The sequence below is a fragment of the Triturus cristatus genome, chromosome 6 (assembly GCF_964204655.1).
Source record: "Triturus cristatus chromosome 6, aTriCri1.1, whole genome shotgun sequence".
Classification (NCBI taxonomy): Eukaryota; Metazoa; Chordata; class Amphibia; order Caudata; family Salamandridae; genus Triturus; species Triturus cristatus.
Window position 1 is genome coordinate 914346636 of NC_140589.1, and position 1153433 is coordinate 915500068.

The 1153433-nt window shown below is 44.4% G+C and overlaps 1 protein-coding gene across 1 annotated transcript; it reads right to left on the minus strand.

Annotated features, from left to right (window-relative positions):
- Window positions 1-143403: 143403 nt before the first annotated feature.
- On the minus strand, window positions 143404-910995 carry GRM1 (glutamate metabotropic receptor 1). Its single transcript, XM_085609740.1, has 7 exons — window positions 910982-910995; window positions 910205-910440; window positions 601574-601820; window positions 483998-484166; window positions 378851-378977; window positions 328957-329887; window positions 143404-146028 (listed from the first exon to the last, which is right to left on the minus strand). The coding sequence occupies exons 1-7, from the start codon at window positions 910993-910995 to the stop codon at window positions 145200-145202; spliced, it is 2553 nt and encodes an 850-aa protein (XP_085465866.1). The 3' UTR covers window positions 143404-145199.
- Window positions 910996-1153433: the final 242438 nt, after the last annotated feature.

Here is a 1153433-nt window from a genome sequence, read left to right on the forward strand (position 1 = left end):
TGTTAAGGATATGAGGGTTCAAGATAGATTGGAAAGTGACCATAATCCATTATGTGCGGTCTTGGACCCGATACGGTTTAAGGCTCCGCATGAACTACGGGATACATATTCCACCGCCGACGTTGTTCCATCGAATGACTTGAGGCGACTTAAATGGACTAAGATAACCGAGCTACCCGAAGTATTAGCTAGCATCGAAAAGGATATGGATCATGCCATAAATGAGCTCCAGACCAGTGTAGTAAATCTGACGGCCTTAGAGCAACCCACTTGCATACACAAAATATTTTTGGGCCAGTTACGTATGTATTTTATCAAAAAGTGTAGAACTAAAAAGGGAGCTATTCCTAAAATACAGAAATGGTACAACAAAGAATGTAAAAAGGCATGTGCAGCCCTAGGGGAGGCTATTAAAGAAGGTGTCACCACAGTGGTACGAGCAGCAAGGGCAACCTATTGAGGGGCCCAAGCAAAGGCGAAGAAAGAATGGGACAATAAAAGGTGGGAGGAACTTAGGGAGGCATGTGTTAGGAAAAACTCCAAACAGTTCTGGAATGTACACTAATGGGACAGAGGTGGGCAGGCTTGCCAGCCCCAAAACCATGTCTCACAGTCGGAGTGGGTAAACCATTTAAAGCCACAATACGCTGCAAATGTGTATGAAATAGAGGGCGGCATTGCTAAACATTTTTTCCAGGAAGCAATCCTTAGCAAGGCAGATGTCGAGGTGGCACTTAAATCCATTTTCGCTGAAAAGGCACCCGGCCCAGATGGAATACCGGGGGATGTATTCCTCTATGATAAAGAGAGATGGTGTATGTACATTCGCCTATTGAAAAATGCCATAGCCCAGGGTGCGCCGGTCCCAGACTCCTGGAAAGGAGCAGAAATTATACCAGTTTTCAAGAAAGGGAACAAATTGTGCCCAGGGAATTACAGGCTATCAGCCTAATAGATTATTTGCAAAAGGTAATGGGTAGGCTGGTGCTTAACAAAGTTCAAGACTGGATCGATGAATTTAGCATTTTATCACTATGCTAGCACTATTGACCAAGTGTTCAGGTTTATTTTGCTTTTTTGGAAAATGGTAACCCTGGGTAAGGGCAGTTTGTACGCCGTCTTTGTTGATCTTAGGTCAGCATTTGACCTTGTACCACGAGCTAAACTTTGGAGGATATTACAAGAAATGGGGTTACCACCTGTCCTATTGACACTTATTATTAGGATGCATGAGGACAACAAGGCTAAGATCCGATGGGGAAAACAGGGTGAAGTCACGGAATCTTATTCTTTTCCTGTGGAGAAGGGAGTACGACAAGGATGTGTGATGGCGACACTATTTTCCTTATACATCAATGAAATAGTGGATTGCATGAGGTCAACCCCCACGGATGCCCCGTCACTAGCAGGTGAAAAAGTCCCCATACTAATGTTCGTAGATGACACATTGATCATTTCCAAGATGCCGAGTGGGCTCCAGAGAGCTTTAACAACCTTTGAGGAGTTCTGCTCGAGGTGTGGATTGGAGGTCAATGTGTCAAAAACAGAACTGATGGCCTTTAATCCCCATAGGGCCTTCAAGGGGGGAATTAAAATCAACAACCTCAAGTCAAGTCAAGGAGTTCACAAACCTCGGGGTAAATATCCAGGAGGGGCTAAATTGGACACACCAGGTCGATATAGCATCCCTAAAACACCGACAACTGGCTGGGGTGCTGCACAAGGAATATAACACCTCATTCTCTAAGACAATCAGCCCGGCAATCGAGATCTATAACATGAAAGTCATTAGCTCTGCCTTATACGGCGCTGAGCTTTGGGCCCATGAGAACTTAGCTAAGCTCACACTTTCAGAAAATAAGTTCTTCAGAAATATTACCAACTTGCCACAGAGCACCTCAATGTGCCCGTTATTGAACGATCTTGGGAGAAAGACAATCGCAGACACTGCTAAACTACGTCTCCTTTTGTACTGGCATAGACTCTGGTCAACCCCAGAGCTTACAGAGTAAGCGGCTGGTTTTCTAGACATAATAAGGGTAGCTACATCGCACCAAATGAAATAGTTGAGGGAGCTTAGAGCTATCCTATCGAATATCGGTAGTAATTCACTGGGGGTGGATCCTAAAAATACTATCTTTCCCCCAAAAAAGATTTTGAAAGCCAAATATTGGGAATCGGTCCAGATTAATACTTTGAGAAGTTGTGAGTCCTCTTCTTTAACAGGGCAATTCCTGGACTGTAAACCTATCCCTAAACTGGAACAATATTGGGATTTTATTACAAAGCCCCATGAGCGAAAATTATATTTCCAGTTTAGCGTGGGTACATTGCCACTAAGAGTCTTTACTAGTAAATGGTCCAAACCCAGCAACAACTTGTGTCCGGTATGCCAGCATAGCAAAGAATCACTGGCCCACCTATTGTTTGAATGTATTGGATACAATGCCCCACGCCGTGTCTGGTTGTCACCAATTTACAAGCTCTTGGGAACAAGAAGGTCAAGTGAAGCTGAAAGAATCCTAAGAACCGACACAGCAGAGGTGATTGTCATGGCAATGGTTAAATACCTGGGGTGGGCGTGGGCAACAAGAGCACGTTTCCTCAATTAAGCATTAGATTAAATGAGATTATGTTATGCTGTAATATATTATTGTGGAAACATTTGCACGTTTCTATAATCACTTTGCTTTGAAATCTGTAGCTCGTATTATGGAACAACTACAAAGTTTTATCATAACAATTTTTATTGTATTTTTATACTTGTATATAGCGTTTTTATGGTATTTGTATTTATCCATCCATACGGACGTGTATCATATTTGATAAGGTGTTTTATGAATTGTTTTAGATGTCTCATGAACTGTTTTAGATGTACTTTTGTGCTCTTTTATGACTTGTAAAGTAAAAAGTGTTTTCCTTTTTGGGTAAAATATTTATTAACTCATTTACACGTTCTATTCAATCAAACTCCCAAAATCAGGTTTCACAACTTACTCCCTATACTGGAACACTTAAATACAAAAAGCGTCAATTTATATCAAGGCAAACTGTTTATTTGCATCACAAGATTTCTTTTATCAGAATATAATCAATATAAAATATAAAATATGCATTTCATTTTTTATAAAAAACGACGAAACTTAAAAACAATTGAGTGATTGATACTAAACAAAAAAGGAGATTTAAAAGACAATGTATTTTGTCATAACACAGTTAATTCAGAAACCTCGTGGGCAACATTGACTAAGGATTCACTTCCTTATTTGACAAAGGTTTGTGTGCCCCTTCCGAATTTAACATTTATATTGCGTCGACGCGTTTCGGAGGCTATTCGCTGTTTGTGGCCTCCTTCTTCAGGACTATAAGTAATCGTATCTCCTTGTCCAGGAATGGTTGCCTAATGCACAAATAAGAAATAATTTTTTTCACTAATGGTATACATCATGTGTTTTCTTTAAAAAAACATATTACATCATGCCCTGCCTTATTGTACAACTCTTTAGGTGCATTGTTGACATCATTATTTTAGAGAAACCAATACAATGATTAGGTCCTCAATATCTATCTGTCGTTTATCAAATATTACAAGTATGCACCACAAAGGTAATACATTTCAAACTATCTAGGCCTTTTTTTTATAAAAAAACGTAATTTGTATTAAAAGTGTTTCCATCCATTCACTCCACAAGAAGTTTGCACTCACACTTTAACTTAGCACCAGTGGGGAATCGCCTTACTAGTTATCTCTGGAAAATACCTAAGAGACTCACCTGTGCGGAACCGCACTAGGCTTGCTTATTTGTTTTGCTGAAATCTTGCGGGAGTTTTTTTTCAATTTATCTCACTTTCCCAGGCTGTCAAAAGAATAATAAAATGTTTTTTGTTTTTGTCTGATAAATAAATCATTTGTTTGATTATCAGGGGGAGATAACGCTCCCTGATAAGAAGTCCAATGACTAATTTCCCTATTATATTGCCTCCTTAGTTCATGTTTTAGTAGGAGTCTGGAAAGTACCTTTTTAGGTTGTTCGTGGGGATAGACATGAAACGTCCTATCTTAAACTCGCCAAAGCAACTCGTGTTGTTCGGTTGGTTCCTACAGAAAATGGAACTACATTTAATTGGACTAAATTTCTCTTGGGCAGTGCATTGTCAATATTCAAAAAGTTTACCATTTATTTTTCACAGCTACCCTACATTTCTACAGTTTATTTACTTTAAGGCTCACCTTTGAGTAAAAGAGTTGTTGGCTTTGAGGGATTCTTTTACTGCTCCGGGTAAGAATTGCTCGTAGCTGTATTCCCAAAGAGATAAGGAGAAATATATCTATAATGTCTTGCTTATTTAAATTGTTTATTACACCACTAATCTTCAACCTAATATGAATTAAATCCTAGAGCTGTTTGAATAGCGCTCCTACAGTGTCTTCACTTTGGCCAGCGCTTGATGGTATTAGAATTATAACCCATCAAGCCGTTATAGATTTGGGTCAAGAAGTGCGTGTTAATTATATCGTTAACTTGTTCAAAAACAGCCCTGAAGCATATTTCCCTTTTACGAATCGGGATGCTGCCCGTATCGTTTGTTTACGAATCAATCTGTCATGCCCATTTTTATACACTTATATTAGTGAATTGGTAAAGCTACCAGCAGACTATCAATTACGCCATTTTCTGCGCGTTAAGTTTAATTATCTCATCGTATCGCTCGCCTATCGGTTTTAAACATACCTAATTTAGTCCAACGGCCAGCGTCCCCGGGCAGCTACTTCCGCGTCTGTGCGATCGCGGGCAACATCAATGACGGACTGCCAGACTAGGTCTACCTTTTATCTTGCGTCGGAAGTCGACGTCATTGTTACGGGGCCTGGGCAGATGATCGGGTCGACTTTTTTTCAACACAAAGCTTTATGCATAACCATATCAGTAATGGGATGCCTAACTACGTTTGTTTTTATTCGTATATTGGCAGTAGGTATCTTTTTAACAAGACCTGAACAATTATCAGTTTTATTTGCTTTTCTCAAACAACTTTAAGTGGTGACCACCGTTTATTTCCTATGTTCCCAGACATGACACCGTTGTGTTTATGCGCAACGCAACCTCTAGTTATGGGAATGTTTTTATACAACAATGTTCGTTTTGAAAAATAGTTTTGATTCGGTAAGTTTTGTGAACGAATATTTCATTCTGTAAACAACACCACATCCTTCATTTTATTTGGTTATACAGTGGTGATGCATCATTTTGCCCTTTCTACTTACAGCTAGACGACTTACGAGTGTATGGATAATGCAAATAAGGTTCTATCAATTCATCGCGACAGTGCCAAGTTCTAAAGGCATGATCCATTTTTTTAGATGACATTCATCGAAGTCAGTTGGCTGAAGTTGCTGTGTAATATACTTCTAATTCAAAGTGCCTCTTACATCAAACACTATGTATTCCATCTTGGCAAGTGCCTCGACCAGTTCATTACGTAACTATTTTTATCCAGTCTTCTTTGGTATTAAGACCTTTATTGACCGTGTCAAGAGTGGAAATATACCACTGTTCTCAATTTTTTCGTTTGGTTTCAATATTACCGCCTCGTTTTGAGCAGCTAATTTTTTCTATAATATACCATGAGAAGTCCGTATATTTATGTTTGTATTTTGTAAAATGGTCAACCATGGGAGCATTGATTTTACTTGTCTTTAATGCAGATCTATGTTCTAGCATACGTATTCTTAGTTCCCTACCTGTCTCCCCCACGTATGCTAACCCGCAGGGGCATAGGAGTAAGTAAACTAAATTACTGCTCCTGCAGTTGTTGAGTGTTTTAGCGGTCATGGTATAGTTGTTGTGAGTGAGAGTTTTAGTTACAATACAGTTGTCGCATATTGAGCAACTACTGCACTTGTAATTTCCCACTGCTTTGTTCCCTGTGAGCGTGGTCTGATTGTTCTCATTGGCTTCTCTGTATGTGTGGACCAAGTTATGTCGGATGTTCTCATTGCATCGGAAGGCAAAAATTGGTTTAGGAATTTTATCTAATTTACCGTCATTCAAAATATGCCAATTGGAATAGATCACATTTTTTAATCTATTGCTGATGTTTGAAAACTGACTTACAAACACCAATTTGGAGTCAGCTACTGATTGGATTTCGGTGACTTTTGGATCTGGGTGTATCATACTTTCCCGATTATAAAATCGTGCTCTTTTACAGGAATTTTTGATTAACTTTTTGGGGTATCCTCTATGTTTTTAATTTCTCGGTTAAGTTCTCTGCATGTTTAAGATAGTCAGCAATATTGGAACAGTTTCTCCTCAAACGGAGAAATTGTCCAAAAGGAATGTTGTCACGCTGCGATCGCGGGTGGTAACTATTGTAATGTAGGAGTGTGTTTTTGTCTGTGGATTTGACATAATATATGTTTTTTTAAAGAAAACACATGATGTATACCATTAGTGAAAAAAATTGTTTCTTATTTGTGCATTAGGCAACCATTCCTGGACAAGGAGATACGATTACTTATAGTCCTGAAGAAGGAGGCCACAAACAGCGAATAGCCTCCGAAACGCGTCGACACAATATATTTGTGTTAAATTCGGAAGGGGCACACAAACCTTTGTCAAATAAGGAAGTGAATCCTTAGTCAATGTTGCCCACGAGGTTTCTGAATTAACTGTGTTATGACAAAATACATTGTCTTTTAAATCTCCTTTTTTGTTTAGTATCAATCACTCAATTGTTTTTAAGTTTCGTCGTTTTTTATAAAAATGAAATGCATATTTTATATTTTATATTGATTATATTCTGATAAAAGAAATCTTGTGATGCAAATAAACAGTTTGCCTTGATATAAATTGACGCTTTTTGTATTTAAGTGTTCCAGTATAGGGAGTAAGTTGTGAAACCTGATTTTGGGAGTTTGATTGAATAGAACGTGTAAATGAGTTAATAAATATTTTACCCAAAATGGAAAACACTTTTTACTTTACAGTCTTTTGGCGCTCTATTTCCTTTTTGTGAACATTGAGCCCCTCTTTCACCTTGTTTAAAACCTCTTTTATGACTTAACACGTCGAAGAAAACGTTTTGGAATGGAATGGAAACAGTTTAAGAAAATAAGACCCCTCTGCTGGTTGCCAGCCAAAGGGCTGAGAGAGAGTGTAATCAAAGTTTTTTTTATATTTCTGTGCCTGGAAGCTGCCCCAAAGGCTGATGAAAATCTCTTCTTGATTTCCCCCAAGGATATAGGTATTCAGGTTCTGTCAGCAAAGCCTGTTTAGCCTAATGAAATCCTCTTCTCTACATAGAGAGTACAGAAGGTGCTTCAGTAGGCAAAGCTTTGGTCTGACTTAAAGAAAACCAGTAGACCAGTTACAAATGGACATTTATCTAGCAAGCTCTTTGAAATTATTCCAATGACTGGGGAGTACAAAAGGTTACAATGGTTGAAACTCACACTTTGCTGTGGATCTGATCAGAGGCTCTGCTGAACCCCCCCTGCAATATGAACCTTTTGATTGCCAAGTAGATGCCAAAAAAGAGATTACAGACTTTTGGAATCAAGCAATTAAAGTTGAAAACAAGTTTCAAAAACTGATACTTAAAAAAGCTTGGTGCCAAGCATGTCTTAAAAGGAGCAAACAGCTTAATTTCATCTCAACAGCAGGACATCTCAGCATAGTTTCTTGAACTTTTTGAGCCATTCTACTGTACAGTGTCCAATCTTTGCCCCACTGAAGACTTTCAACCTTCAGAATTGTGTATAAGTTCCAAGATATTACAATTGATTTGTATAAGCAACCAATATTAGATGGCTATGGTTCTTCAGGAATCGGCCACCAAAGTTCCTAGGTTACTGAATGATAGACCAACACCTAGGCATCCTTGAAAAATGTGCAAGTTTCTTATTGTTTGTAATGGACCTATTTGTGCTTATTATACCTCTTGATCCCTTCTTCTGAAAATCTTTATCTTTGTGACATTTGATACATTTTAGCTTTTTATCCACGTGGTTTGGCAATGTTATGATTTGCATTTGATAACTGTATTGTTATTTTGTGTTATGCACATTATGTTAACTTAGTTTATAAAGCGAATAGCTACCTTAAGGCTTCCCAGCGCTGCGGGAGTAATGACATGTACCTTGAATGTCTCAAACTATACCAGACTGGATTGGCTGGGATACAGCCACGTTTTTAGCAGCTTTCTAAATTTATTCTCCTTGGATTCAGTCCTCAGATACATTGGCATTAAATTCCATAATTTGGGAGGATAGAGAAGAAAAGGACCTTCCACCCCATCTGACCCTTTGAATACGTGGGACCTTAAAAAAAACAGCATTAGAGGATTTCAGAGTTCTACTGGGAGTGTAGGGAACTAAGAAACCCTTAATCATGGGGGGACTCTGTGGTTAATTGGCCTATGCCCCATGTATACCTTAAACTCTATTCTTTGCTCCACCAGGAGCCTGTACAATGAGGCCAGATAGCTGAGGGTACTTATGCAGCTTAAGAATGGTTCCTGCCGCTGTATTTTGGACCACTTGAAGTTTATTGACAACTGCTTTAGGTGACCCTAAATAAAAAGAATTCCCATAGTCCAGATGGGAAAGATTGAGAACCTGTACTACAATTCTCCTTGAATATGCAGGTAGTAAGTCTAGGATTTCGCGTGAAGTTTTCAGCACAGCAAACCATGATCTATTCACTTTTTTGCTTGGGCTTCCATGGATAGTGAACTGTCCATCCAAATACCCAGACTTTGTATTGGAAAGGAAGGGTAGAGTGTGGTACACAGACAGTTGGGCTAATCTAGCATTGTCTGTGGGGTTTGATTGTTTCCCACCAGCATCAATTCAGTTTTGTCTCTATTTTAGTGAGCAATTTGCCATCCAGTAGGCCACTTTCGAGGCACAGGGCCAGCTGATGCTGGGATAGTTAAATAGTAATGTTCTATTTCATCATAATAAAATGTTTAAATGTACTGAGTCAGCAACATATGAAAACAAGAACAATAATGTAACACTTTTGTTGTTTAGAAAAATGTCCTGAAGAAGGTGAACGATCATTCATCTACCGAAACGCAGCGTCGACTTGTCTGTTTTCTTGCATGGATGTATTTTAATATGAATTTTTCTGTATTTTTTTATTGATGTATTTTACATGGCTTTTTTATATGAATGTTTTTATATGAAATGTGTTTAAATCACTGCTGATTCTTGATTAAATTGTATTTGTTTTTTACACAAAAATAGCTTAAATTGTTCTGACTCATTTATATTGTTGTGCATTGTACTAGTGTGATCTACTATTCCCGTCAATAACCTATGTTGGATAGAAAGTTTGCTACTGTATTTGTTGAATAGAGGCCCTTTGTGTTTTCAACTGATATCGACCCTGTCCCAGATTGGATTTTAGGGTATCTCCTCTCTTTTTTTACTTTAGGTACAGCTTGTTAGCTGGGGAGTTCTCTTTAAAAATATCCATTTACCAAATAACAATATAATGGAAGGATTGAAGACTTACGGTTTCTCAGAGGACCAATTTAATAAGATTATCAACGGTACCGCCAATAATATATCCACGGTAACTCTGGGTAATGGTGATGAAGAAAAATGGAAAACTTTATGGAATCTCAAAAAGAAAGTCATTAGAAGAGAACTACATGCTGACTTCCTTATTGAGTTTTGCAAGAAGGGCATTATACCCAAGGGCCTACAGGTTAATAATGAACTTGGGATACTTATCAGAAAGCATACATTTATAGAAAATTGGACTTTTATAGCCAACAGATGCAGCCGTGATTGGATGCCGCTGATCATAGAAACCGCCCATGCAGTTTTAATTATTGAAAGGGGCGAGATAGATGAGATGGAGGCAAGACTAAAATATAACACTGCCCTGGATGAAGCTAAGAAAAAGCTAGAGGAAATCCAGGAAGACATTTCTGGATATAAGGAGTATTTAGTGAACAAAAAATCCAACAAATTGAGAAAAGATGTTTCCAAATACAACCTTGAATTTGTTTACCCATATCTTCAAAACGATTTTTATGACAGGCCTAGAGAAGATTATCAAATTAGAAAACCATGGCAACAACCAACTAGAAACTTCCCCAAAAAGAACGTACGATTTTTTGATACATCATATACCAGCTCAGATTCTGAGGGTGAAATCCAACAGGAAAATCGGATTATTAAAGATAGGGAACCAACCCCAAGTACCAGCAGAGACACGTTCTCTTTTTTAGAACAATGCCAAAAGAATTATGGACAGGCAAGGGGAAGAGGAAGGGGGCGAGAGAATTTCAATCCACAAAATCAATTCCAACATCGCCCCTACACAAGAAGTCAGAAGAAGTGGGATTAACAAATAAGGCCTCTATTATCAATCTGTCTGACAGAATTTTATCTCAGGATGAAGTTGCAGTCCAAGAAAAGGGACTAGGATATGCAATTGTTAGTCCGATAGATGGATATAGTCTCGAGAGAGACTTACAAAGCTTTTTTAGAAAAATTAGACTAAATGCCTTCTTTGAAGACAAGGAAAGAGTAACAGTAGATAACAAATCAGGTCTTAAACCGAAATCAACATGTACGCCCCAATTAATCTAGTCAATAAAGACATAGAAGTCTTTGAACGTGCGGTAGAGAAAAGCATTGACGATCTATTGAACAAGAAAATCTTGGCCAAAAACAATCTCAATGCCCGTGAACGTTTAGCTTTCACATCCTTAGAACAATGCCATAACCTCACAATAAAACCGGCTGATAAAGGGGGTAGCATTGTCGTGATGGAGACTGACGATTACAACGGAAGAATACATATGCTCCTTGATGTAAAAGAACACTACCATAGATCAAACAGAGATGAATGGAATGCTCTCATCCAGAATATTAAAAATTTACTTAGTTTTGCCAAAGAAGATGGTATTATTTGTAATGACGAATTACATTTTTTATACAATACAAATCCAACCATTCACGCAATATATGGCCTTCCTAAAGTACATAAGAATATTGTAGACCTTCCCATGAGACCGATTGTTTCTAGCATTAATTCTTTATCTGAGCTCCTTAGCAAATATGCAGACGTCTTCTTACAACCACTAGTAGCACAACAAAAGGCGTACATAAAAGACACCACAGGTATGATTTAAAAGATTGAAAATTTGAATTACAATCCTGATATACAGTACCTCGTGACACTAGACATAGAGGCACTGTATACGAATATCCCCCAGGACAACAGGATACGCATGATGGAGAACCTTCTTGGGAGTGAAGTAGAAGATCTGTCTCCACACACAACATTCATCGTGGAGTGTGTATCCATAGTATTAAAAACAATATATTTTTGTCCGGGAAGGAGTTCTACAGGCAGATCAAAGGTACCAGCATGGGTGCCACCTGTGCTCCCTGTCTGGCATGTCTTTAAGTGGCCCAGTTCGAAGAGAAGCACGTCTTCAATGTATCGCCACATTTTTTAGAGAATATTTCTCATTGGTCCCGATACATTGACAACGTGTTTTTTATTTGGACAGGAGCTGAGGACACCTTAACAGCTTTTATACAATAGCGATGTTAATTTTAAATTTACATCTAATGTCAATAAAGAGACTTGTGAATTTTTAGACATAAAAATTAAACACGTAGATGGAGTTTTGAACGTTGAATTATTCACTAAGCCCACGGATCGGAACACTATGCTCCATTATAACTGCAATCACCCAAACTGTCAGAAGGACAATATACCCTTAGGACAGTTTTTACGCCTTAGACGGAATTGTACAAACATAAAAGACTATGACACACATGCCAAGATGTTAACTGATCGGTTTATAAATAGAGGTTGTCAAAAATGGCTAGTCAGACACGCGTATAAAAGAGCCAAATATGTTAATAAGGATGCCTTTTTTGAAGACAAATCAAAATCAGCACCAAAAGACAATCTACCTTTGATATTTGTTACAAACTATAGCAACATCAGTAACAAAATTAAAAATATTGTGAACAGAAACTGGTATTTGACTACAAACAAAAAGAGTGAGAATATGCCTAAATCAATGTTCTCGTTTAGACGCAATCGTACCATCAGGAATTGCTTGGTACATACCTATAGAGACTTGGAACCCAAAAAACAACTGCAGATAGTTAATGCCCCCTTACCAACAGGCACCTTTTCATGCAATGGGTGCGTTAACTGCGACAATATCATTAAAGAAACGACAATTGTACACAATGGTGTTACCCATAAATTCAACAATTTTATGAACTGCCGGACAAACAATCTGATATACTTTATCATGTGCCATTGTTTTTTAGGCTATGTGGGGGAAACCTCTAGAGAGATCAGAGTTAGAATTAATGAACTTAAGTCAGCGATACGCACAAGTAAAAAAACCTCCCCTTTGGTTGAACATTGGCTTGTAAAAAAGCACAAAATAGAGGATCTACAGTGGTGTGGATTGGAAATTATTCATATGAGTATAAGGGGAGGTGTCTTAACATCTAAAAGGAAGAAATGGGAAGAATTCTATATGTCCCGCTTTAACACTTTCAGAAAAGGCCTCAACAGTAAGGAGGACTGGGAAAGGCTGATTCATTAGTTATAATATTCACCGTGAGTGCTATTTCTCTCACATACTCATGATAATTGGCATCAACATTTCAACAATACGCCTAGGTGCTTTGCTACTCTAAGTAGGCTGTCTCCTACGTCTTTATGGCAATATTCATGGGGAAAATAACAGTGCAGTTATGAAAGACTGATGTTTTAAGTTTTGTGAACATGTACTGACCGATTAGGGAAGAACAGTACCTGAGTATTATTACCACATGGCACATTCAACCTAATTAAGAGGTTCACCTATGAAGTATGTGATAGCACACTAGAGTCAGTTGATCTCGAATAATCAAAATCCTGGTTATTCGACTTCGTTTGAAGAAAAAATATATTTGATCATTATTATTTTAGTCTATTCATATAACTTAATAAATAGAGCACATTTCCTTTTAGTATAAATTCAGAATGAAGGAGATAATTGTTTTTTAGAATAATGAGCAAAACCTAGTACCAATACATGGTAAAGTATCCATATATTACCACTCTAAGATGGCCACTTTGTATCTGGCCAATGTTGATACCCACATGTAAGTAAATCACGCTAAGTTTTGTACAAAAATATCAGGAATAGAGGATGATTTATAGCAATAATAATAATAACTTTGCAAAAATAACTTCATAAGCCTCTATTAATATTATAATTTTTCCGCTTCTTCGATTTAGAAGAACCGCGTGTTACGTGACTCTCAACCTCCGGCCGCGATTGGTATAAAACAACGGATCCGGGAACACACTTCCATGTATTCTGACCCGGAAGTTGTTCATCTGCATGCAAGGAGGCCGTCACTTTTTTAAGAGGTAAGCGGGAGGTGATTTTAGGTTCGAGTAACTTTAAAGATAGCGAGATAAAATTCTTTTTTTGGAATAGATATACCCTGACATGAGTTTTCCAACGCATGTTGCCGGTCCAGATGACCAGCGGACATTACCATGCGAGCGCTTTTAAGGCTATTGATAATCACCTAGTACTAAAGATAGGAGATGGATAAAACATCTTGCTAGATTTAGCCTGTGGAGCAATGGGTGTGAATAGTAAAATGCACAACAAGAAAGTTAATCTTGAGCATATACTTAAATTGAAATAACCTTACATTGACACATGTTTTACCTCGCATCGAGTAATATTAAAGAGGTTTGAGTACTGATAGTTTTAATACTCACTTTGATCTACTCAAGAACGATATTAAATGATTGATCATAGAATTTATATGCACATTGTAATTTTAATGATGTTGACATATGTTGACAACATTATTAAAAATTCGGGTAATTTGCTCAAACCATTAGACTAAGATTTGAAGAAACAACAGAACAATATAAATAAACCATAGTAAACTTGACAAAATTAGGGAATAATATCACGTTTCTCTCTTTATCAGGTTTTTTTAATTCTCCGCATTCAAGCTCATCACAACAATTGGGCAAGGTGCTTATATCTCTAGATGCACGTCAATAACGGCAACTCCAAAAGGTAATAAAGACTAGTATTCTATGATAAATAGCCATTTATGAGATTACGCAGTGGAGCAAGGTTAGCTTTTTGTTCTTTTTTTCCATTTCCACTGCTCAATAAATGGAACAAGGATTGTGATAGGCCTCTATATTGGCAAACACCATAATTGAAACTGAGGTTGACCCATTAACAGTGTTGACCCATTAACAGTGACCGTCAGATACTTAGACCTCATAGATATTTCTTCTTGGTAAACCTACCAACCAGTTCTACCCAATTTATATCAAATACACGGTCCTATAGGAACTACTAAGAATGATGTTTTAATTCCCTATACAGATTTTACTTAGTACATAACGGTGGCACGAATGAACAACCTACTAATTGATACCTAAATTAAAGGTATGTGCTAACTGGATGAGAATTCACTTTAATTCATTTTTAAATCTAATTACATGTTGTTTTTGGAACTACCGTTGAATATCTCTTATTTGAGGTGTTTCTCTTGACCTCAAGGTCTTGACGAGCGGGACATTGATTAATCCCTGAATTTGAAAGCGATTAGCTTCCTTGGAAAGACTAGTAAAGTGAAATACTAGCTGCACTTAAAAATTTGTTTTAGGTATGTATACTCAGTATTAAAATAAAAACTATTTTTTGACACTGAAAAGAAATATAGAAATGACTAGTGGTGAGAGGGGATGCTTAAATAGTAATGTTCTATTTCATTATAATAAAATGTTTAAATGTACTGAGTCAGCAACATATGAAAACAAGCACAATAATGTAACACTTTTGTTGTGTAGAAAAATGTCCTGAAGAAGGTGAACGATCATTCATCCACCGAAACGCAGCGTCGACTTTTCGGTTTTCTTGCATGGATGTATTTTAATATGAATTTGTCTGTATTTTTGTATTGATGTATTTTACATGGCTTTTTTATATGAATGTTTTTATATGAAATGTGTTTAAATCACTGCTGACTCTTGATTAAATTGTATTTGTTTTTTACCTTAAGTTGTTCTGACTCATTAATATTGTTGTGCATTGTACTAGTGTGATCTACTATTCCCCGCAATAACCTGTGTTGGATAGAAAGTTTACTACTGTATTTGTTGAATAGGGACCCTTTGTGTTTTCAACTGATGCTGGGATACCCCCATGCTCTAAGAGAATTTCACTAAGGAAGCCTTGCTCCTTGAGCTAAGTTACAGAGTGTGAACCATGAATTCCTCTAAGAAACCAGTTTACATATTATGTAAATCTACTGTTGGGGCATTTTAGGCTTCAAGACTTTGGACTTGGCCTTCTTCGCCATAGCTTCAAAACTGGATTTCCTTCAATCATTTCCGTCATTATATTTTCGAAATAAAGTTAGCCTAATTTGCCTTCATTGCTGCATCACTGGCTCTCCTATGAAGACAACAATACTTTGAATGAAAATAGATCACTCTCAAGGTGGGTAATATTGAAACATATAAAACTTTGAGTGGTAAATGCACTTAAAGGACTGGGAGAGGAGTTTATCACAAGCACTTTATTGGACGAGCATGGTTACTTGTCTCTGATGATTCACACTCATTTATTAAAGACTCTAAGAAGTAACTTGGATTCAGTACAATGAGAAAGAAGTCAAGAAGATGGTGCGAGAGAGGGTGTGGAAGAAGCACTTGGGGATGAAATGTAGGGAAGAGGAAGCAATAGAGACGGAAACGGAAGAAGGGATTCTTAATAGATGTCAGGTCATTACTTGTCACACATGTAACATTTAATACTGCCAACTCATGTTTAGGGGCAATTTTCTGGCATCAAGAAGGGGCATATTTATTAAGAAAACAAGCAGCGCAGCACAGTGCAGCGCAGCAAGCCATCTTGTTGCTCGGTGTGACAGGGAAAGGGCAGGAATGCATCGTACTTAGCAATATATGGCGCATTCTTGTCATTTCTCAGTGCTGGTGCACAATGGGCTGCCTACCGCCAACACAGGCACCTTGCAGCATGGTGCAAAGTGGCCTGCATTGTCATCAGGATTGTTTTTATGCAGGAAGGTAAACCTTCCAGCACAAAAACAATCCCCTGAGGCATTTTGCTCATTGTATGTGTGCTGTAGAACATTACACATAGAAGGAGGAAACAATTAGGAGAGATAAACTTATTTCTCCTGGTTACGCCTTTCCTGGGGGGTGTAGCATTTTGATGCATTTCCAGGCTTACCATTGTTGGTAAATCTGGTAATGCGGAAAAATCCATAGTTAGATGCGTGGGGAAACTAACGCTCCACTCATGGAATGCCTCCTGGGGGCAGAGTGTTGCAACGCAGCGATTAGCACTGTATTGCGTTACTCTGGATTTATCATGCCATGCAGGGCCGTGCAAGGTGACCTTACATGGCTTGATAAATCTGACTTAAGTTTTGCATCACCCTTGCACTCCCTTCTAAGAACGACACGAAACCTTCACAAATATAGCCCCTAATTTCCGAAATTCAGCAAGATAGAAGCATGGGCATTTCAATGCACCTTTCTAGAACTGCATCCTGGCCAATTAATCAATGCAGCCCAAATCCTTATATGTCTCGTCTGTGGACAATGCACCTCTAACAGGTGTGCCACCAGAATATTGATATAGCAATCTCGATGACACTAAATATCGTGGACCCAATATAAAAGGACAACATTTTAAAAGGTAATTAACTTTAAATTTGTATACTTACTTCAACATATATGTACCTTGATGATCTATATGTCTTCAACATGCATAGATGTTGAATTAAAAATAGTAATTCTGTAATTCCTCTACAGCACTAACCTTTTGATATTTTGTCCCCGATATTCTATCCGTGATATTAGTGTATCACAATATTCCTAGCCTCGATATTCCGTAGTACAATCCTCTAGCACTAAGAGAATACATTTTGCTCGACAGTTTAACACCAGTAGGGTTGTACACCAGAAAAGTGATGGCACAGGTTCTTGCACCACAGCTCTTTTCTGCTGCAGCACATGAGTGAGTGATGGTTCTCAATGCGTCCTTTCTACCTTATTGTGGATCACTTGGCAAAGAAAACTCTAATAAGTGTTGACTTTTCAAATCTCTACTGCAGATGACCTTCTCCTTGAATCATTAATCAGTTTCCTGATGAGTATTAATCTCACAATTGTGAAATATGGCCTTTCGGATTTCAAAAGGACTGCAAATGAAAAAGGAGGCTTAAAGGCACATTTTAATTAAAATGAACTTTTTTTCTGCCTGCATATGAACTTAAATGGTGGCAACTGAGAAAATCAGAAGTCGGTATACTGCACTTCAATGAGTTAAGCTTTTTTTTTTTTAATGCGTGAGAAGTTGGTATGTAGTGCGATAATCAGGCACGAAGCACACAGAAAGGACCATTACCAGCTCAAATCACATAGCTTAATATTCTGAAGGAATTATTCCCTAATACATGAATGAATTATTGTGTGCATTAGCTGTGGTATGATTAAGTGCACTTCTATAGCACAGGCCTGCAAACCTAATCACCTCTCGCACAGTGCTTTAATTTGTAAAATATTAAGTGCAGGTGCTCACATTTTTTTAGGAGGCCACACCCACTTCCCCTGGCTCCACCTAATCAATCCACTGGCTCAACCTACTTCTCAATGTGCTCCGTCCACACCCACATCTGGCACTGCTGAAAGCCAGATGGAATACCTGATCTGAATTTCAGCCAGCGAGCCTTCCCCAAGTAATGTTTTGATAGGAGCCCCACTTCCTCGAGAAAAGAGAGTTTTGAAATAAAGTTAAATCAAAAAGTGCATTTGGAGCACAATTTTGGCGTACATTTTCTAATAGTAATGCACTGAAAGGGAATACATGAAATATTCCAGTACTCTATGTGGCGATTTGGGGAGATGAGAATACTGGGTTATATCCTGGTCCCTGTATCATAGCAGTCAGCCTGAACTTGTGCACTTTCCCTGTTCTTGCACAACTAGATGACCACGGGTGGCGTGTTAGGCCTACCTTAAATCTTTCAAATTGCTCATCTCCCGTTATAATAATGTGAGTTTTGTCCTTTTGGTGTCAAATAGTTTATTACATGTTATTCTTTTTCTAAATTTGTGTGGAATATTTCTTGTGTTATGTTTTCAAATATTAATATTTGTGTGCTGCATAAATACTTTACATATTGCCTGTAATTTAAGCCTGCATGCTTTTGTGCCGAAGTATCAGAGGGTTAAGCACAATTAAATTAGTACGTTTTAAGGTTAACCCTGACAGGGATTGTGACTGTTGTTTCTGAAGGGCTCACAGCCTCCCCCCTCAATCAACAACCCAATTTCGCACCACAGTCATTTGATTTTCATTTTGTGCATACACTGCACCACGATATGGGTGTGACTGTGGTCAGTCTCACCAGGGAAAGTCAAACACCCTCTTTTAGAAAGCAGAGAAAACGTAAGAGCGAGGAGAATGGGCAGGATAGAAAGAAAGTACTGCTGAGAAGAGAGGGGCAAATGAAAGGGAGGGGATAAAAGAAAGCATTACTGAGAACAAAGCAGGCAGGGAGAGTGAGAAAGCAGGTGTCGCTGAGGAGAGTGGGGGCAAAAGTAGGAAAAGGGATGAGAGCAAAAGGTTTGTAGGCAAGAGGTTTGGGAGAAAGAGGGAGAGCAATGCCTGCTGAGCAAAGAATGTCCAGGCAGGAAGGGAATGGAGAGAGTGAGGTCAAGCTCTGCTGGGATGAGACGGAGTAGTGTGTGAAAGGCTGAGAAAGCAGGCATTGCTTGGGAGAAACTGGAAATCAGTGAAGGCCTGACTCTCACACTGGGGCATGCATTGCACCTTCCCTGCCCTTCCCCTTCTCATCCTGAGCTATCGAAAGAGGGAGTCACCAAAGTATTGAATATTAAACAGGTTTTTCCTTGTTTGATTGTCTGTTCTGTGTCAAAATGTGTCATTGGTCACACCTGAAATGTACATCATGACAACTTTTATTTGTGCTCCCAGCCATTTGAGAAAATAGTTTCCATTGGATTATAGCATCGTCTCTCTAATCAGCTACCCTGCCCTTCCTCGTCCACATGTTTCCTGCTGCCCTTTGTCTTCCTCGGTTCCTGCGGTCTCTTGCTCTGCATGCAGAGTACACAGAAGTGTTTGTGGAAGTGACTGTTTGTCTGTATAGGCGGACAGATTAGCACACAAATGCGAGTGTTACCCTTAGACACCATTTAACATCATCACACCAATTGCCTTTTAAGCAATCATCAGTCGGCGGGGCGCCTGCAGATCAAACCGTTGCAGGACAGCCAGTGAATGTTAAAGTTCACAAAGGGAAGCCCACTCACACCTTGTAGCTCGAGGTAAAGTGGGCTTTTTGTGTGCTGAATATGTTACACACCTCCTCTAGGCAAAAGGTTGTATTTCCATGCATATACATAGTGTAGGAACCTAGGTATCAAATAGCAGTGAGATGTGAATGCACTGCTTATCAGCAAACAGTGTTGAAGTCGTGTTTTTGCACCACACTTTTTATTTGCTTGCTTTTTGACATATAAGGACATCGTAGCAAAGCCTCTGATGCAGGCGCACAACACTCATTGGGCTCACCGGGCTTCAGCCCCCCCCCCCCTCATGTGTGTCAGCCCGGCTGAGACAGCCTTGCGGGCTGACGTCCGTCTAATTGCAGCCGGACCCGAGTACTTCACAGGTCTTTAAAAGACCATTTACTCGTTAATGAGGCTTTTGTTGTGTTTTCACCCCTTCTTACAGCCACTCTGCCTATGGCTGGAGGACTTAGCCCCCCCCCCGAAATCTTTTTCAGCCCCCCCCCCCCCGAGATTTGGCTCTAGTTGCCCGCCTGCTCTGATGCACAACAAAATGATTTGAATATAAACCGAATCATTCGTTTTTGCATTAAAGAGGCCTCTTGGCACAAAACTAGCACGTTATTTTCTGGAAAGGATAAACGAAATGCAAGAAAATAAAATGGAAGGGAAAGGCATGTATGGAACTTTTTTTTAATGATTATTTTGCTTGACACTGTTCTATTTTCTTCTGCATTTCATCTAATGTTTTGTATGTGCAAACATAAATTAAATATTGCTATTGGGGAAGTGAGCAGCGAGGGCACGCACGGAGAGAGGAGACAGGCAGTGAAAAAACTGGAATCTCTCAACCATACTAGAATAATCTTCAGATGACACTCACCTTAAACTAAACACATGCCCCTTTCTCGCTATGACCTTTCAGAACTCCCAACGCCCAGGAAGGAACAAACTGTTTGATAGTTTAAACCCAGTGGTCGAAGTGGGGGAAAAAAGTAGTTGAACTGTGGCCAAAAAACCAGAGGGCGGGATTAACCTGAGGATTGGATCAGTGGGCGGAGTCAGAGGTGTGGCCAGGATTGGCAAAACATCCCAATCTTTAGTATTTGGGATGGCATTTCACTGACCAGTTACAGTTTATTATGTTATGTAATTCAACCAATGGATACACATGATTATTTAACGATTAATATGAGTTATTGACATTAAAATAAATTCACAAAGTGGGATATGTTTCTAATCACAGAATGTCCCAAATATGCTTAAAAGTGGAAGCACAAGCCATTTGTTTCCGAGCCATGGATTTTCTGTCGTCAGCAATATACACAGAGACAATCAATTTTACGTCTGTAAATCACTGTATGGGAAATGTTACATAAGACAAAGGACTACAAGGTGTAGGAGTCACATGACAACCATATTAGTAGGCAGTATAGTTTAATAGTGATTGATCTGGAGAAACACAAACTCAGAATTTAAAACTTAATACCATGTTTGGGGGTTCACTTTAATAATCATTATTGATTTCTATCCAAATGAACACTTTTTGCAACATTAGGATAATCAAAGACTTAGGGAAAAAACCCATGAAGCTCTAGTTTATACCTTGCAGTTTGTATGCAGCTCTAAGATGAAAGTTAATAGCTCACTGTTCTTTGTTAGGATGTTAACTTATAAACTGCAAGTAGCAAAAGGGTCTCACTGACAAAAGCAAGGCACAATAACCCTATCTTTCCATGATTCACACCTTCCACTAGACAAAACTCCGAACTCACTCTAGGAAGACGTTTATTCACCGGAGTTATCATGACATTTTTATTATTGCCGAAAAATTGCTGTAGGCCAGGAAGGAGGCAGCATGTGATTTAAACCCATAATATACAACACCCCCACTCAAAGTCAGCACCCGTTGCGGTCACACCGGTCGCACTGCCCTAGAGCCAGCTATTCTCAGGGGTCCTGTGACCTCAGTGACAGAGTCACTGTTGCTCTAGGGTCTGCTACTTCATAGGCCTGCCTGCAAGACTGGAGGTGAACTTCAGCATATATTGTGGTGGGAAAGCCTTCAAGGTGAACCCACACTTGCCACTGCTAGGGTCCACCTGCTGGTGTTAAGACACCAGGGCGTTTCCGGATTTGCGGGGCCTTCTAAGGTCTAGCATGGGAATGTGCTCCCTCAGGAGAATGGTCTGGGGGACTGTTCATAAAGGCTGAACCTGGTTCCCCAGTTCTAAATTCGGCACCTCTCTCCCCAGTGCTACATCAGCTCCCTCACTGAACACCATACTGCCCCACTGAGAGAAATTCACACTGCATTCAACTACAATCCAATTTGACCTGCTATAAACAACTGGATGCGACTCAATTCAAATTACGCACTAGGCAAGAGCAATATGCTGCCTAAAGGAAAAAGTAACAACATCCTGGAAAAAGCAAATACTCATAGGGAATGAAAGATTAAATAAAGCATGTGAAATGTAAGCAGAAACAACATGTTGAACTTAACGCTTTTATACTCACTATTCAGAAATCAGTGAGTGCTTCTGCCTGAAAACTACAGGGCCCAGAAAGGACCATTTCAATGTCCACTGCTTATATGCTTACAAAACGTAAGCAGTATGGTTTAAAAAGACCACATTTGTGAACATAAAGCCACCCTACACATTTTGTTTTCCAATCCACCCATCAACCAGGTATTGCAGTACCTCCAGGTTTGGCGCACTTCCCCACCAGGGAAAAACAGTGCGTCACTGGCAAACTCAGTAAAGTGACGCTAATGTTTTTGGGGTTGAAATAAAACCGATCTGGCCACTTTAAGAACACTCCATCTTGTTTCATTTATTGATTTTTCATATTTTGAACCTTTTATTTCCGTAGCTGCACTTTGAAATAGAAAAATGTCAAAACGGCATTTCCAGCAAAAGTGGTTTTCTTTCTTGCATCCATTTCACAGGGGAACAAATGAACGACAGGAAGAAAGAGAGGGTGAGCACCATTTCTTGAGTCACGGTTTTCGGTAAGTGAGGAGGAGCTAGACAGAGAGAGGGAATAAGAATAAGAAAGAGAGGGGGGGAAGGCAGCTGCCAATGGTAGAGCAGAAGCGGACACCTTCCTTGTCTTGTCTGGGCAGGCAGCAAGAGACGGAGACCTTTTCCTTCTCTGCTCCCCGCTTGTCCCCGAACAGCCACAAATGCCGAGCCTTCACTGCAGGCCTTGAATGTTTCTTATGTCCAGGGACGCATGTTCAAAATAAAAAAGTAGGGGAACAGAATCTATTGAATTAAAGAAGTAGGGGCACGCCGTGCCCTGCCGTTCCCGCCCACTTCGACCACTGTTTAAACCCTTATCTCTGCACACCGTGGTTTCACAGTGACGGCAGCTCATGTACGCTACGCACTTTTATTTCTCTCAACGAAGTCCTGAACTTTCTCTGCCCGCCTCCCCCACGCCAGCTCAGCCATCAGCCCACCCTCAATCACCTATATCCAATGGAGTTTGGAAATGAGGACGTGCCTTGGGGAAGGGCAGACGTGCACAGCTGACATCACTAACGTGATGCAGTCATTGTGCCTGGACCCGGGTGGTTCAGCCCATGCAGACATACACAGAAAGGCATCTGGACCGAAGAACAAGAACAGCAGGTAAATTTAATTTTAATATTTAGTGGACACAACGCCCAGAGAGGGAAAATTCAATAGACCCGGCCCTGCAAAATAAGTTCCGGTGCTGAGCACCGGCAAGCACCGGCACAAATTAAGCACTGCTCTCGCAGTTTGTTAGATTTGAGGAGTGCTACTTGTGCTATTCTTATTAAAAAAGGACGAAAATAACTTTTGTTGAGGTTGCGATGTGAGAAGCGGAATGTCTGCCTTTGCAATTGGTTAAACTTCCAGCGTGATGCTTCAAGAAGCAAGTTTAGCTTTTGAACAAGCTCACTTCTATGTTTTTTTTAAGTTCAAAAGGAAACTTTATTGGTAAAAGATAAAGGTGTCAATACATAATTCACAGTTTTTAGGTTGAATCAATACAATGTAATATATTACAATAGAAAAGAACAGATGAATTGGATTAACAATTACAAGCATGGAAAGCAGAGCAAAATAAATGGAGCAACGTAAAAAAAAAAATGTAATAGCAAATAAGCTAGGAACGCATAAGGGAATCAGGGGGGTTTAAGAACTTCTTTCTGGGATGGTTTCAGATGGGAATGACGTCTGGCACATTCATCTAAATACAATGTAACAGGGGACCATAATTCCAGAAGTTTCGGTGCCAAACTTAAAGGATAAACAAAAGAGGTATCTAATCTTTGATTATGGCAAACAGCGTACCACCATGCTTTGTAAGAAATTTTTGTGGAATCTTTCCAGTCAACCGTAATTTGCTGGAAAGCCACCACAAGCAATAAATCAATAATTTTGACATTAAGTGTAACTTTCTCCCAGCAAAATGAAAGACTACCTAAGAAAACATGGATAATGGAGAAAGAAATGTCAGTTCCAAAAATTACATTAATTTGGGACCATACCTGCTTCCAAAAATTGTACACAGCTGGGCAAAGGAATAACATATGTAATAAATCTGCATTTGGGGAAGAACATGTCCAACAAGTATCTGGTGTATTCGTAAATCTTTTGCCTAAGACACTCGGTGTGAATAACAGTCTGTTATAAACAAAGAATAACGTTTGTACTATGTTAGCTGCTCTAGAGGATTTGCGTATCTTAACCCATATATTGTTCCATAAAGATACTGGCCAGGATTGTACTAAATCCTTTTCCCAAGCCTCCTCTGTTTGGATTTCTGCCTAGGGCTATCTGTATTTCGTAAGTAACTGTATATAATGGAGGCTTTAGGGATGGTTTGCAACAAAGTGTGAAGATGTGAGGAGGGTCCGGATGAAATGGAAGCAGTAGGAGTGGCAGGTATCTGGGTATAAATGTCCATCACTGCTTTCTTAAGTAAATTATATTTATGAATGAATGTGGGTGGTAAATTAAATGATTGACTAAGTGAAGGAAAGGACAAGAAATCTGAGTTAGAAAATAACTGATGAATCCATATTAAACCCTTCTGTCGCCAACTTTTCCAATAAAATGGCTTATTATGGATAGTCAGAGTTTTGTTATGCCAAATTGTTGAATTAAGGAAGGAATGGATGGTAATAGGTGTGGAAATAAGTGTAGTTTCCAAGAGTTTGGAGGTCAGCTTAATTATGGGAGTGGATACAACCTGTGGCTTGCGTGAGAAAGAAAGGTATTCAGAAAAATAGAAGGGGGATAAGAAAAGACGCTCGATTTTAGTCCTTAGAGGACAATCATCTGTGGGACTAAGTAGCCAAAGTGAAGCCTGACGTAAAAAAAATGCTTTGTGATATGTATGGAAATCAGGAAAGTTGACCCCCCTTCTGCTTTAGGTCGTGTCAATTTAAGAAGTGATATTCGGGATTTCTTTTATTCCATAAGAAGGAAGAAAGGGTTGAGTTAATTTTCTTAAAGAATTTAATGTGGATATATACCGGGATATTAGAGATGGTATAAAATATTATGGGTGACAGCATCATTTTTATAGTGTCTAGGCGGCCCCACCATGATAGGTAGAGAGGATGCCATTTAGTAGTTAGATCCAAAAGTTTTTGTGTGCATTTATTCATACATAAAGCTACTGTATCAGAAATTGAAGAAGTGACATGTAGACCTAAGTATTTAATGTGATTAGGGCTCCAAATAAAGTTAGAAGCACTAAAATCCGATTTAAACGTGAACTTATTTAAGGGTAAGATTTCACACTTATCTTCGTTCAATTTGTATCCAGAGATAAGAGAATAAGCGTGTACCTCCGCCAAAAAGGCAGGAATCGAGTTGTTTGGTTTTGATATGAAAAGCAGAATGTCATCGGCGTAAGCCGCAAGTTTAACATGGGAATTGGGAGTTATAAAGCCATGTAAATTTGGGTTCTGGCGTAGTTTAGAAAGGAATGGTTCCAATGCCAGGTTAAAATGGAAAGGGGAAAGAGGGCAACCCTGGCGTACGCCTCTCTGTAAATCGAAAAATGTGGAGACCAAGCCATTGGTGCAGACCGCCGCCCGAGGATTGGAATAGAGAAGATAAATCAGGGATATAAATTTAGGGCCAAAGCCAAACCAATGAAGCGTGTGGAACAGATAAGTCCACTCAACTCTATCAAACACCTTTTCGGCATCTATGCTATCGCCGCTAGGGAGTAATTTAGATGAGGGGACTTAGATAGAACATTAAAAAGGAGCCTTGTATTATCGGTAATGAATCTACCCTTAACGAATCCAGATTGTTCTTTTCCTAACAAATCAGGTAAGTAGGAGTCTAAACGAATGGCCAACGCTTTAGCGAAAATTTTATAGTCAATATTGACCAAGGATATGGGCCTATAGTTCTTACAATATTTAGAATCTCTACCTGGTTTAGGGATGAGACATATATGTGCTTCAGAGAAGGAGCCAGAGGAGCTACCCAATGTGGTGAAAGAAGTAAGTAGGGAGTGTAGTATAGGCAGTAGAAGTTTAGAGAAATGTTGGTAAAATTCTACAGTAAAACCATCTGGTCCCGGGGCTTTGTCTTTTTTAAGATGCTGCAAAGCTGTTAATAAATCTTGATCAGTTAAATCAAGCTCTAAGGAGGAAAGAGCAGGTATACTATGTGGGGGTTTCTGTATGGTGGAAAAAAAATTAGAAAGGGAAGTAGTAGAAGGTTGTGATTCAGAGGTATATAATGATTTGTAAAAAAGGGAAAACTCATTCAAAATCTCAGCATCCTTGAATTTTAAAACTGATTGACCATCATAAATAGATTCGATATTTAACTTATTGTGTTTAACTTTTAAATAGTTGGCTAGTATTTTCCCAGCTTTATTCTTACCCCCATAATATTTCGCACTGGATTTTAACAAATATAATGAGGCATTTTCCGTTGACTTTTTATTGAATTGTAATTTGGCATTTATGAGGGCTGTAAGACAATCTTTCGAAGTTGAAGTGTAATAAGTATGTTCCAAATGCTTAATGTCCTGAAGGAGATCTTTAGTGAACTTACGGGAGATTCTCCGTTTCAAGGCAACAAAGCCTATTATGAAATCCCTTGCCGAGGCCTTGAATGCATCCCATATCGTGGCATGTGGCATAGAAGGGGTTTGATTTAATTCAAAGAACTCATTAGAAAATGTAATAAAGGAGGCGGTAAATTTCGGATCCAAATGGAGGGCATTATTAAAACGCCATCTTCTAGGACCAGTGACCGGAGGAAGGATGTCTAGGCAAATTGAAACTGGGGCGTGATCTGACAATAAAATAGGGCCAATTTCAGCATTTGTAAGAGTTTGCGAGATATTGTGTGAGACAAATATATAATCAATTCTTGACTGAGTGTGGTGGGAAGAGGAATAAAAAGTATACTCTCTGGTAGTCTGATTGCAAAGACGCCAGGCATCCAGAAGTTTATGTTGAGAGATAGCCTGCACAAAGGACTTGTGTGATTTGTTAGGTACAAAGGAGATATTTGAGTTCCTGTCAAGAAACAGATCAACAATTTGATTGCAATCACCAGCTAAAATAAAATTGTCTTGTATACATTGCGTAATTTGTTTAGCTAAAGTGGGCCAAAAAGAGGGTGCACCACCTGTAGGGGCATAAACATTTAAAAGAGAGACAGGAACCCCCTTCAAGGATAATTTGATGTTCACCCATCTGCCATCCGTATCAGACTCTTGGGATATAAGTGAAAACGGGAGGGATTTACGACATAATATTATTACTCCATTTCGTGTCCCGTCCCCTGGGGAAAAGAAAGTCTCCCCTAACCATCCTCTTTTTAACTTTAATGACTCTGGGGCCGTAAGATGAGTTTCCTGTAAAAAAACCAATATCAGCATCTAATTTGGTCAATTGAGTCAAAACTCTCTGCCTCTTGATGGGAGAGTGTAAGCCCTTAACGTTCCATGAAATCAACTTTAATGATATTAGTAATATAGAAAGTGAACTAAAGTTGTCGAATGCAAATCCAACTCATGAAAATGACTATGAAAAGTATGAGAAAAGGATAAGAAATTGAGAAGAATAGATGCAGTATTGGAGTGAAATAAGGTAAAGATGTCAAGAAATCTGAAAAGAGAACAAGAGAAAAAGATATAAAAAAGAGAGAGGAAAAGACCAAGTAGATAAGCAATAAGAGAATATAAAGTTAAGAAAAATAACAATTGTGATAACCGTAATATCAACAAGCGTGAAAAAATAAAAAGGAGAGGAGAAACCAAAGACACCATCAGAAGCAAAAATGCGAATCGATATAGGAAAACAAAAAACAAAAAACAATGCAACCAACAAATCAACAATAAGACAAAAAGGTAACATACCTATGAAAGAAAGACTCAAAAACACACGAGAGGGGGTGATGAAACCACTTGGAGAGGACCACAAGTCCGGGAGCAGCCAAGCGGAGGATCACGGAGACACCACTATAAGGGAATATAAAATCTGTGAAGGCAACAAGTAAAAGAGTTAAAGTCAAATAAGAAAAGAGAAGATTTAAACAAACAATGAATCAAATATTTAACAAAAACAGCATCAGGGAGGGTGAACAAATTTAGGTGGAAAACAGAACTCTGTAGAAGCAACAAGTATGACGAAAGAAAAATCTATATAGAATCTAGTCTCAAAGATCAGGATATCAGAAGAGAAACAACAAAGACTGATGAACCTGTGAAAATAAAATTGTTATCATGTGATAGAGGAGGTCGAGGGTCCAGAGAATTCCATATCAGTCGTTCTGCAAGAATTAATGAAGCTGTGTAGCCTTGTCGGATCTTCATACGTCGTAGTTCTATTATTATACGTAACCTTAAAAAGACAAGGATGGAAAAGGCCGTAACGAGCTCCCATTGAACGCAAATCAGCTCTCATGCCAAGGAAGGCTTTGCGTCTACTTGCAGTAGCTTTAGCATAGTCCTGCGCAAAGAATAGAGATGAACCTGACCATGTAAGTCTTGGGGAAACTTTAACCGCAGAAAGAACCTTCAGCACATCAGTGTACTCCAAAAAATATAGAATGACTCATCTTGGTCTTTGTGAAGAAGAGACATGAGATGGAGGACGTCCCAACCTGTGAGCTCTTTGGATGTTGAGGACAGTTCCATCAGGCAGATGAAGAAGCTTGGGAAGAAAAGATTTGAAAAAGGTGATTGGGTCCGATCCTTCAAGACCTTCTCCTAGGCCATAAATGCGTAGGTTGTTCCGTCTATTACGGTTTTCAAGATCGTCAACCTGCTTCTGAAGCGTGCACACCTGGGAATTAAGTTGAGAGACTGTGGTGCAAGATTCTTTTAAGGAAGCAACAGTGTTCTCAGCCGCGGAGACCCTCAAGTCCATTTGAGACCAATTATCTGTGAAAGTTTTCAACTTATTGTTAGTTTCTTCCATGAAGGGTCGGAGGGCTCTTATCTCCTCAAGTAAAAGCTCCATAGAAACAGGTGATGCTGATTTAGGCGGTGAGGGAGGGTCTTTTTTAAGGCGTTTAGAGATAGATTTCCCAGGGGCGCCGGAGGGAGGATACATAATTGTCTCAAGACTCTGAACTGTAGATGGTAAAGAGTCTACAAACTTTGCGAATTCTGTAAAAAAAATTGAGTTTTTTACGAAGACATGCTGCTTGGAAGAGGGAGGACGGGTCACTCTTATTCTGCCCATAAAAGAAAATAAATAAATAAATAAATAAATTTCCTCCGAAGAACTTCCAAGAGATGTAGAAGGGTGCTTCCTGAAGAAAGGTGATGAAATTCGCAAGATGGCCGTTCAAACACAAGAATCACGAAATCCTCAACAACAGTATCAGCAACACTAAATTTTCCTGAAGTGCCCCAAATTCCAAACGGTGCCACAGTTCTATGTAACAACCAATGCAGGGAGCTATTGGCACAGGGAGCCAAGTCAAAGTCCGCCCTATAAGCAATAGGATGATGTAGTTACTGATAGACCTGAGTGAGCCACTCAAAATGGCTGCCAAACCTCAGCACCTCAGAGCATGTAGAAAATACAGAAGATCATTATGCAGCATTAAACTCAGCTCCATAAGGAGAAAGTAAGCATAGGACAAGAATGAAATAGTCCTGGGAGCAGTAGGAGACATTGAATGAAATAAACAGGTGCAATTTGAGGTAAAACGCAATCGCGGTAACATTTTCAAAATGGCGGCCGCGAGAAACGCGACCGATGAAAGACAAAGTTATTCAAGATAAAAGTACTTGCTGCAGTTTTTGAAATGCGTCGAAGATAACATCTTTGTCCGCCGATCTTCAGGAATGCAGGTCCGTCATTATGTCACCGCGAATGGGGTCAGAAGAGTGGCGGCTCCGGAATCCACCGGAGAGCTTCACTCGCGGACCGCCGACTCCTTTGGGCGTCAAGCCACGCCCCCAGCTCACTTCTATGGTAACAAAGATAAAGCAGTGACCTTGAGTAGTGATAGCAAATTGTTGCTTTTTTTCCATGTTCGTGACTCCTATTGGTGTCTTGGCTTGTCACAAAAATGTAGTCCAGCCTGCAGCATTACACTTATGGTTAGGAACAAAGTTTCCATAGGAAAATAATGTTTGTTTTGCCAATAACTTTGGCACCACTAGACAAATCTTCACAAAATCTACAGAAAACATTCCCTTTTTGATTCAGCAGTTATGTTTACAGTGTCGGGGTAATCCATCAAGCGGGGGCCAAGAAAAACAGGGGTTCCCAAAGTGTGTTTTCCCCATGTTAAGTCTATCGAGATTTTTCATATTTTCATACAATTACAGCCCAAACTGCTGAATGGAATTACACCAAATTTGGCAGAAAGCTAGATGTTGGTCGTGAAAGCGTGCTTTGTGTAATTTGGTGTAAATCTGTTCAGTAGGTTCAGAGATATTTAAGTTAAAAAAAATATAGCTATCTGATAGCTCAAAAACATACTGAAATGCTACTGGAATTTGATTGGCTGGCTAAACTTCAACCAGGAAGTGTTGGCAGCCATCTTGGGACCAATATACATGATGGCACCCCATTTTAGTGAATGCCAGGTTTTGAGGTCATAAAAAGGAGAACATATACACAGTGATAACAGATTTTAGTTACAAAATATATAATTTTATGATGGTACCATATTAATTTAAAGAATAATTGTGTGTTCTAAGGTGAATTCACAGTTTGAAAATGCCTTCTGCTTGGATTTCATGAATCAAGTTTGAGAGAAAACTGTTTTCTTGTGATTTTCCCATAGATGTTCCGGAAGGTTCTCTAGAAGCTAAAATGCAGAGCATATTTTCTGTAAATTTACAATATCTTTCTTAGCCATATGAAAATGAAGTCTGACATTCTCCATAAATCATGTACTTCCAACAGGAGCAGCCTTTTAGTTGATTCCCTTGTGTTGTACTGCAGCCACACAGAGTGTTCTAAATAACAACCAGAGCACTAACAGTGTTACTTATGACAAAACTATGGCACACTAGAAGTCATATTGATAGAATCAAGCTGGTGGAACGTAAAACATTTAATTTAATAAGGAACAACATGAGGAGGTTCAGTTTGTCATAAAAATGATGGTTAGTGATGTAGAAAGAAACATTAGGACACCTTTTAAGGGAGATCTCACATATCTTCCTCTTCTATTTCATTAAAACATTCTAATATTGAGACTGAAAAATGCACTTTCAACAAAAGCAGTAGATTGCCAGTTAACTCTCTGGTGATCACCGGCTTTACTATACTGTTCTAATTAGCAACTAGAGTGCTAACATTCTGAAGTTATGCCAAAAGTGTGGCACATCTGAATGTCATCTTGATAGCATGGAACACAACACCGCCTGAAAGGGAGAAGGGTGAGCCAAATCAGAGCTGAAGGGACATTTCACACACAATGCAGAACACACACATAGGAAGCAGAGCACCCAAACATCCAACACAATGTGGTACAAACACCAACTTGTGCACAACCAAACACAGGACACAAGTACACCCGCCTGTGGCCGGTAAACGGCCATACGCATCTGGCAAAGCGCTAACCAGGGACATGATAATGCACAAGTACAAACACACAGTCCTGATGGGGTAGCAATGCACGGATGGCAGGGAGCCAGAGAGTCCATGACACACTTCGGCATACAAATCAAGGCACAACACAGTTGGAGACAAGTAAAAGTGCGGAAACTTTATCAACAAGTGTGAGTCAGTACTGCCAAGAGAAGTGCCATGATATGCAGACCAATGCAGCAGCATGTCTGAATGAGGAACGTAGGAAAGCACCGATGTCTCCCTCGGGGGAGTCCCTCACCAACAGGCGCCTGGAACATGAGTGCTGGTCAATGCAGCCATGTCCACTATCGTCTCGGGACTTGTTACCATATCCACAACATGCAACCATGTGTCGTGACAAGTGCAATGGCTCACATCCAGTTGTGGCTGCAGGTACCTTGTCACTCATCCATGAACGTGAGTGCAGCTGCGTAGGCCAACATCCCCGATGAGCGATCGTTGTCCACCACATCTGAGATGTCGTCGGCGTAATCCATCAACTGACCAGGACAAATGTACTGACTCAAACCAGTGGACCCAATGTGCACCAAAGCCCAATCGGGTAGTGGCTCAATGTGCTCACTGCACATGACGACTTCTGCAATTTCCCAGGTCCAGTTTCCAGCCTGCATGCCGAACATCCATACATGCCATAACCGGTCATCCTGGTGACACTCCTGGTTGTGGTCGACCCGGGGGTGCACACACACGTTGAAATCCAGGTCAGCTACGTTGGATAGGCAGACATCCATGGACTATGCACGAGCGACAATGCAACACAGGCTGCACGCAGGTGATGTGTGCAAGGCGGAAGCCCACCCGGTAACTGATCCGCAGCACTGCCAATGGCAGTGCCCCCAGTGCAGGCAGCAGACTTGCACGGTACAGCTCCACATGACTGGGGTAGACCATGTGTCCGGGATGGTCTGCCATTGCGTCAGTGGCTCCGCTTGAAGCGGCACTGGCTTGCCCTGAGACAGTCCTGTGGATGAAATGGCACAGCTCGGTGCAATGAGCAGTGTCTGTGTGCAACGGGTGCAGGCCTTTGGTGGGGTGGGAGTACGTGTGAATATCACACACGCCAACTACAACCAAAGACCACTGCATGTGGGATGCGTACACATTGGTCTCACGCAGGGCAGTGCGTAGTGTGGGAGTCGCAAGCAAAAGCTATTGTACCTGTCAGGGGGTGCTGGGCACATGCAAGTCCCTGCTTGGAGCTGCAGATGTGCTACCGCCTAATAGTACAGACAAAGGACCTTTCATCCCTACAGTAACTTCACCAGCTGCATGCATACAGGAGACGTACAGAGGCTGGTCGTGGGTGTGGTGGGACGTCTGCGACCCTGGGAATCATGAATGAAATGCCCAGCACGATGCACATGAGTGGACTCACTGTGTGTCACATTGCCACACAGCTGCTCTGTCCTGCCATGAGCACTCACACTTGTGTGCGCTGCACGGTTGCATCACATGCACTCCTATGGGACACCATTCTAATGCCTGTCCACGCATGTCCAGCGCCATGCCAACAACACCGCGACGCTGGCCTTCGAAGGTGTGCGCCCACTTGGGTATAGGCCAATGGTCCGGACAGGACGGAAACAGGTGTCCAGCCCATGGCTGGCTGGGATTGTGCTTCAAATGAGGCCAGTCAACAGACTCATGCATCTGCAAGACCGATACACATCACACCTGGCATGCATGTGCCAAGACCCCGAGCGTCCTAGCACTCCTACATGTCCCCGTACCTGCGGGCCTGCCCTCCTGGTACATGCCACATTGCAACATTGTGTACTGTGGCCCTGGTGGCGACAACACCCCAATGCAGAGACACACTTACCGCACTTCCTGCACCGGGCCAGGTCCAGACCACGCCCTGCCCCTCCTGCTGAACCAGCACATGCAGCCTGTGCATTCAGGGGGGCAGGTGTAGGCCTACATGTCCAGGGTCACTGCCAACGCTGAGGTGACATGGCAACGTCTGTAGAAGACAGCACACTGTGATGTTGCAGGGCCTGTGCACATCAAGCTGACACAATGAACACACGGACACACTTGCTCAGATGGAGTGAATGGCTACGGGCATGTGCGCACGGCCACATTTATTATCAGGAACACTTACCGAGTGACACCTGTGTTGAATGTGTGTGGGGTGTGTGCACACCAGCCGGCAAGTGCTGCCTAGTGCTGTCAGAAATGGACAACAGTGTTCTTCGTAAAAATGGATCTAATCTTCCACACACAAAGACCAGACAATTGAACCGCCACGCTCAGAACTCAGCTACCCATCACCAAAACTACGACCACCCCGCACAGCTGCAAACTGACGACCACACTTACTAGATACGGTGCGGCAACACCTCTGTGTCCATCTACACGAACCGCACAGTCTGATCCAATCAAATAACGAGAATCTAGAGGCCTTCGACTCTCTCTTCCCCTCGCTGAAAATCGCTCCCTTGCACACGCCCCTACCCTCCTCGCCCTGCTCCGTACCTCTGGCCAGCCTTCCGTACCAGGAGAAACGATCAACCACTCCCTCGCCATTTACCAGAATAATCACCTTTCCTACACGAATCACCACCCGCGCCCTCGCTTCCACGAATCAAGAGCTACAATCTCCCACCGTGTCCCACCCGCCTCCCCCGATCACCCCAACCTTCAAGCTAGGAACGACCCTCATCCGCAATTACAGACCCCCACTCATGCTGTGAACAACAGGACGGCAAAAGCGCATCATGACCAACGGCTCCCCCTGCCTACAGTCCCAAACACGGTCAGCTCCTCCACCAACAGGCCCCACAACACAGACATGCCCACCCTCTCCCGAGATGCCCCTGCCCAAGCCGCCCTTACCCTATCCTCGGTAAACATGGAGCAGCGGTTAGCCCTTCTAGAAAGCCAGCTAGAACTGATAACCCTATGCCTGAGCAAAACTTACCCAACCTCGACTTGGCCCGAAAGACTAGGCTTACTCCGCAACGGTCTCCCACTCTGACTAGCTCCACCCATCTAAGACCGGACAACTCACCATGCCCGAGTGAGCTCTCAACCACCCCTGTGACCCTGACACAAAGACCCAGAGAAGCCGATACAGAGTATCGAACTCAGAGACCCAGTGAGCCCCCATCCACCCCTGCGACCTTGACACAAAGACCCAGAGAAACTGATACAGAGTATCGAAATCAGAGACCCAGAGGAACCAAAGCAGCCATGTCCTCTAAGGAGGCGACTGAGCTATCTCTAACCTACGACACTCCCCTCACAGCCTCCTCTAAAGCCAAGATACAAGTGACACCGGTTTCGGAAGGGACCACCGCACCATGAATTCAAAAAGACCCCCGGCCCTCCTCACTCCCATTCCCAGAGCCTCCCCCGTAAAGAAACACACCAAAGAGGAGTCCACTACCAACTGCATGCTCATAAACTGTAGATCAGCCTCTAAACATGCAACAGAACTAGCGGAAACCATCCTCACCCATGACATAGACATTGCGTTCATAACCGAGACTTGGCTAAATGAGTTCTCCGCACCAAGCCTAGATATGTTGGTACCCCAGGCTTCACTATCATCAACAAGGACAGAAAAGCCCAAAGAGGTGGCGGCATAGCAATCATACAGAAGAACTCCATTGCCATTATAGAAATGGACATCTTCAATTACAGCACCATTAACTGTCTCACCACCAACATCAAAACAAAGGACAACAGAGCAATTCTCTACCATCTCCTATACCACCCCCCAGGCAACACTTCCGCATTCGGGGAACACCTGCCTGATCTGATTGACCACTGCTCACTCGGTGACTCAAATACCTTAATTCTCGGTGATCTCAACCTACGTTGGAATGAGGCAAACAATGCACTAATTCTGACCCTTAACAATCTTCTTCAGGAAAAAAAAAATCTGACCCAATTCTGCTCCAAAGAAACACACAATAAGGGAGCAGCCTTAGATGCCATTGTCGCTCAAAACGACACAGTTATGATCCACCACGTCCTCCCCGTGGACTGGTCCGACCACCACAACATCCTATTCCATATCAACCAAAAGGCTCTTCTCCAGCCCCCCCCACAAAAAGACCCCCCCAAATGGTCCAAAAATCTAACACAGATTCCCCTAATGGACCTAGAGGAAAGGATACGCTCCACTGGTCACCTCTCCGCAACGGAACTGACCTCACATTACATCTCAACTATGACGTCCATTCTGGATCAAATAGCCCCCTTGAAACTAAAAAAAACAGGAGCACTCCATCAAGATCATGATTTAACACTGACATCAACTCCAAAAGGAGACAACTAAGAGCCACAGAGAGACTATGGAGAAGCAACCCTTCCAACATTCGCCGCAAGCAACTCAAAGCAGCTCGCTGGAAGTATAAAAAACATATCCAGAACAAAAAAAACTAATTTTTCTTCACTGCGCTGGACAACACAAAAAACAGGCCCAGGGAGCTCTTTAACATCATTAGACAACAAACCTCCAAGCCTGCTACTTCCTCAGTGCAAGCCTCCAAAGAGCTCTGTGACAACTTCGCAAACTTCTTTGAGGACAAGTTCAACAAGATCGAGCTCTCACTGGACATCAACATCAATCCCCTCAGCAAGATCTTCTCGCCTGGGACCAAGTACTCCACATCCAAGCCCCCTTCAAAATCCTGGAAATCTTTCATCCCTATACAGGAAGATGAGATAGTCAACCTGATCTCTACATCCAAGCCTGCCTCACACGCTCTAGATCCTCTTCCGCCACAACTGACCAAAAAGCTTAAACCCTCCCTTGCCCCACTCTGGTGCAAGATCATAAACAGTTCCCTGAGATCCGGAGTCGTCCCTGACTGCCTCAAAGTCGGGCAAGTCATGCCATTGCTAAAAAATACAGGCCTAGACAAAAAAGATCTGAATAATTACAGACCAGTCTCGAACTTACCTCTTTTATCCAAAACCCTAGAAAGATGCGTGCTCCTGCAACTAACTCAACACCTGGATAGCATCGACCTTCTCGTTGCCCACCAATCGGGCTTTAGAAAGGGCTGCAGCACGGAAACCGCAATCCTCAATGTCATTGACGACATGCACAAATCACTGGATGCGGACAAATGCTGCCTTCTCATTCTCCTAGATCTATTGGCAGCTTTTGACATGGTAGATCACAACCTCCTCATTAAGGTGCTTCAAGAAAGGGCTGGTCTAGATGAGCAGGTCTTTCAGTGGTTCTCCTCCTTCCTTCACAATTGCACCCAAAGAATATAAATCAAAAACTTTACGTCTGACCAACACCTTGTCAGCAGGGGAGTCCCCCAAGGGTCAGTGCTCTCCGCACAAGTTTTCAACATTTACATGGGACCACTCACAACCCTACTCAGAAGAGCCAACATCCCCTTCCACCTGTATGCTGACGACACACAGATCTATCTGGAAACCACCTCCATTGATGACATTCAGAGACTCAACGACACGCTCAGAGAAGTCCAACACTGGCTGTCAAGTAACCACCTAAAACTTAATCAAGACAAGACTGAAATACTCATCTCAAACAAAGAAGAGAATCCACAAATTACGGAATAGTTATCTGCGATCGATACTCTAAACGGAAACATCACCCTGGCGGACTCTGTAAAATCATTAGGCATCACTTTGGACCCGAAACTCAATATGACCAACCACATTAAGAACTCCGCCAAGAGCGTCTTCCTCAACCTGAAGCTACTGAACAAAATAAAGCCTTTCATCCCATCTAAAGACCTTAACCAAGCTACCCAATCACTGGTGTTATCTAGATTAGACTATGGGTTCGCAGCCCTCTCAGGCACATCATAGGCGCTCCTTGCCCCCCTTAAAACAACGCTAAACGCAGCAGCTAGAATGGTCACAGGAGTGAAAAAATATGACCATATCTCACCCTCACTCAGAGAACTAAAATGGCTCCCATTTAAACTGTGTGCCAGTTTCAGAAAAGGCCTGCCTCACCCACAAAGCCCTTCACACAGGCAAACCTGAATACCTGGCCTCCAAACTCAAAAAAGCCGGTCAGACCAGGACCCTCCGGAGCTCAAACACTCTACTACTCATCCCGCTGAAAGCACGCAAACAAAATAATGCAGCCCGGTCCTTCATGGGCAACGCACCCAAAATCTGGAACGCTATCTCCCCCACATCAGAACTATCCCCTCCTTCGCAAAATTCAAAGGGCAGATCAAAAATCTTTTCCTAGATCGGTCCCTAGCGAAGGGACATGAGACGCAGAAACGCCGATGACATTACTCCCTGGATGGGTGTGTGACCCTAGACTATGACACCCGGCGAAGGCACTACTAGTCTTCATTGACCCTGGTTACTTAACCCGCTGAAACTCACCGTCCATGCCTGATACTGTCACTTGTATTGATACTTTCACTGTATTTATTGTTCTTGTATGTTTGGTCTTTTGTAATTTGACTGTTGTAAAGAGCTCTGATACCCCCGGGTCTGGCCAGCGCTATATAAAACTTCGTAATAAATAAATAAATAAACATCGTAAAGGACACAACCATACAACCATAAAGGCCCCATGATTTGTGCTGTACAGAGTTAGTGGCCCGGATGCACATCGTCCTGCACGGGCCTGCCGCCATGGGCCGTTGACTTGCGGTGCACTGGGGCAGGGTCACGGGTGCAGAGCAGGTTCACGGGATGACAAGGGGCCTTGTCGCGGAGTGTCTCAATGGACAGTGGAAGGTGTACCCCCAGGGCAGGATGCAGAGGGCAGGCCCATGCTGATACAGTCACTACGGTGGAGATGAATGGAACAGACACATGTCGGACACCAAGTCCGGTCCAGCCAGAAGAAGATGCAGAAAACCACCAGGCCATGGACTCTGACACCACCAGGGTCCAACCAGATTGTGCCCATGACTCATTGGGCACAGAGTTAGTGGCACCAGTGCAGTTAGGGGATGCCGCCTGGTATAATGTGTGTCCAATGGTGTGGATTCCTCCACATCTTACCCAAAACACAGTTCCAAATGTGTGACCTAATTGACCGCAGGGTAGGCCTGAGGCAGCGGTCAGCACGGGCCATTCACTGAGTGTCGCCGGCAAAGGTTGGATGGCCCCACCAGCCTGCGTAGTTCAGGTTCAGTGGCACCACGGGATGCGGACTTGTGATGAACAGGGTTGATGGCACCAGGTCAGTTGTTGATAGTGTTCGGTCACCTCCGTGACTGTGACCCGGCTTTTGTCCAGACTGAGCTGCATCTTCCTTTTACTCCTCTCCGTGCGACCACTGGTGTGGACTCTGCCATTCGTGATTTGTGACTAGGTGCTGAATGTGGGACCTACTGGTCCACAGGGTAGTCCTGGTCCCTCATCCACATGTCGCCAGCTGGCGTTGAACAGGGTTAGTGGCACCACGTGTCGCTGGCTGGTGTTGAACAGGGTTAGTGGCACCACATGTCGCCGGCAGGCGTTGAACAGGGTTAGTGGCACCACGTGTCGCCGGCTGGCGTTGAGCAGGGTTAGTGGCACCGTGTGCCGCTGGCCGGCGTTGAACAGGGTTAATGGCACCACGTGTTGCAAGATGCTCATATGGAACTATGTCTCACCGATCGGGAGGGTCTTGTGCTGTGGCTGCTGCCCCAGCTTTGGGGTCACTGCCATTCAGGACTCAGGACACAGTTTCACATATGAGACCTACTGGGTTGAAGAGGACGCTGGTGTAGTATGTGAATGTGAAGGAGTAATGTGGGCCAGCGTCAGGGGGTCAGCGATGGTCTGCGGAGGCTGCAGAGGTCACAGAGCTGGTGCTTGGAGCTTGCACCGGCACGTGGTGGACCTTCCTTGACAAGTGCCAGTGTTGGCAGGTGATCAGTGTGACCTGGCTGCGCAGGGGCGGGCCTGGTGGGTTTGGGGTCCAGCGGGCCATAGTACAGCAGGCGCACAGGATCACAGGCAACTCCACTCACGAGGACGGCATCGACCTCGTGGCGTGGTGAGAGGTGCCGTCCTGGCAGAGACGTTGGGCTTTCCGGAAGTGGACCATGTCCAGGGCCACATGATTTTTTATTCACACCCCTACGCTGGCCTAGTGTATGCCGGGCCATCCCACTCCACCCACACTTACGGGGGGGACATAACAGGCAACATTTCCGCAAACTCCCCCACTTGCCGGGGTGACATGGTTGCGTCCACTGTCCACTGTTCACTACACTCCATTCACCAGAGGTGTATGTCGCCATGGATATGGGTGTGTTCTGCATACTGCGGTCTGTCCAGCACATCTCTGCCACTCTTGGGATTGTGTGCTTTACCAGTCATGGTTCTCCTGCCTCCTTCACACATGCCTCATTACCACCTCTCCCCACATTGGGCTAGTATGTGGCTCATGTTCACGGCTTACTATTGTGAGTTGTTCTGTCATGTCTGTTGGATGGGCATGTTGTTTGGCATGTTGGTTTTGATTTTGTGACGTGTGCATTGCCAGAGTTGTGAGTTGCATGGTTGTGGAGTTGAGGTGAGTGGGGTGTTCATGTGGAACTTGCCAAGGGGCTGTGCATTTCCCTTGGTGCCATCCTGGGGACGCTGGTTGCTGATGGACTGTCGGAGGATGGAGGAATCTTGCACAGTGGCTGGGTATTTGGAGGCAAGATTGGTGGAGGTTCCACGGTGTTCGGTTGTTGCCTGCACATTGATGTGAGCCGTGTGCTTTCTGTTGCGGTGATTATGTGCTGTGTCGGCAGGGGGCACAGGTATGACATGTGTGGTGTGGATTGCCCCGACACGTGCGTGCATCCAGCTATTGTGTATGGTCCTTGCTTGGTGTCCAGCGGATCCTGAGCATTGTGTTGGACGTATAGTGACTGGGGTGACAGGCTGATGTTGTTGTCCAGGTCAGGTATGAGGGACTTGGATGTGGCTGGCTGTGTGACTCATCCGACTGTGGCGGGTGTTGGTTGGGGGGTACCAGGGGCCAACAGGTGCAGCACAGCCAGCAGCTTTGTGTGGGGTCAGATGTTGGTTGTCCACTGTGTTGGTGCTGTCAGCCTGTTGGGTGTTGTTGGTCAGATGCGTAGGATGGTTGTCCTTTTGAGCCTGTACTGGGCAATGACATTGTCAGGTGTTGGGTCTGTGTGGCTGGTGCGTTTCCTGGGGGTCCGCTGTCTCTGTCTGCACTGCCTTTGTGGTGGTCCGGGGGGTTCCGGGTGGGTGTTGGGGTCCTGGGGTGGTGGCGGTGGGTGTTGTGGCTCTCTTGGGTGTCCGGCCTGCATGACCGGTGGCTCCATGGCTTCTGTTGCCCTTCCGATGTGGCTGTGGGCTGGTCTCCCTTTTGTGGTGCAGGCTGTGGTCCGACTTTGCACCAGGTCAGAGCAGGTGTTATTTTCCTGCTGCTAACGCACCTTATCGCCTGTTTTGTGTTCTTATCGCAGTTCTGGCTGGTCGTTGTGAATGTTGTGGAGTGGTGTTGTCACACTTTGGGCATGGGAACGCCTACTCTGCATCTCATTAGCGATAGTTGCGGGGGGTTCTTCTGTGGCAATGTTTTTTGCGGCTGCTATCACGGGTAAACTGGTCTTGTAGGCTCTTAACACCAGCTTGTGAATGGGGCGGTCGATTTATCGCAACTTTGGCTGCGATAAAGTGCCGTTAACTCGGCGATGGCTCCTTGTGCATATCCCCCTTATTTTTTAGTTTTATTCTTACATACCATTTTGACCAATTCAGGTGGGAGACTCCTGATTTTTTAAGCCAAAAAAGTCTTTATTTTGCCAGTCTCCTTCCTGAAATTGCCCCTGCTTTAATGAAAGTCAATAGATGAACTACATTCTCCCGATTATTTTGTAAAAATCTCCTAAATTCCTTTTCTAAAATGTTGGCATGTATGGTTTTATTTTTGTAGTATTAAAACTGACTTGATCCAGAAGTATAGGAGTGCATTACATGAGCATACTTACTCGAGGACACATTCATTTTGATTTTAGGCATGGGGAGATTGAGTGATTTGTCCAGAATCACTGGACGTTGAGTTGACGCCGAAACTCAAACCTGGTTCCACAGTGGCCAAATCTGCAGCTCTGGCCGTAACACCACATCCTCTCCCTTAAGTGCAACAAATAATCAAGTGATCAACTATATAAAAAAAACATAAAGATTGCAAATTAATTAAAAGTATTTTGTTGCTAAATGAGAACTCAGAAAATATGTCCTCATTTTAGTTATTTACAGCACTAGCTATAATTTCTCTAGGAATAAGACCTTCTCATGGAGGAGGGTGTACAGGCATTAAGTTGATCACACTGGGTAGACGGAAGGGGCAGTGGCAGCACAACGGACCATGGGGGGTAGGGATAAGAGGGCTAAGGGCAGCAAACCAACCATGAAGTGCAGGCAAAAGAGGCTGTGTCAACATGAAAGACCATTGAGGGCAGAAGGAAGAGAAAGTGGCAGTACAACCATACATACCAACATACTCGATTCAAGCAGGAGACGGATGTTTTTAAGCCCAAAAAGGCTTTATTTCATCTGTCCCCTGCCTAACAGCTCCTCTTTTTCAATGTGAGTCAATGGGAAAAATCAATTCCCCTTGTTTTCTTTTTCAAAATATCTCTCTTACCAAGTAAAAAATGTTGGCAAATAAGGTACATTGGATCATGGAGGGCAGGAGGATGGGGTAGGGACTTGGACTCGGATACGATCGGACAGGAGGAAGATGGGCATGGGCACCAAACTGACCTTACCGAGCAGGCAGCAGGGGTTGTAGCAGCACAATACACCACACAGGGAAAGTGGGATGGCAGTGCAGTACAACAGACCATGGAAATCAATAGTGAGGGGACAAGGCCATGCACATTGACAACACAGAGCAGAGGGGAAAGAGGCAAGGGCAGCAAGCTGACCATACCGGACAGGCATGTGAAACAGTTGCAGCATAACGTACAATGAAGGGCAGGAGGGAGGGGCCAGGGGCATTACAAAGGACCAGATAAGGAAGGAGGGAGGTGATAGGGGTCTTCACATGGAAAACAGAGGCTGGGGTCAGGGCAGGAGCAGCAAGCTGACCATGGAGGGCAGGAGGGATGGGCACTGGAAGCACAGCACTCCGTGGAGGGCAACAGTGAGACTATAATGGCATTCACACAGACTTTGGAGGAGAGGTGGTAGGAGGGTGAGGGGCAGCAGACTGACTACACAGGGCAGGTGCGAGGATATGTGGCAGCACAGAAGACCATGTATGGCAAGCAGGAGAGTTAGTGGCAGCACAAAAGCCATGGCGGGCAAGAGGGTGGGGACAGGGGTATGCATAAAGGACCATGGAGGACAGAATGGAGGGGTAGGGACTGGACATACACAGAGTAAGGCAGGGGAAGGGGCTTTACAACAGACCATGAACGGCAGGCTGGAGGAGCAGTTGCAGCAAAACAAAGCATGGTGGGCAGAAGGCAGTGGCAGCAAAATAGACCATGGGGAACAGGAGAGAGTGGAAGGGCATGGAACTTGGACAGGCAGGGGAGAGGTGGCAGGGAAAGGCTGCAACCATCTGATCATGTTAGACAGGTGGAAGGGGCAGCCCAAAAGAGCACTCAAAGTAGATAGGAGTGCGGCAGGTCCATGGAACATGGTGGGCAGAAAGGAGGGAGCAGGGGCATGCACATAGACATCGGAGGGCAAGCGGAAGGACTGTAGGGGCAGCAAGTTAAGCAAAGAGGTTAAGCAGGAGGGCAATGATGATGCATAAAATTGGGCAACAGAGGGCAGGAGGAGTGAGCAGGGACATCAAGCTTAATGGAGGGCAGTGGAAGCACATCAGACCATGCAGGACAGGAGCGAGGGGGCTCATGCATGGACTCTGAATACAGAGGGTAGAGAGGAAGTAGATGGGGCAGCAAGCTAACTGATTAGGGCAGGCAGGAAGGGAATTAGTAGCACAATAGCCACAAATTGCTGTAATTAGGGTGCAGGGTCATGGACGTGGACAATGGATGGCAAGGAGGAGGGGGGGCAGGAGTAGCAAGCTTGGGTAGGGGCAGCACAATACCAGGACAGGCCCTGTGTTTAACCCCCCACTGTGCATTGTGATGGGCACCTTACTTAACGTTAAAAAAAGCTGGAGAAATTCACTGAAAAAACTGAGGTTAAAGGGTCATTATACTTAGAAAATAGAATATAAAAAACCTTAGAAATTCATTGACAAAAACAAAGGTTATGGGAACATTATAGTTAGCTCAGACTTCACTCGTACAGAACCAGTGAAATTCATTAGTTATAGTTATCTTAGCTAACTATAATTTGTGCTCTCACAATGCACTTTTTATGGCCTCACATATTAGATCACTCATGACATGGTCTGACACTACTCATGACATCACTGATGACATCTCAAATGGCATCACTGATAATATCATCCAGTGATTGTTAGTGTTTTCATAAAGATTTGAGTTTTAAACAAATATACTAAGGTACCACAAAAGGACCACATACGCCTAGATATCCAAATTTGGTTTCCTAATATATCTCGAAAAGTACAGAACGGATTTACACCAAATAAGAAAAAGTGTGATCTTCAGAACAGAATCTACCTTTCTCCCAGATTTTGTGTAATTCTGTCCAGCGGTTCAGGTTGCAGGAGTGTCTAAAGACTCTAGATAAATAACTTGGAAAACACACTTTTTTTTACCTCTGCCCCCACTGCCCCTGAAACGTTCCATGCACAGCTAGAATCTTCGGCACACTTTTGGGGAAAATTTGTCAACCGGCGCAAAAGATATAGGCAAGTCAAAAAGCACAAAAAATTCCCTTGTCATCAGTGACCCATTCCCACCCTAACCACTAAAAATTCCCTTGCCAACCTTGCCACCCAAAGACTTATACCCACCCTAAACCCTAACAATTACTGTGCCATCTAAAAACCCATATCCACGCTAAACCTTAAAAATTCCTTTGCCACCCTTAAAAATTCCTTTGCCACCCTAACCCGAAACAAATCTCTTACACCCAAAACCTATACCCACCGTACCTTAACAAAATCCCTTCCACCCAAAAACCCATACCCACCCTAAACCCTAAAAAATACCTTACCACCCTAAAACCCTTAACAAAAAAACCCAAAACATTCCCTTGCACCCAAAAACCCATACCCAACCTAAACCCTACAAAATCCCACTCCCACCCTATAATCTAAAACATTCCCTTGTCAACCATTAAACACTTAGCCCCCAAAAAATCCCTCAACCTTAAAACCCTAAAAATCCTTTGCCATCCAAAAACCCACACCCACCATAAACCCTAAAAAGTACCATACCACCCAAAAACCCATATCCACCCTAAATCCCAAATAAATCTCTTACCACCCAAAATCCCATACCCACCCAAAACCCGAAAAGAATCTCTTGCCACCCTAAAACACATACTCACCCTAAACCCTAAAAAATCCCTTGCCATCCAACAACCCATACAAACGCTGAACCCTAAAAATATCAAACTTACCCTAAAACCTAAAAATCCCCTGCCACCCAAATCTTATACCCACACTAAACCCTAAAGATGCCCTTGTCACCTAAAAACCCATACCCACCTTAAACCCTAAAAAAAACTAATATCTATCTATCTATCTATCTATCTATCTATCTATCTATCTATCTATCTATCTATCTATCTATCTATCTATCTATCTATCTATCTATCTATCTATCTATCTATCTATCTATCTATCTATCTATCTATCTATCTATCTATCTATCTATATATTCAATGAAAAAAAACATAGGTTTCAGAGACGTTATAGTTAGAAATTAGCATTTAAAAAACCATAGAAATTCACAGAAAAAAAACATAGGTTTCAGGGGTGTTATAGTTAGCTGCCCATTTCACTCATACAAAACCATAGAAATTCCTCCGTTATAGTTAGTTCTGCTAACTCACGCGCCCGCAATGCACTGCTGATGATGTCACATATTGCATCATTCATGACATGGTCAGTGACATCACTGATGACTTCACTGATGACATCTCAATTGACATCACTGATGACATCACTGATGACATCATCCACTGAATGTGGTTTAGTTTGAAATTTAAATATGTATTATATATATACCAATCTGTATTGAAGATTGAGTGGATATATAACTGTCTGGATGGAGGATTTAGTAGCTGTCTGACTGTCTTTGTAAGTGAGTAATTAAAAGTGTCTCACGTAATACATGGATTAGTAACTAAACTATGTGAATGTGTGCAGCACTGTCTCTGTTGTTGTATAACATGCTGCATCAGTTGGTCACTAACTACATGAGTGTGTATATTAGTTATTGATTAGTTGGGTGAGAATTTGTATGGGACACTGAGTTTGTGTGCGGTTGGATGGGGTGTGTGTAACTCTATGCATAGATGTGTGAATGGTTGATTGACTAGGTGTATGGGTTTAAGAGTGCTTGTGGAAACAGTTGTTTGGGTGACTGAGTGTACTTATTTGTGTGTTGGTGAGCGAATATATGTTTTAGTTGTACATCTTCAACAAAGTAAAAAACATAAAAGGCATTGTATGTGAGAGTTGGTGTATATAAATAAGTATGTGTAAGAGTCAGTGATTGTGAGAGTAACTATATGAATGAGTGTATAATTGTAATGGTGCTTTTTTAACATATTAACGATGAGTTACTATGTGTTTGAATAAATGAGGTGTTGTTGGATGATTGTGTAAGTGAGTAAATTTAAGTGCGATATATTTTTTCCATGAGTGAGTAGGATGAATGCATAACCGACTAAGATGACTGCTGATGTGTCAATGTCCATATATATGTATAAGTGCATTTGATAGTGTTCTATTAATTAATGACTGCATGTATAGATGATTCTGTTGTTGAATGGGTAGTTGTGTGTGTAGACTTAGGAATCAGTGAGTGGGTATGTAGTAACTGGTATTGGTGTGTCAATGGTTTCAAATATGGTACTCTGTATTTTACATTGAGTGATGAAAGGTTATACTAGTTTATGATGAGGTGTATCAGATTGTCAAGTGGATGAAGTCATCAGTGATGTCATTTGAGATGTCATCAGTGATGTCATCAGTGATGTCACTGACCATGTCATGAATGATGCAATATGTGACATCATCAGCAGTGCATTGCGGGCGCGTGAGTTATAGTTAGCAGAACTAACTATAACGGATGAATTTCTATGGTTTTGTATGAGTGAAATGGGCAGCAAACTATAACACCCCTGAAACCTATGTTTTTTTCTGTGAATTTCTAAGGTTTTTTAAATGCTAATTTCTAACTATAACGTCTCTGAAACCTATGTTTTTTTTCAGTGAATTTCAAAGGTTTTTTAAATGGTAACTTTTAACTGTTTATTTATAAATATTTTATTCATTAAATAACATTATATATTTTTCTGAAAATTGCAAACAAACATTTTTATTGAATTAAAACTGAAATATTGATTCATTTTCCTGTTTTCATTTTTTATTTTAATATATATTATTTTCTTTAAAAAAAAATTCACATTTTTTTCAGAGTCGCGCACTCAAAATGTACACATCACGGTGCACATGGGTGCGCGCATTCTAGGCGCCTTTAGAAAAGTCATGAAGGATCCGCATATGGTGTGCAACGGCTGCATGTTTTTCAGTTACATCATATGCATTTACTATCACGTGATATGCGCGATTGGTATGCGACCAGTCTGCGACTCCTGCTCCCACGCATTTGCGACACATGCGCATTACGGTATGAGATGTTTGCGGGGTTGCGGGTCCCGCGTGACATCATATACGTGCTGGGGCGTGCTGGGTGCGCAACTCCCGCAAAAAAAATGATGTTCCAAAACGATACGTATGTGTCTTTAATATACATATTAAGGCAAGAGATTATGTAAGATATTCATCAAAATAATATATTTGTACTTATAATAAACTTATATTATTTTTAAATATATTTTCGCGAAGTCAGGTGCGTGCATCGTGAGTGCAGAAAACCAAGTCAGCAGAGCTGCTGTAGATTCAGAGAAACCAGGTCAGCAGAGCTGCTTTAGAGGGAGAGAACCAGGTCAGCAGAGCTGCTTTAGAGCCAGAGAACCAGGCCAGCAGAGCTGCTTTAAAGCCAGAAACCAGGTTAGCAGAGCTGCTTTAGAGCCAGAGAACCAGGTCAGCAGAGCTACTCTAGAGCCAGAGAACCAAATCAGCAGAGCTGCTTTAGAGCCATAGAACCAGGTCAGCAGAGCTGCTTTAGAGCCAGAGAACCAGGTCAGTAGAGCTGCTCTAGAGCCTAAGAACCAGGTCAACAGAGCTGCTCTAGAGCCAGAAAACCAGGTCTGCAGAGCTGCTGCAGAGCCAGAGAAACCAGGTCAGTAGAGCTGCTTTAGAAGGAGATAACCAGGTCAGCAGAGCTGCTCTAGAGCCAGAGAACCATGTCAGCAGAACTGCTTCAGAGCCATAGAACTGGGTCAGCGGAGCTGCTTTAGAGCCAGAGAACCAGGTCAGCAGAGCTGTTGTAGAGCCAGAGAACTAGATCAGCAGAGCTGCTCTGTAGCATAAGAACTAGGTCAGCAGAGCTGCTCTAGAGCCAGAGAACCAGGTCAGCAGACCTGCTGTAGAGCCAGATAAACCAGGTCAGCATAGCTGCTTTACAGAGAGAGAACCAGGTCAGCAGAGCTGCTTTAGAGCCAGAGAACCAGGTCAGCAGAGCTGCTCTAGCTGACACTGACTGACTGACTGACACTGACTAATTGACATTGACTGACACAGATTGACTGACACTGACTGACTGACACTGACTGACTGACTGACACTGACTGACACTGTTTGACACTGATTGACTGACACTGACTGACTGACACTGATTGACTGACACTGACTGACTGACACTGACTGACTGACTGACACTGACTGACTGACACTGACTGACACTGACTGACTACTCTCTACTACTCTACTACTGACTCTCTACTACTCTCTACTACTCTCTTTCTACTACTCACTCTCTACTACTCACTCTCTACTACTTTACTACTCTCTACTACTCACTCTCTACTACTCACTCTCAACTACTCACTCTCTACTACTCTACTACTCACTCTCTACTACTCACTCACTACTACTCTCTACTACTCACTCTCTACTACTCACTCTCTACTACTCACGCTCTACTACTCTCTACTACTCACTGTCTAATACTACTCTCTCTACTACTTACTCTCTACTACTCTCTACTATTCACTCTCAACTACTCACTCTCTACTACTCACTCTACTACTTTCTACTACTCTCTACCACGCACTCTCTACTACTCACTCGCTACTACTCTCTACTACTCACTCTCTACTACACTCTCTACTACTCTCTCTCTCTCTACTACTCTCTACTACTACTCTCTACTATTCACTCTCTACTTCTCACTCTCTACTACTCTCTACCACTCACTCTACTACTCTCTGCTGCTCTCTACCACTCACTCTCTACTACTCTACTACTCTCTCTCTACTACTCACTCTCTACTACTCTCTCTCTACTACTCTCTACTACTCACTCTCTACTACTCACTCTACTACTCTCTACTACTCACTCTCTACTACTCTCTCTCTACTACTCACTCTCTGCTATTCACTCTCTACTACTCACTCTCTACTACTCGCTCTCTACTACTCACCCTCCACTACTCACTCTCCAGTACTCACTCTCTACTACTCTCTACTACTCACTCTCTACTACTCACTCTTACTACTCTCTACTACTCACTCTCTACTACTCACTCTCTACTACTCACTCTGTACTACTCACTCTCTACTACTCACTCTCTACTACTCTCTACTGCTCACTCTCCACTACTCATTCTCTACTACTCGCTCTCAACTACTCTCTACTACTCACTCTACTACTCACTCTCTACTACTCTACTACTCCCTACTTCTCACTCTCTACTACTCTCTCTCTACTACTCACTCTCTACTACTCTCTACTACTCACTTTCTACTACACACTCTCTACTACTTGCTCTCTGCTACTCGCTCTCTACTACTCTCTAGTACTCACTCTACTACTCACTCTCTACTACTCTCTACTACTCACTCTCTACTACTCCACTTCTCTCTACTACTCACTCTCTACTACTCACTCTCTACTACTCTACTACTCTCTACTACTCTCTCTCTACTACTCACTCTCTACTACTCACTCTCTACTACTCACTCTCTACTACTCTCTCTCTACTACTCTCTACTACTCACTCTCTACTACTCTCTACTACTCACTCTCTACTACTCTCTACTACTCACTCTCTACTACTCTCTCTCTACTACTCACTCTGCTACTCACTCTCTACTACTCTCTACTACTCTCTCTCTGCTACTCACTCTCTACTACTCTCTACTACTCACTCTCTACTACTCACTCTCTTCTACTCTCTACTACTCTCTACTACTCACTCTCTACTACTCTCTACTACTCACTCTCTAAAACTCACTCTCTACTACTCACTCTCTACTACTCACTCTACTACTCTCTACTATTCACTCTCTGATACTTTCTCTACTACTCACTCTCTATTCTTTATTACTCGCTCTCTACTCTCTACCTCTCTACCTCTCTCTACCTCTCTCTCTACTACTCTCTACCTCTCTACCTCTACCTCTCTACCTCTACACCTCTACCTATACACCTCTACCTCTCTACCTCTCTGTACATGCACACATATGCACACATATATATATATGCATATATATGCATCTGCATTTATATTTATGTATGTGTATATATATATATATACATATATAAACAAATAAATATAATCTGCATATCTATATAAATATAAATGCATGCAAACATATACATATACATATATGCATACATATGCATGGTATGTACATGAAAGTTTGAAAAACTCTAATACAAGCAAAGCTAAAAAGCCACCTAATTACAAACAGAATTGCTTTAACTTAAACGAGAGCGAGACCTATTGCATTTTCAATGCTTGTTTACTTTGATTCCATCAAGAAGGCATTCAGATGTGTCACACATTTTCCATAAATTCTGAATGGTAGCACTCTAGTTGCTCATTAGTTCACTGTAGTAAAGCTACTGCTCACCAGGGAAGTCTGCTGCTGGTATTCAAAGTGCATGTTTCAGTCTGCATGTCAGAATTTTTTAATGAAATGGAAGAGGATTTGAGAAGTCAAAATGTGCCCTAATCTTTCTTTCTGCAGCACTAATCATAATTTCTATGGCAAAATGAACCCCTTCATTTTGTTCCTTTGCAAATTAAATGTTTTAAGCGTTACCATTTTATTCCAATCAAGATGGCATCAGGTGTGCCATACTTTTGTCATAAGTAATTCTGTTAGCGCTCTAGTTGTTCTTTAAAACACTCTGGGAAATTCTGTCATTGGGCTATACTTGGGCTACATCTCGGTGATATTTGTGCTACATTTGGGTTCTTTTGTCTCTGGTGGCCATCTTGGGAGACTTATTTGTTTTGAAGTTTCCTAATTTCCTCATTTACAACAGTCTCCTCAGAAGGAAATACTTTCAGGTTTTTTACTTTCATTCCATCAAGAAGGCATTCAGATGTGTCACACATTTGCCATAAATTCGGAATGTTAGCACTCTAGTTGCTTATTAGATCACTGTAGTAAAGCTACTGCTCACCAGGGAAGTCTGCTGTTGGTATTGAAAGTGCATGTTTCAGTCTGCATATCAGAATGTTTTAATGAAATAGAAGAGGATTTGAGAAGTCACTCAAAATTTGCCCTAATTTTTTTTTTTCCGCACTAATCATAATTTCTATGGCAAAATGAACCTTCTCATTGTGTTCCTTTTAAATTAAACTACTCACTCTCTACTACTCACTCGCTACTACTTTCTACTACTCACTCTCTACTACTCTCTCTCTACTACTCTCTACTACTCACTCTCTACTACTCTCTACTACTTACTCTACTGCTCTCTACTACTCTCTACCACTCACTTTCTACTACTCTACTACTCACTCTCTACTACTCTCTACTACTCCCTCTCTACTACTCACTCTACTACTCTCTACTACTCACTCTCTACTACTCACTCTCTACTACTCTACTACTCTCTACTACTCTCTACTACTCACTCTCTACTACTCACTCTCAACTACTCACTCTGTACTACTCTCTACTACTCCCTCTCTACTACTCACTCTACTACTCTCTACTACTCACTCTCTACTACTCTACTACTCTCTACTACTCACTCTCTACTACTCACTCTCAACTACTCACTGTCTACTACTCTCTCTACTACTCACTCTCTACTACTCACTCCACTACTCTCTACTACTCTACCACTCACTCTCTACTACTCTACTACTCACTCTCTACTACTCTCTACTACTCTCTCTCTACTACTCACTCTCTACTACTCACTCTACTACTCTCTACTACTCTCTCCCTACTATTCACTCTCTACTACTCACTCTCTACTACTCTACTACTCACTCTCCACTACTCACTCTCTACTACTCTACTACTCCCTACTACTCTCTCTACTACTCACTCTCTACTACTCTCTACTACTCTCTCTCTACTACACACTCCCTACTACTTGCTCTCTACTACTCACTCTACTACTCACTCTCTACTACTCCCTACTACTCACTCTACTACTCACTCTCTACTACTCTCTACTACTCACTCTCTACTACTCCACTACTCTCTACTAATCACTCTCTACTACTCACTCTCTACTACTCTCTACTACTCACTCTCTATTAATCTCTACTACTCACTTTCTACTACTCTCTACTACTCACTCTCTACTACTCACTCTCTACTACTCTACTACTCTCTACTACTCTCTACTACTCACTCTCTAGTACTCACTCTCAACTACTCACTCTCTACTGCTCTCTCTACTACTCACTCTCTACTACTCTCTACTACTCACTCTACTACTATCTACTACTCTCTACCACTCACTCTCTACTACTCTACTACTCACTCTCTACTACTCTCTCTCTACTACTCACTCTCTACTACTCACTCTACTATTCTCTACTACTCTCTCTACTAATCACTCTCTACTACTCACTCTCTACTACTCTACTACTCTCTACTACTCTCTACTACTCACTCTCTACTACTCACTCTCTACTACTCTACTACTCTCTACTACTCTCTACTACTCACTCTCTACTACTCACTCTCTACTACTCTACTACTCTCTACTACTCTCTACTACTTACTCTCTACTACTCACTCTCTACTACTAACTCTACTACTCTCTACTACTCCCTACTACTCACTCTACTACTCACTCTCTACTACTCTCTACTACTCACTCTCTACTACTCCACTACTCTCTACTAATCACTCTCTACTACTCACTCTCTACTACTCTCTACTACTCACTCTCTATTAATCTCTACTACTCACTTTCTACTACTCTCTACTACTCACTCTCTACTACTCACTCTCTACTACTCTACTACTCTCTACTACTCTCACTACTCACTCTCTAGTACTCACTCTCAACTACTCACTCTCTACTGCTCTCTCTACTACTCACTCTCTACTACTCTCTACTACTCACTCTACTACTATCTACTACTCTCTACCACTCACTCTCTACTACTCTACTACTCACTCTCTACTACTCTCTCTCTACTACTCACTCTCTACTACTCACTCTACTACTCTCTACTACTCTCTCTACTACTCACTCTCTACTACTCACTCTCTACTACTCTACTACTCTCTACTACTCTCTACTACTCACTCTCTACTACTCACTCTCTACTACTCACTCTACTACTCTCTACTACTCTCTCTCTACTATTCACTCTCTACTACTCACTCTCTACTACTCACTCTCCACTACTCACTCTCTACTACTCTACTACTCCCGACTACTATCTCTACTACTCACTCTCTACTACTCTCTACTACTCTCTCTCTACTACACACTCTCTACTACGTGCTCTCTACTACTCACTCTACTACTCACTCTCTACTACTCCCTACTACTCACTCTACTACTCACTCTCTACTACTCTCTACTACTCACTCTCTACTACTCTCTACTAATCACTCTCTACTACTCACTCTCTACTACTCTCTACTACTCACTCTCTATTAATCTCTACTACTCACTTTCTACTACTCTCTACTACTCACTCTCTACTACTCACTCTCTACTACTCTACTACTCTCTACTACTCTCTACTACTCACTCTCTAGTACTCACTCTCAACTACTCACTCTCTACTGCTCTCTCTACTACTCACTCTCTACTACTCTCTACTACTCACTCTACTACTATCTACTACTCTCTACCACTCACTCTCTACTACTCTACTACTCACTCTCTACTACTCTCTCTCTACTACTCACTCTCTACTACTCACTCTACTACTCTCTACTACTCTCTCTACTAATCACTCTCTACTACTCACTCTCTACTACTCTACTACTCTCTACTACTCTCTACTACTCACTCTCTACTACTCACTCTCAACTACTCACTCTCTACTACTCTACTACTCACTCTCTACTACTCTCTACTACTCTCTCTACTACTCACTCTCTACTACTCACTCTACTACTCTCTACTACTCTCTCTCTACTACTCACTCTCTACTACTCACTCTCGACTACTCTACTACTCACTCTCCACTACTCACTCTCTACTACTCCCTACTACTCTCTCTACTACTCACTCTCTACTACTCTCTACTACTCTCTCTCTACTACACACTCTCTACTACTTGCTCTCTACTACTCACTCTACTACTCACTCTCTACTACTCCCTACTACTCACTATACTACTCACTCTCTACTACTCTCTACTACTCACTCTCTACTACTCCACTACTCTCTACTAATCACTCTCTACTACTCACTCTCTACTACTCTCTACTACTCACTCTCTATTAATCTCTACTACTCACTTTCTACTACTCTCTACTACTCACTCTCTACTACTCACTCTCTACTACTCTACTACTCTCTACTACTCACTCTCTAGTACTCACTCTCAACTACTCACTCTCTACTGCTCTCTCTACTTCTCACTCTCTACTACTCACTCTCTACTACTCTACTACTCACTCTCCACTACTCACTCTCTACTACTCCCTACTACTCTCTCTACTACTCACTCTCTACTACTCTCTACTACTCTCTCTCTACTACACACTCTCTACTACTTGCTCTCTACTACTCACTCTACTACTCACTCTCTACTACTCCGTACTACTCACTCTACTACTCACTCTCTACTACTCTCTACTACTCACTCTCTACTACTCCACTACTCTCTACTAATCACTCTCTACTACTCACTCTCTACTACTCTCTACTACTCACTCTCTATTAATCTCTACTACTCACTTTCTACTACTCTCTACTACTCACTCTCTACTACTCACTCTCTACTACTCTACTACTCTCTACTACTCACTCTCTAGTACTCACTCTCAACTACTCACTCTCTACTGCTCTCTCTACTACTCACTCTCTACTACTCTCTACTACTCACTCTAATACTATCTACTACTCTCTACCACTCACTCTCTACTACTCTACTACTCACTCTCTACTACTCTCTCTCTACTACTCACTCTCTACTACTCACTCTACTACTCTCTACTACTCTCTCTACTAATCACTCTCTACTACTCACTCTCTACTACTCTCTACTACTCTCTACTACTCACTCTCTACTACTCACTCTCAACGACTCACTCTCTACTGCTCTCTTTACTACTCACTCTCTACTACTCTCTACTACTCACTCTCTACTACTCTCCCTCTGCTACTCACTCTCTGCTACTCACTCCACTACTCTCTACTACTCTCTCTACTACTCACTCTCTACTACTCACTCTCTACTACTCTACTACTCACTCTCCACTACTCACTCTCTACTACTCGCTCTCTACTACTCTCTACTACTCACTCTCTACTACTCTACTACTCTCTACTACTCTCTCTGCTACTCACTCTCTACTACTCTCTACTACTCACTCTCTACTACTCTACTACTCTCTACTACTCTCTCTACTACTCACTCTCTACTACTCACTCTCTACTACTCTCTACTACTCTCTCTCTACTACACACTCTCTACTACTTGCTCTCTACTACTCACTCTACTACTCACTCTACTACTCACTCTCTACTACTCCCTACTACTCACTCTACTACTCACTCTCTACTAATCTCTACTACTCACTCTCTACGACTCCACTACTCTCTACTAATCACTCTCTACTACTCACTCTGTACTGCTCTCTACTACTACTCACTCTCTACTACTCACTCTCTACTACTCTCTCTCTACTAATCCCTCTCTACTACTCTCTACTACTCACTCTCTAATACTCTCTCTCTACTACTCTCTACTCTCTACTACTCACTCTCTACTACTCTCTCTCTACTACTCTCTCTCTACTACTCACTCTACTACTCATTCTCTAATACTCATTCTCTACTACTCTCTCTCTGATACTCAGTCTCCACTACTCACTCTCTACTACTCTCTACTACTCACTCTCTAATACTCACTCTCTACTACTCACTCTCTACTACTCTCTACTACTCACTCTTTACTACTCTCTACTACTCTCTACTTCTCACTCTCTACTACTCTCTACTACTCACTCTCTACTACTCACTCTACTACTCTCTCCTACTCACTTTCTCTACTCTCTACTACTCACTCTCTACTACTCTCTCTCTACTACTCTCTACTACTCACTCTACTACTCATTCTCTAATACTCATTCTCTACTACTCTCTCTCTGCTACTCAGTCTCCACTACTCACTCTCTACTACTCACTCTCTAATACTCACTCTCTACTACTCTCTACTACTCACTCTCTACTACTCTTTACTACTCACTCTTTACTACTCTCTACTACTCTCTACTTCTCACTCTCTACTACTCTCTACTACTCACTCTCTACAACTCACTCTACTACTCTCTACCTACTCACTCTCTGCTACTCTCTCTACTACTCTCTACTACTCTCTCTCTACTTTCTACTCTCTATTACTCATCCTCTACTCTCTACCTCTCTACTACTCTCTACCTCTCTCTCTACTACTCTCTACCTCTCTACCTCTACGTCTCTACCTCTACACCTCTACCTCTCTACCTCTCTCTACCTCTCTCTAAACGCACACATATGCACATATATGCATATGCATTTATATATATGTATGTGTATATATATATACATACATATATAAACATATATATATTCTGCATATCTATATAAATACAAATATAAATGCATGCATACATATACCTATGTACATGTTATGTACATGAAATTTTGAAAAACACTAATAAAAGCAAAGCTAAAAAGCCACCTAATTACAAACAGAATTGCTTTAACTTAAACGAGGGCGAGACCTATTGCATTTTCAATGCTTGTTTACCTTGGTTCCATCAAGAAGGCATTCAGATGTGACACATTTGCCATAAATTTTGAATGGTAGCACTCTAGTTCCTCATTAGATCAGTGTAATAAAGCTACTGCTCACCAGGGAAGTCTGCTGCTGGTATTCAAAGTGCATGTTTCAGTCTGCATGTCAGAACGTTTTAATGAAATAGAAGAGGATTTGAGAAGTCAAAATGTGCCCTAAGTTTTCTTTCTGCAGCACTAATCATAATTTCTATGGCAAAATGAACCCCCTCATTTTGTTACTTTGCAAATTAAATGTTTTAAGTGTTACCACTTTATTCCAATCAAGATGGCTTCAGGTGTGCCATACTTTTGTCACAAGTAAGACTGTTAGCGCTCTAGTTGTTCTTTAAAACACTCTGGGATTTCTGTCATTGGGCTATACTTGGGCTACATCTCGGTGATATTTGTGCTACATTTGGGCTCTTTTGTCTCTGGTGGCCATCTTGGGAGACTTGTTATGAAGTTTCCTAATTTCCTCATTTACTACAGTCTCCTCAGTAGGCATACTGTCAGTTTTTTACTTTGATTCAATGAAGAAGGCATTCAGATGTGTCACACATTTGCCATAAATTCAGAATGTTAGCACTCTAGTTGCTCATTAGATCACTGTAGTAAAGCTACTGCTCACCAGGAAAGTCTGCTGCTGGTATTGAAAGTGCATGTTTCAGTCTGCATGTCAGAATTCTTTAATGAAATAGAAGAGGATTTGAGAAGTCACTCAAAATGTGCCCTAATTTTTCTTTCTGCAGCACTAATCATACATTCTATGGCAAAATGAACCCCCTCATGTTGTTCCTTTTTAAATTATATGTTTTAAGACTTACCACTTTATTCCAATCAAGATGGCTTCAGGTGTGCCATACGTTTATCATAAGTAGGAGTGCTGGCGCTCTAGTTGTTCTTTGGAACACTCTGGGAAGCTGCAGTAGAACACAAAGGAATCAACTGACAGTCTCTGCCCTTGTTGGATGTACATGTTTTACTGAGAATGTCAGACTTCATTCTCACATTACTAAGAAAGATAATGTGAATTTACAGAAAATATGCTCTCAGTTTAGCTTATAGATCACCTTCCAAACCTCTGTGGGAAAAGCATGTGAAAATAGTTTTCTCTCAAACATGATTCATGATATCCCAGCAGAAGACTTTTTCACATGGTAAAATCACCTTAGACCATACCACAATTCCTAAAATGAGTATGGTACCATCAACAAATGATTTATAATGTAACTAAAGTCTTAAAACCTTCTATTAACTGCAATGCTTTTTAATGAGGTGCTATCATGTATATTGGTCCCAAGATGGCTGCCAACACTTCTTGGTTGAAGTGCTGACAGCCAATCAGATCTCACGATGAGATGTGTGCTTAGGCTCCGCCCAGATATATATGTGATTTTACTTTTGATTTTCTCAGGAACTACTGAATGGATTTACACCATTTAAGCAAAAGGCACGACTCTGAACCAAGGTCTACCTTTCTACCAAGGTCTACCTTTCTGCCAAATTTGGTGTAATTCCGTTCAGCAGTTCAGGCTGTAGCTGCGTCAACAGGTCCTATGGGAAATTGCATGGGGAAAACGCGTTTTGGGACCCCCCTTTTTTCTCAGCCCCCGCGTGACAAATCACCACGAAACTTTCAGGATAGGAGCGGACCGAAGCTGGCCAAAGGTTTGGAAAATTTCGCGAAGATTCGTCAACCGGCGCAGACTTATTGGGAATAGAATGTTGCGACCGCCAGTAGGTAATATATATATGTATATATATATTCACTGAAAAAACCATAGGTTTCACACACGTTATAGTTAGGAATTAGCATTTAAAAAACCTTGCAAATTCACTTAAACAACCATAGGTTTCACACATGTTATAGTTAGGTGGATATTTCACTCGTAAAAAACCAATGAAATTCCCCCGTTATAGTTAGTTCAGATAACTATAACTCGCGCTAATTCCTAACTATAATGTGTGTGAAACCTATGGTTTTTTAAGTGAATTTGTACGGTTTTTTAAATGCTAAGTTATGTATTTATTAATTTTTTTTTTCTTCAGGTTTTTTACCGTGCACGCACCGTGCGCGCGCTGTGGTCGCTCGGTACGCTTTGCGCACCGAGCACCCACGATGCGCTGTGCGTGCCGTGCGCGCACGATGCGCGCACCCCGCAATTTTTTGAAAAAAATAAAAATGTTTTTTTCACCCTTGGGGGTCCTTCTGTTACCCCCTGACAAAGGCTAGGGGGTCAGGAACTGTCCACCCTGCCCCCTTTTCACTTTTTCACTGAAAAAACGATAGGTTTCAGGGGCGTTATAGTTAGCTGGACATTTCCCTCGTACAAAACCCTAGAAATTCCCCTGTTATAGTTAGTTCAGCTAACTATAACTCACGCCCCCGCAATGCACTGAATTTCTAAGGTTTTTTAAATGCCAATTCCTAACTATAACGCCCCTGAAACCTTTGTTTTTTTCAGTGAATTTCAAAGGTATTTTAAATGCCAATTCCTAACTATAACGTGCATGAAACCTATGGTTTTTTCAGTGAATTTCAAAGGTTTTTTAAATGCTAATTCCTATCTATAACTTATCTCTAAAGATATCATGTTTAATGATTTTGATTGGATTTCTATATTTTTCAAGTTCAGTGTGTCAATTTCATGAATTATGTTCTAACTATTGAAAGACCCCACCCAATTCAATCATTCTTCTTTGACCTTCTTTGGAGGAGCATCTCTTTGCAGAGAAGATTTTTTTAGACTAAGTTTACACTTAGCTCTAACTTTTTTCTACCAAAAATGGCTTCAGGGCAGCAGGCATCACCTGCATCTCCTCATACATCTGAGGATGAATTTTTGGAGGAGACACCACACACACCACGTTTTTCTTCAGTGGTGTGGAAATGTTTTACTTTTCCCGAGGGGCAAACAAAGACCAATGCCACCTTGGTCACGTGCAAGATTTGCAAAAGAGTGCTGTCGCGAGGGGATCCTAACAAGAAATACTCGTGCGGCATGGCGAGTATGATGAAGCACCTAAGGACCCTTCATCCGAACAATCTTGCACGAGAAGAGTGCAAACGAATGCGCCTTCCACCTCATCGCAGCCGAGCTCTTTAAGAGTGCATCCATCAGCCAAAAACTTGGATATCCGTACTCAATTTCAATATTTAAAAGTGCTCTGCTCTGCACTAAGTGCAATGCGACTTTGTGTCGATCGATCTGATCTGCCGCCGGCAAGAAAGTCACATTTGCTAGGTTTTTCTTTTTTTTTTTTTTGTTTCCCTGAAGTTTATTGTTCGGTTCCTCCTGTTTTGTTTTGTTTTTTGCAGAAAAACCAAACAAAATTAAAAATTGTTCAGAAAACCCCCAAAAAAAATATTAAAGAAGAAAGAAGAAAAAAAAAGTTCTGGTAAGAACTAACTTTCCTGGTTTAAAAAAAGAGCTAAATTTCTTTGTTAGTGTGTGAAAGTTTAGATGAATGTATGTGCAGTACGTAATTGAGTGAATGAATGCATTAGTAGCGTATGGTGAATGTATAAGTGCGGAGCTATGAGTAAGTGCTGCAGCATCACACAGTAACCTCTTTAAGTACAGTGTGCTGTAGTATTACCGAAGCACAGGGATGCAACATATGTACATAAATATGTTGCAAATCTATGCTTCTCTCTGCACGACTGCTTAAACTGCAGCCATGTGGTGACACAGGGACCCTTGCGCCATAGTGCAAGGATATCTGTGTCATGAGCTGTTTGTTTTTGTGCAGGAAGACACACCTTCCTGCACAAAAACAATCAGTAAAGGCATTTTTCTCCTTCAATGTATGCTGAGCATTGTAGCATGCATTGAAGATATAAAACTGTGGAGAAATGAAAACAATTCTCCTTGTTGTGCTTTCCTACACCAATTTTAGAATGGTGCAGCATTCACACACATATCGAGATTTATGATTTCTGACAAATCTAGACATGTGTCTTGTTCTATGAGTATTCAGTGCAATCATGCACAACAACACTTATAGAACACCCTTTCAACGCAAACTGGTGTGCATAATGAGGTTGTATTTACATGGAGTATAAAAAGTGCACAGAGCGCCTTTTCCTCTCTTTGTAAATATGAAAGAGTGTCTTGCACAATAACTATGTTACAAAAAGTGACATATTTCCAGTTTAAAAATTCCTTGCGAATGATAGAAGGTAAGCACAGAGTTTTGTCTGCAAAGATGTTCAAATAAGAATGATTGAAATAATTGCGTTACTTCAATAGCTACAATAGGAAATATTATGAACCCCTCAAATCTCTTTTTTTGCAGGTCACATGATATCTGATTATGGTCAGATTTCAAAACTACATAGGTATAAACAGACTTGTAGCTTCTTGCAGACCTCCTCATTCTGCATATTGACACTTAGTTAAACTTACCTTCACAGTAATAGCAATAAAAAATGGTATACATTTTTTTCAGATTTTCATTGCAATCTAAATTCATATAAATTTCTTATTTTTAAATTTGGATCTGTGAAAGAAAAGGATTTTTTTTTTATAACATGTAATAATACATTTTTTACAACACAGCATAATTTCCACAAAGTAATTTGTCTACCTTTTTTGCTGTTTTCAGAATATATTGAATTTCACTAAAAATAGTGATTTCAATCGTACTCATCACTTAACAGCGGGCAAAAAAAAACAATCAGAAAGATTGTTAAAAAAAACCAACATGATATTCTCAGCAAAATACCGCAAGATACAAATCACAGATATATAAAATGCTTACATCTAACAACATTTTATAAGTTTAGCTTACAAAACTGTAAATGTTGACGCTTTAAAATATTCACCGAATCTAAGGATGAATTTTTGGAGGACGCACCATGCCCACAACGTTTTTCTTCAGTGGTGTGGACATTTTTTACTTTTCCAGAGGAGCAAACAAAGATCAATGCCACCTTGGTCACGTGCAAGATTTGCAAAAGAGTTCTGTTGCAAGAGGATCCTAACAAGAAATACTCGTACGGCACGGCAACACCTAAGGACCCTTCATCCAAACAATCTTGCACGAGAAGAGTGCAAACGGATGAGAAACACTCCTGTTCTGTATCTGTAAAAAAGAATAAAAAATAAATGTATATTAATAACTTTCAAATTTATACTATTCCATTACTGTACAAACACATTTTATATAAAAACTGACTAAGAAACTATAGCCCTGGACCACAAGTGTGACGGTGGTTAAAACACTACATGCATAGTGCATACTACTTTGAAGCAGTTCATGCCCTAAAGCCTACCTCACTAAAAGACTACATGCTAACTGACTGAATGATTACAGTACTATAAGGAGACACACTGGGTGAGTGACAGGGTGTTTGCTAGAAGTGTATGAACACTGACTGGGGAATTGAAGGTGTGAAAGACAACTGTGTAGGTGGTTAGAGGCCTGCATGCATAGTGAATAGGCATTTGAAGCAGTCTATGTGCTAAGGCCTGGCTCACTGCATGAGTACTTGGGAACTGACGGAATGATTAGAGTACAGCAAAGAGAGTGCCTCGGTGGATGTATAAGTGGTTGGCTTTTGACACATGGATTAGTACTTGGTACTGAATGGGTCACTAGAGGAGTGCAAAGGGAGTGACAGGATGTTTGCTGGACTGTATGGATACTGACTAGGGAATTGAAGATGTGAAAGACATGTGTATAGTATGTTAGAAGACTGCATGCATACTGTATAGACATTTGAAGCAGTCTATGTGGTAATGTATGGTTCACAACATGAGTACTTGGAAACTGACTAAATCATCAGACTACTGCTAGGACAGTGCCTGGGTAAAACTTTAAAATGTTCAGTTCTGGCACATTGAAGAGAATAGTACATGGTACTGCACTTTAGTGTCAAACCCTGACTCATTTTATCAATGCATAAGCAAAGAATAGCTTCTAAAGCTACTAAAACTTGACAACATGACGGATTTTCAAACAGTTATCTGTCAGCAAATACACGATGTTACCAAATGCTTCTATCACAATCCTTACCCAAATGTACACAGACTCACAGTGTGATTTTAGACAAGCAACACTATCCTAGGAGTTTACCAAAACACATTCACTAGTCTAGAAGAGATAAGGGTACTGCACACAATCTACATATTTAAGTACAGCACATTAGTGTCAAAGCATGACTCATTTTATTAATGCATAAGCAAATACTGGCTTCTAAAGCTACTAAAACTTGACAACATGACCGGTTTTAAAACAGTTATCTGTCAGCAAATATCGATGTTACCAAATGCTTCTATTACAATCCTTACCCAAATGCACACAGACTCACAGTGTGATTTTAGACAAGCAACACTATCCTATAAGTTTACCAAAACTCATTCACTAGTCTAGAAGAGGTAAGGGTACTGCACACAATCTACATATTTAAGTACATCACATTAGTGTCAAAGCATGACTCATTTAATCAACGCATAAGCAAAGACTGGCTTCTAATGCTACTAAAACTTGACAAAATGACAGGTTTTAAAAGAGTTATCTGCCACAAAATACACGATGTTACCAAATGCTTCTCTTACAGTGGTTCCCAAATGCACACAGACTCACAGTGTGATTCTAGATAAGCAACACTATGCCTAGCAGCTTACCAAAACTCATTCACTACTGTTCAAGGGGTAAGGAGACTACACACAATCTACATATTAAAGTACAGCACGTTAGTGTCAAAGCATGAATCATTTTATCAATGCATAAGCAAAGACTGTCTTCTAATGCTACTAAAACTTGACAACATGGCAGGTTTTAAAAGAGTTATCTGTCACCAAATACACAATGTTACCAAATGCTTCTCTCACAGTGGTTCCCAAATGCACACAGACTCACAGTGTGATTCTAGACAACAACTACTATACCTAGGAGTTTACCAAAAATCATTAACTACTGTGGAAGTGGTAAGGGAATTGCACACAATCTACATATTTCAGGACAGCACGTTTTGTGTCAAAGCCTAACTCATTTAATCAAAGCATAAGCAAAAACTGCCTTCTAATGCTACTAAAACTTGACAACATGACAGGTTTTAAAAAGTTATCTGTCAGCAAATACACGATGTTACCAAATGCTTCTCTCTCAGTGGTTCCCAAATGCACACATAATCACTGTGTGATTCTAGACAAACAACACTATCCCTTGCACTATACCAAAACACATTTCTTCTTCTAGAAGAAGTACTACATTTTAGTATAGAAACATAACTCATTTCACAAATTCATGAACCATAAATGGTTTCTAATTCTACCAAAATATAAAAACAGCACAGTTATCTGTCTGCAAACACATGAAAAACACAAATGCTTATCACAGAATGGTTTCTACATGCACACACACTGTCAATAAGATTGTAGAGAAAAAAAGTACTCCCTACACTTTAGCAGGAGAAATACATTAGTCTGATTAAAATCATGCATCCCCTCACAATTAAATAACTCACCTTTCAAGTTGTTTTGTAGATTAAGAAGTATATCAGTCACACACCAGATATCAGTCACACACCAGATTTTCTTTTACAGAATCTCTCCACTGTGCACCTCTCAGCAAAAACAAAGAATGGAAACGTTTCCCTTTCATTTTCCACACATATACATATAAACATCAAATCACAATCCTTCACACATAAATTCAAAAGCAAACACACATTTCTATTGGTTAAACATTTCAACACTTTCCAAATGAAATACATTTCAACCCTTCCCCCAATCTGCCTTCTGCCTGTTACCACAGAAACAGGTCATGGAACACTGCACTGCACTGCACACAGGTCACAAGTTCAGCACACAATGTTGCTAAACAAGACTGCAAGTGTGCTTGACTTTTCAACATATCAGCTTATCATCTATAATGTTCCTTACACTCAGTTTTTGTTAACCAATAAGAATCATGCCTTTAAAAAACAGAAATATACACCCTACCTTTCAGTGTAGAAAGTTGTCATACAACCAATGATTTCTTGTCTTTTTTCAATTTTTTTTTCCTTGGATCCGCGCACCCAACGCGGGAGGATCCGTGCACCAAACGCGGTAGGATGCGCGCACCATGCACGCATTTCACTGTTTTTTTTTTTTAAAAAGGGAGTCCCAGGGGCTCTCCTTCTGGGACCCCCTAAGCACCTCTACAGGGTCAGAGTATTTCCACTCTGCCCCCTTTATATGTTTTACACACTTATTCCCCTTGCTTCTTCAGCCTCGCTTCTACGCCGCCAACAGTTCCTGGTTTCGAATGTAGACAGACACTCAACAGCCAATTAGCATTCAGCGCGCGATCGGGAGGGTGCGTGCTCGGTTCGAGGAGGGTGCGCTTACAGTGCGGATAGGGTGCGCAGATCCTCCCCGGCCATAGATATATATGTACTTTTAACTCTAATTTTCTCAGGAACTACTGAACAGATTCACACCATTTATGCAAAAGGCACGAGTCTGAACTGAGGACTACCTCTTTGTCAAATTTGGTGTCATTCCGTTCAGCGGTTCGGGCTGTAGCTGCGACAACAGATCCTATGTATTAAACTAAACTATGGGAAATTGCATGGGGAAAACGTGTTTTGGGACCCCCCTTTTTTCTCGGCCCCCGCTTGACGAATCACCACGAAACTTTCAGGGTAAGAGCGGAGTGGAACTGGCCAAAACTTTGGAAAATTTCGCGAGGATTCATCAACCGGCGCCAGACTTATTGGGAATAGAATGTTGCAGATTTCCTATGGAAATAGGTCCTAACTATAACTATCTACTGGCGACCGCCAGTAGATAATATATATATAGATACGTGGTGACGCAATTAGAAAGGGAGATAAGAGAGGTACTGCCTCTCTTGGACAATTTCGGACGTCTTTACCTTGACAGTGTGTTATAAAAGAAGGTGGAAGGTGCACTCATTATCAAGTGAGTCAATTCAACCAGATCTTGTTCCAAAAAAATGTTCCTTTATTAGGTTCAATCTTAAAACTGGCAGACAACCAACGCATTTCGTCCCCTGCGGGACTTCGTCAGGGCTCCGAAATAACAACCAAGAGGTTCAAGATGATGGTGTGGTCATGAAAGAAATTGTAAATCAATCTTCTCAAAGGCACAATCAGCCAGAATCATATATGTATCCAAAATCATGAAGGTAATCAAAGTACAGAATCCTATAATAATGTGATGTAGCGAAAAGATCCAAATGAGGAATTGGTGTTTGGAAAATCTAAAACGGAAGGTCGTATTGTCGAACGGCTTGATAACCTTGACAGTGTGCTTTAATATTTTCACCAACACGCACGTGAGCACTTTATTTTGAATTGGACAGGATGCACTTAAAAGAATAGTAACTTGAATATGGTGCTAATGGACGCTATGCAGCAGAATATAATAAGATCGCACCATATGCATAAAATATGACAACAACATTGGTGCATCCTGGGACTAGTAGTAACATGGCACCATACCACAAGAGTAACGGATGCGAGCAACTCCCTGTGGCAAACTCCACTCACCTGTGATCAAGGCTATATTAGCTGAAACCTGTAAGGAAAGGTGTTTGCTGCATTTCCACTGTGAAAATAAATGCATGGGTTTTGTTTCCGAAATCAGGCTCTGCATTTCTTTTGTTGGATTAATTAACAGGATCTCCATGCCTGTTTGCAGTAGCTGCCCTGCAAGGTTGGTGGCCCCCTTTGCTTGGAGTTTTACTGTCATTGAGAAACACTGATGGGGGCATGACCTGCTCGCAGCGTTCCAGACGAAATAAGGATTTCCGTGGAATTTCTGGTGATGCAACGAGAAAGGGAGATAAGAGCGGTACTGCCTCTCTTGGACAATTTCGGACGTCTTTACCTTGACAGTGTGCTTTAATATTTTCACCAACACGCACGTGAGAACTTTATTGTGAATTGGACAGGATGCACTTAAAAGAATAGTAACTTGAATATGGTGCTAATGGACGCTATGCAGCAGAATATAAGATCGCACCATATGCATGAATTTGAAATATGATTATAACATTGGTGCATCCTGGGACTAGTAGTAACATGGCACCATACCACGTGAGTAATGGATGTGAGCACCTCCCTGTGGCAAACTCCACTCATCTGTGATCAAGTCTATATTAGCTGAAACGCGTAAGGAAAGGTGTTTGCTGCATTTCCACTGTGAAAATTAATGCATGGGTTTAGTTTCCGAAAGCAGGCTCTGCATTTCTTTTGTTGGATACATATATATATATTGCACTTTATTATATGTATAGTTGATTTTATCCTGTGGTATATCATTATCGTTTGGAGAATGTCTTACAGTATGAATATTCTTCCAGCTTGATTGAATTCCAATATTTACTGCACCTGCACTTTATTGGATATTATCATATATTTTTTTCTTTCATTATGTTGTTAATGGATGAGATCTTTTTTTGATACAATCAGGTATATATTTTATTAAAACATAATATTGCGCATATATATTGATTTTTTATGCCCTTCATGTTTAGATTTTGGTTATAACCACATTAGGATCTATCATCACAACATTACTGTGCCTATCACTAATATTGTGCAAGCAAGAGCATTACTGACATGACATAAGATGAGAGGGTTTTTGTTTAAACTTCATCATCTAATTTAAACAACCATGTCTTTTTTTTTATTTGGAAACTTTCATTTTGAGTATATCGCTATGGCCTCTCAACAACTATTTATATTTTAAACTTTCTTTAATGTGGCTCCCTTCCACCCCGCTCATAGGTTTTTGGAAATTTACTGTTTTTTAGACCTATGTATGTAAGTCATGATGGCCAATTGATTTTTTGGAATTGTGTTCAGTGTATAAACCAGGGTTCACTGATATGAATTTTTACCACTATGGTATTATTCTTTCAGTCATCTAGTTTGACATTCGGAATGACACAACTCTGAAAGTTATAGTATTTCTTCTATTTTTTCACCCTGCTTATATTTGCAGTTGGCTGTTTTTGTCTGCCGCAATTCCATTGGTCCATGTGGGAGGAAGTTAACCAGTTTGCACTATATTTTACTTGATTGGTTCCTAGCGTGTCATGTGATCAAGGCCGTGGCAACACGGCCGAAACGCGTCATGCCGATCTACTTGGAATAAAATTGCACAAAATCTACTTCCAGCGTGCTGTGGTCTGTACCCTTGTTCCGCCTACCTGTTGGACTGTGGGAACCTGCTTTCTTCAGATATATATATATATATATATATATATATATTACCTACTGGCGGTCGCCAGTAGGTAGTTATAGTTAGGACCACGTTTCCATAGGAAATCCGCAACATTCTCTTTTGAATAACTTTGGCGCCGGTCGACGAATCCTCGCGAATTTTTCAAAATAGGTGGGGCGCTACGCTCCACTCCTACCCTGAAAGTCTCGGGGGGATTCGTCAAGCGGGGGCTGAGATAAAAGGGGGGTCCCAAAACGCGTTTTTCCCATGCATTTTTCCATAGGACCTTTAGACAGGGCTACAGCCCGAACGGCTGAACAGAATTTAATGAAATGTGGCAGAGAGGTAGTCCCCAGGTCAAGGAAGTGCCTTTTGTAGGTTTGGTGTAAATCTGTTCAGTAGATTCTGAGAAAATAGCCTTTAAATCAATATATATATCTGAGCCAGCTTACGGTGCGCTTACGGTACGCTTACCGTACGCGTACGGTGGCGTGCGCGAGCGCGATTCTGATTGGCTCTTAGATCTTAGTAAACATTCGAATCTGTCGTAACCAGGAGTCGGCGGCCGCCATTTTCTCTCTCGCTTCCTGAGTTGGGCAGCAAAAACGAACCCCAAAAATGTGTAAAGAGGCAGTTTCATGAGATCCTAACCACCCAGCATTGATACAGGGGTCCCCAAACAACCCCCAAGCCCCAAAAAAAAAATATTTTTTTTTCGGAAATTTAAAAAAAAAAAAAATATATCCACATCCTCTCAACCCCGTGTGCAAATGGTGCCCGCAGGGCACCATTTGTGCATGGCTTATTTCAGCTAAGAAGTTAACAAAGAATACATTTCACAAAGATGCGCAAAATATGTCCCCCATGTGCGCACGGTGCGCGAAGCGCATCGTGCGTACATGGCCCATCCCGCTTAACGTGGGCACGCGGTGCGCGCAGCGCACCGCGTGACCACTGTGCATGCACGGCACTAACTGCGTAAAGTGGGCGCACGGTGCGCGAAGCGCACCGCGTGCTCACTGTGCGCGCACGGTGCGCGAAGCGCACCGTGCGCGCACAGAACGAACTGCGTTAACTGGGCGCGCACGCCATGAATGGCGTAAAGTAACTTAGCATTTAAAAAACCTTGCAAATTCACTGAAAAAACCATAGGTTTCACACATGTTATAGTTAGCTGGACATTTTACTGATAAAAAAACAATGAAATTCCCCCGTTATAGTTACTGCAGGCAACTATAACTCACGCGACCGCAATCTTCTGCTGATGACATATGTGTCTTTATGAAAAAAAAATATTTGTAATATATGTAAAGCTAAAATTTAATGGAAGAAGACATGGGCAAATAAGTGTCTAAATACATTATTAGCATCAGCAGAGGATTGCGGTCGCGTGAGTTATAGTTGCCTGCAGTAACTATAACGGGGGAATTTCATTGTTTTTTTATCAGTAAAATGTCCAGCTAACTATAACATGTGTGAAACCTATGGTTTTTTCAGTGAATATATATATATATATATATCGCCAGTAGGTAGTTATAGTTACAACCTAGTTTCCATAGGAAAAGCATTTTTTAATTTGCTAATAAGTTTGGCGTAGTTTAACAAATCTTTATGAAAATTTCCAAACAGTTGCACTTTTTAGGTCAGCTCCTACCTTGAAAGTTTCAGGGTGATTCGTCAAGGGGGAGCTGAGAAAAAAGGGGGGTCCCAAAACGCGTTTTCCCTATGTTAATTTCCATAGGAAATTTTGCGACGAGCTACAGCCCGAACTGCTGAACGGAATTTCCCCAAATTTGGCAGAAAGGTAGAGCTTGGTTCAGAAAGCGACCTTTTATTAAATGGTGTAAATTTGTTCAGTAGTTGCTGAGAAATTCAACAAATAAGAGTGAATAAATCCATTTCCCATAGGAAACTTTGTGCTAGGCTACAGCTGAAACTACTGAACGGAATTACCCCAAATTTGGCACAAAGGTAGTGCGTGAGTCAGAAAGTGATCTTTTTTTTTTAATTGTGTAAATCCATTCAGTAGTTGCTGAGAGACAAGAAAAATAAAAGTTTTGATATCTGGGCGGAGTCTAAGTCCCGTGCACGAGCTTCACTGTGATTGGCTGCCAACACTTCAAACCAGGAAGTGTTGGCAGCTATCTTGTGGCTTGGTAGAAGCGAGGCGCTAGAAAACAGAGAAACAAAGGTAGAAAACAAGAGAAGGGGGCAGACTAGAAACACCCTGACCCCCTAGGCCTGGTCACGGGGTCCCAGAAGGACCTCCAGGGCCCCCAGTTTTATTTAAATCGGCGTAATTCGTGCTGGGGTCACGGGTTTCCGTGTTTTATTTTAATGAGACCCTGGGGTGGGCTAGGTCCTGGGGGCATTTCTTAAAAAATAATAGCAAGGGCTCGCTGGGGCTGCGGGTGCCTGCTGGGGTCTCCGTAGTCTTGGGGCTTCACTCATGTTGGGAGGGGGGTTGCGCGGCCCCCTCCTGGAGCTCTCCATCTGCTTATAACTTTGGCATCGTTTGACGATTCTTTACAACATTTTCCAAAAAGTTTTTCTTTTTTCATCAGCTCCTATCTTGAACATTTAGGGGGGATTGGTGAAGGGGGGCAGGGAAAAAAGTGGGGGTGAAAAAGTGTTTTCTCAATGGATTTTCCATAGGAAACTTTAGACAAGGCTACAGGTCAAACTGCTGAACGAAATTACGCCAAATTTGGCAGGGAGAAAGGTTTTGGTCCAGAAAGCGTGGTTTTGTTGAAATGGTGTTAATCCGTTCAGTAGTTTTTGAGATATTAAAGGGAATATATATATATATATCTGGTCGGTGCCTTACTCTCGAGCACGAGCTTGCCTCTGATTGGCTGCTAACTCTTGAAAGCAGGAAGTGTCCTCTGATTGGCTGGTAACGCTAGAAGCCAGGAAGTGTTAGCAGCCATCTTGTGCCTCGCATCTAGTGAAAATATAAAGGAAAAGTTCCGGGGGCAATTTAATATAGCACAGCTCTGTGTAATGATGATTTTGACGCAGTGAAGGTTTAACATTTATTAACAAGGAGAAACAGGTGAGCGCCAGGCAGCACAACTTCCACTCCAGGACACTAGTAGGAAGATAACCCTTTCACGCTTCATGTGCCCAACATCACCACTTTGGAGGTATGCCTTTAGAATCCAGTCCGTCGGCTCGCAGCTGTCTACCTTTGCGAGCTAGTATGCTGCTGTGCCTGCACCTCTGCGAGCTACTACGCTGCTGTTCCTTTGGAAGCGGACGGCTCTTAGTTCTGCCTCTGTGAGTTGAGCGGACGGGTCGCAGTTGTCCCTCTGCGAGCCTGGGTACAAACTGTTCATAAGTCTTACTATATGGGCATTGAAAAGCCATTTTGTGATTCAGTCCGTCAGCTGGCATGTGTCTGAGGCATTTCTGAAAACATGCCGGAGCTCTGTTTGTGAGAGATACCCCTTTCACGCTGCTTCTCCACACATCAGCAGGTAACACACCCTCTTCCCACATCCCTAGCATACCGTCAACAACCTTCTTGGGCCCGCAAGTCTCCCTCTGCGAACCACTGGTGGGCTAGCAGCTCTACCGGTGCGACTTCTCAGGCCCGCACTTTTACGAGCCAAGACGAAGGTTTGCAGGTCTCTGAGAAGAGATGCAATGGAGGCAAAGATGATGCGGGTCAGACACCCAACAGTACTCCGACATCCCCCAGCAGCAGCTGCTTGTCCGCCATCCCCGCTCACCCCCCACAAACATATGTGACAGGAACGTTTTTAAATGTGGAGCCTTAGAAATCGGCTGGTGTTGCAGTTTTAATAAAAAAGATGCTTGTGAGGTTGGACAAATATGAATCTTAGTCATGTATGGATTTACATATAAAACATTTTATTAAAACAAAATAACAACAAAAAAAACTATGCGTGTAAAATATTTTATTAAAAGAAAACAACAACAAATAAAACTATGTACAGCCATGGCGTGTCATCCCTCGACAATTTGTGAATCACAGCGTGCAGGACAAAAAGAAAAATAAGATGGTGCGTTATGCGTCCAGCAAAGGAGAGAGAAAGAGAGGGAGAGTGAGATACAAGGAAGATAGAAAGAGAGAAACAATGTGAGAGAGAGGAAGAGAGGGAGCGAAAGAGAGAGAAGAAGACAGAAAGAAAGAGTAAGACAGAGAAGAAGACAGAGAAAGAGAGAAAGAGTGAGAGAGAGAGAGAGAAAGAGAGAGAGAGAAATAGTGAGAGAGAGGAAGAGAGAGAGACAAAGAGTGAGAGAGAGGAAGAGAGAAATATTAAGAAAGAAAGAAAGAAATAGTGAGATACAAGGAAGAGAGAAAGAAACAGTGTGAGAGAGGGAAAGAGACAAACAGTGTGAGAGAGAGGAAGAGAGAGAGGAAATGAGAGAAATAAAGAATGAGAGAGAGAGGAACAGACAGAGAAAGAGAAAAAGTGTGAGATAGAGAGAAAGGAAGAGATGGAGAGGGAGTGTTAAAAGTGGAGAAAATCTTTGCAGCTCACCTTTGTGTCACCGGTGTGTTACCAACCACGTGCTGGGACATACTGCACCCTCAAGTTTAGTTATCTGAAAGATAGTATAGAATTAGTAATTGCAGACTATATACAAGTGCACAGGCGTAATTCTCTGTTTTGGCTCTGCGCACCCAGGCTGCTGCATCCCATCCACTTTCACTGCCCAGAGGTGTCTAACAGCCGCTGCGCACCCAGGGCCATATTATCAAAAACGGCAATAACATTATTGCCGCTTTAGCGGCAGGAAACTGCCGCAAAAGTGGCGATAAGGGGCTTGATATTATGCCCTTGTAAATTCCCATAGAAGCCCAGGTTTGATGTTGTTCACACCAGAACCTGGGCTTCTATGGGAATTCTCAAGGGCATATTATCAAGCCACTTATCGCCAATTTAGCGGCAGTTTCCTGCCGCTAAAGTGCTGATTAATGTTATCGCCGTTCTTGATATTATGGTCCCCAGTCTGCTATAGCCCATACACTTGCACTGCCCAGATGTGTATAACAGTTGCTGCGTACCCAGACTGCTGCACCCCATGCACTCCCACTATCCGGAGCTGCCGCTGCGCTTCCAGGCTGTTGCACCCCATCTACTCCTACTGGCTGGAGATGAGTGCCCGCTGCCGCGCAAACACGCCTCTCTGCTCACCTTCCGCCACCGGTCAGTACACGCGGTCAACTGAGCTCACAATTCAGAATGGGTTTTGATTGCCAGGATGGCCACGCATCATCGCAGGTTCTATACGTGTTCAGCTTTGGTGGTGTTGGGGGGGACGTCAATTTGTGAATCAGAGTCTGTTAGATAAAAAGCAAGATAAGATTGTGCATCATGCGTCCATCAAAGGAGAGAGGAAGAGCGAGAGAGAGTGAGTGAGAGAGTAACACTGGAGAAAATCCCCGCAGCTCACCTTTAAGTCACCAGTGTGTCTCCAACCACGTGCCGGAACATAGTGCACCCTCAAACTCCCACATCTGAAAGATAGTACAGAATTAGTAATTGTCGGAAAGACCAGTATGCAGGAAATAAAAGACAGAGACGGTAATTCTCATGATGTGGTTTAATCCTCAGAACAGGTTTTGTAAGCAGCAAGTATAAAGCAAGAATGACTGTACCCCCGTTAACTTCTACCTCTCAACCTTCTCACAGTCAAAACATAACATTCCCAAAGCGACGTGAGGCAGCCAGGAGCTGTGAGAGGAATGTCACGCTCGTGTCTGCATGTTTCGATACTCCCAACACACCTTACCTCTTTAAAAAAAAAACAGAGAAAGGAAAGTTTGTCAAAATTTGATGGTAAATTTAAGGGTACAAAGTATAAAAAAAGAAATACTCAACTAATTTGCTACAGATGTGGGAGCGACGGACATTTGGCCGACTGTAAAAACTGTCCTGCTATTGGAAAACTTGTTCAAAATTCAATGAGAAAGGGTAATGGCAGAGTATATATGACTGCGTTCGCCTAAATCGCTGTGCAGCCTTTCTGCATCTAGGCTGCTGCACTACATGCACTCCCGCCGCCCAGAGGTATCTGCCCGCCGCTGTGCACCCAGGCCTCACTGCTGACCTTTTCACGGTCACGGCACCATCCACATCATGTAGCTCCGTTCTGGAAGGTAATAGGTCTCACATTGGGTACTGAGTCTTGATATGGCCATGGCAGAGGACATACTAGTGCACCTATCATCATCGCAGGTTGCACACCCGCTCAGTGGTTGCAGTGCTACTAACTCAGTGAGAAGAGAGGCCATGTATTCTAAACTCTAAAATGGCATAGTGCGTGTGCGCCCGGTCTTTTATATTAGCAGGGTCATGTGTCCTGTGACACCTGTGCTGGATGGGTGTGGTGTGGGTGTATACCAGCCGTGAGGGAGTGGCTGGGTGTCCGTGTTGGAGTGCTACCGTCACTCGGGTTGCAAAAGCCAAAGTGTCACTCTGTGAGCCAAGTCCAACAATATGGCCAACATGGAAGGTATGGGAAATTACTGACCCTATATTCATCCATAGTTCCACACAAGATAGATGGTGGACATGAGACATCTGTGTGGATATGAATGTTTATTGCACATTCAGTAGAGTGTTGCAGCTGTAGCAATACAGGGCCATGTAAAGTTGAAGTTTCAGTTTTTGACACATGGAGGGCAGCCAATTAGAGACAAGCTTGTTGTCGGAGTTAGGCTGCGCCAACATATGTACTTATACAATCACTGCGATGATCCTCACGCACTTATAAATTCACTATACACTCTGCTTGCAGTATTCTAATGATGCAGTCTCTACGTACGTACTTGTACAATGACCTAGACAAAGACACATAACTAAAGTTTTCCCCCACTGTCAAAGGTACGATGGTTGCCTACGCTGTTCAGAGCATTATGTAATGTGGTAGGGCCTAGGGGCAGCATGTTGCATACATAATGAACACACGGAAACAGATAGATAGTGGAACTGGGTACGGGCAGGTGCGCTCGACTCCTTTTTATTACCAGGGTCACATGTCCAATGACGTCTGTGGTGGATGCGTGTGGGGTGATTGTAAGCCAACCCTCCGGGAATGGTTGGTGCTGGCAACAAGTACAACAGTAATCATTGGATCAGATACAGAGATTCAATCATAAAAGGTCAATAAGGGACGGGTACCAGAAATGAAATCATACAGAAAAGATTCTATTGTAAAGGGTTCATGACTTGTGATACACTGAGGTAGGACAGCCCCATGGCCACTGCCCCAGCCAAAAACCCATTTCACACCCTCTTTTTTATTTTTTTTAAGCAGTGTGCTTTGCTATTAAAAATGTTATGAAACACTCCATTTTGCTTTTACTATAAACATTTGCATTTCACGAGTAAATCTTTAATTTGTGGTGTGGTGTGGGTGTATACCAGCCGTGAGGGAGTGGCTGGGTGTCCGTGTTGGAGTGCTACCGTCACTCGGGTTGCAAAAGCCAAAGTGTCACTCTGTGAGCCAAGTCCAACAATATGGCCAACATGGAAGGTATGGGGAATTACTTACCCTATATTCATCCATAGTTCCACACAAGATAGATGGTGGACATGAGACATCTGTGTGGATATGAATGTTTATTGCACATTCAGTGGAGTGTTGCAGCTGTAGGGCCATGGAAAGTTGAAGTTTCAGTTTTTGACACATGGAGGGGAGCCAATTAGAAACAAGCTTGTCAGCACTTCCTCCTGACAAAATCGAAGGACATAGAGTACAGTTCCCTCTGCAATTAATAAATCAAAACTGAATTTGAAATATGAGCTCTGCTATCCGCAGTGTAGACTGCCATTTAGTGTTCATTTGGACTTGCAAGATGAATTTGGTCATTGTAGTAAAGCTATAACTGAAGTTCTTGAAGCAAGGATACTAAAAGGATATTGTGCAGGTTTCAGGGACGCTGTAGTTAGTTGCCTACTGGACTCTTGCGATGATGCGTGGTCCGGGCGAGCCGGACTGGTAGCAATGTCTTTTGTCTAACAAATTCTGCCTCAATAAGGCCATGTGACGATGACTTATGGTGCACTGAGTTAGTAGTACCTTTGGCGCTCAGCGTGTACGTACCCTGCGATGATGTGTGGTCCGGGGGGGGCCGCACTCGGAGCAATGTCTTTTGTCTATTGAATTCTGCCTCAGTAAGGCCACCTGGTGATGACTTGTGGTGCACTGAGTTAGTGGTACCTTTGGCGCTCAGCGTGTGCGCACCCTGCGATGATGCGTGGTCCGAGAGGGCCACACTGGGAGCAATGTATCTTGCGTACCGGACTGTGTTATCTGCAATTGCCACTCCATCTGAATTGTGAACTACCAAATCACTCCTCTCTTGTTCTCTTCACCTTGAGCAGCATCTTCATCTCCTACACCCTGGCAGCCCAGCTGCCTCATATACTGTCTAGTCAGGCTTCTCCTCACCAATGACAATCTCCTACTCAAGTCTGGTGGCGGCTTCTCCCTTGCCCTGATAGTCTCCTCCTGCCTTTAGCAGCTCTCCCTTCTACCTCCCTTAGAGCCTCTTCCTTCCCACCCAGGGCATCTTCCCTTACCAGCTGTGAGCAGATTGCTGTTCTTTTCAAGTTCTGGAAGAGAAAAAGGATTCCTCTGCAGGAGCAGTCATGAACGTGGGCAACGAGTATGTCCTGCTGGAACTGGTTTTGCACAAGGATCCTCAGCAACCTTGCTGAACCTTTGCCTGTGTTCCTGGCTGCCAGCATTTAATGCTGCCTTTTCCATGGTGGCCCAGATATGATTTCTGCTGACCGGAAGAGCACCCAGCCAACTGGGGTAGAAAGAACCACCCCATGGCCACTGCCCCAGCCAAAAACCCATTTCACACCCTCTTTTTTATTTTTTTTAAGCAGTGTGCTTTGCTATTAAAAATGTTATGAAACACTCCATTTTGCTTTTACTATAACCATTTGCATTTCACGAGTAAATCTTTAATTTGTGTTAACACCTACAAACGTTCCATTGTGTGGGTATTCAGAACCTTTTCTCTCACCCATTCATAAGCTGGAAATGGACAGAAATGTTCATGAGGGAAGGCAGAAGTAAATCACATTCTTTGCTGCTCCGGGGAATCGAACATCTCCAAAATTAGAAGGGGTGGGAAGCAATTCCTACAGATTAGGAGGCGCTATTAGGGAATCGCAAATAGGAAATGCCCTTGCATTCCCGCCTATCAGGGAAATAGGAAATGGTTTGCATTTCATAAATTGCGATTTGCTAATAGGAAATTCCAATTTAAGAAATGCAAAGCCAAGGGCCAAGGGTGCCTCTGGGCTTAAGGCACCCCTGGAGGCACCCCAAATTTCCTAGTGCACAGGTAACTGTGCTCTTTATGTCACAATAAAAAAATGCATTTTTAATGCATTTTTTATTTTTGCACATGGTTACCATCGACTTGAAGTCAATGGTAATTGCATTTCCTAAATGCCCAATTCATATTAAGGAAATGCTTTGTACATATGCGTTAGGAATCGCAGCTAGGAAATCCCTACTTACAATCCCTAAATCGTGGTCGTAATATGCGATTTCTACCATGTAGAAATCCCAAAATTTGATAGTTTTTGGCCCTTTGTACATCTGAAAAGGCCATTTAGCATTTCTTAACGGGACTAAATAGCGATTCGGCCAGTTAGTAAATGCTGGGGAATTCCAGAAGGGATACGATCTGACAATGGCACAACACAATATTTATGCATATCATGATTCATGACAAAGTTTAGGATAAAACATAAATTGTCCTCTGTGTACTAACCCCAAATGAATGGTATGGTTGAGCGCCTGAATGGGCTCTTAAAAAGTAAGATCAGTAAGCTACGTGCTACACTGGACAAGAAATGGTTGTATTGCCTACCAATAGCACTCTATTCCCTTAGGAACAATCTCTGACCATCACTTGACACCACATCAAATAGTGATCGAGAGATCCATTAATACTCAAGCCCCTGCCACTAGAAGTAGTGTGCAGTGAGACAGTTTGGCAGAGATTCTGCATGATGAGATACATAGGTATTTGTGTGAACTAAAGACATGTGCAAGATTCATCTCTAAACAGGTAACAAAGAAGAAGGAAAAGTATGCCACCACTGAGGTTGACTTCCCAGGTGTGCACATAAGAGATACAGTATTTGTAAAGAACTTTGTACGAAATTGGAGGGCAAGAGCATTCGATGGCCTCTACCTGGAGACCATGGTGACTCCCACAGTCCTCAAGGTGGATGTCAGGAAACCCCGGTTCCACCGCACACATGTTTGTCTAAAACCAGCACCTCGCCAAACATCATAGATAATCTAAATGAAACAAGAGGGGGGAAGAAGATTGTCATCATCAAAATACCCCCCACCACCACCACTGTAGGACTATTTTTTGAAAAAATTTAGCAAAAGATATGTGTTTTTGTTTATATGCTTCTTTTTTGTCTATTGAGTCTATCTGTGCTGCTCTTGTATAGCGAAGCACCCTCTGGTCCTAATATTTCCCATGTACAAAGAAAATACTCTAATAATAATGTGACCGGTAACGCCCATACTCAGCTGTCAGATAATATGTGGTACCAGCATATGTCAGAAATAAGCTCTGAAAACAGTAATGAATCCTGTTGTGTGTTCCCTAATTCCTCATTCCACTGGATCTGAAAGGTTGCTCTTAACGAAAAAAGTACCCCCAAATACAGCCCAATGTTTATTACATCCCTACGTGTGTAGGATTAAGGCCCAAATGCAGTTGCCACATGTTAGAGTAGTGCGTTTCTTAGTTAACGCCACAAAATATGACTCATTAGCAGAAGTGTTATACATTCTCAAAGATAGGCAGGACATCTGGGATGAAATATCACTTTTGAGAAAGACAGGCCATCTTACCATTGTAGATTGAACCCAGATGGTCCTAAAGTTAGGATTTCTAGGAGTAACACGCTTGCCCACCGACTTTTTGGGAAGTCTACCTGCATGATTAAAGGTTAAATCTGTGCATCAAAATGAAATCTTGTTAATGTGGTCTTGGGAGTTTGGATGCAGTTGTTTTCCATTGTAACACAACAAGATGGAACCTGTGAGGCACCCAGGAGTGATTTATCAAGTTGGTGTGGCTCTACCATGTTACATGTTGAAAGCGCTCAATCTGATTTAGCACTGTAGAAATAAATCTATAAATGACTGTTTATTAGTGTATTTAATCATTATAACATTTGTATCCGGATATTTTTTTGCAATACCATCTAAAATGAATGAACACTACATTTATCTAATCCATTGAACACAAATTAGATTCGACAAAAAGTGCAATTCAAGAAATCAGTACACCATTATAATAACACACCAAAGCAAGATGTAAAAATGGTTAACTTTAGTGTCTTGAGGAACTCCTTAAACATCCTCCTTGCCATGTCTTCTTTTCGATATCTATGTGTGCCCCATGACACAGTGCTTTAACAGTTCCAAGTGAACTTTGAAATGTTCATTGAAATGGTCTGCTTAGAAAATCATCCTGCGATTACAACCAAGAATAGTGATGGAGGTGTGGCCTGACGCCAATGTAGTCGGACGCGTGAGCCTGCAGCTTCAGTGCCTGTCTCTCTGGAGGACTCCCTTCTCCTATCATAAACTGGCAACCGATGACAGAACTTGGACGAGGGGGCCAGATGCCTCAGGAAAAGTGCTGCAAGCAATTTATAACTGTGTGGAATGGCCCACACACTACCATACCACTTTGGCGGCGGCCCGTGAAGCCAGACAATATGGTGGCCACCGCAAAGCGAGAGCACCTGGATAAGCATGTGACTACCCGGCAAGGAGAGCTAGTGCCATGATCGGCAACTTCCCCACCCCCGGTCTGAGCATGCAAGAATGAATAAATACACAAGACAACTTTGTTCTGGGAAAATATTGCTGCAGGTTTATTCCATACAAAAGTATGCAATATGTAGGTTATCTTATGGGCAAGCCGAGGGCGGGCAGCTGTACCAACCTATGCTGCCCCTGCCTGCCTGGTGAGCCAGCACTGTGGGACACCCAGTCAGTGCTACCTTTGATGATCCTCTTCCATATCACGTGACACGTTGGTCTCTTCTACTCACGCCCTTTTCAGGGCGGAGCGTAGCATGGCAGACCCCCGGTTGGTCAGGCCCCCAACCACCTGAAGGACTAACGGGACTCCGTCGTGGTTTTTGAGGAACCTGCCCTGAGGCTCCTGGTCTTTGGCTCTGGCACCCCTACTGTGCCGCGCAGAGGTACCCTTACTGTACCCGTCTGCCGCAGAGGTTCCCTTACTGTACCCGTCTGCTTCCAGATCGCCCTATAACTCCGGCTGCAACACAAAAGAAAACATTAAAACATTCTGAGTACCCTGTCCACCAGCCAGGTCGCCAGGCACAAGGTGGGGTGGGAGACGGCGTGGCTGGTGAACAGAGGCCACCAGGAGGGGCAGGGGAGGATTATATGCCCTCCCCCCACCTGGCGCACCAGATCTGACACCACTGTGGCGACTAGGCTAGTGGATTCCAGCAGGAGCCCCCAACCACTAGAGCGGGTGAGTGGTGCCCAAAATGGTACTAAAGGGCCGCCCTTCTGTATTGGTCCCCTACGGGGGCCGCGGACAGCCGCATAGTGCCATTATCGGCAACTTCCCCCACCCCCGGTCTGAGCATGCAAGAATGAATAAATACACAAGACAACTTTGACCTGGGAAAATATTGCTGCAGGTTTATTCCATACAAAAGTATGCAATATGTGGATTATCATACGGGCGATCCATGGGTGGGCAGCTGTACCAACCTATGCTGCCCCCGCCCGCCTGGTGAGCCAGCACTGTGGGATACCTTTGATAATCCTCTTCCGTATCACGTGACACGTTGGTTTCTTCTACTCATGCCCTTTTCAGGGCAGAGTGTAGCAGGGCAAACCCCCGGTTGGTCAGGCCCCCAACCGCCCGAAGGACTAATGGGGCGGCTTCACGGTTTTCCTGGAACCTGCCCTGAGGCTCCTGGTCTTTGGCTCTGGTACCCCTACTGTGCCGCACAGAGGTACCCTTACTGTACCTGTCTGCCACAGAGGTACCCTTACTGTACCCGTCTGCTTCCAGATCGTCCTGTAACTCCGCCACAGCTCTGGAGATGGCTCCCGTTGTCACCAGAGCCCCCCTGCCCACAAGCTATAATGTCACTTGCAACCTGCAATTTCCACTGCCTCCTGCAAGTCCAGCAGGAACAGGTCCATCCCCACCGGAGATAAGTGGACCCCATCCTTCTCAAAGTATCCCTCGACTCTGGACTGAATCAGCTCGTGCCTGATGAAACCCAGACCCCGCTGGTCTGTGAACTTACGCATGGAACCATTGACTCTATTACGAGAATGTTCCACCGCCTCGCTAGACCTGGCTCCGTGCCAGTTTCTACCATGAGATGGTTTCAGACCACCAGAGTTCGCATTGACCCATACGTTTGCTGATTTCCCCCAAGTCAGACTTCATGGTTTGTAATAGTGCCCTCCTCCCCATGGGAATCAGGTCGTTGCCCCCCAGGTGGATCACCAGGATGCTGGGGAGGACGACCCTTAGAGCCAGTCGTTGCTCTAGTCTGTTGGTGATGCTGCTCCATCTCATTCCAGGGAAGCCCATCCAGACAAACTGCGTTTGTTTAAACCTCCGCATCCAATTCCTGCGTGCAGCCCACCGAGCCATCCTGGCAACAAATGAATGGCCTATCACCCACACTCGGGAACCTGGTGAATAAACGGATGCCATCTTTTACAAACTTGTTTAATGTCTATTGAATCACACTTTATCAAGATCACTACAAACCACGGCACTCAATATTATATTTACATGCTGAGCCTTCATGGGCGAATGTAACGCTCAAAACAACGCGATTGCCAGCGCCCAACCCTCTTTAGGCCCTTCGGCTTCATGCCTGCCTTAAATGCTGCTGTAGCCACCCCAGTTCTAAATGAGTGGCTGGAATACTTTTTGTCGGGTGGGCAAGGCCTGTGCGAGCTAGGCAGGCACCCATGATCCGATCTATCTCGAATTTTGTCAGGGGACCCAAGTCTGCATGTATCAGGAAGGACCCCTGTGGCGCAGGGCGCACGGACATATAATCCCTAACTCTTGCCACTGGGCAGTACCTCGGGTCTCCTAGCGGTTCCAGAACTACATCCGCCCCTTGCCCAGCCTGATCTGTTTTGGACCTCCTGATACGTATCACTAGCTTGTCTGTTACTTTGACGTCCTGGTTGCTTAAGGCGACACCAGATGCGTCTGTTTTTGACCTGGCTACCAATTTACCCATCCTAAATGCCTCAAAGAATGCCAGGCAGAAGGCTGCTGAGAATAGTTTGGCCTCAAATTGTGAGTGGGTGACATGGTGTACTACATTTAGCATCCCCTGAAGGGTGGGAAAGTCAATGGGGCCCGTAGAGTCCGGGGTCCTAACCTCATCTCTGGCACATCCCTTGAGGGCTGCTCTGATCAAGAAGGACTTGGTTGGGTCCTGCCCTTCCTTCAGCTTGGTGTCATGGCTCACCACTGCCAGGTGGCCACAGACCCACGAGTGGCTCTACCCTTGATCTTTGGCCCATAAAACAAACGCTTGCACCTGCTGGTCCAAGGCAAGCAAGCCTGTGATCAGAGTCTCTGTGATGCTTAGAAATGTGTCAAGATGGGCCTTGTACTTCTTCCTGGTCCCCGGTGCCAATGAAAATTCCCCCAACGATCTCAACCGCTGCTCCACTGCAGGATGTGCCATAGGTGTGCTGGGAAGGGTGTCATCTCCGCTCTCGCGCGCGGCCAAGCCTCCCGGAAACGGAGCCACTGAAAATGAGAGAGCGCGTCAGCTGCCACATTGTTTACCCCCTCGATGTGCCTGGCCCTAAACTCGATGTTGCAGCGCAAGCCGGCCCTGGCCAATTCTCTTAACAAGCACAGCACCAGGGGGCACCTTGCTGTCTGGCCATTGATTGCCTGCACCACCGCATGTTGTCAGACCAGAAAATTACCTTCCTGTCCGCCAACGCTTTGGGCCACAAATGCAGGGCAATCACAATGGGGAACAGCTCGAGTACCGTTATGTTCAAGGTTATCTTACACTGACGCCATGCATTAGGCCACTTCTGGGCACACAATTCCTCCCCCATTATGGCACCAAAACCCTCTCTCCCTGAAGTGTCTGTGAAGAGGCACAGTTCCGGGCTACCTGCCCATGGGGCTCTCTATATGACTGTCCCATTGAAGTCCAGTAGGAACTCAAACCACATTTGCAGGTCCTCCTTCAGACCACTGCCTAACCTCACCAGGTGATGTTTTTTATGTACCTTGGCCGTAGCCGTAGCTAGCCTTCTGGAAAATACTCTCCCAGCTGGGATGACTCTTGCTGCGAAATTCAGTTTTCCCAGGAGGCTCTGGACCGCGCCCAGGGTGGCCTTGTCCTTGCCCAGTAACGCCAGATATCCCGCCTCAGATCCTCAAACTTCTCGGCAGGAAGCCTGGACTCACCCTTGATGGTGTCCAGTTCGATGCCCAAGAACGTGAGAACCTGGGCTGGACCCTTAGTCTTACCCGGTGCCAGGGGGACCACCAGATGCCCCGACAAACCTTGGAAGCACTGCAACCCCTCACTACACTCCTGGGTTCCCAAGCCCCCGATGAACAGGAAGTCATCCAGGTAGTAGGTCACTCCCTCGATGCCGTAAGCCCAGTAGAGCGCCCACTGGAGGAAAGAGCTGAAGGCCTCAAAGTACACCGAGGACACAGCGCAGCCCATGGGCATGCAACGATCAAAGAACACTTCGCCCAGCCATTTCAACCCCAGGAGGTGCTGCCTGTCCTGATGAACCGGGAGCTGACGGAAGGCCGAATCAATGTCAGCCTTGGCCAGCCAGGCCCCCTTTCCTGCTCTCCTGACCATGTCCACTGCCATGTCTAGGGAGCCGTAGGAGACCGAACATGACCCCTCTTCTAGCCAGTGATTTGTGGAAATATGGATTTTTATGGTCGGTTATGTCCCCTATCTTGGACCCCAACGGTTTCATGTATAAATCACAAGTACATGTATGTTCCCTCCAGTTCCAGTTATGAAGACGCAAACACATGTGCGTCCACCGTCAACATGTCCTCTTTCAGATCCGCCATGAATGGGCCGGATATTCTATTCCTAAGTATGAAAGGCCACCGGCTTTATATGGTTCACTTATCCCATTTTACAGTCCAGGCGAGTAGGCCCTCATTCTGCCATTAAGCCTTTTCCTGCCTTCTGCCTCTGAAAGCTCCAGTCTGAGCTCGCATCTGTATCCATGAACTTTGTCCTACTCCCTGCGCGGCTAACGGTGCCCGACTCGGCCTGTCGGCCTATCTGCCTGCCAAAAACTGTATTTCACCTTCAAGATTATCTGCTCTGCTCCGCTCCTCATCCGATGCATTCCTGTCTGGTAGTTTAGGTAAACATTCCTCCAGCTACCGTGCAAAGGGCCAGGCCTCGCTGCCCTCATGCAAGTAATTCATAGCCCTGTTACCATGGAATATTCCTACCCCCTCGCATCTAGTGTAGACACTTAGACGCTTGTACACGCACTAACAGTCAGTATAGTCAGTATAGAATAAGATTCTATCCTAAGAGACCTCTCTTTTTGGATAACACTGTTCTTTAAACATAGGATATTAGATATGATTTGGGATTAGGTTGACATAACCCCAGACTTCTGTCTCCACATATAGAGCTAAATGTCAAGTCCCATTCTCCCTCTAGTTGCACGTCAATCACACGTCATGCGGCTGCACGCGCATCTCTGCCAAGTATTTTTGCTGACATTACGAAATTCTTTCATGGAACCACCCATTTATGACATCATATCTAATGACGTTCTTTAGTTACGCCAAGTTACACCCATTTTAGTTACGCATGTATGCTTTTATCTCTGTTTTCAACTGTTACGCCTCCTGCATCTGTTTCACTGTAATGCCTTTTCTATAAAAATGATTACTTGTCAATAATGTGTTGTTCCTTCCTTCCTGAACTCTCGTGGTGATGGAATAGAAGGCCCATAATTCGAATTATGTTCCTTTGTATAGGAATAAAGCCCGTTCCGAACCTCTAATACCACGGATTCTGCCTCTTATTTTACTGAGCTATTATTATAGATTTTCCGCATCAAATTAAGTCCCGGTAATTAAATTATTTACCACATAAATGGCGCCCGAATAGGGACACTTTCTCATCTCACGCGCCGGAGGTGCGTTGCAGGCCCGGTCCCCTGCCACAGCTGGACGGACAACAACGCGTACCCACAGGATTTCCTGTATCTCCCTCCTGCCGAGCGGGGGTAACTGAGGCTGCGATCAACACCCAGACGAGGCGGTGAGAAGTGCGAAGTATCCCGACCAGAGCCTAGCTGAGAGAGCAAGATCCGAGGTATACAGAGGCCCACCAGGTTCCGAAGTTCCGAAGTTTCGAGTCGAGTCCAGTCCGGTCCGAGTCCGAGTCCAGTTCAGTTCAGTTCCGAGGCCTTCCGTTCCGAGCTACCCGGTGAGTACCATTATCGGGGAGGCGTTCTGACGTGCACATAGGTTGTGCCGGTCAAGACGGGTTTGGGTACACAAATCCGGTCTGCACTGTTTCAGCAGTGTATCTGTACTGTTCAGCAGTATATCAAGTATGTCTAGTATATAATTCAGAATTACCTAGTTAGTGTCGAGTATTATGCTTAGTGACTAGATCCCTAAATGGCCGTGATTGTTGTTCATTAAATATTAAATGTTAAATGTTTTAAATACGTTCTGCATATTGTGGTGTGAATGACTGTTCATTATTGTGTTTTGTTGTATTAAACGTGTTCAAAATTAGGTATCAGATCAGTTCTCAATATGCCGCTCTTTTCGAAATTAAGACAGATCAAAACTAGAAAAGGGGTACTCGAAGAAGCTGTTCCCATTCCTCCTAGGGACACTCCAGGGTACTTCATGTATCATAAACATGGCCTAGACGCCATATTATTTCTTGATTTATGGGTAGACTACACCAAGGAATTACCAGAAAGTCAGAGGTGGCCCGCAACTGGGACCTGGGATGCAGATTGCATCATGAAAGTGGAGGAAGAATTATGGAAAAAGAAAGCTAGACAATCACAGAAAGATGCCATTGAATTATGGCGTAAAGAATCGTATAGACGTACAGAAAAAGCACGTAGACAGGAAGAGAAGAGTAAGGAGAATTCAGATAAAGTCCGAGAGAATTTATTAATTGAAGAAGGTACCCGAGCAAAAGCAGAACAAGTAGACAGACAAAGAAATGCCCTTAGGAATGGTATGTATCCTCTTCTGGCCGAAGGGTTACCTAAGGCTACTCTGGAGATACCAAAAGACTTGCCACCTCCGTTGTTTCCGATAAAATCACATCCCAAAGGGCATCCCAGAACCGCAGAAGACGTTTTCCTTTCCTCTTATTTAGACGACGCAGCTCCCGAGTATGCTAATACTGCACCACATAGACCGCCTGCCGAGGGGGTTCAACGCCAAGACCTTCCGTCTGTACCTCCGCAACAACAAACTCCGACACAAGTTCCGGCCAGCACATCTGTTTCTATAGCTGTACCCACACCTATGGTTGCTATATCACGTTCAACGAATCCTTTCACACCCAGCACCCCAGGCGGTGCTACAGGAGGTACAACAAACATTTTTTCCACGCCACCCAGAGTAAATAAACTTTCCTTTCAAGAATTAGCCCACCAACGTACGCCCAAACTAGTAACTCCCGACACGCTTAAGGAACTTCTAATAGATTGTAGATATGATCCTGTGCCCGGCAAAAAGGATGAAATGCTACTGGCCTCATTACGTATCCGACGAGCTGCAATATATTTAGGGAGGCTACCAGGAATGACTGCACATTTAGAAAATATATATCATTTTGTCCAGTCAGGGCGAGATTCTGAAAGTATTAATAGAGCCATGGAGTACCAGAAAGTGGAGATACAGGGAGAACTGTTACGTTTCCTCATAAATTGTGTGGTCAGAAATCAAGACCGACCAGGGGTAAATCCGGAAGAAATGCAAATTCTTACCACATGGAGTCGGAATATATCAGAAGGGAGACATGATAAACGATTAAGTATAATAGCTATGTGCCGAAAAATCCGCAAAGAAGTAGAACGAATACACGAAGAAAGATTAGCAGTAGACCAGCCTGAACAAACCGAAGAGGAGGAAGAATTAGAACTGCCCACAGGACAGTTAGAAACAATGGCCTATGTAGGTAGAGGAAGATCTTGCAATAATACTAGATGTTTTACTGATCCGATACGTCCGATACGTCCAGATAATAACAGAAATTTCCAAACACCTATAATAAATATAAGGTCCCCCGAACATTCGTTCCAAGCCGCTGACAAATTACTCCGAGAACGAAGGTATTATCATATACTCGATTCTATGGACGAACAAGAATTAGCCAGGTCAGCCGTTCACTGGGTTGACAGTCCCGGAAAATATAGTGATGATACACTAGCACACACGTTTTTGAACCTCAACCCAGATGAACAGCGTTTAGCTGGTATCTACATGATTCAACAACTCCTTACATTATATAAAAGCCAACACTCCGATCCTGGTCCCTTACCTGATATATTGACTGAATTACTCACAAATAAATGGAGAGGTTCAGGTACTGAGTTAATTAGAGAAATACTAGAATCCAGAAAGCAGTATATTCTTTTTGTATGCCCCGAACATGTCTCACTGCCCATCAAGGAAAGAACGACGTATTATATGGATAGACAGAATCCCTTACGCGAAGTACACCCGATAAAAGGTGATGACAACCAGTTTAAACGTGTGTTTGTATACACACCCATATCTAAAATGGAATTATTAGAAATGAAGAAAGTGGTACCCAGTCATGACAAAGACCCAGCGGGTTTCCACCGTGAAATTAAAGACATGTTGCTCATGGGAGAGTATACCTATCCCGACATTATGAAAATATTAAAGGTATTAATGCCTGCGGGCATTTATGAAAAACTCAAAGAAAAGGATTGGGAGGTGGGAGACCAAAAGATAGATTGGACAGCATTAGAAAACGAAGAAACAGCTTGAGGTCCAGGTCTAGGGCTTGGGGAGAAGACCAAAATACTACCAGGTTTACTAGTACAGGTACTGCCACGTTTATTAACTACGAAAAAGGAAGACTGGGGTGCAATCTCAGCCTGTAAACAAAAGCAAGATGAAGACACTAGTGACTTTTATGCCCGATTCGAAAAATGTTTTGGTATAAATAGTGGAATAAAAGCAAGTAGCGAATCTTATCCACATCTGTTTGTGACAAAATTAGTTGAAAATGCCCTGCCCCAAGTTAAGAATAGAGTATTGAAATTCGAGAGTACCTGGCAAGGTAACACTCCGTCACAAATGTTACAAATGCTACAGTACCATCACAATAGAATTAGAGAGGAACAAGAACATGAACAAAGACGCATGAAAGACACGAAAATGAAAATGCTAGTCTCCCAGACAGTTCCAGCTGACGGTCATAAAAAGGGTATGACACAGTCCAGTGTTTCAGCAGTTTCTGTAAAAGGGACATGCAACTATTGTAAACAGCCAGGTCATTATGTACACGATTGTCCAGTTTTAAAACATAATATCGCCATAGGTAATACAAAAGAAAGACCACGACCACTTAGACAGGATCAGAACCAACAAGGAGCTCCGCAGCATGCACAGGCCATGCCAGCTCCGCAACAGTCTATGCCAGCTCCACCACCGCAGCCTATTGCTGCTACACCAACAACGACACGACAGATGTACCAGACTGCACAGTATGACTACCCTGATTATCAACGATACTCATGAAACAGCCTAGAGAGGGAGGTTGGCTTACCCCTTATTGAGGTCCCTGTAGATCAAGAAGGACCTTATGTACATAGTGAACTATTAGGCCAGGATAGAAAATTTTTACTTGATACAGGGGCAAGCCGAACAACGATAAAACGTAGTGAAGTTCCAGGGGCACCCCTCTCAGGCTCACAGAATATTTCCCTTGGTTTTTCAGGAAAACCTATTATTAACGAAGTATCACAGCCTCTTCCCCTTACGATTGGTCCTTTGACACGAACTACAGATTTATTGCTTACTAAATCATGTCCAGAAAACCTGTTAGGTATAAAAACATTGAAAGCTCTAGGAGCTATAATATGTTGTTCTCCGGAAGGAGTAAGATTGTTTTTACGTGATTTCAAAGGGCACTATGTGTCCCGAGACATGGATCACCGACTGCAGACTTTACCCACACATTTATGGGCACAAGGCCCTACAGATGTTGGTTGCATGAACATTACACCATATCGAGTCACACTAAAGACAGGAGTGGTACTACCACGAATGCGACAATACAAGTTACCCCCAGATGCTGTAGTGGCTTTACTGCAAATCATTGACGAGCTTATTACCCAAGGAGTGGTTGTGGAAACCGACTCCAATGTATGTAATTCCCCGATAATTCCAATTCTTAAACGAACTGATCCAAAAGCCCCGCCAGTATATCGATTGGTTATTGATCTGCGCGAATTAAATAAATGTATTGTACCACAATACCCCGTAGTTCCAGACATTTCTTCATTACTGACAGCCATTGATTCCGAAGCAACATTCTTTACTGTAATTGATCTCAAGAATACCTTTTTCAGCGTCCCAATAGATCCGGAAAGCCAATACTTGTTCGGATTTAGTTTAAATGGACGAAGCTTTAAATTCACACGCGCACCTCAAGGATTCACAGAAAGCCCCAGCATCTATAGCCAAGCACTGAAACGAGAACTTGACAGCATCCACATGCCAGTCAACACTGCCCTGCTTCAATATGTCGATGATCTGCTGATCACCGCTAGAAGCGAACCTGAATGTGAAAAAGCCTCACTGACGGTTTTACATTTTTTGGCCGAAAAGGGGCACAAGGTGTCCCCTTCTAAGCTGCAATTCTGTGTCCAGCGAGTTGTTTACCTTGGTCACTCGCTGTCCAAGGAGGGAAGGCAGCTTACACCCGACCGCATACAGTTAATTGATAACATGTCAGTACCCAAGACACAAAAGGAGGTGCGGGCTTTTATAGGCCTCACTTCATATTGTAGGCAGTGGATCCCTCAGTATGCATTTCTAGCAAAACCACTTATTCAGTTGACAACACAGGAGGCGGCCACATCGACTGTCCTCCCTTGGACTCAAGAACATACACACGCCTTTGAAAGTTTAAAGAAAGCTTTATGTCAAGCACCTGTCCTAGCAACACCATGTTACAGTAAACAGTTTACACTCTTTGTTACAGAACGCGAAGGTACTGCTTTGTCAGTACTCACACAGGAACAAGCAGGATCACACAAACCATGTGCTTATTTTTCTAGTACACTAGATCCCGTAGCTCAGGCTCTGCCTGCGTGCCTGAAGTCAGTGGCAGCGACAGCTTTAGCAATCAGACAAAGCGATGCCATAGTGTTAGGACATCCATTAACAGTACAAGTACCACACGCAGTAGAGGTTCTCTTGAACCGCACGCAAACACAACACTTGACTATAGCGAGACTCACCGGTTATGAACTGACATTGTTTCAGCCACACATAGAAATCAGACGTTGTAGTACATTGAATCCTGCCACACTTTTGCCAGTAAACGGAACAGACCCACTAGCACATGATTGTATTGAAGTTATTACTATCACGACGAAACCCAGACAAGACTTGACAGACGTCCCATTGACAGATCCAGACCTGACGTTGTATGTAGATGGTTCATGTATGAGAACAAGTACAGGAGAGCTAGTGGCCGCGTATGCAGTCACAACAGACACTGAAGTCATTGAAACAAATCGTATTAATACCTTGTCAGCTCAAGCAGCAGAGCTCATCGCTCTGACACAAGCCTGTATTCAAGCCACAAATAAGAAAGTCAACATATACACGGATTCACGTTATGCATTCGGAGTTGTACATGACTTCGGCGTGCTGTGGCGAGAGAGAGGTTATTTAACTTCTCACGGTGCCCACATTCAGCACGGATCCCTCATTCATGCCTTATTAGATGCAATACATCTACCCACTGCAATATCAATTATGAAATGTAAAGCTCATACGACAGTTACTGATATCATTTCCCAAGGCAATGATCTAGCTGACAGAACAGCTAAACAGACTGCTCAAACTCACACATCTGACATGACAAAGACAATAGTTCTGACACCAACACATTGCATGACGGTTAAGGATCCCGCTCTTGACGTAATTGACATACAGACACATGCTACACCAGAAGAAATAAAGAAATGGACTGAATTAGGAGGGATCCAAACCGATCAGGGATGGATGACGAAGGAAAAATCTATATGGTTTCTTCCCGACTCAATGGTCCAAGTTATCATTAATACAATACATAGTCCAGCGCATCTAGGAGAAAAGGCTATGCTAGACAGCATTCAACACATTTGGTTCAACAAACATTTACGAGCAGCAGCTAAACAAAAAGTTTGTACCTGTATGATCTGTTGTCAGTTTAACCCAGGTAAAAGCATTCCCGTAGAACAGGGTGGATTTCAGCCTCCTGATCACCCTTTTGAAGTCCTCCAGATGGATTATATCCAGATGGAACGATGTCGAGGATTCAAATATGTTCTTGTAGTTGTTTGTGCTCTTTCCCGTTGGACAGAAGCATACCCGGTTTCAGATTACACTGCCCCGACTACTGCCAAACAGTTAGTTCGAGAATTCTTCCCACGGTACGGTTTACCACGTGTTGTCTACTCAGATAACGGCCAGCCGTTCTCATCCGAACTAATGAAACACGTTTCACTTTTGTTAGGTTATCAATGGAGATTTCACTGTGTCCGACACCCCGAGGCAGCAGGTCTCGTGGAACGACATAATCAAACTCTGAAAATTAGATTGTCCAAAATATGTAAACAGAAAGGTGTCGATTGGGTAGTAGCCTTACCAGTCGCACTCTTTTACATGAGAATGGTAGCACATTCTCGAACAGGGCTATCCCCGTATGAGGTGATCTTCGGTAGACCACCAAATATGTGGGGGACGCCTATACCTCGTAAAATAACTGACGTTGACTGTAATATGCTGACAGATTACCTGGCTTCCTTGATGTCTGCACTACAATCTTGTCGTTCACAGGTAGCTGCAGCCTTTCCCGACAACACCGAGGTGAAACCCCATGACGTAGTTCCCGGGGACTTGGTGTTAGTGCGGAATTTTGACCGGAAGACTCAGCTGGATCCGAGGTGGAAATCGCCTCAACTTGTTCTGCTCACCACGAGGACAGCCGTGAAGATCGAAGGTCGCAAAGGCTGGATACATTCGAGTCATATCAAGAAATTTCATGGACTACCATCCGATATAGAGACTAAACCCTGTGTTTCTTCAAAAACAGACTCAAAGCTCCCTTTGGTTGAGCAAACGAACTCAGAACTATACAGACTAAAATTGAGGTCCAGTCAGTCAGACAATTTGATTGTTTAAGTCCTCTCCAAGGTGAATCGGTTGAATTTGTCTCTGACATGTATCCTCTGGACCGGAATAGAGAAAGAAATAATGAAATGAAGTTGAAAAAACATGCGTACTGTAAATCACTGCGTAGTCATTGCACAGTGACGTTATTAATTTTATTTTTCTTATGTCTTTTAATAATCGCTGCAAGTATATTGTTGCACATATATTATCCTATTTCTAAACATGTTTACAATGTTACTGCTGAACATTCTTTTAGTGAATTACCCCCGCATGAGTTGTCCTATAGATTTGCGCTGCGCAACAACACTTTTATTAGTATGTTACATCATTCCCATCAGACTAGCAATGCTACAAATTGTTGGATATGTGGCCGACTCCCTCCCTATCAGAACTATAAGGGAGTTTTGCCCCTCTTTCCATATCCGTTCACACACAATGGCTCCTGTGGAGCATGGTTTAGTTTAATTAATTCCTTAGATTCAAACTCAGCAGTTTATCAAGACAACTGGGTATGGGGAAACCTGAACTTAGTTTTGCTTAAAGTCTGCTACGCTAACAAGGAGGGACTTCCCAAAAGAACAGGAACTGATCTAGAAAATGAAGTATATGGATTAGGTAATTTTACACTTAACCTCATGATCCTGAACGTTGAATCTGAAGCTACACCAATCTTGTCCGCCATGTCCGTATTCCCAGTTAAAGGGGAACTATGCATAAGAAAGAATGGCTCCATACACATGGGCCATAGTAAATGCACCACTGTGATAAAATTCAGTGATCAAGGCAAGTCTACATTTAGAGCTTCTCGTCATTCCTACTTTATATGTGGCCAGACCGCATATATACGCCTACCTTTAGATTGGGATGGTACCTGTTACATAGCATTCCTTCTACCACCTGTTTTCCTAGCTCCTCCTGATTATCATAGAAATACTCATTTAGTACACAATAGACAGCAGAGAGATCTCCCAATAGTCGATTACACTGAAACAGCATGGGAGAAATACACAGATTTCAATAAAGGCTTCTTTCCTTATATAGGTACAGTCACTAATAGTAAGTTGATACGTAGATTAACCAGAACCCTTGAAGCAGTAGTGAACGAAACTATTTCCGCCTTAGGCAATTTAACAGAAGAGCAGTCTGCTATGCGGATTGTTGTGCTTCAAAATCGTCTTGTCCTTGACGTCATCCTGGCCGATAGGGGCGGAGCCTGTAGGGTCATCGGATCAAGTTGTTGCATTTTCATACCAGAAAATTCGCCGTCAGTATATAAAGCCATAACCCGCCTTCATAAGATTGTAAGCCAGATACACCAGAATCCAGGCACCTGGACTTGGTCCGGTTGGTTCTGGGGCGTGTTGTCAGCCTGGGGATGGAGAATACTATCCTTCCTAGGTATTGGCTTTCTCATACTATTCAGTTGCTGCTTATGTCTACAATGTGGGCCAGCGATTTGTGGTCTATGTGCCACCTCGTGTATCCCACATCCAAGTTTTCGTTCAAAATCCCGGAAGAAGAAAGAAGAACAAATGATGTTATATGAACAGATCGATGGATTGATGAAGATTGATATCTCCTAAGGGCAAGTAGGGGACAAGGAGGGAATGTGGAAATATGGATTTTTATGGTCGGTTATGTCCCCTATCTTGGACCCCAACGGTTTCATGTATAAATCACAAGTACATGTATGTTCCCTCCAGTTCCAGTTATGAAGACGCAAACACATGTGCGTCCACCGTCAACATGTCCTCTTTCAGATCCGCCATGAATGGGCCGGATATTCTATTCCTAAGTATGAAAGGCCACCGGCTTTATATGGTTCACTTATCCCATTTTACAGTCCAGGCGAGTAGGCCCTGATTCTGCCATTAAGCCTTTTCCTGCCTTCTGCCTCTGAAAGCTCCAGTCTGAGCTCGCATCTGTATCCATGAACTTTGTCCTACTCCCTGCGCGGCTAACGGTGCCCGACTCGGCCTGTCGGCCTATCTGCCTGCCAAAAACTGTATTTCACCTTCAAGATTATCTGCTCTGCTCCGCTCCTCATCCGATGCATTCCTGTCTGGTAGTTTAGGTAAACATTCCTCCAGCTACCGTGCAAAGGGCCAGGCCTCGCTGCCCTCATGCAAGTAATTCATAGCCCTGTTACCATGGAATATTCCTACCCCCTCGCATCTAGTGTAGACACTTAGACGCTTGTACACGCACTAACAGTCAGTATAGTCAGTATAGAATAAGATTCTATCCTAAGAGACCTCTCTTTTTGGATAACACTGTTCTTTAAACATAGGATATTAGATATGATTTGGGATTAGGTTGACATAACCCCAGACTTCTGTCTCCACATATAGAGCTAAATGTCAAGTCCCATTCTCCCTCTAGTTGCACGTCAATCACACGTCATGCGGCTGCACGCGCATCTCTGCCAAGTATTTTTGCTGACATTACGAAATTCTTTCATGGAACCACCCATTTATGACATCATATCTAATGACGTTCTTTAGTTACGCCTAGTTACACCCATTTTAGTTACGCATGTATGCTTTTATCTCTGTTTTCAACTGTTACGCCTCCTGCATCTGTTTCACTGTAATGCCTTTTCTATAAAAATGATTACTTGTCAATAATGTGTTGTTCCTTCCTTCCTGAACTCTCGTGGTGATGGAATAGAAGGCCCATAATTCGAATTATGTTCCTTTGTATAGGAATAAAGCCCGTTCCGAACCTCTAATACCACGGATTCTGCCTCTTATTTTACTGAGCTATTATTATAGATTTTCCGCATCAAATTAAGTCCCGGTAATTAAATTATTTACCACAGATTCACCGAGTCGCCCTTAGGGTAGGATAGGTGGTGGATCAATCGGTAGGCCTCAGGCTGCTTCATGGGGATCACATCCAGTGGGGAGATAAGTAAGTGCTCCGGGGGGGGTGATTGAAGGGACCCGCTACATTGCCCAGAGCCACCTCCTTCCGGACATTCTCCCTTACTACTCCTAGCAATTCCCTGGCTGACTTGAGATTTTCTGCATCCCTGCAACCCAGGGTGTCCTGGTATAGAATCCTAAACCCTTCGATGAAGCCGTGAGCTAAGAGCAATCTGTCTTTGAGGTTGGGATAAGACCTGAGCAGGGGGAGGAGGTTCCATAAGATGATGGGGGAGGGCCCCTTGACATTTGAGGTTTGCAGAATGGTGCTTGCCGGCATTGGGGGATGAGCGGGGGGAGGGGATGGGTGGGAATTGGCAGGTGGTTCTGTCTCCTTTATATCACTAGCTATCTTGTCTGCCAGTGGGAGGCAGAGGACTCTGTCACCTGACAGTGCATGACAAGGCCGGGTGCGTGGCCCCACACTTGTTGCAGCTGTGGGCAAACTTGCAGACCTTGCCCCAGGAGCAAGACCCAGCATTATACAGTCTGCAGGTGCCAGAGTTGAATTTCCTCCTCCCTTGCTTCTGTCCCCTTCCCTGGCTCCCTCGAAAATGCTGTCTGAATGAGCGTTTTCCAGTCTGCTTAGTCCCTTTCTGATTGTCCCACTCTTTCTGATTCTTGCCTGCCCCCTCCTTGTGCTCAGCGGTGAATTTACCCATGAATTGAACCCAGAGCTGGATCTCTTTTTGATCCCACCCTAACTCCGGGCATATGACCATTCTCTTACGGAAGTCCTGATCATAGTTGAACCACCCGACCCCTCCTGACACTTTAGCCTCCTGCTGTATGGTATGGGAATATTGCATTAATGCCTGCCCCTGCTCTGGATACTTCTCCATAATTACTGCCGACAGGATGGTGAATGCCTCCACCCAGTTCTCAATCATTTTCTCAGGCCAGCGTTGGTATCTCACCTTCTTATCCTCCTCTTTTCCCCCCATTTTCCTAGTATCTGCTCCTGCTGCCCAGTACATAAGTAAGGTCAGGATATCAATGAATTCCAGCCTCCATATCCCCTCTTTGGCCACCTGGGGCACTTGCCAAGACAGTGAGCAATGCCCCGACGCCAAGGGTGCCACAGTAATGGGTAGCAGGGGCGCCTTCACCGTTGCTGCTTTTGAGGAATCGGTAGGTGAGGAGATGGTGCTGGGCTGTAGTGGGGTGGTCGTCACCGCCCCCAGGCTGCTGGTCGGCGGGGAACTCAGCGCGGCCGCTTGATTAGCATTTGCCGGTGGTGTCGCCAGATGGCTGTCCCCCTGACCTGTGGCAGAAATAACTGGTGCTGCGGTGTTGGTGACCAACGCTGTGTCGGACCCTGGCTCTACACCTGTAATGGCCCCAGATCCCACCACCCTGGCAGCTGTAGTCGCACAACTTGCCTGACCCCCCCCAAACCTGCAATACTGTGGGTGCCCCTGGTGCCGCGGGCACTGCAGCCAGCAACGGAGATGTTGATGCCATGGCGTCTAACCGCCTCTGAAATTTCCCCATCAAAACCAGCATATTGTCCATCACCTTACCCATTTTCTCAAAGTTCTCGGCACATGCTGCGATAGTGTTCAGTACGGCTGCCGGTACCCCTGTGGGTTCTGGTTCTCGCGGATCATTACCCTGATTTTTGCTGGGGGCGGGTCCATAGGAAAGTCCTTTTGTTGGTGGGCCAGCGCACACGCTTGGATCTGGTTGATCCCTAGTTCACGAGCCCCGCCTGTGTCACCGGTGGGATGTCAGCCACCACCCCGGAATCCTGATGCCCTCGGGTGTCGAGGAATCCTTGTGCCCATTCCGGTCCTTTAGCCTTGGCCATGAAGTTCTCCCATAGTGCCTCCTGCGACGTGCTGGGCTGGGACTCATCTACACAGCTGATTTAAGAAAACAATGTGGCGGGAGTTCCCTGGCTGTCCATGTCTCCGGGTTGTCGAGCCAACTGCCTAGGCATGCCCTGGGGGGAGAGAAAATCGTAAGTACTTGCCCCACCCTTCCCTGAGGGTGCAGCCACACTGCTGGGCCACAGGGAGCCCCGTTTACCCAATATCCGGCGCATGTCCAACCCACTCGTGCCCCGATACTTACTTCACTTCTTGATTCCTGACAACCTAAACCCTTGAACAGTCACAGGAAGAAACGGATCGGAGCGGTGGGTGGTCGGCGCACTTGTGAGGGCGAAGCATCCACGGCAACGGAACCGCGGGTGATATGGTTGCTGCAATTCAAATTGTAGAATAAGACACTTCACCACAAAACAATTCCCTCCTTTAAGGTTCATATTGCCCGGCCGGCCCCCCACCGAAAAGTTTTCGGCCATGCTTAGTACGGGTACCTCCCCTGCCTACTGCCCTTCGTCTCCCTGCGCCCAGTGCTGTGTGCGCAATTGACGCGCAGGGTCACCCTCCTGCTACAATAATCACCTCACCAATGCCTGCTTATCCCTTTGAAACTAACCTCCTTATTGGTCCCGCGCGACCGGCTTCTAGGGATAGATCCCGGATAGTCCTTTGCCTGACCATTCCCAACTAGCGGCGGCACACTGTAATGCAAAGCATAAACATTAGCAGGACAAGAGGAATGGCACAGCGGGGCATCTGTCATGCACTGGTACTTGCACTCCCAGGGTTTCGCTTAGGGAGATGCAGGCACTGAGGTATAACCACACTACGTCTGAGACCTGTGGTGGGGAAATTCTGGTGGCATAATTTTTTCAATTAATACTTTAGCAACATGAAACAAACATTAGACAGTATACGGTTCAGCCTACTCAAGTATCTATCCCCCTGGAATCCCTGGCCCTATTTCCCGTATGCCAGTGGGGCAAAATAATCACAATTTATGTTTCGCTGTGCTTGAGTATGGATCCGGAATGAATTCCCATATCTTTTTCCCAGACACCATAGTTCCAATAAAACACAGCATAGACACCCGGTTATGATAAGCCACATATCCGCCCACCTACCTAGTGTACTCTCATGTTAACCCAATAAGTGGACCCTTTTGATTTAATGCGGCAAAACGCTTAGTTTCCTTAGTGTCATTGCATGTAAATGGGCAGTGAAAGTCCCTCCAAGCTAAACGGGTAAATTTAAAACTGGGCAGTGCCAGCGTCTCACAGGGACCGGGAGCCTGCACTAATCGTATTGGATCAGTAACAGAACTTTCCAGCCTTGTGCCAGTAGCAACCAGCAGTTCTCACCATGACTTGCTAATTATTTGAATGAGATTGCATACTATTCTTAGCCAGACTTTTATGTCTTTCACTGTACATCCCTGATGTGCCTCCTCTGAGAAAGAGTGCACCTGCACTCCTGTTTCTCATCTCAATGCGCACGCCCCTCTGATGCGTTTCATTGTGGGAGGGTCAGGTGACTGAGGTAAGAAATGTGCACCTGTGTTTGAACCAGCATGGCAGCAGCAATCAAGGGGTCAAGGAACTCACTGCTGAACTCCGATCGGAGCAGCCACTTGTCCCCCACAAGCTCGGTGCAATTCTGACTGCATGTCACGTGGGGAGGGTGGGGGTCAAAAGGCCTGAAAAATTGCTGCAAAACACTCGTCGCATACCTGCAATGCATGCACACCATTTGCAGGGATATACAAAGGACTTAGCTCGATGCGAAAATAGGTGGCGGGGCAGGCATGTAAAGACTACCTTGCCCCCACTTGCCTTATAAAGGCCTGTAACACGAACTGCAGAGCCCGTGCCTCTGCCTGAAATAGAGCATTTAACCATCCTGCGTATCGTATTGCTGGCCACAGTGATGTTTAAACCTTTCATATGACCGGCTTAAAGGAAACCTGTCTCAGAGTGCAACGCACCACAAGGACAGCGTGCCCCAGCAGGAGAACCATTTAAAATCACCCCGGGAGGCCCGAGATCACCATGCTGCCAAGGAAACCCGGTATACTGATGGGAGAGGGGGGACCGGGACGCGGTCTGTCCCCTGTGGCGGCCTGGAGGCGTGGCCCCAAACATGTTCTGCAGGTTACTTTGTACCCGGGGGCGCTGCTGGCCTTGGAAGTTGCACCACATCCCCCCCGGCCAGACTGCATCCCGGCAGTAGCCAGGTGATCGTCGCCAGACCCACTGGCCGCCACCGCAGTAAACACCGGAGCCCGCACGGGCCCAGAGCCATTCCGTGCAGGCGCCGACTGCAACTTCGAGCTCTGGAGGGGGGAGGAGCCCCGGAGGGGACCCGTGCCAGCTGACACCGAATGACTGGGCCCCCGCGCCACTGGGAGCTCTGGAACACACACGCAGGAGCCGCAACTGCTGACCCTCCTGCCGTCCTGCAAGCGGGCCAGTGATAGCAGAGGGAGGGTGCCTCGCGGTGCTCTCTGCACCTCCACACCTCAGAGGCGGTCCGGCGCAGGCCGAGGCCCTCCACTGCCACATGGGCAGAGGCCTCCTGAGACTCTCCCCAGGGGCCATGACTCGCCTTCCTTGCTGGAGGAGGGGTGAGCGACACTCAAGCCCCCCCACCGATGACGGGCAAAGTGACGCAGGAAGTTTGCTCCACCGCTTTCTCCCTCCTCCCTTAAGCCCAGTCAAATCCCAAGCCCCTGTGGGGCCAGGTCCTCGCCAGCGCAGCCTGGTCATGCTCTCTGAGAGCTCTCCCCCCCCACCAAGGCAGACCACAGCCATGGCCAGGCAGTCCAGACCTAGATACTACCCCATAGTGGGGAGATCGGGCCGTGGGGGAAGGCGTAGTGCACTCACCGCGGTAATCCTGCACAGCAGCTCTCGGAGTACGACCCGAAGACCAGACGGCGTGGCTGGTGAGACGGTGTGGCTGGTGAACGGAGACCACCAGGAGGGGCGGGGGAGGCTTAAATGCCCCCCCACCTGGTGCACCGGATCTGATGCCACTGTGGCGACTAGGCGAGTGGACTCCAGCAGGAGCCCCCAACCACTAGAGCGGGTGAGTGGTGCCCAAAATGGCACTAAAGGGCCGTCCTTCTGTATTGGCCCCCTGTGGGGGCCACAGACAGCCGCAATAATGGCATTCTGGCCTTGGTTGGATCACCACCAAACCAGCTAACCACTACAGCGAACTGGCGGGGGATGAGAGGGGCCCCAGGACCCATACAGGAGGGACAGCCAGCTCGGCTGCAACTGCCTGGGACCCATAGCCAGAGCCGGAGACAGGAGACACTCGTTAGAGGAGCACCCCGTGGACTTATGGCACCCTGGACCCACATGGGGATATCATAACTGGGACCCTTGGAGCCGCGGCACAGAGGAGTGCTGTGTTGGCACAGACCTGGAGGACACAGCAGCACAGACGGGGAGCGAGGGACACTCATGCCTGCAGGAGTGGATGCTGCTCCTGCCTTGGCTGGCTTTCCACATGCTGGGCTCCGGCTGCAGGATAATGGGTAGCTGTACCCCTGGGGTCATGGCTAAGAAAGAGGTGTGGAGCTGCTATGGGGCAGTGACATGCCCAGGAGTAAGACAGCCCTGTTGGAGTGGACATTCCACTGGTCGCACCTGGGAGGCCCAGAGGTGTTTGAGGGGAGGCCAGCCACAAAGGGGCCACAATTGGCCCGATGGTTCACCAAGAGTAGTGGCAGCTGGGATTCTCCCAATTGTGGAAATGGTACCAACAAAAGCCCTGAAGAAGGGGCCAGCACAAGACCCAACCCGCCCGCCCCCAGCTAAAAAGATGAATTACATAGCCTGGGCACTGCAGAGACTGAGTAGGGACTGAAAGTTCACACGGCAGCAATTGTGGCAGTGATAAGGGACACCAAAGCTGCACTGGAAACTAAGATCGATGCAATTGCACTTGACCTGGGGCTCCTGTGAAGGACCATAGGCAACAAGCAGAGAGGGTGGGTGAGACTGAAGCTTCACTATCCAGGATGGCAGACAATAACAACCTGATTCGTGTCATGCAGACAACCATCAGTCAGCTGATGGACAGAGTGGAGGATGCAGATGGACAGTCCAGGTGTAACAACGTACAGCTGGTAGGAGCCCCCGATAGTATGCAGGAGCCCTGTATTGAGCTGTTCTTGATGGACTGGCTGCTGTTAACTGCCTTGGTGGGCAAAGCCTCCAAAATGTTCACTGGGTAGAGGGCATATAGTTTGCCTGGCAGGCCACTGGTGCCCGGAACGCCCCCTAGGCCAATAGTGGACTCAGAACTAAACATCTGGGACCAAGACTACATACTCCAGGTGGTGCACACCCACGGTCCCTAGGGACAGGATGGCGGAATGGTGAGCATATACCCTGACTATACCATGGTGGTCCAGCGCCAAACAGAAGCCTATATAGTAGTCAAGTGCCACCTGTGGAAACTGAATCTAAAGCATGCACTGTTTTTCCCTGTGACGTTGCAGTTCAATTATAAAGGAGGGACCCACTTCTTTGGGTGTGTAGCAGAGGCATGTGACTGGCTAGAGGCGAAGGGCCACTCTCTCCTGGATGCATGAGAGAGGGACCGAACTTCAGATTGGTAGACCTGGAGACCGAGATGCAAGCCACGTGGGTGGCCATGGGCAGACCCGAGGACAGGCCAGGCAAAGTATGAAAGGGCTAAGGTTGTGGTTGACATCCAACAACAAAGATCTCTACCTGGGGTCAGCAAAGTGGGGAGCACTGGAGGCAGACTTGAAGGAACCGGTGGGCAACTCCGACACATCGCAGGATGACCAGGAGGAGCTGGCACTACCAGTAGTCACCCTGATGACAGCAGACACATTTGATTGAGGGATTATAAAATAACAGTGGACACTCCCCATTACATGCTGTTCAGATAGATACCATGGACGACTGTGTAGGTGGTGATTAACTATATCTCCCCCCCACTACTACTGCAGTATCTACATGTGAGAACTGTTTTATTGTTCAAAATGATTTACCAGCTTTATTTGATGGAGCCACAGATGCCTCATGCATCGGGGAGACAGGTGGTTTTAGATTCATGGCACAAGGTTGTTGGAAAGCGGGCAGTTTGAAGGCATACTGAGGGACATTGCAGGCACAGACATAGCATTACCACATAACTACCATGGCAGAACACGTAGCCTGTGGTGCAACTCCTTGGATGACTCAAGATACTCTCCTGGAAAGTCAAAGGCCAGTCCAACAAGTTGAAGATAGGGGAAATGTGGAAATATTTGTCCAGATATGACCCCGATATTATTGTGCTATAGAAAACCCATCTTGGGAGCAACAACTGCAGGGTCCTCCGCCATGGGAAATACAAACTACTGGTGCATGTGGGGTTCTCAATTGGATCCAGGAGGGTGGGGATTTTGCTCCATAGGTCCCTCCCGCTGCTTGCCACCTGTTCTTGGGTAGACAGTCTAGGGTGTTAGGCAGCGGTGAGTGGGGAATGGAATGGAGTAACCCTATTACTTGCATCATGGCATTTCCCACGCGGTCTCCAGACCAAGGTGCTGGGGAAATTAAGGGTCTGGATCGCGAAGACCTTGGAGGCATTGTTACTCTTTGGGGGAGATCTCAACCTTATGTCACACATGGACACGGATAGAGTGACGGATTCGGAGGATAGGCCCAGGGCATACTTGGGCCTGGCCTCATTCTTTGACTCCATGGGGATGGCGGGTTTGTAGCAGGAAAAAATACTCATATGCATCCAATAATATGCGCTCACAGTCTTGGTTAGACTATTTCAATTGAGTAAATTTGTAGACACTACCCTTAAGCTGCAAGGTATAGCAGACACTCACCTGCGGTCCAACATATACTAAGAACTGCACCAGGGATGAGGGGCAAATAGAAGTTTGAGCCATGGGAGCTGACTGATTGAAACTCTAGGAAAATGTTGTTGGAGACAACAGAGCTCGATTTTAAGAAGAATGTAGGCACCGTGGACGCAGAGGTAGAACTCTGGAAGGCATATAAAATGGTCATACAAGGTCAACTGATTACACATATGAGCGGGAAAAGGAGAAAAAGAGATAGTTGTCGGGATTACAAGCAATCTTACTTGTTTGTTGCTTGTGAGATGATTTTGCAGAGACGTTATGGACCAACTTCCCAGTACCCCTACTAATAACCTTGTAGAAAAAACACTAAGGCTATGCAGTTGGGATTTAGGGAGGAGGGCCGGATCCTGGACGCTAGATGTTCCTAGTTGTCGACCTGCGAGAAAATAAGGGAATGTATAACTACCTATAGACCTAAATTAAACTAAAGTACACCATTACCTTTTAACTAGTATTATTGACTGTGCTCAATGTAATTTCCTACCTGCGATCTAGAAGTTTTTAGCGTCCTTGTAGTCATCGTGAAGAGCAGATTGGAGGGTAGTAGTGATGGTTGGCGTAGTATTCGGTTAGAAGACCGTTGAAGGGAGTGTTACTTTAGATGATTGTCAACTGGTACCTAAATTTATGGATAAATAAATAAGTTACTGATTTTCTAATGTCAGTATTTCTATTCCTCAACTAGAATTTTCCCTTACTAGCACAGGCATCAAAAATGCCATTTGCGATTCCTTATTAGCGAAAAATAAGGATTCGCTAATAAGGAATCGCAAAAGCCTATGCATGTAGAAATCGCTTACAAAATAGCGATTTCTAAATATTTCTTAATTGCGAGTTGCAAATTGCGAGTCGCAATTAAGGAATACCTCCCCATTCATTGAATGGGAGGAAGTTCTCAATTTGCGATTCTCAATTAGAGAATCACAAATTGAGAATGCAATTTCAAGGGTGCAAGGGTGTCAAAACGACACCCTGTTGCACCCCTGAAATCGATCTGTGTACAAATGTTGTGCACACACATGTTTTGCAAATTACCATGAAGTTCAACTTCATGGTAATTTGCGCCCCCTATCAGCGAAATCGCGAATTATTTTACTTTAATGCATTGCATTTAAGGAATTTCAATTTGCGATTCCTTAAATGCAATCGCAATTTGAGAACTCGCAAGCAATTTGAGTACTCGCAATTAATTGCGAATTCTCAAATTGCAAGTGCCTTGACCCTTCATGCATTGGAAATGCTCTTTTTGCGGGCGCAAACGGACGATTTTTGCGAATCGCACCGTTTGCGCTCGCAAAAATGGTTGATGCATGTGCCCCTTAGTGTTTAATTATTTCTTACTTCTTTAGAATTCCAAGCATAACATTCTTCACGACCTGTATGTAAAGAAAAGGGGAATAACAATGCCTAACACACAGCAAGTCAATTACTATATGAATTCACTATTCATTACTCAAAGTTCGGTTTTTCATCTGACTTATTAATTGTCTTTTATCTTTGCAGAAAAAAAGGAGTTCCAAAAATTGTTCCAAGAAACAACATCAAGGTAAGTGTAAAGTCTGTCGCTTCCTGCTTTCTTTCGTAGGGCGCCTGACAAAGAAAACTTTCACTTAGCTTTTCTTTCTTTCCTTCTTAGCTTCAAGAATGCTGCAACTGCAACCCGACAAGCGGTGAAGAAATTGGAGCGTCTTTTGAAGTCTGGAGTCTATCCTACGAGAAGCTGGTAAGCAGACAGCTGTACGCTCCAAAAGGCAGTAGGGAAAGCGTCTTCTGGAAGATGGGTGTGGCAATAAATAGCCTTGCCACACCCAAGGAGTTTTACGTTAGAGCAGTTTCACGTAACGCGCTTAGAGAAGCTTGTCTTTACTTGAATGCGCGATGCGCGTTGCACAATGCACGAAGCTCTTCAGATTTGGTCTCTGTGTGCAGAGTGAAAACGAAGCATTCTTTCATGAGTGCTAGCGTAGTGCTTGGAAATAAACAATGATTAAATAATACTCATCTTTACAAAAGTAAGTTTACACCAACAAAACACATTATATTGAAGCTCTTTTTAAAATGACACAAAGCTCTGTGGCATTAAACATACAATTCCCAAACTTGAACTTTTTAGACCAATCAAATACATACAAACACAATCCAATTAAGGTGTGCTGGAAGCACGGGACAGGGGTGGGTTTCAATCAGGGAATATCACATTTCTTGTATAAGCGTTATGAACCACGTCTCTTTGTCCTATTTATACAGAGAGAGGGATTTAAGAATGTTGGCATAGGGATTTAAAGAATGTTAGCACAGTACATCATGACAATAGTGAGTGCAAGGGGTTGGAATCAAAAGTGGCCGTTTTAGAGGGGGATTACATGGGCTTTCCCTCCCCAAGTCCAAGTCTGGCCTACAGGTAGGAGGGGACCAGGAAAGAATTGAAAAGCGTTCTCCTTCAGGAGGCGAGAGCCCATTTCAGAGCAAAACTAGGCAAACTTTATGAGGTTTGTGACAAGACAACATGAATAACCAAAAAGCATAAGGGGCAAAGATGGCTTCACGCCATTCGGACTGGGAGAGGGGAACTTGGAGAAATCCCAAATGGTATCTGTTAGATTTGGGGGTCTCTAGTTGGCACAGGTAGGCACTTGTGACAAATAGTGACCCTTGCCTCTAGTCAGGGTAAGGGGGTACACTCCTAAAATAACCCCTGCTCACCCCCTTGGTAGCTTGGTACGAGCAGACAGGCTTATCTCAGAGGCAGTGTGTAAAGCATTTGTGAACACATACAGTAATCCAGTGACAACACTACAGATGGACACCATACAGTTGTATATTAAAAATAAGTATTCTTTATATAGACTTATCATAAGACCACAAACGACACAAATCCACAATACTGTTACTTTAAAATGGTAGAATTGGTTTAGTTCTTTTTAGATCTTAAAATGCGACACTTTGAGTCAATGTACCTTTGGATGCGACACGCAGGGCAACGCAAGTGTTGCAACGATGGTGATGCGTTGATTCCTCTCGAAACGATGCGTCAGCTGCAGCGGCGACACCCTTGTTCCGTGATGCAACGACAGCGGCTTTGGTTGCGTCACTCTTCTCCGATGATGCGAGATGCTTCCGCTCGATGCGACAGCTGCAGCGGCGACACTCTTGTTCAGTGATGCAACTGCGGCTTTGATGGCGGCTCACTTCTCCGTGGATGCAAGGCGCTTCTGCGGCGCAATGCGAGAGCTACAGCGGCGACACCCTTGTTCCATGATGCAACGGCAGCGGCTTCGATGGCGACACTCTTCTTCTTCGTTGCGAGATGCTCCTCGTGATGCGGTGCAATGCGACAGCTACAGCGGCGACATCCTTGATGTGACGGCAGCGGCTGCGACGGCGATATGCTTCTTCGTGGAGAGACGCTTCCAGCTCCTTGCAACACGCAGTCCCTCAGAAGGCCCAAACAACTGCAGGCACTTCCAAAGAACTCTTGGGGAGCTGGGGGTTGAAGTCTGTTGTCCCTGAGACTTCAGCAGGAGGCATGCTCTTCTCTCAAGCCCTTGGAGATCCTTCACAAGTTGAATGAAAATGCACACAAAGTTCTTTCTCCTTTCCTTGGCAGTCAGGAAACCACTGCAGGCCAATCCCCCAAGCAGCACTTCAGCTTAGGGATAGTCTCTCCTCAGTTTCTTCTGGTTCCTCTCCTCAGCAAAGGTTTCTTCTTGTTGACCAAAGTGATCTAATTCTCTGGGTTTTGGGACCCCTCTTTTATACTAAGTTTCTCTTTGTTCTCTGAAGACAGAGAGGCCTTTGCCTAGTCCAAACCAGTTCTGGTCAGTCCCGGAGCACTTTGTTTACATGACTCCTTCTTTCCTTTCAGAGAGCAGGGCAGAGACATCCGACGCACCACAGGAGGTGGACAAGACAGAGGTCCTCATCCTCGGCCTCAACCCTTCAGCCTGGGACGACTCCTGGTGGCCGACAGCACTGGGAGCAGCCCCGACACCCACCGACCACGCATGCAACCTGGGAATCATCCTCGACTTAACGCTCTCAATGACCAAGCAGGTCAATGCCGTCTCCTCCTCCTGCTTCAACCGCATGCTCCGCAAGATCTACAGATGGTTCCCGACAGATACAAGAAAGACAGTCACCCAGGCCCTCGTCAGTAGCAGACTCAACTACGGAAACGCCCTCTATGCGGGAGCCCCGACCAAGCTCATCAAACGACGACTTCAACGCATCCAAAATGCCTCGGCACGACTGATCCTCGACGTACCACGTCATGGCCACATCACCCCCCACCTGAGGGAACTGCGCTGGCTCCCCGTCAGCAAGAGGATATCCTTCAAGCTCCTCACCCATGCACACAAGACACTCCACAAGACTGGCCCAGCCTACCTCAACAGACGGCTCTCCTTCTACATCCCCAACCGCCAGCTATGCTCCGCTGACCTCTCACTCGCCACCATCCTGCGCTTCCGAAGAACAACCACTTGCGGGAGATCCTTCCTCCACCTCGCCACCAAGACATGGAACACCCTCCCACAGAGCCTACGACAGACCCAAGACCTGCTGACCTTCAGGAGGATGCTCAAGATCTGCCTGTTCGATCAGTAGCGCCCCCCCCGCGCCTTGAGACCCACGCGGGTATGTAGTGCGCTTTACAAATGACTGATTGATTGATTGCTTGAGCCAGCATTGTGGAGGGAAGGCACAGCCCTATTCAGGTCCCAGGTGCAACTCCTCCTTCCCATCTAGATGCATATCTCTCTATTCACCACTGGGCTGACTCACCCTGTCTCCTGGAATCCCCAGGCCCCTGTCACTCAAACTGCAGACAAGGAATACACAGCCTAGCAGAGGCAGGTTTGGATGGTTAGACAAGAAAATACCTACGTTCTAAAAGTGGTATTTTCAAACACAGAATATTAAAACCAACTTCACTAAAAGATGTATTTTATCATTCTGAGTTCAGACATACTAAATTCGAATTTCTACCATGTTCCCTGAGTCAGTTAGGATTATAGGATGTAATAATCAAACTGCCCATTCTGGCCTATGGAGAACAGATAGCCTTGCAATAGTGAAAAACGAAAATGGCTGTAATTCACTATTAGAACATGCCACACACACCAGGGCATGTTCTACCTTATACTTACAATGCACCCTGCCCTTGGGCCTACCATAGGGGTGTCTGATATGAAGAAAAGGGAAGGTTTAGGGACTGGCAAGTGGGTGCACTTGCCCAGTCAGCATGACAGTACCAGACTGCACGCAGGCTCTGCAATGGCAGGCCTTAGACACACTTTTACAGGCTGCTTCTGTGGGTGGCACAATCAGTGCTGCAAGCCCACCAGCAGCATTTGGATTATCAGCCCTGGGCACTCCTGGTGCACTGTACTAGGGTCTGACTGGTAAACCAAACTAGCCAATCATGGAATCACTAATCCATACATCAATTTACAATAGGGAGCACTTGCACTGTGGCACTGGACAGCAGTGGCACAGTGCCCAAAGCATCTAACACCAGCAAAAACACATGAGGCAACAGCAAAAAATGGGAGGGAGACCCACGCCAAGGTGCCAAGTCTAACAGTATCACGCCAGCGTTGCTAAGCACCTGAAGGATCTCCACAGGAAGAAACTTAGGGGCGTATTCACAAGCCCCTGTTGCCACAGGAACGTCACTTTTTCCGATGTTCCTGTGGCGATAGGGGCTTCACCTTATTCACAAGGTGGCATTAAGCCACTTAATGTGGCTTAACGCTGCCTTGTGAATAAAGCCCTCTTTCATGCTATACTTAGCGTGAAAGGGGTGGGCAATGGGTGTTGTGGTGGGCTTTCCACCGGAACACCCATTGATTTTGATGCTGCCTCATATTTACAAGGGTGGCTTAAATATGGGGTAGTGCCAAAATTAAGACCAGGGAAAAACTGGTCTTAACATGGGAAAACAAAGAGAAATTCTTTTTTTTCCCCTTGTTTTCACTGCTTCGGTATGAACTGTATTCTGCAGCACACATAGAAAGAGCAGAACACGATTAATGACTGTTTATGTGCAGGAAGTTATCCCTTCCTGCACCTAAACAATCATTAAAAAAAAATAAGAATTGCAACTTCTATATGTGCTCCATTCTGCAGCACACATAGAAGTTACATATCGCCTTTACTGAATGTTGATGTGCAGGAAGGGATACCTTACTGCACATAAACAATCTTTCCTTGCAACGCAGGCACCCTTGCACAAAGGGATTGTTTTGTGCTAGGCAGCTACATTTAGCACCAGTGCTAAGGGAAAGGCAGGGGTGCGCCGTATTCTTGTGAATACAGCACATCCCTGTGTTTGGAAAAGGTTGGAGTGCGGCATTAGCCTTCTTGGCTTAACATGCCGGTCTGACGGTTTCCTAGTAAAACTGCCCCTTAGTCTTGAGGAGGTAGAGCTGGAGCGATTCATAGCTGACATTCCGGCATGCCGGCTTCGACCAGAGATGAGCTGGGCTCTGGAAGAGGAGATCACAAAGATGGAAAAGCAGAGGCACTGATGTAGATGAAAGAGGGTAGATCTCATGGCCTGAACGGCCTGCCCCCCGAATTTTTGAAGTACGTCAAGTCGAGCGTGGTGGGCCCGCTCTGTCCACTATTTTCAAGGGCATAAAGGGACGGTCAGCTCCCTCGAGATCTGAAGCTGGTGACAATGGTAATGATCCACATGAAGGGGAAGTTAATCTCATTATTAAATGTGGAAACTAAGGTCTTAGCAAAAGTACTTGGCAATCGCTTACTGCAAGTATTAGACACTCTTGTGGCCTTGATCAATTGGGCTTTATGCCATATAGAGCAACAAGGCACAACCTATGCAGACTGGCTGGATGCCTAACGTGGAGCAAGCAGATAGACGAGTCAGCAATCTTTTTGACACTCGATGCCGAAAAGGCATTCGATTCCTTAGAGAGGCCCTAGCTGATGGTTAAACTGGGCAGGATGGGGTTTGGCCCAACATTTTGGTTGTGGATGAACTTGCCATATGCAGAACAAGTAGCCAGGGTCAGGATGAATGGAACATGTTTGGGCGAGTTCAACCTGACTAAGGGTACCCAGCAGGATTGCCCTTATTCGCCCATATTTTTTGCTCTGGGAATTGAACCCACTGCACCATGAGTACAAAAAGATGCATTGTTGAGGGACATACAGTGGGACCAGGGGTGGAAAGATGTTGCTTTACGGGGACGATGTCCTCCTTCACTTAGCGGACTAGCGGACCCTGACCAATCTATCCTAAGAGCGATGGAGATCCTGGCGATATTCGGATCCTATTCTGGGCTTTGCATTAACTAGCACAAATCTGTTTTGGTCCCATTGTCTAACTATGCTCTAGGGAGGGCGTGGGAGTACCCACTCAAATGGAGCCAGGGTTCTCCATGTAATTAGGCATCTTTGTAACCAAAAAACGCAATACATTTTGTTGTGTTATAATTCTTTATTGAAAACAAATCCAAGTTGCAGTTGTACAATACGGAAGAGTACATATTACAGTAGGTAGCAAGGGGGAGGGGGAAATGGGGAGGTGGATAGGAGGCAAATCGCACAGTTCATATAGTGCAGACAACTATAAATTGTACATCTTCCATTGTCTGATGTTGGTGGTACGGCAACCCCATTTGGGAAGAGGACATGGAAAAACCATCAGCAAGGGTGGAGAGGGTGGCCTAGAAAGTGGAGTGGGGTTAGTAAAGAAGTAATGAGAAACGGTGGGAGCAAAGAGCAAGAGGTGTCCCATGCTGCCAGCCTATTGTGCCCCATGGGGCACAAGGGGGGTGAAGAGCACGTCAACAAGCATAGAAGAGGGCAGGAGGTGGCAGAGGCCCATGGTATGGGATGGGATCAGTGCGTGTCTGAGGAAAGAGCAGGGATGCGAAAGAGAGGAAAACAGAGGCAGAAAGGAAGAAAGACCAGGGAGAGGAAAGCATGCGTGTAGAGAGAAGAAGGAGAAGCATGAGAGAGAGATAAGGGTGGGAGCTAGAACACAAGAAGAGGGGAGTGGGGACTGTGATAAAGGAGGGAGGGGGGAGGTAAGAATGCGGAGAGGGGGGTGACAGGGTCAGAATGTAGGGCCAAGGACTCCCAGTAGCCTGCCGAGAAGGATCTTCGACAGAGATACTGACACTGCCGCTCGAGGTTTTAAGGATGCATTGATGATTTCTCAAAGGAAAGGAGCCCACGGTTGCCTGAACACCTCTGAGTGATCTTGCAGGTTGTAGATTACTCATTCATGCATCGCTTTCTGTATCATCGCCACTGTCCTGTCTTGTTGTGATGGAGGCATGGGAGACCACCACTGGCGGAGGATGCATACTTTGGCAGTTGCCAGCGCTGTGTGTAGAAGGCGTCACTGGCACGGGAGAGCTCTGCTGATTTCCCTATGGAGGAGGATCAAAGAGGGAGTTGCTGTGTCATGAATGGCCCTAGGGTATTTCCAACAAGTGTCCAAAAGGGTTAGATTGAAGGGCATTCACAGAGGATAAGGGTAAAATCGCAGTGGGTGGCTGGGCATCTCCAACAAAAGGAAACCGGACTAGAATACTAGAGACCTACTGGGTAGACGCAGGATATTATAGAAGTCTCCCACTGAGCAGCCCTCTACAAAATGGTCTACCTCATGAAATTTCTTTTTGTGTTGCAAAACACTCCCTTTCAGATCCCAAAGGGATTTTTCTGCTCAGTAGATGGAGACACGAGGGGGCTACTGTGGGCTGGGAGAGACACCAAGGATAGCCATGACCTCTCCAATCTGGAAGCCTTTTGAGAGCGGAATTGCCCTCCCAAACCTATGGCTGTACTATTGGGCAACACAACTGCAAGTGATAAATGACTGGGCCTTCTTAATTCAACAAAAGCCCTTTTTACTGGCAGATAGGCGAGCGATGGACCCAGAGAGTTATGTCAGATGCCCCTATGGGTGGAAGGGGCTTATGCCATTGCTATCTCCGACAACAACAGTAATTAATACATGGCACCAGGAGACCTGCAAAATGGGATGAATGGAGAAACTGACGTTGGAAGCCCCCCTTTGGGAGTTAGACATCCTGAGGCTGATTCACAGAACTAATCTGAGATAAAATCCTAAACGTACTTCTTTAGGTATTCACAGAAGGCATTTAGTAGTAGTAAAGTTAGGACTCCTAACTTTACTACTACTAAACTGAGACAAAATCCTAACTTTATGACTTTCAGTATTCACAAAAGGCATTTAGTAGTAGTAAAGTTAGCAATGCCTTCTTTGAATTCAATAAGTAGTAAGTTTAGGATATTATCTCAGATTAGTTCTGTGAATAGGCCCCCCTGAGAGGTTTAGAGGTGATAGAGGGTCATAAAAAAGTGGACCTGCTGGGCAACTCCAAGGTGGGAGACGTGTGAAGGGATGACGGAATAATACCATTCACTGAGCTGCAGGAGCAATGTGAACTAACAGGGAGGGGAGTAAGTGTCTTGGATACCAACAACTAACACACCTGCTGCTGAGACAGGCGGATCTCTTGCTCAAGATGTCAGATGAGTCACCATTGGAATACAGGGTGAGGGTGCTGGTATACCTATTAACTCATCTCACTTTGTCCCAAATATATTCTATACTTCTGCATAATGGCCTCCCCTGCTGGATAGTGATGTAGATAAAAGATGTAGATAGATCACAAGATACTTCTAGTTAAGTTACAGGATAGGTTTATTAAGACACAGCAGAACACTACACCTCGCCAGCTGACCAGACCAGGCCGGCTTTAGGAAGGGTACTTCAACCCTCGACCAGATATTTCGTCTTCAGGTTATATTCTGGAAGACTGTGAGAGTAGAGGGTGGCAGCCTCTACCTCATTTTTGTTGATCTAAGGTCAGCATTTGATCTGGTTCCGAGAGAAAAGCTCTGGGCCGTTCTGCAAATGCTCAACATTCCCCCCTATCTCTTGGATGTTTTGAAGAACTTACACAAGGCCAATTTCGCCCAGGTTAGATGTGGGAAGTATGGCGAACTCTCCGACCGCTTCCCTGTTAGCCGAGGAGTTCGACAAGGATGCGTGTTAGCTCCTACGTTGTTTTGCCTATACATCAATGGACTCATAAAACACCTTTTAGCCCTCAAAGATATTGATGTTCCTAGGCTTGCTTCGGGCAAGGTTCCTGCCCTAATGTTCGCTGACGACACCCTGCTGTTGTCACGCACTCCCATGGGAATCCAGCGAATTTTAGATGGCTTTGTTGACTTCTGTGGTGACAGGGGCCTTGAGATCAACCTAGCCAAAACGAAATTTATGATTCTCAACCCTCCTAAAAGTACTCGCCCCAGCCCAGTTCTGAATGGTATCCCCCTTGAAAGGGTGAAAACGTTCACTTACTTGGGGATTACACTCCAAGAAGATCTTGGCTGGGGAGGCCAGGTGGTCAATTCTACACTTAAGTTGACCCAAACCACAGGAGGTATGGCTAGATTGTTTAGTGGCACGGTTTTTAAACCAGCGGCTCCAGTGGTAGAAATCTTTAAAACTCAAGCCCGACCTGCCTCTACCTATGGAGCAGAACTATGGGGCCATTCCAAAATAGATAGTCTAACGAGGGTCGAAAACTCCTTTATCAGGAAACTACTAAGTTTACCCCCTAGCACCCCGCTGGTCCCAATTAGACTAGATCTGGGACTGCTTCCTATTGAAGAAGTGGTGGCGGCCCGGCCTGTCCACTATTGGAAGAGACTATGGTCTAATCCAGACCTGGAAATTTTTAGAGATGAATTTCTGGATCTCTGGCCTACACTTAAACACATGAAGATTCCTTGGTTAACCCACGTTAGGGAAACTTGTTTCAAGATTGGTCGCCAGGAACTCTGGGATACCGCAGAAGGTTCCTGCCTATCTGTTTCTAAAACCAATCTTGCTGAAGAACTAAGATACTTTCATCTAACACGCCTGCACATGGATCCTAATATAGGCAGGCTGACTGAACAGTTTCTTCAGATTAAACCGAACTATGGGAGGGAGTTATTTTTGGATCTGATTTTCCCTCCTGTAGCCAGGAAATTATATGTTCAATTTAGAATGGGTACCCTACCACTCAGGTCCTTTACTTCTAGATGGGACATTAACGATAGTATTTCATGCCCTGCATGTGGCTACAAACTGGAGGATGAAATTCATATGTTCTTTGTTTGTCCAGCGTACCTTACCCATAGGAAACGTTGGGTAAAATCGATTTGTAGGAACCTTGGTTTTAGAGACTGTGTTAATGCCCTGCGAGTCTTAAAATACGACACCCATCCCCCAATTGTGTTCGCAGTTTCACGTTTTCTTAATGCTGTATGGTTTCAGCGCAGGAAATTTTCCACCAACTCTTAATAATGTGAAAATTTTAATCTGACTATTTTACTCTGTCCTGGCGGTTAAAATGTGATCTGCTTTTGCTTTTGACATATAAATTGTTGTATTGTATTCTTGCTTTTATGGCCCTTGTGGCCGAAATAAAGTTTTTGACTGACTGACCAGACCATTAGCTGACAAGTGTGGAACATTCAAGTACAAAGTAGAATGCACACAGGTATTCTGGGAGGCTTAAGAGGTGAGAACATAGAGAAAGGTCTAATGACCAAAGGTGGCCATGTTGCGAGGAGCATAAGTTTACTACACATCTTCCTCCTTTACATGGAAAATAAAATAAACACACAAAACATAAAACGAATGAGATGGAGGTACGGCATCTACCCAAAACCTACATATTTGGCGCCTTGCCAAGAGAATGGCGTAAAAAAGGAAGAATCTTGCCTGCCCCAGTATGTTTTCGTCTATGCCAAAGATAACCAATGACAGAGTAATGCGCACAGAACAGTTAAGTATAGAGTCCAGTGTGTCCTTTATTTTCTCCCAGAAAGTACAGATAGAAGGGCAATCCTTAAACATATGTGTATCCGAAGCATTCAAGAGGTTACACTTGTTACATCTCCTTTCTGGCTGGAATTTTGATAGTCTTAAAGGAGAGAGATAAGCGCGGTGAACGGTGAATAGATGGTTGCGCCTTAACCACGCAGGTTTGACTAATCTGTGTAGGATGGTAAGTGAAGTAAGCCATATTTGCTCACACTGTCGCCCCATCTCCTCTCCCCATAGTTGGTCAGGGAGGCTAAAATCCCCATCCACCTCCTCCAGAATGCTCCAATACCAAAAAGCCACCTCTTTGCCGCCCGCCTGCCTAACGACAAGCTGCTGTTCCAAATTACTAAATTTACCCAGCAGGACAGCTTTCCTAGCTAGAGCCCGAGCCCAACTCTCAAGCTGCATATATTTAAATCTTGATAGCCCAGGGCCGACCTTATCACTTAGTGCATCCCATGTCAGCAGTGCGTCATTTACCAACAACTCTCCCCACCTTGCAATACCGGCATGTATCAGGGGGGACGCCAACCCATCCCTCAGACACATTGGTAAACCCGGGGAGTCCCACACCGGGGCATAGTTTGAAAAGTAAGACAGCCCTATTTTCTTTTTGATCTGAGCCCAGATACTGGCCATAGATTGAAGAGACTTTAATTTAACCTTCTTAAAAAACTTTTGATCTCCAAACTTAAACATAAATCCCTGACAGGGTAGATCCGCCCCAGCCAGCATGGCTTTAAACATTAGACCTATCGAGGAATTAGAAGGCACTTTCAATAGCATACGGGAGTAAGATAGTTGGAAAGCCCAAGCATAGTACTGTAAATCAGGGAGTGCCAACCCACCCTTTTCCCTCCTCCTTCGTAATTTTTTCCACGCCAATCTAGTGGCTTTGTACTTCCAGATGAAGGAGTTTATTTCCCGCTGAAATTTGTCTATTTGTTTAGGGTCGAAGGCCAGGGGGATAGTGTTACATAAAAAAGTAAACTTGGGGAGGATAGCCATTTTAACTAAATTAGTTCTACCAAGAATAGTAAGTGGAAGAAAGGACCACGCTTTTAGTTTTTTTTGACAATCTTTAAAGACCCGATCCAAATTAATTTGTGCAATATTCCCCACGTCTTGAGTAATTTGGATACCAAGATATCTCATTGAGGGTGTCACCTTAAGATGTGTATTGTTTATATTCCACACCATAATTTCGGTTTTGCTGGCGTTAATCTCATATCCAGAGAGCCGCCCAAATTCTTCTGCACACTTAATTACTGTTGGAAAGGCTAAGCCCGGGTCTACTGTAAAAATGAGAATGTCGTCCGCGTAAAGAGCTACCCGCCTTTCCCACCCCTCATATTTAAAAGAGGGGTTATTAACTTCCTCCCGTAGAACTTGAGCGAAAGGCTCAATATACAAATTGAAGAGAAGGGGAGAAAGAGGGCAGCCCTGTCTTGTCCCCCTTGTAATATTTACAGGTTCCGATAGGGTGTTATTAATCAAGAGTCTGGCAGATGGAGCCTTGTACAGAAGAGAGATCACTTGACAGAAATTCTAATCACTTGACTTGACTTGGAGATTGGCTTTCATCCTTGTACAGTACATCTAAGCTGGACCTGGCTAGACGTGTCAACAAAAAAAATGTGGCCTTTTGGGACCTTCTGTTAAACTGGTCATAGGAACGCGGGGTTTTTTTTTTTTTTTTTCTTCCCCGGGTCCTATGATTAAGCCTTGGTTACTCTTTGGATCTTGAACGCCGGTCTCATGGTTTAACGATTCGCCCCTCCAGGCTGAACAGATCCTTGGATCGAGTAATTAAGCTATCTAGCTTCCCTCACCATGGAGTTATCTTCCGCTACTCTGTGAATTGTGTCCTGGTATGCGAGTCGACTTGAGATCCTGAGTTGTTCTCCCAGCTCGCGACACACTAGGTGGCTGGTGATTCCTACAAGAGGGTTAATGGCAAATGAGGACTAAAAAAAAAAAAAAAAAAAAACATAAAACGAATGCATAAAGCATGGGAGACAACAATAATTAATGCCAAAACAAGTAGGAGGTTAGTGACCTCATGGACTTCCAGATAGTGAAGGCAGAGAAGCATTTCGTTTCGGGTCAAGGGTGAAGAAAGGAACAGGATTATTATGACCACCTACTCCCCTTCATTTGACAAAACAGGAAGAGACAGTCTACTCTGCAATCCGTCGTTGACCAGCAAAAACAGGAAGAGACAGTGTATTTTCTGCAAACAGTCCTTGTCCAATGTGGCTTCCCGCTCATAGTTGAAGATGCACAGTTCAACTGGTGCCTCCATGCTAAAAAAGTTCTGGAAGGATGTCACCAAAGAGAAAGTTGGAGCCAGTTCTCTCACTGTCCAAGTTGAAGTTCTGGACCAGGTGTCTCGGTTCTGGTTCTCTTTCTCAAGTAATGGACCTCTTTCTGTGGTTCGGGCCTCTATGTTTCTTTTATTTTTCTGTGGATTATCTGTCTCAGTACTGTGGGCTATAAAGCCCGGTTCTAGTCGCAGAACATTTGTCCCGGTTCTGGGAACCTCCATGTCACGATTTTCTGTCGTGGTACTGGAATCTTTGTCCTGTTTCTTCTAGGAACCTCCCTGTCATGATTCTTTGTCGTGGTTCTAGGATCGTTGTCCTGGTTCTTCTAGGAACCACTCTGTCATGAATCTCTGTTGTGTTTTGGAACTTTTGTCCTGGTTCTGGGAACCGCACTGTCACAAATCTCTGTCGTGTTTTGGAACTTTTGTCCTGGTTCTGGGAACCGCTCTGTCACGAATCTCTGTAGTGTTTTGGAACTTTTGTCCTGGTTCTGGGAACCGCTCTGTCATGAATCTCTGTCGTGTTTTGGAACGTTTGTCCTGGTTCTGGGAACCGCTCTGCCACAAATCACTATTGTGTTTTGGAACTTTAGTCCTTGTTCTGGGGACCGCTCGTCACAAATCTATGTCGTGGTTTGGAACTTTTGTCCTGGTTCTGGGAACCGCTCTGTTATGAATCTCTGTCGTGGTTTGGAACTTTTATCCTGGTTCTGGGAACCACTCTCACAAATCTGTCGTGTTTTGGAATTTTTGTCCTGGTTCTGGGAACCGCTCTGTCCGGAATCACTGTCGTGTTTTGGAACGTTCGTCCTGGTTCTGGGAACCGCTCTGTCACAAATCTCTCTCGTGTTTTGGAACTTTTGTCCTGGTTCTGGGAACCGCTCTGTCACGAATCACTGTCGTGTTTTTAAACTTTTGTCCTGGTTCTGGGAACCACTCTGTCACGAATCTGTGTTGTGTTTAGGAACTCTTGTCCTCTTCTGGTTGTGGGGCCTTTGTCCCCTTCTGATTCTGGCGCCTTTGTCCCCTTCCGGTCCTGGGACCTCCTTTGTCCTCTCCCGGTACTGGTTCTGAGACCTTTGTCCCCTTCTGATTCTGGGGCCTTTGTCTCCTTCCGGTCCTGGGACCTCCTTTGTCCTCTCCCGGTACTGGTTCTGAGACCTTTGTCCCCTTCTGGTTCTGGGACCTTTGTCCCCTTCTGGTTCTCGGACCTTTGTCACCTTCTGGTTCTGTTCACAACCGGTTCTTTGACCTTGGGACGATCTTCGTCTCATCCTGGTTCTGGATCATCTGCCTTAATCTTGGATTCTTTACCACGGTACTGTAATTTCCTTGTTCTGAGCTCACTGTCCCTGAGAGTAATTATACCCTGTTGTTGAAAATGACGCGCTAATATCGGCAATGGGCTTTGCTGCTGGAAGTGGTTTCAAGTATTTCTCTTACTTCACTCGTACTATCTTAGTTTTGTTCTGGCTTTCAAATGCAGATCAATAGTATGACCTTCCATGAAACGGAACCACAGATAAAATACTTTAAAAATCCACAAGATGGCACTCTTGTCAGATATTTCACACTGTCACTTGTATTGTTGTGCCCCTCATTATCATTCACAATGTGAAACTGGTGGTCCTTTCATTGAACATGTGCATTGTAACGTTCGTGATCTGGTGCCAAACTCAAAGCATGAACATTATGTGACATCCATACGCACAAAGTTACTGGCTACTGTTTGGACACACTCCTAAAACTGCTAACATTTTGCTTTGAGGATATTGAATCGGTCGCAAGTGGGGCGTACACATATTCCAGTACGGCATTGACATACTTAACTCTTGTAGTGCTTGGGTGCTTCTGAACGACAATTGAAACAAACAACAGTTTACTTACTGCTCTTTCACTGTCCACACAGCACAGACGCGCTGCTTCTGCTCACCGCAAGTCTCACAAGAAGCTTTCAGGAATGTGGAAATTGACAGTGAAATTAACGGTTGTCATAAGTGACGTTGTTTTCTGAACACGGCAGTTTTATTTACTGAGACGATTGACAGACGGTGGCTCCAGGTGTCGGATGTGCTGCATCAGCGTGTGAAGTGCGATGAGCCGTGTCTTCATGCCGTTAAGCAGGCAGTGTAGCTTTGTGTTCCCGTAACTAACGTTGCCATGGGAACGAAAGCGCACTCGGAAAAGGATGCTGCAAAATGGATTCCTGATGTGGCGTCGGACGCTTTACGTTGCGCGACGTTGCGCAATGACGCACGTTGTGGTTGTCAACACAGAGCTCCCTAGCAACGCACGATGCAGGAATGGCGCATGCGGGGAAGAGTGCGCACAGCTTGAAATTGACTTACAGTTATGGCGAGTGACGTGAGAGGTGCCTCCGATGAATTTCTCCTGATTTCTTCAATTTTGCCCCATCGGAATTTGGACAACAGGATGACAGCAGCTGGGCATAGGAGCGTGAGTTATTGGTTACTTTCTTCTTCTAATTTTCCCGTTTATGGCAACAATGAATTTATGACCGGTGCCAGCAATTGGTTTCTTGGCGTTTCTTTCATTTATCTTGTTCTGACTGCAGCTGGAGAATACTTGCGGCAGTTTTCTTCGAATTTCCAGTTTCTTTTCACCTTGCTTCTTGCTGCAGTTGGGTGACACGCAGTCTTGGGTTCTTGGTGCAAGGTGTTGCTCAGGGCTGTGCTGTTCTTCTTGGTCTGGTCAGCCAAATCGTCGCCAAATGATGTAGATAAAAGATGTAGATAGATCAAAAGATACTTCTAGTTAAGTTACAGGATAGGTTTATTAAGACACAGCAGAGCACTACACCTAGCCAGCTGACAAGACCATTAACTGACAAGTGTGGAACATTCAAGTACAACGTAGAATGCACACAGGTATTCTGGGAGGCTTAAGAGGTGAGAACATAGAGAAAGGTCTAATGATCAAAGGTGGCCATGTTGCGAGGAGCATATGTTTACTACAGATAGCCTCAGACAAATGGGAAAGAGACCAGAAAAGACTGGAAGATGATGGTTTTGGTGCAGCATGCCTGCTACCCATGGGAGGGGGCCATACAGGCAGGGTTTCAACTAATCTAGCTAAAACTACTCCACAGGGCGTATATCACAAGGACCCACTTGTATATTATGGGAAGTCTCATAATGATCTCTGTCTGAGGGGCTTCCAGCACTAAGGAACCCTGATCCACACTATCTGGGATTGCCGCAAGATCCAGAGTTTTTGTGGAAATGTGGGACGCCAGATTTCAGAGATCATGGATTTTAATCTAGAACTCACTCCACAATTGGTGACCCTGGGCATCTGGGGGGAAAACCACTGTACCAATGCACACGCTTGTTCTATAATGTTGCTTCAATGGTTGCCAGTCGAAATGTGATCAGACACTGTTCGCGAGATAGAATCCCGTCTTTATGTGCCTGGCAAACGAACCTGGACTGTTGCACAAGGGCTGAAAGACTGGTGTACCAGGAACAAGGATGCCCATGGAGGTTTGTGGAAGTATGGAACTCCTGGAGAGCCACAGAAGACACAGACCCCTGAGCGGGGTAAAGAGGCCGGGGAGTGCACGACAGGAGATAAGGGAGGTCACCCTGGGGGAGGCATGAAGTTTACAAATGCATAACAAAGGCTGGAAGGCCTGTGAGTTGCCCAATATGTGAAGGTTATGAACATCAGTACAGTGATATTGATGTACTTGAGTGGCCATGCCTCGAACCGGTAACCCCAGCAGACCCTGTGGTGCGGGTGGCCCCCAAGCTCCAGTGGGCCCCTCCAGCCCTGTGATCGGCCGGCAGGCCCCGGCCTTAAAACTCCTGACCTTGGTCCGGAGAGTGGGGGTCCCCCTTGTAGTGACCTGGGTTAGAGGGCACTAGGACCCTGCACCCGAATGTTGGGAGGGGACAGCAACCGGAAACCACTTCAGGTCAGTGAGTGGGGAGGGCATTCTGGGGAATGAGGGCACAGGGACAGACGTGCATGTGGGCACAGCAATGAGGAAGAAGAATAAAGCAAATAACCATTTACCTGTTTCCGCGTGCTTCCTAGCTGGCGACACGACAACTGGCGACGAAGAGGCGGGATACGAAGTCACCACCAGAAGCACGTGTCTCCCTACAACATCCAAATGGAGGCAGGAGCCCACCCTCGTCCACCAACTGCCAAGAAGTGAAAACGCGAAGTCGGGAATCCACACCGGCCGCGAAAAAAACAAAACAGGCGCCTACCCTGGTCCGTCAGCCCCCAAAAGAAAGAAAACGTGAAATTGGGAGCTCACCCTGGTCGCAAGAAAAGCAGAGCAAGGAGCCCACCCTGGTCCGCGTGCAATAGCCTGCAGCGACATCAGGAGCCCACCCCGGCCGCATCAAGCAACGTACGTTGAGGAGAAAGAAGAGGGGCACCAGACCGTGACATAAGCCGACCGCTGACTGTAAAGATAGCCCACAGCCTCCCGCGTGTAGATGTCAAGCTGAAATCTTGTGAGAGCTCGGCGGCCATCTTCAAGTCAGGCGAGAGAACCAATGAGAGGCGAGAGAAGGCCAGCTGGCCATTTTGAAGTCAGGCAAAAACTGAAACCCATAGAAAAGAAGGAAAAGGGTGGAAACAAAAGGAAATTAAAACAAATAAAGGTAAAACAAAGGAAGTAAAGTGAAAAAAGGGAAATTACAGCAAATTAAAGGTGAAATAAAGAACTAAAAGACAGCAAAGGAACACGCTGCACACAAAGAAGAGAAAGGCACCACAACAAAATGACAAGAGACGCAAGTGACAAGAATAGCGCAAATGCAATCTTCTGCAGACCACTACCGTTCAGCTTACCAGAACCACAAACAGGCATTAGGTGGGAGAGATGGATAAGACAATTTAAATGATACTTGCACCACATGCAAGGCATACACAGATGACCAAAACATAGATTTGTTCCTAAATTTCGTAGGTGATGAAGTTGAGGACCTGTTAATAACATTTCCCCGAGATCAAACAGCAACATACAAGGGACTGATAAAGCCTCTCACAGACAAATTTGACACGTAAAGAAATGTAGATTTCGAGAGGTACACATTCAATACCACATGTCAACTAGCAGAGGAGTCCCTTTACGATTTTGCAAACAGACTGGGGAAACTAGCAACATATTGCGAAATCAACAAGTTTGACAATGAACAAGCTATACGACTGTGCATCATTGAAGGCTGTCAGTCAGTGGAGTTCCGCGCACGAATTCTGAAGGAGCTGTCCTCGCTAGAGAAAATACTGACCATGGCCCGAGCGGAGGCCAGAGCAACAACACATGTAGGACAGATGGAAGTGGGAAAGGCAAGAAGAGTGGAACAATCGAACCGTGTAACTGGAAACACCAAGAAGAGAGACAATACACCGCCACCAAGAAAGAAGCAAGAAAGTAACATGCTATCGATGTGGACTTGAGTTTCCACATGCCAACGCGTGCCCGGCAATGGGCCACAAATGCAGGAAATGCAACAGAGAATACCATTTTGAAAGCGCCTGCATGAGTGGACAATTCAAAAGTGAGTGAGGAAAACCAGCAAGACCACGGACAGTGACAAGTAGATACGCAAGACACATGGAAACAGAAAATCGCAGTCCCTCAGCTGAATTGGATGGAGCAAACACGCCAGAGGCTGCGGAACGACTGTATCTGATGTCAGATGCCCCAACGGAAGACCGCACACCATAACACATTCATCTCGTAGAAAAACACTGGATAAAGAAAACAGCCGCAGTGAACATTGAGGTAGGAAGTCACAGCACAAGTTTCGTATTAGACAGTGGAGCCGCATGCAACATCATGTGCATGTCAGAATAAGAGAAGATGAGGATGAAAACGCCACTATCACTGTCCACCTGGGGCTCGAGAAAACCAGTAGTGAAGTTCACAGAGACGCTAACTTACAAAGAAAGGTCAATCAATGAGGAAATACATGTAGTACGAGGAGACATTCCAGAACCCTGTCTGCTAAGCAACATAACCGCACAGGTGATGGGTCTCCTAGCAATGACCTACAACATGTCAGAAAGACAAAACATTCTGAAAGAGCATCCGGCCATACTACAAGGACTGGGCAAACTAAAGGAAAAACAAATAACACTGCATATCAATGTTATCATAGAGCCAGTCGAAGGACCGACCCTCTGGGTATCTCCAATAGTAGCAGTACCAAAGAAGAACACCTCAAAGATTCGCATATGCATTGACATGAGAGTAACAAACACGGCAATTGAGAGGGAAAGGCACCCTGGACCTCGCTGATCAATGACATGATCAGCTGTCTCACTTGGCATGCAGATTTTCAAAGCAACCTGTGCAAAGGATGCCATCAACTGGATTTTGACCCGCAATCATGGTACAACACTACCTTCTCCACTCACATAGGTCATTTTCACTACAAACGACTCAGCTTTGGAATATCATCAGCAGCAGAGATATTTCAAGACATCATAAGACAAGTAATAAGGCCGGTGAAGAATGTTTGAATTACAGTGATAACATCCTGGTGCTCGGCCGTTCAGATGAGGAGCACGACAAGGCCCTACGTGAAGTCTGCAACCAGTTGGAACAAGTAGGCCTAACTCTAAATGAAGACAAGTGCGACCTGGGGAGAAAGGAACTAGTATTTTTTGGACACATATTTTCAAAAAAAGGAATGAGGCCAGACCCCAACAAAGTTCAGACACTGGAAAAGCAAGATCTCCAACAGAAGTAGCAGAAGTGAGGTCATTTCTTGGATTAGCAAGCTACTACGCTCGCTACATAAAATACTTTGCCACAGTGAGCACACCTATTTGGGATCTAACAAAGCAGGGTCAGACATTTCTCTGGACACAGGACACAGGACTGTATTAGGGCATTTGAGGCCATTAGACCTGCAGTGATGGCTGTAGATCATCTTGCTTATTTCGACGCATCGCTATGCACTGAGCTGGCTGTGTACGCCAGAACGGTAGGTTTAGGAGCAATCCTAGCACAACACATGCCTGGAAGGGATTCGCACAAGCAAATTGTTGCATATGTGAGCAAGAGTTTGTCTGACAATGAAAGGGCATACTCTCAGCCAGAGAAGGAAAGCCTAGCAGTGGTATGGGTGTGTGAACACTACCACATGTTCATCTACGGAAAACTATTTACCATTGTAATAGACCATCAGGCCCTAGTAACAATATACGGAAACCTGAACACAAAGATACCGCCACACATTGAAAGATAGGGATTAAGACTGATGGATTATAATTTCAAGATTGTGCACAAGCCAGGAAAGGAACACAACCCAGCTGACTACATGCCACAACATCCCCTACCGCAGGCCCAGAGAACACATCAATGGCAGAAGAATACCTCAATTTTGTGTTAAGGCAGAACACTCCTGCACCAATAACAATCGCAGAGCTAGAACAAGAGACAGCGAGGGATGCCACAATGCAAGCAGTCAAAATGACAACATGACAGCAAAGATGGAGACACATAAACAGCAACAGCACCATGGGAGAAGGAGTTAACAGGGAAGAAATGCTGGCAGTCAAAAACATATACGAGGAACTCTCAGAGACAGAAAAAGGGATTATACTACAAGGATCAGTGATAGTAATGCCAAATGCATTACGTCGGCAGACTGTAAACCTGGCACATGAGTCCCACAGAGGCATGATAGCCACAAAAAAGATGCTACGGGAAAAACTATGGTTCCCAGGCCTGGATTGACTGCTGGAGAAAAACTATCGTAAATTGTCACCTCTGCCAAATAACAGGACGACCAGCAAAGCAAGAACAGCTACAGATGTCGGAGCTTCCAGGGGCAGTGTGGACAACATTGGCAGTAGACTTCTATGGGCCATTGGCAATTACTTGGTAGTGGTCATTGATGAGTACTCCAGATTTCCCATAGTACAACACGTCTCGTCAACATCAACAACCGCAATGTTGCCGATACTTGATGACATATTTGGACCCTGGGGTTCCCCACAAACAGTAAAGACAGACAACGGTCCTTCTTTCTCAGGAGAGAAGAGAAGTTTAGCAAGTTCATGGACTACCTAGGCATTCACCACCAGAAAATAACACCTCTGTGGCCACAAGCAAACTGCATGGTGGAGAGGTTCATGGGGAACATAAAGAAAGCAGTCCAAAGAGCAAAGCTAGCTCGGATCTCCATAGGACGAGCACTCTGTCAAATACTAAGAGACTACAGAAACACCCCCACAGCTCCACGGGACGATGTCCAGCAGAACTCGTGCTGGGAAGGACAAGCAGGACGAGATTGCTCCAACTAGAAGCAAAAGCGCCACAAGATCACAACAGCATTGCAGCAAGAGACCAGTAAGTGAAAAACAAGATGAAAGTCTATGCGGATGCCAGGAGACATGCCACTTCATCGCACCTTAAAAAAGGGACTTAGTGTTGGTGCATCAGCGGCAATCAAGAAAATCAGACAGGCATTTTCAGATGAACCACTGACAATAACAAACGTCAAGGGGCCAATGATAACAGCTGCATCGGGCCCCTACCGGATCACCAGAAATAGTTCTCACTTCAAGGGACTGAAGACACTGGAAGAAGACGGAGGAGACACAGCAGCAAAGAACAACAAAACACATGGAAGAGAGGAAATTATGGACAGCAAGGGAAGAAGGACACACAATGGTGAGAGACAAGAAGAGGTATCACAGAAGGAAATGGAAGGAGCATGTCCAAGAAGAGTGAGCAAAATGCCAAAAAGACTGATTGAGGAACTGTAATGATGAGGATCAGGAACTATCTCTCTATCTCTCTCTCTCTGTCTCTCGAGTCTCCCCCTGTGTGCGAGTCGTACGGCTGCGGGTGTCGGGGGTCCGACGCGGACCCCCGAAGTCTGACTCCGGGAGCTTTTGCAAGCCGGACACTCCGGCTCGCACAGGCTGTCCGATGCGTGCATCATACTGGCTCGGTCGTGAATCGCATCCATTGCACGCCACGGTTAGCTTACGACCGAGACGTACGGAGCGGTTTGGACCCGGAAACGACTCGGTCGGTGAATTTCATGTCAAGTCAAGTCAAGAAAACTTTATTTCGGAGAATCTCCATAAAAGGTACATAAAATGAATATAAAAGCATTAAAAACCATACATTAAGTAGTTAAAATTAGTAGTAAAAGGAAAGGAAAAATGCCACATTAATGCAGCCGCACTGCTAGATATCTGCTAATTACATACAATCATGTGCCATTTAACACAATGCAAGATGAATCATGTTGACATTTTCAAATACCGTTTTCGCTTGTGCCATAAAGCCCCCAGAAATTTGGCCACAGCAAACACAATGTGAACGGCCATTTCACTCTTGAGAATTCTAAAGGCTTCGTGGCACCTGGTGAAACCCAGATTCCTACAAACGGGAATGATCCATTTTCTACGCGCCTCAGTATAGCCAGGGCAAAAAAATATAATATGCAGCTCAGTTTCATCGCTTACTCTGCATGCCGGGCAAATACTTGGTGTCGACACAGACCAAAGACTAGTAAGTGCACGAATTGGCAAGGACCCGTGCCTCCATTGCAAATAGAGCTTCCTAATTATTACAGGGTAAACATTGTCAAGGATTGGTTCAAAGCTATAGGTATTCTTCATGTAAAGGAATTGTTGCGTTAAAGACCCTAGTGATTTTGAAGGTCGAAGTGCGGGAGCCTTGGAATTATAATACAATTTGGTTAAAACTTTTTTAGGAAGCCTGGAACAGGCATCCTGAGGGTCGTTCCAAAGTGCATCTAGACCTAGGCCCACCAGACTGTTCCTTACAAATTTAAGCCAGGCAATGTTCCCCGAATTTGGAAAGCTAAGGACTTCCTGCAAGCCCTGTCTATAATGAATCAATTCGGGCACCGCCCACAGTCTACGCCAATAGATCACAGGGCGAAGTGCCAATTCTTCTTCCAGGGGTCTAATGCCTAGGTCGAGTCTTAGAGGCACTAAGGGTGTACTAGGAGGAAGCGCTACTAGACACCTAAGGAACCTATTCTCCTCTTTTGTCAGACTATCCAAGACTTTATGACCCCATAATTCACTACCATATGTGACAGCTCCTCTGGCTTGGACCCTGTAAATATGGAGGGGTGGGCCTATGGGTTTGAGGGTCGACTTATTCTTCCCTACCATCCTTAGTATCCCACCCACATGTTGCACTAGTTTTATCCTTACTTTCTCCTGGTGCGGACCCCACCCCAGCTCCTCATTAAGGGTAACACCAAGATATTCAAAGGTGTTCACTCGTTCAAGAATGTTATTCCCTATGCGTGGGATGCGGTGAAACCTAGGTGGCGGATTGAAGGCCATGAATTTTGTCTTTAGGGTGTTTATCTCTAATCCATGCTCTCTACAAAAGTCCCCGAAACCATCCAAGACACGCTGGATTCCCATCGGCGACTTGGAGAGAAGGAGGGTATCGTCCGCAAACATGATTGCCGGAACCCTCCTTCCCGCCAGCTTTGGGACATCCGCATTGGGGACCCTGTTGAGGTGATCAATAACACCGTTGACAAAGAGGCAGAACAGGGTTGGTGCGAGTACGCACCCCTGTCTTACCCCTCTGTCAACAGGGAACTTATTTGATAGAGCACCTTGCCTACCACACCTCACACGAGCATAGGTGTTGGTGTGGAGGCGGATGATCATTGTCAAAAGATCAGCTGGCACCCCAGCATTCGCCAGCACTTCCCAGAGCTTACCGCGTGGAACCAGGTCAAAGGCTGCCCTTAAGTCCACAAATACAGTATAGAGACTGCCACCCTCCAGCTGTATTGTTTTCCAGTGTAAAAGGGACAGCCTAAAGACCTGGTCTATAGTGGAGGTCTTCTGCCGAAACCCTGCCTGAAGGGGACTCAAGATGTCCCTCTCTTCGATCCAGTCCAAGAGACGATCCAACAGAAGCCTCGCGAAGAGCTTCTGAGGGACGTCTATCAGACTGATCGGTCTGTAATTAGCAGGGAGCAAAGGTGAGCCCCTTTTAAAAATAGGCACAATCTCCGCCCCGAGCCAAGTTGGAGGGACCGCCATCCCATGGGTGATGGCATTGAACAATACCAAGAGATAGGGTGCCCAAATTCCAACCTCATGCTTTAAGAGATCACCTGGGAGCTTGTCAAGACCTGGCGCTTTTCCTGTGGAAAGGCGAGTGATTGCCATTTCCAGTTCCTCCAAGTTGAAATCTTCCATCTCAGGAGGATTGTCAGTGGTTAGGGCAACTAAGGTCCCGGCCTGGATTCCTATTTGGTCCAGCCCAGCCCTACTGTAGAGCAATGAAAAGTGTTCCTCCCATACTTCAGGCGCAATATTTCCCTCTATAGCCATAACAGGCTCGGCTGAGCCATGTTTGACTATTTGCCAGAATTTCCTTGTGTCTCTGGTTTTAAGTACAGTTGACATTTCTGCCCAGTTCTCCCAGTCCCAGTCGATTTTGGCATTTTCAAGGAGGAGCTTGTAAGCGACCCTCTTTTCCCTAATTACCGGGGGGGCCTCCTTGTTTTTAAATGCCCGAAGAAGGTCTTTCTTAGCTTCCCTGCAACTGGCATTGAACCATGAGGCTCTTTCTCTCCTCATTTTCCTGTCCCGGACCACAGGGTTCAATACCTCAGCGAGGTTATCTATCGCAAATGGTCTGGTGAATGTCCCCAAGGAAGAGGCACCCTTCTGGCGAGGGCAGTTGAGGGAGAAGTCTTTCCACTTTTTCGAGGGCTGAGGCCACTAGCTCATAGATGGTCCTTATGCAATTCGGTTTCTCTAGTAGTTTGTCCCACCTTATTCTTCGCCTGTTGCTGGATAAGGTAAGACTTGGGGCAGATACTCTGTTTCCTGGAACAGCAGCGTTAAAAAATCCATCAGCGACTAGTGAAAGGATTAGGGCATTGTGGTCGCTGTCTAACCTGGGGGCTATTTTAAAATCTAGGACCAGTTTCCAGTCCTGGAGTTTGATCATTATATAATCTATCCGGGACTCCTGGCCTAGTCTATTAAAAGTTGGTTGCGGCGGTATGTCCCCTTGGAACCTGCCATTGCAGGCTCTAAGTGAGTTTGCCAGGGTCATTGTTAGGACTTGGAGTAGAAGTGGTGATGATGACCTAACTGGCGGGCCCGCAATGCTTGGGATATCCCAGAGATCATCCTCCTCACTACTAAGCCCATCTAGGTGGATCGGGAGTGGTTCAAACTGGATGTTAAAGTCACCTCCAACCAGGAGTGTTTCTGAGCCAGAGAGGGAATCAAGGAATATCACTAAGTCCTCCATTGTCCCTGAGGTGGCCGCAACTCCGACCGGTCTGGAATATGTATTTACCAAGGTCAGGCCCATCCCAGTGGGCCAACGTAAGACCACACACAGGATGTCAGATGAGTTTGTTTCTACCATCTCGGCCATACAGCCTAGATGGGAAGCAATCCATATTGATAAACCGCCAGATGGGCGTCCCTTCCCTCCCCATCTGGCTGAGACGTTAAAAGTTGCAAACCCAGGGTAACAATGGTTTTCTCTGGCCCACGTCTCTTGGAACATGCATATATCATATTCCTTAATAAAAGTTTCCCATTCACTACTATCCAGCTTGTTGGGCAACCCAGCAACGTTCCACGATAGGATTTCCAATGACCTCCGAGCCCTATCTGTGGTCATAGCAATCTCATCCGGGGTGCTTTGTACTGGCCCCGAGAGGGGACAAACCCCTGTATCATGGCATTCCTTGGTTGATAAAAGCTGTATCGGATTAATCTGTCTTAGCAAACAACCACCCTGCGCCTTTTTCCTCTCCGCCCTAGCATGTAGCTCGTATCGTACTGGCTCGCTCGTACAGCTGTACGAGTCGGGCAGAAAACACACGTACGCCTCGTAGTTTTTCTGGCTGGATCGCGTTCGGTGCCCTTCTGACCCGGATCGGAATCGCCCCCTTTATGTCTACACCAGGCAATTACTGTAACAGGGCAATATTACCACTCCATAGGGGATTTATTGGCCTGGTGTGATCTTACATTCTATGGACCACTGACTCAGTGGTGTTGTCTTCAAATTAGAACACTCAGGGGCATATGTACAAACCCCTATCGCCAACACAACATCACCTATAGTGACGTTGTTGTGGCGATGGTGCCTCCGCCATATGTACAAGAAAGCGTTAAGCGACTTAACGTGGCTTAACACTGTCTTGTACATAAGGCCGCCTTACACGCTATGGTTAGCGTGAAAAGGGTAGGCAGTGGGTGTTGCGGTGGGTGTTTCACCGCAACACCCATTCATTTTGACGATGTCCCTTTTTACAAGGGTGGCATACATAGGAGGCAGCGGCAAAATTAAGACTAGGTAAAAACTGGTCTTAAGATGTCGAAATGCAAAGAAATGCATTATTTCTCCTCGTTTTTGCTTTATCCATGGAAAAAGCAAAATGCCATTGTTTGTTTATGTGCAGAAAGGTGTCCCTTCCAGGACAGAAACAAACTTTTTTTTTAAATTCAATTTTGTCACTTCCATGTGTGCTGGATGAAGTAGCACACATGAAAGTGACAGAATGGCATTTTAGGATTGTTTATGTGCAGGAAGGGACACCTTCCTACATAAATAATCCTCCCCTGCAAGCTTACACTCTTGCACTCTGGTGCAAGGGTGCCTGCGTTGGCACTAAGTTGCTAAACTTAGTGCCATCGCAGAGGGAAACGCATGGCCGCATCACATTCTTGTAAATATGGTACTGCCTTGCTTTTCAGAAGTGGAGGAGAGAGGCGTTAAGCCGGAAAGGCTAACGCATCTCTCCTCCACTTCCTTGTACATATCTCCCTCAATTTCTAAGTTTGCTAATTTCATTAGTAGACATTAAAGGAGGAGTTTGTGCTATAATATATAGAGATCTTTGAAGCATTTGGTTGTTATGCATATCTAACTTACCCCACCTAAAAGTCCCTTTTGTCGAGTTTATGTTTTCAAGAAGCTAAACCAGACACTTTCACTCAAAAGACAACTAAATCTGAAACGTAGTATTGTTTATCAATTGCAAGTTCGTATTTTGGAAGAAGCTCTTTGAGTGTCGGAGCAGTTCATAGTATGCCTGAAAAAGTGCAATACATTAACTATCTCGCTCAATCTGACCTTTGATTTTCTAATTCATCTCATATTAAATAATTGTATTGTTTGAAACTACTTTTCCTTTGCTAATGGACGTCAAATTAACAACTTAACTCTCATCTTGTGTGTCAATCAAAGAATCCTAGGACAAAGAGAATAAATGTCATTCTACAGTCCATTAAAGAGTTATAAGCTACAAATAGAAAAGCATAAGCACGTTTGTTGTATATTCTAAAAATAACATCTTCTTATGTGTTCATATGAGCAATAGTATTCATTAACTGTAGGTCTTGATGTTCAAATAATATCAAAATTATGCACTGAATCTAGGGGTATACAAAGTTTTTATTACAGAAGCAGTGTTCCATAGATCCCTATTATTGACCGATCCACACTTCACCGCTTTTGCACATATTTCTATGTTTACGCCGTGGTGTAATTTTTCCCTGCAAGCAGGCGCTGAAAATTGGATCTGAATTTTATTTCAAGTCAATGTTTTAAAAACTGTTTTCCCATATATTGAATTGGATGGATATTGGGGTCGTTTTTTCTTGCATCAACTTTACTGAGGTGAGAAAGTATAGATTTTTACTTAAAAACCATATGCAGAAAAAATTGTAAAATATACACAGCAGTTCTATTGTTTGCATGAAATACAGAAACCTCATATAAAAACGATGTATACCCCTGATTGATACCAGTATTCTAGAATAAAAAATATTATTTGTGCACAGCATCTTCCCATCCTGTTTACCAATTTCCTTTAATTTATCTGAAAATGTTTGATATTTTCGGTTGTGTATCAGGATATGCTGCCCAGGGCCCGCAGAGAAAATAAACGGAGAATTCCTGGATGAAAAATTAAACCTCGGGGGCATGAGTATGCAGAGTGTGCGTATTTTCTTATTTACACAAGACTACGTTCAGTTTCATCTTAAGTCAAGGAAGAATAGTATCGCCTTACCACACAAACGATGTAAAAGTATATGAACTCTTATGGGGGGGGGGTCAGATCTCCTCTTCATCCATGGCGATACTTATTCCCACGCAACCTTTCTAGACTTCACTTATGTATCTTTGCTGCACATATAGAATCAATCACGATACAACTGGTTTTGATTACTCTTCGTTTTTATTAATCGACATTTTGACTCTTACAGTCAGCCTTCATAAGTGCCAATAGAGACTACAACTCAAAACACATGTTTCTTAAGTTTAATCGTTATACTTAAGATTCTCCAAGGATCTCAAATGACAATGTGTCTGTTGACAAAGTGATGCTACCTAGACACCTTCCAGTTACTTTAGTTCTTCAGGAATTGAGTCATACTGATGTTGGAAAGTTCGGTCCATCAGTGATACTTCAAGTACTCTCCAATTTTACGCAGATTGTTATTTAAGCTTAAAGACAGCTTTCAATCACCAGGAAGTCCTTCACCATTATGTCACTCAATAGTTATGTCCTCTTTGATGATGACGACACGTTTGCCTCTTTGACAAGATACCCCAGAGAACATTCTCAAAGCTTAACATTTTACAAATAATTCTCCCACAGATTTTAGTGAAGTAACTGTCAATAAGAATCATATGCTTAGTTCTAGTGTCATAAAAGCTGCAGTCTGAAATTGGCAGTCTAGCCAGAACAGTTCCTCACAGAGCTCCTTATTCTCTGTAGATATCTAAGGGCCTGATTACGAGTCTGAAGGTCCACAGACCACCAGACTCGCGGTGACGGTGGTCTGTCCGCCAGATTACGGCTTTGAGTTGTTCCGGCGATGGACTGCTGGCTGCGCCAGGGAGCCGCCATTCACTGGCGGCGGCACAGCAGAAGGGCAATGTAATATGTTGTGCAGGACTGGCGCAGTCCCGCCCAGCATATTACGAATTCCTCCACCTCCAGCCTTTTCATGCCAGTGAGCCTACCACAGAAAGGCTTGCGGTGGGGGAACAGAGGGAGTCCTACAGGGCCCTCATTCCCTCACTGCCATGGGGATGCATTCAGGGAGGCACAACATGCGCCACCCTATCTGCTTGCACTCCCAGTTCCATCACAGCATGGACTTTACAGTCCATGCCATGCCAAAGCATTTTTGTCGTTCCCATTGCCGTTCCCGTTTTTAAGGGCATTGCCATGGGAAAGGCAAAAGAACCATCTGCCTGCGCAACTTGTAATCAGGCAGGCGGGCGGTCCTTGCTCGGCTTTGGTGGTGCTGTGCTGGCGGAAAGCTGGTGAAGCACCGCCAAACCCATAATAAGACCCTAAGTCTGAGCTCTGCTACGAAAGCTATTTCAAGATTATTACCCTTTTTCAGCCATTACGGAATTTGGAAGAATAGATGAACATGTAGATGAATCCTTGTGAGATTGGTACGTGACCAACCATGAATTAATTTCTGAAATACTTTTTTTTAAAAACATTATTGTAATATATGTTTAAATTGACTTCCTAGATATTGTGTATTTAATAAAATATTAATAAACCATACTAATAAACTGAAGGTTGGGCGGATTGAGTTCTTTTAACTATACATATTTCAAGAAATGTGTAAAATAGAGTGTTTTTGTGTTAATTGGTTGAAAGCAAATGTCCTGATTTTGACTTTGGTGGATGGAATACTTCTTCACATATTTGTAGGATGTATTATCTGCTGTATTATAAGTGCACTATATCCTATGACACTCACAATATGGTGGTCAGGGTATTTGTCATGTTTGTGATGGAGCATAACATATGCCAAACTCTAATTAAGGCCCTAATATTTAATTCAATTGTTGTTGTCTGAAGCAATGTGATCCTAGATATAAGACAAGTAGGAGAAGGGAATTTATGTGGGAAATGTGGTGACTTTTCTTCTTTCTTTTTTTAATCTGGTACCCTGTCTCCCAGCATTTACAACGAAGCACAATGTTGCCTCACTCAATACCCCAAAGTATATGCACGGAGACTCATGAAGAAGGATAGATAGTGAATGATTAAGCCACAAGATGTTTAATGTCTGTCATTGCGTGTTTTTTTTGGTTTTGTGATTTCTTTTTTGTCCTTTTGTCCCCAGATGTACTATTGCAAAAGGAGACTCTCAATCAAAACAGCAATAAGGACATTCACCTGACTCCCAGTCTGCAGAAGAACCCTTTTTATGCATACAAGTCTTGTGAGATCAACTTCTTAGGTATATTATCAAAGGACAATCATAATTACCTATCTATTCCTAGCACGGTCGCCACCTCACTCTATATCATATGGATGGAGTAGTTTCTTACCTGTAACTCCAGTTCTGTAGTAGGGTATCTCTGTTATAGTCATAATCTATGAATAGTCCCGCCCATGTGCGGGGACCCCGGAGCAATTAAAATATCTCTTAAGCTGTCCTGCATTTGCAAACCTGCAAAGACACTTAAGAGACAGACAAAATAATACAGCCTAATAACAATATGGCTGCACTGGCCAGCACTTCATCTGAAGTGAACACAAAAGCCAAAATAAAGTTTAAATGTCATTTTTATTCACATCTGACATGTTCCTTTATTGTATCACACTCCCTTCACCAAAATCCCTTTAAACAATAGAGAGGAAGGCGTGGACAGACAAGCCCTATAGGCTGTCATTATGTGTCTGCTAAAAGGATACCGTGCCTTTAAGGAACTCTCCAGAGACCCCCGGTATCCCAGGATGCACAGCCAAAGCAAGTTACTTTCAGTTCTTTTTGAAGGTGTATAACAACAGGCCTGATACTGTCAGGTTACTCCACCGGGGAGGAGGGAGGGTCGCTTATGACTATAACAGAGATACCACTACTACAGAACTGGAGTTACAGGTAAGAAACTACTCCTTCTGTAGTAGGGGATCTCTGTGTATAGTCATAATCTATGAATAGAATGGCAAGCCCATCCCAACCAACAAACAGCGGTGGAGTAAAAACCGAACACCAACAAATTACTGTGCAAACAAATTCCTCAGCGAAGCCTGTCCAACCTGCGCATCTGCCCTAGCATCAGAGTCCAGGCAGTAATGCTTTGTAAACGTATGGACCGACTTCCAGGTGGCAGCCTTACAAATGTCAGCAATTGGAACATTCCTAAGCAAAGCTGTAGTCGCTGCTTTGCCCCTAGTCGAATGCGCTGTAGGCTTACCCCCTAACGTCTTATTAGCTTTCTGATAACAGAGCTGAATACAAGACACAATCCATCTGGAGATGGACTGTTTCGAGGTAGCTAGACCAGTTCTTACTGAACCATAATTTACAAACAGTTGATCCGACCTGCGGATGTCTTTTGTCTTATCTAGATAGAATTTCAACACTCTACGCACATCTAGCGAATGCAGAGACCTCTCCGCCGGAGAGGAGGGATGCTGAAAAAATGTAGGCAAAGTTATCATTTGATTTACATGGAAATCAGATATCACTTTAGGCAAAAACTTAGGATGAGTACGCATTACCACTTTAGAAGCATGGAATACAGTATACGGCTCTTGACAACACAGAGCCTGAATCTCACTTACTCTCCTGGCCGAAGTAATGGCCACAAGGAAGGCGGCCTTCCAGGACAAATGCTGCAGAGAAGCCTTATGAATAGGCTCAAAAGGCTCCCTCATTAATCTGGACAACACCACGTTCAATTCCCATGGTGGAGAAGGTCGTCTAACAGGGGGAAACACCTTACGCAAACCCTCCAGAAAATCACAGGGATTAGAAAAAATGAGGTTTGGGAAGGGCCCTTTCTATACGCAGTCAAAGCTGCGAGATGAACTTTAATAGACTGAAAATTAAGCCCAGATTGAGCTAACTGCAGCAGATAAGGCAAAATAACATCTTCTTTACAGGATGTAGGGTCAATGTCCTTTGCCGTGCACCATAAGCAGAATCTCTTCCACTTATAGGCGTAAGAAGTCCTCGTAGACGGTCTCTTCGCCTCTTTCAAGATCTCTATACAGTCCTGAGGTAGGTTCAAGTGACCATACTGCACTAGCTCAGGAGCCATGCTGCCAAACTCAAGGACGAGAGATTGGGGTGAACCATCTGTCCTCCGAATTTCGTGAGAAGGTCCGGCCGACACGGCAGGCGCCGGTGTGGCAGAACAGACTGGTGAAGAAGGTCGGTGAACCACCATTGCCTCGGCCACTCCGGAGCAATCAGGATCATCCTGGCTCTGGATTGCGACAGCTTGATCAGCACCGCCGGAATCAGGGGAATGGGTGGAAAGGCGTAGAGAAAGCTGTTGGACCAGCTGATCCATAGGGCATTCCCCAGTGTCCCTGGTTGGTAATACCTGGACGCGAAGTCGCGGCATTTGCTGTTTTCTGCCGTAGCGAATAGATCAATATCCGGAGTGCCCCACTCTGCGAAGACGTCTCTTAGCACGTCGTCGTTTAGCACCCACTCGTGATTTTCTTGAACGAGCCTGCTGAGCGCATCGGCTTGGGCATTCTGCACTCCCGGCAGATGGGTTGCCGTGATCGTTAGGTTCCTGGCCACCAGCCAAGTCCAGATCGTCTGTGCCTCCCGAGACAGCGTGCGTGAACGGGAGCCCCCCTGCTTGTTGAGGTAATACATGGTAGTAGTATTGTCCGTCTGAACTAGCAGGGAGTTCGTCTTGAAGGAAGGATGGAACACCTTCAGGGCCAAGTGTACTGCTCTGAGTTCCAAAAAGTTGATGTGGTAAGTCATCTCCGTCGGTGACCATATCCCCTGAATCTGAGGAGGGCCCGAATGCGCTCCCCAGCCCTGGAGAGACGCATCGGTCACTATGGTCTGGACCGGAATATCCTTGTGAAAGGGAGTCCCCTTGCAGACATTCTCTGAGGAGCACCACCATTTCAGAGACTGTAGAGCGTGTTGGGACAGATGAATCTTGTCCTCCCAAACGCCCCCGCCTCTGGTCCCATCGATCCTCCAGACATTCCTGCAGAGGCCTCATATGCAGACGTGCATTGGGGGTGAGAAAGATGCAGGAAGCCATCGACCCCAGTAAAGAGGACACCGTCCTCACTGTAGGAGAGTGGGCTGAGAGGAGGTGCAGAGCCTTCCAACGGATAGATAAGCGTCTCTACTCCGAAGGACACACGCTTGCGTTCAAAGTATTGACTGAGGCCCCCAAGTACTGGAGACACTGCACAGGGATCGGCACTGACTTCGACATGTTGATGTGCAGTCCCAGGCGATGAAGCAAGGCAGCTGTCCTGTTGAAATGACACTGGGCTTCCTGGTACATGGAAGCTTTGATCAGCCAATCGTCCAGGTATGGATACACAAACACTTTGTTCCGCCGCAAGTGTGCTGCCACCACTGCCATGCACTTGGAGAACGTCCTTGGTGCAGACTTCAGACCAAACGGGAGTACTGTATACTGGTAATGGTTGTTGCCTACCAGAAACCTCAGGAACTTGCAATGCTTTTGTGCGATCGTACATGAAAGTAAGCGTCCTGCAGATCTATGGCGCACAGCCAGTCTCCTCGATGCAACTGAGGGTAAATCTGATGCAGGGACAACATACGGAACTTTTCTCTGCGGATCCACTTGTTTGCTTGACGCAGATCTAAAATAGGCCTGAACTCGTTCTTGTCCTTTTTTCTGACGAGAAAGAACCTTGAGTAAAGACCTTTTCCTTGTTGCCTCAAAGGAACAGTTTCTATCGCCTTCTCCCTTAACAGAATATCCGCCTCCCACTGGAGCTCTCGCACCATGAAGGGAGAGCGCACTGGTGGAATCTGTGGAGGCGGGCTGTTGAAACGAAGACTGTACCCATTGCAAACAATATTCAGCACCCACTTGTCCTGAGTTATTGTTCTCCACTCTGCCAGGTAGTATTGAATACTTCCCCCCACCGGAGCGGGTAACGAATGAGGGGGAAGTGACTTTTCAGGGCTTCGACCCGGCCGTGCCTTTGTTCCCCGACGAGGATTGATGCTGGCCTCTGCCCCTCTGGCGCTTTTGAAAGGACTGCCTCGGGAACTGTTGTTGTTGCTGGTGTGGTTGTTGTTGACCAGACTGACGCCCTTGGCCGCGTTGTTTAGAATAACGCCTGCCATAGGAACGGAATGATCTCTTCTGTTCCTTGGGTTTTTCCAACCCCACGGCCTTCAGGGTTTCCGCTTCGGCCTTCATGCGGGCCATTTTGTCATCCGCATGAGACCCGAACAACGTCGTGCCAGAGAAAGGCCAGTTAGCAATCTTTTGCTGCGCTTCAGGCTTTAGAGAGGTAAGTCTCAGCCAGGAATGTCTCCTCATGTGTACTCCATGACAGTACCCATGGGCCGCCAGCAATGACACATCCCCCGCTGCACTGATGATCTGGTTGGAGACCATCATGCCCTCATTCAACACCTCCTGCAAGTCTTCCGGTTTATCCCTAGGCAGGGAGTCAGCAAACTGTTGCAGGGAGTCCCATAACGATCGGTCATAGCGACCCAGCAGAGCGGAGGCGCTAGCAGCCTTCATAGTCGAGGCCGACGTAGAGCACATCCTCCTCCCCAAGGAGTCCATCTTGCGACTCTCCTTATCCGGAGGAGCTGTGGAAGAGGGCGATGTGGCATGTTGCTTCCTAGCCGCAACCACAATGACAGAGTCCGGGGGAGGGTCCACCCTGAGGAACGCCGGGTCCGAATCAGGGGCCCTGTATTTCTTTTGCAACCTTGAGGGGGCAGACTTCACCACGGCCGGTGTCAAGAAGACCTCCATGGCTGGTTCCTCCAGACCTGGAACCAAAGGGAGCAGGGGGCGTGATAGATGCGCCTTGTGTAAAGTCTCGAATATCACAGAGGTAGGGGGAACTGGTACAGTCACTGAGATTCCCAATTTTGCCACCCCTCTCATCAGAACATCTTGGAAAGTGGCAATATCATCCACTGGCGAGATTCTAGTAGGCGGTGTTTCCGATAACGTGGGGGAAAGCCGGCCAGTGCCAGAAGAGTCCGAATACCTCGTGCCTCTGGATCGAGATCTATACCTCCGTCGTCCATGCCTTGCGTGAGTGGACGATCTGTGTCTGCTCCGTGACCTCCGGCACGATCTGGAGCGTGATCTCAGTCTCTTAGGAGCCACTGGTCGCCGAGGAGAAGGCGGGAGCTGTGGCACCGGAGGCGGTGGTGGCGTAGGTCGCTTAGGAGGCGCCACTGGGAGCCGGGGGTCAGGTGGAGGAGGAGGAGGAGGCGTGTGAGGCTTAGGTTGCGGTCGCGGTAGAGGCAGTGGCAGGGGGTCCATTGGAGACTCTCTCCCATCACTCCTTGCGGGAGAACCCGGACTAGCCCTGTCCGGACTTCCGTCCACCCTTCTCTTCTTTGCGGGTCTACTCCGTGAAGAGGCCGAAGTGAACGAGGGGGAGCGTCCCGCTCTCCTAGATCCACGACTGGAGATCGTAATAACTGAAGAAGTGTTACCAGGTGATCTCGTCCTCGACGTCGAGCCGTGCGTGGACCTCGTACGGCTTCTCCTCGCCGTTGAACCCAAACTGCGTCCCCTCGACGTCGAACGGCGTCTTCTCGACGTCGAGTGCCTTCGTCTCGACGGCGAGCCTCTCGACGTCGACCTCCTTCGGTTCGACGGCGATCTCCGTCGCCTCGACGGCGATCTCCTTCGCCTCGACGGCGATCTCCCTCGACTCGACGTCCGTCGCCGGTGGCTTCGCGTCGATGCCGTCGACGTCGATCCATGAGTCAACGGCGAAGGAGGCGAGCGGGCTCGCCTCGACGGCGAGCGGCGCTGGCTGCGGGGCTCAGTACGACGTCGATGGTGTGTCGACGTCGACTGTGAAGCCTTCGATGGCGACCTAGTCCGAGGTCTCGCCGGCCCCTCTCTCGACGGTGAACGGCGAGGACGCCGAGATCCAGAGCCCTGGATCGACGGCGAACACACCGGTGCTGTACCTTTCCCCGTCGACGTCGTAGTCCTCGACGTCGAACGGGATCTTCCGGCCGGTAGGCGTCGTTTCTGCTCCTTTTTCTGCCCGGAGGTCCCTCCAGTGGCTGAAGCATGGGCAGAGGATGGGGAAGGAGATCCTCCATGCCCAGAAGTCCCACCTGTTCTCTGCTTCTCCTGTCCCTGAAGGCGAATCTTCTCTCTGTCCCTCAGGGACATGTGAAGATGATAAGCAGAGAATACAGACATCATGTGGGTCCGTCTTGACCATCTTCCTCCCACACTCAGGGCATTTATCAAATAAAGCCATGCTAAGAGTGGGTCAAACTGCACCAAATTGCAGGATGCAGCAGAGAAAGGCTCTAGACGTCGAATGACAAACTTTTTTTATCAAAAAAAACAATTCTTATCCAAAATATCCACCCAAAAGGGTAGAGCTCAATGCTCCAGGGTCCTGCTAGCAGGAGCCGGAAAAAAGAACTGAAAGTAACTTGCTTTGGCTGTGCATCCTGGGATACCGGGGGTCTCTGGAAAGTTCCTTAAAGGCACGGTATCCTTTTAGCAGACACATAATGACAGCCTATAGGGCTTGTCTGTCCACCCCTTCCTCTCTATTGTTTAAAGGGATTTTGGTGAAGGGAGAGTGATACAATAAAGGAACATGTCAGATGTGAATAAAAATGACATTTAAACTTTATTTTGGCTTTTGTGTTCACTTCAGATGAAGTGCTGGCCAGTGCAGCCATATTGTTATTAGGCTGTATTATTTTGTCTGTCTCTTAAGTGTCTTTGCAGGTTTGCAAATGCAGGACAGCTTAAAAGATATTTTGATTGCTCCGGGGTCCCCGCACATGGGCGGGACTATTCATAGATTATGACTATACACAGAGATCCCCTACTACAGAAATAGTATTGTGGTGTTCAGTTCCCAATTTTAGTTGTTTGAATACGCACTGTATTGATAACTGTACAGTGATACTCGTTTGTTCATTTTATTACATTTCAGTATCAAAAGATCTTCTTATGTGATGAATTTATAATTGGAAAAACTAAGAAGATTTTTTTTCTCTATAACATGTGGTAATATGTGGCCATTTATTGGTTAACTTCTAATTAGTTACGTTCTACATTGAGTAATTATCAATGGAAAGAATGGAATAATTACAGTTCAGGCTTTGCAATGCACGTAATACGATAAGCTCCTGACTCCACTCATTAGGAGGTTTCTAAATAGATATAAAGTATTATATTATTTTCCGATGGCCTACTGTATATAGCATGGGAAGACAAGGCTTGCACGCCTCGCACTTTGTGGTGCATTAGTATTAGAGTACAATGCTGACAGGAGATGAGAAAAAATAAAATGCCATGGAGTGATTTTATCTGAAACACATATGGAGCTCTGAACTATGAAGGGTTGTGGCTGATGCTACTGCCTGGGACTGCTACTGCCTGGGACTGATCATCTTTTATATTTTAAAGGCTTCAAGGGTTTACTATAGTTGTGGAATCAAATGTTCACCCCAAGGTCTGGTTACACCACAAACGCCAACTAAAACTAAGATCTGAAATGTGAATTCAGGTATGCTCCTGAGACTTGTTGAATTCACTTATAATAGGATGATGAAGCATGGAGGGGAGTTCTCATTATTTACATAGTCAGTGACCTGCAAATGAATTTGGATTTTAGTAGGGGTGACAATGTCTTTCTTCTTTCCTGTCCTGGATTCCTTGTGTTCTGGTTCAGGGAGGATCTGGCCAGGCAGTTCGGGCTTGACTGTTCCCAATGGAGCAGGGTCAAGACTGATTTGCATACGGCTGGATCCAAACTGAGGTGGCGTGGTGTGCAAAAATAACAATGTACTGGGATGCGGCCCTGAGTATTTACCAATGTGGGAGAATATTTCAAGCATTCCATCCATCACTTTATTTGTTTACTTTTTTCTTCTTTTCCAAGTGGATAAATGGAGTACCGTTACATAGTGTTAAGAGTGACACTTGATATTTCCAAAGCTTAAAAAGTGCAGACTTTGCTGAGGATATGTGGTAGTCATTATTTTTCTCGAAAGTGTATGAAATACAACTTGATTGCTTCATTTTAAGCTTTCCTCCCTTGGGTAGGTGCAGAGTAAAATTCCTCCAATGGATGCTGAGCCAGTGTCTCGGAGGCTGTAATATTGTTAATAAATTGGTTGAAAAACTGAGAAATAGAGAAGTGACCAACTGATGTGGAATGCAACATATAAATATACTGACATTACATGCATATTTTCCTTTACAAAAATCAAGAAACATATTTACAAAAAAAACTATCCTCCCTTTCTCGCTGCAAAACAGTTTCGACTCTACTGTTTTGCTGGGTTTCATGTAGACATGCTTGTGGATGCTGTGTTCAAATCGAAAATATCCTCAAACTAGCCCCTCTCTCAGAGCACCCGACAAGCAATGATGTTGAGTGTTCTTATGCAATGCAGATACAGATGAAGAGATTAACTATTTCATAAAGGGTTGGATGAACCTATAAAGACTGGGGCACTGCATTTACATTTTTCACTAAGCACTGGCGAGTGCCTGAGGATGGACATTATATTGAATTTTCCAAAGCAACTAGATATGCTTTACTTCATCTTCTTCTAAAAGTCAGTCCTCTGAAGAGTCATTGTTTATTACTCACACTCATTGCAAACAATTAACATAACATTAACTCTAAAACACTTGACATACCGTCCTTATATTTCGATACCATAAAATATCTGTAATTTCCAAGCTTCATTTCAGACAGGAAACCTAAGGTCATACATTAAGCAGCATATGCAATTGTACACTGTACAAACTCCTCGAAGGTCGAGATGTCATTCAAACTGTTATAAAAATTACACAGCAACAAAATAATTACCAAATATTCATATATAATAACCATCTGCGTCATCCTCCAGTGGCAGTTGTGATTTGACATTGTGCTTCACTCTTGGCATGGGCCTACTTTAAAAAATATTTTTGATTGTGCAGTTTCCAAGTGTTCACATGCTTTCAACACACACACACACACACACACTTGCCTACATACAAAGACCTGGACATGTATCGTCAAAAATAACAATTTTATCATCTACATGCAGACTCAAGAATGAAAAAATACACTACATTAATATGTAAGAGCCATACTTTCAGACAGAACACGTAAACCCACAAACTATTATTGTATAAACTCTACACACGCACACACACTGTTCATGATACAAAACACAACAGCAAATAAAGCACACACACACACACACACCCACAGTCAAGTACAAAGGACCCCCCTCTCATTATCACTAATCAAGTTCTTCCTACAGACTCACACACACAAACACACACACACACTCCCACACCCACACCCATGGGCACATACACATACAAACTTAAACAGCCTGCCTCGTATTCTCACAGATCAAGTTCTTCCAGAGGAGCACACACACGCACATGCATAGAAGCACAAATTTGTGCTCACACAATCACACAACTATACACATATGTGCACCCCTAAACTCACAGATTTGCACACACACATACATGAAACACACAAACGTGTGGCCACACACATCGAAAACGTACACAGATACATATGTGCACTCATGCACACATCCACTAATATATGTGTACACGCACCCGCCTCACTAGAATAAGCCTTAAAGAATGGCTTATGAGAAACAAAGAGCATACATTAATTCTTTAGCACAAGTGTTTTTTTACATTAGCACTGACATTGATAACAGTGCAGTGTTGGTTCGTGGCAGGTATATTCAGGTAAATACTGTACAAGTAAAATCATTAAACTTGACCAAGAAATTAGAATACAAAATATGAATCCATAAAAATGCTTCAGCTGTAGAGTTCCTTTTTGTATTAAATGTAGATTTCCTTAACATGAAAAGATTGTACACATTACAAGACACTATGTGCTAATATCTCAATTTGCCGCTAGTATACGCTGCACAGGTAAATGCACTGCACTTTTACAGTTATGTGGCAAGATGTTGCAGTCTACGGTGATGTTGCAGCGGTTTAGAGGCATGGCTCCTGGATGCCTGTACAGAAAAGCAGCTTTAAGCCCTATATGTTTAATGCAACCTTAAACAGATCTTTATTTCCACCTAATTCTTTGCAGTCTATTTAGGCCCCCTTGTGTCCTACTAAACTTTGACCATGGGCAACACAGTACTTTCACAGGAGAGTTCAGTTGCGCTGGCGCCATATTTCTTGCCAATTGGCACGTGACCCTTTTTACCTCAGCATAACCTCACCTCTGGTGGACAGTGAGGGGCCACTCTTTCTGTGTGCACGTCTACTTACACACAGACCCACACAAATAAATTAGGACACTGTGTTCTTAACGTAGTCCGGCCAAACCACAACCCACTCGCATGAGCAAAGTTCCCATGAGGAATCTCTTCCGCAACGTCTCACACTCTATAGTTTCAATAGTTCTACGCTTTAATTCATTTTCAATTCATCTGTGTTCATTGTATGGGTTGGTGTTTCTTCTCTCTTTAGTTACGTTATACAAAAGTCACATAGCAATTCGTTAAATGTCTTTGTGCTTTGTTCTGTTGGCTCATCGACGTGGAACACAACTTTTGAAAAACACATGACACCAATTTGAGTCCTCAAACATCCACGTGCAGGGCGGGGCTTGCGGAACAACCCTTCACTCTCTTTCTTTTCTCGTGCACCATCCTGCCTTGCATATGACTTTGCAACTTCTGCTCACAAGTGCCTGCTCTCGAGCCCTTGTTTCTGAGGTGCTTCCTGGAAACCCCTCCATCTTAAAGGGTAGATGAATTGTGTGTGTAGTCTCTCAGGAAGGCTGATGCATAGGTGGTGTTTGGTGGAGTGCACGGCACTGACTCAGATGCAGGGGAGCTGGGCCCTGAGCTGCCTGAAGCCACAGAATCTCGGAAAGGAGATGGAGGGGTGAGGGCGGGAGAATCTTCCAGAGCCAGCTTACTCTGGGCCAACGCCTCCTCCGGACTTCCTGCACAGTCGGGGTACATATACCCTTGAATGAGATTTAAGTTTTCGCTTTCCAGTTCGTCATCGGTGGTGGCTAGTTCTTCACTGAAATTTGCCATTTGAAGGGGGAGCATTTGTTGGTTTATCCCGGTGGTCTGGTATGTGGGCCGCACACCGTTGCCAGGATTCGGCGTGCTGATGACTGAGTTAAAGTCAGGAATGCCTGTTGTAAATTTGTTGACAACACAATGCAGCTGATCCATGATAGACCTTTGGGGTGGAATATTTTTTGCTGCCTGCTCTGAGAAAATCGGGTTTTCTTCAGAAGCCCGGGAAGGCGGTGGTGTTGTGGTCACACGCCTGTGCACCACCATTGAAGGACTGCATGTCTGATGGAGGCGCACTCGCTCAATAGTCTCCTCCTCTTCTACCACGTTGTACAACGTCTTAGTGCCGACATCAGAGAAAGTCAGGCCCTTTGCCTGGCCCTGGTAGTTTTTCGTCAAGGGCTTGATCACAGCTGTCTGATTGGATCCTGTGTCCTTGCTCTTTACATGAACAGACAGTCTGTGCCACATGTGCTGTCCCTTCTGTACTGGCTTTCCACCTGGTTCAGACCATGACACAGACTTTCCATTGGAACTATGAATAAAAAAAAAATGGAATTACTTGAATATTAAAATGAATACTATTTACATCCAAAAGTGTAATTCTTTCTACCCAACCTCCTGTCTTCCACCCCAAATCTCGAAATTTAGGATGCTTTCTCCATTGTGGTGCAATGCAATACTTGAGGTCTGAGAGTCAATATACAGGAAAATAAGCATCATTACCACTCTAGGATAATATTTATTTCCTTAAGAATGTACACTTGTTATGCATCAATTATTATCCACACATTCATGCATTATTTGAGAGTCATGCACTTATTGGTATGCATGGGAAATTATTTATATCATAATACCTGACAGCTCACCATAGCATTACTACATCTTGAATACCTGCTGGCAGTGTCTGATCTAGCAGTGACTGCTGACAGCAGGGAACTCATAGTGACTATTGACAATAGATTGGTAGTGGACACTATTGACAATAAGGAGCTCATAGAAAATAGTGACAAGTGGAAACTTGCAGAGATTATTGACAAGATGGAGTTCTCCAAAACTATTGATGATGGAGAGCTCTTAGAGAATATTGACACTGGGCGAATAATGTAATCTATTTACAATAGGAAGCTAATACTAACTATTGAGAAGGGAGAGCTGGTAAGACTATAGACAAATGGCAGTTAATGGAGACTATTGACTAAGAGGACCTAGTGAATGCTATTGACAGTAGGGAGCTCCTATAGATTATTGACAATGGGGAGCTCATAGAGACTATTGGCAATTTGGGGCTAGCAGAGACTGTTGACAATGGGGAGCTCAAAAAATCTGTTAGCAATGGGGAGCCAGTGGAGGCTATTGGCAGTAAGAAGCTGGTGTAGGCAATTGACAAAGGTAAACTAGAGGTAATTATTGAAAATGGGGAGCTGGTAGAGACAATTGACAGTCAAGGGCTCGTGCAGACTATTGACAACAGGGAGTCATCGGATTACGGGGAGCTTGTAAAGATTGTTCACAAACGGGGACTAATGGAAACTATTCAAGATAGCTCTTTATTGCATGATTTAAAAAAAACATTGTAATGTAATACATAATAAACATCAATGCAACAGCACATAAAATCAAATCATCATCACCAAAAAATGAAAAGATCATGAAACCAAATAAAACCCTGTTGAGATTAAGAAGACCTGTTAAAATCAAGGAGAAAAAGGCACTAAACAAGGAGAGTGACCATTAGGCAGAGACCATTTAAAAATAGAATAAAAGTGCAGAAACCTTTTTTTAATAAAAACAAAACGCTTTAAGATGCAGCGGGTAAGGTTATGAGATCTGTTGGAGCAAAAAACAAGTAGGTGATGCTTGTAGTGTGGTCTGAGGCAAGTTCTAGGCCTTGCCACATCATCATACTGGCCTCAAGTCCGAACGGCTCGTTGAGTATATGTGATGGCACCTTGGAAACTATTAAGAATGGGGAGCTTACAGAGACTGTTGACAATGGGGAACTCATAGAGACATCGACAAGGGAGACTTTGCCAAGATTACTGACAGTATGGAGCCATGTAAAAGTACTGACAAAAGTAGGCTAGGGGAAACTATTGACAATCGCCGACTCGTACAAGCTATTGGTGACAATGCACAGCCATGACTACTATTGAGAATTGGTAGTCCACAAAGACTATTGACAGTGAGGTGCTCATAGAGATTATTGAAAATTGGGGCACTTTAGAGACTTTTCTCAATGAAGAGCTCCTAAAGACTATTGAAAATGGGGAGCCAGTGAATACTACTATTATTTTATTGTAGTCAGATTAATATTGGCATTTATTATAAAATAGACATTACACAGTACAATCTCAATCATTCCAAAATCCATAAACCCCTTCCCTCCCCCCATCTTGTAAAGCCCAGTCCCTATAACATCATGTATCTATATGATAAAATCATAGTCTATACATGATATAAATATATATATCCATGGAAGCCACCATACCACCAAATTCCAGTACACATCCATCTGCCTACCTATTTGTATGTCTTTCCATTCATCTATGGAAAGACATCCAAGTTGCACATTCTTAAATACACCTTGGCGTATAAGTTTTGTTGATTCTCTACCCGTTTCTGTTCCAGAACTAGTGGACCAGTGCAGTGTAGGGTTTGCCCCATCTATTCACATTCACCTTATATTTGAATGCCTCCCCTACGGCAGTATGTCAGATGTTAGTGCGCGTGCGGGCACTATGTGCGCATGAACGGAAATACAGGATGTGCCAGAATGCATACATCCTTCGCGTTTACCCATGAATGAATAAGAATAAAGCTCCCAATTATATACATCAATAAAGGGTCAATTTACTGACATGCCAGGGCGATTTTAACGCCTTTATGTTTCATGAGAAAAGGCCTCTTACTAAATCAGAAAGGGCTAAATTCAAATAGGTCTTGCTGTGATTTACTCATGGCTTACTCCTGGATTGCAGGAATAAGTCAAGAGTAGGTCCAGTACTCCTAAAGTTCACAAATAAGTACAATAAGAGTAAGTCACACATATTCATACACCACTCTTTTGTGAAACAGGCCCCTACCTTGGTATTGTTTGCTCAGACAGTCCCGTTCAACCCAAAAACCAGTAAAACATGTTGCATCCTAAGTTAAAAGCCTTTCGCTTAATTTTTACAAATTCAAACAGGTTATGGGACACTGATTAATTCATTGTTTGGATATATCATCAGTCAGACGTAGCAATGGCTTGATTTTAGACTGTTCATGAACTTCTGGTAAAGTAGATTCCAGGACAGTGGATAGAGGTGGCCCCTTCACACAGCTGAACAAAGGAGTCGAACACTGCACAAAACTAAATGAGGTGCCTAATTTAAAATATATTGGGGTTGGGCACTGGCTTATTGATTCACTTAGGGCACCAGCAGCAGGCAGTCAGTCGCGGGTTGCCACTTTTGAGTGAGTGTCCAGCCAGCTCTGTCTACTCCACAATATCCACTCTTTTGGATGACTGTAGGAGAGATTACAGAAGAAGCAATTGTAAAACTCTACTGTAAAAACTGTATTCCCTTTGCATGAATGTATGTTCACTGGCTTGTGCACTTTAGGCCAGGAAACTTGGCAAGCTTTAAGATCTGTTGAGACATTTTGAGCAACCGAGGAGCTAGTTTTGGTTCCTCCAAACTGTATTTCAACAATTTCAGTGTTCCTAACAGGAATCAGAGGTATCTATGTGTCTAATGAACTCTCAAATGCATGCCGATAAGCCACAAAGCAACACCTGCCTGAAGAACAACCTAGAGGCTCACTACAACATCATCAAGTCCATAGACTCAAACATCACTGAAAGCTTCCCTTGCCTAAATATTGATTCAATGGAAAATCCGACCTTATGCTACTGCAACTCAGCCATTTCGTTATTCAAACAGACCAGAGCTTGCTTCCTTTACCAATCAAAAATCAAGAAACCTGGAGATAACCTTACACTCTAACCTCCCTCTCCACTCAAAATCAAGGCCGGGTGAAGGTGATCAACATCCGGCTCTCTTTACTCCACAAAATAGGCTATCTACTGCAAGGCTTTCTCTTAATCGATCACAGAAGACAAGATGTCTGGTTTTGGAACGGATAGACAACTGCAATGTGATTTGAAAAGCCTTTTCAAAGATCCTGGGAAACAGACTACAAAACCACGGCGTGAAGATTTTCCTAAACTTACAGAGACGTAACCTTGCTAAAGTGGCAGTGAAAAGGCTCTGCTGACTTCTAGTGGACGCTAGGATTATATTTAAGACACTGTGAACATGGTGGCCACAAGATGCAGAAGTCCCCCCGAACACCATTACTACGGCCCGCAACCTTGGGATTAGGTTTGACGAGGCCCTGTCATTTAGGCAACAAGCAGGTGCTGTGGCAGGGTCCTGCTTTAGCATAATCAAAGGCCTCAGAAGATTCTTCGACCTTCTCCCACTGACAGCCAGAAAGACGGTGGCGGTGGCCCTTATTACATCTCGCCTGGACTACTGCAACAGTCTATATGCAGGCTCCAGTAAAGCAGTACTGCATAGACTGCAGATGGTCCAGAATGCCACCGCCCGCCTCGTGCTGAGATGGCCCAGGAAGTCGTCTGCATCAGCAGCACTCAAGATCCTGCACTGGTTGCCCATCCACAAAAGGGTACTATTCAAAATCTTAGTAATCACCTTTAGGTCCTACTACCAGCTGGGTCCCACCTACCTGTCAAAAAGGGTTGGAAGATATGTGCCTTCTCGCTCACTCAGATCTTCCAACCTGAACCTGCTGGTGACTCCCAAATTTAGACTAGCCACGAAAGGAGGAAAATCCCTTGGAGTACTGGGTGCTAGGGCCTGGAATAAACTACCACTCCAACTACGCCAGATCCCGTCAGAGAACCTTTTCCGAAAGGCTCTAAAGACATGGATTTTTAAACTCACAGACACAGCCAGTTTAGCCCTAGTCTAAACCCGATCCTCAGAGACACCAGATACTGTCTTACCGGTGCCTCACTAGCTCCCTGGCCAAACACCTCCTAGACATGAGTGGTCAGCGCCAAGATGCTCCTTGGAGTGTAAGTCGCGCTTTACAAAAATAAAATTACATTACATTACATTACAACGATCGGGCCTACTGAGATGAAATGAAGGAACAGCATAGTTACAAAAACTGGCCCCATATTAAATCTTCACTCAGTACTTAGGGTCAACAGCATCAAAACTGAGACCGCTTTACCCCTTCAACCATCGGAGGCAAGGAGAGCAATCTGAGATGTGATGGGTCCAAAACTGTAGAGCGCCTTGACCCTATACTTAGAGCGGAGCCTAAGTCCTTCTGATTTAGAAAAGCTCTGAAAATATGACCTTTCTAGATAGACTTTGCCTAAATCTACAGAGGACCGCTCTTCAGGAAGGCCCTCACGACTTGGCTCTTCGGCTGAACCACAGCGCCTCGACGGACCTGCAGCTCTTCCAACCCTTACCCACCCCTCCCAGTGCCTGGAGACCCTTACAGGTGAGTAGCTGCGCGCTACAAGACACTGACTGATTGTGAGATTTTTTAATCAATCAATCAATCACTCAAATGCCACCATACCTGGCAGTACTCATACGACCGAGCATATTGTAATATTTGTTCTCAATTATTATATGTTCCAATGCTCTGAAATTATGGGTGGTGACCAGGGGCGCTTTATAAAACACCAACATAAATCAGTGAACAAGCTAAAGAATACGCAGATAAATAAATATATAAATACAAGTGTCATAGTGGCTGTTGGGCTACTAGGGGGCAGTCAGCAATGCCTTTGTTGTCCTTATGAACTTGGAAATGTAATTGTGCTGTTTGGCCTTGCTTTTCTTCCTCCTCCAAATGCCTCTGAGACAGTGAACGAGAACAGAAAGTAAGAGCAGGGCCTTTTGACCGATCCATACCACTTTGTATTCCTGCTTTTTACTTTACTCCCTGCGGGTGTGGAGTTTCAAACAAAGCCCTTTACAGGTCACAAAGCAGATCACTTTGACTGTTCACAAACCGGAAATGTATTCAAAGCATGGACTACCGGTGCTTGTGACTTCAGGATGCAGTAGGGCAAGTCTGACCGTGAAGAGTAGCGCACAGGAAAGGGAATATATCTAAACTGTTTTTTGATTTATGACTTAATCTTGATTTGCTTTTATTTTCCTTGGTCCTGCCTTTGGAGGGAAGTCACAAAAAGAGCTGAAATCTAACCATAAACTCGTGTAGGAGACACTTGGGAGGCTCTTGGGGGTCGATGAATGTACTTCACTTCCAACGAATGTTACACAAATTTGAAAACTGTATTATTGCATGCACGATTAACTATGAAAAGTATGTATTCAACTTGAGCGTGTTTATTAAAAAAGATTTTTTTTTAAAACCAAAAAGAGCTGAAATCTGTTGTATCCTTAGTGGCATATTTACAATAACTGGCGCATCCCTGCATATCAGCAGGGATGCGCCAGTTATTGTGCGCCACAGCTCCGCCACCATGGATGCGCCGGAATTACAATGCGGCGCACCATGGGGCAAAAACGGCACAGATGTGTGATGCATCTGTGCCGTAAAAGTGGCGCATTGCTGGAGTTGCGTCGCAAGCGTGACGCAGCTCCAGCAATGCTCTGGGGGGCCCTATCTTGTTAATGCTGCGTCAATCCTTACATCTGCTTCAGGCAGGCGCAGGGTTTTGACTCAGCATGGGTCTAAAAGTGACTGAGTGCAATCTTGTAGATTTCACTCAGCCACTTTTAGGAGGCGTTCCTGCGCCGGAACGCCCCCCCCCCTGCGCAGGAACGCCTACATGTGGCGCAGGGCTTTGCAACGTGACGCATCTCCCAGATGTGTCACGTTGTAAGTACCCCGCACCATGTCGCAGGATTAGCGCCGCCGCTGCGTCACAAAAGTGACGCTACGGCGGCATAAATGAGGCGCAAGGGGCTTGTAAATCTGCCCCTACGTTTGTAGGTCAGTGTTTCAAAGAACTGAAACAAGTCGAAAATGTGTTTTCAAATCTGATAACGCGGGCAGGATAAAATAAAAAGGAAGAGGACAGGTATACAGTGACGGCTAAAACCCATGATGGCCCCAGGGTACTAGTATCACACACTGTTAGGATTCTGAAAATGACAACTTGGGGCTGTGTTATAAAAGTCCCCTGGAATGCAATAAGCATGTGCCTTTTTCATCCCAAGGCACTCTGGTATCACAAAAGGGAAAGCAGACGCTTGCACGGCCCGTTATGTCATATGGATCTCGCTGGCGTCATCTCAGTGCGACATGCTCTCATTTGCATGGGGCGTGGCCCAGCGAAATTGACGGGATCCTTCTCACCCACCCATATTAGACACATGGACATAAAGCAAAGAGGTCCAGAGGTGCCATGATTGTGCGCCACATAGAGATCTGTAGTGTCGCGGTCTAGTTGACGCGCACTACGTCAGGGGTAGGAATGCGCGTAGCGGCCATATTGGACACTACTGCGCATGCGCGTTAGTCAGCGCGGCGAGAGAGAAGCGAACGGAGCTTGTAGCCCGGCGCTCTCTCTGTGAAGTGGATTACAAGTTGAATAAAAGCATTTTACAACGTTACAACTAGTCTCCTGCATATCCTTGGATAGTACCAGCCCCATACTGAGAGAGGTAACATTACAGTGGCGACGAGGCTCGGACAGAGCGGACCCGGTGATCCTCAGTGAAGGAGGTGCCCCCCAACCAGCACATAGAAGGTAGTCCTACGCAGGGGGACGACACAACACGTGGAGAGCAGATCCAGGAGGTCGAGGACAGACTCCAACGCACCGAGAGAGCGCAGCAGCGGCGGACGGACGCCAGAGGAAGGCACGAGAGCAGTAAGTGTGCCGTCCACGTGGTAGAAGACAGTCAGGGGCGTACCGGGTGTGGCAGCAGAGACCCTGGCGGAATCTGGTGGAGACGGCGCAGGCAGCTCCAACGAGATCCCAGCGACCCGAAGAAGAGGGGAAAGGACAGAAGCGCCAGGTAGCCCGAGGAAACAAGCGGACGTCAAGATGAGTGCGCAGGCATCAGCATTAACGACGCCGGTTCCGTTCCTCCCACGGCCAGGAGAACCCCAAATGAAATGGGAAGACTGGAGGGAGTACTTCAAAAATTACCTAGAAGCGCTGGAAGATGAGAACGAGGAGGCGTTCTCCAGCGCCAGAAGGAAGAGGATACTCTTGCACAACCTGGGACCAGAAGGCATACGGGTATTCCAAAACCTAACACCGGTCGCCAGGCAGGCAGCGGACACCGACGTGTTCAAACACGCCCTGGAAGATTTGGACAACCACTATCGTCCTGCAGTATGTACCTCCATCGACCGCTACAACTTCCAGCAGAGGAAGCAAGAAGCGGGGGAAACAATAGACGATTATGTGGCGGCACTGAGGAAACTTGCGATAACATGCAAATACGGGGTTTTACAAGACGAATTCATCAAAGACCAAATCGTGATGCATACGACAAGCAAATCAGTGCAAGATAAATTGTGGGCGAGTGGAGACGCGACGCTGAAAGACGTGATCGCCATTGTGAAGAGGGCAGAGCTGACCAAGCGCTGCGCAGAAGCAGCAAAGAGAGATCAAGCCCCAAGACTCACGATAAACAAGGTAGACAACGCGGACCAGTATGGAAGAGGAAAACCGGCGCCTGGAGACTACAGAGGATCATACAAGGCGAAAGGAAAACCGGGACAGCCGTGGAAGCCAGACAAGGGAGAAACGGCGAGATGCTACAGATGCGGGAGCCCGAGCCACGTGGCACATGACAAACGGTGCCCCGCCTTCAGAGCCAAATGTGCATTTTGCGCCCTGGTCGGCCACTACGAGAAGGTGTGCAGAAGGAAAGGGAAACAACACGCGGTGAAATTCGTGGCGCAGGACATAGGTGAAGAAGAAGACGGCCAGGAGGAAGACGACGAAGGCCTGTGCGTGGAAGACCAGGTACTGGGCATCGAGGGAAAAAGAGCGCGCAAGCCCCAGTGCGACATGCTCATCGGAGGAGCAGGAATCACCATAGTGGCAGATTCGGGGTCCCCTTACACGATTGTCCAAAGATCGGTATGGAACGAGAGGTTCGAACCCACACTGGGCTCACGCCTGGATCCACCCGACATACGACCAGTCACCTACACAGGGGAACCCATCCCGATGGTAGGATTCAGGAGACTGCCGTTCCAGTTCAAAGAACGCAGCGCCCACTGTAAACTATATGTCGCGGAGAAGGGACCATCAGTCCTTGGGTGGATGGACCAAGGAGAGTTGGGAATACAGCTGAACCCAGGAGGGGACATCCAAGTGCTGGTGACTTTGGACGGAGAAGAGTTGACAGCAGCGAAATGGCGGAGCGGACACCCGAAAGTGTTCGGCGGCAAGATTGGTAAACTTGAGAAGTTTACCCACAAGATCGTCCTCAAGGAGAACGCCTGCCCGGTGGCGCATAGAGTAAGGAACATACCGATCGCAGTGAGAGAGGCAGTACAACAGGAACTACACCGACTGGAAGACGGGGGAATCATCGAACCGATCGACAGCGCGGAGTGGTTGGCGCCACTGGTGGTGGCCATGAAACCGTCAGGCAAGGTGCACTTATGTGTGGATCTCCGTGAATTAAACAAATGCATCGTGGTAGAGAAATTCCCCTTACCGCGCATAGAGGAAATGTTGGCCCGCACGAAAGGCGTGAAATGGTTCTCCACCATCGACCTGCAATCGGCATACCACCAGGTGGTGCTGCATCCCGCGAGCAAGAAACGGACGTCATTTATAACGCCGTTTGGATGCTATCAATTCTGTCGCATGCCCTTCGGACTAGCGTCCGCAGCAGCAGTGTTCCAAAAGCTGATGGCCCGCCTATTCAAGGGTATAGAGGGAGTGCAATACTTCCAGGATGATATCCTAGTAATGGGGAAGGAGCTAGAAGACCACGACGAGAAGTTGGAAGTGGTGTTAAAGATCTTGGAGGAACGCGGACTGACGGCGGAGTGGGAGAAGTGTCATTTCGGAATGACATCAGTCACATACCTGGGGCATGAGATAGGAGAACACGGGATAACACCGAAGAAAGGGAACGTGAAGGCCATCTGTGACGCGCCCCCGCCCACATCCAAGGAAGAAGTAAGGTCCTTTCTGGGAATGGCGGAATACTACAGCAAGTTTGTCCACCATTTCGCCACGAAAACACACAACATGAGACAACTCACGAGGGACAAGACGGTGTTTGCATGGACGGAAGAGGAGCAAGAAGAATTTGACACAGTTAAACGCGAAATCAGCCAGGCGATCCCGCTGCATGGGTACGACCCCCGGGGAAGATCCATATTGATGACGGACGCAAGCGAAAAAGGGCTAGGAGCGGTACTCATGCAAGAAAGGCCAGAAGGTGGGACGGAGACGATCAGCTTCGCGTCCAGAACATTGACGTCTCCTGAACAAAAGTTCAGCGTAATCGAAAAAGAGATGCTAGCCGTGGTCTGGGCCATGGGAAAGTACCGCCAGTTCCTGTGGGGCACACGTTTTCAAGTGAAGACAGACCACAAACCCCTAGTGAAAGTTTTGACGTCCTGTGGCCATGCTAACGCCACACCCCGGATTGCAAAAATGACGCTGAAACTCCTGGAGTACAGGTACGACGTGAGTACAGGTACGACGTGGAGTACATTCCGGGCTCGAGGAACAAGATAGCGGATTACCTCAGCAGGGCGTCAGCAATGGAAAGTGCCACCAGCGGCACAGAGGAAGAAGACGAGATGGTAGCCCTGATGGACGATCCGGAAAAGACCATCAGTAAACAGGAGTGGGCAGACGCGTATGCAGCAGACGGAGATCTGGGCGACATCAAGGAGTACATTATACAAGGGTGGCCGGAGAGGAGACAACAGAAGCCCAAGATCCGGCAGTTCTATGAGGTTCGAGAGGAGCTGTCGGTGGGGAACGACGGAGTGTTCGTGTACAGAGGGAACAGAGTGGTACCACCGGAGAATATAATACCGGACCTGCTATCCATATTACACGAAGGACACCTGGGAATTGTGAAGACGAAGGCCAGGACCAAACAAACGTATTGGTGGCCAGGGATGGACATGCAAGTAGAAAGGCACGTGAGAGACTGCGCGCAGTGCCAAGGAGCGGACAAAATACTAAAGCCAATGAGGCCGGCACTAGGGAAATTCGCGATTCCCAGCAACCCATGGGAAGAGGTGGCAGTGGACATCTTAGGACCCATACTGGACGATCAGGGGATACCGAAATACCTATGCGTATTGGTGGACAAGTACTCAAAGTGGCCAGAGGTACACGCCCAAGAGGTCATGGACACAGACACAATATTGCGCTTCCTCAAGGAGGTGTTCCTCAGGGAAGGCATCCCCAGAACGATAATCCGTGACAATGGTCCCCAATTCACCTCGGACAAATGGTCCAAATTTGCAGAAAGGAACGGCATAATACTCAGGCACACGTCGATTTATCATCCGGCCAGTAACGGACAAGTAGAGAGGTTTAATAGGGTACTCATGGGCTCCATACAGGCCGCCATCACGAGGGGCAAAGACTGGGAAAAGGAAGTACAAAGCACCATCTGGGCATACCGCATCACCCCCACCGGTACGGGGTACAGCCCCTTCCAAATCCTACGAGGAAGGCAACCATTCACCAGAGACAATGTTGCTTGGCAAGAGAAGACAATCACCAGCAAGTGGTCTCCAGCGGTCGTACAACACAATCTGGAACAGGCACAACGCATTTACACGGAACACTACAACCGCAACAGAAAGGTGAAGGAGGCAAGGTTGGAAAAAGGGGAGTGGGTCAGAGTGAAGCTGGCAACCCTAAAGCGAAAGGGAGAAAGCAAGTACTCCCCACCCCTAAGAGTGGAAGAAGTGTACGACCGAGCAGCGTTGCTCAGTGACGGAAACGTGTGGTCCCATGACCGCATGGCTAAGTGCAACAAAATCTTACAATGGCCCCGGGAGGACGCGGAAGGGGCGACACCATCAGAAGGCACGACAAGGGGAGCAGGAGCTCCTAAGGGAGAATGCGGAGAGAACAGGAGAGAAGAACAAGACAGAGAGAGACATACAGGATGGATGGGCCCCAGAGGAAAGAGCCCGGGAAGACGATGAGGATGGAGCGAGAGAGGGCCAGGGCACTCCGGAAGGTAGAAGAGGGAGCCCGGTCGCAGAAGGAGGTCAAGAAGGACATACCACCCCGGTAAGACACACCCGGGTTGGGCGAGCAGTGGTGAGACCAGCCAAGTTCAGAAACTATGAAATGAACTGACCACCTGGGTAGGCATATTGTGTTGTGTGGTATAAAAGGGGGAGATATGTAGTGTCGCGGTCTAGTTGACGCGCACTACGTCAGGGGTAGGAATGCGCGTAGCGGCCATATTGGACGCTACTGCGCATGTGCGTTAGTCAGCGCGGCGCGAGAGAAGCGAACGGAGCTTGTAGCCCGGCGCTCTCTCGGTGAAGTGGATTACAAGTTGAATAAAAGCATTTTACAACGTTACAACTAGTCTCCTGCATATCCTTGGGTAGTACCAGCCCCATACTGAGAGAGGTAACATTACAAGATCTGCAATCAGTTTGACTCCTGAGGGTGCTCCTTGTGAGGGGGAGACGGGTCCCAGTTTCTCTCCAGTAAGGTTAATCAATACCAAGCAGGACTCCACATTCCAACTCTAGGGACACACGTAAGCGTGCTGAAGATGCATTTAATTAAAAGGTCATTAGGTTGAAGCACCTGCTGCAGAGATTAGAGTGAATCCTGCAGATCCCATATACAATGGGAATGTCATATTACTTCATATTAGGAAGGTGCTTCGATTTCTGTTAAAAATCGTTACAACTTCAGTTGGTTGAAGCAAATATTAGCAGTCCAAGAACACTATAATCACATCGAACTTGATATATGATGTTTTTCTAATATCCAGAGATGACGATTGTTTGCTTAAATTAATCCAAATTTCCTTTTATTGCAGAACACACCATAAATCGAGCAGAAATAGGAATTTTGTGAAAAAAGCCATGATTTTACTACCCTGCGACTAACTATAAGTAGATTATTTTGAGCTCCAGTAAATGGAAAAAAAGCGAAATTATAGGTAAAACGAGTTTATATGATAATTTATAATTATCATTTACTTACAATGTACTATGGCCCGATTCACAGAACTAATTTAAGACAAAATCCTAAACTTACTACCATTTTCGTATTCACAGAAGGTACTTACTCATTTTGGTATTCACATTAGACACTTACTCACTTCGGTATTCACAGAAGTTAGGAGTCCTAACTTTAGGACTCCTAAATGCCTTCGTGAATACCGAAAGTTTTAAAATTAGGATTAGGATTAGGTGGTGCATCACACAATCCTAAACATGGAAATCAGCGTCTACGGGATTCAGATTAAAATCTTGTCCTGGGTTGCAGAGGACAAGAGTAGTGCTCCCAGTGTATACATGCAGTTAACATTTTTATTTTGCAGGTGGGATTGGTAGTCCATTTCATGGTATTATGAAATTATGACAAGTAACAAAAAGCAAATTTAAAAAAAAAACCTTAACTGGATGAAATACCAGCACACTGACCTGGAAATAACATATTGGATAGCATAGTTGAAGGCTCATAATAGCTAAGCATTTATGTGCGTAGTTTAAATCTAGGAACCAGCACCATGCACACCCCTCTCTCTGTGGGGGGGGGGATAGAGGGCAGGATGGACAAACCCTTTAGCACAGGGATTTGGGCGGGAAGGATAATTTTCCTACAGAAGGTTTTGCCTTAAGTAGCTTGCACTTTAATATTACTTACAAAAGATCAAGATGGGTAATAAAACAGGCTGCACCATGCGAACGTTTGTCCCTGTAGGCAGATACCGTAAGTCCCAGAATGCAAAGTGGTACTGGCTAAACAGGCATGACTGGCTTACATGAAATGAGGCTGTTCAGATTTCTTACACTAGACCCAATAATTACATTTTGCCTAGCACCCACAGGACAGTCAGATTATACTGCCCACATCGCCCCAGTCCTCACCCAGCCAAGGTCACAACACCACCAGCACAGGTAGCCACCCAGACCAGACTCACAGACCCGCTTCTGTCCCCGACCAACATTGCAATGACCTGACCTCCAAGTAGGACCCCCATGCACAGACATAAAAGTAGTCAACACTCAAATAATCCAAGACTCCATCTACCAACTCAGACAACCAAGTTTACCACTGTCAGTGCCAGTGTAAAATGGCTCCTTTATCACCAGGTCACTTTAGGCCAGATTTATAATGGGATTGTGTTGCCCTTGCATCACACAGGTTATTACAAGGGCAAAGCAATCCCTGAGTCAGATTTACAAAGCAACGCAATGCCACCGTGCGTGGCCCTCGTTGCTTAGTAAATCTGGAGTGAGGCAAGGCAGCGCAATTCACTGCTTTGTATTACTCTGTCTCAGGGAAGCGTTCCATGCATGAAGTGTGGGGGTTCCCACGCATCCACCCATGGATTTTGGCGAATTTTCAGATTTACCATGAGTGGTACACCTGAGAATGTGTCACAATGCTACGTCTCCCCAGGGAACGTGTAGCAAGGAGAAATATGTTTATTTCTTCTCGTTTTTTGCCTCTTTGTACGTGTGCTGCATTTTGCATTCTGAAAGAGAAAAGCGCCTCAGAGGATTGTTGGAATGTGTCGTATAATATTAAATATGACGCAGTCCTGCTCTCCCAAGGTGTCTTGCTGCGCTGCGTGAATATTTGACAAATGTGGTCCCTTGTTTTTAGTTTTTAAATCGCTCAGTGCATCCTAAGGGCCATATCAGAAGATCAGCATGTGTCCCCTATTGAATTTGGAATAACGTGGAAATCTTCGCTACTGCACATCCAATGATGACCTATACCAATTGGAGAACAAACAGAATATGCACAGTATTACCGGATAGCTGACAGTATTACAGCTCCATCTTCCGGTAATACCAGAGATGGGAGGGCCCCTTTATGACAAAAAATATATGTAATATGCACGTACAAGAACTATACTATTGATGTCATCCATGTGCAGTGGGCGATCCTTATGTCAAAAACTACTTCTAGCATGTCAGGGACAGCATTTTCTTATGGCAACATTTTCTTCCAGTTTGCCAGTACCAGCATATTTTTTCACAGGTGCCTGTTATGTCACAAATTACCCCCAGTATGCCACACTGGCCTTTTTCAATGGGAGTCCCACATTCCTCATATTTCCTCTAATATGAAAGTGCCAGTATTAGTTCACTGACATGCAAACCTAAAATCCCTTTTTTTCATGCTCACACACATTCGCTCAGTCACACTCATGCACATTCATTCTTATTCACTCTTTTTTCTCACTGCCTCATTCACAATCGCTTACACTTACATTCACTCTTAATTCTGACCATTCTCACTCATTCACTCTCACACATGCTTTCATGTTGATTCTCAATTTCCTATTCTCACTCACTGATCTTAGTTACTCACTCGTTCTCACTTGCACTTACACTCATTCTTACTCTCACTCACTTGCAATCACTTTCTCTCGCTCCCTCATTTCACTTACTCGGATTAGAGATGCAAAGCTGGGCGTTAAGGGAAAGGGCGCTGAGGCATGGATTCACGCGATAGCGTGATCTTGCTAATAGTGCGAAACAATTATGGTCGAAAACGGCCGCTAAAGCGGCGATAGTTGTCTTGATGATATGCCCCCATTCCTTTATCTCCTCACAAAACAAATCCACCAAAACCCACCCACAGGGTTCCTTCTCATCTAAGCCACTTATCAACATTTAACTTGATCGCCATTTGCTCTTGTCACCTCTGACTAACATTCACAGTATTTATCACCATTTGCTCTTGTCACCACTAACTAACATTCACTCTATTCTTCGGTGTAGAGAAGGGGTGCTTGGTAGGACACAAATCAGAGGTTTCACATGGGTGAGATAACTTGGAGGATGGCAACTCATGGTAGTGTTCACCTTGAAGCCCTATGATGGCGGAGATGCAGTATCCGCCAATCATGGAGTAGATCAGCACAAGTGTGCAGTTCTATGTAATAAGTTCATAAATGTGGTTATTGGTCAAGAGGTTGTGCGAGCTATTCTCATGCAACAGCCTCAATCCTTGTCAGGGTGAATCACAAGAGTCACTAAATTAGGCTGTGCTTAACCCTCTGGTAGCTTGGCACAAAAGCAGTCAGGCCTAACTTGGAGGAAATGTATAAAGTATTGATGCAGCACACAGACAGTAATAGAGTGAAAACACATTACAAGAAAATTCACACACTAATTTAGAAAAATGTAGTAAATGTATTAAATCATTTGAAACCAAAAGAACAAAGAATCCAATCGGTGGAAAAGGAGTTATGCAATTTTAAGGATTTAGAAAAAAGTAGCACCAAAAGGCACAAAGTGCCAACCGTGGTTTTCTGGCTGCCCCAGAGTGGGACAGATTCACAAGTTCAGGATGACAGCAGTGGAGTGCAGGCCAGTTACAGGGACCCGGTTAGTCTTGCTGAGAATGTTACCTTATGTCCTTAATGCAGGGCATGGCATCGCGCTGAATCTGTTCCAATGAGGAGCTTCTAAATTGTGCTCCGTTGTGCTGTGTCGGGTTCAAATGAGGAGCTGGGAGGTGCTGGAATGTGAGGTCCTACGTTGTGCTGCTTTGGTTCTGATGAGAAGCTGTGAAGTTATGTCCTGTGTTGCACTGCTTCAAGTTGCTTTGTGCTGCGTCGGTTTCAAGGAAACCCACACTTGGGCCTGGAGGAGTACACTCTGATGCCAGCCAAGGGTCCAGGTTCTAAGGGGCACCTCTTGGGGGATCACAACTCACTCCTGGTCCCATAGGTCTGAACTCACAATGGCCTTGTGTGAAGTCCTTTGTGACTGTGCTAAGGCAGCCACTTTGACATGCAAGCAGTGCAATAGGTGACAAGTCCAGCCCCCCACAATCTTGCATGGATGGCCAGCCTGCCACCATTCAGTCTTTCTATTGTGTGGCTGTCTGGAAAGGATACATGATGGCCAACTGCCACCCACAGCTAGTCATGTGACCCAGGAGCAGGCTAGGATAATTGTTATGGACTAGAACATGTCAATATTCTAAAAGTGACATTTTCGGGATTGTGGCCAGGTCAATCAGGTTGCTAAATGGCAGCAGAACGCTCATTAACGTGTGTTGTTGCGGCACTGGTTGCAGAGGTTGGCCTTGTGCGTGTGCAGCATTTGCGTAATCCACCGTGGTTTTCTCCCTATGAACGTGGATTGACCCTCAGACAGGTTAGTGCACAGGTGGTATCCTTGTCTCCATTTGCTTTGGAGTTTGTCTGTACTGTGCCTGCAGTATTTTCCTGTCCCCAATATGCTGTAACTATGGTGATCCCTCCTCAACTCTATTTTCCTTCATTTATTTTTCTTTTCCTCTTTTATTGCAGTTTGCTGAACAGTCAAAATGGCCCGGGGGGAATTAGGGCCGGTATCGGGCTCCCTCCCCTCATGATACTGCCTACCTTAAGCCAAGTGCTGGTGCAGGGCCCGCCAGTACCTGGATGTTGCTGGATGGTGGGGCCCCGGGCCGGACTGGGAACTGAAAGCAGCCCTGGCAAATTTTGCAAGACCAGCCCCCGTGTGGTGCGTACTGAGTGAGCGCATAGAGCGAGCCCAACCACTACTAGGAGGGTTTGGGGGGGGGTTTCCCCCCAAGAAAATTTTGGAAAAAGACAGACCAAAATGGTGAATTTTACAGTACATTTTTCATTACATATTGAATTGTATCAACTTTCGAAGCACAGTAAATAGTAGATGATGACCTTAAAGAGCACCAGGTTACCCACCTGGTCATATGTACCCATAGACATTCTTTCAGAGAGCACCAAAAATAGACACAAGTAGTAAATCAGAGAGAACAAAGTGAAAGTGAGACCTGCTCCCACATGGTGTGTAGAGAGCAAGCGCAGTGAGCAACCACTACTAGGGGGAGTTTGGGGGGTTCTCCCCCAAGAACATTTTGGAGACAGAAAGGCCAAAACAAAGCATTTTTCATTACATATTAGACTGTATTAACTTTTAAAGCATAGTAAATGATTACCTTATGGAGTCCACGATTTGCACTCCACCACACGATGTGCACACACCTACAGTAGATGACATGTACACACTTATAGTGCGCAAGCTGCATGCACATACCTATATTGGACGAAATGTACATATCTACAGTGCACGACGTGAACACACCTACAGTTCATGACATGCACATACCTACAGTGCACAACATGCACACACCTATAGTGCAAAGTGTAAACCATACACACTCATAGTGCACAACATGCAGACACCAACCATACATGACATGCAATCACCTACCATACATAACTTGCACATACCTACAGTGCACGACATTCACATACCTACAATGCATGACATGCACACACCTATTGTGCACAACATGCACACACCTACCATACATGACATACACACACCTACAGTGCACAACATGCACACACCTATACTGCACGACAGGCAGACACCTATATTGCACAACATGCATACACATACCGCACATGAGATGCACCCACATACAGTGCACAACATGCACACACACCTATACTACACAACAGGCAGACACCTATATACATGCATTCACCACTTGAGTGTGACGTCCAGATATCATTGCATGACCTCTAAAGCACGGCACGCAGACACTTGCGGAGGCTCATCCGTGCACACTGTTGTGTTGGTGTGCAGCTGACACACTGGCGCTCACAGCCCAGGCCTGTTTAGCGGAGCTGAGGAGCACATATAGTTGGGCCGCGGGCGCGGCCCGCAGAATAAGTACTGTGAGACACAGACACGGTGTATTAAGTGATCAGTATCACTATCATGGTCTCCCTGACCCGGCCTGCTAAGCCGTCACTTTTAGTGCTTACGTAAGTACCACGTGACGTTATATATGGGAAGACACCAAATAAATATTAACACCCCTCCCTGAAATGGGTCAGGGCCACAGTAGCGAGTACCAGTTATATAAGTAGGGCCCGGCCGCCCACACCATGCAGTTGCGCTGCGTGCACCAAATCAAAAATTGTAATCATGATGATTGTCACGGTCCCTGACAGTGACAATCATCATGATAAAAATGTTTGATTTATTGCCTGCAGCCAGCCACGGCCCGCAACGGTGCGCAACTCAAGCCACCTGACCTCGCTCTGTCCTGCTCACAATCAAATCCACTGCGCAGACTAGAACCGGGCCGGGGCCTATACCTTTTGCTTTTTTTAATGAATCCCAGTCCGGTCGCGACGCCCGCCCACCCAGTGCCCATTGCTAATGATGATTGATGCCAAGTCGGCAGACAAACTCACCTGCTGCGGGCGTCAGTCTGCAGACAGCTGAGGGGGGATAGAAATAATTAAATGATGGCTGCAATGGTGCCTCTCTGTCTCAGTCGTCTCTAGCATGCCTCACCAGGCAGTCACGCGCACTTTGAATTGCTTGAGCCCCAACGCGCATGCGGCATTACCCACCAGCCCCACCCTAAGGGTGAACTGAATAGTGGCGTGTAGAGGCGGCAGCCGCAGAGACATCTGCGTGCTGCGAACCGGCACCTCCTCCTGATTATTAAATTCACCTGGCTTCACCGGGTCACGGACCACTGCAGTTGTGCTTTTTCCCCGCAACGCGGAGCGGATTGGAGAGAAACATCCATGTTACAGAGGGGCACACGGTAACGCAGGAGGTGCAGCGGCACATGTCCTCTGCAGCCCAGTACTAATTGCTGGTTTTACTACCCAGATTTTGGTGTGGGAAGAAAGAGGAGGCCATTTATATACGGAGCCAGTTACACAAGTAATGTAGGGCAGATGGAACATGGGTAGCGATGTTTAGCATCCCTCACAAACAGAAGCGCAGCAGATACAGAGGTACCTGAGCCCACTGAACCCAACGTATGCTGTTTTTTACAGCCTAGTGGTCGGCGGGTGGTTGGGTAGCATTTATATTTTTCTTGCTTACACAAGGGCCCTAACTGCCTCGCTATAATAGTCATCTTTAGTACTATTTAGATGGGGTATGCCAGTAAATCTGATTTTACCAGGCATTGGAAATTAAACCCCAACATAACTAGGTACGAGTAAACTAAACCAGGAACTATGCGCCATAGAGTTAAGAAAACATTTAGCTCAAAAGTAGTGGAAAAACAGCTCCGCAAAATCAAACAAGCAGATAAAACGCACGCATACCCTCACAACGTTAAAGAAAAAATATTATCTGCAGCACTGAGAAGCAAAGCTAGTTATTTTACCTCCAAACAAATGAACTCACAAGCCCACATCCACCTCCTTTTAAATGAATTACCAGTCCCACCTGATCACCATCCGTTCCACAGAACGAACCCCAACTCATCCCAGGTGAGGCCTGTTAGAAAAGGTAGACGGACCGGGAGGGTCGGCCGGGGTCAGGAGGAGAGGTCTCCGGGGAGAGCCGTCTCCAGCGATCGTACAGACAAGTAACTTCCCCCCCACAGACAAATACCACACACGGATAAGGTTCAGTGATCTTTATAGGCACTTATTTAAGGTACGGTAAAATGGTACAAGGAGGTCTAGACTCAGGGGTCCCCTCGATTAGAGTCTCGTAAGGTAGGGACGGGGGTAGCGGGACAGTCTATTTACCAATCAGGTAATTCGGATGAGATGGTGATGAGCTCACAATCCTCGAGCTTGGTGGTTAGGTGGTATGGGCCGCGGCAGCGCCAGCAGGTCCCGGTGCGGATGGTCGATACAACGGGCCGCGGCCGCGCCAGCAGGTCCCAGGAAGATGAAGGTTGCAGAGGGCCGCGGCAGCGCCGGCAGGTCCCGGTGAGGGTGGTCGGTACAACGGGCCGCGGCAGCGCCAGCAGGTCCCAGGAAGATGAAGGTTGCAGAGGGCCGCGGCAGCGCCAGCAGGTCCCGGTGAGGGTGGTCGGTACAACGGGCCGCGGCAGCGCCAGCAGGTCCCAGGAAGATGAAGGTTGCAGAAGGCCGCGGCAGCGCCAGCAGGCAGGACGATGGTTCACAAGAGCGGGCTACGGCAGCGCCAGTAGACCGTCAGGGTTGAGTTCACTCGGTGTCTCTCGACTCCAGGATACAACTGCCTTCCTGCTCCGGAGCTGCCTCAGTTATAGGGCTGGTGCCCTTTGATGTCCGGACCCTCGCACTTGGAGGTCGGAGGGTCCGGGATGAAGGTGTCCAGACACCCAGCAGGGGGTGGAGCCAGTGCCTGGGGGAGCTGGGAGCGATCGGCACCTGGCGGGGGAGAGCCCTTGACACTTCGGTCTCCCATTGACCTGCCAAGTGGTCCGCTCACCTCCTGGGTGGATAGTGGTGCCGGGATGTCGGGGCCGGCCAGGCCCGGGGTTAGGGTCGAGGGGAGGCCAGGCGGCCGCGTGGTACAGGGTCCAAGATGGCGGCTTGACCCGGCCGGGAAAGCCGGTGGGGCTGAACCCCGTGATGAGTAGGGGTCCGAGGGCAGAGGGTCCGTCGGGGGACAGGGTACAGGTGCTGGTCGCGGGGTTATGCCAGGTGGCCCGGAGTCCTGGCCTTGTCGAGCGGGGAGGGCGCGAGCCGTCTGTGAGGCCTGTCCAACATGCGTCCCCCCCAGCTGAAGGCGGGGAGAGTCACCCATCCCCTTGGGGACTCTCTTCGTCGAGGCGGAAAAAGCGGGACAGGCCATCCGCGTTGGCGTGGTCTCGGCCCGGTCGGTGCTCCACAGTGAAGTCCATTCCCTGCAGGGAAATGGACCAGCGCAAGAGTTTTGGGTTCTCCCCCCGCATCTGCATCAGCCATTGCAGGGGTCGATGGTCGGTCTGTACCCGGAAGTGGGTACCGAAGAGATAGGGCCGGAGCTTTTTGAGGGCCCACACCACTGCGAAGGCTTCCCTCTCGATGGTGCTCCAACGCTGTTCTCGGGCCAGGAGACGTCGACTGATGAAGGCCACCGGCTGGTCCTGACCTTCGGGGTTCAACTGAGAGAGGACGGCTCCGATGCCGTGGTCGGAGGCGTCGGTCTGCACCACAAACTCCCGACTGTAATCGGGGGCCTGGAGCACCGGGGCGGTGCACAGGGCGGCCTTCAACTCCTCGAAGGCCGCTTGACAGTCAGGAGTCCAATTGACCCGCTTTGGCTGGTTCTTGGATGTGAGACCCGTGAGGGGCCCCACGATGCTGCCGTATTCCTTCACGAACCGCCGGTAGTAGCCGGTGAGCCCCAAGAAGGCTCGGACCTCGGTCTGGGTGACGGGGGGCTGCCAGGACTGGATGGCAGCAATCTTAAGTTGTAGGGGGGCCACCAGCCCGCTCCCCACTTGGTGTCCAAGGTAGGTCACAGACCCTTGGCCAATCTGGCACTTGCCGGCCTTAATGGTGAGGCCGGCCCGCTGGAGGGCTTGTAGGACCTCTTGGAGGTGACGGAGGTGGTCGGACCAGTGGCGGCTGTACACAGCGATATCGTCCAGGTAGGCAGCGCTGAATTCTTCAAGCCCCGCCAAGACCTGGTTCACAAGGCGTTGGAACGTGGCGGGGGCATTCTTCATGCCAAAGGGCATGACCTTAAATTGATAGTGGTCATCGGGGGTGGAGAAGGCCGACCGTTCCTGAGCCCTGGGTGTGAGGCCGATTTGCCAGTAGCCCGCCGTTAGGTCGAAGATACTAAGGTAGCGGGCGGCCCCCAGCCGGTCGATCAGCTCGTCTGCTCGGGGGATGGGATGAGCGTCGGTCCGGGTGACAGCGTTCAAGCCCCGGTAGTCGACGCAGAATCTCAGTTCAGGTGCGGTGCCGGGGGCAGCGGCTTTGGGGACTAGTACGACCGGACTGGACCAGGGACTGTCCGAGGGCTCGATGACCCCGATCGTGAGCATCTTGGCCACTTCCTCCTGTATGCAGGCCCGTACCCGATCTGGTACGCGGTAGGCCCGGTGCCGGACAGGGGGACTGTCCCCGGTGTCTACGTCGTGCAAACACCAGGGGGTGACCCCGGGGGTGAGGGAGAACAGGGCAGCGAACTGCAGCAGGAGGTCCCGGCAGTCCTGTCGTTGCTCCGTAGTGAGGGCGTCAGAGAGCCGGACCCCATCCACGGACCCGTCCGTCTCTTGAGTCTGCAGGAGATCCGGGAGGGGCTCGGAGTCTTCTTCTGTGCCACTGTCCGTAGCCATCAAGAGGCTTAGTTCGGAGCGCACAAAGTGCGGTTTGAGCCGGTTGGTGTGGAGGACCCGAAGGGGGTTCCGGGAGGTCCCCAGGTCGATGAGATAAGTGACGGGGCTTTTGCGCTCGACCACTTTGAAGGGCCCCGTCCACTTATCTTGCAGGGCACACGGTTCGGTGGGGGACATTACCCATACTTGCTGCCCCGGCTCGAATTCCACGGAGGAGGCATTGTGGTCATACCACCTCTTCATGTCCTCCTGGCTGGCCTCGAGGTTCGCCTTGGCAATCTCCCTGAAGCGCCGGGTCTGGTTTCGTAAGGCCAGGAGGTATTTGAAGACGTCTGGAGGGGTCGTTAGGGGGGCCAATTCCCAGCCCTCCTTCACCAGGCTGAGGGGCCCTCGCACAGGGTGTCCGTATAGGAGTTCAAAGGGGCTAAAGCCGAGGGACTTCTGGGGTACTTCTCGGTAGGCGAAGAGGAGGCACGGGAGCAGTACATCCCACTGGCGACGGAGAGGCTCTTCCAATCCCCCAATCATCCCTTTGAGAGTGCGGTTGAACCGCTCCACTAGTCCGTTTCCTTGGGGGTGATAGGGGGTCGTGAATCTGTATGTGACCCCGCATTGTTGCCAGAGGGACTTCATGTACTTCGATATGAAGTTCGTACCTCGGTCGCTGACGACTTCTCGGGGGAAGCCTACCCGGGAGAAGATCCCCATCAGGGCCCGGCCAACCACTGGAGCGGTCACGGTCCGTAGGGGCACCGCCTCGGGATAGCGGGTGGCATGGTCCACTAGTACCAAGATGAACCTGTGTCCTTGTGCCGTGCGAGGGTCCAGCGGCCCCACAATGTCTATCCCCACCCTCTCGAACGGGGTGGTGACCACCGGGAAGGGTTGTAGAGGAGCCTTAAGCTTCCGGCCACTCTTCCCGCTTGCTTGGCATGTGGGGCACGATCGGCAGTGGTTCAGGACGTCATTCCTCATTTTTGGCCAGAAAAAGTGGGTCACCAGTCGACTGTACGTTTTATCTTGGCCCAGGTGCCCAGCCAGGGGGACATCGTGGGCTAGGTTGAGTAGAAAGTCTCGGAAGCGGAGCGGTACCACCAGAACTCGACTGGCCCCCAGCTCGGCGATTCTTTGCTCGCTGTAGAGCAGGTCGTTATCCCAGTAGACCCAGTGGGTTCCGGTGGTGTCCCCGGCGGCTTGGGTGCTGGCTTGTTGGCGAAGTCCCTCGAGGGAGGGACAGGTCTTTTGCTCCTGGCGGAACTGTTCTTGGGTGGGCCCCCCTTCTTGCCGCCACTGAGCCAGATCCGGAAGGTCCTGGGGTTGCGCGTTTTCTTCGGGGGCCGGGTCTGGGAGGTCGGCCTCGCCGTTGTCCTCTACGGGGGCAACCGGGGGCGGAGGTGCCGGCCATTCGGTTTCTTCGGATCGGGGGGCGGCCCGGCCGGCCATGGATCGGGTGGTTATGCAGGCCCAGTCCGGGAGGCCCAGCATCCCCAAGTGCTCTCTTCTCTCGACGGTGGCCCACGGGGAACTCTCGAGGTCATTCCCCAGGAGGCAGTCCACGGGGGCATCGTCCCGGACCGTCACTTTCAGTAGGCCGGAGACCCCTCCCCATTCAAACGGGACGCAGGCCATCTTGCACATGCTTTCAGAGTTATCTGCCGAGCGGACGGGGCAGAGAATGTTCGGCAAGATCTGCTCGGGCTTCACCAGGTGACAGCGGACGGCCGTCACGCTGGCGCCGGTGTCGCGCAAGGCCTCAGCTCTCTGTCCATTAATGGTCACCCACTGACCGTATTTCCTGGTGTTGGCGGGTAGGGGAGCCCGCGGAACCATGTCTCTTCCCCCTAAGCATGCCAGGACCATGGCGGCCGGTTCCCACCCTTGCTGGTCTGGCTCACACTCCTCGGGACCCTCCAACGACTGCTCCTCCCCCAGGGCAGCGGCAGCTACCTGGCGGGGCTTGGGTGTTTGGTTCAGCGGGCAGTTCGGATCGTTGGCGTAGTGGCCTAGTCGCTGGCATCTGTGGCACGTGACGGTGGCTCGGTACCCAGGCCGCAACGGGGGGTTGCCCCGGCCGGCCGGCGGCGGGGTGCTGGCCACGGTTGTTGCTGGTAAGGCGTCTCTCCCCCGCCCTTGGCCTCCTCCTCCTCCCCGAGGACGGTGCTGGCCTTGGTTGCTTCTGTTCTGGTCGTGTGGCCCTTTCCGGCCCACTCGGGTGCTCTCCCACCGGTCAGCTTCGGCGGCGAGCTGCCGGGGGTCAGTCAGCTTACTGTCGAGTAGGTGCTGCCGGAGCTCGACGAAGCAGTTGTTTGACAGGTGTTCCCATACCATGAGGTTGAAGAGCTGTTCGTAGGTGGTGACCTGACTTCCCTTGATCCAACCCTCGAAGGCCCGGCTGAAATAGTTCACGTATTCCACCCAAGTGGTACCTGGGATCCGGGTGCAATCCCTGAACCTCTGGCGGTACATCTCGGGCGTGAGGCCGTAGCGGGTGAGGAGGGCAGCCTTCATGTGGTCGTAGGACGACATTTGGTGATCGGGGAGCTGCAGCAGGGCATCGCGACCCTCGTTGATAAATCTCCCCCAAAGTCCGGCTCCCCAATCACTCCGGTCGATCCGGTGGGAGGTCATTGCGATCTCATAGGCCTTAAACCATTGTTGTATGTCGTCTTCTCGGACATACTCGCGGACCACATCCTTGGGGATGTGAACTTTTTTCTCAGTTGGTCCCGGGGTGTGTGGTCTTTCAGGCACCCCCAAGTCCTTATGCTGTTTGCGCAGTTCTATCTCCGCCAATTGGCGCTCGTGCTCGAGCGTTATCTTTTTCTCTTCCAGCTCTCTCTGTCTCTGTTTTTCTTCTCGCTCCTCTCGAATCCGCATATGCTCGAGGTTGAGTTTCTGTTCAGCTAACTTGAGCTCCCCATCCATTTTGAGTCGTGCCATCTCTAATTCGTGCAGTCTGACTCTGTCTCTTTCTCGTATCTCCTCCGGTGAGAGGCCCGTTCCCCGCTCCTCGGGAGTCGTGGCGTTCCCCTCTGGTGTAACGCTGTTTTGGTCTGGTGTGACGCTGCTTTGGTCGGAGGGTCTTGCGACCCCCGTTTCTGTCCACGACTCAAGGGCGTGCTTTAGGTCATCCTTGGTACTCAGGCCAGTGGTAGCAATGCCAAGTTCTATGCAAAATTTTCTCAGTTCGCGGTGGTTGTACTCCTCTAGTTTCTCCATTTGGAACTTCTCGGTGGGGCTGCTATCTTTGGTCGACATCGTGCTTTGTCGTGGGGTGAGCTACTCTCTGTACGATTACGCGTTGATTCGGATCCCGCCGCTGGCCACCAATGTTAGAAAAGGTAGACGGACCGGGAGGGTCGGCCGGGGTCAGGAGGAGAGGTCTCCGGGGAGAGCCGTCTCCAGCGATCGTACAGACAAGTAACTTCCCCCCCACAGACAAATACCACACACGGATAAGGTTCAGTGATCTTTATAGGCACTTATTTAAGGTACGGTAAAATGGTACAAGGAGGTCTAGACTCAGGGGTCCCCTCGATTAGAGTCTCGTAAGGTAGGGACGGGGGTAGCGGGACAGTCTATTTACCAATCAGGTAATTCGGATGAGATGGTGATGAGCTCACAATCCTCGAGCTTGGTGGTTAGGTGGTATGGGCCGCGGCAGCGCCAGCAGGTCCCGGTGCGGATGGTCGATACAACGGGCCGCGGCCGCGCCAGCAGGTCCCAGGAAGATGAAGGTTGCAGAGGGCCGCGGCAGCGCCGGCAGGTCCCGGTGAGGGTGGTCGGTACAACGGGCCGCGGCAGCGCCAGCAGGTCCCAGGAAGATGAAGGTTGCAGAGGGCCGCGGCAGCGCCAGCAGGTCCCGGTGAGGGTGGTCGGTACAACGGGCCGCGGCAGCGCCAGCAGGTCCCAGGAAGATGAAGGTTGCAGAAGGCCGCGGCAGCGCCAGCAGGCAGGACGATGGTTCACAAGAGCGGGCTACGGCAGCGCCAGTAGACCGTCAGGGTTGAGTTCACTCGGTGTCTCTCGACTCCAGGATACAACTGCCTTCCTGCTCCGGAGCTGCCTCAGTTATAGGGCTGGTGCCCTTTGATGTCCGGACCCTCGCACTTGGAGGTCGGAGGGTCCGGGATGAAGGTGTCCAGACACCCAGCAGGGGGTGGAGCCAGTGCCTGGGGGAGCTGGGAGCGATCGGCACCTGGCGGGGGAGAGCCCTTGACACTTCGGTCTCCCATTGACCTGCCAAGTGGTCCGCTCACCTCCTGGGTGGATAGTGGTGCCGGGATGTCGGGGCCGGCCAGGCCCGGGGTTAGGGTCGAGGGGAGGCCAGGCGGCCGCGTGGTACAGGGTCCAAGATGGCGGCTTGACCCGGCCGGGAAAGCCGGTGGGGCTGGACCCCGTGATGAGTAGGGGTCCGAGGGCAGAGGGTCCGTCGGGGGACAGGGTACAGGTGCTGGTCGCGGGGTTATGCCAGGTGGCCCGGAGTCCTGGCCTTGTCGAGCGGGGAGGGCGCGAGCCGTCTGTGAGGCCTGTCCAACAAGGCCTATTCATTGTTCCCTAATGGAGACAGATGGCTAACATCGAGCTTTAAAGAGTGTCATATCCACGGCATCCAGGCGCTGCATGTAAAGTATTGGGCGGAGCAGGTGGTCACAGCTGGGGCAGCCTAGACTAGGCGATAGCGTGGCTGAGTGGTTATCCTTTCAACGTGTTGGTGTTTCTGTTTGACTTGGTGGACTGCATCGAATACTTTCTAGGTGGCCAGAGCTGAGAAACAGCCAGTCTCGGCCGGAGAACGCATTCCATTTCCACTTTGTCCCAAGTACGAGGGGGCAGATTTATGAGCCCCTTGCGCCACTTTTGCGTCACTTTTAAAATGGGAAAAGTGACGCAAAAGTGGCGCAAGGGGCTCCATAAATCTGCCCCGTGGTGTTTACCGTACCGAGAGTTCTTAAAACGTAATGATGCATTTTGAGAGTTGTAGTTTCGGGTCACTTCGGTTGAGCCAATTGTGCTCGTGCTTTATTTCACAGCTGTTTTGCAAATGACACAGCAGGATTCATGGTGGATATTACCGCTGCCAGCGCAGCGCGCACCTCTGTACATTGTTCCTCAATCATGACAGTACAACATTACAACCTTTATTACTTACTTGAGCCAATACTGCAGTGTCTGGTGTGGACTGTGTGGGTGGACTCGAGGCCTGCTAAGGACTTTGCTGCTTCTCGAGGAGAACATGCAAACTACTACCTACTTTGCTGCGGTGTCGGAGGGGGCATAGATCATTGGCCCGTGATCTGCGCACCCTCCCCAAGTTCGCCCTATACGTGCGCTGTCATTGGCGGGGGGCATTCTAGTCCTCAATGGTGTGCGTGCACTGCCTACATGGATGTGCCGATAGTGTATGCAGCATGCACCGCACACGCACTACTAAATTCAAACAACAGTGCATTGTTGTTTGAAATTAGTAGTGTGTGTGCGCGATCTGACCTTTGTGCGGCGAGTGAAAAGAAGCTTTTCCCCACACGGAGGCCAGAGTGCAGAGAAATAGACTGTCGCAGACGGTGGCCTTTCTGATCTTGTAACTGGGGGCTGTTTTGGTATAAAGCCGGCCCCCTGTGACAAAACCGGCCCCCCACCCTTCCAGCCTACCTGGGGATTGCCCGGTGCCGGCATCACCAGTTCGGCCCTGGTGGGCCTGGTGCAGACAGCCAGCGATTGCGCACCACAGCTGGCCTGACGAGCTGGTGATGAGCATAGGCTGCGATGCACAGTGCTTCTTGCCCACGTAGAGCCATGAGGTGGGGAGGCTGGGTCATATAGACTGATGCTACCGTGATCAGCTGCACCGCATGGATCACACCCTCGTCACCAATTGTGCCAGGGGACCGGATCCATCTGAGATGTGACCGTGCCTGGATAAAGGAGAGTCAATAATTACACACTTCCAGTGCTCGTAGTGTGGGTGGAAGACCCCGTGCGATCTGTGACCCTTTTATTTGTATGCCCCGGCCATGCCTGGCCAGAGGGTGATGTGTGTTTGCATCCAGGGCGCAGGCCCCCAAATAGTGGCTGGGTGGTTCACTACACAAAGCAGCGTTAGGATTTTACTAGGGCCATAAGTGCAATTTCAGCTATAAAGGCTGCTGGTGGCAGTGCTTTAAATGGGCAGCTACTGTTCTTACAGAGTACCTATAAGTCTTTAATTTATAAGGGAGAGGACCTGCACTACTGGAGAGTAGCAATAAAGCCATTTTAAAGACAACTTAAGTGACAGATGACTGGGGAAACAACATTATCCTGATGTTCTCCAAGGATACCGAGTGGCTGATCTCAAGAAGAATGACACACAGCATTTGCTTGCATGGGCGTAGTACTCGATGGCGAAACGGGTGCAGTAGCACTGGAGCCCAAAAGCTTTATGGAACAACTGCTCCCCACTTGAGATTTATTTTAGTGCCAACAGAACAGACGGGGAAGAGGGAGAAGCTTTCCAGCTTGCACCAGGGTCCTTCTTACGCAACAATCTCCCCGAGTACTTAACAACACTGATGAAATGCTGGAAAATTGATGATGCTTCCACTTTAAAGTGCGCTGCTTCTTACACTTCATCTGGGCGAACTCATACTATAGGCTTTGGTTTAGGCAGACTAGGAACTCTGGGCATATTTACAAGGACTTAACGCCACTGTTAAGTCCTTTGACTTATTTACAAGGTGGCGTTAAGCCACTTAACGTGGCTTAAAGTCACCTTGTAAATAATGCCCCAATTCAACAACACTTGGCATGAAAGGGGCATGCAATGGGTGCTGCAGTGGGTGTTCCGCCGCAACACCCATTGATTTTTGATGCTGCCCCATATTTCCAAGATATGGGGCAGTGCAAAAAAGAAGACCAGGTAACCCTGGTCTTTAAAGGCGATACAAGGAGAAACAGCAAATCGCCTGTTTAGGTTGTTTATGAGCAGCAGGTGTCCTTACCTGCACATAAACACGCCCCCTGCAGCGCAGGCACCCTTGCAACATTGTGCAAGGGTGTCCACGCTGGTGCTAAGTCACTTCTTTAGGGCCAGCGCTAGGGGAAATGCATGGGTGCGACGCATTGTTGTAAATACGGCGCATCCCAGCATTTTAAAGCTGACAGAGCTCTGCATTGCTAATTTTGATGAAACACCGTGCTCCGACAGTTTCTAGTACATATGGCCCATTATCTTTTCTTTAACAAATTCTCCTCTCAGTGCTTCATCTATCTTAAGCATAGACTGGATCAGTTTTCTTGTGCTTTGACAGTCTGTGTCTTCTCTGTCATTTGGCATCATGTAGGGCAATGAGACCCATGTTTAGGTCTTAGCTACAGTGAGTTTTACCTGTCATTTTAGAAAGCTATTGTTTCTGACACATTACAAGTACTTAGAGTGCAGTTGGGTCAGCCTCTAACTCATGCTTGAATTTCTTTGTCTATTGCACTTCTCTACATCAAATTAGATGACTGTCCTCCTTATTCTTGTGTTTGTCCCACCAGGTGCGTTGCAGTCTCACAGTGTCCTGATAGAATGAGTTATATCCTTTCACTGCCGACTTCCGGGGACTTTTGAGCCTGAACTTGGAATGGAAATCATCACACTTTTAAGGCACATTGTGAGTGCCTGACCCCAAAATGGCTGATATCTTGTGAGTTGATCAATTTAAGCTGTAATGTCACAAGATTTCGTTCATCTCAATTTGAGGCTATCAAGTATACTGCATCTCTTCTGGAGTCATCTGGAACATCAACCTGATTTCTTCAAACTATTTTCTGTGCCTTCTGCAGACACACAATTGTCCTACTCTGATCACACTCCTTGGGAGCTCCAAGTTGTACAGCTGCCACCACACCCCACTATCAATCAATCAATCAATCAGAGAATTTTGAAGCACGCTACTCACCTGTGAGGGTCTCAAGGCGTTGGGGGGGGCAGCTCCGGTCGGTCGAAGAGCCAGGTCTTGAGGGTCTTCCTGAAGATGTCCAGAGTGGGGGCGCGCCTGATATCGATCCGAAGCTTGTTCCAGGTTATCGCCGCAATGTAGGAGAAAGTTCTACCACCCGCTTTGGCTCTGTGGATGCGTGGAGTTTCGGCGAGGGTGCGGTCGGTGGATCTGTAGTTCTTTTTGGGTGCGTGGAAAGTGATTCTGTCATTGAGATATTGGAGTCCGGTGATATGGAGGGTTTGTAGGCGTGGGTGAGTATCTTGAAAGTTACTCTCCTTTTGACGGGGAGCTAGTGGAGGTTTTGCAGGTGTAGGGTGATGTGTTTGTGCCGAGGGATGCCATGGACGAGTCTGGCTGTGGTGTTCTGTATGGTCTGGAATTTGAGGAGCAGAGACTTGTTGATCCCGGCGTAGAAGGCGTTTCTGTAGTCCAGCCTCTTGGTTATGATTCTTCCTTGATTCGGGGGAACAATTTGAAGGTCTTCTGAAGGATGCGGAGGGTGTTAAAACAGGTGGAGGCGATGGCGTTGAGCTGTCGAGTCATGGAGAGGGAGGAGTCGAGTAGGATGCTGAGGTTCCAGACATGGTCCGTGGGGGTGGCAGGGCTGCCGAGGGCAGTAAGCCATCAGGTGTTGTCCCATGCCAATTGGGAGGGTCAAAGGATGAGGGCCTCTGTCTTCTCCGAGTTGAGCTTTAGGCAGTTGCTGCTCATCCAGGCTGCAATGTCCTTCATTCCTTCCTGGAAGTTAAGTCTGGTGTTGGTGGGGTCCTCAGTGAGGGAGAGGATGAGCTGGGTGTAGTCGGCATAGAATACCATGCTGAGTCTGTGCTGTCTGATGATGGCAGCGAGGGGGGCCATGTAGATGTTGAGGAGCGTAGGGCTGAGCGATGATCCTTAGGTTACTCCGTAGTTGATTTCTGTGGTTTTGGAGCGGAAGCTTGGAAGTCTGAATCTTTGGGTTCTGCCGGTGAGGAAGGAGCGGAGCCAGTCGAGAGCGGTTCCCTGTACACCAGCGTTGTGGAGTCTGGCAGTGTGTGTGCGGTGGGAGACGGTGTTGAATGCTGCAGAGAGGTTGAGTTGGATCAGGGCCGCTGTGTGGCCTTGGTCGAGGAGTGTGTGGATGTCGTCTGTGGTGGCGAGTAGCACGGTCTCGGTGCTGTGGTTGCTGCGGAATCCAGATTGGGAGGGGTCGAAAATGACGTTCTCTTTGATGAATTTTGTTAGTTGGATGTTGACGATCTTCTCAGTGACTTTTGCTGTGAAGGGGAGGAGCGAGATGGGTCATAGTTCTTGAAGTCCGTGGATCTTCTGAGGGCTTCTCGAGTAGGTGCTTGGCTTCTGTGCATTTCCAGTCATCGGGGAAGGTTGCAGATTAGAAGGTGGCGTTGACGGTGCGTCATAGTTCAGGTGCAATGGTGGCGGTGGCTCTGTGGAAGATGTGTGGGGGATAGGGGTCCGTGGGGGCTCCTGAGTGAATGCTTCTCATGGTTGATGCGGTGTCTTCGGTAGTGACTTGGGTCCAGGAGGAGATGGTGGGCTGGCTGACGTTTCTGTAGGCGGGAGTAGTTTCAGCATTGTGTGTCTGTTAGTTGAAGTTGTCATAGAGGAACTTGATTATTAGATGGAAGTAGGAGCCAAGCTTGTTGCCGATGTCCTGGGAGGTGCAGATGTCTGTGGTTTCACAGGTAGGTTTGGTGAATTCCTGGATGATGCTGAAGAGTTCCTTGGAGTTTCTAGAGTTGGTGAGGATCCTGTTCTGGATGGAAGTCCTTTTGGTGGATCTGATGAGTATTCTGTCATGGCGTTCTTGTATGTGGTGCGGTCCTCGGGGGATTTGCTATTTCTCCAATTCTTCTCTAGCGTCTGCAGGTGCGTCTGGATTCTTGGAGGTCAGCGGTGAACCTGAGGGCCTCCCTGGGGTGCTGTCTGTCGGGGTTGGGGAGGGATGCAAGCTCATATGCGCCGTTGGCAATCCATCTCTGAAGTTCTTTGGCTGCGAGGTTGGCGTCGTTTGAGGTGGGGGGAATCGCGGTTGAGGGTGGAGTTGAGGCGTTCCTCGGTGATCTTGCTCCAGTTTCTTCCTGGCGGATGGGGTGGAGGGTTTGTCCACGTTGAAGTGTACGCAGTGTTGGTCCATCCAAGGGGGTTGCATGGTGTGACTGAAATGGATGTTCTTAACTCCTGCATAGATTGGGTTGAGGGTGTGTCCTGCCTTGTGGGTGGGGGTGTTGACGAGTTGTTTCAGTCCGAGGTTGGCAAGGTTGTCCAGGAGGGTGGTGGAGTTGGGGTAGATGAGGTTGTCGAGGTGGAAGTTGAGGTCTCAGAGCAATATATAGTCCAAGGAGGCGATGGCATGGGGTGCAATGAGGTCTGGGATGGTGGTGGTGAATGTGGTGCGGGGTCCGGAAGGTCCGTAGGTGAGGGTGCCTCGTAAGCTCGCTCTGGGGCTGGTTTGAATCTGGAAATAGAGGTGTTCGGTGTTAGACGGGCTGTCACTCGTGCTGGAGGTAGTGAGTCGGATGGAGCTTTTGTGTGCGATGGCAAGTCTTCATCCCGGGTGGTTGGTGCGGTCCTTCCTCTGGATATTGTATTCTGTCGGGGATGGTGGTGATGTCAGGGGCGGAAGTGGAGCTGGTCCAGGTTTCTGTGAAGAATGCGACAGCTGGTGTGAGGGTGGCGATGATGTCCCATATCTCCTCACCGTGTCTGTGTAGTGAGTGCACATTGAGGAGGATGCACCTCAGTGCTTTGGGGGGCTGGTGTCAGGCGTGCGGGTGGTGACCATACGGGTGTGGAGCGTGGTGAAGGTTTGGCAGCGGGGACAGCAGGAGAACTGGCCATGGATGAAGTTTGGCGTGGACATCTGGCAGTTGTTCCTTCCGGGGTTGAGTGCGAGGAGGTCAGCTGAGTTGTCACGATGAGAGCCAGGGTCCCTGTTGCTGGTCGGGTCGCAGACGGGCTTGCATTTGTCGTGCCTTCGGCGCACCATTGGTGCGGCCACCATTAAACACGGAAGGGGGAGGGAAGCACAGCTGGTAGGTGGGAGCAGGAACCAGCAGGGGGGATGGGCCGCGGGGGCAACAGCGGTGGGAGAGTAACGGGCAGAAAATCATACAAACAATAACAAATAAGAAATACAGAGGCACAATAACAACAACACAGACAAATAAAAAGACAGAAAATGGGCACAATAACAAATAGACAGAAAATGGGCATAATAACAAATAGACAGAAAACGGACACAACACAATACAGACAACAGTGGGACCAGCAGAAGAGCAAGGCTCTCCCACTGGACCACAAGGGATGAGGCGCAGGCAGGAGTCTGTGGGTGGAGGAGGGCCTCGAACACCTACCTGCACAGGGCAGCGGCACTACAGTAGAGCTGCTGGGGGAGAGAGCAGGTCTCTGACCAGGAGGTCATTACCCACTCCAAAAGCCATAACCTCTTCATGGCCAGTGCCTGCTCCTTTCCCTCGTTTGGCAAGCCTTTCCTTCAGCACTGTGTGGTCTATACAGCCACCTTTAACCCCCAATGGGGATTGCATGCTGAGTCCCACCTGTCCTGTGTAATCACTATTCAAGTTCAGTTGTATTAATTTAGTTTTAGCAGATGCCTGTTTTGTACTTGGGCAAACCAAACTCAGAAGTTAACTTTTTACCTTTACTGTCTCACCGGCCAATGACAAAGGACGACAGTCGCATAGCACCTCAACGGATAAAGAACTTGAGTATTTTTTGAAAACAGGATAAAAGTCTGGGTTTTCTGTGAATCCATTAATTGAGCAAGTTTCTTGTCTTTTCAAATGTAGCAATTTAGCCCCAGCTGTTGTCTTACTTGCAGTGATGTTGGAACAATTTTGAGAGGAGGGTCTGCGCAGACATCAATGTTACATCACTTAAGTCACAGGGATTGTTAAAAATCTGAGCGTCGCACAAAAAAAACAGTTATAGCAAATGAGTCACATCCATTCAGCAGAACAATGGTAAGGGCGTGGTATGTAGCCAGTGGTGCATTTTGGAGCAAACTGTCACAAATATTTTACTGAAGTATGGTGTGGTAGCACACAGTAATTTATAGACAGCACATTGTCCATCAAAATGGCCAAAAAAATCTCACTAACATGCAGTTTTACTGATAAAACCATGTAGTGTATAAACAATAATGTGTGGAGTTCGTTTTTCAGCCAGCATTTACCATTTGCACAACACAAAGGGGGTCATTACGATGGTGGTCGGACTTTTGGTTAACCGCCATCTTTGCGGTAGTAGGACCAGCCACCTACGAGGTGGCCTACTCACCAACTACATTACGATGCGACCGCCACTGTGGCGGTCGCAGGCCCTATTTTTTGCATTGCGGCAGGGATGCTGTCAGCAGCTCCCGCCGCAATGCAAAAAAAGAGGCACTTGCATATCTCTGCACTACGTGGCAGGCACCATGCGGTGCCTGCCACTTGATGCAGGGATATGTAGGGGGCACAAAAGGTGCCCCCCAGTACCCTTGCCCCAGCCCCAAGGATTGTGGGATCCGTTTCCGCCATCCGTTTTGTGACAGCTGCAGAACGACCGTCGGAAAGGGATATTATAATACCTACGGCGGTGTCTTGCTGGCACTGCTGCAAGGCTGGCCTTCCAGGGAGGTCCAACAGGCGGTCCGAGAAAGACTGCCTGTCGGGACCGCGGCGATCGGTCTTTCTGACCGCCAACTGTCTGCCCGCCATAGTTATCTGGCAGGCGTAAAACCTCAATCCGATGGCGGAGGGCTCACCGCCTACAGGCTGTCAGTGGCGGGCCCTTCGCCATCGTAATGAGTCCCAAAGTGTATTGATTTGTTTTGATCGTATTATAATAATTTATTTCCACCGCACTTCAGATTTGCAAAAAATATGCTTTATTTGTCCTTTCCTACGTGCTGATATATTTTTAAATATTTCTAAAGTTAGATTATACAGCTATTTAAATGTTGTGCTTTCGAAAAAAATGACATCCTACATCCTTTTTTTACACACTGCCCGAGCAAGATTGTCAGGTAGTTTACATAACAGAATCCTCCACCTTTGCAGCCTGAGAAAGAAAAGTAAACACCAATCTCCATGTTACAAGAATGAGCAGCAATCTGCAGAGGCTGTATCCTGACATTTGAACTCTTGTCTTTGAGCGCACAGCAAATGTGACAAAATAAAAATAAAATGTAAAAGTATCTTTACTGCTCGTGCATCTTCTGAACTCCAGCATGTTTATTCTGGGGGAGCTGAAGCACCACCTGCACCCCTAACTCAGGCACCTTAGCTTAATTGATGGGATTAGCTCTCGCCAAGCAATTCATTACTTCAGATCTTCCATTGTCCTCAGCTGTGTCTTGAAAGCCATGGTACTGCTAACCTTCCAGGAATAGGCCTGACTTTGATTGCTTATTTATTGGACATTTCAAGTACTTCTTCAATTCATACCCCATCCAGTGCCCTCTGTTGTCATTAGGGCACCCATACAGTGATCTCATCTGTTCTTTTAGGGTTAATCTCTGGAACCTATCCATTCATCAAGAGGCATCTCTGTCCAGCTGCTTAGCCACATTATTATTTCAGGGACTTCCTGTTTTCCTCAGTCATCTTTTTTATTCCAAGGTTCATCAAATCTCTTCATTACCATGTTTTTCCCAAACTTCACTGCCCTCGCTCTGCTTCTTGGTCCACTATGGGGTCTGTCATCGCCATTTGTGGGTGAAAAGTGCAAAAATATTACCTGCAGTGTAATTTTTTCTTTATATGTGAGTGAACTCTGGAACAATATCTTTCTGTACGTGGCTAAATAATTGAGTGCATTCATATTTACATGTATTCATGTGTATGTGAATAAATGGGTGTTTCTAATGTATATGTAGTCTTTGGCTATGCCTATGTGTGCATGCATATGTATGCATACACTATTTCATCACTTGTAACATTTGTTCTGCATTCACCATAAAAACATCAAATCTATTGGCTTTGCCAGTGCTTGTTTTTTCATTTGGCTTTTAGCACTCCATAGGACTGCAAGTGTTTATTTGCTGTTTTTACTTCTGCCCCCCATGTGCTCTCTCTTAACGCCTTTTCTGGCTCCCTTATCCATACCATCACATTCCCTGTTTTCAAATATATATTGTTTATGTATTTGTTTTTCAGAAGGCCAGTGCTACCAGTCCACTCTAGCCTCACTTTGTTTGTGACGGCACACACTAGTTTTGAATAATATTCTAATATTTCGAATCAGATGCAACTGCTTCAAAAGTCTTTCAGACAATTGGGTTTCTAGATGTCACTAGCGACCTAGATCGAAATGATTACCAATATATCACAAAGCTGCAGTGCCTCAAGTCATTACTAGATGGAATGACTGTCGGAAACCAACATCATAATCCCAATGGCAAAAATGACGGCATTAAGGGATTATAGCACCTTTCCGATAGGCTTTTTGAGCCCGTGGGAACTGTATCGGATTCCTGCACAGGTTTAAACTTCGACCACCTTCATAATCCTAATACGGCGGTAGGACTTTAAAACCTATCATGTTGGGTGTGAAGGCTTTCCACCTGACATCGAAATGAGGGCCTTAGTTGTCCAGAATTGATTGTAGTGATTGTAGGACGTTTCCGTTTAAAAATGGAATCATGCTGTTTCTAAAATAGGATGTAAGGAACAGTTGAAAACTTCAAACATCCCTGAATATCTGCTTCCAAATAAGAAAGCAGACACCAGAAGCCCATTTCTGCTGATAACCTCAATGGTATTAAGGGGGGCTATATCAAATAGTAAAACTGACAGAGATATCCCCATTAATTTTGAGAGGCTGTGAACTGGTCCCTGCACACAGTCAAGCTGAAATATAGATTACAAGATCTCCCTCAATTGTTTGCTCCATGATGCATTAAGGATGACCATCACTAATACCAAACTAGGTAACTACGTTACTCTATAATGTTCTCTTATGTATTATGAAGAGGAACAGCTTGGGTGGAATTTGAGGGCTGAAGAGGTCTTAGTGGTTCCTAAAACTGCAAAGCACACTCATCTGCACCAGCCGTGAGCCTACTTATAAATTATTCAAATCAAATTAAACTGAGCTATTGATGTCTCGATAGAGAATCTTATAATGTTTTATAAAAAAAAAAAGCTTGTGTGTAGACGAGTTGCTATTATAATTACCACTGACACAAATTCCTTTTAAGATTTACAGAATGTAAAACTTTGAGGATTGCAGGTTGCGGGCATATTTAAATAATCTCACTTGTTTGCAATATTTAACTCGGCCCATGCAACCAAACATGATATCTTACAACATACAAAATCTTTTGAGAGCCACTGACGAAAACCAGAGCAAAGAAGAATGTTAACGTTTTATGCATGAGCATTCCCAAGATCAGATTTCTTGTACATTTTGGTGTCTTGTAGTCAATATAAAGGAGATGAAAGATTGTGTGCTGGATCACACTTATGTTGTAGGCTGTCTGTAATGACCATAGCAAATGAAATTCCTTTCGCCCATCCAAGGTACTCAGAGTATAATTCTTGAATGACTTTAAAAAAAGTATATATTGACAGCACAAATACAAAGTACTTTGAGGGGGAGTATTTTGATGTCATTACATAAAAAGGCATTATATATGATCTCAGGATTTATCAATTGATTGGACTTCTCAAAGCCGATGGGAAGGAATTCCCTAATGCTATTTTGAAAACCCTTCAATACTGAAATGAGGAATGTAAAATGTTGCTGTTGAGCTATCATCCATTACAAAATAATGGGGTAGCCCAATAAACGTCACCAGACCTGGGTACAATGCGAGAATGAGAATTGGTCCGTGACTGCTTTAAGAATTTTTTCATTTTTCAAGGTGACGACTACATCTAAACGAAGGGAGTAGCTATGGGAGCAAGTTTTGCTCCCAACTTAGCCATCATCTTTATGGATGTCTAGAAACACTCATTTATATTCAATCAAAACAACCCATTTAGAGACAACATCAAAATGTGGCGAAGATATATAGATGATGTTGTAATGGTCTGGCGAGGGACAGAGAACCATTTGAAGTCCTTCCACACTTGGTTGAATACCAAATCCAATGACATACAGTTCTCCTTAGAGTACAACACAGATGAAATACACTTCTTAGACATTGCCATCAAAGCTGAGGAGGGTAGGCTCCACACCACCTTATATAGGAAGACCAGTGAACACAACACTCTGTTAAAGTACTCGAGTCATCACCCGCGCAGCCTCTGGGACAATTTGCCCTATGGGCAATTCCTGAGGGTCAGGCACAACTGTACCAAAAAAGAGGATTACTTCATGGAGTTCACTGACCTGCTAGGCCGGTTAACTGAACAAGGCTATCCTGTCAGGCTCCTCAAAAAGGCATGCAAAAGAGCTTGGTTTAGCCATAGGGAGTATCTTTTGGAACCTAAAAATAGAAATTCCCCTTCACCTGAACGATTAACTTGTGTTACGACCTATTGCACCAAGAGCAATGATATCCGAAAAACCGTGAATAAACATTGGCACTTGGTTGCCGACGATTTGGGTATACCAGACCCCTCCATGCATGTCTTCAGAAAAGGAAAAAGCGTTAGAAACTTTTTGGTGAAATCCTTACTCCCATCCAAACCCAACAATGTTCAATTGCCACTTTGGGATATCACTCCGATTAAGGGTAATTTTATATGTGGTGGCTGCAAGGCCTGCCAAATGACCAAGGAGATCAAGTACTTCAAACACAATGACTACACCCACACCATGAGGGATCATACCAATTGTAACTCTTCAGGGGTCATATATGCCATCACATGCCCCTGTGAGTTTTTATATATTGGTCAAACAACACAGAAAGTGAAAAGTCGGGTTTTACAACAATGTAGCAGAATACATTGTGGGATACAAGGTGCCCCACTGGTGGAACACTTCACAACATTTGGGAACTTGGCTGAGAGCCTAAGATGGTGGGTTATCGAAAAAGTCCACAGGAACCCAAGAGTTGGCAATTTCTCACACACCCTTAATTATCGTGAGTGTAAATGGATTCATACATTTGATACCGTACTGAGGGGATTGAACGAATACAAGGAGATAGCTAGACTGGCAGCCACTCTTAATATTGGCTAATCTCATCCGCCTGGACCATGGTCACACGACCCACACATCCAGCTACTGCAAACATATTCTTTAGGATGTAAATAGTCAGGCTGACTCAGAATCCATCATCGACCTGTCTAGATTGGAAATAGGCAGGATGTATCGCACTACTTATCCCCTTGCGACTGGGTATCTGATCCGATCAGGCACCTACTATTCACTGCAGCAATTCCTTGTATTTACACGCATGTATGCAATGTGTACACACACACGTAGTCGTTCAGAAACCTTGTGTTAGTAATATGTAATCCAGCCATGTGACTATTAACACAACCGCAATCTTTATCACACTGTATATAACTGCACAGTAATTTCTCACTTTAAATAGGCAATATGACCTGATCAGGCACCTACTATTCATTTCAGCAATTACTAGTGTTTATACGCTTGTACGCAACTTGTATAAACACACGTAGTTGTTTAGAAACCTTGTGTTATTAATATGTAATCTAGCCATGTGATCATTGACACAACCGCAATCGTTATCACACTGTATATATTTGCACAGTAATTTATCATTGTAAACAGGCAATAGGTTATTCAGTCGTATCTTTAGCACACTGTATATAATCTGCACAGTCCTTTCTTATTGTAAATAAGCATTTTCTAATGTACATATATGCATATGCAGCTCAAATGTTATTCCCATATTTATTGACGTAATCTCAATAGATGTTCTATATGTGTATTTTTGATGAACTCTTATCTATCTATGGTATTACTGTACAAATGAGTTGTGGTCGGGTACTGTTTAATTATGCCTTTTCCCTACACTGTACATACATGCACTAAGTATGGACATATTGTAGCATATAGAGATATGCACTTCATTTCCACCTCGATCGGCCGCCATGTATTGCCACTGACTCATGCAGTCGGGTCAATGCAAACATAGACAGCTGCTAGTCATTCACCGGGCGTGGTTGCTCGGGACTCTCTAGATGCCTGACTGACGCTTGAGCGCCGTGCGTGCAACGTGCACGCTTCCCTGGCTGAAACCGTCCGTCTGCTTAAAACAAGATGCCGTCTGCCAGTTCGTCCTTGCACTTGAATTCGGCAGGATGACTTCCTCGAGGCGTGCAGCACCCGTTCTTTTCGTTCCAAGGTAACAACTGGTGACACGGTCTTATACTTTCCTTGGAACCTTTGGGCAATTTAAGGGGTTATTAATATACATTTCCCTGTGTATTTATTTAGGGATTACTCACCTGATTTATTCTGATGTTCAACCACCATGGAATTATGTAATTACGGTTTTTAATACCGTTGAGTACTTCACAAGTGTGGTCTTCTTAAGTTGAATTCACCTCAATCCAGGGGGTGAGTGTTTATCCATGCATACTACGTACCTTTAACATCATTGTTACCCTTAACACACATTAATTTTTGGTTCGGTTTTCTACAGAAAACACCAACCTGGCAATTACCTTTCATTCTTCATTGACATGCCTGCAATGCCTGTGCGGCACCAGAGTTAGGTCAGTACAATGACGTTAATCTTCCAACCTCCCTTGTTCTGAGTTTTTTAGCGCCTAATTAATACATGATTGATCTTCCACTCCTAGGTTGCCCCCTCTCGTCCTGAAGAAGACTCGCAGTGGAGGTTTAAGTCACCCTCTATGCACTAGCCGAGTTGAAACGTCGACGCTCCCCACCCACACAGGGCCTGTACGGCATTCCTCCCTATCTTCTGACGTTGCATTGATGCATTTACAAAGAAACTGTATAACATGGTGTAAATAATTTCTTTAGGAAAGGCCATTCTGTACTGGTCTCTTTACCAGTCCATTGCCACAATTATTGAAAAATGTGTGCATTCTAAAACTAGTGACTTTCACCTATCCCTATTCATCACGAGCACACCCATCCCTCACTCCCCCTCTTGAGCAACCTTATGCATCTTTCTAAATGTCAAACAATTTTGATCAAATTCAAGTATATGGAATAAATATACTATAATTTAAATTACTTTTGGCGCTTTTTCTTTTTGTTTAACATGGACTGTATGTTTTGAATAAATTCCTAATTTTGTTATCATGATATGTAGTTGCATTTCTAAATGGTACTGATTACTAAGGTTTGCTGACATTGTGACACACGCAGGATATATCGCAATTTGTTTCTCTCTAAAGCAGTTGAGCTATCATCAGCAGTCTGTGCCCAACCACCTTGACTGGAAAATTTAACAAGGCTCTGTTTGGATCTGGATATATATGCAATTGGTAAAAGACAGACCAGTTTATGCCTCAATTATTGACTTTTGATCCCTTTCGATAAAGTGGATTGAACAACAATGTGGCTTGAACTGGTTGCTTTGAACATCTAAGGAAGCCTTTTGAGGTTGTTAATTGCGTTACATACCAGGACTTTGTGCCTGATCTTTATAAGGTAAGAAATAAAACTTTCTAATAGAATTGATACCCCAAGTGGATTAAAGCGGGTTTTTCTAGGCTCCCCTTTTTTTCCATGTATAGCTTTGACCTTCTGACACCATTTTACAAATCTCAGAATTTTCCTCTGGTGTTAAGTGCACTTTTATTGAGGACATTACTTTATGCTCATAGCGTTGTAATTTTTTATCACACTCCTATATCTTTCAAATGGAGATTACAGCCTTTGTCTACTTTTTTGGTAAGTATTTTTTATTATGGAAAAATAAAGCAAACCGCATGATTATTGTTCTTTCAAAACATAAAAAATGACAAAGGTTTATCGAGAAAATTTAGAGTGATTCCTTCTAACAGAAAGAAATGATACTTATTTTGGGGTGGTTTTCTCTCAAACCATGGATTACCAACCACATATAACACATATAATGGGGAACATTTTCCCCAAGCAGGCAGCTGAAGATCTTTGTTCAAGCCATAGCAAATTTACATCTTGTATCTTAACTGCAAGTCTACTGCCCTAAAATCCCTCTGACACTTTAATTGGGATTGAATATATTGTTGTTGACAAGTATAAAAAGACGCTTATTGGCTCAAGCTATGAGACTGCAACAAGGTGGATGAGCACCTGTGATCAAACCAACAGGTGCCTCTTCTGAATAAAGGAGGGGGCTGCTACCTCTTTAAGAGAACAGGTGAATTTAGAAAACTCTAACTTTCTGAGGTTTAGTTTTACTGTTGGTACAAGTGTAGGATTTGCTCTATGCAGAATGAATGATGATGTTAGTGAATCTGAGGAGAGATCAAACTTATCCTATGTTAAAACTTTTATTGGGCAGAACAAAGGGCTTAATTGTGAGTTTGGCGGGCGGCAAGCCATCCATCATGATTGGTGACAACATTACTTTCACCAGTCTGGCTGGTCTACCACCCACCATATTTAGAAATCTCCATGAGCACTGCAGAGCTCCTGCTCTTTTGAGATGTAGGGGTCATGCCGGTGAAGCCAGCGGGACACCATTGTCAGAAAAATGACAGTCTGACTGGCTATATCAGGCAAACGGAACAGAAGCAGAACTGAGGGGCGTGGTGCAGAGGCAAGAAGCAGGAAGCACCCAGACACGCTGAGGGTCCTCTGACCACCACGTTTTCAAGATACCATTTTACCATGGCCTGGAGGGGGGGGGGCAGGCGACAGCACTCAACGGGGGTCTGCATTAATCTCCTGCCTGTCTGCCTGCGATTTTTGGCAGCAAGTGCAGAAGCTGTAGTCGGCTCTTGCTGAGAGAGAGCCAGGGCAAACAGCGCAGGCGACCAGGCCAGGTCAGGGTGCAGCTTGTGGCTTATCTGGTGTGCCCCACTCCCCACCAAGCGCCAATCACCTCTCCCCCTTGGTGCACAGAGAGAGGAGACGCAAGGAGAGCAAGGAGAGGGGAGTAAGAAGGCAGAGGTTGGTGCAGGCTGAAGGTTATCGGTAGCAGTTAGGGGGCTGGATCCCCCTGTAACTCAGTCTACTGCAACTGATAAGACCCGCATCTCCCTGCTCCCTCTCACCTAGCGAAATAGCCTTCCCCGTGCTCCCCATTGCATTTCGTTGTTCAGGCCTGTCAGGCTCAATGCACGCCACACTTCAAGCGCAGACATTGGCCCCTGCGCATCGACCATAGCCCATTGGAGAGATTTTCAGCTACTCTCAGTTACCCCAAGCTACCCTTAGCTCCACCTGGTCCTTTTAAGAGAGGCCAACGTCAACCAACGCCTGCCGTCAGCAGGGGACGCTTCGGGCGCACAGACAACATAGAGACTGGCGAGGCAGGCAAGGTACTACAGAAGGACTGCAACTGCTGCCTCGCACTCTGACGGGTGGGGGGTCCCAGCTCCATCTGACTTGCGCTTTTTCAAGTTTTTAGCCAGCTTTAGACTCTTTTTACAAACCAGCTTCTTTACTGGCTTCCTTACCATATTCAATCACAAGTGGGAAATAAAGAATACAAATAAAGAATACAATTGTGGTCCCACTAGCGGCCTCCTCAGCGTTAGCACCAATATTAACCATTTAAGGGTGCCCTTCAAAACAAAACGCATCTAAAAGAAAACATGAAGAAGAGGTAGGAGGCTACAAGGTTCACCCAGGTAGCCCTTATCATATGCCATCAATTGCATCTAGTCCCAATTTTGGGCGCCAGCGCGCACAGAGGCCTAGAAGGCGCATAGCAAAAAGTTCAAACAGATCTCAAACCCCATTTCTATCAGGGTGGAAACTGTCTCAGATTTTCCATCTGCGCCGTGCGAAAGCTTTGTTGTATAGAAAATTGATCAGCCTCCATAAGTACAGCCTGTTAAGTGCAAACGCGACAAAATCGTCTACAATGCTAATGCATTCTGTGCTACTACATCTAGCAGATTTAATGTCAAGCGAAGCCTATATGGCCAGGCCCCCACAAACAACGCAAATGTACCAAGCAAAAATGGTAACTGGTCTTGCAGGTCACCAGGAGAGCTGGGGGCCCAAAGGCAATTTCCACACTTGGCGCACGCTCTAACCAGACTATTAGGAAACCCGCAATTGGTAAGAACACAACAATTGACGATTTTGTTAGTAAAATAATTCTTTCAACACCTCAGTGCAATGCAAAACCTCTATATAGCATAGGGGCAACAGTCACTGCAACATATAAACAGAAAGAATAAAATATACCTTCCAAATTCTCCTACGAAAGTGATATTTCGACATCAAAATCAAAGGAACAAAATGCAGCAATCTCTATAACAGACATTTCTTTGGCAGACCCATTATACAGCATCTTTTTCGGAATTTAATCCCACAGAAGGCTATATTTCATCTGTTAGCCCTGAAGTATCACAGGCTAAAGTTCTACAGCCCCAAGAGCCACAAGCCCTCCTTAGAGGTCTGAAGCTGCCATACCTACTCACCGCGCAAAATCATAATGAAATATCACAGGAAACAAACACCTACAAACCAGGGGAGGGTGTACATGAGGCCTTAGCCATTTCAACAGAGCCAAAATGCTCTGAGCAGAACAAAAGAACTTGTCAAGAACTTAAGCACGTGGCCCCAGCTACGGAGGTTCACAAGCAGATCACACCCACTGCCTTCGAGCTGCAACAATGTGAAATTCAGCAATCCCAGCCACATGAGCATAGTCTAATATGGAATAATAGCAGCCACAACAGATCAGTCCCGTCAATGTCTCAGTCACCTAAGAAGCTACATGATCTACTGCCAACAATCAACACATCTCTGGTTGCCACTATAAATGCACTCACCTGGCAGTTAGAGAAACTCGAATTACAACTAGAGCTGATTCAAGATATAGTCACGTCTATAGCCAAGATGGAAGCTAAATTTGCACGTATGTAGCAAAATGACCAACTCACGAACATAACTGGAAAAAGTCAATTCGTATGCAATTGCCAAAATATAGCGGATAAACTGTGCATCCTAACATCAATGATCTCAGACTGGAAACAGGCACTTCACCACCATAATCCAAACAAAAGGTGGGGACCTAGGAGCTGATTATGGTCCAGTGTTCACGCTCCTCATGCCTCATGATAAAGTGACCCTTCGGGGGACCCGTTGGGAATTGCAGCACCGGCCCAACGAGGAGCACCTGCCCGATGATGAAGCATGCCATCCTCCGGGGTGTGTGAGGGCAACAAGTAAAAGGACATGTTCTTCCCAATTCACTAGCGGGTTCACGCACAATACCTGGGGTCTTGCCTTTCCCTGTATCTTTCTTTCATTTGATAGGCCTGGGTGACTATTTGCACCCGACCATAGGAACAGTGTTCTTTTGTTGTAATTACTTCACCACCATACCCAACAGGGCTCAATGACACTTGCTCCTCTATTAGCCCCAGCAAAGCTTCCAATGACACAACACGTAGAACCGGCATCCAGCACCGGAGTACTTCAAGAAGATCAACTCTCAGAGAACGCAGCCATCACCACCACTACAACAGGGCCATCTGGAATATACCTGTGCAATGTCAATAACGGCTGTGGACCAAAGTGAACCAAGAGGAAGCTCATTGGTCAAGGGCTATCTCCAAAAAGTAAAAAAAAACTGCTAAAAAAAGGCAAAAATAAAGCAGATAAAGAACAAATGTATAATGAGCAGTTGATTAAACAAGACACCAAAATTAGTGAGGCCAATAAAGCGTATCCGCTTTTTAAAATTAGAGGCACAGGAATGAACACAGCAGACCTCAAAGAAACAACGCCTGATATCCAGCCCCTTAGACTTTCCCCAGTTGAGCACCGGGCTGGTTCCCCAGAACTTTAGTAATAGCCTCATCTTCACAGTTCGCTTCTTCCCCACCCACGCAACAAGTCATCACCGGACCTACTAACTCTAGAAAGTGCTTATACCAATAAACAGACAGTAACTCTTGTGCGGGGACAACCCTGGAACTAGTAACCCCTGTGAATGCAGCAGGGAGTTCAAACTTAATCAGAGTTAACCAGGTCAGCATAAGCCAACAATGTCAGGCTTACATTCTCAGCCCTTGACAAAATGAAGCAGTAATGGATGCCTACAAATGCACCAACACTCACCATAATGGCACAAGTAGTGATTCAAGCTCCTCCAAACTGATTCTAACGTTGCAATACAGCTCAGAGGGTAACCACGATAGTCTTAACTGTGCTAATTTATTACGCCTTTTTAAGGTCATTCCAAACTTGACCAACACAAGCACAGAGGACTTTCTGAGCGTCAAATTAAAATCACCGCCAGAGAGTACCAATTGCAGAGAGTTCACAATAATTACACTGAAGTCAACTGCACTTGTGGAATTAATTATGAGCGACAAAACCATCTTCAAAGACTGGGGTAAAGGTGCTGTCAATACCCACAAGACCAAAATACCCGCTCACCCTAAAGTTCCAAAAAGAGTCTCAAAGCTCTTGGAAACCTACTTATAGTTTTCTAAGGGGGGTCAGGCACCCACAGCCCACCCTCACACAGTGTACCATGAACATATCACACCAGCTCACAAGTACAGGGTGTCTTTTTAGAAAAATCACCATGGCGTGGTGGACAAGAATAAAACAAGACTGGAGCTGGATAGCCCCATCTCTGGCCTGCAACGGACAGCATCATTCCTAGCATTAGTAAACATTCAAATAAATTTCAATACAGAATTAAAGATTCTTTCATGGAATGTAGCAGGACTATCAAGAATACTAAAACTGCCCCTGGTAAGACCCCTGATTACATCCTATGACGTTTTCTGCTTTCAAGAAACATGGTCATTAGGCCCAATAACCATACCTGGCTTCTATGAAATCCACCATTCCGCAAACAAAAGTAATGTATTTGGAAGGCCTTCTGGTGTATTGTATGTATGTATATTCCCTTCTATGCAAACACAGCAATGCCGAGGTGTGGAGCTACATTAAAAGTAAAGCCTTGTATGATAGCCAATGCTCCAACGTAATCGACGAGGCACAGCGAATACAGCATATTAAAAAACTGTACGTAGCCAATACATCTAGCCTCCCGCCAAATTTTGACCTTGGCATAGACCCTGTGGCATCCAATAATAGACGGAATGTTCTGCAAAACTTATCTCTAATACCTGCCAGCCCAACTTTTTAAAAATGACATAGAAGTATGAAGAACAATATTGTCTCCACTATATCATTGCTGCTTTCTGTCCTGGCATACACCAGAAAGTTGGAAAGGCTCAATACTCCATCCAATTTTCAAGAAGGGTGACAAACTGGTCCCAGGCAACTACCACTTAATCGTGCTGTTCGACATTGAAGCCAAGGGCTACGCTTCACTTCTGCTGAAAGACCTAGAGGCGCTGGCGGAAGAAAATAACCTGATCCCGTTCTGTCAAACTGGCTTCATGGCTAATGCTTCAAAAACGGACAATATTTTGGCCATATCTTTTTTTCTAAACAACAAACTCCAAATTGTAAACCTCAGTCTTTATATGCATGTTTTATTCACTACTCTGCCGCCTTTTATTATGTGTACCGGAAAATTCTTTGGCAGAAATGACAGGACTGAGGCCTTCCAAATCATCTTCTACATGCTATAATGTCTCTATATACATCTACCTGGGTCAAGATTAAGCTGTCTGTCACACAGACGACAAAGAAGATAATGACAAACAGCAGATTAAAGCAGGGGTGTCTCCTGGCCCCCCCTCTTATGCAACTTGTACAACGCGGATATGTTTTTAGCCTTAAAACATGCAAACCTGATTTCTCCCAAAATTGGGCCTTCAAAGATAACATTATTACAGTATGCAGATGATATTGTGCTATTGGACCACTCGTAAATTGGGATCCAAAAAGCCCTGCATGCTCTCCATAAATATAACGAAGTAAATATATTGACAGTTAATGAGTCAAAAACAAAAATGGTTGTCTTCGGAAGAAGCAATAAGAAAAATGAATTGCTACTTGGAGCCTGGGTCCTCTGACCATTTAAAGGTCAAACGTCTATAATTATCTGGGTGTGTGGCTGTCATCAAATGGTGGACCCAAAACCCATCTGGGTCTCCTGAAAATGAAGTAAGCACTTTTGGGACTTTTGGGACCTTATAAGTATTTTGTTATGCAACTGTTGCATGGCTAAACACTTATAAGGTCCCAAAGGCGAGACCTATTGGCTATGCCAATGCTTGTCTTCTTTCTTCCTGGATGCTGTCAGCAGGACAGCACCTCGTGGATCCTTAGGCAACCCTCTCCTGCAAATCCCGATGCTGCTCTCATGCTACAGATGAGTAGCATGAGAGCAGCGCCAGGATGGGCTGGATCAGTCTGCCTCGATGCTCCAGCAGGCACAGGAGGTGGAGAGGTTTACACTGCGCATGTCAGGCTGTCTGCCCCAAGACAGCCAGACAAATTGACTTGCGCAGTGTAAACTGGTAGAATAAGCACCACTCCCCTGCTGCCAGGCAGCAGTAATGCCCCACCCCCAAACACTGCTCGGGCTGGGAGAATCAAGAAATAAAACGCGAATTCAGTTTTATTTTTCACTTTCCCTGCACTGGCAGCAAAAGGGCGACACTCCTCGACCCTAACGGGAGGGCTGCCGCTGGTGCACGCATTGGCATGCCATCCACTATAGTGTATCCAGACACCGTCAACAGAAGTATTCCTAATCTTTTCCTAGGCAACACCTCTCTTCCCTGCATTGTCCACGTCCATGCATGGTGCCAGTGCCAGTAGTCACGCCCACACTTCTGCAGTTCACACTCTTCTGACCACCATACAGGGCAGCGCAGCAGGTGATCGCACACTAGGGCTAAATCTTAATAGCAGTCTTGCCCTGGTGGCAGAGCGGAATAGATGATTTTAGTAAATTATATAATAGTGACCTGCCTCAACTGTGGAAGCAAGGCAGAGAAACTCTGGTAATTCTGGGAATCCCAGCCAACAAAACGATATTTTGTGTGACACTATCGCTGGTAAATTGGTCAATCCTGGGGGCCTCTTTTCACTCTTTGGCCTGGAGGGAGTGAAAGAGTTTACACTATCTGTCTTGCACAGTGTTTGCTGCAATCACATTATAATTTAGGTAAGCCTGGCGAGAAATGAAAACTGAAAATCAGGAAGAAAAAATGTATGAGGCGTTGATGTGTTCATTGGCGATGTAGTAATACTGATCTGTAGTGCCAGCAAGACATGAATGGAAATGATAAGCTGAACCCCTAACTATGGGGCATATTATCAAGGACGGCGTTCAAATTATCGCTGCTTTAGTGGCAGAAAACTGCTGCTAAAGCAGCGATAATGGGCTTGATAATATGCTGCAAAGAATTCCCATAGAAGCCCATGTTGACACCAGAACATGGGCTTCTATGGGAATTCTCAAGGGCTAAAGCGGCGATAATTTTAACTCAGTTTCTTGATAATATGCCCCTCCATTTTGTCAAACAGCCCTGAGGAAGTTACATTAAGGACCACATGTATCAAAACCTTTTGCGTTTGCAAACAGGCCGATTCACATGTTACAAACCCTATTTTGCGATTCGGTAAACTGTTACCGAATCGCAAAATGGGTTTGCGATTTGGTATTTGGAAGGGGTGTGTTTAGGGCGTCCCTTCCAAATACAAAATTGCGACGGTACGTATGAATTCTTTGTGACCGTGAATGTGGTCGCAAAACATTTGCAATTTGCCACCAACTTCAAGTTGATGGTAACCCATTCGCAAACAGCAAGGCGTCCCCAAGGGACCCCTTTTCTTTTGTGAATGTAGGCAAAAACATTTTATAATGGCAGGCAGTGGTCCACTGCCTGCTCTTATAAAATGAAAGGAAAACTTTTAGTTTTTAATTTTGTGAAGCATTTCGTTTTCCATTAAGGAAAACGGGCTGCTTTACAAAAAAAAAAAAGATTGCTTGATTCAAAAGCAATCACGGACATGGTGGTCTGCTGACCCCAACAGGCCATCATCCCGTTGTTTTAGGGATTCCCAGGGGGTCTAATATTAATGAGGTAGGTCAATTTGCAATCCCCCAGGAATCGCTAAATGAAACTCTTGGAGTTTCATACATTTGTAATAGCGAATCCCTGAAAATCGCAATTAGATAATCGCTATTACAAATGTTGATACAAGTGGCCCTAAATCTCTAAAGTACAAGAAATTGTCTTACAACGTCTGTCCACATTTCTTGCACTTCACTGCTTTATAATGGAACTTCTTGAAGGCAGTTTGACCAGATGATTTTATTTGTAATACACTTGGCTCCATATTATAAATTGGGTGCACTGTCCTGGTCTGATCCACGGTGCACCTTTAACTGGGGGCACCGGACACTGACTGAGTCAGTACACTCTATCACAAATGAATGTGCTGCTGCAAACTCACATGTGCCTTTGCAGCAGCGCATCAGTGAAAGGAGGAATGGCTGTCTGAAGCAGCTGGTCAGCTTTTTACAGTACAGGTAGGAACGTGGCCTGCTTTTGATGGAACGAAAGACTATTTTTTTCCGGGCTAGTGTAGTGACTGACTACACTCACCTGCAGGGTGATGCATGGGACTCGGCTGCCCTCCATTAAAGGGGCATTCTTGGGATTGCGCTGACTGTGAACCTGACCGCTTCTTTGCTTCTGCACTTGCATCTGTAATATGGCTTGGGAACAGAACCATGCCTTACTGCAAATGAAGGAATACATATTTGTATTGAAACGGTATTCTATGTGTGCCAACAAAATCTGCATTACAAAAGGGGCAGTGTATTGTGAGACAACACCGAGCTGCATGAGGTGAGCTGAAATTCCTGACTCAACATTCCCACCAGCTGAGCGGTTCAGGCTTCTACTTGTAAGATTAATCCAAAATATTCCTACAGCTACACCAGACACAGATGATAGATGTAAAGGGCAATCTAGTTTTTTCATTAGCCCTGGGCTTTGCTCAACTCTAAATGTGGCTTACGAGCAGTGATTTTGGCAGGCCAGGAGCAAAATCAATTCAAGATGATGCTCCCATAACATCAAACTACAAATTAGGCCCTAAGTCATTAACATATGAAAACAGCTTATTGTGATATTATGAAATGTGGTAAATTGTTTTATTTATTTATTTACTTAGTTTACTCCGTTCCGCCGTATGTCGGAGTTCACTACCCCCCTACCCTGCCCCTCCCCTGCCCCACCCCACTGCCCCGCAGCACTCCCTCTGCGAGCCGACACAGAAAAATAGAGTAATGGAGAAATCATCCTAATATACAAATGATAATTCCAATAATGAAGAATGGTGTAATGTGGCCTAGTATCCACTAGTGCAAACCAGGCCTGGCATTCAAGATTTCTCAGTGCAAAGTGATGGAGCAAATCTGAATATACACTTCTGGTAAATTAGTGAGGGTACAATCTGAACATGCATTAAGTGTTTCTGGATGTTGAAGATGAAAGTAATGGTAATTCTTGATCTATTGTGGGCAGTCTTAGCATCTTGATACCCACTTCTGCCTTATGTTTGGACTGGCATAATGGCGTTATGTTCTTTTTACCTACTGTAGGCATTCCTAGAACAAGGTGCCTACACTAGATGTAATGCTTACTTTGATCAAATGTGGGTAATTCTCTATATTTACTATAGGTATTCTTGGAACAGGAGTGCTCAGCTTTGGTGCAATGCTTGATTTGGCATGTTGGTCGTTTTTGCAATGTTTATAACCCTACTACTAACACGGCTGTCAGCAACTTCAGCCTGTAAAATTAGCGTAAACTGTCTGCATCGATCCATATGCTCACTCTACAATTCATTCATGCACTCAAAAATATATCCAGCCATCCATCAGTGTACTCAATTTGACATCTATTCATCCAACTTTAAACTCTCCTTATACTTCTTCATGCACTATAATATTAACCCTGATTCTTTTAATGATGGTTCAGAGTTGTCATTGACTAATTCACTGGATAATTTTATGGTTGGTCACACTTGTGATATCCCTATAGTTTGGGTAGAAGATTTGAATATCTGACTTTGTAAGTCTCTCCTGATTGGACAGTAACAGTGAGGCTCAGCAAGTAGTCCCTACAGTGAGTGCCCCATTTAGAGACTTAACAAAACGAAATGTCCCTTTCTGGTGATCTCTGAATGCAATCGCAGTTTCAGAGAAAAAAAACATGTGACTGATAATGCATCAGAAATGGCCTATTTTGACCCCAAGTTACATACTGAGATCACAACAGATGTGAGCCCGGTGGAGCTGGGGGCAGTTCTTGCTCAACCCAATGTCCATCCAAATGCTTAGAGACACATTGTGGCCTATTCCAGCAGAAGGCTGTCTGAAACAGAATGCGCCTATTCACAGCTGGAAACGGAGAGCCTGGCTGTGGTGTGGGCCTGCGAACATTTTCATGTGTTTCTGTGTGGAAAACATTTCACCATCATCACAGCCCGCACTACCTTTGGAAACCCAAAAGCTATGATGCAACCTTGCATCAAGAGGTGGGGGTTGGGATTGCAAGAGTATGACTATGTGATTGGATACAAGGCAAGGAAAGATCAAAACCCCACAGATTACTTTTCACAAGTGCTGTTTCATCACCACAGTTCAACATCCAAGGAGGCTGAAGAGTAACTCAACCTCATTGTGAGGTCTAGCATGCCAGCTGCTCTCTCTGCTGAACAGATTATTTCTGCAACCAATGCAGATAAAGATATGCTCATCCTCAAAGACCTCATTTTAACACACTCTTGGAACAAAAGTATTCGACCATTGGCTGATGATGTTGAATGCGAAAAACTCCAAAATGTACAGGGGGATCGATATGTCACCCAAGAAGGTATAATATTGAGAGGCTTGAGAATCGTCATACCTGCGAGCTTGAGAGAGCAAGTCATTGAGCTGGTTCATGAAGGACATTGTGGCATTGTAGCCACCCAGAGGGCCCTAAGAGACTGAGTGGGGTTCCCTCGTCTAGATGAACGAGTTGAGAAAGAGCTGAAAGCTGCCACCTTTGTAATTGTTCTGCCAATGTGATGAAGCATACATTGACAATGCCTGAACCTGCCTGCACAGTGTTGGGAGACAGTGGCAGCTGTTTTTTTTGGGCCTCTAGGAAATGGATATTGTCTCATGGTAGTTATTGATGAATATTTGTGTTTTCCTTTGGTAGAACACTTATCATCAACAACCCATGACAAAGTAATCAAGCAGCTTGATAATATCTTTGCAGCGTGAGGCATCCCCGCTATTCTCAAATCTGGCAATGGCGCACCTAAAATAGCAGAGAATTCAACGAGATTCTTGTTTGCCTCAATGTCACGCATCCAAAGAGTACACCTCTTTGGCCTCAAGCCAATGGTGTTTTTTAACGATTCATGGGCACCCTAAAGAGGGTAATTCAATGAGCATCGATGGAAGGAATCGATCTACACCATGCTCTGTCAAACCCGTTGTGCCAATCGATCAACTTCTCATCGCACAACTGGTGAGGGTCCTGCCACATTGCTATTCAAGAGAGCCATCAGATCCAAACTACCTCAATGGAGACCGATGGATGAAGGCTGATAAGGTTCCTAGCAGAGACACTTCTCGAAAGTGCAAAATTAAAACATGTGCCAATCAACATCAAGGCACCGGGGAAACAGTCTTCGACAAAGGGACTGGGTACTGGTCAAACAGAAAAGGAATCAGAAAATGGACACTCCGTTTGCTACCGAACCTTTGAGGGTTCCAACGTGCAAAATACACATGGTGACATTGCATCGTCCTGGAAAGTCATTTACATGGGACTCGTCACACTTTATACACCTACCTCAATGTTTGTTAGCTCCTGAGATCACAAGTGAGGCAACCCCGCCTGAATAAGCAAGGTACACATAAACTACCTCATACCACCCAATCTGCCTGACGAATGTGAGCCCTGAAAGATTCATTGAGGAACTATGATGCTCATGCTGCCTGCACTTTTTATTTAACAAAAGGGGAGATAGAATGTTGTGATATTATGCGCACTAGGCGGACTTTAAACAGGAATTACATAATCTGGGAAGTGTTAATGTGTGATTATAAAATTTATGATGCAATACATGCAGTATATGGTTGTATGCTGAGGAATAAAGATATCAGTTTCGAAGCTCCGTGTGGGGCATGTCAATTGCATACTCCCGGGCTGGGGAAGACACTACAAAAAGAATTGCTGAAAATGCATGCCTTAGAGGGCTTTTGGAGGACCCTCTGAGCATTCGACATTCATATGTTATGTTGAATTAGGATTAGATTGTATCCCGGATTGGATTGATTTGATCCCTTGTTGCTCTTTATTTCGATATGGACCAAATCTGAAACCACTTCAATCATTTGGTCCTAACTGACTGTCTGAAATTAGATAAAGTTTCCAAGATACAATGGCTTAGCTACATTAAAATTCAGTGGAATAGATTAGACTTTCTCTGAATGGAGCAGTAAACCTGAAAGCATGCCTAGATCTAGTAAGGCCTTTTTTATAGCTCACTTTCTTGGCATTTGCTATGGAGGAAGGGAGAGCACTGAATCACTCAAACATACGGTAAGGATTTATTTCCCTACTATGATAACCTTAGCAGTGGATCCTTATTTAACCTAGATCACCAATTTACAGGATAGCTTTTTCCTTACTCAATTTAGACTAAATACTGCACATCTGCTGGTTGTCCATCCAGAGCCTGGCTCTCACAAGGGCATGCTTTCATATTGTGCTTATGATTCCAGCTCGCCACAGTCAGCCTTTCACTTTATGTTTTTCCATGATTTTTATAGTACATCAACAAAGAGGTTTTAAAAACCCTTCTTGTGTTTAACCAAGATCACTTGGTGCGGACCTGCACCATATAATCTGTAAATGCTATCATCTGGGAATATCTGCTGGGGTGTAGCAAATTATATACAGAAATATGTTAAAATTCCGAGCACACTATAAGGGGGGGGAGCGAGAGTTGATAAGGCATAGTTCAATCAACTGTTAATGAGTTATGTTTTAATCTGATTTACTTTTTGCATTATGCATTCTTAATTATGTTTTTATGAACATGGCTATCTTATTTTAATTATTTTTCAATGCTTTTAGATCTCTTAATAATTATACAATGTATTTTACTGATTTTATTTTGTAACTTTTATGGCTATTTCAACCAAATAAAGTATCTTGATGATGATGATGAAGATGATGAGCGATAGTGCAACTAGGGTAATGAGCATTAGTGAGCAATGGAGACATTCTCAACCCAGTGCTGCTGGAAGCTAGGTAGACAAGATTTTGAAGACTGCTTTGGAGAAATGCTGTCTTTGAGAGAATTGTTCCTGCTTTCCTTTACATCTTTCACAGAAAGCTCTGCAATGAGTGACAGGGAGGCTGGTGTCTTATTGACATCACAAAGACAAAAGGGTTACTAGACTTTTCTATTAGTGCCAAATCTTGTGATTTAATGTTATACAAGCCTGGGAAGGCTTGAAATGAGCATCTTAGGCTGTGTCCATGAAATAAGAGGGGGGAAACATTTTCCCACTTAATTCAGTTGCCAACAGTTAGAGAACATATGCTGAACGTTTTGAACGTCCGGAAACTTGATTCTATCATCTCTTTTCAAACATGTACATTTGCTGCACATAACTGAAACTGTGTTTTAAAATGACACAATTTTATTGAATTATTCACATTTAAATTGGGGGAAGTTCATTTGTTTTAGTGCTCTAAAACAAATGTACTGCTGCCCACTCATGGCTTTTTAATGGCCTTTTTGAACTGCTTATCAATATTCGCAGTGTTCATAATTGCTTGTGATTACTGTATAATCTATGTAGTGGGTACTAAACTGGCGCTGAACGTAAGGGTCTTATGACTCATACATGCAACGAAGACATCAGATAGTTACACCACTGCCTTCCATTTTAATGAATGCCATTTTTATACGATCAAAGGGTGTTCAGGGAAACGACAGATACATTGAATTGTTTCCTTTACTAAGAAACCTATATTTTATGTGCCACATAATTTAGCCAACTCTGGTGTATAATTTGGTTCTCCATTGCCACGAAATGCTACTATTCAAAGTTATAAGCCATGACCTGTCTGTTCCCAATAAAGGTTGCCAGCCCCCTCTACGGGGGCCAGGGACGTCTTTAGGGCAGTGCACAGTGGTGTAAAGTAGTGCAGAGGGTTAATCAGCCTGCTGCAAACAACAGATCTGTAAATTATGTGGATAGCTGAGTGGATTAGTAAAGCCAGCCCTTACCAGTGCTTTAAAACAGATAACCTGTATGTGAGATAGAGGCTATAGAGAGATGGGGGTTCTTTTGACGGGTGTCAGTCAGTCAAAAAACTTTATTCGATATGTAAAATATCATAAAAGTATAAAACATATAAAAACAGAGATTAAGATATATAAAAGCAAGAGAAGGTTGTTACAATATCTATAGCAGCATAATTCATAGGCCCAAAGGCGAGAGGTAATCAGCAATCAATACAGTGTAGAAAGGACAAGTATAGCAACAAGGCCCGTTCAAATAGTGCTAGGGCTGGTCTCAGACAGGGAACATTTGAGCTTGGCACAAAGGCTACCAGATCTTAAGTAGCCTCTGTCTAATCCTCCAAGCCCCCCCAAAAACTTAGCAGTCCCACAGATAACACTAGGGACTGTTGTCTCGTAGGTAAGGATGCGCAGGGCCACCCTGGCTGACCTACAGCCCAGATTTAAACAGATCGGTTTCAGCCATCTAGATCGTACCTGGTTGTATGCCTGACAAGCAAACAGAAAGTGGGCAATTGATTCCATGGGAGAGGCACAGCCCGGACAGCCCTTTGCAGCACCCTGCTTGCCACTCCACCCTGTCTGAAACTCGTGTAGAGGTAGAGTACCGTGTCTAAGCTTAAGGTATAATGACCTATCGCTTGGAGACTCAATCATATCGAAAAAGGCCTCTAGTCTGGGTAAGGGTTTGATATCTAAAAATTTCTCACTAAGAATACCTTTCTGGGACCTCAGGGTAGCAGCGTTGATCCAGGCCCAGTAGATTTTTTTTACAATGGGTTTGGAAGTGGGGCTCTGGCTCTCCCAAAACTCACTCAAACCTAACGCCACCACCAGTTTATATAAATTAGATACCCAGGGAATCTTGGGGCGGGCACCGAGTAGGAGGATGTCATTCAGGTCAGATGCATACTGGCACAAGTCCGGGGACCTTCTTAGCCTAACCCAATATAACAAAGGGCGTAGTCTGGCCAGATTGACAGATACTCCTGAGGCGGAAGCCGGGAGCACGAACCTTGTGTAAATTGATTTTAAAAATATTTGAGTGTCACCTTATTTCTTGTACTTTTAACTCACTCACCTTCTGCTCCTTGAACTGCTGCTTGCAGACCTCACTCGCCCAGACCACCCGTGCAGCGGATTTAGCGTTGCCACGGCTGTTGGTACCGGGACACTCTTGGCGCCATTTCCGGCGCTTGCCGCGGACACGCCCCCTTTCCGAGGCCACGCCCTCTTTCCAGCCCTTAAAAGGCGCTGAATAACGAGCGCCAGGCAGATTGACAGATACTCCTGAGGCGGAAGCCGGGAGCACAAACCTTGTGTAAATTGATTTTAAAAATATTTGAGTGTCACCTTATTTCTTGTACTTTTAACCCACTTACCTTCTGCTCCTTGAACTGCTGCTTGCAGACCTCACTCGCCCAGACCACCCGTGCAGCAGATTTAGCGTTGCCACGGCTGTTGGTACCGGGACACTCTTGGCGCCATTTCCGGTGCTTGCCGCGGACACTCCCCCTTTGAGGCCACGCCCTCTTTCCAGCCCTTAAAAGGCGCTGAATAACGAGCGCCAGGCAGATTGACAGATACTCCTGAGGCGGAAGCCGGGAGCACGAACCTTGTGTAAATTGATTTTAAAAATATTTGAGTGTCACCTTCTTTCTTGTACTTTTAACTCACTCACCTTCTGCTCCTTGAACTGCTGCTTGCAGACCTCACTCGCCCAGACCACCCGTGCAGCGGATTTAGCGTTGCCACGGCTGTTGGTACCGGAACACTCTTGGCGCCATTTCCGGCGCTTGCCGCGGACATGCCCCCTTTGAGGCCACGCCCTCTTTCCAGCCCTTAAAAGGCGCTGAATAACGAGCGCCAGGCAGATTGACAGATACTCCTGAGGCGGAAGCCGGGAGCACGAACCTTGTGTAAATTGATTTTAAAAATATTTGAGTGTCACCTTATTTCTTGTACTTTTAACTCACTCACCTTCTGCTCCTTGAACTGCTGCTTGCAGACCTCACTCGCCCAGACCACCCGTGCAGCGGATTTAGCGTTGCCACGGCTGTTGGTACCGGGACACTCTTGGCGCCATTTCCGGCGCTTGCCACGGACACGCCCCCTTTTTGAGGCCACGCCCTCTTTCCAGCCCTTAAAAGGCGCTGAATAACGAGTGCCAGGCAGATTGATAGATACTCCTGAGGCGGAAGCCGGGAGCACGAACCTTGTGTAAATTGATTTTTAAAATATTTGAGTGTCACCTTATTTCTTGTACTTTTAACTCAATCACCTTCTGCTCCTTGAACTGCTGCTTGCAGACCTCACTCGCCCAGACCACCCGTGCAGCGGATTTAGCGTTGCCACGGCTGTTGGTACCGGGACACTCTTGGCGCCATTTCCGGCGCTTGCCGCGGACACGACCCCTTTGAGGCCACGCCCTCTTTCCAGCCCTTAAAAGGTGCTGAATAACGAGCGCCAGGCAGATTGACAGATACTCCTGAGGCGGAAGCCGGGAGCACGAACCTTGTGTAAATTGATTTTAAAAATATTTGAGTGTCACCTTATTTCTTGTACTTTTAACTCACTCACCTTCTGCTCCTTGAACTGCTGCTTGCAGACCTCACTCGCCCAGACCACCCGTGCAGCGGATTTAGCGTTGCCACGGCTGTTGGTACCGGGACACTCTTGGCGCCATTTCCGGCGCTTGCCACGGACACGCCCCCTTTTCGAGGCCACGCCCCCCCCACCCCCGCTTACAGATCTATAAAGCATGTGTAGATTTCGGACGCGCAGCGGACGAGCACAGCGGGCGCGTCGATTGTGCGCCGAAGGCGCGCCTAAGGCAAGCTCGTCTGCGCCCGTCCGCGGCCGACCGGGACTCGGGACATGTCACTCTGCTCAAATGATCACCTACTCTTCCTCACAACTCCACAGTCTTCATGGCCCCTGGCCTCTCTCCGCTTCCACTTGCTCTCTCATATCCTCGCATGACCTGTCCCCCTCTCCTTCATCTTCCAACCCTTTCGCTCCCCCCACTCCTTCTCACCCTCTCAGAGAAGACGCCAGCCCAGTCTCACTTAGGACCCTTATTGCCTATTATCTCAATACCCGGTCAGCTGTGGCCAACTCACACAAACTGTCGGTACTGCTAGACCTCCACGCACCTGATCTCCTCTTCCTAACAGAGACTTGGTTCAGTGAGGACTCTCTCCCTACCTTACTGGCCACCCTTCCCGCTCCATATTATGCTCTTCGAGCAGACCGTTCCAATGGTAGGAATGGGGGCGGCGTAGCGGTCATCGCCCGGACCGACCTTCCCTTCCAAGGTCTACCTCTGCCAGATATTGCTACAACAGAGTACCTTGCCATTCGCACTACTTCTACCACTCCCCCTCTCACTTGTGTTCTCACTTACCGCCCCCCTCAATCACCCTTATCTTTTCTACCTGACTTTCAGGAGGTACTTTCCACACTGACGGTCAATAACTCTTCCATCCTAGTACTGGGAGATTTTAACTTTTGGCCTTCAGACCCAGCGGAATGTCCGTCCTCCAGAGAATTTTCAGATACACTCCAAACCCTCAATTTCGTATCACATGTTCACTCTCCTACTCACGTCAAAGGACACATCCTAGATCAGATTTGGTCCTTGAACTGTCCGGTAGACTCTCTGTCCATCTTGCCATGCACCTGGTCCGACCATCACCTGATCTCGTTTACCCTTCCCCTCAATCCCACTATCAGGCCCCCGCTTCCAAAGAATGTTTGGGTCCGCTCATGGAGTCGAGTGGACCCGGAGAATCTATCTACACAATTAGCCTCCTCCTACCCTACCTTACAAGGCCTTTCCACTCATTCCCAGGCCGTTGCCATTGAACACTGGCTCTCCTCTAGCTGTGATTCCATCGCCCCGCTGAAGCGGGTGACCTCTAAACGGGAGAAAGACGCCAACTTGTGGTTTAACGAGAATCTTAAAACCACCAAACTTGCAGTACGCCGTGCCGAGCGTGCCTGGAGGAGGAACTATTCTTCCTCACTCAGAGCTGAGTTTACCACTCTTCTAGCTCAATATACGAAGGCCATCTTGGTTGCAAAAACGGCTTATTTCTCATCTAAGATTCTTGCAGCTGAGAATCAACCGAGGGAAATCTTCTCGATTGTCCACAATCTGGCATTTTCCGACAGGACATCTCTCAAGCCTTCCCCATCCCAGGACCTCTGTCAATCTTTAAATAATTTCTTTATCGAAAAGATTGCTACTATTAAAGCCAACATCCCCTCGCCCCCCCGACTTTTGTTGACCCTCAGCGTCCTCCACCTAATGGCAAACTTGACTCCTTTCTTCCCCTGACTAAAGATTCCTTGACTTCAATAATTCTTCTTGTCAAATCTGGATCCCCATTGGACATTTGCCCTGCGCATATCCTTCGCCACATTTATACAACCTGTCCAGACCCCCCCCCTTCACTTCCTTAACAGTTCCCTTTCCCAGGGGGTTGTTGCCACTCCACTGAAAGCCGCTGTCATTGTCCCCATTCTAAAAAAACCTGGCGCAGACCCTTCAATCCCCGCCAACTACCGCCCTATCTCCTTCCTACCATTTCTGGCTAAGGTGCTCGAACGACATGTCACCAGGTCCCTGAGCACCTTTGTCGAGGAGTATGGGATTCTGGCTCCCCGCCAGGCTGGCTTCCGCCCCGCACACTCTACGGAGTCCGTAGTTCTCTCGGTCCTAGAAAACCTCAGGGAAGGAATGGATACCAACCAGGCCCAGGCCTTGGTTCTACTCGATCTCTCAGCCGCCTTTGACACAGTTGACCATACCATCTTACTCTCCCGTGTCAGGGCGGCGGGGATCGGGGGTACCGCTCTGGTATGGCTATCCTCCTTCCTGAGGGACCGCACCCAGGCTGTTCGCCTGGGTGTCTTTTCTGCGGACTTCCGGAAAGTTCAGTGCGGGGTTCCCCAAGGTTCCTCCCTTTCACCCCTCCTGTTTAACCTTTATATTGCCCCTCTTATTTTCTCACTACAGCAAATGGATGTCAGCATATACAATTATGCGGACGACCTTCAACTTGTTTTCAATCTGTCTTCTTCCCCTGCTTCCATCTCTAACTTCCAGTCTATCATGACTTTCATCCAGGACTGGATGAACTACAACCACCTGAAACTTAACCCAGATAAGACCGAGCTGGTGTTGACAGGTGGTAGCACCAATCCCTGGTCCTCACTTTTCTGGCCCCCCTCACTAGGCTCATCCCCGGTCCCCTCTACCTCAGTTAAAACTCTAGGTATCAAACTTAACTCTCAGCTCACTCTTCACTCCCAGGTTAGTTCTGTGGTGTCCTCCTCCTTCCTGTCACTACGCACCATCCGCAGGGTATCCCGCTTTTTTACCTTCGATGCCCTGAAAATGATCATCTTGGCGATGGTCATCTCCCGCCTGGATTATGGCAACGCCCTATATGCGGGTATTCCTGCATATAGTCTACGGCGTTTGCAGCTGATCCAGAACCAGGCGGCACGGCTGATATTCAATATTCCGAAATTCCACCACGTAACTCCCCTCCTCAAATCCCTACACTAGCTTCCTATCCGTGAACGCGTCCAGTTTAAGCTTGCCTCTATCACCTTTCAAGCACGACTGGGCGCAGCTCCGGCCTTTATTACATCTGAGATTGTTCCCTATGTTCCTACCAGGGTACTGCGCTCCTCCACGCAATCCCTGCTGTCAGCCCCCCGTTTTCGGAGAAAGAAATGGGGAGGATCAAAGTTCGCAACCCATGCCCCACTTCTGTGGAATTCCCTTCCTTTTGAGCTCAGATCTCTAACTCTGTACCCTCAATTTCGAAAGAAACTCAAGGCCCATTTTTTTGCCAAATGTTTTAACTAGACCACTTATTTTCTCTCCTTTCTATTCTGCTTTCCTTCTCCTACTATGAGAATCTGTCTGTTGCAGCACCATGAAACCGCCGGTGAAAGTGCGCTATACAAATACTTTAAACTCAAACTCAAACTCTGGCCACGTCGCTTATACGGTGTCTGCCTAGGTCACTACGAAGGGGGGCTAGAGGAGTGGAACAGGGGAGTGAAACAATATCTCTAAAAAATTTATTTTCTCATTTAATCAGATCTGTAAGGTTATCGAATCCCCATAGTTCCACCCCATAAAGAGATGCAGATAAAGCCTTCCCCTGATAAACCTCTGTGGCTGCAGCGATAGGACGACTATAGGACAACCTCTGGTGTCTCGCTATAGCTCCGGCTGTGCGTTTGTGGCACAGGAGCATTTTAGAGAGATGTGGGGCCCAGTTCAACTTGTTATTGACCCTCACCCCGAGATAATCAAAAGCTGTAACCAGCTCCAAGTTGGAGTTGTCCACCCTGATGTTGTTCTTAAAATTCTTGGAAGGGGATATGGCCATTAATTTGGTCTTGGAGGTGTCAATTACTAGGCCCCTAGTGTTGCAGAAGTCGGTGACGCGGGTCAGGAGTTTTTGAAGACCCATAGGGCTTTTCGAGATCAGCAGCGTGTCATCCGCAAACAGCAGGGAGGGTGTTTTTTCTCCGTTCAGGGTAGGCGCGTCGACCCCATCGACCCTCAAATGGTCTGCCACCCCATTGATAAAGCGGGAAAATAGGGTCGGCACCAGAACACAACCCTGACGGACCCCTCTCCCTACTGCTATTCTCTCGGTCGTCTGTCCCTGAAGGCCCCACCTGACTCTAGCAAAATTATCTTCATGGAGCCGAATGAGGAGATCCAGAATTAGAGAGGGAATACCAAGATCAGCCAAGACCTGCCACAGCTTTGAACGAGGGACCAGGTCAAAAGCTGTCTTGAGGTCGATGAACGCCAGGTTAAGGCTGTCCTTTTTCGATGGTCACGGATTTCCAATATAAAGTGCAGAGTCGGAAAACCTGGTCGATGGTTCCCACTCCTTGCCTGAAGCCTGCCTGAAAGTGGGACAAGATACCAGTCCCTAATCCTGGTTAGGAGGACCCTGCCAACCACTTTTTGGATCACAATCGATTAGGCTGATGGGCCTGTAGTTGGCAGGGTCCTCTCGGTCTCCTTTTTTATAGATGGTCACCACGTCTGCCCCCTTCCAAGAGTCTGGTACGGGGTGACCAGTTGCAATGTTGCTCAGGGTCAATAGGATGAGCTCAGCCCAGGTTTCTCTATCGTGAAGAAGGAGATCTTCAGGTAGGCCATCGGGTCCAGCTGCCTTGCCAGGGGTGATCATCTTTAGAGCCGAATGGATCTCACTAAGGCTAAATTGGGCCCCCCCCTTGGGGGGCAATAGGCTCCCGAATTGGGCCATCGGTCTGCAAGGGAGCATCTTCCCCCGATGAATATAAACCGGAGAAGTGTTCAAACCACTGGTGCCCGGTTATGTGGTTCAGGATTGGATCAGCCCTGCCCCTTGCGCTAATATTAATGAGGTCCCAAAACAGGGTCTGATCTTTGCGTTGTACTGCGGATTTCAAATCCTGCCAATGGTCCTCTTCCCAGAGTCTCTTAGCTGGCTGATGCCTTAATTTTAGAGCCCCAACAAGTTCCTGCCTGCTTGCCCTGCAGTCAGCTGAAAACCACAGGTTACCCGGGTTTGGTCGGGGTTGCTTACGAACCCCGATGGAATTAATTACGAAAAAGTTCCCCACCTTTTTGATGGTCTCCAGGTAGATCTTTTTAAAGCTGCTCGGTGATGTAATGCTGGGAGGGTGAGCTAGGGCAGCCTCCAGCAGACGCCTGCTTTCAACCACGATGTCTTTTATCCTGGCCAGATCTAACTCTTGCTTAGCAACTTTAGACCACTTAAGTCGTCTGTTGCAGTTGGATGGGGCAACCTCTTTGGACCAATAGGACTGAACTCCATCGGGCGCAATAGATGTGGTGATCAATTCACGTCTGAGTTGCATGGCTAATAGGTTGTGGTCGCTCTCATGCCTTGGCAAAACTTCCATGTCAATGAGATCCGGCCACAGCTCCATATCCAGCAAGATGTAGTCTAGGCACGAAGGGACCCTAGTTCTAATAAATGTGGGTGCTCCTTTGATGTCGGAGCAAGATCTACCATTTGTCGCCCTTAGATTGAACTCCAGAGTTATGGCGGTGATTTGGACAGCCCTTTTTGACCATTTTTTGAGTGGCGGTAGGCCAAGCGTGGGGATTCCTAGCTTTTGATCGACCAGCTCTGTGCCTAGGATGTCATCATCGTCAAGGGGTTCGAAAGTGCAGTTGAAGTCACCAGCAACTACGATTCCCGAGGTAGAAGTAAGGGCAGAAAGCAGGGACTCGAGATGGGACAAAGTAGGACTCTCTTGCGCTCCTGATGATCCTCTAGCATATAGGTTAAAAATTTCTAGGCCATGGTGGAATTCGGACCTGCCGACTGATAGGTGGAGGATATCGTGGGATAGGCTGATATTATGCTTGGCTGACCAGTTCAACTCTATATTCACCCAGATAAGTAGGCCCCCCGATGGGCGCCCTCTGGGAGAGCTGATTGCCGGAACAAAATAGGTAGCAAACCCAGATCTATGAATGGGTTCCAAACAACAAGTTTCCTGGAGAAGGATGACATCAAATGTATTAATAAAATCGTTCCACACAGGATCGGTGAGATTCCTTTTTAGGCCAGCAATGTTCCAGGATAAAAACTGGATAACTCTTGTTGAACATGAGGTAGTTGGAGAGACTAACGCTCCAGCCCTGCATGTTGTAGGTCTCATAGTATGGCCTCCCCCCGACTCTTCGCTTGAAATTACATGGACGACTGGGTTAGCCACGATGGGGTCCCGAGGAGGGGCATAAGGTGGTCGAGTACCTTCTGATGGGGGGCTTTCTAGGAAAGGTAGAAAAGCGCGTGCATGGGGCCTGGGTAGTCAGTCCACTTGTCTTAGGCCTGAATCTACCCGGTCACTAAACTGAGGCCAGACCGAACAACTGCGAATTTGGATAGAGGAGTAAGCGGGTGGTGTAGACATGTATTGCAGCAAGATTAAGTTTTCAGCTAGAACTTGATCACTAACCTCAATTTCTACACAGTCCACGGGTGAATCCACTCTAGATAGCCGCCGAACCCTCAAGATGTCATCTCGGATGATTGATCTGCAGCCTCTAGTGTGCCTCAACCAGTGGATGACTTTATTGTGCAGAGACTCGCTGCTTTCAAACCCTCCAAGATTGCTCACTTTCGGGACATGTGTCATATAGACCAGGGGTTTTGCAGGAAATTGATGGTACCCTGGGCCCGTAGCCACCAAGAGTGGTGGTGGCCTTAACCCACCCCTATTGGCTAAAGGAGCTGCGTTGCTGTCTGTCCTAGCCTTGGGAAAGGCGTTGGGCGCCCTATGCGGCATCGAATTGCGTGTAACATCAGCAAAGGACCTTGTGGTGGGGGGTGGCTTATTGTTGCACATGCCTAGGGCCCTATTTTGTGGTGGAACTAAGGAAGGGATAGTCAGGGGGCAGGAATGAGCATGGGGGGCTGGGTCGCTTGTTTTTAAAGTTGGTAGGGGCCCGGAAAGTGGGGCTTGTTCGGGTATTGGCGGATAAGAGCCACGATCTAAAGTAAGGCTGGTCACCTTGTTATTAAGAGCTGTGACCAGCTCTTCCAGCCTTAAGATCCTGGCCTGCAAAGCTACCAGGGTTTCGACTGGGTACCTGGCTGAAGTTGGAATAGGGGGAAGAACCCTATCAGGTGGAGGGCTGGGTTCATCTTTGTGCGAATCAAGGACAGAGAACCTGTTGGAGCAAAGGACTGGATTGAGAAGGGGCACAGGAGTAGATGGATCAGAAACGATGGCCTGATGGATTGGGGCAGTCTGTGCTACTGGGGCTGGGGCCTCGTCAGGAATTCTTGGCAGGGTGAGTGGTGGATCAAGCACATGTGAGCAATGCTGTGGACTTGAAAACATCGCAGGGATCACCTTTTTAACACATTTGGGGGCGATCTTTGACGCCTTGCGCCCCCCTTGAGGGAGACTCCCGCTTCCTAACGACACTTCACAATCATTGACTATTTCCTCAATTCTGGACAGGACACAGTTCATGGCAGAATGAGTGGTATTCTTAGCCTTTTTCTCCCGCTTGCTACTGGCCACCAACCCTCCCTCTGTGCTCTTCCTCTTGCCCATCCTTGGGTGCCCAGTCGATTGACCTCAAAAAGGCACTGTGACCAGATAAAACAAAGCGGTCGGTTTCAATGCAAGAGTACAGGGTAAGGGGTAATGACACAAACAAAGTCTGTGGAACACCGGTCAGTCTCATAAGAGGTAGGGGAAATCACAGTACCTTGTGACGTGGCGCACTTCTCAGGGGGGTGGCCCTGCCCGGCCACTTCCGGCCCCTAACGGCCACAAACGGCCCGCCCTTTGCCCGGGCTTAGCCTGGCGTATGCCCGCGTGTGTCCCGCGTTGCGGGAGGCGCGAGGCGCAGATGTAGGTTCGCGGGTCAAGGGGGCGGGGCCTCCGCTGTTCTCACAGCCCCTCCGGCTCCTGGTGCAAGTGCCTCACTGTTTGCATGTATTCTTCCCCCTGGACGAAGCGTCTCCCGCGAAGCGGGAGGCGCGAGGTGCAGATGTAGGTTCGCGGGTCAAGGGGGCGGGGTCTCCGCTGTTCTCACAGCCCCTCCGGCTCCTGGTGCAAGTGCCTCACTGTTTGCAAGTATTCTTCCCCCTGGACGAAGCGTCTCCCGGGAGGCAGGAGGCGTGAGGCGCAGATGTAGGTTCGCGGGTCAAGGGGGCGGGGCCTCCGCTGTTCTCACAGCCCCTCCGGCTCCTGGTGCAAGTGCCTCACTGTTTGCAAGTATTCTTCCCCCTGGACGAACCGTCTCCCTCGAAGCGGGAGGCGGGAGGCGCGAGGCGCAGATGTAGGTTCGTGGGTCAAGGGGGCGGGGCCTCCACTGTTCTCACAGCCCCTCCGGCTCCTGGTGCAAGTGCCTCACTGTTTGCAAGTAGGTTCGCGGGTCAAGGGGGCGGGGCCTCCGCTGTTCTCACAGCCCCTCCGGCTCCTGGTGCAAGTGCCTCACTGTTTGCAAGTAGATTCGCAGGTCAAGGGGGCGGGGCCTCCGCTGTTCTCACAGGCCCTCCGGCTCCTGGTGCAAGTGCCTCACTGTTTGCAAGTATTCTTCCCCCTGGACGAAGCGTCTCCCGCGAAGCGGGAGGCGCGAGGCGCAGATGTAGGTTCGCGGGTCAAGGGGGCGGGGCCTCCGCTGTTCTCACAGCCCCTCTGGCTCCTGGTGCAAGTGCCTCACTGTTTGCAAGTATTCTTCCCCCTGGACGAAGCGTCTCCCGCGAAGCGGGAGGCGCGAGGCGCAGATGTAGGTTCGCGGGTCAAGGGGGCGGGGCCTCCGCTGTTCTCACAGCGCCTCTGGCTCCTGGTGCAAGTGCCTCACTGTTTGCAAGTATTCTTACCCCTGGACGAAGCGTCTTGTCGGGTGATAGTGAGGGAATCCGAGTAGGAGGTCATATGGGGCGGCATCAAAAAAGATTGTTGCAGCAGGTGCCACCAGCACTAAAGGTGCCCTGATGGGGGCAGTATGACTGTAAGATCAGATTTCGTGTACGTGCATACTACTGCATTCACTGTGCTCATTTCCCTTACCAATGTTGCATGGAATACATTAGGTAAGACCATGCACAGTCCCAACAAACACTCCGCAGAGCTGCACATGAGCTTGAGGAGAGTTGATGCCAAATCTGCATACAATCAAACTGACTCATACTGATGATCAGAAAGGCTATCAGGCATTAGACCTGGTGGTATGATATGAAGGGATCAAAAGTGATGAAAAGTGATGAAACAATCAAAAACATGAAAATGCCTGGACTAAAATTACACCTAAGGGAATTAGTTGGTTGCATTCAAAAGTGGAGAGATATTCAAAAGAATGATTCTGGGGGGCCAGAAGAGGAGTAGAAAAACGGGCACAGAGGTCAAAGTTTACCCATTAAGAGAGGTGCATGGGAGTGGATATGTGCACGTACCTTACAATACAAATCTAATTCCAAAATTGAGAAAAAATCCTGACTTATGGTACACTTAAGTTGGGTGGTTTGTGAAACTTTCAAAGGTGCTTTGGGAGGATTTGAATACTTTCTTTGATATTGTCATACCTAGTTATTTGTGGACAGAGTGCAAGGTGTCAGTGCAGTGGCTGATAATGAACAATTGCCCCTTCTCCCATTGTCATGGATAAGTATAACCAGGCGATTGCCTTTATGACAACTAAAGTTCTACAGAAAGAGTTTGATAGAAAGTATTAATAACTAACTAACAACCTAAAGAGTCTGTCCATGCTTTTTACGAATGGCTGATGCAGGACTTCCAATAGAATAGTGGTGTCCAGAATCCAAAGAGAGGAAATTTCAATAATTTTGCGTCCTAGTTGGTTTTTCTTGGTTTGAGCCCGGAGATTATTTTGCAGAATGTGATTTGTTGGCAGGCAAAGCCTTTTGGGTGTGGTACGCAAAGTTTTGTAGTGGTGATTTATAAGTGAGACAGGTTAAGGAGAACTTCATGTTGGCTCAAACAAAGTTAGCACAGAAAGGATTTCAGAATGGCCTGTATATGGCAAATTCAAATTTAGGAATGCAGAGGTTTGGCTATTAAGGTGGTGGTCAGATGATGCAGAATGGGAAAGGTGTTCCACAAGGTTAAGTCTGCTGATCCGAATTCAGGAATGGACATAGCTATGTTGAAAAATATTACTCTATGTCGTTTTGTAATAAAGGGGGCCACTGTAAGCACAAATATAGGCTAAATCTCAATTGAATGCAAAATGATGGCCAGATGTCAAACATGAGTGCAACATCAATGCAGAATACGCAAATGTAAAGTCCCCGAAATAATAATGTGCCCCAAGCTCTACTGATGCAGCAAAATATAACTAATACGAGGTTTAATGCAAATCCAAATTCCAGAGTTTAGCAGAACCCTTTTTCGAGCCCTGGCAGTTGCCAATAGTTTCTGGTCTTTATCAATTTCAGAGATCCAGGTTCTGTACACCGGATGGTGTTGAGCTCCAGACACATGATGAAGATGCAGACTTTAAACTGAGAACAATAATCAACCGCAGGATGTCTCCCAGTTTTGACAATGGAGGACTTACTCCCTGGCCTAAAGAACTCCACGAAAGAGGAAAAGTCTGGAATTTGTTTGGCAAAGACATTTGCTTGATCATTGATGTTGAGCCAGTGAGAATAACAATCAAGCAAAATGGAGAGTATCAAGAACAGCCCAGTACAATCTCTAACCAGAGACAGTGGAGTGGATGGAATTACCCCTGTGATTTAATCCATACTAGAGCAGGGCATCTTAAACTTATATGGCAACTCTATTGCTCATACTTGAAGAGGATGTGCAGATTATGTACCATTACCATCCATTGCCATGTTGCCGTGGTCTGATATACTTTATATTTAAATGAGATGGGTGGGTAGGAATGGATATGCCAGCCCCACTGGGTTTTAGACTTAGAAATGTTGGTCTTACCGTATTAATGGACTGTGCTCCCCTTTTTCTAAAATAGATCTCACACAATTTCTCTTTGCTTCTCACATGAATTCGACCGTATTGCCTCGATTAACTTTGTTTTCTTACTCTGCACAAAATGAATCTCACGCAGTGTCGCAGGATTCAAGTATACATGTGTTAGGATGATCTCAAAAATTATTTGTATTATGCAGTATTCTTCGGGGATAGTGACATGGTCTTGCCGCCCAGATGAATTGTTATTTATCGGTGTGTTGGGACTCCTTTATCGTTACATTAAAAAACCTAAAGGCACAGTGGGCTTGAAGCTTATACTCTAATCTCATTTGGAGTTTGAATCTAACGAATAGGGCATATTCTGCCATGTTTTATTATATTCTCTCCTTGTTAAATAATTAAGAACTCACTACATGAATCACTTTACCCTTCATGAATTGAAGGTTTTGCTCTATAATGAAAATGCGCAGCACTGGGCCGCTTGAGATTTGAGACAACTTCAAGAACTCTATTTCAGGATGGTTGGAACTTCGTTTAAGTGTTGTATGCTATATTAACACTGGCATAGCATTATTGTTTCCCAAAATGGGCGTTTTCTGTCTTTGCTCTTATAATATAATACCACCACCATATTAACTTTTTTCTTTGACACTTTTCAATAAATGTTTGTAGGTGCTGCCTTTCTCTACTTTCAGGGATAATGAGGAAATGTATTTGACCCTAAATACATAGGGCCTCGTTGAAAGCAGCGATGCAACACTCCTCAGTGCGCCCTCCTTGCGACACAAATGATGCATCATATTTGTTGTATGACGCATCATGTCGTAAGGAATGACAGATACATCAGTATTACTGACGTATCTGTCGGCACAAAAGTGGCGCCTTGCTGGAGTTGTGTCGGAAGCGTGACGCAACTCCAGCAATGTTCCTTTCACATGGGGCAAGCCCCATGTGAAAGAGCCTGCGTCACCTTTACTCCTGCCATGAGAAAGGCGTGAGGTTATAACACATTGGCGTCCTAGAAGTGGCGCAGCGAAATCTCATAGATTTCACTGCGCCACTCCTACGACCCTTTCTTGCGGGGGAACACCTACCCTGCATACATTATACCTTACGCAGGTATAATGTTGCGCTGGGGTTTCCAAAGGGATGCATCTGCCTAGATGTGTCACTTCGTAAATATGGCGCATTATTTACACCGCCCCTGCATCACTAACTGTGACGCAACAGTGGCGCAAAAGTGATGCAAGCCTTCATAAATAAGGCCCATAGGGTTATATTGAACAAATGATCAATGTCCATACCAGGAATCTACACATTTTTTAATATGATATATTACGGCTCGCCTTTGGTTACAATACCCTGAAAGACAAATTTATGGCATGTTTTTATCCTTCCCTTTTTTATGCATGCTGGACTGACTGTTCTTCTCATTTTCACTCTGGATATAGGTAGTACTTTTCCCACATGTTTCTTCTGTCACAGGGTGACTACATGTTTTTATTCACCATTTTCTGCATTGACTTTAATTGTCTTTTAAAGTGCCACTTGATAGATGCTGATTAGTATGATCGAGTGATGAGGAATTTTGCGTACCTAGAGCCCGATAACCCAAACACTTTGGGATGAAGTACATCCTCTATGCACTTTAAAGTATTTAAAGTTTTCGACTAAAACAAATATTGTCTAATTCGCTCAACCAACATACACATTATGGTTGAAGCAGCGAGCATTGATGAATTTTCCCTATTTTGGAGTAGTTTAACTATATGTGGCGCTCTTATACTCTCTTCTCTTACTCTCTAATTCTCTTATTCTCTGATTTCCTGTGTTCCTGTGTCTCTTTACATACCTTGAGGAGCCTTTTTAAAAATGTATTTTTATATGTCATTTTTATTTGTTACAAGTGTATATACTGTATTGTCTGGTTTTATATTACATGTCCAAGAAGATTATCTTGGACATCATATACAAAGAATGGACTCACTTTATGTGGAATTTTGACTGGGCGGTGCAATTCGTACTTATCTGTTAAACATTTTAAGGGAGATGCTAGGGAGTCCTTGCAATTTACCTATACTGGATTTGCAGAAGCCAAACCAAAGCTGGACAACTGTACAAGACCTTAGAAAGAAAAATATTAATGTTGTCACAAGTTGTCCCGTTGAACTGAATCCTGCAACAAAATGTTTCCAAATACATTGTGATGCTGAATGGTTAACGGTCCTTTACTTGTGTCAAGCATTCTTTTCTATTGCTCTGTGTTAGAACCGGCGGTCTCTAGTTGGCAGAGGTATACACTTCTGACAAATAGGGACCCACCTTCTCTAGTCAGGGCAAGGGGATTACACACTCAGATAACCCCTGCTCACCCCCTTGGTAGCTTGGCAGAGCAGACAGGCTTATCTCAGAGGCAGTGTGTTAAGCATTTATGACCACATACAGTAATAAAGTGAATACACTACAAATGGACACAACACAGGAGTTATTATAAAAATAGTATTTTTATATAAGGCTTAGCACAAGACCAAATAACGACAAAAATATACCACAATCTTAATAAATACTCTTTGGAAGGAAAAATAATAGTTCAGGTAAAGTTTCTTCTTAGGAAATAGTTCTTTAGCAACAAAAGTAAGTATTCTTCTGAAAGCACAGTTCTTGGCAACAATGTGACCCCACAGGAGTCACACGACGTCGAGTTTACGATGTTCCCAAGGTTCGGCGTCGACCGCAAGGAGTGCTACGTCGAGCCTGGAGTTGCAACAGACCCCACAAACACAGTACCTTTGGAATGAAGAAAACGATGATCCACGGCGTCGAGGGGTCGGCGTCGAGGGGTCGGCGTCGATCGTGCCTCGGATTTGGGCGATCCGCAGCGGCGTCGAGAGGTGTCGGGCGGAGCAGCGCTCACGGCGTCGAGAAGGGCGTCGCGTCGATGCGATCAACAGCGGCGTCGAGACGGGGTCGCTTGTAGCTGGAGCCGAACTCACTACTCACTGGCGTCGATACCGGCGTCGAGACGGGGTCACTTGGAGCTGGAGCCGAACTCACTACTCACTGGCGTCGCTACTAGCGTCGATCGGGCCCGGCGGCCGGCGTCGAAGGCTCGTAACACTGGAGCCGTACTCACGATGTCGAGCTGGATTCGGCGGCGTCCGGCGGCGTCCGGCGACGTCGAGACTGCAGATTTCCCCTGTGTACTGGAAACAACACGTTCCAGCAACTAGCAATCCAGCAGAGGGTGAAGTTCTTTGGCCCTGTGACTTCAACAGGAGGCTGGCACTCTTCCAGCCCTTGGAGATTTTCTTGCAAGCTTGAGAGTACACACCAAGTTCCTCTCTCCTTGTCCCTTGGCAGAAATAAAGAAGCAGCTTCAGGTTCCCCCCAGCAAACAGCACACTGGCAGAAGGGGGAGGCAAGTCCTTGGATCAGCAGGCTTCTTGTCCTTGGTAGAGGTTTCCTTGTCAGAAGTGATCTAAGTTCTTTGGTTCAGGGGTCCTTCATTTATACCCCTTTTCTGCTTTGTTCCCTTTGTCCAAGCAGGGAAATTCCCCCCATCCTAGGTTAGTTTTGGGTGTTGCCAGGCCAAAGCACCTGGCCTATTCACTGAGTAGGGCAGGGTCATCAGCCGCCCAGCAGGAGGTGGAGCCAGCATTGTCACTGGCAGGGGCAGGGCTATCAGTCGCCCGGCAGGAGGTGGAGCCAGCATTGTGTCAGGCAGGGCAGGCTATCAGGGACTACTCTTCCCCCACTCTAAGTGTAGATGCCTCATTCACCCCACACTGACTCATTCAGACCTCTGGAGCCACCCAGCCCCTGACACACACACACCAAACCAGCAGAGACCGGTGGATAGTTGGACAAGTAAATGGCCACTTTCTAAAAGGGCTATTTTCAAACACAGAATTTAAAAACCATCCATCCTAAAGGGTGTGTTATTAAATTCTGAGTTCAGGGATACTAAACTCGACCTGCTACCATGCTCCCTGAGTCATATAGATTATAATGGAGTTAATAATCAGTCTGTCCATTCTGGCCTATGGGAGCAGGTAGCCCTTCAATAGTGAAAAACGAAAATGGCTGTAATTCACTATTAGATCATGCCACACACATCAGGGCATGACCTACCTTTTACCAACAATGCACCCAGCCCTAGGGCCTACCATAGAGGTGTCTGAAATGTGGCAAAGTGAAGGTTTTAGAGACTGGCAAGTAGGTTTCCTTGCCAAGTCGACATGGCAGTCAGGGACTGCACGCAGGCTCTGCGATGGCAGGCCTGGGACACATTTTATAAGCTGCTTCTGTGGGTGGCACAACCAGTGCTGCGAGCCCACCAGCAGCAGTTAACTTACATGCCCTTGGCACACGCGGTGCACTAGACTAGGGTCTGAACAGTAAGTCAACCAAGCCAATCATGGTAACACCAATCAATGTATCAATTTAACGGATGTATGACGTTACAACGCATGCTTTTACACCGCATGCCGTTACAACGCATTTTTTACACAGCAAGATCTGTTACAACGCCAGCCTTTACAACGCATGCTTTTACAACGACGTACACTAGATGGAGTGCTGACATTAGAAATGTATCATTTACTATTCTAACTCCAGTCCACGTTGCAGTAGGGAAGGTGTTTGGATAGTAAAACTACACTATTTCTAATGTTAGCACGCCATCTAGTGCATTTCGTTGTAATGGCATGCGTTGTAATGGCATGCGTTGTAACAGATTTCGCGTTGTAATAGTTTCGTTGTAATGGTAGTGCGGTGTAAAAGTTGCGTTGTAAAGGTTGTTCACCCAATTTAACATAGGGAGCACTTGCACTGTGGCACTGATCAGCAGTGGCACAGTGCCCAAAGCAATATTCCAGCAAAAACATCGTAAACAGAGGAGGCCAACAGAAAAAAATGGAGGAGAGACTCCTGCCAATGATGCCAGGTCTAACACTCTGCATGAGGGCGGTCAGCACTGTTTAGCATTACAATTCCAAAATAAAGTTCTGGCATGTTACCGAGTCCCACAGTGATATGCAGAGTGCTCCTCGATCTTTAATCAGATACTAAAGAAGAATCTGGAGACCTTGAAGCTCCCATGCAATTTGGTCTTGGCCTTGTACATTGATGAGCTATTGGTGGTGTTGACAACAAAATATGCAGGCATACAAGCCACCTTTGCCCTGTTGAATCATTTGACAAAGAAAGGATAAAAAGTGCCTCCAACCCTACTGCAGTATGCCAGATAGAAGTTCTGTTTCTGGGAAACCATATTTAGAAGAGAGCAAGGTAAGTTACCCAAGAGAGAATCTCTACAATTTTGAAAATAAACCCTTACACGACTCAAGATACTGGATGTTTCTGGGAATGGTGGACTAGTGCCTGTAGTACATTCTACTGAGGCTCACAAACAAAGATGTGCCTGATTTGCTGCCTTGGGACAATAAATGCATCAGTGCCTTCCTCAAGCTGACCAAAACTATCTGTAGTGCCCCTGCTCTGGGAATGCCTGATTATCAAAAGGATTTCTCTTTGTATTACTGTGAATGGAACAGGTGCGCCCTGTCTGTGGCGTACTTCTCTGACATGCTTGACCTGGTAGCCAGAGTGTTGCCAGGTTGCTCAAAGGCGGTGGCTGCAGTTGATGTCAGCACTCAGCAATTATAAGCGCTGTTATGATTCCCCATTCTGTTGAGATCTTACTCATCCACACACAAATACAACACATGACACATAGCAGCCAAACACGTTATGAGCAGTTGATCCTTGCTACTGATAACATTACTCTCAGTAGATGTACCTTTCTCCATCCTGCCACACTGTTGCCTTAGAAGATGATGGGGTTGACTATGACTGCCTGGGCATTACAGAGTAGTGTACCAAGACAAGACCCGACATTCCAGACATCCCTCGGGAGGAGCCTTATTGTGTGTTGTTTGTGGACATATCTTGTTTAAGAGATGGATGAGGAAGGATTTGAGCTGCTTATGCCAGGGCCGTACTGGGAATCCAAAGTAGCCCTGGTAATTTTATCAGACCAGCCCCTTTGGAAGCACTGCCTGGCCCTGGGAGGCTGGAAATGCTTGCTTGCTGCTTTTGTGACTGGGACTGATATTTCAGCACTGCAGCAAAACCGACCCCCAATAACAAAGCCACCCCCACCACTGCAAAATCAGCCTCCACCCTCTCAGCTTCACAGGGAAATGCCTGATGCCCGCTATGGCCAGCCCGCCCTGGCTTATGCTGTGTGCACCCTAGAAGGTGTAGTGGAAGTCTTCTATTTGTGCAATGTAACATCTGCACAGGTAACTGAACAGATCATTCTTACTAGAGCTTGCTGTGTCTCTAACAATTTGAGAGTCACCATCTACACTGATAGCCAATATGGGTTTTTTGTCATCCATGACTTGGGGTAGTTATGGTCCCAAAGGGCTTTCATGACTTCCTCTGGCTCCTCTATCTGTAATAGACATTATATTATACATGTGTTGGAAGCATTCCAGTTGCCTCCTGAAACAGCCATGGTGAAAGGTGTCGCACACAGAGTGGATGGGATTTTGTGACTGCTGGCAACTGCTATTTGGATGAGATGGCAAGATACTGTGCTCCTCAGTCTTGTACAAGGAATGGAAATAATTCAGATGAATCAGAAAATGTTGTCACTACAAGCCTTATGTTGACTGTTGCATATGTGTGGGAAGAGATAATGGTTTGGAGGAGCGATTCCCAGAAAATTAACAGGAGAGGTGAGTCAGAGCAGGATGTCTAAAGAATCAGGATGAGATTTGGGTTTCAACAGATGGGAGACCTGTTCTAACGGATGCTATGTTGTCCCCAAAGGCTAGACCCACACGGGGTGTTTTGCAATGGTGCATTTATTCAAAATTACTGGTTAACCCCCCCACCTCTGTTATTGCGGAGAATCTGTGCCACCAATGTGTTATCTGCCAGCAGTCAAATGTGGGCAGAAGGATGGTTGTCAATATAACCCGTATGGGAAGATCAGGTGGTGTCTTCAGTTGTGTGTGAAATGGGCTATGTTATATTCTAGTGGTAGTCTGTATCTTTTCAGGTTGGGCAGAAATGAACTTGACTAGGAGAAATAACAGCCTCACTGTGGCCTAATAGCTGTTGAGGAAAATGATTGCCAGGTTTGTTATACCAGTTTCTCTGGAGTCAGATCATGGACCACATTTTAACAATGAGGTTATGCGTATGCTCTGTGTAGTCCGGCAAGAGGGTCAGAGCGTTCATTGTAGTCACAGGCCCGAGGTGTCTGGCATCATAGAACAAATCAATGGGATGCTGAAGTCCCGAGTTGACAAAGTGTGTGCATCCACGCTCTTTTTCTGTCCTGATACTCTCCACTTGGTGCTGATGAGTCTTCAAAGCACTACTGATCGAAGGACAGGACTGTTCTCCACACAAACGTCTAATGGGTAGAGCCATGAGAAGTCCCGCTGTGCCTGAAGCTGCGTTTGTGAATATTACAGTTGACATGGTTCTCGACTACTGCAAATGATTGGCTGATGTGGTGCGTTCTTTCTCTTACCATGTTGCAGGGCAACACCCCTTCCAATCCGTGAACAGTGTCATGATTTAAGTCCAGGAGATTAGATCCTGGTGAAGAAATAAATGAAGAAAAGTAGTTTGGAGCCCTGCAAGCGGGGCTCCTTTCAAGTCATCCTTATGACTGCTGTGAAGTCTGAAGGCTTCCTGAACTGGAACCAAGCCTCTCACATCAAGAGAGTGAGACAACCTGATTTAGAATTGGTGACAACAGCACTGATATGCAGAGTCAAACTCCAGTGCAAAGTGAACGCTCAGAGAGAAGACAAGATAAGATTGTGAAGAGATGTCTCAAAGTCAACCCAAGGCAAGTGCTGAGTCTGCTGAACGAGTCAAGAGTAGCCTCATTGAACCAACCACAGAAACTGGAAGTGTGCATTCTGAGTCTGAACAAGGGCAAAGCAGTGTGAACAGAGGGTGACGAATAAGAAAAAGGTGCTGAAGGAAGGATGAAAGACTGAGTGCTGTTGAGTCAGAAGAATGCATCTCGGAGACAGTCAACGACGAAACAGAGACAAGTGAGTAAAATGACAGTAATGGTCAACTGACAGTAGTCAGAAGACCAGATGGAGCACAGGTACCTTGTGGAAGGCACTCAGCTCTGGCATGAACTTACATTCCTGAAAGTGGACCTGACTCAAGAACACATGGGAATAAGACTCAGCAGAAAAGTGTTTGAAAAACCTCCACAAATAGTGGTACCACAGTGAAGAATATCTAATTTTTCACTTATTGAATTCAAGTGGCACACAAACATTCAAGATTTATGAACAAGGTCTAAAACCTTATTAAAACTCTTAAGGTGCATGCTCCAGTAAAAAAAGTACGGTTGTCTTAATTATAAGAAGTTTGCTGTGGGGTTGGGGTCAGCTTCTGCAGCTAAATGAACTAGTATATTCACTTTGTACAAGTTGAAAGTTACTTAATTGCAGAATAGAATTAATAAGTTGAATTGTACTTTTGATGTTTGTGTTCTTTTGATCTGACTTGAGGGAAACCATGGAATGAAATACACCAAACAAACGTTGAGTGATATTAATAGTAGTGCTAATTGCCTATTAACTTGCTTCTGTTGAACATCCTGCCTCCAAAACTAAACTTGATTTAAATTAGTTAGAAGAGCAGTGTATCTTTAACATGAAAATATTATATGGGGATGGTCCAGAGGGAAGTTACTCTGAGAACAAATGTTTCCAGTTGTTGCATGAATATTCAGTCTTCATGAATGCAAAGGACTAGTGTATATGTACCTATTTGCCTGCCTCAGCTGCAGCTGGCAACAAACATCACCACGTATCTTTAACATATGCATTAACATATGCTATATTTATTCATTTCTGCTATCGTTAGTCCCATGTGAATGTTATTTGTCAAATTATTATCTGTGTAGAGTTAATTTACCTATGTTTAGGCTTTTGAATTTTAAGACGGGAGCCAAATCTGTGGTTTGAATATTGCCTTATACGAGATCTACTGCACAAATTATTTTTACTAACTTGTCTAGTTCTTAAACACCATGTAAGATCAACAGAGATGAGATTTTATAGACAAATTGAATGAGACGAGATGGAAGGTTGAGGATCAGGAAAGGAAAGGGAAAGGAAAAATGGGAAAAGGAGGAAAAAGCGATGACATGTTGGGGTCCATCTAAAACTGAGTTTGGACTGGAAGAAGAAAGGAAACATTTCTATTGTAAGGGAGAGAGATGAAGGTGAAGATCCAGAATCTGTGGGATGGAGTGGTTGTTACGGAGCATAAAAGCCTAAAGGAGTTGAGTTTTGGTGGGAAAGGAACCTATTATTAGTGGAGCTTAATATGTTGTGGAAGAAATGTGTATTTTCAACTCCCTGTAAATTTAATAGGCATCTTCTATTTAGCTGTAGTGTTTCCTAAGGTGCATCATGTAGATGAAGTAGATGATAAGGGAATAGTGACTAATAGAAGAGCTTAGCATAGTGCTTTACAAGTAGTAGGTGATATCTTTGGCACTATGATTCAAACTGTAGTAGTTGTTTTGAATGACCTAAGGATGATAAAGCTGTCTACTTTGCCTGATTGTCTTGCCACTAATATCGTAGGAGTTTTTACTACTTTTAGCACTGCTCTTATGGCAAAAAGGGCAAGGGTTTTGCAGAACAGGCTTCCCCTCAACATCTTATTGCGAAAGAGGGCAAAGTATGTGCATGACAGGTGTTTTGAAACCAATAGGGAAAGGAGTTTCTGCAGTAAGTGGTTGTCTTAGTAGTATGGGCAGTGTTTTTCTCAGTAAGATCTTAACCCCATACTAATCATTTTGATTTGCTTGATATGTCTGATATGTCTACGCCTTTTTATAAAGGGGAGCAAAATGTATTACTGCAAAAGCTAGGCCAAAATGCGAAGGAGCAAATCAGCCAACGCAATTGATTGGGAGAAGGAGGAAGCAGGCAGAGGTGGAGCTTGAAGAGTTGCAAAGCATGTGTGGCCTAATGAACACATCTTAGCCACTGAGCTTGGAGACGTGATATCTAATCCCAGCTTTACCAAGATATGCTGGTATTAAACACTTTATTAAAATCTTGTATAGGAAACCTAAACAGTGGCATTTACATGGTTAGGTACCAGTTGTCATTTGAGATGTCATCAGTGATGTCATCAGTGACATCACTGACCAGGTCATGAGTTATGTAATATGTGACGTCATCAGCAGTGCATTGATGGGGTGCGAGTTATAGTTAGCTCAACTAACTATATCAGCCACATTTCTCTGGTTTTGTACGAGTGAAATGTCCAACTAACTATAATGTCCCTGAAACCTATGTTTTTTTCAGTGAATTTCAAAGGTTTTTTAAATGCTAATTTCTAACTATACCCACCCTGAAACCTATGTTTTTTCGGTGAATTTCAAAGGTTTTTTAAATGATAATTTCTAACTATAACGCTCCTGAAACCTATGGCTTTTTCAGTGAATTTCTAAGGTTTTTTAAATGCTAATTCCTAACTATAACGTCCCTGAAAACTATGTTTTTTTCAGTGTATTTTGCAAAGGTTTTTTAAATGCTAATTTCTAACTATTCCTACAGAGGTAGGACATGTGCAGAAAGAGGAAGAAAATCGGAGAAAGAAGCAAGAGAAATGCAGAAAGATGCAACAGAAGTACAGAAAGACGAAGAAAGGTGAAGAAAGAAGCAAGAGATATGCAGAAAGAACCAACAGAGGTGCAGAAATAGGCAAGAGAGGTGCATAAACAGGTAGGAAAGGTGCAGAAAGAGGCAAGAGAGGTACGGGAAGAGGCGTACAGAAAGAGGCAAGAAAGGTACAGAAAAAAATCAAGTGAGCTGCAGAAAGAGGCAAGAGAACTGCAGAAAGAGGCAAGAGAACTGCAGAAAGAGGCAAGAGAGTTGCATAAAGATGGAAGAGGGGTACAGAAAGAGGCAAGAGGGATGCAGATATTTGCAAAAGAGGTGCTGAAAGAAGCAAGAGCAGTGCATAAAGAACCAAGAGAGGTACAAAAAGAGGCAAGAGGGGTGCAGAAAAAAGTAGGAGCGGTGCACAAAGAGACAAGACAAGTACAACAAGAGGCAGGATGGCTGCAGAAAGAAGGAAGAGAAGTGCAAAAAGAAGCAACAGAAGTGCTGAAAAAGGCGCAAATGGTGCAGAAAGAGCAAGAGAAGTGCAGAAAGAAGCAACAGAGGTACAGAAAGAGGCAAGAAAGGTACAGAAACAGGCAGGAAAGGTGCAGAAAGAGGGAACAGGGCTACAGAAAGACGCAAGAGAGGTGCAGAAAGAGAAAAAAGGGGTGCAAAAAGAGGCAAGAGGGGTGCAGAAAGAAGCACGTGAAGTGTAGAAAGAGGCAACAGAGGTGCAGAAAGACTCAAGAGAGGTGCAGAAACAAGCAAGAGAAGTGCAGAAAGAGGCAAGAGAATTGCTGAAAGAAGCAACAGAGGTGTGCAAAGAAGCAAGAGAAGTGCAGAAAGAGGCAAGTGAGGTGCAGAAAATGGCAAGAGAGGTGCAGAAGATGGCAAGTAAAAACAGCAGAGGGATGCAAAAAGGGAAGAAGGGTGCAGAAAGAAGCAAGAGAGGTGCAGAAAGAAGCAAGAGAAGTGTAGAAAGAAGCAAGAGAGGTACAGAAAGAGGGAAAACAGGTACAGAAAGAGACAACAGGGATGAAGAAAGAAGCAAGAGAGGTGCAGAAAGAGAAGAAAGGGGTGCAAAAAGAGGCAAGAGGGGAGCAGAAAGAAGCATGTGAGGTGCAGAAAGAGGCAACAGAGGTGCAGAAAGACGCAAGAGAACTGCAGAAACATGCAAGAGAAGTGCAGAAGGAGGCAAGAGAATTGCTAAAAGAAGCAACAGAGGTGTGGAAAGAAGCAAGAAAATTGCATAAAGAGCCTAGTGAGGTGCAAAAAGAGCCAAGTGAGGTGCAGAAAGAGCCAATAGAGGTGCAGAAACAAGCAAGAGAAGTGCAGAAAGAGGCAAGAGAATTGCTGAAAGAAGCAACAGAGGTGTGCAAAGAAGCAAGAGAAGTGCAGAAAGAGGCAAGTGAGGTGCAGAAAATGGCAAGAGAGGTGCAGAAAATGGCAAGTAAAAACAGCAGAGGGATGGAAAAAGGGAAGAAGAGTGCAGAAAGAAGCAAGAGAGGTTCAGAAAGAAGCAAGAGAAGTGTAGAAAGAAGCAAGAGAGGTACAGAAAGAGGGAAGACAGGTACAGAAAGAGTCAACAGGGATGAAGAAGGAAGCAAGAGAGGTGCAGAAAGAGAAAAAAGGGATGCAAAAAGAGGCAAGAGGGGAGCAGAAAGAAGCAAGAGGGGAGCAGAAAGAAGCATGTGAGGTGCAGAAAGAGGCAACAGAGGTGCAGAAAGACGCAAGAGAACTGCAGAAACATGCAAGAGAAGTGCAGAAAGAGGCAAGAGAATTGCTAAAAGAAGCAACAGAGGTGTGGAAAGAGGCAAGAGAATTGCATAAAGAGCCTAGTGAGGTGCAGAAAGAGCCAAGTGAGGTGCAGAAAGAAGCAAGTGGGGTGCAAAAAGAGAGAACAGGGGTGCAGAAAGATGCACGAGAAGTATAGAAACAGGCAGGAACAGGTGCAAAAAGGCACAAGAGAGATGCAGAAAGAGAAAAAAGGGGTGCAAAAATAGGCAAGAGGGGTGCAGAAAGAAGCAAGTTAGGTGAAGAAAGAGACAACAGAGGTGAAGAAAGACACAAGAGAGGTGTAGAAACAAGCAAGAGAAGTGCAGAAAGAGGCAAGTGAGGTGCAGTAAGAGGCAAGAGGTGCAGAAAATGTCAAGAGAACAGCAGAAAGAGGCAAGAGGGATGCAAAAAAGAGAAAAAGGGTACATAAAGGAGCAAGAGAAGTGCAGAAAGAAGCACAAGAAGTGCAGAAAGAAGCAAGATAGGTACAGAAAGAGAGAAGACGAGTACAGAAAGAGACAACAGGGGTACGGAAAGAGACAACAGGAGTGCAAAAAAAAGGAAGAGAGGTGCAGAAATAGGCAATAGAAGTGCAGAAAGAGGCAGGTGAGGTGCAGAAGGAGGCAAGAGAACTGCATAAAGAGGCAAGAGGGTTGCAGAAACAGGCAAAAGGGGTACAGAAAGAGGGAACTGGTGTGCAGACAGAGGCAAGAGAGGTGCAGAAAGAGGAAAGAGAGGTGCACAAAGAGGGAAGAGGGGTACAGAAAGAGGCAAGAGGTGCAGAAAGAGAAAAGAGGGGTGCAGAAAGAGGAAAGAGGGGTGCAGAAAGAGGCAACAGGCCTGCAGAAAAAAACTGCCCTGTTCTACACTCTGCTCTCTCACTGCTCTGCTACAGGCCTCCTCCCCCCTGTTCTTGTGCTCCAGGCCCTCCGTACACACTGTGCCGAATGATTTAACTGGTTTAAGTACATTTACATTGGGCCCAGCCACCGTCCTCACTGCCCTCGTTGACTATGCAAGCACCTATTCACTGTCCTGCTGTGTGTTCACCCTCACTGTACCGACACAACCAGAGTGCCCCTAAATGACCAACTAGTGACCAACTGGAGCTTTGCCCCATCACTTCCAAGCCACTTTGAAACTACTGTCCTGCTCCACGCTCACCCATCACAGCCTTGTTTCATACTCTGAACCCTCGCTGCCATGTTCGAGACTATGCCCCTCACTGCTCTGCTGCACACTCACCCCTTACAACTGAACTCCACACTCACAACCTCACTACTGCCCCTCTTGAGTCTAAGCTCTCCTTGCTCCCCTGGTCCAGGCTCTGCCTCTGACTGACCTGCCCCATACTCAGCCCAGTCACTGCCCTGTGCCATTTTAAGCCCCCCACTTTCCTGCTCTTCAGTTTGAGCCTTCCTCGCTCCTGGTCCAGGCTCAGAGCCCTCACTACCTTCTCACTGTCCGGTCCATACTCAGCCCCTCACAGCTCAGCTCCACACTTAACTCTTCACTGTCCCTCCTCAATATGAGTCTTCCTCGCCCCCTGGTCCAGTCTCAGCCCCTCCTGCCCTGCTCTGATCTCAGCACTCGCACTGCCTCTCTTTATACTCAGCCCCCCCACATCCATGCACCATACTCAGCTCCATCAATGCCCCACTTCAAACTCACCCCCACACTGTGGTTCCATGTTGTGGAACATTTTCAACCAATCCCGGGTTTGCGGCCACTTGTGCATTGCATTCTGGGATTTGTAGTCTTACTTTTAACAGGGTAAGCGTGGACGTTGACGTTGGCCTAAACAGTCACGACTCACTACCGGATGACGATATCGGGCATGACATTTTTTTTACGGAGTTTTATATAGCGCGATCTTGACCTGAAACTATCGGGTATCAGAGTGCTTTACACGAGCACAAGTTGCGTTACATTATGGGGACTGTTAGAACTGGGGGTCTCTAGTTGGCAGAGGTAGGTACCTTTAACCAAGTAGGGACCCTTGCTTCAAAGTCAGGGAAAGGAGATTACACTACTGGATAACCCCTGCTCATCCCGTTGGTAGCTTGGCACGAGCAGACAGGCTTATCCCAGAGGCAGTGTGTTAAGCATTTGTGAACACATACAGTAATACAGTGAAAACACTACAGATGGACACCACACAGGTTTTATAAAAATAAGTACTCTCTATATAAACTTAACACAAGACCACAAATGACAAAAAGCCACAATACTGTACTCAAAATAGACTTAAAAATGGTAGAAGTCACTTAGTTCAAGTTGATGATAAATGCGAGACAGTTCTCACAAAAGTACCTGGATGCGTAACGCAAAACAAACAAAAGGTTCCCAAGGATGGAGATGCGTCGGTTCCTTGCTTCGGGGGAGACAATGCGTCGCGCCTCAATGCTTGCGCAGAGATGAGGATGCGTCTTGGTCCTTACCGGAGAGGAGGTGATGCGTTGATTCTCGTACTGTGTTCCGGTTACGATGCGACAAGATGGCGCCTCAATGCGATGCGACACTCCGATGCGATAAGATGGCGCCCTTGATGCGATGACGTGGAGACGATGCGTGCACGCCCGGTGGCCGTGCGGCGAAATCTGTAACTTTGGAGCCGTGATAGGCCCTACAACACACTTCTCCGGTGATGCGACGCGACCTCAGCGGCGACGACGCGCTTCTCATGGGATGCTTCGGGTAACAGCTTTGACAAAGGCACGCTTCTCTGGTGATGTGGCGGCGACCTCTGCGGTGGCGACACGCTTCTCCGGTGATGCGACGACAACAGCTGCGACGGTGACACGCTTCTTCTCGTTGAGTCGCGATTCCAGCTCCCAGAGACACGCAGGCTTCTGCAGACAGAATTCCCAGCAAGGAAATTCAGAGGGAAGCTGGTGGTGAAGACTTTTGTCCCTGAGACTTCAGCAGGAGGCAAGCACAAGTTCAAGCCCTTGGAGTAATATTCTGCAAGATGATGAAAGTTCTTTGAAAGTTCATTCTTCTCTCCTTGGCACTGAAGACACCGCTGTAGGCCAATTCAGCAACACAGCACACTGGCAGGGGGGCAGTCCAACTCCTACAGCTTCCTTGGTCCTTCTCCTTGGCAGAGGTTTGTTTTGTTGTTCCAGAAGTGATCTAAAGTCTTGGGATCTGGGTCCCCATATTTATACTACTAAATCCTTTGCCGTCTGAAGGCAGAGGGGCCTGTACCTAGTTCAAACCAGTTCTGTGCAGTCCTGGAGCACTTTGTTTACAGGACTCCTTCTTTCCTTTGTCAGGGTGGGCCAGAGACATCAGACGCACCACAGGAGGTGGAGCCAGCATTGTGGAAGGCAGGCACAACCCTATTCAGACTCAAGTGCGACTCCTCCCACCACTCTACATGCAGATAGGTCTATTCAGCCCTGTGCTGACTCACCCTGTCTCCTGAAATCCCCCTGCCCCTGTCACTCACAAAACCAGAAACACAATACACAAGCTAGCAGAGGCAGGCTGGATGGTTAGGTAAGAAAATACCTACTTTCTAAAAGTGGTTCTTTCAAACACAGAATGTTAAAACCAACTTTACTAAAAGATGTATTTTTTCATTCTGAGTTCAGGCATACTAAACTCGAATTTCTACCATGTGTCCTGGGTCAGTTAGGATTATAAGGTGTTATAATCAAACTGCCCATTCTGGCCTATGGGGACTGGTAGCCTTGCAATAGTGAAAAACGAAAATGGGTGTAATTCACTATTAGGACATGCCACACACACCAGGACATGTCCTACCTTATACTTACAATGCACTCTGTTCTTGGGCCTACCTTAGGGGTGTCTGAAATGAAGAAAAGGGAAGGTGTAAGGACTGGTAGGTGGGTGCACTTACCCAGTCAGCATGGCAGTACTAGACTGCACACAGGCTCTGCAATGGCAGGCCTGAGACACACTTTACAAGCTGCTTCTGTGGGTTCGCACAACCAGGGCTGCAAGCCCACCAGCAGCATTTGATTTACAAGCCCTGGGCACACATGGTGCACTATACTAGGGTCTGACAAGTAAATCAAATAACCCAATCAAGGAGTCACTAATCAATACATCAATTTAACATAGGGAGCACTTGCACTGTGGCGCTGAATTGCAGTGGCACAGTTCCCAAAGCATCTAAACCAGCAAAACATATCAAAAACAGAGGAGGCAATCAGAAAGAATTAAAGGAGACTCACGCCAATGGTACCAGGTCTAACAAGGACACTTTCATTTTTGTTAGGCACGAACAGCCTATTATTATGACAACAGGGGGGGTGAAAGGTATCCGGACGGACATTCCCACTAAAACCAAAAGAAGGACTTCAGCGACGGAAAAATGGGACCAAAACTATCTGAAAATAAAGTTTCCCTTCCAGAAAGGTTAGCGTGCACAGCAGTGAGTCGAAGCCCTGCTTCCCATACAAGTAACAGTCACACTATGAACTCACTCCCTTCCACGTCTGCACATCCGAGAGGCGTGCTACAAACCAACCAATGTGTGCACAGCGGAAGCCGTGCCATGGACTGTATTGTTTACACGACACCGTGTATTTGCAACCAGAGCTACGCTAATGCGACTGCTCCTGTCTTTCAGCACAGTAAAACCCAGTACTGCTTAAAGGAGCTGCGAGCTATGTTCTTATGCATAGCGCTTCCTATCACAGAGGTGCTTTTTTGTGTGTAAATAAATAGCAGGTGTTACTGAGACTGAGCACAATGGTGCTCAGTTTAGGCACCTCAGAAGGATGAAAGGCTGAGCCAGCTCTGCCCAGCGCTGGGCCTATGAACTGTAAGCTACCTACAGATCCGGTATGTATCAGCAAGCGCTTCACTTGCTGCGCTGTTTTATTTCCCGGTCGAGAAAGTCTCCTTCCGAATACCAGAACCCGGACGAAGAGGGATAGGGTGCCTCGAAGACACTAAAGAGTTTCCAGCAGCACCCTTTTATTACTTTGTTCCCGTCAGGAAAAAGAAATACTACATAATGGCCCATGTGTGGCGGCTTTTGGGCTGAGTACTGATGGCTGTGCCCTCACTGCTATAATTTCCTCACGGCGCAGCACATATTGGGGTTAGTCGCATACCCCTCAAGAAAGGCCTGCTGCGGCTCCCCAGCGTCAGCATCGGATGCCGCAACGACCAGATCTGCAGAGTCCTCTTGTGCAGTTTAAGCGAGGAGGGGAGGTCCATTCTGGGTCTATGGAAAAATGCACTATTAGTAGCATGCAGCTTACAAGTATAGTCCCTTATGTTTAGATAATCAAATTTCCGCCGGGCGCCTAATACTCTGCAACAATATACTCATCTGCTCCCCAGGGGTTTCCAAGGGCGTCCTCTTGTCGGCGCGTCTCCCCGAGTCTCTGGCTAGAGGGGCAGCTGCATCCTCCAGCTGAGCACGGCACATCACAGGGGTCCCTATCAGCTGCGATGACTGCAGGGCGCCGGCTCCAGCACTGCACAGGAGCCGCGGCAGCCCAAACATGTAGCCGTGTAAACAGCCGCCGCCGCCCCGTTTCATAGGCTCCGAGCGGCGGGGTACAGCTGAGCACTCCAGGGGCCGACCCAGTCCAAAACAAGAGACCGCATATGATCACGGACCTGGGCGCCTCACACCAACAGCGTTTATCGCCCCAGGCACACTCCGACGTCCCGACTGCGTTTTTCCTGCAGTCCACGCCTCCGCCACTCCGTGGCTGCGTCCTAGGGCAGAACTCAGCAGACGTTGTCAACGATCTCCGCAGCCATACCTCTTTTCTGCTTTCAGTAAATGCATCTTTAAGTAGAAGAACTCCATAAATAATATCTTCATTACTTTGCAAACTAACCCGAACTGCTGTTGTTGGTGGCAGTTACATTGATTTTCACTTGATACGAGGCACAAGATGGCTGCCAACATTTCCTGGCTTGAAGTGTTGGCAGCCAATTAGAGCCAAGGTCGTGCTCGGGGTTAGGCGCCGCCCAGATATCGAAAGTTTTCTTTTTTTAATTTCTCAGGAACTACTGAACGGATTTACATTATTTAAAAAAATAGGGCTCTTTCTGAACCAAGGCCTACCCTTTTGCCAAAATTGGTGTAATTCCGTTCAGCAGTTCGGGATGTAGCTTTGTCTAAAGTTTCCTATGGAAATTAACATGGGGAAAACACGTTTTGGGACCCCCTTTTTTCACGGCTCCCGCTTGACGATTCACCCCAAACCTTTCAAGACCAGAGCTGACCAGAGCGGGTCACTAGTTTTGAAAATTTTGTGAAGATTTGTCTACCGGCGCCAAAGTTATTAGGAAAAGAAAAAAGAAAATATGTTTCCATGTAGTCTCTCTAAATGAAAATAATGATCCTTCAATTGTTTGGGAACAGCATGCACAGGTCCCGCAATTATGATGTCCAACAACCGGTGGTAGGCTTAGTTGTTCCATTAATGTATTTGTTTGCGGTGCTCGTGGCAGTGCTGCACGAATGATTTGATTTCCAATGCTACTTTCCTTTTTTAGAGCAAATAGTGGTCTTGCGAATGACATGTGTACATTTTGAATTAGATGTCAATTCTGAGTAATTACTTTTTTCAAAAGATTGGTGCATGGGCAAAAGGTAGTTACGCACACAAGACGTTCCGTAGTTGGAGTTTCTTTTTTCTGCAAAAGAACTTCTTGTGTCGTCCATCAAGCCCTTTTCATGGGATGCTTCAATAGTCTTTTGGGGTACCCCCTTAGTTTTAATTTCTCAAGCAGAGCCGTAGGATGATGCATGTATTCAGATTTCAGTGGGTAATTGTGTTTAATCCTAAGAAATTGCCCTAATGGAAGGTTATACCGGAGACTTCGTGGGTGGTGGCTTGTGTAATGTAACGCTTTGTTTCTATCGGTTGGTTTCTTGTGAAGCGTTGTGATGATTGTTCCATCTGAGACATATATCTCCACATCCAAAAATGTCATCCTGTTTGGACTGTAGTTTAAACTGAACTTTATGTCAGGTGTGCGTGCATTCAGCCAACTGTGGAATTGAAGAAGTTCACTTTCATTACCATTCCATACCGTAACCAATTAGAAATGTGTTGCCCAAAAGGATTGTTGTCATACACAAATCTATCCTCAAATTTTGCCATGTATAACATGGCTAGCTCTGGCGCAAAGGGACAACCCTTGGCAGTCCCTTTGGTTTGGTAGTAGTAGTCATTCCCAAATCTGAAGTAGTTTCTCCTTAGAGCAAAATTGGCTAGTTTCAAAATGAAATCCGTTGGGACTCTGACAGGTTTTGGTCTTTTTTCCAAGAACATCTCAATCGCGGATAATCCATCATCTTGGGGAATCTGAGTGTGTAGAGACACTACATCTAATGTGGCCAGAATTTGGTCACCAGTTTTACACTCTTGACTTTCCATTCTGTTTATGAAGTCTGTGGTGTTACGTAGGTAAGACTGTACCTCTTCTAAAAATGGATTGAGGAAGAAATCAACATATCTGTTCTATTCCATAAACTCAGGTGTGGAGTTTTTAACACCACAGTCACGTCAGCGGGAAGGCACATTGCGATTTGACTGGCGGGGAATATGGCGGTCCTACAGCTGATTTAGCCTTTTCTGCAGTTGACGTGGTCGAGATTTCCTGGCGGTGGCAGTGGGACCGTGGCGGTCTTTCATCTATGCAGTCACCAACATCTAAATAGGGAGGGCGCACCGCCAAGTGGGCAGGCGGGAAGAAATTCGAAAAATGAACGGCGCAACCAGTTCTGCCAAGATCGGACTCATGCCCTTATTCTTTTGCAAATTAATTAGGCATTGCCCAACAGAACAGAAAACAGGCCCAAAACCAGTCAAAACCAGTTCACGGAATGACCTGTCATAGCATCCCTTCTGGTTCTACCACATTGCCACATAGGGGCGTCCGACCCAGTGTAAAACACTCTGAGACCCCCAAACGAAGTTCGCACTTGTGAAGCTACAAAAAGAAGCCTTCACCCGGGCACCTTTTCGAAGCGGATAAGAATCAAATGCGAATGCGATTATAGTGTTTCGGATCGGGCCGACCTCCCATCTGACTCAGTTCACCCTCATGTCCCGTGTAGTAATTGTTTCGTCCTTCCTCCCTCGCTTCTCCCTTTTGTACGCAGCGTGGTACGGGGCTGCTCCCAGCACGCCCCGGAGCGCGCGGATGGTGGGAAGCCAATGTGCAGAAGCGGGGAGGGCAGAGTAGGAAGGGAGATGCCGTCAGGCAGATGGCTATTAAGTAACAGTTTTATTGTCACTGCCGAACCCGCGTTTGTACAGTATGTATTGAGGGCACAGAGCCACCGATGCAGTTAGAATGGCATCATTTCCTGGCATTTAGCAGTCTGTCCAACCTCTGTGAAAATCTCCCTGCCAATGCAGCCCCTGCTAATTGCCGTGCTATCACCGAGAATCCTACTCTTTTGTGTCCTACTTGGACATTTCCTTACAATTGCCAGCCTAGTGCTCTGGGGTCCAATTTTGCCGTCTTAGCTGTCTACGAATTAATTACAATTCTCTGCAGCAGGGAGCGCCCCTCAAGCAGCAGTGTGTGGAAAACGTTAAATACCTTCAAACTGGAGAAAGCAGCGGCTCTCGTGACGTTATTCATACTGCATACCGCTTTTGTCGCGCGCGTCTTTCCTTTCACAGGAACAGGTCGTTCATAAATGTTTTGCTTGATAGAATACATACACCTGGAAAAAGCTTGAAGTAACCCGTACAAAAAAAGACGAAGAGAATAATATGCCTTGCTTTTATGTGGTAAAGCATGCAAAGACAGGCATGCACAAATGCTAAAGTCTTGACAGGGGTTTAGTGCAAAATGATACCCCCCTCCCACCTGCAGAATGTGGCGAGGGGGCCCTCAGCCCCCGAGTTCTGATATCTCACAGATACTCACTTACTTTAGGTAAATGGGTCCTGCGTCACACCCTTGAGTGGTGGTGATAATGGTATTGGGGTGGTTGCATTGGTGGTGGCAGTAATGATAGCATTGGTGGTTAATAGTGGTGGCAGTGGTGGTAATGGGGTGGTAGCAATGGCAGTTTAGTGATGGTAGTGAAGGTAGTAATGGCTTACACTTGGGTCTTTAAATTAACATTAAAAAAAATACCACAGTAAAAAAAAATTGAAAATTGATAGTTTTCCTGAGTAATGTATGTATAATATAAAGAACGGAATGCGTGATGTTCAAGTGTATTTTTCAGGTAATAGAAAATGGAATAAAACATCAAGCAGTCAATAGCATAAAGTGAGAGAGTAATACTGAATTAAACCAAATCCTACTCTATTTTCCGTATTTAAAGAGTTGTTAACAATATTTCATGTAGACAGCTGCACTTTCAAGTGATATTCAAAAGCTCATGTAAATGAGTAATAACTGTTTGAAGTTTATTCTATAGTTTTGCAATTCACTTTATGCTTGTGAAATTCACAAAGTCGTAGAGTGTGCCTGAAATAAAATGGAGGTAGTCTCTGGGAGTGAAACCTAGGAAAAGGGGTGCAATGCAAATATGCTTTACATGATCAGTGTTATGACATTCAGGGACAGTCGCAGAGAAACATATCGGAAGTGCCACACTTCACTCATCACCTTATTTACACCTCCATGGTACTTACTGGAAAAGTAGTGCAAAACTGTGAATGAGCGCACAGGGGGATATATTCACAAGAACGTGTGATAACTACCACAAGAGTAGCTTAAAGCAACTCTCAACATCGCAGCCCATCGCAGAAAAAGTACGCCGTGCCAACCAAGTATTCACAACGCGGCGGTAGCATGCAATAGTCACCAGATAACGAATCAAATGTCAGCGTGAAAATCAACGCCACGCCGTAAAAATGCGAAACGCAAACGCAAAAAATCAGGCAATGAGACCAATCGCGGTACAAAAATCAGCAAAAACCAGCCACAGGCTTGCAAATCTATCCGTCTGGCGGGAAAATACACTATAAAAGAAAGAAAAAAAAACAAAACCAATTCAAACTGCGTAGCAACATGGATGCACCCGGACCGAGTGCAGAGAATAAGCCAAACTCCACAAGCCCCACAGAGGTCCAGCCAGGAACCCCGTGTCCGGGGAAGGACAAGGGGAAGGGGAAGAGGAAGACGGGGTTCAGTCCACAGAAAGACCAGATCATCGTCACGGAGATGATAGAACACCATCAACAACTGTTTGGCACCTCCACTGTGGCACTGGCAACCCAAAACGAATTATGGCTGGCCATCGTCACCAACGTCAATGCAGTCGGAGTGTCGAGGAGGTCACTGGAGGAGGTCAAGAGGCGCTGGCATGAAGTGCACAGCCAAACCAAGGAGAAGCTCTCCGCCAACAGGGAGGCAGCAAGGACGACTGGAGGTGGGAGTCCTGCAACACAGGAGGAACTGGATGAGCTGGAGGAAATGGTGGCCACAGTCAGCAGTGTGGAGACGGTGGCAGGATTTGGGGGCCTGGACACAGCTCGATATGACCTGACCCAACAGCAACAGGGTGAGTAACAACCAGGAACGTGGGGGACCGGGGGAGATGGGCACAATGGCTCACATGCACAATTATGTGTAGCACACTGCACACCCACAATGATCGTGGAACATGTCCCTGATAGCCTTGGCACAATGCAGCAGACATAGAAACACCAAGTAGGCCCCCGTCCACAATGTGCACAAAGGGGCCCCCTCTATATCACCAACATCACAACCGACCCATGCACATGTGCTGAATCCAGCAAAGCAGCGGCTCTGTGACCCAGCAGCAGCCCAAAAACATGACATGGCCCACAAATCGACATGGAGGTAGCCCAGTGCGGCTCACATCCGTAAAGGAGCAGGTCACACTCTGAAATGTCTATGTGCACCCACAACCCATGCCGTACAATGCAGATGAACAATGCACCAGGCCACTAAATCTGTCTGAGAGCACATATGACCCAAGTCAAAAACAACTCAACCCCCGAAAAGCACACAATTCAAGGGCACCCCGCCTCAACGGGAGAAGGCTACACGAAATCAGAGCTGCAGGGGCCACTCCCCTACAATGCAGCACACACATATAGCAATCACAGAACATCAGCAATGATGGCAATGTGGTACAAAGTGCAACACCAACACCACAGGACAGGGCTCATAACAGGTTCGGCACGTATTAACTGTCCACTCACATCTGGCATTGCCTGACACTGTGTGATGATAATCACTTTCTGGGAAGAATGAGCAGGCTTGATGGTTTTTAACACTCACGGCAGAGTGACCCCTGACGAAGGGCGTTTGTAGCCCGAAATGCATTGGGTGTTCTTTTAATAAATATACCGCCTTGGACGAATTCTACATCAGTCTTGTTCTTGCAAGAGGTCCGATTGGACACAGCGCGAACATTAGAAACTTGGAAAATGGCACACAATTCCGAGTGTGGATTCAAGTATGAAGTTGAAACAAAAAAGATGGTTACAATGATGGTTAAAAATGATGAAAAATGAAGAAAGTATGGTTTGAAATGAAAAAAATATATGATCGCCATGTCGGCGCCATCAGCTATGCGATTGGTTGGGGCGAGATGACGCCCCCATCCTTTACAATGCATTGGTACTACCACACATCCGTCATGTAGTCGAAAAACACACTGACGGCCATCAAATAGCCAGCTCCACCAAAACAGTCACAATGTACATTGGCATTCAGTCTGAATGTAAACATCTGCAAATCTTCAACATACATGTGTAACCCTGTTAACCTGCATGTCCCCTTTACATTTCAGAGGGATAAACAACACCTCCTGCAGGGCAGACCACACTTCCCATCATTGATGATGAAGTGGACAACCTGCACATATGTCAAGACACCCTCCAACGGATAATGGACAGCCTCCGCACCCCATCCCAAGGAGCAGGGCAGGCCAGCTGCCACGAGGTGAGCCCACCACCTGCACAGATCACACAGCAGGAAACACACACCACAATGGCTGTCTCCCCGGACCCCCGACCAATACATGGAGTTCCAAAACGTGTGTGGGGCTGCCAGGTGGAGTTGCATGAACAGCTGCGTGTGGGTTTCGAGCTTGTGGCAGCCAAACTCGATGCCATACATGGGTGTCTTAGTCCCATCAGGGAGCACATACAGTCCCTATCGGACACCCCCTTTGAGCACCATGGTTCACCATAGACCTTGGCTGAGGCCATTATTCGAATACAAGAACTGTCTGGTGAGACAGGCACCAGCGATGACAGCACAGAGTTGGTACAGATGCGGAGGTCAATGGAGACCATGGAGCAGATGCAGGCTGGAAGTATGGCTGCCATGGCTGGACACCAGCGAGTAGTAGCTGGGAACTTCAATGCCCTGCAGTTCTTCATCTTGCCATTGCTGCCACTGAGCCGGTCCCAGATGACTACAGCAGGAACATCGCACACACAACACTGACCCCTGATGTGTCAATGGCACACAGTGATGCTGCCCCATCACCTTCGCAGTCTGATGTGTCAGTGGCACACAGTGATGCAGCCATCACCCCGCCACATACACCGGACACACCGGACACAGAACCCGTATCAGGGGAGTAAGAAGGGGATGGTAATTACTGTGTGAGGAAGGAGGCAGTAGCATCCATCACCACCATATGGCCTGTCCCTGCCTAGTTCTGACCTATGCATCATGCCCTGGGACAATACCTCCCAATGACCACCGGAACACTCTGCAACATTCACCTGGACCCCAACACGGACTGCCAATTCTTCACTGCTGGCCAATTACACAGCAATCCTACTGCGGACTGCACTCCCCCTCTTCCTAATCACTTTTCTATCTCCAAAGGACTCTGGTTGGCCCACCGCTGGGCTTCCATGTGATGTGGGCTTGGATAGCCATGTACAGCTCCAGCTTCGTCAGTCACCTGAATGTGAATAAAACATTCTAAGTCACACAGATCTGTCATTACTATTTTCACGCACGTATGGAAGTATGGCTGGATGTAGGGACAATGATTGCACATGAAGGTACACCCTGGTAACTGACATCTGTGCACATGTGTATCCCAATTGGATGACGGAAGTTGAGTACTAGCTGTGTCCCCATTGCACATCAACAACAATCTCACAACCCCCCAACATAGGCACACGTCCATGTGTTGAATGGGACTGTATGTAGGAATGACCAAATCGGTAGCAGGCCAGGAGTGGTATCGTACATCACATGTGACGACAGAACTTCACATCGCATACCTACTTACACACATCTGTTGGACACATTCTGTTCTGATATATGACATTGCTCGAACCACATGGTCAGAGGTTGGACACCATACTCACATTGCTTAAGTCACATACGTGCACATGTCGGCCAGCGCCTATCCCAAAACACTGTCTGGCTCACAGAGGTGGAGCTTGCAAAAGGGACACGCCCCCATTGCACATGCGTCAGTCAGCTCCTCCCTGTGTAAGGACGATGATCATTGTGGCACACGAGTGGACAATCTAATCAACACACCTCACACTTAGACACCAGTGGAGTGGCATAGACTTTATTGGCATGTGTGTGTCAGTACGGACGAGGCAACGGCCACAACAGGCAGGGACATTCTTAACCCCTTCCATGCTCATGACGGAACGGTTCCGTCATGAGCCACGGTTGAGCTGTGCTCATGACGGAACCGTTCCGTCATGGTCCCGCCCGCGCTCGAACCCTTCAGCACCGCGGCGGAATTCGCCCAGCGCTGAAGGGGTTAAGACACTTACACGCAGCATGGGTACATGTCGAGCTTCAGAAAATGATGGGACCAAAATGGACAACAATCATAACGGATGGCAACAGTCTCAGCCCACCTTGCCTTGCTGGATGAGTCATGTGCTGTTTGGCGCCTGCCCATTGCCCTGTGTGAGGGGGCACGACTCACTGACCATGGGATCTGCATAGTGCTCTGCCACCGGAGTGTGCCAATTGTCTGCTCTGCTGACAGTGATCAGGTGAAAGGGTCCGACAGGTTCACATGCCGTGCTACATTGCCATGTGTGTGCTTTCCCCCCAGCAGTGTGTCCGAATTGGCAACGTTGCCAAACGACGCTGTGTTGCTCCGACCATGGACCTGCATCACTTTGCACAGGTGTGTGTACACACGCGTAGTTCCACGCACATGCATCCAGTGTCCTGACGAAGGCAGACATGTCCTCTGTTGTGGTGGGATATGTGAGCAATCCCCACGATGCAACAAGTTATCGGGACCTGTGCTGTGGTTGACAATCCGATGTGGCTGCAGGAACGTAGTTACTCGTCCATGAATGCCCATGGAGCTTCATGTGCAATGTCTTCCAATAGTACGTCGTTGTTGTGTTCAAGGAACACCAGGGTGAGCCAATCCATTAACTGGTCCGGGCAGATGTGCTCAGCCCACGCCGTATCACCAATCCGCAACACAGCCCAATAGGGGAGCGCCTTGATGTGGTCACTGCACATGAGGAATTGTGCAATCTCCCATGCACAACTGCCAATACATATGCAGTATGTCGAGGCGTCCCATGCACGGCTGTCTCGGTTACACTCCTATTTGTGATCCAACAGGGGGTGCAGACACAAGTCATAGTCCAATTCGTTTACGGTTGTGTTGGATAGGCTGACATCCATGAGACACTCGAATGTGCATGCTCGGCAGTGAAACCAGGGCTGGACGCAGGTGACGTAGGCAATGCGGAAGCTCAGCCGATAATTGATCCGCAGCACTGCCAGGGGCAGTGCGCCCAGTAAATGCAGCATACATGCACAGAACTGTTCCACGTGACGGGGGTTGTGCATGTGCCCGGTATGGCCTGCCATTGCGTTGGTGCGTCTCGTGGAACCGGCACTCTTCTGAACTGCAGCAGTTGTGTGGAGGATATGCCACAGCTCTGAGCAATGATTCGAATGTGTGTGCAACGTTGGGGAGAATGGGTTGCTGTTTTCGTGAGTGTCAAGGGCATACCTTGCGGGGGTACTTCAGGCAGTGGCTTCTGTGTTGGGGGGTGTGGATAAGTCGGATAGTTCATTTGCGCAATGCGTGGTGTGGTAGTCGTCCCCATTTGCCATGGCATCTCTCTCAGGGTGTTCCAGCCGCGTTCTGGACCAAGGTCAGAGGTGCAGGTGTCCTCCCGCCTTCTGCATTGGGAAAATGGAGCTTTCATCCCTGATGTTTGTCTGACTACTACTTGCGTTTTCGGAATGTGATGTGGCTTTGGCGCTGGATTGGGACACGGCCTTGGGCTCAAGGTGTACGGATGGCGATACACACACACATGTTGGCATGTGGAGCCAGGTGCCCGAGAGGCCTTGCGCTGCTTGTACAATCTCACTCCATCTCTCTTCCTCGCTCTCTCCCTCCCTTTCCTTTGTTAGGCGCATGGAACAACTTCTTCTCTTGGATTTTGTCTTCCAGGCTGTGTCCTACGGATTGTCCAGTGAGGACTCGCTAGGACTCATCCGAATGGTTGTTTAGGCTTTTGTTTGAATGGTGTTTTGTGTTGGTGATTGCATTGCTGTATGACTGATTCTCCATTTTCTGGCCTCGCATGTATGTTGATTTTCCTGCTTGTGTGACATCAGGCAAAATATTTGTTTTGGAATTCGTAGTGTTGGTGTGCAGTTTCTTTGTCCGGGGTTGGGGGTGGGCCCGGGCGGGGTGTTGCTGGCCTGGGCGTGGTGTCGGTGGGTGCTGTGGCCCTCTTGGGTGTCCATGCTGCATGTTCAGTTGCTCAGGGGCATCTGTTGTTCTTTATGTGTGGCTATGGGCTGTGCTCCCTTGTCTGGTGCAGGTTGTAGGCCTACTTTGCACCAGGTCTGAGCAGGTATTAATTTCCTGCTGCTAATGTGCCTTATCGCATGTTTTGTGATATTATCGCCGATCTGGCTGGTCGTTGAGAATGTTGCGGAGTGATGTTTTTGCTGCTTTTTGCTCGGTAACGCCTACTCTACATCTTATTAGCGATAGTTGTCGGGGTCATCTGTGGCGATGTTTTTTGTGGCTGCTATCATAGGTAAACTTGTGCTATGGGCTGTTAGCACCAGCTTGTGAATGGGCTGATAAATTAACCGCGATTTTGGCTGCAATAAAGTGCCGTTAACTCGGCGATAGATCCTTGTGAATATGCATATGCCCCAATGTTTTTTTATGTAGGTTGTGTGTTGGAAATAGTCGCATGTTTGGTAAAAAAAGCAGAAGAAATCAACTTTAAAACATAAGTATGTTAAATTTCATAACCCTATCCAGGTGTAATCTATGCATTGCTTGTATTAATTCTGTGTGGATTAATTCAAATGGACATGAGTAACCATTTTACGTGAGAATCATAAATCTATGGGATTTGCACAATTCAAACAGTGGGTAATTAATGTAAGCAAGATTCTCACGTAGATGTGCGTGAATCAGCAAAAAATCATAATTTACAGAATTGAATTAGCAAAAGTCTATACATTACTTGAATCGCTAGTGAAAAGGCCACAGAGAGACAACTTTAGAGGAGGTTGGTAACAGAAAGTACACCAGCTTTGCACCAGAAACAGAAACCTATTCAGGATTAGATTAAACACCGATTACCAGTGGCGAAATAAAGCCAAACATCCGCAGCTTTAATTCTGCAAATCTTCCACAAAAAAAATAGAAAATATGTTGAAAACGATGGGAGTAATCCCGCTAAATCAAAAAAGGAATATCTTCCTAGCCACGGACTGATTTCCCTTCAAAATTTAACTCCATAAGAATGCAGAAATGCAAAAAATTATTTTACTGTTTTCTGTCAGTCACTAACTTTGTGACTGTACACAAGTGACTGTGGAATCTTCAAAGTCATATTTGCTGTGCTTTACCATATTTGAAATTGCCACCATTGGTTGCAATTCTGCAAGACCAATCGCTGATGAATGAATGTCTTTATTCATTGAGTTTTTACAAATAGACTGAGGGGATCATTATGAGTTTGGCAGTCTTGGAGTAGGCTGCCATGCTAGCGCTCTACTCCAAGACCACCAAACCCATAATCAGTCCGCCCACCGGATTACGAGTTGTAATCTTGGCAGACAGTCCTGCAGTAGCGGTCCCATGGCAGTGGCTTTCTAAGGCTTAAAGGAGAGTCATAAAAAGGCAGCACCCCAGCACGGTCCTGCACAAGGAGAAATGCACCATGTTGTGCATTACTTCCTGTGCAGGAACTGGGGAGAGCAAACATGCAGGTGGGCACAATATCTTCCCCCTACATGCACCCCCATGCACAGAGGCTACAGGGGGCCCTGCAGAAACATCTAAGGGCACCCTGAGCTGCCTTACTGCCACCCTTGTCATGGCAGGGCTCACCGCCATGGAAAGGGTGTTGGTGAAAAACTCATAATATGCTTGGTGGTGCCGCAGCAGCACTGCCAGCATTTTGCAGGCCTCAGACGGCTGCACGACCACTAGGGATCATGGATCCCTGGCGGCAGCAGCGGTCTTATGGTGGTCCAACACTCCAACTCAGATTACAACGGTTGGACCGCCACCACAGGTTTGACAGTCTATCGCACCACTAAACTTGTAATTAGCCGCTAAGTTTTCAAAGATGTTGCCCACCCAGGTGACTCCTCATCCGGAAACAGCCGTTATCTGAAGGCCAATATTTAATTGTGGCAGAAACAGCCACAACGCTGTCTCTCTGCCTCCCCCAACTCTCTCCTTCACCTTACCTAGGGCAGGCATTGTTTTACAGCTTTGGTCAGCTGTTGAACAGCTGGACTGTATTCAGTAGGGTTTTACCTTCCCCATCTTGTGCTCTGAATTTAAAACATTTATGTAGAATGCATCAGTGGTAGCACAGTAAGTGGACGTTTATATTCAAATCCCACAGAGAAATGTTCCCTCTCAGTTCATGGCCACTCTGTCATAGCTTTAACCAGGGCCAGATTGAGGAACCAAAACCAGTCCTGGCAAAAATTCTGGAACTGGCCCAACGCCTCCGTCCGTCCGTCCGTCCGTCCGTCCGTCCGTCCATCCATCCATCCATCCGTCCATTCTTTCTCACCTCTTCCTCATGTTTTCCCTCTCATATCTTGCGCTTGCCCTCCATACCTCTCTCATCCTCTTTCTCTTGCTCTGTTGAAGCACCCCTCTGCCTGCTGGAAATAATCATGGGCACCTGCAGAAATTGACAGATGCACCAACAGCGGCCATGGGCTTTTAAAACCGGTTTCCAATGGCTCCAGCTCACCGGGAAAATGCCTGATGGATTAAAAAAACAGTTCAGCCCTACTTTACCGGAGAACTACCAGAGTGCATGATGAAACGGACATGGACACCTTAGGCCTGGCCATGATTTGACATATTTCAAGAGCATGCTTTGTATCATGTGCTTGATGTAGCCTGGCAACCGTTAGCATATTTTACGTCATGTGCTTACAAGTATACTGACAAGAGAGAGTCCCATAAGTATGGACTTTCTGTTAGGTGAAATGTTTCATGTCAGCACTTATAGACATGACAGAATGTATTTAATTTCATTTCTGTTAAAGTTGCCTTTATCTGTAGACTGTCTGGCATAGCTATTACTCATTATAACTAGCCTGAGGTGACACCACCAAGTAACAGTGGGCCGTTGCCTACAAATACACAGCTAAAAGAACAGAGGCGAATTTGGAGTATCAGTTTCTAATGATGTTGTGATTTACCATTGGCAGGACACAAACCAGAACTTTTCTTCCCAAGGTCCCTCGAAGCCCTCAGCCAGTCCAGATTAGGTGAGGGTTCGCCGGATTGCCTTGCGACGAGCGCCCAGTCAAACTTGTGGAAGTCAGACCTCCAGGGCTTTCCAGCGGAACGAACCTGGGAGCTAGGCAGGCTCGCGGCTGAAGGTTGGTGGCTTGCCTCTCGTGGTTGGTCCCGGTCACTTCAACTATGTTTGGACTTAGAAACGTTTATGGAGCTTTTTCTTCAGGGGTCCCTCACTGCTTTTCACAAGGCCGGATCTGGTGAGGGTTCACTGGCTTGTGTTTTGGCTTACTCCCGGTCAAACTCTGGAAATCGGACCTCTGGAGTTTTTCAGCAGGACAAACCTGGACGGCAGGCCGGCTCGTGGTTGATAATTGCTGGCTTGGGCGGTCCACTTATGAAGCTTTTTTCCAAAGTTGCTCCAAATTTCTCCAAACTTCTGCCACATCTTCCTGGCGTTTTTTTGAGGGTTCCAAAGTGTTCAAAACTTACACCAAAGGTCTGGAAGCTCCAAGATGGTCCTTGAAAGTTTGGGACTTAAATTTCCACAATCCACTTGGACAAAACCCTCACAAATCCACTTGTAGTACTTAAGGCTGAAGATTATTGGTGGTGATGTTCCAGGTGAGCTCTGTTGACCTGTAGCTTGCAGGGAGTCCACTCTTTAATCCTTTTGAAGCAGGTTTGACCCACAGAGCTGTAGTTCTAGATTGTGCAGCAGGTGCAGTCAGTCAGAGTGCAGGGCCTAGTTGGTGCAAATCAAACTTCCAGCATGGATCCCTCTTCTTCCTTAAGTTCCTGCTTTTAAACTGACCTGAGGCTTCAGCAGTGCACACATGCAGGTGCAGAAAGGGCTGCTGGCCTCTGAAGTGCCATGCCCTATTAAATACTAGGGACTTAAAAGTAGTTTCAACCCCCCTGCCCTATTACATACTAGGGCCTTATAGGGGAGGTTATGCCAATCTTAGGGGTACCCTAACCCATAGTGTACCCTAGTGTATGTAGGTGTTTTCACTGTATTCTAAGTGTGTCTTCAGCATAGCACTAGTCCTGGGCCTGGTTAGGCACAACCCAGTGTCAGTCAGCAAAAAGTTGGGGGTGCCCAGGGCACAAGATGACTTTGCAACAACCTGTTACTAAAAACAGCAAGATGACAGTTGTGTAATAATTACAAAATTAGATGCTGAATTTGAAATGCCTCATAAACACTTTTTCTTCATGTTTTTTTGACAGAATGTGCTGTAAATGGGCTATTTGTCACATTTTTTCAAACATTTCTTAAAGGACAATCTCAGATGCATAGATCTGCCCCTTGTCATTGTTTAAATCCTTGAGAGATTCGTCCAGTGATACTGGGCTAGCATGCTACATATTGTACTATTTGCCCCAATGTTTGCAATGTTCCATAGTGTTGTCAAAAGAGATATAATGTCCCCTCTCAAACATACTCCTTTGGGCAGCATGGTATAAAAGAAACTGTGGCGCATTAACTTGATACCAGTGGCATATTGTGGCTTCACTCTCGACTTTCCCTGGCTTTGCCAGAAGGTTTCAAGGACACAAAGTGAATTAGATGTTCAAGATGAGAGACATAGCAATAAATGTGCATGCCCTAAAGTTCTCATTAGAGGCACTTGAATAAGACCAGATCACTACTAGCAGGGACGGCTTTAGAGCTGGAGACACCTGGTGCTGCAATCTTTTTTGGCGCCCCCCCCAATGACCTCCTCCTCAAATCAGGACCATCCTCATTTGCTTTCTGACCTACACTACTACATCATTTACTTAGGGTGCTTACAAAGGCACATGTACCATGGTCTATGTTCATTTGCTCCTATCTATCTGGATGACATTTTTTCACATTCAACCCAGATGTTAAGACCTACATCAGACCCATTGTGGTTGTGCTGAGCAAAAAAAGAGGTCAGAGCTAAAAGTGAAGTCAGCCTAAAGTGTCGGTGTTATTTTGTAGCAGTCTTTGCCTTTGAGATTAAAAGATTTTTTTAGGGAGTTCATAGCCGACTCCTGCACTTTTGCAGCACTTCTTTTAGGGTTTTCAAAAAATTATGATGGAGATAGGAAAGGGTCTGGCCCCTCCAATTTCTGCAAGGTGTGATGACAGACTCAGTTTAGAATAGTGTTGTATTATTTTCTGCACTTTTAGGCAGTCTCTCAATCAGAGGAGATAGTCTGTGTTCTATCCTTCCAAGGGTGATGTCTCTCTGCTTCTTTGTGGTTCCTGAGAGTATGAAAGGGCACTAACAGGATCCATTCTGACTTCCATTGTGACCCTAGGCTGGAGAAGGAAAACTGGTGGAACTTTTGAAATGTTGCAAACCATTTAAAAACATAATTTTGTTATTCTTAAAAACAGTAGCACATTTCACCTTGATAAACTGAGGAACATTTAGCACGGATATCTGCAATGCTTCCATATAACTCATAACATACACAACAAATATAAGAAACTTGTTCACATTATATCAATTTTCGATGTTTGTTCTGTCACTAGGCTAATAAAGTGTGGATGTTTCACAGTGGCAGCGGAGAATATTAGTTACTATATATGTGTGACTAGCTGTTAGTTTCCCAGAGCAAGGATGAATAAATTACCCTCCCCATGCACATATGTACAGTGGTGTTTGATGTTTCCCTTCAAAGAGAGTGTTTCCTTATCAGAGTGCACCACTAAGTTCTCTCACAATAAAAAGAAAGAGGCACAAAAAAAGCTTACAATGTTAATTGAAACTAACGTGCACTATCATGAAGAAACTGTGCTGCACTCAGGAGACATACACAAGTCAATAATGTGATTAGCATAATTAATAAACTGTACACAATGAAAAGCCCTGCCACAGCGAATGACGAATTAGTCTAAGACTATCCTTACAGTGAAAGCACAGTATTACCCCCATACCTGACGTTCATAATCAGTTGGTTTACATCTCAGTTTTTTTTGACCCAGGACCTGCAAACCTCGTTCCTCTCTGAACGGTTAGAAGGGCTGGTAAAGCACAAAGAGTTAGTCTGGATTTGGGCCCATACGTACTGATGTGGTATGGTCACTAAGTCCCTACATGCTAACGTCCCGTGATCCCAGGCATAGTTCTGTTTCTAAGTACAATTCGTGCAACATAGGTGCCTCCATTCCTATGGACCAGATCCACCTAATGACATGTCATGGCATTGAATGAAGAAAATTGTCCTGCATCAATCAAGTATGTATATGTATATGATCTCGTCCACTAAGATCTTCCAGACCTCCCACTGGCATGGAAGCCCACAACCTTAAGGTACTCAGGTGCACAATTTGTTGTTTGTTTAAATACTGTTGATAGGCAAACATTGTCCTTCGTTCCGTCATCACCCTGTTCCACTCTAACACATGCAAATTCCTTCCTCATCCGTGGGTTTGATACCACTGTGGTTTTCAACTTTCTAATTTTGATTTCTAGCCAAGTGACAGTATCAGCAAAAGCTACTCTTTCACCATAGGATCAGTTAATATATATACCACTCAAATATGCCTTAAAGGCTGTTGTAGGGATTCTGCACATATGCATAACTATGCGCAGGAAACCAGGACCTAAGTGTGTAGTGGTGTACCAAATTACCCACCTCGGTGCCCAGAGGCCCTATCCGACTAGCTACAGTGTCTCATTCGTACTCTGTACTACAGCGTAGCTACCAATAATTAGACATTCTAGAACATGTTACTCCCTCCTCTCTCAGGATACTTGGGAACAAGAACACTCTTTTGTTCAAACTCTCGTACTTGTCCACAACATGAGTAAATAGAGTCGAAGTATAGTTTAAAATGTTTATTTTAACTAACGTGCTCTATAATGCAATACACGAGCCAGTACTAGCAGCAAAATGCATAGGATCAAACAAATCAGCATAGTTACTATTCCATATAGAACAAAAGGAGAAATCATTTATAATGATAGTGGAAACTGGACTACAGCGCCTTGCCACCCTCTCCTTGCTAGAAGCTAGTTTATTATATTTATAGAACACCTCCAGGCTTTGTCAGGGGACCCCATACCCCCGAGTTCAGATGCAGGAGTTTACATCTCCGGACAAGCCCAGCTCTTCTATCCTGAAAAGTGTTTTCTCCAAGTGTCTTAACCTGCATGCACAGCAATATTAAAAGCACCAGATTTCCAGGGTTGCAGCTGTGTTTTATGTTACGGCTAGGGACGTGAGACTGACCAAAGCAATTCAACAGAGCTCATTGCTTTTTGACCGTGAACACGCTGTGCAGACAAGGGGCAGAGTGTTCAACCAAATACATGAAAAATAGACAGTTCTCATGTGAAAGCAAGAGAGCAAAGTGTTTACCAGAAATGGGCCATTGAGTAACATGAGCAAAAGCAGCAACATGGCGTCCAACTTATACTAACTTAGCAATGTCTGTAGGTGTGTCATTATCCTCACTACAAGGCATCTCATTGCCAGTTGAGCTTATTATGATTATGATTCGAGACAACGTTTTCAGAAAATCATAGGCATATGAGTTGTTTGATGTCATTCCAATATGCTGCGTCTTGCAGGGCTTCAGGCTGCATGGGCCACATTGGTGTCTTCAAAATCCATGATCCAGACTTTCCTCCACTAACTTGCTCCACCCTCTGCATGAATGGTACTATAATTAATGTCATTGCTTGCAGATGGGCCCTTGCCAAGGCAACAGCTGCTTAAATCTGCAGCTTACTGCACTTTGTCCTCAGGCACTTAACTCTGCTATCTGCTGGCACTCCATGGCAAGCTTCTGGTGTTGTTCGGTCCATTCGGCAGAGACATCCATGTTTCAAAGGTGTCTGTGGATGCAGCAGCAGTAGCACCATCCACTGGGGCTGAAGGTGGTTCCCAATCAGGTTCTGTTTTATGCATGGTGACAGCATTTTGTCAGGTGGGCCGGAGCAGTCTTGAAAGATGTCTCTTCTGCCATCTTGTTGGCCATGCTTCCAAAATGGCACAAACTTTAAGACCTATCAGAAAAATGTTGTACCTAGCTTACAAGATCCTGACTCCAGCTGTGATCCTAGGGAAGACGAAATAAATCCTATCCATCGGATTAGTGCTAAAACCCACTGATTGCACAAAATGGAATAAAATCTGGCATATCAATGAGGGTTGTCCACTTCAATGTGATACAAAGCAATAAGACAAAATGGTAATTTTAAGATAGTAGATATTACACGTCAGAGAAAGGATGCGCATGATTGTTTCTCTGCCAATAAATACCCCATCAAAATTCACAAAAGAAATTAAAATACCATCAGAAAAGTTGCTATTATTTGCTGAATGTCATTGTTTATTTAAAGGTCAATATGCACCCACTAAGGCCTTATAGGGACTGTTGGAAGTTCTAAAGTAAACAAACATAAAAATGGAGAATTTGAGACAAAAATGGCCGTGTTGATCAACTGTACAATCCAAGGGGGTAGGAGTCTTGTCTTTTATTCTACCTATCATTGTCTATGTCTGATTTTTTTCCAGAAGATTTTGTGTAAGTCTGAGGACTGTTCATAGCTTTAATGACAGTGTGCATGGTATAAAACTTAGGAGAATTCAGTTAATTGGGCTAATGGTTGGGGCAAAGACATGCCCCTTTAAACTCAGCAAAATTCAGCAATTCTATTTCAAGTTGTACAGTGGATGTGCTATGGTAGGGAGTTCCACAGGGTTACTCACTGACCTACCTAAAAAAATTATAAAATAACAATGTGTGGTCATGTGATGCTGGTATAGTTATTCAGCCATGCAGAATGTCAGCATACAAATGGTATGCAATACAAGAATAATCCAAGTGCTTGTGAAAAAGTCCAGGATAGGAAATGAGCATCGTAAAACTGCATGTCTATAACTGGTAGGCATGCAGGACAAATCAATCATAAGTGCAACAATTGTACAAACAATTCTGAACAAGAGAGCATGTACATTGATGTTCTTGGTCCAAGCTAATGTTGAGAAGGAATGTGTCTAGGGGGCTACCAAATGGGTCTTGGGATTGCTGGAGTGACTACTCAAAGTACTCTGACTGTTGATTACAATAAGTTAGTTATTTAATCCAACTACTATGGGTTGGAACAGTGCCCTAGTGTCTTGCTACTTCCTGCTTGCTATAAAAAAAAAAGGCCAGTGATGTGAACTTATGAACCCCCACAGGAATATCTCTGATCACTTCCAGTAGGACTATCTTAATATCCAACTGAACTGACATGCCAATCATCATATTGAGTGACCTCCCCCAGCACTGAACCTCAATATTTATATACTAATTGGCGTAGCCAAGCTGGGGGGGGGGGGGGGGTGGGGGCACAGCCAACTGCCCAAGATGGCGGATGCCCAGCATAGAAGCTCCCACACCCCATAATCCAGTTATTTAGTGCCCCTAGAAGCAGCATTGGGCCATACACATTATGCACGGATGACCCCCTAAGGCAAGGGATCACCCAAGTGAGGCCCAAAAGCCAAGCATTCCCATCGGATCAGTCTTCTGCCATGAGGTGAGGATAGTGGGGTTCTTGAGCCATGGCCAGGCGCTGGTGCCAGGTGCCGCTGCCAGAGAGGCCTCCTGCTTTACTTTTCCCCACTAACTGTGACGCAAACCCAAAAGCAGCACCCAAACTGGGCCGCTACTGGCAGAGAAGAATGCCACGCCAGACACAGGAAAGCTGTTCCGGTGGTCTACGGACTCCGTCCCGGCCGCAGTAAAGCAATGCGCAGGCACTTAAATCAGCCCCACCGACTTCCAGGACTCCAAAAATAGAGGAGAGGTGTGGTGGACTGAGGGGCTGGGAGCAATAAAAGATAGCCCCTCAGGCCTCAGTTGCATTCTCGGTGACTGAAGAGACCGGCTCGTGTGGCGCTGAGTGTCTGCAATATCATCTTAAAGGCCCATGCAGCATGGATATAACTGAATGATCTCACTATAAATGAAGGCCTATACTCGCAACTATTCGGACAGCCTGGGCTTCAAGTACTGTAAAATAAAAAACACACAAAATGGCCCTTTTCATGAGACTATACTGTGAGTAAGAAACCTCAGTATCCTAGAGCATTTTTCAATATGGATCATGTGCTATGAGACCTTTACACCATAATCCTGACAACAAGAATTATTATTGTATCTGAGCAAAAGAATCTATCAAAACCGTTTCATCTGCTGCTTCGTGATTTACTTCAATATATTAACGGGAACATTGCATACAATAAATCGGCTTTTAAATTTGGATTGGATGCTATAAAGCCGGCTGCTCTATCATAAATAGTTGGAATCTTTACCTCATGACGTAGATATCCTCTACCCATACGTCATCTGCTGAGAATTTTTTCCTTCCACTGAGGGGTACGAAGCCATTGTAAGCTTGAGACGACTTTTTGGGTCTCGCAATAATCATTTTAGATAAAACTGAAAACTTTGTACTGAAGAAGGTGAAGAAATAGTAATTGTTCACCAAAATGCTGCGTCGACAGTTCTTCGTGAAAAGTCTTTCTTTTATATCCATTTGCAATACATTTTTAATGTGTATTCGTACTGTCTTCTCTGCGAGAAGATGATTTTAATTCATCAAGAGATTGATTGTCATGTTTTGTAATTTGCAAATCTTTTTAAAAAACAAAATAATTCATAGTACATTTTATGTTGTTATTAATTTGACTTTGTATAACATTTTACAGCAGACAAAATGGTTTTTATAGACTCTTTTGCTCAAATACAATAATCATTGTTGTCAGGTTTATGGTGTAAAAGGTCCTATAGCACATGATCCATATTAAAAAATGCACTAGGATACTGAGGTTTCTTACCCACAATATAATCTCGTGGAAAGGAATTTTTTTTTCTTTTTTTATATTCTAACCCATCCCTTTTCTAAGAATCAGGGTATCTCCCTCCTGTTTTGGTCACTTGAAGTACTGTCCACATACCCTGGCAGACTTTTTTGTGGAATACGATGGAAGGGCGTGCTGCCTGCCATTAAGCCATGCTGGCACCTGGAAGTCCTAAGGCCTGAAAGATTCAGATAAACAAACACTAAACATGTGACACACCTCCCTGGAAAGAAAGTGGCACATCAACATGGGGGTGGACAATAGTAGGTACATGTGGCGTAAATATGGCATGGCAAAAGAACCTATGGAACTTATCCCTGAAGTGATAGACCGAGTGGACCCAGCCCGGCCCAGCCTGATTCACTAACCCTTCCAGCACACATAGCTCAACATACAGATTATTGTCTCAGTGTGAAAAGAGGTCAAGAGCTAGGCCAGGGGGGAAACATTGTGGATAGGCCCCAAAAGTGCTGGTGCAAATAATACCCTGGTAAATTGCATTACCAGCAATCTGCACCACAGTGAAATCCCCTCTGACTGTTTTAAGGTCTTATCTTCCCCCACACTATACATCCCTAAGGGGTTCACCCTGGCAGTACATCGTGACAGTAACACACTACCTCCTCAAACTATGCTAGTCCCGCAAATAGGGAGCGGATCTGGCTGCCCACTTCAATTTACCTCGACAAGCAAACGCTTCATTAGAGTGTACCCTGTACTGACACATGTGGACATAATAGTTGCAGGCCTGTATGCCCTGGAGGAAATGGGGAGCCCACTACTGTTAAGTGAGGGAAGCAGGCTTAGAACCCGTCCCTCATTTTATTGAAAATAAGGGTCAACTGCAAGTATAATGAGCCACACCAGAACCAAAACCATGAAACTTGTCACCCACTCTTGTTCCCAGTTCCCTCCCTCAGAGTGCTCCTCAAACCCAACACCTGAAGACTGCATACCCCCCACAATGGCTGCACCCTCCTTGGACAAACAGGACATTATTCACCTGGAGATATGTGAGTCTAGAGCCATTGAGCAACGTCTTGGCATAATCACCACTCATATTAGCATCCTTAAAGACAACCAATACAAACTGTCTGACAGGATCAAAACCAATGAGATGCCACTCTCCACCCTGGGACCATGTCAAGCAGAACACACCACCCTTGTTACCCGACTACGGCAGCAGGTGGATCATCTCCAGGACCATGATGATGATTCGAAAGCAAGGGCCTGTAGGAATAATGTCCATATATTGGGAGTACCAGAAGGCACAGAGGATCCCAATACCACTCAATATATAGAGGATTGGCTACGTACTACAGTGGCCACGACTGGCTTATAGGACCTATTCTTAGTCGAAGAGTGTACCGAGTGCCCACAAAGAAACCCATACTAGGTGCACCACAGAGACTCATGGTGATCGGGATACTTACCTTCAAGGACCAGGACATACTACTCCAGGATGAGCATGAAAACACACCCATCACAATGTACAGCATGAGGGTCTCTCTAATATCCAAGTATACACTCAGGAAGTGAAATGCCAATTGCGCGCAGTTGGTCTCACATACACTGTACTGTTCCCTGACAAATTTAAGGTGACACATGACCAACAAACCATCTGTTTCAGCACTCTAGAAGCAACATGATACTGGCTGGAACAACATATCTCTGACTCTCCAAGGCGGAGACCCCTGCAGCCCTCACCACCTAAAGCCCAATGGACACCTCAATACAATTTTCCCGTAGCCTCCTCAACTTGTCCTTGATGCCATATCTTAGATGCAGACCTTACACACATGCGAAAGGCATGTCCCTCACTGTCCATCTCTTGTTCGGGCGTTAGGGCAGTACTATTGGATTTGATCAGCCTAGACTCCTGGCAATTACTAGATCAATGTATCTTGAGAGTATATCCCGACCTAAAGGCTCCAGAGCAGTGACAAGATTAAACAGAGTTGGCTTTACTCTTGGCAAAGCGACTGTTAACGAGATGCTGGAAGTCCCCACGGGTTCCTTCTGTTGCTAAATGGTGGGAGGAGGTGTCACACTGGGGCCTAGCTGAAAGTGGGGCCCTACGTTGGGAGGAGTATAGAGCCTTGCGTAAAAGACCCATATCAACAGAATGGGACACATTATTAGAAGCATTGAAAATGCAAGAAGACAAGACCAAGGTTTAACAGTGAACACAGACCTATTGAGTGCTGACCCAGATACGATGCCAAACTGAAGATCCTATTTCCCCCAATCTCAAACCATTTCTGATTTGGCTCCAATGTACTCAGTAACACATGTTTAGGCAGTGGCACAGCCTAGCCCCTCCGGAAGATTGTACAATAATATTAGAGATGCTATAAACTCTTTCACCAAGGTACATACATTGATTCATAAATATCGATACACATTGCTCTATACTTATAGATCAACCAATAGGTGACAAAGTGTAGTTAAAAGGGGGTGGGGAGAGAAGGAGTTGGTTGGATTTCATGTAACTAATATGTTTAATATAATTTACATTGATCGTCTGAATTAGAGAGAACTGTAATAATTTGTTCTAGCTGGAATATGTCAAGATCCAACTAAACTATGATGTGAATGAGTCTCTTAATATTACAATGCAATAAAGTTTGAGTTAAAAAAATGGGTGTAGCCAAGCTACATGCAGGAAGCCTGTCTCAGTGGCACCACACATCATCAACATTTGGAACCCACAAGCAGGCCATACCGTGATAAGCTTAGTGGGGTAAGGCAAAGCCTGTAGTGGCATTTAAAATGAAATCATTATATATTGACCTTTGGACGAGAAGGCTGCAATTTGTGTGCTTCAGTAACTCCAATCCTCATCTGTTATCTGCATCTGCACACACACAGAAGTTATTTACATGAGGTCTAGCAGATGGAGTGGTAGAGGCAGATGGATGGGTTGTTATGAGAAGCTGACTTTAATGGATGAACCCACTGGTAGAGTCCAAAGACCTCTGAAAGGATTTGCAAGGGTGCAGTCATAGAGAACATGTGTTTACACATTGAGTCCTAACATGTAGCCTTCATTTGAGTGATATCTAAAGAATAAAGTAAGTTAGTTGGGATTTCATGGGTCAGAATTCATTGAAGCTTGATAAGTGTATTCTACAGTGGATGCACCATTATATTTCTGCAGTTATCCTAGTTGGGTGTTACCACCAATAGAGTATGGGTGATTTGTGAGGTTATTTCTTTGAAGCGAAGTTGCTTTTTGCAGGACATGATGAAGACACCTTTTTTGCGAACAGTTTACTTTGTGAGTAAAGGAGGGGCAGCAGTAGAAGAGAGCTGCAGGTTGAATAACGTATATACTAGTGATGGGTTCTCCCAGGATTTTCAGACACTTAAAAGAGAATGGTGTTGTGTCTTCAACATGTTGTGACTAATGTTACAGGTGTGGAGGCTGGTAGCTTTTTGAGTGGATGGTTGATGATAAAGGTAAACCAAAATAGCAAGCTTATGACTTTCCACAGCCGTCTCAAGACATGATAAAGCTTTAATGAAAAATGCGAGACTCCGGACAGTAAGTTAAAAAAATCATACAGCATGCTACGAGAAGGAAAAACCTGGGAGTTTCCAGTATATAGCTATTTTGTTTTACATTCGTATACTCCCCAAAAATATTAAACTTTGTATGATTTTGGCAATATCCCTGCCACTAACATTGACACTCGCACTCTACGCTATTTTAGTTTTTTACCAATTCCTTTCAAAATGCCACATAAAGTCAGAGAGGGCAACATTCCAAGCAGCAAATAGCAACCTTTTTGGTCTTTGAAGACATACACCTTATATATGCAACTTTTGTAATCTTAGAACACCTCAACAAAATGGATTTTTGGAAAACTTAATTCCTGTGAAACAAGTTAGTAGCCAATATTTGGTAAAACGAGACTTGGAAAGCCTGTCAATGTTTGGCCTGGCTCCGATCATCATTTTTACAGGATTATTGATGCTGCCTTCTTCAGGTAAGCATTGTGAGCCTCCATGAACACAATGCATACGTCTGACAGATTCCCAGTGTTAGAAATGGGGGTCTCTAGTTGACAGTGGTATGCACCCTGTCCAAGTAAGGACCATTCCTTTTAGTCAGGAGAAGACAGTTACACATCCAAGATAACCTTTGCTCACCCCCTTGGTAGCTTGGCACGAGCAGTCAGACTTATCTCAAAGTCAATGTGTAGAGAATGTGTACCAAAGACACACAGTAACACAGTGAAAACACTACAAATGGACACCAAACCAGTTTAGAAAAATCAACAATCTTTATCTAAACCAAACAAGACCAAAAATGACAAAAATCCAAGATACATGACTCAAAATATCACTATTTAAAGATTTAAGCAATTCTGTCCATATAACTCTACGGGTGCTGTGATTTTAGCACAAAGTACCTTTGATGCGTCAAAATCCACAATGAAAAACAGCAGCAGAGGAGGGAAGTGTCGGAAAACACAGCAATGCGTTGGTTCTTGAGTCCCGGGGGAAGTGATGCATCAGTTCTGCTGTATGCAGGAGAAGTGTTGCATCGGATCCTGACTGTAAGGAGAAGTGATTCGTGGAATTCTGAAGGTGGTTCTGGTCTGAGGGTGATGCGGAGGAAAACTTGCTGCACAGGTGCGATGTGTGGAAATACGGAGGCGGCGGCAAACAGGCGCTGGTCGATTCTTTCAGCCGTGGGCCGGTGATGCCAGGATTCTTTCAGCCGCAAAGCAGATGTCGCAGACACTGTGCGCTGGACTCGGGCTGTGGTGGTTCTTCGGACTGCGAACAGGTACTGTGTCGATTTTTTGGGCCGCACGGTGGTGGTGCATGGAAACTTCTCCCACATGGTGGTGCTGCATCTGAAAAACAGGCGCTGGAAGGGAAATGTGTCGATTTTGCAGTCTTTTGCAGCAGGAACATCTCCAAGGGCCCAGAACTGAAATTGGCACAACTTTGCAGGTCAGAACTCCCAGCAGTGGCGTTCAATGATGTGACAGGGGAAGTCTTTGAGGGCCTTGAGACTTCTAACAGGAGGCAAGCACACACAAGCCTTTGGAGAACCTTCGAAAAGCAGAATGTAAAACCAAAGTACAGCTCTTTCACTTCCCACAGACAGAGGCAGCAACTGCAGGCCAACCCAGCAAAGCAACATACAGTAAAGGGGCAGTACTCCTCCTGACAGCTCTGAGTGTTCTCAAGATGGAGGGTTAGAAGCCCAATACTTCTACCCCTTTTGGCCTTTGAAGTAGGCATACTTCAAAGCAAAGTTTCTTGTCCACAATATCCAGCCTTGCTCTGCCTTGGCTCCAGGGGCACTACAGGGGGGCAGAGAATACATTGTGAGAGGCCAGGCACAGCCCTATTCAGTTGCAGTAACAACTCCTCCCACCACTGTAGTTCAGGAAGGCCAATTAGCCTGGTAATGAGCCATCAGTATATGCAGGGGGCGCATCAGGTCCCTTTGTGTGACTGTCTAGAGTGAATGCACAAACAACCCAGCTGTCAGTCTCAACCAGACTTGGATTTTTCAGGCAGGCAGAGGCACAGGATGGTAAAGCAAGAAAATACCCACTTTCTAAAAGTGACATTTTCAAACACACAATTTAAAAACCAACTTCACCAAAATATGTATTTTTAAAATCTGAGCACAGGGAGCCCAAACTTGGGCCTGGCAAGAGAGTGTACTTGCCAGGTCGACATGGCAGTTCAAAAATGCACTTGTAAACACTTGAGTGGCAGGCCTGAGACATGTTTACAGGGCTACTAATGTGGGTGGCACAATCAGTGCTGTAGACACACTAGTAGCATTTGATTTACAGGCCCTGGGCACACACAGTGCATTTTACTAGGGACTTACCAGTAAACCAAATATGTCAACCATGGATAAATAATCATAATTACATTTTACAGAGGGAACACTCGCACTTTAGCACTGATCAACAGTGGTAAAGTGCACAGAGTACCCTAACCAGCAAAAATGAAGTCCAGCGCACAATCAAAAATACAGGAGGTAGAGACAGATAGATGGGGAAAACCACACCAAGAAAGCCGGGTCTAACACCTAGGATCACTGCAAATGTTGTGTCAAAGCAGACATTGATTCCAAAAATGCTAGTTCTGCAGCATTTATGGTGCTGCAAAGGGTGAATTCGGGCAACATGCCACTGGAACCCTTTCAAATTGCTGAACACGGTTCATGCTGTGAAAGACAATGGTCACCTCACCCATCAACAAATAAGAACTAGTGTCTGGCATTGATGAACTTCTGTACAGAAATTGTAACAAATGACCCTTTATGTGGGATTATTAAGCATATGGGGCACATGTACTAAACATTCACACAATGCAGGGCAGCAAACAATGTTGCTAATCAACTAAGATATGAAGATCTTCAGCTCTCCACATGTGCTGGCACACTCGAAGGCCGCCTATCACCGATGCAGGAACCCTTGCACAATGTGCAAGAATGCCTGCATTATGGGCAGGATTGTTTTGTGCTTTGTGCAGTAATGGACATCTTCCTGCACAAAAACAATCCTAAGAGGCAATTTCCTCTTCATATGTAACTCTTAATCATCCAAATCCTCTGCTTTACTTCCGCATAGCGCCAAGATGCTCCTGCTGGAGTCACTGTGCGCTTCATAAATGCACCAATCAATCAATCCATATGGGTGATGCGGAATGCATCATGTATAGAAAGTGGGTGTAACGAGTAGAAATAAACATATTTCTCCTCGTTACACCAGATTGAGAGTGGGGTACCATTTTACTAGAATTCCAGGTTTACTGATTTCAGTGAATCTGGTATTGCGTCAGATTCCAGGGGTGGATGCATGGGAACACCCATGCTTCACCCAGGAAACACCTACCACTACAAAATGCAATGAAACGTAGTGCAAGACACTACATTGAGTAATGCTTCTTTACAAAGTCACACAAGACGGTGCAAACCGCCCCTTACATGACTGAAAATCTTACTTAAGCCTTTGCGTTCCCTTGCGTCACCTTTCGCAACGCAAGGACAACACAAAGGCTTAGTAAATCTGGGCCATTAAGTATTCCCTTCAGTGGTACAACACATGGGTGTAGCCAGCAACATTTAGGTGACTTCATTGCTTTATTGCCATTGTGCCGATGTACTCAAGAATGTGCTGTCCACTACATGAATTCTAACCCCGACTAAAAATGGCTTCAATACACAATTGTGATTATTTTGTGCTTCAATAATGTGTTGGTGTAGGACAGCCCTCATGCTCTTGTAGACCAAGAGAGGTGAAATGAGGTAATACAGGTTTCCCTATGCAGATCAGAAGAAGAGTATTATGTAATGCTGGACCATCGGGAGCTCTGTGCATACCAAGAGATGGTGGAAGCAATCCGAGGGTGTAAAATGGTTCAAAAGGTTCAAACGGTGATGACAACTTATGTATCATTTCCTGCAGGTGTGTGTTGTGTGACTCTGCTTGGACAATCTTTATGGTGGCTTAGTGATAATGTTGAAGGTCCAGGTGTGCTTGAACAAGGGGAGGCGCCTCATATCTTCGTTTTGTCTTTTATTTACTTTTTAATACATGTACATACCAGAGATATAATTGTGAAGAAGCTTTGCATTGTGTGAATATTATACATGATATATTGTTTGTAGGATTCTTCCTTGGTGGATTTTTTTTTTTGCGATCTTTAAAGACTGTCCTGTTTTGGAGCCAGCATGAAGCATCCAAGTTTGATGGTTGGCTGATCATTCAGGGCTCTGTTTGGTACAGTTGGAATCGTCATAGCATGCTACCCTCTCCGTGTGTGTGTGTGCGTACGTGTGTGTGTGTGTGCGTGCGTGTGTATACCTGGTTACCGGCACGCCCTCCCAGTCTGGAGCAATGCATCAGCCAGCGGATTTGACATAAGTATGGTAAATACAACGCATCGGCCCCCCCGGCACTCAACACCTCAGTGGAACTGTTTAATTTATGCATGGGGAGGGAGGAAGCAGTGTGAAACTGCACAGGGACTCTTAGTGGACTTACTGCCTTGGTGACATCGCAGGACACATTGCAGTAGATGGTTTGCTGTCTGTGAACCAACAATAGTTGGGACGCCACTGGGTGTCTGAAAGGTCCAATTACTGAATGGGTTTTCCGCACAGGCATAAACAGACCACAATGCATCTGTCTTAATTGAAAGCGCATGGTGGAAGTGTCGGATACAACACCACACCTTTGAGGCAGAGAAGGGGCCAAGCCATCACTCCAGTGGGAGGAGACATATTAGCAGGTATATGGGTCCCAGGTGAAGATGCTGTGTTAAAGTGAGACTGGCATTGAAGAAAACCGTCAGGCTGAAACGCGTCTGCCGTGGCGTTTCACAACTCAGCAACTATGCGCAGAGACTCTTTGGAATTTGCAATAAATCCACTTGTGAGATACCCTTGCTGTGTCTGACCTGTTTGTATTTTCAAGTGGGTATTGGACTTTATATATATATGTGCATTCTATATTTGCTCACCTCAAATATCTACTTTTCTATTTCTGTGGATAGAAAAGCAGACATTTGAGCTGATCAAATTAAGAGTGTCGCTGGTGGTGAGAGTGCTCTATATTGGAGCTGCTTTCAATCTAAACTTGAGAACTGCCCAGAGTTCTCTGCTTCTTTTTTGCATAATTTATGAATCACGCTATGCCTGAAAGGGTATTTTTTGAGATATATATAGCATAGAAGCAAATTAAACTTCCTGAACTGGTGACTATCAAGTGGGTCCTGAGAGTGCATTATTTTGCAACGCAAAGCAAACTTTGGATACAATTTTACCAGGTGCTCTCCCAGTGCATGCACCACCCTCCACGGGTCCCTGGTCTCAGCAAGAGCGTTTTTGTGTGTACATATATATATATATTACCTACTGGCGGTCGCCAGTAGGTAGTTATAGTTAGGACCCCTTTTCCATACGAAATCCGCAACATTCTATTTTGAATAACTTTGGCGCCGGTTGACGAATCCTCGCGAATTTCTCAAAATAGGTGGGGCGCTACGCTCCGCTCCTACCCTGAAAGTCTCGGGGGGGATTCGTCAAGCGGGGGCTGAGATAAAAGGGGGGTCCCAAAACGCGTTTTCCCCATGCATTTTTCCATAGGACCTTTAGAACGAGCTACAGCCCGAACGGCTGAACAGAATTACTCGAAATTTGGCAGAGAGGTAGTCCCTAGGTCAAGGAAGTGCCTTTTGTAGGTTTGGTGTAAATCTGTTCAGTAGATTCTGAGAAAATAGCCTTTAAATCAATATATATATCTGAGCCCGCTTACGGTACGCTTACCGTACGCTTACGGTAAGCGTACGGTGGCGTGCGCGAGCCCGATTCTGATTGGCTCTTAGATCTTAGTAAACATTCGAATCGGCCGAAACCAGAAAGCGGCGGCCGCCATTTTGTGTATTTCACTCTGAAAAAAAGTGAAAACAAGAAAAGGGGGCAAAGAGGAGAGTAACAGATCTCCTTACATTTGTGAGGGGGTCAAAGAAGGACTGTAAAGTACAAAAAAAACATTTATTGTTTTTTAAAAAAATCACGGGGTACGCGTACGGTAAGCTTACGGTAAGCGTACGGAAGAAAAATGGCGTGCGCGAGCGAGATTCTGATTGGCCCTTAGATCTTAGTAAACATTCGAATCGGCCGAAACCAGGAAGCGGCGGCCGCCATTTTGTGTATTTCACTCTGAAAAAAAAGAGTGAAAACAAGAAAAGGGGGCAATGAGGAGAGTTACAGACCCCCTAACATTTGTAAGGGGGTCAAAGAAGGACAGAAAAGTACAAAAAAAACATTTATTGATTTTTTAAAAAATCACGGGGTACGCGTACGGTAAGCGTACGGTAAAAAAATAAATAAAATAAATAAATGAAATGCAGAATTAAGAGTTTAGATATTAGGGAGCTCTAAAACGAGCTGTTGTGTTTAAGAAGTCATTTTTTTAAGTGGTACTTACAAGTAAGTACCGATGCAGAGTCTAAGGTTCAAAAGGAAGATTCTGTTCCCTTCATCATTGAAGTGCACACCATCTCCTCTATAAATGTCTTGCATGTCATAACGCAAGTTGTTGTGGTAAATGGCACCCATACCATAGTCACGGAGGAAAGCAGAAACAGATTTGTTGACGTGCTTTCTTGCTTTGTCAATCTGCGGACAGAAATGATTGGACCAGTTCCATTTTTGCCTTTGGCATATGTTGGAAAACACAAAGGCAGTTTTAGGGAAAAGTGAAAACAGTTGTGCAAAGGTGTCCTTCATAAGCATTTCCAGACCTACCCCAGTCAAAGTGCCTAGGTCATTGCCACCACAGTGCACTATTATGAGGTCAGGGTGTTGGATTTGCATGAAGGATTTCACCAATGGCATCAACTGGTGCCACTTTAACCCTCTCTGACCAATCCATTTAATGTCTACATTTGGCAAAGCAAGGTCTCTCACCATATCTGTTTTCTCTGCAAACTTTTCACTCCAGAAGACATAGCTGTGCCCTACAATCCACACTGTGAACATCTTCAAAGGAGAACTGGATGCACTCAGGAGGTGTCTTTCAGTAGAATGGCAATATGAAAAGAAAGACAGTTTGGAAATGGAGGCATACATATTTTTTTCAAAACAAAAAGAACTGATTGGCTGTTTCATACCATTCTAGAATAAAAACTAGGCTGTATGTGTAAATTAATAGAAGCATGTTTTGTATTGGTACAGAAAAATGTGTTACCAAAGAACAGTACTATGGATTTGCTGTTAGGTTTGAAAAGTCAAGCACTCTTGCTCTGTGGAATTGAAACATTGTGTGGCGAACTTCTGACCTAACTCCACACAGCAGTGTTCCATGAGCTGTTGCTATGGTAGCAGGCAGAAGTCAAGTTGGGGGAAGGGTACTAGGCAGAAGTCAAGTTGGGGGCAGGGTACTTTTGGAAAAGGGTTGGTTTTCAACCAATAGAAATGTGTGATTACATTTGAAAAAAAGGGGGAAGCACTGAGATTTGAAACTTACATGTATATGTGTGGAAAAATAGAGGGAAAGTTTGCCATTATCTGGTTCTGCTGAGAGGAGAGAGGTGAACACAACAGAGATCCTGGTCTGATAATCTGCTGTTTGAGTGCCACATTTCTTTCACAACTAACTAATTTTAAAGGTGAGTTATGAGTTTGAGAGGGGATGTATGTGGTAACTTAAGAAATGAATAATAGAAATGGAAATTCTTTTTGTTGAAGTTGCGTTTATCATTTTCTGTTTTGGGAGAAATTTAAATGTGAGGAACATGTAAAATAATATGGACTATGTTTTCACAATAAATTAAGGTGTACTGGAAAAAAAAGAATAGTTTAAGGGTTTGAGGTTGGACTCAGTAATGCAAATACATTCAGCATCACTAAGGCTGGTTGCCCTTGCTGGAATGTAGGCAGCCACCCAGGTTACACATGGTGGTGGTCTGAAAAAGCAGTTTGGACATGTGCATTTAAGAAAATCAAAAAAGTGGTTTCATAATGTGTCAGTCTGTAAAAGTGATTTTCACTTGCCAAAAAAAAAGAGCAGTAAGTGTGCTATCAAATTGGCAAAGAAATTTCGTTTTGGGACTAATGTGAAAACATGACTCTGTGCAAAGAGGAATTATAGGCAGAGATTTATTGCGTTTTTATCTGGTGATTTCACAGTTGCATTAGATGGAAAGGGGGAGCGATTTTTTGGGGGAAGAAGCAGACTCTTAGCACACACCCATCTGCTTGCCATGTATAATCATGCACAGTATTTACAAGCCAGTGGGGTTTTTAGGTTTCAGCCTGTAATGCAAATACATTCAGCATCACTAAGGCTGGTTGCCCTTGCTGGAGTGTAGGCAGCCACCCAGGTTACACATGGTGGTGGTCTGAAAAAGAAGTTTGGACATGTGCATTTAAGAAAATCAAAAAAGTGGTTTCATAATGTGTCAGTCTGTAAAAGTGATTTTCACTTGCCAAAAAAAAAGAGCAGTAAGTGTGCTATCAAATTGGCAAAGAAATTTCGTTTTGGGACTAATGTGAAAACATGACTCTGTGCAAAGAGGAATTATAGGCAGAGATTTATTGCGTTTTGCTCTGGTGATTTCACTGTTGCATTAGATGGAAAGGGGGAGCGATTTTTTGGGGGAAGAAGCAGACTCTTAGCACACACCCATGTGCTTGCCATGTATAATCATGCACAGTATTTACAAGCGAGTGGGGTTTTCAGGTTTCAGTCTGTAATGCAAATACATTCAGCATCACTAAGGCTGGTTGCCCTTGCTGGAGTGTAGGCAGCCACCCAGGTTACACATGGTGGTGGTCTGAAAAAGCAGTTTGGACATGTGCATTTAAGAAAATCCAAAAAGTGGTTTCATAATGTGTCAGTCTGTAAAAGTGATTTTCACTTGCCAAAAAAAAAGAGCAGTAAGTGTGGTTTCAAATTGGCAAAGAAATTTCGTTTTGGGACTAATGTGAAAACATGACTCTGTGTGCAAAGAGGAATTATAGGCAGAGATTTATTGCGTTTTTTTCTGGTGATTTCACAGTTGCATTAGTAGGAAAAAGGGGGAGCGATTTTTTGGGGGAAGAAGCAGACTCTTAGCACACACCCATGTGCTTGCCATGTATAATCATGCACAGTATTTACAAGCGAGTGGGGTTTTCAGGTTTCAGTCTGTAATGCAAATACATTCAGCATCACTAAGGCTGGTTGCCCTTGCTGGAGTGTAGGCAGCCACCCAGGTTACACATGGTGGTGGTCTGAAAAAGAAGTTTGGACATGTGCATTTAAGAAAATCAAAAAAGTGGTTTCATAATGTGTCAGTCTGTAAAAGTGATTTTCACTTGCCAAAAAAAAAGAGCAGTAAGTGTGCTATCAAATTGGCAAAGAAATTTCGTTTTGGGACTAATGTGAAAACATGACTCTGTGCAAAGAGGAATTATAGGCAGAGATTTATTGCGTTTTTATCTGGTGATTTCACAGTTGCATTAGATGGAAAGGGGGAGCGATTTTTTGGGGGAAGAAGCAGACTCTTAGCACACACCCATGTGCTTGCCATGTATAATCATGCACAGTATTTACAAGCGAGTGGGGTTTTCAGGTTTCAGTCTGTAATGCAAATACATTCAGCATCACTAAGGCTGGTTGCCCTTGCTGGAGTGTAGGCAGCCACCCAGGTTACACATGGTGGTAGTCTGAAAAAGAAGTTTGGACATGTGCATTTAAGAAAATCAAAAAAGTGGTTTCATAATGTGTCAGTCTGTAAAAGTGATTTTCACTTGCCAAAAAAAAAGAGCAGTAAGTGTGCTATCAAATTGGCAAAGAAATTTCGTTTTGTGCCTAATGTGAAAACATGACTCTGTGTGCAAAGAGGAATTATAGGCAGAGATTTATTGCGTTTTGCTCTGGTGATTTCACTGTTGCATTAGATGGAAAGGGGGAGCGATTTTTTGGGGGAAGAAGCAGACTCTTAGCACACACCCATGTGCTTGCCATGTATAATCATGCACAGTATTTACAAGCGAGTGGGGTTTTCAGGTTTCAGTCTGTAATGCAAATACATTCAGCATCACTAAGGCTGGTTGCCCTTGCTGGAGTGTAGGCAGCCACCCAGGTTACACATGGTGGTGGTCTGAAAAAGCAGTTTGGACATGTGCATTTAAGAAAATCCAAAAAGTGGTTTCATAATGTGTCAGTCTGTAAAAGTGATTTTCACTTGCCAAAAAAAAAGAGCAGTAAGTGTGGTTTCAAATTGGCAAAGAAATTTCGTTTTGGGACTAATGTGAAAACATGACTCTGTGTGCAAAGAGGAATTATAGGCAGAGATTTATTGCGTTTTGCTCTGGTGATTTCACAGTTGCATTAGATGGAAAGGGGGAGCGATTTTTTGGGGGAAGAAGCAGACTCTTAGCACACACCCATGTGCTTGCCATGTATAATCATGCACAGTATTTACAAGCGAGTGGGGTTTTCAGGTTTCAGTCTGTAATGCAAATATATTCAGCATCACTAAGGCTGGTTGCCCTTGCTGGAGTGTAGGCAGCCACCCAGGTTACACATGGTGGTGGTCTGAAAAAGAAGTTTGGACATGTGCATTTAAGAAAATCAAAAAAGTGGTTTCATAATGTGTCAGTCTGTAAAAGTGATTTTCACTTGCCCAAAAAAAGAGAGCAGAAATTGTGCTTTCAAATTGGCAAAGAAATTTCGTTTTGGGACTAATGTGAAAACATGACTCTGTGTGCAAAGAGGAATTATAGGCAGAGATTTATTGCGTTTTTTTCTGGTGATACGGCAAAAGTGCGCATGCGCGTAAAAAAGACACGCGCTTGCGCGCATGCGCATAACAGACACTACCCGACACTTCCGCGTAACGTGCGCGTGTAGCGCACACGCGTACGCGTCCCACGCGGAGTGCGCGCGGCTACGCAAATTGCGTAACTATGCGCAAGCAGCGTGGATAAATTACGGACGTAGCGTAAACCGTACGCTTACCGTGAGCTTACGGTACGCGTACTAAAAAAATAATAAAAAAAATAGAAAAAAAGTACTGCAAATAAATTTTACATGTTTATTTTAAAAAATATATTAAAAAAAACATATTAAAGAATTTTAAAAATTTAATCATAGTCTTTATAAAAGGTAAGAAAATTAAAATAAAAATATGTTAGAAAAAATAGAAGAAAAAAAAAAAATTAGCATTTAAAAAACCTTGCAAATTCACTGAAAAAACCATGGGTTTCACACACGTTATTGTTAGGACTTAGCATTTAAAAAACCTTAGAAATTCAGTGAAAAAACCATAGGTTTCACACACGTTATAGTTAGGAATTAGGATTTAAAAAACCTTAGAAATTCAGTGAAAAAAACCATAGGTTTCACACATGTTATAGTTAGCTGGACATTTTACTCGTAAAAAACCATTGAAATTGCCACGTTATAGTTAGTTCAGCTAACTATAACTCGCGCGCCCGCAATGCACTGCTGATGACGTCACATATTACATCACTCATGACATGGTCAGTGACATCACTCATGACATCACTGATGACATCTCAAATGACATCACTGATGACATCATCCTTGTGATAGAGTGGTAGACCTCCTCTCACCCTAATATAACCTTTGATACACACATACAAAAATAGAGACTAAAATTTACAAAAGAATGGACATACCAATAACAGTTACAACAACCTCTTCAGTAATTCTAAGATCCACATACACATCCATTCATTCACCAACAGTTCAATACAGTCACTCATACATGTACTCACTTATCATATGTACTCATACACCTATACATCCTGTTACACAATGCCACTTATCCATAGAGCTACTCACACACATAGTCACCCATGCTAATAAAGAATAAAACATACATTTACTTGCATATACAGTTATTCACACACCACCACACTTACTTCTACGGAAACTTACACATACTTAGTCTTTTAAACAATCACTTATAGAAACACATACTTATTCATACAGGAACTCTTCCAATGTCTCACTCTCACATATACTCACTTATTTACACCAATAGTCACATATACTAGTTTAAAACATATGTAGTTACTCATAAAGACACTATTGAGACAGTCATTCACTCACTAACACACCCATACACACACTCATCCACCCATACAGTCCTGCACACATGCTGTCTTCAACATATACAAAGAGTGAGCCACTCATTCATGCACCTATGCACTACGTAATACCCGCCACCGAACCATGAAGACACTCAGACTGATACTCAAAAAACCAACTAATAACCCATATAGACACCCATGTAGCTACTCACCAACCCATGCAGCCACATATACACAAAGTGAGAGACTGATACAGATATTTCCATATTTAAACATTACTCACTAAGCCATGTATTCACTATGATACACTTAATCAGTCAGCTACACAATCAATTTTTCAAAAACAAATCATCCATTTAGACACTTATATACCCATTTATTCTTCCATCGACCTTGACATATACATAAATAAAACATATTTAATTTTCAGAAAAACACACATTCACTGGATGATGTCATCAGTGATGTCATTTGAGATGTCATCAGTGATGTCATGAGTGATGTCACTGACCATGTCATGAGTGATGTAATATGTGACGTCATCAGCAGTGCATTGCGGGCGCGCGAGTTATAGTTAGCTGAACTAACTATAACGTGGCAATTTCAATGGTTTTTTACGAGTAAAATGTCCAGCTAACTATAACATGTGTGAAACCTATGGTTTTTTTCACTGAATTTCTAAGGTTTTTTAAATCCTAATTCCTAACTATAACGTGTGTGAAACCTATGGTTTTTTCACTGAATTTCTAAGGTTTTTTAAATGCTAAGTCCTAACTATAACGTGTGTGAAACCCATGGTTTTTTCAGTGAATATATATATATATGTAGATATATTATCTACTGGCGGTCGCCAGTAGATAGTTATAGTTAGGACCGAGTTCCCATAGGAAATCTGAAAATTTTATTTAGAATAACTTTGGCGCCGGTTGACTTATCTTCGTGAAATTTTCAAAACTAATGGGGCGCTCCGCTCAGCTCCTACCCTGAAAGTCTCGGGGTGATTCGTGAAGCGGGGGCTGAGAAAAAAGGGGGGTCCCAAAACGCGTTTTCACCAATCAATTTTCCCTTAGGAACTTTAGTCGAAGGTACAGCCCGAACGGCTGAACAGAATTACTTGAAATTTGGCAAAGAGGTAGTCCTCAGGTCAGGTATGTGCCTTTTGCATATATGGTGTCAATCTGTTCAGTAGTTCCTGAGAAAATTGCAGTTAAAAGTACATAAATATCTATATGCGCGCACCGTGCATGCACGGTGCTCGCACGGTGCGCGCACCAAATGTCCACGAGCGTAATTCTGATTGGTGGTTAGATGTCAGTCAACATTCGAATCGGTCGAAATCAGGAAGTGTCGGACGCCATTTTGTGTGTGGCAGTGAAAAAGAAAGGTGGAGAACGTGAAAGGGGCAGGGTAGAGAGTTCCTGACCCCCTAGCTTTTGTCAAGGGGTCCCTGAAGGACCCCGAAGGGTGAAAAAAACATTTTATTTTTTTTCAAAAAATCGCGGTGTGCGCGCATGGTGCGCGCACGGTGCTCGCACGGTGCGCGCACCAAATGTCCGCGAGCGTAATTCTGATTGGTGGTTAGATGTCAGTCAACATTCGAATCGGTCTAAATCAGGAAGTGTCGGACGCCATTTTGTGTGTGGCAGTGAAAAACAAAGGTGGAGAACGTGAAAAGGGGGCAGGGTAGAGAGTTCCTGACCCCCAAGCCTTTGTCAGGGGGTCCCTGAAGGACCTCGAAGGGTGAAAAAAACATTTTATGTTTTTTCACAAAATCGCGGGGTGCGCGCACGGTGAAAAATCTTTAAAAAAAAAAATACATTTTAAACTGTTTATAAGTTTATAGAAGATATTAACTATGCTGTTCAACTTTATCCAAATTCAAAAAAATAATAATACATACATAAATTAGCATTTAAAAAACCTTACAAATTCACTAAAAAAACCATAGGTTTCACACACGTTATAGTTAGAAATTAGCATCTAAAAATCCTTGCAAATTCACTTAAAAAACCATAGGTTTCACACACGTTATAGTTAGGAATTAGCATTTTAAAAACTTTGCAAATTCACTGAAAAAACCATAGGTTTCACACATATTATAGTTAGCTGGACATTTCACTCGTAAAAAACCATTGAAATTCCCCCGTTATAGTTAGTTCAGCTAACTATAACTCGCGCGACCGCAATCCACTGCTGATGACGTCACATATTACATCACTCATGACATGGTCAGTGACATCACTGATGACATCTCAAATGACATCACTGATGACATCACTGATGACATCATCCAGTGAATATGCGTCTTTCTGAAAAATAAATATTTTTATATATATATTTCTAAAGGTTAATGGAAGAATAAATGGGTAAATAAGTGTCTAAATGGATGCTTTTTTTTGTAAAATTAATTGTATAACTGACTTATTAACAGTATCTTAGTGAATACAGTGATGTAATATGTGACGTCATCAGCAGTGGATTGCGGTCGCGAGAGTTATAGTTACATCTATTTATCCTTGCGCCATGATGCGCCACATTGTAAATGCACCAGGAAACGTAAATCTGCCCCAAGGTTTGTGCTTATGTGGGGGTAAATGGAGGAAGGTAGAACATAGGAGGGCGAAGAGGGATCTATGCAGGTAGGACAAGGGGATTACCAGCTGAAATCCATCACCAGTGAGGATTGTATCAGAAGTATTGCTTATTTCATGTTGCACTTTTTGAGCTGATGGACTGTCAGCTAGGTATAAGGGGTGTTGCCTGTCATGCCCAGCTTTCACAAACCACCTATTGCTGAAAAGGTCTGCCAGTAAAGAGTGTCTTAAAAGGGTTTTATATTAAGCATACATTTGAGCACACTAACTACTGGCTTGTACTTCTGGTAGCATGATACTGCCTTAGAATTTGGTCAGAATGGCATGTTCATTTGGTTTGAATGGCAACTTTCCCTTTTTGTGGTGCCATGTGTCAGCCTGTGCATCCTGTTGGTATTGATACCTGTGGGCATGGGATGTTTCGTGCCCGCAGCCAATCACCAATTTCAATTGCTGATGATTTACCATGTGGATATTGCTTGTCCACATTTCCGCAGTGTGAACTGTATGTCCTTATGTTTGGTATATGTCCTTGTTACCTTTGTTTCTCAGAATATATGGATGCTGAGCACAGCAGCTGAGGGGCTTCACAATGTATAGGTTGTTATTCATGATGGACCCATTGCACTTTTTCTGGTGAACGGGGTGTTATATTGGCAGTACAAGCTGTGCAAGGCGTTTGATCTTCTGTAATACCCTGTGCATCAATCATTATCTTATATATGTTTTTGGGGGAAATGCTCAAGGTTTGCCTATAGCAGATTTTCATTGTTGTGACCTTGTTCGCATTGGAACCTTTCATCACGTGTGTTGCTGCTCATATTGTCTTGCATGGACGGGTGTTCCTATTTTGGTTATTTCATGGTTGATTGTTTGGGTTATGTCATTGCACAATGTTCATTTGTAATATGATGCACACTGTACTATCTTTGCCAGCACGTTTCACCTACTGTATGCCTTTATTTTGCTTGCTCATTGCACTGTGCACTTAATGTACCATAAACACCGCTGTGGACAACTCCCACATCTCACTGACCCCTCGCCTAAAAAAAGTTCCTTAGATCTACCAGAAGTCAGCAAAGGCTAGGTATCAACAGTGACATAAAAGTGTGCAGATAGTGACAAGCCCCTAATAGAGATCCTTCACCTGTTCCACAACAGAGGAGCACCTGGGCACGAGACACTCCCAAAATGTCATTGCAGGAAAGGACTAGTAAGATTAACCTTCTTGTTTTGTATCCTTAAATAAACAGTTATCCTTTGGACCCACCTCATGAATTTGGATGCAAACACCTGGCATTTAGAAATGGCAAAAAGAACTACCAAAAATAGCAACAATCCCATCACCAACTAGCTCTAGCACTTCTCTAAATTAGATCATATGGAGATTGGAGAGGAACAGTGATTGAGATTAAAGGATAAAAAAAGAATTGGAGACACATAAACAATTAATACTTTCATGTATTCCGTTCCTTTTGGAAAACATACATAGTTAAAAACATATACCTTTATTCATCACTTTTGATGTTTGCACCAACAAAATGGACTATTAAATAATTATAGGAGAAAGTGGTTGAGCAAACATTTCTTATCCACTGGGAATCCCTGTGGAGAGTGTTCCAGTCTGTTATTTTAGATCACGCGTGCCATTAAAAAATTGAGCAAATTTATAGAAACCAGCCCGAGCCCTGTTCCAAAGGACCAATGAAGAACACAATTCTAGGCCAAGCAGTCAGGGCAAAATAACACAAGTGTCCTGTTGGAACTGGTAAGTTCTGGTGGGTTGAAGCGGTACCCAAGCCAGTCAGAACCTACCAATCCTGACAGGATTAGGCGATTACACTCACCATATAACCTGCTCTCACCCTTGGGTAGCTTTGCACTGAGCAATCAAATTATCACAGAAGCAATGTATAAAGCATTGGCATAGAACGCCCATATGATAAATGCACTGAGCATCACAAAAGAGACTATCACATGTGGTGTATGCATAAAAGATTGCATTCAACACACCCATTTATTAACACAACATGAATCGTATATTTCTGGGCATAAATCACACTTGGAAATATTACGAGCATAATTAGACCCAACAGTGTTAAAATGACATCAGTAATATGCACACTTGGGAAAACTCCTATATTACCCCAGCCACCATTATGTGGTGCACTACGTTGTTAGAACTGGGCCCACCCTGGCAAATAACACATTTCAAATCCACACATTTCTAGGGCACACCCCAGGTCACAACAATATCAGGAATGTGTACAAATAGGAATCTATAACACTTTACAGCAGCACCATGGACCAAGGCTGCATGGGTAAAACCAATGTCAAAACAGAGTATTTGTTAGGTAATGAAACAAGGAAGTAAAACAAAACCGCTGCGCAGTGCAACTATTAGCAGCCTGTTTTCATGCAGCACACTCTCCCACAAGCACACAGCACCGTAACGTGGTGCTTAGAATATGGGCAAGCCTGTATGAAGCACACTCAAACACTCATGCACTCAGCATAGGTATAATATTCCAAAGTGTGGGTGCCTTTTGTGGGATTTGGTTCTCTAATTCGGCATCCGTGCTCCTTAAAATTTAGGGTTTGCATGGTGTGGAAGGTTTTCCCACTAGAGAAAAAACTAGCTTGTTGGTGCTGTCAGTCTTCAAGAATATGCACATTAAAGTGGGATGGCGAGCCAGCGACTTTGGGTATTTGATCAAGTGGATAATAGCCTGAAGACCGTCTTCAGTGGTGCATGGTGTTGTTGTCAGCCTGTTGCTTCATCTTTGAAAGAAAGAAGCTCAGCATTAGATACTAGGGGCCCCATTTATGAAAAGTGACGGATTGCTGCGTGAAAACAGCAATGCGTCACTTTTCATTGCGCCCTCCTTGCGACATGCTGGATGCGTCATATTTACAGTATGATGTATCATGTAGCAAGGACTTACAGATACGTCCGTATTTCGGACGTATCTGTAGGCCCAAAAATGAGGCATTGCTGGAGTGTGTCACAAAAGTGACGCAACTCCATCAATGGGTCATTTCACATGGGCAAGTCCCTTTTCAAATGTGCCTGCGTCAGTCTTACGCCTGCTGTGAGGCAGGCGTAAGATTTTGAAGTATTTGCGTCCTAGAAGTGACGCAGTGAAATCTCATAGATTTCACTGCGTTACTTCAACGAGGCTTACTTGCATCAGAACGCCCACCCTGCATACATTATACCTGACGCAGGTATAATGTGGCACAGGGGTTTACAAAATGATGCACCTACCTAGATGCATCACTTTGTAAATATGACGCAACATGGTGCATTTTATACGCTGCTGGTGCGTCACAAAATGTGACGCACTGGCAGCGCAAAAGTGAAGGGCTCATAAATAATCCCCTAGGTACTTAGTTGTGTTAGGCAAACTTTAATAGATCAAGAATCCAGAGACTACTACCATTTCAAGGACAGCCACCTCCTCCTCAGATGAGTGAACCAAACTGTACAAATGACATGGGAAAGATACACCACTTCTTGCCATTTTCAGAAACATGCAGAAGTGGTAAAAGAGAGCCACTGTCACACATTTTTGGGGACTCGACTTATTTTTCATCATCAGACTTTAACACACAGCAAGGGAGAGAGAGGCAGTTCAGGGAGAATAGAGAAGTAAAGAAGGAGGGAAAACAGTGAAAATGGAATGTTGGGCCTGGCTCTTTTTGCAGGGTTATCCCCAAACTTTTTGCCTTCCGCGGCCTATTTTTCTGACCTTCTGTTGGTTGGCCTTATGACTTTGGGCACTTTACCACTGCTAATCAGTGCATGTGCTCTCTTCTCTAAATATGGTATGATTAGTTTACACCTGCTTGGCATATTTAATTTACATGTAAGTCACTTGTAAAGTGGTATCCCATATAACCAGGGCCTGTAAATTAAATGCTACTAGTGGGCCTGCAGCACTGCTTGTGTCACCCACTGACGTAGCCTTTCAAACCTGTGTCAGGCCTTTCACTATAGGGCCTGCAGCCGCAGTTTACTGCCACTTGGACTTGGCATTTAAAACTGCATGCCAAGACTTAAAATCCCCTTTTATTACACAATGGCCACCCATAAGGTAGACCCTAGGTAGCCATATGGGCAGGGTGCTGTGTGAGTAAAAAGTAGGGCATGTGCCTTAAATGTACGGCATGCCCTGGTAGCGACAAACATCCATTTTGTTTCTCTCTGCTGTGAGGCCTACTCCTCTCATTGGCTAGCATTGAGAATTCCCTTATGCATCTTTGAGTTGTAATTTCTGATCTGAAAGGAGTGGCATGGCCATGTTTGTTATGTTTAGGACGGTAGTGATAAATCCAGCTTATTGGTGTAGTTGGAGTTTACATTACTATTTTGGAAGTGCCGCGCTTAGAAAATGGAGATTTCTCTGTGCTTAGAACTCTTTGTGCTTTGTAGCCTGACTCCAATCCACGTCTGGACCTGGGTGACAGCTACACTTTGTGCATAGTTTCCAGACAACCATCACACAGGAAGGGCTGGGGGTGACAGGGATACATCTGCAGTCATCTGCATTCTGATGGTCTTCCTGGGCTGGGAGAGGGAGAGAGTATTCACATTTTACAATTGAATGGGCTGGTTCTTGCCCTGACACAAAGGGCTAATTTAAGCCCTACAGATATCTGGAGACAGAGCTGGATTGAAAGAGATGGTTGTGCACTTCTAAAGGTTCCCTTTCAAATGTCCCCTTGAGCAAAGACTAATTTGAATATAAGTACAGGCGCTCTGACCCTATGATTTTAGAACACTACTGGTCGAGAAAGAAACTCTGCTGGAACAAAGGCTGGCGCGCTGTAATGATTGCCACTCCGTTGTGATTGACTGTTCCCAGGAATCTAGCCAGGGCACCTGGGTTCTGCAACCCCCTCCCAACTGGGTGCTGGGGCATTGAGACCGCTGGAAGCTCTGACGATGTTACTGCTGCCCCAGCTGAGTCAAGCACCACTCCACTGCTACATCTCCATGACTGAAGCACTTCACCGGAGGACGGTGCAGACAGAGACCCCTCCCGCGGCGTCCCCGTAGGTAATTGTGGTGTGTGGCCGACCACAGGTGACCTGAAGTCCCAAGGCTGCACTCCCTGCAACAGGACACATAGACACTTGCGGTTGGGTTGCAGCCAGACATGGGCGGTCGCTGAGTGCGTGTTGTGCTCCTTGCAGCAGAGGTTCCCCACATTGTTAATCTTTTGCCATACTGGGGACGGGCGGTCCCTGTGAACTGTGTATTCCATAAACATTGTAAAGGGAGCAGATTTGGGAAGTTGGCGGCATGTTCCTCAACTGCTCACCATTCTGCATTATGGCACCAATATCCGGACCAGAGTGGTCCCACTGTTGCAGTTTTGCTCATACCTTAATTTGAACCGGGTTGGAGTGGCCCCAGTGCTCCCATACCGCGCTCCTCGTGGTCAAGAACTACAGACTTTTTCAACGCGATACCCAGTGAAACCATATCTGCCCCAAGAGCATCAGCTTGTGGCGCTGCAAACTAACGTACTTTCTACAATTATCGTAAAGACTCTAAAACAAGCCCAGCTGGAATTAAAGCACTGCTTTTGCCTTTATACTAATCAGATAAACACCTCAGAAACTATTGATTGGATTTTTATCGTTTTGATCTTATATTTTATATAAAAACACCTACTATTTTTCTAAACCTGTGTGGTCTTTTTTGTAGTGCTTTCATTTTGTTGCTGTGTGAGTGTGTTGTGCAAATGCTTTAAACATTGCCTTTGAGGATAAACCTGCCTGCTCTGCGCCAAGTTACCAGAGGGTGAGCACAGGTTTTCTTTGGTGTGTATTTGACTTGCCCTGACTAGAGTGGTGGGTTCTGCTTGGCTTAGGTGCACACCCTAGCCAACTAGAAACCCTATTTTGAACAAGAGAGACCCAGGGAATCGAAAGATCCAGCACGAATATGATACAGAGACTGGAAGTATAGGGTTATGGAAGAAACAGGTATGAGATGGGTTCAAAATTAGGTCGCCCTGTTGTTCAGCAATTCTGATATTCTGCAGTGCCTAAGAAAACCATATGTGCTGCAGCAACAAATGATTGACATAATGCAGAATGAATCAAACATTCACACCCAGTCAAGAGATCTAGGTTAAATCCACTGTTCTTTTGCTCACTACACCTCCCCAGATTGAACTAGGCCATATGCAAATCAGTCTTGACCCTTCTCCTCATGGGAACAGTCCAGCCCGAACTGCAAAGCCAGGTCCCCCCTGTAATGGAAACAAGCATCCTGGGATGGGGGAACACTCCTCATCTGCCACGGTAGCTTGATCCAGTGGCACAGTGAGCGAGGGACCCACATCTGGGCTACCCATCCCCTTTAGGGAAAAAAAAGTGCTGGAGCAAAAAATGATGGACAGAATGCAGAATCAATCAAACATTCACTCCCAGTCAAGAGATCTGGATTACATCCATTCTTCAATTGCTCATTACACAACCCCAGATTGAACCCAGCCACAAGCAAATCAGTCTTGACCCTGCTCCTCATGGTAACAGTCCAGCCTGAACTGCCAAGCCCGGTCCACCCTGGACGGGAATAAGCATTCTGGGAGTAGTTTCGGAGTAACACCCCTCATCAACCAGGCTAGCTTGAAACCAGTGGCACAGCGAGCAAGGGACCAACATCTGGGCATACCCATCACACTTAGGGCAAAAGGTGCTGCAGCAGCAAATGATGGACGGAATGCTGAATGAATCAAACATTCACCCCCAGTCAAGAGATCTGGGTGAAATCCATTGTTCTTTTGCTCACAATGCCACCCCAGTTTGGACCCAGCCATATGCAAATTAGTCTGGACCCTGTTCCTCATGGGATCAGTCCAGCCCAAACTGCCAAGCCAGGTCCTCCCTGGACTAGAAACAATCATCCTGGGACCGGTTTACGGTAACACCCCTCATCAGCCAGACTAGCTTGAATCCAGTGGCACAGTGAGCAAGGGACCCATGTCTGGGCTATCCATCCAGTTAGGGCAAAAAGTGCTGCAGCAACAAATGATGGACGCAATGCTGAATGAATCAAACATTTACTCCCAGTCAAGAGATCTGGGTTAAATCCATTGTTCCTTTGCTCACTACGCCACCCCAGTTTGGAACCAGCCATATGCAAAATACCCTTGACCATGTTCCTTGTGGGAACAATCCAGCCCGAAATGCCAAGTCAGGTCCTCCCTGGACCAGAGACAAGCATCCTGGGACCGGTTTACGGTAACATCCCTCATCAGACAGGCTAGCTTAAATCTAGTGGCACCGTGAGGAAGGGACCCACGTCTGAGCATACCCATTCCACTTTGGGCAAAAATCATTTGTCAACTGAATTTACTTTCATACTTATTAAACAATTTCCTGTGGCCTTTTAGCTTCTATGCACTTACACACAACTTAGGTTCTTTCTGCTCTGCCCACGCTTAGAAGCAATAGAAAATAATGTTGATAGAAGGAATCTGACCTTATCAAAGGTGGCATATGCGGTGCAATAAAAGCATAAATACTTTGTTTTTATGAAACGCATGTTGTTCCAAATGCATTTCTCTTAGGAGCACAAAACACGTGTCCCTTTACCAGTGCTCTTAATGGTTGGCGCGTTCAGGTCTCTGCACAGTAGATAGAACCTTGGTGATGTGATAAGGGACAAACTGGTAATGGATTTCATAAGTAGGACAAAGAGAGGAAAGCAGTTGTGTATGTGTGTGATGGGGAGGGTTTTGATGGGGAAATTGCCATCCACAATTTGACTATTAAAAAAGTCTCCCTTTATGTGCGCTCAGCTTACCAATAACCTTCAGTTGCCTGAAACTCTTTTGCAAGGCCTGTTATTCCATCAGGCAGCTTGTATTGTTGATTTAATTGATGCCTTGTGTATGAATGTCACATTTCTTTCATATAAGTCACTACGACAGCTAACATTTTCTGCTAAGAGGAGAGCATTGATTCACATATGACAGAAAACACGATCTTTGCAAGGTAGAAATAGAATACCCGTTGGTGTGAGTGTTGAATATGTGTTGAGGGAATATAGATTGTATACAATATGGGCTTGTCATCATGATTCTGCTTTTTCTTTGTAGTGAAAATATGTGAATGGTCAACTGTAAAATAAGGAATGTTTGCCTAAAGCATAACATTTTGTATAAAAGAGAAGGCTGGCTTTGTAAGGTTGAGCAGTCTCCTGAGAATATACACCGTGTTGTACTTCTAGGATACCTGTTACTGGTTGCAGCCAATAAATACGATCTTTGACTTCACCAAGAAGACTCTGTGTTTCTGTAGTCTGAAACAGGAAGGACTCGAAGTCTTAGGGTGTGTTCCCTGGCACCGCTGGGTTCTGAAAAACCCAGTACTTCACGGTCCTGGATTTTAGTTCGGGATTCGGAAACATTTTAAAACAATTACAAGAGAAGTTCAAATATACAAAATCAAAATTATATACTTTGAGCCAAATGTTGTGTAACAAGAAGCAATACTTGATATATTGTCTTTTTTTTATTTCACTTCAGTCGCCATGAATCTGAGAATGAAGTGTAATTGCAAGTGTGTACATTTTTAGGTTTGGCTTGAGGGTGCAGCTGTCTGCACGATGGATAGTTACCAAGGGTCAGATTTACAAGAAACTGACGCATCTGTAGAGATGCGTCAGTTTCCCTGCGCCAGCCTGTGATAACCTTGCGCCACCACAGATACGCTGTATTTACAATACCACACACCATGGCGCAAGGATTGGCAGATTCGTCAGAAATTCTGACGCAGCTGTTGGCCCAAAACGTATGCATTACTGGAGTTGTGTCTCAAGCACGACGAAACTCCAGCAATGCATGGGGAGGGCTATACTTATTGTACTGCATCACTCCTTACGCCTGCTTCACACAGGCAAAAGATTTTGACACAGTGGCATACTAGAAGTGACGCAGTGAAATCTTGTAGATTTCACTGCGTCACTTTTACAATGCTTTCCTGTGTGGGAACACCCAAGCTGCATACATTATACCTGACGCAGGTATAATGTGACGCAGGGCTTTACAACGTGACGCATCTCCCTAGATGCGTCATGTTGTAAATTGGCCGCATTGTTTATGCCGCAGCTGCGTCACAAAAGTGACGCAACGGTGGAGCAAAAGTGTCGCAAGGGGACTCCTAACTTTAGGACTCCTAAATGCCTTCTGTGAATACCAAAAGCCTTAAAATTAGGATTTTTCTCAATTTAGTAGTAGTAAAGTTAGGAGTCCTAACTTTAGGACTCCTAAACTGAGAAAAATCCTAATTTTAAGACTTTCGGTATTCACAGAAGGCATTTAGGAGTCCTAAAGTTAGGACTCATAACTTTACTACTAACAAATTGAGAAAAATCCTAATTTTAACACTTTCGGTATTCACAGAAGGCATTTAGGAGTCCTAAAGTTAGGAGTCCTAACTATACTACTGCTAAACTGCGAAAAATCCTAATTTTAAGACTTTCGGTACTCACAGAAGGCATTTAGGAGTCCTAAAGTTAGGACTCCTAACTTCTGTGAATACCGAAATGAGTAAGTGCCTTCTGTGAATACCAAAATGAGTAAGTGCCTTCTGTGAATACCAAAACGGTAGTAAGTTTAGGACTTTGTCTTAAGTTAGTTCTGTGAATCGGGCCCTGAGGCTTACCTTTTCCACCAAACCCTAAATGAACACCCATTATCCCATTAATAGTGTACTTTTAGCACAAATCCCCAAGTCTATGTTTGCAAATGATTAAATCCAGCCTTATAAGAGGTTCTTCACTTGTAAATACTGACATTATGGTACCCTTCACATGCTTGATTGATAGCTGTGGCGGATTCTCAGTCATTTATTCAAAACTCCATGAAAATATTCAGAAATGTCCATGTCAAGAAGCTGTCCTCCAAAGCCACATCAAAAGAGAGACAGTCAAGGAAATGCAACTCAGAGGCCAAATTGACCTAAATTCACTTACTACTAAGAGAAAACATTTATTTATTTATTTAATTTTATCGCCATTTAAACAAGCATACAAACAAAGATAGGGATGTCAGATTCAGCGAAAATACAATAGAGCTCAGAGCATTATCCCATAAAGAAGTAACGAAAAAATATAAGAAAGAGTAAAGGCAGGAAAGAGAGTGAAAGAGAAGAAAGAAAAAGTAGACCCCAGTCCAGAGTAATCATCATGTTAGAGCATCCCATGTAGCATGAATAATAAATTTGAATAGCACGTTAGAGCAGCTGAGGCAGGTAAGTATGGGTAAAGCGCGTGGCGTCCCAAGGTAGGCAGAAATGTGTTATAGGGGAAAAGAAGAGAGAGGAAAGCTGTTAAGGCCAGTAATGTAGTCGTGGGTAGAACACGGCGACACTGATCTGGGCTAGGAATCCAACTGCCCGTCGGGGAGCGTACTATGTTGACTTGGCTAGAATTGGGGACTTGTGTGCGGATAAATGTTAGGAACGGTTTCCGAAATGTCCCTAGGCCGGGATGACGGGGGCATCTTCTCCCAGGAGTTAGCCAACTGGTCTTGGCAGTAATTCGCATTCCGCATCCAGGACTCGATTTTGGGCACTGGCTTCCTCTTCCAGCATAACAACACAGCGTTTGCCATCAAAAGTAACATGGCTGCCAGCCGGCGAGACTCTGCTGGAAGGTCGTGCACGTGGCCTAAAGGCATAATGGTGTGCTTGGGACTGGCTGGCTCAGTATTTGTTAAAGGGCATTGAGTACAGCCTGCCAATACTTCCCTATCAGAAGGCAGAACCAACCTATGAAAGTGGCATCTGGAGCCTTACATCTCTTACATCCGGTACCAGCCCCATTCGCAACAGTTGTGATTTTAGGATTTGGATAGGGGCAGAAGTCTGCATAATATTGTAAAGTCTATTAACCAATTTTCCGGGGGAGGGAGAAGTGAGCTTGTGCTCAAGTGCATCTAGCTTGGTGGTGGTTCAGGGAAGGTAAGATGAAGTGTGTGCCATGCAGCGCATAACTGCTGATACAACATAGTATCTAGGGCAGTGATGCCAGAGTCGTCAATGGGGTCAAAAGGAGAAATGAAATGGCCTTTGGGATATACATCTACAAAGGCGAGCAGTCGTCTCTGGTGCGCGCACGTCCTGGTGCAGATAGTTTGTAATGTGGGGAGTAGTGGGTTCCGTACTGAAGCCTCAGCACACGTGAAAAATATAAGTGTTAAGTAAATTTACACATGAAATATGAGTACATAAAGCATATCTTCTTTTTTGAAAAAACAGAATACAATCTCTTTCTAGTCTTCTTTAATGAGACGATTTCAGGTGAAGTTTCGAGAATACAGCCAACACGTGTTTCGTCGCAACGGGAATGTGGACCCGCGACTTCCTCAAGGCTGTACAAATAAACAGAAAAAATGCCAACTCATACCGTGAAAGTACAAACATTAAATGTAATCCACAGTAATCAACATATAGTTTGGTATCGTGATTCCAAACAGTGAGTAGTTGCGTTGTGGAAAGTTGTTTTTCCAAAAGAAAGGAACCCATAAGGGGAATGGTGAGCAAAAAGTCTTGGTAGTAACCAAATATATGGAGAGAGAGAAGGCCCGATCGTGAGACTACGTGGTTACTAAGTGAACTACTGTTAGTGCTCAATATCAGTAACCATATCGCCGTCGTGGGATGAAAGTACCATGTCACAGTACGAAATACCGAGACTAAATGAATAACACCCAAAATACCAGGCTGGGTTGATTACCTTTCTTGGTATTCGTGAAATCTCTGTTTGAACACGGGGATTAAAAGATAATAAAAAACATCAGATAAAGATCAAACCGTCGTGCCGTTGTGCAAGTTCACATGCTAGATCTAGGTTGAACCTACTTTGATTGTGGTTGTAATTCCGGCCCACAAGGGGTTCTGTATTCAGTACGTGGAAACGAGGAATAACACGGCAACAATCAGGGAGGTGTTCGAGTACAAACGCTTCTCTATGAAAAAATATAATAGAATAAAGTATCAAGGTCTCCGTTTATAATAATCTGTCTGTGGCGATTTAATTTGCCACATTTACACCAATACAACTCCAAGTCTATGTTAGACATCTCATGTCGACTATTCCTAACGTCTTTTAGTGCATCTAGTATAACATAAACAAGGCTCAAATATAAGCCATGGTCTGTTTGTTACTGGCACCATACTGCCCCTGAAATCTTTAGGTGCCCTTATACATATTATCTATATACCTTATATGTACGATTGGGGCTAAAATAAATAATCACAGTGTCCCAAAAAGCGGTAGTCTCCGCGTCTCAGTAAGCGTAATTATCCTACCTTTCGTTGTATCACATAACGTGCCCCCGTTTCTACACGAATCTTTTTGGTGCGCGAAGAAGGTCCGCCGAGTGTGGCACCCAGTCTCCGAATATCAATGTCATGTGACAGGAAGCTAAACCAAGGATATATCCGGGTTTACGTGTTTACGCGTTCATCACGTTCGTCAGAACGACTGTCAGGGTAAACAGACTACAAGTGGTACAAGTAGTAAATTAATTGTTAAATTAAAGTTCCGATCAGACAATGTCTTAAAGATCATGCTCCTTCCATCAGAGCTTTGGTATATCCGTAAATAATACGTTGCCTCAGATTTGACGTGAATCCGAACTGTGGTTGTTTCTTTCAGTAAATAACGATCGTGATGTGTACGCAAGTGGGCCGATTTTGTGCCTGTGAGTTACCTGTAGTTAAGTGCCCTCCGATCTCTCCATAGATACGGCTAACAATTGTTTCAGAATGGAGCAATAAGGCTCTGAAATGCTACCAGATTTCAAATGAACATACATATGTAGCGTACGTTGTAGATATTATCTGATACTTGTGTTGGGAATTACACACACACAGTGAACATAAACATTAGGAGTCCTCGTTTAGTAACGATCGGTATAACCTACGCGTAAGCAGGTCAATATCAACTTGTCCATTATTAAAACAGTACATCACTTGGTTCTCCGTAATACACACATGACTGTTCTACATTGGGGTAAAGAAAAGCGGTAACTTCGTTTGCCACATACATTTTGGTCTATCAAAAACTCCAGTATATGCAACAACATCGGTAGTATATTCATATATCATATTAAGGCTGTTTTGTCTAAATCGGCAACCTTCTGTGCCACATCAATTGTTCTCCCTCATATCTTGGTATACAGAGAAAACTAGATACAGAGAAAACTAGATAGTACGTTCGTGTATCATGTTGAGCTATCTTGTTTCAGTTTTTAGTCAAGTCTATCTGCCCAGGAAGTAATGGAGCTCATGGTCAATGTTCATCCCATGCTCAGTACTTCTCAATTTCAGAATCCAGAGTGCCTCTTTACGCCTTAGTGTTAGTTCCCGATTGCCCCCACGGGGGTGTCTCGGTATATGGTCAATGCCATAGTACTCAAAGCGTTTCATTGTCGTTTGCTTGGGGCAGATAGACATGTGGGCAGCTATGGGGTATCTCATGTCCCCACTCTTAACTGCTCTCATGTGTTCCCCAATTCTTTCGCGTAATGGCCTGATGGTACTACCAATGTATTTCCGTTCACATTTACATACAATAACATACACAGTGAATTTGGTGAGGCAGTTGATGTTGGTCATGATTTTATAAGTTCTGCCACCAGGGCCTCTAAATTCAGTGATTCTATCGTGTGCCCATTTACAAGCCACGCATTTGCCACAACCGGAAAAACCACGTGAGTATGTGGTCAGCCAGTTGTCTCTGTTGCTAGGTGTGAGGCCCCACAGAGAGAATCTCGGAATACGTTGATACATTTCTCAAACCCATGGTGGTCAACCTCCCCTCTTACATTAGGGATACTAAACATATTCTAAGCACTCTAGCTGATTTCACCTGGGAAGATGGGATGATCATGGTAACTTTAGATGTCACTGCGCTATACACCAGCATTAGGAGAGAGGCAGGGATGATGGCGGTAAGAAGAATGCTATACAACAGATCAGCTACCACTTGGGAACACACTGAAATGCTCATGGAAATGGTGACATTATTGTTGGACAACAACGTTTTCCTATTTCAGGGTGACTGGTACAGACAGAAGCAGGGTGTTGCTATGGGCTCCAGATTTTCACCTTCATATGCCAATCTCTTCATGGGATGGTTTGAAGCGATGATGATCTGGGGCCCACGGGGCACTAGCTGGAATGACTCAATATTATACTGGGGTAGGTATATTGACGATTGCTTCATGATTTGGACGGGGTCTCAGACACGGCTCACTGAATTTATAGAACATCTTAATACCAACGACCAAAATATTCACTTCACTTCAGAACAGAGCATGAACAGTATTTCATTCCTGGATGTAGAATTTTATGTGGAGGGTGGATGCTTGCAGAGCAGATTATTTAGGAAAGCGACATCATGCAATTCGGTACTCCATGCCTCAAGTTCACATCCACCACACCAGATTAGGTCAATACCATATGGAGAACTTGTCAGGGTAAGACGCAACTGCAGCACCGACACAGATTTTGAAACACACAAAAGAAGTACCATTAAGAGATTTAAAAATCGGGGGTACACTCAGGAGGTTCTAAGAAGAGCCGAACGGAGAATTGACTCAATCACTAGAGTAGACACTCTGAAAGACAAAACAATACCTAACAAAAAAAGTGAGAAGATAAGACTAATTACTAACTACAACAACTGGTCTGAGATTCTGAGACGTAGCCTGTCAAAACATTGGCACTTACTCAAGGCGGACAGAGTACTCAATGAATACATCAGCGACAAACCTGACATAACTTTTAAAAGGGGGTTCTCACTTAGGAACATCTTGAGCCCGAGCTACCCCACACCTAGCAACAGAGACAACTGGCTGACCACATACTCACGTGGTTTTTCCGGTTGTGGCAAATGCGTGGCTTGTAAATGGGCACACGATAGAATCACTGAATTTAGAGGCCCTGGTGGCAGAACTTATAAAATCATGACCAACATCAACTGCCTCACCAAATTCACTGTGTATGTTATTGTATGTAAATGTGAACGGAAATACATTGGTAGTACCATCAGGCCATTACGCGAAAGAATTGGGGAACACATGAGAGCAGTTAAGAGTGGGGACATGAGATACCCCATAGCTGCCCACATGTCTATCTGCCCCAAGCAAACGACAATGAAACGCTTTGAGTACTATGGCATTGACCATATACCGAGACACCCCCGTGGGGGCAATCGGGAACTAACACTAAGGCATAAAGAGGCACTCTGGATTCTGAAATTGAGAAGTACTGAGCATGGGATGAACATTGACCATGAGCTCCATTACTTCCTGGGCAGATAGACTTGACTAAAAACTGAAACAAGATAGCTCAACATGATACACGAACGTACTATCTAGTTTTCTCTGTATCTAGTTTTCTCTGTATACCAAGATATGAGGGAGAACAATTGATGTGGCACAGAAGGTTGCCGATTTAGACAAAACAGCCTTAATATGATATATGAATATACTACCGATGTTGTTGCATATACTGGAGTTTTTGATAGACCAAAATGTATGTGGCAAACGAAGTTACCGCTTTTCTTTACCCCAATGTAGAACAGTCATGTGTGTATTACGGAGAACCAAGTGATGTACTGTTTTAATAATGGACAAGTTGATATTGACCTGCTTACGCGTAGGTTATACCGATCGTTACTAAACGAGGACTTCTAATGTTTATGTTCACTGTGTGTGTGTAATTCCCAACACAAGTATCAGATAATATCTACAACGTACGCTACATATGTATGTTCATTTGAAATCTGGTAGCATTTCAGAGCCTTATTGCTCCATTCTGAAACAATTGTTAGCCGTATCTATGGAGAGATCGGAGGGCACTTAACTACAGGTAACTCACAGGCACAAAATCGGCCCACTTGCGTACACATCACGATCGTTATTTACTGAAAGAAACAACCACAGTTCGGATTCACGTCAAATCTGAGGCAACGTATTATTTACGGATATACCAAAGCTCTGATGGAAGGAGCATGATCTTTAAGACATTGTCTGATCGGAACTTTAATTTAACAATTAATTTACTACTTGTACCACTTGTAGTCTGTTTACCCTGACAGTCGTTCTGACGAACGTGATGAACGCGTAAACACGTAAACCCGGATATATCCTTGGTTTAGCTTCCTGTCACATGACATTGATATTCGGAGACTGGGTGCCACACTCGGCGGACCTTCTTCGCGCACCAAAAAGATTCGTGTAGAAACGGGGGCACGTTATGTGATACAACGAAAGGTAGGATAATTACGCTTACTGAGACGCGGAGACTACCGCTTTTTGGGACACTGTGATTATTTATTTTAGCCCCAATCGTACATATAAGGTATATAGATAATATGTATAAGGGCACCTAAAGATTTCAGGGGCAGTATGGTGCCAGTAACAAACAGACCATGGCTTATATTTGAGCCTTGTTTATGTTATACTAGATGCACTAAAAGACGTTAGGAATAGTCGACATGAGATGTCTAACATAGACTTGGAGTTGTATTGGTGTAAATGTGGCAAATTAAATCGCCACAGACAGATTATTATAAACGGAGACCTTGATACTTTATTCTATTATATTTTTTCATAGAGAAGCGTTTGTACTCGAACACCTCCCTGATTGTTGCCGTGTTATTCCTCGTTTCCACGTACTGAATACAGAACCCCTTGTGGGCCGGAATTACAACCACAATCAAAGTAGGTTCAACCTAGATCTAGCATGTGAACTTGCACAACGGCACGACGGTTTGATCTTTATCTGATGTTTTTTATTATCTTTTAATCCCCGTGTTCAAACAGAGATTTCACGAATACCAAGAAAGGTAATCAACCCAGCCTGGTATTTTGGGTGTTATTCATTTAGTCTCGGTATTTCGTACTGTGACATGGTACTTTCATCCCACGACGGCGATATGGTTACTGATATTGAGCACTAACAGTAGTTCACTTAGTAACCACGTAGTCTCACGATCGGGCCTTCTCTCTCTCCATATATTTGGTTACTACCAAGACTTTTTGCTCACCATTCCCCTTATGGGTTCCTTTCTTTTGGAAAAACAACTTTCCACAACGCAACTACTCACTGTTTGGAATCACGATACCAAACTATATGTTGATTACTGTGGATTACATTTAATGTTTGTACTTTCACGGTATGAGTTGGCATTTTTTCTGTTTATTTGTACAGCCTTGAGGAAGTCGCGGGTCCACATTCCCGTTGCGACGAAACACGTGTTGGTTGTATTCTCGAAACTTCACCTGAAATCGTCTCATTAAAGAAGACTAGAAAGAGATTGTATTCTGTTTTTTCAAAAAAGAAGATATGCTTTATGTACTCATATTTCATGTGTAAATTTACTTAACACTTATATTTTTCACGTGTGCTGAGGCTTCAGTAAGAAGTTTTGTTAAGCTCCGGCTTACATCGGTAGAGTGTGTGGTGTCTCTACGCCTTTCAGCACCGTCATATCAGAGAACGGATGAATTTTGTGCACTTTCTCTGTAGCGCCGGATACCTATGACACATACCACGCACCTCCAAATCACGAGTAGTGGGTTCCGAGCTAGCAGAATTGATGAAGCATAGAGAATAGTGAGCTTGGCACGGGGGTGCATGCCTGCGCATGCCCATCGCATGCACTTCACCGTGTCAATCCCCCTCGTGGGGGTCTGTATTGCTGGTATAGTGCTGTGGTTAATGGCCACGGTGCCACGGCGTCTGCCTCCACCGCCATGTGGGGCTAGAAGTTTATTGGATGCAACCCGTAGTTTAAGTAGTGGGCGTGAGCACACAACCCATATAGGTGTAAGTCAGGCGTCCCCAAGCGCTCTTGGGTGAAGGACGGCTTCAGTGATTCCCAGGCTATACGAGGTTGCTTGCCCCCCCAAGCGAGGGATATAATATTGGAGTACATGCATTTGAAAAAGGATGCAGTGAGGGGTTTGGGTATGTTGCTGAAAAGGTAAAGAAATTTGGGTAGTATTACCATTTTGGATATCACCAGGCATCCCGTTAAGGGAAGGGGTAGTCTGTTCCACAGCCAAATGTTTTCCTCAAGCCAAGTCATGGCCCTTCGGAAATTTGCCCTCCACAGCTCCTCAATGTCTATGCTCAGCCATATGCCTAAATAGCGCACTGGTTCTCAAGATCAGTGCATCACAGGCATTGTTGTATCTGTCAGAGGAAATAGAATAGATTTGGCCCAGTTAATACAGATACCAGAGAGACCGCTGAAGTGTATCATTTCCCGTATAACTGGGTCGAGGTTGGATTGAGGATTGGGAATATACAGCACGATATCATCTGCCTACATGGATATGAGGAGGTTACGCGCTGTGAAGTTTAAACCTCTCTGCGCATGGTGCCTGGTGTAAGCTTGCTGCCAAGGGTTCCATAGCTATCGCAAATAGGATGGGTGGGAAAGGGCAACCTTGTTGAGTGCCCCTGGTTACTGGAAATTGGTCAGAAAGCATTCCGTTGAGGCGCAGTCTGACCTTTGAGTGTGTGTATAGCAACTGAATGAGGCAGATAAACTTGGGGCTTAAGCCTAGACGAGAAAGAAGGAAGAATAGGTATGGCCATTCCAGCGAGTCAAACTCCTTTGTGGTGTCCAGTAAAGCAGCAAGTGCAGGAAGACTAGGTTCTATGCTGTGGATCTCAGAAAAAATAGTGCACAGGTTGTGCACTGTAGATGAGAGCAAACCTTTATGGCACAGCAGAAACACATAGCTCTTATGGCCCAAGGTGGAATGACGGCTCACAATCAACAAGCATGATAACCGAACAAATCACTCTTTTTGTCTCTCCACCAAATTCCCAAGAGTTCACTGACAAATTATTAACTAGGAAAACATAGACCTACAAAATGAACAAGGCAAAAATATTGACAACAAAAATATCGACCACCTATACTTAAAAAGGTAAGTTAAAAAATATCCCCCCAAAAATATTGTTTACAAAAATATAGTTGTGTTAAATATCGTTTTTTAAATATATACAGATTCAAATATTGAAACTAAAATATATTAAATGCTAACATTAATGTAATAAAAATTAAATATTTTCTAATATATATTTTAACAAATATAACAAATAAACTTACTTTCAAAAACCTAGACCCAAATACATATGGGCATATATCTCTTAAAAAATTTAATTAAACTAATATTTGTAAATTATATTATAATGCAAGTAATATGATAATGTAACATATCTCTCTCTCTCGCTCTCTCTCTCTCTCTCTCTCTCTCTCTCTATATATATATATATATATATATATATATATATATATATATATATATATATATATATATATATATATATATATATTACCTACTGGCGGTCGCTAGTAGGTAGATATAGTTAGGACCTATTTTCCATAGGAAATCCGAAACATTCTATTTGGAATAACTTTGGTGCTGATTAATGAATCTTCGCGAACTTTTCCAAACTTTTGGCCAGCTCCAGTCCGCTCCTATCCTGCAAGTTTCACGGTGATTCATCAAGCGGGGGCCGAGAAAAAAGGGGGGTCCCTAAACGCGTTTTCCCCATACATTTTCCCATAGGACCTTTAGCCGTAGCTACAGCCCGAACTTCTGAATGGAATTACACCAAATTTGGCAAAGAGGTAGTCCTCAGTTCAGACTTGTGCCTTTTGCTTAAATGGTGTAAATCCGTTCAGTAGTTCCTGAGAAAATTAGAGTTAAAAGTACATATATATCTATGGCCTCGGAGGATCCGCGCACCCTATGCGCACCCAGCGTGCACCCAGCGCGCACCCTGCCGTGCACGAGCTGTATTCTAATTGGCTGTTAACACTCCAAATCAGGAAGTGTTGGCAGCCATCTTGTGCCTCGGTAGAACCGAAGCACAAGAAACCTAAAAAACAAACGCGAAAAACGCAAAAAGGAGGCAGGGTAGAAACACCCTGACCCCCCTAGGCCTGCTCAGGGGGGCCCACAAGGACCACCAGGGCCAAAAAAAGCATTTTTAAAACAAAAAAATTGGCGAGATTCGTGCACCCAGCGCGAATTTCAGCCCAAAAAAAAAAATAATTCACCGCGGGCTGCCGCGCTAAATATGCTCATTTGCCCCCGGGGGCCTAATCCAAGGGGCATATTGAAAAATTAAGTGTGGGGGGCTCATGGCCCCCCCAGCTGCCCCAGGGACCGCCACCCCCTGGGGCTTCTTTAAAATGGGTGGGCGGGGCTCTCAGGCCCCCCCAGCCCGGGGACCGCCACCCCCGGTGCTTTAATACATTTGGTGTGGGGGGCTCTCAGGCCCCCCCAGCCCCGGGGATCGCCACCCCCAGGGCAACTTCACAATGTAGGAGGGGTGCTGCGCGGCCCCCCTCCTGGAGCCCTGTTTAAGCCCTGGGGACCGCCACCCCCCATGGCCGGCTCCTGCAGTGTTCTGGGGTGCCCACCCCCTGGACACTGCTGTTTGCAATGGCAGGGCAGGAGCTTCGCGGCTCCCACCCTGCCATTGCAGACTGCTTTGCTTCATTGAAGCGAGAGCAGGGAAATCTGCTCTCGCTTCAACGAAGCAAAGCAGATTGCTTTTCCATATGGGGAGCAGCATGTTAGCTGCTCCCTATGTGGAAAAGCAATGCCGGCTCACGCAGGAGGCGGGGAGTCGGTGGGACTGTGGGGGGATTGGGGACCCCCCATGGTCCCCAACGGTGAGGGCCAGCCCCGGGGGATGGGGACCCCGGGGCTACCAGTGGCCCGGGAGGGGGGCCACGCGGCCCCCCTCCCCAATTAACATTAAACCTTTTTTTTTTAAATGGCCGGCCCCGGGGGATGGGGTCCCTGGGGCCTTGAAGTGGCCTGAGGAGGGGGGCTACACAGCCCCCCTCCAAAATAGAAAAATATTTTTAAATATTGGCCATGCCCCGGGGGATGGGGTCCCCGGGGCAGGAACTGGCCACGGGAGGGGGGCCATGCAGCCCCGTCCCAATTTTTTTTAAAAAACACAAAAAAAATTGGGGACAGGCCCTGGGGGATGGGGTCCCCAGGGCCAATAAATTAGAAAAAGAAGGGGGCTACACAGCCCCCCTTCTAAAAAAATAAAAAAGACGGGATCGGGCCGGAGGCCACGCCCTCTCCTTGCACCACTCTGCAAACGCGCCCCCTGGCATGTTTGCAGAGGGGGAACTAATTCCTCTTGAATACTGGGGGTCCCTGGGGGCCAACTAGCCCACTAGGAACCTCCAGTATGCACCAGGGGGCTGCGTTGCTGAGAGGTGTAATGAGTCCACGCCCCTTTTTACACCTCTCTGCAACGCAGCTCCGTGGTGCTTACTGAAGGTACCTGGTAGGCTAGTTGGCCGACAGGGAACCTCAGGATTCAAGGGGACTTAATCCCCCAACTTAAAACGTTCCACGGGGCGCATTTGCACAGTGGTGAAGGTAGGAGGCAGTGCCTGAGGTGATATGTGTGTAAACACGCCCTGTGGCACGTTGTAAGTTGGGGAATTAATTCCTCTTCAATCCAGAGGTCCCCTAGGCACCATCTAGCCCACCAGGTACTTCCAGTAAGCACCACGGAGCTGCGTTGCAGAGTGTTGTAAAAAGGGGCGTGGCCTCATTACACCCCTCTGCAACGCAGCTCACAGGCGCATACTGTAGGTACATGGTGGGCTAGTTAGCCCCCAGGGGACCGCAGGATTGAAGAGGAATTAATTCCCCAACTTAAAACGTGCCACATGGCGTGTTTGCGCACGTCACCTCAGGCCCCGCCCCCTTCCTTCACCATTGTACAAATATTCCTCTAAAATCAGCCAAACTACGAATTTCGATTTACTCACCTCTTATCAGGAGAGAACCCAGTGCTGCATCTTTTAGTCCAGCACTGACCCTGGAAAGTAATTCTAAGCGTACTTACCAGTAACTTGTATTTTCTTCCATAGGAATCCATTGTGTGGTTTTCACCAGAAAAGTTTCTAAGTATCCAATTTTGAAACGTACAAATATTCCTCTAAAATTAGCCGAACTACGAATTCCGATTTAGTCACCTGTTATCAGGAGAGAACCCAGGGCTGCATCTTTTAGCCCAGCACTGACCCTGAAAAGTAATTCTAAGCGTACTTACCAGTAACTTGTATTTCCTTCCATAGGAATCCATTGTGTGGTTTTCAGCAGTAAAGTTTCGAAGTGTCTATTTTCACAAACTAAAAATATTCCTAATAAATCGTCTGTATGACTTAAACACATTCTTTCAACTGTTTACAGGAGATTCGCCAGTGCTGGATCCAGGATTGACCACTGAGTAAGAAAAAGCAACGATAACACTACTTACCTGCTAAGTGAATTTTCTGCCATAGGATAACATTGGTTATTCTATGTGAAAAAATGTCTGTGTCAACTTTTAAAATACAATAATATTCCTTAAAAATCACTACTGTAACCAAAACACTTTTACTCAACTGTTTACAGGAGATGTCCAAGGACTGAATCTAGGATCCAGTCCTGTGGTTAGAAAAGTAATCCATAAAGCAACTAATTGCATTTGACTAGAAATTCACATTGAGCTCAATGTTACATTGTGTTTGAAATTGTGTTGCCCATTGCAACAACTGTAACTACTGTACTTAAAAATCTATTGCCTATTTGCAAAGTATTTAAACTAAAGTAATTCATTCTGAGAAAGTATATTTTGTATTGTAATGTATAATGTAATTATAATGTAATTAAAAAAAATCTAAAAATAAATAGTTTAAAAAATGTAGTAAATCAGTATCAAAAAAATCTGTGTATCAAAAAAGTCTGTATAACAATTAATACATTAAAAATTGTCATTTACAAAACCTTTGAAATTCACTGAAAAAACCATAGGTTTCAGGCCTGATATAGTTAGGAATTAGCATTTAAAAAACCTTTGAAATTCACTGAAAAAACAATAGGTTTTAGGAGTGTTATAGATAGCTGGACATTTCACTCGAACAAAACCATTGAAATTTCTCCGATATAGTTAGTTGTACTAACTACATCTCGCGCGCCCGCAATCCACTGCTGATGATGTCCCATATTACATCATTCATGACATGGTCAGTGACATCAATGATGACATCTCAAATGACATCACTGATGTCCTTAACACTCTGTAGCATAGCATTCCAGTTGGCATCAACCACTTCTGACACTGATGTCCTAATTTTAATGCCCAGATAAGTCACCTCATTTAACACTCTAGTATCCTGCAAGTCAATACTATCTGAACAAAGGATTTGTGTTTTGTTTACATTAAGTTTATAACCAGACATCTGGCCGAATAATATTGCTAGATGATTAATCTCTTGAAGCGGAAGAGATGGATCAGCCGACGTCACTGCGCTATCGTCCGCATACGCAAAAACAGAAAATGGAGTATCATATACACAAAAAGGCTTGATACGAGGGTTGTTGCCTAGCTGCTCAACAAAAGGGTTTATATATAAGGCAAACAAAAGTGGCGAGCAGTGGCAACCTTGCCTGGTGACTCTGATAATTCTAACAGGATCAGCTGATAACCCCATAGTGGTAATTCTACCGATCAGTGAAGTGTATAGTACCTGTAAAGCATTCATAAATCGTGGCCCAAAACCAATCCGTTGCATCAATTGCCACAGATACTCCCACTCCACACGATCGAATGCTTTCTCTGCATCCAATAAGATTAGCCCTAAATCTCGTTTTTCAGTGTGGGCGACATCAAACAGTGTGATGACTTTATTTACATGTGTAACAGTTCCACGAGCTGGTATAAAGCCATGTTGATTTAAAGAAACTAATGAATTTACAACCTTGGAGAAACGCATTGCCAATATCTTAGAGTATATTTTACTATCGCAGTTTAACAGCGAGATCGGACGGTATGATCCTACTAATTCCGGGTCTTTTCCCTTTTTACAAAAAAACACTATAGTGGCTTCAGCCCATGAGTTGGGAGCATGGCCCTTCTGGGCAGCCTGAAAAGTATTCAACATTTTGTCCTTCAAGTAATGAAAAAACAATTTGTAAATCTCTGCCGGCATTTTGTCAGGACCGGGCACTTTTCCTAAGGATAGACTATTGACAGCCATTTCTAATTCTGCCATTGTGATAGGGCTATCCAATTGTTCCAAGTCACAAGGATCTAAATGTAATACTCCTTGCTTAAAAAAAACTTTATCATTATCATCCACTCCCCCCCCCCGTCCTGTTTAGTATACAATTCGGTATAAAACTGATGAAAAATAGAGAGTATCTGCTGCGGATCCTGATAAAGTTGACCGTTCTTATCCTTCAAGGCAACGATAGAGCGAGAGGATTCTTTCATGCGTAGCCGTAAAACCAAGCATCTTCCAACCGTTTCCCCATATTCATGCATTTGCTTCTTATAAACTAAATATTTTTTGGCACTCTCAAGTATCCATAAACCCTGGATTTTAGCCCGAGCTCCAACTACAGAGTTTTCTAGCTCCAAAATATTATTACTTCCCTGTGTAATCCCCAAAGTTAAATTGCCCTTTACTTCTCTCAAGGCCGTATACAGATCTTGTAACTCTGTTTTCATTTTCCTTTGCAGATGGAGTCCAAAACTGAGTACTTCACCCCGAAAACAAGCTTTAAACGTATCCCAAATAGTTGCAATATGGGCAGACTCCCTGTTATTATCTAAAAAGTCCTTCATCCAGGGGATCATGTATTCTCTAAACTCCTCATTTAAACATAGTTTTCTGTCAAAGGAAAAAATCTTAGGCAAGACCTTCTGATCTAAAGCAGTCAAATCCAAAACAATTGGAGCATGGTCGGATGAAATCCTGGGATATATTTAAGCAGCCCCTGCCAAAAAATTAGTTGAAACAAAAAAGTAATCTAAATGAACTAGCATTTTATGGGGAAAGGAATAAAACGAATAGCCCGGATCCCGAAGGTTTAACTTACCCCACACATCAACTGACCCATGATCGTTTACTAAATGATGTAAAGCTTTAAAAACACATGGTTTACGACCTTTATAACTTCGAGGTCCATCCTGCAGTTCATGATTCGCCAGATTGATATTTATATCCCCACAAATTATCAAAGGTTGCTCCCAGGTAGCCAGTTCTAAATTTAACTCCTCCAGTATTTCTGCCTCATCTATATTAGAGCCATAAATGGTACACACAGTAAATTTAATATCACCAAGCCTGCATTCAGCATTATCCCAACGCCCAAGATTATCAGCCAGGGATCGTCCAGCAATTTGCACATTTGATTTAGCTAATATAGCCACCCCACGAGTCATAAAAAGTTGTGTGGAAGCCGTTATCAATGAGAACCCAAGCTCCTTCAGAATATGTAGTTTAGGCCAAGGTGTATGCGTCTCTTGAAGACATACCAGATCTGGCTGAATAAATCGCAATTCAGCAGCTACCCTCTTTCGCTTTGACAAATTATTAAGTCCAGCCACGTTTAGCGAACAAAATTTAATCCCTTTAAGAGTCATCGTAGGAATGTAACAGCCTTACTCATGTATACCAATTCACGTATAACACCATAACTAAGCATACATAATTTCTTTGTGGCCATATCGTTATTTTTCCCGATAATTTTGCTACTGTGGATATTTTTTTCCCTTTTTACCCCACCTAAGTGCCCCATCGACCCCCCATACTCCCTGGTATCCCCCTTTTCCCCTCCCCCCCCTGTAATGAGGCTTCAGGACACGTTGTCCTGTAGATGCAAGCTCCTGTATGCCTCCTGCCATTCCCCGCAAGAAAAAACACCTCTCACTACAGATAGAAATTCTATAAGGAGTCTCAAGAGATATTTAAAGAAGAGAGTCAGGCTCAAAAATATCAGTGCCTGCATAAAGGTCAGAAATCAAAATCAGCCTCACTGGATAGAACTTAGAAACTCCTTGGCTAACACCACATTAGTACAAAAAACAAGTGCGCTCATGAAAAATATTTTTCAACTTCGCAGGGAACATTAATTACGCTTGAGCCCCCTTAACTTGAAATTGAGTGATCAACTGTCGCAGTTGCCAACGAAGATCAACAGTATGGTGGCAAAGATCCGGCCTCACAATACTTCAACATCCCCCCCTACTCGTTTTTTATCGGGTCAAGCTAGCTTAAACACCTCCTCACGAGCCCAAAAACTATTAAATGAGATTAAGAAGGCTCTAGGCTTGGATTCCCCCTGACCCATTCTAGGACGGATGTTAAAAGGAAACCTGTGGGCATGCTCAATCTCTCTATCCCAGTCCCATCCGGTCAGCTCAGGAAATGCTTTTTTGAATAAATCTATAATAAATCTGCGTGGGTCCTGCCCTTCGTTCCCCTCTGGAATCTGAAGTACTCTTAAATTATTTTGGCACACTCAGTTTTCTAAATCCGCATCTTCCATTGAATATCTTCTCTAGTGGCCTGCAGCAACTCGGTAACACCCTTTTGTTGAGTAAGTTCATCCTCCAAATTAGAAATTTGTGATTCAGCCTCATTAAACCTGGCGATAAAGTCAACATGAGATTTGGCAATGCGCCTAACCGAATTCTGCAACTTGCGGCATAGATTCTGCACTCTTTGGCTCTCTTCTCGGGTTTCATCCCGGTGAGACATTATAGATTGATAAATTAATGCCAAAGAGATCTCTTCACCATCCGCATTGCTCAACTCCTTTGGTGTGTCACCTTTATTTGTATTTATACTCAATTCCAGTTTTTTCCGTACAGTGTAAGGATGATTCTCAGTCATTTCCCCTGACTCTTTCAAGAACAAACTACTATGATCACTACCATCTACCATGCTCAGTTGTGACGTATGCCGTGTAGCCAAGTCTTCGCAGGTTGACATAGACTGCTCGGAAAGAGAGAAAAAAAAATCGCCTGATTCTACCTCAGGCATCTGTGGTTGCTCATGGCCCTGGGAGTTTATCGGCGCATTAGGGTCTTGAATCACCCCTGAGCCCCCAAATTGGATCTTCAACTCCTCTAACACCATCTGCAACACCAGCTAAGACTTCTGGAGGGGGAAGGCTAATATTAGGGGGCTAATAAGCACAGTCAAAAGCCCCCCTTCGTTTGATTCTATAAAGTCAGTTCCCCCTTCTGGCAAAGGATCAGCCTTTTTACCCTTCCGCTTGTCCTTGGCTACGGAGAAAAGCGCTGGAATGTTTTTACCCGTCAGGCCGCCTTTAACTCTTGAAACAACAGCATCGCCATTCCTGGACAAATCAGCAGCGCTAATCAAATTGCCCTCTCTCACCTGGGTGTCCTCGGCTGACATCTCTGTGCTACCGATTCCCTGACCGCGAGGTTTCCCTTGCGTGCCCTTCGGAGGCATCTTTTGGCTTTGCTCGTGGTTTTGCTCCTGTAGCGCCTGTCGCTTTATAGGACTGGCGTGAGGTCCCCCGATACACCATGTACTTCTTAGCGGTAATGCCCACCACCTGCGCCGGCACCAGCTCAACACTGCAGCAATGCCGAGCAGCGTCCCCGGCATAGACGTCAGCGCTGTGATACTTTTCACAAGTAGGTGTAACAAAGTAGCGGCTACAATCTACAAGTTTGAAAAATAGAGTTTCTGTGGCACACCGGCAGTACTGACGATGGTATTATCATCTCGCTACTCCATCAGACATAATCACTACGGGGTCCGGCAGGAGCGGTCAGCTACACGGCCGCAACAGCGGGTGCCATATTGCCTCCTGAATTATAATTAATGCAATTCAGTTCCAACAATATACCCCCACAAAACACACAACACACTTAAGGCCTGATTACGATGACTGTGGGACTGCCACCGACAGCCCATTGGTGGCGGTCCCACCGTCATCGCAATAGTGAGTCCCGCCCGGCACATTAGGATGGCGGGCAGATGTTTGGCGGTTGGAGAGACTGACTGCCAGGAATCCGACTGGGTCAGGGAGAGAACCGCAATCCCTACAATGGTGTCAGTGCCTGCCATGCATCGCTGCAGGGATTACGATGTTCCTTCTCGCCTGCTAAACCGCCATGGAAAGGCAGGTGGAAAGGGACATTAGGGATTAGCATGCCCCCCCTTCACCCCTGGCCCCTCGACATGGGCCCTGGTGGTCACCTATGGTGCCCCCTACATATCCCTGCACCTTGTGGCAGGCACCGCATGGTGCCTGACACATAGTGCAGGGATGTGCAAAAAGTGTATTTTGTATACTGCAGCGTGTGATGCAGCTGCAGCACATGTCACAGTACAAAATCTACACTTTGGGACCACTTTGAAGGCGGTCGCATTGTGAATAGCATGGAGGGATCCCCAACAGCGAGTCGGTCGGTCCCGTCCCCGAAATGATGAGCCATCATAATGAGGCCCTAAATTATTAAATTAATATTTATTATTAATTAAAAAAAAATGCTTAAAATTGATTTACTTCCCACCCCATACCCCTACAAAACCCACAACCCCAAAATTATTTGTACAATTAACATATTTAATTATCAATTAAACAAATATTATTAGTTTGAAACCAAATTATAATTCATTAAAGTTAATTAACTACCCACCCCCATTACCGCTATAATCCCCACAACCTGCACCTAAAATAAACTTTAAAAAATGTATTTCACAGTTAAAATTAATTTCCAATTAAATAACTAATAGTATTTACCAAATAATTATAAATTCAGTAACATTTATTTACTCCCCACCCTTTACCCCTATAAACCCAAAATCCACAACCCAAAAACTGTAACTTAACAATTAAGATAATTAATTGTCAATTAATTAATTAATATTAATTACTGTTAGAAATGGGGGTCTCTAGTTGGCTGAGGTAGGTACCTTGGACCAAATAGGGACCCTTGCTTCTAGTCAGAGTAAGAAAGATACACGCTTGTCGATAACCTCTGCTCACTCCCTTGGTAGCTTGGCTCGAGCAGACAGGCTTATCTTCAAAGGCATTGCATAAAGTATTTGTATCAACACTCACAGTAATATAGCGATAGCACCACAAACGGACACCACACCGGTTTAGAAAATAAAGTATCTTTACTAAACTTTTAACAAGACCAAAACGGCAAAAAGAATTCACATATATAAGGTTACTTGGTTGAAACGTTCTTCTTAGAAAGTTCGTTGCGAATCAAGATTACGTAGAAGAAACAGGTAGCTCCCACGGGCCTACCTCTGCGTCAACAACACCCACAAAGTCCACAGTTCAACACTGCCTGCGGTACTCGCAGAGGCAGGTGCAGTGTAACACGGACCCTCTGCAACAGTATCGCGGACAGAGATGGTGATGACGATGCACAGCGTCAGGGAAGAGCAATGTCATCTTTGGCAACTTACGACGTTGGCGGTTCCTTAGGAAACGGGAAGCAGATTCCGCTCCCCTCGTGCTTGCACATCTCCTCGATGACAGAAAGGCCTTACTCTCAGCTTCAGGCCCTCCTCACGACTGAAAGTTCCAGCAAGGAGGTTTAGAGGTGCTGGCGGTAAAGTCCTTTTGGGCCTGGGACTTTGTAACAGGAGACCAGCTCTACTCTGGTCTTTGGAGACGCTTCTCCGTCAGCCGGACAGTGCACTTCAGCAAAGTCCGTCTTCAAGTAGGGGGACACAACTCACAGCTGCGTCCCTTCGTCCACTCTTCAGCTGCAACAACAAACAGCAGGCCAACACCAGACACACAGCAAGGGCATTCTTATCCTGAGTCTCTTCAGCTGTTCCTCTTCGGCAGGGATTCCTTTTGACCACAAAGGTAATCAATTCAGTCTTGTCTAATTCTCTGGGGTTTCGGTTGGTGTACTTATACCCCATAGAGGCTTTGATCTCTTTGTGTGGGGGTCCAGGACCCAGTTCGAACCAGTTCGGGGTACCCTCCGCCAGGACACGTCTTCGTCTCTTTGTGCAGGTGTGGCAGGGTCCTCAGACGCACCACAGGAGGTGGAACCAGCTCTTTGGAAGCCAGGCACAGCCCTATTCAGGCCCGGGCGCTACTCCTCCCACCACTCTAGGTTTCGATCAGCCTATTCAGCCCATCATCGGCTCATCCAGCTCTCCCAGGGATCACGCACCTCACACCAGACCCTGTCACTCACAAACCCAGAAGGTCAATACACACAATCAGATTGAGACACATGGAACGGTTGAACAAGAGAACAGCCACTTTCTAAAAGCACTATTCTCCAACACAACATTCAAAAGCCATCCAGCCTAAAAGATGCATTATCGAATCCTGAGTTCAGGGGTACCAGTCTCTGACTCCGTATCTTGCTCCTATGGGAAGATAGGCGGGTAACCATGATATGCAGCCTTCTCCATTCTATCCTATCGGGCAAGATAGCCCCTCCATAGTGAAAGCTCAGTTGGCGGTCTTTCACTACCAGAACATGTCACCCACACTAGGACATGTCCTGCCTTCCTCATGCACTGCACCCTGCCCAGGGGGGTACTTTCGGCCTACTATAGGGGCGACTAACGTGCACGAGAAGGGAAGGTCAGGCCTGGCAGGTGTGGACACTGGCCAGGTCATCGGTGCAGTTGACAGACTGCGCACGGACACGGCGGTGGCCGGCCCGAGATATCGTTTCCGCGCTACTCCTGTGGGTGGCACAATCAGTGCTGCAAGCCCACTAGTAGCATTTGAGTTATCAGCCCTGGCACCTGTACTAGGGACCAACGGATAACACAAATCTGCCAATCGTGGATAATCAATCACATACAATTTCTCCAGGGAGCACTCTCACTTTGGCACTGATCAGCAGTGGCAAAAGTGCCCGAAGCGTCTAAACCAGCAAAACGTAATCCGGCACAGTGTCAAAAATACAGGCGGTAGGGGCAAAAAGTTAGGGGTAACCTCGCCAAAAGATGCCAAGTATTACAATTACCAACTGATTATTAATTAATTAAAAATATCTTACTCCCTACCCTTTACCCTGAATAACCCCAAACCTACTCTTGAAAAAAAGAAATTACGCAATTACCATAATTAATTATCAATTAATTCATTAATATTAATTCACAACTAATTATTAAATAATTAAAAATAAATTATTTCCTACCCTCTACCTATTAACACCACAAACTGCACCTAAAACAAATTACACAATTACCATAATTATCAATGAATTCATTAATAATAATTCACAACTAATTATTAATCAATTACAAATAAATGACTTCCCACCTTTTACTTCTATAAACCTCACAACCCACGCAAAAAATGTACCCCCCAAAAATTAAAAGCACAATTAACACTATTAAATATTAATTAAATAAATATAATTAAAAATAAATAATCATTAATTTATTATAATTAAATTACTTCCAACCCCATTCCCCTATAAACCCACAACCAGCTATGAAACTAAAAAAAGCACAATTAAATTAAATTTAATAACTACTAAAAATGTAACACATATTTTAAAAAACATAAACAATACTTATACAGAAAAATTACATCACATACATTTGAAATATATTCTAAAATACATAACACTAATTAAAGAATCGATATTTTAAACAACTATATTTTTGCAAATGATATTAACGACTTCTATTTAAAAAAAATCAATATTACTTACCTTAAAATCAATATTCTTGTTTATGATAATCTTGCTCACGATATTTCTTTGTCACAATATTTCCAACTCGATAACTGGGTCAGTCGAAATTACTGACTCAATATTTTGTTTGAATACCATTCTGAAGCAAACACAAATTCACAATCCTTATCTATATCAATAAGGAGTGTATTCAGTGTTAGAGAACCAGCATTTGAACAATGCACAAACGTAACAAAGTAGCAAAAAAACAAGGATTATGGGAAAAATCCCAGAAAAGAGATTTAAACTTTCAGCATTAATCACGGCTATCCAAAACGCTATTATCATGAACAACCCCAAAAGTATGTGCCTTTAACCAAGAAAAGCACAGAAAAACAGTATGCCCTTTTTCCTCATAGAAACATCTGGCCCAGAAGTGGTCTTGCACATGCAATGCAAAGAGGAAGATTCACATCACAGAGTGAGACCCATCAAAGACTCAATAATTATGCAGAGTGTGGACAGCAACCTGGTGGCCATCTTAAGACACAATGTGGAACTGGGCAAGCAACTTCCAAATATCAAAATTGATCTTAGTGCCCCCACTCTTGCTTCTAGCTGGGCTGCATATGACCTTGTAACAAGAAGCCCTCTCCTCCAGATTCGGTCACGGACCGATAAACATTGACCCACCGAAATCATTCCGAACACCTGAAAATCTTGCTGGTCATTTCCCTTCAGTTTTGGAACTTTCCTTGTATCTTTACCTTTTCATTTATAACATTTTCTTCAACTATAGGGAAAGGAGTAACATAGCTTGGCAATCAGAAGTCAAAGTGTGCCAAAATAAAGAAATGAAAGGAATTGAAATTCAGTGCACACTGTAGTTTGGTGGTTTGACCAAGGCATTCATTATTTAGATTGTCTAGAACTACATTTATTGCCAAGACATGTCATTGTGTGGGGAGGGGCACCTAGCCTTTCCCATGTAAATTTAAATGAGCAGGCACTCTCTTGGCATAGCCTATAGTTCCATATCTCTGAAGTGAGTATTTTTAAGTAATGTTTGCTGCAGCCCAGGTCAATGCTACCTAATTAAGTACAATGCTTGTGAACTCTGACAGTGGAGCACAGGTCTTTTGATGTTGCAAATTGCCAGAACTCGAACAGAATGCGGAGAAGACATTTTTTATTGCAAGAGAAAGTCATATGAAGATGGGCGGGGGAGGGGGGTTCTGCTGACAAGTGTATAGAAAGTGCAAGGATTTGAGGCATATTTGCCCAATATTGTGAAGAAAGACCTCTGAGATAAACTGCACAACTATCCTGTAGATAATAATTGCAGTAGGAAGAAATCAGAGATTATTTGTCGTGTGGACTCTATATTCAATTTTGAGAATTAGATAGGGATGAAGTTAAGAGCATTGCATGTTTTCTAAAATATTCTTTTAATTTCTTTTTTTTTTTTTCAATTGAGACTTTTTTGTTGTTGTGTCTCAGTCCTAGGTAAATTTATTCACTTTTATTGTTTTTTCTTTCAAGATAGTATTCAATTGTTTGTGTCTTGAGATCGCTTTTCTTTTTTATTCTTTGAATCTACCTTTTTGCTACTTTTTAGTTCTTGTGATTTTTACATTCTAATGCTAAAGCTTTTTTTGTCGGTTCACACAGAGAGTAGACATTTAAGACTGACTTCTTTGTTCATAATATGGTGATCTGATTTCTGCCATACTTTTGAATGGAAATGTTTGTTCTCCCTTTTGATTGTCAATCAATTAATCATTCAGGATTTATAAAGTGTGGCTAATCACCCGATATCCAGGTGCTTGCAGGTCCCAGATGCTTATTGAAAGAGCCAGGTCTTGAGGACCATTTGGAATTCCGGAAGTGAGGTGATGACCTGGAGGCTGTTACAGGTCTTAGCTGCTGCTATGTGGGAGGAGGAGCATCCTCCACTTCTGCTTGGGTAGATGCGGAGAGAATGGGTAAGTGAGAGGGAGGCAGCCTTCTCAAAGCTTTGTTGGAAGCTCAGGCTGTGGTTAATGAGGTGGGTCCTTGGATTTGTGCGTGGTTCAGCAGCTTGAATTGGCATCTCTTCTGTGGGAGTTCCTGATGTGGGCTGTGATGTGTGTTTGTCAGAGAAGGCCAAGGATGAGTCTGGCTGCGGCATTCTGGATGGTTTGAAGTCTCTGTAGGAGGTGTGTAGCAATTTCTACGCAAAGGGCATTGCTGTAGTCCAGTTGGCTGGTGATGAGGGCCTGTGTCACGGTGCATCTCATGTGTACATATAGCCACTTGAAGATCTTATGCAGCATAAGCAGAGTGAGGAAGCAGGCGGAGGAGACAGCATTGATCTGTAATTTCATGGTAAGCTTGTTGTCAATGATGATTCCGAAGTTTCTGGCATGGTTAAATGGAGTGGGTGTGGGTACTACGTGTGATGCCCTCAGGAGTCGTTCCATGTGTTGCTGCTGTTGCCAAAGATCAGTACTTCTGTCTTGACTGTGTTCAGCTGCAGGCAGTTGTTCTTCATCCAGCCGACGGCGCTTGTCATGCATCTGTGGAAGTTTGTTCTGGTGGTTTGGGGTCGTTGGTGAATGAGAGGATGAGTTGTGTGTTGTCTCCATATGAAATTATGTTGAATGTAGGGGATCTGACGATGTTGGCTAGCAGGGTCATATATGTGTTGAAGAGCATGGGGATGAGAGATGAGTCCTGGGAGACACTTCTGGTGATCTCCTTTGGTTCAGAGGTGAAAGGTGGGAGGTGGATCAACTGGGTTCTCCTGGTGAGGATGGAGGTGATTCATATGAGCATGTCCCCATGGATGCTGATGTGGTACAGTCTTTCGATCAGCGTGTGCTGGGATACGGTGTTTAAGGCTGCTGAGAGGTCGAGGAGGGTCAGAGCTGCTGTTTCTCCTTGGCCGATGGCGGTTCGGATGTCGCCAGTTGCTGCGATCAAGGAAGTTTTGCTGCTATGATTGCTGCAATGTCGGATTGGGAGGCGTTGAGTAGCTGCCTCTTCTCCTGGTGTGTCATGGGCTGCTTTTTGATGATCGTTTCCAGTACCTGCACTGGGAATGGGAGCAGGGAGATTGGTCAGTAGTTTTAGAGTTCGCTGGGATTGGTATAGGGCTTTTTGAGCAGTGGTCAGACTATTGCATGTTTCCAGGCATTGGGAAATGTTGAGGTTGTGACAGAGGTGTTGAGCAGGGTGGTGAGTTCTTGGTTCATCCTTTGGTTTCCGAAGTTGAAGATGTGGTGCGTGCATAGGTCTGTGGGACCTCCGGAGTGGATGGATTTCATGGTGGAGGTGGTGTTCTGATTGGGGAGGAGGTTCCAGCTGATCAGTCTGTGGTTCGTGCTGGTTGCAGTAGTGGCGTATCTGCTGAGGAAGTCTATGCGTGTGGGTTGGGGTTCAATTTTGTCGGGGAAGAAGTCGGCGAGTTTGTCGCACAGCTCATGTGATGTTGTTTTCACTGGCAGCTGGGTTGGAGCATTCCGTAACGACGTTGAAAAGTTCCTTGGTGATGTTGCCGCTGGTTTCGATACATGCGGCTAGGGCTGTCTTCTTTGTTGCCCTCAGCAGGTGGTGGTAGAGGTTAAGAGAGGTCTTGTTGGCTGCCCATTCGAATGGCGTCTTTGCAGTGGTGGCCACCACAAACAAAGGGTGGTGAGGTGGGTGAGAGGAGTGCGTGGGGGAGCGCGTGGGGGGCTTGTTAAAATAATAAATAAAATAACTTACCTGATTCTGCCAGCAGCCTTCTGCTTCCGTTCGCTTCTGCTGTCCTCTTCCTGGTCCCAGCAGCTCCTGGGGCAGACTCCCATCCAATTCCCGTGCTGCAGAGCAGGACTACCCCGAGTTAAATTGTCCATTAAAAGAAAAAATAACGCTGCACGCGCCAGGGAGCTTTCCAAATTGAGTCCAAAAGCAACTCAGCCTTTACACTCCCACCTACGCGTTTCAACCAAACTGGTCTTAATCACACTATATATATCCAAGATGTGTAAATGTGGAGTAAAGAATAGTAAAGTTTTATCTGATAACCTTGTGATTTGGTGGGCCCTGTTTGTAGCACTCATTTTTAACTCTGAAGCACAACTTTGCTTCATAGAGGATGGCATCCAAAGATTCGGGTAGATGTTTAAAGAAATCATGCAACGGAGCAGACAAAATGGTGTGCTGCGTGACAGGGAGGGAGCAGGAGAGCACCATATCTTCAGATATATGGCTCTTTCCTCCCCTCTCCCTAGCGCTACGGTGCGTGCCTGATAGGCCTGGGCGGTAAATTCCGTTCCGCTCGCGGAATTTGCGGAATTTGGGTAATTTTGCGTTCCGCGGAGAACGCAAAATTGCCCAAAATTCGGCTTTCCGCAACTTCGCGAAATTTTTGCTTGTTCGCGTTCTCAAAATGCGTGTTCACGAGATATTTCTCCCCGAGCACGCAAACAGCGATCGTGAACAGGAAAAAAGCATCACGAGCAAGCAATTCCGCGTGTTCGCGGTATTTCTGCGTGTTCGCGGAGATTTTTTACCGTTTCGCGGAGATTTGCGTAATGCGATTACGCAAATTCCGCCCACCCCTAGTGCCTGAGTCGAGCATAGATTTTCTACAGGAAGGGTACCCTATATCTATTATTATTTGATGTTTTATATATAACTTTATTTTACAAGATGAATTGCAAATCGTATTTCTCTTTCTTTTAGAAATATCTAAAGTTATGTATATTTTGTCCTGAAGAAGGTGGTGTGAGCCATTTTCTTCCACCGAAACTGAGCGGCGACAGATTGTTATTGTGTATTTGCTTTGATGAATTTTGGTGCATTTACTTTATTATTTATTTATTATTAAATGACTTTTTACCTGGGGAACTGGGATGCATTTGATAATGATGGACTATGTGAGGTCCTTTTAATCCAAGCATTTGTTTTTGTATATGTAATTTATATACAAATGTTTTTATGAAAATAAAAGAAAATATAATTGGAGGTCATGTTGTGTGACAGAATAATTTTAATATTTTTATGAATGTAGGAAAAGTTTTTAAAACAATGTTAGTAGATGTTGAATTCATTATCGTTTAGTGCATTTCCATTCACTCTTTAAAAGCAAACTTTGAACCCAAATATAGTAGGGTTGCACAAAAGGGAATTTTGGTTGTTGTCTTAGTGTGAACTACCCTGTCCCTTTTGGCAGTCCAGGATGACTCTCCCTTTTTGGAGGTTCTTGAATAGATTGGAATGGCTTAATAAATAGAGTTTACTTGTCCTAATATCAAGTTCTCTCGCAAAGGATTCCATTACACCCCACTCCCAACCCTGGACACCACAACTACTTAAGTAGCGGAAAAAAGCAGAAAAAGTAAATTGTTCTTCACCATGTAAGTTACGACTCTGAATATTGTTTACTATCCAAGAGTAACATTACATAGATTCCTAATATTGCTGTGTAATTTCTTGTTTTTCTTGTGCTTAATGCATCTGCGAAACTTTATCGGCAGACCTGGTTTGAGAAGAATTGTCTTGTGGGAACTGTGAAAATTGCTGAGTGCTTTGCACGCTAAGCTGGCAAATGTTGCGACTTACATAAACTAGACAGTGGACAGCCAAGAGAGAGAATGGTAGGCACACTCTTACAATCAGAGAGTAGGGCTCTTGTCATGAATTACAGTTGAGTCCTGATTTTCATGAAGATGATCAACAGCGTGAAGCATGTGTACAACCTATAGTTACACAAGAAAGAAAAACACATTTCACCTACCACTAGAGTAAATCTCATTGTTCTAAAATGTACATGCTGTACAAAATAATACACTGACTGCATCCTGCTTAAAACCTGATATCACACGGTGACAGGCAAGGCGAGTTGGAAACCACTGCAAAGAGTGTTTGAGAATGTTTCCTTCCCATGTTCACCCTCACTTACTCAGCCCTGACAAGGGTCAAATTCCAAGACTTTTTGGGGAGGAAATTTCCCTCCAAATTGGTGATATGCACCCATGCATGCATATTTGGGGTTCACTATCCTTTGTTGTTGAACCGGCTCAATGCTGGCTCCAGTTGTAGATTTGCTCGCATAGAAATTTCACCACAGTGACAGACTTTGTGGTCAATTTCCATTTGTGAGGGCAACATCAGCTTCTCCTAAGGCTCAGAGTTAGGAATGAGATATTATCCTTGCCAACAACGTTCTTGTGTACCACTGAGATATACCTGGGTAAGTTTAAAAGTTGAGAATCTGGGCAAATGATCTTACAGGAGAGGAATGCTAAATCTATACTTCCCTATATGCACTTACCTTTTGATATTTTGTCCCCTCATATTTTGTCTTCAAATATTCTTGTACCACAATATTCTGGGGTCATTGTTCAGTAGTTAAACCCCCAACATATCTAATTCCATTGACCAATCAATACTTTTTTAATGCACCTGTTGCAGTCCTCATTTAGTGTTCTCGGCAGCTTTTCCAACTCCTACACTATGCCTGGACAGGAAGTTTCCCACAGACTATATCCCGGCACCCAGCCTTAGCTGGACTAGTGTTTGGAAACTGGAAAGGCAGATGGAGAAATGAGCAACAAAAAGTGCTGTGCTTTTCTGTGCATTCATTTTTTTTTTTTAATTTCTATTTATTGAGTTCTTGACAGTCCATTCAAGACAATTAATACAATATATCGAAAATAAATACAGAGTACATAAGCAGAGAGATCACCCGAAGGCATACAAACAACTCAACGAATTAAAGTTCTGTCAAGAGACATCCAATTTTCATTCAAAATAAGATTCCCAAATTTGGGTGAATTTACGCATTGCCCCAATCCGTTGAGCAAATATAAATTCGCTTTTCCTAACTCTCTTAATTTTTTGATAACATTCATCTACAGTTGGAACTATTTCTGACTTCCAGTACTTAAGAATCAGCGATCTGGCTACTGCTACTAATATATACAAAAGTTTTGCTAAAGAATCAACCAGATTAAGCTCTGGATCAAATCCAAATATAATTAAATTTTCATAACTGGTAATCGAAAAATGTAAATGAAGAGAAAACAAAGAGAACAATCCTTTCCAAAATGTCCTAATTTTAGGACAAAAGGCCATTATGTGAGACCAGTTAGCCAGGTCCGGTTGAGAACATCTAAAGCAAAAGGGCGACGTAGTGCTATACATTTTGGCCATAGTTGCAGAAGTATAATATAAGAGCCACTTACTAAAGAAAAGCATTCGTCTCCAGTTGGCCCCTCTCAAAACTGTGAAATTAAATTTATTTAGAGTTTTCCAGAAATTATCAGTTAATTTAATATTTTCCTGTTTCTGCCATTTTTTAATTGCTTTGATATTTACATCCTCCTCCCTATTTTGCACTAAGCTTCTTCTCCACTTTCCGGGATTTTTAAAAGTTGGGGACCAGAAAAGATCATTTATTAATTGTGAGGGTTGGCTAATCTGCGCTACATCGAGTTGAACCAGGGACTTATACAGTAAGACATATGAACCCATAAGAAGAATATTTCCACAAGTTGAGATAGCAATCTCATTAGGAGTCAGCCATATACCATCTTTCACGAAGTTCGATAAAGTTATAAACCAAGATCTAGCCCAGTTATGTATAGTTTCTGACCCCAAGTTGATCCCGAATCTAGAAACAGCATCACTCAGTGGAGTTATTAAATTGAGGGAGGAAAGAGAGTACCTTTCCAGCATAAGATCGCGTTTTTTAAGAAACCATCTTAAAACCTTATATCTAACTAATTTAGGAGATTTAAATATCGATAATGGAGAGGGAATTTTAGTCTCTTTACAAATTAAGTCAAAGAAAAAATTTATAAACAGTGTCTCTGTAGGAATTGAATGTTTAAATCTTGAGAGATACTGTGCGAAGTATGCATAATAATAGTCTTTCAAATTTGGCAAACCGAGGCCTCCTTGTTCCTTATCTATATATAGAGTATTAATAGCGATTCGAGGAGTCTTTTTTGCCCAAACAAAGGCTGAAAATAAGGAGTCGACTTTTGAGAAGAAGGAGCCAGGAAGAACACAAGAAATAGTGGAGAACAAAAAATTGAATAAGGGAAGTACTGACATTTTAATTAATGCTACCCGGCCCAAAATGGATAGAGGCAATGCATTCCATCGTGAAAACATATCACGGACCTTTTGAATCAAGGGTTCAAAGTTCAAAATATATAAATCACGGACTGAGGACGAAAAATAAACACCCAGATACCTTTTAGGTCTATTATTAATGCAGTTCTGAATATCTGGGTGTAGTTCATAATTAATCTCACCGCAAATTAAAATCTCAGTTTTCTTTTTGGTAATTCAATACCCCCCCAGAGCTTCGAATTCTGTAAAAACAGAAAAAACCTGAATTTGTGAATGCTTCTCAGGCTTCAACAGCAGCATTATATCATCTGCATATAATTTTATCTTGTCCATGCAGGGGATAGGCGGAAGAATATCCTAACTTTTTCTAATTGCAGCTGCTAAAGGCTCAATAAAAAAAGCAAAAAGGACGGGGGACAGAGGACAGCCTTGCCTAGTCCATCTTTGCACCAAAATCGATCGAGCCCACCATAGAGGAATTAACAAGGATATGGGCTTTTGCCCCCTGATATAATTTTTTAATTAAGGTAATAATTTGAGGGGGGATACCAAATCTATGTAAAATAAAAAAAAGTGTGTCTCAAACCACCAAATCAAAGGCCTTTTCTGCATCAAAAAGGAGGACTAAGGCCGGGACCTTCCGTGTTTCAAAATAATCTAGTGCCTCAATAAGATAATGTGTGTTAGTAATAAGTTGGCGACCTGAAATAAAACCATTTTGATCTGCATGAATCAATTGCGAAGAGGCAAAATTAAAACAAATCGAAAGCAATTTTGTAATAATTTTATAATCCGAATTCAATAATGTTATGGGCCTATAAGAATTTGGGTCTTTGGCATCCTTTCCTTTTTTTAAAAAACTGACCACTGTTCCATCATGGAAGGATGCTGGGATTGAGCCACCCTCCAACATAGAGTTGGCTAATAAAAGAAGAAGGTCAGAGAGAGCACTATAAAACGTAACAAAAAACTCGGCAGGAAGTCCATCTGGGCCACAAGCCTTGCCGCATGGAAGACTTGATTACCAGCTCAAATTCATCACTCGAAAATGAATACGCCATTGCTTCTTGGTCCAAATGAGGAAGCGTAGGGAGACGATATTTATTTAGAAAGTCAGCTAATCTCAGCTGATCCGTAATATGGTGTGAAGTATAGACATTCTCATAGTGGGACAGCATAATTGCCCCGACTTCTCCTGCATCTGAAGTATCCATGCCACTAATTGGAGATTTAAGAGATCGAATTGAGTTAGTTGCAGCTCGTTCTTTAACCTGCCACGCCAGCAATTTACCCGTAAAATTGCTATGTTCATAAATTTTTTGAGCTTGTCTACAAAAGATTTCCTCACTTCTTGCGAAGTAGTGAGCATTCAGCTCCCGTTTTGCGGCGTTTAATTGATTCCGTATTTCGAGAGAGGGCTTGTGATACATTTGATCTACTAAAACCTGTACTTTTTGCTGTAATTGATTCTTTGTATCCCTATAGATAGCTGATTCCCTTGCATCCCTTCCTATAACTACCCCCCGAATAAATGCTTTCAGTGAGTCCCATACAACATAAATAGGGGCTGTCCCCATATTTCGTCCAATATACTCCCTAATCTCATTTTTAAGAGAGGCAACCCATATTTCATCGGACAGGTAGGATTTATTGAAGACCCATAGTTTCTGGATATTCGTGCTTTCATCCAGCACAAACTTCGCCACTAACATCGCATGGTCGGAAAAGCCATTGTGTAGCATCCGATGGTATCGAGTTTTGAAGAGACTAGAAGAAAATCAATACGAGAGAATGACTTATATCTTCCCGACCAACAAGTATATTCCCTTTTATAAGGGTTTAGTGAGCGCCAAGGGTCAACAAGATCAAAAATCCTTACGTTATTCATAATTGTCTGATATGATTTAGGTTTCAACTGCTTTTTCCCACGGACGATAGAATCTAAACTCGGTTTCATAGGAATATTGAAGTCCCCTCCGATCACAATATCCCCGCCAACCATAAGTAGGGACTGAAACATTTCATCATAAATTACAGGATTATCATTCAGAGGGGCATAAAAGCTTACAACGGTAATGTGCGATGGTCTATTCTTTAATTTACATGTGGCCAACACCACCGACCCTGCCTATCCGCATCAGTTTGAATCATCTCTGCCTCCAATCTCCTATAAAAAAAAAGTGCGACTCCTCTCTGTTACTCAGAGAAAAAGGAAAAGCCACAGTAAAAGGCCCACCCTTTAAACATAGAAAAATTATCGGCTTTTGAGATAGGAATATGAGTTTCTTGCAAAAATATAACTGTGGGATTTTCAGTCAAAATCCAAGTCTCTATTGCCCGCATTTTCTTTTTATTATGGAGACCATTCACATTAAAAGAGATAATTTTCAAACTTATTTTAGTCGTCATTAAAGCTTTTACTTAGGATCAAAAAACATATTATTCTCTCTTTTATCAAGTCTCACTTTATGCAGTCTATACCCTGATCTATATTCACCACAAATGAACCCCAAGGGCCGCATTGTCTCCAGCCGTTGAAAAAAAAAAAGGAAAAACAGAAGAAACAAAACATTTGTCAAGAACTTCAATTTTTACTTTTTTACCCACCCCACCCCCATCTACAACCTGTGGCACCCTCCTAACTCTACCTCCCTCTTCCCACGCTCACCACAGGAACCTTTCCCTTAACATTGAGGTGTCTTGTAATGACACCCCTTCAACCCCAGGGCCATGGCCCCCCACCTAAAGCATTTATAAGTCAAACTTATATCACAAAAAGTGTTCAAATGCTCAGTCTAACGTTCAAACTAGCCATTTTGGATTTCATGAAGCAGCGCCTGTGCTTCCTCCACATCCGATAACATGTAGAACTTCCCCTTGATCAATACTCTGAGTTTCGATTGTTGAGCAATCATTGCTTGGGCCCCATGGGCTTTGAACAAATGTAAAATTTTAACGAACTCTCTCCTACGTCGTGCCGCTGCTGCAGACATATCCGAAAAGATGCGGCATTTCACCATAGCGTTCACAGGAAACTGCCTTTGTTGGATTGCCCTAGATAAAATTTTCTCCTTAACTCTGATATCTGCAAAATTTAACAAAATGGTGCGCGGGAGAGTAGAATTCGGAAAAGGGTGAGCGGGAACCCGATGAGCTCTGGTGATAGTGAGATCATCTTTATGTTACGGAATCACCATCTGTTGCAGAAACGTAGTCACCCATGCAAGCATGTCTGATCCCTCAATTCCTTCAGGAACTCCCACTAAGCGTGGATTGGACCTTCTGTTGTAATTCTCCAAATCGTCCAGTTTAATCTCCAAAGCCTTTGTTATTTTAGAGACATCTTTGGACTCTTGCTTCACCTCAGCCATTTGGTCCTCTAAAGAAGAGATCCTCTCCTCTGCCTCCACTAAACGAGCTGGAAAGGTGGAGACCAATGCCTCGATTTTATCCATTTTATCCAGTCTCTGGTGAATCGCAGTAAGTTCGACGTTTTGCGACCTCTTCATTTCTCTTACTTCATCCAAAATTAGATTCAGCATATCCTTCACAGACATCCTCATTTCCCCCTCAGTCTCTGTATCCATCTCTAACAAAGGGCCGGAGGGATCAACCAACACCCCATCACATCCCTTGTCAGAGACTACAGAGGGTTGTATAATTGTGCTCCTTGCCTCTTTTTATTTGACTTCTTCAGGGTCAGTTGTTGTCTTTTTTTAAAAAAATCAGATGTAGAAGCAGCAGGTAGAGCAGAACTTATAGGGGTATTAACAGCCAGGCTCAGACCATTTGTGTCAACATGCTGAATCTGACCAAATTCCAGATTTAAAGATTTTAGAGAGGGCGCTTGGCTGGGTGAGAGAGGAGGTGTTTTTTTTACAAACAGAGGAAATTGTTTGGATGGTGGATGCAATAGAGGAGGTCGAGGGGGTTCGGGAGTTTTAACATGATCTTCAGAATATAAAGCATTGATTTTATCCCCCATACTTGAATGAACTAAATTTTCTGTCGATGCATCCTCTGCCTCTGAACTCTCTGATGAAAGTACTGAGTCATCTTCATTGGGGATGACTCCATCCGTTAACTTAACCGCTGCCTCTTTTGCCTGCTGTCGACGTTGTTTGGCTTTGATACAAGCGTTTAATAACTTCCCCATGATGCACACTGCAAAAACATGCTCAGAGCCTCAAAGGATTCACACCACGAACTTATCACCAAGTTTTTTTTTTCTCCTTTTTTTCAGCCCAAAGAGGCGATTTTTTGTTTTTTGGTTTTTCTCCCCCTTATATGGGAGAAGGAGCTATAAACAGCTATAAGCAGCTATGAGCAGATAAACAGAGGCTTACTCACTCTATGCAAAAGATTTTGGCGGAAGCAGGAGCCAGAGCTACTCTGTTATTATCACTCCCAATACGTTTTTCCCAATAGCTTCTGCCCTTGCACACTTATTTAGTGCCTGCCACAGCCACCTCAAAACGAATTGTTTACAGGCAGAGTCCCAGGCAAAATCACTGAAAGAGTCAAATCTGCTTAGCCTCCCTCGGTGCGCCGAACACGCTGAACGCCGAAAAACAACGCTCGAACTGAAGAGTTCAAACCTGCGCCCTCTCACCATCTCACCGCTTCGTCAGCTGTCAGCCGCACCTCCCTCGATGCATCACCGTGAATAGTTACGAGTTTCCCTCGCTTAGAATCCAGAAAAGACTCCGGCTTCAAGGACCAAAGGCAAGCAGAAACGAAGGTCGAGGCCACACAACCACAGCCACAGCACAACACGGCAAACGGCTCACGGCCGCCATCGCTGACCTCGAGAGGGGCAGTAACACGGCCCTCAGGTGCTACATGGAGGCGTGGAACTCCCTCCTGTAGCGTCGGCGATGCTCACCCTTTTCTGTGCATTCTTGACCATGATTTGTTTTCATTGCAATTTTATTTAGAAACAACATTAAAAAAGACGTGAAATAACTTTATGTAATTCTCTAAAAAACCCTAAAAACTTAGGGCCTCATGTAGGTAAATAAATTTTACCGGTTCTTAAATACCGAGCCGTACCGAATCGGTAAATTAGAATCGGTAAGTTATATGTAGGTAAAAATTCGGTAACAGTTACCGATTCGGTAACATTCGGTAAATACGAATCGGAATTCACCGATTCGGTAAATACCGAGGTGATAATTACCGATTCGGAAAATACCGAGGTGGTATCTACCGAATCCGAAAATACCGAGGTGGTATCTACCGAATCGGAAAATACCGAATCGGTATGTACGGATTCGGTAAATAACATCACATGACTTGACGAAACAGCTAATCCTGTGCAACGACAGCCCACCCAACCAGGAACTGCCCACACCCAGGCAGGTGTACACAATTAGCCGAAGTGGCCACACCCAGGCAGGTGTACATAATTAGCCGACCCTGGAGAGGCTTGGAGTGCAGAGGAGAGGCAGGGAGCAGTTGCATGTGCGAGCGGGAAACGAACAGCATGTCCAGCCAGAGAACACAGAAAGACGGAGGGGAAAGGAGGAGGAAGCTCAAATTCAGCCCCAAGGAACTCCAGGTGCTGGTGGAGGAGGTGGTGAAGCAGCACCAGAAGCTGTTTGGGAGGCAATCCCTGCAAGTGCCTGAGGCCGAAAAGCGCAACATATGGCTGGCCATCCAGGCGCAGGTCAATGCTGTGGGAGTGACCCACAGGGACATTGAGGTCCTCAAAAAGCGCTGGTATGACCTGAGGATTGTGACCAAGAGGAAGATGGGCGACATCCAGAAGGAGGCCAGCCAGACCGGAGGTGGAACCAACAGGGCACCTGCCCTCACCGAACTGGAGGAGCTGGTGGCGGCCACAATCGAGCAAGAGAGCGTCGTGGGTCTTGGGGACGCCGACAGCTCTGCCAGAGCCGCAACACACCAAGGTAAGACGAAAGCACAGCAATGTAGCCTCCCCTACCCCTATCCCACATTCCCCATTGTGAAACGAGAATCACACTGCAGTCCACACGTGTCAGTGCAGACAGGCATTGCATTCCGGGAGATGTAGTCAGGGCAACACTAACCATGACGTAAATGTTACAGGGCAACAAGGTATGTCACGCACTCGAGGCACAAGGAGACAGAGGACAGATTGGAATGTGAAATGATTTATTGTGACGCTTGCAATGCAGCCCTTCGGGGACACTGAGCCAATGTTGTTTTTCTGTCCACAGATGTGACATCATGCAGTAAAGGGCATGCTGCAGGGGAGACGGCACACCGGCCACAAAAATCACCTCTAGCCAGCACGAGTTCAGACCAGGGAGCAGGCCCACTTGCAGCCGCACCACCAACACAGCCAGCCTCGCCGCACACAGAGCCAGCATCACCTCACCGAGAGCCAGCATCACCACAACCACAGCCAGCATCGCCACTCATGTTCGAATCACCGGCCACATCTCCGCTTGCAGGTGTGAGAATGAGGAGGCGTCCAGCAGCCAGGCTACGAGCCTTCGACACCTCGTCAGACGACAGCATGGGCCCAGAAGACCGCACCGGGCCCCAGGAAGGGAGCCATCCCACTGTGCCCCACACCTCACAGGCAGCACAGACGGGAGCAAGAGGGCGCCGCAGGTCGCGTGTCCAGAGTCCACCAGCACCCACTGACGGCCATGGTGTCTTCTTGGGGCTCGAGGGCCAAATGTTGAAGCAACAGCGCCTGCAATCAAAGGCAGTTATGTCAGTCCAGAGGCACATGCGGGTGATGAAGACAAGCTTAGTCAACATGGACACAAACATCGGCGGCATGGCTGCGGGCATTCGGGACATGTCCCAGTCAATCCAGCAGTTGTGCAGCAAATTAGATGCTGACATCGAAGCACGGCGCCGGGAACGCCAGAGAAGGGACACTACCAGCAGGGCACTCAACCGTCTGGCAACTGCGACTTCCCTACTTTGCCGGCGCTCTGTGACGATGCAGGAGGGCCTAACACAGTGCTGCAGCGACCTGTCTCGGGGGATGGTGCAGGTGACAAGTGCACTAGGGGTGCTATTGACTAGTCAGGCGTCGACAACTGCTGCAGGGGATGCTGCGGAGAGCATCGACACCAGCAGCAGCATCACACCCCCCGTCCCCGAAGCACGCAGGAGCAGCAGGCGGCTTGGGGTTGGCTCTAGTGAGGATGCACAGGCCGTGCAATCCACCACTGCAGCGCGTATGCGCAAACATTGATGTGGCCCTGCTTAGCCACTTCCCATTGGGTGACGTAACCCTGGACATACTCCTTGTATAGATGGTATATTGCCAGATTGGCATGTTCATGTGTTCATGGCGTGGTGCCACATTAAACTACGTCATGACTTCTCACAACTCGCTGTGTCCCCTCACTTACTCAGAAATAGTTGCATGTGATCTCTGCCCGTCTCTCTCTCCCATCGATTGCAGTTGGCACTCTAGCTGCGCTGCCCTCTGGCTGGCCTGACTCATCCTCGTTGTCCTCAAAATATGTTAGTTCCACATCTGTACCTTTTTTCGTGGCAAGGTTGTGCAGCATTGCACAAGTGGCAATAATCTTGCAGCAGGTGATGGGTTTGTACTGGCGTGCGCCTCCGCTCTTGTGGAGGCAGCGGAACCTGCTCTTCAGTAGTCCAAACGTGCGCTCCACCACATTGCGTGTTGTTTTGTGGGCCACGTTGTATCGTCTCTCACTCTGGGTTGCTGGGTGTAGGTAGGGAGTGAGGATGAATGAACGGCATGCATATGCACTGTCGCCTGGATGAGTAAAAGGGAACCATCAGTTACATGCCTCTATACACTCTGATTTGCAGGTTTCAAGGGGCGTCACTGTTACTTACCCAGCAGGTATCCCTCTCCGAATTCTCCGGCACTCAGTCGTGTGTAGATCCCACTATTCTGGAAGATGTAAGAGTCGTGGGTGCTCCCAGGAAACTTTGCAACAATATCTGTGATGATGTTCCCTGCATCACAGATCACCTGCACATTGATGGAGTGGGTGGACTTCCTGTTCCTGTAGATGTGCTCTGTATCAGCTGGTGGACAGATTGGGATGTGTGTACCATCAATACAGCCGATGACATGGGGGAACTGTGCCATGTGATAAAAGTCTGTTTTTGTTTTCTGCAGTGCAGCCTGTGTGTTTGGGAAGCTTATGTAGTGGTGCATTCTCTGCATCATGGCATCCAGGAACTTCCTGAAGAAACGGGACAGGCAACTCTGGGATACACCACCCACCGCAGCTATCACCACCTGATAACTGCCGGATGCCAGTAGATGTAGGCTGCAGAGCACCTGCACATGTGGTGGTATGGCGTGCGCCCTTCTTGTTGGCTGGTCCAGGAGTGGGTGCAGGTCCCTTATCAGGTCCATGATGGTTTCGGGGTGTAGCCTGTACCTCTCATGTATCTCTGCATCAGTCAGCTGGAGTAGTGTGATGCGCTGTCTGTAGATTTGTTCCTCCCGTCGCCACACCCTCAGTCCTGCTGCCTGTAGACGTAGGCGCCTTGCAATGACGTACATGGCGGCCATGTTGTCCACGCTGTTGCATTTTGGGATTGCTTATGTGCACTGTTGATGGTTACCACCTGCTTTCAATCCGTGTTAATTACCGACTCTTATTTACCGATTTTCCTGGATTTCTTAATTACCGACTGCTCCTACATGTCATTTTAAATTTTTACCACTTCATATTTACCACTTCATATTTACCGATTCGTTAATTATGTATTCGGTAAATATGAATCGGTATTTTAGAATTCGGTAACTGTGAATCGGTATTTACCGCCTCATATTTACCGAAAAGTGGTTTTTGGACTCCTACATCTCACTTGTCTGGATACCGGTCGGTAACGGCATATTTACCGAAAATCGGCCGTTACCGACCGGTATTTCGCTACCTACATGAGGCCCTAAGGTACCACTCAACTCTATGTAAACCCTTACAGTTCGCTTTACATTACTTCCCTTTGAATTTCTTGGGTGAATTCACCAATGATATCATCAGTGGTATAGCCAGTGGTATAATGCCACACTAGTGGTCTTATCTGAGTTGTCAATTTGTTGTTTCACATACAAAGTCCCTTTGCACAAATTAGGAATTTCTGCCCCTCTAGCAAGGAACATATTGAGAATGATGTAAAGGGTGTTCCTAAAACTCTCAGGTCTTTGCTTCTGCTGTGTTGAGAAAGAGCGAATGGGATAGGTTGTACAATTTACATCTGTGGAACACACTGTTTTGTTGCCACTGGCCTTCACAAACAGCAAGGAGAGAAAAAACTGACTAGTCAAGAACATTTTACTTTTTTAAATGTGCACTTTTATAGAGACCCTGAATTTAAGAAAACGTGCTCCCATTGTTGGTTGTGGAGGAGAAGGTTCTAAAAATGAGCACCCACAGTCTTACAATTTGTGCTTGTCTTAATCGAGTTTGTAAAGGAAGGGGCAATATCAGAAATGGTGTTGGGGGTTATCCAAGGGATCTATCATTGATGATAATATGCAGCTGTGGTTCTGATCAATTACACATTGGACGCTTGTAATGTGTTTAATGGAGGTCAACCCAAACTATAAATAGCTCGACTGCAGGAGGCTTAAAAGGTGGGAATTAGGGCAATTCTACCCTTCAGAAATAGGAATCAGGTGTGCAGCACAATGCTACTTACATTATTTCCTCCCAGTAAAGTCTGGAGTCTTGTGCAACATTTTGACCCTGAGGCTTCAATGTCTATATGGAATGGGGAGCATGCTTTATAGCTGAGAAACTCAACTGGTCGTAGTTATCCAGAGTCATGTGTTCAGCCAACCAGCTTCAGCTGGTAGCCCCCTGTCTAGATGCGCCTTAAAGGGAAATAGTTGGTTGACAGACCCAAATCACTGAACTCCTTTGGCAGCTGCAGTACTTGTTTCCAACTTAGCCATGCTGGAAAAGCTGGTTGTGCAACTAACGGAGTCAGATGCTCTCTAGTTTGCAGTTTTGCAATGCACAGTTAAGGTTAACTTGGCTGTGTAAATGATACAAATGTACTTAATAAAAAAATAAAAGAATGTAAAATAAAATAATATTAAATATGATTGTTACGTGGGTGAGTGTTTCAGTGCTTAGCGTAATGTAGATGCAACAGTTGAGTAAGCAAATTACTTTAAAGTCTTCAGTGCTGCAGGCGTGACATACATGTCCTCATAGTTAGGACTTCAGTGCTAAGGCTTTGAAAGTCACATGCCAACGTTCCTACTGTTAAAAACCTTTGGTCCAAGTCCCAAAAGACCCCTGCCACACTCACATCCTGTGGCCGCAGTAATATTACTACTTTTACACTTCCAGCTACGCCTGAACCAAATTGACACCCGTGGGCACACTGGCACCATCAAACCATGTTAGCATTATGACTAGAGCCATTTGGGTTCAGCATGAGACAATGGAGAGTTGACGTTCTCATTCTACCTTCCCCCTCCTTTCTCCCCTCCCATCCCCCGTGGTCCTACAATTTCTCCTCTATAACTCCCTGACAGGATAATAACACTCCCAATGAGAGTTGAAATTCATTTAGAGACTAAGGAATATTTGTTTTAACACAATAGGAAACTTCACTGGCCTCTGGTTAGCCTTGACCTAACTCAATGCTTTGCCTGGGAGACAAATCAGAAGTTTTATCACTCAAAAATATCCTGGGGAGAGCTTGATGTCCATTGGAGTAGCAGCTGCCCTGTATAGATAGGGTTCGAATCCGCCCTCTGCCTGGCTGTTTCCTCTGTATTGTGCCGGTATTGTGCTTTCAGTTACTGTTAGCCTTTATCTGTTTTTTGTCTGTAGTTCTGTTCTGTATTCTGCCACTGCTGTTTTGCCCTTGTCCTCCGTGCCCACTTTGCCCTCTGCCTGTCTGTCTCCTCTGTATTGTGCCTGTATTGTGTCTTTAGTTACTGTTAGCCTTTAGTTGTTTTTTTGCCTGTAGTTCTGTTCTGTATTCTGTCCATTGCTGTTTTGCCCTTGTCGGCTGTGCCCACCTCACTGCCCTTTTCCTGCTGCTGCTTCCACAGCGACCCCTACCCCCTGCCCCTTCCTGCTCCCACCTCCCAGCTGCGCTTCCCTCCCCACTACCCTATTTAATGGTGGCCATTGCTCGGGTGTTCGAGCAAGACCACTGACCTCCTGGTCAGAGACCTGCTCTCTCCCCGGCAGCTCCGCTGTTGTGTCGCTGCTGCTCATGTGCCGCTGCCCTGTATAGACAGGGTTCGAGTCCGTTCTCCGCCTGGCTGTTTCCTCTGTATTGTGCCTTCAGTTACTTATAGCCTTTTGCTGTTTTTTGTCTGTAGTTCTGTTCTGTATTCTGCCACTGCCGTTTTGCCCTTGTCCTCCGTGCCCACTTTGTCCTCCACCTGTCTGTCTCCTGTGTATTGTGCCTGTATTTTGCCTTTAGTTACTGTTAGCCTCTAGTTTTTTTTTTGTCTGTAGTTCTGTTTTGTATTCTGCCTATTGCTGTTTTGCCCTTATCCACGGTGCCCACTTCCCTGCCCTTTTCCCACTGCTGCTGCCCCGCGACCCCACCCACTGCCGCTTCCCGCCTCCCAGCTGCGCTTCCCTACCCCTCCCCTATTTAATGCAGTCGCGTGCAGCGGGCGTGTTGCTGGCACGCCGCTGGCCTGCCAAAGGCAAGCACATCTGTGCTCGTCTGCGATCTGACCAGCGACAGGGATCCTGGATCTCCAACCTCCCACCGCTACCACTCTGCTGCCTTCCTCACACTCAGCGCCTGAAGGTACAACAACTGCCAGCTGTCTACGCTGAACACCACCCATGGCCAGTTCTCCTGCTGACACTGCTGACAATCCTTCATCATCCTTAGCACCTTCACGACCGCCGCACCCATACCGGACACTCGCATCACCAAAGCCCTGAAGTGCGTCCTCTCAATGTGCGTTGCCTAGCAGACATGCCATAGAAATCTGGGACGTCTTTAACACCCTCTTGCCAGATGTCGCCTTCTTCAAGGAAACCTGGACCAATGCCTCCTCCGCCCCCGACATCGCCACTGCCATCCCTAACGGAAACAAGATCCAGAGTAAGGACTGCCCCCACCGACCAGGAGGAGGACTCGCCATCACACACAAGAGCTCCCTCCGACTCTCCACCTCCAGCACAAGCGACTCCCTCTCCAACACTCAACACCTTTACTTCCAGATCCAGACCAGCCCCAGAACCACCCTCGCCTACAGACCCCCAGGGCCTCGCACCTCTTTTACCACGGCCGTTGCTGACCTCATCGCACTCCACGGACTACACACTCATCAGAGACCTGAACCTCCACCTCGACAACTGCAGCGACCCCGGCTCCACCGCCCTGCTGGACAACCTTGGACTGAAGCAGCTCATCACCACCCCACCCACAAGGCAGGACACATCAGCCCCTCTAGACAGACTGCCACTGTGTACACTTCTCTTTTAACACCACCACGGCTCACAGGCCTACTCCGCACTTGCCACGAAGGAATTGGAGCAAGGTCACACAGGAACACCTCAACTCCACCCTCATTCACGACCCCCCCATCCACCACGACCAACACCGACTCTGCAGCCAAGGAACTACACCACTTGATCACCAGCTGCACAGACAAGCTCGCACCCCTCCGCAACCCCAACAGAAAACGACCCCTGAAGGCCACCAGGTTCACCACCGACCTCCAAGAAGCTAAGTACTCCTGCAGACATCTTGAAAAATGGTGGAGAACAGTGAAACCCCCTAAGACCAGACCAGCTACAAGAACCCTATGACAGAATACCACCAAGTCATTAGATCCACAAGGAGGACCTTCATCCAGAACAAAATCCTTACCAACTCCGCCAACTCAAAGGAACTCTTCTACATCATCCAGCAATTCACCAAACCCCCAGCACTCTTCTACATCATCCAGCAATTCACAACACCCCCCAGCAATGCCATGGACTTCACTCCCTCCCAGGACCTCTGTCACATGCTCGGCTCCTATTTCCACCTGGAAATCAAGGCCCTCTGCGACAACTTCAGCGAACAGGCTTCAAAAACCACCCTTCCCTCCAGCAATGACAGCCAGCCTACCAGCACCACCTGGACACCAGTCACCACCGAAGACACCACCACAACCATGAAGAGCACCCATTCAGGATCCCCCCACGGACCCTTGCCCGCCACACATCTTCCACAGAGCCGCCGCCACCATTGCACCCGAGCTACGCCGCACCATAAACGCCAGCTTCGATTCCGGCTTTTTCCCTGATGACTGGAAGTGGGCAGAGGTCAAGCCCCTCCTCAAGAAACCCTCGGAAGACTCGACGGACCTGAAAAACTACCATTGAATCTCTCTCCTTCCCTTTCCTTCACAGCCAAAGTCACCAAGAAAATTGTCAACGCCCAGCTGACTACCTTCATCGCAGAGAACACCATCCTCAACTCTTCCCAGTCCAGATTTCGCAGTAACCACAGCACCGAGACCGCCCTCCTTGCCGCCACCGACGCCATCTGCATGCTCCTCGACCAGGTCCACACAGTGGCCCTCATCATGCTAGACCTCTGCGCAGCCTTCGACACCGTGTCCCACCACGCTCTCGCAGCCAGACTCCATGACGCCGGCATACGGGAAACAACCCTCTACTGGATCACCTCCTTTCTCACTGGCAGAACCCAAAGGATCAGACTCCCTCCCTTCCTCTCCAAACCCACAGAGATCAACTGCAAAGTTTCCCAGGGATCATTGTTCAGCCCCACGCTTTTCAAATTTACATGGCCACCTCGGCGCCATCATCAGATGGCATGGACTCAGCATAGTATCCTACGCGGACGACACCCAGCTCATCCTCTCCCTCACGAAGAACCCTGAAGACACCAGACTCAGCTTCCAGGAATGAATGAAAGATGTCACAGCCTGAATGAGCAGCAGCTGCCTAAAGCTCAACTTGGAGAAGACAGAGGTCCTCATCCTCGGACTCTTCCCAACCACCTGGGACATCACCTGGTGGCCCTCTGCCCTCAGAAACCCACCCACCTCTACGGACCAAGCCTGGAACCTCAGCATCATTCTCGACTCCTCCTTCGCCATGACTCGCCTGATCAACGGCATCACTTCCACCTGCTTCAACTCCCTCCGCGTCCTTCGCAAGACCTTCAAGTGGATCCCCTGAAGGCAGGAAGACTGTCATCCACGTGCTCACACCTAGCAGACTGGACTACGGAAACGCCCTCTACGTTGGAATCAACAACTCCTTGCTACACAAACTCCAGACCATCCAGAACACTGTGGCCAGACTCGTCCTCTCCACCCCTCGACATGAGCACATAACCCAGCACCTGAGAGACCTCCCTGGCTCCCTCTTGAGAAGAGAGTAACGTTCAAGCTACTCATACAACCTACAAATCCCTTCACAACATCGGACCCAAATACCTCAATGAAAGAGTCTCTTTCCACATGCCCAAAAGAAAACTCTGTTCTGCCGACCTCGCCTTAGCAGAAACCCCACGCATCCACAGAACCAGAGAAGGTGGAAGAGCCTTCTCCTACATCACAGCCAAGGCCTTGAACGAGCTCCCAGTCAACATCAGACACTCCCCCACCCTGCACACCTTCAGGAAGAGCCTCAAGGCCTGGCTTTTTGACTGACCCGGAGCTGCACCTCCCCAGAATCTTGAGACCCTCACAGATGAGTAGCACTCTTTAGAATTCCCTAATTGATTGAAAATTTAGAAGTAAAGATTCTATTTTATAACCTCGTGGCTTTCTTCCTTGGTACGTTTCTGTTCCGTAGCTGAGTATCTTTCATATTATCCACACACATGAAAGAGGCTCCGTCACCATAACTGATGTATCTTTCCCCTTGTTCATGCCCTCACACTTACACAGGATAGTCTATCGTTCTCTAGAGATGGGCTAGCCAATGCAATTTGTTCCGCCTTCCGCAGGTTTGGGTAATTAGGGGTCTTTCTCTAAAAAGAGTGTCTCAATATTGCAGTTGAGTTGAACAAACTGCAAGCCTGAAGCAGTAGCAGGCCCATATGTCCTCCTCAGTTGGGCCAAAAACTTTAAAACTTGATCTAAGCATTCATGTGATGCTGAATCTCTGGTTTCCAAAACAAAATACGTAGATAGATAACATAAATATGTCACCTCTGATGTAATCACTGAGAGATGGCATTAGAGATACGGTCCATGAATACTGTTAACCAAACGCAGAACAACTCAGCAGATTAGCGACATCATTAAAATGATGTTGACGTTTTAAGAGAGTGTAATAAGAATACATGCAAAGCAATTTAATTTTTTAAAAGGAGAAACCTTGGAAGGGTACTACGGATTACTTTGGTTGTATTTGACATGTTGATTCGTAAAATGGTTTTCTGAGACGCAGTCATAATGCAGGGTCCATTCATCTGCTATCATCACTCGCAAATAAACATGCTTATATGCTCCTAGACTTCCTCATTTCGAGACATTGAACATGGAGATATTTTAGGAAGGTTGTCTCCCTCCTCAGTATTGCACCACAATGGGGATTTGAAGAACCTCCAGCAAATCCCTTTTGACCTTCGGATAAATATTTTCATGGATCTATTTTCTAGGCAATTCCTTAATACAACTTTAATGCAAAGTTTTAATTTAAACCCAACTACTTGGATTACTCTGTAAGAAGAAAAACATGCTACAACCACTTACTTTGTTTTTGCGGAAGCAGGCTTCTTTCTCCGAAATATGCTCAGGAAAGTATTGGATCTGCATGGGGTTTTGCCATCGCCCACATGCATGCGCACCACATCCGATGTAGTGAATGCGCTGCGAACATTCCTCTCTGGCTTAGCAATTATAATATACATTTTAGGAGTGAACATGCACCCCAGGGCCACTGTCACACTCAGACTAACTGCAAAGGAAGTGGTGATGATCTTGTAGTTGCTTCCGAAGTGGATTGGAACAAATGCCAGCCAGATGATGCACGTGGTGTACATGGTGAAGGCTATGTACTTGGCCTCGTTGAAATTGGCGGGCACATTTCGTGTCTTGAAGGCATAGTAGGTGCAACTCATGATTAAGAGTCCATTGTAGCCCAGGGGGGCCACCAGCCCTAGATTGCTTGTGTTACAGATCAAGTAGACTTCCTTTATGCTTGGATAGGAGAGAATGGGCATTGGGGGCTCCATTATAATCAAAGTAATCAGAAGTGCAAGCTGCATGCCAATCAGTACGGAGGCGATGGCCACCTGGGCCCAAGCACTCATGAAGCGGGGCTTACGTGTGCATATCTTCTTCTTGCTCCCAGCGAGGATACGGGCAATGCGATTGGTTTTGGTTACCAGGGCAGAGTAGCACATAGCTGAGGATAATCCCACGAGCAGACGCTGTAGGTAACAGGAAACGGTGGAAGGTCTGGCAATCAGAGTAAATGGACAGATGTAACCCAGGAAGATACCAGCAAGGATAATGTAGCACAGTTCCCTACTGGAGGATTTGACCACAGGGGTGTCCCTGTAGAGGACAAATATTAGGGTCACAAACATGGTGACCAGGATGCCCAGGCAGGAGAAGACCACTGCCACAATAGACTCTATATTTCTCCATTCCAGATACTTGACAGTAATCGGTTCACAGCCTATGGTACATAGAAAGAAAGAGTTGTTGTGAGCATAAGTACACCAGAGACATTACATTTTAATAAACAACTGCCCAAATAACGTAGGACACAATTACAGTGCAAAATCCATTGTAAAACCTTTTATCTAAACAGGAAACCATTTATTGATTTTTCTTTAAGTGAGTGCTGATTTAGTAACATGTTACAACCAACAGGGCAACAAGATTGAGGCAGACATGATTTGCAATAAAAACCAATAAAAGGAAATGAAAAACTGATCTCAAACTGCATTCAAACCTATAACATCTAGTACATGTGACTAGTGGTCTTTAAACAACAATAAACCCTGATAGTCCCAGGACAATAACCTGTCAGTAGGCTCCCTGGTATTCCTTCACTTTTGGTGTTACTCATAGAAAACAATGCTGGCGTTGAGTGGATTTTGATAGCGATTGATTAGGAATAATGTGCCAGCTCTAAATTGAACTTACATGCATCTGCCTCAGTTCGAGTCTGTACGTCAAAGTTGGCTGATCAGGTGTATTTTATTGTAAAATTGATCAAACTTCCTAGATCTTTTAAGCAACCTCAAGACAAAGGCATTGTCAGCTCCAGTGTGTCAGTGGTGTAGCATCTTTCCCAGTCTGGGTACCTAATAATGACTACACCACCCACGGATCTTAGTTTTGCACGTCTTTATTTGTCTGCATGTAACTGTGAACTCAACAATCTAAACCAGCCTTAAGTGCATTTCGCTCTAACACTTATGTCACAGTTCTATGGAGTCCATTAGGAGCCAAAAGGGTTCCATCATTTCTAACTCACCATATCACCCCCTCTGGTAAATAAAGAATAAAAATGTTTTACAAAGTAAACAGCTACATAGACATATAAAATTAAATCTCTTCAATCAATCCTTTTGGCACTTTAATTGTTCGACCTGATCTTGTTCTCTGAAACTGGCAACTGTTATCACCAATGTCCAGGATCAGGTGTAGAGGTAATAGCAGTCACTGATGTTTCAGGCCTAGTCTCTCCTTTCAACAGTTAGATGTGATGAACAATTAGTTAAAGGCTCAAAGTGAGAAGAGTCGCTGGTAATAGACAGTCACCATATGTCCCATGGTGAACACCACCTGAAAATGTTCTGCCTCAAATGGAGCATCAGAATTTTTTCTCCGCATCTGTCATGCGAGCACTTGATCTCCTTTCTTAAAACCCCTTCGATGCTCATGATGGAATGGTTACGTCATGAGCATCAGTACCCCTGTGCTCATGACGGAACCATTCCGTCATGAGGACTGGGCATGAAATCCCTCTGCTGCAGACAGCAGAGGGATTTCCTTCTCTCCCACAAAGCCTCAGGAGCTGGGGAAGAACTTCCCCAGCTCCCGAGGCCCCCTCCCTGGTTTCTGTGCAATGACGACCAGCGCGCTCGTCGGGCTGTAGTCATTGCACAGAAACCGAAACTGAAATAAGCCTTTAGGCTCATTTCAGTTTCACTTTCTATGTGCTCAGGGGGCTATCTCAGCCCCCCGGGCACGTAGAAAGACGGGAGAGGTATCATTGGAAGGGGAGAATCTCCCCTTTCCAATGGTACCCCTCGCCAGTGGATCCCTGATTGCGGATAGCCCCAGGAGGGCGATGCCCAAGCAGGGATCCACCCATTAGACAGCAGGGGGGGGAGCGACCCCTTGGGCAAGGGCCTTTGCTCACCCCAAATAAATTTGGCATAATTTAGTCGTTTTGCCCCCCCTGGGGTGCAGATGGGGGCAGTAGGCCCCAATCTGCCCCCCCTGGAGGGGCAAAAAGCCCACTAGATGCCAGGGATTTTTCTTTGTGGTGCATATATTGTTAGGGTGGAGGCTGCCCATTAAGGGCATGTCCATGTCCCCACCCCCGCAAACTTTACAGCCTTTCTGCTCCCCCTGGGGTGCAAAAAGCCCACTATACGCCAGGGAGTTTTTATTGCCAAAATAAATTAGGGTGGGGGCTGCCCAAACGGGCATGCCGATGCCCCAACCCCCAGCCACAAAAATGACAGTCTTTCAGCCCCCCCGGGGGGGCAGAAAGCCCACTAGATACAAGGGATTTATTTTTCAAGTATAATTTGAGGTGGGTGCTGCCCAATAAGGGCATGCCCATGCCCCCACCCCCCCAAAAATGACAGCTTGTCTGGGGGTGCAAAAAGCCCACTAGACACCAGGGATTTTTTGGGGCAAATTTGAACTAGGGTGGGGGCTGCCCAAAATGGGCATGCCAATGCCCCCACCCCTCCCCCACAAATATTACAGCCTTTCTGCCCCCCCTGGGGGGGCAGATGGGGGCATTAGCTACCAATATGCCCCCGGGGGGCAAAAAGCCCAGTAGATGCCAGATAGTTTTTTGGGCAAATTTTAATTAGGGTGGGGACATTGGCATGCCCGTTTTGGGCAGCCCCCACCCTAATTAAAATTTGCCCAAAAAACTCCCTGGCGTCTAGTGGACTTTCTGCCCGCCCTGGGAGGAAGATGGGGGCATTAGCCCCCAATTGGCCCCGTTGGGGGGGCAAAAGCCCACTAGACGCCAGGGATTTTTTTGGGGCAAATTTTAATTATGGTGGGGCTGCCCAAAATGGGCATGCCAATGCCCCCACCCCTCCCCCACAAATATTACAGCCTTTCTGCCCCCCCTGGGGGGGCAGATGGGGGCATTAGCTACCAATATGCCCCCGGGGGGCAAAAAGCCCAGTAGATGCCAGATAGTTTTTTGGGCAAATTTTAATTAGGGTGGGGACATTGGCATGCCCGTTTTGGGCAGCCCCCACCCTAATTAAAATTTGCCCAAAAAACTCCCTGGCGTCTAGTGGACTTTCTGCCCGCCCTGGGAGGAAGATGGGGGCATTAGCCCCCAATTGGCCCCGTTGGGGGGGCAAAAAGCCCACTAGACGCCAGGGATTTTTTTGGGGCAAATTTTAATTAGGGTGGGGCTGCCCAAAATGGTCATGCCCATGCCCCACCCCCTCCCCTGCAATAATTACAGTCTTCCTGCCACCCCTTGGGGGCAGATGGGGCAGTAGCCCCGAATCTACCCACCTGGGGGGCAAACAGCCTACTAGACGCCAGGGATTTTTTGGGGCAACTTTTAATTAGGGTGGGGGCATTGGCATGCCCGTTTTGGGCAGTCCCCACCCTAATTCAAGTTTGCTCAAAAAAATCCCTGGTGTCTAGTCGGTTTTCTGCCCTCCCTGGGGGTCAGATGGGGGCATTAGCCCCCAATGAGCACTAGTCACCAGGGATTTTTGGGGGGCAAAAAGCCCACTAGATGCCAACGATTATGCTGGCTTTTTTTATGCGTGGGCTGCCCAGCATGGGCATACCAATGCCGCCGTCCCCCAAAAATGTGGCAACAGCCCGATATACCCCCCCCCCCCCAGGGTGACAGAAAGCCGACTAGGCACGGATTTGTTTTTAGCAATATGCCTACCTGTGGATTTTGGGCACTAGTGCACATAGGGAAAAGTAGCAAACCTGTACATTTTTGAAAACTAGCCATCCAGGGGAATCCACGATGGGGGGTCTTGACTGGCTCTCAACAGACTCTGTTACCCAGAATCCTGTGCAAACCTAAAAATTTGTTAAAACAAACATTTTCCTCACATTTCTGTGGTGGAAAGTTTTGGAATCTGCGTGGATCCACAAAATTCCACCCACTCCGCGTTCTCCAAATTCTTCCGAGAAAAATGGTACCTCACTTGCGTGGGTAGGCCTAGTGACCGCGACAGGAAATGGCCACAAACGCAATGTGGACACACCACAATTTTACAGTGAAAACTGACCCTTTTTTTGCAAAGCACCTAGCTGTAGATTTTGAACCCTAGCTCTGCCGGCACCTAGGGGAAACCTAGCAAACCTATACATTTTTAAAACCTGGACACCCAGGGGGATCCAGGATGGGGTGACTTGACTGGCTCTCACCAGGTTCTGTTACCCAGAATCCCTTGTAAACCTAAAAATATGTCTAAAAAATAACATTTCCTCACATTTCTGTGGTGGAAAGTTGTGGAATCTGCGTGGATCCACATAATTCCACCCACCCCACATTCCCCAAAGCCTTCTGAGAAAAATGGTACCTCACTTGTGTGGGTAGGCCTAGTGCCCGCAACAGGCAAGGGCCCAAAACCTATTAAGGCGACATCAAAATTACCTATCACAAAACAACCTGGTTTTGCAAGGGGGGTCCCATGAGTTTTTGGCTCCAGGCTTGGCGGCCATCTAGGGAAACCCACCAAGCCCACATATTTCTGAAAAGTAGACACCCAGGGGAGTCCAGCGAGGTATGGCTTGCATGGGACCCCCGACGTTTTCCTACCCAGAATCCCCTGCAAACCTCAAATTTAGCTGAAAAAATCACTTTCTTCTCAAATTTCTTTGTGGAAAAGTTCTGGAATCTACGTGGATCCACAAATTTCTTCCCACCGAACGATCCCCCAGGTCTCCCGATAAAAATGATACCTCACGCACGTGGGTGGGTCAAGTACCCGCGACAGGCAAGGGCCCAAACCTATTGAGGCGACATCAAAATTACCTATCACAAAACAACCTGGTTTTGCAGGCAGGGTCCCATGAGTTTTTGGCCCGAGTCTTGGCCGCCATCTATGAAAACCTACCAAACCCACACATTTCTGAAAACTAAACACCCGGGGGGAGTCTATCGAGGTATGGCTTGCATGGGTACCCAACGTTTTCCTACCCAGAATCCCCTGAAAACCTCAAATTTAGCTGAAAAAATCACTTTCTTCTCAAATTTCTGTGTGGGAACGTTCTGGAATCTGCATGGATCCACAAATGTTCTCCCACACTCGTTCCCCCAGGTCTCCCGATAAAAATGTTACCTTGCTCACGTGGGTGGGTCAAGTACCCGCGACAGGCAAGGGCCCAAAATCTATTGAGGCAACATCAAAATTTCCTATCACAAAACAACCTGGTTTTGCAAGGGGAGTCCCATGAGTTTTTGGCCCCAGGCTTGGCGGCCATCTATGAAAACCTACCAAACCCACACATTTCTGAAAACTAGACACCCAGGGGAGTCCAGCGAGGTATGGCTTGCGTGGGGCCCCTAAAGTTTTCCTACCCACAATCCCATGCAAACCTCAAATTTAGCTGAAAAAAACATATTTTCCACATATTTTTGTGTGGAATCACCGTGCTGGCACAAATGTCCTACCACCCAGCATTCCCCTTGTTCTCCTGAGTAAAATGATACCTCACTTGTGTGGGTGTCCAAAGCAGAACTGGCTAAAAAGGTATTTTTAAAAAAATGTAGCGCTTAGAATTCTCGGTGCTATACTCTAAATCCCTATGTTTTGGGCTCTTCCTAGTCACAGGCCTTTGGCCCACCCCCACAAGTGAGGTATCATTTTACTCAGGAGAACAAGCGGAATGCTGGGTGGTAGGACATTTGTGCCGGCACGGTGATCCCACGCAAAAATGTATGGAAAAAGTGATTTTTTCAGCTAAATTTCAGGTTTGCAGGGGATTCTGGGTAGGAAAACGTTTGGGGACCCATGCAAGCCATACATCGCTGCATTCCCCCGGGTGTCTAGTTTTAAGAAATGTTTGGGTTTGGTAGTTTCCCTAGATGGCCGCCGAGTCCGGGGCCAAAAACTCATGGGACACCCCTTGAAAATCCAGTTTGTTTTGTGATAGGTCATTTTGATGTCGCCTCAATAGGTTTTGGGCCCTTGCCTGTCGTGGGTACTTGACCCACCCACACGAGTGAGGTATAATTTGTATCGGGAGACCTGGGGGAATGCTGGGTGGGAGGAAATTTGTGGATCCACATAGATTCCAAAACTTTGCCACACAGAAATTTGAGAAAAAAGTGATTTTATCAGCTAAATTTGAAGTTTGCAGAGGATTCTGGGCAGGAAAACTTTAGGGGACCCACACAATCCATACCTTGCTGGACTCCCCCGGGTGTCTAGTTTTCAGAAATGTGTGGTTTTGGTAGGATTCCCCAGATGGCCACCGAGCCCGGGGCCAAAAACTCATGGGACCCCCCCTTGCAAAACCAGGTTGGTTTGTGATAGGTAATTTTGATGTTGCCATAAAATAGGTTTTAGGCCCTTGCCTGTCACGGGTCCTTGACCCACCCACGCAAGTGAGGTATCATTTTTCTCGGAAGACTTTGGGGAACGTAGGGTGAGAAGGAATTTGAGGATCCACGCAGATTCCAGAACTTCTCACCACAGAAATGTGAGGAAAATGTGTTTTTTTGACACTTTTTTTAGGTTTGCAAGGGATTCTGGGTAACAGAACCTGGTGTGAGGCAGTCAATTCACCCCATCCTGAATTCCCCTGGGCGTCTAGTATTCAAAAATATATAGGTTTGCTAGGTTTCCCTAGGTGCCGGCAGAGCTAGGGTTAAAAAACTACAGCTAGGCACTTTGCCAAAAAAGGGTCATTTTTCACTGTGAAATTGTGGTGTGTCCATGTTGCGTTTTGTGCCATTTCCTGTCGTGGGCACTAGGCCTACCCGCACAAGTGTGGTACCGTTTTTCTTGGAAGACTTTGAGGAACGTGGGGTGGGTGGAAATTTGTGGATCCACGCAGATTCCAGAACTTTCCACCACAGGAATATGAGGAAAATGTGTTTTGTTTGACAATTTTTTAGGTTGGCAAGGGATTCTGCGTAACAGAACCTGGTGAGAGGCATTCAAGTCACCCCACCCTGGATTCACCTGGGTGTCTAGTTTTCAAAAATCTATGGGTTTGCTAGGTTTCCCTAGGTGCTGGCAGAGCTAGGGTTAAAAAACTACAGCTAGGCACTTTGCCAAAAGGGTCATTTTTCACTGTGAAATTGTGGTGTGTCCACGTTGCGTTTTGCGCCTTTTCCTGTCATGGGCACTAGGCCTACCCACACAAGTGAGGTACCGTTTTTCTCAGAAGACTTTGGGGAATGCGGGGTGGGTGGACATTTGTGGATCCACATAGATTCCAGAACTTTCCACCACATAAATATGAGGAAAATGTGGGGTTTTTGACAATTGTTTAGGTTTGCAAGGGATTCTGGGTAACAGAACCTGGTTAGAGGCAGTCAAGTCACCCCATCCTGGATTTCCCTGGGTGTGTAGTTTAAAAAAATGTATAGGTTTGCTAGGTTTCCCTAGGTGCCGGCAGAGCTAGGGTACAAAAACTACAGCTAGGCACTTTGCCAAAAAAGGGTCATTTTTCACTTTGAAATTGTGGTGCGTCCACATTGCGTTTTGTGCCGTTTCCTGTCGTAGGCACTAGGCCTATCCAAACAAGTGAGGTGCCGTTTTTCTTGGAAGACTTTGGGAAACGCGGGGTGGGTGGAATTTGCGGATCCACGCAGATTCCAGAACTTTTCACCACAGAAATGTGAGAAAAATGTGTTTTGTTTGTCAATTCTTTAGGTTTGCAAGGAATTCTGGGTAACAGAACCTGGTGAGAGCCAGTCAAGTCACCCCATCCTGGATTCCCCTGGGTGTCTAGTTTTAAAAACTATATAGGTTTGCAAGGTTTCCCTAGGTGGCGTCAAAGCTAGGGTTAAAAAACTACAGCTAGGTACTTTGCCAAAAAAGGGTCATTTTTCGCTGTGAAATTGTGGTGTGTCCACGTTGCATTTTGCGCCATTTCCTTTCGCGGACACTAGGCCTACCCACACAAGTGAGGTACCATTTTACTTGGAAGACTTTGGGGAATGTGGGGTGGGGGGAAATTTGTGGCTCCACGCAGATTTCAGAACTTTCCACCACAGAAATGTGAGGGAAATGTGTTTTTTTGACAATTTATTAGGTTTGCAAGGAATTCTGGGTAACAGAACCTGGTGAGAGGCAGTCAAGTCACCCCATCTTGAATTCCCCTGGGTATCTGGTTTTCAAAAATGTATAGGTTTTCTAGGTTTCCCTAGGTGGCAGGAGAGTTAAGGTGAAAATACTACAGCTAGGCACTTTGCATAAAAAGGGTAACTTTTCATTGTGAAAATGTGGTATGTTCACCTTGCGTTGTGAGCCGTTTCCTGTCGTGGGAACTATGCCTACCCACACAAGTGAGGTACCATTTTTATCAGGAGACTTAGGGTAATTCAGATTTGTACAGCGACTGTTATTACCTTTTAACTTTCGATGAATTTCTGCCTTCCAAATGAAAGACAATGTGTGAAAAAGAAGTAATGTTGAAAAATGAGCAATAATTCTCATGCTAGTATGAGTATTCCCAATTTCGGAAATGTGAAAATATCTACTGTTTCTAAACTCTATATTTTGTTCCCATTTTAGAAATACATAGGTGTCTTTCATACCGATTTTCCCATGTATACCTTTTCCCAGAATAATTGCTATATAGCCGGTACATAATAAAAAAACATTGCAAATCGCTGCTCAGTTTTTGGCTCTGGGTTCGTCGGTTCTTGGTGAATCTACAAGTCCTATATATCCCCACAACCAGTAAGGTCCTGCAGATGTAACGATATATTGCTTTCAAAGAACTGTCATAAGTAGAAGAAGTTACAGGTGAAAACGTTGACACAAAAGGCTGTTTTTTTTAACTAATTTTCAATTTTTCCTATATTTAACTGAAAGTTTTTATAAAGAAACCTTGAAGGATCTACACAAATGACCCCTTGCTGCATTTTGTCTACTTTTCTAAAATGTATAGCGTTCCAGGATCTATTATTGCTTTCATACCCATTTCTTCCATTAACTGGAAGGAGGTTGAAAGCACAAAAAATAGCAAAAATGTCCCTGAAAAACGCAAAAACTGTGTAAAAAATGTTGGTTTTCTGACAAAAGTCTGCTTGTCTTTGAAAGCTAGGAATAGGGTGATTTCAGCACCACAACCCCTTTTTTGATACCATTTGCAGGGAAAAAAACAGACGCTTTGATCTGTAGCCATTTTTTCGCATTTTTTCCCCCCCAAAAACAAATTTTGCTGTATTTTGGCTACTTTCTGGGTCCCCTCCAGGGAAGCCCACAAACCCTGGGTACCTTTAGAATCCCCATGATGTTGGAAAAAAAGGACGCAAATTTGGCATGGATACCTTATGTGGTCAAAAAGTTACAGGGGCCGAAGCGCAAACTACCCCAAATAGCCAAAAAAGGCTTAGCACAGTGATAACCCCTTCCTGAGATATGGACAATTTATCCTTAACATTTTTTTATTTTTGATATTCACCATCACTTGTGAGCACTCAAGTGTGTTGGTTCCACTACTGATGTGTAATTATGCCCTTCAGCTTTAACATATCACTATCATGGCTCACTGCAGTGATAATCTGAGCTAATGAAATGGCAGCTGGTGTATTTGTTTTTACAATGAAATTGATATAGGCCTCAGCCTTCTTGGAGGTAGTACGGTGACCTTGTATAGGTACTCTGGAAAAGTAGTGAGCAGGGTTCTGACCCTTCCCTTTACGATGCATAATGGTGTAATTATACTCTTGTAACTGTAGTCCCCATCGTTTAATGAGAGGAAGCATTTTGGCCTTTGGATTGCCAAATATAGTCAGTAAAACTTGATGATCAGTTACTGGCGTAAAAGGTTTTCCATACAGGAATGCATGGAAATGTTCAAAAGACGATACCACAGCTAAGCTTTGTTTTTCAGGTTGTGAGTAAGGACCTTCTGTTTGGGACAAACTTCTACTTACATATGCCACATTATGCCTATGAGCATTTGAGTGTCTGCTGTGCTGTGCAAAGACAGCGTCTAACACGACTGACTAGCGTCAACAACAACCTCTGTATGAATCTTTAGACTAAATAAGCCATTTCCGTAGCTTTTTCGAGGGCTTGTTTAATTCTTTAAAAGCTTTTCTCAAATTCTTGGGACCTATGAAATTAAGCATTCTTTTTCATCAAGGGAGCATTTACAGTGACAAAGCCTTGTATGTATCTGGAACAGTAACTGGCCATGCCAAGAAATGATCCCAACATAGATACATCTTGTGGGGAATCAGCATTTGACAACGCTTGTAGTTTAGCAGGATATGGTGTCATTCCCCAATCAGAGAAGATATGGCCAAAGAATTTTTGCTTTGTCTTATGGAACTCACAATTGTCTGCATTCAAAGTCAAACCTGCTTCCGCAAGTAAACAACATACTTGTGTAAGAGCTTTATCATGGTTTTTTTGTGCAGCTCCAAAAACCAATATGTCATCGCTGTAATTGAACGCATTCATGACTGGCTGTATGATATGATGAATGACATCTTGAAACAGTTTGTCAGATGATGACACACCAAAACATAGTCTTTTGTATTGAAACAGACCAACATGTGTAGAATTGTAGGTAATATACCGGCAATTTTCTTCAAGTTCTAACTGATTACTTAATTAAATCAAGGCGAGAGAAGACCTTTGCATCATCTAATTACATTATAATATCAGCAATGTGTGGACCAGGATGTCGTTCTTATTCAATTGCCTTGTTTGCCTAATGCATGTTAATGCATATGCATGCAGCCCCATCCCTGTCCTTTTTAGGCACTACCACTATGGGAGAAACCCATGGCATTGGACCAGTTGAACGCTCAATAATGTCATGCTTAAGTAACGTTTTAATTTCTTTTTCAACAGCTTCTTGCAAATTTAAAGCAATTCTTCAATGTCTCTGAGCAACAGGACCGGCGTCCTCATTAATATGCAACTTTACTTTCACGGTCTAAAGCTTTACCAAACCATGAAATAACTAAGGGAACTGACTTACTGTTTCGTGCTGACCATTCATGTTGTAATCCACAGAAATCATTCCTATTTCAGCAGCTGCCTTCAGCTGAGTAGACAGGCACTTGACACTGTGCCTTAAAGCATATGGATGGGTACTTGTACATTCGTTTTTCTTGTGTTTCATTGTTGTTACAAACTAACCATGTCTTTTTAAGGGCGTCGGTGCAGCCCATATATATATTTTGGTTTTCAACAGCATACATTGCGGCAATAGAGAAAGCTTATTGTATTTCTCCTCTGGCATAATGTTTATCAATGCATCACTGTCGATGATGAAAGATATTGAAAAACCATTTGCTTTCAGTGTAATCTTCAGACAATTTTTGAATGACTTTAGTGCTTTGGCATGTTGATCCTGTCTTGACTGACATTTTTCTTCACAAGTGGCCAACCCAACATGTGCATGCTTTTCTGAGGTAAAAATCGACCTGGCACAATCATTTCCATCACTTTCACTTGATACTGATACAGAAGAACTGTTTGATGCTGATTTAGACGATAATCAACTTTGTTCAGTGTCTATTTGTCCTAACTGATGACACTGCATGCCTCATGGTTGTTCTAGTGGGGTGATGGCACTCTAAGGCAGTACGCAAATATTATAGGGTGAACTTAGGCATAAATGTGGTGCAGAAGGGTAGGGAGAACCACCCCTCTCCCTAGATTGTGGTAAACCACCGACAAAGAACTCCAAGGTCCCCTGCACACGCTAGTGGTACATATATTTAAGTTAGTACAGTAATGAGTGTAGGAAAGAAAAAAAACATTGTTCAGCCACTGCTCTGTGTGGTTCCAGGATTTATTATCCTTGTTGTGCGTTCCTTAGTACAGAGTCTTAGCCTAGCCAACATGTGTTTCATCGCTACCATGAAGTACACAGCGACGTCTTCAGGGTTAAGAAATATATAAGATACACAATTGTATCAAAGTGGGTATAAGACAATTAACCCATTGTGGCATGTAAAATAAGGGAAAAGCAGCACGATACACATGATTTCTTAACACATGTGGAAACCCAAGTTGTTATAAACATAATGTCTAACGTGTCAAAGCTTTTTTATATAAAAAGATTTTTTATCATCCTAAACTAGTGGCAACATTAAGAGACAGTAAAACCCAGCTTTTAGCCATGCTCAAGAATTCCTTTTCTTTTTTTTTTTGCATTGTGTTCCAAACTAAAGGAGATTCCAGCAAACTATGGTGAGACAGGCACACAGTATGGTAGTATGGAAAAGCAGTGAGTAGAAACACATCCCAATTAGTTAATCATGAGTAGGGACAGGACCTACAGACACAGTCCTATGCCCATGGTGGATACGTAATCGAGTTCTGAGTTCTTAGAATGGGTATCTGCCAATGGCATTAATTGTCTTATACCCACGTTGATACAATTGTGTATCTTATATATTTCTTAGCCCTGAAGAAGTCGCTGTGTACTTCATGGTAGCGACGGAACACGTGTTAGGTAGGCTAAGACTCCGTACCAAGGAACGCACAACAAGGACAATAAATCTTGGAACCACACATAGCAGTGGATGAGCAATGTTTCTATCTTTCCTACACTCATTATTGTACTAACTTAAATCTATGTACCACTAGCGTGTGCAGGGGACCTTGGAGTTCTTTGTCTTAACTGATGTTGCCACTTGGCCTTGTTGGTGTGAGTCTACCGTTGATTCTTTAACATTCTGGTGCCCATTTTATCTTTGCGTCGTGGCGCATTTGCTTCTTCCTCTGCAAACTTTCACAAAATCGTTCTCCTTCCCACAGCCTTTGCAAATCTGTCCTAGAGCGGGACATTTGCATTCATGTGCAAATGAAAATCCACATCTGAAACACAACCTCTTTTTAAGGGTAGACATCAATTACTGTCCTTCTGTCTTTTGTTTCATCTTACTTTTCACACTCATGACGGATTCATTCTGGGCACTTCCGGCCTCCATGTCAGCAGCTTGACTATCCACACACTCTTCAGCTCTGATAGCTATTAACACTCACTATAGACTAAGGGGCAGATTTATGTTGCACTTGCGCCACTTTTGCGCCGCCGTTGCGTCACTTTTGTGACGCAGCAGCGGCGCAAATCCTGCGCCATGGTGCGGGGTATTTACAACGTGACGCATCTGGGAGATGCGTCACGTTGTAAAGCCCTGCGCCACATGTAGGCGTTCCAGGGCAGGTGGGGGCGTTCCGGCGCAGGAAGGCCTCCTAAAAGTGGCTGAGTGAAATCTACAAGATTTCACTCAGTCACTTTTAGGCCCATGCTGCGTCAAAACCCTGCGCCTGCTTGAAGCAGGCGTAAGGATTGACGCAGCATTGTACAGATAGGGCCCCCCAGAACATTGCTGGAGCTGCGTCGCGCTTGCGACGCAACTCCAGCAATGCGCCACTTTTACGGCACAGATGCGTCACGCATCTGTGCCGTTTTTGCCCCATGGTGCGCCGCATTATAAATGCGGCGCATCCATGGTGGCGCAGCTGTGGCGCATAATAATTGGCGCATCCCTGCTGATATGCAGGGATGCGCCAGTTAACATAAATCTGCCCCAAAGAGTTTCTCTCAGCATTCGTCCTCTGAATAAATCTGACAAGCATCCGTCAATAACTCTCAGCTTCTTCACCATTAAATTAACCAAACTTGCAATGTCTGATAAATGTGTCGAGTCTCTCCACAAATTCATCAATGGTTTCACCACATTTCTAGAATTCTTGGTTGAAGGTGTATTGTTCATAATCATCATTTGGCATTGGATTAAACTTAAGATTCAAAACTTCGTTGATCTGACAATATGCGACTTCTTCATCAGCTCGCAGCATTTTCGTTATGACTACTTTTTCACCTTCAACAGTAAGATTTTTGAGATCCTTAATAATCTTTTTGTTATTATTCTCTTCAAGTGCATCAATAAAATCAGCAAATGTCTCTTTCAATCACTCCACCTATCACTAATATTTTGAGAACCAACAGGTTCTCAGTCACTGATATGAAGATTTCTTTGCAATGCTTTAGTTGTTTTCAACTTCTTTACAGCAACTGGAGTCTCACTTTGACTCAAAGTGCGTTAAGCATTGATTCCGTACTTCGACTCCAACACACGTGGTTCACACGAGCAGGTTACTTGGACCACGGCAAAGTCTCTGAGGGAGCACTGTCAACTTTTGGGTTACTTATCCACTAACTCGCCATCAGTTGTAGCATCTTCCCCAGCCTTGGTATCCACCAATGACTAAACCGCACACAGAACTTAGTTTTACACGTCTTTATTCGTCTGCTTGTAACTGCAAACAGAACATTCTAAACCAGCATTAAGTGCATTTCACTCTAACACTTAAATCAAAGTCATACAGAGTCCATCAGGAGCCAAAAGGATTCCGTCATTTCTAGCTTGCAAGACACTACTTATGAATGCTGCACTTTGAATATTTATTGGTACTGGGTTTCCCCATATATTTGCCATGATAAACACCACACGAGAAAAAAAGAATTAAAAAAACTCCACCATCCAGGCACACATACAAAATAGCAGCACAGAGTCAAGCAAACAGGAGCACTCAAATATAGGAAGACAGTGACCCTCCCCGTTGGCAGATAATGACACAATCAAAAACCTATGCCAACATACATTATTGTAAGTCACCATATTTGGAAACAGGCACTACAGTGTATGGCATTTTCCAGTCCCATTATAGATGCCTGTGATAAATTTCATTATTACATTATAGATGTGGCTTGACCTTCCCCCTGTAATTATGAAATGGCATAGCTGTTCATAATAATAATTCACTATAGTTGAGTTGTGTTGTCACAAGAAAACAACCAGTGCAAAGGGAAGGTCAAGGAGCAGAACTGCAACTACTATTTCAATAGATGAAAGAGCGCCAGTGTTCCAGCTCTTCCAAACTGCTTTTCTAAAATTAAGTCATTAACAGGAAGGATTTCGATAAATCTAGGGAACCCAATCAACACTTGTGGGCTTGAGCAATATAGAAAAACAGGCTAGGATGCCAACAAAGGATTTGTTTGAACCATATTTTTTGTTAAATATATCATATATAGAATGTCATATCAATACACCATAAATTAATTGAATATATACCTTTTAAACAATTTGTGAACATAAGTCAAAAACATGAGCCGGGTATATCTTTGGAAAATTTATATCAAAATGCAAAAAAAAGTTAGGGTTGAAAACAAGAGATTCTCACATACATTGATAAGAGACATCAAAATTAAATCACAAATGAGGATGTAATACATCATCAATGTATACCTACCCATCTGCCCAAATACAATATTGAGGCTGTCCTATACATAAAATAAAAATTGGGTTATACGTCGACGTTTCGGTCTCCGTTGTAATACATCAATGAGACCATCTTCAGTACAGAGATGAGTCTTGTGAGAATCAATGACCCCTTGATCAAAGGCATATGAGGTCAAAGCAATATCAATGTGCTCTCTTCAAGTCAATTGGAAATAGACTTAAATAGAGCTGAGGTAGCCGCACGCGAAGACCTAAACCAAATGTATACACGATCTTGATACTAAGGTCAGCCGTAGCGTTTGTCTCACAGTCTCCTCCAGCATTCTACAACGTTTGTTTTTCCAAAAGAGTTAAAGAGACCACATTGATATTGCTTTGACCTCGTACACCGTTGATCAAGGGGTCATTGATTCTCACAAGACTCATCTGTGTCCTGAAGATGGTCTCATTGATGGATTACAATGGAGACTGAAACGTCAAAGTACAACCTATTCTTCCTTTTAGTTAATGGTAAATGTAATTTTTGAGTTTAGATCCTGTGTATTAGACAGACTGGATATTGGACTTGGGGAGATGGGTAGTTATACATTGATAATGAGTTTATACTCATTTGTGATTTAATTTCTGTTATCAATGTATATGAGAAGCTCTTGTTTTAAACCCCTACTTCTTTGTTAATGTTGATATAAACGAAATTAACAATGATACACCTGGCTTATGTAATTGACTTATGTTCACACATTATTTAAAAGGTATATATTCAATTAATTTACAGTGTCATGAGATGATATTCTATATATGTACAAAGAATATGGTAAAAAAAAATCGATTGTAGGCATCCATACCTGTTTATTAACAGGTAGGAAGCATTCGCTTCAGCATATTTTTGCACTGCTATACTTCATTCCAAGAAAAGCAGGAATCTCTCTGCCTGTTACCACATATAACTACTTATAGCTCTTTTGTAAGTGCCTTATAGTAAACTGCAGGCATTATATTTCTACAACAATTTTCTAGTGGCAAATTCATGTGTTTAATTTCTCACTACATTTAGCTGCATAATTGTAACTATACTCATTCACATGTAAGAAAAAGTAACCAAGGATTTAGGCTTTTAAGGGGAGAGTTTTATGAGGAATAAAACAACCTCTACTCTACATTAAAATGATAATAAAAGTCACCCCAGATTTGCATGAATTTATAAAAGATATTCACATTTAGTCTTTATCTTTCCATTGGGCACTGTAGTCCTTGTGATTGCAGTATACTAGTTTAAATGTACAGTAGAGGTTACGGTATCCCCAATGTAATTTGCTGGTCAGGCCCTCGAGCACTTATTCGTGTAAACTCTGGTAGATAGGGAAACAAGCAGCCAGATAGCTAGGGACATGCAGATATAAGAAATTTAATTACCCATATTTTGTGAGTGTGAGTGTGAGTGAAGCACTTTATTTTGCTAGAAAGTGTTTCTATTTTATGTGTCACTTCCATAGAGACACAGGCAGACATTCAACACTGAAAACTGTCCAAAGGAAGGAGCTTCAAGATGGAACTACTAGCAGGTGACAGCCAGTGGAATACCCATAAGCAAGTCGAAAAACCTATGAACAACTTGGCTGCTTCCTGATGTAAGAGCTAGAGCTGCAACCAATGGCAAATAAAGTGAAAAAGGAGAGTAACTAGAATAGTTGCAGCGTTAGGGATGTTAAATCTCATCTACTGCTAACTCACCCACTGTCATGGCTGAAAGGACATCCTCCAGTTCATAGATCTCAAACTGGAACAGTTGAGAATTATTTTGTAAGTTTTTTCCCAACATTTTGAATATATTACTAAGACATTTGAAGACATTTAAATGAACAGTCTAAATGCGTAAATTATAAATAAATGTGTATTTTCAAGTGTCTCCAAGGTCGGCAACTACCAGCAAAATGTTTGTGAATACCTACACTTTCTGGGTTGAGGACCCCTCTATCCTGACCCTAAGCATAAATGCACAGCTGTAAAAAACACTACAAATTCATCCTGATGTTGTGAACCAGAGTGCAGAACTTACTATCACAATTTGTTTTCAATTCACAGCTATGGCACACTCTGGTGCACAACAACGTTTGTGAATTGTCTACTCTGTCTCACTCTTCAAGTTCTTCCTTTACTCCTTGTCAGTCAGTCAGTCAGTCAAACAAGCTTTATTCGACAATTAGTCATAAAAGCGAGATACAAAACATGTTACTATATAGATATTTCATTATCGTTGTGCAAAAGAGCAAAACACGATTGTAAGGCTTGTTCAGAAAATACAATTAAATCATCATGACATTTTAAAAATCCATACAATGATGTTAAAAAAGCGTTAAAAGCTATCACTAAGAACAACCACTAAAAACAAGCGCCATTAAATTACTCTACTGCAAGGTGCTAAGCTGTGGTCCTAATAGATGGGGCCAGCATTACTAGACTAGATACATTTTGGCCAAAGTGTAGCTATGGGTCTCCATGTGCAGGTGCAAAATAGCATGTTTTAGATGGATAGGGAGTGTGACCTTATGGCCCATGACCAACCTAGACATTTTGCTACAGCTGCAATGATTGGAATAGAGGTATTTGTGCGTACAATTCTTCCCGCTTCTTCGCTCCTTCTAGTGCCGAGTAATTTACAAATTGGCACAAGGCATACCCTATGAGGAGCGGCATAAGCTGGGCAGACAAACAGCATATGTACCACCGACTCCTCTTGGGTCTGACATAGTGGACACTTATTATCGCATGATTTGGACCATCTAGCTGTAAAAGCTCTAGTGGGCAATGAGCCCACCCTAAACTGGAAATATAGTTTTCTGTCATGTGGTTTAGCTATTATGTCCCAGTATGGTACTAGGCTCGGGGTCAGCTTGGCTTCCAGAAACTTTCCTGTGAGTGTTGATGACTCGCTATTTCTTAATGTTTTGAGCGTGATCATCTCCCAATAATTTTCTTTCAGGATCTTTTTCGAGGGAAGGCAAGCTGAGTCTGGTTCTTCCCATAGTGTCTTCATACCTATGCTTATTAGGGCATCTCTAATTTCTCTTAACCATCTTATTTTGTGAAATGTGCCAGCCCTTATTATGTCCATGAAGCCTGCAGCATAATGGTTCAATTCTGGTGTGGTCCAAAGTCTACGCCAGAATAAGAAAGGGCGTAGTTTGGCCACTTCAGCCAGGGGCTCTCTCCAGTAGGGGACACACTGGGGTGCTTTGGGGGAGGGTTGTGATGTTACGCAGAAACCTATTTTCTGCAATGGTAAGATTTGACAGGTTTTCATACCCCCAAAGCTCTGCTCCATAAAGTGCAGAATTGACCACCTTCATGTTGTATACCCGAAGCACTGGGGTAATTGGTTTAGTCAGTGAGGTATTATGGTCCCGGTTTAACACTCCCGACAATTGTCGATGCTTGAGTGTTGCCAGATCAATTTGCTGCTTCCATTTTAGGTCACTTTGGATATTAACCCCCAGATAAGTAAATGCTTTTACTTGCTCCAATGGGCAGTTGTTCATTACTATTTTACTTGTAAAAGCTTTGTGAGGGTTAAAAGACAAGACAAGAATTTAGTTTTAGACACATTGACTTCCAGACTGCGAGTGGTACAGAATTCTTCAAAACATTTCAGGGCCCGCTGAAGACCACTCGGGGTCTTCGAAATAATCAATGTGTCGTCCGCGAACATTAAAATCGGTATCTTATTGCCAGCAAGTGACGGGGCATCAGTGGTCTCCACTTCCATATAGTTTACTATACCATTGATAAATAGGGAGAATAGGGTCGGTGCCAATACACAGCCCTGTCGTACACCTCTCTCTACTGGGAAGGAGCTGGTAACCATGTCCTGGGCGCCCCAACGAATTTTGGCATACTTATCTTCATGCAATCTCATAACTAGTGTGACCAATTTGAGAGGGATCCCCATTTCACGCAAGGTTGCCCATAACTTAGACCGGGGGACAAGATCAAATGCTGATTTTAAGTCAACAAAGGCACCATACAAGCTGCCTTTGCCCAGGGCCACCGTCTTCCAATACAACAAAGTGAAGCGAAACACCTTATCAATGGTGCTGGTGTATGCCCGAAAGCCTGCCTGCAGGGGGATAGAATGCTATTCTCATCAATGCACTCCTGGATCTTGTTAAGGATTAACCTACCCATTATCTTTTGTAGGGAGTCTATCAGGCTACTGGGCCTATAGTTACCTGGTTGTGTTTTTTCTCCCTTCTTGTAAATGGGGTTTATTTCTGCCCCTTTTCATGAATCTGGTATTGGGGCTCCTTTCGCAACAGAATTGACCACCAACAGAATATACCTGCTACATCTTAATTTGTCGTATAGGAACATGCCATTGGAACCAGGTGCCCTCCCTCCTACTACAGTTCCTAATGCTACGTTGACATTACTAATATTAAATGCCTCTTCTTGGTATAGCATGTGGATGGGATCCTCCGAGTTTGGTTCACTGTGTTTACGGGCTGTAGGAGAGTATGATCTGCCTCTTATGTTGCCCCCACTTTTTTTCTGATGTTTACACTGGTTTCTGGCTATAGCCTGGCTGGTATCCTGCTAATCAGGGCCCCAGCCTCTCTGTTCTCTCTAAACAACATGGAGTGCATATTAGGTGCACTAGTGATTGGATACTGTGGTACCTAATGAGTCCCAAGTATATGATATCTTAGGTACCAAGGGCATAGGTACTTCACAGGCCTACCAGGGTCTGAAGCATGTATTATGCCACCCCTGGGAAGCAGAATAAATCTGACACCACAGGCCTGCTACTGCAGCCTGGGTGAGGTGGCGCTAGCACTCCTCACTGAGATATAGGTTCCCTATATCTCTCCAGCACACACATTTAAACCTATCAGTCACCCCTAAGGCAGGCCCTATCAATCCTGCGGGCAGGGTGCTTGGTTTCTATGTGAGAGGGTGCCTCTGCCTGAAACCATTCTCTGGGGCTGTTTGTGAATGCGGTCAAACCATATACTCTTAAGTGCATTATAACCTCGCGGTAAATGCTAACTTTGGAATGGCTGCATCGAAACATGTTGTGTTTGGTGTCAAACGCTTTGGAATCATACCCCCACACCAGTAACTGGTGTGGGAGTATGATTCCACCCTTCTAGAGGGATAGACATGTACCTACTGTGGAAACGCGGTAGAATCCTGAAGAGCCCTGGCATCACAAATTGGATGCCACCAGTCACAGACACTGGGCTGCCCTCCTGCTGATGACCGAAACTCGCAGTGGAGGAAGCCCAACAATAGGTATCCTGTCACAGGGAGGTGTGACCACTTCCCAGACAGGGTTTAGTGTATTGGGGCTGGGTTGGTGCACTCTTAGAGTGCTTTGAAGTCCTGCACTGGGGGAGCAGTAGGCTCCTCTGTGCATACACCAGTTCAAACCGGATCAGGGGCTACCTGCCCCTGTTCTGGCGCGAAACTGAACAAAGGGAAGTGGGTGTAGCCACTCACTCCCCTGACCTTCCCATAGGTGTGGTCATAGAGCTAGCCCCTCCCTTCCTTCTAGTATAAGTTAGGGAACCCTTGCCATTGAAACAGCATTGATTGAATTGGCTGATGCTATTCGCTGGGCGGTTGATGGAGGCTCTAGGGCGGTGTTGGTGCTGTTAGATTTATCTGCAGCATTTGACACCGTCTCCCATTCTATCCTCCTGAATCGTCTTAGGGATATTGGCATCCAGGGCACAGTGTTGAACTGGATATCATCCTTTTTATCTGATCGCAAACAACAAGTCCGAACGCACCCTTTTACTTCCCCCATCAAACCACTCAAGTGGGGTGTGCCTCAGGGCTCTGCCCTGAGCCCGCTCCTTTTTAATGTTTATTTGACCCCTCTGGCTGAACTGATTGCAAAAACTGGGATCAAAATTATATCCTATGCGGATGATACCCAGCTACTGTTCACCTTCCGGGATGATCTCACCTCCAATTTTGATCGGCTAAAAGAGTGCCTGAAGAATATTGCGACCTGGATGGATCATAACTTTTTAAAACTTAATACGGACAAGACTGAGATCTTGTTTTTTAATCAACGTTCTCCCCTTTCTTCGAGCCTGTGGTGGCCTGATGAATTGGGCTCTACTCCCCTACCTAAGGATTCAATTAAGAATCTAGGTGTTAGATGGGACAAACACTTGTCCCTGTCCACACAGGTTCAAACGGTGTTGGCCGCCTGTTTTGGCAAAATTAAAATTATTTAAAAATTCATCAATTATCTGCCCAATGCAACTCGTAAAACAGTGGTTCATGCACTCATAACCTTCCATCTGGATTATGCCAATGGATTACATCTGGGTCTTTCACTTGGCCTGATCCGTAGACTTCAGACAGTAGAAAATGCGGCGTCACGGCTGATTTGCGGGCACCACAACGTCATCATATTAGCCCGTATCTACGACAACTTCACTGGCTACCCATTGCCAAGCGAATAGAATTTAAAGTTTTGACCTTAGCCTTTCACGCTAGTAAAGGTAAAGGGCCGCTCTATCGAAGGATGAGACTCCGTCCTTACCATCAAGCCAGATCTCTTCGATCAAATAACAAGCATTTTCTTGTCATCCCTCGATTCTCAAAATCCAGAATGGGAGGTAAATCCTTTGAGGTGGGTGCTACCCAATACTGGAATAACTTACCTCTTGAGCTTTGTCTGAGTTGGAGTTCCGTAGGTCTCTAAAAACCTGGTTATTTAGTTGTGCCGTTTAGGTTTGCTGACCTCTTGCTCTGCCCCTGTCTGCTTCAGCGCCAGGACAACCCGTTGGGGGTAGCTGTGCGCTTAACAAAATTATTTTATTATTATTATTGCAAACTAGATATCCCTGGACGACACACTGCAAGTGAATTTGAACATTGTCCCCTCTGCTTTCAGGTCCTCCTCCTTCTGAATCCAGGCTTGGATTCCACTGGACACTTCTTCTTTCTTCACAAGCAGCAAGTCTTCACTGGCTCCCATTGAAAACGACGCAGTGACCCAACACCTAAAGACACCTATGCACCCGACTTTCCGGGGTGAGGTAACTCCAGCACTACGGTGTTTCTGTGGGTGTTGGCTCTAGAACTACTTAATAGAAACAACAAAAGAGTGACTGTGAAATTACTAGGAAAACCTAGACAATAAAACAGCACGGGAAAACAACATTTATTTTATAAAAGAACCCTCACTCACCAACCTGGTTGGTGACATGCTTCATCATAGGGTTCACACCAGAGAGGCCGAATGCCTCTCTCATGTGTGCTACAACGTCTGAGTTACAGCGGAGCAGGTTTTTTGGGGGAGGTGATTGTGAAAAGTGGTGCAAGTATTAAAAGGTGGCTGGTTTTAACCAAAAAACGGTTTATCCCAGGCAAACCAACAACCGTTAAAACCAAGTGAAACGGACGTAGACTGGCTGGTTAGGATAACCAGAGTTGTCGGATTTAAAATAAGTGAAGAGGAATGGTCGACATGTATCAGCTTATCATTGTGGATTCGCTTAGCATTCTTCAGGACCAATAGAGATTCCACGGCGGTATGCACATGCTAAGGCACACCCTAACCTGTGGAATCGTGTTAGTGGTAAAATTTACGGTTCTACCAATGTGGCCTCCTGGGATTTCCTAGGCCACTGGACTCTGCAAAAGAAATAAACAGGACACACATAAAATTGTAAAAGTAAGGCGGTGGTCGACTGTTTTACAGGTATTCATTTGGTGCAGAATAATTTGATAATCCCGTGCTGTGATTGGGAAGAAGTGTAATTAAAATAGTACCACTGGTGCCCCTAACTCAGGCACCCGTGTTCAGTGTTTTACAGCCGCTCTAGGTTTAAAATTATCGTGGAGGGGTCCAACTACAGGACAAAGCCCGTGATTTATGTTGCCCTTCAAATGTAGGCAATGTCAAGCACTTGCTTGCTAAATGGTACCTTTGACCTGAAAAGTGCTCCTAAAAGCGTACTCGTGAAAATAAGCACTTGTCATACAACCGATGCGCTAAAGATGTGTGGCAAGTGCTCGGGCATGTGCACGTGCATAATTAGAAAACAAACAACACAGTAGCATGGAAATAATGATTGGCTTACTATAGTATCTGAAACGAGGAATATGAAAGGGTCAGAAACAGCAATTCAAACCTAAAGTTGGCCATTAGTAAACCCTATCTACACTTACTTCTAAAAGATTTTCAGCAGCCCTCTATGGGGCGCGTTCTAGTTGTTTGACAAAACATGACTCAGACATAATGCGTCACATGCTCCGTTCTGGAGTCACGTGACTGTGAACCGGCTTCTTCTACCCGGGTTTGCCGATACTCGGTAATATTCGGGCCTAGGAGGACAACGTGAGGTTCCCCGCTGTAGTGTGTGAGCATAGAAGTAAGTGTAGATAGGGTTCAGCGATTTACTAATGGCCAACTTTAGGTTTGAATTGCTGTTTCTGACCCTTTCATATCCCTCGTAGATCCCTTGTGGAGCGGCTGTAAAACACTGAACACGGGTGCCTGAGTTAGGGGCACCAGTGGTGCTATTTTAATTACACTTCTTCCCAATCACAGCACGGGATTATCAAATTATTCTGCACCAAACGAATGTGTGTAAAACAGTCGACCACCGCCTTACTTTTACAATTTTATGTGTGTCCTGTTTATTTCTTTTGCAGAGTCCAGTGGCCTAGGAAATCCCAGGAGGCCACATTGGTAGAACCATAAGTTTTACCACTAACACGGTTCCACAGGTTAGGGTGCGCCTTAGCGTGCGCATACCGCCGTGGAATCTCTATTGGTCCTGAAGAATGCTAAGCGAATCCGCAATGATAAGCTGAAACATGTCGACCATTCCTCTTCACTTATTTTAAATCGGACAACTCTGGTTATCCTAACCAGCCAGTCTACGTCCATTTCACTTGCTTTTAACGGTTGTTGGTTTGCTTGGAATAAACCGTTTTTTGGTTAAAACCAGCCACCTTTTAATACTTGCACCACTTTTCACAATCACCTCCCCCAAAAACAACCTGCTCCGCTGTAACTCAGGCGTTGTAGCACACCAGAGAGGCATTCAACCTCTCTGGTGGGAACCCTATGATGAAGCATGTCACCAAACAGGTTGGTGAGTGAGGGTTCTTTTATAAAATAAGTTTTGTTTTCCCGTGCTGTTTTATTGTCTAGGTTTTCCTAGTAATTTCACAGTCACTCTTTTGTTGTTTCTATTAGCATTTCCAGGGGGAACAAGAGTGACCCTCTCCCTCTCTCTCTCCTGTTGTTTCTAGAGATCTAGATCTACTTACCCTGTAAGTGACTTGCTTGTAGTCTCCTTCGAAGTGCCCTAAAACTCCTAATTTTCAATCACGACTGGCACCATTTAAGTCCACGGCGATTCGCGGCTGTGTTAACACACTGCACGCGTCCCCCGTGGGTCCTTTACTTACCTGCCTTGGGTGGTTTTGTGAGGCCCCAACACTTCTAAAGGCCCTAGGCCTTGTCCCTTTGCAAGTCGTTGTCTCTAAGTCTCTTTTTTAGTATATGGTCTAGTACGCCCCTAGGGCCCCAGCCATATTTGTGCTTAATGTATTGTGAAACGTTGATTTGTGCATATGTTCCTGACTTCTAATCTCATAAAGAGATTAGAAGAGAGTTGTTTAGTAATAAATACATATATATTTGATATATATACCCGTGTCTCCACAGCTACCACTAGGATAGCTTTCTTTAAAGGTTGTCTTAAACCTACTACCATAAGAGTTGAATTGTACTGGTGCAAGGTGTCCACTTTAACTAGTGAACAGCATATACCAGGCCAACTTCTCACATTGGTGGGCAGCGTGTGGGATTCCAGCTTGCTCAATTCAATCTCTAGTTGAATTACTAACTGAAAACCACTATAGGTACTCAAGGTACATATAAAGTCAAGCTTAGTATCAATATGTTCTACTGAACTTAGAGCTGTGTGTCAAGGGATATGTTAGACCTGGCACCTTGGCATGAGTCTCCCTTCCACTTTTTGTCGCTGTGCCTCATGTGTTTTACTTTTTATGGTGTTGGCCGCTCAGAGCACTGTGCCACTGCCAACCAGTGCCCCAGTGCAAGTGCTCCCAATGTAAAATGTATATGTTGGTTGGATTCCATGATTGGCCTATTTGGTTTACTATTAGACCCCAGTAAAGTGCACCATGAGTGCCAGGGCGTGTAAATACAAATGCCGCTGGTGGGCTTGCAGCACTGGTTGTGCCACCCACAGAAGTGGCCTGGTAAAATGTGTCTAGGTCACCCATTGCAGAACCTGCGTGCAGTCTGGTACTTACATTCTGACTGGCAAGTGCACCCACTTGCCAGTCCCTAAACCTTCCCTTAACTTCATGTTAGTCACCCCTATGGTAGGCCCAAGGGCAGGGTGCATTGTAGCATAAGGTAGGACAAGCCCTGATGTGTGTGGCATGTCCTAATAGTGAATTACAGCCATTTTCAATTTTCAGTATTGTAAGGCGACCCTGTTCTCATAGGCCAGAATGGGCTGTTAAGATTGTTACATCCTATGATCCTAACAGACCCAGGGAACGTGGTAGAAAATCGCGTTTAGTATGCCTGAACTCCGAATAATAAGGTACATCTTTCAGTAAGGTTTATTTTAATATTCTGCGTTTGCAAATGCCACTTTTAGAAAGTTGGCCTTTGCTTGCCTAACCATTTCAGCCCGCCTCTGCGTGATGTGTATCTGCTGTCTGGCTTGTGTGAGTGACAGGGCTGGGGAAACCCAGATGGGCAGGGCTAGGTAGCCTGGTGGTGAATAGGAAGATTGGCAGGTAGATGGGTGGGAGTAGTACACCTGGACTCTGAATAGGGCTGTGCTCTGCCACCACAATGCTGGCTCCGCCCCCTGTGGAGCGTCTGATGGCTCTGCCCTGCACCCTGAAAGAAGAAGCCTGCATCGCATCAACAAAGTGCTCCAGAACTGGACTGAACTAGGCAAGGGCCCCCCTGGCCTGAGAGAACAAAGGATTTGTGGTATAAATGTAGGAGCCCTGCTCCTAAGAAACTAGATCCTGTCCTGCAAAGAAGAAACCTCTGTCCGACCTGAACGAACTGGAAAAGCTGCATGGAGGAGTACTGTCCCTGACCTGGGGGATTGGCCTGCAGTGGTTGCCTTGCTGCTGAAGAAGAGGAAGAAAAGACTCAAGAAACTTTTATTTGACTTGTGCTGAGAGATCTCCAAGGGCTTGTGAGTGAGCATGCCCCCTGAACGAAGTCCCTGGACCAGTGGACTTCACCGCCGTGAGATCGCCTTGGAAAACGGACCGTTTTCCCTGCATCTTTGACTCGAACTGCTGCGCACGTCTCGCTGATCGCAGCGTACCCCCTGCAAGCTGGTATCCCGCTGTCTGGCCCAAACGAAGCGTCTGAGGCCCCTCTACGAGCCGTAGCTCGCACCGAAAAGGAAGGTATCGTCCGGCCTGAGCAACGCGACTAACAGGCCCCTACGAGCCGTAGCTCACACCGTAACGGAAGGACTGCGAACCGTACTTGCTTCTATCCCCTACGAACCGTACTGCCCAGCGTACGCTCCTTTCCCCTGCTTTGGGAAGGCTGCGGTGCGTACGGTAGTCACGTACGTCTCCCCTGAGCGGAGCGGATTGTTCGCTTGTGTCCAGCATTTCAACTCAAGATTGATGATCTCCCGGTATGGCGCGAACGCCGCGACGAACATTGAAAGCACCGTACCTACGCACCGTCCCCTGAAGCCCTGCATGCCCAAGGTCCAACGTACCGTAGTACGCACCGCACCAGGAGGACAACGCACCGTACACCGCGCTTGATGTAAGCGCAGCATCCGTGACAAACTCACCAAAAGATAAAGGTACTGTGCCTGTTCGCACCGTAGGGTGTACGCTTCATCCCGACGCACCTACAGTGCGTGTGAGACCCGTTCCCAAGCAGTTTTTACAGCGTACAAAGCGTATGGAAAGGAACGAAGCGCTCAGAACTTTAAAACTACGCTAAACCCAAGAACTCTTTGTCTAATAAGTATTGTGGGCTGTTTAAACGTTATCTGGTCTTGTGCTAAGCTTAAACAATATATATAAAGTGTTATTTTTTTATATATCCCAGTGTGGAGTCCATTTGTGGGGTTGTCACTGAGTTACTGTGTGTGTGTTCACAAATGCTTAATCTAAACGCTCTGAGATAGGCCTTGTCTGCTCGCGCCAAGCTACCTAGAGGGTGAGCAGGGGTTATTGTTGGAGTGTACCCCCCTACCCTGACTGGAGGAAAGGTTCCCTACTTGACACAAGTACCTACCTGTGCCAACAAGAGAACCCGGATTCTAACAGTATAGCACACCCTTTCTACAGCTCAAGCTAGGATCAGTAGGCCACAAACCAGTGTAGGTAGTACAACACTGCACAACACTAGAATGTCCTTAAGGGTTGGAACCAGTGGATCCACCCAGCCTCAGTATAAGGACATGACTTTCTCTCACTTGAAAGCCATGTGTACTACAAGGCACCTGAAGCTAGAATAGAGTCCCTCCATACTACACCTGATAGATCTGCTGACAGCAGATGATCTTAGATTAGCTCTAGGAGCTAATGGGTCTGAATCAGTGAGTGGGTCAATTACAGTGTCTGGGTCAGATGATGAACATCAAGATGACCAAGACTCTGTGGTTGAAGGGCCAGATCCCCAAGGGTCTGAAAAGGACAGAGGAATTCTCCCTAAGAGAACTGACAGAGTGGAGGAAAGGCCTAGGTCCCTCTCTAGGGAGTCTGACCACTCCTATCACTCTGGCAGAGAATCTGTCCACCAGAGGAGCTCCTACTTCCCTAGAAGGGAGACCTCCTCTGACAGAATGTACAAACTGCTGCAGTATGAGGAAGCAAGATTTGCCCTCAAAACCAAGCAGTTGGGATTAGATAGAGAAGCCTTTGAGCTCCAGAGAACTTCTAGAAGAGAGGGGTTAGAACCCCCTGGTGGCAGCAACAGTGTCCCTAGAGGCAGAGAATATATTCCAGACCATAGGAACCAGAGCAAGGTTGTTCCTCCCTACCAGAGTGGGGATGATATCCATAAGTGGATAACTGCTATGGAAAGGGCCTGTAGAGTACAACAGGTTCCCCAAAAGCAGTGGGCAGCAATCGTGTGGCTCTCCTTTTCAGATAAAGGTAAAGACAAGCTCCTCACTGTTAGAGAAGAGGATGCTGATGACTATGAAGTCCTGAAGAGTGCACTGATAGATGGGTTTGGTTTAACCACTGAGCAGTACAGGTTGAAGTTCAGAGACACCCAAAAGGCACAGACTCAGGACTGTACTGACTTTGTAGATTGTGCAACCAAGGATCTAGAGGGTTGGCTGGTTGGCAGTAGGGTTACTGATTTCAAGGGATTGTATAACCTAATGATGAGAGAACAGATCATCAATATGGTGGACTCAGATCTGACCTCTCCACAAGAATTGGGAAAGAAGGCAGACAAATGGGTCAGAACCAGGGTGAGGCAGAGAACCCAGAAACAAGGGGGTGACACAAAGAAGCAGGATTCTAAGGGCTCTGAGAAAGGTGGGGATAAGTCAAAAGACCAGAAGTCTTCACAAGGGCCCCAAAAATCTGCACCTGGTGGGGAGTCACAATCCAACAAGGGAAAAGGCCAAAAGAATCCCTGGTTCAGATTCTGTCAACAGAAAGGGCACTGGACTTCTGATTGTAACAAGTCCAAAGACCGAACCACCACAACTCCTGCCCCTCAGGCAACTGTTCCCCCTAGTTCAGCTACTGGTGGAGGTGGTACATAGAATAAGGGTGTAGTAGGGTTGACCCTGGGTTCTGAAGTGGACTCTGGCCTAGTCAGAGTACCCACTCATGCATTGCTGGTTTGTGATGGAGACATTCATATGTCCTTCCTAATGAGCCCCAGTAACCTGGGCAAATACAAACAGCAGCCTGTAATAAATGGCAAACAGGCTTTGGCATTTAGGGACACAGGTGCAAGTGTCACCATGGTCAGGAAAAAAGGAGGAGTTAGGCACAAGGGGGCGAGGCACAAGCAGGGCCATATTATAACTTGTTACAAAAGAATGTGCTTGTGACTCGCATTATTTTGAATGCTAAATGTCTTTGCTAAATAGCCAAACCCATTGATTTTAGTTTGAACCGGTGTATTTATTTTAACCTTTTTATCACTATTTTTTATTCTTAGTAATTTCTTTCAATCTGAAAAAAGACATGTGTCGTGTCATATCAATACATCCTTGTTCTCAAAACAATTGCAAACACAATTAAATAAAACATAAATGTGCTGTTCTCGAAACTATTTAGCAAACACACTTAAATAAGACATAAATGTGCAATGCAACATATATCACTAACACTTTTTACATGAAAAAACATTTTAACAAAAAAGACATCCAATACATATATCGCTGTCGGTGGTATGCTTTCGGTTATGATTCTTAAGACTCTTTAATGTCTATATTCGATATCTAATCTTATACAGGGCACGTTAGATTTTTGTGAAAAACTGGAGATTTTTCTCTCTGATCACAAGTTTAATTCAGTGACCCTCTGTATATTTATCTGCCGACGCTTTCCTGTTCCTGGGCGTGAAGTACCAGGAGACTCATCAGGGCAATTGTATTTAAACAGCAATGGCGATTTCTGTAAGGGTATGTGACATAAAACAATTATTACAAGGGGCTCCTTTCTATTTGCCTTTGATTCAATTAAATAAAACATAAATGTGCTGTTCTCGAAACTATTTAGCAAACAAACTTAAATAAGACATAAATGTGCAATGCAACATATATCACTAACACTTTTTACATGAAAAAACATTTTAACAAAAAAGACATCCAATACATATATCGCTATCGGTGGTATGCTTTCGGTTATGATTCTTAAGACTCTTTAATGTCTATATTCGATATCCAATCTTATACAGGGCACGTTAGATTTTTGTGAAAAACTGGAGATTTTTCTCTCTGATCACAAGTTTAATTCAGTGACCCTCTGTATATTTATCTGCCGACGCGTTCCTGTTCCTCGGCGTGAAGTACCAGGAGACTCATCAGGGCAATTGTATTTAAACAGCAATGGCGATTTCTGTAAGGGTATGTGACATAAAACAATTATTACAAGGGGCTCCTTTCTATTTGCCTTTGATTCACTAGTCTCATTAATAGTGGTTGAGTCATTTTCCTTAGGCTTCTTATTTATCTTTCTCTTCTTTGCATATTTTAAACCAGCAGGTAATTGTTCACAGTAGACGGTAGTTCTGTGTGAAACAGAAGAAACTGTCATTGTTGTGCATCTGTATTGCTTTATTTAAATGTTTATGCTGTTGGCAGCTGTCTCCTACCTTTTTGGTGGCAGTTGCAGTCCTGTAAACAATAAACAGGCTTAATGGTGCGCTTAGCATTAGAAGAACAAAGTTTGACTTATTCTATTTTTCACTCGGTATGGACTTGTTATATATTGTACCTTCTGGCTGGGCACTCATGACCTGTTGTGCACTCAGCGTTTCAAATCTTTGTTGCAGCGTCTCCTTACAATTACGGGGCTTGCTTTTTTAACTTCACTTGCATACTCTGCAGGAAATATATTTCAGCATGCGGTTACTAGTTATCGTTCTATGTCTATTTTGGCAAGCTATTGCTGCCATATCTTTTTTATCTTTTTCCGCTTACCTCATTTTAGATCTCTATTCTGCAATTGCTTTCAACTCCTTCTTTGTTTGGCCAGCAATGGAGTTCGTTCTTGGTGTTCAAACTAATATGGCATCCATGTGCTTGGGAGTTGTAGTTCCTGAGTGTTGTCCAATAGGGCCTTATTACCTTGAAAAACCATTGCAATGCATTCTGGGTGCAGTAGTTTTTTGAGTTTTTGATAACTCTGACATACTATTAAGACCTGTCAGTGTACAGTTGTACTTAAGGATGAGGTAAGCCTCCTTTCTAAGTAGCGCATCATCAATATCAATTTGATGTTTAGAAGTCTTAATGACCGCCAGTATAGTCCATTTGAAGTCGTTTTCACTGTGAGATTTCTCCCAAAAATGTTCTACCATTGGTGCAGTGTTCACTTTTTTCCTTATTCGTGATCTGTGTTGTGTGATTCTCGCATTGACTTGTTGGTTTGTTTTGCATATGTATATTTTAGAACATGGGCAAACTATGGCGTATACCGCGTTCTTGGTTCTACAATTAGTGAAATCATGATGTTTCCATCTGATGTTGTTATGGATGAATTCCGTACCTTCTATTGTGGAGTGGCAAGCGACACAATTGCCGCACTTGTGATGACCTTCAATAGGGTTCAAGTTCCATTGTGTTAATAAATTACTTTTTTGTTTGGGTAGGCTCTGACTATTTGCTGGCCAATACTTTGGCTCTTTTTCATTGCAAATAGTGGTTTCGGAAAAGGGTATCCTAGGTTTTCAAGGAGGTGCCAGTTCTTCAAAACAATTTGTCTAAATTTGTTTGTATCAGGGCCAAATGTTGATTCACACACTAACCTGTCTAGGGGTTTCTTCTCTTTGACAGTGAGGAGGGTTTCTCGTGGTGTGAATCTCGCTCTTTTTGTGGAGTGTCTGAGCAGCTTTTTGGGGTACCCTCTTTTTGTCATCTCATTACAAAAAGAGGTGGCATGTTTTTCAAATTCCGATACCATTGTGCAATTTCTCCTAATCCTTAATAGTTGCCCATAAGGTAGGTTTTCCTTGAGGCCTCTTGGATGTGCGCTTTTGTGGTGTAGTATAGTGTTCCTGTCTGTTTTTTTCTTATAAAGGGATGTTGTTAAACACTTGTCAAGGGGGGAGACCTCAACATCTAAGAATGTAATTTTTGTTGTACTCGATTCTACAGAGAACTTGATGTCTTGATGTTGGGCATTCAACCATTTGTGGAACGAATTCAATTCCATGTGGCTCCCCTGCCACAGGACCCAGATGTTGTCAATGTATCGTTGCCACTGCAGTATGTTTCCTTGAAAGGGATGATTTTGTTCTATGTACCTTTTTTCATATTGGGCCATAAAGAGCACCGCCATCTCCGGTGCATATGGACATCCCATGGCGGTGCCCTTTACCTGCATAAAGAACTGATCGACAAATCTGAAGTAGTTCTTTTTAAGGGTGACCTCTGCCAGTTGTAATATGAACGAGGTGGGAACCCTATGTGGGCGCTCCCTGCTATCCAAGTATAGCTCCATCACTTGCAACGCCTCATCCTGAGGTATCTGTGTGTAGAGTGATGTGACATGGAATGTCGCCATTATTTGTATCTGATCATCGAATGGGGTGCCCTCAATCTTAGTAATAAAATCTGTAGTGTCACGCAAATATGACGGGACATCTTTGATAAAAGGCTTCAAGAAATGATCTATATATTTAGAAATTGGCTCCAAGATAGAGTCACACCCAGAAACTATGGGTCTTCCCGGTGGGTCTTCTACATTTTTATGTATCTTCGGTACAGAGTACAATACAGGTGTTCTTGGAAATTTCTTGGTTAAAAAGTCAAACTCTTTTGGTCCCAAATAACCTTCCTTTAGTCCTAGCTGCAATATTTCAGATATTGTGGCTTGTATAGATTGTACCGGATCTTCCTTAATTGGACGATATCAAGTCTGATTATTTACTTGGTTCCTTCCTTCTCTCATGTACATCTCCCTGGGCCAAATCACCACCGCCCCACCTTTATCGGCCTGCTTGATAATCACCGATGTATCTTGTTTGAGACTCTGTATGGCTGCCTGCTGTTTGTTGGTTATGTTCCTCTGTATGTATTTCTTTCTCCGTGCCAATGTGGTAATGGATGATAAGACCGTTTGTTTGAATGCTACAATTTGTTTGGGGATATTTTGTGTGGGAACAAATTTGGACTTATTCCTCAGCCCTGTCGTCTCATTGTTTGCTATTGGGTCATGATTAGCAAAAAAGGCTTTTAACCGAATTTATCTACAAAATTCAATTGCCTCTAGTTTTAGTTTTGTGTAGTCTGTCTGTCTATTTGGGACGAATTGTAAGCCCAGATTTAGTGTGGTTTCTTCCTCTTTTGACAGCTGCTTCTGTGATAGATTGACTATGGTGGAGGCTTCTACGATTTGTAGAACCGGATCCTTGTTTTCATTTCCCATTGTGGTTTGTATCTTGCCTTTTGTTCTTGGCCCCTGTCTAAAAAAGATACCTGCTTCTTAGGGACACCCTCTCTAGTACATGATTCTCCAGAGGAATCTGACAACGAGGTGTCTGAAAATGTTGAAAAACGCTTTTTGGAACGTCCCTGATACGTGGTGAGCGCACTACGTGCCTCTATTGAGGTATAGTAATCCTCCTTGAGGAATGGGTAGACATGTTCAATGTTGAACGTCTTGGAGTCTTTTTCAAATTTAGCACTTTTTGTATTAATGGCAGTATCCTTGAAAATCTGAATGTCCTTATCTATTTTCTCCAATAGAGCCTTCGCTTCTGTGACAGACTGGTTGTCCTTAATAGCCTGTGTTAGCTGTTCCAGTTCCTCTGCTTCTTTCAAGCATAGCCTTTGAGCCGTCTCTATTGTGTGGACCATAAGGTCTCTACTGCACTTTGTGTTAATAAAACTAAAGCCTTTTTTGTATTCACTATCTTCAATGAATATGACGGGAACGTTTTTCACTTGGAGTCCACAAGGGATTGTCCCAGCTTTTAGGTGCTCCAAGAGAAAATGTCCGTGCAACTCGGTACGGATATGTTTTTTATGGAGACGGACTAATTTTTCAGTTTCATTCTTTTGTCTTGCTGATGAACTTAATGAGATTGTGGAAAAGGGAGAAGGAGCAGATATAAAATTCTGTATATGACTTTCTGTATGTGACAACGTATCTTTTTCAGCCATATTTTTACAGGGAGGGAGCCTGCCTGTAATTGGTTTTATCGGTATCACTAGGGAAACACCTTATTTTGGAGGTCCCTACTCACGCGGGTCATTACCCGCTCTATAATCAGGGAAAAGAGAGGAGTTAGGCCCAAGGGGGCGAGGCACAAGCAGGGCCGTATTATAACTTGTTACAAAAGAATGTGCTTGTGACTCGCATTATTTTGAAAGCTAAATGTCTTTGCTAAATAGCCAAACCCATTGATTTTAGTTTGAACCGGTGTATTCATTTTCACCTTTTTTTTATCACTATTTTTTATTCTTAGTTATTTCTTTCAATCTGAAAAAAGACATGTGTTGTGTCATATCAATACATCCTTGTTCTCAAAACAATTTACAAACACAATTAAATAAAACATAAATGTGCTGTTCTCGAAACTATTTAGCAAACGCACTTAAATAAGACATAAATGTGCAATACATCATATATCACAAACACTTTTTACATGAAAAAACATTTTAACAAAAAAGACATCCAATACATATATCGCTATTGGTGGTATGGTTTCGGTTATGATTCTTAAGACTCTTTAATGTCTATATTCGATATCCAATATTATACAGGGCACGTTAGATTTTTGTGAAAAACTGGAGATTTTTCTCTCTGATCACAAGTTTAATTCAGTGACCCTCTGTATATTTATCTGCCGACGCTTTTCTGTTCCTGGGCGTCAAGGACCAGGAGACTCATCAGGGCAATTGTATTTAAACAGCAATGGCGATTTCTGTAAGGGTATGTGACATAAAACAATTATTACAAGGGGCTCCTTTCTATTTGCCTTTGATTCACTAGTCTCATTAATAGTGGTTGAGTCATTTTCCTTAGGCTTCTTATTTATCTTTCTCTTCTTTGCATATTTTAAACCAGAAGGTAATTGTTCACAGTAGACTGTAGTTCTGTGTGAAACAGAAGAAACCGTCATTGTTGTGCATCTGTATTGCTTTATTTAAATGTTTATGCTGTTGGCAGCTGTCTCCTACCTTTCTTTCTTTTTAAATCCATTTATCAAAGTTGTGTGGTGGCAGTTGCAGCCCTGTAAACAATAAACAGGCTTAATGGTGCGCTTAGCATTAGAAGAACAAAGTTTGACTTATTCTATTTTTCACTCGGTATGGACTTGTTATATATTGTACCTTCTGGCTGGGCACTCATGACCTGCTGTGCACTCAGCGTTTCAAATCTTTGTTGCAGCGTCTCCTTACAATTACGGGGCTTGCTTTTTTAACTTCACTTGCATACTCTGCAGGAAATATATTTCAGCACGCGGTTACTAGTTATCGTTCTATGTCTATTTTGGCAAGCTATGGCTGCCATATCTTTTTTATCTTTTTCCGCTTACCTCATTTTAGATCTCTATTCTGCAATTGCTTTCAACTCCTTCTTTGTTTGGCCAGCAATTGAGTTTGTTCTTGGTGTTCAAACTAATATGGCATCCATGTGCTTGGGAGTTGTAGTTCCTGAGTGTTGTCCAATAGGGCCTTATTACCTTAAAAAACCATTGCAATGCATTCTGGGTGCAGTAGTTTTTTGAGTTTTTGATAACTCTGACATACTATTAAGACCTGTCAGTGTACAGTTGTACTTAAGGATGAGGTAAGCCTCCTTTCTAAGTAGCGCATCATCAATATCAATTTGATGATTAGAAGTCTTAATGACCGCCAGTATAGTCCATTTGAAGTCGTTTTCACTGTGAGATTTCTCCCAAAAATGTTCTACCATTGCTGCAGTGTTCACTTTTTTCCTTATTCGTGATCTGTGTTGTTTGATTCTCACATTGACTTGTTGGTTTGTTTTGCCTATGTATATTTTAGAACATGGGCAAACTATGGCGTATACCGCGTTCTTGGTTCTACAATTAGTGAAATCATGATGTTTCCATCTGATGTTGTTGTGGATGAATTCCGTACCTTCTATTGTGGAGTGGCAAGCGACACAATTGCCGCACTTGTGATGACCTTCAATAGGTTTCAAGTTCCATTGTGTTAATAAATAACTTTTTTGTTTGGGTAGGGAGGTATCGGCTCTGACCATTTGCTGGCCAATACTTTGGCTCTTTTTCATTGCAAATAGTGGTTTCGGAAAAGGGCATCCTAGGTTTTGAAGGAGGTGGCAGTTCTTCAAAACAATTTGTCTAAATTTGTTTGTGTCAGGGCCAAATGTTGATACACACACTAACCTGTCTAGGGGTTTCTTCTCTTTGACAGTGAGGAGGGTTTCTCGTGGTGTGAATCTCGCTTTTTGTGGAGTGTCTGAGCAGCTTTTTGGGGTACCCTCTTTTTGTCATCTCATTACAAAAAGAGGTGGCATGTTTTTCAAATTCCGATACCATTGTGCAATTTCTCCTAATTCTTAATAGTTGCCCATAAGGTAGGTTTTCCTTGAGGCCTCTTGGATGTGCGCTTTTGTGGTGTAGTATAGTGTTCCTGTTTTTTTCTTATAAAGGGATGTTGATAAACACTTGTCAAGGGGGGAGACCTCAACATCTAAGAATGTCATTTTGTTGTACTCGATTCTACAGAGGACTTGATGTCTTGATGTCGGACATTCAACCATTTGTGGAACGAATTCAATTCCATCTGGCTCCCCTGCCACAGGACCCAGATGTCGTCGATGTATAGTTGCCACTGCAGTATGTTTCCTTGAAAGGGATGATTTTGTTCTATGTACCTTTTTTCATATTGGGCCATAAAGAGCACCGCCATCTCGGGTGCATATGGACATCCCATGGCGGTGCCCTTTACCTGCATAAAGAACTGATCGTCAAATCTGAAGTAGTTCTTTTTAAGGGTGACCTCTGCCAGTTGTAATATGAACGAGGTGGGAACCCTATGTGGGCGCTCCCTGCTATCCAAGTATAGCTCCATCACTTGCAACGCCTCATCCTGAGGTATCTGCGTGTAGAGCGATGTGACATGGAATGTCGCCATTGTTTGTAGCTGATCATCGAATGGGGTGCCCTCAATCTTAGTAATAAAATCTGTAGTGTCACGCAAATATGACGGGACATCTTTGATAAAAGGCTTCAAGAAATGAGTCTTAATATACATCAATCACTGTACTTTGTTCAAAGATCATAATGACTATTTCTTTAAAAGCTCAAAAGAATATTTCATTTTTAAAGTTATATTTTCCAAAGCTAAGACTCAAAAATAAAAATAAAAACTAGTGTTTTGAAGAACTGGCACCTCCTTGAAAACCTAGAATGCCCTTTTCCCAAACCACTATTTGCAATGAAAAAGAGCCAAAGTATTGGCCAGCAAATAGTCAGAGCCGTTACCTCCCTACCCAAACAAAAAAGTGATTTATTAACACAATGGAACTTGAAACCTATTGAAGGTCATCACAAGTGCGGCAATTGTGTCGCTTGCCACTCCACAATAGAAGGTACGGAATTCATCCACAACAACATCAGATGGAAACATCATGATTTCACTAATTGTAGAACCAAGAACGCGGTATACGCCATAGTTTGCCCATGTTCTAAAATATACATAGGCAAAACAAACCAACAAGTCAATGCGAGAATCACACAACACAGATCACGAATAAGGAAAAAAGTGAACACTGCACCAATAGTAGAACCTTTTTGGGAGAAATCTCACAGTGAAAACGACTTCAAATGGACTATACTGGCGGTCATTAAGATTTCTAAACATCAAATTGATATTGATGATGCGCTACTTAGAAAGGAGGCTTACCTCATCCTTAAGTACAACTGTACACTGACAGGTCTTAATAGTATGTCAGAGTTAGCAAAAACTTAAAAAACTACTGCACCCAGAATGCATTGCAATGGTTTTTCAAGGTAATAGGGTCCTATTGGACAACACTCAGGAACTACAACTCCCAAGCACATGGATACCATATTAGTTTGAACACCAAGAACAAACTCAATTGCTGGCCAAACAAAGAAGGAGTTGAAAGCAATTGCAGAATAGAGATCTAAAATGAGGTAAGCGGAAAAAGATAAAAAAAGATATGGCAGCAATAGCTTGCCAAAATAGACATAGAACGATAACTAGTAACCGCGTTCTGAAATATATCTCCTGCAGAGTATGCGAGTGAAGTTAAAAAAGCAAGCCCCGTAATTGTAAGGAGACGCTGCAACAAAGATTTGAAACGCTGAGTGCACAGCAGGTCATGAATGCCCAGCCAGAAGGTACAATATATTACAAGTCCATACAGAGAGAAAAATAGAATAAGTCAAACTTTGTTCCTCTAATGCAAAGCGTACCATTAAGCCTGTTTATTGTTTACAGGGCTGCAACTGCCACCACACAACTTTGATAAACGGATTTAAAAATAAAGAAAGGTAGGAGACAGCTGCCAACAGCATAAACACTTAAATAAAGCAATACAGATGCACAACAATGACGGTTTCTTCTGTTTCACACAGAACTACCGTCTACTGTGAACAATTACCTGCTGGTTTAAAATATGCAAAGAAGAGAAAGATAAATAAGAAGCCTAAGGTAAAGGACTCAACCACTATTAATGAGACTAGTGAATCAAAGGCAAATAGAAAGGAGCCCCTTGTAATAATTGTTTTAGGTCGCATACCCTTACAGAAATCGCCATTGCTGTTGAAATACAATTGCCCTGATGAGTCTCCTGGTACTTCACGCCCAGGAACAGAAACGCATCAGCAGATAGATATACAGAGGGTCACTGAATTAAACTTGTGATCAGAGAGAAAAATCTCCAGTTTTTCACAAAAATCTAACGTACCCTGTATAAGATTGGATATCGAATATAGACATTAAAGAGTCTTAAGAATCATAACCGAAAGCATACCACCAATAGCGATATATGTATTGGATGTCTTTTTTGTTAAAATGTTTTTTCATGTAAAAAGTGTTAGTGATATATGTTGTATTGCACATGTATGTGTTTGCTAAATAGTTTCGAGAACAGCACATTTATGTTTTATTAAATTCTGTTTCTAAATTGTTTTGAGAACAAGGATGTATTGATATGACACGACACGTCTTTTTTCAGATTGAAAGAAATAACTAAGAATAAAAAATAGTGATAATAAAAAAGGTGAAAATAAATACACCGGTTCAAACTAAAATCAATGGGTTTGGCTATTTAGCAAAGACATTTAGCTTTCAAAATAATGCGAGTCACAAGCACATTCTTTTGTAACAAGTGTCACCATGGTGGCAGAGGATCTTGTGGACCCTGGACAGATCATCCTGGGCGAAATGTACCAGGTGACCAATGCAAGCAATGTCAGGACCAACCATAGTCTGGCAGTTGTGAATTTCTCCTGGGGAGGCGTAACTGGCTTCAAGAAGGTTGTAGTCAGTGCAGACCTCCCAGTAGAATGTCTATTGGGCAATGATCTTGAGACTTCAGCCTGGTCTGAAGTAGAGTTATGGACCCATGCTGAGATGTTGGGCATCCCTGCAGAGGTATTTGCTGTGACCAGGTCACAAGTCAGAATGCATAACACTGAACCAGCTCTGGATCCTGTAACAATGGACCAGATGCTTTCCAAGAAGAGGAGCAGTAGGGTTAAGGCAGTGCCTTCTCCTCTGTCTCAGATCCAAGATTTACCTCTTGAGGGAGGAGAAGCAGATCCTGAAGAAGAAACTGCCCCAGAGGAACTTGAGCCTGATCAGGTTGAGTTCTTGGGGGCAGGGGGCCCTTCTAGGGAAGATCTGAGTAAGGAGCAACAGTGCTGCCCCTCTCTTGAACCCCTCAGACAGCAGGCTGCTGCGGAGGCTGCTGGGAGTGCTAGTGGGTCCCATAACGTTTATTGGGATGAGGGACTCCTATATTCTGAGGGTAGAGATCCAGCCCCTGGAGCCACCAGGAGGTTGGTAATACCTCAGAGGTTTAGGGGGTTCCTCTTGACCCTAGCACATGATATCCCTTTGGCAGGTCACTTGGGTCAAAACAAGACCTGGGACAGGCATGTTCCACATTTTCATTGGCCACATATGTCAGAAGACACAAAGGAGTTTTGTCGCTCCTGTGTCACCTGTCAACCCAGAGGCAAGGCAGGTGGCACAACAAAGGCCCCCCTGATACCACTACCTGTGGTGGGGGTACCATTTTAAAGGGTAGGGATTGACATTGTTGGTCTCCTTGACCCTCAAACTGCATCTGAGCACAGATTTATCCTGGTGGTAGTGGATCATGCCACCAGATACCCAGAAGCGATTCCCCTGAGGACCACCACAGCCCCTGTGGTGGCAGGAGCCCTCATTGGATTTTTCTCCAGAGTGGGTTTCCCAAAGGAGGTCATCTCTGACAGAGGTACCAACTTCATATCAGGATATTTGAAAGCAATGTGGAAGGAGTGTGGTGTAACTTATAAGTTCACCACCCCCTATCACCCACAATGCAATGGGTTGGTTGAGCATTTCAACAAAACCCTGAAGGGAATGATTAAAGGACTCCCAGAGAAGCTTAGGCGAAAATGGGACCTTCTTCTTCCCTGCCTTTTGTTTCCATCCAGAGAGGTCCCACAGAAGGGGGTTGGCTGCAGACCATTTGAGCTTCTGTTTGGGCATCCTGTAAGAGGTCCATTATGTTTGGTAAAGGAGGGCTGGGAGTTACCTCTCAAACTTCCCAAACAGGATGTGATGGACTATATACTTGGTCTCCGCTCCAGGATGCCCGAATACATGAAGAAGGCAACCAAAAACCTGGCAGCCAGCCAAGAATTACAAAAAGCTTGGCAAGACCAAAAGGCTGTGCTGACTGTGTACCAGCCAGGACAGAAAGTGTGGGTGTTGGAGCCTGAGGCCCCAGCAGCCCTCCAAGACAGATGGAGTGGCCCCCACACAATAGTTGAGCAAAAGGGAGAAGTCACCTATCTGGTGAATCTTGGAACTCCCAGGAGCCCCCTAAGGGTGATCCAAGTCAACAGATTAAAACCATATGTTGACAGGGCTGACATGGGCTTGCTCATGGCAACTGATGAGGAACAGGAGGAGGAGAGTGACCCTCTCCCTGGCCTGCTCTCACAGAACCCTGATGATGGGACAGTGGATGGTGTTTCCTTGGCAAGCAGCCTCACTGACCATCAACAAACTGAGTGCAGACAAGTTCAGCAACAGTACAGACATTACAATTATAATGCACTTAGGAGTATATGGTTTGACCGCATTCACAAACAGCCCCAGAGAATGGACTCAGAGCTGCAGAGGGGCCCTGCTCAGGCAGAGGCACCCTCTCACATAGAAACCAAGCACCCTGCCCTCAGGATTGATAGAGACTGCCTTAGGGGTCCTTTGGACACCCTGGCACCCTTGAAATAGCTCCCGCTATTAGCGATTCGGTAATACCGAATCGCTAATAGTGAATATCTTCCCATTCATTCCTATGGGCCTCCTAGGTATTCCTTAATAACGAATCTCAATTACCGATTCGTTATTAAGGAATGTTAAGGAATCGCTAATATTTTAGCGATTCCTACCTACATTCCATTTAGCGAGTCCTTAATAGCGATTCGGTAAAAATCGCTATTAAGGATTCGCTAAATTGAGGTTACCTACATCTGGCCCTAAGTGATTTGCCTGGATCACAGGATGTTGAGCGTCATTCCCAAAACTCGAACCCGGTTCACCAAATTAGAAATGGACCACCCTAGCCATTAGGCTACATCCTCCCACTAGTTTAATATCTGATATCTTAGGACCATATATTACATTGAGTTTTGGAACAGGGAGATGGAATAGGAGCTTGCTAGTATTGCAGTACCTTCAGGAATGGTGCACTCCAGGAATTTGTTAGAGTTCTATGTCCCCTGCTGCTTGATTTTATCAGTAAACATTGTTTTAGAACCAAATTGAGCTTTAACATCCCGTTTTGGCATGCAATTGTCAAATGAGTGGTCCAAATATTTCTGAAGTGGGTTCATGATCTTTGAATGAAGGGAGACTACCATAGTTGTGAGGAGGAGCTATGGGTGATGCTTTCCATTTGAGATGCTTAACGATACTCGTAACCAAATGACATGCTGATGCTAAAACTCTTGAAACTTGCAATAGATAATGGGTTCAAATCACAAATCAGCTCTGGCACCTGAGTTGAACTTAGTGGTACAAAATGAGGCATGTTTTCAAGTCCTAAATCAAGACTTGTTGAATTTTATATTCTTAAAGTGGATTTGTCAATGGATAAATTCAGCCAGTCTATTGAAAATTACAGATTTGCAAATGCAGGGTTAGAAGCAGTTTTGTGTTTTTTTGAGTGGGCATACCCGTGAAAGTAGGTGAACGTCCTGAAACCTGTACATTTGTTGATGTTCAATTACCTGTTGCAAGTAATTTCCTACTTTGGGGACAAATGCCCTGCAACTAAAGGCAGCAGTAAGTCCACCTCATTGGTAAGATAGTGTTGTTATGCTTTCGCTTTATGTGTAGTTTTCTAAAGTAGTAAGGTAGAACAAGGGTACCCCGTTAGAAGAACCTGGGGTTAGCATGTGTTTAAGGAAAAAAATGGTTCAGTTTGGCCCAATCGGGTCCTAAGCAACCAAGTGGGGTCCCCGAGGAGGACATAAGGTGAAATTTAAGCTAGACAATTAATCAAAAAAAAACATTAATTTAAAAAAGTAGTATTAGGGGAGCATATGTGGTGTAAAATAAACATTTTATTTTACACAAGCATGATTAGAAATAGTCGAAGTAATCAGGTGCTCACATAAAGTGACAGGTGCGTAATGTGACCAAGTGAGGTGAACTTAAAAACATTACATCGCATTGACAACAGAAAAGGAACTTCACATAGGTAAGTACAATTGAGGAAGTTCCTGTTGTGGGGGTCGACGGTGTTTTGATCTTTTAGGAACTTAAAATCATCTTCAGGATAATAAGTGAGCAACCTGAAATCTCTACTGGGGTCACTTCCCTGGGGGGTGGGGGGGGAGGAAGGTGTGGTCGCCGAAGCGGTCAGTGATCAGTACAGTGATATTCTGCTTGCCTTGAAGTGCATTTCCTTTCGATAGTGGGGGAACTACTTCCAGCCGGAAGTAGTACGTGGGCGCAATCTGGTCAAGGATGCTCTCATGAAGGTCTGGGATCAACTAAGATGTTTACTTTTATGTAACTGGGGCGAGGTAGTGGAATACCACGATGACACCAGGTTGATCGGCGGAGCTCTGGTACCCGGGATTACTGCACCTGCAGATCGGTCCTCTTAGGAGAGGCCGCGTGGGTGAGCCGTCACTGGCAAGGCTCCTAGCCTTAAGGGTAGATTAATCGAATGTGTGGAGGCGGGAGGGCGGGTGCGTGGTTAATGCGCTGGCAGGGCAGTCCTGAATTGGAAGGACACGGGCATGAGCCGTCAGCGGTAAAAGAGCCCAACGTATAAGGCGCCTCGTTGGTGGAGCTTCAATTAGTTCAAGCGTCCATTTGGGAATCAAACACCATTCTGGCCGGCCCGCTGAAGCGATTCACTCTTTACATCACATATGCTCTCCTAATACTACTTTCGTGCTCCCACAATGATTAATTGCCTAGCTTAAATTTTACCTTGTGTCCTCCTCGGGGACGCCACTTGGTTGCATAGGACCCGATTGGGCCAAACTGAACCGTTGTTTTCCCTAGTTTTCTAAAGTGAGATAAATATTCATAGCACTAACTCAGGATTTGAACAGCCGCCTTATGGTAGCCAAATGCTATGACCAGCCACTTATTTTAGCCAAAGGATAAACTAGAAAGGGTAATCTAGAGTCTGGTGGATGAGAATAACACTGTAGGGAAGAAGTGCATGGCCATATGCAGACAGGATAAAGATGATTTCGATTAAGGAATCTTGAGAAGCTCTCAGGCTTACTTTTTAATGTTCTTATATATCATTAGCAGTTGTCTAAGACTGGCCTCTCCAATATAAATCCAGTAAGGCTGACTTCTTCCAATCTACATAAAATAAATTTGAATGCAGCAAGTGTTAACACTATTCATTCGCACAGTAAGTAGTTATACTGAACATATGTTATAACTGTGGTCCTCTGGGACCTACATCAGACAGTGTGATCCAAAATATTTCATGAAAAGTTGAAGTTGGTTTCTGCAACTTAGAAAATGTACTCACAGATACTCGTTGCATCATAGAGAGTGGTAGAGTTGTGTGACCAACTGCAGGATTAACAACATATAAATGTATCCAATTACATGTGCATAGTTTGTAACAAGATGGTTATCTTCAGATACTTGGCTCAAGTGAGCATACCTGCAGATTCACTCTTTCCACACTCTAATTGGTTTGTATCTGCTACGCGAGGTACCTAACACAAGACCTTTCTCCTTTGCCTTATGGACAATCAGGCTACAACTTTCTAGGAAACCTTAGAAAAGAGCAAATAGAGGGAATGGTGAAACAATTCCCTGTTAGCAGCCTTTCGCTGTAGATCTACACTTTGCTTGATGGTTCATATCATGCATCCCAAGGTACTCTTGTGAAGGGATGGGTTGACTAATTAACTTGATTGCTCACTGGTCTGCTCATTGAAATACTCAGTAAAGATTTCCCTCACTTTCAAACTGATGAGAAGAATATATTATGAAGTGAGCCATTTATCTCATACAGCATCCATAACATGGCATTGGCAGAATATTTTACAAATAATCAGCCGTAAAATGAACATGCTGGTCTGTCAGAATGAAAAGGTTATGATGATGAATGTCATATCACTGGTAAGTAGGGTGCAGCATTTTGCTGTCACATTTCCCTAATGCAGCCATTTTTGGCCCTGATTTATCGTAGTGGTTCCGGTTCTCTCGTATCCACACGTGCTGATCTCTCCTGGTACCCGTTTCAGAGCTCTCCCAACCCAGCCGGCACCTTCATCTTCCTTATTGGGGTCTCCCACCTTTGCTCCCCAGGGACTCCTTCCAGGTAGCATTGGACCCCTCTAACCTTGGAGTGGCAGTGGCGTAGCTACACCTTTAGCCGCCCGTGGCAGGAACTGCTTTTGCCGCCCTGCCTCAGGTAAGAGCAGGGAGGGTGGAGGACTGGCCACCCCCCTTGCTCTGCCACTGCGGAGTGGTCATGCTCCACGACTGGCTAGTTTGATTCGGCCCTATCTTTTCAAAGACACCGTCGTCTTCTGCATTGCAGGACCCCATTCTCTTTTCTCAACACTGGCACTGGGTTTTATATGTCGTAGCCCTTTCTCAGGCATAACTGTGTATGTCCTGATGATGATCCTAATATCTTACTAGGGATCAAAACGTCGTGGACTATGGTATCTTGACTCAATTGTGAAAATTGTTCAATGTTGTATACATGAGCATTTGTACTGATTGTTTGTGACTAAACCACAGTGCTTTATTTTGTCACACTTATATGCCTGAATTTAGAAGTCTTGTGTGACTTCCCTGTGTTCGTTTTCCCACATCATTGTTGTCTATTCGCATTTATTAAATATATATGATTGTTCCATTTGGATCACATCCACAGGCCTTATTGTATATCTATGTCTATTTGATTGTTTGACATTCTCCTCATAAGGGACCCTTGTCCTTTTACAAATATATACACCCCATGTTACTTATTACCCATTGGTTTCCATTCTTTTACACAAATATATGTCACATATCTCTAATGCAGCCATTCTTACGGTGCATTGCAGTATTCTACCTGCATGTGTCGATCCCTTGAATTTGTAACTTCTGAAATATTGGCTTTCAATATATTTTCTTCTTTGATGAATTGGAAAAGGACTACAAAGCTGAAATTGCTGTGATTCAGTATATAGAAACTCACTGTCTGTGTGAATTGGATTAATGTTGCCTAACCTCTAGTCTTCAATGTATTCCAATTGAAAATATATTCAATTACGGGATTGATTGCGCAGTTTTTCATTCCCATTTATTACAGTTTATTTTTTTGGAGCCTCCACAAAGGGTTCTTACAGTACATACAATGCTTCATCTTTGATTCTTAACACGTTTTCCAATAATAACCTATAAAGCTCTGAATGTAGCGTCAGTCCTTATAATTCTGGGAAGAGGGAAGAAAAGCTGCTCCGCATCAACAATGACTGAGTCTCTGAGGGGTAGGATGGACAAGGTAATCACCCCTCTGCTTATCATGAAGTCTAGACTATTAGCTGAATGATTACAGTAGTATTAGCTAAACTGTAGTGGGACGATTGTTCACTAAAACCTATTCTCAGTGGCTCGCATATTCCACTCAGATAGTAGCACTGTAACTCTAACGTGCATGTGCAATAGAAAAACATATCAGTGGTTTTATGAGCTGATGTACCAGGCCATGTTGTGACTGCCACTATTTACATCCCATTGTGATGATTTATGATAAATGTTTTAATGTTTTTATATTTGATGGGTTTTTTTTAGAATGCTTTTATGGTTGTATACTAACCAAATAAAGCTTGCTTTGAATTGAATTGACTGCCAACAGTGTACTTTGTAAAATCACAAGGTCTGCAACCACATTTACGATTTTTCACAATGTACAAAAGTCCTTTTTTGAGTTAGTAAAATCGTTTCAAATTGTAAAGTGCTTTAGGCAATGCGTTCCGAATTTTAACTAGGGAGGGATGTGAAAGGGACCTCCTCTGCCTATTGGTAATTCGGAAACAATCTATCAATGGTTTGTGGCTACATTTGCAGTTGTAAGCCATGGATCACTTACTGACCCCATCGTTGGGGTGTTAACTGATTCACAATCAAGTGGTAAATACAGGAATCATGTTGGAATGGGAAACATGAGAATCATGTTGGAAAGGGATTTTTTTTTTAAATGCACCTCTGTTCGTTTAATGGACAATATATTCTGTTTGGAAAAACAAATGTAAATGTCTCCATCCCTGCATTTGTGGCTAATCATCGGAGGTTCTAAACTGTAACCGGCCTAATTAATATCCATTAGGTAGTATTAGTGGTTTTGTGACCCCCATGCAAATGTACAATTTGCAAAGCGACCTCTTAGTACATTGATCTCATAGGGAATGGGAATAATATATCTGAGGCTGTATTACAGAAAGTGCCCCGGGGGCGCAACAAGCTTGTGCGCCCGCTTTGTGCGCCCCAGGGTATTTTGGTATTACAGAAGGGGCTGCAGAAGCTTGTGCATCCCTTTCTGTAATAGAGATAGCGTGGGCGCACATATAGAGCCTGCACTATCACCAGAGGGTGTACCTTAATTTGCAAGGGGGTGTGGCCCCATGCAAAAGGAGTCCCTTAGCCTCTGTGCCCACACCGTATTACCGATGCGGGCACAGAGGCAAAGAAACTGGCTGGACGAACCCTGATAGAAGCCCTCTTGAAGGGGGAAAGAGGGTCCTATGGACCCCCAACATCCCCTTGCAGGCGGGTGCAGTCCCTCACTGCACCTGCCTGCAAGAGGATCTCTAATCCCTCTTAAAAGTGCTGGTGGGTTGCTGCCGGCACAGTGAAACACAGAGTGGCTGCTCCAAGGCCGCTCTGTACTTCACTTGAATGCGCTGCCCCCAGGACAGCACGTGTTAGCAGCTGCCCTGTGGGCAGCACATTCAACATAAAGGGACGTACTCTCCTTGTTAGTGCCAAGCGCACCTTCTGAAAGGTGGTCCCGGTGCTAAGAAGGAAAATGTGCTGCATTCCATAAAACGATCCCCTTTTTCTGCATCATTTGGACAAAACACCTGCTGCTAATTGTGCAGGCAATTTGCAAAAATTCTCAGTGCATCTCAGAAAAACGTGTTATTATTGTGTTCTACCTTATACTATGGCCTGAAACTCAAAATCAAGTGCAGATTGTGTATCCTAAATTTCCTCGCACAGCATTATAGGTATTTACCAGGTGTGCATCAAGTTATAAACAATTTGAAATGAGGCTTTAAGCTTCAGCAATGCAGGTTTAGAGGAAAAATATTTCTGATTTGCAGCACAAAAGAATCATCAGAAAGCAAACTACTGGTTGTGGTATCGTGGACATGTGTATGTCAAATGAAATTTCCTCAATGGAAATTCTACACAAGAAATTGTGATTTTGAGTAAACGACGAAGAGGGGAAATGATTGTAATTATGCACATTCCTGTCCATTGATTTGATTGTGTTAGACTTCAACAATTGGATGTTTTTAAGAGAGGATTAGGATAGTGATCCCACTTCTCTCATCGAAAATAGACTAGGTTTTTCTGATGGACTTTCAGGTATTTTTTCTTTATGCCTTTTTCAATGGTAGGTGGATGTTCAAAGACCAAGCCAGGTGATGATCTAGTGACCAGAATGAAATACTAGACTATTAGTACTATCAGCAAGTAAGTAGGTAAATAAGGAAAACAATGGGCACAGGGTAGCTCAGCTGGCTAGTCATTAATAAAAAAGGAAAGATGCTTGTAGCATCCCAAAACAGGGTGTACTGACCTCCCACTCTTTGCTGTTGAAGCTCAAGCAGAGGGTCACTGGTGAGTCAGGGGCAAAGGTTACCTCTGCTCAGTAGTGCCAGGATGCCAATTGGAAAAATAACAACATATTTTGACCTGGTGTCCTGTAGATCAAACCTACTCTCTAGGGCTGACTTTACTTGCAGTCTGAAGAGGAAGTGTGACCACCAACCACTAAGAAGGGATGGAATCTTTCATAATTCTATACAGTGAATCTTGGAAAATGTAATTGGTGGCAATAGGACACCACTTTGTATTTGAAGATATGGGCACAAAACCCCTATGGCACTCACTCTGAACTTGGAAAAAATTGAGGGGTGTTCACCACACCAGGTAAATAGTGAATCCCTTGCCTAGGGTCTCAGAAATACCTCTCATTACGGGTTTGCCTGGGTGAAATGAGGAATTACTTGCACAAAGAGGTTCTTAACTCATTCTGTTTTGGAGTGTCTCTGCACATTTTTGCTGCCGAATTTCCTCGGGTTTGACCTGCCAAAAATTGGCAAGGGAACAATTTAGATGGATAGTGTTCACTACAGAATTAGAAACCCAGATCCCTCTGCAAATTCCTGGTTTAACAGGGATCAGAATTCACCATCCCTCTCAGAATCAGGAATATGTGTGTGCAATTTGGAGTTTTCCTCTCCCACATCAGGGGCCTGATTATTGTTACCCACTGCTTCGATAGGGATTGCCCATGCTATTGGAATAGACTTCATCTTACCTGTCAACTCTAGAGTTGGCCACCATCCCAGGTCACAGGCTTTGCAGGTGAATTCATCCTGTACAAATTCGTTCTCTTTGCAAGGAGTACAAATCCAGCAGCAGCTCACCTCGCCTTTGCGAATGACCTTCAAATGAAAAATATAACAGTACTTTAATAGGCTGGCCTTGGAATAGTGTTGTGGTGATCATTTACATCTATTTAAAAATAGAGTTTACACTTTTCTCAGACAAAATACCATTCATTTTACATGTTTTGAGTTTCTGGAAGGTTCAAGAGCTGGTACTTGAATAGGAGTTTGTACAACATCATTTGTATTCATGTGTGACATGGGAACCTGGCCTCTAATGGACCCAATAATCAGGTAGGAATAGTTTAGGCAGTTTGTAATTAGATTTGAAATGATTTCCTATTTTATTAGCTGTTATAAATAAGAACTTTATAGGAGAACACATACCAGCTTTTTCTCTTTTTCCAATATTTAAACTAACTTTGACATGCAGATGTTGAGAAAATGCTGACCAGGTGGTAGCACTATCTAAGACTAGGGGTAATCAAATGCTTTGGTTTGTGCCAATTCGGGGTTCATAGAGCGCTCTCCCATAAATCAAGATCCGCAATGGAGACATGTAATAAAATACAATTAAATAACCTGAAGCACTTATGAAGAAGTTCATTTGCATGGCTAGCATCATCTTAACCATCGTAAAATATCTCCCCTAATCCTTCAATGCAAACATTAGACAGCTCATATATCTTTCTGGTCTCCTGCACAACTGTATAAACATGGCTTATCATAATCAGATGCTTGCTGGCATTGTGATTACCCCTCAGGTGAGCTTGATCAACTGCTCCTTTATTGTAAACATGTTAACCATTTCTGGAGAGAAAGCGGAAAAGACCCGTAATAATAATTTTGACATCGAGCCCTAAATCCCTTAATCGCTGCAATAAGCCTCATGGTCTGTTCATATCTTCCACTATTAGACTCAATAAGCAATTGGGACAGCTTCCTGATTGATATATATATATATAAATACTTTCTATCGGTGTTAAAACCATCCTAACCAACTGGAAAACCTACAATAGCATCTTTTACCATACATGATGGAATTGGGATTGCTTCAAGAGAAGCGCGGACACCATTTCACACAATTGTGATTTTAAACAATAAGTCTTCCTGCTTATTGTGGTCTAAACAGAATTTGTACCTAGAAAAAGTTAAACCTCCCTGAAGAACCCACGCCCACAGCGTAGATGCTTCATTCCTCATTCTTTTCTTTTTTCTTTTTCTCTCCTACTTTCTTATTTTCCCTTTCTATTTTCTGTCTATGGAGCTCAACCTCTATTGTTGACCATCTTCGGTGTATACCATGTTTGGCTCTATGCAATTGTATAGTGCCTATTTTTGATATTCAAATGTCTTCTTCAATTGCAAAATTGTTAGCTGTACAGCGCTGGTACATTTGTCACATGTCGAGCTCCTTCTGTATTGTCATTTGATGATTCTCTCCAATAAAAACTTCTTGAAATAAAATAAACAAAAATAATGTGAAGCACTTTACGCTCCACAAGGAAGACAGATAGCAGCTTATCTGCCTTCCTTGTGGAGCCTAATGTGATTCACATTATTTAATTGTATTTGGTTTGAAGATAAGCCTCAGTTGTGGATCTCAGTTCATCTGAGAGAAATTTAAAGGCCCTTAATTTACACAAAACAAAACACTTAATCAAACTTTGTAGGGTAAATTATGGTTCCAACTGAGGCTCAGAGTGTTTAAATTTGCCCTGAGTCTTAAAATTTGCCCTGATTCAATCTACATTGATGTGTATGAATTAATGGAAAATGAAAACTGAGAAACCACATTGGAGAAAATCAAATCATTTAAAAGCAGTTTGAGGACAGACAATTTTAAGGAAATACAAAAAAATCAAAAATTCTAAGAAACATTTGAAAGAAAATATAAATTTAAGGAACAATCCAAAATTACATTAAATGGGTGCAGTTTAGGACTACTGAGGTGGTTTTGGTATTCAGAAATGCAAATTGTTTATGGTGATGGGGGTTTTTTAGTGGTCAGGAATTCAGAAACAATTGGAGTTCAGACATAGAAAGAGGTTTTTAGGGTTCAGAGATGGGGGAGTGTAGGGGTGGTGAAGGGTCTTTAGGGATCAAGGATGAGTGGTGTTTAGGTGTGTGAGGTGTTTTGAGGTTTCAGGGATTTGTGAAGTGTAAGGGCGTTGAAGGGTTTTAGGGTTCATTGATGGGTGGAGTTTAAGGCTGGTGAGGGTTTTAAAGGTTCAATTATGGGTAGCGGCTTGGGTGGTAATTCGTTTTTAGGGTTCTGGATGGGGTGGAGTTTAGGGTGGTGAGTGTTTCAAAGGATTCCTGGATGGGTGGTGTTTGGCTGTAGAAAGGGGGTTTTAGGGTTCAGAGATGAGTAGTTTAGGTTGATGAGGAGTTCTTATGGGTCATGGATCACTGGTGTTTGAGGGTAGTGAGCATTGTTTAGGATTCTGGGATGGGTGGAGTTTGGGTATGCTGAGGTGTTTGAGTTGGGTGGGGTTTATACGTAGAAAGGGGTGCTTATTGTTCAGGAGTGGGTAGAGTTATTGTTAGTGAGTGATTTTATGATTTTGGGCTGGTATATAATTAGGGTAGAAGGGCCTTTAGGCTTCAGGGATGAATGTAGTTTAGGTGTGATGACCAGTTTTAGGGAGCAGGGATTGATGGTGTTTAGGGATTGTGAGGGGTCAGCGATTCATGATGTTTACAGGTAGTGATAGGTCAGCGAATTAAAAGCATCCAAAGTAATTGTTTGACAATGTAAAAAATGTAAATATAAAATATTATCTCCTAAAGTAAAGCACTAAAATAAATATATTTAACCAAAATATTTCTGAAAGTAAGACCTTCAGCCATTGCATTTACATTTAAAAAATAAGCTTTTAAAAGTCAACTTCGATCAAAATGACATTCTATGAATTGGTTTCTATGAAATGCCATTCATTCTATAGATTTCTATTGAACAGTTTAGATTAAATGGTTTCTCAGTAATAGTATTCTATGAAACCGTTTTTCTATGAAATCACATACAACCAATCCACATTCCTGGGGATGCATAGTCCCATTACCAGTATTGACGGTATTCCAGCGTTCCTGAATCAGTTGTAGTAACATGAGTGTGAGTTTAAATAGGGCTATGCATTTTTGATTATGGGTTTTCGAGAGCTGTGGCTATTTTGTTTTTTGGATGATTTTTCTGTGGTTTGAGTTTTGGTGTCAAATTTGGTCCAAGAAGGCTCTGTTTTGAAACAGACATTTGCTTTTTTGCATACATTGCTTGTGCTTTTGAAGATTAACATGCTTACTGCAAAAAGTTGAAGTTTGGTAATTGTATTCGTTGTAATCCAAGATCCCAGATGACTTATCTGTTAAGATTGAGGTTATGAGTCATGGAGTGATATCGACCACACCAAGACAATGACATATGAAACTTCCTCTTTGTTGGTATTCTGTTCATCCTTCACACGCAGGAGTTGACCACGCTAGTCAGTGGGAGTTCCCGCTTGTCAAGAATTTACATTATGTATTTGATAATACCAGAGTGTGCTAATCCCTTGTCCCATAGAGGGATTGTTAGTTCTATATTTTTTTAGTGGAACAGACAAGTTATTGTTTTAGTTTAAGATTTTAGCTTATGCCAAGCTGAACGGAGTGAAATGAGAGTCTCTGTGTGGTGTTGTGAGTTACATCATTAGGTGTTATGCTGGGACTTGGTGTTTATTGTGTGTGTCGCACTGGGATTGGTGGTTACATCATTGTGTGCCGTTGTCTGAGTGATCAGTTCAGTTGTGCACGTTAATTTAATTTAGAGTTTGCCAATTCTCTGTTGCATGTGTAAGGAGCAAACATGAAATTGTTTAAGGAAATGAAAGCCATGTTGTATTATGATGTGATAATACGTCAGTGAGGGTGAAGAGAACCCTCCAAAGGCCACATATGCACACTGTATGTGAAAGTGGGTAGGAGCGTACTGCTTGCATGTAACAGCGCCATTACCCTATAGCGTCTTGCTAGTTGTAGTTCAGTTTTTCACACAAAGTACATATTATTTTTCAGCTAATGCCATCTTTCAAAATCGTATCTCTAGACACCAGTGTTTTGGGATTCCTCCCTCATCAGTAGAGAATATTTACGGGTTGCTGGACATGCTGGCAATTTTCTCAGGTATAATTCCACTCATAGCGTGCAGGCGTTCCAAAGCTCGTCAGCTTGGGGGCTGCTCACAAGAGCCTTTTATCAATGAAAGTGGGTAGGAGTGCACATATGCACACTATATGACTATATTCATCTAATTGGATGATTTTATTGAAACCATGTGTACATGTTTCAAATGTAAGAATCATGTAGTTTAAGCTAATGCAATGTAGATGTGAGTTAAGAAACTTCAGAAACGTTTTGCGACCTTAGAAGAGTAGGGTGCTCTCTTTATGAAAGAACTGAGTTTACTTAATCTTTTTCTTCATGAGACAACTTGATTCTCATGTACTGTCTATTATGACTTTGAATGGTTTGACCTTCATAGCGGCATAATGCTTTCATTTATTGATTATTGATTTATATTAATTTAATGAGTTTGGATTTTTAAACATTTGAATCTTAAATAAATCATTCTGGTTAAAAACGTGACCACTTTCTATCTTCTTTATGGAGTCTAATGTGCTTCACGTTATATAATTTAATTTGATTTGAGGACTAGACTGAGTTCTGGTTCTCAATTAGTCAGAGAGTGCTTTATGGCCCACAAATTTTCACATAGCGAAGTGCTCCATCAGGTTGTGCAAAGGTTTTATATTACCATCATTGTTTTGAGGAGTTCTCATTTCTTTTACTCTTGCTAAGATTCCCAGGTTGCTTTTGTCATCTCAAAGTATTTTTTATCATTGCAAGACAGTTTTCACCACGTTGAGAGATAATTTACACTCTGATTGAATCAAGAAAAGTTGGGAAATGTGTAGGATATTGTGAATTTACTGATGCACACATTTGCACACTCAACACTGCTCAATTTACAGCTCTCCTGTGACTAGGACTTTACTACTTTATGTCAAGTATACTTATACAGAACCATTTTCTTATAGTTAAATGGGGATAAATGCAACAAAAACAGTTGCGAAATCATAATTTTTGTGTGCTAAGGGGTAAAGTATTAACATTGAAACCTTTGTGAAGTTACACATTTTTCCAATGTTTTGGAACCCTGGCTTTTCATTTTAGTAAGGTGGGTCTCTTGGAGGAGCACGACCTGGACCATCCACCTTTAAAGAAACATATGTTCTCTATTTCGTTTGATAATCAATGAATCAATCAATCAAAAGAAGGGGGGACAAGGAGCCATTCAAAGTCCAGCACCTGTGCGCCTATCTAGAAGAATACATACAAAAGGAGGGTAGCTGTTCCTAAAGAAAAGAGTAACAGAGGGGTGGCTGAAATATACTGTGGTTAGGAAAATCCTCCTTATCAGAAGATAGAGATCTCACATACCCACATAGGTGTCATGCTGCTCAGGGCTTTGCTCCTCACGGGGTTGGCCCTGCAATGCCCCACAAGATCTGCGAGAAGGCTCTTTATCGAAGATCTTCTCTTTTTGCCGTTATGATGAGTGAGGGAATGTGAAGGTAGGGTAGTGCATATAGTAAGGAGTACCATTTGTTTTTTATAAGGTGGTCCTCTTAGCAGGGCTGAAAACGAAAACGTGAGTGCTGTCAGTGGGATATAATGAACCATGACGGCCTCACAGTGTATCTATTACGGTATTCAACACAGTTAACCATTCAACCTTACTCCATACACTTAAATTTCGGTTTGGGCTTAATGGCACCATCCTCAACTGGTTCAACTCCTATTTCCAACACAGAACCCAACAAGTCAAAATCCAAAACTGCCTCTCTAGCCCCACTCCTGTCTCCCTTGGTGTCCCCCAAGGATCTATCCTCTGTCCCACTCTCATCTACCTATTCATGGAACCCCTTACCCTCATTTTCAAACAGCCGGTATTAACTATCACCTGTATGCTGATGATACCCAACTGTAATATAAAATTACATCCCACTCTGATGTACTGCACCTTAACACCGCCCTGACTTATATCCAAACCTGGTTCTATTCCAATCATCTCAAACTTAATCCTAAAAAACTGAAATCATTCTTTTCTCTCCTAAAAACAACCCTCTCCCCATCCAAGCATGGATCACTGACCTTAATGCCCTAAACTGTCCACTCTCCCTATCCGAATCAGTAAAATCCCTTGGCATCACCATCAACAATAAGTTTACGCTCAACTCCCATATAAAAATTCGGTAAAAGGAGCACTTTTTATGCTCCAACATCTCAAAAAAATCAAATCCTTCATTCCAGCGGAAGATTTCAAATCTGTTATCCAAACCCTAGTCCTCTCGAAAATCGACTATGGTAAGGCCCTACTCTCTGGATCTCCCAAAGTTCACCTGGCCCCCCTCAAATCTGTCAGGCTTACAACTAACTGCAAATTCTCTGACCACATCTCGCCGGCTCTTAAGACCCATAAAATGGCTTCCTATCAAAGGTAGCTCCTCCTATAAAATAGCCTGCATTACGTACAAAGCCCTCCTTCAAAAGACCCCGCTCTACCTCTCAAACAAACTAAAAATGCGGGCAGTGCCCGATCGATGAGAAACACCAACTCTCTCCTCCTCGTCCCCCCTCTGTTAAAAAAGAAAGCCGCGCAATCTCGCTCCTTCTCTGGTAAGGCCCCCAGCATCTGGAATGCCCTCCCTAAAGATCTACAAATTAACCCTTCATAAGTGAGTTTAATAAAAGACCTTAAAATGTACCTGCTCGACAAACATTGGCATCCTTAATCCTTCTATTACCATAGTTGCTGTACACTTTCTTCCTTTTGAATCTCCCACCTTACCCCCTCTCTTTCACCCCTCCGGTGCTCTACCTCACCTATTCACCTCTTGCCTTACCCAATCCTAACCTTTTTCTCCCCCCCTCCACCGTTCTTCAAGCGCTTTGCCCCCCTCCTTTCCACACTCGCCTAACCATTCCTTATTGACAAAAAATGAGTCTACCTCCTTTATACTGTTTAATATTTTGTCTTTATTTTATTCATATGTTGTTTCATAAATAGCTACATCTTTGCACTTTTTATCCGAATCAATATATATTACTCATTTTGTTCTTTAAGTTTACCATATCTTAATGCTGCATTTCGTTACTATTGTTTTGTATTACATGTACTATCGTCATTCCAATGTAAAGCACTCTGATACCCCAGGGTGGAGCCAGCGCTATATAAAACCTCTTAAATAAATAAATAAATAAAATAAGGTCAACATGTTTCTAATGGGATCCCTCTGTGGCATTGGCCAGTGGCACAGGCCAGGGATCAAATTGTACACTCCATTCTGCCAGTGCAATGTCTCAGGCAGCACTAGGAAGGGGGAGGTTGCTAGTCCCCAAAACTTCCTGGCTACAAATTTGAAAGGAGCAGACAACCGGCAGCCAGGAGGTGGAGAGTCATGTCAGTCACGGACTCGCTCCTTCCAGGAGCTGTAAAGTCACTGTGGCACCCCACATGCCATATCCATTCCCGGTGGGGCCTCACGGCAGTGAAATCTCCCTTAGGGCCACAGAGGGAAGGTGTCTGCAGGCTCCACCGATGCAGTAGAAAAGCTTGTGTGGGTCAGCGACAGCCCCATCAGCTCATGCTACAGCCGACTTGAAGTCCTAAGAGGGGTGGGGCTGCAGTCTTGGGCTGCCCAGCCCGGCATCGTCTGTGATTTCCAAGGCAGCAGCGGGGGCAGGAGTGAAGGTCCCCTCCACTCAGAAGCAGCCCCCCCACGAGCAGGATCTGACAACCTCAGTACGCGGGGACAGGTGACAAAGCAAAGTAGAAGACTCTGGAAGCAATGGAGCACTCCAAGTGAGTGGTCCTCACAGCATGGTGAGTGGCTCTGCCCCCTCTCCCTTTGAGACACGCCTAGGACGTGATGTTCTTTAAAGGTGGAATGCCACACTGCCTTGCTACTGAGGTAAACTGATTCCAAAAAGGAAAAGTTTAGTTTATCTTTGGTTGAGTAATATGAGCAGCAAAGAAATCCCTAGAGAAAATGTTTTTGTGTGTAAAGGTACATACCAAATTAAGAGAATGAGTAATATATATATAAATAGGCGATCTGATTGGGAACACTGGATGGTGGGCAAGCTGTCGAGTGCCTCCTCGGAGCTCACGGTCATTTGTTTTGAAAAATATGGACACGGCGGCCCTGCCGTGGAGGAGTGCACCATCTCTAAATCAAGACAGGCTACGGTTGGAACAGTATCTGAGCCGGTATGCAGCACAGTAAGCAGTAAATGAAGATTGTATTGCCCTGACAGTCTGGTTCCTACTAAGGACATTTAAATTGCTTTTCTCTGCAGGACCACATGTCCCAGCGTGCACCACAGATGTAAGCACACTCAGCGCAGCCCACTGGGGGCCATCAGCTATTCAAAGCACGCCCAACAATTGATTTAAAGAGAGCCGTCATTGCGCCATATGTGAAAGAATCCAAGCCTTTGAGGAAGAGGTGTCATGCCTCGAAACGCCCCAGGATATTGAATTCTTACAGGAAGGTTGAGGCGATCTGATTGGGAACACTGGATGGTGGGCAAGCTGTCGAGTGCCTCCTCGGAGCTCACGGGCATTTGTTTGAAAAAATATTAGGGAAAACAAAACAATACAACATACACTATTATATATTTGAGTTTGTGCTGATATGCAATGATGTTGAATTGTCAGGTATTATTAAGAAGTGGTCTAAAGTCTGTCATGTCATAAACAGTGTCTATGGTGATGTTTGTTCGGCTAGTATGCGAGTTATTGAATTTAGAAACAACCTTAACTGCCCAATGTCTCCTTTTTCTTTGTTTTAAGCTGTAACCAGAGCAGAACCATAACTGTGTTTTTTAAATGAACTACAGAGGTTTCCTTTAACATAAACTAAGGTATCAGGACTAGGAAAACATGTGTACAGCAAGTGCACTGCATGATAGGAAGAGGGTGGAAAGTCTGGAGGATGTGGAGTTGGAAACTTCATGTTTTAGATGCAAATTCCTGGTATCGATGAGAACTTCTGGATTAGGATCAGTAAGACCAGTATTTAAGTACATACGTACAGAAGCAGGTGCCTGGCAACATGTTGCATTGTCAATGAGGTTTCTTCCACTTTCACTTGAGTTGCCACCATCTAGTTTCCCCAGCTTTGCTGCTTTCCCCCTTAACAGCTCCCCTGCTTAGGCTTTTCTTTCTCTCAATCTTTGAGTTCCTATCCCCTTTGTTACTCTTCAAAGTGTGCTTTCATCTCAGTGGATACCTGTTGGTTTCTCTCATGTTTAGGTGTCTTTATCTGTTATCCTGGGCCGATAGAGGCATTACCACCAGAGAAACAGTTGGTTTACCAAATTATCCTGCCAGCCAAAACATCCGGGTCTTGCTCAGAACACTGAAATAAATCCAACCTGAGAAAGTCCTGCTCTGGTTTTCTCTTGCAGTTACTTGTGCATTCCTTTCCATCTTGCTCCCCCCAATCTCTCTACTGGTGTTTATAATATTCCTCATCATGCCGCAGAGAGGTTAGAGGTTGGTGGACGTTTCTCCGTGGGTCTCCCTTCTCAGAACTTGACATAAGGTGTTATGACCAACCTTATTCATTGCTTCAATTTAATTGTTCTGTGAATTTCAGTTTTTTTGATGATATGCTACATCCAATATCCAACCCGCTACAGTGTGTAAATGTACCTACCCCTTGAGGGTAACCAGACCCAGCTGTGCATTGCATTAAAATATAAGCACTGGATATTGGCTGCAAGGGATGGCCTTTGCCAAGGTCATGCACCCAAACCTAATGGTGGTAGCCTACCCTCCTGCACCAGTCTTTGGTTCCTCACAGTGGGGCTTGACTGTTGACTGTAGCCTGGACTGTGGCCCAGTTCTCTTTATACTCTCCTGTGAGTTGACAACCCATGCTGCACAGTCCTTGCCTGTGCACAACAGCGGTTGGCTACTGGGCCTCGGTCCGCCCCGTCTACAACCCACTGAGCAGAGCCTTGCAGGGCCTAAGAATAGATAGAGACAATAAGCCACATTATATAAAGCTAACACTTTGAGCGCTTAGTTTCAAGTTTGTATTTGCTACAGTTTATTGTTTGGTGTCTTAAGTAGTAGTAAATTATTGCTTTAAAGTAATGTCCTGCGTTTACAGAAAGTGTAGGAGCTTTTTGGACATATCTAAAGTAAACAACAGAACATAACACAATAACATGCAAAGCAGCACACACAAGAAATACAAGAGTACATCACAACAAAAGGGTCAAAATATAACCCAACATAACTACTGCAATGCAATACAACATAATCACATTACAATAAATAGGAAACAGAAGCCTCCTTGAAATGTAACATGACATTCCCAGAAGCACACCTGGCTTGGAAGTCTGTGCCTGGCACAGTACTCCGGGCACACTACTGTGAATGTTTGTAAAACGTAAAAATAACAATGGAGAAGTACGTAAAAGTTCATTCAGGCCAAAGTATAGATTTCATAATGTTTAATATAAAGTGGCAAATCTAATCATTGAGAGATTTTGAGTTAAGACATGGAACTATGTAATAAACTATTTTTAAAATTATTTAAATCTAAATACCTCAAGGGAGACTCTATTCAAGTAGGTTTATATATTTGTGGTTCATTATGCCTGCTCTTAACCCCTTCGATGCTCATGACGGAGCGGTTCCGTCATGAGCATCGGTTCGGCTGTGCTCATGACGGAACCGCTCTGTCATGAGCACAACCCCTGGGGGAAGCGCTGGCGCTTCCCCCCTGGGGCATCGATCTTGCCCTTTCAGAGGGGGATGGCAGCGGAAGAGTTTCCGCTGCCACCCCCGACCCCCCCAAAACGCTTTCCCATGACGTCAGCGTGCACAGCACGCGCCGACGTCATCAGGAAGCACTGGGACGCCTGGAAGCCATTTGCTTGCAGGCGTCCCAGCAGGAGGAGATAAGTTTTGTTCTCCGGTGAGGCCGCGGGGGGGATTTTTGCAAGTATTGAGGCATTGGGGGAGAGGAAAGAGTATTTCCTCTCCCCTGATGTCTCAATACATGGCATTCCTGCAGGACGATCGCGCACAGCGTCGCGATCGTGCTGCAGGAATGCCCCCACTAGGCACCAGGGATGATTTTGTCATTAAAAGCAAGCGACCCCTTGGACAAGGGTCGCTTCCTTAAGGGGGCTAATATTAGAAAGACATTTCTCTTTTTTTGGTGTTTCTGGCCCTAGGGGGGGGACAAAAGTCCACTAGAGCCAGGGATTTTTATTATTTTTAAACAGAAGCGACCCCTTGGGGAAGGGTCGCTTCCAGGCCTTTTATTTTTAAAAAAATGTGTACTCTGCCCCCCCCGGGGGCAGATCGGCTCCTATTTTTGGCCTTTCCCCACTAGACACCAGGGAGTCCTTTTTTTAGGTAAAGGAAGCGACCCCTTGGGCAAGGGTCGCTTCCTTACGGGGCAAATTTTGTAAAAGTCTTTTCTGCCCCCACGAGGACTGTTTTTGGCGTTTCTAGCCCCAGGGGGGGCAGAAAAGCCCACTAGAGCCAGGGATTATTTATTTATAAAAACAGAAGCGACCCCTTGGGGAAGGGACGCTTCCAGGCCCCTCATTTTTTTTAAATGTGTTCTCCCCCCCCCCTAGGGGCAGATCAGCCCATGTATTTGGCGTTTGTGGCCCCAGGGGGGGCAGAATACCCCACTAGACACCAGGGAGTCCTTGTATTATCTAAGGGAAGCGACCCCTTGGGCCGCTTCCTTACGGGGCACATTTTTTAAAAGTCTTTTCTGCCCCCCCCCCCCCGGGTACTGTTTGCCTTGGTTTTTTGGTGTTTCTGGCCCGGGGGGGGGGAGTGGGCAGAAAAGCCCACTAGAGCCAGGGATCTTTTTTTTTTTAAATGGAAGCGACCCCTTGTGGAAGGGTCGCTTACAGGGGCCTAATTTTTTTTTAATGTTTATATATGCCCCCCCCCCCCCAGGGCAGATCGGCCCGTGTATTTGGCAGAATACCCCACTAGACACCAGGGACGTATTTGAAATTGAAATGGAAGCGACCCCTTGGGCAAGGGTTGCTCCCAGGGGGCAGATTTTTTTAAATAAATTTGGGTAATGTTATTTCTGCCCCTCCTTTGGACAGATCTGCCCCTTTTTATGTGGCCTTTTTGCCCTAGGCGGTAGAGGGGGCAGAAAACCCTACTAGGCAGCAGGGATTTATTTCTTTTGCAAGGGGGGCATATTTCTGTCTGCTGTTATCTGCCCCGCCCTCAGACAAGCTCACCCGATCCCTTGGGCTTGTTCACCCCCATTTTTGCACAGCCCTATTAGAAGGCCCATCTGGGAGATTGACCAATTGGGTAGTGACAGTGTGTTATGATGTTAATTCTTTTATTTTTTGTGAATTTCAATTGTAATGCTTTTTTTCTCCCTTTTTGTCTAGTTGAAAGGTTTTGCTATTTAGACTGTTCCAGGTTGCGGTTTCATTACTTTTGGTTCTGCTGCTTGTGTAGTTGCTTGTGTTTGGTAAGAGACTTTTTTTTGTACAACTTTTTGCATTTGTGCTCGATGTGTATGTTGTTCTTTTGTGAGTAATTGGTTTTTTTTTTTTTTCTTTCTAGTGGGATATAGTTTTTGCTGTCTCTCTGCAGAGTAGGTGCTGGTGAGTGTAGCGGTCTCTTGCAAGTGAATCATATAGTTTTTGAGTATATTGATCTTTGTGATAAAGGCACACATGTTTTTTTACTTACTTATTTTGCACAGTGTTGGTTGTTGTTGACTTGTTTGTGCAGTTTCCTTTCTTAGTAAGGATAATGGCTAGCCGCAGGATTACTGCTCAGCAGGTTGTTGGTATGCTTTATGAGTCTTCTTCTGACCATGGTCCAGAGACTGACTCTGATTCTGAGGCAGAGGTGGGAGGGGAAGATTCAGGCAGTGAGTTTTCTCTCCACATGGCTTCATCGGATGATGAAGCTACTCTCAGCGTGGATGAAGCTACTGTCAGTGCCAGTGTTAGAGGAGGACATTGATGTGCCCATAGTGTGGCAAGAGGCATCTGGGCTACAGCCTGGGGCTGCAAGGCTTCCCGTTGGTGTAGTGCGGCAAGAGGCATCTGGGCTGCAGCCTGGGCTGCAAGGCTTCCCGTTGGTGTGGTGTGGCAAGAGGCATCTGGACTGCAGCCTGGGGCTGCAAGGTTTCCCGTTGAAAGTGCTGACGTCTGGGTTGCCCCAGGGATGGTGCAGCCAGCATTGCCAGACTTTACTGGTGTTCCAGGTTAACTTAAGAAACCCTCCCTGGACCCTGTAAAACCGGGTAATTATCGGCCTATCTCCCTGCTCCCGTTTCTGGCTAAGGTGACGGCATCTCATGTCAACTCTGTCCTCTCGGAGTATATAGATCAAAACGCCATTCTGGACCCCTCGCAACATGGCTTCCGTGTGTGTCACGGGACCGAGTCTGCACTGTTGGCAGTATCGAAAGCTATCAGGGATAGTCTGGATAGGGGTAACTCCGTGGCTTTGGTCCTTTTGGATCTAAGTGCCGCCTTCGACACCATATCACATGCAATTTTATTAACTCGTCTGCAGGAAATTGGTGTTGAGGGCGAGGCTTTGGGCTGGTTCCGCTCCTTTTTAGAGGAAAGGTCTTTCCAAGTCTCTATGCCTCCGTTCCATTCCCAGGAGTTTGCTCTGCATCAGGGAGTTCCGCAGGGCTCAGTTTTGAGCCCGCTTTTGTTTAATATCTATGTTCGCCCCCTAGCTGCGGTAGCTAAAAACAGAGGGCTTGTATTGGTGTCATATGCAGATGACACCCAACTGCTGATCTCCTTCTCTAAGAACTGTGATATCAATCTGGGGAAATTTAAGGAGGATCTTCTAGCAGTGGCGGACTGGATGGCGGGTAACTTTTTGCAGCTCAACGCCAGCAAATCAGCGATCTTACTGTTTGGGAAGGACCGGGAACTATGGTCCGAACAGTGCTAGCCTGAGCGTCTAAAACCTGCGCCCTCTCCCAAAAAGGTGGTAAAGAATCTATGGATTTGGTTTGATCAGGGTTTGACGTTTGAAGCGCAATCCAAAACTGTGGCTGGGGTGTGTTTTGGGCTTCTACGTGGCCTTAGACCCGTGATTGGCTTTTTCCCTCCCAAAGTGCGTCAAACCATAGTCCAGGCCCTAATTTTGTCTAGGCTGGACTATGGTAACGTACTTTATTTGGGCGCTAATATGGCCAGTATAAAGCATTTGCAGCGGGTCCAGAATGCTGCTGCGCGGCTGCTGGTAGGACTTCCTAAGTCTAGCTCAGTGGCTGCTTTGCTCCCTAAATTGCACTGGCTTCCTGTGGAAAAACGCATCCAGTTTAAGGCTCATATGTGTGGCATATAAAATCCTGTCTGGTTAGGCCTCCTTGGGCTTGGCCAATCTACTTAAGCCTTACAACCCACAACGCCTATTGGCTGCACCCTGGTCTGTACCCCCCGCATCTTCAAAGCCAGAGCAGGTGGCCGCTCCTTTTGGAACTTAGCCGCCAAACTCTGGAACTCATTACCAGTTTCTATCAGAATTATTCAGAAGCACTTGGCTTTCCGCAAAGCTATAAAAACCTGGCTCTTCTCTGGCCCTGCTAAATCTTTATATGTTTAGCTGTCATCTTTCGTCTGTCTCCTGGTTGTTGGTCTTGGTCAGGGTCGCGCTGGGAAGCCCCGTTGCTGGGGCAGCCATGCACGTTACAAATCGGACTAATAATAATAATAATAAAAGTGAATACTGAAATCTTTTTGCCGATACATTTTTTTCAGTTGTTTATGGATGATGTATTTTTGGCAGAGATTGTTGAGCAGACTAATTTGTATGCCGAACAGTTTTTGAGGGACAACAGTGCCAGCCTTAAGCCCCACTCTAGAGCTATCCGGTGGACTCCGACAAATCTGGATGAGATGATGAAGTTCTTGTGTTTAAATTTTTTGAAGGGCTTGCTAAGGAAGCCATCAATGTCTTCATATTGGTCTACTAGTCCCTTGATGGCAACTGCTATATTTCCGGCAGTCATGAGTCGTGATCGGTATTTGCTTCTGCTTATGCATTTTGTCGATAATGGTTTAGCGTTGCCATGAGATCACCCTGATTGTGACCGTCTTTTTAAGATTCGGCCTGTCCTTGATCACTTTGTTGATCGATTTTCTGAGATCTATGCTCCAGGGAAAGAAATAGCAGTGGATGAGTCTTTGGTGTTGTTCAAGGGCCGCTTGGTTTTTAGGCAATACATTCCTAGTAAGAGGGCATGCTACAGAATTAAGCTGTATATGCTGTGTGACAGTAGGACTGGATATGTCTCTAATTTCAGGGTGTACACCGGTAAGGAATCCAGGATTAACCCCCCTGGTTGTCCGTCCGGTTTTGGAGTGACTGAGAAAATTGTGTGGGAACTTGGTAGAGGATTTTTTAACAAAGGCCACCATTTATACGTAGATAACTTCTACACTGGTGTGCGGTTGTTCAGGGAATTTGCCAAAGTGGACACTGTTGCCTATGGCACAATCTGCTCTAACCATAAAGGTTTCCCAAAAGAACGTGTTTGTCAAAAGCTTGTGCGGGGACAGTGCAGTGCGTTTTGTTGCGAGGAGCTTCTAGCTGTGAAGTTTTCAGACAGGAGAGATGTTTACATGCTGACTACCATCCATGATGAAAGCACTTCACCTGTTACTGTTTGGGGTCAGGTTGCTGAAGTGCGCAAACCTGTGTGCATTTTAGACTATAATAGGCACATGGGTGGTGTTGACAGAGTAGATCAGAGGTTGGAACCTTACGCTGCTCTTCGTAAGGCTTACATGTGGTACAAGAAGTTGGCTATCCATCTTTTCTGCTTGGTAACCTTTAATGCTTTTGTTGTGTTCCAGGAGTTGGAGTGGTGGAGGATGTTGCTAGATTGAATGATCGCCAGGTACCTGCGACAGGCAAGGGCCCAAAACTTTTTTTGATAGGCAATGTTGATGTCGCCTCACTACGTTTTGGGCCCTTGCCTGTCGCGGATAGTTGGGCCTCCCACACAAGTGGGGCACCATTTTTATCGGGAGGCCTGGGGGGAACGCTGTGTGGTGGGAAAATTGTGGGAGCCCGGTGATGCCACAACTTTCCCACCCAAAAATGTGTGAAAAAATAGATTTTTTTCAGCTAAAATTGAGGTTTTCAGGGGATTCTGGGTAAGGAAACATTGGGGGATCCATGCAAGCCATACCTCCCTGGAAGCCCCCGGGTGTCTAGTTTTCAGAAATGTGTGGATTCGGTAGGTTTCCCTAGGTGCCGGCAGAGCTAGGGTTCACAAACTACAGCTAAGCACTTTGCCAAAAAAGGGTAATTTTTCGCTGCGAAATTGAGGTGTGCCGTTTCCTGTCGCGGGCACTAGGCCGACCCACACAAGTGAGGTACCATTTTTCTCGTAAGACTTTGGGGAACGCGGGGTGGGTGGAAATTTGGGGATCTACGCAGATTCCAGAACTTTCCACCACAGAAATATGAGGAAAATGTGTTTTTTTGACAATTTTTTAGGTTTCCAAGGGATTCTGGGTAACAGAACCTGGTGGGAGGCAGTCAAGTCACCCCATCCTGGATTCCCCTGGGTGTCTAGTTTAAAAAAATGTATAGGTTTGCTAGGTTTCCCTAGGTGCCGGCAGAGCTAATGTTCAAAAACTACAGCTAGACACTTCGCAGAAAAAGGGTACATTTTCATTGTGAAAATGTGGTGTGTTCACGTTGGGTTTTGAGCCATTTCCTGTCGTGGGCACTATGCCTACCCACACAAGTGAGGTACCATTTTTATCGGGAGAGTGTAATTCAGATTTGTAAAGCAACTGTTATTACCTATTGATTTTTCATGAATTTCTGCCTTCCAAATGAAAGACATTGTGTAAAAAAAAAGTCATTTTGAAAAATGACCGATAATTCTCATGCTAGTATGAGTATTCCCAATTTTGAAAATGTGTAAATATGTACTTTTTCTAAACTCTATAATTTGTTCCCATTTCAGAAATACATATGTGTCTTTCATACCGATTTTTCCATGTATACATGTTCCCACAATAATTGCTGTATACCCGGAACATAATAAAAAACCATTGCAAATTGCTGCTCAGTTTTTGACTCTGGGTTCGTCGGGTTCTTGGTGAACCTATAAGTCCTATATATCCCCACAACCAGGAAGGTCCAGCGGATGTAACTGTATATTGCTTTCAAAGAGCTGTCATAATTATATGAAGTTACAGGTGGAAACGTTGACACAAAAGGCAGTTTTTTTCAACTAATTTTCATTTTTTACTATATTTAACTGTTAATTTCTATAAAGAAACCTTGATGAATCTACACAAATGACCCCTTGCTGAATTCAGAATTTTGTCAACTTTTCTAAAATGTATAGCTTTCCAGGATCCATTATTGCTTTCACACCCATTTATACCATTAACTGGAAGGAGGTTGAAAGCACAAAAAATAGGCTATGTCCCAGAAAAATGCCAAACCTGTGTAAAAAATGTTGGTTTTCTGACAAAAGTCTGTCATTCCCTAAAAGCTGGGAAAATGTTGATTTCAGCCCCACAAACCCTTTTTTGATACCATTTGCAGAGAAAAACCCAGACGCTTTCATTTGCAGCCCGTTTTTCCCATTTTTCACAAAAAAAACAAAAGTTTGCTGTATTTTGGCTAATTTCTGGGCCCCTTCCAGGGGAATCCACAAACCCTGGGTACCTTTAGAATCTCCATGATGTTGGAAGCAAAGGACGCAAATTTGGCGTGGATACCTTATGTGGTCAAAAAGTTACAGGGGCCTTAGCGCACACTACCCCAAAATAGCCCAAAAAAGGCTTAGCATGGGGGGACAGGACTAGCAGCGAAGGGATTAAAACCTGTTGTTTTTGAATGAACACAGGATGCCAACTGTGAATGCAGATGGAGGAAACGCTGCACAGCTTCATATTTTTGAATGTTAGAGAGCAAAAAGCCCTTCATTTTATGCTGGTGAAATGTAATGTGTATACATTAGACAGAAGAAGTGTGAAAACAACATCTTTCTGCTCCATAGTGAAGATTTGCAGCTGTTTATGAAATCACATAATACTTGTGGACTGTTGCAGAAAAGTTGGATTGAAAGTTAAAATCAGTCCACATAACACCTGCAGTGAATGTGATTATAATTGGTTCCCTAGATGAGGATCATCAAGCAATAATGTTTGTATGATAGTAATTGTAGCTGCCTTAATTAAAGCATTTGTGATTGCTAGAGCTTGTGTAGAGAGTAACTGAAACTAAAAGAATATGGACAAAAAATGTAAGGGAATGTTGAATTCATGAGAATATGCTATCGGTGAAAAATTAAAGCATTTTATTTTTTAGGAGCATGAATTTATTCTTTTTGTACCCCCTTGTTACTGGTACAGTAAGACGTATATTCATGCCAGGGAGAGAGCAAACACCAGGAAACAGCATCATGGCACCGCAGACATGATGCACTCTACCTAAGAAGGACTAGACCTGAAAGGAATCACCAAAACGTCCTTCTTCCTCACTAGACAAACCATTTTTCCTTGTTTATAAACTCTCCTCTTGGCATTCCAGTCAAACCTAAATAACCCCTTCAACAAACTCCTCTGTCACAGATGAGACTACTTTTTTTTTTAATTACATTTTTTGGCACGATGCTTTCTGATCACAAGATACGTACTGCCACATCCCTGATGTTTTGAGGTTTTTAATTGAATAGGTTACCTTCCTTTTTTTTTGAAAATATGTTTATTTGCATTTAAATCACTCAAAAACAGTACAATCAATATCCAGCACTTACATGAGTCAAACCAAAGTACAACTTCCCTTGCACTATCATCCCTATCGTGGTTCCATGATATACTGATTGATTTGGTGCCTCCCCAGCCAACCTTACGGAGTAAACCCTTGGAAGTCCAACATCCAGAGTCCACATGCTGGCAGATCGTGCACGCATAGGTCGCGGAGACTCCACTCAGAAGGTTCCACAGTGCAATTGGAACAACTAATCTAAAACTGAACAGCTACCCCATGCTACGTCCCTCCCCCCTCCCCCCAACCACCACCCTCTACCCCCACCCCCCTCCGGCATGACTTATTGACTGGATACATGTCAAGGTACTCAAGTCTTTCATAAACTCCAAAGAAAAGGTATGCTGTTCCTACAGGGTTAGGTTGAGAGAGAGATACAAGTGAATGTCTAACGGGAAGATGGTGAAAACCCGACACCTTAAACCAGTCGTGTTGGTCCGGGAGGGGAATACCTTCCTTCGGAACTAGGGCCCTCACACACCCAGCCCTAGTTCCGAAGGAAGGTATTCCCCTCCCGGACCAACACGACTGGTTTAAGGTGTCGGGTTTTCACCATCTTCCCGTTAGACATTCACTTGTATCTCTCTCTCAACCTAACCCTGTAGGAACAGCATACCTTTTCTTTGGAGTTTATGATACGGGCTCGTATGCTGGACCTCTTCAAAATGCCCTATGTCCCCCTCTTTGTTGATTACTCAAGTCTTTCACTCTACTCCATAGACTTTCCCAACACAGGACCACCAACAACCCAAGTGTGCTATTGCCTAACCCCTCAGCTCTCCTCTAACCAGATTCAGGGGAGGGCGGGACCCGCACCACCTCCGGTTCAGAGGCCCCGTCCTATTCAGTGTCAGCAGCTTTTAAGAGTTCCGCCAGTACACCCCAAGCTCGGGCTGATTCCAACGCCCTATCACTATGAGCACGGGTAGCCGACTGCACGCGTAGGACCGCTTCGCAATCTGCCCACCGAGTAAATTCTGCCCCCCACTTCTGCAATCGTGGCCCCCGTTGCAACTTCCAGTCAGCAGTGATTTCCCGCTTGGCTAATACCAGCCCTAGGTCTATAAATTTGCTGGTTATTTTATTCTTGGAGGTGTGGGGGAACCAGTGCAACAAACACGGGCCCATACCGAATTCAATCTCCCTGTCCGTGATAGTGCAAAGTAATGTCCATACCCCCCACCAGTAATCCCTAATCTGAGGGCAACCCCATTGCATATGACAGAGGTCAGCTCCCTCCGCTCGACAGCGAGGACAGGGTGCCGTGAGTGTATGAAAGTAGCACTGAATCTTGGCTGGGGTAAGATAAGCCCGGTGTAAAATAAAAAATTGGATCTGCTGGAAACGAGCATTCCTAGAACATTTCCAAGGGCGCTCGAGCAATTCAGCCCACACTCTATCAGGTATATCCCTTCCAATATCCTCCTCCCAGCACTGTTTTAACCCGTCAAGAGGGGCCAGCCTTTCATTAGTCATTCGCCGATATAAGCATGTGACCGCTTTGATAGTACCCGCTGCCACCACCACATACTGGCAAGCCATAGACGTCTGCAGCTCCGTTAATCCACTCTTCCACCGACGCTGAATAGCCGATACCAGGGCCGAGTGAAGCAGGTAGTCCCCACACGGCAGACCATAACGCTCACAAGTAGATTCATAAGGCAACAGTACACTAGCTTCATACAGATCCCCCACCGTCGTCAAGCCCGCCTCGCTCCACCCTGTCAACGCCGACCAGTTGCCCCCATGCAGCAGCTGCTGGCACATTAACAGAGGTATCTCTGGCGCATATGGACGGGCGATCCACGCCCTCTGCTGACTCCTATTCCAACACAGCCGAAAGGTCTGTACCTCAGCAGGCAACTCCCCCCTCCGGAGCGGCTGCTGCAGAATTATCTTTGCCAGAAGAGAGGCAGGAATCCGCCCTCCCGCACCCTCACCAATTCCCCTGAACTCTCGGGCCACCGCCTGGGTCAACCACTGCAATTGAGCAGCTAAGTAATAAGTCTCGAGATCTGGAACCGCCAATCCGCCCTCGCCCCGCGGCCTCATCAGCTTGTGCATATTACCTCTAAGACCACGCACCACCCTGCCAATATTACCCTCCACCAGGTCCGTGCGGTCATGGTAAATGCGCGTCCCCAAGTATGTTATGCAAGTATACTCCCATCAGACCTCCTCTGTAAAGCGGGGGCCTCCCGCCATCCGGGAAGCGGGAAAGAGACACGACTTAGACCAATTCACCTTCAGACCTGCCAAGTCCTCAAGACAACTAAGCAATCTCTTGGCTCCCACCAGGTCTCTCTGGGTATTGTTTAAAAACAGGAGGAGGTCATCTGCGTATAGTGCGATATAGTGAGTGTCAGCATTCACCCGGAGTCCCCCAAACCAACTCCCCTTTCGGGCCTGAGCCGCCAGTGGCTCTATGGCCAGCGCGAATAGCAGCGACGACAATGGGCACCCCTGTCGCGTCCCCCTGCCCACTGCACAGGTGAAGGATACCAGCTCCCCCATCCTAGTGCGGGCCGTGGAATCCCTGTACAACAGCTCCGTCCAAGACACAAAACGATCTCCCAGACCAAAGGTACGCAGGACCCGAAACAAATACGGCCATTCCAAACTGTCAAAGGCCTTTTCTATGTCGACCGAGAAAACAGCAGCAGTATGCGAATTATGCGACTCAGCTTCCAGTACCCGGAGGAGGCGTCTGACATTACCGGCCGTATCACGCTTGGGGATGAACCCCGCCTGGTCTCCATGAACCAGCCGAGTCATGCAGGGCAGGAGCCGAGAGGCCAATATCCGACTTAAGATCTTATAATCGGTGGTGAGCATCGCCAGTGGGCGGTAAGCAGTCACATTGGAGAGGGACTTCCCGGGCTTTAGCAAAGGCACAATCAGCGCCTCCCGCATCGCAGTAGGGAGTCCACCCTCTACCCCCGACTGATTATAGAGGGATACCAACCTAGGCGCCAAGACGTCGACATATGCTGCGTAAAATTCAATAGGGAGCCCATCCCCTCCAGGAGACTTCTTCCGTGCAATGTGCTTGATTGCGCTTCGGACCTCCCCAAGCGTAACGTCCTGACCCAGCAAATCCGCCTCCCCTTTGTTGAGAGCTGGCAAGTCCCCGCCAGCCAAGAAACTCATTAGCCGGTCTTCATCTAATTCTACTCTACTGGCATACAGTGTCTCGTAGTAACCAGCAAATATAGAGTTTATACCCTGCTGGGTGTAACACAGCTCCCCCGCCGGGTCCGTCAGTGCCAATATGGGCCTCAACTGCTTCAAGGGATTCGCAAGCCACGCCAACAACGCACCAGATTTATCACGCTCCGCATGAGCTCTAGTCAGGTATAGCTTATGGTCATAACACCGTAGTCTCTCGACCCCCGCTGCCACCGCCTCGCGGGCCTCCAATAGGTCCCCCTGTCCCTCTGGATGCCCCGGGCGAGTACGCTCTAGGGTGCCCGGGGCTGATCCGCAGCATCTATGTCCTTAAGGAGGTCCCTCCGTACCCCTATCTTCTGCACAATACAGAGCCCCCTTACCACCACTTTGAAGGCGTCCCATTCTACCGCTAGCGAGGAGGCAGTGCCCACGTTCTCCTGGAAGTACTGGGTTACCCCCTCGCCAATTGCGTCGTGGAAGACCTGATCCTCCAACAGCTCCGGGTTAAGCCGCCATCCAGGAATCAGCGGGCGCCGCGGGACCCAGCACAGCCGCAACAGCAGGGGATTATGATCTGACAACGTTCTGGACAAATACTCACTGTTCTGAACTGCCATGTGAATATCAGGGGAACAAAGCACTGCATCCAACCGCACATGCAAGTCATGAATCGGGGAGAAAAAGGAGTAGTCCCTCTCCTCCGGGTGGCGCTCCCTCCAGGTATCCAACAACCCCCAGTTTGCCTGCAATGTGCCGCGGGCCCTGGCAGCCCCAGCAGACGGCGCCGTCAGCAGTAGTGGATGGGACCTGTCAAGAGCAACATCTATAACTGAGTTGAAGTCACCCCCAAGCAGGACTGGGCCAGATAAGAACGATGCAAGCTTACGGGACAGTGAAGCAAAAAAGGCCTGTTGCTCAGTGTTCGGGGCGTAAATACTACCCAGTGTGATGTCCCTCCCATCTAGCCTGCCCAGCCAGCATCAACCGCCTATAGAAGGACCAGCCTCCCAAAAGCCTCCCATCCCGCATATAATCAAGTTCACTACAGCGAGGCACCCAATGCATTCCAATCGCTTCCCAGCACAAAGTCAGACTATTTCATCTACACTCTGAGTTGTGACCACCGGGAGCCTCGTACTGCTGGTCAAAGAGTCATCCATTCCGCTCTCCGCCAACTCGTCCGCGGAGGCCCCCTCCTCGTCCCGCACCTGCGGGCCAGGCGAGCTTGACACAGACTCCACCGCCCTCAAGGCAGCCGCCCTTTCCAGTCCCGCCTGCACAGTCGAGGCCCCGGTCGGGCACTCCGTCTCCACCGTCGCAGACCAGTTCTGCCAGGCAACCCGCCTCGGGGCGCCGACCCCCCACGGCGGTCCACCGCAGACGTCCACCGGTATACTTTTCCAACCACTCCCAGGCCTCCGCAGGAGAGTCAAAAAAATGGGAAGTGCCATCAAGGGCCACACGGAGGCGCGCCGGGAACAAGAGGGAATATTGCAAGTTCTCCTTCCTCAAAGCTTTCATGATCTCCAAGTAAGAGGCCCTCCGGCGTTGGACCTCCAGTGTATAATCAGTAAACGGCGTCACCCTGCTCTTACCCACCATGAAAGGACCCACTGTTCTTGCCCTTTGTAGCAACAGATCCCGATCACGGTAGTGGAGGAGTCGGGCAATCACTGGCCTCGGCGGCCTTCCCGGTGCCAGGGGACGAGCCGGGACCCTATGGGCCCGCTCCAGAGTGTAGAAGCCAGACAAGCCCTCCGGGGCCACTACAGTTTTAAGCCATGTCTCAAGATACTCCACCATGTCGTTCTCCTCCACGCCTTCCGGTAGCCCTACCACCCGAACGTTGTTCCTCCTATTCCTTCCTTCCGCATCATCCGCTCGACGCTCCAAAGTGTCCACCCTCGCCGTGAGCGCATGTAACTGCTGGGCCACATCCGCTTTAGCCAGCAATAACTCCGCCAGATGCGTTTCAGCGTCTTTGACCCTTCCCGCCAGCTTCTTGTGCTCATCGCGCAGTAGTCCTAAACCAACCGACACCGTAGCAATATCTTGGTGGAGGGTAGCTTTCATGTCCGTTATGGCTGCTAAAATTTCTTGGAGCTGCCGCTGTACAGGGTTCCCAGCAGCCCCCTGTGGTAAGCCGGAGGGCGCCCCCGCCGACTCACGACCCGAGTCAGCAGTCTTGGGCCTAGGCTTACCCATGTCGCCGTCCCAGCAAGCCGGTCCCCCGCCGAGGCGTCCCCCACGCACAGGCCAAGAACTCTCCAATCGGGGGGTCCCCTCCGCTCCCCTCGTCGCGTCCCACGCACTTTCAGCAAGGGATCCCAGCTAAGAGTGACCACAGACCTCCTCTCGGGCACACGGGGCCCACTCCACCGCCGCCCAATCCTGAGGACGAGATCTCCGCACCAGTCACCAGCCGCAGGCAAGCCACACCAAGCCGCAATCCGTAGGAAGGGACAACAAATCGTGCCATCTCGAGTAACGTCGGCCAGGGGCAAGCGGCATCAGGGCACAGGCAGCCCCAGCGGCCTATCAGGCCCAGCTCCAGCCATCCAACTAGGCCCCAAACGGTCCTCAGGGCGCCACACTCACCTCCAGGCAGAAGGCTTATCCCCCCGGACTCCCGGGGGGTCCTCAGCGGCAATACCTCCCCGCTGGGACGCCCGGGGCCAGCCCTCCGGCACGTGGGCAAGACTCACCCCCTCTCCGCTCTGCAGCATTGGGCCCCACCAGGGCAGGCTCCTCACCGCTATCTGCCTCAGCTAGGACCGGGTAAGGCCGCAAGGATCCCCAGCACCCCTCGTTGCTTCGTAGCCGGAGCAGCGGCGCCCGGTGCCCCGGCAGCACCACCTTGCTTCAGCAGGTCTGCTCGGAGGAAAGCCGACAACCCAACGCCTCTCCCAGCGCCACAGCCGCTCGGCGGAGCCACAGCCAGGGGCCCCAGTCAGGAGCCTTCCCGCAGCATTGATGGCTGCCCAGTGGAGGTCACCGGAAGTCTATTCACTGCCCCACGGGTAGGTTGTCTCCGGGGCCGCGCCGCGCTCGGGCGCCCACAGCAGTCGCCTCTCCCGGAAAGCAGGCCCCTGCACCTCTCGGTCCCTCGAAGCTCCTCGCAGGCAGCCACAACAGCCCAGCGCCAAGCGCTCCGTCCTCTGTCTCACCCGCCGGCAACAAGGCCCGCCTCAGACCGCAATCAGAGCTTCCGCTCACCGTGGCAGCAAAGCAGTCAGGGGCAGCCTCCTCGGTCCACTCTGGGGCAGCTCCGCCGGGTCAGATACCCCTCTCCACCGGACTCAGCTCTTCCGGAGCTTCCTCACAGACTGCGGCCCGTACACCACGTGGGAGCCGCAAGCTCGCGTAGGCTCGCACTCCGCCCCACAGCTCCAGGCGAGATGGGCAGCACTCCGGCCAGGGTCCGCCAGGGGCACAACTCCGGCGCACCTCAACGCTCGCCGCCCAAAATTTCAGCGAGGGTGCCAAAAGTCGCCAGGACCCTACAGCGGCAATTGGAAGGGGGTCACATCCGTTGATCAGGAGTAAGCAGCAGAACGATGGGCCGACCTACGGGAGCCTCACTACTGCACGGCCATCTTGCTCCAGCGCCACCTAGCGCCCTTGAATAGGTTACCTTCCTTTAAAGATTTCATAACCATTATTAGAATAGAATGGTAAGCAGTAAATTATTGGTAGAATGCCTTCCTCATCTGGCCACATTCTGAATCTCATCTTTCAAAACATTATATAGGTTGCATACTCTTACCCAACTGCCATGCTCCCAGCTGGCCATAAACCAATCCCATTCAACATCACCTTTGTCTAGCACAAAAAAAATCAAAAGGCCCTTACCTCCCACAAACTCAGTACAAACACTCAGTGAAACAGATCACAAAACAAACCAGCCTCTTTTTAATGTATGATGTATACACAATTTCCCCTCTGTCCTATGAAAGCAAGATCTAGCCTGCTCGATAAAAAATGGCATATTAAAAGTGAGAGAGATAGTCACTTTTGACCACAAAGCAACTAGGAATTATGCAAGCTCTGGTTTGTTCATAGTAAGCCCCACAGAAGAGATGACTACCCCTTAACTATGTTTTATTTTGTCAAACATGCAGAACAATAAAGCAAGGAGAACAGAGTAAAATAAGACAACCTTCACTGCAGAGAAAGAGAACTCATGCAGACTGTTCCAAATTATGCTCCGATGATGAAGTACAGAAATCAATAACTTTTGGTAACCATTTCCTTCAATTTGCCCATCTTCTGGAACATCATTGAGTGTTACTTGAAAGCTGTCATGCAAATATCTCACCCAGGATTATCTCTTCTAACTGAGTCCTATTCTGTTTGATACTATGTGACTTGATGTAGAGTTAAAAAATGCACACAATATGCAAAGCAAATCAATATTTTGTGGGTCTCATTGGAAGGTTTGGGTGCTAAAACGCAGGTACTAAGTAGAGAACTGCTGCATGGTACTGCAGAAGCAATGTGGACCCAACAAGCCCTTTCCCTTCTGCCTCTGTCACCTCATAAATCTAGGTGTTGCTGATTTCCCATGAGATTGGGACACAGGACTGACAATAGAATGGGAGGGAAAAAAAGAAATCTTTGCTTCATTGCTGCAATCAAACTACCATATGATGTGGAATTGTGCCATGCCTGTCTCCAAATTGTTTTTGGGTAGGAGCCGTTGCCCATAGGTCAATGAGCACACATATTTCAGGTTCCTGCACAGGTTGTGAATCTACAGTAGTGAAAGATCCTAGTTTGGAGGTGTACCACTGATGTATGTTGTTCCATTGATTTGATGTAAATGCTAATGTTTTGATGTAATTTTGTGTTCTTGAATTGTGATGGTACAGAGGACTGTGTCGGTCTGGAACAATCGGGTGAGATGTCAGTTGCTGGATCATTCCTTGATCTCCCTGGTGGTTGGTGCTGTCGCGGGTCTCTTACTATGAATAAAGAAGATTAATGTCTACACCATTGCTTGAGTAGGGGATGGGCCTGACAAGGTCAAGATCAGTAATGTCAGTAGGTGTGACACCTATGAAGTGGTACAGGAATATGCTAGTAGGTTTTCTAATGTTTTGAAGACTGTTGGTATTCCTAATCACACTCACAACAAATCAAGGGGCCTATGTGTCAAGCCACTATTGATGAGAAGCAGTTGACTGCTGTGGCAGGTTCGGGACCACCTCTTACAATCTTGGTTGATCTTACTTTTTATAGATTTTGGGCAAAGTCTATGAATTTATCTCCTACTGACATTAAACCAAAAGCTTTTGAAGAACAAGATATCAATCTTTCAGGTAACTTCTTGTCATCCTTGGAGTATTTGGGAAGACAAACTGTAAAAAGGTTACTGTGGCGGCTAAAGGTAGTGATATTATTGATTAGAAAAGTTAGGTATCCTTTTACGCTCAGGCCATGACATACTAATTGTCCTGGGTGATATTGCAGTGCTGTTGGTGAGTACAGAGGATGAAGTAGGAAAATAATGATTTTGAAATTTCCAAGGGTTTTAAAAAATGAAGTGGGTACTGTAAAGGGTTTTGAGCATGATATCAAAGTTAAAATAAATTGCTGTACCTGTGATACCCAAAGTTAGATCTGTACCAATAATTGTCAGACAGGATTTTAAGGTACTGTTGGGAAGATCGTGTTCCGAAGGGATCATGACATCTACTGATTCCTCAAAGTGGGTATCTCCAGTAGTTCTGATGGAAAAAATCTACAGAACTAAGATTCTGTATAGATTTGAGCTCCTTAAATCAGAATATTTTAGTGGATTGCCGTCCCTTGTATTACATTCAGGAGATGATTGCAAATATTGGAGGAGCCAAGTACTTCTCCAGAACAGATTTACAGACAGCAGCCCATCAAATCTCTTAAATCAGGAAACCCAAACACTCACTACATTTGTAACACCAAATGGCTTTTAAATACCTATGGGTGTCATTAGGTATTCCATCCGCGGCAAATGTTAAACAGAAAATTATTGCTCTCCTGTGTAGTGATTTATCAAATCTACAAGCATTCCAAAAGGAAATATTGATTTTCACAGACAGCAGGGAAGACACATCAGGGGGTTTGGAAAAAGTATTACAAATTTTGGAAACAAGGGGTATGGCATTAAAACCTGAAAAATGCAAACTGTGGGTTCAACAGGTAGACAAATATCTGGGCCACACCATATCAGGAAGTCGTATATAACCAAATTTTGTAATGTAGAAGCCATAAGAAATGCACCTCCACCATCAGATAAATACTCTTTACGAACATTCCTAGCTTTATGCGAATACTATGCTTGCTTCGTGCCTGGGTATGTGCTAGCAATGCAACCTTTAAGGTCTGTAATGAATGTGCTTTTTGCTAAAAGGACACACCCAAACCCTGAACTCCCACTTTGGAGGCAAATATACAACTGCACCGTTAAATAATACACTTTGAGCAGCACTCCCTAAAGACGAGGAAAGGACGCAGCACTCCCTTTAGGCGAGGCAAGAAAACAAATTCAGGTGCATTTAACATAGCATGCAAGTTTATTAATGCAACATTTTAGAACGGTAGGCCAAATATATCAGTAAATGCAGATTCCCAAATGTCAAGTGACTAAAATGTACAATTTAGAATAAAATGCAGTATATACAAGTAGCAAAGAGCAGAAAATATATACAAATTGGTTAGGAACACCTCACCGATTGAATTTGCATCATCCTTGCCAACTCCAGCTGGGGAAGCCCTTCAACAGCCCAGGAAGAAGTTTAATCAGGACTCAAGTTCCGTCACCTGCACAGCAATACATCTATTCTGTGGTGAACTTCCACATGGCCCTTGAAGGTTCCCAGCTTAAATACCATTACTAAACGTGAGGCGAAGCTTCTAGAAAACCTCGCCCCCTTCTCATTAAAAAAAAAATGTGCTGGCTGTACCAGTCTACGTCAAGGCCAAGACAGAGGCTGGCCAAGCTTCCGTATTTTGACTCCGAGACAGGGTTGTACATTCTCACATCTTCCAGCCTCTATCTTGACGAAGCTCCCACAAGGCCTTCCAGAGTACATTAAACAAAAGCAATCGCTCAGGCAAACAGAAAGACCTTGAATGTGAATAATCCAAACAACTTGCAAGCTCTGCTGTGCACGCAGAGAAACTGCAGCAAGGCAAAACCAGGATAAAAGGATGACATGAGGCCATGCCAAAGCCAATAGTAAACACTTCATAATTCTCATAACTCAAACAACTTGCAAGCACTGTTGTGCACGCAGAAAATCTGAAGCAAGGCAAAGCCAGAAAACAAGAAGACATGAGGCATGTCAAAGCCAATAGTAAGACCTTCATAATTCTCACCAATGTACAACACAATGCACAATTCTGTACAACTGCTTATAGCATCACATACTTTATCTCTCAATGTCCAACACTGAGCACATGTTTGCATCACTGCCCACAACTCTGCACTTCGAAACCAAAGAGTACATTCCACACCTCTCCCTCTCTCTCACGCTTTCAAATACACATCTCACATCTTCTATTCTTGGCAAGACCATTCTACTCCGTGACAGCTCCCACTGAAAGACAGCAAGATTACAAGAGAGAAGAGAAGCGGGCATATGCAGGATCATCCTACATTAAGGCTAGGGTAAAATAACACAATAAAGTCAGTTAAAATGATGGTAGTCGAAGGTCATCATAGGGTGCCAAACCACAAGAGCGCCTCTATCACTACAAAGGTCTCTACTCAAAAAAGATAAAATATTTGATTAGTCTGATCAGACATTCAAAGCATTTGAGGACATCAAGAAACTTCAGCATTGATTTGATATATTCCTAAAAATAAATCCGTCATCACTGTTAATTCCAGCCTTAAAAGGGTTTGGTGCTGTGTTTGGCCATTGGGTGGATGTCAATGAAAATGCTGTCCTATTTGCTTCCAGAATGCTCAGTGAAGCGGTAACATGAGCGCAAAGCACCAGCATGTGTTTGGGAGGTGCAGAAATTTACGACCTACATGTGGGGCACTTCCTTCGATACTAATACTGATCATAAGACACTGGTGTATCGCTAAGCTGGTAATGGTTTGCGCAAGGCTTCTGCCTGTTTGGTCGGCCTTCTTTCGAGATTGCAGGAGTATGACACAACAGTCAAATATATACAGGGTGGCAAGAATTTTTGTGAGGACTGCTTGTTACGTTTTCCTTTACCGACTCCTGAGGTTTCATCCAATGATCTTGAAAGTGAGTGTGTGGTAGCTGTAGTTGATGCTACTTCTGCTTGCAATGGTGCCATTTCTGAAGATGAATGTATGGTTGCAATGGTGAACAATAATACATTGATGAAAAGATGTTTTTGTCAGGTGTCAATTGAGCTATGGTGTGAGAATAAGATTTGATGGAGAAATGGATTGTTTGTCTTGCAATATAACAAGGGTACCCCTAATTAAGTTTCCTATCTCAGGGTTTTAAAGCAAATATTTATGAATAAAGGTATAGGAAACAATTTATCAGAAAGTGAGGTAATATACAAACATACAACAAATTCTTTTATATATACCCATTGACCAAGTATAACTGCAGAAAGACCTAATTTCCATTAAATTTCTTTATTTCTTGTTATTTCATCTTTTTACAATAGAAAATTATTTCATTTTTCTCATTTCTCTGAGTCTTTCTTTATGTACATTTACTTTCGTCAATATTGTACCATTTCGTATCTAATCAGACAATTTGTATTACAATTCACATTTAAACACAAAAAAGAAAGGGTAATTATTGAATATGGCTATTATTTGGTCTACGCGCGTTTCGGCGTTCAGCCTTCCTCAGGTGGCCATAATCTTTTAATTCCTATAATAATAAAAAAAAAAACTATAGTTGCTTGTACATACCAAATCAATCAAGTGTGCATTTATAATTAAAAAATATATATATACATGTTTCAATCCTATTCATATATACATCTCTATACACATTATTTACAAAAAATCAAACATCTAACATAATCCATTTCCAATTGCACTACCAGGTCAGAAATAACTTTTGAGTCGTAATACTTAGCCTACAGAGAAATTAATTACATGCCATCTTTTGTATCTAGGGAGCTCCTGTACAGCAGGCGTTCACAGGGGTAAGCGCAAAAGCCGCTTACCTTATTATGTTGATCTTGCATTTGTGATTAGAGTGTGTGGGTCTGAACTAAAGTTATATAGCGTAATGTTCTCCTTAACGCTAAATCCTCATAGTTCTTTCCAGCAGGTCAAAAAACAGGGGGACCGACCAACTATAATGAATAATCCTGATTCTTTTATAAACAAAGTAACTCTGTCAGCACAGCGGGTTAGCTTAATTTCTATTCCCTCACTACACATGTAACCGCATTAGCGTGTTACTATTGTTACCTTGGTTTTTATTGTATTCCAGGTACCGAAAGGGAGGAATGCAAAAAACTCCCTACTTCGTTCGAAATATCCTCTTGTTTTTGTATTACGGGTAGTCGTCTCTGTAATGGGCTGGATACATACTTGGCTTTTCGGAAAACACACACCAAGTGGTTCAGATGATTCTGAAACAGACAAAATAAAAAGCAAAAAGTTTGGATAAAAGCCCGTCTGGGGTACAAAAACGGTAATGGATACCCATATAGATGCGTTGCTTTTACACTTACTAATGGACGCTGGTGTCTCTGTGATTAGCCGAGTATAAGCTTGACTTTTTGGAAACCCCAAACCAACCAGGTCAAATGGACGCTGGTATCTCTGTGATTAGCCGGGTATAAGCTTGACTTTTTGGAAACCCCAAACCAACCAGGTCAAGTGATTCTATAACAAACGGAGACAAACAGCAAAAAGTTTTGGATGACACCTTTCTGGGATTGCGGCCCGTATTAGCTACCTAAATAGATACAGTGCTTTTTCACTTACTGATGAACGCTAGCGTGATTCAAATATCCGTCGTTCGGCCGTTCCCACCAAACTCAAAGCGTGTAAATAAACGCTCGCTTTTCAAAGATGCTGCCACGCCATCTAAAAGAGAGCGTATATGATGAATGCTACTTTTTAACAAAGCAGAGTCAGGAGAGAGTTACCACTATAATAACTAGAGAGCATAGTCAACCCACACTTACCCGGTCACACTAATTTTCCTTCCGTCTAGGTTCGAAACATTGCGTCGAAGTAGAAACGAGACTGCCCACAGAAGAGCTCTATATGTATCCTAAACTCTTCACTCATTGGACAGATTATGTCAACCTAGTCTCGACACCTCCAATGACACGCCTACAACGATAAACACTCATCATTGCGTTAAAGGTGTATACACGACAATGCCCTGTGTGTTAATCCTTCGCAAACAAGTCAGTAGATATTATCATACTAAGAATTACAGCGCAACCACTGGTGTGCTGATAATTAGGGAGGTTATAAAACCCTAGTCTTGTACGCATTGGCATGCATCCAAAGATACATGCCCATCATTGCGTCAAAAGTATGTATATAACCATACCTTGTATCTAGTTCCTTCATAGTTATAAAGTCAGCGGCAATTCTTCTACTGAAAATTACAACGCAACCATTGGTGTGCTGTAGTTTATTTCAGTTTTAGGAAGAGTATAAAAACCCTGACCTTAAGTGTGTTGACCATATACAGATGAGAGAGGTATAGAGTCCTTTGTCATGATACTAGAGGTTTGGAGTCCCTTGTCATATGAGCTTCTTAAGATTTAGAATACACAAATGCTTATAGTGTAAAAAGACGCCGTTAACTATTATAACGGATAGCTTGACTCCACGGAATCTCATTATTCAATCCTCTTTTATATGTATCCAGAGAGAATATCCAATATACCTCTCTCCTTTTGCGGATCTCAGTTCCTTGAGGTCCGCTGGCATTGATTTTCTCTAGGATCAACCATCGAATATCTTCTATGGTATGGTTGAGATCAATAAAATGTTGTACTAGTGGTGCTTGTAATTTCTTCGTCCTGATTGCAGACCTGTGTTCTGTTAGGCGAGTTGCCATTGATCTGGATGTCTCGCCCACATAGGTTTTATTACAGGGACACAAGACTGCATAAGTTATATTGGTGGTTTTACAATTAGTCAAACTTTGCAGATCTATTGTGACTCCATTGATGGAGTATTGTTTCACCTCTAGTGCAGAATTACAGGCAAGGCACGACATACATTTGTAATTCCCTTTAATAGTGGACAAACCGCTAATGGTGGTCTGTATGAAGGATGTGCTCTTTTGCATACGGGACCTTGTTATTAGATCTTTTAGATTCCTATTTTTCCGGTATGCAAACATGGGTTTTGGTAAAAGGATTGATTCATTTCTCGTGGCATTGAGAATGTGCCAATTCGAATTAACGATCTGGCGTACAGTCTCATTCTGGTACTGATCATGCGGCACTCTACAATGAATGAGACTGTACGCCAGATCGTTAATTCGAATTGGCACATTCTCAATGCCACGAGAAATGAATCAATCCTTTTACCAAAACCCATGTTTGCATACCGAAAAAATAAGAATCTAAAAGATCTAATAACAAGGTCCCGTATGCAAAAGAGCACATCCGTCATACAGACCACCATTGGAGGTTTGTCCACTATTAAAGGGAATTACAAATGTATGTTGTGCCTTGCCTGTAATTCTGCACTAGAGGTGAAACAATACTCCATCAATGGAGTCACAATAGATCTGCAAAATTTGACTAATTGTAAAACCACAAATATAATTTATGCAGTCTTGTGTTCCTGTAATAAAACCTATGTGGGCGAGACATCCAGATCAAAGGCAACTCGCCTAACAGAACACAGGTCTGCAATCAGGACGAAGAAATTACAAGCACCACTAGTACAACATTTTATTGATCTCAACCATACCATAGAAGATATTCGATGGTTGATCCTAGAGAAAATCAATGCCAGTGGACCTCAAGGAACTGAGATCCGCAAAAGGAGAGAGGTATATTGGATATTCTCTCTGGATACATATAAAAGAGGATTGAATAATGAGATTCCGTGGAGTCAAGCTATCCGTTATAATAGTTAACGGCTTCTTTTTACACTATAAGCATTTGTGTATTCTAAATCTTAAGAAGCTCATATGACAAGGGACTCCAAACCTCTAGTATCATGACAAAGGACTCTATACCTCTCTCATCTGTATATGGTCAACACACTTAAGGTCAGGGTTCTTATACTCTTCCTAAAACTGAAATAAACAACAGCACACCAATGGTTGCGTTGTAATTTTCAGTAGAAGAATAGCCGCTGACTTTATAAATATGAAGGAACTAGATACAAGGTATGGTTATATACATACTTTTGACGCAATGATGGGCATGTATCTTTGGATGCATGCCAATGCGTACAAGACTAGGGTTTTATAACCTCCCTAATTATCAGCACACCAGTGGTTGCGCTGTAATTCTTAGTATGATAATATCTACTGACTTGTTTGCGAAGGATTTACACACAGGGCATTGTCGTGTATACACCTTTAACGCAATGATGAGCGTTTATCGTTGTAGGCGTGTCATTGGAGGTGTCGAGACTAGGTTGACATAATCTGTCCAATGAGTGAAGAGTTTAGGATACATATAGAGCTCTTCTGTGGGCAGTCTCGTTTCTACTTCGACGCAATGTTTCGAACCTAGACGGAAGGAAAATTAGTGTGACCGTGTAAGTGTGGGGTGACTATGCTCTCTAGTTATTATAGTGGTAACTCTCTCCTGACTCTGCTTTGTTAAAAAGTAGCATTCATCATATACGCTCTCTTTTAGATGGCGTGGCAGCATCTTTGAAAAGCGAGCGTTTATTTACACGCTTTGAGTTTAGTGGGAACGGCCGAACGACGGATATTTGAATCACGCTAGCGTTCATCAGTAAGTGAAAAAGCACTGTATCTATTTAGGTAGCTAATACGGGCCGCAATCCCAGAAAGGTGTCATCCAAAACTTTTTGCTGTTTGTCTCCGTTTGTTATAGAATCACTTGACCTGGTTGGTTTGGGGTTTCCAAAAGTCAAGCTTATACCCGGCTAGTCACAGAGATACCAGCGTCCATTTGACCTGGTTGGTTTGGGGTTTCCAAAAAGTCAAGCTTATACTCGGCTAATCACAGAGACACCAGCGTCCATTAGTAAGTGTAAAAGCAACGCATCTATATGGGTATCCATTACCGTTTTTTTACCCCAGACGGGCTTTTATCCAAACTTTTTGCTTTTTATTTTGTCTGTTTCAGAATCATCTGAACCGCTTGGTGTATGTTTTCTGAAAAGCCAAGTATGTATCCAGCCCATTACAGAGACGACTACCCGTAATACGAAAACAAGAGGATATTTCAAACGAAGTAGGGAGTTTTTTGCATTCCTCCCTTTCGGTACCTGGAATACAATAAAAACCAAGGTAACAATAGTAACACGCTAATGCGGTTACATGTGTAGTGAGGGAATAGAAATTAAGCTAACCCGCTGTGCTGACAGAGTTACTTTGTTTATAAAAGAATCAGGATTATTCATTATAGTTGGTCGGTCCCTCTGTTTTTTGACCTGCTGGAAAGAACTATGAGGATTTAGCGTTAAGGAGAACATTACGCTATATAACTTTAGTTCAGACCCACACACTCTAATCACAAATGCAAGATCAACATAATAAGGTAAGCGGCTTTTGCGCTTACCCCTGTGAACGCCTGCTGTACAGGAGCTCCCTAGATACAAAAGATGGCATGTAATGAATTTCTCAGTAGGCTAAGTATTACGACTCAAAAGTTATTTTGGACCTGGTAGTGCAATTGGAAATGGATTATGTTAGATGTTTGATTTTTTGTAAATAATGTGTATAGAGATGTATATATGAATAGGATTGAAACATGTATATATATATTTTTTAATTATAAATGCACACTTGATTGATTTGGTATGTACAAGCAACTATAGTTTGTTTTTTACTTATTATAGGAATTAAAAGATTATGGCCACCTGAGGAAGGCTGAACGCCGAAACGCGCGTAGACCAAATAATAGCCATATTCAATAATTACCCTTTCTTTTTTGTGTTTAAATGTGAATTGTAATACAAATTGTCTGATTAGATCCGAAATGGTACAATATTGACGAAAGTAAATGTACATAAAGAAAGACTCAGAGAAATGAGAAAAATGAAATAATTTTCTATTGTAAAAAGATTAAATAACAAGAAACAAATAAATTTAATGGAAATTAGGTCTTTCTGCAGTTATACTTGGTCAATGGGTATATATAAAAGAATTTGTTGTATGTTTGTATATTACCTCACTTTCTGATAAATTGTTTCCTATACCTTTATTCATAAAGAAATGGATTGTTTGTACAGTGGCTAAGTTGAAAGAATTAACCATCAGAATTGCTCTTGAAGGACACATGGGCATTTCTGCTACTTGTAAAAAACTACAGCAGAAATTCTGGTGGCCTGGTTTGGGCAAGCAGGTTGCGGTCATCATTGCATGACTGTGTCGCAAAACTAAGTAATGATGACCCTGTGTTTTTGTATACATATAGAGCGTCATAATAGCGCTCTTGTGGGACGACTGGTCCTTTACACCGGGGGTGTCTATTCGTAATTTTAGCACCGACCGGGTTGCACCATTGATCTAGAGGGACAAAACCACTTCTGTTTGTACATTTTTTTGTCACATTTATCACTTAGGGCACCTAATATAATATGTTGATATTTGTAACTTTCTCATTATTTGCAGGAATCTCACTGTGAGTAAGTTAACTACCACGAGAACTGAGCATTTACTCAGATTGAGACTACGCTCTACTCCACAAGTAAGGAGGTAGGGTGAGTGTCTAAGGGGTCTATTTTTCATAGTCCTGATGAAAACCGAGGACATCGCATAAGCCGGCTGAAACATGTCAACTGTTTGCAGATTGGAGGGGTAGGTGGTTCATTAAAGCCCACCATACCACCATCCACTGGTCGTTAAATTACCTTTTTAATCTGACCAGGGAGTCCATCATTAAAGGATTTGCTCAGCGAGCCCTAGGTCAGTTTTAATTATTTTCTCTGCGCCCTTATTTTTGATCCAGTACTCTTTCTTTATTTTTTTGTTGCGTCTCCCCTTCCCTATTGCTCCACCTCCAGAGTTGGCTTGCGCGGAGGTGTGTTACCAGCCCTATAATGAAGCATGCCACAAATGTATGTGGGTGAGGGCAGTATTAGCGCTAGGAAGCCCTCGGGTAACCAGGCGCTTTATAAATGCTACCTCATTCATTCATTACAAACTTTTGTGGCTTTTCCTCCACATCATAGTGACATAACTCACGCAGCTCCATTTCTATGTGTGTGTAAAGTTGTATTTTAGGAGGTCGGAATGGGGTGTTTTCTCCTACCCCTTATCTACTGTGTGGTTTATGCAGTCATCATTGACCAGTGTCCACAATGCATTGTCTCTGATAAGCATTGGAAAACTTCTTTCAAACTACTTTTTCCAGTGGCACTTCTTAGTAATCCCTTGGACAAGGTTGTCCTGGACTTTTCAGGACGATGAATTTTCTATAAAATGATGAGAGATTTTTGATTTTTCTAATAGATTCTTCTTTTAAATGGACCTACTATTCTTTTGTTGAGTCAGCTAACACTAAGGCAGTGATTACATTTATTTAATTGATGTTTCTTGTTGAGGCTTCACCACAGAATATAGTCATGAACAAAGGCATGCATTTTTTGTCCAGGGAAATGATGGAATTTATGAATAAGTATGATATCAAACATTCTCAAGTAGCACTATATAGCCCGTCCTCGAAAGGCTTTGTTGAGAGGATAGTATACAATTGAAGGAGGGTAGTCAAATTGCCATTGCTGCGAATATTGATGTTTGGTCTCTTCTGGAGGATAAAATGTGAGCATACTTAACCACACCTCTTTCCACTACAGGTGTTACACCTTTGAAAGCTCTGAGGGGTAGAAAAGCCAAATCTAAAGGGAAGGTCTCTGGTGATATGCAGACATCGGCAGAAGCTGAAGGAGACGTGTCAATGAGAGAGAGAAATTATGACTGCTGGAAGAATGTGAAAAATGTAGAAGTTGAAGTGAGTTATTGGGTTTTAATCAATAACCCTTATAAGTCAACAAAGGAGAATCTAAGTTTTCTTTACTAGTAATAGTGGTCAAGACAAGCAATGCTATGGTATTGCTACATGGTAAAAGGTCATAGAACAGAGATAATGTAGTTCTGTTGTCAAACTCATAAACAGATAATGTAGTTCCATTGCCAAACTCACAAGCAGAAATGTATTTTTGTGCTTGTTCTAAGGAGGGTGTAGGTGATTCCATTTTGACAACGGATATTTGCAGTAATGATTCTGTATCACATAGCCTACAGTGTAGGGTGCGTGACTTCACTGATGAATGAACAAGAGCCATCATCTGGGTAAACCGGTGGCTGATAATCAAGGATTTTCGGTTGCAACAATACTAAAGTTGCTTGTGAACCAGTTAGCACTGGCAGTTCACGGATTGTGAAATTACCTGTCAAATTGCAGGATTCTGTTTTATCATAATATTTAATACTGTTTGTTTTTCTTGTGTAAGGAAGGGGGTAATGTAGCATTGATGTATGTTGTTCTATTGCTTTGATGTGAATGTTAATGTTATGATGTAATTTTGTGTTGTGGAATTGTGATGTACGGAGTGCTGGATTGGTTCTGGAACGATTGGGTGAGATGCCAGTTGCCAGAGCATTCCTTGACCTGCCTGGTGGTCAGTGCTGTTGAGGGTCTCTTACTATCAATAGAGAACCTCAATGTCTACACCATTGCTTGAGGAGTAATTGATGGAGTCGTCATTGGATGTGTTTCAGCTACTGTTGTAACCTCACACTACAGGAGACCTGTCTGGGGTGAATTCCTTTTGGAGAAGTGCAGTTTGTGTTATCCCAAACAGTGTCACCATGTGCAGGCTCTGCTGTGGTTAACCACAAATGCAGTCACTTATAACAACTATGCTTACTTTTGGGTCTTATGCTATTTGCAAGCAGTTTATCCAATACTCATTACCTTCACTCTCTTCATTTTTTTCCAATGACACAACTTCCAGCTTTGATGACTCATGCACTAGTTTAGCACATTTATGATCTCCGTGTGTTAATGTATCAGTTTGCAGAGTTACACCTCAGTCCCCATGCACAGTTCTTATTGTGTGAGGCAAACTGGGTTAACAGTCAGTCTCAGTGTGCAGTTTCATTTTCATATTGCATAATTTAACAGCAATATAGAAAACTTTTTTGTTTCCTAACTTGATAGAGTGCCCAGAGGCTGGAAACAATGAGAAGGGGAAAATATGCACTCCAGATAAGTCATGGTAGTGATCACAGCTTTCACAAATATGTGCAGAGCACCTGTCTTTTCAACTTGTGCTTGTGTTTTCTTCCTTCTCTTTAGCTTGCATACTGTGATGTGAGGTCAGAAGTGGTGAGGTCCCAAGTAGAATCTCCTGTGGTGTGTGTCTAATTGTCCACTTCACACCTTTTATCACCCGGGCTACACTAGCCGAATGCCTGCCTTCAAGTGCTTGCAGTATAAAGACCTTCTCCACACTTCTCCACACTAAGGCCATATCTCCTTATCAGAAAGGACTATAATGCTACACACAGGAGCACTTCACAGCATGATTCTGGGGGCAGCTGAGACCTGCAACAGTTGACCCTGTGAAGGCAGGAGGGGACTAGGTTTAGGCAGATTTTGAGTAGGGTGGCAAAAGACAGGAAGGAAGCAACTTTATGCCAACTTCTTAAGTGTCCCAAAGGAATCTGTGATAGGTGTTGCACTTTTCTGAAACAGAAATTGCATTCCCCCCTTGTGAATATTAGGCTAGGAAACTGAGAGAGTTATAGTTTGATTTCTTTATGGGTTGTCATCAATAACTTACCGAGTTTGCCTCTTAATAATGGTAGCATGGACTTTCTCAAATAAAAAGTTTGGTAGACGATGCTGTTGGTTTTAACACCCGTTCACCAACGTTTTTGTTTATCTGTTTCAGAAAAGCAAAAAACTAATTAACCTCATACCTTGGATGTTTTTCCCCCAGGTCATTATTGTTTATCTTTTTTCCCTCACCACCAGGTTTATCGTGGCTGTGATGGACAAGAAAAAAAGGCATGACACCACCCACCCTAATAAGGGCCGATGGTGCAGTGGCCCTCCTCTGACGGTCCCCAATCCATCAGGCAGGAAGATTTCCACTGACAGAGCCAATGAGGGTTTGAAGCTTAAGGTTCAACCATTTATATATGAGGCATACAGAACAAGGGTTTGGCAGACAGGGTACTCCATTGGAATTGTGATGGAGTATCCTGTCAGCCAAACTCTAAAATGGGCCCTAAATTTGGAAACCTTTGGAGCACCAGGGAAGAAGTTGCACACCCTTCTCTGGCAGCAAGCAACAGGAAGTCAAAACTGGAGTTTTATAATGTTTGACCAACATAAGCCAATAGCTTTGTATCAAACTGCACTACATCAATGCAGTAGGTGCTTAGGTCTGTTCTACCTAACCAAATGTACCTACATTTATTTTTCAGTTTGCATCGATGTGTTTAACAAACCATGATCCCTACATATAAGTGACTTCATTATGGTGCCTTTTAGCCAATATTTTGTTTGGGGTTAGATAAATCAGTCTGTAAACTTTAATTACATTAATTAGTGCATTTCTTAGCTGTTTTAGTGATGTTCCACTTACGCCATTTTTCTAAGAAAAGACTTGCTGATTGTGGCAAGCTGCGGGGATTAATCCTTGGATTCCCCAAAGACTCCAGTTTGTCTAAAAAGGATCAAATAGCTTAGCATTGTGGTAGCTGAGCTCACCACACCTCCCATCAAGACTGGCCTTATAATCTGCTTTCCCACATGTACGGAAGGATAAGGCTGCAGAGAAGTGAAATTGAGCATGAAAGAACAGAAAGAATTAAAAATGTAAAGCAATTTCCACGTTGGAACAAAAAACTAGTGAAGTAGAAACAAAGTATACAAAAAAATAAATGATATCAAAACTTATAATAGTGAAAAATGTTCATGCGTACGCCCATACCGCAGACTCCACCAGACATCTAGCCAGCTGACAAGGACTTGCCAATTGCCTAAAGACCAACCGAGGAAGGACTATGGCAAACCATCAAACATCTGAGAAATGGGAAGGCAGCAGGACCTGACAACAATTTCTGCAGAGGCACTGAAGGCAGATACTGAAACATTAGGAAACATGCTCCACCCCATGTTTGGAAGGATCTGAGAAAAGGAACAGGTGTTATCTGACTGGAAGGAGGGAAATCTCAGCAGACCTTTCAACTCCCTGCCCATGAAGAAATCATGAAAAGCTGCAGGGGCTGGATGGGATGCACCCTCCTCAAGCCTGCATCAAACACTACGCGCAAGCCCTGATCTGGAACCCTCAAGGAAAGAGGAAAAGAGGAAGGTCAAGAAACACTTGGAGCTCGAGGCTGACTGCAAGGAGATGGGTTACACCTGGTGCCAGATTGAAAAAAAAGCCCAGGACAGAGATGGATGGAGAGTCCTGTTTGATAGCCTATACCCCACGAGGGGTAGTAGCATAAGTAAGTATGGTAAGGGCTAGAGTAATGAAAGGTGTAAGTGAGTGTGTAAGAGGTTGTGTAAGAAGATGATGTGGAGAAGGTTGTCACAGGAGGGGACATTCCTCGTAAAAAGACACAGGCAAGATGATGTTAGTTTAAAAAACATTACATTAAGGTGAGAGAAACAATTTGGGATTGGGTTAAGGCTAAATATATTTCTGTGTAAAATTCACAAATGAGAGGGTACAATTCCAGTTTATACCTTTCTATGTATGTATTTTTCTTTTACATTTTGACACGCCGTTTGACCTATTCTTTTGTATTTTATTTTTAATCTAAGTTTTTGTAGCAGTTTGCAATGCTTTTATTACACTGGCAAGGTCTCCCAAAGTTCACATTATTTGTCTTATCCATAGCTTGCAGAATCCTACTTTTCATGTGTTTAAGACTGTGTAATTTTCTTTCATCTTTATAATACAGGACCGGTAACATGCAGTATTTTGTGAGTGTTTGTTTTGATTAGCTTTTTCTTGTGAGCATTGTGAAACTATGCCATGCTGGTAACTCGTGAGAATTTTGTAGCCTACTGCATATCTTTATTCAGCTTTTTATTGTGAGTGATACAAGTTACACATGTATAACATGGATGGATATAAAATCCCAAATTCTCTGAAGAAAACACAACTCGTGGATGTACAAATGTCATCTGTTGTTGTTCCACGATTGTCAGGTATATTTTTCATGTTCTAATCTATCAGTAATGTTTAGATTTTTTGTTGGAGTCTACTCCTAATGATTTTGCAATAGAAATATCTGCAGATAATCTACTTTACATCATGACTTTGGGAATAAATTATTATTGTATACAAAAATTAATCGAAACTCAGATTCATGACGCTAGCATCAAAACCCATAAAAGGAATAATTTGTGTGGAACTTTGGGCCTCATTTATGAGGTGTACCATAGGGCAGTGACGCAGGACTCCCTGCTGCACTGCCCTACGGTAAAAAAAGGGCAGATATGCGTCGTATCTATGAGATACGGTGCATTACTGTCCTTTTAGCCTGCGTCGGCGCAGGCACCTTTGCACCATGGTGTAAGAGTGCCTCCATTGAGGGGTTGATTATTTTTGTGCAGGAAGGCAAACCTTCCTGCACAAAAATAATCACAAGAGGCTTTTTCCTTTTTCTATGTGTGCTGCATTCTGCAGCACACATAGAAAGAGGAAAAACGAGGAGAAATTAAGATATTTCTCGTCGTCGGGCCTCCCCTGGGGAGGCCTGTTTTTGGCGCTGCCTCAGATTTACGATTTCTCGTAAATCTGGGGCAGTGTCATAATGCCATGGATGTTGCTTGGAATGCCCCCAGGAACACCCATTGGACACCCTTTTAACACAGAAAACTACATTAAAGGTGACAATATTTACATGGCAGCATTAAGCCAAAAAAGTGGCTTAGTGCATAAATATGGAAGCAGGTCCTGAGCCACGGAACTTCACAAAAAGTGACGTTCCGACGGGGCAAGGGGCCTCATAAATGAGGCCCTTAGTTATCTTTACATGCTTGTTTCGTGAACTATATGTGTCACAATTGGGTTCCTCCCATTTATTCCACCAGGATTTTTTTTTTACTTTTGATAATTTTGTTTTTGGACCTTTACTGTGGGTGAGCTCCTCACCTAAGTCACATGGTATTTGCATGGTATTTGGACTGCACATAGTTTCTTCCAGTGTCCACCTTTTAAGATAAGGCCGATGAAAAGCAGGAAGGATAAGCAGCATAGACTGGTTATACGTGCAGTCTGTGTTTATGAGACTGCTGGTATGCTCTGCCTGGTAGATGTACACAGGTAACATGACTGTGGCAGTTTTAAACTGCAAATTTAACCTGACAAAACAACCTCTTTTGACAGCCTTAAAGTCTTCCTTTTGAATATGAATAAGCCACTCTTAAGCAGGCCTTATTGCCCATAAGGACATGTCTTTACAGTGAAAGATCCTCAAAAGCTATATTCACTGTAGCAAGGCTGGCTGCTTCTAAGCAGGGCTGTGTTACATTTATAAACTGGTAAATTCGGATTGGTAGTAGCTAAAGAAACAATTTAAGGACTCATTTTAACAGGAATTTAAAATCCAACTCATTTATCAAGTCAGAATTTAATTTGCTATTTTGGAAAAAACACTTTTTGAAAGTTGCCATTATCCTGCCTGTAATGAAAAGGCCTTTCTGCCAGTGATGAGTGTCACATGACTGCAGATGGGTCCCCTGTAGTAAGATGTTTATTGCTCTCAGACAGTATACAAAGGACCCTGTGTGTGGAGGAAGTTTCCCTCCTTGACAGGATGGCCTAGGTGGTGGGCCTAGTAACTTGATTAATTTCAAAGGGCCTACCTTATCACAGGTACATGTAAGTGACACTTGAGCCTACCCGCTATATTTTCCAGCTAGCCATTTGGCTTCATTCACAGTTGGAATGGGACAGGCGCGGCCAGCACAGGTAACAACGGTGGGGTGGGGAGTGAACAGATGACGGGATAGGGAACGTAAAATAAAAATCATAAATAAAACCACTTACCTTGCGCTCACCGCATCGCGAGACGGCGATGCGATTAGTGCAAGGTAAGTGGTTTTATTCGTTTTTTAATTTTACCTTCCCTGTCCCGTGATCTGTCCACTTCCGCCCTGCCCCCACCGCAATTACCTGTGCCGGCCGTGTCTGGATGGGGGAACTATCCCAGATTTGGAGGTCTGCGCAGGGGAAGAAGGGTTCCACCGTATTCGATTTTCCCAGAATGATGTTCAGAATGGTTGGAACGGGTGGGGGGGGGGGAACGATGTGACATCCTAGGTTTGGCCAGTGGTGCCTGGCATCTAGAATTTCCCACCCACGCTTACAAACCCCTGGACAAGTGAGAGACGGTGAGTAAGACTGTGGACCCTGAAATCAGTTACACCATGAACTGCAGGAAGGAGAAGCCACCAGAATACCCTGATGGACTAAGGACTTTGACTGCAGCTGACCCCAGTACCAGCTGGGTCTTTCTGGAACCAACAGGGTTGGCTCCCTTATGCCCCCCGAGAACAAGTTAGGGAAAGTCCTTGATGCCCTGCAAGATGGAAAAGAGGCCATGTGACCTGGGGAGGGGAGGCAGATGAGGAGGCAGGCGCAGAAGCCAGTAAAATAAACTCTTGGCAAAGTGAGGCCTTTGGAGGCCAAGAGTTCTCTTGAAAATGCTCCAGATGGCTACTACGTCCCACCAGGAGCAAAATGAACCCAAGATCAAGAAAATGGGCCCAAAGGGGCCCCATTAAACAGTGTATGCTCACACAATTTCTGCAAGGTTTTACCTGTAAAAAATATTTATGGGGTATGAATCTGTGGGTGTGGTGGTGACGGCACATCTTGGAATCCCTTTTGAGGCACAAACTCTCATTAGGTGGATGTCCTTGGAAGGAGAAAGAGAAGTGAGTGCGAGAAAGCTGCGAGAAATAATTTACAGTGGTTCGCAAAATATGATTATACATTACCAGAGTTGACAATGTACACTGGGCCACAGTGTGTTACACAATATCAGAGCTCTTCACAGGCCATCCAGTGAATGGCTGATATCACATTAAGCATGGTTGAGATGTAAACCCCTTCACAAAGTGGGTTTTCTTGTCGTGTGTGGAGGCTCTCAACAGGTGAAATCTGTTACTGGATTTCCAACATCCCCAGGGCAGCTTTTTTTTTTAGGGTGAGAGGACATAGGGGCATATCAACAAGGGCTTTATCTCTGCTTTTTTGGCTTTAAAAGCCCAAAAAGCAGAGATAAAACTAGCGCCCTATCAACAACAGGGTGCTAACATGCAAATTTGCATGTTAGCACCCTTTTACTCTACGCTTCCCCTTGCATCTCTAATGAGATGCAAATGGGGCGTTCCAGAGTAAAATAATAGGAGAAATGTCGCTAAGCGACATTTCTCCTATTATCAAGAATATCGCTAACCCTGTTAGAGACAAAAAAAGCAGCGCTAACCGCGGTTAACGCTGCTTTTTTACGACTGGTATTTTTCTGACTTAGCCATGATATCCTGTGGAAGGAGGATATCATGGCTAAGTTTGCCTGTCCCTATCAACAAGGTAACGTGAGATTATCGCTGGGTTTCCAGCGATAATCTCACGTTAGCCTGTTAGCGTGAGGATTTTTATCGCTATTGAGATAAGCGTTGCTAATAGCATGCTATCTCAGCGATAAAAATTCACGCTAGCCGGCGATAATTATCCTAGCGCTAAGTGCGCTTAGAGATAATTATCGCCGGTTGTTGTTGATATGCCCCATACTGAGGTCGTGACTCTTTTTTTGGCTCAGGCCTGAAACATTTTAGAAAGTTGCATTTTTGCTTTCTGGTTAAGCGCATGGGGGCATATCAACAACAACCGGCGATAATTATCTCTAAGCGCACTTAGCGCTAGGATAATTATCGCCAGCTAGCGTGAATTTTTATCGCTGAGATAGCGTGCTATTAGCAACGCTTATCTCAATAGCGATAAAAATCCTCACGCTAACAGGCTAACGTGAGATTATCGCTGGAAACCCAGCGATAATCTCACGTTACCTTGTTGATAGGGACAGGCAAATTTAGCCATGATATCCTTCTTCCATAGGATATCATGGCTAAGTCTGAAAAATACCAGACGTAAAAAAAGCAGCGCTAACCGCGGTCAGCGCTGCTTTTTTTGTCTCTAACATGGTTAGCGACATTCTTGATAATAGGAGAAATGTCGCTTGGCGACATTTCTCCTATTATTTTACTCTGGAACGCCCCCTTTGCATCTCATTAGAGATGCAAGGGGAAGCGTCGAGTAAAAGGGTGCTAACATGCAAATTTGCATGTTAGCACCCTGTTGTTGATAGGGCGCTAGTTTTATCTCTCCTTTTTTGGCTTTTAAAGCCAAAAAAGCAGAGATAAAGCCCTTGTTGATATGCCCCATGGCCTTCTTAGCTTGTGATTTGGGATGTGATAATAAACTTTCCTGCCTCAAACGCTTACGATGCGAAGTTCCAATGAAAAGAAACAGCAACTGGGAAGCTGATGGCAGTAAGTGATGAGTATTTCCAGCAGTTGGAGCTTCCTCAAATGCACCTGGGCATGGCAGGTAGATAATGATGAGTTTGAAATAAAATAACAATATTTTGCAAACAAAATGCAAAAGTGTGCTTTGCTTTATCATCTCCCGTTGTTCACGTTTGGTTTGGCAGACATTACTTTATAGCAGGTGAGAGACCTTGGCTCAGTGCAGACCTCTTACTCTAACAATCAAAGTGCGCCCACACACTCGCCGGCTGGTCTTGGCTTACATTTCAGTGGTAATAACTGCACAGTAGCTCACTGGAAGATGGCTTTGTTTCGCTTATTCGCATAGTTCCTCTGATTGGATCTAGGTAAACACTCTAAAGAACGATTGGCTCAGATGTGAAATGAAAAAATTGCATATTTTCTTTGACAAAAATTTCGGCAAAGATCACAGTCTCATTGCAGCAATTCTTTCGATGCTGGTGTTGTATGAGCCAACGATGTTCAATTTGATATATTCTGCCTAATCACCTAAATCATAAAACATTGTACACATCTAGGGCCAGATGTAGGTTGCTAAATACCGGCCGGTAACTCCGAAATTCGGTAAATTTCAGCGTTACCGACCAGTATTTAGCCATTCCTAATGTAGGTAAGGAATCGCTAAATAAGTAATTGGTAAATACTGATCTCTTAATACCGATTCCTTATTGCTCTTGCATTTAAGGAATCGGTAATACCGATTCCTTAAATGCAATGTAGGAAGCACATTAAAGAGTGCTTTTGGGCCTTAAGAAATCGGTAATTAGTAATTACCACCAACTTCAAGTTGGTGTTAATTACTGATTTCCTTTAAAAAAGCACTTTATTGCTTTTTTAAGGATGCCAAGTGGCACACATCCATGCCCTTAGGGCATGGATGTGTGCCACATGTGCACACATGCACATTTCAGGGGTGCAACAGGGTGTCCTTTGGACACCCTGGCACCCTTGAAATACCTCCTGGTATTACCGATTCAGTAATACCGAATAGTACTGGTACTGAATGTCTTCACATTCATTCCTATGGGCCTCCAAGCCCATAGGAATGAATGGCTAGGTATTCCTTCTTACCGAATCTCAATTACCGATTCGGTAATAAGGAATATTAAGGATTCTGTATTTTTTACCGAATCTTTACCTACATAGGAAATACCGATTTCTTAATACCGAATCGGTAAAATTCGGTATTAAGAAATCGGTATTTCACATTTACCTACATCTGGCCCCTAGGGTTTTATCCCATAAATCAAGGTTATAAAACCGCCAATGGTACATTTCGATCATCTTTGAAGAGCGCTAGCAGTGTATTTCTGGCGGTATTACCCCACTGCACAGAAGCGCATAACAGTAATAGTGCTCGGATTACAATTAGTTGCAGCTGTAATTTCAACAGTATGGCTATTCACTAAAAGCAGCATTTCTTCTGTAAGTAGGCTTTTCTGGAGTCCCTCTTCAAGAAATGAAAGCTGTATTTTGGCTTGTGGATCAAGGTGGCAGCAGGTAATGAAGCATCATGGATGAAGTGATCTGGGGTGGATGAGTGGACACAGGTAATGGACTGTGAATATAACTGAGAGGGGACAGTACAGAGCTCACATAGCTGCTCGTATATCAGTTCAAACCAATATCAGTGCTGATCCTAACCCTTATGACTTCAACTGTGTCTTTCTCACAACAGCAAATGGTAGCAGCCAAGAAAACAAAATGAAAATGAGTAGGGATCAAACAATTCATAATTACAGAGTTTTGGACCAGAAGGTAAGAACCTATACATTCTGCAATTGCAGTGATCTTGCAAAATACTAAGGGGCACATGCATCAATGTAGGTAATTGCGATTCCATAATTGCAATTATTAACAAATCGCAATTATGGAATCGCAATTGCCTATGCATGTAGGTTTCGCTAAAATATTAGCAATTTCTACATATTCCTTAATTGCGAATTGCAAATTGTGATTCGCAATTAAGGAATAGCTTCCCATTCATTCCTATGGGCCTAGAGACCCAGAAGAAATGAATGGGAATTGCATGCGCAATTTGCGAGTACCAAATAGGTACTCGCAAATTGCGCATGCAATTTCAAGGCTGCAAGGGGGCCAAAAGGCCACCCTGATGAAACCCCTGAAATTGGCATGTGATCACATGTTGCACACACACACATGCCACAAGTCGTGTACATTAAATATGTGATCTTGCGGAGTCAACCGGGTGGTCTAGTTGTTGAGGATCTGCATACAACAATGCACAATCTAACAATATCTCAGTATAATAAAATAGTAAAGAACAATTATAAGAAACAACCTATGTCTCTTTTTTCATTTAATCCCTTGGGACCTTGTGTAACTAATCTTCTGATCCAAAAGATCTCTCTTTGTAATAACGATCTCTTGAGATCTTTACCTAGAATGGGTACTACTGTCTCAAAAACCTGAAACTTGATCTGGGCAATAGAATGGCGAGCTTCCATCCAATGCACTGCTAGACTACTTGTTGTATTCATTGTTCAAATTGTACTTCTGTGCTCAGAGATGCGTGTTTTGATTTTTCTCTCAGTTATCCCGATGAAAAGTAGTCCACAGGGACATTTAATGCCGTAAATCAAATTCTTAGATTTACAATCGGAGTTGTGCTTCAGCATGATTGTTGCTCCTGTCATAGGATGTTGAATCTTGTTGCCAGTTATCACATTGTTACAATGTACGCAAGCGTAACATTTCTTACTGGCACATGCATCAAGCCAAAATCAACTCGGTAAATTAGACCGTTTGCAACCTCAAAACAAGAATTCCCAATGCAGCAACCAAAATACCGAAAATGCAAGAAATTTGCAAAAAACCCAGCCGCAAAAAGTGAGAAGCAACATTGCGAATCCTTAACAGCGAAACATCTTACGGCACCCGCAAATAGCGATTAGAAATTAAAGAATCGCAATGCACAGAAACTCGCAAATAGCGAATTACAAGAAAATCGCAAATTAGCAAGTGCAGAATAAGGGGAATCACAATCAGGTGGTAAAGTTAAAAAAAAAATAGCACGGGTGCCACTAATCTGAAACCCTTTAAAAATGACTTGGGAGACCCCTGAAGCCTTTCACAATGGCAGCGCTCTACGTGCTGGCAAGAAGGATGAGGATCAATGCAGCAGCCCAGCTCAGGAGGAGGATACAGGAGAGGATTTTCAGAGTGCGCATTACACTGCTGGGCCAAAATGAGGATGAAATCTACGATAAGTGCAGGCTGAACCGTGCAATGATCAATGATCATGCAGCTAATTGCAGAATTGGAACCCCTATTGCAGCACCAGACCCGTAGGACCCATGCTATCCCCGCACACGTACAGGTCCTATGTTGCCTGCACCTTCTAGCGCCAGGCAGTTTCCAGGGGGTAGTAGCCGTAGCCGGAGGGGTATCACAAAGCTCACTTTCACGCTTCTTCAAAAACTTCCTTGCCACCATGATGACAAGGATCCACACCCACATCACCTTCCCCACAACCCCAAAGGAATTGAATAAGACAAAACTTGACTTCTACCAGGTAGCACAATTCCCTCATGTGATCGGATGCATAGACTGTACGCATGTCCCTATCTGTCCCTCAGCAGACAACAAATACATCTTCAGGAACAGGCAATCCTATGACTCAATTAATGTTCAAGTTGTGTGCAATGCTAAGCACATCATAACGGACATCGTGGCACAATTTCCTGGAACCACCCATGACTCCTATATATTCCAGCACAGTGGCATCCACAGGCGTCTGCTCAGAGGTGAATTTGGCGAGGGACATCTACTAGGTACACACATATACCTATTTGCTACACCATCAAACAAATGTAATTGCATAACTGTGGCTAACCCTTTGCTTTCCACCCTGTAGGTGACAGCGCATATGTGGTACGGGACTACATCTTGACACCATACCTCAACCCAGCAACACCACATGAGCAGAGGTACAATGCGGCACACATCAGCATACGGAATGTGATTGAACGCACATTTGGAATACTGAAAAGTCGCTTTGGTATTCTACACAAAACTGGTGGAGCATTGCAGTACTGTCCAGAGACCTGCTGCAGGATAGTGGCCGCATGTGCTATGTTGCACAACATTGCCACCAGAAGAGGCATACACATCGAGATGTCCGACAGTGAGTCTGATGGGGACAACCAACCACCCTCACAACACCAACAAGCACATGTTGCGAACTCCGCAGAAGGTCAAAGGAGAGGTGCACACATCACACAACATCATTTCTGAGGTAGGCAATAATGAGCCATAACAACTAAATGGTTAACGTTAATGTTTTATTAACATGAGCACATGTTAATCAACAAAGATAATAGTGCAAATTAGGACGGTGATTGCATTGAGGTATGAAGTCAAATGAAAATGTTCAAAGCACTGGATGGCAATCACTACATTGTAATTGACCATGGTTACACCACCATGGCCACAAATAGGAGGGTATGCCTGGCTAGCGCCTCCTGCCATGTACCCCCAGCCTCCTTTCGCCTGCCTCTGCAACATCACCCTGATGTGTGACTGTGGATGTGGTGCTGCGCGAACTGCGCCTCCTGGCAGTGGTCACTGGCATGACAGGCTACTGAGGCTCGATGCATCCTCACTCCCCTCCTCCCCTTCCAAGTTGATGGCACTCACAGTCCCCGACTGGATGTGTTCCACAGCAGTGGTCACTTGCCCTAAGGCCCTGGCAACATCCCCACAGAAATGTCCAAGATCGATTTGGACTTTCACGGAGCGCAGTGGTGTTGCTGAGCTTGTTGATGGCCCTTGTATCCGCTGACATGCGGATCAAGCTCTGGCGATGCCTTCTCCACTTAGTGTTTTGTCCTGCAAGCACCGCCCGGGTGAGCTCCTGTAGGCTCAAGTTTGTCTGCCGAGTACCCTCAGTAACCACTGTTGCCAGCTCACGCACACTGTCTGCCATTGTGCTGATGTTCTTTGCCAGCTTGGAGATCTGTTGATTAATTGTGCCCATGTGTCTTACCTGCAGGCGCTGCACGAGTAACATCTGTGACTCAATGCCATCATACACATTCGTTGCCTGCTCAGCACATGCAGCATTACGTGCCCTGGCCCTGTGCCGTTGTTGAGAGTTCCCTGCACATTGTATATATTAGATAACAGACATTGTTTTTGTTACTTTTAGATTCAATCCCCTGAAGAAGGGCCGAGTGGCCTGAAATTCATTGGGCATGAAAGTTGAAAAAATGTAATATTTTCTGCATCGTTTGGATCAAAAAATATTTCTGTGATTTCAACAGAATAAATGATGTTATCATTGTGAAAATCCTATCTGTTTGTGATGAGCATTGTTTATGTTCATGTTTTTCAATATTGTTTTTCAAACTTTGTCATGTAAAAGTTACATGTAAAGGGATTTAAGGAGTTTCTTTTTGCATTATAATAAGCAGCAGCACATTGCTAAAGTGCATAGTGGTCAAGTTTCATCACTAGAAGTATGATGGTATTTATGAATTGACATGTTCAGACAGCATGTCCGCCATTGTAGCACGCTAGATTAGTTAGATTAGTTTTAGTAAAAAGTACAAAAAGTAGGGAGTGCTCTGCTTTCCCACCACAAAGTGAGCAAGGGACCCACGTCCAGGCATAGCCTGCCAACTGCGGGTGAACAAAGCAAACACAAGGAGATGATGGATGGAGTGCTGAAACTTCTCAGACACTCACCCCTGGTCACAGATCTGGGTTGAACCCATCATCAGTCTTTAGCTCACTTGGCCACCCCAGTTTGAACCCAGCCATATGCAAATCAGTCTTGACCCTGTGCCTCATGGGAACGGACTAGCCTGAACTGCCAGGCCAGGTCCTCCCTGGACCGGAAAGAAGCATGACCAGGAACCCTGAGGAGTTGTCAAATATATCTACTCATTCATACGGAAACCATCCATTCTTTATCATTTTCATTCCATAAGAGTCACAGCATGCTCACTATTTGAGTATCTTATATAGTGAATTCCTATAAAATAGAAGAAAATGAATACATACACAAGACATGAAAATTAATCATAACTGCATGTACATAGCTGCCAAGGTTTCAGATTGCAATGTGTGACATTTTCATGATTTCAGTGTAATTATGAGTGGCACTTTATCATGAGCAAAATCAAGCAATGAATAAGAGGAAACATATGAATATCAGAGAATATCAGAAATTGCACCCCTTTGATCAACAAGAACCTGTAAAAAGATTTTGTATAAAACACCCGAAATTAAAGGGCACTTAGGAAGTAAAGTGGTGGCAAGGGGCATGCAGAGTGGGAAAGAAGCATTCAACCTCCCTGGTGGAAAGACTGAGCAAGATGGACAGTGGTTCAATCAAGAACAGAACAACATGAAGAAATGGTCCGTCTCCCAGAAGTTCTCCCATGAGTGTAATTAAAAGGACCACTGCTGCAAGAAATATTATATTCTACTTATTGAAAACAGAAATGTATTTTCAGCTACTTGCCATGCATGCACTTGTGCCAGCAACATGACTGTTGACATCAAAATATTACAATCAGTAAGAGACCATATCAGAGGAGCCCACATTTCATCTTTATAGCATTAACACATAGGCAGTGGAGTGGTAAGAGCACTTTGTACTGTGACTGAAGAGTCGGAGGCCCTGGCAGTGGAATACACTGTGTTCCTGCTGGACAACAGTAATTGGCATTTCTCCCTAAGAGAAAACTGAAACAGTCTTTAAAAGGCTGCTTTGTTATCTTATCTAACTTCAGGCACCTGGTGATATGTTATTGATGGGTGTAGGAAGATGGCTGTTTAGAAGAGGGTGTCTCCTACCTGCTGAAATAAGAGCCCGCTAACATCACGCGACCTGCTTTTTGAGAATAATGTGTATTAGGAGTGGCCCTTCTGAAAATACCCTTCAGATACTGTCAGTGAACGTTAGTAAGATATTCAAAACCCATAAGCTGTCCAAGGGGCAGATATTCTACTTGATAAAGCTTAGCAGACTAGTGAAGCTCAAACCATGCCATACACAATGGCATTACACCATGGTAAAACATGAGTCAGGCAGCCTAACCAGGCCAAACAAATCCTAAAGTCCACATCTGGCCCAAGGGAGATGTACCCTGAGATGACACGTAGAATGACAGGTGGACCTAGGGCAACAGATGCACCCAAGGCTGCTGACATTCTGAAGGCAATAGCCAGCTCCAGACGAGGACTCATACATGAATTCACTTACTGTCAATTGAAATTACCCTCCTTACGGCCCATATGTAGAAAGATGCATAAAGAGCTAAAGCTCCCAAGGAGTCAGTGAAAACAAAAACTAGAAATATTCTAGAAATGTGAACAACTATAATGAAAATGCAGGAGAATGACAGCATTCTTGAGATTGGAGTTGAAGACGCTAAGGGACGTTCCGGATATAGTAGGCTCCGCTTCTTTGAGTTTCTGGAACAAACAGAGGGCCTGTTAGTAGAATTATTCTTAGAAAAGTGACTACTATGAAATCTAGTGGGTTCCTCCAACCAAAAGAGTGCAGAGAGGGCTTACACTGCCTCCTAAATCTGGAGCCCCAACACAGACCATCACTGTAAACCTCTCAATCTTTAGTGATGCAGTTTGTCAGGCAATACATAAAAATAAATGTAGTTTGTAGGGATCAAAACATGTCTTCTCTGATTACACACAGCATCTCCAATGACGACTCTTCCCTTTTGAAGCTATCAAGTATGGAGAGGTGTGGTGCAGCGGCCAGGGCAGCTGACTTCGGAGCACAGGGTTCACAGTTCGATCCTTGGCTCCAGGGGCTGCTCAGCTCAACACCATGTGACTCTGGGCAATAGCTCACTTAATTTCCAGTACCTTGAGACCCTTAAGGATGAGTAGTTTGTGCTTTACAAATACAGATTTGCTTTTTTTTTTTACATATCAAGAGGTAAAAAAATGAATGGGAAGATGATTTAGATTTGATTGAAACTTCAGTGACAGAGATGGGGTTTGCAACTGAGAGAGGGCAGTATATATTGGTTTTCTTCTTAAATGCAAGCAGGGGATGCATTATGACATGGAATGTACAATGGTTTAATGTTATAAAAGAGGCACAAAGCACTCACACAGGAAAATAGCAAGAAAGTGAATTATTGATTGGGGTAAATGGTAGTCCACCACGAGTAATAAAGTCACTAACCTATTAAGTCCAGCAAAGGCTTCAATAATTTAAACTTGAGCCCAACCCTTGGATTCTGTGGCACAGTGTAGACAGGCTTAAATTAGAGAAAACGTTAAAAGCATTTAGAAGTACCAAACCAGTTAAAAGTCAAAAATGCAACACAATAACAATTCTGCTCTAGTTTATAACAGTAGAGAAATATTTAGTAAACAAAATGACACCAGAGTGACTACAATCGAATAAGTGGAGCAGAGCATATGAATTAGCACCAAGAAAATTTAAACATCTACTCAGTAATCACTGTTAGTTGTCTTAAGCATGATTTTAGGTAGACCGCGATGGAGCACGGGTCGGATACACCAATGTGGTTTATCGTGGTCAAAGATTTTCCCTTCTGACTTAGGGCCATATGTAGGTAACATACTATTTACCGATTCATAAATACCGAATTTTACCGATTCGGTATTTATGAATCGGTAAATAGTATGTAGGTAAACAATCGGTAATCATTACCGATTCGGTAAATATCGGTATTTATGAATCGGTATTTACCGAATTGATAATAATGCATCCCTTCCCATTCATTCCGATGGGCCTGGAGGCCCATGGGAATGAATGGGAAGCCATTTACTATTACCGATTCGGTAAATACCGAATCGGTAATAGGGGAAGCATAATCATGGGTGGCAGGGTGTCACATTGACACCCTGTTGCACCCCTGATTCGTACATGTGTGCACATGTGGCGCACATACATGCCCTAAGGGCATGTATGTCTGCCACATGGCACTTTTAAAGCAGCCAAATTTAGCTTTTTGAAAGGTATTCGTTATTTAACATCAACCTGTAGTTGGTGTTAAATACCGAATCCTTACTACTGAAATTCACTCACTTGAGTGCTCCCTACATATGATTTAAGGATTCGGTAATTTACCGAATCTGTATTTTACCGATTCGGTATTTTACCGATCCCTTACCGATTCGGTAAATTACCGAATCCTTAAATCATGCCTCCTACATCTCAAATGCCTAAATACCGGTCGGTAACAGGATATTTACCGAATTTCGGCCGTTACCGACCGGTATTTAGCTACCTACATGATGCCCCTAGTCTCTGAAATGGAAGCCAAATTCCTACTGCAGGGCAAGAGAGTAGGCTGTAGCTGTCTGTATTCAGCAAGGCTATTTTGAAGTTGGATAGGTGTTGATCGAGGTATCAGTGAGGCCTTTGGTTTTGGCAGGAAAAGTCACATTTCACATCCAGGTAATCTTCTTATCAGTTGGATACTTTTGGTGCCTTCACCTGGTCAAAATGTCTACCTTTGTACTTAACTTATTTTTTGGAGCTCAGCTTTGTCCTGGGAATAGCCTCTATCCCAAGCCAGAGTCAGCACAAGCTATTCGAATTTCACGATGCTGGGCAATCTTAATTTCCATGTGGATGATACAACTTGCTTGCATAGTGCAAATTTCATTTCTGCTCTGGCTGGCTGTAACCTGATCCAATGTGTTACGTCTCCGACACATAAGGCAGGTCACATTCTAGACCTTATATGCTCGAACCTACCAGACATTATAGTGCATACCCCTGAGCCGGTGATCTGGTCGGATCACTTTCTGATCCCTTCCAGATACACCTGAAGAGTGGACTGGGAGCCACTTTAATACCAAAGGGCTTCAGAAGGAATTGGAGTAGGGTTTGCCCAGAGTCCCTCGCCCCGCATTTGCAGCACTTCACCCCTGCCATTTCAAATAACCTTGAGGCTAGCATCACTAACCTAAATACATGGGTCAGTGATGCACTAGATTCAATTGCGCCCTTGAGGCCTGTAAACTCTGCGAGAATGTCCCCTTTCGCTCCCTGGTTTTCAGAGGAGATCAGAGCCAAAAAATCTGAATGTAAAAGACTGGAACGCAACTGTAGATCATCCTACTCCCAAGATAGAAAATAGGCTACTAAGCAGCGCTAAAATAATTCCGTAAACTCCTCATTATTAAAAAGAGAGACTTCCTAGTCGAGCGCATTATCAGTGCTAAGAACTCGTCTAGAGAAGTTTTTAAGATTGTAAAGTCCTTTACGAGTCCCTTGGCGCTCACACACTTGAGACCCCAGTCACAAGAGCTATGTAATAGGATCTCGGATTTTTTTAAAGAGAAAATCGCCCTGATTTTTGCGTCCTTCCCAGCAGCACCCTGTCCATTTGAAGCGACCAAAGCTAATAACCCAGGGCATATCCCTATGCCGGTATTCTCGGAATTTGCTACTATCCGCATGGAAACGTCTCTGACCGAGCTTCAGAAATGTAAATCTGGGTCCCCTGGCGACCCATGGCCAGTCAAACAATATAGCACCCTGGCTGAGTGACTCAATCCCCCTCTAAATGCCATCTGGAATTCCTCACTCAGACAGGGGATCTTTCAATCAGCCTGGAAACACGCATTTCTTCTCCCTAAACTGAAGAAAGCAAATGCTGACCCTGAAGTCACCAGCAATTATAGGCCTATATCTCTGCATCCCACTAAAGTTTTAGAAAAATTAGCCCACCAGCAATTGGCAGCTTTTATTGAGTCCAATGGCCTATTGCACGAGTCCCAGTCCGGCTTCCACCCTGGATTTAGTACAGAATCCGTCTTGATCAAGATGGCCGACTCCATACGATGGGCAATGGATGGAGGCTCCAAGGCCATGCTAGTGCTTTTAGACCTGTCAGCAGCGTTTGACACAGTGTTTCATTCCATCTTATTAGATCGCCTTAAGTGTATTCGAATCCAGGGGGCGGCGCTGAAATGGATTACATCTTACTTGCATGACCGAGAACAAGAGGTCTCGATCCACCCTTTCACCTCGCCCGCTAAACCATTAAAATGGGGTAGTACTGTAGGGTTCGGCCCGGAGCCTGCTTCTTTTTAATGTCTACCTAACACCCCTGGCAGAGCTCATCACCAAAATGGGGATTAAGGTGACATCTTACGCAGATGACACTCAGCTGCTGTTTACCTTCAGCGGAGTGTCAGCTTCCACCTTTGACCCGCTAAAAGAATGCCTTAAAACCATCTCAGCTTTGATGAACTGCAACTTCTTAAAGCTAAATGCTGACAAGAAAGAGGTCCTGTTTTTAACCAAGCTATCCCCCCCTTGGTGAACTTGTGGTGGCCAGCTGAATTGGGAGATGCTCCCACTCCGAAAGACTGTCAAGAACTTGGGAGTCAGATGGGACAAAGACCTGTCACTCGTCACCCACGTTCAACTGGTATCCATGGCCGGCAAAATTAAAACTATCAGAAAATTCATTGATTTCTTGCCAGAGGCAGCTCGCAAAACCGTGGTCCATGCTCTAGTCACCTCCCACCTCGACATTGCTAATGGTCTGTACATGGGCATGCCAATTGACTTGATTCATAGACTCCAGATTATTCAGAATGCGGCAGCTAGACTAGTCTGTAAGGTCCCGCTCGGCCTATGCATTTCGCCCCACCTCAGGCAGCTCCATTGGCTGCTGATAGCCAAACTTATCGAATTTAAGGCCCTCATGTTTGCCTTCTGAGCGTATCAAGGGAAAGGGCCTAACTACCTGAGGAAGAGACTTCACCCATATCAACAGGACAGACACTTAAAGTCTAATCACAAACGTTACCTTTCAATCCCCCGTTTGTGAAGGCAAGAATGTGGGGTAGGACATTCGACGTGGGTTCCACCAAATGTTGGAATAACCATCCTTCCCAACTATGCGTGATGCAATCCGAACAGGAATTCAGAAAGGCCTTGAAGACCTGGCTCTTCAGTCATAAAGACTAGTTATGCGCTCTCCTCTACCTTGGGTACTGTCTGTATAAGCGCCGGGACACCCCATTTGGGGTACCTGCGCGCTTTATAAATGTCTTTTATTATTATTATTATTATTATCCAGGAAAGTGGCACCAAAGTCAGATAAACTAGCCTAGACAGTCAACCTGATTTTCTAACCCTCGATTGGATTGTCTTGAGTAGTTGGGTCTGGCCTTCTGGTGGGCTGGAAGTCCAAAATGTTTCATTGATTTCAGAATAAGTTCTTTTGGACATCACTAAGAGTCCCAAGACCTCTGGGACAATACTTTTTGACCAGGGCTCACTCCTGTAGAGGCCGTCAACAGGGTCCAATCCTTTCCAAATTGTACCTGGTCACTGACTAAAAAGGCATTTTGGAGCATATGGTCCCCCTGTAGCCACACTGGGGGTTAGCCTACTGATCCTTGGACTCCCTTTATTTTCCATGGGTACATGTGACCTAACAGCTAGAGCGGTTGGCCTTGGGTTCGAGTGTAAGCAGGGACACTCAACATCCTGTGAATCTGGGCGAATCACTTAATCTCACTGGGCCTACCAAAAATGAATGTGTCTGTCTGTAACTCAACTGGTGCTCATGTAAAGCACTCTGATACCTTCGGGTCGAGTTCGAGCTATATGAAACACCCCAAAAAACAAAACAAAAGTGGAAGCAAGTCCAGGCCATCAAGGCCATCAAGTCTCCTCACAGGTCTCAAACAACAGGTGCAGTCATTCTTTGTTCTTCCACAGGTCCATAAAGTGTTCTGATGAGCTGGGGATGTGGTCCATTTCTGTACAGTTCAGTAACCAGTGGCTGGGATTACTTTTGGACATTCCCTAACCAGTTGGTAAATAGTCCCCAAGGGAAAGCCCTACTAACTTGGGAATGTAAGATGGCACAGGCCTTCTACCCCTGGAGAGAGCTTGTGTGGAGGCAGGGATGTGTTTAAGAAATTGTGCAGTTGCCTTCTCCTAAGCTACCCCAAATGGATTCTGGGAGCAACTCCCACTCCCACTTGGATGGAACCCAACTAGCGAACTTGACCCTAAAGAACAAAGGCTTCTTCTTACTTAGGTCTCACCTTATATTGAAGATTCTAAGAGTTACCTTTCCAAAATATCAGTAAAAAACAAACTTTGCCACTAGATTGGATGTTAATAAGTATTAAACATAGTGGTTGAATCATTCTTTGCTGGTCCCAAACCAGAGATAGCAGAATTGATATTTTATTCTGTACTCTAGTTGTCTCACAGGAAAGCCAGTGCCTTCCACATTGAAAATCGCTGTTGTAGGCTTGACGCTGGAGTACATGTTAACATTAGATTTCTACATGTTAAACTTTTAGATTCCCAATACCCTACTTTGTGGGCTACATGACCTACATATGGGCGACATATGAATATATAAAAGGAAGGGTTGTGATCCTATAAAAATGTTTGCTTTTAGACCTGCCTATAATTGAAATCAGGACAGCTTGGATCGTAACCCAATTCTTATCCATAAGCTGGGTAACCCCTTCAGAATGAAACATCAATAGTGATGTTTTTGCCAGCACAAAGCTGACAAGCTAACTGGTAGACTCCTTGAAACCTGGCAAACCATGCGTGTGGGACACCACCCTGACCCAGGCCGGCTAGAAGACCCTTCCTTCTGGCTTGCACCACTGGCCTGAGGGACTGTGCCTCCAGGTGAGTGGCCTGGCTTTGTCTGCCTCTCACGGGTATTATAGGAGCTGCTCAGCCTGCAGGAGCCCCAGAATCCTCCATGACCTGACGCCGACCTGCCCAAGGTAGGAAAAATGGTCCTGCTTGGTGCGTTGAGATCTGGCAAGGGGGACTGAAGTTCCCAGATGAAAGCCATGGCTTTGCCAGCATCTCACAGGGGAATACTGGAGCTGTTCAGCCTGCAGCACTGCCAGACTCCTCCCTGGTCTGATGCCACCCATAAGGTAGGGAAGGTATCCCTGCTCGATGCTTGGAGCACTGACCTGTGGGGACCGGGGTCTCCCAAGTGAAAATCATGGCTTTGTCTGCCTTTTATTGGGGATTACTGGAACTGTTCAGCCTGTAGGAGCCCCAGACTCCCCCCACTGTTTCAACACCACGCAGGATCTGCCAAATGATGGGAGATCTCTGCTTCACACCATGGAGGAACACAAGAGTCCTCTCCAGTCTGCAGCCACCATGCCCTGGGTAGGGACTGACACCTCAGTTCATTGGCTACGGGTTCCCTGGGTTAGTGCCTTCCACCTGTTTGGTGCCAGAGCCAGGAGAGTTAGGAAGGGTTAAGCCACAGCCATTCCCCTCTTCCTTTAGGCCCACTAGGAAAGCTGTTTTTTCTCAAATGTGAAGCCCCCTACACAGTGGGGGCTTATGGAACCTGGGGTGAGACAAAAGTCAGAGTTAGCTTACCTTAAAACAGTTTCAGACCTTCTTCAACACTCTCTTCAAATTTCTTTTCAACTTTTCTGTACAGTACTTGTTGGCTCTCAGTCTTATGCCTGTACGTTTCCCATGGGCTGCATTTCCAAGCAACCTGACTCAAAGATTTTCCCTTCTGACTCTGCACACCACAAAATCAAGAAGTCTTTGTCCATCTGAGGGCGTGGCATATGTTTAAATGAAGGTGTGCTTTTTCATGCATGAATCGTCACCGAGCCTCTGAGGAAGAAGCATTGAGGCTTCGAAACGCGCTGGGCAAAATCGACAATACTGCTGGTAAATCAACAGCGCTCAGTTGCATTTTTAGCAATTAAAGGATTTCTCCTTCGAACTGTGTAGAGTGCGTTTCTACGAGAGGGACAACTTGGAGCTTGATATATGTAAATATATATATATATATATATATATTAACACAAAAGGATGCCGTAAAGGAAGGGGCCACAGCAGGTAAGTGTAGCTTAAATTCTTTATTGGGAGTTGCCGCATTCAGGAGAAAACTGCTGTTCCTCAAATTGCCTTAAAGTCCGACGCGTTTCATGCTCAGCGCATTTCTTCAGGAACTGAGGCTTTTGACTGAGGGATGGCAAAACGTTTTTGAGCACCTGTGTTCAATTCAAGTCCCCGCCTCTGTGGGCTGTGGGCGTAGTCACTCCTATGGCCTTCTGGTACCCGTGGTTCCCTTCTCCTACCAAAGTGGGTCGTATGCCATCTGCAGTTGTTCAAAACAATTATTCCAAGTGGATTGCGGCATACAGCTCACTCCTAGAACCGGCACCTCAGCACCCCCAACTCCGCTCCTGCTCCGTATGCCATCATGGTGTTTAGCACAACCGCCGGTCTGTTAACACAGCAGGACACCTTCTGCGGCTCAGGCAGGCCACCAAAATCCAAACGCCAAAGGGTGCCTGTAAAGGACGGACCCACAGCAGGTAGGTGTAGCCTAAATTCTTTATTGGGAGTTGCCTCATTCAGGAGAAAACTGCTGTCACTCAAATCGCTATAAAGTCCAACGCGTTTCATGCTCATCGCATTTCTTCAGGCACTGAGGCTTTTGACTGCGGGATGGCAAAACGTTTTTGGAGCACCTGTGTTCAATTCAAGTCCCCGCCTCTGTGGGCGTAGCCACTCCTATGGCCTTCTGGTACTTGTGGTGCACTTCTCCTACCTCAGTGGGTCGTATGCCATCTGCAGTTGTTCAAAACAATTATTCCAAGTGGATTGCGGCATACAGCTCACTCCTAAAACCGGCACCTCAGTACCCCCAACTCCGCACCTGCTCCGTATGCCGTCATGCTGTTTAGCACAACCTCCGGTCTGTTAACACAGCAGGACACCTTCCGCGGCTCAGGCAGGCCGCCAACATCCAAACGCCAAAGGGTGCCTGTAAAGGAAGGGCCCACAGCAGGTAAGTGTAGCTTAAACACTTTATTGGGAGTTGCCGCATTCAGGAGAAAACTGCTGTCACTCAAATCACCTTAAAGTCTGAAGCGTTTCATGCTCATCGCATATATATATGCACAATACACTTTCAGGCTTAGAGTGATGAATAAATTATGCAAAAAAGGAAGCAGAGAACTTTGGGTAGTTGCCAATTTTAGGTAGAGAGCAGCTCCAATATAGTGCACCCTGCAACACCAGTAACACTCTGAATCTGTTCACCGCAAATGTCTGTTATTCAAGAAAAGTTTTTAAGCATAGGATTAGCACAGTGTCATCCATTTTGAGATAGAAAGGGACAAAGCCTTTTGTCATTTATACAGCAAAGTCTTTAAGCATAGCATTATTAAAGTGACATCCATGCCGAGTTGTAAAAGGACAAAAGCTTTTCACCAATCTAGGCACAGTATTACAGCTTTGGATTGGTAAAATACCAGGTCCTGGGGGCATATGATAAATATAGGAGGGAGCGCACAGGGCCCCCCTTCCTAGGATTTATCAAAGTGCCGGAGACTGCCACCTCACCAGGGCTCATTCCAATAATGTGGGGGGGCCTCACAGACCCCCCTGCCCTGGGGACCACCACCTCTTTGGGGCAAATACAATATCAGGGGGGCCTCGTGGACCTCCCCTGCCATGGGGTCCAAAACCTCCCCAGGGGTTCTTATATTTGGGTTGGGAGGCCTCACAGACTCCCCTCTGCCCCGGGGACCGCCACCTCCCGGGGCAGGCCCTAAAAGAATAAAGGAGGGGGGCGCGCGGAGCTATACATGGCCCTTGGGACCACCATCCCTCAGGGTCACCTCCAACAATGTCCCTGGTTCTGACCTCCGGGACACTGCAGTTTGTTATGGCTTGGTGGGAGCACCGCAATCTCTGCTTTCAGCATGTCATGTCTGTTTCCATGCCTGCTGTCCAGCGAGCAGGGAAACAGATATTGCTTTGAGATCCAGGGAACTGCATGTTAGCAGCTCCCTGGATCTCAAAGCAAAGCCGGCTCCTGCAGGAGGCGGGGAGCTTGCAGGGTCCAAGGGAAGAGCCTGAAGGACCCCGCGGTCCCCAGCGTTCCAAAAGTGGGTGACCTGGGTGGATACTACAGGCCGGTCCCTGGGAGGGATGGGTGCCCTGGGGCAAAAATCAGGGGCCATGTGGCCCCCCTCTCTTGTTTTAAAAAAAAAATAACAAAGGCCCAAGTGGATGGGATCCTCAGGGCCCAAAATGGTCCAGGAAAGTGGAGCCATGAAGTCCCCTTCCGAAAAAGAGAAAAAGAAAAAAAAAAGCTGGCAACTCGTCAGAGGCCCCACTCCCTTTCTCCATCACTCTGCAAACGGGCCTCCTGGTGCGCTGCTGGTTGGGGGACGAAGCCTCCTTGACTGCTGAGGGTCCTTAGGGGCCAACAAGACCTCCTGTTACCTTCAGTAAACCCCACATAGTGGGACTGTTGAGAGATGGTTGGAGGCCATGCCCACTTTCTCCAGCACTCTGCAAAAGCGCCTCTCGGCGCAATGCTGGTGTGGGGATGATATCTCCTTGCCTCCAAAAGGCATCAGGGCTAAAGTGGACTTCTTTTAATTCAATTAATTCTTCAACTAATTGTTAATTTATTATTGCTTAATCAACTTTCCAGCCTAGACCCTTACAAACCCAGCAGCCTGCAACTAAAATATAGTTTACATAATTAAATATTCCGTAATCTCAATGTTTAAAATCCAATTGTTAATTAATTTACAAGGCCTGAGGTAAGGGCTCCCTGCAGCTGCGACAATTTGTCTCCGCAGGACATGCTGCATTTTACAATGTTTTGTTCTTATTTCAGCTGACCAAGGACGCGTTTTTATAATCCCTTTGTTGAAATCTTTAAATCTGAAACAAGTTAGGCCATCTTTGATGTATCTTCAAACGCTTCCCACAGAGTATGTGATTTTTCCAGTTTTATCCTTTTTACGAGCAGCCTGGCTATCCAGGATGACAAGACCTGACTAACTGTTTTATTGCCCAAAGTTTTAGTTTAGTAATTATACTATTTATACTTATTAATTATGAATTTGATATTAATGTTTTTGATCTGTATTCTTTTCTGGCGATTTTATCCACTCAATAAAGATTTATAATGAACAAACAAATGAATTATCAATTAAATCGCTTTCCACCCTATACCCCTCCAAAAATACCATCCCACAACTAAAATATTAGTACAATAAATCAGTATTCCATATTTGACATCATTAAAAATTAATTAAATGATTATTTAAAAATGATTATCAAATTAACAATTAACTATTACTTAACTTTCCAACCTAAACCCCTACAAACCTAGCAGCCTGAAACTAAAATATAATTAAAATAAATAGGTATTCCATAAATACATAATTAAATAAATTAAATAATGAATTAACAATTAATAATGAATTGTTAAATAATATTTACTTAATTTACTTCCCCCTATACACCTACAAACCTACCAGCCTACAAATAACATATAGTAAAAATAAATCATTATATAATTTATTTTTATATAAACAATAGTATGGCGGTACACCATCAGCTCAATCCTAGAATTAAACTATTAGTCTTTTAACTGCTGGATCTCTGATATATGCTACAGGAGCTGGAATTACCTTGGCTGCTAGTACCCGACTTGCCAGACTTGCCCTCAAACTTACCCTCATTAGAGGATTTAAAGTGTACTCATTCCAGTTGCAGGACCTCAAAAGTATCCTCTGTTGTTATTTTTTGTCACTATCTCTCCGAGACATGAGTGGGAAATTCATGCATGATTTGTCTTCCTTGAATGTGGTGGCCGTTTCTCATAATCCCTCTCTGGAATCAGAGCTACCCATGATCACCATGGTAGGCACAGAAAGTACCACTGAAAGTTGATATGCCAGATATCTTTATTTATTGTCGTTGTCATGGGCGTGTGCAATCGATCCAAGATTATAAAGAGTCACCAAAGTGGCAGAGCGAGCCAGATTGGTTTTGTTCTAATAAATGCATGCATCCTGGGAGGTCAGAACTTGTCAGCATGCAATAATTCTGAATTACCTCAGTTATCCAAATAACAGATGGAGTGATCAAAAGAACTATAATTGATTTAATGAACAATTTACAGTTTCATTGCACCTGCCTTGCGTACTTACAATTGCATGGCTTAATCATGGAGACAAGCTTATGCTGCTGGCAGGATCAACCAGATAGCCACAACTGCTGGGGGGGGAGGAACTGTGTGCCCTTGCCAGACCAACATTGACACCACTCAGGAAACTGCTGTGGAAGCACCTGTGCAGGGCATTGGGTGGACAGAATGATTGCACGGACACCATTGGGACCATCCCGCCCGCGATGATGTCACAGAGAGGCAGGTTAAGGCACAGACTTATTGAGACACAGGGACAATCCACGAAACAGCCGTTCCAAACTGATGCACAAATGTGCTGGAAGGAGAAGGGTGACAGCATGGTGCATGGGAGCCAGACCACCAGGTGGCATCTGGAACAAGTGCTGCCTGACCACATCAACTCTGATTGGACCGCTGGGGGGGGGGGGCGTGCAAGCTGCCAGGCTGCTTGGTCGTCATTCTGGAGGATGAGGAGGCCCTTGGGGAGAGTCCCTGTGAAACGCAGACCATCGAGTCAGACAGTCGTAGGAGAGGTGGTAGTTCTTTGCTTGAAACAATAGCCATGACTGGTCAATCGGTTAATCCCTAAATGGACCAAGCTTGCCCAATCAGTTGGAGTACAGTGCTGGCTGGACCGTCCCAAGGCAGGCCACCGTGCATGGGTATGTCGCCTTTGCATTCCTGCCTGCTTTCTGGGATGGCAGGCTCAGAGGAAAGGCCTTTTGGACAGGGCTGGAAGGAAGCTGATGACCTGGGTTCCTGTGGGCCTGGTGTAGGCCAGCCCAGGCCTTTGAGGCACCTGGGGAGAACAACTGGAAGACAAAGGGGTCCCTAGTACCTTGTTCCAACTAATCTGGAAGAAGGGTACCTACTTGCCTTACTTGTATTCTGTGAACACCAAGTGACAGAGAGAGAAAGTCACAGAACTGTATCAGACCTCCTGCAAGACTGGCTGGCTTCAGAGTCAAATGAGTCCTCATCAGGACTTCCAGGGTAGCTTGGCATTTGGGCGTGCCAATCATTCCTATTTCATGCACGGCAATATGGCAGGGCTAAGAGGGTCAGACACTTTCTGGCTCAGTCAGAAATGTTTTACCCAGCCTAGCATGAGAGGCCTCGCTTGGCCTTATGGACTCTGTCCCAGGCCTTTTGCGACATAGCTGCTCAGAGAATAGAGCCCAGGGAAAAAGACATACAGCCCTGAGCCTACTGGTGCTCTCACCTGGGGCTTGGTGAAAACCTCTTCAGGCATCCAAGCAGAGGGTCCTTCCTAGGTCCTGCGACACCCAGCCCCAGACACCTTGTGGCATGGTGGCCTGGAGAATCAAGACCAGGACGAGGGCTTACAAGCCCCCAATCCATCCAGAGCTGTGACCCAGTGCCCAGTCAAGCAGAAGATCCCTTTCCGGGCCTGCAAGACCACGTCTCGAGCACTTTGAGATGCAGTGGCTAAGAGAATGGAGCCCAGGGATAGAGACTTTATGCTTGGGTCAGTTGGAGATCTCTTCCTGACTCAAGTCATTGCTTCTTCACCCGACAAAGCAAAGGAGGCTTTCTAGGCAGGTGGGATCCTGTTCCAGGTTGTTTGTGAAACAGCAGCCCAGAGAATGGAGCTCAGGGATCGAGGCTTCCAGTGCTAGGCGAGCTGTAGCTCTGACCTGTGCACCGGTCAGACCTTCATCACCCAGCCAAGCAGAGGATCCCTCCCGAGTCCTGCAGGACACTGTCTTCAGAATTTTGTGATATGGCATCCTGGAGAATAGAGTCCATGGTCAGGTTTCCATCCATGGACCCGTGGAAGATCTGACCAAGGACCGAGGTAGATCTTCTTCATCCAGTCAAGCAGGTGAGCCCTCCCTGGGCTTGCAGGATCCTGTCCACGGCACTTGCGACCAGCAGCAGGACTTGTATTGATACAGTGGTGCGGCGGGGAAGGGGGACGCATGGATGGACAAGCCAAAAAAACCAGTTACCTGCATCGCCGCATAACGCCCCTCTCTTCGGAAGGCATAGGCTCCCAGAGTGCACTGCGGCCAACCCTGACGCTGCTTTCTTGCTGCTGAAAGCAGTGACAGGATTGGCCTGATCGCTGAGGTTTTGAACTCTCAGTTACTGGGAGCCTGTGCCTGCTCTCTCCAACCCAGCAACGCAGCTTGGTTTGGAGAGAGCTTCAGTGCACATGACGGTCTGTCCGGCCTGAGACGGCCGGCCAGACTGTCATGTGCACTTAATAGCAGTGCCAAACAGTCCCCCTCCAGCATGTCATCACCCTAGCACTACCCCAAAGACTCCATGGTAGGAGAAAAATAAAACGATAAGAAATATGCTTTATTGTTATTTTATTTTATTTTATATGCTTTGCAGCTGCTTTTGCTGGCAGGGAGCAACGTTCCTCAGCAATAGATAAGGAGCCAAAGCTGTTTGCGATACAGTGCTCAAAGGGTACCTACCAATTATGTGGTACTTTTTATTTTACTTAAATACTATTTTTGTACATCTCAAGCTTTTGATAATAATTTTAAATATATTTTATGTCTTGTGATTCTCCTTTGATGAGAAAGAGAAAGAAATAGGGGCCTATTTACAAGTCCCCATCGACACCATAACATCACTTTTTTTGATGTTTAGGTGGTGATACAGGCTTTGCCTTATATTCAAGGCAGTTTTAAGCCACTTAACGTGGCTTAACGCTGCCTTGTTAATAAGGCCCTCTTTCACGCTATACTTAGAGTGAAAGGAGTGGGCAATGGGTGTTGTGATGAGCATTCTGACACAACACCATTTTAATTTGACGCTGCCCCATATTTACAAGGGTGGCGTAAATATGGGACAGCGCCAAAATTAAGCCAAAGAGAAACCTGGCCTTACCCTGGCAAAATGAGAAGCGCTTTATTTCTCCTCGTTTTTGCTATTTCTATGTGTGCTGCGTTGTGCAGCACACATAGAAACAGCAAAACACCATTGATTGTTTATACACAGGAATGTGTCCAATCCTACACATAAACAATCATTAAAAAAATGACAAGTTGCATTTTCTATGTGTGCTGCATTTTGCAGCACACATAGAAGTTACAAAACGCCATTTCTTATTGTTGATGTACAGGAAGGGACACCTTCCTGCACATAAACAATCTTACCCTGCAACACAAGCACCCTTGCACAATGGTGAAAGAGTGCCTGCGTTGGCGCTAGACAGCTAGGTGAAACGCAGGGCTGCACCGTATTGTTGTAAATACGGTGCAGCCCTGCCTTTCAGAAGTGGCGGAGCGCAGCGTTAAGCCAAGGCGGCTACTGCCGCGCTTCGTCACTTCCTTGTACATATGCCCCATAATCTAAAGTTAGACTGACTGGTTAAGTAGAATGAATGATGCAAACATTCATACATGTGCTGTATTAAAAGTTAGCGCAGAAAGATCAAAATACTGATTCTGTATAATGTGTCCACATTTGGCAATTACTAATTTAAACACTAGGGGGCAGATTTATGTTCCCTGGCGCATCCCTGCAAATCAGCAGGGATGCGCCAGGGAAGATGCGTCACTCAAGTTTGCCCTTGCGCCACAATAGATGCGCCGCATTTACAATGCAGCGCATCGTGGCGCAAGGATAAACAGATACGTGACGCATCTGCTGGCGTAAGGTTGGCGCAGTGCTGAAGTTGCGTCGCAAGCGCGACGCAACTCGAGCACTGTTCCAACCTACCCTATCTCTAACATGGTGCGTCAAGCCTTACGCCTGCTTCAAGCAGGCGCAGGGTTTTGACGCATCAGCGTTGGGAAAATGACTCAGTGAAATCTTATAGATTTCACTGAGTCACTTTTCAGGGGCGTTCTTGCGACGGAACGCCCCCCCCTGAGTAGAAACGCCCACAGGAAACCTGACGCTGGTTTCATGTGGCACAGGGCTTTACACCGTGACGCATCTCCATAGATGCGTCACGATGTAAATGGGGCGCAACATGGCGCAGGGTTTACGCCGCCGCTGCGTCACAAAAGTTACGCAACGGCGGCGTAAAAGTGGCGCAAGACTGATATAAATCTGCCCCTAGGAAAGCAAAACATTGGATTATCAAAATATTTAACTAGTGCATACTCCCAAAAAAAGTGATGCAAAAAGTCTTGATTTCTTATTTGCTTCCCTGCACAAAAGTGTTTTGGGCTGAAAAGTTGCCTAGAAGTAACACAAAGGTGCCGATTCCAATCCTGTAAAACCTGGGTACGAATGATCGTACGGAGCGTATTCTCCATACGACTCGTACCCGGGAAATCCACCTTACAAACCAGCAAGTACGATTCGTACAGAAATACCATTTCCGTACGAATCGTACAAAACTACGTACGGCTACAAAATACCAACTATTCTGATCCGGGACATCGCGTACGTGAGTCAGGCAGCGTTTTACAGACCAGCAAGTACGATTCGTGCCAACGTCACTCCGCACGGCTCATTTTTTACGGCAGCCAAAAACTCCTGGGAAATTGAGTACGATGCGAATAAGGAGCAACGGTACACGACGGACAGCCATGGACTCCATCCTACATGTCATCCCGGCCCTCCTAGCCTACGACCTGGTGCACCGAACCCGACGCACATGCCGCAGAAGGTGAGAACAACACCCATGGGTCAAGGGGGGGTGAGGGGCATGAAACATACCCCCTACCCAAATTAAAACATACAATATGGAGTAAATACATTACCTCCAGGGTCTGGTCACTTCGGGGGGCGTGTCCACCAATCCCTGCGTACCGCAACAACGGAAGTGGACGTGTACGCGTACCCGTCACCACTACAATGGTGGTACGGACCATACCCACGCTCTGAGGGCGTGTGTACGGTCCGTACCACGCGTACCCCTACGTCACCACTACAATGGAGATACGGATCGTACCCACGCTCTGAGGGCGTGGGTACGGTCCGTACCACGCGTACCCCTAGGTCACCACTACAATGGTGGTATGGACCGTACCCACGCTCTGAGGACGTGGGTAGGGTCCGTACCACACGTACCCCTACGTCACCACTACAATGGTGATACGGACCGTACCCACAAGCGTGGGTACGGTCCATACCACCATTGTAGTGGTGACGTAGGGGTACGCGTGGTACGGACCCTACCCACGCCCTCAGAGCGTGGGTACGGTCCGTACCACCATTGTAGTGGTGACGTAGGGGTACGCGTGGTAGGGACCATACGCACGCCCTCAGAGCGTGGGTATGGTCCATACCACCCTTGTAGTGGTGACATAGGGGTACGCGTGGTACGGACCGTACCCACCCTATGAATGTGGGGGTACAGTCCGTATCACCCGTACCCCTACGGCACCAGTACATTTGTGATACAAGGCGTACTCATGCCACAAATGTTGGCTTAGGGACTGGTGCAGCATATAACCAGTATATTGGGGTGTGTGTATGCCCAGGACAGCAGTGTACTGCACCAAGGGTGCGGGTGGGTGGGTGGGTGGCTGCCTAGGATTCCCAGCAGTGGACAAAGACATGTGAGGTGTGGGTGCCTATCACTCCCAGCAGTGGACAGAGACATGTGAGGGGTGGGTGCCTGTCACTCCCAGCAGTGGACAGAGACATGTGAGGGGTGGGTGCCTATCACTCCCAGCAGTGGACAGAGACATATGAGGGGTGGGTGCATATAACTCCCAGCAGTGGACAGAGACATGTGAGAGGTGGGTGCCTATCACTCCCATCAGTGGACAGAGACATGTGAGGGGTGGGTGCCTATCACTCCCAGCAGTGGACAGACATGTGAGGGGTGGGTGCAGAGGAATACCAGCAGTGGACAGAGACTTGGGGGTGGGTGCCTATCACTCCCACAAGTGGGCAGAGGCATGGGGGTGGGTGCCTATCACTCCCATCAGTGGACAGAGACATGTGAGGGGTGGGTGCCTATCACTCCCAGCAGTGGACAGAGACATGTGAGGCGTGGATGCAGAGGAATACCAGCAGTGGACAGAGACATGTGAGGGGTGGGTGCAGAGGAATACCAGCAGTGGAGAGACATGTGAGGGGTGGGTGCAGAGGAATACCAGCAGTGGACAGAGACATGGGGGTGGGTGCCTATCACTCCCATCAGTGGACAGAGACATGGGGGTGGGTGCCTATCCCTCCCAGGAGTGGACAGAGACATGTGAGGGGTGGGTGCCTATCATTGCCAGCAGTGGACAGAGACATGTGAGGGGTGGGTGCATATCACTCCCAGCAGTGGACAGAGACATGTGAGGGGTGGGTGCCTATCACTCCCAGCAGTGGACAGAGACATGTGAGGGGTGGGTGCAGAGGAATACCAGCAGTGGACAGAGACATGTGAGGGGTGGGTGCAGAGGGATACCAGCAGTGGACAGAGACATGGGGTGGGTGCCTATCACTCCCAGCAGTGGACAGAGACATGTGAGGGGTGGGTACCTATCACTCCCAGCAGTGGACAGAGACATGTGAGGGGTGGGTGCAAAGGAATACCAGCAGTGGACAGAGACATGTGAGGGGTGGGTGCAGAGGAATACCAGCAGTGGACAGAGACATGTGAGGGGTGGGTGCAGAGGAATACCAGCAGTGGACAGAGACATGGGGGTGGGTGCCTATCACTCCCATCAGTGGACAGAGACATGTGGGTGTGTACATCATTATCAGATGATCACAACTCCATGGGTGTATGTACGCATCCCTAATTTTCGACTATGTTGATAGTGCCATAACAACACATCACTGACAGCAGTGTCCCACTCCCATGAGGATGGATGTCTTTCCCCCTCTGCATGACACCACATGTGGGTGTGAGGACAAATGACAGATGCATACCCACCCCTGGCAGATGCAGCACAATACACACACAGAGATCACGCCACAAGACTGTATAGTCATTTAATGCCTACTAAACTAAGAGAGCCAAAGGGAACACACACTGTCACGCACATCCCAGGACTGATAGGAATGTACAGGTGCTGGGACAGCCACCAAGATGTTGTCTCTCATGGAAGGAATTGGGTGGAGTTCCCACAGATACAATGCCAACAATTGTGAGTCAGGTGCCCAAATACCCTTCAGAACAAGTACCATATGTGTGCTCGGCTGGGATTACACACATGCATAGTGCGGAAAAGGGAGAATTTCTCCATGAAGGCATGGCAACATACTCAATACACGAGTACAGTGACTAGCAAGGATGGCACAGACGATGCAGCCGGAGACATTGCTGAGCAGGCATGGCCATAGTTGAAGGGATCCGTCACCAACAAAGGGAATGTATACACAGGTCAGCACAACAATTGTGCAACTCTCTGCAGGGAAGATGTCAGGTGCCACGGAGGAAGGAACACTCCTTGGTACAATGTCTCAAAATAAAATAACACACACGACCAAAGATTCTTCGCAGAGACCTTGTGATGGCACGCAGATCCCATGGTCCACCTCATAACCATCAGACTCGAACCTCTGCCAGAAACATAACACATTACCACAACCCCAACTCCTGGAGCATCAGCACCAACATCAATACCTGAAATGCAATAGTGTTCAAAGTAAAAAGAAAATGCTTTAATCAGCATAAAAATATTATTTTCAAGAACACTATATACAAAGGCCAATGGCCAGTCCAGAATAGAAGTCCTTGGGGGGACACATGGGCACGCGTCTCCCCTAGCTTGCCTGCACAGTGGAACCCTCAGGTTCGTCGACTGGGGGGGGGGCATCATATGGGGAAGGACCAGGCACCGCAGGGACAGGAGGTGTAAGGGTAGGTGTGGTGGGTGCAGGGCCAGACGCCTCCACCACAGGGGGTGGGGCAGCGCCAAAGGTGGAGGTGAGCTCGGCGCTGCACACTTCTGCCAGGGCGTCCAGAGTATCCCCTGCACCAGAAGAAACCACAGGCACAAAGGAGGGGGAGGGGGTCGGAGGGATGGGGTGCAGCGCTTCTGGGGGAGGGGGTGGACATGGGGGGGGACTCAACTCCCCTGCCCGGGGAGTCCCTTGACCGCTTGCGGGCTAGTGACACAGTGGGGCTGAGGCCCAGCACAGACATGTAGCTCTCCTTGTCTGACTGTGTGGCAGGGGAGCCAAGGGGAGTGCTTTTGGAGGGACTGGGTAGTGAGGCATGTGGACTCAGACTGTGGCTGCGTGTATGTCTGTGTGCCCCAGACCCAGTGGGTGTGCCTTTATCCCCCTGAGTGTGCGTGCCAGGAGGTGTGTGCTTGCCCTTACGTGGTGGTGTGCTGCCTGTGTCTGGTGGGGTGCGTGCTTGGGAATGTCTGGGTGTGCATGGGACAGGTATGGGAGTGGGAAGTGTGGATGGGGCTGGGGTAGGGGGGGACGAAGCACTGCAGGAGACTCACTGCTGCCGTCAGTGAAGAGTCCATGGACCTCAGCAACATCCGTTGGTCAGACATCTTTGCTGACATGCCCTCCATGAACGACACCATCTGTGTCAGCAGTGTGGTGTGGCCATGGAGGACATTCAGCATCGATGTCTGGCCAACCTGCAACTGCCACTGAATGTCCACAGACTCTGCAGTGAGGGCAGCAGGGGTGACAGGGGCAGGGGGTGCCGTGCTTGGCACGAAGGAGACATGGTGGTGCCCTGCACGGACAGAAGGGACCGGAGCAACTGGGCGGTGATGAGAATGGAGGAGGCGGGGACAGATGTTGTGCTGCTGCCAGGTGTTGTAGCAGCCTCCGCCCCCTCGATGAGTTCAGCCTCAGACCCGTCAGCGTTGTAGTTTGTCTCGCCACCAGACAGAACCTCCGCCTGACTCCCCTCGCCCTCCGTGCCACTTGCTCCCGCAGACTCGCCAGCACTGGTGGCACCGGTGCTGGATCCCTTCTCCAGGTCCGTGCAGGTGTCTCCCTCCGTTTCCTCCGATGATGCTGTGGGCAAGGTGAAGATACAGAAAATAATCAGTCACCTGTATACATCTGACACATGAGTCAAAACAAAATAGGTCACAGTGCATATCAGGCAATGCATCATGAGTGACATCTAGATTACTCCGCACATATGTAAGACCTGTACTCCCCAGTTGGTTGACCCACCATGCCACTTGGAAACAAGGAAAAATAGGACACAACAGCCAAAAACTTGAATTACAAATATACTGAGATGCTAGTGTCTGGGAACAGTGGAGCACAGCAATACTATGAAGGCATGCCACCTCTTGTTTACTGTGAAAGAAACAGTATTGGTGCACCCAAGGCTAAATAACAGACCTCAATGCTAAAGGTGTCCCCACACTCAGAGACCTGTAAGTACTTTGGAAACCCAAACGAAATACATTTTGATCCCTTGGGAATCACACCACTTTACACAATCTACATGTTTAGAATGTGTGAATGTGCCACTTTGTGAACAGAACACACATGTGCCTGTATAAAAGAAGTCACACAAGGAGCTGCACACAAAACGACATTTACACAGTCATTGTATGAGCTGCCAGCCTTATTCAAAGAAGCCACTGTTAGAAAGAAATGGGGTTTCAGAAAGTACATATACATGGGACCACGGCGTTCTGGATGACTTGACACTCGTAAGTTGGTATCACCAACAACCAAGGACTTACCCAAATGCCACCACACTGTGGGAACATGGATATGTATAATCTGAAAAACAGTCTGATTCAAACTGTGCCTTTCTTTAAAATGTGCCAGCGTGTTCCCTGAAAGTGTAAAGGTGGTTTCTTGTGCACTTCCTTGAGAGACATCTGTCATGCAGGCACATTATTGTCCTTCACAACAAAACATCAAAGTCAAGCATTGAAAACATGAATTCATGTTGACAAGTGTAGTGAGTGCCAAGGTACAAGACTTTTTGACTAACAGCTTGAATCATGCCACCTGTCACATGGCCATCCGTACCATGATGACACAGTTGGCAACACATCTGACCCACTGCCTGTCATGTGGAGTGGCACACATGTCCAAACACAGGACAATGCATAAGCTAATGGGCCTGCAATTGTGTTGGAATAAGGCACACCTGCACTGAGGAGACACCCTCATGGCAAGCAAGAATGTCCACACAGATGTCAGCACACAAAGACAAAACTATGCAGCATCTGGACCACACACTGGTGCCAAAAATGGATGAGCAGGAATCATGTATTTAAACTATTGACACATGCTGCAAAACACAAACATTAAACCCTGCACAACATCACTGGGTCACTGCATGTTGAGTGTCTGTCCAGACAATTATCACACACAGGTCAGACCTGGCAAGGAGACATAATGTTTGGACATGTAGGCCTCGCCCGCACAAACCCCCCATACCTAAGACAATGTGATTGAGACAGATCAAGAAGTGACACCTCTTAATCAGGGTTTACAAAAATGTGCATCAAGAATTCCCAAATGCACTCCACCTCACCTCGTGAGGCTGCCAACACATATTTGTGACAAACAACCATCAACAGATAGTTGTGAATAGACACACAGGCATTGCCCAGTGTGAGTAAGCACAAGCCAAATGGGGTCACCCTGTCCAGTGGACACATGCAGCACACTTTAGATAAATACAAATGAGGCCAGGGAACAATGCCACAGAGGCCAACCTATGGTGAACACACAGAGAATGGGCACAGTGTTGGATGACACACATGATTACGAGGCAAGGGTGTCTCAGGGGACTGTAGTGGGCACACTGCTCTATGGTCCTGGAATGATCTGACCGTAACATGAGCAACCGTCCTGGCACTATGCATATCTCCCACTCATGCACATCATGTCTGAGGCCACAACATCGGTCATGCATGCTGCAAGTCAGTTCATTTGCAACCTCACGCTCCTATGTTTAGATTCAGCATCAGTGCCAACAAATATGGACCCCCAAATGACTGAACAGGACAGGGCACAGGCAAGGTACCAACACATGTCACTGACCACCCCCACACATGATGCAGAAAGCAATGTGCACTTTGATTAACTGGCAGCCTAGATGACCATGTGCAATAGTGATTACACACAGACCAGGGAACACATGTCAAGGAGGGGAAGGGAGGAAGAACAGCACCGGTTGACTTGGGGGAACAGGATATGCACTGCACATATAAAGCCTGGCAGGGTATCCAGGTGACTGAGCACTTCCAAAAGCTGGTGACACACAACAAACACACATGTACCTACCCCCTCCTTCCTGCTGTCTCTCCTGTAACTGCCTATCCATGTCAGGGAAGACCACCGCCAGGACACGCCTCATCTGGTGGGTCAGGCGTTGGCGCCTGCCGTGGGGGCGTGGAGGTGAGTCCCCCAGCTGGACCCGGGCGATCCTCCGGGTCCAGCACCGGATGTCCTGCCACCATTTTCAGACTTGGGCTAGGCACCGACTGTGACCCTCCACCGATCTCACGGCCCTGACGGCCCACTTCCAGATCTCCCCCTTCTCGTAGGCAGTTACCTGTGAGGATGACAAAGTGAGACACCATCACTACACCTGCTCCATGTCAGAGAGACATACATTTGAACATCTTTGATTTGTTGAACAGGGCATAGGATGCTGCCAAGGAATAGCATCTTTGTCATATGGACATTGGCCTCTGTGGAAGCCCCAATGCACTACATGGCATTGAAAGTACACAGGTGGCATGAGGGGTGCAACACACTCCATGATCATGGCACACACTGTGCATCACAAGCAACACCAGGCTGATGGACAGCACCTCCAAGCAGTTACATGCACCAGGCCACTGACGCAACCTCAGCAGAGTACACAGACACACACAGGCACAGATCAATCACCTGCCATTGGCAACAGCGGATACAAACCTCACTCTGCACATGTGCCACTTGCCTGTGGGGTGTCACAGGTGTGGGGCTAGCTCAGCAAGTCAGACACACAGCACGGCTTACTTCACACATCGGATGGGTAGAGCTGTTGCCTCCTCCATGCAGCTGTGGTGCAACACTTCACATAGACACTCACCCACATGACAAGGAACATTTACACACATCAATGTCCAGGGGGCGTACACATCACTTGGACACTCTCACCACAGCTCCACTCAACTCACACACATCTGTGGGTACAGTCACCTGTCACACCGGGGGGACCATTGAATCACCTCAGGACTATAGACAAAAAATGCCACAAAGGATTAGCCAGGCTGAATGTGTCATGCACTATGCAGTGAACGTCACAGTAAGCACAATGCAAGTGAGGAGTGCACACATGAACTACATCATGCTCTGCATGGGAGACATAAGCCATTCGCCCCCCTCGGACCCACTCGAAACAACATTGCATGTCTGTCACACCTGGACACAATGCCAGAAGTGACAGTTACAAAAAAAGTGCACAGTCAAAGATAGTGGAGTCAGCACTCACCTGCTCCCCTGGTCTCCCATACAGGCTGGTGTACTGTGGGAGGATGACATCCAGCAATGCCTCATTTTCCTCCTGGGTGATTGGCTGGGCCCTCTCCACAGACCTTGACATGGTGCCAGAGGAAGCACAGACAGCAGCAGTGTTGTCAACAGGAAAGTTGTGCAGGCAAGTGCCCTCTCATGGGTTCTGGCTGCCTTATATCTGTCTTGCTGAGGGGCATTCATTTGGAGGACTACATAGTGTTTGGTCAGATTCATTCGCATCTTACGTTTACTCCAATCCCTTTCCACATACAACAGTGACAGCATTTGCATCGTTCAAATTTTGAGCATCATGTCAAGTCAACAACCACTTTGCAACATTGTATTTTGTGGCCAACTGACTTTTCCAGGACACCTGATGGAAAAATTTGAACTGAAAACTCTGTATCCATGACAACCAGCATGCATTTAGTGCCTAATACTTGTCCCTTATGTGTCCCCTATGTAATTTTCAAATCCACACAAAGGTACGGTGCATTTCACACGTACCCCTACGGCACCAGTTGTACAGTGCGTTTGACACGTACGTGTACGCACTGGTAGTACACGTACCCATACGTGTACTACCAGTGCCTACACGTACGTGTACTACCAGTGCCTACACATACGGGTACGCATTGGTAGTACACATACGGGTATGTGTACTACCAGTGCCTACACATACGTGTCGGCACTGGTAGTACACGTACCCGTACATGTACTACCAGTGCCGACACGTACGGGTACGCACTGGTAGTACACGTACCCATACGTGTACTACCAGTGCCTACACGTACGTGTACTACCAGTGCCTACACGTACGTGTACTACCAGTGCCTACACGTACGGGTACACACTGGTAGTACACGTACCCATACATGTACTACCAGTGCCTACACATACGGGTACGCACTGGTAGTACACGTACCCGTACGTGTACTACCAGTGCCTACACGTACCAGTGCCTACATGTACGGGTATGCACTGGTAGTACACGTACCCGTACGTGTACTACCAGTGCTTACACGTACATGTACTACCAGTGCCTACACGTACGGGTACTACCAGTGGCTGCACGTACGGGTACGCACTGGTAGTACACGTACGGGTACGTGTACTACCAGTGCCTACACGTACGGGTACGCACTGGTAGTACACGTACGGGTACGTGTAATACTAGTGCGTACCCATACTTGTAGGCACTGGTAGTACCCGTACGTGTAGGCACTGGTAGTACACGTACTTGTAGACACTGGTAGACACGTACGGGTATGTGTACTACCAGTGTGTACACGTATGTGTAGGCACTGGTAGTACACGCACGTGTAGGCACTGGTAGTACACGTACATGTGGACGGTCCATACCACGCGTGCTCCTATGGCACCAATACTATAGTGATACGGACCGTACTTGTACGGTCTGTACCACGTGTACTCCTACGGCCACACAACTCTAGTGATACGGACCGTGCACACGCCCTCAGAGCGTGTGTACGGTGCGTTTCACACGCTTACACTGTTGATAGGATGCGCACACGAAAGGAATGGAGGTCTCAGACTCGCACAAGGATGTACATCAAGTCATTGTCATTGCTGTCCTACATCTGCAGGGCCTAGGTGTGTCAGGCAGTGATATTGCACATGTCTCCTCGTGTATTTGCACAATTGATGTGTGATGACCTGTGTACACATGTCATATGTGATGGGGCACTATGTGGCACACTTCCCCTTCACACTTTGCACATGTGTGCATGTAGTACAAACGTGTCAAACACAGCATCACTGGTATGGCACAGTCACCACCACCCGCAACTGTCCCCTGATGCCAGGGACAGGTACACTAACCACTGACATTTAACGACCAGCGTGCACCGATGTGACTATGTCATGTGTGTGTCATGTGTTCCCATGAGCTTGCTGTTGGTGTTCCGTCAACTGCATCTGCTGTTGCTGCATCCAACATGTGTCTGTGTGTAGATGGGCATGGCACACATCTACGCACACCATGCCACATGTGGATTTCCACGTAACGTGTATCTGTATGCATCGAACATGATATTTTGACATGAGGACATATCTGCATCGTCTCAATGTCTGTGTTTTCTGTTTTCACGTGTACCCCTTCATCGCAATGTGTGTGATCTGTACATTTGACATTCCATGTGATCTGTGCATCTAGCTTGCCGTCAGCTGTCTGTATGAGATGACATCCTTCAAATGCAGATATGTGGATGTATGTCACTCTTGTGATGTCTCTGGCTGTTCACTGACACCGGCCCATAGCTCATTTCAGGGCATGTCATGTAGACTTGACAATCAACGGGTGTAGCTGGCTTTTCGAAGGAGTATCACCTGGCTGGCATATGTGTCCTGGATGTATTGCACAGACCAGACTCTGTATTTAGCAGATGTGTATTAGCAGTTGAGCATGTGCTCAGTTCATTGACATTGATGTTGTTATGTTCTCACTCTTTGTTATTCATTCCAATTTTCTGCAGGGCACCGCCTGTCCCCAGACCGATGCCAGACTTGGGTGCCATTAAGGAACGTGACTGCATACGACGTTACACATTCACCCAACAGTTGATTGAGGACTTGACCGTCAAGCTGGCATCACACCTCCAACCACGACACAGGTATCCTACTGCGCTGACCCCAAGATGAAGGTGATGGCAGCCCTACATTTTTTTGCCACAGGTACGTTTCAATTCACCATAGCTGATGTTGGTGGCATGTCACAGATGATTGTTCAGCCGTGTCCTGCATGATGTTTTAGCAGTCATGTTGGCTCACCTGGATGAATTCATCCATTTTCCGACTCCTGAGGAGTTGACAGGTGTCAAGGGTGATTTCTATGCCCTGGGAGGGATGCCCCATGTCATTGGGTCCATTGATGGGACACATGTGGCTTTGGTACCACCACAGGCACAGGAGGTCGCCTATCGCAACCGTAAACATTACCACTCTATAAATGCCCTTGTGGTGTGTCTTGCTAACATGCTGATTTCCCATGTCTGTGCACGTTTTCCAGGGTCAGCACACGATGCCTACATCATGAGGCGTAGCATGGTGCCACAAATGATGCTGCGGCTGCACAACGAACGAGCATGTCTTGTTGGTGGGTATACTCTGTTTGTCCTGTGTTTTGCGTTATCTTTGTATCTTACGGCATCTCCTGACCCACTTCTTTACATGATGTTTCCATGTAGGGGACTCTGGCTATCTCAACATGCCATGGCTGATGATGCCTCTCCGCAACCCAAGATCAGCTGCAGATCACCGTTACAACAATGCACATGGGCAGACCAGGCAAGTGATTGAGAGGACATTTGGCCTCCTGAAGAGCCGATTCCGGTGCCTTCACAAGACAGGCGGGTCCCTCCCATATGCACCGACAAAGGTCTGCAAAATCTTCCTCGTGTGCTGCATGCTGCACAACATGGCAGTGGAGAAGGCAGTGCCACTCATCCTGGAGCAGCATGAGCAGGAACATCCACCCGTGGAGGATGAAGGGCTTGGTCACGAGGCAAGTGAGGAGGAGGAGGAAGAGGAAGATATCCGGAGTCAGCTCATACGCAACTTCTTCTCATAATGGTGAGTCACTGGGTCTGAGTGTGCACGCTTGGAGCCTTGTGTGACATGTGTTGCAATGTGTGTGTCCAGCTGACTGTATGCTAAGTGACTTAGATGTGTGTTCTGATGTGTCACTCGAGTGATGATGTCATTCCACACATTTTAGCTGAGACACTAAATTTTCAATTCGCACGGTGACAACATTATTCCTGTAGAGTAAATGACCATGTATGCGGATAACAATCTATTAGCTGACTTCTTGTGTGTCTGTCATCCACAGGTTCTTGCGCATGTTGTCTGGTCGTGTCATCGTTGGCCTCCTGCTATTCCTCATGAGTATTGCAACGTGTGCTGAATCAGCGTTCCATGCACGGACATGGGGAAAAGTCATTTTGGGTGAGGATTGCAGCAAGGCATTTTGGGGGTTTTACGTGTTTGGAATGTGTGGGGACTGCTCCTGTGCATGTTGGGTTAGCATGCATACATGTCGACTCACCATGGGGCACATGACATGTAGCATGACTCCCATGAATTGATAGTCAACCTTCGTGACAGTCATCTGTAATGGTTTGTGGATAAGATGAAGGCATCAATGTGTGTAAAACTTCCCTCAGAAACATACGGGATGCTACGGGTGGACATAGTGTGGGACATCCCCATAAGAGCCTCAATGGGGAATTGCAGCCTCTCCGTGTGCAGCAGGGGGTGTTTGGCTCATCCCCTTAACTTGTGTGCCAGGCCATTTGGATTTACAACATCTGTGTTGTGAAGGGGGTGTCCAGTGTAGGTCCCACATGTTCAGCCAAATGACCTGTGAGTCTGTTCATATTGATGCATTTCCCTTAGTGTGAGCCTGAGTAATAAAGGTGTTCCACACCCTCCAAGGTGCCTTATCTCTGTCAATGCAGGTCTCTTGCCACTTTGCATGCGGCATCTCTGGCATAGTTGTCAAAGATTGTGCATATGAGTCTATGTGTAGTTTGGCTACATGCATGCAGTTCTTCATGGGTTAGAATCTCTATTGTGCATGAAGTCCATGGTTGTGTATGTATTTGGGCATGTTGGTCCCCACAACAGGCCGTCAACGCCTGCTGAGGGTGTGTCTCCTGTGCACAGCTCGGCCTTCTGTTTCCTGATCCTGTGTCAGTCATCTTTGGTGATTGTGCATCCATTTTCTCTGGGTGTGCCATGGGTAACCGGACACTCCTTCCTTTACATACGCCTGTTGCAGTTGTCCTTTCTGACATCCTTGTCTTTATGTGCTACTTTTGGCATAGTTTCCAGGACATGCTGCCTGCTGCTGCAGCCCCTGCAGCAAGGGCCCACAAAGTAGTGGGATTCTGCAACACACACGCCTCAAAGATGCTCCTTCCTGCCTCCCTCCACCCATTCATTTGGCTGTCATCATCTTGTCTGTGCCACTGTTGCGGCCACGCGGTGCCAAAGGCAGGACTGTCAGCACATGCAACGTGCACATTGCATGACCCTCATGTCCTTGCATGACCCACATCACACTACAGTCTGATGTTGCAGCCACCCTCCTAGCAATGTCCATCTGAAAATCAACCGCCTGCTCTCAGGCATACCCTAAGTGCACACACGACACCTTTGCATGCTGAGTGTGCAACTCCAACTGCCTACACAGCGCTGCCCCGCCTTCCAGGCCCTGTCACACCAACCAGGTCATGTCCCTCCTACTCCACACCGGCTCCGTCCACCAGCAAGGCCATGGGAGTGGTACTCAAGCCTTCAGCATGTAGAATAGTGGCGTCATCTGGCACATGGCCCAGGGATCATCTCTCAGCGTGTCAATCTTCAATGTGTCCAGGACCCCCCTCTCCACCATCACATGCGCACACAACCTCATCATCATGTCGTATGCCATTGACAGCCAGGTGCTCCAACACCCTCACCAAAGACGCAGCCATTGCCAGTTCCAACATTCAAGAAGGCATGAGGTCCGTGGATGAATGGCTGAACATCAGCCACCTGAGGCTGGACTTTTACAGGACTGAGGTAATCATCTGAGGATTGTCCCCTTACAGCTGCCTCAACTCCTTGTGTCCCACCCGCAGGGGCCCTACACAAGCACCCAGTGGCCACACACACAAGATGGTGTGCATCATGGATTTGTCACTCACATTTGCCATGCAAATCACCAGCATCTGTACCTCATGCTGCAACACCCTCTGCATGATGCACATGATCCACAGATAGATCCACTACAAGGAAAGACAGACCATCCCCCAGGTCCACGACACCAGCCGTGTCAACTACTGCCCCGCTCTCTATGGAGCAAGTACATCCAAACTCACGGGAAACTTGTCCACATCCAGGGTGCATCTGCACACCTCAGCTTCAACATCCCGCACCCCATCCACATCACCGTCCACCTGAGATAGCTGCAATGCATCACTGTCTGCTGCAGGATGACCTTCAGACTCCTCAACCACACTCAGGAGCCAGTCCACAACCCCAGACCCGAAACAAACCTTGGACGTCTGTCATCCGAGACCCCGTTGGGCCAACTCGGTGCATCCAACCTTGCCCTGGCCACCATTCTTCACATCCACCGTACTCCAGCATGCAGGACATAGTTCTCACACCTGGCCAAACATACCTGGTACTCCCTCCCCAGGAACATCCACATGAGCCATGACCTCTACGCCTTAATGATACTCTTCAAAATTGGTCTGTCCGCACAGTATTGCAAGCCCCCCCTCAGCAGCTTGAGGCCATCACGGGTGAGTATTGTGCGCCATGTCTGTATTGGATGATACATTGTGACCCATGTGTGTCGTGTACCAGACTCAGATCCCAGGGTATGGATGGCTGGAGTTAGTTCAACACTCAGGCATAGTTTGACATGTCCCCACACGTAGATTGTGTACTCATGCAAAATGACTGCAACATCTAATTAAAGAAATGTACTTTTATTCTAGGTGGGGGGCGTGTTTGGTGTTGAATAATAGTTGCTATACAGTGTGCATAGAATCCAAAGTTCACAGGGGGAGATGGGATCATTGTCATTTGAAGTCATCAGAGTCCAGCCCACAGTGTTTGGCATCATTGGTCAGACTGTGACCAGCAAGTCCATGTGGCAGAGAATGTCATTGAATGAGGTGCTGCTGTTGCACATGAGGGCCAGGTGCCAGGCCAGGTGACCTGGGAGATGTGGATGGTCCGCTGCCTCTCACGGTCTTTTCCGTGGACGACCCACCTTCCTCGGGGGACCCTCAGATGCAGGCCTTGACGAAGCTTGGGACGCTCCGTCGGACGAATCCTCCTCCTCCTCCCTCCCTGTGGCTGGTGGTAGTCTTCGCCTGGTGGCACATGGAGGGTTGCCCATGTTGTCGGCGATCCGACGGAGTGAGCGGCTTATGTCCGTTTGCACCGCCAGGAGCTCAGCCAGTCTTGCCTCCATCAATCCTTGGTGTTGTTGTTGACTGGCGTGTTGCTGGGCCTGCTGGTTCTTAATGTCTGTGAGGGTCTCCACTACCTGGCTGATGGCCCTGGTGTCATGCCGGTATGTGTCCAGGATGTGGCGTATGTGTGACATACCGGTCCCTTCAGCTGGCTGGTCAGGTTCTCGCCTCCGGCGGCCTCCACTCCTACCACTCCTGCCCACACGAGCCTGGCCTGCCGTTGTGGGCACATCGGGTCTACGGGACCCCTGAGGGATGGCATTTGCGGGGTTGTCTGCCTCCTCCTGCGTGTCCGGAGAACCTTGTCCCTCCAGGTCAGACTGGCTCAGTTGTTCAGAGCGGGCAGGGCTCCTGGGTGTCTCCTGGGATGTGGCAGGAATGGGGGTGGTGGTTGGCACAGATGTACCTGAAGCAGGTGCTGCAGGGGCTTGGGCACCAGAGGGTCCAGGTGGGTTGGGGTCATCCACGGAGTGTTGAGAGTCATCGCTGCCGGTGGGATCAGCTTCCTGCCGAGCCTGGGACTGTGATTCTTCCCCCCCATTGTTGGGGGGAGATCCATGACATTGCCCTGTGTGTGGGAGAGAGACAATGTTAATGCTGTTTCATGCGACATCCATGTTTCATACATATTCAAGTTGGCACAGTTCTTCCAGATAGTTGGATGTGCCTAGCATTCCTCTCAATGTTCACTTGTGGATGGGTATGTTGTGGGGGACAGATTGATATGTTCTCATGAGTGTTTGGCATGTATATTTTTGGCTGTGATGCTTCTTTGGCTATGGATTGATCTTGTTGTGTCACATGTCCATTGTGAGAGTGGGTAAATCCATTGCCTGCCCTGGGGGTGTGTGCTTGGGTAAGGGGTGTGTGTGACAGGGCCTGCTGGTGGGTGTAGTGTGATTTGGCTGTGGGTCTCCCAGGTGATGTATCTGTCCCCTCATGGTGCATGCTGCCCTGCCAGTGAGTGTGAGTTCCTGTCCTAGATATCTGAGCTTGTGGTGTTGGTGTTTGAATTTACAGTGGTCACAGGAGGGCCTTGTGCTGCCTACAGCAGGGCCAATTGTCAGCTACCTTGTCAGTACTTTGCCAGTCCCTGTGCATTGAGCATGGTGCATCGGTATGTACCTAGGCCATATGGGCTGAGGGCAATGGTGTCTGATTCAGAGTTGAACAATGTGTTTTGTGAGCCCCAACCTCCCAGCATCCCGGACATCCAGTCTTGGGTTTGTGCTTCGTGTAGCCTGGGACATGGCATGGCCTTGCTTTGTGGATGGGGCATACACATGTTAGTGGTATGAGCATTGTTTTTGAGTGTGGTGGTGTCCGGTGAGGGCTTGGGGGTAGTTGCGTGCATTTTGTGTAGTTGGGGTGTGGATGCCATTACCCCCATTTTACGTAAGTTGTTTGTGTACTCACCAGGCTCTGCAACTCCTTCGACTCCGTGTACTCCCACCGGCAGAAGCAGGGCCATCACCTTCTCCTCCCAGGGATGGTAATGTACCGGTCTGCGGGGCAGCCCACCTCCAGTGATGTTGCTCTGGGCGTAGTCCTCGTTCATTTTGCGCTTGACTGCCCTCCGCAGATCGTACCACCTGGCTTGGCATTCATTCCTGGTCCTTCTGATGGGCGCAACACCATTCACCCTATCGACGATCCTCTGCCACATGCGTGATTTTTTGGCTATGCTGGTCTGTCTGACCAATGTTCCAAAGAGCTGTGGCTCGACTCTGATGACTTCGTTGACAAGGATGTCCAGCTCCTCCCTTGTGAACTTTGGATTCTTGTCTGTGGGCATGATGTGGGGTGTGGGTGTGGATGGTTGTGGGTGTGTGGGTGTGAATGTGACGGTGTGGGTCTGAATGTGAAGAGGGGGTCTTTGTGAAGGAGGTTGTGTGAAGGTGTGTACGTTAAGGTGTATGGGTGCAGTTGTTTGTGTGTGGTGTCTGTCAGCAGTGGGTCTGTTGCAAAGGCTCATGGTTTGTGAGTGTGGGCCCTTTTTATTGGTCCATTTGTGGGTGTGGCTGGGTTTGAAATTTTGGTGGGTGTGTTATGAGAGGTGGTTGTGAGTTTGGGCCTCTGTTTGCCTGTTTGGATGTGCCAGGTCAGTCTTTTAGATGTTTTTTCTACTGTAGACGTGTTTTATGGTGTTGTGCGAGTCGAATTGACCCTCCTTGTGCTGTTTTACAGTGTTCTGTACGAGTCGTTTTAGTGTATGTAAGGTGCGTACATACGCGATGTTGTTGTACAGTGCTCACATATGCAATGTTGTTGTACGGTTCGTACATACGCGATGCTGGGGTACGGTGGTGGGGAACGGTGCGTCCAAGTACGGGGCTGGGGTACGGTCTTGGGGTACGGTGCGTACAAGTATGGTGCTGGGGTACAGTGCGTCCAAGTACAGGGCTGGGGTACGGTGGTGGAGTACGGTGCGTACATGTATGGGGCTGTGGTACGGTGTTAGGGTACTGTGCGTACAGGTAGGAGGCTGGGGTACGGTGCATCCAAGTACGGGGCTGGGGTACGGTGTTGGGGTACGGTGCTGGGGTATGGTGCATCCAAGTACGGGGCTGGGGAACGGCGCTGGGGTATGGTGTGTACAAGTACGGGTCTGGGGTACGGCGCTGGGGTACGGTGCTTACATGTACGGGGCTGGGTACGGCGCTGGGGTACGGGGCTAGGGTACGGTGCTGGGGTACGGTGCGTCCAAGTATGGGGCTGGGGTACGGCACTGGGGTACGGTGAGTCCAAGTACGGCACTGGGGTACGGTGGTGGGGTACGGTGCGTACAAGTAAGGGGCTGGGGTACGGTGGTGGGGTAGGGTGCGTACATGTACGGGGCTGGGGTACGGTGGTGGGGTACGGTGCGCACACGTACGGGGCTGGGCTACGGTGGTGGGGTACGGCGCGTACACTTACGGGGCTGGGGTAGAGTGCGGACATGGGGGGGTACGGTGCTGACATATGCGGGGGGGGCTGTACGACTCGTATCCCGGGCAGAAGTTTACCTGGATACGAGTGGTACGGCGTTCTCTCCGTACGGGGCCTTTTCCATGCGCTTGTGTTTTTGGAAGGGCGGTACGGATCGTACTTGCGCTCAGACTTCAGTTTTACGATTTGTATGTAAAACTGTCCGGGTACGTCTCGTAGACTTTTCCCGAAGCGATTCGTATGTATTTTTCACATACGAAACGTACTTCACCGGTTGTACGGGACTTGTACGATTCGTACGTAAAAAAATACGGATACGAGTCGTATGGTAATTCGGAATCGGCACCAAAGTAGCGTTTTGCGCTGCCTTTCACTAGTTTTTGTAAAGGGGGGCATTTGGACCAAAATATAGTTATTCATCGAGGCAGGTGTTAAGTTGGTATAGAATCATAATATCGATGTTTAAGTATCGATATGCCATAATATCGAAGTTTAAATATCGATGTGACACAATATCGACCAGCAACAATTTCATGACCAGAATATCGACATGCAGGTAAGAAATATCGTTTTTGTTAATATCGAAGTTAGTAATATCGTTAGTCAAAATATCATTGTTAATAATATCAACATTTATTTTAGTGTTCTGTATTTTAGTATATGTGTTAAAAGTATAGTTTATTTTTCTAATGTATGTTTGACATTTTTAGAAGTAATTAATTTTATGTTCAGTAATTTTTGCATTTTTTAGTTCCGTAGCAGGTTGTGGGTTTATAGAGGAATAGGGTGGGAAGTAATCAAATTATAATATATTTAATAATAATTTTTAGAAGTTATTAATTTTATAAAAATTAAATATTGTGTTTTAGTTCCGTAGCGGGTTGTGGGTTTATAGGGGAGTGGGGTGGGAAGTAATTTAATAATAATTAATGAATTCATAATTTGTATTAATTAATAGTTTTGTATTTCATAATTTATATTGCTAATTGTGGTAAATAATTTGTTATTATTTGGTTATTAATTATTAATTATGAATTGGTAAACATGTTAATTGTGTCATTTTTTAGGAGCGGGTTGTGGGTTTATAGGGGAGTAGGGTGGGAAGTAATTCAATTATAATTAACTAATTAATAATTGTATTATTAATATTTATGTATTTACTATTTTATTTTGTTAATTGTGTTAAATAATTTGTTATTATTTAGTATTAATTGGATATTAATATTAATTATGAATTGGTAAATATGTAAATTGTGTCCTTTTTTAGGAGCGGGTTATGGAATTATAGGGGAGTAGTGTGGGAAGTAATTAAAATTGAATATATTTTTTATATAATATTTAGTTATTGCTATTTTATAGTCTTAATAGTGTGAATTAATTTATTAGATTGTTTTTAATTTGCTTTTTCATTGTTATTAGTAAATTAATTAATTGTTAAGCAATTACGTTAATTATGTCATGTTTTACAATATTGGTGGTGTCATTTATAGGGGGATTTGGTGGGAGGTAAATTATTTTTTATTATTTAAGTATTTGTTAATTAATGTTTATTATTTTGTTGGAGTGGTAATAGTAAATTATTCTACTCCGCTAACCAACACTTTCACTACTGTTGTAATTGTTGGAGTGGGAATAGTAATTTTATCCCCTTCGCTATCCAACACTTTCCCTACTGTTGCACTCGTTGGAGTGGGAATAGCAATTTTACCCCCTACGCTATCCAACACTTTCACTACTGTTGCACTCCATGGAGTGGGAATAGTAAATCATTACCCTCCGTTATCCAACACTGTCACTACAGTTGCACTTGCTGGAGTGGGAATAATACATTATTCCCCTCCGCTATCCAACACTTTCCCTACTGTTGCACTCCCTGGAGTGGGAATAGTAATTTTATCCCCTCCGCTATCCTACACTTTCCCTACTCTTGCACTCCCTGGAGTGGGAATAGTAATTCTATCCCCTCCGTTATCCAACACTTTCCCTACTGTTGCACTTGCTGGAGTGAGAATAGTAAAATATTCCCCTCCGCTATCCAACAATTTTGTATAGTTGCACTTGCTGGAGTGGGAATAGTAATGTTATCCCCTCCACTATCCAACACTTTCTCTACTGTAGCACTTGTTGGAGTGGGAATAATAATTTTATCCCATACGCTATCCAACACTTTCCCTACTGTTGCACTCCATGGAGTGGGAATAGTCAATTATACCCCTCTGCTATCCAGCACTTTCCCCACTGTTAACTTTCTGGAGTGGGAATAGTAAATTATTCCCCTCCGCTATCCAACACTTTCCCTACTGTTGCAATCTATGGAGTGGGAATAGTAATGTTATCCCCTCCGCTATCCAACACTTTCCCTACTCTTGCACTCCCTGGAGTGGGAATAGTAATTTTATCCCTTCCGCTATCCAACACTTTCCATACTGTTGCATTTGCTGGAGTGGGAATATTAAATTATTCCCCTCCGCTATCCAACACTTTCCTATTGTTGCACTTGCTGGATAGGAATAGTAATTTTATTCCCTTCGCTATCCAACACTTTCCCTATTGTTGCACTTGCTGGAGTGGGAATAGCAATTTTATCCCCTCCACTATCCAACACATTCCCTACTGTTGCACTCCGTGGAGTGGGAATAGTAAATTATTCCACTCTGCTATCCAACACCTTCCCTACTGTTGCACTCGCTGGAGTGGGAATAGTAATTTTATCCCCTCTGCTTTCCAATACTTTCCCTACTTTGCATTCCCTGGAGTGGGAATAGCAATTTTATCCTCTACGCTATCCAACATTTTCCCTACTGTTTTAGTTAATGTAGTGTAAAATAGTGTTTTAAAATTCAATAATTATTTTAATATTTTTATTATATACATATATTTTTTTTATATTTATGTTACAGGTGTATGTATATATATGTATTTATAATTTGTATTATGTTTCTAATATTTTATAATTTAATAAAATAATAATTTCTCATTATTATTAAGTAAATATATATATAATAATGTTTATATATGTATGTTTAATTGTTTTTATTAATTATATTTATTATTTAATTTATTTTATATTATTTTTAAGACATTTAAAAAAAGGATATTTTGAACCACGATATTTTAAACAACGATATTTTGGTTTCGCTATTTTTGTACTTACCTTTGTAGAGATAGGATGTCGATATTCTTGACATCGATATTCTGTACACAATATTTGTGTACCTCGATATTCTGTCATTGATCCGTTAAGTTGGGGAAATATTTTTGTTTCTCCAATGTTTTCAAACTTTGCAATTTTGTTGCAATGTATAGCCCACATCCAATGTTTGAAAAGTTTAAAACATGTCTTAGCATAGTTTATTTTACTAGAAGGGTAACCCTGCAGTCAAAACCTATGCTAGAGATCACACGCATAGACCTTGCACTAACGTGCAAAAGGTATGTGCGTGACACAAGGTAGCCAGCTGAATGTCAGCCATGGGATGACAGCAGCAACACTATATTTTTGTAGACATGGCACTGTGTTTTCCCAAATGTGCAACATAGTTTATAAACTTCAGGTGCTGGCTGCGTCGCACAACCTTTAAATCAATCTTGACCATGGTCCTAAACTTCAGGGCATAATAACCGGTAAATTTCACATTAGTGAATTTGCTTTATGTTGTGTTTGATTTATTTCTCAATGCCAAACAACTTTCAGTTAGAATACTATTTGGTGAAAGTGGAGTTGTTAGGAAGTAGTAGACATATTTCTGAGGGAGATTACATTCACATCAGGACAGAGAATTTGAGAGTAATATGATTACAGAAATGTTCATCTTAATAGGTGTGAAGAAAACCAAGACAGCCCTCACCATCACAAAGCAATGTACAGTCATATCACTTAAACAGAACTCAGTTTTTCATGACTGGGATCTTGAAGCACTATTGGAAGCCACTATGGAGCCATCAGGCAGCTACCCTATGTATGTTTACAACTGTCCCCAAAATGACTCCACTGGTTTCCTCACAGTATGCAAGATTGCCTACATATGTTTGCTCTGGTGTCACCAGTTGGTGGCAGTGACCTAGAAATAGACTTTTGTTAAGTAAAACTTGGTTTGCCTGCTCGTCTTATGGCCATGTTACAATAATTTCAGAAATTTTCAGTAAAGACACTGTGTAATCTGCTCATAATAAATCTTGTTTCTGTGGTTGGGAGAGAATTGCACTGGCTGACAATTAGGCAAGGGGCATACTTTAAAAGTAATCACTGTTGTCTAACCCCATCTCACTCTTAATATTCCTAAAATATGTTCCCACTTTGTAGTCCTTGGGTTAAGAAACACAGCTGTGGTGGGTGATCTTTCTAATATTTGGGTCTGAGGCTTCGAAATAACTTGGGGTAGGTGCTCAGGAAAATTGAAAACAAAAATGAATTTAAAAGTGCTCCTAAAATTCTTCTTTGTTAACATCCCAGTTGCCCCCTTATACTGTTTAACTCCAACCTCTCGGTCATAGCACCATGAGACCTTGAGAGTGAAAGTGCTCTTTAAATAATAAAACATTGTATTGAGCTTAAGCTCCGGCTGGACAGGCCCTACACACTTGTCTCCAGGCCACACAGAACAGGACTCCCTATGACCAGAAGGTCAGAGGGCACAAGCCCCCTGCCAGGGGACATAATCTTGCTCTGCAGATTTGAATACAATGGGACAAACAAAATAGGGGGAAACTGGGAAGCAGACCTCTGCTACATAACTGTTAACAAATTCCAGGGCATCTGTATGTGCAAGATCTGAACGGAATTGTCAAGGTGCGCCACACAAACCATTTACTGCATGTAGGAAAACTACCTTTGCAGACAAGGGCATATTTACAAGCCCCTATCGCCACCACAATGTCACTTTCAGCGACACTGCGGTGGCAATGGGGGCCTTGCCTTATTTACAAGGCAGTGTTAAGCCACTTAGGGGCCGATTCTGATCTCGCTCCAAAGGGCACCGAACGCGATCCGGCTGGAAAAAGTACGAGCCTTACGCGTGTTTTCCGCCCGACTCGTACAGCTGTACGAGCGAGCAAGTACGATGCGAGCAACGTGAAATTCACCGACTGAGTCGTGTCTGGGTCCGAACTGCTCCTTAAGTCTCGTCTATAAGTAAACCGTGACGTGCAATGGATGCGATTTACGACCGAGCCAGTACGATGCACTCGCCAGACAGCCGGTGCGAGCTGAAGTTTCTAGCTCGCAAAACGTCTGGGAAGTTGCCTTTGGGGGTCCACGTCGGACCCCCTGTCACCCGCAGCCTTATGACTTGGACACAGGGGAAGACCCAAGGGTCTACCCAACACAGGCATGTACAGGGTGGATGGCACCGACGCGTACCAACTGTAGGGGGCGCCCTTGTGCGAGACGTACCAATTCAGTCAATGGGAGCCCATGTACGCGTTGTACAACTGGCTCTCATTGACTTCTATGGGAGACCGACCGAACCGAGTCCGGCAGCCTGCGGCCGCATCGTACTCGCTCGGTCGGACTGCAGGACTCCGGCTCAGTCGGAAAACACTCCGGATCCGGATCGGTCGTTGAGCTTTCCGACCGAGATCAGAATCGTCCCCAAAATGTGGCTTAACGCTGCCTTGCAAATAAGGCATCCTTTCATGCTGTACATAGCGTGAAAGGGGAGGGCAGTCTGTGTTGCGGTAGGCGTTCCACCGCAGCACAAATTAATTTTGACTCTGCCCCTATTTACAAGGGCAGAGTAAATAGGAGGCAGTGCCAAAATGAGGGTGACCTTCCTGCACATAAACAATCTTCCCCACATCGTTGACACCCTTGCACTCTGGTTCAAGGGTGCCTGCGTTGGCCCTAGGGAGCTGAACTCAGCGCCAGTGCTAGGGGAAACGCAGGGGTGCCCGCATTCTTGTGAATATAGCAGAACCCTGTGTATTCAGAATGGAGAAGCGTGGCATTAGCAATGTTTGCTTAATGCCACAGTTTTCCATCCTGCTGTAAATACTCCTCTCAGATCAATGAGAAGCTACTCTCAGCAAAACCACAGACCCTCCTCAAGAGGAATTTGAATCTGACTCAAAGTTTCACCAAACAGCAGCTGAGTCAGGCACTGAATAGGAAGACTGCACATTGTTTCAGAAAGGCAACCATATATCACTAACAGCTCTCCTTCTAGCAACCCAGATTGTAAGATAAAGCCGAGACACTGAACAGAATACTGTTTATCAATGAATATATCAGTGACTGCAAGGTCTATGCCATGTGACCCCACCACCTCCCCCATCTCAGTGCCACAACCTGCTCCAAAGCTGCTGGCTGTAGAAAACCCAACTCTGCAGAAGTCATCAAGAGAGTTCACCACCCACCCTGTGCTTACTTATGACATTCTTGATACCTCTAGAGATAAACTATTGCATGTTTCACAAAAATGTATATGTGTCTACTAACGAAGAGTACCCTACCTCTCCTTCCAACTAGCGTGAGCTGGAGTTGACCTTCCATGTGAGAGTAGTTGATCCACTGTCTACTAATGCCTGACTTCGATTTCTAGCAAATGTATAATGTTGTATTGCACATTATCATTCTAATCGGACTGAGGTACTCTGATGGTTCAGTTTCATCCTTTGAGGTGAGAAAATGCTATCTAGGGGGATGTGTAAGGTAACATGCCCTTACCTTTACTTGTTGACCTTTCATCTCACTGGGGTGCGGGCGATATGTCTTCCTGTAAGCCCATTGGGTCTGCTGCTTCCTAGTCATCTCCTCCCACTGCTGAGACTCCAGAATGAGTCCACTTCTGTGACACCATGTAACACCTGTGGGTCTTCTCTGAATGAAGGAGCAGGCTTTAGCCTTTCCTGTCATTGTAGCCCAGCCTCTCGGGCCTCGTCCTTAGCCATGCAGAATATAGGAGGGGTGTGGCAGCCAATTGCCTAATCCTGCCCGCTACCCCCAAATCAATTGGCATGTCAGAAGGATTATCAATGAATTCAGGGAACCTGTGTGGCCTTGTTCATAAACCACTTTATCTACTTCATTTCAAATCATGGCCCAGACCCAGGGCATCCAATGGCCCATCCATGTTACTAGACCCATATAGAATTGTCTCATGTAGTACTTATCTATATGTATGTACATAATATATATTGTTTGGATTATTTAATGAGGATTGTTGATACCTGACCACAGGACCAGTCCCAGGAGCCCTGTGTTTGACCCCCCTAGTCTTAAGCAAGCCTCAGAGGTTACAGGGCATTGCCATTATGTTTGTCATCTCAATAACAGAAGTCACCTTGAGAAGGGATAGGTTTGATACCTTGAGTTTTGGTAGAAACCTAGCAGCCCACCAGAATAGGCACCTGGGTTGGCTATCTCACTAATTAAATCCCTGGCTCAAGAGTAAATTGAGCCAGGGACATGTGGTGTAACCAGGCCAGGTACTGAAAAGAAACAGGTGCCATACTCAATGGCAACCGGAGTGAGGTGTCATATGTCACATTGTCTTGGTAGTCCAGGGACAAAGTAAGAAGATCCTTACAGAAGCAAAACAGCCGTAGGTTAAAGATTTCTTCTCCCTCTGAGTTTGTGTGGATGAAGCTATCATTCAACATGAGGACATCACATACTAATACTCTACCTATAGGGCTCTGGACTCTTCTGGTGGTCATTGGTGTAGACAAAAGAATGCTGGACCATTGCTCATCAGGTCTGATGTCCTCTCAGAGGGTGCCATTGTGTGATAGAGGACCTGAGGAAGGAAAGGCTGAACCCTTAATGACAAGTGGACATTTTCCCCTGATCCCTTGTCTCCAGTTTAGGAGACCACTGGATGACCTACTTTAAGAGACCACTGGATGACCTACTTTAAGAGACCACTGGAGGACCCACTTTAAGAGACCACTGGAGGACCTACTTTAAGAGAGTGCTGGAGGACCTACTTTAAGAGACCACTGGAGGACCTACTTTAAGAGACCACTGGATCACCTACTTTAAGAGACCACTGGAGGACCTACTTTAAGAGACCACTGGATCACCTACTTTAAGAGACAACTGGACGAACTGCTGTAAGAGACCACTGGAAGACCTACTTTAAGAGACCACTGGAAGACCTAATTTAAGAGACCACTAGAAGACCTGCTTTAAGAGTCTACTGGATGACCTACTTCCCAGTCTAGTCTGTACCTCCAGTGCATACTTATGTGATACTCGGGTGTTCTTTAGCTGATTATCTATTTCACATACTGAAAGACTTTCCAAACTTTAAAACAATCCAAGCTTGATGGGCCTTGAGGGTTGGGGGAATATCCAGGGGCGGTTTCATGTGAGACATTTAGCTACTGTCCCAGGAAAGGTGGCTAAACAGGAAGATATTGGCGCTAGAAAACAAATGCCAATTTCTCTAAGGTTTGATTCTCTACTTCCTTCATGTTCTGCTTTGGTTTGTTTTATTAACATTGTCAGCTCTGCAAAGTTTATAAGAATTGTTTGAGTCTATTTTACCAACATTATCTCTTCATATAAAAACTGAATAGAGTGCACATCATATAGATTTCGGGACTGCATAGTTTGACTTTATTTCAAACAAATAATACAATGACGAATGAACGTTCTCAAAATCAGCAACAAGTATTAATTGTTGGATACCTGTTGAACATGTTGAAGCTTTATTTAATTGAAGATATGTTCCATGGTTATGAGGAAAAATAGAAACAATGTTGGCTTCTGTTTGCCCTTATGCCTGATGTTTCCCCCACATAATGTGACGCTTTTCCCCCTTGCTGCTTAGGAGAACAAAAGCTTTCCAGAGTTCTCCATATTCCATATTCTTTTGATCCACCACGTAATCTCCTCAGAAACGAAAGAGGGCAATAGGAGTAGGGGTGGGCGGAATTTGCAAAATTCACTTTTGCAAATTATCGCGAAAATGTTAAAAATCTCCGCAAACACGCGGAATTATCGCGAAGATGCGGAAGTTTTTTTCCCGCCCGTTCGCGGTATTTTCTGCGAGGTCGCGGCTCGCTAACTTACCCATGCGGTTGCTCACGGGCGCGGCCATCTTGTTTTCACTTGTCTCGCGGTGCATGATCGCGAGAAGAAAGACGTGATCGCGCGACGAATGACGTTACTGCGGGCGCGAACTGTCACGAGACAGCGCAAATGGCTACCAACAATCCAACATTTCGTGGAGAACGCGACCGGATCGGGAAAACTTTTTGGCGAACGCGGGGATTCAGGTAAGGCGATTGCGCGCACGCGAGAATGTATTATTTTACAGCGCGAGCAAGCAAAAAATTTCCGGTATAATGCGGATTGCGGAAATTTTGACATTTTCGCGCTCTCCGTGGAACGCGAAAATGTCAAATTATCGCAATTTCCACGAGCGGAACGGAATTTTAGCCCAGGCCTAAATAGGAGTGTTCTCTTTCCATTTTCCCTTTATTACATCTGATCTTGGGATGTGGTTCTTCTGTCTCCTGTTATGTTATTAATGATTGTTTGTACGTTCACCAGATTTTTGGGTGCTTATAATACTGGAATGATTGAGAGCTTAAGTAGAATTTACTTAATATCAAAATTCCGTTCAAATAGCCAAGTCTTCAGCATTCTGCAAAAGGCCCAAGATATTGTACCAGACGTATTTTGTCAGGTAAAGCATTTAATGCAGAAGGCCCCACTAATAAAAATCTTTGCTCTTCTAACCTATATTTATGAAATCTAGGTATGAGAAGCTGGTTTGCCAGGTTGCGGGAGGGTATATACCTCTTAACTCTCACCCCAAAAAGATAGGATCGGTATTGTTCAAACTTTTGAACACCATACAGCATATTTTAAAGCAAGAGGCACTGTCAATCTCTGGCTGTAGCATATATAATTACACAGATGGTTGGGCTGAGGTGGGGGGTTTGGGACAAAAAAAAGAAAAGCAAAAATAACTTACCTGCTCACATGTTGACTGCCACCCAAGAAAATATGTGGTTTCTGTGATACAGAAGGAAATGAGCAAACATAGTTTACCCAGTAGAGTAATGGAAGTGTGATTAATCACATGTTTGCAAAATACAACTGTCTGTTCACGAATGAGGTGAGCAGACCACCAGCTCTGTTTGTCAACAGTTATGTAAGTAAAATTAAGGGTAGTATAATTGATTTCCGATTAATGTTGGACAATCAGAGTTCATTTATTCAGAATTTTAAGATGCATGGAATTTGTCTTAGTAACTATTGTCCTTTCAAAATAAATAAAGGAAAATAAACCCCTTGTAGAGCTCTGCCTGGATGAGAACTCTGGGGACAGAACTATCAAAGAGGCATTTGCTGAAATATTGAGCTACATTAAAGAAGAACTTATCAGGTCATCTATGGAGAGAGGCAGAAAGATGAGAGGATGGGTTCACCATAATTGTGCCAATGCCTACGTTACATTGTTGAGTGCAGAAAGCTCACTAAGGGAACAACTGCTCAAAGGAAATAAACTATTAAGTAGGAGGCCTGGGCCGCTTTAGAGGCAGCCAGTCAAGATAAGCACAACTTGGACCTTTGCCATGTCATAAATCGGCCACATTTTAGAGATAATGGAGTTCCATCAATTGAACTTGCTATTTAGGCTCCTGAGTGGTCCACTTATTTTAGTAGCATTTAGGCAAATGTAATTAGGGATGAGGAAGGTATCCCTGGGGAGGAGAATTAAGCAATATGTTCTCCTTCCATCCTAGTGATTGTACAACCTTTAAGCTAACCCTGCCAGAGGTAGGTATTGCAATGAATAAATGCCCTAATTCTAAAGGCCCAGAACCTGATGGGGACTCATCTGATATCTTCAAGACTAATATTGAGTTTTGGGGGGCACTCCTGATGAATGCTTTTAAGGAAGCATGTATAACAGGGAAACTGAACACTTGGTGAAAATAGATAAGGTTACCTATATATAAGAAAGCCAATCACAGTGACCCTAGCTTTCATAGTTCGATCTCTCTCTTGGATTCCTTGGTCAAGGTGTTGGGTGGAGTCCTGTTAGGTAGGCTGGAGGAGCAGGCGGAAGATCACATTGTGATAGCTATCCAAAATGGATTTAGGAAGGGTATGGGCTCTGTAGGACAGCCTCAACCCATCAATATTAACTTCAAAATATACAGTGACATAAAAGAAGTTTATTTATTTGGGCTTCATGGACCAGGTAAGTGCTTGTGATTCCGTTTCTCACAGCAAACTATGGTACATGATGGAGGTTATGAGCGTGGATGTGCATACATTAAATATAATCAAATAAATCTACTCAAGGACCAAGGCTAGAGTGAAGTATGGAATTGACAGAGAATGTTTGGAGGAATTCTGCATATCTAGGAGGTGAGACAGGGCACTGTTTTTGAACCCTTTCTTTTCCCCATCTTTAACAACTTAAAGGGGGTGCTGGTGGAGGGGTACAGGGACACGCCCCAGATTGGTCACCAAGTCATTCCTTCCCTCCCATGTGCAGATGATTATGTCCTGATGGCACACACCTCGAATAATCTCCAGGACTTACTGGACAAATTTGTCACATATAGGGGAGATCCTGATCTGAAAGTTAATCTTAACTATTCATTTGTCATGACTTGTGGGACAGTTATCACCACATGTTGACGATTTGGCATCCAAGGTGTCGAGTTGAAACAGACAACGGAATTCCCATACCTGGGGATTTTCTTCAATTCAACTTGCACTTGGAAACATCAGGTCAACATGAGAAATGATCCATGTGCAAAGAGCACTGCTGCACTGTTTACCTAAGCTAAGCTAAGGTTGAAACTTTATAAGAACTCTATATGAGATATTGGGCAAAGTGCATTTCATTGGCCACTTAAAGGGCAGGGATATGGGGTTATGCAAACTTGAGCAGACTAAAGGTATCAGAAACGATCTGTTTGAGTCAGTATCCTCAGGCTGTATGGCAGCCATATGCCACAATGAATTGGGGCTGCCATTCCATCGAAAGTCCTATAAGAGTACAGCCCCAACTCCTGTGGCAGTAGTAATGACTGAAAAAGAGTCTTAGATAGTTGCCCTTGTAATAAATGTTCATGTCAAGGGATGCTGCATATTACGTTTTTTGTAGTTTTATATTGTTCCCAGATAGTCTTCTATTAAAACCTTATTAAAAGGAAATAACTTTTGCAAACTTAACTTTTCTACAATTACAATCACAAGTAGTCTATGCCATTGTCTCATCATATATTTGCCCTGAAATACGAATAAGACAATTACAGGGATATTCATTAATTGATTGGTCTTAACAAACTATGACTGATTTTAATTTAATGGTTATTCATTTATTGTATATATTCATAATTAACTGATTATTTGATTCAGCTATGTAATGTATATAATATTTCTATGAACTGTACTTGTATAATTTTATACCATAAAGCCAAATAAAGTTTTGAAATTAAATTGGATTTTCAGTTTGTATGTAAAAAATATTTTCTCAGAAAAAAAATCTTCTAATAATGTTAATTATGAACAGAAAGTAACTGAAAAGTAGACATCCAGGTAATTCATCCTCTAGTGTGGTTCTCCACGTCAGGCAGCCCAGAAACTTTCACGTCACATTCCCTTCAACATTCCAATTCCCCCCATTCCATCCCACACAGAATAACCCAACACATCCTCCTTTCTTACAAAGCAAAGAAAAAAACGTTATTTTTGTTGCAAATAACACATAGTGAATAAGAAAATACCTCAACCAGATAATCCCCTTCAACAACACTTACAAAATAATCTTGAAGAAAGAAAACAAACATAAATAAAATACAAAATTCTAAAACTGCGAAATGCAAGTAAAAATGCTAAATACATTTTAGGAACCCTAAACTATGACCTGTAGTGCATAAGGTGTCATCGTGTACATGTCCATAACAGATCAGAAACCTATATGTACTGACTCACATCACAAACTCCTTAAATCTAGAAGGTTTGTTCTTGAACCTTTGGGAACGCTGCACAGATGTATTACTGGTGTTGGACTCCCCACATATGCGATCAGTCACACCAAACTTACTGCATTCATACTCAGACACAGAATCTGAAATAGCTGACACAACTGATTTATTCCACACCTTACAATGCTTCAGCACCACCACATGCCCCTGACTTTCTTGACACAAACAGGAGCAGAAAAGAATGGCAGACTCTTGAGGACATGATCAGCTTTTCTAATTCTGACCCAGTCACTTACCTTGATGGAAAGTGTCTGATACAGTACTTGTGTGCTTTCCCTGAACTGCCTTCCTAATGTCAATAACACATTCCATTTTATCAGAATCAATACACTTCCTACCCGTCCTTTCCCTGTTTAGCTTAGAACTGGCTACCCTTCCCCTTAACATGGTGAAAGGTGACATTCCCTGTACTAATGTGTGGAGCAGTCCTCATAACCCACAACATATTCTTGACAACAACTTTCCACACCAGTCCATTAATTAAAGCCTATTGCCACTGATTATCACAACTCGATTCACCGTCTCAACTAAGCAATTGCTACGTTGATAGTACAGAGAAGTTTTAACATGTTTAAAAACTATCAGATGTTAACATCTCCTGCATTTCTTCAGCCACCTACTGGGTGCTACTGTCAGTAATCAACTCCTCAGGGTGACCGTATCTGAGAAGCACATCTTTAAGAAATTCAATAACTCGTGCACTAACACTCTGCATAAACTTAATTTCAGGCCACTTGGAAAAATACAAGAGCAAATTTGGGTGAACTCCAAATTGGCAGGAAGTATCAAGAGACACTTTATGCTAAGGCCATTTACTGATGTATACAGTAATGAAAGAACCCGGAGTTGTAGCTTGCGTCTTATCACTAAGAGCATATTGACAGCAATTTATGACATCTCCTTGTCCACACCGGGCCACCAGAAGTCATCACAAAGCCTGCGCTTCAAGGCACGTATACCAGCATGTCCTTCATGAGCCAACTTTAAAACTTTACTGTGAAGTCCTGCAGGAACTGCTAACAAACCAGCCTTGCTCAGCACACCACCAATTACCAATAATTTGTCAACAACTCTCTTATATGGAATAAGATCCTCCCACGACAACTTAGAATTAGGCCACTCCTGGAAATAGTTCTTTATGACTACTTGTATGTCACAATCCTCCACTAAAGCTTGCTTCCATTCTGTTTCAGACAACGCACCATCCATAACAACATCCACAGATCCTATAGCACACACCATTTCAAGGGCATCAGAGGAAAATTCAACAGAATGTTCCTTACCTAAGGGTAACCTGGAGAAGCAATCTGCAGCGAAATTCTTTTTTCCTGCAACATACTCAAGAGTATGCTGAAATTCTTGAAGTCTATACTAACACTTTGTAATCTGAGGAGAAGCTATCCCTCCTCCTATGGTGTTGAATAAGTCCATCAAATGTTTATGATCAGTCCTGAGAACAAATCTATTCCCCCCCCCCCCCCCATGAAATTCATGAATTTTTGAGTATCCCACCACAAGGCAGGGGCTTCTTTCTCAATGGTAGAGTGTGTGGCTTCTGCACCCCTAAGGGCTGATGTAAAATTCACAATTTCCCCGCTACCATTCTTCATGCTTTCCGCATGAACACAATGCTTAGGCCTTGATTACTAGCATGAGTATTTATGATACTTACATCACCAGTATCAAAAGGTTTCAGTAGTTTGGCTGCTACTATCTCTTTTTAACAGATTCAAATACTTGGTCACATTCATTGTCCCATACATATTAAAAAAAAATCCTGAGTAAATTTTGCAAACATAATATCTTTCTGACAAACATTTTTTTACAAATTTGGCATGGGACTCCATGAGACCAAAGAAGGACCTCAACTGTTCTTTGTTGTTAAGTGCAGGTGCATTTTCTATGGCTTCCACAATTTTGACAAAGTGACCCAAAAAATCCACCCCCTAGGGAAGAAACTTACATTTGTTGTTTTTAAGTGTCAGCCCTGGGGGCACCCATGACTTTTAGCACCTTTCTAACTCTCAAATTATGTTCATGGTCATCTTTCCCAATGATTAACATGTCATCTTGAAAGTATAGAATGTCTTCTATGTCCTTAAAGAAGTTATTGATCAATTCCTGAAATACAGAGGATGCTAACACTTAGCCAAATGGCACGCAGACATAACGAAAGCTCCCTCAGGTGTCACAAATAAGGTCAAATACATAGATTCCTTTTAGAGTTCTATCTGATGATAAGCAGCGGACATGTCTTGAGTAGTAAATATTTTGGCTCCCTTTGCATTTGCTAACATCTTATTAATCTTAGGCAAAACCTGTCGATCAAACCACGTATTCAGGTTTAGGTCGTGCAAGTCAACACACAATTTTAAAGGCTTGTCCAACTTGAGTGCCAATACCACTAGGGCAAGCCATTCCGAAGCCTCGATTGGTTCAATGATCCCCAATTTGCATAATTTCTCCAACTTCAATTTGAATTCCTTCCTCAAACTCATTCGAACCCTATGGACTCTGTGCACACAGGTTGAGCATCTTGTTTCAACATGATACAATGTTGAAAACCTTTTAGTTTTCCTAATTTTTCACTAAACATTTGTAGAAATTCCCCCACCCACCCTTGCTCACTGACATGGTTGACCATATCGGTTGCAACATTCATATCAGGATAATTAGGATCTAAAATAATTTCTAGTTCCCCTTTGTGATTCCATCTTAGGAGATGTAACCCTTTTTCCACATTTAAAAACGAGTTGAGAGCAACACAAAATGTGTTATTCCACAAATGAGTCTTACAATCACATCAAAAGCACAAAAGTGCTGTCACTATGAAAATGTTCACTTCTAGGTTTCTTGGCCTCTGACTTCACATTTTGTTTTTCGTTTTATTAAGTAGCTAGTTGTACTTTGCTTGGCTTTGAGCTTGTATTAATTTTCCTAATGCACATTTCAGAGTGTTCTACGCTTCTAGCAATGCGTAGAGCCAACTCCAGATTAGGATGTTTAGTTGACAATAACTTCTATTAAATTTTCCTATAGTTTGTTTTCTCTATTAACTTGTCAAAAAATGAATTCATCCTTACATTCGCGATAATTAAGGGTAACTGCTAATGTACTCAATGCAGCTACAAAATCACCTATTGACTCAGCAGGAAGCTGAGCCTGCTGAAAAAATATATGACGTTCCAAAGCAATGTTCTTCCTTGGATTAAACCTCTTATCCAGTGTCTTAATGATGGGTGCATATTCAGCCTGTGTTTCAGCTGTGTCACCTGACATTTACTACCTCCAATGGAAGCATTTTAAAGATATTTCTACCTTCAGATCCTCAGTTATACACTAAAAGAGCTTTTCTCTTTTTTGAAGTCCTATCAATGGCCTTCACGCCGTTTTTCCCAATTGAGGGGAGGAGCACCTGGAAACTGAAGAAATTGAGCTGGTGCTGCTGCTCCATTGTGCTTTGCACTCACATGTTTATATCCCATCCTCATTGCCACTGAAAATATGACGGTCATTTAATTTATCCTTTAGTTAATGACATGTACGACCACTAGATCACCAAGTCAGGCAGCAACTGACAACCCTCGAACTTTCCCCTCAGAGTCCCAATAACACTCCAATTCCCCACATTTCTTCCCACACAGAATAACCCAACAGTAAAATTCTAGTTTCATGATTATTTAAGGTGCAATAGAACATTAACTGTGCACTTTTTACAGTTCAGGAACAGCGAGCCATACCTTCAAGCACTAACCATTTGCTGAGTGTATAGTACAGGTGTTTCATACACTTAATCCAAGCCACATACAAACAGCCATGTTTACATGGTTCTAATTAAGATACTAAAGCATTTAAAAAAACATAATTTGCAGGGCACACCAAAGAGCTATCAGAATTATGGATTTCAGCTCATTTGAAGCAAAGATACATTTAGAACATGTGATATGAAACATCCATATTGAGTATTGAGCAACATGATCCGAAGATGCCATCATGGGTATCGTAGAACGAAGCATAGCTGTTAAGTTTCTTCCCTATTTTCTCTATATATTAATGCATTTGTTTTTGTAAACACAAATATACACACATGCACAGTAATAGGAACACATATAACCACAAGAGAGACAAGCAACCTACCTTAATCTGCCCCTTTGAGCAAGGATCACTGCACACAGAACGAACCATTCCACTCTTGTTCATTTGTATCATCAAGTCATTTATGTGCAATTTTCCTTCATGCCAGGTTCCAATGAGAACATAGTCATAGTTACTGGGCTCGATGTACTGGAGGTTCATGATGTCGTATCTGCAAAGATAAGTGAACAATGTGTCAGTCACCTTGTCCTACTATATGGATATTATAATACAGTCAAGAGAAGAGAAGAGCAGCCGGGTCTTAGATGACTGCACTACCGGGAGAGTCACGTAGTCTGATAAGATTGCCCACCGCAAATGATTGGCTGCCCCTTAATCACAAATTTTAAGCATATAAACAGGTTGGATGAGAGGCAATGTACATAGATGGCAATATGATTGATGTCGCACAGAAGAATGGGGTCATCAGCCGAACGTCTTGTTGTACGCAGTTTTATTTGATTAGCAACAGCCAACGCGTTTCGCCCAAACAGGGGCTTCTTCAGGGCTGTGAAAGCATACAAAATAGATGTGTTTCAAAATGCTGTTGGCCAAAGGACAAGAAAATCAGTGCACAAGTTGAAAATGAGTCATGTGTCTTATAAAAAGATATTAGAGAATAAGGAGAAGGGCAGAGGAAAGAAGCAAGGGAAAAGAAGAAAGAAGAGAAAGGTAGAGTGGAGAAAAGTGTAATAGGGTGTAGCTCATTTGGTGTGTGCGTAGTGTGATGAAAGAAAAAAGGTAGGTAAGAGCCCAAAGTGTGGGCTGGCAAGACCTGAACCGCTTTATCGAGTATCCGGAAAGAGTCTGATTCCGGAAACTGGAATACTAGACCGAGGACTGTGTGGTTGCTAAACCTCACTTCCGGTGTGTTCATATCGGTGTGGATGAAATCGACTTAGAATTCGGATGCAAGTGTGTAACTATCATCAATATAAATTGGTTAATATAAGGTAGTACACTGAGAGAGCTGGCCACCAGGGTAAGGCATGCAAGTGGGTGGTTCCTAATAAACTGAATATTCTCAAGGGGTACGGTTCATTGATCGGAAACGTCACGAGGGGTGTATGTTAGTAATGAAAAAATATAGTGCTGGAGGAAAAAATTGTATATCCTCTCGGTCTATGTGTCAATTCATATCATCTATGCCCAGTGTTGTCTAGATGGAAATGATATGTCAATTCATATGGTCTAAGCCCAGTGTTTTATAGATAGACAGGAGTCCTGGCGAATAGTAAAACTGAGAAGGAAGTTTGGCAGACAAGAGGAGTGAAGGAGTGGAATAAAAGTACGGCTCCAAGAAAACAGTTGAGAACCAGTACACAAGAGCGTTACCGAGCCTACAGAGTAACAAGGTCCAAGAGAGATTAGTTAGTAAATTGCATATGGAAAATTAAGCAAAACTTCTGAATAAGATGATATTGTTGTGTTAAGCATTTGTAAAACACATACAGTTGATACAGCTTAAGTCTGAAAGCGTAGCTTCTACAAAGAAGGGGAGGGGCAGGTGCACAGTAGAGGTAAAGCTTAACTAGGGTAAATAAGCATTGTACTGTCATATATGTGGAATTCGGTGGTCACACACTGTGGATTACCCACTGTAGACATGGCAATAGGGTTATAGTGCCACATTTCTCAAATAAGAGAAGATGTTAACATAATCCAAAGTGTGTGCATTAAAGTTACAGTGCCAACACTTTGGGATGTGTACTTAGGTTAAAATAAGTCAAACACATTATAATTACAGTTCCTCTTGTTCTTATAGAACTAGTAATTAAGGAACCATGTTAGTACAAGCGATAGCATTTATGATTCTCCAACAATAAATTAGGGCGCCTGGGAGATCACCAATTGTTTACAAATCAGTAATCCACTATACGGAGCAGGAGAGATAGTCAATGGTACAAAAAACTGAGAGAAAGGTATCAATTTGCTAAAACAGTGGCCTGTATCACAGTCACATTTAACAGTTTAAGTAGTATGCCCATATTAAACAAAATGGCCTAGTTGCAATGGTCATTAAAGGATTTAGTGCAGTTTATTGTCAATATTGAAGACTAGACTGAAGGAGTGCAGGGTACAAATCCATCTGGCTTCAAGTTGTCTCAGTGCCAGTGCTCTGTTACCCCCTCGTTTGCTTGCAATGGTGATGTCTATGCCATGAAAGCGGAACTTGGTTCTGTCCACACCGATCTTACATTCGTGTGAGACAAGAGCATATGTTGTATCTGCATGGAGTGCCGCCCTGCGGTGTTCTTGGATGCGTGCCTTGATCTGTCTTGTAGTGCTAGCCACAATGTCACAATCTAAAATACACTTTCTAGATCTGGAGCTGTACACCAAGGACAACACTATACATAGTACACTACACAGGAAGGAAACTGCAGTGAGTTCTATCTTACACTGCACCAGCTCTCAACCCCCGTCTACCAAGAAGGCCATCCCCTAGTGTGAATTGCTGCGTATTCGCAGGAATTTCAGTGAAGAGGCCAATTTTGTCACCCAACCAAGATTAGCTACGGACAGACTGAAAAGAAGAGGCTATGAACAACACACGCTTACTTTGGCAGAAAATAGGGTCAAGACCACAAGAAGAGGGGACACCCTGAGGAGCAAGAATAAGACCACTGATCAGGGGGCACAAAGACTTTCCTTCATCACGACTCACTCCATATTGAATCACAAGGTTTTCAAAATGCTCGGCAAGCATTGGGCATTGCTAAAAGGGGTGCCCTGGGATACTAACTCCATTACGGTAAGACCCTCCATGACATTTAAAAGGAGCAGAACCATCAGGGACATGTTCATATTTGACCCCTGATGACACCCGAGTTTTCATATCTGACCTCAAATGACACCCTGTTGTCTTTATTTGAACACCAATGACAGCATTCATGTCATGTTTTTGTACACATGTGTTACGCTGATGAGTGGGATTACATACTACATTTGACACCCTGAAATGGCATTTCGAATATGTGACACCCTAAACAGCCTCTCTGCACAGAGGTGACATCCCCACCATCTATTTGCTATTTGTGAGATTGTTAGCACTTAATGTTGCACTTACACTTGTCAGAGTGACGTGCTAATGCAGAGGAATGACATGCACACAGGGAATGTGTGTTGCAATGAATTTACTGGCACATGCTATTCATTTGGTCATTTTGTACTGTTCCATGATTGCTAAGGACAGTCACAATGTGACATGCTCATGCGAAGAAATTGTTAATGATTTGGGCTATTCATGCTGCTGCTGCAGTGGGGTGTGGTCCACCTGCCTCATCTTCCTCATCATCGTCCGGTGCATCTGGCACTTGGATCCATGGGGCATTGGTGCGTACACATAGGTTGTGCAATGCACAACATGCAATGATCATATTGCACACTATTTTTGGGCTGTACCGGAGTCTTCCACCTGTGATGTCCAGACACTTGAAACGTGACTTTAACACGCCAAATGTGCGCTCAACAATGCCTCTGGTGCGTTTGTGGGCCACATTGTACTGCCTCTGGGCCAGTATTTCAGGGCACGGAGGGGTGTCATCATCCACGGGAGAGTGCATATCCTTGATCACCTGTGCGAGGTAATTGAGATTAGTGTAAATTGGTGGTTCTGCATGCTGTGTTTGCAGACTCACAAGTTGTGTGGCGTGTGATTTGTGCAACTTTGGGATTCGTGTTTGCCATGTATTGCTTCTGGAAAATGTGCGGGAACAATGTGTATTACGTAGCCGCACAGCTGCTCCTCCCTTCCCCGAGCCTATTTACTTGTGTGCGCTGCACGGTTGCATCACTTGCACTCCTATGGCACACCATTGTCATGCCTGTCTGCGCATGTCCGCAAGCCTGACAACAACACTGTAATGTGGGCCGTTGAAGGTGAGCGTCCACGTGTGTGTAGGCCTATGGTAAGGACAGGGTAGACACAGATGAAGAGTTCAGGCCTGCCTGAACTCGCGCTGCAATTGAGGCTAGGCCTTCGGCTTATGCTGCAGCAATGAAGATACACACACAACAGTTGGCATGTATGAGCCAAGACCCCGAGCAGTCTTGCGCTCTTTTATTTAGCAATTCAGGCGAGCCCGCCCTCCGGGTGCATGCTGCATTGCAATATTGGCAATTAAGGGCCGGTTGGCGCCGACACTATAACAGAGACACACACCATGGTCACTTTTGTGGCCAGCCCGGACCTGAGCCACGCCTTGAGCCCGGAACTGAACCACGCCCTGAGCCCAGAACTGAACCACACCCAGAGCCCCAGGCAATTTCTTCACACTCCTCACACACCTAAACGTGGTTCGCCGCAGTGGCTCTGGGATGTCGTGTGCTTCGGAGTATGTCTCCAGACGTTCCACCCAGGCTTTCCATCGGCCTGCCTGGGATGGGGTGGCCCCGTGACTGTGTAGGGCTCCAGTGGCGTTACCGAGGACATGCTGTTGGCTGCTGGAGGTGGACTTGTGGGGTAGCCCCACGGGACGATGACTTGTGGTGCACTGAGGTAGTGGCACCTGAGGCACTGCATCTGGCACGGACCTACCGCCACATGGCGATGACTTGTGGTGCACTGAGTTTGTCCCACCGGAAGAGCTGAGCGGGTGTCCAGCCTGCGATGATGCAGTGGCCTGGAGGCTGGACGATGACTTGTGGTGCACTGAGGTAGTGGCACCTGAGGCACTGCGTCCAGCACGATCCTACCGCCACGTGGCGATGACTTGTGGTGCACTGAGTTAGTCCCACCTGAAGAGCTGAGCGGGTGTGCAGCCTGCGATGATGCTGTGGCCTGGAGGCTGGATGATGACTTGCGGTGCAGTGAGCTAGGCCCACCGGAAGAGCTGAGCAGGTGTGCAGCCTGCGATGATGCCGTGGCCTGGAGGCTGGACGAAGACTTGTGGTGCACTGAGTTAGGTCCACCTGAAGAGCTGAGCAGGTGTGCAGCCTGCGATGATGCCGTGACCTGGTGGCTGGACAGTGACTTGCGGTGCTCAGAGGTAGTGGCACCTGAGGCACTGCGGCCGGCAAGGGCCTACCGCCACGTGGCAATGACTTGCGGTGCACTGAGGTACGCCCACCTGAAGAGCTGAGTGGATGTGCAGCCTGTGATGAAGCAGTAGGCCTGTTGGGGCGGACTGGAATGGATTTGTCTGAGACCTGCTGGACCGCAGTGTAGGCCAAAGGGAGCAGTCAGAACACACAGAACGCTGGGTGTGCTGGGGGCTTGGTGTGTGGAAGTCAGCGATCGGCTGAGGAGACTGCCAAGCTCGCGGGCCTCAGGCTTGAAGATTGCACCTGCACGTGTTGGGCCCTCTTGGAGACATGCTGGTGGCGGCAGGTGAGCAGTGAGTCCTGGGTGTGTAGGGGCGGGCAATCACCACTGGGGGCTGGATGGATCTGGGGACCTGCAGGCTGGGTTGCAGCAGGCGCACAGGATTGCGCAGGCACCACCGCTCACGGCGGCGGCATAGTGGCAGGATGAGGGGCTCCGCCCTGGCAGACATGCCCCTGCAGTGATGATGAGATGTGTGCCGGTGGCGTGTGATGTAGCCACCTCGTCGTCAGTGTAGATTTGTTCATTGAAGGTGGTCGGCCACGTGTGTGTAGGCCTATGGTCAGGATATGGCAGACACAGAGACACACTCAGTAGTTACTTTGGTGGCCGACCCGGAAGTGAACCACGCCCAGAGCCCTGGGCTATTTCTTCGCACTTCTATGCTGGACTGGACATCCTCTGGCGTTAAGTCTCTGAGGCTGGTGTGTTTTCGGAAGGTCCGCTGTGCTGCCTCGGTGGTAGTCCGTAGGGGTGGTCCTGGGGGTAGGGTTGGTCCTGGGGTTGGTGGCAGTGGGTGTTGTGGCCCTCTTGGGTCTCCGAGCTGCATGATTAGTAGCTCCATGGCATCTGTTGGTCTTCAGATGTGGCTCTGGGCTGGGCTCTCTTTCTACTGCAGGTTTTCATCCTACTTAAGACCAGAAACAAGCAGGTCTTAAGTTCCTGCTGCTAACGTGCCTTATCACCTGTTTTTTGCCCGCATCGCCGATCTGGCTGGTCGTTGAGAATATCGCAAAACAGTGTTATCGTGAGTTTTTGGATGGGAACGCCTACTCCACATATGATTAGTGTTAGTTGTCGCTGTCAGCCTTGGCGATGTATGTTGGTATTTGCAGAGACGTCGGCGTTCACGAATATCAAATGACTACTCTCTACTACTCTCTACTACTCACTCTCTACTCTCTATTACTCATCCTGTACTCTCTACCTCTCTACCTCTCTCTACCTCTCTCTCTACTACTCTCTACCTCCCTACCTCTACCTCTCTACCTCTACCTCTCTACCTCTACCTCTCTATCTCTACCTCTCTCTACCTCTCTCTACACGCACACATATGCATATATATATATGCATATATATGCATATGCATTTAAATATATGTATGTGTATATATATATACATACATATATAAACATATATACAATCTGCATATCTATATAAATACAAATATAAATGCATGCATGCATATACATACATGCATACATATGCATGTTATGTACATGAAAGTTTGAAAAACACTAATAAAAGCAAAGCTAAAAAGCCACCTAATCACAAACAGAATTGCTTTAACTTAAACGAGGGCGAGACCGAATGCTTTTTCAATGCTTGTTTACTTTGGTTCCATCAAGAAGGCATTCAGATGTGTCACACATTTGCCATAAATTCTGAATGGTAGCACTCTAGTTGCTCATTAGATCACTGTAGTAAAGCTACTGCTCACCAGGGAAGTATGCTGCTGGTATTCAAAGTGCATGTTTCAGTCTGCATGTTAGACGTATTAATGAAATAGAAGAGGATTTGAGAAGTCAAAATGTGCCCTAATTTTTCTTTCTGCAGCACTAATCATAATTTCTATGGCAAAATGAACCCCCTCATTGTGTTCCTTTGCAAATTAAATGTTTTAAGTGTTACCATTTTATTTCAATCAAGATGGCTCCAGGTGTGCCATACTTTTGTCATAAGTAAGACTGTTAGCGCTCTAGTTGTTCTTTAGAACACTCTGGGACATTCTGTCATTGGGCTATACTTGGGCTACATCTGGGTGATATTTGTGCTACATTTGGGCTCTTTTGTCTCTGGTGGCCATCTTGGGACACTTATTTGTTATGAAGTTTCCTAATTTCCTCATTTATTACAGTCTCCTCCGTAGGAAATACTTTGAGGTTTGTTACTTTGATTCCATTAAGAAGGCATTCAGATGTGTCAAACATTTGCCATAAATTCGGAATGTTAGCACTCTAGTTGCTTATTAGATCACTGTAGTAAAGCTACTGCTTAACAGGGAAGTCTGCTGCTGGTATTCAAAGTGCATGTTTCAGTCTGCATGTCAGAAATGTTTAATGAAATAGAAGAGGATTTGAAAAGTCACTCAAAATGTGCCCTAAATTGTCTTTTTACAGCACTAATCATAATTTCTATGGCAAAATGAAGCCCCTCATTGTGTTCCTTTTAAATTAAACTACTCACTCTCTACTACTCACTTGCTACTACTCTCTACTACTCAATCTCTACTACTCACTCTCTACTACTCTACTACTACTCTCTACTACTCACTCTCTACTACTAACTCTCTACTACTCTCTACTACTTACTCTACTACTCTCTACTACTTACTCTACTACTCTCTACCACTCACTCTCTACTACTCTACTACTCACTCTACTACTCTCTCTCTCTACTACTCACTCTCTACTACTCATTTTACTACTCTCTCTAATACTCACTCTCTACTACTCACTCTCTACTACTCTCTACTACTCACTCTACTACTCTCTACCAGTCACTCTCTGCTACTCTACTACTCACTCTCTACTACTCTACTACTCTCTCTCCTACTCACTCTCTACTACTCACTCTACTACTCTCTACTACTCACTCTCTACTACCCTTTCTCTACTACGCACTCTTTACTACTCTCTACTACTCACTCTCTACTACTCACTCTCTACTACTCTACTACTCTCTACTACTCACTCTACTACTCTTCCTACTACTCACTTTCTACTACTCAATCTGTACTACTCACTCTTTACTACTCTCTCTATTACTCACTCTCTACTACTCTCTACTACTTACTCTACTATTCTCTACCAGTCACTCTCTACAACTCTACTACTCACTCTAATACTCTCTACTACTCACTCTCTACTACTCTCTCTACTACTCACTCTCTACTACTCGCTCTCTACTACTCTCTACTACTCACTCTCTACTACTCTCTACTACTCTCTCTACTACTCACTCTACTGCTCACTCTCTACTACTCACTCCCTACTACTCTCTCTACTACTCACTCCCTACTACTCTCTCTACTTCTCACTCTCTACTGCACACTCTCTACTACTTGCTCTCTACTACTCATGCTATACTACTCCCTACTACTCACTCTTCTACTCACTCTCTACTTCTCTCTACTACTCACTCTCTACTTCTCCACTACTCTCTCTCTACTACTGACTCTCTACTACTCTACTAATCCCTACTACTTTCTCTCTACTACTCACTCTCTACTACTCACTCTCTACTACTCTCTCTACTTCTCTCTACTACTCACTCTACTACTCAATCTACTACTCACTCTCTACTACTCACTCTCTACTACTCTCTACTACTCACTCTCTGCTACTCACTCTCTACTACTAACTCTCTATTACTCTCTACTACTCACTCTTGTACTCACTCTCTACTACTCTCTATTACTCACTCTACTACTCACTCTCTACTACTCTCTACTCTCTACTACTCACTCTCTATTACCCATTCTCTACCACTCTCTACTACTCTCTACTACTCACTCTCTACTACTCACTCTCTACTACTCACTTTCTACTACTCTCTACTACTCTCTACTACTCACTCTCTAATCTCTATTACTCATCCTCTACTCTCTACCTCTCTACCTCCCTCTACCTCTCTCTCTACTACTCTCTACCTCTCTACCTGTACCTCTCTACCTCTCTCTACACGCACACATATGCACATATAAATGCATATATATGCATATGCATTTAAATATAGGTATGTGTATATTACCTACTGGCGGTCGCCAGTAGGTAGTTATAGTTAGGACCACGTTTCCATAGGAAATCCGCAACATTCTATTTTGAATAACTTTGGCGCCGGTCGACGAATCCTCGCGAATTTTTCAAAATAGGTGGGGCGCTACGCTCCGCTCCTACCCTGAAAGTCTCGGGGGGATTCGTCAAGCGGGGGCTGAGATAAAAGGGGGGTCCCAAAACGCGTTTTTCCCATGCATTTTTCCATAGGACCTTTAGACAGGGCTACAGCCCGAACGGCTGAACAGAATTACTAGAAATTTGGCAGAGAGGTAGTCCTCAGGTCAAGGAAGTGCCTTTTGTAGGTTTGGTGTAAATCTGTTCAGTAGATTCTGAGAAAATAGCCTTTAAATAAATATATATATCTGAGCCAGCTTACGGTGCGCTTACGGTACGCTTACCGTACGCGTACGGTGGCGTGCGCGAGCGCGATTATGATTGGCTCTTAGATCTTAGTAAACATTCGAATCGTCCGAAACCAGGAAGCAGCGGCCGCCATTTTCTCTCTCGCACTGAGAGAGATGATTAACAAACAAAGCACAAAAACATTTAAAGGGGCTGTTTTGACAGCTCCCACACACATAGCCATGTACAGGGAGTCCCCAAAGATCCCCCAAGGCCAAAAACGGAATTTTTTTTTTTTCGCTAATTTCGCCGATTACGCTTACCGTACGCGTACGGTAAAAAAATATAAAAAAAAATAAAATATCCACACTAACCCCACCCCGTGTGCAATTGGTGACCGCAGGTCACCAATTACGCATGGCTTATCACATAAGTAAAAAACGAAAAGATTAAAAAAAAAAATATAAAAAAAAAAAATTATCCACACTCTCTCCACCCCGTGTGCAAATGGTGCCCGAAGGGCACCATTTGTGCATGGCTTATAACTACTGCGAAAAATTAAAATATTACCTTTAAAAACGAAGTGCATCATATGTCCTCCATGTGCGCACGGTGCGCGAAGCGCATCGTGCGTACATGGCCCATCTAGCGTAACGTGGGCACGCGGTGCGCGTAGCGCACCGCGTGCCCACCGTGCGTGCACGGCACTAACTGCGTAAAGTGGGCGCGCGGTGCGCAAAGCGCACCGCGTGCTCACTTTGCGCGCACGGTGCGCTAAGCGCACCGTGCGCGCACGGAACAAACTGCGTTAAGAGGGCGCGCACGCCACGAATGGCGTAAAGTAACTTAGCATTTAAAAAAACGTACAAATTCACTGAAAAAACCATAGGTTTCACACACGTTATAGTTAGGAATTAGCATTTAAAAAACCTTGCAAATTCACTGAAAAAACCATAGGTTTCACACATGTTATAGTTAACGGAAATTTTACTGATAAAAAACCAATGAAATTCCCCCGTTATAGTTAGTGCAGGCAACTATAACTCACGCGACCGCAATCTTCTGCTGATGACATATGTGTCTTTATGAAAAGAAAATATTTGTAATTTATGTATAGCTAAAAATGTATGGAAGAAGACATGGGTAAATAAGTGTCTAAATACAGTATTAGCATCAGCAGAGGATTGCGGTCGCGTGAGTTATAGTTGCCTGCACTAACTATAACGGGGGAATTTCATTGGTTTTTTATCAGTAAAATTTCCGCTAACTATAACATGTGTGAAACCTATGGTTTTTTCAGTGAATATATACATACATAAGTATTCTAAGATTCATGACAGAAATGAAGGAGCGACTGATGAAATTGGAAGCATCCATCAAAGAAAGAAAGGCGCAAAAGTTTGTGCGCGATAAGAACGATTATGATCGAGGACAAATCTACACATTTGCCAAGATATTTGAGAGCATGAGGAATTTAAGAATGAATGCCAATCTGTCAGCAGGCCAGGTGCGTTACTCTGAACAAAGTAGCATCCCTAGTTCTGAACTCGACACAGATGTAAAGGAAGGGCCAAGTAACTTGGCAGGAGCAACCATTCCATCTGTGGTTGATGAATTTGATTTTTTAAGGGAGGAGAGACGTTTCAACCTTCGTCCGAGACCCCCCACAAATACCAGACCGCAAAGAGCAAGAGGCAGAGGAGGAAGAGGCGCAAAGGCTCAAAATTTTGTAAACGACCGAGAGAAGCCCAAATACAAAGGGAACAAGTTGACGGCATCAATAATACAGTGATAGTCAATTTGACAAATATCGTGCTCTCAGAAAAAGAAGAGAACATATTGAAGCTTGGCCTTTCGTATTGTCCACAAATCGACATGGACTATGTCAAAACGAGAGTTGATCTATTCAAATTTGTAAGGTCCTTGAAACTAAAGACATTTTTTGCAGTAGCCCCGACAAAATCCACAACGCCTGTCCATGCACCTGTACGAGTGCAATATGAAAATGTGGGCGTTGATGATATGAATCTAATGTTGGAACTACATGAACTTGGACACTTGGATGTTCCGAATGTCCAATCCAGCGGTTCCTTTGATGTGATGAGTACTAGTGAACAGATGTCGATATTGGCTCGTAAGGAAGGAATTGATACTAATATTGAAACATTAACTAACTTTAAACCAACCTCCAAATTTACCCCTATAACAGCAAAAACGATTGAATTGTCCGCAATGCAGACAAGGGGGGCAATGTGGTTCTTTGGGGTAGGCAGCAGTACCTAATAGAGGCATACAAACAACTCAATAATAGGCTAAACTATGTTAAGGTAAAAGAAAATGTCATGCAAGAGTGTTATTCAATGTATAATACTTTATTGGTTGAGTTGAATCGACAAGGCTTGATAAGCAAAGATGAAATGTCTTTTTTTTAAATTATCTGCCCGACCACCCCAGTCTTATACCTTATCCCCAAAGTCCACAAAGACATCACAAATCCTCCCGGCCGTCCTATCATCTCGGCCATAGGAAGTGCATTTGAACATACGTCCAAATTTGTTGATTCATTCTTATGCCCCCTTGTTAAGCTGTTACCATCATTCATCATAGACACAAGTGACTTTTTACGTCAAGTATATGATATTCCATGGGAAGTTGATTTTCTGTTGATGACCATAGACGCTACCACTCTGTACACCAGTATTCGCCATAAATATGGCTTAAATGCTTGCAAATATTTCCTAGGGAACCGTCCCGCAAAATTTTGGCACCATACACAAATGGTACTCAAAATTATTTCTATCTGTCTTGAGAACAATTTTTTCTTGTTTAATGGTGAATTGTATCATCAAATATGCGGTACGGCGATGGGCACCTGCTTTGCCCCCAGCTATGCTAATTTGCATATGGGCTGGTGGGAGGAGCAGGTGGTCCAGTCACTATGGCAGGCTGAGTGGCAGAATAATGTAGTTCACTGGAGTCGTTATATTGACGACCTTTTTATCATTTGGAAAGGCACTGAAAAAAGTGCAGAGGAGTTTGTTAAAAAACTCCAAACAAATGATTTAAATTTAAAACTGACCAGTGTAATCAATGCTTCTGAGATCAATTTTTTGGATCTTACAGTGTATGTAAGTGACGGCAAACTACAGACTAAACTCTATCGTAAGTCTACAGATGGAAACACACTGTTACATGCTACTAGTTTCCATCCAGATAAACTGGTTAAGAGTATCCCCTATGGGGAATGCCTCAGGGCTCTGCGTAATTGTAGTAAGGAACAGGATTTTGATAAGGAACTATCATGTCTAAAATCCCGTTTTCAAGCCAGAGGCTACTCTGAATCATGTTTGAATCAGGCTATCTTTAAAGTAAAGAAGAAAACCAGAGATCAGATACTCTTTAATAAAGATAGGAAATCAGCCAAACAATCGCAATCAGAGACTAACCAGTGCAGATTCATCACCACTTACAACAACCAGCAAAATGAATTAAGAACTATCATTTACAAACATTGGCATATCATTCGTAATGATCCTGTGTTAGGTAAATTTGTACAAAAGAGACCACAGTTCACTTTCAGAAAAGCCAGATCTCTCCATCAAGCTCTGGTCAGTAATATGCTACCCAGTGACACCCAGAAAAGACCGATCAGTTCATGGTTGAGTAGAAGGGATGGTTTCATCAAATGCCTTAAATGCAAGGCGTGCATGTTTGGTAAAAACACAACTAGTTTCCCAGTAGGCTTCGCCCAGAAGTCTGAACAGCAAATTAAAGGAACATTTTCCTGTAAAACAGATTATGCTGTATACGTGCTCCAATGCCCTTGTGGCTTGAAATACGTAGGCTCTACCATCCTTCCTGTACACAAAAGAGTGCTGCAACATTTGCGTGCCATTAAAAATGGGGACAAATCCTACCCCGTGGCGCGACACTTCGAGCAATACCATACCAAAAATGCTGAAGGTCTCTCTTATTTTGTCATTGATGCCATCCCAGTGAACAGTAGGGGTGGCAATCGTGAGAGAAAACTACGTAAACTAGAATCCTGCTACATTATTAAACTTATCACAAAGATTCCAGATGGGTTAAACATGGAAGAAGATTTACATACCCATTTATAGATTCCTCCCGACCTCTTTTCAGGTTTTATTTTAGGATATTTGGACATTGTTATATCACAGACGATATGTGTCACACAGGTTTTCAATTAATGTCATTTTGTGCATTTTGCCCACTTGGGCACAACATCACGCATTAACTATCTGATTACTGTTAGTTATCGGACTGGATACACTTAACTTTGACTAATTGGTCATACCAATTTATTGGTTTATTTAAACGTAATATTGGTCTCGTAAACAGTTTTCGGTCTTTTTTAACAAGATCAGGCTATGATAGGACCACTAGGGTCAAAATTGTGGTTTAGCCTGTTCTGTGAAAATAGTGGGCTATTGACAAACATCATAATGCAATTTCTGAAATATAACGCAATTAAATCTATGCTGTTTAACTATGAAATGATTATGAATAATTGAGGTTGTATTTTGGTATTTTACCTTTAATAACTTTAATCGCTGTGACACATCACGAGAAACTACTAGTCTGTTGTCCAGTTTTATTGTTGTAGTTCACATGTGACTTGTTCACATTCACAGTTAAAAAAAGCCATTGTAACTTTATTGAATTGCTAGTGAACAAGCCTGCAGGACAGGCGAAACGCGTCTAGCATTTTCAGCTGGCATTAAAATATATATTTTGCGCACAGACACGGCGTTGATTACTTTTGTTGTGAAAATTTGGCGGAATATACATACATATATAAACATATATACAATCTGCATATCTATATAAAAACAAATATAAATGCATGCATGCATATACATACATGCATACATATGCATGTTATGTACATGAAAGTTTGAAAAACACTAATAAAAGCAAAGATAAAAAGCAACCTAATTACAAACAGAATTGCTTTAACTTAAACGAGGGCGAGACCGATTGCATTTTCAATGCTTGTTTACTTTGGTTCCATCAAGAAGGCATTCAGATGTGTCACACATTTGCCATAAATTCTGAATGGTAGTACTCTAGTTGCTCATTAGATCACTGTAGTAAAGCTACTGCTCACCAGGGAAGTCTGCTGCTGGTATTCAAAGTGCATGTTTCAGTCTGCATGTCAGAAGTTTTTTAATGAATTAGAAGAGGATTGGAGAAGTCAAAATGTGCCCTAATTTTTCTTTCTGCGGCACTAATCATAATTTCTATGGCAAAATGAACCCCCTCATTGTGTTCCTTTGCAAATTAAATGTTTTAAGTGTTACCACTTTATTCTAATCAAGATGGCTTCAGGTGTGCCATACTTTTGTCGTAAGTAAGACTGTTAGCGCTCTAGTTGTTCTTTAGAACACTCTGGGACAATCTGTCATTGGGTTATACTTGGGCTACATCTGGGTGATATTTGTGCTACATTTGGGCTCTTTTGTCTCTGGTGGCCATCTTGGGACACTTATTTGTTATGAAGTTTCCTAATTTCCTCATTTACTACAGTCTCCTCAGTAGGAATACTTTTAGTTTTTTACTTTGATTCCATCAAGAAGGCATTCAGATGTGTCACACATTTGCCATAAATTCAGAATCTTAGCACACTAGTTGCTCATTAGATCACTGTAGTAAAGCTACTGTTCACCAGGGAAGTCTGCTGCTGGTATTGAAAGTGCATGTTTCAGTCTGAATGTCAGAAATGTTTAATGAAATAGAAGAGGATTTGAGAATTCACTCAAAATGTGCCCTCATTTTTGTTTCTGCAGCACTAATCATACTTTCTATGGCAAAATGAAACCCCTCATTTTATTCCTTTTCAAATTAAATGTTGTAAGAGTTACCACTTTATTCCAATCAAGATGGCGTCAGGTGTGCCATACGTCTGTCATAAGTAGGACTGTTAGCGCTCTAGCTGTTCTCTGGAACAGTCTGGGAAGCTGCAGTAGAACACAAAGGAATCAACTGACAGTTTCTGCCCTTGTTGGATATACATGTTTTACTGAGAATGTCAGACTTCATTCTCACATGACTGAGAAAGTTAATGTGAATTTGCAGAAAATATGCTCTCTTTTTAGCTTATAGATCACCTTCCAAACCTCTGTGGGAAAATCATGAGAAAATAGTTTTCCCTCAAACATGATTCATGATATTCCAACAGAAGGATTTTTCACATGGTAAAATCACCTTAAAACAAAGCACAATTCCTAAAATGAGTATAGTACTATCAACAAATGATTTATAATGTAACTAAAGTCTTAAAACCTTCTATTAACTGCAATGCTTTTTAATGAGGTGCTATCATGTGTATATATATATTGTACCCCCTTTTTTCTTGGCCCCCGCTTTACGAATCACCCCGAGACTTTCAGGATAGGAGCAGACCGGAGTGGGCCACGAGTTAATTTCGCAAAGATACATCAATCACGCCAAAGTTATTCCAAATAGAATGTTGTGGATAATATATATATATATATATATATTATCTACTGGCGGTTGCCAGTAGATAGTTATAGTTAGGACCGTGTTTCCATAGGAAATCTGAAAATTCTATTTTGAATAACTTTGGCGTCGGTTGACGAATCCTCGCGAATTTTTCAAAATAGGTGGGGCGCTCCGCTCCGCTCCTACCCTGAAAGTCTCGGGGTGATTAGTCAAGCAGGGGCCGAGAAAAAAGGGGGGTCCCAAAACGCATTTTCCCCATGCATTTTTCCATAGGGACATTTAGTCGAAGGTACAGCCCGAACGGCTGAACAGAATTACTTGAAATTTGGCAGAGAGGTAGTCCTCAGGTCAGGGATGTGCCTTTTGAATATCTGGAGTTAATCTGTTCAGTAGTTCCTGAGCAAATTTCAGTTAAAAGTACATATATATCTATAAGCGCGCACCGTGCGCGCACGGTGACGTGCACGAGTGCAATTCTGATTGGTTGTTAGATGCCAGTAAACATTCGAATCGGTCGAAATCAGGAAGTGTCGTCCGCCATTTTGTCTCTCGCAGTCTGAGGCAGTGAAAAACAAAGTTGGAGAACGTGAAAAGGGGGCAGGGTGGACAGTTCCTGACCCCATAGCCTTTGTCAGGGGGTCACTGAAGGACCCCCACGGGTGAAAAAAACATTTTTTTTTTTTTTACGAAAAAGCGCCGGGTGTGCGCACTGTGCGCGCACCGTGCGCGCACGCCACGCACAACGCATCGTGGGCGCTCGGAGCGCGAAGCGCACCGAGTGCCCACAGCGGGCGCACGGTGAAAAACCTGAAAAAAAATATATATTAATAAATACATAACATTTAAACAAACGTACAAATTCACTTAAAAAACCATAGGTTTCACACACGTTATAGTTAGGAATTAGCATTTAAAAAACCTTGCAAATTCACTTAAAAAACCATAGGTTTCACACATGTTATAGTTACCTGGACATTTCCCTCGTAAAAAACCAATGAAATTCCCCCGTTATAGTTAGTGCAGGCAACTATAACTCACGCGACCGCAATCCTCTGCTGATGACGTCAGATATTACATCACTGTATTTAGACACCTATTTACCCATGTCTTCTTCCATTAATCTTTAGCTAGACATATATTACAAATATTTATTTTTCAGAAAGACACATATGTAATCAGTGATGTAATATCTGACGTCATCAGCAGAGGATTTTGGTCGCGTGAGTTATAGTTGCCTGCACTAACTATAACGGGGGAATTTCATTGTTCCATTCCACCAAGTACCGCATCTGTGAGTCTTGGAAGTAGACGTGGAGGTTTGAGAGTCCGAGACCCCCTGAGGCTGTAGGAAGATAGCTCTGTTCTTTCATCATTCTTGTTTTTTTTCCCTACCCAAACAAAGCGGTGTAGTTTGGATTGAAGTTTGTTAATCATCCCCGTTGGGGGTGCCAAGGGAAGTGTTTTGAAAATATATCAAATTTGGGGTAGGATGGTCATCTTGATGGCTGCGGTGCTCCCGAGCCACAAGATTGGATAGTGTCCCCAATGCCCAAGCTCCACTTTAACTTTTCGATATAAGGCGCGATAGTTAATAATAGATGTGTTCTGTAGTGAAGGTGCTAATCTTATTTCAAGATAAAGCAGAGAGTCTTTTGCCCACGGTATGGAAAATTGCTTCGCTAGTGTGGCCACTGTGTCCGGGGATTGGGCTAGGCTGAGCATGTGTGATTTGGTAAGGTTGATTTTAAAGCCCGCGACTACCCCGAAGGCCTCCATCTCTGTAATAAAGGCAGGTAGGGATATGAGTGGGTTATCCAACAACACTAGCACATCATCTGTGTATAGGCTAACTTTATGGTGTTCTCCCCCCCAGACTGAGCCCACTATCCCCGGATTGTCTCGGACCCTCTGGGCAAATGGTTCCATGAATAGGGTGAATAGTAATGGGGAAAGCGGGCAGCCCTGCTAGTCCCCCTGCGGATGGGGAATGGTGTGGATAAGTGTCAGTTTACTTTCACTGAGGCTGTAGGGAGACAGTAGTAATTCAGTACCCATGTGTGTAACCTATTAGGAACGCCAAAGTTGATCAGTACCTGCTCTAGGAAGGGCCAATGCACCCTATCAAAAACTTTCTCAGCGTCAACTGTCAAGAGCATATAATGGTTCGAGGTGCGTGTGGCTTTCTCTATAAGGTGTAACACACTCCTAATGGTATCGCATGTTTGGCGCTTGGGGATTAATCCTGTTTGGTATGGGTCGATGATAAAGGGCTGTTGGGGACCTAATCTGGAGGTTAGGATACTGGCAAAGAGTTTAAGGTCTACGTTAAGGAGCTATATTGGGCAATATGAGCCTCATATCAGTCTAACCTTACTGGGTTTGGGAATTACAGAGATTGTAGTTGTAAGCGGTGTTAGGATGGGAGCCAGCTTTGTGCAAAACGTCTTATAAAAGAGAGGGGTAAATCCATCCAGGTCTAGGAATTTGGCTAGCTTTTGTCTAGAGATTGCTGTAATGACCACCTCTATTCTAATGTCTTACTCTAGCCCTTCCTACTGGTCTGCGGTAAGAAATGAGGTATAGGACCCTTTTTTTGGTAGCTAGACAGTTATTTGCTAAACATTGGTGGGTTACAATATTGATGATCCATACGTTTGCTTTTACAATCTGAGACTCTTTCAATAGTGTGTGCCTACCCCTTTTAATTAGGTGATTCTACCAACCCCTCTTCCCTCCTGTCTAGCTCAGCCACTGGGGACAAGCAGATATCTCCTCTGTATGTATTCCATGCTGCCCACTTCCGTTTCTATTGTTTGGGGCATCCTCTGTTTTTGACGACGTCTTTCTCCGCTATCATAGCCCTGTCCATGTCCGCCTCCCAACCTTTTACTAGTGGTGGGTTCCCCACTCCTCATTTTTGTGCTATGTTCCGTTTTGCAAGAGCCCATCTCAACGATGCCAATGATTTCTCAGTTTGTGTTAGGTCGGTGGTTTCCCATATGTTTAATAAACAAAGTTTCAGGGTGGCGTTAAGTTTTTTTCCCCCCTGCACTTTCCATTTTTGATGTGACCGCTACCCAGTATGTTTGGATGATTGGGCATTCCCAGATCGTGTGGAAGAAGGTTCCCTCATGGGAGCAGTTTCGTAGGCAATAAGTGTCAGTTCTCCTCTTCATCTTAACCAGAACTATCGCTGATAGATAGACTCAGTGCAGGGTCTTGAGCTGAACTAGTCTAAGTCTCATGGGAATGGCGATTTGCCGGAGTGGGGCAAGTGCGTCTCACCAGTCATCTTCCTCCTGGTCACCCAAATCTATTGCCCCATGGGACCCTTTTAAGTATGCTGAACTTGCCTCCAAATATAGTTGTTGGCTAGAGTACAATTCCACGTAGAAGTTTCAGAATGAGGCTGCGATAGCAGCATCCTCAGTGACAACTGTGCCGGTAGTATCGCCGATCGACCGGATCTCGATGTGTTGTTGTCGCGCTCTAAGCAAAGCTGCTAACAGGCATTCTCCCTTATCTCCAACCATGTAGAAATTGTGTCATAGGTGGAGGGCTGCGTATTCAGCTTTATCTAGGTCAATGCTAGCTAATTGTGCATGCACAGCAGTCAGCTGTCTCCAGATCCGCGAAGCCCCTGTTCGTTGACGTATGCCCTCCACATCCTTTGCCCGTTTTGCTATGTGATCCCTATTCTTTTGGTGTGCCTGTTGTCTAATGCTGATATTCCCCTCAAATAACCAATTTTAGTGTCTCTCATAATGTGGAGATTGGGGTATCTGGTGTGTCATTAAATGTCAGATACTCCGCGTTGGATCGTTCTATTTGACTCACCACATCTGGGCGTTGTGATAGTGTGTCTCGCAGGCGCCATGATTGTGCGGGTCGCTGTGTGGGGAAGATGTCCAGTATCAAGAGTACCACTGACTGGTCTAATAGTGGTGCTGGGAGAATTTTATCAAAGGGCGTGAAGTTTAAGATTTCTGTTGTGTTCATAAAGAGGTCTAATCTGGCGTATGTTTTGTATGCGTGTGAGAAGTAGGAGTATTCTCTTGATTGAGAGTGAAGTGTTCTCCAGATATCTTGGAGGCCCAGGTCTCTGAGCGCCTGATGTCCCCCTGGGGATAAGGGCCTGGATTGCCCGATTCTAGATGTTGTTCGTCAAGGTCGTTATTTGGTACTAAATTAAAGTCCCTGCCTATAAGGGTCCGTCTGTCCTTGAGCTGATAATACGTCCACCAAAGCTCTATGTAGTAATACCTCTTGTCTTTCATTCGGTTCATAGAGAAAAGCTGTTCCACAGGATCATAAGCCAACAGCAACGTGGAATGCTAGCAATTGCCCTTTTATTTCTGCTACCTTATCGCCTATGGAGCCCTTAAAGGTGCGCGAGACAAGGAGGGCCACTCCTGCCGTCTTAGTGCGTGTGGAGGAGAAATATCGGAGTGAGAATGTGCGTGATCAAAGTCTATGGTAGTCTTGTGGCAGAAGATGAATCTCCTGAAGGAGTTATGTCTGCTCCGGTACTTTCTAGGTATGATAATACAACTCTGCTTTTGATGGGGTTATTAAGGCCCTTAACATTTAGTGTTACAATTTTCATTGGACTACCCATTGAAGTTGTTGCCGTAAAGCTGCATCCAGCCTAGCGGAAGCAGAAACATAGACCTGAAGGGGACAAGGGCCCCCCATCGCCAGTGACTCAGTATGTATAAGTGGTTGAGAATGCAAATAATTGAGGTGTGTTCCCCAAACTTCCAATTCCCAAACATTAAAAATGCATACAAAGAAAGAAAAACTAGAAGAGAAAATGAAAAACGTAGAGTCTGTGGTTAAGTGATTCAGCATGGGATAAGTGTGTGGCCATACTACCCGCTCCCCCACCCCGCCGCCCTGCCGCCGCCCAGGTAGCGATGTAAATGATAGGCCCATCCATTCAAGAGGGGTCTGTCTTTGTCAGTGCCCCGGGTAGCACCTACACAGCCTCTTACTGGCTCCTAGAGATGATGTCCAGTCTGGCTTGGTGATCAGCCATACTGTTTAGAATTATGGGTTGTACTTCAAATAAAAAGCAATGTATTTAACTAACGTATAAATAAATGCGTCTATACTTAGGATATTATATGTAGGATATTTGCGTTTAAAGTTGGTAATATGGGGGCTGGATACCAGCGTGTACTATGAAAAACAGAACATCAGCTTTTGGTTGGATTTTTTTTAAACCATTTATTTATCTTTTGTTTGCCTGTTTCACAAAAGGCCACGGAGTAACAAGAACAGAACATGTTCAATACAAATAATTCTACAGAAGTGTATAAATATGGTTTGTAGCAGTACAAATTATAAATTAGTCTCCATGACAACAAAGTGCGAAGCTATTCAGTCATGGCTTCAGCTGGACTCGGGGATCAAAGAAGTATGACAAAACAGAAGGGAGACTCGACAGGAAAAAGTCAAGAGCCACTACAGTAAGCTTCGGAGTGTCCTTGGCCATTGTTCCTAGAACGATTTCCTTTCAATCTCTTTAGTCCAAAACCAAGTGACTAAAGTACTTTAAAATTTGAGATGCAATAAACACACGTTGGATGAGAGTAGACCCCAACATTTATAATTATCTTTGAAATTAAATATATTTAATGTTACTGTAAATATACACTGCAAAAAATGTAGGTTTCATGACCCCGTTTCATTTCATGCCTTTAAAGTCTTGCTCAATTTTATGAACCACTGTTCTGGTGAATTGTTAGAAGCTGCATTGTAGTTTGTTTTTACAGAATCTTTATATCTGACCTTACCCAATACTCCCCCGAGCCTTAAGGACCCAATCAGAAACTGCAAGGCACTGGCAGGGTGAAAACCTCCCATGTGAAATCAACGTAACATCCAGGCAGTACTGGGCAATTCTGAGTTAATTCCCAGAATGGGGACATACTGGACTACCCAAATCAAATCAAATCAAATTCAAAATTCCTTTATTCGAAATGTAAAAACATTGTCATAAAAGTACAATAAGAACATATTAAGACATCATAAATGACATAAAAATTTAAAAGGAATGATAATGAACATAATTTTAGTGTAGGAGCAGCCCTTATCTGATTCATTTGGCGGAGAGAAAAGATACATGGCATAGGAGAGGACATTTATCATCTATGGCTGCATAGAAGCCCTTGTTATTACAATCTTTTTCAGGTAAAAAGAAACCACTGCGATGGCTAATGGGCTGTCTAAAGCTTTCATTTCAAGGTAAGCTGCCCTGCAGGAACGTAATCCCCAGGATTTGAGCAATGGTTTCAAATAATTAACCCTTTGCAAATGGTAATACTTGCAAAATAAAGTGCAATGGATATTAGATTGTAATGACAGACCATCACACGGGCCTTTCTCCAAGTTTTTCGACCAACAGTTCTGATTAGGGAATGTCAACAGTCTAAAAAAGGTATCGGTACGAAAACGAGTCACAAGCATACGGGAAAATGGGGAAGGAATTAAGGATAGATATTGTTGCATCCCTTCAGTAGTGGTGGAGAGTTGGTACTCCAGCACGGCATGCTTAGAATTTTCAACGAGCCAACGGCGGTTAGCCAGATGAGTGGCGACTAATCGCTTTAAGGTAACTCTAGGTATGTTGTTTAATGTAGAGGGATCAGTGAAAAATTCTGGGTGCCCTATTTCACGTGACAAGTTTCTAACGTAGTTCAACCATTTGAGGCGGTCAGCCCCATTCAAGCTGAGACAATCCATAATAATTTCCCTATTAAAGTGTGTTTCGGGAGTGGTCCAAACTTTGTGCCATAAAATAATAGGAGCAGATTTTATAATGTCCGTGATATATGTCAAGCCAAGTTCATGATGTAATACAAAAACAGAAGTACCACGTGGGGTGGCCAGGAGGTAGCGCAGGAATAAATTCTCGGCGCGCTGTATGTGAACTGCCTGATCAATTCCCCAGATCCGTATATGCCAGTCGAGACACACTTGGCACGATAAATCTGTGATAGGGGGGTGATTGGACGTCCCCCCAGTTTTTTTGAGAAGTTGATCAAGGCTCCTATGGCTTTAGAAAATGCAGCTCCTCTAGCTTGGGCGGCAGCCCGCCAGGAGCCCTTCTTCTCGAAAGTAATGCCCAGGTAGGGAAACCTGTCAACACTTTCAAGCTTACTGCCGTTTATAAAAACGGAGCATTGTCTTTTCCCGATTCCCAGGCCACAAGACATGGTAAAAGTTTTTGACGCATTGATTTTTAAGCCTCTCTGTGACATGTACTCAGTAAAATCATTTACTGCTCTTTGAAGGCCCATGCGGGTCTGTGACATGATTGCAGCGTCGTCCGCGTAGAGCAATATGGGTAAAGGTTTCCCGTTGATGATGGGGTAGTCGTGATAAATTTTATTAAGATACTTGCCGACAGAATTTATGTAGAGAGTGAAGAGTAAGGGGGCTAAAATGCATCCCTGCCTTACGCCTCGTTTAATGTAAAACCTATCCGAACACTCTCCCTGTCTGCCATATCTGACACGTGCTGATGCTCCCCTATAAAGCTCTTTAATGAATGCGAGGATAGGGGGCTCTATACCAATCTCAGCAAGGGATTCCCAAAGGAGCTCATGGTCGACGCAATCAAATGGAGAACTAAGGTCTACAAAAGTCACAAAAAGGTTCCCTTTTTTTGCTTGGGTGTACTTGGCAATGATAAGGGTCAAATTCAAACCTTGCTCAATGGTGCCTCTACCTTGTCTAAAACCGTATTGTAATTTTGAAATTATATCTTGTTCGCCCAACCAATCATGAATCCGGTTTAAAATAATTCACCCTGCGACTTTCATTAGAGAGTCGAGCAATGAAATAGGGCGATAATTAGAAGGGTTGTTCCTATCACCTTTCTTAAAAATTGGGACAACGACCGCTTCAGGCCATGTGTCAATAAAACGTGTTTTGTTTAAAGAGTTTAAAACGTTGGTAAGTAAAGGAGCCCACAGGTCCAACTGTGATTTAAAAACATCAATAGGTACACAGTCAGGACCAGGAGCCTTCCCAGAGGGACTTTCTTTCAGTGCCGTAAGCACCTCAGCGCATTCAAAAGTGAGATCTAAAGGAAAAAGGGTGGGGGCATCTAACTCTTTATAATGGTTATGATAAAGGTCCAGACTATCTGTTTGCGCTGTTTGATCTATTGGATCATATAGTGTGCCGAAGTGATTAACCCAGGTTTCAGCGGTTATAGCCATCTCAATCTTCGCAGCCCGTGTGCACTGCAGGAAAGGAGCATTGACCGCTTTCCAGAAGGTGGTATTGTCCCTGTTATTGGAAGCTTCCTGTAAAGCTAGCCAGGCCCCTGCTTTTAGCTGTTTCGTTCTTACCACCCGTGCTGCACGGTATTTTTGTCTGGCTTGCCGTATTTCCAGCTGAATTCTAGGTTTGATTTTTAAAGTAGTTTTTAAGTGTTTTAGAGCTTTTGAACAGGACCTGTCAAACCAGCCTGTGCTGCCTTGTGAGGTTTTCCTCGGTGCCCTAGAGAGTAAGTGCTTAATCTCTGCCAAAATGACGGAGAAGGCATGCCTAATTGCCTGAGGGCTTTCTTGGGTGGACAGGCATATCTGTAAATGCTCATATGTGTTATTAATCAAAGAGTTAAGAAACACTGGAGGAACTACTTTGTCCCATTTAAGATAAAACCCCGTCGTAGATCCTAAAGTGAGTGGCGGGGTATGGGGCAAATTTACCCTTGGATCGTCATCAGCAATTATAGTTAGTTTAAGGGTCACCGCTAATGGGTAGTGATCACTAATAGCACAGTCCAACGTCTCCCAGTTTGATATAAACTCTGAATACCTAGTGGATATCAAGGTATAGTCAATTATAGAGTGGCAGCCTCTCCCATTAAAAGTAGGTTTAAAACACTTCGGTGGATTACACAGCTCATTCATATAGGATAAATTAAAATAGGATATTAAGCCGTTTAGAAGGTCGCCTAGTTTAGTATGCAAAAAATGGGAGGTGGTGTCAACTCTGATAGATTCCAGGCCACAAGTACCTCCATTGCTCAGTGGACACAGAGAGCAATTAAAGTCACCTACCCAAATGAGCAGCATGTCTGTTTGAAGGTGGGACTCAACTTTAATTAAGTCTTCCTTTAAGCCATTAAGGACCAGGTCGTAACAAGAACTAGAGATGTTATTGTAAAAGTTTACCAGAGTGATGTTTTTACAACGACTGCCTTTTAAAGAAATAATCTGATAATTATCAGTCCCAATAAAATTTGTATGTAATATTCCGGATTCTACGGATATATGTAAGTCACTAATCCGCCCCTATTCCTGCCGTGTGAGCTAGGGAGTGCTGGGGTGTGTAGGGTCTTATATCCTAAGAGATGGAGTTCATTAGTATTCCATGTTTCCTGTAAGCAGATAATGCTAAAAGAGGAAACAATTTGGACCCATAAGGGGTTCGTCAATTTGTCGTGGAGACCTGCCATGTTCCAAGACAATAAGCTTTCGTGCGAGGAGCTCTTTTTAATGCCGGTGTTACCGCTCATAGCACTCTTGGGGTGCTCAGTGGTATCCTGTAACTGGCAAGAAGCTGAAAAAACTAAAGAGCGTAATGTTTCATTGATCTGATGTTGATTCAGAGATGGGTTAGAAATTAAACCATCGCTTAATGAACTATGCTCAAAGTTTAAGGGGTGGGAATCAGTGGGTATTTTTATCTTTGTATCAAATTTACGGGGACTCGTAGAGATAATCTTATGATGTAAAGGATCAATGTCTGAAATGATTTGGGGAAGACTCCGAGTGACAGTTTTGCTGGTCTCATTTTCCGCATTTGGGAGTCAGTCTAAGTCGTCCAAGCCGGAAAGAATGGCATATCTGTTTGAGGTTGGGAGAGACAAGTGCAGAGGTTCTACACTGGCCGTGATTAATGGATGTAATTTCGGGGAGTTTAACAGGAGGGAGCGAGGGTAAAAATAGCTTAGGGCATGTGTCGAAATGCCTACACCACTAAATGGGGTGTACCAATCTACAATATGACGCAGTACTCTGCGGTCTCTAAAATTTATAATGATTACGTCTCCCTTGATGTCCTTTGGTCTATAACCCACCCATCCCAGTCTTCTTACATGGAGTATTTCCCCATTGATGTCATTGGGAAGTGGCCTATTTTTACTCAGCCAATGGACCACCTTGTTTTTAAGCTCCTGATATCCCTCTGATTTACCCGTGACCAATTCAAGAACGCCAGAGAGTATCACCACATATGGGGCTGCTTCTGGAGGCAGATCAATATGATCGGTCATTCCTTCCTTACCAAGCTGGGACGGCTGTATGTTAGCATTATCACGATGGTAATCTGCAGATTTGTGCATTTGCATGACTCTAGAGTGGTTTTTGCCAGGAACGCTATTCTCCAATATAGTCGTAGCGGCAGGTGAATTTGCCCTTCTAGGTGATAGTGTTAGCTGACTTAATTTTGGATCCGATGAAATATGCCCAGTGTTTAAGGAATGAGTAGGTTTTTTTGCAAAGTTGGTGTTTAAGTCCCTATTGGGTGCAGTAAGTAAAGCAATAGATGTTTCCAGGGACGTTAGCTGAATGGCGATGTTTTTAATTCTCTCCACTAATGGGAAAAGTAATGATTTCACCAGGTGCTCAATATCAGATAATAGATTGAGAGAATGTGGCGCGCATGTCTGAGTATGTTCTTGCAGAGAATCTGCGGATATTGAGGTCAACCTGGTTTGGAGAATGGACTTAGGGGGAGGTATATGAAAGGTTTTCCTTCGTTTTGTTGTTTGCAAAATTGGGTTAACAGGAGTTTTGGCGACACTAGGTTTACTCCTGGAAGCCTTTTTCTTTGTCTTCCTTACGCTTTTAATTGGGATCTGATCCTCAATTGAGTTGTCAGTTATATATTGAGTATCTGGAGTATGCCTAGTATTAACCTTGGCAACAAGGGATGAATCTGTCGCATCGTATGACTGCGAGATAGGGTCCATGCCAGATGCAGAGTCCGTAGCTGGGATAGGAATCATGGTGGGTGATACAGCGTTCACAATATGACCTAGAGATGAACGTTTTTGAAAGAGTGGTTCCAGGGACAAACGACGTTCAGTTATTGCTATCTCCTGCTCTAAAACTGTAGCAGCCCTGGTGATAAAATGGTCTAAAGTCCCCCTGACTGAACCCCCCACCAGGGATTTCCTACTTTGAGTTAGACGGGTAGTCATGGTGTAACAATAAGAAGCAGTGCAGTATCACACTATAGGGCAATACAATACAGCGAGACGCCGCAAGCAAGTCTTACTTAGGTGTTTCACAGCCGATAAACAAGAGGGGTAGCCCAGCCCGGCCTCTGTCGGCCTTGGACGGCCGTAGACAGCCCGCCCTTTGCACGGGCTTAGCCCGGCGGGTCCCGCGCGCGTCCCGCGCCGCGGGAGGCGCTTCTAAGTCCGCTGCCGGAGGGAGGGGCTGCTGCAGGTGTCACTCTGCCCCCAGGGTCTGCTGGTACGAGTAGTTCTCAGGGCTCTGCCAACAAGTAAGGTAGCACTCCGTGCGCTACGCGTCCCGCGAAGCGGGAGGCGCAAGGTGCTCTTAAGTCCACTGCCGGAGGGAGGGGCTGCTGCAGGTGTCACTCTGCCCCCAGGGTCTGCTTGTACGAGTAGTTCTCAGGGCTCTGCCAACAAGTAAGGTAGCACTCCGTGTGCTGCGCGTCCCGCGAAGCGGGAGGCGCGAGGTGCTCTTAAGTCCGCTGCCGGAGGGAGGGGCTGCTGCAGGTGTCACTCTGCCCACAGGGTCTGCTGGTACGAGTAGTTCTCAGGGCTCTGCCAACAAGTAAGGTAGCACTCCCGGGTTTCTTTAGTTAAGATGAAGCCGTCTCCTCTCACCGCGATCCGTGCAGGGATCTAGAGCTCCGCGGGACACCGAAGGGTTCGGTATGTGTGGAGGAGCCAAAGGCAGCCCTTATAACATACTGGAGAGTTCTACGTCCAACTGGAGCAGTCCTCTACATGTCACTTCCTTAATATGTTCATACTCGGTAAGGCCAGTCGTACACCATAGACATGGATCCTCAGGCTGTTCCTCGAACAAACCGTGGAAAACAAAAACACCAGGAACTATGCACACTTCTGCAGTACTGGACTACCCAGTTTCACTGTGCTTAAATGCACACGGATTTCCTGGTCTGGGAACGCTTATAATTATTACCTGCCTTGAGCAAGTGGTAAATGTAAGATGGGCGGTAGGTGCTGGGCAGTGGTGGGGGAAGGATGGTTGAGAGGATATGGGAAAGGGGGAAAAGGTGCCCTGGTAGAGCCCATTCCCCACTTCCTCTGCAATCTCTCAACAGAAATAGGATCAGAGGCTCTGCTGCTGATGCAAACAAAGTCTCAAGTCATTTTATCAGCCCTTTTTTCTGGCCAGCAAAATCAATCCTGTTATTCCCACACCTGGGAGAACTAGGTGCAGGAATAGCAGCTCACTTGTAATCGGGTGGAGTAGAGTTCCACATTGTAATTATGCTCCACCGCACTTGTAATTGGGACCTCAAAAATAGAGGGCGAGAAGGTTGAGGACCCATGCCTGGACATGTGTACTTAAAAAGTAAGTTAAACTCTACACAGAACCACATATTACCTAAAGGTCCTGATTACTATAGAGCAGGGGATCCCATTATGAATTGTGCCCTAGTATCTGCCCAAAATTGTAGAACAATGTAGAGGCAAAATTCTTGGTCTTTCCTCCCACAGTTTCAGTGAAAAAGTCGCACACATATACTGTTTACAAATCTAGTTATGAAGAATAACATGAACTTTTAACATCATAGTCCAGATTTCAGGGTATGAAGTTTGGAATTTGGCTCAAAGTGCACCCCAGCTGATTTGCGAATCCTGCGTTGTTACAAATTAGCTGGTGTGCTATTTACTCTCGCATTTTGTGGGTCTGTTGTGATTAGGTCCTAGCTATTCAAAGTTAATCAAGGACCCATTCTCCTGTGATCCATGACATCCAGTGATTGACATCAATATTTGGCCAGTACTTTATGGACCAGCTGTGGGGAAATCTCAGAACCCAATTGCCTGCAAGACTTCCTGCTGTGCTAGGGACATTGTTTTTGTTACTCAGGGTTGTTCCCGTCTTCTTTCTGTGCTGGTGTCACTGACCTTATACTACTTGGCACCTGGGGTTCCTTGTGGATGAGCCGACGTCCTCCTGCTTCCGCTGGGGACTTGATGTCCCACAATTCTGCTGCGCTCCTCACAAATCGCCAGACACTATATAAACGCACTGCAGCCCTGCTGCGTGGGACCCACACTGGCCAAGGGTGGGCCTGTCCATGCACGTCAGAGTCCGGGCTGGGCCACCCCCTTTAACGCTTAATGTGTTGTTTCCTTCCCCTTTACCCCGTGACTCTTGCAATTCATTGTATTTCACATAGCTCTCTGTCTGAGCTTTAGTCTGTTGAGTTTTTGCTTAGGTTGTTCGATTGTATTGTTTTTGTATTTTTATATTTGTATTGTCTCTCTTTCTTTATAAACATTTGTCCCCTTACACACTTCATTATAGTGGTAGCCACTTGTGGGAGGGCCTTATGTCTTTTTGCAAGTGTTTTTCTAGCTGTACACTATGGGCAAAAAGGAAAGCCCTGGAGGGAGGTAAAGGGCCATCCAAAACCAAAACTAAAAAACACACCAAAATGTTAAAAACAGCTGGCGATATCTGTGTCATTGATCACATTGATAATCTGCTCATTGAATCTGAGGAAATACATGACCCTTCAACACCTATCCCCCCATTAGCTCTGTCCATTCCCAGCACCTCTTTCACAGACTCTTATTTTAAGGAAAAATGAATCCCAGGAATGTTAATAAACTCCCAGCCCCGGACCACCAACCTCATCTTATCTGGTCCCACTGGTGCTACCTGCGAACCTGCTACTGATGGCTCACACTGTTCCATTTTCCCTGAAGACTCTCAACCCTGTAGCAATTGTTTTGCACCTTTGTCAAGCCTCACAGAGGTTTCAGACCCCTCCAATAACCACCCTCACACAGACCAAATATCTTCTTTGCCCGTTTCTCCCTGTACTAGCCAGGCACACTGCATATCACTTATTACTGACCTAGGGACAGAGGTCCGTGAGCTGAAAGCAATATTTCGGAGTATGTCCGCCACTTTGAACCATCATGCAGCTTTAAGAGGGCCTAATTCCAACATGCTTATTGATCAACCCCCCTCTCGTCTACTGGCAGCACCTGAATCTGACACCCTTCCCACCAGGCTCTTCAAACCAGATTATTTGCAACTACACCAGGAGAGGTCCCTTTCAGGATCCAGGCACACCAAACCTTGGGCCCCCAGCCATTACTAGACCCAATAGCCTAATAGGCAAGCCCATCAAACCCTTGCTTTCTAACGCTTACTCCGTTCAGGCCTCAGCAGCCCGTAAGTCTAACCATAGGGCTCACCCAGGCCATGAACCCAAATCTCTTCCGCTTTTTATCAGCAAGCAACATATTTCTCCTGGTTCTATCGCAATAATCAACGTTTCAAAACTGCCCCCATACTCTGGTCCCAAAGGGGACGAAGCTCTTAGAAATAAAGTGCTCCGCCGGATCACATGCTAGGGGTTGTCATCCTGTAATTCGTGCTGACATTTTCAGTGCTAAGAGGAAGCCAGCATCTCACCATAAAAATGACGGGATTGGACTGACCTTTAGTGATAAAACCATGGGTGATGACTTGGTGCCACTCGACATCAGGTCTTGTCCCCCATGTCTTTCGAACATACAGTTCAAGTACCTTGGGCCCCTTCCACCCCCAAATATTGTTTTTCCTCTTAGACCGCTTACTCTCTCAAGTAACCCATGTTTGGGTGACATTGACTGACACTTGGGTTTACCTCATACCGCCATATGCGAGTTCAGTTCATCATCATAAAACTTATCCATTGTTGACAGGTCAGTTTATGGTACTGTAGTGAAAAAATATTCCCCTTTCTTGTTATCAGAGGTTTGGCCTTACTCTTTACAGTCTACTGGCCTCTGGAAATTACTCTGCCCTGGTCCTCTTGATATTTCTATCACCACCTCTGATATGATGCTGGTTCAATTCAAACTTCATCAGGAAGTTTCTCCTGGTCCAACCTCTTCTGTACAACAGCCTTTTGTGTTAAAACTTGTGTCCTTGAATGTTGCTGGCCTAAAGGCCAAGACATGCGTACCGGATTGGAATACATTTATCAAAGGGCATAACATCTGTCTGTTCCAGGAGACATGGTCGTTGGAACCCATATTTAAATCTAGCTATCTTAACTATTGCATCCCTGCTAAACCTAGTCTTCATGGGAGAGCATCAAAAGGCTTAACCACATGGATCTGTGATTCCCTTACTTGCAAAATGTGTTCACTTAAGATTGATTGCCTGGACATTCTGGGCATTTTGATAATGAATACCAAAGGTCTTAGGATAACTATTTATGTTTTAAATCTCTTTTTATTGTAAGCAGAAACAGAACAGCAGCAGTTTAGTTCTTACAGATGGGCAGTTGTGGCATTGCACACATAAGCAAGGACTACCTTCACACATTTTTAAGAAATACGATACAATAGCTGTCGAAACATGGGCCCTGTTGTCCCTGCTAGGTGTCACTCTTCTTCCAGTTGAGTGGCTCCCTGAAAGGGTGGGCAGAGCATCCCTCTATTGGTGTTCCAGTTTCCCCAGATTTACGACCATTTTTGGAGACATCTCCTACTCTCATAAATCACACGATCCGCTTGCATACACCAATCCATATATTCTTCCCACTCTCTCTGCATCGGTCTAGAGTCCGCTCCCAATTTACTTACTCTATTACGTTTCGGGACCATGAGGCCGAGTGTAACCCATAATTTTCCTCTCCTCCAGAGATCTGTTGTTCCCCATACATCCAGCTAATATAATCGGTGAGTGAAGTCAACCCTCTCTGCACAGATCGCTCACATCCAGGATCCAACTTCCCCCCTGTATTCCTGGATTACAGGACAGTCCCACCAGATATGGAAGAAAGTGCCCTCACACCCACAGCCCCTGACGCAGTGCGACAAGTTTCTTTTCCCCATTTTTACAAGAGTGGTGCAGGCATAGTAAGTTCTGTGTAGAATTTTCACTTGGATCAGTCGGAAACGGGAGCGTATGGCAACCTCTTTTGGGAATGCAGTCGCCTCCAGCCACTCCTCATCTTCCATATGTCTCAGGTCCTCCCGCAATCTCTCCCTGAGTTTTGTTAAATTCCCCAGGAAGTTATTTAGTATTTTCCGCTAAGTTAAGGAGACTGTCTTCTTTGGCCTATAGTCATCGAGCAGTCTATCCTGTACTGGGGATGATTCAGGAAGTTACCTCATTTGTGGAATGGCTTGTTTCAGTACATGGTTTATCTGATGGTAGTGAAATATTTCTGAGTGAACCAGTAAAAGGTTTTACCCCTCCATTAGTCTACACGTCGCCCACCCATGAGAGACTTCTTAGGTCCCATTTATCGAAATCTCGTCAATTCGCCAATAGGCCTAGTTGTACCGAGTCCCACAGGGAAGTGGCCTGCATAATTTTATCACACCATCCTAATGTCGTCAGTGTCGCAGTTCAGATTTTAATTGTCACTTAGGTGAGGGCGTGTGTTGGTATGTTGTGTCCTCCCCATATATCGCTCTAAGATACCTTCCTGTAGGCATATTATATCTGTCCATTTGGTAGGCTGGATTGTCTGGTGGCAAGTGGACCCACTGGTTAACTACTGTCAGTTGCGCTACCCAGTAGTAGTATTGTGGGGCCGGTAGGGCAATTCCGCCTTCATACCAGCTCTTTGTTGGTTTGTTCAAAGCTATTCCCGGGGTTTTCCCGTCCCACAGGAGTGTTCTAACTGTCGCTTCTATGGCTTGGAAACATGTTGGGGGGACCGGGTATGGTGTATTGTGCAGTATATCTAAGAATAGGCCTTTCTCAACAGTGTAAGGGGCAGGGTTCTCCAGCGTTGTACATCGTCTCAGAGTATTTAAAATGGGGGTCCAGGTTGCAGCCACAGAAGACCACCGGGTCTCTAGTGATATATAAATCCAGGTAAGAGAATCCCTCCGTCATGTATTTGGCTACGCAGAACCGTGGAATACGTGGGTTATCACCACTCAGGACGAATAATATCGATTTGTCCCAATTGATAGTATAGCTCGAGTATTTTTATTATAGGGCCAAAATATGGAGCATCCTGTGGAGCGAGGAGTAGGGGTTTGCCATGTATAAAAGGATACCATCGGCGTAGCGGGAGATCCGCTCCTCCGAGGTTTCAGACCATTTAAGTCCTCTAATCAAAGGATCACCTCTAATCCTAACCACCAGGGATTCAAGGGCCAAGGCAAATATCAGTGGAGAAAGGGGGCAACCCTCTGTGCCTCTCTTTAAGATAAATACTGCCGATCTGCCTCAATTCACCAACACCTGCGCCAGAGGGTTTGTACAAAGAAGGCGAATCCATGACAAGAATTTTGGACCAAAACCAGTAGTAGTAGTTGGATGTGGCATGGGAGGTAACATGTAACTGTATTATCAATGTTTTTTTGGTTTTGCAAAAACAGACAAATAAAGTTTATTTTTTTTAAAGTGATACTATTAGAGCATCCTCCTGAATAGTGCTCACCCTCCCCAGTATCCCATGAATGCGTCTCAGATTTAATGCAGTATTTCTACCAGGCATAAAGCCTGACTGATCAGGATGTATTAAAGAGCCCAGGATCGGGGTTAACCTACTTGCCAATAATTTAACAAAGATCTTTACTTCGTCATTCAGCAAAGAAATGTATCTATAAGATGAACAACGATCCAGCGGTGTTCCCGCCTTGTGAATCACAACAATATTGGCTAGCCTTTGATAGTTTGGCAAAAGCCCTGCCTCCAGGCTTCCAATGAACATTTTTAACAAGTGGGCGGCAATCTTAGAAGCTGTTAATTTATATAATTTGAATGGAAGACCATTGGGGCCAATTGCTTTTTCTGAGTTTGAGGTTCAGATGGCCTGTGTCACTTTGTTTTCAGTAAGATCTGCTTCTAATAAGGCTCTATCTTCTGATGTCACAGTTGGCAAATTGAGAGTGGACAGTAATTCACAAGCTGTGTCCTTGGTTACACTTTGTGATGGTGTATATAGTTCCGCATAGTACGATGTGACGGCGTCTGCTATGCTCTGTCTGTCTCGTATGTGAGTTTCCTCTCCCGTGGTGATTTCAAATATCCACCTAGATGCCGCTTCCAACTTATCTAACCAGGCTAGTAGCTTTCCTGCTTTATCTCCCACTTAATATAGGCGATGCAGGGTTGCTCTGTATCTGAGTCTAGCCACATCCTTCACAGTATCTTTGTATTCCTTCCTCTTAATACTTGGTTTGTACCTAACTGCCTGGAGGTCTTTAAATACTGAGTCGGATTCAAGGCGGTGGAGTTACCTCTCCAGTTTCTCCAGTAGTGCCACCTTTCCTTTCTTGTGACCTGTAATTGAGGTAAAGCCCTGACCCCTTATCATCACCTTTAAGGCCTCCCAGAGGTCTCGACTTGACTCCACAGTACCTTCATTCTCTTGAAAGTATTGCTCTGTGGTCTTTTGCACGTTGGTTCGATTAAGTGGGACGATTTAACCAGTTGGGCCCGTCCTCTAACCATATACCACTCAAATGGGGGAATGGTCTGAGATGCTTATGGGGAGGAGACCTATGCCAACAAAAGACTGAGAGTACTGTGTAAGTCTGAATATATAATCTATGCACGATAGATTGCAGTGCACCCCACAGTGGAAAGTTAACTGACTGGTGCGCAGGTTGTGTACCCGCCAAACATCTATAAGACCCAAAGACTAAAAAGCTTGTTAATAGTTTGCCTGAAGTATCCTGTCGACGTTCATGCCATCTATCCCGCTCCGCATCAATGGCCGTGTAACAGTCGCCTCCAATAAGTAGTTCCCCCTGCAGCAGTTATACAATAAATGAGCCTAAATCTGCCAATGCTGCCGCATGGAGTCTTGGGGGGATGTAAAGAGAGACGATGTTTAATAGCTGCCCTTTCTAGTACCCAGAGATCACCACGAAGCATCCTTGTGAGTCATGTGAAATTTGTTGGATAGTGAAAAGAAATGTATTTCGGAGTAGGATTCCCACTCCCCTTGATCCTCTGGTATATCCTGCATGTTTGATGAATTCGTAACCCTGTCTATTTACTGCCCTATAGGATGTCACCTGTAAATGAGTCTCCTCCAGAAGGATCATGTTCGGCAATTGTCATTTTAAATAGTGCAGTACCCCCCCTCTTCTAATCTTATCAACCATCCCATTCACGTTCCAGGATAGGGTCTTGAAGCTATGAGTACTCTGATGTGCTGTCATTGGGTGTCTTTTCTGATTTTCAATGTGTCCCCGCTGGATGAAACCGCAACACGTGATGAGAAAGGTGGGCTCTCATGTCTCACGGGGAACCAGACCAGGCCCCTCAATCTGCTATTAAGTGCAACGATACCACACATCAGTATAAGGTGCTTGGGCATCCAAGCCGTATCATGACCCCTGCCAATTCTGCTAACCATAGCATTAATCCCTTTCAAAATGATAAAACATTGACTTGTCAACCCCCCCCCCAACTCCCCTCCCTGCATTGTGGACTCAAAACTGCTCACCCACCAACAACGCAGAGAGCCTGTGTAGCCTGTTCCTAACATCTCATTATGGGGGAAAACGTGACCCAACCTGGGGCGGTGACCCTCCCCCACCTCAAGTCAATCAGTCACTTGTACCGCATGTAGACAGATCGATGAGACCCAGAGCAGCTTCTAGATCTGCGGATTTGTATAGTTGGCCCATAATGGTTCAGATTTCAGTTGCAGCAGTGCCAGAGATTCTTGTTAGCCACAGACTTGGAGGAGTTGTTATCCGTCGTGTGGACCCTCAGGTCCCGATGTAGTTCTTTACTTGCAGGGTCTTTATCATTTCTCCGATGGTCGGTCCATGTTCTTTGGTTCCCTACTTTATGCCAGCCGTCTAACCAGGCCTATGAATCATCAGGGGTCTCAAAAAAACAAGTCTTGCCCTCTGCCGCTACTCGGAACTTGGCTAGAAATATCATTGCATATTTCATTTCTCTTTCTCTTAGGGCCTTCTCGACTTGTATAAATGAGCATCGCAGCTTCTGTACTTTAATTGTAAAGTTCGGAAAGAAAGTTATTGTCACCTTTTCAAATTTGATAGGCGGGCCAGAGAGAGCTGTCTATAATATAATATCCCTGTCTCTATAATTGAAAATTTGCGCCACTATTGGGTGAGGTGGGAGCCTAGGTACTAGTGGGCCTCCTAGGACTTGATGTGCTCGTTCCACCGAGAAGAAGGTAGAGCGATTACGCGGCTGTAGCTGTTTTGTTATGAGGTTTTCAGCGAAGAGACCCATTGTCGGGCCCTCCTCCCACTCCGGCACCCTCAGAATTCTGACATTCTTTCACCAGGATCGCCCCACGAATTCCTCCACCCTTGCTTCCAGTGCAGCCGTAGTGGTAGGAAATGTGTTGAGCTGCTTTTCCAATGTTTATTGGAGGTTTGCAAGGTGACTATAGAATCTTCAACAGATTTTACAACAGAGCCAAGGTTTCAGAGCACTGCATGCATCAGGTTGACTTCTGACCGTGTTTATTTTCCCTTCCAGCGCTGTGCTTACCCCCTGGACTGCTGTCATTATGTCCTGTAGCGTAGGAGTGTCACCAGGACCAGGAGAAAGTGTTCATTGTTCCTCGTTTGGCACTCCCTGGGGTCTGTTTTGGCATGGGCAACGTATCTACTTTTGTTTTGTGCGTTGCACGCCACCCTTGTTCCCCAACATCATTGGTTGCCTTTCAATCTCGGGGAATTATCAAGACCCAGGCAAGCGAGAGGAATGGTGAAGCTATATAGACACTATGTTCTGAGGCCGGTCCTCCAGGCATACAGTATATGTCAAGGGTCCACAGTTAGCCACTCTAGAAACGCACCGGGGTTTATGTCTCAGTTAGGGCCAGTATCCATCCCTGTCTCCTAGTTGAGCCCTCTAGACAGGTCAGACATCTAGGTGGAGTGTCAGAAAGGATGGAGTGCAGTAGGGGGCCTGAGACCGAGCTGTGGGTAGTCTTCTCACTAGGCCGCAAATCAACATGGCCTCACCGTCATGCCAGTAGTATCCGGATGCCTCGATTTTGGGACCTCCCCCCTCCTGTACCTTTAGGCAGCACTCTGTTAACCACCATCACTCCTTCCTTTTCGACGGTGTTCTTTTCAGTTGTCTTTGGTGCTCTCCCATTAGGTGCGCGGCCCTCTGCTGTTGCTCGAGGCAACCGATCCATCTGCCACCTCGCTCTCTGTGGTCCTCCAGGTGCCCTTCACCGGTGCCTTATTCACAGCTCCCGAGTTGGAGCAGCCGCATCAATCACCTTGCTCCCTCACCTATCACTGGGCTGTGCTCTGGTCTGTCAGCTGTAGCTCATGGGTGTCTCTCTTGGGCACTCCCAACCACTACACAGGGGAGCTGCTCAGGCAAGTAGGCCCGCTTTGTCCTTGCTGCCTTCGGCGATTTTCTTGCTTCTCATGGCCAGCAGCTCTTTTCCGCGCCACACGGGCCCCTATTCAGTGCTGCTCATCTAATGGCCCATGCGGGATTGGATATTTGGTAGGATTTTATAGGGGGATTACTCGGAGAGCAGCCAGAGCCGCTTCAAGATGTGGCCATCTCGGTCGACTGCTAGCCACATCCCCCTTAGGGTTACTATACTTAACATATATGCCAGAGGGATGTCAAGTGGCCTGGCTTCTAAAACTGTACAAATCCTTGAGGACTATTCAGAAAGGTCCCCAAAACAAAATCTCCACATTATTTCGGGACCCTACCATCTTCGAGTCTTTAGATAGGGATGATGTCCAACTATCCCACGAAGAAGATGAAACCAACCCAAATGAGTTGCATTGACTACATTCTCTTTGATCAAAGGTTGTGGTCAATGGTTAATGATATGATTATTATTGAAAAGCCAGCGAGTGACCACAATCTTCTCTCTTTGACTATGTTACCTCTCTATAATAGCCATTCTCCTGCCCACCATCCCTCTTTTCACTTTAGGGATGTAGAGCTTACAGCTAATATGCAGCACCTTAAATGGTGCCAAGTAGCAGCCCGGCCAGATATTATTTTGGCCATAAGTCCTCCAAATTGCCGTTAGAGAAATTGAGGGTGATCCTCCTCATGATGCAGCTATGATCCCAATTGCTGACTTACATGCAGTTTTCTTTGAGCGCATCCTGTCCTACTTTAGAATCACTGGGTGCCCTCATAAGAAAATAGCCTCAATCTCAGTCCCTGGTTCAACAGGGAGTGCCGGGCCCTCAAGCACTCCCTAACCCGGGCTATAAAATATAGAGACATTGCATTTATTCCCATCTTAATAAAAAATTATAAAGTGGCCATAGCCACTGCTAAAAAGCGTGGGATAAACTGAGATGGTCAGATCTTAAAGATGCTTGCTTGGCCAAGGACGGTGTCAGATTCTGGTCATTTGTCTCTAGGGGTATTAATCCATCTATGCTTGAACTCACCAACTATGTTTCCCCTTACGACTGGTGTGATTATTTTTAAGAACCTTTACCATGATGCCTCAATGAACGCACCTGTGGAGGACCTGTTGGTTACCTTTCCTTCGAGCATTTCCACCATAATATTTTATATTTTTGATCTCTTAGAATCATTCAAAGCCATCACCAATTGCAGGACAGCTGGCCCTGATGGCATACCAGCTTATATATTTAAGTCTGATATTGCTGCCTGGTTCAAATATGTACTTAACCTCGCCACTGCTGTGGCAGAGGGTGCACCCATTCCTGACTCGTGGAAGAGTGCTGTGGTCCTTCCAATTCACAAAAGCGAAAGCCCCATCTTGCAACTAGAGACCCAGAAGCTTAATTGACTGCTTCCAATAAATAATTTGCTGCTGTGTCCCTTCTAAGATTCAGGATTGGATGCTCGTGGTGAATGTCCTTAGTCCATTCCAAGCGGGGTTCCCGTCAGAAAGTTTCGACAATAGATCAGGCTTTTCATTTCCTGCCAATCTATTGATAGACGGTAGTGATCGGCAAAGGCAACCTTTACATTGCCTTTGTCGATCTCAAATCCGCCTTTGACTTAGTCCATCATCGTAATCTCTGAAACCCTCAGTGAAATTGGCATGCCATCTGACATATTATTTTTAGTTGTATGCGACTGCACAGGAATAACTATGCTAGGATTCACTGGGGTACCCCTGACCAGCTGACCAAGAGAGTTGTGGTCTCCAAAGGCGTTCGGTAGGGCTGTGTATCGGCTCAAATATCGTTCCTACTTTATGTTAACGGTATAGTGCTATCATTGTCCCAGTACAACACCGATGTACTCTCTCTTGCAAACACTAGAACCCCTATTCTCTTAATGGCTGATGACACCCTTTGATTTCCAAGACCCCGAGTGGACTACATAAATGTCTGACTCACTTTTTACGAGCTTTGTCTAGCTCAGGCTTGGAAATCAATAAGTCAAAGACAACACTAATGCATTTTACTCCTCAAAAATCTTTTAAAGGATGTCTCACTTTAGGTTGTTTTCCCCTACAGAGGGTGAATTCCTTTGTATACTTAGGTGTTATCTTCTGATCGGATATATCATGGAAGCCCCACATCACCAAGGCTACCCATAAACATAGACAGTTGACGGCAGTAATCCTATAAGAGCACCGTGGTTCCTATACCAAACCTGCAGCACCGGTACTATAGATATAGGAAGCAAAGACCCTAGGCTCTTCCCTTCGTGGGGTGGTACTTTGTGGCTTTTCCAACATCAATAATTTGGTTGCTTCTGAAAACACATTTATGAGAGCAATCTCTCTCTTGCCCCCAGCACACCTTTGTACCACTTATTTCTGGATTTGGGTGTGAAAAGAATCGGGTCGAAAGCTAAGTTGCATCCCTTCCCACATTGGTGGGTAACTGGGACCACGCCCAAACTTGCTCTATATGCAACGGCCCTGCGGGACTTATTGCTGCACACTGCACCCATAAAATCTCCTGGTTCCAGCTAATCTAAGAGCAGCTCCTCTCTCTTGGATTGATGGCACTAAGGAAGGCTCCTGCTGCTGGCCATTTTCCTTCCAAAGCATTCTTAAAGCAGAAGTACTGGCTCAATGTAATGGCCACAGACACTCTGAAAGCTACCTGTACCACTATATTCAAATAGTTTCTTAATTTTAAGTCATCTCGCGATCTCTTTCACTTTCGCGGCCACACGGCCCCTTGGCATAGCCAATAGGTCTCGCTTTTGGGACCTTATAAGTATTTAGTTATGCAAGTGTTGCATGGCTAAACACTTATAAGGTCCCAAAGGCGAGACCTATTGGCTATGCCAATGCTTGTTTTAAATGTAGCCCGTTTTCCTTTAAGGTAAACGGGCTGCATTTAAAAAATACTGCTTTATTGAAAAAGCAGTCACAGACATGGTGGTCTGCTGACCCCAGCAGGCACCATCCCTGTGAGAGCTAGCCATTCCCAATGGGGTCGAAATTGCGCTTGCCTCATGAATATTGATGAGGCTTGCAATTTGAGACCCTATTGGGAATCGCAAAACAGTGTCTGAGACACTATTGTAAATTCAGTTAGAGTCGCAAATTGCATGTCGCTATTCTGCGCAATTTGCAACTTGCTAAACTGAATGGTCGTACATCTGGCGCCAAGTGTCTAATTCCCCAATAGAGTAAGGATGGATTTTGATTGATTCTTTTAGTTCTGTTTGTATCCTGGTGTATTTTTAATATTTGGGGGACATGACTATGTACAGAATCTGCTTTTATGATTAAATTGCTGTTTGCATGTGACTACTTTAGATGTTATCTATTTATTATATATATATATGTGTGTGTGTGTGTTTGCGTGTGTGTGTGTGTGTGTTATTGTGTGTGTGGTGTGTGTGTGTGTACGTGTATGGCCCTAGTGCCCGAAATAAAGTTAATTTGACTTGACTTGATACCCCACCCTAATTTTCACCAATATTAATATGTAGATGTTATATGAAAGGCTTCAATTTGTTTGTGGATGTACCATCCCGTGCTCTTCAGATAATTCTTCTAAAAAACTGCTACACATTTCCTGTTCCTCTGTAATTGTATTGTAAAAGAACACTGCTGAAGCCTGGTGGCTTTAGAAGTTTCAGACATTGTTTCTGTATTATCTATTGCTTCACTCTCTCCAGGAATGGAAATCTGCTGATAAGTTTTATGGCAGCTTTAAAACACACTGCCAGCTTGTGTAGAAAACCACATTGTTAGTGAATGTAATTTCTTTTGCCCTCTGGCAGATGCACGAATTATTATATTTGTTTTGAAAGGATGAATTTGATCTTCAGACTCCTAGAGGAAAGAACGTTTAACTTTCAATAAATCTACCAGAAATTGGTTGTGATCCCATTATTTATTGCAGTGTGTGTAGTGCAGATCACACCATATTTCTGTTCATCTGAAGCAGTGTTTTTGATCCGGTTGACTCCAGTAGACACTCAATTAATCACTACTGGAAGCCAGAGACCCCACCCTAATTAATCATTACCAACTGAACCTTGAAAGAATGCACAAAAATACAGAAAAAAGGATACATTAAACAAATAAACAAATATTGAAGTATTTTATTGAATTCACAAACAAAAAATATACACAAATAGAAATGTTTATTTTAATTGGAATGTTGGAGATTTCACATTTGGGTTTCTTTTTATAAAATGAAACAATATACTATACTAGGCTCTATCATATTACTTTGTCTTTATTGCTCTTAATGCATGCTTTCTTTTTGTCCCTCATATTTAATTTTCCAAACCGATGTGGATCACCTGAGCAGGTGTCAAGGACCCTCATAGATTTGCAGTCCCTGGTTATTAACAGCTACTCTTGACCATGGGTATTCACAAACTTTTTCCGAGGGGCCAAAAAGTTTGGTCTGTTATGTGACTAAGGGCTGCATTGAAACCAGCAGGGGAGTGGAGTGGGCAGGAGAAGGATGGTTGGCTTTAGGGAAAGCTAATATATATATTGCAAATTTGGCATTAACACCACCGAAGTCACTGCCAAATTTTGCAACAAGTCTATCATTCTGCAACATAAGTACACCTGTAGAACTGACTTCGCTATCTACATCCTCCGATGTAGTTGCAATCTTATGTACGTTGGAAGTACTAAGCTCCAAGTACATGTTAGGATTTTACAACATCTTAGAGCGATTGTCAATAGCGACCCTAACTATCCCGTGGCCAGACATTTCAGAGAGACACATAACAACAATCTTGATCACCTACAGTACTTTGTGATAGACAATGTGCCAATCCTTAGACGTGGTGGTAACCGAGAAAAGAAATTGCGACAACTTGAAAGTCGATACATCCTTGAGCTCGACACCAAGGTTCTGTATGGATTAAATAGTAGTGAAGATTTGTACAATTATCTTTGATATGTTTCACATTATCTCTATCAATGTACTTGCTCTTTTGTAACCCTTTCCACCCACATATATTTTTGCCTCTTTACTCGCCTCTAACTTTAGGTGTACTGCTCCGTGTATTCTAATATTTACCTTATTTTCGAACTCTGTATCTCGTTTTTCTTAATTTTTCTTAATTTGTTTCAGTCTTGTCTGTCTTACCTCCAATTTTCCGACACACTTGTGTTTTGATTTTCTCCTCCACTTTGGAGTTATGTCTTCTTACGCATTATGCAGACATTATTGGAACCTACTAATGTAGTCTTTTGCGCTCGTTTTTTTTCTAATTTGGAAATCCTGCTGGGTTTCGTAACTTTGTGTATTTTTTTAATCCTACCACATGGTCTATTTCATCTTTATGAGAATTATACTCTTGAACACTTCGCATCACACTTATATGTCACAACATAATATGTTGCACTATTTCTTCGCTTATTTCACGCACAATTGCTTACGGTAATTAATGAGACGCTTTCTAGCTGCATACTATTTATACTACCCCATTATGAGACCCATCGTTTTGCTTCAAGATATCCCTCTTTCTTGGCTCACGTTACACCATGCAGTATTTATTTAGAGACCTATAATATCGTGCTGCAATTTTTCATTATAGTTACTTCTTTCTACCTGATACCCTCGTATATAGCAGTTTATTTCACTGAGCTAACTGGAGGCGCTGACACTTTGTTGTTGTTATTGCCCTACCCTTTATGGTCACGTATTACGCGGACATTGGGGCCTAGCCATTGTCCACTGTGGACTGCATCAGTGCACTGCTAACCGAGAGCTTACAGCATTATGCTTTCATCAAGTGTGTTAATACATAATTATTTTCTCTCTCTTTTTTTCTATAAATATCTTATTCTACCCCTCACCATTTCTTTTCCATATCGGCTCCACGATGTTCCCGTGAGTCTGCTCTCACTTCTTTTTTTCGTTTCTGTGAGTCTGTTCTCCTCCATATTCAGGAACCTAACTCTACCCTTTCTAAGGGCAATGAAGCAGTCAGGTTCTGTTTTACTACTCCTGGCATCATGGTATAGCAGTAAATTAGAGAGTCACTGCCTCAAAACTGTCATAAATTACAGTAAAGCACCAGTTTGCACTGTCACTGTTGCATACACTGTGATATTACTGTAAAGCATCTTCACTTTGTACATTTGCAACACTTTTCACTTACCTGCCTATTTAAGTCGATACTTGCACGTAGCGTGTCTATGTGATCAAGGTCGCAGGTCAACGACCGAAAGGCGTCATGTGGACCGTTCTTGGCTTGTAAATAAACCCTGGATTTCACCCGCTGCTGTGGTCTGTGCCCGTGTGTTCCTTACGAAAGGTTGATGTCACTACGGGACTCTTTGTGGATATATATATATATATATATATATATATATATATATATATATATATATATATATTATTATCTACTGGCGGTCGCCAGTAGATAGTTATAGTTAGGACCGTGTTTCCATAGGAAATCTCAAAATTCTATTTTGAATAACTTTGGCGCCGGTTGACGTATCCTCGCGAAATTTTCAAAACTAATGGGGTGCTCCGCTCAGCTCCTACCCTGAAAGTCTCGGGGTGATTCGTCAAGTGGGAGCCGAGAAAAAAGGGGGGTCCCAAAACGTGTTTTCCCCATGCATTTTTCCATAGGACCTTTAGTCGCAGCTACAGCCCGAACGGCTGAACAGAATTACTTGAAATTTGGCAGAGAGGTAGCCATAAGGTCAAGGAAGTGCCTTTTGCAGGTCTGGTGTAAATCTGTTCAGTATTTCCTGAGAAAATCGCATTTAAAAGCATATCAATATCTATACGCGCGCAGGGTGCGCGCACTGTGCAAGCCCTGTGCACGCACCCTGCCGTGCGCGAGCGTAATTCTGATTGGTTGTTAGATGTCAGTAAACATTCGAATCGGTCGAAATGAGGAAGTGTCGGCCGCCATTTTGTCTGTCGCACTGAAAAGGAAAGGTGGAGAACGTGAATAGGGGGCAGAGTAGGGAGTTCTTGACCCCCAAGCCATTGTCAGGGGGTCACAGTAGGACCACGAAGGACAAAAACAATGATTTTATTTTTTTTTAAAAACATCGCGAGGTGCGCGCACTCTGCGCGCACCTGAAATTTTTTTTTTAAAAAAATAGAAATAAAAATCAAGTTTAAGTGTTTAGATATTAGGTGGCTCTAAAAAGAGCCCTTGTGTTCATTGAGTGTTTTTCGGTACCTACAAGTAAGTACCGATGCAGAGTCTAAAGTTCAAGAGGAAGACTCTGTTCCCTTCATCATTGAAATGTACACCGTCTCCTCTATAAATGTCTTGCATGTTGTAACGCAAGTTGTTGTGGTATATAGAACCCATACCATAGTCTCTGAGGAAAGCAGAAACAGACTTATTGACGTGCTTTCTTGCTTTGTCAATCTGCGGACAGTTCCACTTTTGCCTTTGGCATATATTAGAATATACAAAGGCAGTTTGTGGAAAAAGTGACATCAATTGCAGAAAGGTGTCCTTAATAAGCATTTCCATACCTACCCCAGTTAAAGTGCCTATGTCATTTCCACCACAGTACACAATAATAAGGTTAGGCTGTGGGAGATGTAGAAAGGTTTTTACCAAAGGCATTAATTGGTGCCACTTTAATCCTCTCTGACCAATCCATTTAATGTCTACATTTGGCATAGCAAGGTCTTTGAAAATACCTATTTTTTCTGCATACTTTTCACTCCAGAAGACATAGCTATGACCTACAATCCACACTGTGAACATCTTTCAAGGAGAACAGTATGCACTCAGGAGGTGTCTTTCAGTAGAATGGCAATATGAAAAGAAATAATAACCAAAAAGGGGAGGGTCCGAGGGAAAATTTAAAGACCAAGACAGACTCAATCCCCCATCCAATATACTAATACAACAAGGAATCTGTCAGTCTGAAAAACAAGGGCACAGTCGCTAGGAAGTTTAGAATAAGCGAAGAGTTTGAAAAGGGAGCCTCAGAGTGCTGTAGGATTCATTAGGATTTCCATCAAAAACCAGTGATTGGTGTATATCATCATCTGGATATCCACTCCTTCCCACCACTGTGATTCACTCCATCTTGGAGTTTCATTCGTGGTTAGTTAGTAACCGGAGCACATTTTTATGAGGCCCATGGAAAGGGTAGGAGAGAAGGGGAGAAGGACAGCCAAGCCACTAGTCAGGGCAAGGTATGATATATATACCAAAGAATGATATATAAGTGGTGCAGTGCAGTAAGGTGAAATGTTAAAAAAGGATAAGGAGGAAAAAAGAAAGTTTATTGAAAAATATTCCTGCCAGTCCTTAACTAAAAATGGTGCAGAAACAGCTTCTAACAAATAGGCTGTTTGACAATAGGGTCGACATGTTTCAGCCTGCTTGCCTGGAGGGTCAAATGGCTTTCGTCAGGACCTTCATATTATTATCGCTACTGCAGCAAAAGTGAGTGGGAAAATTATAAATTGTGAGACAGTGTTAAAAAATACAACCTTATTATGGTGTACAACTTCTTCGTATTGTCAGTGTGTTTATGAACATCTGTGGAAATACGAAAAGAGAATCACAAAAACAACACAGTCAGTGAAACTATCTGACAAATTTTCGCTTGAAACGCTGTGCCTTAATCTCAAGTGCTTACCTGATCAGCACGAGAAGTGAGCCTCACCTCACCCGGTAAAGACTCAGGGTAGAAGGAGGCCCCGCCCTACAAAATTGAATAAGATGTGGGGAAAATTCAGTACAATGAACCATGAGATACGATGGTTCAAAATCTATAATTTGAGACATTCTTCTGAAAGTCCGTTGTATGCTCAGCTTTGAACGCTGAGGTGACTTCACTCAAGAAAACAGAACCACAACTAAAATGATAGACTATGCAGACGCGCAAAAACTAGGGCACCGGTGGAACACGCAGTGCTCAATTGCGCCGCATCTGTTACAAAGAATAAGAGTTTCAAAGTTTTGAACTCTAGATCGCTCACCTCTCCGTCGGTACCTCGATGTGGAATCTGAGCCGTTTGGGAGGTAACCGGCAGCACAGGTGAGAGGTGTTAAAAAGCATGCCCTTTGGTTAAGCGACGACCTGATTCGTCAACGCTGGGCCAATGGGTCACTGTGTTTGATTTGGTATGGTCTCTGATTGGGCCCTGGAAAAGCCCGAGGTCACGCGGGATTTCGAGAAAAACTACAAAGTGATGTCAGCGTGTCAGGAAGGTGTAGTTCCAATGGGGTCGAGGAAAACTCGAGGTCACGCGAGACTAGAGAATGACTACTGAATGACATCAGCGTGTAAGGAAGGTGTAGTTCCATGTATCTGATAAAGCTTTATCAATCAGTGGGACGCAAACATACTTTCATATGAAGGATAGAAGGGGTTTAGCAATTAGTGCATATCTAGATGAGGTAGTCCCAATCTTTGATCACTATCTCTGGATGAACCTAGATCAGTGGAGAGTTATAATGAGCTCCACGGAATATCATCGTTCAATCCTGTTTGAAAAGTACCAATTTTAAACACCCAGCGTTGTTCCTTTAAAAACAAGAAGCGAGATGTGTCACTTACATGTGATGGAATAAAGGGTTTCTCTAAGACTGTCCACCAAAAATCATTGGCTTGGTGCTTCACTTCATGGAAGTGGCGTGTCAGTCTCGTATTGGTCTTGTTGCAGCGAAAGGTGCTCTTGTGTTCTAGCATTCGCTGTCTGACTTTCCGAGTGGTCATCCCTATATACCGGAGTTTACAGGGGCATTCAATCATATAGATTAAATCTTCACTGTTGCAGTTGGTAAAAGATCTTTGCTCCCATGGTTTGTTTGTGCCTATGTCTAACGTTGTGGAATGGCTAGTCTGCGGGCATATTGAACACGTCCCACATGGGTGGTGTCCTTGTACTGCGGGTAGGTCCCATAGAGTCCCAATGGGACGTGGTCTTGCTTCACGAGGTCGTGTATGAACCACTTTGTCTCTAAGGTTGCTTCCTCGTTTGAGAGAGAACAAAGGCAGAGGTATTTTCTCTTTGCATGAGTTCAGAATGCGCCAATGCTTCTTCACACTCTTTTGAATTCCATTAGTGAGCGTGCTGAATGTGTGGACGAAGGTGAGCCGCTCCAGTGGTGGTTTTGCAATAGGTGGCTCTATTAGTGCTTCTCTGTTGTTATTGGAGGCGCGTTTAAACGCTTTCTTGATCAGGGATCTCGGATATTGTTTAACAATAAGTTGTTCAGTGAGATTCTTTGCATGCACCTGGTATTTTTCCGATGTGGAACAGTTGCGTCTTACACGCAAAAACTGTCCGTAAGGAAGATTATCTCTCAATGATTTTGGATGTTGACTATCATATCTCAAGAGAGAGTTACGGGACATTGGTTTCTTATACAGTTCACTTTCAAGGCCAGTTATAGTGCTGAAGATAGAGAGATCAAGAAAGGCTAATCTCTCTTTGTGAGCTTCCACTGTGAACCTCAAAAAGTTGTTTCTGGTGTTCAACCAATCTAGGAAGGGTGATACTGACAAGCGGTAACCGAGGAAATCACCACCTTATGTAAGAACAAAACAAGATCAGATCACTACTGCAATCTACCTAAGAAAGAACGCTTGGCCTTGAAAGCCCTTATGGAAGACCGAACCATCATAATAAAGCCAGCCGACAAAGGCGGAGCAGTGGTCATCCAAGATATTGAAATATATCGCCAAGAGTGCCTCAGACAACTGGCGGATGGAAGATTTTACAAACCTCTTCAACAAGATCCTACCAAGAGGATTCAGAAAATTATCACTGAAGCAATAGAGGAAGCATCATCTAATGGATGGATCACTTCACAGGAAGCATCGTTTCTCAATACCCCCCATCCTGTGATGCCTTACTTTTACACCCTTCCCAAAGTCCATAAGGCCCAACGGCCCCCACCAGGGAGACCTATTATATCAGGACAAGGATCACTACTAGAACCTCTATCTACCTTTGTTGATCACTTCTTAAGACCTCTAGTAAAAGAGATGCCTACTTACCTGCAGGACACGAAAGATATTCTACGTCTTTTGCCCACAGTTGACTTTGATCCCGATAGAGACATTCTAGTATCATTTGATGTGGAATCATTATATACCTCTATTCCTCAGGATGAGACCCTTGAAACCATCTTTTCCATCCTGAACAATGCAGATCTGGATACCATCACTCCCGTTCATTTCATCATGACCCTTGCACATTTGGCTATGAAAGAAAATTTTTTCAAATTTGAAGACACCATTTACCTGCAGGTCTCCGGGACCAGCATGGGGAGCATTTTTGCTCCTAGCTTAGCCAATCTCTATGTGCATTCATTCGAACAAACACATGTGCTCAACGATGACAACCCTTTCAGTGACTCGATCCGACTATGGAAGCGCTATATTGACGACATCCTGGTAATCTGGCGCGGTGATTTGTCGTCAGTATCACCCTTCCTAGATTGGTTGAACACCAGAAACAACTTTTTGAGGTTCACAGTGGAAGCTCACAAAGAGAGATTAGCCTTTCTTGATCTCTCTATCTTCAGCACTATAACTGGCCTTGAAAGTGAACTGTATAAGAAACCAATGTCCCGTAACTCTCTCTTGAGATATGATAGTCAACATCCAAAATCATTGAGAGATAATCTTCCTTACGGACAGTTTTTGCGTGTAAGACGCAACTGTTCCACATCGGAAAAATACCAGGTGCATGCAAAGAATCTCACTGAACAACTTATTGTTAAACAATATCCGAGATCCCTGATCAAGAAAGCGTTTAAACGCGCCTCCAATAACAACAGAGAAGCACTAATAGAGCCACCTATTGCAAAACCACCACTGGAGCGGCTCACCTTCGTCCACACATTCAGCACGCTCACTAATGGAATTCAAAAGAGTGTGAAGAAGCATTGGCGCATTCTGAACTCATGCAAAGAGAAAATACCTCTGCCTTTGTTCTCTCTCAAACGAGGAAGCAACCTTAGAGACAAAGTGGTTCATACACGACCTCGTGAAGCAAGACCACGTCCCATTGGGACTCTATGGGACCTACCCGCAGTACAAGGACACCACCCATGTGGGACGTGTTCAATATGCCCGCAGACTAGCCATTCCACAACGTTAGACATAGGCACAAACAAACCATGGGAGCAAAGATCTTTTACCAACTGCAACAGTGAAGATTTAATCTATATGATTGAATGCCCCTGTAAACTCCGGTATATAGGGATGACCACTCGGAAAGTGAGACAGCGAATGCTAGAACACAAGAGCACCTTTCGCTGCAACAAGACCAATACGAGACTGACACGCCACTTCCATGAAGTGAAGCACCAAGCCAATGATTTTTGGTGGACAGTCTTAGAGAAACCCTTTATTCCATCACATGTAAGTGACACATCTCGCTTCTTGTTTTTAAAGGAACAACGCTGGGTGTTTAAAATTGGTACTTTTCAAACAGGATTGAACGATGATATTCCGTGGAGCTCATTATAACTCTCCACTGATCTAGGTTCATCCAGAGATAGTGATCAAAGATTGGGACTACCTCATCTAGATATGCACTAATTGCTAAACCCCTTCTATCCTTCATATGAAAGTATGTTTGCGTCCCACTGATTGATAAAGCTTTATCAGATACATGGAACTACACCTTCCTTACACGCTGATGTCATTCAGTAGTCATTCTCTAGTCTCGCGTGACCTCGAGTTTTCCTCGACCCCATTGGAACTACACCTTCCTGACACGCTGACATCACTTTGTAGTTTTTCTCGAAATCCCGCGTGACCTCGGGCTTTTCCAGGGCCCAATCAGAGACCATACCAAATCAAACACAGTGACCCATTGGCCCAGCGTTGACGAATCAGGTCGTCGCTTAACCAAAGGGCATGCTTTTTAACACCTCTCACCTGTGCTGCCGGTTACCTCCCAAACGGCTCAGATTCCACATCGAGGTACCGACGGAGAGGTGAGCGATCTAGAGTTCAAAACTTTGAAACTCTTATTCTTTGTAACAGATGCGGCGCAATTGAGCACTGCGTGTTCCACCGGTGCCCTAGTTTTTGCGCGTCTGCATAGTCTATCATTTTAGTTGTGGTTCTGTTTTCTTGAGTGAAGTCACCTCAGCGTTCAAAGCTGAGCATACAACGGACTTTCAGAAGAATGTCTCAAATTATAGATTTTGAACCATCGTATCTCATGGTTCATTGTACTGAATTTTCCCCACATCTTATTCAATTTTGTAGGGCGGGGCCTCCTTCTACCCTGAGTCTTTACCGGGTGAGGTGAGGCTCACTTCTCGTGCTGATCAGGTAAGCACTTGAGATTAAGGCACAGCGTTTCAAGCGAAAATTTGTCAGATAGTTTCACTGACTGTGTTGTTTTTGTGATTCTCTTTTCGTATTTCCACAGATGTTCATAAACACACTGACAATACGAAGAAGTTGTACACCATAATAAGGTTGTATTTTTTAACACTGTCTCACAATTTATAATTTTCCCACTCACTTTTGCTGCAGTAGCGATAATAATATGAAGGTCCTGACGAAAGCCATTTGACCCTCCAGGCAAGCAGGCTGAAACATGTCGACCCTATTGTCAAACAGCCTATTTGTTAGAAGCTGTTTCTGCACCATTTTTAGTTAAGGACTGGCAGGAATATTTTTCAATAAACTTTCTTTTTTCCTCCTTATCCTTTTTTAACATTTCACCTTACTGCACTGCACCACTTATATATCATTCTTTGGTATATATATCATACCTTGCCCTGACTAGTGGCTTGGCTGTCCTTCTCCCCTTCTCTCCTACCCTTTCCATGGGCCTCATAAAAATGTGCTCCGGTTACTAACTAACCACGAATGAAACTCCAAGATGGAGTGAATCACAGTGGTGGGAAGGAGTGGATATCCAGATGATGATATACACCAATCACTGGTTTTTGATGGAAATCCTAATGAATCCTACAGCACTCTGAGGCTCCCTTTTCAAACTCTTCGCTTATTCTAAACTTCCTAGCGACTGTGCCCTTGTTTTTCAGACTGACAGATTCCTTGTTGTATTAGTAATATGAAAAGAAAGACAGTTGAAAAATGGAGGCATGCATACTTTTTTTTAATAAAAAGAACTCATTGGCTGATTCAAACCATTTTACAGTTAAAACTAGGCTGTATGTTTACATTTTTAAAAGCATGTTTTGGATTGGTACAGAAAAATGTGTTCCAACTGAACATTACTTTGGATTTGCTGTTAGGTTTGAAAAGTCAAGCACTCTTGCTCTTTGGATTTGAAACATTGTGTGCTGAACTTCTGACCTCTCTGCTCACACCAGTGTTCCATGACCTGTTGCTATGGTAGCAGGCAGAAGTCATGTTGGGGGAAGGGATGATTTGGAAAGGGGTTGAAAGTTGCAACCAATAGAAATGTGTGATTCCATTTGAAAAAATGTGGGAAGGACTGTGATTTTACATTAACATGTTTATGTGTGAAAAAAGAGAGGGAAACATTGCCATTTACTGGTTGTGGTGAGAGGAGAGAGGTGTACAGCTCTGAGATTCTAGCTCTGATAATCTGCTGTTTGAGTGCCACATTTCTTTCTCAACTAACTAATTTTAAAGGTGAGTTATGAGTTTGAGAGGGGATGTATGTGGTGATTTTTTATATAAATATTAGAATTGTCATTCTTCTTTTAAAGTTGTGTTTTACATTTTGTGTTTTAGGAGATATTTAACAGTGTTGAACTTGTAAGATATTATGGAGTATGTCTTCACTGTAAGTTAAGGTGTAGTGGTATCACTGAGGAATACTGTTTTGTGCCTAGAATCACATCATGAGTCTGTCTGCACACAGGATTTGTTGTCAGAGATTTAATTTGTGTTGCTCTTGTTCTGTTAGCCTTGCACTCGCAGAAAAGGGGCAGTTTGTTTTCTTAAAGTGTGATGGTTAGCATCCAGCAGAAATCAGTTACTCACAAATGAGAGGCAAATGCAAACACATTTGAAAATAGCATGGTACATTTTCCTACCACTTTAAAAGTTGTGTTTTACATTTTATGTTAAGGAAGATATTTAAGTGCCTTGAACTTGAAAGATATTGTGAAATATGTCTTCACCATAAGTTAAGGTGTACTGGTATGACCCAGGAATACTGTTTTCTGCCTAGAATCACACCATGAGACAACATGCACACAGGAATTGTTGTCAGAGATTTAATTTGTGTTCCTGTTGTTCTGTAAAACTTGCACTTTCAGGAAAGGGCCTGGTATCACCCAGGAATATTGTTTTGTGCCTAGAATCACACCATGAGACAGTGTGCACACAGGAATTGTTGTCAGAGATTTAATTTGTGTTGCTGTTGTTCTGTAAAACTTGCACTCGTAGGAAAAGGGCAGCTTGTTTTCTTCAACTGTGATGGTTAGCACTCAGCAGAAATCACTATCTCACAAATGAGACGCAAATGCTAACACATTTGAAAACCACAGGGTAGATTTTCCTTCCACTCCTGCAATGGGTGAGGTAGTTCCTACATGTTCAAAACTCCAATTAACCTTTACCAAACATGCACTCTTACACACATATCTGCAGTCTTCATGCAGTTGAAAAAGTCTCCATGCAGATCTCTCTTGCAACTGAGAATACACAGTCTCCAGAAACACACTCTTTGCACACATGCAGCAGCTTCTCCTACACTCCCATACATAATACTCAGCTCTGTGTTGTGTTTCAGATAGCAGTGTATAATGCAAACACATTCCACGTCACCAATGCTTATTTCCTTTGCTCTACTCTAATCACTCACCCTGTAACACAAGCTGATGGTCTCAAGTAGCTGTTAGGACATGTGCTCTTTTTTGCCTCTCTAAAATATAACGGAAATGTGTGAGGCTGTCTCAGTAATTATCACTTGCTCCATCCACAGTACTAAATGTGCTTTCAAATTTCCAAAGGAACACTCACAGGAAAGGGGCAGCTTGTTTTTTGTAACACATCGTCATGGTGTCAAGGAGCTGTTAGGACATGTGCTCTTTTTTGCTTGTCTAAAATATAAGAAAAAAGTGTCAGGCTATCACAGTAATTATCACTTACTCCACCACAGTACTAAATGTGCTTTCAAATTGCCAAACAAAATATCGCTTTGTGGTTAGAATCACACCATGAGTCTGTGTGCACACAGGAATTGTTGTCAGAGATTTAATTTGTGTTGCTGTTGTTTTGTAAAACTTGCACTTTTAAGAAAGGGCAGTTTCTTTTCTTCAACTGTGTTGGTTAGCACTCAGCAGAAATCACTATCTCAAAAATGAGAGGCAAAGGCAAACACATTTGAAAATAGCATGGTACATTTTCCTACCACTTTAAAAGTTGTGTTTTACATTTTATGTTAAGGAAGATATTTAAGTGCCTTGAACTTGAAAGATATTATGGAGTATGTCTTCACCATAAGTTAAGGTGTACTGGTATGACCCAGGAATACTGTTTTCTGCCTAGAATCACACCATGAGACAACATGCACACAGGAATTGTTGTCAGAGATTTAATGTGTGTTCCTGTTGTTCTGTAAAACTTGCACTTTCAGGAAAGGGCCTGGTATCACCCAGGAATACTGTTTTGTGCCTAGAGTCACACCATGAGACAGTGTGCACACAGGAATTGTTGTCAGAGATTTAATTTGTGTTGCTGTTGTTCTGTAAAACGTGCACTCGCAGCAAAAGGGCAGCTTATTTTCTTCAACTGTGATGGTTAGCACTCAGCAGAAATCACTATCTCACAAATGAGACGCAAATGCTAACACATTTGAAAACCACAGGGTAGATTTTCCTTCCACGCCTGCAATGGGAGAGGTAGTTCCTACATGTACAAAACTCCAATTAACCTTTACCAAACATGTACTCTTACACACATATCTGCAGTCTTCATGCAGTTGAAAAAGTCTCCATGCAGATCTCTCTTGCAACTGACAATGCACAGTCTCCAGAAACTCACTCTTTGCACACATGCAGCAGCTTCTCCTACACTCCCATGCATAATATTCAGCTCTGTGTTGTGTTTCAGATAGCAGTGTATAATGCAAACATATTCAACGTCACCAAGGCACATTTCCTTTGCTGTAGTCTAATCAGTCACCCTGTAACACATGGTCATGGTCTCAAAAAGCTGTTAGGACATGTGCTCTTTTTGGCTTGTCTAAAATATAAGGGAAATGTGTCAGGCTGTCACAGTAATTATCACTTGCTCCATCCACAGTACTAAATGTGCTTTCAAATTGCCAAAGGAAATATCGTTTTCTGCCTAGAATCACACCATGAGTCTGTGTGCACACAGGAATTGTTGTCAGAGATTTAATTTGTGTTGCTGTTGTTCTGTAAAACTTGCACTTTCAGGAAAGGGCCAGCTTGTTTTCTTGAAATGTGTTGGTTAGCACTGAGCAGAAATCACTATCTCAAAAATGAGAGGCAAATGTTAACACATTTCAAATCAACAAGGTAGATGTACCATCAAATCTTGCAATGGCGGAGGTAGTTCCTACATGTTCAAAACTCAAATTAACCCTTACCACACATCTACTCTTATACGCATGTCTGCACTCTTCATGCAGTTGTGCAAGTTTCCATGCAGATCTCTCTTGCAACTGCCAATACACAGTCTCCAGAAACACACTTTTTGCACACACGCAGCAGCTTCTCGTACACTCCCTTGCGTACTACTCAGCTGTATGTGGTGTTTCAGATAGCAGTGTGTAACGCAAACAGATTCAATGTCACTAAGGCTCATTTCCTTTGCTCTAGTCTAATTACTCACCCTGTAACACATGGTCATGGTCTCAAATAGGTGTAAGGACATGTGCTCTTTTCTGTGTCTCTAAAATATAAGAAAATTGTGTCAGGCTGTCACAGTAATTATCATTTGCTCCTCAACAGTAGTAAATGTGCTTTCAAATTGCCAATCAAATATCGTTTTCTGCCTAGAATCACACCATGAGTCTGTGTGCACACAGGAATTGTTGTCAGAGATTTAATTCATGTTTCTCTTGTTTTGTAAGACTTGGACTCGTAGGAAAGGATCAGCTCATGTGATTTTGAACAGGATGCGTAGATTAGATAAATTAGTCAATGCAATGAAGTCACAAAGCAAAAGGAAAAGAGAAGTAAAAAAAAATAACTTTTGTAAAGTGTTCTTAGGAGAATGGAAGCATAGTTCAAGTACTGAACCATTTTTTAATGAAGAGAGTTATCTTCAAAGTAATAGTTTGTTGCATGCAGTTGACACCAATGGTAGAGCATATGAAGTTAAGGATGGTTGTGTAATGGAAAAGGAGAAAATGGTTCCAAGAAATGAGGAAGAAGTGATGGCTGATGAGGTTATGGAGAGACGTCCTAAAGCCCCAGTGTACACTTGGAGTTGTAGTAGTATTTGTACTGTGCTTCAGGAATCTATTGATAAATTACGTGACTTTCTAAGAGAATATAGTAAAAAGAGTGTTAAACAGAAAATTAAGGTTCTTCAAAGACTAGATCCATGCAGAGTGAGAGAGAATACTGGTTTGCAGGGACATTCTCTGGCTTGTCTATCTAGGAAAGTGTGTCAAAGTGTTTTTCACCATTTTAGGATGCTGGCTGTTCATCATACTGAAATGAGAAACTTTGTGAGAACATTGTATTTTGCTAAAAGTCCAGCACTAAAGTTAAATGAGTTGAATAATGCTCTGTTCCGTGGATCTGTATCAGATGTAGTGAAGGTTACTGATGAGATTCAGTTTTATTACTTTGGTCCAGAACAAGAAAGTGCAGAAAATGACACAGTTATTGATGAAAATGTGGAAGAGAATGTAGAACTTACTGTTAGTAAAATTTTTGAAGATGAAATGACAAAATTTACTATCATCTCTAATGAAAGACCAAATATTACTTGTATTTGTTGCCGGAGAAGCCATTATAAAAGTCAAACAAGGAATGTTGATCGCTATAAAAAAAGTGAAAATGAAGATAATTACAAGTGGAAAGATTTTGCAACATATATATTTCTGGAAAATTGTTTTGAATTGGGTGAAGATCAGCGTATTTGTAAATACTGTTATAACAAGTTAGAAGAAAATAGAATGCCAGCAAGAGCTGTACATAATAAATTAGAATTGGTTGATATTCCTCCAGAACTTTCTGATTTAAATACGTATGAGTCTATACTCATTCAATGTGTCCATCCGTTTCAGACCATAGTGCGTATGGAGCCAAAAACAGGTAAATTACCTCCTTCGGATTTACAAAGAGGTTTAAAAGGAAGAGTTGTCTATTTGCCATTGGATTTGAAAAGAAATCTGGAAACAATTGATGCAGATACTTTGGAAACTGAACCATTAGTTATTCTGGTTAATGGTGTACCTACAAATAATAAGAACATTTGGCAGGAGCTGGTGGATGTGCGAAAAGTACAAAGAGCAAATTTGTATTTGAAAAAAAATAATAAATGGTATGAAGCCATTTATATGGATGAAGATGAAGAAGAAATACTAGAAGACACAGGAATACCAACTAGGCAAATTGAAAAAGTGGATAAGTCAAAAGAAGAAGAAATTTATGAACATTTCAGCATACATCCTCTTCATTCTAAAGAAGTTATGGGAAACACTATTGATCTGTTTCAGATGAAGAAAGCAAAAGGAACTCCTGTGAGTGTATGGGAGGAGAGCTTGGAAGCTCGTTGTTTTCCCCAACTGTTTCCTACAGGAGAAGGTGGACGATATGATGAACGTCCAGTACAGATTCCTGCTTCGGAGTTTCGGACTACAAGATTATATGCAGAAGATCCCAGATTTCGTCAAAGTATTCCTTATTTGTTCCATCTTTTATTTGAAAGTGACTTGTCTGCACTATCTTATGCAGTAAATCACATTTTGAAAACTGGAGTACATCTACATAATGTGTCAGCAAAGGACTTTCTCAACAAAGTGCAACAGCGAGAGGATCATTTGGAATCTCAATTGATCAATTTGATGGCTTGTCAGCGTGGAACTAATGAATATTGGTACCGACGCCATGGAGAATTGAAGTGTATGTTACGGAATTTAGGAACTCCTACATGGTTCCTTACCCTGAGCTGTGCTGAGTACGCTTGGGATGATTTACTGGATATTCTGCGAGAGGCAAATTCAAACATTAAAAACATCCAATACAAGACAGCAGGAGAATTGTGCTCATTGGATCCGGTTAATGTTTGCAGATATTTCAATCATAGATTTGAGGCTATGATGTCCTTCATCTGCAATAAAAAAAATCCACCTCTTGGAGAAGTTGTGGATTTCTTTTGGAGAAAAGAGTACCAAGCAAGAGGTGCTCCTCATATTCATATGCTGTTGTGGATCAAGGATGCCCCAAAATTTGGAACAGATGCTGATGAAGCAGTTTTATCTTTCATTGAAGGATATGCAACATGTGCTATACCTAAAAGCACAGAAGAGAAAAACTTAAAAGAGAAAGTTTTACGTTTCCAAAGTCATCGATGTGGAAAATACTGTCGACGAAAGTACAAGAGTAAAGATAAATTCTACACAAAATGTCGATTTGGATTTCCACGACCTGTTCTTTCAAAAGGAAGAGTAAACAGTTTTATGTCAGCTGTGCGACATACTATTACAAGAAAATCGCCTAAGAATACCTACAACCTAAGAAGAAAAGAAGAGTCAAAATATATAAATGACTACAATCCAGTCATTTTATCCACGTGGAATGCTAACATGGATATACAGTATGTGGCTGACAATTCTATTGCTGTTGCTCGGTATGTCACATCTTACATCACTAAATCTGAGAAAACGGAATTGAAGGAAATGTGGGAAGAGATTTCTCACGAGAAGACTGTCAGTAAGAAGCTATACAGTTTCAGTTTAAAGATGTTATCGCATCGAGAAATTGGATCCTACGAATGCTCATATAGGTTATCATCTGCAAGTCTGTACTCCAAATCCAGAAGAATAATTTGGGTAAGTTTAGGCCTTGCAGGAATGCGAAATCGGGTACTGAAATCTATTCGAGAAATTGAATATTTAGCAGAGTTCTAACCAGAAAGTACAAACATTTTAAGAACAAACATGTTGGATACATATTACCCACAAAGAAGTCATCACCTTGAGGACATGTGTCTTTATGAAGTGCTGCAGAACTTCATTTTTAAACGGAATGCCACAGAAGATATCAACAATGGAAAATATAAAGTCAGTGGTGAGAAAGGATGTTTGGTGAAGCAAACAAAAGGAAGTTTGATAAATCACCGGAAGCTGAGTTGCGACACTCTTGACAAAAAGGAATTTTACTACTTGGCACTTTTGCAGCTGTTTAAACAATGGGGTTCAGAGGACGAACTACTTGGAGAATTCCAGAGTTATGAAGATTCCTTCAATGCTAGCAAAGACAGCATAGAATGCAGTACTTTCACAACTTATGTTCAAATGTTAAATGAAGAAATTGAACAAGAAGCAACAATTGCAGCTGAAGTACCTAGAGACAGTTCTCAAGACAGTCAAAGTTCTGGGACATTCAGTCAAGATCCTCTAGGACAACCAATCGTAGAAAATGAAGCAGCAATAGCCATGAATGAAGTGGAAACAGCTATGAATCAAGCTCAGGAAGATTTAGTAGACTTAACATATTTGGAGCAGCAACTGAATGAAGAACAAAAACAAATTTATGAAGAAGTCAGGAAAAAAATTTATCACGGATTACTACATGAAAATAAAGAGTGCTCATGCACATCTTTTGAACCAATGAGAATGTATGTAAGTGGACAAGCAGGAACTGGAAAAAGTTTCTTAATTTATGTAATTAGAAGCTACCTACAGAAGAAAATGGATTCCATGTTGTCTTGTGTTGTTACTGCCCCAACTGGGTTAGCAGCGTATAACATAAAAGGAGTTACCTTACATCGTTTGCTAATGTTACCAGTAGAGCATGAGAACAAAATACAGTACCACAAACTAGCAGGAGAAGCATGCTTGGAAGTTTCAAGAGTATTGAAGAAATTGAAAGTACTCATTATTGATGAAGTAAGCATTGTATCAAACTTAATGCTTGCCTTTGTGCATTTAAGAATGCAGCAAATTCTGAAGACAGAGTATGACGTGTTATTTGGAGGAAAACACGTTTTTGGGGATCTTTTGCAACTTACTCCAGTTAAAGGACAACCGGTATTCCATACACTTACACATGAAGACACGAAAAAGTCGTTAGGAAGTATAGGCAATGTAAATATTTGGACATATTTTGAGTATAAGGAACTCATTACCAATATGAGGCAAGCCAATGATGAGGACTATGCAAGTATTCTGAAAGATATATGAATTGGACTACTCACAGAACATGGCAGAAAAGTATTACAGAGTCGATTGCTGACTAATTTGTTTACAACAGAATAAATAGTTCCAGAGAAAATATACAAGAAAATTGCTGAAAAAAATAGTGTAATCTGCTTAATGCCAACACTACATGAATGCTCTGTATTCAATCAAGAACTTTTGAAATTGGAAAATGAAGAGATCATAAAACTGGAAGCTGTGGATAAAATTCAACATGAACGAATAACTATTATATTGACAGGCAAATTGGCTACTAAATTGGATTCTCTGGAGAAAAACATTTCAAAAACAGCTGGTTTGGAAAAGAATCTTTATGTGTGTATGAACTGTAGAGTAATTTCAAGACGTAATTTGGATGTAGAAAAAGGTTTAGTGAATGGAGCTATGGGTAAAGTTGTGGGTTTTGTAAAGTACCAGAAAAAAGATGGAATTGAATTCTTAAAAATAAAATTTGATCAGATTGAAGAGGTTAAAGTCATTAGTCGTTGTTCAGTTCGTTTTTTGCTAGTGAAAGACTTATATGTACGTGGAAAGCAGTTTCCGATTTCTCTAGCATATGCTGTAACTATTCACAAGTCTCAAGGATTAACTGTTGATAGTGCTTTTGTAAACATTGGATCTACTGTGTTCAAAGAAGGTATGGCATATGTTGCTTTGTCACGCGTGAAAAAATTATCTGGTTTATTCATGATAGACTTTGATGACTCAAAAGTAAGTGCTGATGCAAACTGTGTAAAGGAGTATAATAGATTAAGAAAAAGCTATGCTCCTCATTTAGGTCAGTATCCTGTGTTTTAAAAACGTGTTGTTTGTCGGAAAAGGAGATTTGAGAATATCTGTAATGAGGATGTACAGAAGAGAAAACAAAAAGACAGTGATGTGACTGCAAGCAAAAAGAAAAAGGACAGTGTGGAAGAGGTTGTTGGTTGTCATTTTGAAAATAGCTCTGGTGTCAACTGCTACGCAAATGTAGTGCTGAATGTTGTATTTTATCTTGAAAGTTTGCAAAAGCAGATAATACTAAATCATGAAAAAAGATTCTGTTCTTTGCTGAGTCTCCTTTATGAGAAGCTGAGTAATGATAAAAATAAAATAGAAAGTGCTTCTGATGTTAGAAATCTTTTAGATGTATGTTCTGGATGTACACAGTTTACACAAAATGTCCAGCAAGATGCACAGGAACTCTTGATGTATATCCTGATGGTACTGGAAGATGAAGGAGTAGAAGTAGAACATTTATTTGGTGTCTCTTATAAATGGGAACATTGTCGTGATAACTGTATGAACACAAGCAGTAGTAATGTTGATTTTGAAAGGTTCATATATTTACCATTACCAGAAAGTAAAACAGTGACTTTTAGTAAATTAGTTAAAGATGCTAATCACATCATGGAATGTTCTAAATGTAAATCTGAAATGTTGTCAACGTTATTTTTAAGGAAATATGGACAGTATGTAATTTTAATGGTACAACGTTGTAGAGCTGATGGAACAAAATTGGAAACTTTACTAAAGAAGTTTGTTGGTAATCAATTATCTATATCTGGAAAAACTTTTGTAGCAGTTGCAATAATTTTTCATGACGGTCCTTCTATAACTTCTGGTCATTACACAGTTTATCTTAAATGTGAAAAAGGATGGACACTGTGTAATGATTCTCAATTGATTTTCAAGCAACGTTTGCCTTATGATTTACCAAATTGTTACTTAATTTTTCTGAAACCCAAATTTTAAATACTAAAATCAGCATCGGAAGAAAGCATTATTTAAATTTTAAAGGATTAAAATTGGATATTTCACTCAAAAAGGATTTTAAACTTACCATTTGGCCTCAAGGAAAGGTAAAACAAACAATTGTGGACTTCTTTGACAGATATTATTTTGCAACAAGGTTTACAGATGTTATTTCTTGAAAATTGTTAATGTACTTAAAAGGTATTTTTGACATTTCTATTAAGGTATGTTTTAGTGAGGATACATTTGGAGCTTTTTTAAACAATCTTTCAGATTGTTTTCCTATTTTTGCCCGCTGTTAAATGATGAATACAATTGATTTCACTATTTTCAGTGGAAATCAAAACATTCTGAAAACAGCAAAAAAAGGGAAAAAAATTGCTTTGCTAAATATGAAAAAACATGTACTGTTTAATAAAATGTATTGTTGAATATTAATACTTTTTTTCTTTTTTTCAGAACTAGAAAGAAAATTTAGAAAATGTAATTCAGTTTCCTTGCAAATAATTTTTTTTTTTTATTTCTAAATAAGTTACTTTGATGGTCAGGTAAGTTTAACATATCTGTATGTGTCACTGCTTTCGTTTCATGCTTCCTTTTCTTCACCTCTCCTTACTCTGCTTTTCTCATTTCTCTTCTCACTCTCTCTTCCTGCTTTACTACTCTTTTGTAACTCCCTCACTCCTTCTCTACTACTCCCCTACCTTTACTACCTCCATCACTAATTTTTCATCCCATCCATGTTTCTTTCTCTGTATCCATATGTCTTAGTCTTTTTAACTGCCTTACTCCTTCTCAGTTGTTTGCTTTCTGTCTCTGTATCTGTCACTCTCTGTTTGTCTGTTTTACCCTTAATTTCCTTAACATCTCTGGGGCAGATTTACAAGCCACCTGCGCCACCACTACGTCACTTTTCTTGACGTACTAGTGGCGCAGGGTGCTCCTCCATATTTACAAGGAGAGGATAAGCCACTCTGTGTGTCTTTTCCTCTCCTTGTAAATACAGCCAATTCAAACGCAGCACTAAAATGAGCTATTATCTTTTTTGATAGGTTTAGGGTACCTATACGTAAGTACTGATGCAGAGTTTAAAATTTAATAGGAAGACTCTTTTCCCTTCATCTGTGAAATGTATACCATCTCTTTTTTAATTACTTTGCCACTCCCCTCTCTTTGTCAGGGAGTCCCTGAAGGTTTACTAAAGTAAAAAAACGTCATAGGGTGCGCGCAGGGTGCGCGCACCCCAAAAAAATAATAATTGACAAATAGATTCAAAAAACAAGTTTTTGTGTTTAGATTTTAGGTGGCTCTAAAAAGATCCCTTGAGTTAATGTAGGGACAGAGGAAGAGAAAAACGGAAAAAAAAAATAACAAAACTATGGCCTAGTGCAAGGGTGCTCCTCAAATTTTCTCTGAATGAGATCAACACTGCTCTCACCCATAGTAATAAGAGTACCACAATCCATGCAATGTGTACTCATCCTCCCAAAACAAGGACGAATATCCAGAGGTGTGTAAGAGGGTGAAGGCACCATCGCAGAAGAAGTGCTCGGCTGAGCTGCCGAAGATGTGCTCGGCTGAGCTGCTGCAGATGTCGTCGGCTGAGCAGGTGGAGGGTTTGCTCCAGAAGCTTGACGAAAAGTCACAGGATGCATTTTCTCAACGTGCCTCAACATAGTGTGAATACTAAAAGAGTACTTCTTATTAGCATTCCCACGTGACAAGATGCGGTGACAAAGTGTGCAGGTGACCTTTGGTGCATTCACCTTCTTTTGTCCCTCAGGAAAAGTGAAAAACTGCCATATAAAGGAGTCTTTCTGCTTCCTCTGCCTCTGTCTCTCTAGAGTGTCCTGCTCACTCTCAGAAGGTGGCTGGTGCTCTGCCATTGTCTCACAAAAACAGAGTAGCTCCTTCTCCGAGGGAATCAGAACTAATAATGAGGGGAGTGGGTGTAGTTTTGGAAGAATCTGGAACTGAAAGTACTTTGAACCAATAAAAAGTGATGTTTCTTGATCACATGACTTGCCATGAGGGGATTGGGTGTGGTGTTGAAACAATCTGAAACTGAAAGTAATGAAAACCAATTAAAAGTGTTGTTTTATTAATCACATAACCCCAGGTGCACGCACGGAGCAAGCTCAGAGCGTGCACCGTGCAATTACGCATGCGCGAACGCGTACGCGCACATGCGCATAAGTATTATGCGCATACGTAACGTGCATACGCAGCTCTCGCACATGCGCGAACGTCAGCGCGCGTACTCTATGCGTATACGCGAGTGTAGCGCGTGGAGCACGTACGACGCACGCATGCGTACGTACACATGCGTACTGGGTGCGCGCTGCGAGCGCGTACTAAAACTTACATATGCGTACGTATATAACGTACGCATGCGTACACAAAAAACGTACGCATGCGTACTAGATGCGCGCTGCGAGCACGCACTAAAACGTATGTATGCGTACGTAGATAACGTACGCCTGCATACATGAAAAACGTACGCAACGTACTAGGTGCGCGCTCAGTGCGCGCACCCTAAAAATTTATAGAAAAAAAAAAAGAAATAAAGTGGACATAAGTTAATAGAAGATATTAACTATGCTGTTCAACTTTATCCAAATTCAAAGTAAAAAAAAAATGACCCACACAAAATTAAAGAATACAGATAATTTATAAATGTATATATAGGGAAATTTTTGTAAAAGAAATATTTAAAAAATATATTAAAAAATTCTAAAATTAGCATTTAAAAAACCTTTGAAATTCACTGAAAAAACCATAGGTTTCACACACGTTATAGTTAGGAATTAGCATTTAAAAAACCTTGCAAATTCACTGAAAAAACCATAGGTTTCACACACGTTATAGTTAGGAAATAGCATTTAAAAAAACCTTACAAATTCACTGAAAAAACCATAGGTTTCACACATGTTATAGTTAGCTGGACATTTTACTCGGAAAAAACCAATGAAATTCCCCCGTTATAGTTAGTTCAGCTAACTATAACTCGCGCGCCCGCAATCCACTGCTGATGACGTCACATATTACATCACTCATGACATGGTCAGTGACATCACTCATGACATCACTGATGACCAGTTATTACTAGCTTCGGCTTTTTCTGTGCAGGCATGTGTTACCAGGGAGTTCTCGGGTGTAACTTATATAGACTAGAAATTTCAGATCTGTTTATCAGATCGAATTGAGCTGCACAGAATGTCTCATCAGTCTTGATAATTTAAAATTTCTTTGGCCAGCACACATGTATTTTTAAAGCATTTGACTTTTATTTGCGGCTTTAGAAGTTATTGCAATTACATGATGAATTAATGCATTTAACTGTTTTGCGCATTTGCACAAATGTATTGGATATAGTATGTTGTCTATATCTATTGTGATGATGTCATGATTAACCTTTGCACTTGCACTTTAAAAACTCTGGCTTCACCAGACAGCGTCATGTGATCAAGGCCTCTTGAAGGCCGAAACGCGTCATGGCAGCTACTGGGTTTTTGATTGAATAAAACCACCAAGCACTTACTCTGGGTCCGTGTTCGTCTTTCGTGCTGAAACGCTGTGCGGCTGGTGAGGCGATTCCTTGTGGCATATATATATATATATATATATATATATATATATATATATATATATATATATATACTCCTGAAACGCGTCTGGCCAAGAATTTACGATGCCTGTATCCTGACGAGGTGCTAGCTGGCAGGGTGTCGATTAATAAAAGATTGACCTCACAAGCCTCCTGTGGACTCCCTCCTTTGGTGCTACCTGGTATGTTGGAATATTACGGCTTTGCACAGCCGCGGAGTGAGGCCCACTGCTGCAAACAGCGGGTCCTTTCTGGCTCCAATCTGGAGCTGAAATTTTCGGGAGGAAGCGATGTTCAGCTGCAGTCCAGGGCTGCAGCTCACATAACGGTCATATCGACTCCTACAAAGCAGGGCTGACACCATGGCAGAACAGTGCACCAACCCACATGGGCAATATTTTAGCGTGAATTTTGGAGGAATGAAAGCGCACCCACTTGGGAACACTTGATTAGCGGACTACAGCAACCATGAGGCTGTGCTGACAGCCACGCCCACTGAGGCAGGTAGTTGAAATAAAAAAGTGCGCAATCTACGTGACTTTCATCCCTTCTGCACTGCCACTGAAGAAAGGAGTACAACTCCTGAAACGCGTCTGGCCAAGAATTTACGATGCCTGTATCCTGACGAGGTGCTAGCTGGCAGGGTGTCGATTAATAAAAGATTGACCTCACAAGCCTCCTGTGGACTCCCTCCTTTGGTGCTACCTGGTATGTTGGAATATTACGGCTTTGCACAGCCGCGGAGTGAGGCCCACTGCTGCAAACAGCGGGTCCGTTCTGGCTCCAATCTGGAGCTGAAATTTTCGGGAGGAAGCGATGTTCAGCTGCAGTCCAGGGCTGCAGCTCACATAACGGTCATATCGACTCCTACAAAGCAGGGCTGACACCATGGCAGAACAGTGCACCAACCCACATGGGCAATATTTTAGCGTGAATTTTGGAGGAATGAAAGCGCACCCACTTGGGAACACTTGATTAGCGGACTACAGCAACCATGAGGCTGTGCTGACAGCCACGCCCACTGAGGCAGGTAGTTGAAATAAAAAAGTGCGCAATCTACGTGACTTTCATCCCTTCTGCACTGCCACTGAAGAAAGGAGTACAACTCCTGAAACGCGTCTGGCCAAGAATTTACGATGCCTGTATCCTGACGAGGTGCTAGCTGGCAGGGTGTCGATTAATAAAAGATTGACCTCACAAGCCTCCTGTGGACTCCCTCCTTTGGTGCTACCTGGTATGTTGGAATATATATATATATATATACATAGTAGCTGAAGTGCACAATGTGAAACCAGAAAACCTGGGATCACTCCTGGCTTCCCCACTATATCAAATTGTGTGTTAGTAGGCAACCGTTTTATTTCACTTTCCCTCCTTTTTCCTCATTATTACATTTAAGAAGATCTCGAAATACACGACTTTAGGAAGTGTGCTGTACAAAACCACCTCCTGTGTTTGATTTCATAAACTATAATGTTGTTCATGTATAAGAGGAACCCAGAACACCCAGAGGGTGGTTGTAACAAGTGACTTGCCTCTTAGTTCACCACTGGCATGGTTGTCAGGGTGGTTAAAAGAATTAGTATTTCTAAATTTATGTTTGAAAACCATCACTTGTAAAATAGTACTTCACAATGCACTGACTTAATCTCATACACTAAAGAGAAATGGTTCTGCATGTTAATGAAGTACCCTTTTTGAATTTTAAGAAGACTTTATCATATTTGTACATGTTTGTTGCAAGATGTCTACACTTTAACTTTAAATAAAGGCTTATCCGTTTATTCAACACTTATTTAATGTCAGCCCAGGGCTGCTGTTGACCGGGGATGGGGGGCATGTCAAGGTGGGGACAGCCCCATGCTGCCCCTGGGGCATACTATGAATATGATTGCTCTAGACCAGTGACCCACTAGCTGGGGCCAGGTGCTATCTGAACCTGCATCAGGACTTAGAACTCACAGTTCTTTCAATTCAGGGACAGGAAGCTTTCTCTCATCTATTGATTGACGACCCCCATGGATACAGACGATTGTTACCTGTGGACCAGAAGTATGGCATGCTATGATCAGCTACAAGCTGCCGATGGCGCTCCATAAACAACACAAAAGGATTTATAGGATAGAGTGACCCTTGATGTACCCCACAGACAGGATAAGGAGGTAGTTTTGTAGGATTTTGTTTTATATGAAGCAGAATATCTTAGACAGTAATGAGTCAAACTACATTGTAACATTCCCCTCAATCACATATGAAAAGGGAGGATGAAAAATAGTATCAAATGGCTAACCAAAAGATTGTCATGAGATCAGTGAGTAGCAAGAAATACGGAGTACTTTTGCTGTTTGTTGTCTTTTTGCTGCTTTTGTGTGAAAAAGTAGATTGATAAGACTAGTCACAATCATTTCTGCTGCCAATACTGCATCTTAGATGAGTCGTCATTTATTTTTTAAATGTATCTTCCTTGACGTTTCAGATGTTCAGGAATGATGTAGTCAGTTTGTGAGCCTGTTTGACAAGTTCTATGAGATTTGAGAACTTTTTCTATTGTAAGACATTTATACAAGGAAGCTGGGGATAATTTTTTTATAATGTAATGGGTTGCTGTGGAATGGTCATTGACTTCACTGAGAATCAGTGAATGGTTCCCCGGAAAGATGAACAGTGAGGCTTGAGTCAACATGGTGTGAACTGCATTTATTTTTTTATGTATTTTCTTCGACGTTTCATATGTTCAGGAATGATGTAGTCAGTTTGTAAGCTTGATTGACAAGTTTTATGAGATTTGAGAACTTTTTCTATTGTAAAGCATTTAGACCAGAAAGCTGGGAATAATTCTTTTTTAATGCAAGAGACCTCTGTGGAATTGTCATTGGCTTCACTGAGAATCGAATCAGTGAATGGTTTCCCAGAAAGATGAACAGTGAGGCTTGAGTCAACATGGTGTGAACTGCAGAAGGATCTTTATTTTGAATGGCGTGACAGTGAATGTAGCTAATAATCCCATTTGCTTTTAGTATCTGAAGATTACAAGACCTTGTGTAGAATTGGGAACCTGCACACACAAAACCTATTCCGGTGTCTTGAGTAGGCAGTGCAATTCCCCCATCATGACTTCATGGTGTTGTCCCATTGTGTAAAGATTCTGGGCCTGATTTAATTCTTGGCAGTAAGGATACTCTGTGGCAACCACAACGGAGTATCCTCACCACCAATAATGCGGTCTTCCCACAGCATTTAGATGCGGGTCAACCTTCAGGTTAATCACAGTAGAGACTACTCTGTCTCTAAAGTGATTAACTATATCCAATGGCCTTGGGGAGTAAGGGCCATCGGAGAAAATACTATGGTGCCTATCACGATCCGGCAAAAACCGGGTACGAACCGTCGGACGGAGCATAATCTCCGCCCGACGCGTACCCGGTCGTCAATTTTTACAAACAAGGAATTACGATTCGCACGGGTACACCATTACCGTACGATTCGTAAAAAAGCCCGACCGAACAAAAAACACCTACCAATGCGATCCGGGAAAGCGCCGACCTGACGTCGGGACGCTCGCAGCCAGCCATTCACGACCCAGGAATCACGATTCGCACCGACGTCACCCCGCACGGTGAATATTTTGCGGCAGCCAAAAACTGCCGGGAAATCAGGACGACGCGAACAAGGACCACCAGTACGCGACGGACAGACGACGCCGCGAACAAGGAGGACCAGTACGCGACGGACAGACATGGACCCGAACCTACGAGTCATCCCTGCCCTCATAGCAGTACACCTCCTCTACAGGTTACGACGCAGACGCCGCAGAAGGTCAGAATAACTAAGGGAGGGGGGAAAGTGGGGTGGGGTGGGGGTGGCACGACCAGGGCAGGCCACAAAACAACCACATAAGTCACACACCACACATGGCCTGGACATACCTGACTCCCATGCCCTGGTCACCACGAGGGGGTGGGGGCGTGTCCTGATAAGCCAGCGACCGCCACAACGGAAGTCCGTCACCACGCGAACCGGCAACACAACCAGACAGGTACGTCCCGTACCCACGCCTGAAGAGCGTGGGTACGAGTCGGACCACGCCCACACACGTCACCCCAACAATGGCGGGACGGATCGCACCCACGTGGCAAAGGCCTGGGTACGGGCCGCACAAACATCACATAGCATGGGGACGGATATGTACGGACCCTACCCCCACCCCGTATGCAAGGAGCGTACCCCCCAGCCCAACAGTGCAAGTACGACCCGTACCCCCACCCGCGTATGCATGGAGCGTACCCCCACCCCAACAGTGTAAGTTCGACCCGTACCCTCACCCGCGTATGCATGCAGCGTACCCCCCATGCCAACAGTGTAAGTACGACTCGAACCCCCACCCACGAATGCAAGGAGCGTACCCCCCAGCCCAACAGTGTAAGTACGACCCGTACCCCCACCCGCAAATGCAAGGAGCGTACCCCCCAGCCCAACAGTGTAAGTACGACCCGTACCCCCACCCGCGAATGCAAGGAGCGTACCCCCCAGCCCAACAGTGTAAGTACGACCCGTACCCCCACCCGCGAATGCAAGGAGCGTACCCCCCAGCCCAACAGTGCAAGTACGACCCATACCCCCACCCGCGTATGCAAGGAGCGTACCCCCCATGCCAACAGTGTAAGAACGACCCGTACCCCCACCCGCGGACGTACGGAGCGTACCTCCACCCCAACAGTGTAAGTACGACCCGTACCCTCACCCGCGTTTGCAAGGAGCGTACCCCCCATGCCAACAGTGTCAGTATGACCCGTACCCCCACCCGCGGACGTACGGAGCGTACCCCCACCCCAACAGTGTAAGTTCGACCCGTACCCTCACCCGCGTATGCATGGAGCGTACCCCCCATGCCAACAGTGTAAGTACGACTCGAACCCCCACCCACGAATGCAAGGAGCGTACCCCCCAGCCCAACAGTGTAAGTACGACCCGTACCCCCACCCGCAAATGCAAGGAGCGTACCCCCCCAGCCCAACAGTGTAAGTACGACCCGTACCCCCACCCGCGAATGCAAGGAGCGTACCCCCCAGCCCAACAGTGTAAGTACGACCCGTACCCCCACCCGCAAATGCAAGGAGCGTACCCCCCAGCCCAACAGTGTAAGTACGACCCGTACCCCCACCCGCAAATGCAAGGAGCGTACCCCCCAGCCCAACAGTGTAAGTACGACCCGTACCCCCACCCGCGAATGCAAGGAGCATACCCCCCAGCCCAACAGTGTAAGTACGACCCGTACCCCCACCCACGAATGCAAGGAGCGTACCCCCCAGCCCAACAGTGTAAGTACGACCCGTACCCCCACCCGCGAATGCAAGGAGCGTACCCCCCATGCCAACAGTGTAAGTACGACCCGTACCCACACCCGCGGACGTACGGAGCGTACCCCCACCACACCAGTGTCAGTAGACTTGTACCCTCACCTCGAATGCATTGTGCGTACCCCCACCGTGTATGTGCCAAGCGCACATATCCTGAAATCGGAGGTGTGTGTGCAGAGTCCACCCAGCAGTGCCCTGAGACAGGAGGGGTGGGTGTGGAGTCCTCCCAGCAGTGCCCTGAGACAGGAGGGGTGGGTGCCTATCACTCCCAGCAGTGCCCTGAGACAGGAGGGGTGGGTGTGGAGTCCTCCCAGCAGTGCCCTGACACAGGAGGGGTGGGTGCAGAGTCCTCCCAGCAGTGCCCTGAGACAGGAGGGGTGGGTGTGGAGTCCTCCCAGCAGTGCCCTGACACAGGAGGGGTGGGTGCAGAGTCCTCCCAGCAGTGCCCTGAGACAGGAGGGGTGGGTGCCTATCACTCCCAGCAGTGCCCTGAGACAGGAGGGGTGGGTGTGGAGTCCTCCCAGCAGTGCCCTGACACAGGAGGGGTGGGTGCCTATCACTCCCAGCAGTGCCCTGAGACAGGAGGGGTGGGTGCCTATCACTCCCAGCAGTGCCCTGAGACAGGAGGGGTGGGTGTGGAGTCCTCCCAGCAGTGCCCTGACACAGGAGGGGTGGGTGCCTATCACTCCCAGCAGTGCCCTGAGACAGGAGGGGTGGGTGTGGAGTCCTCCCAGCAGTGCCCTGACACAGGAGGGGTGGGTGCAGAGTCCTCCCAGCAGTGCCCTGAGACAGGAGGGGTGGGTGTGGAGTCCTCCCAGCAGTGCCCTGACACAGGAGGGGTGGGTGTGGAGTCCTCCCAGCAGTGCCCTGAGACAGGAGGGGTGGGTGCAGAGTCCTCCCAGCAGTGCCCTGAGACAGGAGGGGTGGGTGTGGAGTCCTCCCAGCAGTGCCCTGAGACAGGAGGGGTGGGTGCAGAGTCCTCCCAGCAGTGCCCTGAGACAGGAGGGGTGGGTGCCTATCACTCCCAGCAGTGCCCTGAGACAGGAGGGGTGGGTGTGGAGTCCTCCCAGCAGTGCCCTGACACAGGAGGGGTGGGTGCCTATCACTCCCAGCAGTGCCCTGAGACAGGAGGGGTGGGTGTGGAGTCCTCCCAGCAGTGCCCTGACACAGGAGGGGTGGGTGCAGAGTCCTCCCAGCAGTGCCCTGAGACAGGAGGGGTGGGTGTGGAGTCCTCCCAGCAGTGCCCTGACACAGGAGGGGTGGGTGTGGAGTCCTCCCAGCAGTGCCCTGAGACAGGAGGGGTGGGTGCAGAGTCCTCCCAGCAGTGCCCTGAGACAGGAGGGGTGGGTGTGGAGTCCTCCCAGCAGTGCCCTGACACAGGAGGGGTGGGTGCAGAGTCCTCCCAGCAGTGCCCTGAGACAGGAGGGGTGGGTGTGGAGTCCTCCCAGCAGTGCCTTGACACAGGAGGGGTGGGTGTGGAGTCCTCCCAGCAGTGCCCTGAGACAGGAGGGGTGGGTGCAGAGTCCTCCCAGCAGTGCCCTGACACAGGAGGGGTGGGTGTGGAGTCCTCCCAGCAGTGCCCTGACACAGGAGGGGTGGGTGTGGAGTCCTCCCAGCAGTGCCCTGAGACAGGAGGGGTGGGTGCAGAGTCCTCCCAGCAGTGCCCTGAGACAGGAGGGGTGGGTGTGGAGTCCTCCCAGCAGTGCCCTGAGACAGGAGGGGTGTGTGCAGAGTCCTCCCAGCAGTGCCCTGAGACAGGAGGGGTGGGTGCCCATCACTCCCAGCAGTGCCCTGAGACAGGAGGGGTGTAACACATGTGTGTGAGGCCAGAATTATCCACATGCATACTGGCTACAAGGGAACATGTCCCCATGAACTCATGTCAACAGACTCCACACACAAGTACAGTGATCACCAAGGATGCCACGATTCTCGCAGGTGGAGACATGGCCCTGCATGCATGGCCAAAGTAGAAGGGCTCCGTCACACACACAGCTCATGTAGACACAGCTCTGCGCTAAACATTGGGAACACCCTGCAGGGAAGAAAGCTGGGTACACAGAGGAAGGAATACACCCTGGGACAAGTGCACCATGCAGTAACTGCTTACATGAACAAAGAAAGTTAGCCAACACCTTGTGATGGCACACAGATCACAGGGTCCCACCAATGAGCAGTACACTACTACATATCCCACACACCCAAACCCTTACACACCACCCAAAACCATGTAGCAGCCCCACCAACACCAATACCAGCATAGCAGTAGTGTGATAATGAAAACAAAATTAAGCTTTATTCAGCATGAGCACAATGTCCGTGGATCGCAGGCAGTTCAATCTTCACAAAGCCCATAGGGCAGTCAATGATTCTCAGCTGGATGGAGGACACAGTGGGATGCGTGTCCCCTACCTTGCCTGCACAGTCAAATGGCATCGTCTTCCACACTGGTGAGGGCATCAGGGGGGGGGGAAGCAACAGGCACCGCAGGGACATCAGGGCAAAGGGGCGGCGTTGTGGGTGCAGGGATGGAGGACTCCACCACAGGGGGCGGGTCAGTGCCAAAGGCGGAGGCCAGGATGGCACTACACACCTTTGCAAGGTCATCCAGGGAGTCCCCTGCACCCGAAGGGACCTCAGGCCCCAAGGAGGGGGGGGGGTCAGAGGGATGGGTCGCAGCGCCACCGGGGGAGGGTGGAGACAGGGGGGGAGACTCAACCACCCTGACCGGGGACCTCCTTGACCGCTTGCGTGGTGGTGTAACTGTGGGGCTCAGGGACAGAGCGGCCATGAAGGAGTCCTTGGGGGAGATGTGGCCAGGAGAGCTGAGGGGAGGGGATTTGGAGGGAGTGGACTGGGTGGAATGCGGACTCCCACTATGGCTGCGTGTCACACGTTTGCCCCCCGACCCAGTGGGTGTGCCTACCTCACCCTGTGTGTGCGTGTCAGGAGGAGTGCGGTGGACCTTCCCTGCTGGTGTGGTGCCCGTGTCCGTTGATGTGGGTGCATGCCGACGTCTGGGTGTACGTGTGACAGGCATGGGAGTGGGAAGTGTGGATGGGGCAGGGGTAGGTGGGGGGAGGTCGCGCTGCAGGAGACCCACTGCTGCAGTCAGTGTGGAGTCGATGGACCTCAGCAAGTTGCGTTGGTCAGCCTGCGATGAATGAATGCCCTCCAAGAAAGCCTCGATGTTGGTGAGGGTTTTGCCGTGGGCATGGAGGACATTAAGGATCGCAGCCTGACCAACCTGCAGTTGCCGCTGGATGTCCACAGACTCTGCATTGGCGGCAGCAGTGGAGACAGGGGCAGGGGGTGCGGTGCCTGGCAGGAAGGAGACATGCTGTGACCGGGCACGCTGGGAAGGGACACGAGCAAGTGGGAGGCGGCTGGTGGAAACTGAGGGGGCGGTGCGAGGTGTTGTACCGCTGTCAGCTGCTGGTGCAGCCTCCGCCCACTCGGAGACATCGTCCCCGGACCTGTCAGCTTCGTAGTCTGATGTGCCAGTCGACAGGTCCTCGGCCACACTCTCCTCCGCCTCTGTCCCACTCGATGTGCCAGACCCGATGTCACGGCTGGCACTGGTGCTCGGTCCCTCCGCCTGGTCTGTGTCCATGTCTCCCTCTGTGTCCCCCGACGATGCTGTGGGCAGGGTGGAGAGACAGAAATTAATCAGACACCTGTACACATCTGTCACATGAGTCCAATCTACATAGGTAACATTGCATGGCCTGAAAAGGAAGATCCCTAACATCTACTGAACAGGGTACCGATGTAGGGCATGAAACACACAGTTGGTTGAGCCACCATGCCACTGAAATACCATGGAGAGCATGAGACAATAGCTAAACACAGGAAAAGGAGTCTGACATAGCACCCAGGCCCTGGGGACAATCCAGCACTGCATCTGCACCACACAGCGTTGGCGAAAATACCGATGACCAGGGACCATATCCATGAACTTGAGACACATGCTGCATAGGTAATGCTGAAAACATGCACAACATGACTCGGTCACTGCACATTGCGTGTGTGTCCAGACACATCACACACTGCCCAGACCCAGCAAGTGGTAATCAGGATTTAACACATAGGCATTGCCCGCCCCAACAAGACCCTACACGAGGCAAATTGTTGAGACACAGGTGGCACCAACATCTCATAGTCTGGGTGATACACACAGGGGCAGGCAAAAAGCAAGATTGGACGCCAAACAGCCAAGGTGCGCCTGTACAAATAATGAGGTACCAGTGCCCATCCTCAGATGAGTATAACAAGACACACAGGCACTGGCAACTGTGAGTGTGAAGAAGGACAATCAGGTCAGGCTGCACAGTGGACACCTGTACAAAATAGCACGTCTATATACATGGTGACAGGGGACAATGGCACAGAGCACAACTTACGCTGTAGACACTGACAGTGGCCACGTTTATGATGACACATACACCACTGAGGAAAAGGTGCCCCAGGGGACAGTAGTGGGCACGCAACTACATGCTACTGAATGGTAATGACTGCAACACACGTCACCATCCCTGCACTATGTGTATCGCACACTCATGCACATCATGTCACAGGCCACTACATGGGACATGCGCGCTGTAAGGCATGACACATGAGAGACCAACTCCCATGTCTGGAGTCAGCATCAGTGCCAACTGACATGGAACCCACATGCAGTGAACTTGACAGTGCACAGGCAAGGTCCCACAACCTGTTACACACCACCCCCACACATGATGCTACAGACATTGTTCCCGTGGACAAAGCGCCAGCCTACATTACCCTGTGAAGAAATGACTACACACAGACCAGGGAACACATTGCAAGGAGGGGAAGGGTGGCAGGGGCACAGCGCTATACTGGGGCAAACAGGATCTGCACAGCACCTTTAAACCCTGCCAGTGAATTCATGCTACTGTGCCCTTACAAATGCCGGTGACACACAACAAACACACATGTACCTACCCCCTTCCGGCTGCTGCATCGCCTGTAAGCGCCTCTCCAGGTCTGGAAAGACCACCGGCAGCACACGCCTGTGGAGGTGGCTCAGACGGCGGCGGCCGCGGTTCTTGTGGCTCTCAGGTGAGTCCCCCAGCAGGAGCCGTGCAATCCTCCGCGTCCAGCACCGGATATCCTGCCAGCGTTTCCTCACCTGGGGCAGGCTCCGCCTCCGACCATCCACACCCCTCACGGCACTGACGGCGGTCAGCCAGATCTGCTCCTTGGGAGTGGCGCCTACCTGTGAGGAGGAACAAGTGACACCACATCAATACACCAGCCACATGTCACAGAGAGACATATGGGTACAAATTAGCTGGTTACAACAAGGCATGTCATGCAGCCAACGCATTGCACCTTTGTCATAGGGACATCATCCCCTGGTGAGGGAAAAAGCACTACGTGCCACAGTGGGTACACAGGTGGAATGATGGCAATGTCACAATCAATGATCAAGGCTCACACTGTGCATCACACCCACCCCTCCTGTCTCAGGGCACTGCTGTGAGTGATAGGCCCCCACCCCTCCTGTCTCAGGGCACTGCTGTGAGTGATAGGCCCCCACCCCTCCTGTCTCAGGGCACTGCTGTGAGTGATAGGCCCCCACCCCTCCTGTCTCAGGGCACTGCTGTGAGTGATAGGCCCCCACCCCTCCTGTCTCAGGGCACTGCTGGGAGGACTCTGCACACACCCCTCCTGTCTCAGGGCACTGCTGGGAGGACTCTGCACACACCCCTCCTGTCTCAGGGCACTGCTGTGAGTGATAGGCCCCCACCCCTCCTGTCTCAGGGCACTGCTGTGAGTGATAGGCCCCCACCCCTCCTGTCTCAGGGCACTGCTGTGAGTGATAGGCCCCCACCCCTCCTGTCTCAGGGCACTGCTGTGAGTGATAGGCCCCCACCCCTCCTGTCTCAGGGCACTGCTGTGAGTGATAGTCCCCCACCCCTCCTGTCTCAGGGCACTGCTGGGAGACATCAGGCACCCCCCCCCTGGGACCCCCCCGACAGTACATGGCATGTGTGTTACACCTGGACGCAATGGCAGAAGTCACAGTCACCACATAGGGACAGTCTGTGGCAGTGGCCTATGCACTCACCTGATACCCTGGTCGCCCATACAGCATGGAGTACTGTGGGAGGATCACATCCAGCAGAGCCATGTTCTCCTCCAGGGTGAATGGCTGTGTCCTCTCCACAGCCCTTGACATGGTTCCAGGGAATCAGTAGCAGCAGCTGGGTCGATGAATGCAAAGATGTGCAGGCAAGTGCTCCCTCATGGGACCTGGCTGCCTTATATGTGCCCTTCTGCCCAGTCTCATGCACAGGAGTACAGAGAGATTGGTCACTCACATTTGCATCCTATGTTTCCACCAATCCCTTCAAACCTAGCAGTCTGTGGGTTCTCTATCGGTTTCATTCTCCTGCATGATGTCAGCCCCACAAACACATTGCAACAAAGTAGACAAATTCCAACTGACTTCTGCTGTGCACCTTCCAGAACAATTTCGAATTTTGAACTTGGTCTCCATGACAACCAGCATGCATGTAGGCCTTAATACTTGTCCCCTATGTAATTTGGAGCATCACACACAGGTACGGTGCGTGTGGGGGCCCTAGGGCACCCCAAATGCATGGCAACGGCCCGTACATGCATGCCTACGCTCTCCATCACTATGGGTCTGCACGCGTATGCGTACCCGTAGTGGTACGGACCGTACACTCGCATCTACGCTCACTATCACTATGGGTCTGCACGCGTATGCGTACCCGTAGTGGTACGGACCGTACACTCGCATCTACGCTCACTATCACTATGGGTCTGCACGCGTATGCGTACCCGTAGTGGTACGGACCGTACACTCACATCTACGCTCTCTATCACTATGGGTCTGCACGCGTATGCGTACCCGTAGTGGCACGGACCGTACACTCGCATCTACGCTCGCCATCACGATGGGTACACATACGGCAGCACTCCCACAGTGATTTGGGAACATGCACAGGCCCTCTCAGCAGCAGTACGGCGGATTTTACACATCACTGTGGTGATAGGCGACACACATGTAGGAATAGGGCGGACATACTTGTCCATGGATGGACATACTTGTCCAGGAATGGACATCAAGACATTGTCTGTGCATTACCACATGTGTGGGGCACAGGTGTCACAGGCTGTGATGTGGAACATGCCTCCTGAGTGGAGAAGGCACCAGATGTATGATGAGATGTGTACATGTGTACTGTGTGAGGGTGCAATGTGTGCCAGGCATGCCCTTGACTCCTTTGACATGTGTGCATGTGGGACTGCGCACTTGGGGTGAGTGTCACTGGCATGGCACGGACACCAACACACGGAAGTGTCCCATGATGCCCGGTACAGGGGTCATGACACATGACTTATCACTACCCACAGTGCACAATGTGACTATGCCATATATGTGTCCGGGATTTACATCAGGTTGATGTTGTAGCACCCTCAAAAGCTGCAGCCGTTGCAGCAACCAACATGTGGCTGTGTGTAGATTGTCATTGCACACTGTTCCCAACACCATGCCACATGTGTTATCGGATGTGAGGTGCACATGTATGCAAGGGACACGGAGTAGCGTGACAAGGCCATGTCAGCAAACTCACAAGGAATGTGTGGTGAGTCATGACATGTGCACCTTCATGGCAAGGTGTGTGGGCTGGACTAGTGTAATGTCATGTGACCTGTGGCTCAAGTGTTCCGCTGCCAGTCTCTGCAATCGGCATCACACTTCTGCTGATGTGTGGGTGTATGTCACTCCTGTCTTGCGTCGGGCAGTGCACTTGCACTGGGACACAGCTATTTCCATGGCGTGGCATGGGGAGGTTCTCAATCACCGTGTGTAGCTGGGTCTTGGAAGGAGTGTCACCTTGCATCCATACGTGTCCTGGGCATGTAGCACATGCCTGACTCCCTATGTGGCATGTGTGTATTGCCAGATTTACATGTGCTCAGTAGACATGAGTTGTTCTCGTAGTGCACTCACTCTTCCTTGTCACTTCCAAATTACTGCAGAGCGCCTCCTGTTGCCAGAAGAATTCCAGACTTGGCCACCATGCAGGAGAATGACAGGATCCGGCTCTACCGCTTCACCCAACCGTTGATCCTGGAGCTGACGGCGAGACTGGCACCACACCTGCAACCGCAGCACAGGTATCCTACGGCACTGACACCCCAGCTGAAGGTAATGGCTGCCCTACATTTCCTTGCCACGGGTACCTTCCAAAATACCATAGCTCATGTTGGTGGCATGTCCCAGAGCATGTTCAGCGGTGTGCTGCATGATTTCTTGGAGGCCATGTTGATTCACCTGGATGACTTCATCAAGTTCCCAACCCCTGAACAGATGACTGAGGTCAAGCGTGGTTTCTATGCCCTGGGAGGGATGCCCCATGTCATTGGGTCCATAGATGGGACACATGTAGGTTTGGTACCACCACACGCACGGGAGGTGGCGTACCGCAATCGGAAGCACTACCACTCCATCAATGCCCTTGTGGTGTGTCTGTCCAACATGGTGATTTCACATGTCTGTGCTCGTTTCCCAGGATCAGCACACGATGCCTACATCATGAGGCGTAGCGGGATGCCTGATATGATGATGCAGCTGCGCAACGAACGGGCATGTGTTGTTGGTGGGTACAGTCTGTCTGTCCTGTATTCTGTTTGGCCGAGCAGCACTACCGCTTCGCCAGTTCTAACGATATCCATGTGCTTTCCATTTAGGGGACCCTGGCTATCCCAACATGCCTTGGCTGCTGACACCTCTCCGCAACCCCATCACGCCGGCCCAGCTCCGCTACAACACCGCCCATGGCCGGACAAGGCGAGTGATAGAGAGGACGTTTGGCATGCTGAAGAGCCGATTCCGGTGCCTCCACAAGACCGGCGGCGCACTCCCATATGCCCCGGCAAAGGTTTGCAAGATCTTCATGGTCTGCTGCATGCTGCACAACATGGCAGTTGAAAGAGCAATGCCACTCATCCTGAATCAACATGACGAGGACCATCCACCCGTGGAGGACGAAGGGCTTGGCAATGGGGCTAGTGATGTGGAGGATGTGGAGCCTCAAGAGGACATCCGGACTCGGCTCATACGCGACTTCTTTGCTTAGTGGTGAGTACCAGTGTCTGAGTGTGCACGCCTTGGTCCCCGTGTGGCATGTGTTGTGATGCGTGTCTCCACCTGCATGTATGGCACGTGAGTCAGAGGTGTGTCACTGGAGTGATGGTGGCAGTGATGGTAGTATTTCCCCACTCATAATTGTGACCTAGCATGTTGTCATCCATACATGTGTCGAGTCAATGCACATGCAAGTGGCTGTGCTTTTTGTGGCTGACTTCTTGTGTGTCTCTCTTCCCCAGGTACCTGCGCATGCCGTCTTCTGGTTGCATTGTTGTGGCACTGCTATTCCTCATGGACATGGCATCGTGGGCTGACTCAGCGTTACAGGCACGGACACGTTTGGAAGTCTCCATGGGGTAAGGGATGCATCTGGGGTGTATTGGGTGTGGCAGTTGTTCACGATGTGTGCACACTGCCCCGGTCGGGGTTTGGTTCCTCTGCAGACATGTGGCATCCCCATGGGACACAACATGCAGCTGGGTACACCTGAATAGATGGGCTGCCTGGTTGTCAGTCATCAGTGATGGGATAGTGGATTGTGATGAAGGCATCAATGTGTGTGACACTGCCCTCGGACACATACGGTTAACATTGTCTTGACATGGCGTGGGACTTCCACATCAGCGGATGTATGGTGTATGGCAGTCTCTCCGTGAGCAGCTGTGGGTATTTAGCTGTTAGCCGACACTTGTGTGCCAGTTCCATGGCTATCACGCATTTGTGCTGCAGAAGGGGGGTGCCAGTGTTGGAGCCACATGTTACTCCACATGATGTGTTCATGTGTACTTCAAGTTGCCTCTGCAATCCCAAAAACATGACTATTAAAGGTGTCCCTATGCCTCCAAGGTGCCTCTTCTCAGTCAATGCTGGTGTGTTGGCACGGTGCATCCTGCATGTCTGGCATGGTATTCCCTGATTGTGGCTATGTGTCAATGTGTCGAGTGGCAAGATGCAAGCTGTGTGTGTGTGCTGAGACTGTGTATTGGGCATGATGTCCATGACTGTGTGGGTATTGTGACATGTGCCATCCCCATGCATCCAACGTTGTCCATGACTCCATTCTCTGCATCCACCGGACTCAAGCTTGCAGGACATGGTTCTGCCACCTGTCTACACGTACCTGGGTGCCCCCCAGGACACGGGCCAGGATCCCTGACCTCTGCGCATGACTGTTGCTGTACTCAATGTGTCTGTCAGCACGGTTGTTCGGCCACCCCCTCAGCTGGTTCTGACCATCACGGGTGTGAATGGTGCTCCATGTCTGTCTTGCCTAAAAAACTGTGACCCATGTGTCCTGTGCCAGACTCAGGCCCCAGGGTGTGGATGGTTGAAGTGAACAGATGACTCAGGCATGTTTAGACTGTACAAGACACATGTTAGGTAATAATGCTACCAGCAGGCATCTACTCTTAATAGTGTGATGTATTATTGGGGGGGGGGGGGGCAAGGTGAGGGGCTTTCCGGGATTAGGGAATCCAAAGTTCAGTAGGGGAGTTGGTGTCCTTGCCATTGGAAATCCTCAGAGTCCATGCCACAGTCTTTGTCAACATTGGTCAGCCAGTGACCAGCAGGGCCATGTGGCAGGGAATGTCTCTTGATGCTGTGATGCTGTTGCTCCAGTGGGCCAGGTGCCAGGCCAGGTGTCCTGGGAGATGGTGATGTAGCAGCCACCCTCACGGTCCTTTCCGTGGACGACCCGGCTTCCTGCGGGGAACCTCAGCAGCAGGCCGTGACGACGTCTGGGATGCTCCGTCGGATGTTTCCTCCTCCTCCTCACGATCCCTCCCTGTGGGTGGTGATGTTCTCCGCCTTCTGGCACAGGGAGGGTCGGCCATGGTGTCGGCCATCCGACGGAGTTCAGCGTGAATCCCCTGGGACGCCGTCACTTGCTCAGCCTGTCTGTCCTCCATCCTCCGTTGGTGTAGCTGTAGACAGGCTATTAGCTCCGCATGTTGCTGGGCCTGCTGGACCTTGATCCCCTCGAGGACGGACACAACCTGGGCCATGCCCGTGGTGTCCTGCCGGTATGAGTCCAGGATGTTACGGACATGGGAAAATACCGGATCCCCAGCCAACTGGTCAGGCTCGCGCCTCCGCCGTCCTCCACTCCCACCACCCCTGCCCACTTGCGTCTGGGCTGCACTTGTGGGCACATCGGGTCTCCGGGACCCCTGAGGGGTGGCATTGGCGTTGTCGCCTGCCTCCTCCTGGGTGCCCGGGACACCGTGTCCCTCCTGGCGAGCCTGGCTGCATTGTGGTGTTGGGGCAGGGATCCTGGGTGTCTCCTGGGATGTGGCAGGAGTGGGGGTGGTGGTTGGCACGGTTGTACCTGACGCAGGTGCTGCAGGTGGTTGGACACCAGAGGGGCCAGGTCGGTCGGGGTCGTCCGCAGAGTGGTGAGAGTGGTCGCTGCCGGTGGGATCGGTCTCCTGCAGATCCGGGTCCTGTGAGTGTTCCCCCCCAGTGTTGGGGGGTGCAGCACGACGTTGACCTGTGTGTGAGAGAGAAAATGTTAATTTGGATCCATGCAACATCCATGTTTCATCCGTTACAAAGTTGGCACATTTCCTCTTGGAATTAGGATCTGTCTTGCATTCCACTCACAGTGCACTTGTGTATGTGTGTGTCCCTTGGGCACCAATTTGGCCCCTTTAACTATGTGTGGCACAGTCTTACTTGCTGCGTCAAGTGTGACTGCAGTCAGCAGTGGAGTGTGCATGTGTGCCGAGCTATGCATTTGCGCCTTCCTTGTAGCACTGTACATGTGCACATGGAGTGGATCCACACACTTATATGATGCAGGTGGCTGTCCTTGTGCTCGTGTACAGGTTGTGACATGGCCCTGCGTTTTGCCATGATGAAGAGGGGGGGTTCTGGCACTGGCCACCCTTGTCTACATGCACGCAGTCCACCTGCTGACGAGCAGACATTCCCACACACCAAAGGACTGATTTGCTCTCCCTGTGTCTCCCTCCTTCTCTGTCCCCCTCTCCCTCCCTCTCTGTCCCCCTCTCCCTCCCTCTGTGTGTCAGCCTCCTCCCCGTGTCCATCTTCCTGTGTCTCCCTCCCTCTCTGTCCCCCTCTCCCTCCCTCTCTGTCCCCCTCTCCCTCCCTCTGTGTGTCAGCCTCCTCCCTGTGTCCATCTTCCTGTGTCTCCCTCCCTCTCTGTCCCCCTCTCCCTCCCTCTCTGTCCCCCTCTCCCTCCCTCTGTGTGTCAGCCTCCTCCCTCTGTCCATCTTCCTGTGTCTCCCTCCCTCTCTGTCCCCCTCTCCCTCCCTCTCTGTCCCCCTCTCCCTCCCTCTGTGTGTCAGCCTCCTCCCTCTGTCCGTCTCCCTCCCTCTCAGTCCCCCTCTCCCTCCCTCTGTGTCCCCCTCTCCCTCCCTCCGTGTGTCACCCTCTGTCACCTTGGCCCAGCTTCCTGGGCACACACTGTTAGCAGATCTTTGAGTGGCCCTTGGCCTGTTGATGTGAGTTTGTTTCTGATCTCCAGGCACCCATTTTGTCTGCTGTGTGTCTGTGCGCTGCTGCTGTGGTGGTGTGTGCTGCCACTCTTTCACACTGTTGGCTGTTCATTAGCTGCTGGCATGTGCAAAACAGTGCCTTCACCCCCATGTGTTGATGCAAGGCGTCCGCCATTTGCTGGCAAGTCATTCCTGTGTTGGGACACAGTGTTTGTCTGGCTGTGACCTAGGCCATATGGGCAGAGGGCATTGTTGTCTGCTTTGGAGTCGCACTATGTGATTCTTGGTGCCCAGCCTCCCGCCATCCGGGTTACCGTGTCATGTGTTGTTGTCTTCTGTGGCCTGTGACTTGACATTGTCCAGCTGGGTGCATGGGGCATGGTGGCAGCAGTGGCATGTGCCTGCTCATGGAGTGTGGTTGAGTAATGCGATGGCTTGTGGTGGTTGCGTGCCTGTTATTAATTTTGGTTGTGGTTGCAGTTCCCCCCATGTGAGGTGCGTTGTTTGTGTACTCACCCGGGTCTCGGAGTCCTTCTACTCCTTCAACTGCCTCCACCGGCAGTATGGCCATCACCCTCTCCTCCCAGGGATGGTACTGTACGGCTCTGCGGGAGGGCCCTCCTCCGGTGGCGTTGGCCTGGTCGTGTTCCTCCTGTCTCTTGGCTCTGACCCTCCTCCGCAGATCGTACCACCTGTTCTGGCAATCCTGCTTGGTCCTCCTGGTGTCCGCAACAGCATTCACAGCATCGACGATGGTCTGCCACATGGCTGTTTTGGCTGCCTGGCTGGTGCTTCTGACCAATGTTCCAAAGATCTGTGGCTCGACTCTGAGGATTTGATCAACAAGGACCTCCAACTCTCGGTGACTGAACTTTGGATTCTTGGTAGTGGGCATGGTGAGGGGTGTGGGTGGGGATGGTGTGGGTGTGGGGGGGTGTGGATGTTGGGGGGGGTGTGGATGGTTGTGTGTGTGTGTGAATGTGATGAGAGGGTGTTTGTGAGGGTGGTCGTGTGAAGGTGTGCAAGTGTAAGATGTGGTGTCGCTTGTAGTCTGGTTCTGTGGTGTCTGGCAGCAGTGGGTCTGTTGCAAAGGCTCATGGTTTGTGTGTGTGGGCCCTTTTCATTGGTCCATGGGTGGGTGTGGCAGTGTTTGAATTTTGGGTGGGTGTGTTATAAGGAGTGGTGGTGTATTGGGCCTCTGTTTGTTTTTGACAGTTGCAGGTCAGTGATTGTGTTATTTTAGTGGTTGTTGGCCATGTTTAGTGGCTGTGTGCCTTTCGAATGGTGTATTGTTGAGTTGTTTTGTTTTGTCCTTGTTGTGTACGTGCGTTTTGAGCGTGTGTACGGTGTGTACATGGGCCATTTGGTTGTACGATTTTGTCCTTGTGTGTGGCTTTGTAAGACTCGTACATGCGGTTGTGATGTTGGGGCATGGGGTGCGCTCCGTACTTAGGAGGTTGTGTTGGGGGTGCGCCAGGAACGTACTGGGGTGGGGGTACGACTGGAACGTACTGGGGTGTGGGTAGACGGGGCTATGACACGTCCTGGGGTGGGGGTGTGGCTCGCACGTACTGGGGTGTAGGTACACGGGGGGTACGACACGTACTGGGGTGGGGGTACGACTGGAACGTACTGGGGTGTGGGTAGACGGGGCTGTGACACGTCCTGGGGTGGGGGTGTGGCTCGCACGTACTGGGGTGTAGGTACACGGGGGGTACGACACGTACTGGGGTGGGGGTACGACTGGAACGTACTGGGGTGTGGGTAGACGGGGCTATGACACGTCCTGGGGTGGGGGTGTGGCTCGCACGTACTGGGGTGTAGGTACACAGGGGGTATGACACGTACAGGGGTGGGGGGGTGTCCATGGACGATGGTACGACACGTACTGGGGTGGGGGGGTGTACATTGACGGTGGTACGACACGTACTGGGGTGGGGGTACAACTGGAACGTACTGGGGTGTGGGTAGACGGGGCTATGACACGTCCTGGGGTGGGGGTGTGGCTCGCACGTACTGGGGTGTAGGTACACGGGGGGTACGACACGTACAGGGGTGGGGGGGTGTCCATGGATGGTGGTACGACACGTACTGGGGTGGGGGGGTGTACATTGACGGTGGTACGACACGTACTGGGGTGGGGGTACGACTGGAACGTACTGGGGTGTGGGTGGACGGGGCTATGACACGTCCTGGGGTGGGGGTGTGGCTCGCACGTACTGGGGTGTAGGTACACGGGGGGTACGACACGTACTGGGGTGTAGGTACACGGGGGGTACGACACGTACAGGGGTGGGGGGGTGTACATGGACGGTGGTACGACACGTACTGGGGTGGGGGTACGACTGGAACGTACTGGGGTGTGGGTGGACGGGGCTATGACACGTCCTGGGGTGGGGGTGTGGCTCGCACGTACTGGGGTGTAGGTACACGGGGGGTACGACACGTACTGGGGTGTAGGTACACGGGGGGTACGACACGTACAGGGGTGGGGGGTGTACATGGACGGTGGTACGACACGTACTGGGGTGGGGGGGTGTACATTGACGGTGGTACGACACGTACTGGGGTGGGGGTACGACTGGAACGTACTGGGGTGTGGGTAGACGGGGCTATGACACGTCCTGGGGTGGGGGTGTGGCTCGCACGTACTGGGGTGTAGGTACACGGGGGTACGACACGTACTGGGGTGTAGGTACACGGGGGGTACGACACGTACAGGGGTGGGGGGGTGTACATGGACGGTGGTACGACACGTACTGGGGTGGGGGTACGACTGGAACGTACTGGGGTGTGGGTGGACGGGGCTATGACACGTCCTGGGGTGGGGGTGTGGCTCGCACGTACTGGGGTGTAGGTACACGGGGGGTACGACACGTACTGGGGTGTAGGTACACGGGGGTACGACACGTACAGGGGTGGGGGGGTGTACATGGACGGTGGTACGACACGTACTGGGGTGGGGGGGTGTACATTGACGGTGGTACGACACGTACTGGGGTGGGGGTACGACTGGAACGTACTGGGGTGTGGGTAGACGGGGCTATGACACGTCCTGGGGTGGGGGTGTGGCTCGCACGTACTGGGGTGTAGGTACATGGGGGGTACGACACGTACTGGGGTGGGGGTACGACTGGAACGTACTGGGGTGTGGGTAGACGGGGCTATGACACGTCCTGGGGTGGGGGTGTGGCTCGCACGTACTGGGGTGTAGGTACACGGGGGGTACGACACGTACTGGGGTGGGGGTACGACTGGAACGTACTGGGGTGTGGGTAGACGGGGCTATGACACGTCCTGGGGTGGGGGTTCGACTGGAACGTACTGGGGTGTACCTAGACGGGTGGGGGTATACATATACGGGGGGTACGTGTCGGACGTACGGGGGCTGGGGGGAGTGTTGGGCGCGTATGCGGGCACATGTCTCCATGGTTGCTGTAGGAGTTCGGTGCGGACGGTGTTTTTTCCATACGGTTGTAACCTCGGACGCACGGGATGGATCGTGATTCCTAGGTCGGACTTGGTTTTTCACGTTTGTAAGGTAAATCGTCCGAGGACGTGTCGGACACATTTTCCGACCCGGGGACGTGTGGGGAATGATTCCCAGTGCGGTTCGTATGGACTTTTTACCATGCGAATCGTGATTGCCAGTTCGTACGGCACTTGTACGATTCGTACGGTAAAAAGACCCGATACGAGTCGCACGGGGGAATTTTTTACCGGATCGTGATCGGCACCTATATGTCTACCCACCCAATTTGGATGGGCGGACATGTAGTAATTTTTCACAGTTCTTACTGCCAGGTAAAACCTGGTGGTAGGGAACAGTAAAAACATTTTAATGCTCCCTCCCGCATGGGAGAAACGGCCTATGGTAAGGGAAGCATTACTTTTTTTCTTTACTAACAGAAAAACACGCTTTGGGATTTTCTTTTTGAAAAGAGAAAAAGATTACTGTTTGTTACATGGCTGTGCCCTTCTGACGCAGCAACACACAGTAAAATGCACTGACAGGAACAGCTGTGATGGCCATTGCTGCCAATGCGTGACAGTTGATGGCAGGTATGGCTGATGGCTGACAGAGTAGTCCCCTGTAAGATCAATGGTGACTACTCAATCTACCAAAAAATAAATCGGTCCCTCCTTCATAAAGGTGTACTACTGTAAGCCTATAATTGATGATTTTTCTGGTCAGGCACAAGTTCTTGAATAGTCTTTTACAAATGTGCTGTATCACAGGCATTTATTAGATTTACCTATTCAGTCACACAGAAGTCCTTGAACAGTTTTTCACAATGATTTTGTACCAAAAGCCACTACTAAATGGTCCTCTTTGCAAAGGAACAACTTCTTGCTGTCTCAAACTGCAGTACCATAATCAATTATGAGTTATCCCATAGGCACTCACAATTAAACAACTCTACCTCCTCAACTCCCTCAATCTGAACATACCAGAGATTTACGAGCCAAACATATTAAGCATCTCCTTTTCCTGAAAGTAGAATAGAAATAAACTCTACTGCGCTTTTGAAGACAACAAATTATAGATATGGAATAGCTTCAACACAACATGTACATATTCACTTTTGATAATCTCATGGTTTGTCTCCTTACTGTGTGCTAAATAATTATGTGAAAAAACATTTCATTATATCATAACTAGTTTTAGGGATTCACCCTGCCCATTCTCAACATCATAAGTTCTCTACTCATGAGCATGACACAAGTACACCTCTAGCTATTTCCAGTGTAGGAATAAACCGACAAACGATTTCAGAATGCACACGAAAGCGAACGTTTGTAGGTGTGCACAAACGTTCCAGGGCATTTCTTCTCAATGTGGCCCACAATCAGCCCTGGGAGTGGTTTTACCATCATGTAATAGCTAGCCGTACTGAGGTACTATTACATGTGATGAAATTATTTATGAGTGTAAATTTGCCTTTTGTGAATTGCAGAAGAAAAGGTGCCCTCATAAATCAATCCATTGTGCATCTAAATTAAAATAGATGCTCAAATGGCTTTGTGAATTGAGCCCATCTTATTTAGGTTTCATTTGGCTGGAGTTGTAGTAGTTTAGCAGTAAAAGGAGTAGTTCAAAGACTTTGCACATCAAGGATAATGTTAAAAGGCATGCAATTGATATGTGGTGATTGCAAATTATTCAACTGTATGCTTCAGCTTTCAAACACCTTGCTCTAGAAGAGGTACATAACAAGAAGTCACCCATCTGGCAGCCTTGAAAAGCAATAGACTCATGAAATGAATTATTTTGGAATTAGAATAGGAAGAAGGCCTAAATATTTTTACAGGAACCCTATTTTTTTTTAAACTCTTTCCAAAATTGTTATGTTGTAGTACTGAAATGGATGATCCTCAAGTGTGACCGGCATGCAGGTCAGACACTAGCAATTTTCAAGAAATTTACTTTATTTATTTATTTATTTTTATTTTTTTATATAGAACGTGTACCTATAGAAGAAGTCAAAGTGCTTTACATAAAACAACAGATTGCTTGTAACTCAGGTGGATATATTGGCCACAAACGGCAACACAGGACCGGAAATCTCCTCCTCCAGTTACTGATCAACTTGGAAAGAGTCCCATAGACCGCAGTTATGTCCAGAATACGATAAAATATACATATTGCTTAATCTTTACATCAATCAGGAAATATTCACACATTAAATCGGGTAATTGAAAAGTACATATTAATTTTCCAGAGCATACTGATTCATGGATATGTTTTTAAAGGGGTGAAATTAAAAAAAAAGGTAAACATGATTGGGGGTATAGGTATTAGAAGAGTTACCAAGAACGGTTTAGAGAATTAAATGAATGTGATTTTTTGGGTGTTGGCACTACCATGCAATGGATTACACAATAGAACAATGCTATAGAAGCAAGTGTTCTTTAATCCTGTTTCGAAAGGAAGATAATGATGCAGCATTTCTAATTTATCTTACTATATTACTCTAAATTTGCAGTGCAAATCCTGTGAGGGCACGAATTAAGGTAGAGTTGTACTTTTCTTCACTTTTAAGGAGTATCATGGACTAGTCACTTGTGATGTGCAGCATTCTTTCCGCCAGATATAGTTTTAGTTTTTAGATATGTTTAATTCCAGTGCTCTGAAGACAATCAATGCTGGCCGGAAGGCCAGCAAAGCTCTGGGGGCAACCATCTAAGGTCCATAGTCCTTTATATCACCTTTTTTTTGGCGCCATATATCATTCAGGCTTCTGCTTTGAGGACCACTTTGATGAGGGCAGTTTGAATCAAAGGAAGTCCTGTGACAAGGAATATCACATCATCTAGTAGCAATTTGACCAATGCCTGGATGGCTTACTTTTGATCATCTTTTGGACTGAAAGACAATATGGATTTTGGTAGTCTCATGCCCTGATTATGAGTTAGGCAGAATTTGAAGTGGAAATACTAAGAGGCTGGAATCTCTGATTCACAACCAGTATCCCCAAACCAAATTCCAACTCTTCTGAGTTTTACCCCTGAAATGGAAAATACCTGCACAAACCTGAAAAAACCTTGTCCTTAGCCATGTATTTGCACCCATTGCATGGGAAAAATCACTGACATTTTCCTCCTTCTCAAAGCAGGTGAAGAGAGCTTGCTGCGGGAATAGAGGAGCGGGTGCAAGGGTCATGTGTTTGGGTCGGTGTGGGTTTTTGGCTCAGCCAGGTTTCTGTCTGTCCGGGGGCAGAATTTACTACCCTGTCCATGCTGCTGCAGTGGTCGGCTAGGGGCTGGGATGTGCTGCCTGTAGCCCACAGGCCCTGCATCAGCAAAATGAGGACCTGTGTCTCCAGAGTTTGTAGGCCCATTATTCCAGGTCTGGAGACACACACAATTGTATGTGGTAGAATTCCACCAGAGTTATAACTCGGGGTGAAATCCTCCCCACTTGGAATAAGAATATCAGTTGAAAATTTTCACTTTTGTCAAGGATTTAAATGTGGGTGTAGGTTTCATTTGTTGTCAATTTTAAATCTCAAAGATGTGACATTTTGGATAATCACTTAAAAGTTGGTCTGATTTCGGATTTGCTGATGTATAGTAGCTATCTTAGTTTCTTGGGTCCAAGATAATAATGAGAAGTTGTGAAGTTTCGTTTTTTGTGGTTCAGTTTTAATTTATGCTGAGTCATCTAATCATGTTTTCAAGAGAAAAAGCCACTGAAGTGGTCAATCTATGTGTGCTGACTTAACCAATTAATTGGACCTGATGCACTATTCCTGTTCTCACATCAGGAATGTGCCAATGGTGCGCCTACTGAATTGTCAACATGAATGTAATTTGCAATATAACTTATGTATTAGGTGTCACATTGCAAACTACCCATTTGTAGTGGGTCTCAAAATGCCTTTCCTTATGAATTAGGCAGCACACGGCTATATCTGCACCTGCTTTCCCAAATAGGAAATATGTATTTTTTAAAAGCACCTAATGTCCATTAAAAATACAAGCGCTGTTTAAAAAAAATATTTACCATTTGGAAACACACCCGTGAAGGAGGCAGTGATCTACTGGACCACTGTTGGCTCCCCTGATGCTGCCAACACAGTTCCCAAAAGGAATCAGTTACCACCCCAACTTGAAAGATGACATTTTTATAATGGTTTGTATCTTCAAATGAGGATACAAACCATAGATACATTTCTTTTCAACTTGCAAAAAAGAAGGGAATGCCTCTTTGATACTCTTCTCCTGTTTGAAATTGGGAATGGTTTTCAAAACCACTTTTATGAGTCGGTAATACTTTTTTGACTTTCAAAAGTGGTTTTGTACACTGTGTAAAGGTGATTTGGCAGTCGTAATGCCTGATACATATGTCTTGTGACAATCACAAATTTGAGCATGAGGCCTATAGCTGGGTATCATACACATATTGGAGGTATTAGACACCCACTGAGATTAGCAGTTCTCTCAAGGTTGGAAACCTGTGAGTGGCCAAAAGACAGGAAGATGCAGATGAGAGAGAGTCATTTTGACCATTTGGTATATTTCTGTTAGGTTAGGTTGTAACCACTATCAATCAACCAGTATATAGTTTATTAGTTAATAAAAACCATAAACATCTAACGTATTTTCAGTATTAAAGAACAAGATATAAAGGTAAACTTTGCATGTCAAATTATTTTTTTAAAAGATGGTGGTAAAAGCCAACAAAACATTTCACAATTAAAACCACCTTTTCTTTAAAAAACAAAACAGTAAAAAGCCTAAATAGGTTACTATCCATAAAGCGAGTGGCGTTTGGCTGTGGTCCCAAGCAGAGTATCACCGATGATCCTGATCAAGCAGTGGGGCGGTATCATTCTCGGCACACTCATTTCACCATCTATCCATAGGCTACTCAAAGCGGGGTGACAATAATGCATAAAGTGACAGTCGCATTTATACAGCCTACTTACAGGTGTTACCTCAACAGCCAGGACAGGGAATTGGCATGACCCCAGTTGCCCACCTTTCACCTAAGCATATGGCAAGTCTGCACAAAGCTGCGTGCTGATAAGCATACAGTGGCCAAACCTTCATCTGATTTAGGTTGGGAGTTTAAGCCTTTTACTCTTTCCAGTGCCACCTACTTTTAGACGTAACAAGGCGGGATGGGGATTGGAATGCCCCTAGCAGCCCACCTTTGGCCTAAGGATGCGGCACGTCTACACAAAGGAGGTCGCTTCTGAGCCTACAGTGACCAAACCATCATCTGAATGAAGTAGGAAATTGAAGCCTTTTGCTCTTCCCACCCTCCCTAGCAACCTCGTGCAGAGACCTGAAACCCTAAGTGTCCTTTTTGGATTTCGCAAGAGTTTTTAATAATTCTATGAACTGCACCTGCTGAATGTTGAGCATGACGTTCCATGGATGTAATGATTCTTTTGCTGCTGATCTGCATGTCCTGATTCCTAAGCTCTTGAATTCACTGCACAGCACAGCCCTCCGCTGCAAGCCAATACTATAACCACAATCATGAAGATTAAAGGACCCGTTCATAAATGCATTTTAGAGTATATAGATTCATACCTCTGTAGTACTCTTTCATGCCTTTGTGAATTGCTACCAAAACCTATAAAATAGGAATACACTGGGAAATATTCATATACAGTTAGCACAAACAGAAGGGAGTGTGATCTCTATGTGCTTTTGCTGATATAGAGTTTGATGATTCCGGGGTCAATCGCAAAGGCCTTTAAGAGTACTCCTTTATTATCACTTTCAATGCTCATACACAAAATGGTATGTTTTACATGATCACATGCTACAAGCAGGTCTCAGTAGCAAGTGTGTCATGGGCACTACTACAAGCAAAGTAAATAGGTAGCTGGCTCTTGGTTGAGTATTGAAAGACTGCAATAATTGTGGAGCATGTGCCTCTCTTACATCTCTTATGCCCCAGTGCCTCTGCATCTCTTGCAACATTGATAGCTACACCTATTACAGGTCTAGGAGAATTAGAAGCTAGGCATCGCATTTGTCTAGCATCGGTAATTCATTATCGGTTATGTTTAACATTGTTATTTCCATACTGGAACTACCACAGAAGCCTGATTGCTAAAGGTCTAGTATGCATTTTCATTTACTGGTGCTGGTGGCTCAATGGACAAATGTATCCACCTCAGGGAAAATCCAAGCGTCACACAAAGAACAAGTGTAGCAAATGATCCACGCCCATTCAGCCGGTGAGCGTTCAGAGTGTGGTACATAGCTGGTGGTCCATTTTGGAACACCTTGTTACAAATGCTTTACTGAAGCATTGTCTGGTAGCTCACTGTCATTTACAGACAGCACACTATATTTTAGTGCAAAATGGATCCTCATTTCTGTTTTGGATGCATCAACCTACTTTGCGCTGCAACATTACCCCAAAAACATGAGTGCAGTCTACAAGAGGTGCTCGCATTTTGACCATTCGCATTGTTCCAATGCTCCCTCATTAGGATTTTTACTGAGCGAATCCCCAGTGGATTAATGGGGTAATTTTGCGTAAAAAGCATAACGTGCAATGCTGGAAGTTACACCAATTATACAGCCATAATTGGAATTTCTCCATGACCTAGTCAAGGGAATTGTGTTTGCTAGTAACACAATTGCATGTATTCAATTCGTTGAAGAGTTGCTCTTTTTGAAGCATTTAACAATGGTGATCAAATGTGATGCATCGTAACCATTGGCTAATGGTTGAAGCTCGCAGGATCTAGCTCTTCACACATCACCCAAATGAACTAAAAACATTAATAATTCAGAGGAAAGACACAATGTTCCTAGGCATCTAATCACAGAGGATTTAAAGATGCTCAGATTTTCATTTCAAAGTCCCTACTGCATTTAATTGAATATTAGCGTTGCATTTCATTTCAATTTATGAATCATATTGTTTTGTCTGCTGGAAAGAAACCAGGAAAGGCAATGCTGCATACAAATGAATGCTTCCTTTTCTACTTTTAACTGCATGAGTGTGGGCTTCATTTATGAATGCACTACACAGATAATGCAGTAAGAAAGAGCACACCCAGGGTGAGTTGCTGCAGTCTTCCCGCATATGAACTTATTAGTATTCCCCTCTGCTGCAGCATCTCTACCCATACATTACCTAAATCTGCTACACTGTCAGTGCTGAGGATCTCAATGATTAGATGGAAGAATTAGGAAATCCTAACAGGGTGTGCCTGTCAGTGGTCTGGCAGGAAAGCCATTGACAAGTCAGGCGAAGCATAATTAACAGTGCATTCATAAGGTATCTGGAAGGATGCACTGATTGGAGAGGAGTATTCTGAGACAAAATGTCTCTCTTTCTTAAGTTAAGAATGGTTTCCAAGCTCTAGTCAAAGCAATAACTATGTTTTTGGAAGAAAGCAATTCTGAAATTATTCATCTGGTAAATAACAGAGGTAATGCAAGTAATATCGCTTCGTTTGCACCCCTGGGGCCTGATTCACATCCTGCATTTTAGAGTATGTAAAAATACCAGCCAGACATCTCAAGCTCAGGCAATCCTATAATTTTTTCTATCGAGTTCTCGTCACATGTGCAGAGATCTCAGTAATTTAAGTGCAACTCTCTGCAACATCATTGTAGATAGTCACCACACTGATTTTAATCAGGGTGGGAGGCAGGATCCTTAAAATTAGTCTCCCTGATCCTCCCATTTCCCTGTTTTAACCCACATGGTATATTAGAACCTACACTTCTGCACTTCTACACTTTTAGGACCCCTTACTGCACCATACGGCAAGGAATAAAAGATCTCCGCCAAAGAACCCCTACATAGAGTTCCCGTCAGGTATTGCAGCGTCGACCCGACGAGGAGCATGCCCTATGATGAAGCATGACACCCAGCAGGCTGGGTGTGTCAGGGCCCTCATTCCGAAAGGAAGGATCCCCTTTCCTTCCTCTCGTTAGCCACCATTGGATCCCGCCTCACGCCTATCAACCTTTTAACCCACTTAGGAATTGCATACTCTATTTGTTTGGTACAGAGATCTCTGTACACATCGGTATAGAATTTAGTAGTACGTGTATGAGGGACAAAGTAGAGTGGCTACAAAATATTTGGAGTTTATGGAAGTTCACGGACGGGTTTTGGGAGGGATACGCTATTTCAAAAATACTCCCACAAAACAGTAAGACAATTGTTAGCCACAAAAAACACTTCAAATTCTTTTGCATCTCTAGTAGTAACTAAATGAGCTCAAATGTATTCCAGGCAAGCCATCATCTAAGCCTAGCACCACAGATAGCAAATCTCTGGTACTGCAACACATTCTTTAGATAAATACATGAGAAAAATTGGAAAATATATGTAATTGTTAGGAATTTACAATTTTTTGAATATATGTCTAATGTAAAAAAAAACAATATGGAAAAAATATCTTTTATTTTTGTAACTTGGATATTTATTTGAAAACATATTCCAACAATGCTGTCAACACATGGAAAACACCTACTAATGCAAGTGAGGAGAGAGTAATGACTAAGGACCTCACTACACATCTACAGGTAAAACTCATCAAAACACAGACCAATCACATTCTGACTGACCTCATAAGACATAAGTCACAAACCAAGCACATTTTTTGGGTTCGCTATGTCAGTGAATGTTATTGCAGGTTTGCCCCACATTTTGAGAAACAATTATTTGAGGAGGAGAGAGAAAGATTACAGGGAAATTATGAATATATTTGGCATGTCCAAGGAAGCAGCTGCTGACAGATACAACTTTTCATCTGAAGTGATCATTGACAAGGGTGCAAACTGGGAGCAGGAGCATGATTCACTTGCAGCCCCCTCCCAGGCCACAACTGTCCTCGTGTCCTCCCCCTACCCGTTTTATATTCCTATTTGGAGTTAGTTCCATTAGGAGCGGAAAATTAGGATCTGAACCGTTCTTACGAGTGTCCCTGAAATCATATAAGCCTACGAGCGATAGATCAATATCAGACCCAAGTCAATCGATGTCATCTAAAGAGGCAAAAATGTCAAAACAATTGTATGTAGGGACTGAGTAGTTATATTTGCCACAATCTTGTGGTGCTCCTACCTGTTTACTGCCCCTGTTGTCTGCAGTCGGTTGGTAAAAAAATCCCAGGGCGAGAATGTTAATATCATCCGTCTTGATTTGTCGATTTCCTGCCCTGTCCAAAATGTGTTGAACCAAACCCGGGGACCCAAAGCTTAAAACCACACAGTCCCCATATAGGGACTTGTATGATTTACCGATCCATGGTATTCTTCGGACCATTTTAAAATCGGGGAAAAGATCATGCTTGGTACCTGTCCTAACCGTCAGCAGATGTAATGCCCTATTCCTCAATCTAGACCAATGTTCCTGTGTTGCAGGTGTTAATACTGAGACATTGGCCAAAACAACTGTGTAGGGTGTAGCGTCCGGAGGGAGGTGTAAGGCCGTATGGGCATCGGAATTGGTTGTAACACGTTGTAGGGGAACCTGAGTGCGGGAACCACCTGCTGTTGGGGCCAATGGGGGAGGTGTGCCACTATGAGTGGAATCCAAAGATTGGTTAGTCATGGGTGCTGCTGCGGCTAGAGGTGGGGGGCGGGGTTTAATATTTGTTAGAGCCGTGGAATATGTTCCACTCACCAACTGGGAGGCCATCCCTTCACCCTGCCACATATTGGAATTAGTTAGAAGGGTTCTGGAGATAGACTGCTCTATTTTAGTCAACCTTCCTTCTATCAGAATCAATTTATCCAAAAGCGGGTTGATCAGAGCTAGGAGCTTGTCTTCTATCCGTGTGAAAAGTGCAACCTCAGACGGACATGGTGATGAGTCAGTTGTTGCGGTGGTGATAGTGGTTGTCCATGCATTATTAGGGGCAATATTGATCTTTAAACTTTCTTCGCTCCCATTTTCACCACCTTAAGTTTAGTAGCTCTGGGTACCTGCTGATTGGACCTCAAGAGACCCTGAGCTTTCCTTTTTTTTGAAGGCGGCTCCCCACCGCGAACCTGACTCGACTTCTGTCTCCTTGTGTGTACAATTGGGGTCTCGGAGGTGTTGACTGTGCTCCCCATAATGGGGGGTGGAGTATGTGGTGGTGCTAGCGATGTCTGACTAGTCTGTGGAGTTGCATCGTTAGTGACGATGTGCTCAGGAAGAGGCGTCGGTGCTATACTGGTCAGAGGTAGTAAGGGTTCCTACGACAATCTACATTCAGTGAGCTGGATCTCATGGATCAGTGCAGATTCGGCCCTGGATAGGAACGCATCTAATGTCCCCACAACTTCAGAACCCACACCCACCTTACGCCTATTCATTTTAGCCATGACTTAAAATCAGAAACTCCAAGGGCTACCAATATAATGCTTACAAATTGGACGTTAGCGGGGTGGCCCAGCCCAGTTTCTGCCAGTCTCTGATGGGCTCAGATGGGCCCGCCCTTGGTCTGGGCTTCGTCCGGGCGTCGTCCCGCATCGCGGGTGGAGAGGCAGTGCATTATGTGTGGTCACCATGCCTCCCCCTAACTCGCGGCAGCTGCGATGTTGGTGGTGCACCCTGGGGGTTGTAGTCTTCTCCCAGGGTGAAGGGCAGTTCCCAACTTTGTTAGCAGCACAAGGGCGTCCCGCATAGCCGCCTGCCAACAGGATGTAGGAACCAGCGAACGAAAGTCTCCCGGCGATAAAAGCAGCAAGGTAACAGCTATGAAAAGGTCTCCCGCATCGCAGGGGGGAGAGGCAGTGCTTTATGCACGGTCACCACACCTCCCCCTCACTTGCGGCAGCTGCGATGTTGGTGGTGCACCCTGGGGGTTGGAGTCTTCTCCCAGGGTGAAGGGCAGTTCCCAACTTTGCTAGCAGCACCAGGGCGTCCCGCACAGCTGCCTGCCAGCAGGATGTTGGAACCAGCGAACAAAAGTCTCCCGGTGATAAAAGCAGCAAGGTAACAGCTATGAAAAGGTCTCCCGCGTCGCGGGGGGAGAGGCAGCGCTTTATGCGCGGTCACCACGCCTTCCCCTCACTCGCGGAAGCTGCGATGTTGGTGGTGCACCCTAGGGGTTGTAGTCTTCTCCCAGGGTGAAGGGCAGTTCCCAACTTTGCTAGCAGCACCAGGGCGTCCCGCACAGCCGCCTGCCAGCAGGATGTTGGAACCAGCGAACAAAAGTCTCCCGGTGATAAAAGCAGCAAGGTAACAGCTATGAAAAGGTCTCCCGCGTCGCGGGGGGAGAGGCAGCGCTTTATGCATGGTCACCATGCCTCCCCCTCACTCGCGGAATCTGCGATGTTGGTGGTGCACCCTGGGGGTTGTAGTCTTCTCCCAGGGTGAAGGGCAGTTCCCAACTTTGCTAGCAGCACAAGGGCATCCCACACAGCCGCCTACCAACAGGATGTAGGAACCAGCGAACGAAAGTCTCCCGGCGATAAAAGCAGCAAGGTAACAGCTATGAAAAGGTCTTCCGCATCGCAGGGGGGAGAGGCAGTGCTTTATGCACGGTCACCACACCTCCCCCTCACTCGCGGCAGCTGCGATGTTGGTGGTGCACCCTGGGGGTTGTAGTCTTCTCCCAGGGTGAAGGGCAGTTGCCAACTTTGCTAACAGCACCAGGGCGTCCCGCACAGCTGCCTGCCAGCAGGATATTGGAACCAGCGAACGAAAGTCTCCCGGTGATAAAAGCAGCAAGGTAACAGCTATGAAAAGGTCTCCCGCGTCACGGGGGGAGAGGCAGCGCTTTATGCGCGGTCACCACGCCTCCCCCTCACTCGCGGAAGCTGCGATGTTGGTGGTGCACCCTGGGGCTTGTAGTCTTCTCCCAGGGTGAAGGGCAGTACCCAACTTTGGTAGCAGCACAAGGGTGTCCTTCACAGCCGCCTGCAAGCAGGATGTGGGAACCAGCGAACGAAAGTCTCTCCGCGATAAAAGCAGCAAGGTAACAGCTATGAAAAGGTCTTCTGAGAGGTCACTTTAGGGCCGAAAGCAGGAAGAGATCCTGGTAGAAGTTCGAACACTTTGCCAATTACCAGCCCTGGCCCCCTCCTTGCCCAGAGAGCATACATCAGTCATATTCGGTGGAAAGTCTAGCATAGTAACAGAAATGAATGAATGAATGAATGAATGACTGGTATTTATATAGCGCGCAGCTACTCCAAAAGGAGTTTCCCGGCGCTACATGTTCACACACAACTGCCATGGAGATGGTTTAACTCCTGAAAATCCAGGTTTTCAACAGCTTTTTAAAATTAGTCAGATCTGTGGCGGTTCTGAGGGCCAACGGAAGTTAATTCCATGTTTGTGCGCCCAGGAGGCTAAAGGATTTACCACCCCTACGTGCCAGGCGCACCTTAGGGACACATACATACATCGCAGAGGATGATCTGAGTGTTCTTGTAGATGCATATCAGCAGACATGTCTAAGGTAGATGGCCCCATTGCCATGGAGAGCTTTAAAAAAAGTTACCATGCCATTAAATTTTATCCGCTCCCTCACAGGGAGCCAGTGAAGGGCTCTAAGATGAGGGGACATGTGGGACATAGGTTTTAGATGGAGAATTGCCCTAGCTGCTGAATTTTACACCACCGGAAGGCGCTACAGGAGGAAGTCCGGCAGGCCCAGGTAGAGTAAATTTGCATGGTCTAGTCTGGAATTGATCAATGCCTGGACCTCTATCCTCCTAGAATCCTGTGGGAGGAGGGGAAGGAATTTTCTCAACATCCGAAGTAGTCCAAAGCAGGACCCTACCAGGGCCTGTACTTGGGAACGCATAGAAAGGGCATTGTCAATATAGATTCCCAAATTCTTCACTGTGGATTGAGCCAAGCTGGGGAGAGAGAATTCTTCTGCCCACCATTGGCTCCAGTCGTGACCGGCGGGCAAACCGAAAAAAAAAAATTCTGATTTGTCAGAGTTGCACTTATGCTCGTTCTCCTCCAGCCACCGGAAGACCTATGTAAGACAAGATCTGATCATGCACCCGTCAAACTCAGTGCCTTTGTTGCAAGAGAAAATCAGCTGAGCATCGTCAGCATATGAAATTATCTAGGCCCCATAAGCCTCCACCAGTGGTGCTAGGGGGGACATATACAAGTTAAAAAGCATTGGGCTAAGACAAGAGTCATGAGGAACTCCCACCTGCAAACTGGGCATGGTAGATGAGAAAGGGGGAGCCCAAATAACCTGCTCTCTGTCCTCCAGATAAGATGCTATCCAGGCTAGGGCCCTACCTCCAATACCCATATTCTTCAGTCTATTGAGGAGCCTCCTATGTGGCACAGTGTCGACGCTGCTGACAGGTCCAACAATATGAGGATTGCTCTGCCCCCTGATCCAGCTTCTCCTTAAGATGTTCCGTCACCTCCAACGGGCTGTTTCAGCGCTGTAATTAGCCCTGAAACTGGTTGAGTGGGGTGCAGGAAATTATGATTCTCTGCAAACTCTATGATCACTTTGTTAACATGCTTCTCCAGCACTTTTGAAATGGTGTTAACTTGCTGCACAGCATATGAAGGATTTAGAAAAGAAAGACACACGAGAGTTCAGTTACATGGACTATTTAAAGCAGGAAGTGTCAAGCGCCCCTTTCAAGGAAATGGGGACTGTTTTGAGGAGAAGAAAGTGTGCCAGTTGCGATGAGTTTTAGGGGGTTGGTATACTCTGAAACAATGAACCACTTACTGGTTTGGCATGCGGCGGCAGTCGGGAATAAGAAAGCTGGTTTCCAAAGCAATTTCCAGGAATGGCAGGAGATCTTTTTTGTATCTTGCCCCCACCAAGAGGAATTCACTCCCTCTGCATCTACGTATGGAGACCACCTATAGAAAATTTCGCAAGACTCTAAAAATCTGGCTGTTCTGATCTCTCTTCTCTCTGTCTGCTCCCTTTATTCCTTTTCCTCTATGTGTCGGGTTTAGGCTAGCACTTGGAGACCCTCGGGTGATATGTGCGCTTAATCAAATCTTATAACATAACATAACATTAGTCTCCTGTGTTATTGTCCATATGTAGAGCAGGGTTGAGACTGATTTGCATATGGCTGGGTTCAAACTGAGGTGGCATGGTGGCCAAAAAAATGATGGGCTGTAATGCTACCCCAATCAATTGCCAGTGGTTACACAAATTGCAAGAATTTCTCACATCATATTTTGTGTGTTTGATGTACTGGCCAAAGTGGCAATGGTATGCCTAATCATGGGTCAGTTGTTCACTGTGCCACTGGAACAAACTTACACCCAACTATGAATATCCTCAATCAGGGGGAAACCAGTCTTGGGTTGTTTGTGTTCCAGTTCAGGGAGGACCTGGCCTGGCAGTTTGGGCTGGGCTGTTTCTATTTGAGCAAGGTAGACTGATTTGCATTGGGCTGGATTCAGAATGAGGTGGAATGGGTGGTAAAAGAATGATGGGCTGGAATGCTACCCCAAGAAACTACCAGTGGTTATACAAATTGTAAGCATTCCTCGCATCACCTATTGTGTGTTTGATGTACCGCCGAAAGTGGCAAGGGTTAGTCCAGAAGTGGGTCCACTGATCACCTTTTCACTGGAACCAACTAGCACCTGACTTAATAGACCCGATCAGGGTGAAACCATTCTTGGACAGTTTGAGTTCTGGTTCAGGGAGGACCAAGCCTGGGAGTTCAGGCTGGAGTATTCCTTTTGGAGAAGGGTCGAGACTGATGTACATATAGCTGGCGTGATAAGGGGGCAAAAGAACAATGGGTTAGAATGCTATCTTATGCTTTTGCCAGTGGTTAGACACATTGCAAGCATTCCTGCCGTCACTTTATGTGTGCCTGACATATGTATGATAGTCCTGGGTGACTGTAGGCCCCCAATGGATGCCAGCCATCCTAATGGTCACCTAACCACACCCCCTTGCTTGGTCGGTTTGATAAGCACATTTATGTAAAGGTCAATCAATCAATCAATCAGGTGTTTTTTTAAGCGCGACTACTCACCCGTTAGGGTCTCAAGACGCTGTTACGCTACTAAAAATGTGCTAATGATTTTCTTTTTTTTTGTGCAGATTTATATAGCACGAACTCGACCCCAAGGTATAGGAGCACTTTACATGAGCACCAGTTACGTTACACAAGGACACATTCATTTTTTGGTAGGCACGGAGAGATTAAGTGACTTGCCCAGAATCACAGAATGTTGAGCGGACGCCTAGGCTTGAACCTGGTTCCCCAGCTCCAAAGCTCTAGCTGTGAGACCACACCTTCTCCCCATTTTCTGTTTCCCATGACCCATTTCCTCATTAAAAATTGTTTGCCTACGTGGAATACTCAGCTTTTCCATGTGTCAGCTCTACTCCATCACTTAACAGTGGAATTCACTGCATTTACTTTAAAGAGCTTTTCCCATGAAAGGTTAACCAAAACTGACAAACCTCTTTTTCATCATGTGACAGCTAAATACAAACAAACCTAAAAGCTTTAAAATAAATCAGAACATTACATTACTGTAAATAATCACCATTTAATAAATCTATCAACAAATAACTATGGTATGCAGACTAATAAGTAAGTAAAGGCCCCACTTTCGTCCTTAGCCTTGTTTTATCTTCATTCCTTTCTCATTTGTATTGTGAATTTTAATGCTTTTTCTCTTCTTGGAAATCCATCTTATTGTTTGAATTTGGATCAATCTGTGTTTTTCTTCACTGACTCCATCATTTTGCTCACTGTTGTCGCTGAGGTGTAAGTAGAAGCGTGCACTCTTTTAGACTCCATGTTTTAGTTCTAGATTTTAGCACTTGCTCCTTACTGCTGGTTCTGATTATGTGCCCACCATTCTCTTCATAGATATGGGCATACCTTAGCACCGACACTTAACAGACCAACTTATTATACATTGCTGGATTGTATACTTGAACTGTTTTTTTTATCGTTTTTCTTTTCTCGTTTTTCTTTTGAATTTAAATTTCTCTTCCTTTTGGAGAATCCATGTTATTGTAGGAATTTGGGTAAATCTGTGTTTTGTTGAACTGGCCCATTCCTTTTGCTCACTGTTGTTGCTGTTCTGAAAGTAAAAATGTGGTCTCTTTCGGGTGCCATCTTGTTCTCCTGGCTTGCAGCCTTAGTGCTCCAACCTTTAGTCACTCACACCTTCCTCCTGGCTACTGTCTATCTGACCATTGTCTGGTTACTTAAAGCATACCTTAGCAAGAAAGGGTCAATTTGAGCTAGTCCAACCCACACCCAGTTCCAGTAGCCCTGTTTGATCTATCATACAGGAATCTAGGGAATCCTTGGTATCCTTTGCATGTATCCTATTTGTAATCTTATAATGAAACCTTTTGACACTACCCAATCTGTTTTGCCTTATTCAAGTACTTTAAATTAACCACCATTAAAGGGGTAAACAGCTCTCTATTCTCTGTTCATTCGCCAGTTTCTTGCTTTACACTCATTCTTTATTAAGATGGGTGTCCTTGCTGCGGCTATGCTGAGAACCACCAGAGATGGGAGGTGGGGGTTACAGCTGGTGCAGACTGCCAATGGATGCCAATTAAGTTCCTTCAGGATGAGAGTGATGTGATGTGAACATATTTTTTCAAGACCTGCATGAAACTTGCTGAGGCATGTCGGTCACTTTTAGGCATTCCACTGTGGAGTCTGGTGTTACCAACATCCAGAGGTGAGAGAATGTGTTCTTGAGCAGCAGTTCTGAAGTCAGTTTCTGGAAGAAATGTTTTCCCTTTGTTTGGAAGAGAGAGGGCCTCATTTAGGAGGTTTTGGCACAGGGGAGCACCACAAAAACATTGCGCTCTGCTGCCCTGCGTCAAAAGAAAAGGGCAGACATGCGCCATAGCTATGAGATATGGCTCATTCCTGTCCTTTTCCCCTGTATTTGGCACTCAATGGGCTGCCATGAGCTAACGCAGACACCCTTGCGCCATGGTGCAAGGGTGTCTGTGTTGTTGGGGTGATTGTTTTTGTGCAGGAAGGGACACCTTCATGAACAAAATCAATCACAAGTAATGTGTTCCTCTTACTATGTATGCTGCAGAATGCAACACACATAGAAAGAGGAGCAAACAAGGAGAAGGCAGAAGAGAGGTCCATCAATATCAAGGGATAGGTGTTATCTTCATCTATGGTTAGGAGGACATGGTCCACAAAGTGAAAAGGAGCGATAGTGTGAGCTGAAGCCAGATTGGTCGTTGTGCAGAAAGTGGTTAGAATTAATTTAATCTTGAAGTTGAACATTGACTGTTTTTTCAATTATCCTGGCAGTGAATAGGTGGAATAATTTAAAACAGAACAAACAAAATTTGAAAGCATTTATACAGCTAGTATCTCATGGTGAGGAAATTTCCAAATCATTTGCAGATTACTCTAGGTCACTCTTTACTCCATAAAATCCTCAATCAATTGATATAAATATGAATATTGCTCTTCTATTAATAAAACATTTCCCATTGATATTAATTTTACATCTATAGAAAAGGATATCATACTGGATGAAATAGCGAACTTAATACATTTATTTAAAAAAGAGAAACCCCAATATCCTGACAGTTTTTCAATTGAACTTTACATCCATTTCTTTCATTTTTTATTACAAAGAAATGTTGTCCTTTTTCACTCACTTTTCAAACTCTGACTCCTCACAACATATTTCCCTTTGATAATAACCAAATAAAGCTCTTGGTTTATGCAGACGATACTTCATTATTTTTTATCAGTCCTCAAATTTCACTCCCTCCTTTTCTTAAAGACATTCAGGGGCATATTATCAAGAAATGGCGTTGAAATAACCGCCGCTTTAGCGGCAGAAAACTGCCGATAAAGCGGCGACAATGGGCTTGATAATATGCCGCAGAGAATTCCCATAGAAGCCCATGTTCTGGTGTGAACATGGGCTTCTATTGGAATTCTCTGTGGCATATTATAAAGCCCATTATCGCCGCTTCAGCTAAAGCGGCAATAATTTTAACGCCATGCTTGATAATATGCCCCTTAATCCTTTGCTATTCTCTCTTGCTACAAATTAAATCCTAAAAAATCTGATGTATTACCATTGCATAAAGATGATGTTGGTCCCGATCATTTTATACATATTTGCCATGATACCCCCTGATTTTGTCCAATTTCTTTTATTAAGAAGTTTGGAAATCTCCTTTTTAATTTTCTGTGAAATAATAATCAAATGCCTGTTTCAGCTTTTAAATTAAGATTATCTAAAGATGAGGATGGAGTCAATTTCCCAGATTTTATTTTGCTCCCTAAAGGTTACCAATACAAGCATCATCCATTTGGCTTTCGGAATCTAATAATTATTTTTCACCACTGTGGCTAGACTTGCAAAAGGCCTTCATTAATCTGTTTACTTTTATATAATTTTTACAGTTCACAAAAAAACTACTCACTGATCTACACCAAATGTCTAGCTTGTTTCAACCCCTTGTATTATCTCACCAGAAAGATAGAGTTGCCTTCCTTAATTCTGCTATATGGTATAAACAAATAAGTAAAATACATCACAAATCTATATACTGACCTACCTGAAAACTTAAAGGTCTTATTTGGTTTATTCAGCTCTCCTCAGGTGACACAGTAATTCCTTTTTTGGATGCTCTAGAAATATTTAATCTAACAGCATCGTATAGGAATAAATACACTTTATCACCAGATAGACAAGATAATCATTTTTTGCAAACCCTCGCTACAGTCCTAAAGGCCTCCTTAGCCATAAAAGCAGATGGATCGAACTTTTTAAATGAATTACTTTGGTAGCAAGATTTAATAATATCTCATGCCTCCTACATTTTTCTCTATAGGTTTGGTGAAAATTGTATTAATCATCTTGCATTGTCAAGTCTAGAGAAAATGCATGTTTCTTATACACAATAGATTGTTATTTATACCAGATTATTTGCATAAAACTCATCCTACTTTGCAAACTAATTGTTGGTGATGTAATGAACTTGATGGTGAATTAAAACATATGCTCCCCTTCTGCAAATATATTTCAGATTTCTGGCATAAAGTTTGTTATCACATTAACTGTATATTTTGTACCAATATACAGTTCAGTGTTGTGGATATATTTGTAGTTAGTTTATCAGAAAATTTACTGATTGTTCATTTAATGTCTACACAGTTTATCTTTTGCTTGTTGTTGAATTTCAACAACATTTTAAATATTGGAAAGATAATTCAAATGTTACCTTTAAATATTGGAAAGATAAATAAAATGTTTCCTTCTTAGCTTGGTGGTAAGGAGAATGCCATTACCATAAATTGAACAGGGCGCATGTAACTTTACCCACAAATTGAGTATTATTAGGGGCTCCTGCTACCTCCTTTTAACACACAAATACATTGTAGACATTGAGGACAAACCCAATCTACCCTGATATATACCTCATATATTTATTTTCTGTATTATATCTTCTCCCTAGTAATAGATTACATTTCTACTGTGAAACATAATATCTAAAATTGCAATGTAATCAATTCTTATGACAGGAAAAATGAATATCTATTTTTTTCTCTCAACCTTTCCACACAAAGGGCCAATTTACCCCACCCCACATCTCCTCCCCCAAGGATAGCCTGGAAGACAGGACTGGGCTGAAAGGGGAACCTGTGCACTCCAAAGAGCTGCTTTGAAGTCACTCTCCAAATCAAAGGCGCGTTTGGGTATAAGTACTGGGTCTCTAACCCCATCAAATCAGACACTACTGTACTTGTAATTGAAGCTCTACCAGAAGAACTACTGTGCTACCTAAGGGTCTCAACTGGACTGCTGTTCTGCAAACCCTGCATTTCTGTTTGTTGCCCTGCTTCCTGCTGCCCCCTGACTCTGCTGAAGGAGAGCTGGACTCTGCCTTATCTCCAAGCGATGTCCAAGGGTTTGTTGGAAAGCCTCCTGTTGTTTGAGACTTTTGAAAATCAAAGTCTCTACCCCAGCTCCTTTGCCTGGCTCACTGGAAGTGGCCCAGATACTTGCAACATGGATTTCAACGCATCTCCTGTCTGTGTGTAACAGAACTGGCGCATCCACTCAGTTGTGGGAGTTAAATCAGTGCATTGCATCAGAGCCAGCACTGTGCCTCCCCTCCTGAGATCAACACATCGTACAATGCATCGCTGCCACAATAGCTTGGTGAGATCGACAAATCCACTTGACTGACTGGCAAAATCCTGCGCATTGCTTGACGCCTTTTGACTCCGGCACCCGTCTTCAAAATTGACGCATCACCTTCACTGCGTGGAGAAGATTGATGCACCTTGTTGCTTGCAACAAGGAAAGGTATTTTGTTCACCTGGGCTTGCTTGGGTATTGTAACTGGCCTGCGCTTCCATGAGGTTGACTCAACCTTTGATTTTGCCCCAGTCCAGCGTGACCTAAAGTAACCTTTTTAGCACTACCTTCTTCTAAGAGCTTCACTGGATTTTCTTTTTATTTAATATCTCAACTTCTATACATTGGATTTTTGTCATTTTGGTCTTGTTTTGTTTATAATACAATAATCTATTTTTATAAACTTGTGTGAAGTCTTTTTGTGGTGAATTCATTGTGTTACTGTGTGTGTATTGGTGTGTGTGTGTGCGTGTTGCAAATATACTTTACACATTACCTTTTCAAATAAACCTGACCGCTCTGTGCCAGGCTATCATATGGTGAGCGCAGGTTATCTTTTAGTGTGTATCTAGCTAACTCTGACAAGGATTGTAGCTTCTGCTTGGACAGGGTGCATACCTTTGCCAACCCGAAACCCAGTTTCTAACTTTGGTGATCAGCGGTGAGGATAGAACTTGTGTTTGTGCATTACCATATAGTAACAAATGGTTCACTACAACTCTATACTTAGACCATTTTGATTTTTAAAGATTCTCCCTGATTGACCTTTTGATTTTTGTTGCTAAATTATGTGTCACTCTCGAGAAGCCACGCCTGCAAATTCACCTGCACCTGAAGGTTTTGGATGTTGGATCTGGCCAGGCTTGAGTGTCACACTGTGGTTCAGATGAAGATTTTTTGCAAAGATTTTCAGGTCTCAATGAGAGACTTCACCTGGAAGATGGGGCTGCAGAAAGCTTTGAGGGCCTGGGCAAAGTCCCAGGTTGCAGGTGATGACAATCTAGATGAGGAACGGGAAATTCCTGAGGAGGAGGAGGAGCTGATTCTGGAACCTGCTGTGACTCTGGACCTGCCTGTAGAGGGCGTCAACAACTTGCCAGGAACAGTAGTGGGTCCCAGACCAGGGAGCAGCATTTCCTCCAGGAACCTGTCCCCAGAGGAGCTGGCAATCAGGAGGCAGGAGAGAAAGTTAAAGCTGGAGCTTGCCAAGTTAAAGCTAGAAAAGGGACAAACTCTAGAGGAGAGGAGGATGTCTCTGGAGGAGAGGAAACTTACCCATGAGCTCAACCACAGAGAGTTGGATATCAGAGCCCTGCAAATAGGGTCCAGCAAAAGTAATGGTGGCAGCATACCTGCAGTGTCTTCACATGAGTCAAGGGTCAGAATACCCAAGGACTTAGTGCCTAACTATGTGGTGGGGGTGACGTGAACAATTAATCTGCAGCCAATGGAGTGGCACAATGTGCCAGAGGTGTTCTGGGGAAGTAGTCAAAGGAAATACATGGGGAGGGACACTCTTCTCACACTAGAGGTGGGGGACCAGACACGTTACACAGCTATGAAGGACATCTTGACCAGTAAGTTTAGGCTGACTCCTGGGAAATACGACAAAGGTTCAGGGCCAGTCATACGATATCCACACAGAGCTGGGTAGACTGCTTGGACTATGCTGGTAAGGCACTGAAGGGCTGGTCGAGGAGCAGAAAACTAGATGATTATTCAGAGCTGTACAACTTTATTTAAAGGAGCACATGCTTGATATTTGTTTAACAGAGCTGCACCAACAACTAGTGGATAGTAAACTTATTGATCCCTGAAAGCTTGCTAAGGGGGCGGACATCTCGGTCAGCACCAGAGTATCCAAGAAAGCACCTGGGATGACTCCCAATAGGGTGGTCAAGGTTCCCATCAGAAGAAGGCAGGGTAAGAAGGAGTTATCTTCAGGACCCAAAACCAAGTCACAGGGGAAAGGGTCTGATTCTCATTCCCAATCTGGCCACCAGAAGAAAAACTACCCTGATAAAAATCAGCAGACTTAGCATGTGAAGTGCTATGAGTGCTACGAACATGGACACTACAATGGGGACTCCAAGGGCCCAAAGGTAAAATTAAACGTTTGGCCTAACTTTGACCAAACATCTATGTTTACGACTTTGAGAATTCACAAAGGGCATTTACGAGTGCTATCTTTATGTCCGCACTCGGGGTGGTGGTCTGCCCTGAGTGTGGAAATATAGATAATAGTGAAGGTGATGCGTCAGTTCTGAAGACGATTGCTGGAGTCGAGAGGTGTCAAGCAATGCGCTGGATTCTACCACGCAATCAAGGGAATGCGTCGATCTCACCAAGCTGCAGCAGTGGTGATACACTGTCTGATGCATCGTTCTCAGGAAGCAAAGCGCTGGTTCTGATGCGATGTGCCAGATTTTACTCCCACAACTGGTCAATGCACCGGTTCTGTTACACACAGATAGGAGATGTGACAAAATCTGTGTTTCAAGTATCTGGCCCACGTCCAGTAGGCCAGGCACAGGAGCAGGGGTAGAGAATTTGATTTCCCTGAGGCTCAAGCAACAGGAGGCATGCCAACAAGCCCCTAGAGATCACTTGGAGGGAGGGCAGAGTTCAACTCTCCTTCAGCAGAGTCAGAGAGCTGCAGGCAGCAGGGCAACAAATAGAAAAGCAGACCTTCCAGATCAGCAGCCCTGTTCAGTCCTTTAAGAAGCAAAGCAGTGCTTCTGGCAGAGCTTCAGTTACAAGTCCAGTAGTGACTGCTTTGATGGGGTCAGAGAGTCAGTAGTTACACCTAAAAGTACTTTTGATGTGGGGGGTTACTTTTTTTTTTAGACTGTCGTATATAAACTTTATTGCTTGATTAATAAAAATCATTGCAATCACAACGTCTTCACATCTCATAAAGTTCAAAAGTTAATTAATTGATAACGAAATCATTGCAATCAAAGCATCTTCCCCTCAAATGATATAAAAACTGTATCATATGTACTATTTAAAAGATTACCCATAAAATCAAATCCAACCCCTGAACATCGATAGTTACAACAACATACTATTGCACATTTTAAAGTGACAGCGTGCACAATATACTATTTCTCTATACATGACAGAAAAATACTCTAAAAGAATGCTTGAATAATTTCTACAGCAAACAACTACACATATTGCATTTCAAAGTGCTTCAGTGCAATAATTGCAACAACCATCATATTAGAACAATGATAAAGTGCATCAAATATTCTATTGTACCTTTCTTGCACAAGTTACATTTTAAAGTGCTAATGTGCAGTTATTGCAACGACCATCATATTAAAACATTAATAAAGTGCATCAAAGATTACTATAACGGTGACACTTCTATTATTACATTTTAAGTTATCACCCTGTTACAAAATCATTTGGTGATAAAATATAGACTAAATAGAGCTATTAGGGACGAAAACCATTATAATAGTGGAGCTCAACCTTATTATATGAGATATTTTTCAACTGGCATTAACATTTTTACCAATTGGAATATGAACGGAATCAAATCACCAGATAGTGACATAATTAAAGCCTGACAAGCTGATCTGACCCCGCTCATCAAAAAATGTGGTTTCAGAACTGTATGTCGAAGGCTAATGAGCTTTGGGCACACCCACTATATGTTCTAGTCTAGTGTCTCCTGAGGCCATCCACAAAGTCTACATTTAGAAATTGTCCACTGCTTGATCCAAGGTTGAGTGCCCTCCATTGTTGGATTTATTCCCATACGTAACCTTAAAAACAAATTTTTAAACTTTGCTGAAAAAAAAGCAATCAGATACGGCTGGATACGCAGGGCTTGGTATGAATTAATCACATACCAAGCATAATTTTTCTCTACTAATGCATTTTTATCCAATTTAAGCGATTCAGCTTTTATACGTTTTTTTAGGATTAATTTATAATTGGGCATTTTCAGATCTTTCAGTGCAATTTGCAGACCAATGTCTTTTAGAGAGGTTAAAAAATAAGATCTCCATTTTGCAGCATAGGCAGACTTATCTATTTCTTCCCAGCAAATATTCCCTAAGGATGTAGGGGCTGATGTGGACAAAGTGATCATACATTTTAGAAAAGCTCCTTTTGATACTAGGCACTGTCTCTGGAGACCAAACTCTAATCTTATTCCAGCTTGACACACTGAATTGGCAATTCCAAAAATTGCTTTGAAGACCTTGACTACCAGTAGATCAAGAACCTTCACGTCTTTCCCTCTAGTAAAGGGAGGGCCATATATTAGGGTTGGTTATAATTTGGCTTTAATTACTTTAAGAATAAAATCATATGATTGACAGTTCAGTGATTTTTTAAGACATTTAAAAGCATGGATGAAGGTCACAGCCTTGACCCTTAGGTCCTTAAAATTAAAAGGATCCTCGATTGTCAAACACCACCCCTAAGTATCTATACGTCTTGACATCATCAATTGTACCTGCTCTGGCCTTCCATAAATTAAACTTCTGTTTAACTACACCAATTTTCATCACTTTAGTTTTTTACATTCAATTCAAGGCCATTCTGTTGTGTATAGTCATCAAAGGCGGTAATACGTCTTTGTAGGCCAATAGGAGTATGACTCACAAGGATAGTATCATCAGCATATTGGAGGTAACTAATTTGTACCCCCCCCCCCCATCTTAGGAACATGCCCATTAATAGCATCCAAACGCTGAGAAAGGTCTGATAAAAATAAATTAAAAAGACAGGGAGCAAGAACACAACCCTGCTTTAGGCCATTATATGTTCTAATCTTCCTTGATAAGGAGTTGGGGAGTTACTTCAAAGCAGCTCTCTGAGGTTCACAGGCTACCCATGCAGCCCAGTCCTGTCTGCCAGATTATTTATGGGGGTTAAATCATCCCTTTTTTTTGGGGGGGGGGGGGGGAGGACACTACTTATTCAAGTGAAGTGTCAGTGCATCCCTTCCATCCTGCCCAGGCAAGGCCATCAGAATGTAGATGTAAGTAGATGGGTTCCCGCTCACACCTATCCTTCCTGTGTTGTAGCTGTCTAGATGGAATGCACAAAGTGTAGCTGTCACCCACCCCAGACGTGCACTAGAGACAGGCCGTCAGGCACACAGAGCAGTAAGTGTAGAGAAAAGTTCACTTTTTAAAAGTGGCATTTCAAAAATAGTAATGTTAAATACAACTTCACCAGTAAGTATAATTTATCAATACCATTCCAAACATATAAATCATGAAAAGCTACTCCTTTCTGATCAGGAATTACAGCTTAAATGTGTATTAAGGAATTCTCAATGCTCACCTATAAGAGGAGTAGGCCTCAAAGTTGGAAAAAAGAAATAGGCTGTTTGTCACTACCTGAACATGCGAAACATAAAGATACATGTCCAACCTGCTGCTTACATAGCACCCTGCTCTTAGGGCTACCTAGGGCCTACCTTAGGGGTGACTTGTATGGAATTAAAAGGGGGGTTGAGGCTTGGCAAGTATTTTTAAATGTGAAGTGGTGGCAAGCCTGAGTCAGGTTTGAAAGGCTACTTTTCTGGGAGAAACAGTGCCGCAGCTCACTAGTAGAATTTAACTTACCATCCCTGGGTATATGGTATACCACCTTACAAGGGACTTATAAGTAAATTAAATAGGTTAATCGAGTATACACTAGTTACACACCTGTTTAGGGAAGAAGCACATGCACTTTAGCACTGATTAGCAGCAGTAAAGTGCTCAGAGTCCTAAGGCCAACACAAATATTTAGCAAAATGTGGGGGCAAAAAGCAAAAAGACTGGGGGAAGACCACCCTAAAGCCGACGGGTCTAACAAGTGTCCCCCCCAGCTGAAAATGGGGAGAGCTACCCAGTCTCTAGGGAGTTCTCTTCATTAAGGCAGAAAAAGCTGGATAGACCATCAGCATTGGAGTGGTCTACCCCTGGTCTCTATTCCTCCCTAAAGTCTATACCCTGTTGAAAAATGGACCACATCAACAGTGTGGGATTATCAACCCTCATTTACATGAGCCACCTGAGGGGTCTGTGGTCAGTCTGAATCAGAAAGTGAGTGTCAAACAAGAATAGCCTCAGCTCCTTCAGTGCCCAAACCACAGTAAAAGCTTCTCTTTCTATAACACTCCACCTTTGTTCCGTGGGGAGTAACATCCCAGAGATGAAGGCTACAGGTTTCTGTATGCCCTCCTTTTTAAGCGAAGATAGTACTGCCCCATGCCATGCTCTGATGCATCTGTTTGCATGATAAACTTCCTGGAGAAGACAGGAAGGAACTCTGAGCACAGGAGCTGTGCACATGGCCTGCTTCAGGGAATCAAATGCATATTGGCATGCCTCTGTTAAATTTACATTCCAGGGCAGTTCAGTCAAGAGGGCCACAACTGTGCCATAACCCTTGACAAACCTCGTATAGTACCCAGTGAGGCCCAAAAATGCTCTGACCTCAGTCTGGGTCTTAGGAGACAGCCCTGCCATGATGGTTTGTATCTTGGCCTGAAGGGGGTTGCACCTTCCCCCTGCCCACCAGATGTCCCAAGTACACCAAAGACCACTGCCCTATCTGGCATTTACTTGCCTTGAAAGTCAGGCCTGCCTGTTGCAGAGCCTAAGGCACTTCCTGGAGGTGAAAGAGGTGGTCCTTCCAGCTGCTACTGAAGACAGCTATGTCATCCAGATAAGCAGCGGAGAAGGCCTCCATTCCAGCAAGGACCTGTTCACGAGTCTCTGGAAGGTGGAAAGGGCATTCTTTAATCCAAAGGGCATCACTCTAACCTGGTAGTGGCCCTCTGGGGTGGAGAAGGCTGACCTTTCCTTTGCTCCTTCTGTTAGGGCAATCTGCCTGTACCCTGATGTAAGATCAAAGGTACTGTGATACTGGGCAGCCTATAACCGATCAATCAGCTCATTAGTATGGGTATGGGGTGAGCAACAGTCTTCGTCACAGAATTTAGCTCTCCATAATACACACAGAAACTCATTTCCAGTGTGGTACCCAGTGGGGCATAGTTTGGTACCAAAACCACAGGGGCTACTGGAGAGCTCTATCACCCCCAACTCCAGGAATCTGGACACTTCAGCCTTAATGTTGGACCTCATCTTATCTGACAACCTGTGAGACCTATTCGTTCCAGGGAGGTTGTCCCCTTTGTCCACATAATGGGAACACAAGTTGGTAGTCCCAGTGATAAGGGAGAACAGAGAGGAATACTGCCCCAACACTTGGTATCAGCCTGTCTGTTGTATAGGAGTTAGAGTGAGGGAAAGGATTACTCCCTTCACAGACACATCTTTCTTCTTGCAGGCTAAGAGGTCAGGGAGGGGTTCGCTCTCGTCTTCCTCCTCGCCATCTGTCACCAGCAGCATGGTGACCTCAGACCCCTCAAAGTGGAGCTTGAGGCGATTGACATGCTGTACCTGGTGGAGTTGCCTAGGGGTCCTGGGATCCAAAAGGTAGGTGGTCTTCCCCTTTCTCTCATTAACATCATATGGGCTAGTCCAACAGTCCTGTGGAGATACAGGCTCCACTGGCTCCACTACCCACACTTTCTGATGAGGCTGCAAATCCAGAGTAGTAGAATTTTTGTCAAACCACTCCTTCATGACAGCTTGGCTGACTTCTAGGTTGTTGGAAGCTAACTTCCACAACTTAGCCATTTGGCTCCTGAAGGCCAGCATGTGGATGTATGATGTAACAACGCTTTTCAGTACAACGCGTGCCGTTACATCGCGGTCATTACAACGACTGCCATGTTATCACGCTATGCCATTACAACGCAAGTCTTTACATCGACATGCGCTAGATGGCGTGCTAACATTATAAAAGTGTAATTTACTATTCCAACTCCAGTCCACTTAAGAGTAGGGAAGGAGTTGGGATAGTAAACTACACAATTTGTAATGTTAGCACGCCATCTATCGCAAGTCGATGTAAAGACTTGCGTTGTAATGGCATAACGTGGTTACATCGCGTTCGTTGTAACAACCGCGATGTAACAGCATCGCGGTGTACTGACTGCAATGTTAAGGATGTTTCCCCCAGCATGTAGCTCACTACATCCTGGGGAGCTTTCCTGGAAGATTGCTCCCAGCCTTCCTTGAAAAACTTGGGGGTCTTCTAACAGGGTGCCCAGACAGAAGTTCAAATAGACTTAAGCCCACTCCCTTCAGTGGTACCTCCCTGTAGGTAAACAACAGGCATGGCAAGAGGATATCCCACTTGTCCTCAAGACGTCAGGCAGTCCTTTAACCATGCTTTTTAAGGGTCTTGTTGAACCTCTCAACAAGCCCATTGGTTTTTGGAAGGTAAGGGATGGAGAACTTGTAAGTAACGCCTGTCTCCTTCCACATTGACTGCATATATGGAATCATGAAGTTTATGCCCTGTCAGACACAACTTTCTTGGGTAAACCCACATAAAAATCCCCATCAGTGCCTTGGCCACTGCTGGTGCACTCACAGTTCCTAGAGGGATTGCCTCTAGATACCTAGTGGCATGATCTACCAGAGCCAGGACAAATCTGTTGCCTGAAGCAGTCTAGGCATCCATAGGTCCTACAATGTTGTTGCCCTTCTTCTTAAAGGGTGTACCAACGACTGGAAATGGGTTAAGGGGGGCTTTAATCATTTGCCCCATCTTCCCACTTGCCTAGCAGGTCACAAATGTCCTGTATCTGAGGAAGTCTTGTTTCTGGGCCAATAGAAGTGTGGGACAAGCCTTGCAAAGGTCTTATCTTGGCCCAGGAGTCCTGCCATGGGAATTTCATGAGCCAGGCCCAGTAGGAAGGCCCTGTTGCATTGGGGAACCAGAAAGGCCTTTGTTGTCCCATGCACAGGAACCTAAGGCTCACTGTAAAGGAGGCTGCCCTCCAGGTAAATATGGTGACTACCAGAGGCATTACCTGCTGCTTGGGCTTCAGCCTCTTACCTCAGTCTCTCAAGGGTTGAACACTCTCTCTGTGCCCTACAGAACTCTTCCTTGATGGGTCCTCCTTCTACATGCCATCAAACAATGTCAAGCATGTCACCAAGGGGAGCAGCACCCTCCTCAACGGGCTCTGGTGGTGGCCACTGCAGGTGACCCATTCGTGCTCAAATCTCACTGCTTGCGACCAGGAAATGTATTTTGTTCACTGGGGCCTACAAGGGTCCTGTTGCCAGCCTGTGATTCCACGAGGTTGACACAAACTTTGACTTTGCCCCAGTCCAGAGTGATCTACAGTAACCTTTTTACCGCTACTTGCTTCTAAGCACTTTACTGCATTTATTCTTTTAAAATTCAATATCTCAACTTCTACACATTGGACTTTTGTCATTTTGGTCTTGGTTTGTTTATAATATAATGTATTTTTATAAACCTTTGTGTGGTGTATTCATTGTCTTACAGTGTGTATGTGTGTTGCACACATACTTTACACATTGCCTTTTTAGATACGCCTGACATCTCTGTGCCAAGCTACCAGAAGGTGAGCACAGGTTATCTTTTAGTGTACATCTAGCTTATAGTGACTAAGATTGTGGCTTCTGCTTGGACAGTGTGCATACCTTTGCCAACCAGAAACCCAGTTCCTAACAATGACCTACAATTTTACCTTTCTCTCATTATGTGCTAATTATAATGTGTTAGTATTGACTAGCGACAACCTAAGAGCCGCTTAGGCCAACTACACAGTAGTGAGTACTGCACTTGGACAAAAACATCTATTGGCATTTTAGTGGGGTTCAGTTAAGCAGTACCCAACATATTATAGGCTACAAATCAGAGGTGAACCTTTAACAGTAAAGTATACCCATTTTCAAGGCGAAGTTTACCCTGCAATTAACTGGAAACGCCAATGAAAATTAAATGTATGAATTGGATGCATATTATCCACATCTTTATGTTGTTGCTGCTTGGTTCATAATGGAATAGAAACATCTAGAAAGGCCATTAGGGTCACAACAAAATCATTAGTATTTTAAGGGAGTGAGGGAGTTAGTCATAAAGAAGTACATTTGCATTACCAAACCAATACTCATGCAAACTAGCACTACAACACAATAATTGAGTATAAAGGTTGAGACAATAGCCTTAAAAAGGAAGGTGGAAATTTACTAAAACATACATATTTCTTCTTTTGAAGCAACTTGCAGACTTTTCTGGAATTCACAAAGACTTCCAGGAATATTCATGAGAAGCTGTGACTGTTGCAGCTCTCCAGGAGTGATTATATGCATAAACATGTAGCAAATGTGTTTTCCAAAAGCATCAATGTAATGCAGGTGCACTTTCTAGCATTTTGTTTTATTTCACAGTTTATTTTGCCCTGTGAAGAAACCGCTTCCCACCTCCACCCCCACTATTTTCTAATGCTGAAAATAAATCTACTACTGCACTGAAGGAGTAGATATATGACACCTTGTAGGGTGGGTAACAGTCTGCAAACCTGTGAGTTTCTGGATGTTCCCCACCTTTAGCATGTGTATCCTCCCAGAAAAGCTCAAAACATGCCCTGTGAAGAGATTCACTCAAATTTAAATTTACAATATACTTGTTGTGTAATGAAATTGTGAGTAAATCAGTCTATAAGTGCAAATCCATGATGTTTGAAACACAGTCTTAAATTTCCCCCGTAATGATGCTATTTCCGCACCTTAGAATCACCTAGATACGCAAAGACCCTTAAGAATTGGGTCCAAAATATCTTCCGAACCAGTACAGAGTATTACATTACAATGCAAAAGAGAGTGTTCTAATAACAACTACATTACAGCTTTTGTCTATTCTGATTAAAACAGTTTATTGTAACTCTGAGGGAACAGGTATGAATTTTCCAATTTTTGAGGGTAAAGAAATTGGTTCTGTGACCGTTTACCTGCCAGGAGAGTCTCCATTTTCATCAAACCATACTTGTTTTCCAGAAATTCCACGGAAGGAAGTCTTTATCAGGAAATCCAATAGCTTACTGCCATCGATTGGCTTCATCGCATCACAGAGACCGACATGTCCGGGGCACATGGCAAGATGCATGTCGTGCAGACCATGAGCCATTGCGTAAATGGCATTGATGACAAACCCCATCTTGCTGTCCTGAACATAATTTTCCTCCAAACTCTCATTACCTGCAAACACATAAATAGAGGTGCAGGGTATTAAAGAACAATCTTATGGACTGTTAATGTTGGTTCTACAATCGATACATGTTTACAAATGTTTCTCCTTTAAATCCTAGTTCAAAAGAAGCTCTTAATAAGGGCACAAAACCGAATTGGTTAAGCTATGGTCCTCATTAAGAGAGGCTAGTTAATTTTGATAATCTGGTTTCGAAATTAGGAGTTGAGTGAAGTGAAAACCCACCTCAAATAATAATCACAATCCTTGTCAGGGTGAACCACAAAAGTCACTAAATAAACCTCTACTAAACCCTCTGGTAGCTGTCACACAAGTAGTCAAGCTTAAGTTGAAGGCAATATGTAAATTATTTATGCAGTACTCAAACAGTAATAAAGAGAAAACAGAACACAAGAAAAATCCCAAACAAAATTAGAAAAATAGAGTACATTTTAAGAAATGAAATGACGCCTAAATGACAAACATCCAATCAATGGAACAGGAGTTATGTATATTTGACGTTGACGGTTCAACTAGTGTCAAAAAATAAAGCGGCAACAGTAGTCACCTGGTTGTACTGGACTGGGGCAAAGTCAAAAGTTAAGGCCAGCCTCAATAGAGTGCGAGTTTTAAACAGGGACAAGGTTTGTCTGGTGAAAAGTTTTACTTTCGGATTTAAGGCAGATTTATATCTTGGCAGTAAGGATACGCTGTCGCAATGGCGATGGAGTATCCTTACTGTCAAGATAATGGTACACCCCACTGATTTGTATGTGAGCGGACCACTGGTGTAACCATGGAAGACACTACTCCGTCTCTGTCACAGTTACACCCCTTCATCAGCCCACCTGCAATGGCTGACCTATAGACATGTTTTACAGTACTACTTTAAGTGGGTGAGACAATGAGTATTGTTGTACCATATTCTAGGGGCTGATAAGTAAATTAAATGTGTCAATCAGGGGTATGTCAATGTTATCATTTTTTAAATAGAGAGCACAAGCACTTTACCACTGTTTAGCAGGAGTAAGGTGCGCAGAGTCCATTAGCAAAAAAAAAATTGGTTCAGCTAAAAAAGACAAAAATCTGGAAGAATATCATGCAAAAGATGGTGACTTTTAACATCCATTAACATGAGATACCAGGAGAATTGGAAATATTCCATCCACGGGAACATCTCAGACTTGCTTTGGTTCTCCCACAGCTTTTGGCTATTGAAAGCAGCCAAAATGTCTGGCGTAAACTCCAGCATGAGCTGGGGAATTGGTTAACCTGATTTAGAATTACTGATTGATCCACTAATTTCCCATTTCAAAATGGATCATCAGAGTTCCTCTAAGAAAAACCGCTGACTCTGCACCACCAGAGTTAATGGAACTTCTAGTAATGTAAAGTCCAAGGGATGGGTCGAGGGAACTAGTACTGAGGTACTAGTATGTATTTACTTTCAATTTCATGGAATTTACAGATATCTATATTTTAGTTTGAAGATGAGCTAAAACATTACGCTCATTATTTACCTCAAGTCAAGGTAAATCATTCTTTGTTTAATTATTAAAAGAATTATCATTCAAAAAACAATAAAAAATACATATTTAAAAACACATTGACTTGCATAATCTGGCCCCAGATTTTATGAAACATCTCACAGAATTGCAGACGTCTGCATTATTTAACATTTGAAGGAAGCAGTGTTATTATGACCTTAATTACAGCCTATTACGGCTGCCCTCCCTTTCTCCAGGGAATTAACAGTGGTTAGAGGTGGAATCTCAATTACTCAGTTCCCTCAGAGTTTCACCTGGTGATTTCGGCTAGTTTGAGCAGTTGAAAAGTATGGCTGAAATAAAATAGAACCTGTGTTCCAGAAGATCTCATAATCCCGATGCATGTGGTAACTCCAGTACAAGGTAGCCAAGTGAGATAAACAATTTGAAACTGTCCTTTATTCTTGTTTGTGCTTGCTTGCATTATTTGTTGACATTGTTGTGCGCCCTTTTTTTGGGATGGCAGTAACAAAATGAACCCTGGGCAGTGAACTACGCTACGCTCGCGGAGTGTGCAGAGTTTTCTGCACTCCGCGTTATGCAGATCTCGCGTTCCTCAAAGTCAAGTTGGTGACCGCGAGCGAGCAAAATCAACATCCCCGGCGAGATTTCTCAAAGCGGGGGGGTCAGGTTTCTCTTTGCGAGTGGTCGTGTATGCTCGCAACCGCTCGCAATGAGAAACTGCCTGTTCGCATTGAGAAAGCTGCCGCTCAAGAAAAAATCTACTCGAGTGGCAGAAAACAACCGCTTGCACTGTGCATGATGCCGTTTGCAATGACTGCACAGTGCGGACAAGCATCCGGCACTGTGCAATCACCGCAAACAGCCTTTTCCTATCGCACTACGATGCTCCATAGCTCTGCGTAGCGCGGTGGAGTTTTTTTCACCGCTTCGCCTAGCTCGCGTAGCGCAACTCCGTGAACTACGCCGCCTTCTAAACGATAGCCATGCATTGGGGGAGTAACCAATTTGTCATCTTGTAATACACGTGATACATAAATTTGCTTAACCAATTAGGTAAGATTTTGACTCAAATCCGTGCCAACAAATGCTAGTAGAGAGAGATTTGCATCAAAACCCATGGGTCATTACATGGGAACTCCCATGAACCATCCATGGACCACCCTCTTGAAACAAAGTAGCGCAAAGTATTTCATGGCACAAATTGATGTTACTATAGGCAACTTTTAAACTATTATTCTGGTTTGCATTGAGTAGTAATTCCCACCCCAACACTTTTGTAACACACATCCAGTGGAGCACATCTGGGCCATAGAGTAGGAATTGGCGTGTTTATCTCTTCATGTCATCATGAGGGCTGTTTGGATCATAGTTCTGCCATGCAGGGAGTGCTTCCCTTTCAGTGCAAGAGACATTTGATTTTACTTCTTGAAAGTACAATGAATTATCACATTTTGTTCTCAATCAATCCTTTATCTCACACACAAATATTGCAAACACAAAACATTTTATTCCCTGCAGCACATGAAGCAAAGGCACTTTTCTATGTATTTAGCAGGATACAGTGCAAGCCTCAACCCTGAAATGGCCTCCTCATTGTTAGCTTTTCTTTTTGTAGATCAGGTCTGCATGCCCTTAGGATTGCTGGCAAAAGTTGTGTGAGATCAACAACAAAAACAGCAATCTCTTGGACGGCCATCTTGCGGTCGGCCATCCTGATTGATTGCTGGTAAAAGCTCAGTAAAATGGAGTCACTATTAACTTGGATGAGCCCATTTATCTTGATTCTATGTTCCGCTAGTGTCTCAGCAGGGGACATTGGCAGAGCAATTTCTGTTGCAGCATTAAACATAGTTCATTTTATCAAATTCATCTCAACCTTCCAAATATGTCATTATCCAAGGGAATGTTCATTTTTGTACAGCATGTCGCCCATCCTTCAATGTCATACATGTTTTTAAATATGTTGCTGTACAAAAAGTCAGAGCAACTTGCCATAATTTCTCAATCGTCTCGTTTTCAACCGCAGCGGGTACAGGTAGAGCGTATTCTCACTTCCCTTCATCCCCAACACCTTCAGTAGGCAATGCGGTATGATATTCATGCAAATTTATTTCACTAGATTGCTATCAAGTACATCAAATGTTCTTTACATAGTTATTTTTAACTACATCATTGCTGTCTTAACTGCATGTATAGACTGGATTTAAAGACCAGTCAACTCTTCCGAGGTGGCTACAAAGCGTTGACTTCCCTGTATGGTCCTCTTTCTATCATTTTGTACACTTTGTTACCCCCAGTCCTTTCATTTGTTTCCATGTCGCTGTTATTTTATTCCCTTTTCTGTTTTCATTCAAAGTGCTGCTCTTGGTGTATATCAGTGTCCCAGATGAACACCAGCTGACCTGAGCAGAAGAGTGCCCCGAACATCTATACCTCTGTTCTAATTTTACTTATCAGTGGCCCGGATCAATAACATGTCAGCTGCTAAGGACGTAGTGTGCTCTTTGGGGACTGAAGAGCTTGAAAGTACTTGAAGTTGGTTCAGGGGACTTTTGTAGAGAAATTGACTGACAGTTTGCTTGCATAAAAATCTTTACTTCTTTTCTTAGTTTTACTAGAAAATGTTGGAACATAAAAGTCACATACATAGTATATGGGTACACCGTGGCACAGCATTTATAATACGCTGTGCACGACTGACAAATAAAGAGCTCAACACGTTGCCCTTTTAAGGCTTGATAAGGCATGGGTTTTGCTTGTGCTCTTCAGGTTACATAGGTATGATGTTATAGTGTGATGGGTGTAAAAGGCTGATTATTGCTTTTAGTGTACAACATATCCAATGAGAATATAAAACAAGCATTGCGTCAATAATGTGATTATGTGCCAATCAATCCATCAATCGTTGCATTTATGAAGCACATGGCTACCAAGATAGGGCTTCCCAACCCTGCAGAAAAGGCAAGTCCAACACAAGACATTAGAAAAGCCAAGTCTTCAGCTGTCTCCAAAACTTAAGAAGAGATGTGCATGTTTGCATTCCCAACGGGATGGAGTTCCATAGAAAAGGATCAAGACCTGAAAAATATTTGCTACCCTGCCTAGTACGTTTATAGCAAGGAAAGGCAGCTACATCAGGATTCCCAGCGCATAGATTGCTCTTGGAGGAGTAAAAGTGCACCACTGTCCTAAGATAGGCAAGGCCCCCTCCATGCAGAGCCTTATGCATAAGACAAAGTGGCTTGAAATGAATGCGCTTCTCCATAGGCAACCAGTGGAGGTAGCGGGGGCAAGAGGTGACCAAGACATGCCTAGGAATATTGCAGAGCAATCAGGCTGCCGCGTTTTATACTATCTGAAGTCTTCTCAGCGATATTTTTGGAGGTACCCTAATATAACAGATTGCTTTAGTGTATCCTGGAGAGAATTACAGCTTGAAGAATGTTTTTTGAGCTTCTGAAGGAGGAAGGCGGGGGATCTTCTTAAGGCACTTAAGCAATAGAAAACAAAAAGCTGCAATTTTTGAAATGTGAAAGTTCATAATGAGCTTCATATCTACCCAGATGCCAAGTTCTTAACCACCTTACAAGGTGGAAGCACAGGTCCAAGCTCAGTAAGCCACCATTGAGGGCACCTTGCAAACAGACAAAAGGAAATATGTGCATGACTAGCGCATTAAAGGCTTTGCCAATGGTTGTTTTTTTAATAAGTGCTCGGGTTAGTTGCCTCTAGGCTCTCAAGAGTTCATATTATTGAAAGGTGATGTGTAGATTGCATGCTTGGCAACTTCAAACTCAATATTATCATCATGTGGCATTAAATCAAGCGAAGCCAAAAGGTTGACATACTCATGGTGCCTCAGTAGGAAGTCATTGTGCTTCCGTAGGAAGAACACAAGAAAATCGGTTTCATTTCCTCTCTCTGCCCCCGTTATGGCAGAAACAACTCACTCTTTCCTTCCATCTGCCCTACTCATGCTCTGCAAGATGGGTGAATGAACACTGTGCTAGAATCCGGGCAGAAGAAAGTCCTAATTATTCAAAAACATTTGAATAAAAAATATGGGCAAGTATACACAGCAGTGCTTACATTTTCAGGAGTAATGACTGAACAGGTAACGAATTCTAAAATTATAACGTATATTAAATATTGGCTCTATAGTACACCCCTGTGCTGCAAACAATAATGGCTGTACAAAAAAATTATACCGCCGTTTCAGTTAATTCCCTACATCATTAAATTGTTTATTATTTAACTGCAGGTACAAAAGAATATACCACCACTGCCAAATGAGCTAGGTAGGATTCTAACACTGACAGGATAAGAAAATCGGATCTGTAATTTCGATCCACGAAAGACCACAAACCCTCGAATGGGAAGTTGTACCTTGTACCCTCTTAAAATGAAAACATTGGTATACCCTGTGGTCAGTAGAAGTGCATTATGGATGGTTCCAAACAAAACTAATGACCCCACCCTTACCCGTAGATTTTGTATCACTGTTGGGTGCTATTAGAGGACCCCATTAAACTTGTCATCAAATATTACTTACTTCCAGAGAGGAACACGATCTAACCTTTTTAACACAGAACCACCAACTTTACCTTTTATAATTCTGGGATCAGTAGTAATAACTTTTGACTTAAGGACATTCGCCCTATTGCCGAGAAACATAAGAAACATACTACACTAGCTGACGTTTCAAACTGAACCCATTTCTTGAACTAGGTGCTGTGTCGAGAGTTAGAGTTGGCAAGATCTCCATCCCTCTCATAGGTCGTCAGAGTAGACTAACCTCTTTGGCCTGTAACAAGAGTATTTGGCCCTTTCAGTCTTTTTTAGAAACTGGACAACCACCGAAACCTCACAAGTATCTGGCAGAATGCCTGAAACCCTCACTACATTTAATAATCAAGTTAAAATTGACACTCGAGTAAACAATTATGGGGCATATTATCAAGCACGGCGTTAAAATTATCGCCGTTTTCGCGGCAGAAATCTGCCGCTAAAGCGGCGATAATGGGCTTGATAATATGCCGCAGAGAATTCCAATAGAAGCCCAAGTTGACACCAGAACATTTGTTCAAATGCACGTGTCGAGGAGGGGGAATTTGACAGCATGAATCTAAACAAAGAACTTTTGAGAGAGAAGAGCGAAGGAAGTGGTGTGACTTAACCCCCTATGCTTCTAGACCAATAAGGAGAGAGACTTTCCCGGATTTCAACACAAGATAGGGATGGACTTTTAACTTAGAGTATAACTATTAGTTATATAATCCACCGCTCTTCCTTCTTTGTGGATAACAACTAAGGAGGTGAGCCTCTGATCTCCGGGAAGCCTACTCTGCTCTCTTAGAACATCTTCAACAGATGTGGTGCTGTAGAGGATGCTGTGAGTTTGAATAGTTCTATTGGAAGACCATTGGGTCCCAATGCCTTGCCTGAATTAATGGCACTAATTGATTGTGCCAGTTCATATTCCGTAAGTTTGCTATCTTAAAGTGTAAGGTATGGGAGCGGTCTTGCTCAGTGGATTCAGACTCTGTGAAAAAAATACATGAATTATAGGTAGCAAAGGTGTCAGTGATCACTTGGGGGTCTCGGAGATGCTCCCCATCATTCGAGCATAGGGTTGTGACCCACCGATTTGCCCTCTCATGTTTATGAAGCCATGCAAGCAGTTTCCCTGCCTTGTTCTCTTTCTCATACACTCAGGGCCAGATGTACAACCATTTTTGCATGCTAAAACAGGTTTGTGAAACTGTTTGCGCATGCAAAAACAGCATGGGGAATGTACTAACCCTATTTTGCGAGTCGTAATTTTTTGCATAACACTTGCAAATTACCACCCTCATCAAGAGGGTGGTATTGCACTCTCAAAATGGAAGGGGTCACAGGGACCACTGCCTTCCCTTAAAAAATGAAACGAAAATGTTAAAAAAAAACATTCTTCAAATGCATCCCGTTTTCCTTTAAGGAAAACGGGCTGCATTAAAAAAAACTGCTTTATTTAAAAGCAGTCCCAGACATGGTTGTCTGTTGAGCCCAGCAGGCCACCATACCTGGGAGGGCCTGTCATTCCCAATGGGGTCGCAAATTGCGAGAGGCTCATTAATATTAATGGGCCTCTCAATTTGCAACCCCATTGGGAATCGCTAACAGTGTGAAATACACTGTTGTATATTGGAAATAGTGCCTCGCAAATTGCGATTTGCAAAAAACTCGCAATTTGCAAGGCGCAATTTCCACGGTCGTACATCTGACCCTCAGTGCTGTGTCTCTAGTCGCGGCCTTGGCCGACTCCATTACCTGGTCCCTGTATTCCTGTTGTTTGAGGCTTAATGTGTGTTGTGTCTCCTCGTTATCATCTCTCACCAGTTGCGCCTCTAGATCTCAAATGTCGTAGTCCAGTGCCTCTACAGCTGCCCTCTTGTCCGTCCTGTGTCCTACTACTAACGAGAGGGCTTGCCCCTCTTACCACCATCTTATAGGTCTCCCAAAGTGTCACTGACGAAGTAACCAAGTGTTCGTTCTCCTGAAAGTATTGGCCTGTGGTTTTAACAAGTCCCTTCCTGATCTCTAGTACCTTATTATACCAGGGGTTTATGGTGATTGGTCTGTTGGAGCTATATCGTACCCATATTGGGGAATGATCAGAAATTCCGCTCACCATGTGTTGCACGTCTTTAAAGTGTGAAAGGTGCAGTGCCAATGATATTAGGCAGTCAATTCTCGAGAGACTTCCGTGTGCCCCCAAGTGAAATTTGTATTCCTGTGTGTTAGGATTGAAGGTTCTCCAAATATCAATCAGGTTCAACGCACAGAGGAACTTCGCCAACCGGGTCTGTGAGGGGAGTGGCCGCCTTGGTGGCAACGGTCTCTATTATCACACAATGCCATATTAAAATCACCTCCCTACAAGAAGCTCCCCATCCGGAATTCGAGCATCAGGGCTCCCAAGTCGGCAGAGTCGTGTCCTGCAGAGTTGGGGAGATATACACCGAGAGGATGTTGATTGTCTTCCCTTCCCATGTACAGAGAGGGCCGCATTTCTACCCTGTTTGTCTGGCCGTATCTTGTCAACAGTGAGGGTGAACTGTTTCTGGAGGAGTACCCCCATGCCCCTAAAACCAGATGTGTACCCTGCATGCACTCCCATTTTGTATCCTCAAACGGTCAAGAGCTTTGCACGTATTACCCATAAGATGGGTCTCCTGTAATAACATAATGTCAGGGAAATGCCTTTTAATAAAATGGAGGACTATTCCTCGTTTAATCTTATCCCCAGACTATTTACATTCCATGTCATTAATCAAATTTCAGGAATGGACTGTCCTGTCATAGCGATAATATTGACTTATACCTTTAACCCCCAGCCCTGGGATGGCCAAATCTCCCAAGCCAGCAAGCCGAAGTCAATAGAGTAATATTGGCCATGGTAAGTAAAGTAAAGTGGTGAATAACAACTGCTTGTTTCGGTACATAACACATAAGAAGAAAAAAACAGAGCCAATACAATGAAGTACTCTCAGCCTTCTCACACCGACCCCTGAAGAACATGCCTCAATCCCCGCATCCCTGCCTGACGGACACAGAACTGCCCGCCACCGCCAACTCAGCAGAGAGCCTGTCACACCCATCCCAACATGAAGGACGCAGGAGATCGCAAACCTCCCTCGTAACCTGCCCTCCTCCCAACAGCAATAAAACAGTTGTACCCGGGACAGGTTGTATAATAACACAGTATCAATAATTAAACAGGCCTCAGCGCCCCAAGGCAGCAACCAGTCTGAGCAAACAGGGACAATAGTAATCTGAATAAAGCATGGACCCCCACCTCATCATGCAGGTCCCAGGGCTTTTGCAGAAAAAGGATATCAGCTTTCCTGTTGATGCATTGATAAGTCCTCCAGCTGAGTAGTATCTTCTGTGGAGTGCCCACCAGATGCCATCAATCTTATCCTTTGCCTCCCTCGACGTCTCCTGGGGTTAGGGCCACCCACTGTTTGCCATCCCTCAAGCCATTCCCATGCTGCCTCCGGTGCCATGAAAAACCATGCCATATTCTCAGATTCAATCCGCAACTGTGCTGGGAAGAGCATTGAGTAGTTCACTCCCTTTTACTTTGTGAACTCTAGACAGCTTTGTCTCTGTACCTTGAGGGTAAAGTCGGGGGAAAAAGGTGATGTTTGCATTCTTGTAGAGCACTGGTGGAGCAGTACAGGCAGCCCGTAGCACCACATCTTGGTCTTGAAAGTTAAAGAGATGAGCGATAATAGCCCTATTCAGAGTACCTGGATGGGGTGAACTGCCGGACACCCTGTGGGCCCTTCCCACCAAGAAAAACTTGGAGAGGCCCTGTGGCTAGAGGTGCTTGAGGATGAGGTCCTCTACACATAGGTACGGGCTGGTTCTTCCGCTTGCTCCTGGACCCCCAGAATGCGGACATTGTTCCACCTTGACCTGCCCTTGTAGTCCTCAAGACTCACTTCTAGGTTTGAATTTGCTGCCTGCAGCTTGCCGATGTGGACCTTAAGGGACTTAGTGTCCCGGAGCAAATTTGCAGCTTTGAATCTGGCTCCCTTATTACGAAGGTCTGCTCGCATCAGTGAGACTTTTTTTTATGACAGTTTCTATGTGCACCTCCAGTGCTGTGTGGACCCACTGTATGGGTGCCATGATATCATGGAGGGATAAAGTGCCTCCACCGGATGCCTGTGAAGTCACAGATGATAGGTGCTCCCGGGGCCCTCCTGGGCCTCTGATCCCTTAAGAAGTGCAAACTGAACTAGAAACAAGCATCCTAGGACCATTACGGGGTTTCACCCCATATCAACAAGGCTAGCAGTGGCATACTGGTCTCACTCGGGGTGAAAAATGCAAAAAGACAATTGAAACCCCAAAACCAGTTCTAGGAGGATTGTTTCATGTCCAGGGAGGACCTGGTCTGGTAGTTTGGGTTGGACTGTTCCCATTGGGAGCAGAGTCAAGACTGATTTTCATATAGCAGGGCTTAAACTGGAATGGCATGGGGAGCCAAAAAACAATAGATTTCGGCCCAGATGTCTGGGGTGAATGTTTGACATTGTTCAACATTATGTCCATCAATTGTTATTTTTGCATTTATAGAAAGTTGGCTTTTTTTGTCCCAACCACTTGATACATGCAGCCTGTATCCTGGGTCACACGATTAGTTGTAGCTGGCAGTTGGTCTTCGTGTATTACTCCCAGACAGTGAGACAGAGAAGAATAGGTGTTGGCAGGATGGGCCATATCTGACTTGATGAGGGGAAGGAGATGTCACCTATCCCACTTGCACATCACAAAGACTCTACCCCAGCACACTCACAAAGGGTTTAACTCTATAGTCATTTGTGCCCCCAGACTAACTGGTGCCAGGGCAGAGATGCAGGAAATTCCAGATACCTCTGTAGGACACTAGACTAGAAGGTTCTCTCATTTCCAAATGGGCACCAGGTATAATTAGTGGACCTCCTGGCAGTGTGCAAGAGGGAAACTCCTTCCTGATGGTGGGAGCACTATTTCCTTGACACAATGGTGTCTACAGCAGTTATTTATGCTTTCTTCAAACAAAACATTTCTTCATGTTTTTCCATCCATAAAACTGATGGTTTATTTCCTAATAATTCAATGCATTAATCACCATGCATGAACATTGGTAATATCCATTCGAAATTCTATCCATGATACATCATTCCTCATATTGTGAAAACCCAATGCATTACGGGTCCACAGGTGACCCTTCATCAGGGGTCATTCAATACAATACTGCAAATGAAAAGAAAACAGAAGGCTGTGCGTCGTACAATCCAAATCCTGTCCTGACATACACATATGTGTTCATTGAAAGAAAAGAGAAAGCAATCATGTGCTCAAGTACGAAAAATGCCGCACTCACTGTGCTCAAGTGAATCAAACAAAGTGCTCTCGTGGAGTTGAAGCGTTTACAGAAATTGAGTGGCTGATCTAAAAGTGCATACATAGTGCCAGTTTAAAAAAGTGCTGAACACCCAAACACAAATGCAGTGAAATATAAACGCGCAAACAAATGTGCCTCTGTCATGCAAAGACTTATGCTGTTTTCATGAAGTTGACAACCTCAACAGTTGTGAATTACTTCAACTGCGTATTTAAATACTCATACGAGCCCATGTTTCAGTGGACGCAGAGAGCCCTTTCAGTTACTTTCAAACGACAGTAAGCACTAAACTTCGAAGGACCCAGACTCACGCTGATAGATAGATGTGGCGCGTAATTCAGAGTGGAAAATAAACGCTTAAAGATGAATGTAGGGAACGTACGCAGAGAAATAAAGTTACCTGACTCACCCCTCTCACTGCTACATGTCGAGTCCTTGATTACTGCCATATTGATACGTGCAGTTTTTAGCACGCTATAGCGTCTTAAAGGGGCAGTGAGCTAATTGGATACGTCATGCAAGTGAAGACAAAACCAACGTGCATGTAAACAATAAAAAAAAACAATACTTGTAATAATGCTGTCAGAAAACAGATAAAACAATTTGAATAAATAATTAAATCGAGAAATTGAAGTATCTTGAGTAGCAAATAGCCACATTTACAAGAAACAATAACATTTGATTCTGTCATTCATTCCTGAAGGCTGGAAGGATTGCAGTTTTTTATCCCAAAAAATCAGCTCTAGCTAATGATTTCTGAAGGCCCGTGTCCGGTTGAGGTTTCAGTGCTTCTAATACTGTGAAAGCGCAGTTGCACTATGTTGTGTCTGGCTTCCATCCAATGAGTAGCAACTGTGGATTTTTCATTTTCGTTTCGTATGGTGCTTTTGTGTTCTTCAATGCGTATTTTAACCTTCCTTTCTGTTCTTCCCACGTAAATTTTCCCGCAGGGGCATTTGAGAGCATAGATGACATTGGATGTGTCACATGTACTCAAGTGTTTTAAACTGATTTTGCTGCCTTTAGTGGGATGAATGAATTGATCGCCAACCATAACATTATTGCAGTGTATGCAGTTCATGCATTTTTGCATACCTTTAAATGCTTGAGTAGCTGGTGAATTCTTTTTAACTAGTAATTCTTTCAGATTATTAGAACGCTGCATGGCGAAAGTAGGTTGTTGGGAAAACAAGAATTTTAAATCTGGTTCCGTCTGAATGATTGTCCAATGCTTCATGATCAAAGATTTTAATTTGTCAGACTGAGTGGAGTGTTTCAGAACACACACCAAAGGCTTTAATTGCTTAGGAATTGAGCGGTGCAGCAAAGATGCCCTGTCCAAAGTTGCGACTCTTTGTTTGGCACTATCCAATACATGTTTTGGGTATCTTCGTTGCTGGAATTTATCCATAAATAGTGGATCCTCAGATTCAACTGTTCAGTACACATCTGGACCTTTGGGAGACTCAGAAGAAGTACTGCTGTGCTGCTCTGCTGCAAGAAGGACTGCTACTCTGCTGCCTTGCTGACTGAGTGAGTCAGAATAACTGGGGTCAGGGCAAAGATGTAGGAAATTCCAGATATCTCTGTAGGACATTAGAAGGTTCTGACATTTCAAAGTGGGTACCAGGTATAAATAGTGGACCCTCAGATCCAAATGTTCAGTACACATCTGGACCTTTGGGAGACTCAGAAGGAGTGTCCTGCTGCTCTGCTACAAAAAGGACTGCTACTCTGCTGCATTGCTGCCTAAGTGAGAAGGACTCGACCTGTATCTTGAACCCAAGACCACCAGAGTGACTCCAAGGGCTTGTTGGCCGGCCTCCTGATCAGAGCCTATGGCACATAAACGGCACCAACCACCTTGAACCCTACACCTGGCCTTTGCCTATTGTGAGCCCTACCCTCTCCTTAGTGGTGCCACACCAGTCCTTGGAAAAGGCCAAAAGGTGCTCTGCCAGGCTGACTCTGGTCCTAGCAGAACTGCAGGACCTCACAGTTTCTCAGACCCACTGCTGCACAACGCATTCTTGATGCAGGACCTCGCATCGCTGCCCCACATCTCCTTGGGACCACCACTGCTTACACCTCTTCAGCAGGACATTGCATCACAAACAGCAACTGTATGACGCATCCTGGACGCAGGACCTCGCAATGCTCCACTAACAGTTTTTAAGGTACTTTGTTCAGCGGGACTAACTTGATCCCTGTATCTAGCCCACGCTCCATCATAGTCAGCCTGAACTTGTGACTTGTCCCCGTCCAGTGTGTCTAGATAACCCCAGTTGGTGCTTTGTGCTTTTAAGCTCTATTTTGACCTCATTCTTTAAAATTGCAGATCTCCAGGTGTACTAATTGGATTTTTGTAATTTTGTGTCAAATAATTTATTACATTTTAATCAATTTTTCTAAATTGGTGTGGGATTTTTCTAGTGTTGTGTTTTCACTTTATGACTGTTTAAAGCGCTGAATAAATACTGTGCACATTGCCTCTAAGTTAAGCCTGACTGCTTTTGTGCCAAGCTACCCAAGAGGAAAGCACAGGATAAATTAAGGTTTGCTTGTGTTTCACCCTGACAAGAATTGTGGTTGCTGCTTGAGTAGAGATTCACCCCCCCCTCCCTTAAACAGTAACTCAATTTTCTACACACCATTAAAATAAATATGTATCTTGTTGCGATCTGTTCAACATCGTAATTGGCTCCATAGTGTTTTCATTGTGTATGGGCATAGGACCAGATATTGAAAAAGGCTTAGCTTGTGTATTATCATGTTCAAGATGTTCAATAATACATAATGAAAACCAGTTGGCAAGTGAGGGTGCACACTGTTTTTATTGCAACGGATGCTGAGGGGATAGATGTAGATGTATGTGTAAGTATATATAGATGTAAAGACATATATATGTGGGATGCAAATTCCCACAGGCTTAAAGATGGGTTGGGGAGCGTGTATATATCGTCTAACAAAATGATTCATATTTTAATCCCAAAATCCAAAGCAAAACTATGCAAAACTAATTAACAGAAATTAAATTAAGACATGCAAAAATGCTAAAAGTATCCTAAAAATGCAATATTCTGCCAGAAAAAGCTCACATATTGTATTGCAAAATGTCCTTGTTGTTGCAACAAATTTCTGAAGGGTCTGATTGTTGTGCCTGTTCTTGTTCTCTCATTTTGATTTTCCTATTCCCTGCAGTGTTTTTTTGAACTTTCACTCATTGATGCACTCCTCATGCTTTCTTTACAACACAAGAAGAATTAACTGCTCAAGAAAAGGCAAACATGACTTGTAATTATCTAGCCCTGTGACTCTCTACAACCAAGGTCAATAAGCAATAATAGAAAATTCTCGACTTTGCAGCTGGACTTGAAGATGTGGAGGATTTGTATGTATTCGTATCTTGGTGCATTATTAACAATGAGCAGAATGCAGATTTTCATTTGATTAGACATGCATGTATTCATATAGTCACATTACAGAAGAGGGGAAGAGAGGATAGGTGTGGGTCCAGCATACTCTCTCCCAGTTCTCATGATCAAAACATCTGGTGTGCAGTTCCAAAAAGTGGTCCAAATGATCCCTTATGTTACGACAACCTCACTAGAAACATACACAGCATTAATATTTAGGAGTAAGTGTCCTCACTCACAAAATTGGTGGCATGCTTTATCACAGGTGATATGCTCCTCTTAAGGCTGACACTGCAATGTCCTGCGGGCCCCTCAGTGGTCTCTTTACCCGAGACCTTTTATATTTAGCCTGAGAGTCTACGTTAGTTACCTGCCATCCGCTGCTCAATCGCTGGTGGGAGGGAGGAATACTGCTGCCGCTTTTTAACCACATGTTTCCACGTGTCACCCCGACCACACCTGAATCTAGGTATCATTATAGGGTTACTGGGTGTCGCCGTCCCAGACTCCTTTTTCTGCACTTTATACACATTTGCACGGTCCTGAAGAAATGCTACTGGATTCACTAGGGACCACGGGAGGCGTGAAACATGTCGACCTGATACCATTATTTTATACCATGTCTTGCCCTACAATTACGCAGAAGGAGAATACTCCCTATCCTGACCACCATGTCAAGAGCATTCCTCTCTTTACCCATATTACACGGACCCCAGAATAAAGTCTCTCCAGGGTACCAGTGTGATATTTTTAACCCACTATGCACTACCCCCACACACCAGCACTCACCACTGTGGCATTCCTCGAAACGATCTCGGGCAAAGAGCCCTCTCGAGGGGCCTGTGGGGGACTGCAGCGCCACCCCCATGACGAGCAACCCTCGATGATGAAGCATGACACCCGCTTGGGTGCGTGAGGGCACTTCATTAAGAAGGAGGAATTCCCCCCTTAAATATTTTCCAACCTACACTCCTCAACAGAATTCCTGTCACCTGTCCCTCTTGCGACCGGCTGGTCTGCTCTTTTCAGGGACTGCTACCCTCTCGTGATTGATATGTAGACTCTAATGAGCACGGGTACTGGACCTCTATTTCCAATTTGCTCCCAGTCCCCCCCTCTTTTGTGTGTTTGAGATATAGTACGGCAGCTAGCCGTGGGACATTTTTTACTTCTACCTTGCTTCTTTCCTTTTGATCTACCCACCAAGCACACATCACAGTACCCCACGCCACGTTATAAACACTTATTACAGAATGATATCTCAACCCAGCTCTTCTTTAGAAGCATCGTCTTCTCTAGCACTAGCTTTGGAACAACACAGAGCAGGATGGACAATCCAGGCCTAAGCTTCGATGACGATACCGTAGCTGAGATATTGAGGGCACCATCATTACTGATGGCAGAGGGTAACACAGCCACAGGGAGTAAGACAGAGGACTGGATAGCTCTTAACGCCCTCAGGAAACAACAGGTTCAGACAGCTCTCCATGGATCCGTCATGACAGAATACCTGAGAGCTAACATAGCCCCCAATGGCCTGCTGGTCACTCTCACCTCCTCGGACCTTCCTTGAAAATCTCCCTTTTCGTAGGAAATGGTCCAAGATAGCCTGGAAATGTATCCGCGATTGGCTGGTTCTTATCATCAATAGAGGAAACTGCCTTTCAGACGCCCTGCTCATTCAGGTTACACAGGCAGAAAATGCTCTTGAGACAGGCATTAGCATCATGGCATTCAAATCTTGAATAGCTGAGATTAATGAGGAAATGAGTGAACACATAGAGTACAAAGCAAAAGATCACCAAACTACAACAAGATGTAAAATGTTTTGACCAAGAAAAGGTATACCCCTACATTAAGGATGATTACCAGTTTCAGACAAATGACACATCTTCTGATAAAACCGCCAGCAATCTTTCAAGAAGGTCTGGATCCGTGAGTAGTGACTCAAGCTACGAAGGCAGGAACTACCCCATTAGACCGAGGGGCAACCAGAGTAACTAACCGCCTCCTCTCTTCCACAACTTCCCTATAGATCCTTACCAACCCCAGAGTTTAACGGGGCAATGGATTGGACCACCACCGATGTGGAACATACCACCTGGCCATCCACAACAGGGTCTACTATACAAACTGATTTTCACGACCTCCTCTATCATTATCACACGTTCCAGATGTTCCTTTTTGTAAAAATTGCATTCCGGCTGTTAGACTTGGGGGTCTCTAGTTGGCACAGGTATGCACTTGTGACAAATAGGGACACCCGTCTCTAGTCAGGGTAAAGGGGTACACTCCTAAAATAACCCCTGCTCACCCCCTTGGTAGCTTGGCACGAGCAGACAGGCTTATCTCAGAGGCAGTGTGTAAAGCATTTGTGAACACATACAGTAATCAAGTGACAATACCACAGATGGACACCACATAGGTTATATATCAAAAATAAGTATTCTTTATATAGGTTTACCACAAGACCATAAACTTTAAGATGGTAGAATTTAGCTTAGTTCTCTTTAGTTCTTAGATGCAATACTTTAAGTCAATGTACCTTTAAATGTGTCACGCAGGGCAACAAAAGTGTTGCAACGATGTTGATGCGATGAAAGTTTGGTGTAAAGAAATAAAGACGTGAAGATCTCCCCGATGCGGCACGCTTCTCCGATGTTGCGAGAAGGCTCAATTCAATGCATCAGCTGCAGCGGTGACACCCCTTTACGCTATGCGATAACAGCGGCTTTGGCGGTGACACTCTTCTCCGACATTGCAAGATGCTTCCGCTCGATGCGACAACTGCAGCGGCGACACCCTTTACATGATGCGATGACAACAGCTCCGACGGCGGCATGCTTCTCCGTGGATGCGAGGCGCTTTCCTTGATGCGGTGCAATGCGACAGCTACAGCAGTGTCATCCAAGACGCGACGGCAGCGGCTGCGACAGCAACACGCTTCTTCCTTGATGCGAGACTCTTCTCTTGATGCGGTGCAATTCGTCAGCTACGATGGCTATGATGGCGACACGCTTCTTCGGCGTTGCGAGACACTTCTTCGATGATGCGAGACATTTCCGCTCGATGCGACAACTGCAGCGGAGACACCCCTTTACGCGATGCGACGACAACAGCTCCGACGGCGGCACGCTTCTCCTTCTTGAGTCGCGCTTCCAGCTCCTTGCGACACGCAGTCCCTCAGAAGGCCCCAGAATAGCAGCAGGCACTTCCAAAGAACTCTGGGGAGCTGGTGGTTGATGTCAGTTGTTCCTGAGACTTCAGCAGGAGGCAAGCTCTTTTCCAAGCCCTTGGAGATCCTTCACAGGTTGAGCAAAAGTACACACAACGTTCCTTTCTCCTCTCTTTGGTAGTAGGCAACCCCTGCAGGCCAATCCCCAGTTTCAGGGATAGTCTCTCCTCAGTTTCTTCTTGGTTCCTCTCCTCAGCAGAGGTTTCTTCTTGTTTTCCCAAAGTGATCTAAATTCTTGGGATCAGGGTCCCAATACTTATACCCCAAAAACCTTTGTCATCTGAGGGCAGAGAGGCCTTTCCCTTGTTCAAACCGGTTCTGGTCAGTCCTGGATCATTTTGTTTACCTGACTCCTTCTTTCCTTTCAGAGTGCAGGTCAGAGACATCAGACGCACCACAAGAGGTGGAGCCAGCATTGTGGAGGGAAGGCACAGCCCTATTCACGTCCCAGGTGCAACTCCTCCCTCCCATCTAGATGCAGATCTCTCTATTCACCACTGGGCCACCTCACCCTGTCTCCTGGAATTCCCCAGCCCTGTCACTCAAACTCCAGACAAGGAATACACAGCCTAGCAGAGGCAGGTTTGAATGGTTAGACAAGAAAATACCTTCTTTCTAAAAGTGGTATTTTCAAACACAGAATGTTAAAACCAACTTCACTAAAAGATGTATTTTATCATTCTGAGTTCAGGCATACTAAATTCGAATTTCTACCATGTTCCCTGAGTCAGTTAGGATTATAAAATGTAATAATCAAACTGCTCATTCTGGCCTATGGAGAACAGATAGCCTTGCAATAGTGAAAAACGAAAATGGCTGTAATTCAGTATTAGAACATGCCACACACACCAGAGCATGTCCTACCTTATCCTTACAATGCACCCTGCCCTTGGGCCTACCATAGGGGTGTCTGGTATGAAGAAAAGGGAAGGTTTAGGGACTGGCAAGTGGGTGCACTTGCCCAGTCAGTATGACAGCACCAGACTGCACGCAGGCTCTGCAATTGCAGACCTTAAACACACTTTTACATGCTGCTTCTGTGGGTGGCACAACCAGTGCTGCAAGCCCACCAGCAGCATTTGGATTTACAAGCCCTGGGCACTCCTGGTGCATTGTACTAGGGTCTGAGAGGTAAACCAAACCAACCAATCATGGAATCACAAATCATACATCAATTTACAATAGGGAGCACTTGCACTGTGGCACTGGACAGCAGTCGCACAGTGCCCTGAGCAACTAACACCAGCAAAAACACATGAGGCAACAGCAAATATGGAAGGGAGACCCACGCCAAGGTGCCAGGTCTAACACCGGCACATTGATTTCACTTTATCTAGCCCAAGCCGGAGATTCCGGCAGTGGTGCGAACGTAAAGATGTGACTCGTAAATGACCGCTGTGAATACCAAAACTCGTAACGTTAGACTTTTATCTTAGATTGCCGTTGTGAATCAGGCCCAGAATATTGTTGATTTTGCACTTCTCTGTATTGCTCGATTTGTTGAGAGCATTCATGACAATTTTTATGTACTGCATCTTTTGCATTTTTGCAATAATTCTTCTGAACTAATCCACTGATGTACAGCTGAATTATTGAGTGGACCCTCTAGCTTAATTGACTGTGTTTCTGATATTTTTGAGGTGTTGAGAGGTGCCTTACCTCAGGAACCTATTGCCTCACGATATGGAGGTTTATCACTGTCTCCGATGTAACTAATTCTGTTGAGGTAAGTTTTACAGTGTCAAAATGACAGGGTCCCCGGCGACCGCAAAGGCACAGCATATGATATGATGATATTAATGATATAGTCCACGCATAAAATACATTCTGACTTATGTACATATAATTTGTATTTAAAGTTAACATACAAACAAACAGAATAAAAACATAACCATACGTAGGTATGTAAGTTGAAAGCACTGACAACATGAGACAGAGAAAGTTAAAAAGAAAAAAACTGGAAAAGGAAGCTGGTTATATTCATTGTTAACTGTGCAAGACGCTTCTTCTTAGGAATGTTTGTCCCCAGTTCTTAAGGAAAAACTATTTTAGCTATTTGCATTGTTGCTCTGATTTATACTTTCAGTTAGCTCTCTCAAAAATAAAAAAGTGAAATCACATCTGAGCTATGCAAATCTTACGAGGTAATTATTCAAGAGAAGCTAGAGTTGTAATACAGACAAGTTCATGTTTAATTCATTAACTTGCTCATAAGAAATTAAAACGAACCCGTCTTTCTGCAGGAGTCAAAGAGCTCGACTTTGCTAGTGAAGTAAGGCAAACGTTCCCACTCCACCCTTTTCTACCACCACCAGAACTTAGGGGCATATCAGCAAGGGCCGGCGATAATTATCGCTAAGCGCACTTAGCGCGAGGATAATTACCGCCGGCCAACTCTGAATTTTATCACAGATATAGCGTGCTATCAGCAACGCTCATCTCCAAAGCGATAAAATTCAGAGTGCAAGCTGCCAACTGTGCGATTATCACTGGAAATGCAGCGATAATCGCACAACTTTTGGCGATAGCTGGCTGATAGGGCTATACATACTTAGCAATGATATCCACCTTCCATAGGATATCATGGCTAAGTCAGTTTCAAAGCAGGCGTAACAGAGGTTATCGCTACTTTTCTTGTCGCTATGCTTCTTAGCGTGAGGCTTGATAATAGGAGAAATGTTGCTTAGCGACATTTCTCCTGTTATTCTTGTGAGGAACGCCCATCTCATTAGAGATGCAAAGCTGGGCTAAGGGAAAGGGCAAAGAAGCATGGATTCACGCTTTAGCGTGTCCTTGCTAATAGGGCATTAAAAAATGTTATCGCCTCGTTGATAATATGCCCCTTAATTCGTAAAATAAATACATTAAAGTGCGATGTTCTTGGGAGCTTGTCGTCAGCGTGAATGCTGGGTTGCCCAAATATCCAACCTGCCTAGGCCTAATTGCACTTTATGACTTTTTTCTACACCGCCCTACACTTCCTGTCTCTTTATCTCATTGTCGCAGGCTTTGTAGTCCTTGCTTCCTCACTTTCTCTCTGTTTCAATGTCTTCATCTTTCTGCTTCAATTTCCCTCTTTCTGTCTTTCCTTCTCTTGCTCAGGAGGAAAGAATGCCTGACGGTGAAAAATATGTTTCCGCCCCTAATAATGAGTGAGGGCTGGGCCCATCACCTGCATCCAGCTACATAATTTAAGAAGTGCCCGTGACGTTTCAGTTTGACCTTTGCAAGTGCACCACGCCAATAACTGCGAATGACGTGCCCAGCTCTCACTCTCCATATAATGTGCTTCAGGAAGATGAAAAGGGTTGCTTGCAGCTAACGTCATTGCAGGCTCGCGCGCACAGTTGTCACTTTTGCCGACGCTCGTGGATCAAACAGGCCACTTAATAAGCAAAAGGCCTTTCTCAACCCAGAATCCTACGCTCCAGATTAAGGGACATCTGTGGATTTCCATATTGATTTCGGATCAGCTTCAACATCACAGCGCGCCTTAATGGAGATCAAAGTGGCGCTTTCCCTTCTCTCTTCTGCGCAGATTTGCCTGACGTTTAGCAGGTGTGTTTGGAAAGAGAATCAGAATTCACTTTATTTCACCCCTTTAAATGCGAAGCAAACTGCAGAAATCTGGACACGGCTCATGTTGGCACCGAGCCTACACTGATGTAGCCAGAATGTGCAGTACACCGTTGAAGTTGAATAAAACATGCCCACGCCCTCTTTCTTTTCATAAAACTTTGCTGAAGCAGTGTCTTGCTTTTTTTTGGTGTGCCCGGGCCGATTTTTGATCCCAATCCAACCCTGGCACACTTATTTTAGCTCCGAAACGCCTCGAATGAGACCAGTTGGTACCATGAGCCTGGTAGGAGGCACTCCAGACTCTTTTCAAGGGCCCAGGGCCAAATACGGTTGCAGGACCTTTCTTTGTTTTCTGGTCCAGTGAGCAGGTCGTAGTTAAGGTAAGTAGGGTTATGAGAAAGGACAGTATTTGGCACCACCTATTTGCGTTGCTGAGTTAGCTGGATCATGAAAGAACAGCTGCTTGAATTTTTCATTGGGTTTCGCCTGCACAGCGGTTGGGCTGTGCTTGTGAAATCTCTTGTAGTTAATATATCTTAAAAGGGAGCTTTTATCAGTTCCCACATCACCAAATTACTGTGTTAATTTGCTTTTGTGAGGAACGTTTTTATTGTTGATAACTTACCCTGGCTACATGCATTTATGATACTTCTCCTAAAGCTGTTCACACTGATTAAGCCCATTCACTGTCAAGATAAGATCTCTTCCCATGTATAAGGCAGACAGCTTCTAACAGTATGCTGAAATGCTTTCTTTTTTTACTTTGGGGCTCATTCCAATATCGTGCAGAAAGCCTCCTCATGACAGTCGGATTCTCAGGGCCCTTTCGACCGACTCGGTCAGTTTACATTCTGACCGCCCGATTACGATGTTCGCGGTTAGCACGTAAAATGGCCGGTCATTCTGTATCGGTTCTGACCGACTGACGGAGTATTTCTGTCGGTCAGAACCGCATCGTACAACCCAGCGTTTCTGTCCTAGGGATCACGATTTTGCTTTCCAACAGCCTTTCTGCGTCGGCCTGTCCGACACGGAAAGGCTGTTGGAAAATGACTTTGGGTGCCCTTGGCAGGGCCCCCTAGCCCCCCGTGGCCTACAGTTGATGGCAGAGGGGGTAAGTAACGGACCCCCCTGTAAAACCCTGCACTGTGTGGCAAGCACCATGGGGTGTCCGCGACAGGGTGCAGGGTTTTCCATTTCCTAGGAGCTTGAGTTACGGATGGTTGTCGGGTGTAACACGAGCTCCCATAGGAAACAATGGGAATCCTACCGAACAGTGTTCGGTCGCATCGTAATCCAGCAGGCGGAACCGCCGACCACAAGTCAGTCGTACCGATTCCGAGTCGGTGTCAGGGGGAGGCTTTCTACCCAACATTGTAATGAGCCGCATAAGCTGTGTAAAACAGATGCTTTATCCTTAGAACGTTTGTGGCATTTCCTATTCATGCCTCAGTACCTTACTTTGAAATTTGTCGGCATTATCAGATTGATTTTTTCAACTTAATTTACTTGGTCGTTGTGATCAAATTTTGAATGCTGTAATAAGCATGAAGTTATTATACAAGAGCTATGCTATATTTTACTACTAAACAGGCAGTCACAAGTGCAGTTGCCTTGCAGACAATAGGGTCATGATTTGAATGGTGCAGAAGAGCCAGACCCAAAAGTTGTCGAAGCTCTTCTAAACACACAGTATTGCTATATTTGACTATTAAACAAGCAGTCATAATTGCAGTTAACTTACAGTTTAAAAGGGCCTTGATTTGAATGGAGCAACATGTGCAGTGGCACCAGGGCCAGGAGATCTAGGGTCCTCATTGAACCCAGATTAATGCTAAAATGTTACACTAAACAGGCAGTCATGAGTGCAGTTACCTTTCAGATAACAGAGTCATGATTTCAATGGTGCAGCTGGTGCAGTGACACTAGGGCAAAATCCTCTATGCACCCCATTAAACAACTACAATTGCTATGTTCTGCAACTAAACAGACAGTTACAAGTGCAGTTATCTACCAGTTAAAAGGTGCTTGATTTGACTGGTGCAGCAGGCGCAGTGGCACCAGGGCCAAAAGTTGTCATAACTCCACTAAACATCAAATATTGTTATATTTTACTATTAAACAGACAGTCACGAGTGCAGTTATCTTGCAATCAACAGGGTCATTATTTGAAAAGTACAGCAGGTTCAATGGCATCAGGCCCAAAAGTTGTCAGAACTGCTCTAAACACCTAATATTGCTATATTTTACTACTAAATAGGCAGTCATATGTGAAGTTGACTAGCAAGCACAAGGGTCAACATTTTAATAGTGCAGCTGGTGAAGTAGCACCAGGACCAAAAGCTCCTGGCACCCCACTAAACACCTAATATTGCTATATTTTACTGCTAAACAGGCAGCCACAAGTGCAGTTACCTTGCAGACAACAGGGTCATGATTTGAATGGTGCAGCAGGTGCAGTAGCACCAGGCCCAAAAGTTGTCAGAACTCCTCTAAACACCTAATATTGCTATTATTTTACTACTATACAGGCATACACAATTGCAGTTATCTTTCAGTTAAAAAGGGGCTTGATTTGAATGGTGCAGCAGGTGCAGTGGCACCAGGGCAAAAAGCACTATGGACCCCAATAAACGCAGATAATTGCTGAAGTTTACTACTAAACAGGCAGTCACAAGTGCACTTATTAAGCAGGCACTAGGGCCATGTTTTCAATGGTGTTGCGCATGCAGTGGCACCGGGGCCAAAAATTGTCAGAACTCCTCTAAACGCCAAATATTGCTTTATTTAACTCTTAAGGGGCATATTCTCAATGAGTTATCACAGAGTTATCGGCATCTCATCACAGCCAAAGTCGCGATAAATTTATTGCCCCATTCACAAGCTGGTGCTAACAACCGATATCACCAGTTTTCCGGCGATAGCATCCTCAAAAAACATCGCCACGGATGACCCCGGCAACTATCGCTAATGAGATGCAGAGTAGGCATTCCCGAGCAGAAGGCCACGACAACACCACACCTAAACATTCCCAACGACCAGCCAGATCTGCGATAAGAACACAAAACATGCGATAAGGCGCGTTAGAAGCAGGAAATTAACACCTGCTCTGACCTGGTGTAAAGTCGGACGACAACCGGCAGCAGCCAAGGGAACACAACCCAGAGCCACACCTGAAGAACAACAGATGCCATGGAGCCAACGATCATGCAGCTCGGTGCCCCAACAGGGCCACAACATCCACCGCCACCCATTCCCGGACCCCCCACCCCGGGGCCCCACCCCAGGCAACCTCCTCCTCCCCGGACCAGGAGACTGCACATCAACAGCACAAAATCATGAACAAAATCATCTGCCTGATGCCACAGAATCACAACAACTAACAGTCATGTGAGTACAGAAAAAGCAGAATGAATCATTCAGCATTGAAAGTCCAAACAAAATATCACAATCAAATTTCTCTCCAAACAACTATTTGGAAGAGTCATAGAGAGACATCCCTGGACAACCTGTAAGTGACAGCCTGTAAGGCAATATCCAAGATAATAAGGTGTGTCAGGCACTCATCAAAGGAGAGAGAGAGAGAAAGGGAGAGAGAGACTGAACAAGAAGTGCAAGGACAATCGGGCCCTTGGCTCATACATGCCAACTGTTGCGTGTGTTTCGCAATTGGTGCACCCTAAATCTAAGGCCTGGCAACGATTTCCGCATGAAGGCCACATCACATTTCAGAAATCAAGCATTATTCAGACTAAAATTAGGCATGAAAGCTCCTTTGTCTCAATACACAAGGTGGAAGGACATCCAAACCTCCGACCTTGGTCTCCATTGCGCCCGGCACCCCCTGAGTGAGATACCATACCAGACTCCTACGACTCCCACACCACAAACTGCGCTAATGAAAGAGCAACGTGTCCACACCCCACACACACTTGTCCCTGCTCGAGGTAAACCTGCATGGCATGCCCCCAACACATTGCCAAGAAACAACCCATAAGTCCAAACGTTGAACACACATACGACTCATTTTTCCAAGCTGTGGCATATCGTCCACAGAACTGCCGCTGGTCTGAGGAGGACCGGTGGTACGAGACCAACAAATGCAATGGCAGGCAATCCCAGGCACATGCACAATCCCTGTCACGTGGAACTGTACCATGCATGAATGCTGCATCTGTTGGGAGCTCTGCCAATGGCAGTTTAGCGAATCAGTTACCGCCTGAGTTTCCGGCTTGCGTACGTCACGAGCGTCCAGCCCTGGTTTCACTGTCAATCATGCACATTCGAGTGGCCCATGGAGGTCTGCCTAGCCAACACAACGGTAACCAAACTGGATTATGACTTGTGTGTGCGTCCCCTGTTGGCCCACGAACAGGAGTGGAACCGGGATAGCCGTGCATGGGATGCCCTGATCTGTGGCATAAGTGCTGGCAGTAGTGGATGGGAGATTGCACAACTCATCGTGTGCAGTGACCACATTGACTCGCTCCCCTATTGGGCTGTGTTGCGGATCGGTGAAACTGCATGGTCTGAGCACATCTGTCACGACCAGTTAATGGATTGGCTCTCCCTCGTGTTCCTTGAATTCGAGAACAATGTACTTCTGGAACGGATTGCCTATGAAGTTGCGCTCGCATTCATGGACGAGTAACTACCTTCCTGCAGCCACAACTGATTGACACCCAGAGCAGAGGTCACAACACCGTGTTGCTCGTGGAGAAATGGTCCCATAAGCCAGAACAACAGTGGACATGTCTGCATTCGCTCGGACTCAGAATGCATGTGTGTGCACCTACGCATGTTGTCACACCTGTGCAAGGTGAGGCAGCCCCATGGCACATCGACGTTTGACCAGGTTCCTAAATCTGACATTCGGCTGGAGGGAGACTACACACATGGCAATGTAGCATGACCTTTTTGGTCCCTGTCACCTGCTCACTGTCAGCATAGCGCACAGTCGGCGCAGTCCGGTGGTACTCCTCCATGCAGATCCCATGGGCTGTGAGTGGTGTCCCCTGACACGGGGCTATGAGCAGACGCCTTACATCACATGAGTCGACGAGCAAGGCAAGGTGGGCTGAGACCGTTGCCAAACGTAAGGATTTGTGTTCATTTTTGCCTTCCCGTTTCTTGCACCTCAACATGTTCCCATTCTGCCTGTAAGTGTCTTAAGCATTTGATGGCCTGTCGTGGACCATTACTTGGCCATACTGACACGCACATGCTAATAAAGTCTATGCAACCGCAACAGTGTACAACTGTGATGAGCGTTGATTTGTATGTCAAATGGTGTGCCTCAATGAGCATTGTCCGTACACATGGAGGGACCGACTGCCCCTGGTACATAGATGGTGAATCCCTATTGGCAGCTCCACCTCTGTGAGCCAGACATTATTTTTGTGATAGTTGCTGGTAGACCTGTGCTCTTACGTGTCTTCAACAATGTGAATATGGTGTAAAACTTCTTGCCATGTGGATCAATATGATCCATTAAAACAGACTGTGTCCACACTGATGTGTGTGAGTAGGTCATGCGAAGAGATGTTCTGTAGCCACATGCGATGGGGGACACTACTTCAGGCGGGCTACCGATTCTGACATTTACACACACAGCCCCATATAATACATGCACGTGGGGCTACGTTGGAGAATGTGAGATTGTTGTTCATGTACAATGAGACCACAGCTAGTTCACACCTTCACATTCATCTAAAGGTCCATGTGGGTCAGGGTCAAACTTGCGCACTGTTGACATTTACCAGGGTGTGCCTTTTTGTGCAATCAATGTCCCTACATTCACTCATTCTTGTACACGTGAGGGAACATAGACTGTAGTGAAGATCGTTATCTATATATGTACAATGCTAAGTTAGCACAACCGCGTTAGATGTTAGAAAGCCATCTTGCTGCTTTTGCACACGACACTGTAGTCACATGTTATTAACTTGAGAAATGCTTGCTCGACTTTGCTTCACACGAGAACTGTCTGTTGTTCACATCCCAAACAGTGAGCAGCGACCTTGGTCTGCACATCGTGTAAAGAAACAGTCTGGGTCGCTAGACGGTGCATGTTGTTGGGTTCAGGTTGATCGGCCTACTATTTAGCCATAACACGCACGCAGCTGCAAATACCTGAAAGTCGGGTGCTTTTAATATTGCAGTGTTACATGTTTTCATTACCTTCGGAAGAAGAGCTTTCCCAGGAGCAGAGCCTAGCTGATCCTGTGATGTGATCTCACTGAGCTGATCTTTACGGTATGGGGTTCCCCATTCAAGCCTAGAGACCTTTTACTAGTCTAATAATAATAATATTAGTTTGCTAGCGAAAGGAAGGTGGCTGAGATCCACTGTCATTTTAGTATGATTACTTCTTTCATTTTCTATGGTATTGTAACTATGCTGATGGTTTTGATTTTAATCATTTGTCTGCTTATGTTAGCCAAAGTACTGCATCTTAGGGCACGAGGTTTATAAAATAAACTCTTAATACTTTACTGTGTCTTTGTTTATTCTGTTGTGGACTGATATGCGAATAATTACGAACAGGTATTTCTGATTCCCACCATTCCTGAGAAATACACTAAGTCGCTTGTTCTGGGTTGTCTATACATTGGGACCGCCGAGATAAACCTCGGATAACGAATGGGACACTGATGCTGGTCGGATAAGGGGTTCTGGGTTCTGAGGTGAGTTTTTGGTACACCACAATTCACTGAGGTCCTGGTTTCCTGTGCATAGTTCTGTGCATAAGCAGAATCCCTGCAACATGGCGCACCTAACGTTTGGTCTATTGATTTGAAATGCCTTAGTAGTGCTTATATTAGTCCACAACACCCTCACTCTAGTTTCCGGTTGACGGGAGTGACGGTTTAACCTACCTGTGTTTCGACTAATAGGTTCTTTCAAGCTTGATCATTAAAAAGGTTATTTTTACTGAACCCCAGTGCTACTGTTGATATTGTTGATACTCTTTAGTGTGTCCTAATGGCGGTTGAGATAGCCGCGCATAGTCATGCAGCTCTACGCCGTCATTTGACGACGTATGGGGTGCCGGATGATGGGATGGCTATTATTTTTGTGGTGAGCGCTGATGCGTCTTACCCATATGAGTTGTTTTACTCTTGGGTGATTTTTCCGGCGGTGGATGACGATGATACGTTTCATTCCTTTACTCCCACGCAGCTACCTGCGGTCTATACCCTGTATAGGACACAAGAAATTCCAATCTCTGCCTGGCAGAATACCATTTGGTTTAATGGCGCCCTTCCCCATTCGGTTGCACTGGCAAGAATGGGCCCATTGTCTATTGCAGGGGCCACATGGCCGGTGCTGGCCGGTTTTACGCCTCATCCCTGTTATCTCACGGTGGCGGTGGCTGAGTTGCGGGTGTTGCACACAGCCCTAATTACCGTTCATAGGGCTTTGGTGCAGTACGTGTCGCGCAACGTGCAGGTGGGGGCACCTGCTGTGGCGGGACAACCAACGGACCACCACGCGGTGGTTATTAGTCCTGTTATGGTTAATTCGGTAGTCGGCAAGCGCCCCCAAAATAAGGATGAATTTCCTTACCGGCTTGCTGAGAAATTTGACCAACTGGAGGCGGTTTTTCAGCATACCACTCCTGTGGAGAAACACAGGATTCTCACCATTAGTTTGCCGAAAGACCTGGTCCCGGATATGGCCGATTGCACTAACTGGGGCAAGGTCTTTGCCGCGACCTATTTGAAGTGCTATGGCACTCCGTCTATGTCTGTACTACCGTCCGTCATCAAAAAGGTTCAAGAGAATCATGGTGCGGAGGCTGCTATTGAATTGGGAATGAGGCTTGTCGACAGCTTCGATGTGGTATGTTCCATGGTAATGGGCAACCTCAAAGGAGATGCCATGCAGTTCCAAGTTGCAAATATGATGGACCGCGTGGATGAGCTCGACAAGCCCAAGGAGTTCGCTAAAATAATTGTGAAAGCATACAGGACCGTGGGCCGTAGTGCTTTGGGTGTAAAACCAACTCTAATCATTCCTGATATAGTACAACAAACTAAGGTGAGCTCGTCCACTAAAGACGAATGCCCCAATTTTCCTAAACAAAGTTGGAGAGCAAAGAAACAGGGGAAGCAGCAACAGAAACAGGGATCTCGTCCTGCCTAACCCATCCAGTGAACGCACATATGATCTGCGCGATCAATCTCGTATTAAGTCACCTGATAGATTTCAGGTTTCTGAACAACGCTCTCCTCGTTCTTCACAGGAAACATCGGCTTCACAATCCGGTGGCGGAGACCGTGGGAAAGGAAGGGGTGCCCAGGGTCTTGAGCAACCCCGCCAGACTGACGGCTAAGGCAAGCAAGACTAGACTGCACGTCAAAGACCCCCGTTCAGAAAAAGAAAGTTGCTGCACTAACAGCGAGGTATGCCACAGATAGTACGGACGCAGCTTCAGAACCTGACATGGGCACTAACGCTGCTCGACAGCGCGGCGGAAGTTACAGTAGTGCGACGAGCACTGCGTCCACATCTGGTGGCGACAGCAACTGATACATTCGTGAATATTGAAACTGCTGACACTCGAGTGGCTCCCTCTGATAGACTGTATAATATAGTCCTTTTAATTGAGGGTGACATACAACGTACAATTCAAGGTTTTTTTTGGGATAATCTGACCACTTCCTATGATATTCTATTGGCGGAGGCAGATTGGCCCCCGGCTTTCGTTTTAGATGCTCCTAGAGGGGAGGAGATGATCCTCCCATCCTTTGCACACACAGTTCCAAAGGACCAAGCTAAAAAGTATGCCGAGGAGTGGGCTCAGGTGCTCGCACCTGCGTTATATCGTAATCAGGTTGGCTGGGATAAATTGTCTCCCAGCCATGAGATTCCGTTGCGAACCACGCCCCAGCCTCAACCCCAATACCCCATGCGTCGCGAAGCAAGACCTCACATCGGGTCTATCCTTGAACAATTGGAATATCAAGGAGTAATTGAAACATGTGTGTCACCAATGAATAATCCATGATTCACTGTGACGAAGCCTGACGGGTCGTACCGCCTAGTTTTGGATTACCGGCATTTAAACTCTCATTGCCGGACATGCGCAGTACAAAATACTCACAGTTCGGCTCTCGTCGATAGTCTCGTGAGAAAACAGTTTAAAACCACACTTGACATTTCCAATGGCTTTTACAGCCATAACCTGTCCTCTCTTAGTAGTGAGTGGACGGCATTCACCTCGGGTGGCAAACAAAAACATTTCAAAAGATTACCGATGGGCTATAAAAACAGCCCTGGTGTCTTCGCCGCTCGCGTGGTCTCTCTGTTAGAGAGCATAGACCCTGATGCGTACTCGTATGTGGATGATATTTATCTCACAGATGACGAGTTGGAACCGCATCTCCGTCGCGTTGATCGCATTATTGTTTTGTTTGCAGACTTCGGTTACAAATTCAACTTTGCGAAGTCTCACATTGTGGAATATACAGTGTTGTTCTTGGGGTACGAACTCATCAATGAAGGTCGAGGATTGGCTCTGCACTTCCTAGAGAAACGCGCATGCCTACGTGCTCCCACGACACTGAAGAAATTACAACCTCTGCTGAATTTCAGTCGAATTTACATTCCAGATTATGCCCAGCGTATCAAGCCGCTTTATGCCTTGATACAACCTACTTTTTCCAAATCATGTTGGGTGCCAGAGCATTCAGCTATATTGCAATCATTGCAAGCTGATCTTCTTGCTTCGAAATACTTACTGACGCGTGATAACCACACTAACCTGGTCATAAGAATTGTGCCATGCGCAGTGGGTTTCACATACTTGACGTTCAATGAGGGCGACACCGTCCCCATTGCCTACAAATCTCACTTGTACGCTTCGGCTGAACTGCGATTCTCCGCTGTCGAGAAAGTTCTGACGGCAGTGCAGATGGCGATTCTGAAAGAACGAGCGCTATCGCAAGGTAAACGCATGTTGGTGGTAACACCGTATCCTGCCCTTGAGGCGGTGACGAAAGCTAGTGTACCAAATTCTAAGGCTTTGCATCCAAGGAGGATACAATGGGCAACTTCCTTGACATCGCCTACGTCACATATATCTTTGACGTGGCACTTCAGACTCAGGAGTTTTTGCAGTGTGAATTCGTTGATCCGGCTCCTCTGTCTTTGCGCCCGCCCGAGGATTACCATTGTGTCATTTACACTGACGGTTCTGCGCAACCGGCAACTGGATCAAAGCACGCCTATTCAGCGGCCTGCGCAATTGTGGTCGGTACTTTCGTAAATGGTGATTTCCAATCCGATGTCGTGCATACGCAGTCATTGGGTGATTGTACCGCGCAGTTGGCGGAGCTTCTTGCTCTGGTGCTAGCGCTAGAGTTTGCTGATCCCTGAGTCACTACTCTTATAGTGAGTGACTCATTTTATTGTGTCCAATCATACAACGACAATCTACATTTTTGGTCTCAGAATGACTACCATGATTCCAAAGGTAGCACGATTAAGCACAAAATGCTTTGGGTTCGAGTGGCAGAACTTAAAGAACATCTGCCTCTCGTGAATGTTATTCACACTCTTGGTCACCCACGAGTTGGTGTCCATGCTGTCGGCAACAGCCTGGCTGACGAGGCAACAAAAACAGCAGTGGCAACATACTTAGTAGCAGCAGTTATAAGATCCAAAAGTAAGATCGATGATGACATCTTGGCAGCTATTGCTGCTACAGAGAAGGGAACGAAATTTCCAAGAGGGTTCCCTTCTCGTTACCAGTATCGCTTAAGTCCTGATAACGTCCCATTAGTGAGGATTAATGACGTTGGTGACAGATTGATTCCCAACGCGGACTGCAGACCATCTTTGATATTAGCAGCTCACGAGGGCATGGCGTCCGCGCATGCCGGCGTTGCAGCTACTGTATCTCTGTTACAACAACGTTACTGGTGGTGCGGTTTATATAAACAAGCCCGAGCTTATGTTCTTAATTGTGACATTTGCCAGCAGATAAAACCTTCAACTGCGGCGCGCCCACCACAGACTCAGTTGTACATATCCAATAAGCCACTAGGTTGTGTTTATTTAGATCATTGCGGTCCATTTACCTCTGATACTGCGTACAAATACATCTTGGTTGCAGTAGATTCGTGCACACGTTTTCTGTGGGTGTGGCCACAAAGGAGTACTGATGCCCGTACTGTCATAAAGGATTTGCGTGTCTTTGTTGGAAGTTTTGCATGTGGTACTTTTCATTCTGATCAGGGCCCTGCGTTCGCCTCTAAGGCGTACAAAGAAGCCATGAGAAATTTGGGGGTCCAAGTCAAATTTTCGTCTCCATACCGACCTGAGGGTAATAGTGTAGTGGAGCGAATGAACCGTGACTTAAAGCAATCTTTGACAGCCAGGGTTTTAGGTACTGGCCGGAACTGGCTAGCCCACTTATATGACGTGCAACGTGCACTTAATAATCTCCCTAGAAGGTCTCTGGGTGGGCGGACCCCATACATGATGCTCTTTGGCATACGAATGTTTGTCCCGGACCTTGATGGTCTAGACATGGTGGCGTCAGCCGCACCCTTTGATGTAGATGATCACTGTGCTGTATTGCAGAATCTTCAAGAAGCCAGAGACAGTCTAGCGACGGAACACGTGCCCTCCTCATCTGATGCTGCGCTTCAGGTTACGGTAGTCGGCTGGCTACCTCGAGTTGGTGATCTGGTCCGTGAGAAGGTGGAGAACAAGAAGGAGTTCGGCCCCTCTTATCGTGCACCTGTTCCAGTGCTTGGAGTACAGGGTACACGAACAGTCATTTTACCTCCACTTCCTGGTCGAAAGGATAACATGTACATCTCTATTGACAATGTCAAGCTACAGCGAGTGGCCGATTCTTCTTAGTATGACACCGGCAGTTTCTTGCCCTTCGATGCTGAGAAATTCTGTTATGGCCCAAGCTTCTAACACCGTGCCTGATGTTGCCGTCGAGATGCATACAGTTACTGGTCCTTTATTGCCACCGACACCTGGTGGTCTGCCTGAAGATGTTGAGTATGTTTATCCTACGGATGTTACATTGCCTGTTTTACAATCCACCACGGTTGCCCACTCACAAGACTCTTTTGACTCTAATTCAATGACTTCCATTGCCCCGTCCAAAGTTTCGATTTTTGTGGCCTGGTTCAAAAGAAATTTTTTAATTCCCCCTTGGACTTACATTTGGCTGGTGCTCATATGTATTTTTTTTGTTCATGTCCATTGGCTTTGTGGTAGTGTTTTTTAGACTTATCAATGGACACTACCTGAAAGAAAGATCTACAATTCGACTAATTGATGGAACTTTGGCCCCCCACTCCTCATCACATATCATGAAAAGGGACCAGACTTTTGTGAACATTACTGCCTGGCCTGTACGTGATGGGATCGCTTGAAATGCTGTAAAATTTTAAATTCATGGCCCCACTGAAGTAATTATTGTGCCAAATGTATTTTGTGTTTCTATGGGTGATGTAGTTAAGCAGAACATCCACTCGGATGACTGGGATGTTCAAGCCATAGAAGCACTGTTTTCTGATTTGAAATATTATGCTGCATTTGATGCTGAGGATTTGAATTTAGATACTGCTAATTATGATGCGCAATTCTGCTATCAACATTATGGCACGCATTTCCTACACAAAGCAAATACGTTTAGACATTTTGTAAATTTTACACAATGGGAACACTGTCCCGCCCCTCGGCTGGGCAGCTCCACCACGTTAGTGGACAAGTTCACTTATTTTTCTGATTTCAGTGTGTCAAATCCGGCCTCCTTTTATTTTAAGGTTGCGCCTGAGTCTGCTTCTAAAGTTAGGCTGACACACACCAAATTGTTGTATTCCAAGTCCTTTATGGACGAGTTGGCAATTGGAGGATATGATCTGTGGAAAGCTACTATCGATCTTAAATCGGTTTGGGGTTCTAAACCGTGGCAGGTACAGGGAACAGAAGCTTTGCATCATGCCTGTCTTATCCCGAATCACATGTTATTTTTAAATTCGTCCATTTTTCAGACTACCTGTTTTGGATTGGCTACCTCTAAAAAATTAAATTTTCCCTCCATTCCGGGTCTGGGTGCTTATCCAAATTGGGGTAATCATACGGATCTGCCCCTTGCTACGTTGCAGACATACGTTTCCAACACATCCTTCAATATTTCTGAATTGAATCCAGAAGGGTGGTTGGTGTGGCAGACGAGTTCGGATTCCTGTCAACATCGGTTTCTTGGTTTAAAGCAGGGGTATACAGAAGTACGTGTAGACCCCCGTTTTGAATCTTCTCACACTGTAACTACCTACTCAGTAGGGAAGTTATGCCAATCTTGGCTGCAACATTCCACTTAAGCATCTGTTAAACTTCATTTAGCGCGATTAAACGACAAAATAGATTTGAATGAATTTGTTAAGGGTCCTGCGGTTGGCAGGTCAAAAAGATGGGTATATGCTGTTCATAACGAAGTTTGGAAGTTGTCACAAATTGAGGCTGCATCCAGATTACGTGCTAGTGATCAAGCCAATATGGAAAAGGTATTGGCTGTCATAGATAATAGCATTAACACCCTGTCTTCCAGAATTTATACCTTAGATAATATTGTTTCATCTGTGGTAGACATTGTGCAGGATGATTTGTCTGTATTGTATCATGGTCAAAATCAATTGCGTTCTATTATGCAGTTTGCATGGACGTTGCAAAAGTTAAAGGCTGGGAAAGTCCCTTGGGCTTACATGAACACTTCATCTTTGTACCTTCCTTTTAATTTAACTGCAAAACAACATTTCATGTCCATGAAAGATTCGACTTATTCGTTGCTACACATTGAAAAGTTAGAACCTTTACCTTTCTCTGTTGCTGAATTAAATTCCGCTCAGTGGCTTATACATGGGTTGATCACATTACCGTTCCCTGTGTTTAAGTTCAGTTCGTGCATGAAACATTATGTCCTTGGCAGATATCAACAACTTGGTACTGCCTTCCTGCATGAAGTTTGGTCACTCCCATTCACGTATAGATGTGTGAGAGACGGAAAGGAGGTATACTTGAAAGGTGAGGAGTGCACTTCCACTCCGGATCACTCTGTAGTGTGTAGGCACATTAAATTGCATGGTGCATGTAATGTGCACGCCCCTAATTTAGCTTGTGTCCTGAAAGGGATCCCTGTGCCAGTTATAACACCGTCTTTTACGCTGCTTCCTAACGGTAGTTATTTGCTATTGAATAATGAAGCTTGCTGTGGGATGTTAGTGGGAATTCCCTACATAGTGACTGTATCACAGAGAGTAGTTTGCTGTAATGACATCCTTTTCCCGCCCCCGCATGGACGGCTCGATATATTCATCTGGCCTTCCATTCCAACCTTGAAAGCAGAGTTCAATAAGATGACCAGAATAAGGGCTCTATTGTCTCAAAAAGAAGTCGCGTTGACTTCATCCCGGGAAACATTTGTCCTTCACGTAGCAAACACGCGCACTGAGGTGTAAGCGCTTTTGAATACTGATCTCCCACTTCATTTTGGGACCCTGATTCAGACTATCTTTAATGCCTCGTCAACAAGTGGCCTGGCTCATTTTTTTTAAATTGTGGGCTCCGGCCTCGTGTCCTCCTTTCAAACTATTTTTGGTGTGATCCCGGCATTTTTTCATTCTATTTTTTCCAGCGTCTTCGGAGGTCTCCCTTTACTTCTCGCCCTCGTAGCTGGGGTACTTTTGTTGATCTGCGCACTACGCTATGGACGCACAACTTGCGTCTCGCGACAGCAGGTCCCGGCTGTTACATCTTCGTAACCGGATGCTTGAATACTATGGCACCTTACCACTGGCGACCTTAAGCATAGCCTATGGATTGTCCTTCCGGTTTCCCTACTTTACTTGTGTACAGCCCGTCTTTCATTGCCTAGATTGTCCATTCCAATGGGCTCTGGATTTGTGTCTGTCGAACTCGGTGTCTCCTGCCCCGGATTATGATCGGCTGATGAGCCCCTTAGTGGCTCATGAGTTGGACTGTTCTGGCGTTGGGATTATGGCCTGTGGAGCAGCACATGGAGTCCTTGGGAATTGGGATATCGGAATGGCTGCAACTGAATTCTTAGCGAGAAGCTATCTTGAAGAGCACGCCAGTTGTCCTCGAATGGTGCTGGACGCTCCGGTGGTCGAGGAGCATGTATGTTCCTTTCCCGTGCTGAACTGGATGGCAGGTAATTTTGCAGAACGTTCCAATTATTTTCTCTTGGAAGCTGTTGCAACTTATTGTGCTTATACATTGATTGATTGACTTTTTTTGCATTTTCCTTTCGTCATACGTCCTTCAAGGATTTTTTTTTTATCCTTTAATTGTTTTTTTTTTCTCAATTCTTGTTCTTTTTTATTTTTTTTCTCTTTGAACTTTTTCACTTACCTTATATGGACTTACAGTTCATGCCCTTGGTTCCGTTCTATCGAACTTGAACTCTGCGTTCTTGCAAGTGCGCCCCTACTGGTTAGTGTTCCGATCAAGGGGGGGTATAGTGAAGATCGTTATCTATATATGTACAATGCTAAGTTAGCACAACCGCGTTAGATGTTTGAAAGCCATCTTGCTGCTTTTGCTGCTTTTGCACACGACACTGTAGTCACATGTTATTAACTTGAGAAATGCTTGCTCGACTTTGCTTCACATGAGAACTGTCAGTTGTTCACATCCCAAACAGTGAGCAGCGACCTTGGTCTGCACATCGTGTAAAGAAACAGTCTGGGTCGCTAGACGGTGCATGTTGTTGGGTTCAGGTTGATCGGCCCACTATTTAGCCATAACACGCACGCAGCTGCAAATACCTGAAAGTCGGGTGCTTTTAATATTGCAGTGTTACATGTTTTCATTACATTCGGAAGAAGAGCTTTCCCAGGGGCAGAGCCTAGCTGATCCTGTGATGTGATCTCACTGAGCTGATCTTTACGGTATGGGGTTCCCCATTCAAGCCTAGAGACCTTTTACTAGTCTAATAAGAATAATATTAGTTTGCTAGCGAAATGAAGGTGGCTGAGATCCACTGTCATTTTAGTATGATTACTCCTTTCATTTTCTATGGTATTGTAACTATGCTGATGGTTTTGATTTTAATCATTTGTCTGCTTATGTTAGCCAAAGTACTGCATCTTAGGGCACGAGGTTTATAAAATAAACTCTTTATACTTTACCGTGTCTTTGTTTATTCTGTTGTGGACTGATATGCGAATAATTACGAACAGGTATTTCTGATTCCCACCATTCCTGAGAAATACTCTAAGTCGCTTGTTCTGGGTTGTCTATACTTTGGGACCGCCGAGATAAACCTCGGATAACGAATGGGACACTGATGCTGGTCGGATAAGGGGTTCTGGGTTCTGAGGTGAGTTTTTGGTACACCATAATTCACTGAGGTCCTGGTTTCCTGTGCATAGTTCTGTGCATAAGCAGAATCCCTGCAACAAGACATGACACATCTGTGTGATTTGGAATGTTTTATTCAAATTCTGGGGAGTGTCGGACTGGAGGGGTACATGGCCAGTTCAAGCCCACATTGTGTGGTTGCCTAGTGGTGGGCCCACCAAAGTCCTTGGGGGAATGCAAAGTTAATTTGGAGCGGAAGAGTTCAGTCCTCAGCTGGATTGCTGTGTCATTGGTACAAGAACAGATATGGCAGTCCATGTCGGGGTCCAAAAGAATGTTGCAGAGTGTTCCGGGGGACCGTGGGAGGTGTTGTTCCAGGGCATGATGCATAGGGCAGAGCCAGGCAGGGACAGGCCATGTGGCGGCCACGGATGCTACTGCCTCCTTCCTCACACAGTCATTACCCTCCACATCTTACTCCTCTGAGACGTCTTCTGTGTCCGGTGTGTCAGGTGTGTGTGGTGGTGTTATGGCTGCATCACTGTGTGCCACTGACACATCAGGGGGCGGAGGTGGTAGGGCTGCATCACTGTGTGCCAATGACACATCAGGGGGTGGAGATGTGTGTGGCGAAGTTACAGCAGCAGTTATCTGTGACAGGCTCTGTGGCAGCAATGGCAAGAGGAGGATCTGCGAGGCATGGAAGATCCCAGCTACATCTCGCTGGTGTTCAGCTGTGGCAGCCCTTCTTCCGGCTCCATGGTCTCCATTGTCCTCCGCATCTGTGCCAACTCTGTGCTGTCATCGCTGGAGCCTGTCTGACTAGACAGTTCTTGTATCCGAGTAATGGCCCCAGCGAGGTCAGTCAAGGATTGTTTGTGAGCATGGTGCGGACAGTGGATGTCCGTTAGGGACTGCCCTGATGGGACCCAGACACCCACGTTTGGCATAGAGTCTGGCTGCCATGAGGTCGAACCCCACCCGCATCTGATCAGCCATCTTCTCATGGCACTCTAACACACGGCGTTGGAATTCCATGTGCTGATCATGGGGGACCTTTGAGCCAACCGTGGTGGTGTGTGCTTCCTGCTGTGTAGTCTGTGCAGGGTGTGGTGTCACTGCGATGCAGCTAGGCTGCCCTGCTCCTGGAGGTGGTGTGCAGATGCTGTCCACGAGCTGTTGGAGGGTGTCTGGGCAAATGTGCAGGGTGTCCTCTTCATCATCACTGTAGAGATGTGTGGTCTGCTCTGAGGGTGTTGATTGTCCCTCTGCAATGTAACAGGGAGATGCAGGTTAACAGTGTGCTCCATGTATGTTCATGCATTGGAGATGTTTACATTCAGTCTGCATGACAGTGTACATTTTGGCTGTTTTGGTGAAGCTGGCTATTTGATGGGAGACAGTGGACACTTCGACTACATGACGGATGTGAGGTTATACTCGTACATTATCATCTCACAGTGTCATGCAATGCCAGATGTGATTGGCCAGTTACTACGCACGGGCCGCACCAGTTGTGTCCTCTGTCCTGTGGTGTAAGGGTTGCACTTTGTATGACATTGTCGTCAATGTTGGTGTACTGTGCTTGCTATGTGTGTGTGTGTGCTGCATTGTTGGCGAGTCTCCCATGACGGAAACCTGGATGAACGCCTCCTCAGCGCCCGACGTCGCCATCGCCGTCCCGGAAGGCTACAAAATCACCAGGAAGGACCGTGTCAACCAGACAGGAGGAGGCATCGCCATCATCCACAAGAACACCATCCGCATCACGACCAACTCCGATGACACCTTCACCTCCGCCGAACACCTCCACTTCCAGATACACACCGACCCCAAGACCACGCTCAGACGCACCCTCGTCTACAGACCACCGGGACCACGCACACAGTTCAGCGAAGACATCACAGACTTCGTCAGCCCGCACGCCCTCAATTCCACCGACTACATCCTCCTGGGGGACCTCAACTTCCACCTGGAGGACAACAAGGACTGCAACACCACTGCTCTGCTGGACAACCTGGACAACCTCGGACTCAAGCAACTGGTAACCACCCCCACCCACTACGCCGGCCACACGCTTGACCCAGTCTTCTCATCCAGCAAATACGTCACCTTCAGCCACTCCACCAATCTCCAGTGGACTGACCACAGCTGCGTCCACTTCAGCTTCAGTAAAACGACGACCCACCACCACCCTCAACAAGCCCCCCGCAGGAGCTGGAACAAGATCACCGGCAACCAGCTAACCACCTTCCTCAGCCAGAACCCCCCCACCAGCTCAACGGACCCCAACAAAGCCGCCAACAACCTCACACAGTGGATCACCAACTGCACAGACGCCCTCGCACCACTGAAGAAGAACCCCCCCAGCAGACGCGGCAGCAAGAAAGCCTCCTGGTTCACCGACGAGCTCATCACCTCCAAGAAGAACTGCCGCTCCCTGGAGAACACCTGGCGCACCAACCAGACCACAGACAACATGATGGCCCTCAAACACGCCACCCGCAAACACCACCAACTGATCCGCGCCACAAAGACGACAGCCTTCAAGGAACGACTGGACAACAACACCCACAACAGCAAGGAACTCTTCAGCATCGTCAAAGAGCTCTCCAACCCCGATGCCGGAAGCAATGACATCACTCCCTCGCAAGACCTCTGCGACTCCCTCGCAGCCTTCTACCACGACAAGATCGCCAACATTCACAACAGCTTCGGCCCACCAACCACGAACCCCACCACCGAACCGATGCCCCCCACCGCCACCCTCCGCACCTGGACCCCAGTCAGCACCGAAGACACAACACGCACAATGAACACCATCCACTCCGGATCCCCTACGGACCCCTGCCCACACCACATCTTCAACACGGCCGACCACATCATCGCACCCCACCTCCGCGACATCATCAACGCCTCCTTTAACACCGCCACCTTCCCGGAGTGCTGGAAACACGCCGAGATCAGTGCCCTGCTGAAGAAACCAACTGCAGACCCCTCCGACCTCAAGAACTACCGCCCCATCTCGCTCCTCCCGTTTCCTGCCAAAGTCATCGAGAAGACCGTCAACAGACAGCTAGCCGCCTTCCTCGAGACCAACGGATCCCTCGACCACTCGCAATCCGGCTTCCGAGCCAACCACAGCACGGAGACCGCCCTCATCGCAGCCACAGACGACATCAGATCCCTAATGGACAACGGGGAAACTGCAGCCCTCATCCTCCTGGACCTCTCCGCAGCGTTCAACACTGTCTGCCACCGCACCCTGGTACAGCGCCTGAACAACACCGGCATCCAGGAGAAGGCCCTGGAGTGGATCACCTCATTCCTCACCGGAAGAACCCAGAGAGTCCGCCTCCCCCCATTCCGGTCAGCGGCCACCGAAGTCATCTGCGGCGTTCCACAAGGGTCATCGCTCAGCCCCACCCTCTTCAACGTCTACATGAGCCCCCTCGCAACCATCGCACGTCAACACAACCTCAAGATCATCACCTACGCCGACGACACCCAGCTGATCTTCTCCCTCACCAGCGACCCGGACGCCGCCAGAGCCAGCCTACACGAAGGGATGAAAGACGTCGCCGAATGGATGAAGAACAGCCGCCTGAAACTGAACTCAGACAAGACGGAGGTCCTCATCCTGGGATCATCACCCTCCACCTGGGATGACTCCTGGTGGCCCCCCGCCCTGGGAGCCAACCCCAAGCCAACGGAGCACGCACGCAACCTAGGCTTCATCCTGGACTCCTCCCTCTCGATGACCAGACAAGTCAACGCCGTCTCGTCTTCATGCTTCAACACCCTGCGCATGCTTTGAAAGATCTTCCGGTGGATCCCCACCGAGACCAGGAAGACGGTCACCCAGGCCCTCGTCACCAGTCGGCTGGACTACGGGAACACCCTCTACGCCGGTACCGCCGCCAAACTCCAGAAGAAACTCCAACGGATCCAGAACGCCTCAGCACGACTCATCCTTGACATCCCCCGACACAGCCACATCTCCGGACACCTGAGAGACCTGCACTGGCTCCCCGTCAACAAAAGAATCATGTTCCGACTCCTCACCCACGCACACAAGGCCCTCCACGACCTGGGCCCCAAGTTCCTCAACAGCCGCCTGACCTTCCACAAGCCCACCCGCCAGCTCCGCTCCGCCAGCCTCGCTCTCGCCACCGTCCCCCGCATCCGCAGAGCCACCGCCGGAGGAAGATCCTTCTCCTACCTGGCAGCCAAGACATGGAACTCCCTCCCCATCCACCTCCAGACAACGCAAGACCATCTCGCCTTCAGGAAGCAACTCAAGACCTGGCTGTTCGAGCAGTAGCGTTCCCCCCCCCCCAGCGCCTTGAGACCCTCCGGGTGGGCAGTGCGCTATACAAATGCCTATGATTGATTGATTGATGCAGCTCTCATTTTGCGGCCCCATATCCCTTTGAGTTGGTGTGCCTTTGACTTGTGTGCTTTTCGCTTGCTGGGATGTTTGCGTCTTGGGTCATTTGTGCTCTTGTACGTTTTTTGTACTCTTGTGCATTGTTTGTCTGCAGATGTTTTTTGACGTCATGGGTTGTAGGTGCATGTGGTTGTGTCAGAGTGTGGCCTGCTCCTTTACGGATGTGGTCCACACTCAGCCACCTCAAAGTCGTCTCATGCACCATGTCATGTATTGTGACTGCAGCCATGCTATCTGTCGTGCAGTGACACCTGCATTGTCCGTGTGGCTCACAGAGCCGCAGCTTTTCTGGATTCAGCACGTTCATGGGTAGGTTGTGTCATTGGTGATATGGAGGGGGCCCATTTGTGCATATTGTGGACGGGGGCCTACTTGGTCTTTCTATGTGTGCTGCAGTGTGTCAATGGTATCAGGGACATGTTCCACACTCGTGGCTGTGCAGTGTGCTGCTCATTATTGTGCATGTGTGCCATTGTCCCCATCTCTCTCCATCCCCCTAGTCCCTGGTCGTTCCTCAGCCATTTGCTGTTGGGTCAGGTCATATCGAGCTGTCTCCAGGCCCCCAACTCCTGCCACCGTCTCCACACTGATGACTGTGGCCACCATTTCCTCCAGCTCATCCAGCTCCTCGTGTGGCGCAGTACTCCCACCTCCAGTCGCCTTTGCTGCCTTCCTTTTGGCAGCAAGTTTCTCCTTGGTTTGGCAGTGCACTTCATGCCAGCGCCTCTTGACCTCCTCCATTGACCTCCTCGATACTCCGACTGCATTCACGTTGGTGACGATAGACTGCCATATTTCTGTTTGTGTTGCCAATGACGCAGTGGAGGTGACGAACAGTTGTTGTTAGTGTTCTATCCCCTCCGTGACGATGATCCGGTCTTCCTGCGGTATGAACCCTGTCTTACTCTTCTCCTTGCCCTTACCCGACCCCGGGGTTCCTGTCTGGTCCTCCGTTGGGCTTGTGGGGTTCGGGTTGTCCTCTGCACTCGGTCCGGGTGCATCCATGGTGCTATGCAGTTTGATTTGGTATTGGTGTGTGTTTTTATAGTGCATTTTCCTGCATTACGCGTGGGAATTGCAGGCCCGTGGCTGGTTGTTGCGGATTTTTGTATCGCGATTTGGGGCATTTCAACTTTTTTTGCGTTGGGGTTTCGCATTTTTGCGGAGTTGCGCTGATTTTAGCGGGGATATTTGACGCGTTAGCGTGAGCCTATCGCATGGTACCATCGGCTTGGGAATACCACGTTACCAGGGTGTTATTTTCCAGTGATAGACTGCCATGTGAAGAGTTGCCTTAAGCAACTTTTGCATGAATATCACACATTCTTGAGAATATCCCTCTAAATAAGCAGTCACAAGTGCAGGCACCTTGCAGGCACAAGGGTCATAATTTCAATGGTGCAGCATGTGCAGTGACACCAGGGCCAACAGCTCCAGGAACCTCTCTAAACACCAAATATAGCTATATTTTACTACTAAACAGGCAGTAACAAATGCAGTTATCTTGCAGGCACTAGGCACATGATTTAAATGGTGCAGCAGGTGCAGTGGTGTCGGGCCCAAAAGTAGTCCAAACTCCTCTAAACACATAATATTGCTATTACATCAATTAATTCTTTTCTTTTCCTCTTTCATTTCATTGTTCAAAATGTTGCTATTACTTACTCGCACTATACCATTAGTAACAACACAATATATTGCCTTTGTGTGCATAAACAAATCATAACACTTTAACAGACTTTCTGTAACTTATATTGCACAACTACTCAGCAAGCTAGAACTTACAACAAAAACAGCTTATCACACAGCTGATCACATCGGCGAAACCTAAAACATTTACCAATGCTTGATAATCTAATACACCTTGGTGTAGTAGCAGGGCACTTGAGAAAATGTGAGGCCAAGTGTAAAGAGCCCTGACGGTCCTTATCACCCTTTGTGACAGCTTTGCATGGTATGAAAGCACGACAAGCAGTTATTAACAGCTTGCCCACATTCTGACAAAAATCAAAAGCCAGGGTTTTTTGTCAGTTAAATATAAGTGTATTCCGTTTGTAAGCCAGAAAAAAAGGTACATAAAATGATAGGGAAAAATAGGAGGAAATGAAAGCTACATGAAATGATAAATGCAGAATGTCTTAAGTTAAATAATATTTATCAGTATACTTCAGCAAATGGCAAAACTGGAGCTTTACTATTGATCTAATGCAGTGCTTCCCAAACTTTCTAGAAACATGACATACTTTTTAGAAGGGCACTTTCACAACCTAGCTAGCTCTAATGAGTATGGGGATGGGAGATTTTTTAATGCAGCTAAACCATCATGTGGTAGAGCACTGTAATTTACACGAAGCACATGTTCCATTGAAAATGGTCAATCATTTGTACAGGCATACACTTTTTCTGATAAAACTATATTGCACACAAATGATAATGTGTGTAGATCTGGTTTCAGTAAATATTTATCATTTGTGCATCACCAAGTAAACTGTCTTGATTTGTTTTGATATTTATAAGTCTGTGCTGTCCTCACACTTCAGAATTACAAAGAAAAGTAATTCATTTTTTGTTTTCCTAACTGCTGAATGCATACATGTAATTTACTGGTATTGACATTTTATTGTGTGTTACGAAAAATTACATCCTACAGCCTTTACTTTCACAACCACTGCACCCAAGCAAGATTGTCACATAATTCACTTTACTTATTTTCTCTGACTGCAAGGGTTGCCTGACATTTGACCTCTTTCTTTGAAGGGCAGCAAATGTGACTAGATAAATATAGAATTTAACAGCATATTTCTTTATTGCTTTGACTTTCGATGGTTTAGGAGACCCACAGTTTGGGAAACACTCATCTAATTGGCACACAAAAAAGTAATTTTCATGACATGAACTAAAAACTGATATAAAAAGAAATAGTGAAACTGGCAATTAAACAATTCTGAGGCAATAAAGAGCAAGAGAGAAAGCGATCACCTTTTTGTTGCTGCTCTTTGTTGGAAATTGTCCTATCTAGGGTGCTTTCCCTCAACCTTTTGCTTTTTTCCTTCCCACTTTTCCCTTTCTCTGGATGTTAGCCATAGGACTTTGAGCCAATTTACACTGCCATTTAGTGCCAAAGGGCTGTGCTTGTCATACACGTGATTGGCTGATCCGAGTTAGCTATACGTCCCTTTTGAAGGGGTGAGACATATACCCAGGGCATGTATCTCAAATGCTCCTCTGTGAGCCTGCAGCACAGGTTGTGCATCCACATATGTAGCTCATTGATTGTGCCACAGGTTTGCTCTGGTGGGGCCTAAGTGCACAGGTTACCGTTACTCGGTTTGGCATTTAAAAAGATGTGTTTCAAAGATCTGCATGTCTCTTGCTACATCAGAGTTCTCCCTAGTGACAGGGTGCAATGTTGAAAAGAGGTAGGGCTTGTCGGTGTGTGTGTTACGTGCAAGGGTCGTGAATGGCACTAGGTTGCGTGTTCTGTATGACAGGGCCTGCTTCTCGCATTCAATTAGCATGCAGCAATTTAGGGAAAGGCTATTGAGCATTATTTTCTATGGGCAGAATAGTAGCAGTATCGTGTTTGATACTGATGAGTTCGTAATGGCAAATAATCTCCAGTAGTGCGAGAGGATCCCCCATTACACGTGGGTAATTGTCCCTTTTGGGAATGTGGGCATTTCGATACTCTTGGCTTTGTGTGCCTGTCGACCTGTCTCTAATTCACATTTGGGTGCTAGGGAGACAGCTACACCTGTGCACTTCTGATTGAAGGCTGTAAACTAGGAGCGCAAGTTAAATTGTGGACCTTTGACTCTGGGGGCCTTTCTGAAATGGTTACGTGGTGGTGGAATTGGCATCTGCATTCCAAAGGGCAGGGTCTTGGCCCCACTAAAGATAGTCATTAAACCTCCTGTGGTAGGATGGCAGAGAAGTGTGTGTCAAGTTCAAGCAAGACTTACAGTTAAAGAACACAACACAGTATAATTTGCAAACCAATGTAGGAAAATAAAGAAATACTTTCTGAGCAAGAAGACACCAAAATCATTCAAGTCAAATATGGCATACAAAAATATGAATTTTTTAAATGTTAAGGCAAAAAGTGCCCAAAAATGTAAAGAGTTATTGAAAGCAAACGTTTGTGGTTGACCAAGATCTTAGTGTGATTTCAGACTAACTACAATAGAGTGGAGGTGAGAAACACCAGGGTGTCATCCCGGTCAACGTTTTTACCTTCAAAACGAATCTCTGCAATGGAACTCAAACTCTTCTAGTGGGGCAAGGTTCCAGACTGTCGCCAGTGAGGGTCCTGCAAAGTTAGATGTGTTGTTGTCAAGCTGAAGTCATTGGTTTTGTTGCCAAAAGCTCTGCTCTGAACAAACCTGGCTTTTGCAGCTGTCAAGGTTGCTCTGTGCATCAGACTGATTTGCTGCCTCAGTCCGGGCCAGGGTTTTACCATCAGATATACAAAAGTCTTTGAAAGTCAAAATCCTCCAGCAGGAAAACGCTAGAAACTGTAGCCAGTCAGGGCTCCAAGAGGGAGTATTCATTTGCTATATCACCCAGGTGAATCAGTTTCCAGGACGGAAACAAAATGGAGTAGGAAAAACCTGTATTTACCCATCTAGGAGATGATCTTCTTGGGCAAGCATCAGCATCTTGTCCCAGTCCTCCAAAGATGAAAAAATAACAAAAAATCCACTAAGTGCTGGAAAGGGTCCTTGAAGAAAGTCATGCATCCCCTGCTCCCCAGCACAGGCTAGAAGGCACCAGATTTCTCTCCTGGGAGGGCTCCTGCAGGGTCCAGTCATCAGAGGTCAGATGGGCCCTCTTGGAGCCAAGAGCTTCTGATTTGTGTGCCCCTGAAGCAGGCAAACAGATGTCCATGAACTTGACCTTCAGAGAGCTGTTCAGTCCCTGGGTGCCAGCAGGAGGTAGGATTCATTGAGTTATTCTCTTCTAGTATGAGACAGGAGCCATGAACCTTCTTTCACCAGGGCCTTTTTCGTCAGGTGGAGTGTTCTCAAGTCTACGAATGTTCTCAGGAGGTGGAGGTTAAGGTGCCACATTTATCCTGTGCACTAACCAGTGGTTGGAAAAACCTAACTTTCCTAACAGTCCCCCACCTCCTGTTGCTGCACTTTGTCTTTGTCAGACTATAACATTTCCAAAGAGCCCCTGTTTCAACATGGCAGAAGTATTTTGCCACCAGACATACCTTTTTATGGGCCCTTAGACACATCCCTATTTAGATGGGTTCTCTTCCCACCTGAAAAGGTCCAAACTGGTTATTTCCCTTACTCTAACAGGCACCTGGCTTTCTAAGAGGGACCTGGGAATGACTATAAGGCCCTTCCCAGCATCTACTAGTCATAAGAGACAGTGCAGTGCAAAATATACACTTTGTTCTACCAACTGTTTCTGTCCTCTTCCAGATAGCTAATCTTTGCTAAGTGGTCAGCAGTTATCACCCATCTTCTCTTCCTGTGCTCAGAGGCAGGCTATTGTCCTCTGGGCCAAAGTTGTTACATTTCTCAGCCAACTATGTTTATTCCAGTTGTTGAGCGGCTGCTGCGTGTCAAAATTGGTTTTAGGACGGTTTTGTCTCAGGCAGGACAGCATACTTTTTAATATAGTTACCTTTTCATTTATAGTAATCAGAAAACTGCTGTTACCATTAAATCAGAGTTTGTTAATTAAGTAGGAAGTAATTTTAAAGCATTTTCCCAATATTTTTTCAGGGGGTGATAGTAATACATTATTTAATCCCATTTGGGTTTGTTGAGGGAATAATCTAGTAAATTCTATACAGTGAAATACTCATATTTCACGGAAAGAGCAGAATAACCCCGAAAGGTAGAGTGCCCATCACCGTGCTCTGTGGGTTTACAAGGCACACTTTACGGGTATATTGTGGATATATGAAAGTAGTTCTTTCGTACGTGGCAAAATGCACTGTTACCTGCCATGTGTCAGTGCACTGCATTTAAACTGCAGCACAGCCAGAGCAGAGCTGTGTTCCTGGCAGACATATATTATTGCAGCCCACATATGACATTTATCTTCCACACCAAACATGCATTATCTGAACCATCTAAAATGTTTGTGAGGGTCAGTTAAACAGACAAATTGAACGAAACAAATTGTACTGTTGCACTGAACAGCTGTTTCACAGTGCACTGAGTCCTCCTAACACCAGCAAAATTTGAGTCCAGAAAAAGGCCAAAAATGTAGGGTGATCATGCAGAAAATAATAATTTACTGCACTACTAGTTTTCTCAAGAGAAATCAGGATTTACACATGGAATTATTACTATTCATTCCAATTTGGGAATTTAATAGGCATTTTTTCTCTGTAAAGTTCATCAAATTTGGCGAATATATCACAGTTTATGGGTCTCCTTGTTACTGGGGTCTAATTGCCCATTCTCTGATTAAGTATATGGAAGCCATATCATTATCATCATTCTCTCTTCTTTCCTTGTCTAAAGACAGGACCATAGAAGGATTTTCAGCTCTCCAACTACGGCTCTCCTGACAGTCTGAAACAATGTAATTTTGAGGTCTTTATAATAAGAAGTGTAAGATTTTGCTGGATTACTAGATGAATTACATCCCCTTCAGAAAGAACAGGCACTGCTTATTGGACAAGGAGCACCTTTTTATCCACCCACTCATTCTGAACCTCGTGGCCACGGGTAAATTCCATGTGCACGGAATGTTGAAAAATTGTAAATTTGAAATGGTAATCCCCAAGCTGATCTAGTGGAGCTCTCCCCCCATATTCCCACTAAATCCTTGTTATAGGTGTCCTGGTAATCCTGTCTGGACCTTTTCCCACCTCCTAAGAGATTCCTACATTAGGGTACAACTACCTGGAAGAGAAGAGGGAGTTTCTGGGAGGCTACAAGATGGATCCTGACCATCACATGAGACATGGGAAATTTGCAGATAATAAATTATTCTCTTACAAATCCTCATTTCATCCAGGAGGTTAGCCGACATCTCCAGGTGAAACAAAACAGATCCACGGTGCCACATTGGCATTGGAAGGGACTCCGCAATGAGATGCAAAACCTAATTTGAATTATCTTTCCCTTGACCATTACACTGGGCTCTGATGACTTATACTTAAAATATAAAAGTATCACAGGAGACCTTATAAAATAAAATGATTTTAGAATTGTAATTTCATTCACCCCCCCCCCCCCCCCCGAGTACATAACTGTTACAAAAGAACAACTATGAATACCTATTCCTTTGGCTGCATGAACTCTAGTATATTATATGTCATTTTCTGCTAGCAGAACAGTCTGCACTAGTACTCAAGGCAAAAGAATGGTTTTTGTTCAATGATACATAAAATCAGGGAACATTATGACTGTGCAGAGTGGTTGCCAAACAAATTTGATGGCAAAAGCAAAGCCATCAAAAATAGAAGCGCTCAAACAAAGTTACATAATAGAACAGTATGCTGTTGATTCAGTAAACCTAGTCCTTGAAAACCTAGAGTGGTCATACAAATTCTACATTGTACCTGAGCATTGCATTTTGTTGTGTTCCTCACACCATAGTTTTTAATAGCTTCCGACTGTGATTGTTTTCTAACCTCCTCACTTCTGCTTGCAATTACTATGCTGGTGCCTCATATCTGTCTGCCTTGAGCTGCTTTTCACCCCCCCATACTTTCGCCTTGGAGCACTTATGCAGTAGTATCAATTTATTTTATATGAACTGTCTTCTTAGGCTGGTTCCTGTGGGAGTTTATTTCAGGTTACTGTGGGCTTGTCAAAAAGTGTTTCCTTTGTATTTTCATTTGTTCATTCCCAGTACAAACCAAGTAATCATCTGACCCCTTGTTGTCTCAACAGTATCACACTGACCTACAGTGTACTTTGGCTGCCTTAGTCAGTTGACCACTTTCCACTGTACATCAGATATTTCTTGGTGGGCCCTCGTTGAGCATCCAACCAGAATATCCACGTAAAGGACAACTATTAACCTCTTGAGTGCCCATGACGAGCTGGACTCCTCATGGGCCGCGGTTGCGCTGTGCCCATGACGAGTCCAGCTCGTCATTAACCCCGCCCGCTAATGAAACGCCCGGCACAGGGCGGGGAAAGGGCGGGGCACTCAAGGGGTTAAAGCGTGCCTAGCCTAGCACAATTCTTAGTCCCTTCTCATTTTGGGCCTGTTAAGACCTGGAAAAGGAATTTGAACAGAAATCTTGCTCACAAAAGCAGGCTCCATCCAACAGGTAAAATATGCATTTTAATATCACTCTCGGATTCCAGAGTTTTGCCCTTGTCCCAGGATAGAGATTCATGCAGTTCACAACATCCTTCTGAACATTGACTTAAATCCAACCCTCTACCCGGTTAAGACCCCTACTGCTTTATCCATATACTCTCCTGAGTTTCTCTGAATCCTCTTCTAAGTAGGGCTCACAGATATACCAGAAATAGTATTATGCCTAGTTATAAGGTAGTAGAAGTGCCTTTAGGGTTAAGGTATTCCAGTCTTCCATCAGTATTGCGCTAAAACACAGACATTCCATCAGGACCACTGTTCTCCTATTCCAGTCTTCGACTTTCTTGTCCCCACTCTGCTTCTAAGTAGGGTCACACTACTCTCTGGTACAAATACTGGGGTATTCCAGTGTTTGACTAGATTTGCACTAACTCCACATCTCGGTAGGCCTCACACTAACTGAGATCACTGTTAGGGCATCCCGGTCTTCCATCTGACTTATTAGAACTCCGATTCTGAGTAGGACTCACTAACATACTATCACAAACCACTACATGGGCTACCATTCATCATCTTGACCTGCTTTACCTCCACTTTTGGGTAGACTCAATGATTGGCACATACAAATATGCACCCTTACATAACCTCTTTAACACATATCCTCCCTCACATTCCCTGCCCCCTATTCCTTGTCCCACATTCACCCATCTATCTCCAACTATTCTTGACCACACTCTTATAATGCCTTTTTCGTCTCAAAACACTAAAATACTTTGCACTGTGCTATACATTGCCAATAAGCCCACAAACTCGGTTTACTCACCATATCTACTTCCTCTACCTTATCTGCCCATCCTCTATACCTCTCCATCAAACTCACCCTCTTCAGATTATGGTACCATTGCAAACAAACCTCCTGCCTACTACCTCCATGCTCACTCTCTGTTCCTACTCCCCATGCCTTGCTTTACAACCCTACAGGATAATTCTCCCTGCTCACCTCTCCCTTTCAAACTCCTCACCTTTCACCCCCACCACATCCACCACCATCGGTGAGACCCTGACTTTCAGCACCTAGCCTCATCCATCCCATCCTAAGAACATCCACACGTTCCTCTGTTTTATTCCAGGCTTTCTCTTCTCAAATAATTCTCCATCCACGTTATGACCCTATTTAAGACCTGGCATCTTTTGGTGTGTTTCCCCTGTCTTTTTGCTTCTGACCTCCAGGTTTTTGTGGTACTCTTGATCTTGTTTTTGCTAGTTTAGTGTTTTTGCACAATGTAATACTACTGATCAGTACTAAAGTGCAAGGGCTCCTATTGTAAATTGTGTTTATGGATTGGTGTTTCCATGATCGACATTTTTGATTTACTCCTAAGTCCCTAGTACAGTACAATGTGTGTGCTCAGGGCTTGTAAATCAAATGCTGCTAATGGGCCTGCAGCACGGATTGTGCCACCCACACCAGCAGCCTTTCAAAGGGTTCTCTGACCTGCCACTGCAGTGTCTGCATGCTGTTTCTACTGCCATGTCGACCTTGCAAATGCACCTACTTGCCAGGAACTAACCTTCCATTCGCTCAAATATAAGACAACCCCTAAGGTAGGCCCAAGGTACCCCTGTAGTCAAGGTGCAGTGTAAGGGAAAGGTAGGACACGTACTGGTGTTTGTTAAATGTCCTGATGGTGAAATACTGTGCATTTTGTTTTCACTTTTGAAAGGCTATCTCTCCCACAGGTTAGCACTGAAGCTGCTTTGTAACAGTTTTACAAATGTAACTTGCCCGGAGTAAAGATGAATTTTCTATTGTGTGTTTGGAAATGCCACTTTTAGAAAGTGAATATTTCCTTGTCTAACCATCCATTTGCCTCTGCCTGTTTGTGTCTTAGCTGTCTGGGCTTTAGAATGACTGGGGCTGGTTTGTGCATTCACAGTAGACAGGGACACAAAGGGGGCTGAGGTGTGTCCTGCCTTTCCTAGGTGACTCATAGCCTGGCCGATGGAACTTTCCTGCATCTAGAGCGGTGGGAGGAGTTACCACATGCACCTGAATGGACTGTGTCTGCCATCCACAATGCTGTCTCCACCTCCTGTAGTGAACCTGGCCTGAGCAGGACAGGACTGGATTATGTGTGTCAGGAGAACTGTGTTTGTGCCAATACTACAGAACTTCAAAGGGAAATGTGATATAGAAATTGGGGCTCAGACCCTAGGATTTTAGAACTCTTTTGGATCAAAGAACCTGCCAAGAAGAAGAGTGGGAGCAGCTGTGAGGAGAGACTTCCACGTTGTTGTCTGCTTTGCTGTGTTGGCCTGTAGTAGCTGCTCCTGTCTTTGGCAGAGAAAGGACTGGCCTGAACTTTCTGCAACTTCTTTCTGAGTGTCTCCAAGGGTTTGAGGTAGGGCTTGCCCCCTGTTCAAGTAGTCTCAGGAACAACAAAGACTTAAAGATTCTCTGGATACCCGCTTCTGGAATTGGGTGTTTCAGTTGCCACAGAGGAAACAGCAACATAATGCAATTCCCGATGCCACTGCCGGCTGCGTGACCTGAAGGCACCGCAGAGGGCACCGGACACTTCTCACCGCAATCCTAGTCTCACCAATGATGCTGTTCCACGCCACCACTGAGCCAGTGCCTGCACCATGGTTTGAGGTCATGCTCATACATTACACGACGCACCACGGGTCCTACCCCACAGTCAGGGCCCGCGGATGCCAGCGCCATCAACTCCAGTTCGTAAGCCAACAACAGCTCTCCGAAAATGTTGCTGCCTGCACCGCGACCTCAGGGCACTGCACACCGCACTTCGGCACTTCACAGCACAGCCCTATGCACGCTGATGCTGGCTCCCCCACCATCAGCTGCATGGAGTTCGATCTTTAATGCATGTGACTTCAAGGGCTTGATGACTCCTGCACCGGCCTCTGGAACTGACGCTTGCCAACGCCGGCTCATCAGAGTTCACCATGAGGTCCCAGATGCCCTACTCTTCTAAAGGTACTGTTTGTGGGCCTTACTGACACCTTAGATGCGCCGTGATGCCACGGTCAGCCAAAATTGTTGGATTTGTTTATTCACAACACCGTGATAGCCCCGGACGGAGCTATCGACTTCAAGGAACTGTTTTTAAAGTCTATTATTTTGAATACCTGTAAGCTGGATTCGTTTTGGTCATGTTTTTACAAAGATAAATATTGGCTATTTTTCTAAAACTGGTATGTTGTCCTTTTGTAGTATTTTTCACTGTATTACTGTTTGCTATGTGCAAATGCTTTACACACTGCCTCTGAGATAAGTCTGACTGCTCGTGCCAAGCTACCAAGAGGGTGAGCAGGGGATGTTTCAAAAGTGTAGCTCCCTTATCCTGACTAGGAAGAAGGGTTCCTACTTTGACAGGGTAACAACCTGCCAAGTAGAGAACGACCTGCAATAACATTGAATCTCTTTGTTAACCTATTATCACCAAACACTAACTGCTGCATTTTTTCAATTCCTGCTGCTATTGCCCCTTTCATAACCTCTCTTCACCAGCCCTTGCCAGAGCTCACTGTTCTCAAACAAATAAGGGGAAAGGGGAGGGCTTAACAATAATAAACTAGCTTAATATTATCGTAGGTCCAGCATACATGCCCAACAATCAGTGTAAACAAAAGGGTATGCAGTTCCTAAAAATTAACGCAGTGTGTGTTAGAGTCACTCCAGGTCCCAGGGTGATGTTGTGAAAACAATCAGATGGATAGGAGTAAAAAGTACTCCTTCTGGAAAAGAAGACCCTCACACACCCAACAAGCGGGTGTCTTGCTTCATCACCGGGTCTTTGCTCCTTATCGGGCCGGCGGTGCAATGCCCGATCAGGCACCCAAAAGGGGCCTTCCTGTCGGAGATCTTTATTTCCAAACGCCGGTGAGTAAGGTGTGTGGGGGGAACAGTTAGTTATGATAAATGGTGTAGGTGCAAGTGAAGTGAAAGGTAAGTGTACTAAAACAGGGGTAGGTGATCCACTTCAAACAATTTTAATAAAGTATGGTCACCACCCTGATTAAAATCAAATAATCCGCACATCTCTCACCATTAGGTATGTGAGTAATATGTGCTAAAGGGATAAAAAGGTCGACATGTTTCTTGCATTGTATTATATTAAATGGCAATTCTTCAGGACCAATAAACAAGCATATACGGCTACCTGCACCTTTTTGGTGGTGGCCACAACCTCTAGGAGGTATCAGTGGTGGACACGCGTACAGCACCCTAAAAACGTGTGGTACCGTGAATAACAAGAACACACAACCCTCTTAGGCTGTGGAGAATATGAGGCCAGGGTAGGAAGGCACTTGAGCGGCTGGCGGGGTCTTCGGTATACGGTAACGGTTTCGCAACGAAATCGACACTAAAATTTAGTGCCTTCCTACCCTGGCCTCATATTCTCCACGGCCTAAGAGGGTTGTGTGTTCTTGTTATTCACGGTACCACACGTTTTTAGGGTGCTGTACGTGTGTCCACCACTGATACCTCCTAGAGGTTGTGGCCACCACCAAAAAGGTGCAGGTAGCCGTATATGCTTGTTTATTGGTCCTGAAGAATTGCCATTTAATATAATACAAGGCAAGAAACATGTCGACCTTTTTATCCCTTTAGCACATATTACTCACATACCTAATGGTGAGAGATGTGCGGATTATTTGATTTTAATCAGGGTGGTGACCATACTTTATTAAAATTGTTTGAAGTGGATCACCTACCCCTGTTTTAGTACACTTACCTTTCACTTCACTTGCACCTACACCATTTATCATAACTAACTGTTCCCCCCACACACCTTACTCACCGGCGTTTGGAAATAAAGATCTCCGACAGGAAGGCCCCTTTTGGGTGCCTGATCGGGCATTGCACCGCCGGCCCGATAAGGAGCAAAGACCCGGTGATGAAGCAAGACACCCGCTTGTTGGGTGTGTGAGGGTCTTCTTTTCCAGAAGGAGTACTTTTTACTCCTATCCATCTGATTGTTTTCACAACATCACCCTGGGACCTGGAGTGACTCTAACACACACTGCGTTAATTTTTAGGAACTGCATACCCTTTTGTTTACACAGAGCTCACTGTTCACATGGAATCTTAAGTGCTACGTGACCCACTTAGGAAGACCTAAAAATCAGAATTCCACAATGTGGAATCCATCTCTTTTTTATGACACCTCAACTGAAAAGAGCAAAAGCTAAAGCATTGAAATTCCTCAACGAAACACACAGGTCTCAAGCTAAAGCCAAGTCAAGCCTGCCCACCCCAAAGAAATGTCCCCTAAGACTAACCTCTTTCTAGCAACAATCCCTCACGTTTTATTATTAACTGGTTAAGATCACTGGACTAGCCCGCTCAATGCCACTTACAAAACATAGGTTGCACTTCCTCCAATGAAAATAAACAACAGCTCATTAACCACAGGTGCATTCCCAGGTGGGTTCAAGGTATCCCACGCACAACCCTGCATAAAGAAAAACAACCTGGATTCAGCAGGCTCAAACATGAACAGACAATCTCAAACGGACCATTCTCTGGAAAACTAGTAGTAAGAGCAGTGTCTGAGATCTCAAATTGCCTCAAATAGAACATTCTTCTATCTGGCCTGCAAGCAGGCTTCTGCCAGTGAAGAAGTACTAAATCTGCCCTAATCTCCTTTGTGGAAGACTATAAAACCTATGTAGATAGAAATGGGTAGCTGCTCTATTAAATTTAGAAATATCTGCAGCCTTTGAGACTGGGCATCGTAGTTCTCTACTAACAAGTCCAAAAGAAATGGGCATTGAAGAAAACATTTTTATCTGGATCTCCTCATACTTCATGGAAAGATCCATCACTATTTCTTTCATTTCTTTAATTTCCTCCCCAAACAACACACCTGCAGGTGTACCTCAAATCTCAATGACTGCCCTACTTCTCTTCAACATGCATAGTAGTCTACTCTTACAAATCATCAAATCCTTTAAGCTATTACTTTGCTGATGATGTACCGTTAGCTCTAAAATTAAAAATTCCCTGTGAACCCAAAAGTGCTAAACTAAGCATCTGCCACTAAGCAACTGAGGATAACAAATCTCTTTAAACTCAATGCTTCAAAAACTCAGATCATCACTTGCAAAAAGTGGAAAAACTATGATCTACATTCAACATGGCCAAAGTAACATATGACATCACCTACAACAGAAGTACTATGTTTCTGAGTCATCAAAGACTCCAACCTCTTCGAAGACCCCTGCAGTTAAAGGGGGTGACCACACCACCAAGTTAGTTATAATAGTTGTAAGCAAGGTCCTATACACCTATAAAAGGAACAAGAAGCCAATAAACCACTGTAAGGTATACAACAGATGCTTTGTAATAAATGAAGTAATGGGTCCAAAAAGTGCCTAATATAGGTGGTATCGACGATAGCTGTGAGTGCACTGTTTGCGCTGTGCACTCACAGCTATCGTCGATACCGCCTGTAGAAGGTAAAATCTTTGGCCAGGATGAACCAGATCATTGCTTCCAACTGACGCTCCATCGTGGTTAGTCTAAAATTGCATCTACGTTCCGGTCTTTGAAGACCATTGACTGTCATTGGTGCCTAGTACTTTTTGGCACCATTTCTACTTAAAATTTTACAATTTCATATCTGTGGTTCCCCTTACTGGATTTTTGTCATTTTGGTGTCATTTCGTTTATTAAATTCTATTCTATCTTTCTACATTTGTTTGTGATCTTTATTGTTTTGCATTTTTACATTATTACTGTTTTGGTTATGCATATATGCTTTACACATTGTCCTACGTTAAGCCTGTCTGATGTGTGCCTTAGCTACAAGGGGGCTGAGCTCAGATATATTGAGTGATTTTGAGGGCTCACTTTGACAAGAGTTGTGATTACTCTTTGAGGTGGATAGTCGTCCCTGCCAAAAAAACAATCTAATTCTTACAGGGCCTTTATGAGTGCAGTGAAAAAGTGTATAGTAATTGTGCATCTGTGAATATACACTGGGCAATGTGCCTATGTGAGTGCATGATGAGCAGCGTATCTTTTTGCATGAACGACGCGTGGTGTGCCTGTGTGAGTGCATATGGATGGGTCTGTCTATTTCAATATAGAGTGAGTTGTGCTTTGAGAATGTGTACAGTGAGCAGTGTGCCAGTGTGACTGCAGGGTGAGTGATGTGCCTCTGTGAGTGAATGGGAAGTAGCCTGTATCAGGAGAGCACATTATGTTTGTTTGAGTGTACAGTGAAATTGTGCTTATGTGAGTGCAAGGTGAGTGGGGTACTTGTGTAGTGGTGCACTTTAAAGCCAGATGTGTTAGCATTGCTTTGCCAATTCGAGTTTTGTGGTTTGCAAACCCCATTCAATCTCAAGACAAAATCATAATTATTTGGTCCCCAGACCCACCAAGAGAAATCTGGGCTGTATGCATTCATCCACAGGTGTGATATCTGTGTGAGATATTGAGGAAGACCTGTTCTGGTAGGTGTGACCACGTGAAATAAATATTCCTCATATAAGCAGGTGGCATATCACGAGGAAAGGACTTGTTCATGGAAAGGAATTTTCCCTGAAAAAGCTCTAAGCAATAGTGTTTGGGCAGGCACTGTGCGAAAGTAAATGTTTTGCCTACCAGCACTTTTATTTAGTATAGGCTAGTTCACAATATAAACAGTGTAAATTTAAATTAAGGCATACAGAAGAAGGGGGCACAGCCAAGTTAGCAATGGTGTGAGATGTGCCCTGGGGCTGCTCCTGCCTGGCTACCTCAGCATCTAAGTTAAACCTCGCATTAATGAGGCAGAAGTAAACTGTCTGGAGGGGGCGACAATCCCTCAGTGACATTTGTGAGTGGAAGATGTGGAGAGGACTTGCTCCAGGATTGAATCAGGTGGTGAGGTGAGAGGCACCACTGCGCCTGTGACGTGTGCTCAACTGATAAGAGACCGTGCGACTGAGTATGCGGAAGAATCCAGGGACTGTGCTGAGGCCTGGACTACAGCATAGAAGATTCCCTGTGCTCTCCCTGGGCCTTAGCCTGTGATGAAACTGTGAGGGTTGTGAAGGTTAGAGGACTATAAGGAATGTTTGGCACTAGCATACAACTACTGCGTGCACATAAATGAATGCCTGACAGCGATATGATACATTAGAGGAAGACAACTGCCTAGATTTGAATGGCAAGGGGAGGTAACCAGGGCAGAGCAGCAGTGTATTGTACCATAACCGATACATAACAAGTGGCATACCAACGACTGTAGTAGACACCTGGTTTCCTGAAATAGGGGGAACCTGCTATCATGGTGAACCCAAAAATAACCAGAAGCCCTACTTCTGACAAAACAGATGAGACACATGGAGGTGTGAATCCAGATGCTGATGGGTAATTAGCTATGCTCGGTTGAGACGGTACTTGAGGGCCACACGGAAAAGATCAATGCAAATTTGCAGGAAATAAAGTTTACAAAATCTGCATTGGAACATAAAATAGACTCAGTCACCCTTGAAGTAAACTTGCTCATTAGAGACCACAAAAAACTGTCCAAGATAGTGACTGAGACTGAATCAACTCTTGAAGCAATACCTTTATCAGTGCAAGATCTTCAAATACAGGTAAAAGAACTGAAAGCGGCTGTGGTGCCAATGCAGCACATGGCAGAGGACACAGGAAGCATAATATTAACAGCCTAGTGGGGCGCCCTGAGATTGAGGTGGGGCAAAACGCCAAACTCTTCATAGAGAAATGGCTTAACAACACTATATATGATGGGATGTTTCCACTAGTGCCTGTGGTAGAAAGAGCACACAGAATCCTGGGAATGACTTAGGTACCTTGTGCACCCTCCAGACCCATGGTGGTCAGGCTATTACATTTTCGCCATAGAGATCATATCCAGGAGGTGCCTCATGACCATGGATCATGGACTATTGAAAATAGCAAGGTATATATTTTCCCAGATTTCTCAGCACAAGTACAATGACAGAGAGGCCTATTTATAGATGTTAAAAAAGCGCCACCCAAGCGAGACTTAACTTACACCCTGTTATACACAGCAAAGCTCTGGATTACAGCTGAAGGGAAGACACACTTCATTACTACACCTGAACAGGTTTGAGCTTGGATGGAAGCAAAGGGGACACTAGGAAGTAACAAAGCACAGTGAATGAGGGAGAGACGAACAGCACAATGTCAATGTGCGATGCAAGGAGAACGATTCAAGGGCCAGCAAACTCAGAACAAGCTGCAGATGTGGCCACATATAGAGATCAAAAGGGACCAGCATCAGACTCGAAACATGAACAGTTGGCTGACACGATGGGCTCTGAAGGAACCTTGTTGTCGGAATCACAAGATGGTGCACCTGCCATCACTCCTATGACTGCGGACCTTGTCACATGATAAATTTAAGAGTGCCAGCATAACCTGAGGGGGACAGGAGTGCAACTTGCCCACCCTTGTTTTAGAAGTGCCACCCAAATAAATACTTTCTGAGACAGCCTGAAGGCACTTTAACACAAGCTGAACCGTTGCAAGTTGTAGCTGGGGGGTGTCGTGGGCAGGGAGGTGGTGCCAACTCAGAGACTAGGGCCTAATTCACAAAAGTAGACGTACACTTTAATGTAAGTTTATGTTGTTTTGCTACTCGTGAACAAATTTTACGAGTAGTATACTTTTACGTGCAGCATCATTATAACTGCGGAGCCTCCATACTTTTGCCGGAGACTCCGCACATAAAAAAATAGTCCAGTCATATAGGTACTACTCGTAAAATGTGTTAATGAATAGCAAAAAATGGTAACCTTACACTAAAGTGTCAGACCATAGCCCTAGCATCTGCAGGTGAAAAGGGAACTGGTGTGTCCGGTTCCACCCACATGGAGGTTACAGGTAGCTGCCCTGGCCGACACCACCTTTAGGACGGAGCTAGGAGAACAGATTGAAAACTACCTCAGGAAGAATGAGGTGTCAGTTGGAAATGCACTGACTAAACAGGAAATGTATGTATTATGTTTTTGAAGTCAGTCATTGAACGAATGATTACTAAACCAGTAGAAGAAATATCTGACTTAGACAAAAGAGCCATGATGGAACCTGATTGTCTAGGGACAAGGGTAAACAAAAGACCTTGAGGAATTGGTTAACAGGCTCAAGGAAATAAGATACAAAGAAAATATGGCACAGCAACATGGAGAAAGAGACAGGGTTGGGCGACTCCCGGAGTGGGTGGTGTGGACAGATACTGATAGACCACCAATATGAGCTATCCGGGATGGCCCTGGTGACATCCTCCACACCCAAATAGAAGTAAATAGAGCTTCTGCAAGTTACAATTATGTACTGTACTGAGTCCCAGAGCACTGAGACACTGTCAACCTCACAGGACATTTGACAACAATGCCCCTGTAGAGTTTCGACCGGACTTAAGGGATGAACTGGAGGTTCTGTTGTAAGTGGACGAAATAAATGCTGCAAGAGATGGCATGAGGTAAAAGACTGGGGACAGATGGATTTCCCCCTGAGTGCTATCATACCTATCAAACTAATTGGCATAAAGGCTACTAGTTGTTTATAATGCAAGATATAGTGAGAGTATTATGCATGCATTGACTAGACAGCCACAACAGAGGGGCGGCCAAGGCTTGGACAGGACCCCTTGGACTTCCAGTCCTATAGGCCACTTTCCTCACTCAATATTGACTGCAAGGTCCTGGGGAAATTGTTAGGCAGCAGACAAATTACTCACATAAATAAATTGGTACACTCGGATAAGAACAGGTTTGTACTGGATCCTGACTTTAACCGGCTATGGGACATGCGCTGACACAATCGACCACAGTTTCCATATAAATCTAGGCACCAGCGGTTACCCTCACAAGAACCCCTTTACTGATGGCAAAACAATGTTTTAGGAGAGAACATTTGTAAAATATGTCTTCTAGGGATATAGGATGTCAAGCGTGTTGTTTGTGAGTGCCCCATGTTTGGATTAGCTTGAATGAGATCGGTTTGGCGGCTTTTGATGCCGGCAGCTTTAACTGTTTGCCTTTGAAAAGTCCTATTGTGGACAATTGAAAACTTAAGTGGGTTTTAGGCCAGCCCATTCCTTACCAGTGGTTGCTTTCTTGCCAATCACATCTGCTTCTTGTTTGAAAGCATTCTTTCCTCTATATGTGTGTACCACTGCCCAGGGGCATAGCTTCTTTACCATCCTTATAATTGGGTGTGACTTGTATCCTCCCAGTGCTTTCGTTCAGGGCAATACTTTTGTTTTTCTTTCAACACTACCTACGAGCGCATGTGTTTTCCTACTCTCTCCCTGTCTGTGCTACTTCACCACTAAAATTCTCCTCCTTCTGCTCTACGTGTTTTTCTTCCATTCTCTTACCAGCTTGCCTGTTTCGTCTCCTACACCTCTCAGTTCCCCTGTGCGCTGCACTTTCTCCGTCCCACTCACTTTTTTGGCTTTTTTTGTTTAACTTTAAGCCCCCATTAACAACGTCCTTCCTTGCTCCCCTTCACCACTGCAGCTTCTGCTCATTTCACCAATGCCTCCGCACCCACCTCTTGCATTTTCCCCACCTGCCTTCCGGTCTTGTGTGTTTTTTTAAAACGAAGTAATCTTCTTTGGAGGGCCTGGCAGCTTGAAATTGCTACTGTGTTGCTTCTCGGTAAGAATAAATGTGCATTGATGCACTTTCTATTTTTTTCCAATTTACTGTTTCTCGACAGACATGTGCCATGTTGAAACATTACATGAAAACAATAAAATAAAGTGGCCTGCATGTCATGAAGCATGTGAGCACGTGCCTTGTGACACTGGGGCAGTCCAGCGTCATGACGCATACATATGCATGCATGATTCATGTGTGCGTCAGCATTATCACGCTTTTTATTTTTTGCTTCGGGAGTGCTATTCACATTGGTACTACCTTTGAAAGGCATTGCCAAAAAAGCTTCTAATATCTGAAAGTACCTAAATACACTACTGGTTTTATTCATTTTTATGAAAATGTATGCATTCATAATAATTTAATTCTTGCAAACGCTTAAACTGAAACTCTGAAATAAGCTTGAAACTTGAACTGTCCCCAAAAAAGAGGTCCACTTGGACTCCCACAATCACCATCAATCTTTCAATGCTGAATTCTCCTAAAGTCTATTCTGCAGGAAAACCCTACAACCTATCCTCCTCATGGGTTTGGTGGAAGGGTGCTAGATCTTCCTTGCCCCCCCCCCCCCAAGCACTCTGTAGGTGAAACGTCATAGAGGACTTCAACTACATCCATTCAGAGGAAAGTTGTATCATCCAACCCACAGCCTGCAGAGGACCACAATTCAAAGGGCCTCATATGAGGCCCTACCTGCACTATTGCCCTGCCATAACGTCACTTTTTTGACGTTCTGGTGGCGCAATGTGCCACTGCATATTTATAAGGCCACATAAAGCAACTTACGTGGCTTTTCATGACCTTATAAATATGTGTCCCTTTCATGCAGAAAACCGGTAGCGTCTTGCATAGGGCGTGCTGCGGGGCAGTGGGGCGGGGCGGGGGAGGGGCAGGGTGGGGTGTAGCAAACACGGACATACGACGGAACAGAGGAACGTAATAATTACTTTCCTCCGTTCCGTCCTATCTCCGTGTTTGCTACCCCCTGCCCCTCCCCCGCCTCAACGCCCTGCAGCACACCCCATGCGAGCCGCTACTGCAGAAAACTGCATGAAAGGGGCGTTCCATGGGTGTTGCTGTGGGTATTCCCATGCAACACCCATGGAACCTGACACATTCCCAGATTAAAGAGAAATTTTGAACCTGGGAATGCATCAGGGGTGGCATTAGGGAGGCGTAACAAAGAGAAATGTAAACATTTCTGCTTGTGCTTTCATTTTTCTATGTGTGCTGCACTCTGCAGACCACATAGAAAAAGGAAAGATTGATTTTTTGTAGGAACAGTCCATTCCTGCACAAAAACAATCAGCCCCACAATGCAGGCACCCTTGCACGATGGTGCAAAGGTGCCTGCATTGGCACACAGCAGACTATTGTGCACCGGCACAGGGGTAAAGTACAGTAATGCGCTGTATCATATAGATACAGCGCATTCCTGCCATTTCCTTTTGCTGTAGGGCAGTGACACAGGAAGGCCTGCAACGCTGCCCTACGGCAAGAGCCCTTAAATAAGGCCCAAAGTCTTTACTCTGTACTCATTATTCTAAAATCACTAAAGCCTCCGGTGCCAAGCATGAAGTTAAATAGCATGGGTTTACTCAGGGGTCACAATGACAAGTTGTGCAGCAAACATCACACCTCTCACAATTTACCAGGAGAACCGTGACCTTCTGCATGTATTTCCTCATTTTTCTTTTACAAATATGCCTTATAGCGCAGCACAGCAGCTAAAGTTGATACGCTGCGTTGCATGAGAGAGCAGGACAGTGCCATATCTACAAAGATATGATGCTGCTAATCTCTCTCCCTGTGCTGGCGCGCTTTGAACTTGCCTTATGCCAGGCACTCCCCATTGCACCTTAATGCAAGGGTGTGTGCATTGTGTCTAGCATAAGCTTTGTACTTGAAGGGAGTAAACGTACAGTAGAAAACCCAATGCTTTGCCTACCTTTAACATTTTTAGGTCTCACCTGACCCAGTGCATGCGCTGGGCTGGCGAGACTTTTTGTGAGGGCTCAAAAAAGTGTTACCACTGTAGCCTAGAGCTACAGTGCATGTGCGCGGGCGCGTGCCCCTCACTTTCGCAGCCGTCCTGCCGCTTTGATGTTTGATCGCGATCACTTTCACTTTCACTTTAGCTTTGATGTTCACCGTGAGCCAGTTTTTTTTTCCTGTTTATTACTTCTATGTAGTAATGGTGGCACCCGTGCGCCGCCATTACTACAGAGCAGTAATAAACAGAAACAAGCATTGACATAGCCAATAGGTCTCGCTTTTGGGACCTTCTAAGTATTTAGTTATGCAACTGTTGCATGGCTAAACACTTATAAGGTCCCAAATGCGAGACCTATTGGCTATGCCAATGCTTGTTCTCATATTGGATGCATGCATGTAATATTGCAAATGTTACGAGAAATAAAAACTTTTCTCCTTTCCAATGAATGCCTCGAGGAGACATTATCTTTTGATGCAAAGCACAGGATATCACTGTTAGTTAACTTTGTGTCAAAACCCAAGAGTTGTTGAATTGGAATGCCCATGTACCACCATCTTAATGCAAGGTAATGCAAAGTATCACACAGCACTATTTGCTTTACTTTTTTACAACTTTTCATCACAAAACAAGTGTTGCAATGGTACGTAAATAGTTTATAAAAACCTTGCACTCGTTTGTTCCACCATTTTGTAACTTAGCACTGGCAGCAAGCCTTGATAAATCTGTCTGGGGATGAGGAATTTATCTCACTCCGGTGTGCAAGAAATACCCCACTCCATTCGGTCTCAATGGTAACCAGGCCTTAGCAGCCAAGGAATCGACAAAAGCTGCATAACTAAAATACAGTACTATAGCATAACCTAGGAATACATTTTATTTGAGTTACATTCATTGCTTATTACCACAATTATATTTCAATAATTGTTTTATTCCTTGTGAGTTTCCCCTATTGCCATATCTACATGTCAAGAAACAATATTTATTCTGCTAACCTCTCTTGCTCTCAAGTTCTGGTTAACATGTTGATTGATTTCACTTACTTTTCTTAAGAGAGGAGAGGAGACATTGAGACTCCTGACCTTGAGCTCCTGTGAAAATAGCCATGGGGATGGTAGCTGAAATTAGTGACCTTGGAGGACCTGGATTCCTTCTACCATTTGATGCAGTAGCCAGATGAAGAAATAATAAGGCTGGAGGCTACTGTTGCTTTGCGATTGGTGACAGATATCGGCTTATAGGTGGTGTCAGAAGAAAGGGGAATAGTGATTGGGAGACATTGAGGAGATCCTCTCATGTTGGGAAAGTCAAGGTTGGGCATTTGCAACAATGTTGGGATGGTGGCTACACGCAATGAAGGAAGGAAAAATGGAGTGGAGGCATTTTCCCATGTAACAAAATGATGACACACATAGGAGCTAAATAAACTGACCCATGCGGGCCAATGCAGCAAGTGGGGCCTGTAAACCCTTGGCAGTGGGAACACCTTTGCAGTACCTGTGGTGCCTGACTCTTGGAGTAAGTGTGAATACAGGGCGATGCTCCCCTGGGTTAGGCTATGTTCCTATTGTACCTGAAGAATTGTTCTTTGGAGTACATTTAGGTAAGAGTAATTATCTTACACATTCAATGATTTTAAAATGTAAGGTTCAATAGCAAGTCCCATTGGGTTTCATAGAGAACATCAGGACGGACAGTTCACTACCTCCTAGTGAGGGATGTTCTTAAATAATTCACAAGCGAATTTAGGTCCTGAAGAAACCCACTGACCTTATTAGGTATATTTAGGACGGCCGAAACCTGTTGACCATGATGGGATGACAGGGTTACTACTCTACCCGGTTTAATCCCCCTGTTTAGTTTTTAATCCTATCAGGACATCCACTGATAAATTATTAGGTTAGGATACCTCCAAGAAGTTTTAACCTTTTATTACTACATCTCCAGTTGACGTGGAGTATATACTCCACTTTAAAGAACTTTAAAAAAAACACTAAAACCCTCAATTCCACTCTGGGGCTTATTTACAACCCCCTTTTGCCTCCGGTATGTCACTTTTGCCCATATTAGAAGGTATGCACCGGTGGCACAAGGGGCTTGTGTGGTAGTGCCCACCTTGGACTGATGTGGGTAAAGGGTGTGGGAAGCCCAATGATGAAGCATGCCACATCTCGATGTGGGTGTGGGCCTTGCTTTTCCCAGAGATATCTCTGTGTAGACTAAGGCAGTACTAATGATAGTGGTGGAACACTTTTGATGTGTAGGATTCAAGGAAAAACAACGGTTCAGAGATCCTGGTGCTGGATATGGTTTCCTAGGAATTGCTGGAGGAACGTCGCTCAAGGCTCTGGACCTTTCAGCCTCGTATTAACGAGTGAGAGTGAGAGTGAGGGTGTAAGCATATGTTCCTCCCTTCAAACAATCTATTTTATTCATTGGAATAATTCCTTTTTATGACACAAGACAGTAGATCAGGTAGGATTGAGTGAAGGTAGATGTTTTATTTTCATTTGTCACTTTGTAAATCCATTTCACTCTTTTTTAATCATATTTGATGAAAAGTTTTTAAGAAAAGGGGGATAGCCAACACGTGTTTCGCCCTATGTGGCAAGTTGAGCCAGGGCTTTCTCAAGGCTATTAGTTATGTTCAAAGGTCATAGAATCTGATGAAGGTAGAATACATTCCAATTTGCTTCATGATAATATTTTTAAAATATCCACAATTCGAGATATGTGAGTTGAGTCACGGGATATGTGAGTTGAGTCCCGGGATGAATCCGTTCATGCAAATGCTTCCGTAGTGAATAAAATAGATTGTTTGAAGAGAGGAACATATGCTTACATCCTCACACTAACTCTTTTGATGTGTGTCTGTCTGTCAAAATTGCTGTGACTGTGTTTGATGGAAGATGGTGGCAATCACGACTCATGTTGATCATGACACACAAAGTACACAATTATATGAAGTTTATTTTCACTTTACAATTGCATAATGCCCAGAGCTACTCTCCCTTTCAATGGCGGGTTTTTAAAACTTACGTGCAGCACATCTGTTCCGCCATAATCCCTGCCAGAGGGCGTATTAGACCTGCAATCCTTCTATAAGTGGCACATTGGTGCCACTTTCTTTTCCTTTTTTGTTGCCTTTTGGAGATTTCTGGTTCCATATCATCACAGGTGCCATATTGAAGGGTCTTCCGTTCATTATTTTTAGTTCATGTGTTGTGAATTTCACAATAATATTTTAATTTAGGTTTGTTTCTAATAAACTTCTCTCATAGGGAAACCTCGGATGTCAAGTTGGAGTAGCTGGACTCCAGTTTGAGCTCTTATTTTAATACACCATGTGTTTTTTTACAAGGTGTTGCGTCATGTCTGGAGCAATGCTCCCATATGAAGGTGAGCTTTCTAAACTCGAGAGCAGTGTGTTTGCGGCAGTGGACGACCCAGACACTAAAGGTATGCCTGTCTGCTTCCTTCTGCACCTGGAAAGCATCCAGCTCCAGAACCTATTGATTTCTCACCTCAGATGCCTCTTTGCAACGGGTAAATTCCGAGGACTCACTTTTAGATTTTTTTTAACTTAGGGGAGTTACATCCTTCATGCACTTAGATAAAACTAGCCTCCCCAGAAAAGGTACATCATTTAAAATGTATGCACTGTGAATTTTCAATGAAGATGCCTTCCAAGATACTGGGACAAATAAGTAAAACACCCCACATTCCCTTAGTAAGGGTCTGGCAGCTTGACCACAGATACATTTAAGGCAACAGATCTAATTATTTCGTCTTTTCTTATTAGCACAGAATCTTTGGTGAAAAACAAATTAGAATATTGTGGGAATTTTCACAAACTCATATTCAGATATTATTAAGACTAGCTGCAAAACTCCTCAGGCCTTGACTTGGCAATGGCTATACCTGCAGGCTATTCTATCCATAGGCAGGATTGGTAGAATTAACTTGGAGGTGGGTTAGTAGTGGTATAATGATATTCGTTTCAGGGCAGCATTACTAATCTCACTTCCTCTCACAGTGAGCCTATCAACGCCTCAGATATTTTCTCTGACTGCTTATAAACCGGTCACCCGGGCCGAGAACTCATTTAGTCCTATGCTGGGATTGCTACTTCAACTGTTCCTACACAAATCTAATCTTACTATTCTGGGGGAATTTAATTGTCACTTAGAAGTCAACAACAATAAAGACACTTCAAAGTTCATTGACATTATGACAGGGTTTGGATTGACACTACTTGTCAATGTACGGCCATTTTTCCTAGTCATACACTCAATTCTATTTTCCAGTGGCGGCCCGTAAGATGCAGCATGGGTGAGTTGAGCACACACACGCACACACACACTACACACACCTACACACGCACTTTATTTCGCAAACACTGATTTGCAGCAGTGATTTTCGAAGGGAAGTCTCTGTGGTTTCTCCTCTCATTGGCTGGCCATTTTAGTCCCTTATTTGTCACAGAGTGGGATGGGGTCAGTGAGACTGCTGACCCATCCTCACTCTGTGACGAGCAACACTGATAGGCCCTCGTCCCCGGGCACTTCAAAGCTTAAAACTGAAGCGCCTCGGTCAAAGTTTTTCTATGATGCACTCCTTCGTCATGAGGGAGAGGACCTCCAAGCACTTTGCCAAGCTGAGGAGCTCATGTAATCCAGGCTGTAAAATCTGTAGCAAGGTGCCAGCGCATTTAACAGATGTACATCGCCTAGTTGCCTGACTAGACCATAAACAATGTCTGTCAGGCTGACTTTGGCTCAGCCTTGCAGGCATTCTTCATGTTTGTTGGTTGCATTGAATACTGTGTACCAATCCATGCCAGTGGCCTGTCTTGCTCAAGTCAACATCAACGACAAAGCCCTGCAACTCCTATGTTCCTTCTTCACAAATAGGACTCAAAATGTAGCTTATAATCATTTCCCACCTAAGCAATTCTCTCTGCCTTCCAGCGTTTCTCAAGGCTCATCTTTGAGCCTCACCCTTTCTTATCATATGTCTCGCCACTCACTGAATTCATAAGATCATTTGGACTCTCAGTCTTGTGGTACGCTGATGGTACCCAGATAATAGTCACCAAAACAGCCGACACTCATTCAATGGCTGTAAATTTCCATAATTATATTTGTGAAGCCGGTATCAGGATGAATTTCAAATGTCTTAAGTTGAATGCCCAAAAGACTTGTCAAAGAATACTCTATATGGTCTATTTCCTGTGGCTTGGTACTTTACCCATGCCTGTTAAATAGGCTAGAAATGTAAGAATGCTTTTTGATGAGTCAATTACTTTTTCCAACCATGTCAATTAAGTTACTGCCTCCTGCTTCAATATCCTTAGAATTCTTAGAAAAATCTCTCCTTTTATCCCTGTTTCCACATGTGAAACAAGGGTCTCAGCTTTAGTCTCTCATGCCTCGAATTCTGCACTGCTCTCTAAAGGAAATTAGTCAGGCTCCCCAGATAGATATCAGGTGGAACAAAATTCCGCTGTGCGCCTAATTTTGAATATACCGAAAGATCAGTCAATGTCCAAGGACATGATTAGGCTACACTGACTACCTGTACGAAACCGACAGGGCCCGATTCACAAAAATAATCTGAGACAAAATCCTAACTTTACGACTTTCGGTATTCACAAAAGTCATTTAGTAGTACTAAAGTTAGGATTCCTAACTTTACTACTACTAAATTCCTTTTGTGAATACCGGAAGTCGTAAAGTTAGGATTTTGTCTCAGATTACTTTTGTGAATTGGGCCCGCTATGTTCAATATGCATTGCTTGGCGCATAAAGCTCTCCATTATTCAAGACCTAAATTTTTAGCATCGAGGTTCCATTAGTATATTCCCAAGTGTCATCCTAGATCAAAAACATAATAATACTGAGAATAAAACATAGGCACTGAAGAGGTAAATCCTTTTCCTGCTTAACGAGCAACATTTAGAAGTCCTAGTCCATAGAAATTAAGGAGCATATTTATCATTCTGTGACGCATCACAGCAAGCCACCTTGCTGTGCTGCTCTGCGTGACAGGTAAAGGGCATTAATGCACTGCATTTAACATAATACGGCACATTCCTGGGATGTCCCAGTGCTGACACACGATGTGTTGCCTAGCACAAAGGCAGTCACTCTTGCATCATGGTGCAAGGGTGCCTGCTTTGCAAACAGGATTGTTTTTGAGCACGAAGGGTCACCTTCCTGCACAAAAAAATCTTCTCAGGCATTTTCCTCTTTCATATTTCGCCTTGTTATGCCTCACCTGGGGAAGCATAGCAGTTATGGTGCATTGCCATGTCTCTCACTTATGGTAAATCCGGGAATGCGTCTAAATTCATGGGTGTTGTTTTGGAACACCCATGCACCACCCAAGGATGCCTCCCTGCGCTGCCTTGTGTCACTCTGGATTTATCAAGCCACTCAGGGCCACGCAAGGTGGTCTTGTATGGCTTTATAAATCACACTTAAGTGCCGCATCACCCTTGCACCCCATTGCGTGGTGCAAAAGCTACACAGAAGTCACTTAATTCCTTCTACTACTCTGTGAGTGGGGGACAGCGTGTCCTTATCATGATGCCCTCACACACCGCAAAGGATGTCATGCTTCATCATAGGGCTGGTGCTCCTCGTCGGGCCGGCACTGCAATGCTCTACGGGTCCCCCGAAGGGTCACTTTTTCGGAGATCTTTTGCTAAAGCCATGTGGGAGCGTGGGAGTAAGCAGCTGTGAAGTTCTAATTGTGTGGTTTAAAAAATGACTGGAAGGAGTATGGGAGATTTTTATTAGAAAAGCGATCCCTATGTCAAGATCTCCGAAAAAGTGACTCACTGTCCCCCACTCGCAGAGTAGTAGAACGACTTGAGTGACTTCTATTTTTCCTACCTCTCCTTCCTAATAGGAACAGTGACTCCCTACTTTTTCTACCTCTCCTTCCTAATAGGAACAGTGACTCCCGTTTATTAAAAGGTATTTACTTGGGAGCACGAGTCACTGAACCTCACAATTGCTCCTAGTGCCCCCCTCTTTATAAATAGTGCACAAGCTACACAACCCTTTGATAAAAATTGCCCTAAGTCCTTACAGTTACGCAATTGCATTAGGAACCCCATAATGATTTTTTTTTTTTAAACTATAATTAGTTGGCTTTTGTGCACAAAGATGCCCAAAGATATATGTGCGCTTTACAAGTTTTTCATTTAATTTCAATTGAAAGGAATATTATAGACCACAAAAAATGTTCTGTTAAGAAAATGTTCAAACAATCTGGAACATCAGTGAAAAACTGAAAATGCCCACGTGACAAAAGATATCTCTGTTACTTTTCTTTGTTTTGCTTCACAATTTCCCCTGCAGCAATCCCTAGACGATTCCAAAGCAATATAATTATTTCATCAAGAGTCAACACCACTGTCCCAAAATTCACAAGCGGATGTGATTTATTCTCGAGTGTCTTCTTTGGATCTCTGAAAGCCTGTGCTTTTGAAATACAGAGGAATTATTTAACTGGTAAAATGCCAGATGGCTATCGTTTTTTTCTGATGGCTGTCCATATGGCACCGCAGAGCGCTTAAAACATGTATGAAGCTCTGTGATGTTCGGGGACCCCCCAAACATCTGGAGTGAAAGGCGCAGGCTCTCAGGAAATGTCTCAGTTCACTTGAGCAATTTGACAGGCAGCAGGTTCTGTTTTGTTTTTCATTTGGAATCTCCACTGATATGCTCTGTGCATCAGCGTATGGATGATTCAAGCGGGAAAAAACAGACATTATGTTTAGGCTGCATATGGAGATATACCTAAACAAAAAGCCGCGGGGTGGAGTCGTCTAGGGAGTTGTTCTAAGAAAGAAATGTCAACTTTCAAGTCAAACATTATTACATTTAGCGAATCCCAAAATAGATCAGCGGCTTGTCTACGTTCATCCAGCTGTTTATGGTTTCATGCCAGTTCCTGAATTCTCTGCTCCCGGTTGAGTTTTAAAGACGTTAGAATCATGTCGACAGTCTGTCGCGATGTTTAATCCCAAACTAAAAAGCCGGCAAGATACTATAGTGTAGAATGCTCTATCCTCGAAATGTACCTATAGGTCAGCGTGTCAGAAGTTTTTTGCGGGGCCCAGGACAGTCTTTTGATTGAGCGCTTCCATTCCCAGCAATCTTAAAGCTTTTTGACTCAGAAGTCCAGGTTACTATTATTCATGCTCTGAAACTATGGGGCAGATTTATGTTGCCTGGCGCATCCCTGCAAATCAGCAAGGATGCGCCAGGAATGATGCGTCACGCAAGTTTACCCTTGCGCCACACATGATGCGCCGCATTTATAATGCGGCGCATCATGGCGCAGGAATAAACAGATGCGTGACGCATCCAATGGCGTAAGGTTGGCGCAGTGCTTCAGTTGCGTCGCAAGCGCGACGCAACTCCAGCACTGTTCCAACCAACCCTATCCCTAACATGGTGCGTCAAGCCTTACGCCTGCTTCAAGCAGGCGCAGGGTTTTGGCGCATCAGCGTTGGGAAAGTGACTCAGTCAAATCTTATAGATTTGACTGAGCCACTTTTCAGGGGCGTTCCTGCGACGGAACGCCCCCCCCTATGTCGACACGCCCACGTGAAACCTGACGCAGGTTTTACGTGGCGCAGGGCTTTACACCGTGACGCATCTCCATAGATGCGTCACGATGTAAATATGGCGCAACGTGGCGCAGGGTTTACACCGCCGCTGCGTCACAAAAGTGACGCAACGGCGGCGTAAAAGTGGCGCATCTCCGACATAGATCTGCCCCCTTGTGAACATTTACAGCGCAGCATTGTGTGAATGCAAAAAACTGCCCAGGATGGAATTACCAAGAGTGGTGCAGCAATGATATCATCAACAGAAAATGAAAAATGGGGGTGCACGAATAAGTATATTTATCTGTCATGGCGGGCTGTTTACTCTGCAACGAGGAACACGCCGTCGCATCTACAACTCTGTCCAGGCTATTGCCGGTAAGTTTACACGTGTAGGAATGTGCTTATGCCCGTGGGAACGTACTGTAGCTTATGCTCGTAGCTGTTGGTTATCGCATGTACTGCCTTTATAGTTTCGGTTTTGTAGCAATTGCCACCAGGATGCTGATTCTATAGCTCACCTTTGGGATATGTTTTTATGTATATGTGTTTGGTGTTACTTTGTGTGGGTATGGGCACTTTGTGTGCGACATGGCAAGATTTGATTTAGACTTAGTATTGATGATGATTATCAATGAGGGCGCTTCACTTGTTTCTCGTGTGTGCAACTGGTTGGTTGGTGCGCGCCCTGCCTACTCCAGTGCCTACCGGTTTGGATTGTTTTTAGCGCTGTTGTGCGCACTTTACAGTTCTCGTTTTCCACCGGTTTATACGCTTTGGAGCCATTGTTTGACATACTTTCATGTTGCTACATTGCCGCTAAATAGTGAACGCATTTAGAGAGATTGTATGTAGATAATTTAGAGAGATTGTATGTAGATCATTTATAGTTATATTAGTAATATTACTCTGGCATGGATTACCATTTATCAAGAATTGGGTCATTATGCTTCTTTACAGAAACTTGAAGTACTTGACTTCGTGGAAATTATAAGACTTGTCTTTTCACATGAAATTACATACTGATTCAAGGTATGTTTACCTTTTGGATTGGACTGCACTTCCTCTTTTTAAATATTCACGTTACTTTGCACATATCTTTTTTTTTCTCTCTCTTTTTTCTTTCTTCTTTCTTCTCTTCTTTTTTCTCTTTTCTTTTCTTTTCTCTTTCTTTCTCATTTTCTATTACTATTTACAAATATTTTCTGAATTTTTTTTTTTTTGGTGTTCAAAATACCTGTTGAGGTTCATTTAATAGGTGTTTACAAATACCTAACAGTTTGACAATTATCTAAAAGACTAATAAAAAAACGACAAAAAATTGTCGTTACCCAAACATTTGTTTGTACATATGTTTTTATCGTGATGTAAATGTCTCAGATGTCGATTTGTGTAATTTCATGGGCACTTTTAAATGTTGTTGAAAATTTGTTTTGTCTGTATGATTTACATACTATATGGTCATCTGTTCATGTTGTAAGTCCTGTGTTCTATGATTTATTTGTAATATTTATGTTGTTTTATCATGTTACAGCCCTGATGAAGTTCCCCTTGAGGGAATGAAACGCGTTGGCTGACCAATCTTTTTACCTACAAAATTTAAATGAAAATTAAAGAGGACATTTAGTTAAAAGAATTTTTTGACTCATTGGACTATCTTATTCGTGCACCCCCATTTTTCATTTTCTATTGACGTTTGATCTGGAGCACAGTAGCGCCATTCAGCGGCTGGCGTTTGGGGTGGATTGCACGACAATCATCACATTTATCTCAAGAACTGGTGTGAGGTGCGGCAAGAAGGGCCCGCCGTTGTTGCAGTTGAAACAATGATATCATCAACGTTAACATTAGAATGAGAGGATGTGGCCTAATGGCTAGAGCGGTAGAAAGCAGAGGAAACAGGTTTGAGTCTCCGCAGGGATGCTCAACATTTAGTGATTCTGGGCACATTTCTTAATCTCCCCGCGCCTAACAAAATGAATGTGTCCGTCTGTATCGCAACTAGTGCTCATGTAAAGCGCTCTGATACCTTTGGGACAAGGTTGCGCTATATAACCCCCACCCCCAATTTTTTTTAAATTATGCTGGACGGGGTGGCGTAACACAGCCCAAATCAGCCCCTGTGGCATAGTGATGCAGAACCCTCCTGCGGTGCCCAATCCCACCAGGCCAACAGCTACCTGCGAAATATGGGAGAGTCTAGATCCCCTCTTGACATTTACATTAGGGGTGGGCGGAATTTGCGAAATCCACTTTTGCAAATTATCGCGAAAATGTTAAAAATTATCGCAAACAAGCGGAAATATCGCGAAGATGCGGAAGTTTTTTTCCCGCATGTTCGCGAGATTTTCTGCATGGTTGCGGCTCGCCAACTTACCCATGTGGTTGCTCGCGGGCGTGGCCATCTTGTTTTCAGTTGTCTCGCAGTGCATGATCGCGAGAAGAAAGAGCTGATCGCGTGACGTATGACGTCACTGCGGGCGCGAACTGTCACGAGACAGCGCAAATGGCTAAAAACAATACAACATCGCATGGAGAACGCGGCCAGATCAAGAAAACTTGTCGGCGAACGCAGGGATTCAGGTAAGGCGATCGCGCGCACGCGAGAATGTATTATTTTACAGCGCGAGCAAGAACCAAATTATCGCTAAGATGCGGAATGCGGAAATTTTGACATTTTCGTGCTTTCAGCGGAACGCGAAAATGTCAAATTATCGCAATTTACGAGAACGGAACGAAATTTTCACCCAGGCCTAATTTACATAGGGTTCTATCATTTTACGTTACATCACTAGCTGGATACCATGTTGCAACCGGTGGGCTAACAGTAACTTGTCGGCGAACGCAGGGATTCAGGTAAGGCGATCGCGCGCACGCGAGAATGTATTATTTTACAGCGCGAGCAAGAACCAAATTATCGCTAAGATGCGGAATGCGGAAATTTTGACATTTTCGTTCCGAAGCGCACCGTGCGCGCACGGAACGAACTGCGTTAAGTGGGCGCGCACGCCACGAATGGCGTAAAGTAACTTAGCATTTAAAAAACCGTACAAATTCACTGAAAAAACCATAGGTTTCACACACGTTATAGTTAGGAATTAGCATTTAAAAAACCTTGCAAATTCACTGAAAAAACCATAGGTTTCACACATGTTATAGTTAGCGGAAATTTTACTGATAAAAAACCAATGAAATTCCCCCGTTATAGTTAGTGCAGGCAACTATAACTCACGCGACCGCAATCTTCTGCTGATGACATATGTGTCTTTATGAAAAAAAAATATTTGTAATATATGTATAGCTAAAAATTTATGGAAGAAGACATGGGCAAATAAGTGTCTAAATACAGTATTAGCATCAGCAGAGGATTGCGGTCGCGTGAGTTATAGTTGCCTGCACTAACTATAACGGGGGAATTTCATTGGTTTTTTATCAGTAAAATTTCCGCTAACTATAACATGTGTGAAACCTATGGTTTTTTCAGTGAATATATATATATATATATATATAACGTAACATGTTGACCGAGATTGTGATCAATCTTTAAACTATACTACAAGATTGATGTGATATTCACTGTTATGACCCCACAGGACTAAGGTACTTAATTCATATAACTCAACGTATGCTTGTTGCAGGACACCTTGTCTGTTTAAGCTTAACTCGACAAGTCATTACACTATTTGTGTGCCTTTTTTCCACATTGTGATGGTATTTGTATTTAAATAAATTATGTTTAAATTTCACAACTCCAAAATGGCCGCTGTACTCAGTTATGGGTAGGATCTACGGCTGTAGTCCTATTTCTATTCCTATGTAATGCTTAAATAACATGATGTATACTTGCAATATTTGTTGTGATCAAGGCAGCTGGACTGCCGAAACGCGTCATGTATAGATTTATGATGCAATAAATCTATTTGGTATCGTACTTGCCTGGCTGTTTCCTGAGTGCGCGCTTATGTGTGGTATCTTGGATTTGATTAGGTGGGTACTCCGCCGGCTCTGCGCGCCACCTCCCATGGGTCTGGGTTTCCCGGAAGGAGTGTTTTCTGGGTTGGATATATATATATATATATATAGATATATAAATTATAATATATATATATACAAGGCTTGACAAAGGCTAACGCCGAAACGCGTCGTCGCTAGCACACAAATAAAGTTTTTTTGCACCGTTTCCTGGTGTGCTGTCCTCTTATTCCTGGGATTTGTGTTTTGGAGTAAAGGAATCTAATTATCTAATTATATATATATATATATATATATATATGAAAATCCAACAAGCTGTCTCCCACCTCCGACCGGCGAGGAAGAAGCACACGGACACCAACTCGTGCTTCACAGGTATTTAATGTCAATCAGCACCCACACAGCACGCCATTACGCGTTTCGGCCACCAGATGGCCTTGATCACATATATATATATATATACACACACACATTAGCACAACCCCTGCTCCCGAAGGAAAAGAGCATGCACATGAGGATTGCAGGATTGCAGGAGTAAGGCTTCTTTAATATAATGGGCCTCCCTCAACCCAGCAACCAGGAGAGACGCGTTTGGATTGCTGATATTAATCTTCTACAGGTTTAGATTGTAAGGCGGTGAGCTGAGATGCATTCAATGCAGTGCATTCGCCAGGGATTACTAATAATGAATCATATATGTTTTCTTTATAAATTGTGACCAGTTATCTCTTTTGGTTCATAATACATGTATTAGTTTATTGTGACACATGTAAGAGTACAGTATCATTTATTGGATTATATGTAGTTTGTAGAATTAATAAGTGTGATTGTGGGTAACCCTGGGCAGAGTTTGCATAGTAGCGCTATGCGTAGCTACGCGAAGTGCACTTCGCACTACGCACGCTACGCGTAGCTACGTGAACTGCGTAGTGCGGTAGGGAAATGCTGTTCGCACTGATTGCACAGTCCCGGATGCTTGCTGCACTGTGTAATCGTTGCAAACGGCATCTTGCACAGTGTAAGCGGTTGTTTTCTGCAGCTCAAGTAGATTTGTACTCAACGCGGACTGGTAGTTTGTCATCGCGAGCATATGCAACCACTCGCAATGAGAAACCTGACCTCCCTGCATTGAGAATCTCGCCGGGCTGTTGCTGATCGCGATCGAGGAAAAAGTCTCGCCGGGATGTTGATTTTGCTCGCTCGCGGTCACCAACTTGACGTTGAGGACCGCGAGCAAGCAAAAGATGCCCGCTACGCTATGCGTTTTTGCACTGTGTTACGTGTAATTCGCGTAGTGCGCAGTAGCGCAAACTACGCACGTTCCGCGAGCGTAGCCTAGTACTACGCCCAGGGTTAATTGTGGGTTTCAAGCTTACAGTCAAGACATTTAATACTAAAGTAAAAATAGTTTTTCCGCATGTCTTTCTCATCTGCAGGTGCAGACCAAAGGCATTCTTTAGTTAGTCAGAAGCACATTGTATTTCAGAGATCGTGATGAGAGGAAGAACTGACTAGGACAAGGGATTTTAATGAAGAACAAATTGAGTGTTACCAGTTGGTACTATCAGACAAAGGGAGGAATCCAAGTATGCCTTGGAAGCGAAGACTGGAATATGAAAGTAGCCTTCAAGTTGCCAAGTTCTTTCTTAGGAACTCGAAAAGCACTATGATGCGCATGAGGTCATATGTCTGAAATGTTCTTTGGGCATTTTAATTAGTAAACCCAACTTGGGTTGATTAGATTAGTTTTACACTTGGTGAGGCACAGACGTCTCTTGTCATCTCTGATTGTATGGCTTCATGCTATACATGACTCCTTACCTATAGAACTTCTACAGAGGTTCTAATGCTGACACCTTTCTTGTTTCCTTGATTCAATAGGGTTACCCCTAACCTTAGTTTAGCTTGGGGTTTAGTAGATGTTGCCAATCTTTCCCATGTATGCGGAAAAGGTTTGAAACCATTCGCCTAGTCATCAAATCCTATTTCTTATTTTTTGCATCGCTGCCACTGACATTCTTATAGCTCTTTACTGTTGAGGACCAATATCGTATGTCGCTTTGGTCTTCCCTTGATAATTTTGTACCTTTACAGTATGTTCTTGAGATTGATTTATATTAGTTTGGCTTTGCGTTTGTAATAAACCTTTTGAACTTCAAGTTACTGACTTAGACTTTTTCATTGTGTGGTCCTAATGATCACACTGTATTTGAAGATTTCAATTGTTGTTAACCCCTTTTCCTTCCAGGCTGCTACAAAGATCTTTTGACCAGATTTACATTGGACGGAACGGCCCACAGCACTCTCACTTTCTAAAATGTGGTATTTCACTCAAATTACACGTTGTGCACTAGAATATCACGCCTTATTATGCTTGTCCTTTGTTTGCAGCTGGTTTCATTTAATGTTCTGATTTCATACAAAGTGAAGCTCCGCTATTTACTATATCTGGGTTTACATAAAAAGCTATAGGTGTTTGTGCTGGTTGACACTATTCTGCCACTTTTGGCTAGATTACAGGACGGTATATACTGTCCGTGAAGCGATACAAAGTGCTTATGGTGCAACACTCACATCAACTTGTGGTGCAAAATTGTTCTTAATTTTAATACACAAAAACATGACATAAACATCTACAATGCTGTATTTTATTTAGTGATTGCCAGCACCTTTTGTGGCTTATCGTATAGCAAAAGAAAATGCTTCACATAATCAACTGTTTGAATCACATATGTACAGAACAGAGGACCTAATAAAACCCATGGAAATAAAAAATTTATGGCACAATAACATATGTGCACCAGACAAGAAATGCCTCTAATCTTGCCATTGCATCTTCACAATAGTGGGTCTAAAAAATTGTTAAGAGCAAACAATAAATTAATAACAATGCCTAAAGTTGGCTTTTTGCTAGATCCCAAATGTAGGGAATTTTAGTGAACACATATTTGCTGGCCAGCTAGATTACATTTTGCAAAAGCAATACTTCTCCATAGAAGGTCTGCGTTCCTATAGTGCGGCCTGTGATTTAACATTAAAGGTCATGTTTAAACACGAGTTCTAGGTTGCTGGTGAATTTTGATTGGTGTTACAGTTTGCACCACTTTGTTCTGCCGTGGGTTGCACGAGCACCCAGACAAATGTATGTACAAATGATGCAGGCTTCTGATGTTTGATAATGATGTCACGTCTATTCTGGGAAATAGGTGAGTATTTTTGAATGAGTTTGTAACAATTCGCATCTTCGAATGAAAGTTGTGGAAAATGAAATTAGGAGATGACACAGTGTTTTCTGTGTCCACTTGCTTACCATTGGTCCTTTGACAAGCCTTGCTTTCCAACTGAGACGTGATGGGAGTTAGTATTAACATCAATCAAAATTCATTTAACAGTGCAACCCATTTGGCTATACAACGAGGACCAGCAGTTTAGATTAAGAAGATTTATTACAAATTCAAAATTAGGTTCAAATACACTACTCACAGCACCATGCTATAAAGATACAGAGTAAGAACTGGAAAGCCTAAACTCCTGAAGAAGTTCAGGCGCATCAGAGTTAAACATACAAGAAATTCAGCTTTATGCAGCATGGTGAAATACAGGCCCACATATGACATCCTAAACGATAAATTGAATGGTGCACATTTAATATGTGTGTGTGCACATTTTAACACAAATGAATATGTTTCTAATGCATTAAGATTCACACATGTGAGGAAATATGAATTTTGTAATCAGTTATGTCCCCTATCGTAGACCCCAACGGCTCCATGTGCATGCTATAAGTACATGTATATTCCCTCCTGTTCCAGTTCTGAAGACGCAAATATATGTGCGTCCACCGTCAACATGTCCTCTTTCAGATCCGCCATGAATGGGTCAGATATTCCATTCCTAAGTATGAAAGGCCACCGACTTTATATGGTTCACTTTCCACATTTTTACAGATTCAGGCGAGTAGGCCCGAATTCTGTCATCAAGCCTTTTTCTGCCTTCTGCCTCTGAAAGCTCCAGTCTGAGCCTGCATCTGTGACCATGAACTTTGTCTTACTCCTTGCGCGGCTAACGGTGCCTGATCCAGCCTGTCGCCTGCCAAAAACTGTATTTCACCTTCGAGATTATCTCCTTCGCTCCTCATCCGATGCATTCCTGTCTAGTAGTTTAGGTAAACACTCCTCCAGCTACCGTGCAAAGGGGCCAGGCCTCGCTGTCCTCATGCAAGTAATTCATAGCCCCGTTACCATGGAATATTCCTACCCCCTCGCATCTAGTGTAGACACTTAGACGCTTGTACACGCACTAACAGTCAGTATAGTCAGTATAGAATAAGATTCTATCCTAAGAGACCTTTCCTTTTGGATAACACAGTTCTTTAAACATAGGATATTAGATATGATTTGGAATTAGGTTGACATAACCCCAGACTTCTGTCTCCACATGTAGAGCTAAATGTCAAGTCCCCTTCACCCTCTAGTTGCACGTCAATCACACGTCATGCGGCTGCGTGCGCATCTTTGTCAAACATTTCTGCTGATATTGCAGGATTCTTTTATGGATCCACCCACTTGTGACATCATGTTTTATGACGTTTCTTGAATTACGCCCTCTATTAGCTACGTATGCACCTGTTATCAGCTGTTACGCCTCTTGCATCTGTTTCACTGTAATGTATTTTCTATAAAACTGCTTAACTGTCAATAATATATGCTTCCTTCCTTCCTGAACTTTCGTGGTGATGGAACAGAAGGTCCACAATTAGAATTGTCTTCCTTTGTATAGGAATAAAGCATTTTAAACCTCTAATACCACGGATTCTGCCTCTTATATTTACTGAGTTATTCTTGATAGATTTTACCGCATAAAAAATAGTACCGGTAACGAAATATTTACCACATAAATTGGCGCCCGAATAGGGACACTTTCTCATCTCACGCGCCGGCGGTGCGTTGCAGGCCCGGTCTCCTGCCACAGCTGAACGGACAACAAAAACGCGTATCTGCAGGATTTCCTGTGTCTCCTTCCGGCCAAGCGGGGACGACTGAGGCTGCGATCAACACCCAGACGAGGCGGTGAGAAGTGCGAAGTATCCCGACCAGAGCCTAGCTGAGAGAGCAAGATCCGAGGTATACAGAGACCCGCCAGGTTCCGAAGTTCCAAGTCCAGTCGAGTCCAGTCGAGTCCAGTCCAGTCTGGTCCAGTTTCAGTTCCGTTCCGAGGCCTTCCGTTCCGAGCTACCCGGTGAGTACCATTACCGGGGAGGCATTTTACGTGCACATAGTCTGTGCCGGTCAAGACGGGTTTGGGTACACAAATCCGGTCTGCACTGTTTCAGCAGTGTATCTGTACTGTTTAGCAGTATATATAGTATATATAGTATGTTTCGCATATAAATAAGTATTATCTAGTGTCAGTATAATGTCAATAACTAGTTTTCTATTAGTTATCATTGTTCGTAAAACTGTTAAGCGTTAAATGTTTTAAATACGTTCTATATATTGTGGTGTGAATGACTGTTCATTATTGTGTTTTCTTGTATAAAGTGTGTTCTAGAAACAAGATCTAAACATGCCGCTCTTTTCGAAACTAAGACAGATCAAAACTAGAAAAGGTGTACTCGAAGAAGCTGTTCCCATTCCACCTAGGGATACTCCAGGATACTTCATGTATCATAAGCATGGCCTAGATGCCGTATTATTTCTTGATTTATGGGTGGACTACACCAAAGAATTACCAGAGAGTCAGAGATGGCCCGCAGCGGGGACCTGGGATGCAGATTGCATCATGAGAGTAGAAGAAGAATTATGGAAAAAGAAAGCCAGACAGTCACAGAAAGATGCCATTGAATTATGGCGTAAAGAATCATACAGACGTACAGAAAAAGCACACATACAGGAAGAGAAAGGTAGAGAGAATTCAAATAAAACTCGAGAAAATCTATTACTTGAGGAAGGTACCCGAGTAAAATCAGAACAAGTAGATAGACAAAGAAACGCCCTTATGAATGGTATGTATCCACTTCTGGCCGAAGGGTTACCTAAGGCTACTCAGGAAATACCAAAAGACTTGCCACCTCCATTGTTTCCGATAAAAGCACATCCCAAATCACATCCCAAAACAGCAAAGGACGTTTTTCTTTCATCCTATTTAGATGACGCAGCTCCCGAGTATGCTAATGCCATACCACCCACACCGCTTGCCGATGGTGTTCAACACCAAGAACATCCGTCTGTATCCCCGCAATTACAAACTCCTACACAAGTTCCAACAGACCCGTCCGTTTCTACAGTTTTTCCCGCATCTACAATCTCTATCCTACACCCAACGAATCCTTTCGTGCCTAGCACCTCAGACGGTGCTACAGGAGGTACGACAGACATGTTTGCCACTCCGCCGCGAAATAAACAGACTCTTAGAGATTTAGCCCTCCAACGTACACCCAAACTAGCAACTCCCGACATGCTTAAGGAACTTCTAGTAGATTGTAGATATGATCCTGTGCCCGGTAAACGGGACGAAATGCTGCTGTCATCATTACGTATTAGACGAGCTGCAATATATTTAACGAAGTTACCAGGAATGAATACACATTTAGAAAATATATATCACTTTGTCCAGTCAGGGCGAAGTCCTGAAAGTATTAGCAGAGCCATGGAGTACCAGAAAGCGGAGGTACAGGGACAATTGTTACGTTTCCTCATAAACTGTGTAATCAGAAATCAAGACCGGCCTGGGGTAAATCCGGAAGAAATGCAAAAACTTGTCACTTGGGGTCGGAATATATCAGAAGGGAGACATGATAAACAGTTATGTATAGTCGCTATGTACCGAAAGATCCGCAAAGAAGTAGAACGAATACACGAAGAAAGATTAGAGGTAGACGCCGCTAACCTAAACAGAGAAGAGGAGGAGCAAGAGTCAGAGCAAGTAGAAACGATAGCTTATGTAGGTAGAGGAAGACCCCATAATAATATCAGAGGTTTTAATGATCCGGTACGTCCAAATCGTCCAGAATATAATAGACATTTTCCAAACCCTATGTTAAATACAAAATCCCCCGAACACTTATTCCAAGCCGCTGATAAATTACTCCGAGATCGAAGGGGGTACCACATGCTCGATTCCATGGATGAACAAGAATTAGCTAGGTCGCAGTACAATGGGCTGACAGTCCCAGCGAATACAATGATGATGTACTTGCACACACGTTTCTGAATCTAGATCCATATGAACAGCGTTTAGCTAGTATATACATGGTTCAACACCTCCTTATATTATATAAAAGCCAACACTCCGATCCAGGACCCTTACCTGACATATTGACAGAACTACTCACGAACATATGGAAAGGGTCAGGTACTGATTTGATTAAGGAAATACTAGAATCCCGAAACCAATATTTAAATTTCGTATGCCCAGAACACGTTCCAGTTCCCATCATGGGAAGAAAAATGTATCACATAGATAGACAGAACCCGTTACGCGAAGTGCACCCGATCAGAGGTGCCGGCGATAATTTCACACGCGTGTTTGTGTACACGCCTATAACTAAACTGGAATTATTAGAAATGAAGAAAGTAGTAACCAGTCATGATAAAGACCCAGCGTGAGATAAAAGACATGTTACTCATGGGAGAGTATACCTACCCCGACATTATGAAAATATTAAAAGTCCTACTACCCGCCGGTGTTTATGAAAAACTCAAAGAAAAAGAATGGGAGGTGGGAGACCAAAAGATAGATTGGACAGCATTAGAAAACGAAGAAAAGGCCCGAGCTGCAGGAGCAGGGCTTGGGGAAAAGACTACAGCACTAGCAGGATTACTAATACAGGTACTGCCACGTTTATTAACTACGAAAAAGGAAGACTGGGGTGCAATCTCAGCCTGTAAACAAAAGCCAGACGAAGATACTAGTGATTTCTATTCCCGATTTGAAAAATGTTTTAGTATAAATAGTGGTATAAAAGCCAGTAGTGAGTCATACCCACATCTGTTTGTGACAAAATTAGTTGAAAATTCTCTGATACAAGTTAAGAATAGAGTATTGAAATTCGAAAGTACCTGGCAAGGTAATACCCCATCACAGATGCTACAGATGTTACAATATCATCACAATAGAATTAAAGAAGAACAAGAACACGAACAAAGACGTATGAAAGATACAAAAATGAAAATGCTTGTTGCACAGTCGGTTACAGCCGATAGTCATCAAAGGGGTGATTCCGCAGGCCCTGCAAAAGGGACATGCAACTATTGTAAACAACCAGGTCATTATATACACGATTGTCCAGTCCTGAAACATAATATTGCTACAGGTAGAACACATGAGAGACCACGTCTACCTAGACAGGATCAGAACCAACAACAAATACCTCAGCAAGCACAACCTAGGTTAGCTCCGCAACAGCTAGCTCCGCAACAGGCAGCTCCACAACAAATTGTAGCACCACCACAAGCGCAGCCTATTGCTGCCACACAAGCAACAACACAACAGATGTATCAGTATGCACAAGCAGATTATCCCGATTATCAACGATACTCATGAGATAGCCTAGAGAGGGAAGTTGGCTTAGCCCTTATTGAGGTTCCTGTAGACCAAGAGGGACCTTATGTACATAGCGAACTATTAGGGGAAGACAGAAAGTTTTTACTTGATACAGGGGCAAGCAGAACAACTATAAGACGTAGTGAAGTTCCAGGGGCACCCCTCTCAGGCTCACAGAATATTTCCCTTGGATTCTCAGGAAAACCTATAATTAATGATGTAACACAACCTCTTCCACTTACGATTGGTCCATTGACACGTACTACAGATTTATTGCTTACTAAATCATGTCCAGAAAACTTGTTAGGCATAAAAACATTGAAAGCTCTAGGAGCTATAATATGTTGTTCTCCGGAAGGAGTACGACTATTTTTACGTGACTTTAAAGGTCACTACGTATCAGACATGGATCACCGACTGCAGAATTTACCTACACATTTATGGGCACAAGGCCCCACTGATGTTGGTTGCATGAATATTACACCATATCGAGTTACACTGAAACCAGGAATAGTACTACCACGAATACGACAATACAAGTTACCACCCGATGCTGTTGTGGCTTTACTGCAAATCATTGACGAGCTCATTACACAAGGAGTGGTTGTCGAAACTGACTCCAATATATGTAATTCTCCGATAATTCCGATTCTTAAAAGAACGGATCCAAAAGCTCCACCAGTATATCGATTAGTTATTGATCTGCGCGAATTAAATAAATGTATTGTGCCACAATACCCCGTGGTCCCAGATATCTCTTCATTACTCACAGCTATTGACTCAGAAGCAACGTTCTTCACTGTAATTGATCTCAAGAATGCTTTCTTTAGTGTCCCAATTGATCCGGAAAGTCAATATTTATTCGGATTTAGTTTAAATGGACGAAGTTTTAAATTCACACGCGCACCTCAAGGATTTACAGAAAGCCCCAGCATCTATAGCCAAGCACTGAAACGAGAACTTGACAGTATCCACATGCCAGTTAACACTGCCTTGCTTCAATATGTCGATGATCTGCTGATCACCGCCCGAAGCGAACCTGAATGTGAAAAAGCGTCACTGACGGTTTTAAAATTTTTGGCTGACAAGGGGCACAAGGTGTCCCCTTCTAAGCTGCAATTCTGTGTCCAGCGAGTTGTTTACCTTGGGCACTCGCTGTCCAAGGAGGGAAGGCAGCTTACATCCGACCGCATCCAGTTAATCGCTAAAATGCCACCACCCAAGACACAAAAGGAGGTACGGGCTTTTATAGGCCTCACTTCATACTGTAGGCAGTGGATCCCTCAATATGCATTTCTAGCAAAACCACTCATCCAGTTGACAACACAGGAGGCAGCCACATCGACTGTCCTCCCTTGGACTCAAGAACATACACACGCCTTTGAAAGCTTAAAGAAAGCTTTATGCCAAGCACCTGTCCTAGCAACACCATGTTACAGTAAACAGTTTACACTCTTCGTTACAGAACGCGAAGGTACTGCTTTGTCAGTACTCACTCAGGAGCAAGCAGGATCACACAAACCATGTGCTTATTTCTCTTGTACATTAGATCCAGTAGCTCAGGCTCTTCCTGCGTGTCTGAAATCAGTGGCAGCAACAGCTTTAGCAATCAGACAAAGCGATGCCATAGTGTTAGGACATCAATTGACAGTACAAGTACCACACGCAGTAGAGGTTCTTTTGAATCGCACACAAACACAACACTTGACTATAGCGAGACTCACCGGTTACGAACTGACATTATTTCAGCCACACATAGAAATCAGACGTTGTAATACGTTAAATCCTGCCACACTGTTACCAGTGGGCGGAACAGATCCATTGGCACATGATTGTGTTGAAGTTATTACTATCACAACGAAACCCAGACAAGACTTGACAGATATCCCTTTGTCAGATCCAGACTTGACATTGTATGTAGATGGGTCATGTATGAGAGCAAGTACAGGAGAGTTAGTGGCCGCTTACGCAGTCACAACAGACACTGAAGTCATTGAAACAAATTGTATTAACACTTTGTCAGCTCAAGCAGCAGAGCTCACCGCTCTGACACAAGCCTGTATTCAAGCCACAAACAAAAAGGTCAACATATACACAGATTCACGTTATGCCTTCGGAGTCGTCCATGACTTCGGCGTACTGTGGCGAGAGAGAGGTTATTTAACTTCTCACGGTGCCCACATCCAGCACGGACCCCTCATTCAAGCTCTATTAGACGCGATTCATCTACCTACTGCAATATCGATTATGAAATGCAAAGCCCATACAAAAGTTACCGATATCATTTCTCAGGGTAATGACCTAGCTGACAGAACAGCTAAACAGACTGCTCAGAATCAGACTCTCACAATTGACGCGACAAAGACAATAGTCCCGACACTAACACATTGCATGACAGTTAAGGATCCCGCCCTTGATGTAATTGACATACAGACACATGCTACACCAGAAGAAATAAAGAAATGGACTGAATTAGGAGGGATCCAAACAGATCAGGGATGGATGACGAAGGAAAAATCTATATGGTTTCTTCCCGACTCTATGGTCCAAGTTATTATTAACACAATACATAGTCCAGCACACCTAGGAGAAAAAGCTATGCTAGACAGCATTCAACACATTTGGTTCAACAAACACTTGCGAGCCGCAGCTAAACAAAAGGTTCTTACCTGTATGATATGTTGTCAGTTTAATCCAGGTAAAAGCATCCCCGTAGAGCAGGGTGGATTTCAACCTCCTAATCATGCTTTTGAAGTCCTCCAGATGGATTATATCCAGATGGAACGATGTCGAGGATTCAAATATGTTCTCGTAGTTGTCTGTGCTCTTTCCCGTTGGACAGAAGCATACCCGGTTTCAGATTACACTGCCCCGACTACTGCCAAACAGTTAGTTCGAGAATTCTTCCCACGGTACGGTTTACCACGTGTTGTCTACTCAGATAACGGCCAGCCGTTCTCATCCGAACTAATGAAACACGTTTCCCTTCTATTAGGCTATCAATGGAAATTTCACTGTGTCCGACATCCCGAGGCAGCAGGTCTCGTAGAACGCCATAATCAAACTTTGAAAATTAGATTGTCCAAAATATGTAGAGAAAAAGGAGTTGATTGGATAGTAGCCTTACCAGTTGCGCTCTTTTACATGAGAATGGTAGCACATTCTCGAACAGGGCTATCCCCGTATGAGGTGATCTTCGGTAGACCACCAAATATGTGGGGGACGCCTATACCTCGTAAAATCACTGACGTTGACTGTAATATGCTGACAGATTACCTGGCTTCCTTGATGTCTGCACTACAATCTTGTCGTTCACAGGTATCCGCAGCTTTTCCCGATAATACTGAGGTGAAGCCCCATGACGTGGTTCCTGGTGATCTGGTGCTGGTCAGGAACTTTGACCGAAAGACTCAACTAGATCCTAGGTGGAAGTCACCGAAGTTAGTTTTACTCACCACAAGGACAGCCGTGAAAATCGAAGGAAGAAAAGGGTGGTTGCACTCGAGTCATATCAAGAAATTTTATGGACTACCACCCAGTATAGAGACTCACTCCTGTATTTCCTCAAAGACAGACTCAAAGCTCCCCTTGGTTGAGCAATCGAACTCAGAAATTTATAAACTAAAATTGAGGTCTAATAAGTCAGACAATTTGATTGTTTAAGTCCTCTCCAAGGTGAATCGGTTGAATTTGTCTCTGACATGTATCCTCTAGACCGGAATAGAGAAAGAAATCAGCGAAAGCAGCTGAAAAAGCATGCGTATTGTAAATCACTTCGTAGTCACTGTACAGTAACATTATTAATTTTGTTTTTTCTAAGTCTTCTGATTATTATTTTTAGCATACTATTGCACATGTATTACCCTATTCTTAAACGTGCTTATAATATAACTGCAGAACATTCTTTTAGCGAATTTCCTCCGCATGAGTTGTCCTATAGATTTGCGCTGCGCAACAACACATTCATTAGTATGCTACATCATTCCCATCAAACCAGCAATGCCACAAATTGTTGGATATGTGGCCGACTCCCTCCCTATCAGAACTATAAGGGAGTTTTGCCCCTCTTTCCCTATCCGTTCACACACAATGGCTCCTGTGGAGCATGGTTTAGTTTGATCAATACCCTAGATTCAAATTCCGCAGTTTATCAAGACAACTGGGTATGGGGAAACCTGAACCTAGTTTTGCTTAAAGTCTGCTACCCTAACAAGGAGGGACTTCCCAAAAGAACAGGAACTGATCTAGAAAATGAAGTATATGGATTAGGTAATTTTACACTTAACCTCATGATCCTGAACGTTGAATCTGAAGCTACACCAATCTTGCCCGCCATGTCAGTATTCCCAGTAAAAGGGGAATTATGTATAAGAAAGAATGGTTCCATACACATGGGCCATAGTAAATGCACCACTGTAATAAAATTCAGTGATCAAGGCAAGTCTACATTTAGAGCTTCCCATCATTCCTACTTCATATGTGGTCAGACCGCATATATATGTCTACCTTTAGATTGGGATGGTACCTGTTACATAGCATTCCTTCTGCCACCTGTTTTCCTAGCTCCTCCTGATTATCATAGAAATACTCATTTAGTACACAATAGACAGCAGAGAGATCTCCCAATTGTCGATTACACTGAAACGGCATGGGAAAAATACACAGATTTCAATAAAGGTTTCTTTCCCTATATAGGTACAGTCACTAATAGTAAGCTGATACGTAGATTAACCAGAACCCTTGAAGCAGTAGTGAACAAAACTATTTCCGCCTTAGGCAATTTAACAGAAGAGCAGTCTGCTATGCGGATTGTTGTACTTCAAAATCGTCTTGTCCTTGACGTCATCCTGGCCGATAGGGGCGGAGCTTGTAGGGTCATCGGATCAAGTTGTTGCATTTTCATACCAGAAAATTCACCGTCAGTATATAAAGCCATAACCCGCCTTCATAAGATTGTAAGCCAGATACACCAGAATCCAGGCACCTGGACTTGGTCCGGTTGGTTCTGGGGCGTGTTGTCAGCCTGGGGATGGAGAATACTATCCTTCCTAGGTATTGGCTTTCTCATACTATTCAGTTGCTGCTTATGTCTACAATGTGGGCCAGCGATTTGTGGTCTGTGTGCCACCTCGTGTATCCCACATCCAAGTTTTCATTCGAGATCCCGGAAGAAGAAAGAAGAACAAATGATACTATATGAACAGATCGATGGATTGATGAAGATCGATATCTCCTAAGGGTCCGAAGGGGACAAGGAGGGAATGAGGAAATATGAATTTTGTGATCAGTTATGTCCCCTATCGTAGACCCCAACGGCTCCATGTGCATGCTATAAGTACATGTATATTCCCTCCTGTTCCAGTTCTGAAGACGCAAATATATGTGCGTCCACCGTCAACATGTCCTCTTTCAGATCCGCCATGAATGGGTCAGATATTCCATTCCTAAGTATGAAAGGCCACCGACTTTATATGGTTCACTTTCCACATTTTTACAGATTCAGGCGAGTAGGCCCGAATTCTGTCATCAAGCCTTTTTCTGCCTTCTGCCTCTGAAAGCTCCAGTCTGAGCCTGCATCTGTGACCATGAACTTTGTCTTACTCCTTGCGTGGCTAACGGTGCCTGATCCAGCCTGTCGCCTGCCAAAAACTGTATTTCACCTTCGAGATTATCTCCTTCGCTCCTCATCCGATGCATTCCTGTCTAGTAGTTTAGGTAAACACTCCTCCAGCTACCGTGCAAAGGGGCCAGGCCTCGCTGTCCTCATGCAAGTAATTCATAGCCCCGTTACCATGGAATATTCCTACCCCCTCGCATCTAGTGTAGACACTTAGACGCTTGTACACACACTAACAGTCAGTATAGTCAGTATAGAATAAGATTCTATCCTAAGAGACCTTTCCTTTTGGATAACACAGTTCTTTAAACATAGGATATTAGATATGATTTGGAATTAGGTTGACATAACCCCAGACTTCTGTCTCCACATGTAGAGCTAAATGTCAAGTCCCCTTCACCCTCTAGTTGCACGTCAATCACACGTCATGCGGCTGCGTGCGCATCTTTGTCAAACATTTCTGCTGATATTGCAGGATTCTTTTATGGATCCACCCACTTGTGACATCATGTTTTATGACGTTTCTTGAATTACGCCCTCTATTAGCTACGTATGCACCTGTTATCAGCTGTTACGCCTCTTGCATCTGTTTCACTGTAATGTATTTTCTATAAAACTGCTTAACTGTCAATAATATATGCTCCCTTCCTTCCTGAACTTTCGTGGTGATGGAACAGAAGGTCCACAATTCGAATTGTCTTCCTTTGTATAGGAATAAAGCATTTTAAACCTCTAATACCACGGATTCTGCCTCTTATATTTACTGAGTTATTCTTGATAGATTTTACCGCATAAAAAATAGTACCGGTAACAAAATATTTACCACACATGAAATATTCAGTATGTCATTAAAATAATCAGCTGTAAGTATTACTAAGAACTACATTTAAATCAAATATGTGGGATATGAATGCACAAATTAATAAACGTTATATTGTTTCACCTAAAACCATGTTACACATATGTAAGGGTGGTTTGTATTAAGTTTACAAATCAATAAATGTTATCCACGTGAAGTAGCACACATATAAAGAAAATCACATTTCACCTCTAGTGAGTACATTATATACTAAATGAGGACAGTTTTATTTATCACACTCCTTTATGGTAGAACACATTTCTATGAGTACATTCTCTAATCCTACAGCGAAGGTACTCTTTAATAATGTCAAGTGCAACATTTTGATTAGTTTGTTAAACCATACATGAATCATGTGCTAAGTGCGCTTTCATACCGTATGTCTCTTAAGTATCTGTGATGTTTAAAGGGTGGGCAACCATTGCCCTGCTCCAGAGACCAGCAAAAATTGGTGAACATTTATGAAATCTGCTCACCATACAGCAGAGCACCTTATTTAGATGCTGCCTAATATCAGGCATCTTTGCTTTACATGTAGTCAATATATTCTGGATTAAGTAAAAATAAGTTGTTTTCTGACTGGGTTCTTATTGATATAATGTGCTGCTCAGAGGAGAAGGAAAAAATCCTCACTTTTCACTATCTCTACTGATCTACACCCTATCTGCATTCCTTACCCCTGTCTACTATTCCCCCTCTACCTTTCATTCCCCATAAGACGTGTGTCTTGGCTATGCTATGCTAAGCGCCAATAACTCATATTTTGTATAATCTCATGTTTTTTTCCTATGTCTATACTTCCTGTAATTGATGTAATTATGTAACCTGTAAATCGCTGATCCTCATGTAAAGCGCTTTGATACCTCTGGGTCTAGCCAGCTCTATATAAAGCTTTGCAAATAAATAAAAAATAAAATATCAATAAGCGCTGTGCTGGCAGGAGTGTAGCTTAGTCAATAATATTAAGGGGGAGGGACAGAGGGAGATTTCTAAACCAGGTGTACCCAACAAAAAAGGATGGGGGGGCTGGGGCCAGTGGACGGTGGTAATGGTTTGGGCGAAGAGTATTAGTTTTCAGTTATTTGGGAAAGTAAGGCCAGCCAGTCTAGGATCTGAGTGAAATGATCTGGCCTACGTTGTGTACTCTAAATCCTTTCCTCCTCACAGCAATGTAGAGCAGAGACCAAGGAGAGCAGGCTAGTACAAGCCCATACCTAAGATCAACAGACCAGGGTTAGGTTGAGCAGTGAGAGCTGGCCTTCCAGTAGTCCGGGCCCAGCAGCCAACCTCGCTTGGAAGAAGAGAGGAATCAATAAGAATAAAAATTAAAATGTTGCTAAATGTCTAGCAGACTGTCATGACGCAAGGCATCTAAAACTCCAGCAAAGAAAAGTCTGAATCTACCCTGACAATAAAACCCTTGTATACTATGGGGATTTGCAGAGCAAGGAATCAGGGATCTCTTTTTAATTCTCACTTTTAATGGAGAATATAGAAATGCCATCATATATTTGAAGATATGAAGAATATAACCATGGATGCGTGTGGTGAAAGACATTGAAAATTGCTTTGTTCCAGTGGAATATACATTTGTCTACTGTTTGGATTTAAATAGGTATGTTTTGAGGTACCTTTACTAATTATGTGGCACTGATGCCATTTAAAATGTTTCTGTATTTGGAAGGTTTAACCTAATGTTTTCACAGTGTGTGTAAATTGATAATATTATTTGTCAGTATAACAGGAATGGATGGGCCACTGAGGGAGCAAACGCTTAGACAAATGTTTGGCTTTGATCTCTGTTATGCACATGATAGTGACAGGAATTGTCTAATGTGTACTCTTGTTGCAGGATGATATGTAAATGTAGCTTGAGCTTGATGATCTACTGATCTAGTAAACACTGAACCACTTTGATTGGTTTTAGATGGTTAATTGCCACAAGAGGGGCCTTCTCATGCACTGTCATGTGATGGGACACCATGACTCAATGACTTAAAGGGAGAAAACGATAGAAAGGGCAAATGGAACCAGGCTGAGGCAGGAGGAGTTTCAGAGCTACAGAGTCTGAGTCAACACCCCCACCACCTCCTCATGATCAGCAAATGATGAGGGACCTTTATGAAGGTGCAAAGGGAAAGAAGATAAGTCTCGGCAAAGGTTCCACAAGGATAGCTGTAACGAGACCTTTAACCCTTAAGCTATCTTAATGAAACCTGAAAAGTGAGACTTATAATAACAAGTAATGCTTTGGTACAGATACATTAACCATGCAAGGTACTTTAAGAGGCTTGAAACTGGAACCATTGGGCCAGTGTTTGCGTACTAAGGACAGTTAGAAGAAAACACAAACAAATCACTGCATCCACTGCTTTTTCTCCTTTGAAGTATAAAATGTAGAGCTGCAACAACAAGGTGAAAACACGTCAAAGGTATTCTAGATGGGAAACAGCGTTTACAATGCTGGTAGTACCACGTGGGTGGGTTACAACATGGACATTACATCGTCCACGTTGTTACAACGCATGGCATTACATCACAAGTCGTTTCTACGACTTGCGCTAGATGGCGCGCAACACAAGGAAAAGTGTTGGATTTTAAATCCAACACATTTCCTGCTGTTGCGCTAACTGGAGTAGGAATAATAATTTATACTATTCCTAAATCCAGTGTGCCATCTAGTGCAAGTCGTAGAAACGACTTGCGTGGTAACAACGCCGACGATGTAACGTCCGCGTTGTAACCTACTGTGGGGTAGTGGATGGCATAGTAACGTCATACATTCTTAGGCCTGTAGACTATTTTTAACTATTTAATAATAAAATCAGAGCCAGAATTGCTATATTGAAGAAAACAAATACCAATGATTTTACAAAAACTACTATTTAAATAAGATCTCCTGAACCTCCCATAAGCTCAGAATACACATACATGCCTAGTATTTGTCTGTGAGAGAGGTGGCAACCTATCCTGTAGATCTTCAAAGAAGATGAAGACATCCACTGGATGCTCACAATCATTACTGGAACCCTCAGCCAGATGCAGCCCAGAGCACCAACAGCAATAGGAGCAGGGCAGCTTCATTACAAGCATCCCTTCCACACAGTATAAGTACAGCTCACCATCAGAAGTGCGGGCATGTGTAAGAATGTGTGTATGTGTGTATGGGTCTTGTGCGCAGGTGTTAGTGTTTGTATGTGTGCCCAGATGGATGAATATGTGCATGGATGTGTGTAAATGACCATCATGCCTCTGAAATTTGGAGCTGCTCCCTTCATGCTGAGATGTAAAAAGTGTCTACTGCCTTTGAAAGGCATGGATATCTACCTTCTATGAAAAGGAAGTACAGTGAATCTATGTAATTGGTAGGCATCGTTACCGAATCTCATCAGGAATTCCACTATGTGCAAGCGTCCAAGCGCCACACCCAAAGCCTGAGAGGGGAGTAAAGCTCCAATGCTGTGGTGTAATTGGATCACTGTGGCCATCATCTCAGTCAGCTAGTGCTTTAAGTGCTGTACAAAATCTCTTGTATTTGATTTAGCAGACTATAATGTTGCTTCATCCATAATATTAATCTAGGCCACATATAGAGTGCACTGAACAACTGGCGTGCCTTTCAGTTCACTAGTGGCATTGTAGTTAGGGTTGGGGGAGAGGTATGAATGTTTCTAAGTTCATGTTTTAAAATGATCGCTTGTAATGGACACCTCTTAATGCAGTAGTGTAATCTGTTGTAATAAGGTGAAATGCTTCAGCATGTTAAAGTAATACACTTTTTAAAAAACTTGGAAGCAAGTTTATCGTATTTTGACATGCTCCACATGCCAAATACTTTCAAGGCATGTCTAGTGCTTGGTCTCTTAGAGTTAATTAAGGCCCACCTCTCCCTGCTAGTTTATCTGCTTGCCCACCTCTACCCAGCCTGGAGCAACAGTGGATTTTGATGTCACTGTTGATGCAGACAGCTGATCTGATTGCCACTGCCAGACCATGACCTGAATATGATATTATATGGGGTTGTCCCAACTCATGCAACCCACCCCCCCCCCCCGCCCCCCAGAAGCTTGCTGCACTCATGTTAGCCATGTAGATAGGGCAATGCTGCAAAAAGATAGCCTTTGTCATCTATCACCCGTTTTCGCCACAAAATTGCCTTTAATGAGGCAAAAGCCTTTGCTGCGAGCTTGTTCACCTAATTGTCATTTCAGCAAGTTCGACCATCCGCTAGGTGAGCATTTTTGAACGATCTACCATGTTCAATGAGCTGCCATGTAAGCATTTTGAACTACACATCATGTGAGTGTGTTCAGAAACTTTCCAGAGATATTCATGTATAAAAGGACATTTCCGTTGACACTCTTGCACACACAGGACATTTGCGGTCTCTTTTACATGACCTTGCTGTAGTTCTTCTGCTGCTAATCACAAACTGCAGAAGGGCTCTGTATCCACACAGCTTTCAAACTAATTGCATTGCAATTTTTTTCAAATGTTTTCAAAAGCTCCACTGCAGCAATCAAATTCTCTGAGTCACAAAGAAATCCTTGATTTAAAACAATGTCAGATGCATAGCGAGGTCAGATACTGATATTTATATACCCAGCGAGGTTAATTGAAATGATGCATATGCATATATATACTATATCAGATAAAGTAACCACTGGCATACATTATAATGATATTTCAATTCACAGAGGAGTCTCATGGCCATGAAGAGGAATCAGGCCAAAGGTTGAGTTCCTTTTTAGGGTCATGGAACTTTGACACGATTTCCAATATCCTTTTTCTGTACATTAGAGGCTATTGTATCCCTTATAATACATGGTCACACCATCACCCTTACCACAAACTACTTAAATCTTTTTGAATTCCTGTTCTTTCATATAAAAGAGATAGTATGTTTGCAGTCATTAAAAAACAGTGGAATCTGTGCTGTGAAATTAAATACATCAAAAAGCAGTTAGTTATTTGTGAAAATGATGTTAGCATCAATTTAATGTATTTCAGATAACAATTCTGTGTCTCAGAATGCATAGAAAGGGAGATTTTTATTTTTCCTGTAATGACCTAAAGCTTGCAAACAAAAACATGTTGCCATAATTATCTCCTGCTGATTCCTGCTAATTTTATGAAAACAGATCAGAAGAATAAAGAGCTAGTTCCCATTTCCATTATTCCCCAGATCAGCCCTCACGGCTGTCATTTTGGGGTCTATGATCTCCAACCCATGGCCGTGTATCAGGAATCCGCTGCATTCATACCTTTTAGATGGGGATCTTTTGAAAGGAGCATTGCTTCATTTTTTTTTTGTTGTTTAAATATCTTTATTGACATTTTTTCCATTTTTTCAATAAACAACATACTCAGTAACAAGCAAATGAATAAGTACATGGTATGGTACAACAGCATTTTTGGCTAGTATGTCAGACCGTACAGGGCTTATGCCAAATGTTGCCAGAAGTAAGTTTAACAGGTATACCCAGCAATCGACCAAGTGTCCATTTCAAAACATGCCCGCGAATTACCATGTAATGGCGATTTAAAGGAATTGATGTCAGATCACCTCTTATGTCATAGTCCACCATGTTCAGCATGGCCACATGGGATGCCAACGCCGACGTATCACCTACCGCCTTGCACATGAGGGGAGTTAAACAACGATGATTAGCATAGTGGACAGAACCTCAGTGGTGGGTAACATTTGTGGATGCCGGTATTGAGTTGTACCAACTCGTCGTGAAACTATATGCACATACCTTATAAGGTGCCAATAAAGAATCCAAAACACAAACGAGGAAAAAAATAAAATAAAAACAGCAACCACAACAGAAAGAGAAAGAAACAATAAATAAAACAACTGCAACTAAAAATTTAGCCTTTATATCCTCAACCCCCGGGTGTCCCGGTAAGATATTACTGACTTCCAAGAAACCGCCTCTTCCCTTCCCCAGCAAGAACCATAGTGCGAGAAAAGGAGCATTGCTTCATGCTTCCTACCCCATCAGCGTCAAGCCATTCCCCAATGTCAGCAAGGAATCATTGTGTAATAATTGATAACATTCCATCCTTCAGACCGTAGATTAATCAGAGATTGGGGTTACTCCTGAACAGGCTTCTCCAACAAGTTGCTGGGTAACTACTAGTAGCTCTCCAGCTACCTAAAAGTAGATCTCCTATGTGCAGCCCAGACAACTAAATTAGAAGATGTGCTTGCTTACATCAATATATGGATAGCAACATGGAAAAGCATGTATTTGAGACAAAAATGTATATATTACCAGAACCTATTAGCGGATGTTTGGAGACAAATAGTTGAAGTTCCAAAATATATTTAAAGCTCATAAGTTACAGATAAATCATGTGGCGCTGGAGACACTGATTGCAAATATTATTACCTTGGTACAAAGGGCACTGCAGCTATGGCTGTTATGCATTACCCATGTAGAGGCACACTGCCAGTGACTAAGTCTTTTTTTTATTTATATTGCTGCTGGCAGCCCAGCCTGGTAAACTGATGTGATGACTGCTCGTGATCTTGCATATTGTGGCCTGCAAATATAATTTTGCCTTGATTCAATCAGTGTTAGAAAACGAATAATAATAGTCGCTCTGGATGATTTTTAATGAACGTAAGTAGCTCTTATTACAGAAAAGATTGGAGATTCCTGCTCCAGAATATGGGAGTATGTTGTTTGTTAGGATTACAGAAGCATACAAGGATGTCCTCAGTTCTGGATGACCTGCAATGCCTAATTGTGAATAAACTGTCATTATAAGTGTGGTAACGGAGCCACCCGGCCCGTTCCAGCACGCTGAGCACGCACCCACGCACCCGGAGGGCGGGCACGCCCGAAGGTATAAATAAACGGGCGCGAGACCGCTCGTGGTCTTCGGCCCACTACAGTGACCCTGGCTGTTGTGTCCCTTCTTGGTTTGAGTGGTCCCCCATGCCCCTAGGCCTACCCTGTCACCCAGGACACTACATTGGCGACGAGAGCGGAGCCTACCCGCGCCTCGCCTCTCCTGCGCACCTGCTGTCTTGCCTGGCGTGTCCGGCGCTCTCCGCGGAGGTGGAACGGAGCGGACCTCGTCGAGCGCGCCCTCGCGCTGAGAGTCCTGACCCGTGCGCACTGCAGGTGAGCTCATATCGGAGGGGAGGAGTCGGCCCTCGTGAGCCCTGCCAGCGTCTGCATCTGAAGGGCTCGTCGGTACTCTGGCAGGGGAATGCCCCGAGGGAGACGTGCAGCAAGAGGCGTCCTCGGGGGTGCCTGCAGGGAAAGATCAGGCCAATAAAGCTTGAACAAGAAAAGAAAAGAACAGGTGGTCTCGCCCACGCGCAGCACCAGCCAGGCAACTTGTCTGCGTCCCGGAGCACAGCCGTTGGTCTCGCCTCTGCGCAGCAACAGGCAGGTGGCCTGCATCGGCCTAAAAGGTGAAAGTGAGGAGCGACGAGCATGTCCGCCCCTGCCGCCAGCGGAGGTGGTGCAGCGCAGCCGCCACAGCCAGCGGCCGCCGCGCAGCCCGCGGCCGCCGCGCCTGGACACAGTGCGGTAGCCCCGTTGCCGCCGTTCAGCGAACTGTCTGACCCCGCCACAGCGGCGGTGCGGTGGCGCTCATGGATCGGACGGCTGGAGCACTACTTTGTCGGGGTGCGGGAGACGGACAATACGGTCAAGAGGTCTCTCCTCATGTGCTATGGTGGTGAAGAACTGTACGACCTCTTCGAGACCCTACCGGATAGGGGGAACGCCAACGACTATGCGGGCGCCATAAGGGCCCTGAACCGCCATTTTGATCCCCAAACTAATCCCGACTTTGAGTGGTTTAAGCTCCGCCGGGCGCGACAAGAGGAAACCGAAAGCATCGACGTCTTCTATGCCCGCCTCCGAAAACTCTCGCTGTCCTGCGAGCTACCGGACCAGAGAGCAGAGATTCGGGCTCAGCTCATACAGGGTTGCAGGTCGGTCCCGTTGCGGCGCCTTATCCTACGGCAGCCAGGCATCTCCCTAGATGACATCCTGATCCTGGGCCGGTCTCATGAGCTGTCCAACGCTCGGGCGGACGAGATGGAGGCTGCCCTCAACCGGCCAGCTGCGGCCCCGAAACCGCCGGCAGTCAAGGAAGAGAGGGTGGATGTGCTGCAGAAGCGACTGAACCAGCAGCGAGGAGCCGCGAGGGCTCCGCAGGGCAGCGCCTGTGGCAACTGCGGCCTAGGTCACCCGCCTGGCGGCCGGTGCGTCGCAATAGGACAAACGTGTCTGAAGTGCGGACGGGCGAACCACTTCGCGAAGGTCTGCAGAGGCGGCAGAAGGGGGCGCGGCGGTGCTTCCGGCCCGCGTGGAGCTGCGGCGCGCGTGCACCAACTGACGGCGGAGGAATCCGCCGCCCTGCGCGAAAACTCCAAGTCAGAGTTCGATGAGGAGGTGGAGGAAGAGGAGGTATTCTTCGTTTCATTCGTGGGCCGGGAAGGCACGAGGAGAAGACCGCCGCCCATGTGTGACATCACAGTGGCCGGGTCCCCGGTGAGTGCTCTCATCGACACGGGGGCGTCGGTGAACGTCATGGACAGCTGCCAGTATGAGAGGCTGTCACCACGACCACCCCTGAGGCCCTCCAGAGCCCAAATCTTCACATATGACAGTGACAAGCCACTGTCCCTGCGAGGGGTGATCGACGTTGAGGTCGTCAGTGAGGGCAGGAAGCTGGCCACGACGTTCCACGTGGCGGAAGGCAAGAGGGGCACCCTGCTGAGCTGCCACACCGCCGAAGATCTGGCGCTGGTGTTCTTCGCGAATCAGGTGCATGACCTGCATGCAAGGGAGATGTTGAAGGACTTCCCAATGCTGTTTCGAGGTCTAGGGTGCCTACGCGGAAAACAGTTCAAACTGCACGTGGACCCGACGGTCCGGCCCATGGCGCTGCGTCACAGGAGAATACCATTCCTCCTGCGACCACGGGTGGAGGAGGAGTTGAAGAAGTTGGAGGACCTAGGGGTAATCGAGAAGGTATCAGGTCCCACCCCGTGGGTGTCCCCCCTAGTTGTGGCGCCCAAACCCAAGCAGCCAGGCGCCATCCGTTTGTGTGTGGATATGCGCCTCCCGAACAAGGCAGTCAAGCGCGAAAGACACCTCACGCCCACCATGGACGATATCGTGGCCGACCTCAATGGCGCGCAGTGGTTCACGAAACTGGATCTCAACGCGGGGTACCATCAGCTCGAACTCCACCCAGACAGCCGCAACATCACCACCTTCTCCACCCACGTTGGCCTGCGGAGATACAAGCGGTTGAGTTTCGGAATTTCGTCAGCGGCCGAAGTGTTCCAAAATGCTATAAGGGAGACTCTCTCGGGTCTCCAGGGAGTCATCAATTTGAGTGACGACATTTTGGTGTTCTCAAAGACTCTGGAAGAGCACCATCGGCATCTGCGAGACACGCTGCAGCGGCTGGCGGACAGCGGCCTCACCCTGCACGAGGCCAAGTGCTCCTTCTACCTGGAGTCGGTCGAGTTTTTCGGCTACATCTTCTCGAGGGAAGGCCTGAGAGTGGATCCGCAGAAAGCGGAAGCGATCCGAGCTGCCCCGAGGCCCACCTCACCCACCGAGGTCAGGAGCTTTCTAGGGATGGCAACCTACTGTGGACGTTTTATTCCCAACCTGGCGTCCCTGTCGGAGCCGCTCCGGCTTCTCACGAAGAGTGGTCAGCCCTGGACCTGGGCGGCGAAAGAAGATCTGGCGTTCCAAGCGGTCAAGGACGCGCTGATCGACGACAAGGTCATGGCTTACTTCAGACCCCACCGGAGGACAGAGGTGGTGGTGGACGCGAGCCCCGTTGGGCTGGGCGCGGTCCTGATGCAGGAAACGGAGGCAAAGGAATGGGTCCCGACCGCATACGCCAGCAGGGCCTTGACGGCCACGGAGATGCGGTATGCGCAGATTGAGCGGGAGGCGCTGGCCATCAAGTGGGCCTGTCAGCATTTTCATCTCTACCTATATGGTCACGACTTCCGGGTGGTCACCGACCACAAGCCCCTTGTCCCGCTTTTCGCCGGCACGGCGCGGCTAGGGCCCCCGAGGATCGAGAGATGGGCAGTCCAGTTGCAAGCTTACCGATTTGAGGTAGTATTCCGACCCGGGGCCAACAACCCGGCGGACTTCCTGTCCCGACACCCGGAGCCGGTGCGCCCTGATCCGTCAGATGAGCGAGGCACGGAAGAGTTCGTCCGATTGGTGTCGCAAGCAGCATGCCCGGTGGCACTCACGCTGGAAGACATCGGAAAAGCCACAGAGCTGGACGATTGCCTCGTAAAGGTGAAGCGCACGCTGGCAACTCACCACTGGCGGAACTTCCTGGACGGGGTGCAGGCCCTCACTGAAGATGAGAGAGTCTATCGGCAGCAAATGTGGAACGCGCAGAGTGAACTCAGCGAGGGGCCGCATGGCGTGGTCTTGAGAGGAGCAACACTCGTCATTCCGAAGAGTCTCCAAGGAGAGGTGGTTAGGTTGGCGCATCAAGGGCATCAAGGCGTCTCCAAGACCAAGGCCAGGCTGCGGAGCAAGGTGTGGTTCCCTCGGATGGATGCATTGGTTGAGGAAGTCATCCGCAACTGTCACTCGTGTAACATCACCGGGGGCGAGCCGGCACCTCATCCGGTGATTACGGAGGACCCATGTCTGGAACCCTGGTCCAAGTTGAGTGTGGACTTTGGATCCTTCCCGGATGGGCGACACACCTTAGTGGTGGTGGATTCACACTCCAAGTTCCCGATGGTGGAAGTGGTTTCCTCCACAGCATTCAACCAGGTGCGAGCGGCGCTGGACCGCATATTTGCCATGATGGGCCTACCTGAGGAAGTCCGGTCGGACAATGAGCCACCATTCCAGGGACGAGAGTTTCAGGACTACTTAGCAGCTCGAGGGGTCAGGCACAGGAAGATCACCCCGCAGTGGCCCCAGGCGAATGGAGAGGTGGAGCGATTTATGCGCACGATGAACCGGGCTCTGAGGATCGGAGTCGAGCAAGGGGAAGACGCGGATCAATGCCTCTCGCAATTCCTAAGTGCATACCGCCGGACACCTCACTGTACGACTCGGTGTGCGCCAGCGCACCTTCTGTTCAAGAAGGCCCCCAGAGACAATATCCCGGCGAGTCACGTGTGGCAGCCTCGGCCGCTAGACCAAGAGGCGGCTCAAGGGAGAAGGCGGACCTCCAACGAGAAAGCCAGTAGGGCGAGGAGAGCCCAGGCGAGGAGTCTCCAGGTGGGAGACGGGGTCATCCTGAAAGACCGGTACCCGAATTGGAAGTATCGCACCCCGTTTGAACCGGAAGTGTGGGAAGTGACCGGGGTGCAGGGCACCATGGTGTCAGCCCGGAGAGGAACACGGACGGTGACTCGAAATGCGTCTTGGTTCATAAGAATCACCTCCGTCTCCCCTGAGACTGACCCGCTGGAGGAGGAGCTCGAGGCCCGAGAAGGGTGCAGTTCACCAGGAGAGCAGGCGAGCACATCGCAGAGCGCACCTCCACCGCCTGGTGCGGGAGACCGAGAGGACAGGCCCTCCGAAGAGGCAAGTGCACCCAGTGGCAGAGGAGTTTGTGGAACCGGCCAAGGAGATGGTCCCCGGAGCCAGCCGTATGGCCTTCGGCCAAACCCAGCCCCAAGTAAGAGACTCAGAGACTTTGCGTGGTGTGCGCAAGAGCAGAACTGTTCCGTGATAAATGATCTCTGTATCTAAAAGATTGGAGGGATGTGGTAACGGAGCCACCCGGCCCGTTCCAGCACGCTGAGCACGCACCCACGCACCCGGAGGGCGGGCACGCCCGAAGGTATAAATAAACGGGCGCGAGACCGCTCGTGGTCTTCGGCCCACTACAGTGACCCTGGCTGTTGTGTCCCTTCTTGGTTTGAGTGGTCCCCCATGCCCCTAGGCCTACCCTGTCACCCAGGACACTACAATAAGTATTTTTATCTTTCATGGGGGTGTGGCTTAGCCGGCAATGGAGTCAGACGTGCTCGTATAGAGCTCCGTCGTAGGCTCCCTTTTCTGGTTGCACAGATCCGCACTGATCTCTTTGGAGGGAACCGCTGCCCGCTGCGAGTGTCCCAGGACTGCTCTCAATGTCCCGGTGAGGAGACGGAAGGCGGAGACTGTGGAAGTCCGGAGCGAGCCTCTCTGCCTGTGAGGCGGCCGAGCAGAAAACTAGGATGCTGGATGCCACATTCTACGTGATGCCGGGGACTGACTCCGCCCCCTAGGCCCGGACCAGTGTGGCGACTTTATTTTGTACAGCCGAACCATCCCTGCAGCAGACGCAGGAGAGCACATCTGCCGCCCGGTAGAGCTGGCGATCGAGTGTGGGGGGGGCCATACTCATGAGCACGCCTGATCTGCAGACACCTGGCCCGTACCCGAGGCCAGTGGCATTGCAGACCTAGTGGCTCCCTCCACTCCTGCTGAGACGTGCTCACTGGGCCTGTAAGGGCTGGTGACTGGAACTTACCCACCGAGCGGCAGAGCTAATGATATGCAGCGCAAGATGACCTGAGGTGGAAGCTACTGATGAGGAACCATTGCTGTGTATCGTAGCATAGTGCAGTCTGCTGCGTCGACACCCCCCCCCTTCTCCCATCGGTGGGTTTGCCTGACCAGGTTGCTGCAGAACCATGGCCTGCTGCGTCTCTGCACTGGCTGAACCCTGTATTCAAAGATTGTGGAGATGGAGTAAAAGGCAGCGGGCCTGTCTATGGCACTAAACAGAGGGGGCAACACAGTGGGGGTACGGGGAGCACTCGTGAGCCACGACAGCCTTACTTTGTTCTTCCTGGACCTTGGCTGATGCAGATAGTGACGGCACATCCCAGAATCCACCTTAGAGGCATCGTGGAAGTGTTGCATCTGGCCCAGTGAACATTCCCTGGTACCCCATGCACGGGGAGGTCGAACGAAGGTCGCTCTGGGGTTGCGCCGGCCCCTCACCTACAGACCCGGGCGCAGAGGGATAAAATGGTGGGTGCAGAGACAGCAGACCCCATGGCACACAAACTCGACGCGGTGCTAGCGACAGTCAAGAAACTTGGGGAGACAATGAACCAGGTCCGCACCTAACTGGAAGGCAAAATCGATAAAGTGGCACTTGAACTCACCTTGCTCCATGTGGACCATCAGAAGTTTGCGGACCACACCATCGCTACTGAAGAGGATATCGCCGATGTCTCGCCGTGAGTGACCATGGCCGAGAAACACATTCGAGACTTTTTAAACCGAGTGGAGTTCTTAGAGGACAGGACCGAGGATGCTGAAGGCAGGGCCCGAAGCAACAACGTACGTGTGGTGAGCCTGCCGGAGGGAGTGGAAGGAAGGGACGCGGTGGCCTATGCTGAAGGTTGGCTCTGCACACTGCTGCCTGGGGAGGCCCACTCTCCACACTTTGTTGTCGAACGAGCGCACAGGGTTCCGGTCAAGCCCCCTCCACCGGGCTCTAACCCGAGACCACTTTTAATCCGTCTATTGAATTATAGGGACAGGGATGCCGTTCTTCAAGGTACTCGGAAGCTGCAAGAGGTGCAAGTTGACAATCACAAAGTAATGTTCTTCCTGGAATACACGTTTCAGGTCCAGAAACAACGGCACTCCTACCTGGCAGTGAAGAGACGCCTGCGGCAATGTGATCTTAAGTACTCTCTTCTGTTCCCAGCAAAGCTGTGGGCCATCGCAAATGGTAAGATCCACTTTTTCACCACTCCGGGGGGGGCGGAGGAATGGATCGAACGGAGGGAATCGATCCCAGCGGCGTCCCTGCGCCACCACCGAAGAGGATGGAAGAAGCCACAATCCCTAGCCTCTCAAACTCTTGGCCCAACACCGGAATTGATCTTGAGTGGCCAGCTTGAAGCTCTACAAGCAGTGGTGGACATTAGTGGGACACCGGATGAAGAATCCAATTCGGACTCTGATCGACAGGGGCCGCCCAGTGAAGGCGAACTCTCAGACAATTTTCCTGTTTCCCAAGGCTCTTGTGACCTACCCCATGTCACTCCGCAGACATCAAATGACATTGCTTGAGACCCAGAATATCGCCTGTCTTTCGCCCATGATTCCCGCCGGCCAGGCAGTTAACAGTCTCCCCGGTCATGCAAGTATACTGGACTCTGTGTTATGTTTGTCAGTTGTGATCCCCAGACTTGGTAACAGTGGGACTCGAGACTTTATGGGCCATGATGGATTGAGGCCCCATAGTAAGACAGGTCCGATACAATAATATGGTCTATCCTTTTGTCTGCTTCCTATATGGGAATATCATGTTTAGCAATTAGGCAGCGGCCCTGATTCACCCGTGACTAGCCAGAAACAGGAGTAGCCGTTAGGGACGATCTCCCTTTTCGAGACTATTTGTACGTTGCCGTGCACAATAGTCTCCCCCAGACGTTAGTTGTGTGCTATTGTTCTTTCAAGTTTGGGCAACCACCTGTTGCATATTTGCTCTCATAGTTTTTCTTATTGTAAATTGTTTTATTGTTTATTATGCCATCGTTTTTTTACTAAGGTATGACTGCCGTGATATTGGCCCGTGCAGGGAGGCACACTCCAGAATGACCCTTACACACTTCATGCCAGCTCCTCCCATGCCTTGGTCAGGCAGGGCCGCATGCACATCTAGCATCCAAAAGACATGGCACCTATCAGGATAGGGACCTGGAATGTGAGAGGCATCCATAGTTCGTCACATTGTTATCTTATCTACTCTTATTTGAAACGCCATCACATACAAATAGCACTCCTCCAAGAGACACACTTGCCTCGGGCAGAAGTTACACGCCTACACGGATGCTGGAGGGGTCAATTACATGCTACAGGTTATTCAGTGTATGCACGCGGGGTTCTGGTGTGGGTGAGGCCAGGGATTTCCTTCCGGGTGGTGGACACCATCATAGACACAGAGGGTAGGTATGTCATAGTTAAGGGTGTATTGGATGGTAGGCTGATTGTACTTGCATCGCTTTACGCGCCCAATACTGAACAAGCAGCCTTTTTGGAACTGATATCCACAAGTTGACACAGTGGCATGATGTACCCATGGTATTGGGTGGCGATTACAATTGTGTACTGGATGTTTCACTAGACCGCTCCTTTCCTCCCTTGCCAGGCACAGCCACGCACACTGCCGTGAAAGCATTTACACATTGAGCCACGTAATGGCATTTTTCTGACACTTGGCGCCACAGAAACCCGCAGGACAGAATGTATTCCTATTAGTCGGGGGCACACGGGCTTCATGTTTGCCTGGACCACTTCATGGTGTCCAATGATCTCCTACTATGTATCCCCGGGTCGTGCTATATGGTACAAACACATTCCGATCATAATCCGCACGTGATGGAATTGCAGTGGGAGGCCGAGGTACCGCCGATCCCAGTGTGGTGCCTTCAGCCGGATGCTCTCCTTGATGCGCCCTTCCGAGATTTATTAGCAGCCGCTATAGCTCAGTATTTTGAGGAGAATGCGGGTACACCCACGTCGCCATTGGTGGAATGGGACGCTCTCAAGGTGGTCGTTAGAGAAGACTGTTTAGGGGTGCAGGCGGGTATGAGGTCACATCTGGAGAAGGAACTCACCACTGTAGAAAGGAGGTTAGCAGCTAGTGAAGGGTCTCAAAAACAACTTGATCACCACAGGGAAGAACAAGCACGGTTGTTGGAGCGGTTGAGGTGTTTTATTTATGCCGCTCATTCGGCGTGGACCCATCACATGGGGGACAAAGCAGGCAAGTTACTCGCGTGGCTCATCCGCCAAGATGATACATCAACTCCTATTGCATCAAAACGTATAGCAAACGGGGGAATAGCATACACGCAGCAGGATATTCACTGTGAGTTTGTAACACATTACTGGGACCTGTACAAATCAGGTGCACAGGCTAAACCCCTAGAGCTACAGCTTTACCTTGAAGGGCTGAATTTGCCACAGCCTACGTGCTCCCAAAGAGAAGAGCTAAATGCCCCTATTCTTTTAAGAAGTTAAGGACTGTATATTCTCGTTGTCCAACGGGAAGTCGCCAGGACCGGATGGCCTGCCGACTGAATTTTATAAGGCATATATGCATATTTTAGTGCCGCAGCTGCTAAAAGTGTATGAGACCGCGATCGATAACTCCACACTCACCGACACACAAAACGAAGCCTTACTGGTGTCCCTCCTTAAGCCCGACAAACATCCTGAATCTCTGGGTTCTTATCGCCCACTGGCACTTCTTAACAATGATAACAAGATTTTTGCATGACTGTTTGCAAAGCGTCTTTCACTCTTAGTGAAAACGCTGGTGCACCCTGACCAGAACGGTTTTGTTCCTACCCGGAGCACTTCCCTCAATACCCGTAGCTTCTTACGGGTGCAGCAGTATGCGCTGAATAGTTGGCCCCGATCTGGTTGTTTGGCATTGGATCTGGAGAAGGCCTTTGATTCTCTGGAATGGCCATATCTGGCGGCGGTTTTAAATAAATATATACTGGGTGATCATTACATGAGCATGGTTCGACTACTATACCAGCAACCCACTGTTCGGGTTTGAACCGGTAGACTAATCTCAGACCCCATTAGAGTGCGACGAGGGACACGCCAGGGCTGCCCCTTATCCCCGCTGTTGTTTTCTCTAGCTATGGAGTCATTAGTGATGTTGCTTCGGGGTGATGGTGAGGTGTGGGGTGTCCAGCTGGGGGATGGGCTGCACACTGTTTCCCTATACGCAGACGATTTGCTATTGTATATACGTGATGTCACTGCCATCCCGACGTCCATTGCAGACACGCTCAGAGCCTTTTAAGAGATGTCAGGCCTTCGGGTCAACTAGGCCAAATCAGAGGTTTATCCATTTAGTGCGGATACGGCTGAAGTGAATGTGCTCCTTAATGGCTCACTACTCCCATAGTACACCACTACCTTCCGCTATCTTGGTGTCTTCATCTATCGGACGCCTGTTGACTTGCTGGAGGGTAAATTGATAAGAGCAATCTCAACCGTCAGGGCCCAAATGCAATTTTTGAAGTCGCTCCCACTGAACGTCATGAGCCGCATTACCCTGTTGAAGATGATTGTTCTTCCCAAATTATTGTACTATTCTCGAATCTCACACTCTATGTCACGACTAGGATCTTCTGAGAACTGGAGCACCTATTCCAAGACTTAATATGGAACAAAGGTAGACCCGAGTTGCCTTGTGGAAGCTATATGCTCCTACTGATCAGGGCGGGTTGGCTGTTCCCAACATGGAGCTATATTACATAGCTGCCCAGCTCCAATGGGTGACGAGATGGCTTGATGGCAGATGTTTGGAAGACACAGCGACCTCGCAACGGCCATGGACCCAATCCCAAATCTACCACTTATTCCACCCTGCTGTCATACTCTCATGACCACCCCAGTTGCACTTGGGGCTGGCGCATTAATGCTACAGGAGGAGTTTATATCTCACTTGCACGACACTCCCATATGCTCCGATATTACCATTACTGGGGACACCTAGGGGGAGACTGGGCACTTCTGAAGCAGCTCTAACAGTTTGGCATACTGCAGGAATAGATACCCTGGGCGACTTATACAGAGATGGTACACTATTGACGTTTGAGACGCTGACTTGCCGACAGGACAATTCCTATTACATACCTCCCTTATGAGAGCCCTATTGGCCTTCTGGGGAGACCTAACGATTGAACCACTGACAAATCTGCTATTACAGTACTTGCAGGTAATGGGGGCAGGATCACATATAGTGCACTGGTTGGTGGCGGCACTACTTGCACATACTCTGAAACCGATGCAAAATCTCCGGGCCCGTTGGGAGGCAGACAGAGGCCGGCCTTGGACTGATAAGGAATGGGATGCCGTCCTAGCCGGCTCTACGTATGTACCAAGGAGCTCTAAATTTAAACTCATACAAACGTACATCATACAGAGAGTGTACCTTTCACCCGACAAGATAAACAGATATTCACCACTTCTGCATGTCCGCGCTGCCAGCAGCTTAATGCGGACTTTCATCACATGCTATGGTCCTGCACTTCCCTCCAACTTTATTGGCAGGAAGTAGTCACGACCCTTGCCCTATGTACAGACTCATCCCTGCCGCTAACATGGGAAATTTGCATTTTAGGGCTTTATGCCAGATCCAAAAAGAACAGAGTCACATTAAGATTTCGGGACCTGGGGTTGATAACCGCAAAGCGTTTAATTACTAAGAGGTGGAAACACGCAGACCCCCCATAGGTGAATAGCTGGAAACGATCACTCATAATATGGGTGCAGGCGGAAAGTACAGCACTACATAGAGAGGAAACAGCGGGGCTCCGCAAGTACCCCATAGCGCAATATTGGGACACACTACTCACTACCTTTAAACACGGCAGTACAGAAGAGGGTGATGTTACCCAGTCTGCTGATTCGCAGTAAATGCACTAGAGATTCTGAGCTAAGATAGATGTGGTAGTCACACTCAGGAGCACGCAGTATCAGAAGCCCGAGTATTGTCCTAGTACATTATGGAAGACTACCCCGACCCTGACCAATCACTAACGCAGTAGCGATCTTTACCACACGTATTGATCTCGACCCCACCCTGGCGGCCCACCATGTTGTAAGACTCCGAATAGGCATTTTTGTACCTAGTCATGTTGTATTCAATATATTTGTATCTTTTTTATGACAGTTTCTTTATTATATTGTTTAGTTTTTTGTGAATTAGAGAAAATATGTCTTATTGGCACTTTTCAGTGTTTCCTTCTCTTTTCGTCACACAATTCCCTCACTGCAGTGTTGCAATAATTATGCCTTATAACTATTTGTATGCATTAATGACATGGGTGCCAGACACCAATAGAATGGCCCCAACCTGAGGTGTTAAAACAAGCGGCGGATGACCTTGAATGCAAATTAAGAACTGTGATGTAATACTGCACATGAGAAATAGCACACAATGATCCAAGAGCAAGTACCCTTTAGAGAAGCATGTCTATGTGACTGTGGTTAGTATCCCCACCATTGTATCACATTGTTGACATTCAGAATGTTATCCTTTATTTGTACCATATATGTTTGGATACTATTTTCAATTCTCCTGCAATGTAATGTGATATCAGAAATGATAAAATCAGAAAAGACCAATAAAGATATTTAAACAAAAAAGTATTTGTATCTTTCATCATCTATTTATCAACAAGTGCTTATCTATATTCAAGAAAAGGTTATACCTTATTTCCTTAGCAGATCTCTTTGCTTTGGCATTGCTTCATCATTCAAGGTTCCACAGTTTAAAAGATCAAGATTGGGCAGTCTCTCCTTTTTCATAATAAAACGTACACCTCTTTAATAAAAATTGATTACAAACCAAAGTTTCTTCAAAGTCTCACAAACCATGCTGTTTCAGTAAGTATTACATGGGTCAACCAAAGTTCCAGAAACTTGACATGCAATTTTGTTTATCAACATTCACTAGTGAAATACAATGGCGTGCCGATCATCATGAACTCTGGCTTGATCACATGATAGGAAGAAGTGGCATCTTGAACAATACTCAAAACATTTGGAGTAAGTTCTCATTAGGGGAGAACATCCTTTACTATCCAGACAGAAGTACGCAGTGCCATTACCATGCAGGCACTACAATGAAAGCGTTGTTACCACATGTTCCATTACCACGCAAGTAGTTACAACGACTTGCTTTAGGAAACGCGTTGTTGATACTAAATCCAACACCTTCCCAACAGTTGCAGAGACTGGAGTTGGAATAGTAAAATATACTATTCCAAAGTCCCGTGCTTCCCTAAGGCAAGCCATTGTAACGACTTGCATTAAAATGGAACGTGTGGTAACGACGCGTTCGTCGTACTGCCCCCGTTGTAAAGGCATGCATTGTAAAAGTATGCGTGATTACATCATACATCCCCTCATATGTGCTTTTACACAGCCTGCTGATAAGCTGCCCAGATTGATGGAATTTCCAGAAGAGATATTGGTCTTCATTTCACAGGCATCTTCAACAGCAATGTCTGCATTTCGTTTTTTGATCATGCTTCATCTAGGATGGGGAAGGTCAGATAATCTAGAACTCAATGTAATATACATTAGACACCCTGAACCTAAATCAGAATAGTATTCCAAAGGCCATCTGTGATACCTTGTATACTGCAGAGAATTAATAACAAGATCGAAGTTAACATCTCTAGTCGTAAAAGATGATATTATATGTCAAGACTTATCCTCAAATTCAAATGTCTATGTCGGTTTAACCAGGATCTATTTAGATATTTTGGTGATTAACATGAATTGAAACTTTCCCAATGCTAAAAATATATGGCATTACTCAGGGTCTCTCCTACAGACAAGTTCTAAATGCCTTAATTATATTACTCAACATTTTATCTTGAGTACTGCTTCAAGTTAAAAGACTCCATAATCTTCCACTTTAACATTGCTATAATTAATTTCCAGGTATGAGCCTTAAGAGTTGCCCGATTTATCCTTGGTGAGGCTGTACCTTCACTGACATTATGGAAGATGGCTATCTTCGTTTCTCAATTTCAGCTAAATTGTGGAGGTGAGAAGAACATGAATTCCCTAAAGTTTGGATGCATATATCACAAGATATCACCAAAATTAGCCAATCAATCAAGTCAACTATGCTTCCTAGTTGTTTTTAGCCAAATAAGTCTTACCCATACTGTTATATCTGAGGAGAGTCCTTTAATACTTAATCTGTTGGGTGCAGTTGATGGTGGCCTTATGAGTTATGATTGAGAGTTCATAGCAATCACAACACATTGAACTTAATCAGTGTGTGATGTTACCTTGAACTGTTTCAAGCCTGTGCCATTGAAAATTGTGGATCTATATATAAAGGCAGCATGCGTTTCAAGAATTTACAATACCTTACGATGTAAAACCTTGATCTCAGTTATCACATTTTGCTGCTTACAGAGTTGAGCACCTATGCATTGCAAGTTATGATTTTAAGTTTATCCAAGATATCTGTGTTTGTATCTTAGGGGCTGATTATGATGGAGAACGGACTGAAGTCTGTCCGCCATTGTGTCGGGGATTGGGACCACCCGTCTACAAGTTGGCGGTCCCGCTGGGCTAATTATAATGCACCCGTCAACATGGCGGTTGCATTAACCATGTTTTGTATTGCAGCGGGTGATGCACTCTGCAGCACCCGCCGCAATAAAAAACAGAGACCCCACACTTATCCATGCACTACATGGCAGTCACCATGCTGTGCCTGTTACAAACATGAGTAATCAAGTGCGCACCAATTCTGCCGTGTAATCCTCTTTCAAGAAAACATTTAAATGATTTAAACTTTTTGCGTGCAGCCTGGACAGCGTGATCTACCTTGATAACACGCACTTGTAAAAATCTAAAAAAACTGCGGAGTTTCACTTTGCCAGACGCACAGCGTTATCCATGATTCTCACAAATATAACACAAACTTGTCCTTGTTTCAAAATTGTTTTATTTCTTATCCTCCAACATTTCATTTGCTCATTATTTTGATTCGTTTGTTTGTAATTTCACATGTAAGTTGAATATGTATTCAAAAGTTTCTCATGCAACAGATATACCAATCCAGGCCTTGTTCTGGAGCACGCCAAAATACATAAAAAATCCTCAGTTATAGATCTCTTTATACCTAATACATTTCGGGCTATGAAAAAGCCCTTCGTCAGGGGTTCACTACAAATGGAAAACACAGTCATTAGATTTTGTATTAAGACCTCTATGAATACAAATATAATACTAATAACAAATCTGTAAAAAACTCATACCATATTTTACTGCTAACCCGTAACCAGCGTTTTCCCTCTAACCCTGGTTACGGGTTAGCAGTAAAATCAGATTTGCTATAAGTATTATATTTGTATTCATAGAGGTCTTCTTAATACAATATCTAATGACTGTGTTTTCCATTTGTAGTGAACCCCTGATGAAGGGCTTTTTCTTTAGGTCTACTTGTGTGGGTGGCACAATTAGTGCTGCAGGCCCACTAGTAGCATTTGCATTAACAGCCCTGGCACACATAGTGCACTTTACTAGGGACTGTACTATTAAGGCAAACATACCAATTATGAACAACCAATTACCATAACACTTTATACAGGAGCACTTGCACTTTGACACTGATCAGCAGTGGCAAAGTGCCCTAAGCATCTAAGCCAGTAAAATGAATCACAGCATCAAAAATAAAGGCAGTGGAGGCAAAACGTCAGGGGTAACCACGCCAAGAAATGCCAGGTCTAACGGTGGTTATGCTACAAATGTGAACTCTCAGTCTTGGTGGGTTGTTACAAGGTTGCCTCAACAAATTTTTCATTAAAGTGCTCAATCAGTTGCTCTACACAGCATCTTCTGCTTGAAGTTGTTTTAGAAAATTAGGCAGTTTGTAGTAGAACTGGTCTTTTAATGAGATTGCTCTGCTGAGGAGAGCGAGGGTGTCCGTTGATGAAGTGTAAAGTTTAGGGAGTGACCAATACTACCCTCAGGAAACTGGGTTATTTTGGAGGTCAGAAAAGGATTTGATGAGAGTGATGAATGTATCCGTTTAAATGGCTTCTCTGTTTTATATACGTTTTCAACATTACTTTAACATGTTTTTTAGTATATATTAAACAATTGTATATGATTCACACTATTCATTAATTTATACTTATATACCATATTTATTTACATTTTGTACAACACTTTATGACATGTTTAACATGTTTACTAATTATTTAAAAAAAATTGTACCTTTATTAGACATTTTTACTTTATTCCCCATTCAATTCTATGGGGAGACCATTTTGTTTTTCCGCTTTTTTGTCATCTATTTATGTCATTTTAGTCTATTTTCTGAGACTTAGGTCGCTGTAAGGTGCTGCTGTTCGTCGGTGCAGGTAAGTCCCTTTCAAAAGTTTTTTAAAGGATTTTGATGGTGGTGTAATATTGGGTAAAGGGCTTGAGGTTAGTTGTAGTGTATTTTGTAGGGTTTTTGTATGTTTAGTTTTGTTAATTTTAGAGGTTTTCACAAGTGGGTATTTTTTTTTTTTTTACACTAATTTAGGGCCTCATTACAACTTTGGTGCAGTTGCCCTGGCTCTCTGCCTGCGCAAAGACTGCCTGCCTGATTACAAATGTAACTTGTGAAGTCCAACAGTCTTTTTGCCATTCTCACAGTGGTGCCAGAAAAAAGGCATAGCAATGGTAACGTCAATAATGTTCCAGCACGGCATGGACTGTGAAGTCCAATCCATGCTGGAACTTGGGGTGCAAGCAGACAGGGGGCACATTTTGTGCCTTTTCTGAATGTATACCAATGGTGATGGGGCATGGGGTTCCGGTGGGCCCCCTTTTGTATCCCCACATCCAGCCCTTTCACTACCAGGAAAAGGCTAGCGGTGGAGGAAATCAAAATATGGAGAGCAGGACTACACCAGTCCCTCTATGCATACTGTATTGGCCCTCTGCTGCACTAATTCAAAGGGGACAGAGGTTCCCTGGTGCAGGACCACCACTGTGCACCATTATGAGTGCGGCAGTCAGAGGACCGCCGCACTTGTAATCAAGCCCTTTGTAATGTATTGTTATATTATGTTATCACACTCCTTCCTTCCTGATTCTGTGTTTTCGTAGCGACTGGAGAAACGGGCGCGGAGACAGGTGCTGTGTGAGCTGTTGCGGAGTTGCAGTGCAGTTTACCTTGCGGTGCAGTTTACCTTGCCGCTACGAGGAGGAGGAGGCGGAGAGGCTGCGAGGTGAGCTGTGAGGTTCGTGTGGGCCTGAAGAGGTGAGGAGGTGCCGCGAGGAGGTGTCGTGACCGTCCCAACTGCTGCAACTGCCATGGCATCATCACCACCGCCCAGCGGCTACGTGCAGGCTTCTTGCTCGCTGGCGCTATTACCGCTCTATCACCGCCGCCACCAAAAAGGAAAAGCTGTGATTTGTGAGAGAATGGGGAGGGACTGGTGAGAGTTATTATCACTACCAACAACAGCAGCACAGCCACGCCACCACGACTCCTGCCACGGAGCTGCGAGGCAGGCCACCAGGAAAGCCAGTGGTAGTGGTGCATCTGTCCTGATTTGTCCTGAATTGGGTTCACGCCACACCCTACACCCCTTGTGTATTGCAGACGGCCAAGGGAGCACCGGGGAAAGGCAGGTGAGCAGTGTCTATTCCTGGGTAGCAGTGGAGTGACAGACAGATGAGCGGACGGGAGACGGGTGGACCAGCGGAGATCTAGAGCCTCGGAGCGGAGTGCTGAGCGATCCATCAACCGACCGACCGGCCAACTAGATCAGCAGTGGGCCAGGGGGAGGGCGACGGAGTAAAGGGAACAGTAACAACGGTGAGGATATCGGCGGTGGCAGTGGCAGAGGTAGCAGGCTTGTTGGAGGCTAGACTTCGAACTTGGGCTCGGGTGGGCCGGCTTTCAAACTTTACGGCCCCAAGCACCTTGGGAGCCGGCTACTTTCTTAGCTCCCCCAGCCCCCCATCCTCCAGCCTCCCAGCCTCCTCTGCCTCCTCCGCCTCGCCTCCACCCCACCTTCTCCTCTCCTGGCTCCTAGCAATCACCAGCAATCATCCAACTTATCACAGCAGCCACGGGTAACTCGATCGCATTTTCCGGACACGCAACGACTTATTGGGAGGGCAAGCGCAGCTGCCTTTTAGCAGGCGGCCGCACCAAGTGAGAGCCCCTGGATACCTGCAGAGTCAGCATGTTAGATCAGGTCTGACCAGAGTCTGCAGTAGCCTCGCGCGCCCTGCTTGCCAAAATAAATAAATAAATACATTTAAAAAAAAAAAACGTTTGGCAAAAACTTAATTCAGCCTAGCCTAGCTCAGGAGCACCAATTTTATCGGATGACAAGGGGCCAACAAGGGGCCAACTAAGGGAAATTTGAGTGCACTTAGCCTCCAACAATCCCAGCTACTTCAGTATCTGAGTTGCGTCAACTAACCTGCACCAAATATGGCCCCAGACAACATTCTCTGTACCTGTATCACACTACAGAAGCCATTAATTTCCTGTTGTTCTGTATCTAGGCAGGCCCCGTGGGCTCATTAGTGAGAACCAGTGAGAGCTCCCGGAACATCTGGTGCAGAGTATTATCTAATCAATTAAATAAAAAATAAAAAACTTCCCTAAGGAATTGGCTATCGGCGGGACTCCCTCCCCCCCTACAGTAAGAGTTTCTCAAGCTTTTCAAACATGAGATCGGGGCGGGAGAGGAAAACACCATCAAAGTCCTTAAAAAAGCTCGCAAAGGCAAAACTCATCCCCAATAGTTCGGAGGCATCGATCGACCGGGGCTCAACAGCTCCCATAAATTTACCGATAAATCAACCCTCAATAAGGGATTACTTTAGGAACCTAGTGCCACTAGCTGCCCTGAAGAAAATCCCAAGTCCAAGGGCACTGATCCAGGCTTTTCCATTAACAAAAGCAGTAGCAACTCCGAACAAAATTTTAATCTAGGCTTCGATCCATGCGGCAGTCAATGAAGGCGAAACCTGATCGCAGCCATTTTTCACAGCAACCATGGAACCAAACAACTCGGACACTTCAGTAATCCCAGAAAATAGTCGATCATCTCAAGTCCCAGGACAGTCTCCTCTGAATCAAACGTTAGTTCAAACTGAGCATGCTCCAACCCAAGATTCAACCCCCAAAGATGCTAGATTCTCAACAGTCCAGCCTGCATAGTTCCCAAGCCAGTCTTTTTCATCACCACCAAAACTCTCCACTACAAGCAAAAAATAAATTCCAGTGTAATGACTCCCCAAGCTGTGTCTCATTACCACTCTCAACTTAAAAATCCAGAACCAAAAAGCCAATCAGAAATGGCCAATTCAGGCATCAACATGGGTAATCAAGAGGGGCCAGGAGACAATTTTACACTTCCTCCCCTAGATCTCTCATTTTTTTCCAATGATCAATCAAAATCAGAAGCCCATGAAACCTCACCAGCTGTAGATCAAAATGATCTCTGGATTCAGTTACTACAGACCCTTCAAACCTCGGCAGCCGCTTTAACCTACCACTATGACAAAATGGACATGCAGGTGCACCTTTTGAACACGCTAGCAGTGTATACCGCTGGTATAGATCAGAAATTATAGGCACTAAATCTGCTCATTACAAAAGCTCAATCCCAAGCTAAACTGGTTCAATCGGTATGCTGCTGCTCCCCCATCATTGATTCCTTATCAACCCTTCCACAATTTCTTTCCTCCGTGATACCAGAAATCAAGAACTTACCATTGGCAGGGTCATCAGTCTCACTAACTCCGTCTTGTAATACAGTCAAGGGCCCAACTACCATGGAAGACCATTCTCCACCAATCCCCCCGCATTTTACGGCGTTAGAAGACAACAAAGTAACCCCCATTACTTCAGCTGAAAAACATAACAAACACAGGTTGTCCAAAAGGGAAAAAAAAAGATTACGGAAGAGTCGAAACAAACATACAAATGAAATTAAAACACAAAACTCCAGAGGTCTGGTCGATCTTAGACCAAGCACGAGAGCAGCAGCTCACTTCAGGCGCAAACCTGCACCAGAATTCTGTATCACAAGCCCAGACCCCCCATAAAGATCCTAGGCAACAAAACATCTATCAAGAGAGAGGATCTCAAGGACGTGTTTCGCTTTCAGAGCATCCAATGCAAGCAGAACTCGATCCTGGGACATCACCAACACCTCCCCCTGCACCAGTTATATCGCTATTGGGAATCGAAAATCACCCGACGCAGTTGTTAGACCCCATCCCCAATAGCCCATTATTAGAGGAGTATAACCCTCACGCCCTGCAACGCATAGTTACCTAGCCCGTCTATCAAAACCTTTTAAAAAGTTCTAGTAGCCATCCGCAAGCATCTTCGAGTAGAAGATTTCCTGCTCAGTCACCAACCATCAACCAACGCAAGCTGTTTTTACCATGCGCTGCCACACGCACAACCACACAGGTCTCCACCGAAAATTCAACGAAGACAAAGCCCTCAACGGACGACAAAGCTCTTAAGCAGCCAAATACAAATGCAGACACCACACTTCTGCTAACTCCGGAGTACGTCTCAAGAGGCCCCCACGATATCTTAAACCACGGATACATATTAAGACTCTTTAAATCCATCCCGGACTTGAGCATTGTGCAGTCCAACAACATAATTGCCATCCAATTCATTCCATCATCAGGCACCTATGCGGGCGAAACAACCCAACTATTATTGGCTACCCCAGCAATTCGAGAATTGGTTCAGTCAAAAGCAGACCAATTTAAAAATTGGGGCATTATAATATCGTCATTTAGTGCCCCTTGCTATCCAACAATTTTGGAGACCAATCAGGACCAGATACCCAGCGAAAATCCGGCTCCCTTTTCAGTATTAAAAACAGCTAGAAGTCGTTCACCGAAAGCAATACAGAAGTACAAATCCTGTCAGCAAAACTCGGCAACAGTAGATTGGTCCTGGCTCCCAGGGGCCCTAGTTAGAAGCAAGAATGATTGAAATATTTCTGATCTAAGCGTACCAATATGCTCGGGGAACATCAAAGGCCTAGAACAACAAATTCATTCAGCCGCTACTAGTGGCTTCCTAAAGGAGCACGACATCATTCTACTGCAGGAAACCTGGGCAGTTGACAATACACCCATAGAAGGCTATCTCGAATTTTAGAAAATTTAAGGAAGACTGGCTCACTGGAATACTAATGGGAAGTGGACAGATCGAAAGCCAGTTACTTCTTCTCAACGTTTATATATCCCCGCGGACCTCAGAGAAAAAGTTAAAATTGGATAGTCTGACTAATAATGTATGTAATTTGCTTAGCGAGTACGGCAGTATACCAAGTATAATCACAGGCGATTTCAACATAAACCTTTACAGTAATCCCATCGAGGATCCTGAGCCTACTCTGCAAATGGTTCCATCACACCTAGTCTCTCAGTCAATTCCCACTGACAATAGACCATCCAAATTGGGGGAGTACGCAGTTACCCAGCTCAGCAGTATTCGTTACACCATCCTGAATGGTCGTTTCCCTATGGATAAACCTCCAGCCTGGACACGATCTGATGGCCGAACTTTCTCTTTCCTGGATTTTTCACTAGGGAGCATAGAAATTCTCCCACTGATTGAGAACTACTACATTGCACCACAAGGCGATAGCGACCATCGGCCCCAAATAATAACAATACTCGCGAAAACACCATGCCACCAGTAGCTAGCTTACACCCATGGAGGCACATACACAGAGAATTTAAAACGATTGAAATGGTCAGTCGAAAGGGCCCCATCTTTGATGGAAGAAAGCAGAGCACTGCTAAATCAACAACTAGACATTGACTCCACAGCTATTAGTAGCTGGGCAAATTTTACCAACCAATTGTTATATGAAGTGCCGCAAAGAGGAAAACTCGGCAGCAGGTATCTCAATCATACATTTCATCAGCAACAAAGAAGCTAAAGCTTCACAGAAATCGAGGCCTTCGGCAATCAAGGAAGAGCCCAGACAACAAAACAATTTTTTTAAATTATAAGCAAGCTCAAGCTGCCTTTAAGTCCGCCGTATGCAGGGAAACACGAGAAGCCCCTGACCAATTTTGGCTGAAGCTCTTCCATGAAAGCAGGAAATCAAATTCAAAGCAATTCTGGTACATGGTGAACAGGAGTCAGCGAGGCGGAAATGGCCACGGAAATGCAAACATCAGTGCTGACGAATGGATCTACTTCTTATCCTCTCACTTTAAGATCATTTATTACAAAAATAACTGCCTCACTTCGCCAAGCATAAACAACTCAATTATATTTTCACCGGAGGCCGTGAATCAAACACGACCGTGGCTAAGACCTTTACCCATTAGCAGACCCGAAGAGTCCGTTCACAGAAGTAGGAACAACATTAACTTACTCACTGAAAAGCCAACAGCGACACCTGAAGGAATAAAGTACAGGATCCTATGCTCTATAAAGAAAGCCAGGGCTGATGGCGCGCCCGGTCCAAATGGTCTCCCTCAGGTAATGTTCAAAACGGAAGCTGAATTTTGGTCAGAGCACCTGACCTCACTGTTTTTGGAATGTCGATCAAACTACGAAGTCCCTGACTCCTGGAGAGTTGCAATCATCCACCCCATTTACAAAAGTGGGAAGAGAAACAACCCTAGTAATTATCGAATGATAGCCCTCCATGACGTGGAGTCTAAATAGTACGCTAGTATGCTATTGGAAGATATCCTGACCTGGGCAAATGAAACAAAGCGCCTCCCATTCAATCAAACAGATTTCGTGGCCAAATCTGGAACAACAACCAACCTACTGACATTATCTGTTCTAATAGAGAAAGCTACCATCCAACATACTCAACTGCATTGTTGCTTTGTGGACTTCAAAGCAGCCTTCGATCATGTGCCTCGGGACGTATTGTGGCAAAAATTAAAAGGCTGGGAAGTTCCTCAATCCTTGCTACTAGCAATAGTTCAACTCCACTCTAAAACGTGGATAAGAATCAAGCTGGGCGAAGGCTCCCATGTTTCCAGGAAGATTGAGACCAGCAGTGGAGTAAAACAAGGTTGCGTGCTGGCCCCACTCCTTTTTAACCTGTTCATATCGGACCTTTCGCCAATCCTTGACAGCGTCAATTGTCATCCCCCTCAATTAGATGGAGTACGAATCAGCAACCTTCTATACGCCGACGACTTGGTGCTGCTCAGCCACACGAAGGTGGGCTTGCAGAGGCTACTAGAATTACACTGAAAACAACCTCTTAGAGCTAAACTTATCAAAAACAAAAACAATCACCTTTGGGAAACCCAAGCAGTCGTGCGGAGGGTGGCACTTTAACAACGTAAAAATTGACTCAACACCTCACTATAAGTATCTAGGAATCTTTTTAGACTTCAGAAGCACATTTTCTAAGCAAAAAGAAGCACTGAGGACCAAAGCTCTGGCTTTAGAGGCAGCAGCTATAAAACTGTCAAAAAAACTATTAGGTCCCAGCTTTATCCCACTGTTAAAAGTGATGAAGGCAAAAATATCTAATTCCCTGACATAGGGAGATCATGAAGGGAATCACAAACACTCTTCTAAATAAACTGATATCTAAAACTTTAAAACGTGCATTCCATCTTCCGAATTCAGCATCACCGGCACAAGTTCGCCTGGAATTTGGCTTACTAGACCATCACGACGTAGAGGCAGGGGCATTTATAAAGTTTTGTAACAGACTGCGTCAAGCCCGGGAAGACTCACTGGAGACCAGACTCTGGCAAGAAATTCAGAAAAGTCATGCCACCTACAAATTTCGGCTCCACCTGGAGCACAGCTTACAATTACTTGGTATTAAGGAGTTTTGGGGAAACCCCCCCCCCCCCAGTCTGCATTAAAGCTAGTTATCAAGAAGAGCGCCAGGTTGTGGTCCTTTCACACAGACAGCGCAATACTGTCAAAAAGGAAAGACGCCTGGGCAGTAATCACTAACTTTATCCCAGGAGTAGAATCCCGTCATCTATCAAGCACCACAGCACTTTACCTAAAACGAAAGTTCATGGCACTGAGGTTCGGTGAATGGCCTTTCTTGAAAAATCTTCCAGAATGGCGCCGGAAAGACAGCCACACCCAATGCAGGCTGTGTGGTTACCACACCGAGGGGTTGGAACACATAGTCTGCTTATTCCCAACAGTGCTCGCTTTTAGACGCTCACTATTGCGGGAAGAATGGATAAGACTTGGAATTCGATCTTGCCACCAAGCCATAATAGCACCTTTTAACCCGGATAACACATAGCTGAATATAGGGCTAACAAAATTTGTAACTAAAGTATTAAGCCAGTTGGAAGTTACCAGGGCCGCCAACCCTGTCCTATTAGAGCTGAGGGAAACTCCATCATTGGGCGCACCAACGCCTTGTCGGCTGTCAACAAATTGTTGATTCGTACCTGGTTCACAAGACTTTTAACAGTAGTTAAGAAGTCAAGTCAAGTTTTAACCAAAATGTTATGCCAACAATTTTTAAGAAATGTATCCATCTTATGAACACGATGCATGCTTTTATATTGTAAGGTTTTAATTTACCAACAATAAAGTTTTTACCCCTTATGTTATTCTGTGTTATGAGACTTATTTAATGATGATTAAGTGGATTCTGTGTTTATTTTTGGGAGGGTAATGTGTTTTGTGGGTGTGTTTTCTTCTTTACTTCACTAAGTTTTTCTCTTCAAACGTGTCCTATGGGCATTGGAAGTTAAGTATTTTTTTAAGGAAATCACTTTTGGTCTATAATAAACCAATATTTTTATATTTGAGTACATTTTTTCACGTTACCAGGATTGTTTATTTTTTAAACACTTTTTGGTATTTTTACGGTTGCTTGAAACTTTGGATTGCTTTGCGGCATGTCTGTTGGATTCGTTTTATATTTGCATTTACTTTGAGTTTTTCGGAAAATCTTTTCTTGTTTTATTATTATGTTTGACTACATGAATACAGGGGAAAATCTGCAGGTTCTGAACAGTAAGTCATATTTATTTTATTTGTTTCAGGTGAGAAATGTTATATTTTATTGTTTGTTTAAAAATGATATAATTGTTATTTGGAAATGTGTGGTTTAGGTGTTGTATTTATTTTGAGTGATGGATTGAGTTTGTTCTTTTAGCTTTTTGATTATTGAGGTTTTGATTATTTGATTGGTAGTAGTTATTAGTTTTATGTTTAATTTGTGTTAAATATTTGTAGTAAGTGCTGCTTTGTTTATTTGGTAGTAGCTTAAATATAAAGGGATATCTGGTGTGTGATATTCACTATGTATAGTGTATATCTGAATGGTTTGGGATACATTTTGAAGGTTAATCCACCATCCAGGTTTGACAATGGCTTAGTTCTAGTATGTTATCTGCTGTAGAAAATTCTAGGATTTGTTTATCATTGTTTTGGTTGTCATATAACAGGAAAGGTTCCTCAATATGTGTCACTGTTAAATACTTAAGTATTTCTATGTCTTGGTATCTTCTAGGGAAAGGAGGAATATCCTTGCAGGCTTTTTTAGTTCATGCAATTAAATGTTTTAAAGTGGGTATAGGTGGCAGTTGGGCTGTGATGTGCTTGGGGACTTTAGGGAGTACAGCTTTTTGAATTTGGTTGTGGGTTCCTCGGAGCTAGTGCATCCCTTTATTATATCCTGAAATACCTCCCTTAATTCTATTTCTGTTACATTTGGATGTTCACTGTGTTCCCTTACATGAATTACAACATAATCTTTTATAGTGGCTCTACCACAGCACGCATTAGAATAATACTTGATACATTTCCAATTCAAATTGTCTGTTGGAATCAGGTGTAGCCATTTTGGGTTAGTTACTGCTTTCCTTTTTAGGATGTTATGGGCCTTATTTATGAGAAGTGATGCATCGCTGCGTGAAAACAGCGATGTGTCACTTCTCAGTGCGCAGTCCTTGCAACATGAACAATGCGTCATATTTACCATATGACGCATCATATTGCAAGGAGTGGCCGATACGTCAGTATTACTGACATATCTGTAGATGCAAAACTGCTGGAGTTGTGTCGGAAGCATGATGCAACTCCAGCAATGCAGGGGGGAGGGCTATAAATATAGCACTGCATCACCCTTACGCCTGCTATGAGGCAGGCAAAGGATTTGACGCAATGGTTCCTAGATGTGGCGCACTGAAATCTTATAGATTTCAATGCACCATTTCTGCGAGGCTTGGATGAGGGGGAACGCCCACCCTGCATACATTTTACCTAACGCAGGTATAATGTAGCGCAGGGGTTTACAAAGTAATGCATCTGCCTAGATGCGTCAATTTGTAAATAAGGCGCCACATGGCACATTATTTACGCCGCTGGTGCGTAACAAAAAGTGACACACCCACCGTGCAAAAGTGACGCAAGGGCTCATGAATGAGTCTCTATATATTTATCGCTCTCTGTCATTGTATCTGAAAGTGGTATAATAGTGTAAATAAATACAGTTTTTTAAAGTTTATATGTTTGTTATTTACATATTAAATTATACAACTACTTTTATTATTTCTACTTGCATGTGCTTCTTAGATGTTTCATACTGTTTTGCATGTTTTCAGTTGCAAATGTAATGAGGAGCAAGTGTTTTTTTTCTGTTGGAAGAAAAAAGTGTCAGTTTGATTTTAAATGTTTATTTGCTGGTAGTTTGTAGAGTTTGAGATTGTTAGGTTTATTCTTAGTTGCTTTTGTTGATAAAATTAGTGTGTCTTCTATATTGTCAGTTTAATTGTTTGTCTCATTTTATTGGTTAAGGATGATTATAGTTTGATTTTATTGGTTAGTTTAGCTTTTGTATGAATTTTTTAAATCAATAAAGTCTTTCTATGATAAACGATAATTTTGGTTTCAATTATACTGTTTGGTATATAGTCTGATTTGTTTTTATATATATATTCACTGAAAAAACCATAGGTTTCAGGCATGTTATAGTTAGGAATTAGTATTTAAAAAACCTTAGAAGTTCACTGAAAAAAACATAGGTTTCAGGGGCGTTATAGTTTAGCTGGACTTTTCACTCGTACAAAACCATTGAAATTCCCCCGTTATAGTTAGTTCAGGTAACTATAACTCGCGAGCCCGCAATGCACTGCTGATGACGTCACATATTACATCACTCATGACATGGTCAGTGACATCACTGATGACATCGCTCATGACATCTCAAATGACATCACTGATGACATCACTGATTATATCATCCAGTGAATGTGTGTTTTTATGAAAATTAAATATGTTTTATATATGTATATCTCAAGGTCGATGGAAGAATAAATGGGTATATAAGTGTCTAAATGGATTAGTTTCTGAAAAATTGATTGTATTTCTGACTGATTAAGTGTATCTTAGTGAATACATGGCTTAGTGAGTAATGTTTAAATATGTAAATATCTGTATCAGTCTCTCACTTTGTGTATAAGTGGCTGCATGGGTTGGTGAGTAGCTACATGAGTGTCTATATAGGTTATCAGTTGGTTTTTTGAGTATCAGTATGAGTGTCTGAGTGTCTGAATGGTTTGGTGGGGGTATTACGTAGTGCATAGGTGCATGAATGAGTGACTCACTGTTTGTATGTGTTTAAGACAGCATGGGTGCAGGACTGTATGGGTGCATGAGTGTGTGCATGGGTGTTTTAGTGAGTGAATGACTGTCTCAATAGTGTCTTTATGAGTAACTACATATGTTATAAACTACTATATGTGACTATTGGTGTATATAAGTGAGTATAAGTGAGTGTGAGAGATTGGAAGAGTTCCTGTATGAATAAGTATGTGTTTCTATAAGTGATTGTTTAAAAGACTAAGGATGTGTAAGTTTCTGTAGAAGTAAGTGTGGTGGTGTGTGTATAACTGTATATGCAAGTAAATGGATGTTTGATTCTTTATTAGCATGAGTGACTATGTGTGTGAGTAACTCTTTGGATGAGTGGCGTTGTGTAACAGGATGTATAGGTGTATGAGTACATATGATGAGTGAGTACATGTATGAGTGACTGTATAGGACTGGTGGTGAATGAGTGTATGTGTATGTGGATCTTAGAATTACTGAATAGGTTGTTGTAACTGGTATTGGTATGTCCATATTTTAGTTTCTATTTTTGAATGTGTGTATCAAAGGTTATATTAGAGTGAGAGGAGGTCTGCCACTCTATCACAAGGATGATGTCATCAGCGATGTCATTTGAGATGTCATCAGTGATGTCATGAGTGATGTCACTGACCATGCCATGAGTGATGTAATATGTGACGTCATCAGCAGTGCATTGCAGGCACACGAGTTATAGTTAGCTGAACTAACTATAACGGTTGAATTTCAATGGTTCTGTACGAGTGAAAAGTCCAGCTAACTATAACGCCCCTGAAACCTATGGTTTTTTCAGTGAACTTCTAAGGTTTTTTAAATGCTCATTCCTAACTATAACGTGCCTGAAACCTATGGTTTTTTCAGTGAATTTCAAAGGTTTTTTAAATGCTAATTTCTAACTATGCCTACAGAGATAGGACATGTGAAGAAAGAAGAAAAAACGCAGAGAAAAAAATAAAGAAATGCAGAAAGAAGCAACAGAAGTCCTCAAAGATGAAGAAAAGTGCAGGAAGAAGGATAACGTGCAGAAAGAACAAACAGAAGAGCAGAAAGAAGCCTTGTTGCAAAATCATCCTGTACCCTCAACTTTTTCAGATGGATACTGGTGGTAACTGAGTCTGACTAACCAGTCCTAGAGCCAGTGCTATGTTAAAAGACACTCAGAATACAGTGAAAACACCTACATACACTAGGGAACACTATGCGTTGGGTGCCCCTGTGATTAGCATGACCTCCTCTGTAAGCCCCTAGTATATAATAGGGCAGGGGGATTAAAACTACCTCTTAAAACGCACCACAGGGCGTGTTTGCACACGTCACCTCAGGCCCTATCCCCTCCCTTCCCCACTGTGTAAACACGCCCTGTGGCCGTTTTAAGTTGGGAGATTAAGCCCCTTGAATCCTGAGGCTCCCTAGGGTCCAACTAGACCACTAGGTACCTCCAGTAAGCACCATAGAGCTGCGTTGCAGAGAGATGTAAAAAGGTGCACGGCCTAGACCACCTCTCTGCAACGCAGTGCAGTGGCGCTTACTGGAAGCACCTCGAGGGCTAGTTGGCCCCCAGGGTCCCTCAGGATTGAAGGTGAATTATTTCCACAACTTAAAATGTGCCACAGGGCGTGTTTGCACAGGTTAACTCAGGCCCCGTCCCCTCCCTTCACCACTGTGTAAACACTCCCTGTGGCCATTTTTAATTGGGAGATTAAGTTCATTTGAATTCTGAGGGTCCTCAGGGACCAACTAGCCCACTAGGTACCTCCAGTAAGCACCACAGTGCTGCGTTGCAGAGAGGTGTAAAAAGTGGCACGGCCTGGACCACCTCACTACAAGGCAGCTCAGTGGTGCTTACTGGAAGCACCTGGTGGGCTAGTTAGCCCCCAGGGGCCCTCAGGATTGAAGGGGAATTATTTCCCCAACTTAAAACGCACCATAAGGCGTGTTTGCACACGTCACCTCAGGTCCGTCCCCTCCCTTCCCCACTGTGTAAACACGCTCTGTGGCCGTTTTAAGTTGGGAGATTAAGTCGCCTTGAATCCTGAGGGTCCCTAGGGGCAAAATAGCCCACTAGGTACGTCCAGTAAGCGCCATTACAGAGAGGTGTAAAAAGGGGCACAGCCTGCACCACCTCTCTGCAACACAGAGCAGTGGCGCTTACTGGAAGCACCTGGTGGCGAGTTGGCCCCCAGGGTCCCTCAGGATTGAAAGGGAATTATTTCCCCAACTTAAAATGCGCCACAGGGCGTGTTTGCACACGTCCCCTCCCTTCACCACTGTGTAAACGCGCCCTGTGGCCGTTCTAAGTTGAGAGATTAAGTCCCCTTGGATCCTAACGGTCCCTAGGGTCAAACTAGCCCACTAGGTACCTCCAGTAAGCAACACAGAGCTGCGTTGCAGAGAGGTGTAAGAAGGGGTGTGGCCACAGAACACCTGTCTGCAACGCAGCTCCCTGGCACATTCTGGAGATACCTGCTGGGCACGTTGGCCCTCAGGGACCCTCAGCATTGAAGGGGAATTAATTCCCCAACTTACAACTGGCCAGGGGACGCATTTGCAGAGTGCTGCAAGGAGGGGGCGTGGCCTCCGGCGCAATGCCGGTCTTTTATTTTTTTTAAGAAGGGGGCTGTGTGGCCCCACCTTCTTTTTCTAATTTATTGGCCCTGGGGACCCCATCCACCAGGGCCTGCCCCCTAATTTATTTATTTATTTATTTTTAATTTGGAGGGGGGCCGCGTGGCCCCCCTCCCAAGGCCTTAATTGGCCCCGGGGACCCTGACCCCCAGGGCATGGCCTTTTAAAAAAAAAAAAATTCTTTAGGAGGGGGCTGCGTTGCCCCCCTCCTCGGGCCACTCATGGCCCCGGGGACCCCATCCCCCCGGGCCGGCCTTTGTTTTTTATTATTTTAAAAAATATATATTTATAGAAACACCTAGGTCATGCTGGACAAACCGTATGTACCTATCAACATGACGATTTGCGTGATATTCATTAAAAGGCGACTATGCATACAATGAATCCACGTGGAATGCATTTACACCGCTAGTGAAGCTCTGACGTGTCTGACGCCCTACCGTGCCTAATCCCGGCGCCCCCGCCGGTGGGTACTCTCCAAGTAGACACCCTTGTCATTTATTTATACAAACATGGGTAGCTATTGATGGGCACATTTAATACACACGTACACCAAGCCATTCAAAGGGGATTTGACAAAAATTCGACCAAAACTATGCAAGAAACCCCCCTCACGGTTAATAAAACCCACATCCACCGCCGGATGTGTAATACTTTTTATTCTACTCTCTGGAAAGGAGACAAACCTCACTTGAGAGTCACAGCGCGCTCCTGGCTGAGCCCAATGCTGTGTTACACCCACCTGTGCCCGCCGAGTGCCACACACCTCTGTGTTGTATTCCACCAGCTAGTGCGTATGCTATGACACTCTCTAGCCCATGTGCAATGTAACACCACCCCGTGAATATGTCATGCCACACTTGCCTTCGCACGGGTTATATTGCCCCATCTAACGTGCCTTCCTCGATGCCTATGTTATAACGCACAGCGCTATGCCATACATATTACAATCTGGGATCCATATCTTTGTCACAGTGCATATGCAACGTTACACTCCCCAGCACATATTTTATATTACAACTTTAGAGACTAGTTAGGTTACACACCACTGCCCTGTGCATATTACACTCCAAGGCGCATATCGCATAGCACGCGCTAGTGCCTGTGCTATCTCGCGCTCTCAATGAATCTGTCATTGCGCACAATGTATTGCATATTATATTTCACGCCCGGTTCATCTTATATCACACTTTTTGGTGCATAGTTTATACCATACACTATATCTAGTTTTCATTTTCAATCGTGCTCTCAGGACTATGTTCTATATAACACTGCGTTCACCTACCCTTTTCACGGGCATTACATTTTGCGATGGGGGTGGAGGGTCAGGGTGTGTTTCTGCCAAGTGAGCCCGGAGTCAGTCACAAACGTCCTCTTCTTCCTGAATAAAAGTAGTTCGCACAGACACACATTAAAAAACAATAAAGTTCCTAATACCCACCTTCTCTGAACAGTTAGCTTGCTGCCCCATCCACCTCCTCCCTATCCTCTGTTGTCTGAATCCATGGACTAGTCTCCTCCCTCCTGCCATGCATGATCTGATGTGCTGCCACTGCCCTCCATTTAGCATGATGTACCAGACTACTCCTCCTGCCCTCCATTGCCCAATTCTATGCCCCATCATTGACTTCCTGCTTAGCCTCTGTGCTTAGCTTGCTGCCCCTATTCTCCTTCCCCCTGCCCTCCGATGTATTTGTGCATGCCCCTGCTCCATAATTTTTACCCACCATGTTCCATGGACCTGCCACTCCTATCTACTCTGAGTGTTCTGTTGAGCTGCCACTCCCCTCCCACCTGCCTAGTATTGTCAGATGACTGTAACCTGTCCCTGCCACCACCACCTTTCCTGTCCACATGCCATGCCCCTATCCCCTCCTCCTGTCCTCCATGGTCCATTTTACTGCCACACCCTACTGCCCTCCTTGGTCTGTTGTGCTGCAACTGCTCCTCCTGCCTGCCCCGCGCGGTCTGTTGTGAGGCCCATTCCCCTGACCTCTCTTGTCTGTGCCCAGGTCCTGACCCTCCCTTCTATCCTCCATTGTCCTTTGTGCATGCCCCTGCACCCTCCTTCTTGCCCATCATACCTATTGTGCTGCCACTAACCTTCCTGCTTGCCATGCATGGTCTTCTGTGCTGCCATGGCCCCTCCCACCTTCCCTGTGTGCTCAGCGTGCTGCCCCTGACCCCTCCCACCTTCCCTCCATGGTCTGTGTGTATGCCATCATAGTCTCACTGTTGCTCTCCATGGTGTGTCTTGTTTCTAGTGCCCATCCTGCCTGACCTCCATGGTCATCTTGCTGCTCCTGCCCTGCCCCCTTGCCCCCAGCCCTCTGTTTCCATGTGCAGACCCCTATTCCCTCCCTACTGGCTTGTCTGTTCCATTGTAATGCACCTGATCCGTCCCTCCTGCCCTTTATGGTCTGTGATGCTGCTGCTTTCTCTCCTGTCTGTCCATTATGGTCATCTAGCTACCATTGCCTCTTTCCCCTCTGTTCTCTGTTGTCCATGTGCATGGTCCTGTCCCCTCCCTATCGCTTTCTATGGATTGTTGTGCTGCACTCCCGTCCCGCATGCGCTGTGTGGTGTATTGTGCTGCTGCAAACCCTGATGCCTGCCCTGTAGGGTCAGTTTGGTGCACCTCTCCATGTCCCTCCTGTCCTCTGTTATCAGAGTCCATGTCCCTACCCCAATTCCTCCTGCCTTCCATGATCGAATGTACCATACTTGCGAACATTTTGAACTTGGTAAGAGGGAGATTTTGAAAAAAAACTGGGGTATTGATTTTCCCGTTTGAGTTACATTGAAAAAGAGGAGATTGTAGACAGGAAACAGATCAAATAAAGCCCATTTGAGCTTAAAAACATTGGACGTTTCCTGGCTGAATCGGGTCTGTTGGCATGTATGGTTGTACTACCACTGCCTCTTCCTTCTGCCCACAATGGTCTATTATATTGCCACAGCCTCTCTTGCCAGTCCTGTATTGTTGGTTTGTTGCCCCTGCCTCCCTTTCCACTGCCCTCCAAAGACTGTTGTTCTGCCAGTGCCCTTTCTGCCTGCCCAGTGTGGTCAAATTGTTGCCTCTGCACCCTCCTACCTGCCTTCAATTTTCAGAGTCCGTACCCCTGGCCTCTGCCTCTCAACAGTATAGTAATGAACAACTAGATTTCTAACATTCTATATTTATTACAAAAGTGTGAAACGCCTGACGTCATCTCTATGAAATCAAAACTGTAATGCCTAGAGCATTTCCTTTAGAAATTACATATATGAGAGGGTCTTATTTGCATCAAAATTATGGTTAGTGCTTTAAAAAACTAAAATGAGGACATATGGTCTGAGTTTTCAAATAGCGACAAAGAACTTTTAAATTATTTGTAATCTTTATGTTTTTTTATCCAGTTGACCACTTGATTAAATGTTGCACTTGGGGGAGAGGGTGTGGTGTTACTTCCAGAGCTGCAGACTTTGCAACTGGGGAACCAGGTTGGAGTTTCTGCTTCAGCTCAACATTCTGTGATTCTGGTCAAATCACTTAATCTCCCCATGTCTACAACCAAAATGAATTTGATCTTGTGTGATGTAACCAATGCTCGTGTAAAGCACTCCAATACCTGACAAGTCTGAACTATATAAAACTGCAAAACCACAAAAAATAAGTGTTTTGCACACTTCTGTCATTGGGCTACATGTGGGCTACATCTGGGTGATATTTGTGCTGCATTTGGGTTCTTTTGTCTCTGGTGGCCATCTTGGGAGATTTATTTGTTATGAAGTTTCCTAATTTCCTCATTTACTGCAGTCTCCTCAGTAGGAAATGCTTTCAGTGTTTTACTTTGATTCCATCAAGAAGGTATTCAGATATGTCACACATTTGCCATAAATTCTGAATGTTAGCACTCTAGTTGCTCATTAGATCACTGTAGTAAAGCTACTGCTCACCACGGAAGTCTACTGCTGGTATTAAATGTGCATGTTTCAGTCTGCATGTCAGAATTTTTTAATGAAATAGAAGAGGATTTGAGAAGTCATTCAAAATGTGGCCTAATTTTTCTTTCTTCAGCACTAATCATAATTTCTATGGCAAAATGAACCCCCTCATTGTGTTCCTTTTTAAATTAAATGTTTTAAGTGTTACCAGTTTATTGAAATCAAGATGGCTTCAGGTGTGCCATACGTTTGTCATAAGTAAGACAGTAAGCGCTCTAGTTGTTCTTAAGAACACTCTGGGACATTCTGTCATTGGGATATACTTGGGCTACATCTCTGTGATATTTGTGCTACATTTGGGCTCTTTTGTCTCTGGTGGTCATCGTGGGAGACTTATTTGTTATGAAGTTTCCTAATTTCCTCATTTACTGAAGTCTCCTCAGTAGGAAATGCTTTCAGTTTTTTTACTTTGGTTCCATCAAGAAGGCATTCAGATGTGTCACACATTTGCAATAAATTCAGAATGTTAGCACTCTAGTTGCTCATTAAATCACTGTAGTAAAGCTACTGCTCACCAGGGAAGTCTGCTGATGGTATTGAAAGTGCATGTGTCAGTCTGCATGTCAGAATTTTTTAATGAAATAGAAGAGGATTTGAGAAGTCACTCAAAATGTGCCCTTATTTTTCTTTCTGCAGCACTAATCATACTTTCTATGGCAAAATGAACCCCCTCATTTTGTTCCTTTTTAAATTAAATGTTTTAAGAGATACCACTTGTTGGAGGGAGGACCACCGGGGAGTCGTGGAGACTACTCCAGGGCACCTTCCTACCGCAAAGTTATAGCCGAGCGCCGCTGAGAAGCCCCCTAGGGGAGGTCCTTCTCCTATGTTCGTACTAGGCCCAGTACTACCACCACACAGGACTCCGTATCAATTGCTTAACTTGGTTCTTTATCAATCGTAGTACGTTCAATATTTACAGTGGGATCGAGGGATCCAGTAAGAGTCTCAATGTCTTTGGAGGCATAAGGTAGCGGGACAGTCTTAGTACCAGCCAGGTACGGGAAGGCGCTGCGCCAGACCTTGTGTGCTGGTCTCGGAGCGACTCGGACGTGGAGAGCCGCGACGGCGTCTGCAGGGCTCGGGTGATAGTTCCGCTTGGGTCGAGCCGCGACGGCGTCTGCAGGGCTCGGGTGGTAGTTCCGCTTCGGTCGAGCCGCGACGAGGTCAGCTGGGCTCTGATGGTAAAGTTCAACAAGGTCGGGCCGCGACAACGTCAGCAGGGCCCCAAAGGTTCGTGAAGGTCTTTAAGCACGGTGGAGCCGCGACGTCGTCAGCAGGGCTCAGAGGTGGGTTTCAGGATGAGTCTTCTTCCGTAGGGTCAGCCGCGATCCGATCAGCAGGGCTCTTGACTCCAGGATACAACTCCTGTCCTGCTGTCGGGTCGCCCCAGATATAGGACTGGAGCCCTTTGATGTCCGGACCCTTGCGCCCGGAGGGGGCGGAGAGGCCGGGTAGGGAGCGGCCAGACGCCCAGCAGGAGAGGCGCCAGGCCCCAGAGAGCTGTGGGGCGATCGCACCTAGGTGTGGAAGGACGGTTGGGGGTCCCATCGATACTGCCCTCCGCCGGGAGTGGGATGGGTTCACGTGGTATCCCCCGGGCCAGGGGTTGGCGCCTCGATGTCGGGCCTCGCTGGGACAGAGGCCGGGTGAAGCGGGGTCACGCAGGTGGTCACGTGGCGTGACGTATAATCCAAAATGGAGGAGCCCCGAGGTGTATGGGACCTCGTGCGGCTTGGCGAGGAGGAACAGGACCACGCCACGAGGCCGGCTCCCACACCACTTTATTCCAATCAAGATGGCTTCAGGTGTGCAATACGTTTGTCATAAGTAGGACTGTTAGCGCCCTAGTTGTTCTTTAGAACACTCTGGGAAGCTGCAGTAGAACACAAAGGAATCAACTGACAGTCTCTGCCCTTGTTGGAAGTACATGTTTTACTGAGAATGTCAAACTTCATTCTTACATGACTGAGAAAGATAATGTGATTTTATCACAGCAGAAGGGTTTTTCACATGGTAAAATCACGTTAGAACACACCCCAATTCCTAAAATGAGTATGGTACCATCAACAAATGATTTATAATGTAACTAAAGTCTTAAAACCTTCTATTAACTGCAATGCTTTTTAATGAGGTGTTTTCATATATATTGGTCCCAAGATGGCTGCCAAAACTTCTTGGATGAAGTACTGACAGCCAATCAGATCTCACAATGAGATGTGTGGTTAGGCTCCGCCCAGATATATATGTGATTTTGATTTTCTCAGGAACTACTGAACGGATTTACACTCTGAACCAAGGTCTACCTTTCTGCCAAATTTGGTGTAATTCCGTTCAGCAGTTCGGGCTGTAGCTGCGGCTAAAGGTCCTATAGGAAATTGCATGGGGAAAACACGTTTTGGGACCCCCCATTTTTGTAGGTAATGCAAATACGTTTCAGTAAGTTCAGTACTTTTCTAGTTTCACTGAAAAAGAAAGCACAGCTGCAGGAGGGGAAAGGGAGGCAGGCAAGATGATAGGGGTCAGTTAAGGATGGTAGGTAAGGCATTTTTCTGCATTTGGGTCAAGGATGAGAGGCTATCTTATGTAAGGCTTCCTATTACTCCTCCGCCCCTATGTAGCAGATGAAAGGAGCAGGAGATGATTTAGGGGGAGCATACATAAAGTTATAGATGGGTAAAAAATGAATTATGGAGATTTCTTTCTCCTCATTGTTCTGAGTGACATCATAGACAACTTCAGGTTTGCTCTCATAAATTTGATGTCACTCGTAATTTCTCGGTGAAACACATCTCCGTAATTCTATATATTGTAGTCCTGTCTTGTCTTGGCATAAAAAAACCTGGATGAAATCAGTTATCCATTTCTTGGGACCCAGAAGAAGATCCTAAATGCCATTAAAGTGTCGAATATTTCACTTGCTTAATCACCTATTCCATTAATTTTATGGTGACAATGCCCATTTTTTCAGATATTTGTTAGGAGAAAGCCACGCACTTTTACCTCTGTTGAGCTCTCTCCCATCTCCAGTCACTAGACATCTGACAGACACTGATTAAAATGATGAAGCATGTGTAGCAGTTCAGAGCTGGATGCCGAGCAAAGGCATATTTTTCCCTTGTAAATATAATAATTGTATACCAGTGTCATGGAAAGGTACATCCTCATGCTCAAACTCTTGTTTAGGTCAATAGCTTTGTCACCTGAGCATAACATAGTCCACCAGTTTAGTTAACAGTGGGAAGTCAGTCTGCTGGGGGCTCAAGTCAATGCCTAACCTGCATATCCAAGAGCTGTATTGTGTGCTGCAGCTGGCAGAGTGTGATGGACAGGGGGCGTCTTCATCTGGATCTCTGGTGATTAATGTGTCACTCTGTGGAGTCTCTAACACGGAATGAAGCAATAAAAATGCCAAATGGCTAAAACATGAACTAGTTCCTCCTGACATAGCGAGATGCATAATGTGTAGACAGACTTCTGCTTAAAGAATAACATAATATTGATCCATTAAATATCAAAACCCCAAAATATCAGAAATGAAATATCGCTAACAAAAATATCGACTCTGTACACTTAACTATAAAAACTACAAATATTGTTGCTACAAAATTCGATGTTTACATATATCGAAAACAAAAATATTGGAAACAAAAAAATTGTTACCTTTAATCAAACATATAATATGTCAAAAATGTTGATTCACACAATATCAACTACAATGTTATCGCCAAAATAATTCAATAATCATTAATAAAAAGAAGAAAAAAACACTTTCCCCATTAAACAATTAATTCAAATAAACCCAAAACGTATTATACACATATTTAGATTAAATAAAAATATATTACATCAACAAAATATTTGCCATTCACCCCAAAAACATGATATATCTAAAGTGTATATAATAAATCGCTCCCAAATGTGCATTAACTACAAACATGCAAATACCAACCAAAATACTATCTATCTATCTATCTATCTATCTATCTATCTATCTATCTATCTATCTATCTATCTATCTATCTATCTATCTATCTATCTATCTATCTATCTATCTATCTATCTATCTATCTATCTATCTATCTATCTATCTATCTATCTATCTATCTATCTATCTATCTATCTATCCAGCTAGCTATTTCAATAACCAAACATATCAAACTACATAATACATATGAAAAGTAAAACCTAAATTAGCCTTTACCATAGAAGGACTCAACTGATAACTTTAAACAACAAAATCAAACAAACAATTAAATATAAATATATAAGCACACTAATTGAAATACCTAATGACCCGAATATGGCATTGGTGGACCGGGACACAACGCCACTTTCTGGTGATCCAGCCGCCCACGTACCAGGCAGTCCGACCGCCGGATTATAAGGCGGGCGACGAGGCAGCGGCAGTGTGGACAAGATGGTCAATGTCTTTCCGCTCCACTTTTTCAAGGCAGGGACACCATCATGAAAAAATCGGCATAAAGGCAGGTAAAGGGCCACAAAAAGGACTCCAGGGTGAATTAGCCCATGTGGACTGTGGTGGTCCATGGTGTGGCCCCCTATGCCTACACTGTCGGTGTGTGCAGTGGTTGCCATGCACGACATGGTGCATGGATACAATGCGCCCTACTTGTAGGAAGTGCAGCAGTGCAGTCGGTATCGGCTTACGCCTCTTTTCTGGAGCCAAAGCATGCCTCAGCCAGCAGTGAACTTGTAATGCGATGGTTGGAATGCCACCAGCTTGGAGGCGTTCTCTCGACCGCAGCTGTAGTCGTCTAGGGGTGTGATTGCCAATGTCATAATTGGGCCCAAATACTACAAAAGCTGCAGGACAAGGAAACTCTGCCAGATTCTATCAACAAACGATTAAAGAAGAAAAATATACACCTGAACAACTACATAACCGAGTAAATGATACCTATATTTAAATTAAACATAAATGCAAAATAGTGAATGATTATTAACACACTTTCTAACTTTTATCTTTTTACATAGACTTCATAAATGAAAAAATATACAATTTGAAACAGATAAACTGCCAGAAAACACCAACCATCACAAACCAGTAAAAAGTAAATATACATAATAAATACCAAATTATAAACGCACCCAAATAGCAAACAAAAATGAACCTAACAACCTCTAGGTCTACAAGCTATCAAAAGTGTACCATTTAAAATGTAACTTAATTTCTTTTTCACTTCAACATAGAAGAGCCCTCCTATTCCACATTAAAACACCCTGAAAGGAAAAGCTGCAAAACTGTGCGAAACATCTCAACAGAACACACATTTAAGCATACCAAATAGAAGTAATTGCATTTTTTAACATCTCAATAACAAACTTGTAAAAGGTAAAACATATTAAATATTTTTACTAATAAACAACTTACAGATACAATGATAGAGGCTGCCAAGTTTTTGACTTGACAAAAAGGAGAGCAGTTACTAAATCACATGAGCTACACTTACAGCCAAGAAAGTGCATCATCAGAAACTATAAACTGGAAATGTACTAAAGGCCTGATTATGAGTTTGGCAATCCGACTGCCCAAACGCTGTGGTCGCCAGTAGACCACAGTGCTGGCAGTCTACAGACTGCCGTATTACAAGTTTACCACAATGCTGGCAGTGTGGTTGTGGAGATCATGCAGCGTTGGTGATTAGATTTCCATATGTACAGTGCCTTTGTGAACATTTTGATTGCATATATGTCGAATGCGCACATATGCATGATACATGTGGAAAAATACCATCTGCCCATTGTCAGAGTCTGGCCCATATGTGGGCACTCCAGGCAATGGGTACAAATAGTACTCACCATTATATTGCCACAAACAGGGTGGTATTCCTCAGGGTGAAGATGCTGCTGTGAAGGAGGGACCTGAAGAAAGGGATCCACATCAAACTCTGATGGGAAGAACAGGAAATGGGTGAGTATGCACTCAAAAATATTCGTTTCCACCAACTAGAAGTTGGCGGTCCCACCACCGTGGTCGGCTCATCGGAAAGTGAAGTCGTAGTATGGACGGCAGTCCACACAGCCATACAAGGTTGTTACTATCATTTCAATCAAAGTATATGGAGACAGCTTGAAAAATCTGCACTAAGGGCCTAAGAACAAATCCATATATTCTCACATAATTTTTGTAATAGAAAATGTAGTAAAGTGTGACACACTAATCTAAACTACTAACCTTTATATACATATTTATATTTTAAATTATAAAATGACTTTTTTAATTACAATTAAAATAAAATATCGTTCAAAATATTTACTAGCATTCATAAACTTTAAATAATTAAATAAAAATGATAACACAAATATAATATTTATACATTTAAAAAACGTTTTATGTAAATTTTATATCAAAAATTTAAAATTAGTATTTTATTTTTCATAACCAATTAAAACATGTATACAATGATCATTTGTTTTAAACATTTTTATTTATTCTTTAAAAAGAAAGAATTTGTAAACATTTAGCTTCATTTAAAAATGTGTATTTTTTTATTTAATTCCATTAATATATATCATTAACATTAAATTTATATATATTAAAATATTAATACGATAAAATACATTTAAAAATTCTAAATTATGAATTTGCATAGCTTTAAAATTATTATCCTACAAATTAAATATTAAACATAACTTTTTAAAAACTATCCCTACCCTTATCTCTTAAAAATCCAATATCTCGCTTCTAAAAAAATTACCAACAATTAATTATACTCATTATTACAACTAAAAATACAAATTTCACCAATTTCATAAATACAAAACTATCTTACTAAAAACACAAATAAAAATAATAAACACATACAATCAAACACACTACAATACATTACATACTAATTAACACTCAAATAATATTACATTCAATGATATTTTCTACATTGATATTTTTTACACCAATATTAAAAATAACACTGAAAATGATCATTTTACCTTCGATTTTCCTCTCCACAATATTTTTGATGTTCCGATATTCTTGACCCAATATTTGTATATCACAATATTATTTTTGTCCAAACACCCTTAGAGAAATGTTTAGAAACCTGGAAACTTTTTGCTCTTTTAGTTTTTTAACTGGACCCCAAAGGAAGGTCTTAAGTATCTTGTTAAATTTTCCCAAACAGGCAGTGTAGCAGGCACCAAATGGAAATCTAGGAAAAGTCATAAAAGCACTTTCATCAATGTGACCATTTAACTACGTTACTTTTTATTCATATAGATTAAGTGAACACCATAACATTAAAACGTACATTAGTAAATTATCAACTAACATTTGCATTAATGATGAAAAGCAAAGAATCCTTCCTTTGTGAATCCTGCCATCACAATATTAGCAAAATGTTTGAAATACCTTCTGTTCCAACTTACATGTTCACATATGAAACTGAATTATAAATGCACATGAAAGAGCTGTGTGAAAAGTCCTGGCTAGTTTTCTTGCATAACATATTTTAGATAGTGGATATGTTTTGTGCGTATTTCTTCAACTTTGTACCACATCCCTGATGTATATATATGTGCAATGTTGGATGAACTGTATTGAAACTGTTGATCTTGTAATTTAGATGCCATTATATTGTTGGCATACTGTATACAGGGTGCTTTGTGATTGTATGTTAGCAGCTGTCACTAGTCATTTTATGTAGCGGTAAAGCAGCCTGTCGCACTTTAGAGCTGGTCTGAGCTATAAAAATTGTTAATAAACAAATATAAATATAATCAAGAAGTATTAAATTCAGAGTTGTGATACTGTAAATGGTTACAGTATCACAACTCTAAATTTTGTGTGATCTATTTCAGAGCTGATAAGATAATCGTGTTGCAAGATTTCCTAGGTCACAGAAACTTTGGAACTGTGACTTGCGGTCTAGGTATGAAAATAAAGTGTCATCTGTGTATAACAATATCTTGTTTTTTTCTCTTTATGCTCACAACATGAATCATGTTACATCTATGAATGCCCATAGGCAGAGATGTGTAGCATGTTGCAATAAGGAAAGTGGGACAGGGAAGATACGTGGCATAGTAACCAAGGTTGATGACTTTTAAACATGATGAGCAAGGTTGGAATCTCGGTTTTGACTCAACATTCTGTTGCTTATTTTCTCTATACCTAAAAAGCAAAGGTGTATGGCAGTTCTGTAGTGAAGTGCTCTAGTGCCCTTGGTCCAGGTTTATAATATAAAAAGAGAATAAAAACACACTCTTCTTGTTTGCTCCTGCAAAGTAAATGATTCTTGTATCACAACACGATCTGGGGCTTTATCTCTCTCTGCCATCTGTTGAACACTTTCACTCTCAGGAGTCTGTGATACAACATTCTGTGCTTTTTTCTTTTTTTTCAATGCAGAGAACAAAGGGGGGATAATGAGCTTACCAAGGCTTTCTTGTGGTGCAGAATCACGCTTCTCCCCCAAGGCATCTCCAATATTGCCATTCTTGCTTGTCTTAGACAATGTAGCAGTGCTAGCAGAGTTCTTGACAGATCCAGCTCTAGGCCCCATGATGTCAATCAGGGGACGAGACCTCCCTCTCCCCGCCCTGTGAGCCATCATCGGATCAGCAGACTGAACTCCGTCCTTTCCTCTCAAGCTTCCGTCTGCTGTCGTGGCCACGCTACACTACAGTCGTCAATTACACAGGACTCTCCAACGCAGCCCAATGAGCTGCTGTAACCTTCTCGTCAGTGTCGCGACCACAGTACTAATTATACCGGGCAGACCATCTTCTATATTCAGGTAAGTTTACTTATATAGATATGCCCTCTTTACCGGGGGCCTTTTCCTTTCCCCTGCTGCTTCAACCTTGTGCAGGTGGGGAGACCGCGAGCGCCAGCTCCAACGTCCGACCCAGCGGATGCCATCTTGCATCAACAAACACAAAAAAAGTTGTAAGGGGGACCTGGCTACTGATAAATCAAACTTGGCTGACGCTGGCCTTATGATGCAAGTTGCAGAGTGTGAAATCACGACGATGGAAGGAACGGGAGAAGCCTAAAATCAGGATACTGCGCCATTGGACATACCCATACCCGCTAAAACGAATGTTGGATCTGAGAGAGTAGACCCTTTAAAACCATAGATGTCAGGTGCTAGGAATAGGGGCGATGCTCAGACCATCACAAAGAGGATAGATTCTGGAGATAACTCCCTATTGATCATTTGGACTTTTCTGATGATGAGATAGAGTCAATCCTTAAATGTCAGGCAAAAGGAGGCTCACATGGCAGTGGATATATTGACCTGAGTAGCAGGCATCACAATGACACGTGTATGGATACCCCGGAAGCCAGCCCATGCACGGCGGCTGGTAGCGATGCTCTGCATGGGACTATTCCTTCTCGGCAGAGCTAGAGACAGACAGTGCTCGTGTCCCAGAATCCAACATAGAAAATACAGCAGATAGGTCTAAGGAAATCTCACTAGCCTTAATATACCAAACTATAATGACTCACAGGGAAGAGGCAAGTACCGAGAGTCTTCAAACAAAGAGCGCTTGTCATAAATTGCCGAATTCTGTCTGACATACTGCAAAATCATCTTCCGGATTTATTGAAAGGTTCAATGAAGCGGAGGCTCGTATTTCATCTTTGGAGGATGAGTTGGAAGCTCAGAAGGTGGCAACGGAGGTCATGCGGTCACTAAAGGATGATACAAAAAGGAAGCTGATCAATCTGGAAAACTGGCTCCGGAGAAGCAACCCGAGAGTCGTGCAAATTCTAGAGGGCGCAGAAGGCCAAGATCTCTGCAAATATATCATTGAATTATTTTCAGAAGCTTTTCCGTAACTGACGCAGTGGGACTGGCAGTGAGAGATCCAAGGGGCACTTAGATTGCTGTTTTTACTTAGAGCAAGATCAGGGCAAGCAGCACCCAGACCAAGAGCGATATTAATATCATTCAATAACTTTTTGGCCCGAGAAGCTGTATCTGATCTTGCATGTCCTGATCGAAAGAGGGCAGGAAAGGGACAGAGTTTTTTGTCAGGCCAGAGTTTTGCCACCAAACAGTGGAGAGACGCTGGCACTTACGTCAGCTCATTGCACTATTTCAGGCCAAAGGTGAGCAAGCCTTTTTCCTTAATCCATCTAAGGTAAAGGTGCTATATAAGGAGCATACTTGTTTTTTTACCACCGAGGTACAAGCAAAGGAGGATTTGCAATCTATCTGAGGCAAGGCAGGCGGCTGATATTGTTGGGTATTGTAGTATGTGGTTAACTGTATATCTGCTGTAAATACCAGGTGTCTTTGATTACGGGGCTTTTAGCCTTCTTTTGTCTGTTCTCTTTTTTCATTTTTCAGGGGCTTTATTGTTTTATTTCCATGTCTTTTATTGTATTTGGATCCTATCATCTGGACCGAGTTAGGTCATGTGTATTATATAGCCTGGGATGTGTGGTGGTTGATGTTATAAGTCATGGTGATGTGCAGGCGGGCAGCGGGCAAACGGGTGGCGGGAGCTTGTCATCGCAGGGACCATCAGTCCTAAAGCCTTACTACAGGGGGGTGTTGTGGGGTCCGGCGGGGAGGGAGAGGGGATAGACAGGGTAAGTGGGGGGTTTTGGGGTGGGTGAAAGGTGGTAAAAAGAAGGTAAAGCAATCCACAACATGTTTAATGTGACGAGGATGAAAGAGCAATAATCATGCAATAAGGGTAATGAACTAGGTAAAACAGTCACATTTGATGGGGGATAGGATGGCTAAATTTGGATTATGTATTTGTTCTTTGAATGACTGCGGGCTACATCATGATAATAGAAGACAAAGAGTTGCTGCAGAGCTGCGGGTGATTCATCCTGACCTAGTGTGTCTACAGGAAATGCACATACCCTGGGGTAAGCGGAAAAGCCTAGCAGAATTATATTATGCGGTATTGGCATGTTCACAGCAATCCACTACGACTAGGGGGCTTGCAGTATTAGCTAAATGAGAAACCCATCAATCAGGTCGAGTGCTAGTTTACAAACAAGGTTGCTGGGATATTTTGGAAGGCAGTGTGGGAGGAACCAGGTTTACGCTATGTACAGTATATGGCTCTAATTTTGATGAGGTCTCAGTTTTGGAGGGGCTAAATGGACAACTGGCTTTATGGCCCACACCATTTATGCTCTCTGGGGATTTTAATATACATTGGGTTTGTAGGAATCTACAACTGGGCACACATAATTACAATGGCAGAAAGCCTAAGGTGTTTTAGGCACTACTGCACTTACTGACTGATCATGGTCTGGTTGATGTATGGGCAACATTGCAAGATTCAGACCCGGGATATACGTTCTATTCCCATCCACATAGAAAATTCGTCAGACTAGATTACTTTTTCATCTCACCAGCATTATTAACAGGAGCCAAGATACAAGTCTTTCCAATGATCACCTCCGTCCATTGCACAGTGTTTATTGATATTCTTGTTCTAGGTAGCCTCATGGTTCCGAGAGTCTTCACATTTGACAGGAAGCTCTTGTTGGACAATATTTTTATTGACTATATGAAGGGTTGGATTAAGTACTTTCTAGAGAATAATCGCAATTCTACCTCATGCTGGTATGTGTGGGATGCCCTAAAGGCTGGTTTTAGGGGGGACATCTTGAGTTATGGATTGTACAAATAGTGGCAAGCAAAGACAGTAGTTCAAGAATTATATATGAAACTTAAAACATCCGAAGAAAAACTAGCCCAAGAGATCGTGGCAGATAGAGATAGCATGGAATTGCAAACTATTGTTGCTAGATGTAAAGCCAATGTTAACGTGCAGTGGAGCCAGGAGAATGCTATTAAATATCAGTCTTATAGGGAGAACTGCTATGAATATGGCGAAGCCACGGGGTGCTGTCTAGCGCAAAAACTCAGTTTAAAAGCAGTTTTGCAAAGAATTGAGAGTAGGAAAAACACAGAGGGTACTTGGGTACACAATCCCCAGGAGATCTAAAAAATCTTTCACAATTTTTATGAAGAGCTATATGCAGAAGAAAAGGAAGGAGGACAGACTAGAGAGATAGGGCTACAAAATCAGCTGCGTCAGGAGAAGGTAGTGATTTTAGATAGACCGATCACTGTCAAAGAACTGGAAGAGGCTATAAATATGTTGAATAGTGGTCAGGCTGCTGGGCCTGATAAGCTACCCTTGGAGGTTTACAAGACTTTCTTTAATGAGTTAAAAATGGATATGCTGGCTGTGTTTCAAGCAGCACAAAGTGGATAGGAGCCGGTGTCCCGGGATCAGGCAAATATCGTTGTATTTAAAAAGAAAGATAAACCACCAGATCTCCCGGGGTCCTCACGACCAATATCCCTAGTCAATTGTGATGGGAAAATATATGCCAACATTTTTGCAAACCGGTTGCCCAAAGTTATCTCCTCATTAGTTTTTCAAAGACAACATTAATAGGATTGTGACCCTACTGGACATTGCAGAGGTTTATCGCAGTGAGTTTGAGCTGATTCTTTTAGAATCCGAAAAGGCCTTTGATCGTTTGGCATGGGATTTCCTCTGGGGGAGTTTAACAGCAGATGGGGTTTGATCCTGGGTTTATTAAAGCAATCCAGGCTTTATACCGGTCTCCCGTGGCCAGGATATGTATGACGGGGCTAGAATCAGAACCAGTGCGTATCTCCAGAGGGACGAGGCAGGGTTGTCCCTGTTCTCCACTTTTATTTGCTCTATACATAATTTTTTTTTTAAATATGTTGGAGAGAAGTGCTGGGATCAAACCTGTTATTACAGGGCAAGATCGTCTCTGTATTTTCGCATATGCTGTTGACTCAGCAGTCGTAACACCCGATCCTGTGGCAGCTATGCAAGAAACTGAATGACTAGCATATATATTTGGTTCTGTCTCAGGTTATAAACTGAATACTGATTGTTTGCACAAAACAAATTATTGATAGCGATCCTAGAATAGTTAAAGAGGCAACATATCTGGGAATCGAGATTAGGGCGTGTCTAAAGGAATTGTTGGAGGTTAATTGGGGGGCCATTTTAGCTAATGTGAGATAACTGGTGGAGAGGTGGGAATGTTTACATATCTCACTGGTTGGGAGACGTAATATTCTCAAGATGAATATATTGCCTAAAGTTCTTTATAATCTTAGGTCAGTCATGCTGGAACTCTCTCGAGAGCATCTGCAACAACTACAATCAATATGCTCTCCATTTTTATGGGCCCAGGGAAACCACGTAGAGCGATACGCTTTATGACTCTCCCTCTGGAGAAAGGAGCGTGGTCAGTCTCGGACTATAAACTCTACTACTTATGCGTACATATTTTAGAACATGCGGATACTTTTAACGGGAGAAGATGTTGGTAATATCGCACAGGACCCATCTATATACCAGATGGCTTTGGGGACTGAAGTTAAGAATTGTTTGTTTAAAATGTTGGAAGGAAGCTATTATAAAAAAACGTATTCTAAGACCATGGTTACCGCCTTTAAAGTGTGGGAAGCAGTGCAAAAGAGCCTCCAGATGAAGGGCTGTCATACTATACGCCCACATCTACAACAACACTACTGCCTCTGATCTTTTGGGATCAGACGGTTGATAGCCGGAGATTTAAAGGCATTACGCAAATTGAAGATTTTTATGATAGAGGAGGTCTGTGTTCCTCCTTCTCAATATTGGCTGAGAAGTATTGCCTGCTTAAGAATCAAGTTTTTTAAGTTCTTACAAATTTGTGATTTCTTGGACAAACGACAAATCATGATAGAACCCTATAAATTAGTAGAAACTATTAGGTGCTGTGGTAAGATAGGGGCATTGTACAATCTATTATTAGAGACAAGGAGGGACGATCTGGATAAGCAAACCATCAAATGGGAAAATCGTCTGGGAGAGCAGGGTATGTCTGTGGAGCAATTCATAGATACAGCAGGGAAAATCTTGATCTCGGCCAATTTAAAAGCACAGCACTTTAAGACACTGTTTAATTTGTACCATACCCCTGCAGAGATGTTGAAATGGGGCAGAATAAACTATGGGAAATGTTTTCGCAGTGGAAAAGATACCGCAGACATTGTACATATTTTTTAAGCATGTGAAAAATTAACACATCTTGCTGGGCATAGTGAAAGAAATAAGGATTTCAGCCTCTATGATGCTCTTAGGAATTGGGTAAAAGTGGCAAGGGCCACCTGCATATGAATTTCGATATTTAGTTTTCATAGCCACCGGGGTGGCTCAGTTGTGCATTTCTTCTGTGTGGCTGGAGCAGGATGTCGCGTCCTTCGAGATGTGGAGGGCCAGGTTATACAGTATGTTTAATTTGGAGCATAACCTTTACTCAGTGAAAGGAGTAAGAAAGCGCAAACTTGGTATAAATATATGGGGCCTCCAGGATTGATCATACGAAACACTGACAAGATATAATTATGACATTTCTCCTTTTATTAACCCAGATATGTGATGGGGTACAAGATGTCATGGATTTGATATATGTATTTCTTTATTGTTGCTGTGAATTGAAATGAAAATAAAAAACGTAAGCCCAGGGTGGTGAAGCCCTGTCACTAGTTTTTATTTCCATTTAATGACATCAAAATGTATAATACACATACTCATTTAGTGCATATATTCATGTATAATGTTACATTTAGACTGACCTTTATGTGTGTTTTGTACAATAACAAATAACTAAAATTAGAGTGTTATCACATTAAGTTAGCAGAAGCCCTTGTAGGCCTCAGTTAAAGACTCCACATATTGAATTAAATGTTTTAGATCTGCTTGTTGAGCATCATCTTTTTCTTGAGGGAGGCACCAAGTGTTGCTGTGATCTTGTTAATTGTAGTATTATTGTTCGAATTCTGTGTCAAGTTCGTTGGTGTTGCATTTTAAGGAGTTGAATGGTAATTCTAAGTATCTGTATCAGAACTGAGACTGATAAGAATACTCCTTTTTGTGATGTCTATGAAGAGCAAGGTGATGGAAAATTTTGAATTGTATTAACCATGAAAAGTGGGCAAACGCCAGGCACATAATGAACGTTAGCTTTGATTGGTTCCTTCCTTAATGGGAACCTTTGGAGTCGTGTCTTTCTTTCTAACGTTATGCTTTGATTGTGTTTATTTTAGTATTAGACAGTTTGACTTGTTCTGTCTACCCTTGCAGGCAAGCATTCCCTTTTCGACTCTTGAAACACAATGTTCCTTTTATTCCTCTTTCTAGAAGTAGTTTCTTGAGTAAGCACATTTTGCCCTGATTGGAACCTTCATTTGGTTTTATTTGAGATATTATTTTTGCTGACACACGCTGCTTATGAATTCCACGACTTTGCCCTCAACTGTAGCTTAGTTTTAGGGAGTTTCCTTTCAGGGGAACTGAATCTATTATATTTTGCCTCTTCTATCTTTAAATAACTTGCATTCACCTGTTGAGCTTCTGGGATGATATTCACCTTTGCTGTATTCAGGTGATTATGATTTATGACTAAACTGAATTGATTTGAAGTTGTAATTTACTAATATGTTGATTTGAAGTTGTAACTTTACTAATATGTTCAGAAACCTTCAGAGTTTGCAAATGTACTTTTCTCTGCTGTTACTGTGGGTCAGAATGTGCCTCACTGTCATTGATCTGCTGTTATATTTGATGCTTAAAGCCTCAGTTTTCCTTGGCAGGTGTTCACATGGAACTCATTCTTAGAAATGTTATTGTTCACAGATCTTTCTGTGTAGAATAAATCTTCCAAACAACATGTGTGATTCAATCAATAGCAATCATGAATAAGACATTTTGAAAAGATTCTAGCACAGCCAAGATTTATGAACAACTATGGTTCAGCTGAACCAAGTTTATTAAGAAAAGATTATTTTTTTAAAAAAAGCAGATGTGAGTGTTTCTCAAAAGAGAAAGAAAAGTGAGTATACCCCAGGTGAAAAGACTAACTAAAACCAAATTTGAAGACGAGAAAGTGAAGTACAATGTGAACATACACGGTATATAGGTTGCTTTACATCAAAAGACAGCAGTAAAGTTAGAGACACAGGGAATTCATAATTGTATCACAATTAGGAAAAACAGTCTGTATTATGCCAATGGCGTTTTGACCGTTGGAAGAATGAAAGGGTCTCATCAGGACTAAAATTGCCTAGGGTGTTGGGAAGAAAGAATGGTATATATCTAAGGTCATGTGGACATGGATTTGAGTGGAAAGGAGGATAAAGTCAGATAAATGCAAACTGGCTGAGCTAGTGGAGGCCTGATCTGTAAGGGGGAAAACCACTAAGAAGTAGCAAGAATAATAGTTCTTCATCAATGAATATCTGGGATAAATTTATTTGGGGTGACAATCCCCTTCTGAATCCCTGTAAAAGAGAGGAACTTGTGTAAAACAGATGGCCATATAAAGACATTTTTGTTGTTGTGTGGTGAGTATTTTATAAACAAGAATGGCTCACCTTCAAGGGTGAGAAGCATCTACATTAGGCTCTCTTCAGAAGACACGAGGTCTTGTGTAGTTGGATAAATCTAGCATTTCAAATGAGCAATCAGCACATAGGCAACCTAAATGTATGAAAAATGTGTAAACGTTGTATTAAAAAGGAAGTAATTAAGTGTTGGAGCAATGATGGCCTTATCTTGAAATGATTATCAGGGCTCCTTTCCTAGTGGGCAGTATAATGCTCCAAGGCAGTCCGCCTTATGGTTCTGTATGCGGCTGCTCTACTGTCGAATGACACGCATTGAAGCTGGCTCATCTGAGTCAGAAAGATAAAAGCGAGGATGCTGCTCGTACAGTATCTCTGTTTATGGGGGTGTGCCACCTACACCCAATTTTTGCTAAGACATTGGCCCTTCGTATTAATCAGGTAATTCCAGATCTGATTGGTTCTGAACAGACGGGTTTGTCAAGGGAAGATCACTGGCAGATAATTCAAGAACTTTAAAAAATATTATTCATCTTGCATCTCAGTGTTTCTTACCTGTTGCAGCCATTACTCTAGACGCCGAGAAAGCCTTTGATCACATTCACTGGCTCTTTATGATGCGGGCACTTCAATGGTATGGTATTCTTCCCCTACCACTTCGGTTTTTGTTAATGGTTCTCAGTCCTCCTACTTTACCCTCAAAAGGGGCACTCGACAAGGCTGTCCTCCTTCACATTTACTCTTTATACTATCGTTTGAACCTTTTCTTCACTCTCTGTGTCATTCTTCTCTATATCGAGGTTTTATTTACAAAACTCTTGAAATCAAGATCACAGCATATGCTGATGATATTTTGTTATATATCTCCGATCCCATTACCTCTTTACCCACCTTTACCAATATCCTATCTTCATATGCTACCCTATCGGGTAATAAGTTAAACTTTTCTAAATCCGAGGTACTTCCCCTTAACAAATATTGCCTAAAAAACATGTTTGACGGAACAGGTTTCAAATGGACTACCAATTGTAATACTTGCTTGGGGATCAAATATTCTTCCTCTGTTGCTAAAACTTTCAAACTTAATTTGGAGGAAGTTTTATTAAAAGTGACACGTATGGCTGAGAAATGGTCTCCCTTAATTTTATCTGGGGTAGATTGGACACTATTAAAATGATGATGCTCCCTGTTATTAATTTCTATTTTTCCATGTTACCAGTTAGGCTTCCTTTAACGTTCTTTAAAACTCTCAATAGTACTTTAAGTAAATTTCTTAGGGAACAATCGGAAGGCTCGCATCTCTCTCTGTCTTCTTTGTTAGCACCTAAGGATCGGGGTGGTGTCAACTTTCCAAATTTCCGACAGTATCACTCCTCTTTTCTATTTCGTCAAGTCTTACCCTATTTATCTCCTTCTGAAACACCCATCCCATTTAATTGGTCTGGCATAGATTGGAGGACTCTTTGATCCATCCCCTTCCCTTCTCCTCGCTTGCCAATTTCTCTCACTCTCCTTGCTTATTCAAGTCCCCAACCATCTCACAATTTATATCAACTTTTAATCCGATCCCTATCAAATCTCTTTCCCCTTTGCAAGTGTTCCTAGATTCCCCATTATGGCATAATAGGTCCATTAAACTTTGAAATCTTACTATTTTTTGGAGAGAATGGACAGCCAAAGGGATAATTCAAGTTAAGCATCTGTTCCAGGGTTCACACTTCCTTTCCCCTCAGGAAGTACAATCTAAATTTTGCCTGCCCGGCTCCTCTCTTCTTCTGTATCACTCTTTAAGAATACTCTTAACCCAACAGTTCTCTCTTCTCTCTAGTTCCCCTTCTTCTTCATGAGATCCTTTGTTAGGACCACTATCTACTTCCCTCTCAGTTCGGGCTTCTCATATCTACAAATATCTTCATTTTTCTCTTCCCACTTGTCCCAAGACTAGGAATGAACTTCAATGGGAATCTGATTTGCAGCATACTCTTTCGGTACAAACATGGAACTCCATATGGAAACGAATAGAACACACTTCATGCAACGCTAGCACTACCCAAACACTCTATTACTTTTATCAGAGGTTGTATTTAACCCCGGTATCTATCTCCAAGTATAGCTCTGAGATTTCCCCTAATTGTTTGTCCTGTACAAACACTACCAGTACATATTTACATTCTTTCTTTGTCCTAGTATTTCTTCTTTTTCGTTAAAGGTATGCAAACCAATCTCCTCTATTTGCTCCATTCATTTTTCTTTTGATATTTACTCCATATTTTTAAGCAGTAACTCTGCTAAATGGTTTGGTATCCACAAGCTGGGTTTGTTTGTGGACTTGCTGCCTGCCATTGCATTTCAGGTTATTACCTCTAATTGGACGGACACCACTAAGGTTTCTTTTTCTGGCTAGCGGAACCTTCCTTGCTACCATCATAGGTTGGACAGACCTTCTGCAACTACCTCTAAGCAACTCATTCGAAAAGAGGCCTTTTGGTCTCCACTTACTAACTATTGATCTTTCCAGGTAGCTCATAACAAGGACAGTACTTTTTTTTTTCAACCGCCATGAGCTTTATGTTGTGTTATTACTATATTGTTCATATAGAAATAACATATTATTATCTTCTTGTTTTTTGAAAGCCTAAAGTGCTCATTTCCGGATGTACCTATCTATACTATTTGGTAAGGATGTTGACTTTTTGTTGACTACCTTTTTCTTTTTCCTTTTCTTCCTTTTTTCTCTCTTTCTCTTTTCTATCTTTATTTACAAAATCTTTAAAAAACCAATTTGCTCTGGTACATAATTCATCATTATTGCTCCTAGACCTTGGTTTTTCCTTTAGATGTTTGTAGCATTATTACGTTTTCATCTTACCAGGTTTATATGTACTGAGTGATATCTTTTGCAATTTTTCCTATCAGAATTGTAATGTTGTACCCATGTTTTAGTTTTTTCAATAAAGCAATTAAACTCAAATAAACAGTTATTTATATCTAAATTCAGCTGTTGGTGTCCAGGAAATTCATTCATTCTGTTGTTCTGAAAAGAAACATCAAATGTATCGCTCAATGGTCTGATTTAATCTGACCATAAATCTGTGGATGATAACCAGTGGACTTAAAATGAATAGTACCAAGACTATCATACAGTTGCTCCAGAATCTAGACATGAATTGTGAACCTCTATCTGTCATGATACTTCAGTTTGTCCATAGAGTCAAATAACCACCTTCAGATGCAATCTGCTTCGTTCAGCTGCAGTAGGAAGCTTTTGTAAAGGGACCAAATGGTCGACTTTTGTCACATGATCAACAACTACCCAAATCACTGTACATTCCTAGAAGGACAAAGTTCAATTGATATGCAGGACCGCAGTTTGTGTGGTCTTTGGTTTTCCAGGAATTTTATGATTTTGTGCACAAACACCACATTTACTCACACACATTGCTACTGTCTCTTTTAATTTTGGGCACCAAATATTCTTGTTGCAAGTGCTTGGGCTTTTCTAATACCAGAATGCCTGGCAAAGGTGAATCATGACTGGATTTAGGAATGAGATTCTGTACCTCTGATATTAGTATTAACAACTTGAACTCATATTATGAAAATTCTTGTTTCATGTGTCTCACAATCTTGTGTTCTTAAAGCAATTCTACTTGTCTTATCTACCTTATCTTCCTTAGAGCCTGTCTGACCTAATATTTTGTGTTCTGACTATTGATATGTGTGGTGTGAGGATAAAATAAATGGACGGAGATATTTTAGAGGCTTTTCTTAATTGTGCCCCTGCTGAGATAGAGTATCTGCTTAGATTTGATTGGATTAGGTCAAAGATGATATAGTATAAGAGAATCATGTAAAGTAACCATCTAGCTCACTTGGAATTCACCCAACTCATGCTCTTGAGGAAGCTTAAATTCTGTTGGGCAATCCATTCTGAAACAGGGAATTATAAGCCTTATAAGTAATGTTGCAAATGTTCAACAGATTCTATTATTGCTAGCAACTGTTGATCACAGATTGGTAGTATTTCTCTAGAGATGATAATGTATGAGAGAAGTCAGTCATAAGATGCAAATCTGAAGTTTTAGGATGTCTTAGATAAAGGATTGTGCTAATGTCAATAGCGGAAGCATCTGTATCTGCAAAAAAACTGTTTGTGTAAAAACTGGGTGGAGTTAGGTTGGTTGTGAATGTATTTTTAAGAGAGACTAATAAGCTTAATTTTGTTATTTTCCCTATAACAATGTTGACCCTTTCTGTAAGTGCAGTTTGTGAAAAATGCTTAACACAGTGGCATTAAATATTAGTGAGCACCAAAATCAGAGTTTGTTTGACATAAGTAGATTATGGCCATTCCAAAACAGCCTTAATCTTACTGGGGCCCATCAGTAGTCCTTAATCTGAAATGTAGAAACGTAAGAAGGTTGATTGATTGGTCCCATAGATACATTTCTCAGCTTTGGCAATGAATAAGTGCTGAATTCACCTGATTAAGCTGTATAGATGTGAGCTTCACCGGATGTCGATTGTGAATGATAACGACATTTAATTCTTGATAATTCGCACAGGGCTATGACCTCCATCATGTTTCATAATAAAAGAAGCTGGTGTATCAGCTAGGGAGATGGAATGTTAACTGAAAAATTTCTCTAAATTCTTCTTCTAATATTTCTTCAGAATGCCGCTTTTTTGGAGTAAGCAGATTATCCGTTTATGTGGGATCTTAGCGTTTTGTATGAGGCCAAGTGTTCAGTCATATAGTCGATGAGATAGAGGTTCATTAGTAGGCCTGGGCTAAATTTCCGTTCCGCTTGCGGAAATTGCGATAATTTGACATTTTCGCGTTCCGCGGAGAGTGCGTAAATGTCAAAATTTCCGCATTCCGCAGTTTAGCGATAATTTGGTTCTTGCTCGCGCTGTAAAATAATACATTCTCGCGCGATCGCCTTACCTGAATCCCCGCGTTCGCCGCCAAGTTTTCCCGATCTGGTCGCGTTCTCCACAAGATTTTGGATTGTTTGTAGCCATTTGCACTGTCTCGCGACAGTTCACGCCCGCAGTAACGTCATGCGTCGCGCGATCACGTCTTTCTTCTCGCGATCATGCACCGCGAGAAGAGTGAAAGCAAGATGGCCACGCCCGCAAGCAACCGCATGGGTAAGTTGGCGAGCCGCGAACACGCAGAAAATACCGCGAACGGGCGGGAAAAAAACTTCTGCATCTTCGCGATATTTCCGCATGTTTGCGGAGATTTTAAACATTTTCGCGATAATTTGCGAAAGTCGCTTTCGCAAATTCCGCCCACCCCTATTCATTAGCTCCCTTCTTGCTGAAAGAATCGTAAAAGAGCTTAAAAACCACTGTAATGAGGTATTCTTCTTGAATAATTTACAACTCAAAATTTTATGGCCAGGTGTACAAAGAATTTTTCCAGTCGCAAGCGGCCTTATTCACAAAAATGCTTTTCCAAATGTACAAAATGCAAAATGTGATTTGCTAACTTGTTACTGAATCGCCTTTTGCATGAGTGATTTTGTATTTTGAAAGGGTATGTTTAGTGAGTCCCTTGCAAATGCCGAATCGGTATGGTATGCATGACTGTGTTACAACTGAATTCCGGTCACAAAATAGTAATACTTTACTACCAGTTTAAAACTGGTGGCAACCCATTCGCTAAGTGGAAGGGGTCACCAAGGGCCCCCATCCACTTTGAGAATGTAAATAAAAATATTTTCAAAAGCAGGTAGTGGACTTACAGACCACTGCCTACCCTTAAAAAATGAAACTTCGAAGTTTATTTTTTTTCTTTTTAAACACATCCCATTTTTCTTTTGGGAAAATAGGCTGCATTTAAAATAAACAACAACAACAACCGATTATTTTATTAAAAAGCAATCACAGACATGATGGTCTGCTGACATCTGTAGGCCCCCATCCCTGTGATGGCTGTGATTCCTAATGGGTCGCAAGCTGCAACCTATCTCATTAATATTCATGAGGTAGGTCGATTTGGGACCCACAAGGAATACCAAAATGAAAGTCAATGAGTTTCATACATTAGAAATATTGATTTTTTAATTGTAATTCCGGAGAGAATCGAATTTAGGAAATCGGTATTCCTAACGTTTGCACATCTGGCCCTCAATGGTTATTTAATCTGTCCAATGTTTCTCAACCAACATATCTCCCAACAATTCTAAGAGGATAAGATCAAAATATATACACCTCTTGCAAATAAATAATGAGAGCAAAGTCACTTATTACCAAGAGCCAGAGGGTATATCGGTGAGGTAATGACATCAAAAGATAATGACTCTGCATGTCCATTCTCTAGTGCTACCAGTACAGGGTGTGTTTCCCAACTTACATCCACAGAGCTTAATGGACTTCAGTCAATCCCCAAAATGGCTTCTACCAAAGTCATTTCTTGTAGAGGAATACCAAGCTGGCTTCAAACACATGTAATCAATGAAGCATCAGAGTCAAAGTAGTCAGTCACAGCTGTTGTTTTTTGCAGGGTTCTTTTGGTGTGCTGTTGTTTAAATGTAAATGAAAAAGATTAATTTTGTTGGCAAACACTGGAGCTGAAGGAAGGCGTGTTTGGAGTTTACCAATCAAAGCAAAGCCATCTAGTTTTCCTGCGAGGAAGGACAATATTTTCATAAACTCTTCTATACTTTTTGTCCAATCTAGAAATTTCCAGCTGATATGATACAAAAAGTCTAACTTCCGACTCTTTTGCATTCTTCCAAGCTCTTTGCTGAGCTTTATTTCCTAATGCCTTATATTAAGACATCACTTGCTTGTCAATCAAACACTAATGACAGTACAAACTGTATGCCTCCCCTCAGTCCACCATGAAAAGCTCCTGCTGCAGTTTCGTCTGTCCATTCTGCCACTGATCTTAGTTTTAGGAATAAACAATATATTTTACAATGATATTATTTCCTTGACTCAAAGCCAATCAAACAAACACTGGAAAACTGGGTAGGAACTCTGACCAACTAAAATGCTTGGGACCATCACAATTAATTAATGATATGGCCCACATAATTGTGTCCTTTGTAAGATATGAACAAGCTTTGGAAATGCAATCGGTCTTGCATTTCCATGAGTTAGAGCTCTTGAAACTGTAAATGGCAATGTTTTTTACTTCTGTGTTATGGAGTGTATGTGTGTGGTGTGTAGTGGAATTATGTGGCTTAGAATGGATGAGATGTGTAAAGGTGTGGCGTGGAATTGTGTGGTGTGGAATGGATTTGTATAGTGAAATTATGTAGCGTGGTTTGAAGTGGAATTATGTGGATAGTAACTGTGTGATATGGCATGTCCTGGAATTATGTGGAGTGGGGTTGTGTGTTATGGAGGGTAGTTATGTGGAATGGAATTGGTGTTGTGAAGTGGAATGTAGTGGAATTTAATTATGTGGCGTGCTGTTGAATTTATTTGCACATTGTGGAATTGTGTGGTGTGGATTAGATGTTGGTGGTGTTTTGTTTGTACAACTGTGTTGGTAAACCATATTATGTGGTTTGGTGTTGAATTATGTGGTGTGGTTGGGAAATGTGTGGAGTTGAATTGTGTGGCGTGGAACTGTGTGGCCAGCTTTGCGTTTTTGTGATGGCAGTTGAGCTCTAAATTATTTCACAGTTAATATTTCCAGGGACTTTCTGACAGTGTAGATTCATAATTGTTTCTCTAAAGTGAACATAAAAGTACTTAGAAAATAATTATTTTATTTTTTGTCTTTATGAAACGCAGACTGGCCCACAGAGGATTGGAGCCCTCTACCAAACCAAGGGAGCACATAATAACATTTTAGAATGTAATGGTGAAAAAGGTAGCAGTGTTTGTAAATGAGCTGCATGGATTGACATTAAAGGCTAGGTGGTCAAAGAGGGACCTTGCTTGATGTTGGAGGGACCCAGGCCCCACAAACATTTTCTAATAGACCTGGATGTCAAACGACTGACCTAAAACCAATCAAAAAGTAAGGCAAGAGAGACCTACTGAAATATCTCTGAAGGGAGGTGTAAGGATGGTTAAGACATCCGTCAATGAATGTCTCAGGCGGAGAAAGCAATGAAAATCGGCGCAGGGCCGACTCCTCATGAACAGCACTGATTTGTCTGTCTGGGGCCGTAAAACAAATATATGGTTTGGAATTTCCAGATAGGCAACTCTTTCTGACTCTTTTCATCCCTGATTCCTCCTTTGTCACCATTCCCCTTTCCTGCTCACAGTGAAGGTCTGATCTGGTCAAATTAATTTCAGTCCCCAGAAAGGAGTGCCTGCGGCCACTACCAGCAACCCCCAGCAGAAATTAAGCATGGTGCTAAGTCTGCAGTGACGATGGCAATCCCCTCTGGATCTCACGCACGACATCCAACGCTTCCCACAAAGGACGTACTATAAACGAGCACTGTAGAAACCAAGTGCACAGCGTGCACAAAGTGGTTGATGACCATCAGCGATAGCAACGTGCTGTGAGAATATGAAAGTCAATAAAATGCCCGCCCACTCCCCACAAATAATGCTTCCATCATTTGCAGGCTATAACCTATTTCGCTTAGAGGGGCTCAATTCTGCAAAACTAAACTGTCCACGGGTACCTGCTTTCCAAACATTTTATGTCAAATGTGAAGAAGAAGCAAAACTCATCACTTGTGCAACCAGCCCTGCTGGCTGTTTGTTTAAGGTCAACACAAAGGCTGCAAATCAAAGGTTGCCCCTCATGGCAAACGCAATTATGAAAATGCAATAGATAGATTAAGGGAGTGTCAGTCAGAAAACAAAAATTAAAACAGAGCATGTACATATCAGCACAGACAAGGGCTTTTGGGGCATATCAGCAACAACCGACGATAATGATCGCTAAGCGCACTTAGCGCTAGGATGATTATCGCTGGCTAGCGTGGATTTTTATCGCTGAGATAGCGTGCTATTAGCAACGCTTATCTCAAAAGCGATAAAAATCCTCACGCTAACTGCCTAACGTGAGATTATCGCTGGAAACCCAGCGATAATCTCAGGCAATGTGGCGTTAGCTTGTTGATAGGGCTCCACAAACTTAGCCATGATATCCACCTTCCATAGGATATCATGGCTAAGTCAGTCCTGAAGCAGGCGTAAGGAAAGTAGCGATAACAGGGGTTATCGCTACTTTTCTCGCCGCTATGCTTCATAGCGTGGGGCTTGATGATAGGAGAAATGTCGCTTAGCGACATTTCTCCTGTCATGTCAGGTACGCCCACTTTGCATCTCATTAGAGATGCAAAGCTGGGCATTAGGAATTAGATAATTTATCGCCTCGCCTTGCTGATATGCCTCTTTGTTTTTTACAGGTTTAACCAGATACACAATAATATGTCACTGCCACAATTGAACACATCAAGGAGAGCAGAGGAACCAGACAGAGCACCGCAGAGGTGCACCTGTTTCACGCACGGCAGACTCTTTCGGCCTTAAGCAAACCTGCCCTAAATTCAGAAAGCAACCAGTCCCAACATGTTTTCTTTCCTGCGGTTCTGCAAGAGCTGCAACTAGCGTCTTCTCCTTCCGGGCCTTGCTTCACTCCTGCCAGGCATACTCCGTGTGACAGCCCTGAACGTAGCTTGACCTGAACTTCCGGAGCACAGTTGTAGCTGGTTCTTACAGACTGTGGGGGCGGGTCCGGGTGCAACCTACTTCTAAACTTTCCTGATGTCAGCAGAATGGAAACCGAGCCAAAAAGGGATGATGTAGTGACATGTCATGTCAAGGATCGCATAGCTTTGTAAAGTAGCTGAGCAGGAAGTAAATCCAAGCCATTCTTTCAGAGTAACTCTTTACTGTAAAAGCCTTTTCCCATGCACAGAACACATACCTCAGCTACATTTAAGCATACCTTCAGTTTAGAAAGGTTCCTTCGTTAGCAGAGTTTAGTGGAATTATGGTAACAACTTCTGCGAAGAGCTAAAGAAAAGAAAAAAAGACTCAAGGAAAAGAGTATAGCTCCAATGTGAATGTGCAAGTGTATCACAGGTCATGCGGCCCTTGTCCCGGCTGCTTGAAAAGAGAAAGTGTGCATGGAGCGCTGAATGTAAGCAAAGCACGTCGTGCCTGCAGTAAGAAAAACTGAATAAAGAAAATAGTGCTTACAAGACTAAATAACACGTACTGTGTAACAACCGAAGTAAAAGGACCAGTCGCCATGGGAGGTTACAAATGAAGACAAGGCCGTACTAAGGAGGGACTAACAAGTTATTTACGAATCAGAAGCCAGCATTTACGAAGGACAATGACACAAACCAAAGACAAATATGGGTGGAGAGTGGACAGGGCTTCAGGTTCATACTCCAGTACAGCAAGTCTCGAAGAGTAGCACATGCACGCTGACTCTAGGCTCAACCTAAAAAGGGAACACAATCTTCTTTGTATCATTTTGAAAGGCTTGTAGGTGATTACAAAAATGCATGCATCACTCTGCTATAAATACTTGAACATTCTGTGAGTCCTCTGTGTACTTCTGAGGGGGAGCAATTTACATTATGCAAATTCTATTTGGAGTGGTTACATTACTAACTGCGACTGAGCTGACATCAGGAGGGTTTACTGTAGTTGAAGGAATTGTTATTACAGGTGCTGGGTAAGAGTGTTCTTTATTACTTCCCAATGTATTCATTTTGTTCAAGAAAATGGTGCACAGCTGTCAACCACCCTCAAGGTCTTCCCTGATCTTTGTGATGGCTTGGGCCATTTCGTGTGTAGGATTAATAGCAGAGTCCATAGCACAATAAAATACGGACCCTGTACTCTACCACAAAGTGAGTTCTTAAGGAAACAAAAGATTACTGACAACAATTGACCAATCTTCTTTCTGAAGGAGAATGGTATAGAAAGCAAATGGTAAGTATGCAGCCACTCCCACTGCAGGCATAGTGAGTTGAGAGAGGGAGATAGTGAGAGAGAGAGAGAGAGAGAGAGAGAGAGAGAGAGAGAGAGAGAGAGAGAGAGGCTGCCTATGATGCTCCGATACAACAGCAGTCAACACACATGCAGAATGTCAAATAGGAGCAGAAGCCATCAAAGAAGGAATAAATCTTTAAGCTAAAAAGGAATTAGGAAGAGAGAGGTAAAAAGAGAGTGATGATAGGGAGCACAAACAAGGTGTAGAACACAAATGGTGAACTAACTAACGGCACTGGAGACCCCTATAACCAATAATGTTGCAAGTCAACTTTGTTTCTGCTAAATCTACTTAAGCTAACCTCAAAGTGCCAGTCCAGCTCTTCCCGTTCTACTATTGGTCTTTCACTGTCTCATGACCGGAAAGTCCCTCCTCTTGTCCTGCCTCCCTAATCACCACATGCTTGGCCACAACCTTCTCCATTCACTCAATGTTTATCTATATTGTCTGGGTACTCTATTTTATCTAGGTTGGCAGAAACAAATTTGTGGACTCAATTTCCACCTGCAACCTTTCATCTCAGCTTCCAGACACGTCCTGAGCTCTGACACCAAGTCTGTTATCAGCTTGCTCTTGACTGAGACGTTGAAATTGGTCTTCTTGGGCTATGTATTGGTGATGTGGTCCATCTGTATCTCAGGTGATGAGTCATAGCTCTGGTGTTGATCCTTAGGTAGTTTTGGCTTGGCAGTTACAGAAACAAAGTTGTGAATCCATATGTTTGATCATCAGTAGTGGTTCTGTCAATATTTTATAATTCCTTGTTCATTTAAAATGAGCAAGGTGGTTCTGTGTTTGAATGCTATAACTTAAAAAAATGTATGCTAAATATACTGAGGGTTGACTACTGTTTTTGATTTTTCAAGGTTATGTCCTCACACATATGTGTGACTCCAGTACTCTTTTGGCCAATCTCCACACGTATCATTCTATGTATGCTTAGCATCAGAAGTTTGATTATGATATCTGAAATGTATTTTCTTTAAAACAATTTGAGCCATTAGGCAGCTCTCTACACATGTAAACCAGATGGTCAAGAGTATATTGGCCTTTAGTTTGGACGCTCTTGGTCTAAGACGATTTTGGGTATGATTTGTTGTAGGGCAGCATCTTTTAGCTTCTTGGTCTTTTTTAGATTATTGAAAAGTTATTGGTAGAATGTCATGCTTTTATTACTTTTTGGATCATGATTGTACCAAAGATGACTGGAGACAATTTCTTCAAACACGATCTATGTCCTTCCTGAGTTTCTAATATTTTGACTAATGCACAAGAAGTGGCATCTCTTTCTAAACTCCCTAGTCCTCTCTAATGTGTTCCCTTCCTTTTTCTCTTCTCTCTCTCTCCAATGTTTATATTATGTCAATTTATACATTTCTCTTTTATTTCTCCCTTCCGTCATAGACTGCATAATTTAAGGGCAGTGTGGCAGTCCTTGTAAAAAGTACTGCTGCTGACCATGGTGAAGTAGAAGCCAGGTGTGATTACGCGCTCACTGCAATGCCAGGTGCATCTTTTTCAGTTTTTGACTTTCTGGTGGATGCAGTTTGAAAAGTTAAGGCGGTCGGTGTGGGCTAGATCATTAACACTCACAATGAATAGGTTGTCCATGTTGTGTTATTTTTTTATAAAAAGGAAGCAGACATTTATTGTATTAAATAAACATGTGTTGTAATTTTAGCAAGTGCTATAGCACTTCAAAAAGCATGGATAGAAGCAGGGATAGAAGGTGTTTTGAGAATGCAAGGGTAAATCAAGGTCACATTCATAAGAATTGTAACCTATGAATGACCAAGCAAACAGCCTACTTTCTAATGTTGCCATTAAGAATATGCATCTTACTCTCACTTTCAAGTGCCTAATTCCTGGCTTTAAATCTGCAGGGAAGCTTGGGCTCACGCATGTGATGAACCACCTGATGTGATGCTTCTCACAGGGTCACACATCTGTCTCAAGCGTGCTGACTGTCAGCACTCGCATTGGTGATGGGCCACCTCAAAGAGGGCCTCATTCAGGGTCAAACACTCTGGCCTGATGCAGTAGTTCTTCAGGTGGGTGTCTTGGGTATCCAAGCTCTGTATGGGCCACTGAGTGTCATCTCCAGTTTCAGTTGAGCTTAGCAACGCTAAGCACCTCCTGACAGCATGAGCACATGAGATTGTAAATGCTAGAGATACGAAGGAGGTGTTAAGCATACCAGGCAGTCTATATCCTCCTCAACAAACCTGAGTAGCATAGGTCTTCTAAACAATCACAGTGATCTGGACCTATCTTTTTATGAAAGACAGAGATGGATAAGAGCTCATACATCACATGACCACGGTAAATGAGAGAATCAGTTATGACGTACAACACATACTTACCAGTGAAAACTAGCAGGCATTGTGAGGTGCAAGAAAAAAATGGCTCCCTACTAGAATCAGTTGGTAATAATTGTTAGTAGTGTCATAGGCTAGGCATGGGGATAGTAGTTAGGGTGGGGGTGACAATCATTATGATGCTAACATTAATTACCTCTCAGTGGTATCTAAAAAAGCAACTTTCCATAATTACGTAGAGCACTGGTCAAGACAGTTGTTGCTCAGATCTACTGCACCAGAAAGCATATCTTAGACCATATTACACATAGGGAGCACTGTCCCGTTTTACACCATGGCACACCATTATTGAGGTTTTGCTGGCCACAAACAGGAACAGTGCGTCCTATGACATATGATGCTTTGCACTCATGGCACCCATTAATTTGTTGCTGACCTGAAGGCAGCTCCTTGGTGAAAGGCATAGCAGCTGTTGGAAGCCTCCCCTCCATATATCACAGTGCAGGTGGCACACCATTTGCACTTCAAAGGAGGGACAGAAATCCCCAGCAGGTGCATGTAGTGAGTGACTCCAGGTGGATGTCTTTCAGAGAGCGCTGTCGGTGTGCAGGGACTGTGCACCATCTGGACTCAATTTGCTTCTGCCCCCATATCCCTAATATTGCGGGTGTGCCAAAATGTTTCCCCTGTCTGCTTGGGCCACACCCCATGCTCATGAGGGAACATCCCCTTAAGATAGCATCGACCCCATAAGTGCACCAGCACTATATGTAGCATTACAGTAGTGGAAATCATCTGTGGTCTCTACTGTAATGCTACATTGCCCTGGAGAAACAGGAAACAGACACACATGCCCATTGTGCTCCTGGGACACTGTATGTAATACAGCCCCAGGTCAGTCACAACTAGTAAACCGCGGTGAAGGTTGTCACATGGACACAGGGGCTTTTGTCCGCATTCTTTATTTTAGTCATATTTACTTATTCTCTCAGTGTTTGCATTTTCTATTTATGGCGATCTGAGAATCAACCTGGAAAAACGACCTATAAGTGGAGAAAAGACAGATTTCAGAAGTACCAGAAAACATTCCTACAGGATAATGACAAGAAACCAATGTGGGGGGGTCACAAAGTCCTTTGTAATCCAAATTAGGGGTAACTGCAGCTGAGGTGGGATATACCAGGCATTATACCATAAAAAAAACAAAAAAAAGAACAATTTTTAGAAGATTTGAAAAGGCACAAGTTCAACAGGATGATGATGCATTATTTTTTAGTATGAATTAAAATCATTACAATAAGATTAATCAGTCAGGAGTCATGCAATGAGCAATTCCTCAATCTTCTTCACAAAGTGATATTAAATGAAATCCATATTAAATTCCCCAAATATCTCGTATTTATGTAACACCTTCACTGTGATGTAGTCATGACTCATCCAGGTGATAACTGGACGCCCGCCATTTATAATTCATAAGCTGCCTCTGTCTAACGTGTGTTTATACCTCCTCCGCCAATGAAACACTTGGTAAACTCCACCCAGCTCTCTTTCACTCCAAGCCGTCACTATTGTATCTTCCGTTGTTATATATCTTGTATTCCTAATACGAGGTACCTTAATACTCGATGAAGAATAACACATGCTTGTTTACAAAAAATAAAATAAACCCAAGTACCAGAAATGTGGGCAGACCTGAGAGTCCCACTAGTGACTTCCAAATTCTGAGACAGAGAGGCTATATCTGCCTTATGTATTGGCTCTACAAGCAGGGCTGGCTTTAGGGCAGTGCGACCGGTGCGGCCGCACTGGGTGCTGACCAGTTGAGAGGGCGTTGACTTCAGGGAGGGGCGCTATGTTTAGCAATAACTTATGATTGGAGAGATGAGGGGCGCTTTTGCCCAGTGGTAGTGAGAGAATCCGAGGAGGCGATCATAGAGTGTGGGGACACAAAACATTATTGTTGCAATGAGCACCACCATCGCTAAAGTCGGCCCTGTCTACAAGCGCAAATACATCGATATTAAAGTGTGTTGCCTCTTTTGTACAAAGTTCCTTTGGGCACAGTGGCCTCACCTCTTGGGGCGCATGGTTATACCACATTTACAATTCGCCCCTTTACAGATTCGTGTTTTCTGTGCCCACATGAGAACCTGTTACAGCCATCATTTCTCATTTACGTTTAGGAGATGAACAGTTTTTTCTCTGTAACCACTTCACTTTGAGGACTCAGTAAGAGTTCCGTTTCCATAGCAACGCCATGTTGTGAATCTGAAGCTGAAACTGACTTCTGACAATGTCTTGTGGATTTCTTTTTAAAGTCTTGAAGATCTTTCTGTGTATGAAGTTCCCAACTTTTGGACAATATTTTTAACTGCCCACTTTGTGCATTTTAGCCTCATGAAGACAAAGCATCTGAGAGGCTGGCAAGGACAATGGAGCAGTTGAAAAAGTGTGCTCTGTGAACTCTTTCCACTTCTGTCTCTGTGATAATTTTGGTTATCTGGTGACATATTGTTCTGCACTTTACTTTTTCTTCGAGTATCTACAACCCGCAAGTACTCTTTTCCCACTTGGCTCACTACTTTTGTCTTGAATTTGTAATAATAGTTCTGTTTTTACAATTGAATATTTATTTTAGCAGTAAGATCGCAGAGCCTTCCCAAGTTAAGAGTTGTTTTGATCATGTTCATTACCCCTTCATCATTTCTTCCTCCTGCCATTCAGATATCAACAACGTATTCTGCCTCCTCCAGTCAAACCTTTTAATACCCTCTGATTCAACTTTCAAAATTTCTTTAGGTCGAGCATTCGAGACCTCTTGTATATACTTTAGTGTATACTTTAGTATATATACTTTAGTATATATTTTAGTATATACTTATATGTGTATGTACTTTGTGGGCTCTGGAGATCAGCCCTAGGACTTGTCTGCTTCTGCTTAAGGACTTTTTTTTCTGTTCAACTGCCTCGATTTAATTATCTTGATAGAAAACAACCAGAAGAGGTCAGTAGAATACCAGAATTGCTTTCTGCTGAGGGACTTTCTTTTTAAAAAAATTCTGGCAACTGCCTCTATTTAACTTGCTTGATTGAAATTGACCTGCAGAGGTCAGTAAAATACCAGAATATCTATAGCATTCTCTAGATTCCAGTCCGTAGAAATTGTCTTCCATGAGCACCCGTAGACAATAACATTTTTTTCAAACATGTATTTTCAGTGATATGACCACCGAAGGCCCTGCTTTTATATTAAAAACAGAGCTTGGCACTATACCATTTTCTGCTGAAAGGCAATATTTCTCTCCATGTGTTCCCATACCTGGCGTGTCACGCAGTTTGGTGCTTTCTTTCCCTCCATGTTAAAGAACAGTAGATGTTTCAGCACCCAGGCTAATGTGCTGCATAGCTAACTACATATAAGGTCCCAAAGGCGAGACCAATTGCATTGCAAATGCTTGTTTAAAGAATGGTTGTATGGTTCTTTACCCATTCCTATCTCTTTTTAGGTATGTTAGTGAAATTAAATAGTTTATTTACTTCTTCAGAATACATTGTTCATGATCATTGGTTTTAAGCATTTACATTTGAGGACTTGACTTGGAAGTCGCTGTGCTGGTTTTGGGCTTTCTTCTAAGGGAGATTGTGCTTGTTTTTTATTTCTGATCTGGTAACATAGATAGCAGCAGCTAAGCAGTAGCAAATGGGAAACACAGAGGTACAAGGTATTCCTATGCCACAGATGCAGGGGCATGGATATCGATTCACGAAAATGCCAAGAGTAGCAGATATGACATCACAATTTCTTTGGCCTCAATAACATCACAGAAATTCTCGTCATATGACATCTGACAATTATTCTTCATAGGAAGTGATGTCATTGAGCTTAACCCTGATGATATCACCATAAGTGACATAGCCAAAGTTCCATATTAACAGTATGATTAGTATAACAGCACAACACAGAGAAATATCTATTTTAGACACCACCTTTATTTTAATTAGTGTGCTGACACGGTATACCAAGGGAGCAATACTCATTTCTTTCTATCATGCATGAAAAATTAAGTGTTCGAGGAGGATGGAGCGCCATAATACACAGAATACCTGGGAACATTAATTAGTTGCATGACAAACTGCCCTAGCCTCATGGTTTCAATAGTGCAGTGATACTCAAAGTACAGCCCTCATGACCTTCACATTCGGCCTCGGGTTAACAGCACCACTGGACCGCTGTTTACTTCAATGAGCACTAGCATTTAGCAAGATGTTAAATAAATGGTAAAGCTTTTATTGACAAGCTAACTGATCTTAAGTAAAATATTTTAATGAAGTATTGTGTAACATATAACCACCCACACCCACTCCCATCCTGCTACCATCAATGTGGCCCACGGGCTCACCACAGACCACTCTTTGCGGCCCTCTCAAAACTTCTGGGAGTATCTATGCACTAGTGTGTCCCTCAGTGAGAAATATATTGAAAATACATAGGAAAGGCAAAAAATAGATTTTATAAAAATAATAGTGGTTATGTTTACTTGAATTAATAATATTGAGCATGGTCTATTCACAAAGGAAATTTCATTCGTAAATGTAAGTTTAGGAGGGAATTTACCTCACGCCTGCCAGGAATTCACAAAGGGCCACATGCATAAGTTTTGCGATTCTTAAATAGCGATTTTTAAGTAATCACTATTTAGGAATCGCAAAATGGGATGCATCAAAAAAATCGCAATAATTTAGCAAAAGAAAGGGTGGCTGCAAGAGTTGCCGAAGCCCAAAAACTGGAGGGGGACCCTCTGCTCAATGTGCCAACACACCCTTGGAGGATGTGGTTGAATCTATACTGCAGCCAGAAGCAGTTGTCGGCATTACCCAGATAGAAACCTTGGAACAGGCTGTTACCTCAAAAGGTAAGACCAATGCAAATGAACTAGTATTGTTCAATCTAACTAAAATAGAATACAATGTAGATCATGCGTAGTGTAGCAGATCTGTGTCCAGTCCACATTTTACTTGCAACATCCAAATGCATTATGGTAGTAGTATACTGAAAATTATAAGGGAAAGGCAAGGAGGGATCAAAACAGCTTAAGTGCATCAGAGTACAGTAATGAAGTGACTAAAGTAGACTTTGTTACAAAAACACTTTATTAGACAATGGCATGCGCTTTGTCACATACATGTACACAAAAAAATACTGAACTTGCACTGTTTAAAATCACAGATGCAGCTGCACAGGAGAGAGACGTGGGTGATGTCCCTAACACACAGGAACCTGATGCACAGTCTGAAGAAGATACAGAAGTGCCAGCATCATCACCCATACCTGCACCCACTTGACGCAGGAGAATAGTCTCACCACTGCCAGATTTGGACAGTGAGGAGGAGAGCCAACCTGACACTTCAACACAACGGGCTGGCCATACATCCACAACAACACCAACAGAGGTCCCATTGCGGCACAGGGCCGTACAGTTCCACATGCGAAGGGCCAGGGCACTCATGACAGCTGCAGGAGCAGTTGCCTGGAGAGGACTGGAGGGTAAGATGCTCAAGGTCCAGCGTCTGCAATGTAAAAACATGAGGTTAATGCAGGGCCAACTAGGAACAATGGCAACCAACACAGGGGACATCCGTGACTGCCTGAAAGAGCACACCACTTCTGTTGTGGAAGGACAAAGGGCTAGCTATGAGAACTTTGCAAATGTCATGAAAGCAATGCATGACCTGTGCAGGGTCATGCAGGATGACCATGCATCCCATCGTAGTAGGCATCACGATTTGATGGTGCGCCTAGACGGTTATTCCAGGGCCATCAATGGACTGAGCACTACCACAGTTCAGCTGTCCTGTCGTGCTGTCGGGATGATACTAGAGATGAGCAATTGCTGCAGGAATGTTGCCAGGTGAGTGTTTGAAAAGTTTCAGCACTCCGTACATGATCTCCTTGTGTTTGCTTTGTTTGCCCTAAGTTGGCAGGGTATGCCCAGACGTGGATCAGTTGCTCACTTTGCCACTGGATCCAAGCTAGCTTGGCTGAAGAGGGCTGTTAGCCCGAAACCGGTCCCAGGATGCCTGTTTCCGGTCCAGGGAGACATAGCTTGGCAGTTCGGGTTGGACTGTTCCCATGAGGCACAGGATCAAGAATGATTTACATATAGCTGTGTCTCAACTGGGGTGGCAAAGTGAGCTAAAGAATGATGATGGATTAAACCCAGATCTGTGACTAGGGGTGAGTGTTTGAAAAGTTTCAGCACTACGTCCGTCATCTCCTTGTGTTTGCTTTGTTTGCCCTAAGTTGGCAGGGTATGCCCAGATGTGGGTCCCTTGCTCACTTTGCCACTGGATCCAAGCTAGCCTGGCTGAAGAGGGCTGTTAGGCCGAAACCGGTCCCAGGATGCTTGTTTCCAGTCCAGGGAAGACATGGCTTGGCAGTTCGGGCTGGACTGTTCCCATGTGGCACAGGGTCAAGACTGATTCGCACATAGATGTGTCTGAACTGGGATGGCAAAGTGAGCTAAAGAATGATGATGGATTCAACCCAGATCTGTGACTAGGTGTGAGTGTTTGAAAAGTTTTAGCACTCCGGCCATCATCTCCTTGTGTTTGCCTTATCCAGGTAACCATGAGGTGGAACAACTACAGACTGTTGCAGTTGGTGCCAACAACATTCTGGGGGGAGAGTGAGGAGGCCTCCAGCCTCAGTAGCCTACTGGCGCCAATTACTAATCCCAGGAGGACAGTACTTGATGCGACACTGGCACAGAAGGCTCCACAAGGGAGAGCCAACTGAGAGGCCCCCGGGAGTGTGTGGCTGCAAAAAGTGAATACCTGGACACTTAGAAATATGGTGAGGTAACCAGCAGCATGAACATTGTATGTACTGAAAGTTAAGTGCCATTGCACTGTCATGTCATTTCTTTTCTTAAAAATACTTGTCTGCACCTGGTATGTGTGCATTAACACTACCACATTTTGTAACAATAAACAGTTGAGCATGTAGTGTGTTGGGTGAACAGCCATTAGTACGCGCCTGTTTGTACGCATCCCATTACTTCGCAAGCGTTACTACGCTTGCGATGTAACAACGCATACCATTAATACGCAGGCTGTTACATCGCAAGTGTTGTTACAACGCATGCGTAGTAATTGTATGCACTATCTCCATCGTTATTTTTAAGGCGCATCCGTTTCTAGACGCATCCGTTTCCAGATGAGGCAGGAAGCCGGAGCAGAGAGGAACCAGGCGAGACGAGAGGGACCACGCGGAGAGAGAGGTAAGTGGGGCTGTGTAGTTTTAAGGGTTGTGTTGTGTTTTTGTAGTGTAGTGTACAGTAGAGTAATTGTGTATAGGGTAGTGTAGGGGGTTGTGAAGGGTAGTGTTTGCGAGTAGGTAGTGTACAGGAGTGGTGTTAGGGGCAGGGTCGTGCTTGGGGTAGTGTTTTAGGGTTAGGGTAGTGTTATAGTGTAGGTGTAGTGTAGGGTAGTGTGTTAGGGTTTAGGGTTGTCTTAGGGGGTTGTGTAGGGTAGTGTTTCAGTGTAGGGGATGGACTGGGGATAGGGTCGTGCTGGGGGTAGTGTTTATGTAGTGTAAGGTAGTTTTTTAGGGTTTAGAGTAGTGTCAGGGTGTCGTGTAGGGAAGTGTTTGCATGTAGGGGCAGGACTCGGGCACAGGTTAGGCTCGTTCTGGGGTAGTGTTGAAGGGATTAGAGTATTGTTGTGAAGTATGTCTTGTGTAGTGTAGTGTTTTTACATTTAGAATTTGGTGTAGTGTTAGGGTATTTATTTAATTAAATTTAATGTTGGTAAAAAAAGAAAATGATCACAAAGTAGTGGTATGCGTAGAAAGGTTATGCGTACTAAAAGTAAATTATTAGCTTAACAATGCCTTTGCGAAGTAATTGAATGCGCAAAAAAAAATGCTAAGTAAATGCATTTGCAATGTAAAAACATCGCACTAAAAGCATGCGTAGTAATAGCATGCAAAGTATCGTCTTATATTCGTGTGTTGTCTCGTCATTAACCACCTTAAAAGAAATGTCAGGTGATTTCTGCATGTCTCTGAATCCCCTCTGCTGCACTTGGACCACATGCTGCTTGTGGTGGTTGTCTTGGCTGATTGTCTTCCTCAGGCTCGCTGTCAGAGTGTTCCAGGAGTATGCTTCTATTAGTGGCTATGTTGTGCAACATGGCACATGTGGCGGCAATTTTGCAGCAAGTATCTGGTCTGTACTGCAATGCATCACCAGTTTTGTGGCGGCAGTGGAACATAGATTTGAGTAAACCAAATGTCCTCTCAATCATGTTGCATGTGGAGATATGTGCCTCATTATATCGCTCCTCTTTTGGGGATAATAGGATTTAGGTATGGCGCCAGTATGAAAGAGCGCGCAGCATATGTGCTATTACCTACAAGATGTAAAAAAATAAAAAAACATTACTCACTGCTAAGCGTCGCCATGGCGGACAGGTCTGCAACAAGACAGTATTACATCTGTTTACCAAGAAAATATCCCTCTCCAAATTCACCCCCAAGGAGACGTCTGTCTATGCCACTATGTCTGAAGATATATGAGTCATGTGTACTGCCGGGGTAACTAGCCACTATGTCTGTGATTATGTTTTTTGAATTGCAGATGACTTGTAGGTTCAATGAATGGTATGATTTTCGGTTTCTGTAAATGTACTCATGCACTGAGGGGGGACAATTGGCTACACGCGTCCAATCTATGCAACCAATTATGTGGGGAAAATGGGCTACCTGATACAAATCAAATGTGGTTTTCCGCAATTCCTGTGGTGTTGTGGGGAACCTTATGTGGTGGTGTATCCTCTGCAACATGGCATCAACAAATGAGTTAAAAAAGCGCGATAGGTCACTTTGAGAGACACCTCCAGCAGCAGCAATTACTCCCTGGGAGCTACCTGATGCTATGAGGTGCAGAGAACAGAGGACCTGCACATGAGTGGGGGTGGCATGTGTCCTGGGAGTCTGACGCTGTAGTAGTGGATCTAATTAAGCTATGAGCTCATAGATTATATCTGTATTCAGCCTATATTTATCATATATCTCTTCCTCTGTCTGCCCTACCAAAGTGATGCGCACTCTGAAAATGCACTCCTGTATCTTCCTTCTTCTCTGTGCTGCTGCTCGTAGCCTCATCCGTCTCGCCATGATGTAGAGTGCTGTCATTGTGGAACATTCTGATGCCTTCTGGGACTGTTTAAGTAGTTTGCTGATTTGTGCACTTTGCAATGGTTTCCACCTGAGTTAATTTGTTCTTATTTAAGAAATGCTATTTTCGATTTTTCACAGATTCGCTATTTGCAATTTTTTGATGCATAGGCTTTGTGATTCCCAATTTGTGAATACCTATTACGGAATCACTAATTCCGATTCGGTATTTAGGTAATCGCTAAATTTTGCTAATTTAAGGAGGATTCTGCGATTATGCTTCATGCATTGTATTAGGCTATTTTGCGATCGCAAACAGGCTTTTTTTGCGATTCACAATGTTTGCAATCGCAAAATATCTTGATGCATGTGCCCCAAAGTGATTCCTGGTAGATGAAAGTCCTTTTACGAGTGAAAAGAGTTGCACCACAAGTGGTGGGGTGGAGGGCGGTCCTGGGTCTTTCATGGCCTCATTTGCCTTGAAAGTTGTTGAACACCCACAAATTAATATGTTTATGGGAATTCACAAACTCCTACCATAATCACAAAACTGTATTTACAAAAGAGAATTAATATCCTATGTGTGGTGTTCTCTGCCATGTGGAGATCCCCATACAGGGAGAATGGATTGCAAACTTCATGTGATTTCCCATAGAATCTACTGAAACCTGCTACAAGCTCAGCCTGCCCCAAGCAAAGAGTTCCATTAGGATCCCAATCATCATTTAGCAATTTCAAAAAGTGAAACTACCCTCGGACATAGTGTGAAAAATAAAATTGTTTTTTACAACTATTTTTGTCACTCAGCCCCCATAATTTGAATATAAACTATGGTGCTGGTTTACATTTTTCCTAATTTTGTGTTTTAGTTTACAATCATTTGTAACCCACTATCACTCATGAGAAGCCAGTGGGCTTTTCAATACTAAAGTTAAACATTTTGCAGAAAAGAAAGGCTATTGCTCCAGCTCCCAGCAGTTGCTGCAGAAAGTAAACACATTTTTGAGGGCACTCATTGAAAAGGTGAGTTTTATGAGGAGCACAGAAAGGATGCCTCGGGTATCAGAGAGAGTGCAAGACAGGGGTCAAGTAAACATCAGTGGACGGTGCAGGTAAGAGTGGTGGGGTGGGGCGGGGTGCTGTAGGGGGGGTGTCGACAGACAATGGAATAGGAGTTATTTATTGATTCAATTTGCCCTGGTCCATAGTCTGTCCACATCCCATCTTGCCCTGCTCCACTGCGCTAACCTGCACCGCCCACTGCTGCAAGTAAAGAAAGAACTTGATAATTAGCATGGAGAGAGGCAGATGTAACACACAGTGAGGAAGTAAAGAGTATGGGGCACTTTAAAGGTTGAGTAGCAGGCTTCGTTCGTGGGTGTTGACTGTGGGCAAATAGAGAGTTTATTTGAAGGGGCTGGCATCTGGAGCTTGGGATGGGGAATATGACATCAAAAATGCATCTGTATTACATAGTAATGGTGACCATAAAGGAATTTAGGCTTCGCTTTTGGATGGCACAAGGAGCCACTATATGGCATACAGTGATGGGGAGTCACTATGAAAAATAACAAAAATGCGATGGATTGAATGCATCAATTAATTTCACGCACTGTTAATCACTCTGGGCTGCAACCTAGTCTTTCTTTTTTTGCCCACTTTGCCACCTCAGATTAGAGCTAGCTATATGCAAATCAGCTTAGATCCCGCATCAGTTATAACAGTTTATCCCTAATCGCCAAGTGGGGGTCCTCTCTGAACCTCAACACGAACAACACAATACTTTTTACAGCGTATTTGGTCCTCTTCAGTCGGGTACAGCTTGGTTCCAGTTTCACGGTAAGTATGAAACTGAAGTCTGAGCAAACCTGTTGTTTTTAGGGCATCACACAGAAAAATACACAAAAGTGATGGATGGAATGCTTGAATTACTCTCCACCTTACTTTATTATTTTCATAAACAAATGAGGCCACTTTGGCGAATTGGTTGTGCATGGAACGTTCAGCTGGACAACACTGAGTGGGTTTTTAGATATTTAGAGGCAATAACAGAGAGTGGTGTTAATGTTGGTTCACCAGGTGGGACAAATGGAAAGAAACAAGGAGAGGGGTCACCTGGACACCTGCGGAGGGCAACCTTGTGTGGATGTGTGTAGATGTGGCATTTAGAGATCTCTAGGGGGGAGACTGAGGCACTTGAAGGGACTGTTGGGTGTTGGGAAGATATGGAGCATTGAGGATACAAAGGGTCAAATCTGTGACAGTAGAGTTGAGATTTAATGATGAAGCACAGCACTTCGAACGATTTAGGGGAATTCAAGGGAGCACGAGGGCAGAAAGCCAAGGGCAGGGAGAAAATACATCTTTGTCTCACAAGGAAGGGGGCACTGAAGGTCTTTCAAAGAAGGGAATTAGGTGCAGAGGGGGTGTGCATTGGTAGCTTCCGGAATATGGGAAATGGGCTCCTTCAGGCTATTATAAATGGCTGTTGGGAGGTACATTGTGCTACATCATTTGCACAGAGAAACTAGTATCCTCTGCCGATAGAGGGGTAAATAATGTTGTGTGGGTCCGGAGTGCTAGAGAGGAGTCATCTTAAGCACATATAAGATGGCACATTGGAACAATGCAGTTGTCGAGATAGGGGAATATGATAACATATAGAGGGAGTAATTGATGTTGGAAGCACAATCCATGTGCCCCTTGAACAGGAGAATTGAAGCTGAAGTGCACAGAGAGAGCATAACTTTATATGCAACCGGGGGACATAGAGGAAGGGTTCACCTTGCAACACACAGAAATGTGCATGAAGGGACAGGCAGGTGCATTAGGTGTTGGGGCTTAGTGTATAGTGCAATCAGAGACTGGGGAATGGGATGGGAGATCCTTAGGCTGATTAGTAGGGGTACCACATTCATATGTTTGTGGGCAAACAGTGTCTAGGTGTGTTTGGGGGCCCGGTATATGAAACAAAAAGGTAAAGGTAACTGAGTGGTAGCTTTGAACACTGAGAGATACAAAAGAGGGAAAATATTTGGCAGAGGGATCTTTTGTTGGGGCAACCAAAGAGACAGCAGCAATAGTTGTTATGCCGTGCAATAGAGGTACAAAGAGGTAACTGGGAAAGACGGGGAATATTGAGTCGTGTACAAGGGGTGAAGTCTGGTGGGTCACAGTGACTTCGGATAGTGCTGTAGCAGCTGGGCAGCACTGAGGCAGAGTGGCAATTTGGCCTTGGCCACTGAAGTATTTAGTGAAACAGTAGTTAAAGGTTGTGGACACAGATGGAAAGTGATAGCCTGGGGGCACTGAATTTTCTTGTATACTCTCATTCTAAGTGCCCTATTTTACTTATCTTTAAATAAGATCCTGTTTAATTTCCAAGTATTATGTCTGACTGTGCTCATGATGTGATAATTGATGGTGCCATTCTGTACATAATGTTCTAGCTTCCAACACAAATTTTGTAAGGCTTGTCCATTCTCATACCTGGACTGTCAAGTGGGCAAATGAGTCAACATATTTATCTAATAACATAGATAACATAGTTATTTAATTTGAGTGAATTAGTCACTGAAAATCTAGTACTTCGTTAGTACAAGGCTTCAGTTACAAAACCCAGAGCCCAGTGGTGATAAAAGGCAGAACTCAGAAAAAGCTCTAACTCAATCAGTGACATGAAGCCTTTTACCTGTATCCCAAGGTAGGCATAGAGTACCTGACATAGATATCTAACCGGCCTAAGACACAGTGAAAAGACTCATCTCATTCATTTAATTGGAGTACAATGCTTGTCAGTCTAAAACATAGCCATAAGTCTTTATATAGAGAGTCTGAACCTTGGCTTCTCCTCAAGTCTTCTGCAAGCATTACTCTGTTTTCTGTCTCTATTCGTGCTTTTAAAAATGTTAAGTGTCGACTGGACAGATCAGGGCTATATGTGAGTACCAAAGGATGAGAGCCCTAGGCAGAAGATTATAAGAAAGCCAGAGAACTCACATAGGAAAACCCATACTGGAAAATTCACACAAGTGACAATGTTCCAGTACAAACCAAAAAGGATTATTTAAAATTTAGAAATCATTACAGAAGGCAAAAAGGCAAATTGTTGGTTAACTAAAAATGTTCGAAATGCTCAAAATGAAAATAAAGGTGAATTAGCATAGGCAGTGGAAACTGAGCCCTATTTCAGTCACACAGAAGGCAAATAATAAAGCAATGAGCAAATAGCCATAGGGCTGTCTAAGTTTAAAGACAGGTTTTGATACAATAAGAAGATTGTCATGGAGTCAGCTTCAAGGGGGCAAGGGAAAGACCTCTCTCTCAATGCACAACGTGACAGGCACCGCGCGGTGCCTGCCATGTTGTACTTTGAAATGTACCCCCCATGTGCACCCCCCACCCCCCAGAATCCCTGGGGGCCCACTACGGGCCCCCAATGCCAAACACCGCTTGCCTTTCCGTGGCGGCAACAAGGCAGGTCCCCGCCGTCATAGTAATATGGATGGCGGTGTCTACCAGACACCGCCACCATTTCAAATGCTTTTCCGCCCGGTAGGCAATCAGGCGGATTGCCTACCGGCGGAAAACCGACGGACAGTCTTCCCGTCCGCCGGGGTCCCCCCCGCATGGTAATGTGGTGGGGGGAAATTGGCAGCGGGCGGAGGTTTTCAGTGGGCAGATCGCCACCGCCATACAGGCGGTGGCGATCCGCCCGCTATACTAATCGGCCTCTTAGAAGGTACACACAAAACACATGCTTAAATGCGTGTGGCTGAAAGCCATGCTTAGGCAGACTATGATTACAAATCTCCTGGTATACACATCACAAAAATAACGCATAGAGTTTCCATTTGCTCCAAACCACTTTCCAATAATTTTTATATTTGCAAACCTACACAGAAGGCACATATGTAGGTCACTGCGTCCCAAACATTATAACATATTCCCAGTCAAACATAATAGTGAGTCATGGATTTTTTAAGTTGGTACAAAACATCTTTTACCTACTTTGAGTTATCAAACATTTTTAAAATAAGATTTACAAGTAACACAATCACCCAAATAAGTATGATAGAACAGCACATTGGAGTTTCTCTTTGTATAAAACAACTTTACACTCATATTGATGTTCACAAACACAAGATATGGAATGAATACAAAGGACAGAAAAGGAACGTACAAGTGTGATGTAACTCCCACCCAGTGTTTGATATAATTAAAGTTTAAGTCTTAGCGAAATTTAAACATGAATCCCCTGAGACATAACAGATATAATTTCAACATATGCAGTTCAAAATGAAACAAACAGTGAGCAACTGTTGGTTGCTGGCAAACAAAACACACACAGAAGTGACACACAACACAAAACATTGCCCATAAACAATAAAACAGAAAAGGAACACAGGAGAAGACCCTTAAACCCAGACAAGAACTGGGTAGACCACATATAGCAATCAACAATGTCTCAACAGGTAACACTTACATAGGCAGAGTTAAAAAGTAAAACATGTAAATTACAGTTGCAACGAAAAATGGTAGACAATCAAGAATTTGATAGAAAATATACAGCGTTCTGTATTTGAAGAATGGGTTCCTATGATCAGGCACAGTCTGTCAAGGTGTCAAGGCATGCCAGCATGTCCTGGAGAGGAGATAAGGAGTCTGTAGAGGAAGGAAACATGCTATGAGGGGGAGGAGAACTTAAATGTAGTGAACCAGATGTGGCTCTGGATAGTGTATATTCATAGTGGACCACTGTGTGGTGCAGGTCAATGAACTCGGCATGGTCACAGGAAGGTATGACCTCCAAGTTGCATCGTGGGAGACACGGGTAAGGTCCTGTCAAGCGAAGTGTCCAGATCGATGGGTGAATCGGGTATCAAGTGGGGAAAACCTCCGGTCAGTGGAAGCATGAATCAGGGTTGGTGAACTAGAACAGGAGAGGGAGGTTACTTGGTGGTATGAAGAAAATAGTGCTGGTAAGAAAAATCACTCGGATGAACATACCTGAAATGGATTAGGGGGGATTATAGTTTACAGTGCAGCCGGTCATAAAATTATCACATGTGTTTAAGGAATGGAGCCCGGGTGGGGAATGTTAGCGTTAGTCTGGGGACCAAAGAAATCAATGCATCGGGATCCCTGCATCTTCTGAGTTAAACAGGGGTTTGAGGTGAAGGGACTGGATATGGTTTGGCCGCATTCATGTGATCAAGGAGCACTAGACCTGAGCAGTTGAAATTTACAATGCCGTTCAGATGTACGCTGGGGGGACAAGGAAGAGTGATATCCGGGGCCAAAGGAAAGTCAAGGAATGAAGGAAAACCCTATAGACAGTAACACTCAATTGGTGACGTACAATATCGGGCCAACTGAGAGGTCATACATTTTACATATGGGCTGTCAAGAAACACATACATTGCATGTTACACAGGTGAAGTCTGACAAATGTTACAATACAGCTATATCTATGGGGAATAGATGTTAGATCAAAACAACTATTGCACATTAAAATCCATTGAAACTATGCATCCACAAATGAAGAAGCAATGAAATGAACATGTACAATATATGCAAACACATGGTATACATCTGGATGGTTCCTGTAATATATTTGTTTTACATCTAATACCTCAGAGACAATTAGGAATAGAGGACCTAGACTTTCCAGTTTCTGGCATAGATAGTCATAAAAAGGTGTATATATTCTGGGGTCTGAAGCCGAGTATGTGTACAAGTGAGCTTCCAAATTAAAAGATTGAGTAGTTTTTGGTGCCTTTACTCTTGCCGCTTTTTTATCATTCTTCTTTTCCTTTTAACTGGGGCTTCCATTATGGGGCTGCCATCAATTTCAAGGCGCATTGGTCCATTATCCAGGGCAGAAATACTGGGCACAGTGTAGCGATTAGTTTTGTCTGGTGGAGTGACCACGCTGTTCAAATCTAAAATAGGTCTTACGTCTTCTAACAAAAGGCGCCGCTCTGTAAGCTCAATCCAGTGTATTGATTATTTCCCCACCCTGTTCAGTGGTTTTGGCTTTCCGCTTGCTCATATCGCAAATGGGGGTACACTCAAAGCAATACTCTAGATGTTAGGGGGGTAGCCCAGCCCAGTCTCTTTGAGTGATGATGGGCTTGGATGGGCACACCCTGGGCCCGGGCTTTGCCCGGGCACGTCCCCGGAGCATCCTGCTCCAGGGGCCGACGTCATGCTTTTATGCACGTGAGGGATGATGGGCTTTGTAGTCCCCAGCAGTGTGGCAGAGGGCAGAAACACAGCCTCACCCCCTTTCCAGGGCAAGAGGAGCAACAACAGCTTTGGCGGCTACTCCCAATGTATACCAATCTTCAGGCAAAAAAGGAAATACTAAATACTCACTTACTTAAAACTTTAAAAAGAATTAAAAAGGTAATAACAGCATTCTGTAAATTGAATAGAAATTGAAACACTCACTCAAATAATGTTTGCATTTTAGAGAGACTAAAAAACACCACAACAAAAGTTCGCATTTAGCTTTTTGCTTAGTAAAACCTGTGTTGCTATTAGATGCATCAAAATTATTCATAAACATGTAGTAAGGTTGAAGTTGGTTGCTCTGGACAACCTGAGTCCTTGACTTGCCAGTTTTTAGAACCTTAGTATGCGTTTGAGAGGTCTAATCTGATGTCAATACAGTGTTACACTCAAATATGGAAAAATGAATTATTGTTACAGTGCAGGTACTAACACAATGCAATGATAAAGCATCCCAGAACATCTGTTACAACAGTGTCGCTTGCAAAATACACTAGCAGCTAACTCCAGGTGGTAGAAACCAACATGCTGGCCATAGTGAAACACTTCCTTCATCTCAACAGTAGCTGGACTCTTGTTCATCTACTTGACAAACATGGCTTAGTAAGGATTTCTTCGTTGTGATTGGTGTAGCATATACATATACAGATAAAATAGTGAACAAAGCAGTGAAGTATTGTAATTTGTGAGCATCAAGCTGTTTGTCCATAAGAAGTAGTAAAGTTAAATTTTCTTTCTTGACTTACACACTTCAATATTGACAGATACTATAAACTTTTCTTTCCCAAATTCTTTCTGTAGTCAATGCTTTGTTAATCAATTTGTTTAAAAGTAGATGAGACTTTTCTTTAATGGCACGTTTAAATACAGAAAAGATTGCAAGCTTTGTTGTAATCTTCACAAGCTATCAGCAGTTTTTAAAAATATATATGTAATAAACATACTTACATATGATGTAATGAAATGGTGGAGCTTTAAAAAGTGGTAGGACCTGTGGGATGGGTGCCAATGTGTCTTCTTTGAGTAAAATGTAGTATTAACCTTCATGAAGTGCTGTTTTTCTTCATGTGAAAAGTTTGGGCCAGATGTGCGAACATTAGGAATAGCGATTTCGTAAATGTGATTTTCTGCAAATCGCAATTGGGAGATCTCTATTCCTAATGTATGAATCTTTAATGTTTAAAATAGCGATTAATGGTGGGATTGTGATCCTGTAGGAATGCTGGCCATCACAGTGATGGTGGCCTCCTAGGGTATTAAATACAAAAAAATTAAACATTTGAAATTCATTCTTTAAGAGAAGGAGATGGTCCATTGGACCAATATCAGCTCGGATTTTTTTTTTTTTTATATTCTCAAATGTGAAGAGTCGCATAGGGACCACTTACCATTTGGGAATGATTACCACTTCCTTTGAAATGTTGGTAAAATATAAATGTGTGCAAAACCTTAATACATATCACTGTGATTCGGTATTTGGAAAGGACGCCCTAAACGCGGCCCTTCCAATTACCGAATTGAAGACCCAAATTGTGATTCTGTAGAATCGCAGTTTGGTGTTTGTAGATCAAAAAAAGCATTTTGCGGTTGCCAATGGCCTGATCTATGGATTGGGCCATTTCCAACCTTTAAGCTGAATGTGGTCGTGGATTATTTATATATGACAAGAGTAGTTATCCTGGAACTAGAAGTACGCACAAGCCTACTTTGCAAAGCATTGTGAAACAGCGAAATGTGAACCAGTGAATATCTATCTATCTATCTATCTATCTATCTATCTATCTATCTATCTATCTATCTATCTATCTATCTATCTATCTATCTATCTATCTATCTATCTATCCATCCATCCATCCATCCATCCATCCATCCATCCATCCATCCATCCATCCATCCATCCATCCATCCATCCATCCATCCATCCATCCATCCATCCATCCATCCATCTATCTATCTATCTATCTATCTATCTATCTATCTATCTATCTATCTATCTATCTATCTATCTATCTATCTATCTATCTATCTATCTATCTATCTATCTATCTATCTATCTATCTATCTGTCTATCTGTCTGTCTGTCTGTCTGTCTGTCTGTCTGTCTGTCTGTCTGTCTGTCTGTCTGTCTGTCTATCTATCTATCTATCTATCTATCTATCTTGTGAAACAGTGAATATATGTATTATCTACTGGCGGTCACCAGTAGATAGTTATAGTTAGGACCGAGTTTCCATAGGAAATCTGAAAATTCTATTTTGAATAACTTTGGCGCCGGTTGACGAATCCTCGCAAAATTTTCAAAACGAATGGGGCGCTCCGCTCAGCTCCTACCCTGAAAGTCTCGGGGTGATTCGTCAAGCAGGGGTTGAGAAAAAAGGGGGGTCCCAAAACGCGTTTTCCCCATGCAATTTCCCATAGGACCTTTAGTCGAAGGTACAGCCCGAACGGCTGAACAGAATTACTTGAAATTTGGTAAAGAGGTAGTCCTCAGGTCAGGCATGTTCCTTTTGCATATATGGTGTCAATCTGTTCAGTAGTTCCTGAGAAAATTGCAGTTAAAAGTAAATATATACCTATATGCGCGCACCGTGCGCGCACCCTAACGTGCGCGAGCATAATTCTGATTGGTGGTTACATGTCAGTCAACATTCGAATCGGTCGAAATCAGGAAGTGTCGGCTGCCATTTTATGTGTTTGGTATGTGACAGTGAAAAAGAAAGGTGGAGAACGTGAAAAGGGAGCAGGGTACAGAGTTCCTGACCCCCTAGCCTTTGTCAGTGGGTCCCTGAAGGACCCCGAAGGGTGAAAAAAACATTTTATTTTTTCTTCAAAATATCGCGAGGTGCACGCACGGCAGAAAAAAATCATTAAAAAAATAGAATAAAAAATCAAGTGTAAGTGTTTGGATGTTAGGTGGCTCTAAAAAGAGCCGTTGTGTTAATTGAGGAACAGAGGAACAAAAAATTTTTAAAAATCATGGGGTGGAGCATGTGTGCTGCTGTATCGTACACTCTATCAGGTTAATGCTGGTGTCAGCATAAGAGAGAAGAGCATTGCACAGATTGCACCGTATATGAACCCTCTTGAAGAGAGGGTGCACATCCAGAGGTCCAGAAGAAGGTGAAGCTGCGGCAGCAGATGAAGTGCTCGGCTGAGCTGCCAATGATGTGCTCGGCTGAGCTGCTGGTGGGTTGTCTCTAGCAGCTCAAGCAGACTCTCGAGCATAAGCCACAGGATGTACACCTTTAACATGCCTTATCATAGAGAAAATACTACAAGAGTATTTTTTTTTAAGATCTCCTCTTGACCACTCCACAAACATTGCAGGTGACTTTAGGAGCATTCACCTTCTTCTGGCCCACTGGAAAAGTAAAAAAATTCCATATAAAGGAGTTCTTCTGTTTCCTCTGCCTAGGTGGCACCAAGATCTCCTCCTAACTCACAGAAGATGACTGCTGTTCTGCCAAAGCTGCTCAGCTCCTTCTCCCAGGAAATGAGTGGTTTTGGAAGATTCTGGAACTGAAACTACTATTAACCAATGAAAAGTGTTGTTTTGTAATCACATGACTTGCCGTGCGCGCACGGAGCACGCACGCATGCGCGTACGGCGAACACGCGCATGCGCGTACGGAGCACGCGTGCATGCGTGCACGGAATACGCGCATGCGCGCACGGAGCATGCGCGCATGCGCGTACGGAGCACGCGCGCGTGGAGCACGTGCGAATGCGCGTACGGAGCACGCGCGTATGGAGCACGCGCGCACGGAGCACGCACGATGTATGCATGCGCACACGGAGCACGTAGGCATGCCCACACAGTGCGTGCACGGTGCGCGCACAGTGCGCGCACGGTCAAAAACCCTAAAAAAAAAAAAATTCAACTGTTTATAAGTTTATAGAAGGATACAGTCAATCTATAACTATATACATAGGTAGCTTATTGTAAAATAAATATTTAAAAAATATAATAATACATTCATAAATTAGCATTTAAAAAACCTTTGAAATTCACTGAAAAAACCATAGGTTTCACACACGTTATAGTTAGGAATTAGCATTTAAAAAACCTTGCAAATTCACTGAAAAAACCATAGGTTTCACACACGTTATAGTTAGCTGGACATTTCACTCGTGAAAAACCATTGCAATTCCCCCGTCATAGTTAGTTCAGCTAACTATAACTCGCGTGCCCGCAATCCACTGCTGATGACGTCACATATTACATCACTCATGACATGGTCAGTGATATCACTCATGATATCACTGATGACATCTCAAATGACATCACTGATGACATCACTGATGACATCATCCTTGTGTAAGAGTGGCAGACCTCCTCTTATCCTAATATAAACTTTGATACTCACATTGAAAAATACAAACTAAAGTTTTGAAAACTATAGAGATACCAATACCAGTTAGAAGAACATATTCAGTAATTCCAAAATCTACATACGCATCCACTCATTTATCAACACTTCTATATAGTCACTCATACATGCACTCAGTCATCATATGTACTCATACACCTATACATCCCGTTACACACCTACACTCATACATAGAGTTACTCACACACAGACTCACACATGCAAATAAACGTACACTTACTTCTACAGAATCATACACATACTTACTCTCTAAAATAATCACTTATAGAAACACATACTTATTTATACAGGAACTCTTCCAATCTCTCACTCTCATATATCCTCACTTATATACATCAATACTCACATATACTAGTTCAAAACATATGGACTTACTCATAAAGACACTATTGAGACAGTCATTCACTCTCTTACTCACCCATACACACACTCATCTACCCATACTGTCCTGCTCACATACTGTCTTCAAAATACATAGAAACAGTGAGTCATCATTCATGCGTCCATACGCTTAGTAACATCCCCCACTGAACCATACAGACACTCATACAGATACTCTAAAAACGAAGTAATAACCCATATACACACTCATGTAGCTACTCACCAACCCATGCAGCCACTTATCCACAAAGTGAGACACTGATACAGATATTTAAATATTTAAACATTACTCACTAATACTTGTATTCACTAAGATACTGTTAATAAGTCAGTTATACAATTAATTTTACAAAAACAAAACATTCATTTAGACACTTATTTAGCCATTTTTCTTCCATTAACCTTTAGATATGCATATATAAAAAATATTTATTTTTCAGAAAGACACATACTCACTGGATGATGTCATCAGTGATGTCATTTGAGATGCCATCAGTGATGTCATGAGTGATGTCACTGACCATGTCATGAGTGATGTAATATGTGACGTCATCAGCAGTGGATTGTGGGCGCGCCAGTTATAGTTAGCTAAACTAACTATAACGGGGGAATTTCAATGGTTTTTTACGAGTGAAATGTCCAGCTAACTATAACGTGTGTGAAACCTATGGTTTTTTCAGTGAATATATATATATATATATATATATATATATATATATATATATAACCTACTGGAGGTCGCCAGTAGGTAGTTATAGTTAGGACCTATTTTCCATTGGAAATCCGCAATATTCTATTTGGAATAACTTTGGCGCCCGTTGACGAATCTTAGCGAAATTTTCAAAACTTTTGGCCAGCTTCAGTCCGCTCCTATCCCGAAAGTCTCGGGATGATTTGTGTAGCTTGGGCTGAGAAAAAAGAGGGGTCCCAAAACGTGTTTTCCCCATGCAATTTCCCATAGGACCTTTATTCGCAGCTACAGCCCGAACTGCTGAACGGTATTACACCAAATTTGGCAGAAAGGTAGACCTTGGTTCAGAGTCGTGACTTTTGCTTAAATGGTGTAAATCCGTTCAGTAGTTCCTGAGAAATTCAAAAGTAAAATCACATATATATCTGGGCGAAGCCTAACCACACATCTTATTGTGAGATCTGATTGGCTGTCAGCACTACATCCAAGAAGTGTTGGCAGCCATGTTGGGACCAATATACATGATAAAAAGCATTGCAGTTAATAGAAGGTTTTAAGACTTTAGTTACATTATAAATCATTTGTTGATGGTACCATACTCATTTTAGGAATTGTGGTATGTTCTAAGGCATGGGTACTCACAAACATTCTCTCGGGGGCCAAATTTATAGTGTGGTTTGTGGCTGAGGGCCGCACCCGTGGGGGCTGGGTCAGAGGGGGAGGGGCGGGGCTAAAGCAACAAAAAAACTGTGACCATGAGGTTGAACACAGGTCCCTGCAGCAGACGCCTTCGTCCACTGAGCCACCAGACCCAGCATACACAGATCTCTCTCTCTCTCCCTCTCCCCCTCCCTCTCTTGCCCTCCCTCTCCCTCCCTCCCCTGTCTCTCTCCCCCTGTCTCTCTCTCCCTGTCTCTCTCCCTGTCTCTCTCCCTGTCTCTCCCCTGTCCCCCTCCCTCCGTCACCCTCCCTCCGTCACCCTCCTTCCGTCACCCTCCCTCCGTCGCCCTTCCTCCGTCGCCCTCTTCCCTCCGTCGCCCTCCTCCCTCTGTCGCCCTCCTCCCTCTGTCGCCCTCCTCCCTCTGTCGCCCTCCTCTCTCTGTCGCCCTCCTCTCTCTGTCGCCCTCCCTCTGTCTCCCTCTCTGTCTCCCTCTCTGTCTCCCTCTGTCTCCCTCTCTGTCTCCCTCCCTCTGTCTCCCTCCCTCTGTCTCCCTCCCGCTGTCTCCCTCCCTCTGTCTCTCTCCCTCTGTCTCCCTCCCTCTCCCTCTGTCTCTCTCCCTCTGTATCCCTCTCTCACCCTCCGTACGTCTCCCTCCCTCTATCTCCCTCCCTCCGTCTGCCTCCCTCTCCCTCTGTCTCTCTCCCTCCGTCTCTCTCCGTCTCCCTCCCTCCCTCCGTCTCCCTCCCTTCGTCTCCCTCCCTCCATCTCCCTCCCTCCGTCTCCCTCCCTCCATCTCCCTCCCTCCGTCTACCTCTGTCTCTCTCCCTCTGTCTCTCTCCCTCTGTCGCTCTCCCTCCCTCTGTCTCCCTCCCTCTGTCTCTCTCCCTCTGTCTCCCTCCCTCTCCCTCTGTCTCTCTCCCTCTGTCTCCCTCTCCCTCCCTCTCCCTCCGTACGTCTCCCTGCCTCCGTCTCCCTCCCTCCGTCTCCCTCCCTCCCTGTCTCTCTCCCTCCCTGTCTCCCTCTGTCTCCCGCCCTCCATCTCCCTCATCTGTCTCCCTCTGTCTCCCTCCCTCCCTCCCTGTCTCCCTCCGTCTCCCTCCCTCTCCCTTTGTCTCCCTCCATCTCCCTCCCTCCCTCCCTCTCCCTCCCTCCCTCTCCCTCCTTCTGTCCCCCTCCATCTCCCTCCCTCACCCTCACCCTCCCTCTGTCTCCCTCCCTCCGTCTCTCTCTCTCTCTCTGTCTCCATCCCTCCCTCCATCTCTCCCTGTCTCTCTCCCTCCCTCTCTCTCTGTCTCCCTCTCTCCATCACCCTCTGTCATCTCACCCGTGTGCGTGTCAGCCCTCAGCCTGGGCTGAGACAGCTTCCCAGCGCGCACACACAGCCACCCTGAGACAGCTTCCCAAAACTCACACACAGCCGCACCGCAGTACTTCACAGGTCTTTAAAAGACCATTTACATGTTAATAAAGCTTTGTTGTATTTCACCTCTTAGGCCCCTGCATTTCCACTTTGACAATCACTGGAATCCCCCGGCCCCCACAGGGCAGAGTCTCAGAGTCCGGGCTGCTGCAACCGGCAGTGTTTACACTATTTAATTTTTTTTTAAAACACGTGAAGGATGTCTGCAAGGTCTGCGGGCCGCCGAGTAAGGCTTGCCGGGCCGCTGGCGGCCCGCGGGCCGTACTATGAGTAACCCTGTTCTAAGGTGATTTTACCATGTGAAAAAGCCTTCTGCTGGGATATCATGAATCATGTTTGAGAGAAAACTATTTTCTCATGCTTTTCCCACAGAGGTTTGGAAGGTGATCTATAAGCTAAACTGAGAGCATATTTTCTGTAAATTCACATTATCTTTCTCAGTCATGTGACAATGAAGTCTGACATTCTCAATAAAACATGTACATCCAACAAGGGCAGAGACTGTCAGTTGATTCCTTTGTGTTCTACTGCAGCTTCCCAGAGTGTTCCAAACAACGCATAGAGAGCTAACAATCCTACTTATGATAAACGTATGGCACACCTGAAGCCATCTTGATTGGAATAAAGTGGTAACACTTAAAACATTTAATTTACAAAGAAACAACATGAGGGGGTTCATTTTGCCATAGAAAGTATGATTAGTGCTGCAGAAAGAAACATTAGGGCACATTTTGAGTGACTTCTCAAATCCTCTTCTATTTTATTAAACAATTCTGACATGCAGACTGAAACATGCACTTTCAATACCAGCAGCAGACTTCCCTGGTGAGCAGTAGCTTTACTACAGTGATCTAATGAGCAACTAGAGTGCTAACATTCTGAATTTATGGAAAATGTGTGACACATCTGAATGCCTTCTTGATGGAATCAAAGTAAAAAACTGAAAGTATTCCTACTGAGGAGACTGTAGTAAATGAGGAAATTAGGAAACTTCATAACAAATAAGTCTCCCAAGATGGCCACCAGAAACAAAAGAGCCCAAATGTAGCACAAATATTACCCAGATGTAGCCCAAGTATAGCCCAATGACAGAATGTCCCAGAGTGTTCTTATGAACAACTAGAGCGCTTACTGTCTTACTTATGACAAAAGTATGGCACACCTGAAGCCATCTTGATTGGAATAAACTGGTAACACTTAAAACATTTAATTTAAAAAGGAACACAATGAGGGGGTTCATTTTGCCATAAAAAGTATGATTAGTGCTGAAGAAAGAACAATTAGGGCACATTTTGAGTGACTTCTCAAATCCTCTTCTAATTTATTAAACAATTCTGACATGCAGACTGAAACATGCACTTTCAATACCAGCAGCAGACTTCCCTGGTAAGCAGTAGCTTTACTACAGTGATCTAATGAGCAACTAGAGTGCTAACATTCTGAATTTATGGCAAATGTGTGACACATCTGAATGCCTTCTTGATGGAATCAAAGTAAAAAACTGAAAGTATTCCTACTGAGGAGACTATAGTAAATGAGGAAATTAGGAAACTTCATAACAAATAAGTCTCCCAAGATGGCCACCAGAAACAAAAGAGCCCAAATGTAGCACAAATATCACGCAGATGTAGCCCAAGTATAGCCCAATGACAGAAGAGGGCAAAACACTTATTTTTTGTGTTTTTGCAGTTTTATATAGTGCAGACTTGTCAGGTATTGGAGTGCTTTACATGAGCATTGGTTACATCACACAAGAACAAATTCATTTTGGTTGTAGACATGGGGAGATTAAGTGAGTTGACCAGAATCACAGAATGTCGAGCTGAAGCAGAAACTCCAACCTGGTTCCCCAGTTGTAAAGTCTGCAGCTCTGGAAGTAACAACACATCCTCTCCCCTAAGTGCAACATTTAATCAAGTGATCAGCTGGATAAAAAAAATAAAGATAACAAATAATTTAAAAGTGCTTTGTCGCTTTTTATAAACTCAGAAAATATGTCCTCACTTTAATTTTTTAGAGCACTAACCATAATTTTGATGCAAATAAGACCCTCTCATATATGTAATTTCTAAAGGAAATTCTCTAGGTATTACAGTTTTGATTACATCAAGATGACGTCAGGCGTTCCACACTTTTGTAATAAATATAGAATGTTAGCAATCTAGTTGTTCATTAGGATACTGTTGAGAGGCAGAGGCCAGGGGCATGGACTCTGAAAATTGAAGGCTGGTAGGACGGTGCAGAGGCAACAATTTGACCACACTGGGCAGGCAGGAAGGGCCGTGGCAGCACAACAGACTATGGAGGGCAGTGGAAAGGGGGGCAGGGGCAACAAACCAACAATACAGGACTGGAAAGAGAGGCTTTGGCAATATAATAGACCATTGTGGGCAGAAGGAAGAGGCAGTGGTAGTACAGCCATACATGCCAACAGACCCGATTCAGCCAGGAAACGTCCAATATTTTTAAGCTTAAATGGGCTTTATTTGATCTGTCTCCTGTCCACAATCTCCTCTTCTTCAATGTATCTCAGAGGGGAAAATCAATACCCCAGTTTTTTTTCAAAATCTCCCTCTTACCAAGTTTAAAATGTTCGCAAGTATGGTACATTGGATCATGGAAGGCAGGTGGAATTGGGGTAGGGACATGGACTTGGATAACAAAGTACAGGAGGGACATGGAGAGGTGCACCAAACTGACCCTGCAGGGCAGGCATCAGTGTTTGCAGTAGCACATTACACCACACAGGGCATGCAGGACGGGAGTGCAGCACAAAAATCCATAGAAAGCAATAGGGAGGGGACAGGACCATGCACATAGACAACAGAGAACAGAGGGGAAAGAGGCAATGGTAGCGAGCTGACCATAATGGACAGACAGGAGAGAAAGCTGCAGACCATAAAGGGCAGGAGGGACGGATCAGGGGCATTACAATGGAACAGACAAGCCATGAGGGAGGGAATAGGGGTCTGCACATTGAAACAGAGGGCTGGGGGCAAGGGGGCAGGGCAGGAGCAGCAAGATGACCATGGAGGTCAGGGAGGATGGGCACTAGAAGCAAGACACAGCATGGAGAGCAACAGTGAGACTATGATGGCATACACACAGACCATGGAGGGAAGGTGGGAGGGGGTTAGGGGCAGCTAGCTGACCACACAGGGAAGGTGGGAGGGGCCGTAGCAGCACAGAAGACCATGCATGGCAAGCAGGAGGGTTAGTGGCAGCACAATGGCTATGATAGGCAAGAAGGAGGGTGCAGGGGCATGCACAAAGGACCATGGAGGATAGAAGGGAGGGTCAGGACCAGGGCACAGACAAGAGAGTTCAGGGGAAGGGGCCTCACAACAGGCCGCGCGGGGCAGGCAGGAGGAGCAGTTGCAGCACAACAGACCAGGGAGGGCAGAAGGGTGTGGCAGTAAAATGGACCATGGAGGACAGGAGGAAGGGGTTAGGGGCATGGCATGTAGACAGGCAAGGTGGAGGTGGCAGGGACAGGTTACAGTCATCTGACAATGCTAGGCAGGTGGGAGGGGAGTGGCAGCTCAACAGAACACTCAGAGTAGATAGGAGTGGCAGGTCCATGTAACATGGTGGGCAAAAAGGATGGAGCGGGGGCATGCACAAAGACATCGGAGGGCAGGGGGAAGGAGAATAGGGGCCGCAAGCCAAGCACAGAGACTAAGCAGGAGGTCAGTGATGGGGCTTAGAATTGGGCAATGGAGGGCAGGACGAGTGGACTAGTACATCATGCTAAATGGAGGGCAGTGGCAGCACATCAGACCATGCATGGCAGGAGGGAGGAGGCTAGTCCATGGATTCAGACAACAGAGGATAGGGAGGAGGGGGATGGGGCAGCAAGCTAACTGTTCAGAGAAGGTGGGTATTAGGAACCTTATTGTTTTTTAAATGTGTGTCTGTGCGAACTACTTAAAATATGAACAAGTATGCAGCATAATCTCACTTTTATTCAGGAAGAAGAGGACGTTTGTGACTGTGACTCCGGGCCTACTTGGCAGAAACACCCCCTGACCCTCCACCCCCATCGCAAAATGTAATGCCCATGAAAAGGGTAGGTGAACGCAGTGTTATATAGAACATAGTCCTGAGAGCACGATTGAAAATGAAAACTAGATATAGTGTATGGAATAAACTATGCATCAAAAAGTGTGATATAAGATGAACCAGGCGTGAAATATAATATGCAATACATTGTGCACAATGACAGATTCATTGGAGAGCGCGAGATAGCACAGGCACTAGCGCCTGCTATGCGATATGCGCCTTGGAGTGTAATATGCACAGGGCAGTGTTGTGCAACCTAACTAGTCTCTAAAGTTGTAATATAAAATATGGGCTGGGGAGTGTAACGTTGCATATGCACTGTGACAAAGATATGGATCCCAGATTGTAATATGTATGGCATAGAGCTGTGCGTTATAACTAGGGCTCCCGGTTTTATGGTATTTATTTTTTCTACATTTCCGTCTGTATTTATCCATATTTATTTTTTGCTAATTTTGTCTGTATTTATCCATTTCTATTTTGTGTTTTCTGTATAAATGAAGCTGCAATGGGTATTTTTCCACATTTATTTGACTGATAAATGAACATTTGCATTTGAATGTCCAAAAGGTTTCAGCAGTATACAGTGCAATAGCATTATCTGAAAACACTTGCATTGCAAAATAGCATGAATAACTGTAGATCTGCACTTAATTAAGCTTAATTAGGAAATGTATTGTCTTTTTTTCATCTGCCCTACCTCTCCATCTGTACACTTACTGACCTGGCACTCATGATTGACAGTAGAAAAAAACATCCAAAGAAGACATTTTTTAAGTATTTTTCTGTATTTAAAAATAAATACAGACAGGAAATAAATAGTTTTCTGTCTGTATTTATCTGTAAAAATCAGTAAAAACGGAAAACTGGGAGCCCTAGTTATAACATAGGCATCAAGGAAGGCACGTTTGATGGGGCAATATAACCAGTTTGAAGGCAAGTGTGGCATGACATATTCACAGGGTGGTGTTACAGTGCACATGGGCTAGAGAGTGTCATAGCATACGCACTAGCTGGTGGAATACAACACAGAGGAATGTGGCACTCGGCGGGCACTGGTGGGTGTAACACAGCATTGGACTCAGCCAGGAGTGCGCTGTGACTCTCAAGTGAGGTCCGTCTCCTTTCCAAAGAGTAAAATAAAAAGTATTACACATTAGGCGGTGGATGTGTGTTTTATTAACCGTGAGGGGGGTCGAATTTTTGTTGAATCCCTTTTGAATGGCTTGGTGTGCGTGTGCATTAAATGCGCCCATCAATAGCTACCCATGTTTGTATAAATAAACGACAAGGGTGTCTACTTGGAGAGTACCCACCGGCGGGGGTGCCGGGATAAGGCACGGTAGGGCGTCAGACACGTCAGAGCTTCACTAGCGGTGTAAATACATTCCACGTGGATTCATTGTATGCATATTCGCCTTTTAATGAATATCACGCAAATCGTCATGGTGATAGGTACGTACGGTTTGTCCAGCATGTCCTAGGTGTTTCTATAAATATATTTTTTTTTTAACATAATAAAAAACAATGGCCGGCCCCGGGGGATAGGGTCCCCGGGGCGATAAGTGGCCCGAGGAGGGGGGCAAAGCAGCCCCCCTCCTAAAGAATTTAAAAATAAAAAAGGCCATGCCCTGGGGGTTGGGTTCCCTGGGGCCGATTAAGGCCTTGGGAGGGGGGCCACGCGGCCCCCTTCCAAATTTTATTTTTTGAAAAAAAAAATTAGGAGGCAGGCCCTGGGGATGGGGTTCCCAGGGCCAATACATTAGAATTAGAAGGGGGGCCCAACAGCCCCCTTCTTAAAAAAATAAAACAAATAAAAGACCGGCATCGCGCCGGTGGCCACGCCCCCTCCTTGCAGCACTCTGCAAACGCGCCCCCTGGCGAGTTGTAAGTTGGGGAATTAATTCCCCTTCAATACTGAGGGTCCCTGAGGGCCAACTAGCCCAACAGGTATCTCCAGTATGCGCCAGGGAGCTGCGTTGCCGACAGGTGTTCTGAGGCCATGCCCCTTTTTACACCTCTCTGCAACGCAGCTCTGTGGCGCTTACTGGAGGTACCTAGTGGGCTAGTTTTACCCTAGGGACCCTTAGGATTCAAGGGGACTTAATCTCTCAACTTAGAACGGCCACAGGGCGCGTTTACACAGTGGTGAAGGGAGGGGACGGGGCCTGAGGTGACGTGTGCAAACACGCCCTGTGGCGCATTTTAAGTTGGGGAAATAATTCCCTTTCAATCCTGAGGGACCTTGGGGGCTAACTAGCCCACCAGATGCTTCCAGTAAGCGCCACTGAACTGGATTGCAGGGAGGTGGTCCAGTCTGTGCCACTTTTTACACCTCTCTGCAATGCAGCTCTGTGGCGCTTACTGGAGGTACCTAGTGGGCTAGTTGGACCCTAGGGACCCTCAGGATTCAAATGAACTTAATCTCCCAACTAAAAATGGCCACGGGGCGTGTTTACACAGTGGTGAAGGGAGGGGACGGGGCCTGAGTTAACGTGTGCAAACACGCTCTGTGGCGCTTTTTAAATTGGGTAAATAATTCACCTTCAATCCTGAGGGACCGTGGGGGCCAACTAGCCCACCAGGTACCTCCAGTAAGTGCCACAGAGCTGCGTTGCAGAGAGGTGTAAAAAGGGGTGTGGCCTCTGAACATTTCTCTGCAAGGCAGCTCCCTGGCGCATACTGGAGGTACCTGGTGGGCTAGTTGGACCCCAGGGACCCACAGGATTCAAGGGGACTTAATCCCCCAACTTAAAACGCTCCACGGGGCGCATTTTCACAGTGGTAAAGGGAGGGGGCGGGGCCTGAGGTGGCGTGTGCAAACATGCCCTGTGGCGCGTTTTAAGTTGGGGAATTAACTGTGCTGCGTTGCAGAGAGGTGGCCCAGGCTACGCCCCTTTTTACACCTCTCTGCAATGCAGCTCTGTGGTGCTTACTGGAGGTACCTGGTGGGCTAGTTGGACCCCAGAGACTCTGAAGATTCAAGGGGACTTAATGCCCCAACTTAAAATGTGCCACAGGGCGCGTTTGCACAGTGGGAAAGGGAGGGGGCGGGGCCTGAGGTGACATGTGTGCAAATACGCACCGTGGTGCATTTTAAGTTGGGGAATTAATTCCCCTTCAGTCCTGAGTGCCCCTGGGGGCCAACCAGCGCAGCAGGTACCTCCAGTAAGCGCCACAGACCTGCGTTGAAGAGAGGTGGTCCAGGCAAAGCCCCGTTTTACACCTCTCTGCAACTCAGCTCTGTGGCACTTAAAGGAGGTACCTGGTAGGCTAGTTGGACCCCAGGGACCCTCAGGATTCAAGGAGACTTAATCCCCCAACTGAAAACGTGCCACAGGGTATGTTTACACAGTGGTGAAGGGAGGGGGCGGGGCCTGAGGTGACGTGTGTAAACACGCCCTGTGGCACGCTTTAAGTTGGGGAATTAATTCCACTTCAATCATGAGGGGCCCTGGGGGACAACCAGGTACCTCCAGTAACTGCCACAGGTCTGCGTTGTAGAGAGGTCGCCCAGGCCATGCCCCTTTTTACACCACTCTGTAACACAGCTCTGTGGCGCTTACTGGAGGTACCTGGAGGGCTTGTTGGAAACCAGGGACCCTCAGGATTCAAGGGGACTTAATCCCCCAACTTACAACGTGCCAAGGGGCGTTTGCAGAGTGGTGGAGAAAGGGGGCATGGCCTTTGTCTACCTCTCACCAAATCCACTGCATGGGGCTTACTGGAGGTAAACGGTAGGCTAGTTGGCCCCTAAAGGACCCCCAGCAGTGAAGGGGACTTCAATCCCCATCCAAGAGCGTGCCAGGGAGTGCGTTTGTAGAGTGGTGGGCAAAGTGGGCATGGCCTGGTACGAGTACTTAACAATGCTGCTGTGTGGGACGGACTGGAGGTAATAGTTTGGGAAGGTGGCCCCCAAGGAAGTCCTTGGGGGCCAACTACCCCTCTTGTTACCTACAGTAAGTCCCACACAGTGGGTTTGCTAAGACGTCTTCGGAGGTCATGGCCCCCTTTCTCTACCACTCTGCAAAGGTGCCTCGTGGCAGACTACGGGATGGGGGATGAAGTCCAATTTAGTCCTGAGGGAGTTTGGGGGCCAAGAATCGCTCCTGGTACCTCCTGTAGGTCCTACGCAGCGAATTCCTGAGCGTTGGTTGGACGCCCAGCACCCTTTCTCCACCACTCTGTAAATGCGTCTACTAATTAAAGTAGCATATTGCTGCTCCTCTGACTTAGAGGTAATTTTAATCCCCCTGCCCATTATTTACTAGGGGCTTACAGAGGAGGTCATGCTAATAACAAGGGTACCCCAACGCAAAGTGTTCCCTAGTGTATGTAGGGGTTTTCACTGTATTCTAAGTGTCTTTAAGCATAGCACTGGCTCTAGGCCTGGTTAGTCAGACTCAGTTACCACCAGTACCCATCAGAAAAAGTTGTGGGCACAGAATGATTTTGCAACAAGGCCTCTTTCTGCTCCTCTGTTGGTTCTTTCTGTACATGTCTTGCTTCTTCCTGCACTTTTCTTCGTCTTTGTGGAGTTCTGTTGCTTCTTTTTGCATTCCTTTTGCTTCTTTCTGTGCATTTTTTCTTCTTTCTTCACATGGCCTACCTCTGTAGGCATAGTTACAAACTAGCATTTTAAAAACCTTTGAAATTCACTTAAAAAAACGTAGGTTTCAGGCACGTTATAGTTAGAAATTATCATTTAAAAAACCTTTGAAATTCACTGAAAAACCATAGGTTTCAGGCACGTTATAGGTAGAAATAAGCATTTAAAAAACCTTAGAAATTAACAGGGGCGTTATAGTTAGTTCGACATTTCACTCGTACAAAACATAGAAATTCCCCCGTTATAGTTAGTTCAGCTAACTATAACTCACGCCCCTGCAATGCACTGCTGATGACGTCACATATTACATCACTCATGACATGGTCAGTGACATCACTCATGACAACACTGATGACATCTAAAATGACATCACTGATGAAATCCCTGATGACATCATCTTTTATTTATTTTTTTTTTTTATTTTTTTTTTGTCCTCATTTACAACCCAAAAAGGCTAGTCCACGCTGATGATTATTGAGAAAAAGCAACCGTCTCAGTACACTGGATCTGCTGACTTATGCCCAATTCGGGCCAAGACTGCCGGTGCTATCTCAGTCAACAGTTTAAAGACAATACCCAATTGGGATGCCCATTGCTCAGCTTAGGCCACTAGAGCGTCTCAATCGTATCCTTAATGAGGATGTAGGATAAACCAGAGAGAGCGGGCTGTATAATCCTTGGACTAGGTGAAAAAAAACAACAACAAAAAACCCCTAGTTCCATTTCAACATATTCCAAAAATCCCGCTTCTTCTTGTTTCCTGCCCTTGAGAGGTCTAGCCTCGATGTCCTTAATAACGAGGACAGCCAGTCCTGGTGAGTAGGTGGTAACAAGTCTTTCCATTTGATGCAAATCTCTCTCCTTGCAAGCAAGATGGCAAAAAATAGGAGTTTCTCGGATGACACTTCTAGGTTGTTAGCAAGGCAAAAAACCAACATAGGCAGGTTGACAGAAATATGTGTCCCCAGAGCTCTGGAAAGTGTATTGCTCACCCTTTCCCAAAAACCGGAAAGGGCGGGACAGTTCAAGAACATGTGAATATCCGAAGCTCCTACTGCCCCACACTTCGCACAGCATACTGGCGGACCATTTGAAAATTTTGTTAACCTCTGTGGCGAATAATAGGCCCTGTGCATTGTAAAGAGATGATTTCTACGAAGCCATGCTGGTTTTACAGTATCGTATAGCATTTTACAGGATTTTGACCATAATGACTGGAGGTCTTGCTGAAGGATACTGCTCTCCCAGAGAGAGATGGGTAGTAGAAATTCACCATCCTGCTCGTCCATGATAGAGCGGTACCAAACCGCTACTTCTTTCTTTGCTGAAGGTTTATGTATAACCAGATGTTCAAATTGGTTTTTGTTACGGGGAAGTTGAACAGAGTTAGCCCAGCTAGATAGTTGGAGATATTTAAATCTGGAGAGGGAAGAGCCAACTATACCTCTAAGAGCCTCCCAAGAAACTAAAGTACCTTCCACAAAAAGGTCACCCCATCTCATGATTCCAGCCACCCTGAGGGGAGTTGATAAACTATCTAATAAGCACTCCGGAGTCCCAGCAGAGTTCCAGATAGGGGCGTATCCTGAAAAGTATCCCAGTTTCAGGGAAGCTCTAAGGTTAACGCATGTTTTAGCCAGCCCCTGTAGCACCTTCAGCCTAACTTTTTTGAAAAATGTTGTATTGCCGTATTTATATAGAAAGCCTTGCTCGGAAATACCAGAACCTCTCAACATGGCCAAAAACATAGCCCCAACACCATCACTAATAGGAGTTTTTAATAGCATACGAGAGTAGGAAAGTTGGAAAGCCCAAGCATAAAGCTGTATATCAGGAGCTGCTAAGCCTCCCTTTTCTCTTCGCCTTCTGATTTTTTTCCAAGCTATCCTAGAATGTCGAGAGGCCCAGACAAAGGCATTAAGTTCACTCTGGAGTTTACTCAATACTCTCGTATCAAAATATAGGGGGATAGCGCCAAAAAGAAAGGTAAATCTAGGCAAAATAGACATCTTGATAAGGTTGACTCACCCAAGTATTGAAAGCGGTAGAAGACCCCATGATTTCATTAATTTACGGGTTTCTCTAGCTATCAGCGTTAAATTATACGTAGGTATCTTCTCGATCTCTTGGAGAATATAAATTCCCAGGTATCTCATGTTGGTCTTCAGAGAGGGGAGCTCATGGTGAACCTGCATGTTCCAAGCCATTATTTCGGTTTTGGCGGTGTTGATCTTGTACCCTGAAACAGCACCGAATTCTGATGCCAGCTCCATAACTGCTGGATAGGCGGTGTTAAAGTCTGATGTAAATATTAGTACATCATCGGCGTACAAAGCCACTTTTTTGTCCCATTCCCCAAACCTGAAAGACGATACTCTGAGATCGTCTCTCAGGATCTGGGCAAAAGGTTCGATATACAAATTAAATAATAAGGGGGAAAGGAGACACCCCTGATGCGTACCTCTAAGGATCTCAAAAGGTTCGGCCAAGGAGCCATTTATAAGTAAATTGGCCGAAGGATTGCTGTACAAAAGGGCAACAGACCGCCTAAACTTTTTTCCGACCTCGAACTTAGCCAAGACCTCCGACAGGAACAGCCAGTTGACCCTGTCGAAGGCCTTAGCGGCGTCAAGAGTCAAAACAGCAAGTGGAAGAGAGCACGTTGAGGCTAGGTCTATAGCCCCGATCAGATCGTGGGTCAGTTCAGGAAGATGACGCCCTGATATGAAACCCTTTTGATCCTGATGTAAAAGGCCTCCAACCACTCTACCCAGCCTCTTAGCCAAAATAGAGGCAAAGAGTTTATAATCCGTATTTAATATGGAAATTGGCCTGTAAGACTAACAGCTCATGGAAGACTTCCCCTGCTTTAATATTAAAGTTATAGTAGCTTTATTCCAGGAGGGCGGAGGGATCATGCCGTCTAAGAAAATTTGATTAAACAAAATTGTCAGGGTCGGAACGACTTCCTTAACAAGACACCTATAAAGCTCAGAGGGGAGACCATCGGGGCCTGCTGCCTTACCCATTTTTGATCTCATTATTTCTCCATGGATCTCCTCTTGAGTAATCGGAAGATCTAAGGTAGCTTGTTGTTCCGAAGTTAGCGCGGGAAGATTTAACTTGCGTAACCAAGATTGAATCTTCACAAGGTCTGGCTCCCCATCCTCCCTATAGATTCCCTGAAAAAAAGAATGGAACGCCCCTCTGATATCATCATCCGAAGCATGAGATATGCCATCCCTAAGGACCATACTAATGTTGTTTCGTGCCCGATCTGATTTTGTTTTCCAGGCAAGTAATTTGCCTGCCCCTTCGCCATACTCAAAATGGGCTATCTTACTGGCCTCCCATCTTTGCATTAGGCGTGAGCTCAAGACGGCATCTAGCTGGGCCTTAAGATCCCTCAACTTGATGTAGCTCTCAGTAGATACGCTCGGGTTATGTAGATCAAGTGATGACTGAGTAGCTTTGATTTCACGCTCTAACTCGGATATGTCATCCTTGTATTTTCTGCTTTTGTGAATGGTAATGCTAGTGATCGTACCCCTCAAAAAAGCCTTGAAAGACTCCCACACATTGACCACAGACGCGGTCCCCAGATTCATTGCCATGAAATTTTCAGACTCTCTCTGAAGAGTGAGTAGAATGTCTTCCGAGACCAAGAGTGAACGGTCCATAGACCAATTTCTGGGCGGAGGGACCGCTCCTATTTCTATAACCATGCTTACGGCAGAATGATCCATGAGATGCGCGGGAAGATAGATTTAACTTTTTTATTCGAGGAATAACTAATAAGTATGAGGTCAATCCTAGATTTATGCTTGTATTTGTAATTACAAAAGGAATATTCACGTTGACGAGCTGACCTAACCCTCCATATATCCACGAGACCGAGTTGTTTCATAACACCCATAAGACAGGCTCTTGTTTTAGGAGAGGGCAATATACGACTCTTTATGGATTTGTCAATTGAAGGGTCTAAAACTATATTAAAATCACCAGCCAATATGACTGGTTCAGGAAAATCCAACAAAGCCAATACCAAATTTTTAATAGGGGAGGGGTCGTCCTGATTAGGGCCATAATATCCGGCGATTGTTACTCTCAGTCCAATCAGCTGGAGTTCTGCGATAGCCCATCTGCCACATGGGTCCACAGTTGAAGATCTGAGAGCTGCCCTTGCAGATTTTTTAACAAGGATTGCCACCCCTCGCGTATTAACTGACTGTGTAGAACTAACTACAAAGTCAACCCAACTTAACTTTTTGACTACGGCTAACAGTGACAGTTGAATCAAATGTGTCTCCTGTAAGACAATGATCTGTGCGCTACTATCGCGCAAATATTGAAAGATCTTATGCTTTCTAGGATTAGTGCGTAGACCATTGACATTCCAGAAGAAAACCTGGATTAAAGTCATGAACAATCCATTAGTAGCGAGATCAACACCCCCCACCTATATAGTCTAAAACAACTGCAGGATAAGCAAGTGTAGACAGGTATACATTTTTCTCTGTTTCCTTCAATTAGAGCTAGCTCATTAAAGAAAGAGCAGTTTGTGGCTGGAAATAAGGACATTTTTTTTTATTTTACCCCATTGTGACTTTCTCGTGCACCCACCCCTAATCAAAACCCAAAGCCCAAGCCCCAGGAAGGCCAACGGTTGCCCTGCCTTACCTACCACCCCAGAGAACCCCACCCCCAAGTGTCTGGAACGTATCCAGAATTCGGCACCTGGCTGTGTAGGTCCTTTAATTGTTTAATAATGCTTTTTATTGTGGTTTTTAAAAAAAAATTTTTTTTTTAGTTAATTTGATCATTTGCCGACTAAATCTGTTCAGTAGTTATGATTATAAATCTAACCGATCATTACTTAGCTAGATCTTTCAAGAGTACATCCGCTTCCGAAACTGAGCTCACATTATGCATTTTATTATTGAACATAATCCTTGTGATAGAGTGGCAGACCTCCTCTCACCCTAATATAATGTTTGATACACACACTCTAAAAGACAAAATACCATTTTCAAAGCAATGGACACACCAATACCAGTTACAACGTACCCATTCACTAATTCCAAGATCTACACACACATCCACTCATTCACCAAAAGTCCTATACAGTCACTCATACATGCACTCACTCATCATATGTACTCATACACCTATACATACACTTACACACCGCCCCTCATCCATAGTTACTCACACACATAGTCACACATGCAAAGAAAGTAGCAAACATCCATTTACTTGCATATACAGTTATACACACACCACCGCACTTACTTCTACATAAATTAACACATACTTACTCTCTTAAACAATTACTTATAGAAACACATACTCATTTATACAGGTACTCTTCCAATATCTCACTCTCACATATACTCACTTACATACACCAATACTCACATATACTAGTTTAAAACATATGTAGTTACTCATAAAGACACTACTGAGACAGTCATTCACTTACCAACACACACATACACACACCCATCCACCCATACAGTCCTACACACATGCTATCTTCAACACATACAGTGACTCACTCATTCATGCATCTAGGCACAAAGCAATACCCAGAACGAACCACCCAGACACTCAGACACTCATACTGATACTCAAAAAAACAACTAATAACCCATACAGACACTCATGTAGCTACTCACCAACCCATGCTGCCACTTATACACAAAGTGAGAGATTGATACAGATATTTACACATTTAAAGATTACTCACTAACCCATGTATTCACTAACATACACTTAATTGGTCAGTTATACAATCAGTTTCACACAAACAAAATCATCCATTTAGACACTTATATATCCACTTATTCTTCCATCGACCTCGACATATACACATATAAAACATATTTAAATTTCACAAAAACACACATTCACTGGATGATGTCATCAGTGATGTCATCAGTGATGTCATTTGAGATGTCATGAGTGATGTCACTGACCATGTCATGAGTGATGTAATATGTGACGTGATCATCAGTGCATTGCGGGGGCGCGAGGTATAGTTAGCTGAACTAACTATAACGGGGGCATTTCTGTGGTTTTGTATGAGTGAAATGTCGAACTAACTATAACGTGCCTGAAACCTATGTTTTTTTCAGTGAACATATATATATATACATATTACCTATGGGAAGTCACCAGTAGGTAGTCATAGTAAGGACCTAGTTTCAATGGGAAAAGCATGTTGTGACTTCCTCACAACTTTGGCATCGTTTGATGAATTGTATCAAAACTTTCCATAAAATGTGCCCTCCTGATTCTAGTTGCGCATGGAAAGTTTTGGGGTGATCTGTCAAGCAGGGGGTGAATAAAAGTGTGTACCCACTTTAATTCCTGTATTGATTTTAGGCACGATTACAGCCCAAACTGCTGAATGCAATTACAGCAAATTTGGCTGAAGGTAAGGTCTTGGTTCAGAAAGCAACCTTTTTGTTATTTAGTGTGAACTGGTTCAGTAGTTTTTGAGATATTGAAGGAAAAAGACATTTGTATATCTGGGATCTGATTGGTTGTCAGCACTTCAACCAGTATGTGCTGGCAGCCACCTTGAGGCAACTATACATGATAGCATCCCATTGAAATGCATTGTAGTAAGGGGCTGGTTTTGAGGATCACAAAAAAGGAGAACATATATAGCGTGCTAACAGATTTTAGTTACAATATAAATCAGTTGTAATGATACCATACAAATTTATGAATTGTGGTGTGTTATAAGTTGATTTTACACTGTGAATAAGCCTCTACTGGGATTTCATGAATCATGTTTGAGAGAAGACTGTTTTCTGATGATTTTCCCATAGAGGTTATAGAAGGTGCTCCAGAAGCTAAAATGAGGACATATTTTCTGTAAATCCACACTATCTTTCTCAGCCCTATAAGAATGAAGTCTGACATTCTCATTAAAACATGTACATCCAACAGGAGCAGCCTGTCGGTTTATTCCCATGTCTTCTATTGCAGCCTCCAAGAGTGTTCTAAAGAACAAATAGAGTGCTAACAGTCTTACTTATGAGAACAATAAGGACACATTTTAAGTGAGTTTTCAGATATATTCATTTTCTAGTTAATAAAACATTCTGACATGCAGACTGAGATATGCACTTTCAATACCAGCAGTAGACTGCCAATTAACTCCCTGGTGATCAGCAGCTTTTCTACATTGTTTTAATGAGCAACTACATAGCTAACATTCGGAATTTAGGCCAAAAGTGTGGCACATCTGGATGGATTCAAAGTGGTAAAGCATTTTTTTACAGAGGATACTGCAGTAAATGAGGAAATTAGGGAGCTTCATAACAAATAAGTCTCCCGAGATGGCCACCAGAAAAAAAGAGCCAAAATGTAGCACAAATATCACCCAAATGTACCCCAAGTATTTCCCTATACAGAAGTGTACAAAACACTGAATTATTTTGTTTTCTTGCAGTGCTATATAGTTCAGACTTGACCCAAAGGTATTGAAGTGCTTTACATGAGCATCAGTTACATTATTTCTTTCTTTCGGGGTCTTGTAGAATGCATGGTTACCCAAACATGCGCTTCCCAGTGCTTGCCGGAGACCTGAGGGATGACAAAATAAATCAAGAGAACATATAAGTTTTCCATTGCTTCCTAAAGCTGAGCAGATTATTATTAGATCTTAGGCACAGCGGAAGTGAGTTTCAGAGCCTGGGTGCCAGGTAGGCAAAGGATCACCCTCTGCTTCTGGTTCTTTTTATTCTCTGTATTGCAAGAAGAAATTGGTTGTTTGATTGTAGGTCCTGTGCATCATGGTGAGGAATAATGACTTGCTTCAAAATATGTGGTCTCTGAGCATGCTTTACTTTGTGAACCATACAGAGCGTCTTAGACTTAATTCTCCTCCTCACAGGCAACCAATGAATAAGGGATATTCAGCAAGACTCTAGCTGCAGCATCTTCTTTGACCTGTAGTTTTCTAGTGACATTCATAGGGCGCCCAAAATAAAGAGAGTTACCGTAGTCTAGATGTGACAGGATAAGTCCTTGTATTACTATTCTACAGATATCGGTGGGAAGCCATTTGATTGTCTTTCTGAAGGCCCCTAAGAGACTAAAACATAATCCCGCCAGTTTCTTGGCCTGCACTGCAATTGTGAGGTTCTTATCTAAGAATACTCCCAGGATGTTGACCTCATCTTTTGGAGTAGGGCGGTCGCCCAGGTATAAAGGCTATGAAAAAGTACCCTAAAGCAAGGGATTATTTCCGACCAACATTCAATTTAAGGCAACTATTGTGCATCAATGTATGAACCTGCTTCATAGACTCCACCAACTTGGCCTCAGTTGGAATAAAGGGAGATGACAATCTGAGTGTAATCTGCATATGAGACCATCCTAAACCCTGCTGAGCAGATGATGTCAGCTAAATGGTGCATATAAACATTAAAAATAGTAGGGCTCAAAGTCCAGCCCTGGGGAACTCTACATTTAAGCTTATCTACTTCCAAAAGGCAATGTCCCTCCCTGACCTGGAAGCTTCTATTTTCCAAGAGGGAGGACAGCCAGTTCAGTGCTTTATCCGTAATTCTTAGCATCTTTAGCCTACTTTGCAGGATCGAATAGGAGACAGTGTCAAAGGCTGAGCTCAAATCTAAAAGTATGAGCGCAGGAGAACCCCTAGGTCCAGTATTCTCCTGAGATCTTCAGTAGTTGCTGTGAGAGCTGACTTAGTCCTGTATCCTGGTCTAAATCCCGTTTGAGCTGGATGTAGCAAATCATGAGATTCCAGGAAGTTGGCCAACTGGCTCTTGACTATCTTCTCTAGAATCTTACTTACACCAGGATGCAGAGAAATAGGTATGTAATTCAAGGAAATTAAGGTAAATAAAGGAAAGATTATACAGGTTATTCAAGACTGTTAGAATAATATCACCTCCGTTCAGTAGAATGTCAGTAGGTGCAGGGTCTAGTGGGGATTCTGATTTGACTGTCTTTGATTTTTCCTCAACCACATTATTTTTTAGTTGAGGAAACATGGACGAATTGGGCATGTCTGAACTGACTATATTGTGGCCTCTTTAGTGATTTGACCCGGCTCCTGTTCAGAGATGTTTTCCAGAGAGTCACTAATAAGTCTGGCTTTACTGAAAAAATAGCAAGCAAGCTCTTCACACAGTTCTCCGGAGGGAGGAGGGCCTACCCCTATGATTTTAGGTTTCAGGAACAAATCCACTATACCAGGGATTTCCATTGAAGCCTGTGGAGAACGTGTGATTCTCTCAGCAATGTCTGTTAACCTAGCCGACTATGTTATTTTTACCGTTTTATCCATCTTATGAGCTGCCTTGTTGTCCAGAAGATTGAGAATCGATTAATTGATGTGGTGTTTACTGTTTTTATTGATTATTATTGTTGTATTTTATTTATTAGCTATGAACTGATGATTTTGTGTGTATTCGTTTATGGTGTTTTTATCAACTTAATGAAGATTTTCATAAATGAAGTGATCAGCTGGATAGAAAAACATAAAGATAACAAATATTTTAAAAGTGCTTTGTCGCTATTTGAGGACTCAGGAAATAGGTTCTCATTTTAATTGTTTACAAAACTAACCACAATTATTATGGGAATAAGACACTCTCAGTTTTATAATTTCTAGAGGAAATACTTTAGATATTACAGTTTTGATTACATCAACATGATGTCAGGCATGCCACACTTTTGTAATAAATATAGAATGTTAGCAATATAGTTGTTCAGTAGAATGCTTTTGGGAGGAAGAGGTCAGGGCATGGACTCAGATAATTGAGGGCAGGGAGGAGGGTGCTAAGGCAACAAGTTGACCACGCTTCACAGGCTTGAGGAGCAGTGGCAGCATAACAGACCATGGAGGGCAGGGTGAAGGGGGCAGGGGCAACAAACCAACCATGCTGGATAGGCAAGAGAGGCTGTGGCAACATAAGAGACCATTGATGGCAGAAGGAAGAGGCAGTGGCAGTACAACCATACAAGCCAACAGACCCGTTTCAGGTAGGCGACTTCCGATGTTTTTAAAGCCAAAAAGGGGTTTATTTCATCTGTCTCCTGCCTAAAATCTCCTCTTTCTCAATGTAAGTCAATGGGGAAAATCAATTCCTCAGGTTTTGTTTTCAAAATCTCCCTCTTACCAAGTTCAAAATGTTTGCAAGTATGTTACATTGGATCACAGAAAAGGCAGGAGGAATGGGGTAGGAACATGGACTTGGATAACAGAGGACAGAAGGGAGATGGGCAGGGGCACCAAACTGACCTAATAGGGCAGGCGTCAAGGGTTGCAGCAGCACAATACGCCACACAGGGCAAGCGGGACGGTCGTGCAGCACAATGGACCATGGAAAGCAAAATGGAGGGGACAGGGCCAGGGACATAGACAACAGAGAGCAAAGGGGAAAGAGGCAGGTGCAGCAAGCTGACCATACCGGGCAGACAGGAGGGGCAGTTGCAGCATAACGGACCATAAAGGGCAGAAGGGAGCGGGCTGGAGCATGACAATGGACTAGACAAGGCAGAAAGGAGAGGGTAGGTGTCTGCACATGGGCGGAGACAAGAGGGCATGGCAGGAGCAGCAAGCTGGCCATGGATGGCAGGCGGGATGGGCACTGGAAGCACAACACACCATGGAGGGCACCGTTGAGACTATAATGGCATATACACACACACAATGGAGGGAAGGTGGGAGGGAGTCAGGGGCATCAAGCTGACCATACAGGACAGGTGGGAGGGTCAGCACATAGCAACCATGCATAGCAAGCGTCATTCATAGCAAGTGGGCAGGTTAGTGGCAGCACTACAGCCATGGTGGGGGCAAGGGCATGCATTAAGAAACATGGAGGGCAGAAGGGACTGGTAGAGGCTTGGCACAGACAGGAGAGGTCAGGGAAAAGGGCTTCACAACAAACCATGCAAGGCAGGCAGGAGGAGCAGTTGCAGCAGAACAGAGCATCAAGGAAGAAGGGAGTGGCAGCAAATGGACCATGGAGAACAGGAGGGAGGGGATAGGAGGGTGGAATTTGGACAGGCAAGGTGGAGGTGGCTTAACAGCAGCCACACAGCACTGTAATGAGGGAGCAGGGGCATGGAGTTGGACAGTGATGGCAAGGAAGAGGGGGTCAGGGCCAGCAAGCTTGGGTGGGGGGAGCACAATCCATGGTCAGGCTCTGCGTTCAACCCGCCCCATTGTGATGGGCATCCTACTTAACATTAAAAAAAAACTAGGGATTCACTGAAAAAAACAAAGGTTACAGGGACATTATAGTTAGAAAATAGAATTTAAAAAAACCTTAGAAATTCACTGTAGAAACAAGAGGTTACGGAGACATTACAATTACACTCAGATTTCACTCATACAAAACCAGTGAAATTCAGCAGTTATAGTTACTTAAGCTAACTATAACTTACTTCCCTGCAATGCACTGCTTATTAACTCACATACCGTGTCAATTATTAAGGGTCAGCAACATCACTCACGACATCACTGATGATATCTCAAATGGCATCACTGATTACATCACTGATGACATCATCCAGTGATTGTGAGTGTTTTCTAAATGTTTATGAGTGTTAAACATATATACCAAGGTACTACGAAAGTTAAATTACTATACTTTGTGTACTACTAATGAGGGATACTTTTTAACCAATATTATGTGAGTGGGTCCATGACAGTGTGTATCCGTGTTTAAGTGGATGTCTGAGTGTCTTTCTAGGTGTGTGAGTGGGTCTGTGAGTACCTGTATGGGTAATTAAGTGGGTGTGTGATTAACTGTATGGGTGTGGGAGTGGCTGTATGACTGGTTGTATTGGTGAGTAAGCGGATGTGTGAGTGACTATATGGGTGAGTGAGCGGATGTGTGAGTAGGCGTATGATGAGCTTGATTGGGTAGTGCAGTGGGTGTGGTGAGCAGATGAGCAGGCAGTAGCACGGTGCAGGCAAACAGCGGCTAATGGGCCAGCAGTTGCTGATTGGTGGCCACTACTCACCCTGTTTTAACTGAAGTTCTGCTTCCTAGCAGCTTGCTGGCAGCCACCCAGCCTCCTGGCACCCTCCCGGTGGGTGACTCCTCTGCATCTGAATTGCATTGAGAGTCCAGAGCTTCAGCCACCTCCTCACATGCCACATCTTGTGGCAGAGGCAAAATGGACAACAGCAAGGCAGCGTTCTTGCCCAGCCAAGCCACCCCTGTCCTGCTCTGCTGGTTGTCTCTGGCTGCAGGACATAGGCAGGTGCAGGTGGGGGAGGGGAGCTGGAGGTCAGGGGGGCCTATCAGGGAGCCTGAGGTGCATTTGAAGAGAACTTTCCTTATTTTTAAGTGAATAACAAGGTGCAGGAGCACTTGTTCCAAAAGATTTGGTCCCTTTTAACTGCCTACTCTGGCATCAGCCACAAGCTTTAAGTAATCAGCAGCACAATCTTCTTGAACAAGGTCAGGGCACTAGAGCACAAGGCCACCAGTTCTTTCAGTGGTGATTATAACCCTTGTTTTTTGTCAGCTTAAGGCCCGCTGAAATCCTGGCGGGCCCCTTTAATTTTCGTTGCTAACAGCCTTTTGGCATCTGTTGAAATCATTTTGGCCTAGCAAAAATTGTAATTGAATCATAGGCATGCTCATGACCTTTCTAGGCAGCCGGTGGTACTGAGCCGACTCAGGGGAGGTGTGGCGGCACCCACAGGTTATGTTATGTTTAAAAAGACTTCTATAGCGCTCTGTTACCCAGAGGTGTCCTGGCGCTGTATGCTGACCACCTAAGAGAAGCTGAAAATACTGCTGACAAGGAAAGTTTATATGAATAACCAGGTCTTTAATTCTTTCCTAAAGGAAAAGAGCTCTGTGATGTTCCTAAGCTTAAAAGGCAAGCCATTCCAAGCCTTGGCACAATGACAGAAACTCCTACCTCCCCAGTTGACTTTATTAAAGCGGGGGAGGATGACTAAGTTAGCCTGGGCCGAGCGTAAATCTCTTCTGGGTAAATACCATTGAAAGGCATGTTTCAGGAAATCAGGACCGACTCCATTTAGTGCCTTAAAGACAATGCACAATGCTTTAAACTGGATTCGTTGTTTGACAGGCAGCCAGTGGAGTGTCCTAAGACCCATCCTTACAGAGACAAATCTAGGTGTCCCTGTAATCAACCTGGCTGCCGCATTCTGCACAATTTGGAGTCTAGCCAAATGTCTCTCCTGAATGTTGATATAGAGACTGTTACAGTAGTCCAGTCTAGATAGAATGAAAGCCGTGACTACTGTCTTCAGGCTATCTTCAGGGAGGAGGAACTTGATCTTCCTGAGAGTTCTTAGGATAAAAAAGCAGGAAGAGGCAACCCTACTAATTTGGTCGCTGAAAGAGAGTTTAGAATCAATAATGACTCCTAGATTCTTAGCTCGGGCCACAGGTAGGGGGGGTTGACCCATTGCTGACGACCACCAGTTTGGAGTCCAGAGGTTGATATTGTTTCCAAAAATGATCACCTCCGTTTTGTCAGCATTGAGTTTCAAACAATTAGATGCCATCCAGGCTGAAATCCCCTTCATACAATTATGGCAACTGGATCCAATATCAGCCTCAGCCCCCTTTCTAATGGATAAAACAATTTGTGTATCGTCCGCGTATGAAGTCAGCTGGAATCCGAACGATCTGATCAAGGCGGCCAGCGGAACGACATACACATTAAACAGGGTAGGGCTGAGAGAGGACCCCTGTGGAACACCGCAGGGAAGAGCAAAAGGTCTTGATCTGTTTCTGCCTAGATCTACTGTTTCAGTTCTATTGGTCAGAAATGACTTAAGAAGGTCCCAAGCCTTACCTGTTACGCCGGCCGCAGATAAATGGTCCATCAAAACCGTGTGATGGACCGTATCAAAAGCGGCTGAAAGGTCAAGTAGAATAAGTATGGCAGCACCTCCATGATCTAGTGCTTTCCTGACCTCCTCAGTTGATTTGATCAGTGCCAATTCGGTGCTGTGTTCAGCCCGAAAACCAAACTGAGTCGTATCAAGCAAGGAATTGGTTTGGAGGAACGAGCTAAGTTGACCAATCAAGGCCTTCTCAATCATTTTCCCAGGGAAAGGAAGCCGAGAGATAGGCCTATAATTACAAGGGGCAGATGGATCTAGGTTGGACTTCTTTAAGAGAGGGAGGATAGAGGCTATTTTCCATGCATTTGGGAATTGCCCGTTTTCACAGATAGCGGCAAACAGAGGAGTAAGGACTTCCACAATCACTTGCGGAGCCTGTTGCAGAATAGAGACTGGACAAGGATCCAAAGGGGATCCTGATCGAATGTCAAATAATAATTTAAAAACCTCAGACCGGTTTGGTGGAGTAAAACGATCTAGTGTTGAACTACGCTTGTTATTATTGAATGATTGAGTTGAGACATCCTTCGTGTCATGAGAGGACGTAAGGGAGAAAGAGGAGAAAATCTTTCCTACCTTTTGTAGGAAAAAAGCCGCCAGAGTCTCACAGAGTTCTGGGCTACTCTCGGTTTTAAGACTAACAGGAGTAGTAAGTTTAATAATTGTATTAAACAGGACCTTCGATGAGGGTCCGACCTTTTGATCTCCAAAATATAATTTCTTCGTTTCAAATACCAGTTTTTTATATTGGGATAGACCTAATTTGTAGATCTCTTTGTCATATCATATCTTTCCCTCCACTTACGTTCAAGGTTTTTGTATTCAATTTTCTGTTTTTTTAAGTTTTCTGAGTACCAAGAAGCAGATGGCACTCTACGTTTAAGAATACAGACTTTGGCTGGCGCTAATTTCTGACAAGCAGAATCTATCCATTCCGTACATGTATTAACGTCTGACTCAACGTTTAAGGATGGGACAGGCCGTGAAGTTTCCAGCAGATTCCCCAATTCCTGTATATCAATGTTTTTCCAGTCTCTAACAGTCGTGGACGCCTTAGTAAAAGATCTGGAGAGATGATGATTAGTTATTTTAAGGTCAAAGAGGATCGCCGCATGGTCCGTCCAGATAAGAGGGACAGTTTTGAAATAGGTGACAAAGGCTATGAGGTATTAAGGGGGTGTCTGTGCATTAGTAGCATACAATGCTAGGAAGTCCCCCGTAACCCGCAGAAGCGGACCGCTCAGGTGTGGCTTGCAGATCTCGGGGTACCCTCCCCCTCCATTGGTATTTTACTCATATGATTGTATCTACCCAGAGTGCTCCTGGGGAAATTATAACGTCAAAGAAAATTCGATCCGGGAACATTCTCTTGTCTAAACGCTGTCAAAAAATAAAATCTAATCTGTTAAGTGTTAGAGCAGCTCACAGTGCAATAATCAAAGGGAGTGGGATTATTGTTTCATACTTCCAAAAAGCCACTGAAGAAATCTCTATTACTAGGTTGGGGATGCTGATGGAGATGATTATGAGTTGGATGACGAAGGAGGCATTACAATCAGTGCCATCAGAAGGTCCAGGAGGGCTAAATAGCTCTAATCAACAACAAAATCCAGTGTTCCATCTGCATAAAGAAGAATTAAGTCCATTGAAGGTAAGTCCATCAATCAATCAGGATTTATAAAGCGCGGCTAATCCCCGGTAGGGAATGAGGCGTTTGCAGGTCCTGGAGGCTTATTTGAACCACCAGGTCTTGAGGGCCATTCTGAATTCTGGAAGTGAGATAATGGTTTGAAGGTCTGTAGGGAGGCTGTTCTAGGCCTTTGCTGTGATGTGGGATAAGGAGCGCACTCCACTTCTGCTTCGATAGATGGGGGAAGTATGAGCAAGTGAAATGGAGGTGAAGCGTATTCTTCTCGACTGGAAGTTGTGGTGGCAGTTAATACTTGCTGGTCCATGGTTGTATACAGTCTTGTGTGTGTGGGTCAGCTGCTTCAATTGGCATCTCTTCTGTACGGGGAGCCAGTGGAGTTGCCTGAGGTACTGTGTGATGTGGGTTCATCGGGGATAGCTGAGGATGAGTCTAGCTGCAGTGTTCTGTATGGTCTAAAGTCTCTGTAGGAGTAAGAGGTGTGTGTTGATTCCAACATAGAGGGTGTTGCTGTGGTCCAGTCGGCTGGAGAGGAGGGCGTGTATCACAGTGCTTCTCGTGTGTAGGGTTAGCCACATGAAGATCTTACATGGCATTCGTAGAGTGGGGAAGCAGGCGGAGGAGATGGTGCTAATCTGTAATTTCATGGTGAGCTAATTGTCAATGATGATTCCAAGGGTTCTGATGTGGTTGGAGGAAGTGGGTACAGGTTCTAGGTCCGATGACCACCAAGAGTCAATCCATGTGCTGATGCTGTTGCCAAAGATCAGTACTTCTGTCTTGTCTGTATGCAGCTGCAGTTGTTCTTCTTCATCCTGTTGGCGACATTTGTCATGCATCTGTGGAAGTAGGTTCTAGTGGTGGTGAGTAATGATAAAGAAATACAGCAAGTTTTGCAAGGCTCGCAAATGCCTATTGTGTTAGATTATACACTTCCAGATATATTCCTTTTAGATCCAGTCTTAGGGCAGTAAATAGGAAAATGGCGTCTCAACCCCTAGCGTTCCCTGCAAAGCAGAAAACAGCAATGGACTGGTTTTTTGCACTCCAAGTCAGACAGGTACTGTAATATTTAACATTTGTTATCTCCTGATTTGTCATTAAATCCACCAGTCAGTATTTCAGAAGATTATGAGTATTTTTCGAAATCATTACAAAGCCTGGAGCGTATTCTCTCATCTACTTTGGCCTCACTGAAAAAACATACAGATAGTTCTGAACATATTCTAGATAGCTTGACTGTGAAACTCAAAGAGTTGCCAATTAATCCTGTTGGGGTCATGAACTCAAATATCACAAATCTTCCAGCACCCAGATTGGTAGAGTCTGGCATCCAAGTGGGTCGTTCCTGGGTTACGTTTCAGGAGAAGAGCAAAAGACATGATCTGTCAATTGATTTAAAACATCTAAAAGATCTCTTCATAGAAGGAGATCAATCCATCTCAGAACCTACATATAAAGGGAGGGGTCCCCAACTCAGACTCCAGATCTGAGGAAAAGCATGGAAGTGTATCCAATCTTTAAAAAAAAGGATAAAGGGATTATGATGGCCCATATCATACAAGAAGATGCTCAGGAAATTATTCACATCTTAGTAGGAAAAAAGATAAGAAAGAAGGTAAAAAGGTAACACAGAAGATGAGAAGTATAAATAAAAGAGGGAATGAGAAAAGTAAAATTGAGAATGGAAATTCAAACAGAGGAGACCACAATGCAACCAACTGGATTCAAGAGACTGATATAGGAGACTTCAGAGCAAATAAAGACAGAGGACGACAGGCATTAGACAAAGAGCGTGAAGGTCAAAAAGCGTAAGTGGAAAAACCTCTGGCAAGAAACAAGGCCTCCAAATCCAGACAGAAAAATGGGTGCAAGTATAAACCTTCTGGCTTAAATCTGAATCTCACTATGTGGCCCCAATAGAGAGTCTTGTATGTTTAACCAGAAAAGGTCGCCTGGCTATCTAAAGAGCAAAGAGGTGACTACGACTGAGAAAACTCTTGACTTTATTGTGCTATTCGATGATGATGATTTTTCCCCAAATATATCTTACCTGTTGTATCTTTTGCCACAAATAGGCCAGTTGAAGATGATAAAATGCATTGATATAAAACTACTTGAATTGCTAAATGTTTGCAGTTAGAAAAAAGCAAGGGTTACTTTCTATTTGTCCTTAATTATATATCTAATAATGTAAAATTGTGATTTTTAAATACCTATAGTGATATGAAACGGTATTCCCTCTTAGAGAATGACATTATCTTGCCTAAGGAGCTGGGGCGCAATGCAAAGCTGACTGTAATTTCTTGCAAAGTGGGGAGTAGAAGGGTATCGCTGGTAAAGCAGAAATTAATTTCTGAGCAGCATGATGAGGATTCTCTTCAGGGGCAGTGGTTGGCAGGTGCCCTAAACAATAATAAGGGTTCTAGGCTAGCCTCATGTAGTCAATCTATTTGACAATCAAATTGATATCTTGCCATGGAACTTAGTGAACTGTTCTAAAAATGTTTACAAGATTTTGAATCCCAGCCCACTGAACCCACATATAATATGTATACAAGAGACACGGCAACTACCACATTTAAGGTGGAAGATTATTTTGTTATTAGCAGCCCTGCAAAGTAGTCTAGAAAAGGGCATGCTACTGGTGGCCACGCCACATTGTTGAGCACAATTTATTCTTGGTCTTCTAAAGTGTTCTATCACCCTTTGAATCTTCTTCATTGCATACATTTTAAAAAAAATATAGGGAGAGAATATTCCAAGTCGCAGTTTATTTCAGTGAATTTGTATATACCGCTTGATAAAGAGAATGACACACTCATAAAAGATGGTTTTTATCTTATCAAATCTTGCGATGAGACTTTTTACTGATGATGAACGAGAAGAAGCAATGAATATTCCAAGGGGGTCCTTACCATTGGTTTCGAGAGTAAGTAAGAGAGGGTCACTACTGCTGGAATCATGGAGGGAGTTAGATGCCATCATTGCAAATGGTTGAATAGCGACTGATTCCAGTACATCCAACCCATAGAACATCCAATGGTTTCACAATAATTGATTACATCATATGCTCTTACCCTGCATTTACCTTATACAGGCTGTGGCAGTCATTGATAATAAGTGGAGTGATCATGGATTATGAGTAAACCCAAATCTGTCTCACAATGTAAGATTGGAGATGAGGAACAGGTACAGTTAAAGGCCGCTCATGGTAGGGTAACCTGGAATTCAGCAAATAAACTTACCCTAGCTAGTGATCTAAGTAGAGCAGTAAAGGCAATTCCTGCACAAGGTTGGATTTTAGCAGATTATTTTACTGAAGATATGGAAACATTTGTAAGATGCAGGGGAAGAGTTTGAAAAAGGGTTTTAGTCTTAATAGGTTGATAAATAAACTACGAAGTCGCCAACATATTCTCCATTCCAAGGAACATAATAAAATCATAAAATGTCTTAGAATGAGGAGAACGAAGTGGTTGATAATACAAGGAATGATGGAGACAAGAGATTAGTAGAAATTACAGAAGCTGTTAGACAAACAAATTGTAGGTCCTTTTGGAGTATTATTAGAGAATGCAGTAGAAGCACATGTAAGCCCAAAATTAACAACTTCTCGAGTGAAAATTGGAGTAAGTATACTTCAGCCTTGTGAGCCTCAAATAGTTCTGGGGCCCATTTATGCGATCAGAACATGTCAAAACCCAGTCCTAGAACTGGGGTGGCAGCGTTCCATCTAAGCTACAAATTAAGAATATCAGTTTGGGCGCAAGATGCACAGGGACAAAAGGTTCTGATCTGTTGCTTATGACTGTGATTAAGTTAGAGGTTGATTTATAGGCAACCTATCTGGCTCCTTAGTTTAAATTCTGCTATATATCTGGGGAAATTCCGAACTCTTGGAACGGTGGTATTATACTCCCATTGCATACAAAAAGCCCCTAATAATATACCTGGCAAATGTAAACAAATCGTACTTTTAGAAGCAGCTGGGAAAATCTTTGCGAAATCTGTATCACTGCATCTACAGGAGTGGGTAAAAGAAAAGCAGATCTTGCCCTCCTTGGAACAGGCTGTTTTTTGATCCATCTGCTCCACCCTAGATAATATTTCCATGCGGCACACCAAATTGGAAAAGCATGTACTGAATTGGGGTATACCAGTCTAATTGGCATTTATCGATTTTTCTGCCGCCTGTCACTGTGTGCCCTGTATTACAGATGGTCTTTTAAAACCAATAGTAGAATTCTATATGGACACGTGGTGCCAAGTAATAATGAGGGGCAACTATGGCCCTACGCCCATGATTGGAACAGAAAATGGCTTAAAACAAGGCTGTTTATTAGTGCCTCTTCTTTTTCACTACACGTGGCAGATGTACCGCCTAGGAGGAGATTCCCCAATTGTTGGCTCCTACCCAATGGGGACTCTCCTATACGCAGATGATATTATATTATTGGACTTGACCCATGAAGGTTTGCCGAAACATCTTCATTGTTTAGCAGCCTTTGTGGATAGTCATTACTTGAAAGTTAATGTAAATAAAAATAAAATAATGAAATTCCAGAGGAAGGGAGCCCATTGGAGGACGAGCTATAGATGGTTCTTATGTTCTGTGCCTTTAGAAAGAGTTATATCTTATCCGTACCTAGGGAAAAATTGTGTCTGAACAAGAAAGAATATGTTGCCCATTTGACAAATAAGGCTTTATCTCATGCAAATGCACTTTCTGCATTCTACAGCGCTGCTGGCCGAAAGCACTTGTTGACTGTTTACAAGATAATAATTTCCTCTACACTAGTATACTGAGTGGAATTTGTACAGACTAAGCACTGGCACATTATGTACAAAGTAAAAGGGGACATTTTGTGATCAATTTGTAATTGAAACACTCTGGTGTCAATAGAGGCACTTTGTATCGAAATGAGGTTGGTCAGCACCTTTGTAAGGGTGTTGGCATTATTAGTACATTGGGGTATTTATCTTATGCATTCAAAAGATAATTCTCTGAGGAAACATATAAGTATTGAATGTTTTAGGTGAATAAAGGGAAAATATACTCTGATGATTAATCAAATTCAAGCACTTAAGCACTTTAGTCTGAAATTAGTAGACCTGCAAGATCAGTGGTGGCTGGCACGGCTCGTGGGTGGTGGGCAGAGGGGAGAGAGTGAGGTCCACAATGTAATTTATTTTCTTTAATAAACTATTACCTCACTGCCGGGTCTTGCGCCTCTGCTTCAGCTCTTCTCCTTCATACTCCAGGAACAGGAAGCACAGCAAGGCTCCCCTGACCAATCACAATGCTGCAATGCCCAGAGGGCCAGTCAAACGGTCATGTGCACTTATGCGTGGGCAAACTACTCCTCCCCTGCCCTGCTCCGAGAGCAGAGCAGTCTCGGTGCCCACCTGCATAGCAGCACAGAAACATAGAATGATAATAACTCAAAGTTATTACCATTTTATGTTTGCTGTATTTGCACTGCTTAAAAAGTAGTGGGGCATCGCTACTCCGCCCTAGCAGAGGAGCCACCACTGTGCAAGATATGAGTTACTGTTGGCATAGAGGTAACATAAATTCCTCCATGAATTGTAGATCTTTGGGTCAGGATATTTGCCACTGTGAGAAAATATAAAGACTGGAGGAAGTATTAAGGACAAGAAGTGTTTTAACCCCACAGCACTACTTAAGGTGGAACATAGATCATGGGGTTCGCCGCTGCATGCTTATTTTGAGACTAAATTACCTCCACTTAAGTAGTGTTGTGGGTGTATGGCAGCGAGTGAGTTGGGTTGATAGGAGGTGTAATTTCTGCAATGGTGCAGTACAGATGGTGGATCATTTATTATCTGTGTCCCTTGTTTTAAGGCCTGCCAGATGTCATTTTTTAAAACAGCTGTTTTTGGCATATGATATTAAATCAGCTGGAGCAGAGCTCAATTTATCTATAATCTAGCACATGAAATGATGGTCTATCATATTTTTTAACATTTGGAGAGTTGTTTAAACATGTTTTTAATCAGCTGCCTAATGTAGCATAACGCATAACATTTTATTATGTGTGAAAGCAATTTTGTTGTATCATGTTTTTTCTGTTGGTATTGTATTGTTGATCTCGTTGTAGATCAAAACTTCAATAAAATCTTGAATCTTGAGTAGGTGTATGGGAAGTGAGTGGTTTTGTGAGTGGTTGTGTGAGTGGCTCTATGGATCAGTGAGTTGGTGTGTGAGTGGTTGTGTGGGTGTGTGAGTGGATGTTAGAGTCGTTCTGTGGATAATGTCATCAGAGATGTCATCAGTGATGTCATTTGAGATGTCATGAGTGATGCAATGAGTGATTCCATTCCCCATGTCATGAGTGGTGTAATATGTGAGATCATTAAGCAGTGCATTGCATGGGAGTAGGCTCAGATCAGCTTAACTATAACATCCTTGTGACCTTTGACTTTTTCTGTGAATATATATACTACTCATTAGTGGTAGTTTCCATAGGAAATGGAATGTTTTGTTTGCTAATAACTGATGGGCTGTTTGACAAATCTTCATAAAACTTTCCCAAAAAAGTCTCATTCAGCCCAGCTCATTCCTTGAAAGTTTCAGTGTGACCCATCAAGTGGGGGCTGAGAAAAATGGTCTCAAATCACAAAAACATTAAAAAAGTTCACATTTCTAGACACCGCCTGGCAAGGAAACATATTTTAACAAGCATATGCCTCATTTAAAGACTATTTGGCTGGACTACACTCACTAGGACAGTGTAGGAATGTACTCTACAACCTTCTATATTTAGAAGTCGCCATCAGGCAGGTGAGCTTTCTGCTTCTGGGCCACAGTGTCCCCTGTGAAGACACTTTACTGTGCAGAAAACATGTTCATTCCACCCATAGAGCAAAGTTTTTAGTTTTTCAAACGATTTCCAGAGCAGGAGATTTTTTTAAACAACAAAAGATAAAAGTCCCTGGCATGCTTGGAATTTTCTCCCACCATGGATGGGGCAACTATTTGTTTTTCAGTTTGGGGATGCTAAGCTTTCCCAGGCAGTCGCAAACAGGAACAAAATGCATCAGACCATCTACCCTAAATAGGTCTGGTGATCCAAGGTACCTTGACCCACAGCCCAGTGCCAGTTTATTTTTTGGTCAAAGATTACCACCAGCTGAGGCAGGAGAAGCTCTACCAGTAGAAACAAAATGGTTTCTCTGACTCTTTATAGTGCGGTGGAACTGCAAGGTTAGCGGATATGGTGTTCCGTCATGTTTGTAAGTGAGTATCATGCCCCCCAAAGTCTAAATAAGGCCCTTAATCTTTAGCCTACTGAGCTTACATGGTGCCTATATTCTTAAAATACGTTTTGCTTTAAGGCAATCAGACTATTTTGCAACCACATTTGATGGTCTTCCATTAGTGGTCAATAAAGCAACAAAGTGACTTTCAGATGTCATGCCTCATTCAAAAAGTTAGATTTTTCCTTACAGACAGATAACTTATAGATGTTTCCAGTCCTACAAGCAAACCATATCTCTATGGTCAGCTTTACAAATTCTCCTGCCAATGAACCAGCCCAGGTATAAACATTTTTGTAACAGCTTAATGCACTACCAAGGCCCATCCTACTAGAACTCTCCCTCACTACACCTCGGGCTGAAACCAGAGTGACTGAATATAAGTGCAGCAGGATCTTGAAGAGCACCCTCTACTGTTAATCCTGGGAACCTAATACAGATCAGCATACTCAGTGACTCCTGATGCTGTCTGTTCCTGCCTCCCATGTACCACACAATTACAAATAAGCCCTACGATGGTAATTATGATCACCAAATGACCATAAATCACTGCTTGGTGTCTCCCAGTCAAAAGGGGTCTGGCCCACTCACAAACTTAGATCCCTTTTAGGCTTTATGGTGCACAGGTAGATAACATATCAGGGACTGTGTGGAATGCCTCTGCATAAGAATCTCATAAACCTGCCCCTTGAGAGGTGCGCCCAGCCACAGAGAATGTGGGGATACTTGGGTCCCATGTCAAGCAAACCCTTCCACCACTCACCAAAACTGTACAGAGTACCTTGCTGAATAGGTGCACATTACCATTGGACGCAGATGCAGGCACATCCTTGCACAATAGAATTCGGCATTATTTGTAAATTTCAGTGCCAACTGAGAACTCACAGGCATTTGCACGATTTAGTTAACACAAGAAGATATTGAAACAGCACCATGCATTTAAAAAATAAAAATAAAAAGCACTTGCTATCATGTATAGGTATAGTAATTCATTTAAAAAACATAACATTTAATTATTCTAAAAAGCTATTTAAACAGTACGATGTGTTCTTCTGAGACTGCATTTCAGCAGATTACTGTTCCTAATGTTTTGCTTACTTCGTCTCTCAACTTTTCGCATTTCATTAAAACCCAATTAATTGCATTGCAATTGGCCGACACAGCCTAGGGTTTTAACAGTGATAAATATCCGCCTGCTGTGTTCTAAAATTAAAACGAGTGTGTACATAGAAATATTATATTTATTGCCTCACTACAATTGATTTATGCCATCTTTGTGTGTTTCAGGTGATAGCTTGTACTGCTATCCTTTTAGAAGCATGATTTATTCCGAACATTGTCAATTTTGTCATTTTATGTGAGCCACTGCAGGACGTCAAACATATATATGTATATATTACCTACTGGCAGTCGGCAGTAGGTAGTTATAGTTAGGACCTATTTTCCATAGGAAATCTGCAACATTCTATTTGGAATAACATTGGCATCCATTGATGAATCTTCGCGAAATTTTCCAAACTTTTGGCCAGCTCTGGTCCACTCCCATCCTGAAAATTTCACGGTGATTCGTCAAGCGGGGGCCGGGAAAAAAGGGGGGACCCAAAACGCGTTTTCCCCATGCATTTTCCCATAGGACCTGTTGACGCAGCTACAGCCCGAAGTGCTGAACGGAATTACACCAAATTTGGCAAAGAGGTAGTCCTCAGTTCAGACTCATGCCTTTTTCTTCAATGGTGTAAATCCATTCAGTAGTTCCTGAGAAAATCAAAAGTAAAATCACATATATATCTGGGCGGAGCCTAACCACACATCTCATCATGAGATCTGATTGGCTGTCAGCACTTCATCCAAGAAGTGTTGGCAGCCATCTTGGGACCAATATACATGATAGCACCTCATTAAAAAGCATTGCAGTTAATAAAAGGTTTTAAGACTTTAGTTACATTATAAATAATTTGTTGATGGTACCATACTCATTTTAGGAATTGTGGTGTGTTCTAAGGTGATTTTACCATGTGAAAAAGCCTTCTGCTGTGATATCATGAATAATGTTTGAGAGAAAACTATTTTCTCATGCTTTTCCCACAGAGGTTTGGAAGGTTATCTATAAGCTAAACTGGGAGCATATTTTCTGTAAATTCACATTATCTTTCTCAGTCATGTGAGAATGAAGTCTGACAATCTCAGTAAAACATGTACATCCAACAAGGGCAGAGACTGTCAGTTGATTCCTTTGTGTTCTACTGCAGCTTCCCAGAGTGTTCTAAAGAACAACTAGAGCACTAACAGTCCTACTTATGACAAACGTATGGCACACCTGAAGCCATCTTGGTTGGAATAAAGTGGTAACTCTTAAAACATTTAATTTAAAAAGGAACAAAATTAGGGGGTTCATTTTGCCATAGAATGTATGATTAGTGCTGCAGAAAGAAAAATTAGGGCACATTTTGAGTGACTTCTCAAATCCTCTTCTATTTCATTAAAAAATTCTGACATGCAGACTGAAACATGCACTTTCAATACCAGCAGCAGACTTCCCTGGTGAGCAGTAGCTTTACTACAGTGATCTAATGAGCAACTAGAGTGCTAACATTCAGAATTTATGGCAAATGTGTGACACATCTGAATGCCTTCTTGATGGAATCAAAGTAAAAAACTGAAAGTATTTCCTACTGAGGAGACTGTAGTAAATGAGGAAATTAGGAAACATCATAACAAATAAGTCTCCCAAAATGGCCACCAGAGACAAAAGAGCCCAAATGAAGCCCAAATATCACCCAGATGTAGCCCAAGTATAGCCCAATGACAGAATGTCCCAGAGTGTTCTAACGAACAACTAGAGCGCTTACTGTCTTACTTATGACAAAAGTATGGCACACCTGAAGCCATCTTAATTGGAATAAAGTGGTAACACATAAAACATTTAATTTACAAAGGAACAAAATGAGGGGGTTCATTTTGCCATAGAAATTATGATTAGTGCTGCAGAAAGAAAAATTAGGGCACATTTTGACTTCTCAAATCCTCTTCTATTTCATAAAAAAATTCTGAAATGCAGACTGAAACATGCACTTTGAGTACCAGCAGCTGACTTCCCTGGTGAGCAGTAGCTTTACTACAGTGATCCAAGGAGCAACTAGAGTGCTAACATTCAGAATTTATGGCAAATGTGTGACACATCTGAATGCATTCTTGATGGAACCAAAGTAAAAAACTGAAAGTATTTCCTACTGAGGAGACTGCAGAAAATGAGGAAATTAGGAAACTTCATAACAAATAAATCTCCCAAGATGGCCACCAGAGACAAAAGAGCCCAAATGTAGCCCAAATATCACCCACATGTAGCCCAAGTATAGCCCAATGACAGAATGTCCCAGAGTGTTCTAACGAACAACTAGAGCGCTAACAGTCTTACTGATGACAAACGTATGGCACACCTGAAGCCATCTTGATTGGAATAAAGTGGTAACACTTTAAACATTTAATTTACATAGGAACAAAATGAGGGGGTTCATTTTGCCATAGAAATTATGATTAGTTCTTCAAAAAGAAAAATTAGGGCACATTTTGACTTCTCAAATCCTCTTCTATTTCATAAAAATATTCTGACATGCAGACTGAAACATGCACTTTGAATACCAGCAGCAGACTTCCCTGGTGAGCAGTAGTTTTACTACAGTGATCTAATGAGCAACTAGAGTGCTAACATTCTGAATTTATGGCAAATGTGTGACACATCTGAATGCCTTCTTGATGGAATCAAAGTAAAAAACTGAAAGTATTTCCTACTGAGGAGACTGTAGTAAATGCGGAAATTAGGAAACATCATAACAAATAAGTCTCCCAAAATGGCCACCAGAGACAAAAGAGCCCAAATGTAGTCCAAATATCACCCAGATGTAGCCCAAGTATAGCCCAATGACAGAATGTCCCAGAGTGTTCTAACGAGCAACTAGAGCGCTAACAGTCTTACTTATGACACAAGAATGGCACATCTGAAGCCATCTTAATTGGAATAAAGTGGTAACACTTAAAACATTTAATTTACAAAGGAACAAAATGAGGGGGTTCATTTTGCCATAGAAATTATGATTAGTGCTGCAGAAAGAAATATTAGGCCACATTTTGACTTCTCAAATCCTCTTCTATTTCATAAAAAAATTCTGACATGCAGACTGAAACATGCACTTTGAATACCAGCAGCAGACTTCCCTCGTGAGCAGTAGTTTTACTACAGTGATCTAATGAGCAACTAGAGTGCTAACATTCAGAATTTATGGCAAATGTGTGACACATCTGAATGCCTTCTTGATGGAACCAAAATAAAAACTGAAAGTATTCCCACTGAGGAGACTGCAGTAAATGAGGAAATTAGGAAACTTCTTAACAAATAAATCTCCCAAGATGGCCACCAGAGACAAAAGAGCCCAAATGTAGCCCAAATATCACCCAGATGTAGCCCAAGAATAGCCCAATGACAGAATGTCCCAGAGTGTTCTTAAGAACAACTAGAGCGCTTGCTGTTTTACTTATGACAAAAGTATGGCACACCTGAAGCCATCTTGATTGGAATAAACTGGTAACACTTAAAATATTTAATTTAAAAAGGAACAGAATGAGGGGGTTCATTTTGCCATAGAAATTATGATTAGTGCTGAAGAAAGAAAAATTAGGGCACATTTTGAGTGACTTCTCAAACCCTCTTATATTTCATTAAAAAATTCTGATATGCAGACTGAAACATGCACTTTTAATACCAGCAGCAGACTTCCTTGGTGAGCAGTAGCTTTATTACAGTGATCTAATGAGCAACTAGAGTGCTAACATTCAGAATTTATGGCAAATGTGTGACATATCTGAATACCTTCTTCATGGAATCAAAGTAAAAAACTGAAAGCATTTCCTACTAAGGAGACTGCAGTAAATGAGGAAATTAGGAAACTTCATAACAAATAATTCTCCCAAGATGGCCACCAGAGACAAAAGAGCCCAAATGCAGCACAAATATCACCCAGATGTAGCCCACATGTAGCCCAATGACAGAAGTGTGCAAAACATTTATTTTTTGTGTATTTGCAGTTTTATATAGTGCAGACTTGTCAGGTATTGGAGTGCTTTACATGAGCATTGGTTACATCACACAAGATCAAATTCATTTTGGTTGTAGACATGGGGAGATAGAGGGGCATATTAGCAAGGGCTGGCGATATAATTATCGCCGCTTTAGCGTCCGTTTTTGGGCAAAAAGCGGCGATAATTATATCACAATATCATCAAGGACACGCTAGCGCGTGTTTCCTTGATGTAGAGCCCGTTTTTTCACAGCCTCGCATCGCTAATGAGATGCAAAAGAGGCGTGGCTGTGAAAACAACACATGTTAATGTCGTGAAGGCAGCTTTGCGATATTAACAAGGAGGTGCAGCGATAAAAAAAATCGCGCTACCTCAGCTTTAACTCAGGAATTTAACACCTGTTAAATTCCTGACTAAGGCATACTTTAAATGGGATATGGATTATGCTGATAGGACCACAGGGTCCTATCAGCAATGTTATCGCTGTTTTCAATGGAACATCGCTGGAAAACCAGCGATGTTCCATTGACAACACCGCTATCGCTGAAATATTATCGCCATAGCGCTATGCGTTGTAAATATAGCGTTATCATGGCGATAATATTCAGCGATAGCTGGCGATAATTTTTCTATCGCTTTGAACGGCCAGCGATAATTATCGCTGGCCGTTGATAATATGCCCCTAAGTGATTTGACCCTAATCACAGAATGTTGAGCTGAAGCAGAAACTCCAACCTGGTTCCCCAGTTGTTAAGTCTGCAGCTCTGGAAGTAACACCACATCCTCTCCCCTAGGTGCAACAGTTAATCAAGTGGTCAACTGGATAAAAATACATAAAGATTACAAATAATTTAAAAGTTCTTTGTCGCTATTTGAAAACTCAGAAAATATGTCCTCATTTTAGTTTTTTAGAGCACTAACCATAATTTTGATGCAAAATACTCTAGGTATTACAGTTTTGATTACATCAAGATGACGTCAGGCGTTCCACACTTTTGTAATAAATATAGAATGTTAGCAATCTAGTTGTTCATTGGGATACTGTTGAGAGGCTGAGGCCAGGGGCACGGACTCTGAAAATTGAAGGCAGGTAGGAGAGTGCAGATGCAACAATTTGACCACACTGGGCAGGCAGGAAGGGCAGTGGCAGCACAACAGATTATGGAGGGCAGTGGAAATGGGGGCAGGGGCAACAAACCAACAATACAGGACTGGCAAGAGAGGCTGTGGCAATATAATAGTCCATTGTGGGCAGAAGGAAGAGGCAGTGGTAGTACAACCATACATGCCCAACAGACCCGTTTCAGCAAGGAAACGTTCAATGTTTTTAAGCTCAAATGGGCTTTATTTGATCTGTATCTTGTCTACAATCTCCTCTTTTTCAATGTAACTCAAAGGGGAAAATCAATACCCCAGTTTTTTTTCAAAATCTCCCTCTTACCAAGTTCAAAATGTTCGCAAGTATGGTACATTGGATCATGGTAGGCAGGAGAAATTGTGGTCGGGACATGGACTGGGATAACAGAGGACAGGAGGGGCATGGAGAGGTGCACCAAACTAACCCTACAGGGCAGACATCAGGGTTTGCAGCAGCACAATACACCACACAGCGCATGCGGGACGGGAGTGCAGCACAACAATCCATAGAAAGCAATAGGGAGGGGACAGGACCATGCACATGGACAACAGAGAACAGAGGGGAAAGAGGCAATGGTAGCTAGCTGACCATAATGGACAGACAGGAGAGAAAGCTGCAGCATAACAGACCATAAAGGGCAGGAGGGATGGATCAGGGGCATTACAATGGAACAGACAAGCCAGGAGGGAGAGAATAAGGGTCTGCACATGGAAACAGAGGGCTGGGGGCAAGGGGGCAGGGCAGGAGCAGCAAGATGACCATGGAGGTCAGTCAGGATGGGCACTAGAAACAAGACACACCATGGAGAGCAACAATGAGACTATGATGGCATACACACAGACCATCGAGGGAAGGTGGGAGGGGGTCAGGGGCAGCTAGCTGACCACACAGGGAAGGTGGGAGGGGCCATGGCAGCACAGAAGACCATGCATTGCAAGCGGGAGGGTTAGTGGCAGCACAATGGCTATGAATGGCAAGAAGGAGGGTGCATGGGCATGCACTAAGGACCATGGAGGATAGAAGGGAGGGTCAGGACCTGGGCGCAGACAAGAGAGTTCAGGGGAAGGGGCTTCATAACAGACCGCGCCGGGCAGGCAGGAGGAGCAGTTGCAGCACAACAGGCCAGGGAGGGCAGAAGGGTGTGGCAGTAAAATGGACCATGGAGGACAGGAGGAAGGGGATAGGGGCATGGCATGTGGACAGGCAGGGTGGAGGTGGCAGGGACAGGTTACAGTCATCTGACAATGCTAGGCAGGTGGGAGGGGAGTGGCAGCTCAACAGAACACTCAGAGTAGATAGGAGTGGCAGGTCCATGGAACATGGTGGGCAAAAATGATGGAGCAGGGGCATGCAGAAAGACATCGGAAGGCAGGGGGAAGGAGAATAGGGGCAGCAAGCTAAGCACAGAGGCTAAGCAGGTGGTCAATGATGGGCCATAGAATTGGGCAATGGAGGGCAGGAGGAATGGACTGGTACATCATGCTAAATGGAGGGCAGTGGCAGCACATCAGACCATGCATGGCAGGAGGGAGGGGGCTAGTCCATGGATTCAGACAATAGAGGATAGGGAAGAGGTGGATGGGGCAGCAAGCTAACTGTTCAGAGAAGGTGGGTATTAGGAACTTTATTGTTTTTAAAATGTGTGTCTGTGCGAACTACTTAAAATAATCTCACTTTTATTCAGGAAGAAGAGGACGTTTGTGACTGTGACTTCGGGCTCACTTGGCAGAAACACCCCCTGACCCTCCACCCCCATCACAAAATGTAATGCCCGTGAAAAGGGTAGGTGGACGCAGTGTTATATAGAACATAGTCCTGAGAGCACGATTGAAAATGAAAACTAGATATAGTATATGGTATAAACTATGCACCAAAAAGTGTGATATAAGATGAACCGGGGCGTGAAATATAATATGCAATACATTGTGAGCAATGACAGATTCATTGGAGAGGGTGAGATAGCACAGGCACTAGCGCGTGCTATGCGATAAGCGCCTTGGAGTGTAATATGCACAGGGCAGTGTTGTGTAACCTAACTAGTCTCTAAAGTTGTAATATAAAATATGTGCTGGGGTGTGTAACGATGCATATGCACTGTGACAAAGATATGGATCCCTGATTGTAATATGTATGGCATAGCGCTGTGCGTTATAACATAGGCATCAAGGAAGGCACGTTAGATGGGGAAATATAACCCGTGCAAAGGCAAGTGTGGCATGACATATTCACGGGGTGGTGTTACAGTGTACATGGGCTAGAGAGTGTCATAGCATATGCACTAGCTGGTGGAATACAACACAGAGGTGTGAGGCACTCGGCGGGCACTGGTGGGTGTAACACAGCATTGGGCTCAGCCAGGAGCACGCGGTGACTCTCAAGTGAGGTTCGTCTCCTTTCCAGAGAGTAAAATAAAAAGTATTACACATCCGGCGGTGGATGTGTGTGTTATTAACCATGAGGGGGGTTTCTTGTATAGTTAGGTCGAATTTTTGTCGAATCCCCTTTGAATGGCTTGGTGTGCGTGTATATTAAATGTGCCTGTCAATAGCTACCCATGTTTGTATAAATAAACGTCAAGGGTGTCTACTTGGAGAGCACACACCGGCGGGGCGCCGGGATTAGGCACGGTAGGGCGTCAGACACATCAGAGCTTCACTAGCGGTGTAAAAACATTCCATGTGGATTCATTCTATGCGGTCGCCTTTTAATGAATATCACGCAAATCGTCACGGTGATAGGTACATACGGTTTGTCCAGCATGTCCTAGGTGTTTCTAGAAATATATATTTTTTTAAAATAATAAAAAACAAAGGCCGGCCCCGGGGAATGGGGTCCCCGGGGCCATAAGTGGCCTGAGGAGGGGGGCAACGCAGCCCCCCCTAAAGAATTAAAAAACAAAAAAAGGCCATGACACGGGGGTTGGGGTCCCCGGGGCCGATTAAGGCCTTGGGAGGGCCAAATTAATTTTTTTCAACAAAAAAATTAGGGTGCAGGCCCTGGGGGATGGGGTCCCCATGGCCAGTAAATTAGAAAAATAAGGGGGGCCACACAGCCCTCCTTCTTAAAAAAATAAAATAAATAAAAGACCGGCATCATGCCGGAGGCCACGCCCCCTCCTTGCAGCACTCTGCAAACGTGCCCCCTGGCCAGTTGTAAGTTGGGGAGTTAATTCCCCTTCAATACTGAGGGTCCCTGAGGGCCAACTAGCCCAACAGGTATCTCCAGAATGCGCCAGGGAGCTGCGTTGCAGACAGGTGTTCTGAGGCCACGCCGCTTTTTACACCTCTATGCAACGCAGCTCTGTGGCGCTTACTGGAGGTATCTAGTGGACTAGTTTGACCCTAGGGACCCTTAGGATTCAAGGGGACTTAATCTCTCAACTTAGAACGGCCCCAGGGCGCGTTTACACAGTGGTGAAGGGAGGGGACGGGGCCTGAGGTGACGTGTGCAAACACGCCCTGTGGCGCATTTTAAGTTGGGGAAATAATTCCCTTTCAATCCTGAGGGACCCTGGGGGCCAACTAGCCCACCAGGTGCTTCCAGTAAGCGCCACTGCTCTGCGTTGCAGAGAGGTGGTGCAGGCCGTGCCCCTTTTTACACCTCTCTGCAATGGCGCTTACCAGACGTACCTAGTGGGCTATTTTGCCCCTAGGGATCCTCAGGATTCAAGGGGACTTAATCTCCCAACTTAAAAAACGGCCACAGGGTGTGTTTACACAGTGGGGAAGGGAGGGGACAGGGCCTGAGTTGACGCGTGCAAACACGCCCTATGGCGCGTTTTAAGTTTGGGAAATAATTCCCCTTCAATCCTGAGGGCCCCTGGGGGCTAACTAGCCCACCAGGTGCTTCCAGTAAGCACCACTGACCTGCGTTGCAGAGAGGTGGTCCAGGCCGTGCCACTTTTTACACCTGTCTGCAACGCAGCTCTGTGGCGCTTACTGGAGCTACCTAGTGGGCTAGTTGGACCCTAGGGACCCTCAGGATTCAAATGAACTTAATCTCCCAACTAAAAATGGCCACAGGGCGTGTTTACACAGTGTTGAAGGGAGGGGACAGGGCCTGAGTTAACGTGTGCAAACAAGCCCTGTGGCGCGTTTTAAGTTGGGGAAATAATTCCCCTTCAATCCTGAGGGACCCTGGGGGCCAACTAGCCCACCAGGTGCTTCCAGTAAGCGCCACTGCGCTGCGTTGCAGAGAGGTGGTCTAGGCCGTGCCCCTTTTTACATCTCTCTGCAACGCAGCTCTGTGGCGCTTACTGGAGCTACCTAGTGGTCTAGTTGGACCCTAGGGACCCTCAGGATTCAAGGGGGCTAAATCTACCAACTTAAAACGGCCACAGGGTGTGTTTACACAGTGGGGAAGTGAGGGGACGGGGCCTTAGGTGACGTGTGCAAACCCGCCCTGTGGCGCGTTTTATGAGGTAGTTTTAATCCCCTGCCCTATTATATACTAGGGGCTTACAGAGGAGGTCATGCTGATCACAGGGGGACCCCAACTCATAGTGTTCCCTAGTGTATGTAGGCGTTTTCACTGTATTCTGAGTGTCTATTAACATAGCACTGGCTCTAGGACTGGTTAGTCAGACTCAGTTACCACCAGTATCCGTCTGAAAAAGTTGAGGGTACAGGGTGATTTTGCAACAAGGCTTCTTTCTGCTCTTCTGTTTGTTCTTTCTGCACGTTATCCTTCTTCCTGCACTTTTCTTCGTCTTTGAGGACTTCTGTTGCTTCTTTCTGCATTTCTTTTTTTTCTTTCTGTGCGTTTTTTCTTCTTTCTTCACATGTCCTATCTCTGTAGGCATAGTTAAAAATTAGCATTTAAAAAACCTTTGAAATTCACTGAACAAACCATAGGTTTCAGGCACGTTATAGTTAGGAATTAGCATTTAAAAAACCTTAGAAATTCACTGAAAAAACCATAGGTTTCAGGGGCGTTATAGTTAGCTGGACTTTTCACTCGTACAAAACCATTGAAATTCCCCCGTTATAGTTAGTTCAGCTAACTATAACTCGTGCGCCCGCAATGCACTGCTGATGATGTCACATATTACATCACTCATGACATGGTCAGTGACATCACTCATGAACTCACTGATGACATCTCAAATGACATCATCCTTGTGATAGAGTGGCAGACCTCCTCTCCCCCTAATATAGCCTTTGATACACACATTCAAAAATAGAAACTAAAATTTTCAAAACAATGGACATACCAATATCAGTTACAACAACCTATTCAGTAATTCTAAGATACACATACACATCCACTCATTCACCAACAGTCCTATACAGTCACTCATACATGTACTCACTCATCATATGTACTCATACACCTATACATCCTGTTACACAACACCACTCATCCATAGAGTTACTCACACATAGTCACTCATGCTAATAAAGAATCAAACATCCATTTACTTGCATATACAGTTATACACACACCACTACACTTACTTCTACAGAAACTTACACATACTTAGTCTTTTAAACAATCACTTATAGAAACACATACTTATTCATACAGGAACTCTTTCAATCTCTCACTCTCACATATACTCACTTATATACACCAATAGTCACATATACTAGTTTAGAACATATGTAGTTACTCATAAAGACACTATTGAGACAGTCATTCACTCACTAACACACCCATGCACACACTCATCCACCCATACAGTCCTGCACACATGCTGTCTTCAACACATACAAACAGTGAGTCACTCATTCATGCACCTATGCACTACGTAATACCCCCCACCAAACCATACAGACACTCAGACACTCATACTGGTACTCAAAAAACCAACTAATAACCTATATAGACACTCATGTAGCTACTCACCAACCCATGCAGCCACTTATACACAAAGTGAGAGACTGATACAGGTATTTACATATTTAAACATTACTCACTAAGCCATGTATTCACTAAGATACACTTAATCAGTCAGTTATACAATCAATTTTTCAAAAACAAATCATCCATTTAGACACTTATATACCCATTTATTCTTCCATCGACCTTGAGATATACATATATAAAACATATGTAATTTTCAGAAAAACACACATTCACTGGATGATGTCATCAGTGATGTCATTAGTGATGTCATTTGAGATGTCATCAGTGATGTCATGAGTGATGTCACTGTCCATGTCATGAGTGATGCAACATGTGACGTCATCAGCAGTGCATTGCGGGCGCGCGAGTTATAGTTAGCTGAACTAACTATAACGGGGGAATTTCAATGGTTTTGTACGAGTGAAAAGTCCAGCTAACTATAACGCCCCTGAAACCTATGGTTTTTTTCAGTGAATTTCTAAGGTTTTTCAAATGCTAATTCCTAACTATAACGTGCCTGAAACCTATGTTTTTTTCAGTGAATATATATATATATATATAGGTAGTTATAGTTAGGACCTAGTTTCCATAGGAAAAGCGTTTTTTATTCTCCCAATAACATTGACACCGTTTGACGAAACTTCGCGAAATTTTCAAAACTATTGGGGTGCTCCAGTCAGCTCCTGTCTTGAAAGTTTCAGGGTGATTTGTCAAGCGGGGCCGCAAAAAAGAGGGGTCCCAAAACGCATTTTCCCCATGTTATTTTCCATAGGAAACTATAGTCAAAGCTACAGCCTGAACTGCTGAACGGAATTACACCAAATTTGGCAAAAAGGACTCTTTCGTTCAGAAAGAGTCCTTTTTGTTAAATGGTGTAAATCCGTTCAGTAGTTCCTGAGAAATTTGAAAAAGAGAATGTTTCGATATCTAGGGAAGCAGTGGGTTCGCAAACCCTCCCGAGCATGAGCTTCACTGTAATTGGCTGCCAACACTCCAAACCAGGAAGTGTTGGCAGCCATATTGTGACTCGGTAGAACCGAGTCACCAGAAAACAGTGAAACTAATGTTTAAAAACAATAAAAGGGGGAAGGGTAGAAACACCCTGACCCCCTATGCCTGCTCAGAAGGTCCCACAAGAACCCCCAGGGCCCAAAAAAAGCATTTTTATTTTAAAACTGCAGTTTTTGCGCTGGGTGCACGAATTCTGCCGATACAATTTGTTTTAAAACGAAGCGCGGGTTCGCGCTTTGTTATTATTGAGCCCCCGGGTGGGCCAGGTCCCGGGAGCATGCGTAAAAGTAATGCAGCCCTGGGGACTGCCACCTCACCAGGGCTTATTAAATCTAATGCGGGGGGCACGTGGCCCACCCGCCACATCCCCGGGGCTTTTTAAATAAATAAAGTGTGGGGGTCTCACCCCATGCTGCCCTAGGGACCGCCACCTCCCAGGGCTTTATTAATTAAGGGCAGGGGGGCCTCGCAGACCCCCCATGCCCCGGGGACCGCCACTTCCCCGGGGCACTCTGATTTCAAATGCAGGGGTCCGTTACGGACCCCGGGGATTTAAATGTTGGGAGGGGGGCCGCGCCGCAGTTTCTGGCTCTCGCTTCCAAAATCCAAAGCAGATTGCTTTTTCACAAGGGGAGCTGCATGTCAGCAGCTCCCCTTGTGGAAAAGCAATGCCAGCTCCTGCAGGAGGGGGGAAGCCAGTGGGACCGGGGGGGGCATTGGGGCTCCCCCCACGGTCCCCAACGTAGTGGCCAGGCCCCGGGGGATGGGGTGCCTGGAGCCAGAAGTGGCCTGGGAGGGGGGCCACGTGGCCCCCTTCCCTGTTAATTAAATTAGAAAAAAAAGAAACACGGACAGGCCGGCCCTGGGGGATGGGGTCCCCGGGCCCTAAATGGCCTGAGGAGGGGGGCCACATTGCTCCCCACCCAAAAAAATAAAAAAATAAAAAGGCTGGCCAGGCCCCAGGGGATGGGGTCCCTGGGCCCATAATTGGCCTCTGGAGGGTGGCCATGCGGTCCCCCTCACTAATTTTTTTTTTTTTTTTTTAAGACTGCCAGGCCCAGGGTGATGCGGCCCCCGGGGCCAAAAGTGGCCCAGCGAAGGGGGGACACGCAGCCCCCCCTCCCTGCAGCACTAGTAAATTGGGCAAATAATTTCCCTTCAATTCTGAGGGTCCCTGGGAGCCAACTAGCCCACCAGGTTCCTCCAGTAAGCACCACAGGGCTGCGTTGCAGAGAGATGGTCCGAGGCCACGCCCCTTTTTACACCTCTCTGCAATGCAGCTCTGTGGTGCCTACTGGAGATATCGGGTGGGCTAGTTGGAGCCCAGGGACCCTCAGGATTCAAGGGTACTTAATCTCCCAACTTACAATGTGCCAGGGAGCACATTTGCACAGTAGCGCAGGGAGGGGGTGATATGACAAGTGTGCAAACGCACCCACTGGCACGTTGTAAATTGGGGGATTAAGTCCCCTTGAATCCTGAGGGTCCCTGGGGGCCAACTAGCCCACCAGGTACCTCCAGTACACGCCACAGGACTGCGTTGTAGAGAGCTAGTCTGAGGATGCAGGATTAGAGAGAGCCTTCTCTTCCATAAAGGGTGGAAAGGCAGCATTGTTGCGTTGCCATACAATGGAGGTGTCAATTTACAGCAAATGTCTGTCGAAATTCTCTTTTTATCAGTGTCCCTAGAGTGCTCCATGAAGCAAAAATTCTAACTTTACCTGGAGCACAGAAAATCTCACGATCATTCCTGGGTATAGGGATCCACTGGCATCATCCGTGTCTGTTATTGTATTATATAATGTTAATAAATAGAAGGGTACTGGTTTCAAGCATATTAACAACAGTAACTTAACATACAAATAAAATATCCATGAAATAATCACAACGTTTCGTCAAAAACCCTTAACAATAAATTTTTAGAACTACATAAAAAAAATGTAATGTAGTATTGATAGAAATTCCACTCTTTCAAAGCAAATGGCATTATAACTCAGGGCATGCAAACATAAAATAAATTAGAATGTCTTCTTTCAAACCCCGCACATCACACTGCCTATCCTTTTCCTATATTTGCTATAATGCTGCTTGATCACTGAACTTATGTTTGTCCTAACCAATTGCTCATTACCTCTGATACAGCGAACTTCCTCACTTTGCAAATCAAATGTATTTAACTGACTAGAGCTAATTTCAATGCAGAATAACACACACAGAAAACAAAAACATTTGTAGTAGGTAATCATATGTTGGCATTATAAATTATAATTAAACACTTAAATAAACATATTGTACTTATTAAGGTTAGCCTAACTGCTGATACCATTTTGAATGTTAACTTTACACATTAGGACTAAAAGGCCTGTTGTCACATTCAAACTGTTGTTTTGCACAAGATATTTTTCAGTTCTTTCCTACTTTTCCAGAAGCCTTCTGTTAGCTAGTGCATAGACATGTGTTACGTATTGGACAACTGATAGTGAAGTTCTCACCGTGAGGAGAGGAGACTTTTGGGAAGAACTGTTTGAAAAACAAGATCTGCTTAAAGTAAAAAACCAAGTACATGGTTGTGTAACCCCGTGTGACCACGTTAGAAACTGGGGAGTTTACCTGCGCCCCGAGTTTGCTGAAGGCTGACTGATAGACTCATGGAAGTAGGGAATAGGACAAATGTTATAAATAATGTTCTGTAGAATTAATTAGCGTGTATTCTTTATATTAGTGAACCCTTCTCCAGTGACCTTAAACTAGGTTCAGAAAGCTTGCTGCAGAACATAGGAGGCAGATCTTAGAGATGCTTGCTGACTTTAAGCTCAGGATACCTTCCTAGTCTTTGCTAATCTCCACTGAGCCTTCATGCCTAAGCATTCTTCTTCTCTCATTAGAACCCTTCATTAGAGTTTTCTGAACTGATCCCTTACCTTCACTGCTTACATGCAATGCCCTTATACCCAATCTTCATTAATTTAGAATTAGGGATTTACCTTTATGGAACACAATTGCTGCATTGCATAAAACCCCAAAAAATCAATGAAAAACCAAAGATTAAAGGAACAATATAGTTATGTATGCTAATAAGACCTTAGCTTACGTTTAAAAATGCTAGAAATTCACTGAAAATAAAGTTGAAAGACCAAGAAATAACTAAAATTCGCTAGTTATATTTCAGTGAGCTAACTCTAACTTGCCCACATGCACTGCCTATGACCTGACATCACTCATGACTTGTTAAATGACTTAATTGATGACATCACTGATGACACCTCAAATGACATAGTTTGTCATCATAACCAACTCGGTTCAAAAGTTCTGAGTATAGACTTTCTCAATAGTCAATCACCTGAAATAAATTATAAAATTAAAACTAGCTATGAAGTAATTTTTGCAAAACATTATACAGTCACTGCTAAGAGGAGCTAGGAAGGATTCTCAGAGAGCAAATCTACTTTCTCTATGGTATAGCAGGAAGCGTAATCATCACCACTTACCTTTTATGGTAGTCAGTGAGATTACACATCACCGAATGCCTGTCCACAGTTTTGAACATAGAACAATAAGAATTGCTCTTAATGGCCACTCTATTGGCCTAAACATATGCTTTTCACATAAAAAAAGTCAGGCCAGCTATGTTTGATGTACCTTTTTAAAATAGATAGCCCACACCTATAGCCACTGGCATACCTTTTCTCTGAGAACTAATCAGGTTTTTAGCCTTCTTCACTGACTTATCACCATAACATCTCAGGACTACTGAATTGTGCATAAAATTCCCAACAGGACAGCCATCAGACATGCAGTCATCAAATTACAAAAGTATATAAAATTACAGTTGGCAAAACAAATTACAACACCTCTTAAATGTATTATTGAGCATTCTTAATCTGCTCTCCCCAGGGTTTGTCAAAGAAGGTTACTAACATTAAAACCCTTGCCTACACAGTAATCTGTGAAGTTCTATGTCATAAAATACCAGTTAACGGACTTTAACACTGTGTAATAGCAATCCACACTTAAATGCCTATTGATTTTAACATATGCTTTGCGCAATAAATATGTCAAGCCTACTGCCTCTCTCATAAATTTTCATAGTAAATACATCAGCCCTAAAGCCTTTCTCACTGGCCTGGCTTCTTTACCAAATCAGCCCTGCTTTATTGAGCATAAACTTTCCTACAAAGCCAAAATGCTTAACTAGAATTATTTTTCAATGGAAGCCCACAACCTCTGCCCAATCAAATTCTGTACTGGAGCATATCAACATGTGGGTGGAACCAAAGCGCCTCTATCTGTAGAGCTTCTTAAAGCCCTTTTTCTGTTGATCACATAAGGACGCAATGGCTGAGCTATCAAGCCAGACCGAAAAAGAAGTAAGGACAAGGTATCAGGGCGGGCGCTAGGCACGGGCAGTGTGGGCAGCTGCCCAGGACCCCATAGTCAGCCCTCCACCGTGGGGCCCCGCACGAGTGCGACAGTCAGACTACGGCATGAAAGGTGACACCTTGCAAGTGCGCCACCTTAGGAGGCCCTCTCCCCTGGCCTCACTGCTTCCGTGTAGCAAGGAGAACCGAGGGGAGGGGGCCCCCTCCCCATTTGCAGTTTCAAACTCAGGTTTGTCCGCCGTTTAGGCCTCAAGCCCCCCCGTCCCCCCCCTCACACAGAGGCACAATGGAATGGCTATTGCCCTGCTGTTGTTAGCTCCTTGGCAGGATGGAGGTAAGCAACCCCCACACCTTCAGCCCTTGATGAGCTGTTGAGAGGTGCTTGAAAGTGGCTGAGAGGGAGAGGCTGGGTTAAGTCTATGCAAATTAGAAGGGTCTAGCACTCTCCCTCTCTGCCCAGGGCCCCAAAAATCCTAGAACGGGCCCTGCAAGGTATCATTCATTTTAATAAACTTAAGTAAGAATAGTGAGATGCACGCAGCTCCTTCATCACTGCTCCTAAAATTACACTCCTCCAGGTTAATCAACTCACGGTCAAGCTTTTTTCTCACCTTTCTCGCACGCTCCTTCATCACTGCTTGGTTGTCGACGGGGTGATTTATATCTCGGTCTAGCGGTTTACATTTTCAGCGCAGTATGCGCTAATTAGTCTCATGTGGTACCCACAAACCCGCTGAATCCTCGCAGTTATAAAAATGCAGCGCGAATCAGATTTTAAAATAACCACACACTGTTTTCCATCCTCCACGGTGAGCTTCTTATGAAAGCTTGGTAAGATAAATGTTTCCTTTTTATGATTCGATTTTTCTTGGTAAGGCCGCCCTACTTTGGAATAAACAACTTTGCTACCTGTATTGATTTTTATACATTATCATATCTACCAGTGAACTCAAAAGCACTGATGAATTAAATGCCCACGGGCATGTGAAATGCAATGACAAATACTTGCTCATTATTTAAAAAAAATAAAAACACAATCGATAGCTCTAAAAGTAGTACATAAAAACAAGCCAACTGCGATACTAAATTAAACAACTAGGAGGGAATGACTTCATTTTGTCCTCTTTTAAATTCTTGCTGCTGGTTTGAAATGCAAATCAATGTGATAAAACGTCACCTATTTTTCTTTTTAAAGTCTAGCTGGCTTCCAAAGTCACAAGTATTCTAGTGGAATTAAGAAATTCAAGAGGCACATCACCTCAGTCCTGTCATACTGCTTTCCAAACCAGGCTGCTGGCTCACAATTGGCCCGCTTTTTGCACTTCCAAATTGTACACCCACAAGTTTTCTGAATCAGGTGGTTTGCAGTTAGTAGGAGTACAAGTTGACCTCATTTTATGCTGGAATGAATGATCACATGCTAATATGGCACGTTATTCCCCATTCTTGAAATCACAACCAGCACATTTGTGATTAATCTTTGGTGAGGTGTTTGCCGCCTCATACTGAGGTGCAATTTGTATTTTATGCACATACCCTAAGCTTGTTTTGTGTGCAAACAGGAGTTTGTAATGTACCGAAAATGGATTCCATATTTACAAGTCAGCACTAAGTCACTTTGCATGGGTTAACGTGTCCTTAATGGGTGTTGCTGAGGATGTTCCCAGCAACACCCATGGCTTTTTGACACTGCCCCAGATTTATGAGAAATCATAAATCTGATGCAGTGCCAAAAACGTATGCCTCCCGCGGGGGTGGGAGGGAGGGGGCATAAGGGTGCAGCAACGAGGAGAAATGCTTTTATTTCACGTTGTTTTTCTAAAGGAGCAAAACGCCATTGGTGATTGTTTTGTGCAGAAGGGGTCCCTTCTGGCACAGCAACTATAATCCCTACAATACAGGCACCCTTGCACCATGGTGCAAGGGTGTCTGCATTGGCGCCCAGCTGCTGTTTGTGTGCCGGCGCAGGGGTGAGTACAGGAAGGCACCGTATTCTTGTATATATGGTGCATTTCTGCACTTAGAAAATCGCAGCTCGTGCAACAAAGTTGCTTGCATCACCGCGCAGCTCCATTGTCTTGTAAATATGCCCCATGGTTTATTGGGCCCAGTCAGGATTGACCTGAATTTTGAGAGTGCAAATTGAGCACCTTCAAATTTGCAATAGCATGAGGTTAGCAACTTAGTGGTGTGAAAATTACCCCCAGTATGATGGCATCGGGGATAACAAGCGAATGGTAAAATGATCTTCTCACATTAGGAAACAGTGCGGTTTTGCAGTTTGCAACTGGGTTGAACAAAAGCTTTTGACTGCTGAAAATTGGGGGACCACAACTGCAAATAGCAGTCAGATAACAAAGCTGTTTTGATCACAAACAGATTATTTTTCCAACAATGGCCTATTGTGATTGGGGCCATTGTAATGTCCTATTCTGGAAATCCCTAACTGAATCTCTGTAATTAGTGTCCTACCTCTAAGACCGTTGCAGCATCTTTCTCAGTTTAACCACAAACAGGCCCTCTGATCAGGAGGGCCAATTAAGGGTTTCCCTTCTTGATTTAATATAACACTTTCAGAGACCAGAAAGGCTCCTGTAGTGATGCTCTTAATGCGTTCACGATAGCCATGGAATAGCTGCCATCTTGCAGCTACTGCCAAACAGGGCTCAACCCCTTAAAGGTGCTTGATTTGCTCCAAACAAAAATTCCTTAATCAAAACAACCGGAGAACAATGACCAAATGGCGGAAAAAGATGACTCCAACACTCAAGGAGGAAAACAAAGCTCATGAGAAAATATACAATGTTAACATAACAAAATCCTATTGGAACATAAAATCTGTGAGGCCTCCAAAAAGCCATAGCTTTGTAATTCATCATTAGCTCTTTGAGTGCCATACTAATTAAAGAGATATATGATAGAATTAATTATCTTTTTGTTAGAAAAACATAATAATAGCCCTCCCCTCTCTTCCTTAACTCTTAAAACATCTTTGGGTAAGACCTACATGTCTGAGATAAAGTTAAGAACTTAGGGGCTTGTTTGATTCTGAGGTATCATTAAGACTAATTAAGACCCCAAGTCAGAATGGCAACCAATAATTGCTTTTTCCAGCTTAGCTAAATCAAACCTATGCTTCGCCTTTGCTCGGAGAAAGGCCAGCTAGTGATGGCAAGTGGAGCAATCGTCTCCTGGTTGGACAGTACAATGCTATGAATGGTGGTTTGCCCACGACTACTGCCATCTCCACACAACACACAATGTGGCATTTAGGCCATAAAAGGATTGGATGAAAGAGGTCAGCACAGGGCTATTTGGCAGCCAATTCCCAACCAGAACATACACAGTACAAAAACGTAAAGCTCTTCAGAAGATCCCAAAATCCGCCATATGCATTTGGAGAGATTCTCTTTTTCAATCAGAACCACTGTAATCTGGAACTTGTTACCATTCGACGTTAAGCTCTCCATCTCAATAGCAAGCTTTAGGCAAAGGCAGAAGACTTATTTGTTTGGCTAGGAAGGAATTAGACCAAATCCAAGTGACTTTTTGAGTACTGTGCACTTTACAAATGTTGGAAGTAAGTCAGTTAAATACAAGCCCATGCAGGATATAGTAAAAAGCTAATCCTGGCCTTTTGGAATCTAGTCAACTCAGGTTGCTGAGAAGGAAAAGGGGCTTCTGAGCCCAACATTGTGGCAGAAACCTAGAAAGATCACTACCAGACCCAATATGCTACACCAGAGGCAGAGGAAAACTCAGCCAAACTAACCAAGGATTCGCAACAGAGCGTACCCAGGGAGTTTCCAGAGATAACCCTGCCTGAAGTACTAAGTGCTGTAAGCAAAATAGCTCAGACAAAGCACCAGGATTAGATATGATTCCTGGGGATCACTTCCTCTCAGAACCATCAGTCTGGGGCCATATCTGTGGGCAAAATTTAATGATGTGCTGGGGGGAATGTCGATCCTCAAAACCTGGGCTGGAGCAGAAATTGTTCCAGTCTAGAAGAACTGTAACCCACTTCTACCAAGCAACTATAGAGCCATCAGTCTAATCGATGTGATGCAAAAAATGTTTTCCTGGGTACTATTGGCACACCTTCAGTACTGGATAGAGGACCACAACATCCTGAGTCCATTCCAAGCAGGATTTAGGAAAAACACCTCTACCATAGACCAAATTCTAAGGCTCAAGCTTCTTTACCGGAAAACAGTGATCTTAGAGAGTGGTAGCCTTTATCTAATATTTGTCGATCTAAAAACTGCAGTCGGCCTAGTACCCAAGGATAAGTTGTGGTTCATATTAAATGACATTGGGGTGCCCCCATATCTTTGCCACATTATCAGGAGACTGCATGACGGAAAATATTCCCACATTACATATGAGATACAAGGGGAGATCTCCATGTCACTCATTGTCAACAGAGGTGTTAGGCAGGGATGTGTGTTGGCCCCCACTCTGTTCTGCTAATATATCAATGCAATGGTAGACACGCTGAATGAGATGAAGGACAATGATGCCCTTAAGATTGCTCAAAACAAAGTATCAGCATTGATGTTTGGTGATGACACCCTCCTGCTCTCCAAGTCCCCAATGGGCATCCAAAATATTCTTGACAGCTTTGGAGCAATAGAGAACAAGAAATTAACATCCAGAAGACCGAATGCATGGTTTTCAACCCAGTAGACACTACAAGCCCCAATCCTTGCCTGAATGGCATCCCAATTGAGTGGCTATCTATTTTTGAATATCTATGGGTCACCCTAACCGAAAACATGGACTGGTTGACACACATTGCAAAAACGAGTCTCAAGCTAGCATAGACATCAGGGGGGTTGGCCAAAGCGCACAGGAATTCATTCTGTAAAGCCATCAACCCCACTGACCTTCAAACTGCTCACCCACGCCGACAAATCCCTCCACAACATCGGACCCAAATACCTCAACGAGGGAGTCTCCTTCCACGTACCCAAGAGAGACCTTCGCTCCGCAGACCTTGCCCTCGCAGAAACCCCCCGCATCCGCAGAACCAGAGCAGGAGGAAGAGCTTTCTCCTACATCGCAGCCAGAGCCTGGAATGAGCTCCCAGTGAACATCAGACGCTCCTCCACCCTCCACACCTTCAGAAAGAGCCTCAAGACCTGGCTCTTCGACTGAACCGGAGCTGCACCCCCCCCCCCCCGCCAGTGCCTTGAGACCCTCACGGTGAGTAGTGCGCTTTATAAACCCCCTGACTGATTGATTGATTGACTGCTGAGATCTATAAAGTGCATGCCAGGAGAACCAGCATGTATGGGGTGGAACTCTGGGGGCACTGCCCAATGAAAAGTATATCTAAAATTGAAAACAATGTTATCAGGCAGTTAGTTGGTCTACATCCTTAGCATCCCACTTGTTCAACTCCGACTTGATTTGGGTGCTAGACTGATTGCAGAAGAAATAGGACTTAGACCACTCATTTTTTGCTGATGCATTTAGGCTACTCCGGAACTGACTTCATGTAGGTCTAAGTTAAAAGAGGTAATGGGTTTCCCTGGGGAAGGGAAATTGCCCTGGAATTAAAGATTATTATAACTCTGAGTCTTTCCTAGATGAAGTCCAGCCAGCCCTAGCTAGGAAAATGTATGTACAAGTTAGGCATGGGTCACTCCTTTTGTGCTCTTTTACCAACAAACAGGCAGGTACTTTTCCCTCAGGGTGCGCGGCCTTTGGGAAAGCTGAGGAACCAGAGCTTCATGTATTTTTCTTCTGCCCGTCCTACGGACTATTTGGATCTAGATGGCTGATACAGCTGTGTAGAAATATGGGGCTCACTCATTGTGCAGAAGCATTTGTGCTTGTGAAATAAGATACCCAACAACCAATTGTATTTGCTGTCTCAAGATTCCTATTTTCTAAGTGGTGCGCACGCAAGTCACTCTTGGGCCTTTAGTATTTACACCTAAGCCAAACCGTTGTGCCTTTTGGGGAAGGTCCAGGCTTGTTGTGGTGTGTGTGTGCCTGTTCTAATAGCACAAAAGTTTTCCATAGGGAGGAATTTTGGGTAGAGAAGTGAGGAGACTAATTGGACTTTCTGCTATTAAATTATAAATGCATATAGGACATTTTCTGCAAATGGTTGAAAGATCCAACCTTTTACCTGAGTAAATTAACTAACTGGATTTTAGCATACGCAAGTTATTCTTGGGACTATAGTACTCACACCTAAGCCAAATCGTCGTGCCCTCTTGGGGAGGTCCAGGCCAGCATGTGGCTCATGCTCGCCTGCATTAATAGTATAAAGGTTCTTTATTGGGCAGAACATTTTGTGGCAGAGGAGTGAGGAGACCAATTGGAACTTTTTAATCTATAATTGCACCTTAGAAAACTCTTTGCAAATGGTCCAAAGATCCCGTCTTTTTTTGACTGAGTTTTTTAACAAATAGGATTTTATTTTATTTTACCAAGGATAAACTGAACATTCAGTCTTATATTTTTATCTGAAGGCATTCTATGTCTTTATGGCCACTGCTGAAACAAAAAAGTATTTACTGAGGTGCACATAAACATTTTCAAAAATGAGGATTTGGATTACTGCTGCTTGACCACGGGCTATAAAGAGTGCTGGCCAACTAACGGAGTCGACAATAAACTACTTTTTTATCTTTTTTAATCTCGATATACATAAAGAGACTCACATTCCTAGAGGAGACCTTTTCTATCTGTAAAAAAACTGTTTTGATTGATCTAAAAGAAAACTGTGCTTATATCAAATAATCACGAGTCTCAAGATTAAGTTATCCCTAGATATGCATGATGGACTAGACATCCAACATGGCGGACCCCTTTAGTCTGGTTTTTCGGATTTTGGAGTGTTTATGTCGTTTCAAGTTCATTGTCTCTTCAGAGGATGTTGTAAAATGCTTGAATGGACATTTATTGGCAATGGGAATGTGAACTTAAAATGGTGGCTATTTTTATGTACTGTATATATTTATTGCAGTTTGCACTTTTATGGTCATTTGACCGAAATAAAGACGTTTGATGATGATGATGAGTAAAGACCCAATCCTGAATATACACATATGTACATATATCTTTAAACTTAATAAAAAAATAAACTGAACTGAAATGAATAAACATGATCTCAATATCACCTGCTTAACCTGCAAAGACCAAGATAGTGAAACGAAATACCTCCCTACTGTCATCACCCAGGAAGTATTAGTATGTCTATAACTGTACATTTTGTAGTAAATATGTGTCTAAATATAATATTGTGTAATGTTCGTGTTTTTGTCTTATTTGCATGTTTGTGTCTCAGTATTCTTCATATCTTTATATTTCAGCTATCTAAAATTTGCCTCACATGATCCCTTAATAACACTTTGCTACTGGCGTTCTTTTGAAGCTAAGACTGGATTAAAGATGGCTTGCATAACATATAAGGCAATACAAACCAATCTATCAACTTACTTTGGGGCATATTATCAACGGCCAGCGATAATTATCACTGGCCGTGCTTAGCAATAATTTTGTTATCGCAGGCTATCTGTGAAATGGTAGCGTGTTATTAACAACGAGTTCCTCCAGGGCGATAAAAATTCCAGAGATAGCGAGGTTATCGCCGTTTTGCAGGGAACATCACTGGTTTTCCAGCGATGTTCCCAGCAAAACGGCGATAACCTTGCTGATACGACCCACAGGGTCGTATCAGCATAATCCACCCCAATGTTAGGGATAGGTAAGTCTGCATTTTAGCAGACGTTAGTTTTTGGAGAAAAGAGCGGTTTTCTCCAAAAACTAACGTGTGCTAAAATGCTGGGACAGCCTTGTAAATATCGCGATGTGAACATCAGCGATATTTACAAGGTTGTCCTGCCCAGTGATGCCCACTTTGCATCTCATTAGAAATGCAAAGGGAGGCATTGGGTAAAAGGGTGCTAACCTGCACTAATGCATGTTAGCACCCTCTTGTTAATAGGGCGATAGTTTTAGCTCTGCTTTTTTGGCTTTTAAAGCCAAAAAAGCGGAGATAAAGCCCTTGTAAATATGCCCCAGAAGTATTAAACTTCAGGTATTTGCTGGTTAGTGAAATACCAGAAACAGAAGCCACCTAAACTTGGAAATCCCTAAAACCAGATAGGACAAATCATCAGAGTAAGTATTGATACAAAAGTTTGGAACTCCCTTCTTGATCACATTGGAATAAATCCCAATTTTTTAGATTCTAACAGGATTTAAAACACATCACTTCAGACTCTGCCTTTCAGATGAATTCACCTTCCAGAATCTCCCATAATACAGTTGTCTATTTATGTGCAAAGATTCCATGTGGCTGTGGTTGTATATCACTTGTTATCTGTGAAGGTGTCTGCGCTGTTGAAATATTTCAAATACATAAATAAAATAATTGATCTAGATGTAACCACTCCATCTATGTATTTTCAAACATATCGCCTGATTTACACTTTGGCAGATGGAGTATGTACCGGCGATATGGCGGTCTACGTCATCCCTGCCATCACAAGGGTAGTACTTCTTCCAAATTCAGAGATGCCTACCAGCGAAGTGGACATCTCTTGCATTTCCCAGAACCGTGTCTCGCCGGTTTCTGTAGATGGAGCCATATGTCAAACTTTCAAAATATTTTCATGTTCAAACAAAATTACTAAGCAGGATTTTACATTTGAAAATAAAATAATGACCACCCCCCTCCTTGAGAGTTTTGTACAATGACATGGAGATCATTTTACAGTTTTAACTGCCCCTTACAGAAAGTAAAGACATTCTATTTATTCGCCCACTCTAAATATGGCACGCAGAAACATGGTGCATGTCTGCTGCACAGATGAAGTAGGCTCTGCTGTCGACATACTGCAGGTCCTCCCAACTCTAAATGACGGGTTGCACCCTTTAGTTTGGGTGAGAAGGTACTCCTTCACCTTTTTGACAGAGTAGACTAACCACCAAGTGATGTCATCAGTGATGTCACTGCCCATGTCATGAGTAATGCAACATGTGATGTCATAAGCAGTGCCTAGCGGAGGCGTAAGTTATAGTTAGCTCAGCTAACTATAACTGCTGAATTTCATTGTTTTTTTATAAGAGTGAAATCTGAACCTAACTATACCGTCCCTGTAACCTTTGTTTGTTTTCAGTGAATTTCCAAGTTTTTTAAAAATTCTGTTTCTAAACTATAATGTCCCTGTAGCCTTTGTTTTTTTCAGCAAATTTCAAGGTTTTTAATGTTATTTTATAATATAACGTCATTGAAACCTTTGGTTGTTGAAACCCAATTTCTAAGGTTTTGTTTAAATTTTATTTCCTAAATGTAACCTGTAACATTTGAGAGTGAGTGTGTGAGTGAGTGCATTATTATTATTATTATTAACACTCGTATTGCGCAACAAATCATCCCCTGGGGGATGTCTCGGCGCCTTGGCAGTACACTCCCGGTCACTCATAACATTATGGCTATTCAAACAACCAAGTTTTCAACTGTTTCTTAAACTGCCCCAAGGTTGTGCAAGCTCGAATCTCTTCAGGTAGTCTGTTCCAATGGAAGGGTGCAAGATAAGAGAAAGCACACCCACCAATATTGATTTCACTGATTTTACAAGGGCATAGCAGTTTTACCTTCTTCCTTAGGTATGCCGGGCCGGTCCCATGCGTTGCTTTAAACACTAACATCAAAAGCTTAAACACTGCTCTCTTTCTAATTGGTAACAAGTGCAGTGATTGCAGAAGAGGTAGAGATGGGGTATGGCTTGGTTTATTAAGAGCCAGCCTCGCTGCTGTGTTTTGCACAACTTGCAGCCTGGATGATAGGTCCACCCTTATGCCTACTAGTAGTGCATTGCCATAATCTAATCTACTAACTAGTAGTGCCTGAATTAAGGTCTTTCTGACCTTAAGGGGGATCCATGGTAAGATCTTCCTCAGCATCCGCATAATCCCAAAGCAAGTGCACAAAAGTGTCTTCCAAAGAGTTTATTGTCGAGCAAGATTCCTAAGTTCCTTGCCTGCTTTGTTGGAATGGGTGACTCCCAGAGCTCCGTGGGCCACCAGTCCGCCGACCATAATTCCTCAGCCTTCCCAAACAGGAGAATCTCCATTTTAGTGGAGTTTAGCTGAAGGAAATTGTTACTTATTCAGGTGGCTATTTTCAACATGCAGAACTTAAACTTAGCTCTGGTTGCCGCGGGATCTGACTCGATGGGGATTATCACCTGCGTGTCATCAGCATACGAGATCATCTCAAAACCGCAAGATGGCAGGCAGAGGGGCCACATAGATATTGAACAAGGTGGGACTTAAGATGGACCCCTGGGGAACCCCCTTATCCAGTGCCATGGTCTGTGACACAAATGTGTCCAATTGGTCATAAAGCTTTGTAACCAGACCAAGGCCATCCCTCTAACACCAATCTCTCGTAGCCTGTCCAGCAGGATGCTGTGAGAGATGGTGTCGAAGGCCCCAACAGATCCAGGAGCACCAACATTGTTGGAATCCCTCTATCCAGTGACATCCTTATGTATCTGTGACTTCCACCAGGGCCGCTTCGGTGCTGTGCCCCGCTCGGAAGCCCGATTCGGAGGGGTCCAACAAATCAGACTGTTCCAGATAACCCGTGAGTTGTTGATTAATCAGTGTCTCCATGACCTTCGAGCAACATGGAAGGAGGGAAACCCGCCTATAATTTTGCAGTGCATGAGTCTCTCAGTAGGTGTGTGAGTGAGTGTGTCTCAAAGGGCCTGTGTGTGTGTGTGTGTGTGTGTGTGTGTGTGTGTTTGAGTGTCTGTGTGGGTCTGGGAGTGACTGTATAAGTGTCTCTCTGGGTATGTGAGTGGGTGCATGAGTGAGTGGGCTTGTGAGTGAGAGCGTGAGTGGGTGCGTGTGTCTGAGTGGGTCTGTGAGTGGGTGTATCAGTGTCTGAGTGCATCTGTCAGTGGGTGTGTGGGTGCCTGAGTGTGTGAATGGGTGTCTAAGTGTTCTGTGTGGGTTTGTCACTACCTGTGTGAGTAGCTCTGTTACAAAGGAACTGCACCTGCCATTTCATCCATAGTTTCACTCAAAATATCTACCCAAGTGGAGTACTTTCTACTGGGTAATTACTAGGTGCTACCTCCTTGGATAAATGTTGAGTACGTAGTCTACACTAGAACTGCATAATAGAGCATGAGGAAATATCACCAGTGACCTTGTGTGCGTTATGGCAATGTGATTATTCCTGCTGCGTCTTTATCGAGAAATATTTGGTAACATGAATGCTTCTATAAAGACAGCGACACTACAAAGAGGTAAAACTCCACCAAACATGGGTCTTTCCTCTTAACTATAAGAAGTAAGTGTTTTTTGTTTGTAGGAGATGTCCTCGTATTCCTCGGCATCAATAATTCCTCACTAAAATTGGCGTAAAACGCACTGGTGGGGCGCTTGCAAAGCTATGCCTCATCCCAGTAATTTGAACATTTGCATACTCATAGTAATTTAAATGGAGAACTATGAGCTCTGCTCTCACCAGGCCAGGACAACAAAGTTATAGTTAGCAGAACTAACTATAACGGAGGAATTTCAATGGTTTTGTAAGAGTGAAATGTCCAGCTAACTATAACAGCCCTGAAACCTATGGTTTATTCAGTGAATTTCTAAGGTTTTTTAAATGCTAATTTCTAACTATAACATGTCTGAAACCTATGGTTTTTTCAGTGAATATATATATATATTCACTGAAAAAACCATAGGTTTCAGACATGTTATAGTTGAGTAAAAGCGTTTTGGTTATAATAGTGATTTTTAAGGAATAATATTGTATTTTAAAAGTTGACACTTAGAAACTTTTCTGGTGAAAACCAGACAATGGATTCCTATGGAAGGAAATACAAGTTACTGGTAAGTACGGTTAGAATTACTTTTCAAGATCAGTACTGGGCTCAAAGATGCAGCACAGAGGTCTCTCCTGATAACAGGTGAGTAAATCGGAATTCGTAGTTCGGCTGATTTTACTTCGGTCTAGTATATATAGAGCCACTTTCCTACACCATCCCCTCCCTTCACCACTGTGCAAACACGCCCTGTCGCGTGTTTTAAGTTGGGGAAATGATTCCCCTTCAATCCTGAGGGTCCCTAGAGTCCAACTAGCCCACTAGGTACATCCAGTAAGTTCCACAGAGCGGTGTTTCAGAGAGGTGTAAAAAGGGGCGTGGCCTCTGAACACCTGAAGAAGGCAAATTGATGCCGAAATGCATTCGCCACTCCAACCAAATAAAGGGCTTCCTTGATTTTCCCCTCTGTGGCCTCTGTTCTCTTCTTGTGAAGGAGTTTGTTGGATATTGTTTTCACGTCAGCCAGAGACGTGATACAGAGGCCCCCGCTCCACTAGATGGCCCGGTAGTCACTGGCTCTGTCTTGGCAGTTTTGGGTTTCCGAAGAATCGGATGGTCTGGGCCCGCCTCAATGTTTGGGAAGAGAAAAGGGCAGCCGTGAGGTATTCCACCTCATGCAGGGTGGCATGCTCTGTCATTCTGCCCCCGCTAATTGGATTCCTGATCTTAGAGGCTGAAGCGGTTGGGGACTCGAGGAGGCGCTTTTTCCAAAATCAATACAAGCAGGAAAATGGTCTCGAACTTCGCATAGTACCCTGTATCCTGCGCAACCACTTGGCAGAATCACTCCCACGCATCACTTACCTGGAAGAATTATAGTGCATTCTGGGCTTGGCAGTCCGTTAGGGATCTGAGGACTGGCAACAGGTGAGCGAACATCTTTGGGGGCGGAGCACGCTCGAACAAATAAAAGGGTGGCAGGACTTTAATAAAGCGAAGGAAAGCCTCCTGAACTCTTGGCCGCTGAAGCAGGCAAATTGATGCCGAAATGCATTTGCCACTCCAACCAAATAAAGGGCTTCCTTGATTGTCCCCTCTGTGGCCTCTGCTCTTTTCTTGTGAAGGAGTTTGTTGGATATATATATATATATATATATTCACTTAAAAAACCATAGGTTTCACACATGTTATAGTTAGCTGGACATTTCACTCATAAAAAACCAATGAAATTCCCCCGTTATAGTTACTGCAGGCAACTATAACTCATGCAACCGCAATCCTCTGCTGATGACGTCAGATATTACATCACTGTATTTAGACACTTATTTACCCATGTCTTCTTCCATTAATCTTTAGCTATACATACATTACAAATATTTATTTTTCAGAAAGACACATATGTCATCAGTGATGTAATATCTGACGTCATCAGCAGAGGATTGCCGTCGCGTGAGTTATAGTTGCCTGCAGTAACTATAACGGGGGAATTTCATTGGTTTTTTACGAGTGAAATGTCCAGCTAACTATAACATGTGTGAAACCTATGGTTTTGTAAGTGAATTTGCAAGGTTTTTTAAATGCTAATTCCTAACTATAACAGGTGTGAAACCTATGGTTTTTTCAGTGACGAAAGCTACGGCTGAAACGCGTCTGTTGCACTAATAAATCCGAATTGGGATTTAAAATCTAACCGGAGTGCTGGTCCTTTGTTCTGGTTGTGGAACTTTGGAGCGTTATATATATATATATATATATATATATATATATATTAGTCCACACAGTTACTCCTTCTGAAGTTCAAGCCCCTATGGGAGGGGTGGCGCGGACCGGCGGAGACAACCGGCAATTTTATCAACACAGATTGGAGTCCCAAACGCGCTCTCGGAGTCAAGAAATCACCAGGGAACGGGAGGTCACTTAGACACAGGTAGGTTTATTAACGTCATAAACCTGCTGCAACGCGTTTCACCCGCGAACGGGCTTGTTCACACAGCGTGTTCAAAACAAATGCCACATTACATATACATATATATATATATATATATATATATATATATATATATATATATTCACTGAAAAAGCAATAGGTTTCAGGGGTGTTATAGTTAGCTGGACTTTTCACTTGTACAAAACCATTGAAATTCCCCCGTTATAGTTAGTTCAGCTAACTATAACTCGCGTGCCCGCAATGCACTGCTGATGACGTCACATATTACATCACTCATGACATGGTCAGTGACACCACTCCCCAGCACATATTTTATATTACAACTTTAGAGACTAGTTAGGTTACACAACATATTACACTCCAAGGCGCATATCGCATAGCCTGTGCTATCTCGCGCTCTCCAATGAATCTGTCATTGCGCACAATGTATTACATATTATATTTCACGCCCGGTTCATCTTATATCACACTTTTTGGTGCATAGTTTATACCATACACTATATCTAGTTTTCATTTTCAATCGTACTCTCAGGACTATGTTCTATATAACACTGTGTTCACCTACCCTTTTCACGGGCATTACATTTTGCGATAGGGAGTGGAGGGTCAGGGGGTGTTTCTGCCAAGTGAGCCCGGAGTCACAGTCACAAACGTCCTCTTCTTCCTGAATAAAAGTGAGATTATGCTGCATACTTGTTCACATTTTAAGTAGTTCGCACAGACACATGTTTTAAAAACAATAACGTTCCTAATACCCGCCTTCTCTGAACAGTTAGCTTGCTGCACCATCCCCCTCCTCCCTATCCTCTGTTGTGTGAATCCATGGACTAGCCTCCTCCCTCCTGCCATGCATGGTCTGATGTGCTGCCACTGCCCTCAATTTAGTATGATGTACCAGTCCACTCCTCCTGCCCTCCATTGCCCAATTCTATGCCCCATCATTGACCTCCTGCTTAAACTCTGTTTTTAGCTTGCTGCCCCTATTCTCCTTCTCCCTGCCCTCCGATGTCTTTGTGCATGCCCCTGCTCCATCCTTTTTGCCCACCATGTGCATGGTCCTGTCCCCTCCCTCTTGCTTTCTATGGATTGTTGTGCTGCACTCCCATCCCGCATGCCCTGTGTGGTGTATTGTGCTGCTGCAAACCCTGATGCCTGCCCTGCAGGGTCAGTTTGGTGCACCTCTCCATGTCCCTCCTGTCCTCTGTTATCCAAGTCCATGTCCCTACCCCATTTCCTTCATGATGGAATCAAAGTAAAAAACTGAAAGCATTTCCTACTGCGGAGACTGCAGTACATGAGGAAATTAGGAAACTTCATAACAAATAAATCTCCCAAGATGGCCACCGGAGACAAAAGAGCCCAAATGTAGCCCAAAATCACCCAGATGTAGCCCAAATATAGCCCAATGACAGACGTGTGCAAAACACTTATTATTTTGTGTTTTTGCAGTGTTATATAGTGCAGACTTGTCAGGTATTGGAGTGCTTTACATGAGCATTGGTTACATCACACAAGAACAAATTCCTTTTGGTTGTAGACATAAGTGATTTGACCAGAATCACAGAATGTCGAGCTGAAGCAGAAACTCCAACCTGGTTCCCCAGTTGCAAAGTCTGCAGTTCTGGAAGTAACACCACATGCTCTCTCCTAGGTGCAACATTTAATCAAGTGGTCAACTGGATAAAAAAACATAAAGATTAGAAATAATTTAAAAGTTCTTTGTCGCTATTTGAAAACTCAGAAAATATGTCCTCATTTTAGTTTTTTTAGAGCAGTAACCATAATTTTGATGCAAATAAGACCCTCTCATATATGTAATTTCTAAAGGAAATGCTCTAGGTATTACAGTTTTGATTACATCAAGATGACGTCAGGCGTTCCACACTTTTGTAATAAATATAGAATGTTAGCAATCTAGTTGTTCATTGGGATACCGTTGAGAGACAGAGGACAGGGGCACAGGCTCTGAAAATTGAAGGCAGGTAGGAGAGTGCAGAGGCAACAATTTGACCACACTGGGCAGGCAGGAAGGGCAGTGGCAGCACAACAGACTATGGAGGGCAGTGGAAAGTTGGGGCAGGGGCAACAAACCAACAATACCGGACTGGCAAGAGAGGCTGTGGCAATATAATAGACCATTGTGGGCAGAAGGAAGAGGCAGTGGTAGTACAACCATACAGGTCAACAGACCCGTTTCAGCCAGGAAACGTCCAATGTTTTTAAGCTCAAATGGGCTTTATTTGATCTGTCTCCTGTCTACAATCTCTTTTTTCAATGTAACTCAAAGGGGAAAAGCAATACCCCAGTTTTTTTCAAAATCTCCCTCTTACCAAGTTCAAAATGTTCGCAAGCATAGTACATTGGATCATGGTAGGCAGGAGGAATTGGGGTAGGGACATGGACTCGGATAACAGAGGACAGGAGGGACATGGAGAGGTCCACCAAACTGACCCTACAGGGCAGGCATCAGGGTTTGCAGCAGCACAATACACCACACAGGGCATGCGGGACGGGAGTGCAGCACAACAATCCATAGAAAGCAATAGGGAGGGGAGAGGACCATGCACATGGACAACAGAGAACAGAGGGGAAAAAGGCAATGGTAGCTAGCTGACCATAATGGACAGACAGGAGAGAAAGCTGCAGCATAACAGACCATAAAGGGCAGGAGGGACGGATCAGGGGCATTGCAATGGAACAGACAAGCCAGGAGGGAGGAAATAGGGGTCTGCATATGGAAACAGAGAGCTGGGGGCAAGGGGGCAGGGCAGGAGCAGCAAGATGACCATGGAGGTCAGGCAGGATGGGCACTAGAAACAAGACACACCATGGAGAGCAACAATGAGGCTATGATGGCATACACACAGACCATGGAGGGAAGGTGGGAGGGGGTCAGGGGCAGCTAGCTGACCACACAGGGAAGGTGGGAGGGGCCATGGCAGCACAGAAGACCATGCATGGCAAGCGGGAGGGTTAGTGGCAGCACAATGGCTATGATGGGCAAGAAGGAGGGTGCAGGGGCATGCACAAAGGACCATGGAGGATAGACGGGAGGGTCAGGACCTGGGCACAGACAAGAGAGTTCAGGGGAAGGGGCCTCACAACAGACCGCGCGAGGCAGGCAGAAGGAGCAGATGCAGCACAACAGACCAGGGAGGGCAGAAGGGTGTGGCAGTAAAATGGACCATGGAAGACAGGAGGAAGGATATAGGGGCATGGCATGTGGACAGGCAGAGTGGAGGTGGCAGGAACAGGTTACAGTCATCTGACAATGCTAGGCAGGTGGGAGGGGAGTGGCAGTTCAACAGAACACTCAGAGTAGATAGGACTGGCAGGTCAATGGAACATGGTGGGCAAAAAGGATGGAGCAGGGGCATGCACAAAGACATCGGAGGGCAGGGGGATGGAGAATAGGGGCAGCAAGCTAAGCACAGAGGCTAAGCAGGAGGTCAATGATGGGCCATAGAATTGGGCAATGGAGGGCAGGAGGAGTGGACTGGTACATCATGTTAAATGGAGGGCAGTGGCAGCACATCAGACCATGCATGGCAGGAGGGATGAGGCTAGTCCATGGATTCTGACAACAGAGGATAGGGAGGAGGGAGATGGGGCAGCAAGCTAACTGTTCAGAGAAGGTGGGTATTAGGAACTTTATTGTTTTTAAAATGTGTGTCTGTGCGAACTACTTAAAACATGAACAAGTATGCAGCATAATCTCACTTTTATTCAGGAAGAAGAGGACGTTTGTGACTGTGACTCCGGGCTCACTTGGCAGAAACACCCCCTGACCCTCCACCCCATCGCAAAATGTAATTCCCGTGAAAAGGGTAGGTGGATGCAGTGTTATATAGAACATAGTCCTGAGAGCACGATTGAAAATGAAAACTAGATATAGTATATGGTATAAACTATGCACCACAAAGTGTGATATAAGATGAACCGGGGTGTGAAATATAATATGCAATACATTGTGCGCAATGACAGATTCATTGGAGAGCACGAGATAGCACAGGCTCTAGCGCGTGCTATGCAATATGAGCCTTGGAGTGCACAGGGCAGTGTTGTGTAACCTAACTAGTCTCTAAAGTTGTAATTTAAAATATGTGCTGGTGTAGTGAAGATTGCTATCTATATACGTACAATGCTAAGTTAGCACAACCGCGTTAGATGTTAGAAAGCCATCTTGCCGCTTTTGCTGCTTTTGCACACAACACTGTAGTTACATGTTATTAATTGAGAAATGCTTGCTCGACTTTGCTTCACATGAGAACTGTCTGTTGTTCACATCCCAAACAGTGAGCAGCGGCCTTGGTCTGCACATCGTGTAAAGAAACAGTCTGGGTCGCTAGACGGTGCATGTTGTTGGGTTCAGGTTGATCGGCCCACTATTTAGCCATAAAACGCACGCAGCTGCAAATACCTGAAAGTCGGGTGCTTTTAATATTGCAGTGTTACATGTTTTTCATTACATTCGGAAGAAGAGCTCTTTCCCAGGAGCAGAGCCTAGCTGATCCTGTGATGTGATCTCACTGAGCTGATCTTTACGGTATGGGGTTCCCCATTCAAGCCTAGAGACCTTTTACTAGTCTAATAATAATAATATTAGTTTGCTAGCGAAAGGAAGGTGGCTGAGATCCACTGTCATTTTAGTATGATTACTCCTTTCATTTTCTATGGTATTGTAACTATGCTGATGGTTTTGATTTTAATCGTTTGTCTGCTTATGTTAGCCAAAGTACTGCATCTTAGGACACGAGGTTTATAAAATAAACTCTTTAAACTTTACCATGTCTCTGTTTATTCTGTTGTGGACTGATATGAGAATAATTACGAACAGGTATTTCTGATTCCCACCATTCCTGAGAAATACACTAAGTCGCTTGTTCTGGGTTGTCTATACATTGGGACCGCCGAGATAAACCTCGGATAACGAATGGGACACTGATGCTGGTCGGATAAGGGGTTCTAGGTTCTGAGGTGAGTTTTTGGTACACCACAATTCACTGAGGTCCTGGTTTCCTGTGCATAGTTCTGTGCATAAGCAGAATCCCTGCAACACTGGGGAGTGTAACGTTGCATATGCACTGTGACAAAGATATGGATCCCAGATTGTAATATGTATGGCATAGCAATGTGCATTATAACATAGGCATCGAGGAAGGCACGTTAGATGGGGCAATATAACCCGTGCGAAGGCAAGTGTGGCATGACATATTCACGGGGTGGTGTTACAGTGCACATGGGCTAGAGAGTGTCATAGCATACGCACTAGCTGGTGGACTACAACACAGAGGTGTGTGGCACTCAGCGGGCACTGGTGGGTGTATCACAGCATTGGGCTCAGCCAGGAGCACGCTGTGACTCTCAAGTGAGGTTTGTCTCCTTTCCAGAGAGTAAAATAAAACGTATTACACATACGTCGGTGGATGTGTGTTTTATTAACCCTGAGGGGGGTTTCTTGCATAGTTTGGTCGAATTTTTGTCGAATCCCCTTTGAATGGCTTGGTGTACGTGTGTATTAAATGTGCCCGTCAATAGCTACCCATGTTTGTATAAATAAACAACAAGGGTGTCTACTTGGAGAGTACCCACTGGCGGGGTTGCCGGGATTAGGCACGGTAGGGCCCCAGACACGTCAGAGATTCACTAGCGGTGTAAATACATTCCACGTGGATTCATTGTATGCATAGTTGCCTTTTAATTAATATCACGCAAATCGTCAAGGTGATAGGTACATATGGTTTGTCCAGCATGTCCTAGGTGTTTCTATAAATATATATTTTAAAAAAATAATAAAAAACAAAGGCCGGCCCCGGGGGATGGGGTCCCCGGGGCCATAAGACGCCTGAGGAGGGGGGCAACACAGCCCCCCTCCTAAAGAATTAAAAAAAATAAAAGGCCATGAGCCGAGAGTTGGGGTCCCCAGGGCCGATTAAGGCCTTGGGAGGGCCAAATTAATTTTTTCAACAAAGCAAATTAAGGTGCAGGCCCTGGGGGATGGGGTCCCCACGGCCAATAAATTAGAAAAAGAAGGGGGGCCACACAACCCTCCTTCTTAAAAAATAAAATAAATAAAAGACCGGCATCGCGCCGGAGGCCACGCCCCCTCCTTGCAGCGCTCTGCAAACGCGCCCCCTGGCCAGTTGTAAGTTAGGGAATTAATTCCCCTTCAATACTGAGGGTCCCTGAGGGCCAACTAGCCCAACAGGTATCTCCAGTATGCGCCAGGGAGCTGCGTTGCAGACAGGTGTTCTGAGGCCACGCCCCTTTTTACACCTCTATGCAATGGAGCTCTGTGGCGCTTACTGGAGGTACCTAGTGGGCTAGTTTGCCCCTAGGGACGCTTAGGATTCAAGGGGACTTAATCTCTCAACTTAGAACGACCACAGGGTGCGTTTACACAGTGGTGAAGGGAGGGGACGGGGCCTGGGGTGACGTGTTCAAACACGCCCTGTGGCACGTTTTAAGTTGGGGAAATTATTCCCTTTCAATCCTGAGGGACCCTGGGGGCCAACTAGCCCACCAGGTGCTTCCAGTAAGCGCCACTGCTCTGCGTTGCAGAGAGGTGGTGCAGGCCGTGCCCCTTTTTACACCTCTCTGCAATGGTGCTTACTGGACGAAACTAGTGGGCTATTTTGCCCCTAGGGACCCTCAGGATTCAAGGGGACTTAATCTCCCAACTTAAAAAATGGCCACAGGCCATGTTTACACAGTGGGTAAGTGAGGGGACGGGGCTTGAGATGACGTGTGCAAACACGCCCTATGGCGCGTTTTAAGTTGGGGAAATAATTCCCCTTCTATCCTGAGAGCCCCTGGGGGCTAACTAGCCCACCAGGTGCTTCCAGTAAGCGCCACTGAGCTGCATTGCAGAGAGGTGGTCTAGGCTGTGCCCCTTTTTACATCTCTCTGCAACGCAGCTCTGTGGCACTTACTGGAGGTACCTAGTGGTCTAGTTGGACCCGAGGGACCTTCAGGGTTCAAGGGGACTTAATCTCCCAACTTAAAACAGCCACAGGGCATGTTTATACAGTGGGGAAGGGAGGGGACGGGGCCTGAGGTGACGTGTGCAAACGCACCCTGAGGCGCGTTTTAAGAGGTAGTTTTAATCCCCTGCCCTATTATATACTAGGGGCTTACAGAGGAGGTCAAGCTAATCACAGGGGGACCCCAACGCATAGTGTTCCCTAGTGTATGTAGGTGTTTTCACTGTATTCTGAGTGTCTTTTAACATAGCACTGGCTCAGGCACGTTATAGTTAGGAATTAGCATTTTAAAAACCTTAGAAATTCACTGAAAAAACCATAGGTTTCAGGGGCGTTATAGTTAGCTGGACTTTTCACTCGTACAAAACCATTGAAATTCCCCCGTTTGAAATGTCATCAGTTATGTCATGAGTGATGTCACTGACCATGTAATGAGTGATGTAATATGTGACGTCATCAGCAGTGCATTGCGGGTGTGTGAGTTACAGTTAGCTGAACTAACTATAACAGGGGAATTTCAATGGTTTTGTACAAGTGAAAAGTCCAGCTAACTATAACGCCCCTGAAACCTATGGTTTTTTCAGTGAATTTCTAAAGTTTTTAAAATGCTAATTCCTAACTATAACGTGCCTGAACCCCATGGTTTTTTCAGTGTATATATATATATATATATATTACCTACTGGCGGTCGCCAGTAGGTAGTTATAGTTAGGACCACGTTTCCATAGGAAATCCGCAACATTCTATTTTGAATAACTTTGGCGCCGGTTGACGAATCCTCGCGAATTTTTCAAAATAGGTGGGGCGCTACGCTCCGCTCCTACCCTGAAAGTCTCGGGGGGATTCGTCAAGCGGGGGCTGAGATAAAAGGGGGGTCCCAAAACGCGTTTTTCCCATGCATTTTTCCATAGGACCTTTAGACACAGCTACAGCCCGAACAGCTGAACAGAATTACTTGAAATTTGGCAGAGAGGTAGTCCTCAGGTCAAGGAAGTGCCTTTTGTAGGTTTGGTGTAAATCTGTTCAGTAGATTCTGAGAAAATAGCCTTTAAATCAATATATATATCTGAGCCAGCGTACGGTGCGCTTACGGTGCGCTTACCGTACGCGTACGGTGGCGTGCGCGAGCGCGATTCTGATTGGTTGTTAGATCTTAGTAAACATTCGAATCGGTCGAAACCAGGAAGCGGCGGTCGCCATTTCGTGTGTTTCACTCAGAAAAAAAAGAGTGATATCTTGAAAAGGGGGCAAGGGAGAGAGTTACAGACCCCCTAACATTTGTAAGGGGGTCAAAGAAGGGCAGAAAAGTACAAAGAAAACATTTATTGATTTTAAAAAAAATCACGGGGTACGCGTACGGTAAGCTTAACGTACGCGTACGGTAGAAAAAAAATAAAATAAAAGAAATGAAATGCAGATTTAAGAGTTTAGATATTAGGGGGCTCTAAAAAGAGCCGTTGTCTTTATGAAGTGATTTTTTAGTGGTACCTACAAGTAAGTACCGATGCAGAGTCTAAGGTTCAAGAGGAAGACTCTGTTCCCTTCATCAGTGAAGTGCACACCATCTCCTCTATAAATGTCTTGCATGTCGTAACGCAAGTTGTTGTGGTAAATGGAACCCATACCATAGTCACGGAGGAAAGCAGAAACAGATTTGTTGACGTACTTTCTTGCTTTGTCAATCTGTGGACAGAAATGATTGGACCAGTTCCATTTTTGCCTTTGGCATATGTTAGAAAACACAAAGGCAGTTTTAGGGAAAAGTGAAAACAGTTGTGCAAAGGTGTCCTTCATAAGCATTTCCAGACCTACCCCAGTCAAAGTGCCTAGGTCATTGCCACCACAGTGCACTATTATGAGGTCAGGGTGTTGGATTTGCATGAAGGATTTCACCAATGGCATCAATTGGTGCCACTTTAACCCTCTCTGACCAATCCATTTAATGTCTACATTTGGCAAAGCAAGGTCTCTCACCATATCTGTTTTCTCTTCATACTTTTCACTCCAGAAGACATAGCTGTGCCCTACAATCCACACTGTGAACATCTTCAAAGGAGAACTGAATGCACTCAGGAGGTGTAATTCAGTAGAATGGTAAAAAGAAATGAAAGACAGTTTGGAAATGGGGGCATACATATTTTTTTTATAAAAAAAAGAACTGATTGGCTGTTTCATACCATTCTACAATAAAAACTAGGCTGTATGTGTAAATTAATAGAAGCATGTTTTGTATTGGTACAGAAAAATGTGTTACCAAAGAACAGTACTATGGATTTGCTGTTAGGTTTGAAAAGTCAAGCACTCTTGCTCTTTGGAAATGAAACATTGTTTGGTGAACTTCTGACCTAACTCCACACAGCAGTGTTCCATGAGCTGTTGCTATGGTAGCAGGCAGAAGTCAAGTTGGGGGAAGGGTACTAGGCAGAAGTCACGTTGGGGGAAGGGTACTTTTGGAAAAGGGTTGGTTTTCAACCAATAGAAATGTGTGATTACATTTGAAAAAAAGGGGGAAGCACTGAGATTTGTAATTAACATGTATATGTGTGGAAAAAGAGAGGGAAAGTTTGCCATTATCTGGTTCTGCTGAGAGGAGAGAGGTGTAAAGAACAGAGATCCTGGCTCTGATAATCTGCTGTTTGAGTGCCACATTTCTTTCACAACTAACTAATTTTAAAGGTGAGTTTAGAGTTTGAGAGTGGATGTATATGGTAAATTAAGAAATGAATAATAGAAATGGAATTCCTTTTGTTGAAGTTGTGTTTATCATTTTCTGTTTTGGGAGAAATTTAAATGTGAGGAACATGTAAAATAATATGGACTATGTTTTCACGATAAATTAAGGTGTACTGGTATAAATAAGGAATACTTTTAGGGTTTGAGGTTGCACTCAGTAATGCAAATACATTCAGCATTACTAAGGCTGGTTGCCCTTGCTGGAGTGTAGTCAGTCACCTAGGTTACACATGTTGTTGGTCTCAGAAAGCTGTTTGGTATTGCTCTGGTGATTTTACATTTGCATTAGATGGAAAGGGGGAGGTATTTTTTTATGCAGAAGCAGACTCTTAGCACACACCCAGCTGCTTACCCTGTGGAATCATGCACAGTATTCACAACCGAGTGGGGTTTGAGGTTTCAGTCAGTAATGCAAATACATTCAGCATCACTAAGGCTGGTTGCCCTTGCTGGAGTGTAGTCAGTCACCCAGGTTACACAGGGTGCTGGTCTGAAAAAGCAGTTTGGACATGTGCTTTTTTAAGAATCGAAAAAGTTGGTTTAAAATGTGTCAGTCTGTAAAAGTGTTTATCACTTGCCAAAAAAAAGAGTAGTAAGTGTGCTTTCAAATTGGCAAAGAAATTTCGTTTTGTGACTAATATGAAAACATGACTCTGTGTGCAAAAAGGAATTACAGGCAGAGATTTATTGCGTATTGCTCTGGTGATTTCACAGTTGCATTAGATGGAAAGGGGGAGCCATTTTTTGGTGCAGAAGCAGACTCTTAGCACACACCCAGCTGCTTACCCTGTGGAATCATGCACAGTATTCACAAGCGAGTGGGGTTTGAGGTTTCAGTCAGTAATGCAAATACATTCAGCATCACTAAGGCTGGTTGCCCTTGCTGGAGTGTAGTCAGTCACCCAGGTTACACATGGTGCTGGTCTGAAAAAGCAGTTTGGACATGTGCTTTTTTAAGAATCTAAAAAGTGGATTCAAAATGTGTCAGTCTGTAAAAGTGTTTATCACTTGCCAAAAAAAAGAGTAGTAAGTGTGCTTTCAAATTGGCAAAGAAATTTCGTTTTGTGACTAATATGAAAACATGACTCTGTGTGCAAAAAGGAATTACAGGCAGAGATTTATTGCGTATTGCTCTGGTGATTTCACAGTTGCATTAGATGGAAAGGGGGAGCCATTTTTTGGTGCAGAAGCAGACTCTTAGCACACACCCAGCTGCTTACCCTGTGGAATCATGCACAGTATTCACAAGCGAGTGGGGTTTGAGGTTTCAGTCAGTAATGCAAATACATTCAGCATCACTAAGGCTGGTTGCCCTTGCTGGAGTGTAGTCAGTCACCCAGGTTACACATGGTGCTGGTCTGAAAAAGCAGTTTGGACATGTGCTTTTTTAAGAATCTGAAAAGTGGATTCAAAATGTGTCAGTCTGTAAAAGTGTTTATCACTTGCCAAAAAAAAGAGTAGTAAGTGTGCTTTCAAATTGGCAAAGAAATTTCGTTTTGTGACTAATATGAAAACATGACTCTGTGTGCAAAAAGGAATTACAGGCAGAGATTTATTGCGTATTGCTCTGGTGATTTCACAGTTGCATTAGATGGAAAGGGGGAGCCATTTTTTGGTGCAGAAGCAGACTCTTAGCACACACCCAGCTGCTTACCCTGTGGAATCATGCACAGTATTCACAAGCGAGTGGGGTTTGAGGTTTCAGTCAGTAATGCAAATACATTCAGCATCACTAAGGCTGGTTGCCCTTGCTGGAGTGTAGTCAGTCACCCAGGTTACACATGGTGCTGGTCTGAAAAAGCAGTTTGGACATGTGCTTTTTTAAGAATCTAAAAAGTGGATTCAAAATGTGTCAGTCTGTAAAAGTGTTTATCACTTGCCAAAAAAAAGAGTAGTAAGTGTGCTTTCAAATTGGCAAAGAAATTTCGTTTTGTGACTAATATGAAAACATGACTCTGTGTGCAAAAAGGAATTACAGGCAGAGATGTATTGCGTATTGCTCTGTTGATTTCACAGTTGCATTAGATGGAAAGGGGGAGCCATTTTTTGGTGCAGAAGCAGACTCTTAGCACACACCCAGCTGCTTACCCTGTGGAATCATGCACAGTATTCACAAGCGAGTGGGGTTTGAGGTTTCAGTCAGTAATGCAAATACATTCAGCATCACTAAGGCTGGCTGCCCTTGCTGGAGTGTAGTCAGTCACCCAGGTTACACATGGTGCTGGTCTGAAAAAGCAGTTTGGACATGTGCTTTTTTAAGAATCTGAAAAGTGGATTTAAAATGTGTCAGTCTGTAAAAGTGTTTATCACTTGCCAAAAAAAAGAGTAGTAAGTGTGCTTTCAAATTGGCAAAGAAATTTCGTTTTGTGACTAATATGAAAACATGACTCTGTGTGCAAAAAGGAATTACAGGCAGAGATTTATTGCGTATTGCTCTGGTGATTTCACAGTTGCATTAGATGGAAAGGGGGAGCCATTTTTTGGTGCAGAAGCAGACTCTTAGCACACACCCAGCTGCTTACCCTGTGGAATCATGCACAGTATTCACAAGCGAGTGGGGTTTGAGGTTTCAGTCAGTAATGCAAATACATTCAGCATCACTAAGGCTGGTTGCCCTTGCTGGAGTGTAGTCAGTCACCCAGGTTACACATGGTGCTGGTCTGAAAAAGCAGTTTGGACATGTGCTTTTTTAAGAATCTAAAAAGTGGATTCAAAATGTGTCAGTCTGTAAAAGTGTTTATCACTTGCCAAAAAAAAGAGTAGTAAGTGTGCTTTCAAATTGGCAAAGAAATTTCGTTTTGTGACTAATATGAAAACATGACTCTGTGTGCAAAAAGGAATTACAGGCAGAGATTTATTGCGTATTGCTCTGGTGATTTCACAGTTGCATTAGATGGAAAGGGGGAGCCATTTTTTGGTGCAGAAGCAGACTCTTAGCACACACCCAGCTGCTTACCCTGTGGAATCATGCACAGTATTCACAAGCGAGTGGGGTTTGAGGTTTCAGTCAGTAATGCAAATACATTCAGCATCACTAAGGCTGGTTGCCCTTGCTGGAGTGTAGTCAGTCACCCAGGTTACACATGGTGCTGATCTGAAAAAGCAGTTTAGACATGTGCTTTTTTAAGAATCTGAAAAGTGGATTCATAATGTGTCAGTCTGTAAAAGTGTTTATCACTTGCCAAAAAAAAGAGTAGTAAGTGTGCTTTCAAATTGGCAAAGAAATTTCGTTTTGTGACTAATATGAAAACATGACTCTGTGTGCAAAAAGGAATTACAGGCAGAGATTTATTGCGTATTGCTCTGGTGATTTCACAGTTGCATTAGATGGAAAGGGGGAGCCATATTTTGGTGCAGAAGCAGACTCTTAGCACACACCCAGCTGCTTACCCTGTGGAATCATGCACAGTATTCACAAGCGAGTGGGGTTTGAGGTTTCAGTCAGTAATACAAATACATTCAGCATCACTAAGGCTGGTTGCCCTTGCTGGAGTGTAGTCAGTCACCCAGGTTACACATGGTGCTGGTCTGAAAAAGCAGTTTGGACATGTGCTTTTTTAAGAATCTAAAAAGTGGATTCAAAATGTGTCAGTCTGTAAAAGTGTTTATCACTTGCCAAAAAAAAGAGTAGTAAGTGTGCTTTCAAATTGGCAAAGAAATTTCGTTTTGTGACTAATATGAAAACATGACTCTGTGTGCAAAAAGGAATTACAGTCAGAGATGTATTGCGTATTGCTCTGGTGATTTCACAGTTGCATTAGATGGAAAGGGGGAGCCATTTTTTGGTGCAGAAGCAGACTCTTAGCACACACCCAGCTGCTTACCCTGTGGAATCATGCACAGTATTCACAAGCGAGTGGGGTTTGAGGTTTCAGTCAGTAATGCAAATACATTCAGCATCACTAAGGCTGGCTGCCCTTGCTGGAGTGTAGTCAGTCACCCAGGTTACACATGGTGCTGGTCTGAAAAAGCAGTTTGGACATGTGCTTTTTTAAGAATCTGAAAAGTGGATTCAAAATGTGTCAGTCTGTAAAAGTGTTTATCACTTGCCAAAAAAAAGAGTAGTAAGTGTGCTTTCAAATTGGCAAAGAAATTTCGTTTTGTGACTAATATGAAAACATGACTCTGTGTGCAAAAAGGAATTACAGGCAGAGATTTATTGCGTATTGCTCTGGTGATTTCACAGTTGCATTAGATGGAAAGGGGGAGCCATTTTTTGGTGCAGAAGCAGACTCTTAGCACACACCCAGCTGCTTACCCTGTGGAATCATGCACAGTATTCACAAGCGAGTGGGGTTTGAGGTTTCAGTCAGTAATGCAAATACATTCAGCATCACTAAGGCTGGTTGCCCTTGCTGGAGTGTAGTCAGTCACCCAGGTTACACATGGTGCTGGTCTGAAAAAGCATTTTGGACATGTGCTTCTTTAAGAATCTGAAAAGTGGATTCATAATGTGTCAGTCTGTAAAAGTGTTTATCACTTGCCAAAAAAAAGAGTAGTAAGTGTGCTTTCAAATTGGCAAAGAAATTTCGTTTTGTGACTAATATGAAAACATGACTGTGTGCAAAAAGGAATTACAGGCAGAGATTTATTGCGTATTGCTCTGGTGATTTCACAGTTGCATTAGATGGAAAGGGGGAGCCATTTTTTGGTGCAGAAGCAGACTCTTAGCACACACCCAGCTGCTTACCCTGTGGAATCATGCACAGTATTCACAAGCGAGTGGGGTTTGAGGTTTCAGTCAGTAATGCAAATACAATCACCATCACTAAGGCTGGTTGCCCTTGCTGGAGTGTAGTCAGTCACCCAGGTTACACATGGTGCTGGTCTGAAAAAGCAGTTTGGACATGTGCTTTTTTAAGAATCTAAAAAGTGGATTCAAAATGTGTCAGTCTGTAAAAGTGTTTATCACTTGCCAAAAAAAAGAGTAGTAAGTGTGCTTTCAAATTGGCAAAGAAATTTCGTTTTGTGACTAATATGAAAACATGACTCTGTGTGCAAAAAGGAATTACAGGCAGAGATTTATTGCGTATTGCTCTGGTGATTTCACAGTTGCATTAGATGGAAAGGGAGAGCCATTTTTTGGTGCAGAAGCAGACTCTTAGCACACACCCAGCTGCTTACCCTGTGGAATCATGCACAGTATTCACAAGCGAGTGGGGTTTGAGGTTTCAGTCAGTAATGCAAATACATTCAGCATCACTAAGGCTGGTTGCCCTTGCTGGAGTGTAGTCAGTCACCCAGGTTACACATGGTGCTGGTCTGAAAAAGCAGTTTGGACATGTGCTTTTTTAAGAATCTGAAAAGTGGATTCATAATGTGTCAGTCTGTAAAAGTGTTTATCACTTGCCAAAAAAAAGAGTAGTAAGTGTGCTTTCAAATTGGCAAAGAAATTTCGTTTTGTGACTAATATGAAAACATGACTCTGTGTGCAAAAAGGAATTACAGGCAGAGATTTATTGCGTATTGCTCTGGTGATTTCACAGTTGCATTAGATGGAAAGGGGGAGCCATTTTTTGGTGCAGAAGCATTCTCTTAGCACACACCCAGCTGCTTACCCTGTGGAATCATGCACAGTATTCACAAGCGAGTGGGGTTTGAGGTTTCAGTCAGTAATGCAAATACATTCAGCATCACTAAGGCTGGTTGCCCTTGCTGGAGTGTAGTCAGTCACCCAGGTTACACATGGTGCTGGTCTGAAAAAGCAGTTTGGAAATGTGCTTTCTTAAGAATCTAAAAAGTTGGTTTAAAATGTGTCAGTCTGTAAAAGTGTTTATCACTTGCCAAAAAAAAGAGTAGTAAGTGTGCTTTCAAATTGGCAAAGAAATTTCGTTTTGTGACTAATATGAAAACATGACTCTGTGTGCAAAAAGGAATTACAGGCAGAGATTTATTGCGTATTGCTCTGGTGATTTCACAGTTGCATTAGATGGAAAGGGGGAGCCATTTTTTGGTGCAGAAGCAGACTCTTAGCACACACCCAGCTGCTTACCCTGTGGAATCATGCACAGTATTCACAAGCGAGTGGGGTTTGAGGTTTCAGTCAGTAATGCAAATACATTCAGCATCACTAAGGCTGGTTGCCCTTGCTGGAGTGTAGTCAGTCACCCAGGTTACACATGGTGCTGGTCTGAAAAAGCAGTTTGGACATGTGCTTTTTTAAGAATCTGAAAAGTTGGTTTAAAATGTGTCAGTCTGTAAAAGTGTTTATCACTTGCCAAAAAAAAGAGTAGTAAGTGTGCTTTCAAATTGGCAAAGAAATTTCGTTTTGTGACTAATATGAAAACATGACTCTGTGTGCAAAGAGGAATTACAGGCAGAGATTTATTGCGTATTGCTCTGGTGATTTCACAGTTGCATTAGATGGAAAGGGGGAGCCATTTATTGGTGCAGAAGCAGACTCTTAGCACACACCCAGCTGCTTACCCAGTGGAATCATGCACAGTATTCACAAGCGAGTGGGGTTTGAGGTTTCAGTCAGTAATGCAAAAACATTCAGCATCACTAAGGCTGGTTGCCCTTGCTGGAGTGTAGTCAGTCACCCAGGTTACACATGGTGCTGGTCTGAAAAAGCAGTTTGGACATGTGCTTTTTTAAGAATCTGAAAAGTGGATTCATAATGTGTCAGTCTGTAAAAGTACTTTTCACTTGCCTAAAAAGTAGTAGAAAGTATGCTTTGCAATTGGCAAAGAAATTTCGTTTTCTGTCTAATTTCAAAGCATGACTTTGTGTGCACACAGGAATTATTTTTAGATATTTAATTTGTGAAGGTGTTATTGTGATTTTCATTTATAGGAAAGGGGTTTATAGTATTTTAAGATTTCTAAAGAACATAAAAAATGTAGTAATATATTTAAATAAAATAAAGGATTTTTTTTTTAGTTTTTTTCAGGTATTGCTGAAGAGCAGTGAACAAAATTTAAGATGCCTACAAAATCCAGAGTAAAGAAAGACCACAAAAAAACCTATATTTGAAGACAACTGGAGGACCTAAGTTAGTTGGAGATGCTCATGTTGGGAAAAAGAAAAAATCTTCTGGTAAGCAAACAAAAGATTTTTTAAAGTACATATTCAAAAAAAGGAAAAATGTACAAAATGTCTGTACTGGAAAGAATGTTTTCAATAGAAAAGGAGAGGAAAAAATTGAGAATTTAGTTAATGCAAATATACCTTCTGCAACTAAAAAGATTAACTTAAACAGAAAAACAGCGTTTAAAGAGATACGTAGAAAAATGTTTCAGAGAAGAGTTATGTCCAATTTGATAAAGGATGTGAAGAAATATAAGCAAAAGGCTAAATTTTACAAGAGAAAAAAAGAAATTGAAGCCATTGCAGCAAAGGTATTAGAATTAAAAAGGAAACTATTCATTTTAATTTTGAATAGGATGCGTACATTAGATAAAATGGTTAATGTACTGAAATCACAAAGCAAAAGGAAAAGAGTAGTGAACAGAACAAACTTTTGTAAAGTGTTTTTAGGAAAATGGATGCATAGTTCAAGTAGTAAACCTTTTTTTAATGAAGAGAGCTATTTTCAAAGTAATAGTTTGCTGCATGCAGTTGACACCAGAGGTCGTGCTTACGAAGTGAAAAATGGTTGCATAATGGAGAAGGAGATAATGGTTCCAAGAGATGAGGTACAAGTGATGGCGGATGAGGCTATGGGGAGACGTCCTAAAGCCCCAGTGTACACTTGGAATTGTAGTAGTATTTGCACTGTGCGTCAGGAATCTATTGATAAATTTCGTGAGTTTCTAAGAGAATATAGTAAAAAAAGTGTAAAACAGAAGATTAAGGTGCTTCAAAGTCTAGATCCATGCAGAGTGAGAGAGAATACTGGTTTGCAGGGTCATTCTCTGGCTTGTCTATCTAGAAAAGTGTGTATTAGTGTTTTCCATCATTTTAGAATGCTGGCTGTTCATCATACTGAAATGAGAAAGTTTGTGAGACGGTTGTATTTTGCTAAAAGTCCAGCAATAAAGTTAGATTAATTGAATAGGGCTCTGTTCCGTGGGTCAGTATCAGATGTAGAGAAGGTTGTTGATGAAATTCAGTTTTGTTACTTTGGTCCTGAACAAAACAGTGCAGAAAAGGACACAGTAAATGAGGAAGAAGTGGAAGAGAATGTACAACCATTTGTAAGTAAGACATTTAATGATCACATAACAAAATTTGAAAAAATCTCTAATGAAAGACCAAATAATACTTGTATTTGTTGCCGCAGAACTCATTATAGAAAACAAACCAGGTATGTTGATCTCTATAGAAAAAGTGAAAATGAAGATAATTATAAGTGGAAGGATTTTGCCACATATATATTTCTTGAAAATTGTTTTGAATTGGGTGAAGTTCAGCGGATTTGTAAATACTGTTACAACAAATTAGAAGAAAATAGAAGGCCGACCAGAGCTGTACATAATAATTTAGAATTGGATGTTATTCCTGCCAAACTTTCTGAATTAAATACTTATGAGTCTATACTTATTCAATGTGTTTATCCGTTCCAGACCATAGTACGTATGGAGCCCAAAACTGGTAAATTACCTCCTTCAGATTTACTGAGAGGTTTAAAAGGTAGAGTGGTATATTTGCCCTTGGATTTGAAAAAAAATATGGAAACTATTGATGCAGATACTTTGGAAACTGAACCATTAGTTATTCTGGTTAATGGTGTACCTACAAAGAATAAGAAGATTTGGCAGGAGCTGGTAGATGTACGGAAAGTACAAAGAGCAAATTTGTATTTGAAAAGGAATAACAAATGGTATGAATCAATTTATATAGAAGAAGAAGAAGAAGAAGATTTACAAGAAGACACAGAAACACCAACTGGTCAAATTGAAAAAGTGGACAAGTCAAAGGAAGAAGAAATTTATGAACATTTTAGCATACATCCTCTTCATTCAAAAGAAGTTATGGGAGACAATATTGATCTGTTTCAGATGAAGAAAGCAAAAGGAACTCCCGTGAGTGTATGGGAGGAGAGCTTGGAAGCTCGATGTTTTCCCCAGCTGTTTCCTAAAGGAAAAGGAGGACGATACGATGAACGTCCAGAACAGATTCCAGCTTCTGAGTATCGGACTACAAGACTATATGCAGAAGATCCAAGATTTCGACAAAGTATTCCTTCTTTGTTCCATCTTTTATTTGAAAGCGACTTGTCTGCATTATCATATGCAGTAAATCACATTTTAAAAAGTGGAGTACATTTACAAAATGTGTCTGCTAAGGATTTTATGGAGAAAGTTCAGCACCGAGATGATCATTTGGAAACACAACTGATCAATCTGATGGCTTGTCAGCGTGGGACTAATGAATATTGGTACCGACGCCATGGTGAATTAAAATGCATGTTACGGAATTTAGGAACACCAACAGGGTTCGTTACCCTAAGCTGTGCTGAGTACGCTTGGGATGATTTACTGGATTTTCTACGAGAGGCAAATTCAAACATTAAAAACATCGAATACAAGACAGCAGGAGAACTGTGCTCATTGGATCCGGTTAATGTTTGCAGATATTTCAATCATAGATTTGAGGCTATGATGTCCTTCATCTGCAATAAAAAAAATCCACCTCTAGGAGAAGTAGTGGATTTTTTTTGGAGAAAAGAGTACCAGGCAAGAGGTGCTCCTCATATTCATATGCTGTTGTGGATCAAGGATGCCCCAAAGTTTGGAACAGATGCTGATGAAGCAGTGTTATCTTACATTGAAGAATATGCAACATGTGCTATACCAAAAAGCACAGAAGAGAAAAAGTTAAAGGAGCAAGTTTTACGTTTCCAAAGTCATCAGTGTGGAAAATACTGTCGACGGAAATACAAGAGCAAAGATAAATACTACACTAAATGTCGATTTGGATTTCCTAGACCTGTTCTTTCAAATGGAAGAGTAAACAGTTTTATGTCATCTGTGAGACATACTATCACAAGAAAATCACCTAAGAATACCTACAACCTTAAAAGAAAAGAAGAATCAAAAAATATAAATGACTACAACCCAGTCATTTTATCCATGTGGAATGCTAACATGGATATACAGTATGTAGCTGACAATTCCATTGCTGTTGCTCGATATGTAACGTCTAACATTACGAAATCAGAAAAAACAGAATTGAAGGAAATGTGGGAAGAGATTTCTCACGAGAAGACTGTCAGTAAGAAGCTGTACAGTTTCAGTTTAAAGATGTTATCGCATCGAGAAATTGGATCCTACGAATGTTCAGATAGGTTATCTTCTGCAAGTCTCTACTCGAAATCAAGAAGAATAATTTGGGCAAGTTTAGGCCTTGCAGCAATGAGAAATCGGGTACTGAAATCTGTTGGAGAAATTGAATATTTGGCCGAGAATGACCCAGAAAGTACAGATATTTTGAAATCAAACATGTTGGACACATATTACCCAAAGAGAAGTCATCATCTGGAGAACATGTGTCTTTATGAAGTGCTGCAGAACTACATTTATTCACGGAAAGCCGCAGAAGACATCAACAATGGAAAATATAAAGTCATTGGTGAGGAAGGATGTTTGGTGAAGCAAACAAAAGGAAGTTTGATAAATCACAGGAAGCTGAGTTGCGACAGTACTGACAAAAAGGAATTTTACTACTTGGCTCTTTTACAGCTGTTTAAACCATGGCGTACAGAGGATGAACTACTGGGAGAATTTCAAAGCTATGAAGATTCTTTTAATGCATGCAAAGACAGCATACAATGCAATACATTCTCAACTTATCTGCAAATGTTAAATGAAGAAATTGAACAGGAAACTACAATTGCAGCAGAAGTAGCTAGAGACAGTTCTCAGGACAGCCAAAGTTCAGGAACACTCAGTCAAGATCCCCTAGGACAACCAATCGTTGAAAATGAAGCATCAATAGCCATGAATGAAGTGGAAACGGCTATGAATCAAGCTCAAGAAGAATTTATAGACTTACAAAATTTGGAAAGACAACTGAACGAAGAGCAGCAACAAATTTATGAAGAGATCAGAAACAAAATTGATCACGGATTTCTACATGAAAAAAAAGAGTGCTCATGCACATCATTTCATCCAATCACGATGTATGTAAGTGGACAAGCTGGAACTGGAAAAAGTTTCTTAATAAAAGTCATCAGAAGCTACCTACAGCAAAAAACGGATTCTACTTTGTCTTGTGTGGTTACTGCTCCAACTGGGTTAGCAGCATATAACATAAAAGGAATCACCTTACATCGTTTGCTAATGTTACCAGTGGAGCATGAGAACAAAATACAATACAACAAGCTAACTGGAGAAGCATGCTTGGAAGTTTCAAGAGTATTGAAGAAGATGCAAGTTCTCATTATTGATGAGGTGAGCATGGTATCAAACGTAATGCTTGCCTTTGTGCATTTAAGAATGCAGCAAATTCTAAGGACAGACTATGACGTGTTATTTGGTGGAAAACATGTCATAGTTTTTGGGGATCTTCTACAGCTTACTCCAGTTAAAGGACAACCAGTGTTTAATACTGTGACACATGAAGACACAAAGAAGTCATTGGGAAGCATCGGTAATGCAAATATTTGGTCCTTCTTTGAGTACAAGGAACTCACTACCAATATGAGACAAGCAAACGATGAAGAATATGGAAGTATTCTGAAAGATATCAGAATTGGACTACTCACTGAAGCTGGCACAAAAGCATTACAGAGTCGGTTGCTACATAATTTATTTCCAAAGGAAGAAATAGTTGCAGAGAAGATATACAAGAACATTGCAGAAAAGAAAAGTGTCATCTGCTTAATGCCAACTCTACGTGAATGCTCAATATTCAATGAGGAGCTTTTGAAATTGGAAAAGGAAGATATCAGGAAATTGGAAGCAGTGGACAAAATTGAGGATGGAAGAATTACTATCACATTAACAAGCACACTGAAAAATAAATTGGATTCACTAGAGAAGAACATTTCCAAAACAGCTGGATTAGAAAAAAATCTATATGTTTGCATGAACTGTAGAGTATTTTTAAGGAGAAATTTGGATGTTGAAAAAGGTTTAGTTAATGGAGCTATGGGAAGAGTTGTGGGTTTTATTAATTATCAGAAAAAAGATGGAATTGAATGTTTAAAAATAAAATTTGATCAGATAGAAGAAGTTAAAGATATTTGTCGTTGTTCAGTTCGTTTCATGCTTGTGAAAGACTTATATGTACGTAGGAAGCAGTTTCCGTTTTCTCTAGCATATGCTGTAACTATTCACAAGTCTCAAGGATTGACTGTAGATTGTGCATTTGTGAACATTGGTTCAACTGTGTTCAAAGAAGGTATGGCATATGTTGCTTTGTCACGAGTGAAAACATTATCAGGTTTATTCATGATAGACTTTGATGACTCAAAAGTTAGTGCTGATACAAATTGTGTAAAGGAGTATAATAGATTAAGAAGAAGCTATGCTCCTCATTTAGGTCAGTATCCTGTGTTGGAGAAACGTGTAGTTTCTCGTAAAAGGAGAAATGAGAATATCTGTAATGAAGATGTAGAGAGGAGGAAAAAAAAGAGGAGTGATGTAATTGCAAGCAAAAAGAAAAAGGAAAATGAAGAACAGGTTGTAGGATGTCATTTTGAAAATAGCTCTGGTGTCAACTGCTACGCTAATGTAGTGCTGAATGTTGCATTTTATCTGGAAAGTGTGCAAGAGCAGATAATAGTAAATCAGGGAAAAAGATTCTGTTCTGAGTTGAGTCTCCTTTTTCAAAAGCTGAGTAATGATAAAACTCAAATAGAAAGTGCTACTGAAATTAGAAAACTTTTAGATGTATGTTCAGGACGAACACAGTTTTCTCAAAATGTACAGCAAGACGCACAGGAATTCTTGATGTTTTTTCATCAGGTACTGGAAAAAGAAGGGGTTCCCATTGAAAATTTATTTGGTCTCTCTTATAAATGGGAACATAGTTGTGAAAACTGTTATAATATATGTGGCTCTAATGTTGATTCTGAAAGGTTTATTCATTTAACATTGCCAGAAAGTAAAACAGTCACTTTTGCTAAATTAGTTAAAGATGCTAATCATAGCATGGAATGCAGTGAGTGTCAATCTGACATGTTTTCAACGTTAATTTTAAAAGAATACGGACAGTATGTAATTTTAATGATGCAACGCTGTAAAGCTGATGGTTCAAAATTAGATACTTTAATAAAGAAGTTTACAGGACAGCAATTATCAATTTCAGGAAAAACTTTTGTAACAGTTGCAATAATTTTCCATGATGGACCTACTGTAACTTCTGGTCATTACACAGTTTATCTTAAATGTGAAAAAGGCTGGACACTGTGTAATGATTCCCAATTGATTTTCAAGCAACGTTTGCCTTTTGATTTAGCAAATTCCTATCTAATCTTCCTGAAACCAAAATTTTAGAGAGACTTGGCAAGATCTGTACAAAACAAATTTACCATTTTATTGGATTACCATTGGAATTTTCTAAAAAAATGATTTTACAAATTATCATTTGGCCTAATGGAAAGGTAACCAATTGTAATGTGGACTTTTTCAATTTTTAATGAAACTTTGGAAAACCAAAAATGTAGAAAAAAATCGGTAACATCTGCACAATTTAAATTTTGGAATGTTATTGGATTGCCATTGGAAATTTATTCCAAAAAGATTTTTAAAATTACTATTTGGCCATGCGGAAAGGTAAACAATTCTATTGTGGACTTATTTAATTATTAATTAATCTTTCGGAAACCAAAATGTTACAGACAATCGGTGAGATCTGTACAATTTAAACTTTAGATTTTTATTGGATTACCATTGGAAATTGAATCAAAAAAGAATTTTAAAATTACTATTTGGCCTAAAGGAAATGGAATCAGATGTATTGTGGAGTTATTTGAGATATATTTTTGTGATTATACTTCTGAAACAAAAATGTCAGACGGTATTTTAAAGAAATAAGTATTGATATTAGATGATATTTTTTAAGAATATTATGCATTTCTAAGTTATGTTTATGCAAAAAGAGATTGTGGGCTTTTTTAAAACAATCTTTGAGATTGTTAATTTTTTTTTTGCCCGCTGTTAAATGATGAATGCAATTGCTTTCACAATTTATAGTGAAATGCAATATATTCTGAAAACAGCAAAAAAAAGGCAAATTTTTTTTTTGAAAAATATGTAAATATGTGTACTGTATTATAAAATGTTTTATTAAATATTAATACTTTTTTCTTTTTTTTCAGATTGAGATAGAAAATTTTCGACAACTAGAACCATTTTTAAAGCAATTAAAATTAAATTTAAATTAATAAATAATTTTTTGAGTGGGTATGGTAAGTCAAAAATTTCATGGTCCCTTTTTTCCACTTCTCCACAATCACATTTTCAGTTTTTCATTGTAGTCTCTCAAGGACCTTGTAATGTGATAATTGATTTTTAGTGTTTTTTTAAAAAAAAAAAAAAAAAATTACGCGTACCGTACGCGTACGGTAAAAAAAAGTTTTAAAAACATATATAAAAAATAGATGAAAGGTAAGGTTGGCTCTTACAAGAGCCGTTGTGTTCATGCAGGGACAGAGGAAAGAAAGAATGGGAATATTAGTCGGTACGACAAATGTGCTGATCTATTTTATTGTTCACTAGGGAAACACTGGTCTCCCTATGATAAATTAGATCATGACAAGTGGCGCACCGTATTTCAACCCTCAAAAAACGATGGTTGGTTTCAAGAGGAGAAGAAAAAGGAGATGCTCCCACCACAGATGAAGGGCTCACCTGACCTGCAGAAGAAGGACTCGGCCCTGCAGATGATGGACCAGGCTGAGCTGCTGTGGATGTGCTTGGTTGACTTACTGAAGGGTTACCTTCAGTATGTCGAGCATGTGTCCTTCTGTGTACATCTTTAAGGTGTCTCAACATGGTGTGATTCCCGAAGGAATACTTCTTGTTGGGATTCCCTCTTGAAAGTACACGGCCACACAGCTTACAAGTCACTAAGGGTGCATTTACCTTTTTCTTGCCCTCTGGAAAAGTAAAATACTCCCATATGAAAGAGGTCTTTTCTTTCCTCCTTCTCTGCCTCAAGGTAGTGCTGCTAGCCTCACTCTCAGAAGAGCTCTGCTGTTCTGCCATCGTATCACAAAGACAACCCAGCTCCTTCTCCTAAGGGATCACAAGCAGAAATGAGGGGAATGGGTGTGGTGTAGGAGAGTTCTAGAACTGAAAGTAGTTTCAACCAATCAAAAGTTGTGTTTCATGATCACATGACCCACCGTACGCTTACGGTGCGCTTACGGTGCGCTTACGGCAAAAGTACGCATGCGCGTAAAAAAGACACTCGCTCGCGCGCATGTGCATAACAGTCCCTCCCCAACACTTCCGCGTAACGTGCGCGTGTAGCGTACACGCGTACGCGCCCCACGCGCAGTACGTGCGGCTACGCAAATTGCGTAACTATACGCAAACAGCGTAGATGTCAGTGATGTCATGAGTGATGTCACTGACCATGTCATGAGTGATGTAATATGTGACGTCATCAGCAGTGCATTGCGGGCGCGCGAGTTATAGTTAGCTTAACTAACTATAACGGGGAAATTTAATTGGTTTTTTACGAGTGAAATGTCCAGCTAACTATAACGTGTGTGAAACCTATGGTTTTTTCACTGAATTTGCAAGGTTTTTTAAATGCTAATTCCTAACTATAACGTGTGTGAAACCTATGGTTTTTTCACTGAATTTGCAAGGTTTTTTAAATGCTAATTCCTAACTATAACATGTGTGAAACCTATGGTTTTTTCAGTGAATATATATATATATATATATATATATATATATATATATATATATATATATATATATTATCTACTGGCGGTCGCCAGTAGATAGTTATAGTTAGGACCGTGTTTCCATAGGAAATCCGCAACATTCTATTTGGAATGCCTTTGGCGCCGGTTGACGAATCCTCGTGAAATTAGGTGGGGCGCTCCGCTCCGCTCCTACCCTGAAAGTCTCGGGGGGATTCGTCAAGCGGGGGCTGAAAAAAAAGGGGGATCCCAAAACGTGTTTTCCCCATGCAATTTTCCATAGGGACCTTTAGTCCAAGGTACAGCCCGAACGGCTGAACAGAATTACTTGAAATTTGGCAAAGAGGTAGTCCTCAGGTCAGGCATGTGCCTTTTGCATATATGGTGTCAATCTGTTCAGTAGTTCCTGAGAAAATCAAAAGTAAAATCACATACATATCTGGGCGGAGCCTAACCACACATCTCATCGTGAGATCTGATTGGCTGTCAGTACTTCATCCAAGAAGTGTTGGCAGCCATCTTGGGACCAATATACATGATAGCACCTCATTAAAAAGCATTGCAGTTAATAGAACGTTTTATGACTTTAGTTACATTATAAATCATTTGTTGATGGTACCATACTCATTTTAGGAATTGTGATGTGTTCTAAGGTGATTTTACCATGTAAAAAAAGCCTTCTGCTGTGATATCACAAACCATGTTTGAGAGAAAACTATTTTCTCATACTTTTCCCACAGAGGTTTTGAAGGTGATCTATAAGCTAAACTGAGAGCATATTTTCTGTAAATTCACATTATCTTTCTCAGTCATGTAAGAATGAAGTCTGACATTCTCAGTAAAACCTGTACATCCAACAAGGGCAGAGACTGTCAGTTGATTCCTTTGTGTTCTACTGCAGCTTCCCAGAGTGCTCTTAAGAACAAGTAGAGCACTAACAGTCTTACTTATGACAAAAGTATGGCACACCTGAAGCCATCTTGATTGGAATAAAGTGGTAACACTTAAAACATTTAATTTACAAAGGAACAAAATGAGGGGGTTCATTTTGCCATATAAATTATGATTAGTGCTGCAGAAAGAAAAACTAGGGCACATTTTGACTTCTGAAATCCTCTTTTATTTCATAAAAACATTCTGACATGCAGACTGAAACATGCACTTTTAATACCAGCAGCAGACTTTTGTGGTGAGTGCTAACATTCAGAATTTATGGCAAATGTGTGACATATCTGAATACCTTCTTGATGGAATCAAAGTAAAAAACTGAAAGCATTTCCTACTGAGGAGACTGTAGTAAATGAGAAAATTAGGAAACTTCATAACAAATAAGTCTCCCAAGATGGCCACCAGAGGCAAAAGAGCCCAAGTGTAGCACAAATATCCCCCAGATGTAGCCCAAGTATAGCCCAATGACAGAATGTCTCAGAGTGTTCTAAAGAACAACTAGGGACCCGATTCACAGAACTAACTTAAGCCAAAATCCTAAATTTACTACCATTTTGGTATTCACAGAAGGCACTTACTCATTTTGGTATTCACAGAGGCACTTACTCATTTCGGTATTCACAGAAGTTAGGAGTCCTAACTTTAGGACTCCTAAATGCCTTCTGTGAATACAGAAAGTCTTAAAATTAGGATTTTTCTCATTTTATAGTAGTATAGTTAGGACTCCTAACTTTAGGACTCCTAAATGCCTTCTGTGAATACCGAAAGTCTTAAAATTAGGATTTTTCTCAATTTAGTGGTAGTAAAGTTAGGACTCCTAACTTTAGGACTCCTAAATGCCTTCTGTGAATACCGAAAGCCTTAAAATTAGGATTTTTCTCAGTTTAGTAGTAGTATAGTTAGGACTCCTAACTTTAGGACTCCTAAATGCCTTCTGTGAATACCGAAAGTCTTAAAATTAGGATTTTTCTCAATTTAGTAGTAGTAAAGTTAGGACTCCTAACTTTAGGACTCCTAAATGCCTTCTGTGAATATCGAAAGCCTTAAAATTAGGATTTTTCTCAGTTTAGTAGTAGGAAAATAAGGAGTCCTAACTTTAGGACTCCTAAACTGAGAAAAATCCTAATTTTAAGACTTTCGGTATTCACAGAAGGCATTTAGGAGTCCTAAAGTTAGGACTCCTAACTTGTGAGTAAGTGTCTTCTGTGAATACCAAAATGAGTAAGTGCCTTCTGTGAATACGAAAATGGTAGTAAGTTGAGGATTTTGTCTTAAGTTAGTTCTGTGAATCGGGCCCCTAGAGCGCTAACAGTCTTACTTATGACAAAAGTATGGCACACCTGAAGCCATCTTGATTGGAATAAAGTGGTAACACTTAACCCCTTGCCTGCTCATGATGGAACCACTCCGTCATGAGCCACGGGCGCCGTGTGCTCATGACGGAGTGGTTCCGTCATGCTGCGGCCGTTGCGGCCACTCCGCCCACGCGGCGCTGATTCCCCGCCTGTGCGGGCGAACAATGCAAGTGGGCGGAGTCATGACGGAACCACTCCGTCATGAGCACAGCGTGCCCGTGGCTCATGACGGAGTGGTTCCGTCACGAGCATGGCGTCGCCGCGCTCACCCCGAACCCCCCCAGCACCGCAGCAAAATTCGTGTCGCGGCGAAGGGGTTAAAACATTTAATTTGCAAAGGAACAAATCAGTGATGTCATTTGAGATGTCATCAGTGATGTCACTGACCATGTCATGAATGATGTAATATGTGACATCATCAGCAGTGCATTGCGGGCGCGCGAGTTATAGTTAGCATAACTAACTATAACGGAAGAATTTCTATGGTTTCGTACAAGTGAAATGTCCAGCTAACTTTAACACCCCTGAAACCTATGGTTTTTTTCTGTGAATTTCAAAGCTTTTTAAATGCTAATTTCTAACTATAACATCTCTGAAACATATGTTTTTTTCAGTGAAAATATATATATATATAGATATATATATATAGATATATATATATATACACACACACGTGTTGCAGTGGCAGGCTTGACACATGTTTAAAGTTCTACTTAAATCAGTGGCACAATCAGTGCCACAGGCCCACTAGTACTATTTAATTTACAGGCCCTGAGCACAGGATGTGCTTTTTTCCTAGTGTCTTACAAGTAAATTAAATATGCCAGTTGAGTATAAGCCACTCTTACCATGTTTTAAGGAGAGCGCATAAGCACTTTAGCACCGATTAGTAGCGGTAAAGTGTGCAGAGTCCTAGGGCCAGTAAAACCTAAGTCAGCAAAACAAGACGTCTGAAGGCAAAAGTACAGGGGGGACCATTCAAAGGATGTAGGGTCTAACACTCCCCTTCTACCATTTTGGGATTAGTGTTATCCAAGCAAGGGGAGCTTCTCTGCCTGCAGTGCAGGTCATGCAAAATCCATGGGATAGCATCAGGCCTGGTTAGAGGAGACAAATGTGTTTCAGAACTAGCTGGAAGGGACTCCCTTCTGGGTTCTCTAAAACAAACATGATCAATAAAAGCTATAGTCTTTCGGTTAGCAGAAGCATACAAGAGACTGAAGGATGAAAGGCAGCATGCACTGCCAGTGCAGGTTGAGGGTGGGCCCACATGAGCTCCAGGCTCTTGGCCAAAGGGAATGCAGTGGGAGTTATGTGGTGAGCTGTTATCTAGCATTTGTACACTCTGATCACAACAGGCCAATTTAGTTAATTTCCTCCTTACAAATATTGAGTATTTTGGTAGGAGGAAAGGCCTCAGGCCTAAGTAATAATGACCACCCAACACAGCATCCCACTGCTGGTGGTCTCCATCTACAAGTCCTTCTCAGGAAGTAGCCAGCATCATTGGTGGTTAAGCTATATCTGTCACGGTAATCACCTGGAGCTAGAGGGTGATAGAGTCTAGTGCTTCCTTGGCTTGGACTGCTGGAGCAAGGGTTTCCTGTGATGGAGTTTTACTCCTTCAAAACATGCATAGGTCTTCCTTTTCCCTTGGTGTTGGAGCACGACAGAATTGCTGATATTGTCATATATGAACAGTACCAGCCTTACCAGCATCACAGCTGTTCTCCCTGTACAGTCCAAACTGACCGCCATGCCTGGCATGGCAAAATAAGACCCAGACTGACCCAGGTTGCACAAAGTTCCTGATATATCCCTGAGCTTACTTGACAGGGTACAGATCTGCTTCGAGCTAAACAGGAGAAGTCTCCCCAAACAGTAACATGGAGCAGAAAGGGGTAGTGAGGAGATGCAAGCGAGTGTGTTTGGAAAATGTACATGGGTGGATGTTGAAGGTAAACATACAGCTCCCCACTGCTGTAGCAACATTACCCCAAAAGGCGATATGGGTACCTTGTTAATCAAATACCTTACATCAATGTAAAAGTTTGTGCAGAAAAGTGTTTCACAAACATACACCAGTACACACATTCTCTCTCTCACACACACACACCACATACACACACACACATGCACACCCCCACACACATACACACACACACCACACACACACAGACACAAACACAAAAACTGTGTTGATGGAGCTTGAATTGTGTGACATGTTACCTTTTACAATAATATAGGGATAGTGTGATAGGTTGCTCCAAACTAAAAACATATTTCTAAAAAAAACACACGATATTTGAGATATGTTCAACCAAGGGAAATAGCAGAGAAACATATTTCTTTTAAGTGCCTGCTCAAATGTATTTGCATTAGTACTAACATTTGTTTAAAGAGAACACTGTTGAGGCCAGACGTACAAATGGTTTTGCCATTGCAAACCATCCAATTTGGTAGTCTAGAGGTTTGCAACTGTAAAAATGCTTTTACATATGTTCTAAGCCGCTTTTGGAAATCTGAATAACTTTCCCTAATCACAACATAGGTTTAGAAGTATACTGATTTGCAATTAAGAACGGTGAGTTTTATGCATTCATTCCAAATTGAGAATAGTTACATATCTATCAATAATTTGTGCCCAGTATTTCTGGTTGCAAGCCACTGATCAGTTTCCAACTCCCAAGTTTAAGTGGTAACTGACCTCTAAAGGGAGATTGTTCCTGTTTGGAACCTTTTCACTTCTCCCGGGGATCAGCAAAATAGCCCAAAAATATGTCAACTCAGTGCTGTCTTAGAGACTCACAATCTCCTTCACCCGTCACAGACTGGCTTCCGACCACTCCAAGGAACAGAAACAGCTTTGCTCTCTGTAGTTGAAGAATCTAAAAAATCCTGGATGCTGGAGGTACGCCTGTGGTCATCCTTCTGGACCTCAGCTTTGACACGGTCAACCACCAAATCTTGGTCCATAGACTTAAAAGACTGGGGGTGACCGGTGTCACTCTGAAATGGCTGCAATCTTTCCTGGATGACAGGTCTTCAACACCATTGTGGCCTCCACACCATTGCCTCTCTGCTGCGGAGTCCCTCAGGGATAGTCCCTGAATCCTACACTATTTAATATTTATATTAGCCCGTTAGCAGAGATTGTGCTGCCCTTTGGGTTTCATATAGTGACCTATGCAGATGACACACAACTTGTAGTGGGACTGAACCAAATGGGCAATTCTTCGCCCAGCCTCCGTCCTTGCTTAGTAGAGGTAGCCAAGTGGATAAATAACTCCTTTTCAAAATTTAAATGGAGAAAAAACCGAGATGATGATCTTGGGTAATTCATCCCCCTTCAACCCCAACATAATGTGGCCAGCCGTTCTGGGTCCCGCTCCGGTTCCTAAGACCCAGATAAAAAGCCTGGGTATCTGGCTGGATCCATTTCTGACTTTCAAGGTTCAGGCACGTACTTTGGCAGCCACTTGCTATGGCAACTTAAGGATGCTTTGCAAAGTTCTTCCTCTCCTACCCTTCCAGGAAATGAAGCTCATAGTCCAGGCACTCATTCTATCTGGTCTGGACTATGGGAATGCCCTTTATTTAGGTTCTCCTTGCGCTACTCTCTCAAAATTTCAGACGGTACAGAACTGGGCTGCCAGAATTCTTCTGGATATTCCAAAACACCAATTGGCAAACCCTGCTCTGAAATCCCTCCACAGGCTCCCCATTATGGAGAGTGTCACTTTCAAGGATATGTGCATTGCTCATGAGACGTTAGTTAGAATTGGCCCTTCTATCAATCATTCTATTGTTCGACTCTACCGTCCTAACAGACACCTTCGTTCTGACGCCTTACACCTTGCCGCAGTTCCTAGGATTAGCAACGCTAGGAGCGGGGTCAGTCTGTTCTCTTACAATGCCACTAGGCTCTGAAACTCTCTCCCTCTCCATCTACGCAAGGAACCTATCCATCTTGCCTTTTGCAAACTGTTAAAAACCTGGCTCCTCCCTTAGCCCGGTTGGCCCTCCACTGCTTGCCGTTACCAGCGCTGGGATCCCCTCGGGTAGCCATGCGCTTAACAAGTGCATTTTTCATTTCATTTCATCAGGGCTAAGCAAACTCCCAGATTGTAGCTGATTAGGCAACAAAGTTTGTAGGCTGGATGGGTGAAATAACTACAAGGCTCTACACGGATACAGGAAGATGCTTTGGGTGGTATCAAGCTTGAGGGCATACCGCACTTAGGTTCTAAAGGTATTTCTAAACTAGGAGATTTAATGGGAGAGAATGGATTGAAAACCTCTGTATAATTGCAAAATGATTTTGAGTTAGCCCCCTGGGGACGCTATTAATACTTCTGTGTTCGACATGCTTTCTGTAAATATAGTGTAGACTGAGATGTTATTCAAGTCCATACACCACTGGTAGCTCAGAGCCCTCATGGAGAAACTGACAGGAGGCACCACAATGAAAATGTATAAGTCAGAATTCTTTAATATGAAGGCTACGAAGAGAAGCCTGAGGGACAGAATGATGTCTGATCTTGGCTCGACTAAGGAGTCAGAATGGATGGGAATAATCACATGCTCATCTGGAAGAAATTGGCCATACAATTGAGTCTGTGAGTGATTGAACTAAGAAATACTGTTTTTAGCTATTCAGCATTAGAGAGTGCAAATGTACTACAAAGTGTTTTCTTACATGTTTCCACCCCCTGAATTCATTCAGCAGGTATATCCTAATTTGTGAGTGTAAAGTTAGTATTAGTAACGTTTCACATGTAGGCAGAGATCTCTGCCACTGGGCCAGAGATCACTCTAGGGTAGAGTAAAGGGAAAAGTAAAATACGTTTATTAAACTTAAAATAAATCGAGATGTTTTACGTTAATATTAATGTAAATTATTTGTTTATATTTATTTTAGATGTAGAACGTAGTTAAAAAATTCTACAGCACTATTTTATTATTTTTATCTTCTTGTTAAGTATCTAACTAATTGAAATATATTAAATTACAATTATATTTTTACTGATTCATTTAAAAACCCCACCAAAAGCAAAATGCTTGCATTTGTTTAATATTTAGCAAAAATGGCTAAGTATGAAGCATAGAATTAATTTAGATTCGTTCAAATATTTTTTATTTATGTATATTTGTAGCATAAATTTAAATGTAGATTTTTTTTAAGAAATAGAAATAAGAAATTAATTTTAACATTATTGTCTATGGAGTGTTATTTTAGGTTCCTGCTTACATTATTGTCTATGGGAGAATATTGCAAGTACCAGTGGTTGGCCAAGTGTGATGCTGGACTTACTCCAGATCTGAGCTGGAGTACATGTACGATTATTTCTCATCCCTTCTAGCTGTAGTAACTTTAGAAGTGTTGTTTGTAAACATCAATGAGTTGGTTCTTTTGTGGGTGGGTATATGTACTTCCCTAAATCGCTTCTTACCCTTTTAAGCCCTCCTTACTCTTCCCTAAACCCCTTTGCTTTAGTATAAGTTCTCCCTATTTTTCAGCCACCACCCTTTGTCCCTGCCACATTTACTACTAACACGTAGGCATATGTGTAGAGAAATCTGTGCGGTCAGGGTGTAGCTCTCCGCACAGAAAAGATAGGAGACCTTTGGATATAGGTTTATGAATATCATTTTAAATAGTACTACTGTAGCATTAATAAACATTCTACAAAACAAAGTTTGTGATGAAGCACCAGAGTGTAGGCTTACAGGGAGTGGAGCCTAATTTACGAGTGAAAAAGTTACTACTACTTTCTTTTCACTCATGTGTGGAGATCTCCACAGTTTGGATGGGAGATAGCCCTAGAGAAAAGTTAGGAGAAGTGGAGGAGAAGACTAGTATTGTACCACTAAGAAATGTACTACAAAATGGAGTTTGTGACTAGGCCCTCTGGTGTGTTTTAGGAGCACACAGGAGTAGGGGCCATTCTACCATGTAGTATAGGATTGTGGTGTTATCCAGCTCTCTGACAAGAAGTGCAGTCTCTCATTGTGGTTGTTCCTGGGGTACAACTTAACTTTGGCCCTCGTCGGCCATCCTTGCTTTGCGGGGTTAGCATGCCTTACCTAGGCATAAAAAAGGAAGGTGTGTCCTGAGATTGATGTTGGTTAGTAGAAATGTTGCAAGGAACGAGAGTAAGATGTTGACGCAGAATATAGAAGACCGGAGAAGGGGGATGAATTAGTCCATTGGAATGAAAAAAACTATATATGAAGGAAGGGGATGCCCCAGACAATGGTCAAATATTGGGGTCTCATGATGAGAGACCTAAATGTGCAAGATGAAAAGAATAGAGTGCAATTTCTGTATTAGTGGCATTCTGCAATGCTGAAACTATGTTGATGCTTTATGGAGGAGCCTATTCTTATCTGAGAGGCCTGAACCTCACTACTTTGGCCCGCACAGCTTGGCTTCAAATGTTGAAGATTTTCATATTTATGTGATCGCTATATTTTTAAATGTTGAGGTTTCATTTTACAATATTGAACTCTTTTGCATATCCATTAGCATTCAAATAAATTAGAGCATAATTAAAGATTAGGAAGTTTTGCACTAAACGTACTGGGCAATGGCTGGGATGTGCCTGAGTTTGAAAGGGCCAAGTTTTTTGAGGTTATAAATTGATTTCTGAAAGCGTTATGCTTTTGAGTCTTAGTTTATGAAAAATAATTTATTGTGAGGAAAGATTTAATTTCACGTTTGATGTCTGAAAATAAGCCTTGGAAGTCAGAAGTGGTTAAAAAAAGTATTACATGATTTCATTTTGTTGAGTTAAAGAATTTCACTTTGTTTTAGTAAAGGACTGTGAATCTCAAGTAAGTACATTTTATTACTTTGATGTCATTGATAAACATTAGGTCGTCGGTCCTTATGCTACTTAAAAAATATATATTTTTTTACTCTTAGATGTTTTCCTGATATATAAGGGACATCCTAGAATATTTGTTGCCCTAAAATAAAAATCTTTGAACTGGGTTTATTTTTTGTGTAAAAATCATTTGATGAGATGTTATGCAATTATATTCTCATGTGAGCTAACGTCCCCTGATATGACCTATATCATTTCAATTAGCTATTCTCAGATGACAATAAGGAATTCATGACAATAAAGAATTCATTTGAATAACGTTTCAAGAAAAAAGACTGGAAGGAAAATCTGTTTTCTTTTCCATAGATTCTTACTTAGCTTCTTGGGTTTATCTTCACTTACTCTTTCTTCTCAACCCGTGCTTTAGTATATTGTTTTCTTCCTTCTCTTCTTTCAACATTTATTTCTTATTAATTGCAATGGTTAGTTGCAGGCATACATACCTATATGAAAAAAAAGAGATTTCTACAGGAAATTATGTATACAAATGATTAGCAAATAGAAATGGTTTCATCCGTCAGGGGCCACGGGCTCTGGTCTTTCTAGCTATGATAAGATGAAGAACCAATGGAACTCAGGAATATATCTTCTGGTGCATTCAAGATGGAAAAGAGGGTAGGAGTGGAAAAGGAAAATGGGAGGGTGAAGGGGTGGGAACATAAGGAAAGAGGAGGGATGAGAGATTAGGGAGGGGAACAGTGGAATGCCTAGCAATAGCCAGTCAATTCTCCTGTATTAATGGGCTAATAGGGGTCGCACAGGAAATTTCCATGAATTAGTCTACAGGCTATGATTCGCAAGCAAGGATTCACACAAAGTCAAAGAGGGTGGATTAGGGAGGAGTAAAAGCAGGAGGAAAATACTGAGCTAATGTGATCATTGAACTTCAGTCTATTGTCCACCATGACCCCTAAGTTTTTACTTTCCGAGCTGGAATGGGCTGATTTCCCAACTCTGAGGGCCACCAATCCGGGGTCCAAATATGAGGGTTATTACCAAATACCATCACCTCAGTCTTACTTGAGTTCAGCTTTAAACAATTTAAAGCCATCCAGCCTACTATGGCTTGCATACAATCATGGAAGCGAGCTCCAGCCTCCTTTTCATGCCCGTTTTTCATGGATAGGATGATCTGTGTATTGTCTGCATATGAGGTTAACTGAAAACCAAAAGATCTGATCAGTGCAGCCAACGGTATCACATAAATATTAAAAAGGGTGGGGCTGAGCGAGGACACTTGAGGTTCCCCACACGGGAGGCTAAACGGCCTCAATTTGTGGTTATCCAGGTCGACAGTTTGAGTTCTATTGGCTAGGAAGGATTGAAGGAGTTTCCAAGCAACCCCACAAACCCCAATTCCAGACAACTGATCCATCAACACCCTATGGTGGACTGTGTCGAAGGCTGCCGACAAATCCAACATTATCAAAACCGCCTTCCCACCACAATCCAAAGTCTCCCTTATCTCTTCACCTGATTTAATTAGAGCAAGTTTCGTACTGTGATTTGCCCTAAAGCCATATTGAGTCTTGTCCAAAACATTGTTGTTATTACAATAAGAGCTAAGTTGAATGTGCATGGCTTTCTCAATAATTTCAGCGGGCAGCGGAAGCCGGGAAATAGGTCGATAGCTGGCAGGATCAAGTGGGTCTAAAGTGTTTTTTTTTTAAAAGAGGTAGAATAGATGCCTTTTACCAGACGATCGGAAAGATCCCAGTAGAGAAAATGCTATTGATCAATGGGTTTAAAATGGAACAAATAATTTCCGGAAGCAATTTAAGTATTGAAACAGGGCAGGGGTACTGGGGGCACCTGATCGGGCAGAGTTAAGGAGTTTAACAGTATCTTCCAGCTTAAGAGGTAAAAACTGGTCGAAATTTAATACGGAATCAGGTTATGATATTGACACCCACAATTTGTCAAGCAGGGGTACTTTTATGCCAAGGCCGCAATTAGTCTAGGGCCAGTCGCAATTATGTAACTTATGTGACTTCGGTAGAAGTCATATGAAATTTGGACACCAAACCATGGCCACATATGACTTCCTATTCAGAAAAAGTATTTGGAGGGCATGAGAGATTTGAATTCCTTGCACATGAAGTGTGTTAATACGAAGATGCAATATGCAAGCCTTATTATGGTGTGAGAGAAATTGTGATATCATTTCATGCTCAAATTGCTTGAAGGCTGCAAAGATTTTCAAAGAATTGGTTGGAATACTTCCCGTAAAGGTATATTTTGCAGAAACAAGAATAACCCTGTACTTGCACATATGTTTTTCAAATCGACAGACCTTTCTTCTTTCTTTCAAAAAGGTTTTGTGGTTTTTGCTGTAGAACTTCCATATCCAAGAAAAAATACATCTTACAAGGAATAATTTATTATAACTTGTATATTTCGTAATAATATTTGAATCAATTTAGTTTTGAGAAGCACATATCATGCATAAAAGTTGGGGCGTATCATGATTAAGCCATTTCCTGCTCTCTAGAAGTTGTCCGTACGGTTCTTTTTGAAATATCCCCATGTTAATGCATGTTTTCCCCATTGGCGTAGCAAGGGGGGATCCGGTCTGCCCTGGGCGACAGGAGTTTTAGGGGTGGGCCCTCCCCGCCCTCAGATGAGTTTGCCGCTAGGGCGCCAAACGCAAAAATCATTGGCAGCACCCCCCCCCCCTGCTTCAGTGCAGCTGTGGGACGGGAAAGGCAGAGAACGCACAGTGTCTAGCTACGCCACTGTTTTTTCCTAAAGAGGAATTGGGAAACACATGCCAGTAATTGCCTCTCGCTGTTCTCGAGTTCTGCTGTCAGAAAGACTTGCTTTAACTTTATCGAGTTAATTGATGTATGCGCTCAAGACATCAAAAAGAAACACAGATAACATCGGCACTGGAGCAGTGCAGAAAATGGCATCATGATACGGCCCCTGGGTCCAGATTTATGAAGCATTTTACTGGTGAGCTGTTTGCGAATGGTAAAATGCATTTAGCCATGAGATGAGCCAGAAGAGATGATGCGACTCGGTTACATTTTGCTTTCGCGATTTGGTACCAGGAAGGGTCGTGTTTAGGGCATCCCTTCCTAATACCGGAAACAGTTGTATATATGAATGTTTTGCGACCGGGAATGGGATTGCAAAACATTTGCAGTTACCACTAGTAACCCCTTCCCCTTTGTGAATGTGGGCGTCAACATTTCTTAAGAGCAGGCGTGGAGACCACTGCCTACTCTTAGAAAATGAAAAGGTAGCTTTTCCTTTTTCTTTTTTATTGCATACCATTTTCCTTTAAGGAAAACGGGCTGCATTACAAAAAACACACACATATATATATTGCTTCATTGAAAAAGGAATCAAAGACATGGTGGTCTGCCGACCCCAGCAGCCCACCAGCCCTGTCATTGTAGCCATTCCCAATGGGTTGCAAATTGTGACCTGCCTCATGAATATTGATGAGGCAGGTCAATTTGCGACCCACTGCGATTCGCTAACAGTGTCAAACACATTGTTGTACATCGCAGTTTGCGATTTCGTAATAGCGAATCGCTAAAATTCTCTATTAGGAAATCGCAAACACGCGATTTCGTACATCTGCCCCTGATACCTACCATTTCTAGAACTTTCTGTGCATTTACCTTGAAATGTTCACCATGACGTTCCAGGCATGATCTCTTCAGTTATCCTGTAAGTTTCAGATATTTGTAAACACCTATTCACATTATGCTACACTTATGATAAATTGCGCTGGCCAAAAAAATACCCTGTATTTTGAGATTTTAATTGTTAATTGTCTCGAAACCTTATAAGTCAGAGAGGCCTGCTTGAAAAGTTAGCTTACCTGTATTTATTTATTCATGCTCATTTGTTGAAAAACCAACCTTATTGTTAGACCTCCAGGCCCTATCTTTGCCCTGCTTATTGATTGCTTTCTATTGACAAGCACCCTGAGTAATGCACCAAAATGCAGAGCTCAGGGAAATCTGTTTTGTGTGAGTACAAAGCTGGATGATTGCCTGCATGACCAAAAGCAAAGCCAGCACTCAGTCTAATTAAGAATAAAATGCTGAATGTTTTAAACAATTTAGACATTGCAGTGATTCCTGGCTGGCCGTCTAAAGTGGCTCCCATCTGTCTCTGAGGTCTCGTCCCCTCTCCCTGAACCTAAAAGATTGCTTTTTGTTTTTTATAAAATGCTACATTTTTTGTTGCATGCTCTGTATTGTGACCAATTCCACTCGAAAACACAGTCATTCAGCTCCATCATTTTCCACTTGATTATGAATTTAGCACACCTGCCACATATTCCAGCCTCTGCTTCATAATTGTCAGATTATAACAAAACTATTAATAACATAAATAGTTTTAAAAAGTTGCGAAAAACGCACCACATTCAGTGAGACATAGCAGCAGGCACTTTGTGAAGAACAAGTTTTAATCTGTCAAATCTGTATTCAGGTAAAAAGAGCTACTTAATTTCAGTGAAAACCGTTGTGAGCCAGGGGCATAACGGAGGCCCCCACAGCCCCGGCTGGGAGGGTGGGGAGGGCCCAGACCGCACACCTCAAAGCGGGCCCTCTTGACCTGGTCAGCTGCAAACAAATAACTACTCAGCAAGACAGTTAGGAAATGGGTAATGAGGGCCCCCTCAGCTTACTTTGCAGACCCCCGAGGTTTTGTTATGCCACTGTTGCAAGCTATTAATATTATTAATGTTATAATAGTGACCACATCTGAAAAGATTACATTAGTGGCCATCATAGGCAAGATTACTAGTATAGCTCACCTCAGGGTATTAGGAAGGATTGCTAGTGTAAAAAGGTTTTGGAGACTTAGAATGCCTCTAAGTAGTTAGTACATGCCTGCCATCGCTACAGTATCCCCGGCATGAAAGTGATAATATTAGTAATAAGGCTCCACACAAAATGTATTATTCAGAAAACACTTTTAAATATATTTTGGAAAGCCTGACATTTTTCTCCAATCATCAGTTTCTGCATTCTAAAAATGCACACATTTTTGTCTTAAATACACAATTGTGTCATACCTATATTAGTTCAACCAAGCAAAAGGTTCCAATTTAGTAGGGTGGGATGCACAGAGGAGAGCTATTTACAGGTAGCGGGATAGCTACCACTAGCTCCCGAGCTACTCGTTGGAGAGGCATGGTCTAAAGCATGAAAAAATTTGAGACTTTTAATGTAAGGGGAATGAGACTAAATTGTAATTCAAAGGGGGGGTAATATTGCTTGCTTCATAGGCGCTGTTTCGGAGTTGGTAGGTGTATTCTGATCCCGATCCACTCCCTCTCAGCACAGGGGTCTGAATCTCGAGTTGGGTGGTACTTGCAACACATTATTAGAACACTGGAATGTTGGGAGCTCCATTGAAGACAATGGAGTGCTCCCTGCTTCTACGGCCCGGTAAAGGTATGCAGAACAACATTCCAATGTTTTACAAAGGCCTCTCAGAGCCCAAGGGGATTTAAATCCCCTCGAGCTTTGAGAAGCCTTTGTTTTATTTGTTAGAACATTCTGCCCTCTAGTGGTAGAATGTTCTAATAGCCTTATAGCGTTTCGTAGCAGGGCTATACCGGCTATTTCAGTCCCGGTCCCTTGTTAAAGTCCTTCGCTTTCGGCTCGGGCCTTTAACGTGGGAGCGGGCCTTTAATAGTCGGTATAGCCCGCTACGGCAGCCTATAAGGCTATAGTAAATACCTCACTCTTTTTTAAATTTCATGCAGTGAAATCCGACAGAATTTAGCAGTGGAAAACAGTATGATAATTAAGGAAACATGAGGATTTTCGTGCCAGGAAATCCCCATATTATTCACCAAAAACACTCGATAAATTCAGAACTCACAGTGTCAGATGATTTTAATAGGTGGGATAAATACCATCAGCTCCTGCAAACAACTCAGTATCAGGGAATTAGTCACAAAAATGTTTTGCTGAAGTATTTGTGCAAATTAATTTTACACCAAAGACACTGTTCTCTAAACAGTAGCTATTTCAAGAGGGCAGAGGACAGAAAAATTCAAAATATGTTACTTCTCATTTTAAGATGTGATGAGCTAAATTGTGAAGTTCATCCATTCTGGATGCATACATTAGATATAATTTATGTAAAAATCTGTTGTGCAAGGCTGTTTTTTTAATGGAAATAGGTGCTTGTGAAAGTTCATAATATGTACATATGGTAAAACAATAATTGAAAACCAGTTCTAAAACATTGCAATGGTGCACAGAATAAAAGATGCACACCTTTTATCAGAGAAAGAATGAATTTCCACTTTTATTTTCAGCTGAAAGCACCAATAAAATATTTACACACAGTTTTTTACTTTGTTGGGGGCATATTATCAAGGACCGCGTTCAAAATTACCGCCGGTTTAGCGACAGTAAACTGCCGCTAAAGCGGCGATAATGGGTTTGATAATATGCCCTGGAGAATTCCAATAGAAATCCATGTTCTGGTGGGAACATGCGCTTCTATTGGAATTCTCAAGGGCATGTTATCAAGCCCATTATCGCCGCTTTAGGGGCAGTTTTTCTGCCGCTAAACCGGCGATAATTTTAACGCCGTCCTTGATAATATGCCCCTTAGTTAGAAAGGGCAGTGTTAATCTAATGTGCATCTGTGCTTTATTGAAGACAAAATCGATTTTTGGAGATTTTCGATAAAATATGGTGATTCTGTATATTTATATTGCTTAAGACAGTGTTGTATTTTGCGTATTATTTGGATCAATTCATTTGACAAAATAATGAGATAATACTGCCACAGAAACTGCCCTCATGCTCTGACTTGCTATATAATTAAGGGCCTGATTTAGATCTCAGCGGACATGTTACTCCATCACAATGGAGACGGAAACCCGATCCTACAAAATATAAATCCCATAGGGTACAATGGGATATATATTTTGGCAGACAGGATATCCGTCTCAGTTGTTACGTAGTAACCCATACACTGAGATCCTTAGTCAATCCTTCCACCTCGTGTAGTACTCCACTGCTATATAATTCCAACTGTGCAGACGTTGGTGTATGAAGAGTTCATACAGCACCATTGCCAGCACTAGTGAATGAAAAAGGGGTGAGTATAGATGGTTCATTTTTTTTTTGGATTAACCATCACAAGTTGGTTAAGTCTCCAAAGTGGAGCTTATACATTTTTTTTATATTAAACTACTTCTGTTCCAGTGCTGGTGCAAGTTGGCAAATGGCTAGAGTCTGAACAGGATGGGCCAATTCACAAAGACATTTATGAGTAAAGGAAGTACATTTGGGCCTGATTCACAAAGATAGGTTTGCATGTGTATATCTACTCATACATCTAAGTTTAAATCTTTACTTTTTCATATTCAATTATTTTCAGTGGAGATTTACACGCAGATATGGATGTCTACACCTACCTAAATTAGGGGAAGGAGTCTCCTACAACTGAATTCACAAGTGTAAAGATTATATTAGTAACTTTCCACCCGTTAGTAGAGATCCTTGCCACCATAACAGTGATTTCCATTTAGGAATATATAGAAATATATAGGGACATTTATAGATACAGCATAGTACCTTTTAAAATAACTCTGTATTACATTGTTAATTCATCTGAATACATTAATTATAATGTAAATATATTATTAATAAATAAATATAAGTAATTATAATGTAAACATTTTTGAACAATCCTTTCAATTAAAATCACCCACTTTCACTAAAAATGTTTTAAATTTAAATTGTAACAAACTTGGGTTTGAGGTATGCATTTATTGAATTTGGAGGATTTTCAGACTTGCAAAACGAAGTTAACCATGTTATTTAATCCAGATTTACGTGTATTATTAAAATATAACACAAAAGATAAAAGTTAATTTTATAAATTGACTTATAGTGACAGCTTCTCACAATTGACATGAGGTCACAATTTCAAGATGATAAAGTATCAACTTTTTGTGGTGCGGATATGCCTTGAAGTAAAACAGTTAGAAATGAGCACACAGCAAGCATTCTGCATTTGTTTTATTGAATCAAGTACCAATGTCACTCTTCTCATTATGTGTCTGCATTTACAAAGCATTCAAACCTTAACAGATATCCAAGTATTAACAAAATTGAAAGGCTAAACGTCACCACTCGGAAATAAGGAAAGACTTTTTAAACAATTTTTATTTTAAAACGAATACGACAACTAGAAATGGAACCACTGCCTCAAACATGACAATTCTGAACAGAATACATAGAAACATATACGCGGACAGGTAAGTGTTTGTGATGTAGGAATCTGCAGTCACCATCAATGATCAAATATAGAAAAAAGTTCACAAAGGGCACTATTATGAATACAGCAGTTCTCAGGACAGCCGTACTTGTGGTGGCGGCCCAACCACCACCACCACAGTGGATCTGCCCGCAGAATTCAGAGTGTGGTAGTTGAACTGCCGCGAGACCGCCAGCTCTGCCAGGATCAAGTATCCTGCTACTCCAGTGGTCTGCAACCTGCATCAATATGCTGGTGGGACCGATGCCAGCACTGTGGTGACCTACATATCCACTGCTTTTTCATGACGTAAGCGCACTATGAAAAGGATGGCAGACATGCAAGAAAGGGGCCCTAACAGAGCACCGAGCCCCCGGCCAGAACTGGGCGTGCATCCAGGGGGCACATGTTGTGCTGCTGGTGCCGTCACGGTGGGAGCCTTACACATTCGTCATGAGACCGCAGCAGTACCGCCCACTCACTCTGGATTACACTCATAAAACGGCAGTAGCGGGCGCATGACAGACTTGGTGGTCCACCTGTTGGTGTGGTGGTGATAGGCCAAAAGGAGGATAACCAAACTCGTAAAAAGGCCCCAAGTGTGTATTTAGATGTATATATATATAATGTAAATGCCAATTCAAATTGACAATGCAATACATGCTACACAAGCCAAAGATAGCCAGTATAAGCATATTTTTTACCCACAACTAGGGTTCAAATTGCAGTACGAGATGTGCTCTGTGTCCGTAGTGTTCACACAGTGGATACATAAACGCAACAAGTGAGTGTGTATATATACAAAAAATAAATGGCTTAGGGCTAAATTGCAATGTTTGGTTCATAGTTTCTTCTGATGAGAGAGTAGACCTAGTCTCCTGTCTTTTCAATAATAACACCTATTTATATTTAATGAAAACCATTCGAGCTACTAATATTTTTAGTGTTGTAATCATGACCATATCAAGCAAGATAACATTAGCGACCACCCTATGCAAGATCACGAACAGTAATCACCTGAGTGCACCAGGCAGGGTTGCAGATAGTAACACAAAATAATGTTATCAGTTTGGAATGCCTGTACATGGATAACACTTTAAGGGCATATCTTCAATGCCCCTGGCACCAATGTACCAATATTAGTAATATGTCTTTCCAGAGCCGCACAATTTATGCCTCAAATATCTGCTTTAATATATTTTGAAAATGTAACCCTTTTTCAATAAAAATCAATTAATGAGTTTTGAAAATACACACATGCTTTTCAATTTTGATATACATATATTAATTCAGCCATGCATAAGCTTCGAATTCAGTAGCCTGGGCTGCACATCCAAGAACTGCTTAATGGGAGCAGGAGAACCCTGGCTTAAAGCGTTCACAGTTCAAGAGTGTTAATTAATTCAAAGTCAAGTCAGAAGGTCAAGGCAGCCAACAGTTGACACTGCAAACCGATTTCCCAAGGCAGCAAAGGGCTGCATTCGTGAGTTAAGGCAACCAGCGTTCAGCACTGCAAAGCGTACTCAGCCTTCAATTTGCAGGGTTGAATGTGATAATTAATGCACCCAAAAATATCTAACTCCAAGGTGTTTGTAAATTACTGGGTCTGATAATTATCATCTATTATGAGTTTTGTCTGAAAAATGGGGCATTACATGCAGATGTTGGTGCTTACTACAGAACAATCTGCGTATTTTGCTATATATGGCACATTGCCCCCCCCCCCCTGTAAATATTGGCAGGTTGGACTTGCTGCGATTGACTAAGGAAAAATTGCAAAAAAAGTATTGTGTGCCGAAAAACTCGTAATTCCGATATATATGGAAACAGCAGTTACCACATATATCCGAATTAACGAGCAGTGAGAATCGAGAGCTCAACCTTGGATTCAACTCTATGATCAGTGGCGTAGCAAGGTCAGGTGGTACCCGGTGTGGAAAATTTCTTGACACCCCCAGCTTGATAAAATGGCAAAAATATGTGTTTAAAACACATAGGGGCATATTTACAAGAATGTGTGATAACTACCGCAAGAGTAGCGTAACGCAATTCTCAATATCGCAGCCCATCGCGGGAAAATAACCCTGTGACAACGTGGAATTCACAACAAAGAGGTAGCAAGCGATAGTCTGCCGAAACTGCGGACAATGTCCGCATTCCAACCACCACGACGGCGATAAAACCACAAACCACAACACCAGAAAACACGCGATGGGCCAAAGCGCAATGAGGAAATCAGCAATAAGCAGCACCAGGCCTGCAACACACACATGCCAGGTGGGAAAAATCACCATAAAAGTAGAAAAAAACACCCAAACACAAACTGACCAACACCCAAGCACCATGGAGGCAGCCGGAGCAGGCTCAGAGGACGAGCGCAACCTCACAAGCACCCCGGACGACCAGCCTGGGACCTCGGGGACAGGGAAGGGCAAGGACAAGAAGACGAGGAACTCAAAGTTCAGACCGCAGGTGAACAGGATCATAGTCACGGAGGTGATGGAACACCATCAACAACTCTTCGTCACCTCCAACGTGTCATTGGGCACCAAAACTGGAATATTGCGGGACATCGTCGACAAGGTGAATGCCGTCGGAGAGCACAAGCGGACAATGGACGAGGTCAAGAGGTGATGGAATGACATCAAGTGGAAGACCAAGGAGAAACTCTCCGCCAACCAGAAGGCAGCAACACAGACCGGAGGTGGGGGCCCAGCGCCGCAGCTGGAGCTGGATGACATGGAGGAGCTGGTGTCGACATTCATCAGTGTGGAGACTGTGGCTGGAGTCGGTGGAGTGGACACTGCCCAACAGGACACAAAACAACCGCAACAGGGTGAGTGACCACCAGGTACTGGGGGGATGGGTGGAGATGGGCACAATGGCACACATGCGCAAACAAGCAGGGCATAGTACACACCCACAATGACCCTGGCTCCTCGACCAGACCTACAGACTATCACAATGTACAATGCCATGCTGTCTGAATGTCAACATGTACCATGCTGCTACATACATGTGGACACCATCTCCCCTTCACATCACAGGGGCATTATCAACACCTCCTGCAGAGCAGTCTCAGCCACTCTTCACTGATGATGAGGGGGACAACGCCAGCATCCACACCCAAACCATCCAAGACATCATTGACCTCATCTGCCACTCACCTCCAGGATCAGGGCAGCCCAGCTACATCGATGAGACCCCACCCACCACCCAAACCACCCAGCAGGCGGCACCCACAACCCTGGCACTCTCCCAAGACCACAGGAACAACACATGGCCTTCCAACGCCGTGTGCTGGAGTGCCAGAGGGAGATGGCTGAGCAGGTGCGGGTGGGCTTCGTCATCATGGCTGCCAAACTGGACGCCATCCTTGGGTGTCTATGTCCGCCCTTGGTCTCCAACGAGCCCTGACTGACATCGCTGGAGTCATGACGCGGAGAGAAGAACAGCTGTCCGCTCAGAGTGGCTCCAGCGATGCCAGCCGTTAGCTGGAACACATGCGAAAGCTCATGGAGGACATGGTGTGGTTTTTGGAGGTGGAAAGGATGGAAGCCACCTCTGTACATCATCGAAATGTAGCTGGGATCTATCATGCCCTGCAGACCTCCATTATGGCATTGCCGCTACAAGGCTGATGAATGCTGCTGCCCCCAAACCATCCACATCCCCGCCCACTGGTGTGTCAGTGCCTCCCAGTGTTGCAGGCACATCCAGTCAGGCACCTGATGTGTCACTGCCACACAGTGCTGCAACTGGTATTGCAACACCCACAAGTGTGGCAGAGCTCACATCCGGTGACGAGGACGTGGATGGGTTTGTGATCAGGAGGCACTAGCATTCATTTCCGCCACCTGGCCTGTTTCTGCTTGGTGCTGCACATGGACTCATGACCTTCCACTGATCCCCGAGACACTCCGATGCACTCACCTTGGACAGCGACATGGACTGTCACATCCTGTTCGACTACCAATGACACGGCGGACAAACTGCGGACTATACCCTTCCCTTCCACAGGACTAGTCATCCCCGGATGGACTCTGGCTGGCCCTCCACCGGCTCATATTGTGTAGTGTGCTCGGCATTGCCCTGTACCGCTCCAGCTGCAGAAGTGCACAGGATGTGCAATAAACAACCAGTGACACACTGCTGTGTCATGTCTTTCATCAGTCATGTATGCATGTGTGGATGAATGTAGAGACAGTGATTTCCATTGCGTTAATGTTGCTCATCCTGTGGGATGCCAGTCAGAGGGTGCTACATTGCATTTTGTGTACCGGGTCCCGTGGACACTACAACAGGGACACACGCATCACTCACTTCCTTGTCCGGACATGGACTGAACCACGCCCAAAGCCCACGAGTCATTGTTGCAAGCCCTGTGCTGGTCTGGCGTACGGCAGGCCAGACCACTCCGCTTACGCTCCAATGGGGGGCCCTCGTTGCTACCCGTCGCAGGCGTACTCGCTGGTGGTGTGCAGGTCACTGATCTAGTTGTCAGCATGTCACAACCACTCCCTGAGGGCAGGTTTGCACACACACCACACCCATCCGGCACATGCGTCACTGGCCATGTGACTGCGCCAACATATTGGGCTGACGACGTCACATTCCCCTCTTCTGGTGGTGACTGGATGAAGGACGCTCCACGGTTCTCAATCATAAACGACCCATGAGTTGTTGCGCACAGGGTTGGTGGCACCCGAGGCGTTGCGTACGGCAATGGCATACCACCATGTGGCATTGACTGGGGTTGCACAGCGTTATTCTCACCCGGAACATTGCGGTGGGACAGGCACCCCGCCTCCGGACGGTGTTTATGGGTGCACTGAGTCGGTGGCACCTTTAGCTGCTGAGCGGGTTTGCAGCCTGCAATGATGCCCCATCCCGGCGGTCCGGCCAACTCATGTTTTGTGTGCCCTGCTGGACTGCAGTATAGGCCGGGTGCACTGGTATGTCCTATGCCATGGAGTAATCAAGACCCAGCACAAGATGTGAGACCTGGTGGCCTGCGGAGCATGGTTGCATGGTGTGGAGGGTGCCATGTCCGTGGGCCCCGGGCTTGTGGCCTGCAGCGGCACGTTGTGGGACATCCTTTCTACATGCCGGTGGCAGAAGGTGAGCAGTGAGGCCTGCATGTGCAAGGGCGGGCATGCTCCGATGTGCGGCGGGAGGGGTACCTCTGCCTGGGTGTGCATGGGCGGGCAGGCGCCGTTGTCTTGTGCAAGTGTGTGTACTGTGCTAGTCATGTATCTGGACTTTGTTTCAGATGACGGCCCTGACTCAGATGTGTGACCTGGTGTACTGCTATACATACCGCCAAGTGGTTGAAGACTTACCGGTGGCAGCAGGTGAGCAGTGTGGCCTGGGTGCACAGGGGTGGCACTCTCTCTCCCTCTCTTCCTCTCTCTCCACCTCTTCCTCTCTCCCTCTCTTCCTCTCTCTCTCTCTCTCTCTCTCTCTCACTTCCTCTCTCCCTCTCTTCTTCTCTCCCTCTCTTCCTCTCTCCCTCTCTTCCTCTCTCTCCCTCTCTCCCTCTGTCCCTCTCTCCCCCTCTCTCCCTCTCTTCCTCTCTCTCCCTCTCTCCCTCTCTCCCTCTCTTCCTCTCTCTCTCTCCCTCCCTCTTTCCATCTCTCTCCCTCTCTCCCTCTCTCCCCCTCTCTTCCTCTCTCTCTCCCTCTCTCTCTCTCTCCTTCGCTCTCTCTCTGTCCTTTGATGTGTGCAAGACACACCTTCTCGTCATGTTTTTTGTCTTGCAGGTTGTGACCGAGGGGAGCCGCCATGTGTCTTCATTTCATGTCTGTGTTCATTTTAATAAAGTTTCCCGTGTTGCTTCGAAAGTGAATGTGTGATGCTCATTTCTGTGACGACACATGCATTTCACCAGTTGTGATTGTGCGACATCAAGCAGATTATTTTGTAAATGTTTTTGTGTAGCTGATGTGGCATGTCTTTGTTCGGGGGGTGCCAAGAAGGGGTGGTCCGGGGGGTGGTGGCGGTGGGTGTTGTGGCCCTCTTGGGTGTCGGGGCCGCATGATGAGTGGCTCCATGGCATCTGTTGCACTTCCGTTGTGGCCCTGGGCTGGACTCCCTTTTGTGGTGCTGGCTGCCTTCCGACTTTACACCAGGTCAGAGCAGTGGTAGATTTCCTGCTGTTAACAGGTCTTATCGCCGGTTTTGTGTTCTTATCGCCGATCTGGCTGGTCGTTAAGAGTGTTGAGGAGTGGTATTGTCGCGGCTTTTGGCAGGGGACCGCCCACTCTGCATCTCATTAGCGATAGTTGCAGGGGTCCTCTGTGGCGATGTTTTTTGCGGCTTCTATCGCGGGTAAACTGGTGCTGTGGGCTGTTAGCACCAGGTTATGAATGGGGAGGTAAATTTATCATGCCCTTGGCTGCGATAAAGTGCAGTTAATTCGGCAATAGCTCCTTGTGAATACGCCCCATATTTTTGCCATTTTGTCACCCCCCTCAGTGATGACCCCCGAGGCTGCCCGCACCCACCGCACCCTCCTTCCTATGCCACTGCCTATGATTTCTGTGTCTACAAGTTGTGTGTAATGCTGGATTCAGGCAGCTTAGGTTCTCAGGAGTTTCTGGACAGCGAGGACATTATGCACCAGGCCCTGAGCTGTTTAGGGCCAGCACTACTTCAGCAAAATATATTTGTAGTTTTTTTCATTGAAAGCAAGCTGCCTGTCTTCATTAAGAATAAGGCAGCCTGGGGGGGAACGTTTCACTAGATGGTGCCACAAGTCATGTTTTCTGTTTCCCTGGCGTACATGTGTTTTTTAACACCAAAGAAAGATGCCTAAAGCACCAGGAAAAAACAGAAGAAGCATCCAGAGGGCCTCATATTGCACTTTTGCCTCAGGCCTTGCAAACTTCAGAACCCTGGAGGCAGCTTGTATTTCCTGCACTTGTGAGGGCTTGTGACGTCACGGAAGAGTGGTAAGGAATTGTTCCTGTAACGGGCTAGCTCGAGCGGCTTAGATGTCAAACCTGGGCAGAGAAAGGGTGGTTGGTCAATATGGTGAGTAGATCCTAGTCAAAATTCCCACAATGGAACTGTTTGTTGTTACTTCCTAGAAGATGAAACTGAAGCCCTTCTTTGCCAGATATGACTCTATGGCCCTTTATTAGACCTAGCATCATTGCCGTGTTTTTCCCCTGTCTTTTTTTGCTTCAGACCTCGTGTTTTTGACTGTTTGCTGCATTTCATTTTGCTGGTTTTGGGACTCTGGGCACTTTACCACTGCTGACCTCTGCTAAAGTTGCACAAGCTCCCTGTGCAAATTGTCTTGGTGATTGGTTCTTACATGTTTGGCACATTTGATTTACTGGTAAGTACCTAGTAAAGTGCACAACGGCTGCCCAGGGCCTGTAATTCAAATGCTACTAGTGGGCCTGCAGCACGGATTGTGCCACCCACATGAGTAGCCCTGCAACCATGTCTCAGATCAGACACTGCCGTGTCTGTGTGCGCAGTTCTGAGCTGCCATGCCAATCTGGCACTTGGAACCACTTTGCAAGGCCCAAACCTTCCCTTTTACTCCATGCAAGGTATGCCCAAGGTAGGCCCATTGGCAGGGTGCATTGCATTTAAAAGGTAGGACATGTACTGGTGTGCTTTACATGTCCTGATACTGAAATACCGCTTATTTCATTTTCACTATTGCAAGGACTATCTCCCCCATAGATTATCATTGGAGCTGCCTTGTACCCTATTACGAGTGTAACTTCCAATCAGAAAGGGATAGAGAGTTGGAATTTGGGGTTTCTGAACTCACAATTAACAAATACATCTTTTGGTAAAGTTGATTTTTAAATTGCTTGTTTGAAAATGCCACTTTTAGAAAGTGGACATTTTTTTGCTTTACCATTCAGTGCCTCTGCCTGTCTGCGGAATCCACATCTGAGGGAGGGTGACAGTGGGGCTGTTGTGCATTCACTCTAGGCGGTCACGCAAAGGGAGCTGAGGTGTGCCCTACGTATTATGGTAGCCCATCACCAGGCTGATGGGTCTTCCTGAGCTAGAGTGGTGACACAAAACTGTCTCACCCCCCCTGCCGTGTGTCTGGTGCCAGTTCAGGGAAAGACAGGGTATTGTGCACCACATACACATTAGGCATAACCAACATCATCCGCAGTGCACCATAGTAAGTACTTGTAGTGTGCACAGGTTGAAAAAATTGCCATCACTATGAATATCCTTGTAGTAGGCAACCTTACATCAGGGTACAACCCATCCACATTACCAGTGTACACACTACCATAGCAGAGAACAACAGTCAGCGTGGCACATGCGCTCCTAGGGGGTACCTGGCATCCTTGTGTCCTTCCCATAGCCTTCTGGCACGTGCCCACCTATAACAGGGGAATGAGACAATTCGGGATGGTTCCCTCCTACTCAGGAGCTTCTGATACTGCTCCTCTTTCTCGATGAGGAGCTGGGGCCTCCGTCGAAGTTTATTCCAGAGCTGTCAAACACAATCATGCCTCTCCCAAGTAGGTGCAACGAGGAGGAAAGGCACCCTCACTGCCTAAGTTGTCAGGAAACCTCCCCTCGCCACAGGCTGGCGGCCTACATGCGCGTGCTAGCCGTGAGAAGGGTGAAACTCAGCCCCATTCACTAATCACTGGGTGCCAGAGGTACAACTAGAGCCAAGTTTCGGGAGGGGCTACGAACAATTTCGGGGGGGGTGTTACAAAAGATTCCGGGTGGGGGGGCTGACTTTTCAGTGATATGCAGGAGCTCCAAGAAGGTCAAAAAAATAACAAAGCCTCATTAACACGGAAATGGTCTTTTAAAGACCTGTGAAGTACTCGGTGCGGCTGTGTTTGTGTGCCCAGGATGCTGTCTCAGTCCGGGCTGCCACACACGATGGGGGGGGGGGGGGCTGAAGCCCTTTGAGCCCAATGGGCGTTGCGTGCCTGCTGGGGGTTAAGTATATTAGGTGGCTGACACAAGCTGAAAAAGACCCAAGTGGTGTGAGGCAGCCTTCGGCGGCGCTAGAAGCTTGTTCCGTAGCTCTGCCTCAGGTTGGTTCGGCCCGGGATACACAGCTTTCCCCAGCCCCACACAATACCTTTCTGGCCACCAGAGAATAATGCACGGGCCCGCACCCACCAAGTACTCTCTTCCAGGAAGGTAGAGTGGTTCTTCCGTCACGGAGAACTCGCTTGGTTCCTTGTCCCCCCACAGCCTCTCCTCTTCTTCTTCTGACCTTTCTTAGACTGGGCGCAGCCGCAACTCTGTAGAGCCGGCTTTTGCAGAGGGTTGTGGCTGCGGAGTGCAATCGTCCTTCCGGTTTAGTTTGCTGGCAGGTGCTTCGGGTTGCATCTCCGGCTTTGCCACGGCAACCGTCAGGACTGCGCTCAGCTTTCTGTCTTGAAGCACGTCTTGGGCTCCCACTACATGCTTGGCCCGGAGACTCCCTTTGTAGAGCCCAATGCTCATGGGAAGGCAGAGCGAAGTGCTCGACCTGCAGCGCTACACATGCGTTGATCTCCTCCACAAGCACAATACGTATGGAAGCGCCCACCACACGCTTCTTGGTAGAGTTCACAAGCACTGGGAATGGCAATTAGTGCTCTCAATACGCTTTGCAACAGCAGGGTGGGGAAACACAGCACTCACCACGCGCTGTGTTAAATATCACACATGGCAAGCCACAAAGCCTTGGGAGGTCTCTGGGGCAGAGAACAGGTCACAGGCAGGCCAGCATGTAGGGTCCCCTAGCAGAGTGGCAGTCCCTTCAGCCACCCAGCAGGTAGTCACAGACAGCGATTCCTCCTGATACACAGCAGTCCTCAGGACACACAGGGCAGGACACACCTCAACCCCCCCCAAGGGACTGGCTGGAGTAGATGCACATCCCCTCTCCCCTGTCAGTCAGAACCAGACAGTCAATACACATCCAGGCAGGGCACAAATACACATAGCTCATGGAAATGCCCATTTCTAAAAGTGGAATTTCTAAAATAGTAATAATAACTCTACTTTCACCAATAAGCAGGATTTATCACTACTGTTCCAAACATACCAAACACGGTCAGGCTGCCCCTCTCATGTCAGGATTTACCACTGAAGCACATATCAGGGAATCCCCAATGCAACCTCACAGCAGTAAAAAACCAAGTAGGCTGTTTGTCACTACCAGGACATGCCACACAGTTAAGGCACATGTCCTACCTTTTATCTACGCCGCACCCTGCCCACAGGGCTATCTAGGGCCTAACTTAGGGGTGACTGATCTGTAGTAAAAGGGGAGATGCAGACATGGCAAACACTTTATATGCCACGTCACAGAGGCAGTAAACTGCACGTGCGGCCGGGTAGTGGCAGAGGCCTTAGACAGGTTTGAAAGGCTACATCAGTGGGTAGCGCAAGCAACACTGCAAGCCCACCAGTAGCATTTAATTTACAGGCCCTAGGTATATGGGATAGCACTGTACAATGGACTAATAGTTAAAATAAATATGTCAAATAGGTGTAGACCAATCTTACCAAGTTTACAAGAAAGAGCATATGCACTTTAGCACTGATCAGCAATAATAAAGTGCCCATAGTCAGAAAACCACCAACATCAGGCAGGAAAAAATACAGGAGGAAGGCAAAAAGTTCTGGGATGACCCTTTAAAAAGGGCCATGTCCAACAACCAGGAAGTGGAGTTGAATGCTGTAGGCGGGACTGTCACTCTGCCTGTTGCTTTGTTGTGCTGACCTGCTGCGTGCTGCTTTGGTCCTGGGAGTGACAGGAATGGACTTTGCTTTCTACATCCTGCTTTCCAAGGTTCTCCAAGGGCTTGTGCATGCTTGCCTCCCATTACGAAGTTTCGTGCCATCAAAGACATTACCTACCAGTGCATGGCCTCTTATGTTAAGAGAGCCCTGACTTGCAGAGTGGTGACAAATCTAGTCCCTTTGCCCTTGAAAGTAGAATCAGGAAAACAAAGTAGAAAATCCAGGCATTGACTCTCAGCACCTGAAAGTTCACAAGCAACCCAAATCCTGATCCCCATGTCATCGACGTCCATGGCACCCGCTCCTAATCTGACGCAGGGCCTGCTGTGCAGCTGAAGAATTGAGATATCACCTGCTTTGCAGCTGTGAAATCAACGCAGCACCGCTGCCGCATTGACACAGTGTGTCTGGATTTTCAGCGCCTCGTCCCTGGGCGCCAGGTTCTTCATCAACATGCCCAGCATTAAGGAATCAAGGCCTTGTATTCGGAGATCGGACCATCACTTTTCCTCACAGTAAGGAACCGACACATCACCTCCCCTGGCAGTAAGGAACCAGAGCATCACCTCCCCTATGAGTAAAGAACCAACTCATCACTTTGCTTTTCCGGCACCTCACTTCCCCTGCACCTGTTTTCATCTTTGCTGGTGACGCATCCCAGGTACTTTGTGCTATGAGTAATGAATCTATAGATCTGTATAGATTGAACCTACTTTACCTTTGAAAAGTGATATCTTAATTTGTGTATGTTGGATGTTTGTCATTTTGGTCTTGTTTGCTTCAGATTTATTTTTCTAAACTGGTGTGGTGTCTGTTTATAGTGTTTTCACTGCGTTACCGTATGTGTATGTACAAATGTTTTACACATTGCCTCGAAGATAAGCCTGACTGCTCATGCCAAGCTATCAAGGGGGTGAGAGGGGTTATCTTAGTTGTGTAATTCCTTTACCCTGACTAGAGTGAGGGTCCCTAATTGGACAGGTGCAAACCACTTTCAACTAGAGACCCCCGATTCTAACACACTTCAACGGTGATTGTAAGTGATGTTTATCTGTATAAACAGAAGACGCTGCAAGCCGATCCCCAATAAGAGGAATGTTCTGATTATTGGAGGTATTTAGATATAAAAGAAAAAATTCAAGTTCTTCCAGTCTATCTGAATTTGCCGTAAATGGGGATGGCAGAGGGATCCCAAGTGTGAATTCTCTATTCAGAGCTTTAAGCCCTGCCATCTCTGTATTGCAATCTTTACTTAAGTATTTCAATGCACCACTTTCATGCTTCATGTGTGGAAATGTAACCTATCAGGCTGGTAGCTACAGTGAAAAACATGTATTACATGTTTTACCAATGTTTTTACTAAATTTGAGCAGGTGCTGAATAATTCTGCTTGCTAAGCATGAATGTTCATAGATAACTCATACAACACACACAATACTTTTACTTATGGCTGCTTTAGAGGACGCGTCACCATTCATTAAATGACCTGGGATGTGAAGAGGAGGCAGGAAATGTTTGATGTAGGGGCACCTGCATTATGATCAATAACCACAATTAATTTCTAAGTGTTGGACCCTTGACAAAGACTAGATTTAAAATCGTGGTGTCATCGGAAGTGGTTGACATTTCTTGTGGAAATTCTCTAAGGGGCATATTATCAAGAAACGGCGTTAAAATTATCGCCGCTTTAGTGGCAGAAAACTGCTGCTAAAGCGGCGATAATGGGCTTGATAATATGCCCTTGAGAATTCCCATAGAAGCCCATTTTCTGGTGTCAACATGGGCTTCTATTGGAATTCTCTGCGGCATATTATCAAGCCCATTATCGCCGCTTTAGCGGTAGATTTCTGCCGCTAAAGCGGCGATAATTTTAACGCCGTGCTTGATAATATGCCCCCAGGTTGTTTGAATAATAAATAAATGTTTTAATAGGCACATCCACCAAATAACTACTTCAAATGGAAGATAGAATGCTATGTTTGGGAGACGGTTTTAGGGGATAGCTCCATTCAATGTAAAACATAGCAGCAATGGAAACTGACAGAACAAAACCAAGGATATTTTGTTATGTATGAACAAGAGATATATCTTATTTAGCTTCAAGGTTGGAAGAATCATTCAGCATTTGCAACCATCTGGCTTGAAAGAGGGTGGAAACCTAAGGACCTTAATGCTTCACACACCTTTCACAAACGCCTCTTCTAATGCATCCCATGGATTAACCAAAGACTGTATGAAGGAGCAGGTCTCTGAGAAGAAAAAAGAATGAGTAGCATTAAGGTAATAGAAAGAGGCAACCACAGTTCCATTACAATAAGGTAAAGAAGATTTTACATTATGAATAGATGTGGTCCATTTAATACTACAAAGCAAACACAAGGAGATGATGAGTGGAGCGCTGAAACGTTTCACTCACTCACCCCCAGTCATAGATCTGGGTTGAATCCATCATCGTTCTTTCGCTCACTTTGCCACTGAGGAGAAGTAGCTCTCACTATTGAAAAGGTTGGTGACACCTGGGATGGATATTTATTTATTTGTTTTTGTAGATTAAATTACATCTAGGGAATATGGTGGTTTTACTTGGAAAAGATGAGATCCACCAAAATGCAAATGTGGTAAAGTGGTCTGATCTCAATGTATACCTTCTAGATGAGAGCAGTACGAATGTACCTTCTGCCGTTGTGTTTCCTTCTAGTTGCCTTGATTAGAAACGGGTAATCACTATTACTCCAAGACAACTCTTCCTTGATACATCCATTACTAGATTCAGGTAAATCTTCCTCTCTACACTTGTAGAATTGCTACCTCTGCTCTTTCATACTCTGAAACTATCCAAAATAGGCTATAAATTTAAAAAGGACTACCTCGGAAAAGATTTCTCACATGGTTACTAAATCATCAACATCAAGTCTGAACAGTAATTCCTATATGAAACGGAGGGCTTGGAGTAAAGAGAGATATATCGGATTGTTCCACTCTCTCCTAGATATTATTAGATTGGAAAATATCTCCTACTCTAAATGATATGGGTGGCATTACCTTTGGCACACGTGTCTATCAACAGAGCCTTTATACGCATGCTCTTCTCCCAAATTCTTAAAAAGACAAGAGACAGAATAGTATTCCCTTGAGTTGCAAACAGGCCTATTACTAAACCATCTTCATATCCAGGCGAACATTGCTACTAGTGCAATACAACAATCCTGAATCGGTGGCCTGTGCTAATACACTTTCCCATCATCCAGTCCTCTGATATCTACCACCTAAAGAGAGGAAAAATGAGCCTTCACACATTCAGATATGAAAACAAATAATTCAGACTACACTGAAGAGCAGGTCCTTACCTGACAACAGGTCTAATTATAAGCCTCCATCCTGGTATTGAGTGGATCAAACCCACATCAATTGTTTAGCAATTGGGAGACCTATAGTAATGCAAACATGATAACTGCCAGTTGATTGTCTTGTGGCATCTGCCAACTGTTTCCCCAGTTTTACCCACGGCCTCACCCATCCATCAGTCGCAAAATATTCTGCTATTGTAGTTTTCCTAAATAAACTCTGACTTGAATTGCAGACTTACAACCCTGAGGACAGGGGCTGCAAAATCAAATAAAGTGATGAGCTAGAAGACTCAAATGAACACTGGCCCACAGGACAGCAAGCCGCGACATTCGCATGCCTCCCAGATCTCGCAGCTGTTGCCACGCGGGTGAAGTTTGGGTGAATAGTTTGGGAACTGCAAACTCACAGCTCTGGAAGGCAGCTAGAGCCTTGCACTATATTGGTGGGGCACCCCTATGTAGCACAGATCCTGAAAGGAAATCAAGTGGGTTTACTGCCTTTTAGCAAGAACCCAGGCAGAGGAAGCAGATGCACCACTAATATTAGGGAGATATTCTGGACAGAAAATCTCCCTGATAATGTTTTAGATAATAATATTAATAATACTGATTGTGATGATGATAATGATGATGATGATAATGATGCTAATGTGTTGCCTTAAATAAGCACTGCAAATACCAAAGTATTTTAATATCAGTGCAATTATCATCTTCAGAAGCAAAGAAATTTGAGTTGCTTGAATATGGTGCGGATGCTCCATCGAGGGACAGGGCTGTTTTTACACATGAATAGGGGCATTTTCATACTCATGAGAAGGATGCAGAACTGATGGTTACTCGACTGCGGCGATTACGTCAGAGTGGTTGAATAGGAGAGATGATCCAGGGACCATTCCATCTTGAAGTGGATCCATTTACATGCGAGGTTAACCTTCATGTCCAGAGCTGTGCTACACTATCTGGACTTTGTCCATCAAGAACAGGACAAAATCCTCACTGAGTACTTGTTCCGCTAGAGGAGCTATCAAAATGACCCTTCATCTCATAACAAACTGTACCCTATCACATAGTACTTCTGCCCTTCCTGGCGGAGAGAGAACAGGGGTAGGAATGAAGCCCAGATTTAGAAGACTACAGGAAAACCTGACTGTGCAGCTGTCCTTCATGATCTCATCAGTTGTCCTTGAGAAGTTCCCTTCTGATCCACACAATGTCCTGTTATGTCCCCTCTCAGGAGTCAGTGGGTAATCCACTGGCCTATCATATTGAGCAGTGGGAGTGATTCATTGCTGGGGAGAAAGAGATGAAACTGCCATCAAGCCACTGATGAAAAGAGTAGCAGTATTCCTCCTTCCCCAGCCCATATTTCAGTGACATGCATGTTACTCAGCCGCTGAAGGGATTCAAGGAATTAACTCATAGCAAGTCCACCTTTAAGAAGATCTGGCACTCAGAGACCCTAACCCTGAAGTTCACACTTGAGTCTCACTGAAGAGTACCAAATCTTTCTACTTCCTATGCCCAAATGCTGTTTGCATGTGGATCGTAATTACCAGAGGTCAAGAGGTTAACAGAAGTGCTTAATTTGTGAACAAAATAAGCGCCAGGAGGCCAGTGCAGCTTGCACCACCATGCAGCCAATGATAGTAACAACAAAATTGCTAACCTACAAGTTTGACAATTTGGACTATCACGGCCCCCAAACCTTTAAGATTAACTTGGACGGCAGGTAATAGTAATGTCATCTCTAAATTAGCCAGACACCGCCACTTTATTGTTAACAATTAAGTGCTGGTGCCGAGCACCGGGAACCACCGGCTCAAATTAAGCACTATCTTAACGCATGTGATAATTATTTCCTGCAATAAAGACCTTACCCAGAGTGTTCCACGTTCGATTTCGGCAGGTCAAAGATAAAGGTATGCAGGTTAAAACAGGGACATGTGGGTTTATTGGCGTAAAGTAGTAAATCCAAAAAATATATATGTGACCTTCTTTGATTGGAATGATGCGCAGCTAACACTTATTTAATGCAGTACCCACCATATTGGTCTGTAGCATATAAAAGGTAACTCACAATTAGGCCAAAATCAGCATAAAGCTAATCCAATTCCTGACTCGGCAGCGCGCTATTAAAACGCTATTAAAACGCAGAAATCCAAGCACACGTGCCCCAGTAGTAGTAAGAAGGATGGTTCTTACCTTTGCAGATTTTTTTAACATTGCGGTTCTCCTGTGGGTGCCCTGGAATGCGACACTGGAATCGATGCTGCCAGAACTCCTTGAACCAGGGGTTGCGGGTGTTGGTGTCTAGCCGCAGGCCTAGAAAATACTCGTCGAATGACATGACCTCTTCAGACTGCAGTTTGATCGTGATGCCCCCATTCGCTTCAGCTTCGTACCCTTCAATGACTTCATCTCTGTCGGCCCAGCCATCACTGGAAAGAGACAGAGGGGGAAATTCACTGTAAACAAACGGTGCTCTCTGCAAGTACGTCACAACGCGAAGAAATAGACTTTGCAAGTTTAAATCTCCCCCGTTTCAACTTCCTCAGATTGTACGGAAAGGCCAGATTCCACAAAAGCAGCCCAACAACGGTACACTGAAAGACTTTTTTAGTTTTGAGCATTCTGATTGCTTTAAGTAAATGAACATTGCGAACATTGTGAATTTATTTAACCCTTTAAGTATGTAGATTGCTTCGCAGCTACTGGTATTAACTTCACCTCGGGAATTTGAAAGTTTTATTAACTGGTTCTCTCATCGATTACTGATTGTTCCCATGCCGCACCTTAAAATAAGCTTTAAAATAATTTATGTAACATAAAGAGAAACAATGAGATGTAACTTCCTGTGAAGCTACCTGTAAATGCTAGGCATGGGGCCGTGGGTGGGTTGGTTAAATAGTGTGTGAATTGATCCTACTGATAACTATTTCGAAAGGTTAAGCAGACTTACACACTATTGGGCTGATTTACGTTTCCTGGCGCATCCCTGCAAATCAGCAGAGATGCGCCAGGAAACTTGCGACACGCATCTCAATCCATGTGCCACCACGGGTGCGCCGCATTTACAATGCTGCGCATCATGGTGCAAGGAAATGCAGATGCGTGTCGCATCTGCTGCCGTAAGGTTGGCGCAGTGCTGGAGTTGTGTCGCGGGCGCGACGCAACTCCGGCACTGTGCCAACCCTGTCTATGTCTAACATGGTGCGTCAAGCCTTACGCCTGCTTCAAGCAGGCGCAAGGTTTTGACGCAGGGGGTCGTAAAAGTGACTGAGTGAAATCTTGTAGATTTCACTCAGCCACTTTTCTGAGGCGTTCCTGCCCTGGAACGCACCCCCCCCCCGCCCCAAAATGCACACATGAAACCTGACGTAGGTTTCATGTAGCGCAGGTCTTTACAACATGACGCATCTCCCTAGATGCGTCACGTTGTTAATACCCCGCAGCATGGCGCTGGCTTTACGTCGCAGCTGCGTCACAGAAGTGACTCAACGGCAGCACAAAAGTGGCTTACGGGGCTTGTAAATCTGCCCCTATGACTTTACACCAAATACACAAAGCACAACAACAATGTTGTTGCTCTATTGTTAAGCATCATAAAAAACACATACTTGACATGGGTACGAATTAACAAACACATTAACAAACACTGCATCATGTATAAATTCTGGCACCACTTAGTTAATCTGCAAATTTACATTTAAGCAGCAAAAACAAAAAGTCAGGTCCATGGGAGTTCCATCTCCTCCGACACCCTGGAAAGCCATGAACTCTAGTCTGACGGCACAATTGAAGCCTCTTTAAATTCAGCTGACGCTGGAAAATTAAGGGGCATATTTACAAAGGATTGTCGGAGCATGGAGCTGCGCCAAAATTGGCAGTGCCATTCTCCGACATTTCCAAAATGCAGGAATGTGACATATTCACAACAATACTATACACCCCTGTTTTTAGGTCGAGCATTCGAATCCTCTTGTATATACTTTAGTATATACTTATATGTGTATGAACTTTGTGGGCTCTGGAGATCAGCTCTAGGGCTTGTCTGCTTCTGCTTAGGGACTTTTTTTCTGTTCAACTGCCTCTATTTAACTGTCTTGATAAAAAAACGACCGGCATAGGTCAGTAAAATACCAGAATCAGTTTAGCATTCTCCAGATTCCAGCCCATAGAAATTGTCTTCCACGAGCACCCGTAGACAACAATATTTTTTTCTAATCTTGTATTTTCAGTGAATGACCACCGAAAGCCGTGATTTTACATTAGAAACAGAGCTTTGGAGTATACCATTTCACGCTGAAAGGCAATATTTCTCTCCATGTGTTCCCATACCTGGCGTGTCACGCAGTTTGGTGCTTACTTTCCTTCCATGTTAAAGAACGGTAGATGTTTCAGCACCCAGTCTAATGTGCTAAATACATGCAAGGTTCCAAAATCGAGACCGATTTCGTTGCAAATGCTTGTTTCCCTAGTGCTGGCACTAATATTAGCTCCCTAGCGCCAACGCAGGCACTCTTGTACCATAGTGCAGGGCTCTTGCGTTGCAGGAAATAACTGTTTATGTGCAGGAAGGTCTCCCATCCTGCACATAAACAATCAATAATGGCCATGTGTTACTTTTATGGGTGCTGCAGAAGTAGCAAATTGTCATTATTTACTGATTGTTTTTTGTGCAGGAAGGGAAACCTTCCTGCACATGAACAATCATTAATGATGTTTTGCTCTTCTATGTGTGCAGCAGAGTGCAGCACACATAGAAAAAGCAATATCGTTGTAAATCTGGGGCTGCGTAAAAAAACAATGGGTATTTTATTGCAAAAATGAGGAGAAATAAAAGTATTTCTCCTCATGGCCCTATTCTAATGCCTGCTATTGCATGGTGTTAGTTGTTGGTGCTGCCTCTGCTTTACATATTGTTGGAAATCTAGGGCAGCATAAAAAACAATGGGTGTGGTATTGCACCCCAGTTTCATGCAAAATGATGCCTGTAAAGGGGCCGTATTTACAAAGCAGCATTAAGCCACCTCAGCCACAAACCACTTCAGCCACAAAAAGTGGCGTTATGCTGCTTTATTATTATGACGAAGGGCATAGCATCACCAGAACCTCATTAAAAGTTGATGTCTGGTGATGCAATCCACTTGTAAATATACCCCTAAGTGTTTCTGGATGGCTATTTACTGCAACAAGAATATTAACCGAGTAATGTCAGATACAGGATCGGGTTTAAATCTAAGCACCACAAACATTCTCTTTACAACGTGGAATTTGACATAAAACTCTTTTTTGTTCCAAATATTTTATTGGCATATTAAAGCAACATACAAACGTTCCATTATTACAGAGACCTTGCGAGGCATATTAAAAAAAAAAAACAGCAGACATAAGTATATGGGAAAGTACATATAAGCATCAGCATATGAATCAGCAGACATTCATAAGTTAAACGATACAGATCTACTGGTAACGACACAAAATTTAGTGCCCCAGTAGTGCGGCTGCCATTGGTGATATAAGTCCTCCCCAAGATCACATGCAGCTGTTACAAAACTCTTTGTGGGAAATAATCCACTACTATTGAAACATATCTGGGTATTATGGGGGTCATTAGGATGGCGGAAGGCCTGCCACCGCCAGCCATGCGATGGCGGGCCCTCCGCCATCCGATAGCCCATTTCCCCCGCCACATTACGATGGCGGGGGGAATCGTTCAGCAAGCATGGCGGGCCCAAAGACTGCTCGCCACACTTCTGCCACAGGCAATCATTAGGATTGCCTGGTGGAGCATACAGGCACCGCCCGCCAGATTTCACTGCTGTCGTCAGCCAGCCTCTTCATGGTAAACCGCAATGGAAAGGCTTGTGGGGATTGGGTTTGGGGGCCTGTTGCTGGCCCCCTAAGTGTGGGGGAGGGTGGTTGGGCACTGGGGGGATACACATAGTACCTCCCTGCATTTCCCTGCACAAAGTAGCAGGCACCGTGTGGTGCCTGCCACGTAGTGCAGGGAAATGCACTACGTGGCATTTTCGCATTGTGAATGGGGCTGCAGCGAGCAGCACTGTCCGCAATGTTAAGAGCCATGGATGCGCCTGCCATAGTGGCGGGCACATCGTAATGCACTGAGCAGGACTGCCGCCTTACCGGCGGCCTGTCCCCAGCACCGCAATAATGGTGGGTGGACTGATGTCCACCCGGCATCGTAATGAGCCCCTATGTAAGGTTCAGAATTCTGGAAATAGTTTTTTACTTAAACGGATCTCTTATTATAGAGCAACCTTGTTCCCTCTCATACCATGGGCAAGTGCAAATGATTGCTCCAAAACCTCCCATGTATCGGCCAATCTCTGGATCTCTTTCTAGAAAAGCGCATTGGGTTCAATAAGAGGAAGGGCGGAGGAGCGTCACCCCACTGCTTTCTCGCACTTAGGGCGCAGGAGCGTCGCTCCACTGTTTTGTGCGAGAAGCAGAAACATAAAATGGTCAAACTACCATTTTATGTTTTTGCTTATCGCACTGCGAGAAAACAGAAGGGTATGCCTGTTTGGGGGTGGGTGGGTCGGGGATGAGTGGCTTGCCCAATGTTGTGGGCCCTGACTGATTGGTCGGCCCTCTGGGGCTGACCAAACCAGTCATGCGCACTCTTTCACATGTGAGAGAAAATGGTCTCCCCATAGGCGCCTGGCTGGGTGCCGTCCCCACCAATCACAATGCTGGCAAAGGGGAGGGGAGAGAGCAGGAAAACAGGACCCGGCCAGGAGCCGCAACGTCGCGGGATCCAGGAAGGTAAGTTTCTTTCTTTTATATTATTTAACACACAAAAAATGTATGGCTATTGTGTCGTAAGACAACAAATATTAAGAAAAACTATAAAGTACATTATCAATTAATATTCTTATAAATTCAAATATGAATATTACTGAAAAGGCAAAACATCGATACAATGAATGGCGCTGTGTGAAAAAGATGTAAAACTTTGATGTTAAGTAGCATCTGTGTTTTATGCACCAAGGCTTTAAAAAAAGATCTGTTTGCTACTTTGAAGACAAGGTGAAAGGCAACCTTTTGTAGTTTGAAGTTTCACATCCATTTTGAAAGGCTGTGCTTAATTTAAGAGGACCATTAAAAACAATGCAGTAGACAGCGTGTCGGAGTAGCAGGAAGTTCCACTTTTGCTGAGGATGAGTTTCCAGAGCTCCTCAGGCCTCCAGCCGCTTCCACATTGCCAGGAGGGGAAACTGCTGCAGGAGAAGAGGCACAGATTCATGTGTTTTTTGGGCGATGGTAGTGCTGCCATTAAGCTTCCACTAGAGGCAGGGTGCCTGGGAGTCAAGCCACAGGAGCAATTGCTCTCTGTGCTCTCACAAATCTTTCTCTCCAATTCCCTACTTGACCCAGGGTGGACGGCACACTACCGTCAAGTCCCTCATCATCATGGTGGCTAGCAACATCCCCACGCTCCCTGTCCAAAATGGCAGTAACAGCACGGAATGGGTGTAAATGGCACTGTAAAGAAATGAATGAAGTCGTTCTCCAATTTTAGTGTAAAGATTCCGGCGCTTAAATCATGCCATTAAAAAACATTATTCTGTCAAACGCTTGCAGCCTGCACACAAACCTGGCTCTTGCCTGCGTCATTGTAGAGCAGCCTTGGTCAATTGCAGGGACACATGAAGGACAAAAGCTCCAGAAAAGTTCAGTAATGTCTTGCATACCCCCCACAGAGCAAGACTCAAGTAGGGCAGGATTGGCAGTGCACATGTGGGTGTAAAATTAAAACAACACAGAAAACATGAGGGTAGTGGCTCTTCTCAAGTAAGAGTCCTTTAAGGCAGGGCATACCGGAGCCAGTTTGTGCTGTGCAAGTGCTTCCTAAAACCAGGATGTACTGCAAACATGTCTGCTACAAGTTCCCTGATATGCACATGTCTAGGTCTGACTGTGAATGTGCAAAATAAACATTTAGTTTGAATTTACGTATTATCGTCACCCTGGTTCATACCGGTTATGTTTTGGACTAAGTGGAAAGTTCCTACATGTAGGGTAAAAGTAGGTAGTCAACCCTAGACAATTCACAGTCATGTGACCCATGAAACTGGCAGAAGGAACAAATGGCAACTTTCTGAAACGCAAGTGGTATTTTCTGAATTATTACCTAATATCCGACTTTACCATTAAGGAGGATTTTAAATCACAATTGATTTGAGTGTAAACATCATATCTTTATTTGCTCCCAATTAAAAGCTATCACTTACTAAATGAATAAGATAAACCAATGTTAGTTATTGGGAGACATAAGCCTTACAGTAGTGAAAAATCACTTTAGAGTTTTTTTTTTTTTACTAGGACATGTAAAACTTAAACACACATATCCTACTTTTTTTTTAAATTTTTTTTTTTTATAAAAACCTTTATTTATGTCAGTCTGGAACACAGCTATTCAGCCGACCTCCCGGAGGTTCGGCAGCCAATTAAGTACAACACATGGAAGTGTCCATAGCTCTGGTACAGGAAAAAAACAAAGGTTCCTTTTTTTAAAACAACCTAAAGTAAATAACACAAGCAAGGCAGTATACACAATAAACTCGTGCCAGTTCCCGATGGGGGCGCGGCCCCATTCCCAAAATCAGAACAAAGCCACCGGTCGGGTGGATAAGGGAGAAGCAGAGGCGCTAACATTCTAGCATATAGTCATCATAAAAATCCCAAGTTGGAAGTGAGGCTAGGGGGAAAGTTGCTCCTCTAACGGTTCAGTGGCCGGGGGCAGACATATATCACCCCTATACTGGTTCCATCGTCCCCATATCTTATGCCATTTCTTAGGCCGCCCCCGGGCACTATACACCGTTTTCTCCCTAAACATGCTCCAGTCCATATTTTCCATCCATGCTTCCATAGCGGGAGGTCTCTGAGAACCCCACAGTCGCGCAATAGCTATACGCGGTCGGCCATCCCACAGCAACGAGCGCTGGAGGCTCTCGACCTCCCGAAAATAGCTGGCCGGGACCAGCTCCAGGGTATTCTGCAGGGCATAGAGAAAACGGGGAAGAGACATCATTTTGAACAGCGCGGCACGGCCTAGGAGGGAAAGCGGCAACCGCCGCCAGCCCGCCACATCCCGCCGCAGGCGCGTCAATGGAGGGAGCAGGTTTCTCTCATATCGAACAATTGGATCGGTGGAGATATAGATCCCTAGATACAAAAAGCCCTCCCGGGCGATCTGGATCGAGCAATTCCGTGGGAGAACAGGGACGTCTCCACTCAGGGCATACAGATACGACTTCCCCCAGTTAATGGTGAGACCCGAGTTCCTGCCAAAAGAAGTCAAAATGTCCCAGACTACTATGAGAGACTTCCTGGGTGAAGTGAGGTATAGCAAAATGTCGTCGGCATAAAGAGAAATGCGGTCCTCATGATCTGGTGACCATCGGATCCCCCTTATGTCCGGGTGCCATCGTATCCATGCCGCCAGCGGTTCAAGAGCGAGAGCAAACAACAACGGCGACAGCGGACAACCCTGCCTGGTGCCCCTCCCCAGCTCGAACGGGCAGGACGCCCTACCATTGACCGCGACTTTAGCCAAGTGTCCTTCATACAGTAGTCTCACCCAGCCAACAAAGCCAGGTCCAAAGCCGAATTTTGCAAGTGCAGCCCACAGATATGCCCACTCTACCGTGTCAAAAGCCATCGTGGCGTCAAGTGCAGCCACAATGGTCGACTCCCGCAGCGTCCCCGTCCTTGCGAGCACGCCGTGGATGCGCCTAAGGTTCAACGCAGTGTTACGGTGCGGGATGAAACCGGATTGGTCCGGGTGGATTAGGTCCCCGATCACCCTGATCAAACGGTTGGCCAGTATTTCATATCCTACTTTTTAAATGCAATGACCCTTGCTCAGTGGGTTTTAGGGCCTACCTTAGGAGTGACATATAAGTATTTAGAATTAAAATTTAGGCCTGGAAAAATGGTTTACTTCACCAGGTCGAAAAAGCAGTTTAAAATTGCACTCAAGGCTGAGACATGTTCTAAAAGGCTACTGTGCAAAGCGCAATGGATTCGCTTTCCATGCATCACATTCACACTGGCTGAGCAGCTAGGGAGAAAATAACCAGATAAATACAATACAGGTTATAACAGCTACATCAGTGGGTGGCACAATGAGTGATGCCTGCCCACTAGTGGCAATTAATTTATGGGCCCTGGGTACAATTAGTGACATTTATTAGGGACTGACAAGTAAATTAAAGTGCAGTCCAAGTTTACCAAATTTTAGGGAGAGAACACCAACACTTTAGCACTGGTTAGAGACAACAAAAACAATTTCAGAAAACAGGAGGGGTGAAGGCAAAATGTTTGTGGGAACACCATGCGTCTAACACCCAGGTAATCACAAGAGGTCTTGCTAGATTGCCAGACAGCTGCAGCAAGAGCCAATACAGAGTCTGATAAACACAACTTCTCCACTGTGAATAGGTATGCAGTGTGCTTAATTGAAAGAAACTCTGGAGGCAAGTTAGCTTCTTCACGCTCTCATAGTATTAGTGCATTGAAATAGTCTTTAAGGTGTTAAGCTGCTAAGAATTTTCCAACCATGTTAGAAATCTTACTGACATGCATTAGTGTTGTTCTATTCATAGTCTGTGGTTATTACTCATGTACTAATCAACAAAATGAGACTGTTGAAATAAACACTCTTAAATATATGTGGTGCCTTTTCTTGAAGCGAAATTGGGTTTGAATTACAAATGCATTCCTAATCCCTTCACGAGTCTGTTAGCAGCCCAGAAAGCAAAGACACCACATCAGCAAGTATGCCAAGTAGAGTTGTGTTGGGCTACAATATCCTTGACTTTTGCACTCAAGCGTTGGTGTACTAAACTAAGTTCAGGTGCCAGTGGGCGGGAAAGCCAAACCTTGTAGAACTAGCCTGGAGCCCTAGTTTATGAAGAATCAGGCTAAAATCAGTTCATGCTACATGTCCTTCTCTTTTTAATGCTAGATTGTATATATGCTGCTTACATGTAGGACATACTGCAACATTTGTGTGCTGCATGGTGTTGTAGTGCATGAATCCCTGCAACATGGCGCCCCTTTGGGCGCCATGTTGCAGGGATTCTGCTTATGCACAGAACTATGCGCAGGAGACCAGGACCTCAGAGAATTGTGGTGTACCAGAAACTCCCCTCAGAACCAAGAACCCCTTATCCGACTAGCTTAGTATCCCATTCGTTAGCCTAGATCTAGCTAGGCGGTCCCAATGTATAGACAAACCAGAACAAGCGGCTTAGATATTTCTCAGGAGTGGTGGGAATCCGAAATACCTGTTCGTATCTATTTGTTAGTCCACAACATATTAATACAGACACGGTAAAGTTTAAAGAGTTTCTTTTATAAACCTCGCGTCCTAAGATGCAGTACTTTGGCTAACACTAGCAGACTAACGGTACAGATCAGAACCATAAACGTTGTTACAATACCATACAAAATGAAAGGAGCAATCATACTAATAATGACAGTGGTATACAGCCACAATCCTTTCTCTAGAATCTAATACATTATTATTAGACTATTAGAAGGTCTCTTAGGTTAACAGGGGGGACCCCATACCGTATAGTTCAGCTTAGTAGAATCACATCAAAGAATCAGCTAGCTCTCTCATGCATCAGCTCTTCTGTTCGAATGAATGTAAAACCAAACTGTTCTGCAATATTAAAGACGCTTGTCCTTCAGATATTGGCAGCTGTATGCATGATATGTCTAGAAAGTGGTACGATCAATCTAATCACAACACTCTGTACCTTCTAGTGACCCAGACTCGTTCTTTACATGATGTACAGACCAAGGGCACATTTCACTGTAAGAATGTGAAACAACAGTTTGTTATCCTGTAAGGCAAAGTCGAGTCAGCATTTCTAAAATGAATAACACATAACAACAGGGTCGTGTGCAGCGCTGCAGAAACGACAAGTTGGCTTGCTAACAATTATCTCGGGTTATGCTAACTTAGTGTTGTAAATAGGGCGTGGCTTAATCCATCCTACACATTAAGGTCTGCGTGGAGCTCACCAGGGGAAGCAAAATTCAGAAAGTCCAGTCTGTGCTTCTCTCATCAATCCAGGACCTACCAATATACAGCAAAACTCCTCAGCACTGCGACGAGAATTGATCCCCAGTTGTCAACAGTAAGCTCCAGAGACTCTCCAGCCCCGAGACATGGTCGTTCAAGCCACAATGGGTGTCTTGCATGTCCTACTGAGATTTACTAACTGCCACTAGTGAACTTGGCCATTGCTATTAAGGAGGTTGAAGATAAGTGGAGCTGAGGTCAACATCCAGAGTCTGCTGACGTCAGTGAGAAACAGAGCAACTACTTAATAAAAGTCCAGTCTAGTGGCCTTCAGGGCCTCCTTTAGCCCTTTGACCACAAGTTTCCCATAATGCTACCCATGTTCACTAAACACTGTGATGGACCTGCAGTGTTAGATGGCACTATCCATTGTTTTGGGTTTCAGAAGGTGGTCATTTTGCATGAGCCTCTTTGGCTCAGCACAAGGTCTCTCATCCCAAAAAACAAGGCTTTCCTGTCCCATTAAGACAATGCTTGTTGGCTAGTACAAGGCCTATTTATTAATAAATCAAGGCATTACTGCCACAGCTAGACCACCATCCATTGAGACAAGATCTGCCTGCTAAACAAGGCCTATCACATAATAAAATAAGTCCTTCCTGTCACAGCAAAGCCTATCTTTATTTTGGTCGTGGAGATCATAGTTCAACCCACTTGAGACAGGTAGTATAAAATTGCCACTAACCAGTCAGTCCCAACCTTCTGTATCTTTTCAGGATTCATTTTGTGCCACCTTCTTCATGACTTTGTGATTTAATTATTCAACAATTCCAGATAGCTGTAATTATGGCCTTTTGTTCCTTTAAAACAACCGCTCTCTAAAACTGAAGTCAATACCTTTGAAATCATTTATTCTCCAAATTTGTGGAGATATTGCACGAAAAAAATCAAATTTAAGATTCTAAAGGAATTCCTGGAAGGTCTATTTGCAGCACAAAATCACTGTTCTCAGAATGGATACTTCAAAACGTATCTTCTACTTTTTACTCACAAACAGACAATGGTCCAACGTCCTATACAAAAATCCTAAAGAGCTCTTCAACAATTTCATCCCGATGGGTAAAAGCTGAAGGTTTCACTCTCTTCAAACTTTAATAACAGAAAGTTTATGTTCCAATCTAATGATGCAGATCTAGTCTTATTTAATAGTTTTACTTTTCAAACGCTCACTCCTAACATCTCTTCCTTTCTACTGCCACTCCCTTATTCCCCTTCTCCCAAACAACCCAACCCCAATACAAACCCTACTGGCAATCCTCCTTCCCAAGTATGACTCCTCCTTGCTCCCAATCTGCCCAACGTTGACTTGACACCTTTTGCTCTCTCTCCACCACTTCAAAGATTTCCTTCTCCTTCTTCTCCTAACAACCTTCTTACCTTCCCAGACAATGCCACAGCTCTACGACTACCCCTCATTGTTTACAAGCCAATGTTGTTAACTCACTCCCACCAACAACTGTTCTACCTTACTCTCCCTCTAGCACTCCACTGAACAACCATGCTGCAATTCTCCCTTCTACCCTGTCCCCATACAACACTTCTCTGATACAGTATCGGCTCCACTCAAGCTTTCCCACTCCTTTTCCTTACTTGTCTCATCCTGATATACCTACCGGCCATGCTCCAATTAATTACTGTATTCCACCCTTTGCGCTACCCAACAGCTGTCTCACATACATCCTACCACTTTTGTGACCTATACCTACCCACTCTTCCTACTAATAATGCACCAACCTCATATCCTCCTCCTCTTCCCTACGCAATCCTTACTCATCTGACTGCTACTCACATATTAACCTTGTACCTTCCCTCTCCTCTAGTACCAATGCAACAATCACCTCTACTAGTGCACCACAGCAAAACTGTCCCTGCTATTTTCACATCTCTTTCATCTCTTCCATAATGTCTACCCTTCTTTTGCCACTGTGGGATCCCCAACTGGTTCTCCCACAAATACCAATTTTTCTTCTGAGATTTCAATTTCATCACAGAAAGCTTAGTTACACATATCTCCTGACCTAACCTTCATGCTGATGAATTTCTCAAAAACACCTCCGACTATACCTCCACTGCCTTCCTCGCCTAAGCCTTTAGCCTCTGTGACTCCTCTGTCTAAGAAAAATGACACCCTGTCACAAACAGTTTCTCAACTGTCATCTTCATTAAACACAGTCAACTATGGCTCGCCTCATAATTCTCAACCTAGTATTGACTCCTGTTTTCCAGGCCACTCACTCAACTTTGCGATGCATGCTATATAATTGCTCATCCACAGTTAAACATTGCGTGGAGCTTTCATACACAATTGTGAACCTCAACCTAAATATCTTGGTCCTCAGGGAAACTTGACTGAATGACTCTTTTTAAATGCCCTAAATATTCTTCCTCCACTATATTCTATACCCTGGTATGGCCTTGAAATCAGACAAGCTAGTATTGTAGCAGTAATTGATAGGCACATGCTCAGCTACGACTGCAAATATCCCTTATTTCCAATGACTATCTCTTGAAATAAGTGCCTACAAGAATGCTAATCGCAGAAAGAATAGTATATTACAACACGTTCATTAAGGATTGCATGGAATTTATATCATCACAGTTGATACGCCCAGAGTTCCTCATATTACTTGTTGGCTTCAATTTTTACAGTGGTGAAGATAACAACAAACATGTTAACCTGTTCAGGGTTCTAATGCCAAGCTTTCCCCTGATAATCGGAGCCACTGGAATCATGCAATTCTGGGGCCGATTCCAATCTGGGTCAGAAAGCTCTCCAACCGAGCCGGATCCGGAGTGTTTTCCGACCGAGCCGGAGTCCTGCAGTCCGACCGAGCGAGTACGATGCGGCCTTATGCTGCCGGACTCGGTTCGGTCGGACTCCCATAGAAGTCAATGGGAGCCGGTCGTACAACGTGTACATGGGCTCCCATTGACTGAATGGGTACGTCTCGCACAAGGGCGCCCCCTACAGTGGGTAAGCCTCGGTGCCATCCACACCATACATGCCTGTGTTGAGGAGACCCTTGGGTCTCCCCCTGTGTCCAAGTCGTAGGGCTGCAGGTGACAGGGGGTCTGACGCGGACACCAAAAGCAACTTCCCGGACGTTTTGCGAGCCGGACACTCCAGCTCGCACTGGCTGTCCGTCGCTTGCATCGTACTGGCTCGGTCGTAAATCGCATCCATTGCATGCCACGGTTAGCTTACGGGCGAGACATACGGAGCGGTTCGGACCCGGGAACGACTCGTCCGTGAATTTCACGTAGCTCACATCGTACTTGCTCGCTCGTACAGCTGTACGAGTCGGGCAGAAAACACACGTACGGCTCGTAGTTTTTCTGGCCGGATCACGTTCGGTGCCCTTCCAACCCGGATTGGAATCGGCCCCTCTGTGTTTTGTGCATTTTTATGTATCTGCTGTACTTGCCAGGCAATCATCAACTGCTGCATAATTTGCAGATTTAAAAAAAGTTTCTAGCTCAGAAAGGATCAAATGTTACTTAAACACCTCCACACATGTTGCTGTGCAGTGGCAGAATCTTTTTTAGAGTTAACTTGTCACTTGTTGCTGATTGCTGTATCTTTTAATAAGGTGATAGCTTTCCCTGAAAGTGTTAGCATGTGTAAAAATGCGGAACCAATGAAGTAATACCGTCTAGAAATTTGACACCTTATGCTGAATAATTTGATTTTTTTTGTCATCTAAGTCAGTCAATGCTGCCACAAAAGTTAGACATCACCTACTGCTTAATGGGAGTGGCCCTGCTAGCAATTTATATAACACCGACCTGACTGCATGCTTTCCTGCATTTGCCCCCTAAAAATTAGAAATGCACTTTATTAGCCTGTGCAGTGGCTTCACTGAGCTTCGGTGACTATACTCACTCGAAAGAAGGAAGGATTTTCTGCACGGCAACCCCTTCCACAGAAGACATTTTTCCAAAATGTGTTTTCGCTATCAGTAAACTTGTGACATGGACTTTTCTAAGAGTATTTTTTATCTTTCCACTTAGTTGCCCTTCCCTCGCTTTGGAACTTCAGCCTCCTTATCCTATTCCAGTCGTTTGAAATCCACTTTAAGGTACACCACAGGAGGAGAGTGCACATTACAAAATTACACAACATTACGGAAGATGTGATTAGTTAGTCTCGTATGAAAATGGAACCCAAATGCATTCCTTGTTCACAAAAACAATCAGGTAGGTTACAGTGGAAACGTGTTAAGCAATTTTCTCCATCACAATCAAAGGTTCATTGAGTCTGTAGTCCTGCACCTCATCCCAGAGTTTACACCAGAAATATAACTGGCAGCAGATAACTGCAGGGAGGGCTGTTTTTCTATTGCTAGGAAACAAATAAGGAGAAGACATTATTAGACAGGCATGCGTTTGAACTGCTTCCTTCCCACTTGGAGACTAATTAAATGCATATATTCATGTTGTTGGCTGAAACAATTACAGTTTAATTGAACTTTTCTGAAAAGAATGCACTTTATGTATCAAAGAGCTTTGTCAAACCGTTCCAGGCGAGGCACTAATGTATAGAAGGTATTAGAAATATGCACTTTTCATTAAATACTGCTCTTCTTGTAGATGAGGGACGAACGCGGCACTCTTTAATAACACAAAATCAAAATAGGCGAAAAAAATAAGAATATTAATTCTCGCATCTGAGTTAATCAAATCAAGTGAACTATATTTGAATGAAAATGACAAAAATGTAGGTGCATACATGTATATAAAGGTAGGCAGACATGTTTTACACGAGAGTGCAAATTTATTTAAAAAAACCTAGCGCTATGCATTGTAGCAACCATAGTTCCTGCGCTCCATTACGGTGGGTAGAGAGCACCTCAGAGTCACATTTACAGAGATGTGGCTCTGCGGCTCTCTAACTTGTGTGCTTGTGCTCAAACAGGCTGCCACGCCCACACCTTTGCACTCAGGGCCAGCTTTAGCCACTGGTGGGGCTGCACTGGGCGCTAACCTGTGGAGGGGGGCGCTGACCTTACAGGGATGCTGTGTTTAGTAATAACTTATGATTGGAGAGATGACACGTACTTTTGCCAGGTGGTAGTGAGAGAATCTGAGGAGGCGGTCATGGGGCGTGGGGGTGCCAAAAATGTTTGTCGCACGGGGCGCCACCAGCACTAAAGCCAGCCCTGTTTGCATTACAGTGCAAAAATGTAGTTGATATTTAGCATAGGTTTTTTGTTGGAATGCACCATCAGGTACAAAATATTACGCTTAGACTAACTTTCAAATATTTCCCAAGCTGGATGTGTGCTGGGCTGTGCAGCACAGTATTCAGTCAAAATATCGAGTTGGAGTTGTCGACTTACACTAATATCGAGTTTTAACTATCGTGTCGCAGAAATATCGACAGCAAGAATACTGTGGTCAAGAGTATCGACTTAAAGGTAAGAAATATCGATTTTAAAAATATAGAAGTCATTATTATCGTTTGCAAATATGTAGTCGTTTAAAATATAGATTTTCTAATTAGTGTTATGTATTTTAATATATATTTTAAATGTATGTGATGTATTTTTTTGTGTAAGTATTGTGTCTGTTTTTTTATATATGTTTTACATTTTTAGTAGTTATTAATTTTATTTTAATAACATTTTCCGCTTTTTAGTTCCGCAGCAGGTTGTGGGTTTATAGGGGAATAGGGTGGGAACTAATGTAATTATAATAATTCATATTTTTATTTATTAATATGCATTTAATTGAGATTTTATAATGTTAATTGTGTTTTCAACTTTCTGCGGTAAATTTAAGGTGCAGGTTGTGGGGTTTACAGGGGTAAAGGGTAGGACGTAATTTATTTGTAATTAATTAATAATTAGTTCTTAATTAATATTACTTAATTAATTGACAATTAATTATGGGTATTGTGCAATTAATTTTAGGTGCAGACTGTGTGGTTTATAGGGGTGGCGGGTGGGAAAAATGTATTTTTAATTAATCAATAATTAGTTGTTAATTAATATTAATTAATTAATTGGCAAATAAATATGGATATTGTGTAATTCATTTTTGTTGTGTGGTTTTTAGGGGTACAGGGTGGGAAGTAATTTATTTTAAAATAATTAATAAGTAGTTGATTATTAATATTAATTAATTCGTCAATAATTAATTAGGGTAATTGTTTAATTATTTTTTGTATTTGTGTTTTGGGTTTATAGGCATGAAGGGTGTGGAGTAAATTAATTTTACTTACTTTATAATTAGCAGTTAAATACTATTAGTTATTTAATAGAATTTTTTTAAATTGTGTAATTCATTTTTTCAGTTTAATTTTAGGTGTGGGTTTTAGGGATTATAGGTGTAAAGGGTGGGAAGTTAATTCAATTTTATGTGTTTTAATTAGTGTGTTAATAAATAATATTTGTGTAATTGATAATTAATTATGTTGTTTATGCAAACATATTTTTTAAAATTTCCGATGTGGGTTGTGAGTTGTGTGGTGTTATAGGCCAGGAAGTTAATAGACCATATTTATGTAATAATTAATGTTTTTGTTAATAAATAATTTCTAAATAAAAATATTTATTAGTTTCAATCTTATTTTTTACTGTATTTCATATAATATTTGTGATATGTATTTAACATTATAATGTTTTTAAAAAAAATATTAAATACGTTTTTATTTTAATTTGTAACATCTTTATTTTTTTTTACTTGCTTTAAAAAAATATATATTCTGTTGATGATATTTTGTTTGTTTTTAATTTTGAACTGACTGGAGTGAGAATAGTACATTTTACCCCTCCGCTATCCAACACTTTTCCTACTGTTGAACTCATTGGAGTGGGAATAGTCATTTTTACCCTTCCGCTATCCAAACCCTTTCCCTACTGTTGCACTGACTGGAGTGGGAAATATAAGTTTAAAGATTTTTAAATAGTTTAATGTTTTAATTTATAATAGAATGTGCTTTTAAAATAGATTTATTTTATTGGTCTATGTATATATATATTTATTTGTGAAATTTTTATATGTTTTAAAATTATAAAATCCATTTTATAATTGCTAGTTTAATAATTGTTTGAAAGTAAACATATATATGAATTATTATATATGTGTTTAACTTCTTAAAATTGCGTTTATTTGTTCCATTTGTTCAAATGTATTTTACATTTAATATTTATTTTTTATTAATTTTATTCTTTAGTATATTTAATGTTTATTCATTTATTCCCCTGACTGCAATAACCTGACAATTCTGTAATTCCTGTCTAGGGCCATCCAAAATGTTCTGTTATGCTCGTATAATTTACATATTATACAGGATATCATGTTAAACGAATAATCTGAAGAATCAGAATCTTAGACAGCATGACATTTTACACCAGGTTTTGCCGCAGAGGACAGGGTTGAGCAAATAATTTTCAGGAAACAGATGCATTCAGGAATTGTGTTGTGAGAGTCATTTCCCCACGTACCAGTCCCTTTGCCAATATTTCGCATGACTTTCAAACGCGAGGTAAGACGTGTGTAGGGTTTTCAGTTGAGATACCTCAAAAAGCATAATTTTCCTGATATTTTTCAGATTTATTTGGGAAAAAGTATGCAATGCTGCACACTGAGGACCACTTCGCTTTATTCCTCTTTTTCTTAAGCAGCTGAACACATCCTGTGGTTCTCAAAGAGGAAAACAGCCTTTTTCAGAAGAAAAAAACAGGTTGGTCTTTCACAAACAATTCAGCTGAAATCTATCAATTTGATTTCCAGTGAGAATCCTGAACTTTTGTCTCATCCTGTGCTATGTCGGATACTTCGCCTTGCTCTTATTCTTTTTCTGTAGAATGCAACAGAGAGCAATTTTAACAAAGTAGAAGGCTTTTCCATTTTCTAAAAAATGTTTCCATTTTAGGCTTCGAATCATTTCCTGTAGCTACAGCTAGTAGGATTGCCAATGACAAATAAAATCTCAAGTGAAGTGCGCTGGGATGCTAGGGATTTATAAGAGGGACAGCTGTACTTCCCTGTCTCCCATAGGAAATATTCAGAGCAAGCATGTTCATTTATTTGGAACTTCCTACTCTTATGTTTTTCTTGTGATGCCTTGCATCCCACACATTTGTGTGCTGTAGAGGGCAACACACACATTTAGGCTCAAGTCCGTGTATGTTGAAAAAAGGTGAGGTATTTACTAAGCCTCATAAATTCCATTTTCCTGAGGTGAGGGACATACCAAGAGGGGTAAATACCTTCTATTCCACACTCTGGGAAATGAGGCATAACATACAAAATAGGTGCCTATTCACAAACTGCATTTTGTAGTACGTTCCCTCCCATAGAAAAAAATTGAGTTGAGACTGAAAATAAAACTCCATGGTAAAGCATGTTAAATTAAATTAAATTATTAAAAGTAGTTAAAAATATAAATACAGTGAATTTATTGATTAAAAAGTATATAACAATCAATCATTTTCTGTACTTAAAATAGTTGAATAACCTTTTTTAAATAAAAAAATAAGACCACATTAGTTATTATTAAATATAATTGAACTACTTTTAATTATTTGTATACATCACTATTAATCCTTTTCTATACATAATAAAAATATATTTTTCGAATTTAAACTTCAGAAAATTATTTTTTAATTAATTTCATTTGAATATTTATTGTAAATATTTAAATGTTAAGATATTAATGCTGTAGCATCCTTTTTATGATTCTAAAATTAAAATAAGTCCATACATTAATATTTTAAATAAAAAAAGTTTCCATTTTTTTAAAAGCCTAATGTTTAAACTTTTCCTTACATTTTGACACAAAGAGATCTCTGCCTCAGTAGCGGAGACCTCCACCAACATGTAAAATGACACTAGTAATAATTTGAACTATTAAATTACTTATTGCATTATTATTATATTTATTTAAATGTATTAAAATTAATGAAAATATATTTCAAAGTTTTATTTAGAATATTCTACCTAAAGTAAATGTTTGTATTTAACTTTTATGTATTAAATATTTACAAAGTATTATCTATATGGTTAATTGTAATTCATTTAAATTGTTTCTTAAAAAATAGCTAAATTTATTTTTAAATTAAAAAATGTTAATAAAATACAGTATCCTCTAACACCATTTATTTTTATTTAACCATATTTTTAGGTCACTTTAATTTATATATATTTTTAATGCCAAAAATAAATGATTTTAATTAGCATTATTCTATATAGGATTCAATTTTAAGTCCAGTGGTTGGCCATATGTGGTGCTGGTCTTAATTTTGCTCCTTTTTGGCTGTAATAATGTACACTTGTAAATCTAGCTCACCTCGTTTCACGGGGTTGAATCGGTAAGTCTACACTTTTCACTAACCTTACTCTTGTTAATCGTTACTTTTGAGTAACTTTACTACTTTCGGCTATTCACCGTTAGGTGAATAGCCGAAAGTAGTAAAGCAACTCAAAAGTAACGATCTATAAACAGGCTCTTAACAATTACCATGTGGCTATTCGTAAGGCACAGGCCGAGTATTTTACTAATCAAATTGGGGCTTCTTCAAATGAGTCCAGAGAGATTTTTAAAATTGTAAATTCTCATGCAATCTCTTTTTCTGCATCTCTCAGTGAGAATAATTCACTTTATTTTCTAGAAAAAAATTGAAAATATTTATGCTGAATTTCAGATGACAGACTCTCCTGTCTTGATGAGGCATACCTACCTGCCAGTGAGGTCCTCTGCCTCTTCTCTTGACTCTTTTTGGAGGACTGTGGTTTAGCAATTTCGAAGTGCTGTTCAGGTTCCCCTCTGTACCCTTCTTTCCCCGTAATATTAGCCAAGGCAAGGCATATTATTACTCCTTATAATAATGTCCTGCTATATAATTTGCTCCATCAAGCGCAGGTCCCTGAGTCTTGGAAACATGTCTGTGTACTTTATCTTTTAAAAATGCCATCTGCAGATGCTGAAGTTCTCCCCAGTTATAGACCTACTTCTCTGCTCCCAGTCCTTTCTAAGATATTGGAAACACAAGTGAACATTGAACAAACTCAGTTGCTTGACGATCACAATCTCCTTCGTGACTCACAATCCAGGTTCAGACCGTGCTACAGCCCTGTATTAGCGCTTTTGGAAGTCCTTCTGTCTGTAGTATTGAGTTTGGATCAGGGTCAGGCAGCTATAGTGGTCCTGTTGGCCCTATCTGCCACATTCGATATGGTATCTCACCATATACTGCTTCAGCGGCTCGCTGATTGTGGTATTGGGGACCTGGCAGTACAATGGATTTGGTCCTAACCCTCTGATCAATTTTCCTTCCTCCTTTTCTATCCTCCTCCAAACCCTTCCCTTTGGTGTACCTCAGGGGTCTGCCCTTAACCCTACTCTTTTGGATGTTTATATGGCCCCTTTTGCTAACATCATCCAACCCCTTGGGTTTTAGGTGGTGTCTTACGCTGATGACACAGCTTCTCTTATCTTTTTCTGAGGTAAACTGTGATCTTTAACAATCTTTTCAATCATGTCTACTGCGTGTAGTAGATTGGATGACATCAAGTTGTCTGACCCTTAATGTGTCTAACTCACACTGAGGTCATACTCTTTCATTGTTCTCCATACCTTTGGTCCAGCGCCTCGTGGCCATGAGAATTGGGTACTCCCCCTTCGCCAGTATCACAGGCTAGAAACCTGGTCAGATTTGATAAATAACTCTCTTTTGCCCCGCAGGTGAAGGCTGTCTCTGGCACGTGTTTCGCAATATTAAAAGCTTAAAGAAATTCTTGAACTTTTGTCCGACCGCTATCATATGGGGGGGGGGGGGGGACCGCCTGACTAGCTGTTGGCAGTCCCGCCATGCTAATCACAACGCGACTGTCTTCAAGGCTGTCGCAAAGTGTATATTTTGTATTGCGGCTTGTGCTGCGGGCTGCAGCACATCCGCAGTACAAAAATACACCTTTTGTATATCCCTGCACTATGTTGCAGGCACCATGCTATGCCTGCACCATGGTGCAGGGAGATTTAGGGTGGGCACCATAGGTGCCCCCCAGGGCCCATATAAGAGGGCCAGGTGCAAAGAGGGGCCCCCTACAGGCCCCCAATGTGCCTTTCTGTCTGCCTTTTCATGGTGGGTAAACTGCCATGAAACGTCCGGTGGGAAAGAACATTGTAGGGATTGCGGTTCTGTCCGACGGGCTACCTGAGCCCGTCGGATCCCTGGTCGTCGATCTCTCCGACCGCCAAACATCCGTTCGCCATCCTAATGGGGCGAGCAGTAATCACTATTGCGTTGGTGGTGGTCCTTCCGTAATCAGGTCCTTGGTACCTGAATGTACCAGGAAAACTATCATACATGCTTGGTTATGCAAATATTCTCTTCCTTGGCCTTTCCGAGTACCTTTCACAGCATCTTCAGCTTGTTCGGAGCACTATGGCTTGTCTGCTCCTGAACATTACTATACGGGACTCTATTTCTTCACACCTTAGGACACTTTATTGGCTCCCCATTCATAAGTGTATTGCTTTTAAATGTTTGCTGATTACTTTTTAAGGGGCATATTATCAAGAAACGACGTTAATATTATCGCCGCTTTAGCAGCAGAAAACTGCCCCTAAAGCGGCAATAATGGGCTTGATAATATGCCGCAGAGAATTCCCATAGAAGCCCATGTTCTGGTGTCAACATGGGCTTCTATTGGAATTCTCTGCGGCATGTTATCAAGCTCATTATCGCCGCTTTAGTGGTAGTTTTCTCTTGCTAAAGCGGCAATAATTGTAATGCCGTGCTTGATAATATGCCCCCAAGTTTTTTTACAACAAACGTCCTAATTATCTTAGAAGGCGAATTCATCATATTGGTCCGTTTGGAGCCTTGAGATCTTGCAGCCAGCTGCAGCTCACGGTTCCCCTATTCTGCACACCCGTCTGGATGGCTAATCCTTCTCCTACTGGGCCCTGAAAATATGAACACTCTTCCACTTGTTATTCAGGCCTCTTCAGATGAACCTCTTTTAAAAAAAAGGTTGAAAACATGGACGTTTTTGATCGTGCTGAATTACATGGGTGACTCCGCAGCAGCGCGAGGACATCTTTTGACAGCTGTGCACCATACAAATAGCAAACAAAAAGTGTAAGAAGATTAAATGTACACATGCAGATTTGCCCATGTGTATGTTTACATTTGTGAATAGGTCTGTAGATTTCCTGGTGTGTAAGTTTACCTTTGTGAAATAGCTGCTCAGTACTTAAAGCAATATATCCTACATGTTTGTTCACAATCTGAGCCTTTTCCCCAATAAATCCCAGCAGACTTAACCTGCCGACATTAGTCATCAGGAGAAAACAGTAGGAACGTGATAATTATTGCACAGCTTAGAATTCCACCCTCTCCACAAACACTTGATTACACAGTGATACACATTGAACCAGAAGTCTTCAATCATGGCCTTAAAGTTGCCCAGCACAGACGAATGCTAGCATTCATGAATTCGGACAAACAAACCTGTGAGAATGAGTCCATGTACTATAGCGCATTAAAACCTTGACCGTCAAATGCCTTCTATTGAGAGATGGTTGCACCTAAAATATAGTTGTCCATGACTTTGGGTTATTTATGTTAGAGACACCTTCATGAAAATGGGTTCAGTCGCTACTGCCATGATAGTGTCAACATTCTTAAAAATGTGTTGTTGGTAGTGGGTCAACAGATTGTAAGAAGTTGTAGCTTGTGTGAAATTTGTGAATATTTCATTTATTATTTGGTGTCAAGAGCTTTTTAGAGGTGATCTTTCCTTTTAATTCCCCAAAAATTAAATACCCAATTCTGCCTATTCGTTTTGATTGTCACCTCCTGAGATTGCTGTAGAATACCACTAAATACATGTGCACAATGTACTAAGTGCAATCTGATAGATATGTGAACTGTCTGTTGGTGTTTTGCTAAAAAATATTACGCGCTGGGGCTGAACAAGGACTATTTGCTATCGGACCATGAACTGCTATGAACTATTGTAAACTAAGGAAAGATTTAAATGCTCTATAAGAACATTGCACCATTTGTTTGCAATATATATGTTTACATGTTGTAATTTTGATGAAGTGGATTATTAGTTGGGGTGGATCGTAGCTCACCACAAGTACTAATGGCACTCTCCTTTTTCGGGCCCAGTAAAGGTTTCAGTAATTTAAACCTGAGAGGTTGTCAACGAAGATGGGCAGGAAGGTCTTGACGTCAGTCGGTTCCATCTTGGTGAAGCCCTCTAAATTCGGGTTAGACCTGCAAGTTGAGTCTGACTGGCGGTTCGATGTTGACAGTTTCAGCTCAGTGGTGGCCCTAGTCTCCCACTGGTTCTTCAGAAAAATGTCTGGCAAAAATTTCTTAGTCCCAGAGTTTGCTGTTTGGCAAGGAGGAGAACACGCTGACAATTATGTAAGGGCCAAAGGACCACTCATGCGGCAAATTTCTCAGTCAGGATGCACTTTAGTAGATGTCGCCAGATAGGTCCAGGGCAGTTCCAGTTGTAACTAGCCAGCTGGGCTCTTCATCGACGTGTTTTCCTGCAGTTTGTGTGTGTCCCTGAATCTTAGCACGAGGTCAGCCAACTGACCATTGAATTCCACTTCTTGGTCCTGGGTACCAGTGGGAGCAGGTCCAGGAATGGAGTCTCATGAGCTGTAATTAATGTGGGAAATTGGTATTTGAGCAGCAGCTTCCAGTACCTACCTTTTGAAATGCATTTATCTATCCATGGACTGCTAGGGTAAGTTTCACATAACACATGCACATATAAAAGGTCAGTGAAGAAGACTTTTATCTGATTTGACTTGTCACATGTGCAATTGCAGATATGCCAGTCAGCAGATGAGACCCAGCCCATGTGGGATGGCACACAGTGATGCTAAGGCCTTGTAATTCATTTGGGCAGAAAGGGAATACATCTCTACCTTTTGGTGAAGTAAGTGAACTGCAGTACTCTACAGTGTATATTTGATATCTAAAATCCGTTAAAGCATAACTTTTGATTGGCACATACTGCAAAGACCAGATTCAGTCCTTTTTGTACCTTCATGTGAACCCAGATTTAAGATTTAAGGTTTTCCCACATGAATTTCTTCTCATACATGTGTATAAGTTAAGCTTTAATGAGACTCTCAGTAATTAATTAAGATTTGCTCTATATCTTCCATGCTTCAGTGGAGATATTATTGTGTCTGTTTCCAGTTCAGGAAGGACCTGGCCTGGCAGTTTGGGCCGGACTGTTCCCATGGGGAACAGGGTCAAGACTGATTTGCATATGGCTGGGTCTGAACTGGAATGGTTGTGGGAGCAATAAAATGATGGATTTAGGCCCATATCTTTGTATTGTGGTGAATGTTTGAAATTGTGCAGCATTCTGTCCATCAATTGTTCTTTTTGTATTTGTCACCCTAAGTGGGACGCGTATGCCCAGATGTGGGTGCCGTGCTCTCCATGCCACTGGAGTCAAGCTAGCCCGGCTGATGAGGGGTGATGCCCCGAAACCGGTCCCAGGATGCTTTTTTCCAGTCCAGGGAGGACCTGGTCTGGCAGTTCAGGCTGGACTGTTCCCATGGGGAACAGAGTCAAGACTAATTTGCATATGTCTGGGTCTGAACTAGAATGGCAGGGGAGTAAAAAAATGATGGATGTAGGCCCAGATCTCTGTACTCTGGTGAATGTTTGACATTCTGCAGCATTCTGTCCATCAATTGTTCTTTTTGCATTTGATATTATTGTGCTCCCAGCTGGTAAATCAAAGACCCTTTTAGGCATGATGTTTCATTCCAGGAAAGAGGCATTTCTGATGTAGGAGGAAAGGTGTTGAGGGAATTTCACCAGCTGATTAAAGCATTCTCCTGCTATTTAGTCCAGACGTGATTCTCAGTCCGTAGGACAGGATATCAGTGGGCTGACCCGTAATAGTATTATTAAAAGATAGAGGAATTATGTAGCAGTATTAGATTGAATAGGATTCCTACCAATGACAACATTCTCCATCTCCCTTCATAACCACCTGTTCAGTGAGTATTAATGGATAAGCAGACTTGGAAGAAAGAGGAAGGCTCAACTTTGCTGTATGGGCCATATCAGTAATCCTTAAATATGGCCCTCTCAATACTTGTAAATTTCAACATTCAGTAGACTCTCTCTCTCGCTGGGTCTAGTGGCCCCAGCTTATTGATTCTTCATCAGACTGCCGTAGAGTGAACCTGTTGTGGTCTAGGGTAGGCCTGATGGACTGACCTACTGGGCTCCTGCCACTGTGCTCTGGCACAGAAGAGGTTATAGGCTTTAGTGCCTGAGGAGCATTGGCACTAAGTGTCATCTGTTGGTGAGGACCTGTGGGGTGCTGCTATATACCTGCATTTACCCAGATAAGGAGACCATCACAGATGGGGAAAAGAAAAGACCCTTAGGCCTAATAGAGGAGTAACTATTTCCCTAGAGGAGGAAGCAAGGGCCCTGCAGAGCTGAAATAATCTTTTCAATGAGTGTGGTTGAGAGGAAGAAGCAGTACTTACCTTTGCCAAAGTAAGCCCTCTTTCACCTACTAATCAGGGTGCCTGAGACACCAGCCCTGGTTCTGTAAGCAAAACACTTAAACATACATTACATTCTACCATGAGGTGGCAGAGTAATTTGAGCAGCCACTTCGGTTAACTGACACAATATTGTGGTAAACAATATTGTGTGACACAAATATTGTGCCAAAATATTGTTTATCAAAATATTGTGTTCCTATACTTATAATTCTAAGTGCAAAAATATTAGAGATAAAATATTGTGTAACCCAAATATAGTCCAAAAATAAAAATAAATATGGGGCAGATTCACAAAGGGCCTTTCAGCCGTGGAGGGGGGCCCGCAATCATGGCGGGGATATCGCACAGGGTAACTGCAGTGCAGAGGTCCCGCCACAACTGCGGGGCTTATGCCACGAGTGTGGAGGCCCTTTGTGAATTAGTCCTATAGTTTTATTATTATATGTATAGTTTAAAGTGGTAGTAAATCTTAAATATTTTAGCATATAACATTAATATAATGTAAATGACATAAATTCCACCAACACAATAAATAAATATATACTTATATAAACACACACATATGTATGTGAGTTTATATATATGTATGATTTTGTGCCTGAGATATGATATATATATCCAAACCCACTCCAGCATGCCGAAGGAAGAGGCCACACGGGAAATCCAGGTAAGAGCTTTATTAGACAGCAGAAAAGGCGTGATGCATTTCGGCCGTGTGGCCTTCCTCAGATGCCACTGCTCACCAAGAACATAGCCACGCCTCCACCTTTGAATGGTATTGCAGTCTCCCATTGGTGGGAGCACCCTCCATTCCCAGTCATGTGCTCGCCCACCAAGTGCAGCGCTGTAAGAACTGCAACTCCCAAAATGCTTCATTTTCTGGTGGGTGTTGCGTGGGGAAACAAAGTTGAAACCAATGTGGCTGGTGTACTGCAGGGTAAGGCGCGGTGAACCTGGTTATGGTAAGTCCTGAAGCCTCCCTGGGTCCCACGTAAATGAAAGTCAGTCCGGCTGTAAGTTGACTGTAATAAATCAACTTAACTACATGAAATCACGAGCTGCCAAATGGCAGCAAGCCCTGCTGAACAAACACTGCGAGGTGGGCTGTTGTCGATCCAATCTCTTGGAGAACAACGAAACCTGCAGATGCAGAAGCCAGTATTGACACCTGCCAGCTTGCGAAACGGGCCTCTTAACGCGCCTGGCATTACAAATATCCAAAACCCCTCCAGCATGCCGAAGGAAGAGGCCACACAGGGAATCCAGGTAAGAGCTTTATTAGACAGCAGAAAAGACGTTATGCATTTCGGCCGTGTGGGCTTCCTCAGATGCCACTGCTCACCAAGAACATAGCCACGCCTCCACCTTTGAATGGTACTGCAGTCTCCCATTGGTTTGAGCACCCTCCATCCCCAGTCATGTGCTCGCCCACCAAGTGCAGCGCCGTAAGAACTGCAACTCCTAAAATGTAAATATATTTATATATATTTTTATTTTTTATTTTGCTACGGTGCTCAACAATTTCCCCGCTCTCGACACAGCGGGTGCCACAGCGGGGAGGATAAAAAATGTGCATAGTCTCACAAAACACAGTTCAAAGATGCTGCGCACTCTGGTTGTAATTAATGGTGATTTATTTAATAATTTCAAGCAAACACGATCAACTGACAAATGCGTTTCAGCCTCCTGGCCTTCGTCAATGTCAGTTATTCCCTGCATAAACACACTATTTAACCACAAATGTTCTCATTGGTTACCGGCAGGAACTAGAAAACATAAAAAAGGGGACTTATTGATTCAGTCATTTGTTCAGAAAGTTGTCGGCCATCTTAACACTATACATTTTCATTCTGTGGGGACTATGTCCATGACTTTCTTGGCAAATAAGCAAACAAACAATATTATTGATGAGAGAACAGTTGGTTTGACATGAATTTTATTAATAACATTATAGATAAATCAATGTTTGCCCTTGCAATAAATGAACAACTCATTAATATTTAATCATATTTACGTGCGCTTTCCCTACTCTCATCTCATTGTTGAATGAAGACATCAATCAAGCTCGGTATGAGCCTGCTTTGCCTGTCGTGGACATCCCTCTTATTTTCCACCTGTGTCCCCTGAATCTACTTTTGCAATCTTACTACCTATTCAGGATGTTTCACTGTACTTTAATTCTGGTCCAATACAAGTTTTCCTATCCAATAAAGGACCACAGTTCCTCTTCCTGATTTACCCCCATGGTGTCCTTGTACGAAGGTCTACTATGAGTTTGGCCTCTAGCTGTCTAAGGGGTTTGACTCTGTCTCCTCCTCCCTCTACCACTGGGATTTGATCAATGCAGTAGTACAGTAATCTGTCTCTCCTGGCTTCATGCATCCTTGAAAAGTGCATCGCCACAGGGTATGTTTTATCCTTATTGGTATTTGCCCTTTTGTGTTCAAGAATGCGCTTTTTCGCCGAATGTACCATGCTCCCGATGTACCGCAGCCCGTAAGGGCAGGCTAAGCAGTACACCACGAAATTGGAGTTACTTACAATTCAACAGCTTGTTGATGGGCCTCCTCTCCTTCTTTCCCGGCACTGCATAGTCTTTCACTTTTTTGCAGTTTTTATATGCCTTGCAAGTTGTGCAAGGGAAAAACCCTGTGATCATGGGCTTCTATCCTGAAAATGACTTCGCACTAGGATATCATTCATGGAGGCTCTCTTCCTAAATGTGATATCTGGTCTATTCGGAATTTATTTCCCAATGACGCCATCCATTTGAAGGATATTCCAGTTTTTCTGGATTAGGTCTCTGATCTTCTGTACCTCTGCCAAGAAGGTCATGATTAACCACACTTTTGATCGCCCTCGGTTTTCTTGTTGCTAGATTGTCTATACATTAGTAATTCCTGTATATCTGTGCAGCTGATCTTTTCCACCGCCTCCTGTAATACCTTACTCCTGTAGCCCCGATTGGCAAATCTCTTCAGGGACTCTTTGCCGGCTTCCTGATAGTCATCTGGGCGGGAACAATTGCGTTTCAGTCTCAGCAACTCCCTGTATGGTATGCTGTTAATTAGATTTCGGGCTCCAAGAATGTAAAACTGTGTTCCCTGCCATGGGTTTACGATAGAGCTTTGTACAAAGTTTATTATCAGCAATGAAGACTAGACGATCTAAAAAAGCAACCTCCCTCTCACTGATGTTGCTTGTAAATTTAAGATTGAATTCATTATCATTCCAGATCCTCACATAGTCTTCTGCCTCTGCACAAGTGCCCCTCCACACTATGAACAGGTCGTCTATGTACCTGGACCACAGGGCTATCTTCTCCAGCCAGATTTCGTTATCTTCCGCCCAGGCCACGTGCTTCTCCCACCAGCCCACAAATAATTTTGCGTAGCTGGGGGTGCAGCACAAGCCCATCGTGGTCCCCTGTGTCTGCAGATACAATTCCCCAGCAAAAAGGAAAATGTTGTTATGTAGACAGAATGATACTATTTGTAATAGCATTTTGTTATGCTCCTGGAATTTTAAAGCTCTTGTTTTAAAAAAATATTCCAGAGCAGCCAAGTCTTGGGAATGTATAATACTAGTATAAAGGCTTGTTATGTCCAGGGTAATTAATAGAATATCATTGTCCCAAGTAATACTCTGGATTTGCCTAATAAAATCTGTTGTGTCCAGAATAAATGAACTGAGGTCCTTTATGATGGAAAACAAAAAAGAATTAACATAAATGGAGGCTTTCTCCAAATGGCTTCCTATGGAGGAAAAGATTGGACGGCCTGGAGGATTATTCAAGTCTTTGTGTACCTTTGGCAGGTGGTAGAATGTAGGTAGCACCGGGCATTCGATTTTCATGAATTGTAGTTCGCTGACCTCCAGAATTCCCTTCAAGCTCCATTGTTGTAGGAGATCATGGAAGGCCACCACACTCCTATTGTAATCCTACCTTTTAATTCATGAGTAGCTATTAGAATTGCCTAAAGGACGTAAAGCTTCTTGCTTGTACAAGTCCTTGGCCATTACAACAACGTTTCTGCCTTTCTCTGATTGCTTTATGACTAGTTCTGGATCATCCCTAAGAAATTTCACAGCCTCCCATTGTAATTTTGTGAGATTGTAATTCCTTCTTTCTCCGGGAGCAATACCAGATGTTCTAAATTTGTCCAGATCCTTGATTACCGCTTTGTGAAATATATATATATATAGAGAGAGAGAGAGAGCGATAGATAGATAGATAGATAGATAGATAGATAGATAGATAGATAGATAGATAGATAGATAGATAGATAGATAGATAGATAGATAGATAGATAGATAGATAGATAGATAGATAGATAGATAGATAGATAGATAGATAGATAGATAGATAGATAGATAGATAGATAGATAGATAGATAGATGGATAGATACCTAGAAATATATATAGGTATACTTAACAAAAACGTAAAAAATATTAAAAAATAAATGACTAAATATTAAATTACATATAAACAATTTAAAGACATAAAAACACAATACAAAAAATATTATAAATAGTTTGAAAAAAATTAAGAAGAAAAAAACCCAAATATATATATATATAATCAATATTAGGGAAAGTATTGGAGTCTTGTAATATTACATGTACAATTCCCACTCCAGTTTATGAAACAGTAGGGCAACTGAGGGACTTCGGAGAGGTTAATGTTATTATTCCCACTCTAAACTGTGCAACAGCAGGGAAAGTGTTGGACTTCAGAGGGGTGTTTTTTACCATTTCTGCTCCAATGAGCACAACCGTAGGGAAACTGTTGGACTTCAGAGGAGTTCAATTTAGTATTCCCACTCCAGTCCAAGCAACAGTAGGAAAAGTGTTAGATTTTGGAGGGGTTACATGTACTATTACTACTCTAGTCAGTGCAACAGTAGAGAAAGTGTTGGACTTCGGATGAGTTAGATTTAGTATTCCCACTCCAGTCTATACATCAGTAGGGAAAGCGTTAGATTTTGGACAAGTTACATTTATTATTCCCACTCCAGTCAACATAACAGTAGGGAAAGTGTTGGACTTTGGAGGGGATACAATGTACTATTACCACTCCAAACAGCACAACAGTAGAGGAAATGTTAGACTTTTGGAGGGGTTACATTTACTATTCTCATTCTAAACAGCACAGTAGTAGGGAAAGTGATGGACTACGGAGGGGATACATTTACTATTCACACTCCAGTCTATGCAACAGTAGGGAAAGTGTTGGACCTTGAAGGGGTAAAATGTACCATTCCCGCTGTATTCTGTGCAACTATAGGGAAAGCGTACTTCGAAAGGATTACCTTTTCTATTCCTACTCAATTATAAGCAACAGTAGGGAAAGTACTTAACAAACACATTACATATTTGAATAATAATTTTATTTATTTTTTAAATATTAAACTCTGAATACAAACATCATTAATTAATATTACAAATATATATTTATCAAAAATAAAAAAAAGAAGTAAACAATTTACATACATAATAATAAACTAAATATTTAAATATCTATTAATCATTATTATTGACCATTTTAATAATTGTTTACTATTTAAAACATCATTTTAATAATTGTTTTTATAAAAAATAATTATTTAATTATTACTTAATTATCTTCCCACCCTACACCCCTAGAAACCTAGTTGCCCACATGTAAAGTAGAAATAAAATAAATAAGTATAGCACAATTTACATAATTGATAATCAATTAAATAATTAATTAGTAATTATTAGTTAATTGTTAATTATGTATTGCTTAATTAACTTCCCACCCTATACCCCTACAAACTCAGCCCACATCAAAAATATAATTAAAATATATAAGTATTACACAATTTATATAATTAACAATCAATACAAAATATAGTTAACTAATAATAATTAATTGTTAATAAATTGTTACTTAAATCCCCTCCCTAAAGCCATACAAACCTAAAATATATAAGTATTACACTGTTGACGTAATTAGTAATCAGTTGAATGATGAACTCTAAATTTATTATAATTAATTGTTAATTGAATATTACCTTATTCATTTCCCACCTTATGAAGCTAGAAACCTGGCACTCCCCACCCAAAACATAACTAAAATTAATCAACATTACATCATTTACAAAATGAATATCAATAACATAATTAATTGAAAATTATTAATTAATTAATCATTAATGATTACCTAATTAATTTCCCACCCAATCTCCCCACAAGCCCAATAACCTGCTACAACACTATAAATTACTATTAATGATAAAAAGAAATGTAATCACTTAAAATTACAAACTATATTTTACACACAACAGTAATACATAAAAATAACATAGGAACAAAAACACATAAAAATAATTTTAAAACAATTTTTTGGAAAACGATGTTAAAAACAATAATATTCTTAAGACTGATATTAATTACATATGGCGCTGAAGGCTGGGGTTTTATAAATTGCAGTGGGATCCAAAGAGAGGAAAATAGATTTTGCAGGAAACTTCTAGGGGCCCAAATTTCCTCCCCGAACTATGTATGCCATAAGGAACTAAATTTGTATTATATAGTAGATTTTATCAGGTCACGCCCAGCTATATTTTGGCTAAAAATCTGGCTAAACCCAGCAGCAACCTTAACAAGGGAGATCATTGTAGACTGCCTTAACTGCGACAAGGGAGGATCCAAACCCTGGCTTTTCGCTGTTAGAAAAAGCCTAACTAGCGTGAACCTTGAACATATAATCTTCTTCAACCCATTATCACTAGAGGGTATGACTAAACGAGTCTTCATGGGTGCATTGTATGAATCTTATAACAACGAAACACACGCTATAGAGGGTCTAAAACCTTCAGTCGCTAGGTACATGTCCCAACTGGAGTTAAATAGCCCTCAAATGCATATGCCATCTAAATGCCTTCTGAAGAGTATTGGACGTTGGGGGAGGAGCCTGCTTTTTCACTTTAGGGATGGCACTTTAAAATTCTCGCTTTGCTTCCCCCTGGGATTTAACATTAATCTTGAGCATAATGCCCTGCCCGTGTAGCAGCGGCAGCAACCAAACGGTAGTACACTTTTTATTCTTTTTGCAACTTTTACGGAAAGTACACAAAACAATACTTGATTCTGTATTTTGTAGGCATTTGCTAATATTGATTATAGAACAGCGCACCTTGAGATTCTTAGACTTGAAAGTGACAATTTGATTGTTCGAGCGGCAGTCCTCTCACATATCTCTATGAGTACATTTTAATGTGTTAAGGGCACTCGAACACATAATATCGTTCTTTTGCACGCAGTTACTTTATTTTTTTTTAGTTGTACACCAATTAAAGCGCTATTTGCAGGCTGGAAAATCTTAAAAGCTTAAAATTTAACCGCACTTATACTATGCTGCTAATATTGTTAACAACCAATTACACTTTATTTTAACATGATGTTGCTGCTACATGTCTGTCCAACCCCTTTAATGTGCTAACATTTTAACGCCGCTATCTGCTTATCAATTTGAAAATTTTAACTATGATATTGTTGTCGTATATTATGCCTTTTTGAATGTTGTACACAATTGTAGTCTTTTTTTTAATCGAAAGTTCCTTTTAACCAAAGCTTTTATGCACCGTGCTTTTAAATAAGAATTGTATTATTGTTGGTGGTGTTTGAACTGTGCTTTTATGGATACTTGTATCCGAATAAAGATTATTGAATTGAATTGAATTGATATTAATTACCTAGTAAAATAATATTCTGGACAGCAATAGATTTGAATTACGACATTTTATTTATGCATTTCTGTCTCCCGAGACTAATATCTCTATATTTTGCCAAACACCACCACTTCCTGTGAGCCTTGTTGCACTCCCCACTGCTCTATGGGTGGACCCCCTTATTAGGAATTCTGTTCATAGTGTTTAGCCATGTGTCTAATAAAGTACATTCTTTTTATAAAAGTGAAAGTACAACCTGGACATTAATTTAAATTAGTGATATTAGAGTGCATTTCTTGCTTACAGCATCCATCTGAGTCAGCCTTGCACTGCCTCACTACCCAGAGGGACTGATTACGAAATTGGTGGTGCAGCGCCGGGTCTGCCCCCCTACCGCCAAACCCCTGGTCAGGCCACACGCCAGGTTACGAATGTTTCTCATGTCTGTCAGGCATTTCGTTTACGTTCCCACGGCGGTCCCTCCAAAAATGGACACCTCAATGGGAACGCCAAAAGCAATAGTGATGTCACTGACCATGTCATGAATGATGTAATATGTGACATCATCAGCAGTGGATTGCGGGTGCGCGAGTTATAGTTAGTAGAACTAACTATAACGAAGGAATTTTAATGGTTTTGTACGAGTGAAATGTCCAGCTAACTATAACATTCCAGAAACCTATGGTTTTTTCAGTGAATTTCTAAGGTTTTTTAAATGCTAATTCCTAACTATAATATGTCTGAAACCTATGGTTTTTTCAGTGAATTTCAAAGATTTCTTAAATGACAATTTTTAAATGTAATAATAGTTATATTTATTTTTTTGATACTGATTTTCTACATTTTTTTAACTATTTATTTTGACCTATTTTATTTTTTAAATTACATTATATATTTTTAATATAAATGGAAACATTTTTTTAAAAATATTGAAACAGTTTTTTTTAATTTATTTCTTTAATATATTTATATTATTTTCTTTATTGTTTTTTTCTTCAATTTTTTTTGGGGAGTTGCGCACCCAATGCTACCTCAGGTTTTTCCTCAGCTGTTAGACCTGGCATCCTTGACATGGTTTTCCCCCTAACTTTTTGCCTTCCATTCTATTGCTTTTCCTACTTTGCTTTTGCAGGCTTTAGGACCGTGCACACTTTACTATTGCTAGGCAGTGCTAAAGTGCTTGGGATCTTTCCCTGAACCATGGTAGTATTGGCTTAATAGGCCAAGTCCCTAGTAAAGTGGAACTACCAGTGCACAAGGCATGTAAATTAAATGATACTTGTGGGCCTGAAGCACTTATTGTGCCACCCACTTGGGTCCCACTTTAAACCTGTCTCAGGTACCTTTCTCGATCACTGCGCGGAACCTAGCCGCCATTTTAGGATTGTTGTGTAGGATCCGCGCAGGATGTGCGATTGATGCATATTTTCGTGCGCGATTGCTATGCGACCGGTACGCGACTCCAGGCGCATACGTGACACATACGTGTTACTTTATGGGACGCTCGTGTGCTTGTGTGTGAAAAGCCCCGGGGGTGGCGGTCCCCAGAGTAGCGGCGGGGCCGTGAGCCCCCGCATATATTCTAAAGAAGCCTCGGGGGTGGCTGTCCCCGTGGCTTGGGGGGGCCTTTGAGCCTCCAACCCATGAATATTGAAGCCCCAGGGGGTGGTGGTCCCTGGGGCTGGGGGGGCTGTGTGCCCCCGTTAAATAATTAATCAAAACCTCGGGTTGGCAGTACCCGGGCCTTGATGGGGCCTTTGAGGCCCCCATACATTAAAAAAGAAGCCTCGGGGGGTGTGGGCCCCAGGGCTGCTGGGGGGGCTGCGTGCCCCCCTTGAAAATATTTATAGAAAGCCCTATGGGGTGACGGTCCCCAGGGCTGCGGGGTTCCCCCTGGGTCCCCGCAATTATTTTTTGCCCATGCCCCCGGGACTTGGCCCACGTGGGGGCTAATAATAACGAAGCGCGGGAGCCCGCGCTTCATTTTTTTTATTTTCGCGGCCGGGTCCGCGAGTCCTCCGCGCATCCCACTGAGAAGGCCTAGGGGGTAAGGGTGTTTCTACCCTGCCCCCTTTTCCTGTTTTCCGCATTTGTTTTTCTGTTTTCTTGTGCCTCACTTCTATTGAGGCACAAGATGCTAACACTTCCTGGTTTGGAGTGCTGACAGCCAATTAACATGAAGCTCGTGATCGGGAGGGTGCGCGGATCCTCCTTGGCCATAGATATCACTATCTTTATTTCTTACATTTCTCAAAAACTACTGAACGGATTTACACCATTTTTAAAAAGGACGCTTTGTGAGCCAAACAGTACCTTTTTGACAAATTTGGTGTGATTCTGTTCAGCAGTTTTTGCTATAACTGTGTCTAAACTTTCCTATGGGAAATTGATTTTTTGACCTCTATTTTTTGATTTTCTCAGAAACTACTGAATGGATTTACACCATTTACAAAAAGGTCTCTTTCTGAGCCAAGGGCTACCTTTTTGCAAAATTTGGTGTAATCCCGTTTAGCAGTTCGGGCTGTAACCTGTTCCAAAATTTCCTATGGGAAATAACATGAAGAAAACATGTTTTGGGACCCCACCTTCTTTCTCGGTCCCCGCTTGACGAATCACCCCCAAGCTTTCAGGATGGGAGCTGACTGGAGCGCCCCACCAGTTTTGAAAATTTCGCGAAGATTCGTCATCCGTCGCCAAAGTTATTGGGAAAAGAATGTTACGAATTTCCTATGGATACTAGGTCCTAACTATAACTACCTACTGGCGACCGCCAGTAGGTAATATAAATATATATATATATTTCAATCGCCTCGCACCGCTGGAGCGCATGAAAAATCGCACTCAGGATTTAAATAAATACTGAATTCCAAGAATTATAAATCCTAAGTGCGACTTGTCTTGCGCTCCAGCGGCGCGAGGCGATTGAAATATTACAGCGGTTCCAGTGTCCGCCTGTCAGCACCATCCCCAACTGGTGGACGAGATCAGAAGAAAGACTGGACTTTGTTCGGACATATATATATATATATTGTCATCAATTTCATTCTACTTCCATCATAAAAATTAAAAATTAAATGCTGCCTTCAATGTACAGCACACTGATTCTCCATGGGGCCTGCTTTGTGGTAAATAAACGCCATAATAAATAAATAAATAGATGGATAGGTAGATAGAGAGAGAGAGAGAGGAGAGAGAGAGAGAGAGAGAGAGAGAGAGAGAGAGATCGATAGATAAACAAACAAGCATACATACAAATAAAAAACCATTATTTCTAATTGCATGTGTGTATCTGAGCAGTTCCGAGGCCTCCCAAACTCACACACTTTATGGTACAAGCGCTGTCTATAAAGTGCAATCGTCGTTTGTGACAGCTGATGCAATTGCTGGACAGAACACTGCAAGCCTTAACGAGCCTGCTACCACAGCAGTTGCCTTCCTGCCTTTAATGATTGTAGACGAGATAAAATAATCGACCCTATAAACCACAGACACTGCCTAGACAGTGTGAGGAAATCTTTTTCTGTAGTTAACCTGTTGCAAATGGTTTCTCCTAGATGCAGAATGGGCAATGGTTTTCGTTCATTGAGCTATTTTCGTCAAGTTGAACAACAAGGGAAATTCTATTGACAACATTAAACATGCAGAGCGACCCAATTAGACACCAATAACCAGTTTAAAGGTTCAACTGGAATCAAACTGGGATAATCAAATGTCCGAAAACACAGCAAATTAATCTAGTGAAAAGCATGTGGAATTGGCCACCTGTAATTTTTAAAGGGGATACATGGTGTTTGTGAATGCTAGGAATTATCGTCATAGACATGTTAGTGTTTATCATGGAGAGAAGTTATTGTTCTCACTCCCCAAGTTAACATAACCTTCTATGCACTCTCCCTTCACAGTTCTAGTGTCTGCACGTTTACTGACGCTAGCATTTACCCAGATCTAATTACAGTCGATCACAAATGGAAGCCGCCGTGGCTGTAGCCTCTCTGCTGTTAATGCAGCTCCTGTTTGCAGCATTTTAATGAATAAACGATGATTGCCTTTTTTGTTCCTGTGTTAAAATGCGTTTGATAGCAGCAATAACCTTGTCATTACCACCTGCCGAGCCTAAAATACATGACTCTTGCAAGTGAGTTCCTTCTTTTTCGCGGATTGTGCCAGTAGGGGTTCTAATCTCTATAGTATTATATGTGCTCATACATGAAAAAACCTACAGGGTACACACGACGGGTAGAAATAAACAGGAAATACTAAGGGCTAAAATTATTGGCATGCTGTAATCATGAAGCTAAATAGAATATTACAAAAACAGAGTGCCTGATTCGCAAAGGTAAACTTTCACTTTTGTGTAAGTTTACAATTTGTTGCTATTCACAAACTTGAGTTAATTGTAAGTTTATGACTGCGAACATTCCGCAGCCGAGGTGGAGAACACCGCACATTAAAATATTCCAATGGGCATATTTACAAGCAATTAACGCCACCAGAACGTCAATTTTTCTAACAGTCTGGTGCCGTTAACTCCTTCGCCTTATTTAGAAGGCGACATTAAGCCACTTAGCGTGGCTTTACGCCACCTGGTAAATAATGCCCCTATTCACGCAGCACTTAGCTTGAAAGCGCCGTGCATAGACTGTTGCAGTGGGCGTTACGCCACCACACGGATTGTTTTTTTACACTGCCCCATATTTACAAGGTATGGGGCATCGCCCAAAATACTGCCAGGGAATGCCTGGTCTTTAGCAGGCAAATACCAGGAGTAATGTTGTATTTCTCCTTGCATTTTGCTCTTTCCACGTGCGCTACATTCTGCAGCACACATAGATAGAGCAAATTGTCTGTAAAGATTGTTTATGTGCGGGAAGGTGTTCCTTCATGCACATAAACAATTGCCCCTGCAGCGTACGCACCCTTGCAAAATGGTGCTAGGGTGCCTGCACTGGCACTAGGCAACTTTTTTAGCACAAACGCTAGGGATAACGCAGGGGTGCGCTGCATTCTTGTGAATACGGCCCATTCCTGAATTTCGAAACTGCCAGAGAGCGGCGTTACCAATTTTGGCGTAACATCGCGCTCCCCCAATTTCTTGTAAATATACCCCCAAGAGTGTTGTCTGGAGATAAGGCCTCTGCATTACAATATCATAATACTTTTATCAATAGACTCACCTACTAATCTGAGCACCTCCTTGGTAAGTCTTGAAGGGAATGCTTTTCGATGTCCTGGATACTGAGCAAAAGTGGTTTTCAAAGTGGATTTTCGGTAATTCTGTAGAAGTCAGATTTCCTGGCTAAACCAACAAAGTGCATACTGAAAGTGGAGTTAACATTCACCAGCAGGAAAGCTTAGTGAGTGCTTGGATAAAATAACATTTGCCTGTATAGGAAAACTATCACAAGAGGTTTGAAAGGCAGCTAGGCCTCTCTGAAACTCTCAAATGCCCCCCCCTCCCCCAGGAAAATACAGACAGAAAATGTATGCTATGGAATTTTCAATCAATCATTCAGTAGGTTTATAGAGCGCTACTTAACACTTGTGAGGGTATCCAGGCGCTGCCTGTCTCGAATGAGGAAACTTAGGGCCCAATGTACAAATCTATTTTGTTGTTGCAAAGTATGGGGCTTATTTACAAGCCCCTTGCGTGTGTGTATCACTTTTAAGATGGGAAAAAATGATGTACCGGCGTCGCAAGGGGCTTGTAAACAAGCCCTTATGTGTCTTCCACAGTCACAGGCTAAGGCTAAGCAATAGCAAAAAATTAGAGATGAAGGGCCATATGTAGGTAAATTACATTTACCGATTCTTAAATACCGAATTTTACCGATTCGGTATTTATGAATCGGTAAATGTAATGTGGGTAAATAATTACCGATTCGGTATATGTCGGTATTTTAGAATCGGTATTTACCGATTCGGCAATGGCAACTGGCTTCCCATTCATTCCTATGGGCCTGGAGGCCCATAGGAATGAATGGGAAGCCAGTTGCCATTACTGATTCTGTAAATACCGAGGTGCCGATTAGGATCCTGGAAAAAATTTCCCCAACCGAATTGAATCTGGACTTTTTTCCGTACAAATGGTAAAAGCGCCGTACAAACTGCCAAGTACGATTCGTATGGGAAAAAGTCCATACAAATCGCATTGGGAAAATTCCCCCACACGTCCTCGGGTCGGGAAAAGTCTCCGACACGTCCCCGGACATTTTTACATACAAATGGGAAAACTGAAGTCCCAATGCGCAATTACGATCCGTCCCATCCGTCCGATTGTACAACTGTATGGAAAAAAGACCGTCCGGAGCGAACTCCCATAGCAACCATGGAGATGTCCAAACAAGTGCCTGGTACGCGCCGTACCCCCCCTCCCCCCGCCCCCCGTATGTTCGCGCCGTACCCCCAGCCCCCCCGCGGATGGGCGCGCCGTACCCCCAGCCCCCCGTATGTACGGAGCGTACCCCCCAGCCCCCGTATGTATGGAGCGTACCCCCCAGCCCCCCGTATGTACGGAGCGTACCCCCCAGCCCCCCGTATGTACGGAGCGTACCCCTGTACCCTGCGTACCCCCGTACCCCCCAGCTACGCGCTGGGGGTCTGCACCATACATACGGGGGTGGGGGTACGCTCCGTACATACGGGGGGCTGGGGGGTACGGGGGTACGCTCCGTACATACGGGGGGCTGGGTGGTACGCTCCGTACATACGGGGGGCTGGGGGGTACACTCCGTACATACGGGGGGCTGGGGGGTACGGGGGTACGCTCCGTACATACGGGGGGCTGGGGGGTATGGGGGTACGCTCCGTACATACGGGGGCGGGGGGGGGGGTACGGCGCGTACCGGGCCCCCTAATCAGCTCGCATCGCTGCGTACTTAGCTTTTCCGGCACTTTTTAGGTGCCGTAAAAATTTTCCCATCCGGACTGCAGTCGGTGCGAATCGGAATTGCTGGTACGTAAAAACATGCCTAACTCCGTCCGGACGTCACGTCCGCGGTGTCCCGGATCACATTTGTATGTATTTTTCTGTCGGTTGGTCTTTTTTCCGAATCGTACGGGAATGGTGTTTCCGTACGAATCGTAATTGCATGTTTGTAAAGTTTTACAACCCGGTACGAGTCGGACGGAGAAAAAGCTCCGACCCACGGTTTGTACCGGGTTTTTCCAGGATCGCAATCGGCCCCCGAATTGGTAATGGGGGAGGCATCATCATGGGTGGCAGGGTGTCACATTGACACCCTGTTGCACCCCTGATTCGTCCATGATTCGTCCATGTGTGCACATGTGGCGCACATACATGCCCTAAGTCTGCCACATTGCACACTTCATATGGTAAAAAAATGCTTTTTTACAGGTATTCGTCATTTACCATCAACTTTTAGTTGGTGGTAAATAACGAATCCCCACACCAACGACACACTCCCCCTACATATCATTTCAGGATTCGGTATTTACCCAATCGGTAAAATTACTGATTCAGTAATTTTACCGATTCGGTAAATTACCGAATCCTGAAATATGCCCCCTACATACCAAAAGCCTAAATACCGGTCGGTAACGGGATATTTACCGAAAATCGGCCGTTACCGACCGGTATTAGGCTTCCTACATATGGCCCGAAATGTTTAAGGGTATATTGTGAGTGATTACTGTCGACTCCTAAAGTGTACTGTATGAACCTTTAGGCATTGGTAGAGGAAGGAGGCATGAAAGGGGGGTTCCCCTCCATCTAATGATTCACAATGAAATGTAATAATGCAACCCCAATTTGTCCCACACCCATTGATCTGATAATGGCTCCCAATGCGACAGCTTCCATTTTGTAAGTGTGCGCGCTGGGCATTGCGCAGAGCAGACAGTTATCCTGATGACCACTACCTTATCTCGATAATGATGCCAATAACAACTATTCTTTAGTGGCTTTAAAAAAAGTATAAATGCCAGGTGTTGGTGATGTGAAGGCAAGGGTGGAGGTCTACTGTCATGCTGCCATCCTACCATTGTGGTCATTGGTTGTAAGTCATCAAATGGCCCCTGCCTCCTGCATAATAATGAGGCAGATGGTTTTGCAGTTCACTGTATATGCTGATTTTGAGCTCCATTTGATCAGGTTGGCTTGCAAAGTTGACGCTGTGCAAAACACAATAATTGCTTTGCAGCTCGACCACGGTACATCAGAAACTTGTGAAAGTATCATAAGAATCAAGGAGGCATATTGACATGAAAATGGCGCAGCACGGTGCTGCAAGCAATTTCTCTGCGCCAAGCTGCGTCATTTTCAAAACACTGGGATGCACTGAATACGGTGCATCCCTGTGCTCACACCTGCGATAAAAAAGCTGCCTAGCGCCAAAGCAGGCACCTATGCACCAGTGCAAGGGTGCCTGCGTTGCAGGAATTATTGTGTTTGTACCGGAAGGGACACCTTCCTGCACAAAAAGAATCTTTAATGGCGTTTTTTGCTATTTCTGTGTGCTGCAGAATGCACACACAGAAAGCGCAAATTACGAGGAAAAATAAAAATATTTCTCCAAGTTACGCCTTTTGAAAGGCGTTAGTTTTTGCCACTGCCTTAGACTTACAGATCCTTGTAAATCTGGGGCAGTGTCAAAAAGCCATAGGTGTTGTGTGGAAACACCCACAGCAACACCCATTACATGTCCTATTAACACAGAATTCTAGCTGAAAGAGGACCATATTTACAAAGCCATCTAAACCCAAAGTGTGTTTGTGTGGCCTCGTAAATATGCGCCGGCACACAGCGCCAACCGTAGTGTCGAAAAAAGTGACGCTCTGGTGGCACTAGGGGCTTGAAAATATGCCAGAAATGTGGGGTTTGCTTGCTTTCTCAATAGGTCACATAATCACATTCGCATTTGCACTAAACAGTTACACCAGCTGTCACACCTTCTCCCATCCTGTGTACAATTCAGACTTAGAACAAATGGATGTGCTATATCCAAATTTGTTTAGTACTGAGACTTTCTTCATCACATTTAGGAAACAACTAAAACTTGGTCCAAATGTGTCTTAAAATGGCAGAAATATTCTGAATTATCAATATTTAGTTCAAGTATCTGTTGTTTCTATGTCTTTACAAAGTGCTAGAGAGTTAGAATTTAATGGTTATTGTGAATTATATTATGAAGTTAAATTATACTTAAAGAGTGATCAGAAATATTTTGAAAAATATAATAGTTTTATAATTTTTCCCCAAGAAACACATATACCTTTTTCAAAACAATCAGTGTTTAAACAATTAGATATATTAAGCATAGTTGTTTGCTGCTTGTTCGTGGGCTAGTGTTCAGAGAGTGGTGCTAATTGTGGTCCTCCTTACGAATATCAAGCAAACTAGGGTGATTAAAATGTTGGCTGCCTAACTAAGGCTATGGGCAATTGCCTCAAGAATAACTTATAATTGGTAGGCATTGGCGAAATCTGAAGATATATATTGCCTGGTAGCAGATATGTACTAAATTTGACATTGAATTTGCCATTTATATAATGTAAAAGGCAGAGCTGGGACAAAGATTGGTTTGAAAGTATCTGATAAGTATGGGGTAAGTTTAATTGGTGATGGTATTGTGATATTTATTTCTCATTTGTAATTTTTGGTGGCTGTTAGAGGAAATTTGCAGGAACTCTGTGTTCCAAGCAAAACGCAGAGTGGGCGAAACTCTGTGAAATCTGCTAGTGGAGCAAAATTTTCACCCACTCCTAAAAATGACCCCTTTCAACAGGTCTAAACCCTCCTTTTAAATATTAACATGGCACCTGTAAGTACGCCTGAATGTCTAGTTAGACAGGGTGCAGGGTATTTAATAGTAGGACACATACAAGTTTAATATAGCCTTATAGCCCGCCGTAGCGGGCTATACCAGCCGTTAAAGGCCCGCTGCAGCGTTAAAGGCCCGAGCCGAAGGCGAGGGACTTTAACAAAGCAGAGGGACTTTAAAAGCCGGTATAGCCCTGCTACGAAGGGCTATAAGGCTATTAGAAGATTCTGCCACTAGAGGGCAGAATGTTCTAACAAAACAAAGCCTTCAGGGAGCGCGAGGGGATTGAAATCCCCTCAGGCTTCCTGAAGTCTTTGTTCACAGACAGAGCTGTGAACAAAGACACATTGGAATGTTGGAGCTCCGAGCTTATACCAGCCATTATAAGCCCGGAGCGCTCCATTGTTTTCAATGGAGCTCCCAACATTCCAATGTTCTAATATAAAATATGTCCTTACAGTGACAATGCCGCAAAAGCTATTTTCACTGCTGCATGGTTGGCTGTTCCATAATGAAAGCTTTAAATTATATTATCACAGCTTATAAAATAGCTATAATGTACATTTTTGGACTTTTAAAAAAATTGCAAGATCAATCCATTGGCAAAATCAAATTTGTTCTGCATATTTTGCAAAAGGTAATTTTAAAAAGTCACCCTTTGCCTGCCTAAAAACTCTAGATGCCCATCTGCATGAGCGGTCCCCTAGAACTGAATATTTTGATGAGGTATGAACTTGCTTCCACAGATGAGACTAAAGCCTTCAGTGTTGAGAGGTGTTTGTTCCACTGACAGAATGACCATCTGGGCAGTGCTCAGGAATTTCATTAATTTCAAAGTGACCTACCATATCACAGGCAGGTGTAGTTTACACCTGTACCTGTCCCCTCCTTTGTCCCTCTATTTAGTCAAGTAGAAGTCTCAGAGTGCGAGGAGCTGTCCCCAGAACCAGATTTGAGTGACCAAAAAGGAGTGCTTGTTCTATCCTTGGCCACATCTACAGGGTGGGTACGGGAGACCTGTGCAGGGAAAGAAAGATTCTGTCATCTTGGATTTAGGTAGAGATGAACAGTGTATGATTGTTTGCAGTAGGGTACACAGAACCTGCTTCACAAATGGTAGGGTTACCCCAGGTAACATTTTACCTATTGGTAAGGGAGGGTCTAGGTGTCACCCTCGCCCACAAGGTAGCGCCAGGCATAGAGGTAGAACCCCTTTGCACCCCCTTTACTACACTACTGGACATGTGGAAGACAGAAGCAGGATTGCACCTCTTGTTAAGACTAGTCAGGAGACTGGAAATGCTGGGCCTGCTCCACTTCTACCCACGACAAAGAAGTAGACTGCAGGGGTCAGTTTGCTGAGATCTTGTAAAGCTACAGGGACATAGCAAACTACAAAAAAAAACCTTATATTGAAGGTCGTAGCTGGCCCGTTTCAACTGGATTGACACTGGCCCTGCTGAAGTGAGTCTTGACCCCCAAGTCCTGTTTCTAAGTTTATGGAACTCTTAACTGTGTCAATGTATACTCCTCCTCACACCCTGGAAAAAACTGGGACCTATAAATTTAGACAAACTGTTTACCTGGAGAACCCTCAGGAGACCAAAACCAAGCTACCCTGCCGACCCAACGAGGGTGCATCACCTCTGGGCCTGACTTCCCCATAGTTCCACTATGTTCTTCTCTCAACACCGTAATCCATGGATGGAGAGCCTTATTCAGTTACAGACTGGAGCTTCGTTGGTGCCACCATCAAACGAGAACTGTTCAAAGCCTGAGACCTCCAGGGCTCAGAAACTTGAAGGTCTCCCTCAGGTACTTTTCCTGCCTAAAACAATTTTTCCAAGGCCCCATCTCAACAAGCCTCTTCTCTTGACTCCAGTCCCACTGTGCCTTCATTGAAGGCTGTTGATATTGGTAGGTAACGTTTCCACCAGGACGAACCTGGTCCTTGTACCTGACCCTTGCTCTATGGCTGTCGGCCTTAAACCGTACCCTTATCCAGGTCATGTACAAACAGATGACAGCAGTTGACACTTAACGCCTTTTGGCACTATTTCTATTTAAAACTTCATGTCTCTGATTCCCCTTATTGGATTTTTGTCATAGTGATGTCATTTTGCTCATAAAAGTATTCTCTATGTTTATAAATTGGGGAGGGATTTGTTTTTGTGTTGTGTTTTTACTTTTTAACTGTTTTGGTATTTCAAAATACTTTAGACACTTCCTGATGTGAAGAATGTCAGCTTTGTGCCATAGCTACCAGAGGATGAGCTCAGGCTCAAATTACTGAAACCATTACTGGACCCAACTAAAATGGTGATATTTTTACTTGTGGTGGACTACCGTCTTCCCCCAAATAATAACCCACTATCCCAGACTCATGTTAAGATTTCATGAAGAAGATTCCATGGTAGGGCAACTAGTGCACAATGAACAATTAATACCATAGGGCATCCATGGGAATGTATCTGGTTATTTTGAAGGAACGCAAAACACATGTAATCTCTGCATTGCGTCATATTTCACACTAAGCTCTAAAACCATGGAACCACATTGGCCAGTGAAGCATAGGTTAAATGCCTCATGGCAGTGAAATTATAAAATCAATTTTTCCCACCGCTGTCAAGGTATTCCACATCTGAGGTCAGGATTTAAAGATAAAATAACCATCAATAAAAAATAATTTTGAACCTCTTTCCAATGAACTCGGGTGTCTGAGTTCTAGGTATGTTTATTACCTTTAGTGTTAGACTTTGCACGGTAAAATTAATAGTTTAACCCCTTCCCCGCTCATGACAGAACCACTCCGTCATGAGCCACAGTTGCGCTGTGCTCATGACGGAGTGGTTCCATCATGCTACGGCCGTTGGCGGCCGCTCCGCCCACGCGGCGCTAATTCCCCGCCTGTGCGGGCGATTAGCGCAGTGGGCGGAGACGTGACGGAACCACTCCGTCATGAGCACAGCTCAACCGTGGCTCGTGACGGAGCGGTTCCGTCACGAGCACCGCGCCACCGCGCTGCCCCCAAACCCCCCCCAGCGCCGCGGCGGAATTCCTGCCGCGGCGAAGGGGTTAAAACCCTCAGTAATAATACAGGTCATGATAAAAAGGAAAAACAATCTTATTTATTTGACATCTAGCAGTTACGTTTATAATTTAGGAAGCTCTGGCAAAGCCAATTGGTCTGCTCTTTATTTTAATGGCAATGCTTCTCCATAGATTGGTGAGTCTGTTTAGGTGATTGTGGGGACTATGAGGTAGGTGAAAGCAACCATGAGTCAAAGTGTAGATGGATGGATGGAAGGATGACTAACTGGATGCATGGATGAATGGATGATTCAGTACATATGTAAATTAATGAGTGTGTAAATGGATATATGGATGAATGTATGGACAGATGGTTAGATGAATAGATGAGTGTATGGATGGGTGCAAGGGTAAGACAATGGGTGAGTGTGTGGACGACTACAATCATGTTTGTGCAAGAGGCAATTCTGTACGTCTGCCTCTTCTCACTAAACCATTAACCCAGCTATCCATTTCCTGAAGCGTGCTTTTATGACGTGTCTTTCTCCTGGGGCGAATCAGTGGCAATACACCAACTATACAGGCAGACGCTTACAAACATCAGTGAAATACTGGAGGTCGGTGAAAAAGAAAGGCATGCTGGGAGGAGAGACGCTAATCACCAGTACATGCTCGGAGCACACTTTGGGACAAAATTAGTCCCTGATTTTTAAAAAAAAAAAATTGAATTAATCTTGCAGACATGTTTTTTCATGAATTATATTTTTGTGATCACGGTCTCCATATAATGCTCATTCACTCCTCGTATGGATAGCGAGTAATGAAATGACTTCATAATATGAATAAAAACATCAAGGAATCATCTACAATCGAAATAGGTACGATACAACAGTTAATACCCACAAGTTCATTGAATAGATACCGATCATCGGCCTATGCTCGGAAAATGACAATTCTGTAGGCTGGTGGAAAGTAAATACATGCTCAGAGGACACATTCGAATCACCAGTGCATGCTCACAGAAGACATGACAGGGCATATCATCAACGAGGCGATAAAAAAATTATCGCCGCTTTTGCGTCCGTTTTCGGACGAAAAGCAGCGATAATTTTAACGCCCTATTAGCAAGGACACGCTAACGCGTGAATCCATGCTTCTTCGCCCCTTCCCTTAACGCCTAGCTTTGCATCTCTAATGAGATGCAAAGTGGGCGCTCCTCCCCAGAATAATGGGAGAAATGTCGCTATGCGACATTTCTCCTATTATCAACCCTCACGCTAAGAAGCATAGCGGCAAGAAAAGTAGCGATAACCTCTGTTATCGCTACTTTCCTTACGCCTGCTTTGAAACTGACTTAGCCATGATATCCTATGGAAGGTGGATATCATGGCTAAGTATGCCTTGCCCTATCAGCAAGCTATCGCCAAGCCCTGTGCCATTATCGCTGTATTTCCAGCGATAATCGCACAGTTGGCAGCTTGCGCTCTGAATTTTATCGCTTTGGAGATAAGCGTTGCTGATAGCACGCTATCTCCGCGATAAAATTCAGAGTTGGCCAGCGATAATCATCCTCGCGCTAAGAGCGCTGAGCGATAATTATCGTCCGGCCTTGATAATATGCCCCTTCATGGGAAAAAGTGACGTAACCGCGGCGCAAGGAGCTTGTAAATAAGCCCCAAGAACTTTAATGTTTTATAGCATTGAGTGCATTTTGGATGTAAAACAGTCTCACGTGCATTAGAATTCCATCTTTCCATAGGAGATGAAATGGTGCACTAAAACATTCAACAGCATGAGGTGAGGGGCAGAGCCAAGGCCCAATGTATGCATATTTTCATGAATTGGTAACAAAAGGTCTGGCAAACAACAGAAAGGTGTCTCTAGGCAGATCAAAAACTGGTCTTTATTAGGAAAGATAAATTAAATTAAAATGTATTGCCTATTCTGCCCTTACTCTCTAAAGGCAGAACAAGTGAATAACCTTTCTTTACTTAAAACAAAAAACTATGGGGCATATCAGCAAGCTGGCGATGAAAAATTATCGCCGCTTTAGTGGCGATAATTTTATCGCTTAATCAGCAAGGTCACGCTAACGCGTGATTCCTTGCTTTAGCTCCCTTTCCCATAACGCCCACCTTTGCATCTCTAATGAGATGCAAAGTGGGCGTTACGTCCCAAAATAACTGGAGAAATGTCCCTAACCGACATTTTTCCAATTATCAAGGCAATCGCTAACAGGCATAGCGATAAGAAAAGTGGCGCTAACCACAGTTAACGCTACTTTCCTTACGCCTGCTTACACCCTGATTTAGCCATTATATCCAATGTAAGGTGGATATAATGGCCAAGTATGCCCTGCCTTATCAGCAAGCTAATGCCAAAATGTGTGAGATTATCGCTGGATTTCCAGCGATAATCTCACTTTTGGCTGTTAGCGCGAGGAATTTTATCGCTTTTGAGATAAGCGTTGCTGATAGCACGCTATCTCAGCGATAAAATTCCACGATAGCCGGCGATAATTCTCCTAGCGCTAAGTGCGCTTAGCGATAAGTGCGCTTAGCGATAATTATCGCCGGCCCTTGCTGATATGCCCCGTTGGGGCATATTAACAAGGGCTTTAGCTCCGCTTTTTTGGCTTTAAAAGCCAAAGAAGCGAAGATAAAAATATCGCCCTATCAACAACAGGGTGCTAACATGCAAAATCGCATATTAGCGCCCTTTTTCACTACTCTTCCCTTTGCATCTGTAATGAAATGCAAAGTGGGCGTTCCAGAGCAAAATAATAGGAGAAATGTCGCTAAGCGACATTTCTCCTATTATCAAGCTTCACGCTAACCCTGTTAGAGACAAAAAAAGCAGCGCTAACCACGGTTAATGCTGCTTTTTTACGTCTGCTAATTTTCAGACTTAGCCATGTAATCCAATGGGAGGTGGATTACATGGCTAAGTCCACCAAGGGCTATCAACAAGGATATCTCTATCCTTGTAGTTTTATTGCTTCATTACCAGCAATAACCTCCCAAAATGCCGCCATTGCTGGACTTTTTATCGCCTAGGCGGTTAGCGTTGTTAATAACGCAATATCAGGCGATATTATCCAGCGATAGCGGGTGCTAAAAAAATTAACGCTAAGCGCCCTTAGCGTTAATTTTCCCTGTTCCTTGTTAATATGCCCCAATATATATTCGTCATCTCAATACTTTTTCCCATTCATATCATCAGGAAACTCAGTGTGTGTATTTAATATCTAAAGTCATTGATATTCTGGTGCTTACCTCATAACTGTGCATCAGGCATCAATTCTTTATAATTTAATTTTCTCTGAAGATGTATGGGACTGGGGCAGAATAGCCAAGCCTTCACCTCTAGTGAATTACAAGTTAATGTGTTATGCAGGCCGATCAGCCAACTGCAAGAAATTGCATTCACTTCACAGCTTGCAGGACCAAACACCTAGGAGCAAAACCTGGTATATTGACAATCTAGCTTTGAGCAAAAAGATTCAGCCCCGAATGCAAATCCACTGGAAAATCTCATGAGAAACTTTAAAGCTCCTGAATATGCGGGTTCAACCTTAGAACGTAAATTGTAGAGTCCAAACTAAGGAATTTGCTCCCAAAGCAAACTCTCGTTAAAATTCTAATCCAGATTAATTGTTTACTAACAGCTCTGAGCATTCAATATGCAATTACTTACCTTATCGCAAATCACAGCCTTACCAATCATCTCATTCTAATAGCCATCCCTGCCTTTGTGTTCTTCACATGCACAGCTGCTGTCATCCAATTGTGACCATTAACCAGGTCACCGATGGCTCACCCATAATATTAATCTATTTGATGCATAAAAACTAGGCCTTTGCATAATTTCACGTCACCTGTTACATGAAATTCCACCATTATGCTACGTTGCTACATTATGAAGCCGTTCAAAGGAAAATTATAGTGCAGCAGTGCAGGAATAAGTTGAACACCAGAACACGAGCAGCTGTAGTTTGCAGTAATTATGTTTTTTGCAGTATTTTATTCGAGCAAACTGCATCTTCGCATCAAAATTTGACACAAATGCATTTTGCGCAAAAAATAGGACATAAAGGACGGATTTACATTTTATAAATGTATTCATAATTTTATGTCATTTTCCTTAAATGTTGTGTTATTACGCAAATGCAAATGACACAAATTTGCACATACCTAATAAAAATGTGCTGAATAGTGAAAACGTCATATGACGCCATAATGCCCTATTACTTACCGGTAATCTTCATTACTCCTGGTCCCGTTTCCTCGTCCCATTCCTTTACAAAGTGGAGATGACCATCTCCACGACAGAAAAAATGAGCTGGAGAATGCTGGAATACCTAAAACCACTCCCTCACACTGGAAGTACATAAGCTGTACTATCCCAGCATACAGCCTGAAATACCAAGCCACCAACCGGTTGGCTGTCCGGGAGGGAGAGAGGGCTGTAAGGAATGGGACGAGGACAACAGGACCAGGAATAATGAAGATTACCGGTAAGTAACAGGGCATTAACTCCCAGTCCCTCTAGTCCTCGTCCCATTCCTTAACAAAGTGGAGAATACCAAAGCAAACAACCCGGCCTTCCGGACTCCCACCAACACCAGGGACACTACACCAAAAAGCGGTACACAACAGAAGCAAATGGGAGCCCACAAGAAAAAAGAAAAACACAGGCAGGAGCACCCAACCTTGCATGCACCCAACCAAGCCAACAGACACGAAACCCCAAAACGAGCAGGGGAATGACCAGGAATACCCCAACACAGGGAGCCAAGTCAAGGAGCCGCCACCCAAAGGGCAGACAACCGACACCAAGAACCACCCCACCAGCCACAGAGGTGGAGAGCCCAACAAGAAAGGACCAGGAACAGACATCAAGAACAGCGACAAGGCCACCACAGAAGAAGACCCAGCGCCAGGAGCCAGGGCCGCAACAAGAGGGACACAAGAACCCCAGGCCAAGCCAGAAGGAGTCCCAGCACCCAGAGCCAAGCCCCAAGGGAAACCCCAGAGCGGGCGAAACAAACACCCCCCCACCCCAGAACAACCAGCAGAAGGGGGCCCAGGAGAAGCTGAAGTTCCCACACCGTACAACCAAGCCAGGAAGGGCAACTGACCAGGGAGAAAACAGCCAAGGGCGAAGCCCACAGCACCAGGCACCACAGGCAGCCACCCAACCAGGCACACACCAGGCCAAACCCGGCCGAACGCCAAGAGCAGGCTCGCGCAGGGCGGCACGGCCCAAGGCACAGAAACACCACCCGCTGACACAAACACAGCAGGAGCAAAGACAGAGAGCGATCCCCCCAGATAAGGGAAGAAAATGACCCTCCGCTGAACGAACCCACAACGACCACACCAAAATGCCGAGGGAAAGGAAGAAGAGACTGAAGAAGTCCCACCAAAAGCAAGAGACCCAGAAATGCCACGACCAACCACAGGACCAACCCCAACACACCAGGGGAAGCCACATGCAAAGCCGCAAAGACTGAAGAGACCCGAACCCGAAAAGAATGCAGGCACCAACCGAGAAGAGCAACCAAGGACAGGTGCAAGCCGAGCAACCAGGAAGAGAGGGGGCAGTGACCACAAGCAAGCCCCCACCCGCAAAGCTGACAACACCAGCAACAGAGAGCGCAGAGGCACAGAAATCCCAGAGGCCGCCCAGGCCACGGGGCAGGAACGGCCAGCAACCAACCCAGGCGAAGACACCGGAGAGCTGCAGAAAGGCCGCCACATCTGGAGAAGACCCTGGGGCACAGGGACAGGCCAGGCCCGAGGCACACACCCCAAAAGCAGGAGACTCCAGGACACGAACCCAGCACCCTGCCCAATGAAGGCCAGGAGGAGGCAACAGACCCCAGCCCACAGAAGGGCAAGGGAAGGACCGCAGCAGACCCCACTCAAGACCAGGGCACAACCAAGAGAAACAACAACAGGGGGCTGAACACGGAACCGGGGAAGACCAAACCCCAGAACCGGGATGGAGGAAACCCCCACTGAACCAAGAGCCGACCCACCAGCCAGGACGACAAAAGAGGACGACAAGGAACCACCCAAGGCGAAACCCAAGAGCAGCCACAGAAGGGCAAAAACAGGAGAGAAAGACAGGGAGGCCCACAGCCCAACCCCGCAGGTGCCCGTACAAACACCCAAGAAGCCAGCAGGCCGAACAGACAGGCTAGCCAGACAGGAGGCCCACAACATGGCGCCCCCAGGGGCCGGAAGGAGAGGCACATGGCCAACCGACCCACCCCCAACCAAGAAAGGGCACAGGGAAAGGCACAGGAGCCAGCCATAGCCAGGCCACACAGGGAGGAGAAGAAGCAGGAAGACAGGGAGGGAGCCCAGCAAACCCACACATGCCAACCCACACAATAGCCACAGCGCAACAGCTGGCACAAAGGAGGGGCACAGGAAAAGGACAGAAGGCCAGCCCAGGACACAGGAACACCAAGTACAGGACCACCAACCTCCAAGAGGCTGAAATAGCCCCACCGAAACAAGGCTCCAAGGCACCAGAGAAAGAGTGGCCAGAAAAGGACCCAGCGAGGGACCCAATGGTGACCTCGAACCAACCAAGGCCCCCACAGCCAAAAGCCAGACACACCCAAGCAGAGAAGGCACCAGTGACCCACGGGCACAGGCAAACGAGCGGCCAAACACAGGTACAGCAAGGCCAAAACACAACAGAGGTAAAGCCCAGGCCCCAACAACACACCGGAAGACCCCAGGCACCACGAAAATCGAAGGAGAGGCGCGCGGAGAACCCAAAGGCGCACAACCCACCGAGGGGTGCAGGATTAGAAAGAAAAAGGGAAGACCGAACACCAGCTGACCCAAGAACCACAAAGTCAACAAAAGAGCAAGGACCAAAGACAACATAGGCCCAAGACTAGCCCCGCACCGGAGCGAGAAAAGTCCAAGCCCAAATGACAGGCCCCAAGGGGAAAGCCACGGCCCCAGAACCGAGGTTAAGCCAGCCGGAAACCACAAGGTTGACAAGGAGGAGTGGGAATGCTGCAACGTGGCACACACACCAGGGAAGGCCGACACCAGACCAAAAACCGGCCGCCCCACCAACACACCAACCAGCCATGACAGAGAGGCACAAACACCGAGATCAGCGGAGAACAAGAACCACCAGGGTGGAAAAGCCGCAGGGCAGGCGGAACCACAAGGACCGAACCAGCAGACAGGCGGGGCACAGGAGCCACGTGCCCGAGAAGCCAAGGAAGACCCACAACATCCAGCCACCACAGGCGGCAAAAGAACCTGCAGCCGAGAGGCAAAGGACCACAAAAAGTGGACTAAGTCGCAAAAAGAAACACAAGAGGGAAGAAGGAACCACAACAGGAAAACCAAACTCCACCAGGCAGCCATGCGCAACACAACCCAGCACCAGGCAAAGGCAAACACCAACACCAGCCAGAAAGCCCACCACGGGCACCACCAGCACAGCCCCGAAGCCAATAGCCAACCATGGCCAAGGTCCCCACCAGTACAGAGGGAGGGCACAACCCCCCCCCCATTCGGGCAACAACTGAACCAAGAAACAGGGAGGCCAGAAGCCCCAAGGGCCTAACGCAGGATGCAAGAAGCGACCCAGCCACATCAAAAGAAAAGCACCACCAGGGACGGGCGCACCTGCCAACCCAGACAAGAGGCAGAAACGCAAAACCCAGCAACCGGGAGGCAGGGAGCCTCAAAGGACAAGGCCCCAGAACAGGAGGGCAACCGCAACAGGGCACCCTCAGGGAATGGAAACCAGAACCCCCTCAACCAAGAGAGAGAGAGGAACCAACCAAGACCCACACACTGACCAACAGGACACACAAAGCACAACAGCCACAGTGAGCCCACGGAAGGGGCAAAGAAGAAGCAAGGCAGTAGGGGCCAAGCAGACACCCCAGGAATGAATCAAGGAGTGCACAGCAACCAGAAGCCCCAGGCCGGCACCCAGACAGGCATGAATGAGGCCCAAACCCACTCAGGGACCAAGAGCAGACACGAACAGGCACCAGCAGGGAGGAAGGCTGCAGGCCAGCAAAACGCACACTGCAAATCCCACAGCACCCGGCATGCAAAGGCGGGCACCCAACCAGAAACCCACCATGCCCGACCCTGCCGAACACCGCACAGCAGACAAGGGCAGGACCCAACAGGGCAGACAGGCAGCAGGCCGCCGAAGGGAGCCCAGGAAACAGAACGCCACCAGGAGGAGACCATGCACCGGAAGAAAAGCACCAATGGAGCACACTGAGACAGAACAACCGAAGAACTGCCCCAAGCACCCTAGACAACCCCAGACAGGATCCCGACAGGGACCGAGGGTGCACAAAGGGCAAAGGGCAAAACCGCCAGGCAGGCAGCCTCAGATGACCAGTGCCGTGTCCAGAGATGCCCCACCATCCGCAGAGCAGCACAGACTGGCCCCAAAAAATGTCCGCAAGCAGGAAACAGCACAGGAAGGCAGGGAAAGGAATCCCACAGCATCTGGTAGTCTTAGGCAGTCTCCCATACAGGTACCAACCAGGCCAGACCCCACACAACTCTGGAAATCAGAGAATAACAGGCTCGTGCAGGGAGCTAGGGCTGCATGCCAGCACAGCAGCATAGGCAGCATAGCAAGGATAAGAAACCGCTATGCGGTACTCACCATGGGGGCAGTCAAACACCACCACACAGCGACTGACCCTCAACCACCAGCCCAGATGCCATCCACCAACGAGCGCCCAGCAAAGGGGAAAACCAGGAGCAAACGGCACCCCCAGTCGGCCATGTAGCATCCAGGGAGGAAAAGGCTGAAATGCAGCCCCAAATGGCATCCAGGAACGCCAGGGGCACCCCCAAGACCGGCCCAAGGAGTCCCAAGCAGTAGCGCGTCTCCCCGAACGGCCCAGCCACAGGAAGACGCGGCCTCCAACCCGGAACAGACTGGGAGGAGCGGTGCCCCAGCCACAGAGGAACGGCTGCCCATCAACGCGGCTCCCGGCAAGCCTGGCAGGCCAGGAGACCGAGGAACAGGACGTTGAGGATAGCCCAGCAGCCCAAGAAGACATCCAAGAAGACTCCAGCAGGTAAGAACCAGCAAATCCACGTCCCATTCTGTTGGAAGACAGAAAAAAAGAACAGGCTGAATGCTGGGATAGTACAGCTTATGTACTCCCAGTGGGAGGGGGTGGGTTTAGGTATCCCAGCATTCTCCTGCTCTTTTTTTTGTCGTGGAGATGGTCATCTACACTTTGTTAAGGAATGGGATGAGGACTGGAGGGACCTGGAGGTAATGTTCAATGCAGTGCTTAATTAGAGCCGGTGGCTTCTGGTGCTAGTCATTGGCACTTAATTGTCAGCACAGGCGCTTATGACAGCCTGCCACATGGTGGCGATGTCTGCCTAATTTAGGTATGAGCACAACAATGGCTGTTTATTGATTTAATATACATTAGCAATGACTGATACCTGCCACCTAAGTCATTGGTATAGCTTTGAGGGACTGAATTAATGTGAACTGTCACACTTGTAAGAGTGTGACAGTAGTTGTGGTAGATCTGTCACTGGCAGAGCTGGCAGGGGTAATGGATTGTGCAAGTTGCAGTATTCGCCTGACTAGGGCCCTGGCACTTATTCTTTTACAAATTAAGCCCTGGTTCAATGTATCCTGATTAAAATTCACACACTTTAAAGCACACACACCAATAAGCAAAAGTGAAAAAATGACAAATCATGTGAGATGCTCATGGATAGTAAGTGTTTAGCTTCTTTAATGGCCGAGAAAAAACAATGGTTTCAAAATCCATATTTCGCATGCATATCATAGCCTAATATCACTTCCATAGTTCGCAGATATGCCATTTTCGTGGATTGAGGTTTTCATCAATGGGAGGCCTTATTTCAATTCTCAAAGCATGCCTATGCAATTAGATAATGAAAGTCCCAAAATCTTTATTAAGCTTCTTTATTGATTGTAATTGATCTCTGTTTACTCTGCATCCTCTTCATGACAAACAACAGCAACGAATGTGCTTTGTTAGCTCCACCATGCAGGCACCAGCTATAGCACAGAAACTCATATCTTCACTAAAACTAACTTTTATATTAAATATTTCATGTTCTTTTTGCTGCATGCAGTTCGAAAGTATAATTCAATATTTAACTAATGCAATCACAAACTTTTTCTGGATTAGTAATAAACATCCTTTTCAAGTTAACTGCATCAAGTTGAACATGTAATATACAAACTACACAATGGAGAAAATGTTCTATCATACAGTAAATCCATATTGGTGTTCCTGGTGACATTTATGAACCACTCCACATCTAGCCTAGTGGTTTAATGGACACCAGAATCCTGAGAGGGCTTTACTGGACCATAACCAGGGCTACTGCAGTTGTCAGGCAACAGAAGACCAATTTATGCAGCAGAGCTGGCAATCATGCACTAAGGAAAAGAAAATGTTACAGCATTTTCTCAGCCACTATTTCCTTTTAAACTTTCAGAAGTTTCTTAGGGATTTTGTTAACCTAACGCCTCTCTGCCTTTTATGCTGTTTTGGCATTCTCATCTCCAAGACTTTTTAAAGAATACATACCCTTTATAAATAAATACATACACAAATAAGGTGTCACATTATCTCTCAGTACTAACTTGCCCTTTTGTCCTTCAACACACAATTAATACTGCCTGGTCAATTGGCCGTTTCTAGGTGTTTTGCCGCCCTAGGCGAGAATTGAAAAATGCCACCCCCTCCCTTTTACTACCATCACTCTCTCCCCCTGTCATCGAGGCTAGAAAAATTAATGCATTAGATATAAAAGAACTTGTATTCAACATTAAACAATAAAACACATCAAACATTAAATAACTAAATAAGCGCTGTTCATGATATTTTATTTCGTTTTTCAATTTCTCTCTTCTAACTTCAATGGTGTTTTGGGTTATGTCTCTTAATCCAATGTTACCTTCCTTGCCTTTATTTTAGCAAAGTCTTTAAGAAGATCTCTAATGTCAAGCTGGTAAGCCATGGGTGAGGTAATGTGTGTGATCATAATAGGTAGTGGTTGAAAATCAGTAAAAATAAATTCAGCATCAATATTAGAAACACATTTAACCACTACCTTTTTCACGATTGCAGCAGATAAGTACAGGGATTGCTCACAGCATAATGTGAGATAGATGGAAATTCACCATTCTACAGAGGCGTTAGTATGAATGCAGTATTGAACCATAGTATGGGATTTAAAGATTGTTCATATTGCAGACTTATTCTACAGATGCGAATACAACAAGGGTCAGGTTCGGATTTTGAGCAAAAGAAGCATCATTCTCCCGCTGCAAATTTAGCAACTCTGCATGCCGGCAGAGGGAATGTTGCTATATTTTGACATGCCCCCTAGGAAGGCGTAAATCACCCGGATGTATTCCTGCTAAGATGAGCAAAACAACCTGCCTGTGGAATTTCTAGTAATAGCTGAAAGTCTGTGGCAGAATTTCCACCAATGTGTGTAGTCGCTACAAATGCACCCCTAATGATTAGTTACATTATTTACACCGATATTCCCCATACCATGGTCTCGCTATGAGGCTCCCATGAGATGAGTGCATACGCAAACTTTATCTTTCCGTGCCTGCCAGGTATACATGATGGATAATTTGGAAGAGAGGACAGCAGGGCGTGCTTACTGTTGGGGCATGGGGAAAGCTAGTGAAGAGGGCGCTGCCGGTCCAGGGGAGCAGGGTGGACAGGACTGTGAAGTTTTAACTGAGGTGTAGATGATTAGAGTCTAGGGCGGTGAGGCAGGAAGGTTACCATACGTAGGTGCCACAGCACTTGCTTTGGAACTAGCACCCACGGAGGAGTTTGGCATAGTAGTGTTTCACTGTGTTGCAGTGGTGCGAAATACACGTATCGAAGATATACTGTCGGACCAGCGCAAGCAGTGTGGTTCTTCCACTTGCTAATCTTTCGGATAAATAGCCAGTGCTGTCACGCCCCTGCCCTCCCCACCGGCCCCTTAAAAGGCAGCAGATAAATGAAACCGGTGACACGCAGTGGGACCAGTGTGACGCCTACCGGGACCCGCGGAGCACTATTGCGTCATGCTCAGTTCTTGACATAGCCAAGGAATCTTAAAGTGTAGGTACTCGGTATCTCAGAGTACCGGTTTGCTTCTGAGAAGTGCAGGTACTCTTGTGCTAAAAGCATTGCATCACTGCTAAGAAGTGCAGGTGCTCTCCCCTACGAATTAATAAAGTGCGGGTACTCGGTGCTTGTAAGTATCTGCCCATCTGAAGCACTGGATGGTGAACAGTGCTCTACACCCAGCAAGTGTTTTGCGAATTTAAACGCCTTTTACTTCCCGGAGAAACACACAAGAGTAGATCTGATTTCATATAAGGGGGTCATTTTACCTCTCAGAAGAACAGATGCTACTAGAAGCGGGCAGGCACCTTGAGGTTGGCACAGCGTGTGATTGTGCGAGCACAGAGGTCCGATCCGAGCGAATCAGAAATCGCCACGCACGGCCCCCGCCCGTGGAGCCAAACGTGACGTCACTTCGACTTGTACCCAATGCGCTTTCGAGGTCAAAGGCCGATCAACGGGATTCCCAAACTTATGTTTTTTGCCGCCCTCCCCCTTTTGCCACCCTAAGTGGCCACCTAGTCTTTCCTAATGGTAGAAACAGTCCTGTTTACCTAAAAAGTGCCAGCTTAACATCAGCACCTTTTTAAACTAGATTTGGGGGGTTTTGAAATCTGCAAATTATGTGGCAAGAGCAGGTAATATACAGCGATCTGTAAAATGCCATGAACGCAGAAATGCATACTTCGAAAGGCCTTAGCCTTAACACACGGTTTTCTTCTGTGCATGCTGCCTCTCCCACCTTTTATCTTTCACTTATGCATGTCCTTGCAGGCACAGACAGATAGAGAGATGCATGCACGCACACACACAAGTTTTGGGTTCCAGGAGAAACTGTCTGCTTTATTTTAGTGCATTTTATGAGTTTGACGATGGTACTGAGCAATGTAGTAAACATCTAGGCTGCACTCTTAAACAAGGCATGCTATCAGCTCCAGAGTATACGCTGTTACTCTTAAAATGGAACACAGCAAGTTATACAAGGGGATTCTGGTTTTACAGAGGCAGTGTATGTGTTCACTGTGGATTATTGTCCATGTTAAACATAAAGCAATTACATATCACTGCATCCTTTCACCGTCCATGGCTAATCCCAAAGTATGAGGTGGTAAGCTATACCATCCAAAAGTAAACAAGCATTAGAAATGCAATATGGCTTGCATTTGCTTGAGTTAGAGCTATCAGTGTTGTTATTTACAATGTCTTTTACTCATGTGGTATGGAGTGTATGTATGTGGTGTGTAGTGTAACTATGTGGGTTGGATTGAAATTGTTAGTTTGGGAATTGTGTTGTGTGTAAATGCGTTAAGTGTATTTATTGGCATAGTGTTCAGTGGAATTATGTGGCTAGTAATTATGTCGTATTGAGTGTACTGGAATTAGGTGGAGTGGTATTGTGTGTTAAGGAGTGTAATTTTGTTGAATTTTATTTTGTGTTCTGGAGTGGTATGTCGTGGTGCTTACTTATGTGGTGTGCTGCTGAATTGTGTGCAATTCTGTGATGTTGATTGAATGTATGTGGTGTGCTGTGAAATTGTGTTGTCAGAAAAGTGTGGAGTTGAATTGTGTGGCATGGAACAGTGTGGTTAGCTAGTGACCAGTCAACCTTTGTAAAGAACTTTTCACTGCATTGCAATATGTGTCGCTGCATTTTAGGTACATTTTGAACTGTTTGAGCTAGAAACAAAGTTTTATTTAGTTAAAATCTGTAGATTATACAGCAGGTAATGCATTTATGTGCAAAATGCTACAGAACCGTAAATAAGCCAAAAACACTATGGCCGCACAACTGTATAATTCCAGTGGACTTGGTCTAGGACAGAGGCATGTACAGTGTTCTGGCTTCCCAGTCAGTAGCACATTGCATTCTGGGCCTTGTAGTATCTGCGTAGAACTTACAGTATGAAAAGTGCTGTTGGATACAAAGTTCAGACTAGCAGTGCTATTATTGGGTATAAAGCACAGACTGACTGAAGATATCAGGACATTTGTCAACTAAGGATAGGCCAGGGGTGTAGTGTCCATTGCTGCAGCAGGTGCAGTGCACCGTGGGCCAGAGTTCTTAGGGGTCTATTGAACCTGGGTGATTGCTGTATTTTTGTTACTGCAGACAAAAGGGGCTTTTCCATGCTTTCACCAGGGTCTGTGGGAGAGCTATGCTTTGCTTTGGCAATAGAGTGGCTAGCATATACAGGCATAATAAATGTGTGATGGGAAAGGATTACATTCACAAATGTGTGATGGGACACGATTACTGGCACAATAAATTTTTGATGGGACACGATCACTGTCACAGTAAATGTGCGATGGGACACGATTATTGGCACAATAAAGGTGCTATGGGACATGATTACTGGCACAATAAATGTGCCATGGGACACGATTACTGGCACAATCAATGTATAAGGCTACACAATTAATTCGAGAATAGCAAAATAGTAAGTCAATGCTGGTGAGGTGAATCTGTTTGCTGTACTTTAAAGATGGGATGCCATTAAACATGGGTAAGCCTACTGCTACAATAGTTGTGTGACGGGTGTGGTTACTAGTACAAGAATAGTATAAGAATAGTAAAAGGGGGTGCGTTAACCAAGGTTTATTAACTGCTCTGGGTGTTAGAGGTGAGCCTTCCATCTTCGTTCTAAAAAGTGGATTTTATTAGAGAAAAGATTAGGTAAATGATGGAAGTGCATTGCTCCCGTTAGACACCTTTTTAAATGTAAAAACAAAGGGGCATATTATCAACACAGGCGATAAAATTATTGCCGCTTTAGCGGCAGAAAACTGCTGCTAAAACGGCGATAATGGGCTTAATAATATGCTCTATGGAATTCGATTGAAGCCCATGTGAAGGACATCTAACCTGAGCTTCAATTGGAATTCCATAGAGCCTATTATCAAGCCCATTATCGCCGTTTTAGCGGCAGTTTTCTGCCACCAAAGCGGCGATAATTTTATCGCCTGTTTTGATAACATGCCCCAAAAGGCGCAATGTGTCTGCCTGGAACAAAAACCCAAGAGAAATAAAACAGATAATGACTAAAGAGAAGACATATGAGGAGTGCAAGATATATTTTTAACAAAAAAGGTTGGCCATCCCTAACTTCCTTTAAAGGATCCTGCTCTGCAACAAAATCCTGCTTGCACCAGATAGGGTCTCAACCATAACATTCCCAGCTGAGAGACCCACTTGAGGTCAGGGAATACCACACAGATCCAGTCCAGACACGAAAGCAAGTGGGTGACAACCACTCCATTCCGCTGATGCCGTCAGGGTAAGATTAGGTCTTGAACCGGAAACCCGAATTTCAAGTTTTATTTCTGCATGGTCGGACTTCCCATTTAGACATTGTAGCATTTCCCGGTGGTCTGCAAGCATTGAAGCAAGGTTTGAATCGTTTTTTTATAGAACTATGCAAGTTAGTTTAATGGGATTAGCCTTGTCCTGAGCCTGCTGAATACCAAGAAGAGCAAACACACCAGCCTGTAACCAAGCTGCCACGACTATTAAGACAGCCCTGCTCATTGCTGAATTTGTGTTCAGCAACGAAGCAGCTAGTAACCAGTTTGATAACTGCCTGTGTTTGGTGCTGACTGTTGCAGACAATGAACAGTCAAGTAACACCTCCAAATAAGAAAGAGTCAGCTGCACTGATAAACTCAGGCTCCTTAAGCATCGCTAAAACAGACACCAGTGATAAGTGGGCAACAGGCTGGACTATAGAAGTCACTGGACCACCAGATTTATATATATTTGTGTGTATATACACAGTCCCACTCCAGAAAGATGAAGCAGGCACCGACACTGTGGATAATCCAACACCAAAGTTTAATTCACAAGAAGGCCCTGACACGTTTCGGCGGATGTACCACCTTGCTATATATACTCTCAACCATCGCAAACATGTACAAAAGCTATACTACATCAACAATCACCAAGTGATCCGTGCATGTTTAGCCACTCGCATACAAACTATTGTGGTGTGTACTATAGTATTCTCTCACACAGGACGTGCAGTGCATCAGTGCAGGACCAATCACTGCAGGGTCGAGATTTTTTCTGTGCTGCTCTTTTTATCATTTTAATGCGTTAACGGAAATTCAAATCAAGCAGCAGGAAACTGCCAAAATTCTCTGGAGTTTGAAAAAAGAGAGACCAGTATATGAGCAATTGCAAACAGTCAAACAGGACCAGACCGACGACTGCTTGTAATTAGTGTGACAACAGCAGAACACATTTTAGCAGACATATATGGGGGTGATGCAGTTTTTGAGAAATGTATGAGAAATCATTTATTTAGTGTTAATATGAGAGGTCACAAAGAAAACATTCTCAAATTGTGGATTGCTGAATCCCAGTCCTCTGGTCAAGTTAAGGGGAAGTGGGAAGGTTTCAGAGGGCCCTGGAAAATGTTTTTAGGAGTGTTTACAAAGACCTTTTTTCTGCACCTGAAGACGAACCTGCAAAAAGTAGTGAGGCAAGTTGTGTAGGTTGCCAGGCTCACCTATAAGCTCGGAGTAATACTGTGTGTCAACCACATACATCTGATATCCAACATTGTATGTTTGTAAGAATTCAATATCTGGTGACAGTACAGAGTGCAAAGGTATGTCATATTTCATGCTGGCTATTCAGGAGAGAAATGAAAGGGAGAAAGCTAGAAATGCAGTAATCGCCCTGGATCAGAGAAATGTGTGACATGAGCTGAACTGAAGCAATAACCAAGGAGTTAGAGAGTGCAGCTGAAATACAGGACAGTGAGCGATGGCTAAATTGGCAGAGGTACTGGGAAATGTCAACCAGTATTAGCACACAAGGAGCTATGAAACACAGGTGATAAGAAATGTCAGTGTAAGCTCCAGTGTAATCACACGAATAGTTAAGGAACATCAAGCACCGACTTCTCCAAGGGACGTGTCGGGCAGCCGCAGATCCGCTGCAACCACCCCAGGGAAAAAAGAAATGTTAGGCTGTGTGCAATACATCTGGAACTCTTATTTCGGGTGAAGTAACATCAAGTAAAGCAGAATTCTGAAACCACCACCCGGGAGCTTCGTAAAGCTGCCCTCAAGGACTAAACACTACATTATTGCCGACTGAACAATGAGATGTCACGCAAAGAGTCGCAGATCAGTCTCCACAAGGAGCAGAAGGAAGGTCAACATGTGATATGTGGAAAAACATTAAAAGGGACCGTCAGTGACAGGTCAGGCTCATGGCAATAACGTGAATATTAGAAGAATTGGTGGGGGGGGTGGTACATCCGCATTTAGAGAACGTCGGCACCCTGGCCTTGGAGAATCCTTACTTTGTACGGCAACAGACAAACCAACCATCCGTTGCTGTCTCTCACTTCTTCTTCACTGCCTGGAACTGGCAAAAACTAACTGGGCATGGCTTTTGCTGTCCATACAAAGCACTATAATTAAGGGCAGTGAGCATTTAAGAGTGTGTTGTGGTCACATGGAATGTTATCTGCATTCCAAAGCCCATGGAACGTGTGGGGATGCTGGCTAGTGGGCTTACATGGCAACCTAAATTACCACAATAAAGTCTGCCTTACCCAGACCATTTTGGTGTCCTGAGTTTGTGCTCAACCTGCAATAGTGAATACTACAGAGTGGCAGCCATTTTAACATCAGGCACGACCCACCTGGGTTCATGACAAACCTGTAAAAGTGTAATGGAGCAGGGAGGGAGAAACAATGAGTGTGTACACACAAAAGCAGCTGTCGTGCTTAAAGATCAAGTGGTGCGGTGGCTGCACTGATTGCAAGAAAACATATAGCCCGCATCTGCTGTGCATGTCGGCTCATTCACAAGAACGAGCAATGGAGCATGGAGAGAGAAACAACAAGTGGGAGCATGCAAAAGCGGGGCTGTGCTTAAAGATGAGGCGTGGCGGTCGCTCTGATAAGCAAAATGGAACCCGTGGGCACATGCGGAAGCGGGTGCAGTGCTTTCAAGAAACACAAGATGAAAAGTAGCGCGCCCGATATTAAAGTGAAAGCGCAGAATGGGGCGCTAAGCGTAGATTAGGGTGCTTGTAAAATAAAACCCTAGTCCCTAAAGAAATAGCTACAGACCGACAGTGTAAGGAAACTGTAGTTGGCCAGTGCTCCGGGCTTAAAAACGGAAGTGATGTATCAGGAGCCAATAAGGAGCTAGGAAATAGGAGTGATGGAGGTGAGAACCAAAGGCAAGCAGCAGATGTAATTACATTCTGTAGAGTGATTACTGCATGTCTTGTACACAGCGCATGCAGGCTGATGCTCGACCTAAAAAGAGAAGCCTACATGTAGCCAGCATGTACTTGCTGTAAAGTTGGTGAGCAGATTAAAGAGCAAACTTCTATTCCAAATGTAAAAGTAGTGGCACTAAAGAGATGTTGTTTATTTTATGTGTGGCTGCATGACACAACCCAAGAATGTTTTATTAATAATAATATAACCCTATTTGTTCCACACTAGAGGCATTGGATCTTTTCTTTAAGGCAGGAATTTTATTTACTAAATTTTGGAAACTGGATCATTAACCTGTGGGTGAAAGAGACCAGTTCCCGATGAGTGGTTTGGCTGAGCTCCTGCGTTTAAAACGAGCTGTCATTTCTCCAGAGCAAATACCTGTAGTATATGTGCAACATCACACAAAACAGTATAACAAATGAACAAAGAACATACATTTCGGAAATTGAGTTAAGTAAAAGAGAAAAATATGAGAAAAGTGGCACACAGTGATTGAAATTCGAAAGTAGGATCAGGAGTTTTTGCACAAACAAAAAACGTTTCATAAGGAACAGTCGGAGGTCAAAAATGAAAGTCAATTTATATGGTGGAATAGGCAAGGACGACACATCTTTTGGGGTCAATCTGTGAGGGAGGGCCACCGTGTAAAAAGTTGGTGGTCTGTTCCATATTAAAAAGTTTACCTTCTCACTCAGAACATTTCTTGTGGTGAAAAATCTTCAGTAGATCAAGGTTAGAAGTCGTTGCCAAAGAAGACCCCACAGGGTAGGATAGCCTTAGTTGCAGCAGTGCAGAAAGCTTCAATTTTCATTTTGAAAGGCTCTGCACAAGATAAGCAGCTAAAATGTACCTGGGAAGGGCCACCTCTTTTTCTGGGAGACTTGCCATATGGTTTTGTCAAAAGAAGATGGCAAGAAACAAGAAAGACATTCCACAGTCCGTAGATCCATGCTAGGGGATCCATGCGACAAACTGGCTAATGGACAGAGGCTTAAGTCTACTTTGCCCTTGGGGGTAAGTAAGTCGTTGTGGGAGACATTTCCCAACAATTTGCGCTGTTGCAAAGTCACAAATAGTGAACAACACTAGTACAAAGTGCTGATAAAGTATTTATTTACCAGAGTACAACATTTATGTGATGGAAAGTAGCCCTGACCTTAATGGAAATAGTATTTTGCACTACTTTACATGAAGAGGTAGATCCCTGGTTGCTAAACTGGCATTTCCGCAACAACCACCCTTGGTTTTTGATCCCAAGTCCCATCTCTGTACACTGGTAGACATGTCTTTGTGCCCAAAAATAACACTTTCCAGTACCAAAACTTTGGTAGACATTATGAACACACTTTTGCACTATAGTGCACACACCATTGCACCAAGAGTGCTAGCACAGGGGAAGAGAGCAGCAGTGCTATGTCTTTGTAGATACGGGGGTGCATTGATCTACACTCCTGGCACTAAGCAGCACAGCATCTTTGGTTGTTGTGCTGCATTGCACTTTAAATTAGTAAATCTCCCCCTGTATTTCTTAGTATTTGGAGCAGTTTTCCAGTTCCAGAAAAAGTGATGTGTGGGCAATATATAGCGGGACAGGTTTATTCTGAGACTGATGTGGTGGATTTTTATATACCGTTTTGTACACCCTAAATGTTCTACGGTTCGCCATCAGACAAAGGACAAATTGTAAATAATATCTGTATCGTAACTTATGTTTTTTACATGTGTATAGTTTACCTGAATTTTATAACACTCGTCAATTTGTAATCTGTTTTATGGTTTAACATAGGCCGTATGACTTTTATGGTTTTAACCTTAAAGCCGAATAAAGTTTTATTGATTTGATTTGAATACCAAAAATGGTAATATAAGATTGAGGACAATGAACATTGTATCTACAGTCAAATTGTTGTTTAGATGATAAGATTATTAATTTTGATTAAAGGAGGATTGCAAGAGAATTGTATTGTAAGTGTATTGGTAAAGAATAACACAGTGAGATAAATTTTATGCTTCTACAGTGTGCAAGTTATGTTTGGAAATGGATGGTGAGTCATTTAAGCAATTGTGAAAATTTCAGTGGGGTGAAATACTACATTTCTAAAAGTCTGAGACATAGTTGGATGCGAGTGGTCTTACACTTGAGTAGGGTATGTGTTTTAATAGCAGATATGGCACTAGACAGCCAAACTTAACCCTCGTATGATGCTCCAGATGTTTTTGAGATGTCTTAGGGTGCACCATTCAAAGGTGAAACGTTAGTGCAGCTGGATGTAGTTGTGGGCCCTTTCCTTAATCTTAATCCTAATATATGGCACAATTAATTCAGAAATTTATCCAGAGTAAAGAAAAACAGTAATGTTGCCTCCTCCAATTGAGGCGATCGTTCTGGCCACCTTAAATAATAATATAAAGGTGAAGATACATCCTCAAAATACTTAAGGCATGATATGAATTTCCTCATCTTAGTTAACAATAAAGGAAAAGCAAAAAACCTTATTTACAACAAAATGACGAAGTGCTGCACTGCAAACCATTTTGCTGAGCTGTGTCCTTTTAAAAGCACAGGGATGCATCATATTTACAACAATATGATGCATCCTTGCGCTTTCCTCTGCGCACAATTGGTTGCCATATGCCAACGCAGGCACCTTTGCACCATGCGTCAAAAAGTGATGTACCGGCAGCAGAAGGAGCTTGTAAATAAGCCCCCTACTCTTTTATCATTGGTTTTTTAGTGCCCTGAAAAAAATCTTAGACAATATGATCTCACAGTCACACATATACACCATGCATGCTTCATGTTTTTCCAAACCAGTCAACCTGTGAAAATAGATGTTCTTGTTCTTTGCTGCTTTAGAAAGATTCAAATCCCAAACCTCAAGCTAATCTTCCACGTCGGCTTTCAAAACATAGAGATTCAAAGCTTGTCAACTTCAGACCCTCTAACCATACTAACTCTATGAAAAGCTTCATTATAATAAGGACAAAGGTTCTAGGTGGGGTCAAGCAGACCTGCCCTTCCCTTGCAACAAACGTTTATACCAAAAGGCATTCTGATCTATAAAATGAAACTTAAGACCATGAACCACTTCATAAAAGAGTAAAAGGATGCTCCAAAGAAAAGAATAAGCTTGCAGTGTGCATTGTGTACAATTTTGATGATTGACAAACATTGACATGTGCGCAATATTCGAAATCCTAATTGGGCATGTTACTTAGTTAAACTCTTTTTTTTGCAAAATAGGACACTTCCCTTAAATACTCCACTCAATTGCAAGCTTTTTTGAGGTTGCACAGTTTGCAACCACAAAAAAGCTTTTTTTTCAACGTAGTAAACGCAAATTGCGATTTGGTAACATATTACCGAATCGCAATTTGGATTTGCTACCAAATAGCCATTTGGTATTTGGATGGGGACGCCGCCTCCAAATGCCGAATTGGAATAGTATGCATTAATGTTTTGTGGCAGAATTCTGGACAAAATATTGTTCTTTTCGAGCCTACAAACTTGTAGTGGTCAGCCATGCACAAATCAGACGGGGTCTTCTCGGGAACCCTTCCCCTTTAAAAATGTTAAGCAAAAAGCCGACCACTTATTTATTTATTTATTTATGTCATTTGTAGAGCGCATGAATCACCCCAACCGGGGTATCTCCACGCTATAGCGGCCCTAGACAGCTAAGCCCGGTGTTTAGAACAGCGAGGTTTTTAATTGCTTTCTGAAGGATAAGTAGTTGCAGGAGAGTCGAATGTGGATGGGGAGCTGGTTCCAGAGAGATGGAGCAACATAAGGGAAGGATGTACCACCCAGCCGGGTTTGTTTTATGCGAGGCACAAAAAGAAGCTCTGTGGACCCAGAGCGGAGGGTCCTAGAGGGGATGTATCGGGTCAATTTATCTGCGATATAGTTAGGTCCTCGGTTGTTCAGGGCTTGATATACCATGCAGCAGATCTTGAATTTAATCCGTTTCCGATTGGGAAGCCAGTGCAGTTTGCGGAGTAGGGGGAGTGAAGGTGTTCTGGGGGAGCATTGGTCACCAATCGAGCTGCTGTGTTCTGGACTACTTGTAGTCTGTTTAGGGAAGATTCCTTAGCGGAGATCAACAGAGCATTACAGTAGTCCAGACGACTTGTGACCAATGCTTGGATCAAAGTTTTCCTTGTGAATAGCGGGAGTAAGGGGAAGACTCTGCGAAGCAGACTTAGTACATGGAAGCAGGCCTTGGCGGTCGAGGTGGCAATCTCCTCTAGGTTTAGTTTCTGATTGATTAAAAAAATGAAGCTTTAATGTTTCCATTTTTTTTTTTAACACATACAGTTTTTCTTTAAGGAAAGTGGGCTGTATTGTAAAAAAAATGATTGCTTTCTTAAAAACCAATCATAGACATGGTGGTCTGCTGACCTCAGTAGGTCACCATCACTAAAATGTCTGTCATTCCTACTGGGTCGCAAATTGAGACCTACCTCATTAATATTAATGATGTAGGTCGATTTGCCACCCACAATGAATTGCAATTTTAAAATAAACAGTTTCATACATTAGGAATAGCAATTTCCTAATTGCAATTCGTAGATAATCGCAATTAGGAAATCGCTGTTTTTGCTAACGTTAGTCCATTTGGTCCATGGTGCTTGGAAATGCAAAATAAAAATAAAAGTGTAATGCTCTGGTAAAAAAAAACACATCTGGAATAATTCCATTCAGCAAGCAAGGAAACAACCAATGACAAAAGCAACAGTTATATCTTTTCAATACTGATCACCTTTTTCACGCTATCACTAAGAATATTCTGTAGTCAAACTAAATCTACTGTAACACTACATGGATGTGGATGTTCTGTAAGAAATATTAAACCTTCTATGACTTGCACCCTTTTCAATATATCAGAGTGGTGAGTGCTACACAGTGCTTAATTTGTAAAAAAAAAAAAAAAATTGCCAGGGCTCTCGTCAGGAAGCCACTGCAGCTTGCACCACTCATTGCCCCTGCCAGCAATGCCACTGACAGTACCGACACAACTACTAGCCATCACACTCCCACAAGTGTGACAGTTCAGACTATTCCTGGCCCCCAAAGCTGTAAGACTGGCTTGGGTACAGGTAATAGTAATTATTTTAGTGTATTTAGAATTAATAATTAACTGTTGTTGTGGTCATATCTAACTTAGCCAAACAGCGCCACCTTGTGGCAGACTGTCACAAGCGCCGGTGTTGGCAATTAAGTGCCAGTGCTGAGCACCGGAAACCACTGGCTCAAATTAAGCACTGGTGCTACATCATTTGCCCCGAGGGCATAGAATTAAGGGTGAATACTGTGCAGAAGAATGTAGCAGATGTAACTGCAATATTAGCCCCCCCCTGTAGATTATCCATGGAAGTGAACTCAAGCACACACTAGCAGAGAATGGTGTTGGAGATGCAGGGCATAAATAGCTCCACCTTTAGTTATGATCTCTCTGTTCTTCAAACTGCATAGACCTGCACTCTCAGGAAAAGAAATGTTGCAAGAGGCATATAAGTTGTCTCTCTGATGTTGGTTAAAATAAGCATGATCCTCGCACTCACTTATCTTTGCACAAACTTGGAACTTCACTAAGTTCACCCAGGAGATTTTTGTCTCACATTGAGGCTGGAATCACAGATACAAAAATATTGCATTCACACTGAACCAGAGTTTGCCCAACTCTAATGAAAGAAAGGAGTAGATAGCAAACCATAAATGCTTACTAATAGACTAATATAGTTACAGCATTCCAACAAATCAGTTAGATAAAATTGATAATCACCTGAATACAGCAAACATGAATGTAAACCCAAACCATTCAATTAGTAATGCTGTTTTTGCATTTTGAAATATATCATATGCAAATCAAAGCAAAAACATGTTTCAATATATGAAGCTCCCGATTTCTAAGGTAAGTTTGTGGGCATGGCGAGGAAATTCAGGAGCAGCAGCTGTCAGCTAAAATAGAATTGAAAGAAGAAGCAAATAAAGATTCCAGTTGGAATGAGAAGAAAATAACTTTCTCTTGAGAATATCTCTCTGAGCAGGAGAATAAGGAACAATCGGTCTCAGGAGAAGAGAAAGGACAGCCGCCAGCAAAGGTGGACCGGGGCAAGGCATCTAGCTAACTAACAAGCTTTTCACATAACATAACATTTTGTCCACATTATATTCAGGTTCCTACCAGACAGGAACCAATCAAAAACCAGGATAATACAATGCCAGCTTCTCCCACTGAAACCTTCACAATATCTCACAGAGGAGTATTCACCTCCTCTCCTCCCAACCTGCAGGTGCTGTGAATCAATGTCCAAACGACTTAATGGCTATGCTACAACTTTTAACATGTAAGCTAACAAAAAATGGCATTTCTCCATGGCAACATCATGACTCTTGTGCCTACAAACAAAACAAGGGCTATGCTCAACAAGGAGAAATACAACAATTATTTCATAAGGAATGAGACACCTAGGCCCACTCATGTCAACTTAAAATGCACTTGAGCTAACTGAAGTTAATCATGTGACATAATATGAATACATAATGCATACATTTTATGTAAATCATGTAAACCAGAGACACTAGTAAAAGAAATTGAGAACCATATTCTCAAATATTCTTATCTCAGATTACACCAAATGTGAAAGTGGATTAATTGTTGCTTGTAGTTGGAGGCCAGTCATATCTAGACCGCTTTCATGGGTTTGTTCGTGAAAAAAATCTCAAAATCTAAATTTGAGGAAAAAAGATGCTTCATATATGTTATCTGGAAAGAAATATTTTACTGTGAAGGCAAAACCTAATCCCTGCTTTGCACCAAAGTTGGTTATGATTTAGAGTGTATGATGATATGCTGAAAATGGGAAACATTGCTTTTTGTGGGTTGGTGTTGTTCACTAACTGTAACACTGGTTGCTTGCGTGTCTGTTTTACGTAAGGCTGGTAATGATCTTTGTACCAGAACCTCTCTTCCTGGTCCTTTTCTGTCCCTTCCTTGTGAATTTGATGGGGGAGGCTGTGCGTTAGTAACGATGGAAGTAGTTTTGGTAGTAGGGGGATTTGAGTGTTAGTGTATAGTTGTTCCTGATTGTCTTATTCAATGAAAGAATCTGAGAATGTTATTGTGTTCATAAACTGTCTATTCTGATTGGCAAGACCATACTCTCCTATGGTTTGTGAGCAGTAATCAATTTCTAGACACGGATTGTAGCATTGGGTGTTAGAGTATTTGATCATTGCAGTCTGTATGTGATATTGTATTCATGCCATTGTATTCTAGGTTCCACATTCTCTGTTGCTGGCAGCTTTTGTAGGGCTAGTAGTTGGAGCCTGGCATGAGTGGTGGTTGTAAGCCAAGGTTGCCATAAAGATATTACTGGAATACTTGGAGTTTTATCATTTGTGGTATACACTCATATTTGGCAATGAGGTGTTAGTAGACCTGGTAGATGACAAACTTGGTACTAAAGGACACCTTAGATTAGGAATGAGGAGTTGGCCATGTTTTTGACAGTAGTGTAAAGTCTATGGAGGTGGTGGAGACCAAAGAACTACGGTGGATTAATATGTCTTGTTACGCTTCAGGCAGGCAAGGTACTGTAAAACCTTTAGCATATCTACTAATTGGTGGTGGTTGAGAGTAGAATGCGCTGAAGCCAGTTTAAAAGTAAACTGCAAAATGAAACACGTGCAAACATACTGCAACTGTGACCTGCTGACAAAGACGAACTGTGTTAAGGATGCGTCATATCTTTTTAGGGGTTACTGCAACACTATTTGTTGGGGGACACAGCATCATTGCGTAAGTTTACTAACGCAGATTCTGACATGCCCCCCATCCTCGATCGGCAGCCTTTGGAAACTGTGATACTGTCTGCCCCACTAACTGGCTTTGAAAAAGGATACAAAAAACAGGGCAGAAAGGGAAATAAGAGAATACCCAGTGATTGGCAACACATTTGGCAAAACCAAGTATCTTGGTAACATATTTTTTTTTTGTTTGTCAATCTATAGTACCTTGACGCCTATGTGTACAGCAAACAAAAGATGTGTGGCATACTGAATTTGGCATCTTCTCAGCCTTTCTTACAAACACAAGGGGAACCAACAATGAGTTGAAAAGAGTGGAAGTAATATTTTATACCTTATATTAATTAATTATATTTCCTTTGAAGATGAGGACATTGCACTAGAGAGAACGAGAAAAAGTTTCTGGTATATTCCTTAGGTCCTGGTACTTTGAAGGTCTACAACAACTTTGACACATAAGTAAGACCTGGTGGTCAAGGTAATGTCTTTGAAAGTGCATTGGAGGATCTTGGTGTCCACGTTTCACCCACAGTGTGGGTAGCAATTGATCAATTCAAATAATTTCAAAGGAAGCAAGGGAAAAACAAGTCTGTTCATTACTATATCTCGGCGTTGAAAAATCTTGCAAAAACATGTCATCTTGGAACCTTAGAGGAGGAATTTATAAGGGACCAAACATTTATGCATACAAACAATTCAAGTATTTAAGATAGTTTAAAGGGTAAAGGGGAATCCCCTTTGAAGGATATTATAACGATCTTAAAAAGGGCTGAGCTAACAGCAAGGTGTGCTAACGCAGTCATTTTTATTTTGGATTGAAGGAATTTATTATGCAAAAGAACAAAAGCTAAAGGAAGTCAAATTCCTGGACCTTATAAAGAGAATAATTTGACAGGCTTTGGCAAGCAGCAAGGTCAATCTCAACAATGAGATATCTTGCTAACAGCTGTAAATGTCTTGCTTTAAAACAAAAGTGTCTAGATGTGGCATTTCTAGAGCGTTGGTAGTAAATAAATGGCAATGCTCTAAAATTTGTAATTGGGGAGGAACAAAGTCCATCCAGAGAAACTAGCAACTCAAATGACAATGAAGAATGTGGTTATGTGTTGAGTATTAAGGATGGAAAAGTTTAGGAAATGACAGGGTCGAAAGAAAAAAAACCTGTGTGTACGATGATACTACGAGGGATCTATATGATTTTTGTCAAGGAGGTACAGTGAAATACCTCTGCTGACTATTTGGAGTGGGAAGAAGAACTGGCTAAAATAAAACTAGAACACTTTACTGGGGAACCCATTTATTTGTTAGGATTTAGACACTTTACATTTGAGTTCAAAAATGGGTTCACTGAAGAAATGTAACTGTTAAGAGCCTATAGTACTTGGCTAGGACGATCAGGGCACTTGAGGTATGACATTAGACACCTGCAGTCCTAAAACAGGTGTAGTTATTGGGAGATCGATGAAGTATTTGCGCAACACACAAAACACGACAACACAATGAAAACACCCAAAAAAATGTACTTATGCCCAGTTGTACCTTTGAAGTGGGGGGGACTTCAAAGAAGGGTCACTGAAGTGCACACACACCCTTTCTTTTCAGCCCTGACTTGAGACTATCATTAGGGAGTAATCAGCCCTGTGTGTGGGAAGCAGGACACTGCTAATTCAGGTGTAGGTGTCAGCACCCCCTTCTCTTCCTGCCCAGAAAGAGCTATCAGATTGCAGATCAATGCAGATGACTCCTCTGCAACACCTACCAGTCCTGTGTTTGTGCACAAAGTGTAGCTGTTACCCATCCCAGATGTGTATTGCAGACAGGCTGCAAACACACAGGGCAGTAAGATCAGAGACATACCCACTTTCTAAAGGTGGCATTTCAAAAATAGGAATGTTAAATCCAACTTTACAAGTAAAGAGGATTTATCATTACCATTCCAAAAATGTAAAAAATGATGCAGCTATTCCTTTCTGAGCTGGATTTACAGCTTTAAAGTGTTTTAAGGAATTCCCAATGTTAGCCTATGAGAGGAATAGGCCTCACAGTAGAGAAAAATGAATTTAGCTCTTTGTCAATACCAGGACACATGGATGTATGATGATACAACGCGTACCATCACAACGCGGTATGTTACATCGCGGTTTTGACAACGCAAGTCGTTACATCGACTTGCGTTGGAGGGCGCTGGATTTAGGAATAGTGTGAATTACTATTCCAACTCCAGTCTACGTACAGTAGGGAAGGTGTTGGAATAGTAATTCACACTATTCCTTAGTCTAGAGCGCCCTCCAGTGCAAGTCGGTGTAACGACTTTCGTTGTAAAAACCACGATGTAACCATAAAGCGTTGTAATGGTTTCGTGGTAAAGGATGTTTCCCGGACACATACAACTTAAACGTACATGTCCAACTTTTCATTTACAAAACCCCCTGCCCTTAGGGGTACCCAGGTCCTACCTTAGGGATCACTTATGTGTAATAAAAGGAGAGTTTATTGCTTGGCAAGTGGTTTTAAATGCCAAGTCTAAGAGATAGTAAACTGCATGCACAAGTCTTTCAATGGCAGGCTTGTGACAGGTTTGAAAGACTACTTGTGTGGGTGGCCCAACCAGTGCTGCAGACCCACTGGTAGCATTTAGATTACTGACCCCGAATATATAGTATGCCTCTTTCCAAGGGGCTTATGAGTAAACTAAATGGCAATTTGGTGTACACCAATGTCACCGTGTTTAGGGGAGAAGGACATGCACTTTAGCACTGGGCAGCAGTGGTAAAGTGCTCATAATCCTAAGGTCAACAAAAAGATACAGCAAAAAGAGGAAATAAGCAGACAAAAGCTTTGGAGGGAAGATCACCTTAAGGATGAAAGGTCTAACTGTTAGATTCCAGAATTTTACTTATATTGTGCAGTATGTACCAGGAAAGGTAAAAAGCTGAATTCTGGATATTTGTCATGAAGGTCACTGAGGAATAATCCAAATTAAAAGAAGTGTTAAATTAATTATTTCGCTGCTAGGCCTCTGCCCCCGCACCCCCACCTCCGTGCTAAGCTCTTTTTGGCTATTTGGGGTAGTTTACGCTCGGGCCCCTGTCACTTTTTGTCCACATAAGGTATCCAGGCCAATTTGAGTCCTTTTCTTCCAACATCCTGAGCATTTTAAACATAACCAGGGTTTGTGGATTTCCCTGGAGGGGACCCTGAAGTTAGCCAAATACATCAACATTCTGTTGGGGGGAAATGGGGATAAAGTGCTGCAGAAGAAAGCATCTTTTTTTTACTTGCAAATAGTATCAACAAAGGGTTTGTGGTGTTGAAATCACCATCTTCCCAGCTTTCAGGGTCAGGCAGACATTTGTCAGAAAACCAACATGTTCTACACATTTTTGGCATTTCATTAGGACAAAGCCTATTTTTACAATTTGTTGTACTTTCAACCTCCTTCCAGTTAGTGTTAGAAATATGAAAGCAATAATGGATACTGTAAAGCTATATATTTCAGAAAAGTAGACACCTTTTTGAATGTAGCAAGGGGTCATTTGTATAGATCCTTTAAGGTTTTCTTATAGAAACAGTTGAAATAAAATAATATTGAAATTGAGTTGAAAAAAATAGCCATTTGTGCCAACATTTTCACTTGTGACTTCTTCTAACTATGGCAGAGTTTTAAAATGAATGTTTGTTACGTTTGCTGGACCCGTCCGGTTGCGGTGATATATAGGACTTGTAAGTTCACCAAGAATCTGAGGTACCAAGAGACAACAACTGACCTGCGCCTTCCAATGGGTTTTCATTGTGGACCGTGTATATAGCAAATCATTTGGTAAAATATAAAGAGGGAAAAATAGGTATCAAGGGCACCTATGTATTTCTGAAATGGGCACAAAATATAGAGTTTAGAAGCAGTAGTTATTGCACATTTCCGAAATTGTGGGCACCCATACTTGCATGTGAATTAGAGCACATTTTTCAGAGTGACTTTTTTTTTTACAGATTGTCTTACACTTGGAAGGCAGAAATGCATAGAAAATCAATAGGTAATAACACTTGTTCTATGACTCTGTATTTCGCTAAGCCTCCTGATAAAAATGATACCTCACTTGGCCAAGTGTCTGCAACAGGAAACGGCCCTAAACGCAACATGGAAATATCAAATTTTCTATTGAAAACGGACCCTTTTTTCGTAATGTGCCTAGCTGTGGATTTTGGACCCTAGCATAGCCAAAACCTAGCAAACCTATACATTTTTTTAAATTGGACACCCAGGGGATTCCAGGATGGGGTGATTTGTGAGTCTCTCTCCAGATTCTGTCACTCAGAATACCGTGCAAACCTCATACTTTGTAAAAAAACCACACATTTTCCTCACATTTCTGTGATGGAAAGTTCTGGAATATGCAGGGAGCCAAAAACGTCCAACCACCCAGCATCCCCCCAAGTCTCTTGATAAAAACGGTAGCTCATTTGTGTGGGTAGGCCTAATGTCTGTGTCAGGAAACGGCCCAATTCACAACGTGGGTACATCACATGTTTCCAGTGGAAACTGACCCTTTCTCGCAATGTGTCTAGCTGTGGAGTTTGAACCCTAGCCCAACCGGCACCTGGGGAAACCTAGCAAACCTGTACATTTTTTAAAACTAGTCATCCAGGGGAATCCAGGATGGGGTGACTTGTATGGCTCTCACCAGATTCCGTTATCTAGAAACCCTTGCAAACCACAAACTCTGTAAAAAACACACACATTTTCCTTACATTTCTGTGATGGAAAACTTGGAATCTGCAGAGAGCGACAAATGTCCACCCACAGAGCATTTCCCCAAGTCTTCCGATAAAAATAGTACCCTACTTGTGTGGGTAGGCCAAGTGCCCAAGACAGGAAACGGCCCAAAACGCAACTTGGGCACATCACATTTTTTCCAGAGAAACAGACCCTTTTTTCGCATTGTGGATTTTGGACCCTTGCTCATCCAGAACCTAGGAAAACTTAGCAAACCTGTAATTTTTTTAAAACTAGACACCCAGGGAATACATGATGGGGTTGACTTGTGAGGCTCTCACCAGATTCTGTTACCCAGAATCCCCTGCAATGTGCCTAGCTATGGATTTTGGAGTCTCGCTCAGCCGGCACCAGGGGAAACCTAGCAAACCTCTAAATTTTATAAAACTAGACACCCAGGGGAATCCAGGATGGGGTGACTTGTGTGGCTCGCACCAGGTTCTGTTACCCAGAATCCCTTGCAAACCTCAAACTCTGTCATAAAAAACACAATTTCTTCTATTTTCTATGATGGAACGTTCTGGCATCTGCATGGAGCCACAATTTCCACCCAAAGAGCATTCCTCTAAGTCTCCTGATAAAAATGGTACCACACATGTGTGGTTAGGCCTAGTGCCCATTACAGGAAATTACCCAAAACGTACTGTAGAGACTTCAAAAATATAGATCGCAAAACTACCTTGTTTTGCGAGGAAGTCACCTGCGTTTTTGATCCCGGGCTCAGCGACCATCTAGGGAAATCTACCAAACCCAGACATTTCTGAAAACTATTCAGTTAGGGAAGTCTGGGTAGGTGTGGTTTGTGTGGATCTCCCTACATTTTTCTACTAAGAATCCCATGAAACCTCAAATTTAGTTAATAAAATCAAATTTTCCTCACTGTGTGGGAAAGTTGTGGGATCACTGGGCCGCCACATGGCCCAGCTGTGCGCACGCATGGCACTTGAGTACCTTCTGGTGCAGACAGAAATCACAAAAGGCACCAGTCTTCTTTTATGTATATAGGGGTGGGGGCTGCCCAAAATGGACATGCCAATGCCACCACCCCACAAAAAAAAATCCACGGTCTTTCTGCCCCTCCCACAGGCAGAAGGAGCAATAGCCCCTGATCTTCCCCCGGGGAGACAGAGATCCCACTATGCACCAGGAATTGTTTTTTTTTACGTACATGTGCACTGTGCATTGGACAGCTACTGGCCATCCGACACATGGAAGGGGTTAACATATTGGTGGCCAGATGTATACAATGGAGAAATGGGTAGAGAGTGTGTGAATTGTGAAAATTCAAATAAAAGCCAGATCGTTTTGAGGATACCATTGTGTTCCCTTAATTGTTCTGGAACGCCAAGGTAGAGAGTGAGTTGGAACTGATGTTATGGTACCTATTCGAGAAGAAGATGGGGAATTAAAGTATTTGTTAGTACTGGTTATGAGACTTATTCAAGGAGATAAAAGGGATTTAAAGTATTTGTTGGTAATGACCATTTTTGTACAGTACTGGAGGTAGGGGGTGGTCAAGAATACTGGAGAATACTGGTGCTTGAGTAAAGACTACATTTTGGGAGAAAATATTCTTAACGGAAGGCTGGAACAATGTGCAATTAATAATAATTCATCACAATTTAAATCTGATACATTGGAAGAGAATCTCAAAAGGAATAGTAGAAAGACCGCATCATTACATCATCCTGAAAGGAACGGTTGAGATTGATCAAAGGGGTTATTCGCCTACCTTTTTATTGTATTTTGAGTTGTGCTGTCTGCATACTGAGGGGCTTATTTACAAGCCCCTTGCGCCGCTGGTGCGTCACTTTTAAAATGGAAAAAAGTGACGTAACGGCGGGGCAAGGGGCTTGTAAATAAGGCCCTGAATTCTTAGCCGAGATCAATCAATCAATAATTTGTAAAGCGCACTAGATACCCGTGAGGGTTTCAAGGCGCTGGGGGGGGGATGCTGCTGTTATTGGTCGAAGAGCCAGGTCTTGAGTTGTCTCCTGAAGGTCAGCAAGTCTTCGGTTTGTCGCAGGTAGAGGGGGAGGGTGTACCAGGTTCTAGCGGCTCGATGGGAGAAGGATCTGCCTCCGGAAGTGGCTCTCCGGATGCGTGGTACCGTGGCCAGGGTGTGGTCAGTGGAGCGGAGTTTCCTGTTGGGTACGTAGAAGGAGAGCCGAATGTTGAGATAGGCTGGGCCGGTTTTGTGGAGAGCTTTGTCTGCGTGGATCAGGAGCTTGAAGGAGATTCTTTTGTCGACTGGGAGCCAGTGCAGGTTCCTCAGGTGGGGGGTGATGTGGTCGCGGCGCGGGACGTCAAGGATCAGGTGTGCAGAGGCGTTCTGGATTCTCTGTAGTCTGTTGATGAGCTTGGCCGAGGCACCGGCGTAGAGGGCGTTTCCGTAGTCGAGTCTGCTGCTGACTAGGGCCTGGGTGACAGTCTTCCTCGTGTTTGTCGGGATCCATCTGTAGATCTTGCGAAGCATGCGGAGGGTGTTGAAGCAGGTGGAGGAGACTGCGTTGGCTTGTTTGGCCATGGAGAGTTTTGAGTTGAGGATGACTCCCAGGTTGCGTGCGTAGTCGGTGGGTGCCGGGGGGGACCCCAGGGACGTGGGCCACCAGGAGTCGTACCAGGCGGAGGGGTTGGACCCGAGGATGACGATTTCCGTCTTGTCTGTGTTCAGTTTGAGGCAGCTGTCCTCCATCCAGTCTGCGACGGCCTTCATTCCCAGGTGGAGGTTGGATTTGGTGGTGATGGGGTCCTTGGTGAGGGAAAGGATCAGCTTTGTGTCGTCGGCGTAGGAGATTATGTTGAGGTCGTGTTGTCGGGCGATGCGTGCCAGTGGAGCCATGTAGACGTTGAACAGCGTCGGGCTGAGGGAAGATCCCTGAGGGACGCCGCAGATGATCTTGGAGGCATCCGATCGGTACGGGGGGAGGCGGACTCTCTGAGTTCTGCCGGAGAGAAAGGAGGTGGTCCAGTCCAGGGCCTTGTCTCGGATCCCTGCGTCGTGGAGGCGCGAGCGTATTGTGCGGTGGCAGACAGTGTTGAAGGCGGCGGAGAGGTCCAGGAGGATGAGGGCCGCCATCTCGCCGTTGTCCAGCAGGATCCTGATGTCGTCTGTGGCGGCGATGAGGGCGGTCTCGGTGCTGTGGTTGCTGCAGAATCCTGATTGGGACGGGTCCAGGATGTTGTTGTCTTCGAGGTGACGGGTGAGCTGGGTGTTTACTACCTTCTCGATGACCTTTGCTGGGAACGGAAGCAGGGAGATGGGCCGGAAGTTCTTGAGGTCGCTCGGATCCGCCTTGGGTTTCTTCAGTAGGGCGTTGATCTCTGCGTGCTTCCAGTTCTCAGGGAAGGTGGCGGTCTCGAAGGAGAGGTTGATGATTTTGTGCAGGTGGGGTGCGATGGAATTACTGGCTTTGTTGAAGATGTGGTGCGGGAGAGGGTCGGACGGGGACCCGGAGTGGATTGTTCCCATGGTCTTGATTGTGTCCTCGATGCTCACGTTGGCCCAGGTTGTCAGGGTGTCGTGGGCGGTGGGGTGTGGTGGGTTCAGTGCGGTGTGGTCGGCAGGGGCCGTCCGGGGTCTGAAGCTGTCATGGCTGATCCTGTTGATCCACAGCAGCTTAGATGTGGGCTGTGCAGGAAAGGAGGCAGTAGCAATACAATAGGAGGCTCAGCAATGGAGTAGATGCGGCACTGTGCTGAAGCAAATATCTGACATCATTGGAAAATAGTGCAGGAGAGGAAAAGATTATCATTTTGATGCAGGTTAATCCACTAGTGTGGAAAAAGAAATTTGTACTGAGGCAGACACAGTGCTTGGTAAAAAATAACAAATCAAATAGAGGGAAGAGTTGCTACCTGATGCCACCACAGATATGAGCAGCAAGGTGCTTTTATGTTCCATATAGCAAAACATTCCCTTTTACCAAATCATGTTGGCGCTATTTGAGGTTAGTATCCTAGAGATGGGTTGCCATGCATAGAGTTTATGCTATGAGGTTAGGTCACATGTGCCTCACTCTGTACCAGTCTCTATATGTCTGAACTACTAGTTAAATTGTGCTAATAATAATAGCATATGTTATTTTTGACCCATTGGGTATTTCTGGAACCTAGTTTCATGAGGACTAGTGTATTCTCACTCTCCATATGCTATCACTGGAGTTGAATTCTAACTTCTACTTGTTAATTATCAGAAGGTAAATCTCCCTGGGGCACTGATCTTGCAGCTTACTGCTGACCCACGTGGCTAAGTGAAGAAAATAAATGTGTGCTGCGTCAATGACTAAGTCATTGGAATGTGGTCTGTAACTCAGTGTCTTCAAGGTGCTTAATAGCGTTCCCATTGTGTTTGGATCATTATTTTTCATTAGGAGCTGTATCTTTCATTGAGTACCGGTATGGCATGGTCTCTACTATCCCATGAACAGCTGCCATGTGTGCGTGTATGTCATGAGGGCTAACATCACAATCTACACTCCATTTATCTTTTTTAGATGGATATTTCTGGTTCCCCTCAAGCCATGCCGCAGAAGAGTGGCGATACCTTGGTAAGCTCTGTTCACCTAGAAAGTGTCTTTTTGAATCTTGGAATATTCAGGTGGAAATAGACCCTTGAGCAAAATCTCTTAACATAATAGATCCCTAATGGAAATGTATTTCAGTTATATTGTATGTATGTATGTGTTTTTTGTAAAGCGCACTGCTGCCGAGGCGTCGTGGCGCTGTAGACCGCTGGGGAACCCGTCCTGGCTATCCCTGTGAGATGGTCCCTCATGGATATCTCCAAGGTGAAACCAGGCATCCCCGGCGAATGTGGGGGGCCGTTGTGGAGATGAGGCAAGCTAATGCCCAGAGTTGCCGAGTGTGATCCCTGGTTAGAGTAGGCACCGAGGCGAGAATTATCGAGTCCGCTGGCCCTGGTCCAAGACCCTGCCGCGTCGGGAATTGAACATTGTGGTCCCGGGCCGTCCTCTGCTTCCGGGTCTGCTGCCTCTAACCAGTGAGCCACACTACTCCACTCCACTATTGTGGCACTAGTGTACGTTTTATCTGTCCTATCCCTTCTTGATTCAGGGAATTGTTTCTCTGCATGTTGTAGGATCACTGATATATGGTGGTATCAGTGCAGTGCTATGTGCTGTGGTACTCTGTGGTATGAGGTTGTTGATAAGATGTGGTGTGTGAATGTTTTGGTTTTGTGTATTCTGATGACTTATGGTGGTTATCGCTTTGTGTTGTGTAGTTAGGTCTTCTATACATAGGTATGGTGTTTTATGTTGCACTGATTCTTTATGGTATATTCCTGTGAGAAATTGAGAGTATTGTGGCAAAGTTGCTATAGTGTTGTGGTGTGGTTGAAGTGTGATGTGTTAAAGTGTGAGGAGCTAGTGGGTGATAAGGAGAGATATGTTGTTGATTGGTGTGTCTGGATGTTTAATTATGATGTATTGCAGGCCACATTATGTTGTGTTACTGTATGATATAGTGCTGTACTGTGTTTTCATAAGTCTTACAGTGCAGTGAATTGTGATATCATGTGATGACATGTAGAATAGTAGGTGTGGTGAATATCTTATATGTAAAGAAATGTAGAGTGCACTAGGTGGAGTTGGGTATGGAATGGTGCTGAGCTTTTTGTAGTTCAAAGGTATAGCATATTTTAGAGGGGGAGTTGGTGCTACGTGTGGTGTTTTCTACAGAGAGGCATGGTATAGTGTTTTTGAAGGGGGATTTGTGGTCTGGTGACATTGGGTTTGATGGTATTTTACTTTTGGGGGAAAGAGTGCTGAGGTGGTTGAAGTTTTTTAGTGATTGAAAATTGATTTTCTTGTGCTTATATTTGTTATACGGCAGTTTTGTTAAACGTGCATCATATTATGTATTGTTTTTCATGTACACCCAAAGGTTTTCAAACAATGTAAGTATGACTTGATATGAGAAAATGACAGTGCACATATCCTCGCCCTGTCCCAAGGAAGTTGTGTTTGCATCTGATAGGTATAAATGCAGGCACAATTTGTAAGATTATTATATTCAAATAGCTCTAAAAGGATCCTCACGCACCAACAAACATATAGTGCAGGTCTACTGCTCAGAAGAAAAGCAGAAAGGTTTTTACAAATGCTATGTCTTCAATGTGCAGAGCAATCCATGCAGAAGGATTAGTGACAACATTGGGAGCTATGCAAAATACCACTTTCCATTTCTTTTCGTTTTTTTTATTGTTTTATGGGAAGGGATCACTTCTGTCTGTGAAACCCACCAATGGCTGAATGGATGTAAAACATAGATTTCTGGGGTAATCGGAAATTGACAGAACAAAGTGAGCCATCTTCCCACTGGTTATGAACAAGCCATGTGAAAACAATGGGAAGGCTTGGAATGCTGTATGACTTGCTTGCCATATCCCAAGTCTGTCTAACCTTGATTCCACCTCATGCCTCTCTCTTCCACTGCTCTACACCTGCTGTCTATTTGTCTCACTATTGCAGGTTTTTTTTCATCCCAGCTTTCTCCCTTTGTCACTTTTCCCAGCTTTCGAATCCTCTCTCTTTTTCCATTTATGCACTTTTGTATCTTGATCTGGGTCAAAATCTGATGCTGAAAAAAAGTCCCAGACACTAAAAATGAATGATGGTACCCACCACATACAACCACCAGCACAATAACATTGTAACACAACCTTCCTGCAGACAAGATGGCCGCCTCAATTTGCTGTGATTTGTGCTCATCTTACCGTAAGATTTCAGCTATTGACCTTGCCGACCTTTATTTTGCTTTACCCTTTAAGAACAATTGGCATCAATGGGATGCACAGATTCTTTTTCAGCTACCCAGCTATTTTCGTAACCTGGTCTTATGTTTAAAATACCCTGTGCGCGTTCTGACGGCTGAGAGGAGCAGAGACAGGCGGACTCGAGGGAACAATGGATCTGAGCTAGAAATACCACGATGGAGCTTCTTCAGCGGTGTTAAATGTTAGGCATTCTCTCAAATGCGAAAGTGGAAGGGGGCCCTAAGACGTCCCAACCTACAGAACGATTTAATAACCAGGCATTACTAGCAAGAGGAGGTGTAAGCGCCAAGTCAGGGAGAAAGTATGGAATGAGAAAGCTATTCTATACACTGCTCAAATGTATAGAACTGCGCCATGGATTGCAGATGTCAAACCAAAATATGTATTTTTTTTAAAAAAACTTTCAAGTCATTTTTATATCTGGACCACTGTCTCGCTAGCCTCGTGCTATAAAAAAAATCATATTAAAAATGTGCAAATAGATGTAAAAAGAGGAATTTTCAGTTTTCTTTCTTCTTTCACTGGTCTGCTCGAGTGACATTCAGAGTCATTACAGAGCATGTGGCAGTGGGTCAGCCAGCTTCAGCCATATGCTGTTTTCACTACGAGTTGCATTTTGTTCCAGCACATATGCACATCCACCAAACATAGTCCACTGCAATGCCAGGGCTGGTAGGCCAATCTCTGCTTTCCTTATATCTCTTTTAAATTTTGTTTTTGAGATGGATCACTTGTTATTTTTCTTGTAAACATATGCATACTGTTAAATGGAAGCATTTTTTTTTTTACTATTTGTTGCTTTTACTTCATTCAAAGTTTATTGACTATGCTTTAAAAATGTTAAAAAAAACCCACAGGTTTGCCAAGAGAACACCGATTGGTTTTGTCATTTTTTTCTAAGATTGCACCTGTTATGAACCTCTTTTTAGACTGGCTTAGGTATTCTAAAAAAAAAAGCTTGAGGCATAAGATCAGTAAATCAGTTTTGCCGTAGGTGGAAGACTGCAGAGGCATGCTGTCCAATGACTAAAACGGTGTTTCTGGAAGATTTGACTGCCTAAGATATCAGCGCCGAACGTAGAGCTTGATTTAGAGTTTGTGGTAACGAAACAAGGGGCATATCATCAAGGCGGCGATAAAAAAACGTTTTTGGGCGAACAGCGGCGATAATTTTATCGCCTAATCAGCAAGGTCACGCTATTGCGTGAATCCTTGCATTATCGCCCTTTCCCCCAACGCCCATCTTTGCATCTCTAATGAGATGCAAAGTGGGCGTTCCTGCCCTGACATAACAAGAGAAATGTCGCTAATTATCAATGGGCACGCTAACCTGCAGAGCGACAAGCAAAGTAGCAATAAACTCTGTTATTGCTACTTTCCTTACGCCTGCTTCAAGACTGACTTAGCCATGATATCCTATGTAAGGTGGAGATCATGGCTAAGTATGCCCTGCCCTATCAGCAAGCTATCGCCAAACTTTGTGAGATTATCGCTGGAAACTCACATTTGGCAGTTAGCGCTTGGAATTTTATAGCTTTTGAGATAACCGTTGCTAATAGCACGCTATCTCAGCGATAAAATTCCACGTTACCCGGCAATAATTATCCTAGCGCTAAGTGCGCTTAGCGATAATTATCGCCGGTCTTTGATGATATGCTCCCACATCCTTTAATTCCTGGAGTCAGTGTCTAATCTTCTGCTGCAGGATTCTCATGAAGTGTACAATACACTTTCGGAATTACCTCTGACTAGGGATATTAAGGTAGAGTTAATTTCACTGCAGGATTCACCATCTCAGAAGAATACGTCAACAGAGCGGTTGCCATTCCCTCCACAATTCAGAGGGATTTCCTTTAGCAGGTAATGCTGAATGCAATAAATGTTTACACTTTGTAAATAGGCAAATGTGTGCTGCACTGCGTGCTATTGGTGCAGAAGTTTGACTGAGGTTGTTATGTCAGATGATTGGTTAAGAACAAATCTAAGCTAGGAAGATAGCAAAGTTGCAGATTGCATAATATTTTATTTTATTCTCCTGACTTCACCTGCATCTCTACTTGTTACCGGGGTTGTCCTCATGAGACTACCTGGCTGATGCTACTTGGTTCCTCACCCACTGATGTAGAGAGGCTCCAATGTGCTCCAAAGGGTAACAAGTTGAACATTCGCTCATTAAAAAGGTGGCTATCGGCAAATCGTGACATTGAATTGGTACAAGACTTACTCAGCCTTACAATCTCTCAAAGGTTGAGTACCAGTAAATTGCGAATAATAATACCTGTCGTTTAGAGCACTTAAAATGCTCCCACATTTGGTCCTCAGATGTACTCCTGTTTGTCTAGTGGTATTGCCCCTTATGCATCCATCAAAGCACCATGTTACAAAGCAGGAATTTGCACTCACTTTTAACACCACATGGTGCTACCATTTTCCAGACAGGATCTCAGATGCTTGTGTGGCCCCTTCTGTAATACGTGCAGCGCAGGCGCATAATGCGCACCTGCATTTTGTCATGGGCGTGTTCCATCATTTGCTCCTCTTAAATGAAGGAACTCTTTTTATTGTGCATACTATTGATGTGGGTGCAAGTAACAGTTGCTCTCAGGCGGTGCAGTAATTGAGCATCATCTACAGAGTGGCAATTATTTGGTGCTCCCTCGAGGCATCATTTATGTGTATGAAGGGTACCAGTGGACCCCAAAGGAGCCCCACTGCTGGAAGTCCCAGCTTCCACTTCATGCAATGGATGGGTCCTCTGCACTGTCAGAGAGAGTAGCAGTTTGAGAACTTCGGCACTCTCTAAATGTATACTTATGCGGCAGAGAGTTTATTCGTTTTTGTAATCTTGTGCTCAATCACGGTCGGCGCAATGAGCTCCCAATGGTGCAGAGTAGGCTTATACTTTTGGGGCAGATTTTCAAACACTACACGCAAAGCAGCACAACACCCAAGGTGGCTGCGCTCTATTGCGTGACAGGGAGGGAGCATGAGAGCTTCAAACCATTAGAGACACTCCTCCCCTCTCCCTAGCGCCGCCGCTAATTTTAGCTGCTCAGTGCCACGAACACACCTTAGCGCCATATCGCTAGGGTGTGTGAGTGAGTTTACCCTTCCTGCATCAAATACCATGCCTAGACAAGTTTTAAAGCTTTTCCCACTTTGTATGTGTGCTGCACAGTGCAGCATGCATGCAAAGTCAGAACATAAAGGAGAAATAAAACCATTTCTCGTGTTAGCGCCTCCTTTGAAGTGACTTTAAGGTTTGGCGCTAAACCTGGTCTACAAATGTTTGTAGATAGGATTTTGAGTCAAAAGGCGTAGGTAGTTGCATGGGAACGCCCATGCACCCCCCATGTAACGGGCCCTTGGCGCTAAGTAATGACAAACAGTGCTTCGCGCTACTTTGCTCTGCTTTTAGGGTACTTTCCAGCACAAAACGAAAGTAAATTTCCCCCAAAACATTTTCTGCTTGTTAGCGTCACTATTGTGACGTTAACCCAGTGCAAAATGTTTGAAAATCTACTCCTTAGTATGAAATCCGCACGGGTTTCTTTAATTCATTTTTCCTTCATCAACTATGCTAGGAAGCAGTGTATGTAGTCTGCCTTTTTCATGGATGAATAGCATTCAATAGTTCAAGAATGAGGGCACTTGTGATGCCCACTGGTGCCAGATGAACTACCCCCTCCCACTCCCGAGCCTCACCCCTTAAGCCTTATATGATGGCTGCTCGTTGAATATTTTTCTCGGCGCCATGTTGATCTCTGGAGGAGCACGTGAAGCTAGCTAACTTATCAGTCCTGCTCCAAGATGCCCTTCCATTGAGTACAAAAAGAGGGGACGAATCCAGATTGGATAGGAAATAAGGAACACCCTCCCTTGTACAAAAATGCAAAAATATCGAAGTAAGCACCCATTCTTATTACAAACATACTACTTACACCAGTAGGAGTCACATTAACTTAGCTCAGTAAAATACCGCAGTGAGCTAAGGTCTCGTAGCCATGATTTGTGTATATCATGCAGCTCTTAAATTTGAAACCCCTTAGTTTTGAATTAAGGCTACATCCGTCTTAGGTTGATTGCAATTACTAATACGAATACATATGTTTCCCAAAGCTAGGAACACAGCAAATGTGGTGCCAAGAGCTATATAAAGTTATTATTAATTTTGCACTTTTGTGTATTGAAATGACATTCATTCCTTGCTCTCCCTTTAAGAGCTGACTTCCACACTGCTGACAGTTAAGGACACCTGTGAGGAAGAGGTTCTCCTGCTATTTTCAGTTACTATTATTTAATATTCCATACGAATAGAAGTTTAGTTTGTATATAAATCAATAGCATAGTTATTTGAAAGAAGGAGAGGGATGAAATGTTCTCCAGTGACAAGATGATTAAATTTCTAGCAGCATTCAAAGAATCCAGATTTTGGCAGGAATGCATTATTATGTTTATGGTATGATATAGCTTCCAGACATCAAATGCAAATTAACAAAACAAAACAGTTCAAAACCCGCCCGCACTACTAAACAGAAACTAACGCTGTAAAATAATATTTATTTTATGCTTCAGGAAGAACAATACATTCTACTATAGTTGGAGAAAGTTTAGGAAAGTCTTCGAAAGAAAAGGAAATAGAAAAGAGGAAATGACGGCGTTGGCCTATGCTATGAAATTGGCTATAGTTTGTATTTGCATTTTTGATAGAGAACCACCAACCATTTAATTCATCAATATTGCAAGGACCTGATTAGTCCCATGAATAATTTTGAACAAAGAGATCTAAAGCCTTGCTGCTCAATAAGGTTAAGGACTTCTAATACGACTTGTAACTTCATTTTTCTACATACTGGAAAGAGTATTTTATTCCTTCTAATACATCAACAAGATCTCTTCCCTTTCCACAACCCACTTCAGGTTCTTTGTTTTTCATATGAAAGGGATACTCTAGATTCAGATATGTTGAATGTATATGGGATTTGTATGGTGAAAAAAAAATGCTGATAATCCCCTTGTAATATGTTGCAATAACACCTGCAACAACCAGCTCATAGTACATATTAAGTTGCAGTACTTACCGTCCCGACTGACATTGAAAGTTCCAGCTACACCTCAATGATGAAATCCCACCAGGTGGATACCGACCTGGGGTTGCTTCTGTTTCCAGGGCTGAATTATTTATTTTGAAGCAGGACAGAGATTGATTTGCAGAAGTTAACTGAATATCTGGAGTGGCACCAAGGGTGAAAAAATAAGGAACCAGAATGCGGTTTAACTATTGCCATACAAAGAAACGGATGTATGCCATTCCAACGCAAGTCTTTACATCGACTTGCGCTAGATGGCGTGCTAACATTAAAAAAGTGTAATTTACTATTCCAACTCCAGTCCACTTAACAGTAGGGAAGGTGTTGGGATAGTAAACTACACTATTTGTAATGTTAGCACGCCATCTAGCGCAAGTCGATGTACAGACTTGCGTTGTAATGGCATAGCGTTGTAACATTGCATGCCTTGTAACGCATGCGATGTAACTGCACTGCGTGGTAAAAACCGCGTTGTAATGGCTGTTCCCCCAAAGAAACCTTTGCAAGCATTTGACCCATAACGTTTTGTTATTTCAACATTTCCAGTAGCCATTGACACAGAAAAGATAGACTCTCACAGGTGGCACCTAATCACTCAAAGTCACATCCATCTCTACTTGTTCTACTAATGACCAGCTGGCAACAGTGATCAATATAATATGAGGGAAATCATGAAGAGCAGATCTGTCACAGAGAATCTGTGTTTGTGTGTGACCAAAGGATATTGGTTGTGTGTGCGCTCTGATACTATCCCTTAGATAATTTACATACCAGTGCACCCAGATATAGGGTCGGGTACGCCGTCAAACTCAAGAATAGATGAGGAATAGAGTCCCTAATGATAAGAGTCAATCAGTATAGCTAAAATACTGTCAATAAGAATAAAGAATTGACTCAAAAAGGGAGTTTAAGATCAATAATTTGGAATACATGAAGAAGGTATATTAAAATAATAGGACACGAAACTGAAGGCAAAAATATAGCTCAGTTCAATATAGCGATCATAGAAAATAGGAAATCAATGACCAAAAAAGCTGTGTAACATTGGTTCTAAAAGTGTTAATAGGATAACTGTTATCAGTTATGGAGGTGCAGCACTGTCATACATTCAACACACGGCAGACTCCACCCTGCTTCGCAAGTGGCCCCACCACTGTTAAAAGTAAGGTGATCTACAAAAATTGTCAATCTCATAATATTCACACCATTCAAAGCCACTAGTGGACAGAATCATAGCTTTTAACACATTCAACACAATTTGAGCAAATCCACACTTCACTCTTTTCAAATTTAAAGTAGCATTCATTTCACTAACTTGGTAACTCCCTACCCAATTACAGTGAAGGTTAAAATAAGCAGTCCTACCACAATCATAACATGTTCCTCTGAAAATTGTGTCCTCTACCATTAAAAACACATCATCAACAACACAATTGATTCCACTCTCCCTTTCCATTACTAGCTCTTCTGAACTAATATCTTGAGACTTCTGCCACACCACACACAATAATCATTTTCTCTCATATTAGATTCTCAGTCTTGTTTGAGCGGTCAAATTACTAAATTTCTTTCCAATTTCAATCTCTATCTTAATTTCACTTTCATCTTCTCAATAGCTCAGAATTTTCACCGCTATTTTATTATACTTCCTAATGAGCTCACGTCCCTTTTCATTCAATGCACAAACAAATTAATGGTTAGTCATATTAATAATTAATTTAAATTGTGCAATGATAATCAAGTGTTTTGAAAAAGTTACACAATTTCCAGAGTCTTAAGAGGCATGCAGGTTTTCAGCTGTAGCCTTGAAGTCCAAAAGGTAAGGCAATAGAAACTCTGTAGTGTGGAATATATGAATACAAACATTGCATGATAAATTATAGGAGAGGGGAAATTGTGAATATCTGCTACCCTCTTTCACATGTGAAGGTAAATGTGTACAGGCAAAACAATTCACGACTTTCAAAATTTGAGGAGACATTTTCCCTATAATTTCAATCCCTATGTGTTAACTTCATTTGTACTTGATCATTATGTATGGCGGTTAATTCAACTTGAGTAGTTGAAATGTATCCAACTGGCGATATCAAGCACATCAACAGGCAAACTAATATTATTAATATCAATACAAAACAAAAGTTTATCGAACGTCTTTACTGAGTTCAAGGTGGTTCTTCTATTTCATCTTCAAAGTTGAACTGACAGCAACTTGTTGAATCACAGACTTCCATATCTGACTCTTCATATGGAGAAACTGATGATATATATGTCCACTCAGGAGATCTCTACTTTCTGTTTGGCATTCTCTCCCTTGTCAGTTTTTAACCACAGGTGATTCACTTTCACTACATTCAGAATCCATGTTGATTGTCTTGGGTTCTTCTTGAATAGATTCTGGTCTCCGTGTCTCCCAGTGCAATCTCTTACAACTTATCTCCTTGGTGCAGACTTCCATCTGCTCCTTTCCTTGTGACTGCGGCTGAATCTTCTCCATTCACAACTTTGCTTGTGCCTTCACCTGCATTCAGAGCCTGGCTCACTATGAATCACTTTCCATTAAGGTTTCTTGAACCTTGAATTGTCAGTTTCAACTTCTTATAAACTAAAGTTACAGAAGCTTCATTCACAATGTCCTCTTGTTGATTGTACCTTTGTACCATGTATTCTTCGAGATTCTTGTTTCTGTTTTCTTCACCCCCTCTGGAACTGCTGAAATAGTTAACAGCTTCTTCTTCTACTCCCCCTCTGTATCCCCGCAGTGAACCCGAGCTTGACACTGTGAATCAGTGGTTGTGGTCACCACTGCTTCATCCATAGTTTTCACTCTATTTGTGTGAGCTGCATGGATCCACCGTCGAATTTCAGCACACTACACAGTAGTGCAAGTCACAATGTGACTAATGGGGCCCTTTCCACCATTGTTCAAGACAATCATTGTGAATGTGTTTCTTTGTTAGCACCCAATTGTCATTTTGCATTGCAAGGCACTGGACCTCTTTTGCTGATGGGGTTGCCAAATCAAATGATTAGAGGCAGATTTTACTACATCGGCTAGGCCTTTATAGTAGTCCCACACAATGTCATCACTTATTGATACAAGTGTTGCTGAAGGGAAACACATCATTCTCATAGCTCTTTCCTTAAGGGCTTCAAGTGGCCAGAGACCTGTCTTTTTATCTGCCGTGCCCCTAATGCTCATCAGTTCAAGTGGAGGTGTGTCAGGCCACTTTTAGGTTGACCAGTCTCCTATTTTTTGCTAATTTGGATTTCATGGTTTCATTCATTATCTCGAAAAGGCCATGTGAAATATGTTGGTAACTGCAGTGGAACTTTTGTGCAGTTTGTAAAGCTGTATATAATAATTTGAACATTTTATTCTTAAGTGTGGTCCTCTGTCTATCTCAAAAGTAGCAGACATGCCAAACCTGAGAATGAATTCTTTTAACAATAGTTTGGCCACACTCATACTATCACTACTCGTTGAACAGGGGTCAACCTTGTTTGAGAAAATGCAGAATATTACCAGGATATATTTGAGCTCTTACAAAAAAGAAGTTTTTTTTTACATCTGCTTGAAGCCTAGTGAATGGTCACTCTGACTTGCATGTGTTACTCATGGTTACTAGTGCCTGTTTTCCTCGATTAAATCTCTGGCATGGAATGCACCTTTGACACAAGTCTTCTGCAACACCCTAAAGTTTTGTATTTAACCAATCTTCCTTAAATATCCTTACCATACTGTGTCTCCCTTTGTGTGTCTGTCAATGTATCAACCTGGCTGTACTTAACATCACTGAATATGGTAGAACATGTAGATAGTCCGAAGTTACACACAAGTAATTGTAATCCCTTTTACAGGGGAAACAGCCTTTACAGCGAAGGCTGACCAACAAACAGCCTTTACAACGAAGGATGAACTACGCATGCCTTAACCATGCATATGGTTGTTTTAAGGGCTTTGGGGTAGTTTTCAGGGATATAGGGAGGGTGGGCAGAAACGTTTCTAGGGCTAGGGAAGTAGTGGGGTAGTTTAGGAACTCAGGACGGGCGCATGGGCTCAGGGTTAAGACTTACCTGTGAAGTCTTAACCACAGATATGTGTTTACCATATATGCCTTAACAACGCATGATTTGTTGTAAAGGCATGCTTGGTAAAGGCATCTTCGTGGTTAATAATTTTGTGATCAGCCCGTGTGGAACTAGCATGCGTGGTAAACACATGCATGGTTGCATCATACAACCCTTCTACAATCTGCTAGTTCCCATCTTCTCCCTTTCGCCCTCTGGTATTTCCTCCTGAAATTCTGTAAGTTCAATCAATGATGCTTGTACTGGAATTAATAAAAAACAGTTCACATTATCCATCAGGTTCTGTGTCAGCTCTGTTTTGTGTTCCTGTTCTTGCTCTTTTGATTTGATGGTTACAGTTTCAACTGAGAACTTGCTATGGTGTCCATGATTCACTCACATTCACACCGTACCCTTCGGAGGCTTATTGTATTTTAAAAAGGGATTCTCACCCACTGGAAATTCCAGTGGCATGCTTCATCATTGAGTCCTCACCCAGATACTAACTGTATCTAGGTGCGCTCAACCTTGAATCACAAGGGAGCACTTTTGTGATGAAGAGGGTAGGGTAGCTCATCTAAGTTATATACAAGTAACTTTCTGTGTCATTTGTACTCTGTAGCATTTCTCCATATTCAATTGTCATATTAGCAATCTTGATCTTTTTTTCCTCAAGAGGAGTAGCAGCAACAGCTTCAATAACAGGGACTACTGTGTCAACCTTAGTTGTAATTTAACTAGGGCCAGGGAAAACTGCCTATGCACTCTCAAGAAGGGCACTCCTAAATATTTTTGCATGTGTACCCATAACTCACTCTCCTGCACTAATACTGTGTGATGGCGTTCTTAGTGTCTCACTATCTTCAGTATACAAAGGATATCTGGAGTGTAACAGGTCGTTTAACAAATGAAAGTCTGCAAATCACTTTCTTTATCTCTATTTTGCTTTTCTGCATAAAAATCATTAGATTTTTAAAAAGTTTTCTTCTTGTTCATCTCACTAATTATTATATAAAATACACCCACACCTTGCATTATATTTTCTCTCCATGCATGTTCCTTCATGCCCCACTTAAATTCTAACAAATGGCTCAAAGTATTTGTAGCATGCTCCTTCATTTTCTTCCTTTCGATCCCAATAGCAATCTATCCCGTTAATTAAGTGCTTTGAATTGTGTAGGTCTAGGTTGTGGATTTCTCTTACACATTACACACCTAAAGTTATCAAGCTTTCTAATACTGAAAGTACCCGCCAAAGGAAATTACATGCTTTGCTCACCACATGTGAATTTATGTAAGTCATTTAACCACACAAATGTATGAAATCCAATGTCCGTCATCATTTCAAAGGCAGGAGAGTCTCCAGGAGGAAGGTTTGGTCTTTCCATATTAGGAACAACCTTACAAACTTTATGCTTTGTAAATCCAGTATCCATTTTCCTAATCAAACTTTTCATAAACCATACTCAAACAAAAAATGACAACCAGCCAATCACAGCACAGCTATGGCAAAATTCAATCTATTACAGCTACCTATACAGCAGTAATTAACCAATTACAGAGCGACTTGCAATGACATCTGAACCATACCTGCTCAACACTCAGTGTCAGCAAACCAATTGCCGAGCAACTCAATTCATGAGAGAGCAATTATTATATCACAATGCCATTCACCACTGCAACATACTCAAAAACACACAATACATGTTGCCTACTCAACCTACTCAAGGAGGAAAACAAGGAAGCTAGGAAGAAACCTTGCAAATCAATAAAAACAAAACCGGTATCTCTGTGGCAGTTGTGAATCACAATTTCACAGTAAGGCAGATTCTGGTCCAGGGGTAAACCACCCCTCCTGTGCACCAGAATAAACAAATGCAAACACCACTAATTAGAATGCATTCACCCTAAAAGTTCTAAACAGTTCAGAACATTCCCTGTCTCCATGTGTATGTAGCGGTTCACAAAACACAGTAACCTGTAGACAGGTTCAACTACGCACTCTCAAACTTCAATTCCCGCAATAAACCATCAGAATGCCACAATCACCCACAATTCATTTAACCCTACTAATTTTCAAAGTAATTTGCTAAGTAATTAATACCTCTGGATCACTGGAATACAGCAGATAATACAAATCATGAACTTTGAAGAGGGAAGTATTATTTTATCTCCTTCTTTGTCCACCAAAACTGTGGGTATGATCTGCCTCAATCAAGTACATATAGTACATAATATTGGACCCAGTTTGTGAGGTCGGGAACTGTGATGACCTCAAAAATAGATGAGGTAGTGAGTCCAAAAGGATAGGATTCAAGCAGCATAGCAAAACTGCTGTCAATAAGAAGAAAGGACTGATTCAAAACAGGAGGTTGAGATCAATAATAATTTGGAACAAAGCATAAAGGTTTATTAAAATAATAGGACACAAAACAGAAGACAAAAATATAACTTAGTTCAATTGCCATAAAGGCTCTTAACAATAGAGATAAATGCTATGATGAGGAAAAACTTGGAAAATAGCCTAAGGTCCAAATATACAGCAAAACAATGGAGATTCAGGTAGCATTCCTAGTAGAAACTAAAAAGAGCTGACTCACTCCCAAATTCAGGGGTCCTTTATAATGAATTTCAACATCAAAAACAATAAAGATTTGTACAGTCTGCACCGGATGAACACATTTATCTATTCTTTGACAAATTACAGTACAGCATTATAAAATGTCATATAAACCATGATATACTGTTAACACTAGCCCACTTCATGAATATTGATTTGCCCTTTCTAACATAATGGTGCCGATCACGATCCTGTAAAAACCGGGTACGAACCGTCGGACGGAGCAAATTCTCCGTCCGACGCGTACCCGGTCGTCAAAATGTACAAACATGGAATTACGATTCGCACGGAAACACCATTTCCGTACGAATCGTACAAAACCCCGACCGACGAAAATAAACATACAAATGCGATCCGGGAAAGCGCCGACGTGACGTCGGGACGCACGCAGCCTGCCATTCACGAACCAGGAATTACGATTCGCACCGACGTCATCCCGCACGGTGAATATTTTCCGGCTGCCAAAAACTGCCGGGAAATCAGGACGACGCGAACAAGGAGTACCTGTACGCGACGGACAGACATGGACCCGAACCTTCGTGTCATCCCGGCCCTCATAGCAGTCGACCTCCTCTACAGGTTCCGACGCAGACGCCGCAGAAGGTCAGAACAACTAAGGGAGGGAGGAAAGGGGGGGAAAGGGGGGGGGGCAGGACCAGGGGCAGGCCACAAAACCACCACCAATGTCACACAGCACACATGCCCTGGACATACCTGACCCCCATGCCCTGGTCACTACGAGGGGGTGGGGGCGTGTCCAGCAAAGCCAGCGTCCACCACAAAGGAAGTGCCTGACGACGCGAACCGGCAACACAACTATACAGGTACGTCCCGTACCCACGCCTTAAGAGCGTGGGTACGAGTCGTACCACGCCCACACCTACGTCACCCCAACAATGGCGGGACGGCTGTACCCACGTGGCAAAGGCCTGGGTACGGGTCGCACAAGCATCACATAGCGTGGGGACGGATATGTACGGACCGTACCCCCACCACCGTATGCATGGAGCGTACCCCCAACCCCAACAGTGTAAGTACGACCCGTACCCTCACCCCCGTACGTATACGTCCCACCCAAACAGTGTAATTACGACCCGTACCCTCACCCGCGTATGTATGGAGCGTACCCCCACCCCAACAGTGTAAGTATGACCCGTACCCTCACCCGCGGACGTATGGAGCGTACCCCCCACCCCAACAGTGTAAGTACGACCCGTACCCTCACCCGCAGACGTATGGAGCGTACCCCCACCCCAACAGTGTAAGTACGACCCGTACCCTCACCCGCGGACGTATGGAGCGTACCCCCCACCCCAACAGTGTAAGTACGACCCGTACCCTCACCCACAGACGTATGGAGCGTACCCCCCACCCCAACAGTCTAAGTACGACCCGTACCCTCACCCGCGGACGTATGGAGCGTACCCCCACCCCAACAGTGTAAGTACGACCCGTACCCTCACCCGCGGACGTATGGAGCGTACCCCCACCCCAACAGTGTAAGTATGACCCGTACCCTCACCCGCGGACGTATGGAGCGTACCCCCCACCCCAACAGTGTAAGTACGACCCGTACCCTCACCCGCGGACGTATGGAGCGTACCCCCCACCCCAACAGTGTAAGTACGACCCATACCCCACCCGCGTACGTATGGAGCGTACTCCCACCCCAACAGTGTAAGTACGACCCGTACCCTCACCCGCGTACGTATGGAGCATACCCCCCACCCCAACAGTGTAAGTACGACCCGTACCCTCACCCGCGTCCGTATGGAGCGTACCCCCCACCCCAAGAGTGTAAGTACGACCCGTACCCTCACCCGCGTACGTATGGAGCGTACCCCCCACCCCAACAGTGTAAGTACGACCCGTACCCTCACCCGCATACGTATGGAGCGTACCCCCCACCCCAACAGTGTAAGTACGACCCGTACCCCACCCGCATACGTATGGAGCGTACACCCACCCCAACAGTGTAAGTACGACCCGTACCCCACCCGCGTACGTATGGAGCGTACTCCCACCCCAACAGTGTAAGTACGACCCGTACCCCACCCGCGTACGTATGGAGCCTACTCCCACCGCAACAGTGTAAGTACAAACCTTACCCCCATGGAGCGAACCCACACACGTGTATGTACTAAGTGTACATATTGTTAAATAGGAGGGGTGTGTGCCTATCACTCCCAGCAGTGCCCAGAGTCAGGAGGGATGGGTGCAGAGTCCTCCCAGCAGTGCCCAGAGTCAGGAGGGGTGTGTGCAGAGTCCTCCCAGCAGTGCCCAGAGGCAGGAGGGGTGGGTGCCTATCACTCCCAGCAGTGCCCAGAGTCAGGAGGGTTGTGTGCAGAGTCCTCGCAGCAGTGCCCAGAGGCAGGAGGGGTGGGTGCCTCTCACTCCCAGCAGAGCCCAGAGTCAGGAGGGGTGTGTGCAGAGTCCTCCCAGCAGTGCCCAGAGGCAGGAGGGGTGGGTGCCTATCACTCCCAGCAGTGCCCAGAGTCAGGAGGGGTGTGTGCAGAGTCCTCCCAGCAGTGCCCAGAGGCAGGAGGGGTGGGTGCCTAACACTCCCAGCAGTGCCCAGAGTCAGGAGGGGTGGGTGCAGAGTCCTCCCAGCAGTGCCCAGAGGCAGGAGGGGTGTGTGCCTATCACTCCCAGCAGTGCCCAGAGGCAGGAGGGGTGTGTGCAGAGTCCTCCCAGCAGTGCCCAGAGGCAGGAGGGGTGTGTGCCTATCACTCCCAGCAGTGCCCAGAGTCAGGAGGGGTGTGTGCAGAGTCCTCGCAGCAGTGCCCAGAGGCAGGAGGGGTGGGTGCAGAGTCCTCCCAGCAGTGCCCAGAGGCAGGAGGGGTGTGTGCAGAGTCCTCCCAGCAGTGCCCAGACGCAGGAGGGGTGGGTGCCTAACACTCCCAGCAGTGCCCAGAGTCAGGAGGGGTGGGTGCAGAGTCCTCCCAGCAGTGCCCAGAGTCAAGAGGGGTGTGTGTAGAGTCCTCCCAGCAGTGCCCAGAGGCAGGAGGGGTGGGTGCCTATCACTCCCAGCAGTGCCCAGAGTCAGGAGGGGTGTGTGCAGAGTCCTCGCAGCAGTGCCCAGAGGCAGGAGGGGTGGGTGCCTATCACTCCCAGCAGTGCCCAGAGGCAGGAGGGGTGTGTGCAGAGTCCTCCCAGCAGTGCCCAGAGGCAGGAGGGGTGTGTGCCTATCACTCCCAGCAGGGCCCAGAGTCAGGAGGGGTGTGTGCAGAGTCCTTGCAGCAGTGCCCAGAGGCAGGAGGGGTGGGTGCCTATCACTCCCAGCAGTGCCCAGAGTCAGGAGGGGTGTGTGCAGAGTCCTCCCAGCAGTGCCCAGAGGCAGGAGGGGTGTGTGCCTATCACTCCCAGCAGTGCCCAGAGTCAGGAGGGGTGTGTGCAGAGTCCTCGCAGCAGTGCCCAGAGGCAGGAGGGGTGGGTGCCTATCACTCCCAGCAGTGCCCAGAATCAGGAGGGGTGTGTGCAGAGTCCTCCCAGCAGTGCCCAGAGGCAGGAGGGGTTGGTGCCTATCCCTCCCAGCAGTGCCCAGAGTCAGGAGGGGTGGGTGCAGAGTCCTCCCAGCAGTGCCCAGAGACAGGAGGGGTGTGTGCAGAGTCCTCCCAGCAGTGCCCAGAGGCAGGAGGGGTGTGTGCAGAGTCCTCCCAGCAGTGCCCAGACGCAGGAGGGGTGGGTGCCTATCACTCCCAGCAGTGCCCAGAGTCAGGAGGGGTGGGTGCCTAACACTCACAGCAGTGCCCATGGAACGCAAAGGGTGGAGTAGCCACAGATACCATGGCCACAAATTCCAGTCAGGTGCACAAAGACCCTGCAGTACATGTACCCCATGTGTGCGAGGCTGGGAGTATACACATGCATAGCGCAGAAAAGAAAACATGTCCACATGAAGTCATGTCAATAGTCCACATACACAAGTACAATGACTATCAAGAATGGCACGAATGATGCAGGTGGAGACATCGCTCAGCATGCATGTGCAAAGTAGAAGGAGTCCGTCACACACCCAGCTAATGTACACACAGCTCAGCGCTAAATATTGGGGAACACCCTGCAGGGAAGATGTCAGGGTACACAGAGGAAGGAATACACCTTTGGACAATTTCACCATGCAGCAACTGCTTACATGAACACAGAAACCTAGCTAACACCGTGTGATGGCACACAGATCCCAGGGTCCCCCCTATGACCAGCACACTACTACATTTCCCACACACCCAACACATGAACACCACCCAAAACCATGTAGCAGCCCCACCAACAGCAATACCAGCAAAGCAGTAGTGTTCCAAGGGGAAAAAAATAAATTGCTTTATTCAGCATGAACCAAAAAATCTTGTTTGTAGGAAGTTCAATATTTACAAAGCCCATAGGGCAGTCCAGAAGTCACAGCTGGATGGGGGACACAGTGGGATGCGTGTCCCCTAGCTTGCCTGCACAGTTACATTCCGTCGTCTTCCACAGGGGTGAGGGCATCATGTGGGGGGGAAGAAACAGGCACCGCAGGGACAGGAGGGTGAAGGGTAGGCGTCGTGGGTGCTGGGATGGAGGACTCCACCACAGGGGGTGGGGCAGGGCCAAAGGCGGAGGCCAGGATCTCGCTGCACACCTTAGCAAGGTCCTCCAGGGAATCCCCTGCACCCGAAGGAACCACAGGCCCCAAGGAGGGGGGGGGGTCAGAGGGAGGGGTCGCAGCGCCACTGGGGGAGGGTGTAGACAGGGGGGGGGGATCAACCACCCTGACCGAGGACTTCCTTGACCGCTTGCGTGGTGGTGTCACTGTGGGGCTCAGGGACAGAGCGGCCATGAAGGAGTCTTTGGGGGAGATGTGGCCAGGAGAGCTGAGGGGAGGGGATTTGGAGGGAGTGGATTGGGTGGAATGCGGACTTCCACTCTGGCTCCGTGTCACACGTTTGCCCCCCGACCCAGTGGGTGTGCCTACTTCACCCTGTGTGTGCGTGTCAGGAGGTGTGCGGTGGACCTTCCCTGCTGGTGTGGTGCCTGTGTGTGTTGTGGTGGGTGCATGCTGACGTCTGGGTGTACGTGGGACAGGCATGGGAGTGGGAAGTGTGGATAGGGCAGGGGTAGGGGGTGGGACGTAGCGCTGCAGGAGACCCACTGCTACAGTCAGTGTCGAGTCTATCGGCCTCAGCAAGCTGCGTTGGTCAGCCTGCGATGAATGAATGCCCTCCAAGTATGCCTCCATGTTGTGCAGCACTTGGCTGTGGCCATGGAGGACATTAAGGATCGCAGCCTGACCAACCTGCAACTGCCGCTGGATGTCCACAGACTCGGCATTGGCGGCAGCAGTGGAGACAGGGGCAGGGGGTGCGGTGCCTGGCAGGAAGGAGACATGTGGTGACCGGGCACGTTGGGAAGGGACACGAGCAAGTGGGAGGCGGCTGATGGCAATGGAGGGGGCGGGGCGAGATGTAGTGCCGCTGTCAGCTGCTGGTGCAGCCGCCGCCCACTCGGAGAGATCATCCTCGGACCCGTCAGCTTCATACTCTGTTGCGCCAGTCGACAGGTCCCCGGCTTCACTCTCCTCCGCCTCAGTCCCACTTGATGTGCCAGCCCCGATGTCACCGCTGGCACTGGTGCTCGGTCCCTCTGCTCCGTCTGTGCCCATGTCTCCCTCCGTGTCCCCCGACGATGCTGTGGGCAGGGTGAAGAGACAGAAATTAATCATACACCTGTATACATATGTCACATGAGTCCAATCTACATAGGTCACAGTGCATAGCCTGAAACAAAAGAAGAGTAACATCTACAAAACAAGGTACATATGTAGGGCATGCAAGACACAGTTGTTTGACCCACCATGCCACCGAAAAACTATGGAGAGCATGACACAATAGCAAATGAGATGGAATGGAATTTTGACTGAGGAGCAAGGCCCTGGGGACAATCCAGCGCTGCATCTGCACCACACAGCGTGGCAGGAATTAGGGATGAGCAGGGACCATATCCAGGAACAAGAGGCACATGCAGCCTAGGTTATACTGAAAACATGCTCACTAAGGGCCCGTTTCACAGAACAAACTTAAGACAAAATCCTAAACTTAGTACCATTTTGGTATTCACAGAATGCACTTACTACTTCTGGTATTCACAGAATGAACTTACTACTTTTCCGATTCACAGAATAAACTTACTACTTTTGCTATTCACAGAATGGATTTACGACTACTAAACTTACGTCCGCACTCGGGCCGGAAATTCCGTCCCGGAGGCGGAGCTTCCGACCCGGAGGCGGAGCTTCCGGCCCGGAGGCGGGGCTTCCGGGCCGGAGGCGGAGCTTCCGGCCCAAAGGTGGGGATTCCGGCCAGTGGCGGAGATTTAGCCATGGCCAAAATCTCCACCTGTGGTCCGGAAGCTCCGCCTCCGGCCCGGAAGCCCCGCCTCCGGGCCGGAAGCTCCGCCTCCGGGCCGGAATTTCCGGCCCGAGTGCGGACGTAAGTTTAGTAGTCGTAAATCCATTCTGTGAATAGCAAAAGTAGTAAGTTTATTCTGTGAATCGAAAAAGTAGTAAGTTCATACTGTGAATACCAGAAGTAGTAAGTGCATTCTGTGAATACCAAAATGGTACTAAGTTTAGGATTTTGTCTTAAGTTTGTTCTGTGAATCGGCCCCCATGACTGGCCCACTGCACCTTGAGTGCATGTCCAGACAAACATCACACACTGGCCAGTCCTAGCAAGGAGATATCAGGTTGTGACATGAAGGCCATGCCCGCACCACCCACCCCCTACATGAGACTATTATTTGGAGACACAGGAAGCACTTACATCCCTTAGTCTGGGTGAAATACACATGGGATGCAACAAATCAAGGTTGCACACAAAATACCCAAGGTGCGCCTGTCCAAATAATCATGTACGAATGGGCATCATCAGATGATTGTAACAAGACACACAGGCAATGTCCACGGTGAGTATGAACAAGGAATATCAGGTCAAGCTGTACAGTGGACACTTGTACTACATTTCACGTCAATATACATTTGGCCAGGGGACAATGGCACAGAGCACAACCTATGCTGTAGACACAGAGATTGTCGACATATTCGGATTACACACATGATACCTAGGAAAATATGCCCCTGGGGACAGTAGTGGCCACACAACTCCATGCTCCTGAATGAGAATGACTGCAACACACGCTACCATCCCCGCACTATGCGTACCGCACACTCATGCACATCATGTCACAGGCCACCACATAGGACATGCGTGCTGTAAGGCATAACACTTGAGAGACTAACTCCCATGTCTGGACTCAGCATTAGTGCCAACTGACATGGAACCCACAAGACCAGAACTGGACAGGGCACAGGCAAGGTCCCAAAACCTGTTACACACCACCCCCACACATGATGCTGCAGGCATTGTACACGTGGAGAAGGTGCCAGGCTACATAACCTTGTGACGGAGTGACTTCACACAGACCAGGGAACACATTGCAAGGAGGGGAAGGGAGGCAGGAGAGCACTGCAATACTGTGGGTAACAGGATCTGCACAGCACCATTAAACCCTGGCAGTGCATCCATGGAACAGTGCACTTACAAATGCTGGTGAAACACAACAAACACACATGTACCTACCCCCTTCCTGCTGCTGCATCTCCTGTAAGTGCCTGTCCAAGTCTGGAAATACCACCGCCAGCACACGCTTGTGGATGTGGGAGAGACGGCGGCGCCCGTGGTTCTTATGGCTCTCAGGTGAGTCCCCCAGCAGGACCCGTGCGATCCTCCGCATCCAGCACCGGATATCCTGCCAGCGTTTCCTCACCTGGGACAGGCGCCGCTTCTGACCATCCGCACTCCTCACGGCACTGACGGCGGTCAGCCAGATCTGCTCCTTGGCAGAGGCGCCTACCTGTGAGGATGTACAAGTGACACTACATCAATACACCTGCAACATGTCACAGAGACACATATGAGAACAAATTAGCTGGTTACAACAAGGCATGTCATGCAGCCAACGCATTGCACCTTTGCCATAGGGACATACTCCTCTGGGGAAGGGCAAAAGCAGTGAAAGTACACAGGTGGAATGAGGGCAAAGACACAATCAATTATAAAGGCTCACACTGTGCATCACACCCACCCCTCCTGTCTCTGGGCACTGCTGGGAGGACTCTGCACCCACCCCTCCTGTCTCTGGGCACTGCTGGGAGGACTCTGCATACACCCCTCCTGACTCTGGGCACTGCTGGGAGTGATAGGCACCCACCCCTCCTGTCTCTGGGCACTGCTGGGAGTGATAGGCACCCACCCCTCCTGACTCTGGGCACTGCTGGGAGTGATAGGCACCCACCCCTCCTGTCTCTGGGCACTGCTGGGAGTGATAGGCACCCACCCCTCCTGTCTCTGGGCACTGCTGGGAGTGATAGGCACCCACCCCTCCTGACTCTGGGCACTGCTGGGAATGATAGGCACCCACCCCTCCTGTCTCTGGGCACTGCTGGCAGTGATAGGCACTGTTAGACCTGGCATCATTGGCATGAGTCTCTCCTCCATTTTTTTCTGTTTGCCTCCTCTGTTTTACGATGTTTTTGCTGGATTATTGCTTTGGGCACTGTGCCACTGCTGATCAGTGCCACAGTGCAAGTGCTCCCAGGAAACCTCCCCAGGATGTATATAGTTACATGCTGGCCTTTAGGAACCAGACTCGGCGCTTCAGAGATCTTGCTCAGGCAAATCTGGAGGCCAGCCAGGAAGAGATGAAGCGGTGGTACGAGCAGTATGCCACTCTGGTTGAGCTTCAACCTGGTCAGAAAGTTTGGGTCATGGCCCCTGTGGAACCTTGTGCGCTCAAGGACAGGTGGACTGGACCATTTGAGGTTGTGGAGAAAAAGAGCGATGTCACCTACTTGGTGGACTTGAAGTCTCCCAGGAACCCCTTAAGGGTCCTGCATGTCAACCGGTTAAAGCCCCACTTAGAAAGGTCCGAAGTGGGCATGCTCCTTGCCACGGATGCTGGGATGGAGGAGGAGAGTGAGCCTCTTCCTGACCTCCTGTGTGCAAAAGAAAAAGATGGGTCAGTGGATGGTGTTGTCCTCTCTGACACACTGACCCCTGAGCAGCAGCAAGATTGTCGCCATCTGTTGGTACAATTCCCTGATCTGTTCTCCTTAGTCCCTGGTGTCACTCAGTGGTGTGTCCATGATGTGGACACTGGGGACAGCACTCCTGTGAGGCACAAGGCCTACAGGGTGACTGAAAAGGTCAGAGCATATATCAAGGAGGAGGTCTCCAAGATGTTTGCCTTAGGGGTGGTTGAGTCCTCTAGCAGTCCTTGGGCCAGCCCAGTGGTCTTGGTCCCAAAGGCTGCAGCGCCTGGTGCTTCACCAGAACTTCGGTTCTGTGTGGATTACCGAGGACTCAATTCGGTCACCAAGACTGACGCGCACCCCATCCCCAGAGCTGATGAGCTCATCGATCGGTTGGGGGCTGCCCGGTACCTTAGTACGTTTGATCTAACGTCTGGGTACTGGCAGATCGCCTTGACTGATGGGGCAAAAGAGAGGTCTGCATTCTCCACACCAGATGGGCACTACCAGTTCCGTGTGATGCCCTTTGGGATGAAGAATGCCCCTGCCACATTCCAGAGGTTGGTTAACCAGGTATTGGCTGGGCTGGAAGATTTCAGCGCCGCCTACCTGGACGATATAGCAGTGTTCAGCGCCAGCTGGGAGGAACACTTGCGCCACCTCCAGGAAGTGTTGTTGGCCCTGCGCAGAGCAGGCCTCACAATCAAGGCTAGTAAGTGCCAGATTGGGCAGGGTTCAGTGGTGTACTTGGGGCACCAAGTAGGGAGCGGCAAGGTGGCCCCCCTGCAACACAAGATAGATACCATCCTGGCTTGGGAACCGCCCAAAACCCAGACTCAGGTGAGAGCCTTCTTGGGTCTCACGGGTTACTACAGGAGGTTTGTCAAGGGGTATGGCAACATTGTGCACCCCTTGACCTCGCTGACTTCCAGGAAGCAGCCGAGACTTGTGATCTGGACTGACGCCTGTCAGAACGCCTTTGACACCCTGAAAACTGCAATGTGTACAGCACGGGTCCTCCAGGCACCCGACTTTTCAAAAGAATTCATTGTCCAGACAGATGCTTCAGAGCATGGTGTGGGGGCTGTTCTAGCACAGATGAATGAGGAGGGCCGAGACTTACCTGTAGCCTTCATCAGCCGGAGGTTACTTCCCAGGGAACAAAGGTGGAGTGCGATAGAGCGTGAGGCATTTGCTGTGGTCTGGGCGCTGAAGAAGCTAAGACCCTACCTGTTTGGGACTCACTTCCGGGTTCAGACAGACCACAGGCCCCTCAGATGGTTAATGCAGATGAGGGGTGAGAACCCAAAGCTGTTGAGGTGGTCCATTTCCCTACAGGGGATGGACTTTACGGTGGAACACCGCCCTGGTACAGATCACGCCAATGCTGATGGTCTGTCCAGATTTTTCCGCCTTAGTGATGAGGACTCCCTGGGTGAAGGGTAGTTCTCCCCACATTTCAGCTGGAGGGGACACGTGTTAGACCTGGCATCATTGGCATGAGTCTCTCCTCCATTTTTTTCTGTTTGCCTCCTCTGTTTTACGATGTTTTTGCTGGATTATTGCTTTGGGCACTGTGCCACTGCTGATCAGTGCCACAGTGCAAGTGCTCCCTATGTTAAAATGTTACATTGATTGGTGTTACCATGATTGGCTTGGTTGACTTACTGTTCAGACCCTAGTCTAGTGCACTGCGTGTGCCAAGGGCGTGTAAGTTAACTGCTGCTGGTGGGCTTGCAGCACCGGTTGTGCCACCCACAGAAGCAGCGTGTAAAATGCGTCTCAGGTCTGCCACCGCAGCGCCTGCGTGCAGTCCCTGACTGCCATGTCGACTTGGCAAGGAAACCTACTTGCCAGTCTCTAAACCTTCACTTTGCCACATTTCAGACACCTCTATGGTAGGCCCTAGGGCAGGGTGCATTGCTGGTAAAAGGTAGGTCATGCCCTGATGTGTGTGGCATGACCTAATAGTGAATTACAGCCATTTTCGTTTTTCACTATTGAAGGGCTACCTGCCTCCAATAGGCCAGAATGGGCAGACTGATTATTAACTCCATTATAATCCATCTGACTCAGGGAGCATGGTAGCAAGTCGAGTTTAGTATCCCTGAACTCAGGATTTAATAACACACCCTTTAGGATGGATGGTTTTTAAATTCTATGTTTGAAAATAGCACTTTTAGAAAGTGGCTATTTTCTTGTCCAACTATCTACCGGTCTCTGCTGGTTTGGTGTGTGTGTCAGGGGCTGGGTGGCTCCAGCGGTCTGAATGAGTCAGTGTGGGGTGAATGGGGCGTTTACACATAGAGTGAGGGAAGAGTAGCCTGCCCTGCCTGACACAATACTGGCTCCGCCTCCTGCTGGGCGACTGATAGCCCTGCTCCTGCCAGTGACAATACTGGCTCCGCCTCCTGCTGGGCGGCTGAGGACCCTGCCCTGCTCAGTGAATAGGCCAGGTGCCTCTGCCTGGCAACACCCACAACAAACCTGAGATGGTGGGAATTTCCCTGTTTGGACAAAGGGAACAAAGGAGAAATGGGGTATAAGAGAAGGACCCCTGAACCAAGAACTCAGATCACTTCTGACAAGGAAACCTGTACCAAGGACAAGAAGCCTGCTGATCTAAGGACTTGCCTCCCCTTTCTGCCAGAGTGCTGTTTTGCTGTGGAGGAACCTGAAAGCTGCTTCTTTATTTTTGCCAAGGAACAAGGAGAGAGGAACTTGGTGTGTACTCTCTGAACACTTGCTAGGAAATCTCCAAGGGCTGGAAGAGTGCCAGTCTCCTGCTGAAGTCACAGGGCCAAAGGACTTCACCATTTGCTGAATTGCTGGAAAGTGTTGTTTCCAGTACACAAGGGAAAATCTGCAGTCTCGACGCCGCCGACGCCGCCGAATCCAGCTCGACATCGTGAGTGACGGCTCCAGTGTCCCGAGCCTTCGACGCCGGCCGCCGGGCCCGATCGACGCCAGCAGCAACACCAGTGAGCAGTGGGTATCGGCCCCGGCTCCAAGTGACCCCGTCTCGACGCCGGTATCGACGCCAGTGAGGAGTGAGTATCGGCTCCACCTCCAAGCGACCCCGTCCCGACGCCGCTGCTGATCGCATCGACTCGACGCCCTTCTCGACGCCGTGAGCGCTGCTCCGGCCCGACATCCCTCGACGCCGCTGCGGATTGACCCGATTCCGAGGCACGATCGACGCCGACCTCGACGCCGACATCTCGACGCCGTGGATCATCGTTTTCTTCGTTTCTCAAGGTACTGTACTTGTGGGGTCTGTTGCAACTCCAGGCTCGACGTAGCGCTCCTCGCGGTCGACGCCGAACCTTGGGAATCTTGTAGACTCGACGTCGTGTGACTCCTGTGGGGGTTACATTGTTGCCAAAGAACTGTGCTCAGAAGAATACTTTGCTAAAGAACTATTTGCCAAGAAGAAACCTTACTTGAACTATTATTTTTCCTTCCAAAGAGTATTTATTAAGACTGTGGTATATTTTTGTCGTTATTTGGTCTTGTGCTAAGCCTTATATAAAAATACTATTTTTATAATAACTTCGGTGTCGTGTCCATCTGTAGTGTATTCACTTTATTACTGTATGTGGTCATAAATGCTTAACACACTGCCTCTGAGATAAGCCTGTCTGCTCTGCCAAGCTACCAAGGGGGTAGCAGGGGTTATCTGAGTGTGTAATCCCCTTTCCCTGACTAGAGTTGGTTGGTCCCTATTTGTCAGAAGTGTATACCTCTGCCAACTAGAGACCGCCGGTTCTAACATTGGTGGTCAGCGGTGAGGATTGAACTTTGCATTCATGACTCATGTGCAGTGATTAGTGTACGCTACATAGTGAAAGCAGACCATAACGCAGCCACAATCTGTTTTTGGTAGGATATTCTATTTTTGTTCTCCGCTTTCCTGGAACTTATTTTTTTAAACACTGCCAGTTTTGACCATGGAGAATGCCGGAGCTGCTACACCTGTGGAGAATGTTGTGGGGGAATTTGATAAGGAGAAGATAGATTCCTACACGCTAAAAGATCTAAAAGGATTTTGCAAGCAGTTTAAAGTTCCTACCACAGGTGTCTCAAAGAAAGAGGGCTTCCTCAAAGCGCTGAAGGCCTGGTTAGAGGCCAGAAATCCCTCTGATCCGGTGGTGGTACCGGAAGAGGAAGAAGAAGAGGAAGAGGAAGAGCCCACAGGTGGGCCAGTATCATCTCCAGGCAGTAGTGCGTCCTCTAGGAGCCTTTCCCCCGAAGAATTAGAAGACAGGGAGAAGGAGAGGGGGTACAAGTTAGAAATGGCAAAACTTAAATTAGGAGGGCAGTTGGAATTAGAGAATGCAAGAAGCAGGAGGGAAGCTGAAATGGAGAGCAAAAGATTAGATTTTGAGAGAGAGAAATTAGCGTTTGAACGTGAGAAGATGGTGAGGGAGATGGAGCTTAAAACTAAGAGTTTATAGTTGAATCCCTCTGGTGGCAGCACTCCATCTGTGCCTGCAGAAAGTAGGTTTTATTTTCCTAAAGATGTGATCAAAGATTACAGTAAGAATGAAGATATTAGCCAATAGTTTAAAACATATGAGTTAGCGCTATTGGCCCACCGGGTCCCTGAGAAAGATTGGGGAACGGGGTTGTGGAGCCGCTTTACAAATGAAGGGAGAGATACCTTGTTGAGCCTTCCTGCTGAGGATAGGATGTCTTATACTCATATGAAAGATGCTTTAATGCTGAGATATGGCTTAACTCCAGAAAAGTACAGACAAACCTTTAGAGAATGTAAGAAGTTGCCTGGTACTACGTGGGTTGAATATGTGTCTTTTTTCTGCAGAACCATGGATGGTTGGATAAAGGGTAGCAAGGTTGATAGTTATGATGCTCTTTATGATTTGTTTGCTTGGGAGCACTTGTCTAATAACTGTTTTCCAGAGCTACGCCAGCACCTTGTTGATAGCAAGATATCTAACCCTAGAAAACTTGCTGAGGAGGCGGACCGCTGGGTCAGTACCAGGGTCCACAAGGGTCCAGTGGGAGACTCAGCCAAGGGTGGGCAGGGTCCCCAGCAGAAGAGTGGAGGGGACAGGGGTAAACAGAGGGAGTTTCAGAAAGGGCCCCAAAGTAGTCCCCAAGGGAACCAAGGGAAGGGTTCCCAGCCTCCCCCTGTAAAGAAGCCAGAGGCCCCGACAGGTAAACCTGTTCACAGGGGCCCCATGACCTGCTATGCCTGTAAGCAGGTGGGACACCGTTATTATGATCCCCAGTGTCCCATGAAGGATTCGAATGCACCGCCGCGTGCACCCCCTCGTCAGGTAGCGAGTGTAGCCCTGGGAGGGGATGAGATGGGTGCCCCCGGTGGGTGGGGTCCCGCAGAAATGTCCCTGGTCTCTTTAGGAGACGTGGAAATGGTCCCTCCAACCCCTCTGCCTAATAACACTAAAAAATATAGGCAGTGGGTGACCATTAATGGCCATAGGGTGGAAGCTCTCAGAGACACCGGAGCGAGTGTGACAGCTGTCAAGTGTCACTTGGTGTCCAGAGAGCAGGTGGTCCCGCATGCATTCTACCCCGTTGTAGCTGCCGACAACTCACAGAGTCAGTGTGAGGTAGCTCAAGTTCCCTTTGAGTGGGGGGGGGTCTCAGGTACTCTTCAGGTTGCTGTGAGGCCCGCCATGCCTGTTGATTGTCTCCTGGGCAATGATTTGGAGGACTCCCCTTGGGCTAAGGTGGAGAGAAAATCGCATCTGGAAATGTTGGGTCTGCCTGAGTGGGTGTGTGCGACCACCCGGTCCATGTCAGTCAGTAAGGGTGTTGATGGGGCCCTGGAGCCTGAAAGTATGGCCCAGGTCCCAACCGTGAAGAGAAGGGGCAGGGGGCGCGGGAAACCGTCCCCCATCGTTCCCGCGGTCCAGGAGGGAGCAGGCCCTGAGGGGGATGCCCTGGAACCGACAGGAGAACAAGTGGCCGAACTGGGAGACCTGCCCGAGCTGACCCATTGGCAGCAGGATGGTGGTCCCTCCAGGGAGGAATTTTGTGCTGAGCAGAAAGTGTGCCCTTCTCTTGTGGGTATGAGGCAGCAGGCCTCAGCCCAAACGACAGGTGATCAGTCAGGATCACATTGGGTCTACTGGGAGAACGACCTCCTGTATAGCGAGCCTAAGGCTGCTGAACCTGGGTCAGCCCGTGTGCTGGTGGTACCCCAGCGCTTCAGAGCCTTCCTACTGGGGTTGGCTCATGACGTTCCGTTAGCTGGACATCTGGGGCAGGACAAGACCTATGACAGGCTTGTCACCCATTTTTATTGGCCCCAGATGAGAAGGGATTCAGATATCCATTGTAGGACCTGTCAAACTTGCCAGGCAAGTGGGAAAAGTGGGCGGAAGCAGAAGGCTCCCCTCCAACCTTTTCCCGTCGTCAGTACCCCCTTTGAGCGAGTGGGAATTGACATTGTGGGGCCACTGGACCCCAAGACAGCCATGGGCAACAGGTTTATCCTGGTCTTGGTGGACCATGCCACCCGGTACCCGGAAGCCATCCCTCTCCGCACAGTGACGGCCCCCGTGGTGGGACGGGCACTGATGGGTGTTTTCTCCCGCATGGGGTTCCCCAGAGAGGTGGTGTCAGACCGGGGCACCAACTTCATTTCGAATTATATGAAGTCTCTGTGGAAGGAGTGTGGGGTAACCTACAAGTTTACCACTCCTTACCACCCTCAAGGTAACGGGCTGGTTGAGAGATTCAACCGGACCCTAAAAGGCATGATCATGGGTCTTGAAGAACCAATGAGGCGTAAATGGGACGTCCTCTTGCCATGCCTGCTGTTTGCTTACCGTGAGGTGCCACAGAAGTCTCTAGGGTTCAGCCCATTTGAGCTTTTGTATGGTCACCCGGTACGAGGACCTTTGAGTCTGGTTAAAGAAGGCTGGGAGCAATCTCCCAGGAAACCTCCCCAGGATGTATATAGTTACATGCTGGCCTTTAGGAACCAGACTCGGCGCTTCAGAGATCTTGCTCAGGCAAATCTGGAGGCCAGCCAGGAAGAGATGAAGCGGTGGTACGAGCAGAATGCCACTCTGGTTGAGCTTCAACCTGGTCAGAAAGTTTGGGTCATGGCCCCTGTGGAACCTTGTGCGCTCAAGGACAGGTGGACTGGACCATTTGAGGTTGTGGAGAAAAAGAGCGATGTCACCTACTTGGTGGACTTGAAGTCTCCCAGGAACCCCTTAAGGGTCCTGCATGTCAACCGGTTAAAGCCCCACTTAGAAAGGTCCGAAGTGGGCATGCTCCTTGCCACAGATGCTGGGATGGAGGAGGAGAGTGAGCCTCTTCCTGACCTCCTGTGTGCAAAAGAAAAAGATGGGTCAGTGGATGGTGTTGTCCTCTCTGACACACTGACCCCTGAGCAGCAGCAAGATTGTCGCCATCTGTTGGTACAATTCCCTGATCTGTTCTCCTTAGTCCCTGGTGTCACTCAGTGGTGTGTCCATGATGTGGACACTGGGGACAGCACTCCTGTGAGGCACAAGGCCTACAGGGTGACTGAAAAGGTCAGAGCATATATCAAGGAGGAGGTCTCCAAGATGTTTGCCTTAGGGGTGGTTGAGTCCTCTAGCAGTCCTTGGGCCAGCCCAGTGGTCTTGGTCCCAAAGGCTGCAGCGCCTGGTGCTTCACCAGAACTTCGGTTCTGTGTGGATTACCGAGGACTCAATTCGGTCACCAAGACTGACGCGCACCCCATCCCCAGAGCTGATGAGCTCATCGATCGGTTGGGGGCTGCCCGGTACCTTAGTACGTTTGATCTAACGTCTGGGTACTGGCAGATCGCCTTGACTGATGGGGCAAAAGAGAGGTCTGCATTCTCCACACCAGATGGGCACTACCAGTTCCGTGTGATGCCCTTTGGGATGAAGAATGCCCCTGCCACATTCCAGAGGTTGGTTAACCAGGTATTGGCTGGGCTGGAAGATTTCAGCGCCGCCTACCTGGACGATATAGCAGTGTTCAGCGCCAGCTGGGAGGAACACTTGCGCCACCTCCAGGAAGTGTTGTTGGCCCTGCGCAGAGCAGGCCTCACAATCAAGGCGAGTAAGTGCCAGATTGGGCAGGGTTCAGTGGTGTACTTGGGGCACCAAGTAGGGAGCGGCAAGGTGGCCCCCCTGCAACCCAAGATAGATACCATCCTGGCTTGGGAACCGCCCAAAACCCAGACTCAGGTGAGAGCCTTCTTGGGTCTCACGGGTTACTACAGGAGGTTTGTCAAGGGGTATGGCAACATTGTGCACCCCTTGACCTCGCTGACTTCCAGGAAGCAGCCGAGACTTGTGATCTGGACTGACGCCTGTCAGAACGCCTTTGACACCCTGAAAACTGCAATGTGTACAGCACCGGTCCTCCAGGCACCCGACTTTTCAAAAGAATTCATTGTCCAGACAGACGCTTCAGAGCATGGTGTGGGGGCTGTTCTAGCACAGATGAATGAGGAGGGCCGAGACTTACCTGTAGCCTTCATCAGCCGGAGGTTACTTCCCAGGGAACAAAGGTGGAGTGCGATAGAGCGTGAGGCATTTGCTGTGGTCTGGGCGCTGAAGAAGCTAAGACCCTACCTGTTTGTGACTCACTTCCGGGTTCAGACAGACCACAGGCCCCTCAGATGGTTAATGCAGATGAGGGGTGAGAACCCAAAGCTGTTGAGGTGGTCCATTTCCCTACAGGGGATGGACTTTACGGTGGAACACCGCCCTGGTACAGATCACGCCAATGCTGATGGTCTGTCCAGATTTTTCCGCCTTAGTGATGAGGACTCCCTGGGTGAAGGGTAGTTCTCCCCACATTTCAGCTGGAGGGGACACGTGTTAGACCTGGCATCATTGGCATGAGTCTCTCCTCCATTTTTTTCTGTTTGCCTCCTCTGTTTTACGATGTTTTTGCTGGATTATTGCTTTGGGCACTGTGCCACTGCTGATCAGTGCCACAGTGCAAGTGCTCCCTATGTTAAATTGTTACATTGATTGGTGTTACCATGATTGGCTTGGTTGACTTACTGTTCAGACCCTAGTCTAGTGCACTGCGTGTGCCAAGGGCGTGTAAGTTAACTGCTGCTGGTGGGCTTGCAGCACCGGTTGTGCCACCCACAGAAGCAGCGTGTAAAATGCGTCTCAGGTCTGCCACCGCAGCGCCTGCGTGCAGTCCCTGACTGCCATGTCGACTTGGCAAGGAAACCTACTTGCCAGTCTCTAAACCTTCACTTTGCCACATTTCAGACACCTCTATGGTAGGCCCTAGGGCAGGGTGCATTGCTGGTAAAAGGTAGGTCATGCCCTGATGTGTGTGGCATGACCTAATAGTGAATTACAGCCATTTTCGTTTTTCACTATTGAAGGGCTACCTGCCTCCAATAGGCCAGAATGGGCAGACTGATTATTAACTCCATTATAATCCATCTGACTCAGGGAGCATGGTAGCAAGTCGAGTTTAGTATCCCTGAACTCAGGATTTAATAACACACCCTTTAGGATGGATGGTTTTTAAATTCTATGTTTGAAAATAGCACTTTTAGAAAGTGGCTATTTTCTTGTCCAACTATCTACCGGTCTCTGCTGGTTTGGTGTGTGTGTCAGGGGCTGGGTGGCTCCAGAGGTCTGAATGAGTCAGTGTGGGGTGAATGGGGCGTTTACACATAGAGTGAGGGAAGAGTAGCCTGCCCTGCCTGACACAATACTGGCTCCGCCTCCTGCTGGGCGACTGATAGCCCTGCTCCTGCCAGTGACAATACTGGCTCCGCCTCCTGCTGGGCGGCTGAGGACCCTGCCCTGCTCAGTGAATAGGCCAGGTGCCTCTGCCTGGCAACACCCACAACAAACCTGAGATGGTGGGAATTTCCCTGTTTGGACAAAGGGAACAAAGGAGAAATGGGGTATAAGAGAAGGACCCCTGAACCAAGAACTCAGATCACTTCTGACAAGGAAACCTGTACCAAGGACAAGAAGCCTGCTGATCTAAGGACTTGCCTCCCCTTTCTGCCAGAGTGCTGTTTTGCTGTGGAGGAACCTGAAAGCTGCTTCTTTATTTTTGCCAAGGAACAAGGAGAGAGGAACTTGGTGTGTACTCTCTGAACACTTGCTAGGAAATCTCCAAGGGCTGGAAGAGTGCCAGTCTCCTGCTGAAGTCACAGGGCCAAAGGACTTCACCATTTGCTGAATTGCTGGAAAGTGTTGTTTCCAGTACACAAGGGAAAATCTGCAGTCTCGACGCCGCCGACGCCGCCGAATCCAGCTCGACATCGTGAGTGACGGCTCCAGTGTCCCGAGCCTTCGACGCCGGCCGCCGGGCCCGATCGACGCCAGCAGCAACACCAGTGAGCAGTGGGTATCGGCCCCGGCTCCAAGTGACCCCGTCTCGACGCCGGTATCGACGCCAGTGAGGAGTGAGTATCGGCTCCACCTCCAAGCGACCCCGTCCCGACGCCGCTGCTGATCGCATCGACTCGACGCCCTTCTCGACGCCGTGAGCGCTGCTCCGGCCCGACATCCCTCGACGCCGCTGCGGATTGACCCGATTCCGAGGCACGATCGACGCCGACCTCGACGCCGACATCTCGACGCCGTGGATCATCGTTTTCTTCGTTTCTCAAGGTACTGTACTTGTGGGGTCTGTTGCAACTCCAGGCTCGACGTAGCGCTCCTCGCGGTCGACGCCGAACCTTGGGAATCTTGTAGACTCGACATCGTGTGACTCCTGTGGGGGTTACATTGTTGCCAAAGAACTGTGCTCAGAAGAATACTTTGCTAAAGAACTATTTGCCAAGAAGAAACCTTACTTGAACTATTATTTTTCCTTCCAAAGAGTATTTATTAAGACTGTGGTATATTTTTGTCGTTATTTGGTCTTGTGCTAAGCCTTATATAAAAATACTATTTTTATAATAACTTCGGTGTCGTGTCCATCTGTAGTGTATTCACTTTATTACTGTATGTGGTCATAAATGCTTAACACACTGCCTCTGAGATAAGCCTGTCTGCTCTGCCAAGCTACCAAGGGGGTAGCAGGGGTTATCTGAGTGTGTAATCCCCTTTCCCTGACTAGAGTTGGTTGGTCCCTATTTGTTAGAAGTGTATACCTCTGCCAACTAGAGACCGCCGGTTCTAACAGGCACCCACCCCTCCTGCCTCTGGGCACTGCTGGGAGGACTCTGCACTCACCCCTCCTGACTCTGGGCACTGCTGGGAGTGATAGGCACCCGCCCCTCCTATGTCTGGGCACTGCTGGGAGACATCAGGCATTCCCCCCCCCTGGGACCCCCCCTACAGTACATAGCATGTGTGTCACACCTGGACACAATGGCAGAAGTCACAGTCACAAAAAAGGGACACAGTCTGTGCTAGTAGCCTCTGCACTCACCTGATACCCTGGTCGCCCATACAGCAGGGGGTACTGTGGGAGGATCACATCGAGCAATGCCAGGTTCTCCTCCAGGGTGAATGGCTGTGACCTCTCCACAGACCTTGACATGGTTCCAGGGAATCAGGAGCAGCAGCAGTGTGGTAGAATCGAAATATGTGCAGGCAAGTGATCCCTCATGGGACCTGGCTGCCTTATATCTGCCTTGCTGGCCTGTTTCATGCACAGGAGTACAGAGTGATTGGTCACTCACATTTGCATCCTATGTTTCCTCCAATCCCTTCAAACCTAGCACAGTCAGTGGGTTCTTATTGTGTTTTTTTCTTCAGCATGATGTCAACCCCACAAACACATTGCAACAAAGTAGATTCATTCCAACTGACTTCTGCTGTGCACCTTCCAGAACAAATTCAAACTTAAAACTTGGTCTCCATGACAACCAGCATGCATGTAGGCCTTAATACTTGTCCCTCATGTGTCCCCTATGTAAAAATGAGCTTCACACACAGGTACAATGCGTTCCGGGGCCCTAGGGCACCCCAAATGCATAGCAACGGCCCGTACAGGCGTGTGTACGGGCCGTACCACTATGAGTACGCATACGCGAGGACACCCATAGTTATAGTGAACGTACAGGCGTGTGTACGGGCCGTACCACTACGAGTACGCATACGCGAGGACACCCATAGTGATAGTGAACGTACGCACGCGTGTACGGGCCGTACCACTACGAGTACGCATACGCGAGGACACCCATAGTGATAGTGAACGTACAGGCGTGTGTACGGGCCGTACCACTACGAGTACGCATACGCGAGGACACCCATAGTGATAGTGAACGTACGCACGCGTGTACGGGCCGTACCACTACGAGTACGCATACGCGAGGACACCCATAGTGATAGTGAACGTACAGGCGTGTGTACGGGCCGTACCACTACAAGTACGCATACGCGAGGACACCCATAGTGATAGTGAACGTACAGGCGTGTGTACAGGCCGTACCACTACGAGTACGCATACGCGAGGACACCTATAGTGATAGTGAACATACGCACGCGTGTACGGCCTGTACCACTACGAGTACGCATACGCGAGGACACCCATAGTGATAGTGAACGTACGCACACATGTACGGCCCGTACCACTACGAGTACGCATACGCGAGGACACCCATAGTGATAGTGAACGTACGCACGCGTGTACGGGCCGTACCACTATGGGTGTTCTTGCGTATGCGTACTTACTGACCGTACACATGCCTGTACGCTCACCCTCACTATGGGTACACATACGGCAGCACTCCCATAGTGATATGGGAATGTACACAGGCCCTCTTAGCAGCAGTAATGGTTTTCACACATCATAGTGGTGACAGGCAGCACACAGGAAGGAATAGGGATGACATACTTGTCCATGGATGGACATCAAGGCATTGTCTGGGCAGTACTACATGTGTGGGGCACAGGTGTGACAGGCTGTGATGTGGCACATTACTCCTGAGTCGAGAAGGCACCAGATGTATGATGAGATGTGTACACATGTAATGAGTGACGGTGCAATGTGTGCCAGGCATGCCCTTGACTCCTTTGACATGTGTGCATGTCGTACTGCACACTTGTGATGAGCGTCACTGGCATGGCACGGACACCAACACACGCAAGTGTCCCCTGATGCCCGGTACAGGGGTTACCACACCTGACATGTCACTACACACGGTGCACGATGTGACTATGTCATGTATGTGTGGGGGGTTCCCATTAGGTTGATGTTGGAGCTCCCTCAAAAGCTGCAGCTGTTGTGTGTCTGTGTGTAGATTGACATTGCACACTGTTCCGCACACCATGCCACATGTGGTATCGGATGTGAGGTGCGTATGTATGCATGGGACACGGAGTAGCGTAACAAGGACATGTCTGCATCCTCTCTATGAATGTGTGGTGAGTCATGACATGTACACCTTCATGGCAAGGTGTGTGGGCTGTCCTAGTGTAATGTCATGTGACCTGTGGCTCTAGTGTTCCGCTACCAGTCTCTGCAATCGACATCCTACTTCTGCTGATGTGTGGATGTATGTCACTCCTGTCTTGCGTCTGGCTGTTCACTTGCACTGGGACACAGCTAATCCCATGCCATGGCATGTGGAGGTTCACAATCTCCGTGTGTAGCTGGGTCTTGGTAGGAGTGTCACCTGGCAGCCATACATGTCCAGGGCATGTGGCACATACCTGACTCCGTATGTAGCATATGTGTATAGACAGATTAACATGTGCTCAGTACAAATTAATTGTTGTTGTGGTGCACTCACTCTTCCTTGTCACTTCCAAATTACTGCAGAGCGCCGCCTCTTCCCCGAGCAATTCCGGACTTGGCTGCCATGCGGGAGAATGACTGTATCCGGTGCTACCGCTTCTCCCAACGGTTGATTCTGGATTTGATGGCGAGACTGGCACCACACCTGCAACCGCTGCACAGGTATCCTACGGCACTGACACCCAAGCTGAAGGTAATGGCAGCCCTACATTTTCTAGCCACGGGTACCTTTCAAAATACCATAGCTCATGTTGGTGGCATGTCCCAGAGCATGTTCTGCCGTGTGCTGCATGATTTCTTAGAGGCCATGTTGATTCACCTGGATGACTTCATCCATTTTCCTACCCCTGAAATGTTGACTGGGGTCAAGCGTGGATTCTATGCCCTGGGAGGGATGCCCCATGTCATTGGGTCCATAGATGGGACACATGTGGCTTTGGTACCACCACAGGCACAGGAGGTAGCGTACCGGAATCGCAAGCACTACCACTCCATCAATGCCCTTGTGGTGTGTCTGTCCAACATGGTGATTTCACATGTCTGTGATCGTTTTCCAGGATCAGCACACGATGCCTACATCATGAGGCATAGCAGGGTGCCTGAAATGATGACGCAGCTGCGCAACGAACGAGCATGTGTTGTTGGTGGGTACAGTCTGTCTGTCCTGTATTTTGCGTAGACTTCCAGCACGACCGCTTCTCCTGTCCTGCTTATGTCCATGTGTTTTCCATGTAGGGGACGCTGGCTATCCCAACATGCCATGGCTGATCACACCTCTCCGCAACCCCATCACGCCGGCCCAGCTCCGCTACAACACCGCCCATGGCCGGACAAGGCGAGTGATAGAGAGGACGTTTGGCCTCCTGAAGAGCCGATTCAGGTGCCTACACAAGACCGGCGGCGCCCTCCCATATGCCCCGGCGAAGGTCTGCAAAATCTTCATGGTCTGCTGCATGCTGCACAACATGGCAGTTGAGAAAGCTGTGCCACTCATCCTGGATCAAGATGACCAGGACCATCCACCCGTGGAGGACGAAGGGCTTGGCAATGGGGCCAGTGATGTGGAGGATGTGGAGCCGCAAGAGGACATCCGGACTCGGCTCATACGCGAATTCTTTGCATAGTGGTGAGTACCAGTGTCTGAGTGTACACGCATTGGTCCCCGTGTGGCATGTGTTGCGATGTGTGTCTCCACCTGCATGTATGGCACGTGAGTCAGAGGTGTGTGTGGGTGTGTCACTGGAGTGATGGTGCCAGTGATGGTTGTATTTCTCCAGTCATAATTGTGACCTAGCATGTTGTCAACCATACATGTGTCGAGTACATGCACATGCAAGTGGCTGTGCTTTTTGTGGCTGACTTCTTGTGTGTCTCTCTTCCCCAGGTACTTGCGCATGCCGTCTGCTGCTTGCATTGTTGTGGCACTGCTATTCCTCATGGACACGTCATCGTGTGCTGACTCAGCGTTACAGGCACGGACACGTTTGGAAGTCTACTTAGGGTAAGGGATGCATCAGGGGTGTATTGGGTGTGGCAGTTGTTCACGATGTATGCACACTGCCCCTGTCGATGTTTGGTTCCTCTGCAGACATGTTGCATCATCATGGTACACATTACATGCAGCTGGGTACACCTGAATAGATGGTCAGACTTGTTGACAGTCATCTGTGATGGGATAGTGGATTGTGATGATGGCATCAATGTGTGTAACACTGCCCTCGGACACATACGGTTTGCATTGGCTTGACATGCTGTGGGACTTCCACATCAGCGGATCAATGGTGTATGGCAGGCTCTCCGTGAGCAGCTGGGGGTGTTTAGCTGTTAGCCGACACTTGTGTGCCAGTTCCATGGCTATCACGCATTTGTGCTGCAGAAGGGGGGTGTCAGTGTTGGACCCACATATTACTCCACATGACCTGTGTATGTGTACTCCGAGTTGCCTCTGCAATCCCGAATACATGACTAATAAAGGTGTCCCTATGCCTCCAAGGTGCCTCTTCTCAGTCAATGCTAGTGTGTTGCCACGGTGCCTCCGGCATGTCTGGCTTGGTTTTCCCTGATAGTGGCTATGTGTCTATGTGTAGAGTAGCAAGATGCAAGCTGTGTGTGTGGGATTAGACTGTGTATTGTGCATGATGTCCATGACTGTGTGGGTATTGTGACATGTGCCATCCCCATGCATCCAACGTTGGCCAGGTCCCCATTCTCTGCATCCACCGGACTCAAGCTTGCAGGACATGGTTCTGCCACCTGTCTACACATACCTGGGTGCCCCCCAGGACACTCCACATGATCCCTGACCTCTACGCATGACTGTTGCTGTACTCAATATGTCTGTCGGCACGGTTGTGCGGCCACCCCCTCAGCTGGTTGGGCCCATCACGGGTGTGTATGGTGCTCTCTGCTCTCTGTCCCCCTCTCCCTCCCTCTCTGTCCCCCTCTCCCTCCCTCTGTGTGTCAGCCTCCTCCCTCTGTCCGTATTCCTGTGTCTCCCTCCCTCTCTGTCCCCCTCTCCCTCCCTCTGTGTGTCAGCCTCCTCCCTCTGTCCGTCTTCCTGTGTCTCCCTCCCTCTCTGTCCCCCTCTCCCTCCCTCTCTGTCCCCCTCTCCCTCCCTCTGTGTGTCAGCCTTCTCCCTCTGTCCGTCTTCCTGTGTCTCCCTCCCTCTCTGTCCCCCTCTCCCTCCCTCTGTGTGTCAGCCTCCTCCCTCTGTCCGTCTTCCTGTGTCTCCCTCCCTCTCTGTCCTCCTCTCCCTCCCTCTGTGTGTCAGCCTCCTCCCTCTGTCCGTCTTCCTGTGTCTCCCTCCCTCTCTGTCCCCCTCTCCCTCCCTCTGTGTGTCAGCCTCCTCCCTCTGTCCGTCTTCCTGTGTCTCCCTCCCTCTCTGTCCCCCTCTCCCTCCCTCTGTGTGTCGGCCTCCTCCCTCTGTCCGTCTTCCTGTGTCTCCCTCCCTCTCTGTCCCCCTCTCTCTCCCTCTGTGTGTCAGCCTCCTCCCTCTGTCCGTCTTCCTGTGTCTCCCTCCCTCTCTGTCCCCCTCTCCCTCCCTCTGTGTGTCAGCCTCCTCCCTCTGTCCGTCTTCCTGTGTCTCCCTCCCTCTCTGTCCCCCTCTCCCTCCCTCTGTGTGTCGGCCTCCTCCCTCTGTCCGTCTTCCTGTGTCTCCCTCCCTCTCTGTCCCCCTCTCCCTCCCTCTCTGTCCCCCTCTCCCTCCCTCTGTGTGTCAGCCTCCTCCCTCTGTCCGTCTTCCTGTGTCTCCCTCCCTCTCTGTCCCCCTCTCCCTCCCTCTCTGTCCCCCTCTCCCTCCCTCTGTGTGTCAGCCTCCTCCCTCTGTCCGTCTTCCTGTGTCTCCCTCCCTCTCTGTCCCCCTCTCCCTCCCTCTCTGTCCCCCTCTCCCTCCCTCTGTGTGTCAGCCTCCTCCCTCTGTCCGTCTTCCTGTGTCTCCCTCCCTCTCTGTCCCCCTCTCCCTCCCTCTGTGTGTCGGCCTCCTCCCTCTGTCCGTCTTCCTGTGTCTCCCTCCCTCTCTGTCCCTCTCTCCCTCCCTCTCTGTCCCCCTCTCCCTCCCTCTGTGTGTCAGCCTCCTCCCTCTGTCCGTCTTCCTGTGTCTCCCTCCCTCTCTGTCCCCTTCTCCCTCCCTCTGTGTGTCGGCCTCCTCCCTCTGTCCGTCTTCCTGTGTCTCCCTCCCTCTCTGCCCCCCTCTCCCTCCCTCTCTGTCCCCCTCTCCCTCCCTCTGTGTGTCAGCCTCCTCCCTCTGTCCGTCTTCCTGTGTCTCCCTCCCTCTCTGTCCCCCTCTCCCTCCCTCTGTGTGTCACCCTCTGTCACCTCAGCCCAACTTCCTGGGCACACACTGTTAGCAGATCTTTGAATGGCCCTTGGCTTGTTGATGTGAGTTTGTTTCTGATCTCCAGGCACCCATTGGGTGTAGTGTCTGTGTCTGCGCTGCTGCTGTGGTGGTGTGTGCTGCCACTCTTTCACAGTGTTGGCTGTTCATTAGCTGCTGTCATGTGCAAAACAGTGCCTTCACCCCCATGTGTTAATGCAAGGCGTCCGCCATTTGCTGGCGAGTCTTTCCTGTGTGGGGACACACTGTTTGTCTGGCTGTGACCTAGGCCATATGGGCAGAGGGCATTGTTGTCTGCTTCTGAGTTGCACTATGTGATTTTTTGGGCCCACCCTCCCGCCATCCGGGTTACCGTGTCATGTGTTGGTGTCTTCTGTGGCCTGTGACTTGACATTGTCCAGCTGGGTGCATGGGGCATGGTGGCGCCAGTGGCATGTGCGTGTTCATGGAGTGTGGTTGAGTCATGCGATAGCTTGGGGTGGTTGCGTGCCTGTTTGTGAGTTTGGTTGTGGATGACGTTCCCCCATGTGAGGTGCGTTGTTTGTGTACTCACCCGGGTCTCGGAGTCCTCCTAATCCTTCGACTGCCTCCACCGGCAGTATGGACATCACCCTCTCCTCCCAGGGATGGTAGTGTACGGGTCTGCGGGACGGCCCTCCTCCAGTGACGTTGGCCTGGTTGTGTTCATCCGTCATCTTGGCTCGGACCCTCCTCCGCAGATCGTACCACCTGGCTTGGCATTCCTGCTTGTTCCTTCTGGTGTCCGCAACAGCATTCACAGCATCGACGATGGTCTGCCACATGGCTGTTTTTGCTGAAATGCTGGTCTGTCTGACCAATGTTCCAAAGAGGTGTGGCTCGACTCTGAGGATTTCATCGACAAGGACCTCCAACTCTCGGTTACTGAACTTTGGATTCTTGTTAGTGGGCATGGTGAGGGGTGTGGGTGTGGATGGTGGGGGGGGGTGTGGATGGTTGTGGGTGTGTGGGTGTGGTTGTGCAGGTGTGTGTGTGAATGTGATGAGGGGGTGTTTGTGAAGGTGTGTGTGTGAAGGTGTGCAAGTGTAAGGTGTAGTAAAGGTTCTAGTTTGGTGCTGTAGGTTGTCTGTGGGGTCTGGCAGCAGTGAGTCTGTTGCAAAGGCTCATGGTTTGTGTGTGTCGGCCCTTTTTATTGGTCCATTGGTGGGTGTGGCTGTGTTTGAAGTTTGGGTGGGTGTGTTATAAGGAATGGTGGTGTTTTGGGCCTCTGTTTGTTTTTGGCAGTTGCAGGTCAGTGAATGTGTTGTTTTAGTGGTTGTTGGACATGTTTAGTGGCTTTGTGCCATTCGAATGGTGTATTCTTGTGTTGTTTTGGTTTGTCCTGGTTGTGTACGTGCGTTTTTAGCGTGTGTACGGTGTGTACATGGGCCATTTTGTTGTACAGTGCTGTCCTTGTGTGTGGCTTGGTACGACTCGTACATGCGGTTGTGATGTTGGGGCCTGGGGTGCGCTCCGTACTTAGAATGTTGTGGTGGGGGTACTACTCTGACGTACAGGGGTGTACATACACGGGGGTACGACACGTACGGGGGTGTACATACACGGAGGGGTGCGACACGTACAGGGGTGTACATACACGGGGGGGTATGACACGTACACGGGTGTACATACACGGGTGGGGGTACGACTCTAATGTACACAGGTGTACATACACGGGGGGGTACGACACATACACTGGTGTACATACACGGGGGTACGACACGTACACGGGTGTACATACACGGGGGGTACGACACGTACAGGGGTGTACATACACGGGGGGTACGACACGTACAGGGGTGTACATACACGGAGGGGTACGACACGTACACGGGTGTACATACATGGGGGGTACGACACGTACAGGGGTGTACATACAGGGGGGGTACAACACGTACAGGGGTGTACATACACGGGGGGTACGACACGTACACGGGTGTACATACACGGGTGGGGGTACGACTCTAATGTACAGGGGTGTACATACACGGGGGGGTACGACACGTACACCGGTGTACATACACGGGGGTACGACACGTACACGGGTGTACATACACGGGGGTATGACACGTACAGGGGTGTACATACACGGGGGGTACGACACGTACAGGGGTGTACATACACGGAGGGGTACGACACGTACACGGGTGTACATACACTGGGGGTACGACACGTACAGGGGTGTACATACAGGGGGGGTACAACACGTACAGGGGTGTACATACACGGGGGTACGACACGTACACAGGTGTACATACACGGGTGGGGGTACGACTCTAATGTACAGGGGTGTACATACACGGGGGTACGACACGTACAGGGGTGTACATACACGGGGGGGTACGACACGTACACGGGTGTACATACACGGGGGGTACGACACGTACAGGGGTGTACATACACGGGGGGTACAACACGTACAGGGGTGTACATACAGGGGGGGTACGACACGTACAGGGGTGTACATACACGGGGGTACGACACGTACAGGGGTGTACATACGGGGGGTACGACACGTACACGGGTGTACATACACGGGGGTACGACAGGTACACGGGTGTACATACACGGGGGGTTCGACATGTACGTACGGGGGCTGGCGGGGGTCGGCGCGTACGTACGGGGGCTGGGGGGGGTCGGCGCGTATGCGGGCACATGTCTCCATGATTGCTATGGGTGTTCGGTGCGGACGGTGTTTTTTCCATACGGTTGTAACTTCTGACGCACGGGATGGATCGTGATTCCGCGGTCGGACTTCACTTTTCACATTTGTACGGAGATTCGTCCGAGGACGTGTCGGACACATTTTCCGACCCGAGGACGTGTGGGGAATTATTCCCAATGCGATTCGTATGGTCTTTTTCCCATGCGAATCGTAATTGGCAGTTTGTACGGCACTTGTACGATTCGTACGGTAAAAAGACCCGATACGAGTCGTACGGGGAAAATTTTTAACGGATCGTAATTGGCACCAATGTCATCAAAGTTAAATGAACAAATATGTTACAATGGAAGGTCTCATAGATGTTCTGTGCAGATATTCTGTCTAAAGGAAGAGCCTTCCATGTTTCAAAAGCTTCTCTAAGAGTTATTCAAAAACAACATTTCCTTATAAAATAAGCAGTGCACCTTTTATTGCATGCCGTGGCAAAACGAGAGAAATAACTACACAATGACTATTATGAGACAGCAGCAGCCATATTTTTAAAGACGGAGTCAAGGCCTATTCAGGGCCAAGTTAAGCATAGACCAAAAAAAAAAATGTCTAAACATCTCAATATTTTTATTTCAATTGTAAGTGATTCATGTCATACACATACATGATTGCAAACATGAAATAGCTCCAGCAGGTAACTAAGTAAAAAACTTAAAAAGACAATTTCGTTGAAAAATATGGCAACTCTTGCTGTTTAAAAATATAGTGGCTGTGATGGTGTCAAAATTTCACACTCTATATGATATCCATTGGCTTCTGCTTCATTATTTTCAATTGTTCTGTGGTGCCAAGATGGACAACAATCCTCCATCTGTCACTCTTTTCTTTGCATTAACACTTTTATGGTGAAAGAAACTGCTTACCCCAGAAAATGAATATAAATACTTCCTGTCCTTGCTAATAAATGTTGGGAACAGCTGCTTTTCACCTCCTTTGCTTTCACTAACTCTACTTCTATGCTTGAAATTGGTAGTTGTGCTACGGCAACAAATTATGGACGGAATGCTGAGTAAATCAAACATTTACCCCCAGTCAAGAGATCTGGGTTAAAACCATTGTTCTTTTGCTCACTAAGATACCCCAGTTTGGACCCATCCATATGCAAATCAGTCTTGACCCTGCTTATCTTGGGGACAGTCCAGCCCGAACTGCCAAGTGGGCTCCTCACTGGACCGAAAACATGCATCCATGGACCGGTTTTGGGGTTTCACCCCTCATCAGCCAGGTTAGCTTGAATCCAGCGGCACAGCGAGAAAATGACCCCGGTCTGAGCATACACATCCCACTTAGGGCAAAAAGTGCAACAGCAACAATGGAATCAACCCAGATCTCTTGACTGGAGGTGAGTGTTTGAAAAATTCCAGCACTCCGTCCATCATCTTGTTGTGTATGGAAATTGGTAGTAATCACGCTCGGCCTTACTCCTGCCTGGCTAATGTACTGTTATTACTTCAGTCGTAGCCATTTTAGGTACTGGTGCTAGCCTGTGTAATGGTGAATCTATTTTAGTGGAACACTGTTGGAGAAACTGTAGTCAAAGTAGTAGCAGCATTGCAAATAGGGTGAGGGTATATTCAGGTCCATAGGGAGAGTGGCTGCTGAGACCTGTGAAATAAAAAGATCTAAGGAGGGAGGTGCAATAATAGGGACAGCGGTGACACAAGGTACATTTGTGTATTTGGATGTTGTAGGTAAAAAAGGATGGGCCACGTTTGCGGCTGCTATTCTAGTTAACGTGACACTGTGGAAGTAAAGAGATACTTAAGCACTCTGAGGTTTTATTTGAAAGTATTAGACAGGTACATGGTCCAGCAAGTACACTATTAAATATTATTTGCCCAATATTTTAGCCAACTACAGTTTGAGGTGCGCAGTGTACCACACTCCTTGTTGCTGGTCATCATACTACATATCTTCTTGCAGTGTTATTTACATATGGATTACATTACGGTGCGGCATAACCCATGCCAGGGCTATGTGACAATAGAGCAAGTGCTCACACTTCAGTGAAGCCCAAATGCATGCCAGGATTTACAAATCTAGATTTCATCCCTCCAGTAGCACACTCTGTGACTGGAAGTGCTCTGGTTTTTGCTTTATAGTACCATCCTTCCAAGGTTGTCGTCTGGAATATTGAGTAGGGAAGATCGTTATACTTTAATACTGAAATCAAAATATCGAGGACATAAATATTGAATGGTATTTCCATACAGGGAGTATAGATTGTCACTACTGATGTAAGCTAGACATGTCAAGCTGAAGCTGGCAAGGAAATGCTATCAGTGCACGTGCTTAGCTTATGCTTCAGGCATGGGTGTAGGGAACACCTACTGATACAATAGGCTTGAATTTGAAATATAGAGAAATAAAAATGAGACAAAGGATGAAAGGCTGGCATTTAGTGGATTCAATGTGATGATAAATGGGATGTTTAAAATCACACTTTTACCTGGCACAGTTGGGTGTATTATTGGGATGTGGCTCAGTGGGCATATTTTCTGTGTTCGCAAGGAGACACAGATATGCAGAGAGCGGATTTGCAGGAAAGAGGTTAGTTAGTCAAAAGAGGTAAGGGCATGTTAGATATATTGCTGTGTGTTGGTGGGTGCTATTGACAAACAGTGTCTATTACAGATGAGAGTGAGAGCGTGATAGGTCTGTGGGTTGGTGGACATTTTGTAGGTATGCTTTGTTGTGTATGTCAGTCAGTCAGTCAATTAGTCTTTATTCGATTCACATCATAAAAGACACTGTACACATATTAAAAACATGTATGTGTTTCAGCTCCACCTAGGATCAGTGGACCTATTACATGTGTTGCAGTAGCACGCCATAGCTACCGTTACTGACTGGTGGCACCATTCTGCGGTGTGCAACCAAGTTTGTTGGAAGGCCCTTCAGAGGGATTCACCATAGGCATTTCCACCTGCCATCTGTACATATTTGTTAATTTGTGAATTAGGAGTGTGTGTAATAAAATCATGCCAGTTTTTAAAGGAAAGGCAGTAGCTAGACAGTAAATTACCAAGTGTTTATTGAGTTCTGAGTTTCCAACCTACAGCACTTCACCTGAGTAGACCTTGGACCTCTCCTCACTAGCTGAAATGTCGAGTCCTAAAAGGAGTACTTGGTTCTTCCTTGGGGTTTTTGATGTACTGGGGCTAAACTGACATCAGTGATGAAAGACCCTAGTAGTGAAACTTGTGATCTAGTATCCTACCTACCTGCTCTGGGGTACCACAACCTGAACTTCTTACAGGAACCAAAACAGCTTTGCTGATTGTTACATTTTATGCATATATTTAATTGTTCTTATAGTCTGGCTTGTGTATAGGGGCCACTTTGTAATGCATGAGATAGCAGATATTCGACTGTGTTGCCAATTATTTCCAGCGGTGTGCAGTAGTGAGATTGTTATCAGAAAGGTAGGGAAGAAAGTACTCACCCCTACATCTCCTGTGATATGTGAATGAATGAATGAATGAATTCCGATTTGTATCGCGCTACTAAGCCCAAATGGGCGTCAAGGCGCCTAGCCAAACAGAGCTAACAAGGCGCCTAGCCAAACAGAGCTAAATGTTGCATGATAAAAACAGTGCAGCATTAAATCACAAAGTAAATATATAGTGCAAATATAGAGTTAAAAACACGTATATTTTAACATAATGTGAATAGTGAAACGGGAAACATCCTTTACCCCGCATGTGTTTCTCCGGGTGCCATTACCCTGCATTATTTATACCAAAAAATCTTTTACAACGCAGGGCTTTACACCATAAACTATTACAATGCATTTCCCAAAGTAACGCCCCTGTGAAGTTAGAATAGTAAATTGCGTTGTAAAAGATTTCGCGTTGTAAAAACTGCGGGGTAATGGCACGCGGAGTAAGAGTGTGCAGGGTAAAGTGTCCTATTCTTGTGAAACAAATGTTCACTGAAAGGGTATCCAGGAGGAGGAAGAACAGATGATTATTGTTACCCAACTCAGTGGTACTCATTTCCTCGACATTAGAAGGATAAAATGCTGAATCAAACTGGCAGCATTTAAAATGTGATCATGAGGTGAAAGATAATCCCCTCCAGTGGCTACATTGGCCACTGAGCCTTCAGACTTGGTAAGTACATACTTACCTTTGTGATATAGTGGTAGGCGATGAAGTGGATGAGATATTTTTGAAGGTCCATATTAACAACCTTGATATATTGTTATACAGCCTATAAGTGAGTCATCTGGATGATTGGATGGTGTGTTGGATTTCTGTTACTGGGGGTGCAGTCTCCTGGTAGAGAGGGAGGTCAGGAAAGAGCCTCCTTCAAAGGGTAGGGCACGTTTTAGAAGGCTTCAGAATTTGATTGAAAGCTGTCAGATTTGGCTTGTTCCTCAAGTCTGGTTGCAGGGAGTTTCAATGTTGGGTGCTGATAACGTATAGTATTTGGGCCCTTTCCCTTGCTCCCTGCAATGGAATTTTCTAGGTGCCTGAGTAATAAAAGGATTTAGGATCTATCAGAATGTATCAATTAAAATGTAACCTAATCGGATACAAGGTAAAACTCTGAATCGGAACAAGGAATTAAGCATGGATTTGTTACAAATTCAAAGCCAGACTGATGTTATGTTATTTTATGTTATGTTAAAAAGAATGTATATAGTTTCATGGTGCTACGCTGATTGAAACCTGTGCCCTAAGGAGTTGCTCATAAGCCTGTCGAAACAGCCAGATTTTAAGGAGTTTTCTAAAATCTAAGAGGTCGGATACACACTAGTCTCAGGAATATATTGCAACAATACAGGATTACTACAGCCAGGCGAAACAGATGAATCAGGTTTAGCCTTACAAACATAAAACATACAGTAAATTCCGTAATCGCAATGCAGAATATTAAAAAGAGGATTTCATGATCAGAATAAAATTTGCGGTCGTAGTGCCTGTTATGCGTAAAAAAAATCTAAATTGCCTAATCTAAATCTTCTCTAAAAAATAGGGGATGAAGAAACCCTAATTAAACCCATAAAAGGAGAAAGGTGTCAGCATAGCAGAACCTCTTTAGAAGCTCCCTAAAACAAACAGAAGGAGATGCTGGACGGAGTGCTGAAACTTTTCAGACACTCACCACCAGTCACAGATCTGGGTTAAATCCATCCTCGTTCTTTAGCTCACTTTGCCACCCCAGTTCAGACCCAGCTATATGCAAATCAGTCTTGATCCTGTGCCTCATGGGAACAGTGCAGCCCAAACTGCCAAGCCATGTCTTCCTTGGACCGGAAACAAGCATCCTAGGACTGGTTTCGTGGTAACACCCCTCTTCAGCCAGGCTAGCTTGAATCTAGTGGCAAAGTGAGCAAGGGATCCACGTATGGGCATACACTGCCAACTTAGGTCGAACAAAGCAAATAGAAGGAGATAATGGACGGAGCATTGAAACTTTCCAGACGCTCAGCCCTCCTCATCAGGAAAGGAATATTGTATAGCATGAAGCCACACATAAGAAATGTTGCAAAGAAGTCTGTACCTCTCAAAGTCTAAAGTGAATCTGAATCTAGCTGAAGTGTGATCTCTAATTGAACCCCCAAAATAACTTTCGAGAATCCCATGTGTCTCATTATTTTCTACCTTCCCGCAATAAAACATTGCAACTAAGCTTGAAACTCCTTTCTTTTGGTCCACACTTTAGAACGTCCTTGAATTCCTCCTGTCTCCCAATTCCCTACAAACAGTAGTCCTCCCTTTGTTCATAAAGGCTTTTCAGTACTCCTCCCAAACCTCACTATCTCTCTCACACAATGTGCCTTTTCTATTCGTAAGATCACACAACTGCACCTGCAAAGGAGAGAAAAACATTGCATGCAAAGCAAACATTCACGTTGATGGGTAAACATTTAGAAATCCAAATACTTAGGGCCTTTTTTCAAGTTAACGCTGCAAGCATCGCAATACATGCCTAAATGTATGATTATAGATACGTACACAGTAAAATATGTAGATGCAGAGTAAAATTAAAATGAATACATGATTATATATCAGGTAACAACATTATTCAAACCTCACAAATGCAGATATATATTTACAAACAGCAATTTAATGTTACTATAATGAAAACATTAGTTATACACACACACATATATTGATCGGGATTACACAATGAATGCATTTTCTACACTGTTAGTGTACCATATTACATTAATAATGTTACATCACACACAAAAAAAATCTCTCTCTCTCTCTATCTCTCTATATATATATAGCAGCGGACCCCTCACCCGGAAGTTGGCCGGTTGTATCCACAAGCTTTGCGGTATTCTGCTCCTGGAGGAGCTCTACGGACCGGCCCCCTGCGTAACCTGTATACCGAGCAAGCTGCATTGAGGTAAATGTCGGAAAGTCGGAGGACCGTTTGAGATTCTATCGCATATGCAGTGAGTAACTGGGTATAACACAGCAGGTGGGGAGGTGCCATATATGCTGATTTGCGCTTTGAGGGACGATTCCTTCATCGCTTACCACTATATCTTTTGTCACGAGTTATCTGACAGTTGCCATGTCCGAAGACGCGTTACGTGAACGCGAAAAAGCAGCCGAAGAGGTTTTCACCAACCTTCCTCAAATCCCCGCCAAAAACAAACCCAATTCCAACAAAGACACGAATAACAGTAATGACGATGTAAAAACTTTATTGAAAGCACTTGAAAAAAACAGCAAAAGTGAACTCACAAAATGGTGGGAGGTAAAGTCATTGGAGAAATACCACGAAGTAGGACGCATACCGCGTGGGTTACGAATTATGCTTGCCCCCAGCTTTGACAGCCCGAATCCGCTGTTACTTAAAGAATGGGCAGAGAGTAACCTCGAAGCATCTATGCGCCTGGTATGTCTACTCATCAAGTACGCCCGTATAGATAGAGACGCAAATCTTAAAGAAATGGAACGCCTGAATTGTGAATTAACTAAAATCCGCAACTCATCTACGAATGATATCATTGATAAAGGCATTGATGAAATGAAAACTCGCCTCTCCAAACAAGAGGCTGTCATCAAAAATAGAAAGGCGTTCAAATTTGCGCGCGATAAAAGAGACTACGAACTGGGGCAAGTCTTTACGTTCGCGCGTAAATATGACTATCTGAGAAAATCAAGAAACAGTGGCAAAGAATCCAGTGACAAAGCACCGCAGGCTACAGCAATAAATACTAATGCCTCCACGTCCGACCTCAGTGCCCTCGTTAGTGATACTGATTCGAACACTAGTGGCGATTCTTCATCAACCAACAGAGAAGATTTTGGCCACCTAACATATGCCGAGGAAATAGATTTTTTAGCAGAAGATCGGAAGAAATCGTTGAGATCTCGGAATGCCACGAGTCAACAAAACAAAAAAGAAATCACCGCAGAAGAGAGAGGCGCAAATGTAACAAGAGGCAGAGGAAGAGGGCAGCAGAAAAAGAGATGGCAACAACGCCAACATCAGTAGATAACACCATTATCAATCTAACGGATGTTGAACTCAACCTCGCAGAAAAACAACTTCTAGCCTTAGGTCTCAGCTTTTGCCCGGAGAGCAACTTCAATTACAGCAACACCAGAGTTGATGTTTTCAAATTCATCAGAAAACTCAAACTAACTAAATATTACTCCATCAAAAAACAAGTTCACAATAATGAAATACACAAAGATAAAGTGAAAAACAATAAAGAAAAAGAAACAAATGTCTCAACATTGAGTTTAACTACTACTAGCACTTGCAGATCATCTAACAGTCAAGAACAAACAAACTTAGCCACCAACAAATCTGAGAACCTTGTGGCCGGCGACCTTCAAGTTATGAAAACTCTTCATTCCCTGAGCACTAATCATGAAGACCCTGATGTTACAAGTATTGACACTCAAGAACTTTCAGACACAGAAGGTATTAATATCTCTCTCCCTGGTCAAAGTCCTTTTAAACCAACTTCCACATTTGTTCCCATCATGCCCCGTGATGCGGTTGATATCTTTCACGACCGGGTCACTGAAGAACTCAAAAAAATGTATTTGAGACGCAACAAGCAAAGATCAAAGGGAGGTTACTCTAAACATCAACCTCGTGCATATTTTCAATTGATGAAAAAGTTGAGCTCCAATCATGAGATCATCATCAACAAAAGTGACAAAGGTGGCAACATCGTTTTGTGGAGCAAGAAGGAATATAAATGTGAAGCATATCGTCATTTAAACAATCAAGAATGTTACCGTAGAACAAACATTGCAGAATTCAACAAGATAAACAAGAACTATAAAGATGACCTCACTATGTGGAAAAGAGACAATTTGATCAGTAAAGTTGAATTTAATTTCTTGCATAATTCATTTCCTGTTCTCCCGACTATTTATTTTATACCTAAAGTTCACAAGGGCACAAATCCAGTACAGGGCAGACCCATCATCTCTGCTAACAACAGTATCTTTGAAAACACTTCCCGTTATATTGATTATTATTTACAGGACTTTGTAACACAACTACCTTCATATCTTCGTGACAGCAAAGATTTCTTGGGCAAACTCAATAATCAGACTTGGTCAGCAGAGTATTATTTCATAACATTGGACATCGCCACACTATACACCAGCATCAGGCATCATGATGGAATCCAAGCCATTGAACATTATCTCAATCAAAGATCTATAGAATTCCATTGCCATAATCAGATGCTGCTGTCCATGATCCGCTGGTGTCTCCTCAATAATGTGTTTACATTTGATGGTCTATTATTTCAACAACTGCAGGGAGTGGCGATGGGGGCATGCTTCTCCCCCAGCTACGCTTGCTTACACGTGGGCTGGTGGGAGGAGCATGTCCTCAAGAGAGAGTATGGTGAAGTGTGGAGCACACATGTCGTTCAATGGTGGCGTTACATTGATGACATCTTTGTTATCTGGCATGGCACGCGTGAGGAAGCTGAAGATTTCGTCAACAGTATCAATATGAATAATATCAATTTACAATTCACTGCGAATATAGACAATTCTACTTGTAATTTTCTTGACATCAAAGTTTACATTGAGAAAGATCGTATTGAGACATGTCTATATCGCAAGCCCTCAGCTGGTAATAGCATTTTGCATGCCAACAGTTTCCACCCTGCCCACACTATCACCAGTCTCCCGTATGGAGAATATCTTCGCATACGCCGGGCTTGCAGTAACCCAGTCGTTTTAGATCGCCATCAGGAAGACGCCACTTTGAGGTTCTTAGAGAGAGGATACAATCCCACCAAACTCAAATCAGCCAAAGACAAGGCCAATAGTAAAAATAGACTTCTACTCTTGAGTAACACTGCACAGTCTCCAAACACACCCACATCATTTCTATCTCCTGATATACAGTGCAATCAAACCGCTTGTAGGCTCATAACCACGTACAGCAAACAAGCCAAAGACATCAAGACCATTGTTTACAAACAATGGCCTATTGTCTTGACCGATGCCACTCTTAAGCAGGTCTTTCCCATTAGGCCTACTATCACTTTCCGTAAAGCTCATTCCATGCACAGTGACTTAGTCAGATCTAGTCCTGAACTTACAACTAAAATTAGTTGGCTATCTCCCAAACTGGGTTTTTATAAATGCAGCTCCTGCCGCGCCTGCAAATTTGGGATAACTACCACCAGCTATACCACTTCTTTTTCAATGAAAAATCTCCCCATTAAAGGGCATTATACTTGCCGAACGGAATATGCGGTCTATATGTTACAATGCACCTGTGGTCTCAAATATATCGGCAGCACTAAGCTGCCGGTTCACGCTCGCATTTTACAGCATTTACGAGCCATCGTTAACTCCGATCCCGCATACCCAGTGGCCAGACATTTTAAAATGGTACATGACAACAATTTAAACTGCCTCAAATACTGTGTCCTGGATTCTGTACCAAGTCAGAAAAGGGGAGGCAATCGCGAAAAACGATTGCGACAATTGGAATCTCGATATATCATCGAGATCGATACCAAATTCCCCCAAGGTCTTAACACAGGCGAGGATATGCACCATTTTCTGTAATTATTACCTGGCTTACAGTTAGAGACATAGCAACTTGTCATGTCAATACTAGGATGTTGCGTTATATGCTTCTATACTTTTGTTCAGTTTATACTCAAGATATGTCCTCTGATCGATGTACTAGAGGAGCAATTTCATTGTGTGCCTTTGTATGGTCTAACCCGCATTTTGGGTTTATTTTTAAGGGGGATCCCTGCATTCAGTCATCTAGCCTTGGGTACTTATACCATGTATTGTGATAAATATTGTCATAGCCCCTTTCTATTCTAGAAATTGGGGACTCACAAGGCTGATACCAAGACGACATATTTTTATATGTTGGTTTTTCTTACCCACTTTCTTCACATACTCCAGCACTGAGCACTTATTTTTGGCATTTATATTGAGGCACATGATTCATAAACCCAGGACTAATCACATATTAGTAAATCGTTCCCAAGATTTATTTCAGTTGAATAAATTTAAGATGCATTTTTCCCAATACACACAGCACTTTATCCATCTATGAGCCAGTTGAGTCACCACGTGGTTCGTTAATAAGGGTATTGGTACCCAGTATCACGAATTTTCATTTACTTCTACCGTTTTTGCTAAAGATCTATTGAGAGTATTCTCTTTTTTTAATTGTTCTCTCATTTTGTCCTTATTGAAATCCTATGAGTTGTTCTTGTATATAACTCGATACATTGTATATATTTGTATAGTTAAGGATAGATTCAATGAATTAGCAAAACCAAATGTATTTGATCATGTGACCAACAATTGTACTATCAGTATGGGGATACGCATTTTTTCTGAGAATTGTTTCTGATAATTTTGACTATGCACAACCAATTAGTTATAACGATTACATATTGCAAAGAATTATGTCCTTTTAAAAATCATGCCTGGAAAATGACAGTGAATGATTTTATTATGTATCAGTACGCTATAGTATTTCTTCTGTTTCCTTCAAGTAATGCCATTCGATTATTTTCAGGTGGTGGTTGGTGTTTTTTCTATAAATACAATATTATTGCACGTAACGCTGTCATGTGAGCAAGGGCCGAGTGGCTCGAAACGCGTCATGGACTAGGCACGTAAAACAAATAAACAAGATTTGAAAGCATTGGCGAGTGAAGTTGTCCGTTCCTGCTGCTGTGCGCCATTGCACTTTGGGAAGTTTCTTCGATATATATATATATATATTATCTACTGGCGGTCGCCAGTAGATAGTTATAGTTAGGACCGTGTTTCCATAGGAAATCTCATAATTCTATTTTGAATAACTTTGGCGCCGGTTGACGAATCTTCGCGAAATTTTCAAAACTAATGGGGCACCCCGCTCAGCTCCTACACTGAAAGTCTTGGGGGGATTCGTCAAGCGGGGGCCGAGAAAAAGGGGGGGTCCCAAAACACGTTTTCCCATTCATTTTCCCGTAGGACCTTTAGTCAAAGGTACAGCACGAACGGCTGAACAGAATTACTTGAAAATTGGCTGAGAGGTAGTCCTCAGGTCAGGCATGTGCCTTTTGGATATATGGTGTCAATCTGTTCAGTAGTTCCTGAGAAAATTGCAGTTAAAAGCACATACATATCTATAGCCGCGCACCGTGCGCGCACCATGCGCGCATCCTAACGTGCGCGAGTGTAATTCTGATTGGTGGTTACATGTCAGTCAACGTTCGAATCGGTCGAAATCAGGAAGTGTCGGCCGCCATTTTGTTTGTTTTGAGTGCGAGAGTGAAAAAGGAAGGTGGCGAATGTGAAAAGGGGGCAGGGTAGAGAGTTCCTGACCCCCTAGCCTTTGTCAGGGGGTCCCTAAAGGACCCCGAAGGCAGAAATTCTTTTTTTTATTTTTATTTAAAAAAATCGCGGGGGTGCGCGCACCGTGCGCGCACGGTGAAAAACCATAAAAAAATTACAAAAAATTAATACGTAGTTTATTGTAAAATAAATATATATATATAAAACAATAAAACATACATGACTTAGCATTTAAAAAACCGTACAAATTCACTGAAAAAACCATAGGTTTCACACACGTTATAGTTAGGAATTAGCATTTAAAAACACCTTGCAAATTCACTTAACAAACCATAGGTTTCACACATGTTATAGTTAGGTGGATATTTCACTCGTAAAAAAACAATGAAATTCCCCCGTTATAGTTAGTTCAGATAACTATAACTCGCGCGACCGCCACTCTATCACAAGGATGATGTCATCAGTGATGTCATGAGTGATGCCACTGACCATGTCATGAGTGATGTAATATGTGACGTCATGAGCAGGATTGCGGGCGCGCAAGTTATAGTTATCTGAACTAACTATAACGGGGGAATTTCATTTTTAAGTGAATATATATATATATATATATATACATACTCACATATGTATATTTACACACACACACACACACCCACACACACACATATATATATATACATATACATATAGATATATATATCTACACCAAAACGTTCCCACGTTGCTGGAGCCCAAGATCCTACAGAGCGGCATCACAAACGAATGGGCACGGGCGGCCGATCAAAACATCACTGTAGCACAAAGGAGTGAGGCCCATTACTGCAGATGCCGTTTATTTTTCAGGTACAGCAGCGCCTTATTCCATCTTCTAACGTTTCGGCTTACTGCCTTGCTCACAGAAGGAATTGAATAACAAGCAGGTGTGCTGGGGCGCACTTTTTTAAAGATAAAACACGTGACTGAACTTTAACTACTACAAGCCCCATAGTGCATTGTGATGGTATTAAAAAGTTCAACTGGAAGTCCTCCGATATTCTTTACCATAGTGGTACTTTCCCTCAGAACACAAGCACTGGTCTTAATGCGGGAAATACTGGAGTCAGTCAGGTGAGTAGAAACGGTGTTTAAGTGCTGATAGAAATACAGACTTGAAAATTAAACACCACTCGCAGCACGATCATGGCAGGAAATAATCCTGCCTGAATCTCTTTCTTGCACCGTCCTTTTTGCACCATTGGCTTCTCCTTAGTAGGTTAGGTGCATGAGTGGATCAGGCTCCTCCATTGCTATACACCAAAAAGTTCCCACGTTACTGGAGCCCAAGATCCTACAGAGTGGACTCACAAAGGAATGGGCACGGGGCGGCCCATCAAAACATCACTGTAGCACAAACGAGTGAGGCCCATTACTACAGATGCAGTTTATTTTTCAGGTACAGCAGCGCCTTATTCCATCTTCTAACATTTCGGCTTACTGCCTTGCTCACAGAAGGAATTGAATAACACGCAGGTGTGCTGGGGCGCGCTTTTTCAAAGATAAAACACGTGACTGAACTTTAACTACTACAAGCCCCATAGTGCATTGTGATGGTATTAAAAAGTTCAACTGGAAGTCCTCCGATATTCTTTACCAAAGTGGTACTTTCCCTCAGAACACATGCACTGGTCTTAATGCGGGAAATACTGGAGTCAGTCAGGTGAGTAGAAACGGTGTTTAAGTGCTGATAGAAATACGGACTTGAAAATTAAACACCACTCGCAGCACGATCATGGCAGGAAATAATCCTGTCTGAATCTCTTCCTCGCGCCGTCCTTCTTGCACCATTGGTTTTCTTCTTAGTAGGTTAGGTTCGCGAGTGGATCAGGCTCCTCCATTGCTATACACCAAAAAGTTCCCACGTTACTGGAGCCCAAGAACCTACAGAGCGGCCTCACGAAGGAATGGGCATGGGGCGACCCATCAAAACGTCACTGTAGCACAAAGGATTGAGGCCCATTACTGCAGATGCCGTTTATTTTTCAGGTACAGCAGCGCCTTATTCCATCTTCTAACATTTCGGCTTACTGCCTTGCTCACAGAAGGAATTGAATAACACGGAGGTGTGCCGGGGCGCGCTTTTTTAAAGATAAAACACGTGATTGAACTTTAACTACTACAAGCCCCATAGTGCATTGTGATGGTATTAAAAAGTTCAACTGGAAGTCCTCCGATATTCTTTACCATAGTGGTACTTTCCCTCTGAACACAAGCACTGGTCTTAATGCGGGAAATACTGGAGTCAGGCAGGTGAGTACAAACGGTGTTTAAGTGCTGATAGAAATACGGACTTGAAAATTAAACACCACTCACTGCACGATCATGGCAGGAAATAATCCTGTTGGAATCTCTTCCTCGCGCCGTCCTTCTTGCACCATTGGTTTTCTTCTTAGTAGGTTAGGTTCGCGAGTGGATCAGGCTCCTCCATTGCTATACACCAAAACGTTCCCACGTTACTGGGGCCCAAGATCCTACAGAGCGGCCTCACAAAGGAATGGGCACGGGGCGGCCCATCAAAACATCACTGTAGCACAAACGAGTGAGGCCCATTACTGCAGATGCCGTTTATTTGTCAGGTACAGCAGCGCCTTATTACATCTTCTAAAGTTTCGTCTTACTGCCTTGCTCACAAAAGGAACTGAATAACACGGAGGTGTGCCGGGGCGCGCTTTTTTAAAGATAAAACACGTGATTGAACTTTAACTACTACAAGCCCCATAGTGCATTGTGATGGTATTAAAAAGTTCAACTGGAAGTCCTCCGATATTCTTTACCATAGTGATACTTTCCCTCAGAACACAAGCACTGGTCTTAATGCGGGAAATACTGGAGTCAGGCAGGTGAGTAGAAACGGTGCTTAAGTGCTGATAGAAATACGGACTTGAAAATTAAACCCAACTGTTACATCCTCCTATCCTGCTAATGAGGGGGATGTGTTACATCCTCCTATCCAAGTAAAACATTATTATCTTACTTTCATTTTATTAACCTGTTACTTTAATGCATGCGACATGTATATTTTCCATGTTAGCTCTAGGTTCTAAATAGAGCTTTCTTGGTAAACAGTTCCACTGTGGAAGTTCAGTTGCACCTGGACTCTGATCATAGTGCTGTTATGCCGTGCTGAGAATAAACATTTTGACTTCAACTTATTCCTGGATCTAATTTTAATAACAACTCTCAGCACGATCATGGCAGGAAATAATCCTGTCTGAATCTCTTCCTCGCGCCGTCCTTCTTGCACCATTGGTTTTCTTCTTAGTAGGTTAGGTTCGCGAGTGGATCAGGCTCCTCCATTGCTATACACCAAAATGTTCCCACGTTACTGGAGCCCAAGAACCTACAGAGCGGCCTCACGAAGGAATGGGCATGGGGCGACCCATCAAAACATCACTGTAGCACAAAGGATTGAGGCCCATTACTGCAGATGCCGTTTATTTTTCAGGTACAGCAGCGCCTTATTCCATCTTCTAACGTTTCGGCTTACTGCCTTGCTCACAGAAGGAATTGAATAACACGCAGGTGTGCTGGGGCGCGCTTTTTCAATGATAAAACACGTGACTGAACTTTAACTACTACAAGCCCCATAGTGCATTGTGATGGTATTAAAAAGTTCAACTGGAAGTCCTCCGATATTCTTTACCATAGTGGTACTTTCCCTCTGAACACAAGCACTGGTCTTAATGCGGGAAATACTGGAGTCAGTCAGGTGAGTAGAAATGGTGTTTAATTGCTGATAGAAATACGGACTTGAAAATTAAACACCACTCGCAGCACGATCATGGCAGGAAATAATCCTGTCTGAATCTCTTCCTCGCGCCGTCCTTTTTGCACCACTGGATTCTCCTTAGCGGGTTAGGTACGCGAGTGGATCAGGCTCCTCCATTGCTATACACCAAAAATATATATACCACTAGCATCCTACGAACAATGTAACCAAGTACCAGTTCCAGAACTTCAGAGACATAACTCTATACATAGATACCATTCTATAGATTAATGTTTTATCACAGTTTTCAGATGATTTTCAGTGATGTCATCAGTGATGCCATTTGAGATGTCATCAGTGATGTCACTGACCATGTCATGAGTGATGTAATATGTGACGTCATCAGCAGTGCATTGCGGGGGTGTGAGTTATAGTTAGCTGCACTAACTGTAACGGGGGAATTTCTCCGGTTTTGTACGAGTGAAATGTCTAACTAACTATAACTTTCCCTAAAACCTATGTTTTTTTCAGTGAATATATATATATATATATATTCACTGAAAAAACCATAGGTTTCACACACGTTATAGTTAGGAATTAGCATTTAAAAAACCTTGCAAATTCAGTGAAAAAACCATAGGTTTCACACACGTTATAGTTAGCGGACATTTTACTCATAAAAAACCATTGAAATTCCCCCGTTATAGTTAGTGCAGGCAACTATAACTCACGCGACCGCAATCCTCTGCTGATGCTAATACTGTATTTAGACACTTATTTGCCCATGTCTTCTTCCATTCAATTTTAGCTATACATATATTACAAATATTTTTTTTTCATACAGACACATATGTCATCAGCAGAGGATTGCGGTCGCGTGAGTTATAGTTGCCTGCACTAACTATAACGGGGGAATTTCAATGGTTTTTTATGAGTAAAATGTCCGCTAACTATAACGTGTGTGAAACCTATGGTTTTTTCACTGAATTTGCAAGGTTTTTAAAATGATAATTCCTAACTATAACGTGTGTGAAACCTATGGTTTTTTCAGTGAATTTGTATCGTTTTTTAAATGCTAAGTTACTTTACGCCGTTCGTGGCGTGCGCGCCCACTTTACGCAGTTTGTTCCGTGTGCGCACGGTGCGCTTCGCGCACCGCGTGCCCACCTTACGCTGGATGGGCCATGTACGCACGATGCGCTTCACGCACCGTCCGCACACAGAGGACATATTATGCGCTTCGTTGTTAAAGGTTATCTATTAATTGTTCTGTTGTGCGGCATATGCCATGCACAAAAGGTGCTCTTCGGGCACATTTTGCACACGGGGAGGGGAAAACGTGGATATTGGGTTTTTTTTTATTTATTTTTTACCGTACGCGTATGGTAAGCGCAATCGGCGATTTTTCAAAAAAAAAAAAAAAAAAATTTTGGCCTTGTGGGTGCTTTTGGGACACCCTAACCATGACTAGGTGGTTAGGAGCTGACTAGCCTGCCCCTTTTAATGTTATCCAACTTTGTTTTTCCTCCCCCCCCCTCAGAGTGCGAGAGAGAAAATGGCGGCCGACACTTCCTGGTTTCGACCGACTCGAATGTTTACTAAGATCTAACAGCCAATCAGAATCGCGCTCGCGCACGGCACCGTACGCGTACGGTAAGCTTACCGTAAGCGCACGGTAAGCGCACCGTAAGCTGCCACAGATATATATATTGATTTAAAGGCTATTTTCTCAGGAACTACTGAACAGATTTACACCAGACCTACAAAAGGCACTTCCTTGACCTGTAGACTACCTCTCTGCCAAATTTCAAATAACTCTGTTCAGCCGTTCGGGCTGTAGCTGTGTCTAAAGGTCCTATGGAAAAATGCATGGGGAAAACGCGTTTTGGGACCCCCCTTTTTTCTCAGCCCCCGCTTGACGAATCCCCCCGAGACTTTCAGGGTAGGAGCGGAGCGTAGCGCCCCATTAGTTTTGAAAATTGCGCAAGGATTCATCGACCGGCGCCAAAGTTATTCAAAATAGAATGTTGCGGTTTTCCTATGGAAACAGGGTCCTAACTATAACTACCTACTGGCGACCGCCAGTAGGTAATATATATATAAATATATATATATATATTTTATATATATATATATATATATATATATATATATATATATATATATATATTTTTTTTTTTTTTTTAAAGCAATGGGGTTAGAAAGCCGTATCACACAGCAGCGGGTGCGAGCGTTGGGCCAAACCCAGGCCAGGTTCAATTTTGACACAAGAGACGCCGCACTCTGGAACCAATTGCAAAACTTTATTCAGCCATAAAGCCTAGTCTGTCAACCGACGCGTTTCGGCCATGACGGCCTTGTTCACGGTAGGTGACACTACTATCAGCTGATTTTTATGTCATTTCCTGCTAAACAATTGATCCCATGGAATTCTGGGAGTTGTAGTGCAGTTTTAACATGTCACCTATTTACAGAAACCTTTAAAGAAACAGAAGAAAAAAGTGTATTTCTACTGGTGTTTGAACTTGTGAAGCTATTGCATGGTAATTACCCATAACTGTTATACAAACAAAGTCACATGTATGACAGGTCTAGTACCTAATGTTGACAAAACAATTCCCATACCAACTAGTTGGATGACGGAGTGCACGTATAGTACGTGTGTTGTCACAATTATCAATGTGTACGATTCAAGCATGTGCCGCAGTTTGATGACAATCGACATAGTTTGTATACGTTAAGAGGAAAAAAGGAAGCTACAGATTAATAAAACGAAATGCATTAAAAATGAAAATAGAAAGTTTGGAAAAAACTTAATTAATTAATTGAGCGCATTGTAAAGTCAATAGTAAGCAGTCTCAGTCTATAAATGGACATAAAATTCCTCGTCAACATTCATCCCTTTAGGGTGCTTAGTACGCAGTCTTATAATGTATTTTGATTCCAGCTGACGTAGTGTCTTTTTGCGATCTCCCAAGCGTTCACTTGCTTCCACTGTATCTATGGCAAAGAAGGTCATTTTTTGCCAATCTCCATTTTGACATGTCAGAAGATGTTTGGCAGTCGCGTAAGTTGTATCGCGATTTTTAACCGCTCTGATGTGTTCTAGAATTCTCTTCTTCAACATGCACACCGTGCTGCCTATATATCTCATGCCACAATTGCATTCAATGCAATACACTACAAACTTAGTAGTACAGGTAATTCTCTGCGTGATGTCAATTTTTCTGCCAGTTGGATCTCTAATTTCTTTTTTGTTGTTTGCGATTTTGCAGGCTTTGCAGTGATTGCATTTTCTGAATCCAATATGTTGTTCAGTGAGCCAGTTGGTCATAGTTTTCTTGGTTTGGAAATGGCTCTGAACTATTGTATCTTTGATTGAAGCAGCTTTGCGGAAAGTGATAAGAGGTGCCGGTCCAATGATTGGGGCTAGATCACGGTCTTGTTGGAGTAGTGGCCAATATTTTGGGATTTTTTGTCTGATTGTATGTGCTTCCTTGCTATAGGTCAGGATTAGTCGTGGACTGGATTGTGTTTCCTTGATTTTGTCTTGGGATTTGTTGATTAGGATTTCAGTACGTGATAATTTGTCGACCTTATTTTTGCTTTTGTTCAGATCACGTTGTTTGTATCCTCTGTTTGCGAGTCTGAGCGCGCTCTTACTGATTTCATGACTAGCGTCGTCATCTTTTGAACAGTTCCTTTTCATTCTAACAAACTCGCCGAATGGGATGCTCCTAATGAGTGCCTTGGGATGGAAGCTGTCCGCATGAAGGATACTATTAGTTGCAGTTTTCTTTCTGAAAAGAGTGGTGTGTAAATGGCCTTGGTCTACATAGACCGTAATGTCCAGAAAGTCTATAGAGTGTTGATTAGTATTGCAGGTAAAGGAAAGACCAATGTCGTTATTGTTGAGAGTTGTAAAGTATTGCATAAATTCCTCCTTAGTTCCATTCCAGATTACAAATAGATCATCGATGTATCGTGACCAAAGGACAATCTTCTCCAGAGCATTTTGATTGTGGGGGCCCCAAGCTATCTCCTTCTCCCACCATCCCATTGTCAGATTAGCATAGTTAGGTGAGAAGGACACGCCCATGGCACATCCGCAAATTTGATGGTATAAGTGATGGTTAAAGAGAAAGATGTTGTTTTCAAGACATATTTGTATCATAGTTAGTAGCATAGCAGAGTGTTCAATTTCCCTTATTGGTCTCTGTTTCAGAAAGTACGAACACGCATTAAGACCCACTGAGTGTTGGATAGATGTATATAGGGAGACTACATCAATTGTTACCAGAAGGTATGCTGGGTCCCAAGTGGTATTGGACAAAATGCGTAGGAAATCTCCTGTGTCTTGGATAAAAGAATTTAGGTTGCGGACCATGGGGGCCAAGTAATGGTCCACATACGATGAAATGTTCTCATATAGGGAATTGCAGGAGGAAACAATAGGTCTGCCCGGAGGGTTGATTAAAGTTTTATGAATCTTGGGCAAAAAATAAATCGTGGGTATTGTTGGATTCTCCACTAGAAGGAATTTACGTTCATCCGAGTTGATCAAGCCTTGTGAATGCCAGATGTCTAAGTGTTTTTTTGGTCCTTGATCGCCTTGTTTTTCTATGGCTGACGAAGATTTTGTATCTCCTTTCCCAGATCCTCTGCCTCTTCCCCTGCCCCGATTTCTTCCTCTGCCTCGTCCCCGATTCCGTCATGCATGAAATAGATACTATGGATAAGTTGAGAAACATCAAAACAAGAGAAAACACATCAAAATCGGAGAATTTAGCAATACAATCTCTTGCTAACAATGCTAACATCATTATAAAGCCCGCAGATAAGGGCGGCAACATTGTCATTCAAAATGTATGTGATTACACAGATGAAGCATATAGACAACTTACAGACTCTCAAAAATATACTCAATTACAAACAAATCCAATACACAAAATGATTGAGGAAATCCGCAGAAACTTAGACATCTGGCATTCACAAGGCTTGATCAACTCGGATGAACGTAAATTCCTTCTAGTGGAGAATCCAACAATACCCACGATTTATTTTTTGCCCAAGATTCATAAAACTTTAATCAACCCTCCGGGCAGACCTATTGTTTCCTCCTGCAATTCCCTATATGAGAACATTTCATCGTATGTGGACCATTACTTGGCCCCCATGGTCCGCAACCTAAATTCTTTTATCCAAGACACAGGAGCTTTCCTACGCATTTTGTCCAATACCACTTGGGACCCAGCATACCTTCTGGTAACAATTGATGTAGTCTCCCTATATACATCTATCCAACACTCAGTGGGTCTTAATGCGTGTTCGTACTTTCTGAAACAGAGACCAATAAGGGAAATTGAACACTCTGCTATGCTACTAACTATGATACAAATATGTCTTGAAAACAACATCTTTCTCTTTAACCATCACTTATACCATCAAATTTGCGGATGTGCCATGGGCGTGTCCTTCTCACCTAACTATGCTAATCTGACAATGGGATGGTGGGAGAAGGAGATAGCTTGGGGCCCCCACAATCAAAATGCTCTGGAGAAGATTGTCCTTTGGTCACGATACATCGATGATCTATTTGTAATCTGGAATGGAACTAAGGAGGAATTTATGCAATACTTTACAACTCTCAACAATAACGACATTGGTCTTTCCTTTACCTGCAATACTAATCAACACTCTATAGACTTTCTGGACATTACGGTCTATGTAGACCAAGGCCATTTACACACCACTCTTTTCAGAAAGAAAACTGCAACTAATAGTATCCTTCATGCGGACAGCTTCCATCCCAAGGCACTCATTAGGAGCATCCCATTCGGCGAGTTTGTTAGAATGAAAAGGAACTGTTCAAAAGATGACGACGCTAGTCATGAAATCAGTAAGAGCGCGCTCAGACTCGCAAACAGAGGATACAAACAACGTGATCTGAACAAAAGCAAAAATAAGGTCGACAAATTATCACGTACTGAAATCCTAATCAACAAATCCCAAGACAAAATCAAGGAAACACAATCCAGTCCACGACTAATCCTGACCTATAGCAAGGAAGCACATACAATCAGACAAAAAATCCAAAAATATTGGCCACTACTCCAACAAGACCGTGATCTAGCCCCAATCATTGGACCGGCACCTCTTATCACTTTCCGCAAAGCTGCTTCAATCAAAGATACAATAGTTCAGAGCCATTTCCAAACCAAGAAAACTATGACCAACTGGCTCACTGAACAACATATTGGATTCAGAAAATGCAATCACTGCAAAGCCTGCAAAATCGCAAACAACAAAAAAGAAATTAGAGATCCAACTGGCAGAAAAATTGACATCACGCAGAGAATTACCTGTACTACTAAGTTTGTAGTGTATTGCATTGAATGCAATTGTGGCATGAGATATATAGGCAGCACGGTGTGCATGTTGAAGAAGAGAATTCTAGAACACATCAGAGCGGTTAAAAATCGCGATACAACTTACGCGACTGCCAAACATCTTCTGACATGTCAAAATGGAGATTGGCAAAAAATGACCTTCTTTGCCATAGATACAGTGGAAGTAAGTGAACGCTTGGGAGATTGCAAAAAGACACTACGTCAGCTGGAATCAAAATACATTATAAGACTGCGTACTAAGCACCCTAAAGGGATGAATGTTGACGAGGAATTGTATGTCCATTTATAGACTGAGACTGCTTACTATTGACTTTACAATGCGCTCAATTAATTAATTAAGTTTTTTCCAAACTTTCTATTTTCATTTTTAATGCATTTCGTTTTATTAATCTGTAGCTTCCTTTTTTCCTCTTAACGTATACAAACTATGTCGATTGTCATCAAACTGCGGCACATGCTTGAATCGTACACATTGATAATTGTGACAACACACGTACTATACGTGCACTCCGTCATCCAACTAGTTGGTATGGGAATTGTTTTGTCAACATTAGGTACTAGACCTGTCATACATGTGACTTTGTTTGTATAACAGTTATGGGTAATTACCATGCAATAGCTTCACAAGTTCAAACACCAGTAGAAATACACTTTTTTCTTCTGTTTCTTTAAAGGTTTCTGTAAATAGGTGACTTATGTTAAAACTGCACTACAACTCCCAGAATTCCATGGGATCAATTGTTTAGCAGGAAATGACATAAAAATCAGCTGATAGTAGTGTCACCTACCGTGAACAAGGCCGTCATGGCCGAAACGCGTCGGTTGACAGACTAGGCTTTATGGCTGAATAAAGTTTTGCAATTGGTTCCAGAGTGCGGCGTCTCTTGTGTCAAAAAAAAAAATAAAAAAAAAAAATATATATATATATATATATATACGCCAAGGTGTATTGAAGAATGAATGGGTGTATGAGGTATGAGTGTCTGTATGGATGATTCAGTGGGTGATTGACTGACTGTAAATGTGAGTGATTATACATGTCTCAGTGAATTTATGGGTGAGCGATTAATCTGTGAGAATGTCTGTATCAGTCTGTCAGTTGGTGTGTAAGTGGCTGCATGGGTTGTGAGTAGCTACCTGAGAGTCTATATGGGTTATTGATTGGTTGTCAGAGTACCTGTATTGGTGCCTGAGTGTCTGTATGGATGTGTGAGTGTGCGTATGGCTTTGTTGGTGAGTCAATGGATGTCTCAGTGGTATATGGGTGAGTAACTGCATATGTGAAAGGCAGTATATATGAGTGTTGGAGTATATGAGTGACTGTATGTGTTAGTGAGTGATTCTCAGTGTGGCTGTATGGATGAGTGTTTGCTTGTGTCAGTGATTATATAAGAGAGTAAGTATGTTTTTGTATCTGTATGAATAAGTGAGATGATGTGTTTAACTCTATAGGTGAGTAGGTGGCACTGTGATTGATGCTTTGGGTGAGTGACTAGGTCTTTGAGTCGCTCTATGGGTGAGTGGCGGTGTGTGAGTGTCTGTAAGGGTATATGAGTGGATATATCAGTGGCTGTATTGGTGAGTGACTGTGTGGGTGAGTCAGTGGATGTGTGTGTAGACCTATGAATCAGTGAGTGGGTATGCACTTACTGGTATTGGTGTGCCTATGGTTTCGAGAATGGTAGTCTAAAATTTGGAGTGGGTGTATGAAAGGTTATATTGGGGTGTGAGTAAGTGCATCAGAGATAATGTGGATGATGTCATCAGTAATGTCATTTGAGATGTCTTCAGTGATGTCACTGACCATGTCATGAGTGATATAATATGTGATGTCATAAGCAGTGCATTGCGGGGCGCAAGTTATGGTTAGCTCAGCTAACTATAATGGCTGAATTTCACAGGTTTTGTACAAGTGAAATGTCAGCCTAACTATAACATTCCTTGGATTTCTGAGGACTTAAAGTTCTCAAGGGAAATTATCAAGGATTGCATGACCCTCGATAACGCCCTGACTATTCCATGGCTTCGATTTGTTAAAGAAAAATTTAACGAAATAGGTTTGGGGCACTACTATGATAATCCTGCAAGTATCCCAAAACATTTGAAATCTGTCATAAAAGAAGCATATTTTGCAGTATTGACCAATCGTCACCGGCAAAGAGGATTGCAATATAATTTTGATCGGTCCCCTTCACAACAAGAATTTTACCTGTCTTTTACTATGGATATTTAGTACTGATTTTTTATGACCATGTTTCGACTTTGCACGGTGCACTTTCTTGTGGCCTTTCCTAAGCAGGCTGGGTGGTGTGACAATCTCATTCCATGCCCCTGCAATAATTTAGCCCAACAAAGCACCTTGCACTTTATGCTGTTTTGCACACTCTATAAGGAGCCGAGGGCAAGGTTCCTCATCCCAATCCTAAGAGAAATTCAACCTTGTACTTATCAAGAGGGTTTTAATTTCTTACGTTCCTTATCTACTTTTGTTATTTGTGCTTCTTTTTTAAATGTTATCAAAATTGGACGGAGATGTTCTTTGGGGGCCCTATGTGGGCCCCCGGGGGGTGGGGGTGCACTTGGGGGGTACCCATGGTACCCCCCTCCATTTGCATGCACAAGGTGGCAGGCACCACGCGGTGCCTGCCACGTTGTGCATGGAATTGCAAAACATGCCATTTCAGCTTACAGCAGCACCCGCTGCAATGTCAAATATGCAGGATGCGACCGCCAGGGTGGCGGTCGCATCTTAATTAGTGGTGTGAGCCGCCGCACGTCTGGCGACCGGTCCCAACACCGCAAGGATGGTGGGTGGTCCTAAAAGGCAATTAAACCAAAACAGATTGAGAACAGGAGGGTCTAAGGGAATTTTAACGACCACAGTGGATTTATTCCCCAATCAACATGCTAAATAACAATACGAAATCCACGGGTCTCAAGAGAAAGTTTCAGAAAATGTTGTGCAGTAAAGGCTACAAACAGATAAGTGTCTAAGCTTGATGGACAAAGTCACAATTCAAAACAAAATACTTTTAAAGGCCAAAAGGGCATATCCCTTATAAGGACTAAATCCCTCACTCACCACGGAGGTGACATGCTTCATCATGGGGATTCTCCTCTCCAAGGAAACCTAGTTCCTTGGAAGGCTACAACTCTCTCAACTCGAGAGAGGAGCACAGGGATGTTTTAACCTAATAAATAGGATATCCTAAATCCTCAGGTGAGCAGTATGAGTGTGAGTGAAGGCGCAGCGCAAACAAAGTTGTTTGAATGTGTGAAGGTGCAAAAAATGTGGTGTAAAACTGGATAAGGGTTGTATCAACCAATATTTATTCAAATACACCCTTTGCCAGGATTAAAAAACAGTGCACCAACGGTATAGATTTAAAACCGCTCTGGTGATAATAAAAAAACGGTCGACATGTTTCAGCCAAACAGCCCATCAGTGGGGCAGGCTTTCATCAGGACCAAACCAAGTGACACTGCAACAAACGTGAAAAACAGTGTGGACAAAGGATACAAAGTATAATGTTCCAGTATATCCAAAACGCTCTTCAGGCAATCATTGGAATGAAGAGGAAAATCTACCCACCGGTGGTCGGCTCTAGACCGTTTGGAGTACCGACGGATAGAGCGGTGCCCCTTTCCTGAGCGATTGCCAGGCTGAGGTTGGTTTAAATACCCAGCAGATGCGGGTAGATTTTCCTCTTCATTCCAATGATTGCCTGAAGAGCGTTTTGGATATACTGGAACATTATACTTTGTATCCTTTGTCCACACTGTTTTTCACGTTTGTTGCAGTGTCACTTGGTTTGGTCCTGATGAAAGCCTGCCCCACTGATGGGCTGTTTGGCTGAAACATGTCGACCGTTTTTTTATTATCACCAGAGCGGTTTTAAATCTATACCGTTGGTGCACTGTTTTTTAATCCTGGCAAAGGGTGTATTTGAATAAATATTGGTTGATACAAACCTTATTCAGTTTTACACCACATTTTTTGCACCTTCACACATTCAAACAACTTTGTTTGCGCTGCGCCTTCACTCACACTCATACTGCTCACCTGAGGATTTAGGATATCCTATTTATTAGGTTAAAACATCCCTGTGCTCCTCTCTCGAGTTGAGAGAGTTGTGGCCCTCCAAGGAACTAGGTTTCCTTGGAGAGGAGAATCCCCTTGATGAAGCATGTCACCTCCGTGGTGAGTGAGGGATTTAGTCCTTATAAGGGATATGCCCTTTTGGCCTTTAAAAGTATTTTGTTTTGAATTGTGACTTTGTCCATCAAGCTTAGACACTTATCTGTTTGTAGCCTTTACTGCACAAAATTTTCTGAAACTTTCTCTTGAGACCCGTGGATTTCGTATTGTTATTTAGCTTGGTCCTAATGGGCCCCAATATTTTTTAAGTGTTGAGTTCTAGAGTTAAGAGCTACATTATTATATAAATTGGACACGTCAATTTTAAGTATCATTTTGGTATGTTAAACTTTTATGGTCCATTTGAACCGAATAAAGTTAACTTGACTTGACTATAACATTCCTGTAACCTGTGTTTTTTTCCCTGAGTATATATATATATATATATATATATATATGGCCTGGTCAAACACGAAAGGGTTGAGCCAATATTACGCTGCTCTAGTGCTCCTGACTCAAATCCTTTGGTCTACTTGAATTCTTTTCTGGGTAAATCTTGATTGTCTGACTAGATTTGCTGTGCTTAATCTTAAGTTTTGATTGAGGATGTAATGCCGTGTCAGTTTTTTTTAGGGTAGTTATTGCAGAGTACATTGCACATTTTGAAGACAGAGTTCAGTAGTTTCCAAGTCAGTCCTCTTCATCTATCAAGCCATTCCAGTGTTATTCACATTTGGCTTCTGCCCACCACAACATGCAGCATGAAGCAAGGAGTCACACCACTTTATCCACTGACTGTTCAGAACTGTGAGTAATGGCATTGAGCTTGGTCATCTTACCAACCACATGCAAGGGTGCCTGCACTGGCGCTAGACAGCAAATTATGTGCCAGCGCAGGGGGAAAGGACAGAAATACGGTGCATTCCTGCCCTTTCACATGGCGTAGGGCAGCGCAGCAAGAAGACTTGCAAATTCCCCGTAAATGAAGCTCTAAGTCTTTGCGGAGAGCAGGCAGCTCTCCTGCTAGCAAAACAGACATACATTGCACTTATTGTCAGTCAAGGTTTTCAGTCTACTGCTAATCAATGTTCCAGAATATCACAGCATGCATGTAGTCAGATTTACAAGTGGGTTGTAGGCATAGCCTATGAGCAGCAGGCATGTCTACATGTTTCACACAGCAAAGGGGCAGGACATCAACAAAGAAAGTGGGCTATAAAGAGTCTATAGGAACTCCATATTAAAAAGTTTTGATTAATGTGGGCTTTGAACATAGCCATGCTCACCCTGGTGGAGCTTTCCTAGATAAAGAATGTAATCTTATTAAGTTCATTTAGAGACCCTTTAAATATCTTTATACTTTTCTACTGAGATTGAATGGTCAATAGTTACGCAGCCAACAGTCAATCATCCCAACCGGCGTTGTTCTACCCATGTAAGCTTCAGTAAGTAATGATTCTTGAGCACTTGGCTGGTTTAACCGGGACAGGTATTTAATTGAGCGAGTCATTGTTCTCCAACAGAAGGCAAGGGATGATTGTGGGTACATGCACGTTAAAAGAAATCACCACTTGTGGTGTCCTTCAAGCCTCGCCACTATCACCATTACTCTTCAAAGTTTACCAGAGAACTTTGGCTCACGATATCTTCCTTTACTACATTCCGTTCTAAATGCATGGAGATGATATTAAACTCAACTCAACTCAACATCCGATCAGGCAACACCTCTCAGGAGCAAGTAAACATAGCAACATGGTTGAAGCACAAATATTAATGGATGCAGTAGACTTTCCTTTAACTGAAGGGCCTTAAGATCAAGATGTGCATAACTGAGATAGCCCAACTGTCCAGCTGTCCTTAAAGTGGAGAGAGGAATTCGGAACTGCCCCAACCCCTGGACAAATTTACAAAAATAATCAGGTTTGGTTTGATACTAATATTTCATTTGAGCAAAAAAAATTTAAAAGTTTGCTAAAGCACCCCTCATGAACTCATGATTGTGAGAAAGAACTTTTCTATGATTTGAAACACACATTCAACTCACCTCCTATCTGGCATTGTCATGGCTAGAATATTATAATCTAAAATGGACTGGAACACCTACAAAAGAGATCAATGAACTTCAAAGCGTTCCCTAAACCTTAAAAAAATCAGTGCTTGTCACCTCAACACAGGTGCAACAGGCAAAACATTCAAATTCACAAACTTATAAAAATAAAGCAGTGACTCAGCAGTCCAGCAACGCTAGCACTGCCAATAACTAACATGGCACAGGCACCATGGTGCTAGGGTGTCTGGGTTTCATGCAGGATTTTTTTTTGTGGAGGAAGGTGCACCTTCCTGAGACGTTTTCCTCTTTCTCTGTGTGCTGCAGAATACAGAAAGAGGAGAAAATTAGGAGAAATAAAAATATTTCTCCTCGTTATGCCTTCTCTGAGAGGTGCACGTTTTTGGAGCTGCCCCATGTTTATGTGAATAAGTAAATGTTGGGCAACGTCAAAATCCATTGGTGTTGAGTGGGAAAACCCAGCGCAATGCCCCTGAAACGCCTCCCTGGCTCAGAGTAAGGCAACTTATAACTTGCGCTGCATTGTCTTACTCCATATGTATGAGAACACACAAATCCATGAAAAAATGGCTTTGCGTTGCCTCATAGATTTGGTTGAGAGGTTTGCGCTGCCAGAGCGCCAGAAAAAGTGGCGCTCCGGTGGTGAAAGCCTCTTATAAATAAGCCGACCCGGTGTTATCCACTTCCACTATGCCTAATGTTGCAAAGACAGAATATCCAGTTGTGAATATCAAAGTGCCAGAATATCGAGTTGTGAATATCGAAGTGGCATAATATGGACCGCAAGAATATCGTTGACCAGAATATCAACTTGAAGTAAGAAATATTGTTTTCTGTAATATCGAAGTCAGTAATATCGTTTGTAAAAATATCGTTTTTAATAATATCAATATTTATATTAGTGTTCTGTATTTTAGTATGTATGTTAAAAGTATGTGATCTAATTTTTTGTAGAAGTATAGCTGTTTTTTTATGTATGTGTGATATTTTTAGAAGTGATCAATTTTATGTTAATTACATTTTGCGTATTTTAGTTCTGTAGTGGGTTGTGGGTTTATAGGGGAATAGGGAGGAAAGCAATTTAATTATAATAAAGTTATTAATAATGTTTACTTGTTAGTATTTATAGTAAAAAATGTATTAATTAATTATTAATTTGTGATTATTTTTTATTAATTAATTAATTGATAATTATGTTAATTGTGTTATTTGTTTAGGAGCGGGTTATGGGTTTATAGGGGAATATGGGGCGAAGTAAGTTAATTATAAAACAGTAATGAATACATTTTATTTATTAGTATTTATAATTATATTTTATAAATTAATAATTTGGTGATCAATTTTCAATAACTAATTAATTGATAATTATGTTAATTGTGTTATTTCTTTTAGAAGCGGGTTGTAGGGTTATAGGGGAATAGGGTGGGAAATAATTTAATTTGAATGAAGTAATTAATAATTTTTTATTTATTAGTGTTTATTTTATATTTCGATTTTATAGTGTTTGTGGTAATTCATGTGTTATTAATTAATTATTAATTGTTTGATAATTATAAATAATTAATTGGTAATTATGTTGGTAATTATGTTAATTGTGTCAATTATGTAGGAGTTGTTTGTGCATTTATAGGGGAATATGGTGTGAAGTAATTTATTTAAAAATCATTAATAATTAATTTTTTGATTATTATTAATTTATATTAAAGATAATTATTTGTTTGTAAAATGTTGTTTTTTACTTTTATAAATTAATGTTTGTAGTTATTTTTAGGACTTTTTAACATTAAAATATTTTTCTATCTTTTGTAATTTGTTATATGTTTTTTATTTTTGTGTTAATCATTTTTTATTGTAGTTGGTATTTTGTTTCTTTTCTATTTTTAATTTTAATTTTTGGGAAATATTAATTTTAACCCTCTGCTATCCAACACTTTCCCTACTGTTGCAATCTCTGGAGTGGGAATAGTAATTTTTAGTCAGAAGAATAGAGTATGCAGTTCCTCAGAACAAGGAGAGAGTGAGAGTATGAAGTGGAGACCGTGTGTGGAGGAAAGGAAAGGTTCGTGCGGCGCCAGGGTAGGTTAACGGCCTGTCCCAGCAGCAACCTTGACTACACCAGAAGTCTGGTGTTACGGGTGGCGCAACGAATACGGACAGAAGCAGGGATACACATCCACATAGGTTCCCCCTTACATTTGGCGAGACCGTTGTCCCTTAATACACGTGGCAGGTAACTATTGTACTTCCCACATTGTGTAGATAGTTTTTTGATAAATTAGGTCCTGAAGAATTGCCATGGATCATTCGACCACTAGGCATGAAACATGTTGACCATCACAGAAGAGCATAGCTTTGCTGAACCTTAAACGTCAGTCAGCTGCCACTCTGTTTCCTGTTGTTTTTAATCAAGTGGATAGCCATTCTCAATAAAGCCTTGTTCGTGGACTATCCAACTTGTTTTAATTTCGCACACACATTCACATCTACACCACTAGACCCCTCACACACACTACATCATACGGCCAGGAACAAAAGATCTCCGCTAAAGAGCCCCTTCAAGGGTGCCCGTCGGGGATTGCAGCGCCGTCCCGACGAGGAGCAGGTCCATATGATGAAGCATGACACCTAGCTTGCTGGGTGTGTGAGGACCCTAGTTCCGACTAGAGGAATTCCCTTTCCTCCACACACGGTCTCCACTTCATACTCTCACTCTCTCCTTGTTCTGAGGAACTGCATACTCTATTCTTCTGACTGACTAACTGGGCCTGTATGCTGGACCTCTCTTAAAAGCCCATTAGTCCCCCTTGTTTGACAATAAAATAGTAATTTTTACCCTTCGCTATCCAATACTTTCCCTACTGTTGCACTCTCTGGAGTGGAAGTAGTAATTTGAAGTCCTCCGCTATCCAACACTTTCTCTACTGTTGCACTCTCTGGAGTGGGAATAGTAATTTTTACCCTTCGCTATCCAACACTTTCCCTACTGTGGACTCACTGGAGTAGGAATAGTAATTTTGTCCCCTCCACTATTCAGCACTTTCCCTACTGCTGCACTCTCTGGATTGCGAATAGTAATTTTTACCCTTTGCTATCCAACACTTTCCCTACTGTTGCACTCACATGAGTGGGAATAGTATTTTTTTCCCCTCCGCTATCCAACACTTTCCATTCTGTTGCACTCACTGGAGTGGGAATAGTAATTGTTACCCCTACGCTATCCAAAACTTTCCCTACTGTTGCAGTTATTGCAGTTGGAATAATACATTTTTACCTTTAGGCTATTCAACAATGTTCCTATTGTTGCACTCAATGGAGTGCAAAATGTAAGTTTAAAAAGGTATGAATATTTTAGTATTTTATTTTATAATATAATGTTTTTATTATTATATTTTATGTTATAGGTGTATGTATATATCTATCTCTATATATATATAAATATATATATATATATATATATATATATATATTATTGTAAATTTTTACATATTTATAATATTTAAAATAAATGAAAGTTATTAGTTTATCAATTAGTTTAAAGTAAATATACATGTATAGATAAAACTTTATATATGTACATTTATATATTTTTTTTAATCAAATTTGTTTATATATTTTTTACATGTATATTATATCTAAGAAATTTTGTTGTTGTTAATGTTATTTTTTATATATTAAAAAGCAATATTTTGGACTTCGATATTTTTTACAGCTATATTATTTTTCTCAATATTTTTGTCATTTACATTTTAAAGATAGGATGTCAATATTTTGACTATCGATATTTTTACATGGATATTTGTGTATGTAGATATTTTTGTCTTCGATATTATGTCAGTGATTCATGTCTAATATTGTCTCAGGCAAGAACTTAGAAAAGTTGCTGACCTGTGCCAAGACATGTCAACATTGATTGCCCACATCCTGGTCATCCTGCCCTTGGGTTGAATCTCCACTTGATGTACTCTGGCTGGATGCATCTCATGCCACTGGTGTACCCCAGCCGCGGCCCGTGGAGGGAGTTCCGTGGGGCGGTAAGGCGGGGCGGGGGAGGCAAATTGTGGGGGGTTCTAAAAACCGGAATATGGATAATTGCAGGTAAGTAAACAATTAAATAAATAAAACGAATTTCGTAGCGTGCGCTGCATCGCATTTTGCGATTCAGCGCGCGCTACAAAATGTGTTTTATTTATTTAATTGTTTACTTACCTGCAATTATCCATATTCCGGTTTTTAGAGATAGCCCACCCTGCCCCTCCCCCGCCCCGCTTTACCGCCCCACGGAAATCCCTCCACAGGCCGCGGCTGGTGTACCCTCCTGCAAGTTTTTGTTTTTGCTGGAAGATCTCCTGGATGACCCGTTTATTGTTTCAGGTTATGTGCCTTTTCGTGAATTCTTCTCCTATGCTAATTATACTGATTGGATACTCTCTTTTTCATTAATCTACATTAACCACAGGGTATACTGGGTTCTCATCATGACAGGTGCAGGGTGTTTTTAAAGATTTTTATAAAACATGTTTTTTGATCTTCTTTTGAAGCATCATTAACACATTATTATCCACCACCTGGAGGTGGCTGTCTTAAATGTATTTCAGGTGGTGAGCGCCTTCGCTCTTGCATATTTCAGGTGCACACCTGATCATATGTACCCCATATTCTGAGCAACACCTGGGCTTTATGTTATGGGGAGCAGGCTCCTGTCGCTGGTGTTTTCATATTTTGGCAATATAAACAGCACCTTCTGAGTCTTCTAGGTGCTTTTCTTATTCTGCGAGAGGTCCCTCAGTGTCTAAACAAGGAGAGTGCTCACTCAGTTCTCACTTGATTATTCTTGTCACTTTCCGAATTACAGCACTATTCAGATGGCAAAATGCAGTTTTCCAAATAATACCCTAACAGAGGCATGCTACAGATATCACTGTGCTATCAATCTTTCCAGAAAACTTCAATTTGTGGTAAAAAGAAACATATTTTCTGAAAAGAAATATAGGATTAAATTACATACAATGATCAATCCCTGTGCATCTTTAGAAAACGCATTACAAATGAAAAGCTGAAGCACTAATACCATCATGAATCTTTTGATAAAACCCATTAATCAAGGTTTTGTCCCTTAAACACTGGCCTGTTTTACAGCATATGGTGGATGTTCATTTCTAAAGAAGATTGGATATGTCTAATGGCAAAATGAGATTCATGCAGGGCATCCGTTTTTTCATTCTTTTACTGCCATCACAAGTTTTTCGCCCTATAAATTGTGGTCCATAGAAAAATACGAGGTAAATACTCAAACCGGGTCTACTGTAACAGAAATAAAAAACGAGTAAAAGTTACATTTCCAATAAAAATATTTAACTCCAGGATTTTTTGTAAAGCTCCGCAGAACACCCGTGGGGGTCTCAAGGTGCTGAATTGTGGGCACTTTGGGTAGATTCAGTGATTTGCCCAGAATCACAGGATGTTGAGCTGATGCTGAGACTCGAACTTGGGGGGCGGTCCCATCACCGTTATGATGGCGGGCAGACTAATGTCCACCCGCCATCATAATGAGCCCCTTGGTTCCCCCAGCTCTGAAGTCGGCAGCTCAGGCTGTTATTCCACACCCTCTCCCTAACATTTGGTTATGCATTTTTTAAAAGAAGAAATGTAGCATGTGACCAGTTAACATAAATACATATCACTTTATCTAGCTATTTACCACCTTATTTGTCCAAATAGTACACAAATGATGTCAAAGGACAGACCCACCAACTCATGTGGTTCCACCATGTGTCACATGATAGCTCCATTCACACGGTCACGTGGTACAGAGCTGATATCACGCCATGGCAGAGAAGAAGAGCTGGAAAACACTGCACAAAGTCTTTGGAGGCTCTGAACAGCCAAAGTCCATTAACAGGTGTGAAAAGACCCGAGGACATTGTGACATCGCAGGCACCCTTAGCAAAATTTTGCTTTTTCTTTTGGTGTGAGGGAGTTTGGTAGGGGAACAGCAGGAGGGCCTCTTAGGTGATTCATGACCAACCCTGCCAAGTGCCATGCAACTCGTGTTAGACTAACGCATACTTATTTAATTACCGCATCCGACATTTGTCACGCGGATCACGGATGCCTTAGCAAATTGTCAAACCAATGCTAAGCAACCATCGCACTCAGAGGACCACCCCGAGCTTAAGTACTGTGACCATTTGCTGTGCTTTGATGAATCTGATCATTGTTGTTTTTTGGTGTGCCACTAGATCTCTTGCATTTCTCTGGAGATATGGTACCAAATTAGAGCTCTTGTGCATTTATGATCAGGAAATCCATAGCTTGAAACTTAGATACTTTTACAATGAGCGTACACTTTAGTGACACAAAAGTGAGTTGCTTCTTCTGGTCACCCAACGATTGGAGCACTGGCGTGACTTCTCTGTGGCCCACACATAGACAACACTTTTTGCCTCCAACACATACACATCCATTTTTTACTTGGGTTCCGAGACAATCCAAAGCGTGACCTGCACATAAACTGCCTTTACATTCACCAGTTGTTGGCTATCTCTTCGGCTGCCAGGCTGCATGCTATAGTATTTTAAAGTAGCATACCCCGAGACAACAAGATAGGCAGTTTGGTTTTATGAAGCAGTGGGTCTGTTCTCCAGGCTGATGTTACAAGTGAGATGCAGTACAGCAGAGGAGGCATGCAGCACCAAAATACTGAATTGCGCTTTGCTCGCAGACCTAGGGACTCATTTGTGAGGAAATGATGCAGCGCCTAAGAAGTTGTAGGATTCTGATGGATTTCCAGGTTTATGAAATGTTGTAAATCTGGGAATGCAGCAGAATTCATGGGTGTTGCATCAGAACACCCAAAGTAACACCCATGGTAGGCCCCTTTCACACAAATTAATGCGTGAAAGGGGCCATATGGATAAGGCTATGAAAAGCCAGGTAGGGTGGCTTTGAGTGGCCTTGTAAATATAGGCCAGCAAACTGTGCCGCCAGTGCGTCAGAAAAAGTGAGGCACCGGCGACGCAAGGGGCTTGTAAATAGGCCACCAAGAGTTAAGAGATAAGCCATGGAAAAGCATGTAGGAAGGTAGGGTGAGGCCATAGGTGAAACAACATTTTCATATGTATTACATTGCCACTTGGATTTCTGCTGTGCCAGTGTGGTGTGGCACCGCCTACTGGGTATTATATGGACAGGCCTGACACCCTGTAGCGGGCCTCTCACAGGACCTCGGTCACACCACTATGAGGAGAGGCATGGGGTCGCAGGGTTAGCAGTCATGCTAGGTTTCTGGCAGGCCCTAGACGTTGTTGTACCCCTGCTCAGCTTTAATGTTCTTTCAGACCATTTGGAGCAAAGCACTTGTGGAGCAAAGCACTTTGTCAACACCAAGTATGGCCTGTGAGACACCCCATCAAGTGAACACTGAAAATGCTCATTGCATGCATAGGGTCCCACCAAAGTAGATTTTAAATGTGCTAAAGATGCTTTAATGATGCATGTAATGATACAGTTCTACAGAGGACAAATGTACTTGTTTTTGAAAGGCATTAGCAGCTGCTGGTACACCCTGTGCAACCTTCACCACTGTTCTTTCAATTTAAAGTGTATTTTACGTATGTTCACATACATGTGACACGGTTACTGCAAATTCCAACTTTTTATCCAACAGCCCATATGAAAACCAATACTATAAATACCACATTTCAAAATAGTGTTGTTTTGAAAAAACAATGGGCCTCCTTCACAATATTTTGACATATGGCAGCGCAGGAAGTTTTCTGCTGCGCTGCTGTGTGTTAAAAGAAAAAGGCAAGAATGTACCGTTTCTACAGGATATGGCTCATACCTGTCCTTTTCCCCTGTACTTGTGAAACACAGACTGCCATGTGCCAACTCTGGCACCCTTGCGCCATGGTGCTAGGGTGTCTGTGTTGTTGGGAAGAATGTTTTTGAGCAGGAAGTGACACCTTCTGGCACAAAAACAATCACAAGAGGTGTTTTTCTCTTTCTATGTGTGATGCAGATGACAGCACATATAGAAAAAGGAAAAATGAAGAGAAATAAAGGAACTTCTGCTTGATGTATCTCCCTTATGCCTCCGCTGAGGAGGGTTAGGAATCTAACATATTCCCTGGTTCACGAAATCTTGTAAATTTGGGAATGTAGCAGAATTAATAGCTGTTGCATGGGAACACCCACAGCAACACCCATGGAATGCCCCTTTCAAGTAGAGTAGTGCATGAAAGAGGGGCATATTTCAAGGCCATGAAAAGCCACACAGGGTGGCATTAAGTGGCCTGGTAAATATGGGCAGGCATATTGCACTGCTAGATGCGTCAAAAACAATTACGCACCGGTGGCACAATGGGCTTGTAAGCAAGCCACAGATTTCTTATTGCACATGATGATGCCAACAGGTGGGTTACTTGACAGCTCAGCAGGAGGGCAATGTATCCCAGTCCTGCTTTTTCATGACTTAATAATGTTGCATAGAAAACTTCTAACAGTGTAAGGAATACATTGTACTTGCCTTGACCGGCAACCACATTATTCTAAGATCTCAATACAAAATGCATTTCACAAGAGAAATACAGCATGTTGAAGGCTGCAGGTCCAGATGTTTGTCAAAAAATAAATGAAATACATGGACAAATGTACACTATTGAAATTTCTTCTGAGGATGAGAACATCATTCATTTGGCATCTTTGTGCATAATGTTGTATATGTATTTGTATAGGGTGATAACGTCTTAAAATGTTTATATGGTGGCTTTTTTCATCTGTCTGCCACCTTCGGCCTGTCCTAGCTTTTTAGTCAGGACCACTGTGTATTCTGGGACTCATAGTTGTATTTTTGTCAGTAGCAGAGTGCCTGACATTACCATGATAGTGCCTGTTTGGCAAGCTATCTAGAAGACTTTGAACTTGCTTGGACTGTCCCAATCTCTGCCTGGCTGCTCTCATAAAAAATTAAGCTGTGGGCTTTCAAGATCCAAAATAAAAGGTTTAGGTAAAAATCTGCATTGGCTTAAAGTGTCACACACCTGCCACGGATCCATTTCATCCATATGATTTGTAAATCATAAATAAATGGCCTTTACTTACTTCTCAAGGTCGTTGGATATGAACTTGTCAGGGTGAACCACTAAAATCATTAAGTAAACCTGAGCTTATCACACTGGTAGCTGTGTCATGGAGCAGACAGACTTAACTTAGAGGCAATGTCTAAAGTATGTAGGGAGCACCAAAACAGTAATAACATCACGACACAACATAGGAAAATTCCCAAACCAATTAAAAAAATAAGAGTACATTTTAATGACTACAATAGGAGTAAATTGTAATAAATACAATAACACCAACACTACAAAAATCCAAATAGGGGAACCCAGAGTTATGAAAGTCAAGTGTTAATGGAAGTCAAGAATCGTCATTGGGGCACGGCACCAGGCTGTGGCTGAAGATGGCTTCTCAGTTTCCGATAGCCACTGGATGAGGTCCCAGTGAAGCCATTGACTTTTGATGTGAAGATTTCTACCTTTGGACTCGGTCACTTTTTTGAACCTTGCATTCTTCCAGTGGAGCAAGGCTGCAGGCTGTAGTTGCAGTGGGCTCCATGATACCAGATACCTTCTCCATGAGGTCCAGCTGAATCAGATTTGATGCTTCGGGAAAACACTGTGTGGGAGCAACTTCAATGTCCGGCCTAGTGGCAACACACCTTCATTGAATCAACCCCAGGTTTCAGGAGGTTATAGGAGGAGTACACTTTAACAACTGTCAAGTGTCCAGAAGCTTGAGGACATTCCTTGGGCGGCAAGATTCACCCCAGCAAAGGCCAGCATCAGGGTCCAGGTCAAGTCCAGTTGGAACTGGTCAGCTGGGAAGTTGCAGAAATAGGCCTCTTGTAGCTTGTTGTGTAGCTTGAACAGGGGGTCAGCCCTATAATCCTTGGAGTCTACTTCTTAGTCCTGGGTACAAGGAGAAGAACAGCAGGTCCAGTCTTCTTGGCTCCTGTCAGGTTACAGACAGCAGGTGGAGCCCCTCCTGTTATGATACAGGTTCAGAAAGTGTCCTGAGGAGGGTACAGTGGCTGACAGATTTATGCCTGGCAATAGCCTTTGGGTTCATGGCGACTCCTTGCTACTCTCTAACGAAATGGGTAAATGTTCCCAGGGTTAACCCTACCCACTTTTGCAGCATTTCCGGTGTGCCCTACTACAAACAATGCCAGAATACCCTTTTGTGAGGAGCTACAGTTATTTATATAGTGTGGTTGTGTGACCTCACCATGCAATAAACTCACAAACCTGTCCTGGGTACAGGCAGACTCCTTTACAAAAGCTTAGCTCAACCCTGAATAGCTGTGGCTTTGAGCAGACATGCTTTAACAAAGGAACTAGGGCAAATCATTTAAACGTACTAAAACAATTGAGTAAGACAGAAATGTACTGGTGATTGGTTGGCCATGATTGATATGTTTGCCTTACTAGTAAAAGTCCCAAGTGATGTGCACTGTGTGTGCAAGGGCTAGTAATGCAAGGGCATTCAGAGAAGGGAACTCAGGCCTTCAGTATAGGGCCTGCACGCAGAATGCTAAGTTAGCATGTTATCCTGACAAGTGCAACCACTTGTCAGGCTTGACTTTGCCTTTTACATACACATTGGGCACCCCTGTGGTAGGTCCCGTGTAACCCCTGAACAGGGTGCAGTGTAGGTAAAAGGCAGAACATATACTGAGGTGTGTGCTATGTTCTGACAGTGAAAAACACTCCATTTCGTTTTTTACTGCTGAAAGGCCATCCTGCCCATAGGACACAATGGGGGAGGCTGGGTGTTGTGTTTGTTAGCCTAGTTTCCTGTCAGTTTATAATGGAGAGGTGAAGTTTAGTATGTATGAACTCACAGTGTTATAACACATCTTTCTGTGAAGGTGGTTTTATCACTGTGTTCATAAACCACTCTTTTAGAAAGTGGCTGAGTTTTGTGCTCTGAGCATTTCTGTGTGTCTCTGAAATGTGGATTGTCTGTCTAGAACTGAAAGGTGAAAGGAGCTGGGAGAGGTCTTGACCCCGGGAGGGGATGAGATGGCACCAGGCTGCCCTGCATCTGGAGAGTAGGGGGAGGAGAAGCCCGGGAGGTGAAAAGGCCTGGGCTGGTGCTATAAACCAATTGACCCATTTCCTGCTGAGTGATTAAAGATCCAGACCCCCAGTATCAAAGGGAGAGAGGTGACACTGGGAGGGAGACACCCGGAACTGATTTAGATAGGGGTCAGGGACCCCTGTGCACATACGAACTTCAAAGACATTAAGGGGTATAACTAGAAGAGTTGAAACCCCTGAAAGTGGGAATGAAACAGATATGGATTGAGACTGTAAAGGCTTGGACCCATTCTGTGGTCAAGAGGAACCCCTGCTAAAGAAGAAGCAACTGAAGAGACTGCTGTGGACAGACCAATCCTTGCTTCATGATCTGGGGCTGGTTTTCAGTTTGCTGTTCTAACTAAGGGAGAGGCTGTTGGGACTGTGCTTGGAGGCGCTGGGTCCCCCTGCTTGAAGAAGACTGTGCTTTGTGCTGTGTCTTGTAACCCCCAAGGGCCTGAGGTGAGCTAGCTCCCTGTTTGGAAATACAGGATCATAAAAGTTTCCGGAGACATCCCAAGCAACGCGGTGTGCGTGTGCTTTTGCAGCTTGAGACCCTCAGAAGTTGTGTCGCGTAATCGTGGGCACGCAGGAGTAAGCTCAGTATCGGATGCGCTGGGTGCCTGTCGAAGTGCAGGCCAAGGCGCTGGTGAGGAGCGCCTGGTCGTGGTGTGCACGGAGAGACGAGGTGAGGCTCGGACACACAGTGTGCGTGTGTTGGTGCAGCCCGGGTGTTGGTGAAGAGCACCTGGGCCTTGCGTGCACCGAAGGAAGAAGCGAGACTCGAACATGCTGGGTGCGTGTCATGGTGCCGCCAGGGGCATTGGTGAGGAGCACCTGGACATCGTGTGCACCAACGGAAGAAGTGAGTCTTGGACGGGCTGGGTGCATGTCATGGTGCAGCGCCTGGTCGTGGTGTGCACGGAGAGACGAGGCTCGGCTCGGACGCGCAGTGTGCATGTTGTGGTGCAGCCGGGGTGTTTGTGAAGAGCGCCAGGGCATCGTAGGCACCAAAAGGAGTAGTGAGTCTCGGACGCGCTTGGTGCGTGTTGAAGTGCAGGCCAAGGTGTTGGTGAGGAAGGCCTGGTCGTGGTGTGCACGGAGAGACGAGGTGAGGACGTTCTGTGTGTGTGTCGTGGTGCAGCCCGGGTGTTGGTGAAGAGCGCCTGGGCCTTGTGTGCACCAAAGGAAGAAGCGAGACTTGTCACGCTGAGTGCATGTCATTGTGCAGTCAAGGCGTTGGTGAGGAGCGCCTGGACATCGTGTGCACCAATGGAAGAAGTGAGTCTCGGACGTGCTGGGTGCATGTTGAAGTGCAGGCCAAGGCGTTGGTGAGGAACACCTGTTCGTGGTGTGCATGGAGAGACGAGGCGAGGCTCAGACGTGCAGTGTGTGTGTCATGGTGCAGCCCGGGTGTTGGTGAAGAGCACCTGGGCCTTGTGTGCACCAAAGATAGAAGCGAGACTCGGACACGCTGGGTGCGTGTTGTGGTGCACCCAAGGTGTTGGTGAGGAGCGACTGGACATTGTGTGCACCAACGGAAGAAGTGGGTCTCAGATGCACTGGGTGCATGTCCTAGTGCAGCCCGGGTGTTGGTGAAGAGCGCCTGGGCCTCGTAGGCACCAAAAGGAGTAGTGAGTCTCGGACGCGTGTTATATCCTGCTAATGTCAATCCAATGTTATTCAATCACAAGTGGAATGTTAAGGTGATGATGCTATCAGAATGTTGGGGAGTCTGTCAGAGAAGGGACAGTTGACTGGGCTGAGCTGCCTGCTGGCTGCTCCTGGTGGGGTCTTTATCTGATCTAGACTTGGTCTTTATACTATCTTAATCTAATCTACTTGTGATCTTGTACCATCTTCCAATAAACCTACTTAAATCATCACTACTGAATGGACTTGATTACTACATTATTTTGGCGACGAGGATGGGATACGAAATAAATCTCTTTGATACATCTCAACTGAGTGGACTTGATCACTACAGAATTTTGGCGACGATTTGAACTTAAAGAACCTGCTACTTCAACCTCATCAATCTTCAATCAACTCAAGCTGGCACCGCTCTCTTCTCTCATTCTAGACCCCACCAGTGACCCTCCATCGGTCGCCCTCTATGCTAAGTGCCAGTTCAAGTCTATTATCAATCTTCAATCAAAGTGCCTGTTCCAGTCTACTCAGCACAGACTGCCTTCAACTCAATGTACCAGTTCCTGTCTGCACAACACAGACTGCCTTCAAATCAAAGTGCCTGTTCCAGTCTACACAGCACAGAGTGCTTTCAACTCAATGTACCAGTTTCTGTCTGCACAGCGCAGAGTGCCTTCAAATCAAAGTGCCTGTTCCAATCTACACAGCACAGAGTGCTTTCAACTCAATGTACCAGTTTCTGTCTGCACAGCGCAGAGTGTCTTCAAATCAAAGTGCCTGTTCCAGTCTGCACAGCACAGAGTGTCTTCTAATCAAAGTGCCAGTCCCACTCTATATAACACAGGGTGCGATGATTTTATCTTACCCTCTACGTGCTCAACTCAAGTTCAATCTTCAAGAAGGGAAGATATTCAAAAGCTTCATCAATCCTCAAACTTCAAAGACTCTGGCAACGCATCCAACTTCAAAGACTCTGGCACCGCATCCAACTTCAAATACAAACTCTGGCACCATGCCAGATCTATTTTCTATTTTCTTCAATTCAAGTTTGTGCTCAACATCTTCAACATCAAGCAGAGCTGAGTTCTTCCAAGCATTTACTCTTCAACCTCAGCACTACAACGGAAACACCTCAAGAACCAAGTCATCCACTAACTTTCAAGCGCCATTCAATATTCAAGCTTCTGTGTCTACAGAGCCTCTACAAGCAAGGTAATCAGCTGCTGCCTGTGCCTCACACTACGCAGTGTAATTCGAAGTGCACTCGTACACAAGCTTTGTCTGCACACAGTCAAGTTCACTTTTACTACGATGTTAAACTGCTTCAAGAATCAAGGGTTGCCAGTTCCTGCTGCCACGACGTCTAGATGTGGGCGCTACAAAGGGGTGTGTACATGATGTTTTCAAGTGCTCCTTGCATCTACAGTAGGAGCAGAAATCTCTACATAGGGTCCTGCAATAAAACGGACCTGTCAAAATACTGTCAACTGTGAACATATTCTACGAGGAAAACATCGCATGTAACAGAGCTGTGCACATTTACAACGTTGATACTTCTAATCAAGCAGTTATCCAGTTATGAACTTATTTTTACTCAATTGTGGCCCCAGTCATCCCCTCAACATTTTGCAAGTTCAAACGGTCTGAAGAATTGGCAATATTTTGTTTTTGTAAACACCATATTGGTCGCCCCTAACCTGTACATAACAGATTTTTCAACTCAAGTGTGTTCCCAAAAAATTCAACATCAAGGGAATCGTAGACAACTTTTCTACCACCTTCCAGAGGGTAGTCTGACTCAAAGTGCTTCCCTAGAATCAACAAATCTGTCAGCTTTGCTGTATGTGGTGGGTCTGTGTTTTACTATGCATCAAAACAACTGGGGAAGTGTTGCCTAGGATTTTTTTTGTTTCACTCAATATTTTCTGGCAATCCACAAACTGTGTTTCCATAAGATGTCAACCACTTTGCACGGCGTCAAATGTTTGATGGGAACTTTATGGTTCGAAGTGTGACCAGTGTCACACTTTGCGACATGTCCTGTTTTGCCTCGAACAAGTGTGGACAGCTGTTCATGTACAGTGTCGGACCGGCATGCACAACACCGGAGCCGGGTTTTCCAGTATTTCGGTTTAACATGAAGTGACTTCGCACAACATTACGAATGTCTCAATACAGCTTTCGGGTAAGCCTATTTTTTTTTTGGGGGGGGGCCCGGCCGTTCTGTCGACATTTTGGGAGCTCAACTGCCTGTTTGAAAACTCTTCACGAGCCACCTGTTGCGCATTCTCCCTGTGCGTTCCTTGTTTCAAAAGATGCATCGCTAAAGCCTCTGCACCTTGAGTCTTACCTGTTCCAGCGAAACCCCGTGCATCCCTTGTGACATCATTCTTTTGGAGTCTTCTATGTGGGGAGGTCTTCGCGACCGCCGGCTCCTGCTTGATGTTTGGATGTATAAACGTGTCGTGATCCACCCGACACTACCTGCAAAATGTGCCGCCATCTTGTGTTTGGCTGAGGCACATGACTCTTCACCTTCTTTTGTTTCTGCCAACCACACTCCGAAATTGGCAGTTTACCTTGTTGGTCTTCCGTTTTCAGCCCCATTTCATTCCTGTTCTGGCCAGTGGGTGCGTTTTGGGGAAGTCTTTTGTACTTTCTTATATCCTCTAACGTTGTTGTTTGCCTTCACTGTTGTGTGAGAAGGGAGGATGGTTTCTATGTTTCATTTCTTTTCTGTTTCTTGGTTGCTCTCCTTTCTATGGTTGTTCTCACATTGCTCTTCTTTTGATTGATGTTCTTTTATTGTTGTTCCTTTTCTTTGTATAATCATTCTGTTTTCACTTTATCAGGGTTTTCTGATATTTCTATTTTTTTTGTTTCCCGTATAAGAAAGGGAGATATGTTATATCCTGCTAATGTCAATCCAATGTTATTCAATCACAAGTGGAATGTTAAGGTGATGATGCTATCAGAATGTTGGGGAGTCTGTCAGAGAAGGGACAGTTGACTGGGCTGAGCTGCCTGCTGGCTGCTCCTGGTGGGGTCTTTATCTGATCTAGACTTGGTCTTTATACTATCTTAATCTAATCTACTTGTGATCTTGTACCATCTTCCAATAAACTTACTTAAATCATCACTACTGAATGGACTTGATTACTACAACGCGCTGGGTGCATGTTGTGGTGCAGCCAGGGTGTTGGTGAGGAGCGCCTGGACATTGTGTGCACCTGGAGAAGAGGTGAGACTCGGACGCGAGGAGTGCGTGTCGTGGTGCAGCCAGGGTGTTGGTGAAGAGCGCCTGGACATCGTGTGCACCGGGAGAAGAGGAGAGACTCGAACACGCAGGGTGTGTGTTGAGGTGCAGGCAGAGCGTTGGTGAAGAGCGCTGGATTGTTGTGAGCACTAGAGAAGAGGTGAGTCTCGGACACTGGTGTGCATGTTGAAGTGCAACCTGAGGCCCTGGTGAGGAGTGCCTGAGTAGGGAGTGCACCGGATTGGAAGTAAAGGCTCCACAGTGCTGAGGGTGGATCTCGGTGTGGACTGAGACCACCGGAGTGAGGGCCAAGTCATTGGGCCCTCGGAGTCAACCACAGCGGCCCGGACCGGCGGCCACGGAAGAGTTGAGCTGCCGGCCCGAGTCCGCTGTAGCCTGTGACGGAGTTCTGGATCAAGGCCCAATTCGCTGACGTCAGGGAGGAGAGTGGGGTCGTGCCCCCCCAGGTAACGTGGATCAACACCTGGGGTGGGGTGGGGTGTGGGCCCGGAGGAACACTCTCTTGGCCTCCTGTTTCAGTCAGCTACATGAGCCCGCGCTGACCCAAGGAGGGGCAGTGCTGGGGCCGGAGTGGGAAGCAGTACTTTTGTGTCATCATTTGATCCATAACGGGGGCACTGTTAACAGAGCGCATAAAACTGTTGTATTCCACTTTGCATTATTTCTGCTAACGAACTCTTGAACTGTCGTTTGACGCCTGACCTCATTTGTGCCTGACGAACTACATGCTTGGTGCGCTAAGCTTGCATATTACCTGATTGTAACGTGGCGCTTTGCATTATTTTCTCAGTGCACAGTATCTGAGTATAATGTAGCACAGTGTATTATTTCTTCATTGCACCATACAGGATTGTAGCATAACACATTGCTTTGTTTCTTCCTGGGACAGGGCATGCTGCTGGTGATACGCATTGCATTACTCCTTCAATTGCAAAGTACATGACTGTGGCGCTACGTATGGTATTGTTTCTCTGTTGCACAGTATAAGAGAATATTGTTACGCATTGCAGTATTTGTTTCCTTTTGCAACATGTGTGATTCTAGCAATACGACTGGCCTAACCTTTTGGAAACAGTTAGAAGTGACCTTAACTGTTGGTTAGAAGCGGTGGTTGGGATTAGAATTTACCAACCCACCGGAAAGAATACTGTCCATTCTTATATGTTGATTTTGTATTGTGTGGTCGATTCGTATAATTGCTTATATAAAGATTATACTCATTTTATCAAAATTCGTGTGGAGTGTATTGGTGGTGACATCATGGGGTTACTGTGAGTGTGGTTGCACATACTGAACACTCGTGCCTTGGAGATAAGCCTGGATGCTCATGCCAAGCTACTAAGGGGGCAAGCAGGGCTATCTCAGACGTGTCCTTACTTAGCCTAACGTTGAGGCGAGGGTTCGGGGATGCACGCCTCCAGCATTTGGTGGCAGCAGTAAGCGATAAGGAACCCCACTTCCAACAAAAGTCAATCACAGGCTACCATCCATGTGATGACCAATTATCAGAATGTGTGGCAATTTGTAATCCACCTCATTAATATTTATGAGGTAGGTTAGATTGCGACCCGCTCAGAATCGTAATTTCGTATGTAAGTCAATTTGTTAAATTCTGTTAGACTTGGCACCATTGACGTCGGTCAATGAAATGTGACTCAGGCCTGCCATTGCAGGGCCTGTCTGCAGTCTGGGACTGCCATGTCGACTTGGCAAGTGCACTCACTTGCTATTCCCCAAACCTTCCCTTTTCTACATGTTAGCCACCCCTAAGGTAGGCCCTAGGTACCCCTGTGGACAGGGTGCATTGTATGTGAAAGGTAGGACATGCCCTGATGTGTGTGGCCTGTCCTGATAGTGAAATACTGCCGATTTCATTTTTCACTATTGCAAGGCTATCTGTTCCCATAGGCCAGAATGGGCAGTTAGTTTATAACATCTTATAAACATAACTGGCCCTAGGAACAAGATAGGAAAGTAAAGTTTAGTATGCCTGAACTCAGAATGTTAAAGTGCATCTTTTAGTGAGGGTGATTTTCACATTCTGTATTTGAAAATTCCACTTTTAGAAAGTGGGTATTTTCTTGCCTAACCATCCAGTGTGCCTCTGCTAGTTTTGTGAATTGCATGTCTGGCTTGTGAGTGACAGGAGCTGGGAGAGGGCTGTGGCAGTCTGACTAGTCAGGGCTGGGCTGAATGGGACCTGGATTGAATTTAGAGTAGGGGGAGGAGATTTCCTTTCACCTGCCTGGGCCAGGTCTGCTTTCAACAATGCTGTCTCCACCTCCTGCCAGGAAGCTGCACTAGTGAGGACAGATCTGGGTTTGGCTGGGTACAGACCCTCTCTGCCTTCAGCGACAAAGGATGTGTGGGAATAAAAGTGGGACCCAGACCCCAGAATTTTAGATCACTTCTGGGAAATCAAGCGGAACCTTTGCCAAGGAGAAGAAATCGGAGAAGCTGAAAGAAGATTACTGCCCCTGTGCTGTTTGGGGTTGGCCTGCAATGGTTACTTGTTGCCAAGGAAAGGAGAAAAAGGACGTTGCTGTTTGCTTTGTCATCTTGAGGAAGATCTCCAAGGGCTTGAAATTGAGCCTGCCTCCTGTCTGAAGTCTCAGGGACAAAAATACTTCACCACCAGCTCCCCTGAATTTCCTTGCTGGGAATTCTAACCTGCAAAGAGGTGCCTGCTGCTGTTTACGACCTCTAGAGACTGTTTGTTGCCGGGAGCTGGAAGATGGATGCAACAAGGAAGAAGCGTGTCGCATCCACACCGATTCCGATGCATCACCGAACCACGGGAAGAAGCATGCCACATCCGCACTTGGTTCGATGCCTTGCCGAGCAACCAGGAAGAAGCGCGCCGCCTCAACACTGGGTCCTGACGCATCGGCAAGAAATCCGTCACAGCACCTGCCGCGTGGCTACAAATGTGCACACATCACACCGAATTGTTGCATCACGCCGCTATTTTGTCACATCGCACCGGATCGTCGCCACGCATCGAGACGCCATCTTGTCGCATCATAACCGGAACACAATAAGAAACCGACGCATCCCCTCCTCTCCGGGAAGGAACCAAAGCATCACCTCCCCTGCGCTGCAGTGAGGAACCAACACATCACCTCCCCCGAAGCAAGGAACTGACGTATCACCTTCCCTGCGACCCTTTTGTTTGTTTTGTGTGACGCACCTAAGGTACTTTGTGAGAAAAGTGTCACATTTACAACTTGCATTCAACTGAACTATTTCTACCATTTGAAAGTCATATTTATAATTCTGTATTATTGATTTTTGTTGTTTGGTCTTGTTTAGATAAAGGTTACTTATTTTTCTAAACTGGTGTGGTGTCAATTTGTAGTGTTTTCACTGTGTTACTGTATGTGTTCACAAATGCTTTACACACTGCCTCTGAGATAAGCCTGTCTGCTCATGCCAAGCTACCAAGGGGTGAGCAGGGGTTATTTTAGGAGTGCATCCCCCTTTCCCTGACTAGAAGCAAGGGTCCATATTTGGACAAAGGTGCAAACCATTGCCAACTAGAGACCCCCATTTCTAACAAATTCATTACAGGCATTAAATATATCTTGTCGCAAATTGAGACCAGACTTTTGAAACCAGTAATTTGTATATAGGGCTCATGTGCTCAAATAACATTGATTGTTTTGGTGTACTTTATAGCCCAACTACAAAACTTTCTCTCTTTGACACATTCTCCTGATTCTAAAGTAAACTACCTTGTTTGATATAAAGTCCTTGGTCACCCTCGGACCTTATCAGATGGTTCTTACTAAGAATCAAGAAAACAAAATGTAGACATTGTTGATAGACAGAGGTTTAGCACTCACCACTTAAATAGAACATCTGGCATTGGAGAATGGATGACAGACTGTTACTGATTGCTATAATATGGGGGATCTTTGAAATGCACATAATTTCCTTTTGCATAATAATGTGGCATTTCAGAAAAATTACACATTACATGAGATGGAAATTCAGCAATTGGCACTGTGGGCCTGATTTACAAGCCCCTTTGTGCTGCCGAAACGTTTCTTTTATTGATGTTCCGGCGGCGCAGAGTGCAGTGCCATGTCTACAAGTCCACGTAAAGCCACCCTGCATGTCTTTCCATGGTCTTGTAGACATGGTGCTAGGCAACATAGCGCAAGTCGCTGCATTGCCTCACACTGCAATGGGGAGGTTTGCTATGGGCGTTACGGTGGATGTTCCCACGTAACACCCATGCCATTTGACACATTCCCAGATTTACAATATTTTGTAAACGTGGGAATGTGTCAAAGGCCTACGCCTCCGGGGGGGGGGGGGGTATAGGGGAGGCGCAGCGATTAGAATTAACTTTATTTCTCCTGATATATGCATTCAGCAGCACACATAGAAGGAGGAAATTTCCTCCATTGTTTGTTTTTGTGCAGTAAGGGGTGCCTTTCTGCACAAAACTAGTCACTCCCTCATGAAAGACACCTTTGCACTATGGTGCAAGGGTGCCTGCGACAGGGCGTGGCATCCAGTTGTGCGCCAACACTTGGAAAGATGCTAGGAATGCGCCGTATCTAATAGATACTGAGCGTTCCTGCCCTTTTCATTAATGTAGGGCAGCTCAGGAAGAAGGCGTGCAGTGCTGCCCTACAGCAGAAGTTTGTAAATGAGGCCCTGTATGTTTCTGTGAAAAAGGTCCTTGCAAAAAACAGCCGCTTATTATTTTGTTGTTTGCATTGTTCCTGTGCTCCTGCAATAGGATTTTTTCCAGAACGGTCTTTAGTTATGTGACTAAGCGAAACGGCATCATTTTCGGAATTTCATGTAACAAGGGAAACTTGAAATGCTAGAATTTATGTGCGATTACGCCAGTGTTACAAAAATCTACACAGGACTTCTATAACCTTTGAAGGTAGGTCCCTTTTGTTCTATGTCTTGGTCCATGAACGAGGTCACAAACTGGGTGTACTTTCCCTGGCTTTGGGTTCGAGTTGGCTACTTTTATATTTGTTGTTAACCAATGCAGGATTAAGCCTATTTTTATTGTCTGCGGTAGAACATCTAATGCAATCAAATCTCCAATTATGCAGCATAAGAACCACATGGTAGCGGATGTTGGCCGAAAAGCAGAATATTCTATAACGAAGGTGAGGATATGTGAAGGTCGTCTAAAGCCTTTTTTTGTGTGTAAATTGTTTTTTTTATGTCTAATGACACTTTGTAGGACGAGCACCAATCTAACGTTATATCCCTGCATATTGCTTTCATCACTCAACCCTTCAGTCTGTCTAAAGACTGCTTGACCCACATTGATGATACATAGCACATAATTACCAACACAGGATGTACTGTGCTCCTGAGCACCAGACTGCATGCAAAACAGTCCCTGAAACCAGATGTAATGGCTGCCACTAAAAACATCAGGAATTTAACAACACCGAATAAATGTTCAGTTATGTCGTTTCAATAATAGAACAATAATTCTCTGACAAATATTAGCTTTTTCTACATGCGCTGCCCGTCGCTTCCGGTTTCTGGGCTCAAGAAGGACTCACCCTAAAATATGCTCTGTATGCCTATTAAAAACAGCATCTTATTTTCTTGCAATATCGTTCTTGGACAGAATCTATGAGTTTGAGGGAATTGATAGTTCCACAATAGCTTCCCTCTTGTAATCAACTTCTTGGAATTAGATAGTTTTATGGGTTGGAAAACATGCAAAAAATGTGCAGAATGTTCTTGAAAATTATGTGTTTTCAGCGAAGTAATCTTTTCTGATCGTCTGCATGAAAATTGTACACAAAGGTATTCCGCATATAAAAATGGGGGCTCCTGGGGGTGGCAATCACAGATTGTCCACCCCCGGGTTGCTTCGGGCAATAGTATGCCCGACAGGTGGCCCGCGCTGCGCGCTTGGTTTGAGATTAGCGCGAGCGGGTGGTGACGTCATAACCGTCACACACAGCCGCTGAGGAGCGCGGAGACTGGCGGTGGCGTTTTTTGGCGGGGAGCGGTAGCATTTCGTAAAAGCAAGGTATGGAGGGAGGCAGGAATGTATCCGCTTCAGTAAGGGAAGCGCTGCGCACGCTGTGTGAGGCGGGGCGCGAGGATTTAATCATCCCGGGAGTTTTGTCTCAGGCATGGGTGGGCCTTGAGAGGAAGACGCGTGGGGCGGCGGGTGGTGTCTCAGCTGCAGTGGTGGCCTGCCTGTCGAGCGAGAGCTCTCCTACTCATTCTATGGATGGAAGGGGCTTAAAGGATAAATCTTTACCTCAGGCGGGGGGCGTTTCATTTCCACAGCCTCCTGGAGATGGCTCTTCATAGGCTCTGCTGAAGAGAGGGAGGGGCCGGCCGTGCACGCGCGCTCTCAAAGTTTTGCTGCCACAGCAACAAGACTCTACATTTAAGGGCCCGGTTTCCCCACAAACAGCAGAGGTTCTCTCAGGGAAAGAAAATACGCCCTCTGGTGTTTTGAGGCAGGAGTTGCAGACATCACTGGCTGATAAAAAAGCATTGGCAACACACAGGCATGACATTTTTTATATTTGGCCAGAAAAGTTTGAGTGGTTCAGGTGGGGGTGCAAAATTTTCTGGTGAACGAAGTTTATCACCCGTCTTTGCCAGCGCAGGGTGTGAAGCTAAGAAAGGTCAGGTGATTGTGGAGAACTTGTTGGCATCGGGAAAGGCTGGGGTGGCAAGGGAAAAAGGGGGGGTCGTCAAGGCTGGTGATGGAAGTTGGGTGGGTGCTCAGGTACATGATGATTTTGACGATTCAACAGAAGGCCGTTGGGTTTGGATGCCTAAAGAAATAAAGGACTCGGTGCGTCTTCAACGCTTTCAAGTTGGGGGAGCGCCAGCAGCTGCGGGGTCGAGCGCCTTGCAGCCCTCCGGGGGCGAAACGCTGCCATGCACAAAAAAGGGCAGTGAGTGCACTACGTCCAGGTTTTTGGCATCCTGCAACGAACGAAGCAGAAAGGAGGGGGGTTTTTTGGTGAAATTCCCCACGCCATTGGATCCCAAGAAAGCGGCTCGTTTTGCGCCACAGATAAAATGGACTGTATATGATGGGGGTGTTGGGGATGGGGAATTGCCTGGTTGTAGTACAAGGGGTGGTAGAGTAGGCGAGGAAGGGGTTGTGAGGCGCAAGCAGGTAGAAGTTGACACTGTTTCTTTGGAAGAAGGGGAACTGGGGGACGAAGATATTCCGGAGCAGGATTTTTCCTTTTCTTTCGGGAAGATGGGGAGGTCTACTAAATTTTTTTCTAGAAGTTATTTTTCACAGGGAAAAGAAAATGTGGAGGCTACAAAAGGGACCAAGTCGCGACAGGAAGCTACAGGGAGGAAGAGAAGAGTGTTTTCAGAAGACAGACAGGCCACATCGGCAGGTGAGGCAATTGCGAAATCACGTTGCAAGATTTTATGTGTGGATAGGGGTGTGGGTACGGAGAGTGAGGAGGGCAAGTCAACACGGAAGGTAGCCAGTCAGGTAACTGCGGATACTGGCATTTCCAGCAAACAGCATCAGGAGACTACAGGTAAAGAAGAGGGGACAAAAACGGAGGTGGGCACAACACAATCATCTGTTTTAAAGCGCTTACCGTATATGGGCTTCTCGATGCCATTGGGTGCCCATTTGTCCAAAGCCACGAAAGAAAAGATTTGGAAAGGGGACTTCGTGGATGTATTTAAGCTATTACACAGGGAGTTTCGGGCAAAGGAGGGTTCAAAAGAAGAAGCGTGGGAGTTGTCAAGAAGGCCTAGGGTACCCACTAACATTGATTCCCGGACCTCAGCGTTTCTTATATTTGCAAGCATATATTGTGAACATTTTCCAGACAGGTCTGTAGCGATTTTTAAATATATGGACACCATCAGGAAAGCGGCCATTGAGTTTGGTGGGTTCGCATGGCTGAAGTATGATGAGGAATTCAGAGCTCGGTTGGTTCTTTTACCTGAAAAGCCATTGGGGGAGGTGGACAACGAGCTTTGGGTGCAATTGATGTATCCTCAAAGACCTCCACCAGCTAACTATACAGCGAGTGGGTTAGCGGTACATAATCGGCCCTTTCAAAGCAAGCCCACCCTGGGGGGGTGGGCATTTGGAATAAACAACAAATTGCCAGTTCCGGCGCGTGTTGCAATTTAAACAAGGGGTTTTGTAACAAATACCCATGTAAATACAAACATGAATGCTCATGTTGTGGAGGGAAACATGCCGTTACCCAATGCTTCGGGGAGCAGTGGCAGTGGGGGGGGGAGTAGTTTACCAGGCAGAGGCAGGGGCGGGGGCCCTCAATCTGGAGTCAAGGGCTTCTACACCAATTAACATCGAAAGGTTGATGGCATATTTAGCACATTACCCTGACACTCACAAAGCTTCACTACTCGCATGGGGTTTTAAGGAAGGTTTCAAGCTAGGCTACCAGGGTCCCAGGCGCCGCCGTTTTTAAAAACATTTACGGTCGGCAGAGGATTTCCCACTGGTGGTCAAGAAGAAACTGTTGACAGAAGTAGCTGAGGGCAGGCCCTTTCAGTACATGGCCGTTAGAAGATCTTATCGTGTCTCCATTGGGGGTGGTACCCAAAAAGGCGGAAGGAGAGGTTCGTATTATCCAGCATCTTTCCTGGCCTCAAGGGGAATCCATCAATGACTTCATTGCTAGGGAGGACTCCATGGTAAGGTTCGCTTCCGTGGACACAGCCTTAGGTGTAATAAGACTATCAGGGCATGATTCAGAGCTGGCAAAATGCGACATCAAGTCGGCTTTTCGGCTATTGCCCGTTCACCCCTCAGATTTTTCCTTGTTAGGCATACATTTTGAGGGACAATTTTTTGTGGATAAGGCCCTTCCCATGGGATGCGCAACATCTTGCAGGCTTTTTGAAGCTTTCAGCTCATTTTTACAGTGGTGTTTTTCATGGGTATCAGGACATATGGGAGTGACACACTACTTGGACGATTTCCTGTGTATAGGTGAGGCAGGCTCCCACCAATGTGCTAAAGCATTGGCAGATTTTAAAACATTTGCGCAGGAGATGGGGGTCCCCTTAGCGCCAGAAAAAACGGAGGGGCCGACCGTTTGTCTAACATACCTAGGTATCGAAGTGGACACACACAGGATGGAGGCCAGATTACCGAAGAAAAAGGTGATTGAGATCACTGGTATTCTGGAATATGCCATAGGAGCTGACAAGTTGAAGCTGCGTGAGGTTCAGTGTTTACTGGGCCATTTGAATTTTGCTTGTAGGGTGGTCCGGGCAGGGAGGTCATTCTGCAGAAGGTTGGGGTTCGCCATGTCGGGCATTCAGCTGCCCCATCACAGGATTAGAGTTACTGCCAATATAAGGGCGGATTTGGTAGTGTGGTTACACTTCCTGAAGGATTTCAACGGTGTCACAATCTGGTCGTTGGATGGCGATTTCAACTGGGAAATACAGTTGTATTCTGATGCATCTGGCGCAAATGGTTTTGGCATATTTTGGGAGGGGAAGTGGTGTTCAGAACGGTGGCCTCAGGCATGGATTGCTGAAAAAAGGAGCATAGCTTACCTTGAATTTTTCCCCCTTATAGTGGCATTGGCTATCTGGGGTCCACAGTTAGCCAACAGAGCAGTGGTTTTTAACGTAGACAACAGAACTGTGGTTGATCTAGTTAATGGACAAAAGGTCAGGGACACCAAGCTGTTAAAATTGTTGCAAAATTTTATGCTAAGATGCTTGCAGTTTAATATGATTTTCAAAGCCAAACATATCGCGGGAGTGGCAAATAACATCGCAGATGCCCTCTCTCGTTTCCAGTGGATGAGATTCCGTGGTTTGGCGCCCGGAGCAGACGGTCAGAAGACATCGGTCCCTCGGGAAGTGTGGGATCTAGCGAATTGACCACTCATCATCTCATCGAGAGCTATTTAGCTAACAGCACCAAGTTGGCTTACAGACGTGCTTGGCTGGAATTTTTAGAATCAGGAGCCAAGTATAGACCTCCTAGCGGGGCAGGTTTCAGGCAGCGTAATGATGACGTCATTAGATTTATAATGGTTAACATCCGCAGGAGCATATCTTCCACTACGATAGCTGGGAAGTTGTCAGGGGTTTCTTTTTATGGGAAATTCTTTTGGGGTTATGAACCTTCAGCGGGGGAGATGGGTCGGAGAGTTTTGCAAGGATGGACGAAAATGAAAAAGAGGGGTCTGTATAAAAGAGAACCTATATCACTCAAATTGTTATACAACATCACTTGTGTTCTGAGCGGGGTCTGTTTTTCACAATTTGAATGTCAATTATTTAAACTATGCATGATTTGGCTTTTCTTTGGGGCATTTCGTATTTCGGAATTGTTGGGTACAGTTCATGTCGAGGGACTAAAAGTACATAATGTGTCCATTTCTCTCTCCTCTATTTCTATCTTCTTGGAACAGTCTAAAACAGATCAGGTTGGTAAAGGGTCAACCTTAGTCTTACAGGCGGTGAAAGGCCCTCTATGCCCCTTGAGGGCATGGTCAGAGTTCATATCAATGGGAGGGGCAACAACAAGGTTCGTTTTCAGGCATCAGGATGGTTCCCGGCTAACGGCCTACCAAACATTGGCGATCCTGCGCAGAGCGTTGGAAAGGGTGGGGGAGGACCCCTGTCACTTTGGGACTCATTCCTTCCATATAGGAGCGGCTTCAGAGGCCGCCAGGTGGGGTTTTTCGATCAGCGATGTTAAAAATTTGGGCAGATGGACTTCCGATTGCTGCTTACGCTACATTCGAAACTTAGAGCGGGATGTTTCTAAGTTATGTTACTAATTCCCCTTTTCTTTCCAGGTCCTGGTGTCAGTGTCGCATTGTCTCAACGCCGGGTATGGATCATTGGACATTCTTGTATTAAGTGGGCTGCTAAGCAAGCGGAGAAAAGGCAGTTTTGGAGAAACTTAGGCTTCCGTTCTGAAGAGATCCTGCTATCTTGGTTTGGTAAGAGTGGCATGAGGTGGGGTCAGCTTTTGCCTCTTATCAGCGAACTGTCTTGTAGAAGTAAACCGGCGATGGTGCTGATTCACCTTGGGGATAATGATATAATTCAATTGTCAGGTCTTGGGTTAATCATAGACATGAAATCAGATCTTAAAATCCTCTTAAAGACATTGCCTGGAACACATTTGGTTCTAACAGCATTAATGCCACGAAGAGTTTGGAAAGGAGCAGAAAAGTTTACGGCAGTAGAAAGGGCAAGACGGAAAGCGAATAGAGACCTTCATCGCTTTTGCCACGAGGCTGGAATAGGTTGGCTGTCTCATGACTCCATTACAAAGGACGACTATCAATTTTTTAGGCACGATGGTGTCCATTTATCCTTCATAGGTAACGAAATCTATTTGCTGAATATAAGGGAAAAGGTTTCACAGAATTTTCAGATTAACACATGGTGTTAGTTACGATGTTTTGGCGACATTCGTTTCACTGTATAATTTGTCTTGTCATTGGGCGAAAACATGATGGTAAAGACAATGTACATTCTTTAATGTATTTTTTGCGGTAAAAAAAAAAAAAAAAAATGTTCTCTTTCCATACCCCCCTCTCTTCCTTTGTTCTTCCTGCACTCCCCCCCCCCCTCCCCCCTCCTCCCCAGTTACATAGATGCTTTCAAGTTGCTTTGCAAGATATGAAAGGAATTTTTTCTTGCTTGTAATATTTGCGGGGTTTTTTCTTTTGGGGACTAAGAATATGGCAAAGCTGAGATTTATGAATTGCTATTTATGAATAAAGTTTCACCTGTTGGGCGACAGTAGTGGCATGTGTACATTAACTGATGACAAGCGTCCAGTCAAAGGGAGTGGAGTGTGTTGTCAGGTGGGGGGGGGGGGGGGAAACTCCTGTGTTGGGGTTTTTCCCGGTGGCAGAGTTAGAGGAGAGCAAGACAGGCAGGAAGGGTTGGGGGCATCAGGAAGAGTTTCGGACAGAGGGAAGCAAGGGAGCGAGGTTGGAGGCAAGGGGTAGGCAGGAGAGGTAGATAGGGGTTTGGGGAGGAGGATTAGGCACGACAATGTTCGGGGAAGCCGGTTGTAGGGGAAATTGGGTAGGGGTGGGGGGTGATAGGCAGGAATATGCATTTGTGATATTGTTATATTATTTGCCACCTGTCCAATAAAGCGGCCTTTTACCCCATTTATTGGCCCAGGGTCATTATTATTGCCCGATGACACATGCCATGGGCGGGACACTGGTTAGAGCAAAGTATTGTGACCACGGCACTCATCAGGTTCACTACTAGTGAAAGACATTTTCTGGGCAAATAGATCTACGTCTGGAAAAGTAAGCCAAAAAGCATAATCGAGAGCTAAAACAGTGACACAAAATACATGGAACCAAACAGTCAGGAGTTATGCAAACTGAATTAAAATTTCACCCGGCCTAACTTTTGTTTTACCTTTGGTGCTTTTTTTACACTGTTCCCTAACGTCATGCAACAGCTACTCAAATCCTAGTATTAATAATACTTTCAGGTTTTTTTCTATGCCGTACATCTGCAACTTCTATAACTTCTAATACTTAGCAAATACATTATCACTGTACAGTGCTGGGAGCTCCAGATGTTATACAATACTGAATATATTGTATCATTTCATTGAAAATATTTTTAGTACCTGATGAAGACCAAGATTGGATATGCGCAAAATTTGCCTGAAACATATTTGTGTGCAAATCCTTTGCCCTAATTGTAGACTGCCTGACAAATGACTTCAACTACATTGGTGACAGCAGTATTCTTGTTCCCTGATAGCTGGCAGCGTCTACATGTGTAGTAGGTTATTCTTTGTGCACAAGTGAAGTTAGTTTTGATGTTCTTTGCTCATACTTTACAGTAAAGAATAGATCTCTATTTGATAAATCATTGCTTCCAAAACAGCATATTATGTATTTCGTATCAATAGTTAACTCTGGGAATTTACGTTTGATATATGTTTCAATGAAACATTGAACAGAATTAGACATTTAGTTAAAACTGAATTTTGGTTTGTCACTGTTATCTGAAGTGTACATGTTGGACCATTGAAGAACCTTGCACCCTAATTTGTTTTCTATAAGCTTCCATAGTTTGCACAGTTTTGCACTATGCAAATTACGCTGAAACTCGGAAATTACACCAGCAGAAAATTTTGCAACCATTTTTACTGCAGAGGGCTGGTTTGAGCAAAAATATCTTATAGGAGACAGGTTTCATCAGAAAATGCACTGAAAAAGTCATTTACTCATGTAACCTGTCCTCTTTCCATTATATTGTGCGACATTTGAACGCCAGGTCTGTCGTCATACTCAATTTACACTTCAGCTACCCCAGAGTGGCTTTCACGTAACTTACACATAACGTTATTTCAATTTTATTTTTGTAGTATGATAATATTCACTTTTTGTTTGATTGGTTGCATTTGCCAACATTACTTTTTCTCCTCTTCTCATCGTGTCTTATCTCTCTAAAACTCTTTTGCAAACGTGTTTAGAGACTTAATAAAGACATATGAAATATCTATTTCTGTAAATTGAGTATGACAAGAGATAACAAGACGGTCCTATGTACTAATCACACACATTATTCAATATACAATAATCAATTTGATGCGGCAGCTGTATATAACATAAAATAAACATTTTCCTCAGGTTTGTGCTTGAAAACCTCCTGAAATCCTTTATGTACACTGATTACTGCGCCATGCTTCATTAGGCAGCAGTCAACCACAGAACACCGTGAGTATGATTGATAGAAACATAAAATCAGCACCTGTGCATAGACACAGAACGTGTCCATTGTAAACATCCCCTGCCTTATGCTCAGTTCTGTTGTATTCACAAAAAACAGTGTTATTATCTGTTCACCAATGAGATAACTGGCCCTGGGATGATATTGTTAACTATGCAAGTGAAATCTGCAAAATTCCTGAATTTTGCATAAAATTTGATAAACATCTTAACATTTTGCTCAATGTTGTGGGAATATTTTTAAGAGAGTACACAGATAGCACAAATGTCTTCTGAGGCACCTGCGACTTTATGGTAATTATTTTGAGATCAGTGTTGCGTCATCTGTAGTTAGTCGCCTGCTTGTTCCTTTGAATCTCTAGTGGTCACTTCCTCTTTGGTGGGCGACCTGTCTTCCTCGGGGTCAGCGGTGCTCAGCTAGCCCCTCCACTGGTGGAGAACTGCAAACCATATTTAGAGATCTCCGCCTGCCTGGCAGCGAGCTTTGTGATAAAGGTGCATCTACCAGAGTCGCAAATTCACCTTTCTCATGGAAAATGCTGAGCTGACGATCATGTGTTTTTGTGGCCCCACTATGCAAGTGTTTTACTTTTTCAGAAACAAAACCCCAAATTGAGGGTTTCTTTCATAATATTTAAAAAAAAAATCCCTGATGCACATGAAATGTTCTCCCTGGTCGTGGGGGCTACTGATCGGTTTACCCCAGCAGGTGTTAGGGGAGTAGAGCAGCTCTCATTGTTTCCTGGTGGTCCAGTGGAAAATGGGTCGTTAGGTCAAGTGTTTTCTAACAGGGAACCAGCTGACACTCGCTAGCAAAAAACCCTGCATCTGTAGTGTTGGAAGATAAACCTGGAACCAAATGATGCTTTAGCCACTGGTGAGAGATTCGCAGTACAGTTACTGTGATATGACTTGGAATTGGTGACAGTCAACTGTAACCATAATTTTCCAAGCTACTGATAGCCCTGCCTTCAGTTGGATAACAGTTCTAGGGCAGTGTCATCTTAAGTATTTTGGGGGCTCCCGAGCAAGAAATATTTTAGGGCCCCTGTTTGGAACAACTTTGATTTTTATTACACCTTGCTTGCTAATTCAAGCCCTATTTTACATAACATTAAAGATATTGGGCCTCATAAGGATGGCGGTGGGACTGCCACCGTCAGGCCGTCAGTGGCGGTACCACTGCCATCAAACCGTGGAGGTCCGCCCGCCGCATTACAATGGTGGGTGGATTGTGGGCGGTCAGAGAGACCGGCTGCCACGGATCTGATGGGCTCAGGCACTGCTGTAGGTATTACAATGTCCCTTTCCGCCGCCATTTCATGGCGGTTAACCTGCCATGAGAAGGCAGGTGGAAAGTGACTTGGGGACCCTTAGCAGAGCTCTCTTTCCCACAGAGCCTCCACTATGGGCCCTGTAGGGCAACTATGATCACCCTTACTTATCCCTGCACCATGTGGCAGGCACCACTTTGTGGCTGCCACATAGTGCAGGGATATCCAAAATGGGTTTATTTTGTACTGCTCACGCCACAATACAAAATATACACATTGCGACTGCCTTGAAGGCGTTCGCATCCTAATGCTGATGGCGGGAACGCAGACAACTAGCCGGACAGCCCTGTCGTAATGAGTCCCTAAGATACAAAAATGCACAGATGTGAGCTGGAGAGCGAGCCCCTTGAAAGGTGGGGGCCCTGGGCAATTGCCCTCTTTGCCCATGCCTTAAAACCTCTTTGTCCTGGGATAATTATGTTCTGTACTTGAATAAAAAAGATCTGGTGACGAATCGCCTGTTGAAGATGCCTTTTTATTATGGATTTCCATCAATTTAGGATATGAGTAATAAGCATATGGGTCTCCAGACATATAAAATACGGATTTACATGGATTACTGCTTCTCCATACCCATAGAAAGACTGTAACCCAGAGATAAATTCAAATCATTAATTTTGAATTTCGTCATTATTCTGCCTATCACTCCTGTTATCTTTATAAATCCTCAGTTACAGATTGACAGTAAGAAATTCATATTCAAACGTTTGGAATATCCTTGAAACGTTGTTTTCTTTTGTCCACCATGACAATGCCTTAATGTTCATTCTAAGCACTTACCTTGTTCTTATGAAGTGTAACCACGGTGTAACAAAAAAAAGCGTAGTCTGACCCCTTCATTTCTTGACATTGATCACAGGGACAAATCATATCAGAATATTCATCAATATGAATTTAAGCTACGTTGCCATGGGTAGTTTCATTTAATTTATGTGTTTTATAAAGTGCATCAATGCTATATTGAGCTTCAATGCGCTTTACAAAATGACAATGCACAACTCTTCAATTCAAAATACAGGTAAAATAAATCCAAAAATAAATAAATATGCAAATACAATTAGTTATCTGAAACATCAATCAATGGTTAAAGCAATCAGCCAAAATGATTACAATTAGGTTCAAAGTGTAGCCAATCCGAGACACACACAACTAAGCAAGACTTTAGGCAAGCTAGTGGCTACTCCAGGAAGGCCGAGACGTCTCTTGGACTGCAAATTTGAAGTTGCTACTTGTACAGTTCAACACAAATGGACCTATGACGCGTTTTTCAAAGATAGTGGTGTTATTGTGGCCTGCAGAAGCTAAAGATGTATCGATGCTAAAGGATTCCCAGGCTCTTTGCTACAACCTGCATGGAGAAGTTGATTGATTTTAATCCTAACAAAATCTATAAAAAACACAAGCGTGGTTCACGAAATAAATATACATCTGGTGTGTGCACGACAGAAAATTAATCATAAAGTGACAAGGGCCGCAGGTGATTGAAGGTGGTATCAATCTCCCGCAGTCTGTTGACATCATGAGGGACAGTTGACTGATGTTCCAGTGAGTCAGCAGTTTATTGAAAGAAAGTCACCTGATAAAGTGACATGTAGTGGCTAATATTGCTGTTTTCGGAGGGGGTTTATAGGAATGATTGGGGGGCTGTCTACCAGATAATGCTTTTAGCTCGGTGTCAGCAGATCTCCAAACAGCCATGTCTTATGGCTCAGGGCGATAATGCATCCATGGCAGGGCTGTGTGTTTGGCTCCATAATGGCCGGTGCAAATCTTAGTGGGTAAGTGCGGTAACAGAATGGGTCTGATTCACAAAGGCATTTTTGACCATTAATAGACATTTGTGCTGAAAATGTCTTCATTTAGATCTATCAGGAATTAATCGAAGGATTCCTGACAAGCGTAAATGGTTTTATTTTAATTGTAATTGTGTTTATTTAGCGCTTGCTACCTCTGACGAGACGTCAAAGTGATTGTTCGGGGAGTAGCATGCTACTCCGGAACCCAAAAAGGATTCGTGGTGAATTAGTATAGTGAAATAAGAAAGTAATTTGAGTGGTGGATATGTTAATCAAGTATTTGGATTGGAAAGGATAGTGAAGGTATAGAAGAGGGAAAAGGTTTGCATTTATATTGCGCTTGCTAGCCCTGATGAGGTATTGAAGTGCTTTTTTGGCGAGTAGCACTCTACTCCAGAACCCAAAAAGGATTAGTGGTGAATTAGTATAGTGAAATATAAAAGTAGTTTGAGTGGTGTACATGTTAATCAGTTATTTGCATTGAGAAGGATAGTGGAGGCATAGAAGAGGAAAAGGTTTGTGTTGTGATCTCTGTAGAAAGACACCTGGAGCCAGGAGGTATTCTTAAGCCATCTTTATTCAGTCTCCAGTTCAGGTTACATCTGTCTCTACTCCAGCCAGCCTAGTGTGGTACCAGCCCCACCAGGAGCAGCCTCCCTAGCTGCTCAGCCCATCTTCAACTGCCAACACTCATCCACTCAGACACCCAGGCATTCCATGCATCACAGGCACACCAACAATCTATGACCATCTCACGCTCTGGCTGAGCAGCTAGTGGCAGCAGGGCTGGACTACATGTTAAACAATTAAGTAGGATATAACATTATCCCTTTTTCTTCAACGAAAACAAACATGCAAGTGAAAAAAGGGATAATGTTATATCCTACTTAATTGTTTAACATGTAGTCCAGCCCTGCTGCCACTAGCTGCTCAGCCAGAGCGTGAGATGGTCATAGATTGTTGGTGTGCCTGTGATGCATGGAATGCCTGGGTGTCTGAGTGGATGAGTGTTGGCAGTTGAAGATGGGCTGAGCAGCTAGGGAGGCTGCTCCTGGTGGGGCTGGTACCACACTAGGCTGGCTGGAGTAGAGACAGATGTAACCTGAACTGGAGACTGAATAAAGATGGCTTAAGAATACCTCCTGGCTCCAGGTGTCTTTCTACAGAGATCACAACACAAACCTTTTCCTCTTCTATGCCTCCACTATCCTTCTCAATGCAAATAACTGATTAACATGTACACCACTCAAACTACTTTTATATTTCACTATACTAATTCACCACTAATCCTTTTTGGGTTCTGGAGTAGAGTGCTACTCGCCAAAAAAGCACTTCAATACCTCATCAGGGCTAGCAAGCGCAATATAAATGCAAACCTTTTCCCTCTTCTATACCTTCACTATCCTTTCCAATCCAAATACTTGATTAACATATCCACCACTCAAATTACTTTCTTATTTCACTATACTAATTCACCACGAATCCTTTTTGGGTTCCGGAGTAGCATGCTACTCCCCGAACAATCACTTTGACGTCTCGTCAGAGGTAGCAAGCGCTAAATAAACACAATTACAATTAAAATAAAACCATTTACGCTTGTCAGGAATCCTTCGATTAATTCCTGATAGATCTAAATGAAGACATTTTCAGCACAAATGTCTATTAATGGTCAAAAATGCCTTCCTCGTCGCCAAAATAAATGTTGTGATCTCTGTAGAAAGACACCTGGAGCCAGGAGGTATTCTTAAGCCATCTTTATTCAGTCTCCAGTTCAGGTTACATCTGTCTCTACTCCAGCCAGCCTAGTGTGGTACCAGCCCCACCAGGAGCAGCCTCCCTAGCTGCTCAGCCCATCTTCAACTGCCAACACTCATCCACTCAGACACCCAGGCATTCCATGCATCACAGGCACACCAACAATCTATGACCATCTCACGCTCTGGCTGAGCAGCTAGTGGCAGCAGGGCTGGACTACATGTTAAACAATTAAGTAGGATATAACAGTTTGTATTTATATTGTGCTTGCTACCCCTGATGAGGTGTCGAAGCGCTTTTTCGGCAAGAAGCATGCTAGTCCGGAACCCACAAAGGATCAGTGGTGAATCAGTATAGTGAAATATGATAGTAATTTGAGTGGTGGATATGTTAGTCAGTTACTTGAATTGAGAAGGAAGAGGTAAGGGTCGAGAAATTCTTTTAGGGGAGTTTATAGTCTTAGAAGGGGGCTTGGGGTGAGTAAAGGGGAGGTGGAGGAGAGCTAGTGTGGGGAAATATGAAATTAATTTGAGTGGTGGACTTATTCTGTTTTTTGGATTGAAAAGGAATAGTGGAGGGATAGAAGAGGGAAGGAGGGATAGAAGAGAGAAAGGTCTAGAATTTGTTTTTAGTTCATAGCAGTAGGAAGGGATTTGGGATGAGTAAAAGAAAGGTGACGGGGAAGATTCAGAGGTAAGGGTTTATGAAGGCTTGTTTGTGAGATCTGAATAGTAAAAGAGGCATGTTATGATGCAAGGAGGGGTAGAGGAGTGAAAGGTCTAACAAGGGTTATTTTGGGGATCATGGGAGTGGTATGGGGTTTGGGATGAATGAGAGAGTGGAGGTAGAGGATATTTTGATAGAGGTATAGGGTGAGAAATAGGGTAGTGCATTAGAAAAAGTAGGAGAATGAGGTTTAAGATGAGTCAGAGAGTTGAGGTAGACGATAAATTGAGAGTGGTATAGTGTGAGAAATAGGGTAGTGCATTTGATATGCTGAATTAGAAGAAAAGTAATACCTCTATAGATACATAAGTACATGGGCAGTGAATATATATATATATATGTATATATATATTTATATATATATATATATATATATATTATCTACTGGCGGTCGCCAGTAGATAGTTATAGTTAGGACCGTGTTTCCATAGGAAATCCGCAACATTCTATTTGGAATAACTTTGGCGCTGATTGACGAATCCTCGCGAAATTTTCAAAATAGGTGGGGCGCTCCGCTCCGCTCCTTCCCTGAAAGTCTCGGGGGGATTCGTCAAGCGGGGGCTGAGAAAAAGGGGGGGTCCCAAAACGCGTTTTTCCCATGCATTTTTCCATAGGACCTTTAGTCCAAGCTACAGTCCGAACGGCTGAACAGAATTACTTGAAATTTGGCAGAGAGGTAGTCCTCAGTTCAGGGAAGTGTCGGCCGCCATTTTGTCTCTCGCAGTCTGAGGCAATGAAAAACAAAGGGCGAAAACGTTTTAAGGGGGCAGGATGGACAGGTCATGACCCCCTAGCCTTTGTCAGGGGGTCACTGAAGGACCCCCAAGGGTAAAAAAAAAAATATTTTTTTTGCAAAAAATCGCGGGGAGCGCGCACCGTACGCGCACGGCACGAACAACGCATCGTGGGCGCTTGGCGCGCGAAGCGCACTAAGCGCCCACAGCGCACGCACGGTGCGTGAAGCGCACCGTGCGCGTACGGTACGCGCACGGTGAAAAAACTTTAAAAAATAAAATAAAAAATACATAACTTTTAAAAAAACGTACAAATTCACTGAAAAAACCATAGGTTTCACACACGTTATAGTTAGGAATTAGCATTTAAAAAACCTTGCAAATTCACTTAAAAAACCATAGGTTTCACACATGCTTTAGTCAGCTGGACATTTCACTTGTGAAAAACTATTGAAATTCCCCCGTTATAGTTAGTGCAGGCAACTATAACTCACGCGACCGCAATCCTCTGCTGATGACGTCAGATATTACATCACTGATGACATATGTGTCTTTCTGAAAAAAAAATATTTGTAATATATGTATAGCTAAAAATTAATCGAAGAAGACATGGGTAAATAAGTGTCTAAATACAGTGATGTAATATCTGACGTCATCAGCAGAGGATTGCGGTCGCGTGAGTTATAGTTGCCTGCACTAACTATAACGGGGGAATTTCAATGGTTTTTCACGAGTGAAATGTCCAGCTAACTATAACATGTGTGAAACCTATGGTTTTTTTAAGTGAATTTGCAAGGTTTTTTAAATGCTAATTCCTAACTATAACGTGTGTGAAACCTATGGTTTTTTCAGTGAATTTGTTATATATATATATATATATATATATTTATATATATATATTCACTGAAAAAACCATAGGTTTTAGGGAAAGTTATAGTTAGTTGGACATTTCACTCATATAAAACTATAGAAATTCCCCCGTTATCGTTAGTTCAGCTAACTATAACTCGCGCTCCCGCAATGCACTGCTGATGACATCACATATTACATCACTCATGACATGGTCAGTGACATCACTGATGACATCACTGATGACATCACTGATGACATCATCCAGTGCCTGTGTGTTTCTGTCAAGTTTAAATATGTTTAATATATATCGGAAAAGGCGTATTGAAGAATGAGTGGGTGTATAAGTGTCTGAATGGATGATTTAGTAGGTGCGTGACTGACTCTATAAGTGAGTGATTAAATGTATCTTACTGAATGCATGGGTTAGTGACTAAACTGTGTGAATGTCTGTATCCGTCTGTCTGTTGGTGTGTAAGTGGCTACATGGGTTTGTGAAAAGCTACATGAGTGTCTATATGGGTTATTGATTGTCTGAGTATCTGTATGGGTGCCTGAGTGTTTATGTGGGTGGGGTGTGTGTGACTCTGTGCATAGATGTATGAGTGGGTGATTCCCTGGGTGCATGGTTTCTAGAGTGCATCTGTGATGAACTGTATGGGTGGGTGAGTGTGTGTATGGGTGTGTTAGTGAGTGAATGTATATCTCAGTGGTACATGTGTGAGTAAGTACATATGTGAAAGGCAGTATATATGTGTGTTGGAGTATATAAATGGCTATAAGTGAGAGTGTGTGATTGTGAGAGTAGCTGTATGGATGAGTGTGTGCTTGTATCAGTGATTGTATAAGAGCGAAAAAATGTGCTAGTATTTGTATGAGGGATTGAGCTGGTGTGTGTATAACTGTATAGGTGAGTAAATGGCAGTGTGATTAATTATTTGCATGACTGACAAGGTGTGTGAGTACCTCTATGGATGAGTGGTAGTGTGTGAGTGTCTATATAGGTGTATGAGTGCATATGATAGTCCTGTACTGAGTGACCATAAGTATGGGTGAGTGAGTTGATGTGTGTGTAACCCTAAGAATCAGTGAGTGTATATGTAGTTATTGCTGTTGGAGTGTCTATGGTTTTGAGAATGGCAGTCTGTAATTTAGAGTGGGAAGATGCATCAAATTATCACATGGATGATGTCATCAGTGATGTCATCAGTGATGTCATTTGAGATGTCATCAGGGATGTCATCAGTGATGTCACTGACCATGTCATGAGTGATGTAATATGTGACATCATCAGCAGTGCATTGCGGGGGCACAAGTTCTAATTAGCTGAACTAACTATAACAGGGGAATTTCTATGGTTTTATACATGTGAAATGTCCAACTAACTATAACTTTACCTAAAACCTATGTTTTTTTCAGTGAATATATATATATATATATACATATTCACAGAAAAAAACATAGGTTTCAGGGGTGTTATAGTTAGCTGGCCATTTCACTCGTACAAAACCTTAGAAATTCCTCAGTTATAGTTAGTTCTGCTAACTATAACTTGCGCACCCGCAATGCACTGCTGATGATGTCACATATTGCATTATTCATGACATCGCATCGCGTATGTACGGTCCGTACATATGCGAGGATTGGGGTACGCCTGTGGTACGGTGCGGACATACGTGGGTGGGGGGGTACGCCTGGGGTACGGTGCGGACATCGTGGGTGGGGTGGTACGACTGGGGTACGGTTCGGACATATGCGGGTGGGGGGGTACGCCTGGGGTACGGTGCGGACATACGTGGGTGGGTGGGTACGCCTGGGGTACGGTGAGGACATACGCGGGTGGGGGGGTATGGTCCGTACAAACGGGGGGGTGGGGGGTACGGTGCGGACATATGCAATGTTGGGGTACGCACCGTACAAGATGACACGTACGATGTGAGTGATGGCGTGTACGTCGCGTAGCGGGCCCCCTTTTCATCGTGGATCGCAGCGTACTTATCTTTTCCGGCACTTTTTGGCTCCCGTAAAAATATAGCCGTGCGGAGTGCTGTAGGTACGAATCGTACTTACTGGCCCGTAAAACGCTGCCTGACTCTGTGCGGACTTCGCGTACGTGCTGTCCAGGATCAGAATTGTATGTATTTTGTAGCCGTACGGTGTTTTTTACGATTCGTACGGAAATGGTATTGCTGTACGAATCGTACTTGCTGGTTTGTAAGGTGGAATTCCCGGGTACGAGTAATTCCCGGGTGCGAGTCGTACGGAGAAAACGCTCCGTACGACCATTCGTACCCGGGTTTTACAGGATCAGAATCGGCACCTTTATATTTTTCTGCAAATTGCAAAAAAAATGTTTTAAAGAAATTAAAACTGAAATATTGATTAATATTCTTTTTTGTTTTAAATTTCTTTATTGACTTTTTTCCTTTAATGCATGCAAGGTACAGCAGTTGTAAAACTAAAACAAGGATACGGTACACATAATGTACATAATTATAAACATAAATAAAAGGCGTCCTGGCGCATGATAAAGAAACATCTTAATTCATAATCTCATTAATCCAATTCTCTAAGGGGCTCCAGAGTTGTACACCCATCATTCTCCTTTTCCTACCTTTAACCCTATATATAGCCCTTTCCAAATTATGCTTGGCTAATAAGCATACTCTCCAAGAGGAAAAAGAGGGAGAATCTGAGCTCAGTCAGGCTTGAGTGATGCATGCCCTCCAAGTAGACATAGAAATAAAAAGACATTATGATTAATTTTCTTGTTTTCATTTTTTATTTTATTATATTTATATTATTTACTTATATTAACCCCTTCAGTGCCCATGACGAGCTGGACTCGTCATGGGCTGCGGTGGCGCTGTGCCCATGACGAGTCCAGCTCGTCATGAACTCCGCCCGCTAATGCAAGGCGCGGCACTGGGCGGGAAAAGGGGCGGGCATGCAAGGGGTTAAAATTCCAATTTTTTTCGGAGTCGCACACTCAAAGCATACACATCATGGTGGGTGCGCGCATTCTAGCCGCCATTTTAAAAAAGTCATGAAGGATCTGCGTATGGTGTGCGACGGCTGCGTGTTTTTCAGTTACATCATATACATTTAATATCACGTGATGTGTGCGATTGGTATGCGCCCAGTCTGCGACTCCTGCTCCCGTGCATTCGCGACACATACGCATTACGGTACGAGATGTTTGCGTGGTTGCGGGTCCCGCGTGACGTCTTATACATGCTGGGGCGCGCTGGGTGCGCGACTCCCGCAAAAAATGTTTATGTTTCAAAATGATATGTATGTGTCTTTAATATACATATTAGGGCAAGAGATTATGTAAGATATTCATCAAAATAATATATTTGTACTTATAATAAACTTCGGGTAAGTTAAAGTCGGGTGCGTGCATCGTGAGTGCAGAAAACTAGGTCAGCAGAGCTGCTGTAGAGCCAGAGAACCAGGTCAGCAGAGCTGCTCTAGAGCCTAAGAACTAGGTCACCAGAGCTTCTCTAGAGCCAGAGAACCAGGTCAGCAGAGCTGCTGTAGAGCCAGAGAAACCAGGTCAGCAGAGCTGCTTTAGAGGGAGAGAACCAAGTCAGCAGAGCTGCTTTAAAGCCAGAGAACCAGACCAGCAGAGCTGCTTTAGAGCCATGCTTTAGAGCCAGAGAACCAGGTCAGCAGAGCTGCTCTAGACTCAGAGAACCAAGTCACCAGAGCTGCTTTAGAGCCTTAGAACCAGGTCAGCAGAGCTGCTTTAGAGCCAGAGAACCAGGTCAGCAAAGCTGCTCTAGAGCCTAAGAACCATGTCAGCAGAGCTGCTCTAGAGCCAGAGAACCAGGTCAGCAGAGCTGCTGTAGAGCCAGGAAAACCGGGTCAGTAGAGCTGCTTTAGAGGGAGAGAACCAGGTCAGCAGAACTGCTTTAGAGGGAGAGAACCAGGTCAGCAGAGCTGCTCTAGAGCCATAGAACCATGTCAGCAGAACTGCTTTAGAGCCAGAGAACCAGGTCAGCAGAGCTGCTGTAGAGCCAGAGAACCAGATCAGCAGAGCTGCTCTGTAGCCTAAGAACTAGGTCAGCAGAACTGCTCTAGAGCCAGAGAACCAGGTCAACAGACCTGCTATAGAGCCAGAGAAACCAGGTCAGCAGAGCTGCTTTAGAGAGAGAGAACCAGGTCAGCAGAGCTGCCTTAGAGCCAGAGAACCAGGTCAGCAGAGCTGCTCTAGCTGACACTGACTGACTGACACTGACTGACTGACACTGACTGATTGACACTGACTGACACTGATTGACTGACACTGCCACTGACTGACACTGATTGACTGAAACTGACTGACTGACACTGATTGACTGACACTGACTGACTGAGACTGACTGACTGACTGACACTGCCTGACACTGATTGACTGACACAGACTGACTGACACTGATTGACTGACACTGACTGACACTGCTTGATTGACACTGACTGACACTGATTGATTGACACTGACTGACTGACTGACACTGACTGACTGACCCTGACTGACACTGACTGACTACTCTCTACTACTCTACTACTCACTCTCTACTACTCTCTACTACTCTCTCTCTACTACTCACTCTCTATTACTCACTTTCTACTACTCTCTACTACTCACTCTCTACTACACATTCTCTACTACTCACTCTCTACTACTCACTCTCTACTACTCACTCGCTACTACTCTCCACTACTCACTCTCTACTACTCACTCTACTACTCTCTACTACTCACTCTCTACTACTCTCTCTCTACTACTCACTATCTACTATTCACTCTCTACTACTCGCTCTCTACTACTCACTCCCTACTACTCGCTCTCTACTACTCACTCTCCACTACTCACTCTCTACTACTCGCTCTCTACTACTCGCTCTCTACTACTCCCTCTCCACTACTCACTCTCTACTACTCGCTCTCTACTACTCACTCTCTACTACTCACTCTCTACTACTCTACTACCCTCTACTACTCTCTCTACTACTCACTCTCTACTACTAAAATGTGCCCTAATTGTTCTTTCTGCAGCACTAATCATAATTTCTATGGAAAAATGAACCCCCTCATTTTCTTCCTTTGCAAGTTAAATGTTTTAAGTGTTACCACTTTATTCCAATCAAGATGGCTTCAGGTGTGCCATACGTTTGTCATAAGAAAGACTGTTAGCGCTCTAGTTGTTCTTTAAAATACTCTGTGACATTCTGTCATTGGGCTATACTTGGGCTACATCTGGGTGATATTTGTGCTACATTTGGGCTCTTTTGTCTCTGGTGGCCATCTTGGGAGACTTATTTATTATGAAGTTTCCTAATTTCTGCATTTACTACAGTCTCGTCAGTAGGAATACTCTCAGTTTTTTACTTTGATTCCATCAAGAAGGCTTTCAGATCTGTGACACATTTGCCATAAATTCAGAATGTTAGCATTCTAGTTGCTCATTAGATCACTGTAGTAAAGCTACTGCTCACCAGGGAAGTCTGCTGCTGGTATTGAAAGTGCATGTTTCAGTCTGCATATCAGAATTATTTAATGAAATAGAAGAAGATTTGAGAAGTCACTCAAAATGTGCCCTAAGTTTTCTTTCTGCAGCACTAATCATACTTTCTATGGCAAAATGAACCCCCTCATTTTGTTCCTTTTTAAATTAAATGTTTTAAGAGTTGCCACTTTATTCCAATCAAGATGGCTTCAGGTGTGCCATACGTTTATCATAAGTAGGACCGTTAGCGCTCTAGATGTTCTTTGGAACACTCTGGGAAGCTGCAGTAGAACACAAAGGAATCAACTGACAGTCTCTGCCCTTGTTGGATGTACATGTTTTACTGAGAATGTCAGACTTCATTCTCACATGACTGAGAAAGCTAATGTGAATTTACAGAAAATATGCTCTCAGTTTAGTTTAGAGATCACCTTCCAAACCTCTGTGGGAAAAGCATGAGAAAATAGTTTTCTCTCAAACATGATTCATGATATCCCAGCAGAAGGCTTTTTCACATGGTAAAATCACCTGAGAACATACCACAATTCCTAAATTGAGTATGGTACCATCAACAAATGATTTATAACAGTGGTTCCCAAACTTTTGACTCCTGAGGACTCCATTGACTCGCCACTGCAAGCCGGGGACCACCAGCAATTTGTATGATTTAAATTTCAAACATTGAAAGAGTAATTAAAAAAAAACTCACATGTGCACACAAAACAAATACTCGAATTACTAAGGATTTTAGTATTTTATATTGAAAGAGTTTGCAAAAAACAGAACATTTTAATGGGCAGGTTGGTGCTGCATCTCTGTGTTTACCTTTTAAATAGTTAGTTTCATTTCGCAGTACAAGGCTCCTGCTTCTGCCAGGGCCAGAGTGGAAACCCTAAGCAGCCCTGGCAAATGTTTTCATACCAGTCCCCATACAGTGCACACCAAGTGCTGTGAGCATACCTGACCATAACAAAGGGGGCTTTGAGAGGCTCTCCCCCCATGAACATTTAGGATACAGTGGTGTATTACACAACACATTTATCATTATATATTGAATTGTTTTAGCTTTTAAAGAATAGTATATGATGACCTTTCTATGCACCAGGATACAACAATCTTTTTTGGGGTTCTTCAATGATTCCCTTATTATCACCCTTCAACCTTGCCTCTCATTTCTCCATAGCACATATGTCACATGTATTTCATTTGTTTTATATCATCTCTCCTACCATTGTAGGATGTCAGAGCACCTTACATCACACACATATAGAGACAATGAATCATACTTGTAAATCAGTGTAGAAATATTTTTTACATAAGGCGAAGGGGACTACAAGGTGTAGGATTCCCATATCATTCATACTGGTAGGCATTTTTAAAGAGTGCTTGGTCTGGAAAAGCACAAACTCAGGATGCAGAACATAACACAGTGGTTAGCATTGACTTTAACAATCAAAATGTATTTCCACCCAAATAAACCCCTTTAGCAGCATCGGGATAATGAAAGACTGGGAAAAAACATATGTTACTAACTTGTACCATGCAGTGTGTAAGCAGCTCTTTGACAATTTATAGGTCACTGCTCGATTATGATTGTTTCTTATGAGCTGCAGAGTAACAAAAGAATCTCTAACAAAAAAAGTAAGCCACTGACCTATGCACATAAAATACTGTTTTTTAAAAAGCAGGCATATTATCCCTCTGTGTTACATTAGATAAGTCAAACCTGCCACTGGACAAAACTCATCTCTCTCCAGCAGGTACATTAATCACTGGTGTTATCTTGACACTTTTATTATTGCTTGAAAACTGCTAATTCTACAAGGAACTTTGCAGTGCCTTTAAAACTGCTGCCTGCGGACCCCCTGGGTATGTGTCACGGACCCCTGGGGGTCCACGGACCCCGGTTTGGGAAACACTGATTTATAATGTAACTAAAGTCTTAAAACCTTCTATTAACTGCAATGCTTTTTAATGAGGTGCTATCACGTATATTTTTCCCAAGATGGCTGCCAACACTTCTTGGATGAAGTGCTGACAGCCAATCAGATCTCACGATGAGATGTGTGGTTAGGCTCCGGCCAGATATATATTTGATTTTACTTTTGATTTTCTCAGGAACTAATGAATGGATTTACACTATTTAAGCAAAAGGCACGACTCTGAACCAAGGTCTACCTTTCTGCCAAATTTGGTGTAATTCCGTTCAGCAGTTCGGGCTGTAGCTGCGGCTAAAGGTCCTATGGAAAATTGCATGGGGAAAACACGTTTTGGGACCCCCCTTTTTTTTCAGCCCCCACTTGACGAATCTTCCTGAGACTTTCAGGATAGGAGCGGACCAGAGCTGGCCAAAGGTTTTGAAAATTTTGCGAAGATTTGGCAACGGGCGCCAAAGTTATTCCAAATAGAATGTTGCGGATTTCCTATGGAAAATAGGTCCTAACTATAACTACCTGCTGGAACTGCCAGTAGGTAATATATATATATATATATATATATATATATATATATATATATATATATATATATATATATATATATATATATATATATAAAATTGCCTATATATATTCTCTCACCATCTGGGAACATGGGAACATCATGCTTTGTTGAACGTTCGCCACTGCTGTAACACCTGGCAGACTCGTTTCGGCTTTAATGCCTTCCTCAATGTTAGCTTTCGTGTGACAGAGAAACGCGAGTAGGGATTTTAAAAGCTCACAAATCAACTTTCATTGGAAGATACTCGTGGTCATAAAAAGAGGAGTGCGGGTTCAAGATAGTACTTACTCCGCTTGTTGTGCTTTGTCCCCTTTGACTTGCGATGTATTAAAATCTCTGTATGCAGCAGGATGTTGGCCGAATCATGCCGCTAATAAGAAAAACACAGTCCGAATCCGGGGACATAGTTCAGTGACTGCGTACCCTGCATGTGATAATGTTCTGACTCCGTCAGCTGTCAGGCTGCATTCTCCCACTGCGGCAAGAAGACGGTGATTTGGCTTTTCTTCAATCGTCCTTTTCCCAGTATACCAGCACAAGTGCCGCTGCTGGGGATGCGCCGCGATGCGTACCCTCGTATGCTCAATCCGAAGTTTGTCGGCAAGTCGCAGAGCACCAGACCAAGAGGCGTGCCAGTTTTAAAGCGCCGACCACATGACACATACTCCACCAATCCCGCTTCCATGAAAAAAGTGTTCTTCAGGTTTTGCCTGATGACAACTAGGGCAGATTCTGTGCCTCTTCATTGATGGAATCCCGTTTGGAAGTCTGAAAGTATGACATTATTTTCAATTAATTATGACATATGGGTGAATGCTGCTCTTTCTATCAGTTTACCCAGGAAAGGTCCATTTGTAATCGGTCTATAGCTGTCAGGGTTCAGCTGGTTCAAGTTTGTTTTTTACAGTAATGGGCGCATGTATGATTTGAGTTCTTCTGGAAATATTCAGTTAGTTAAGGATTTGTTGATTCTTTTGACTGGTGTGGCAGCAGAAATTGCTAGAAGAATTCTCTTGAAGGTTTGCGGTGAACAGGTGTCAGAAGGGCTATTAGGATATCAAAAGCTTCCTGTAGCCACTCATATCGTTTTTTTACAGAATTTATTGTGCCTAGATCTGTAATGGATGTTAGTTGTGTTTCTGACTGTTGGGAATTGAGTTTGTTCCACAGTCGATAGGTGGATGCATGTAAGGTGGTTTTCGATGCATAGCTTTGGGTTGTTTTATGTTGGAAAGCAAGCAAATGGTGGGTTGACCATGTGACTGGAGTCATCGTTTGAAAGGTAACTAGTTCTGTATTTACAAAATTGACATCTGGGATGTGTCCAGCGATGTGTGCGGGTTTGTTGATGATCTGATGCAGGTTCAGTTCATCTAGGCCCGCTATGATTGTTTTCAGATAGGGTATATTGGGTTTGGCAAACCAAATGTTGAGGTCACCCAGAACGCATAGGTTGGAGTGCAGTTTAATCAGATTTAAAAACGTGCATAGAGGTGTGTCTGGGAATGTTGCATTGCTAGGTGGAGATCTGTGAAGGATCTAGTAGTTACAGGAGGAAGATGGTGTAGGATCGCATCTGATGAAAAGGGACTCACAATCTTTTATGGAGACGTCGTCAGCTTTAGTGATAGGTAATGTTTGTCTAAACACAACAGCTAGGCCACCTCCTCTATTGCCAATACGATTTTGGGTGACAGTTTGATAGCCTAGAGGAAAGGCTTCATGCAGGACTAGAGCCATATCATCTCCCAACCATGATTTAGTTAGGAATAGTATGTCAGGTTTTGCATCAGTGAGAAGGTTGTAGATGTGATGTTTGTTTTGAGAGCGCGATCAAGCATTTGTTAGCAGACAGCTTAGAGAACGTGCTTTGGTGATAGTGTGACTTTGTTTTGTGGAAGAGTGGGCAGTGTTTTCTGGGCTTGTAGCAGGTGCGTCCTTAGTGTAGGTATTAGCTGTATGAGAATAGCAATTGTGTAGATTTTCTGTATCGTGTTTCTCTTCCAGCAGGCTAAGAAGGCATTTTGATGAGTCTGCATGTGTAGGTGGTGGAGACGGTGGTTGAGAATGAGTTGGTGCGCTGTGTTGTTTTTGTCATGTAACCTTGTTGTGCAGTAGACATGGAGAAGCGAAGTTGTGAGGTACGGCATGTTGCTTATTTTGTTTGCGTCTGTTTAGGACGGAAGGTGTAGGAGTTAAGGGTGGTGGTGCAGCAAATGGGTCATGTAGTAAGGTTCTAACTGTATAATGGATGAGAGGCGGGTAAAAGAGAGTTGCTGTGTTGCTGCATACGTGTTAGATGTTGGGGAAGAAAGAAAGCTTGACATTGGAGTTTGTTCAATTGTGTGGTATGAAAGGTGGGTGTATATTCGTAGTTTGTGGTGGAAAGTATTATGAGGTGTTGCACGTGAGGGATTTTGTTGTGCTGGTGTGCGTGTTATATTTGTTTTTGAGGAGTAGTGAAACAAGGTGCTGATGTATTTGTTTTATGAGATGGATTTGTTTGTATAGTATTGTTTGTGAGTGGAAGTTGTAAGGTAAGGGGGTGGTGATGTGTTTATGAGTAGAGTGTATGCTGTGTGTTAGAGGGGATGAAATAGAGTTGAGTGTTTTTCTTAGACTTGATTTCTGCAAGAGGTAATATGTGTGGTGCAGTGGAGTGTAGGTGTTGTGTGGTTGTGTTATTTTGGTAGAATGAAGAGAAGGGTGCTGGTCGGAGAAAGGATGGAAGGCTGAGTATAAGTTTGTTAGTGCCAAAAAGGGGTCTGTTCGGAGTAATTAGAGCAGGAAATGTGTGTCTGGATGGGATATAGTAAAGTACAGTGTGAATTTGGGTTGTGTTAGTGATGAGTGGATTGGTTAGTGGTATATGATAGAGTTGTGTACTGTTTGTAGGTGATGGTGCAAATGCTTGGTAGCTGGGATAGAAGGGTGTATAGGTTTGATTTCTGGAGTTTTGTAGTGGGTACTGAGACATTGTACTTTGTCTTCGGTTAGTTTGTAGTAAATGAGTAGAGTACATGTGTTGTGGGTGTGTTACTCTGGTTGTGGATGGGGTGGGTGCTGGTGTATATGAAATTGGGCAGCATTTCTAGCCCTAGTCCCACCAGTCTCAAACAGGCTCAATGAGGCAATTGCCCTTATCCTCTCCACCCTTAACCTTGATGCCCAGGCTGAGACGCCTTGACCCCTGACCTTAAATAGCCATAGTAATCAGGTGATCCCTTCAGCAAATGGTAACCCTAGCCCTAACCCTAACCAGTCACACCACAGGCGCTAAGCCCTAGACCCAATAGGAGACCAGGCCTTCATAGCTAATCACAGCCCTAGTTCCAGCAGCTAATCAGGCACCAAACCCTAAGCCCTAGATATAATTGAAGGCCTAGCCCCAGCCCTAGTCCCAACCCTAATCCCAATCCTGGTCCCAGCAGTCAATCATACAGGAAACTCTAAGCCCTACGTGCAATAGAATGCCTAGCCCCAGAAACCAGTTTGAAACCCTATACCTATCCATCAATCAGATCACTAACCCTAAGCCCTACATCAATTGAATCACTGACCCAGGAACCAATCAGTAACCTCAAATACTCAACCAATGAAAACACTAACCCTAATCCAATCGAAGCCCCAGATACAACCACCAATCAGTGCGCACATGTAGTATCCAATAGCGGCCGGTTGACGAATCTTCGAGAAATTTTCAAAGCTTTTGGCCAGCTCCGGTCCGCTCCTATCCTGAAAGACTCGGATTGATTCGTCAAGCGGGGGCCGAGAAAAAAGGGGGGTCCCAAAACGTGTTTTCCCCATGCAATTTTCCATAGGAACCTTTAGTCGCAGCTACAGCCCGAACTGCTGAACGGAATTACACCAAATTTAGCAAAAAGGTAGCCCTTGGTTCAGAGTCATGCCTTTTGGATAAATGGTGTAAATCCGTTCAGTAGTTCCTGAGAAAATCAAAAGTAAAATCACATATATATCTATGGGCGTGGTGGATCCGCGCACCCTGCCGAGCACGAGCTGTATGCTAATTTGGCTGTCAACACTCCAAACCAGGAAGTGTTGGCAGCCATCTTGTGCCTCGATAGAACTGAGGCACAAGAAAACAGAAGGAAAAATGCGCAAAACACAAAAAGGGGGCAGGGTAGAAACACCCTGACCCCCTAGGCCTGCTCAGGGGGTCCCACAAGGACAATCGGCAAAATCCGCACAGGGTGCGCGGATCCTGCCGATAAAAAAAAAAAAGGAAGCGCGGTCTCCAGCGCATCTTTGGTAATTAGCCCCGGGGGGCCCAATCCCGGGGGCAATAGTTATTATGTCCCCGGGGACCGCCACCTCCAGGGCTTTTTTAATTATGTCCAGGGGGCTCTCAGGCCCCCCAGCCCCGGGGACCGCCACCCCCTGGGGCTTCTTTAAATTAGGTGTGGGTGGCTCTCAGGCCCCCCCAGCCCTGGGGACCGCCACCCCCGGGGCTTCTTTAAATTGGTGTGGGGGGCTCTCAGGCCCCCCAGCTCCGGGGACCGCCACACACGGGGCTTCTTTAAATTAGGTGGGGTGGCTCTCAGGCCCCCCCAGCCCCGGGGACCGCCACCCCCGGGGCTTCTTTAAATTACTTGCATGGGGGCTCTCAGGCCGCCCCAGCCCCAGGTACCGCCACCCCCAGGGGTTTAAGAAATGAATGGCGGGGGCCCCGGTTGACTTATCTTCGTGAAATTTTCAAAACTAATGGGGCGCTCCGCTCAGCTCCTACCCTGAAAGTCTCGGGGTGATTCGTCAAGCGGGGGTTGAGAAAAAATAGGGGGCCCAAAACTCGTTTTCCCCATGCATTTTCCCATAGGACCTTTAGTCGAAGGTACAGCCCGAACGGCTGAACAGAATTACTTGAAATTTGGCAAAGAGGTAGTCCTCAGGTCAGGCATGTGCCTTTTGCTTAAATGGTGTAAATCCGTTCAGTAGTTCCTGAGAAAATCAAAAGTAAAATCACATATATATCTGGGCGGAGCCTAACCACACATCTCATCGTGAGATCTGATTGGCTGTCAGCACTTCATCCAAGAAGTGTTGGCAGCCATCTTGGGACCAATATACATGATAGCACCTAATTAAAAAGCATTGCAGTTAATAGAAGGTTTTAAGACTTTAGTTACATTATAAATCATTTGTTGATGGTACCATACTCATTTTAGGAATTGTGGTGTGTTCTAAGGTGATTTTACCATGTGATAAGCCTTCTGCTGTGATATCATGAATCATGTTTGAGGGAAAACTATTTTCTCATGCTTTTCCCACATAGGTTTGGAAGGTGATCTATAAGCTAACTGAGAGCATATTTTCTGTAAATTCACATTATCTTTCTCAGTCATGTGAGAATGAAGTCTGACATTCTCAGTAAAACATGTACATCCAACAAGGGCAGAGACTGTCAGTTTATTCCTTTGTGTTCTACTGCAGCTTCCCAGAGTGTTCTAAAGATCAACTAGAGCGCTAACAGTCCTACTTATGACAAACGTATGGCACACCTGAAGCCATCTTGGTTGGAATAAAGTGGTAATTCTTAAAACATTTAATTTAAAAAGGAACAAAATGAGGGGGTTCATTTTGCCATAGAAAGTATGATTAGTGCAGCAGAAAGAAAAATTAGGGCACATTTTGAGTGACTTCCCAAATCCTCTTCTATTTCATTAAAAAATTCTGACATGCAGACTGAAACATGCACTTTCAATACCAGCAGCAGACTTCCCTGGTGAGCAGTAGCTTTACTACAGTGATCTAATAAGCAACTAGAGTGCTAACATTCTGAATTTATGGCAAATTTGTGACACATCTGAATGCCTTCTTGATGGAATCAAGGTAAAAAACTGAAAGTATTTCCTACTGAGGAGACTGTTGTAAATGAGGAAATTAGGAAACATCATAACAAATAAGTTTCCCAAAATGGCCACCAGAGACAAAAGCGACCAAATGTAGCCCAAATATCACCCAGATGGAGCCCAAGTATAGCCCAATGACAGAATGTCCCAGAGTGTTCTAAGGAACAACTAGAGCGCTAACAGTCTTACTTATGACAAAAGTATGGCACACCTGAAGCCATCTTGAATGGAATAAAGTGGTAACACTTAAAACATTTATTTACAAAGGAACACAATGAGGGGATTCATTTTGCCATGGAAATTATGATTAGTGCTGCAGAAAGAAAACTTAGGGCACATTTTGACTTCTCAAATCCTCTTCTATGTCATAAAAAAATTCTGACATGCAGACTGAAACATGCACTTTGAATACCAGCAGCAGACTTCCCCGGTGAGCAGTAGCTTTACTACAGTGATCTAATGAGCAACAAGAGTGCTAACATTCAGAATTTATGGCAAATGTGTGACACATCTGAATGCCTTCTTGATGGAACCAAGTAAAAAACTGAAAGTATTTCCTACTGAGGAGACTGCAGTAAATGAGGAAATTAGGAAACTTCATAACAAATAAATCTCCCAAGATGGCCACCAGAGACAAAAGATTCCAAATGTAGCCCAAATATCACCCAGATGTAGCCCAAGTATAGCCCAATGACAAAATGTCCCAGAGTGTTCTTAAGAACAACTAGAGCGCTTACTGTCTTACTTATGACAAAAGTATGGCACACCTGAAGCCATCTTGATTGGAATAAACTGGTAACACTTAAAACATTTAATTTAAAAAGGAACACAATGAGGGGGTTCATTTTGCCATAGAAATTATGATTTGTGCTGAAGAAAGAAAAATTAGGGCACATTTTGAGTGACTTCTCAAATCCTCTTCTATTTCATTAAAAAATTCTGATATGCAGACTGAAACATGCACTTTTAATACCAGCAGCAGACTTCCATGGTGAGCAGTAGCTTTACTACAGTGATCTAATGAGCAACTAGAGTGCTAACATTCAGAATTTATGGCAAATGTGTGACATATCTGAATGCCTTCTTGATGGAATCAAAGTAAAAAACTGAAAGCATTTCCTACTGAGGAGACTGCAGTAAATTAGGAAATTAGGAAACTTCATAACAAATAAATCTCCCAAGATGGCCACCAGACACAAAAGAGCCTAAATGCAGCACAAATATCACCCAGATGTAGCCCACATGTAGCCTAATGACAGAAGTGTGCAAAACACTTATTTTTTTTGTATTTGCAGTTTTATATAGTGCAGACTTGTCAGGTATTGGAATGCTTTACATGAGCATTGGTTACATCACACAAGATCAAATTCATTTTGGTTGTAGACATGGGGAGATTAAGTGATTTGACCACAATCACAGAATGTTGAGCTGAAGCAGAAACTCCAACCTGGTTCCCCAGTTGCAAAGTCTGCAGCTCTGGAAGTAACACCACATCCTCTCGCCAAGGTGCAACATTTAATCAAGTGGTCAACTGGATAAAAAAACATAAAGATTACAAATAATTTAAAAGTTCTTTGTCGCTATTTGAAAACTCAGAAAATATGTCCTCATTTTAGTTTTTTAGAGCACTAACCATAATTTTGATGCAAATAAGACCCTCTCATATATGTAATTTCTAAAGGAAATACTCTAGGTATTACAGTTTTGATTACATCAAGATGACGTCAGGCGTTCCACACTTTTGTAATAAATATAGAATGTTAGCAATCTAGTTGTTCATTGGGATACTGTTGAGAGGCAGAGGCCAGGGGCACGGACTCTGAAAATTGAAGGCAGGTAGGAGAGTGCAGAGGCAACAATTTGACCACACTGGGCAGGCAGGAAGGGCAGTGGCAGCACAACAGACTATGGAGGGCAGTGGGAAGGGTGGCAGGGGCAACAAACCAACAATACAGGACTGGCAAGAGAGGCTGTGGCAATATAATAGACCATTGTGGGCAGAAGGAAGAGGCAGTGGTAGTACAACCATACATGCCAACAGACCCGTTTCAGCCAGGAAACGTCCAATGTTTTTAAGCTCAAATGGGCTTTATTTGATCTGTCTCCTGTCTACAATCTCCTCTTTTTCAATGTAACTCAAAGGGGAAAATCAATACCCCAGTTTTTTTTCAAAATCTCCCTCTTACCAAGTTCAAAATGTTCGCAAGTATGATACATTGAATCATGGAAGGCAGGAGGAATTGGGGTAGGGACATGGGCTCGGATAACAGAGGACAGGAGGGACATGGAGAGGTGCACCAAACTGACCCTACAGGGCAGGCATCAGGGTTTGCAGCAGCCCAATACACCACACAGCGCATGCGGGACGGGAGTGCAGCACAAAAATCCATAGAAAGCAATAGGGAGGGGACAGGACCATGCACATGGACAACAGAGAACAGATGGGAAAGAGGCAATGGTAGCTAGCTGACCATAATGGACAGATAGGAGAGAAAGCTGCGGCATAACAGACCATAAAGGGCAGGAGGGACGGATCAGGGGCATTACAATGGAACAGACAAGCCAGGAGGGAGGGAATAGGGGTCTCACATGGAAACTGAGGACTGGGGGCAAGGTGGCAGGGCAGGAGCAGCAAGATGACCATGGAGATCAGGCAGGATGGGCACTAGAAACAAGACACACCATGGAGAGCAACAATGAGAGTATGGTGGCATACACACAGACCATGGAGGGAAGGTGGGAGGGGGTCAGGGGCAGCTAGCTGACCACACAGGGAAGGTGGGAGGGGCCATGGCAGCACAGAAGACCATGCATGGCAAGCGGGAGGGTTAGTGGCAGCACAATGGCTATGATGGGCAAGAAGGAGGGTGCAGGGGCAGGATAGAAGGGAGGGTCAGGACCTGGGCACAGACAATAGAGTTCAGGGGAAGGGGCCTCACAACAGACCGCGCGGGGCAGGCAGGAGGAGCAGTTGCAGCACAACAGATCAGGGAGGGCAGAAGGGTGTGGCAGTAAAATGGACCATGGAGGGCAGGAGGAAGGGGATAGGGGCATGGCATGTGGACAGGCAGGGTGGAGGTGGCAGGGACAGGTTACAGTCATCTGACAATGCTAGGCAGGTGGGAGGGGAGTGGCAGCTCAACAGAACACTCAGAGTAGATAGGAGTGGCAGGTCCATGGAACATAGTGGGCAAAAAGGATGGAGCAGGGTCATGCACAAAGACATCAGAGGGCAGGGGGAAGGAGAATAGGGGCAGCAAGCTAAGCACAGAGGCTAAGCAGGAGGTCAATGATGGGCTATAGAATTGGGCAATGGAGGGCAGGAGGAGTGGACTGGTACATCATGGTAAATGGAGGGCAGTGGCAGCACATCAGACCATGCATGGCAGGAGGGAGGAGGCTAGTCCATGGATTCAGACAACAGAGGATAGGGAGGAGGTGGATGGGGCAGCAAGCTAACTGTTCAGAGAAGGTGGGTATTAGGAACTTTATTGTTTTAAAATGTGTGTCTGTGTGAACAACTTAAAATATGAACAAGTATGCAGCATAATCTCACTTTTATTCAGGAAGAAGAGGACGTTTGTGACTGTGACTCCGGGCTCACTTGGCAGAAACACCCCCTGACCCTCCACCCCCATCGCGAAATGTAATGCCCGTGAAAAGGGTAGGTGGACGCAGTGTTATATAGAACATAGTCCTGAGAGCACGATTGAAAATGAAAACTAGATGTAGTATATGGTATAAACTATACACCAAAAATTGTGATATAAGATGAACCAGGCATGAAATATAATATGCAATACATTGTGCACAGTGACAGATTCATTGGAGAGCGCGAGATAGCACAGGCACTAGCGCGTGCTATGCGATATGCGCCTTGGAGTGTAATATGCACAGGGCAGTGTTGTGTAACCTAACTAGTCTCTAAAGTTGTAATATAAAATATGTGCTGAGGAGTGTAACGTTGCTTATGCACTGTGACAAAGATATGGATCCCAGATTGTAATATGTATGGCATAGCGCTGTGCGTTATAACACACACATCGAGGAAGGCACGTTAGATGGGACAATATAACCCTAGCGAAGGCAAGTGTGGCATGACATATTCATGGGGTGGTGTTACAGTGCACATGGGCTAGAGAGTGTCATAGCATACGCACTAGCTGGTGGAATACAACACAGAGGTGTGAGGCAATCGGCGGGCACTGGTGGGTGTAACACAGCATTGGGCTCAGCCAGGAGCACGCTGTGACTCTCAAGTGAGGTTTGTCTCCTTTCCAGAGAGTAAAATAAAAAGTATTACACATCCGGCGGTGGATGTGTTTTTTATTAACCGTGAGGGGGGTTTCTTGCATAGTTTGGTCGAATTTTTGTCGAATCCCCTTTGAATGGCTTGGTGTGCGTGTATATTAAATGTGCCCGTCAATAGCTACCCATGTTTGTATAAATAAACGACAAGGGTGTCTACTTGGAGAGTACCCACCGGCGGGGGCGCCGGAATTAGGCAGGTAGTGCGTCAGACACGTCAGAGCTTCACTAGCGGTGTAAATCCATTCCATGTGGATTCATTCTATGCATAGTCACCTTTTAATGAATATCACGCAAATCGTCATGGTGATAGGTACATACGGTTTGTCCAGCATGTCCTAGGTGCTTCTATAAATATATATATTTTTAAAATAATAAAAAACAAAGGCCGGCCCCGGGGGATGGGGTCCCCGGAGCCATAAGTGGCCTGAGGAGGGGGGCAACGCAGCCCCCTCCTAAAGAATTTAAATAAAAAAAGGCCATGACCCGGGGGTTGGGGTCCCCGGGGCCGATTAAGGCCTTGGGAGGGCCAAATTTATTTTTCTCAACAAAAAAAATTAGGGTGCAGGCCCTGGGGGATGGGGTCACCAGGGCCAGTAAATTAGAAAAAGAAGGAGGGCCACACAGCCCTCCTTCTAAAAAAATTAAATAAATAAAAGACCGGCATCGCGCTGGAGGCCACGCCCCCTCCTTGCAGCACTTTGCAAACGCGCCCCCTGGCCAGTTGTAAGTTGGGGAATTAATTCCCCTTCAATACTGAGGGTCCCTGAGGGCCAACTAGCCCAACAGGTATCTCCAGTGTGCGCCAGGGAGCTGCGATGCAGACAGGTGTTCTGACGTCACGCCCCTTTTTACACCTCTATGCAACGCAGCCCTGTGGCGCTTACTGGAGGTACCTAGTGGGCTAGTTTGACCCTAGGGACCCTTAGGATTCAAGGGGACTTAATCTCCCAACTAAAAATGGCCACAGGGCGGGTTTACACAGTGGGGAAGTGAGGTGACGTGTGCAAACACGCCCTGTGGCGCGTTTTAAGAGGTAGTTTAAATCCCCTGCCCTAAAATATACTAGGGGCTTACAGAGGAGGTCATGCTGATCACAGGGGGACCCCACCGCATAGTGTTCCCTAGTGTATGTAGGTGTTTTCACTGTATTCTGAGTGTCTTTTAACATAGCACTGGCTCTAGGACTGGTTAGTCAGACTCAGTTACCACAGGATGATTTTGCAACAAGGCTTCTTTCTGCTCTTCTGTTTGTTCTTTCTGCACGTTATCCTTCTTCCTGCACTTTTCTTCGTCTTTGAGGACTTCTGTTGCTTCTTTCTGCATTTCTTTTTTTTCTTTCTGTGCGTTTTTTCTTCTGTCTTCACATGTCCTATCTCTGTAGGCATAGTTAGAAATTAGCATTTAAAAAACCTTTGAAATTCACTGAAAAACCATAGGTTTCAGGCAAAGTATAGCTAGGAATTAGCTTTTAAAAAACCTTAGAAATTCACTGAAAAAACCATAGGTTTCAGGGGCATTATAGTTAGCTGGACTTTTCACTCGTACAAAACCATTGAAATTCCCCTGTTATAGTTAGTTCAGCTAACTATAACTCACGCGCCCGCAATGCACTGCTGATGACGTCACATATTACATCACTCATGACATGGTCAGTGACATCACTCATGACATCACTGATGACATCTCAAATGACATCACTAATGACATCACTGATGACATCATCCTTGTGATAGAGTGTCAGACCTCCTCTTCCCCTAATATAACCTTTGATACACACATTCAAAAATAGAAACTACAATGTTCAAAACAATGGACATACCAATACCAGTTACAACAACCTATTCAGTAATTCTAAGATCCACATACACATCCACTCATTCACCAACAGTCCTATACAGTCACTCATACATGTACTCACTCATCATATGTACTCACACACCTATACATCCTGTTACACAACGCCACTCATCCATAGAGTTACTCACACACATAGTCACTCGTGCTAATAAAGAATCAAACATCCATTTACTTGAATATACAGTTATACACACACCACCAGACTTACTTCTAGAGAAACTTACACATACTTAGTCTTTTAAACAATCACTTATAGAAACACATACTTATTCATACAGGAACTCTTTCAATCTCTCACTCTCACATATACTCACTTATATACACCAATAGTCACATATACTAGTTTAAAACATATGTAGTTACTCATAAAGACACTATTGAGACAGTCTGTCACTCACTAACACACCCATGCACACACTCATCCACTTATACAGTCCTGCACACATGCTGTCTTCAACACATACAAACAGTGAGTCACTCATTCATGCACCTATGCACTACGTAATACCCCCCACCGAACCATACAGACACTCAGACACTCATACTAATACTCAAAAAACCAACTAATAACCTATATAGACACTCATGTAGCTACTCACCAACCCATGCAGCCACTTATACACAAAGTGAGAGACTGATACAGATATTTACACATTTAAACATTACTCACTAAGCCATGTATTCACTAAGATACACTTAATCAGTCAGTTATACAATCAATTTTTCAAAAACAAATCATCCATCTAGACACTTATATACCCATTTATTCTTCCATCGACCTTGAGATATACATATATAAAACATATGTAATTTTCAGAAAAACACACATTCACTGGATGATGTCATCAGTGATGTCATTTGAGATGTCATCAGTGATGTCATGAGTGATGTCACTGACCATGTCATGAGTGATGTAATGTGTGACGTCATCAGCAGTGCATTGCGGGCGCGCGAGTTATAGTTAGCTAAACTAACTATAACGGGGGAATTTCAATGGTTTTGTACGAGTGAAAAGTCCAGCTAACTATAACGCCCCTGAAACCTATGGTTTTTTCAGTGAATATATATATATATATATATATATATATATATATATATATATATATATATATATGGACTTATAGTTACAACCTAGTTTCCATAGAAAAAGCATTTATTGATTTGCTTATAACTTTGGCGTCGTTTAACGAATCTTTATGAAATTTTCCAAAAAGTTGCACTTTTTAGGTCAGGTCCTATCTTGAAAGTTTGGGGGTGATTCGTCAAGCGGGGGCTGAGAAAAAAGGGGGGCGACAAGCTACTGCCCGAACTGTTGTTACTGCAAGCATAAGGCTGCTAGGTTTAGACAGCAGTATGTTTGATTTTTCTATTTGTATTCTTTTAATTTATCTTGCATATATTGAGCGTGTGTATGTTTTATTGCGGTTGTGTCAGAGGGTGAATGTGAGAAAGAGTCAGTGGCTTGCTGAACTGATGCATGAGTGCACAGGTGAGTTACACAGTACATGTAAGATGACGTATTGAGTGTCTAAACCTATCAATGACACAAAAGGCACATTCATTCATAAGCCAGAACTATTAGCATTGTCAATACTTGTTTGATGTTGTGGGCACTATACTGTTCATCCTTCATAACGTGTTTGCTCAATTTGTATTCAGGCCAAATATGTGCATCTTTACCCCATATTTTAAAGATTCTAAAGGTTGCAAAGGTTTCTGGATTCTCCTGGAGGGAAGCTAGAAAATAACCCAAATGTAGAAAAATATTGAGTATATTTGGGAAAAATGAGAAAAAAGTGCTGAATACACTTTTTTTTCTAAAAATGCCACCAACAAAAGTTTTGCTGTGCTATGTTCATCATCTTCCAAGCTGTTATAAATAGGCAGAGTTGTGAAAAAAGTATTTTTACCAAATTGTTTTCTAAATGGTAGCAGGTTTTTCATATTATTTGCGATTTCTACCTACATGACATTATTGGTGTAATCAGATGTGAAACTAATCAGAGAACCAGGAAAGCTATGCATTTCTAAAAAGTAGGCAACAGTTGAAATCTAACAAGGGGTCCTTGGCGTACATTGCTCATGGTTTTCCCAAACAACTAATCATTGAATCAAAAATAATGGGAAAAAATAGAAATAGATGACAACAATTTCATCTGTTATTTTTTGCCCTGATGACTGATTTATTTTAATTTCATAATAGTCATATACTGTTACATCTGTCAGACCACTTTTGACCACAGGAATATATAGTGTTTGTTGGCTATCTAAAAACATATGATATCCAGAGCCATCACATGAGCTTCAGCTTAGAATGATATTTCATCATGTATCTACCATGATTCAATTCACATGGTAAAATCTAATGAGTATGAAGGAAACCTATGCATTTTTTAAATGTGCCCAAGATACTGAGTTTAGGAATACTGGTTATTTATACAATTCTGAAATGGCGGATACCCATACTGCCATTTGATTTCGAGGACATTTCCCTAAATATATTCTTTTTTGTGCACTGGCTTACATTTGGATGCCAAATATGAAGAGAACAGTAATTAATAATAAAAAATATTCTACTATTCTGTATTCTTGCACTTGTTATGTTATGTTATGTTACAGAAATTTATAGAGCGCACGTATACCCAGGGGTGTCTTGGCGCTAAACATAACCGAGATGCAAGACTACTTCTCCCCATAAATATTGTAAACCCATTTGTGTGGATGGGCCTTTTGCCCCTGATGTAGTGGAAAACACATTTTATTTGTAGGGGTGCGTTATAATCACACATGTAGAGCGCATTTGCATATAAGCCTTTGTGGTATTAACATAAAGTGTTAGGATTCAGAAATGTAATAACGTGAATCGTGATGTGTTTTAGGCTATTGAATGGTACTGTGAAGAATTAATGTAGAAAGTGAATGTAACTAGCAGAAAACATTAACGTGAAGAACTCGTATTGTCCAACTGACAATTATTTATTTATGAACATGTCTTTTTAAATGTAGGTAGGAATATTAACTGATTGTGACTTATATTCTATGCAATTCCGTGATGCTCATAGGCCATTTTCTTATGTTAGTTAAATCTTGTAGGCCTGAAATGCAATTTCCCAGGAAGGCCTCGCTTTAGAATGAACAGTTTGAATTTCATGTGTGGTGTGGATATTGCTCTTTCCCACGTTTTGTGTTGTAGGTGGAGAAGCACCCTTTTACCTAGAATAATGCCTTTGTTGTATTAGTGAGCAAGGAGAGAAGGAAATACATTATGGGCTAATGTTGATTAGAGAAATTGGCGTGTTTCACACTAGAGAGGGCCTGGGAATCAAAGTCAGCATGTTACAGTTCGGGAGCATCACTATTCCATGGAAAGCTACCAATGAGCTCGTGCTCGGAGTGGATGGAGTGACCTGCAAGGACTCTTGGGAAGATACCTGTAATATTGGAACGTTGTAAGTAGGAAAAGGGCCCGACTTCTTCTCTGCCTTCGGAGAAAGAGCATCTCAGAACGAGCTCTGTCTTAATAGCTTTATGCTATCCGACCCATCAATGGGGGAAAGACTTCTTTGGGAAACTCCACAGACTGACACCTTTATGCCTTGTCCTGGAAGATGCTTAAGTAGGGATGTCATGGTAGTGTTAGTGTAGGGATAGATTAATGCTTTAAATACATCAACCCTTGATGCAGGGAAACTTGGACACATGCTCTTTGATCTTCTGTACCCTATTTCTTGAACTGATTGTTCTGCTTTTGTTTCAACGCCTCTGACTGATACGCAGATTTGGCTTCATGCAAATTACGATGTATTTTTACACTCGTGTGTTGAGGTGTCTTTATGTCCAGTTTTTCTCTTGGTTTTGTAATAAACTAACTAATCTTACGCATTTGACTGTGGTTATTATGTGTCCAGAGAAATCCAGTTGAATTGATTGCCATTTATAAAGATTTTCTTCCCTCTACACTTTCATGCTGATAACAATTCTAGAATAGATCCAGAACCTATGGGCTCATCCCTTTCACCCCCAACAAGAAATGCCATAAAATGCAATATGGATACATCAAGTTTTCATGTTGAAAATTGATCTATTCTGATGATGTGGGTAGTTATGGATTTTGGGCCTGGGCTCGACTCCTATAAAGGAAAACCTATCAAACCCAGACAGTTTTGAAAACTAAACACTCTGGGGAGTCCATGGTCATGTGATTTGAGTAGAACCCACTATCTTTTTTATTAAGAATTCCCTACAAGCAGCAAACATTGGCTAAAATCAGGTATTTTCCTCAAATTTATATGAGGCAACGTTCTTGAACCTGTGTAGGCCTAAGTCTGAAGATTATTTTGGATGTGCAATGTTGTTTCTCAGATTTCCCCCTTGCTAGGCCTTTTTTTAGAGTTGCCTTAGAAATGGATGCCAAGGTGACCCATTTTAAAGTGGCCATTGGCTGATCCTTCAAAAAATAGTAATTCAATTGATTTTCAAACAATAATGTATTTAGTGAGAATTTTAAGAGAATATTGGATGCAAGGTGTCATCTGTGTTCTTTTATAATTCTCTTCCGGCTGCCCCTGAATACATGCATAATCAAAAAACGGGAACAGATTTTTATATATCATATCTTGCAATCCACAGAATTCGAAGAAAATACAAAATATTAAAGTGAAAGTTTTTATTGGCTCAAGTAAACACTTAAGGAAATACATCTTTCTTAGTGCTGATATTCCTTTGTCACATGCAAGGATTGCATAAGACTGCTGGTCAATATCCATTTTTTTAAAGGTATTTCCCTATCCATACACAAGTTATTTTAAGTATTAAACAATTAATAATTCAGTTTATTCTGAACCCGTTGTACAGATAGCCATAGGCATTTTGTGGTCCTACTACAGACAGTTTTAGCTGTCTGCTGTAGTTAGAATTGTAATACCAACACCTTAAAATGTACTTAGAGAGGGGTTTGGGTCTGCTCCTTGCTCATGGCTGAGTGACTTTTTTATCCAGTTCAATTGCCTGCTCAAAATCTAATGGCTTACTCCCCATTCTTGTGTTTCACTATCCCCCAAATATTTAGTTTTTACCATTGCTTTTGATTGGTACAGTGTACATCTCAACTGCTGCAATCAGGCAACTATTATTTTCTATTTCTCTCAATTGTATTTGTGATTTAGTACTGCATGGGAGTGCTTCTCCTCTCTATTACGCATGATCCCATTCTCTCTTTTCGTCTCTTTCCCACTCATCACCTCCGTTTGTCCTTTCTTCTGCATTGATTCCCCACTGCTTCTATGTTCCTCTCACAATCATTGTTCTTTTCTTTCTTCGAACTCTATTTCCAAACCACCCGCTGCTCTCTACTTACCGCTATTGGTTTTTCTAATATTTGTAAAACTGCACAGGCAGTTGAAAGGGTAAAAGCAGAAATTAGCCATTTTGGGCTAGTATTTTCCATACTATACACCGATGGCTTTTGCATTGCAAGTAAATGCAAGGTGGCAGCCATCTTTAAACTATTTACAAACATTTGGCTATCTTAGTATGTTATTTTCTATGCTTCACACACGGCCACGTTACATCAAAATGACTTATCTGATTTTCAGAATTTTCAACTTCAATCACTTTTCCTCACAGTTATCCATAACTTTCAAGTCTAACTGCTCTATTATTTTCTATATCAGTGCACTAATGATTTGTAGTTGCAGCTCCTTTCTAGAAAATTGTTAAACTATTTAAACAAAATAAAAAATACTGTTAAAATGAGGGTGTACTGTGCTGTAAAGTAGTTATCCTCAGTTCATTTTAAATTCATTTTGCATTACTGTGCTCCTTTTTATGTATGTAAATCTTACATACTTGTCATGCTTTTTGGAAAACGTAAGGAACAGTATTGCTAACGTTTTGTGGTGGTGGAGACTAGCAGGGCTGGCTTTAGGGTGGTGCGACTGGTGTGGCTGCACTGGATGCTAACCTGAAGGGGGTACTGACGTCGAGGGGGAGGGGGGAGGGCACTGTGTTTAGCAATTACTGATTTAATAGCACCTGCTGCAGAATTCTTCATGCACCCAGCTTTCAGGCAGCAATATCAATGTCATGATAACTCTTGTAATTAATGTTCCTGTTAGAGAGAGAGATCAGAGTTTTGTCTATTGGAAGTCTTGACTCACCATAAAGTAGCGCAGAGGGTTAATATGCCTGATGCAAAAAACAGATCTGTATTTTATGTGGATTAGTAAAGCCAGCCTTTACCATTACTTCAAAACAGATGATATGTATGTGAGAGAGGGGTTATGGAGAAATGAGGGGCACTTTTGTCAGGTGGTTGTGAGGGAATCCAAGGCGGAGGTCATTAGGGGGCAGAAGAGAGGGCAAAAAAAGAATGTCGCACCAGGCGCAACCAGCGCTAAAGCCGGCCCTGGGCGCCGGTAAGTCATTTGTTAGTCAACACCTTCGTAAAATGAGCCAGGCAACAAGTATTGCAGGTTCTGGTAGCAAGCGCTCAATGGGCTACTAGCACCTGCAATAGTAAAGTGACATTCAACAACTGAAGGGCCCTAAGAATTAAGTAATTAGTCTGTAAATGGACCGAGTGGCTGAACCACTCAAATTGGTCCCTTCAGAGTCACTGATGCTAATAAGCAGCCTTAGTATCCCAGGATTGACTCTAGGAGTACCATGAAAATCGGACAAAAGTACCACAATGCAACAACGTTTGACTGCGTCAGTAAAAGTGCATTGTGCAGACATTACCCAGACTTATTAGTTGTGGCAAATATCAAATCCAAATGAACTTAAAAGAAAATACTGTAAATAATAAATAATCGCTGAGGAGTTTGAGTCTTTAGACAGCCCCATATCAATAATGCAGGTCGAAGATGCTCGAAGCCATGTTGTTATCATAACAGTCAAAAAAGGGACCTCAGACAAAGGAGCACAAACATTTCAAAAGCCTGATTCGGTCAATGAAAGCATCTTGCTTGTGATAATAAATTACAAAAGTTAGGTGAGAAGAAACAATTACAGGATGGGGAAAAAGGTGTCCATACCCGGTCAAAATCAGCCTTTTAGTTCTTGGAAAAACACATATTCATCTCACCACCTGGGGTATTGTACATCAATAATGTAACCGCTGGAGGATTGATGCCCAGCTACCCATTATCAAAACAAATCAAAGAGAATATAAAAATATGGAGGAGTCAGATGTGGAACCGCAGCATGATGCTTGTAATGGGTAGGCGGTCTGAAAGGAGGAATCATAATAGGGCAGCACCAGAGGAATAAAGCTGCCCTTGAACCCTATTTCTAAGAAAGCACCGATGCATGCCGCGAGCACTGTTCTGAGGGGTCGAGATGTGCTCCCACACAGGAAGAAGTGTAAAAGTCAACTTATGACCGAGACTAGTGCCACCTCTTACAGTCCTGGTGAGGAGTGCCGCAGCCACGATTGGATTTCCTGCTGGCATTGCAAGTCCTGTAACACGTTGCTATGGATGTTGCATATCAGCTTACCAGAGCTCATTTTGATTGGCAGCCCCAGGGGTGAATACTGAACATAATGTAAGCAATGCATGCCGTAAAATGTATAAATATTGCTAACTGTTTTTGGGAAATGGTCCCCAAATCTGGAAAGCTTTCAGATCCCATATCAGGTCCGCTTCATCCTTTCTGCATATCTTAAAAGTCCTAAAAAAAAGCACCTACTGAACATAGATCTTTTCTTTGTCCCCTTTATCTCTCACTCCTGATCCCCTTGACGCAGAAGGCAGTGCTTCGGGGGGCTGTTTAGGGTGTTACACCCCCCCCTAATAAATATATTTTCTGCTAAATAGTTGGGAGCAGGTGCTTTCAGTCGGGTATTGTGAGATATCAGTCGAATTTCACCAGGGATATTTACATACACACAGACAAAAACGTATACATATTCTCTCCCTCTGTTTTGAAAGCCCTCAAAATCGTAGTTATTTTACAAAAGATTGCGTTTTCTCTGTTAGTACTCGTACCAATCCGCATTCCTCTCCCTTTCCCCTGCCCCTTAGAGCCCTCTCATGAACCCTGCTTGTCATATATTGTATTGAAACATTACACTGGGGAGAGGATGTGGTCGCAGGCTAGACTGCCGACTTTGGAGCTGGGAAACCAAGGTTCGAGCCTCGGGGTCGAACCGACATCCTATGATTCCGGCGAAAAATCACTTAATCTCCCTGTGCCTACCAAAACAAGCATTGGCATAGCCAATAGGTCTCGCCTTTAGGACCTTATAAGTGTTTAGCCATTCAACAGTTGATGTTGTTGCATGGATATTGTGCTGCATAACTAAATACTTATAAGGTCCCAAAAGCGAGACCTATTGGCTATACCAATGCTTGTTTTATTTTTTTACCATACAGTTGTGTGTGCTTGATGTTAGGGACATTACGACTGCAATTGCCCTAGTTAAAGCACAGCTGAGTCACTCTAGGACTGTCATTCCAATTACTCCTTTGGAAATTACACTGCATTTAACTAACCAAGTCACATATAATAAATTTCCGTGTATTCTCAGCTCCAGTGAGATGGTTTCTCAGGGACCCTCACTTGGAAAGAGAGAGTTGCTTGTAATAGAGAAGAAAGTGAGAGATCCCCAGCACTTGTTCCAGGCAGGTCATAAACATTTTTAAAATCACTGACTTAAATAAAGGTTAAAACGCCCAACCCTCAATAAAAGAACTGTTCCGTGCTGCAGGTAATTGCCATTTTCTCCCCTGGAACCAAAGTGATTTCGAGTAACTAGTGATTTGCGCTGGAACGGGCCCTCCCTCCCACCCCCTCCTGGGAGTGGACTCCCCAGGACTCCGCCTGCAGCATCCTCTGCGGACATCAGAGGAACCGAGGCGAGGGATGCAGGAGCCACTCTGGCCCATGGGGGATGGGGCACCGCACAGCAGCCAGGAGGTACCTCTGGAAGACCAGAAGGGGTGGGACTGGGAGACCAACAACCAGAATCTGCCGCGGCCCTTTTTGAGACAACAGTCTTTACGGGTCTCATCCTATTTCCATGTGGTGAATCCGACCTCTTTTAAATGGTCAGTCAGATTGTATGTGGTCCAATAACGTACACGATCCATTCAACTGATTTAACCCACCAAGATTATTATTCACTGAACGCTACCATCTGAAATATATCTGAACGCTTTATTAAATTGTGCACGTTTTTACAGAGCACAGAAAGATGAATGGCTGAGTCGGCCAGCCCATATTCTAAACCTGTGTCTTTCCAAGTAACACGCAGCTCTCTTCAACAGGGTCATCAACCGACTGGGATATCTTAACAGGAAAGCATTTATCTGTGAAGACACTAGAATAACATAATAAGGGAGCCATGGAAATAAAGCTTGTTTTATTATTTTGTGGGGTTACATCAAGTGTGACACTGCGAATTACATCTCCTGCAGCCTAGAGAACAGACAAGTATTATAATACCAGCAGCCATTACCCTAACAGCTAGAGACTCTGAAGTCTGTGAGGACTATACAAAATAAATGCAATAAAAGAATACATAAAAAGGCCACATCTACTGTAACAAAAATTAAAGGGAAACCAGCGTGCTCGTGGAACTGCTCGGGAGCAGTGCAAGTGAAAGCTCATTAGATACAAATGTGGGAACAATGACAGCTAGTGGACGATGGAAGTAAATCTGTAAGTAAGGAACGCTTAACAAGGTATTACTTCATTAACTGCTTAATGCCTTATGATTCCAGAAGTTGCACGGGACACGGCTTTGAGGCTCAGTACATGTAGAGCGTTTACCATTGCGGGAGCGAGCAGCGGCGCCATCTGTGTCCAAAGTGCAAGCGTGATAATTGCAAACAGATGGAGCCGCTGCACACTCCCGCAAGGTAAACGCTGTACATGCACGAGTGCTCATTGGAAACAGTGCAGAGCATGCATGAGTTTCCCAAAATGTCTGGAGTGATTCCAAGAGGTTACTCCTGCAGCGCTTGCATGCTGCGTAGGCGAGACCTAAAAATGAATGTGTCCTTGTGTAATGTAACTGGTGCTCATGTAAAGCACTCCAATACCTTTGTGTCCAGTTCGCGCTATATAAATCTGCAACAAAAAAAAAGAATGCCAACTTGATTGTCGGAAAACCTGAATCCCCCCCAAATGTTACTGACCAAGCTACACCACCGCCTTCATGCTCCACTCTTGAAGCCATGTTTCTACATAGACATCTTGACTTATCGCTCTGGGTAACTTTCAGCAACACTGTACATGGGATTATCTTCAATTAAGTGAAGTTTCTCGAAATTACTACCCAGTTATTCCGTGGCCGCAACATGCATTATTTCTGTATATTTTCGCTTCACACTCCAAACGTAGAGCCCCCTGACTGGGATCAGGTCTGAACTGTATTAAAACGAAATTAAATACATATATAAGTGGTACTTGGCAAACGGAAGTTAAAACAGTATGCACGGCAATATTGTTTTCAGCATTACAAAGTGTACTGCTTCAAGAGAAAAAAAGGTACCAATAAGGCAATAGGTCAAAGTGAACGTGAACTAAATTGCATTGCTTTTATTTTCACTACTTTTTTTTATAAATATTTCCACGGTAGTGGTACTTTCTTTTTGAAGTTCAAGCTTTCTTTTTCATGGTCTTTTTTTACATTTAAGATTAAACCTGTGTGTTTAAACTGTAACTTCTTTTGACCAACCTCCACCCCCTAAAATCCCAGGCTGGCTCTCACCAAGGTAGTTGCAGTTCCAACTATTTTTTTCTGTCTCACTTCGATCTCCACCTGAGGCTAATAGGCTTTGGGTGGTGATGAAACATTTTCAGTTCTTTTAGTGCTGTGCAATAACTCTCTCTGAAATGGAAACATGCAGTTTATGATCAATAGGGTCTTGTCAATAAACTGTGACAGGAACATTCTGTTGTTATAGGTGTAACGGGTGGAAGACTGGCTGCGTACTGGCAGACTAAAACCTGATTTAACACAGTCATAAAATAATGTGCTGTGGCCGTATGAACAGTCATTTCAGAGGTTTGCAATACAGAGGGGTCCAACAGAGAGATTGCACTTAAGGACATTAGAAGGAAGAAAGCACATCTAAGTACGAAAAATGACGGAAGAGGACTGTTAATTAAAGCCACCATATGTTCTGCACGACACACATCTCGGAGACCTTCTCAAAAGAGTAATATTTCTCCCAACAGTGCACAAACAAACACAAAATATATAAAAAGACCAGTAGGCAGGAGATCTTTCAAATAAAATGTTCTCCTGACACGCTGTAACTTTCAATATGTCACGCATTCTGACGTCTATTAGCAGTCAACCAGTCAGGCAAATCTACTCCGCGGGCCAGGAAGCCATTTTACACGATGTGTCAGCGCGCTCTGCAGTTTAAGGGCAGAGCTTGTCACCAATCGGTTTGAAGAACACTTAACACAACTATGTATGAACAGCGGTTGTTCCTTCACTGCAAGAATGAACTCACGGAACTCTCTTGATAATACAAAATATGTTTCTTTGTTTCAATTCATTGTGAGGTAATTGCCTCTGCACTCGCAAACTGTAAGTAAAAAATCTGTTAGCCTAATGAAAGTAGCATATTTGCCAGATTGTTTTCTTATTTATTTATTTTTTGTTTTGGCTTTCACACTTATTAAATGTAGAAGGGGATCGAATAATAAAGTCACGGCGTCTTCCCCACTGCTTTTCGGCAGTGAAATAAAGGGAAAATAAAATGATATTAACTTGCGTTATTATTTTATTCTCTCCTACTTACGCATCTTTTCCGTGAGGGGCGGGGGCAGGGGAGGAGTAATAGGCAGCACCCCCCCAAGTGTGCAATGACTGCTTGGCCGGCCCTCTCGTGCCGCCCAAAACAGTCTTGCACACTTCGCATGTTCTCCTTGCAGGCTACATTATAGCCTACGTGGAAAACATGCCCAGATCTCCAGTCAACGTCTGGGTGCCAAAACCCTACGCTCAAACCAATCACAGCGCTGCTAAAGCAGCTTTATGATTGGCTGACTGGGAGCATGTGTGTGATTTCAGTTGATGCCAAGCGAGGGAAGACTACAGAGGAGAGACACAGCGAGGAAGCGGCGAGACGGTACGTTTTTATTTTTATTTTTTTATACCTGCTTCCCCCTGCATCCTTACCCCCTCCCGCCCCCCTACCTCTGAACCATGCCAGCTGCCGCTGAAAGAGGGAATGCTTGAATGTAGTAGTTATTAGTCTGCATATCTAGGGAAACAAAGAGCAGGGCTGAGGAAACTTCAGCCCACATAATGTGTCTAACGACAGAGACAGGCAGGCGTAAGCAAGGATGGACGCAGTCTCTGCAGCTGCCAGTTCAGCTTGCCTTGGAGTTGTGTCTCCCATCTCGACCTCTCAAACCTCGGCCATCAACTTCGGTACTCAGGGCCAAGTCCAGCCCACAATCCCACTTCTTCCACGGATCCTCCAGTTTTGATACGATTATCCTCGGAGCACCTGGGGCAGTCAGCCAACTCCTGAGTCAAAGCCTAAGGGTGGTTGTGAGTCCTCGAGGGGCTTTGGGGGATGAGTCTCCTGCATACTGCATCCGGTTCTGGCCTGGGGATCAAGCCTGATTTAAACCTCTGGGTGATTGCTTTATTGCTGTGGCAGGATATTGGAATCCCCAGAGTCAGAATGCCTACCACCTTTACACACTTGCAAGCCACAGGCTAGTGGCTAGTGGCACTGCTCCACATCTCTTCACCTTGATGGGCACTGCTCCACATCTAACAGCATTAGCAGCTGCTTCTAAATAATGTAATAGTTTCCTGTTAGTAACATACAAACAATAAAAAAGACTCTTAAGCAGGGTGTTAGAACTGTGGCTTCTAGTTGTCAGAGTATGTACCCTGTACAAGCAGGTACAACCACTCTAGTCAGGGTAAACTAGATACACACTAAAAGAAAACCTGTGTTCACCTCTGGTAGCTTGGCACAGAGCAGTCAGGCGTATCTAAAAATAGGCAATGTGTAAAGTATTTGTGCAACACACACACAGTAACACAATGAAAACACCACAAAAATACTCTACACAGCGTTAGAAAAGCAGATTATTTTTTTATGAGTAAAAGAAGAACAAAACAACAGAATCTAATAAGTATAACCAGAGTATTGCATTTTAAAATAATACGTCAAACTGTAGTGCTCAGAAGCAAATAGCGCTAGGGGTTAATTGAGGTAACCCTGGACCTGGGTAAATCCAAAGTTTAGACCAACCGCAATGGAGGGCAGGACTCACACAGGTCCCGGTGAAAGAAAACCTTCAACGGATCAAGCGTCAACGTCTATGATTTGATGCGTAAGTTCTGATCTGCCCCTGTGATGAAGGTTTCATCGGCACACCATAGTGATGCAGGTGATGCGTCGTCATTGAGCAGCGCTGTCCATCATCATCGAGCCGCACAGTCCATTAAAGCGATGTCATTGCTCAGCTCCTGCGTCAGCGTTGAAGGGAAAAGCACCAGTTCCAACCGGCGGGAAGGGTTTGTCAGCAAACCCCATTACAATACAGGTGATGCGTCGTCATCCAGCAGCGCTGTCCATTGTCATCGAGCCGCACAGTCAGTCGAAGCGATGTCGTTGATCAGCTCTTGAATCGGCATTGAAGTGCAAGGCATCGGTTCTGATAGGCGCAAATTCATCACTGCGTTGATTTTGATGTTTCTGCACAGCCAAAGCTCACTTGCAAGGGCCCAGGACTGGACTGCCACCACTTGACAGAGTAGGACTCACAGAAGGCAGAGTCCAGGTGCTGTTGCAGTCTTGAAGGAAGGCTTTGATGGCCTTGAAATGTCTGAACAGGGGCAACCCAGCAAAACCTTGGAGTCATTTTGGGTTCAAGTGAGATGGGTCCCGTCCTTGTCTACAGCAGGGCAGAGATCAGTAGGCAGCAGGGCAGCACAACACAGTAGAAAATAAGTTCTTCCAGAGCATCAGTCAGGCAGAGTGGCAATCCTTGGAGCACAGCAGTCTTTATTACTGTCAGAGTTCTTCACAGGTCCAGTAGAGTGCTGTCTTGGTAGGGTCAGTGCCCCAGTACTCATACGCAGTTGTGCCTTTAAAGTGGGGGTGACTTTTTGAAGGGTCTTTGAAGTGCACACAGGCCCTTTCTTCCCAGCCCTGGCTCCAGACTATCTGTAGGGGGTAATCAGCCCTTTGTGTGGGAAACAGTGCATTGCCTATTCAGGTGTGAGTGTCAGCCCTCCCCCGCTGCTGCCCAGGAAGATCTAACAGAATGCAGATGAATGCAGATGAGTTCTCTGTCACAACTACCCTTCTTGTGTTTGGGGGCTGTCTAGAGGGAATGCACAAAGTTTTGCTGTCGCTCACCTCAGACGTGTATTAGAAACAGACTGCAGTCACACTGAGCAGTAAGAGTAGAGAAATGCATATTTTCTAAAAGTGGCATTTCTAAAATAGTAATGTTACATCTAAATTTACCATTAAAGCAAATGCTTTTCCAAAGATATGAAACATGGTGCAGCCACTCCTTTCTAATCATGAATTACAAGCTTAAAAGGGTACTAAGGAATTCTCAATGCTAACCTATGAGAGGAGTAGGCCTCACAGTAGTGAAAACATGAATTTGGGTGTTTGCCACTACTAGGACATGTGAAACTTAAAAGTACATGTCCTGCCTTTTACTTATACAGCACCCTGCCCTTAGGGCTACCTAGGACCTACCTTAGGGGTGACATACGTGTAATAAAAGGGTGTTTTATGCTTGGCAAGTGGTTTAAAATGCCAAATCGAAGTGGCAGTAAACTGCACACACAGGCCTTGCAATGGAAGGCCTTAGACAGGTTTGAAAGGCTACTTGTGCAGGTGGCATAATCAGTGCTGCAGTACCACTAGTAGCATTTAGGTCACAGGCCCTGGGTATTTGGTATGCCACTTTACAAGGGACTTATAAATAAACTAAATGTGTTATTTGGATATACACCAATGTCACCATGATTGGGGCAGAAGCGCATGCACTTTTGCACTGGTCAGCAGTGGTAAAGTGCTCAGAGTCCTAAGGCCAACCAAAAGATACAGCAAAAAGGGGGGGCGGTAAGCAGGCAGAATATTTGGGGGAACACCACCCTAAGGATGAGAGGTCTAACACAGGGGGATATTTTGATAAGCCTTGGCCTTCCCTGATTAGCTTCCACCTGCTTGATAAGTTTGACTAGCACGTACAAGCTTTATCTATTGGCCCTCTGGTCAATGGTTGCCAATGAGAAGTGATTTTTGGTAATACAAGACCAGGGGTGTAATTTGGTGCTATTCCTGAGGCACAAGCTTGGTGCCTTGACGTCCTGGCAACCTGGCTATTGTCAATAAATTATTGTTTTGGCTGTCAACTACTAGTTAACAGGAAGTAGCCTTCTGGAGTGCTTCTAATCCACACCTAGCCCCTAGCCTTCTGTACTGCATTTAATCTACGTCTTCGCCACTTAACTTTGACTTATCCAACATTTGGTTTACCTTTTGGTTATCCATGACCCTTTAACTCTTTGATTTGCCTGGCCACTAGTCCCTCAGGCCAAAAATACTCTGTCTAGGCACCCAGCCCAGGCACACAGCTGCAGAGTAAATGTAGTGGTGGGGATCTCAATCTACTGTGCCACTGAGCCTTGAGGGGGCATTATATAGAACAAAGGGGCAGACCCACTGCCCGATTACCTCCACAGTATTAGCACATTAGAGCCATGAACCTCTGAGGTTCATTAGCTTAAGGCCCAAAATCGATCACCAGTGTCTATTAGGGCAAGTTTACCTAGGAGTGCAAAGGAAACCCAGACATTAGCCCAGCTTGAGCTTCATCATCAGACGAGCTTGTCCGTCTAACGTTCCATCATCCCAGCGGCTCTCAGCTGTCTAAATCCAGAACCCAGCTCCTAGCACCTAACAGCAGGTGGTAGGGGCAGTATAAGAAATGGATAAAGCTAGAATGTGAGAACACAGAAATAGAGCACAAAAGACAGTTGGACAGAGGTTGGTGATTTCTAAGTCAGGAACTGGAGACAGGAGGCTGGAGGAAGCACCCTGTGACATGTTCATGGCAAGCACACACATTCCTCACCATATTCATCATTTCCCAAGCAGCCAGACCACGAACTGAGCCAGAGGTTGATGACTGGAGTCCAAATGAAGTACCATGTAGCCTCTAACAACAAGCCCAGTGCAAGGCCATGGCTCACCCGCCATGCTTGTTGCAGTCAACACTTTCCAAGCAATGAACTCTACAATGAAGAAGTGTTGCTAGCAAGCAAGCAAATGCGCATGAAATACACATACAGTTAGCATAATGAGCTTCTGGAGCACCCAAACTGTGAGAGGTGCAATAAAGGCCCAGCGAAAGTGCATGCTTTGTAGAGTTGTTAAAGCCTCGTAAAGGCCCTATGAGATCCAGAAAAGATACCAGGTCTGCCTAGCAGCTTATAGTTTCACACAAGGTGCAGGCCCCATGAAAAAGGCATGTCAAGGGCAGCAGCCCAAGTCTGCGCAGCCAAAGGGCCTGGACTCCATAAACAAAGACACTACAGAGACTGACACCTGCAGACTTCAGGGCACAATAGCCTCCAGGTTGTCTCCCAAAAGGGAACATGTGCATGCTTAACCAGTAGCAGTTTAAGATCATCCACCCCAACAAAAACTTCACTGGTGCCCAGTATGTGCATGACACAGCAGCTGAAATCATAGCTACCACATACCCGGGATACCCAAGATCATAGCAATCTGCAGTTGCAAACACTACAGACACTGTAAGCATCACAAACACAACATCCCCACTGACTACTAACAATGTCACTGGATTTAGGATAGCCTAATAGCCAACCACAAGCGCACTGATTAAAATACCAGAAATGTTCCACTAATCAGGTAACAAACACTAGACAATGAAGGGACTCCACAGAGTATCAGTGATTGAGCAGCCTGAAGACCTATGTGAGCTAGACAAAGAAGACAAAAAAAGTACCTCAAAGCCAAGTTTTGGAACGACCTCCCTCTTCACCTCCGAACATCCTCCTCTCTGTCGTAATTCAAAAAGGAACTCAAGACCTGGCTTTATGACTAAATGCAGCAAGAACCCAGCGCCTGGATACCCTCGTGGGTGATTAGCCGAGCTGCACAAATTCAAGTTGATTGCTTGATTGATTGATTGAAGTAAACATAGCGAACATAATGATACCACAAACAGAGGAACCATAATACTGTCACGTTTTGTAGTACATCAAAGGCAGGCATGACATCCATACTTCCACAGGCACATCATCAGCTCAATTGACAATCACTCAGCTCCTCAAGCATATAAGACTCTACCATACCATCAAGCCATGAAACAATCAAAGGCAAAAAGCAAACTGCTATCAAGGAAAAAACATAACAGAGGATCCAACAGCAAAGTGCAAGTGATTTTTCGTAACCATAATCGTACGCCACAGAGCCCACCTCTAGCGTCAAGACCAAAAGTTAACAACAAATAACAAAAAACAGGAAAATCTAAACAAAGTTATCAAAGATCAGAAAATATCACAGCAATTAACAATCTCAACACAAAAACAACAAACCCTAATGACTGGTCCACAACAGTTCCAAAATGAGGAAGGAAAGATTTGAGGTAACTAACAGCAGGCCTTAATCAAGAAGAAGACAGATTTAGTGAAATGAACTGACCATTCACCATCCTGCTATATTAAGACCGGTCTTTGGCCTCAGATGAAGAGACTTCTCAGCAGTCCCACTAGCTGCAAATCTAGACAATACAACAGGGTCTTAACATCCTCATCACTCCTGCTACACAGCAGTCAAAAAACTGAAGAAGGCCCAAAAAATCATGACTGGGATAAGAGGAAGGCCTAGGCTATGCTTAAAGTACATCCAGGAGGTATGAAGCATTCTGAAGGACAATAGTCCAACAAAAACTTTCTGGATGGAGGCATCAGAAAATTCTAAAAGACACAGAGACAAGAAATTAACAAGACAAGGTGAGCTATTCTGAACCATAAGGTATATCCAGGAAATTAATGGCAATTAACAAGCAGACTCTCCACCGCCAACCTCAATAACCCTACTAAAAGGTAGCCAATTGGAAGGCATGACACTTAAGGAAAACAGTCTATATTACAAAAGGAAGTTAGGATACCTCATCAAGAGGAGGAGAAACTGATTTTACAATCAAAACACAAGTAAACAGCAAAACTTTGGCATCAGACAAAACTATCAACCCAAGGAGATAGAAAAAAAAACAACTAACGCTGAAGGTGAAGACAGCCAGGTAATGGTGCTAGGGGACATCAAACACAGAGACTCCCAGTGTGAACCATTCCCATGAGCACTGTTTAGTTCGATTAGGTCTGGATCCCCTCTTGAGCCCTTTACCCCAAATCAATGGAGAAGATAGGAAGAACAATTTTTGTTTTCTTTGTAACAACTCTGTAACCAGTATCTGGAAACCAGTGTGGTGCCAAAATGCTGGAAAAGGGCTATAGTTAAGCCACTATTAAAGAAAGTTTCAGTGGATCCTACAATCTTGGCCAACTATAGACCAATCTCCCTCTTCCGTTTTCCAGTAAAAATATTACAATGACACATTAGCAAAAGTTTGTACCAATACTTGGAGGATAACTCATGGTTAGTGGAAGAGCAATTTGGCTCCCGACCTGACCATGGAACTGAGACCGCATTGCTTTTTGCCACTGACGAAATGTGTAGGATGACAGATAGTGGGCACTTGGTGGTGTTGGCCCTCCTTGACCTGTTGGCAGCCTTTGACATGCTGAACCACCACACTCTACTGCCTAGACCAGAGGTATTCAAACTGTGGGGCGCACCCCCCTGGAGGGCCATGGCTGCATTCCCAGGGGGGCGCAAATGCGTCTTCAACTAGTTATTTGTCCAAAAGTGAGTGGGTGCTTTGCTGGGGAGAACCTGGTTACAAGTTAGCACAACAGAGCGTTTTCCCCCATATAAATGGAGTGGCAGTGTGTGTGTCCTTCAGCACGGCCCCCTGGCAGGGGAGCCACAATGTGCAACAGTCCTACAGTTGAGTGCCACTCGGAGGCACCATCCCTCTGTATGCAACATTGCCGCCAGCCGCTAAAGAATCCCCCCTTGCAAGGCCCCTCCTAAACGACACTGCCTTACTAACAGTGTGCTCTACCCCGAAGTGTGTAGGCCGATACAGCTTCTTGTGATGAGTGCTTAAAGAGCTCGCACTCCTGCCTGTACAATACTGGTGCGTGAGCGCCGAAACCCCAGTACATAGAAGACCAGCTAGGTTCACCTTGAAGGTACTGTAATGGAGGGGCAGCACGATTTATATCGCCGTCCCACAACCTTGTAAGGCTGCATTCCAATACCCAAGCCCCAGAGTCACTGAGAAAAAACAATCTCATCTCCAAGGTACCGGGAGTGGTAGGGGCCCAGAGAGGGATTGTGGTACGTTCATTACAGCTGAAGCGCTTGGATTTCTGAGATGCTACACGAGCGATCTACACAAGCGGTCTTCACTTTATTGTGCAGTACCTCATGCAGCCGATTGCACAATCTGCACTCTGTTCACCGGGATTGGGATTGGACCCAAGCGGTCACAGTGTTTTTGCACTGCGCTCCTCGCAGAGTGGGATAAATTAACAACCAGTTCCCAGTGCCTTTTAGGCCACAATGAAGCAGCCCCTAATTCCAAGGCCAAAGCAATCCTCGTGGTGATCTACTGGATTTCTATATTACCAATAATTGACACGCAGGTACCTCTGTGCCCTGCGTGGGGATACACAATGGCTTTATAACATTTAATAGGAGCGTTTATGCAAGACTGGTCCTCAACCTGCCAAAACACTCCCACGTCTCCCAGCACCTCCACTGGCCCCCCGTCGAGGCGAGAATCACCTCAAGATACTCACCCAAGCACACAAGGCCCTCCACGGCACCGGACCAGCATACCTGAACAGCCGACTCAAACTCCACGCACCCCAAAGGACCCTACGATCAGCCCAGCTCTCCTATGCTGTGGTCTCCCCCACCAGAAAGACCAGATCATCTTAGATATCAATAAAGACACATCGACACCTTTGAACAGTGGCTCACTCAATGGGATTTGGATTACACATGAAGCATGAAACACCACACTCACTGCAAATTTTCCTTTTACTCTCCTGTCCACAATATGTATTCTCAATTAGAGAGATTCCTATGTTCCCCAAACCATCACACTCAGGTAGCATCTATTTTTTTTACAAACCTAGGGCAATATCCAATCACAATCCACTTGTCATGAAGGTGTCTTGGTGGAGGGAACGTTGACCAATTCTCATGTAATGGCTCTCAGTCTTAACGCTGGAGGATGCTGTGTTCCAACAGGAAATACTTGACCATATAGATACATTCTTCCAAGAAAATGCAGGATCCGCCTCCTACCCATGGTGGAGTGGGAAGCGTCTAAAGTGGTGACATGAGAGCGATGCATTAAAACAATGATGTGGGTTTAAAGAACCTTATTGGCAGACTTAACAAAGGCAGAAACATCTTTCCTTGAGCTGGAGGGAGAGGTATTGACTTTGCCATATAGGATAGCAGGTGCACATGGCTAGAGCTACTTATTTTGATGCAATGGAGACTCTTAGATGCCATGATTACTCAGCTTACTGAGCACAAACACAGAATGAAGGCTATAAAGTTAGCCGGCTACTAGAGCAGATTAAGTACTCGCCAGGCGGGAACTACCTCCTCTCAATAACATTGACAGTGGAAATTGCCTACACACAATCGGCCAATAATGACACATTTCATGATAGTTATAGAGTGCTTTATAGAGCCCCATGCCCACCCCCTAAAATCAGCCATAGATAACTTTGTTGCCCCTATACCAGAGGTATTCAAACTGTGGGGCGCGCCCCATTGGGGGCTGTGACTGCATTCCGTGGGGGGCACAATTGGGTCCTCAACCTTCAACTAATTGTATATGAAGATAAACTGGAAGCACAATTTTGTTTAATTGGCGCACAGGCTGTTTTCATTTACCTAAAGTGTCTGAACTGGGATCCAGATTGCCATGGGGCAGTGTCAATACTTGGGGACACAGGGTCAAAGAAGTGGTTTAAAAGAGCAACATATTCTGTATTATGTTTCTCTTTCTTCAATTTCTTGTAGCACTTGTAACATAACAGGAACATGTAAAATGAAAAATAAATGCAAGTTAAAAAAATGTGTGGAAAATGTACCATTTTAGGATGTGAAATTCCATTAATGTGCTCCCTGCAGAGTACTTGTGTGTGAAAAGGCAGTCAATAAACTAATCATAGTTGTACAGCAGAAAGTATTGGCTGTGTTTTTATAGTGCTATGAAGTCCTAGCCGGTAACAGAAAGCACTGTGAATGTCAGCCATTATTGCTTTCTGTACCCGCTGGGACTTCGTAGCACTATAAAAAACACACACACACACACACACACGCACACACACATGCACACACACACACACACACACACACACACACACATATATATATATATGCAAAAAAAGAAGCAGAGAACTCTCGGTAGTTCTCAAGATTAGGTTGAAAGCAGCTCCAGTATAGAGCAGTCTCAACACCAGCGACTCTCTAAATTTGCTTACCTCAAATGTCTTCTTTTCTATCAAAGTCTTTAAGCATAGGATTAGCACAGTGCCATCCACACCGAGATAGAAAGGGACAAAGTATTTTACCATGTCTACAGCAAAGTCTTTAAGCATAGGATTAGCAGAGTGCTATCCTTGCCGAGCTGTAAAATGGCCAAAGCCTTTTACCACTCCAGGCACAGTATTACAGCTTTGGATTGATAAAATACCATCCAAGCCAACCTGAAATGAATAAAAGCAACCCCTGACACAGTGTTTTGCTCTCATTAGAGCTCTTCAGAGAGGTACAGCTTTGTCCAGACACAAGGGAGCACCCAGTATAAGTCAAAACAATTCCCTTTCAGCCATAGAGTGACGCATAAATTATGCAAAAAAAGAAGCAGAGAACTCTGAGTAGTTCTCAAGATTAGGTGGAAAGCAGCTCCATTAAAGAGCACGCTCAACACCGGCGACACTCTAAATTTACTTACCTCAAATGTCTGCTTTTCTATCAAAGTCTTTAAGCATAGTGTAGGAGAGTAGGACCTGCTTCACATGGGTACCCCCACTTTTTGCTGGTGTTTCACTGTTTTTCGACCTTAGTCTTGCTGTGGCACTGCTAATCAGGACCCCAGCCTAGCTGCTTCCTCTCTAAAATGGTTTCATGTACATTAGGTACATTTCGAATTGGATTCTGGAGTGCCTTATACGCCCCGAGTATATGGCATACTATGTACCTAGGGCATAGGTACCTCAGAGGCCTACCAGGGACTGAAGCATGTATTATGCCACTCCTGGGAAGCACTCCAAAATGACAACACAGGTCTGCTACTGCAGCCTGGGTACGGTGGTGCTAGCACCCCTTACAGTGGTATAGGCTACCTATAGCCACTATAGATACAGACACATATAAACCTATAAGTCACTCCTATGGCAGGCCTTGACAATCCTGAAGGCAGAGTGCTTGGTTTTGTGTGAGAGGGTGCCCAAGCATGAGCTGAGCCCCTCTGCAGCTTTCAGAAATACTTCCTTATGGCTGTTTTGTGATACATGTGAGATCAAAAAGGACTAGCCCATTTGTGAATTTACATAGACTCAAGACTGTAAGGCAGGGTACAAACCATTTTGTTTGTTCATGAAGCCCTCACCCACCAACCTACTTGGTGGCATGCTTTATCATCGGGCCCACCCAGTGACACCGAGTGTGTCCCGGGTGTGCTTCGACTCCTGGATACAGCGGAGCAGGTATGTACCTGAGTGTGCAGTGTAGTGACGTGAAGGTGACGATTTAAAAGCTATGCAGGGATCCCAGTACCCGAGGGAAAATTATATTTTAATAACTGGGTCACTGCTAGCATTAAAAAAGGCTGTTGGATGTTATAGGAATGTTAATTAGGGTTTCCTACATCCAGGTGTGGTCTACATGTTTCAGCCAGGCCTTTATGATTAAAAGTGGCTTTCCTCAGGACCAAAGTGTGTAGGTGCAAATTACTTAGATTTAAGTAATTGTGTAATTTTGAGAAATGTGTAGCACTCGCTAAGGTGCTTTACATGTGAGAGGGGGATTCCCTCTTAGAGCATTAGTTGGCTTGTTGCCAAACATGCCCCATGGAGTAGTCCGGCAGAGGAATGGACCTATACTTTCGGTCAGTGTCTGCGTTGAGCCTCCAGTCGTCTCTGCGGCCTCACTTAAAGCTAAGCAATTTGCACCAACACACTTTGGTCCTGAGGAAAGCCAGTTTTAATCATAAAGGTATGGCTGAAACATGTAGACCACACCTGGATGTAGGAAACCCTAATTAACATTTCTATAACATCCAACATTTGCTTGTTTGCTATGAGAGGGCGGGAGTCTCCCGCCCTCCCATAGCAAACTTCGTTAGGATTTTGAAAGAGAAAGCAGGGAAACCTGCTCTCTCTTGGAAATCCAAACGATATTGCTTTTCCACACGGGGAGCTGCATGTCAGCAGCTCCCCATGTGGAAAAGCAATGCCGGCTCCTGAAGGATGCGGGGAGCCGGCTGGGACCATGGGGCGTTGGGGCTCCCCCCACGGTCTCCAATGTTGTTTAATATACCCCGGGGGATGGGGTCCCGGGGGATAATAAAAATTAGTGATAGGGGCTATTTTTTTTTTTTACTATAAAATTAGGAGTCGTGCATCCTAACGCGTTGGGTGCACGGTTTCTCTCGCATTGGGTGCGCGGTTCCTAACGCATTGGGTGCACGGATCCAAGGAAAAAAACCTGAAATTATAATGTAATTTAAAAAATAAAATATCTCAAAATAAATAGTTTAAAACAATGTAGTAAATCAGTTTAAAAAATAAATATAACAATTAATACATTTAAAAATTGTCATTTACAAAACCTTTGAAATTCACTGAAAAAACCATAGGTTTCAGGTACGTTATAGTTAGGAATTAGCATTTAAAAAACCTTAGAAATTCACTGGAAAAACCATAGGTTTCAGGGGCGTTATAGTTAGCTGGACATTTCCCTCGTACAAAACCATTGAAATTCCCCCATTATAGTTAGTTCAGCTAACTATAACTCGCGCCCCCGCAATGCACTGCTGATGATGTCACATATTACATCACTCATGACCTGGTCAGTGACATCACTGATTACATCACTGATGACATCTCAAATGACATCACTGATGACATCACTGATGACATCATCCATCTGATAATTTCATGCATCTTCTCACACCCTAATATAACTTTAGATACACCCACTCTAAATTACATACTGCCATTCTCAAAACCATACACACTCCAACACCAATAACTACATACCCACTCATTGACTCTTAGGTCTACATACACCTCCACTCACTCACCTGTACAGTCACTCATACTTACAGTCACTCAGTACAGGACTATCATATGCATTTCTACACCTATATAGACACTCACACACCACCAATCATCCATTGAGGTACTGACACACCTAGTCAGTCATGCAAATAATTAATCACAGTCCAATTTACTCACCTATACAGTTAAACACACACAAGTTCACTTACTCATAAAAATACTACCACATTCTTACGCTCTTATACAATTACTGATACAAGCACACACTCATACATACACTCACTCTCACAATCACACACTCTCACATATAGCCAGTTATATACTCTTACACACATATATACTGCCTTTCACATATGTAGTTACTGTCACATGTACCACTGAGATATACATTCAATCACTAACACAACCATACACTCACTCTCCCACCCATGCAGTCCATCACAGATGCACTCTTAAAACCATGCTATCATAGAATCACCCACTCACACATCTATGCACAGAGTCATACACACCCTACCCACACAAACACTCAGGCACCCATACAGATACTCAGACAACCAATCAATAACCCATATAGACACTCATATAGCTATTCACAAAACCATGCAGCCACTTATACACCAACAGATAGACAGATACAGACATTCACATAGTCTAGTCACTAGTCTGCAGTAAGATACGTTTAATGACTCACTTATAGAGTCAGTCACTAAATCATCCATTCACACTTATACACCCACTCATTCTTCCATAGGCCTTTCCCTATATATATTTAACATATTTAAATTTTACAGAAACACAGACTCACTGGATGACGTCATCAGTGATGTCATCAGTGATGTCATTTGAGATGTCATCAGTGATGTCATCAGTGATGTCACTGACCATGTCATGAGTGATGTAATATATGTGACATCATCAGCAGTGCATTGCGGGGGCGCGAGTTATAGTTAGCTGAACTAACTATAAAGGGGGAATTTCAATGGTTTTGTACGAGGGAAATGTCCAGCTAACTATAACGCCCCTGAAACCTATGTTTTTTTCAGTGAAAAAAAATAATAATAATATATATATATATATCGATATATATATATATATATTATTATTAATAAGTAACAATACTATACCTCAGCACATTTTTATAACTGTGCATTAAAAGAATACACTGCAGAACTCATCTGGTAACACTGTCACATTACCTCTCAAGAAGAATAAATATTTGTCAATGTGAAGCTCCAAGTAACCCACCAGTTAAAGTCTATACTAGTTTCCAAGCATTCTTTATTTTTGGTGATTAATCAATTGTTGGTGATTAATCAATTGCACACATTTGCCTTTCAGGTAGCTGAGATGAGATTTGTTGTTTTATACAAATGGGCAGAAAGCCTGCTTTGTGTCTCATGTTTAGGAGTGATGGCCCAGTGGAGTGGGCAGAACATCCAGCTTGCTTCGCAGAGTTGTAGGTATGATTGGTACAGCAGGTGCTGTGGCACCAGGTCCCAGTTGTAAAAGGGGCCAACTAAACCCTATGTCTGTTTTACTATTAGATTACTATTACATTAGGGTCCAGTGGCCACTTGCATTGGCAGTGTTTCTTTGGGCCTCTGAGTAATGATCTAGGGGTGGGAGAAATTGTAGCAGAGGAGACACCTTAGTGTGGGCATTTTTTTTTTTTTTAACAAACAAGATCTTTATTAGTATCGTAGGCCATACAACTTATCCACTGCCTACATCCTGTCGGGCCGGCAGGGCTACAGTGCCAGTGCTAGGTGGTATGTGGGGGGAGGTAGAATACACAGCAAGCCGCCTACAACCCCATGTGGGGCCAGCCGCGTCAGGGGGGGCAGCGGTGACAACACAAGGTGACTTTTTTTGTCATTTTTTTCCTTTTAAAACAATTATATAACTGAGAAAGAACTAGGGAAGGGAAACCACTATCATTGAAGGGTGTGCTAGGGGATGTGCGTCGCGACAGACCGTGTTAGAATACGCAGCAGGGGTGGGGGCTGGGGGGAACCGGGGACGCCATTGCTCATGTGTTCACGTTGCATCTACTATGGTGGGCCTAGACTCCGCCCCAGTGCTAGGGGCGCACCTGGTCAGTGCGAAGGATAAGTGCAATCCATTGGTATTGTGGGTAGAGTATCAGAGTTTGTGGGAGCTATTACCTTCCGAAATGGGGACACCTTAGTGTGGGCATCAGAGACAAGACAGTGGCTGGGATGGGACAAAATGGGAGCTCATGTTTTTAACTAAGGGCAGAGGAGACATCCCACTTGGCGAGGCAGTACCTATCATTGGTGAAGTAGGTGCAGCAGCACTGGGGTCCAGGGGTCTAAGGGGCCACTGTATTACAATTATGTATTTTCAAAAATAAAAAAAGGTATGTGGGCTAATTTTCCGTGCTAGCGTTAGGACCAAGGGCATCTTTGCTGCAAAATGGGATGCAACACAGATGCTGAATTTGGAACAGGGGAACTAGGTTCAAGTCCCAGCTTTCGCTCAACATCCTGTGATTCTTGGTGAATCACTTAATTTTTCAAAGTCTTACAAAATCTCACCTTGTGTAATGTAATTGGAGGATATGTCTTGCTACATAGGGCCATGGTTATCATTACTACAGCAGGTGCAATGGCATCGGGTCTGATGAGTGGGATAGGCTCACAAAAACCCAATTATGGGGAGCAGAGTTTTTTGGGTAAATTCATCTTTTTGCTTGATGAATTTGCTATTTTATAAGTCTCCCATTTATTGTGGAATATATGGCATGGAAAACATCTCCCAGAAAGGATCTCATAAGCCCGCCCCCTGTGCTCAGTCCTGCCCCTCCCTCAATCCTTGTTGAAAGGTTTGGAGGGGGCCTTGGCATCAAAATGTTTTATTTGGGGGCTTAGAGCAAAAAATGTTTGAAGACCTTTGGTCTAGACTACCCTCAGTGGGTGTTGGTGGTTCAGTGGCAAGGTGTCTAAAGTCATATTTACAAGATCGTGAGCTTGTCCCCTTTCTGATCAAAATTCAGAACAATATAAAATTACGTTCCTCGGGGATCCTCACTCAGTCCAGTTTTGTTTAATGTCTATATTCAGTGATTAATTTTTCTTATCAAATCCTACAAGAACAATGTTATCAATTATGGAGATGACACTCAACTGATTCTTTCACTCAACAATATTCTGTTGGATTTGTTTAGTAATTTTCAGGTTGTACATTAGACATATCTAATTGGATGTGTGTAAATTCCCTCAAACTAAATGGAGGTAAAACGCAACTCCTTTGTTGTCCTCCCAGTAAATTCCCAGGATCTGTACACTCCAATTTCTGGCCTTTGCCTACAGAGACCCCTCTTGGTATCTCAACGATGGTCCAGAATCTGGGAGTAATGCTGGATGAAGATCTTTCACTTGAGAAGCACGTGATTGGAATAGCTTGGGTCTGCTTTGCCCTTGTCTGAGGTCTCTGGAAATTCTACACAATGTTACCTGTCCAAGCAAGAGTCCTGATTTCTAGATACGTAATACTCAGTATGTTGGGATATTGTAATGCCCTCCTTCTGGGAGCCCCTAACTACTTGTTAATTAAACTGGAATGCGTCCAGATAGTTGCAGTCAAATTAACATTAAACATTAATCTTAAAGATTTTCACTGGCTACCCTACAAACAGGGGATTATTTTCAAATCACTCTGTATTGTTTTCAAAGCTTTTCATAATAAAGGATCAAAGCCATTGCAGCCTAGGATGAGTCAATATAGCCCTGGAAGGTTACTTTATTCAACCACACTCAATTTTGTCCAGAGAACAGAGATTTAGCAAAGTGTGGCAAGGAGGACGTGCCTTTACTGTAAAAGCGGGATCGTTATTGAACAAGTTACCATCCCAAGTAAGATCCCAGACTGACTTGCTTAAGTTTAGGTAGGGCCTTAAAACGTGGCTCTTCCCTAACTAATCACTGGGAGGTCATTTTTGGACTCCCGCTGCTGTACCTTCTTTTTCACTATTTCTGCTTTCATCAATGACTTTTAGCAATATTGCGCCAGGATGCCATTCTGGTCACAGCACGCTCTATAAATAAGTGATACAAATACAAATGCTAGCACTGAAATGATGTCCTTGTCAAGAAACACAAACTCCCAACGCAGTGATCAGAAGAAAGAGACTTAATTTTGGCAGGCTCTGGTTAGAGCTCATTAACCAGTTACATTGAAACATCCAACCACTACCGTGCCCATTCTTAGGCATGGCCCCAATGCAGATTGGTCAAATCTCGGCGAAAAGCAGGCATCTGTCTCACAAATCAAGAAACTGAACAGTATTACTAGATTATCGGTGAAAGCCTGTAAGAACAAGCAACCACAGACAAAGCAACAAGAATCTGAGCAGCACATCTATCCTTCCACTAAATGGAAGTTGTTACTACTGACATAGCAGCAATTGCATGAAGCAGCATCAAAAATCTTGGACCTTCAGGATCATCATCGCTAAATCGATCAATTACTTCACCAACTACTCATGGGGAGAACTCATTAATACTAATGGCAACAAGCAACTAAAACATGTGAAGCTACATGGCAAGTTGCTTTTAAATCCACCTACAAATTGATACATGGGCACCTCCAGGCCACATCAACTAGAAAACAAGGTATCTAATGACAATGAGGGTATCCATCAGTCATCTTGGACCAATGAAACCCTGACAATTCTCAAATGGATGCATGCACTGATAAAGCAACCACTGCATTTGAAAACCATCAACAGCTGCCATCAATTTTACCATCAACGAATCAGGATAGTTTCCTAGTCTTCAACAATGACTCTTTGTTGGAAGGCGGACCCCGAGGAGTCGGTGGGACCACCAAGGGGGGGGGGCCCACACACTGCACGAAGTAGCCGAGCGCTGCCGAGAAGTCCCCTGAGAGATCCTTCCCCTATCACGTACTAGCACAGTAACACCACCACACAGGACTCAAGGAGGTTGTCTCAAGACAAGCAATTCTTTATCAGCAATAAAAAGGTTACGAGGTCAATATTTACACGAAGGGATCGAAGGATCCACCAAAAGTCTCAGTGTCTCTTTGGAAGGGTAGGGGTAGCGGGACAGTCTTTGGCAGGAGCGTGGTACGAAGGTACCTGGGGCCCAGTTCTTATCCTCAAGCCGGAGGACCTCCGGATCTCGGAGGGGTCGAGCCGCGACGGCGTCAGCAGGGCTCTGGCGTACAGTTCGTGGAGAGCCGCGATCCAATCAGCAGGGCTCTCAAGATGGTTTCTGCTCAGCCCGAGCCGCGACGTCGTCAGCAGGGCTCCGAGGGAGGCTTCAGCGAGGTTGGGCCGCGACAGCGTCAGCAGGGCTCCGATGTTCCGGTTGGCTTCAAAGTGTTCACAAGACGGAGCCGCGACGCAGTCAGCAGGGCTCGTGATGGTTCCGACAAGAGTTCTTCTCCGTAGGGTCAGCCGCGATTCAATCAGCAGGGCTCTCGACTCCGGGATACAACTCCCGATCTGTGGCGGGGTCGCCCCAGATATAGGTCTGGAGCCCTTTGATGTCCGGACCCAGGCGCCCGGGGGGGGCGGAGAGGCCGGGTGGAGGTGGCCAGACGCCCAGCAGGAGAGGCGCCAGGCCCAAGAGAGTTGCAGGGCGATCACACCTAGAGAGGGGAGGACAGTTGGGGGGTCCCATCGATACTGTCCTCCGCCGGGGGCGATGAATGGTTCCTGCGGCATCCCCTGGCCAGTTCGTGGTGCCTCGATGTCGGGGCTTCGCTGGGGTCGAGGCCGGGTTGAGCGGGGTCGCGCTGGCTGGCGCACAGAGTCACGTGGATGCCAACAAGATGGCGGAGCCACGAGGGGTATGCGACCTCGTGCAGCTCCGGATGAAGGGCCTCGGTGCAGTTCAGGAGGGTGGCCCGTGAAGGCCCGGGCGGGGAACGGGCACAACCCACGGGGGTAAGGACCACGCCACGAGGCCGGGTCCAACAGGCGTCCCCCCAGCCGAAGGCATGGAGAGTCACCCATCTCCTTGGGGATTCTCCTCGTCAAGGCGGAAGAAGCGGGACAGGCCGTCGGCGTTGGCGTGGTCATTGCCGGGCCGGTGGTCAACGTCAAAGTCCATCCCTTGTAGCGAGATGGACCACCGCAGCAGCTTGGGGTTCTCGCCCCGCATTTGCATTAACCACCGCAGGGGCCGGTGGTCGGTCTGGACCCGGAAGTGGGTACCGAAGAGTTAGGGCCGGAGCTTCTTGAGGGCCCATACTACAGCGAAGGCCTCACGCTCGATGGTGCTCCATCGTTGCTCCCGGGGCAGTAGCCGTCGGCTGATGAAGGCCACTGGTCGGTCGAGCCCCTTTTCATCGACCTGGGACAGGACGGCCCCGATCCCATACTCGGAGGCGTCCGTCTGCACCACAAACTCCTTATTGTAGTCAGGGGCCTGCAGCACCGGGGCAGTACACATTGCTGTCTTTAAAGTGTCGAAGGCGGCTTGGCAGCGGGGTGTCCAGTGCACCTTCTTGGGCTGCTTTTTGGACGTTAGCTCTGTGAGGGGGCCAACAATGCTCCCATAGTCCCGGATAAACCGCCGGTAGTATCCGGTGAGACCCAGGAAGGCCCGGACAGCGGTCTGGGTAGTGGGGGGTTCCCAGGCCTGGATGGCATCTATTTTCGGTTGGAGAGGGGCCACATGCCCGCTCCCCACTTGATGGCCCAGGTAGGTCACGGATCCGTGGCCGATCTGGCATTTGCTGGCCTTGATCGTGAGCCCGGCCCGCTGGAGGGCGGCCAGGACGGCTTTAATGTGAAGGAGGTGTTCCGCCCAGTGGTTGCTGTACACGGCAATGTCATCTAGGTAGGCCGCGCTGAAAGCCTCAAGCCCGGCCAAAACCTTGTTCACCAGTCTTTGGAAGGTGGCCGGGGCGTTCTTCATTCCGAAGGGCATCACCCGAAAGTGGTAATGCCCATCCGGGGTTGAAAAGGCGGATCTTTCTTGGGCGCCGGGGGTGAGCTGGATCTGCCAGTACCCGGCGGTGAGGTCCAGCGTGCTCAGGTAGCGAGCGGCCCCTAAGCGGTCGATGAGTTCGTCAGCCCGGGGTATAGGGTGGGCGTCCGTCTTGGTCACTGCATTCAGGGCTCGGTAGTCCACGCAGAATCGTAACTCCGGGAGGTGGCCGGGAGCTGCGGCCTTTGGCACCAGGACGACAGGGCTGGCCCACGGGCTGTCGGAGGGTTCGATGACCCCCAGGGCCAGCATCTTTGTTACTTCGGCCTGGATGCAGGCCCGCACTCGGTCGGGTACCCGGTAGGCTCTGTGTCGCACGGGGGGGCTCTCCCCGGTGTCGACGTTGTGGACGCACCAGTGGGTCACCCCCGGGGTGAGGGAGAAGAGGGCTGCGTAGTCCTGCAGCAGTTGCTGGCAGTCGTTGCGCTGTTCCGGAGTCAGGGAAGAGGCGAGTTGGACACCTTTGATTGATCCATCATGGACGTTGGACTGCAAGAGGTCGGGCAGGGGCTCGGAGTCGTCCTCGCCCCCCTGGTCGGTCGCCAGTAGCAGGCTCAGTTCGGTCCGGGCAAAGTGGGGTTTTAGCCTGTTAGCATGTAGGACCCAGAGGGGGTTCCGGGGGGACTCCAGGTCAACCAGGTAGGTGACGGGACTTTTCTTTTCCACTACCTTGAAGGGCCCGGTCCACTTGTCCTGGAGGGCGCCGGGTTCAACCGGGGCCATGACCCATACTTTCTGACCTGGCTCGAATTCTACGGTAGAGGAGTTCCGATCGTACCACCGCTTCATGTCCTCCTGGCTGGCCTCGAGGTTGGCTTCGGCCATGGCTCGGAACTTGCGGGTCTGGTTTCGGAGGGTCAGGAGGTATCGGTAGACGTCAGGAGGGGCGCCTTGGGACTTCGTCTCCCAGCCCTCCTTGACCAGGCTGAGCGGTCCGCGGACCGGGTGTCCGTACAATAGTTCAAACGGGCTGAACCCCAGGGACTTCTGCGGGACCTCCCGATAGGCAAACAGGAGGCACGGCAGCAGGACATCCCATCTCCGCCTGAGGGGCTCTTCCAGGCCCTGGATCATTCCCTTTAATGTTCTGTTGAACCGCTCAACCAGTCCGTTCCCCTGAGGGTGATAGGGGGTCGTGAACTTGTACGTGACCCCGCACTGCTGCCACAGGGACCGCATGTATCTGGAAATAAAGTTCGTGCCTCTGTCGCTCACCACTTCGCGGGGAAATCCGACTCGGGAGAAGATCCCCATTAAGGCCCGGCCTACCACGGGGGCTGTTATAGTTCTTAGCGGGACCGCCTCCGGGTACCTGGTGGCGTGGTCCACGAGGACCAGGATGAAGCGGTGGCCCAGGGCGGTCTGGGGGTCCAGGGGCCCCACGATATCGATTCCGACCCGTTCGAACGGGGTGCTGACGGCTGGAAAGGGTTGGAGGGGGGCCTTGCCCCGACCCCCCGTCTTCCCGCTGGCTTGGCAGGTCTGGCAGGACCGGCAGTGGTTGTCCACGTCTCTCCGCATCCGGGGCCAGTAGAAGTGGGTCACCAGACGGCTGTACGTTTTGTCTTGCCCCAAGTGTCCGGCGAGGGGCACATCATGTGCCAGGTTGAGCAGGAACTCCCGGAAGCGGAGGGGGACCACCAACACTCGGCTGGCCCCGAGTTCCGCCACTTTTTGCTCACTGTATAGCAGGCCCTCGGCCCAGTAGACCCAGTGGGTGCCGGTCTGGTCCCCATTGGTTTGGGCGGACGCTTGTTGGCGGACCCCTTCGAGAGTGGGGCAGGACTGCT

What these genes read in the sequence shown, in the direction of transcription:
- GRM1 (XM_085609740.1), bottom strand. An exon ending in TGTTAAAAAAATCTGCAAAG is followed by an intron (nt 601,821 to 910,204) that starts GTAAGAACCATC and finishes ATGTGTTTGCAG; the next exon opens with GTAATGAGAGTTTGGAGGAA. An exon ending in AATGGAGACTCTCCTGGCAG is followed by an intron (nt 484,167 to 601,573) that starts GTAAACGGTCAC and finishes TTATCTTTGCAG; the next exon opens with ATACGACATCATGAACCTCC.